Source organism: Schistocerca nitens, chromosome 4, assembly GCF_023898315.1.
Source record: "Schistocerca nitens isolate TAMUIC-IGC-003100 chromosome 4, iqSchNite1.1, whole genome shotgun sequence".
In the NCBI taxonomy this organism is placed as follows: Eukaryota; Metazoa; Arthropoda; class Insecta; order Orthoptera; family Acrididae; genus Schistocerca; species Schistocerca nitens.
In genome coordinates this window covers 421,839,939-422,993,371 of record NC_064617.1, presented here as the reverse complement: position 1 = coordinate 422,993,371, position 1,153,433 = coordinate 421,839,939, and the positions used below count along the sequence as shown (strand labels likewise).

Genomic DNA, 1,153,433 nt, shown 5'->3' with positions numbered 1-1,153,433 from the left:
GGAATGCTGTACCACATCCACAACAGAAACGACTCCAACCGCGTGAGTGTGGTTGAACAGGCGAAAATGATTTCTTTGCATTTATCCTGTAGCATCATATCATGAGTCATTGAAAACGCTGTATCCCACTCTCACATTGTGAAGTAGTTCCGAAATTCGTCGTTGTAGAACATACTGTCACCGGCGGTTTCGGGATGACGAAAGGCTTCATCATTGCTGGTTGCTACCGCCACTTCTGCGTAATATTCTGCGATATGTCGTAATGGCTGCTACGTCTGTAAGTCACACCTTCCCCATGAATCTGAACCTGAATCTATATACATATTCCGCAAGCCATTGTATGGCGGAGAGTATCCAGTACCACTGCTACTCATTTCCTTCCCTGTGCCACCCGCAAACAGAACGAGGAAAAAGCAACTGTCTATATGTCTCCGTAGGAGACCTAATCTCTCTAATATACGTTGGCGGCAGCAGGATCTATGTGCAGTCAGACTCATTTCTCTAAATTACCTCAACGGACCTCTAGAAAAGAACGTCGCCTTACCTCTAGTGATTCCCTTCGAGTTTCCAAAGCATCTCCGTAATACCTGCGCGTTTTTCGAGCCTACCGGTAACAAATCTAACATCCCTCTAATCCGATCTTGTGCGGATCCAATATACTCGAACAGTAGTCAACTAGTGTGCTATATGCGCTCTCATTCACAAATGAATCACACTTTTCTAAACTTCTCTCAATAAACGGAAGCCCACATAGAAAAACATCGAAACATCCTGGCTGCAGGATTAGTCCCAGCCACTGTTTAGATTATGAACAAAAAATAGTAAGTAATTGTGGCCGAAAACTCGTTAATCCAACGCCGTTGTAAAAGTGGCATAGTAGCGAATAGTTTTTCAGGGTATGTTCTTGTCCTTCGAGTGGGAAACTGCAACTAAAGGCAGGAGAAAAATCAATTATCAGTTGCATGAACATGCAAAGGCAGTGGAAATCAAGCAATAAAGATGCATATGGGTATTCAAAGAATATGCATCCTCTAATTTAAGAAGCGTTGGTCAAACTTGTCGGGTTAATCCCCCAATCGGTTCGCATGCAACTGTATGCCCTACCAATATGTTCCAAAACGTAGCGCAAAAAAAACAAAAACAAAAAAAACGGAATTCCTCCTGGGCTCATACCTCTGATTTTGTTGGTGACAGAAAGATAGGGTCAAGTGTTTTGGATAGTTTCTGTGGTCGGGACCAGTTATATACCCAACAGATGGAACATCTTACTGTACATGGTCAAAGTGTGAATATTACGTATGTCCTTGGCTTAGGCAAGTGGTTCAAATCGGTTGGTTCTTTTTGCATTATACTTGCTCCATGTTGCGTCTTAAGAGGATTACAGAGGCACCATTTAGTCCATGCGCGGTTCCTGAGAAAACCCAGAAAACACGTTGTTCACCATTTTTCCGCCGTCAGCAGCTGATATTTAAATAACTACGCAGAAGATTACTTAAATTTTAACGGTATACTCTCTAGGAATTTATCTAGAAGAAGCATCTCCTCGTTTCAAAAATTTTTATCAGTTATTGAGAATACCCCAAAAATATAGCTTTTGGATACCGAAGCCGATCCGCGGACTCCAAGACGGCTATGCACAGTAAATGACTAAAATTTGTATGATTTCGAACAAACATAAAAATTTCTTGATATCTCTATCTGTTTTCGAAATACAGTAGCTCAAAGTTAACCTACCTGTGTACGTGAAATACGCAAGTAAAATTCGGAGTGAGGCAGAAACGTAGCTCATAAAGTGTAGCAAGAAGAAATATGGTTTAAAGCATCTCTGTTATCTTGAGAAAGGTTCTGGGAACCCCATGTGTCCTAGGAACCCCGTGTTGTAGTACTGAAGCACATGCAACCTTTTTGTGCACGTAAAATCCGACCTGAGGTTTTGCTTTACTTCAATTTCATTTAAGTAAACCATCAAAATTTCACTGACATGTAAAGTTTTTTTCATATGGGTGTCATTCCCTGCTGTAGCTCCTAGTTTGTGTTTAAAACAGTGACTCGAACGTGGGATACTACCTGCCTTATTCTACTTTCCTCAATGCCTACAACATTTTCCCAAAAATTTTGGCATGCGAACATATTCGCGCATTTTTATGCTGAGAGAGAAGGAGATAGTGGTAGTGGGAAAGACACGGAAAAGTAATAAACACTGGACGATAGTAAACTGTGATCGTGGTATAAAGAGAAGGAAGGGACAATGGCAGTATGAGAGAAAAAGAGGGACACAGTGTCAGTGGAACATAGTTGACAGTGACGGAGCAGTGTTACGAAAAGACACCGAGAAAGTGGAGGTGGGCGAGAGCCAGTGATAATGAGAGACAGAGTCTATGACACCAAAGAGGAGAGAGATAGTGAAAAGAGTCAGCTGTAGTGGGAAGGAATGAATGAGATAGTAGCAGTTAGAGAAAGCAAGAGCGAGACAGTAACAGTTAGATGAGGCAGCAGTGGTAGGACAAAACGAAGAAGACCATGCCAATGAGACAGGAGACAGTTAAATGTTAGGGAGACACATAATAATGACAATTAGAATGAGTGAGAATTGGCAAGTGAGAGTGGATGGGTATGAGCGACTTACAGCAATGAACTAGTGGGTGTGAGCTAGTTATCCAGAGGGAAGCTTGTGGGATTTAGAGGCAAGCCAAAAATTATGGGAAGATTTTTAAATTTTTAAGTTTCCTTAACGTACTGGTCGTACTACACTTTTCAATTAATCTTTTAAACAAGTGCATATTCGTCTGTTTTGTTCTCCGATGAAAGGGTGTTTCTGCTGGCTGGAACCCTGGGAGAGAATGCCAAATGTTAGGTGACTAAGAGAAATCTGAAATTCTGACGAAAGCTTAATAATGAACCAGTCGTACCATGGAATGTCACAATTTTTAATACAGAAGGGAAACTAGAAAATGATAAAGTGATTTACGAGGTACAATCCTGATGAAGTAGGGATCAGTGAAGTTAAATGGAAACTTTCCCGTAAGAATGGCCGAGCGTTTCTAGGCGCTGCAGTCTGGAACCGCGAGACCGCTACGGTCGCAGGTTCGAATCCTGCCTCGGGCATGGATGTGTGTGATGTCCTTAGGTTAGTTAGGTTTAAGTAGTTCTAAGTTCTAGGGAACTGATGACCTCTGAAGTTACGTCCCATAGTGCTCAGAGCCTTTTGAACCATTTTTCCCCGTAAGGCAAGTGTTACATACTGCAAGAAAGGACGTCTTGTAGAAATGAGTTGACAGACAACGTTGGTTGTTTAAAATAGTTTTCTTATTCAGGAAATGTTTGTAAAAATCTTGCCAATACGGAAAGATAAGTGCTGGAGTACGCTGGGATGAGGTAGAGTATTCTTGCACTGGCGCGAAGTCATCTCCGCATCTTAGAGATTATCTAGAACGCAGCCGCGGACATCGACCTGCCTGATCAGTGGCACCGAGACATTTCTACAGCGAACTTCCGTGAGTCGGTCGTCTCGGACAATCTTCAGGTACTTTCTGATGTTCGACCAATTACTAGTAGACTCCTCTTGGCCATGAATACCCTTTTTGCCAGTGATAGTCGTCTTTTGATGTCCTTCTCCTAGTTATTTTTCTGTCTATGTAGTAGAATTCCTGAATTTCATGTACTTCGCGACCGTCTATCGTGATGTTAAGCTTCTTGCTGTTCTCATTTCTGATACTTCTCATTACTTTCGTCTTTTTTCAATTTACTCTCAGTCCGTATTCTGTACTCATTAGACTGTTCATTCCATTAAGCAGATCATCTAATTCTTCTTCAGTTTCACTCAGGCTAGCAATGTCATCAGCGAATTGTATCATTGATATCATTTCATCTTGAATCTTAATCCCACTCATGAAACTTTTTCTGATTTCCATAATTGCTTCTTTGATGTATAGATTGAACACTAAGGGTAAAAGAATATTCCCCTATCTCATATCCCTTTTATTCCGAGCACTTCTTTCTTGGTCTTCCACTCTTATTATTCCCTCTTGGCTCTTGTACATATTGTATACAACTTGTCTTCCACTGTAGCTTACTCCATTTTTCAGGATTCCGCACATCTTGCACAATTTTCCACTGTCGAATGCTTTTTCCAGGTCAACGGGTCATAACAACGTGTCTTGATTTCTCTTTAGTCTTGCTTCCACTATCAACTGCAACGTCATAATTGCCGCTCTGGTGACTTTTCCTTTCCAAAAGCCTAGTTGATCGTTGTCTTCTGTATATTATTCTCGTGAGCAACTTGGATGCATGCACTGTTAAGCTGACTGTGCGATAATTCTCGCAGTTGTCAGCTCTTGCAGTCTTCGGAAAGTTATGGATGATTTTTCCCCAAAATCAGATGGTATGTCGGCAGACTCATATTCTCTACACACCAATGCGAATTGTCATTTTGTTACCACTTCCCTACGATTTTATAAATGCTGATGCAATGTATTTTATCCTTTCTGCTTTATTTAATCTTAGTCCTCCAAAGCCTTTGCATTTCCATTTTCAGATTTCCTAGTTTCTCTGTCGCGTTCATGCTTCTGATATTCCACTCCCCCGCTAGTAGAACATTATCCTTTCGCTGGTTATTCATGCTTTTTCTCATGGTCACCTCCCTCTTGGCAGTCCCGTCCCGGAGATCCGAATGGGGGACCATTCCAGAATGTTTTGCCAATGGAGAAATCATCATTTCTCTCTTTCATTAACAGGCCACATGTGCTGTGGATACACGTTATGTGTCTTTAATGCAGTGGTTTCCATTGCCTTCTGCATCCTCATGCCGTTGATCGTTGCTGACTCTTGCAGCATTAAGGGAAATTTCCCACCACAAGGACAAGAGAATGCCCTGAACTTCCACCCGCTCCTTCACCTTCTTCGACAAGGCCGTTAGCAGATTCATGGTGACTTGGGAGCTCGTTCAGATGCCTTTATGTGTTATCCTTAGCATTTATCTTATTTTGTACTAAGTGCTGCAATACTTGATAATGAACAATATACTCAAACGAAAGACACCTTTTATTTTTTCAGGGAGTTCTTTATGTTTTTGATATCTCAGTAACTTCAAAATTACAACCAAGTTGGAAATTACAACGAAGATGGCCACTATATTGATAACACAGTTCCACAGTTTCCATCCAGTCTTCTCCCCCTCCAGACCCCCTGATGTTCCCCCCTCCCCCAAACAAAATGTCTCTTTCAACTCTTAGTTCTTTGCTTTTATCCCTATGGTTCCATACTTATGGACAACCCTGTGGGTATGCTTGAATAAATCGAATGTAAACCTTGGCATCAACGACTTCTTTGTTCTCGCAAAATCGTGTTAGGTGGATTGAGAGTACAATTCTCTAACGGAAATTCTATTTCTCGTTTAGGGATTACGAGGATAAGAGAAGAGATGTTATGCCGTGTCCTGACGTATGTAGACATAATGTAATGGTTACACATATAAGGCACTGCAATTGAAACCTACGCGTCACAGACGTAGAAAAGATGAAAAGTGAAATTGGAACCTACAGGTGATGTTAATGTAATGCAGGGAAATTGTTACCTATGTGCTGGAGTACGTTGTAATAATGAAATAGTGTAACACAATGGTCATACACATATTATGAAGACGTAATAGTAATCTGCACGTTGCATATGTAGAAAAGATGACAGTGGTGTGTTACTTAATGAAGCATCTCTTTAATATATGATGAGCTACATGTCTCAGTATTTTTCGTGTGATATTTACCCATTTTGCCTTATTGAAGCTACATGGCAGATCGAATATTTCTTTCCCTCATGCGTATATACAACTGCATAGACTAAATCAAGTGAAAGCATTCGGAGAGTGCATATGTGAGGACCTGGCTATGTGTGGGCTTGGAGACATTGCTTTATTTTAACATACAGATGCACCTGAAGCCGGGGCTAAGTCGCTGAAACCTGATAGTGGAAGAATATAAGTTATTGAATAACTGTACAACTTTAGAGGACATTTTAATCATGCACGTTACAGGCGATGGTCGTTTAGTAAGTAGTGGATTACATTTTTTTTCTGGAAGCAGTTTGATTGTATTCAGGATTCCAACACACCATATTCTTCATTCTTTTGGCTACCAAACCCTGTTTTTCAACATAAACTCCGTTGAATGCAATGGCCTTACTCATCTTACTGGGTGGGCCTGTCGTACACGTACTGCTTCCCTTGCAGCCAAATGTATGGGAGCTGGAACGTGAAAGATCAAGGCTGTACGGTGGATGAAGAAGAACAGTCCAATGAAATTTTGTTTGCTTTTCACGAGTGCGAAGACTTGTTTGAAGCCTTGCGTTGTCATAGAGAAGGATTTTTGAGGTGACGAACATGCTGAAGCCGTTTCTTCAAATTCCCCAGGGTTGCACAATATACTTCAGAGTTGATCGTTGCTCCATGATTGAGGAAGTCAAACAAAACAACCCATTCATGTTCCCAGAAGATCGTTGCCATGACTTAAATGGCTGACGGTACGGCTTTGAAATTTTTTTCTGAGGTTATTTCCGTTTTGTGCCCATTTCGAAGCGATTATCACCAGTGATGCGGTCCAACAAAAAATTGTCAAGATCAACCTCGTACCGTGCAAACATTTTCGCAAAGAAAGATCCTTCCTTGCTGTTTATTGTCTTTTTGGTCTTCTGTTAGGCGGCTAGGAACCTAGAGGGCACACACCTTTCAGTACGCCAACGAGTGTGACGGCAATACCAACAAAGACGGCAGCTGCGCACCAAGGTGTTTGAGTGTGATCCGTAGATCACCTGGAATGAGAGTGTCCGCACGACCCAAAACTGCAGCGGTCATATTTTTGTGTGGCCCACCGGCACGCGGAAGTCCAGACAGGTTTCAGCGAACTTGTTTCAGTGATGACACTCTCACCGTGCTTTTGTTCACCATCAGGTTTCTGTAGATGTTCTACAAGCGCTTACAAATATCTGCAACGCTCTGGTTTTCTGCGAAAAGAAAATGACAGTTCTTTGCTGGGAACGCACCTCCGTTACGGACGTCATTTTGAAGGCCTGCGTCGCCACCTGGCGGAAATTTATGGAACTATAGATGCCGAAGAGGGAATTTTCCAGACGTTCCACAACAAATTCCGTAATTTCAACCGAAATTGGCCGTGAAAAAAAGTGTTGTATTACTTACTGAAGTTTATCGCATTTCCACCTGCGGCTTGTATCGGCTGAAAATGAAAAAGATAAACACGAGGCAGCTGCTCACTCCACATAACAGGGCGTAACTAGTGACAATAGCGTCGCGTATGGTACATAGCTGTCAACCACGTTGTGGCAACCGCCAGTATAGGTACCTCATGTATTTTCTCGTGAATAGAAAGAGATATCGCTCTCCTTCCTCCGTCAAAACAATTTTGATGTGGTGGTTTTATTTCGTATGCAACAATCTATGACCTAAAACCCACCAGTGTTTTTTTTTTTTAATTTTATACGCGAAAATTAAGAGTTTTATCGAGAAGCTAACTGAAGAGACCTATTAGGTTTGCTTCAATTTGTTTGAGGCTCATCGGCTGCCGAGATGCAAATATTTTCTGTTGACGTCATATTGGGCGACTACTTTATCGATGATGATCAAATGATGATGAGAACAACACAACATCCAGGGTCCGAGAGGAGAAAATCTCTGGCCTATTTTGTCGATGATGATCAAATGATGATGAGAACAACACAACATCCAGGGTCCGAGAGGAGAAAATCTCTGGCCTAGAATCGAGGGGGGCCCCTGCATGGCAGCAGACACCCTCACCAGTGAACTGAGGGGTCGGTTGGCGGAAGAGAGAAATCTTGTAATTAATGGATAAAAAAGACACAGATATCTGTCCTAAATCGCCAGTGCTGTCAACAAAGAGAAACTACTGTGTTCTACATCATTCAGCACTTCAAACAGACTAATAATGCTGCGAGTTAGTTGACATGTGGCGCTCCTTCTTAACTTACGACTAGAAACAACAAGCAATAAATAAAAATGATGGAGTGGCATCCAAGAGTGATGGCATATGAGGTTATAGGGACCCTTAAACAGTATTCACGCAACGTGTTTCACACAACAGTTGAACTGATTTTAAATAATGCTGGTCACAATGCCCGTGTTCCTAGTAGGAAACAAAAATGGATCAAATGGCTCTGAGCACTAGGGGACTCAACTTCTGAGGTCATTAGTCCCCTAGAACATAGAACTAGTTAAACCTAACTAACCTAAGGACATCACACACATCCATGCCCGAGGCAGGATTCGAACCTACGATCGTAGCGGTCTCGCGGTTCCAGACTGCAGCGCCTAGAACCGCACGGCCACTCCGGCCGGCTAGCAGGAAACCATACGTCAATTGCGTGCATCAGAAAAAGCGTTTAGAACTTGATAACTAGTATGTAGTATAACCAACAGAATTCTGGGATCATATTCTTTGGTCGAACGGGAGTAAATTCTGGTTATTAAAGTGCGGAGATCAGCAAATACAGAATTGGAACCTACGAACATGGTAGCTACAGTAAAACATGGAGGCAGCAGTGTGTTGGTATGGGGCTGTATGACTTTCATGTGTATGACTTCCTTAGACGTTGGGAGCAAACGATTGTTAATTTCATCAAGATAATAGTCCAAAACATACTGCTGCAGCTGTGCGGCTCTGGATCGAATACAACACTTTGACAACAATCGGCAGATTTAAGTCCTGTAGAGAACATCTAGAATGAACTCGAACATCATGTTAGAGAAGGTCACATCAGAAGTAAGGACCACCTGAAAGAACTTCTTCAAACAGAATGGAGAAATCTGGACTATGCAGTCACCAAAAAACATGAACAATCAGTGTCGAAGAGAGTGACGGTAGTAAATCATAGAAAGAAGATGATAATTGTTAGCTGTTCTTTGTTGGAATACTTATATCTAGATATATGGGAACTATTTTCTTTCTTTCGGCTAGGGGAAATGTGTTTCAGTTGCTTTGAATTACATAGTAATTTTAGCAGAAGACTCAGCTTTATTATGTACCAGTTGTATAGGTTGCTATAAATTATCATTAAACTTTAGATTTCAATAAAACTATACTAGACATTAACAAACGGTTTCAACATGTCATAAGATGACTCGTAAAATTTCTTTTACCTTCCAGTTGTCACAGTTGGTCGCAAAATTGAACTTTAAAACCTGATAAACTAAGTTCACCGCAGGAGAAAGTTCAAAGTTTTGCTTAGTTCTTACAGATGATGTCCGCTACCCAAGTGCAACCAAAATTCCGAATGCTTATGAAAGGCAACCACCGTCCCGGCCAGCTATTAGGGCTTGGCGTACGTCTTTTACGAAATTAGGTAGTGTTCTCCATGAAAAGGTGGCCGGTTGGTCTACCTCTTTCAGACACAAACGTGGAGAAGATACGGTAGGCGTTTGCAAGGAATATGACAAAACCGATATGTACGGCAGCCATAGAATAGGATATGAGACGATCTACAGTGTACAAAGTCTTGCATCAGAATTTACGACGATATTCCTATAAGGCGCAGCTGCTTCAGGTATTAAAGGCTACGAACAAACCCCAGCGCATACAGTTCGCAGTGGACATGTTAGACAATACAGACGCTCTTAGTGACTTCTAGCAAAAGGTTTGTTTCTCTTATGAGCCAACTTTTCAAGTATGCGGTGAACTGAATCTTCGTAACATTAGCACACAGGTTTCACAGCATCCTCACGTCATACGTGAAATAGAAAGAGACAGTCCCAAGGTCAATGTTTGATACGGACTGATACACAACTGCATTATTGGTCCATTCGTTTCCACCGGGTCTATAGTCAACACTGGTGTTTACCTGGATATGTTGCAAGAGTTTGCTATGCCACAACTGGAACATCTGCAACCTGACATCATAATCAAGCAGGATAAGGCACCACCCCAATAACCGTTGAAAGCCCATCACTATCTGGATGAAGATTTTCCAGATAGGTGGGTCGGACGAGATGGTTCAATTTGGTGGCCGCCACGATCCTGTGACTTCATACAACTAGACTTTTTCCTAGGGGTTTTTATAGTAGGTATGATGTACCGAACCGAGGTTAGAGACCTTCAGGACATAAAGGCACGCATTTGCAATTCATTTGAACATGTCACCGTGGCGATCTTGAATCGTACGTGGAGAGAAATAGAATTCAAACTAGACATTATCGGTGTATTTAATGGTGCACACATTGATATATATGAATGAGAAAACAAAACTTTATGAGTTATCTTAACATGTGTCGAAATCCGTTTTTTTAATATCTAGTATGCTTTCAAAGGTAAAGATAATTTATGGACATCTTGTATTTATGTCCACTTTCTTTGCATGTATACTCAAATGACAGAACTAATAAACATGTTTATGTTCGAATACTTATGTCGGACTCTGTAAGAGTTGCTTTTGCATTGCTATCTTCCCAGTTCGACTACATTTCTATGCGTTCCGCGAACGCAGGTCGCTTCTGCGTCGTATCGCGTACCTTACTGTCTATCGTATCACTTCAGTGTGAACACGCCTTACTGGAAATGAGCGCGACTGACACTACACGACTCTGTGTGCCCATCTTTCCAAATATGGTTGCGGGACTCGTCTGTTCAGCACAGAATGTCATATCGAACATCTTTCACCCGTCTACACTACAGGCCATTAAAATTGCTACACCACGAAGATGACGCACTACAGACGCGAAATTTAACCGACAGGAAGAAGATGCTGTGATATGCAAACGAATAGCTTTTCAGAGCATTCACACAAGTTTGGCGCCGGTAGCGACACCTCCAACGTGCTGACATGAGGAAAGTTTCCAACCGATTTCTCATACACAAACAGCAGTTGACCGGCGTTGCCTGGTGAAACGTTGTTGTGATGCCTCGTGTAAGGAGGAGGAATGCGTACCATCACGTTTCCGACTTTGATAAAGGTCGTATTGTAGCCTATCGCGATTGCGGTTTATCGTATCGCTACACTGCTGCTCGCGTTGGTCGAGATCCAGTGACTGTTAGCAGAATATGGAATCGGTGAGTTCAGGAGAGTAATACGGAACACCGTGCTGGATCCCAACGGCCTCGTGTCACTAGCAGTCGAGATGACAGGCTTCTTATCCGCATGGCTGTAACGGATCGTGCAGCCACGTCTCGATCCCTGATTCAACAGATGGGGACGTTTACAAAACAACAACCATCTGCACGAACAGTTCGACGACGTTTGCTGCAGCATGGACTATCAGCTTGGAGGCCACGGCTGCGGTTATCCTTGACGATGCGTCACAGACAGGAGCGTCTGCGATGGTGTACTCAACGACAAACCTGTGTGCACGAATGGCAAAACGTAATTTTTTTCGGATGAATCCAGGTTCCGTTTACAGCATCATGATGGTCGCATCCGTGTTTGGCGACACCGCGGTGAACGCAGATTGGAAGCGTGTATTCGTCATCGCCATACTGGCGTATCACCCGGCGTGATGGTATGGGGAGCCATTGGATACACGTCTCGGTCACCTGTTGTTTGCATTGACGGCACTATCAACAGTGAACGTTACATTTCAGATGTGTTACGACCCGTGGCTCTACCCTTCATTCGACCCCAGCGAAACCCTACATTTCAGCAGGATAGTGCACGACCACATGTTGCAGGTACTGTATGGGCCTTTCTGGATACAGAAAACGTTCGACTGCTGCACTGGCCAGCAAATTCTCCAGATCTCTGACCAATTGAAAACGTCTGGTCAATGGCGACCGAGCGATTGGCCCGTCACAATACGCCTGTCCCTATTCTTGATGAACTGTGGTATGGTTGTGAAGCTGCATGGGCAGCTGTACCTGTGCACGCCATCCAAGGTCTGTTTGACTCGATGCCCAGGCGTATCAAGGCCGTTATTACGGTCAGAGGTGGTTGTTCTGGGTACTGATTTCTCAGAATCTATACACCCAAATTGCTTGAAAATGTAATCACATGTCAGTTCTAGTATAATATATTTGTCCACTGAATACCCATTTATCATCTGCATTTCTTCTTGGCGTAGCTATTTTAATGGCCAGTAGTGTAGTTTCCAAACTGTTTTATTGGGCTACGAGGTTCGGCGAATTATTACGTTATCTTCAGGAACCCTGACCAACGTGTAGGTAGATTTTAACCTCGGTTCCGGCCGATATAGGGGCCAGCATTTGAAGACTGGTATCTGTAGTTTACTGCTTGATACAGCGATTACGTCAAACATCATCCAAATAAAATAACAGTTTGGAAATTAGACGGCTGAAAGGTGTCTGATTTGACATTATGTCCCGACACTAGTCGGCGTTACTCGCATGCGGAACTATCGAGATTAGAATCAAAATGGCGGTAAACACTTGTCGTGTTGCATCAGACACGTTGTAATTCCCTGTGCCGGAGTATGTGGAACACGGTAGCTGCGCGACCTGGAGGCCACGGCCGCTGCCGCCACAACAGGTGGGCGGCGCCTCGGCCTGCGTGTCTGGCGCGGCGCGGCGCGGCGCGGCGCGTGCGCGACACCTGGCCGGGACGGCCGCTCCTCCGCGCCGGACGCTCAGTCGGCCCGGCGCCGCCCGCAGCGAGCAGCGCGTCGCCCACACTCCGCGTCGGCTGCAGCACCGCCGCCGCCTCGCCACCCGCGCCCGGCGCTCGGCCGATCCTTTTCTCCCGTCGCCGGCCCGGGTGCACGTCGGCGCCTCCTGGAAAGGCGCCGCGGCCGCGCCTGTGTAAACATTCAGTGTTTCCCCGACCTCGCTCACCCGGGTAATTGAGTGTGTCCCGCGATAACTACTCGCCATCAGTATGCCTACTAAAAGGAACGGGAAAAACATTTTGCGAAGCTTATGTCAGACTTACTACTAGAAACGAAGGTAGCCATACAAAAGCTAACCAAATCGAACGTCAAAAATCCCCAATATATTAAAGACCCACTCTAACAGTTCTGACCTACAGACGTTGCAGTATTGAACTCTGTGGAACATGAAGAGCAATGTGACAGAGATGTAACCGACATTTCACTTTAAGGTCACGTTAGAGATGATGCTCTTCCCTGACACAGTATTGCCATTCACCTATTAAGCGTTGATCTTTCTGCCCATAAAGTAAAGTTCTAATATCTTTCTTCGGTATGTATGATGAACTACAAAAACCTAAAGTGATATCAGAAACAGTCTGCTGCATTTAGCCCACTGTAAGGAACGCGTATCGACAATCACTGACTGATGCCCATATGCACACACTCTCTCATTTCTCGAGTGATACAATGCTTTAGGACAGTCGTACTATCCGTAACTTGAAACGGAGAAGTAAGACTGTAGGGAGAGAGAAGTATACCATGTGAAGTGAGGGAGTGAAGGGCACTGTTGTAAGAAATGGCGGAAGTGCCCTACTACTTGCTGCTGATGGAGGAGAACGCTTCGTGGCCCTGGGCTGCGGAGGAGAACGCGAGCGACCACCTGCTAAGCAACGGCTCGGCGGGGGCGGCGGAGGCGGAGCTCGAGGCGCGCCTCCAGGTTGCCGCCACCATCGCCACCGCCACCGTGCTCGGCGTCATCGTCCTCGCCACCGTAGTCGGTGAGTCTACGTAGCACTCACGCCCGATCGTAGCCGTCCGCAAACGGCGGGCACTTCCCTCACCCTCATACCTCGAGAATGGACTCTTACGATTTTTAATCAAGTGAAGCACCACAACTGACAAATTCTAACGATTAATGAAAAATCACCTCCGCTGTATTACTGCGCATTCATTGTGCCACGAAGGGTTTCGTTGTTACAACATCCTCAGGTTGCCGAGTTGAGAATGAAACCTATCGTAGAACAATAAATGTGCAATTATACAGCAAAGTGGTTTTCTGTTAGCCATTACGACTTTATATTTGTTACAAATTGCTCGTGCATGTCTATAAACGATTATCTGGGATACAAATATATCGCAGCCATAGCGCTGGCGAGTGCAGTAGCAAATATTACGAGTTTTTAAAGCTTCATTTGTTTCTTTACTTGCAGGAGTATTAGCAGTAATTTGTCATTTTTCATGGTTATATCTGTTACTGTTCCCCAGGATTTTCTTATTGTTCCAATTTTTATCCCTTTTTAATGAATTTTAAGTGTCGACCTAACATTATTGGTAAATGAATAAAAATTAATTCTTGTGAATTACTCTTCCATTACGCTCCATTTATCGTAAAAAGGATACTATTTCATATTATCGTCATCATCGTCTTACCCTGTTCCGCCTCAGAAGTGTTTACACCTCCTCTTTAAGAGCCTTTTTTAATTATTTCGTATGCGCCATTGACTGCTTGTTTGCTATAATATCCACCATAGCAATTTCAACCTTTCGGTCAGTTTTTCGCCCGCATCTCGTGGTCGTGCGGTAGCGTTCTCGCTTCACACGCCCGGGTTCCCGGGTTCGATTCCCGGCGGGGTCAGGGATTTTCTCTGCCTCGTGATGGCTGGGTGTTGTGTTCTGTCCTTAGGTTAGTTAGGTTTAAGTAGTTCTACGTTCTAGGGGACTGATGACCATAGATGTTTAGTCCCATAGTGCTCAGAGCCATTTGAACTTTCGGTCAGTTTCAAGTAGTTGTCGGTGCTGAACACACAGTACTAGGCAACTTCAATAGAAATCGTAAAAATAAAGTATGCCCATATGGCTTGTATCAACCTTTTTCCCATACACCATGGTTTTGTTAACGACGTTGGAGCTGATTCCCACTTGCTTTTAACACTGCGTGTTGGTTACTGACATGTAAGCACAAAATTATTTTCATGGCTTTTATCCACATGAAGATGTATCTGACAAAGGATGACACAAGCTATAGACGATAACATCATTTTTATACTTCCTATTAATGTTAACTACTGCTTTGCTTTTAGCACCTGTAGGCACCTGAAAATGATCGAAAGGACGAAACTGCAATAGCGGACATTTTAATAAATAATTCAGTCGATGGCGAACATGCAGTAATTTGAAAAGTTCTACAAGATAGTGAGCCAAAAACATAAAACTGTGCCTTTACGGGACGTCCATGGGTTCTCATTCGTATTGGCTAATGGCAACAGTAGTTATCATTTGAATAAGTTGGACATCGCTTTCCCATTCCCATCTGTACGTTTCATCTATACTTGTAATCTTCCTATATTCAATACTGTCTAATGTTGGTATTTCGAGATCAAGTTATGAATGCCTCACTACACAGCAGAAGAATATCATCTCTGATAGTTTGGTGAAATAATTGGTCCCATATTGAGGTCCAAGGTTCGCTACGTCAAGTAGTATAGCCGTCTTCAAGTCTGGAGGTTATTACAAAAGTATTGCGCATTTCTGGAAATGAACCTCTGCGACTCAAATATATCGCAGATATGGAAGTCCTCTGCGCAATGTAGAGTACTACAAGTTCACCATTGTTCATTTGTTTCTTCAGTTTGAGGAGTATTAATTTGTCATATTGCCTGATTATGTTTGCTACTATCATAAGACATTTTCGTTATCTCGTTTAGCTTTATTTATGATTTTTTACTCTAGGTGACAACCGAACATTAATTCATAGGAACTTTTTTTGTTTTTGTAGTAATACTCACCGAACATGCAGGATTTAATCATTTAGCACCTGTTTAACGTTGATATTTCTAGTCAAGTAATGAATGTCTCATTACAAAGCGGAGAATTTCATCTCTGCGAATTGAGTGTCGTAATTGATTCCATACTGAGATCCGAAATTCGCAGAGCCATTCGTGAAATCTGGAGAGTATTACAAAGTGATCGCGCGTTACAGAAATGATTCTCTGCGATTCAGATATATCCCAGATACGGCACTGCTGTTCGCTGCGCAACATACTATGGTTTATTAAATTTCATTTGTTTTTTGAACTTTAGGAATACTGATTCGGATTATTTTCTGATTATGTTTGTTACTATCTTACAAGATTTTATGATTTATCTCGTTTTGTTGTAGTTATGACCTTTTTATTTTAAGTGACTAACATTGTTGCTGTAGGAAAAAGAAAGTTCATGTGAATTACTCGTTGAATATGCTGGATTTAGTCATAAAAATGGATGCTATTTCAGATCGATGAATCACAATCATTATCGCCTTCAATAATTAGGCCTTTTACCACTTTCCAGCACAGAATTGTTCACGTCATCTCTTTAAGGCACTTTTCTTTAAATGACTTCACATTTGCCATTGATTGCACATTTATTACATCTTCCACTATTGCAGTTTCGACGTTTCGGTCATTTCATGTGGTTACATGTTCTGGAAACACAGCAGTTGTCAACATTTACAGGAAGTATAAAAATGACGTAATCTTCCATGGTTTGTGACAGCCTTTGTCAAATACACCGTCGTCTTTAACATACATTGGAGCGTATTCCCACTTGCTTTGCGGAGTATGGAGTTTTAAGCACGTATTTAGTTTCCTGGCTTTTTGTTTTACCTGTCACGTTAATGATAGTTTGTGAAATAAAGGGTTACACGAACCATACAGGCTCCAGTTATTTTTACGCTTTCTGCTAATCATGGCCTAATGGTATGTTTTCAGCAAATGAACGAAACGTCGAAATTCCATTGGCCGATACTGTAGTATACAGTATAGTCTTTGGCGAATATGAAGTCATTTAAAGAGTTTCAGCAATTCTGAGAGCCCACGACAAAAACAGTTGTGCCTTTAAGGGACGTCCAACGCTTTTCTTCCCTATCTGGTTGTACAGCATTGCGGCTTTCCTTATCCCACTATCAGAAACATGTGCTATAATGCAGTCAAGTCAATAACAAAATAAGAAAAGTCATTTAGACACAATTTACTTCATATATACACAAGTTCATACAAGATTAGTTGTATCATATTTAAATATTTATATTATACTTATTGCGATTATTGTGTAACATTTTATTTAAATTTTTGTAAGCTCACTTTTATTATTTGTTTAAAAGAAGTGACAGCGATTATTATGGACAAAATCATAAACTCTTTGATTTTATATTAAATTTCTATTCACCTTCATTTTGGACAATCTTGGCGGTAATGTGATGTAAAATTGATAGTTTTGGCGGGAGAGCTGTTGTAAATGGAGATGATGTGTTTCTGTAATACTGATGAAGGCAGAACTATATTTTAGTGCTTGCAAATATTAGTGACTGAAGTTACTGCGAAGTTTAGAAAATTTATTTCAGTGAATAATTATTGGAAGCCACCTTAAGAACATAAACCTTTCATAAATCAATGTTTCCTTGTACCAGAAATAGGATCCGAGACCAGCCGAAGACAGCGAGGCCACCAATGTAAGTAACATTTTATAACTCCATACGTGGATGAGAGATCGATGCAACATACTTGTACTTGCAGTAAATGATGAACGACTTTCGAAGACAGACTATTGAACATTAAGAGCTGAAAATTCCATTACAACTTTACATCGTTTTTCTGGTTCAGTCCTTATCCTTCAGTTGTAGACGCAATATTTATATATTTAGTACCTGTGTAGTATCGGTGTTTCCAGAGCATGTAATAAATGTTTCGTTACGAAGTAGTGGAATTTCATCTCTGATGATTCGACGTCGTAATCAATTCTGTATTTAGTATCTGTGTAATATCAGTGTTTCTAAATCACGTAATGAATGTCTCACTACGAAGCGGAGTAATTTCATCTAGCCGGCCGCGGTGGTCTCGCGGTTCTAGGCGCGCAGTCCGCAACCGTGCGACTGCTACGGTCGCAGGTTCGAATCCTGCCTCGGGCATGGATGTTTGTGATGACCTTAGGTTAGTTAGGTTTAAGTAGTTCTAAGTTCTAGGGGACTAATGACCACAGCAGTTGAGTCCCATAGTGCTCAGAGCCATTTGAACCATTTTTTGAATTGATTCGATGTCGTAATTCATCTGATATTAAATTTCGGGTTACGCTCCATACAGCACAAAAGGCACGGCAGTTACTTTGTAAAGTCTAATTAACCTTTCTTTGCTCATGTTATGTTTTAATGTGTGTTGTATGCTTCCATATAATGTCTGAATCTCGCCAAATTTACCTCCACATCATTTGACTTGGAAAATTTAAAACTGTACCCCAGATGTTTACACTGTATTACTTGTTAGAGTATTTGTACATCTACAACAATGATTTTCAGGCCAGGAAATGTCATCATTCATCTTCTATCTGTCGATATTCTCATTCTAGTTTTTTTTTTATTTTTTATTTTACATACTGAAATTGAAACCTTTTTAGCAAAATCTGATCATCAGTGAATAGCTGCATAATGAAATTAAAAATGGTCGTTTCTTAATGTGCTGTAGAATATAAGCAACCATTTACGAATGACGTCGTCAACATAAACAATGAAAATGGTGCCATCTATAGTAGTAATACATAATTATGTATTTAGCATATACTAAGTAAATCTGCTTATCTTTTCGTGCCAATGAATCCATTGGGTGGATATCTATCAGATGTTCGAGATGCAATATGTTCTATGCAATTACTGTCAAATTTAGTTCCCGGTGCAATATACGGAATCATTTATATCGAAGTATTATCGCAACATTATTTTTTTATGACTTGTATTTTTTTTTCCTCGTTCGCGAATTTCTGCCTAACACACATTAGACTAAATATTGAGTAGGTTAACTTAACATAGTTCGTATGCAGCACTAAGTAAGTGCAGTTGATTTAATTACACGGGTTAGTACTCTTGCTCACCCGTAATACATTTTCCAGTAACTTCACTGAAATATACCCGGAACCTGAAACTTGCTTTACATATAATAATTTTTGTTCAAAATACAAACACAAATATCATTGTAATGGAAAAAAATCCACTGGCACTTAGTCGTTCTTCACTTTCACTCACGTGAGCTGACAGCCACCGTATAAATCGTTACGTGCAGAATATTAACACTAGACGGATGAAATTCATTGATATGCCTGACGTCAACTTGACTTTTCGGGGAATGTATGTAATAGCAACGTCTATTTAGCGACCTTCTCTACAGTTTAACTATTACTGGTTAAAGCTATTTGATTTTTAGCTCATTACATTTCCTTTGTTCAGAATGCCAAGATAATAATTCCTGCACTGAAACTAATTGTTTGTGACACTTAATCACTGTTTATTTTCACTCAGGGACAAAGTAAGTCTCAAAATGCAAAATATTAGGAATCGGTAGACGAAATTTAATGTTTAGTCTCTATAATTAATTTGACTCTTCAAAAAGTCTCTGTAACAACAGAAGATGACCAAAATTAAGTTATTAAATTTCAGCTCTTTGATATCTGTGCAATGTGAGCATGGACCCACTGCGTAGAAATGGGAAAGCAAGTACTCGTAAGTGTATTACATGAAACATCGACACAAAAGACAAAGTCCCTCATGAAACTGATTAATAATTAATGAAATGCCACTAACAGCTCAACACTTGTTCGGAAAGCGCCAGAATGCTACTTACCTCTTCCTCCTGAGCTCGCCGAACAACTGCGTATTCAATGCGCTACCCATAGTATGTGCACTCATTCATTGTCATCTGATACATCAATACTGCTTCACCGTTCTGTGCAGTGTTACTTAAAAATCTTAATACCCACTGAAGAGACAGGAAATTGGATTAATTTTTTAAAAAGAAGAATAAGAATGTGGGAAACATGACATTCTTCCACACCTAGGTTTGTGATACACGAGCGGTACTAGCTTACAGACTGAATGTCGACAAATAGTGTCACACGTAGAGTAGCTTTGTTGGTCCACCTTTATGATACTGGCATTTCAGTAATATTTGCCCCATAGTAACGAACAAAACAAAACGTATGTTGTTGTGATACAAATTTCTTCTTCAGGTATCAGTCACATGTAATACAGTAAGGAAAATTATTAATTTCTTCTCCGTTTACGGTTTAATATAATAAGGAAACAACATTTATCACAGGCAACATACAGGGGTTGCCAAAAACATGGAGACACCAAGAACGACACATTACCATTCCTGATATGCTCTAGGAAAGCCGGAATTCAAAACGGCTTCCAATCGTCTCGGATGGATAAATACAGCACGTCCTGTATGGTTTAGCAGGGAATCTTCTACCATCCTTCCTGCAAAATCCTGGAAAGTCCATGTAACGATAATGGAGGAGGATAGCGATTAAGCAGCCATCTCTCAAAAGTACACCACAAAGCCACAATAATAATTAGACCTGGTGGCTTTGGTTCCAAGGAAGGATACGATCTCTCATCCTCTTGCTCACAAAACAAGTAATGGACGGTGCGAGCTGTCTGAACAGGGTTCGTGTCGTTTTGGATCACAGCAGCACCAATTGGGAACAAACACTGTGCCATGGGTTGGACCTGCTCAACCAAAATGTTCACACAGTCCCTGGCAGTAATGCGACATTGCGCAGTAGCTTTGAGAGTAGCCATGGGCCCATGTAATATCACGATATGGTTGCCTTAATCATCGCAGAACTCCCGCCATGTTTCACTCTTGGGACGCAAACTGGACCAGAAGTTGAAACAGCACGAAACAAGACTCATCGAACCAAATCACTTTCTTCCATTGCTACATAGTCCTGATACGGACATATACATCACTGATGGGTGGTTTTCGAATTCAAGCTCACCATCCAATTTCCTTCTTATGGAGCTCCCTTGGTGTTGTTTCGGTGCCGACAGAGTTCTCGAATGCGACGTTCAGTTCTGCAGTGTTTTTTATAGCTGTTATCCCCAAATTTTCTGTCACCATCCTCTTCAATCACCGTCTGTCACGGTCAATGGCCACAAACACTTCTTCGCGTTGTGAGTCAGTGGATGATATTTACCGCTTTTCCTGTATGCAGTACCTATAAATCTTCTATAAGGTTCCTCTAAAAGCACCAAACACTTCGGCGACTTTGGACGGAAGCACTTACCATTCGAGCACCAACAAGCTGCTGACTTGCGAATTCATTTAGCTCGAGCATAATGCAATACCAAACACACAGAATACTGTTCTGACTATTACAGACACTTGTACGTATTGAGGATCTTCCACAGATGCCGTTAATAGTCAAATACGACAGCATAAACTGAAGGCTTGGCAAGCACGTCCATTTATGTTCAAGCATGCGATTCTCGCAATGTTCCCATATTGTTGTCCAACACCTGTAAATCGCTGCTACTTTAACGTTCAGTTATACTCCTGCGAAAAGTTTATTCCGTCAGAATTACATCTCGGTAACTTTCAGACGATCATTTCCATCTATGAAATTGTATTATTTGTTACTACGTTCCAGTTATTGGCTCTGAGCACTATGGGACTTTACATCTATGGTCATCAGTCCCCTAGAACTTAGAACTACTTAAACCTAACTAACCTAAGGACATCACACAACACCCAGTCATCACGAGGCAGAGAAAATCCCTGACCCCGCCGGGAATCGAACCCGGAAACCCGGGCGTGGGAAGCGAGAACGCTACCGCACGACCACGAGCTGCGGACGTTCCAGTTATTGCCTGGCGCATTTCTATCGTATACTGAGTCATCCCCTCTTGAAACATCGGATTAGTTCATCTTTTGGAGAAAACTGTCTTCGCTTTCGTTGCCACTTCAAAACTTCAATTCTCAGTACGCTTGAGTTTCATAAATACTGTAAATGACTCAATATATTAGCTATAAAGTAGATTCTGGTTTTTTAAGTCATATTGGAACACAGAAAGTGTTATCAGTGTAATGATGAGGGATTAATATGAGGCCAGAAAATTTTTATTTTCTCAGAATTTATTTATCTTTATAACCCCCGGCAAAACTACGCTATGTAACGTCGAATATCTTGTTTAGAATATCACAGGAAGTTATTTCAATAATTCCCTCCTGCATAGATATATAGCGTCTGCAAACGTTACGAAAGTTAAAACCTACTTGTCAACTTTGATTATGTAAAATTTTTGAAATGAATGTTGCGTTATTTCATCATGCACTTGAGTGTATCATGTGATTTCGACCCGTGGCCTTTATTGTCACGAATTCACTAAAATTATTTGTCCACGTATGGTTAATTTTATAAAGCACATATAAAAGGATCACGTCTTAAACTCAGCTGATACTGAAAAAGTGACTGGTCGTATAAAGAGGCATTCATTTTGAAATTTTAAATAGCTGACAGTTTCAGAATTGTTTACATTTATAAATTATGTAACTGTACAGAAATGCCGAAGTGTTAAATATTTTTTCATGACTCACGCTGATGTGACAAGATAGCTACTGACTGCAAGAGTAAAGTAATTCATTATGATAGCTGTTAATGGTTAGTTACTACTTTCGTCAATCATAACTGTGAAGCACCAATTACTGAAAATGTATTTGAGCCGGTTTGAGTATGAGAATTTTAAGGATGATGTGATGCCCAACTTTCAGTAGTTCGGTGTAAAAATTGTTAAAGTACACTGGCATTTGATTAATGATAGAGATGTGAAAAACGGAAGTTCATCCACCTCAGCAGAAGACGACCAGTCTAGTCCATTTACGCTGTTCCTGTTCTGCTAATCATTTTAATTCATGAACCTGTTCTGCACCCTAACATCTGCATTTTAGAAACTAAATTTACTTTTGTCTCCAATCGTATCAGTCGGCAGAGACCTCAGCAAATCAGGCCTCTGCCCAGTCCAACCTTCCGCAGTTGACAATGTTTATATGTGCGTGTTTATGGCTACTTGACGTTGCTGCCTTGGATACACTGAATTAAGTCATTGTGGTGATATTCTTCTCGCTATAATCACAATATTCATGTGGTGGTGTAAGAATGGTACGAAAATACTGTTAGTTTACTTTCATCACGACGATATGGACTGTCTACCGTTCAACGTAGTTGACCAGCATAAGTCGATTCTTTTTTCGTTTTTGTATTGGAGTATGATGTTTCCTATGGTATTGTGGTGAATATCGAAAGAGTGGGCAATGCCTCTGTTAAGTCACGCTTTTCGTGAGATATATCAGAAACTGTCGCTGATTGGAGGAGCTGTTCGAGCATTTCACCCAATTTTACCTGCAGCACTTGAGTAGTGATGCGAGAATACTGCACTGCAGGGAAAGACGTAACACATACACTGAACATTCCTTCTTACACCAACATGGCGAAAGATACACTCTTCGTGCCTCGATACAAAAGCAAGGTATCACCCCACTAACGAAACGACAAAGCTAGAGTTATTACCTGGAGCTGGAGGCAGGAAATTTTGAAACAGTGAAGTTAGCTATTTGAAGAGATACTCCCTCCGAGCCTCACGTACTTCCTATAAAGTGTATTCTTTTTTTCTAAACCAACATCGGCTTAAGTCAATGGCCAACATTATAGCGAAGTTTATGTCATCGTTTATTATATCGGCATAGATTTACACTATTAGAAATAAGAAACAAATGATATGGATGGTCTTTAGCAGCATTACCGTCCCAGATTTATTACCAATGGCTTAAAAAACGCAGTATGTGGCTCACAGCCAGATAATCAAGTGCATAATCTTTCTCAGTTTTCTTAGTATTTCTCGTTCAAGTTGATAATTTCAAATGTTGTCGTCATTGAAAATACTGAAACAATAGTATGTAATATTGAAACAAAACGGCGACTAGGATGCTGTCTGCTTATAACTACATTTAACAAAGACACCGAAGTAAATTTTTCATTTGTGTTTTGTTTTTAGAGGAGAAACAGATTCCTTCGCAACTGCTATTCGAGAATACTTGAAGAAAGTATACAGATGCCAGTTTCTTAGATTTTCAATGAATCTCTTCATTATAGAAAGAGACGAAGAATATAATGTTGAACACCGCAGCCACAGCATACTTTCCACCATGTTACCCGTTGTTGACGCCATAAACTATGAACAGAGATAGGTCTGCTATATTTGCCCTCCGTATTTAGATCGTTGTACACCTTTTATTGCGAAGAAAATAAGTAAAAACTATGAGAACCAGCTCGCCATCGTACCTCCTTTTTTAAGGACGCTAATCCGTCGAGAAAACTGTGCAGAGTTCCACTTACAGGGAACACTGAAGTTTAAATAATGAAAAACAGTCATCCCTCTATGTTGTCAGTTTCTGAATGCTAATTTTCTAATAATTCAACAATTCTAAGACAGTTTAAGACTAACCGCTTGTATAATTTATTTACTAAACGGGTACACTACATTTGTAAGTTGTAAAATTGTTCTTCGAGAGTATGACTTACTACTATATACGAAGCTCTGTGCAAGAAAACTGATTCAGAATACAGTACACTCTGATTCAGCATGCAGTATACTTCCACTGACCATCATTCTTCTTCATATCTGTCTCCATTTCTTGCATTAATTATTGGCGAAAAACAGAAAATAGTTAAAAGCAATACAAAATTCCATTTTGGGTGTGCCCTCCGTAGTTCGTTACCTCTTACCTGTGCAATAGTAGCTACCAAAATCTGTTCTTCTTCCAAAAATTATGTTTTGGATGTAGCTTATACACATTACCAGAGGGGTAGATCGAAACTGTAGTAACGTCTCAGTGTGGCAGAAAGTTCTGTACATAACGCAAATAATGAAATATATTATGAACGCTTACACATTTTACGCTACTGAGAGAAACAAAAATGATTATAAATCGTTCAGTAGAAGTAAGAAATGTATAAAAAATAATTTTTTTTATCGTCTTGAATGATTAAAAAAAGCACTGAAAGTCTGCATATTTACCTACATTCTAGCTTACATGCGCTAGAATTTTCGAAATTGGTGACTCATTGCACCATTATAGCAAGTACTCTTTTCATCACAGAGTGGAAGACTGGATTTTGGTACCTATCATACATTACAATTATGTGAGAGATTTATGACTACCAAGATGTAAATAAAAACGAATACAACTGAATTTCTTAAATCTGTACGTCTTCATGCCTGTTGAATTTATATTTCTGAAAATATGATTATTTATCTCTCATAATCGAAGTTACCGTTGTCACTGTCCGCGACATTAATGGCAGTAAGCCATAAAATATAGTATTTTCAGTATCTTTAATCGAAAAACATGAGAGTTATTCCGCAAAACGCAAAAGAGCCGAGCAGCACAGATATAACTAACATACAATGTAGTTTATGTCTTGTTATTCATGCACATGATTGCGTAACATAGTGAACATAATCGTGAACATGAATATTTGTGCAATAATATATCAGAGAAACATAACAAGAAAATTATATAGGGATCGTTACAAAATATTACACTACTGGCCATTAAAATCGCTGCCGGCCGCGGTGGTCTAGCGTTTCTAGGCGCTCAGTCCGTAACCGCGCGACTGCTACGGTCGCAGGTTCGAATCCTGCCTCGGGCATGGATGTATGTGATGTCCTTAGGTTAGTTAGGTTTAACTAGTTCTAAGTTCTAGGGGACTAATGACCTCAGAAGTTGAGTCCCATAGTGCTCAGAGCCATTTGAACCATTAAAATCGCCACGCCAAGAAGAAATGCAGATGATAAACGGGTATTCATTGGACAAATATATTATACTAGAACTGACATGTGATTACATTTTAACGCGATTTGGGTGAATAGATCATGAGAAATCAGTACCCAGAACAACCACCTCTGGCCGTAATAACGGCCTTTATACGGCTGGGCATTGAGCCGAACAGAGCTTGGATGACGTGTACAGGTACAGCTGCCCATGCAGCTTCAACACGATGCAACAGTTCATTAAAGTAGTGACTTACGTTTTGTGACGAGCCAGTTGCTCGGCCACCATTGACCAGACCTTTTCAATTGGTGAGAGATCTGGAGAATGTGCTGGCCACGTCAGCAGTCGAACATTTTCTGTATCCAGAAAGGTCCGTACAGTACCTGCAACATACGGTCGTGCATTGCCCTGCTGAAATGTAGGGTTTCACAGGGATCGAACGAAGGGTAGAGCCACGGGTCGTAACACATCTGAAATTTATCGTCCACTGTTCAAAGTGCCCTCAATGCGAACAAGAGGTGACTGAGACGTGTAACCAATGGCACCCCATACCATCATGCCGGGTGATACGCCAGAATGGCGATGACGAATACACGCTTCCAATCTGCGTTCACCGCGATGTCGTCAAACACGGATGCGACCGTCATGATGCTGTAAACAGAATCTGGATTAAACGGAAAAAATGGTTTTTTGCCATTCGTGCACCCAGGTTAGTTGTTGAGTACACCATCGCAGGCGTTCCTCTCTCTGATGCAACGTCAAGGGTAACCGCAGCCATGGTCACGGAGCTGATAGTCCATGTTGCTGCTAACGTCGTCGAACTGTTCGTGCAGATGGTTGTTGTCTTGCAAACGTCCCCATCTGTTGACTCAGGGATCGAGACGTGGCTGCACGATCCGTTACAGCCATGCGGATAAGATGCCTGCCACCTCGACTGCTAGTGATACTAGGCCGTTGGGATCCAGCACGGCGTTCCGTATTACCCTCCTGAACACACCGATTCCATATTCTGCTAATAGTCATTGGATCTTGACCAACGCGAGCAGCAGTGTCGCGATACGATAAACCGGAATCGCGATAGGCTACAATCCGACCTTTATCAAAGTCTGCAACGTGATGGTACGCATTTCTCCTCCTTACACGAGGCATCACAACAACGTTTCACCAGGCAACGCCGGTCAACTGATTTTTGTGTATACGAAATCGGTTGGAAGCTCCTCATGTCAGCACGTTGTAGGTGTCGCCACTGGCGCCAACCTTGTGTGAATGCTCTGAAAAGCTAACCATTTGCATATCACAGCATGTTCTGCCTGTCGGTTAAATTTCGCGTCTGTAGCACGTCATCTTCGTGGTGTAGAAATTTTCATGGCCAGTAATGTACTCTTATTACGCTTAGAGACAGTACAGATCGTTAATTTCACAGGGCAGTGCTTATGGGGGTATGGTTTTGTAAGTTCCGTGTCTTTTGAGATCATGCAAAAATTTTTTGAGGAAAATTGTAAAATTCTGAAATATAAAACGTTTCCAGTAAGATAATCATACAACACGCACGCTCTCCCCCCCCCCCCCCCGCCCCTCTCTCTCTCTCTCTCTCTCTCTCTCTCTCTCTCTCTCTCTCTCTCTCTCTCTCACCACACACACACACACACACACACACACACACACACACACACCCTCCATTACAATAAAAGAGATTAGAATTTTACGTCCATTCGACATCATTTGACACGCTGTACAATTTCGGTCTCGGGACGGAAATCGATAGCTAATATTTGATTTTAATGATTTTGAAAAGGTACGGAAACCATAAACATGAATAATGGAACTAAGATTTGAACCGCCGTCCATTTGAATGAAGAGTCATATGAGTCAGGACCGCGACAACTCGCTCGGTGACTACAACTGTATGTGATATAAACTGGTACCTGATCAGCGGACGATGTAGTAAGGTGGAAGGTTAACAAAAAGAAGCTTCCGTAATGTAACGGACGTATGGCCTGGCTAATTATTATGGCAAATTTCTAAACAGTTCAATCTCCTGCTTAAGTCTACAATACATGTCATACAATTTTAAAACCTTATGCACGTCTCTTCGTCAGGAAGAAGGAAGGCAGGCGATGGTCTAGGTGAGAAGTAAAACGCCAAAATAATAGCCACACCCCGTTTGCTATATAGCACCAAAGCACTTCCATCTCGTTTGTGTTACCATTGAGAGATCATGACTATAAACGTCAGAATGATAAGTGATGCTGACAAACGGTTTCTACATAGGAAATTTTAAAATACCTGGTTGAGAGTAAGTCAACAGGCTTTTGGTTGCACATATTTCACAGAAAATGTTAATGTCTTCATAATTTGTTTGGACAACGAAAAGATGATTATATAAGGTATGCAAATACGAAGATAGGTGTAGTCCAAGTAGAAAAAAGTGTTATTCTCTGCCAGACGCAATGGCCTACACTGGATATCTCTGGTAACATTATGAATGGTCCCTCGTAGTTAATTTTTGTAGCTCGGACAAAGAAACAGCAGACATTAGAAGATATTTACATTTTATAAAACTTTTACAACAATGGATTTACGTCAATTGTGTGTAAGAAGATCATCAAATTGATGCTGTAGTTTTGTATGATCGACCACAAAAGGGAAGTAATGTCAAAGAAGCCACGGGTGTCAATATTTTTCTTAATTTACTATCGAAATTTAAAACTTACTTATTACTACGAACGGGTGTGAAGATTTGGGGTCGGGTCATCCTAATGGAAGGACTAGGGTCCCCAAATAACTGCTTCAGCTTTCATCATCCTTAATTCGTAACTTACCTTTATTAAAATAAAACGAGTTTTCAAATAATTAACAGTAAAATTGACAAAGCACACTTTATGAAAATGACTTTTAAACTGCTGCCAATATTTCTGAGCCACCAGCCATTAACTGTACACCAAAATTGCATAATTTTAAAAACAGTTAACTATAGTTAGCTAAATTCACTGACCAGTTTTCCTTTTAACTAAATAACCTTTAAACAGCTGCCTTTAATTATGATCCCACAGTCACTCAGTAGAAAGCAACGGTGCAGAATTTAAAAAGAAAATCAACAGTCACTTAATAGTTAGCTACAGTTAACCAAAATTCCCTGATCAGATTTTAAGCGAATGGTTTTTAAACAGCTACTATTAATTACGAACCCACTGTCGTTCAGCAGACAGCAAAATACTGAAGTAAAAAAAAAAAAATAATGGTCACTGAATAGGCACCTACACTTTGCCAAATTCACTGATCAGTCTTTAACCAAGTGAAACAGCTCCTATTAATCATGAGTGGTGGTTGCATAAACCAGAAACATACACAGAAGTAGCGTAACTTGGACGGGATGGCTACCATCCTTTCATTCCTTGAACCTGCAAGAGACCAGACCACCTATACTAGTGGCTAACCGGCCAAACAACCTCCACGTAGCTCGTGTGTATTCCAAAATATCATGCCCACCCACGGAAACCGCTTCTCAAGGCAGGAGTTAACCGACAGTCGAAACTAGGTCGGCGCTTTCATAGTAGCCGATTCGTTCTTTCGTGTAACATCCAGAACTCCCAACCTCTCGAATCGTCAGCCGACTTGCTCCGCATACTACACACTCACTCTCCACAACCTTCTTACTTGCCGCTTTTGCCCCCTCGATGGTGCCATCGGCGTCTCCCTAAAGCAATCTAGACAAAGATCATCAACGAGGGGCGAAATCGATAGAAGGCCGAGCCCACAAGGTTCACCTACATGCTTATTTAGTTCTGTTATGTGAATGTCTTGAAGTAAAATCAGAATTAAAGATTAAGTTCGATGTATCACAGTGGCTACACCGGTTCCCATGCGATCACTGAAGTTAAGCGCTGTCGGGCGTGGTCAGCACTTGGAAGGGTGACCATCCAGACCGCCATGCGCTGTTACCATTTTTCGGGGTGCACTCAGCCTCGTGATGCCAATTGAGGAGCTACTCGGCCGGTAGAGCGGTGTGCTGACCCCACGCCCCTCCTATCCGTATCCTCCCATGGGGATGACACGGCGGTAGGATGGTCCCGATGGGCCACTTGTGGCCTGTAGACGGAGTGGTGTGGTGGTGTATGCAAGGAATTGATAATTTTTCGTCAATTCATGAGTCTCCCCCTATTTTTGAAACAACATTTGGTATTTGTGTAACGAATGAAAAACTCCCTTCGTTTTAAGGTAAATACAAAGCCTGTAAAGAGAATGAAGTTGGAAGCTATTGGTCCATTCATCTGATGTGCAAGTGTTCTGGAAACGTTCAATAACGATAAGGATGCGCACAATCAAAGTTATCATGTAGCAACAAAAAATGAATTTTGTATTCAAGCCTAGATGGAAAAATTTCGGGAGCCGATTTCTCGATGAATGCATGAAAAGTAAAAATACACTGTGCATTTTCGATGAATGCATGGAATGTAAAAATACACTGTGCCATACCATCACCGTGCAGGTTACAGTTTCAGTAAAAACACTAAACTCAGATTGTATGAGTATCACTGTCGGTAACAGTTTCATTTTCCGCAAGAATCTCACGCTTAGCATTACGTATAGCTACAAGTGACAAACTTGGTGGTGCACTATAAGCGTTGTATATGCTAGCGTCAAGTCGTCCTGTCTTGCAGAACAATCACAACGGAAGATAACTTTATCAGATACACTTATGACGATTACTTTCCCCCTGACTATCGGAAAAGCGGAGGGCCGTGTGTGACTAGAGGAATTAACACACTGACCGATGTGGAAAACATACACCTAGAAGCACCAGCTTGATTTTATTAAAATTTGGGGAGATGTTCATCACATTAATGTTATTAAGTGATTACACTACCATTCCACTTGGAATAGTGTCCATGCCTTCACGGACAACTAATATTGTCTTATATTCGTTAGAGCACAGAAGCAGTCAACATTCCCATGTAATCCTGAGGAGCTTCTTGCTCCGCATGAAACACACACAGTGTCAGTTGATGTCGATTGACATTGTATGACTTCGCTCCATATCTCAGACATGCTCTATAGATGATAAATCACGACAGAGGATGTGTACCTTCTTCAAAAGCTTACGGCGTAAACCACAATATGACCTCTGGGATTATCCTTGTGGAGTACACTATCTGATACCCTGGTAATGACGGGTGTTACAGTAGGTTTCACCATTCTTTTTATTTTCTAGCACTCAACCTCCCCTGAACAATTACGTACTCAGTCGTGTTATCATATCCGATAGCTCCACACATCATGAGTCTAATAGTTAGGGATATACGATCCTCGAGAATCACGACTTCTATCACTCAAACATTTATTGACACGCTGGCGTCGATCAGACGGCCACAAACAGAGGCGAGACTGATAGCTGAACGTCACAGGATGAAACTCTGTATCCCCGTCCACTCTGGCTCTACAACATACAAGTCTGTAGTGTCTGGGGTAGTATGTTGTCTGCGATAAATAACTCGTAGCGGTTTGAGACCTCAACCCTGCAACCAGTTATCTGCACTTGATGCTTTTTGATGACGCACTGTTTCTAATATTTTCGCGGATTTCAGCTGTGCCGTCTACTAATCAGCCAATGGAACAAATATTTCGGGGGGGGGGGGGATATGTGCCTTCTTTTATAATCAACTCTTCTCCAAGCTCATCTCGTCGCCACTCATTCTGCTGTCACTGCGCTGCAACGAACTGTCGGTGTTTTATACCCAAGTCATTCAAGACACGAATCATCTACGTACAACAGTCCTTACGTGTCGTTATGATTTACGTCTATATTGGAAGTACTGAACAGAAACTCGCACAGGAATTAAATTTTAATCAACATATCTCAAAGACGCAGAAATACTGGAAGATCAGGGTGGTGGAGTCAGGTCACTGTGTTGAGGGTGCAACCTCTGTGCCTTGCTTATGTTACTCTGTTCTCTAACCAGAGGTCTTCCCAGCGGATCAAGTCAACGTAAAAGCCACTCATAGTGCTTGTCAATTGTCTTCGACGACAGAAGGAATATTTTACAGCTGTGAAGCGTTGAATATTTCTGTTAACGTTAGCAAACTGAAATTGTACGGTTGAAATAATTTCAGTCCATGCTTTTGAAAACGAAGTGTGAATGAGACTATTACATTCGAGATACTCTTTTACAGGTTGATACCTATGTTGAATGAATTTCAAGTTCTTATATTAACCTCTATATGACCCCAAAACATGTCATTATCTAGTGTTAACTCGTCTGTTGCTCTCGTCTTATGGTAACATAAGTACTGCCGTTAAACCACATTCTCTTTGTAAGTATAGTGTACAGGTTACTTACAAATGGCTCTGAGCACTATGGGACTTAACTTCTAAGGTCATCAGCCTCCTAGAACTTAGAACTACTTAAACCTAACTAACCTAAGGACATCACGCACATCCATGCCCGAGGCAGGATTCGAACCTGCAACCGTTGCGGTCGCGCGGTTCCAGACTGTAACGCCTAGAACCACTCGGCCACCCCGGCCGGCGGTTACTTACAAGCAAGCTTTCGCTACTTGAGCCACTGTAGACGAAAAAATATTTACGGTATGGGTAACCAACATTATAGGCATGATTTTCAGACTGTGTGCTGCAGTATTTGCGTTCTTGCTAGGGTCAGTTTCAGGATTGCTGTTAGACGCCGGCACTGGTACGGTGATGTAGGGTTGAAATACAAGCATCAGTGGCAAACAGTCGTCATGTGTCCGACAAGGTGAGCAGAGCTTTACTCGTAAAGCTGTTTTATCAAAACCGCAGCAATAGTGTTTGTAGCTCTATCAAGTATCGACGCATTCCAGGAATACGGAGAAGTCTCCTTCGAATTAACTGGAAATTAGGGAACTACTCCTCGATGACGCCGACAGCCATCTGCAGCAGAAACTGCTGAAGAAGTTACTGTTTCCATGACTGAGAAAGTTGAACGCAGTGTGCGATGTTCAAGCAGTGCACGAGCTGTGTCACGACAGTTTAACATTCCACGTTCGAAAAGTATTGCGAAAAATTGAAATGTAACAACGTTAACAATCAGTTATTGATAAAATTATTTAATTGGATGTATAAAAAATCTAATCATCAAGCGGCGGCAGAACACACACATAAAAGACTTGTGATTGGCAAGCTTTTGGAGTCAGTGGCTCCTTCTTCGGGCTGACGGGTTGACGGGGAAGGAAGAAGGGTGAAGGAAAAGGACTGGAGAGGTCTTGGAAAAACTGCAGATTTTGGGCAAGTCACCTAGAACAGCGGGTCAGGGGAGACTTACCGCACGGGATGAGAAGGAAGCAGCTGAACAAATTTGCTAATGCAGGATATTGCCTTGGCAGTGTTCAGCCTATGGAGTACAGCAACACAGAGATTCTCCTGTGCACTTACGGGTATTGGGACAATGCTATTAAGAAAGCAGTTGAGGTTAAATCAGAAAGTGACTTTACAAACGTAGACGTAGGGTTGTGCTTAAATTCTGCATGGAATTCTGCTCTCTGCCCGGTCCCACAACAGAGGGATAGAGTCAATGCTACTTACTCACACGTTGGTGATTAACATTCACTATCGATAACCGCCAACTTTGGTCATCTTTGATTGTGGTCTAGCTCTAGTCCTTCTGCACAGGCTTAAATTTCTTTACTTTGCCCATTGCTGTCAATGTTAGTCCGCGAATATATTACTTTCGTAAAAAAGAGAACAAACCACCTTCAGCCGCTTACCGTGAATTTTTATTTCAATATACAATTGCTTACACAGTAACCTTGCGTTAAATTCATGTCTTCACCTGTAGAACTACGAGCAGTTGTCGGGGACGTCAACCGCTGCTTTCCCGTAAGTTTATGGCACACACGACTCTCGTTTCGTAGGAAAATTGACTACGACTCTCATTTCGTAGGAAAATTGACTAATACTAATGACATGAGGCTCACAAAATATTTCTTTGAAGCGCGTAATCACAAAGAAGAAACAACTTGCAGGCAGTGGAGACCAGAAGTCGCATAAGCTACAGAGGTAATCTCAAAGGCAGGGAAGTTCGTAAAGGTGTATATCCTAAAACAGAGAGCTTGAAGAGGCTGATAAAGGTCAGAGCAACCAGTAAACTCAGAATTCGGTCGTCACGCCACTGTTACTCTAGGTGGTCGACCTATGAAAAGTGGTTTCACACTGTATCCATTGTTAAATAAAGGACTGATATAACGTAAGTTGTGTAATCACTAGATGCACAGATATTTTATTCGTCTGTCTTCTGAGCAAGTATTATCAATTACGCGATGGTTATGGTTATGTTTTCGATAATGGAGGTAGAAACTCGCCATTATATGTCATTATGTTTGTTATTTAATCGTCATGTGACTTTTTAATCTGAGGTATGGTATGCCAATTGGTTGTCCCTTAAATTATCATAGAATACATAAACCTTCCACTCATGCACAAAGAGCATCACGTAAAGTTTTCCATAAGAAGTAAAACAATATTCGGGTATGGCTGAATAAATGCTGGGTGTTGAGCTTCAAAATAGTGCCCATAAACCGTAGACTATGAAACTGATCAAGAGTGGCTATTTTCTTTTATCTAACTTTGAAAACTTGGTTGAGGGTGTGGGACAGGGCACGTATCACCGAATTAAGAAGATATCACATCCTTAAACGACTGCCTTACTACGACGGAAATTTTAGAGAATAAGTCACTTAGCTCGATACGTGCACGGATATGTGCAGGGATATACGTTTAGTAAATTTCGTTATTATTGTTTTTGGATCCAGGACAACACAGCAGAGTTGATTAAAAATTTATTTCGTATCTAGAACTTGCTTACTGAAATGTACCGACGATTTCTACAAATCATATAGATTTTGAGGGCTAGAATTTGGCCAGCTTAGTTCCTGGGACATTTGATGGAACTAGGCTATCCAGAGTGTAGGCAACTGTTATTTTCAAGCTGGTCGAGAGGTTTCCTGCACATTGAAGTTCTCCGTATTCACTGGCTGCGTTTCCAGTAATATATCACCATCGCTTCAAGTTGCGTCTGCAACGCACCAATCATACCGTTGTCTGTTTTAGGGCTTCCATATCAGGAGAGGTAGCTGGAAACCGGCAGCAACTTGTAGGTTTCGACTATGTCCTCCCGGTGTTCTGTTTTGAGACGATTCTATTCTGTAAACAGAAGGTGTGTCTGCAATTGCTTCAGCTGTTCGGCAAAAGCTGATTCTTTGCGTCAGCCTAGGCCCGTGTACTTCACAACCAGTCATTAGATCTCCGAACATACTATCTTGCTTTTTCCTCTCACCGTCCGCCACTGATCATCCTCTAACGTCCAAGATGTTATGCCTTGGAGATGATTTTTGTCAGCTGGAGTTGATCGAAGACAACGTTTTACGTTGCCGCCAGTCTCATAGAGAGGAGTATCAATATACTGGATACGTACCGAGTTCTGCCAAACTGGTCAGCTAACTTAGCTATTGTGAAACACAGAACTAGCACAGACGTACTTAGGGCATTTGGTTGGTCTGCTGGTAAGCTTTCGCATAAAACACTGAAGCCCCAAAGAAACTGGTATCGGCATGCGTATTCAAATACAGATATGTAAACAGGCAGAGTCCGGCGCTGCGCTCATTAACGCCTATATAAGACAACAAGTGTCTGGTGCAGTTGTTACGGTTCCTGCTACTACAATGGCAGGTTATCAAGATTTAAGTGAGTCTGACCGTGGTGTTATAGTCGGCACACGAGCGTTGGGACACAGCATCTCCGAGGAAGTGATGAAGTGGGGATTTTCTCGTACGACCATTTCACGAGGGTACCGTGAATATCAGGAATCCGATAATACGTCAAACCTCCGACATCGCTGCGGCCAGAAAAAAATCCTGCAAGAACGGGACCAATGACGACAGAAGAGAATCGTTCAACGTGACAGAAGTTTACCCCTCCGCAAATTGCTGCAGCTTTCAATGCTGGGACATCAACAAGTATCGGCGTGCGAACCATTCAACGAAATATCGTCGATATGGGCCTCCATGACCGATGGCCGACTCATTTACTCTTGATGAGTGCACGACACAAAGCTCTGCTCCTCGCCTGGACACGTCAACACTGACATTGGACCGTCGATGACTGGAAACATGTTGCCTGATCTGACGAGTCTCGTTTCAAATTGTATCGAGCAGATGGACGTGTACTGGTATGGAGACAACCTCATGAATCTGTGGACCCTGCATGTCAGCAGGGGACTGTTCAAGCTTGTGGAGGATCTGTAATTGTGTGGAGCGTGTGCAGTTGGAGTGACGATTGTGATAGGTGACACGTACGTAAGCATTCTGTCTGATCACCTGCATCCATTCTTATCCATTGTGCACTCCGACGGACTTGGGTAATTCCAGCAGCACAATGCAACACCCCAATCATCCAGAATTGCTATTGGCTGGCTCCGTTGGCCACCAAATTCCCCAGACATGAACATTATTGAGCATATCTGGGATGCCTTGCAACGTGCTTTTCAGAAGAGATCTCTATCCCCTCGTACTCTTACGGATTTAAGGACAGCCCTGCAGTATTCATGGTGTCAGTTCACTCTAGCACTACTTCAGAAATTAGTCGAGTCCATGCCACGTCAGGTTTCGGCACTTCTGTGTGCTTGAGGGTACCATACACGATGTTAGGCAGGTGTACCAGTTCCTTTGGCTCTTGAGTGTATTATTGCAGCTGCAGACTTGAAGCTCCGTTTTTCTCCAACATATCTCTGGAAATAAACAGTCTAGCGTTATTCTGTGGTACGTAGGGTAGTCACAGCGGTGCAGGGCGTTTGAGATAAGTGGTGTGGGTACAGAGAGCTTAGATTACATTCAGCTTTCCCTAGCTTGTCTATTTCCCCGATGAAATGCACAGAGATGTGAATCATTGGATTAGGCTTCAAGTGGTTATTTCATAGCAGTCCGCCAACTCGACGGGAACTGTGGTCAGTTCCATTTTCACCTCCTTAAACGCATTGTCTTGAGCATAAATGAGGCTTTTATAATTGTTCTGACAATTTGGTCATTGGTACTGATATTGTACAACAGCGAGGCCAGCTCACTGCCTTGAGGGCCACAGCTCCTCTAGATATTGCACAGACGTTTCTTGTTGTTGGGGATGACAATAAACCTTCTATTTTATACTAAATATTGGATGGACTGCATTAATTTAAACCCTTGGTGATAATACAAAATTTCCGCAAGCGTTCGTTTTGATTGACATTGTTATATTTCGCTGTCAACCATAAATTTGGTACAACAATTATTATTAAAAAAGTTTATGTGAAAACTACTGACGTAAAGTATTTGCTGAAGAACGAAAAAGCTGATGGAAGCCGATATTGGGGAAGATGTTTGGTTTCAGGAAAAATCCAGGGAAACACAAGGCAACAATGACCCCACGAATTATCTTCGAAGATGGATGAAATAAAGGCAAATCTACGTTTATAGTATTTGTAGGTTTATAGAATGGATTTAATAATATTGATGGACTAAACTATTTGAAATTGTGTGTCGGAGGAATGAATTGTTTACAACTTGTACAAAAATCCTACTGCAGTTATAAGAGTCGATGTACATGAAAACGGAAGCAGTGGTCGAGAAGGGAGTGAGACAATTGTTGTAACCTATCTCCGTCCTATACTGTCACTACACTGAGCAAGCAGTGAAAGAAATCAAGAAGAAATTTCGAAAGGGAGTTACAGATCGAGAAGATGAAATAAAAGCTTTGCCGATGACACTAATTCTCATTGTAATTCTGTCAGAGACAGCAAAGGATTTGGAATAGTAGTAGAGTGGGGCGGATAGTATCTTGAAAGGGGTTGTAAGTGGCCATAACAAATTTAACTGAATGTAATCGAATTAAATCATCACTGAAGCTATTTGATTACAGAATAAGACACTAAAAATAATAGATGGGTTTGTGATCTGCGCGTAAAAGTATCAGACGAAATCTGAAATAGAGTGGTTATAAAATGCAGAATGTCTGTAGCAACGAAGACATTACTCAAAAAAAGAAATTATTTAACGTGGACTATAAATTTAATTGTAAGGAAATATTTTCTGAAATTATTAGTTTGAACTGTAGCATTGGACGGATGTGATAGGTGGATGACAAGCAATTCAGACAAAAAGAGAGTGACGCTAAAGAAGGATACCGAAGTTTAGACGAAAAGATCGATTAACGGAATAATAAATGACGAGATAATACTGAAATGTATGGGGAGAAATATTCACGGTACTACTAGATTAACAGAAGCGATCGGTTAATAGGATACTTCCAGAGGCATCACTCACTTGTCATTTTTGTAATGTTGGGAAGTGTGTGGACGAGTGAGGAGGACATTAGGAGAACTTCGTATGAATATAGTAAGCAGGTTCTTTTGTATCCCACCTGGATAGACGGCGCGTGGATCTGCTCCTGTGAACTGATTCTGCAAAATAGGCCGACAGTGAAGGACGCGAGTAAGAGCAGGAAAAGGTCAAGTACTTCGGTACTGCCTGTAGATTTTACAAGTTCACTAATAGGCGTTAATGAGCGCAGCGCCGGACTCTGCCTGTTTACATATCTGTATTTGAATACGCATGCCGATACCAGTTTCTTTGGGGCTTCAGTGTTTTATGCGAAAGCTTACCAGCAGACCAACCAAATGCCCTAAGTACGTCTGTGCTAGTTCTGTGTTTCACAATAGCTAAGTTAGCTGACCAGTTTGGCAGAATTCGGTACGTATCCAGTATATTGATACTCCTCTCTATGAGACTGGCGGCAACGTAAAACGTTGTCTTCGATCAACTCCAGCTGACAAAAATCATCTCCAAGGCATAACATCTTGGACGTTAGAGGATGATCAGTGGCGGACGGTGAGAGGAAAAAGCAAGATAGTATGTTCGGAGATCTAATGACTGGTTGTGAAGTACACGGGCCTAGGCTGACGCAAAGAATCAGCTTTTGCCGAACAGCTGAAGCAATTGCAGACACACCTTCTGTTTACATTAATAGTTACTTAACTTTGGCTGAGATGAGCACGTAGGTGTGAAGCTGTACAGGTATCAAAGCTAACAGCTAAAATCTGTAGTGGCTCGCCCACTATGAAATAGAAACAATGTTGACTGGTCGTCTACTCGTGATCAAATGGCTGCATGTGGAGCGCAGCTCGTCGAGCTCCACAGCGTCGGCTAGAGGGCGCTGTGGTCGGCGTTGTTCGTCCGCTCTGGTAGTGCCAACCTACGAGGGTGCACCTACGTTGTGGCATCGTAGCTATCGATAACACAGGTTCAAATGGATGTAATATGCGGTCGTTATTCCAAGATGAAGAGGCTTGTACAGGATAGATTGGTGTGACGATCTACATTAAATCAGTACCTACAGATTGGAAAATTGCGCAGGTCGCACCAGTGTTTAAGAAGGGTAGTAGGAGTAATCCATCGAACTACAGACCTATATGATTGACGTCGGTTTGCAGCAGAGTTTTGGAGCATATACTGCATTCAGACATTACGAATCACCTCGAAGGGAACGATCTATTGATACGTAATCAGCATGGTTTCAGAAAACATCGGTCTTGTTCAACGCAGCGAGCTCTTTATTCGCACGAAGTAATGGCCGCTATCGACAGGGGATCTCAAGTTGTTTCCGTATTTCTAGATTTCCGGAAAGCTTTTGCCACCGTTCCTCACAATCGACTTCTAATCAAGCTGCGGGCCTATGGGGTATCGTCTCAGTTGTGCGACTGGATTCGCGATTTCCTGTCAGGAAGTTCGCAGTTCGAAGTAATGGACGGCAAATCATCGAGTAAACGTGAAGTGATATCAGGTGTTCCCCAGGGAAGTGTCCTGGGACCTCTGCTTTTCCTGATCTATATACATAACCTGGGTGACAATCTGAGCAGTTCTCTTAGGTTGTTCGCAGATGATGCTGTAATTTACCGTCTAGTAAGGTCATCCGAAGACCAGTATCAGTTGCAAAGCGATTTAGAAAAGATTGCTGTATGGTGTGGCAGGTGGCAGTTGACGCTAAATAACGAAAAGTGTGAGGTGATCCACATGAGTTCCAAAAGAAATCCGTTGGAATTCGATTACTCGATAAATAGTACAATTCTCTAGGCTGTCAATTCAACTAAGTACCTGGGTGTTAAAATTACGAACAACTTCAGTTGGGAAGATCACATAGATAATATTGTGGGGAAGGCGAGCCAAACGTTGCGTTTCATTGCAGGACACTTAGAAGATGCAACAAGTCCACTAAAGAGACAGCTTACACTACACTCGCTCGTCCTCTGTTAGAATGTTGCTGCGCGGTGTGGAATCTTTACCAGGTTGGATTGACGGAGGACATCGAAAGGGTGCAAAAAAAGGCAGCTCGTTTTGTATTATCACGTAATAGGGGAGAGAGTGTGGCAGATATGATACGCGAGTTGGGATGGAAGTAATTAAATCAAAGATGTTTCTCGTCACGGCGAGATCTTTTTACGAAATTTCAGTCACCAACTTTCTCTTCCGAATGCGAAAATATTTTGTTGAACCCAACCTGCATAGGTAGGAATGATCATCAAAATAAAATAAGAGAAATCAGAGCTCGAACAGAAAGGTTTAGGTGTTCGTTTTTCCCGCGCGCTGTTCTGGAGTGGAATGGTAGAGACATAGTATGATTGTGGTTCGATGAACCCTCTGCCAAGCACTTAAATTTGAATTGCAGAGTAATAAGTAGATGTAGATGTAGTATTCGCAGTTGCACAACTATGAGATGTATAATGCAATGATAACAATGAAATTTTATGCCTGACCGTGACTCGTACCTGGATATTCCGCTCATCACGATATGTCGCCTTAGCATTAGGCTATCTGAGAACACTTGACAGCCAAACCGAAACTTCCACATTTCGTCAACCATGTGTCTATAGCCTGCCCTCGTACATCCGTTATGTATATTCCCTTGCAGGGAAGACATTTCAATTGAAAGTGACTTCTACGCTGTCGATGGATAAGTACGATACTGTTCCGCGTTTGTTGTTCAGAATTACTAAGCAACGTCTTTCATCCAGTATCGTAGTTATCCACCGACAGCGGGTGAGTGACATTCATATATTTCGTAACAGCTACGGTCGCCACAGTGCCCATTCCTTCGGACATGCATGCATTTTCGAAGAACACTGCATTGTGCTTCTGAAAATACAGGCACTACCGTATCGTAAGTATTAGGACTGGAGGCCATAGCAAAGATAAATGAGCAAAATCATTCACCATTGCACGGATCTGCAGTCATAAGCTTCCAGTTATTTGCAACATCACTAAAATAACGAGGGCGTAATAGCATCGGGGACGCAAACACCACTAATTGCTAGTTTGATGGTCCCTAATCTAGGAGGGCCTTGCAGGTCGATAGGTTGCGTAGAACCAGCAACATGGCAGTCGTGAAAATACAATGTTTATTCAGTAAGACGCTGGTGGCGGCGACTCTATGGTATAAGTTGACCCTTAGCCAGCAGTGCCTAACTCAACACAGCACCAGGTGGCTGGCTGGGTCACGACTACGTGTGGGTCTAGGGCGGGAGGCCGGCTCAGCGAGGTGACAGCGGCTAGTGGTGACCCCGCAGATGTGAGCCTGACATCGAGCGCTGGCAGGCAGTAGGTGCACGTGTTGTGTCGGCAGCTACTCTGCTTGTCAGTCAGGTGCGTGTCACGCTGGCATGCAGACTTTGAAACCGAGAAGCCTAAGGACCGGATGAAGTCATCCTGGAGGAGGTCCCACTATCGATGGCTCCGGTTGGAAGGCCAAAATCGTCAGACCTAGCCATAACTCGTAGAACAGTACCAGACGGATCAAGCGCCTAGATGTAGAGCAATCTGTTTGCCTCACATGGAACCTTCGACTAACGGGGTGTATGTCTTGGCGTCGGTGTTTATCGGAGATAAAATATTCATAGCCCCTGAGTGGCTCTTTGTTGTGAGAGGACCCCGCCTTCGGTTACGTACGGGACGAAGGCAGCGCTGCTTGAAGACATTTAGCTCACCATTACTAGCAGGATATCGCAGGCAGCTAGCTCTCCCGCTTCGCCACACGTTGTGAAGTCTGTACGGAGATGTATCGCTGCAACAATTCACTGACAGAAGTCATGGGACAGCGATGTGCTCGTGTACAGACTGCAATAGTATCGCGTGCTAAACAAGCAATAAAAGGTCAGTACAATAGCAGAGCTGTCATTTGCACTCGGCTGATCATGTTAAAAGGCTTCCGACGTGTTTATGGCAGCACAACGAGAATTAACAGACGTTCAGCGCCGAATGCTAGTTGAAGCAAGACGCATGGGACAATCCATTTCGGAAACGGTTAGGAAATTCAGTATTCCGAGAACTACAGTGTCAATAGTGTGCCGAGAATAGCAAACTTGAAGCATTACTTGAAGGACATCATCTTTACACCAGTGACTGTTATAAGATTTTATTACACTATTGCGATTTCGGCCTTAGGCCATTATCAAGTGCCACGTCAACGTACTGTAAGCTGACACATTTGTATGTCGTTGTCGTTGGATAAGCAGCTGCCAGCAGAACGTCGTATACTCCTAGCTCACTCATTTGGTACATATTTTAATTCTTAATTTCTTTGCGTGTTTTTGGTACTTGCATTGTTCAAATTCATAAATTTCGGGCGTATTATAGTATTTTAGAGTTGTAGCATCGCGTTTTAGTACCTGAATAGTGTAAAATCGCGTAGTCTCCTTCCGCCGCCAAGCAGTGTGTCAGCAGTGCGCAAGTAGCAGCATTACTACATTTACTGGGCGATCTTGTATTTTAATAACCGTTTAAATTTTGTGTCGATTTGATTGTGCTCTCTGTAGATTAGTTCAGACGTTCTTTGCACAACAGTTTCTAGCATGGATAGGGACTGCAACTGCTGTGTTCGGATGCAGGCTGAGTTGGCATCCCTTCGCTCCCAGCTTCAGGCAGTGTTGGCATCGGTCACACAGCTTGAGGCTGTTGCCAATGGGCATCACTGTGGGGGTCCGGATGGGGCTTTGTCGGGGACGGCCAGCTCGTCCCACGCATCACCCGATCGGACTACGACTGTGGCTGCTCGGAATACTGCCCACATTGAGGCTGATCCTTCACCTGTGGTAGAGTGGGAGGTCATCTCGAGGTGTGGCAGGGGGCGAAAGACATTCCGGAGGGCTGAACGGAAGGCCTCTCCAGTTTGTCTGACGAACCGGTTTCAGGCTCTGTCTCCGGCTGATACTGATGTTCGGCCGTTGATGGCTGCTTGTCCTGTTCCAGAGGTTGCCCCTCAGTCTGCAAGATCCGGGCAGTCGCAGAGGGTGGGCTTACTGGTAGTTGGGAGCTCCAACGTCAGGCGCGTAATGGGACCCCTTAGGGATATGGCAGCAAGAGAGGGGAAGAAAACCAATGTGCACTTCGTGTGCATACCGGGGGGAGTCATTCCAGATGTGGAAAGGGTCCTTCCGGATGCCATGAAGGGTACAGGGTGCACCCATCTGCAGGTGGTCGCTAATGTCGGCACCAATGATGTGTGTCGCTATGGATCGGAGGAAATCCTCTCTGGCTTCCGGCGGCTATCCGATTTGGTGAAGACTACCAGTCTCGCTAGCGGGATGAAAGCAGAGCTCACCATCTGCAGCATCGTCGACAGGACTGACTGCGGACCTTTGGTACAGAGCCGAGTGGAGGGTCTGAATCAGAGGTTGAGACGGTTCTGTGACCGTGTGGGCTGCAGATTCCTCGACTTGCGCCATAGGGTGGTCGGGTTTCGGGTTCCGCTGGATAGGTCAGGAGTCCACTACACGCAGCAAGCGGCTACATGGGTAGCAGGGGTTGTGTGGCGTGGACTGGGCGGTTTTTTAGGTTAGATGGCCTCGGGCAAGTACAGAAAGGGCAACAGCCTCAAAGGGTGCGGAGCAAAGTCAGGACATGCGGGGACCAAGCAGCAATCGGTATTGTAATTGTAAACTGTCGAAGCTGCGTTGGTAAAGTACCGGAACTTCAAGCGCTGATAGAAAGCACCGAAGCTGAAATCGTTATAGGTACATAGAGCTGGCTTAAGCCAGAGATAAATTCTGCCGTAATTTTTACAGAGGTACAGACGGTGTTTAGGAAGGATGGATTGCATGCAACCGGTGGTTGAGTGTTTGTCGCTCTTAGTAGTAGTTTATCCTGTAGTGAAGTAGAAGTGGATAGTTCCTGTGAATTATTATGGGTGGAGGTTTCACTCAACAACCGAGCTAGGTCAATAATTGGCTCCTTTTACCGACCTCCCGACTCAGCAGCATTAGTTGCAGAACAACTGAGAGAAAATTTGGAATACATTGCCCATAAATTTTCTCAGCATATTATAGTCTTAGGTGGAGATTTCAATTTACCAGATATAGACTGGGACACTAAGATGTTTAGGACGTGTGGTAGGGACAGAGCATCGAGTGACATTATACTGAGTGCACTATCCGAAAATTACCTCGAGCAATTAAACAGAGAACCGACTCGTGGAGATAACATCTTGGACCTACTGATAACAAACAGACCCGAACTTTTCGACTCTGTAAGTGCAGATCAGGGAATCAGTGATCATAAGGCCGTTGCAGCATCCCTGAATATGGAAGTTAATAGGAATATAAAAAAAGGGAGGAAGGTTTATCTGTTTAGCAAGAGTAATAGAAGGCAGATTTCAGACTACCTAACAGATCAAAACGAAAATTTCTGTTCCGACACTGACAATGTTGAGTGTTTATGGAAAAAGTTCAAGGCAATTGTAAAATGCATTTTAACAGTTACGTGCCGAGTAAAACTGTGAGGGACGGGAAAAACCCACCGTGGTTCAACAACAAAGTTAGAAAGCTACTGCGAAAGCAAAGAGAGCTTCACTCCAAGTTTAAACGCAGCCAAAACCTCTCAGACAAACAGAAGCTAAACGATGTCAAAGTTAGCGTAAGGAGGGCTATGCGTGAAGCGTTCAGTGAATTCGAAAGTAAAATTCTATGTACCGACTTGACAGAAAATCCTAGGAAGTTCTGGTCTTACGTTAAATCAGTAAGTGGCTCGAAACAGCATATCCAGACACTCCGGGATGATGATGGCATTGAAACAGAGGATGACACGCGTAAAGCTGAAATACTAAACACCTTTTCCCAAAACTGTTTCACAGAGGAAGACCGCACTGCTGTTCCTTCTCTAAATCCTCGCACAAACGAAAAAATGGCTGACATCGAAATAAGTGTCCAAGGAATAGAAATGCAACTGGAATCACTCAACAGAGGAAAGTTCACTGGACCTGACGGGATACCAATTCGATTCTACACAGAGTACGTGAAAGAACTTGCCCCCCTTCTGACAGCCGTGTACCGCAAGTCTCTAGAGGAACGGAAGGTTCCAAATGATTGGAAAAGAGCACAGGTAGTCCCAGTCTTCAAGAAGGGTCGTCGAGGAGATGCGCAAAACTATAGACCTATATCTCTGACGTCGATCTGTTGTAGAATTTTAGAACATGTTTTTTTGCTCGAGTATCATGTCGTTTTTGGAAACCCAGAATCTGCTGTGTAGGAATCAACATGGATCCCGGAAACAGCGATCGTGTGAGACCCTAATCGCTTTATTTGTTCATGAGACCCAGAAAATATTAGATACAGGCTCCCAGGTAGATGCTATTTTCCTTGACTTACGGAAGGCGTTCGATACAGTTCCGCACTGTCGCCTGATAAACAAAGTACGAGCCTACGGAATATCAGACCAGCTGTGTGGCTGGATTGAAGAGTTTTTAGCAAACAGAACACAGCATGTTGTTATCAATGGAGAGACGTCTACAGACGTTAAAGTAACCTCTGGCGTGCCACAGGGGAGTGTTATGGGACCATTGCTTTTCACAATATATATAAATGTCCTAGTAGGTAGTGTCAGAAGTTCCATTCGGCTTTTCGCGGATGATGCTGTAGTATACAGAGAAGTTGCAGCATTAGAAAACTGTAGCGAAATGCAGGAAGATCTGCAGCGGATAGGCACTTGGTGCAGGGAGTGGCAACTGACCCTTAACATAGACAAATGTAATGTATTGCGAATACATAGAAAGAAGGATCCTTTATTGTATGATTATATGATAGCGGAACAAACACTGGTAGCAGTTGCTTCTGTAAAATATCTGGGAGTATGCGTGCGGAACGATTTGAAGTGGAATGATCATATAAAATTAATTGTTGGTAAGGCGGGTACCAGGTAGAGATTCATTGGGAGAGTCCTTAGAAAATGTAGCCCATCAACAAAGGAGGTGGCTTACAAAACACTCGTTCGACCTATACTTGAGTATTGCTCAACAGTGTGGGATCCGTACCAGATCGGGTTGACGGAGGAGGTAGAGAAGATCCAAAGAAGAGCGGCGCGTTTCGTCACAGGGTTATTTGGTAACCGTGATAGCGTTACGGAGATGTTTAGCAAACTCAAGTGGCAGACTCTGTAAGAGAGGCGCTCTGCATCGCGGTGTAGCTTTCTCGCCAGGTTTCGAGAGGGTGCGTTTCTGGATGGGGTATTGAATATATTGCTTCCCCCTACTTATACCTCCCGAGGAGATCACGAATGTAAAATTAGAGAGATTCGAGCGCGCACGGAGGCTTTCAGACAGTCGTTCTTCCCGCGAACCATACGCGACTGGAACAGAAAAGGGAGGTAATGACAGTGGCACGTAAAGTGCCCTCCGCCACACACCGTTGGGTGGCTTGCGGAGTATAAATGTAGATGTAGATGTAGATGAATATCAGCACTTTATAATGCCCTAATGCCGAAATTGCAATAGTGTAATAAAAACTTATAACAGTCACTGGCGTAAAGATGACGTCATTCAAAAAAAAATTTTATGACTGTGGATCCCGGCCTGCCGCTGTGGCCGAGCTGTTCTAGGCGCTTCAGTCCGGAACCGCGCAACTGCTATGGTCGCAGTTTCGAATCGTGCGTCGGGCGTGCATGTGTGTGCTGTCCTTAGATTAGTTAGGTTTAAGTAGATCTATGTCTAGGGGACTGATGACCTCAGATGTTAAGTCCCATAGTGCTTAGAGCCATTTGAACCATTTGAGTTTGTGGATCCCAGCTAGAACAAGTTTGTTCAAGCATTATCTCTCATCACGGACAACGCAGTGGCTGATGGCCTTCACTTAATTACCAAGAGCTGCTGCGTTTGCGTAGAGTCGTCAGTGCTAACAGACAAGCAACACTGCGTGAAATAACAGCAGAAATCAATGTGGGAAGTACGGCGAATTTATCTGTTACGACAGTGTGGCAGAATTTGGCATTAATGCGATGTGGCAGCGGACAACCAACGCGAGTGCATTTTCTAATAGCACGAAATCGCCTGCAGTGCCACTCCTTTGCTCGTGAACATACCTCTAAGATCATAGACGACTGGAAAACCGTGACTAGGTCAGATGAGTTCCGATTTCAGTTGGTAAGAACTGATTGTAGGGTTCGAGTGTGGCGCAGACACACGAAGCCATGACCCCAAGTTGTTAACAAGGCACTGTGCTAGATGGTTCCATAATGGTTTAGGCTGTGTTTACATGGAATGGGCAGGGTCGTCTGATCCTACTGAAACGATCCTTGCCAGGTAAAAGATTATTCTTAGCTAACTGCAGATCATTTTCAGCCATTTATGGACGTAATATTGTGTCTCGCTGTTTAGAGGCACAGAACGCGTGCGTGTTTTCAGCTCTTTACTAAATGCAAGTAAGTAGGAGGCCGAGTTGATAGGAGCTGAAGGAGTCCAGGTTGCAATAATATACGGTACTGCACACTGTTAGAGAGAAGGATCATTATTTCAAGAAACAAATAGTACAATGAAATTACTAATCTTCAGTAGTTTGTAGGACTGCAGCTGCGGCTATGAACTGACAATCTCGTAACATGGAATACCATGAACTAATACAACATATTCTCAGGGACTAAGCCTGATGGGCCCTCCTCAGAGAATCAATGCAAAAATCACAGAACTGGCTGAGGGCCGATTATGAAAGTGCGTTTGCCTAGGTTGAAATCTAGTTTAGAAGTGAACGAGGCACACTCCAGTTCCGCCGAGCTGTACAGCCCGCTGGAGTGCAATCTGCTCGGCAGACGACGGGCTGCCAACCTTGTGTTGGCGTGGCGTTGTAGTAGTATCTGTGGCAATGATACTACAAATGATGTTCCCAAACAAATGTGGAATTTTTATGGGTGACAATGCGCCATGTCATAATGCCACAATCGTTCACGAACAATTATAGACAGTTCGAACGAATGATTTGCTTACCCAAATGGCCGGACATGAATCCCGTCGAACATTTATGATACATAATCGAGATATCAGTTCGTGCACAAAAATCCTGCAACGGCAACACTTTCGCAGTAATGGAGGCTTGTAATATTTCTGGCTTATTCAGCCATCATATTAGGCTCGAGGAAGCTATTCCGAGGATAGTGGAGATGCAAGAAGCATAGAGATGACGCAATGTGGGATGAGGTACCGGTGACAGATGTTAGATTCGGTACCATTCCCGTGAGAAAGACCGCCTGCATGATGCAGCTGCTCTGTGATTCGCTGCTGTGTTCGGCGGTAGGGCGGCAAAATGTTAAACTTTTGTTGCTATTATTAATTAAACCTGTCATCCAAATTACTTCATTATTTTAAATAAACATCTCTCAACAGCCAGCTATCAATCAGTCATTTCAAAATTATTAAAATGAAAGTATTACTAAAACAAAAGACTGACAATATTACTGCCTATGCACTTCGGTGGCGTTCGGGTCACGCCTTGCTGGCTTGGCGCGCGAAGTGTCTCGGGCAGTCCGGCTCTCCAGTTCTGACCATTCTGGTAGACAGACATGTAGTCTGTTACAGCAGTGTTTGTTTCATGCAATTGTATTTACTACAGTTCCGACCGTCGCTAGGTACAGACATGTTGTCTGTAATAGTAGTATTTGATTCATGTAATTTTATTTTCCATTTGTGACAGTTCCAGTAGACAGACCTGTTGTCTGTGGCAGGATGTATTTCATGTTATTTTAGCCAGGTATAATGACTGTGGAAATATATGTGCAATACGTTGTGATCAAGAATAGTTTCTCGTGTCTATATCAATAAAAACGCGAGTGGCATCCCAAATGAGTTATAGTTTATTCCTAGCAGCAGTTCCTTGCGAAGTTACTTTCAGCCTCAAGATAAAAAGAATCCACGACCTGCGTGCTGTTTTCAGCGCCGGGGACATCATCATCATGAAGACAGCAGGTTAGTGAAGTGTACAAGAACCTATGCCAGTGGAAACAACTAGGCATCTCACGTGTACTGCATGCACAGTACAAATGTGCTCAGTGACACGTCATCTGCAGTAATGCAGAGGAGGTAAAGAAGGATGAAAGTATTAACACTATCTCACTTTTATTCCTTTTTTCTTGCCGTAGGTTGTATAGGCACCATGGCTCAATATTTCTGCAGAGGACTTCCAATGACTTCCATGCCACATCGAGTTACAACAGTACACTCGACAAAAAGAGGTCCGACGCGATATTAAAAGGTATCGCACGACTTTTGTCCTCTCATTATATTGTCACGAATCCGTTTGTAGAGTCGGTGTAATCTGCATAGGAGGTACAGCCATACGAAAAATGAGAGACTTGAAAGACGCGGCGTGCAGTGTCTGATGGCACGAGGTCACCCATGCAGAAGGAGGCAGCCTGGGGGCCTTACAAAATATGCCGACCATATTTACTGGCGCGGCTGCTTTGAAGGAACCTTTGGGAGAGCGCGCGCACCCCGCCCCGCCTTGTAGAGAGCGGCGGGTTTATTTATTCAGCGCAGCGCGCGGCCCGCGGCCCGCGGCCCGCTCCCGGCTACCGGCCCACCGCTAATGAGCGACGCTGACGACTCTGAATTCCGATGCGGCGGCCCACCGCAGCCAGCCGCACCGCACAGCGGCGCTCCTCCCATTCAAGCTTTTCTCGTCGCAGCCTCATGTGCAACACAGTACGTACACTTGTCCCCACGGGCACACTCTCGTACCCACAACAGGAATGCACTGACTCGTCATCACCGACGTCGTCTAAAATTATGTTGTATGTAGGCTGGGCCGGATTATCCATTAGAACACGGGAGGCCAAGATATCGGCTCGCGGGCCGTGCTCGTGCGCGAGTGCCAAAGCGTCAACATTTCCCCCCACCGCCACGCCGCTCCGTCTGTGGACAAAGAGGGGGAAGAGGGGAAAACTGCGAACGCGCCGCATTTAAATGACAGTACAGTCGCACTGCACACAACTTGGTCTTATATTTCAAATTCCTCAGCAACATAGATTACAAACAAAACCAAGTTTCAGTGTTATTTAATTATTTTTGAGGTGTTAAAGACAATTTAATTTGTGTCTGGTACAGTGTGTCAGCATACGCACGGAGACAAGTTGTTTCATAGAGCTTCACAGTCAAGTTGGCACGTAATAGTGATTTATGTAGTGTAATAATCGGAAGAAGATCTTGCATAAAGCCGCGCGGGATTAGCCGAGCGGTCTAGGGCGCCGCAGTCATGGACTGTGCGGCTGGTCCCGGCGGAGGTTCGAGTCCTCCCTCGGGCATGGGTGTGTGTGTTTGTCCTTAGGATAATTTAGTTTAAGTAGTGTGTAAGCTTAAGGGCTGATGACCTTAGCAGTTAAGTCCCATAAGATTTCACACACATTTCACATTTTCTTTCACACAAATATGTCTACCGAAATATTGTAGTACTTTGGCAACCTCGTTAAGGAGACTTTAAAACTCTTCCTGAATACAGCAGTGTAAACGTGAGACCTGAGTTTCTCCTGGCGTATACAACTTTCAAATAACTTCCGGGAATTCAGCCAGGTAACACTTTCAGCGACCGCCGATATTTCGGCGGGAGAACACCCCGCCATTTTCAAGGCAAACTGCAACGGACAGGCGGCGTGCATGCAAATTTAATACCTCGGTTCTGCGACAGAAGCAGGAAAGATAACACACACACTGAACACTAGTGCCACCAAAGATGACCAAAGTCAGAGCTATCGATAGTGAGACTATGAATTCACAGGTGAGGCAGCACTGACTCTGTTCCTCTGTTTTTTTGACAAGGGAGAGAGCCGGATTCCAAACAGAGTTTAAACAGAAACCTCCATCCCTGTTAACGAGGTTGCTCGCTAGTTTAATCTCAACTGCCTCCTTAATGACACTGTCCCAATAGCTGGACGTGCATGCCAATATCTCGGTGTTATTATATAACATGGGGTGACCAGTATCCAAGCAATGTTCGGCAATAGCAGATCTATTTGGCTGCTGTAATCGTGTGTGCCGTTTATGCTCAGTACATCTGTCCTCCACGGTCCTGATAGTTTGACCAATATATGCCATACCGCAGCTACAGGGAATACGATACACACCTGCCTTACGCAATCCAAGATCATCCTTAACGGAACTCAAAAGTGCTCTAATTTTAGATGGAGGTCGGAAAACACATTTCACATCGTATTTCCGTAAAATACGACCGATCTTATTGGACGTGTTTCCTACGTAAGGCAAGAAGGCAGTAGACTTAGGTGTTGACTCAGAATTATCATCAATCACCCGATGTACAGTTGGTCGATAGCGCAACGCACGTTCAATCTGTCTATCACTATAACCGTTTTGACGGAATGTAACTTCAAGATGGGACAGCTCAGCTGGCAAAGTCTCAGCGTCAGAAACGACATGTGCCCTGTGTACCAAGGTACGAAGTACCCCTTCACGCTGAGCCGAATGGTGACAACTATTAGCTTGTAAGTACAAATCGGTGTGAGTACGTTTCCTGTAGACTGCATGTCCCAATGATCCATCATCCTTCCTCCTAACCAACACGTCGAGAAAGGGAAGGCAACCATTCTCTTCCACCTCCATCGTAAAACGAATGTTCGGGTGGATCGAGTTCAGATGTTCTAGAAAGACATTCAAATTTTCCCTACCGTGAGGCCAAACAACGAAGGTATCGTCAACGTATCTAAAGAAACAGGCGGGTTTTAAAGGCGCCGACTCCAATGCACGTTCCTCGAAGTCTTCCATAAATAAATTTGCGATCACAGGAGACAACGGACTACCCATCGCAACTCCATCTGTCTGCTCGTAATACTGGTCATTAAATAAAAAGTAAGTGGATGTCAACACATGCCTAAAGAGATTAGTTAAATCAGCACCAAACCTGGCTTCAATTAACCGCAACGAATCAGACAGAGGAACACGAGTGAAGAGAGAGACCACATCGAAACTCACTAAAATATCAGAGTCATTCAGCCTCAGTCCCTCCAAACGACGTAAAAAATCAGCTGAGTTCCTGATATGATGTTCACACTGTCCTACTTGTGGACTCAACAGAGAAGCAAGATGCTTGGATACACGATATGTCGGAGCGCCGATGTTACTCACTATAGGACGGAAAGGAACCCCTTCCTTATGAACCTTTGGAAGGCCGTATAACCTAGGGGGAACGGCACTATAGGTGTTAAGCCTCTTGATTGTGTCCTGCGAAAAACCACTTTTCTTCAGGAGGCTGTTGGTCTTTCTCTCAACACTTTTCGTGGGGTCAGCATCGATTCTGCGATACGCTGAATCAGATAATAAACGTTGCATCTTTTGTACATAATCAGGTTTATTTAAAACAACGGTGGCATTGCCCTTGTCAGCAGGTAAAATAACAATACTGGGATCAACTTTGAGAGAGCGTAAAGCAGCCCTCTCTGCTGCTGTTACATTACTCTTGGGTGGACGAGCCCTAGTCAAAACACGGCATGCCTCCCTCCTAACTTCCTCTGCAGCGTCAGGAGGTAGTTTGCAAACTGCCTGTTCAATTGAACTAATAAAATCAACTACCGGCAAATTCTTCGGAGTGGGTGCAAAATTTAAACCCTTCCCTAGCACGGATAAGGTTGCGTCATCAAAAGATTTCTCTGTGAGATTTATCACAGAACGTCGAGATATAACATCCGACTCCGCGCGATGAAAACGTTCGAACTTTGCCAAATGCCGGGCAGTAACGGAGCTGTACTCCCAGTCAGCTTGGGTCCATGAGGCACCGTCCAACCAATCCCAAGTGAAATCAGACACTTCAGATGCAACCATTAAATGAAAACGATACAATTCTTTGGAAACAGAATCCAAACGTCGACGAGTAAAACGAATCCTTTCGCGAACAAGAGCCAAGCCAGCACGTTGCTTGATACGATTGGCGGCAGGTGAATTAATATGGTGCACAACTTTAGCAAATGTTGGGACATGATTTTCATCACGACACCTCAATAAAAACGACAAAGCACATTGCAGTCTAACTCGACAGCTACGAAGTTTATCCAACTTACGTAAACACCGATACATTTCCTCCCCGTAGAGGTAAACAATGTGAGACCTGAGTTTCTCCTGGCGTATACAACTTTCAAATAACTTCCGGGAATTCAGCCAGGTAACACTTTCAGCGACCGCCGATATTTCGGCGGGAGAACACCCCGCCATTTTCAAGGCAAACTGCAACGGACAGGCGGCGTGCATGCAAATTTAATACCTCGGTTCTGCGACAGAAGCAGGAAAGATAACACACACACTGAACACTAGTGCCACCAAAGATGACCAAAGTCAGAGCTATCGATAGTGAGACTATGAATTCACAGGTGAGGCAGCACTGACTCTGTTCCTCTGTTTTTTGACAAGGGAGAGAGCCGGATTCCAAACAACTATCAGGACCGTGGAGGACAGATGTACTGAGCATAAACGGCACACACGATTACAGCAGCCAAATAGATCTGCTATTGCCGAACATTGCTTGGATACTGGTCACCCCATGTTATATAATAACACCGAGATATTGGCATGCACGTCCAGCTATTGGGACAGTGTCATTAAGGAGGCAGTTGAGATTAAACTAGCGAGCAACCTCGTTAACAGGGATGGAGGTTTCTGTTTAAACTCTGTTTGGAATCCGGCTCTCTCCCTTGTCAAAAAAACAGAGGAACAGAGTCAGTGCTGCCTCACCTGTGAATTCATAGTCTCACTATCGATAGCTCTGACTTTGGTCATCTTTGGTGGCACTAGTGTTCAGTGTGTGTGTTATCTTTCCTGCTTCTGTCGCAGAACCGAGGTATTAAATTTGCATGCACGCCGCCTGTCCGTTGCAGTTTGCCTTGAAAATGGCGGGGTGTTCTCCCGCCGAAATATCGGCGGTCGCTGAAAGTGTTACCTGGCTGAATTCCCGGAAGTTATTTGAGCAGTGTAAACGTCCAGGACAGTTTTAACGTACAAATATTTTAAGGTTTTTAACATGGCTGTCAATCAGCGACTGTTGTATAATACAAAATTTTGAAAAACACAGCCCTCAGTCGCGAACACAATTAATTTGTAACCTACGTTTCGGTGTCACAAGGGACACCTTCTTCGGACAAAATTAAAACTAAATGTTACAGCATAAAGTGCCAAAACAATACGAAAGCTGCAGTCATAAATGGTTCAAATGGCTCTGAGCACTATGGGACTTAACATCGGAGGTCATCAGTCCCCTAGAACTTAGAACTACTTAAACCTAACTAACCTAAGGACATCACACACATCCATGCCCGAGGCAGGATTCGAAACGCGACCGTAGCGCTCGCGCGGTTCCAGACGAAAGCGCCTAGAGCCGCTCGGCCACAGCGGCCGGCTGCACATCGCTATCCTACGACTTTTGTCTCCTCGGTGTATATCTAAATCAACAATAAGGTGTTCTTTGTATCTCCGGTGTGAACTGTCTCAAAGATGCGGATAGAGGACTGAGTATTTGTACAGATTTGTAAGTATCATCTAGACATAGCACGAGAACAAGTTACGAGAACCAGAGGTGTATATTACAGCAACACGTAGACATATACCAGTATTTAGACACCTATACGTAGGAGATACGTAGTGACATACATTTAGAGGTTGAATGTTTCATATTCCGCAGAGTAGCGAGTGGAGATATAGTCAGTTAATTGCGCTTTGATCTTTTCTTGGCATTCTAAGTACCACAAGCATTAAATTAGCAGCGCAGGTAGCTATACCGTTATGTTGGTACTATTGACGAACTCGTACAGTAGCTTATACTTTGTTAAATCGTATGATGCTAGCAAGGTTTGGAGGCTGCCTGGGAACTTATGAGCAACAGCCCGAAGATTACTTGCAAGGAGGTTAATGTGATATGTGTACCGAGGGCAATGTAGAAATACTGTGTATGGTTTGGATCTTCTTCCTCTCCACAAACACCTACAGGAGTGGCACTTGTGTTGCGTCATAGAGGTTTTAGTTGAACTTCCAGGGATTAAATTTCAGCCCTACTATAACTGTCGTGAAGCTCCTTGATGTTTGTGCTTAATTATACCATCGTACTCTAGGAATCGTGGAATGAGCTAGTGCGTAGGGACCTTTCGTCTTGCCACTGCGAGCACAACGCATTCTGAGAATGGGTATCTGTAGCAGGGATTTTATCATATTTAATGGCTCACGCAGAGGTCCTTGCTTTCCTAGGGCATCTACTTGTTCATTTCCAAGTGTTCCAGAGTGGCCTTTCAACCATACGATCACGAAGTTGTGACAGTTTCCCTGTACCCTAAACACAACGTCGACAATTCCAGCAACTATGGTGTTGGTACAACAATTATGATGGTTCCTATTCAGTTGTGCAGCCGACATACGATCAGAGATGATGACTACGTGCTGCGGACGTCTGTATGATTAGTAGGGCTTTCAAAATAGCCATCACCTCGGCTGTCATAATATTGGGGTGTGGATCCAGCGTATTCAGTCCCTGTCGTTTGTTTTCGGGGTACCAAATAAGCACTAGCAGTGCCTTCACTAGACTTACACCACGCACGCATCGTGATAGTGTGAAAGGAATTCTATTGCCGTTGTGTTCTTTTGGTCCTGGTTTTGACCCGTTAATCTGGTCCTGGCATCAATCTGCAAGGTCGGCGTTTCCTATTGCCGGTTGTAGCGCAGTAGAATGCCTGCATCTCTGTATATTAAGCCACGACGGATGGAAGTTACTTATTTATACAATATCTTCCGCACATACTGTAGGTTATTAATTCCCGGATTTTTTCGTCAAGGGGCATATATTCGTCAAAATAGATCCGGAAGAGGAACAAGGAGTGGTTGGCGCGGCGGAAAGAATAGGCACCGGTAAGCCGAAAGTGGTGGGATCGAGTCTTTACGCATAAGCTTTTTTATTCCAGAGAAGTACAGGGTTATTACAAATGATTGAAGCGATTTCACAGCTCTACAATAACTTTATTATTTGAGATATTTTCACAATGCTTTGCACACACATACAAAAACTCAAAAAGTTTTTTTAGGCATTCACAAATGTTCGATATGTGCCCCTTTAGTGATTCGGCAGACATCAAGCCGTTAATCAAGTTCCTCCCACACTCGGCGCAGCATGTCCCCATCGATGAGTTCGAAAGCACTGTTGATGCGAACTCGCAGTTCTGGCACGTTTCTTGGTAGAGGAGGTTTAAACACTGAATCTTTCACATAACCCCACAGAAAGAAATCGCATGGGGTTAAGTCGGGAGAGCGTGGAGGCCATGACATGAATTGCTGATCATGATCTCCACCACGACCGATCCATCGGTTTTCCAATCTCCTGTTTAAGAAATGCCGAACATCATGATGGAAGTGCGGTGGACCATCATCCTGATGAAGTCGGCGCTGTCGGTCTCCAGTTGTGGCATGAGCCAATTTTCCAGCATGTCCAGATACACGTGTCATGTAAGGCTTTTTTCACAGAAGAAAAAGGGGCCGTAAACTTTAAACCGTCAGATTGCACAAAACACGTTAACTTTTGGTGAATTGCGAATTTACTGCACGAATGCGTGAGGATTCTCTACCGCCCAGATTCGCACATTGTGTCTGTTCACTTCACCATTAAGAAAAAATGTTGCTTCATCACTGAAAACAAGTTTCGCACTGAACGCATCCTCTTCCATGAGCTGTTACAACCGCGCCGAAAATTCAAAGCGTTTGACTTTGTCATCGGGTGTCAGGGCTTGTAGCAATTATAAACGGTAAGGCTTCTGCTTTAGCCTTTTCCCTAAGATTTTCCAAACTGTCGGCTGTGGTACGTTTAGCTCCATGCTTGCTTTATTCGTCGACTTCCGCGGCTACGCGTGAAACTTGCCCGCACGCGTTCAACCGTTTCTTCGCTCACTGCAGGCCGACCCGTTGATTTCCCCTTACAGAGGCATCCAGAAGCTTTAAACTGCGCATACCATTGCCGAATGGAGTTAGCAGTTGGTGGATCTTTGATGAACTTCGTCCTGAAGTGTCGTTGCACTGTTATGACTGACTGATGTGAGTGCATTTCAAGCACGACATACGCTTTCTCGGCTCCTGTCGCCATTTTGTCTCACTGCGCTCTCGAGCGCTCTGGCGGCAGAAACCTGAAGTGCGGCTTCAGCCGAACAAAACTTTGAGTTTTTCTACGTATCTGTAATGTGTCGTGACCATATGTCAATGAATGGAGCTATCGTGAATTTATGAAATCGCTTCAATCATTTGTAATAGCCCTGTATATCGCTATTGAGGAAGCTGGCGGTATGGCAAAATTTGTCTGCTGACTGCTGTCATACAAGTTGCAGTCCCTCCATCAGCTCCCTGTCTGCATGACGAAGTGTAATGATGCTCGAGAGATTAGCGTGGATGGAGTAAAGTATAAGTGTGGACGACGAAGGCTACCATATTCTCTCTCGTCATTATTGTTCAAGAAATGGCCCTGAGCACTATGGGACCTAACATCTGAAGTAATCAGTCCCCTAGAGCTTAAAACTACTGAAACCTAACTAACCTAAGGACATCACACACATCCAAGCCCGAGGCAGGATTCGAACCTGCGACCGTAGCAGTCTTGCGGTTCCGGACTGAAGCGCCTAGAACCGCTCGGCCACAACGACCAGCCAGTATTGTTAATCATAAACAGTGCTGATAACTGCGAGGAAACCATGGGTAACCGAAGAACAGCAGTTGGACGAAAGAAGGTTCAAATGGTTCAAATGGCTCTGAGCACTATTGGACTTAACATCTATGGTCATCAGTCCCCTAGAACTTAGAACTACTTAAACCTGACTAACCTAAGGACAGCACACAACACCCAGTCATCACGAGGCAGAGAAAATCCCTGACCCCGCCGGGAATCGAACCCGGGAACCCGGGCGTGGGAAGCGAGAACGCTACCGCACGACCACGAGCTGCGGACACGAAAGAAGGAAGTACAAAAATGTTCAGAGAAATTCTGGAATACAGAAGTCACTTAGTAATGAAATAAATAGGAAGTACAGGGCAGCTAAGGCGTGATGGCTGTATGAAACATATGAAGAAATCGAGAAAGAAATTATTGTCAGAACGACAGACTCGGCATACAAAAAAGTCAAAACAACCTTCGGTGAAACTAAAATCCAGGGGAGTAACATTAAGAGTGGAGTGTAAATTCCAATATTAAATGCAGAATACATTGAAGGCCTCTATGAGGCCGAGGACTTGTTTGACGAGGTGTTAGAAGAAGAAACTGGAGTCGACAGGGAAGAGATGGGGACTGAAGTATTACAATCAGAATTTAAAAGAGCTTCGGACGACGTACGATCAGGCAGAATGGATAGATAACATTCCACCTGAATTTTTAAAGCCAACTGGAGATTTTCCAACAAAACAACTACTTATGCAGATGTGCAGAATGTATGAGACTACGGTCATCAACACACTTCTCCAGACTGAAAAAGCCATAAATACTAATTATCGTATAATCAGCTGAACAGCTCGTGAATCCCAGTTACTGACAACAATGATATACACAGGAACGGAAAATAAAATTAAGGATCTGTTAGATGACGATTAGTTTGGCTTTAGGAAAGCTGAAGGCACCAGAGAGCCAGTTCTGGCGTTGCGGTTGATAATGAAAGCGAGACTAAACATCTTCATAGGCTTTGTCGACGGGGAAAAGAGAGTCCCATAATGTAAAATGGTGCACGATGTTTGAAATTCTGAAAAAAATTGGGTTATACATTAGGGGAAGAAGGCTAATATACGAAATCCAAGAAGGAACAATAAGAAGGGACCAAGAACGAAGTGTTCGGATCAAAAGGGAGATAACACAGGGATGTAGTCTTTCCCCCTTAGCGTTCAATCTGTACATGGAAGAAACTATGTCGGAAATAAAAGGAAGGTTCAAGAGTGGGAGTAGAATTTAGGGTAAAAGGATATCAATAATAAGATATGCTGATGAAACTTGCTATCCTCAGTGAAAGTGAAGGAGAATTACAAGATCTGTTGAGTGGAGTGAACAGTCTAACGAATACAGTATGTTGGTTAAGTGTAAATCGAAGAATTACTTAAGTTATGAGATGTAGAAGAAATGAGAACAGCGAGGGCCTTAACATCACAACTGATAACGAAGTAGATGAAGTTCAGAATTCCATCATGTAGACAGCGAAATAACCGGTGAGGGACGATCAAAGAGGACACAAAAAAACAGAATAGCACTAGCAAAAAGGCAGCCCTGGATAAAGGAAATCTATTAGTATTAAAATAAGTATTAATCTGAGGAAGAAGTTTTTTTAGAATGTATGTTTGGAGCATAGCATTGTGTAGCAGTGAACCACCACGGACTGTGGGGAAACCGGAACAAAAAGAATCGAAGTGCCTGAGCTGAAGCGCAACGGAAGAATGTTGATAATCGGGTGGACAGATAAGATAAGGAACGAGAAACGAAGGAACGTACAATCGGTGTAGAAAGGAAAGTATGGAGAACTAAGAAGAAAAAGGGACAGGGCGATGTGATGTGTTTAGACGTCAGGGTACTAGAGGGATCGGTAGAAGGTGAAAATCTAGAGGATGACGGAGATTGGAATACATCCAGAAAGTAATTGAGGATGTGGGTTGCAAATGTAAGGCTGCAAATGTAAGGCTGGAACAGAAGAGGAATTGCTGGGTATTTGCATCAAACCACGCAGAAGAATAATGACTCTCAAAGAAAGTGCACTTTCCTTGCACTAAGCAGATGGCCGGTGATCGTTGAGCGTAGAAGTCTGCTCCCAGGCAGCCAGCTGAGGACACATCACTGTAAGCGCTTCTTGAAGAGGCAGTCCAGCAGTGAGCAGCCTTCTCTATGATCTCATTCCTAGGATTTGGCTGTTGCTGAGTCACGAGAGCTTGACCGAGTACCAGTTCCGTTGGCCGAAGCGATGCAGCCTGGTGGCCATCCTAGTGCGAGACTGTGGTGACGGTCACTCGCAGATGACGAAGCCCAGACCGATGGCTTGGGTACTGACCCAAGCAGCGTGCAGCTGCGAAGACCTCAATTTGTACGTCGGACTTTGAAGTAATGCCTGGATCTTCAGCTGGTGGTCTTGTTGATATGGTAGCAAAGTGAAGGCGACCTGATGGCTACACTACCAGTCAGCGGTCTTTCATTTGTAGCCTGGTTGCATCGTTTATAGCTGCGTCGGGTGAGTTGCTTGTTAATGTGAAACCAAGTATTGCTGCGTACTTCAGTGCTGTCGAAACTTCCTCACGCTGGACATTGTCCGTATTGCTGTATCGCTATTGAGGAAGCTTGTTATTATGGCTGTGAAATCCTATGTCAGCCGGCTGCAACCCACGCCCTGAATACGGCACTAGGCTCCTCTCTGTATCAGCACTGTTACAGTACTGAAACAGAGACCTCTTTCTTGTTTATTTTTAATTTTTGTGGCGTGTGCCCCTTTACGGTGTGAGCCCGTATGCTGCAAAGTACATTGTCTGTCATTAAATGTGGCCGTAGTCGTAGCGCAGTCTCGAGGCTAATGCAAGTCGTAACATTAAAGAAAATTCAACAAAATGCGAACATCCCTGTGGTTCTGTAAATTGCACTTTAAATATTTTGTGAAGGTGCAGTTTCTTCTTTGTAGCTTCCTGTGCTGGTAGGTGAGGAGAAAGATTATCAGAATAATCCTTTCAGTGGGGTAGTTGATACGAGTTTTAGACTTGGCATCAGAAAGTACAGGTGGCCACGGTGCTGGGGCCTAATGACTTAATAACACTGCTTTCACAAAAAGACATTCTATTCGAATAAACTGTCAAAATGGAGAAATGGCATCTATAAGCTCAAAGAACGATATCTACCAGTTACGGCTAGTTTACAAAAGGTGGGAAGAACAGAGATCGCTTATTAGGGCTCACTTCGACACCAATCATTACTTCATAATGAACTGAATATTTACCTGTTATACGAGCGCGTGCTAAGAAGTAATTCTTCCGAACGTTTTACACGAAAGCTCTTAAACCTTGTTAAATAAAAAAGTTATTAAAGTTATACATCTTTAAGTTTAATATTTACAGGTTTTTTCTCAACATAGTCATCCTGACGATGAATGCCTTTCTCCCAACGAGAGACGAGATTGTTGATGCCGTCACTATATAGTGTTACGATTAGTTGCCCGAATCAAAACTGCACCTCTGCTTGTACTACTTCTTCACTACCAAATTGAAGTCTTCGGAGGTGATCTGTTTGTTTAGGGAAAAGATGAAAATTGGTGAGGCCTGTCGGGAATGAAACCAAGACGTCGGATTGCTGCAGACATCATAGCCGTCGTATGTTGTCTGGCAGTGTTATGCTGAAGGAGAAGGTGTTCCATATGCGGATGAACTCTTCGAATTAGAAGTCCGATTACGGCACGCTCTTTTCTCATGCACCTACGTAGTTACGTTGTACATCGCCATAAATACGAAGCCCTATAGCGGCAGAGGGGTGCAAATATGTAGATTTGAAGAATAAAGATGTTTATGAACCTGTAAGAGTGAAAAATAATTTCGAGGTATTAATTTTCAACACACCCTCGTGCATACAGTGGACATCAATACTGATTAGGGATGGAAGAATGAGTGAATACATCAAAAAACCAACTCGAGTGTTGGAAAAAGCACCGATGGACCACATCGGTAACGGAATTATCTTTGTCCAGCTTGCACAGACAGAATTACGAACGAAAGGGAAATGGCATCCGACAGTCATAATAAATGAGGTCCGAATGCCTACCGGTGTTGGCATGCAATCTCTGGAGTACGCCCAATGGAGTACGAGCTTGGAGATCGTGAAACAATTTAGATTTGAGGCCTATGTTCGATTCTAGATAAAATCAAATCAGATTCGTCGTCCTATTAGCACGGTGCTGGAGGAGTGACATACGAAATTCTCTGCTTCACCGTGTCCCGAGGTCTGCATAACGGCTGAGGCTCTTGAAACTAATTGTCCGCCATCTTAGTAAATATTTGGAAGAAGATGGTGACTTTACAAAAACTGGTAAGATACTTCTCCAGATCCATGGGAGCGTACTGAGGTGTCCAGTCGATTTTTAATCTTTTCGACTGCCGCGAAATTTGCCTAGAATCGTTAATCGTCATCTACGTTTCGTTCTCTATATCTATCAGAGAAATGAGGGTTCACAATTGTCTAGAGTATTACAACTACGTTGAACTCTGCAAGTACTGGAATCTGAAAAACCGTCTATAGAAAATCGGTACCACCATTTGGGGAAATTTAATCTGTCCTAAGCTCTGACAAGGGAGTGCGAGTAGCAAAGGCCTACACAGCGAGGGGGAGAAAGAATACATATACGGAAATCGAACGCGCTTCCTCCTCTCCTAGACAGAAAGACGAGCAAAATCGGCATCAGTTTGAAGAATACTACAATGTATGCCGGAAACTGGTTGGAACTGTGTCTTGAGATATTTGTCGTGAAATCCCTTTACTATTTCACCACTGACCATGAAACTAATGAGTTACCCAACCCCCAGCATTCCCTCCTAGTACCCATTCAGGGTATGGTCACCTTATGGAATCGGAGATGTGTTTCTGTGGTTCTAAGAGATGGTAAATTGAAGGGGTCGACGTAAGTAAACGCCAATGACACGCAGTTTCGCAAAAATTAAACTGATCACACTAAAACGATCGTTAACATGAGTTGCCATCTAGCTTTCAGTCACTTAATCAAATTCGTGTCTACTTCACAAAGGAAATAATGGATTAACACTCGGTCAGCGTAAATAAGAGGGTCAGTTCGTGCTTAAGACTCGCACATACTAGTTTGCTGTTCGTGCCCGAAGCAGTTTGTGTTCGAGACGTGTCTAGGCACTGCCCAAAGAGAACCGGCTGTAGGTGCAGAGAGCTCAGCTTGTAATGCTTGCGCCAAATGTCGTGTTATCCATGCAGAGAGCAGTGCGGGTGCAGCACTAGTCTCTTTGGTTCCCTCTGCTTTTCGGCCTCGTGGTGTGCAGTGGTAGAGTGGGACATTGTGTGGTTGATATGCTACGAATGCAGATTTTAGTGGTGTAGGACTTCCGTAGGGGTCATATTTGACTCGGGTTGTGAGTGTTGATTCCTGATCAAATACTATGTTTCATTTACAATAATTTGCAGTGCCAGAGCACATGCGTAAATAAACAAGGCAGACACTTGTGCTTAATCTTCAAATGAGATAAATTCTAATAAAAAATACTTTAAAAAATAAAACTGAACTGTCCCCCATGGGAACACAGGAAAAATGAACAAAAAGCACAAAATACAGCGTCTCGCTATGTACTGGCATGACAGTACTGCTACCTGTAATCACTCTACTGTTTGTAGCAAAAAGATCTATCCTTCACGGGGGGCCAGTCATACTGAATTTTTTGAAGGAAATTTCCATCTTTTGACTGTTAATTGTTCATTTACTTTACACAATCATGATTTCGCATCTTTAGCCTCTCTCAAGTGCATGTTGGAATGTTTAAATATGTCTGACCTGTCAGTGACATGTTGACGTTAAAATCATATTTCTGGTCTTACTGTGCACAGTTCGGCCCCGGTAGCTGAATGGTCAGTTCGGCGCTAACGGCCGTGCGAAGCGGAGGTCCGATAGTTCCGCCTGTGCGGCGTGTGCGAGTTTTGTTTACTTTGTCGACTTCGTCTGCGTGCAGGCTAGTAACAACGATCAAGGCGAACAAATACAGGAAAACTACATTACGATTCAATTTCTGTAAAGACTACGAACGACCAAAGGCTTTAGCAGTGGAGCGATTCATTCGAGAGGAAGTCAAGATACCGCCAAACGATATTGTCGGAATTCACCTGTCCATCATTAGTCCCACGGTGTATGTTAAGATGGTAAATGACGCGGCGTGTGAGAGAATTCTACAGGCGACAAAAGCAGGTCTCCGATTTTGCCATGGTGACGGGAATGTCGACACGGTTACTGTAGAACATGCTGGCCTGGGTGTACGGACAATACGTGTTTTTGAGCTGCCATTTGAGCTCCCGGCTGACGAAATTATCGAGGCTTTTAAGCCATACGGCACGGTACATGGCCACACGGCAGAACGCTGGACAAAATTCGCCACGTACCCCGTTCTTAACGGAGTGCGACAGATCACTATTAATCTTCAGAAGCATGTACCGTCCTATCTGACAATTGGTGGTTGTCTGGCGGTGGTTCTTTACGATGGTCAACCACGTACATGTTCTGGCTATGGCCAGGAGGGACACCTCAGGTCGAACTGTATGCAACGGCTGATTACGCAACTGCCTTCAGATGTGCGGGAGCCGTCGCCGGCGATGACAGTATGAAACGTCCCCTTAGAAGAATTATACAAGACTGTGCTTAAACTGACACACAATATTTTTAGCGCAACGCAATCTGACTTTCAAAAATCCCTACAAAAGAATGGCCCTGAGAAACATTAATCTATACCTTTCACAAATCACTTACCTCACCAAAAATCTTCGTTACTCGAACTACTGCAATAAAGCGAGCGCCACTACTGCCAGCTAAATAAAAGATTCAAACTACGGAAGGCACTAACTACTGATAGGGATAGTTAGCAAATGAAAGATTTTAATAGAGAACAAACGATATATTTACCTTAATATCATCAAAAGTCATAATATATATAGCAGTTCATGACATCCGGTCTTACAAATTTCAAAACTCAGCCTCTTCTTTCCCCACATCCACCACTGCTGGCGGCTCACTTCCTGCCGGCCGCTGGTGGCCGAGCGGTTCTGGCGCTACAGTCTGGAACCGCGCAACCGCTACGGTCGCAGGTTCGAATCCTGCCTCGGGCATGGATGTTTGTGTTGTCCTTAGGTTAGTTAGGTTTAAGTAGTTCTAAGTTCTAGGGGACTTATGACCTGAGCAGTTGAGTCCCATAGCGCTCAGAACCATTTGAACCATTTTTTTTGGCTCACCTCCAACTTCGCAACGCTACGCGCTGTTAACATCCAGCTGCCCAACACTGCAATGGCAGACAACAATGCAAACTAGCCACAGACTGCAGACAGCACAGCCAGTGATTTTCATACAGAGCGCTACGTGGCGTTACCAATAAGAAAACAGAAACAGCCTACTTACAAGTACTACCGAGCATCTATGTCAAAGACCTCACTGCGTCCGCTGATGACCGAAAGGACACAGCCCCGATGGAAGATCAAGATGGCACTCTCCGAAACCTTGTAGCAGACGTCGGGATGACAGAGGATGCTGCTCCATCGAGCATACAATCTACGGCGACAACAACAGTTTCGACCGAACTCCCGCCAAGTACAACGTTGGGACTCGAAACCCTTCCTACGGATGCTTTTCTGTCGGGCAGCCGTGATTCCCTATAATCTGAGAACACGGAAGGAAGGTCACGCAAACAACGCTCCCCGAGAAGGTGGAAACGGCGGCGTCGCACAACATTTCCTCGGGATGACTCCCCTTGCCCAGACGACGATGTGCCTGTGGACCAAGACGACACAACAGCCTCTACGAAACAGGATGAGCCAATGGAAACTATTCGATCAGTCCGGCAACGGTGTGTCACATTAACGGTACCGGGACGTGGTGATGCTGAAGAGGAATCACAACCAGTTGACTCTCCAGACGCAGACGCTGTGGCTATGGACACGAATATATCACTGCCCGAAAAGATGTGGTATGACGATATTGATGTGGCGCCGGACGTCATACAGAGGCAGCCGGCACTCACGAAGACGGCCTAATAATTGCTGAAGGTGAAGGGAGAGGGGCGGGAGAACGTCTTATAACTCAGTCGCCAGCGCCGATGCAGAGAGATGTTGCGCCTCGACAGAGTGGGATTAACATCCATGCGAAACGTATTGCGGCATTAAATGACGTGCATTCACCGGCCAAAATACACCTACTGAAGGAAACGATTTGGGCATCTGATGTGGATTTTGCTTTGCTGCAGTAAGTCCACATAGCTGCACTCCCATACATCCCAGGCTACCAATCCTATTCGTCACATGGAGATCACTATGGGAGTGGGGTGGCAGTTTACGTGCGAGATGGCTTCCCAGTGGAAAACGTGTGTTATCTTCCGTCGGCCAGGGGAATGGCTTTCACGACGTTTGAGACAAGCATCATCAATTTTTATGCAGCGTCAGGAAACAATCGGCGGCGGGAAAGGGCGCGATTTTATGCAGAAGACATTGCCCCACTATTCCATGGACGTTATGAATGTGTAATACTTGGTGACGATTTTAACTGTGTTCTCAGCCAGAAAGACCAATGGCTGCAAGCAAACATCAGCCAGGAGTTGCGAATCGTTGTCAACGACCTTGTACTTGGTGACACGTGGGAATTAGGACATGGAGATGCACCGGGATACACCTATGTGACAAGTCATTCGGCGAGCAGATTAGATCGCATTTATATCTTACGGGCTCATGCAAATGATGTCCAAGACGCGGAACGCTGGCCGTGGCATTTTCCGATCACAGCGCTTACATCTGTACGGTGCTTCTTCCCCGTAGAGAGGTGTGGAAAAGTAAGGCCCCCTGGAAACTAAACATTCAACATCTACATGATCCTGAATGCCGTCAACGGATCCTTGAGACATGGACGATGAGCGAGCGAAGGGTTGGAAGGTATGCGACGATGCTTGATTGGTTGCTCACTTGTGCTAAACCGGCGCTTCGCCGTACGTTCGTCTCATATAGTACGGAGATGGCACAATGGCGCCGCCGTACGACCGAATTTTATTTTGCAGCGCTGCGCGACCTGGATGCTGATCTGCCAGGACAGCACATCTGGATCGAACGCAAAAGGATAAAAGCTAAACTAGTGGCTTTAGCTCGAGATTCCTTCCATGCACCACGTCGTGAATGAACGAAAGCACCGACGACGCGTTTTGGTACGGGAATTAATTACCCGAGAAGACCGAAGAGTGACGCGTCAAGCGGACATTGTCTCAGCATTTGTCGACCATTACCAACACATCTATCGGGAAGAAGTAGCCCCTGTCGATGACCTCGACCGTATAGCCACGCACGTCTCCCGTACACTGACTGTGGAAGCCGTGGGAACCTTACTGGAAGCCAATAGCTGTGAGGAAGTACATGATGCGATTGCACAAGGTACGTTGAATCGGTCCCCAGACATTGATGGGCTTCTTGCTGAATTTTACCGAGAATTTCGCAACGAAATGGCACCGCGATGGACGGAAATGTACAACGAGATATTAGATTCCGATGCACCTATTCCACCGGATTTTATGAAAGGCCTGTTGGTGCCAGTACATAAACCGAAGCCAGGGATTACGGTCACACATTATCGCCCCATCACCCTGCTTAATGCCGACTATAAGATCTTTGCACGGTTGCTAGCGTCCCGATGTCGTATGTTAATTCGTAGCGTTCTTTCTCCAGAACAGACGACACCGGGTGGATCGGTGAATGTGCAAACAGCTACTGGCGAATGCCGCGATGTGATAGCGCTAGCGAAGGAGTGCCGCCTTAAAGCGGCGATGGTGGCGGTTGATTTTGACAGTGCTTTTGATAAGGTGCGCCACAACTATCTGTACGCTATACTGGAACAAATGGGATTTCCGGACCGTTTTACTGGTCTCATCAGAAGGATTTATGGGGGCGCACAATCCTTGGTACAGGTTAATGGGCGTATAGCAAGACCCATTCAAATTCGACGATCCATTCGCCAGGGCTGCCCTCTTTCGATGCTGCTATTCGCGATAGCGTTGGAACCATTAATTGGGAGGCTAACAAATTCACTTTCTGGGATGGAACTACGGGGCTACATCTCCAAATGTCGTGCCTATGCGGACGACCTCCTGCTGCTCGTTCGTTCTGAGGAAGAGGTGAAGACGGTCCTTGAACTGTCGTTGGACCTCAGAGTGACGGCGGGTAGTGCAGTGAACATGAACAAACCGGCGGCAATGCCGGTTGGAAGGGGCCTCACGCCGGAAGAAATCAGTTCGTTTCCTTGTGTTCAACGATTCCGCTATCTCGGCATAGACCTTACCTCATCTGTAAAACATACTGCGGCAATTAACTACCGACGTATTTTACAGACAACACGTACCACGGTCCGACAACATCTCCAACGGCGCCTTGATCCTTTGCAGCGAGTCGAGTATGTGAACACTTATGTGGTTTCTCGAATGGTGCATATTTCGCAGATCCTGCCCCAACCACTTACGCTCGGACGTCGACTTCAATCAGCACTAGGCTATTTTGTGATGATCGGATCGCCCCCAAAGGTGCGAAACACAACGCTCACGTTCCCTACGGACAAGGGGGACTCGGTCTTACGAATGTTCACTGCCGAGCGACGGCGCTCCTTCTAGCCACGGTGTACAAGCAATGGCGTAGCGGGGGTGATTCCCTTACATCCCGCCTACTGGATCTCCTGGTTCCAGCGTCCCTCACACCTCCGGTGGCAGTGGGCAACATTACGCCACATTCTGCGCATGTATCAACATTTATCGTGGACTTTAGTTATATCAGAGACGAGCTTCCGCGCACGAGACCGCCATGCGCGAAGGATTTTTATGTTTGGCTGCTACGACGGATAAGTCGTAATGTCATTGAACTCAAACACTCCAGGTTGCTTTGGCCGAAGATTTGGAAACATGTGCACCAAAAATTCCTTCCTAACCTCGTACGGGCACTGTTGTTCTCTGTCGCCTGTGGCAAGTTCAACACCAACCAACGGCTCCACTATGCCCGAAATGTCACCAAGTGGATGACGACCATCACCGCTTAACTTGTATCGCGGTGGAGCACGTCTGGCTCCGGAAGACAGATGGTAGCTTGGTACCTCCGTGTGACCCCGCAACATATTACACCTGCTTCCTTCTTACATCCGGAAGTGACAACTTACCGGCAACTAAATCGCAGTCGATCATCTGGGTCAAAGGTTGGACGATGGCGTACCTCTATGGGGATGCTGTCAAGCCGCGACTTGACTTTTGGTATTTCTTGGAGCAAGCCCACAATGATGTTCATAGGTGGTCACACTATCGGAAAACCTTTGCCAACTATCTTCAGGCAGTCTTCCTCGACCCACCACGCAGTTGGGATGTGCCGGGTGCAGCCGGTGTGCTCGTTTGACAGCTGATAATGAACCTCAGACTTCTCTCGCAACTCAATATGTAATGCACATACTATACCATGAAATGATCTACGTGTTCCTTTTAACAGAGTGATATTTATTGAAAATAAATAAAAAAAATAAAAATACAACATCCCCCCGCTTTTAACTTTGTGATGTTTTACAATTTTTTTTTTTTTTTGCGGAGGATGAATTTCATTTTGTTTGTGAGCTGCCTAATTTTGTATCCAAAGAGAAAAATAGAATACCAATAAATAAATTTTCTATAGAAAAAAAAGTGGTCAGCGTGACGGAATGTCATGCCAAGGGGCCTGGGTTCGATTCCCGGCTGGGTCGGAGATTTTCTCCGCTCAGGGACTGGGTTTTGCGTTGTCCTAATCATCAAAATCTCATCCTCATCGACACGCAAGTCGCCGAAGTGGCGTCAACTCAAAAGACTTGCACCAGGCGAACAGTCTACCCAACAGTCTAGCCACACATTTCATTTAACTACACACCTTGCACTGTATTTCCTCGTACTCTCCACTTACATCGAAACATTTGTCGTAGCATGCAGTGAGTTTGAAGAAACTGCCCTGGTGCCCTGTGATGCAAAAAAAAAATAAAATAAAATAAAATAAAATAAAGTAAAATAAAAAAAATAAAAAAATAAAAATAAAGATGTTCAGCTTGACGGATTATGAGTTCTGTCGGCCCAGGTTCGATTCCCGGCTGGGTCGGGGAATTTTCTCCGCCCAGGGACTCCCTCCTCAGATCGAATACACCGTATTTTATACATAACCGTTATGTACATTAATATCGTACCTAGTAACAATCCACATTTCAAAAGTAATCATTTACTGCATACGTTTATATACAGAATTTCTTTTCTTTTCATAAATCCTTGTACTCTGTAGAGCAGGCTGCCGATTGTTGTCTTTCCACTAATTCTTCACTCTGTTTTTAGAACATAAGCCTCTATTTATGATTTCATTCCGCTTTACTATTACTTATAAATGGACAGGACTCTCTTTTCAGCTCCAGTCGTAAATTCCAGGTTTCACGGACACTCAAATATTTCGTCCTTTTTTCTAACTTTTTGTACTATTTTTTCCAACTAGTATTATTAGTTATAGACGACTGCAATCGGGAGGAACTCAGGGGAAAATGAACGTGTTCTTTCCGACATTCATAAAACCTAATAACGCTAGTGGTATATAAATCCTAACTTACCAGAATAATTCCTACAAAATGTGACTTCTGTCACGATAGTGTCCTTTTCCCCTCAGATCAGTATTTTTACCTCACATATGGGTTGACCCTATGAGTGCACTCCATCCTTCCGTTTCGGTAGGTACAGGTAAATCCCCTTCTTGGTGCCCTTGTCCTCACAGTACATGTCAGCCTTTCTTAGGTCTGCCTACCTGCCTTTTATATTCAATAAATGCTGGGTGCGCCCCCCATATACTTTACGAGTAGGCTTCATGGTACCTTGCCCTAGTATACATCTTTATGTACACTATAAATAAATATTCTCTGGTAAATTTAAAAATCTACTTCTCACTTTACACTTGCTTCTTAATACTTTATTTCATACTCGAGAGTCCTCCTTTACTCAACAACTTCTAACCATGCCTATATGCTCTATTCAATACATTTTACTCAAGCTATAAGAGTCCCACTATGATCCTACAGTTCACATTCATCATAATATTTGTTCGACTGACCGCTCCAGCTTATGTTCTCTTTCCTTACCCACGCTTCTTTTTATGCATGCTCGATGTGGAATCATTCTACTTTTTATATACTTATGCAGTATCATAGTACTTCTACACTTACACACATACGTGATATGGAATCCTCCTTGTCCACATACCTATATATATTGTAACAGGTGATGTAGACCCATTACAGTACAAGATATTGTTTGCATATCTCCGTAAAGTGTTCTTATATAGCCATATGTGCGATGTAGAGCCATCTCCGTAAGCGGCAATGTACGCATTTCTTTCCCCCTACAACGCTTGACAGTTCTCCCATTTCGATGTGTAAGATCATTGTTTGTGTAATCGTATTTTTTGTGTGTATGCGGAAGTGTGTTTGTGTAGCCTGATTTTTCGGCCTACTTATATAAAATGAGTTGTACGTTATTGAAAACCACAGAAAATGAGGACGACTTCTGCGATAGAAGTAGCTGAATATGGAAAGAGGGAAAGACAGATAGGTACTCAAATTGGAACTAAGAATGAAAAAGTAGAAATGGTTGGTAAGATCGAAGAAGTGAAAGAAATAGCCCGATAGACAGGAAACCCCACCCACCCCCTTCCCCAGTATCCCTATCTCGCCGGTACTTGAGTGAGAAGCCGGAGGAGGTCGGGTGTTAATCGTCTCCGACAGGACGGACATTCTCACCTTCACCCTTGAGGTCCCCGAAGAAAAATCTTAGCAACCCCTGTGGAACGGCAAATGGTGAAGAATCAGTCACACTTGTTTGTGAGAGTCGTTTGGAAGGTGTGGTGTGTGTTTGTGTTAGCCATGTTTGTACTTACACTACCCACCCCTTCAAAAACTAATATAAACCCTCCCCTTTACATCACATCTCATAAAAGGTATAAAATATTCTATAAAAATAGACAGTTATACACTACGATCAAATGTGTGTTTAGTTAATCACTTTACACCATATTTTATGCGTACATAAAAACTCTGTTCAGTTTATGTCGCCTCGATATCACTCTGATTGAATAGTACTTTGATACTATTTTTCCATTAATACTATATTCTATTCATTTCATTTCATGTCTAGGGATCACTGTTTATCCGTGATTCTCTTAAGTCTATTATTTTTCTGTTATATCCGGTTTTCTATACGCAAAAATTATAGCATAGTTTAAGAATTCATTAACAGGAAATAGAATAGTTTAAGAATTTGAGGGGATTCGGTGCAGGAAAAATAGTACAGAATAAACACCGAAAACAAATTGGGATTCCGACAGTCGCCACTCCGCCCGTTAACACAGAACGTTAACGTCCCTGGGAATATACAACTTTTTGTCTTTTACATTGTATTTTCCTATTTATGATCGTCTTATAGGATCTACTAAAAGTAAGGCTTTAGGATGTATCACCGCTTGTACTCGGTAAGGTCCTTCATACTTTAGGAAAAATTTAGCCGTCTCCCTCTTCATGGCAGAGCTTCAAAGATGCTGTTTTACTAGAACCAGGTCATCGACCTTGTATTGAAGTTCGATAGCTTTCTCATTATGTCTACTTACTCGTTGTTGTGCCCTTTCAACCAAGTTCTTAGAAACAATTGTCTGATTTAGTTTGTAATCCACAGTAGGTTGTTGTGGCCAAGTAAAACATTTAATATGGGGTTCTTCCACAAAGGGTTTGCCTATTACTTCCAAAGGTGATAATCCAGTGGATAAATGCAGTAATTCTTTTAAAATAAGCTCAAAGTCTTTAACTTTCGATGCCCATGACGAATGTTTTTCACGGCAATAGGTGCGGCATAATTTCCCAATTTCTTTCGTAACCCTTCACAAGGACTGGAAGACGGATTACAGTTGGAGATTAATACTTGACGAACGTCTTCCCACGCTAAAAATTCTTTAAATTCATTACTGAAAAACTGTGGTCAATTGTCTATAATAAATCGTTTTGGTTTGCCTACCTCGAGAAAGTATTTTTGCAGACAGTGAATCACGGTTGGTGTATTTGCTTTCTTAATAGGATACACTAAACACACTTCGACCAACACTCAATGTGGTCAAAAATGTACGATACTCCTCCCTCTCCATTCGGAATTGGTCCGACGAAATCCGCTGCTGTAACGTCGTGTAATGCCTTAGGAATGATTGGATACATTTTGTACTTAACATGAGTGTTACTCTCTTTTACCTTCTGACAGGTTTCACAAGCTCTAATTAAATGTGCTACCTTTTGTCCTAGTTTCTTAAAATAATACACCTTATTCAGGTGAGCGATACATTTCTTTAATTCAAGTGTCCATATTCAGTATGAACATACCACACAATCTCGTTCTCCATCAATTTCGGGATGCAGCCGCGCGGTTTAAGGCATGTTGCCACAGTCCGCGCGGCTCCCCCCGTCGGAGGTACGCCGGCCGGAGTCACCGAGCGGTTATAGGCGCTTCAGTATGGAACCGCGTGACCGCTACGGTCGCAGGTTAGAATTCTGCATCGGGCATGGATGTGTGTGATGTCTTACGTTAGTTAGGCTTAGGTAGTTCTAAGCTCTAGGGGACTGATGACCTCAGATGTTAAGTACCACAGTCTCAGAGCCATTTAAACCATTTTTGAACCATCGGAGGTTCCAGTCCTCCCTCGTGCATGGGTGTGTGTGTTGTCCTTAGCGTAAGTTAGTTTAAGTTAGATGAAGTAGTGAGTAAGCTTAGAGACCGATGACTTCAGCAGTTTGGTACCATAAGACCTTACCACAAATTTGCAATTCTATTTGCAACTTCAGGATGCATAAACGCCACCGTCGAGATGTTGTAGTCTCTCTCGAAAATAAATTATGCCCTGTAATTTTCCACCTCCCTGCTTGATTAAGAGGTAAGGAATTCTTGTTACGCATAGCATATATTTCTGTAAAGTAGCGATCATGATAGATATTTTCGGTTATTCTTTGAGTCTTTTATTGTACTCTGTTGTGCGGATATTGTACTGCCACAAAATTAATCACAAAAATTACGCCGGGTCCTTCCGTACGTTCTAACTCTTTCATGTCCACAGGCAATCTAGACAAAGCGTCAGATACAATGTTTTCAGAACCTCTTGCATACTGTATTTTAATGTCCTATTCCTGTAGGAACAACATCTACCGCATTAATCTACTATGCAATAACCGACTACTCATTAAAAAAGAGAGAGCTTGATGGTCCTTATATACATCGATTTCTGTCCCCAAATTAGTGTTTGGAATATTTGGATACTCCATACTACTGCTAATGGTTCTTTTTCTGTGGCTGTGTAGTTTAATTCATGTTTGTTAAGACTCCGGCGAGCAAAAGCTATAGATCGGTGATTTGTACTTTCCAGACCCAACTCTCCAGGGAAAACTACTGCTGCGATACCATAGTCGGACGCATCTGTTGAAATTTGAAATGGCTCACCCATAACCGGATGGTGTAATATAGGTGATTTTACCAGTGCTCTTTTCACATTTTCAAACGCATCATTGGCCTCTGGGTCCCAAATCCACGGTATTCCTTTCCTTAACAAACATAAAAGTATTGGGTCGTTCAGCTCTAGACTTCGTATATATCGTCTATAGTATCCGGCCATTCGATAAACCCCTTCAATTACCTTATATTTCTAGGGGTTGGTCGCTCCTTAATGGCCTTTATACGTTCCGAATCTGGTTTAATTCCCTGTACTCCTACAATATGCCATAAAAACTTAAGCCCGTGCTTCGCAAAGTGCGATTTCGACAATTTTACTGTAATACCTTCTTCTTTAAACCTTTTCAGGGTTTTCTCAAGATCAGGCAATGCTCTTCCCAGGTAGATGAGATTACTAGTACATCTGCATATGTTGTTAAATCCTTTAACAATGCCCTTCCTAGCGCCTCGTCCAGCGCACGTATAAACACTGGTACTGAGATATTTAGCCGGAATGGCAACACATTAAAATTATACGATTTCCCATCAAATAGAAACGCTGTGTACGAGGGTCGGTCAAAAAGTAATGCCTCCCATTTTTTTTCTACTTAAAGAAATTAAGTTAAGTGAAAAATTTGAATTTGGCGCCATTCCTCAAACCTTCTTCTGCAATCCACTGCAGTAGTAACTTTCTGTGTCAACAGGTGGCAGCACAGCAGAAGTTTGTAAGATGGCCGACATCGATGTTCGTTTGAGACAGCGTTGTGTGATTGAATTCTTGAATGCAGAAGGTGAAACGCCCATACGCATTCATGAAAGACTGAAGAAGGTGTATGGTGTTGTGACAGTGGATGTCAGCACTGTTAGACGATGGGTTCGTCGTTGTAAGGAAGCTGAAGGGCAAACACCGTTGACTGACGAAAAGCGGAGCGGCAGGCCGGTGAGTGCAGTGACTCCACACAACATTCAGCAAGTTGATGACATCATTCGTGGTGACCGTCGGGTGACTGCAGATGAAGTGTGTCGCATTATTTCTCTTAGTAAAGGCAGTGTGATCACGATTATTAAACAATTGGGGTACTCAAAAGTTTGTGCACGGTGGGTTCCAAGAATGTTAACCGATCAGAATAAAGAGGCAAGGAAAACAATAGCCTCCCAACACTTGCAGCGCTTCCGTTTGGAGGGAGATGAGTTTCTGAAAAAAATTGTGACTGGGGACGAAACATGGGTGCATTTTTTTGAACCCGAATCAAAGAGGCAGTCAATGGAGTGGCGTCACACAAGCTCGCCGAGGAAGAAAAAATTCAAAACTGTGCGATCGGCAGGGAAAGTTTTCTGGGATACAGAGGGTGTGATTCTGGTTGATTTTTTGGAGCAGGGATGCACAATAAATTCTGTTCAATACGTCACAACCCTCAAAAAACTTAAAGCACGTCTTCAGCGAGTTCGCCCAACAAAATCAATGGCAGATGTTCTTCTTTTGCATGACAATGCAAGACCACACACCAGTCGTCACACCTCTGACGAGATTGTCAAAATTGGATGGGAAGTTTTGCCTCATCCCCCATACAGCCCTGACCTGGCACCATCAGACTTCCATCTGTTCGGGCCACTAAAAGAAGCTCATCGTGGGATTCATTTTGAAGATGAGGAGGCTGTCAAAACATCCGTGTGTCAATGGCTTAGGAAGCAGAGCTGTGATTTTTACCGTGCTGGGATACATGCCCTTGTTCAAAGATGGACCAAAACTGTAGAGATGGGTGGAGATTACATTGAAAAATGACAAAATGATCCTCAATGTTGTGGTTTTCAACCTATGTAATTGCATTTAAATTTCCTGACAATTAAACGTAGAAAAAAACATAGGAGGCATTACTTTTTGACTGACCCTCGTATTTCTTTGATTCAGAATATAACCATATTTGCCAATATCCAGTAGTCAGGTCCATGATGCTAAAATACTTTGCTTTCTCAAATTAGGACAATATATTCATCGCTGTTAATGGGTCTGCCTCGTTCCATCTCTACAAGCTTATTCAAAGTACGCGCGTCTAGTACTAATCGCACACGTCCTCTAGCCTTTTTTTACTACAACTAAGGGGTTACTCGTGACGCTAGAGCTACGTTCTATTATGTTATTGTAAATCATCTTGTCAATTTCATCCTTAACTGTTTCTTTGCCGGCCGGCGTGACCGAGCGGTTCTAGGCGCTACAGTCTGGAACCGCGCGACCGCTCCGGTCGCAGGTTCGAATCCTGCCTCGGCCATGGATGTGTGTGATGTCCTTAGGTTGGTTAGGTTTAAGTAGTTCTAAGTTCTAGGGGACTAATGACCTCAGATGTTGAGTTTCATAGTGCTCAGAACCATTTGAACCATTTGAACTGTTTGTTTTAGACTTACCGGTATTGGATATGGCTTACAAAAAGTGGAGTACTATCTTTGATTTTAAATTTACATACATAATCGATAATACTACCGGGACGATCGGAAAATACTTTTACATATTGCATCAGAATTTTATATAAATCTAGTTTTTGTTCACTACTTAAAATTGACAATTCATTAACTTTGTCCTGGATGTCAACACGATGTGACACGTAACTTACCTATTCAATCTCTGGTTTCGATTGTGTGTTGATTCTCAGTTGTTTGTTTACCAATATAGCTGTCCGTCACAAACGGTACACAATATTTGTAGTCAAAAAAAAATGGTTCAAATGGCTCTGAGCACTATGGGACTCAACTGCTGTGGTCATAAGTCCCCTAGAACTTAGAACTACTTAAACCTAACTAACCTAAGGACAGCACACAACACCCAGCCATCACGAGGCAGAGAAAATCCCTGACCCCGCCGGGAATCGAACCCGGGAACCCGGGCGTGGGAAGCGAGAACGCTACCGCACGACCACGAGATGCGGGCATTTGTAGTCACCTTTACCAAAATAAAGAAGATTCTCCTCAAAATTTAATATGACGATTACTTCTGATAGCCAATCTAGGCCAAACAACACATCCCTATTGTTATTTTCTACTACTAACAGTGTTTGACGAAATGGGATATTCTCAATACTGCAGTTCGCCTGGGTCTCGTGTTTTACAGCTTTGCTCTTCGTTCCAGTAATACCGACTATGTACACTCCCGTTACTGGTAATAGCGGTAAGTGATTTTTAGATAAAATTCTTCTCGGGTATGCAGCCGGATCATGACGTCTTCAAGACACAATATTTCTGCGGTCCAACTGGCCGCCATCATCAGGTGAGAGCGCTGGTGCACAATCTCGCCGGAATTGACTTCCCAGCGCAAGCGGCAGCCCATATATATATAGGCCGCAGAAGACCCACAACGCGTGCGCGAGAAGGTGGCGGAGCACTGTCTCACCCAGGGACACAGAATGCAATATGATGCGACACAAATGGTTGCCCCTGCATCTCGCTATTGGGACTGTGTTTTAAAAGAATCAATAGAGATTCGTTTATCTGACAATCTTATTAATAGAGACAAGGGTTATCTTTTAAGTAAGACTTGGGACCCGGTGTTATCCGACATTAAAAAAACAACGGTCTGCGTCTCAATCGTCGGAATAGAATTTTTTTTTTTTAAATTTCTTTTTTAAAATTCTTTTATTTTTGACAGCGATATCTCGATTTCGCCTCTTTCCACCACCGGCGGCGCGGCATGTTTACTGCACTAGAGGGCAGCTACGGCACCTTCTCGCGCACGCGTTGTGGGTCTTCTGCGGCCTATATATGGGCTGCCGCTTGCGCTGGGAAGTCAGTTCCGGCGAGATTGTGCACCAGCGCTCTCAGCTGATGATGGCGGCCAGTTGGACCGCAGAAATATTGTGTCTTGAAGACGTCATGATCCGGCTGCATACCCGAGAAGAATTTTATCAATTAATACGCCGGGAAAGCCTTCGTAGTCACAAGTGATTTTTAGTTCGTAATGTGCTAAATAAAGCGCTAGAAATAAGTGACACTTCACTCCCGGAATCTATAAATATGTTAACTTCAAAATTCTCTACTTTTCCGATTATTATTGGTTGTGGATTAATGGTAGTTAAGCTCGGTTCTTGGATTAACAAGCCCTCTTTGGTTGGTATTTTATGCGTGATATTAACATACTTATTATGAACTAGGCCTCCTAATGTATTTCTACGACCTGGGCCCCGGCCCTGGATCCAGATCACACTACGTTTTCTTCATTATATGTAATCACTGGTTGGTTACTTAATAGGGGTATTACGTTACCACTTTTTACTCTATTACTGATTGGTACAAAAATCTTGCGACGTCACTGGGCCTATATTCGAAGTTGGATGCTTCCTTTGGTAATTATCGTTACCGTTACTCACTTTAGCAAAATTAGCCTCACGTTTTCTAAAATTATCCTTACTATTCCTTTTATAAGTCTGATTTTCATTCTGGTGTACGCTCTCGTTACGGTCCTTTTTCAAGGCATCGAGTGCGTCCACAAAAGACAACAGTTCTTCTACCGTTTTCCACCCACTACACAATATACCTTTCCTGGCGTAAAAGGGTAAACGTCTTATTAAAATTCTAACTAAAACTTGTTTCTCCATGCTCTTATCTTAGTACTTCGCACGTGTTAAATGCCAGTCAAAATACTTTCTCATGGTACCCAACATACTGTTATAATACTTAGGGTCCCACAAATCAGATATTAATTTTTCTGGGCGCTTGCTGACCAATACTTCTCCTTAAACTTCTGGAAGCCTGCCAAAGACGAAAAGTACTCGATGTTCACTGTGCCCCACTCCGAAGCTTCTCCTAAAAGGTACCCTACCGCAAATTCGATCTTTTTTAAATCTTCCCAGTTTTTCACCAAGGGTTAGTTAAACTGTTTCAGAAAATAAGTATGATGCACCTCCCCGTCTGGCTTAAACTTTGGAAACTGTCTGTATAGTCCAGGATTTACTCCGTATTGTATGTCTGTCAGTATTTCACTAGTTAACAATACGTTGGGAAACGTCATTCTATTATCTAATTTGTCCTGCAAATGTTTCAATTCTTTCCATAAATTATCTATGCCTCTCATAGTATCCTTAGATTCCGAAGCTAAATTATAAGAAATGTTGTCGGAGGTTACCCTCACGGCAACTTTTCTGTCTATTACCTCTTCTACCTGTTCCTCCAGATTACTGATATTTATTATGTCTGAAGTGGCTAGTTTCTCTTTAAAATTTCTTTACACTTCTTCAACTCGCGTGTTACGCCTGCTTATCAACACTTTCCTTTAAAGTGTGTAATCTTTGTTTTACAGCATCAAATGTAACACTGCATACGCTTTGAACTGACCCTTACTTTTCACCGAGTTCAGCTTCTACATTATTATATTTTTCTTCAATATCAAATTCTAACTTTACGGTAAACCTCGGAAATTGGTCATTCTGCTTTTGCAGAAAAACTGGAACTAATGAAAAAAAATCTACAGTTATATAAATTGAGCACTTTGCTGCAGCAGTGCCTTGTTCGCACAGGAGTAAATACTGCCCTTACCATAACCGTAGCTGACGTAAACAGCTCGCAACGTGAAACATGAGAGTACGGCCACAGTTTGCATGAAGCGGCCATTTTGAACTGAAATACGTTTCCTAACTCAAAACCGCTCCTCCTGTGGTGATTTCTCTCAATATGTGATCGAGATGACAAGAAAATATTAAATGGATGTAGGTCTGTATCACCTAATCGCAGGTCGTTCGCGCTCGTTTCTGCTAGCTATTTTGACATGGGAAGTGCTTGATGACGGGGCTAGGAATCAGAGAATGAACGTACTGGTGACGTAGTTTGAGGTTCCTGGTGTCTCAACCTAAGGCCGTTCACCCTGGTGTGGTTTCTGTCAGGAAATATCGTCCTCAGAAAGTGGACAGGATGGTTTCCTCATCCTTTGAAATTGTGAGATAGCCGCATCAGCACGTTTCCAGGATAGTACACAGTTGTTCATGGGTTCGAGATTTGTTTCTCGTATATCTTTTTCTCTATTCCTCCTTTACATTCAGTTTTGATATCATCTGACAACTGCCTGCATTGCCTTGATTAAAAATTATATGACAAAGAAACAAATTGGTATCATGTTTAATATTCCGTAGGCGCATGCAAATATATGAATTGGGTTACGATTTACAGGTTTTATGATCTTAGTCATAACAGCAACGTTGCACACACGAATTGTTCTTGATCAATGAGCATTACACGAAGATACGTTTTCAAAAAGTGGTATTTAGTTCTCACTAATGTGAAGGGAAGACTTATTTCATTAACATTCTTGAAATCAGCTGTTTATCTCAACTGTAGGCGTTTACTCCGAGCGCGGAGCCTCGTAGACACGAGGTGTGAACAGGCGACGTCAGCGGCCACGGTCGCCTTCGGTAAATGTAACACACTGAGCGAACGAGCACGTGTAAAGTCCGTAGAGAATATCACAAAGTATTTTGGAACGTGGAATTCTCCGAATAATTTATAAACCTGTAGCTTAGACTACAGAGCGATTGCAGTTGTTGAATTTTTTCACAGTATGGAAATTATGTATTCATAGTATTAGTCATAGACACAAATTTGTGTCGTTTACATCATCTAGGTGTCAAACAATACGGTAACAATTACTGAAGCAATAAACGAGGTTATTATTGATGTATTAACTATGGCAGCTATGAAGATAAAAACGTATGAAAATGCACATCAGCGCATTTTCCCATTGTTCCCTTTCTTCATCAGTAGTCTCACATTACATTCTTCTTTGTGAATCCACTATATGAGTTCCATGTGTTGTACTATTATCCATAATAACACCTGATATTCTAGTCATGTATAACAAATTTCTCTGAAGCTGATCAGTATAAGTACACAATTCATTCGTAGATTTCAGTGGTTTAATGTGCTATCGGGTTGGCGTCTGGCAGCGCAGCTCCACTAGGGCTGACACAAACAGGCTGTGGATAGCAGTGAGGCCTTTGTGATCTGTCCAATGCTTTCTTCATACTGCTACTGTTTTTGGAACTTGGCAGACGTTTCGAAAGTGTTTGGCATACCTGTGGTCATTCACTCTCTTTCAGTATTGGTGCCGAGGGACCATGCTCAATTCCCATAACATTATCTTTTTGCATTGACGAGTAATCCGGATAGTCGTCACGTTCATGTGCCATCTACATCGCAAATTTAATATTACGGTCCTAGTAACTACCCTGCATTATGTTTTGTGTTCGATAATCGGAACTATCTGCATTAACGGTCATCAGAGCAATGTCAGGGAACAGAATGCAGCAGTGCCTTGGTAGCTACTTGGGGACCTCCTTGAGTCGTGATCTAAGGAAAGGGTAGTTGCTGGTTAACATTATATTACACTAGAGGGAAGTGCGAATTTTTCTTTTTCTCTGCAAACTTCCAGAACTAAATTCAGTAGCAAAATGCTAAGAAGATATTTTCATTGTGCCAACTCAACGACCAACCTATTTTTATAGGTTTCTATTTTCACAGCCATTCTCGTTCTGCATTGCAATAAACTTCATTCATTATTTGTTTGTTCCCGTTACGGTTATTATTGTCATTCTCTCACTCGCAAGAATTTTCAAATCCCTATTTGGTATCGATGCACATGAAGAGTGCCTTTGAAAGAAGGGAATACTGAATGTTACGTCATGCAGAATACACTCATTTACTTCGGCACCTCGTGATCAACGTTACAGGAAAAGTGAGATACAGAAAGTTAACAATAGGAGGACATACATGGTGGCACAACTCTGCAACTACTGCTGTTGATTTAATACAGTGTTACCAGATAAACTGGTGCTGCGGAATCGAAAATGTAATACGGACTTTGCCACAGCAGCAGAGAGCTGCTAATTTCGGACCATGACGGCGGATTACCCTTGGGTCAGCTGCTGGTTAGAGTGTTCCAACTGTAAATGCAAGGCTTTGTCTGATAGTCTTGTGCTGATGCTGACTGAATACTTATGCCAGTGGATAAAAAACTTTATTTTTGAGACCCAAGCCTCTTGGGGGGGGGGGGGGGGCGGCGGCAACTACTTTCATGCAGAGACACGCATTTGGAATCTGTTCATCGTTTAAGGGGCTAATCCTGGGCGGCTCATTTTCTTCATCAGACCTTTGTGGTGAGTGCCAGGTCTTTAGGCTACAATAGTTCGTCACATGAATCCTATTTGTGTCGTACCTGCTTTACAATTGAATTCTAACACTTTACTGTTCACCGAATTACTCAAACGAAATATCAAATTCCGTTAGCATTCAAGTTACTTTTCGCGGTCGCGACATAATATTCTCACATTCGCCTATCATATGATGTAGTGAGGTGGTTTGATTGCGTCCCAGTCTATAAAATTAATTTAGGAACATACAGATTTAAAGGAGGAAACGTATGAAGACGCAGACTCCCTCATTATCCATATGTGTGGAATATCTTTCGTGCTAACGAAAGTAATATCCCGCTTTACCTCTTCTTAAATCTCAAATGAAATGAATGCCATAAGGAATCGAATATTTGTTGATTGCATCTCTTCTTGCTTCCATCCCTACCAACATATTTCTTCAGTCTTGTGGTAATCATGACATTCTATATGTCTGCTGCAAAAGATTGCACGTGGACACATTCGACATCGATGTGCAAAGCGTTTGGTATGTTACATTATATTCCATTCGAATAAGCTTTCAATGTATTTTTACTTCCTTTGTATTTTGAGATGATTATGAACGTTACGGAAAATTATCTCACGTGCTTCATGCTGAATGAGAAACACTGAATCATCCGTTTTACTTTCCCTACGTTGAAATGATATAATGTCGGCGTCACAGCCTTCTTCCACGCCAGAAGCTGAAACTTGGATCATTGTGGATTAATGATAATTGAATGCCTCAGATGTATACATAGCCGACAAGGCGACGTCGGAAACTATCAGGGGAGAACGCCGCAAAGAAACCAAACGTGCGCGCGCGTCTCCCCTCTGAAGAACCGTATCGGACAATCACGACAAGCATTTCGCTAAAGAGCTGCCTCGTAAGAGAGCTGAGAATTGGCAGCGTCGTAGCAAGTATTTGTCAACACAGTGGTAGCGCATTTACTTCCGGGTGTAGCCCGGCTTGCCTCGTTAAATTCACTTGGCATTAGTTTTTCACATCGAAGACTCATACGATATAATCCACTGTAAGATGAGACACTTAGAAAGTATATTTAATTTCTGGACTCTAAGAACGGCGTTCTTCACATAAGTAACACCTATTTGTGTGTTTAATGTCGCGTTTTGAGGCTCAGGCAATATTGCAATGACTATAGTCCAGCTGTTGCCGCCAGTGTGTCGTTAACTCAGTGGTTCCCTTCTGAGTTGCGGTGTTAGTGCTATATCAGATGGCAGTTCCAACCTCGGTGAAAGCTGCTGAACGTAACCTTTTATTTTCCATTTTAATTAATGGAGTTGCAAACTGCTGGTAAAAATTGCTTATAAGAAATCTGAAGAATGCCTTTACACATAAATCTTCGTGCGATTTCGAATTGTCTTAATATCATGGATGTCTGCTTTATAAATGCCAAGGTGCTTCACTGTAAAATAGTTTCTGAAAAGATTCAAACCGACTGTCAACGATACAAATTTGAGCTTTGTTCGTCATATAGGTCTAACATGTCAGGAGGTTGTTTATTAAGTGAACATGTTGAGTAATATAGTTCCTCTCTTCTAAATTTTTGCAATAGCATTTAACTGCAGACGTTTCATGTCACCGGCGTTAGCAATTCCTTTTCGTTCTGTGAAACCTCAAGAACGATAATTTTTTCTGGTTTAAATATGATGACCTTAACTGTCACTTCTGATGAACGTTCTATACCTTTTTAATCCATAAGTGGAACTCCAAAGGTTCAGTGTTCCTGCTTTGCTACAGGGCATGCATTGCAAGGTTTCACACAGTTTATCGCATAGACTTACCATAAGGAATGAAACAAAAACTGTAATACACTTTACACCACAGACGCTCACTCTGGCTTGACGAAAGCATCCGAATATTGGCCAAAAGTTGCACAAATAATTGACTTTGAAAGGAAAAGAAGCGAAGTAGGAAGCATTTATAAATTCATCGAATGTAGTGAGGTGGTTTGATTTCGTCCCAGTCTATAAAATTAATTTGGGGCCATACTCAGCTTTTCCCGGTTAATGTAATACAGTAACAATTACTAATCAGGGCGTCTGTCTCCGTTGCGTTCGAGCGAGAATGGAAATCGTAGAAATTTTCTGTGGAGCAACATTTAATATTAAATTGTTTTAAATTATCAAAAGCGATTAGCGGTAGCAGGCGCTTTCGATAAAGAACGGGGGAGCGCAGCCCCACTGCTGTCGCCACGGCCGCTGCCGGTAGCCAGCAAATGGATCCCGGAGCATTGCCGCATTCGGCGACCAGAGGACGACAGTCTGCAAGAAATATGCCGCAAAATGGTTACTGGATAAAATGTTGCTATCTGTGTGTCAGAAAGTGAAATAGATCGAATCTGGGCTACCATTACACTCACGTCTTCAGCATTCAGGGAGAAGAGGCTACAAAAATTGTTTGCGCCAGCTGGTCTCGATCCACAGACATTGTAGACAGACACAACGGATGCTACCGCTAGACCACGGGCGTATAAAGTCCACCCTTTATCTAACATGGGACAAGACTTCTTCCAGGAAGTGCCGCAGTCTACAGTGTTGCCTGATTGTGCAGATAGCCGGACTTCGAGAATTAGTGAGGTGGTCAATTTATTTGTCCCATGTCGCTATCGGCGCGGACTTAGCCTCTGCAGCGCCCGGCCGGCGGTCGAGTTTTATGTCAAAGAGTGTACATCACAAGATCAAACAATAGTAGTTAGTTTTGACGAGGCAGGAGATGGTGTGCATAGGCAATAACAGCCTATACACATTGTTAACTGGCCGGATGCCATTGACATAGGTATGAATTTGAACTACTGTAACGTGAGGAATCTCGGCATTGACAATAGCGTAGAAAGTGAATTGGAAACTATTGTAGACGGTGTGTCAAACATAACACACGAACAAAGACGAGGCCTGTATGAAGTAATAATGAGGAATAAGAGTGTGTTTTCAGACAAACCGGGACTTGTCGAAGGATATAAATGCAAGTTGAATGTAATTCCGCACGAACCATTCTTCGTGAGACCGTACGCTATACCGCTGTCGAAAAAGGAAGCAGTGCAACGGGAGATAGATAAGATGATCGAATGGGGAGTGATTGAAAGAAGTACGAGTCCATACAATAACGGTTTGGTCATTGTAGCAAAACGGAATGGTAGTGTGCGTATTGTGCTGACGCACGCACGTTGAATAGGGTCGTTCAACGCGAAACAGACAGACCAGAGAGTATGGAGGAGATTTTGCAACGTTTTCATGACGTTGAGTTCATGACTAGCCTCGATCTGACGGCTAGTTACTGGTAAATAGAACTCGAAGAAGAATCTAGGCCATACACCGCCTTCTTGTTTGCGAGCAGGTGTTATCAGTATAGAGTACTGCCGTTTGGACTTAATATATCTGTGTCCGTATTCATCAGGGCCCTAGATAAAGTGCTCGGCCCGGTTTTGAGTTCAAGATTAACTGTATATGTTGACGACCTATTGTTGGCCAATGCCACTTGGCATGACCATTGCGACCTATTAGATACAGTTGGTTGGTTGGTTGTTTTGGGGAAGGAGAGGTCATCGGTCTCATCGGGTTAGAGAAGGACGGGGAAGGAAGTCGGCCGTGCCCTTTGAAAGGAACCATCCCGGCATTTGCCTGGAGCGATTTAGGGAAATCACGGAAAACCTAAATCAGGATGGCCGGACGCGGGATTGAACCGTCGTCCTCCCGAATGCGAGTCCAGTGTCTAACCACTGCACCACCTCGCTCGGTTTAGATACAGTTTTTAGAGGACTGCGTCGTGGCGGAATGACTCTAAAGATAAATAAATGCGAATTTGTGAAGCAGGAACTGAAATTTTTAGGGCATGTAATTACCACTGCTGGTATTACGAAAGATCCAGAGAAACTAGAGGCAATAAGGAATTGTCCTCCACCCAAGTCTAGGAAACAGTTAAATAGTTTTCTAGGGCTCACAGGATTTTACCGTAAATTTGAATAACCTCTTACGCAAAAATGTTCCGTTTGTGTGGACTGACGGGTGTCAGGCCGCTTTCGAGAGATTAAAAGACGAGTTATTAAGATCTAACATACTATTTCATTCTGATTTATCGCTACCATTCCATCTGGGAACGGATTCGTCGAATTATGGGGTGGGGCTAGAACTGTTCCAAGAAGTTGGTAAAGGAGAGGATAAGGAACACCGGACGATAGCGTTCGCGAGTCGAACTTTATCAAAAAGTGAGCGAAAGTACACGATTTCTGAGAAAGGGAGTCTCGCTATCGTGTGGGGATTCAAGAAGTTCAAGGGTTACCTATGGGACCGTAAGGTGATTATTCATACTGACCATAAGGCGCTCAATTATGTGAAGGATTGTAAACTACTTCACGAAAGACTGACTAGGTGGTCGCTGTATTTACAGCAATTTAACTATGACATCTGTTACGTAAAAGGGACCGACAATTGCGTAGCGGATGCGCTGTGGCGGTTGCCCGAGTCTAATCAAGATGTATTGAAAGATGAGGCAGATTGAGTGGTCAAATTATACTACTTTAGAGAAGTTGAGGGACATAAATTATTAGTGAACATCTGTTAAAATCTACGTCGTCATCAGAACGAGGACGGTTGTTTAAATGTGGTGAAAACCCGATATGACGAAAGGAGTCCAGAAGGAAAGAAATTAAGGAAGTATTACAAGATATACGATCATATCTTGTACATACGTAAGGGTGAAGATAGTAATATTTGGCGGGTATGCTGGCTCACCTAATACGTCACGGAAGTAATAGACTACTACCATTTGGCGTATGGTCACTGCGGACCAAAGAAATGTACGGAAAAGCTGAGTGAAGTAGCGCATTTTAACAACATGTTAAAACGCGTTACTGACAGAGTGAAAACTTGCGATTTATGTCAGAAGGTGAAGGTTACCAACTGTGCGAGTCGTGGTCCTATGCAAAGTATAAGGCCTAACGACACCTTTGAATTACTGTGCGTGGACTTGTACGGACCTTTGCCCAAGTCATCAGGAAACTTTGCCTACATTTTTGTAGTGCTAGAAGCTTTTTCTAAGTTCATCTAACTATACCCGATTAGGAAAGCTACATCCAAAGCGGTCTATAGCAAGCTTGTGAACGATTATTTTGGTCATATTGGTAAGCCCAAGGCGATTCTATCAGACAATGCGGCACAATTTACTTCTAAGTTGTGGAATGAAGGCATGGCAAGTAATGGGGTTGAAGTGATCCATATTTCAGCTTACTGTCCGGCTTGAAATCCCGCTGCGAGGTATATGCGCGAGCTAGGCCGACTTTGCCGTACCTATTGCCATCACTACCATAGGGCATGGGGCAAATATGTAGCACAATTTGAGAGAATTATGAACTCCTTGGGACATGAATCTACGGGATTTTCTCCCGAGGAAATCCTGTTAGATGACAGAAGTAAAAGTTTAGTGGAAGAGATAATCAAATTCCCTCCACAGATTGACATTAGTATTTGTGTGAAAAAAGATCGTTTGCGAGAAATAATGAAGCTAAAAGCCGATGCTCGCATACGTCGTCACGACGCTGAAGCGCGTTTTGCTAAGTTTGCAATCGGAGACTTAGTACTTGTAAAAGCTCATGAGAAATCGAGCGAGATAGACAATGAAATCTCTAAATTTAAGTTTGTTTGTAATGGACCATATAAAGTCATTGGTATACCTCACACAAATGCTTATTGCTTAGAGTATCCAAGCTCTGGAAAACTATTAGGTATACGGAACATTGTAGACTTTAAATTGTACCAACCTAGGATCGATCAATACCACGCAATGGGTAATTTGTACAGTATGTAAATATAGAGTGTAAGATTTAAGGTTTGATAGATTGCCATGCTTTTGCCTGACCAAGAGGACATTAAAGAAGTTGTAATTAATATGCAATTAATTTTGACTAAATGATTTAAGAGTACCTGATTATTAATCAATTGAAAAATCCAAGCTGCTATTCTAAGTTTTCAGCTGAGTCACAGTAGATTAAGGAATGTAAATATGATTTTGTAACTAGCTGTAAGATTTTATGAGTATGTGATCTGCTAGTCATTGCCGATGTACTTAGGCGCTGTTTTAAGTTTCAGGCTAGTACATGCGTGTGATGATGGACAGTGTTGAGTTATCCACTGTGATAGTGTTAATGGACTCCTTGAGATTACTCGGGAGTGAGTTTTTCCGAAAGAATTCAGTGAAACGGACGTTCTGGAAATGCCGTTACAAGGGCGAGTGAGATCAAGCGTGTCGCACAGGCGGGCACAATAATACTGTCGGCTCTTGTGCCGCTGTCGGCATTCTTTGTACTTGCGGGTACGGAAGGCGGAGTTGTTTTTCTTTCCGGACAGCTGATGTGAAAGAATTCTGCTGTCAATATTTATGTTTTTGTCGATGTGCTGTGTATTATTTTCTTGTTTAGCGTTAAGTGGACTCTCATGACGAGAATATTATTATGAAAAGGTTATATAAAAATGTGTATTCTATGTAATTAATTATTAATTTGCATATTTTGATATACCTGTTTTTTAGACCATGTACTCTGATTAATTTTGTAAATAGTATTTCATTTCTTGATAGTGTTAAGAATTTGGCTGATTTTGGAATAGCTAAACCATTTTTTATGTTTTCTATGAATTTTAATATGTTGTCAACCTGTTTTTATGTGTCATATGACAAGAGTGGAATAAGGTGAGGAGTGACTCCACTGAATTGTTATGGTCTAAAAATTGGTTTATGGTTAATTCGCCTAGTGCTAAATTTTCTTGATGTTTTGAGCATATGCATTTCCGCTGTTTCTTTTCCTTTTTGGGACATTTTCTGAGTCTTTTTAGGTTACACGAACATCCTCAGACAATGTGGGGTACGTGTAACGCCGGAAATGCATATCCTCCTGTTTCCATCTATTGTACTATAATTTTTTTTCCTTCTTTTGTTACCTGAAGGTATGACATTTCAGTGTCTTTATATATTGTAATTGTTTTACTATTTGTATATATATATTTATTTATGCATTTATGTCAATGTATAATTGGTTTGTTTTGTAAATATTATTTGTATTTTTACGCTGGGTCTGGCCTAGTGAAAACTATGCTATCGAACGAATACATCGATAGGTCGTGTGGAGAACCAAAGTGTTTAGGATCTTTGGGAGTGTTAACTCTGCCGCGTGGAGCGCGGGCAGAGCAGGGTCTGGCTGGAGTAGGGCGGTGGAGCAGGTGTTCTGTGTGGCGCTCCCGCGAGTTGCCGCACTTTCGGGGTTTGGCAGCATGTAATTGCGCTCGACTGGCTATGATAGTTTCTGACACGGTGTCGCGGACGGGAAGCATTAGTTGGCGCACATCAAGAGCCCGTTTCGCCTGGTGACCGTGTCGAGAAGAAGGCGCGCCAACATCCAGCTTCTGCAACAGCAACGGCCGACAATGAGTGACTGTCGCCACCTCCTCGATCGACGGCTTCAAACCTTCAATCAACCAACAAGGAAGACTGGAAGCACGTAATGTTTTAGAACTGTATGGCAGATCTCAGCTTTTAAAATTGTTGCATCACAAAATTACAGCAACTTAGCATGAACCTTTGTTGCTCATTGTCCCAATTGCATTACCAAGCATGGTCCCTTCCTATTCCGAAATGAACCCGAGTGTCGTTGAAATTCAGACGCCAGCATTAAAGTAATATCATTCCATTTCACTGCTTTAATTTCAAAGTTCAGTTAAGGTATTCATAGCTGGCTACAATATTTAGATTACACAAGCACAAATTAAGAGTGTGAGTTTTGTTAGCATATTTTAGCTTACCTGTGACTGCAGCTCAGCTTGGTACGTACTAAATGTTACTATTGTTAATTGTCCAGAATCATTTAATTAAAGTTCAAAGTTAAATCTTTTATTTTTAAATTGCGTAGATTCAAGTAGCTTTTGAAATGATTGTTGAAATAGCCCAAGACTAACCGTATTTTACTGAATTTCGATGTGCTTCAGAAACAAAGCTCACAATCAATTTCAGTCACTGAATTAACTTTCAATTTTCCGGTTTTATTAATTCTTTTGCTAAATTAAATCAGAGTGTAGCGAAATTTATTACTTCTGACAAACTTTCAGTTTTCACACTACACGTGTCAACCTTCAGTTGCCACGCTTCTGGTGCTAATTATATGTGTAATAACCTTTCTTTTTCAGTTACTATAGTAATTGTCCATAGGACTGGCGACCGTAATTGTCCCCAAATCTCAAATATCTAATTACCGCTAGTTAATTGTTAACGTAATGGCCGCACATTTACTTTCTTTATTAACTTTACCCCTTTTCAAAATTAATTTCCACCAGTTTCATTTGCATTTTCCCTTTCCTCCCTCTTTACCGACAGATAAACTTCGGTGACGATTGCTTTTCCCAAATTCCCATTAGGTACATGCGGTTTAAATTGTCACTGTCATTAAGGTCGATAAGTGAGGGGGAGGTTACACACTGAAAATTAATTATTATAAAACACCAATATTCATCCTTAGTAAGTGTACCTTATCGAAGAACAAACTTGATTCTTGGAATATTTTGGTTTTCATTCTCCAACTATGTGTGAGTGACGATCAAAAAGTTTCCTTTTCCGGACATTGCTGCGGCGAATACGCAACCAAGGGCGACTTTGATTTGTATATAAGTATCCACATATGGGTATGGGGTTAGTATGGCCTTCGAAAGGAAAATTTTTGATTGCCACTTATACATTTGAGACAAAATGGTTCCCCTGCATGTGCTGGAGTCGTTAGGTTTGCGTAGCTAACATATGTCGGTACTTTTCATGTTTATTTTGAAAGTAAAAACTACTCGTAAAATTAATCAACGAAAATACGCTTAGCAACTGAATATGCAAATATCAGAATGGAAAATGCTCCTATCGTAGCACAATAAAGAAGAACACATACGGTGTAACTTTTGAGTTGACAAACCATAATAACTCCTAAAATAAGCTTCACACGAAAAAATGTGTGGAATCCAAAGTTGATTACTTTCGATGGGGACATTTGCTGATGCTAAAATTAGCCCGCCACCCCAGCCCTCTGGGGGTGGAGCGGGAGGTAACTTTAAGATTTCAAATGGTAAACCCCATTTTTGTTGCAGAATCAGATTCTACATAAAAAACTACATACACTTTGTCTTAAACATTTGTTTCGATTCTTGGTAGTGGGCGCTGTAATTCGAGAAAATTCATGTTCACGTTTTTGCTTGGAAAACGGTTATGGATAAACGAAAAATACTTATTTACTTCGTAGGATGTTTGGTTAGTTAGTTAGTCAGTTATTTAGTTAGATGATTTGTTTGACAGTTAAAAGTTGTGGGGCCTCATGACCACGAAAAAACTTATCCGAATCTGCGGAAAAAACTAATATTTGGGTAAACATTTGTAAAACTCTAATTCCTCTCTCCCAAACCCCACCCTATGGCGAGAGAGGGAGAGTTTTAGTTCTAGCGAATCAAAATTTACGAAGTAAGTAAGTATTTTTTAATTTTCCGTAACCATTTTCCACGCATAAATGAGAACATGGACTTCCTTGAATTACAGCGCCCACTACCAAGAATCAAAACAAATGTTTAAGACAAAATGCACGTATTTTTTCTATGTAGAATCTAATTCTGCAATAAAAAAATGGGGGTTCCTATTTGAAATTTTGAAGTTTCCTCCCGCCCCACCCCCAGGGGGCTGGGGTGGCCGGCCAATTTTAGCGCCAGCAGATGTCCCCTTCGAGAATAATCAGCTTTGGATTCTACGCATTTGTTTGTGTGAAGCTTATTTTTCGAGTTATTCTGGTTCGCCAACTTCAGATTTACACACTCTATACTGGGCAGGGTTAGGGATGTAAAAGAAAGGAACTAGATTTCCGACTTATCTGGCAGCTTCAAGGACAATTAAATCAAAGCATCTGGACACATTCGGGCTTTCTTACTTGTTTGTGTTGTTACTCACGTCGTGTAACAGAATACATCGTGTCGTAAAGTAACATGATACGTGACGTCACGTCGCACAACATGACTTACACCATCATCCAACACGGCATTTGTCATGTCATGCAATATGACACAACGAGTCATTAAAGTTTAGAATACATGCATTCCCAGTCTGGGATACTTCCTGGTATACATGAATTCCCATTCTCGGCTACTACCTATTGTAGAAGCATCCCACTCTCTAGAGGCACATGAAATTGTGTCTAATTGTTCTTACATCCCTCGCCATAAACGTAGCAGGGGGTGGGTTTTTTGGCAGGTATGATCCGCTCACGTGAAAAATAACCCCCTCCCCACCCACAAACCAAAAAATTCTTGTCGTGACCACCCAGGAACAAGTCCACCCCAGAAATTTTATCCGTACATAAAAATTACTCAGCTATTACATGTATGCTCTTCAGCAATATTATATGTTATACTAAGGCTGGTGAATCTTCAGGATTTTGGTCACGGAAGCTGGGAATTCATCCTAGAAACTACAAGGTACAAGTATGCCAACACTCTTCAGCTACGTGTTCGTTGCGCTGGAAAAGTGGAATTAACCTGTAAAAAAGCGCGAATATGTCAAGATACTTTGATTCAAACGTCTTTGAAGCTGCCAGATAAGTCGAAGAATAGTTCCCTTAATTTACATCGTCAACTTTAACCAGGACACAATTGCCTTTTTTGTGCTATGGTAAGAGCATTTTTCATTCTGGTTCCCAACTTTCACTCTACCATAATTTTGACATTACACCACCATAGGTTGACTGGCAGTTGATGTAGATTCTTATTGACTCGGGTGACCTCTGATTCGGTACAAGCTTTTTTTTTAACTGTCTTTCGAAAGAAGGTTAATAAGTATTATGCTATCTACGGAACAATTGAAAAAAAAACTTTATTAAGAAAAACAATAAAAGAAACTAACATGGAAATCTACAAAATTGCGGCTGTAACTACCCTTCTACATAGTTCCGAATTATGGACAGTAACGGAAAAGGAAAAGTCACGTATAGAAATAGGGGAGATGAAGTTTATGAGATGTTTAAGAGGCTGTAATAGAATAGATAAGATAAAGAAAGAAACAATAAGATCAGAGCTAAAAATCTTTTCAGTTAATGAGAAGATAAAAGAGAACAGACAGAAATGGATCATGCTGATAGAATGACAGAAAATACAGTGCCCAAAAAGAGAATGAATTATTGGCCGACTGGAAAGAGAGAACTAGGTAGACTTCGTAAGAGATGCCTGGATGGATGATTGAGACCGGAATAGGTGATTACAACACCTATTCCGTGGAAGCAGATCACGCTGATGCCTTTCGAAACATGTTGCTTGAATTGGGCATCGATAGATTGTCTCCTCAAAGGTTGTTGAACCTGTCCACTATAGGCTGCTTTGTCCTACGAGCACACAAGCCGCACCACCACGTCAATGTCACATGCCAACATGTTTTTTGTTTCATTTTTAATTATTAAACTTTTTATATTTTATTTTTTATATTTTTTATGATTTTGTTATTTGTTTTTTTATTTTTAACTTCTGTACAACATTTTATTTTTTCTTTATTTTTTGGATTTATAATTACACACATTTTATTAGTATACACATAAAACTGTATTCTTAAGCATATGGAGAGTAATCATAAATACTTAATACAGCAAACATAAATACGGGACAAAACGGAATATAAAATACCGTGCGAAGTTTAAGATGATAATATATGTAAATTGTTTGTATTGCGCAGATAAACTTATGTTACGACCATACAATACATATAAACTTAATGGAGCGAAAAAAAATGTAAAATAGTTGTACATTAGGAGACGTGGTCACATAGTTCATGTGAAGTAGCAGCTTCAAAACTTAGGAAGTTCTATGAATACCTCTTATCTAAATACTGCCGTTAAGAGAGGTTACTTGTCAAATGGTGTCTGGATGGCCAAAGGCTTTCGCCTGTACATAATACTGTACATTATTGCTCATCTTAAAATTGTTGGAGAGTTACTGATAAGAACCATGTGACTAGCCACGTAATGAAATTGTACAAAATAGTACACAGACGAAGTTACAATCGGCTACTATAAAATGTGAAAGCATTTTCCAAGTGAATTAGGAAGTGTAGGTAGCAGTGCGCTAGGACGGACTGGCTCTTCGACATCCAGTGATCTGACGACCAACAGGACGAAGCATCCTAAGGCATAGAAAACCAATCGCCAATTTAATTAATTTGACTAACAGATAGGTCATCTGACTATTTCACTAGCTGAAGGTAACTGGTAGAACATACTATGCTAACTTAATGAGAAACCTACAGAACCGCGATTAGATCAAACACATCGATCAGCTTGGCAAACGTATCGTTTACAAATATTTGGAAATTTGGCGCATGTTGTTGTAAATTAAATGTTCCATCTGAAAGAAACCAAAAAGAAAGATGTTTGTGTAATGAATCATTCACTACATGAGCAATGAACGACTCGCCCAACAAATAATAAACTACTGAAAATTATACACCCTGTTACTATCTCTTTTCGTAAATCTTTGTCATTGTTGATTGAAAGTATGCAGAAATAATAACTGAAAATAAAGAAACTTCTGCTAGAAAAACTACCTGAATAATTTTATCACAAAATGTCGCAACAACCAATTCGAATTAAGTGTTTGGCTGAAATAAGCAAAAGAACCTCGAAACAATGTATGCACGACAAAGTGCTATCAACTTTTCAATTCTGTACGAAAATTCACGAACTTAAGCTTGCCATGTTTGAAAATAAATTTTCTATAACAAAGCATAGTAATTTTGAAGAAAACAAAGTAACTATTTTCTTTTGGTTAGAAATAAGGTGATCTCTTTTCTGAGAATTATTTTCTTTTTAGCAAATCTCAGCTTCATTTAATTTTCTGCGTAGTCATAGATAAAGCTTTAAATGATCGATTAAACAGTACCACAATTTGCAGTGGGCGTAATTCTGGTTTGGTACATGCACTGTTTCGCATGTATGAAGATTTTTCGTTGATTTTATGCCACTGGTGAACAATATTCTTAAAGTATAAATAAAGAAACGATAATCAATTGTAATAAACAGTATTGTTAATTATTTTCAAATGCAGCGTTTTACATGCAACATATTTCTAAGGAACACAGTTTCATGTGCAAAAGCGTGGTTTTTCGCTGTAAAACCCGAACGATAAAAGAAGCCTTTCTTATAACTAACGTAAGAATACGTTTTTTAATTGTAGAATGTATCGCCTTAAACCGTCTCAGCACATGCAATTCGCGTGAAACATTATTTTACGTGTATTTCATGTGCAACTTTAGACGGCTATGTCATCGCAGTGAATAATGTTTCGACAAAACAACAGGACTACCATTAATTTCGTGTATTTGTCTACCTTTTCACGAAATTGGAACCGTTTCGTACAGGTATGAAACATAGAACTGGCTCGCAAAAAAAAAAAAAAAAAAAAATAAAGCTTTTTTCACGTAACATCCGAACGACGCTACATTTTTGAAAGCTAGTTTTGAATTTATTCGTAAGAATCCATTGTTTATATATACGATTCACTTTTAACTGTTTCCACGCATTAAATTCAAGCAAGAATGAATTTTATGTGCTACATTTAGCTCAACTTTAAACCATTGTGTCTCCACAACGTATAAAGATAGATAAATGGAGCAGGTCAACACGAAAATTTTTATCCATCTTCGTAGAAAATTTGAACTGACTCGTACAAGTTTAAACTATATAAGTGGCGAACTGCAGAAACCTCCCAGAAAACGTGGTTTTTGCACGTAAAATCTGAACGAAGCAAGATTTACAAATGATTGAAACTTATCTTAGACCATGGTCCGAAACACAAGCCACCCAAATTTAAATTATCGTCTCGCTCTAGTATGGAGTGATTGCCTTTGCGTGTAGAATCCGATCTAGGGTGACTGTTTTTGGATGTAAAATCCTAACGATGCACATGCAAAGGATTCCATCAGCTAACCATTAATTTCACCCCAGTTGAAATCGTTTGGAAAGGATTTAATCGATTCTCACAGCTTTCTTGGGCGCCAACTCAGTTTTCCAATCCAAACATTGCTTAATATACTGTAACATATCTACAGCAAGACAGATGTTCGAATGGCTATGCAAATGGCCGCTAGTCCAGATTAAACCAAAACCTTTTTACCCCATGTTCCTAACTCAAGTATGAACCGAGTACTAACACTGCAATTCTGCGTATGCCTTTTCATACATGTACGCGTATGGTACAGCACTTCCACGCTGTTACCGATTATACCAAACTGATGTCGCCTGTATTAGTCACTCGACACTGTCCATTACCTTCAAAAAGCTTATTATTTTGTAAATACTGTAAGTGGCCGGACACCATTTTACCATTCTAATTTCAAAACAGACTGATACAGGTAACTGAAAGATGGAAATATGATGTTTTATTTTGTACGTGCCAGAACAAGCACGAATACACGACTTTACTTATATTTCAGCTAGTGCTTGCTAGTAAAAGGGTCGCGTTTTAACTGTAGGTAAGCAGAGGAGCAAAACCAGGTTTAAGGTATGTACTGAAGGTGTTTTAAGCAATCAGATTACACCTTTTTGCGCTGTAGGTGTGATAAAAATTGTGACGTTTATGGAAATCGAGATTACGTCTAATAAATATTGTGATATAATTTCAGCCGATGTTTAGCATATTTTATTCAGTACGTATCAATTAATTTATTCTTAGAAAGTTTCAGTTGACCAAGTGAATGAAGTCTTCCTATTTGTGTGTATCTTCACGCTGGGATTTAAGGTTGAAGTTTTGATTAACATGATGCGTATTTTGAAGGCTGGTTTTGACCCACCAGATTATACACCTTAGCGGATTGTGTACATTCACTCACAGCATTTTGTATTTCACTTCGACGATAGTCCCCTATATTCGTATGTTGCGTGTTCATGACCATCTACGACATCAAACTGATTTCTTCCTTCTTCCAGTATAAATATATGTAGGTGTGTGGTTCAAAAATGGTTCGAATGGCTCTGAGCACTATGGGACTTAGCATCTATGGTCATCAGTCCCCTAGAACTTAGAACTACTTAAACCTAACTAACCTAAGGACATCACACAACACCCAGTCATCACGAGGCAGAGAAAATCCCTGACCCCGCCGGGAACCGAACCCGGGAACCTGGGCGCGGGAAGCGAGAACGCTACCGCACGACCACGAGCTGCGGACTGTAGGTGTGAGGAATACTTCCGTGTCCCGTCACAATGAGAATCGTTCAATTGTTCCTCTTTAATCCGTTTAATAGTTGGCCCTCCTTACTTTATAGGCAGTCTTTCTAAGGAATTTCATCAGAGGCCAATGAAATTTAGTATATTCTTTTCTTCTTTGGTCGACATACCAAATACGGACGCATGACTGTATTTCGATGTCTCAACACCTTACACACGCCAGTTGTTACGACTCAGTTTCGATGTCAGTCCATTTTGTTGTGTAAGGGACCTTCCCATCCTTGAGTCAGAGCGACAATACTCCAATCAAATAGTGCGTATGTCTGAATGGACAGCAGAAGCATGCTGGTTGAACAGAGCTAGTTGACATGCACCGTTCCCACCCCCCCACCCCAAAATGTCGTTCTTGAATCATTGCTGTCACAGGGTTCCACATATATCCTGACGTTGTCTCAAAAACTGTAGCTTTCGAAATGCAGCTGTCGAATTTCATTCTACTGGAAGAAGGGTTATTGGTTGTCGCAAATCTGAAGGGGACGAAAAGGTTGGCCATAGAAATATTGGGTATAAAATGGAATCAACAACTTGACTGAACACTCGATTAATGTTTCTTTCTATTTAAACCTGAGAGAGACTATTGACAGCAGAAGAGACAAAGTAGTAGTGAGGTTTCCTCTATGAGCCGCAGCGTCTTCTGTGAGGCGCCTCATAACATCTTTCTTTGGATGTGTGTTCCCTCTGTGGCTACGTATTAGTGAGTAGTGTGTGAGTGTGTGGGAGAAGGAGCTGTATGGGTGCGCCTGAGTACTCCATGTACTGGTGCTTGCAGCCACTTGAAACCATTGACCGTTAGGCTTATAGCCCACGATTTCCTGCAGCATTGACCGTTGCTACCGGCAAGTTTAGCGGGCAAGGAGTGGCTCTAGTCGCGTTCAACCTAGTCACGTCACGAACTGCGTCAGTCATTTGTGGTGTGGTAAACACGCCGAGAAGTAGTGGGCAACTTTTCAGCAGCTACGAGCAGGAAGGCAGTATTATCGGGCGCCTACCTGGAGCCCTGAATCTTTCGGCGTTCTTGGCATTTATTTGAAATTATGTATGAAAACTGTTCAGTAAGTACCGTTAAATCTGCCTGGGTGTGAGCTACCCAGGTATTTGGTTACTTTATGTCTTTCAGTGATCCGTTCTCTGGCTGTATGAGTCAGTCTGAAGGTTTCTGTAAGCGTGAAGCTAGTATCTTGCAGCTGTAATCTGGTACTTCAAATCATAGTTTGTTATTATTGAGTATTGGATACCACTGATTGTAGTTTCTATGTGCTGTATACCTTATAGCCCTTTCTGGGGCATGTTATTGGATTTGGTCTGTAACTAAAGTTGTGTGCTTGCAGGCTAAAGGTACGCACGTGTGTGCACGTGTTTGTATTTGCACTCTCTCTTACTCCGGGCTTAGGAGCCCTTCGGGGTAAAGGTAAACGTTTTAACCGGCCATCTGCCATCTGACGTGTATCCAAATTGCTGTGGCTAATAGTCGCTAAGAGAATATTTAATCATGTTTTAAATATTATGTAATTATTTTGAATGACTTTATACATTATTTCTTGTTATTGCTAGGAGGTTAGCTTGCGATGTTTATGTGTGGGGGTATTATACTGAAGTTTTAATAGTTGCTTTCTTTGAAAACAATTGCTCTGTATGTTAATTTATATCAAATTTGTTTGCTGTTTTTTGCTTGATACATGACGACAGCTTTGTATCGGCAGCGGTTGACGTGTTACTGTTCTGTTGGTCCGGGGCAGGGACGCATTTTCGTCATCGCAAATGGTCTAGGTGTTGGTGGGTCACACGTGCTTCTCCGGATCTTTCTTTCCAGCGCCAGGTTGAGTAGTTTACTGCTGTTCGTTTGGTTTCGTGCTACGGCGGGAGTGTCGCCGGATTAGGAAGTAATTTACTCAGAGTTTCTATTACTGTATGGTCCTTGTGATGAAAACCTTTGGGTAAACTGCGCACTGACTTTCTTGATGGCTTAAAAAAGGAAAGAAGAGGTTTAATTGTCATTATCATTTTAATAGTGTTTTAGGGAGCCGGTAGATTAAGTAATGAACTTTATTTATGTGTAACAGGCTTGTGGCCAGTCACTGAGGTATTACTGTTTGGCTAAATGGTTCAAATGGCTCTGAGCACATCTGAGATCATCAGTCCCCTAGAACTTCAACTACTTAAACCTAACTAACCTAAGGACTTCAGACACATCCACGACCGAGACAGGATTGGAACCTGCGACCGTAGCGCCTAGAACCGCTTGGCCATACCGACCGGCTATTACTGTTTGCTCCGGCTTTTACACATGGGTGGCATTCGGCCAACTTGGTCATATCTTGTCGAGATGTATGGATTTTAATGTATTTTATTTAACGTTTGTTGAATTTATATTTAAATCCTATTGTGAGATTAGATCACGACAGTGTTGCTAGTCACGCGGACGGAGTGCTGCCGCAGGTTTATCTAATTAATTAACTATTTGTGATCGGGCCACTATTGTGTGGCACAATTCACATGCGCTTCGAGTTCCATTTAAACTTGTATGTATACTGGAAATGTCCTTAGGAATTGTGATTTTAAGTTAAAAACCTTAACTATTTGTATGTATTTGGCAAGAATTTTGGTAACTGTTAGTTGGTTTGTGATAGAATTCTTATTAAACAAAAATATTTGTTTGAGAATGACAAATGACGCATCAAGTTTGGCCACCCTTTCACGTGTTATCCTTAAATTAATTCAGACTCTTGTTTTGGGTTTCGCTTTATGTACAGACACTCTCTGACAGGAATTTTATCACCGAGAAATATAATGTAGTATTGCTTTTCCTTCTGCTGTGAACCTCAAATGTATCTTCCGTACGCAGGTAATCTTGGGTACCCAACAGTTTCCTTAACATGTGAAAGCAGGTGATGAGCTCACACGCCAGTTTCTGCAGTGTTCCTTATCTGCTGCCATTTGTTGTACATCCAAATATTTAGTGCACGCTGTTCTTCGTTATTTGCTTCCTCTCTGCTCTACCCTAGATGCCTTTACGAAGCCAATAGGTCAAAGAACCATGCCTTTTCATTCTTAACGATAGATAAAGCACACAAATCTGTCACGGACGATATGTCTACCGTGATTTTGTTCTTTCTTTGGAAATGTTTATCCGTCCGACAAAATTTTGTCCCAGCAGCCAGAATATTAGTACTGTGGCAGTTTAATAATAAATTATTTTCCAGAGAACCCCGAAGGTTCTCATCCTGGCTTACTACAGGGAGCTTTCACAGTTGTAATTTGCCGAAAACCGACTAATCTTCTTAGGGCAGTTGTGGGATATGCACATATCACGTTTGAAGAAGGCCGTTTTTTAATAGATTGGTGTGTGCATGAGAGTGGATGCGTTTGAACCAACTTTTGCAGGTGGGCAGGGAAGCCATTGGCCTAATTCGTGCTCTGCTTACCCGTAGCCAGATTTTTTGGCCTTGTCAAAAAATGGTTCAAATGCCTCTGAGAACTATGGGACTCAACTTCTGAGGTCATTAGTCCCCTAGAACATAGAACTAGTTAAACCTAACTAACCTAAGGACATCACACACATCCATGCCCGAGGCAGGATTCGAACCTGCGACCGTAGCGGTCGCGTGGTTCCAGACTGTAGCGCCTAGAACCGCTCGGCCACACCGGCCGGCCTGGCCTTGTCAAACATCCTGTCAGTGACAAGTATAAATTGTTCGCTGCTATTCTGACTGCATTGTCACTGCACCAAGAGAGAGCTAAATTCTCTTTCATATTTGTGCTACATCTCCTAAGAACAATGTTAACCAAATAATCTACTTGCTGAAGAACTTGCTCACTGTACTACAGAATTCCGACCAAGGTGATAGGGTCACAGATAGATGCCAGTGCCGTTCGTAACTGCTCTCTCAATTCTCGGTCACGGATTGTCAGTTCTATCAGTCTTCCGTTTGAACATTCCTTGATGCTAATGGATAAGCATCTTGGTACATACAGACATTAAAGACTAGCGTGGACCATCAGAGGCTGTTAGGAGCGCCAACTGCATACGCTATACCGGTTCAGTGTTGATCATCACAATTGCTCACATGGATTGTGGCATGATTGAGCTATCGTCAATAAATATATAACGTCATAAAAACCTTAGCCCAGTGTGTCTTTAGTCAAAAAACGGGCTTCCTCTGTATAGTACAAATCCTACCAGAACAAAACGAAGTAATAAATGCCTTATGTCATAACCCGACGTGGATCGCAACGCACTTAAAGGCTCACACTCAGATCAGCGGTGACGAGTGATCTTTAGTCACCCATTTCTTGGAAATGGAGCGGCTGTGTACAGATGTGAAACGGCGACGAGGTTCACGCTGAAATTTTTCATGTGGTTGGACAGAATACAGTTAGATTTGCATGTTACCCATGGTGGTAAGAGGGAAGTGAGACTCTGAGTTCGCTTACTCATCTGCCTTTTATTGCATCCTCGCGTGTTTTCAATGAACATACAGAAGAGCACAAACATTAGTCTATAACTTCGATAAGTACAAAACATAGATGAGGCTTAGTAGATTGTCCAACCACTTACTAGAACAAATGGCCACCGCGACCTTTAACTTCGTTAAGATACGGGAAAACAAAGTAATGTGTGGTACCACAGACCACGAAAATTGGACGTGCCAGATTGTATTTCTCTAATCAAACTCTTAACCACAAGTATTCGTCGCAATGAAAGTGACATACAGACGTAAGTACATGAAGATAAATTTGCTATGGAGACCAGTAACACTAGTCTAGAAGTACATACAGGCAAGCTTTGAAAGTTTTCCTTATAATACAAGCGTAACTGAAAATAATGCTCACTCGCCTAGTGTATTCCGTAGGTTCCTTCATCCGAGGCTGCTCGATCTGTTCCTCTTATCGGTCTGGACCAGTGTTGCTCGCTGGAACTCAGCCTTGCTGGCAATTTAAGGGCCTGTAAATACGACATTTGGGGCTGTTTCCTTACGTGAATGCGTCGGTTTTTACCTCCAATTCATAATCAATGACCGTGATACCAGCGTTTTCTCAATGCATATGACCTCTTACTGGACTAATGAAGGCGTTTTGCACTGTACGTTTCTACCTAAGTTAAAAGGCACATAGCTAAAATTCATATATCGATAATATTTTTCTTTTCCTGGCAACCTATCGTAATTCGATCATTACACTTACACCCTATTAATATACCTCCTATAAAAAGTTGACCATCGTCAGTGACTTCTCCTGCCCGAATGAGATCATAGCTTGCATCGTTTCCATCATCTGTTGGGATTAACGTTTTTAGCAGTTGTCCATAAAAATAATTGCTATCATAATTTGGTGTCATAATTGCACATACTCTTTGCAGAGTAGGCAGCAACAGGGATGATTCGATAAGCACTTCAAGAAGGGTATTGATGATTATAAGGCCAGTGATACGATATACCGCCTTAGGCGCACAGTGGGAATCGTGTACTTGCCATGAGCACTGCATCTCACTTGTGAAAGAGAGGTCTCATTCCTCTACCTTCGTACTGCGTTATCAAATGTTTTATACACATCAGGAGTTAATAACCTGAATTATACATTTCACTTAGCAAATCTTGAGTTTAGGAGAACTAAATGCGGTTGATCTCATAAATATTCAACTTGCTCAGCTATTGCGATCACCTGACATGTTCCCTGTTGAATATGTGAATGACATGAGCCAGCCTGTATTCTGATCTGAATCGCTGAAACGCTCGTTGCCTATTTATGACAACTGTTGCAACATTATCTCCCAAAACATACGAAAAATCAGATTGTTCAATTACTGAATATGCATATTCATCAGTTCTGAATTAGAAATCACTTGAGTTCAGCAACGTTTGTTCTTCCTTTAATTGCTGATTTCTATGATGAAAGCGTTACAAATTGGCTCGCTTTGCATATATCCATTGACTAATGTCATAAACAGCAATTTTCGGTGCAATATCACGCAAAACATTCGTTGTACAGAAACGTACTGTAATGATATCAATTGGTGGACATTCTTGAGCTTTATGTAAGGAAATGTTTAAAAAATTAGTTACACTATCAACAAGATTGCAATAAGTTTACCGTCTCATGAAGTCAGTTGTGAAGAATGCATGGGGGCTTAATTAAATGTAATGAAAATGATTTTGATTTCTTGCTTTAGCAGCTGTCTGTCCGATTACGAAGTCTCGTAACGGTTGGCCCTGACTATTATTATTACGCAATATGACTGCTTAGAACAATAACAAAGAATGAAATGGAAATTTTCATTAACACAGTTAATTAATTAAGTCCCCAGCAACTATAAAACCAACGCAACAACAAGCACAAGAGTAACTGTTCTGTGTGTGGGAGTGTGACTCAACGTACGCATCTGGCACGGTTCTTCTTCAACAACACAAGAATTTTTAAATAACATTTATACTGAATTAATTAAAGGAAATAAAAATACCATAATTACTCAAGAGAACCACAATTACACTCTAATCCAAGAACACAAGCCAGATGCTTTGTTGACTGAACTTGTAATGACGCATTATTTAAAACATGGAAATAATGAAAAATAAATCAAGTTTCGTTACCTTCATATATTGATGACAAGCACTCAAATTATTACAATATATCTCCACACCGACTCGCTATTACAACATCTCAACAAGAATTTTTCAGTATCACATCTCAGCAAGCACTCCCTACTAGCACATCTCAACACGAACTGACTACTACGAGTCCTGGACAAGCACTGACTACTACGACATCTCAATAATCACTCTGCCAGTGGAGGCGGGCGAACAATGCTCTCTAGCGATCTCTGGCGCTGTGGCTCAGTGTAGCCACCTTTCATATGCCCTTCCTCCACGGCTAGAATTTGATGGTATTTTTGCCAGCATTGGTGGTGAAAATACCACCAAATTCGTCAAAAAAATACAGACAAAAATAAAAGATAATATTAATACGTAAATACCATATAACTAGATAAAATTTTGGCTTTGCACTGACCTTTCAATAACCTATTATATAGAATACAGTAAGCAATACAAATTCTTTCATGCATGTGACTTTACATAATAGTTTACACAAGTATTATGTGGTTAAACAGTTCAATCAATAGCGTCAGCAATGACGAATATGTGCAGGTAAGAGTCTCATAACTTTCCACAAACAGTAATACACAAAAAAATCAGTTTATACAAATATTCACATAAACGCTATCCATAGCCCATGAATAAGCAGTTGACAGTTCCAGCAATAGCACCCAGCAATGGTCAACAGGTGCAAAAACCAATAAGTAACATTTTTTCAATAGAAGCAGTCCATCAGTGGCACCCACAATGTTGATCAGGTGCACACAGCAACAGGTGACTTCGTTTCAGTAGAAGCAATCCATCAGCGGCACCCAGCAATGTTGAGTAGGTGCAGACATCAACAGGTGACATCTTTTCATTAGAAGCAGTCCATCAGTGGCACCCAGCAATGTTGAGTAGGTGCAGACACCAACAAGTAACACCATTTCAGTAGAAGCAGTCCATTAGTGGCACCCAGCAATGTTGAGTAGGTGCACACAGCAACAGGTGACTTCATTTCAGTAGAAGCAATCCATCAGTGGCACCCAGCAATGTTGAGCAGGTGCAGACATCAACAGGTGACATCTTTTCAGTAGAAGCAGTCCATCAGTGGCACCCAGCAATGTTGAGTAGGTGCAGACACCAACAAGTAACACCATTTCAGTAGAAGCAGTCCATGAGTGGCACCAGCAAAGCTGAGCAGGTACACACAGCAACAAGTCACATTTCTCAGCAGAAGCAGTTCCATAAAATACACTGTCACTGATCACACTGTTCATCAGAGTTTATAAGCAGAAATTAAACATGTCCTAGTGGCACCAATATTGTAGAAAAGGTACAAGTAACAGTCCATAATTTTTTTACAATCACTGATCACACAGTTCATCAGCAGAAATTAAACATGTCCTTGTGGCACCAATCATGTAGAAAAGGTGCAAGTAACAGTCCATACTATTCACCATAACTACTGAGACAGTTCAGTCATGAACAATAGTTTGAATGCACATACAATTTCTTTAACAAAATATAATCAATGCTCTTACACTAAACATACAAATCATAATAAACACACAAATGATATCAGTTAATTGTCACATTAACTATTACAGTACACAATAACAGTTAACCTATAATATTTATGGGTGTCAGTGCAAGCCACTACCAACAAATAAAATAATATTTAGGAGATAGGTGGGTAGGATTAGGAAAGGAAAACACACAAAACACATCCACTCATCTTTCATCCTCATTAAGTGCTACTGTGTAATTGAATAGTGTTAACTGTGTAAATGTAACTCTGTCCAAGATTTGATGTTCATCATGTGTACCAAGTAGTAGTGGCAGCAATGTATAACAGTCAATAATAGTTAGTCAACGTCATAGTCATCATGTCAAGACCAATGTTTGCCAAGCCAGATCAAATTGTACTGTTGCTGAACAACTGTCAGTGAGCCAAGATATGCAAATACTTCCTCTCTTCAAAAAAAAATGTATACTGCTTATTGATTTAACAAAGTGTGTGTGTAGGCAATCTTCTTTCTACTTGAGTGTTCTAGTCTGCCATCTTCATCCTCCTTGTTCCATATGGACCAACAAAAAAAAAAATATGCTCCTCACTTACTTTACCTCTTATCCACCAAACTCCAATAATCATCACTTAATCTTAATACTTCAATAATACGTCGATACATATAAACCTCAGCACCAATATCATTTCACTTCCATAACAACTCTTTCCTCTAGTCAGTACAAAAAAAATATGCTCCTCACTTACTTTACCTCTTATCCACCAAACTCCAATAATCATCAGCATCAATACATCGATAGATATAAACCTTTGTCCACGAAAACTCCAATAATCATCATCATTACTTTACCTCTTATCCACCAAAACTCCAATAATCATCAGCATCAATACCTATAAACCTTAGCACCAATATCATTTCACTTCCATAACAACTCTTTCCTCTAGTCAGTCTCCTCGAACAAGTACAGACAAAATCCTAGTGCAACTTCAATTCATCATCCCATACAATCCGAAGACACAGTGTCCACACACAACCTCTGTATAATCCATCTGACCCAAATTTTCTACTCATTATAAATTATAAGATACATTTTGGTTCCTTGTCCATCATTAAATAAAAGAAATGCATACATGACCTCTAACAGACTTAGTTCGAATAACTCTCAGTAATTAAGTACGATTACGGAGTGTGAATAATCATAATATTTCACAGTGTGTACACCACTTCAAGAATCATGGCAGAAGCAATCATGTGGAGTATTCCTTGTGTCAAGTGTCACTTCCTATTTCAATTGCTCACGAAAATGCAGTGTAATACTGTCAATGGTCTAAACCTAGTTTTGGTCTGTCATGTCGTTAGCTTCCTTCCTATTAGCATAAATTTATACAGCTTCCATAAAACCTCAGCTCATGTGACTTCTATGACTTTCTTTTACTAATGTCGTTCGTCGAATTATAGCAGTTCATTTTCTTATCTTAAAAATATAAGGCACTGAGCGTAAGCAAAACATGCAATAGCGAGTAAATATACCAGTAGAGAACAGAATGTCAACAAGTGGATGCAGCACAATCCCTATAACAAGGCTCTGCCAAGCGAACAATCTACAATTAATACCATAGTGTAACCTAGTCTCAATGTTTGTACACAGTATATCAGCATTTCTATATACTAAATTGAAGAGTAGTTATGACAACAAAACAGAAATGTGTAAATATGCAATCCATAAGCAAGGCAGCAAATATGTTATCTATCATAATAAACAGGTCATTAGCATCATATCAGCATAAGCAAATAAATGTTTATATGTAATCTTAATAAGTAAACATGAAGGCGCAAGCAGATAAATCACAAAGTATAACTTACAAATCTAACCACATCAGCACAATTAATCAGGTGACAATTATAATTTAAATTAATAAGCACAGCAGGCACATAATAAAAAAATATGACATCAGTGAAAAAGCATAGCAGCCAAGCGATGCCTAATATACACAAATAACAACCCTGTTCATTAGTCAATCACTGTCAAAATCAGTTAATGTGCGCAAGCACGTCGCTTCACAAGTAAATTCATAGAACATGAAATTAGCACAAAGTATGAGTCACGTAATCGCGAGCAGCAAATTACGTCTAAAGTACGTACCTAAGTGGAATTATGTTACCTGAAAAATAAACTCAATTAATAGTTACCCTTTTTAGTTTATTACTTTTTTTTTCTTTTTTCGAAATTACATTCTTCCTGAAATTTTCTCCATAGCAAGTCGTCTTAACGTCGGACACACACAGAATTTACCTGAAGTTCTCAAATATTTTATACAACCGTATCCTGAAAAATACTGAACGTTAATAACATAATTCATCAAGTCACTATAGCTTTATACTGAATTTAATCGGAGAAATTAGACTGTGTATTTGTTTACGTCTGTCAGTGCATTCGCACTGAGCACTCGATCAGCTGTAGGCGCGTGACGTAGAAAGTGATTGTTTGCGGTCAACGACTGCCTTGTGCGGCGCGCAGACTTCACTGTTGCTTTGAGTACGCGCCGCCGCCAGAACACGGCGCGGTATCCTTGTATTCTCTGCATGTTTACATGTAGCTGTTAGTTTCTCTAAAGTATGTCATTCCACAAAAATTTTTACGTTCGATATATGATGTATTCCCTTAGAGCGCCGAGATTTAAGAGTTTCTACTTCAACAGTGTTATCATGAATAATTTTGCGAATCCTATATGGACCGTTATAAAGCAGAAAAAATTTGCGACATAAGCCTTTTCTTTTATGAGACAAACGATGAGACTTAATTAACACCTTTTGACCAACTGACAAGATTTTTAAACGACCAGGACGTTTAGCTGATTTCTCTCTTCTAGCAGCCGCAGATGCAATATTTTGCAGAGCCAGGTTCACAACTTCAGAATGCCGCAGTTTCCGTGAAGGCGGAAAAGGAACGATTTCAGAAATGCGATTTGACGGTGCTTTGTTTTTTAATATCAATAGAGGTGGTAAAGAAGTTGAATCATTAGGAAGTGCATTCAGAATGTTTTGAAAAATATGAAGATACTGATCCCATGTTCTGTGATTCTGATGACAATAAAGTCGACACAATTTATTGATTTCCTTCATCCATCTCTCTGAAGCATTAGATTGAGGGTGAAAAAGTGAAATAAAAATTGGTTTAATCTTACGACGCCGTAGAGTACGAAGCCAAATTTTAGAGCGAAACTGTGATCCATTATCTGATATAACTTTATCAACATGACCAACTTCTTTAAGAAAATGTTTGATGAAAGCATTAGATACTGAACGAGCCGTTGCTTTGCGTAAAGGTGTAAAACACACATATTTTGATGTCAATTCCACTGCTACGAAAATGTACGCAAAACCATTAGTAGAACGAACCACTGGACCGAACAAATCGACTGCAGCCATGTCCTTTAATTTCGCTGGAATGATAGGAAACAACGGTGCTCTGTGGGAAACAGTTGGCGGCTTAGCCTGTTGACATAATTTGCATTTGGCAAGAACAGATCGAATACGTTTTTCCATATTACTGAAGTAGCAATTTTCTCGTAATTTATGAAAGCATTTTCTGGGACCAAAGTGCGCATAACTGAAATGTGTAAATGAGGTGTGGCCAAATCATCCAATCTAACAAAGCGTCTAAGAAAATTACAGACACCAAGGAAACTACGAACATCACGTTTTGTGGAAGGAACAGCATAATTACGAATAGCGTCTAGTTTCTCTGGATCAGGAAGAATACCTTCTGTAGAAATAATGTGACCGAGAAATTTCACCTGTGAACGACCAAATTCAGATTTTTCCAAGTTCTCAGTAATGCCAACTCTTGCAACAGTACGTAATAATGAATCCAAAATTTTGTTATGCTCACTCCAAAAATGTTTAGCAATAAGAATATCGGCAACATATGAAGTAATATTGTCACGAAGATAAACAGGTAAAATTTCATTTAAGCTACGAATGAATGCTGCAGAAAATATAGTGAGTCCAAACGGTAATTTCCAAAGTCACTTTTGGGTAAAACAGTCAAATCCGGTTATTCTTTACCTACAGTCTAGATAGATGGATAGTAGAAGAATTATTTTTATAGATACAAAGAATAGTGAAAGAGTAGGCAGCGGTGCAGAAAACTAAAAGGGAAATAGCACCACTACAGCTCGGGGCCCTGTGAACGCTACGGCACATATTCACTTAGTATAGTGAATCCCCTGAGGACATTAATAGCTGCACATAATTTTCAGTTTGTGACTCAGTGGCAAATCTGGCGGAAGTGCGCACGTAAACATTTATACTGAATTAATTAAAGGAAATAAAAATACCATAATTACTCAAGAGAACCACAATTACACTCTAATCCAAGAACACAAGCCAGATGCTTTGTTGACTGAACCTGTAATGACGCATTATTTAAAACATGGAAATAATGAAAAATAAATCAAGTTTCGTTACCTTCATATATTGATGACAAGCACTCAAATTATTACAATATATCTCCACACCGACTCGCTATTACAACATCTCAACAAGAATTTTTCAGTATCACATCTCAGCAAGCACTCCCTACTAGCACATCTCAACACGAACTGACTACTACGAGTCCTGGACAAGCACTGACTACTACGACATCTCAATAATCACTCTGCCAGTGGAGGCGGGCGAACAATGCTCTCTAGCGATCTCTGGCGCTGTGGCTCAGTGTAGCCACCTTTCAAGAATTAGAAACAATTTGAAACCAAACGTAGTATATATATATATATATATATATATATATATATATATATATATATATATATATACTACGTTTGGTTTCAAATTGTTTCTAGTTCTTCACAACAGACTTAATGAGAGGGTAAACTTATTGTAATCTTGTTGATAGTGTAACTAATTTTATATATATATATATAGTCACACAAAAAGGAGCAAAGAGTACATCTATAAAAATATTTGTCCACCTCTTATGTGAATTAAAGGAGCAAGAAGGAAATAAACGTTTTATAAACAAAATAGAGAAATTATTTCAATTTGAAGAGTCTCTCTGCTCCATTTACGAATTTCTGAGCAGAAAGGATATGGTTATTGGGTTACATTTATCTAATTTTGTTGTAGATTAAGGTCAAAAAATATAGTTCTGTAAATGACCTGCACATAGACATGTTTTCTCAGAAAAAAGTTGTCTTATTTCCAAACTTAGTGATACGTTTCACATCATGCCGAGTTGTGAATATGATCAATGCAAAATGAAAAACACCTACAATATCTATATAAAGACTTCAGGATTACATTTTAAATAGAGCAGGAAACACAAACTGAGTAACCAACGACAGGGTAACGTTCCACGATTATGAGCAAGGAATGTCAGAAGTTTGAACGTGGTAAGGAAGACAGAAAATCTGAAAAGGACAATGCTAAGGCTCAATCTAGACATGGGAGTCAGTGAAGTGAAATGGAAAGAAGAAAAAGATTTCTGGTCACATGAGCATAGGGTAATATCAACAGCAGCAGAAAATGGTATAACGGAGTAGGACTCATGAATAGGAAGACAGGGCAGAGAGTAAGTTGGTTGCTAGGGTTGTCCTCATCGGCAACAATATCGCCAATGTCGCAAACCAAAGACGAAGAGACAAAGAAAGCATATGAGAATACTGAACAGGTAATTCAGCATGTAAAACAAGATGAAAATGTAATAGTGATGGGTGACTGGAATGCTGTTGTAGGGGGAGGGGTCGAAGATCGGGTTATGGGAGAATGAGGGCTTGATACTAGAAATGAGACACATTGGGTTCTGCAATAAACTTCAACTGGTAATAGCCAAGACTCTGTTCAAGTATCAAAAGAGGAGGAGGCATACTTGGAAAAGGCCGGGAGATACGAAGAAATTTCAGGTAGATTACATCATGGTGACGCAGAGATTTAGAATAAACTCTGGAGCTTGTGATGTACATGGTTCAGGACGTTCAGAATCACCATCAGAAGTAATCTCGTACTATGTGGTGGTTCAGGTATTGGCAGTCCTCTCCCATGTAGAACTGGACGTAAGCCAGATGGAATGTTAGGATACCTCGAGCTATTAAACAGAGAACCGACTCGTGGAGATAACATCTTGGACCTACTGATAACGAACAGACCCGAACTTCTCGACTCTGTAAGTGCAGAACAGGGAATCAGTGATCATAAGGCCGTTGTAGCATCCCTGAATATGGAAGTTAATAGGAATATAAAAAAAGGGAGGAAGGTTTATCTGATAATGTTGAGTGTTTATGGAAAAAGTTCAAGGCAATCGTAAAATGCGTTTTAGACAGGTACGTGCCGAGTAAAACTGTGAGGGACGGGAAAAACCCACCGTGGTACAACAACAAAGTTAGGAAACTACTGCGAAAGCAAAGAGAGCTTCACTCCAAGTTTAAACGCAGCCAAAACCTCTCAGACAAACAGAAGCTAAGCGATGTCAAAGTTAGCGTAAGGAGGGCTATGCGAGAAGCGTTCAGTGAATTCGAAAGTAAAATTCTATGTACCGACTTGACAGAAAATCCTAGGAAGTTCTGGTCTTACGTTAAATCAGTAAGTGGCTCGAAACAGCATATCCAGACACTCCGGGATGATGATGGCATTGAAACAGAGGATGACACGCGTAAAGCTGAAATACTAAACACCTTTTTCCAAAGCTGTTTCACAGAGGAAGACCGCACTGCAGTTCCTTCTCTAAATCCTCGCACAAACGAAAAAATGGCTGACATCGAAGTAAGTGTCCAAGGAATAGAAAAGCAACTGGAATCACTCAACAGAGGAAAGTCCACTGGACCTGACGGGATACCAATTCGATTCTACACAGAGTACGCGAAAGAACTTGCCCCCCTTCTAACAGCCGTGTACCGCAAGTCTCTAGAGGAACGGAGGGTTCCAAATGATTGGAAAAGAGCACAGGTAGTCCCAGTCTTCAAGAAGGGTCGTCGAGCAGATGCGCGAAACTATAGACCTATATCTCTGACGTCGATCTGTTGTAGAATTTCAGAACATGTTTTTTGCTCGAGTATCATGTCGTTTTTGGAAACCCAGAATCTACTATGTAGGAATCAACATGGATTCCGGAAACAGCGATCGTGTGAGACCCAACTAGCGTTATTTGTTCATGAGACCCAGAAAATATTAGATACAGGCTCCCAGGTAGATGCTATTTCTCTTGACTTCCGGAAGGCGTTCGATACAGTTCCGCACTGTCGCCTGATAAACAAAGTAAGAACCTACGGAGTATCAGACCAGCTGTGTGGCTGGATTGAAGAGTTTTTAGCAAACAGAACACAGCATGTTGTTATCAATGGAGAGACGTCTACAGACGTTAAGGTAACCTCTGGCGTGCCACAGGGGAGTGTTATGGGACCATTGCTTTTCACAATATATATAAATGACCTAGTAGATAGTGTCGGAAGTTCCATGCGGCTTTTCGCGGATGATGCTGTAGTATACAGAGAAGTTGCAGCATTAGAAAATTGTAGCGAAATGCAGGAAGATCTGCAGCGGATAGGCACTTGGTGCAGGGAGTGGCAACTGTCCCTTAACATAGACAAATGTAATGTATTGCGAATACATAGAAAGAAGGATCCTTTATTGTATGATTATATGATAGCGGAACAAACACTGGTAGCAGTTACTTCTGTAAAATATCTGGGAGTATGCGTGCGGAACGATTTGAAGTGGAATGATCATATAAAATTAATTGTTGGTAAGGCGGGTACCAGGTTGAGATTCATTGGGAGAGTGCTTAGAAAATGTAGTCCAGCAACAAAGGAGGTGGCTTACAAAACACTCGTTCGACCTATACTTGAGTATTGCTCAACAGTGTGGGATCCGTACCAGATCGGGTTGACGGAGGAGATAGAGAAGATCCAAAGAAGAGCGGCGCGTTTCGTCACAGGGTTATTTGGTAACCGTGATAGCGTTACGGAGATGTTTAATAAACTCAAGTGGCAGACTCTGCAAGAGAGGCGCTCTGCATCGCGGTGTAGCTTGCTCGCCAGGTTTCGAGAGGGTGCGTTTCTGGATGAGGTATCGAGTATATTGCTTCCCCCTACTTATACCTCCCGAGGAGATCACGAATGTAAAATTAGAGAGAGTAGAGCGCGCACGGAGGCTTTCAGACAGTCGTTCTTCCCGCGAACCATACGCGACTGGAACAGGAAAGGGAGGTAATGACAGTGGCACGTAAAGTGCCCTCCGCCACACACCGTTGGGTGGCTTGCGGAGTATGAATGTAGATGTAGATGTAGATCACTGTCCGCTTCTACTTCTTAGAGATTCCCTTCTTGATAGGAGGAACCATACAAATGTAGCAGTCACTGACATAGATAGCTCACGCTAGATCATGGGCACTGAAAAGGGCATTGAACGTCCTTTCCCATGCATCCAGTTCCTGAGGTTGCTGGCAAAAGTGTTGAAGATCACCTGTGGGGCCCAGGGTTTATCCTGATCACCTAATTTGTACCCAAAATAACAACTATGAGGTTTTCTAATCAATGGAGTTATTTGCTGTTTTTGTGAAGCAGATGTCACTTTTCCACACTTATAGCAAAATGTGTCAGCACTGTTAGCACAAACTCGTAGCATATTGTGCACTTCAGTAGCAGTCATCTTGAACAACTGGTAGTTAATCTAGGAACAAATGTGTAAAAATTATTACATGCATTAATAAAGTCACTGAAGTAGAAGAGGAGGGAGACAAAAAGATCACTAAAATTGGTATCAAAACGTTTATTTCCAAAATACTGCGCACAAGTAAGACCAGGAACAATAATATAATCCATTGTTACTAGTTATTACGACTTTCACAAACCACTATAATATTTGATTTTAAATTTAACACAAAAATCTGTATATAATTCTCTCACCGTAATAAAACAGTGTAAAATGAAAACTGGAGCTACTTCTGAATTGTCTTTGTGATATTCGCGATCAGCACATTATAACTGATAAGTATCGGCTATTTTCATTCGATTTACATTTTCATTGTTGCACAGTGTAATTGAGCCCGTCATGTTTGCCTATTCTGTTCGGAAATTAAAAGACAAGACACCGAGATGCTGCCTGACTATCACGTGGGAAACCGTTACTATCACTCAAATATTTAGTGTTCCCAGTCGCCACCGTGCTACAGTTCCTAAAGAAATTCTGAGGTGCCTCAAAAAGGTGGAATGTATCAATAAAGCTTCTGCTGTCATTGAAACGTAAACAGATTTTTCCATTGGAAAATTCACGTCACGGTTGCTGCACCATGGACATAGGGGAGGGAGATGTGTTTGAAATTAAAGGGTTGTGGAGGTGGATCTATGTTTTGTGATCATTCGATCGCCGACCGCCTTGAGGATCAGTCGCCTTCCAGCTACCGTTTAGAGTCAATGGGCACTTGGTTTGTTGATTTTGGAGGAATGTAAATGTGTTAATTTTGGCAGTGTGGTCCATGCCCTGAGCAGCTCGCTACTTGATAGTTTTGAAAAGAAACTTGTGTTGTGTAATTTGGTTATAATTTGTGGCTACTGTTTGGTTATAATTTGTGGCTACTGTTTGGTTATAATTTGTGGCTACGATTTCGCGAGCTCCGAGATGACAAGAAATGCGCTATATCCATAGAGTCTTCCACACTTTTTCGTTACCTTCTGTAATTAGATAAGCGTTTTAGAGACCTTTATTCCTTGTAAATTCTTATTGTGATTTTAGTCATCGCTTAGAGCGAATATATATCTGCTAATTTCAGTATCGGCTTAGATTACCAGATGCTTTGCATTGTCGTACGACCTTCCCATAATTTGGCGACCCAGTAGTAATAAATATACCTGTAACTGGTTACAAACCTAGCTGGTTGTTCTCACTCTGACGGCCTTATTCTTGTGCACACTATTGCAATTCAGCCACCAATTACCTTAATAATTCATGGTCCATAGTGATACAAGACAAATTCAGGTTCAACATCCAACATTGTCTGTTTGGAACTGTTTTATAGCATTTATCACTGCTCAGTGTCAAGATTTTGAATGTAGGATATGAGAGTCACAAAAAGAAACAACTGAACTTCGCCGGTATTTGCTTATGTTTTGTACAGTAGGAGAGACGTGTGTGGCACCTCCTGTCCTAACTACGGGACAGTGGTATGCAGCACTGTGATCTTGATACTACAATCTAAGACAAAAACAAATGACGGACCTCGAAGGAATTGTCCAGATGGCACCTAAATCGGTAGATATGGTTTTATATACAGACAAAATAATGACTACAATTTCAAAAAAAAACGTGATGATATATTAAAGAGCTTCTCAAACTGAGCAAGTCAGTAGCGTGTTGCTTCATCTTCGGCCCTTACGCAAGCAGTTATTCAGCCTTGCATCGAGTGACAGAGACATTGAATGTCATCGTGAGGGATATCGTGCCAAATTCTGCCAATTGGCATGTTAGATAGTCTAAATCCCGAATTGGTTCGAAGGCCCTGCCCATGATGCTCAAAACCTTCTCAGTTAGACAATGATCCGGTGACCTCTCTGGCCAAGGTAAGGTTTGGCAAGAACGCAGTTAATCTGTAAAAAGTCCCGCTGTATGAGGGCGGGCATTACCTCGCTGAAATGTAAGCCCAGGACGACTTGCCATTTATGCAGAATATCACCGACGTACCGTTGTTCTGTAAGGCAGCCGCGATGACAACCAAAGGGGTCCTGCTATGGAAAAAAAAGAAGGTACCTCATTCTATTACTCCTGGTTGCCGCCCGTACGATGGGCGAGAGTCACGGTGGTATCCCACCGCTGTTCGGTATGTCTCTAGTCACGTCTTTGGCCTCGAATTTAAATGACTGCAGTAGAACTGTCTTCAGTGTTGAGACCCGTTTCGGAATGAGCTCCGATGACCAGAAAAGATGTATCTAGTGATGTTCCGTTCAGCGGTGGTCCATCTGACTGTCGCCTGCGACGCGGCGTGACCACCAGTAACAATGGTCTGAGGTCCCAATTCTTGTCATAGCAGGATTTATCTGGATGGTGACAGTTTCTACTGTTTGTCTTCGTACTTGTTAAATCCTGACTTGGCTGTCAAGGTTGTGAAGCTCTTTGTGAAGAATAAATCATTCAGCGTTTCTGAAACTGTAATCATTTTCTTTACCTGTACTTATTCATTATAGCCATCGATTCCCGTGCCATAGTTCCTTAATGACGTATCTTTCTTTTGTCATTCAGTGTAATTAATTATACTCCACGTACGTTATCTCTTTGAAGTTCTCTTGAAAGTCTCTTCCCAGTGCCACTAAATATATACTTACATTAGCAAAAAAGAAATTGACTGTATAATTCTGCAGCATTTTTTTCAGTCGTCAGTTTCTGACTGGTTTGATGCGTCCCACCACGAACTCCTCTCCTGTGACAACCTCTTCAACTCAGAGTAACACTTGTAACCTACGTTCTCAGTTCTTTGCTGGATGTATTCCAATCTACATTTTCCTCTTCAGTTTTCACCCTCTAAAGCCCCCTCTAGTACCATTGAAGTTATCCCGTGGTGTCTTAACAGGTGTCCTATCATTCTGTCCCTTCTTCTTGTCAGTGTTCTCCATATGTGCTTTTTCCCGCCGATACTCCGGACAACATCCACATTTCTTACCTGTTCAGTCCACCTAATTTTCAACATTCTTCTGTAGCATCACATCTAAAATTTTGCGATGCTCTTCTGTTCCGGTTTCCCCACAATCCATGTTTCATTACTACGTAGTGCTGTTCTCCAAACGTACATTCTCGTAAATTTCTTCCTCAAAATAAGTCCTATGTTTGCTAGTAGCACACGTCTTTGGTAGGGAATGCCCTTTTTGCCAGTGCTGGTCTCCTTTTTATACACCCCTTGCTCCGTGCGTCATGCGTTATTTTGCTGGCTGGGTAAGAGAATTCTCTAACTTCGTAAAGTCTTAAGAGCCTCTATCTTTTCGTTTCTGCTACTTATCAATTGCTTTTGCATTTCTGGGATTTACTCCCAATCCATATTATGTACTCATTAGACTATTCATTCCATTCATCAGAAATTGAGATACTTTTTCACTTTCACTGAGGATAGCACTCTCATCAGCGAATCTTATTATTGATACCCTTTCACCTTGAATTTTAATTCCACTCTTCAACGTTGCTTTTATTTCCGTCATCCCTTCTTCGATGTTTAGACTGAATCGTAGGGATGAAATACTATATACCTGTCTTACACACTGTTTCATCTGAGAAAATCGTTCATGGTCTTCCACTCTTATTGCTCCCTCTTGGGTCTTGTATCTATCGTAGATATATATCGTAGATAACCCTTCTTTCCTTATAGCTTACCCCTATTTTTCTCAGAATTCCGAACATCTTGCACCATTTGACACTGTCTAACGATCTTTCAAGATCGGTAAATCCTATGAACGTTTCTTGGTTTTTCCTTAGTCTTGCTTCCAGTATCAACCGCAAGGTCAGAATTGGCTGATAGCTTTACGTTTACTAAAGCCAAACTGATCGTCATCTAACACATCCTCACTTTTCCATTCTTCTGTATATTATTCTTGCTAGCAACTTGGATGTACGAATTGTTAAGCTGATTGTGCGTGGCACTTGTCGGCTCTTGCAGTCTTCGGAATTGTGTGTATAACATTCTTCCGAAATTCAGATGCTATGTCGCCAGACTCACAGATTCTACACACCAACGTAAACAGTTTGTTTGCTGTCACTTCCTCCAATGAGTTTAGAAATTCTGACGGAATTTCATCTATCAGTGCAGCCTTATTCGATCTAAAGTTTTGCAAGCTCTATTAATATATGAAGCTGATACAGACCGCGAAGGCGTCCTATTGCTCTCCCTTTCACATCACGGATGTGCTTCCAGGTGAGCCTGCGGTATAGTGCACAGGGCGAGGTCCATCTGCGATAAGGAAAATTTGCCAGGATAATTGCAACACCTAAAGAACACCTTCAAGAAAAATGGATACAGTGAGACACAAATAAGGAGAGCTCTGAAGACCGACCACAAGAAGAGAGAAGAGAGACCGGATGAAGACGAAACAATGGGCTGTGCGTTCTTGCCATACTCGGGTCCTCCGACGTCCAAGATCGCGAGAATTCTCAAGAAACATGAAGTGAAGACCGTTTTCCGCGCAGCAGGAAAAATCAAAGACCTTCTCGGTTCAACCAAGGATCCACTAGGTCTGACAGCACCAGGTGTGTACAAGATTGGATGCGAATGTGGAATGCAATATATAGGACAGACGCAGCGTTGCATCTCACAGTGCCGCAGTGAACACAATGGGCATGTACGCTTGGGTCAGACCAAGGGCCGCGGACGGAGCAGACAGAGACGGACGCCGGGACTCAAACCCCGCGCCTGCGTCCCCCCCCCCCCCCCCCCGGTCGATCCAGACTCATTGGGCGATTCCGCGGGCGCGTGACTGGCCGGCCGCGGGAAGCGGAGAGCGGTCCAGCAGAGATACAAGCCCGCGACCGACGATATCCCGACACTTCGCCTGAAGATGATGGAGACGCATTCCATCGAAACGTTGCTACGAGACGACGATGCTGCTTCATATATGAAATACGCCGAGAAAGCCTGCGCTCGCATGTAAGCTCTATTAAGTTCTGATACTAATACTTGATCCTCTACATCGACTCTTGTTTCGTCTTCCACCAGCTCATCAGACAAGTCTACGCTTTCATAGAGGCCTTCATTGTACCCTTTCCACCTATTCGCTCCACTTTACTGTGGAATTACTATTACATTGTTAATGTTGCTACCCTTATTTTTAATTTCACCGAAGGCTGTTTTGACGTATTTACTGTATATGCTGAGTCTGCCCTTCCGACAATCACTTCTTTTTTTTATTGATTCACACTTTCCATCAAGCACTTCACCTTACCTTCTTCGCACTTGCTATTTATTTCATTTCCAAGTGACTTGTATTTTTGTATTCCTGAATTTCCCGAATACTTTGTGTATGTATTTCCTTCTTCTGTCGATCAAATGAAGTGTTTATTCCGTTACCCATGGCTGTTTCGCAGTTACCTTCTTTTTACGTACGTTTTCCTTCACCGTTTTTAGGGATGTCCATTCCTCTTCAGCTAAACTGTCTACTGAGCTATTCCTTAACGCAGTCTCTTTAGTCTCAGATAACCACAAGCTTATCTCTTCATCCCTTAGTACTTCAGTATCCGACTAGTTTGCACATTGATCCTTCCCGAGTATTCTCTAAAACTTCAGACTACTCTCCATCACTACTAAATTGTGATCTGAGTCTATATCTGCTCCAGGCACCGCCTTACAATCCAGTATCTGATTTCTGTTAACTGTTGATCCTCAAAAATTGTCTCAAAATGAGTGAAATGATCTCATTAGACATTTGGACCTCTCTAAAGCTAAGGCTGAGATTTTAGCATCAAGACTGCAGCAGCGCGATTTTCTGGAAATCAATGTAAATGTTTCATTTAGCCACAGAAGAGAGCAACAATCCACTCCTTTTTTTAACATGTAAAATAGTCGTGCGTCATGCGTAGACATAAATAGTCTAATGAAGGCTCTCAGAATTAATTACAACCATGTTAAGTGGAGACTCTTCATTGATTCGTCAAATTTGAGTCTAAAAGCAATGCTTTTACATATTGCTACTGAGCTTCCTTCTATTCCAGTTGGGCATAGTGTGCATACGAAATAATCATACCAAAACATGAAAATTTTGCTAGAAGTCATAAATTATAATGACTCTCAATGGAAAATTTATGGTAACATGAAAGTGGTTGCACTGCTATTAGGTACGCTGTTAGGTTATGCTAAATATTGCTAATTTCTCTGTGAATGGGGTAGCAGAGCTCGTGCACGTCATTACATTAAACATGAATGACCCACCAGACAATCTCTTCATTCAGGTATAAAGAACATTGAGAGTGAAGCTCCAGTAGACCTTAAAAATTTTCTGCTCCCGTCCTTGCACATCAAGTTGGCTCTCATGACAAACTTTGTTAAGGGAATGAACGAAGATGGCGACGCGTTTAAGTACGTACGGCAAAAATTCCCTTACTTAAGTGATGCCAAAGTAAAGGAGGGCATCTTTGTAGGCCCACAGATTCTAGAGCTTTTTAGAGATCGTACTTTTGATGGAATCATACAAGGGGATGAGAAGAATGCATGGGATTGTTTTAAGACAGTATGTTTACTGTTCTTAGGGAACAAACGAGCAATAAATTACAAGGAGATTGTATATAAAATGTTGTCATCTTACGAAAAACTTGGTTGCAACATGTCATTGAAAATACGTCTCTTACATAGTCATCTTGATTCACTTAAAATATGTTATACTGAATCTTGGAACATGAATGCATATTTAGTTAGTGAGTTATTTTTACAAAAATGTAGACTACTTTTTTAAAAAAAAGGAGGGCTAAATATTTATGAAGATGATGATTTTGTATCATTTTATACTAAAATAAAAATAACTAACTCAAAATTATTCAAATTACACACTTTCACTTCAAATTTGTTTTTCAGTGGTATTTTCTGATTCGTCATTTCCGGTACAGCGCCTTCCGCTTAGTATTAGGCCCGGTTCTGCCGACATAAACACAAAGCAGGCTGCAGACTTACTTTTACCTTCGTATTGAGAGTCACTGACATTTTCCTGCCGATAAAGAAGACCCGGATACCACATCTGGGGAACACCTCTCCGGCGACAAAAACGCAAAACTTTCTTCCTAGCAAATGTGCCCATTGCACTCTAAATAAAATTAAACACGAAATCGTGGGAAACCAATAAATATCGCTAGCGGTATGTGACAGTAATATCGCAATAATGCGGCAGTTGTACCCAATGATGAAGAGACTACTGACATTTTGTATGTTAGCTGCTCCTTACGCCGCCGATCTTCTATGAGCAGCATACGGCACCGCAGATGCACTACTCAAGTTATCTCTGGCCGTGGGAATATACTTCTACTGCAGTTTGATGCACTATAAGCGGGTGCTAGAGAAGGGACTGCAATATCTAGACCTCCGTAAAAGTCTAACTAAAGGAGGTACGTCACAGTATTATCACGAAATCCTTTGCTCGAATACAAGAGGTCCTCCGTTTTCGTAGCTGCATACTTAGCTTTCGGTTCTGAAATATGGAACGTACAACACAGGCCTTGCATTCCCCACCAAAAGTTTGATGACAGCGAGAGCAGACGTCAAGAGATCGAAACTCTTGCTGCCACTCGATTGCACTTCTTTGCCAATCCTTCAACGGAGCTCACAACGTCGGTATTTACGCCCCCGTGGCGCAGGAATCGTTTCCGCGCAGGCTGCCGAGGCACCTGAATGTGACTGCCGGTAATGGAATGCTCGGAGTCCACAGGTAGGAGCAGCTGCGGCAAGCGTCAACCACATTTCCTCTCAAAACGTTTCCGAGTGCGCCAACCGAGCGGAGCTGGTAGAGGGAACGAATTCAATTTTCAGTTCATCTGCTGATTTTCTGGGGCTCATCGGTGAGGGGGTGAAGTAACAAGAATAGCGGAAATGCGAAAAGTTGTCGGTTTCTACAGAAGCACTGACAAGAAAATTATGTTATTCTGTCAGTAGCATGCCTAGCGAGTAACAAAAAATTAGAAGTCCGACTTTTCATCTGGAATATGTGTTTGGCGGTAACTTTACCATGGACTAACGTCTCGGTATAGAGAACTTGGACTGAAGGACAACTAGTAATTGTCAGTGGCTGAATATGGTTCTCATGTCGAAGACAAATTACATCTACATCTACGTGGATAGTCTGAAAAACACATTTAAGTGCTTGGCAGAGGTTTCATCGAACCACCTTCACAATTCTCTATTATTCTAATCTCGTATAGCGCGCGAAAAGAACGAACACCTATATCTTTTTGTACGAGTTCTGGTTTCCCTTATTTTTTCGTTATGAGCATTTCTCCGTATGTAGGTCGGTGTCAACAAAATATTTTCGCATTCGAAGGAGTATTTTGGTGATTGAAATTTCATGAGTAGATTCCGTCGCAACGAAAATCGCCGTTCTTTTAATAATGCCCAGTCCAAATCCTGTGTCATTTCTGTGACACTCTCTCCCATATTTCGCGATAATACAACTCGTGCTGCCCTTCTTTGAATTTTTTCAATGCACTCCATCAGCCCTATCTGGTAAGGATTCCACACCTCACAGCAGTATTCTAAAAGAGGACTGACAAGTGTATTGTAGGCAGGCTCTTTAGTAGATCTGTTACATTTTCCAAGTGTCTTGTTAATAAAACGCAGTCTTTGGTTAGCCTTCCCCACAACATTTTCTGTGTGTTCCTTCCAATTTAAGTTGTTCATAATTGTTATACCTAGGTATTTAGTTGAATGTACGGCTTTTAGATTAGACTGATTTATCGTGTAACCGCGTAAGAACAATAAGACTTCGCAGGTGTCAGTAACAGATTGCTCAGATATTATGTCTATAATCGCTCCGTGCTCTGCATCCAACTTCAATATTCCGGCATTCTACACATCACATCTTCAAATAGGATATCCTTTATCATGACTGTAGGCCATTCAGTTTATAACGTAAATATGTGTGGCAACTTCCACAGCCAAATGCATTACCGTGTTTCACATCTTTAGTGAATTATATTTTTCAGTATAGCTGTATTTAAGCCAGCATCTTTCGGTTTTACGATTCGTACCTATCGTGATGGTACGACATTACATGACAGATATTTATAAACAACTGCTTGAGTGTGTATAGTTCCCAGTTGCTCCACGTGCCACTAATTGTGTATATATATTGGATGAATACTCAACATTACCCAGATGTGTATTTACTCCCTCTCTGTCCTCCTCCTCCAACCTCCCTCTCGTCACCCCTCCCCCCCTCTTCATCATTCTCCTCATCTCCTCTCACTCCGAAAGCTCCGCCTCCACCGTCTGTCAATCTTCTCCTCCCCATTCTAAATCTCCGACTCCTCTCTATTCCTCTCACACTCTATCGATCTCGTCCTCCTCCTCCTTCTCCTCTCTCTGCCCATCTCCTCCTTCGCCCTCCCTCTATCCCTCACCTGCTCTTTACTTTTTCTGCCATCTCTTCCTCATTCTCTCTCCATCTCCTTGTCTTCCCTTGGTCCGTCCATCTCCTCGTCCCCCATTCCACCCATCTCCTCCTCCTGTCTGCTACCATCTTCTCTCTCCTCGTTATCACCCTTACTCCAGTACGAGGTTGCTCGTTTTTATTCCCACAGTATTTCTTTCCAATTAGTATATATTATGTGTATGAAATAGAGTGAAATCGATCCTGGAGTTTAGGAGGATCTCTTTAGCCATAGATTTGCACTTGTACGTGTCACACATATTTAACACGTATTTAACATATTTCACAAATACTTGTTTGCATAGTTCACCTGTATCTCTATCGCATTTCTCCCAGAAGTTTCGTTCTTGTCCAATGCCCTAAGGTGTTAATGGAACAGCGCTGTCTGGGAACATGTGTGTTACCTGTCATTGTACAGCTCGGACTGCCTGCTCCAGCATGGCGGAAAATGTGCTGATTCGGACGCTCGAGTGAGACAAGGAATGTGGACACAGCGATTCGCTGGCTGGTGTAGGTCACGACCCAGTGAGGGTGTTAAGCATGAGGTGATAGCAAGAATAGGCGAAAGCCTACCGTGGCTCGCCAGTAACTCGTGTGACCCGCCACAGCGCCCTCAGATATGGACATGTGCTTAAGCGGATGCCAACAGCATAACAGCATAACAGATGGCAGGTGTCGTGAAGGCTAGTAACATACGGCGAGCCTGCTGTTGACATAATTTTTTTGAGGGTAATTTTTTTGTTTGGCAAAACTTACATGATTTATTGAGTATTATTTGTGATTAATTCTAAAATTATACATACTACAGATTTTTTGATCTGGAACAGTTGTAACCGAGTAACAGTTATAAGAAGTTTGTGGTGGTGGAAGGCGAAAGGTACTGTCTTAGGAGGCTGTTTAATAACAGAGGCGTAACGTTCCAGTTGCATTTCTATGCGATGAAATTCCAGCCGTCGAGATCTAGAGAAAAGTTTCTCCAGTCTGAGTTGTTAGCATTTGTAACGAATCCGCTGTTCAAGGACCTTTGTTCAAAAGTAAATTATGACGCCAATTCTGATTGACGAAATTTGAGATACCATTCTTTTTTCTGCCACGTTTTATCTAAAATTGTACATCTGGTGTTTTGTAAGGGAGCCTATGTGATCAGTGTATTATGTGGGAACATTTATTTCAGTTTCATTCTTTTTCATGCTTTCTGTAATATTCTGGAACTACATCTTTTTATCCCCGAATTTAAAGAAATCAATTATCCCTTAAATTCCATTTGTTTCATTTGGCCATAATTCGTTCATATTTTGTACTTTTACAGTATATGCTTACTAAAGTCCAATTGCAAGATTATGAGAAACAGTACACAACTGTTTTATTTTTATAATTTTGTTTGTATCCAGAGTGATGTTTTCTCGTCGAATGTTAAGTGTGCTAAAATTTTATTTAATTTCTGTAATTGATGGTGTCGGAACGATCTAGATTCTCATGCTCTAAGATAAGTCTTTGGTGTTTCACACCAAAGAGTAAGTCAGTCTTAGATTCGCTTTCAAGTAGTGCGGTGTGGATTTGGAACTGTAGTAAGCAAGTCTTCGATTTCAAATGGGGCAGAACAGTCTATGGTTTTTAGGTTGCTAGGACTGTTTAGTCTGAGTGATGTGAATTAAATGTCTACCATGTAAGTACTTTTACATCCAAAACTGTGACTTTCAATGGAAAACGCAACTGAAACGATTATGATCTTCTCATGTGAAAGACTCTCTTAGAAAAGTACATAATGCGGAAACATGAAGTTGCTTGGTTATCTTATATTAAATGGAAATAAACCACTATGTATTAAAAACCGTAAACTAGCACGTTCACTAATATCCAAAACCTAGGACCTGAAAATCATACCATAGACGTTATGAAGACGACGACCGGAGCAGAAAATATTACGGCAGAACAAGGTGAGTATTAAACAGTTCTTCCACTCACCGTAGCCACAATTCTTGAACTGGTATTCTTCACTGACGTTTCCCCGTTTATTTAACAACGCATATGCACGTCAGTTTGTTCTGAGGAGGAACGACAAATACAGCATCAATAATGGCGTGAGCCCGCATCTCGTGGTCGTGCGGTAGCGTTCTCGCTTCCCACGCCGGGGTCCCGGGTTCGATTCCCGGCGGGGTCAGGGATTTTCTCTGCCTCGTGATGGCTGGGTGTTGTGTGCTGTCCTTAGGTTAGTTAGGTTTAAGTAGTTCTAAGTTCTAGGGGACTGATGACCATAGATGTTAAGTCCCATAGTGCTCAGAGCCATTTGAACCATTTTTGAATAATGGCGTGACAAATATTTTTTAATTCTGAGTGGGGAACGGTAGTGTTAGACAATACACTGACGGTACACTAATTTCATGCTTTGGCAGTTGCTCTACTCGCCGCACAGCAACAGTTTTCGTTTATCGGTTGTCAATATTGTTCTGAACTTACGTCCTGTGAAACCGCAGTACCAATCACAATGAATGATATTTAATTAAAGATGTTGCACGAGGGAGCCGCGTGGTCCGAGGTGCCTTGCCACGGTTCGCATGGCTCCCCCATCGGAAGTTCGAGCACTCCCTCGGACATGGGTGTGTGCTGTCCTTAGCGTCAGTTAGTTTAAGTTAGATTAAGCAGTGTGTAAGCCTAGAGATCGATGACCTCAGCAGTTTGGTCTCATAGGAACTTACATCACCTAATTAAACATAGGCGAGTTGCCTGTCATACGTTCTATCACTGATGCTGCTATTTTAATAATGCGTTCACCACTGCTGCTGCTTTCAATCTTTACTTTACATGTTTTTGTAATAATTTACTATACACTTATCGGTGTGGTTCTGGTACTAAATTGGTAAATGTTAGTCTAAAATATAACGACCTAGGATTTAAGCCTCAGTCGGTCCTAACACTTTTCTGTTCTTATCGTTTCTTTCAGCAGTTATTTGTATAAGCTCAAAAGCTGTAACTTTCTTCAGAGACACAGTGAAAACATTAAACTATAGCTCTCCAAGTAACTGGCTTTAATAGGACGATGTTCAGTAAAGCAATGACGCGTTACAACCAACATTAGTCTTCAGCACAGTGAAAATACGGCACGTTATCTTCTTAAGTACATTTGAGTGCAATTTCGAAGACTAGAATTCATCTCTTATGCCATCACCTTTACCAGACTGCCGGCCGAAGTGGCCGTGCGGTTAAAGGCGCTGCAGTCTGGAACCGCGAGACCGCTACGGTCGCAGGTTCGAATCCTGCCTCGGGCATGGATGTTTGTGATGTCCTTAGGTTAGTTCGGTTTAACTAGTTCTAAGTTCTAGGGGACTAATGACCTCAGCAGTTGAGTCCCATAGTGCTCAGAGCCATTTGAACCATTTTACCAGACTTTTGATTGTTACTTTTGAATTTATCATATTAAGCAACTCGTGCAAACTAATGGAGTAGACAGAGATTTATCACGGTTGCTGATTCTCCTTGTTATGGCGTGAGATCTACAGCAGGTTGCGTGGAGAGGGATGGAGTGCTGACCTCGGAGTCGTGAATGTCGGATGGGTCACGCGATCGTAGCTTGACTTTTGGAGAGGCGGCATGCAACATGGACAGTCGTCTCCCAGTCTCTTGTGCACGAAAGCTTGCGTCTGTAGAGGAAAACTCTGACGTCCTCCAGAGGAGAAGAGATAATAATTTGCATTTCCTAACATGAACAAGCATCAACGGATAATTTACTTACAAAAATTCTTTAACGCAGTGATACAGAATGCGAAGCTTTAACAGGAAAAGCTGAACAAACATGTACAGTAATTACAAAAATTGTTCAGACGAAGTACAAAGTTAGCGTTAGGAGTTTGAGAATCTTTCCTTATCCAGAAACGAAGCACTACTAGAATAAAGATGAAAGGCAGCAAATTGACATACATTTGAATGGGGGTGTGAGAGATGGCTTGAGTTCACTGCACTGATGTAGACGAGAAATGGAAGAAACGTATAAGGACTAAGGGTTTCATTGGAGGAAGTGCGTCGAGTACTACTGACATACTTAAAAATATGTATTAGTTACTTAGGTGGGTAGTCATTTTCGTGTTCAATAAGACTATATAGGTTTTTTCACTTAAATATCAAGCTATTACGCTGCAAACTGGATGTATAATTCACGTGGTGTTTTCAAATAATGAAAGGTTCTACAAGGACTCTCACAGAATGACTTACACAGTAATCTCAACAATGACAGAAAAATCTATTTAATTTTTCCGCATCCAGATTTCCTAAATTAAACAATTCCATACTACGAAACCAATGGAACGGATGCTATAAAACACAAACGCATTAGATCCCGGGAATTAGTGCATATTTTTCATGATATATCCTCATTCCAAAATGCCGACGTGTTCCGCACTATTAGAATCGACACTAGCATTGCTTCCTTTGATTACTCATACAGTGTGTTTACATTTTGCGGTGCCCAGTTGCAGCTGAGCGGATATAAAGCTAAGTACTGACAAAGTTATTTGTGCACTGTTATACCATTATTAAATTTAATAGTTTTCAGCGGCGTTTCGTGCTGTTTGTGGCGAAATAACAATTTAATAAACTTTTGGAACCGTTCGCTCGTTGTGTTTTTTTAGAGTTTTCCGTGCGTTGAAGTCGTTTAGTACATTTCGTGCTTTAGTTTTCAACTGACGTTTCTTATTGTTTCTAGTGAAATATTACAGTAAAATTTGCATTCAGTGTTTTAACTTCGTTGAGTGTTCCAGTGGCCTCTTGAATTTTCGGTTTTAGCTAATAATTTTGTGAAGTTTTGTTGGTATTGGTATTAGCTGTGGTGTAGTGGTATTAATACAAGTAGTTGCTTCCTTAGTAGACAGAGAATTTCGAGACCGCTGTTGTTAGTTCTGTAAATAGTTCTACTGGTGTAACTGAACTTACGTAACGAGACGTATAATTTTTTTTCGATAACTGCAAAATTTTACCATGAGTAATAAGTGTGGGCTCTGTCATAGTTTTGTGATTAGTGGATTACGCTGTGGGACTTGTTCAAAGTATTTTCATTGGGGGGGGGGGGGGGGGGAATGCAGTGGGGAAGCCAGTGGAAATTCTAGCGAGATCCTCTTCTGGGAATGCTGAATCTGTAGTAGAAATATGTTGATAGAGGAGCAGGAACATAAGATCTGTGCCCTTCAGGTGCAGTTACAACGCGCAAAGAAGGAACTAGATAGGTTCAGGAAGGTGAAGGTTGGTGGGGAATGGGAAATGGTAGTTGTCAAGAAGGCAACTAGGAGGAGGAGGTATTCAGTCAGTTATACTTTGCGTATATGCAATAGATTTGACCAATTGACAGAGTTGAGTGGGGCGGAGCCTCTTGTAGCTGTAGATGTAGGGAACACGCAGCAGTCGTCAGCAGTTAGGAGGCCTAGGTCAGTTGCAAAGTCTAACAGAAAGAAGAACGTTCTGCTGCTAGGTAGTTCGCACGGTAGAGGTGTGGGCTGGCAGTTGCAGAAAATGTTGGGCAGTGAGTAGTAGGTCACCGGTATTGTGAAGCCTAGCGCATGGCTGGCTCAGGTGACTGACAGAATAGGGGAGTTATGTAGGAATTTTACAAAGGAAGATCACGTAGTGATAGTGGATGGAGCAGGGAACAGTCTTGATAGGGACAGGGAATATGATGTAGGTGGTGACCTGGTAAGGATAACTACTCAAACTGGTGGCACTAATGTGAATTTCGTGCAACTGTTTCAGCGTCATGATCGGCCTCATCTTAATCCGACTGTTAGGTGCGTTAAAATGGGGCTGGAGAGGGCACTGATTTCAGTGGTGTCAGTTGGGTCTATCATTAGAGCGGGTTTCACTATGCATGGCTTGCACCTCAATAGGTATGGGAGAGGGAGGCTGGAAAAGCTTACAGGTGACAGTGTAGTGGGTGGTGGTGTGATCACTCATGGAAAAATTCCTGTAGTAGTTGGTATTAGAGGTGTACCTTTCTTAGATTGAAGTGGGCTGATAGGTATCCCTGCTTAAAGTTTGTCCCTCTAACCAAGGGTTCTCCTTCAGAGGATGTCATGTTTCCAAGTGGAGAAGGAATTAGCATGTTTCATCAAAATATAAGAGGTATTAGAGATCATCTTACTGAACTGCTTACAGATTTTGACTCTGAAGTTATTGGTATGTCGGAGCACCACTTAAATAATTTGACAATTCAGAGGCTTCCTATATCAGGACACAGATTAGCTGGCTGTTTTTCAAGGAGTTCCTTGCGGTGTGAGAGAGGGCTATGTATGTAAAAAAACAATATTCCATTTGAGTCCATTGACCTATCACGGCACTTAAATGAACAGATATATGAAAGTTGTGGAGGTGCAGTTGAATTTAGTGAAACTAAACTCCTAATTGTTGTTGTTTATAGGTCCCTTAATTCTGACTTCAGAGCATTTCTGCTCAAGCTAGAGAGGGCTCTTGATTCAATGTGTAGGAAGTACCAGGAATTATTTATATTTGGTGACTTCAGTATAAATTTTATGTGTAATGGTGCAAGAGAAATGACGTTGGTAGATCCCATAAATTCATATGATCAGTTTTTTTTTCTAACTACGCTGCAGGGGAACAGTAGCACAGCCATAGACAATATTCTTATTCATTCTTCATTACTAGATGGGCATTCTGTTAGTGAAAGTGTGACTAGTCTTTCAGACCATGATGTTCAAATTTTAACACTAAAAGGCTTTTGTATTCAAACAAATGTCACATGTAATTGCAAACTATGTAGGAAAGTTAATCCAACAGCAATAGAGAGTTTTTTAAACCTTGCCAAGGAGCAAGAGTGGCAGGATGTTTATAGTGCCGATAACGTAGATGATAAATATAATTCTATCCTCAACAAATTTCTCATGATCTTTGATGGTTGCTTTCCATTAGAACGTTCTAAATGGGGCACTAGCAGTAACAGGCAGCCTGGGTGTCTGACTAGTGGGATAAGGATATCATGTAGAACAAAGCGGAAATTATATCAAAATGTTAGAAGTAGTCACAATCAAGCTGCAGTAGCCCATAACAAACAGTATTGTAAGGTGCTTTAAAATGTTATTAGGAAGGCAAAGATTATATGGTATACAAATAGACTAGCTAATTCACACGATAAAATCAAAACCATATGGTCAGTTGTGAAGGAAGTGTCTGGCCAGCAGCACAAGGTCGACAATATTAAGTCAATTCGCACTAAAAATATTTCTGTTACTGATATATCAGATATATGTACAGTATTTAACAATCATTTTCTGAGCATTTCTGGTGAATTAAATAAAAATTTAGCTTCTACAGAGAATCATATAACACTCTTGGCAAATGCCTTTCGGAGACTGATGTCTGAAATACTCCTCTGTGATACAGACAAAGGAGAGATTGAGTCAATAATTAAATCACTGAGGACTAAAGACTCTCATGGGTATGATGGAGTGCCTAGCAAAATATTAAAGTACTGTGCTGCACATATTATCCCTGTATTTAGCCATAGTTGTAATTTTTTCTTTAATAATGGTCAGTTTCCTGAACGATTAAAGTACTCAGTAGTAAAGCCGCTTTATGAAAATGGAGGCAGGGATAATGTAGACAATTTTAGACCTATTTCTATGCCATCAGTGTTTGCTAAAGTTATTGGTTGGTTGGTTGGTTGGTTTGGGGAAGGAGACCAGACAGCGAGGTCATCGGTCTCATCGGATTAGGGAAGGATGGGGAAGGAAGTCGGCCGTGCCCTTTGAAAGGAACCATCCCGGCATTTGCCTGGAGCGATTTAGGGAAATCACGGAAAACCTAAATCAGGATGGCCGGACGCGGGATTGAACCGTCGTCCTCCCGAATGCGAGTCCAGTGTCTAACCACTGCGCCACCTCGCTCGGTTAAAGTTATTGAAAAGGCTGTGTATATAAGGATAATTGATCATTTTACATCACATGATTTGCTATCAAATGTGCAGTTCGGCTTTAGAAGTCGCTTAACAACTGAAACTGCTATATTCTCTTTTCTCTGTGAGGCACTGGATGGGTTAAACAAAAGGTTCCGAAAGCTAGGCGTATCTTTTGATTTGACTGATGCCTTTGATTGTGTTGATCACCAAATATTGCTCCAGAAGTTGTGCCATTAGAGAATATGGGGAGTAGCTCACAATTGGTTCACCTCTTACTTTAGCAATAGACAGCAAAAAGTCATTATTCACAATGTTGAGAATGGCTGTGGTGTGGTATCTGACTGGACTACGGTCAAGTGGGGGGTACCCTATGGATCATTGTTGGGGCCACTCCTGTTCCTTATGTATATACGTGATATGCCCTCTAGTATTACGGGTAACTATAAAATATTTCTGTTAGCTGAGGACACTAACCTGGTAGTAAAAGATGTTGTGTGTAACATTGGCTCGTTTTCAAATAGTGCAGTTCATGACCTAAGTTCATGGATTGTGGAAAATAAACTAACGCTACATCTCGTAAGACTCAGTTCTTACAGTTTACAACACACAATTCAACAAAACCTGACGTTTTAATTTCACAGAATGGGCATATGATTGGTGAAACTGAACAGTTCACATTTCTACGTGTTCAGACAGATAGTAAACTGTCGTGGAAAGCCCACGTTCAGGATCTTGTTCAAAGACGTAATGCTGCCATTTATACTATTCGAACGGTATCTGAAGTGAGTGATGTTTCGACACGAAAATTAGTCTACTTTGCTTATTTTCATTCGCTTATGTCGTATGGTATTATATCCTGGGCTAACTCTTCCCATTATAAAAGTATATTTTGGCACAGGAACGGGCGGTTCGGGCAATAAGTGGTGTACAAACATATATTCCTTACTGTCATTTCTTGTTAACAATATTAGCTTCTTCCCAAGAATAAGCAGCTTTCACTCAGTTAATACTCGGCAGAAAGCAAACCTGCATTTGGATCGGACTTCCTTAACTCTTATGCAGAGATGTGTGCATTATACTGCTGTATCCATTTTCAGTGAGCTGCCACTCGAATTAAAAAATCTTAGCAATAATCCAGCGCTTTCAAATCGAATCTGAAGTGTTTCCTCATGGGTCACTCCTTCTATTCTTTCGAGTAGTTACTTGAAAAAGTCAGGTGATTCTGATAATGTTGCTGATTGCGTTTACTTAAACTTATGGATTGAATTTTCTTCGGGTTTATAAACTTTTATTTTTATCTATTATTGCTTTTATGTTGTAATTTCACGTATTGACACGTACCATGACCTTGGAGATTTGCTCTTCAATTTGGTCCTACACAACTTGACGCATAAATAAATAACACACGCGCGCGCGCGCACACACACACACACACACACACACACACACACACACACACACACACACACACACACACACACATTCGTACAGTTAATCACAAGTAACATCATGACGGATGAAGATGTTGGAGGAAGGTTTACGACAAGTTATTAAGGATCACATATTATATAAAGATTTCGTGTCCGTAATGCACAATTCTTCAGATCAGACAGGAGAAATAAATCTTGCACCGATTGTCAACAAAAAGAGTCCCTTTTTGGACTAATTAGATGTTGTTTCAAATGGAATTCTACGCATTCCAACGATCAAGCGTCCTCAGAGTTGTCTGATGTTAATTTCAATACATGAGTGTTCATTGATAATAAAAGCCGTAACGTAAGTAGCATCATTAATAGTGATCACGTAAGGCCTTTGTTGGAAATAAAATCTGACTCGGCACTCGGCATATCCATGATCTGAATCTTGCTTCAGACTATCTCTGGCCGCGCGTTACATGAGACTCCACTTTAAACCTCATTTAAACGGTATTATGAAATAAATACATACCTTAGCAAATGAACGAAAAATGTTTGCAGGAAAGGCATTTTCGTTTACCAGTGACGTCGACTATGAGCGCACTTCAGAGAAGAAGTACCCATTATTAAGAATGACAGGTAACGTATTGGATACTGCACTATACTTAAAAGTTCGACAGATACATGACCTTCTTTCTCAACACAGTCACCAAGTCTCTGTAGACAAAGGTCGGGAAGTTCTACCAAATGATCAGTTCGTCGACAATGGAAATCCCCTGCTTGGTCATGAAGCCATACGAAGACTACTGTGTGAACGTCGTCATCATTGAAAAATGTCTTTTTTCTCAGCTGCTTTTTCAGTTTGCCGCAAAAAATTCAAAGAGGATGGTGCAAGATCTGGACTACTGGAGGCTGTGTTTTGTTCTACATATCTGGAGAGTCAGTCTGTACCTCCAATAGTTAATAGATAGTAATCACAGTTAATTAAGACTTCCTCCTACTGTTGTACCATAATCGTTATACAATGAAGAGCCAAAAAAAAAAAAAACTGATACACCTGCCAAATACTGTGTAGGGGCCCCGCAAGAACTCATATGTGCAGCAACACAACGTGGCATGGACTCGAATAATGTCTGAAGTAGTGCTGGAGGGAATTAACGCCATGAATCTTGCAGGGCTGTTCATAAATCTGTAAGAGTACGAGGGGTCGAGATCTCTTCTGAACAGCACGATGCAAGGCATCCAAGATATACTCAATAATGTTCATGTCTGGGGAATCCGGTGGGCAACGGAAGTGTTTAAACTCAGAAAAGTCTTCCTGGAGTCACTCAGTAGCAAATCTGCATGATTAGGGTGTCGCATTGAGCTGCTGGATTTGCGCAAGTCCGTCGGAGTGCACAATGGACATGAATTGATGCAGGTGATCAGACAGGACGCTCAAGTACGTGTCAACTGTGAGAGGCGTATCTAGACGTATTAGGGGTCCCATATCAATCCAACTGCACACTTTGTACACCATTACAGAGCCTCCACCAGCCTGAACAGTCCCCTGCTGACTTGTTGGGTCCATGGATTCATAAAGTTGCTTACATACCCGTACACGTCCATCCGCTCGATACAATTTGAAACGACACTCGTCCGACCAAAGAGCATGTTTTCAGTTATCAACAGTCCAATGTCGATGTTGACAGGCCCAGGCGAGGCGTAAAGCTTTATGTCGTGCAGTCATCAAGGGTACACGAAAGGGCTTTCGGCTCCGTAAGCCCATATCGATGACGTATCGTGGAATGGTTGGCACGCCGGCACTTGCAGCATTGAAACCTGTAGCAATTTGCGGAAGGGTTGCACTTCTGTCACGTTGAACGATTCTCCTCAGTCGTCGTCGGTCCCGTTCTTGCAGGATATTTTTCCAGCCGCAACGATGATGGAGACTTGATATTTTACTGGATTCCTGATATTCACGGTACACTCTTGCAATGGTCGTACGGGAAAATCCCCCTTCATCGCTTCCTTGGAGACGCTGTCTCCCATCGCTCGTGGACCGACTGTAACACCACGTTGAAACTCACTCACAGGTTGATAACCTGTTATTGTAGCAGCAGTAACCTATCTAACAATTGCGCCAGACGCTTGTTGTCTTATGTAGGCGTTACCGACTATTGCGCTGTGTTCTGCCTGTTGACATATCTCCGTATTTGAATAGGCATGCCTGTACCAGTTTCTTGTGCGCATCGTTGTACATCCACGTTACCGATGGGCCTCTGAATGATTTGCCGACTATTGTAACTATTTATGATGGCCCATGTAATATCTACTTAGTAAAGAACAGTTCTTCTGTTCGTTTGGTCTAAAAAATTTCAGTATGACGTAATTATGACCAGGCTAGATCTTACACATATCATTAGCCACAAAAGTAACTGACCACAGACATGACCGAGCGAGGTGGCGCAGTGGTTAGACACTGGACTCGCATTCGGGAGGACGACGGTTCAATCCCGCGTCCGGCCATCCTGATTTAGGTTTTCCGTGATTTCCCTAAATCGCTCCAGGCAAATGCCGGGATGGTTCCTTTCAAAGGGCACGGCCGACTTCCTTCCCCATCCTTCCCTAATCCGATGAGACCGATGACCTCGCTGTCTGGTCTCCTTCCCCAAACCAACCAACCAACCAACCACAGACATGACTGATTTACAACTTATAAGTTGAGCGATATCCAGACACTGGCTTCGCAAGGTGTGTTACAACGCGTAGACGAGAGGAATGTGTGTTAAAGGGGGATTAGTGATAATCGGGCGACCAATGCTCGATGGGCAGCAGAACTAGACAAGTCTGTTTAGTATCTACTGGACAACAACTGACAGGCAGCGCTCACAGATGACACGGGCACAACAACAAGAGTTTCCACGTCGTATGACAGTTGGTTCGTGCATTGAAGTACAAGAAACCAATGCTTTCTTACCTAGATCTTCCGCAGAGTCAAAGATAACAATGAAAATCTTTAGGGGTAATGCGTGACGAAAAACGGTTCTGATAGGTACGTGTAGAGTATTTTACAGTAGTTCGCTTAAAAGAGACAGACAAAAGTAGAACAACAAACCAATCAGTTATCTGTCTGTTGTGTACTTATCTACGACACATTCACTGGAATTATTACTTGTCACATCGGAAAAAATTTACCAACCAAAGGAACATATAGGGTTTGAAAGTGTTAAAGGGGTATTTGAAAATCATGAACGTTATATTAGCACAGAGCAAAAAGAATGAATTATCACTATGCCTGGCATTCATAGATATTGAACTAGCTTATGATCCAGTTTCAAGGATATCTGTAATCGCATCAAGTTTCCAACAACATAACTTTGTTTGAGCATATATTCATGCACCCAACAGCACATTAGTTACTGCGACAACCCCTCTTAGATTCCATCAGGCAAACACAGAAAGATGAGCGAGAAAAGCCTTTTTCCATCATTTCTAGTTTTTAGATCGTTAAACTGAGAGGGAAAAAAGGAATTTAGTCACAGAGGGTTACCTGTGATATTTATTGCTAAAAATAGATTTATCACCCGTCTGTCGATGAACGATTAATTGTTTCAAAATGATCCGTTTCTGGTATTGTCGACGTTTCTACATCATTTCTCGTAGCTACAGAGTAGCTTTTCTTAACGGAACTATCATTTTCATTGTCATACATTAGACCTTAAGGAAGATTAGAGTTTCACGTACCATCGACAGCGCTGCACAATTGGGGATGGTGTCTACAGGAGAACCCATCTGAAGCTGGGCGCCACTGAAAGAAATCAGCCATTTTGAAAGAGATGAAAGCAGCGACCGACAGACGGAAATTACTTTGTAAACATCATATTTTGACCAACATGTTCTTTTTTTAACAGATGACATTGCACTGTCTGCCTTAAAGGCAGATACACTTCAACAAACAATCAATCAACGTCTTCGCATTAAAAGTAGGAAAGTAGGTCAGAAATAACAGCTATAATGTGTTTCAAATTATGTACAGTCAATATGATCTAAAGAATAGAAATTAACAATGAAGTTTGAGGGACGTATTTTTATATACATTTAGGGAAACTGAAGACAACTGCTGGAAGGACACGAGAAGTAGTCAGAAGGGTGAAAGTGGCCTTAGAAATTTTGATTATCTAGACTGACTTTTCAGTAAGAAGCTTCTTGTGAATTTCAAACGGGAAAATTGCAAAGATTATATGTAACCAGTTCTGATGTGTGGCAGTGGAACATTGACTTCAACCACAAAAACAATCCAAAACTGAAGGTTGCTTTGTAAATAACAGAGAGATGAATGTTGGGAATTACTAGGAGAGATAGGAAACAAACAAACTGAACTGGAAAAGATTTAAGAAGTAAGTGAGACTGAGAAGAAATGTAATACAGGTTGGCGAGGTATTCAGGCAGTTGGATGGATGTTAGGTAGAGCAAGGAAGTCCATTGCTGGGTCCTTAGAAATACGAAAAGATTGAAATAACAACATAATAGGACCTGCTAGATGAAATAGCAAACCATACAGCAACAAAACTGATGGATGTCGCTTAACGCATAGAGAGATGATGGGGAGGCAATTATCGAAGATGCCAAAAGATTTGATGATTATGATTAGATTACAGTAGATTAGATGTACTTTTCGTTCCAGGACATCCATAGTGAGAATATGTCATAAAAAACAAGAACAAACAAGTATTCACAAAGAAAAACAAATATGCTAATGTAGCTTCCACAGATCCCAAATGAAATGGTCCTCTTTGACGTGCAATAAGCAAAAGAAATTGTAAACAAATTTTCATTTAAAAGTTAACAAATAACCTGTTACAAAACATGTAGATGCTCACTACACCGAGGTGCACATGCTAATTTTTGGCTTACATACCTAACAAGGGAACCTCCCCATCGCACCCCCCCCCCTCCCCCCCAGATTTAGTTATAACTTGGCACAGTGGATAGGCCTTGATAAACTGAACACAGATCGATTGAGGAAACAGGAAGAAGTTGTGTGGAACTGTGAAAAAATAAGCAAAATATACAAACTGAGTAGTCCATGGGCCACATAGGCAACATCAAGGAGGGCGTGAGCTCAGGAGCGCCGTGGTCCCGTGGTAGCGTGAGCAGCTGCTGACGGAGAGGTCCTTGGTTCAAGTCTTCCCACGAGTGAAAATTTTACTTTCTTTATTTTTGCATAGTTATTATCTGTCCGTTCGTTCATTGACGTCTCTGTTCACTGTAATAAGTTTAGTGTCTGTGTTTTGCGACCGCATCGCAAAACCGTGCGATTAGTAGACGAAAGGACGTGCCTCTCCAATCGGAACCGAAAACATTTGATCACAAGGTCATAGGTCAACCGATTCCTCCACAGGAAAACACATCTGATATATTCTATACGACACTGGTGACGGCATGTGCGTCACATGACAGGAATATGTTGTCGACCCACCTAACTTGTACACTTGGCGAATGGGTAAAAAGATTCTTCTACCTTGCCCGATTTAGGTTTTCTTGTGGATGTGATAATCACTCCCAAAAAAGTGATGAAAACATAAGAGTTTGTCACATAAACTGAAAATAAAAAATTAAAGTTTTCACTCGATGGAAGATTTGAACCAAGGACCTTTCGTTCTGCAACTGCTCACATTACCACGAGACCACGGCGTTCCTGCGGCCCCAGTGTCCTTGATGTTGCCTATCTTCCCATGAACTACTCAGTTTGTATATTTTGCTTATTTTTTCACAGTTCCACACAACTTTTTCCTGTTTTCTCAATTGATCTGTGTTCAGTTTTTCAAGGCCTATCCACTGTGCCAACTTATAACTAAATCTGAGGGGGGTGCGATGGGGAGGTTCCCTTGTAAGTATCATCAAATAGAAATACCATTTTACAATACTTATTAACAGTGATCGCATTACCGCATTGAATGACTACAGAATTCATGTTGCACTAATACTAACATTATTTGAGGTTATTAGTAATGTACTCAAATTTTTTTCGTTTTACTTATAAATTTAAAAAAAATGAAGTAGGTAGAGTTAGCCACCGATTAAGCCTGTTGGCTTCTCTTAAAATGTACTTTTTTGGTGTTTGAGGTTTTTTAGGGCTGGTTACAAGTTCTTGAAAATGTGTGTTCCTCAGCTTTCTGAACCAAAGTAAATGACTTTAAAAATATCTCTTTTTCAAATCAACAGCTCAGTTCACTGAATCAGTGCTAGAATTAAGACTAATCTTTACAATGGTTTAATGAAAAATAACTGAAAAGGTCTCACAGGATATTTCTGAGTTTGCACCAAAAATAATTCTTATCACACGTTACGCGGAAGACTTTAGCTTGGCTTTATGAGCTACCCAAAAAAATAATCCTGTATGACAGTATGGAACGCAAGTAAGCATAGTGTGCTAGCATTTTCATTTTTATATCACGTACGTCCGACATTAGCACTGAAAACGAAGATTTTTTAGGGGCTTCAGCAGTTCTATGGTATGCTCCTACCAGTTGAATTTATTACCAAGCAGTACTCTCAAGAATTTAACAATGTCAAATTCTTCTATCGATTTGTTGTCATATTTTGCTGGCGAGATATTTCTTGGAAATTCTAAACTCCTTGTGGTGTTTTTCCCAAGTTTCGTCAAATAGAAGTGACTAGGAATCAGAGAGATCAGAAGCAAGGGCGCATTCTGCTGCATTGTTAAATGGGAGCACTATGCGTTAATGGCAACACTTTCTCCACAGTACTATACGCATCTGAACGAACGATATGCTCTTATAGTGACAGTGAAAGACACTGACACTTTAAACCGAAACGCTGAGAAAGATCTGAAATATATGTCGACAGTCTTTGGTCTCACCTTGGGGATTTATCAGACTGAATTATAGCAGCTCCGTGAGCAAAAAATGGAAGAGCACGCTGAAGTATATAATTGATGAAATGAATGAATTACGCTTATTTGGTATAATGGGGTCACTGGAATATGCTGGAGATGGTAATATGGACGCAGACACGAGGAAATGCTTTTAGGAGAGCACCAGGCCACTTTAGACGAAATGCGGGACGTGCCTAAGTCGTAAAGACGAGAAAAGGGAAGTTTGGAGCTTAAAAGCGTAAGCTTGTTACTTGTAAGAAGACTTGTTCGAGTTTCCAGGGCGAAGCTCAGAATAGCTTCCAGGGAGTCGCAGTAAACACAGGGATCGCGCGTGGCAGCTAGAAAGGAAAAAAGGAAAGAAAAGAGTGTGCAATGGTCGTGAATAGCACCCGGAACCACTGGCAGAAAAAATGGTTGAAGAGCTATCACGTTATCAATTCAGAATTCTACAAACTTCAAGATGGACACAATGACGCATCATTGCTAACAACGCTCACGTACAGGATATACTCTTTGAGAGGTTGGACAACACTAGAAACACAACACATTAACATGCCTACTGGGGTGTAGGAATCACTTTGGCATTCAAAGCAGCTTCGAGTTGTCTCAGACTGGATAAATACCGACCCTGTGGTTTTTCAGTGATGTCCTACACTATTCCCTCTGCAAAATAGTGGCAGTCTCACAATAATGGAGATGAATAGCGATTACGATTCTTTCTTTCCAAAGAAGACCGCAAATGTTCAATGTTGCTGAGATCTGGTTACTGCGGTGGCCGTGGGAGAAGCAACAGAGTATTCATTCTCGTGCTCACAATACTATTCCTTGATGATGCGAGCTGTGTGTACATGGACACAGTCGTCTTAAAACAGCAATAGTACTTGTGGACAAAGATTGCATCATGCGGCAGAGTGCCAAAATCAGAAGAGGAGTGTGACGAAAAGTTTCAATGACCGTCTTTCATGATCACTCAACCCACACTTTCGTCCTCGATTTGGTTTAGTTGGTTATGTTATTCCCGTTTCCCTGTACGCTATGTATATCTTCGAAATAGTGCCCCTTGAAACACCGAATACTTTGGCTTCCTTGGTTACGCAGGAACCACCCACCACACTCACGGTCGAATTCACTTATCTCCCACATAATGCATTCAAAAGCACACAGAACACTGCTCTAGCCACGACCGACACTTGCAACGTATTCAGAATGTTGGACAGATACCGTTAGTGGTCAGATACAATAGCACAACCTGCAGGCTTCACTAGCATGTTTATTTATGTTCAAGCATGCTTTGTTCGCAGTGAATCCATATTTTTGTCCAACCCGTGTTTATTAACTGATAGCGCGAACAGACGCGGGTGAATGTGCACGATGACAAAAGCAAATATTTTTTAGTAGACGTTGCTCCGCGAGCAAACCCTTTACAAGATATTGCGTAAGTGTTGTTACATGGGCCACTGACTACCGTATGAAGTACTGGCCTACTTAAAACAAATTTGTTTCAAACGTAAACATTTAGTTTGTCGGGCATTACGCGATGTTTAGTATTCCCTGACTGCGCTCGTCTATAATGACCTCGATGTCAACGAGACGTTCAGTTCAATCTTCCTTCCTTCTCCCTTTGCAGGTGCTGGAAACGAAGACTGCATTTCTGACTTCAGCAAGCAGATGAATCTAAACCCAAGCACTTTTAAGACATAGCACTCCGTCTTCAGGCCACGAGTGGCCTACCGGGACCATTCGACCGCCGTGTCATCCTCAGAGGAGGATGCGGATTGGAGGGGCGTGGGGTCAGCACACCGCCCTCCCGGTCGTTATGATGGTATTCTTGATCGAAGCCGCTACTATTCTGTCGAGTAGTTCCTCTAGTTGTATCACTAGGCTGAGTGCACTCCGAAAAATGGAAACAGCGCATGGCGGCTGGATGGTCACTCATCCAAGTGCCGGCCACGCCGAACGGCGCTTAACTTCGGTGATTTCACGGGAACCGCTGTATCCACTGCGGCAAGGCCGTGCACTTTTAAGATATAAACAAATAATTCTTTCTGAATATGATTTTGAATTTAATAATTTTAAGAGTTGCACTCAAAGAATGGTATTTATGTGCCTTAAATACGTTCTCCCAAACAGGATTATCCACTTTTCCCCACTCTAACGCACATCTGTTGACTATTTCATATCTACTTCTAACTTCAAGAAATTTTTTTCTGTGCACGTTTTTAAAATTTTACAAGGAGAAATAAGAATACTTGCTTCCAAATAGCTGAGATTACGAAAAATTGCCTTGAGACCTAAGAATGAGTTCAAATTGAAGAGACAACTACGAGGGTGTGCTGAGAAGTATTGCGTCCGAATTTTTATGTGAAAACTTTGAAAAATTTTAAAATAAAACAAACGTTAGTGAAATTATAAACCTTTATTCATCATGTATGCTGTATATATTTATTTCTCTGGGTACGAATACTTTTCTCCAAACGAGAAACCAATTTGTTGATGACGTCGCTGCAGAATGTTTGTTGACGTAGCAGCAAACTCACCTCCGGTAGCACTGTTTCATGACTATCAAAGTGAAGTTCTCCAAGGTGTTCTTTAAATTTTGGAAATAAATGCAGTCGAATATGTCCTAGACGGGACTGTATGGAGAATGATCGATAACACTGAACGGAATGCCTCGGATAACTTAAGTTTTAATGTGGATTCCAGGTTGAAAATTTGTTTAGTGCATGATCTGTGTTGTCTAAACTCTGTCTGGTACTCAGCAATCGGTGCTCGAGCTGTTCTTGTGCGTGTTGTAAAAAGCAGGCGGAGAGTATTTTGTAAGGAACGGGGAGGAGGGAGATTCCTCTGTAGTTATTTACGTCGGATTTGTTTCCTTTCTTGTGGAGTGGGTTGATGCGTGCACACTTCTGGACGTCTGGGAGTTTTTCACTTTGCCAGATTTCTTGGATGATCTCTGTGATCCCCTGAAGTGATCTTGGCCCTAGATTTTTCTGTAATTCTGCGACGATAGTATCTTCTCCTGATGCCTTTCCGTTCATGAGTTTCTTGAGGTGGTGATGGATTTCTCGTTTTGTTGGTGGTTCTGCATCAGGTTTTGTGTGCTCTGTAACTAGGTCTTGGAAACGTTAGGGTGGTTTGGGGCAGTTGAGGAGGTCGGAAAAGTACCGAGCCAGTGCTTCGCAGTTTTCTTGGTTGGTGAGTGCAAGTTTTCCATCTCGTTTCCTGAAAATCAGATTTTTCGGTGAGTAACCTTTAATTTTGCTCGCAAAAGTCTTGTAGAAATTTTTGCTGTTGAAGTTCCTGAAATTATCCTCTGTTGAATTGAATTGTTCAGTGATGTAGTAGCGTTTTGTTTTCTTCATGCTTCTGTTTGTGGATGTTGAGAAAGAGCTGTTGGGATTCTGATGATTTGTGGCTGTTGTATTTTTAAAAGGCGAGTCGGCGCTTAATGATGGCTTGATCACAGTCAGAATTCCGCCAGGGGTGTTTTACCTTCTTTTGCAGTGGGCAGTGGGATCAGAATGGCTTTTTTGATTATATTGTTGCGGAAGTCAGTCCACTTACTCGCCGGTTGCTTGTCTCATTCTTCTGCGGTTTTTGTTTCCTGAATTTTCGATACATGAAACTTTTGGATGTAGGCTTTTTTGTGGTGAACTCTCTTCGAGAGAATTTTACATTGCTTCGTGTGAGGTAGTGGTTCGAATCGATGTTCGCATCCCGTCGGACTTTGACATCATGGATGGTTCTGTAGTGGGTGTGGAAGACAGCTACGTGATCCATCTGGTATCCACCGAGTTGTTGGATTGGTGAGCGCCACGTTTGCTGTTTGTGCGCGGGTTTTTTGAAGTGGATAGACACAATCTTGAATTCAAATTGTTGGCAGGTATCAACCAGCCGCGTGCCGTTGGTGTTTGTGTTTTGGTGTGCAGAATTCTTGCCAATGATTTTTCGATTGATATTTTCCTTTCCAAGTTGACCATTGAAGTCTCTCATCAGGATTTTCACGTCATCTTGATAACATTTTCTCTTTGTCTTCTCTAGTATGCTCCCGAAGTTTTCGATGGTTTCGGGGTTCTTCGTATTGTCGATGTTAGTGAGGGCATGTGCACTGATGAGGGTATACTTTTTGTTGGCGCTCTGGATGCGCATTGTCGTAAGTCGGTTGTTGACGGGTGAGATTTACTTGACAGTTGCTGATAGATCTATGCACAACAAAAGCCGTGCCGAAGATTGGTGCACCTTTCGCGACTTTCTGTTGTGTTTTGCTCTTGAAGATACGGTAATTTCCGTAGTCCAGGGTTTCGTCGTCGATCAGTTGTGTTCCTTGAAGAGTTAGGATGAGGACTCGTTGTTGGTCGATTTCTTGAGTGAGGTTGTGTAGTTTTCCTGTTTGGATGAGTGTGTTGACGTTCAGTGTTCTGATGAATGTTTTCTGTCTGTAGGGAAGTTTACCAGAGATCCCTGACCTCTGCTATGCTTGCCTGGGCTCCCCAGAATCCGAAAGTCCAGCTGCCGTCTCTTGACTAGTGGATTGTGTACCACCCGGGGTAAAGCTGTGATTGCGTACACAATTAATGTTCACTTGTATTTCAGTGGTTTTGCCTGGTTCGTTCCAGTACCGGCTAGGACCAGAGGTTGTTGAATCTTTGGAACATATTGTTTTCAGCCGAGCTCACTGAGCTAAAAGACGCTGATCAAAGTACCGGTAATATTCACACAGACGTGTCTGGATTTCTTGGGTTTATGTTAGTGTTTGGTCTGCCTCGAGTATCTGATTTTCTCTGTACCACCCATATCTGGGCACTTTCGACTATTCGCCACCTGGGGTGGTGCCCGATGGAGGATCTAACAACCTCACACGGGATTATTATTATTATTATTATTATTATTATTATTAGAGGAACAGTTCGAAGATGATGGTTGGTTGCATCTCCATGACAATGCAGTTCGTGCATGTCATGAACTTCTATGAGACAATGATTTTTGAATAACACCGTTCCTGTGAGGACCTAAACCCAATGCAACATTTAAGGGACGAGTCAGAAAATCGACTTCGCTCAAGATGCCAGTGTACATCATCACTACCGCCCCTGGTTTCTGATCTTGAGTCATTCACCCACCGACATTCAAATACGTCTTTCAAAGTATTTGAACAGGGTTGAAGCCTTCATGAAAGAGAAGGGTGCCCACATCTCATACTAATGTCCATTAATAGGTGTACAAATACTTTTTGTAAGCTATTATGTATCTCAAGTATGGTTCGTTATAAAAGTAAACGAGGTAACAAGATGTACCGTCAAACATAATTCGCTATTGGTGCTAATAACAGTAAGGGAGACCCGGCCATATTTACCAAGATTTTTTCCGAGTTTTTAATATATTTTTGGTTAGATATATCGTATTTGAAACTGTTTATTCTCATAAGATGGTTATTAAGGTATAACTTGGTGTTACATTTAAGCGTGCAATATAATTTTAGGAAAGCCCAAGTCGAGTGCGTATACAAGTCTCGGGTGTGGAGCACGTTTACGCAACTATGGGGGCACGTTTACGCATATAACATGATGAGTAAACAAAACACACTTTTAAAATTTTCTAAACATGTTATATTGGCAGTAAGCAAAATTAGAAAACCATTTAACTTCTTAAAATAAAAACGTTTTACTACCAGTAAACAAATATCCAGCGAACTTCCAAGTTTCAGTGTAGTATGGGCTACATACAAGTTTGAATGTTAGTTAAAGGCTTATTCAACATCATTGTGCGAAAACCAATTCATACACAAAAAATAATATGTTTCCTGTGACACAACTGTCGTGAGTCTAAAAGATTTCTTTCCAGGCTTTGTGTTAGGATGGCAATGCAAAATATCCGTAAACGTGCACCAACAGTACTGCGCAAACGTGCCCCATCGCCAAGTTTAAATTAGTTTCGAAGCTACAGTAGTAACTCTGAGGCTTTAAAATTATAGAAAAGTATCTTTTAAAGAAGAACAGTGTCCTGTAAACAAACGTATATTTGTCCATTGTCATTTCTAAAACGTATGCTCCCTAGGAGCTTACACATTTGAGTAACTAAATTCACTCACCTCACGCGAAAACACAGATACGTTCTTCGTTACATGACGTTCACTCAGCTCATGCCACTAAGTTATTGGTAGCCCTCAATGGCGTAACTCTCCAACAAGAATGCTTCCCGAGAAAAGTGCTGTGAGTAAATGTGTCCAGTGCGTATACGTGATCTGATCTCCACTAATACTGACCAAATATTCTCGGATAATAGTAAGATACTGTTGTATTCGGGAGGACAATGGCTCAAATTACTGTTCGACGGTGGAACGTTAAACTCTAAGCTTCCTTCATAGTATTAAGGCGTCTGTGCAGTTCAGAAGGGAAGGTTTCCCATATAAAATCTAAAAAAAAGTTGAAAGAAAAAGAACAGAGGGCTCACATGTTTGCTGTTTAAATATTCCTTTTGTCGCTTAATGAACAGCCGTTGTATGGCTATCAAAAGACATAGACTACAATGGACCGCTACAGTGGCAGCCAGTTTTGAATCTCTCCGCAGCACGCTGTGCTCCTGAGCTGCCAGCCATTGTTCGCTGCCATGTGCTGACAGTGACAAGTGCTCTGATGTACCGAAAAACGTCACGCAGTATTTTTATGCGCATCTTTGTAGTCCGTGAGTTCGTCTTTTCTGACGATTTGCTCTTACTATCATTAAAGAGCATGTAATCATGTCCAATGTCGGAAGCTACATTACTCACATGTTACCCGGTTATCGTGGCTCAGGCAGTGTAGAAAATTAGAGTCGAAACATTAGAGGGTGCCGACATTCTCATCAACTGATCTCTTTCATGGAGAGTTCAATACGTTGAACAAACAAACAAAAAAAGCCACTAATACTTATCGTCTTGTATTGCTTCATTCTACACATTTCTTCTAGCGGTAAATTCGTTAATGGAAAGTATTAAACACCAGGAACGCCTTGAAAGAACGGTACATTGCCGAAAAAATTGCGACGACAAAAAGGACTGTGTGCAGTGGTATAGTGTATTATAGGTACATACGGATTGGTTGCAGAGCTTGTGATTCATTTGTCGCGGTCTTAGGCGATCAGATGACGCTCTGTGCCATGTATTTTGACTCTGCAGGCAGTAACCGTACTGAATTTAGAGATAAAGAATGTCTGCAACATTCACTATTGGATAGAACCACTGTCCACCGTCTAGTACGTATTTATGTAGAAAACTGAAGCCATTTGTGCGGGTTCGTATTGTGAGCCAGCGGTAAGACTGATGGACGTACCGTCGGACTTCCGCACATGTTGGATAAAACGTATCGGTGGGTGAAACTGCTTTCAGCAGTAGCCTGTGAAACCTATAGCCACAGATCAGGTTGTAGACTTTCAAGTAGTACAGGCACACGTCAAGATCGACGCATTGTGTCAACAGTGGTGGATGACCGATCATCATCCAGGAAAGATACACGTGCACATGTTACACGCACTGTGTCACCGAGGTTCATATGGAACCTTGTGCTTGCTACAGGATGAAAATCCCGTCTGCTCTGGCCAGGCTACGACTGACACCACGACGCCACCAACCGTGGCTACACTGGCGTGAAAGAATCGACTGGAGAGTGGAATGGAACTCCGTTATCTTCAGTGATGACAATAGGCTCTGTCTGGATGCGAGTGATGGATGTACACCGTGATGATACAGCGTTTGGAGCGCTGTACCATCGATTTGTTCCCGCTACATGACACATGAAATGTAAGTAGTTGTAGGTTTGTTATAATGTTTAGATATGGTAAAATGAATTTTATATTTTGTCGTTACAACTGTTATACTGGAAGAAATGTTTGTGTTTATTTCTTTTTCACAGTACGAGCGGAGGTGTGGCAGTGGCGGAATGAAAGGTCTTCCCGTCACCACATAGTCAGAGTTACCGGCCGTGAGAAACGAGACAATGACGGTCGAGTACTAAAGAAGACGTCCCGAAGCGACTCGCCTAAACTTGCCGTAATAATGGAAAAAAAGAATGTTACAAACTGAAAAAGATTTTTACGGAATTGATACTGTCAAGATCGAGAGAGTTCATGTTCAGCTTTAGTCACGAATGTGTGCAAACATTGTCATCCATGTTGTTAACACTTGATACGTGGCTATTATAACTGTATGATTCCACTGTAGTAAAGTGGATAAAAAGTGAAGTTATTAATTTTGAAGTGTTCAGTCGAAAAGTTTATATGAAGATAATAGTTACGAATTGAGTCTGAGTGGAATATATTGTGGATTAAGTGAAGTTGATTTTTTAAAGTTGAAGTGAGCTTAATGAAACGGGAGATCAAATCATACGGAAAAATGCTATCTTTGGAATATTGAGTGCGCGGACATGATATTTTGTGGACTATACCTCTCGACGATTAGGATGTTGAAATTTTCTTTAGCATGCATACAGAAGATAAATCTAACTTCATAACATTGCAGGAACGAAGGTTTATCGAATTAGGAGCGAAATAAGTTATCAAGTGACAGTTATAGATCAACAGACAAAGATCACTTTTGTATTTGAAGCGCAGCTGCGGCGGACCACTATACTAAAGTCGCTGGATATTGTAAGTTACGTTAAATGCATTCTTAAAGTGGAAATGCATACTAATTATGGAAAAGTGTTAGGTGGAAGTAGTCCAAAAACCAAATAGTCTTTAAAAGTGAAATTTCGTGAATCTGTGTTTTCTTTCTTTCTTTTTTCTTTTTTGTACGTGAAAATGTTGTTAGGACCAAAGATCAGTTGCTGTGGAAACTTGATAGAAAGTGAATATTTTTGGATTGCTATGTCGACAGAATAATAAACAAGACCATGACAAGGAAATACTTATAATCATGAGTATTACTATAGCTGCTACTACCAAATGCGCTTATGCCCTCGACTATCGACCTTTAAAACTGAACCTGCATGTTGATTATATCTTCGGAATTATACAGTGTACGGCAGCTACAGTATGTGCTTTGCTTTATTGCAGTAGCATATCTAACTGACAGGTAGCACCTTTTCGTCACCAAGCAAGAAATGTAGCCGTGCCACTAACACCTGTACAGCGTAGACCTACCAATTCCGCCGAAGTGCGTTCACCCACCACATACAGGTCCCACTCCGGTGTTCATGGGTTGAACATCAGTTACAAACGCTGTCACATTTGTTGGTGTTTCAGCAGGGTAAAGTGCCGGTGACGGCTACATTGCAGAGGTTATGTTATCCCCGTACTACTGCCATTTAATCGACAGAAAGGTGATGTGCATTTTCAGCAGAAAACTGCAAGTTCACTTAATGTGCTGCGACGGGATGTGCTTGCTCATCGTGATGTACAACAGTTACCCTGGCCAACAAAATCACCAGATCTCTGGCCAGTTGAAGACGTATTAGAAACGATGAAGTGAGAAGTTAGGTTCTCCAGAGGCTGCAAGAAAAATTGTCTAATTGCGAAAATATGTACAAGGTACTTGGGATAATGTACTGTAGGATGCCATTAGGCATCTTTCTGATAATTTGCGTGCGAGAATACGCACCTGCATTGTCGCCAGAAGGGGTTTGCACTGCGTATTCGTGCGACTATTTGGCGTCCTTTAACGTGGCATGCGAGTTACATCTGGTTTGAATTTGCTATCATGTATTCCTACAATGATAAACCAGCGGTTACATCACTTTTCAATAAAGTTACCTTCTCCTTGAGGGTGTTGCATTCTTTCCTCCGGCAGAGTATTTCCATGTCTGTACACAATCTGTCTGTCATTCACGTGCGAGCTCATCTTCAATACGACATTAAGTCATTCCTACAGGTGGAAGATCGCGTGAAGTTATGACGGTTATTAGATGTGTCTAACGTTACTTTAACTTTTCAGGTGAAGATCGCAATAGAACTTGCCGGGAGAAAGTGTACATGCAGCGTATCGAAATCTTTTTGGGACGCGCGGTTTTAGGCGCCATGTCACGGATTGCGCGGCCCCTCCCACCGGAGGTTCGAGTTCACCCTCGGGCATGAGTGTGTGTATTCTTCTTAGCATAAGTTATTTTAAGTGGTGTGTAAGTCTAGGGACTGATGATCTCAGCAGTTTGGTCCCTTAGGAATTCAAACAAATTTGAACATCTGAAATCTTTTGGGCTTTGAGAAAGTTTGCATCATTGACGCAAAGTTCATGGAAGCTTGACACTGACAAATCTAGCATAGAGTCAGTGCGATGACTGAAGAACGAGAAGTGACGAGATTGCCTCACATTGTGACAAATAAGTATGTACGGTTCCCTACAAAAAGATTGCACCACGAGAATCTAGCAGGGTTGTTTGACTAGTGCTGACAAACAGACTGATGTAAACATCTGAAATCAGCTTTCACGCTTTCAATACCTTCCTCAAGAAACGTTGACCAGCGAGGAAGTCGCTGAAAGCTTGAGCATGCAAACAATCTGTGACTGGAAGAAAACTGGAAAACAATTATCTATGGATATATCCACGTTCTCAGATATTGAATACCTTCATGAAGTGAAGGAGCATGGCATCAATCAGAGCACCTCTACCCACGGAACTCCAGATCTCCTGGGAAAATAGAGCGAGCCCTATTTACGACCATCATTGCCTAACTTACTTAGCACCATCACGCCAGAGGACTGTTAACAGCTAAAAGGCTCCTCCTCCACTGAGTTCATGTCTCAGTTTATGCAGCCAATTATCCTCTAGGCCGAGCTCCAGCAAGTGTTTATGTATTCCGACCATCCACCTTTTCCTTAGTCTTTCTCGTGTCCATCTTCTGCGGGGAGTAAAATCCAGGGCCTTCCTATCGATGTTTGCCCATCTGAGCGACATTATCTGAGCGTACAGGTGGCTTGTTTGTTACCAGATGTACAATATTTGGCATGTTGTAGATCTTATCAAGCTCGGATGTCGGGACCTCCATTCCACAGTGATCTCATCTTGCATAGGACTATACATTTTCTTCTTCATGACATAGGCCATGGGCCTGTTTTGTATGCTAAGTTTCCAGCCCTTTTTTTGTGTTCGTACGGATCATCTACCTAAAGGTCTGAAAATCTGACCTTCTTTGCATATGTTTTAGGCAGCTTTGTCCATTAGACTCGATATCATTTAGTCCATACATCCAAAGCTCTCGTTTTATGTCTTTGTTTCTGAGTCTAAACAATCTTCTGCAGCTCTTTACCCCCTCTTAGAAAATTCATTGCTGGCATTTGGATTCTACTTTCTTGCTTTTTAATTGCTGTCGAAGTTTCACTTCGAGACAGCAATATGTGGGAGTCGCCATTACCTAATAAAACATAATATTTTGTCTTTTCTCACTTTATTTATCATTGCTTTACTGAATGTTCCGCATTTCAGTTGAGTTTTGTGCAGTTTGTTGTCAGTGTCGACTTCATTCTGGTACCTTATATTATTTCCCTGGTAACGAAAGCAACTAACTTGTATAATGGTTTTCTTTGCTATTATGATCTTAGTCCACAGCGGTTTTATCTGTTTGAAAGCCATCACTACTTTTTTGAATGGATTTTTCATATTATGTTCTTTAGAAATATGCTTAAGTCTGTAGATGGATTTTTGTTGCAGTGTTTCGCTATATTGTAGAACTGAGAACTGCAAGGTCATCTGCAAAAGGTATTGTATTGAAAAACATGTTCTGTGAAGATATCAAGTGTGGATTAATTCGTTGTTTCCATGTCTGTCATATTGTCAATGTATATATTAAGAAGTTTGGGTGATAAGCTACACCCTCGTCAGACCCTTTGGTTTGTCTTATGATACTGCATGTTTATTATTTTTTTGTAGCTCTATAGAGGCTTTCTGTCACCCTTATTATTTACAGAAGATATTCTATGTCATAAATTCCATAACATTTTCCTATCTTCTTGGTCGAAGGCTAAGTCTATTAATCTGCATTGTTTTTCCGTGGGTCATTGGGGCATCTGTGAGTTAGGTAGGCAGACGGTCGCTTCTGTTGGCCGAGGGTCGTCTGACAGGGGCGCAGTTGTTTTCTCTTACTACGCTAGTCAATCCAGCATGAGGATGCATCATCTCAAAACGGCAGTATCATGAGCCGCTACGAAAATTTTGGGATCTGTGAAGAAAAACTGTCCATATAGATTTGCCTGTGTGGTCAGAGGACCGGTCTATATAAAGTGGGAAATAACAGGCCGTTTCGGAAGAATTTTGGTCCTGGGAGAATCTCGAACTGGTTAAAATGTTTATATCTGTGGAGAGTGGGAATTTGGCTTTTAAATCCTAGCAACTGTGGTTATAGTGGCACAAGCTATTTGGTGGCTGTTAATTTCTTCTTGAGATGAGAATTTTAGGAATTTAGTTTGGAACACTTTGGTTCATCAGAAGACATTTTTATGAGAACAGGACAGAGCAGGAGTGGACAGAGAGTTCTGTTGAGGCACTCTGTTTCGCGGGTTCAGAGAAGGATGGTACTTGGGTTCAGCCCTGGGTGCGTGCAGGACTCGGCTGTATCGAGGGACTCCCGTTCGACAGTTCTCGAAGAAATGGAGTGTCTGCTGAACCAATCACTCGACAGGGGCCCACATCGCTTCAACTTGCAGCTTATATCATCTGGAAAAACTGCAGAACAGGAAACTGATAATAAGAATTTCCAATTGTTCACTAGGCATGTGGTTCAGGCTAAGTTAGATTTCGGAATCTTCATAGTCGCCTTAGTTGTGGTATGTGCATGTGACAACCAATTCCTGATAGCGGGGTCCAAGCAGTCACAGTTCGAAAGCTGCGATCACTTCTTTTGTCAGTGATAGGTAAGGAAACGTTTACTCCTTCCTGCCATATTACTCACGGTCTTTGTCTGCTGCATAGGGTATTAGCTTAAATTGCCCATCTCTCTATATAACTTGCATCCCCTGTATATGCAGGCTAATCTCAGGAACTGCTCTAAGAATTTTCATACGTTTTTCACTAACAGGTACACTGACTGACAACGACATTTTTGTACATAAGTTGGAAATATTTCCTAGAGACTGAATTATCATGAATTAAATTTATGAAGACATGCCACTACCACCTATATCGAACAGCCACAATAACTCGAGAGAGCAGCAGTGCCTCGAGAATGTAGCAAATGCAGCAAGCAGGATTTTATTTGCATCTGGTGTCGTGATAAAGTTGCAATGTGTATGGCTGGGAACAGAAAACCTGTGGAATCGAACCCCACCTGGATCACTTCTCACTCTGCCTTTCAACCTAACATTCATCTGTCGATGACCACGATTTCAGACTGCCAACTTTTGCTTTCCTCAGATTATCAATTGCAGTTCGCATTCTTAATTCACTCCAGATTCTTGGAACAGTGGGCAGTGGGTTACTCAGCTTTGAAGTATCATAATAAATATGACCAATAGCCCTACGAGGCTTTGATGTGAAACAATTTGGAACAATAAAGTATTTGTAACCGACAGTTTCCCTACGTCTTGCAAAAAACTACTTCAGGAACTATTTCTTTACATACAATACGTTCAATTAGCACTACAGTGGATGACTCAACTTTCGGCATTCTGCCCTCCTTGAATTAAACCTATATCTGGAGAGGATTCTGACATAAAGAGACCACGACAAAGAATTGTGCCAATGAGACTCAACGATGATCACAACGCATTCTAAGCTCACATGAGGAGTGCTACAACAAGCGTGTTTTTCCTTATTTTTTCTTTTATTTACGACTTCTCAACCAGCGTCTGATACATCTTGAAACACACACACACACACACACACACACACACACACACACACACACTTATATTATTTGCATGCAATATGTACTTTGGTTAGGAACTTAGTACTTACATCATCGGGAGGACGACGGTTCAATACCGCGTCCGGCCATCCTGATTTAGGTTTTCCGTGATTTCCCTAAACCACTCCAGGCAAATGCCGGGATGGTTCCTCTGAAAGGGCACGGCCGACTTCCTTCCCCGTCCTTCCCTAATCCGATGAGACCGATGACCACGCTGTCTGGTCTCCTTCCCCAAACCAACCAACCAACCAACTTACATCATGATGAAACTTCCTGGCAGATTAAAACTGTGTGCCCGACCGAGACTCGAACTCGGGACCTTTGCCTTTCGCGGGCAAGTGCTCTACCAACTGAGCTACCGAAGCACGACTCACGCCCGGTACTCACAGCTTTACTTCTGCCAGTACCTCGTCTCCTACCTTCCAAACTTTACAGAAGCTCTCCTGCGAACCTTGCAGAACTAGCACTCCTGAAAGAAAGGATATTGCGGAGACATGGCTTAGCCACAGCCTGGGGGATGTTTCCAGAATGAGATTTTCACTCTGCAGCGGAGTGTGCGCTGATATGAAACTTCCTGGCAGATTAAAACTGTGTGCCCGACCGAGACTCGAACTCGGGACCTTTGCCTTTCGCGGGCAAGTGCTCTACCAACTGAGCTACCGAAGCACGACTCACGCCCGGTACTCACAGCTTTACTTCTGCCAGTACCTCGTCTCCTACCTTCCAAACTTTACAGAAGCTCTCCTGCGAACCTTGCAGAACTAGCACTCCTGAAAGAAAGGATATTGCGGAGACATGGCTTAGCCACAGCCTGGGGGATGTTTCCAGAATGAGATTTTCACTCTGCAGCGGAGTGTGCGCTGATATGAAACTTCCTGGCAGATTAAAACTGTGTGCCCGACCGAGACTCGAACTCGGGACCTTTGCCAGGAAGTTTCATATCAGCGCACACTCCGCTGCAGAGTGAAAATCTCATTCTGGAAACATCCCCCAGGCTGTGGCTAAGCCATGTCTCCGCAATATCCTTTCTTTCAGGAGTGCTAGTTCTGCAAGGTTCGCAGGAGAGCTTCTGTAAAGTTTGGAAGGTAGGAGACGAGGTACTGGCAGAAGTAAAGCTGTGAGTACCGGGCGTGAGTCGTGCTTCGGTAGCTCAGTTGGTAGAGCACTTGCCCGCGAAAGGCAAAGGTCCCGAGTTCGAGTCTCGGTCGGGCACACAGTTTTAATCTGCCAGGAAGTTTCATATCAGCGCACACTCCGCTGCAGAGTGAAAATCTCATTCTGGAAACATCCCCCAGGCTGTGGCTAAGCCCTGTCTCCGCAATATCCTTTCTTTCAGGAGTGCTAGTTCTGCAAGGTTCGCAGGAGAGCTTCTGTAAAGTTTGGAAGGTAGGAGACGAGGTACTGGCAGAAGTAAAGCTGTGAGTAGCGGGCGTGAGTCGTGCTTCGGTAGCTCAGTTGGTAGAGCACTTGCCCGCGAAAGGCAAAGGTCCCGAGTTCGAGTCTCGGTCGGGCACACAGTTTTAATCTGCCAGGAAGTTTCATATCAGCGCACACTCCGCTGCAGAGTGAAAATCTCATTCTGGAAACATCCCCCAGGCTGTGGCTAAGCCATGTCTCCGCAATATCCTTTCTTTCAGGAGTGCTAGTTCTGCAAGGTTCGCAGGAGAGCTTCTGTAAAGTTTGGAAGGTAGGAGACGAGGTACTGGCAGAAGTAAAGCTGTGAGTACCGGGCGTGAGTCGTGCTTCGGTAGCTCAGTTGGTAGAGCACTTGCCCGCGAAAGGCAAAGGTCCCGAGTTCGAGTCTCGGTCGGGCACACAGTTTTAATCTGCCAGGAAGTTTCATATCAGCGCACACTCCGCTGCAGAGTGAAAATCTCATTCTGGTTACATCATGATGTTTTCCCAATGGCAATTCAAGATGGGATATATAACATTCACTATTCCAAACGTCATTCCTGCCCTGCGCTGCTTACATCGCATAAGTTATATGTGAGTGATGTTATTCATTATCCAACATTGTTCTGTGAAATTTATTTATAATTCTACATAGTGTCTCGCAAACAAAATACGCTACACCACACAACTCGTTTGGCCGTAAATAGTTATTGCTAACCGTGCGAAGCCAAGCCAATTCGCTAGTTATCCATAATTATTTCACTTGCTATGTACTTCATTACTTTAAATATCATTTCTGCCTAAGAATTCGTGTAGTATAACTGTCAGTGAGGATTTATACTACATCGGGATCAAATAATTGGTCCAACATTTTATTTCATCGGATAGATGAACCTCCTTTCATTTATTAATGATTCCTTAAACGACCAATAGCATAGACTCAATGCCAGGGCCACAATCCCCATCGCGTTATTCCGTTGCACGACAGTTTCATTTTCCACATCTGAGGTCGAGGCGAGCGAAGTACCTCTTGCAAGGTCCATCCGATGCTGACTCTTGTGGCTGACAGATGGCAAGGACAGATCGGTTGGCGTCTTATAATTTTAAACTGCGAGAACATTTTTAGGGTCATGTTCCTAATACCAGTGGCTGGAATGGGTATGTTGAGTCCTGCTCGTCACTAGATACTCAATCTTCGATTCTTTCAGTAGGGGTCGGATCTTGCTTACGATAGCTTCCATGATGTAGCTCATCAGCATCACCCCTTCCGTAGATATGGACAAACGGTCCTGTCGTAAGTATATACGACATGTGTGATTATCTCACTTTCGACCTCGATCCACTCGAAAATGTTATGGATTGCTTCCCTCAGTAACTTTTTGAGAACCAGGTTGAACAATATCGATGATACACCTGCATCTACACCTACATGTACAGATTACTCTCCAATTCACAATTAAGAGCCTGGCAGAGGGTTCTTCGAACCACTTTCAAGCTATTTCTCTACCGTTCCACTGCCGCGCGGGATTAGCCGAGCGGTCGAGGCCGCTGCAGTCATGGACTGTGCGGTTGGTCCCGGCGGAGGTTCGAGTCCTCCCTCGGGCATGGGTGTGTGTGTGTGTGTTTGTCCTTAGGATAATTTAGGTTAAGTAGTGTGTAAGCTTAGGGACTGATGACCTTAGCAGTTAAGTCCCATAAGATTTCACACACATTTGAACTTTTTTTTTTTCTACCGTTCCACTCTCGAACGGCGTCTGGAGAAAAGGAGCACTTAAATCTTTCTCCGCGAGCTCTGATTTCGCTTATCATTTTGATGATCGTTTTTCAGTTTGCAGGCGGACACCATGAAATATTTTCGTAATCGGAGGGGAAAGATTGCCTTTGAAATTTCACGAGAAAATCCTGGTGCAAGGAGATACGCCTTTGCCTTAATGACTGCGACTCCTATTCGCGTATCATATCCGTGGCACTCTCTTCCATATTTCGCGCGTTGACAACAAAACGTGCTTCTCTTCTTTGAACCTTTAGGATATCCTGCATCAGTTCCGTGTCTTGCGGATGCCACGCCGCATAGCAATATGCCAGAAGAGGACGGAAAAGCGTGGTGTAATCAGGCTTTTTTAGTATGCCTGTTGCGTCTTCTGACAGTCCTCAATAAATCCGTCTTTAATTTGCTTTCCCCACAACATTATCAATGTGGTCGTTCCTGTTTAAGTGCTTCATAATTGTAAGCCCTAAGTATGTAGTTGAATCGAAGAGTCGTTAGATTTGTGTTCTTTATTGTGTAACCGAAATTTAGCGGCTTTGTTTTAGTACTCATGTTGATGACTTCACAGTTTTCGCACCATACATGTATATTCTCTATATAATTTTTCAATTCGTTTTCATCATGTGATAACTTTACAAGACGTAAATGACAGCACCATCAGCAAAAAATCTAAGAGAATTGCTCAGATTGTCTTCTAAATAGTTTATGCAGCTCAGGAACAACAGAGGGCCTATAACACTTCCTTGGGGACTGCCATATATTACTTTCGTTTTACTAGATGACTTTCCGTCAGTTACGGTAAACTGTAGCCCTACTAACAGGAACTAACGAATGCAGTCGCAGAACTGAAGTGATACTTCGTAGTCACGCAGTATGATTAGCAGTCGATTATGGAACGGTTTCAAATGCCTTATGGAAAACCTGAAATACGGGATCAATTTGACATCCCCTGTCAATATCACTCATTACTTCTTGAAAATGAAGAGATAGTTGTATTTCAAAGCAATGATATTTTCTGAATCCAAGTTAACTATTTGGCAATAAATTTTGTTCTTTTTTGTTGAGGTAATTCATAATTTGAACACATTATATGTTCCAGAATCGTACAGCAAATCGACGTTAGTGAGATGGGCCTCTAATCCGGTGGATTACTCGTATTTCCCTTCTTGTGTATTGGTGTGACCTGCGTAACATTCCAATCTTTGGCTAGCGAGAGGTTATGCGAGGGCTATTGGAAAAATAAGGAACGGCCGGTCGTGAAGTGGAATCCCATGAATTTTTGTACAGATGTGATGAGCAGTGTCTCTAGCGTGCCCAGAGATAGCGTCAGTGCACGGCAAGCAGGTAAAAATACCTAGCCAATAGCGTCTCCCTCCAAGTAAGGTTTCCTACAAAGAGATTTCACCTGATTTGATGCAACCACATAACGTAACAGTCATGCAGTGCCTTCTTCATGATAGTTTTCAGCCACGCACTGCAGGGGCAATGAGGACACTCCTACAGCGCTTTTGATGGGAAGTTTTGAGATCACCCACCATATAGCCCGGTCTTGGCTGCCTCTGATTATCGTCTTTGCTCACATGAACCATTGGCTATTAAGATAACATTTTCGCAAAGAGAACGAGCTGCAGTCCAGTGTACGGAATTGTAGTAAAGCGCAGAAGGCTTCCTTGTACGAGTACGTCGAGGTTGTTGAAAAGTTGGTACAACGCTAGGACAGGTGTTTAAGTTGGAGGGGCTATTATTTATAGAAGTAGCGGGAAGGTGTAGCTAACTGTTGCAAATAAAACAGTATTGAGGGTTGGGGGTTGGGTTGTTTGGGGGAGAGACCAAACAGCGCGGTCATCGGTCTCAACGGATTATGGAAGGAAGTCGTGCGTGCCCTTTGAAAGGAACCATCCCAGCATTTGCCTGGAGCGATTTAGGGAAATCACGGAAAACCTAAATCAGGATGGCCGGAGGCGGTATTGAACCGTCGTCCTCCCGAATGCAAGTCCAGTGTGCTACCACTGCGCCACGTCGCTCGGTAAAACAGTATTGATTTTGACTGTGGTTTCCGTTTCGGTACCCATCATTCCTTATTTTCCGAACAGTTCTCGTATACGATTGCTACTTATGGAACTATTGTATTAACTTACTGGTATAGAGTCTGGAGCTGAGGTCTCGCTTTTGTTGAGAGATAAACTGTTTCGCTGCACCGATGACATCTGCTTTCAAGTTACTCTTGTTCTAGACATGATCTCGGGAATCGACTCCTTATCTAAGCCCTACGATTATATTAAAGCTCACCGTTACTTATTAGATCTCAGACTTCACTTTGCCTTTTGAATCAGTGACATAAACTTGTCTGACGAGGTTATTGTGTGTTCCAGATTCTATTAGGCAATTAATCAGGTAACCGCAGTCGTGTGGCTTTTTAAAATCCATGAAAATCACATGAAGGATTCGCCCTGCTCTGTTTCCTCACTACATTTTTGTATACACTGTCGAGGGTCTCTTTTGTGCACCACCCCAATATTCACCAACATTGCCGAAGGCTTTTCCTAACCATTTCGCTGCTGCAGACGTGCTCTTTTCATTCCGTGTTGAGACGGTGTTTGTTATTGCTGTATCGCTCAGAAAATTCTGTTGTGTCTGCTGACATACGGCGTTTTGGCCTATATGAAATATTTACCATCCGATTTTTCGAAAATTATAAAGTGCAAAAACTTGATTTCTCCACATATTACAGTCTGATATCTTCACTCGGTAAAGAACTAAATTTCTGTTAGTTATCCGTCATACTTACAGCGATACATCAATTTAAGTAAAACACTGCGCGAAGTTTTAGAGATTTTGCAGAGTTAAAAACGCGTAGCTTAAACTTCGAGTATGATTGATTTTAGCTCATACACCGCAGTAAATGTAGATAAGATATCGAAATTTGATTTGAAATTGACAGTAGAAGAATTTATCATTTCGTTCTCGGGATATTGGGTCGTATGTCCCAAGGACGGTGGCGCGCGATGCGCACATTCACGTCCTTGTTCGTGGCGAATCATGTTTTCATAACAATCGTCGTCAATCATAAACAATTCAAGATAACGAAACGAGGTTTCTTGCAAATGGCAGCACGCAATGAGGCACATATGTTCTACGATAAATGATCGAAACGTTTTTATTCTCTGAGATATGTAAGTAACTCGACAGCAGCAGTGAGGTGTCGACGGTTCAGAACGCATTCAGACGTCCATAGCACTGTAGGAACACCCAAGTGGCGCGCGTACACACGTCCACAACACCCGAGGAACGGCATAGCAGGACGTTTATACATTCCACAGCAGCGAAAGGGTTAACTCCTCAAATCCGTCACGTACGTTAGAATTCCTCTGAGAGTCCTTGACCTTGACGGAGTGAGCGAAGGAAGACCAGTGCTTCCAATGCGGCCGGCAGGCATACCAGAGGGCGTCCGGCGGCAGCGGCGGCGGCGGCGGCGAGGTGGCCCGACACGCACCAGCAGCCCGGCGGCCGCTCGCGCCTCGTTACCGCCGTGTATCGATCTGGCCTGCTGGCCGGAGACGCGTGCCCGCTGCGCCTGGCCCGCCGGCCCGCCGTGCATAAGCGAGGAGAGCAGCGAGGCCGGCCCTGACCCGGGGCCCGTAATAGCAGGTGGCCGTGGACCCGCCCACCCACACCGCTGCCGGCCAGTCCCCGAGCGACTTCAGCCGAAAGTCACCCGTTACGCTCACGCAGTTCGTTCCTCTGAAGTGGGCAAATGACTACTGCGGTCCGCAAAGTCTGTAATTATACTGTGACGATTCACAAGTCTTTTCCCGATAAATATTTGTTTCTGAGGAACTTCGCTGTCCAGTCAAGTTAATGTGACCACATGTCAAAAGCATGAATAAACATCTTTTGCAGCCCGCGCCACTACAAGACGTGACAGAAAAGAGTCCACGGGGTTATGGAAGTTACCGAAAGGCATATGAAGCCATGTGGGCTTCAGTGCTCTGGCCAGGTGCACTAGTTTTTACTGTTCAGGAACCATGGCACCAACAGGTTGATCGAGGTGGTCTCACAGATTCTCGATTGGATTTAAATCCGGGAAGTTTTGTGGCTCTTCGAATCACGCACGTACATAGTGAGCTGCGTGACAAGTTGCAGTGTCGTTGTGGTATATGCCACTGTGCAGAGGAAATAAAAGTGGTTGTAGTGTGGATGTGGCCCCCAAGTATATGTAGTATAGGAATGCTGTCCGCCCCCGGTAGCTGAGTGGTCAGCGCGACAGACTGTCAATCCTAAGGGTCCGGGTTCGATTCCCGGCTGGGTCGGAGATATTCTCCGCTCAGGGACTGGATGTTCTATTTTTAAATGGCTCTGAGCACTATGAGACTTAACAGCTGTGGTCATCAGTCCCCTAGAACTTAGAACTACTTAAACCTAACTAACCTAAGGACATCACACACATCCATGCCCGAGGCAGGATTCGAACCTGCGACCGTAACGGTCACGCGGTTCCAGACTGAAGCGCCTAGAACCGCACGGCCACACCGGCCGGCACTGGGTGTTCTGTTGTCCTAATCCTCATCATTTCATCCCCATCGACGAAGTGGCGTGAACTCGAAAGACCTGCATCCGGCGAACGGTCTACCCGACGGGAGGCCCTAGCCACATGACCTTTTTGTTATAGGAATGCTTGGTGTATGTTCTTCCGGAGATGTTCGGAACAAAACACCACGTGGAATACTCGGCTCTGAAACGTTTTATGCAAACTGAAAGGGGAGTGAGGGGGTATCAAAGATAAGGGAAGGAAGATGATATTAGCTGCATCGGGACTTTATGCGGAATATGCGGTGACGAACGAAAATGTATGGCAGACCAGGACGTGAACCCGGGATCTCGTACTTCCTATGCAGTTGCGTTAACCACTGCGCCACCCACACGCAGGGCTGATTACAAATGGGTGGACTAATAATGTCCGAGAAAACAGACACCGTGCATTCATATAACTGAAATATCTCGATGGGCTATGCACATTTACGTTCTACCTCCAGTGGGAATCTAAAATTACCGAGCTTGGAGGACCTAGGCGACTAATGTGGTTAATTGGTGGTGTTAGATGGTGATGTGGGTCGAAGGTGGAGAGTGATGACATAGCCCGCGCATTTACGATTAAGACTGTGTCCGCGTGTCCCAGTGGTTAACGCAACTCTCTACTACGTAGGAACTCGTGGGTTTCAGTCCCAGTTCGACACACATTTTTACTTGTCGCCACTGACGCCACATGACTCCCCGTTGCAGCTGATACCATTCGTTTCTTCCATTTCGTTTCTCACCCCTGTAACATCAATTTAGATAATACGGTCCCCAAGGACGGATGAACACATGTGTTGACACACTGTGGTTTCCAGAATGGCGATATCAGCCAGGAAATGCCAAAAAAACTTTCCCCAAACTATAAAGCTCCATCCTCTGGCCTGGACCCTTCAGATGATTGTTGGAGGGTGTACGTTTCCAGACTTTTGACGCCCAATGGAGCATAAAACGTAATTATTCCGCAAAGGCCGCTGTCGTCACTCAGTGGACGTCCAGTTATGGTATTGGTGTGCAAATTCCACCCTTCATCGCCGATGAACAGCAGTCTCCATTGGTGCTTGAACCACACGCCTGTTCTGGAGACCCATATTGTTCCCCGCAGCCGTCATTAACCCTGTCATGTATGGCCCAAGGTGCACCACAGTTGCCTCAGCTCTCAGCGCCAGCTTTGAATAGCGCCATTTTGCGGCGCACGGTGTACTTTAACCACAGTAGCCATTATGGAAATGCTTTCACCCTTGGTCCTAAAGCCAATGATCCACCCTTTCGAATGCCACATAAATATTTTCTTTTCTGCACTACAACAATTACTCCACTGTTTTCCACATCCCCAGACTTGTTTCATATATTCTCCACCACGAGTAATGACACCTGCCGTCTGTGATTGGTTACCGCACGTGGCTCGGCTGTGTGTGGTAGATACAGTTTTCCAGTTGTTGCAAATATTAGATGAAGTCGTGAAGTTTCTGTGGATACACGTTGAACCTCTACGTTGTGTGGTCTCGTCCAGAAATCGTCATGCCACACTAAGGACGGCAACGCACATTGATATCACAGATATCAGCGAGGATTTGCTGCAATCGGCAGTGAAGAATGGGGAGGCAGTCCCGAAGCCCATGCTTCTCTCTCACCACTTTAGGACCCCACATGGAGGTCTATATAGAGCCGGGAAATTTTTTACCTGAGCTGAGGCAATCAACATGATCGAGAAGCACTAAAGTGTTATTCAAGCCTCAGCTGATACGCACTTTTGTAAATGTTGAATACTGTATTTCAAGAAAAGAGTTTGTTAATTAGTTCATCACGCGATGCTTTAAAAGTCAGTGGCAGTTATAAATTATCACACACTTCTGTGTCAAAGAACTGTATCAAGTAAACCTTTATTCTTTCAATGACTAAAATGAACTAATATTTCATTTCTTGTAATTCCAGTGATTGATTTCCCAGAGCAATGAAACAACTGACAGTTATGGTTGGACAATTGCAGGTTTCGTCTGTTCATAAAACGTTGCACCTCAGTTAAACTATGAGGAGCAGCCAAACACCCACCACAGCGGGACTAGGGAATGGTTCCATTCAAAAGTAATCACTACACGTGTTAACACACTCACTGAGAGACGAGTTCGACTGAAACCGACGTCAATGCACGTCTTTCATTCTGGTCGCCAATGCCAGTGAAATATCTGGACTCTGCGGAGGATGTTGCATTGTTTCCCAACTAAATCGCTGTAGTATAGCCTTCGTTCGACTGGCAGAGTGGGGGCGGGCGTTGGCGTGCAATAAGATGATTCAGTCCGACAACATTCCTGGGGTTTCTGACTTTATGACTCGTCGCAGTTTCTGCAATGTGTCTTAATAGCACAGTGCATTGATGTCACTGTGTGATTTTCACATCGTTGACGACCTGAAGAATGATATACGTGGACGTCGGTTTCAATCTGAAGAAGTGAAACAGAGTGAGCGGTTGTGGATCCGTTAGTGGCCGGCCACGTTCGGCGAAACAAGAACTGATTATCTCGTCTCCTGCATGTGGTGATTACATTTGAAAGGAACCGTTCCATTGTCCCGTTGCGGTGAGTGTTTGGTATTTTAATTTTCATAAATTAGCAATTTTAATAAATTAGCAAGTGATCAAAAAACACTTTTATAATATAATCACTTACGAAGATCAGCGGTCTCATTAGTAGGTCCAAACAGCCTTATTTCGTTTACCGGAAACTGTTTTGACTTTCCTGAACGACGAACCTGACTTTCCGATTATTCTTTCTTAGGTTCTTCACATTTTCCTGCAGCCATATCGCCTTGACTTCCCTGTAATTCCTATACATTTCATCCGTAAGCGAATTATATTGCTATATTTCTATCTTTCTCAGCACATTTTTTTATACTTCCATCTTTCGTCCGTCAGTTGAAGCTTTTCTTGAGTTATCCCTGGTTCCTTACTATTAACTTCCGCGTATTTATGTTTGTGTGTTCAATTTCTGTGGTGCCCCTTATAAAGAGCTTTATTTTCTTTAAGTGAACTGCCTACAGTCCTATTCATTATCGCAGTGTCTACAACATAGGAGAAATTGGAAACAATCTCATCATTCCACAGTTATTCAAATTTATTTCTTGTCCTTCGTGATTGCTACAAATTTTTCTAATTACCGGTTTTGGTTTAACATGAACCGTCTTCTGATCTGCAGGTAAAGGTAAAATATCTAATCTACACACCATTAACTACCAAATGCACCAGAACATATCTGACTGTATCGGTTACAAGAGTACCCCATATAGCTCATCAGCAAAATTTACGTGCTACGTCAAAATAATATAATGGCTTGATAGAATCCGCGCTACTCCTTCTAACATTCTGCGTGGTGTCTCCCTACCACTTTCGCGCAACGATGCTCTAAGCGTGTTTTTTAGGGAATTGACTAGTTTGAACCTGGGTCCTGTTGCTGGAAAGGAGACGCCACACCACACATGACATGTAGAGTTCAGAAGTGTTCAGTGAGACTAGCGATGATATAATCAAATACTTAATGATTTCAGCGTCAGCTCCACTGCAGTCCCTGTAAAAGAATCTTAATACTAACTAAATTTAGTGGAAAGAGTTCAAGGCTTTCCTATTTTTAGTTAGCTGGTAAAATAACGTCGAAAAAGCAGTTAAGTTGACCATTGGAATTTTTAATCTACTCCAAAACATAGTTTATAAATTGTACTATTGATAAAAGGAAATATTTTAATACAGGATGATAAAAACCAACGGTGTTCAACAAAAATGTGAACGAATATTCCCTGAATGGGTTTTAAAGTTCTATAATGGATCGAAGGATCACCTATGCCATATCACATCTATAATCTAGGTTTAAATTAAGTGTCATAAAAGAGAAAACTATCAAAAATGGTCTACAGTGACCCTCAATTATCTTTAATTACTTATTTAACGTGTCGTAAATTACAGTGGCTGATGTGGTTTCACAGTAGTTATATAACAGAAAAGTCATTGCGTTTCATACACTGCTGGCCACCGTAAATGCAACACCAAGAAAGACAAGAGGTAGCACAACAAGATTTATTTTGTAGATAACATGTTGACCAAGTATCAAATGATTACGTTTACAGACCTCTGTGAAATGTGTTTCCTGCCAGAATCAGTAGCCAGAGTAGCCGCCATTGTTGGAGATCACCGTTGCCACACGTCTCGGCATTGAGTCAAAGAGACGTTGGATGTGTTCCTGGGGTACAGCAGCCCAAGCAGCTTCCACACGTTGCCAAAGATCATCTGGTGTGGCAGCTGGGGATGTAATCTGGGTCACTCGTTGAGCAACCATGGACCACATGTTTTCTATCGGCGAAAGATCCGGAGAGCGAGCCGGCCAGGGAAGCAATTCGATCTGGTTATTGACGAAGAACCTTTGGACAATGCGTGCCACGTGTGGTCGCGCATTATCCTGTTGAAATATGGCTGTGGCCGAGCCCTGAAGGTAAGGAGGACAACTGGCTCCAGCACCTCGGATATGTAGCGCCGGCTATTTAAAGTACCGGCAATGCGTACTAGAGGCGTGCGAGAGTAATATCCAATACCGCCCCATACCATAATACCCGGTGCAAGACCAGTGTGGCGGTGCATAATGCAGCTGTCCAGCATCCTCTCTCCACGGTGTCTCCACACTCGAATCCGACCATCGTGGTGCTGCAGACAGAAGCGTGCCTCGTCAGTAAAGACAACGTCATTCCATTCTGCCGTCCACATCCGTCTGTCATCACACCATTGGCGACGGAGACGTCTGTGATTCTGCGTCAATGATAGACGAAGCAATGGACGTCTTGCGGACAGACCACTCTGCTGTAAACGGCGTCGAATGGTACGCGCAGACACTGGATGATGCGTTACAGACGCAATGTGCTGTGCTATGGTTCGGGATGTCACTGAGCGATCCGTCACTGCCATGCGCACAATTTGACTATCAGCAGGTGCAGTGGTGCACCGAGGTGAATGCGATCGACCACGTCGGTCCGTCGTACCCTTCTGCATCCAACGGTCACATATCCGCATTACAGTTGTTTGGTTTCGTCCAACACGACTAGCGATTTCTCTGTATGATAATCCACAATCTCGGTAAGCCACTATCCTTCCTCTGTCGAACTCGGATACTTGATCAAAAGATGTTCGCTGTTGTCTACGAGGCATAACTGATCGTCATGTGAAACAACCACAAGGTAAACACACGTGCCGAACGTACACTCGTCGAAATCGCCAAGCCTTAAATGGCGCTATGAGGTGGCGCCACAGGCGCGCGTGATGTGCATCTGCGCTGAAATTCTAATTAGTTGCATATCTCATCGCTGCAAACCCATGGTGTAAATTTCACTTGATTCGGATGATTCCTTCAGGGTGTTGCAATAATGGTGGCCAGCAGTGTATTTTAACTTCAAGTAGCAAATGTGAATATCACAAAGTTTAATGGCCGATCGACGCTAGTATTACGTAAAAAGGGGATGTAACACATGAGACTTCTGCAGTTCAGAGTGAAGCCTTATGCACTCCTATGTGGCATCGCGTGCGTTCATTACCTTGTCGGTGGTTAGGCAGCGTCAGGGGCGACGGACAACGCAGCTCCACACACCTCGCCGTCACGGTAGCAACTCTCTCGAACTTATCCTTACTACTGTTTACCAAAGTTGGTTTAAGAAAAAGGTATCTGGCTGTGTTTTAAACTGACCAATCAGCGCCTCAATGTTAACCTTAAGCTCTGCCTACAAAAATTCTGTCCATCCAATGAGAAACATTATACTTTTCGTGGTGGGGCAATGTTTTTAATGTTTGCTATGTAACAGCGACGCATATAGTCTCACTCTAAAACTTGCAGCTGGTGTGACCCTTTTAGTGTTATCATAAGATCTATACTGTTCTTCTGGAGGGTTCTATCTTGTAACATGGGCTTTGGGATGGACCTCCCGGCGGTCGGCTGGCGATGTGGGTGCCCCATTGTCCCACTCTTATCGTAGGGCCTTCTAGCCTACACGGCTCTGCTCTCGGCTTCTGCTCTCGTTTCTCCCCTCGGAACTGCGTCTTTTTCACGGTGGAAAGGTATGATATGCATTTAGGCGTTCTTGTGTTAGTCTGTGGTATTCCATTTGCTCACTCGTTGACTGTATTACTTTGTTTAATTTAATGTCAGGATTTATTTGGAGCTATGTGACATATTGCCGGATTTGCTATCATCTCAGGGTTTTCATGGAAGATGTTGGATTTGCCTGATTCCTTACATCCTATACCCAGCAAGGTGACTACAAGCAGGTGACGTCGGGCAAATTTGTCACATCTGAAGGAAAAATGTACAACCTAAATGAATTAACAACACATCTGCATTTCCATCATACAAATCCTACTTGATAACTAACAAGTTTCACTGAAATTTGTCACAATATATTCTTGTATTTAAGTCAGTATGACTGACCAGGTTTTATTGATCTTCTGTGGTACTATGTCTATAATGTGTTCATTCGGATTTTCTTCTGCCTCATGGATGTCAAATTAAGAGACCTTTTGTATGGGTAATGTGCTGTTAGTAGCGTTTCGGTCCATCGAGACAACTGTTAACACCGAAACACAAGCTAACCCACTGGTCTTATTATCCTGTAACTATGGGACTGGCTCACTAAGAGGACAGGTACAAATGTGTTCAAGCTCCACGATGAAGCACAGTAATATTACGTCTTACATCCACATCAGCATGGGGCTGGGAGTTTCTTTAGCAGTGGTCCACATTGTAATGTCCGCCATATACCATAATATCGCTTCTATAGTTGTAGACGTCGATGTATGAGAGAATATGTATACATTTACCGGAGTCGCTTCCTATTCACTATACTTGGCAGAGACGAGATCATTGTGTTATTCGTCCATACCGTTGTTGTAATTCTTACGTTCTCTTTAATAATGCATCAATGTTTGTGAAAACATCAAGACAAAGATAAATGTGATATTTATGAAAATGTATCCAATACACTAACGGTTTCCGTTACAGGCATGTCCACTACATCCGACTGTGAAGTGAAGTTCACATCCGTTGCAGTCAGAGACCAATAACTGTAACGGAGTTTGCTTTTTTCTTCCCTAAAAATGACCTCTCGCCACATGTGTTTACATCAAGGCCAAAATCATTTCACCCAGCTAAGAATACAATTTATTTAGCTTTTTCTTATTTTTGCTAAAGAGAAAAGTAGATTAATTATTCGTGACCTGTTGACACATCGGTTAACACGGAGGAAAAGCAAATGCCAAAAAGTCACTCCTGCTACCTAATACAACCTGACATTGCAAGCGGTGCACTAACAGTGACATGTGGCTGAGTTACGATACGAACGTACAGATGGGGTGTACAAAAATATGGTAGCACAAAAAACACAGCCACGCCTAATACGATGTAGGAAATCCTGTGGTATACAAAACAGCTTCCAGTCGTCTCGGATTGCATAAATACATGCACTGTCTGTTATTTAAGGGAAACTTACTCTGCTTGCAAAACAGCGGCAAGTTAAGGTAATGATAATGAAAGTGGAAAGCGATCACGCACCCTTCTTTCCAAAGTATACAATAAAGTCCCAATAGTACTGAGATCCCGTGACTGTCGTGGCCAGGGGAGATGCGACAATCCATCCTCGCCGTCACAAAAGCATCCCTGGATGATGCGAGCCGTGTGAACAGGGACCATGTTTTCTTGAAACACTTCGCCATTGGGGAACAAACATTGTATCAGGGATGGACATCAGCAGCCAAAACGGTCACGTTATCTATGGCTGTGACGAGATATTACAGAATAACTTTCGGGTCCATGGATTACCGTGATACGTCCACCGTGATATGTCCGCCATGTTTCACTCTTAGGAGATAAACTCGGTAAGGTTTTGGAGACGTTTTGAAACAAGACTCATCCAACCAAACGACTTTCTTCCATTGCTTAATAGTCCAGTTGCTGTGTACGGGCTGTACTCCCCTTAGAGGAGACATCCAGTCCGTCTGCAATGGTAAGGTCTGTTAAGAAAGCTCGTGGTCGAGCTCAACAGTAGAAAATGCATTTCACAACAAACTGAAACATAACATACATCATATATGAGCAAAACAAAAATGCAATTCTAATTAGTATTATATCCAATCATCCGCAGCCTCGATAACTTATTGTAATCTCCGATGTATGCTTGAAACCACGTATTCCTCGTATTCACGCGGAAGAGTCATATAATTCATCCAATTTGCATTGACGGCTGTTTCAATGTGAATTTTGCTTGCCCTTGACGCAATGTTCAGAATGACTTTCCGGAAAAAAAGTTAATAATCATTCTTCCCCACTTTTGAAGTCACTTCACCGATTGAGCCGCAGTCTTCAAAGTCATCCACGTTTTTCGGACCTTGGAGTACACAGAAATACAGCCTAAAAACGCGACGTGTAAGCTGCGTCCATATCTCTTCTTGTGCATATCAATAAAAAATTCAAGGTGAACTAATGCTTTGTGGAGATTGCGTGAAGGACAAAGGCTCCCACTATTGAGTTTTGAAAGAATGAAATAATTACAGTGATATCTCTTACCATATGCGTGTAGTGCCATCCACGCCGTTACTTAACAGACTGTATACCAAGCTGTCTATGCTCGAAGGTGTTATACCGACAGACGACACTGCTTTAGCATGCACGCTGCCTAGGTCATCAGGCAGCAGTGCGAGTGCGTCCAGAGGCCACTACTTCCTCTAGTCTAGTACCTGCACGCGGCCTAGGTATTGGAGGCGGTGCAAAGCCGCTCAGAGGCACCTTCCGTCGAACTTTGGCCATTCGCCGACTTTACCTGCAGTTTTACTGTCAGAGCCTCGACTAGAACCTCCGATATGTAGGACGCCTCGGCATCAGAGGCGACGAGGAACCTGATATCGGTTGTCGACCTTCATTACGTTATTCAGTTATACTTCCGAGCGAACATTACCTTTGACTTTCGCCATTACGGCTTTAGCCTAAGTGAGACTTTTAAGAATTCAGTGCTGATCACGAACTATCATTAACTTGCAATGATTAACCTCTACAAGAAAACTTACATACTTTTCAATAAAACTATTCATTCGTGTTCGGTAGGCTATATGTAAAACCATCTGTTGTGAAATGGAAGCCTGTATGGTTATAGTGAGTTTGTGTTCATACAACATGAAATGAGCAAACGACGAAGGAACATATAACAGACGTTCCACAACAGGATTTGATAGGTCGCGAAGAATCAGCGATGAAGATACCAACAGAGAAGACAGAAGAGGTACAAAACAAATTTGTCACCTTCCCAAAATAATGGACTCGTGTAGCAGAGCAGACAATACTCACAGACAGTGGGCACAAAGCTTACTCTGACCAAGACGTATGCGCTCTGTTGTTTCAAGTGCTTGGAAATGCATATACCTCCAGTTAAGAAATGGAAGATTTTACCACACAGTGACGTGTTTAATAAGTGTAACAAGTTCAAAACTGATATTACCTCCTGAGACAGTGACTTAGCTAGGCAGGAAGAGCTTCCTTTAAGAAAGACGCGAGAGGAAATGGATAAAGAACGTGTTTCAGAAGAACTGGTTTTGGTCAATAGAAACAGTTGCACATACTGAGGAAGTCAGTTAGTGACTCGTTGATTCACATCTGGCCCTTCTGTGAGCAGTTATTAGCCTTGACACTGATCGATAGAGTTGTTGGATGTCCTCTTGAAGGATATCTTGCCAAACTCTGTCCAACTGACTCCTTCGCTCGGCAAAATCCCGAGGTGGTTGTAGGGCCTTGCTTATAATGCTCCACACCTTCTCAACTGGGAAGAGATCCGGCGACCTTGCTGGTAAAGGTAGGTTATGACTTGCACGAAGGAAAGCAGTACAAACTCTCGCCATGTTTCTATAATAATTTTTTTACAACTAACTGAATCACTCCAGATGATGTAGCACATGAATAGGAATCAGAAACAGGACAGCATATTGATGAAAACTTGAAACATAAGTAGGAAGTCACTTAGCTGCTCAATTACCGAAGTTTAGCTAGTCGTGCTCTATGTATAATTGGTAGTATTGGGAACAAACGAATCAACCTTCTGTTGTGCACATTATCACGCAGTAATGTCTAGCGAATAATTTTTTGGGAAGACCATCATGTCACTGGCAATGTATGTGCCATACCAAATGTCTGCTCAAGCCACTGCCACCATTGTTTCATTTGAAAGTTGTAAGACAAAGTCCTATAGTATTGGGCTAGTATGAAAAATTACGCACTTTAAATGTCGATATTTATGGGCGATATGGGCATTGTACAAGATTTATTTCAACATCCGTTTATTTCAATATGAGACTTTACGAGTCAATTTTCCTTCTGAAGAAAATAAATTTATACTTGTCAAAACCATGGTAAAAGGTTGATAAACCTTCAGTTGTGCACCTGAGAGGACGTTATTTTCCAGTTCTATCAAGTTTCTGGGTGCACCGTTGTTGAAGTGCAGCCACCGCTAAAAAAATTTAAAATTTACGAAACTATGTCGCTGCCACAATCTTGTTTCTCATAGTACACGTTACATTTGCAGAATTACGTATATTATGAGGTGAAGTTTAAAACCGTTAATGATTGAGTTTCTGGTGTGTTTCACAGCAGTAACTGAATCTCTCATTGTAAATTGTTGTGCATAGATTTATTCGACACCACAAGACCATATCCCCTACATAAAGGTCTAAGGAGCAAACGTCTACGGCTAACATGTGCTTGGTTCACACAGCTGCCACATACATAGCTGCTTTGCGTTCTACAATGCAGCTGTTGGTGCTACATTGCTTCGGTGTTGTACGACCACAGAGATAAAGCAAATATTGTGTTTGATTTCGATGTTTTCCGATTTCTGCCAGGTGAGGGCTGAAGTCCGTGGCGACGACGGAGGAAGTAGGCAAAAGAGATGGTGGGGATATGAAATTTACTTGTTGCTCCAGCCATTGTATCTGCTGTTCTAATATGTGTCAGCCCTTAACCTTTATGATACTTTGAGGTGTTCACTCGTCTGTGGGAGAACTACAGCCTACGCTTCCCCAAGAGCTGAAACGAGAGAAGGTTGAACGCTGGAATACGAAAATAATTCCACGTTATGGATCATCCAAAATGTATCACATTGGGTTCAGTTAGGGACTGGGCAGGTCAGTCCCTTTCAGCATTGACTCATAGATACGACCTATCATAGTGGCAGGTTGCATTGTCAAACGGATAAAAACAGTCACCGCATCGGAACTGTTACTCCACAGTACACAGTACACGTCGCAGTAAAATGGGTTCATAACGTGCACATTCAGCTTTTTCTTAACCGTAATAACGGTCTCACACTCTTACAATGAAAAAAAAGCGGAAAACACCTAAACCGTAACACCACTTCCTCCGTATTTCAGAATTGGCACTACGCAAGACAGAAAGTAACTTTCTTCAGAGATTCGCCAAACCCAAACCCTTTCATCGTATTGCCAAAGGGTATAGCGTTATTCGTCACTCAACTCGGTGCCAGTCGCTCTCTGTCGAATGGCGTCGCTCTTTCACCGCCCACAACGTCGCTTAGTACTGTCTACAGAGAGATGTGATTTATGAGGAGCTGCTTTACCATTGAGAACCATTCCTTTATCCACGATGTGATCAAAAGTATCCGGACATCTGGCTGAAAATGACTTACAAGTTCGTGGTGCTCTCCATCGCTAATGCTGGAATTCAGTATGGTGTTGGCCCACCCTTAGCCTTGATAACAGCTTCCACTCTCGCAGGCTTACGTTCTATCAGGTGCTGGAAGGTTTCTTGGGGAATGGTAGCCCATTCTTCACGGAGTACTGCATTGAGGAGAGGTATCGATGTCGCTCGGTGAGGCCTGGCACGAAGTCGGCGTTCCAAAACATCGCAAAGGTGTTCTATAGTTTCAGGTCAGGCCAATCTACTATAGGGATGCTATTGTCGAGTAACCACTCCGCCACGGTCTGTGCATTACGAGAAGGTGCTCGACCGTGTTGAAAGATGCAGTCGCCCTCCCCGAATTGGTCTTCAACAGTGGGAAACAAGAATGTGCTTAAAACATCGATGTAGGCCTGTGCTGTGATAATGGCACACAAAACAACAAGGGGTGCCAACCCCCTCCATGAAAACAACGACCACACCATGAAACCACCGCCACGGAATTTTACTGTTGACACTGCACATGCTGGCAGATGACGTTCACCGGGCATTCGCCACATTTTGTACCGTGATTCGTCACTCCACTCAACCTTTTTCCACTGCGGGCTTTTACGCTCCTTGCACCAAGCGAGGCGTCGTTTGGCATTTACCGGCGTGATGTGTGGCTTATGAGCAGCCACTCGACCATGAAATCCAAGTTTTCTCACCTCTCGCCTAACTGTCATACTACTTGCAGTGGATCCTGATGCAGTTTCGAATTCCTGTGTGATGGTCTGGACTGATGTGTGCCTGTTACACATTATGACCCTCTTCAAGTGATGGTGATTTCTGTCAGTCAGCAGACGAGGTCGGCCTGTATGCTTTTCTGCTGTACGTGTCCCTTCACGTTTACACGTCACTATCACATCGGAAACAGTGGACCTAGGAATGTTTAGGAGTGTTGAAATCACACGTACAATCGCATGACACAAGTGACACATAATCACCTGATCACGTTCGGAGTCCGTAAGTTCCGTGGAGCACCCCATTCCGCTCTCTCACTATGTCTAATGACTGCTGAGGTCGCTGATATGGAATACCTAGCAGTAGGTGGCAGCACAATGTACCTAATATGCAAAACATGTTTTTGGGGGTGTCCGGATACTTTTGATCACATAGTGTAACTCTCTGCGCCCAGTCATTGTACTAGGGCGGATGCTGGAGCACTTCGGAACTCACGAGTAATTCCTGCCGCTGATTTGATGCAATTTACTTTACGATCACTCTCCGCAATGCTCAATAGTTCTTCTACGTCAGTACACGAAGTCTGTGTGGTGTTTGTTTAACTGTGGTTGTAACTTCGCTTCCCTGCTTCACAATCACGTCACGAACAGTGGAAGTTGGCAGCTTTAAAAGGACTGAAATCTCACCGATGGTTTCGTTAGTCTGGTGACATCCAATAACTACTCTACATTCGAAGTCAGTGAGTTCTGTTGACTGACACACTCTGTTGTACTGCTTCTATACTGAGAACACAACACTCTCCGTATGTTGTTATACATGTGCGTCGGCCCCTTGGGATCAAATCCGCGGCATAACTTTAATTAAGTCATGCATATTAAATTTGCTTCAGAGATAGAGAACTCGACATATGGACTTACAGCGATCATTTCCTATAAAGAAAAGTGACCAAATTCAGTCTCTGCATCGCTTTCCTTTAGTTCCATATGACCAGTTTCGAACCAGCTGCCAAACTCCAGATGCAGTGTTACGGAATAACCTGTCTAGTGTGCAACTGAAAGTACACAGTCATGTGTCCTACACTCGACAGGTTACTCTGTAACACTTGAAATCAAGAAAAGTAATCTGTAGACCGAATTTCGACACTTTTTTTTTTACTTACACAAGTATATTGCTTTTTAAACCATAGTCTTCGGGATGGATGGGTGGGAGGGAGTGGGCAGCTTGGGAATTCTATCACTGTCGCAGAATCACTTTGTTACAGTTCTGTATAAATGCGTTGGCTTTAGTTATTCCCGTCAGTTTGAATAAAATGATTTTTGGTATTATGCTGTATCATAATACGTTATATCACTAAAATGATGTTTTTGAAACAAATATAAAATGGCCTGATTAACTCTAAACATAATGCAGTAACAGTGTACGTTAAAGAGCAAACACTGAGAAATAAGCACGGTAACGTGGTTGTTTTTGCTGTCTCCGCTTTGGATGACGTCGCATGCTGTCCGTATCAGCGATGCCAGAACGGCGCCTGAGGCAGAATACGCTCAATAAGGGCCCGATGGCGGCCGACCGGATGTCTGTCAACGACGCGCCTTTGAAGGCCGCGGCGTCTGTCAGCCGCCACAGAGCGGGCCAGCAATCGGCCCTGGCCTGGCGTGCCCTGAGCTGCCTGCACATGTCCCTGTATTCCGCGCATTTCAGCATCATTTTCTGTTGTAAGCTGACCAGCATCTCACCATGAGTTTAAAGACAAATCTTCCTTCAGTTCCTCTTCAAAAAAATTTTACAACACTGCTACCTCTCGGCTCTCTCCAGGAGGAGGACAAATCACAACATCAGTATATGAAAAACCTAACAGAGTGGCTGTCACAACCGCTCCCTGTAGTCCACGGGCTCTAAGGCTTTGGATTCGCCCGCCTCATAGCTTTGTTTCGACACGCAAGTCACCAAAGTGGCGTCAACTCGAAAGACTTGCACCAGGCGAACGGTCTACCCGACGGGAGGCCCTAGCCACACGGCATTTCCATAGCTTTGTTGCCGCATGTACATCTAACAGTTCAGTAGGTCAGCACCAACTGAACGCTTTGCATTACTATGCGGTATCGTGTGTTCGCGCCTGGTTTCAGTCTCCCGTGGAACGGTGCATTGACATTTGTTTCGTGGTCAGCGAAATGCAAGAGCAAAAGTCTACATGTAGTGGTACCTCGATCGCTGTGCGTAAAGAGCGTCAAGACATTAAAAGACAATCTAAATTTGTCGTAACTAGCGTGCTGAAGGTTTTGCTTTTTACTAATCTGCTCAGTAGTGAAGAAATAAGGGTCTCCAAATGTGTGCATGTGGTTTGATTCTCCGAGAAAGGGATGTAAATGAGAACGGAAATCAACGGAATTTGATGATTTTGATAAAACATTATTGTGTAAAAGTCTACTTCGATACTGCAACAGAGGAGAGTATCCTACAGCTAGAAAATTACAAGGTCATCTCCGTTAAAAAAAATTATTCTGCCTCTGAGACCTCCGTCCTTCTCTGCACTCTTGGTTTTTGATTCAGAAACTGTTGATGGAATGCAGAGACATTGCAGCAGCAACAACGAAGTTTTGTTTAAAATGCACTTACTGCGTTCTGAGGATAAAACTTGTTTCACACAGACACACGCAGAAATATATTTTTCTGGATTTAGACAGAAATATTGGCCTCAAAGTACCTACATTTACTTTTGTGTAGCATATATCAATGATTTTGGTGGTGGGTGCAGTGACGAAGGGTCCGTAACAGCAGCAAATAAAAAAAATGTCATTAGCTAGAGACTACTGTAAGTATTTCTGGCGACGGCATACAAGTACTCGGCGCTGTCGCACACAGTCTATCGTATATAAAATGCGTTCATACATGGCACAATACAATAGTGATTCCTCACATGTTACCAAAATTAATGTCGCAGATGGAAACTTCCTGGCAGACTAAAAGTGTGTGCCGAATCGATACTCTAACTCGGGACCTTTGCGGACAAATGCGGATTGAGCACTTAACCACGAAAGGCAAAGGTCCTTAGTTCCAGTATCGGTGCGTCACACAATTTTAATTTGCCAGGAAGTTTCATATCACCGCACACTCCGCTGCAGAGTGAAAATTTCATTCTGGAAACATTCCCCAGGCTGTGCCTAAGCCTTGTCTCCGCAATATCCTTTCTTCCAGAAGTGCTAGTCTTGCAACTTTCGCAGGAGAGCTTCTGTGAAGTTTGTTAGGTAGGAGACGAGGTACTGGCTCTGGCTCTGAGCACTATGGGACTTAACATCTGAGGTCATCAGTCCCCTAGAACTTAGAACTACTTAAACCTAACTAACCTAAGGACATCACACACATCCATGCCCGAGGCAGGATTCGAACCTGCGACCGTAGCAGTCGCGCGGTTCCGAACTGAAGCGCCTAGAACCGCTCAGCCACCGCGGCCGGCCGAGGTACTGGCGAAAGGGAAGTTGTATTCCGAACAACTTTCTCGCTCGAAATTTCTGCAAGCTCCAACAGCACGCAAACTCATCAGCGAAGCCGTTTTTCGCTAGGGACAACAAATTCACACCTCTTATGGTATTTTTATCTCGGAATACTTTTTTTCACGTTAAATATATTTCACATGCACATATAAACTTTGAGGACATTCATATGTTATTTCAAGTCGAAATATGTCAGTGGTTACATTTTCTTTCACAGGGTGAAGTAAAAATAATCTTTTCCTTCAATGTTTCCTGTAACATTAGATCTTTTTCTTTTTTTTTTTTTTCTTCTTTCGTAGCAGGTGGCAGGACTTCACTTTTGGAAACTCCATCATATTCTATACCAAAACTAGAAATCTATAACACTATCTCAGAATTTTTACTAACGATTGAAATTATCACTAGGACTGTGAGATAACCATGAGGTGGCCACTTTCGTGGCAGCAGCTATTGAGAGAAAGGTTATGTTGTGCTGGCCTACATTACAAAGAGGTTATTCTTTTCCTTACACATCTAGTTTCAAATATACAGAATACAACTTTTGTTAATAGTTTTTTGCTTTTTTAACCACCATTTGTGTCAACTGGCAAACAATTATCAGACACAAGCTCATTTAAATAAAGTAACGGTTGATATCTAATAGTTTGGACATTTAGCACAATAGTACAAAAATACTTTCAAATATCTAGTTAAAATCTTCAAATGTTCAAATTCTTGAAGGACATGAAACAGTTCCAGAAATGGCAAGAATGCTCCGACAAAATATATATGAACAAATATATGTGAACAAATTTTAGCCACTGCCATAAAATTCTTTTTTTGGGTGGGAGGGGTCGTCATGTGATTGGTATGATGCTGCCACACGCGAATTCCTCTCGTGCGCTCTGCCCTAACCTACACATCTCAGAGTAGCTCATGCATCCTCCGTCCTCAATTATCTGTTGGGTATATTCCAACTTCTGTCCTCAGATTTTACCCCCTACAGTTCTCCCTGTAATACCTTGAAAGCTATTTACTGGTGTCCCAGCAGGTGTCCTGCCATCCTCCCCCTTGTTTTTTATCAGTGGTTTCCATATATTGCTACCTTCGCCAATTCTGTGGAGAGCTTCCTCATTCCTTGCGTTTTTAGTCGATCTGATTTTCAATATTCTTCCGTAGCATCACATCATAATCACTTCGATGCTCTTCTGTTCCAGTTTACCCACTTACCGTGATCCAGAACCATAAAATGCTGTGCCCCAAATGCACATTCACAGAATTTTTTTCCTCAATTAAAGGCCTATATTCGAGACCAGTAGACTTTTCTTGGCCAGGAACGCCGTCCTTGCGTTGCTAGTCTGTTTTTAAGTCCTTTTTGCTTCGTCCGTTACGGCTAAATTTGATTACAAGGTAGTAGAATCTCTAACCTTCGTTTAGTTCTTAACCCTAATTTTGATTTTAAGTTTCTCGCAATTCCAATTTCTGCTACATCTGATTACCTTTGCCCCCTTCTAGTATACTGTTAGTCACTATTCAGTATTCATCAGTAGACTGTTCATTCCATCCAGCAGATCATATAATTCTTCTTCAAATTCTCTCAGGATAGGAATGTCATCAGCGAATCTTAACATTGATACCATTTTTACCATGAATTTTAATCTCACCCTTTATGTTTTCTTTTTGCTTCGTCGTTCCTTCTTCGATGTTCAGACTGTCTTACACCCTTTCCATCCGTGGACTCCGTTCTTGTTCTTCCACTGTCATTGTTCCCTCCTAGTTTCTGTACGCTCCATCTTTCCCTATAGCTTATCTCTATTTTTCTCAGTATTTCGAAAATATTGCAAGCATTTTACAATGTCGAACGCTTTTTGTCAGTCTAATGCTCTGAATTGTCATGATTTCTTCTTGTCATTGCTTCCATTATCCAGTGCAACGTGACATCTGCCCCTTCCTGTGCCTTTACCTTTCGTAAGGCCAAATTGATCGTCATATACCTGATCCTTAATTTCCTTTTCCATTCTTCTGTACCCAGTGGCTAGCACAATGGACTCGCAATCGGGAGGACGACGGTTCAAACCCGTGTCCGGCCATCGTAATTTAGGTTTTCCGTGATTTCCCTAAATCGCTCTAGGCAAAGCCGGGATGCTTCCTGAAAAAGGGCACGGTCGACTTCCTTCCCTGTCCTTCCCTAATCCGATGGGACCGCTGACCTCGCTGTCTGGTCTCCTCTCCCAAAACAACCGAACCCCAACCAACCCCATTCTTCTGTACATTATTGTTGTCAGCAGCTTGAATGTATGAGCTGTTAAGCAGATTGTTCGATAGTTTTCGAACGTACCTGCCCATGCTCTCTTCGGAATTATGTGTATTACGTTTCCTCCGAAAATCTGATGATATATCAGCAGACTGGTATGTTCTACACACCAATTTCAACATTCTTTTGATTCCCACTCCCCCCCAGTGACTTTAGATATTCCTATGGAATGTTGTCTATTCTTTCTGCCTTATTTCATCTCAAGTCTTCCAGGGTTCGTTTAGTTCTAATAGTGGGTCGCCTACCTCTTCTCTAAAGAATTCAGTTTCTTCTTCTAACACGCCATTAGACAGGTCGTCCCTTCATACAGACATCCAGTTCAACCTATCTGCTCTCTCTTTTCCGGTTAACAATGGAATTCGCATAGTACTCTTAATGTTACCAAACTTGCATTTAATTTCACTGAAAGTTATTTCGACTTTCCTAAATGCTGAATCATTCCTCCTCATGATCATTTATATTTCAATTTCTTCACATTTTTCCTGCAGATATTTCGTCTTGGCTACCCTGTTATTAACACTATGCAGCGATAAAATAAATTTGCTTTCTCAATTGAGTCTTGCAGAAGGCGATCCACCCAAGAACTTATCAGTTAAATACAATATTGCAGTGTCTGTGTTATTCTGAATTAAGAAACAAAGTTTCTGAGGACAGGCATGCATGCATGCAAATCGGAACATCCTATGTAAAACAACAACCATGCACAAATCATTCCTGTGGCTTAAAGTATGCCCTGAAGGCAAACCAAAATCTCCGAATAACAGGTAGAAACGCAAAAATGGTCTCTACTCCATCTTACTGCCGGTAGTATGGATTCATCAAACTTCTAACGACAGCAGACAACATCAGTTATTCTGAATAGAGTTCAAGAAACCGATCTCATTCAAAGAAAGCAGAGTACTACAACAGTTCAGTACCTTGTAATTTGCAGTCGCAGAGCGCCCTGTATGCACAAATCCCTTGAGACAACAGCCACAATAAGTATCAGTGTTCACAATGTCTTGCTCTCGCTCAAAATGCAATAAATCATCCAGAGAATGTAATTTGACCACAAGTCTCATCGTTCCATGTACTGACCATTCTTTCCATCTCCAGTACGAACATTTGATACTACCACACGAAGATTCACTTGCTGCCCTCAGAACCAACTTGCACAATACTGTGCAACAGAAACCCCTCTTTCCATAATCTTATGTCCACTCTGCAGCTCACAGCAGACAGGCCGAGCCTCTGTAAGGTCAGACACACAAAGGCCTATTAACATGCTACCTTCCTATATGCGGCCTACGTTTTCCAAAGATGGCGCGGTATCCCCTTCGCTTCTGCCCAGAACCAGTGGCAGATGCTAAACTTGTGAGCAACTGGCGCAGTGTTTCACACAGTGATTTCAGACGCGGCGACGAGACAATTTCTATAATGTGCCTACTTTTTATTGTGGGTCATTAGCATTCTAACTGCTTTGACGCGACCTGTTGCGATTCATTTCCTACGTCAAACTCTTCTTGTCAGAGTAGCACTTGCATCCATTGTCCTCAGTTATTTGTTGGGGACATTTCAATATCGGTCTCCCCCCCCCCCCCCCCTTAGCTCCTCTCTTTTACCAAAGAACTTATTTCTTCATATCTTACAACATTGTCTATCACCGTGCTCCTTTTCTTGACAGTATTTTCAATATGTTCTTTCTTAGCTGTTTACGTGTCAATAAACCGTTTTCTTGGAGGTACATCATAATGTTCGAATACAGTATACGTTCCAGAACCCTACTGCAGATCTACGTTAGTGATGTGGGCCTGTCATTCAACGGATTACTCCTACTTCCCTTTTTGGGTATTGGTGTGACATGAGCAACTTTCCAGTCTATAGGTACCGATCTTTCTGTGAGCGAGCGGTTGTATATAATTGCTGACTATGTAGCTATTGTATCAGCATACTCTGAGAGGACCCTCACTGGTATACAGTCTGGCCGAAAGCCGTGCTTTTATTAAGTGATTTAAGTTTTGCGAAACAGAGGATATATATTTCTATGTTTCTCATCTTGGCAGTTGTTCTTGATTGGAATTCACGAATATTTACTTCGTCTTCTTTGGTGAAGGAGTTTCGAAAAATCGTGTTTAATAACTCTGCCTTAGTGACACTGTCATCAATGACTTCACCGTTGTTATCGCGCAGTGAAGGTTTTGATTGCGCTTTGCCACTAGTGTGCTTTATGAATGAACAGAATCTCTTTGGGTTTTGTGCCAGACTTCGAGACAGTGTCTCGTTGTGGAAATTATTGAAAGCATCTCGTATTGAAGTACGCTCTATATTTCGAACTTCTGCAAAACTTTGCCAGTCTTGAGGATTTTGAGTTCTTTTAAGTTTGGCTCCTTTCTTCGCTGCTTCTGCAACAGTGATATGACCCATTTTGTATACCATAGGGGATCAGTACCATCACTTATTAATTTATGTGGTATATATCTCTCAATTGCTGTCGACACTATCTCTCTGAAGTCATTCCACAACTTTCCTCGCTTACATTATCAGATCGTAAGGCGTGCAGATTCTCTTAAAAAGGTGTTAAGAGCCGTTTTTAAATAGATACACTTTGCGTTTCTGTTTAATGGTTGTAGGAGTTACGGTATACAGCCTAGCAGCAACTGCCTTGTTGTCGCCAATCCCTGTATTCGTCACGATACTCACTATTTATCCAGGATTATTTGTTGCTAAGAGGTCAAGTATGCTTACGAAACCTTTTTCGCTTCGAGTGGGCTCATGAACTAATTGTTCAATATAAATTTCTGAGAAAGCATGCAGTACAATTTTGGATGACGTTTTATGGCTGCCGCCGGCTTTAAACGCATAATTTTTCCAGCATATCGACGGTAGGTTAAAGTCACCACCGACTATAATTATATGAGTGGGTTACCTATTTGAAATGAGACTCAAGTTTTCTTTGAACTGTTCAACAACTGTATCTTCTGAGTCAGGGGGTCGGTAAAACGACCCAACTAATAGTTTATTCTGATTGTCAGGTATAACCTCTACTCATACTATTTCGCAGAAACTATTTACTTCAGTTTCGCTCCAAGACAAACTACTTCTGACACTAATGAATACTCCACTACAAGTTGTATTTAATGTTCTTTCTGGACACTGTTAGACAGAAAAATTTTTTGCTAGACTTATTTCCGGCTTTGGCGAGCTTTCTGTGCCTATAACTATTTGAGCTTCAGTGCTTCCTATTAGGGCTTGGAGCTCTGGTTCTTTCCCAACAATTTAAAACTACAATATCTATCAATTCTACAACTTACTTGCTGTGTTTTACCTGCCGCCTTTTAGACGCACCCCCTTTTTGTGGTTCCATCAGGTCCTCTAACCTAAAAGACCACCCAGTCCCATCCACACAGCCCCCCCCTACCCGAGTAGCCCCTTCCTGCGTGTAGTGGACTCACGACCTATTACGCGGAGCCCAGAAACCCACCACATGATGGCGCAAGTCAAATAAGCTGCAGCCTACACAGTCACAGAACCGCCTGAGCCTCTGATTCAGACCCTCCACTCGGCTCTGCACAGAAGGCCACAGTCGGTTCTATTGACGGCGCTGCAGATGGTGAGCTCCGCCTTAATCTCGCAAGCAAGGCTGGCAGTCTTTACCATTTCCGCTAGACGCCCAAAACCAGAGAAAATCTCCTCCGATCCAAAGCGACCTACGTCATTGGTACCCACTTGAGCCACCAACTACAGTTGGCTGCACCCTGTACTCTTCATGGCATCTAGAAGCGCCGTTTCCCCATCTGGAATAGCTCACCCCAGTACACACACAGAGTGCACTCTGGCTTCCTTCCCTTCCTGCATCCATGATCTAAGGGGCCCCAATACGCACCTAACGTTGCTCCCAACTACCAGCAAACCCACCCACTGTGAACGCCCAGACCTTGCAGGCCGAGAAACTTCCTCTGGAACAAGGTGGACGACTGCACCCTGCTCAGAGACATCGTCAACCACGGATACCGCCTGAAACCTGTTCGTAAACGAACCGGAGACGCCCTACAATCGGCCCCTCTGAAAGTTTTTCGCTGCCTGTCATACTTTGGAATGATCTCCCATTCGACCACAGGTGAGGGGTCAACCTTAGTGCAGGCAGTACCCGGGGCGGCCACAGCAGTGGACCGAACGGGGGGGCCACGTGGGCTGTGCTCAACGTCTCTCGCATCTCTGCATCAGGCCCCCGACGGTGACGCAAATCAGAACATCCTATGTAAAACAACAACCACGCACAAATCATTCCTGTGGCTTAAAGTATGCCCTGAAGGCAAACCAAAATCTCCGAATAACAGAAGCCAATGCACCCTGGAGCTGTGAGCGAAGGGTTGCCAACTCAGCTCGCATCTGTACACAGCAATCACAGTTCCTATCCATTACAGCAGTCGCTCCCATTTGAATCTCATAAAAAATATACAGCAAACGAACGGTGTACTCGGCTTATTAGCAGCAGGGATTAGAAGTGCTCTCTCACTAACAGTGTAAATTACACTGAGCTACACTAACGAAAACAAACAAAAGCCTGTACGATCCGAGGGTCGATATAAGGGTCGATAGCAACGGCGGTACGGTATGCTACACTGCTATTAAACTAAAAGCTTGTGCTAGTAGATACTCGAACACGCAAGAAATTACAAAAATAGTTACACTGCTATTAAAGTAAAAGCTTGTGCTAGTAGGCACTCGAACACGCAAGAAATTACAAAATAATCTGGTAACTACACTGGTATCTGTAAATAAATAAGTCACTCCTGCTGGAAGCTCGTAAAAACATACAACAAATTAATGGTGTACTCGCCTTCTTAGCAGCAGGAACACGAGGTGGTCTGTTACTGACGGTCTATCTGACACTATGTAGAATAATTACTCAGAGAAGTTATTATTTCGAAACATGTTCTACGTCCCTTCTTCACAGTACATTTTCATTATTTCACTGTCCTCTTTTTGTTCCTAGGAGCACATTCTTCCACGTTTCCTCTCTCTTTGCTGAAAACCCTCGAAGATTATTTTATTTTGGTTTTCAAATTTTCCTTTTCTTCAGCTATAATTATATCTCCTAACTGTTTTTGAGTATATTTTATCCACTGATTTTAGTTCCTTTTGTTATTTAATTTCTGGAATATTCTTTGTTAATCTATTGTGCTCTACCAACAGTAGCGATACACGGTAAACGAAGGTAAATTCGGTATGATTGGAAATAGGGGAGTGAGTGAAATACTATGAACAGTTCAGTAATACAGTAGTTCTCAACAAATTCGTCAACAATCCGACGTCCACAAGAATAATTCAGGTATACATGCCGGCTTCGCAAGCAGAAGATGAAGAGGTAGAGAAAGTATAGGATTGAACTAAAGTTTAAGAGTATCGTACAAAAGAATCAGTGTGGAAGGAAGTGGTGTACTGAAATTCAGAGGAATGACGAGATATATTTTGTGTCGCTAAGGATGTGGATATTTCGTTAAGGAATGTCAATTTAGGCAGTTATGCAATCGCAGATGTAGGAGAATTATGGTTACAAGGAAGGTAACCCCATAGAAACCTTAAGTAACCGGAAAAAATGCTTCGATTAATCGACGAAAGAAATGTTCAAAGATGTTCAGGATAAGACAAGACTAAAGCGATGTAGAGGACAGAAATAGACTAAATATGAAGTGTAGGGCAGTCAAGGTGAAAAATCTGCAGGGAACAATGTGAAGAACTCCAAAGAGAAATGATCATCGGGAAGACTGACTCAGCAGATAAATCAAAACAACTTTAGGGAAAATTTAAAGCAAGGGTGATGGAGTGCAATGGGGATTCTACTGATAAGCGCAAAGGAAACAGCGTTTAGATGAAAAGAGTACACTGAGTGACTCTATGAGGGGGAGGACATACCTGACGACTTGGAAGAAATTGAAGTCGATCAGGAGGGCATAAGGGATTCAGTATAAGAGTCAGAATTTAAAATAGTTCTGAAAGACTTGAGATCAAATAAAGCTCAGAGGATAGATAGCTGTAGACGCGCGATATGCGCGGCGTCCTACACGGTTGTAGGACAATTGAGCAGAGTTGTGGAGGTGTGGTCCGCTGGTGCACCAAGGTGCTACTGTGATATCATTCAGTTAACAGACATTTATTGTAGAGATTTTTACAGTAACTCTGTTCTCGTCCTGGCACTGCCTAGCAGCAGGCGTGCTAAGCGCGCATTGTATGAAGGTGCAACGTAGCATGCTGCGCGCGGTAGCCGCGTAGTCAGGGGCGCCTAGTCACGGTTCGTGCGGCTGCCCCCGTCGGAAGTTCGAGTCCTCCCTCGGGCATGGTTGTGTGTGCTGTCCTTAGCGTAAGTTAGTTTAAGTTAGATTAAGTAGTGTGTAAGCGTAGGGACCGATGACCTCAGCAGTTTGATCCCATAGAACCTTACCACAAATTTCCAAAATTTCCAAGGTAGCATGTCAGCATCCAGTGAGGAATCTGCAGGCACAGACTCTGGCTCTAGCGTTGTCTAAGGTCAGTGCCACGGCCTCATCTTATGAGGGTCTGGTGCCAGCGTGCCGCCGCAGCCTGGAGTTGCTGTGAACGTCTGTCAGAGTCTGAGCGCTCCCCTTCTGTCAATGTGTGAAGCTGCGTGTAGAATCGTCAGCAGAAATCAGCATGTCCCTGTTGTCGGTTGTCGAGATGGCGCATAGGTGACAGAAACAAAATGGATATGAAGGACAAGCCGAGAGGCGGTCCCAGCATACAGCAGGTAAGGCGGTGCTTATACTGACCAGGACTGGCGGCACAGGCACCCTGCTCCCGAGCTGAGATGGACAAATTTTTTCTTCATTCAGGTAGGATCGGCCAGGCACTCATCTTCAGTCAGTCATCGTTGTGACCGGTAGGATTGGCACCTGCCCAGTTAAGTTCCCTCCACAACCAGACGGCTATGGACTCCTCGCGTTGGACTCCAACGTGGCGGCAGCTGTTGACACTTTTGTATTTAGCAGGCCATAATGGAACTAGCAGAGTTGGCCTTCCATCGGTACCACTGAAGCAGAATGATTCTGAGAGTGATAGAAATGAAAGTGAGGGTTCCATAGAAATAATGAAGTGATTCGCACTGTCGGGTGGCCAAAAGTGCTGCTATTTTCTGAGCCTGTCAGCGCTCTCGGTTCGCCTAATGTTAAACTACAAATATTCGGTGCGTTCCTTCGTGCAAAGTCTGCAGCCTGAAAGGCATTCTTGTGTCGTCCCTAACTGAAGTTGGTACGCGTAGCCCCGTTACAGATGATCTTTGTGTCTACGCTGCACTGTTGTGTAAGTGCTGAATGAGGTGTTCCTGACTTCCTCTCTCGAACACTTTGAGGCAATAACCTGCCCAGCTATACTTCAGTCCTTCCGAGTACTGACACTGTTTATGCCACAGTTGCGTGACCGGCGGACGTGTTCCAGTTAACGTCGTACCACGTCCCACCAAATTAAAAAAAAAAATCTTCCTAAGTTAGTTACTATTATGCAGTGCAACGTAAAATTCCATCGGAATGTGTGAAATCATTCGTGGAAGTGACAAAAAAAAAGATTATTGAATTTCGTGAGCAGAATTAATGAGACTGGTGACGTACCATCAGATTTTCGGAAAAATAGTCCATAGAGTTCCGAAGATAGCAAGGGCAAATAGGTGCAAAATCTGTCCCACTATCAGTTTAAAATCTCACACACTCAATTGATTGACAAGAATAATACACACAATAAAGTTGATGATCTGTGAAGACGATCAGTTTCACTTTAAAAATGGTTATGGCACCAAAAATGCAATTCTGACTATACTCCTCATAATGGAAGTAAGACTGAAGAAAGATCAAGACACGATTATAGAATTTGTCGAGCTAGGAAATGAGTTGGAAGCAAGTGGACGTAACAAGTGGACTGGCACAGGCACAGATGGCGTTCCCGGCCAAGGGAAGTCTATTGGTATCAATCACAGGCCTTAATTTCAGGAAGCAATTTCTGGGAATGTACGTCTGAAGTACAGCATTGTATGGTAGCGAATCACGCACACTGTGAAAACCGAAACAAACAGAATCGAAGCGAGTGACATGTGGTGGTTCAGATGACATTTGAAAATCTAGTCGTCTGATAAAATAAGGAATGTGGACGTTCTCCGAAGAATCGACACTCCCACAGGAATTTCACTGATGTTCTACTTAGTTAAAATGGTATATAAGCAGAACTCGTTTAGAAGAGTATGTGAATGAAAAACACTCACCGATGTCAGTTTCAAGCTGAGGAAGTCTGACGAAATTTGAATGATACGCTCCACACAGCAATATATTCGCTTCATTCAGCTACCACATCTGGCTACACTTTGTATGCGGGGATAAGACAGGAACGTCATCTAGTGCGAGATAGTTAATATTTAGCAGAGAACGGATGAACAATCTTAAGGTTCTAAAAAATTCAAATTGAAGTAATAAAAGTTTAATGCAAATAACTGTTGTTAAATTTTACGTCGAAGAAGCAGTAAAGAAAGTGAAAGAATAATAAAAAAGCAAAGGGGAAAAAATTTAAATTCGCTGACATGCCCTTTTGTTATGGTTTGAGAAATGGAAGCAAATATCGAGCCCATCTTAAATTTCCCTTGTAGAATAATAGGCTCCCATTATGGTGGTGAATGCTAAGATAAAATTTTACTATGTAAAAGAATAACAGAGACATATCACAACACAGACGGGTTCCAGAGCACTAATGTATGCGCTTCATGTATCCTGAACTGCGAATACAGTTTACAGTAACAACGCTATCAAATGTTTCTAACACAGGAATGTGTCCTCCACTGTTTGGTGCCTTCTGTAGGTGGTTCGTAATAGCAAAGAGCTTGCGGTTGAAGTGACATGTTTCACAGTAGCGAAGATGAACAAGCACTCATAGCTATTAAGGTACGCATTTTAGGGTCCATGCATATCTGCCCAATACTTTTTTCTTGTTTCGACCCATACTACCACTCACAGTATGGAATACTTTTTAACTACACGTATAAAAATACAAATATTCTAATAAAAGATCAAAATAATTTTTACCGAATCTAAAATTGTAAAATTCTGTGATAATGTGATAATTAAAAATATAATCTTATGTTAAAGTTTTAATACAATAACTGTGACTGCCTCAACAATAAAGCTTTATTTTTTAACATTAGCACAATTATTACCATTAAATTTAAAAACTGTGTTTGTTCTTAAACAGCGTAGCTTATGTCACGTAACTTACCCAGCCTACATTCATCCACTGTTAGAAGTCTAACGTCTAATACCTGACACATTAAATCATTTGCAAAGTAATTAGATGTTTGACGTTGCTTCATACATGGGCGCTCGCTTCTTTAAAGAATAAGGGGTGGGTTGGTTCAAAGGGGCTCTGAGCACTATGGGACTCAACATCTTAGGTCATAAGTCCCCTAGAACTTAGAACTACTTAAACCTAACTAACCTAAGGACATCACACACACCCATGCCCGAGGCAGGATTCGAACCTGCGACCGTAGCAGCCTCGCGTTTCCGGACTGCAGCGCCAGAACCACACGGCCACCACGGCCGGCTGGGGTGGGTTGGTGTTAGGCCTGTTGTTCGGAAGCAGATTGTTGCAGGCAAAGAAAATTTTTTCAACAAAAGATCTCTGCTGATATCAGATATTGGTTTCGAATTCAAAAAGTAATTCCTAGAGTTGAGGTCTGGAGCACAGATCGGTGTGAAATTGACGCCTTGGCCATCCACAATCTGAATTAGATGACAGTACGAAACAAAGAAGCACAGCACAGAATAGGCTTGGAGCAAGTTTGTGGAAGACCCTTAGTGGAGGAAGGGACAGGTTAATGTGGCGTCTGTTACGAAATCTGCGAATGATTAATTTGATACTGGAAGCAGCACGTGATGGGACTCGTGGCCCACGTAGAGGTAGACAAAGGCTAGAACACGTCAAACAGATGACAGAGGATGTTGGGTGAGGCAGCTGCTATATATATGGAAATATTATATACGAAAACATTGAGCACAGAATGAAACCAGTTGTCAGGATGGGACTCGTGGACCACGTAGAGGTAGACAAAGGCTAGAACACGTCAAACAGATGACAGAGGATGTTGGGTGAGGCAGCTGCTATATATATGGAAATATTATATACGAAAACATTGAGCACAGAGTGAAACCAGTGGTCAGACTGACGACTAAACAAAATCTGCTCAGTAATTCTGCGAACATCTTAACTGATCAAATGTTCACGATGCTTACGTATTTTAAGATTTAAAAGCATTTTAAAATTTACGACTGGAAGTAATCGCTTCATAATATTTAGATTTTGTACAGTGCTATACATCTGCTCACATACTTAGCAAGACACTGTATGGTGCATGGTGGTGAGTACACTTTACCACTGCTAGTCTCTGCCTTTTCTGCTTCACTCGAAAGCAGAGCAAAGGAAAAATGACTGTCTATATGCCTTCGAATGGACCCTTATCTCTCTAATTTTATCTTCGTGGCCCTTACGCTAAATGTACCTTGGCGGCAGTCAGCCTCACATGCAAGTTCTCTAAATTTTCTCGACAGTGCTCCTCGGGAAGAACGTCGCTTTCCCTCAAGGGATTCCCATTTGAGTTCCCGAAGTATCTCCGTAATCTTGCTTGTTACAGCCCGCCTCTGATTTGTTTTGATGTCTTCCCCTCAATCAGGCCTGGTGAAAATCACAAACGCTCAATAATGGGTCGCACTAGTGTCCTAAATGTGGTCTCGATTACAGATTAACAACACTTTCCTAAAATTCTCTCAATAAACCGAAGTTGACCATTCGCCTTCCCTACCACAGTCCTTATATGCTCATTTCATACTGCTTTGCAACGTTAAGCCTAGATATTTAATCGAAGTCACTGTGTAAGGCAGCACACTGTTAGTATTGTAATCGAACTCTAAGGGTTTGCTTTTCCTAGTCATCTCCATTAACTTACATTTTTCTACATTTAGAGCTAGCTGTCATTCATCATCCCAACTAGAAATTTTGTATATATCAGCTCGTAACCTCTTACAGTCACTCAACGAAGACACCTTCCCACACACCACAGCATCATCAGAAATCACCCGCAGACTGTTGCTTACCCTGCTCGCCAGATAAAAAATGCATGTAGAAAATGACAGCGGACGTACCACACTTTCCTGGGGCGCTCCTGACGATAACTATGTCTTTGATGAACAGCCACTGTCAAGAACAACATACTGGGTTCCGTTACTTAAGAAATCGTCGTGCTATGCACATGCCAGAGAACATAATCCGTATACTTCGTTAACGAAGCTGAGTTTCGCACGAGCATTGCTTCCTAAAACCATGCTGATGTGTTGACAGCATCTTTACGCTATCAAGGAAATTTATTTTATTCGAACTGATAATATATATTCGCGTACCTTTTATAAACATTTCATGTGTCCTCCACAGCACAAACGATATATATCGGTACCATCGCCAAACTCGTCCCATACTTTTGGGAGAATCGAGCTACTGCATCCACCGTCGTTGTTATGCGCCGTCACAGTACACACAAAGGTGTTAGAAGGAGAGATACATGGTGTACCGATGTTAGAGGTATTGGTCTTCAGTTTTTTTGGTTAATTTTTTTAGCCTTTTTATACAAAGAAGTCACCTGCGCTTTTTTCCAGGTGCTTGGCACTTTGCGCTGGTCGAGAGATTCGCGATAAATTCCATCTAAGTAAGGGGCCAACGCTACAAAGTTCTTTGTGAATCAGAAATGGTATTCCACCAGGAACTGGTGACTCATTTGCTTTCATCTCTTTCAGTTGTTTCTCTACACCAGCGATGCTTATTACTAAGCCTTTCATACGGAAGTCTGCGCGGTGGTCAAACGAAGGTATGTTTGAACGATTTCAACGCAAAATTTAAAAGTTTGGCTTTACTTTTGCTGTTTTCTAGTACCACGCCACACTGGTCACTCTACTGAAGTCTTAGACAAAGTTAGCGATTTTGCACAGTACAGATTTCTGGGATTTTCTGAACCATACCTGAGGTATGACGGTGGTATTTAATGTAAGCTTCACGAATCGGTTTTCGTAGACGCACGAATTTTTATTAGCTTTTGCCTGTCAGCATTTGCGCGTCCTCTTTTTAAACGAGAGTGCAACAGCCTTTGCTCCCTCAGCATTTCTCGAATATCGTTGTTAGACCTCGGTCGGTCATTTCCGTCCTTAATCCACATTCTCGGCACATACTTCTCCACAGTATGATTTACTGTCCGTTTCCACTTTGCCCGTAATTCCTCTACGTAGTGTCGAAACTGAGCACAAGGAACTTACCTCTTTGCAGAATAAATAGCATTTGTCCAACAAATGACGGCACAAGGTCACTCAGTGACGAACACTAGACGAAACGTGTAAATTTTTCACTCCGTGCTGAGAGGAAGATTTCTCAATATGCCAAGGCGACTGGTGCTTTCAAATAGCAATTAGCGACTCCTGGATTGAATTTTAAATGAACGAGAGAAATTTGAATAAAACATTTAACATTTCTGAATGCAGCTACTGCGAAGTTTTGGACTTTATTCAGTTTTATATCTCAGTAGTTTCAACAACTGTACTTAAACAACTGTTTACTTTACGTATGAATAGTTGATATTCCGATGATGTCTAGTAGTGAAATTATCAACCGGATCGCCTAATTTAACAACTATAGGGATTGAATTTTAAATGAACGAGAGAAATTTGAATAAAACATTTAACATTTCTGAATGCAGCTACTGCGAAGTTTTGGACTTTATTCAGTTTTATATCTCAGTAGTTTCAACAACTGTACTTAAACAACTGTTTACTTTACGTATGAATAGTTGATATTCCGATGATGTCTAGTAGTGAAATTATCAACCGGATCGCCTAATTTAACAACAATAGGGAAGATGCTTGTTAATAACGTGCTTCCCAGATCACAGGAGTTGTCGTGGCATCTCCATCATGTCTGCTCTGTCCGCAGGCACAGAAAACATGCCAGAGGCGTTCCGCCTGGTGCATCTCTACACGCTGTCATCCCACATCTCCAACTCAATGAATTAACGAAGGAAACAAAAGCTCGCTAGCAGGTCGTGAAAGCTGACGGCTAAACAGAAAAATTCCGTTCTCTTTTCTAATTATGGAGGCGCCTGCTGGCAAATTTTTTGTATGCTTAACAATCAAGTTTGTACTCAACGGTTCCACTGCATTTTATACTTTTCTGTGCTCCTTAATTACAGTAGTGAACAAATGAGTTGGCTTCATCAAACGAGGGATTGATCTTTCAAAAGAGTGGAAGAAAATGGTTTTGTTATGGTTTTTAAACTTTAAATATTAAACAGTACATTCCGCTGACGTATCTGAGAATGCTCATGCCCAACGAACATAACTGGCCCCATTTCACAAATAGAACGCCTGAGGAGACATGAGAGTTCATGTCAGGTGACCTAGATGGGCGTTAGGTTTTCAACAAAATATCAGGTTCCGTTCTCTTTAAAAAAATCTTATTTTTACTATAATCCTGCACTTTTTTAATGCGTACTAGTTCTAATAATGACTTGTAAGATTCTAAAGCTGTATACCAATTTAGTCCCACCAAATGTGATCAAGAAAATAATGAATTTAAAGAAATTTGGATTGTAGGTAAACATGCCAGACCCGTCGTACTCACACCAAAGGAGATATACGAAAGTGTGCCACAAATTCTCGGGTAATTAAAATGCATATTCTTGGTAGAAATACTGCGTACTTCTTGCGAGACCCTTTTCAGCAGATCTGGAGAAACGTTATTCGAAGAATGTGCAAACTTCATGCGGCGACCGTCGTACACTCCGGAAGAGATCATCAGAATAAAAAGAGAGACCAGTGTTATGCGTGCTAGGGCATATACACTATCATATTTTCTCGTTCAATACTCGAATGAAATAGATAAAAAAGGGATAAAGTTGGCAGAACGTACCGTCCACCACGCACTATACATGGACTTGCAGAGTACACGCAGGGCTTTTCAAATAAGGCGTATTCGTCTGGAACCAACACAGCAATGAGACGAATATTTATATAGATAGGCAATCTCAAGAAAAGAGAAGACCAAAGTGTTGTTAGTTAGAGAGCTGTAGCAGCGATTTATAGTCCTTAAAATAGATTATTTCTTTCTAATTATCAGCTGATATATTTAAAATGACTGTGTCAATATCTGTCTAAATCAAATTTCTGTCAATGTTAGTTAGATATCCAAAAACTTTCAAAGCCTCATGGGTGGACGCAACATGTCGTCCGTAACAGATTCTGCTTTTATGGATGATGTGATGGTGCAAAGAACGCCGATTTTCCAAAACGCACTTCAGAATATGCCCTCTAAATGATAAATGAAGGGGGAGGGTTAGCTAGCTCTGCGAGCAGTCTGTGGATGAGGTGTGCAGTTGTTGATGCAATGAGCGGCAGATTTCATAGATGCGCAGTTTGAGGTCATGTTCGGTTGGACTGCATAGTATATCCTTACACCTCCGTATACAAAGCAGGCCGGAATGTACAAACAAACGAGTCTCGGTCTGCCACGGATATTAACATGGAATAAACCTGGAATACAAATCCAACAAATACGTTGACGTGTTGCTGATGATCGTGGAATACCGACAGGACGCCAATGAAGCAGCCTTGACTTATGCAGTGAGGTATCCTGTTTGAAGAATTCCATTAGCCATTGATTCTTACCTGTTGAACAACGACTTCGAGGAACAAGTAGTTTGAGTAGGCGCGATGGTAATAGATGAAGATCTGCAAAAACTAAACTGGTTTGAGCGGCAGAACACTACTGTTCTTTTATCGGCTAACGGGATGTTGCTACTGCTATTCTACCGCCCTTATATCTGGCGAATATTACACGTTCACAAGTTTTACCCCGCACCACTTGTCACTGACACAGGAGCTGCATGGGAACAGTTTCAATCGAGCAGTTATTTTCTGCGAATGACGTCTGAATAATTTCACTCAGGCGGCGGTAGCAAGTGTTACATCCTCTCACGAATCGACGTTTGTACTGTCGCCAAGTGGGGGAGAGTGTCACGGACGTGATAAGCGAGATGGGCTTGCAGTTATAAAAACAAATACGTTACTCGTTGCGACGAGATGTTTTCTACAAATTTCAATCTCCAGTATTCTCCTTTTAATGCTAAAATATTTTGCTTATGTCCTCAAGATAGGGAGAATGACGATTGTAATAACATAACAGATATAAGACTATGTAGGGGGCCGGCCGCGGTGGTCTCGCGGTTAAGGCGCTCAGTTCGGAACCGCGCGACTGCTACGGTCGCAGGTTCGAATCCTGCCTCGGGCATGGATGTGTGTGATGTCCTTAGGTTAGGTAGGTTTAAGTAGTTCTAAGTTCTAGGGGACTGATGACCACATATGTTAAGTCCCATAGTGCTCAGAGCCATTTGAACCATTTGAACTATGTAGGGAAAGAATTAAGTGTTTTCCCCGCGCGGTTTACGAGTGCAGAAAGGTTGAGAAATGGTGAGAAAATGGTTCGATGAATCCTTTACCTGTCACTTACGTGTCCACACACACAATTCTGGTGCAGTAAACCGTCATAATATGCATCAGTGGGTCGCAGGAACTCCTGTATGAGTACGTCATATCCATCGTACCAAGTGGTGGTTCATTAATCGGTGGTGAGGAATCCTTGGATATAAAATCGTCAGTCAACACTACTTCGCAGGTACTCTCACAGGTGAGATGTCTTAATTTTTTATCTTCGACTCTTTGAATAAGTCAGTCTAGATATTTGAAACCGTATGTAAACGCAGCACGACAGTTGTGGAAGAACTGAACAGCAGATTGGCTGGAAGGTAATTAGGTCGCCCGGGCCCTCAGGACTGACCTGCACGGCCGCCCGATGAAGCACGAGTAGATTTATTCTTCTAGAGATATCTACCCACAGCGAAAGATGACTTCAGACAGCGTACTGAACGAGCCTGTCGCAGCGTCATACATCAGCGTTTTGCGTTTTGTCCGCAGGGCATTTAGCGGGCGCAAAGAATTAAGCATTTAGGAAAGTGAGAACTCGTTTCAGTACCTCACTTAAATGAACATTCATCCATTTAAACCCCCATCTGAGCACAGCCATTCACACTCATCAAAACAGTTAAGCATATTTTAAAAATACCCGTCTATTTTGGACGTTCCTTTTGTGTTTATGCAGGGTTGTGTACATAATGTGGACTCTTTCGTCGTTGCCACTCCGCCTCATCAGTGGCTATTCAATCACGACCTGTAAACAAACACAATACACCAGACCTGAGCTCTTGAGAATGCACAATAGTCCGTGTGCTTGTTAGTGCAACACAATGCCTCGGAACAGGCTATCCATGACAGATCGTATCAAAATCATCACACGGATGGGACAAAACATGAGACAAGTTCACGTTGCGAATATTGCGCACGTTAATGAAAGTGTTGTCTCCAGACTGTGAAGGAGTTCCAGGAAACCCACTCAATAGCGTATCGACATCGCAAAGGCCGTCCACGCAAAACTACACCAGCACAGGAACCGTATGTAACGATACCTGCACGGAGACACCCTGCAAAGGCAGCGACTACTCTGCGTCACGAGCTTCAAGAAATCACAGGGAGTACCGAAAGTACCCAAACTGCCAAACTGTGACAGGTACCATGTAGGGCCGCCACACACCACTCAGTGCAACTGAAGGCAACGTTACTGCTGCATTGTATGTAGACAAAATTCTACGACCCATAGTGAGTGGTTTTCAGAGACTGTAGAGGAAGGGTTTAATCTACAGGATCATGACGCGCGACCTCATCGTGCTTGCAGTGTGTGTCGGTGTCTGACAAGACGTGGGATCCGAGGAATTGATTGACCAGCATACTCATCAGATATGAATTGCATAGAGCATGCATGGAACTTGCTCAAAAGAGCGATTTCTAGACGTCGACATCCTATATTAAGACTGAAGCTCTAAGGAATTATGCCATTGAGGGGTGAGACAATATGTCTCAAGAGGCCTGCAATCAGTTGGTCGTGAGCATGCCTCGTCGCATTCAGGAGTGCCTGAGGGTTCGTGCAGGACGTACACACCATTTTATGTTCTTTATTTCAACTTTTCTTGTTTTTTCAAATTATATTCCTTTTTCATTTCATAACTGGTTCAAAGAGAACATACAGTGTAGTTTACCTTTGCGTAATAGCCTTTATTGTCAAAAAAATACAGTATAAGACGTCTATCTAATTTCAAGATACAAGAACCAATCACAATTTTTTTAATGGGTGCATGTGCCTCACCATGTATCCACCCCTAAATTTTTGGACTTTTCTAGCTCCATAACTAAAATTGTTAGAAATTTGATTTAATTTCATTTCTAAACAGTTGGTTTAAATACATCAGTTACTTCACATAAAAAATATTGATCTATTCAAAAAATTACAATTCATTACAGTAATTCTCAACATAAAATACTAAAAAGCAATGTTCATAGAGACGTTTCTTACATTTACATTTGAAAATAAACATTCGTTTCACTTATCTATCCTATGATGACATTTTTATTTCTGCATAGTTTCTCCTACCTACATGCACTTTGACCACTCTAGTGTCTCCCTCTACATTTATTACGTCACAGCAGATTACCAATTAAACTATTCTTTGATGCCTCACGAAGAGTTCAGTCAACCTAAGACTTCGTTCCGCACATTTTAACGTAAATATCTCACCTCCTCAAGCTCATTCAGAGAGCTTTTCCTGGCATTGCTCTTGATAATGGAAGAAAGACTGAAGAAAAATAAAGAAACTTTCAAAGAACTCGTCGACCTGGAAAAAGCGTACAACGTAAAATGTGTGCAAGGTGTTCGATAGCCTGACAATAACAGGAATAAGTTGTTGGGAAAGACGGGTAGTATACATTATGTACAAGCACCAAGAGGGACCAATAATATTGGAAGATCAAGAAATATGTGCTCGGATTAAAAATAATTAAGGCACGGAAGCAGTCCACCGCCTGTACTATTTAATCCATACACTGAAGATGACAGAAATTAGAGAAAGGTTCAAAAAACGGATTAAGACTCAGGGTGAAAGTATATCAGCGATAAAATTTCGTAATGACCTTGCTGTCCTCAGTGAAAGTGAAGGTGGTTTACAGGATCTGTTTATTGGAATGACTAGGCTAATGAGTATAAAATGTGCACTGACAGTAAACTTCAGGAAAATAAAAGTAATGCGAAGCATCATCAGCGAGAATAGCGAGCAACTAGAATATCAGCGAAGAGGACTACGAGAAACTTAACATGGAAATTGGTGATCACGGAGAAGAGCAATTAAATTCTGCTACCTTGGAAGCAAAATAACCCAAGATAAATGAAGTAAGGAGGACTTAAAAAGCAGACTGTTACAGGTAAGGAGGGCAGTCCTGGCGGAAAAAGTCTACCAATATTAATAATAATATTGAGGAAGAAATTTCTGATAATGTACATTTGGAGCACAGGATTACTGTGTAATGGATTGTAGGAAAACCGGAACAGAAAACAATCTATGCGTTTAAAACGTGGTGCTACAGAAGAGTGTTGAAAATTAGATGGACTGAAGAAATAAGGAACTAGGACCTCCTCAGAATCGGTGAAGAAACGAACGTGCAGAAAGCACTGATAAGTAGAAGAGACAGGATGATAAGACATTTGTTAATATGCTACTGTTGCTAGCTACAATTTAAGAAGACCAAACAGCTCAGGTCATCAGTCTCCCGCTCACCACCCAGCACAAAGTATTGTCGTCAGTCTGTCTGCGTATTGAGTAAATTGTGTGGGCGAGTGTGAGAAAGTGCGATCCCTCGTCGGTAGTCTACCTGGCGGATTCGATCAGACGCCGGCATACCTCCCCGTCGCGGAAGCGATGGCGTTAACATGTGCGATTACACGTGTGAGTATATGTTTAGACATCAGGGGATATCCATGGTACTATACAGAAGCCCTAGAGGACGAAAACTGTAGAGTAAAACAGAGATTGGATTACATGATTGAGGGCTTTGGGTGTAAGTGCTAGGCTTTTGGGTGTAAGTGCTGCTCTGAGATGATGAGATTGCCACAGGAGAGGATTTCGTGGTGGACTGCATCAAACTAGTCAGAAGGCCAATGGCCAGAAAGAAGCCTCCTCCTTAATTATTCAATCTAATCTGGAGCATCCGTCTGTAGTTACATGTTCCGGTAACATCTACTTTCTTCTGATTTGTGATGTTTATCCTCCAAGTTCTGCTTCCACATAAGCCCATTCTACATGTACTTGCTAGGACTTCAATTGATACTAGATGTTACCATTTTTCGAGAAAACTTTTCCTGCAATTTCCTGTCAGCATTTTATACTGCAAATGCTATTGTCACTTTCAGTTACTTTGCTGAGCAAATAGAAAAACAAGTGCGGTACAGCTGTTTTAAAAAATCGTTCAAATGGCTCTGAGCACTATGGGACTTAACATCTGAGGTCATCAGTCCCCTAGAACTTAGAGCTACTTAAATCTAACTAACCTAAGGACATCACACACATCCATGCCCGGGGCAGGATTCGAACCTGCGACCGTAGCGGTCGCGCGGTTCCAGAATGAAGCGCCTTGAACCGCTCGGCCACAACGGCCAGCAGCTGTTTTAATATAGATGATGTTCTTGTAACTCGACTTTAAGTTACTACTTCCGCTTAACGTATCTTACAAGACCTTTGCCCTATGTGACATAATGATGCCGTCGGCAAACCTTAAAGGTAATTATTTTTCTCACTGAATCTTAATCCTTTTCTGCAGATTCCTCCTTCGTTTCTCTCGCTGTCATTTCTACACACAGCTTTAACGACACGTATAATGGTCGCCCTACCTTCTCTTTTCCTCCCTCCGTTTCAGGTACTCCGATTATTAAACGTACAGTTTTGTTTCCGTATCAGGTGCAGATAACTTTTCGTTTCTTGTGTTTTACCCTTTACAGCTTTCAAACTACATAGAGCATTTTAGTTTTGGCCATATGATCATCTGTGTCCAACTCAGCATGTCCCACTATGGTTCCAACAGGACGCACAGCTAACAACGTCATATAGCTAAACTACTGACTAATCAGATGACTCTGTCGAGTAGCGCATCTCCGTTTATATTTCTGTCAAATGCATATTACATTACATCTTCCTGTACCTTGCCAATAAGTATTCTATGACTTATTATGTGAACCCAACCTCATGAAAATAGTGAAGTGAAGTTTTAGTTCCGTTAATTTGAAAGTCCAGTAAGCCAATATAGGATACTAATTATACAGTAGCATTCTGCGTAGAAATGCTCCACTGATGTCACAAAATTGTCATCCTGCACACGTGGCAAAGGAAACTGAGTTAATTATACTCGACTGCAATCTGCCTTTTTGTTTCGACGTTCTGTGTTTGTAGATTGACCATCTCGACGAACTACATGGCTCCGTAATGACGCTTGCGAGTAACGTCCGAGGGATTTCAACAAAGGAACGTGTATGTACTTATGGAGGACGGTCCTAATCCCCACCCCATCACCCCCCACCCCTGTCTGAATAATCTGCTTTGCCCAACTGTGTAACGTGCTCCCCACTGAATTCCAACCTGTGACCTTTAGGGCTTTGTGCCACCGTAAATATTTCAGCGAACATCTGCAGTTATGCCTCTCGCGGGGCAACACAGCAAAGCTTTCTTGTTAGATGAGGGCCGGCCTCTGGCCAACTGGCCCCTGCACCCACCTGATTAACTAACATCAAGCTTGTTCCGACTTCTCGTCGTTATCAACGATATAATATCATGGCGGTCGCATTCACTGTTGAAGTACAGTATTTATAAGAAACACACAGCAGACTGACAATTCCTCATCAGACACAGTTTAACGAAGTAGGATCATCAGAAATGACCGTGAGCGCACTATATTAAATCTTGGACGATCCCAGAATTCACTAAATATTACACCCAGTTGGACTGTAACTGTAAGGGGCGGTCAAAAAATTTCCGTTCGAAGACCACACTAACCACTTGCCTACATGTTGGTGTTTATATACCATCGCATATACGCTGCAGTGTCGCCCTCAAACGGGAACTTCTTGAATACCGCTTACTTTAAGGCTATTCATCAAAAAATGTAAGCAAGTTCACACAAGGCTCTGCAATACTGTAGTACGATAAATTTTGAAACATTAACAATCTCTCGTCATGTTTCAGAATAAAATTCAATCGTCAGTGGCAAATACATTTTTATTATTCATCAATGAAGCAGATATTGACATCTGCTAAACCAGTACTAAGTACGTTCCTGTAATATACACCTCATATTTCACCTAAATATTAAATATAGCAAAGATCTAAAGATTTACAATATCCCCAATTTTGTAAGTTTCTGAAGATGTGCTCCCTGCCGCCGATGGATAAGCAGCTGCAGCAGCAAGTCGTATACTCCTAGCTCACTCATTTGTTACATAGTTTAATTCTTAATTTCTTTGCCTGTTTTTGGTACTTGCATTGTTTAATTCATAAATTTCGGGCCCATTATAGTATTTGAGAGTTGTAGCATCGCGTATTAGTACATGAATAGTGTAAAATCGCGTAGTCTCCTTCCGCCGCCGAGCAGTGTGTCAGCAGTGCGCAAGTAGCAGCATTACTGCATTTACTAGACAATCTTGTATTTTAATAACCGTTTAAATTTTGTGTCGATTTGTTTGCGCTTTCTGTAGATTAGTTCAGACATTCTTTGCACAACAGTTTCTACTGCAACTGCTGTGTTCGGATGCAGGCTGAGTTGGCATCCCTTCGCTCCCAGCTTCAGGCAGTCTTGGCTACGGTCACACACCTTGAGGCTGTTGCCAATGGGCATCACTGTGGGGGTCCGGATGGGGGTTTGTCGGGGACGGCCAGCTCGTCCCACACATCCCCCGATCAGACTACGACTGTGGTTGCCCGGGATACTGCCCGCATTGAGGCTGATCCCTCACCTGTGGCAGAGTGGGAGGTCGTCTCAAGGTGTGGCAGGGGGCGAAAGACATTCCGGAGGGCTGAACGGAAGGCCTCTCCAGTTTGTCTGACGAACCGCTTTCAGGCTCTGTCTCAGGCTGATACTGATCTTCGGCCTGACATGGCTGCTTGTCCTGTTCCAGAGGTTGCCCCTCAGTCTGCAAGATCCGGGCGGTCGCAGAGGGTGGGCTTACTGGTAGTTGGGAGCTCCAACGTCAGGCGCGTAATGGGGCCCCTTAGGGATATGGCAGCAAGAGAGGGGAAGAAAACCAATGTGCACTCCGTGTGCATACCGGGGGGAGTCATTCCAGATGTGGAAAGGATCCTTCCGGATGCCATGAAGGGTACAGGGTGAACCCATCTGCAGGTGGTCGCTCATGTCGGCACCAATGATGTGTGTCGCTATGGATCGGAGGAAATCCTCTCTGGCTTCCGGCGGCTATCTGATTTGGTGAAAACTGCCAGTTTCGCTAGCGGGATGAAAGCAGAGCTCACCATCTGTAGCATAGTCGACAAGACTGACTGCAGACCTTTGGTACAGAGCCGAGTGGAGGGTCTGAATCAGAGGCTGAGACGGTTCTGCGACCGTGTGGGCTGCAGATTCCTCGACTTGCGCCATAGGGTGGTGGGGTTTCGGGTTCCGCTGGATAGGTCAGGAGTCCACTACACGCAACAAGCGGCTACACGGGTAGCAGGGGTTGTGTGGCGTGGGCTGGGCGGTTTTTTAGGTTAGATAGCCTTGGGCAAGTACAGAAAGGGCAACAGCCTCAACGGGTGCGGGGCAAAGTCAGGACATGCGGGGACCAAGCAGCAATCGGTATTGTAATTGTAAACTGTCGAAGCTCCGTTGGTAAAGTACCGGAACTTCAAGCGCTAATAGAAAGCACCGAAGCTGAAATCGTTATAGGTACAGAAAGCTGGCTGAAGCCAGAGATAAGTTCTGCCGAAATTTTTACAAAAGTACACGCGGTGTTTAGAAAGGATAGATTGCATGCAACCGGTGGTGGAGTGTTCGTCGCTGTTAATACTAATTTATCCTCTAGTGAAGTAGAAGTGGATAGTTCCTGTGAATTATTATGGGTGGAGGTTTCACTCAACAACCGAGCTAGGTTAATAATCGGCTCCTTTTACCGACATCCCGACTCAGCAGCATTAGTGGCAGAACAACGGAGAGAAAATTTGGAATACATTTCACATAAATTTTCTCAGCATGTTATAGTCTTAGGTGGAGATTTCAATTTACCAGATATAGACTGGGACACTTCGATGTTTAGGACGGGTGGTAGGGACAGAGCATCGAGTGACATTATACTGAGTGCACTATCCGAAAATTACCTCGAGCAATTAAACAGAGAACCGACTCGTGGAGATAACATCTTGGACCTACTGATAACAAACAGACCCGAACTTTTCGACTCTGTGTGTGCAGAACAGGGAATCAGTGATCATAAGGCCGTTGCAGCATCCCTGAATATGGAAGTTAACAGGAATATAAAAAAAGGGAGGAAGGTTTATCTGTTTAGCAAGAGTAATAGAAGGCAGATTTCAGACTACCTAACAGATCAAAACGAAAATTTCTGTTCCGACACTGACAATGTTGAGTGTTTATGGAAAAAGTTCAAGGCAATCGTAAAATGCGTTTTAGATAGGTACGTGCCGAGTAAAACTGTGAGGGACGGGAAAAACCCACCGTGGTACAACAACAAAGTTAGGAAACTACTGCGAAAGCAAAGAGAGCTTCACTCCAAGTTTAAACGCAGCCAAAACCTCTCAGACAAATAGCAGCTAAACGATGTCAAAGTTAGCGTAAGGAGGGCTATGCGTGAAGCGTTCAGTGAATTCGAAAGTAATATTCTATGTACCGACTTGACAGAAAATCCTAGGAAGTTCTGGTCTTACGTTAAATCAGTAAGTGGCTCGAAACAGCATATCCAGACACCCCGGGATGATGATGACATTGAAACAGAGGATCACACGCGTAAAGCTGAAATACTAAACACCTTTTTCCAAAGCTGTTTCACAGAGGAAGACGGCACTGCAGTTCCTTCTCTAAATCATCGCACAAACGAAAAAATGGCTGACATCGAAATAAGTGTCCAAGGAATAGAAAAGCCACTGGAATCGCTCAACAGAGGAAAGTCCACTGGACCTGACGGGATACCAATTCGATTCTACACAGAGTACGCGAAAGAACTTGCCCCCCTTCTAACAGCCGTGTACCGCAAGTCTCTAGAGGCACAGCATGTTGGTATCAATGGAGAGACGTCTACAGACGTTAAAGTAACCTCTGGCGTGCCACAGGGGAGTGTTATGGGACCATTGCTTTTCACAATATATATAAATGACCTAGTAGATAGTGTCGGAAGTTCCATGCGGCTTTTCGCGGATGATGCTGTAGTATACAGAGAAGTTGCAGCATTAGAAATTTGTAACGAAATGCAGGAAGATCTGCAGCGGATAGGCACTTGGTGCAGGGAGTGGCAACTGACCCTTAACATAGACAAATGTAATGTATTGCGAATACATAGAAAGAAGGATCCTTTATTGTATGATTATATGATAGCGGAACAAACACTGGTAGCAGTTACTTCTGTAAAATAATTGGGAGTATGCGTGCGGAACGATTTGAAGTGGAATGATCATATAAAATTAATTGTTGGTAAGGCGGGTACCAGGTTGAGATTCATTGGGAGAGTCCTTAGAAAATGTAGTCCATCAACAAAGGAGGTGGCTTACAAAACACTCATTCGACCTATACTTGAGTATTGCTCATCAGTGTGGGATCCGTACCAGATCGGGTTGACGGAGGAGATAGAGAAGATCCAAAGAAGAGCGGCGCGTTTGATCACAGGGTTATTTGGTAACCGTGATAGCGTTACGGAGATGTTTAACAATCTCAAGTGGCAGACTCTGCAAGAGAGGCGCTCTGCATAGCGGTGTAGCTTGCTCGCCAGGTTTCGAGAGGGTGCGTTTCTGGATGAGGTATCGAATATATTGCTGCCCCCTACTTATACCTCCCGAGGAGATCACGAATGTAGAATTAGAGAGATTAGAGCGCGCACGGAGGCTTTCAGACAGTCGTTCCTCCCGCAAACCATACGCGACTGGAACAGGAAAGGGAGGTAATGACAGTGGCACGTAAAGTGCCCTCCGCCACACACCGTTGGGTGGCTTGCGGAGTATAAATGTAGATGTAGATGTAGATGAAGATGACAAATTAATTTGTCGAAACCTGTAAATCATAATAAAAATACATTTGCAACTGACAACTGTAATTTATTCTGAAAAATATTTACTACAGTTCCTAAAAACTACAGCCATGATTAAAATTACAAATCTCTAGTCAATACATATTTCTCATTTAAAGCTTTCATGCGACCTAAAAACGCCACCAAAGGAAATCCACCTATTTCTTTCTAAGTCGTCGTTGGCAACTGGCTTTCTGGCGGATACTGTGCGATACGCGTATTTTACACCACATTGTATAAATTACGACTTAATTCGACATGGAATTTGCATAAACTCACAAACAATGGAGTCACACTCACTAATACTGCGGACAGACAGTTATGTATTGTGAAAGGCATAGAAAAATAAAAGTTTCTTATCCATCCTGAATGTTCAAGAATGTGTAACTATCGTGAGTCCCAAAAGAATGAAAACAATATCATAATGAAATTTTGGGCACAAGCATGTCAGATTATTGTGAATAAGAATTTAAAAGTAAAACTGCTGTCACTTTAATTTTTTGATGTTACAAAAAATGAGTGTAAACTGTCTGTATACAACAATCTTCTGTGACATAGATAACAACAAGAAATCGTATATGCAAATTCATTGGAGGATTTATACATTTATTGTTCAAAACTTTAAAACAGATTTAGGAGAGTAAAACTTCCTAACAATCGAAATATTCGATGGAAACGCTTAGCTATCGGCAGCTTTGTGTTTTCCATCCCACTTCGGCGGCCCATATACCAAATGCCAATAGCGTTATCCGCAGTGGCAACTGAAACCCTAACAGTTCTCTTACAGAAGCCTTTTATATCAAGTTGGAGAAGATGTGCGTTGTTTACATTCTCTTTCTTGAGTGAAGTAAATGTAGTCGTCGACATGTAACGCTTACAATATCAATGAAAATATACAATTCGCCCACATCACTGCCTTTAAAACCTTTTAAAACCTTTGTTAAGAACATTCTAATTTTTTGTAATTTTCTAAGATTCGTCTACAGTGAGAAGCACTTCGATAAGTTTCTCACAATATTGCACAGTACGAGCTCAGTCTCAAATACATTTAGCTTAGTGAACCTTTTACTCCACTCTTGGGATTTAATAGATTTCACATTATTTCTTGAGGTAATTGCTTCTTGAGACAATTTTCTGAGGGACTAGTCCATGACAAATCGCACTGTTCCAACGGTGTAGAGTCCATGTTGCAAAACGTGGCACTTGCCTCTAAACCATGAAAATTATGAAGCCATTGACGTACATTTCGGTTACACGATAAATCATACACACCTCAAGGCCGTAATCTCAATTAAATGTTTAGGAATTACAATTACGAAAAGCCTGAGGCGATCACATAGATAATGCTCTGGAGAATGCAAACCAAATACATCTATTCAGGGAGAAATCGTCACCAGAAAGTTATAGAAAACAGAGCTTGCACAGAAAGATTTAAGTGTTCTTTTTTCCTGGTGGCTCTTCGAGAGTGGAACATTAGAGAACAAGCTAGAAGATGTTACTCTGAGCCCTCTGTCAGGCACTTAGTTGTAAACTGAAGACTAGTCACGTACTTGTAGATGTGGATAACGTTATCTTCACGACAGGTACCTGCCCAGTAACTCCCACACACAAATAATCAGCATTTTCTTGCTCCAGTACAACTTTTATTTCTACAATGCAGCTTCAGTCTCCAACGCTACTTACTACGAGAAATTTCTGGAACAAACCCTTGCTGTTGCTTTCTTTTCTGAACCAAAACACAGTTCGCGGAAATACGAGCTGCTGGGTATGGAAACACTCTTCGTTTACTTATTGAACGCCTTCTCTGCGAAGCAGCAAAATTATTGGCACCTAAGCACATCCTAGGTGAAAGAGCCTCCGACCATCAAAGCACATATTATTCTCGATAGTACTTCCTCAACGAACGCTGTCCATATTTCTACGGCCGGCCGCAGTGGCCATGCGGTTCTAGGCGCTACAGTCTGGAACCGCGCGACCGCTACGGTCGCAGGTTCGAGTCCTGCCTCGGGCATGGATGTGTGTGATGTCCTTAGGTTTGTTAGGTTTAAGTAGTTCTAAGTTCTAGGGGACTGATGACCAAAGAAGTTATGTCCCATAGTGCTCAGAGTCAGTGCCATATTTCTACGATCTATGCATAGAACCTAAAAATTCAGTTGATTAATGTTGATTTACAATGAGAAGTTTGATTTTCGAAAGACTTTCAGAAGAAGTAAAATGTTGCTATCACATGACACACATTAATATTTCGAAATCAACTGTCACGCTAGCGAACCACTGCAATTTTACTACCAATGACACTAGCGATTTTTGTTTATTTTTATACAACTTGACCTTTGAGGTATACATATACAAATTGCTCGTAGTAATCAAAATTCAACGAACCTGCAGCAGACATCTTGGTTTTCTGTTGTTTGATACAATGATCGACTGTGACTGAGGAGTACAGAAATGTTTTGTACATGAGTAGGAGAAATAGTGCCCCCTACGATATGGTACGGGGGTTTTTGATACCGAAAATCTTAAAGTTAGCTACTTTCCATTTTGCTTACTAGTAAGAAGCTTTCTCAATAGGAGCATCACGTGTGTTTGTTCTTTTAGCTAATGGCTATAGCACGTTATTCCATTTCTCCTTAATTTGTCACAGCTAAATTAAATCTTGCGTGTCCGCCATGGAAAAAAAAAACATTCAGGTCTTAGGCATAAGCTGCAGGTTCCCTACTGCCCCGGTTTCATTATGTTCCTTTACTACTCATAATATACTCTTAGCGCTTTTCATGCCACTTTTTTGTAATTTTTTACATTTGTATTTAAATCACGAATTCAAATTGTCGGGCTATTTGATCCCGGATTGTTCTTTCCTTCAAAAGATGGCAGTACTATCGCCATTCTAGTTCAGCAATTCGCTTCCTTTGTGGCGCACATTACTCCGTGCTCTGCACTCGCTGGCGATACATTGCGTTCCCAATCCTATTCAATACCTTCTCATTAGTTATGTGATCTACCTATCTAATCTTCAGCATTCTTCTGTAGCACCACATTTCGAAAGCTTCTATTCTCTTCCTGTCTAAACTATGTATCGTCCACGTTTCACTTCCAAACATGGCTACACTCCATACAAACACTTTCAGAAATGATTTCCTGACACTTAAATCTATACTCGTTGTTAACAAATTTCTCTTCTTCAGAAACGCTTTCCTTGCCATTGCCAGTCTACATTTTATATCCTCTCTACTTCGACCATCCTCAGTTATTTTGCTCCCCAAATAGCAAAACTCATTTACTACTTTAAGCGTCTCATTTCCTAATCTAATTCCCTCAGCCTCACCTGATTTAATTCGGCTGCATTCCATTATCCTCGTTTTGCTTTTGTTGATGTTCATCTTATATCTTCCTTTCAAGACACTGTCCATTCCTTTCAGCTGCTCTTCCAGGTCCTTTGCTGTCTCTGACAGAATTACAATGTCATCGGCGAACTTCAAAGTTTTTATTTCTTCTCCATGGATTTTAATTCCTACTCAGAATTTTTCTTTTGTCTCCTTTACTGCTTGCTCAATATACAGATTGAATAACATCGGGGATAGGCTACAACATTGTCTCACTCCCTTCCCAACCACTGCTTCCCTTTCATGCCCCTCGACTCTTATAACTGCCATCTGCTTTCTGTACAAATTATAAATAGCCTTCGCTCCCTGTATTTTACTCCTGCCACATTCATAATTTGAAAGATGGTATTCCAGTCTACGTTGTCAAAAGCTTTCTCTAAGTCTACAAATGCCAGAAACGTAGGTTTGCCTTTCCTTAATCTATTTTCTAAAATAAGTCGTAGGGTCAATATTGTCTCATGTGTTCCAACATTTCTACGGAATCCAAACTGATCTTCCCTGAGGCCGGCTTCTACCAGTTTTTCCATTCGTCTGTAAAGAATTCGCGTTGTGTTTTGCAGCCGTGGCTTATTAAACTGATAGTCCGGTAATTTTCTCATATGTCAACACCTGCTTTCTTTGGGATTGGAATTATTATATTCTTCTTGTAGTCTGAGGGTACTTCGCCTGTCTCATACATCTTGCTCACCAGATGGTAGAGTTTTGTCAGGACTAGCTCTCCCAAGGCTATCAGTAGTTCTAATGCAATGTTGTCTACTCCCGGGGCCTTGTTTCGACTTACGTCTTTAAGTGGTCTGTCAAACTCTTCACGCAGTATCATATCTCCAATTTCATCTTCATCTATTTCCACTTCCATTTCCATAATTTTGTCCTCAAGAACATCACCCTTGTATGAACCCTCTATATACTCCTTCCACCTTTCTGCTTTCCGTTCTTTGCTTAGAGCTGGGTTTCCATCAGAGCTCTTGATATTCATGCAAGTGGTTCTCTTTTCTCTAAAGGTCTCTTTAATTTTCCTGTAGGCATTATCTATCTTACCCCTAGTGATGTACGTCTCTACATCCTTAAATTTGTCCTCTAACCATCCCTGCTTAGTCATTTTGCGCTTCCTGCCGATCTCATTTTTGAGACGTTTGTATTCCTTTTTACCTGCTTCATTTACTGCATTTTAGTATTTTCTCCTTTCATCAATAAAATTCCATATCTCTTCCGTTACCCAAGGATTTCTATTAGCCCTTGTCTGTTTACCTACTTGATCCTCTGCTGCTTTCACCATTCCATCTCTCAAAGCTACCCATTCTTCTTCTACTGTATTTCTTTCCCCCATTCTTGTCAATCGTTCCCTAACGCTGTCCTTGAAACTCTCTACAACCTCTGGTTCTTTCAGTTTATCCAGGCCCCATCTCCTTATGTTTCCACCTTTTTACAGTTTCTTCAGTTTTAACCTACAGTGCATAACTAATAGATTGTGGTCAGTCCACATCGGCCCTTGGAAATGTCTTACAATTTAAAACCTCTTTCCTAAATCACTGTCTTACCATTATATAATGTATCTCACTCGTTGTCGTAGAAAAAGTGTCTACAACATGCACTTTTATCCATACTGAGACATGTACAACATGAATGTAAGCTTTATTGCTGGGTAAATTTCTTTCAGACATGTAGTTCTCCGGTTGTCCAATATCTAGATTGCAACAAAGATATACAACACAAATTCCAGGACAAATTCCTCACAGGTATACAAACAAATTATGTTATATGAATATGGGTCTGGAAACGCTTCGTTTTCATGTTATGACTCATTTTTCTCCAACTCATTAATCATGGGAAACACACACGAACAAAATGCATCAGTGAACCACGTGCAACTCTTTCTCACATGTTCAACATGCTCTCCGTGGGCTTTGATACATGCATCAACCCACTGCTGTAGTGAACTTCGGATGCGGTGATGCATCCCTGGAGCATTGCGTACTGCTTCACAGCCATCCGAAGCCATCCGTGGAACGTATTTCGATTTTACAAAGAGTACTCGACGGCAATGGCCCATTATCTAGCTTGCACTTATCGCGAATCTCTCACCCAGCACAAATGTCCAAGCGACTGGAAAAAGGAGCAGGTGACTCGAGAATATAAGAAGGTAAAATAACGGACCCGCAAAATTACAGACCAGTATCCCTGACTTATATCGCTGACTTCTGTTTACTGTTGAGCCATTGAACATGTTCTCAATTCTAATGTAATAAACTTTCTTGAGACTGAGAAACTTTTGTCCACGAATGAGCATGGTTGCAGAAGGCATCGCTTGTGCGAAACTCAGCTTGCCCCTTTCTCACATGATATAGTGTGAACTATGGTTGAAGTGCAACAGGCAGATTTCATATTTCTAGATATCCGGAAATCAAGTGTCAGGGTGCCCAAATACCGGCTGTTAACTAGGGTACGAGCATATGGAATATGTTCAGAGATGTGTGAGTGGATCGAAGACTTCTTAAGTAATAGACCTCATTATATGGTCCTCGACGGCGAGTGTTCATAGGAGACAAGGGTATTGTCAGGAGTGCTCAAAACAAATGTGATAGGACCGCTGTCGTTTTCCATATACATAAATGATTTGGCAGATAGGATGGGCAGCAATCTGAGATTGGTTGCTGATGATGCCATGGTGTACGGTAAGTTGTCGAAGTTACGTGACTGTAAGACGCTTCAACACTACTTAGATAAAATTTCCGGTTTGTGTTATGAATGGCAGCTAACCCTAAATTTGGAAAACTGTAAATTAATGCACATGAGTAGCAAGACCAAACCTGTAACGTTCGGTTAAAGTATTATTAGTCTCCTGCTTGACTCAAGTAATTCGTTTAAGTATCTGGGCGTAACGTTGCAAAGCGATATGAGATTGAACGAGCATGTGAGAACTGTGGTTAGGAAGGCGAATGGTTGGCTTCGGTTTACTGGGAGAATTTTAGGAAAGAGTGGCTCACCTGTAGAGGAGACCGCGTATAGGACGCTGGTGCGACCTATCCTTCAGTACGGCTCGAGTGTTTGGGATCCGTACCAGGTCCGATTGAGGAAGATCGAAGCGATTCAGAGGCGAGCTGCTAGATTTGTCACCGGTTGCTTTGAACAACAATTAAGTATTACGGAGATACTTCGGGAACTCAAATGGGAATCTCTGGAGGGAAAGCGATGTTCTAATCGAGAAACACTGTTGAGAAAATTCAGAGAACCAGCATTCTACGCTGACTGCCAAACGGTTCTACTGCTGCCAACATACATTGCGCGTAAGGACCACGTAGATAAAGGTACGAGATATTAGGGCTCATACGGAGTCATATAGACAGTCGCTTCTTTCTCGTTCCTTCTGCAAGTGGAACAGCGATGGAAATGACTATTAGTTGTACAGATTACCCTGTGCCACGCGCCGTGTATTGGTTTGTGGAGTACCTATATAGATTTAGATGTAAATGTAAAAAATACGGGCACAGGGATTCTGAACATCCAGTACTGGGGTTCCATACACAAGAGCTTTCAAATGCCCTACGAATAAAAGTCCAGTGGATTTTGGTTCGGTGAGGGTGGAGTCTAGGCAATTGGTCCATCTCTACCTATCCATTAGTCACTAAAATTGTTATTTAGAAGGCGACGGACACAAACACTAAAACGAGGAGGTGATCCATCGAGCATGTTTTGTCGCGTGGCTGAAAGCACATCTGCTAGCAGATCACGTAGAACATTCTGGACGGAGATATCATAAATTTGTCCGTTGAGAGTGAGTGAAACAAAAATTTAAGCCCTACCAAACAGTCTCTAACAAAACCGCCCCAAACACTTAAAGAAAATCTTTGTTGATAACTTGCTTCAACAATTGTGTGAGGACTGACCTCTGCCCATACACGCCGAGTGTGAAAATTTGCAATCTCTTCTCTTTGAAACGACGCTTCATCTATGAACAGCAACATTTCACTAAAATTAGGGCCGGCACGTTGTTGAATTAATCATTTGCAGAAGAGTACCCACACAGGAAAATCAGCGGCTGACAGCGCATGAACACGCTGTAAATGATATGGCTATAGCTAGACCTCGTATGACACTTGGCAGAGAGTCATGTGGTCAACATTCAGCGTTTTAGCTACATGTCTGGTACTTATACTACTGCATGAAGATTTTCCGCCTTCCCCGGTCGCGAGTATCAGGCTTAAGTGCCCCATGTTCCCTAAGATGAAGATCAATGGGTTCACACGTTATCCTGTCGGGGCACATTCGTCCCAGAAATCTCTCCCGGTACAAACGTTGAGCGAGGGCGCCATTGCCGTCACCTAATCAATATATCAAACGAGCATCTGTCGTGTCTGCATTTCACTCCCATTTCACGAGGAAAATCTGTCACTAACTCCACGTCGTAACCCGTGTGCGTGCAACGGTCGTAGGCCTACTGATCGTTGGAACAGCTAACGTTACCTGTAAGCAAACAATGATAAACGTCGCGTGGGAACAGGGACATGTAAAACAAAACATTGGCAGTGAACAACTTAACTAGACGTCACCAAAAGTACAGGTTCTCCATGATTCTAACGTTCTGTTACTGTGTGTTTAACGTGAATGAATGAGTTGGACAAAATTAGTTACAACATGGAAACAAAGCGTTTCCAGGCCCACGTTGATATAACATAGTTTCTTCGTCTTACGTGTGAGGAAAGTGTCCCGAAATTTGTGCCATACAAATTTTACCACACCCTGTACTTTGTTTTGAATACTTGCTCACGGTTTGGGAACACTGTCATGTGTCTCCTGCTCTCTGCTGGTTCGGGTATTTGGTTTCCTTTTCAGCCTCAGCCCTCAGTGCTTAAGAACAGTCTAGTAGCGCGACCTGAATATACTATTTGGCCAGCCCTGCTCTCGAGTTAGCAAAAGCCTCGACAGTCTAGATTTGAGGGCCAAAACACTGAGACCACCTTCTTAACATCGCACTGGTCAACTTTTGGAACGGAATAAAACACAGATTCTGCGTGGAATGGAATCGACATATCCTTGGTTAGGTTTCTGGACGTATGTACACGGACAATTATCCTGCACCGGAAGATGTAATCGCCACTGGAGATGACATCAAATTTGAGGAGATTCACTTGTTCCGTAGCAGAGTTCACGGGGGCCACAGCTGTCTTGGAGTTTTCGATTGGTACTGCCGGTCGTATGGAGGCCCAGTTGTACGTGCACCGTAGCAGAGTACTGCGGTTACTTGCCTGTGTGTGTGGCGCTGTACATGTTTCGAACAGACGTTCGCATGCATGACGGCATGTCTGACGCAATACAATGAAACGGGATACATGTCACCAGGTGAAACCTTTCCACTGATCCACCGTCCAATCTTCATTTTCCCGTACCTACTGCAATCGAAACTGACGATGTCGCTATGTCAACATGTGAAAAAGAAGGGCTAGTCTGCTACGTGTGGATTGACGAGCTATAAATAAATAATTGTTGACGGTTTTTGTCTTCTAGTTATTATATTTAGTTGGCTAAAATTAACTGTTTGTGTGATTTTTAAAATGCCATTGCCTCTTTACAAGAACCAGAAAATTATTTGTGCGGATAGCCATAAAGTAATGGAGAAAGTGCTGCCCATTATGTCTAGTCTATAGTTCCGCAACTCAGATTAGTGAAACCGAAATAAAATATTCAAAGTCTCTATCTAAAACCCAGAGGAGTAAGGACTAACGACTGTAAATGAAAAGCCTACTGTCGCTTAACAAATCAGTATGTTCAATCACGGTTCACACGAACAGTTAATATTTTTGTATTCATTAAAGGTGGTTCAAATTGCTCTAAGCACTTTGAGCTCATCAGTCCCCTAGACTTAGAACTATTTAAGCTTAACTAACCTAAGGACATCACACACATCCATGCCCGCGGTAGGTTTCGAACCTGCGACCGTAGCAGCAGAGTGGTTCTGGACTGAAGCGCCTAGAACCGCTCGGCCACAGCGGTCGGCATTCATTAAAGTTAACCTGTCTTAATCGGCATTCGATGCAGTTAAGAGATGACTTCTACTTAATATTCAAGAATTGCTATTTGTCGCACTGTTTGTTAATCAGTACAGTTAATTGATCTGCTTAAAACTGGTGAATAAGCTACAAAACTTGCTACACAATTTTCTACAGCAGTAAGGGCGGCACACAACATATAAATATGAAAAATGACAGGCAGGCTTTCCTATAAACTATTAATCCATGTTTCACTTTGCTCATTACCTTAAACATGCCTGATATCTAATTCGATCGAAAACCAATCGTGACAGTCATCCTCAATACCATGTGAGGATTAGCTTATATGGATGCGGACAGAACCACAGCGCATTCTGAAGTGTAGCGAGGTAGATCACATGCGACTAACGACGACCGAATCGCTCCTCTTATACCGCTACGGTGATCCTTTTATACGCTCGGTACCGCTCCGGAGAAGATAGCAAACGAAACATTTGTAGTTCAAATGCCTTATGCTCATGTAGCAGTGCTCAAATGGCTCTCATTTGGACTACACAATTTTCCATATCGTTGCTAGCTACTGGCTAACAACTACCCCAATATGTTTTTATATAAGCAGATCCTAAATCCCAAATTACAACTTTCTGTTAGAAATATTAAATGCTTATAAAATTTCGTAATAAATGGATTTTTGTGGAAGCTAATCGGTAGATCATTCTGAAACACAAAATATGTAACGTTGGTATGGTTTTACATTATCTGGCAAAGTACTATAACATTATTTAAGTGTTTCATTTCTTTAAATTATGGCGCAGTGCTTCGTCTGTGTGCCTGTGCCTTCATGAAGCGTGACCAGCTTGGCCTTGACACGAGCGACGGGGAACGTCTGATCTCACTCACTCCCTACTGTTGCTATGTGGCCAAAGCGCTACCTCCCCTCACAAGAAGCCTTATGTTCAACAATGATATCTGAACAATGTGCCCGGAACACTTTTGTCTACACCAGCATTGTACTCTGCCGTCAGGTCTGTCACAAGTCGCCGACCACACTCTTTACAGATCGGACAAGCATCCGATCTTTGCTCTCTCTGATGAGACGTGTACGCCTAAAACGTTGTCACCCATTCGTGGTTTCTTCATCCTACAATAGCTTTTCGTAGATGCTCGTGAAAATAGCACGCGAATTGTCGACGAGCTTTGCCTTTTCTGAGATGCTATTTCCTAGGCGTTGGGGCATAATAATCTGCCCCTCGTCAAAGTCGCTTGCTTGAGTGTAACAGACCATTTGTTGTGGTCCGTATCGTCCCTGCTACCCTTATACTTTCTGTGTCACGTGGCCGAACTCCACCAGGAGTCGTTCAGTATCGCGATTGGAAGCTGTCATGGCGTTTTAGCTAATGTCTGTAGTCTGTATCAGGTTAGTCTTTATAGCTTATCAAGGTGTAGTGCATCTCCCCCCCCCCACCGTCGCACCCTCCGTGAGGTGCTGAATGTGGTCAAATGACTGAGTCCTTACTCAATGTATTCGATGTATCATACTTGGTGTCAACACGATGCGCTTTACCGATACACCACTCCACCCAAGCAATTACTTACATCCTATGCCCACAATCGAATCGCGCGCACCGGTTAAAATATGAATAAGAAACATAAGAAATTGAGCCGTGACTTCCTGCGATGCTCTTGGCAGGATAGTTTCTCTGTCGAAATTACGAGCTTTACGGCGGCTGATTGGCTAGAACCCTCTGTTTAGGACGGCCGCGGCTCGCGAGGAGAGACTCGGTCGGCGGCTGTGGCAGCGGAAAGGCAAGGCATGGAGTGTCACACGAGTAGTCAGTCGGCGCTTTTTGTACTGCGAGGACGCGCAGTGTTGACATTTCGACGTCTGGATCTGGCGGCTAGCGGAACTGGATTGCGGAAGCATTCACCGGTCAACATCTGTTTAAGAGTCGTGTCTATATCGAATCCTGAGGAGAGCGCGGGAGTTCACCCAGGTGGGCATGTTAACAGCGATTTCCTGGACTAACTATAAGTGTTGAACCATTTTTTGGTGGAACATTTTAATATGATTGCTCCGTTTAGCCACTTTGATTTTTGCTAGTCATTCCTTAAACCACTTGAACGTGGTCCATGTAACTACACTGTGTTCTGGTTCCGTTGCATCTTGAACTGCAAGTGTACCCGATATTCGGCTATTCCTATTCTTATTGTTATAGTTAATATGTTAAGTTTTCAATTTTATGAATCAAATTTCTCTGTCCAAAACTTCAGCGCTAATTTAAATTGGAATTGCAGATTTCTTCTTCGTTGGCAGCTATAATAGTAACAATTTTGCGCCGTCAGTCGGTGCTTCGGTATTTAAGATTGTGTGCGAATTGTCTGGTCGTTATCACTTTGAGCGAGTTGTGTGTTTATAAACGTATAAAGTGAAATTTCACGTCGTTGGAGATTGTTTGATGGACCATTGCTGTATAGCAACAGTGATTGTCACACTACAACGTTTAACATCTCTTCCTGCATTTGGCGCTACCCAGTTCTTGGCTGTTGGTTTTAGTATTTTAGTGAAAGGTGTATTAATACTGTGTTGGTGTGTGTTCCAGAAGCCATTACTGGTGTGCGGAGGCCCTCCTCCCTGATGATGTCACTTGAGCTCTCGAGCACGGAATTCAGACGCGCGGCCGATGTCAACGCCAAACGTCGAGAATGTGCTGACTGTTGTGTATATCTTTCAAGCTATCATAACATCATATTGCCGAATGCTTTCCATAACAGATAATTCATGTATTTATGAGATCTTGCTATTTGAGTGTTTTTGAAACCTAATACCTTTTACAAATTGTTATTTTTCATATTCACAATGCCTTGTAATTGACTTCATTTCACAATCAGTGAGCTCAGGTCTGCAGTTATGTTGAAGCTATATTTGTGTAAAGTAACTTTTAATTAATTTAAATTTCGTGCCATAATGCTGTTTTCCTTTTAATTTTTTAATTATTCTCTTTGCTTTTATATAATTGAATAATCGGTGTAGATGTCATCATTCCACTTCAGCAGCCCATGTGCCCTGCTTACCAATCATATACCTTACCAACAATGGCGGCCAAAGACTTCCGGCATGAGAAGTCACCCTAATTCGGCCAGAGGGCAGACGAGAAGACACAGGTTCAGGCCTCTGGCTTGCCTGTGGGGTGGGAAACTGCCCCTAAAGGAGGAAGAATCAGCAATGATCAACCACATGAGGAACAAGAGGGCAATGGAAACTACTGCAATAAGGACATATAATGTCTACCCACAGGAAATGTGGCAAATAATTGGAAAGTAAAAAAGTGTCATGTGGATTTCATTATTGGCAAAGTATTCCGGAGTAGTCCCCCTTTCTGATCTGCGTGAGGGGACTGCCCAGGAGGGGACGTGAGGTGAGATGTCCATGATAAAAGGACTGAATAACCTAAGAAAGGATAACGTTCTACGATTCGTGAGGTAATGTCAGAAGTTTAAACATGATAGGGAAACTATAAAATCTGGAAAGGCAAATCCTAAGACTCAGTGTAGGTATCGTCATAGTCAGTAAAGTGAAATCGAAAAGAAACAAGGATTTCTGGTGAGATGAGTGCAGCGTAATATCAACAGTGGCATAAAATGAATAAAACGGTAGGGCAGAGAGTACGTTATTGTGAACAGTCAAATGATAGGATGGCTTTCAACAGAATCGATAGCAAACCAACACCGACAACGATAGTTCAGGTATATATGCCGACGTCGCAAGCTGAAGATGAAAAGATAACGTGTATAAGGATATTGAAAGGGTAATATAGTACGTAAAGGAAGATGACAATCTAATTGTCACTGGGGATTGGAATGCATTTGTAGAGGAAGAAGTAGAAGAAAATGTTACAGGAGAATACGGGATTGGGACAAGGAAGGAGAGAGGAAAAAGACTAAGTTCTGCGATAAATTTCAGCTAGTAGTAGCGAATACTCTGTTCAAGACTCACAAGAGGAGACACTGTAGCTAGAAGAGACCGGGGGATACTGGAAGATTTCAGTTAGGCAGAGATTCCGAAAACAGATATGGGAGTGCATGGCGTACCCAGGACCAGACATAGACTCACTTTAGTAGTGAGGAATGGTAGGCTGAATTTTAAGAGACTAGCCACGAAGAATCAAGGCCCAAAGAACTGGGATACGGTAACACTAAGGAATGAAGAGGTACGCTTGAAGTTCCCAGAGGCTACAGATACTGTGATAAGGAATACCTAAAAGGCAGTTCAGTTGAAGAGGAATGGATATCTATAGAAATAGTAAACACAGAAGATGGAAAGAAAACCGACGGGACAAAGACGGTAACAGTGAAGAAACCATTGTTAAGAGAATAAATCCTTCAGTTGATCGAGGAAATAAGGGAGTACAAAAATTTTGAGGGAAATGCAGGAATACAGAAACACAAGTCGCAGAGGAATAAAGTAGATAGGTAGTGCTGCCAAGCTACCTCGAAATGGCTGCATGAAAAATGTGAAGAAATCAAAAAAGACTCAGCGTATAGGAAAGTCAAAACAAACAAACGCAAGTGTGGTTAACATTAAGAGTTCAATGGGAATTCCATTGGTAGTTGCAGAGTAGAGAAAAGACGTTTGGAAAGAGTATATTTAAGGCCCCTGTGCGGGTAACACTTACCTGATGATGTGATGGAAGAAGAAACAGAAGTCGATATGCAAGAGAAAGGGGATTTAGTATTAGAATCAGAATTTAAAAGAGCTTTGGAATACTTGAAATCAAATAAGGCAGAAGTCACAGACAACATTCCATCTGAATTTCTAAAATCATTGAGAGAGGTGGCGACAAAACGACTATTCGCTTTGTTGTGTAGAATGTATGAATCTGGCGATATACTCTCTGACTTTCGGAAAAGCATCATTCATACAATTACGAAGACCGCAAGAGCCGACAAGTGCGAGAATTATAGCACAATCAGCTTAATAGCTCCTGCATCCAAGTTTCTGACAAGAATAATATACAGAAGAATAATAAAAAAAACTGAGGATAGGTGAGATGACGACAAATTTTTTGTAGTAAAGACACCAGACAAGCAGTTCATGGGATTTGTCGACCTGGAAAAAGCGTTCGACAATGTAAAATGATGCAAGATGTTCGAAATCCTCAGAAAAACTAGAGGTAAGCTGTAGGAAGAAACGGGTAATATACAATACGTACAACAACTAAAGGGAACATTAAGAATGGAAAACCAAGACAAAATGCTCCGATTTAAAATGATGTAAGACAAGGATAGAGTCTTTCACCGTAACTGTTCAGCCAGTACGTCGAGGAAGCTATGGCGCAAATAAAAGGAAGGTTCAACACTGGAATTAACGTTCAAGGTGAAAGGATATCAATGATAAGATTCGCTCAAGACATTGCCATCTTTAGTGTAAGTGAAGAAGAGTTACAGGACGTGCCAAATGGAATGAACGGTCTAATGAGTATAACATATGGGCTGAGAGAAAATCGAAGAAAGAAAAAAGTAATGAGAAGCAGCAGAAATAAGAACAGCGAGAAACTTAACACTAGGACAGGTGATCACGAAGTAGATGTAGTTAAGGAATTCTGATACCTGGGAATCAAAATAACTCATGACGGAAAGAGCAAAGAGGACATAACTTGCAGACTAGCAGTAGCAGAAAGTGCATTTGTGGCCAAGAGAAGTTTACTAGTATCAATTATAGATATTAAATTGAAGAAGAAATGTCTGAGAACGTGCTTTTGGATGACAGCATTGTGTGGTAGTGAAACATGAACCGTTGGGAAACTGAAAAACAAGAGAATCGAAAAGTTTGAGACATGGTGCTGCAGGAGATTGTTCAAAAATGGTTCAAGCGGCTCTGAGCACTATGCGACTTAACTTCTGAGGTCATCAGCCGCCTAGAACTTAGAACTAATTAAACCTAACTAACCTAAGGACATCACACAAATCCAAGCCCGAGGCAGGATTCGAACCTGCGACCTGAAGGAGATTGTTGAAAATTGGGTTGACTGATAAGGTAAGAAATTATGAGGTTCTCCACAGAGCTGGCGAGGAAGGGAATGTATGAAAACATGGAAATCCCGAAGGGACAGGATGACAGGAGACCTGTTAATATATCAGGTAATAACTTCCATGGTACAAGAGGGAGTTGAAGGAATACGTACAGCAATAATTGAGGACGTAGGTTGCAACAAAACGATTTGCGTGGAATTAGTGGCGGGCCGATCAAACCAGTCAGAAGACTGATGATTCAAAAAAAATTATAATACTAATAATAATTCTCTAAAACCTCCATTCCTTTTAGCAACCCCATATCACAGAACATAAGCTCAACCGTAGAGAAATCATTACAGTCATCATTTAATGCCGTGTAATCAGGCGCCGATTTTGATAACCTCCTGGACTCCGTTAGGTGGGTCCACAAGGTTGCACAGGTACTTCACATCCAGGTTAACCTTGGCAATACCAAGGGGGGATGGGATACTTTACGTCCAACTTTTGAATTTGTTCTAATCTAGTCATGTACTTCATATTTTGAAAAAAAAAATTGCATAATTTTTAGTGATTCCCCACAAAAAGATTACACAATTGTCTTGAATTTCTCAGCTAAACGTAGCATAAATTTGTTTCCAGTAAATGTTCAGGGCTGGTTCCACACATCTATGTATCTTTAAAAAGTACTTCGTGAATAAAAATTAAAGATTATTAACGAAATTTGTATTTTTTTTTAAAAATTGTCTTGGTCGTAAGATATCCCTCGTCACTGTGTACACACAATGGAAAATGTGTAGATATTTCTAAGATTGTGCTGAAAGATATTTCCAGGGTCTGGACCTTTCTTGTATGTCAGCACCTATTTAATAAGCATTTTGTCAGTAAAAGTTAACAACAGTTAACGAAATTCGTATTTTTTTATTTTTTTGTGGTTGATAGAAAGTATAGCCTCTCCCCCCCCCCCCCCCCGCCCTGTAGTAAACGTTATAGAAAATACGTTGGTGTTCCTAGGGTAAATCGCTCGCTGAAGTTTTTATCACGCAATTCCATCAGACTGCAGGGATGCTGATGTCAGCGTTTTATCTGCTGTTCTAAAATGTGCCATAGATTTTCTATGGGTTTCAAGGCTGGTGATTTTGCAGGTCAGTTGAAATTTGATAGGGCGAGTGAGTGCTCATAAACCCAGTCAAATATTCTTATAACCCGATGAATTTTGCTGTTGTCTTTATGTCCCTATGCGACTAATGGCCTCTTGCGAGGTAACCGACTCCAAACGATCACTGCATGCAGTTTCCGTCGCAATGTTCTCTCGTTAACAGGCGTGGAGGAACTTCATTCACTGCCTACAGAAATTGATATTGGTTTTGGAAGCGTTTCTGATTCAGAAGCCGTGAAACCCGTCTATGGTCCTCTTTCAATCAGGCTTTCGTGTTCATGTGTTTTTCCCCACTGCTTGTAAACATTTTCAACAGTCACAAAATTCAGCAACGTCACATCCCATGTGACAAAGGGCACGACGAAACACGGTTGTCACTTATTGCCACTCTGTCATGTCCTTACATTTACCCATTTGCTGTTGAGCACTTGAGTTTATCGCTGCGTCATGTGTAAAGGCGTAACGATCCTTCTGTGCATTCAAAGTTGGGTGATTAATTTTTTGTCCAGCGTGCTTATTATACCGACTGCCTGTTCCGTAAGCCTAAGTCCTTCGAGAGCTGCAAAGAGTTAGAGACACTATGGCTTTCAAACACCTGCAACCAAAACAAAATAACTCCAATTTTTAATTTATGTTTCTTCTCAAAATTCACGTGATCTACAATAGCTGCATGCAAAGTTTGTAATATCAATATTTGCTATGTTTCAGTATTTTCAGGTGCAAAACTGACTATATAATTACAACATTCATCGACCGATGTAAATAATTTTGTGCATAATTATATTTAGTTTGATAATTACTTTCATATTCCATGGATCATTCGTATAATAAATCATAATGATATGCAACAAGTCATTTTTCATTCACATCGCAAGTTAATTTGTAAATATATACTCAGTACTCATATTCCTTTTGTGTTGTTGTTATTATTATTAGTATTATTAAATATACAAATGTGAGATAGTAATTCCTATCCACCGCCTTCTACACATTATAATAATAGAAATTATTCTACGGACTAGGGGTAGATATCAAGGAGAAACTTTTCCAATTCGTTTTCAGATTTTACTCTGCCGTCTGTTAGAAATTTTATATCACTGGGTAAGTTATCAAAAATTTTAGTTGTAGCGCAGTGCACCACTATTTCTGTTGTAGGCAACCTTAATGTGAAATAACGAATGAAATGTTTTCTTCTGGTATTGTAATTATGTGCATCATTATTCCTCTTGAACGTCAGTGTATTATTTACAACGAACTTCATATGGTAATAAATACACTGTGAAGGAGTAATCAGAATGGCCAGCTCCGTAACAGATATTTACAAGATGGACATAGGTGAACATGACATATTACTCTTTGTTTTTAAGCAATGAAGACTATCTTTCTTAAAGTTGAGTTACCCCAGAATATTATTCCACGTTATTTATTATTAAATAAAAAATATGCAAAATATGTCAACTTACTGGTTTGTCTCTCCCCGAGATTTGCAATTATTCCAAGTGCATATGTGGCTGAACTAGTTGTTTTATGAGTTCCAGAACGTGCTTTCTCCACTTTAATTTCCCATTCATTTGGACATCTAAGAATTTTGAAGTTCCCACTATATTAATTACTTTCTCACCATTTGTTAATGCTTACCATTGATGTAGCATCCCAAGAAGTGCAGAACTACACATGTTGTGTGTATTTAAAATTGAGGGGAAATCATTTGCAGAAAACAACACAATGATACATTGGAGAACCTTTTTTATTTCTTGTATTGGTGTATGTGTGATTGTACTTATTACAGTGCTAGTGTCATGTCGAAAAGAACTAATTATACTTGTTGTATATTTGGCTGGAGATCATTTACATACATGAAGAATAATATCAGACCTAAGATTGAGCCTTGAGGGATTCTGTACACGATTTCTCCTGAGTCGGAATAACGTTCAAGAACTACATTGGTTGAATCATTAAGTACAATTTCCTGCATTCTTTTGTTTAGAAATGACATTATCAATTGGCTGTCTATACCACAAATCCCATAAAACTTCAGTCATCTAGGAAAATATTGTCATCCTCACATTCAAATGTCTGAGATTGATCCCAGAAAATACCAACAGGTGCTATTTAATTATTTAACACTTGTAAAATTTGAGCATGTAAACAGAGCAACTGCTCTGAAATACAAACTGTCATTACCTGGGAGTGTTATTCCTGCTCTGGTGAAATACTGTTTTAGAATGTGTTACCATCTCCAAAATTTTGGATATTGATGTCAGTAGTGAAACAGGTCAGCAGTTATTCACACCTCTCCTATAACCTTTCTTAAAGAAGGGTTGCAACAGTGGCATATTTCTGTCTCTCTGTAAAATGATACTGAGTAAGTGATGCATTACATTTTTGAGGTATTATATGGGAACAAATCTTTAGTAGCCTATTGGAAACGCCATGAAATCTTCATGAGCTTTTGGTTTTGTGAGAATAAAAAATTTCTCTATTTCAGGGGAAGTTTCTGATATGTTCATGTGTATGTACGTATTTTATGAGATTGCTTTCTCAACATACTGCTGCGATTTTTCCCTTGAACTGTTTGTCTCTACACCTTCCACTATGTTTATGATATAATTATTGAATATTTTTGCTACCTGTGACTCATCATTTATATCCCTTCCATTCTGTTCAGTAGCAATGCTATTCAATTCTGTGTCTGGTTGTCTTGTCTCTTGTTCACTATGTTCCATACACCATTCAGAGTGTTGTAGGAATTATTGATTTCTGACATTATGTGCATGTTCCTTGACTTTTAATAGCGTTTCTTACAAGGAAACTCACCACGGCCCCTCCCTCAGATTTAGTGGTAAGATGGCCCAGTGGATGGCCTGTCAAAAACTGAACACAGATCAAGCATGAAAACAGAAAGAGGGTGTACTGAACTGTGAAAAAAAAAAGCAAAATAGAAACAGTAAACGGTCCAAGAACAAGAACTGCAATAAAAAAACTGCCTGAAACACCAACGCCAAGGGGCTAAGTGGTCATTCTATTTACTGCTGTGAGGTCTTTTGCTTAGTAGATGATCATCACTCATCAGACAACGGTTTAAGATAAAAAGGAGTCATAAGTCAGAAAATATCAGTATCCTAACGGCATACTACATTAGAATATGAAGAAAGGAAATTGAATATCTGTTACATTCGAGACATTAGCGATGTGGACTTCACGTTACTACAAAATGGGATCTGTCATATACGGTGAGCAAAGGTCTATTGAGGAAACAGTAGAGGTCCGGCAGCAATAAAATCTAAGTCACTCCCCTTTTGCCTCAAGTGAAATTTAGTAAGACATATCCATTACATATAAAAGAGCAAAAGGTGTTCTAGAGGTTTCTTACAATTTGGAAGCTAAAAATGAGTGACAATGCGGTATTTCTCGTATAACACCGAGAAAACATGTGGAAACTCCACCTATGTTGTTAATATGGCCTGCATAACGTGAACTGAGCTACAGATTTCCCACTCATAAACAATGTTATCGTTAAGTATTTATCTCTTAGGTCTGACAAATGTACATATAAGAAGCACTTAACTCTAATCCAAACTGTACTGATACCCTACTATTGAAAATGTACCATACAGACTACAAATAAAAACCAAAATGGCACCTACCTGTGTAGTGCATGGTACACATTAAGGAGATTCCTTGCACTATTCATCTTTTAATCCATTATTATTCAGATGCTGATGACGATGATAACGAGTAATGAGAAAAATTTAAAAGTGCAAATTGATGACCTAGACATAAATGCTGTGCGTAAGTGAGTAAGGATACTGCACCTAAGCAACGTAGCTTGCGTTTGCTTCTTATCCCAAAGCAATAACTCTCGGAAAATTTAACGTTTAAATTATTTCTTTAGAGTGTATATTTCTGAGATATGCCGTATTAATCCCAAAGCAATAACTCTAGAAGAATATAACTTTTAATCGCATTTAATCTCGTATTAGGATGAACGATTGTCACGTTCAACGGCTATAAACGAAAGAGGAAAATCAATTTTTCTCTTCTCATCTTATTCATCTTTGCTTGTGTTGATTCTAGTCACTCAAACTGTTACTGCCTTCTATGCAAAAAGAAATAAGGCCTGTATAGATCTCTAAACAAATGGCTTTAAGTCGGTACGGAATCATGAAAATGATTTATAGCTCACATCATAACACTGAGGCCGTTTATACTCATTTTCACAGTGAGCAATGTCTTGCGTAACGTACAGTGTAAATCGCCTTCCCGTCGCAATAAGAATAAAGTGCACTTACATTATAATTATGATCTACACCAATGATATTTTGAACAGGGGGCGATGGAGTGGTTTCAATTCAGTCGAAGCAGTCGTGAAAGGAAAGTATTTACTTTTAGCAATTAATAAATTTAAATTAATGGTTATAGCTCTGTTTAAGATTTTACGAAGATTATAGTTAGAAAACAGTCCGGAAATATGCTATGTGCGCGAATTAGTGTCAGTGAATATGAAAATAGTAGCTGTAATTAACGCATTTTCTGCAGCAATAAAGTTATGTAATGAAGGAAACACGATCAATCGAAATCGAAAGAACATTCTCACTAAGAACACGATTTAAGAATAGCGGCAATAGTGTTGACTAATTCGTCCAACTCGTTTCTTTTTAGCATCGTAGCACCATTTTCCCTCGGCATCATTATAATCAGTACGATAGTTCGTTCGCTTTGCAGTCTAACAAAAAAGGTTCAAATGGCTCTGAGCATTATGGGACTTAACTTCTGAGGTCATCAGTCCCCTAGAACTTAGAACTACTTAAGCCTAACTAACCTAAGGACATCACACACAACCATGTCCGAGCCAGGATTCGAAGCTGCGACCGTAGCGGAAGCGCGGTTCCAGACTGAAGCGCCTAGAACCGCTCGGCCATTGCGGCCAGCTTGCAGTCTAACACCTTATATAAAAAGGCATATTTGTTTGTTCGTCTTCTCTGATGAGACTTTGCTGAGTTGTACGGATGTCCTCAAAGTTTTCTGTGGGTTAGCAAGCACCTGGCGCCCAGAGGGGTGGGGGTGAAAAGGGGGTGACGTGTAAGCATAACTCAGGAACGAGTGGAGCAGCTACAATCAGATTGTGTATATACATGCACCATTACTTGTATAATTATTTGTTAAATATATTGTGGGATAACATGCGGCAACCAACTCTACGAATAGAGTGGGGCTGAGGAGACGTGACATGCAAAAATATTCGATAACGACCAACGTTCCTACCAAACCCATTGTTACCTTGGTTGCTAGACCTCTTGGTGGCACGATGTTGTTTCGCCCCTATAGTTGTGGGCACGGGGGTGGGATGGTGGTGATCGACGATAGTCACAATTCAGCATCTCTCTGAAATTCCTGAAGGAATTTCTATCAAAACTAGCAAACGAAGTTCTTCTTACGTAGAATAATTTACTGTGACAGTAACAGACCTCTATCATCCCTACGTCTGAAGTTACATGCTGAAAAGAGGGAACGTATAAACGTTTGTCTGGGAGGCCTACAGGAATTACAACCAAATTTGGTATATAAATGAATCATTACTTTTTAAAAATATTGTTGAAAAGAAAAATACCCCCACTACCGTTAAGGTTGGAGGTGACGAGGAGAAGCTGTGACATGTAAAAACGCCCTAAAAGGCCAGTTCTTTGCTCTAAATAATTGACTTGGAGTATTTCAAAACTGTGAGGCGCAATCAGCTTCTTATTTGCGTTCTTTTGTGGATCAATCACTTCGTTAGAATGAGCACTACAGAGAGACGATTATTTTGTCAGCGTGTTTAGGGAGTGAAGATACACGTCATTGCCAAAGATAAGTTTAACGTCCTCTGAAAAATCGCTTTGAGTAGTCTTCAGACTGTCATTCGGTTGCCAGTGACACTCCTTTTTCTCAAAATAAATGTGGGAATACAAACTTCCTTAGAATTCAGACGGAATTTCATGGCGATTTTCGCTAAAGGTACAGTAGTTTTGAGAAGAAGAGAATAGAAGCATTCCAGATGTGGTGCTACAGAAGAATGCTGAAGATTAGATGGGTAGATCACGTAACTAATGAGGAGGTACTGAACAGAACGGGGAGAAGAGATATCTGTGGCACAATTTGACTAGATGAAGATACGCTGCTTCTTGGACTCGAGTAGGCGCGCCAGTCCCGGATCGAATCCACCCGGCTGATTACCGACGAGTGCCGGTGTGCCGGCCAGCTTGGATGAGGTTTCTAGGCGGTTTTCCACATCCCCCTAGGTGAATACCGAGCTGGTCTTCACGTACTGTCTTAGTTACACGACTCGCAGACATTTGAAAACGTTTTCACTATTTCATGGTTTACATTAGACGCAGACAGCTGAGGTATACTAATCCCGTCCCGGTGGGTACCGGGTAGCAACAGGAAGGGCATCCGGGTACCATCTGACACATCCATAGTAACAAGGCAGACCCCGCGTTCAAGTGGGACAAAGGCCCAAAGAAAATGATGATGATAGCATGTTACTGCCATCTTCAGATGTGATAACTGATGACTAATCCACAAACAGTTTCACCATCATATACAAACTGTACTAATACGCATACTGAAAATAATGTAAATGGAATAAACTATTTCAGTAGCGTATATATAATGTCATCATCACATATTTTATATCATATTAATAATGTTCAGCTTGTACATAACTAGAGTTTTACACCATGACGAAGCTGATTGTAGATTAATGGCCACATTTGAAGTGTCTGAACTTGCTGAAACTGTTAATGTGAATATTCCTAGTAATTAGGCGCTCTTGACCTAATAAATTAGTACCCAGTCCCAGAGGATCATGCTCTGAGCCCAAGATACACTTGTCTCTCTGCAAGAGGCGTGTTTCAAGTTGTAAGGTGCCTTTTACTTGAGGAGGACATTTTTACCAATTTTAATAAATTATTGTCTCTTATTGATATATTCACGATAGTTGTGCTGTAGTCCATAGCCAGCCATGAATCGGAGAGCATTTCCCACGCTGGCTAACTAGGTGACGAAGCGACCATATGTGGCGCGTAGTGGGGTGGGGCTCGGCGCTGTACCGTAGCAACAAGAGTCAGCCTGGGAAATATACATGACGGGAAGTACCGCCATCTTGGCACCAAAGTCACCGATTTTTTTATTTATGTTTAATAATTAAAGTCATTTATGACAACATGAATACTAGGAGGGGCCTCTGGATGTTTAAAACTATTTATCATAATTTTTCCTCGTTAAAATTCACACCCGTTCATTAACAAATGCATGTCTTAGTAAGTACGAACTTGATCGGAAATCCACGAACGGTGACGAAACTAGTAAGAGATATGGACTGCGCGCCTAAGTCGGCGTTAAGAGCTCTTCCTGTCTTGTTCGATGGTAGCCATGCTCTCGATTACGAGTAGTTGGTGACATGAGTGTTTCATTATTGATATAATAGGAATAAAAGTGATATTACGGCATTCTGAATGTTAATTTAAATAGGTACCCCAAAGTTGATCGACCATAATTTCAGATAATTACCTTCCACCGACAGAGACATACAATGCGCCAATGAAGAATCTGCACGGGACGGCCGGAGTGGCCGTGCGGTTCTAGGCGCTACAGTCTGGAACTGCGTGACCGCTACGGTAGCAGGTTCGAATCCTGCCTCGGGCATGGATGTGTGTGATGTCCTTAGGTTAGTTAGGTTTAAGCAGTTCTAAGTTCTAGGGGACTGATGACCACAGCAGTTCAGTCCCATAGTGCTCAGAGCCATTTGAATCTTTTTTTTTTTTTTTTTTCACGGGATGACATTTACGAGAGTTGCACCGCGCACAGGTAAGAGGAAATCCGACGACACGACCCACAAAAGCGGATCAAGGAAGGTCCGACTTACACACGCAAATTCCGGGTGGAAATGCTGACCAGTTATACTGTACCCCACATATACCACCCTCTACGGACTCGCGGCTAAGCTGAGTAATAACAGTATCAGTTTAGAAGCTAGGGGATCTTGCAAAGTATACAGCTGATCCCATATGGGTTTTGCGGAACTTCAAATTGCCTTAATAAGTCCGATGGATATCACTGGTACACAAATTAAGATATTATCTAAATGTATAAAGGATCAGATTTATATATATAAAAAAAGGAAACAGAAAATGCTGCGGATGAAAGTTGATCAGATTATTTACACAAATTACGGTAGGGAGAGTTGTCTGCTGGACAATTACACATTCGAAGGCGAAATTTAAGCCATTACTGTAAAGCACGACATTAATTGCTCTCAGATTAGAGTGGATCGTCCAAAATTTTTGTGTGAGTGACCAGAATTAGCCAGAGCTCCATATAAGTCTCCCAGTTAGTGTAATACACTGATACGTGGACGACCGTATGTTCTGTCGTCTGCAGTGGGCCATCTGGGCGTTGCGTCGTGACTTACGGTGTGGGGTCGGCGGTTCCCCTGATATATACTAGCGTATGTTGCCCGCACAACACCAGCGCTGTGCAGCGGACGCCAGGGCACTTACTGCTAGCTCTGGCTCGCACGGCTGCTTCACTGACCCTTATTTATAGCGACCGTCTGGTGGGCCATATACCTCCGCCACGAGCAGCAGGAACGAGCGCGAGCCGGGATTCTACGCAGAGGGGCAGTAATTTTTACAAATCCCGCAATCCACTGTTCCATAGGGACACCAACCGATTCACTGTCAAGTACAGCCTTCCTAAAACGGAGCGGTGAGGGAAGCATCGCACTTGAGGACTGCTGGAATGCTTTTTAATAATTTGCGGAGTCACTGGTTAAATATCTTAAACGCGAAAGTCTTTCTTCGTTTTTCTTTGGATGAATCGCAATAAATATTTATGCTCAATAAATCCGTTCACCAGAACTTGAATATTTCTTCTGCCCCAGCAATACCCTTTGACACGTGGTTTTTAACCACGTTCTTGAACCTCTGTTTTGCTTTTGTCATTTTTTAAGGTATGGATTATGAAGCAGTGGTGAAGGATTTTAATCCGAGCACCTTTTTCTGACCTTCCAATGTTATTTTTTCCCCTTGGTTCTTGAACATATTGTGCATTACTCGCCTTTCCCTGTGGTTCTATTTTTCTCAAAATGTTGGACATCTTGAACCATAACACTGCTTTTTCTAGGTTGACAAATACTATGAACGTATCTTGTTTATCCTTTGTTCTTGCTTCCATTATCAAGTGCAACTTCCATTATCAACTGCAACTTAAGAGCAACATCTCCATTGCCTTATCTTTCCGAGAACTGATCGTCATCTAATAGATCTATTTTATTTTCCATCTTGTGTATTATACTTGGTGGTCAGTTGGACGCATACATGTTAAGCTCCCGCACTTGTCTACCTTTGTTACCTTCGCGACATTATTTTTTTCCCGAAAGTATGATCGTATATATCTCTAGTCTCAGAGATTCTCAAATTATCTTGGACAGTCGTATCGCTGCCACCTCTACCCATGATTTTGGAAATTACGGATGAGTAGTATCTATTTTTTCTGTTTTATTTGATCACAAGTCCTTCAAAGCTCTATTAAACTCTAATACTTGATCACCCATTGTTTTCTTATCGACTCTGATTTATTCTATCATACTACAGTTCCTCACTCTAGTAGAGGCTTTCAATATCCTCTTTCCGTCTATATGCTCTCTTCTCCGCATTCAACAGCAGAATTAGCGTTGTGCTCCTAATGTTGATGCTCTTGGTGTTAATTCTAAATTTTCTATATGCTGTGTCGTCCTTCTGATGACCATTTATTTTTTGATTTCTTCGTATTTTTGCTGCGTTCATTTCAACTTGGCTTCTCTGCTGTTCCTTTTATTTCCAGTTCCAAGTGGTTTACATTTACTTTGATCCCGCATTTTTCACAATTTTTTTTCTATTTCCTACTGTCACCCATCAACTGAACTGTTAACACTGTTACCCCAAAAGTTCTTCACAGTTACAGTTCTTGTACTTAAATTTCTCTGTTCAAAATCTGTGGTAATCCCTTTTATAGATTTGCACTCGTCTTCAACACCTACTTTGGAATTCACTATCGCAGTGTTTACAGCCCACAAGAGTTTTTTGCTGTGGCACCATATGTTTACTACTCTTATGCACGTATCCTTGACGAGCAGTCTCTGTATCTCAGTTAACCCTAGGACTCACTCTGGGGTCATAGGTGACCCCAATCATCTTTACTATGGATAAAATAATATTTCTATTTCTTGTAAAAATCCAGAATTTTATGACTTTTACCACACAGTATTGTAGTTCTCTCACAAACATTTTTAGAGCACTTGACGCAACATTTAAATCAATAATTAACAAAAACTACTGTTGGGGTCAATTATGACCCCAGATAGATTATATGTAACATTCATAGAATGTATAGATTATCAACTATCAATCTCTTTCTTAGGTATTTTGAGTTGGTAACACTGAATTCAGGTGTTACTCAGAATTAATCTCAAACTGGAAGTTCGTTTGTACGTTTGTTGTACGTTTGTTGTTGCAGTGTAATTTCAGCATGGATGGAATATGTTTTGCTCCTGGCTGTAGTGTAGAATGAGCTATGGAAGACTTACTTCGTAGCAGTAGTGAGCGAGACAGATGCTCCATTTGCCCCCTATCAAAGGACACAAAATACAGTTAAACATGCAAAAAGTTTAACAAATTTGTTTGCAAGGAACATTCTGAAATAGTTACTACTTGCAAAATATGTGCAGATGACTATGGTACGGATTCCGGTTAGAATTATGTTTCCTGTTGAGTTGTTCATCACATTTTCTGTAAATTTGAAGCCATTGTGAAACATTTATGAGTGAAATAAATTATGACTTAGAGTAATAATGTAACTTCTGATATGTAATTACTCTGCCATATGTAATTTAATTCTACTATCTACATACCTGTTAAAGCTGTGAAATGTGTCTAAATAATAAATAAAATGTAAACAAACAGTATTAAACGACAGTACGTTGTTCTCTGAATGATTAGTACACACAGTCAATTATATATTGATTGGGGTCATGTATGACCCCAGATGGAGTACTAGGGAAATTTTAGCAGAGTGAGTCCTAGGGTTAAATAATTCAGAATATTTCACTGGTAGCTGTTAATGTGTGTCAAATACGCTCTGCAGAATGGTATTCGTCTGTAGCATCGTACATAAAATGTAAAAGTGGTATTGTTTTTCGCTTTGTAAGTACTTCTTCCGGTTGTCTTGATGTATGATGTTGCAGTACTTAATGACTATGGGATGTGCATTTTTCGTCAGTAACATGCGTTGTTCCTTTCTGTATGTCTAGTATAGTCCCTGGGTGATGTTTGAAAACCGAAACCGGTAGGAATAAATGTGTAAAATTCAATACAATAATGTTAACATGCATTTTTTTTAATTCTCTTGAACTTCAGTCTATTCATGATTACTAAATTGTGATAATAGCCTATATAGGCTCCTCGGTACATCTTACATCCAATATCTGATTTTAGAATCTGTAATTGATAATGATCTGCCTCCACTGGAACCTTCCTGGGACTCTGGGTCTCTGGGCCACTTCCAAGATTATCTGCTTTGTTGTGATTTTTCAATAGCGTGTTTGCTATTACCATCTGAAAATTATTTGCAGAACTCAATCAGTTTTTCTTGCTTTCCATTTTTACTACAGAGAAAATATTCCCCTGTAGCTCAGCCATCTATTCTTTGCCATATCATCGAGTTAAAATTCTCCATGATTACTAGATTACCAATTTCCTACACACTCTTAATTGCCCATACAATATCCACATTTACTTTCTCATCTGTTCTTCTCTTCCTTATGATGTCGGCACATGTACTTGAACTATTGTTGTTGGTGTTGTTTTACCGTCAATTCTTATTACAGTAATCGGACCACACACTATGCTGTTTAAATTTCTGCTCCACTTTCCTATTCATAGCGAATCCTAGTTCCCCTATTCCATTAGTGCTGCCATTGTTATTACCACCATTTACCTTATTTTCTCTCGATTTTACTTCACTGATCCCCACTGTATCTAGGTTGAGGCCTAGCGTATAGTTTTCAGATTTACTCGTGACTTTCCAAGCTCCACACCCTTTCGCTGGCTCATTCTTTTTTCTCCTGGTCACCCCGTTCTTGGCAGCCCCTCCTGGAAATAAAAATTGTTGATTAATCCAGTAACTTTTATCACTGAAGAGAACATCACTACAGCTTTTCTATTACTGGCATCGTGACCTGAGGATACATATTATGTTGTTTTAAAGCATAAGTTTCCATTGCCTCCTGCATTCTCGTTGCTGATTATTGTTGACTCTTCTACCCCAGAGGGGCAGTTTCCCACTTCAACGGCAAGAGAGTGGCCTGAAGCTCTATACGCTCCTCCACCCTCTTTGACAAGCTGGTTTGTAAAATGAGGGTGAGTCTTTACACCTAAAGTCTTTGACCGCCACTGCCAATGGTTTTCTTTTTGTGGGAGGAGATGAAACGTTTGGTCTCCTACACAGCAAGATACATTACAGAAGAGCTGGTTACCCATTACCTGAAGTTTCAGCCATGACCTGCGAAGCACCTGGTTGTTCTGAGCGTGTTCGGCAGTTATTATCACAGTTGAGCATTAATCTAAATTGTGAACATTTTCAGCAACATCTTTCAAACAATATTAATTAAATGGCAGTTTTAAAAACTTCTTTGGAAATTACGAGACCTCTATGGACTTCAAGCAAGGAAACAGTACTCATGAAACATTTTTGTCTCATTAAAATGCGTTACCTTTTATCTCCTCCAACCACTCAAAAATCTTTTTACATCCTGTAGTTATTGTACCCTTAGGAAGCACGAAGTACATATTAGACTAATTACAGTATACACGGAGTCATTTAAACTGTACTTGTTTCCAAGCACCAGACGTGAATATAACAGAGATAAATACTAATGTTAGGTAAAATGGAAAGAACGCTTTGTCATGAACCGATGGTTTGTAGAGTATAGATTTTGAAGTTAATTGGTTTAGGTAACACACATCATCGATGAAGTGAACTGGTTATGCATTCGCTGAATGACAATTTTTATCAATATCACTCTTGAGTGATGAAGGTCACAAAAGACGATTTTCCATTTATCTTCAAACTCTACAGCAGCTCTGCAGTGATGACGTTAACAGAGTGGAGAATTTGCACATATACCCTCTAGTTACTAAAGAAAATGCTACGTGCATAAGATATAAAAAAAATTAACAATGGTATTTTACTTTAATCTAACGTTTTAAAACGAATATGGCATTGAAAAGTCGTGTAATCATTTCACAATGCTCCGAAATTTACGAGCAACAGCCTTGGATAATAAGACATTTAAAGATATCTCTTTCACGCCTCGTAAAATTAATCCAGTGGAAATAAACAAAGTTACACATAGCACTAGAAGAATTACTTGGAAATTTTCCAGTTATATCACAATGGATTCAGGAAATAACTCATGAGATACTATAGAACACAATATGGGGGAAATAAAACTATTAGCAATAGAACTGCGACGCTCGATCTATAGGGGATGAACAGTTTGAAGAGTGACACCAGCTGTAAGAAAACGTCATAGTAAGAAAGCTTTCCAAGTGCAAAACTGAAATTACACAAGAAAAATCACAAACGGTATATATTTAGCTAAACAGATCACTTTTCAGTGAAACAAGAAGAATGTATGCTGCTTTTTTACGATCACTTGGATAATAAGAAATCATATAACTTTCCTTTATTACAGATGACTAACTGAGCCAACTATTGAAACAAGGTCAGAATAACACCCAGTTTAATCGGACATTACACAAGTAAAGCAGGCTTTTTATGTATTAAAACATGCTATAAAATAAATTTTATAGCATACGATTGGCAGTTTTTATTCCAAGTTTATAAGTATTCTAAACGACCCGAACTAATGCATACAATACTCACATGAGTTGTAGACCACATCTTGTTGTAAAATGAAAAATCATCGTTTAATCACCATGGCCTTCAACCTATTACTTGTTTATAACCGTAAAATAGGATACAGGTTTATCATATGACAATAGGATAGAGTGTAAAACCGAAAGAAATTTTGTGGTAAATATTACAGGCATTGTAAAATCATATCGAAGGTTTATGTAATCTCATTCAAATAGCTTAATGTTCCCAGGGAAGAATATATGCAATTAATGGAACATACATGGAGGAATATTTATGTCAAGTAAAAGTTGCTCCAAATTGTCACGTACTCCTAATTCAGAGAATAACCACGTGAACTTGATATCATAATTAATTGTGGAAATTAAGTCTGACTGGTAATAAAGGTGGTTCGTGACCGAGTTAACTCGGCAGTGGAACTTAGACTTGGAATCAACTCGGGCCATGGTTAAAGTTGCGCGTGACTAACTCTGCTATATCTCTGTGGTTCGCATATCATGGTCATGCCTTGGGGCACTCTGATCACGCACGTAATTGCAATTGGGGCATCTTCGGTGATCTTCTGGATACGAAATGAGTTTGTAAACATTAACTGTGGCTTCTGACTTCAATGTACCTTCATTCAGTGTTTATCGCGTGTTTCCTTAATACACTGTCTCGTTTATAGAAGCAGGTGCCGACTTGTCTAGACAAAATGTTAGCATTTATGTGTTTATACGGGTGATACTCCTTATTGTAAGTAGTATGGTAAGAGATAACGGTCCAAGGAAATAAAAAGTCATACCCCATTTCTTATTCTTGCCCTTGTTCACTGAACGTCAAGTGGAATTGTTTGAATTTGAAACTAAATGCGAATTTTAACATTAGTATCAGATTCCGTTTCATATTATCAGATTATAGCCAATTTTTTCCCAAACCATTTTATGTGTTCAACATTGTAATTATTTGCCTGTATCTTTCAAAATGTTTGAGCGTGTTTCCCTGGATTTTGCAAAATACTGAGAAGGGATGATGACACATTGCACCTTTAAGGTGATCCGTGAGGCTCGTTCGAATGTTGCACTATCCAAAAGCGAGGGCAGACGACTGCTGTCGGGTTCGAAACAAATTTTTAATTTGTCACTTACCTTCGTCAGCTTGCTGCTGCGACGCGGCTCTCAACGAATTCCTTTCCTGTACCCACCATTTAAACTCAAACTGGTATTTGCACCTTACGTCCTCAATTACAGGGGTAGGACAAAAATATAGGAAAACCTCGAGAAATGTGTACTTGAACATAAATGCAGATGCTAGCCAAGCCAAAAGGTTCTACTGTTACGTTTGACAACGAACTTGAGAAATGTCCCCGATACGTCATAAGTATCAGTCGTGGTTAGTACAATGTTCTGTGTAGTTTTGAGCGCATTACGTCGGAGTTAAGTGAATTCTATTGTGGACAAATTGCCGGTGCCCGTATGACACGTGCTTCCATAACCTAGGCAGCGGAAACGATTGGTTTTTCTAGAGGCATCGTATCGCCGACTTATATCGGACACAGAGAAAGCGGCAAAACAGCGTTGCAGAGTCAAACAGCGCACGAAAGTGTATACTGAGTGATCGTGGTAGATCGTTATCGAAAAGGACTGTGACGAAAAATAAGAGGACGACCGCTGCAAGAGTCACAGCAGAACTTAACTGTCACACTCGCGAACCCTATCTGCACCAAAGCAATACGAAGGGAGCTCTGTAAGTAGAGGATTGCAAGGTGAGCTGGAATCCCAAAACCACTAATCAGTGATGCAAATGCTCATAGCAGGGAAACATCGTGTCGATGCCATAAAAGCTGGAGAGTGGAGCAATGGAAGAAAGTTATTTGGTCTGATGAGTATTGTTTCACTCCGTTTCCAAATCCTGGCCGAGTTTATGTCCCAAGAGTGAAAATTATTGGGGGTTCGGTGATGGCTTGGGGAGTCATATCGTGGTATTGGCTCCTAGGTTCTTCTGCAAGGTCGTATTGTTGCCAACGATTGACAATTTTGGCTGATCTTGTCGGTTCTATGGTAAAATATTTGTACCTCGACGGCGTCGATGTGTTCACAGAAGACAGGACCTCGGTTCACACAGCTGACATAGTCGAGAACTGGTTTTATGGGTACGAGAATGAATTCATGCATTTCGCATCTCCATGGCCGCCAGTCACCAGATCTCAATACTATTTAACCACTGCAGTCTACTTTGGAGAGAAGGGTGTGTCACTGCTATCCATCTCCACCATTGTTACTGGGCCGGCCGGAGTGGCCGAGCGGTTCTAGGCGTTACAGTCTGGAGCCGCGCGACCGCTACGGTCGCAGGTTCGAATCCTGCTTCGGGCATGGATGTGTGTGATGTCTTTAGGTTAGATAGGTTTAATTAGTTCCAAGTTCTAGGCGACTGATGACCTCAGAAGTTAAGTCGCATAGTGCTCAGAGCCATTTGAACCATTGTTACTGAACTTTCTACTATTTTGCAGGAAATATGGGATACGATTCCCTTGAAAACCATACAGGACCTTTATTAATCCATTCCGAGAAGTCTGGAAGCTGTTTTGAAATCCAGCTGATTTCCTACATCGTATTAGGCATGGTAATGTGTTGTTCTTGGTGTCCGCCCCTTGTACACGTTGGATGTATTCCAATCTCTGCCTTAACATGTAGATTTTACCCTGTACAGTTCCATACAGTCTCATGGAAGTTATTTTCTTCACAAGTCCTATCGACCTTTTCTTTCTACTCGTCAGTGTTCTCCATATGTTCCTCCCCTCGCCGATTCTGCAGAGAACTTGATAATTTCCTACCAGCCCACCCAATTTTCGATATCTTTCTGTACTGCTACATGTCATGCGCTTAGATTCTTTTCTTTTACAGTCTTCCACAATCCAAAATTCACTTTCATACAATACTGTTCTCCAAACATACACTCTCAGAAATTTTTTTCCAAAATTTCGGAGATGTTTGCTACTAGTAGACTTATTTTGGCCAGGAACGCTCTCTTCAATTTAAGTAGTTTTTATATGTCCTGTTTGCCTCGTCTGTCGTGTTATTTCGCTCCAAGGTATCAGAATTCCTGCACTTCGTAAACTCCAGTTTTGATGTCAGGCTCTCGTATACCTCATTGCGGCTGCTCAGTCTACAATGTGTGCTCAATAGATTGTTTATCCCATCCATCTCTTCCTCACTTACATTTAGCAAATATCATAAGCAGATCTTATGATGGATATCCTACTCATTAATCTGAATCCCTCTCTTGAACCATTGTATTATTTCTATAATTTTGCCTCTTGTTTCATGTACGTACAGTACGTTGCAGGTAATTCCCTATAAACTTGGAAACCTTGGCCGAAGGTCATGGCCGGCCCATTGGTACCGACCGACCGCCGTGTCATCTTCTGCCAATGGCGTCATTGGATGCACTGTCCAGGGCAGTAAGCTCAGCACAAGGCTCTCCCGGCCGCTGTCAGTTTTCGACATATGGAGCCACAATTGTTCGGTCACGTAGTTCCTGACTTGACCGCACGAGACTGACTGCATCCAGCTCCATCTGTACAGTGATCAGCCGCTGTGGTCACTCATCTTATGCAGGCGGATCGTCATTCGCTATAGTTCATTCCTATTTCCCGTGAAGCTTGAACGATTATTTTTCTACGCTGGTAAATCTTATGACCGTGACTAGAATTTTCTTAAGATAAAGATATCGATGACTTGCACTGGCCTTCATGTAGCCTGGATTTGAACCACGTGGGAAGCCTTGAGGAAATACCTGCAAGGCCTGTTTAACCGCGATGTTAGGCAATCTGAGACCATATGTGAGCTGAAAACAGCGATACGAAAAAATTGGGCGACAATTTCCTGCAAGAAATACAAACCTTAATAAAATCAGTGTCGAGGATAATTTCTAAGGTAAGTGGAAAGAATGGGGGTAGGCCAAAATACGAAGAATGTAATAACACAACTAGACAGAGTGCCTTTATACTAATTTCCATCCAGGAAATGCAAACGCGTTGTTATGTTACTCGTGTTATGAATGAAACCATATAATTCAGTCATGATTATTTATGTCTAATATGTGTCTACTACTTTCATAATGAATTCGATACATGTATGCTTCAGGTACTGGACTATTAATTTTACTGGAACACGCCCTTTATACTGATTCCCACTACTGTACTGGCAAAATATCGGTACCAGGGATTCCAAGACTTTCGAGAATGTTTCAGTTTCAAGTCTGAAGTTGGATGAGAAATGACAAAAGAAATATTTTTTATATGATGTATAACTACAAATTAAGTTTTCGTTTCTTTTTTCTTTCCTTGTAACGTGAAACCTTGCTTCTAGCCAAATTTCGTGATCTAGGTGAATTGGAAACACCATATTGGATTGATGAGTGAGTTTTCGGCTATCAAAATACTCTACATAAATCTTTTGATTCCACTGAGTTGCAAGCTATTCATTTTTACACCGCCAACGTTCCATAGACCTTATTCTGTGATGTAAATTTGAGCTTGATTCTTCTACTTGCTACTGGGCAAAAGGGTTCTTAACAGTCGGGAAGACAGACAGACAGACAGACAACAAAGCGATCCTATAAGGGTTCCGTTTTTACAGATTGAGGCACAGAACCCTGAAACGTACGGAGGTTTAGATCTGGAGAACGAGGAGGCAAGCCTACTTGACTGTCACCAAAAACACTTCGCATTACTCTCAAAAAGCATTGGCAGTGTCTGCTCTTGCATTGTCCTGCAATTCCCTCAGAATAGGATGCAGTACGTATCAGAAATTACATTTCAGAGATTATTGTTTCACGGAAAAAGGTTGGTCCAGTAACCCACGTTGCACTACATGCACACCTCACTTCCGTTTCCACCTCATGAAGAGGCTTTTGATGTAACTGACGAGGATTTTCGGAATACAAGCGACGATTGTTCTGCGAATTTACGCAGCCTAACAAACGCAGTCGTGCTTCATAACAAGAAGAGAGCATTTTAGGATATCCTCCACATCACGCAGAGACTGTAACAGCCAATTGCAATAACGACAGGGAGCAATATTATCTGCGGTAGTCAGTCGATGCACTATCGTTATTCCGCACAGTTTGAGTTTGTGGACGACTCTGTGAGTTAACATGGAAAAAGGAGGAGTTGCAACGTATGTAATAGTTAGACGCGAAATAAAAATATTGAAACAAATTATTTTTGAGTTGATCAGAACCTGGAAACATGTGCTTGTGAGCTTTTACTGCAGAATACTTCACTGATAATTGTAACCGTCTACATATCTCCACTAGAAAACTTCCAGCTACTTATGAGAACCCTAGATGGTTTATTGAGCCATCTGTCAGAAAAGACGAAACAATCAGTAGTTCGTGGACATTTTAATGCAGATTTATTAAACGATACGGACAGGAAAAATGAACTGGAATCATTATATGGTTGTTTAAGTACGATTTCAGTGGTAAATTTTCCAACTCTTGTGCAGCAAAACAAGATTAGTAAACGCATTCATAATCAGTGCTTGGGGTGAAACAATTAATGTGTACCCAGTCGCTAATGGACTATCTGATCATGATCCCTGCGGCAGATTCATACAAAGCAGTGAGTCTTATTAATGAGAATAGGATACAATGTCTTAAAAGTAAGCTAAAAAGAAATGGTATGCGATGAGGTATATTTGGAAAAAGATGCTAACGGCAAATCTAATTTATTCCATAGTAAATTTGTGATAATATTTGAAAGTTGCTTCCGTAAAAACTTATCCAGAAAATCCATTGAAAAATAAGTAAGCTATGGATAATTAAAGAAATTAAACTCACATGTAAGATGAAGATGGAAATATATGTAAAGGCCAGAGTAAGTCAAGATCGGACGTTACTTGCATACTTAAAAAAATACCGTAAATTTTAGGGAAAGTCAGTAAAATGTCCAGATGTATGCATGACCTGGCAGAAATAACTAATGCAGATAATAAGATTAAAATACTCGTACACTAAATCGCACAATATAGGGGGCAAGTGCACATTGTTACTGTCCCAGAAGTAGGCTGGGGCCCAGCGACATACGGACAGGGGAAGCCCCACACTCAACGCAGGCGTCATATGTGACAAACTCATATCAGGGGAAGTGTCGGCAGCAGCATTGCGGTAGATGCAGTAGCAAAATAGGTAGATCTGCTGTGTCAGCTGCGCGCTTCTCGAGGTGTCGTGCGTGAAATACACCGTTCGTTAACTGTTATGAAAATTTTGGACTATAGCATTTGTCCTCCACAATGTATCAGAGAACCTACATTACTTGCTCACTTAACAATGTTTATTAAAAGCAGAGAAGAGCAGAGGCTTAGAGCATACATTGCTTGTTGAACACACTGGAGCCAATTTCAGGAAATTAGCTCCTTGGCAGATAAATCTGGTCCATGCACTGGTCATCATAATCAGCATTTACGGTAACAGTATTGAGATTTGTAAGATGGTATTCAGTTAGTCGTTCTAACTTCTAAAATATGTATGAAAACCTCGTGTGATAATTTCTATAATTTCATATCTGTTTAACTGGGACGCCCAGCAAGTGTAGCGTAAATTGCACCTCGCTAGCTTGGGAGACAGAGCCACACTCGCATCGAATGCATGCGGCAGGTTAACTGCCGTAGGTATGGTACAGCAGCCAGCCTGAGTGTACTTTTTAGGCAGTATTCCATGCTCGTTTAGGCAAATGTTAAGATGGGCCACTCTGCCTCAGTAGACAAACAGTTAAAATATGACGCAAATCAGTCGAGAAATCTGGCGTTGTCGAGTGTTTATGTGTTGCGGTGCTGGAGACTACGTACACGCAGAGTTCGTCTTTGTATACAACGTTTGAAGTAGTATGATTGATGACATGAAACAAGAGCTTGTTTACTTCACTAACACAGGTTTTGACTGAGCGAAAAGCAACTGACGTTATGTTCCAAACTCACAAAAAGCAGAGTGGGCTTGGTCTTTGCTTTCAGCCATGCCATAACATAAACTCAATGGGAATGAGTAATGAGTAGCCATTGATACAACTAAGAAAACGTAATAAATTCGTTTTTTATAACAAAGAATATAAATGAAACCTATGTGAAGAAGCACTGCAATGTCAAGTGATTAATACAAAAAGCGAAATAAATAAACCTGTATACATCCTAGCCAAATAAATTGGGAGTTAATTTTTATTCGCAAAGATAAGATTGCAGCGCTTAACTCAGTCACTGGTGGAAACTTCCGAAAACATAAAACTCGATCTCTACTGATGCTTTGGTGTACTGCAAAACTAGCATTTCTATTGCTATCGATTGGTTATTTGGTGTAATACACTGTGATAATTAAACATCCAAACAACGAAACTGAGCAGAAGACTTTATCTAAAGTATTAAAAATTCAATATCTTTTATTTTTCGTGTTACTGTTATGATGAAATAAAGCCCATATTTTGCCTGAAACTACATGTAAGTAACTTACAAAAACTCCATGAAAATGTGTCTAGTAGTAGGACGAGAAATTCCACCTGATGCAAGAAACCTTTTTTTCTGTTTTGTTTCACCCAGACATGGTTCAGCAGTTTTTAACTATCTTCAGTGGATTATTTTTTTTACACGGTAAAATTGTTGTTACATTTTAAAATTTAGCCGAACTTTTGGTTCATAATATTTACATTAGTGAATAAATTATTGTTGTAAAATATTGTACATCATTTGTTCATAGTTCACAGTTGAGATACGTATTAACGACCTCATGCACTGTGTGTTGTTTATAACATTATGTCAAAGTTCTATTTACAGCTTAATTGGCCAAAAGAGTGCATGTATGCATTAGTTTACATACCTTACGTTATGCTATTGGACATTTATTTTGATAGCTATTCTGCAGCACAATCTCAGCTTCTATCTGCAAACGGCGAAAGGTAATGTTTTTATTTCTCTGTTTATTATGCATTTATAAACGGAAATGAGTATACATCATGTTTTTTATGTGTAACTTACGGTTTTGATATTTTGGTGCTTTCTCATATGGTCGCTTGACACGACACTTTCTCCGATTTTTCAAAATATAGGTAGAGTTTTCGCCGCCGTTACGTGTTGTTGTGGCTGTGTAGTATTCATTTGTTTCGTAGCGCATTTGGCTGGGTGAGACGCGTGAATTTGAAGTATATTTCGCGTCTGTGGTGTTTGGTTTGTGTTTGTGTGTGTGTGTGTGTGTGTGTGTGTGTGTGTGTGTGTGTGTGTGTGTTTTCAGTACTGGGGCAAAGTGAAAGAGAAAGAGAAAGAGGGAGTGGCAGGGAGAGAGAAGGAGGGAGAAAGAATTTTTTTTTCTCTTGAGTTGTTTTGGTGTGGGTGTTATTTGTATAGTTCTTCTATTGTGGCGAAGAGGGTTTTATTGCACAGTGATGTGTACTCATTGACTACTTTCTTTCCTTAGGCTATTGCTTTTGGGATGTGATAGTTTTCTTCTATAGTTAATTTTTGGTATAAGCTGCTACTAGTTTTAAGGATGTGTAAGTCGTTTCCAGTGTTTGTTGGGTGGTATCAGGTGATCTGCAAATGTTGAGTGTGAGCTATGGCTTTACAGTGCTGCTGAAGAAAATACATACAGAAATCCAAAGAACAAATGAACACAAAAAAAATGTCATCATCACAAAATCCGAAAATGGTAAGTCAGTAGTAGTCACAAACAAACAGGAATGCACTGACAAAACATCAGAATTGATCCAAAGCTACATCACAGAATTAAAAAGTGATCCAACAAACCGATACCAAAATAAGTTACAGAAAACCCTGAAAAACATAGAAACAGTTTCCACAGAAACACAGACTAAAAGAATGATACAGAAAAATCCCAAGGCCGCCACCCTAAAATCACTGTCTAAAGTTCACAAACCCGAAATACCTATACTTCTATTGTTAACTTTACCAAAGCACCAACATACTACTTAGCCAAACACACACACACACACACACACACACACACACACACACACACACACTGCTGCAGACAATATGCAAATACACTGAAACAGAAGTCTAAAGAACTCAAGTGACTTACTGGAAAAAATAAGAAATGAAAACATACCAAACACAGCAACATTGATTCATTTGACATAATTTCGATGTACACACACATCCCAACAGAAGAAACCATCAACATCATAGAAAGAAACCTCCAGCTACTAGGAAACACACCCACAACAAACATATAAGAAATATCAGTCACACTCAAGCTCATCACAGAGCAAAACTACTTCACATACGACAACAGATTTTCCTTTCAACAAGATGGATCCACAATCAGTGGCCACATAGATGACAGTTTCCTCAATCTGACAGAAAAACAAATCTTTGACAAAATAGTAATACGAGAACAGTACAAAATAATATATTGGTGCAGATACGTGGAAGACATAATTTACTTAATAGATGAAACACAGCCTCACATAAAAGAACTTCATGGCAACATAAACTCCATCCACCCACACATATAGTTCACCAGTGAAGCACAAGCAGACGAAAAACTTAAATTCTTAGATCTCACCATACACAAGAGAAACAACAAACATGAATTCACAATCTACAGAAACCCAAAAACCACCACCACCATTCTTCATAATCAATCCAATCGCTCCATAAGTCACAAAGAAGCTAGCTTCCGATATTTACTACAAGGACTGAACAAATTACCCATTTACAGACATGATTACACACAAGAACTGAACACAATAAAACAAACTGCACATGAGAATGGATATGATGCAAAGAGAGTAGACAAAATAAACTACAAAATACAAAAACAAAAACACATAACCATGAAACATACACACAAACAAACTGAAAACACAACAAATCAGCAGACAGTTAGCAACATATGGCACATAATGACTTACAACAAAATCACACACAGGGTGGGTAACATATTAAAGAGACAATGACTCAACATAACACACAGAATCAACAACACAATACAAAGCAGACTTGGAAGAAATACCACCAACACTGACAAATACAGACGCTCCAGTAAATACCAACTTACTTGCAACTGCTGCCAATCTGTTTATGTGGGCCAAACATGCAGGAATGTCAGAACCAGGTACACAGAACACCGCAGAGCACTGAAAAGCAATAGCTCACACTCAACATTTACAGACAACGTGATAGCAAACAATCATCACTCAACGAACATTGAAACTGACTTAAACATCCTTAAAATCTAGTAGCAGTTTATACCAAAAATTAGCTATAGAAGAAAACTATCACATCCCAAAATCAATAGCACAAGGAAAGAAAGCACTCAACCAATACACATCACTGTGCAATAAAACCCTCTTCATCACAATAGAAGAACTATACATATCACACCCACACCAATACTATTCATGAGAAAAAAATTCATTCTCCCTCCCTCCCTTCCTCCCCCCCCCCCCTCTCTCTCTCTCTTTTTTTTTTTTCTCTCTGCCCCAGTTCTAAATACTCGCACGCACACGAATGCACACACGCACACACACACACACACACGCACGCACACAAACCAAACACCATAGACGGCAAATACACTTCAAAAAGGCGCGTCTCACCCAGCCAAATGCGCTACGAAACAAATGAATACTACACAGCCACAACAACACGTAACGGCGGCGAAAACTCTACCTATATTTTGAAAAATCGGAGAAAGTGCCGAGTCAAGCGACCATATGAGAAAGCACCAAAATATCAAAACCGTAAGTTACACATAAAAAACATGATGTATACTCATTTCCGTTTATAAATGCATAATAAACAGAGAAATAAAAACATTACCTTTCGCCGTTTGCAGATAAAAGCTGAGATTGTGCTGCAGAATATCTATCAAAATAAATGTCCAATAGCATAACGTAAGGTATGTAAACTAATGCATACATGCACTCTTTTGGCCAATTAAGCTGTAAATAGAACTTTGACATAATGTTATAAACAACACACAGTGCATGAGGTCGTTAATACGTATCTCAACTGTGAACTATGAACAAATGATGTATAATATTTTACGACAATTATTCGTTCTCAATTGTGAATATTATGTACCAAAAGTTTCGCAAAATTTAATCTGTAACAACAGAAATAAAAAATATTCCACTGAACATAGCAAAAGAATTGCTTAAACAAGTCTGGATGAAACAAAACAGAAAAAGGTGTGTTGCATAAGGCGGAATTCCTCGTCCTATTTCGCAGCAAGCATAACAAGAAAACTTGCAACACCACAAGATGAATATGTCTAGTAGTTTAGGAGATTAGCATGTTCAAACAGACATGACGACTTTAGATGGAACTGTAAATCTCAATATCTATTATTCTATGATCCGATTTTGACGAAATAAAGCCTATACATTGCCCTAAGCTACGCTCAAGTTACCTGTGAAACCCTCATGACCATTCGTCTAGTAGGTTTGGAGACTAGCGTGTTCAGACAGATGGATACGACAATTTTACAGTTCTAATACTAGTATAGATAGCAAAGTTACGTGATACACAGAAAGACGACGTAGGCCTACACGAAAATCGCATGGGACTAAGTCGTGGCTGTATGGAAGTTGATTGATGACAGCGAACCCAAGGAGTCGGATTGTTGCAGATGCAGCGCTCGTGTGTGGACTAGCATTGTCATGTTGAAGGAGAAGGTGCTGCATATGTGGACGAATTATTCGAATGCGGAACTCGATTACAGTACACTGCCTCTAACGTAACTACATGGTTACGTTACTCACCGCCATACTACACGCTGTAATTCGGAACCCTCTAGCGGAAGAGTGCTGCAAAAATGTAGACATGAATAATAAAGACGTACAATATTGATGAACTTTGTTTTATTTAAAAAGTTTTAAGAGTTTTCAAATAAAAAATTCGGTGGCAGTACTTTTCAGCATGCCCTCGTATTTGACCAAATATACTATCATTGTCTACCCATAACTGTGCTATATGTTTTCTGTCAACAGCCCCTACCTTCAGTGCCTGAATATTTAAATGATGCAGAAATCGAAAAATAAAAACAACTACACAGACAATGAGTGGCTACCATAGCTCGTGTTCGTACTTTTGCTCGGCTCTGAGTGTTGTGGTACCCCTGCTCGGACAGTCTGGGAGCTAGTGCGAGAGTGTCAGTGTTAATTAATTGGCTGGTTGCCAGCTGGGGGATTCGAAAAGTCTGCGGTCGGCGACGGGTGACCGCTACCCCGCAGTGCACACCATAGGCTTAATCAAGGGTCGGGAGGCGGGGCAGGGTGGGGCGGTAGCGCAGCCACAGGAGTTGCCTTTCCTGTGGATTAAAGAGGATGGCTCCAACACGACCACTGACACTTGTTGACATGATCACAACGACACGAATCCACATCCAAATTTCGACTCTAGTGTAATAATAGCCCACGTCACCGAAATTCGGTCATAGAAGTGATTTTTACAATTTCAACTGATTTCAATGCAGACTAATCAGACTGATGTGCTGAGGTGGAACAGACGGAGTTACTTCTCTCTCTGTCGTGTAAGAGTTATTTATAAATAAGACACGAGAGACTAACAATATACTTATTTTCTTGTTTTACTGACCGAAATATAGTTGCTTAAACTATAACAGTAAGTGAACATCAACTTGGACTAGACACAAAGCAGCAATATTAACAATGTATGTATTAAGTGAAAAAGGTTATTTCCTAGAGACGTTGCGAATTTCAACAACAAATGAGAATGCAGACGAGAAAGAATTTTCGGAAACTAACTGTAAGTCATCGCAAAATACAGTCGTGAAATATTTTTGGAATACACAATTACTTGCAGAGATAAAGTAATCGTTTCCACGCCACCCTAAACCACAGTGATATTACATGATTGCAGATCACAAACTACTAGTACCGAGTAATATACAGAGGATCTACATAAACGTATAAATGCAGGAAAGATCAATGTAATGACAGCAATAGATAAAACCTGTTCTTAGCCCGAATTTTTGTTAGAATAATTGTCACTGGTACTTAAAAAAATCAGCTCTCACTGAACTCAAGAAAGAATACACGCTGGGGAATGTTTGGATTTATATGAAAGAACAGGTAGATCTTACAGCGAGTAGTTCTATAGTTCGGTTAAAATACATGTTTTTAGTTTTATTTGCTCACCTTTATTTTCAGTTCCTATTTGTTTACTTCGTTATATGTTTACTACCAACATTTAGCTGTTCTCTATTTTTGTAGTAACGTATGATTTTGTCATTTTTTACATTAACCAAAGTTTCCAAATGAAGAATAATTCTTTATTTCTTGTTCTACTTTTGTTATGTACAAACAGCATAGGAATTTTCACTCCCATACATTTACAATAAAATGTCATACACATAGATAAGTAATTCCACAGAGAGATGAGAGTTAATTGTCAATTTTTTTCGGCTCGTTTATATGATTCTTCCGGAGTTTTATAATAGCAGATATGTCAATGCAAAGATCAGGATCGTATTCTGGATTATAAACCTGGATGGTAAAATTATAATTCTTGTGATTATATTTTGCCTGAAAAAGAAATCTTGGAAGGGAGGAGTACTAGACCTGCTAGGTACTTCGCGGATAATACGGAACTGCAGAGAAAACGTGAGGCAAAGTGCACTGCCAGAGGGAGAGGACGAGCTACTTCGAAAAGTAAGTTTACACTCGGCCTAAAAAAGATCACTGTTGTTCTCTTTGCTCGTAGTACAAAATTAAGATGGCGTTTAACCGTCAATAGTTTGAGCATCAACAACTGTCTTTCTTTAGAGTTGAGGGCGTGACCATTTTCCTGCTAAACGGTATACCTACATCTACTTGACTACTCTGCAATTCACATTTCAGTGCTTGGCAGAGGGTTCATCGAATCACAATCATACTATCTCTCTACCATTCCACTCCCTAACAGCGCGCTGGAAAAACGAACACCTAAACCTTTCTGTTCGTGCTCTGATTTCTCTTACTTTATTTTGATGATCATTCCTACCTACGTAGGTTGGGCTCAACAAAATATTTTCGCATTCGGAAGAGAAAGTTGGTGACTGAAATTTCGTACATAGATCTCGCCGCGACGAAAAACGTCTTTGCTGTAATGACTTCCATCCCAATTCGCGTATCATATCTGCCACACTCTCTCCCCTATTACGTGATAATACAAAACGAACTGCCCTTTTTTGCACCCTTTCGATGTCCTCCGTCAATCCCACCTGGTAAGGATCCCACACCGCGCAGGACGAACGAGTGTAGTGTAAGCTGTCTCTTCAGTGGACTTGTTGATCTTCTAAGTGTCCTGCCAATGAAACGCAACCTTTGGCTCGCCTTCCCCACAATATTATCTATGTGGTCTTTCCAACTGATGTAGGGTTTTGGAGCATAAACTGTATTCAAACATTATGAATCACCTCGAAGGGAACGATCTATTGATACGTAATCAGCATGGTTTCAGAAAACACCCAGGTAATTAGTTGAATTGACAGCCTTGAGAATTGTACTATTTATCGAGTAATCGAATACCAACGGATTTCTTTTGGAACTCATGTGGATCACCTCACACTTTTCGTTATTTAGCGTCAACTGCCACCTGCCACACCATACAGCAATCTTTTTCTAAATCGCTTTGGAACTGATACTGGTCATCGGATGACCTTACTAGACGGTAAATTACAGCATCATCTGCGAACAACCTAAGAGAACTGCTCAGATTGTCACCCAGGTCATTTATATAGATCAGGAACAGCAGAGGTCCCAGGACGCTTCCCTGGGGAACACCTGATATCACTTCAGTTTTATTCGATGATTTGCCGTCTATTACTACGAACTGCGACCTTCCTGACAGGAAATCACGGATCCAGTCGCACAACTGAGACGGTACCCCATAGGCCCGCAGCTTGATTAGAAGTCGCTTGTGAGGAACGGTGTCAAAATCTTTCCGGAAATCTAGAAATACGGAATCAACTTGAGATCCCTTGTCGATAGCGGCCATTACTTCGTGTGAATAAAGAGCTAGTAGCGTTGCACGAGAACGATGTTTTCTGAAACCATGCTGATTACGTATCAATAGATCGTTCCCTTCGAGGTGATTCATAATGTTTGAATACAGCATATGCTCCAAAACCCTACTTCTTAAACACTGGTGCGACTTGCGCAATTTTCCAATCTGTAGGTACAGATCTATCGGTGAGCGAGCGGTTGTATATGATTGCTAACTAGGGAGCTATTGTATCTGCGTAATCTGAAAGCAACCTAATCGGTATACAATCTGGACCTGAAGACTTGCCCGTACGAGCGATTTGAGATGCTTCGCAATCTCTAATGTATCTACTTCTAAGAAACTCAAACTAGCAGCTGTTCGTGTTTCATAATTCTGGAATATTCCATTCGTCTTCCCTGGTGAAGGAATTTCGGAAAACTGCGTTCAATAACTCCGCTTTGGCGGCACAGTCGTCGGTAACAGTACCATCGGCACTGCGCAACGAAGGTATTGACTGCGTCTTGCCGCTTGTGTATTTTACATACGACCAGAATTTCTTCGGATTTTCTACCAAGTTTCGAGACAATGTTTCGATGTGGAACCTATTAAAGGCATCTCGCATTGAAGTCCGTGCCAAATTTCGCGCGCCCGTAAATTTTAGCCAATCTTCGTTATTTCGCGTTCTTCTGAACTTCGCATGCTTTTTCCGTTGCCTCTGCAACAGCGTTCGGACCTGTTTTGTGTACCACGGGGGATCAGTTCCATCTCTTACCAATTTATGAGGTATGAATCTCTCAATTGCTGTTGCTACTATATCTTTGAATTTGAGCCACATCTCGTCTACATTTGCATAGTCAGTTCGGAAGGAATGGAGATTGTCTCTTAGGAACGCTTCTAGTGACACTTCATCCGCTTTTTTAAATAAAATTATTTTGCGTTTGTTTCTGGTGGATTTGGAAGATACGGTATTGAGCCTAGCTACAACGATCTTGTGATCACTAATTCCTGTATCAGTCATGATGCTCTCTATCAGCTCTGGATTGTTTGTGGCTAAGAGGTCAAGTGTGTTTTCGCAACCATTTACAATTCGCGTGGGTTCGTGGACTAACTGCTCGAAATAATTTTCGGAGAAAGAATTTAGGACAATCTCGGAAGATGTTTTCTGCCTACCACCGGTTTTGAACATTTTTGCCAACATATCGAGGGAAGGTTGAAGTCCCCACCAACTATAACCGTATGACTGGGGTATTTATTTGTTACGAGACTCAAATTTTCTCTGAACTATTCAGCAACTATATCATCGGAGTTTGGGGGTCGGTAGAAGGAGCCAATTATTAACTTAGTTCGGCTGTTAAGTATAACCTCCACCCATACCAATTCGCTCGGAGTATCTACTTCGACTTCACTACAAGATAAACCACTACTGACAGACACAAACACTCCACCACCAATTCTGCATAATCTATCTTTCCTGAACACCGTCTGAGGCTTCGTAAAAATTTCTGCAGAACTTATTTCAGGCTTTAGCCAGCTTTCGGTACCTATAACGGTTTCAGCTTCTGTGCTTTCTATTAGCGCTTGAAGCTCAGGGACTTTCCCAGCACAACTACAACAATTTACAACTACAATTCCGACTGTTCCTTGATCCAAGCACGTCCTGTATTTGCCATGCACCCTTTGAGATTGCAGCCCACCCCGTACTTTCCCGAGGCCTTCTAACTTAAAAAACCGTCCAGTCCACGCCACACAGCCTCCGCTACCCGTGTACCCGCCAGCTGAGTGTAGTGAACTCCTGACCTATTCAGCGGAACCCGAAACCCCACCACACTATGGCGCAAGTCATGGAATCTGCAGCCAACACGGTCACAAAACCGTCTGAGCCTCTGATTCAGACCCTCCACCCGGCTCTACACCAAAGGCCCGCAGTCGCTTCTGTCAACGATGCTGCAGATGGTGAGCTCTGCCTTCATCTCGTAAGCAAGCCCGGCAGCCTTCACCAAATCAGATGGCCGCTGGAATCCAGAGAGAATTTCCTCAGATCCAAAGCGACACACGTCATTATTGCCGACATGTGCCACCACCTGCAGCTGGCTGTACCCTGTGCTCTTCATGGCATCCTGAAGGACCCTTTTCACATCAGGAATGACTCCACCCGGAATGCACACGTAGTGCACACTGGATTTCTTCCCCTCCTTAGCCGCCATATCCCTAAGGGATAGCAGGTACCTGTGCCTGTTTGTAGATATTCCTCCGTCAGCGCGGCGCTGACGTTAGGGAGAAGTCAGGTGAGAGCTACCCGTGCGCGAGAAGATAGGGGCTGTTGCCGTCGGAGCAGATAACGCCAGCCCAAGTGGACAGACAGACGCCGCTGGCTGGCCAACACTCTCCAACTCCTCCGCCCTGCCACCTCCCCTTCCAGCCCCACTGCTTTCTGTTTACGCTGCAAGTCCGCCAGCATACGCAGACAGAGCATTTGCAGAAGACCAGAGAGTTCTCATTCGGCGGGAACAGATCTGGCGCATCCGGACAAACACAGTAGATTAGCCGTGCAATGTACAACTGCAGGCCGCCAAAAAGGATGGAATCGACTGTGTTCCAGAGCACCGAGCACTGTTGACAGGTAAACGGAACGTGTTCCACTTCAAACGGCCATGGAAGGCTAAATGAAACGGTTGCATTCGTAAGTATTGTACATTACACGTCTTTCCCTATAGCTTACCTCTATTTCTCCCGGAATTTCGAACATCTTGCAGCATTGGACACTCCCCAAATATTTTTTCCTGGTCGACAAATCTTATGAATGTTTCTTGACTTTCTGCAGTCTTGCTCCCATTATCTACCGCAACGCAAGAGCTCCCACTCTGGTGGCTTTCATTTGCTAAAACCAGACTAATCGTCATCTAACAGCTCTTCAGTCTTCTTTTCCATTCTTCTGTATACTCTCGTCAGCAAATTGGATTCATGACCTGTTGAGTTCATTGTGTGATAGTTCACGAACTTAATCTGTTGTTGCTATTTGCAGAATCGTGCGGGTGATGTTGCTGCGAAATAAAATATATTGCAATTATTCCCTAGTTTTTACGGATTAATCTTACGTTGTGTTTTTTCTAAGAGATTGAAGTTCTCTTTGACGTGCTGCGTAGAAACACAATAAATCTTACTACTGAGTGAGCAGTCTAAAGGTAACAGGTAATTTGTAATACCGAAAACAGCGTCAGAATTTGTGGCGGAACAATTCATGGTGTCTGCGAAACAATATTGCACCTGCTGACACTTGGTTGCCCATTCGTCACTTTTTGCCCTAAAATAATACTGTTCTGACGCACTGTCTTCCATACTCGTTCTGTAAGACTTTTCCTGTTAAGAAAAAAGAAGAAAGGCATATGTGAGGTTAATAGCTGAAAGCTATCCCAAAGAAATTTCCAGAAGTGTTTGGAGAATTGAAAATAGCTCTATTATTAGTGCATAATATGCAGTCGGAAATATTTTGAGGCGAATAACATCAACTGATAACTAATTTCTTTTAAAAAAATCTATAATTTCTATGATATCTGAATGCACCTCATGTCTCAAACATTTTACAAACAACTCGATAAATGGTGTACAATTTCGAAAGAAACTTCATCAATGAAGAGCATAGCTACTGCGCATATATCTTAAGCAGTATTTCTTAGATTCATATGAACGGAACCGAAAACGTCATTTAATGACAAAATTCATTGAATTTTTCGATGTTCTTTCTATCAGACTGTTTCTCCTGCATACAGATGTCCCATGGATAAACATAATTTCAAACAGTGTCCTACCAAGGAAAATCGATTTTTTGTTTTGCTGTAATACGTATATATATATATTCTCCATCGTTTGTCGAATTACCGATTTTGTAAAGCTGTCTGTTGTTATGGATTTTCTCGATAAATTCTTACCAACCAATTTTTCCTTGAGATTCCAGTAAACAATGTGGTTTATTTAGGTGTTCGTTTCTGATGCGTCCTATTACGGCACGGTTTACTTTTAAATAAACAGCAGTCCTTTGGCTGGGACTGGCAATATAATATTACCCAATTTTTTTTTCTTTTTGCTGTCGTTACATTAGAGACGACTGAACGTTCTTTACTACGCAAATCGTTTTGTGTACTTTTTTGTAATGTATTACGCTTATGCATCACTCCTGAATAATTGTGTGTATCACCAAATACACAAATTCAACTGACGGTCTTTGGTAACTGTACTCACACCAACAAAATCGATGCTTTCTATATTTCCCGACAGGAAAGAAGCAACTGATTTTTACAGTGTCTGTGGTGCAGTTGACAGGTTTTCCCCTAGAAAGGGCACTTCCCACACCAAAGCACTTCTGCCTCGTGAATCTCCAGACAGGCTACGTCAATCGTGGAAGAGAACTAGAGGGCGTGTGTCTCGTTTCCATAGCTCAGTAGGTAAGAGCGGATTCTGGAGGACATGCCCTTGATTTTGGGGTCCTCAACGTTTACAAGTGGATGTACAGAACGTTGTCGACACACTTCATGTGAAGATGTTAGAACGCTATATGGCTCTGAGCACTATGGGACTTAACATCTATGGTCATCAGTCCCCTAGAACTTAGAACTACTTAAACCTAACTAACCTAAGGACAGCACACAACACCCAGCCATCACGAGGCAGAGAAAATCCCTGACCCCGCCGGGAATCGAACCCGGGAACCCGGGCGTGGGAAGCGAGAACGCTACCGCACGACCACGAGATGCGGGCTAGAACGCTATACTGTTTGCTAATGTAAGGTTTGTAAATACTACTTGTCCTATGTTGGTGTACATCATATTGTTTGTGACATGCCTAGAGTTGTTGTACGTATTTCCTGTATGACATGTAATATTGGTCCATATTGTTTTGACTGTAATTTATGTTGTTGCACTGAATGTAGGTTTCTGGTGCTTCTGAATAAAAGTGGTTAAAATCCGTTGAAACCATGGACAAGGTTAGTTGATTACTACCATTTATAATAGCTGGTTGACTTCACCTGTTACTTCGAAACTCTGTGTTTTTCTACACATAATACAAAAGCAAAAGAAGAGACACTTTTACCCACAATATAATCATGTGAAAACGACTTCTACGTGTATCGAAACGAATACACTTTTCGAACATAAGCTAAAAATATTTACCATCGTTGCACTATTATTTTTTCATTTCCTATCATCAAAAACTTGCTGCCGCTTGTTAACTATTGAGTAAACACGTAGTAACAGCAAATTTGTAACTCACCCAAGTAATGTGAGTTGAACGACACACGTCTGTTTTACGAGGCTGTGATACTGCCCGGAATACACGAAGTTCGGCCTTACAAACGCAACAGATCTGATATCATTCGAGCTATAGCTGTGAGAAAACTAAGTAGGGATATCTGACATTTCAGGCAGCTGGGCCTTAAAAGAACAGCGAGGACCGCTTTAATGCAGCCTGTGCCCAATCAGAAAATGCGCACATGTCAACACTGATATTATCGATAGCTGCCTTCAAGTTGATTGCTTTTGCACTATGATGTACCTGGAGGTCATCAACATACGTATGGTATTTACGGTAGTTTATTGCAACTTCGAAGATGCTCATTACTGTTTATATAGCGTTTTCTAAGAAATGGTTTAATCGATGATACTAATGACGATGATGATTATTGGTCCCAAGGGCATTTCTCATTGTGTATTCTTAGGGTTATACAGGGTGGTGCGAGCAAGCTAAGCATTCTATTGCGAATAGATGGCAAGTACCTCCACATTCAAACCTTGGAGCTGCAGAGGAACTTCCATAATTCTAGCGTAGAAGCTCCATGAAGTCGCACGAAGAATTAAATATATAAAAACTGTCTGAAGCTCGAAGTCCTCTAGCCAAAGTGGCATGTCCTCGAAGTTTATCATGAAAATTCGGTACTATAGATGACAAATCCCACGCCACAGCAACACTATGATTTTAGTCAAATTACTGGTCACGAACTAAAAACTACAAGGAAGCAAGCTAATGATTAAAACGCAGAACACAATTTCATCTAATGACTCCAGGATGACAAGGCCTATCAATAAACTCAAACATAAGAATCGTACGCAATTGCGTTGGGATCCAATTTTCGGTTATGGTTTCATAGTATTCAACGACAAGTTAATCTTATTTTGCCTAGCCGAATACCAGAACACCTATGTTTCTAGCAGATGTGGTTAGATCAAATCCACTCCACGTCTGTCTTGTTACTATACAAGTTGAACCAAGATCGAGGGCGTCATAATTGTTTACTAACAACAAATTGTATATTTTAGGAAGAAGAGAACATATCCTGTTTCTGTAGACGGTTGTGGAGATTTTTCAGTTCTGCTCCTTGCTATGCAGTTTCGTTGTTTTTCTTTTCATTTCTTTCACGTAATGAGGGGACATCATTATCCTGCAGTGAATTTATATTCCACTTGTGACACGTGTCACCAACTTGAAGTCGCTTTGATTAAGCAGATAATAGGAAGCTCCCTCGTTTGTAAGCTGCGCTTGACATCTGAGGAAATAAAGAGTAGACTCTGCTTTCCACTCTTTCTTCATATCAGAATATCGGTATCGCTAATGATAGCTCTCGTTTATTTATGATTCATTACTCACAAAACGTGCAAAGACGTTTTCAGAAGGAAATGGTCGCTTAATGAGATGAGGACGGTAAATGACACCTTTATTTACTTTCTTCTCAGCCACATGGTGCTAGTGTGCGTATGATTTTCTGTTTGAATGTGTACCATTCATCAGTACAAAACAGCTACTTCTGGTTGACGTCACATCAGTGTATCACTGTATCGCCTCATACACTGGGTGGTCGGAAATAGTGTGAAAAACTTGTAAGGTTGTTGCAGCTTAGGTCCTGCAGGGAAGTAACTCTTAAGAATAACAGTCGATGCGTGGCACCTCTTCCGATTTAATTAGCAGTGACGTTAGCCAATACGTCGTTGCGAGCGCGAATTCAAGTACTTGCACGTGCTAAAATGCGGTGATGCATAGGTATTTGTGAGTCCGTGAGTTAGCACTTGTTGAAATGCATATCACCAGTTATAATATGCCTTTTTTTTTTGGAAGTGATAACTTTAAGTTTGACGAAACCAAACATCTACATCTACAACTATGTGATTACTCTGCTATTCACAATAAAGTGCCTCGTAGATGGTTCAATGAACCACCTTCAAGCTGTCTCTCTATCGTTCCACTCTCGAATGGCGAACGGGAAAAACGCGCACTTAAATTTTTCTGTGCGTGCCCTGATTTCTCTTATTTTATCGTGATGATCATTTCTCCCTAAGTAGGTGGGTGCCAGCAGAATGTTTACGCAATCGGAGGAGAAAACTGGTGACTGAAATTTCATGAGAAGAACCCGTGCAACGAAAAACTCCTTTGTTTTAATGATTGTCACTCCAATTCACGTATCATGCCAGTTGCACTACCTCCCCTACTTCGCGATAATACAAAACGAGGTGCCTTTCTTTGTACTTTCTCGATGACATCCGTCAGTCCCATCTGATGAGGATACCACACCGCACAGCAGCACTCCAAAATAGGGCGGACAAGTGTGGTGTAAGCAGTTTCTTTAGTAGACCTGTTGCACCTTCTAAGTGTTCTGCCAATGAATCGCAATCTTTGGTTGGCTCTAACTACAACATTATCAATGTGATCTTTTCAATTTAGGGTATTTGTAATTGTAATCCGTAAGTATTTAGTTGAGTTTACAGCCTTCAGATTTGTGTGACTTATCACGTAATCGGAATTAAGCGGATTTCTTTTAGCACTCATGTGAATAACTTCACACTTTTCTTTATTCAGGGTCATTTGCCACTTTTCGCACCATACAGATATCGTATCTAAATGATTTTGCAATTCGTTTTGGTCATCTGATGACTTTACAAGACGGTAAATGACAGCATCATCTGCAAACAATCTAAGACGGCTACTATGTCGTGAATATAGATCAGGAACGATAGAGGGCTTATAACACTTCCTTGGGGAACGCCGGACATTATTTCTGTTTTAATCGATGGCTTTCCGTCTATTACTACGAACCGTGACCTTTCTGACACGAAGGACATGTTTTGCGACACCGTCTCAGGCAGGTTGCTTAAATTTGCCCCTTTAACGACCTGATTGGCTAACGTCAGTGCTAAATAACTCGTAAATGGCACAACGTATCGAAATTTGTGTCTTAACAATTATTTCTCAGCTCAACCGACCCTGCAACACCGTTACAAGCTTTTGGCTCAAATGGCTCTGAGCACTATGGGAATCAACTGCTGTGGTCATCAGACCCCTAGAACTTAGAACTACTTAAACCTAACTAACCTAAGGACATCACACACATCCATGCCCGAGGCAGGATTCGAACCTGCGACCGTAGCAGTCGCACGGTTCCGGACTGCGCGCCTAGAACCGCGAGACCACCGCGGCCGGCTTACAAGCTTTTCAGATTGTTTCTAGACACCCTGTATAACCCTAACAATACACAAAGAGAAATGCCCTTGTGATCAATCATCATCATCGGCACTAGTATCATCGATTAAACCATTTCATTGTCAGAAAACATGATATAAGCAGTGCTGAGCAGCGTCAAAGTTACAATAAACTACCATAAATACCATACGTATTTTGATGACCTCCAGTTACATCTTAGTGCAAAATCAGTCAACTTGAAGGCCGCTGTCGATAATATGACTGCTGACACGCGTGCATTTTCAAATTGGGCACCAAGTGAATTGAACCAGTTCTAGTTGTTCTTTTGAGTGCCAGAAGCCCGAAAAGTCAGGAAGCCCGTCGTAGGAGTAGTAATAGATGAAAAGCTACAGTAAGCTGAGCACAGTAACTGCATTCTGCTAGAGGGTAGTAGTATCTATCCATAGCATGGAAAAATGATCTTCCTGACTGAGCTGAAAAAGTATCTTGTAAAAAATCTTGTTCCCATAATTGCTGATTACAGTCAAAAACACTATACTGAAATGCAAGAAGAGCGGCGGAGGACATGTGATAGGTGAAGGGACTTTCAGTTGGCCCTGAAAGTGTGTAACGCATCGTACCGAGCATAGATAGTCTAGAGATCTTTTACTATTCGATTCACTGGAATCAGGAGTAACAGTCCGCTTTGTAACTGTAGACAGACGTAGATGAATCCTGCAGGGTCGTTTGCAACGGAGTTAGCGGTCCTTGAAACTAGTTACAAATGTCTGCCTACGACATACACGTAGTCGCGACTATCTGTTACCTGCGGCTGCGCTCACATACCTGTAGTTTTTTTTTTTTTTTTTATGATGAATGGTGGTGAGTAGGATGATGTACGTACAATGATACCAGTTGCTCTCACGAATCTCTCTATTGAGACAAGCATAACTAGTGATATGCGCCTCCTCCTCCCACCCTCTCGGTCACCATCGCCGCTCCACTGTCCCAGTGCACGACGCGGTGGCATGCGCAGCGTCACCGGCGAGTGTTGTACACAGAAGTGCGTGGGTAGGACATATCTATGCATCGTGCTTCATAGGTAACACACCATACAACGTAGACACTGTGCGACAAATGAAGTAACTTTTCACATAGTTTATGTTCACAGATGTGAAAAATTAAGTTCCGTCCTCAAATTCACAATATTAGTGGTCGATTTAACTATAGTAGTGTGGAAGAATGGATTAAACACGACGAGGACTGTATTGTCATTACACTCATTAGTTTGAGTTTTAATACATGGAACATATCAATCAAACAATCATTTGCACCAACATCTTGCCGGCCGGTGTGGCCGTGCGGTTCTAGGCACTTCAGGCTGGAACCGCATGACCCCTACGGTCGCAGGTTCGAATCCTGCCTCGGGCATGGATATGTGTCATGTCCTTAGGTTAGTTAGGTTTAAGTAGTTCTAAGTTCTAGGGGACTGATGACCACAGATGTTAAGTCACATAGTGCTTAGACCCATTTGAACCGTTTTGAACCAACATGTTACAACTTAAACGTCAAAGAGTAAACAGCTTTTTCGAAGAGCAAATATTTTTCCCCATGTCCCATTATCTTACATCTTTTCTTCACGATGTTAATGAAATGAATGCTGTATGTTGCCCCAAGCTACCCGCAAGTTACATGTGAAAACTCCACGAAAGTTCGTCTTGTAGTTTCGGAAATTAGCGTCTTTAAACAGACACTGTCGTAGTAGATAAAACTTCCAATCATGATAACTTGATTTTCGTGATCCGATTTTGATCAAATGAAGCCAATACGTTGACCCAAGCTATGCTACATGTGAAAGTTCCTTGAAAATTCGACTAGTAGTTTTGGAAATCAGCGTGTTCAGATAGACACGGCGGTTTTGTAGTTTTGTTATCAGTACAGATATAAGTGATCGACTATTTGATCACGTTTCATATGCATAGCAATCTGGGCTACGTGTAGACTAGAGAAGAAATCTGGCCAGCCAAGGTGGCTGAGCAGTTCTAGGCGCTACTGTCTGGAACCGCGCGACCGCTACGGTCGCAGGTTCGAATCCTGCCTCGGGCATGGATGTTTGTGATGTCCTTAGGTTAGTTAGGTTTAAGTAGTTCTACGTTATAGGGGACTGATGACCTTAGAAGTTAAGTCCCATTGTGGTCAGAGCCATTTGAACCAATTTTGCTCAGAGCCATTTGAAGAGATCTGAATACACATCCACCGTCTATTTATATACCGACCCCTATAACTCTCCTCGAACATAACCCTGTTGTTGGAACAACACAGCAGAAACACTCGTCTATATCACACGAAAATATTTTCTTTCCATTCCATCTACCGGCCACCTCTAAGATCTTTCTAATAATAGGAACTGGATTCTGCTACAACCGTTCTCATTAAATGCGAGGTCTGGCTAATATCTTCAGCTTCGCAAAGACTATTTGTGACACACTACAAAATAATAATGCCTGACTTTGTTCCTGTACGCTCTCATTTCTCTATTCCAACCAAGTAACCCTCTTCATAAACAAGACTTTCCACAATTCCTAAACCTCTGACTGGTGCAGTCTGCCTAAATTTTGCTCCCCCAGAATTCCATGTTTCAGAAATCTGATTTTTATCCCTACAGGCAGTTTTTATCTCTTATTTTTGTTATTATTAGCAGCAGCTACACCAGTAGCAGTAATGGTAGTAACTGCCCAATTAAGGTCAGTACCATTTTAAAATTGGCGTTATAATAATTAAAATCTGTTTACTAAATTATTGTTCTTTCTGAAGTAGCTATGATGTAAAAAGGTCTTTATTCTAAAACCGTGGTCTGATATAGGAAAGTATTTCTGCCCCTTATCTCTTCAGGTTAAATAAATATACAGATGAAGCTCTGCTATATTTATGATTAGTGATTCAGCGCAACCTCGCATTGTGGGTAGGAGGAATGCCGTTTGTATGTTTTAATAAGGAAAGATTACTCACGGCGTTTCTCATTCAGAAATCGGATTTGGATTTTTGGTGTTTCTGCGAAGATCGTGTTCTACTTGGTATAAGGAGCAGAAATGCCTACCAGCACGTGGCATGATCATGAACTGTCTAGACGGTATTTCATTGTTCCTCGGCATTGCAGCTGATGTTCGTCGAGATCTCTGTCATACACATGCGGAACTACAGGTCCAAAAGGGTTTTGTCGCGGCATGCAGGATCTGAACGACTCCACGCGACATGTGCGCGAAATACAGACATAATGTTCTTGCTGCTGTGTAGGACAGTGTAGCCACATCGCGTTCTTTGAGGAACAAATGGACATCTTTGTAGCAAGACAACCATCCACACCGACAGTATTCGGTGTCTGAAGCACCGCAGATTGTTAGCTCGGTCATCACGGTTGTGCCTTCCTCTGTTGGTGCAGTTGAGACAGTTGAGATGGAGAGGTGGGAGTACCGACATTTGAGTGACCAGCAAAAATGAACACAAGTGTGGAAATACGTCGTCGTAACACTCTATCCTACCACCATCGAATTCCACGTGCAGGTAGAATGTTTCCGCCACATGGAGCACAACACAATCTCCTTATAACCAAGCAACATTTAAACGCCGTCTCTCAATGACAAAAGCCGGCAGCTGTGGCCGAACGGTTCTAGGCGCTTCAGTCTGGAACCGCGCAACCGCTACGGTCGCAGGTTCGAATCCTGCCTCGGGAATGGATGTGTGTGATGTCCTTAGGTTAGTTAGGTTTAAGTAGTTCTCAGTTATAGGGGAGTGATGACCTCAGATGTTAAGTCCCATAGTGCTCAAAGCCATTTGAGCCATTGTCAGTGACAAATCGGCAGAATGTACAGGGCCGTACCAAATGTGTACGGTTGTTGCAAAATGCTAACGATTTGAATCTCCAGTACGCCCCATAATACAACATGGGGCATATCTGATAAGTAGTAGACTCTCTGTAGTATCCTCCAATTTTTTCGGGGTGGGATGCTTCGATAAAATCTTCTCGGTTTACAAGCAGCGTCATTTCGAATAAAACACTAGAAATTTCGACAGCTGTCTTCACCATCGTCATCAGGGATTAAAATCACTGTCTGCAGAGTCTGGCACGGTGTTATGCTTATACAGATGAAATGGAAGTGTTTGGAATCTTCGAGAGAGGGCCGGAGTGGTATAGGCGCGGAAGGAAAGTTGGGAAGTTCCTAGTGGCTCCGATCCGCCGCAGGTACGAGTTGAGTTACGTCACATGATGTGAGGGGCCGTTGCCACGTTTGAAACTGTCGCTCCCGCATCCTTACATGCGTCAAGCCTACTTCTTTTATTTCGCTCATTGTCAAAAGCCCGCCCCGAAGCCCTGCAGTGTGTACCCCAGGCCCCTGTCAAAACTGTTGCTGTTTACTCTAATTTCGGCCCCTTCTTTGATAACAGAATCCCTGTATGATTGGTTTGAACTAAACGTCTCGTCTTTTCAAATAGTGTTTCATGCCTGTTTACTAGAAAATGTTCAGCCATGGCCTACTTCTCAAGTTCCCTTGTTTGATATGTCATGAATGCCCTGAACAACACTCGAAAGCAGTGCGAACAGTTTGACTTATGTAAATGCTGCCACATTCACAGGGAGCACCATACTCGCCAGGAACTCGAAGACTTTGTAATGTGTCTCGTATCATGGAAGCGGGCCGGACCATTGGTCAGAGTCCATCCCTCTTCAGAACGGGTCCTATCTTGCTAGTAGTTGCTTCACTGTGTGGAAGGAATGCAGCTGGCTTGGCCTCTTCCGTCGATTTACGAGGCCTCTTTCGTCATTTAGCAGGTTCCCCCTTCTGAATATTCATTATAGATGACGATCAGATATATATTTTTATGCTCAAGGCGATCGGTTTCGATTAGTAGACCCTTATCAAACCGAAGCAAAGCGTAAACAGCTTGGCACTACAACATTTGAAGTGAACAACTTATTTGTAGGTAGAAAAATACACTTTCTGTTGCAATAAATAATCTCCGAAGGACAGATATGTAAGAGATGTAAAAACGATGATCATATATTTCGTCTTGATAATGGTCTACTGATGGAAAACTGAGTATAAAAATAAACATCTGATGGTCATTACAATAAAGTTTCCCAATTACGTGACAGCTGTGATGTTTCACGTCATCACAGATCTTAATATCTTTCTTGCTGTAGCCATTTTCTCTGAACAAGCACTTCTGAAACTCAAACTCTTGATGGTGGTTGTGAGAAATAATCTTTGCTTTGTGTACTAATGTCTCCAGAACCGCTTTCGTGTGTACAGGGTGGTGAAAACATGCCATTTAAGTAGTGGTAAGTGTGTGTACATTTCGTGTACAGTGAATGATCAAACCGACCTTCTACCTTCCGTTCAACAAAAACAAGGAAGAACGGAAGCTTGCCATCCAACTCGACAGGAAATTGAATGTCGGGGCGGACACCGTTCAAGGTGTCGACAAACTGCAGCAGTACACTCTCACCACGGGGTCATATCAAAAAGGTGTCGTCAACGTACCGTAGGAAGCAGGATGGACGCAACCTCGCAGAGTTCAGTGTTCACTCCATGAGAAAGTCTGCGAAGGCCGGAGTCGTTGCCGGCTCCGGCACTCAGTGATTTTAACTCCTGACGACGGAGGAGACGGCTGACGTAAGCTCGAGTGTTTTATTCGAAATGACACAGCTTTCAAAGAAAGAAAATTTTATTGAAGTCTGTCTATTTTAGTAGTACGGGTATGGGCATCGTGGATCACTTTGTTGTATTTGTGATGCCATACGACCTAGATCAGTGACCTAGTGAAGTCACCTTCCTCATCAGTGACATCATCAATAACATCATCGTTCTTATTTGTGTCAAGCCACACTACTTTCTCCACCTCGCCCCACCATACACCTTCATAACTCCAGCCAAGAATAACGCAGCATTTAGAAAGTCGAAGATGATAGAAATAGTCCATTTGCGTTAGTGGAAAATTGAAAACCGTGTCCTCATCCCCCAACATCCAAGCAGTCATAGTAGAGTCTCCTTGTCTCCAGCCAATCATAGTGCAATGTTAAAAATCCAGGTTGGTGGGAAGAGCGCAATTGTAGTAATGGAAAGTTTAAAACCCTCCCCTCCTTATATGTAAAAATATTTATGTGTATACATCCTCCTTTCCCCAAGCCTCTTTCCAACTAATCATAGTATTAAAAGGACTTACCAGATGTGCAGTAAAAATTACGTAACCTCAAGTTGAAAGTTTCATTACTTCCTTTAAAGTCAAATGGTTCAAATGGCTCTGAGCACTATAGGACTTAACATCTGAGGTCATCAGTCACCTAGAACTTAGAACTACCTAAACCTAACTAACCTAAGGCCATCACACACATCCATGCCCGAGGCATGATTCGAACCCGCGACCGTAGCGATCGCGCGGTTCCAGTCTGAAGCGCCTAGAACCGCTCGGCCACATATGGCTGGCTTAAAGTCAAAGATATGCATTCTTTACCGCAAATAAATTGACGTCAAGGTACATTAGTTACGTAAAGACCTGTCCTGCGCTGTACACTCCTTCCTCTCCATAACTAGGAGACAGCAAACAAAAACATAATTTATACTACAGCCTATACTAATATAACAAAACTCACCAAAGATGGATATGACTGTTAGATTACAAATTAAACGTTTGGCTGACTAACGAAATTGATAATCTGAGAGATCTGGTGAAGTTATGCGCCAACCTCTTCGGGTGAAGGAGTTTTCAGAATACCGTTACAATACATACTCTGCGATGCAAGAAAGAATTTTTTTGCTTCTTGCAACATTGTAGCCGTTTGCAGTACAGCATCAAGTTGCGCAGTGCTTGTGAGTAAGTGCAGTGGAGTTGCAGGCAGAAACGCGCCGTAGAAGGGTAAGGTTGTGCGTGCGTCACACAGAGCGGAAAGGAAGGCTCCTGATGTAATAGTCGCGTAACGTCATCAAAGAGGAGTTTGCCAGTGCCGCCTCGCTCGTCTCCAGAGTCTAAAATAGCAACCATCTGGAGTGCAGAGAGTCTCCGCGCTGGTATAATTTGATGCAGAAGCCCCTCGGCGGCTTCTTCGAACGAGATTAATTACGCAGAAGGCAGAGTTCGACCCAGCACCTTCCGGTTCGATTACAGGCAGGCGGACGTTTTACAAGGGACCTGCCGTCTCGCTACGCCTGGAATGCTCACACAGCAGTGCTTCGTTCATAATGCCACTGGGAAAGAGGTGGGAAACTTCCAGGATTTTTGCTAATTGAAAACTTCACTTTCTCGTGGCGCCCGTCGCAAGAGAGCAGGCGGCATCTCGGAGGTGTGCCAACAGCGAGCTGCTAACGAAGGAATCCTCGCCTCCCCGCCCCCCCCCCCTTTACGGCGTACCTACACACTGTGAGCTTGTCTTCCGGGATTAATTAACGAACGCGAAAGCAGTATCAGTAGCAGCTATGTGCAGCGTATCTGGGCAGAAGAAGCCAGTATGGGTGGAGTCTGCAGAAGCAGCATATCGTCTCTCGATTACACAGATCCTCATTAATGGGGAAAAATCTCTGGTTGAAGCTGAAGTGTGGACAGCAGGAGATGAGGTACTGGCTGAAGTACAATTGTCAGGGCCGGGTCGTGACCCGTGCTTGGACATCTCAATCGGTAGTACATATGCCCGCGAAACTAAAAGTTCTCATATTCTTATCCCGGCCCGACATATAGTTTTAATCTGCCAGGAAGTTTCATATCAGTGCACATTCCGTTGCAGAGCACAAAATTTATTTATGAAGTAGCTGTACCTTACCTGGCATGACAACAGTTTTTGTTTCCAATGTTATTTTCAATCCCAGTATCATTTTCTGCGCACTATGTCCCATCGCAGTGCTTACTTATCGAGGACCATGCTTTAAAAGGACTCGTTTACAGAATCGATCAGAAAATTGTACCAAGTCGGACAGACTTTTTCAGTGCTTCAGTTCTAATTTTCTTTGACGTAAACTGCAATTGGCTTTCAATAAGTAATGCAACACATTTCTTTTCTTGGTCAATTTCGGTGCAAAATATGTAGAATTTTTTTCTGGGACATTGTGGTATATTCCCCTTTCAGTCCTTGTAGATTCGTTACGTTCCGGTAGGCGGCGGCGCTATACGTCTTCATGATCATCGTCGTCTCCTCCCAAGGAATAGGTGTTGAACTCACCTGTTCCGTGGATTTATCACCCATCCACCCATCCCTTACGAGGTCTACCTAGTTCTACCATTCCAGGCGGCCGATAATCTATTTTCTGCCATTTTATCAACATGATCCTTCCATTTCATTCCATTTACTTCTTTCCTGTCATTAACTGAAACGAATTTTAAATATGACTTTATTGTTTCTCTCCAAATTTTACCCATTTCATTAAGTCTCTTACATATCTCATGAACTTTATCTCTGCTGCTTGTATACGTGATTTTTATCTTTTCATATCTTTTCTTGATTTTTTCCCCCCAAAGTTCTTCCACTTGTTTCGTATGTAGCTTGATACTCATTACCAACTGCTCAGTATCTTTGTCATAGTTAAAACTAACATCCTAGTTGAATTAAGTATGATACGTGTTCTAAAATTTCCTCATTTATTATTATTTTCTATCTGGGTGGAGTCTTTCGTTTGAAAGCCTTACCGTTTTCTTATTTGCAGATACTGTTAAGTTGTAATACATTGCGATTTGACTCATTCTATATACTGCTCTCTCTAAAAATAATCTTCTATTTCCTGGTCATCACCATATAACAGGGTATTTTATGGTACGCTAGATCCTATTTTAATATTGCATCTTTCCACTTCGTAACTAGATAATCAATATAAAATTAAATAAAGTGGGTGATACACTGCACCTTCATCGAACACCTTGATTTTTTTAAAATTTCATCTGGAATTTTTGAACCTGAACTTGTGGCTATGGCATTAATAAGAGATTTTTTAACGTAGCCTTCAAAATGACGTCTGTAACGGAGGTGCGTTCCAAGCAGAGAGCTCTCATTGAGTTTCTTTTGGCGGAAATCACGTCAATCGCTGAGCGAGGCGTTCGTCAGCATCGCAACAAGGTCGCGCAAACCTGCACGATCTCCCGCTTGCCGGACAGTCGCACACAGCTGTGACCCCTCCAATGTTGAAACGTGCGGACACTCTCACTGGAGGTGATCGACGGATCACAAACACCTTGCTGCTGAACTGGGCGCCTCTGTAGTTAGTGCTGACACATTCGATCACCAGTTGTGGTACTAAAAATGTATATGTTCGGCGGTTTCCTAGCCGCCTAACGGAAGACCATAAAGGGCAGCGAAGGACAATCTGTGCGCAATAGCTTGCGCCTTACGCGGCTGATTCTGAAAATTTTTGACAAAAATCGTTACATGCGATGAATAATTGGTTCATCAACTTCGAATCGGAAGCCAAATGTCAAACCATGGAGTGGCTTCACATCACCTCTCCTCCGAAGAGAAAGTTCAAAGCCACGGCTGGTAAAGCCATGGCGACGGTCTTCTGAGTCTCTGAAGGGGCAGTTCTGTTTAATATCTTCCCTCATTGTGTACTGATAAAGTCTGAAGCGAGGTGGCGAGGTGGCGCAGTGGTTAGCACTCGGGAGGACGACGGTTCAATCCCGCGTCCGGCCATCCTGATTTAGGTTTTCCGTGATTTCCCTAAATCACTCCAGGCAAATGTCGGGATGGTTCCTTTGACAGGGCACGGCCGATTTCCTTCCCCATCCTTCCCTAATCCGATGAGACTGATGACCTCGCAGTTTGGTCTCTTCCCCCAAACAACCCAACCCCAACCCCCTAAGGAAACTGAAGCCACAAAAATGAGGACGAACATATCATCCACCCTACATCTCTGACCTCACACCTTCGGATTTCAATGAACGATGCACTCAACGAGAAGCAGTACATGGGGTGATTGGGAGAATATCGATGCAGCAAGAACTTAGCTCCGACGTCGACCAGCAGACCGATACTATTCGGGCATACAAGCTCTCCCAGTAAGGTGGCGTAAGCCCGTCCTATTGAACGAAGATTATGTTGAAAAATGGGACTTTATACCCAAGAGAGTGGGGAATAATATGCTGCATTGTAATGCCGAATAAAAACAACATGCTTATGAAAAAAACGTTTGTTGCATTACATACTGAACGCCCCTTGTACATTTGAAAACTTTATAGACCGTGAAGAGAGAAAAGAATTTTGACCTTTTAGTATCCACAAAGGCGTCGCAACGCTGCTAAACAGCGCTGTCGGCACAAGGCACTGTAAGGGCCGACTATGATTCACAACAATACAGGGAAAGAGCCCTGCAAGATGTGAGAACTTGCCATGGGAGTTGATCTACGGGAAAGCAGAAAGCCCAGATCGAGCAGAGACGAAGACGGGAAGGAGACTACGCAGCAGCCGCGGGTAGATGACAAGTGAGCGCACAGAAACGTCATACAGGAGTTGTGTGGTGTAACTATGTTGGTGTGCGAGAAACAGGAGTACCCTCTCGTTCAGCGTGACAATGAAAGACCACACACGAGAGCTGTGTCATCTGCAATAATTCGATACCTTCGTTTCACTGTCATCGATCATCATGCAGTCCCGACCTGCCCCCATCCGATTTTCATCTGTTTCCAGAACATAAGAAACACCATCGAGGATTTGATTTTCATAGCGATGGAGCGAAGGCAGGGGTGAGAGGTGTGAATTCGTCAACAAAGTCAAACATTCTACAGTGACGGCATGAAGAACCTGGTCTCTTGCTGGGAGAAATATGTTGGTGGCCAGAGAGACTTCGTTGAGGAATAAATATGTACACATGAAGACTGAAGCTGTAGAATTTTAATACCGTTTGTTTTATTTAAAAAGTTTTAAGAATGGGAGACATGACTTTCAGCACGTCCTTGTAGTTTTAAAGTTAAATTGCAGTTCTCTTACACATTCTAAAACTGCTTCTGGAGTCAGTTACGTTAATAGATTTAATATCTCTGAATTAGCTATACGCCTCTGTCTTTTGCAAATAATGCTCAATATACAATATACTGTAATTTGTTGCATAGTTTTTTTTATGGAGAATGAGTGTACTACTAATTGACTAGTATGGTTATCTGCCTAGAAGAGTAGTGATTATCATTGGTGGAATGATAAATAAAGTGTATTGAATTGTTTCTAAATTAAAACGTCATTTTTTTTGCCAACAGATACTTGTAAGATATATTTTTTGCACACAGTTAAAAATTAACACACCAAAGAAACACTTTGAAGACTTGGGATAGAACCAAGCAAGCAATAAATGAATTATATTATACACAGTCATTAAATTGTCATTTAGGGCACATCGGGAAGCCGAACAGAAAACCGAGAGAGGGGCGCAGTGGTTAGCACACTGGACTCGCATTCGGGAGGACGACGGTTCAATCACGTGTCCAGCCGTCCTGATTTAGGTTTTCCGTGATTTCCCTAAATCGCTCCACGCAAATGCCGGCACGGTTCCTTTGAAAGGGCACGGCCGAATTCCTTCCCCGCCCTTCCCTAATCCGATGAGACCGATGACCTCGCTGTCTGGTCTCCTCCTACAAACAATCCAATCCAATCCGAACAGAAAATCCTGGTATTTTGTTTATTATTACTTTTATGTTTTTTCCAAGACTGTATTCGATATGAACGTTGTATAAGTAATTTATGAGATTTTCATAAATTCATTTTGTTAGGTGAGTCTGACCATTTAGTAAGAAATATGGGGAGGCGAACTTGTCAAAATGAATTTATATTTCTTCGAGTAAGTTTAAATTTTTCCCTGCATTGGCTCGGCGTAGTTTTTGTAGGCTATGTGCTACAGTAATTAGCGGAGGTTCCCCTTCAGCAACATGTAAAGGAAACGTGGAATTGCTTAGGTTTCTTAAGAAATGGCATCTATGTGTTCGTGAAATCGTATACTGAAAGTTGGAACCTATTTGGGCTTTGTATATTTTTATGCACAAAATGCAGTTGAGCTTTGTTATCAAAAGCATATCTTGGTTTCATTATTGATACTACGGCTAACTTTGTCCTTTGTTTTCTGAATAAAACCTGATTCGTTTATTCGGAAAAATTTAGTATTTTGTAGGAAAGCTTTCCTCGGCGTGCTCACGTTTTTTCTGTTAACTGTGATATTATTTATTGTTGGTTTTTCTACTGTTATTGCGATGATTTATTTTAATATTTAAATCGTCCATTAATATCGCCTGTTACCATTATTGTAACTAACAGTTTTAATGGTGTATTGTTATTTTTGTTTGATCAACTGGTTCTGACGATCAATTCAGCATCTAATGCATTAGAATAAAAGGAAATTATACAAAAGGTTTTCAGAATACTGTTATTTCTATGAAGATTTGAAATATTTGAACGAAAGAGGAAACTTGACTAAAAGAACAACTATCTACAGAAAACAGACAAGCAATAAATAGTCTTACTGTAAGCCAGATAATATTCATAATCAAATGTACCTCGGTCAAACACGTGACATTTGCAAGCAAAGTGTATGAAAGCGATCCTCCATCATCGCAGTGTGAATTGTTGTACTTTGTACTATATCTTGTTTGTTAACTGTACTCACTGTACAGCAGCGAAAGAGTAGTGAAGTGAATCGCGTGAAATTCGTGCTCCTGTAGACTTTCACCAACACCATTCTTTCCGCGCACCATTTGGGAAAAGGCGCTAAGCGATACTGTTACCAAAAATAATCGATGACACTTACCATAAAGTGGCTTGCGACGGGTGGATCGTGGTCAGAAACAATATGAAAAGATTGTAAGGGTGACGCAGGGTAGGTTTTTCTGAGAAATAATTCTTATGAAGAAAATTCGATCTTTTGCGCCGTTTCCGAGTTAATTCAAGCGGTCCGCCAGAGGCGGTGTCGTCAAACATATTGTTAATTTTGTTTTCTAAAACCGAACAAGAGAGCGGTACAAAAATTGGACATGGGACAGTGGCAAGGATCGAACCGGACACAGAGGCTGATACATATTGTATTTTTTTTAATAATTATTTCTCAGCACAATCTAACCTGCAACACCGTTACAAGCTTTTCAAACTGTTTCTGACCACCCTGTATATACAGGGTGTTACAGTGAGTCTGCATCAAACGTCAAGAGGTGATATACCATGTCATGGAGAAAAATATTTGCTATAGACAAAATGTCCTAGGTGGCGAGATTGCACCGAACTAGCACGCCCTACTAATTAGGTGTGTCGCGATCTACGTACCCCAGCAATTTGATGGTGTGATTTTCAATAAGAAAGTCTCAAGACAGTGTCTATAAGCTGAGAAAGACTTTCGGAAGCGGATGACGAACTTCAATTTTGCAACGCCTATCACATTTCACACAGAGCACGAGCTGATTCCTGCCGTTGTCGCCATGTGGCAGCAAACATTTTGTCTCTGTAAAGATTGTGCACCATGACATGATATATCACGCCTTCACATTTGAAGAAAAGATTTGTAACACTTTTAAATATTTCCTGAGGTCATGCCTGCGTAACCTAAGTCAGTGTCTGCTGTCTGCAAGTATACAAATTTCGTATTTCAGAATTTTGTATTTTTATATGAATTTTATGACGTTTGTAAAGGCTGTATGGGAAATTGCAAGTACCAAGACACAAAGGGATTACAGACATTGGCTGCAAGTGGGGTCAATACGCTGCGCAAAGACAGTTTAAACTTATTACGGGTCTTCAAAAACATTGGTAATGTGATTTGGAAAATGTCTAAATTTCAGAATAAATTACGACCTACTGGCGTTTAGAGTCAGTAGATGTACAGGAACATGATGAAAGACCCCCAGCATACCGCTAACTTAATACTTATTTAAGAATAAAGCAAAAATGAAACCTCGATCGAACGGACACATTAGCAAAGACATTAATTTTAATGCACGGTAAGGCGCAGACAAAAGAAAACATTTTATCATTCAATTTCTTGTACAGTTGTTTTTTGTTTTTAAGAGAAAGAGTCAGACTTTAGAGTATGTAGCAGGACGACGTACTTTGATAGCGATGTATTCTGTTGTATGAGTGAATAATATAAGGTTAAAGAACGCATCAAGCATTTTTATTTATTGAGATAAAGGGAAGAGATAAACGAAGAAAGCGGATTTTTTGTCATTACGACAAGTACCAGTATCACGGGAGACCTCGGCTGCCTGCACCTTCAGCTAGATCAGCGAAGTCCAATCGGTAAACTAAATTAAGGTAAGCGCAAACAAACTTTTCAACAACGCAGTGTATATACAGGGCTATTACAAATGATTGAAGCGATTTCATAAATTCACTGTAGCTCCATTCATTGACATATTGTCACGACACACTACAGATACGTAGAAAAACTCATAAAGTTTTGTTCGGCTGAAGCCGCACTTCAGGTTTCTGCCGCCAGAGCGCTCGAGAGCGCAGTGAGACAAAATGGCGACAGGAGCCGAGAAAGCGTATGTCGTGCTTGAAATGCACTCACATCAGTCAGTCATAACAGTGCAACGACACTTCAGGACGAAGTTCAACAAAGATCCACCAACTGCTAACTCCATTCGGCGATGGTATGCGCAGTTTAAAGCTTCTGGATGCCTCTGTAAGGGGAAATCAACGGGTCGGCCTGCAGTGAGCGAAGAAACGGTTGAACGCGTGCGGGCAAGTTTCACGCGTAGCCGCGGAAGTCGACGAATAAAGCAAGCAGGGAGCTAAACGTACCACAGCCGACGGTTTGGAAAATCTTACGGAAAAGGCTAAAGCAGAAGCATTTCTTAAACAGGAGATTGGAAAACCGATGGATCGGTCGTGGTGATCATGATCAACAATTCATGTCATGGCCTCCACGCTCTCCCGACTTAACCCCATGCGATTTCTTTCTGTGGGGTTATGTGAAAGATTCAGTGTTTAAACCTCCTCTACCAAGAAATGTGCCAGAACTGCGAGCTCGCATCAACGATGCTTTCGAACTCATTGATGGGGACATGCTGCGCCGAGTGTGGGAGGAACTTGATTATCGGCTTGATGTCTGCCGAATCACTAAAGGGGCACATATCGAACATTTGTGAATGCCTAAAAAAACTTTTTGAGTTTTTGTATGTGTGTGCAAAGCATTGTGAAAATATCTCAAATATTAAAGTTATTGTAGAGCTGTGAAATCGCTTCAATCATTTGTAATAACCCTGTATATAGACCAGAATCAGTAATTACAAATGATGACTTGATCACAGAAATATGACAGTTGCAGCCCTAAACCAACCAGTACTTTCATCATCACACGGGTGGTTGACTAGACATCTGTGCTACACTTCAGGATGCTCAGAAATTTCACCAAGAATCATGAAAATGCAGAGAGGCCACTTAGTCAGTATGAAGTATCATACGTTTTCCTCTTATGTTACATTTTACATACCGCTGTGTGAGAGCTGCAGCCAACTACATATTGTTTACTGCAGTCTGCAAACACTTTAAATAGTGTATCCAACCAGTGAAATATATGGTCTGATTCACATCTTTTTATCAACGCTCAATTTTTTTCACAGTTTTGCATCACTAGCAACAGCATATGTGTAAAAGGTATTTGATGACTGACGCTTATCGCTTTGTATAGGTTACGTTTATACCATTTATTGTATGTTGTGATAGTGCCATGAAAAGTGTCACATCATTTTCATTGTGATTTTGTACGTTTTTCTTTCTTTTCAGGTAAGTGACGCTGTCCGTGTTATTTGCACCAGCTCTGCTGACATCACAATGACTCCGAGGACCTGCTGCTAACAGAGCCGACAGGATGTCCAACACACGGTAGGAAAACTCTGTTACTAAACAAACCCATCGCCGTGAACTTCCTTTTATTGATTTTTGTTATTAAAATTTTAGTTGCGTTAACTGGTTTGCATGTATGGCCTACAATGGAGTGACTGTGTCGGATCAGTAAACGTAGTCACCTGAATAATTAGGAGCATGTACATTATTAACATTAAACCAGGGTGAAATTCTCATGTGTGTGGGTACAATTAATTAATAATTAACCCAGGCTGTGCGTAAATGTGACCTCTCAATTAGTTTCGACGCTATGCTATTTGCTGTCTCCTATGTTGGAAACGATGGTACACTCATATAGTGTTTCTTTTTTTTTATTATGGGAATACTTCGCACTGATCTGGAAGAACAGAGCATCTATAGCGTTGACCTGAAGGTAAACAACCCATTACATTTTACTCGTGTTTCAACTAAGATTCTAAAGGTTTAAAAACAAGACATTTCTTAAAAATGTAGAAATGAACAGTATACGGACAATATTTTTGCAACTTACTCAGCTCAGAAATGGGAAAAATGCGTGTAGAATCAAATCAAAGCATATTGTTTTATCTCAAGACCATGTACTTGCAGCAAGTACACGAATCATTTACAGATATTGCACTCTATGCTGATGTTGTTGTTCATTTCTGTAATAAGTTATCTCACCTCCCAATGAATTTACAGAAATTCATCAACAAATAAACGACTTTTAGGGGTGCACCACTTATCTTTTACTGTTCAACTTAGTTATATTTTCTAGAGATGTAGATCCTTGGGTTAGAAGTATGTTCTGATGCATCACTAACGAATAAGTTAAAGAAATAACTAAATTAAGCATAAATCAATTTACGAAACGCATACCGTTTAATTAACCTTTAGAAAAATAAAGAACCTGTCAATTTTTTGTAAAAAAGACATAGCTGGAATTAGAGCTGCCAACTTAAGTCCTTTAGTGCTAAATAAACTTGTACACGTTGTCCATTAAATTTCGGGCCTGCCCCCGCGCAAATATTACTTCTCCAACTGATTGTTTCGGCCGAGTATGGTCAGTCCAAACGTGGCGTTATATACTACAACGCAGAGGCAGTGCAAATGCGGGTCACAGATGCTGGTCGGCGGCAAAGAGGTACACCTACACACGCGCTATCTGTGATGAAAACGTTCAGACATTCGATTCGATTCGCTTAACGATGTTTATTTGGCAACAGCAACATCTTGACGACTTCTCTGTAATTAATTACACCAAAAGCCGGATTAAATGCCTTTTCCAAATTAAAACCATTATCTTTACTTGTTAAGTTATCGGTTGGTTTGATTTCTTTGACTTTCTTAAAATAGAATCCAAAAAGGAAGAGGTGAATGTTAATATCTTCACGTTACCGTAGTTCGTGGAATGACCCGTATGTATGCAATGTTCTGCGACAGCTGACTTTTCTGGCTGTAATAAGCGTGTGTACTGTCGATGTTCAGTATGCAGCGAGAAGTTAAAAATAGTGTTCTGTAAACATTGTGTCTCAAATTTCAACGGCCTACTTTCAAATGAGGCCAATTATATTGTATGTGTGACTCGGAACATGTCTCCTACGTGAATTACGAATTACCATAATATTAATTTATATCGAAGTGCAATTTACGTTATAATTCTATGATTCGTAAGTGTCCGTCTCACGTTCCGGGTTTTTCATTCATACGAATCACCTTAATAAGGTCATGATTAATTTGGTGGACAAGAGCACAACAATTCTACAAAGAAAAAGTACTTAATTTATCATAATTATATCAAAATTAAAAGTAAGTGGATTGATGTCATCGTGAACGCAACGCTACAGTATCTGATGTGAGGTATATATACCTGGAACTTCATCTTCTATAGACAATACACATGAAAAGTCATCCACGTTTTCTTGCTGCACCCTTAGTTAAGTCATAACAATTAATAAAATATGAAATGTTTATTTGACAGTAGAATCGGTCTCCAAGTCACAGTCGCTAAAACAATAAGATTTTTAGAAGTTACGTAACTAGTTTCGACACACTGAATCGTAGTCGTCATTTTCAAATGTAATCACAAATCTGTAAAACTGTATTAATAATTCCAGCCACACTTCTTTCAAATATTACCAAAAAAAAAATGGAACCAGAAAACTGAAGTAAAGGCAGCAGAAACGGGTCACAAGACGTCATGACAATTTTTGGTTGATCAAGCATTTCACAACCAAAAATTGTCATGACGTTTTGTGACCTGTTTCTGTTACCTTTTCTTTAATTTACTGGTTTTAGTATAGTTTTTCCTAATATTTGAAAGACGTGTAGTTGCAATTATTCATTCAGTTTTACAGGTTTGTGATTACATTTGAAAATAACGACTCAGTACGTCGAAACTAGTTTAAAAAATCTTATACAATTTTATCGTCTAAGTGCCTGTGGCTTGACGACAGTTTGTGCTTTCAAATAAGCGTTTTAAATTTCATTCAGTTTCACTCCTAGAAGGTAGTTATGGTGAAATACAAAATTAGTGTAATATATTGTAATATTGTAATATATTGTAATATATTGACGAATTAAAATAGTCTAATTTTTTGAAATAGCTTTTTTCCAAAAGTGACGGAATCTATGTAGTTTATTGCTTTCTTATATGTCTGGTGGAATTAGCTCATGGAAGCTGACACCCAGAAATCCTTTTATCTTACTGTGGGTAAGAATTTGTCTTGACCAACAATAGATGTCAGCAATAGATTCCTTAATACTTACAAAATCTAAATTTTTAATCACATATTGACACCTGACAGAGCTGATACTTGAGGTTAAAATGAGACAGGAAATTTTTTAAGTTGTCCAAAAACTGCGTTTTAGCATTTGCTGATTTAAGTTATAAATCGAAAAAGACAATCAATCGATCAGTGATGGGGCATCTTCTTTCTGTTGACTGAGTTCATGCTAATGATGACTAAATATCAGAAGTCATAGACTCATGAGAATTATAATATAAAAATAAAGCTACTCTTTAACTTACGCATTCGTGACTGACGCCTCGTCAACATTACACCTTTTCCTCAAAAAATCGATTAAACGTTTTCGAGAGGGAAGCGGAGCAAAGCGATAGAAATTAAGTTAAGAAGTAACTATTAATCATATCGGCATCGTATTGATGAACACAAACTATAAAATCAAGAACGCGAATGCCTTTACAGGAACAAAGTTTCAACTACTTCTACTTCTTCACTTTAAATCGTGTATCTTGAGGGATGAAGTAGTGATGGCAGCAGAGTATCAAGTAGGTAAAAAGCCGAGGGCTAGTAGAAATCCTTGGGTAACAGAAGAAATATTGAATATAATTGATGAAAGGAGAAAATATAAAAATGCAGTAAATGAAACAGGCAAAAAGGAATACAAATGTCTGAAAAATGGGATCGACAGGAAGTGCAAAATGGCTAAGCAGGGATGGCTAGAGGACAAATGTAAGGATGTAAAGGCTTATCTCACTAGGGGTAAGATAGATACAGCCTACAGGAAAATTAAAGAGACCTTTCGAGAAAAGAGAACCCCTTGTATGAATATCAAGAGCTCAGATGGAAACCCAGTTCTAACCAAAGAAGGGAAAGCAGAAAGATGGAAGGAGTATATACAGGGTCTATACAAGGGCGATGTACTTGAGGACAATATTATAGAAATGGAAGAGAATGTAGACGAAGATGAAATGGGAGATGCGATACTGCGTGAAGAGTTTGACAGAGCATTGAAAGACCTGAGCCGAAACAAGACCCCGGGAGTAGACAACATTCCATTAGAACTACTGACGACCTTGGGAGAGCCAGTCCTGACAAAACTCTACCATCTGGTGAGGAAGATGTATGAGACAGGCTAAGTACCCTCAGACTTCAAGAAGAATATAATAATTCCAATACCAAACAAATCAGGTGCTGACAGATGTGAAAATTAACGAACTATCAGTTTAATAAGTCACAGCTGCAAAATACTAACGCGAATTCTGTACAGACGAATGGAAAGACTAGTAGAAGCAGACCTCGGGGAAGATCATTTTGGATTCCGTAGAAATACTGGAACACGTGAGGCAATACTGACCCTACGACTTATCTTGGAAGAAAGATTAAGGAAACGCAAACCTACGTTTCTAGCATTTGTAGACTTTGAGAAAGCTTTTGACAATGTTGACTGGAATACTCTCTTCCAAATTCTAAAGGTGGCAGGGGTAAAATACAGGGAGCGAAAGGCTATTTACAATTTGTACAGAAAGCAGATGGCAGTTATAAGAGTCGAGGGACATGAAAGGGAAGCAGTGGTTGGGAATGGAGTGAGACAGGGTTGTAGCCTCTCCCCGATATTATTCAATCTGTATTTTGAGCAAGCAGTAAAGGAAACAAAAGAAAAATTCGGAGTAGGTATTAAAATACATGGAGAAGAAATAAAAACTTTGAGGTTCGCTGATGACATTGTAATTCTATCAGAGACAGCAAAGGACTTGGAAGAGCAGTTGAACGGAATGGACAGTGTCTTGAAAGGAGGATATAAGATGAACATCAACAAAAGCAATACGAGGATAATGAAATGTAGTCTAATTAAGTCGGGTGATGCTCAGGGAATTAGATTAGGAAATGAGACACTTAAAGTAGTAAAGGAGTTCTGCTATTTGGGGAGCAAAATAACTGATGATGGTCGAAGTAGAGAGGATATGAAATGTAGACTGGCAATGGCAAGGAAAACGTTTCTGAAGAAGAGAAATTTCTTAACATCGAGTATAGATTTAAGTGTCAGGAAGTCGTTTCTGAAAGTATTTGTTTGGAGTGTAGCATGGACGATAAATAGTTTGGACAAGAAGAGAATAGAAGCTTTCGAAATGTGGTGCTACAGAAGAATGCTGAAGATTAGATGGGTAGATCACATAACTAATGAAGAGGTACTGAATAGAATTGGGGAGAAGAGGAGTTTGTGGCACAACTTGACGAGAAGAAGGGACCGGTTGGTAGGACATGTTCTCAGGCATCAAGGGATCACAAATTTAGCGTTGGAGGGCAGCGTGGAGGGTAAAAATCGTAGAGGGAGACCAAGAGATGAATACACTAAGCAGATTCAGAAGGATGTAGGTTGCAGTAGGTAGTGGGAGATGAAGAAACTTGCACAGGATAGGGTAGCATGGAGAGCTGCATCAAACCAGTCTCAGGACTTAAGACCACAACAATAACAAAAGATGAACGCATAGTCTACAAAACAATAAATAACACGTCTGAAAATCGTATGATGCATATTAATTCTCTTATAAAAAAGCGTCAAACGCTGCTGCATAGAGACTCCAAATGTTTATAATTGTTGATATTTGTAACATAGTGATTGTTTCATTTTCAGTATTTACATTGTGATTGGTTTATGTTTCAGTCTTTTGGACACGTATGCAGAACATAGTAGTTCCATTTTATATATCAGGAAAAAAAACTATATCATTAGGACATAGATAATTTATCACTGACTTTTTAAGAAATAAAAATATTTAACAAAGAACTAATGATGGGATTCAATGACAAAGAAAAGTGAACTACCCGCTTTCTGAGTTTAATTTATGTTTTCTAATGTTTGATCGCAGTTGATGAGCTTTCGGAGGTGTCCAGACTAGAAACATTGTCATAATTAAGTACTGGTTGAAGAATAAGACTTACGTTTAAAATTTCGTTTTTCTACTATTTTGTTGAGAATGACCGAAAATCATAAGCGTTTTAGCTTCCGCTGTAATTTTCAGGGGCATTTCATGTGAGTTTCGCTACTTTTCTTGCAATGTGGAGATGACTAAGTGAACCGACGCTGCAACCGAAAATTTTAGAAGTGTTATGTAGAGAATTTTGTAAGTATTTATCAGTTTCTGAATCTGCGATTTATGATTGGTAGGAGCTATCGGTTTGTGCCGTTACGCTAATCATTTGTTCAAGGATTTCTTAGAATTATTACGCTGAGATGTCTTGCAAAGTGCAGGAGTATTACTATTACCTTTAAGGATTGATTTTTAAAATTATGGGAAGTATTAGTATCTTTTTAGTTAATAAATGAATCTACAAGTAATTCATCTGATTCGTTAATTATAATCTACTTTCTTGACTTAATCTGTAGGATGTTTTTCCCTATTAGACTGCGAGAATGATGACCAGTGCTTGGAGTGAAACGTATCGTAAAATGAAGAACACATGTTTTTCCCCGGAAGGTACAAACTACTACACACGCAGACTAAGTTGACTCTCGGCGCAGTGGCTGGTGGGAGTGGCCGCAAAGCCATTTTCCATTTACATTCACTATGCTCGTGAGAGGCTGTTCAGAACAAAGCAGTAATAAATAACTTATTTTGTGCTCCAGTTGCACTTGCTGAGTAACTTAACGAAAGTAGAAAATTGGTAAACAACACTAGAATTAACAGCTATAACTGCATACTTCATCTTAGTCTTATGGGTGATTCATGATTTTCGAAATGTAACTGATATTTATTGGTTGGTTGGTTGGTTGTTTGGGGGAAGAGACCAAACAGCGAGGTCATCGGTCTCATCGGATTAGGGAAGGATGCGGAAGGAAGTCGGCCGTGCCCTTTCAAAGGAACCATCCCGGCATTTGCCTGGAGAGATTTAGGGAAATCACGGAAAACCTAAATCAGGATGGCCGGACGCGGGATTGAACCGTCGTCCTCCCGAATGCGAGTCCAGTGTGCTAACCACTGCGCCACCTCGCTCGGTGAAGTGATATTTATTAACTGACACATTATTATTCATGATTCATGGAGTGGAAAATGTAGCAACGACAGAAAGCTACTCCCTGTCTGTACGGCCCACACTCACAGAACCCTTCAGTTGTATTAGTTACGTGGCTAAAACGAAGACTGTGTTAATGGTTGTGGTTCTTGAGTTTTAATACATAAGACGTGGTTTCCTTTACTCGTATTGTGCTACTGGTAAGTAGCCAAGTTTCTCCCATTCTGATAATGGCAACATTCATCTCTAACTTTCTCTGCGACTGGGCCAGGAACTCCATTACATTTCCCGTCACTTGGCGCGCAAGCAACTGTGTTAAGGTATTATTGCACATTTGACTGCGGAAATTATACACATTTTATTAGATCTTAAGTGTTTTACTGTGAATTTAGGAGCTAGCCAAGACTATTTTTTACAATGTATTCCTTCACTCACAAATTTTCGCAAAATCTTTGCTACCGTAAAAGACTGAGCCGACTTCTTCGGTCCACAGCAAGAAATCTGATTTTGTATAAGAGATAGGAACGTAAATTCAATGTCAGGAAGACTTTTCTTACTTGTAGTATTCACTACACTTCGCCAAAGAGTTACTTGCATAGCCTTGATCATTTTATTGAACTCATTAAATGTTCGGCGCTAATGTGATGCCCACCGAGAAGTAAGGCCTGCAGTCACTCCATTTGTGGGTCTTCTTTTTTCATACTTTTTAAAGCACAAAGTATGTTTCCCTCCAAACGACTGATTGCGTTCTTTTTCTAACGATGCCTCTCTGTGTTCACGTCAATAATGAGGTACAGATTTTTCTGAAAGACTATTTCTCTGTAAAATGTGTCAATGACACAGGATTACCTACAGCGATGAAGCTTTAACACTAGTACTCTAGAACTAACTTTTATTTTGATTACAATTTTGACCAGATTTGCAGATCCCTTAGGATGAAAAGAACTTACACGCTTACATCAGTTCGATAATAATTATATTGACCTATCTCATTACATGCTGCGAACCAAGATAGTTTGCTTGTTTCACAAAGTGAGTAGCTGCATGAGCAGGCTCACAGCAGATTTATTTATGTATATTTGTAAAATCATTGGGGGATGTGGATGAAATGGGTATTCAGGTTTTTTTGTAATATCTGCATACCATCAGACTTCCGGAAGAATACTGTCTCCACTGTGTCGAAGATACTGGGGAAATATAACTGTGAATGCTTTTACAACAAACAGTTGACGGGTCATGAATTCAAATTTTGACCTACAGAGGGAAACTATAAAGGCACTAGTGAGAGACGGTTGTGTATTCTTTACTACCAGCAGCCAACTATTATCGGCCTGGAAAGACGATGATTTGTTAGGCTTTAGGAAAGGTATAAAGGCATTAGTGAGAGGTGGTGCTTTCTTCGTTACTACTAGCAACCACCTAGTAACTACACCTGAGTGCAAATCTTAAGTAACTTCAGCTTAATGGGTCATTGGCAAAAGATATAGCTCGATGCAACTTAGACCATACATAGAAAGTACTGCTACAGTATGGTACAGAAGGTAGTTTAAAGAAATATGCAATGATACGAACAGAAGTGACACTTTTATTCAAACAGAATAATTACACTGAAATTACAGCGATGTATGGTGGTTCCACATTACCTAAGGCAGGACATGCTTCTTGATAGGGTGTGTGATCGCAAAGGCTGGCTGTGGATGCCAACGTACTCCCATGCTGCTAGGTGTTGCTGCTGCAGGGCTCTCCATTCATCCACCGCTGCGGCTGACAATGCTGGATTGTCGTTGCTGCACGTGGCTGTACTGCAATACGTCTTCTAATGTGGCAGTTTTTCTCTGAAATTGTCCACTAACATTTTTCACCGGGTGATTTGGAAATTCCCTTGATCAAGTAGTCATTCAGTTTGACTACTCTGTAATTGCAGATATGGGTTAGCAGTTGTATTGTCTTTGTCATTTCATTATTTGTATCTTTTCCATTCCACAGTGAAGGTTTCTAAGAGTTGAAAGCTTATTAGATGCCTACACACGATAGGAAAGGTAAGAGGAATTTTCCATCATAAATATGTTGACCCCTGGGCAGAGCCGCAGTCCCAGGTAGACAGACCGGCATTCACGTCCATTTTGATCCTCCATTTCACTCTCCAAGCGGGACAATGGACGAGCCTCTTTACCGTAAAAAGTAAATAAATAAATAAATCTTTGAAGAAGGCTTTCAGCAAGATACGGGATCTGTAGCCAGGTGTAGTTTCGCATAGGGCGTGTGAATTTTTATTACGACGCCTCGAAATGTTAGGTTTAAGCTTTCATAATCCAGCTTTCTCATGCTGATATTTTCTGGACAGCCCGTGATCTATCGCTGTCACTACGTACAGAACGACGGATAGGCTCTTTCCAGAACTGCTACATGGAGTGGGAGAGATTTTGTACCTTCCTCCATACCTAAGAGCCCTATAGATTCACCACAGAGAAAATCTACGAGATTTAGAGATTGCTTAAAACCTTCACTTAAGTTTTACTGGTCGGCTCTCGGAATCTTTGCGATCAATCGCCATCTGACAAAATAAACATCATATTTCTAGAGTGACCAAAAACAAAAATTCACTATAGGCTTTTCACTTCATGCTTTGGCAGAGTTAAGACTTCAGATTACGGCGAGACTGATTGCAGAGATGAGCCTTGCGGCAACTATAGGGATTTCTGTATTTAAGCGTCAAGTACAAAAAGAGGGCTAAAATCGCGTTCTCCAGCCGTTGCTGCCGCCGACTGCCTTCGTGTGTGGTAAGCTGGGCCATCGTCGCACCCTCCGACGTCGTTCAGACACGAAGTTAATTTACTCCCTTCAGGAGCCGAGTATACGATTTTAATGTGACGTATCGAGCTTGTTGCTCTCAACGCGCACCCTGGCAGGCTTATGGTGTTCGCTTCTATCATTCCGCGTGCTCTTATTATTTAATTAACAACATATGCAGACACTGGCCTTGTCCATGAGATATTAACGTAACTTTGTTTCATTATCTCCATCCACATGTGCCATGGTTATACTTCAGAGCTATAGTCCCTTGACCATTTGTCAAAGGCTCGTTTCTGTATATTGATGGATAATTCCCAGTTTTAAATACAATAAATTAAATTGTTATAGTGGCCATTTGTTTCCATTCATAGCTAGAAGATCGTCTTCCCATTCTTCTGGTGCAGTACCTATTTCTTTCACGCTTAATTGCGCAATCCATATTAACATTAATTTAAATAAGACGTTTCTGCTACGTGACAGTACCCTTGTTTTAAAATAATTTGCATGATCAGTTGGGGTGGTTCCTCACTCTGTTGGTCACCAGTGTTTGGTCTGGTCCTGTGCACTAGGCCCCAACCGATACCCCAAAGTCTCCCCGCTGCATCCCACAGTTGATCGATGGAATTTAAGCCAGCGGAACTGTCAGCCAAGTCCATTCGCTGAATGTCCTCTCACTCCAATAGCTCCTATACCTACGACGTTCGATGCGGTTCCCCGTGTGAGACACAGAAATCAAAACAGGAGCACACGCACTCCTGAAAAGACGCACTTGGGGAAGGACTACAGTGTCACAGCATAGCTGACCGATAAGTGTACTGTGTTCAAAGATTTGGATGCCAATATGCTCACGTAACTGAAAAAAAGAGTCATGATGATCTCTCCATTGGCAAAAGATTCCAGACTAGTCCCCCGTTCTGATCACCGGAAGAAGACGGCCAAGGGAGAGTTGACAATGAGAAAAAGATAACGTTCTGCGGGTCGGGGCTTGGAATGTCAGAAGTCTGAACGTAGTAGAGAAGCTATAATACATGAAAAGGGAAATGCTAAGGCTCAATCTAGATATAGTGGGGTCAGTGAAGTGAAATGGGAAGAAGACGAGGTTTTCAGGTCAGATGAATGTAGGGTAATATCAACAGCAGCAGAAAACAATGTAAGTGGAGTAGGATTCGTTGTGAATAGAATGGTAGGACAGTTCAGTCACAGGGTTTCTCTCATCAGAACAGATAACGATAGTTGAGGTATACATGCCGGCGTTGCAAGCCGAATATGAAGAGATAAAGTATATAAGGATACTGAACGGGTAATTCAGTACGTAGAGGGAGATGAAAATCCAGTAGTCATGATGGATTGGACTGCAGTTGTAGGGGAAGGAGTAGAAGAAAAGTTAATGGGAGAGTATGGGCATGATACTAGGAATGAGGGCCGGCCGAAGTGGCCGCGCGGTTCTGGCGCTGCAGTCTGGAACCGTGAGACCGCTACGGTCGCAGGTTCGAATCCTGCCTCGGGCATGGATGTGTGTGACGTCCTTAGGTTAGTTTGGTTTAACTAGTTCTAAGTTCTAGGGGACTAATGACCTCAGCAGTTGAGTCCCATAGTGCTCAGAGCCATTTGAACCATTTGAACTAGGAATGAGAGGGGAGGAAGACTCAGACCTGCAATAAATTTCAGCAAGTAGCAGCGAATACGCTATTCAAGAATCACAAGAAGAGGAAGTATACTAGGAAAGGAAAACCACCAACACCCAACTCCATCCAGCGCGCGCGCGCGCGCACTAGCACGCGCGCGCGCACACACACACACACACACACACACACACACACACACACACACACACACACACACCTTAGCTCTCTCTCTCTCTCTCTCTCTCACACACACACACACACACACACACAGGAGTGTGTGTGTGTGTGTGTGTGTGTTGTACGTGCGGGAGCGGGATGGAGAGAGAGAGAGAGAGAGAGAGAGAGAGAGAGAGAGAGAGAGAAGAGAGAGAAACGTCATAAACTGACGTTAGTTTTCAACATATGCTTCGTTAATTTGGCAACAAGTAGGTAAACGAAGTAAACAGGAGGAAACACACAGTGAACTCACAATATGTAAATCTTTAAAAGCACAGTTTTCCAACATATATCTATAGCTAGTGGCATAAGAGTAATAGTGTATCACAAGCATAAGAGTAAAGAGGTGAACAGTGTGAAGGGAAAAGTTCGGAATATAAAAACATGCTTATGTTTCGGAAATAAAGGAGTAGTTCGACCTCCAGACCAGACAGAGGAAGCGCAGATGCCAATACACTGTAAGTAATTACTTATTTACAAAAAAACGCAAAGTGAACTGTTTGATAATCGAAAAATAACACGTATCAAAACTCAATTCTATTCTTCCAGATCCCACTGAAGATGCCTTAGCGTAAAAAGGGCGATACGCGCCTGGAAGAAATAAATTGCGGAGCAGCAAGAAAAGGCTGCTTTTATTTACAAAACAAATATTTCAGTGCTTGCTGCGGAGGATGGCCACGCAAACAGACTTGTTACAATTCCGAAGATCGCAAGAACCTACAAGTGCGAGAAATATCGCACAATCAGCTTAACAGCTCATGCATCCCTCTTGCTGACAAGGATAATATACAAAAGAATCGAACGGAAATTGAGGATGTGTTACATGGCGATCAGTTGTGCTTTAGGAAAGAGAAAGGTACCATAGAGGCTCTTCTAATGTTACGGTTCACAATGGAAGCAAGATTAAACAAAAATCAAGACACGTTCATAGGATTTCTGGATCTGGTAAAAGCTTCTGGCAGTGTTCTCAACTCTACGAAAAATAAGGATCAGCTACAGGTAAAGACGCGTAATATACAATATGTACAAGAACCAAAATGGAAAGAGGGAGACCAAGATCTAAGTGTTCGGATTAAAAAGGATGTTAGATAGGGATATAGTCTTCCGCCCTACTGTTCAATTTACACATCTAAGAACCAGTGACGGAATAAAAGAAAGGTTCAAGAGTGGAATTAAAATTATAAGTGCTAGGAAATCGATGATAGTATTCGTTGATGGTACCGTTTATCCTCAGTGAAAGTGAAGAAGAATTATAAGATCTGCTGCATGGAATGTACGGTCTAATAAGTACAGAATATGGATTGAGAGTAAGTCGAAGAAAGATGGAAGTAATGAGCGGTTGAAAAAAATATAAGAGCGAGAAACTTAACATCAGGACTGGTGATCGCGGAGTAGATGAAGATAACCCGTGTTGGACGGAGCAGAGAGGACATGAAAAGCAGAATAGCACTGGCAAAAAGACATTGCTGGCCAAGAGAAATCTTCTGGTATCAAACACAGGTCTTAATTTGAGGAATAAATTTCTTTGAATGACGTTTGATGCACAGCATTGTATGGTAGTGAAACATGTAGTGTGAGATAACCGGAACAGAAGAGAATCGAAGCACGAGGAGGCTGTGCGGAGAATCGGTGAGGGAAGGAGCATATGGAAATCTGTGGCAAGAAGAAGGGACAGCATGGTAGGACATGTGTTAAGACAGCACAGAATGACTTCCATGATACTAGAGGGAGATGTAGAGTATAGAAAAACTGAAAAAAACTGTAGAGGATGCAGGCTGCAAGTGTTACTCTGAGATGAAGAGGTTGGCTCGAGAGGTATTCGTGCACTGTTTATCCTCACGTCAAACCAGCTAGGAGACTGATGACTCCCTCTCTCTCTATTGTTCCGTAAATGAGGGTATGTCGAGAATCACTGCTCAGATAATACGCTCTCGGATGAGAGCGTATTGTCTGAGCAGTGATTCTCAACTCCACATCTCGTTGGTGCATTGGTGCAGTCTTGTATACTCTTGGCAACATTGCAAACGGTGCCGGTGAAGTGCCGGTGTCAATAGAACACAACCTACTGGTCATCAGACAAAGAAACCGCCTCCATGCAGTCGCTGTGCCACTATAAGGCGTGACATTTCATGCCTTGCAGTCCTGTTAGAAGTGTTGTAATTGCACCCCTTGACAGATGATAGTCCCTTCTTGCTTACTGCACAATGCAGCGGTCAGCTGCTGCTGTAGTTGATTGCGGTCGACCAGCACCTCTCCTATAGGCAGCAGTACAATTGGTTCGTAACACTCACATGCAGGTGAAACAATTCGGTGAGTAAAACCAAACTCCTGGGCCAGACTCGTCACATTTCGTTCTTCTTCCGGTTTTCGGATGATTCTTCCCCGTGTGAAATCATGTCGATGTTGTCTCCATGTTACGTTGTAAAGAAGGAAACCACCATAATGCACCGTAACTACTTGCCTATTGACATATTGTCCTTTTATTTTCTTACAACTGTGTTCGTTCACTCATGTTGCGGCGCCAGACCTATTTGGCGTTGTAGTCACGCTGATATCATGCCTTGTGACGTATTGCTTTCTTCGCGTGGGGTGTATTTTTCCTTCTTTTCCTGCTGTTGTTTATTTTGTAAGATTTATGGTGAGTCTTATACCAGCACTAGCGGAAAGTTGCGTCCCTGGCCGATATAACAGGGCGATATTTTGCCGATTCCAATACACCGTCGATGAAAGTAGTATTACCTTTATCCTCTCTTCTCAAAGTAGTTTTTTGGTGGTCCGGATCCTTCCGTGCCATCTCCCTGTCAATCCATCTGCGGCGAAGATCCCTGGAATGCTTCCACAAGTTCTCTGTATTGACTACTAAATTAATACACACATTTCTCACAAACAGGGGTATATTTAGCGCAACATTTTCACTGTTACTTTTCACAACTAGTAATTGCTACGGTAATACCACTCTCTTGGCTACATTCAACCGTCCGTACATGCATACTGTAGGGCCTGAGAGAAATACTAGAAAAACCAACTACCACTCTTCAATTTTCATTACGCCATTGTTGGTGCGTCTTTTACTTCATGGCTCTCGGATTCAGGCACTAGCTACACCGAACGACCAGAGGTTGTAATACCATTTTTACTGGTCCCCTCCTCGTCGGCTCCACCACTGCTCCTCATTCACTGCATAGAAGAGAGGAAAATACGCAGTTTCCCTTTCCCACTATATTTATCCTTATTCAGTTTACTCACGAGCATCTCTTGTCGGCGGCTTTCCTATGGTGTGTTGGGATGTTTACAAATATCCCGAAACACTGCACGCACAAGTGGGAGAGCTCTGGCAATATGCTCCCCCACTTTCTTTCATTTCCATGGAATTGTTAATATGTTATAATATTGTATCTGTATTGTCCTTAATTTTTGCAGTATAGCATATTTAACTCGAAATTAAGTCCATTCCGCTCTTTTATAATGCCGAGAATTAAAAGCATGGGTCATTTCTTTGACCTTGACGAAGATATGCTGAATTGTCTACACTCTAATTTCAGAATCGTCAATACTATAGCTGCAGAACCGTCTACAACTTAATTCCGTAAAACCAAAGTTTAAAATCTGAAAAGAAATCATGAAAAATTAATCAACAATCTTATATACCTTTTACTAACGAGTGGATCAATTGGTTTGTTGTTTTTGACTATTTATTTCAGTGATAAGTCTCGCAGGTGCTGGCCGAAGAAAAGCTGTTTAACTTTGCTCTAAAGTGAGATATGAGTAGAGATATGCAAATTTAAATGAATAAATTGATGTGTTGTGGTTATCTGTTTGTTTTTTTGCAGGGGGGGGGGGATGGGGGAGGTATTGGGATCATAATTGTAATTCCCCTCTTGTTCTATTGTTTTTGTTCAATACGGCTTTGTCTTGTACTTTGCCGCTTGAACCTTAATCCCCTCATCTTTTAATCTTTTCCCATATCTCACTCTTTCCCCATACTCCTTTTAACGCCTTTTATTTTCTATGTCTTGATTTTCAATATCGTTTTCTAAAAAGACATCACAAACGCTTCGACTTGCTTCTCGGGGTTTCCATATACCGTTAACCTTATTTTCCATTTCTCTGAATATAGGTAAGCCCGACCTCAGACATTTAGTGTAACACACAACACAAAGTAATGCAACAGTCCACTACAGACGCAAAAGCACATAATGTGGCAGTCTTCGCTGTTTGAACACTTCAGTATAGGGTCTTTGAGATCCTCTTCCATTGAATTCAGTGGGAACTTTCGCGAGGCGCATCGTTAGTAAACCTATCCGTGTTGCAGAGTATAACAATTGACATAAAACTAACTCTGCTCAAGGGAAAAAACCGAGTCTATAAAGAATACAATTCTGAGAGGTGAAGAGCAATATGGGTTTTTCTCTTGTCAACAACACGTACCCCCGCGTGAATGGAACAAATTGTTTTCCAAACAAGACATACCGATCATACCGTCATCGTTTGCACGATTGCGGATATTTTCAGCACTGTACTGGCACAGAGATAAAAGGATGTGAGAGATCAGACGAAAAGCCATTACTCTGTAACGAGCCACCGGAGACCACAGGTCCCTTACACCAAATTACTCAGAAAACGTCGAACAACTTCGTAAATGTTGTCCGAAGAGTCTGGGTGCTACCGGATGGTTACGAGTAAAGTCCAGCTACTCATAGAGGTCCAGTGTGGGCTTCAATTATCTTACGGCAGTGGAACGTGGCAGGTATTCTAATGCGTTAGTGCGGAACCAATTTACCCTGAAAAAAAAGTAGTTCAGATTTTGGCAACCAAGTCTAAATCTCGCACTGAACAGCATCTCGTCGACCTCTCCAGCACTCATATTGAACAAATTGTATAAGCTTCGGTTTTAATAATAACGCCAACATTATTCTTTTCTCACATATTTGACGTTTGTCCACGTCCCGCTCTAATACATTGCTTAAGGGAACATTTCTGTACGATTTTATTGCATTCACATAGCCAGATTTACACCTGGTTGCCAAAATGGGAACTAATTTTTTCCAATGTAAAGCGGTTCCGCATGAACATTGACAATGTTTCACTGCCGTAAGAAAATTACAGCTCACAGTGAATTCAGTTTCCTCACTAGTCTTTCAAGATCAGAGCGTCTCCTTCTTTCCAGGAATTACCATACGATTCCTCTTATTATTTCCATAACACTCGCGTGGCAAGAACCACGTCTTAGAATTACCTTGACGTCTTCCTTTAATCCGACCTGGTGGGGATCCGAAACATTCCAGCATAATAAAAAACGCGTGTTCTACACGCGCTTCGTTTACAGATGAGCTAAAGTTTCCCATAATTCTCCCAGTAAATCAAAGTTGAAAACGATTTCTATAACCAACCTTATGTGCTCCTTCCGTTTCCTGTCACTCTGGAACGTTACACAAAGATACGAGGGCTAGCTGAAAAGTAATACCACAAATTTTTTTGTGAAATCTCTTAAAGCTTTTTGAAATACAACAAATGTTATTAATGGTCTACATCTTTATTCTTCATTTCTACGTATTTGCTTCTTAACATAGTCACCCTGGCGACGAACACATTTCTCCCAAAGAGAGACCAGTTTATTGAATCGTCAGGGAAAGTTTTGACATTGCTGACGGGAACTCAACGTCACCTCTGCTTGCGCTTCTCCATTGATATCAAAGCGAAGCTCTATAATGTGTCCTACAAGCTCTGGAAACAGATGAAAATCGGATGGGACCACGTCAGGACTGTACGGATGATGATCTATGACAATGAACCGAAGGCGTCGTGTTGTTCGAGATGTTTAGCGCTCGTATGTGGTCTTGCAATACCATGCTGAAGGAGAGGGTGCTCCAAGTCTGGACAAACTCTTCGAACTCGAATTTGGATTAGAGAACGCTTTTTCTCAAACACCGATAAAGTAGCTTTACACACCACTAAGTTACCCGCTGAATACCGAGTCCTCTGGTGGCAGAGGATTGCAAATATATAGACCAGAAGAATAGTGTGTTAATAATGTCTGTTTCATTTGAGAAGCGTTATGAGTTTTCACATTAAAATTTGGAGGCAGTACTCTTCAGCACGCGTTCGTATTTTAAGGTACAACTCTCCTCATACGCCATTTAAAGCGGATTGGGATTGTTTAGTATGCGACCGGCATATGTACACTGAGTTCACTGATGTGATATTGTGCACGTATTTGTATCATGTAACGAGTATCTGTGAGCAATATGTATATGGACATAGCTTTTTGGACAAGCTGCGGTGCGTTTTTAAATAAATAAATATTTTAGCTATGACAAACGTTTATAATGTGCTGAGTTTTATCCATTGACATCTTGTGCACGCGGTTCAGCATAAAATGAATTTGTTTTGCTAAAAGAAGTGTTGAAGGCCTGAAGATGACAGCTAAGACTGTTAAAACCAACTGTCTTGAATAAAAAAATATTTTGTGCAGCCTTGGCTTTTGAATGGTTTTCAACAGTTATAACACATCGCCATTCAGTACTCTCATAATGAGCAAAACTCAGTGGAACTTAGGCACATGCGCTGCTGTGTCATCAGGTGCCACTGGGAACCGCCTGTTTGCAGCAGGATTAAAATCAAGTGTGTGTGGCCAGGCTGCCACTGACAACACGGCTAGGCTGAGCATGGCTGCTCTGTGGTGTCGTGAAAGACTTGACTAGGAAGTGGAATAGCGCTCTGTTGTCGTCAGTGATGAGAGTAGTTTCTGTCAGTATGCAAGTGACGAATGTACACGTCAGTGGCGTAGATCTGGTGAGTTGCCTATTCCAGAACACATTCGGCCACAGCACACAGATCCCATCTCATGCCTTATGGTGTGGAGGGCTTATCAGTTATATCTCGCAGTAACATTTGGTGTTTGTGCAGTGCGAAGTAATTATGCCCGCTGTATTGCATAGGATGATATATCCGTGCTACAGCCAATTCCTTGATAGGAATGTGATGTGATTTTTCGACAGAACGATGGATGTCCACATGCGACCCAACGTGCTCCTAGTGCTGTTCAACTTCTCTCACCACAAAGATCGTCAAATCAAGACGTATGGGACACGGTAAAGCGGAAACTTGCTCGTTCCTCGTAGGCTACAAGAACCATTGCCGAACTGCAACAAAAGGCGCAATATATTTTGTATAGTCTATCACAGAATGTCATTCGACGCCTTTATGATCGTTTGCATGCACGATTACACGTCTGCATTGCCGTTAGATGGAAGCACGCATCGAAATGAACCGAATGTTTGGGCACCATTAGCTGTTGTAATGGGGAAATCTCGGCGCATCAGTATCGCCAATAAGCATTTTAATGGAAGGACTGAACCCCCATGACTTTGCATTGTCATACACAATTTGTTGCACACAAAATGATTGATTCCTAAAAAAATTCAGAATTAAAACGAACAATGAACTTTACATGAAAATAAAAAGGTTCCCTAAACTCGAACAGAGTTTACGATTTTAAAACAACAATTCGACAATATAGTGCTTTCATATACAAAAACAAGAATTTAAAGGAACTTCAGGATTAGTATAAATAATTTTAACAACAACCTCTTAGTGGGTAAGAGATAGGTAAGTAACACTGCATTTCACATTGTAATCCTACCCTCCCACACATCACCATAAAAATTTTCTTAGTCTCTTATTTTCAAAAGCTTAGAGAGGCGTAAGATATACAAAATAAAAACTTTTTACTTATCTTCATTTTCTCTTTGTGTTGTTGGCTGCAGTTATTGCTCTCTAGGGGTACATTTTTGCGGCTTAAATTTTGATTTGTAACATTGTGGTTTCCTAACGACTAAATAACTGATGAAGATTTGCCTGCATTATTCTTGAATTTAATTCTTTGTCAGATTTTTCAATATCACTTATTCACAATTTCCACTTCTATCACACTACCAATTTAATTATTAGTGACACAATCAAAAACATGACTGATTCCATCAGAGGCATGCCCAACACTACCCACATTCAGCGGTACTCACAATATTTCAAAGAGTTTACAAAGTGAAAGAGTTTACGTCCTTTCTTGACAAAAGAAGAATCACCGCTAAGTTATAACATTTTTTTTTATAAATGTATCCAGAAATAATTTTATTAAATAGCATTAGATTGTCCTATTAATAATATTAATTTTAAGTATGCCAGATAATTCGTAATTTCAAATATTTCTACAATAAGAATAATTTTAGCTGTATCGGTTGGCCGGCCGGTGTGGCCGTGCGGTTAAAGGCGCTTCAGTCTGGAACCGCGTGACCACTACGGTCGCAGGTTCGAATCCTGCCTCGGGCATGGATGTGTGTGATGTCCTTAGGTTAGTTAGGTTTAATTAGTTCTATGTTCTAGGCGACTGATGACCTCAGAAGTTGAGTCGCATAGTGCTCAGAACCATTTGAACCATTTTTTGTATCGGTTGTAACAACTTAAATTCTTTTTATACATTTTAGTCTAAAATATAATACATCGTTCACAAAATCAAATGAAATTCTTTCAGAGAAACACCCGAGAATGTTCACCTATACCAAATTCGGGATTAATCGTGGTATCAGAAACTTCTATGAAAGAAGGTTATGTTAGAAACAAGAACAAGTTAATAACAGTTTTTGCAATTAACGAAGGGTGGTACAAATAATCACAATTCCAAAAATTTATTTGCAACAGATAACCAGCCAAAGGGGCGCCAACCATACTAATAATAATTTGCCCCTCGAAAGAACAAGATGGGGCAATAAAGGGCAAGAATACGATCCAGGAAAATGAAAGGATCACAACCCCTGCTTTTTAAAATAATTTTGAAGACTACATTGTAATCGCTGTCAGGAGGGACGGAGAGACTTCCATAGTCTCAGCGAATATCACAATCGAAATTCTTAATGCCCACAAACATTTTTCGGAGAGCATTAAGATATGAACTTTTTTTTCTTAGAAGTATAAAAATACAACAGCAGTAAAAAAAAAAATACATACCAAACTCAGTATACAACCCCAAGGTCTGATAAAATACAAAATTAAAATCCTTTTCTTTAACACAGAACTTAGTGACCGCTTGGAGAGCACAAGCTATTAAAGCAAACACTCTAAGTTTGTGCCAAAGGTTTATCTTGTATATGAATTCCGTACTTATAGTGGGCTTCGATAAAACCGTCGCACACAACGGTAGGTACAGAAGGCCCCGCGATCGCTCAACAGCCGCCGGAGAGACAGCGTACCGATTGGCTACAGCTGTGCGAAACAATGATTACAATCCCCAATCATGCTCGAAAACTCAAGTCTGTGCAAAGCAGTACAAGGCCCACCAGCAATCAAGTTTAGCGTAAATACTTGGACACAGAGCATTCATTATTAAATATTAAATTGCGGACACTCCAACCGCGAACACACGAAATCAGATTAACAAAACTAAGCCCAGATCACTCCATGGAACCTCTATGTGGTAACACAGCTTCAACTGAGTATACAAAACATTAATTACAAACACATATGGAGCTACGGCTAAAGCAAGTAAACAATAAACATAAATCTTAAAACGCTTGGGTCAAAATGACGACAAGATTGCCATACAACTAGTTATCAAACATCCAGTCATAAATTTGCCTTGCAGCCATCGCTTATCCGCATAAAATATCTGGCGGAGTTGATTGGTTGTTCCGAGGAAGGCGACCAAACAGTGAGGTCATCGGTCCCATGAGATTGGAGAAGGATGGGGAAGGAAGCGATTTAAGGAAATCACGGAAAACCTAACTGAGGATGGTTGGGCGCTGGTTTGAACCGTCATCCTCCCGAATGCGAGTCCAGTGTACTAACCACTGCGCCACTTCGCTCAATCTGGCGGATTAACAAGGTTGTCGAATACAACCTCTGCTTGGCAATTCACAGTGCTGTCTAGAACAGACTAATTGCCATTTTTAATAGGGAATCCCTTGAGTGCAAGTTTGCAAGCGGCAAATGATGTTCACCTCATTTGATGCCATATTATCTGCCAGACTACCACAATATTGGTTGCTAATGGTAACGGGGTTGCAGGACTGGAGGTATCCAATGGTGAGCACAGTGTGAGGCTACGGAGCGTAGTTGAACTGTTTAGTCGACAAGTAAATCACAACAGTGTTACAATGTTAGTGGTGTTGATACAAAGCAAACATTGCATTATGTTTACGACAACAGTTATTCAAGTTGACATTTCGAGAGAAAGGAACCCGAGGAATATAACAGAGTGAGAAAGAAGTGGCAGATGAAATATTAACTTTTTTGCAAGATGAGGTAGTGGAATGTGTGGTGTCGTACAAGTATATGCTCGAGTGTGCGGACAATCTGCATGAGGTGTACAATGATGACGACACGTGCTTAACAACTGAATGCGATACTGAAGCCGGTGTTGAGCCATATAGTTCATCATACTTCTTGGAGAGAGAGCCACAAATCCTATCTCCAGTGAAACTTAGTGAAAGACGGTTGTTCTCCAAGGAGCGAGTACTTAACGTGGAAAATCATCCACAGGGCAACAAGAAAAAAACAACGATTATGAACAGATTTCGAATAAGTCCGCACCAATATGAGCGTGTAGGGCGGAAGGAAGATTACGGATGTTCAAGAGAGAACTAAGCGCAATTGCTACAAAAACTGGTGCTTGCGCGTTTCAAGGATGCTCGAAACAATTTACAGAATTTGCATGATAGTGACCTATTACATTATGCACATCAAATTGTGCGTGACATAGATTACAGTGATTTCAAAGGAAACAGTGGAAAGTTGTATAGCTTAAAAGAGTGCTACAGAATTGATAACGAAATTTCAAGCAAAGTGTCAGCTTGAAGAAGCACAACAAACTGTGGAATCGGCCCGAAAATTTGTAGATGAGATAAACAGACTTACAAAAAAAATGGCTCTGAGCACTATGGGACTTAACAACTGAGGTAATCAGTCCCCTATAATTTAGAACTACTTAAACCTAACTAACCTAAGGACAACACACATCCAAGTTTCGAACCTGCGACCGTAGCGACCATAGAGGTTTCGAGGTTCAAGACTGAAGCGCCTAGAACAGCTCGGCCACAGCGACCGGCAAACAAACTTATCCCATCATTCAGTAAGGAATTTGTTTTTAACTTCGACCAATGGGGATTTGAAGAGGAAGTGCATGTAAAAGGAACCCTAGAAATCAGAAATACCAAGAGAGCTGTATAAAGATCAACTAACATCTCACATACATATACACACACAGTTGTGGCAACTGTTAATCAGCCGGCCGCGGTGGTCTCGCGGTTCTAGGCGCGCAGTCCGGAACCGTGCGACTGCTACGGTCGCAGGTTCGAATCCTGCCTCGGGCATGGATATGTGTGATGTCCTTAGGTTAGTTAGGTTTAAGTAGTTCTAAGTTCTAGGGGACTTATGACCACAGCAGTTGAGTCCCATAGTGCTCAGAGCCATTTGAACCATTTTTGAACTGTTAATCTGGATGGAAAATTGACTGGAAAATTATTTTTCTGCGAGAAGCTGGAGGTGCTCTGCTCACTAAGATTCTTTCCCTTGTGCGTCATCTTGCAAGGGCTGTAGGGAATATTTAAGTCACAGAAGCAAGAGTGGGAAAATTGGCGTACGAGTACTACAGCTATGATACGAGCAGTTGTTTTGGCCAATAACTGGTCAAAATAACTTTCTTTTGCTTGAATTCTGGTCTGCGAATAAAAAGCTTACTCCTTTAGAGCAAGCTATTCGTTCTGAAAGCGTGTGATATTTCAATTAATACAGCCAGGAATTACTGGACAAATTCAGCCTCTGGGTGTTCGTTTTCTCCGTGTCTATTAAACGTATTATCGCACTATCTGCCACTATGACTTAATACGGAGCCAGTTTCACGATAAACTCCAAGACAGATTGTTTTGTTTTCGAGTGAGTACCATCACATTCCATCACTTCTCATCATCCCGTTACACCTTTAGACCAACTTGATCCTAAGTGCATTCTTTGAGAGTGGATACCTCGCTGAACGTGCCGCACGGTTTGTAGCTTTTAAGGAGTTCGCCTTCGATCTTGATGGTGCGAGCCTTTGTGCTCACTGTGGTGATGTTCGTGGTGCAAGTTAATGGTTTGTTCTGAACAGTTCCTGAATGCCGAGTATGTCCATTTTGTGAAACATAATACCTGCAGCGGATAGAATGTTGATCTCTGCACCGCCCGGACATTCATTTTCTGTCGCCCTCTTGATGCACATGGTGAGTTGTTAGCAGCTAACTTTTCTCCTTTCATAATTGTTACCACAACACTTTCAGATGAACCTTACTAAAGATTTAACTTGTGACCTCGCACTCAAGGGGTTCCTTATGAGAGAGTGTAAAATAACAAATACAATTATCAAAGATTTTCAAGGTAACACTTTCAGTGAAACAACTGAAACTATGGCCCGGATAATTTGAATTACTGTTCAACACCACTCTGAACCTTAAGGGTCTGAACACCTACTCGCCCTGTATGTCATGAAAATAAATTCAGAGTCCGGGAGCAAACAGCAAATTGCACTTACAACTACTGCAGAGTAAACGCACTACAGGTATAGAGGCCAGAAAACACAGGAAAATCGCCTTAAAATTTTTCCAAGTGTTCACCTGTGACAGTATAAATTCTCCAACTTGCTGGTAAGTGAACTAAGTCCACTTAACAACAGCCATCAACGGCCCCAAAGCGTCAGGGCTCCACGGCTAGCCCACAACACACAGCAAGTGTTGCCGATGCCGGCCAAATCGACGACCACTTCGAGAGACACTTCTTAGACTCGTACTGCGCTCACCTCTGTGTAGCGACCACTTTTATCTCAGCGAGAGCGCGTCACCTCACACTCGAGCTGCAACCAGCGACGAAAGATCTAAACCAAGGAGGTTACAATAAGTGAAGATGTCCTTAGCGGTGAAGCCATAGCGGTGAAGCCATCGCCGCCATGTTGATGTGTCCATAACATTTGGTGTCAAGGGGTCATTCATACTGCATTGCAGTGATAGTTTGTACTATATAAAATACATCCTCAGAAATGACTGCTTATTAGACGTATCAGTGCTAAGAGGGCAAGTGTCACACAGTATTTATCTGACAAACTCACTTCCTGGGCTCACCAAGATGATGGCTGGCTCTGAGCACTATGGGACTTAACATCTATGGTCATCAGTTCCCTAGAACTTAGAACTACTTAAACCTAACTAACCTAAGGACATCACACACACCCAGTCATCACGAGGCAGAGAAAATCCCTGACCCCGCCGGGAATCGAACCCGGGAACCCGGGCGCAGGAAGCGAGAACGCTACCGCACGACCACAAGCACCAAGATGGTGGCCCTGGCTTCAGTTGATGGCTTTGCTCGGCATAGGTAGTGCCACTTCCCCTTATTCTAACCTTGATGAGAACAAAGGGCATGGGTAAACGTCCATAAAGCCCCCACGGCTAAACTGTGACATGTGTTGTATTTCAAACACATCAAACGAATTCGCTGTTGCTAATAATGACTACCATCAGCTGTAGTATGTAATGACGGCAGTGAAAATCCGTGCCGGACCAGAACTCAAACCTAGATTTTCCGCTTATCGCGAGCGGTCACCTTAACATTTGGCTATGCCGCCTCACGGCCAGACCCAAAGTTCCATATGCCGTCAACCAAGCGTCTACGATCCATTATGTATATCCTCGTACAAGTCAGACGTTACACTTGGAAGTCGCTTGACCGGTACAAGCAGATAAATACGGTATTGAAGAGCCTGTCTGATTAGGATGTAAAGTTTCTTTGTACATCTATGCATGTCCAAAGAAACAGACACTGTGGCGACTACAGCCGTTACGAAACACATAAAACGCGACCGCTCGCTATAAGCGGGAAATCCGGGTTCGTGTCCTAATCCAGCATGGATTTTCTTTGTTTTCATTACATTCTACAGCTGCTCGTAGTCACTATACGCAGTTGCGAATTCGTTTGAAATGTTTCGTAACGGCTGTAGTCGGCACAGTGCCTGTTCCTTTGGCCACGCATACATGTACAAAGAAACTTTACATCTTCTGCATCTACATCTACGTGATTACTCTGCTATGCAGAATAAAGTGCCTGGCCGAGAGTTCAATGAACCACCTTCAAGTTGTCTCTCTACCGTTCCACTCTCCAACAGCACGCGTGAAAAAGAGCACATAATGTTTCTGTGCGAGCCCTGATTTCTCTTATTTTATAGCGATGATCATTTCTCCCTATGTAGTTGGGTAGCAACAGAATGTTTTCGCAATCGGAGGAGAAAACTGATGATTCAAATTTCATGAGAAGATTCCGTCGCAACGAAAAACGCCTTTGTTTTACTGATTGCCACTCCAATTCACGTATCATGTTGTGACACTTTCACCCCTATTTCGCGATAATAGAAAACGAGCTGCCCATCTTTGTACTTTTTCGATGTCATCTTTCAGTCCCACCTGATGCGGATCCCACACCGCACAGCAATACTTCAGAATAGGGCGGACAAGCGTGGTGTAAGCAGTCTCTTTAGTAGACCTGTTGTACCTTCTAAGTGTTCTGCCAATAAATCGCAATCTTTGGTTTGCTCTACCCACAATATTATCTATGTGATCATTCCAATTTAGGTTATTTGTAATTTGTAACCCCTAAGTATTTAGCTGAAGTTACAGCCTTCATATTTGTGTGACTTATCGCGTAATCGCGTAATGGAAATTTAGCTGATTTCTTTTAGCACTCATGTGAATAACTTCAGCCGGCCGCGGTGGTCTCGCGGTTCTAGGCGCGCAGTCCGGAACCGCGCGACTGCTACGATCGCAGGTTCGAATCCAGCCTCGGGCATGGATTTGTGTGATGTCCTTAGGTTAGTTAGGTTTAAGTAGTTCTAAGTTCTAGGGGACTGATGACCACAGCTGTTAAGTCCCATAGTGCTCAGAGCCATTTGAACCATTTTGAATAACTTCACGCTTTTATTCATTCAGGGTCATTTGCCTCTTTCGCACAATACAGATATCTGCTATTCACAATAAAGTGCCTGGCAGAGGGTTCAATGAACCACCTTCAAGCTGTCTCTCTATCGTTCCACTCTTGAACGGCATGCGGGAAAAACGAGCACTTAAATTTTTCTGTGCCAGCACTGATTTCTCTTATTTTATAGTGATGATCGTTTCTCCCTTAGAAGACACTTGTGAGGAACGGTGTCGAAAGCCTTCTGGAAATCTAAAAATATGGAACGAATTTGACATCCCCTGTCGATAGCACTTATTACTTCATTAGTATGAAGAGCTAGTTGTGTTTCACAAGAATGATATTTTCTGAACCCCTTCCGACTATGTGACAATAAATCGTTTTCTTCGAGGTACTTCATAATGTTTGAAAACAGTATATGTTCCAAAACCCTACTGCAAATCGACGTTAGTGATACAGGCCTGTAATTCAGCGGATTATTCCTACTTCCCTTTTTGGGTATTGGTGTGACTTGAGCAATTTTCCAGTCTTTAGGTACGGATTTTTCTGTAAGCGTGTGGTTGTATATAACTGCTAAATACGGAGCTATTTCATGAGCATACTCTGAGAGGAACCTGACTGGTATACAATCTGGGCCGGCGGCCTTGCCTTTATTACACTACAGGCCATTAAAATTGCTACACCAAGAAGAAATGCAGATGATGAACGGGTGTTCATTCGACAAATATATTATACTAGAACTGACAAGTGATTACATTTTCACGCAATTTGGGTGCATAGATCCTGAGAAATCAGTACTCAGAACAACCAACTCTGGACGTAACAACGTCCTTGATACGCCGGGGCATGAGGTACACAGAGCTTGGATGGCGTGTACAGGTACAGCAGCCCATGCAGCTTCAACACGGTACAACAGTTCATCAAGAGTAGTGACTGGCGTATTGTGAAGATCCAGTTGCTCGGCCACCATTGACCAGACGTTATCAGTTGATGAGAGATCTGGAGAATGTACTCGCCAGGGCAGCAGTCGAACATTTCCTGTATCCAGAAAGGCCCGTACAGGATCTGGAGCATGCGGTCGTGCATTATCCTGCTGAAATGTAGGGTTTCGCAGGGATCGAATGAAGGGTAGAGCCGCGGGTCGTAACACATCTGAAATGTAACGTCCACTGTTCAAAGTGCCGTCAATGCGAACAAGAGGTGACCGAGACGTGTAACCAATGGCATCCCATACCATCACGCCGGGTGATACGCCAGTATGGCGATGACGAATACACTCTTCCAATGCGACCATGATGATGCTGTAAACAGAATCTGGATTCATCCGAAAAAAAGACGTTTTGCCATTCGTGCACACAGGTTCGTCGTTGAGTACACCATCGCAGGCGCTCCTGTCTGTGTTGCAGCGTCAAGGGTAATCGCAGTCATAGTCTCCAAGCTGATAGACTATTCTGCTGCAAACGTCGTCGAACTGTTCGTGCAAATGGTTGTTGACTTGCAAACGTCCCCATCTGTTGACTCAGGGATCGAGACGTGGCTGCACGATCCGTTACAGCCATGCGGATAAGATGCCTGTCACCTCGACTGCTAGTGATACGAGTCCGTTGGGATACAGCACGGCGTTCCGTGTTACCCTCCTGAACCCACCGATTCCATATTCTTCTAACAGTCATTGGATCTCGACCAACGCGAGGAGCAATGTCGAGATACGATAAACCGCAATCGCGATAGTATACAATCCGACCTTTACCAAAGTCGGAAACGTGGTGATACGCATTTCTCTTCCTTACACGAGGAATCACAGCAACGTTTCACCAGACAACGCCGGTCAACTGCTGTTTGTGTATGAGAAATCGGTTGGAAACTTTTTTCATATCGGCACGTTGTAGGTGTAGCCACCGGCGCCAACCTTGTGTGAATGCTCTGAAAAGCTAATCATTTGCATATCACAGCATCTTCTTCCTGTCGGTTAAATTTCGCATCTGTAGCACGTCATCTTCGTGGTGTAACAATTTTAATGTCCAGTAGTGTAAGTTATTTAAGCTGCTTTGTTACACCGAAGATACCTACTTCTATGTTTCTCATCTTGGCAGTTGTTCTTGATTGGAATTCTGGAATATTTACTTCGTCTTCTTTGGTGAAGAAGATTCGGAAAACCGTGTTTAATAACTCTGCTTTAGTGGCACTGTCTTCAGTGACTTCACCGTTTTTACCATGCAGTGAAGGTATTGAGTGGGTCTTGCTGCTGGTGTGCTTTATGTATGACCCTAATCTCTTTGGGTTCTCTGCCAGATTAAGAGACAGAATTTCGTTGTGGAAATTATTAGAAGCATATCGCTTTGAAGTACTCGCTATATTTTGAACTTCTGTAAAACTTTGCCAATCGTAATCAGAATAACACAGGCACTGCAATATCGTGTCATACCGGTTGGTCAAAAAGTCAGTATAAATTTGAAAACTTAATAAACCATGGAATAATGTAGATAGAGAGGTAAAAATTGACACACATGCTTGGTTTGACATGGGGTTTATTAGAACAAAAAAAAATTCACAAAATGTCCGACAGATTGCGCTGGACAGCAAAACTGCTACTGTGAGCGGGTGAGAGGTACGCCGATATGTTCGAGAATCGCATCATCCCTAGCCTGGCTGATAAACACCTGTGGAACTTACGATGTTTATGCAGGATGACGCTCCACCCCATATTGCTAGATGCGTGAAAGATCTCTTGCACGCGACGTTTGGAGATGATCTTGTGCTCAGCCGCCACTTTCGTCATGCTTTGTCTCCCAGGTTCCCAGACCGTGGGATTATTGGGTTTGGGGTTACCTGAAGTCGAAAGTGTATCGTGATCGACCGACATCTCTAAGGATGCTGAAAGACAACATCCGGCGCCAATGCCTCACCATAACTCCGGACATGCTTTACAGTGCTGTTCACAACATTATTCCTCGACTACAGCTATTGTTGACGAATGATGGTGGACATATTGAGCATTTCCTGTAAAGAAAATCATCTTTTCTTTGTCTTACTTTGTTATGCTGATTATTGCTATGCTGATCAGGTGAAGCGCCATTTGTCGGACATTTTTTGAAATTTGAATTTTTTTGGTTCTAATAAAACCCCATGTCATTCCAAGCATGTGTGTCAATTTGTACCTCTCTATCTACATTATTCCGTGATTTATTCAGTTTTCAAATATATACTGACTTTTTGATCACCCGGTATATACGTGTGGTGCATTTGGCTGATTCCGTTATCATATGCTCCTGCAAAGATGAACTACCGATCACTTCACTTGCCAATAAAATAGCCTTGTTCATGAGGGTGTGGTATTTTTTTCTGGCTTTGTTCGAGTACAATGTAAAATTTTACTTATTGTTTTTTCTCGATATTCGTGATGTAGTCGTAGCCACAGCTGGAGATTTATTGCACTGTGTCGAACCTCTGTTTGGATGCAACATACGCGTGCAGAGCCTTCTTGTAAACGCTTTCAGTGTTTAAAGCTCGGCGCTAACGAAACGCGGCAGCCAAAGCGGGCCCTCGCCTGGCACAGGTGGTGCGGCCGGCACTTGGCCGTCTCATTAACAGGCCAGAGGGCAGGGCGCGGCCCGGCAGGTGGCCGGAGGCGCCATTACGCGTCGTCGCGTGGCGGCGAGACGCCGGGCACCTCGTTACGCTGGCGCTAGCGCTAATGGTCACTCTCCCTCTGACGCCCAAACACAATCCCGCACAGCGCTTCCTACTCTTTGTCTCGGGCTGCGTTGATGGAGAGAAGCAGTGCACGTTGGGGACACCTTTTCGATATCACCTTTTATCAGCAGCCCCTCTTCCTACTTTTGATACATTCATTTCCCCTCTATAGGATTCTCGCTTAACAGAAGAGAATTCTTTTGAAATTACTTCTTCCCGAGCATATAGGCGAAATTACTCTCGTTACCGATCCAACGATGTTCTTGTTTGATTTATTATTATTAACAATACAAACGTTACTGTTACGATGTAATATTACTATCACATATCACTATGATATATTAATTCACTTAGCCGTTATTGTGCGGTTATTTCAGATAAAAACTGGAGCAGTGTGCTTGGAAAGGTAGACTTGCGCCCTCTGTGTTGAGGTGGTGTAATGCTGGTAAAGTCTCTGTTGCCACTTCTACACTACTGTCCATTAAAACTCCTTCACCACGAAGATGACGTGCTACAGACGCGAAATTTAACCGACAGGAAGAAGATGCTGTGATATGCAAATGATTAGCTGTTCAGAGCGTTGCCTGGTGAAACGTTGTTGTAATGCCTCGTGTAAGAATGAGAAATGCGTACCATCACGTTTCCGACTTTGATAAAGGTCGGATTGTAGACTATCGCGATTGCGGTTTATCCTATCGCGACATTGCTGCTGCCGTTGGTCGAGATCCAATGACTGTTAGCAGAATATGGAATCGGTGGGTTCAGGAGGGTAATATCGAATGCCGTGCTGGATCCCAACGGCCTCGTATCACTAGCAGTCGAGATGACAGGCATCTTGACAGCATGGCTGTAACGGATCGTGCAGCCACGTCTCCATCCCTGAGTCAACAGATGGGGACATTTGCAAGACAACAGCCATTTGCACGAACAGTTCGACGACGTTTGCAGCAGCATGGACTACCAGCTCGGAGACCATGGCTGCGGTTAGCTTTGACGCGGCATCACAGACAGGAGTGCCTGCGATGGTGTACTCAACGACGAACCTGGGTGCAGGACTGGCAAAACGTCATTTTTCGGATGAATGCCGGTTCTGTTTACAGCATCATGATGGTCGCATCCGTGTTTGGCGACATGGCGGTCAACGCACATTGGAAGGGTATATTCGTCATCGCTTTACTGGCGTATCACCCGGCGTGATGGTATGGTGTACTACTGGTTACACGTCTCGGTCACCTCTTGTTCGCACTCACAGCACTTTGAACAGTGGACGTTACATTTCAGATGTACACTTCATTCGATCCCTGCGAAACCCTACATTTCAGCAGCACAATTCACAACCGCATGTTGCAGGTCCTGCACAGGCCTTTCTGGATACAGAAAATGTTCGATTGCTCCCCTGGCCAGTACATTTTCCAGATCTCTCACCAATTGAAAACGTCTGTTCAATGGTGGCCGAGCAACTGGCTCGTCACAATACGCCACTCACTACTCTTCATGAACTGTGGTATCGTGTTGAAGCTGCATGGGCAGCTGTACCTGTACACGCCATCCAAGCTCTGTTTGACTCAATGCCTAGGCGTATAATGGCCGTTATTACGGCCAGACGTGGTTGTTCTGGGGACTGATTTCTCAGGATCTATGCACCCAAATTGCGTCAAAATGTAATCACTTGTCAGTTCTAGTATAATATATTTGTCCAATGAATACCAGTTTATCATCTGCATTTCTTCTTGGTGTAGCAATTTTAATGGCCAGTGGTGTATAAGCAGAAGGCAGTCAATGAATCGCATTAGGTCAAGAGGGTCTCCTCTGAGGAAAGAGAAGTTTTTCAAAAGTCATATAGCTGTCTGCTCCATGGTTCTCGATAGCTGCACCACCTGTGGTCAATGAATGCCGCAGTCAACCTACAGCTCCCCGAAAACCCTTGAACACAACAATTTTGCCTTTCGTAACGACTTCAAACAGACACCGCGATAATATTCGGAAAGTGTAGGAGAGTCAGTTGCGAGAACTCCAAAAATTTGGTTCAGCCAGTAGTGTTGCATCATTCTGGACGGTTTTCTTCGTGTGGAAGGCTGACCAATGTACTTTTAGCCCAGTGTCAACTTCATGTTTATTAATGTGTGTCTGGTAATCTACGCATTATGTAGGTTCAAATGGATGTAGGTTGCTGTAGTTATGCAGAGACGATGAGGCTTGCAGAGGATACACCAGCACAGAGAGCTTCATCTTCAGACTGCAGACAGCTACAACAACAATAATTTATTACTGAGTTTTTAAAAAAAATCAGGAAGCAGTCCGATTACTTTGTATACGAATTTAGCTAACGAGAGACAACAACATTTTTAAAACTGTCAATATTGACTTATATTTTTCAAATAAGTGGTAAACAGTCCGCTGTCAGTGACTTGAAATTCTGGTTTCCTCCTTGTACGTTTGTTGGTGCGACTTCTAGAACGCTCCGTAACTGAAACTAAGCGTGTCATATCAACCTCCGTATGACATTCATGTCTGCTTATTATAACAAAGCGGAAATTATTAAAGTGGCTGGATCTTTATTCTCGAATCCTTGTCTCTGTAACCTTGCCTCATGCTGTGATGCATCATTAATCGATTTTCAATAGTAATGTTGTGATTCTGTGAAAGATAATTCTTGTTTCTTGCACTGTAGCCAAGACATTTGAAGTTTTGTTACTGTTTTGCTGGAGTGTACTAGCATAGAGTATCATAAGTGTCACCATCTAGCGAAAATTTCACAAACAAAAAGACTAAATGAAATCATGGTGCAAAACTTGTCGTTATTTTCAGTTGCTAAGAAATGCATTGTTGACAAACGAAATTTGGTAGATAAAATGCATTATTTTCTGAAACATGGGCGTTAGACCAAGTTAGCAAAAAACATATTTTAAGCATATTTCAGAGATACAAAGAAATCTGTAGCACTTTCCGTTAATATTTAATTTTCATGTTTATAGGAACATACATCTACATCTACACATACATTTATACTCCGCAAGCCACCCAACGGTGTGTGGCGGAGGGCACTTTACGTGCCACTGTCATTACCTCCCTTTCCTGTTCCAGTCGCGTATGGTTTGCGGGAAGAACGACTGTCTGAAAGCCTCCGTGCGCGCTCTAATCCCTCTAATTCTACATTCGTGATCTCCTCGGGAAGTATAAGTAGGGGGAAGCAATATATTCAATACCCCATCCAGCAACGCACCCTCTCGAAACCTGGACAGCAAGCTACACCGCGATGCAGAGCGCCTCTCTTGCAGAGTCTGCCACTGGAGTTTGCTTAACATCTCCGTAACGCTATCACGCTTACCAAATAATCCTGTGGCGAAACGCGCCGCTCTTCTTTGGATCTTTTCTATCTCCTCTGTCAATCCCACACTGATGAGCAATACTCAAGTATAGGTCGAACAAGTGTTTTGTAAGCCACCTCCTTTGTTGATGGACTACATTTTCTAAGGACTCTCCCAATGAATCTCAACCTGGTACCCGCTTTACCAACAATTAATTTTATATGATCATTCCACTTCAAATCGTTCCGCACGCATACTCCCAGATATTTTACAGATGTAACTGCTACCAGTGTTTGTTCCGCTATCATATAATCATACAATAAAGTATCCTTCTTTCTATGTATTCGCAATACGTTACATTTGTCTATGTTATGGGTCAGTTGCCACTCCCTGCACCAAGTGCCTATCCGCTGCAGATCTTCCTGCATTTCGCTACAATTTTCTAATGTTGCAACTTCTCTGTATACTACAGCATCATCCACGAAAAGCTGCATGGAACTTGCGACACTATCTACTAGGTCATTTATATATCTTGTAAAAAGCAATGGTCCCATAACACTCCCCTGTGGCACGCCAGAGGTTACTTTAACGTCTGTAGACGTCTCCCCATTGATAACAACATGCTGTGTTCTGTTTGCTAAAAACTCTTCAATCCAGCCACACAGCTGGTCTGATGTTCCGTAGGTTCTTACTTTGTTTATCAGGCGACAGTGCGGAACTGTATTGAACGCCTTCCGGAAATCAAGGATAATAGCATCTACCTGGGAACCTGTATGTAATGTTTTCTGAGTCTCATGAACAAATAAAGCGATTAGGGTCTCACACGATCGCTGTTTCCGGAATCCATGTTGATTCCTACACAGCATATTCTGGGGTTCCAGAAACGACATGATACGCGAGCAAAAAACATGTTCTAAAATTCTACAACAGATCGACGTCAGAGATATAGGTCTATAGTTTAGCGCATCTGCTCGACGACCCTTCTTGAAGACTGGAACTATCTGTGCTCTTTTCCAGTCGTTTGGAACCTTCCGTTCCTCGAGAGACTTGGGGTACACGGCTGTTAGAAGGGGTGAAAGTTCTTTCGCGTACTGTGTGTAAAATCGGTATCCCGTCAGGTCCAGTGGACTTCCCTCTGTTGAGAAACGAACACTGAAGAATAAATTGTAGAATTAAAACACCTTCAGCCGGCCACTGTGGCCGAGCGGTTCTGGTCTCTTCAGTCTGGAACCGTGCGACCGCTACGTTCGCAGGTTCGAATCCTGCCTCGGGCACGGATGTGTGTGATGTTCTTAGGTTAGTTAGGTTTAAGTAGTTCTGAGTCTAGGTGACTGATGACCTCCGATGTTCAGTCCCATAGTGCTTAGAGCCATTTGAACCATTTCTACATCTTCAGTGTTGTTGTGTAGCCGCAAATCGCATTGTTCTTTGAGTACCAGTACCAATACGTACCCTGATCATTAGTGTGTGGTAGGCAAATTTAGTACTTCATCCACGTTCATTTTGGCGGATTGGGTCAGTTATTTTCCTATGACCCAGAACAGCTACTGGCATATACTAGTTGGGATAGGCTCGTATAACGAGAGTCGATTTCGTCATTTCATGCACGCCCCCAGCTGCCGTCAGTACTCATAATTCGTCCTCGACGTTCATGATGATTTTAAGTGATGTAATCAACTGGTCTAAAAAATCATACCCCCCTATCATTTTGATGAATTCTGTATTTTACTTCTGTATTGCTCAACCTATTTTTCGCATACAAGCCACTATACACTTAATTTTTCTCAATTTCTCACAACTGCTTCGTCATTGATGTGTCACTGTTAAGTACCATATATTCGGCTGTTGCTAGACCCATCGCTAGTCCCTGCATGATATATTCCTGATATGAACATCATGTCATGAACTCAATATCGTATTCATCTTGTGTTAGAATTGCTTAACGTCAGAAAAAATTAACGAAAACGCCTGAACATCATTAGCAATGATTTATATTCTTCCGCAGCTGTTCTTCCTTCTTCGGATAGCCACTTCTAAGTATACGTTGAACAATATTGATGACATACTGGAGCTTTATCTCAGCCCTTTTGTGTCATTAATAGAATCTGATAATTTTGACCCTCATTTAATCTGTACCTTATTGTCGGTGCATATGGAGAAAGTGTCGTTAATAGTTCTGGAGAAAATTTTGCAGAATATTACAAAAAGCGTAAGACGAGGACTCTGAACCAACATTTTTCGCATAAATATGCTCACAGTTATAATCGTAAAAGACCTTCATTAGAGCAAAAGTCAACAGCAGAATACATAATTACTAAGCAGATGTCATATATGGTAGTTGATGACTGCAGAACCATGCGGGGAGCTAACTGTGGATCTGAAGACGACATATTCGTTTATGAAAACACAGTCAATACCTAGACAACTATGACCGCTTACGTTTACGTATCTAAATAAATATTCCGAATACGTATTATGTTGTCGCTTACAGACAGAAACATCTTACCTCAAACACCCTTATCGAGATGAAGATATGCTTTGAATTCACATCATACCTTTCATTAATCCTTCTGCCCCTAAAGCGCTAACTTAAATTATGCTTGACGCTCGGCGTTGATCTCACAAAATAGCAGATGAATAATCAAGAAAACGGAAAGAATACAGGAGGTAATATCTCCATTGTTAGTCGTTTTATATCCTTGGTTCACAAACTCTTTCAGAACTCAATTGATCTTTCATAAATACATTGCATTCTTATCAACTACAAAAAAATGGCTCTGAGCACTATGGGACTTAACTGCTGAGGTCATCAGTCCCCTAGAACTGAGAACTACTTGAACCTAACTAACCTAAGGACATCACACACATCCATGCCCGAGGCAGGATTCGAACCTGCGACTGTAGCGGTCTAGCGGTCCCAGACTGTATCGCCTATTTTTGTTCCATAATATCATAATGCACAAACTTGAACACAAAAAAGGTATTGGAAATTCGTACTTGTGGCAAACATATAAATACTCCCTCTGCTGACTGAAAAGCGAATTCAGACAAAATTTCAAGTTAGTAATGAAATTTCCACCATATTAATTGTCTTGTATGGTTTCGATTATATGTCGTCAGATATCAACGCTCTGAATACATACCATTTGAAAGAGAAACTGGTGTAACCACCTTCTGGGAGCAATAATTTGACTGTCTTTCCATTTGCCTCTTTAGAGCGACGATTCTGATGTGCTGCGTCTCGCAGTTGCGGTAGATTTACGACATCAGTAGTGTAACCAAGGGCATCATGATTAGTTAATCTGTTAATGGATGCCAGCGAAGTTGAAGCGCAATGTGCTGCGCACATAGTTCGTGCTCTTTGACAACGGAGACGTGAAATGGAACTCTGTAAAGGGTTCCACAACTGTTGGAGTTCCTCACCAGCGGCTACGGGTCTGAGAGATTAACACTTTAGTCAACGCCGTAACATTCGATTTCTGTGTAAATTCCAGACTAAGAGAAGCTCTCTCGTCGAATAAACTAATTATTCACATCAGAATCAAACACACAGAACTGTAGCGTGAGTAACCGTGCACAGGGTCAAAACTTTGTACGTACTGAGGATGAGGGAGTCAAGAACTCATTACATTTAAAATTTAATTTTGGTTGCGGTTGACAGTTATACGGAATGTAATGATGGTTTATTGCTTTCCCCTGTACTTTTTCTCCTCGATCTGAAGAATTTGAACCAAACAGTACTGAATACACAAGGCGGTGGTCTATAAAGATATGATTCACTGGGAATAAGCGTACACTATTAATAGGAAAATATCATGTTTCCGCTATCGGAAAACTTTCTAGTACATGCCGATAAACATTTATTCATTTGAAAGTACTCATCTGAGGCGGACATCAACTAACTGACTTGACAGATTTTAGAAGGCTTCATAATCCATTTCCTAGTCACAATCTTGCTTCAGTTCAGGTTTGGGACACTTATCTGAAACTGTTAGTTATTAGTAAGATTCATCATTGGTGTGTGTTTACATAGATGAAATTCGTTTCAGTGCTTCACAGTAAATACAGATCAGCATAAAGCAGTGGCTGTTAATGTTTGGAATACTGTGGTGGCAGTCCAAGCAAGACTACGGGCCGCAGTTTCCATTATTAAACACATAGCTACTCCTAAGCTGACCATCTTTCTATACCCGGCCCACATGGCAGTGCGTTACGCTAGGCTACTTGAAAAATTCTCAAGTAGATGTTATGCTACAATTTACAGCCATATCAGGTATCTACCATAGACATTTACAATACGTATCCCGAATTATGTGAAACGAGGGCCTTACGCCAAAACAGACAAGTAATAAACACTTAAACTATTCTATTTATCTCATTTACACTGTGGTTCGCATTAAGTTCTGCGTCCAGACAGTGATGTTCAGGTTTACTTCTGTTTCCCTGATTTGCTTAAGGCAAATGTCGGATGTTTCATTTAGAAATGTCTCAAAAGAATTAGTTTCCCGTCGTCGTCCATCTCGAGTTTGATCTGAGTTTGCAAAGAAATCTTCAACGACGAAGCTAATCCCTAACTTTCCTTGCTATGTTCAATATAAAATTGTGATTGTGCAAGAATAGGCAGCATTAAGTTTATCCATTTAGGACTTAGGCTCTGCGGATACTTGACGCAGCTTCATTTTCTTCTTAAACTGAGCCAGACATTTGAGCCTGGAAATGCATGGGTACAAAAAGTTCTCACTTTGGATCCCAACTAAAGGTTTACATTATGTTCGTTACGAGAAGAAAGTGGCGCCAGTGATAAATACACGGCTCTACATCTACGTCTGAACACAGTAAACTACCACACTATGTGAAACTGAGGGTATATTTGTGCTAGTACATTTGTCCATTTGACTTTTCCAGTTTCGTTCCAGAATAGCGTACGTGAAGACATATTGTCATAATCCCTGTGATTCAATATATGTAATGTATGTTTTAATATCACGCGAACTCAGAAGTTCACACCACTGCAGAAAACATAACTTATTTTCTCCTCTGTCTAATGAATAAACCTGTCTACTTAGGTACTCTTGGTCTCCTGTACCTGAACATTATGATCCGGAAAATTTCAAGGCTGGAGCTACAGAGACTAGTATAGCTTACAATCAACCCATTCAGTAAGACTGCATAAAGTTTAGTGATGTTGTTTTCCTTGTACACCGTATAACATATCTTGTTCGCAGCTGTGTTCTAGTGGTTGCCGTTGCTGCCTCTAGGTCGTAGGGTCCCGTGTTAGATATCCCCTCGGCTCGGGGGTTTCCTCTACTCAGGGGCTAGGCTACTGTGTTTCCCTCATCATTTCATCTCATCATCATTATCGGCGGGCAAGTCATAGAAGTGTCGTCAAATAGAAAGACTTACACTAGGCCGCCGAAATACCCCAGACGCGATGGAATACGATCATTTCATTTGTAATGCATTTTTTAATGCAGATAATTTAGTATGAACTTTGTGCCTTGTTTTTCGTATATCACGATTATTCATGTAATAATGAAGCAAATTTAATGAAGTTTGTCGTAAACCTCTCACAAAACATAATTTGAATTACTTACCAAGAGATTTACAACTTTGTTAATTGTACTAGTATATCGCTAAGGAGTGCTGCCGACGCAGGCATTCTCTCTTGGTGGACGATAACAGTGGAGAGGAGAGTGTGGTGAGTTGGCCTGGAAATCAGGCTGTGTGTGTGTGTGTGTGTGTGTGTGTGTGTGTGTGTGTGTGTGTGTGGCATGGGGTGCCGCCGTACGTTACGAAAGATGTGACGGTTACGTGCCATTGGCACTGTCACTTCCCAGCCTCCATCCACAGTCTTTTTAGAGAAACTGAGTGCTTGATCCACTATTAACTTTAAATGCTAACATCTTAAGTTAGGCCTTACCGCGGCTGTTCGTGACATTAAATGAAACATTAAGTTTACTGTTACCAGTCACTGTAGAGTCACTGTACAGTGACTGGTAACAGTAAACTTGTGATATTTCATTTAATTGATCCACTATGACTGGAGTTTGTGTCATCCGTACGCCAACATATCCTCGGCATTAGTCATTAACACCACTATGCTGGGCATCCCTCAACTGAACATGTTTTATGTCTACTTCTTTCAGACGGATAAATCGACAGATTTAAAGGTGATATCATGAATAACACAGGGAAGTGTGATAGGACCGTTGCTGTTTACAATATATATAAATGATCTAGTAGAAAGCGTCGGATGATATTTAAGGCTATTCGCAGATGATGCTGTTGTTTATACCAAAGTAGCAACGCCAGAAGATAGTGATTATTTGTAGAACAGCCTGCAGAGATTTGATGAACGGTGCAGACTCAGGCAGTTGACCCTGAACGTAAGTAAATGTGTCATACTGCCCATACATAGGAAAATAAATCCGCTACTTTACAGCTACACTATTGATGACAAACAGCTGGAGACAGCGCCTGCCATAAAATACCTAGTCGTAACTATCCAGAGCGACCTTAAGTGGATTGACCATATAAAACAGATAGTGGAAAAAGCAGACACCAGACTCAGATTCATCGGAAGAATCTTAATGAAATGTAATTCATCCACGAAAGAAGCGGCTATGGCGCTTGTTCGGCTGATTCTTGAGTATTGTTCGTTTATCTGGGATCCCTATCAGATAGAACTGATAGAGGAGATAGAGGAGATCCAACGAAGAGCGGTGCGTTTCGTCACGGGATCGTTTAGCTGGCGAGAGAGCGTTACGGAGATGCTAAACAAACGCCACTGGCAAACGTTGCAAGAGAGGCGTTGTGCATCAAGAAGAGATTTACTACTGAAATTTGAGGACAGCACTTTCCAGGAGGAGTCGGACAACATATTACTCCCCCCCCCCCCCCCCGCTCCTAGATACATCTCGCGGCGCTTTGACCACGAGGAGAAAATTCGAGAAATTACAGCCAATACAGAGACTTAACGACAATCATTCTTCCCATGCACTATTCGCGAGTGGAGTGGAATAGGGTTGGAGGGATCAGATAGTGTTACCGAAAGTACCCTCTGCCACATACCATTAGGTGGGTTGCGGAGTATGATGTAGCTGTAGATAAAAGATAGTGTGTGAACTAGAAATTAGTCGTTGCTCTCGGCTATAATGAATAAAAGTAGCGTATTAGCAACATTTTTAGACATAATCACAGAACATGATTACAATCGTAGCCGATTGCAGTCAGACATTGTCATCTTGAAATTGTGTAGGCCACAGGCTTGTTTTGTCATATAAAGACATCACAACGTTCGCTCCCAAACACAGTAACACATATTGTGAACGCTTTGTTCGTCAAATGCCGCTTATGATATATAGATTCTGAAGGACGTAATGTATAGCCGAAACCGGTCATGGTTGTATGTGGCTGTATCGAAAATAAAAAGAAGTGTGTAATACGTCAACCACAATGATGTGAATCACTATTCTACATAAGCAAAATGCGTTCTTTCTTTATAAAACTTATTGGAGGAATCATTTTTTTCATTTGGAAATCTTGTCCAGTTCTACTGTTGTCGAATACGTATAGAACTGTTTCCAGTGACAGATTTAATATAGAATTACCAAACTCTGTTATAATTAGTCATAAGAAGTTAAAGCCGTGTAGTCTGGCGGACCCTTTTCATCAAAATGTATATTTTATATTGGTAACGCTCCACGACTGCAATAAAGTTAAATTGCGCTGTTTAGACTACCATGATTCGATAGTCTGGTAATTGTAACAGGTCAACTGGAGACAACTTCTGCCAACAGAGCAGCCGTGGCTAAGGGAGATCACCAACTGTATCATTTTCCATTTTAATGACTTCGTTAATAGGCGCAGTTGTTGCATTTGGTTCTCAGAGAATCCACGAGTGATTGATGAGAAACAATGCATCCCCAGTGTGTCACTCTTTGCTCTACATTTCGGTCTTAAGAAATGACTGGATCATTTTTCCTTGTAAGCAAGGCTGTTAAAGCATTAATAGCAAATGGCGAACGTTGTTTCAACGTAACACAGATTTTTGTACTTCATTTGGAAAATATTGCACTTGAAAATATGTGGTTTTAACAGGACAGTGCCACTTGCCATGCCGTAAGTGAAATATTGTCGGTCTCGCACGAGTCTTTACCTGTCGTCTCTCTCCTGCTCTGATCACCAGCACTGGCCGCCACGTTTCTCACATTTAACAACTATGGAATTCATCCTGCTGGGTTTTCCGAAGTCTTCGGTATACGCCATCAAGACCACCCCCATGGATCAAAAGCCGAAATGGAACACTGTATCAATTAAAACAACGAAATACCACATTTATCGAAAAACCCTTATTGAGTATTGCGCTAGAAGAGTACACCATGAAATCGTGACAACCATTTACCAGAGACTTTGTTGTGTAGGTACATAATTCCCAAATGTCTACATTATAAATAAAAAATATTACAATCCCTTGCTTCAGAAAATTAGGTTTTATCTTCAGTTCATATCTTGCACTGTTATTTTGTGACAGGGTGTCCATAATTAAAGTTCCAGTTTCAAAACGCTGTAGAAAAACACAGTTGATGGTTGGAGAGACGACATCACAGTTACAGGTAGTGTGCGTGAGTCAGTTATGTTGGCAGCTGATGCATCGTATATATGGATCGTGATAATCCCTTCAGCACCAACAAAGGCTGGAAGAAGGCGCACCGAATCGCCGAAACTGGTATCTAGACAATAAATAAGATCGTAAGGACGGCTTAGGCGTTTCATTTTCTTACGCTGTTCTATACGCCGTCCACCGTTTTCTGCCATATGTTGTTATTGAGAAACAGCACCTTCCACTACAGATCGAAGTTTCTCGGGAGTCACTTTCAGAACGCGTTGCACAGTGCTTACCTTTAATTCAGTTACGTTCGTAATTGTAGCGCTAAACACGGCATCTTTCACAGTCAGAAGTCACGCGAATTAAGATCAGATGATCTGGACTGCTATGCATTGGGGAAATAACGCCTGATAATTCTGGCGTTTCCGAAATGCCCTGCAACAGCCGCTTCACTGGCTGTGCAAAATGTGGAAGAGCGCCGTCTTGCATAGAAAGAAACCTACCGACACATTCACGTTGTTGAAGGTGTGGAATGACGATGGTGTGCAAAAGACAGTTTCAGTGTTTATCTGTGACGGTACAGATAAAAGGATGTCGAAACAAACACCTTTCCGCTGTCTAAACTGTTATTTTACTGGGAAATTTTATTTGTCCAACAGAATAACAACTTAGACGGCTGAATGGTGTCTGATTTGACATTCTGTACCGAACCGGCGGGTTCCCTTAACTATCTGTGAAAAGATGTACATACAGAGTACTGATAACAGGAAAATACGGCCCTACGGTAAACGATGCCGTCAACCTTAACTACTCAGTCACCTTTTGCAGAATGAAGTGGCACCGTGGACTTTCCGTTGAACATATTCTGCAATTCTGCATATTGACATGTCTTCGGAAATGGACTTCGTCTGTTGACAGAATATTCGTTGACCATTCATTGTCCACCTACATACGAGCAAAAAATTCCAAAGTGAACGTTTATCTTGCTCACAGGTCAGCAGGAAACGTTTCCTGAACATTGGTGATTTCATACGGATAGCATGTCCGAAGAAACATTGCATTGCAGTTCATAACACAGGCATTGCTATTTGGCATTTATTCGCCAATACCAAGCCCTCAACTCTCAATAAATATGTCCTTCCTCGACGGGGATACATTTAATGTACGACTAAAGATTGTGACGCATGGACGACAGCATGTCGAAGTTTGTAGCGGATTCTGGTTTGTTCTCGAATGGCGGTTAAGGTGACCGCTCGCGAAAAGCGGAAAATTCTGGTTTGAGTCCTGGTCCGGCACAAATTTTTTCTGTTGTCATAGCTATGTATAGCTGAAAGTGGTTCATATTTGCAACAACAAATACATTTCCAGTATTTCATGACGGCTGTAGTGACTGTTCCCTCTTTAAATATTCTTTTATTGTTTATTCTGACAGGATCGTGGATGGATAAATGCTATGGGATAAGTCAACTTATTAAATTAATTAACTAATGTTTGTATATAAATTCCTGTTGTTAGGCGCGCTAGAGAATGGCTGTCTGCATAATGAAATCTCTTTAAATGAAAACTTCTTTTATCGGACTTTGAAAACATTTACTCACTGAAGAATTGGTTCGTACTGGGTGCATTTAATGGACACGAAACCTTTCGCCATGTCAAGACGCAGTAAAGCTGAGGATTACTTTTAACAGAAATATGCCGTAATCACAGAAAAGCGTCATTCTTGGCTCGCTCCTAAAAACAAAAAGGTGCCGTCCCCTTGGCAAAAGTAACTGAGGGACGTAATTCTACATTTGTTACTGCTGCTGTTGTATCCTACAGTCGATACAATCGTTCGTAGTACTTAATTTTTAACTAATACCTTATTTATGTTATTTGCTACGTTTCAAATATTTCACATGTAAATTGGCTCTTCCCGCAGAAGTGCCCTTAAATTTCCCCCTGAATTGCGAGGCGAAAGACGCACCTGCAAGCCAGCAATTCACCCTAAGGCACATGTTATTCTACATTTCCTCTTTACAAGCCATGTCCTCATACAATGCAAGGCGCGCAAAATTGAATGTGGCGGGTGCACCAGGTACGTTTCAATAGTAATCATACCCGGTCGTTTTGTAAAAATCTATACGTACTTAGATAGTGGTTTAAGAAGTTCATTACAATCATCTCTATCAAGAGCAATTGTTTCTTCTAACATATGACTAATCAATGTTCTTAAATCATTGGTTCAAAAATGGTTCAAATGGTTCTGAGCACTATGCGACTTAACTTCTGAGGTCATCAGTCGCCTAGAACTTTCAACTAATTAAACCTAACTAACCTAAGAACATCACACACATCCATGCCCGAGGCAGGATTCGAACCTGCGACCGTAGCGGTCACGCGGTTCCAGACTGAAGCGCCTTTAACGGCACGGCCACACCGGCCGGCTCTTAAATCATTACACTCTTCATCTGATACAAGAGTCTTTGTGTTTGTTTCGTCGCCTTATAATGTTAACTGGATTTTGTATCCAGTGCAATACTTGTCGTAATTTAGTATCCTGGTATCTAAATCCATAGTTATTTCACTGTCACCACGTCTAGTGAAACACTTACGTTGCGATAAGTCAATGATATTATCACAGAATATAACCTAAACCTATAATACAATTAGCAACTAGATTTTTGACCACGAGAAACGGCTATTTTACGGTTCCATTACCTACCTTAATGTTCACAAAAATTGCTTCGTAACTTTACTTTCTTCGGCAGACAAAATCTTTTGTACAGGAATCTCAGGCACTGATTCAGATCCTGTCGTTTTCCTATAAAATTTGTGCGATATAGCCGGCCGGAGTGGCCGTGCGGTTCTAGGCGCCACAGTCTGGAATTGAACGACCGCAACGGTCGCAGGTTCGAATCCTGCCTCGGGCATGGGTGTGTGTGATGTCCGTAGGTTAGTTAGGTTTAATTAGTTCTAAGTTCTAGGCGCTGATGACCTCAGAAGTTAAGTCGCATAGTGCTCAGACCCATTTGAACCATTTTTTTTGTGCGATATAACACTCACATCAGCTCCTGCACACAAGGCAGTACTGGCTGGAATACTTTCTACTATTCCAATAGTTGTAGCTGAAACTGTCTCGTTGACCAACGAACAACATTTTGTGTTTTTCTGCACTAATTCATTGTATACATTTTCATCCTGATTATAGCGTATGAACAACAGTGGTTGTTGCTTAAAATTATTTACAGTATCGCCATTGTGTTGTTCTTTTTTGGATGTATTAAACAATGATTCAGTACCTTGCCAACCAAACTTTCATCAGCCATGACATGAGGCAAATAAAACTGTCATTCGTTTATCGTCGTCGTATTCGGTGCAGGTGAAGGTCGTGTTTCATCGCATACTTCAACTACACTCCTGGAAATTGAAATAAGAACACCGTGAATTCATTGTCCCAGGAAGGGGAAACTTTATTGACACATTCCTGGGGTCAGATACATCACATGATCACACTGACAGAACCACAGGCACATAGACACAGGCAACGGAGCATGCACAATGTCGGCACTAGTACAGTGTATATCCACCTTTCGCAGCAATGCAGGCTGCTATTCTCCCATGGAGACGATCGTAGAGATGCTGGATGTCGTCCTGTGGAACGGCTTGCCATGCCATTTCCACCTGGCGCCTCAGTTGGACCAGCGTTCGTGCTGGACGTGCAGACCGCGTGAGACGACGCTTCATCCAGTCCCAAACATGCTCAATGGGGGACAGATCCGGAGATCTAGCTGGCCAGGGTAGTTGACTTACAGCTTCTAGAGCACGTTGGGTGGCACGGGATACATGCGGACGTGCATTGTCCTGTTGGAACAGCAAGTTCCCTTGCCGGTCTAGGAATGGTAGAACGATGGGTTCGATGACGGTTTGGATGTACCGTGCACTATTCAGTGTCCCCTCGACGATCACCAGTGGTGTACGGCCAGTGTAGGAGATCGCTCCCCACACCATGATGCCGGGTGTTGGCCCTGTGTGCCTCGGTCGTATGCAGTCCTGATTGTGGCGCTCACCTGCACGGCGCCAAACACGCATACGACCATCATTGGCACCAAGGCAGAAGCGACTCTCATCGCTGAAGACGACACGTCTCCATTCGTCCCTCCATTCACGCCTGTCGCGACACCACTGGAGGCGGGCTGCACGATGTTGGGGCGTGAGCGGAAGACGGCCTAACGGTGTGCGGGACCGTAGCCCAGCTTCATGGAGACGGTTGCGAATGGTCCTCGCCGATACCCCAGGAGCAACAGTGTCCCTAATTTGCTGGGAAGTGGCGGTGCGGTCCCCTACGGCACTGCGTAGGATCCTACGGTCTTGGCGTGCATCCGTGCGTCGCTGCGTTCCGGTCCCAGGTCGACGGGCACGTGCACCTTCCGCCGACCACTGGCGACAACATCGATGTACTGTGGAGACCGCCGGCCGCGGTGGTCTAGCGGTTCTGGCGCTGCAGTCCGGAGCCGCGGGACTGCTACGGTCGCGGGTTCGAATCCCGCCTCGAGCATGGGTGTGTGTGATGTCCTTAGGTTAGTTAGGTTTAAGTAGTTCTAAGTTCTAGGGGACTTATGACCTAAGATGTTGAGTCCCATAGTGCTCAGAGCCATTTTACTGTGGAGACCTCACGCCCCACGTGTTGAGCAATTCGGCGGTACGTCCACCCGGCCTCCCGCATGCCCACTATACGCCCTCGCTCAAAGTCCGTCAGCTGCACATACGGTTCACGTCCACGCTGTCGCGGCATGCTACCAGTGTTAAAGACTGCGATGGAGCTCCGTATGCCACGGCAAACTGGCTGACACTGACGGCGGCGGTGCACAAATGCTGCGCAGCTAGCGCCATTCGACGGCCAACACCGCGGTTCCTGGTGTGTCCGCTGTGCCGTGCGTGTGATCATTGCTTGTATAGCCCTCTCGCAGTGTCCGGAGCAAGTATGGTGGGTCTGACACACCGGTGTCAATGTGTTCTTTTTTCCATTTCCAGGAGTGTATATTTACGTTAGGGAACTGCAGATTCCACTCTCCAATCTGTTTCGGTTTTTGTGGTGGAACATCATGACTTATTTTCTGATTAGTAGGCAAAGACCTATTTTAGTTTTGCGTTGTTTGTGGCTGCATTTGCGACAGATATGTGTTGTTGTTGTTGTTGTATTGTGGTGGTGGACCATTGCTTTGGTAAACACTGCCGTAATCAGTGTTTTGCTGTTCGAAGTGTGTTGGCTGAGAGTTGTTTTTGTTCACATTCCAGTTCCAGTTGTTTCAGTTAATGTAGTTGTGATTATTGTTTCGGCATCTCTTGTTTGGGTTACCGCCTGTCGTGAACTTGATGTTATGATTACCATTCATGTTAGAATGTGTGTATTGATTTTGATAATTAAACACGTCTGTGGAAGCAGGCTGTGGATTCTGCTGCACTACGCAACCGAACGCAGCTGACGCGCCAGGGTTATGTTGGCTAACATGCGTGCCCTGAATATCACTCTTGTAAACATTGTGGTTGCTGTTTTGCTGCTCACGCCGTTAACCTTCATGCAGCAAATCACCTGAAGTCAGCACTGATAAAAAATATTTTTTTACCATTCTCGGCAATGTGCAGTAGTTTCTCTCTGATATAGATAGAATGGTAGTGTAGCTTATAGTGTGCGGAGTATACCGCAAGTAGCAACTGGTTCTTCTAAAAATGTGTCATATTGAAGTATTTCTCAAAATATCTTCGTAAATTATCACATTTGGGATTGAAAGGTTCTGGTTCCATGATCTATTTTCTACGACGCTCTTGAACAATTTAAGACCACAATTTGGTCAAAAAATTTTCAAATGTGTGTGAAATCTTATGGGACTTAACTGCTAAGGTCAACAGTTCATAAGCTTACACACTAATTAACCTAAATTACCCTAAGGACAAACACACACACCCATGCCCGGGGGAGGACTCGAACCTCCGCCGGGAACAGCAGCACAGTCCATGACTGAAAATTTGGTCAAGAAAGCTTTTTTGAACTGTTATAAGTTACGCATATGTCGACTTAGTTGTATGCTCAGACAGCTGCGTCTCACTGGATGTAACCTACCACATGTAAAAATTTTTTCCGGACACTCCCTGATCTGGGGAAAGCGTTTCTGAATGCTTCGAAAGAAATGACAGGGTGTACAATACGTTTTGTTCGAAATAAACAGTTGAAATTGGCTATGTTTGATTACGCTTCCTTCCTCTTTAGCACTGAAATACCTGTTTCCTTCACTGCGGTTACTGTAGTTTTCACCTGCTGAATGCAAGGGAACATACTGTCCATTGGTATCACGATTGTGATTTGGTAATTTATTGTAATTCTCGCCTGCTGAATGCAAGGGAACATATTGTCTACTGATATCACGATTTAGATTTGATGATATGTTTGCTGGTATGTTTTGTGAGTACATGGGATACATGCAATACCCGTATCGATTTTCATTTCCATATTGAACATCTAGACTGTGACCGTTAGTACAGTCCGGTTACACATAGTCATTTAATTGTTTTGGTTGTGCCGCGCTATTTTGCGCTGCATCAGTTATGATGTGTTTACTATTTTTAACAAATTCAGTCACGTTGTCGTGCACAACTGTCGGTATTTTTTCATCTATGCATTGATCAAAATATTTGTCCTTCTCGTCAATCGAATTGCGGAATTCTTTGTTTATGTTTGCGAAATAGTTGTCTGTGTCTAACTGAAGCATGTCTGTCAATTATTTGGTCAACGTGTCTAGTTTGTCCTCAATTTCAATTGACTCGCAACAGCTTCACACGTAGCGTTTAACTGTTTGACTTCACTCTCTTTTTACGTCCTTAGTGGTTTTTTCCTGTTGTGAATTCAGTTCGGAATTTTTTTTATCAAGTTCAGTCACTTGTCCGCTCAGTCTTGCGTTTATTTCGTCTATCCTTCCACATAAAGTGTGTTTTAGTACTGTCATATCTTTTTGTGTGTCTGCTCGTAATGCGCTCATATGATTTTGTATATTTTTGGTCATATGATGTTGCATTGAAGTCATAAGTGTGTCACTGTCTTTTTTATTTTCGGACATTTGTTGGATTATTAAGCGTATTAGCAATATTTTCCAATTGAAACTTCTTTGCACCAGCCACATCTTTTGAAATGACGTCACGGTCAAGAATTAGTTAAGAGCTGGCTTTTAATAATTGACTAGTTTTCGGGACGCTAGCGAAATTACCGTCACTAGGCATTTCAGCTACCGATTGCTCATTAACGAGTGTCAATATTGCGCTAGGCGCACACTGAGACGCATATAGCGCGTCTGGCGTGGCGCAGCGCGCAGTTTAGTGACTCAAGAAGTGCGACCGTGCAAATTGGGACGGGACGCGATTGCGACGCGACTCGCGCCTGCGCCAGGTCGCGCGGCTAATGGTTGCGGCACAGTTTCTCGCGTCACGCGCCACTCGTGCGAGCACTGCGTAAGGGGTGAGCGGGGAGCGCGAAGACAGTCCCGCCATATACTCCTTCAAGCAACCCGCATATGGTCAGTAATAGTATTGACAGTCCGAAAAATATTGCCTTATAACTGAACTTTACTGTCACTGAGTAGTGTTTCGTTTTTCGCCATTTAAGCTCTCGAACTTTTTCCATTAGTTCACCATATTTTTCTATTATTTATATGTGTTTTAGTTTTGTTTGTCAAGAACAATGCACGGTTCATTGACTGGTGAGCCATTAGCAACCGGGCTTATATCTTCTGCCTCCACAACGTTTTCAAGTTGCAAGAAGGGACAGACATTTCATCACGAAGGTAGTGGAATGGAAAGTAATATTATAAAATCATATGATCAAGAAGCAAGGTCGGAAATTTTAAATATGACACAGTGTAACGAGGTTGTCTGCGTGCTGCCTATGCTGACATTTCTGTACGATCCGTTATAAAAATTTGGAAAGTGTGGATTTCAGTAGATGTATCCCCTTTGTGCTCCTGCTAAAAAGAGCCCAAGATTTGAAATATATGTTTTTCACTGAAATTACTTGGATATGGATGTAATAAGGGACTTTATAGTACGTACATGCATGCAGACATCACATTTTCACTGTAAGGTAGAAACAGTCGAAAAACCTCCCTGAATGATAATGGTTTAATTGGCGCGTAGAGTAGAGAAAAAGCGTTTCAGTAGTTTCATACACAGTATCACCATCGATTAACGAATTACACAACAGGTTACACAAATGAAGAAAACTGTCGGTATTATTACGAAAGTATGACTGCCCTGGAAGAGTCTGGCGATATATTTAATTTGCTGAAATGTGTTGCTGACAAGGCAGGCCTACATTCATGATAATGTTTTTTTTTTTTTTTTTTTTTTTTTGAATGATGTGAATTCTTCCCGACACTAGGCACATTTGGCTAGCTTGTGCAAGCCTGTCAAGCGTATTATTCTCAGCTGCTGACACTACATTGACCATCATCTTGCACGGTAGATAAATTCTTTATTTTTGTTAGTAACGACTATTCTATTCACGAATCACACATTTTCATGGGAGTAACCAGTGTCTGGCATGTGCGAGTCACTCCGCGTGAAGGGTATGCTCGTAATTATTTTAATACTGCCCAGATAGAGAACAGGAATATAACCCTTTGGTAAGTTTCCATTCCTGTCGTTCGGTGTTAAAAATACGATAGGTTATGAAGATTAAACCAAAATTGCAATAGAATTGGGGATTTATTTGTGCATAAATTGTTAACCTTTCTCATTCGAAGAAGCACCACCATTTAACAGCTACATTTCTCTTGTTACCAGGTTTAATTGTGCTTCTTTCGCCAAAACACAGTCAGTCTTCTGGCGCTAGAGGGCTCTCAATCGTATCATCCAACATAACTATGTTTGTCATAACTATGTCGTTGTGTATCAACAACAAACTGTAATCGAGTTTCGAATTCTAAGAGTTCCACCTTGCATGGAGCATCCTTTCCTTCAGTGTGACATTGCCAGACTGCATATGAGTACTGCGACATCTGCAACAGTCTGATGTTTTGCCTCCACTGTCTTAGATCGTCCTCCGTACGGTCCCAATTTGGTCCTGAGAGAGGGCAAGTTACTCTGTCACCTGTTTTTCGTATACAGACAATTATTAAAGATTTTATTACAAACTGATGCACCTTGAGTGAGATTCTAGAAAGTTGTCGGCCTGAGGAGATGCTGATGGAGTCTGGTAGGGCGCTAAAAGCATGAGGTATTTTTATGCTTCTTAGTTCATATAAATGGCATGTTGGGGGTTGGAAGCAATTGGCAGCGAGCCTATCCCTCAGTAAATCTTGCTGGACAGGCCTACAGCTGTACAGGTCAGACAAGTCTCCAGCAGAACAATGCCGCCATACCTGCATTGGCGCCAGCCAAAGGCTGGGCTGGGGGCGACGGAATGAAGGGACACCTCTACACAGTGGAGTCATAAACTGGGCATGTGTGCAGATCCATGTATAATAAAAATCCAGAAGTTTTCATGTTTGCCGAAACTGCAAATAGGCCTGTGACCCACTTCCATCGGCCGCCGCAGTTGTATAAGAAACTCCGGGGTCTGAGAGACGTTTAGAGATAGAATCTCTGTTACACCTCATAGTTAAAGTTAACAAGCTCCAAGGCACAGGCGATTTAGGGTCGTTGGTTTTGGGGAAGGAGACCAGACAGCGTGGTCATCGGTCTCATCGGATTAGCGAAGGATGGGGAAGGAAGTCGGCCGTGCCCTTTCAGAGGAACCATCCCGGCATTTGCCTAGAGTGATTTAGGGAAATCACGGAAAACCTAAATCAGGAGGGCCGGACGCGGGATTGAACCGTCGTCCTCCCGAATGCGAGTCCAGTGTCTAACCACTGCGCCACCTCGCTCGGTACAGGCGATTTATATAAAGGTCTTTTAGATTGTATCTGTTTGCTTGTTGCTGTGAGAAGCAATGCGACTTCAGAAAAAAACAACTTCCCCCTCCGTGAAAACTTAAAAAAAGAAAAAAAAAGTAATTGGAGGTTTCTTCCAGAGACGCAGGTTTCTTAACTCTTGGCCTGGTTCGAAAGGAGTTTGTGCTGATGTGTGGGAGGGGAGATTTAGCACCTCTAGAGCCCTATGATTAGCTCAAGATGGCGAGAAGGTGGTGTTGTTTGTGCACTTTGTGGGAAAACGGTTTCTTTTTATTTTCTGAAGAGGTGAAAGGCACTCAGGTGATCGACTTTGGTCTGGTAAGAGGACTTCTGGTCCATGCTCTGGCATTTGTGGCGGGTGCTTAGGACGTGTCCTGAGTCTGACTTCACTTCCGAGTAGTTTAGACTGGGGAGCCTGTGGTGAAGTTCTAACTATACCAACAGTGTGACTTCAAACGTGTCGGACTACTCGTTTGCCGAGGGCACACTTGTTCGTTTTTTGTTTACCTATCTTGACGTTTGGCATCCTTGCGCACTGTGTCATATAAGTGAGCGACATTGGTCCTTGGTACGACCAGCTAACGGGTGTGTCACACACTGAAATCTACCATGATTTCAGGGCTCTGCTAGAGGGTAAATTTGGATCCATCTGCCTGATCGCTCTACCATGAGAGTTTTGCTTTTTTTTTCGTGGCCGCGATCGATTCACAGGTGCCGCCTCACATCTCGTCTCCGCCGCAAACATCTCGCCAGCTGGAAGATACATCACTGCACGAAGCAAACAGGGTAATGTAGTGCCTCAACTTCTGCAGATTATCAATCGAAATCTGCTCAGCGTCAGATCAATTCAGATTGCGTTATCCACATTTTTAGGGCCAGTGTACTTGACTCACTTCTGCCACCTAGGATCCTTGTCCACTGCGATTTTAAACCAACTGTTAGTTGTTTACAGTATACAATAAAAACTTGTTTAGCATAATTTATGTCTGTCTTTGTCTTGGGACAATAAATGATGTTAGTAAACTAAATTTTGCATAACCTGTCAATCATTTTTATATAGTCCGAATAGTATTACCTTTCAGTCCCCATTGGATTTTCATCTGTTCCCAGAACTTAAAGAACAACTTCGTGGAAGTCATTTTAACAGTGATGAAGCGGTGGAGGCAGGGATGATGATGTCGCTCCGTCAATCATTCTATATGAAGCGATCAAAGATTTTCTTTTTGAATGCCACTCTAACCTACTATTCGGTGCTTATATACTACTATCGGAGTCTCACTGGGATGGTTATACGCTGCACCAAATCCCGCAAACGGAAACTTTTTGATCGCCCGTGATACACTGACACCCGAACTTTTCGACTCTGTAAGTGCAGAACAGGGAATCAGTGATCATAAGGCCGTTGCAGCATCCCTGAATATGGAAGTTAATAGGAATTTAAAAAAAGGGAGGAAGGTTTATCTGTTTAGCAAGAGTAATAGAAGGCAGATTTCAGACTACCTAACATATCAAAAAGAAAATTTCTGTTCCGACACTGACAATGTTGAGTGTTTATGGAAAAAGTTCAAGGCAATCGGAAAATGCGTTTTAGACAGGTACGTGCCGAGTAAAACTGTGAGGGAAAGGAAAAACCCACCGTGGTTCAACAACAAAGTTAGGAAACTACTTCGAAAGCAAAGAGGGCTTCACACCACATTTAAACGCAGCCAAAACCTCTGAGACAAACAGAAGCTAAACGATGTCAAAGTTAGCGTAAGAAGGGCTATGCGTGAAGCGTTCAGTGAATTCGAAAGTAAAATTCTATGTACCGACTTGACAGAAAATCCTAGGAAGTTCTGGTCTTATGTTAAATCAGTAAGTGGCTCGAAACAGCATATCCAGACACTCCGGGATGATGATGGCATTGAAACAGAGGATACCCGTAAAGCTGAAATACTAAACACCTTTTTCCAAAGCTGTTTCACAGAGGAAGACCGCACTGCAGTTCCTTCTCTATATCCTCGCACAAATGAAAAAATGGCTGACATCGAAACAAGTGTCCAAGGAATAGAAAAGCAACTGCAATCACTCAACAGAGGAAAATCCACTGGACCTGACGGGATACCAATTCGACTGTACACAGAGTACGCGAAAGAAATTTTCCCCCTTCTAATAGCCATGTACCGCAAGACTCTAGAAGAACGAAAGGTTCCAAATGATTGGAAAAGAGCACAGGTAGTCCCAGTCTTCAAGAAGGGTCGTCGAGCAGGTGCGCAAAACTATAGACCTATATCTCTGACGTCGATCTGTTGTAGAATTTTAGAACATGTGTTTTGCTCGAGTATCATGTCGTGTGTGGAAACCCAGAATCTACTATGTAGGAATCAACATGGATTACGGAAACAGCGATCGTATGAGACCCAACTCGCTTTATTTGTTCATGAGACCCAGAAAATATTAGATACAGGCTCCCAGGTAGATGCCATTTTCCTTGACTTCCGGAAGGCGTTCGATACAGTTCTGCACTGTCGCCTGTTAAACAAAGCAAGAGCCTACGGAATATCAGACCAGCTGTGTGGCTGGATTGAAGTGTTTTTAGCAAAAAGAACACAGCATGTTGTTCTCAATGGAGAGACGTCTACAGACGTTAAAGTAACCTCTGGTGTGCCACAGGGGAGTGTTATGGGACCACTGCTTTTCACAATATATATAAATGACCTATTAGATAGTGTCGGAAGTTCCATGCGGCTTTTCGCGGATGATGCTGTAGTATACAGAGAAGTTGCAGCATTAGAAAATTGTAGCGAAATGCAGGAAGATCTGAAGCGGATAGGCACTTGGTGCAGGGAGTGGCAACTGACCCTTAACATAGACAAATGTAACGTATTGCGAATACATAGAAAGAAAGATCCTTTATTGTATGATTATATGATAGCTGAACAAACACTGGTAGCAGTTACATCTGTAAAATATCTGGGAGTATGCGTGCGGAACGATTTGAAGTGGAATGATCATATAAAATTAATTGTTGGTAAGGCGGGTACCAGGTTGAGATTCATTGGGAGAGTCCTTAGAAAATGTAGTCCATCAACAAAGGAGGTGGCTTACAAAACACTCGTTCGAATTATACCTGAGTATTGCTCATCAGTGTGGGATCCGTACAAGATCGGGTTGACGGAGGAGATAGAGAAGATCCACAGAAGAGCGGCGCGTTTCGTCACAGGGTTATTTGGTAACCGTGATAGCGTTACGGAGATGTTTAGCAAACTCATGTGGCAGACTCTGCAAGAGAGGCGCTCTGCATCGAGGGGTAGCTTGCTGTCCAGATTTCGAGAGGGTGCGTTTCTGGATGAGGTATCGAATATATTGCTTCCTCCTACTTATACCTCCCGAGGAGATCACGAATGTGAAATTAGAGAGATTCGAGCGCGCACGGAGGCTTTCCGACGGTCGTTCTTCTCGCGAACCATACGCGACTGGAATAGAAAAGGGAGGTATTGACAGTGGCACGTAAAGTGCCCTCCGCCACACACCGTTGGGTGGCTTGCGGAGTATAAATGTAGATGTTGATGAACTAGCAAACTGGTCACTCGTTGGTAGAAATGCGTTTGTCGCTAGGGTGACAACGTTTAGAAATAAAAGAAGAACAGATGAAGAATAATGATGTAGAAAGTTTACAGCACTGATCTTATTTACAAAATCTTTCAGAGTTATCGCATAAAAAATTCGAAGGAGTTACTTTTCGGCACGCCTCGAAAAATGAACTGCACAGCTAGTTTCCAGTACCCTTAATTTAAAAAAGAACGTGCGATGGACATGTGGAAATTTGGAGTAACTGAAATTCATCAAAGAAACAATTTAAGACGACCATTTGTAGGACATGTGAGTGCAAGATGTTTTCAGCAGGTACCAGTTAAGGAGATTAAAAGTCACACAATATTCTTCATTCATTGTATCAATATAAGTGATTTGAATGTGTTTTACGAGCCGAAAATAAATAATTGCCAGTTCAATTATTAGTACTTCTTGATAATTAATACTACTGGACATTAAAACTGCAACACCAAGAAGAAATACAGATGATAAACGGGTATTCATTGGACAAATATATTATACTAGAACTGACATATGTTTACATTTTCACACAATTTGGGTGCATAGATCCTGAGAAATCAGTACCCAGAACAACCACCTTTGGTCGTAATAACGGCCTTGATACGCCTAGGCATTGAGTCAAATAGAGCTTGGATGGCGTGTACAGGTACAGCTGCCCATGCAGTTTCAACACGATACCACTGTTCATCAAGAGTAGTGACTGGCGTATTGTGACGAGCCAGTTGCTCGGCCACCATTGACCAGACGTTTTCAATTGGTGAGAGATCTGGAGAATGTGCTGGCCAGGGCAGCAGTCGAAAATTTTCTGTATGCAGAAAGGCCCGTACTGGACCTGCAACATGCGGTCGTGCATTATCCTGCTGAAATGTAGGATTTCGCAGGGATCGAATGAAGGGTAGAGCCATGGGTCGTAACACATCTGAAATGTAACGTCCACTGTTCAAAGAGACGTCAGTGCGAACAAGAGGTGACAGAGACGTGTAAACCAACGGCACCCCATACCATCACGCCGGGTGATACGCCAGTAAGGCGATGACGAATACACGCTTCCAATGTGCGTTCACCGCGATGACGCCAAACACGGATGCGACCACCATGATGCTGTAAACAGAACCTGGATTCATCCGAAAAAATGACGTTTTGCCATTCGTGAACCCAGGTTCGTCGTTGAGTACACCGTCGCAGGCGCTCATGTCTGTGATGCAGCATCAAGGGTAACCGCAGCCATGGTCTCCGAGCTGATAGTCCATGCTGCTGCAAACGTCGTCGAACTGTTCGTGCAGATGGTTGTTGTCTTGAAAACGGCCCCATCTGTTGACTCAGGGATCGAGAAGTGGGTGCACGATCCGTTACAGCCATGCGGATAAGATGCCTGTCATCTCAACTGTTAGTGATACGAGGCCGTTGGGATACAGCACGGCGTTCCGTATTACCCTTCTGAACCCACTGATTCAATATTCTGCTAACAGTCATTGGATCTCGACCAACGCGAGCAGCAATGTCGCGAGACGATAAACCGCAATCGCGATAGGCTACAATCCGACCTTTATCAAAGTCGGAAACGTGATGGTACGCATTTCTCCTCTTTACACAAGGCATCACAACAACGTTTCACCAGACAACGCCGGTCAACTGCTGTTTGTGTATGAGAAATCGGTTGGAAGCTTTTTTTCATATCGGCACGTTGTAGGTGTAGCCACCGGCGCCAACCTTGTGTGAATGCTCTGAAAAGCCAATCATTTGCATATCACAGCATCTTCTTCCTGTCGGTTAAATTTCACATCTGTAGCACGTCATCTTCGTGGTGTAGCAATTTTAATGGCCAGTAGTGTACAATTTAGCTTCAGACTAATGGCTTATTTCAGAAATCTGTATGGATACGTGAGTGTAGAAGCTACATGCACGAGAAGTTAGCGGGAGTGCCAAGTTGCATTGTAGCAGCAGGTCCGCAGCTCCCTGTGGAAACTGTGTTTCTGAAAAGTGCTACACGATGTGTCCAAGTCAAACAGTTCGCTGTTCGTTTCGCGAACCGATGCCAGTGGTCACTATTATGTGTTACTTGTTTTTGAATGAGTGTCTTTTTAGCCTGAGCGCTATAATTCATGTATAACCACCTGTCACAATTAGGGACCCTAATGATAATGCAGACATAACTCTTACAACAGCAGAATTACGGCCAGCTTGGCATGTTCCGCTGGGTTACCAAGTGCCGCTTGGAGGATTCTATTGCATTCTAAGATTAAGTACAAAGAGACGCTGAATACGTAATTAGGAAGTTCAATGAACTTACCTGCGATGCCTGTGTGAAGAAATTTCAGAGCCTGAGATTTATGCGTGAGGTATGCTTGTAGGTCATATTTAAGAACTTCCTCCATCAAAGATTCTCTACCAGGTGATTATGGTAAGCCTACCACGCAAACGCTGTGTTCGGCGATGAACATGTACCAAAGTGGAAAGGCAGTATCCATTTGCTACTGCTGACTTAGCAGGCTGTGGCAGGTGGCATATCGGTTTTGATCCGAACGACGATTCAGTAGTGAGCAGTTGTGGCTTTAATTTTGTCGGGCATGCCACTCCGCTGGAGCCGCTGACTATTCGCGTTGCAGATATCGATCTGATCGTATGTCTTTGGTCTAGGAGTGCGTTGTTGATTCGGTGAGCCCTGGTACTGACAGTTACCAGGAGGGCACGTGGCTGGCAAGTTGTTGGTTTCGGGGAACTCCTGCTGTTCGGTATGGGCCTCGAGAATGTGCGAGTGGTTAAATCGGTAGGAGTCAAGCCTTTCCGGCGGGAGTAAGGACCGATAGCGGCAAGTTGGGGGAAGAGCAGTGGACGTCGCAAGCAGTCTGTGATCCTGTTAGTCATGGCTCCTTCACACCTGAGTGGAGTTAAGTATTGTTTTCGTATTGGTGCTTGTAAGGCCACATTTGTGTTAAAATGGAATTAGGCCTGTTATATTAACACGCCTACGAGTTATTATGTGCATGGTCATCTGCTAGTGTAACTGACGAAATTCATTGTTGCAGGCCATATTTCGTACAATTGTAAGAGCACTCTTTGTTGTGAATTGTTTGTTGATCAAATTGTAACATAGTTTGTGTCGAAGGCAAGGGATCCTTCGCGGATGAGTGTGCAATAGTCATTGCATTAGCAGGCTCTGATATTTCATCATTTTGATTTTCAAGTAATTTGAAGGAGTGTTAAGCTTGTAGCGTCTATGTGTAGTCGCTTACACAATAAGTTAATAAGTTAATATTGGCTACATCCTAGGAATTTTCCTCTGTAGTCTTATTTGGACAGATTACTGTTCCCTTCTGACGTGTGCTGGCAGGGAAGTTTTCCCAGCCGACGACGTGTTCCTGTTTCCTGGACCCAGAACAGAGACGTGGTTTCCTTCTGCTGAGGCGACACTTGTGTCGTAGCAAGACGTCTAGGTTGGCCCGCAACCTGGTGCTTCTACCAGTCACACCGTGTTCGCTCAAGTTAAGTAGAGTTGTTTGTTTGAAACGCGCCAAGGCGGAGTGTCACCAGTTAATCGGGGACTATTCATGTATCTAATTTGTCAATTCAAAAAGTTCAAAAGCTTTGAAGCATGTATCCCCGAAGTTCCTCCTCGCTATACCTTCTCTTAAACTAGTTTAAACCTTGCACCCTTATTGTTACTTCTGGACCGTGTTACGTTTGAAGGACTTTCGCTTATGAATATGAACTGTGGTCCTTTCCCTTTTGTCCACAGTCATTAGCTAACTCCACTCATTGTAAGACTTACCTATTTGTTACCTGTTGGCTGTGATAGTCGCCTGCTGTATTTGCCAGTTAATGTTGTGTTTTGGGCAATTGTGTACTTATTAAAGGGTTAATGTCAATGTTTTTGCTGGTGTGTACCAGTTGGGAGTCACATTTTAATTGCATGTCTTTCCTGCTTATCTCGTATTTAGGGGACTGTTTATTTACTTAAGGGTCATTATTGCAAGACGCCGTTCTGTAGTTATTAAGATTATTATCTTTAATACTTCTTCCAAGAAATGACTATTAAAAGCGTTTTGACATTTCATCATTCATGGTGTCGCTACAATAATTAACTTACACAAAAAGGCCAGGGCAACATTTAATTATTACGTAAATGAATCATGGGTCAGAGAAGGTACTTTTTGCTACCAACAAAAAACCCATTCTACCATAAATAATTGCGTATATATTTTACAAAATTGATAATAACGCTACAGATAATTATATTAATTACTTACAGACCGTGATCTCTACGCGACCGTCAGATAGGACATCAGAACCAACAAGCCCAGACAGACAAAGAAAAAGACAAAGAAACAAAATCTCCCTTTCCTATATACTCCGATACATATATAGTAATTATTGCACATCTAATGGCGCAGACAGCGCCTCCATTGTTGATGAATATCGATAAGTTAATTTACATTACTTTTTTGGAGGCTATACAGGTGAAGTGGTTATTAATACCCCAGTCTTCCTAGCTTTGCTTGTTTATTGGGGGATTGTGTATTTAATTGCTTGAGGAAATTTATTAAGGTTTATACATTGGTGAGGGCTTTCCAACAGCCGCAGTCAGTGGCGTGACTTATCCTTTCTATATTTTGGGAGGGTCTTATCCATTTGTTTAACGTGTTGTCCATGCTTGGGAACTTTTAGTACATTTAGTGGCTGTCATTTGTAATTCATTTTACTGATAAAACTCATTTTGTTGAAGCGACTTACAGCCACACTTAGTCGGTGTGATTTGTTACTTGTATTTGGGGACTGCATATTCCTGCTTTCAAGTCCTGTTCTTAATGGTATAAATTGTTACCGTGTATTAATTATTGGATGCTGTTCAAGTTCTTTAAATTATCGTGAGCGTTATTATTCCAGTGACAAAGTTTTTAAATTTTAATTATAGTAATTATAGCTAAGCAACTTTTAGTATATTCCATGAAAAAATAAATGACCAAATATATGGATCAACCTTCCATGTGTTTTTCCTTAAAATTCTCCCAACCCTTGTGAGGTATCAAGTAGCAAGGCTGTAAGATATCTGGGTAATGATAATTACCCAAATAATCGACGTTGTAGAATGAAATTCTCACTCTGCTGTGGAGTGTGCGCTGATATGTAACTTCCTGGCAGATTAAAATTGTGTATGGAGTAGAGCACTTGCCCGTGAAAAGCAAAGGTCCGGAGTTCGAGTCTCGGTCTGTCATACAGTTTTAATCTGCCACGAAGTTTGATATCAGCGCACACTTCGCTGCAGAGTGAAAATGTAACTTTAGGAACATCCCTCAAGTTGTGGCTAAGCTATTTCTCGTAAATATCTTTTCTTCCAGGAGTGCTAGTTCTGCAAGGTGCACAGAAGGGCTTCTGTAAAGTTGGAAGATAGGAGACGAGGTAAGGGCGGAAATAAAGCTGTGAGGACGAGTCGTGAGTCGTACTTGGGTAATTCCGTTTCGTTCACTGTCGAAGAAAGAGAACGTCGTTAGCAGGTAAAATCAGTCTTCTAGCTACTGCTATTTCTGATGTATTTGCTCACGGAAAAGTAAAAAAATTATAAATGATATAATGGCAGTGTGAGGATGGTTGGAGAGAATGTCACTGGACGAAGTTTCGTCGGATGTATAATGTTGTCCCTATAGTAACCACATGCAGCAGTACATTCTGTATGCTGACACCTAAATTTTGTTACTCTCTTTTACGGAACGTAATTACGATATTGCGCCTGTGAAATATTACAAAGTGTGAATTACGTCTGAGCCTCTCTAATTGTGAACACCACGATGCTAGTTGCGCTAACAGGATTATCATGTCAGGTGGTACGCGAAAGGCAATTTCATGTATCTCGAATAATTTCCAATACTCGTATTTTTCGCAGTGCGGTAAACACTTTTTTTATGTGCTGGATAAAACAATAATTTCGACATCGTGATCCTGCGTTATTTCGCTTCATGGCTTATCATAACACTGCGTGACAATATATCGCAGTTCAGCAACTTCGAACAATGCTGTTATTCCTGTTGCACCTGGTGGACTGACATGTAATTACCGTTACAGCATTTGGGGTTAGGGAGAGGACGGGGAGAAGGAAAGGTGACCGAACGCGGCAGGTAAATGACCTTTAAATAATATTATCATGTCACGTGGATATGTTTTCTTAACTAGAAAAAAAGCTGTCGACATAACACACATTTCAGCGTGCTTTGACACCTGCCCCTCACAGCATCATTAGGGATTACATTTCTGCATAGAGACAGAAAATAAAATTAAACTCACAAACACTGCGGCAGGCGGATGCCATCTTGAGCTCAGTAGTCAGTAGCGAGCTTACTACAATGTTGTTTATCAGGAATCGATAGTAGCATCGCTATAGACTATTGCGAGCAGTTGGGTATGTACACGTGACATGAAATGGGCGCATGAGGAGGGGAAGTGGAAACGGAAGTAATAACTGAATAATAGTTATAACTTGTTAGCGTTGCTGTTGTTGTGATCTTCAGGCCGAAGACTGTTTTGATGCAGATCTCCACGCTGGTCTTTCTTGCGCAGGCCTCTTCAACTCTGAACAGCTACTGTAACCTACATCGATCCACCCGTCTAACCTTCAGCATTCTTCTGTAGTCTCACGTATGAAAGGTGACATAGTCCTCACTAGGAATACTTCCTCAACGTCACCCGTAGATGTAATTAATTTTGCTTTATTTGGACAAGTAAATCTCGAACACAAATAGTCTGCCGTTTGTGGTACAGTACAACGAAAGAAAGTATAAGTCCTCCGGAAATTTTCCCTAGGATTGTGAAGGAAAGGCTGGACACAAACAACTGTTATTCAGCCTTCTAGCCAACTCCAAGACGACAGAAATACTTGTGCGGCCTAACATTACAATTTTCTTACTGGCTATCGAAGATTCGGCGGATGCAGCAACAGGCGCATGTCTGGAACGACCCCTGTTGCTTTCTTCTGCTCCGTCTGGGTGGATGTTAGGTCCTCTGGAGGCTGAGCCGGATACCGCGAAAACCAGCCTGAACGTGGGGGTCGAGCCAAGGATAAGCGGCTACTTATACGTAGATGCTTCGAAGCCGAAGCCAAGAGACACGCCATTTGTTCTTCTCCAGCATGAGCGACTAAGGGGAAGCGGAGACAAGTGACTCAAACGTCGATGACGTCGCTGCCTGTGTAATCGTCGCTGTGTCGTAACAGAGACGCCGGAGGGTCGACACCAGTGGCAATGACTGTAAGCGATGCCTGGTAGTGTGACGTCTTGGGAGGAGGCAACACCAGGTCCTCGGTATCCGCAGGAGACTCCAGCGTGTCCCATGTATCTGGAACCATTCTCTATGGTGTAAGAGGCTTTGGTGGAGGAAGGCAACCATGGCTGGGGCGGATCTGTTGAGGTGCTTGCGGCATTGGATGCCACCTGGGAGAGTAACCACTAACTTGCCACGACCAAGCAGGCGGGAGACGGTAATGGAAAGCCACTTGGATGGCCATGGGGAAAATTCATAGACCATACAGCGTCTTGGGGAGTGAATCTGTGTTGTCGATGGGAGGGAGGGCTTGGTGGGGTCTGTCCTGAGGGTGAAGGATGGACAGCAAAAATCGAAGAGGTCGGCTAAGCAACCTCTCTCTAGGTGGAGAGCTATCCTGTAGGGAGGGGGGGGGGGGGGACGGGGAGGCAGGGTATTCAGGGGCACAGGGCGTCAGTATGAGAAAACTGAGCCCCACATCCAAGGGAAAGTAATGGCAGAATTTGGACACTTGTTTTAAAATTCTGAATATAGTATGTGGCCACAACATTTGACGTTGGATGAAAAGGAGCAGAATGACTCAAAGAAACACCATAGGAGGCTTAAAACGAGAAAAGCTCAGAGGACATAAATTGTTTGCCATTGTCAGTTACATTCGTTTCTGGAAGACTTTTGAGAGCAAAACTTTGTGAGGGCCTTAAAGGTCTGAATGGCGGAGGTAGAAGTCATAAGGGAGACAAACAGAAACCTCATGCAGTATCGATGGCAATGTGCCATGAATAACTGATGAAGGTCCATCAAAGTGAAGGTAGATGAAGGACCAGGGAGTGGAAGTATTCGGCCAACGAAAGATCAGACATCAGTGTGGCTTGCTAGCTATGACATGTAGGGCAGGCTGTAATCAGGTCTGTAATGGCGGTGTCCATGCCCCATCAGTAGAAATGTTGTCTGGCCAGTTGCTTCTGAGGACAATCCCCAATGGCCCTTGAGTAGCAACTGGAGCATGCGGGTGTGGAGGACCCCAGGAATGACCACCTGAGTGCGACTGTTGTCACCCTATACCAGAACAACGCCACTGTACGAGAAGAGGTCCCATTGACATGCCCAGAATATCTATATATCTGGGTGTGCCAATGCTGTGTGTTTGGATGGTCAGCCTGGCTAGACATGCCACAACATTTCGTGGAGGATAGGGTCAGGAGCTGTGTGCCTTTGGATGAGATCCACACCGAGGGGAAGCTGTGCAATGACATCTTCCACTTTGCAGTCCAGGTGAAAGCACACCTCAGGCTCAGTGTCGAACATTAGATCTTGCCCCAAGGGTAATCTGAGAAATAGGTCCATTTTAGGATGCTGCATAATGGGACAAAACTTAATGTCGTAAGTGTAAATGGAAAGAAATATTTCAAGCATTGTATTGGTGGGGATCAGTGTTGATGAGGAGAGGCAGCAAAGGCTTATCATCTAAGACGAGAGTGAATAGCTGACCATAGACATACTCATGGAATTTCTTGATGCTGAAGATGATACCTAAAACTTCCTTTTATATCTGACTATAACTGCGTTGTGTTGCAATGAGAGTCTTCGACAGAAAACCAGTAGGGAATTCCACACAATTGACAGCATGAGGAAGAACTACCTCTGTTCCATAGATTCATCCATGAACAGGGTGAGACTTTGGGAGGGATGTCACCAAAAACATCGACCGGAGGAGAGCCACTGAACACAGAGCCACATAAACCTACGCATATTCATTGTGCCAAACGAAACACAAACTGGGCAGCGACTGATTAAAAATTTATAGTTTAGTCCAACGATTAGCCATTTTGGCACCTCTCAGATGATCTAAGGCGTCGGGTGCATCGACAGACCAATGGGGCAATTAATTGGCATTGTATGGAGGGTGCTGTTCAGACTGGAGATGTTTCTGTGATGTTCTCATATCATGACTAGGTAACAATTAGTCAGGTTCCCATCAACACTGACCTGGACGTTTACTTCAAATCTCTCGATGACCAGGTGCTGCCCTTTTTTCTACATCTTATGACGGCGTGGACACCCCTGTCTTCCAAGAAAACAATAGCAGTTTTCCCAGGGCTGCAGCCTTAGCTCCCTGGTTTGGCGAACACTCTGGAACCCTACCGCGGCTCTTTAATGGGCCTCTAAATCATCCGAACTTAATTCCACAGAAAATGTCTACGAGTACTTGAAACAGCGCGTGTAATGTAACAGACAACATCCCTGAAATTCTACAGGATCTAGTCATGAATGCGTGGATTCAGCTGCATGCGGCATACCTGAAGAAACTTGTGGACATCTTCCTCCTTGAACTGAAGTCAATATCACTGCGGCGGGTGATATTAGCAGCTTGACTTCTAGCAGTGATTAATTTTTTGTGCAGTGGGCTCAGTTATGCCATTTTTTACAAAATACTTTCTTTATAAAATCGAGTTGGTGTTGTAGTAGTTGAGTACCACTGATGACTGTTACCTGATTTTCCAAATATGAATATAAACGAAATGATGTGTACCCAAAAATCTATATTACTATAAAGACAAGTGGTTGTTTAACTATATTACCAAAAATCTCATAAAGTTCTTGAGCGATTTACTTCAAATTCGTACAATATACTCTAATAAATGTGCGGAGAGACGTAAGCTACACATTCTTTAAATATATACGGTGTATAGGTACACAAATATTACATAAATTGGAAAGGCTGTTAGAAAAATCTCGAAAAGTTCTTCACCAATTTATTTCAAATTTTTACGTGATACTCTGTTAAACATTCAGACGGACATATCGCCACATTTTTAAAATGTAGATACAGGATGGGTCACGTAGGACGAACACCCCCCCCCCCCACCCTTATTTCACGGACCGTTGAACATACAGAAACGCGGCTTTTGGTAAACGTTAGAGCGTCGAGGGGCACGTAGTTTTCTTCTTTAGTTAATGTTTTTAGCGCTGATGTCAACGGAGATATTGAAGCATGTACGTTTTTTTAAAAGGAACCCTACGCTTTTTATGGCCACATTCGACAGCTCTTGAGAAGACAATTACAGCGATATAACGTTTGTTAATGTTGACGTTGGAACCTGTCGTAATGGAATTCGTGAAATATCCTAGAATTTGAGAGCATGGTGGCAGGAATCGACATTAGTGGTGCAAACAGCGCCAAGCAGAACTCTCGCGCTGTGCTGTGTCAGAATACCTCAACTTAATTGCCTGTTTACTTGTTTGCGCTTTCAGGCCGCTCATTTCTCCTTTAACATTCGTTGCGTGCAGACATTTAAACCAATGAGAAGTTGAACAGTCTACCTTTATATCGCGAATATAAAAGAAATGCCGTGAAAACAGAACAGCAGTATCATTCCCGATCGCCAATGTCCGATGCACCAGGCGACTGCACGAGTTAGGAAGACGCTAGTGTGGACAGGCTGCTAGAACAGCGAAAATAGGACATGAAAGAAGACTACAGCTGACATAGAGCTCTACGAAGCTGCTCGGTATACGACTCTACTGAATCAGCACATTGGTACGAGACATACTCCCAAGGATTGTGGTATCAGCCAGACGAGTGTCATTCGCATCCTGCTTCGACGGAATTTCCATCCGTCTTATCTTTCATTACATCAGGCACTCGACGAACGTGACTTCGAACGTCGTATAGTATTTTGACGGTTTGCCCTTCAGTATCTGAGGGATGACCCTACATTTCCTCAATGTCTGCCCTTTACGGATGAAGCAACGTTTACTAATCACGCTAATGTAAACTTGCATTACAAGCACTACTGCGCAGCCGGAAATCCACATTGGCTTCGTCAAATGCAACATCAACGGTGGTGGAGCGTAAACGTATGGTGCGGCACCATAGGAAATTACATTGTGGGACGTTACTACATTAGGTGTTCTAAACGGAAATTCGTATGCACACTTTCTGATGAACAGTCCACCTGTTCTTCTAGAAAAGGCACCATTGGACATTCGACAGCGTATGTGCCTCGTGAGACATTCGTAGATGTGCCTGCATCTAGGACGATAAGTTGGTTCAAGGGGAAATAAAGCTACATACACGTAGCACAGGTCTACCTTACAGTATATTACTACGCAGCCTAATTCGATACGCCTGCCAATCACTGTTTGCACCGCAAATGCCGTTTCCAACCACCATGTTCACACATTCTAGGTACTTCTCGGATTTTTTTACTGAAGGCTTCAATGTCAGCGGGGCAACGGCCTTGCCGCAGTGGATACACCGGTTCCCGTGAGATCACCGAAGTTAAGCGCTGTCGGGCGTGGTCGGCACTTGGATGAGTGACCATCCAGGCCGCCACGCGCTGTTGCCATTTTTCGGGGTGCACTCAGCCTCGTGATGCCAATTGAGGAGCTACTCGACCGAATAGTAGCGGCTTCGGCCAAGAATACCATCATAACGACCGGGAGAGCGGTGTGTTGACCCCACGCCCCTCCTATCCGCATCCTCCTCTGAGGATGACACGGCGGTCGGATGGTCCCGGTAGGCCACTCGTGGCCTGAAGACGGAGTGCTTCAATGTCAGCATTAACAAACGCTATGTTACCGTAATTGTCCTCGGAAGAGCTAGCGAATGCTGTACGGTTCCATTTTAAAAATAGCATACCTACTTCAATATCTCAGTTGATAATAGCGCTAAAACCATTACCCAAACAAAACCGAAAGTACCCTTCGACGCTCTAACGTTTGCCTAAAACCACGTTTCGATATGTGTAACCGTTCACGAAATAAAGGAAGTGTTACGCCTTACGTTACTCACCATAATATAAATGGGCAACGTTGTTGCCAAACATCTCTGAAAGGTCTTGACCGATTTACTTCACACTCTTAAACCACACACAAATGAAAATCCGAAAGGGCATAGGTTACTTATATTTTTATTAGTTACAATTCAAATTAATGATATTATATTATGAATTTTGTAATCGTGCACGTGTAATACATGGCAGGGATCTTTTAGACTCCATACCAAACACGCCATCTTTATAGTAGTTTATTTATCATTGTTCTGGATGGCGCATTAAAGTAGCAAGCCTCTGATAACAATTATCAATTCAACACTTTTATAGCGTTGAAGTTGAGTGTATTTCTCAAGGCCAAAATACTTTCAGATGATCTTAATTCCATAAATAGAATAATTAACTAATTTACTTTAATTCTTTGCTTAGAGCATGCATACGATGCTACCTGTAAGAGACAAGAATATATCGTCTGAAGTCAGCAGATATTCGTACATACGGAACTCGCATTTTCCAACGTCCCATGCGAAGCAAACAGTGAAGAGTTAGAGGATACAGACTACAGAATTTCTCATTTCCTTATCGGCCATAATGGAACTCAATAGAGAAAACCACTGACTCTAACGAGCAGAATAAGGGTAGACAATATCACGAAAATACCTCGTGGTCCAGTAACAGGTAGTGTAACAAAATAGAAATGGAATTCCACCAGAAATGAAGGCTTCCACGTCCAGGGTAGTTTTATCAACATCATCTTGGTTTAGAAGACAATTTGACTATTGTATGTGAAGTGTTGGCAGAAGAGCCAACACCGTGTTGCTAGAGGAGGCCGAAATGCACGCTTTTAAGCTCACGCAGGCTGGCGCGAGGTCTGGAACAGTTAAGGGAATTAATAGTAGCAAATAAAGTACGAAGTTGATGTAATACTTAACTTTAATCCATATGTGGTGTACATCGGTCTGACGGTACAGGCCTCACAAGTTAACTATCTATTGATAATGGCGCCTTGCTAGGTCGTAGCAAATGACGTAGCTGAAGGCTATGCTAACTATCGTCTCGGCAAATGAGAGCGTATTGGTCAGTGTAGCTTCGCTAGCAAAGTCGGCTGTACAACTGGGGCGAGTGCTAGTAAGTCTCTCTAGACCTGCCGTGTGGCGGCGCTCGGTCTGCGATCACTGACAGTGGCGACACGCGGGTCCGACGTGTACTAATGGACCGCGGCCGATTTAAAGGCTACCACCTAGCAAGTGTGGTGTCTGGCGGTGACACCACAGTATGTTATGTGGCCAAAAGTTCTCTGCACTACAACACCACCGTAGAAGAAGTAAAAACAAGTGAAAGTTTTATACCACAATAACTGTAAATATCGAGTTTGTTCTCTTAAGCAGAAGGCATGTACGTGCACTTGACAGGGACAGTCAAGAAGATGGTGTTTTGTCTTAAGAACAAACATGTTAGATGTTTCTCAGCAGCAACCAGCGTGTATGAAGGCAGAACTGATAAAAAGAGAATTTTCTCATTTGAAGAGGAGAAACAATAACCCACAGCTCCAAAAGCCACGGCACGGTTCTCCAAAAGGCGAACAAAGCGGAAACTGAAAGATGACCAAAACGAAGATGCTTCGTGTGCCAAATTCGATTATATAGAAAAGAAATGTCAAAAGATCCGCAAATGCTAATAAAACATATGCAAGGAACACAGTCAAATTATTTCTGAAGAGAGTTATTTTTAATGAGCAAATCTTCTCATAAGGATCAGTAAAATTGAGACTTGGTCATTCAGTGTCAGAAAAATTACAATGAATTTATAATATTCGGTATCATATTATGCTACAATAAAGTTGCAAAATGATAATAAATCTTCGTTATTCATTCCGTGCCAACAGTCATTTCAAATCTTGATAATACTTCTTTAAACACCAACATTTTGTATTTGCTTTAAGACAGGGGTCTTATAGACCCTTTCCATGCATTACTGTAAGCCCAGTCACTCGCTCATCTAAGGGTTAAACTTTTACACGAAATTCTAATTGACATTCGGGCGGACATGTGCTACACATTTTTAAACAACAATGTACAGGTATTCTGTTAAAATCGACTCCGAGAAAACAAATCCTGCAAAAATAACATTTAATGGACAGGTGGATACCACTTGCAGGCGGTTTACAGAGTGAATGTCAATTTTTCTTCTTTGTAGTGGCAGACTCCTCCCCCTCCCTCCCACACCCATAAAAGAGAACGTGATTTTAGCAAACGTTTTTATTAAAACGTTGAAGTAGTAATTGTGATAGGAGGTACTATCTTGTTCAAAAAATGGCTCTGAGCACTATGGGACTTAACATCTATGGTCATCAGTCCCCTAGAACTTAGAACTACTTAAACCTAACTAACCTAAGGACAGCACACAACACCCAGCCATCACGAGGCAGAGAAAATCCCTGATCCCGCCGGGAATCGAACCCGGGAACCAGGGCGTGGGAAGCGAGAACGCTACCGCACGACCACGAGATGCGGGCACTATCTTGTTCTTGTTTTAATAATATCATTATTTTACTGAAAAATTTTGCGAGATGAAAGTCAATAAAATAGTCATAGGGGTGTAATCAATATCGAGCAGTTGCGATTGCCCTTGTATTTACACCTAACTAATGAGGTAAAGTTTCTCAGACCGCGAAAAAATTTTCAAACTCGCTGTCCAATGACACTTATGGCGAAATGATTCTATAACCTTTCTTAAACAGCCAACCCTACTAAGTTCTGTTTACCGCTCCATTATAGCCTTCGTTGTTTGTTACTGATGCGTATTACTGACACCTGCTGGGGTCTCTCAGACCGCGCCTCGAGCACTACGTACATGTTTTTTCTTCAGTATAGTACTAAATGTGTTCCCAGAAACTGTCAGTTTTATCGATCCTATGTTTGATAAAATTAATATTCGGTGGATAGCGGAAGGTGTCAGTGATTTAGACCACGAAATAGACGAAAAAGAATATGACTGTACTGTAGCCACTGATCACAGTTCTGCTAGCAGAGAGGATCATTCAGAGGAAGAATTTCCGGTCAGTTATGACTGGGACCTTTCTGTTTCTCCAATAAAATACTAAACCTGTTAGTTAAAATCAATTGTGTTCTGAGTAGAGGTGAAGGAAAGTGTGGATCCCAAAACTGATTTCCCGTGTCCGGCCATCCTGATTTAGGTTTTCTGTGACTTCCCTAAATCGCTCCAGGCAAATGCCGGGATGATACCTTTCAAAGGGCACGGCCGACTTCCTTCCCCGCCCTTCCCTAATCCAAATGGTTCAAATGGCTCTGAGCACTATGCGACTTAACTTCTGAGGTCATCAGTCGCCTAGAACTTAGAACTAATTAAACCTAACTAACCTAAAGACATCACACACATCCATGCCCGAGGCAGGATTCGAACCTGCGACCGTAGCGGTCACGCGGTTCCAGACTGAAGCGCCTTTAACCGCACGGCCACACCGGCCGGGCTTCCCTAATCCGATGATACCGATGACCTCGCTGTCTGGTCTTCTTCCCCAAACAACCCAACCCAACAACCCCCCCCCCCCCCAAAAAAAAAACTGATTGTCAGTTTTGCGGATTGTCGATGGCAATTTTATATTTGCAAGTTTAAGCTCTGGAATTTAGTTTCACGTGAAAATTTACTTGCTAAAAAATACTATAACGTTTAGAAGCTGAAAATTCACTACTCTAAGAGTTCATTCACGTGTAAAAAAAGCCACACAGAAGTGCGTGATTTTGATTTTGTGTCATAAACAGTAAATCTTGAAGATTTTATTGAGTGCAATAAAATCAACAACGTGTACTTAAAAAAACAATTAAATAATGGTAAAAATAAATTTTAAATAACATAAATTAAAAATTTCAACTAATGAATAAATTTCGGTTTTAACATAGGAGTCCCACAGAACCCATCTCGAAGTATACATTACAGGGAAGCCACCTCTTGCGTTAACAATATTTTGAGTATGTGATAAAGATAAAGCTCACGACCTGAAGGTTGATTTGAAAACCACGGCGCTTTATTAGACTTAGTCTTGTCAGAGGTGGTGTTCTACTGCCTCCGTCTGGCCTTTAATTGACTCACCCAACCACTTGTAAGGGGTGAGTCTAGAGTTTAGCGTGGATGCCACGCTGCAACTAGGTATTTTTCACATTAAGAAACATTTCCAGAAGGGAAAAAAGGTGAAAGGTGATAGAAGTCCTAAACCGACCAGCGATTGATCACGAGACTTTGGATCCACAGTGCGACACTACACCACTTTGTGTTTACATAACTGGCTTTTTATTCCTACAAATAATTCTAATGATAATACGATTTAATAAGAAATATCGTACAGTTGATTGCTGAGGAATCGAGCCACACTGTTGCTTATCGCGAGCAGTTGGCTTAACCTTCTTGAATTCTATGGTTGCCTCCAGACCAGAAACAAACTTCCGTAGTCACCGATGTTTCTAACTATGAATTCAGAAGTATGTTATAGTAGAGCCCTGGGGCGAAGGACTTCTATGGAGGACTATGGCTTTCCCTGTAAGAAGGGATATGCACTGAGCTGACAAAAGTTATGGGACAGGGATATGCACATATACTGGTGGCGGTAATATCGCGTACACAAGGTACATAAAGGGTAGTGCTTTGGCGGAGTTGTGATTTGTAATCTGGTGATTCATGTGAAAAGGTGTCCAACGTGATTATAGCCGCACGATGGGAATTAACAGATATTGAACACAGTATGGTAGTTGGAGCTAGACGCATGGGACATTCCGATTCGGGAATCGTTAGGGAATTACGAGGTGCGACAATAAAGTAATGAGACTGATTTTCTTTGCAAGATGTGGCAACCCTGCAGGCTTGCGTAGGCATAACGTCTTTCACCTTGGTCTAAAAGCTGCTTCTAGTCCACACGGCACGTCGATGGAACTGCTCAGTTGTGAGTTGTGTTGTAATAAGTTAACACATGTTTGTGTGTCTCATCAAGGAAATGGAACCGCAATGGTATGCCATTTCTTTTTGCGTTAAATTTGCTGAAAACGCGACGATAACTTACGGTAAGCAACAAACGGCTTTTGGAGAGGAGGTTGTGTCATGAGCTCAAATTTTTTGTTGGCGTAAAATGTTTAGTGAAGACAGAACGAATGTCAAAGTCAAAAGTGAAATGCATGCGTGTTACTGGTGCAGGATTCTGTGCACGAACTGACCTGTGGCTTATGTGTCACATATTTTGTAGGCGACTCATGTCAGGTGATCTCGATGACCACATCGTTCCCTCGAACTGTCCACAATATTCTTCAAACCAACTGCAAAAAATTGTGACCTGGCGACATTGCCCACTGTCCTCCACAAAAGTTCTATCATTGTTTGAAAACATGAAGCCTATGAATGGCACGCAAAAGGTATCCAGGCAGCTGAACATTACCATTTCCAGTCAGTGATCGGTTCACCTGGAGCAGAGGATCCAGCACATTTCATGTGAACACAGCCCACATTATTGGGGTTCCACCACCACCTTGCACAGTGGCTTCATGGAGTCTGTGTCACACTCGAACCCTACCGTCAGCTCCTACCAACTGAAATGGGCTGTTATAGACGGGTATAGAGACAACATGGCTCAACATTTTTGCACGGGACTTCCAAGGACTTGTTAAGTCCATGTCATGTCAACCTGATGAACTTCGCCGGGCAAAAAAGGAGGTCCGACACAATTTTAGGATGTATCTCATGACTTTTGTCACCTCAGTGTGTATGAAGTAAATTACAATTAATGGAACAAAATAAATTAATTGATGAGTGATTTCACTGTTATCATAGTACACCACTGCATCGCGATTTTTTTTTTACCATCAATCGACCTTGTGCTCATGGCCGTGCACAAGGTGCATTTCGATTATCATCGACTTATTTCTGACAAAGCTTTGCATAATGTGTTACATTTTATTCACTAATATGAGAACTTGGCATGAGGTTCCAACCCATAATGAACACGTTTTGTAACAAACACTTTTGAAGACCAGAAGGTGACAGCAAAGCCTGTGGAAACCGGTTGTCGAAAATAAATATTTATGCAAGCTTGGCTATAGAAAGTTTACCAATTACTAATGAGTTCAATGCATAATAAAGGTACACACAATAATTTATGAGGGAGACAGGACATATATGGGAAGCAGATAGAAGTAATATTTCTAATGAACAGTCTCCAGTTTATAACTGCTACTGTGTAAATGCATAGATGAGACGTGGTATGGACCTGATGATGGTCTTGTCCTATACCGAAATCAATCGTATTTAATAATAAAAAGATAGTGTGTTTCTGTATTTCATTATGCAACTTTTAACCTTCATTAAAACAGTACAACACCACACACACAAAAAATTTCGAATCATAAAATCTTCACGTATGCAGTGCGAAACTAAGATTACACTCCACCACACTCAGAAAATATAGTAGCATGGCAAAAATAAAATATTTACTGCAAGTGGCTGCTACAACAGCGCAAAACAGATTTGGTGCGGTTCGTGAAGAAGAGAAGTTTTATGTTTCTGTAGTGAATGTAACAAAGCTTTCGACAAACAGTCGTCTCGACTCTCAAAAAGCTGTAAATGGAAATTGAGGTTCTTCCTCAGTTTGATAACAGAAAACGAAAACGAATCATTATCGGCAAAGTACCGCAGACATGTATTCTACCATATAACCACATTGACATGTATTGTAACGACATTTCGCTAACGAGAGAAGCAAATACCACTCTGAATGAGGCCGGTAGATTAACGTAGATCGTTACTCGCATAAACCCTACACGTATTGGATTCGCTGATTTAATTATGCGTGTCAGTGCTTAATGTGATGAGTAGCAGGAAATGCGCTCGTAGGTAAACACTGCAGCAGGAACCAATGTAAATTATCTCGAGTGGTATTTAGTCATTAACGAAATATTAACGCTGAACCGAAGCTTTCTCTTACGTGTATTAAGCCAACCAGCTTTCTAATTCAGAGCGGTATTATAAGCTTATTTTTGCCACGTCATTTACAAAATTTCGCATCACATTAATGGTTGAGTCTGTTAGGCTTAGAACATACCACTTGAAAACACACATATAAACAAAATAGATTCTTAACTGACTACCAGATGGGAGTCTGGGCTAAATTTTACTTAATGTATTATGTTATAGCTCTGAAAGATATGTTTCAGTTTGCATGCGAGGCTATCATAATTTTATCTAACGATCCACGTAAGAAGGACATAAAGTTCTCTGGAAAGCAATAACGTGCTACCATTCTGAAATTTCACTAATTCATTTAAACTGTGATTAGGTCTCTGAAAATCAGAAGGGGACTGAAGGTTAGAACAAGTTAATCAACATCAGCAGCAACACCTGCTGCAGCCATCTGACGGGCGCTGTTGGATACAGGCTTCCCCAAGAGTCTTGACATTTCCATGCTTTACGGTCATGAACAGCGCGCATGAACCTTCTTACTGTGCTTTCCACTGGAATCAACCAAGACAATTCTTTGGTCCATCTACCACCCATTCGTTTAATTTCAGTCGCAACCATTTCCTTTTTATTTCCTTTATAGAGTATGGGTACTTGTAATAATTCGGAAGATTAGATGGATTAAATGGCTCTAAACACTATGGGACTTAACATCTGTGGTCATCAGTCCCATAGACTTAGAACTATTTAAACCTAACTAACCTAAGGACATCACACACATCCATGCCCGAGGCAGGATTCGAACCAGCGACCGTAGCAGCCGCGCGCTTCTGGACTGAAGCGCCTAAAACCGCTCGACCACGGCGGCCGGCTGGGAAGATCAGAGCTACAAGTGGAATACACGAAACGTTTTTGCCATCGAATAACTCCGTTGCAGGCCTGGATACAGGTATGCTTCACGTTTTTGAGCTTGTAGATAAACCAGTGGATCGTTATTGTTCTAGTCAGATGCATGTACATTTTATCAAGCATTCATGTATGTCATTTTGAACTGATGCAGATAGCTCAACATTGTGCTTTGCAAATGTTTAGCCGGCCGTTGTGGCCGAGCGGTTCTAGGCGCTTCCGTCTGGAACCTCGCGACCGCTACTGTCGCAGGTTCGCATTCTGCCTCGGGCATGGATGTGTGTGATGTCCTTAGGTTAGTTAGGTTTAAGTATTTCTAAGTTCTAGGGGACTGATGACCTCAGATGTTAAGTCCCATAGTGCTCAAAGCCATTTGAACCATTTTTTGCAAAGGTTTTCCCTGATGGGGGACAACCTACTTACATTAATAGATAGACATGTTTTGTAATGATCCGGAGCTTAATATTTTAAACTAACTGTTTTGGTCCACCTACACTATATGCATACTGCAGTTCAATTACCAAACCAAACAGCTTGCAATACTTACTTACTGGCAGCAATTGTCAGAACATTTCAGCTAGTAATTCAGGCAATAACACTAAACATGTTAATTTCACCATTTTTTCAAACTAGAGCGGAAATGATTGAGTATATAAATTATTTTTATTTATCAGTTCTTAAAGTGTAACAGGACGAAATGCCTAGTAAGCTTTTAAAAGTTATCCGTGGGCATGCAACACTTTTACAACTACTACTATTATCACTTGGTAGCACCTCTGATTTTTAGGGGAAGAGAATGTACAATCTTTGAGACAAAAATTATGACACTCCCAAGGTAATTATGGAACTGTTTTGAGCTCGTATGGGCGTTTTCAGCTTGGAAAATCTACCAGCAATTCAGTAACTACATTCTTGAACTCACTCCACTAGAAGATGTGCCGGTTATGTGGATTTTACAACTGTTGGTTGCTTTAAGTAGGTCTCTAGGTCCTCTACAGTCATCATATCCCATCTGAATATCATAAGTTTTGACCAGCAGCCACAATCCACAAAGAGAAACTACATGATGCAATGGGCACCATGTCGACAAAGCTACAAGTACATCAGCTTTTTATCAACATCCCTGCTTTATCCCCCTTGCCTGTTATATTTCAGTTGATTGTTCTTGAAGAGCGTAACTGGAGATTGTAATTATTTATTGTTTAATTGTTATCCCCTATGTTGTATACATGATGAAACAGTTGTTACATATTTCTATAATGGTCATGATTGTTTCTCTGTAACTTTTATGGATACGCTAGCTGAGAACCCAGAGTTGTCTGGGTATGTATTTATTAGTAATTGCTCCTCCTCTTTCCTCTCCGTTCATCTCCTCCTGCCCCACTCTCTGTCCATCTCCTCTTCCCCCGTCTTTGTCCACCTTCTTCTACAACCACTCTGTCCATATCCTCCCCCCTTCTCTATCCATATCCTATTCTTTCTCTGTCCATTTCCTTCTGCCCTCTCTTCACGTCCCCTCTCTCACTATTTATTTCATCTCCTCCTCTTTCCTTTCTGCCCATCTCCACCTCTGCCTTCTCTCTGTCCGTAACCTCTCCTTTCTCTGACCATTTCCTTCCGCCCCTCTCTGCGTCCATCTCCTCCTCTTCCTCCTCTCTGCCCATCTTTGTCTCCTCTCTGTCTTACTTATTTCCGTTCCTTGTCCCTCTCCTTCTCTTCCCTCCCTCGGTTCATCTCCATCTCCCTGTCCTCCTCTGTACAGCCCCTCTCTCTGCCCCTCTCCTCCTCCCACTAGCTGTCTCTGTCTCGTCCTTCTCCTCTCTGTCCATCTCCTCCTACTCCCTTTCCACAATATCAATCTCACCCCAATAGAAGGCTGGTGGTTCTTACCCCTACATTGTTTATTTCCAGATCGTAACTAATATGCATACCAAATTTGATTGATATCTTTCCATGAGTTTGGGATGAGCTTCTGGCCGTTGGCTTTGTCGGCGGACGCACTTGTTAGACGTATTTCACTTAGATTATTTTTAAAATATTTCATGCGTATTTGTTCCCATATTTCACCTGCACCTCTGACGACTGTCTCCCTGCAGTATCATTTTCTCGCAGCTCAATGTTTATCACTTCCTATCTCCTGAACGATGTGTCGTACAATGATATAATTTTTCAGTTGCATACAGCGGTATATGTCAATATGCCTGAAAAGGTGTCGCGAATACAGTTATTAGTAAATAAGTAATAAATTAAAGCGCCGTGCTTCATGCTACAATTTCACTGCATGAACGACGAAAATATGGTAAGCGGCTATCTTTTATCTTCCTTTCATCATTTCTTGGGCGTTATCACTAATAAAAGTTTGATAAGAATGAAATTATGTGTAATGTTTGTTGAAAGTCACTAAGTGTACACATTATCGAATACTGGGTGAATGAGTTATGTATGTTCACGCGTCATGCACTACACTGTTTTTTCGCCCCCACCACTCCTTTGATAAGCAAGTAGTTCATATCCCCACAGCGATTCTTTCCAGGCAGTAAGTGACATGGGCGACAAGTTTGAATGAAATCTATTCAGTGTTTTATAATGAGATTATGAGCTGGTTTCTCATGATGAGGCAGGATAAGGTTATGATTGCGGATGGGACATAATCCATTACTCTCGATTGCACCATAAATATGTTAACTTTATTTAAATAAATTAAAATTTTAGAACAATCTCTTAAAAAACACAATATTGGTTGTATGACGGCTGAAGGCCCTATCACAGAAAAAAATTCCACAATTTTAGGGCCGAAGGCCACCAACAATAACCTCAAACAACAAACGGCTGAAAGCCTGAATTAGAAGTCAGAAGAACAATTCCAAATAACACACATTTCAACAAATGCCTTGCCTTTAAAACAAGTTTACTTAAAAAAAAATTATTGTAACACGGCTGAAGGCCTTATTATAAAAGAAGAAAAATTATTACTCGGCTGAAGGCCACACCAACAATAATTAGAAAATTACAAATATACTTAAAACCAACATCACAAGCTAAGGAATCAGGACAAGTGGTTCTCAGCAAGTGTTCCAAGGGTCGTCCTGGTAAGGTAACTTAGACATAAGGTAAGGTGAGAGAGGCAGCCAGGAGTTGTACTCATGTAATAAAATGGCAACTCAAACTAGGGGCAGCTAAAGCGCCGACCGACCGACTAACCAATCCGTCTAACGTCCGATCACCAGTACAACGATGGAATATTTTTAGGCAAGGGTGAAGAGACAGACGGCACTACGTCTTCAGAAAACACCAAAGGCCGAAGGAAACACTAAAACCAAGGTAGACCTCCAAAAAAATATGCACAGTACAATACAAAAGGCAGTCGGACGCCATGTCGGACAGCATCAACATGAGGAGGAAAGGCACACTGCTGGAAAAGTACGCTAACCTCCAGGGCAGGTAACTGGGGCGTTAGCGGCCACAAGGCAGAAAATACCGCTGGTTACTCTTCACTAATAAGAACAATACTAGGCTGATGAATAACAAATAGAGAAAGAGGGCTGCAATACTTCACCGCCTCGAAACACTTCACTCGTTGCCAGGCTCAGCGGCCCTAGAAGCAACAACCCGCAGACCACAGGCGAGATCTCAGAATGGTCGATGTTGCATTTACAGTTAACTCTTCACTCACCTTAAACGTCCAGGGTTCGCTGTGCAACGAAGTCGTCGCTCTAGCAGCTACCCCTCCTCGATCCGGCAGTCGCAGCACGCCGACAGTGACTCCGGCTTGCCCACGTTCTGCACGGGCCTGCTCGCTGCTGTGCCCCAACCGAACTGATCACCATTCGCAACTCGCACCAGATCCAGTACTCAGATAGCATTAAAATAACTGGTCATTCAAAACTACAAGATACACACGGATCCAGGAAAACAATTCCACCAATAACTGACAGTACTAAAACAAGTCACTGTAAAACAACACGGACGAATTATAAGTCGGCAGAAACACAGAGAAGCCAGAAGCGATCGGAAGACGAAATGCGTGTCATCTGCTGCGACACCCGACCGTACGACCAAGCAACGGTCGTCCCAACTGAATTAGGCACGGGAAAGATCCCAGTATAAATCGTCGACTGACAACATATTGCCATGAGGTCACTTCGATGCGCGGACACACACACACACACACACACACACACACACACACACACACACACACACACAAGTAAATGTTGTACTACTCAAATATCAAGGTCCATTCAATTAAAACTTAATCCTGTCCTTGACGTGGTCGTGTACTCTCGCGACCACATCCTTCCGTCGGACAGTGTGTGTGTGTTGCCAGCGGTCGGGCGAGTACTGGCAGTCCGGACCTCACTGCTGCTCCGGCCCAACTCAACTAGCTCGACGCAAGACGACCCGAAAATACTAGAGGCCGTTCCAAAAAGGGTACCACAGTACGCGCTGTCGATAAGTGCTGCTGCTGCCACTCACGAACAGACGAGGCGAGCAAACGTAATGGCGCCAGAGGACACACTAAGAAAACGTGACGCCACTATCGCTAATACAAGATGCCAAGCTATGAACGGCATCAACGCGAGCCACACACGGCTCAGAGATGTGCAGCTAACATAATACGTACATACGTACATTTTTGTAACAGATATGGATGTTTAATAACGATGCAAATACTCTAAGCAGTTTAAAAAAGTTTTCCAAATAGCTATATTGCTCAGATCGCAGTTGATACAAATCCTGATTTCTGGTTTCAGCAAAGATTTATTATCACCTTCATATCTGGCAATGTAACTCTGCTGAAACTAGTAATCAGGCTATGTACCAACTACGATCTGGACAGTAAAACTTCTATTTCAGAAGCCTTTTTACATTGTTATGGAGATCGCTCTCCTACTGAAAAGTCAGGAACATACGCTGTAATAAGTGTTTCACAATTGTTACTTGCGATTATCTCGTTATGGTACTGTTATAAAATCTCACCATTTTGTGGTTCCTATTTTGTATACAAGCCTCACAAAAGGATGCTAATCTGCGTTGCCAAGTTATTCTTTTCACTAGGACCTATCTACTTATTACTGTTATGTTATTATTTATGAGTTTATCTATTTCATAATACAACATATTTTGACGTAATACACTCTTGGTTACAAATTCGCTTTCCTAATGTGCGTCGCACACTTATGCAAGCGCTCGTGGCTGCAATCACAATGATCCGGTAATCAGCTAGTACAGCATTTCGCCATGACATCCATCTCGAGTCCGCCAGCATGACCGGTCGTTCAATGACCAATGATAATACCGAAACACAGGACTCTTCTGCACGGCAGAAACTACACTCCTGGAAATTGAAATAAGAACACCGTGAATTCATTGTCCCAGGAAGGGGAAACTTTATTGACACATTCCTGGGGTCAGATACATCTCATGATCACACTGACAGAACCACAGGCACATAGACACAGGCAACAGAGCATGCACAATGTCGGCACTAGTACAGTGTATATCCACCTTTCGCAGCAATGCAGGCTGCTATTCTCCCATGGAGACGATCGTAGAGATGCTGGATGTAGTCCTGTGGAACGGCTTGCCATGCCATTTCCACCTGGCGCCTCAGTTGGACCAGCGTTCGTGCTGGACGTGCAGACCGCGTGAGACGACGCTTCATCCAGTCCCAAACATGCTCAATGGGGGACAGATCCGGAGATCTTGCTGGCCAGGGTAGTTGACTTACACCTTCTAGAGCACGTTGGGTGGCACGGGATACATGCGGACGTGCATTGTCCTGTTGGAACAGCAAGTTCCCTTGCCGGTCTAGGAATGGTAGAACGATGGGTTCGATGACGGTTTGGATGTACCGTGCACTATTCAGTGTCCCCTCGACGATCACCAGTGGTGTACGGCCAGTGTAGGAGATCGCTCCCCACACCATGATGCCGGGTGTTGGCCCTGTGTGCCTCGGTCGTATGCAGTCCTGATTGTGGCGCTCACCTGCACGGCGCCAAACACGCATACGACCATCATTGGCACCAAGGCAGAAGCGACTCTCATCGCTGAAGACGACACGTCTCCATTCGTCCCTCCATTCACGCCTGTCGCGACACCACTGGAGGCGGGCTGCACGATGTTGGGGCGTGAGCGGAAGAGGGCCTAACGGTGTGCGGGACCGTAGCCCAGCTTCATGGAGACGGTTGCGAATGGTCCTCGCCGATACCCCAGGAGCAACAGTGTCCCTAATTTGCTGGGAAGTGGCGGTGCGGTCCCCTACGGCACTGCGTAGGATCCTACGGTCTTGGCGTGCATCCGTGCGTCGCTGCGGTCCGGTCCCAGGTCGACGGGCACGTGCACCTTCCGCCGACCACTGACGACAACATCGATGTACTGTGGAGACCTCACGCCCCACGTGTTGAGCAATTCGGCGGTACGTCCACCCGGCCTCCCGCATGCCCACTATACGCCCTCGCTCAAAGTCCGTCAACTGCACATACGGTTCACGTCCACGCTGTCGCGGCATGCTACCAGTGTTAAAGACTGCGATGGAGCTCCGTATGCCACGGCAAACTGGCTGACACTGACGGCGGCGGTGCACAAATGCTGCGCAGCTAGCGCCATTCGACGGCCAACACCGCGGTTCCTGGTGTGTCCGCTGTGCCGTGCGTGTGATCATTGCTTGTACAGCCCTCTCGCAGTGTCCGGAGCAAGTATGGTGGGTCTGACACACCGGTGTCAATGTGTTCTTTTTTCCATTTCCAGGAGTGTATATGATACGTAGGGTGTCTGCTGACCACCAAACACGCCTTGTCGCGTATAAATGCTGGGCATTGTCACACAGGAAGAATGCGACTCTATTACAAGTTGATAGGAATACTGCAAAATTCCTGTATTGGTCATTAAATAAGAAGCCACCAGCTGATAAAACAATGACTTTATTGGGCGCCTTTCGGACAGAACCTATCAAAAGAATGTCTAAAACCAGAAATACAGCCGGCCGGGGTGGCCGGGCGGTTCTAGGCGCTTCAGTCTGGAACCGCGCGACCGCTACGGTCGCAGTTTCGAATCCTGCCTCGGGCATGGATGTCTGTGACGTCCTTAGGTTAGTTAGGTTTAAGTAGTTCTACGTTCTAGGGGACTGATGACCTCAGCTGTTAAGTCCCATAGTGCTCAGAGCCACTTGAACCATTTGAACCAGAAATACATAAAAAATAATAGAAATATACAAGAGTATGAAACTGCAAGTATCGTCAAAATTAAACAGCTGAAATACATACCATGAACATCTTGGTGATCAGATATACACTGACGGGAAAAAAGCAGTATACTTGGAATGACGATGTCGATTTTGTTACGACGATGACGTATGCCACCTAGGGGATAGTAGTGTATCGATAATGGTTTCAACGTCGTCCGCCAAAAGGTAGGTAGCGGCAGAGGTATCAGAGGGACACCTGTGTCTACCGTTCGTTAGGGAAAGTTCGCAATCACAATGCACATTGTGGTGCAAACACCTGTAGCAAGCAGGCAACCACGCCACGGAAATGCGAGTCTGAAAGGGGTCAAATTGCGACCTTCCGAGTTAGGAGATGATGCGTTCTGAGAATTGCCAGGCATTTTGAAACTGTTGCGTCAGTTATGCCACAACGCTGGTGGTCACGTAAACATTTTCACACCAAGATATGAAGTTTTGGACGTCCATGCTGCACAGACGGCCGCCAGGATAATCGCATTGTAAGGGCTGCAGTGGCAGACTACACAGCTACCACAGCAAGATAAGAGGGTTTGTCAACCCAGACGTGTCAGCCGGCCGCTGGTGGCCGAGCGGTTCTAGGCTCTTCAGTCCGGAACCGCGCGACTGCTACGGTCGCAGGTTCGAATCCTGCCTCAGGCGTGGATGTGTGTGATGTCCGTAGTTCTAAGTTCTAGGGGACTGATGACCTCAGATGTTAAGTCCCATAGTGCTCAGAGCCATTTGAACCAGCCAGACGTGTCGACACGAACTGTTGCGAACCGGTTATTAGCAGTGGGGGAATGTGCCCACATGCCTCTAGCCCCTCTTCCACACACGACGCAGCATCGGCATGCTGGGCTGGACTGGTGCTGTCAGAGAATCACTTGTTAGACGGAATGGCGCGCCGAGGTCTTCAGCGATGAAAGCAGGCTATGCCTGCACGCAAGTGATCATCGATGGTACATTGTAGACCTGGTGAGTGCTTTCTCGTAGACTGCATTCGTCCGAGACACACTGCCCCACCCTGTGCCTTGCCATCTGGGATGAGAAAAGTTGCGACTCTCGTTTACCTTTAGTGTTTTTGGAGAAAACTCTAACCAGCACCAAATATGTGCATAATATTGTTAGACACATTATTTTGTCGTCCTTGCATAATATTGTTAGACACATTATTTTGTCGTCCTTGCAACAGAAAGGGATGCGTTGTTCCTACAGGTTAATGCTCGCCCACACGCTGCCCGTGAAACTCAACGTGTTCTGCAAGACGTGCAACAACTTCTCTAGCGAGCATCTTACAGAAGTACGTGAACAGGTCGAGCAGAGGTAGAATAACGTTATTCAGGACAGTATTCGTTATCTGTACGATCAACTGGATGGCAGAGCCACCGCCTGCATTGCCGCCTGTGAAGGCTACACCACTTACTAATGTGGGTACTTCAACAAGGATCGATGCGTGCTATCTCAGAACCGATTGCGTTATTGGTCTGTAAATTTAATCATTTCATGTACTCCATATGCACTGTTGTAACAAAAAATTCTTGAAGGTCTAATATTCTGCGTGGTGTCTGTTGGTTCTATATCGTGTCTCCCTACCACTTTCGCGCAACGACGCTCTGAGCGTGTTTTTTAGGGAATTGACTAGTTTGAACCTGGGACCTGTTGCTGGTAAGGAGACGCCAGACCACCCATGACATGTAGAGTTCAGAAGAGTTCAGTGAGACTAGCGATGATATAACCAAATACTTAATGATTTCAGCGTCAGCTCCACTGCACTCCCTGTAAAAGAATCTTAATACTAACTAAATTTAGTGGAAGGGGTTCTAGGCTTTCCTATCTTTAGTTAGCTGGTAAAATTACGTCGAAAAGTCAGTTATGTTTACCATTGGAAATTTTATTCTACTCACAAAACATTGTTTATAAATTGCACTATTGATAAAAGGTAATGTTTTAATACAGGATGATAAAAACCAACTGCGTTCAACAAAAATGTGAACGAATATTCCCTAAATGGGTTTCCAAGTTCTACAATGGATCAAAGGATGACCTATGCCATATCACATCTATAATCTAGGTTTAAATTAAGTTTCATAAAAGAGAAAACTATCAAAATGGTCTACATTGACCCTGAATTATCTTTAATTACTTATCTAACTTGTCGTAAATTGCAGTGGCTGATGTGACTTCTCAATCACTATATAACAGAAAAATCATAGAGTTTCAGATTTTTACTTCAAGTGGCAAATGTGAACACCTTGAGCTTTAATTGACGATCGACACTAGTATTAAGTAAAAAGGGCGTGTAACAGATGAGACCTCTGCAGTTCTGAGTGAAGCTTTATGCGCTGTTATGCGGCATCGCGTGCGTTCATTACCTTGTCGGTGTTCGTCAGGGGGCGGCGGGCAGCACACCTCCGCTCACCTCGCCGTCTCGGAAGCAACTCCCTCCTAACTTCTCCTTATTACAGTTTACTGAAGTTGGTTAAAAAAAACTATCTGGCTGTGTTTTCATCTGACCAATCAGGGTCTCAATGTTAACCTTAAGCTCCGCCTACAAGAATTCTGTGTATCCAATGAGAAACGTTATACTTTTCGTGGTGGGGCAATGTTTTTAAAGTTTGCAATGTAACAGAGACGCGAAAAAGTCTCACGCTAAAACTTGCAGCTGGTGTGGTCCTTTTAGCGTTATTGTAAGATCTATACTGTTCTTCTGGACGGCTCTAGCTTTTAACATGGGCTGGGGGGTGTGGTCCTGACGTGACAGAGACGCGAAAAAGTCTCACGCTAAAACTTGCGGCTGGGGTGTGGCCCTTTTTGTGTTATCGTAAGATCTATACTGTTCTTCTGGAGGGCTCTAGCTTTTAACATGGGCTGGTGGGTGGTCCTGACGAAACAGAGACGCGAAAAAGTCTCACGCTAAAACTTGCGGTTGGGGTGGTCCTAGCAGTTAGCTGGCGACGTGGGTGTCCGTCCCTTATCGTAGGGCCTTCCAACTTAACACCGTTCTGCTCTCGGCCTCTGTTCTCGTTTCTCCCCTAAGAACTGCGTCTGTCTCATGGTGGGAAGGTATGACATGCATTTAAGCATTCTTGTGTTAGTCGGTGGTATTCAATTTGCTCACTCGTTACTCAAATTACTTTGGTTAATTTAATGTCACGATTTATTCGGAGCTATGTGACATACTACTGGATTTGCTTATCATGTCAGGGTTTTCATGGAAGGTGTTGGATTTGCCTGACACCTTACATATCACCACCCTTCGAATTTAATTTTTGCACTGAATTTAGGCAATGATTGAATCATTGTCTAAGTCAGTCAAAAATTATTCCTTTATCTAAATTTTGTTGCCTACTGTTCAGCCACGTTATTCTGGTTCTATGCTAGTTTGTATTACTAATTTATATTTTTATATTCTTCCACATTGTTCTGAAAAATGACAAGAGAAGAATATTTTAACGCTATTATTAATTTTTAATTATTTTCTTTCTTTATTTAAGTGTGAAGTTTGTTTTTTAAGAAGTTTGTTATCGAAAGTGAGGTGTCTTTCACATTGATTTTCTTAGAAATATATATTTTTTATGAATGTAGTAATTAAGTAATATCTATTCCTAACACATTTTCTGAATATCATGTACAAGTAAAATGTTTTTGTTTCTAGACACTCATTTCAACATTGTTACACTAACAAATAAGAATTATTTCCAAGAATTGCTTTGACAAAGAAATATACAAACACAAGTATTGATATATTATCCTAACAAATGGTACAAATGTTAAAAAAAGGGAAAACATCCAACAAGATAATTTGTTATGCTTTGTATTTATAAGGAGAAAATAAGTACAATATAGTTATTCTCTAATTTTTATGAGGAGAAAATAAGTGGCATATAGTTTTAGTGTTTATTATACCTTACTTTTGTTCTTTATATACTGTCCATTTCAGAACTAATGACTTATTTTTATCGATAGTCTATTTTTTACTTAAATCCATAGTCAATGACTATTATTTTGTAGTTTATTAGCTGTCTGGTGTGCTTAATTTATTTAGTTTTTCACACGTTTCTTTTGCACAATTCCTACATCACATAATTTGATTTCACACATTTACACAATCCTATGAATGTTTGATCATGAGGTTGGCGAATGTTTTTGCAGGAAGGTGATGGTCTTGAGCGAGATGAATGTGGGCAAGTATTTGATGTACAGCTTCGTTCGTCGTTCCTTGTTGGCTTTGCAAGTGTGTGTTGCTGTTGTGGAGGTCCCACAATGGAATGGAGCTGTGAGTGCAGAATGTCGTGGTTTACTGGCTTTGTATGCGTGAAAATCATCGTTATGTGTCGCTGAAAGCGGTCGTTTTTCGTTGTAATACTTCGCAGACGACTAGTTTACAATAGGATAGGGATTTGGGAAGATATGTCGTCCCTTCTTCACCCATCTTCTTTCTTGGTCTCAATCTTGCGAATCTTCAACTTCTGTTCTTTCTGTTTTTTCTCTGCTTCTTACTTGATTCTTGGTTCTTCTCTGGGCAGGATAAGGAAATATTTATTGATAACTAGTCGCTTTGAAGTTCTCCGCTTAGTAACAGTTTGATAAATTGTTTGGGTGTGTCATTTTTACTTTGTGGAAGTTTTATTCAGTTTCGTGCATCAGCGTGCTGTTTAATAGCAGTAGTGTGACTTTTACACACATTATTTTGCCAGTGGTGGCTTGCCCAAGCGGTCTTCTCGTCGGGCCGTTTTTTGCCCGCTCCGCTGAGTGGGGGCGTTCCGAGACCCTTCTGGCGTTCGGTGTCCTGTCATGTCTCTGCAGGGTTCTGCAACTGTGTGGTTCTGTGTTCTGTCCCAGCAGAGCTCCGCTTAGCGGGCAGATTTATTGCCCACTTCTGATACAACAGCCCTCTGTTGGTCTCGCTGTCTTTTCCCTTCTCTCGATGCTTCTGCCTTGTAGGAATCGTGTGTTGCTAATTACGTCCTTTTCTTTCTTGATACTTCTCGCGCTGCAAATTGTGGATCGTTGCATCTGGTCTTTGTTGGAGATTTTACAATGGTTCTTACAAAAAGTTTTACTTATAATCATCTAACATATGTCTAGTACCTACATTTTTTTATGACTTCTTAAAAAGCTTTACAAATTTTGGCGCCCTTTCCATGTTACAATCTCGTGGTCGTGCGGTAGAATTCTCGCTTCCCACGCCCGGGTTCCCGGGTTCGATTCCCAGCGGGGTCAGGGATTTTCACTGCCTCGTGATGGCTGGGTGTTGTGTGCTATCCTTAGGTTAGTTAGGTTTAAGTAGTTCTAAGTTCTAGGGGACTGATGACCATAGATGTTAAGTCCCATAGTGCTCAGAGCCAACCATGTTACAATTCTCAGATATTTTGAGTCTTAACTTCTAAAAGAATCCTCAAATTCGTTTTTTATTTTGTGTAGTGTCGTGGTGTATAGCATCTATCTATCTACGCTTTATCCCTTCACCTCTATCTATGGTACTACTGGTGTTATTTTTGTTTTTGTTTTTAGTGAAACTACTTTCTTTTTCCCACCTTCCTCTCTCTTCATTCTTCTTTCTCCTGACGATTTTATCTGCAACATAATCTTGAAATATTGTGCTGATTTTTTACCAGTAATAAAATTAATCTTCAAACTTTTTGATATGGCTCACATGGTGAAGCCCTAAGGTTTTGCCTGTTTTTGGGTTCATTAGTTCCACAGCATTATCATGAGCAATTCGGATAATTATGACAGGTCCTTTGTATGCAGCATAAAACTTATGTATTTTGTGTTTCTTTTTGCTGGAGAGATGGTGTGTTTTTACAAATACTTTCTGGCCTACTGAGAATGTTCTTTTGATTGCTGTTCTATCTCCTCTTTCTTTTCTTTTAATGGCTGCCTTTCTTATGTTGGAGAGTGCTGTTGCTATGACTTGTTTGTGCTGTCTACGTGGTACAATAGGAAATCTAACATTTTCTCTGGTTGTGATTGGGGGTTCAATATTTTTAAGTACAGTAACTGGAGGTAGTAGTGTAGTGCTATGTGGCATTTCATTTATTACTTCTTGAAAATCTTTAAGGTATATATCCCAAGTGTTGTGTTTTTGCTGCATGTAATCGGCATAAAGTGCCTATGTCCTTCATAGATCGTCCTACTGGATTTACGCTAGGTTTGTACTTACATATGTAGATGGGTCTTATTTTGTGTTGTTTTAACGTGTTCTGCCATTGCACTGATTTGTATTGTGGGCCATTATCCGAAATTATTCGTTACACTCGACCTACTTGTCTGAGAAAATCTTATCTAAATGCTTTACTTATAGTAAGACCTGTTGCCGGTTTTAATGGTGTCAAGGTAACATATTTAGAAGTAAGTTCCAAAACGACAAATATGAAAATATATCCATTTTTTGTGCGTGGGAGGGGCTCCATCAAATCTGTTGCAGCTATTTGTTTTAATCTTTTAGGGATTATTGGAAACATTGGTGGTTTGGTTTGGAAAGTGACGTGTTTAGCCCTCATACATTTTTTGCGTTTGACTAATACTGTTCTAATTCGTCTTTCCATATTAGGAAAATGGCTTGTTTGTTTTATTTTTAAAAAGCATTTCTGTGGTCCAAAGTGGCCATTACTTAAATGTGTATACCATATGTAATTATTAATTAGTTCATCTGGGATATAAATTAACTATTCATTCGTTGCAACATTTCGTCTAAAAAATAAAACGTTATTTACGAGATAGTGCTGTCGAATGTCTGGAAAATCCTTACTTCTCCACTTGTGTTTGATTCCTAGTATTTCGGGATCCTTGTTCTGTTCTTTGCCTATGTTTTTCAATGCTGTCGTAATGTAGTTTTCGAATGCTGTCGTAATGTAGTTTTCGAAAAGTACGTGTTTCATATAGTACATTGTAAACTGGTCTTCTGCTGCTTCCAAACCTATGTTATTGGATGCACCCTGTGGACATCGTGATAAAGCATCTGCTAATACATTCGCTGGTCCTGATATGTGTGTAGTAGTGAAGTCAAATTCTTGTAGTATTAACATCCATCTGGCTAACCTCCCATGAGTTAGTTTGGCGGATAACAGAAATTCTAATGCTTTGTGGTCAGTGTATACTTTTGTTTTTCTTCCGAATAGGAAGTATCGAAAACGTTGGAAGCCCCTTACAATGGCCAATTCTTCCAGTTCCGTGACTGAATAGTTTTTTTCGCTTTTTGTTAGTACCCGACTGGCAAATGCGATTGTTCTATATGATCTTAGCCCTGCCTGTTCGTATTCTTGGAATAAAACAACTCCTAAACCTGTTTTCGCGCTATCAGTGGCCATACAAAATTTTGTGTTAGATCAGGATGTGCTAAAATCGGTGCTGTTGTTAGTGCGTTTTTCACTTTTAAAAATTCTTCATTGGCTTGTTGATCCCATACCCATGGCACGTTTTTTTCCAGTCAATGCACATAGGGGTGGTGTTGCGAGAGAGTCGATCCAAATAAATTTTTTATAGAATCCGGTGAGACCTAGAAATCCTCTGAGAGTTTTCTCATTATATGGAGTACAGAATTCTTTGATTGCAATTAGTTTTTCTGGGTCGGGTATTACCCCTTTCTTGGAAATTATGTGTCCTAGAAATTTGACCTCTCGCCTTCCAAATTTGGATTTTGGTATATTTACTGTGACCCCATGCTCTTTCATGATCTGCAAAAACTGATTTAATGTGTCGTTGTGATGTTCCCAAGAGGGTTCTGCTATAATCACATCATTAACATAACAAGTACTTTTTAGTAAAATTTCAGGACTGAGTATAGAATTAAATCCCCTAATAAACGCTGCTGATGATATGTTTAAACCAAATGGCAATCGTTTAAACTGGTAACATCTACCGAATACGATAAATGCTGTAAATTTTCTACATTCTGGAGCCAATTCTATTTGCCAGAAACTACTCCGTAAATCAATTGATGAAAATAACTTGGCACCGTGGAAGTTTTGTATTAATTCCTCTAACTTTTCTGGGCGATCTGTCTCAGTGATTACGATTGTGTTGATCTGTCTGGAATCAAGCACTAACCTGATGCTCCCATCTCGTTTTTGTACAATATGGAGCGGGCTGTTATATGTGGAGGTAGCTGGTTCCATAATATCGTCATCTAACATTTTACATATCTCCTGGAATACTTTATTCTTGTAGCTTAATGGGATTATATAGGGTGTCACTCTAAATGGTTTGTGCTGTTTTACTTCACACTTGTACTGAAAGTGTTTAATACTGCCAGTCTTAGGTAAAAATACCTCTGCTTTATCTCGTAACATACCCTCTAATTCTCTTTTACTGTGTTCCGAAATACCTTGAACTTCTTGCAATTTTTCGTCGATGTCTTTATGGACTTATAACATTAGTTGAGGCGATTCCCCCTTTTGTGCATACCATTCTAATTCTTCATCCTCTTTATCTCGCATCATTCTTAATTGTTTGTTTATGACTGGTATTTCTTGTAATTTTAGCTTTTGCTCAAAGAGAAGTGTGACATTCCCGAATGTTACGCTACCTTTCCCCATATCTATTATCGCTCGTCTCTCATTTAAAAAATCTGCACCTATAATCAAATCTACAGTTAGTTCAGGTATGATCACGAAGTAGGCTTCGATCTTTTGACCTTGACACGAAAGAGTTAACCTTGTTTGTCTCGTAACTTTCCCAGCATTGTTTCTAACAGGACCTCTTACTTTAATCTTACGTGTTTTTAGAACTGGCAATTCCTCATTGGCATTACACTGCATGAATAAATTTTCTGAGATCGCAGTCAGTTCACTTCCGCTATCAGTTACAATATTGACTGGGATATGCTTTACCATAGCCTTCACAATTGGTTGAATTTGAAAGGGTTGGTTCCGTTCTTCTTCTTCTTGCATCAACGAATCCTCCACTGAATCATACATGAGTCTTATTAGGAATTTCCCTTGTGAATTCGAACTTTCTGTAGGATAAGCTGCTACTTCTCTCTCTTTTATTTCCTCTTCTCTATTTCTTCCTTCATTTACGCTTTCTTCAACATCCTCTACTTTTTCCTCATCCTTGTCTATCTTCTTCTTCGTCGCTACTTCCACATAATCGCATCTAAATGCTCTAATTATCGCTTCATAACTCCCATCATTATATACGTTGGGTTGTGTGCCCACTAGTAACCTATTTTCAACTTCTGTCGACTGCGCATTATCCTCATTGAATTCGCTTTCCCTGGTTTTCATCTGAAATAGCTCTGCAATACTCATTACTTCGTCCTTTCCTCCTACATTCGTTGTGCATGCCTCTGGTAATTCATCTTCCTCGTCAGTATTCTCCCAATTAATTTCGTCCCAACACGATATTGTTATTTTCTTGTCTTGGTTTTCATCTGGTCCCTGCGGATTTGTTTCTTCCTTCTTCTCTTCTCGTGATAAGATTTTTACTTCTCTGTTCAAGGTGCTGCAATTGTCCTGGGTCGGTGCGTCATTCTCTTTGGCACGGGCGCTTAGCTGTCAATTCGAACGTTTATCGGGGTTTGGTGGTCTTACCTCCACCTCTTCTATCTGTATTCTCTTTTCTTGTTCAGCTTGTTGATAGTGGTTTCTTTGTTGATAATTTGTCGGTCTATTGGTTCTCCAGTACCCGTTCCGGTTGTCGTTATGCCCTCTGTAATAGTTGTTGCCGGTCCTGGGTGAATTATGGTTATTGCCATATTCTCTTCTAAATCCATAACCGGTTCATTGTTGAAATCTATTGTCGTTTCTTGGTGCGAAGTTATCACATGGTTCGTAATTATTGTTTCTTCGTACTGTGTCTTGTGGATTCCACTGCTTTTTCCTTTCGTTTTCACGTGCGCTTCGTCTTTTTCTAATGTCATCTTCCGAAAATATGAACTCTAGTTCCCTTAGAACACCTTTAAATGCTTCGACGTCATTGCCTCCGAGACCTACAAATGATTGCCGGTATTTCAATGGTAGCTTCATCGCGCATAATTTAATCAACTCTCTGTCACTGTATGGTGCATCTAAGCATTGATTTTTCTTTGCCATTAATTCGAAAAATTTCACGGGGCTCTTCTCTCCTGAATTTTCAAAATATGGGTTCTGTAATAATTCGTACTTCACTCTGTTCTGTACTTCGCTGGACCAATATCGTGAGAGAAACTTCTCTCTGAAATCATCGTACGATCGGCATGTCGCTGCAACATTCTGCATGGTTTCTGCGACTGTTCCTGATATGTGTGCACATATAGCCTAATTTATGTGCTAGCGTCCAGTGTTCTGGTAATCCTACTCGGAATTGATCAATAAAAGTTCGTGGATGTAATGAGTTTCCTTCTCGAAAGTGTTGAAATTTTCTGACTGTGAGGAAATGATCGTTGTCGTACTTCGTCATAGTTTCATATGAAATTCGCGATTCTTCGCCACTTGTGTTTCTGATCATTTCTCCCGTCGTTCTTTCCGGTTGTGGTAAATCCATTGGATATTGTCCACTGTGACTTTCGCCTACCCTTGCGTAGTATCGTTGGAGTGGTACGCAATAATTTTCTTCCATCGGTTGTGAACGTGTAGCTGAATGCATTGCTCTGTACTCTTCGCGACCTGGCTTTCCATTGTCAGGTATTGGTTCGGTATCTTGTCTGGCTAACCTTGCTGCTTCATTGCACGATCCAAACTGTCTTGAAACATACATTTGTGGTTCCGCATGAGTTTGTGATGACGTTTGTTCAACAAGAATTTCGAAACGTGTTTGTTGCTGTGCCGGCTGTCTGATTTCACGTATGTTACTTTCCGCCTGTGATTGGAATCGCAAATGCGTAATATCTTCGTTAATTGCTTGTTTTTCCGGTGCTGTTCCAGATACGGATGTGGTTGCAGACTCTGTGCTTGTTCGATTCTGTTCACTATGCTCTTCAATGGTTTGCAACAACTCTGTTCGCAATTTCTGAAATTGTCGCTTCGTTTGCGCTTCTATTTTGACCATGCGGTTATCATATATTTTCAGCGCTGCTTTTGTGATACGTTTGTGTAACACACTGTTTTCAACAACTTCACGCGCTGTACCTGCTGCTTGTCTAGTAATTTCGTTTATCTGTTTCTCTAGTTTCTTGACTTCTCCCTGGGTGTTGTTACGTAATGTTTTGATCTCGTCCTGAATGTCATTACGCCATGTTTGTACATCCGCTTGTACCTTGTCAACGTCTGTTCTCAATTGATTGTGACCTGTTATTAAGTTTCCTATCACATCTCGAGATTCTTTTGCCTCGTCTTCAATATGACTTAGGAGTAACTGAATTTTTTTGTTTTGTTCTTTAATCTCACGCATTTGTCTCGTGGTTTCTGCATTCTTGTGTTTTCATCTGACCAATCAGGGTCTCAATTTTAACCTTAAGCTCTGCCTGCAAGAATTCTGTCTATCCAATGAGAAGCGTTATACTTTTCGTGGTGGGGCAATGTTTTTAAAGTTCGCAACGTAACAGAGACGCGAAAAAGTCTCACGCTAAAACTTGCAACTGGTGTGGTCCTTTTAGCGTTATCTTAAGATCTATACTGTTCTTTTGGAGGGCTCTATCTTTTAACATGGGCTTGGGGGTGTTCCTAGTGGTTAGCTGGCGATGTGGGTGTCCGTCCCTTATCGTAGGGCCTTCTAGCTTAACACGGTTCTGCTCTCGGCTTCTGTTCTCGTTTCTCCCCTCAGAACTGCGTCTGTCTCGCAGTGGGAGGGTATGACATGCATTTAGGCATTCTTGTGTTAGTCTGTGGTATTCCATTTGCTCACTCGTTACTCGTATTACTTTGGTTAATTTAATGTCATGATTTATTCGGAGCTATGTGACATACTACTGGAGTTGCTTATCATGTCAGGGTTTTCATGGAAGGTGTTGGATTAGCCTGACACCTTACAAAGGGTATACTATTTTGTTTCAGGCAGTGTATAAAGACATCATTCATCAAAGCTGTCGTGGCAGACTAGCCAGCTAAACAACGTAATAGGGAAGACTATTTAAGCCACCAGGGAGCAGTGTTGAATACAAAGGCCAAGTAGAGGCAAAAGCATAGCATTGTTCTCTTCCATAAGATGTAGTATACAAAATTACACATTTGTAAAAGTGTGAATGATAAAAGGAACGAAGAAGAGAAATTTACTGTCGTATGAAAAGTACCATCTGTTACTTGCTGTATGTTTCTGGTTTGCAAATTGTCTGATGATAGGTTTTACCAGAAAAGCGTCTAATAAAGTCATTGGTTTATCAGCTGGTGACTTATTATTTAGTGACCAATACAGGAGTTGTGCCATACTCCTATTTAAATGCTGGGCATCCGGCTGAGAAATGGCTTCGAATAATCGACCACTGTACAGCTGGGTACTACCGTGAGGCCATCGTCTCTCATCCTTCGTCTGCTGGAGGGTGCTTCATTCGTCATCCAAGGGCACTGCATTCTTGGGGGTCCATCCGTTGCACCGATGGATCAAAGGTCAGACTGAGTACCTCACAGCTGCTGATCCACTGAGCAAGCACTGACGACAGACGTTCCAGATGTCAGGCCATGATTTGTTCCCGGATGTTTCCACTGCCAACACATCCCATGGCAGACTGCCAAACTGCGCTGTTAACGGCCTCGCCAAGCCAGACTGCCGCACTAATGTCTGATGTAGCCCCGTACCGCAACGAGGGAGCATTTGCCTCGCCACGTCGCGCCAGGTTTCCTCGTGCACAAAGGACCGCGGCTTTGACGACCACTCCCAGTCCGCTGGATGTGAGCAAGAGCCTTCTGTAATAAAATATAGGAATCAACCGTCGAAAAGTTGGGAGTGACTACAAACAGCGTCGCCTATCCACAGGTGAACCTAGGCTCCTATACTATGTTCGTATTGGTTGAATTTAGCATCTCATCCATCCTCAGCAACTGCACCCGTGTACAGTGAAATAATCAGCAACCAGCCGCATTAAATAAATGTAATTTCTTAACCTGTTTGCATAATGTTGGTACTCGCAGATAATGCGACAAGTATAACCTTCTGAAGGAGGCCACTAAGTGCCAAAAACCGGTTAATAAATTAAATTTCTTTTATCCAGCTGAATCTTTTTATTTATGGAAGGTCGGATAACGTAGTTCCCTATCATGCTCGGCAGTAACATTTTCTCTCAGACAGTAACATCTAACCGCTTAGTACTGTCGAAGCCGACAAGATAAATTATTTCTTCAGAATTTTTTACATAAATAATGCCACATTAGGCATATTATAAGTTTCTGTGTACTATCTTAGGTTTGAAGTTCTTTGAAATTGATACTTTGCACTATGTCAAATCATAGTTCTGTACAGTTTGTTTTCGTACTGGATGGTACTTCGCGGGTCCTACCCAGTTCCCAGTATGACCATTTCAGCGTAGCTCTGTTTTATTATGGTACAGTGGCACCTACAGTCATTGTTCATTCATGAGACTGGGCATTAAGCCACGTGCTATTGCAACAGTTCCTTCAACCTTGGTGTGCTGCCGCACGTGCACCAACAAATCGCACCTACCTTACACTTACACCCTCTCCATATACCCTTTCAGCGAAATTTTAACATATTCCCACTCCCTGGCAGTGAAATCCGCCTGACATCCTTTCTTCCTATTTGATTTAGCCCGCTGCTTCACAGCTCTTCCGATTTTAGGACTCCTCCTTCTGTACCAACAATACCTTTCATTCCTCCTCCTGACTGTGACCTGGCCCCTTTACAAGCTATACATACCACTGATCCCATGCTGTCCTAAAACCATCCTCCCAACCGACATGACTCACCTATCTTGTTAAAAATTTGATCCTAAATTATGAAACTATCTTCTCTTTCTCTCTTCTTTATTCCTTCTGAACGCAGGTTCCTCCCATCAAGTGGTAGTGAAATGAAGCGTAATTTAGTGTACTGTTTGCTCTAAGCTACTCGCAACTCATTATCGCTACTTTAAAGGTCAAAATACGTTTCCTATGTGTTCATTTAAACATCATGAAAGGCATATTTTAATATGGTATTTAAATATTATACAGATTTCCTTCTCTCTGAAAGATATATTTCAAACGTAGGTATCTGTTAACGTTTTTGTCTGAGTAATGGAGAACTGTTCCGCTGACAATCTACTCTCGTTCGTCTAGGACGACGGAACGAAATTGTTGTCCTGTTCACCAAAGATATGTGTGCAGTATAACGGTAGTAGGAAGCGAACCCCTTACCTCAGATACCAATAGCCAAATGGAAGTGGCCTACAAACTCTTCACTAGCCAATATATCTAAAACAAAATCACCATGCAGCGAATCAGAAACAATAGCAACTGTTTCTTGGAGTAAGTTGCATCAAACTACACTGACGCGACAAAGGTAACGTGATACCTTCTAACATCATGCCGGACCTCCTTTTGACCGTCATAGTTCAGCAACTTGTGTGGCATGGACTCAACAAGTCATTGGCCGTCCGCTGCAGAAACCGTGAGCCATGCTGCCTTTATAGCCGCCCGTAATTTCGAAAGTGTTGCCGGTGCGAGATTTTGTTCAATGAGGTTCATGTTGGGCGATCTGGGTGGCCAAGCCATGCACTTGAACTGTCCAGAATATTCTTCAAAGCAATCGTGAACAACTGTGAATCGGTGACATGGCGCATTGTCAGCCATAAAAATTCCGTCGTTGTTTAAAAACATGACGTACGTGAATGGCTGCAACTGGTCTCGAAAAAACCGAAGACAACCAGAGGACCCAGTCCATTCCATGCAAACATGGCCCACAGCATTATGAAACAATCACCAGCTTCGGCAGTGCGTTGTTGACCACCTGGGTGCATGGGTTCGTGGGTCTGCGCCACACTCAAACCTTACCATTAGTTCGTACTAACTAAAATCGTGACTCATCTGACCAGCAACGGGTTACCAAATGGTTCAAATGGCTCTGAGCACTATGGGACTTAACATCTGAGGTCATCAGTCCCCTAGAACCTAGAACTACTTAAACCTAACTAACCTAAGGATATCACACACATCCATGCCCGAGGCAGGATTCGAACCTGCGACCGTAGCAGTCGCGCGGTTCCGGACTGAAGCGCCGAGAACCGCCAGGCCACATGGTCACGAGCCGAGGAGAGGCGCTGCAGGTGATGTGCTGTTAGCAAACGCACTCGCACAGGTCGTAACCTGCCGCAGCCCATTAACGCCACATTTCGCCGCACTGACCTAAAGGATAAGCCCGTCGTACGTCCCAGATTGACTTCCGCGGTTATTTTACGCGGTGTTGTTTGTCTGTTAGCGTTGACGACTCTACGCACTCGCCGCTGCTCTCCGTCATTAAGTGAAAGCCGTCAGCCACTATGTTGCCCATGTTGAGAGGTAATGCCTGAAAACTGGTATTCTCGGCATACTCTTGAAACTATGGATGTCGGGATATTGGATTCCCTAACAATTTCCGAAATGGATTGTCTCATACATCTAGCTCCAACCACCATTTCGCTTTCAAAGCCTGTTAATTCCCGTCAACCGTTCATAATCAAGTCGGATACCTTTTTACATGAGTCATCTTAGTAAAAAATGACTGCTCCGTCAATGAATTACCCTTTTTTACCTTTTGTATGCGATACTACCGCATATCGCTATCCCATGACTTTTGGCGCCTCATTGTATAGTGACTGATGTTGGGAACTTTAATGGACTAATGAAATATCGGTTTTTCTACAGGCAACGTGACGCTGTGGTTGAGTGCTTGCCAGAACAGAGGGTGGTTTGGGTGCATTTCCCGGCTGATAAAAATTTTTAATGGAAGATGCATATTCTGTAAGCATTTCCATGAAGCGAGAAGCTTATGATGATGAAAAAAATGTCGGTTGCGCTCGAGACTGGTAACCACTGGACTGAGACTCGTTGGGTCGTTAATTTTTCCGTTTTTTCCGTTCAGCTCGCATGCAATAAAAAATCATGATATATGTGGTAGTTAACACGTGTCTAATTGCCATTTTCATAAAAAGTGTAGGTCTACTTATTTCTTACTTTACACCATGTACAAAAATCCAGTATTCCTTGCCGATATTTTTCACTACAGATTTTTTTAATTTACTTATTTGTTTACCTTGATCTGATAAGGGCCATCAGGGCCTCTCTTACGTTGGAACACGGTAATATTTTACATAAGATTGTTATTAAATCTCGGTCCTATTAAACAAAAACGTTACGAATCGCTTTTTTCATTTTCGTGAAACTTGATCTTCACGGAATTGCATGTACAACAAGAATTTACCATAGCTGTGGATCAAACCCAGCGAGTCTACGTGAAATTCAAGTATCCTACCACAGCGCCATGCTAGCTGTCGCAGAATTGCACTCACTTCGTGTATCAAACACGCTCGGAAAAAATTCAAAGTAGATTTACTGGAGAAGTTCTGAGAGTTGCATCGAAGTGCGTAGTCCGTTTGATATTTGAGTTATTAGTTTCACGTAGCATAAATTAAAAAAATTACAGATGTCTGATTCCCGTGTGGTCTCTAAGTCAGCTTGGCTCTGTAGAGAAAGCAATATAATGTAATCTTTTGCACCAGGGCTAATCTAATACGGTGGACACTAACTGATCTAAATGACGTTGAGTGCGAAGAATAAGTACAGTCTCTCTATTTTGATTTTTGCTAATGTTCCACAACGGCGTAATGAGACCCATTACTAGAGCTGGCCTGCACTGTAGATAACTTGAAGGCAAATGTAGAACTGAATAACTGCTGGAACTGGGCGAGAACTGAGTGATAACTGCTGGAACTGGTCGATTATCGACGTGTGGTCTCTTAAATCATGCTTTCGTCGCATGAAGTTCATCCTGTGATCCGTTTGACGGTTGCTTCAAATAGGCCCGGGTTTCAGCACTCTCTGCGGTGAAAACGTAACTATTAGCGAATGAATGACCTATTTTTATGTTTTGTACAACAGCGTAACAGATCACAGAAGTTAAGCGCTGTCGGGCTTGGCTAGCAAAAATGGTTCAAATGGCTCTGAGTACTATGGGACTTCACAAAATGTTCAGATGTCTGTGAAATCTTACGGGACTTAACTGCTAAGGTCATCAGTCCCTAGGCTTACACACTACTTAACCTAAATTATCCTATGGACAAACACACACACCCATGCCCGAGGGAGCACACGAACCTCCGCCGGGATCAGCCGCACGGTCTATGACTGCAGCGCCGCTTACACACTACTTAACCTAAATTATCCTATGGACAAACACACACACCCATGCCCGAGGGAGCACACGAACCTCCGCCGGGATCAGCCGCACGGTCTATGACTGCAGCGCCCTAGACCGCTCGGCTAATCCCTCGCGGCAGGGCTTAACATCTGAGGTCATCAGTCCCCTACAACGTAGAACTACTTAAACCTAACTAACCTAGAGAAATCACACACATCCATGCCCGACGTAGGATTCGAACCTGCGACAGTAGCGGTCGCGCGGTTCCAGACTGAAGCGAATAGAACCGCTCGGCCACAACGGCCAGCGTTTGGCTAGCACTTTGATGGGTGACCGTTCGGTCTTCCGAGCGCTGTAGGCAAGTGGGGTGCACTCAGCCCTTGTGAGGCAAACTGAGGAGCTACTTACTGAGAAGTAGCGGCTCCCGTCTCGGAAACTGACATACGGCCGGGAAAGCGGTGTGATTACCATATCCGCATACCATATCCGCATCCAGTGACGTCTATAGGCTGAGGATGACACGGCGGTAGGCCATACCGTTATGGTCTTTCGAGGCCCTTTCGGAAAGAGTTTAGTTTAGTTTTTAGCAGCAGTGTAAAGTAGCTCCTGGTATGCCTGCCATCTAGTAGATGAATGCCCATACTATTGGGTTGCTCCGTAAGTTTAAGAAACGGAACAGATACACATAAAAGACTTCACTTATAAACAATATACAATCCTTCACTATTTATAACAGGCTGGAAACGCTGGGGTAACTTTTCGATCCCGCGATTGCAGAAATCACAAGATTTTAAAGAGAAGAACTCATCGAATTATTTTCGGAGAAAATTTTCATTCGGGTTGTTCGAAGAGGGTTAGTCGATACAGAGCGAAGAAGATGAAAATCTGGTGGCACAAAATAAGGTGAATAATATGGGTGCGGAATGACTTCCCAACACAACTCCCGTACAGAGTTTGTCAGTATAGCGCATGGAGTAGCACCAATTCACGCAGTCTTGCTGGTCGTTGTTCTTGGATTGCGTCTGTAAGACGTCTTAGCTGTTGAGAACAAATGTCAAAAGTGATTGAGCAGTTCGTAGTACACCACACAGTCGCTGTTCCACCAGATGCAAAACATTATGTTTTGTCGATGCTCTCAGGTTCTTGTAAGGGTGTTGCTGCTTTGTTTCAGCTCAACCATTTCTTTCTTTCCCTTACGTTGTTATAAATTTCTCGTCACCAATAACAACATAGGATAGGCCAATTAATGACGAGCAAGCAGAGATTAACGTATGGCAACTCGCTGAGTTCCGTGTTTTTGTCTTAGAGCAGAGATCACAAAATTTTTTTCACAGCGGGCCGGATAGCTGACAAAACGATTAGCGCAGGCCGCTTCACCATTCTGTATAGTACTTCGGAGCCACAACGAAGACGAAAAACTAAGTTCAGCATTCCGTGTTATTCATGGATATGTGACATTTAATTCATAAAAAACAAGGACAACAAACATATTTATTGATTTATTCATTAAAAATATAAAGTAAGAGAACGTTAGCAAAAAGATAGGTACATCAGATCTATGTGCATATATCCAAATCTCACAAACTAAGCAGCGAAGAACGTTGGTTATATCTGTGAAACTGACGTTTGGATTTCTAGATATCGTTGGAATTACTGCATTCAATTAACGCAACAGGTTTCAAATGTACATTAATCAATCTCGTTTGCTAAGCTGACATCAGGTACTTCGTTTCTGAAAATGGTTACTCACAGTCGTACGTTATTCAAAACGCTAATATAATACCAGCGAAAAATTTCTTCAGAAATTCAGCTTCACATAAACAGCGGTAAAATTCAACAAGTTTCATTTCTCTGTGCCTCTCATTCAGTAAAGCATTTGTTTGCAATTCAGCGAGCTCCGACTGCACATCAGTTACCACATCATCAAGGATACAATTAAGAGGATTCTGTAATTGATGAAAGTCACTCCCAATGTTGTTAAGATGGGAAACTCTCCCGAAAAAAACGCTTCTTCGAGTCATGAATAATTTTTCTCGGAAAATCAAGGTTGATATTTTTTGGAATTGTAGTATAAAACTATTTGAAACAATGAAAAAAAGTTTTCTTCTTTCACTTGTGCTTCAAACAATGACAGTTTTCTCCGAAAGCTTTTGATGATTCTGTTGTGAACACGATGTCATCCTTTCCATGAATTTTGAAAGTTCATTCAGGTGGGATACGATGACGACCAAAATTGACATCTTTGACAGCCTGGCAGGATCTGAGAGCTCTCGATGAGCTCCATTTCTTAGTGAGAAAGCATCTGTTTCGTTTCGGAGCTCGTAAAAACGAAATAGTGCTTTACAACAGCTGAGGCACCTCATTGCTGCGTGATACGGTAAGTCACAGAATTCAGAATCTGTTCCGTCATGAAGAGCCTAGAAGTGAATATGATAGAGCGCATGTCGCCGAATGAATTTCATACCGGATAGAAGGGCATTTGATAGAGACACGAGAACACCTCCATAAATCCATTTGTACAAAGATTACCCAGTTCGTATGTCAGATGACGGCGACGGGCGAAATTTAAGAGAAGGAACTCTGCAGTTACTGCAGTAGGAACGAAGGTTCTCGTTACGGGTCGCCACGGAGTTGCTAGAAAAATTCAGAAGGGAGTCTGAGTGATACACCATACACGGGTTTGCTGCATCAATGTCAGCTTTAACGGCTGCACGCCTGATTAGAGCCACAGGCCGTAGTTTCGATACTGCTGGCTTTGAGCAAGCGGTACCCACACACTCAATTTTTGAACCTTCCCCATTGCATGCAAATGTCACACAATAGTGGAATGGTCACGGTTCATCATATTTGCCAGTTCTCTTGCACACTAACGAGGATCATTGTGGATTAATTCATTCAAACGATCATCGAACCTCGAAAATCTTCCTGAACGTGGAAAGACGCTAATCTCAAAACGAACTTCTTTAAAACGAGAAAAGCCGCGCGGGATTAGCCGACCGGTCTTAGGCGCTGTAGTCATGGACTGTGCGGCTGGTTCCGGCGGAGGTTCGAGTCCTCCCTCAGGCATGGGTGTGTGTGTTTGCCATTAGGATAATGTAGGTTAAGTAGTGTGTAAGTTTAGGGACTGATGACCTTAGCAGTTAAGTCCCATAAGATTTCACACACATTTGAACATTTTTTGAAAATGATAAAACAAATTTCTTGGCGGCGCTGTCTAATGGCGTTATCGTCATACATGGCGCAAATGTTTGTGGTGGCGTCAACTGCTGCCACCCCTGAACTGAAACAGGAGAATATGTCGAAAATGTTCAGATTTTTACATTTAGCGTTCCATTTTCTAGCGTCCACAGCTAGACTCGCTACCTCCAATATGACAATAGGTAAATTTAGACAGCAACAGTGAACTGCAAGTAAAAATTACAATCGATAAAAAAAAAACATTTAGCTACTGGAATACCAACATGCAAAACAAAACCGCTACGAACTTATGCACCAAGCTAATGTGTACGTGAGGCGCCACGCTGTTAACCCCTCGGATGTGGCGACCTCTGAAGATAATAACACTAAAGGAAAAAAAAACTGTTTTCACGTCAACCTAAAATGTCTTCAATCCCTTTGAATGAATTAATGCAACGATTTTTAAATGTTCTTATCATGTATTGATAACTCTTTACTAATGTACATGTCTGTTACGTCATGTGCAGATTTCTGAAAATGTTCAGTGAACGTGACTGGTAGCGGAAATTTAAGTATACCGTTGTGTCTACAAATTCCTTAATGAATTATCGTAATTTCAGATTACAGTTCAAGTATTGTACACAATGTGCCCCAGCACAGCAGAGCCTCGTCACTTTTCACTTTGTTAACTGATTAACTGAGTACTGGGCGTTGCCTGAGTATGTATTTATTCCGGTCTTGTATTAATCACTCTCTCCCTTCCCACTCTCTCTGTCCACCTGCTCTAACCTGTACTCTTTCTGCCTTTCTGTTTGCCCATCTTGCTTTTCTAAATGATGGAACCTTTTTAACTACAACAGATTGTCCGTTTTATTTTTTAATGTACCATGCACATAAATACCATCACTGACCAGTTTTGGCCTCTGGCCATTATCATATGTATGATATCGGTGATGTGTGTGTCACACTTAAAAAAAGTCCAAGAAAGAGTGATTTTGTGGCACCCTGAGAATAAATATATCATAATGCGGATATAGTTCGGAATTTATGGTCTGAAATCGCAGGTTTATTGGAAACCGCAAGTAGGCGAAATCTCTATCGCAAATTTTAGGTGTGAATTATAACTTCAAAAAATAATTTGTTCAAAAATGGTTCAAATGGCTCTGAGCACTATGGGACTCAACTGCTGAGGTCATTAGTCCCCTAGAACTTAGAACTAGTTAAACCTAACTAACCTAAGGACATCACAAACATCCATGCCCGAGGCAGGATTCGAACCTGCGACCGTAGCGGTCTTGCGGATCCAGACTGCAGCGCCTTTAACCGCACGGCCACTTCGGCCGGCAATAATTTGTTCAAGAAAGAGCGATGGTGTATCTTATGCTTGAATTTACTGTAGTTACATTAGCTGCCTAATAATTATTATTACTGCCTACTGCCGTTTACATGCCAGTAGGGTTCAAATGGTTCAAATGGCTCTGAGCACTATGGGACTTAACATCTGTGGTCATCAGTCCCCTAGAACTTAGAACTACTTCAACCTAACTAACCTAAGGACATCACACACATCCATGCCCGAGGCTGGATTCGAACCTGCGACCGTAGCAGCCGCGCGGTTCCGGACTGAGCGCCTAGAACCGCTAGACCACCGCGGCCGGCTCATGCCAGTAGGGCGGTCATACTGTTACATGAAGTGATTTTCAAATGTGGCGCAATCTGTTTCCACTTTTCAGTGCTTTAGGTGTTCGGAGTATTTAATTCTACATGTATCTTTCTCGCCTTTGCTGGGTAACAGTGACTGAAGGTTAACTGACGTATATTTGCACAACTTAAATAAATTCAGCGAAACATAGTGTTTGTAATCTTGCTATTCAAGGTCACATTCAACCATCTCCAACATTAATGTCGGAGATTATAAGTGAAGCACTTTCGGATAATGAAAGCTAATTTCCAGTGCTTGTAGAGGTGTGATTCAAGCTTGCGTAACATATAAAGCGTTGTCCGGAAAACTCTCTTTTCATACTGTAGAGAGTGAAAGGAAGAGCTGTGAATAGCCAAATTCGTCCTTTTTAATTCTAAATGTTATTTTTATAAATGGCGCACAACAGATTCCAGGCTTTTTTTATCCCTATGTCTGAGTTATTCACTTGAAATTTTCGATCTTTATTAATATGTTTATTTTTGTACGCACGGTGTCCAACCGTTTCCTTCACGTTTACCGGATGTTATTTATAGTTATACACATGTGCCGCTTCCCTCGTGGCCTACGTTTTGATATCCTGTCAGTTCATGTACGGTAGACGCAGCGTTCCGTCCCCCGGCGCGGCTTCAGCTCAGGTAGTGTTTATACTTCGTCTTTCCATTATCCTCACCCCTCTTTCTGGTGCTTTTTTAAAAAAATTCTCTCGTCGCTTTTGTTCATTGGTTCCAGTTTCAGTACCGGGTTTTAGTCCATGACTATCGCTTTTTCCGAAATGTTTCAAGTTTTAAAGCAAGGTAGCGATCGGACTGTGGCTTGACCAATAAAACGCAAGTCTTTAGTCTTGCCAAAACTTTTTATCATAGTGACCTGGTGTCTGCGTAATAATATTCATGTGTTTTTGTTTTTCTTCATTCAGATTTGCACCTTTCGAAGTAATGAAACCACCGGTCAAGGATGTACAAGAGCTGCAGTGGTTTTTATACAACATACAAATTTTCGCTGTGGCTCCCTTTCCAATAAACCGTGATACTCAAAAAATTAATTTCGAGTTTCAACAAGTTTTCACAACGTTCATTTAGTAAGCCACCCACGACCATAATAGCTATGCACATATTGTGTCTCATCGCCTATCTATTATGGAATATTTAATACTTACCACATGCAAGGTCTTAGCAAACCGTCATTATAATATCAACCTCTAAAATATTGATGCATTAAGGTTGCTCTTTACGTTATTTTCTTTTGTCTTTCACAGAATTTAACACATCTGTTTACATAATGTTCACATAAAAGTTTTCTGAGTATGGTGTCGTGCCATAACGCAAGAGACTGAACTAGAGGTATCCTGAAGACTCACAATAAGACCTCTGTAACCGTGGCCAAAACGTTATTTTGTCTAATATTTGTCTAGTATTTACATTACGACGCCGTGCCATACTCGTACAACTTTTGTCAATTGACTTTTGTCGCGAAAGCCTCTACAATTAGACTTACATAATGTTTTTATGGTGAACTGGATATCTTTGATTGTTTAAGCTAGTTACAACTAATACTCATTCACTGTGTGTTGCATATGAAGCAACATCTACGCAGGGCAAAATTTCCGTTAAAATATCTGAGAATCTATTGTTACTTATCTGACACGGAAGCCTTTCCCATATTTTTATTTCTGGAAATCGTCAACTTTGTACATATCTATGTAGCCGAAGTATTTATGCCTGTGTGTGTGTGTGTGTGTGTGTGTGTGTGTGTGTGTTGTACACTATCTCAGTCTCCAATGCTCGGAATAGAGTAAAATGTTGTTTGGTATCTGACGAGATATTCACTTCTTCGAAAGCAGCCAACAGAGAAATGAAATATCACAGAATTTACGATGGAACCACCACCCGAAGAAAAAGAACCACAACGATAATTAATGAAAAACACGTTTACAGTGTAAGCTAATTTAATTTTAAATGTGAACAGCGATGTCATGATGAACCTGTCGGTTCAAAACATGTAATGGCGCCATTTTACCAGATACATAACATCAACAGTGGCTGTCTGCTGCGTTTGTTGTAAGAATTAATCATTATATTCACACACTCACTGTCAGTTGTCTACAAAATTGAATAATGAATTCTGTCACTTGATACAGAATACACGTTGCGTTGATAGTAAGTGACAAGTAAAAACAGTTTTAATAGAAAATTGGAAAAACAATGAAGGTTTCTGATGTTTTTGTTCCTACATGCGACGTGCTCAGATAGTGCAGTTGGTAGCACTTTGTAGGCAGATCCAAAGAATCAGGGTCCAAGGTAATGTGTTTAATGCTTGCAAACTATCTCAGTTAGTTTGGTAACAGATGGTCACGTAATTGGGAACACTTATTAACCATAACTGCCTGAACTGAGTCAAAATAGCAAGTGGGAACATTTAAAAATGTGTTGAAATATGAACAAGCTAATTGGTGGTGGACAGTGATGACTGTTTTGCAGGGTTATCTTGAGTGACATTTCCAAAAGAGTAAAATAACGACAACACTTACGGCATACAAGTAAACGTACTGCATATTTTCTAATGAGGAATGAAGCAAAATGCATCGAAAATAAACAGGAAAGGTTCTGACCTCCTCTACAAAATAAGATTTGACTAAAGCTACTCCTGAAGTAAATAAGAGTAAGGCAGCGAATGTCCGAAATCTGGAGAATGACTAAAATTGATCTTCACATAACTATACCTATCACACACTTGGAAAAACGGTCGATTACATCAGTTCTGTTATGCATCATCACTGTTTGCGAGATGCACGGTACCTGCCAGGCGGCGAATTCCCTTTCGCCTACAGCAAACCAACCTGTTATTCCTCCTGGCCGTGCGGACAGAATGGCAAGAAACGATCGCACAGGGCCCACAGGGAGGTTCCGCAGCGTTAGAGCCCGTGCACGCTACACTTGCGATGCCTCAAGCGAAACGCCGATTTCTGCACAGTCGCTGCACCCCAAAGCCGCAGCCTAGAGCCGCCAGACCGTAATCAACAGGGCACCCAACCATTTTAGGAGCACGGCCATCTAAACCTGCAGTGGCGCACATCTTAGAGAAGCTCCACACGGCTGACTACAGTTCCCTGCACCCAGAACATGATAACTAACGCATCTGAGCTAGTATTGAAACCAACTAAGTGGAAAAATGCATCATCCAAGGCTCCTCTAAAGACCACAGATTTATAAATGTCGTGAACCCAGTAAGTAACTTCTTCATAAAACAAATTTCTGTACATAATCTACACAGTACCATTATAATTTTCATCCAGAACAGAATCCCTGTGCAACACTAGTGTGCATCACACCTAGCCACCTGAAGAGAAAATTTCTCTGTACGATGAAGCTCCCGATTCATTATCAACAGCCGTTAGTAGGAGGAACAGGAGGGAAAATATAGAAATAACGTAGGGTGCTCACATGCGACAACATTACATTTTTGTCACCTAGAAATAATTACATTAACTAAAAAAAGAGGTAAACAAAATTTTTATTATGAGGTAAATTTAACATCTGATGACAAATAAGTTGAATTTAAAATTTGAATGCCATTGTTTAACGAAAACTTAATTTAATGAAGGAGAAAAGTAACTTGAGTCTGATAATTTAATAAAAATCTGCAATTCTGTGTCATAAGTTCGTTGATTCTCAGTATTTCCAGTAGAGAAATTTTTCCCGATTTTCTTAACAGAATGCAGGTAAATCTCCACATTCTATATCTCACATTCTACTTAACATAAATAGATACTGTGGAAAGATGATCGCCATAGGTTGGATCTCCCTTCATTAATCTAAAGCTTCTCTCATGTTCAGACAATTTAATTTTTATAGCTCTGCCTGACTGACAAGAATTCTGTACTATTCATAGTGCTTGCACGTGCTTTTATCACAGCACCGTGTGCCTAAAGTTGCTATTTGTCTTCACTACTGAATAAAAATTTTGATATGCATTTAATATGATAAAATGCGTCTCTGTAGTTGCGAGACTTTAACTGTTTTGCGAGGTTATCTGAGATATCGCCGATGTATGGGATTTTGCACCAGTTTTCGTAACTTCTGACTGTTGGCAGCTTATGCAATTTTACGCATTTTCGTTTTTCGTAGCATACTATCATTCAGGGCAGAGTTCTAGCGACTGCTGGAAGCGGTATGTTTGATGCTCTGTAGTTCTGTTTGAAATTCAGATTCAAATAATCGAACACATATGAGGCGATGCCACATCGAATGGAAAGCCTCATATTTGTAGCTTTGTGGATTCTGATAGCTTACAGGCATTTATGTATGCTTCGGTTTGTTTGTAAATGCTAAATACGTGTCTCCTTGTGCGAATATCTACATTAACGTCCACGAAATTTATAGTAGAGACTCCCCTCTTCATTATTGACTGAATTTTCTTATTTTGCGAGTTTAAATGTTGTGGTAAAATATTTAATTGTCTCGTGTTATCGGTCCATAAACACGGTAACATCATCCACATACCTGAATCAGTACTGAATTTTGCAATTCAGTCGCTCTGGTTATGAGAAAATCATTTTAGTTACGTTCAAATAGGTTAATGAATCATTAATTTCTTCTTTAAATGTGGCTCTTTTGTATGAGGTAATGAATAAGTTCCTTTTAAATTTGTCACCAATATAAAAAAAATGTGTGAAACAAATTTAAACAAAATAAAAATATAATAATTAAGTATTTCTACGGAAAAATTATCAATTTATATATTTCAACGCATTAGATAAAAGTGTAGTCTGTTTCTTGCTGACACTATTGCATAGACTTTTTGACGGCCACACAAGTGTAGCTAAAAAGCTTTTTATAAAATTTTGAAAAATTTCAGATCCCAAATTTTTCCGCTTTTCAAGTAGCTAAGTAACAGAAATCACTGCAGTATTCGAAAATAATCGTTTACTATACCATTGCTTCCTACCATTAACGCTTGAATTTTTGCAGTGCATTGATTATCGTATACGTTACAGCAGCGGTCTGTATATGAATGCGTCAATTGGTGTTCATGACAGTGTGTGTGTGTTGGATGATGATTCTGGGAAAGGGACACCGCCTGATGTAAAATAGTGTATCAGTTTCCGCGTTTCTGGTTCCATGAGACGCAAGAACCTCAGCACTGTATAGCACAAGAGAATAAGCTAAACAAGTGTCTTAAATGTAGCTTCTTGTCATTCAACCTACCTACAGGGTGTTTCAAAAATGACCGGTATATTTGAAACGGCAAGAAAAACTAAACGAGCAGCGATAGAAATACACCGTTTGTTGCAATATGCTTGGGACAACAGTACATTTTCAGGCGGACAAACTTTCGAAATTACAGTAGTTACAATTTTCAACAACAGATGGCGCTGCAAGTGATGTGAAAGATATAGAACACAACGCAGTCTGTGGGTGCGCCATTCTGTACGTCGTCTTTCTGTTGTAAGCGTGTGCTGTTCACAACGTGCAAGTGTGCTGTAGACAACATGGTTTATTCCTTAGAACAGAGGATTTTTCTGGTGTTGGAATTCCACCGCCTAGAACACAGTGTTGTTGCAACAAGACGAAGTTTTCAACGGAGGTTTAATGTAACCAAAGGACCGAAAAGCGATACAATAAAGGATCTGTTTGAAAAATTTCAACGGAATGGGAACGTGACGGATGAACGTGCTGGAAAGGTAGGGCGACCGCGTACGGCAACCACAGAGGGCAACGCGCAGCTAGTGCAGCAGGTGATCCAACAGCGGCCTCGGGTTTCCGTTCGCCGTGTTGCAGCTGCGGTCCAAATGACGCCAACGTCCACGTATCGTCTCAAGCGCCTGAGTTTACACCTCTATCCATACAAAATTCAAACGCGGCAACCCCTCAGCGCTGCTACCATTTCTGCACGAGAGACATTCGCTAAGGATATAGTGCACAGGATTGATGACGGCGATATGCATGTGGGCAGCATTTGGTTTACTGACGAAGCTTATTTTTACCTGGACGGCTTCGTCAGAACTGGTGCATATGGGGAACCGAAAAGCCCCATGTTGCAGTCCCATCGTCCCTGCATCCTCAAAAAGTACTGGTCTGGGCCGCCATTTCTTCCAAAGGAATCATTGGCCCATTTTTCAGATCCGAAACGATTACTGCATCACGCTATCTGGACATTCTTCGTGAATTTGTGGCGGTACAAACTGCCTTAGACGACACTGCGAACACCTCGTGGTTTATGCAAGATGGTGCCAGGCCCATCGCACGGCCGACGTCTTTAATTTCCTGAATGAATATTTCGATGATCGTGTGATTGCTTTGGGCTATCCGAAACATACAGGAGGCGGCGTGGATTGGCCTCCCTATTCGCCAGACATGCACCCCTGTGACTTCTTTCTGTGGGGACACTTGAAAGACCAGGTGTACCGCCAGAATCCAGAAACAATTGAACAGCTGAAGCAGTACATCTCATCTGCATGTGAAGCCATTCCGCCAGACACGTTGTCAAAGGTTTCGGGTAATTTCATTCAGAGACTACGCCATATTATTGCTACGCATGGTGGATATGTGGAAAATATCGTACTATAGAGTTTCCCAGACCGCAGCGCCATCTGTTGTTGAAAATTGTAACTACTGTAATTTCGAAAGTTTGTCTGCCTGAAAATGTACTGTTGTCCCAAGCATATTGCAACAAACGGTGTATTTATATCGCTGCTCGTTTAGTTTTTATTGCCGTTTCAAATATACCGGTCATTTTTGAAACACCCTGTACCAATTTCATTAGGTGAACTGCTTCTAAGAAATAGTAATGCAAACTCCAGATTTGGGTTATATTGGGATGTCGCTGTATGCAGAATTACAAGGGAAGTGCGGAATACCAAAGATACTCTGCAATAGATTTGCTGTCAGTAAGGCCAGTCACTTCGATCGCAGACGTGAGCACAATGGTTTCTGATAGTCTCCTCGGATTTGCTACTGGAGCCTAACATCAACATGACTCGATATTTCGGAGGTCCATCTGTACGCCATCTTGCGAAGAAAGCTTCAGCTGCTGTCCGGCAAAAAACTATCGCCAAGGTTGCAGATCGTCGTTCTATATAGGCCCACGTACTGTACACGGCGCATGCGTCGCCCAGCGCAGCTGAAGCCCTCCGCAACTCTACTGGTGGTGCCACCGTTAGCAAAATACTGGCGGCAGCGATATATTTCCAAACACTCGAGCGGGCCGCACCGAACAACCTCGTATTTTGATAGGGTTAGTACAGGATTCCACGTCCTTCTGAGAGAAAATTCCTTGCTACCAACCAAATTTATATTCCCTCTTTATAAACACTGTCCCAAAACTCAAATGTGTTGGAAACTGTCAACATTTCATCCCGTGTCTCTGGTTTAACCAGTGTGCTGCTACCGCAGATTTTTCACGATATTGTAAACTCTTGTGAGGGCGGTGTTCCACGCACCTGTCATTACCTGTGTGACACAAAACGTCAATGTAAGAATTCCCACACTGACACAGAATTTTGTTTTTTCCAGGCTTCTTAAGTCCTAAATCACCTTTGAGAGAGTCGAAAAAAAAAATGGTTCAAATGGCTCTGAGCACTATGGCACTTAACATCTGAGGTCATCAGTCCCCTAGAACTTATATCTACTTAAACCTAACTAAACTAAGGACAACACACAACACCCAGTCATCACGAGGCAGAGAAAATCCCTGACCCCGCCGGGAATCGAACCCGGGACCCCGTGCTCGGGAAGCGAGAACGCTACCGCGAGACCACGAGCTGCGGACTTCTTCGTGCCTTATTTCTATACACTGGTCCTCAGGGAGGATGTATACTGCTTGTTTTACTGAGCAGATAAGTTATCTAATGGGAAATGTACTTCAAATGGAGGCACCATCGTGGGAGGATTATTTTACTACTTACATATTGACCAGTCATCGCCGTTTTCGAGAGATGTGTGTCAGTGAGTTGAATGTTCCACATAGCCACCATCGGATTCGACATTTAAGTGCGCCATTAACAGACATCCTCTAAATACGAGCTGCTTATTTCTCGTCCTGCTGCATCAGAATGGGATTCACGTCGAAGTACCGAATAATCTTTCTAGTAAGAAGTTGGATGGCACCACAGTGGCAGTGTTGCAGAAAGGATTAGATTTTTCTCCCATGTGAAGGAGACTTCATCTTGCAAAATTTATGTGCTGTGTAGAACAAACAGTACGCAGCCTCCCTGATGATCACGCGGAAGAAAAAAAGCAAAAAGTGCCCTGAACATTGCGTCGATGTCGGCAACCGTGAAATAACATCTCTTCTACGGAGAGAGCAGCTATTCATTGCCTTTGAAAAGATGACGAAGTAGCAGTTTTACCAGGTGGCAAGGGAAATGCTGCTGTTTCTTTGACACGGAATGATAACGTCCTTAAAATGGATTCGTTTCTCAAAAACCCGTCTAACAGTAGACTGCGCAGCGCTATAAGAGATAGGATTAAGCGCAAAGCTCTTTTACTTTCGAAAAAGAGCACGTCATCGGAAGATTTAAGAAAGAAATGTCATGCTGGTGCTGCCATTCCACCTAGGATGTATGGTCTGCCAAAGATACATAACGAAGGAGTTCCCTTTAGCCCTGATAAACTGAAAAAGCATTTAACATATGTTCTTGGTCCACATGGTGGAAAGTGTGAATACCATGTCCCCAATTCGGTGAATTTTATTCGACGGCTGGGACTGACGTTGGCTCCTTCGGATGTTCTAGTGAGTTTTGATGTGGTATTTCTATTTACACTAGTCCCTCCAGAAGAGTCCTTGATTTCGATTAGTGAACAAGTGGATGAAGAGGTGGTGGTGGTGATGATAACAAACGTTCACCACCTCTTCATCCATCTTTATCGTCGTCATCTGACATGCACTAATATTTCATTTAACGGCAACATTTTTGAGCAGAATTGCGGAGTGCCTATGTGTAGTCCTACATCCCTCATAATCCCCGGTTTATTCATGGAGGTCTCCAAGGATAGGACACTGAGGGCTTCAGCTTTGCAACTAAAGTGCTTCTGCAAAAAATGTTGAAGATAACTTTTATGCCGGCCGCGGTGGTCTAGCGGTTCTAGGCGCTCAGTCAGGAACCGCGCGACTGCTACGGTCGCAGGTTCGAATCCTGCCTCGGGCATGTATGTGTGTGATGTCCTTAGGTTAGTTAGGTTTAAGTAGTTCTATGTTCTAGGGGACTTATGACCACAGATGTTGAGTCCCATAGTGCTCAGAGCCATTTGAACCATAGCTTTTATGTCTGTCACGCCCACAACAACATTTTGGACCATTTTAACTGTCTTGATCAAAGAATTTACCATGTGGATCGAAAGTGATGTGAGGATTACATTTATAGACGTCATAGTTTACAGAAAACATGACGGTACGCGGGGTCATAGCGTTCACCGAAAGTCGATACACAGCGATCGCTATGTGCATACTAAGAGTCGGCATTGACGGTATAGCGCTATGACGTTTTCAGAACTCAGGTACAAAGGCTATATATCATTTCCGACATGGCCAGTTTAACACTAGAACTTGGCCAAATTTTTTAAAAAATTTAACATTAAGAGTGTTTCCTCCATTTCCCAAGATAACTCTATCAAAGATGATTTGGGACCTAGGAAGCCTGGAATACTTATAATTATCTGTCATCAGTGTGGGAACTCTTACGTCGACATTTCGTGTAGCACAGTTAAGGACAGGTGCGCGGAACATGGGTCACCTCAAGAGATTACAATAATCTGAAAAACCAATGGTAGCAGCAGATTGCTTAAACGAGGGACACGGGATGAAATTGACTTGACTGAGATAGTTGCCAGTAATTCTGAATTTCGGAACAGTGTTTACAAACAGGGAATACAAATTAGGTTGGCAGATAACATCATAAATGGAGACAACGATTTTTCTCTTAGAAGGACGTGGATCCCTGTACTATCCTGCATTAAAACAAAACGTTCATTGGTGCGAACCGCCCGATTGTTTGAAAATAGTGTAGGTGTTATATATGGTTGCCGCTGGTGTTCTACTAAGGGCGGCGACACCAGCTCAGTCTTGGAGGCAGCAAATGTGATGGGCGCCGTAAGCGTCGTGTGTAGTATGGAAGCTTATATAGGGCTACGGTTTGCAGCCTTGTCATCAGTTTTCAGCGGCACTCAGCAGCATCAGCAGCAGCATGCTCCAGTACGTGGCGAGTCATGTTGATGCTAGGATCCCGCAGCAAACCCGAGGAGACTGTCGAGTACTATTGCTCAGAGAGATCCTACAAAGTCATAGGAAGGTTCTTTTATCTTCAGTTGTAATTGAAGATGATGGTGACGTCAGATGAAGAGGTCATCACGTAAAAAATACATACTTTTTACTGCCCTCTCCAATTTCATGCAATGATCTGTCGATATTGTTTCCAGTTTACATGCTGGTGTTGCCAAAGCCAAGTGTCCCTTGCCTCACATACATACATAATGCGAGCCAGCAGTATTAGAATGACTTCGTATGATTACTCTTGTTGTGAAGGATATTATAACACCTAGAGGCCGGCCGGAGTGGCCGTGCGGTTCTAGGCGCTGCAGTCTGAAGCCGAGCGACCGCTACGGTCGCAGGTTCGAATCCTGCCTCGAGCATGGATGTGTGTGATGTCCTTAGGTTAGTTAGGTTCAATTAGTTCTAAGTTCTAGGCGACTGATGACCTCAGAAGTTAAGTCGCATAGTGCTCAGAGCCATTTGAACCATTTTTTAGTCAAACGTAGAGGCCACCCATACCCCAATAGTATTGTTGGTATTACTCAAGCCAACTAGGAAACAAAATTTTTACAATAAAAGCTACTTATTCTTGTGTTTTTTAATATACTGAATCCTAATACAATAACGAAAATTCTCTTTCACTCACCATATGATGTAGCAGCGAAAGGGGTCAAAAGCAGAGAAAGGGGTCAAAATGGACTTAGAAGAATCTGGTGTACAGTAAGTCCTTTGAAGAGTGGTGAAAATATTAACACATCGATAAGTTATTTTGAGACTAATGAAACAGATTGACGAAGCCTAAGCAAGATATGAGAACTGTTCCATGTATATCTGAGAGAGGTCCATCATTTATCGGAAGCAAACTTGGGAAAACGCATGTATGTTGGACTGGACATAAGAAAAATGATGTTCGATGTCAACCTTTAATCAAAAATGACTGAGAATGAAACGGAGGTTTAGGTGCCACTGAGGAAGGTTATTACTAAGTTCTTACGCACATAACATTAACGTCGTGACCAACATGCTAGAAAAGTTCAAGAAGATAAGCGGTTAGATGAGTCTCAACTTTCACCTTTTGAATGGTCACATTAACTTTTTTGCCCCAAACCTTTGAGTGAAATTAAAAAGCGGAAATTAATGCTATTATCAAGACATGGAACTGACTCAAAGAATGTAGCTGTGCCGCTGAAATTACAGTGTTAATAGTCAGTTAATCGACACATGACATTCAACTCATCGGAGCAAAAGTTATATTAGATGCTTTATAGAGAAGAAACAAAGTAATTGTAAACCTACGTATAGGTAATTCCTATGTAATAAAGAGGTGTTCTTATGTTGCAACTTCAATAAAAACATTGTTCGTATTGTAAGGGGCTCATTACGGGTTCATTACTATTCGCTAGTGCACTTGAGCAGATGTAATTTCGATGGACTGCTCAACGGGCTGCCTGCTATATGGAATATTTGTGCTACAGTAGAATCGCAGGTCAGAGCAGTGTTGGCAGTAGGTCGTGTTATGTAACTCGCAGAGAGCAGTCGGGTTATGTAGCTCGCACAGAGCACTTCAGTTCTGGGGTTCGAACAGGCAGTCGAGCGGTTGACTTGTGTTGGGCCAGTCACGTAGAACGATGCCAGTGCCTGAGCGATGTAGTATAAGGTAAAAAAAAATCATTGTTCTTTGTTGCCACGTGCATATGTTAACTGCCACAACTGATTTAACCACAATTGTAATGTTAAAGTCCCATGTAATTCCTTGCAGAAATGTTTCAATAATAACTTTTGTTCTGAAGAAAACTTTTGCCAGTCATTTATCTGAGTTTAAAGATATTACGAATTTTTTCTGTAAAAACTCATGTTGATTAAGCAAAAGAAAATCAGTTGTTTTCGTACAAATGAAAATCTGGTGGCCAGCATTGCACTGGGCTGGGCAAAAAATTTCTTATAGGAACAGATACATAGAGTTATTCGGCGACATCATTGTGAGGTAAGAATTTTTCAGTTTATTCAGGATGATTTCACAGGGCCATGACGCAGCGCTGCTCACGTCAAAACTTATTAATCTCGATGTGCAGTCAGCCTTTAATGGGAGGACAAATTAAAACTTTAAATTTTATTATTGAAAAGAAGTTTTTCTGATGTGAACTTAAACGAGATTTTTTTCTTCAGAGGTTACACTATATGTGAATATTATAATTATTTTTCTTTTGGGAGGTTACACTTGTCGATATCCGGCCAGGATTGTATTTTGAGAATTTTCTGAGAAGTAACCAGCTATATATCTATATTTATCTAGTGTTAAATGTAGTTTGCCTTTGGTGCAACGCAATTACTAATTCGTCACTCCTTTTACACAGTTCATCGGCAATAATTGCTCTTTGTTGTCATTGTATTTATTCCACTTTATATCTGCTTCGTGTTGGTTTGATTTTGTGTCCACCTTTAATGTATGAAAAATGCTGCGAAAAACTGCAAACAGTACATTGCGAAGTGTAATGAATGAAAACACTGACCTGAACAGTTTGACTGACGATATTAGAGATACTCAATGTCATAATTCTAATCCCATATCTTTAGACAGTCAGTGTGCGCCAACCACCAGTAACTATTCCAACTTAAATGATGAGCAAACAAATTTAATTATGTCCACTGTAAATTTAAGAACAATTGAGGACGCGGCGTGTTCCACCCCAACGATCGCTTCGCTGCCCTGTTTGACACATCAGATGTGCAAAATTTACACAGTGAGCAGATGAATGTTAATAACAATGTACTCAAAATACATCAGGTTTATTTAATTTCAATGTAGTGACCAACAGTGCACAACCAATCTGCAAAACTTTTCATGAATCAGACAATGACCAAATGGTTACAGAACACATCTAAAATGCAGATATACAATCACACAGCACAGGAAACAGTGCCGCTAAATTTGACATTGATCAAATTATGTCAATATTGCTGCAACGTAATGAATCGAACAAACAACTTTATGATAATTTCAAACAGTCGAATGAAAAACACGACAGGTCTATCAAACAAACTAATGAAAACTGCAAACAGATTAATGAACAGATTACAGCCATTGCCGTACAGTGTAATGAAACTAAAGAACAATTACGTGAGGAAATTAACACTTGTGCCAGGAACAGCAGTGAGGAAATTAGATCCGTTGTACAAGAGACGTAAACACACGCAGTCGCTAAACAATGTTCAGAAAACATAACACGGTTACACGATGAGCTTAAAGCAGTAGCAGCAGAGCTTTCACGTCCGTTGGATGCGAAAGTTGACGAGAAATTTGAACAACAGAACACCCAAAAGAACGAAACGCGTTACCGCAAATTCACACAAACAGAATAAAGTAAAGAAACAAGTCATAATTACTACACACAGATAGGAAGACATGTCTAAATTATTCGCGAAAGTAAAAACATAGGTAGACACAAACATTGTTACAATATCAGATGAAGATAACACAGTCAAAAAATCCAACACAGAACTACAGAATGAACTTACTGAACTGAAAACAAAAACAAACACTAGTATTCAGGCCTTGGAAAATAAATACATAGAACACTTTCAGACAGTTAGCAACAGACTTGATCAACTGGAATTAGTACAGAATCCTGATACCATTAAAGCAGACGTTAAGAAATTAAAGAAAACCACATGTAAAACACAAAAACAAATTGATGCTTATGGCAGCAAAAATGACGATCAGGTAAAAGCATTGACTGAAAAATTTGAGGAATTGGCCAGTCGAATTGACGTTATCGAAAACAGTAATGAGACTAAATCAGATGATACGTCACCACTTTCCTTTAGACACCCGAATTCCAAAATATACAGCAAACAATCAGAGAGCTAGGCACATCAAATAATATACTACGACGAAAAATGTCATCTTTACACCATGAAGTGACAGAAATAAGAAATGTTTCAGCCTCTAACACGTCACAGCATACGTCACATTCTGTACATTTGTCACACTCCCACATCAATACAACTTATGTAGATTACAGAGAGTACGTGACTTAGATTCCGAACAAACACAGACAAACAGATTCTTATACAACCCTGATATTGGTCAGACATGTAGAGACGATAATTTTGATTACTAGTACTTTCGGGCCGTGAGGAAATTTAATGTATTTAAGAATGACAGAACACAGATTCACCCTTTGGACTGGCTGCAGCAATTTACTTTTTCATTTCCACAACTTCGCCTGTAACCCACAAATTAGAATTTATTTGCAGTTTTTTGGAAGGCAAACTGGCAACTCGTATGACACTGACCGCGAGACCATGTTATTCGGTAGAAGAATTTCAGATGTTTTTCTGTCAGCGTATTGGTCGAAGGCGACACAGCGCCGAATTAGAGATCAGTTAATTAGCCTACCAAATTATGAAAACTCAAATTTCTCCACAATCACGCAATTTTTTGAACATATGGTACAACAAAACCAATATTTATGCCAACCATACATGAGGCTGCATTAATCCAACTATGTATTTCTAAATTACCAATATTGTTAAGAGTTTCGCTCTTAACAGGACAACAGAAACAAAACATTTCGGCGTTTAAGGATTTATTACAACTTTTGGAAGTTCAGCAATCAGATTATTCTTTCATAAATAAAAATTTTTCACTTCATAACCAAGGCCAACAGGTAGATGGCAACTACGACCAACCACGCTATTTTAATAGCAAAGGAGATAGAAGCTCCAGATATGACAACTACCACAACTTTAATAACAAACAAAATTTTAATCATCAGTATCCTCAAAATTACAGCAACCGCAAACACATTTTGGCAAAAATCGAGGCTTTTACCCACAAAAGCAACAAAACCAGCCAGTTGGCATCCTAACCAACAATGTGGGTTACGAGGTCAGGCAGGCTTTAATGTTTCGCCGCCTGCACGTACTGCATCGGCTCCACTGAATAATAACCCTCGTCAACAAGGAAGCAAGTGCGTACAGAAAAACATTATTTCAACTCCCATCGCAACGCGACGTATAGTAGCGACGATCATGACAGACGTAAAAGCAATAAACACAGTTTTCAGCGCATGTTTAGTAACAACAGGTTTTATCAGCAGCAGAATCATCCACAACCACAGTTTATTATGAATGAATCAGACAGTTGGTATCATCCTCAGCCAAATACGTCAGGACAAGTAACAGAACAGTACAAATAATCGAAATGCCACAGCATCCTCCTGCAAATAACAGTACGTCAGAAGAAACTTGACTAAATATAGTACAGTTACATCGTCGAGCAACATAGACAATACTTTTGGCACGCAGGATTTTGTTCACGAAAATGTTATTACTTTTGACGATATCCGAGACATGTTTTTACATGAAAAACCAGTTATCCAGAAAAACATTTCGCACCCTGTTATTTAAGTAAGAATTGGATCATCCACATTGCAGTAATCGATTCAGAATCACCTATGTCAGTAATAAAAGAAGAGACTTTCAACAAATGTTAGAAAGAGAATATTTAGCCTACATTACCACTAGGCAACACTAAAGTCAAAGGAGCAGTATCTGGTAAAGGAGTAGACGTAAAATTACAGACCTACTTATCATTTTTTATTGCAGGTCATATGTTTCAGACAGATTTTTGGATTGTTGCTTTACTGACAGCAGACGTTATTTTAGGTACGATTTTTTTGGCGCAACATGACGATATTATTGACTTTCAAAGTTCCTATTTGATGTTAAAGGATGAAAAGGTACAAATGACTTTGGAATTTCAGCACGCATTATCAGCAGATGAACAGGCAATTAATCGAACAGAGGTCATTTATATATCCCGTAACACAGATTGGCATACCACATTGTTCACAGAAACGTATGTAGACAATTACAATACACCAGATGAAGCAGATTGCGACGTTATGAAATTATTTCTGATAAAGCAAAACAGAGCAACGCAAATACAGATGATGAACGTACAGAGCTTTTACAGCAAGCCCCAGTTCTTGACAAAATTCCTGGTACTATGTCAGGTTTTATGTATGAATTTCAAGTTAAACAACACGACACGTTTAAAGCCAAACATTATGCTATTCCTTATATCCACAGAGAACAAGAAAGAATTACAAGCTATATTAGACCAAGGGATATTGAACCGGCAGTTAGTCCGTATATAAACCAGCTCCATATTATTACGGAAAAGGATAGCTCACTTCGCCTCACACTTGATTCCCGTCATGTCAACGACATTGATATTAGTGAAACTGATCGCCCACAGATACTAGAGGAACCTCTACAGAAATTTCATGGTACTGCTATTTATTCCACCTTAGATTTTGGCAGATTCAACTCCATCCGAACTGCAGAAAGTACACAGCTTTTCTCTTTTTTGCTGATTGTTATCAATTTTGCAAATTGCCTTTTGGTGTAACAATTTCTTCAGCAGCATTTATCCGTGGTCTGAATTCAATACTTCCGACAGAACTTAAAGATGGAATCACGACGTATGTAGACGATATCCTTATCGCTGAAGCTAACTGGTCTCAACATAATTTGACTCTTGGACAGCTGTTACAAACTTTTCGTCCACAAGAACTCAGTTAAACTTAGCAAGTCGCACTTTGGCAGAACCTCCATAAAACTTCTTGTACATGTAATATTAGCAGAAGGCATTGCGCCTGACCCGGAAAAACTTCAAGCGTTACGTGACATCACCGTTCCAACGACCAAGAAACAACTACACAACTTTATAGGATTGATTAACTTTTTTCGTCAATTTATTCATTACTCTGCTTTAGACACCCCTAGATTATGCTAGTTGACTGGCAAAAACACTATTTCATCCTGGGATAGCCAAGCACAGTCTGAATTTGTTAATCTGAAACATGCCTTGTTGAACGCACCACTTTTATCACACCCAGATCCCACCAGAAATTTTTCCATTGCCACTGACAGTTCTAACACGGTTCTAGGCGTACATATTTTTCAGGAAATAGAAGATGGCGTTACTAAAGTAATAAAAACACCGCCTTTGAAGGTACATTCTGTTGCCCGCTGAACGCAATCATTCAGTTACAGAGCTTAAAACATTATGTGTTGTATGGGCGTTTACCAGATTTAGGCATTTTCTGTATGGGAGATATACTACCATTTACACAGATCATAGAGCTATACAGTTTTTACTTTCCGCTAAATTTACACATGACAGGTTAAGCAGATGGAAACTTTATTTACAGGAATTTAATTTTAGAATTGTTCACATTCCCGGTACAAAAAATATTGTGGCAGACGCACCGTCCCGTTCTCTCAGTAACAATCAGCAAGACGTCGCAACCAACTTCTGCCAAACAAATTTGAGCCTCATGTATATTCAACAAGTTGCATTTCAAAATTTTATTTCGTCGTCATTACGAGACATAGCGAAAGAACAGAGCAAATACAATATGTGGAAAGAAATTCAATACCTTTGTCAAGATAAGAATAATGTCACCATTAGAAACAATTATACTGTACGCAACAATATCCTGTTTCGCCGCTCTCGCCCTGAGAGCAACAACTGGTTAATCTGCATTCCTGACGAACTGGTTGACAAATTAATTTGGTATACTCATTTAAGCTACGCACATTATGGAGCCAGAAAATGTTTTCTTATCCTAGGACAGAATTGTTATTTTGCTAACATGGAGAAACGTATTCGCTGAGTTTTAGCGTCATGTAAAATCTGCCAGAAAGCTAAATCAGATACGACTTCACATATTCATCCGTTACATCCCATTGTACCCATTTAATTGAGACATATGGCCGCTGTATACATTTTTGAACTGATTCACAGATCTAATAGAGGTTTTGTTCCATCTTTGTTGCTGTTGAACTCACTTCGAAATTTGTTACCTTCACTCCGCTACGCAAAGCTACTGCTAAATCTATTTCAAATACATTTGTAAAACATTTTCTACCTCATTTCGGTCATGTATTGAAAGTAATTTCCGACTGTGGTCCACAATTTCGATCTGCGACAAGGACACACGTGTTACAAGCTAGAAACATTTCTTCGATCTATATATCCAAGTATCACGCTTCTTGGAATCCTTCTGAACGACTGATGAAAGAAATTGGTATACTATGTATAATATACTGCCATAAAAGACATATTGATTATGAGACATACATATTCTCATTCCAGGTGTAATTAACTCTATACCAAATGAATCTACTATGTTATCTCCTACTGTTATCTTAAAAAACGTTGAACCGCCTTACAAAATTAAAGAATTAGTATATTTTCCTACATCTCGTCGACAACGCCACCATGAAATAATTGCCACTGCGCTCAACAATATCAAGTGTGCTGCAAAGCGTCCCAGAAGACAGCAAAAACAGGTTTGTAAACGCTGTGAATTTCACATACGACAGAAGATATTAGTATGCACACACTATTTATCTAACAGAGGAAAGAGTAGGTGCAGTAAATTTGAGCTTCTATACGCTGGTCCATATAGAACTCGCAGAATTCCTCACTCCAATGTAATACATACTGAAACTTTAAGAACCAGAAAATCTAAGGGCAACCATCACATTTCAAATATTGAACCCTTTATAGAATGAACATACTTTATGATTTATCACACTGTAATGCCATTTTCTCCAGGTGCACTTACATTTATATGACTACTTACAGATGATGATCGTATTTTTCTTGGCAAGTGCCCGGCAAGGTAAAGTTAGCAGGTCGCTCTTCTTGTCGTTATATATCAGACCGTGCACATTTTCTAAATGACATCATTCTCTTGGGAAAGTCCCAATAAGTTGAACTTAGCAAGTCAATGCACTTACTATAATCACAAACCTGAGACATTTTCCGCTTTATAAAGTGTATCTGATAGTTTTCCTATAGAAAGTACAATATTCTCTGTATGCACTATTTAGTCTTTAAGACTTTGACTTTGACATTTTGCCCTATGATATTCCACTATCTTGACTGTTCTACATTTTTATGGTACTGCATTGTGATATTGTGTATAAATTTCTGCAGTTGAAAATATTCTTGTCTATGGAATTTACCTAATATATTTTCTGTCATGCTAGGCTGTATGCTTAGTTATATCGCTAGAAACATGAGTTCCTTCAATGAGTATATGATATAAATGCAAGATAATAATCCAAATTCATCATTTTCAGAAAGCAATACCATGTAAAAGAAATAAATTAAACAACCACAGTATTTACTGTAAAATGATGTGGATATTTTATCATCAGAATGAAAGAAAGAACATGCAGTACTTTGTCATGAAAAGTAAATGGATCGGAATCAACAATCATTAACAAGAATATCTATACACACTGTATGATAGCAGTCTTGACTAAGAATTATCTTTCAGAAAATGTTGCGTTTGTAGCAGGCTGCCGGACCAAATTACGCATTTTAATTTTAGTGGTGAAATATGATAGAAGTAAGAAACTCTATAATATATGCAATAATGAATGACGATGAGTAGCTGTGTGAAGAAAATGGTAATATGAATAATGAAGTGTCTATATTTTTGCAAATGGTAATAAATGATGATGAATAGTTATATGAAGAGTATGGTAAAATGAATAATGAAGTTTTTCTTTGGAGTTAATGATAATGATTAAGTTTATATATTTTCTATTAGTTAAGGGATGCTATGTAGTTATTTAAGTATTTGTTGCAATTCTTTTTGACAGTATGTCATATGTCATGTAGTATAATGACTGAATGTTTTGGGAAAGACAGCTAGAGTACATACATATTTAGCACACGTTTCATTACCTGTTAATTCGAAGTTAACTACTTTTCAGCATAATATGAATACATTTCTTCTTTCAGCTCAATAATCCACTTTGTATTTTTTTCCAGGAGAAGCTTTTCATGATATTAAGATCATTTCTGAAATATGTCCTTATGTTATATGCTACAGGCACTTAGTTATTAAACCTGTTCCTATACTTGCATTTTATCTAGTTGTTTCTATAATTAATGAATGTAATTCCATATACTCTACTTGCTTACTAACCTTGCTGCAGCTGACTCACGACGAATGACAAACGACTTTCATTACTTTATTTCCAGCAGTACATAAAAGGCAAATATTTTCATGCTCCAGAAATTAAATATTAATCCCAATGCAATGTATTGCTAGTACACAAAAACTTATTACTAGTCCCAAATATTACCAGTACACAAATAAATTATGTTACCAGTCTAAAAAATATTGCTAGTCCAAAATATAATGCTACATTCTATTCTGTCTGATGTGTTGATTCCATTACCTGTATGTATTACTAGGCTAAGCACCTTTAATACTAGGTCAGTTGTCTTACATTTTAAATATATCTTATGTCACTTGCATAGTATCATATGCACTCAGTGGCAGCTTATTGCTACATGCAATAACTCCTGTTTCTGAAGAATGACTACTATATGATTTCTAATATGTAATGAAGCAACAGACCACTGAGTGCCAACACATATTAAATTAAGATGATATACCAAGATGTACTTCTGAATGATCCTTTGTAATGCTCAGTGAATGCTTTGTAATACATAATGAAAAAACAAGCCACAGTTATTCAACTAAGATGATATACTAATTTGTACTTCTGAATGATTATTAGTGTAAGGCTTAATGTATTCTTCACCTTCTGACCTAGTTACCACCTGTTACTGAGGCAACCCATTATCCTGTCCATGATCGTGATTCATGGAGCATTCTATTTCTTTTTATTTTTTTTATATTTATTTTTGCACGAATTCTGCATTGATATAAGAGTATGGATTCTACAAGAATATGGTGTTGACATATCAAGCTGTCCACCTCCTTGAATGATGGAGATGTTATTATGGACCTACTCTTTGGTGTACTGAATGTACTACCAAAATATTAACATACAATATTAATACAACATTTCAGTGTCTTGGCTACACTGATAAATACTTCAGGGAAGAGAACTTCAGATTGTCTCACTTGGTGTTGTGCTTCTGTAAAAAGATATATACTTTTAGTGCAGCTATGTGAAACCCACTGGCCAGCCGAAGTGGCCGTGCGGTTCTAGGCGCTGCAGTCTGGAACCGCGAGACCGCTACGGTCGCAGGTTCGGATCCTGCCTCGGGCATGGATGTGTGTGATGTCCTTAGGTTAGTTAGGTTTAAGTAGTTCTAAGTTCTAGGGGACTAATGACCTCAGAAGTTGAGTCCCATAGTGCTCAGAGCCATTTGAACCATTTTTTTTTGCAACCCACTGTGCTACAACCATGATGCTATCCTTCCAATTCCTTTCTTATTTCTTGTATAAATGCTAAAGACTTATACAGTACATTTGTACTTCATTTCATTTGTTAATATAATCAGTTCTTCTAAACATGCTAACGACTTTTACAGTATGTGTGCACTTCATTTCACTTCTTAATATGTTCAATTCTTGTAAAACGCTGAAGACTTTTGCAGCGTATGTGCACGTTATGACATTTCTTAGTATGTTCTCTACTTATATTATTTATCAATAATATCATATATACTCTGTGACTGAAGACTTAGTAAACTAAATATGTTATATATATTTGCAATAGAAAAATTTTTTGCTCACTATTGCTACCAAATTTTTACCCCTGAATGGAGGGTTCTGAAAGGGGTTCATAACGGGTTCATTACTATTCGCCAGCACACTTGAGCTGATGAAATTTCGATGGATTGCTCACGCATTGCCTGCAATATGGAATATATATACACAATAGAATCTCAGGTCAGAGCAGTGTTGGCAGTAAGCCGTGTTATGTAGCTCACAGAGAGCAGTCGTGTTATGTAGCTCGCACAGAGCACTTCAGTACTGGAGTTCAAACAGGGCAGTCCAGCTGTTGACTTGTGTTGGGTCAGTCATGCATAATGATGGCAGTGCCTGAACGATATAGTATAAGGTAAAAAAAAGATAAATATAATTGTTCTTTGTTGCCACGTGCATATGTTAATAGCCACAACTGATTTAACCACAACTGTAACGTTAAAGTACAATGTAATTCCTTGCAGAAATGTTTCAATAATAACTTTTGTTCTGATGAAAACTTCTGCCAGTAATTTATCTGAGTTTAAAGATTTTACGAATTTTTCCTGTGCATACTCAGGTTGATTAAGCAAAAGCAAATCAGATGTTTTCCTACAAGTGAAAATCTGGTGGGCAGCATTGCACTGGGCTGGACCAAACATTTCTTATAGGAGCAAATGTATAATATAGTTACCTGGCGACATCATTCTGAGGTAAGAATTTTTCAGTTTCTTCAGAATGATTTCACAGGGCCCTGACACAGTGCTGCTGACGTCAAAATTTATTAATCTCAATATGCAGTCTTTAATGGAAGGTCACATTAAAACTTGAAATTTTATTATTGGAAAGACATTTATCTATTGTGAACTTAAGACATATTTTTGTTGGGAGGTTATACTAAATGTGAATATTATATTTTTTCTGTTGGGAGGTTACAGTATTGAAAATAGAATTTTTTTAATTCGAAAAGTCTTTTGCTAATTTTATAGTTTATAACCGACTCATATTGTGTCAAAAATTTGCATGATAAACAGAGTTCAGATAACGATTCAGGGCACAAACAAACCATGGGGTAAGCTATAACTTTTACTTTATTTTTATTACTTATTTTTCAAGTAAAGACCTGCTGCCAGTTATTATATAGCAGGTACTACATTGTGTAATTTTACATGTTGTACTATACAAATTCAGTTTCATTACTAGTACATTTCCTTTGCTGAAATTTTTACATAGTGAAGAACTGTCACATCATATTCAAGTTAAGCTGCCGTCTCTAGTTTCTTCCATTAAATATAATTTTAGTTTAAAAAATGTTTGTGGATGTATTAATTAAAATTGTATTTAATGCAAGAAATAAGAGGTGGCAACTTAACTTGGATATGATGTGACAGTTCTTCCCTTATACCTTTCCATTATACCTTCTGGCTGATAATCTGTAATAAAAAAGCTCAACAAAAATAGATTTTGCTGGCCTATGTATTGAGCAAAGGCTGTATTAGTTCTTTGTGGTCCATGTCTTCGACGCCTGGCTAATGTTACAAGCTAACGGCACACTAGATACAGAGAATAAATGTAAGAAGTATGCTATTCAAAAGGAATGAAGATGGTACAATGTTCTTGGCCTTAAACAAAGTGTGGAAGTTTTGTTTTTCTGTGTATAGAATCAACTACATGCCGTCCCACGAACTTGCACATGACATGATGTACGCTGAGGAAAAACGGCAACGGAAAAAAGCACAGAAAATATGCCGCAAACAAGATCAATAATTCTTAAATGCATGCGAAAACATGCAATAAATAAGATTTTTAAAAAGCCGCTAATGACTGTGATACTTTCCACCGAAACTACACTCCTGGAAATGGAAAAAAGAACACATTGACACCGGTGTGTCAGACCCACCATACTTGCTCCGGACACTGCGAGAGGGCTGTACAAGCAATGATCACACGCACGGCACAGCGGACACACCAGGAACCGCGGTGCTGGCCGTCGAATGGCGCTAGCTGCGCAGCATTTGTGCACCGCCGCCGTCAGTGTCAGCCAGTTTGCCGTGGCATACGGAGCTCCATCACAGTCTTTAACACTGGTAGCATGCCGCGACAGCGTGGACGTGAACCGTATGTGCAGTTGACGGACTTTGAGCGAGGGCGTATAGTGGGCATGCGGGAGGCCGGGTGGACGTACCCCCGAATTGCTCAGCACGTGGGGCGTGAGGTCTCCATAGTACATCGATGTTGTCGCCAGTGGTCGGCGGAAGGTGCACGTGCCCGTCGACCTGGGACCGGACCGCAGCGACGCACGGATGCACGCCAAGACCGTAGGATCCTACGCAGTGCCGTAGGGGACCGCACCGCCACTTCCCAGCAAATTAGGGACACTGTTGCTCCTGCGGTATCGGCGAGGACCATTCGCAACCGTCTCCATGAAGCTGGGCTACGGTCCCGCACACCGTTAGGCCGTCTTCCGCTCACGCCCCAACATCGTGCAGCCCGCCTCCAGTGGTGTCGCGACAGGCGTGAATGGAGGGTCGAATGGAGACGTGTCGTCTTCAGCGATGAGAGTCGCTTCTGCCTTGGTGCCAATGATGGTCGTATGCGTGTTTGGCGCCGTGCAGGTGAGCGCCACAATCAGGACTGCATACGACCGAGGCACACAGGGCCAACACCCGGCATCATGGTGTGGGGAGCGATCTCGTACACTGGCCGTACACCACTGGTGATCGTCGAGGGGACACTGAATAGTGCACGGTACATCCAAACCGTCATCGAACCCATCGTTCTACCATTCCTACACCGGCAAGGGAACTTGCTGTTCCAACAGGACAATGCACGTCCGCATGTATCCCGTGCCACCCAACGTGCTCTAGAAGGTGTAAGTCAACTACCCTGGCCAGCAAGATCTCCGGATCTGTCCCCCATTGAGCATGTTTGGGACTGGATGAAGCGTCGTCTCACGCGGTCTGCACGTCCAGCACGAACGCTGGTCCAACTGAGGCGCCAGGTGGAAATGGCATGGCAAGCCGTTCCACAGGACTACATCCAGCATCTCTACGATCGTCTCCATGGGAGAATAGCAGCCTGCATTGCTGCGAAAGGTGGATATACATTGTACTAGTGCCGACATTGTGCATGCTCTGTTGCCTGTGTCTATGTGCCTGTGGTTCTGTCATTGTGATCATGTGATGTATCTGACCCCAGGAGCCGGCCGCGGTGGCCGAGCGGTTCTAGGCTTGGTGTCCGGAACTGCGCGACTGCTACGGTCGCAGGTTCGAATCCTGCCTCGGGCATGGATGTTTGTGCTGTCCTTAGGTTAGTTAGGTTTAAATAGTTCTAAGTTCTAGGGGACTGATGACCACAGCTGTAAGTCCCATAGTGCTAAGAGCCATTTGAACCATTTGACCCCAGGAATGTGTCAATAAAGTTTCCCCTTCCTGGGACAATGAATTCACGGTGTTCTTATTTCAATTTCCAGGAGTGTAGTTTGGGAAATAAAGTAAACATATAATAACGTGTTTTGCATCAAGGCGGGCTCAATCCCGATATTGTTGATCGTATAAGGGTTGAGCATTTATCGATTGAAGTGCGGAACCCTAAGATGGATTGTTATTCTAATGCTAACGCAATTAATTTAACACGAAAATGCGATCACAACCAACATGCGAGCCTTGGAAATCTGTACAAGTGTAGACAGGAGCCTTATTTGATGGTACGTCGTACAACACAGCTAAACATTCAGTAACCCAACTATCCAACTGTACGAAACGTGAGTACTGAATATACGGTGATTGGGGGGGGGGGGGGGGGGGTTAGTACATATAAAATGTAATTTGCAATTGGCTTATACAGTTCCATGGCTACACGCAGGAATGAGAAAAATGAAACGCCAATGGAAGCGCGGTATTTGTAGTCTCCAGACATTCCGTTACGCTCGGCGAGATCAATACGCATTCAGAATAGCCTTGGGTCAAAGTTAACTGTCGAAAAGTTTGATTGAAATTTGCTAGCGTGTGTTTCTATTGCGCTGCAGTTGTCCATCGTGGCTCAGTAATAACAGTCTATTTTAGTTTCAAAGACACACACACACACACACACACACACACACACACACACACAGAGAGAGAGAGAGAAAGAGAGAGAGAAATGTGTGTAGAAGTAGGGACGTTTGTAATGACTAGCAAGGGCCCGTTACAGGCTCGTTTTAGGTTAATTATTTTGAACATATCATTAGTGACACTAATTAACTCTATGAAAACTTGTGGATCATGTCAACTTTGCGTTACGCTGTTGTTGTTGTTGTTGTAGTAGTTGCTGCTGCTGCACACGATATTAGTAGACACAAATGTTGAAGGAAAAACATTCTTAACAGTCGCTAGAAGAATCTGTCCATGCTATTTTCAGTTAAGTTCTGTACCTTAACTATTCGCGCATATGCAGATAGATAAAAGTGTTATACACTTTAGATAAATAGGAGTCAAACAATAGAAATAAGCTCTCGATGCGGCAATGCGAGAACTTGTACGAATTTGAGCGTTAGGAAACGGGCAAGATTATTATTCGAAATTTAAGCTTAGGGAAGGAATGACAGTCTTTTTTTTTCAGAATAAGGTGTGCGAAGGGTTAAAGAATAAGGTAAAGCCTTTATTGCACCGCAAATGATTTGAAACAGTGTCTCAAACATGTCATCGGAATATAGGTATTTTCTTTAAAATAACTTGTTTTGAAAACTTCATCCACGGAAGCAAAACATTTAATTGGAGATGGCAATTCTAGCTGCCATACGTAAGGAGCAGTGAAATAAATTAAGAATGATTCTGCAAAATACTGACGAATTGGTCTGTGTTTGATTCATCCATCGATTAATGTCGATGATACAGATTGCGCAGTAAATGCTTAACGCATGTCACTGCATTGCAGTCGGTACTGTCGGACGTCTGCTCTGAGCCCCTAAACACAGCGTGGCGAAGAACAGATTCTACTGTGCCTGCCATAAACTCTGTTTCACTACCTTGGAGACACCATTGATATTCGTCGTGCAACTATGGCCAGGTACAGTTAGATATCACTGTGGTGTAGGGATATCAGTTGGAGCTTTTTGAGCATTGCCACCTCTCAGAACGTCGAACCGATGATTAAGCACTCTTTTATTTGACAGGCTGTGTAAGTGACATGTTTATCTACTAATGCATGTTAATTGAGATTATAGAGTTACGTTCCCTGTGTATTACACCGCTTGAGAGAGCTGTGGTGGTGGCTGAGACATCTAACAACAAGACTATGGACAATATATACTGTCGGACTTCAACGTCATCACTCGATGCCAAAAGAAAAAATTAATTTGAGCTGGGTGCTAAGTTCGAGGGCCGTTTTTGTTGAAACTATTTTTTTTTTTTTTTGTCATCAGTCTACTGACTGGTTTGATGCGGCCCGCCACGAATTCCTTTCCTGTGCTAACCTCTTCATCTCAGAGTAGCAATTGCAACCTACGTCCTCAATTATTTGCTTGACGTATTCCAATCTTCGTCTTCCTCTACAGTTTTTGCCCTCTACAGCTCCCTCTAGTACCATGGAAGTCATTCCCTCATGTCTTAGCAGATGTCCTATCATCCTGTCCCTTCCCCTTATCAGTGTTTTCCATATATTCCTTTCCGATTCTGCGTAGAACCTCCTCATTCCTTACCTTATCAGTCCACCTAATTTTCAACATTCGTCTATAGCACCACATCTCAAATGCTTCGATTCTCTTGTGTTCCGGTTTTCCCACAGTCCATGTTTCACTACCATACAATGCTGTACTCCAGACGTACATCCTCAGAAATTTCTTCCTCAAATTAAGGCCGGTATTTGATATTAGTAGACTTCTCTTCGCCAGAAATGACTTTTTTGCCATAGCGAGTCTGCTTTTGATGTCCTCCTTGCTCCGTCCGTCATTGGTTATTTTACTGCCTAGGTAGCAGAATTCCTTAACTTCATTGACTTCGTGACCATCAATCCTGATGTTTTCTCGCTGTTCTCATTTCTACTACTTCTCATTACCTTCGTCTTTCTCCGATTTACTCTCAAACCATACTGTGTACTCATTAGACTGATCATTCCGTTCAGCATATCATTTAATTCTTCTTCACTTTCACTCAGGATAGCAATGTCATCAGCGAATCGTATCATTGATATCCTTTCACCTTGTATTTTTATTCCACTCCTGAACCTTGAAACTAATACAAAGTGTCAAAGCACTACTCTCTTGCCTGTTTGAGTATCCATTTAAGATTTTTTCAAGGGAGTAATTCCTGAGCCAGCTCATCGAGTACAGGGCCGTATTACATTCCAAAGTTGTAAGGAGTTTGCTTCGGCTATTAAATATTGATGTGAGCGTCTGAACATAATTTGTAAAATATTTTTGAAAACAATTGTGGGAGTGTTTATTGTAAATTAAAAGGTAGTTCCTGAAAAGAGAAAGAGTTCTACAGGGCACTCAGACAGTTTCGATTACCAGGAGTAATTCACCGATCGTTTATTGAAAATCTAAATTTCCTTTTATACGTTTAGCAGGAAACAGGATACAATCTTGAAACCTAGCATAAGCTATTGCTGTTCCTACGTGACCAACCGGCCTGTTAGATCAAGACAAAAGCTGTTCTTTCTGGTAAAATCGGCTGACTGGGTACCCTTTCACCCCTCTGCTGAATGTGTTAAAAGTGACAGCGCCACGGACTAGCCAAAGTGAAGGCATGAGAAAGGGGTCAAGAGGTTGCTACTGGCTGTGTCGTGTGGAGAAGAGATCACTGAACTCGCCCCCTTGAGTTACAGCCTTGGTACAGGGCAGAAGCTCTTGGTTTCTAGCTTTCGGGCGCAGCAGACGGTCTCATACCGCCTGCCCCCATCTCTTCTCTCTTCGACCAGGTAAGAGCTATTTCAAACGTGAACCACCTTCCTCTCTCTCTTTACCATTTCGCTTAAATTCAGATTGGCGGATGCCCCTTCAGTCAAACTCAGACGAGCCCTTCTATACCCCGTAATCTCAGAATCTACCACGAGCTTCCTTTAATTAACTCTTCCACCTGACTTTCAGCGTCCCCGTCTTCCTTCCTTGATAAAGACCGCCTCCACACCAGGTGCAGTTTGTACAGAGATGATTTTTCTTTTTTTTTTTTTTTTTGTCTAAAAGTGGCTGTGGAAGTGTAGGATACAGGTTGCTAAAGCATTAACCGGTGGTCCAGTATCCTGTGTTAACATTTACAGGTGCGTTTGGGAAGAAAAATTACCTCTGAAAACGTTCAAGTAACATCATTATTTCAAAGCAGTCAGATGCAATCCACTTGAAAAATATGAATCAAAAGGTTTTATATCGTTTTACAGTGAAATAATACCGAAAGGTATTCCTTTTGTGCAAATAGTTACTCTGCTATACCTTTCAAGCAAAGGTAATACTATGTCATGTAGCACCGCGTTAAAACTTATTACTATCAAAAGACATTATTAACACTAGAATTACAATGTATTACTCAGGAAATTCGGAGTTGGTGATTGTTTTGACAATTTTGATTAGTACGAGAAAGCAATGCACTCTGTTCGTCTCGTCAAACAGATAAAAAAATCAGAGTGATTTATCTTAGTATCAATTAGCGATTGTCACTCAGTTCTTCTACGTTTAATATCTTTTGAACTTACGGTTCTTAGGAAACCATCAGATAAACCAGCTACGATTAGTTAGTCCCCCAATGCAGAACAGAAACGATTGTTTTAGTTTCACAAGGGCTTACCAGATACCACATTTTCAAAAATAAAAGAGAAAGAACATTACAAATGCTAGTGCAATGGATTTTAGTTAAGTCTAGACTGCTAAATTATGTAACTGACAATACAAAAAGAAGGTATGTGAAAATACAGAACCGATGCTGTCTACGTCGACTGCACACGACGATCCAAGCACTGCCTACACCTCCGCAGGAGAAACGTCACTTGAAAAGGCCGACAGAGGCACCAATGCCAGACACGCCATCTACAGGGCTGGCCGTATTCACACGGGTAGCGCTACCGTTGCCACCAAAGGACGCCGTCTTCACTTTCACTGCATGCAAATGTATTCTTCCGCCCCTCTTTTTCAGATGCCGCATACCGAGTTCTGCCAGATCTCAGAGGAAGCGCGGCGAGACTCAACAAACACTGCGAAACTTTTTTTTTTGTGGTCATCAGTCTTCTGACTGGCTTGATGCTACCAGCCACGAATTCCTCTGCTGTGCTAACCTCTTCATCTCAGAATAGCACTTGCAACCTGCGTCCTCATTTATTTTCTGCATGAATTCCAATCTCTGTCTTCCTCTACAGTTTTTGTCCTCTACAGCTCCCTCTAGTACTATGGAAGTCATTCCCTCACGTCTTAATGGATGTAATATCACCCTGTCCCTTCCCATTATCACTGTTTTCCACATATTCCTTTCCTCTCCGATTCTGCGTAGAACGTCCTCATTCCTCACCTTATCAGGTCACCTAATTTTCAGCATTCGTCTGTAGCACCACATCTTAAATGCTTCGATTCTTTTCTTTTCCGGTTTTCCCACAGTTCATGTTTCACTATCATACAATGCTGTACTCCAGACGTACATTCTCAGAAATTTCTTCCTCAAATTACGGCCGATATTTGATATTAGTAGACGGCTCTTGGCAAGGAATACCTTTTTTGCTATAGATACTCTGCTTTTTATGTCCTCTTTGCTCCGTTCATCATTGGTTATTTTGCTGCCTAAGTAGCAGAATTCCTTAACTTCATCTACTTCGTGACAATCAATCCTGATAAGTTTCTCGCTTTTCTCATTTCTACTACTTCTCATTACCTTCGTCTTTCTTCGATTTACTCTCAGTCCATATTCTGTACTCATTAGACTGTTCATTCCGTTCAGCAGATCATGTAATCCTTCTTCACTTTCAATCAGGATAGCAACGTCATCAGCAAATCGTATCATTGATATCCTTTCACCTTGAAATTTAATTCCACTCCTGAACCTTTATTTTATTTACATCATTGCTTGCTCGATGTATATTATTCCCCCCTCGCTGTTGCACATTTTGTATATGACCAGTCTCTCCCTATAGCTTACCCCTACTTTTATCAGAATTTCTAACATTTTGCACCATTTTACATTGTCGAACAATTGTTCCAGGTCGACAAATCCTATGAAGTGTTTTGATTTCTCTTTAGTCTTGCTTCCATTATTGATCTCAACATCAGAATTGCCTCTCTCGTTCCTAAAGCCAAACTGATAGTTATCTAGCGCATCCTCGATTTTCTTTTCCATTCTTCTGTATAATACACCTGTAAGCAACTTGAATGCATGAGCTGTCAAGCTGATTGTGCGATAATGCTCGCACTTGTCAGCTCTTGCCGTCTTCGGAATTGTGTGGATGATGCTTTTCCGATATTCAGATAGTATGTCGCCCAGACTCATACATTCTATACACCAACGTGAATAGTCGTTTTGTTGCCACTTCCCCCAATGATTTTAGAGTTTCTGATGGAATATTATCTATGCCTTCTGCCTTATTTGACCTTAAGTTGTCCAAACTCTTTTAAATTCTGATCCTAATACTGGATCTCCCATCTCTTCTAAATCGACTCCTATTTCTCCTTCTATCACATCAAACAAATCTTCCCCCTCAATGAGGCTTTCAGAGTATTCTTTCCACCTATCCTCTCTCTTCTCTGCATTTTAATGTCACCGAAGGTTGTTTTGACTTCCCTGTATGCTGAGTCTGTCCTTCCGACAATCATTGCTTTTTCGATTTCTTCACGTTTTGGCTGCAGCCATTTTGTCTTACCTTCCCTGCATCTAATATTTATTTCATTCCCCAGCGACTTGCATTTCTGTATTCCTGAGTCTCCGGGAACGTTTTTGTACTTCCTCCTTTCATCAACCAATTGAAGTATTTCTTCTGTTACCCACGCTTTCTTCGCAGTTACCTTCTTTGCACCTGTTTTCCTTGCTAACTTCTGTGATGGCCCTTTTTAGAGATGTCCATTCCTTTTCAACTGTACTGCTTACTGAACTGTTCCTTACTCATGTATCTATAGCCTTAGAGAACTTCAACAGTATCTCGTCATTCCTTAGTATTATCGTATCCCACTTCTTTGCCTATTGATTCTTCGTGACTAATGTATTATACTTCAGCTTACCCTTCATCACTACTATATTGTGATCTATGTCTGCTCCTGGGTACGCCTTACAATCCAGTATCTGATTTCGGAATCTCTGTCTGACAAAGATGTAATCTAACTGAAATCTTCCCGTATCACAGTCGGCCATTTGATTTGAACCTGTATCACCGGGCCTTTTCCAAATATACCTCCTCCTCTTGTGATTCATACATAGATTATTTGCTATTACTAACTGAAACTTGTCACAAGCCCATATTCTCCTGAAACCTTTTCTTCTATTCCTTCCCCTACAACTGCATTCCAGTCCCCCATGACTATTAGATTTTCATCCCCCTTTACATACTGTATTACCCTCTCAATATCCTCATACACTTTCGTTATCTTCAGCCTGCCACGTCGGCATGTATATCTGAACTATCGTTGTCGGTATTGGTTTGCTTTCGATTCTGATGAGAACAACCCTATCACTGAACTGTTCACAGTAACACACTGTCTGTGCTACCTTCTTATTCATAACTAATCCTACTCCTGTTATACCTTTTTCTGCTGCTGTTGATATTACCCTATATTCATCTGACCAGAAATCCTTGTCTTCTTTCTACTTCACTTCACTGACACCTACTAAATCTAGAGTGAGGCTTTGCATTTCCATTTTAATATTTGCTGATGTCCCTACCATATTCAAGCTTCTGACATTCCACGCCCCGAGTCGTAGAACGTTATCCTTCCGTTGATTATTCAATCTTTTTCTCATGATAACCTCCCCCTTGGCAGTCCCTTTCCGGAGATCCGAATGGGGGACTATTCCGGAATTTTTGGTCAATGGAGGGATCATTATGACACTTCTTCAATTACAAGCCACATGTCCTGTGGATAAACGTTACGTGTCTCCAAAGCAATGGTTTCCATTGCCTTCTGCATCCTCATGCCAGTCATCATTGCTGATTCTTCCACTTTTAGGGGCAGTTTCCCAGCCCTAGGACAAGTGAGTGTCCTGAACCTCTCTCCGTTACTCCGCACTCTTTGACAAGGCCATTGGCAGAATGAGGGTGACTTCTCATGCCGGAAGACTTCGGATGCCAATGCTGATTATTAATCACAATTTAAACAGCGGTGTGATTCGAACCCGGAACCGAAGAAGTTTCGATTATGAATCAAATACGCTAACCCTAGACCACGGGCCTTAAGGGAGACGTTACTAATGCACAAAGTCTGTAAAGTGATAAATGTCTCGTAAACATTGCAAGAACAGAAACTCACAGTGATCCAAAGTCATTTATGTGAATAAATGTGTTGATGTTTTATTCATATATGGCTCAAATGGCTCTGAGCATTATGCGACTTAACTTCTGAGGTCATCAGTCGCCTAGAACTTAGAACTAATTAAACCTAACTAACCGAAGGACATCACACTCATCCATGCCCGAGGCAGGATTCGAACGCGCGACCGTCTCGTCGCACGGTTCCAGACTGAAGCGCCTAGAACCGCTCGGCTTTATTTCTTGGTGCCGATTACCTGCCACAGCCAGCTTATAGGAGGCGATAAGTTGCTGTAAACGTTGAAGTTTTGTTTTTCGAATTATTTAACAAGATCACAATTGTTTCAACAGTTACTAGTTTCGGCAAATTTTAATTGCCACTTTTGAATCGGAAAATGCGTAAGGTGCAATGTTTGTTAAATATGTAGCGTAAGACAATAGAAAAGGAAGTAAAATTATTACATACTACATTAGTAGAACCAGTATTGTCTACAGTGACTATTATAAGAATACATCTCGTGTAACCTACTGACGTACCACACGGTAAGAGTCATGCTATATCTATGTCCATTAGAGAGAGGAAATGTACATGAAATGTGACAAGTTATTGATAGCAAGTACATTTAGCCAGTACCATGTTATATGAATGGGCGGTATCATTTAGGACATGTCCGAAAGAACAGACACCACCCATTTACACAATTGATTGGCCTCGATGGGAAATGAATCCACAACGTTCAGTGCACAATATCGTTCGATAGTTGGCGCTAGGTGGGGATGTGAGTCGGTCAGGTAGCGCACAGAGATAGTTCGGGCATTTGCGATAAACACTGTACCCGGATGGCACGGTGATTACCTCAACTGGCTAGTAAGCAGAAGATCCCAGGTTCGAGTCCCTGCCCACCACACCTTTTCATTCGTTGTCGCCGATTTCGTATGAAGTCCCGATGCGGCTGATATCATCAGTTCCTTCCCTTTTCTTTCCTTTCTCCCCCTCCACCTTCAATTAACATAACAGTACCATGTTAAATAACACGTCCATGTTGACAGATGGAGGAAGACTGGCATACAGCTTATAAACCTGTATGCATGTGCTCGAACCTGCCACCTGTTGGCTATCTAATTTACACTAAAATATACAATTCAGATTTGCCGAAGATAGTAAAATGTAAATGTCGTGTGACTAGGGCTTCCCGTCGGGTAGACCGTTCGCCGGTTGCAAGTCTTTCCATTTGACGCCACTTCGGGGACTTGCGCGTCGATGGGGATTAAATGATGATGATTAGGACAACACAACACCCAGTCCATGAGTGGAGAAAATCTTTGACCCGGCCGGGAATCGAACCCAGGCTCTTAGGATTAACAGTCCGTCGCGCTCACCACTTTTTTCTAATCGATTAACTCAGTTTTCTCATTACAGAGATCAGCTACGCCTCTGACCGAAAACGCTTTTTTACCGCTTTTTTCCTTTTTTTACCAACTTATTTTCGTTTTTTACCACTTTTTATATATATTTTTTTAGAATTTACCTTTGCCTTTCTCGGGAAAGTGCTCTACCATCTTTTTTTATCCATCCTTTTTTTCCAGCAATCCAATTTTATTAACCACTTTTATTTATTTTTTAATTTATTTTTTTTAACTTTTTTTAATTTTTAGTATGGTCGGGGCGTGGTACACGCCGCACTAGCAGTGGGGTCTCTTCACGGCACTGCCAGTGCGTCGAGGCTCAAACCCCTCCCACCTCTTCTTTCATTTTCCCTGTTGGATCATAGCACTAAGTGTGCAGAAATCTTAACACAATATTCCCATTCTCCGATGTAAGGAAGACAAAGAAACCTCTTCTCTGAGTAGAAACTGAACTTTTCTTGAATCACACAAATACTTTGGAAGTCGAACAAGAGTAATTCTGAACAAAATGTTTTGAAGAAAGAAAAATCGTGTAACATAGAAGTTCCGGAAGCAAGGTAATAGTAAATAATAATAAGAAACCAAGTGACTTAATTTTCTTCTGTTCGTTGTCGTTCAAGGTGTTGTAGTGGTTCCACATATTTTAACCAACACCCATTCTTTCAAAAATGATCTTCAGCATGTTGCCGTAGTGCTTCTTGTGGTTGCGATACGTGCTGATTTTTGCATATTCACACTTCATGTAAACGTGGAATTTTATCTCGTTGTCCGGCCCAAGTTTGTGGATGACATAGCAAACATATTTTCCCAGTTACCAGCTAATGGCGTTGGTTTTTAATTTCGGAAAGTATGTCATGTCTGGTCTCAGGAGGAGCGATGGCGTTATATATTCCGTAGAGGATCTGGTGAGAAAGGCGATTTGATGCCTGATCCAATTCCAGTTATGCACATTGCCACCACAGGTGAATCTGTGGCTGAGTGTATCCACCAGATTGCATTTTCCACAAAGGTGTGTCTGGTTTAAACCGATCCCATATAGTCTCTCGTTCGTGCTGATGACATTGTTAACTGTTTTGTACCATGCGGTAATAGCGTCTGTAGATTGCCCGGCATAGTTGATGTTCCGCCATACAGCTTTCCAGTCACAATTTGGGAATTTCGTTTCAATTTTGTTTCTGACCTCATTTAACTTCCTTTCAAGTATGATGTCGCGCGCGGTGATACGTGTGTTGCTTCTGATTTCGTCACTAAGATAACTTGCTTCGAGGAAAAAATTCCTCACATACTGGTTCAAAAAATGGTTCAAATGGCTCTGAGCACTATGGGACTCAACTGCTGAGGTCATAAGTCCCCTAGAACTTAGAACTACTTAAACCTAACTAACCTAAGGACAACACACACATCCATGCCCGAGGCAGGATTCGAACCTGCGACCGTAGCGGTCGCGCGGTTCCAGACTGTAGCGCCAGAACCGCTCGGCCACCAGCGGCCGGCTCCTCACATACTGCAGACGGGCATTAATCCTTCGCACATCAATCGGTGCTTGCAGGCTATGGGGTGTCACAGCTTCAAAGAGCTTTGCGGTTATACATTGTGGAAGTTCTCTGAGTATATGGAAAGTCCGTTTGAGGAACAGAGCAGACGCTTTATTGCGAATATCCACCAAACCGAGGTCCCCGTTTCTGACATCCAGTAAAACGGTAGTCGCACCAACCCTGAATATGTCTCCTCGCCATAAATAATTGGAAACAGTGGACATGATCCCTTTCGCTACTAGTTTAGGGATTGGAAATACCTGCGCAGTGAAATACGCTTTAGACAAAACGCAGGAGTTGATGAATCTGACTTTTTGCACCAGGTCAATAGTTCGATGAATGTTCTCCATTACAGCACCATGAACTTTCCTCCTAGTTTCCGCCCAGTTAAAAGCAGCCATCCTCATCGGACGTGCCATTAAGGTTATTCCCAAGCCGGCCGCGGTGGTCTAGCGGTTCTAGGCGCGCAGTCCGGTACCGCGTGACTGCTACGGTCGCAGGTTCGAATCCTGCCTCGGGCATGGATGTGTGTGTCGTCCTTAGGTTAGTTAGGTTTAATTAGTTCTAAGTTCTAGGCGACTGATGACCTGAGAAGTTAAGTCGCATAGTGCTCAGAGCCGTTATTCCCAAAGTTTTATGTTTGTTGTTTTGTCCATGCCAGTCGGAGGTGATCTAGGCCCCGTAGATTCAATATTTTACTTTTGTTTTCATTTGTTGTCGCTCCCGACGCTAGACAATACCTTTGGATTTCTCTTTCCAGTGTAACTGTCTCCTCCTTATTCCTTATTACAACGCCCACGTCATCAGCATAAGCTCGTATGACAGTTTTCTCACCACTCAGTGTTATGCCTGTTAATCTTGCGTGGACAGTGCGGAGGAAGGGCTCTAAAGATACGGAAAATAAAAACATAGATAAGGGACTGCCCTGTGAAACCCTTCGCCTTATCTGTATGGGTTTAGATGTTTGGCCATTGATTGCTATTTTCGTATTTCTGCCTGTTGCAATATTTCTTAGCATGTTGACAATCTGGGGGTGGAAAGCCATTCTTGACAGCGTCGCAAAGTAGTATCTATGACCAACGCCGTCAAAAGCTTTGTTGAAATCTATGAAGACTAAAGCACATTTTATACTTGTCACTGTGGTAATCGCAATGACGTGTCTGTATGCAGATAGACTTTCGAATATCGTTCTGGTCGGAGAACAAGATTGATGATGACTCAATATTTTGTTGGAAAAGGCAGAGAGTCTTTTGTCGATAATAGGCGAAATTATTTTGTAATCAGAATTTAGTAGCGAAAGAGGCCGAAAATTGTTTAAGTTGGTTTTGCCTTTATTCTTAGGAATCAGTACTATTTTACTTTCCTTAAACTCTGCAGGGACCGTTTTTCCGTTCAGGACCTCATTTGCCATGGAAGTGATCTTGTCCCCAACTGTAGACCAGTAGCGGGCATAAAACTCCACAGGGAAGCCATCAAGTCCCGGAGATTTTTTGAGAGGTGAGTTACGCACTGCCTCATGCACTTCATCTTTAGTAATAGGTTACAAGATGTCAGCGTCGTCTGTTCCCGACAATTAGGACCTAAAATAGTGAGAAAGTCCTCGAGAGCTGCATCTTCCACTGTGGTAGGGGCATATAAGGTTTCATAGTACCTGTGGACTTCGTTCAGTATTTCTTTCTGGCATGTGAGCCTCGTACCAGTATGCGTCTGGACTTCATCAATAAAAGTTTGACGTCTGTTTTTAGCATGCCGCACCAAGTGATACAGAGAAGCTGTTTCATCTGCTACGACTGATGTGGCTTTCGATTTAATTTTTAGTCCCTCCATCTGTTGCCGTTTAATGCTTAATAACTTGGCTTTTAGTTTTTTGATATCATTCAGACGAATTTCGTCATCATGGGCCTGTTGATATAAGTATCTTAAAACTTTATAATAAAACTCCATTGTATTCCTCAACTCCCTGTGCCTCGCTGCACTAAACTGCATGACAACTTTCCGCAGCTTTGGTTTAGCCCTCCTAGTCCACCAGTCAATGAGTGTTGGGTGCTTGTCTACTGTGCGGAGGCACATAGTCCACGCTACTCTTATTTCCTGTTCCAGTTCTTCGTCAGTTAAAACAGAGATATTCAAATTCCATTGGCCTCGGAATCGACGGGTTGGCTGTACACTTAAATTAAAGCAAGTTAAAAGTGTACTGTGATCGCTAAAATACACGGGAATAGTTTCAACGTTTAATAAATAATTTTGCAAATTTGGTGACACGTAAATTCTATCTAGTCTGCTGCGGGAGTGGCTGGTTATATACGTGAACCCGACTGACGTCGGGTGCTGAAGTTCCTACACATCCTTAAGGTGTAGATCACTTACTAACTTTTTTAACTGTGGCAAGTAGTTCAAATTGGGTTGTTGATCTTTCTGGTTTAAAACACAGTTAAAATCTACACCTAGTATAAGATAACACGAATTTTTCCTCAATAAATAAATCAGTTCATCTTGAAAAAACTTCGCACGATCCAATTTGTGGGAATTTCCTGATGGGGTGTAAAGGTTAAGCACTGTCACATCGAAAATTTTTATGCCTATGGCTCTTCCTGATTCTAGTCGTTCGATTTCAGTCACCGGAATGCATTCCCTTATAAGAATGGCTGTACCGATGTTGGCTTCCGTAGAAACATTAACAATTTCAGAAAAGCCTGGGATCCGAAATTCCGTTATCGCAACTTCTTCTAGCAACGCGATATCTGTGCCAGAATGGTACAAGAATTCTTTTAGTGCTGCCAATTTCAAGGGTGACTGTATTTTATTAATGTTAATAGTAGTAATGCTATAAGCTTGCATCACAGACATACCAGAAGAAGCTATTTGGGATGAGGATCGGTATGATTATAGCAGCAACGTGCTTCTATACAAGTCACGATCTTTACAAGCTGTGTGCCCATTACACGTACTAACTTCCTAGAAAAATTTTCACTGCTTTTAAACAAAGAGCTTGAGAAGAAAAGTATCCTGAAATCCTGACAATGCATTGCTATAAGTCACTGTGGTCCTTCTCTTTCTCCTCTTCAGTGTTCGCCCTGATGACCTCATATTTAATATTCTTTTTCTTGATGTCTTTCTTCTCTGGTGTGGCTTTCGCTTGATGACGCGTGACAGCAAGACCCGGTTTCGGTCGCAGCCGCCGGCGGTGGCCGTCTGGCGCAACGGCTGTGGCTTACGAGTCGTCAATATTTGGTTCCGGCGTGGTGTCTGTTGTGTTGTCTTGCTGGCGAGGAGGTGATGCTTGTTTATTTCCTCCTTCGGCGCGGCGTCGCGCTTCGGAGTCAGCAGGTTGTTTACTTGGTACTTCCTCGTACTGTTCGCACTGTATGGGCTGTGCACTTGATGCGGTTATTGCAGCTGTGACCTCAGGCTCAGGGTCACATTTCCGTGAAAGGTCACTACCAGCTGCGTCACTATCTGTTCGTGGCGGTATAAGTCCTTGTGCGGAAGTGGGAGCCACATCGACCTGCAGTCCATCTCCTTTTTCCACTTCCAACAGATCTTCAGGACTGGGCTTCGGCTTCCTGGCAACGGGTGTTTCACAGGAAGAGTCCTCATCAACATTTTTTTCAGTGTCCTCTAGAGGACGCTTTTTAGTGGGAATCTCGCTGTCACGGGACGGAATTTCAGCAGTTAATGCAGGTTTTAAAGATGGAAAGTCATTAACATTAAGTGCAACATTTTCAGAGGTAGTAACAGGATCCACGACAGCCGCCGGCTCTGTTGTATTACTGGCTGGCAACAAATCGTTGAGTGTTAATTTCCGGCGTTGCGTAAGGTTATTTGTTAGCACAAAAACACTGCGAGGGCAGTCCTGACGGAGGTGACCAGACTCTTTACATACATGACATGTAGGGGTTTGCCCTGAGTACATAACATGCGCCTTGTGCCCGTCAACAAAGATATGGGAGAGAATGTTTGCCTTCACTTCCGTCTCCACGGAACGAATGCCGTTAAAGCACTGCAGCTTGAAATGCGAAGCCCACCTTTCGTTGACTATTTGCCTGACAACCCCATACTTTGAAAGGACATCTTTAATTTTCGAGTTGTCTACTTCTATGGGAATGTTCAAAACCCTAACATTCCTAATTACAGACTCGGAATTCCGGAGTTTTACAGTACTTTTAGTACCATCACGGTGTATAAATTCCGTTTCATAACCAAATTTTGCCAGAAAGCGGTCTACACTCACGGAATCGTTAAACTTTATAATAATGCAGTATTCATCAGAGTCTAGCTGCATGGTATGAACAGATTCAGAATGAAGGCCAATTACCTCGGTAATCCAGTCGTGTATTTCAAGTGCAGAGGGCTGTACTCGACGGGTGTACTTGTCGAAGGTGAAAATCACGGTGTTTTTTCTCACGGAGTTTGCCATGGTGTTCTGCAGCGAAGAAATCTCGGACAACGCCGAAATCCCAACGGCACTACGTAGAAAGACGACACGAACGAAGACCAAATGCTAAATTGATAACGCTTAATTCACGTGCCAAATGCCAATAAACGATCACGAAACACGAAAACACTGGCGTAAACACTGAACGTTCACGGAGCAAACTTATGGAGCGTGCGACCGCTAAAGCCAGACTGTCAGCTACCGGGGGCGGACCCCAGAAGGAGTCATCACCGTACAAACAACTGCGATTTTGGCAAATAAAGTTTCGTATAAGAAGACTTCAGCATTCATATTTATTGCAGCTGGTTTATGAGCCGCAACACATTTCTTCTTCAAACTAGATATACGGTCAGTGACGATACCAGGTTTTAGCTACACAACATGGCTGACTTGAAGGAGAATGATTGCCTTGTGAAAGGAATTGCGGCTCTGAAAGTATCTACAAAGAAATATATACAAGTTGTAGTGCTATAGATGCTATTCCATATTCTTGTCCTTCAGATAACACGTTGTGCTCCTAGACACTGGTTGGTGCCGAGGTGCTCCTGGACATCCGAGTAATATATTTGAATGATGTCATCGACTCTTTTCCATGGAAATTCCGTGAAGAAGCTACTAACTTTGGAAATGTAGACACTAGACACTATGGAAAAGGAGTGTTACTTCCCTATGCACATGAAGCGATTCTTGGTTGGTGGGGTAGAATTTTGACAATAATTTTTAAAGGCTTCCTATATTTCCTCAATTCTCCCGTACGCTTAACTTTTGAACAGTAACATACATGGTGGCTGTAATTAAACTTTCACTACTTGAGAGGGTCCCCATGGCAAACGACTGATTGTAGGACACTGAAATTTTGGGGAGACAGTCAAAGAACATGCGGAAGATAAATACTGAACAAACCATTGAAAGGAACTAATTTTAATTTCCACATGAGAGGGTAGCTTTTGTCAATTGTGTACCATAAATACGTTGCAGATAACAAACGTTGCTCAGTGTGACGACCATCTGCATCCACGACAGCCTGTAACCGCAATAGAGATTTCTCTACTGGTGCTCGAAGCATCTCAGGTAAGATGTTGGACCACTGAATGTTCAACTGCCGTTAAACAGCTGCTGCACCGCACGCATGTCGTGTCCATCATTCTCACCAACGTCTACAGTAACTTCTTCAACAATGTGTGGCGCAATTGTCGGCCTCGCCTAGCAGCGATTCCAGTTCGAATTTCCGAATAACGTTCTTCCACCCCGATGCCAAAAGAGGACATATCTACACTCCTTTAACCCGCCGATACTCGCGAAGAGCAGCAGCATTAATGCTGTTGTTTTGATAACGAAGAGTAGCAGCTTTACGAGTAAACCGCTGCTGTCCTTGTTCAGACCCATGTTTCACTGTCTGGAACAGTAAAGCATACTGATGTTTGTGTTTGAGCCCTACGTCGCTGTATCAGTACCAACGCCTAATGACAAGTCATGACACTAACACTACTAACAACCGAAATCCTGCAGCGGACAGCCTAAACATCATTCCTATCGGATATGATACACATACAATTATTATTTTTCGACTACACCGGTTCGTGTAGCTGAAGTTTGATTGTAGCCACACCGTACCTCAAATATAGACTTAAGCAACATCGACGAATACAACATAAATCAGAAGGAAGCTTTTATGATGAACCTTCAACTGTCTGGGCAAAACATTAGCGATGCACTAAACATCGATCAACCCAAACATAATCACTGCCACAGTAGATACAATGGCAACGGCGCCTGGTAACGGTGCATCCATGTGACGCGGAAGGAACATATGTAAGCGCAGTGACAGTGCGGGCCGCAAATGGCGAAACCCACTGACATAAGAGACTTTGACACACTGCAGATCGTTATGGCTGTTTGCCTGTGAACAAGAATCACGTAAAAGATGAGCATGGTCAGCTGTTCGGGTGCTAAAGTTACATCTACGGAAAGTGGCAAAGGACCGTTAAATTACATCTACATCTACACTACGCAAGCCACCCAAAGGTGTGTGGCGGAGGGCACTTTACGTGCCACTGTCATTACCTCCCTTTCCTGTTCCAGTCGCGTATGGACCGCGGGAAGAACGACTGCCGGAAAGCCTCCGTGCGCTCTCGAATCTCTCTAATTTTACGTTCGTGATCACATCGGGAGGTATAAGTAGGGGGAAACCATATATTCGATACCTCATCCAGAAACGCACCCTCTCGAAACCTGGACAGCAAGCTACACCGCGATGCTGAGTGCCTCTCTTGCAAAGTCTGCCACTTGAGTTTGCTAAACATCTCCGTAACGCTATCACGCTTACCAAATAACCCTGTGACGAAACGCGCCGCTGTTCTTTCGATCTTATCTATCTCCTCTGTCAACCCGACCTGGTACAGATGAGCAATACTCAAGTATAGGTCGAACGAGTGTTTTGTAAGCCACCTCCTTTGTTGATGGACTACACTTTCTAAGGACTCTCCCAATGAATCTCAACCTGGCACCCGCCTTACCAACAATTAATTTTATATGATCATTCCACTTAAAATCGTTCCGTGCGCATACTCCCAGATATTTTACAGAAGTAACTGCTACTAGTGTTTGTTCCGCTATCGTATAATCATACAATAAAGGATCCTCCTTTCTATGTATTCGCAATACATTACATTTGTCTATGTTAAGGGTCAGTTTCCACTCCCTGCACCAAGTGCCTATCCGCTGCAGATCTTCCTGCATTTCGCTGCAATTTTCTAATGCTGGAACTTCTCTGTATACTACAGCATCATCTGCAAAAAGCCGCATGGAACTTCCGACACTATCTAATAGGTCATTTGTATATATCGTGAAAAGCAAAGGTCCCATAACACTCCCCTGTGGCACGCCAGAGCTTACTTCAACGTCTGTAGACGTCTCTCCATTAAGAACAACATGCTGTGTTCTGTTTGCTAAAAACTCTTCAATCCAGCCACACAGCTGGTCTGATATTCTGTAGGCTATAACGTTGTTTATCAGGCGACAGTGCGGAACTGTATCGAACGCCTTCCGGAAGTCAAGCAAAATGGCATCTACCCGGGAGCCTGTATCTAATATTTTCTGGGTCTCATCAACAAATAAAGCAAGTTGGGTCTCACACGATCGCTGTTTCCGGAATCCATGTTGATTCCTACAGAGTAGATTCTGGGTTTCCAGAAATGACATGATAGGCGAGCAAAAAACATGTTCTAAAATTCTACAACAGATCGATGTCAGCCTATAGCTTTGCGCATCTGCTCGACGACTTTTCTTGAAAACTTGAACTTCCAATCATTTGGAACCTTCCGTTCCTCTAGAGATTTGCGGTACACGGCTGTTAGAAGGCGGGCAATTTCTTTCGCGTACTCTGTGTAGAATCGAATTGGTATCCAGTCAGGTCCAGGGGACTTTCCTCTGTTGAGTGATTTCGGTTGCTTTTCTTTCCTTGGACTCTTATTTCGATGTCAGTCATTTTTTCGTTCGTGCGAGGATTTAGAGAAGGAACTGCAGTGCGGTCTTCCTCTGTGAAACAGCTTTGGAGAAAGGTGTTTAGTATTTCAGCTTTACGGGTATCCAGTTAGATGTTTTCCACCCATCGTCACAGAACGTAGAGGTCGGGTGCTTCCCAGCTCTGTGTAAGAGATCAGACAGCGATATGGGGTAGGTCAGTTGGCAGAGTACCAATATTTGTGGAACCACAATTGTTTCGGAGTAGAGCTTTCAGCGCCCATTGTTGAGCATCGGTCTCCGCGGCAGACAGCCACTACGTTTATCACAGGTTGAGCCAACGACATCACCACTATCGAATAAAGTTATCACTGGATATTCGAGACTGGACCATGGATCGACGGCAAAGTGTAATCTGGTCGAATGGTATTTCCTGTTACAAGGTGTCTACGGTCGCCCACGAGTACATCCACGTAAAAGCATGCTCGAAACATGGACCGCCCCACGGACCAAGCTGATGTGTCCAGTATTATGCTACTGGTGATATTCCCTTGGACTTCCATGATACATGAGACAATAATTGACAGCACCACGAGAGATCTGTACTACACGAACGTGACTGCAGCTCAGCTGCATCCCTCAATGTTTGATTAACGGCCGGCTGGTGTGGCCGTGCGGTTCTAGGCGCTTCAGTCTGGAACTGCGTGACCGCTACGGTCGCAGGTTCGAATCCTTCCTCGGGCATGGATGTGTGTGATGTCCTTAGGTTAGTTAAGTTCAAAAATGGCTCTGAGCACTATGGGACTCAACTGCTGTGGTCATCAGTCCCCTAGAACTTAGAACTACTTAAACCTAACTAACCTAAGGACATCACACACATCCATGCCCGAGGCAGGATTCGAACCTGCGACCGTAGCAGTCGCACGGTTCCTGACTGCGCGCCTAGAACCGCGAGACCACCGCGGCCGGCGGTTAGTTAAGTTTAAGTAGTTCTAAGTTCTAGGGGACTGATGACCACAGATGTTAAGTCCCATAGTGCTCAGAGCCATTTGATTAACGACTGCAATGGTATCTTCGAGCAGGATAAGTGTCGTGTCACAATACCAGGATCGCGCTACAGTAGTTTGAAAATTATGATGAGTGAACCCATCTGGAACGCTAACGGCTGGCAGATCCGCAACAACAAGCTAGTGGCCCGTAAAGTACGGGAACTGCCTGACCTTTGCGTAGTCATTTGGCGGTACATACCTCCGCATACCTAACAATTACTTGTGATTCGTGTCGCACAGCCGCTGCTTCATGCGTTTGAGGGACGGAGCAACATGCTATTGAGCAGGTGGTCACACTGTTCTAGCACGTCAGTGTAGAAGTGTGTGCTAAAGCAGCAGGGGACGTTTTGTTCTACACTCTGCCAACCGTGCTTTCCTAACAGGTCCAGTTACATTAATGTGACCAGTTACATTAATGTGTGGCCTATGTTCAACTTCAGCGTGCAATAACCACTCACTGACGATAGATGGCAGCACTAGCAGTCAGGGTATATAATGCGTGTTTTGGCGAGACGCGGTAAGACAGAGCAGTCGTTGTCGTAATGCGGAGACGGGGCGATTTACCTGAAGTCAAGAAGGGCGTGATCATCGGCATTTGGGCCAAGGCTGACAATAGTTCTGAAACGGCTAGTTTTGTAAACTGTTCGCGTTCCGCCGTGGTTAAGCTATACCTTGTATGGCAAAATGCCGCTATCGAAGACCGATGCCGATGAAAATGTGCTGCATCAAAGGCCACAGGTCACAGGAGCGAAGGACGGCTGCGGAGATTTTTACAGACGAATAGACGTGCGGCTGACGAGCAACTTATCGCTCAGATGAACCAAGGGGAAACCAACAATGTCTTCTCAACGACCGTTCAGCGAATGTTGCTGGCTTTTGTCCTTCACAGCAGGCTTGTGATTCATCACCTATACTGAATGCTGTTCATCGTGAACGAAAGCTGGAATTTGCACGCCAATACTGCAGCTCGATGTCCATTGAGTGTGGACAGGTGGCCTTTTCACTTTTTATGTTCCATTGAACAAATGACCGTTGGCGCGCACGGTGTGAAACCTCTGAAAGCAAACATTCTGTATGCGTTGTGATCTGGAGAATGTCTTCATGGTATCCACTAGGAACTCTCGTCATTGTGGAAGGCAAACAGGATCAATACTAGTATACATCTGTTCTTGTGGAACATGTCCACGCCTATGTGAAATTTGTTTTCCTCGAGATGATGGTATCTACCAGCATTAAAATGTAACATGTCACATAGCTTGTAACGTACGTACTTGATCTGAAGAGTGCCAGGACGAGTTTACCGTATGCCACTGGTCACCAAATTCCCGTAATTTAAACACAGTCGAGAATCTGTGTAATCAGCTGGATCAGGTAGTTCGCGCCATGGATCCCCAAACGATAAACCCGGTGTAGGCAGCAGCGGCCCTGGACACTGCATGGCTCTGCATCTCAGTCGGTATCTCGTTGACTGTCTTCCTGCACGCCTCTCCGCAGCCCGCACTGCAAAAGGTCGTTATTCATGCTTTCGCAGGTGGTCACATAAGTGTGGCAGGACAGTGTAGTAATCCTCGTGAAGTTTATTCTGCCTGAAAGTTTCTTCTGCAGTTCCTGATTGCAGCTGAGCCCTCGACTGCTGTTGCAGAATTGCTGGATCTTAGAGACATGATGAGTCTGGCGTGATCTTGAATCAGATTTCGAAGATATGTGATAACATATTACACTTCTCGTCGTATACAATGCTCAACGTGACACTACATACTGTGATATTCTTATATAAGTAAGTCATTGAGCTGCGATTTTGGGTTTGTTGCATATTACACTACACGTTTCCGCGTAAGAAATGTAGCTAACATAATGAATTTTTCTTTAGACTTGGCAGGAGGTCTGTACCTGTCTCCAGTCTCGAGAAAACGGATCGTATATAGTCGTTCACTTCCGATCGCACGCGCTAGAGAATGAAAAAAATATCCTTCAAATCTTTTAAACCAGTAGAGACATCGAAACGAGATTTTGGCAAATGATAGAAGGTGGAGAGTGTTTTGCCAAACGTATAACTCGTGGAACCTTCTTATCTTCACCGGCATAGCCGAGGCTATAGTTTTTATTTTATTTGTTTTTCAGTCCAGCACTGTAATTTTTTAAAAGTCACCAGCTAGTGAAAATAGAGTTTCCTAGTATGATAATAAACATTAAATTGTGTTCTCCGTTGTTACTGCGAACCGAGACAGTGGCGTTTTCCGTAGGCTGTTGACCTCTCCGGTTGTCACTTGCTTGTTTAATGAGACGCTCGGTTTCAGAATTCTGCCTCAACAGCTACGGCAAGGTGAGTTTGTGCGTATTATACTGTGTTCTGGCAAAAGCATCAGTGTTAAACCTGTCAACGGAGAAATGTAGCCGTTATTCATAAATGATGATACTTGTTCAAATGAGAGAAGGTCAACAATTCACACAATAATTCGCTAATTCTGTTGCATTTTTGGCCCAGTACCCGTAACACATCATATAACTAATTAATGAACGACTGGAATGGAAACTTGCCAAAGGACTTCCTTTCTACTCTTCATGTGAGAAATTTGGAGATAATGATGAGCGTCTTCTTGAAGTGAAGCGAGGAGAACATGCTAGATGCTAGTTCGTACCTAATGCTTACCAAATGCTTAAAACCAAGATGGTCATTCAAGAATGAAAGAGTTATTATTGAGAAAAGTATACAATTGATTCAGTGCACTACAAGATGGTCAGTGTACTGTCAGCAGGTCAGAACAGTTCGCACAAGAATGAAATTACAGTCAAATCCAGACCATTAGCTGCTTACAGGGGTTGACAAATAACAACGGGGGCAGTTGAAAATGTGTGCTCCCACCAGGATTCGAACCTGGGATGTCCTGCTTGTATGGCAGACACTGTATCCGAGTGAGCCATCGAAGACACTTGGGATAGTTTGACTACAGGGACTTATCTCTGCCACGCTCCCAATGAGATACACATTTCCAACTTAGTGTCCACACACTACACTTGTAGTGCCCCTGCCGACTATACTCGTTATTCTCGGCATTCAGTCTACATTCCCGTAAGAGTCTGAGCAACGTGAGTGCATCTGCACTGAAGAAGAACATTGGCCGGTAAGCCTTATTTAGAAGAAGACGATATCTGTTCTTTTGGACATGTGCGAAATAACAGATACCTTTGGTGGTCTTGCAGCTCTCGAAGAATGAAATTACAATGAAATGCAAACCATTAGGTACTTACAAGTCTCACGGGGAGCGTGCCACAGGTAAGTCCCTGCAGTCGCCGTATACTCTATCTCCTCTATGGCTGAGTCGGATAGAGCGTATGCCAAGTAAACAGGAGGTTCCAGGTTCGAGTCCCGGTTAGGGCACACATTTCCAACTGTCCCCGTTAATATTTATCAACTCCTGTAACCAGCTAATGGTCAGGATTTCATAAAAATTCTATTTTTAAAGACCTGCAAGGTCACAAGTTGTATCTGTTTCTTCGGACATGTCCAAAAGAACAGATACCATCTTCAAATATATTCGCACAAGACGTGTGTTGGAGCTAGACAGGTGTGTCATTTGTGGAGAAGTTGACATCGTTCGGGAAACGTTGTGTTGGATGTAAGGCTGAGTTTGGCAGCAGTTCATTTCACCAAATTAAATATAAATCACTACACTCTTTCAGGAAGTTGATACTTTAGGAATAATATCGATCAGAATCTTCATTTGTGTAACCTGTCGTATAACTATTTTCTTGATGCTAATACCGCGTGTGCAGTCACTTAAATGTCTTTTCTCGACATTACGCACCGATTATAGAACTTTCATTCATTCATCTAGCTTACAGTCACATGATGTCTGCATACATGTAGTACAATGTCTCTTATTACATCCACATCCAGTTAGTCACAATGAAACTTGTATTCTTTAGATCGTGGACGTTTAAGGGCACATTTGTAGAATGGGCGAAGGTTTATAGCAAGAACGTACATATAAGTTCAGAATATAAATAAATAATTACATAAGATATTAATTAGTGTAAGCGGTTGTATCGATTGTGGCGTGCTACAGCTGAAACGTTAGAATAATTACGCAGTTCAGTTGTCTTGCCGAGGAGACGGAAGCCGTCCTGATCGGACGCATATCTACCATCGCTGCTGATAATTATTTGCCACCCCGCCATTATTATATGTATTGAGACGCAATCTCACTAGGCGTACTCAGAGTTGCACACAGCAACAGAATTAATGTAAGTGTCTGTGTTATTCAATTTAGTATAATATTTTGTCAATACAGTGATATTATTTAATCTTGTGTTTCATTTATGTTGCAAACAATTGTTCCATTTAAACGGCGTCTTGGCAAGGCTAAAGGTTCCGTGTTACAAATTATATCAAAGATACAGTACGAATCAAAGCTTGGGAATTATTCAATGTACGAAGTCCGATAAAGACTCACACACGGTCAAACTTGCAATGGACGGACCTTACACAAAAAGCCATTATCAAGCGAGCGAAGTTTGTATACACTGAACATATACTATTATTAATAATTATTACTATTTATCTGTTGTCTGATATTCAAAATGCAGACAGGAAAAGCCACGACGAGAAAAATGAAAGATGGTTTTTACTAGAAGCTCAAAAGGGATACACCTGTGGAAATTTGCAATTTTTGAAATTTTTGTAATAGGTCGTTCAGATACGCCAGCATAATAGGCAGCACGTAGATAACCATTTTTCACTTTATAACTTTTAAAATCTCCTGCCTTGCTTCTTGATCATACGATTTTATAATATTCGTTACTATTTCAACACCATCATGATGAATCTTCTGCCCTTTCTTGCGATCTGATGACATTGTAGAGGCAGAAGATATAATCCCAATGACTAATGGCGCACCAGCCACTGAACTGTGAACTGATCTCGAAAAAATGAAACCAATAACGAAACAAAAAAGCAACACTACACGGATATAAGTAGATAAAAATATAACGCATTGATAAAAAAAGATCTGGAGCTTGAATGGCGAAAAACGAAGCAGTACTCTATGGCAACAAGTAAAAGTAAGGCAATATTTCTCCGATGACCATACCTACACGTATGCGCGGCGCCGAAGTGAGCATATGTGAGGACTGTTTTACCGCTCTCGCCTCATCCCTCCCGCAGTGCTATCGTGGCTCGCGGGATGAAAAACTGTACCACCACCACCAAAACGCCGCGCGACCTGGCGCAGGCACGAGTCGCGTCACCATCGCATTGTGTCCCGATCTGCGCGGTCCCACTTGAACCTGTTAAATTACAGAAGTGAGCGCTGCCCAGCTCTGCGCCACAAGCGCTATAAGCGTCTCAGTTTGCGCCTTGCGTAGGTTCGGAGGCGCTCGTTGTGGCTGTAGCTCAGTTTCTCGCGCCGCGAGCCATGCCAGCGCAGTGGGAGTGATAAGGCTGTCACAGAGTGATGTATTTCGGGCAAGTGAGAGACTGTTTGTTTACCCTTAGGTTCAAAAATGGTTCAAATGGCTCTGAGCACTATGGGACTTAACTTCTAAGGTCATCAGTCCCCTAGAAATTAGAACTACTTAAACCTAACTAACCTAAGGACATCACACACATCCATGCCCGAGGCAGGATTCGAACCTGCGACCGTAGCGGTCGCGCGGTTCCAGACTGTAGCGCCTTTAACCGCTTGGCCACCACGGCCGGCTTACTCTTAGGACAATGTATCTTTGACATGTTGTATTGTATGTTCTGTGACTATGTAATAAAGTTATGTTAGGCTGCTAATCGCTCCTATACTGTGGTTCACGACGTAAGAATTTGGAGCAAAGTCTATCTCCCGGGTTTCGGCACCAAATTCTTACGTCGTGAACCACAGTAGAGCAGCGATTAGCAGTCTAACAACACTTTATTACATAGTCACAGAACATACAATACAACATGCCAAAGATACATTGTCCTAAGAGTAAACAAACAGTCTCTCACTTGCCCGAAGTGCATCACTCTGTGACAAAGGGTGTTAGCGGAGAGCGGGAAAGAAGTCCTGCCTTACGCTCCTTTCGGGCCCGCGCAGAGTGCATTTGTAATATTAGCAGTGTGAAAAATATTTTGTTGCTACTAAACTTTATTATCATTGAGTAGGGTTTCGTTTTTTGCCATTTAAGCTATAGACCTTTTTTCATCAGTACATTATATTTTTCAGTTGTTTGTATATGTGTAGTTTCGCTGTTTTGTTTCGTTACTGTTTTTTTGTTTTGTCGTTAACAATTCGTAATTCTATGACTGGAGAGCTATTAGACACAGGGGTACATCTTCTGCCTCCCCAATTTCTTCAGATCGCAAGAAGAAATAATAAGGAATATTATAAAATCATCTGATCAAGAAACGAGGTAGGAAATTTTAAATAAATAGTGAAACAATGTTCTATACATGCTGCCTGTTATGCTCGCGTATCTGTACGAATTGTCAAACAAATTCTAAAAGTGGGAATTTCCACAAATCAATTATGAAGTATCCCTCACTCGGAATATCACACACAAGCTCACAAGTAGGCGCTATTAAAATTTGTTTATTTGAACAAGTAATCCTCGAACACAAACAGTCTGCTGTTTCTGATGCAGTAAAACAGAAGAAAATAAAAGTTCTCCAGAAACTGTTCTGAATAATTTTAAGGAAAAGTACTTCACAAACAATCATTCTTCAACGAAACGGTAACGGAGTCTTGAGAGCGTAGATTACGTTCTCTTGACCGATGAAAAGTCTCTCTTGAAAACAAAGTACGTATTCAAAGTTCCATCTCACGAGCGGCACGACATTTCCACGGCGCAGAACACCCAGACTTGGAGCACAGGTCTCGGAAGCGCAGACGTCAGGGAGGGGGGTATCCAAATGGTGATAGCACGTCATTCGCTGGTTGGCGAACACGGAACTGGCTCTTGTCGGTCTCGCGCTGGCAGAAATACTAGCGCGGCGGAACGTTATAATTTTCCTATTGTCTATCGAAGTTGCGGCGGATGCAGCAAGAGGTGCATGTCTGAAGCGACGTCTGTTGCTATATTCTGCTCCCTCTGGCTGGTTACCGGGAAGCGCTTCGGGGAAACCAGCCTGGACGCAGGAATCGAGCTGAGGATAACCCGCTAAGTGTAGCAGCGTTGCGGGTTGGCGGCGTCGAAGGCGAAGCTGAGATACACTCCTGGAAATGGAAAATAGAACACATTGACACCGGTGTGTCAGACCCACCATACTTGCTCCGGACACTGCGAGAGGCCTGTACAAGCAATGATCACACGCATGGCACAGCGGACACACCAGGAACCGCGGTGTTGGCCGTCGAATGGCGCTAGCTGCGCAGCATTTGTGCACCGCCGCCGTCAGTGTCAGCCAGTTTGCCGTGGCATACGGAGCTCCATCGCAGTCTTTAACACTTGTAGCATGCCGCGACAGCGTGGACGTGAACCGTATGTGCAGTTGACGGACTTTGAGCGAGGGCGTATAGTGGGCATGCGGGAGGCCGGGTGGACGTACCGCCGAATTGCTCAACACGTGGGGCGTGAGGTCTCCACAGTACATCGATGTTGTCGCCAGTGGTCGGCGGAAGGTGCACGTGCCCGTCGACCTGGGACCGGACCGCAGCGACGCACGGATGCACGCCAAGACCGTAGGATCCTACGCAGTGCCGTAGGGGACCGCACCGCCACTTCCCAGCAAATTAGGCACACTGTTGCTCCTGGGGTATCGGCGAGGACCATTCGCAACCGTCTCCATGAAGCTGGGCTACGGTCCCGTACACCGTTAGGCCGTCTTCCGCTCACGCCCCAACATCGTGCAGCCCGCCTCCAGTGGTGTCGCGACAGGCGTGAATGGAGGGACGAATGGAGACGTGTCGTCTTCAGCGATGAGAGTCGCTTCTGCCTTGGTGCCAATGATGGTCGTATGCGTGTTTGGCGCCGTGCAGGTGAGCGCCACAATCAGGACTGCATACGACCGAGGCACACAGGGCCAACACCCGGCATCATGGTGTGGGGAGCGATCTCCTACACTGGCCGTACACCACTGGTGATCGTCGAGGGGACACTGAATAGTGCACGGTACATCCAAACCGTCATCGAACCCATCGTTCTACCATTCCTAGACCGGCAAGGGAACTTGCTGTTCCAACAGGACAATGCACGTCCGCATGTATCCCGTGCCACCCAACGTGCTCTAGAAGGTGTAAGTCAACTACCCTGGCCAGCAAGATCTCCGGATCTGTCCCCCATTGAGCATGTTTGGGACTGGATGGAGCGTCGTCTCACGCGGTCTGCACGTCCAGCACGAACGCTGGTCCAACTGAGGCGCCAGGTGGAAATGGCATGGCAAGCCGTTCCACAGGACTACATCCAGCATCTCTACGATCGTCTGCATGGGAGAATAGCAGCCTGCATTGCTGCGAAAGGTGGATATACACTGTACTAGTGCCGACATTGTGCATGCTGTGTTGCCTGTGTCTATGTGCCTGTGGTTCTGTCAGTGTGATCATGTGATGTATCTGACCCCAGGAATGTGTCAATAAAGTTTCCCCTTCCTGGGACAATGAATGCACGGTGTTCTTATTTCAATTTCCAGGAGTGTAGATGCCATATCCCTTGTGCTCCTCGTAAAAAGCATCCAGTGTATAAGCTCCTCTGTGGTCACTTGGATATGGGTATAATAAGAGACTGCTTATGCTGCTTTATTCGGGCATCACACTTCCGCTATAAGCTAGAAACAATTGAAAACACCACGAATGACTATGTTTTCAATTGTCGCGCCGTGACGAGAAAAAGCATTTCAGTGGTTGCATACACAATTTCAGCATTAATAAACTAACTATACAACAGTCTACACATATGAACAATGTGGTCGGTATTATTCCGAAAGTATCAGTATCCTGAAAGAGAGAGGTGATGTGATGTATGTAATTTGTCCAAATGCATTTTTGACGAAGGCAGGCCTACATTCGTGACAATGTTTAGTGTCTTCATCGTATGCCGACGCTTCGGCGGAGGTGCGCTTTCAAGTTAGTCACTGAAGCTTATGTATCGATACATACCGTGGAGCAGCAGAACTCATAGAACTTGGCATTTGCTTCTACGTTTCAAGCCTCCTCCCATACGACAATTACGAAAATAAGACGGTAGTTCCTAGACGGCGTAATTGTAATTAACACTAGTGGTTCCTGACGATGGACTACTTTTGAACACCAATCGATTAATTAACATTTACATAACCTGAAGTATTCATGTAATAAAACGTCAGTTATCCACTAGCGAACTGATTTATAGCCGCCATTCCCGTAAAAACATAGCTTACTTTCGCCTTCTAATTGTGGGTGTTTCAACGTGCGACAAAAGCTTGCACTGGTACCAGTACCACCCATGGGGTCTGCTGTTTCAACCTGACGCAGCACCCCGTTGCTCTGATACTCTGACAGTTGATGTTCGAGTTTTACCCGAGAAAGCTTGACCACTTAGGAACGGCTCTGGCAAGGAAAAAAGTCTGAAAAATTCGTTGAACCATTTATCAGTTCACACTGTTGTGTTAGAACGCCTACTCCGAGAGCTGAACACAATTCCCCAAGTCCCTAACTGAAAATAAGTTTTCACGTCATTGTGTGACAACAATGATGTCAGTGTGGTGTCACTGCCAGACACCACACTTGCTAGGTGGTAGCTTAAATCGGCCGCGGTCCATTAGTACATGTCGGACCCGCGTGTCGCCACTGTGTGATCGCAGACCGAGCGCCACCACACGGCAGGTCTCGAGAGACGTACGAGAACTCGCCCCAGTTGTACGGCGACGTTGCTAGCGATTATACTGACGAAGCCTTTGCTCTCATTTGCCGAGAGACAGTTAGAATAGCCTTCAGCTAAGTTAATGGCTACGACTTAGCAAGGCGCCAATTGTCACAGTGCATGTATCTTACGAGTCTCATTTGTATAGTCAAGAGAGATGTATCACAAGGATTGATTAAAAGTTAAGTATATTCCAAAGATACGTATTTTCTTTATAGTATTCAATACGTATCCTGTTCCAGACTTGTCGCCAGTCGGCGTGTGTGTACGCGTGCCTTTCGGCTTCCTCCTCAGTGTGGCGTGACTAGCTTGTTACGCCACAACAGATTGACGATGAGGATTACAGGATCGTGTTCTTTCTACTTGCTTTGCTCTGCATTATTTGTGTCATGGCTTCGCCACATTCTCCAGATGTACTGTCCGAATTTTATCGCTTGCAGAATCAGCAGACGCAGGCCTTATTGGATGCCCTTGGACAGCTCGTCCAGGGTCAACGTGCGCTGCAAAACGATGCGGCCGCCGCCGCTTCATCGCTACCGCAGCCACAACACGCCGTTGCACCATCCTTCCGTAATTTTGATTCAATGCAAGAAACGTGGCCAGAATGGTCACGCCAGTTTGGATTCCATCTAGCCGCCTACAGAATTCAAGGTAATGAGCGGCAGCCGTTTTTGCTTTCTTGTGTCGGTGTGTCCACCTACCGTGTGATAGTGAAATTGTTTCCCCGACGCAACATAGCAACTCTGTCCTACGACGAAATTTTGTCTGCTTTAGATGCCTATTTCAAAGAAACAGTTAATGTAGTTGCAAAAAGGTATACGTTCTTTCGTACCAAACGTACGGCCAGTCAGACTAATAGGGAGTGGGTTGCAACATTGCAAGGACTTACTAGGGATTGTGATTTTGCATGTGAATGTGGACTTCCGTATTCAGATACTATGGTGCATGATGCAATTGCACAGAACGTTTCTGATGTTCGCATACGGGAACAGATTTTGAAACTAGTAAATCCCTCCCTTCAACAAGTGATAGACATTTTAGATAGGCAAGACACACTTGACTTTGCTCAGGAATCATTTGAAACTTCGCCAGCAGTGTGTCACATTAACCGGCCCGCCGGGCGCGCAGCACAGGACGTTAAACGGCCCTCGCGCACGTCCGAGCAGCTGCAGCCTAGCTCGCAAACACGTGTGCCGCGTAAGCAGGCCAATGCCTTGCTCAAATCATGCCCGCGGTGTGCAACTAGACATTCGCGTGACAACTGCCCGTCACGCCAAGCTATTTGCTTTTACTGTCATAAGAAAGGACATCTTCAAAGTGTTTGCCAGAAAAAGCTAAGGTCAGACAATCAAAACCATTCCATGCCCTTTGCTTCGCGCCGGAATCGAACCTGGGACAATCAGGCTCGTGGACCTTCGCCCATGGACGTTCATGTCGTTAATTCCACCCCGTCCAGTGCCACTTTATCTCACAGTGACTGTGTTCGTCCCGCACAAAGTGTGCGTCGACGTCGCCGGGACTCCTGTAAAGTCGCAAGTGCTTCTGTACCTGTATCAGTTCAAATTGCACGTGAAAGTCGCTCTTGTCGTCAGCAGGACAATAAACTTTTTGTAGACTTAGACTTTGGAGGCAAAGTGATACCATTCCAGCTCGATACCGGAGGTGCAGTTTCATTGCTCAATCAAGACACGTACAAACAGCTGGGCAAGCCTCCGTTGCGTGCCGCAAATGTTCAGCTCAATAGTTATTTAGGACAGCAGATACCTGTGTTAGGACAGTGCAGCGTTCTTGGCACATACAAGGGACAAACAAAACTTGTGTCATTTTACGTTCTTCGTTCTTCTACGGCAGTGAACTTGTTTGGTTTCGATTTATTTCAGTTGTTTAACTTGTCTATCGTCAATCAGGTCCTATCAGTGAATCAGACTGTGCCTTCAGCCAGTGTTTCTCGTCTTTGTGAAGAATTGCAGACATTTTTGCACCGGGCCTTGGTTGCGCTAAGAACTATGAAGCACGTTTGGAACTCAAAGTGGACGCGCAACCGAAATTTTTCAGAGCGCGCAATGTTCCCCACGCATTGCGTGATGAGGTCGCAAGAACATTAAACGATTTAGAATCTCAAGGTGTAATTGAACGTGTGCAGGCTTCTCTCTGGGCCTCACCCTTAGTAATTTTGCCAAAACCTTCCGGAAAATTGAGACTTTGCATGGACTTCAAGGCAACTGTGAATCCACAACTTGTGACTGCAACTTTTCCTTTGCCCCGCCCGGAAGATCGTTTTGATAAACTGTGCCCGGGTAAATACTTTTCGAAATTGGACCTAGCAGATGCGTACTTGCAAATACCAGTGGACGAAGACTCCCAGCGTGTCTTGGTGGTTAACACGCATCTTGGATTGTACCGATTCAAAAGACTGCCATTCGGGTGTGCATCCGCCCCTGCATTGTTTCAGCAATATTTACAAACTGTTTGTGCGTCGGTCCCTACTGCTGCGAACTATCTGGACGATATTGTGATCTCCGGAAAGGCAGAAGACGAACATTTAGCCAACCTACGAACGTTATTTCAGGTCTTGCGACAAAATGGTCTTCGCTTGAGGAAGGACAAATGTGTGTTTTTTGCTCGTGACTTACCATATCTGGGCCATGTCATAAATGCACAAGGCATACATCCGAGTCCAGAGCACCTCCGTGCCATACAGGAGTTGCCTTCGCCACAGAACTTGAAACAGCTCCAGAGTGTGTTTTGAAAAATTAACTACTATGCCAGGTTTGTGCCGCGCGCTTCTTCCATTTCAGCTCCGCATCATCGCTTACGCCGTAAAGGTGTTCCGTTCGTCTGGACGACGGAATGCGAACGCGCCTTTCGCCAGTTGAAATCGGCGTTGCTTTCTCATACTTGCCTTACGCCATTCGATCCCCAGAAACCACTTTTGTTGATGGTCGATGCATCGGAATTCGGGATCAGTGCTGTGCTTGCGCACAAAGATGGATCACATGATCGTCCTATTGCCTTTGCTTCAAAATTACTCTCGTCTGCGCAACGCAATTATTCCCAGATAGAGAAAGAAGCTTTAGCTCTCGTGTTTGGTGTTACTAAGTTCCATTATTTCTTGTATGGTCGTCACTTTACCATCATCACAGACCACAAACCTTTGACATCGCTTTTTCATCCGAACAAGCCTGTACCTCCACGTACAGCGCAGAAATTCATTCGCTGGTCTCTTTTCCTCTCGCAGTACCGCTACGATATCTTGTATCGGTCCACTGCTACGCACGGAAACGCTGATGCGTTGTCCCGTTTGCCTGTTGCTGAGGACAAAGCATTCGATTCTTCCGAACTTGCTTGCATGTTCATTGATTCGGAAACCGATGACGTGGTCGAATCGTTTCCGATTGATTTTCGTCGTGTCGCTACAGCCACAGCTGCTGACCCTGTCCTTGCTACTGTTTTGCGTTTTGTTGCTACGCAATGGCCCTTGTCAAAGTCACGTATCGAGGATCCGTTGGTTCGCCGATTTTTTGCTCACAAGGAGAGACTTTTTGTACGACGTGGTGTTTTGTTGTTGCGTTCGGATAATGATCAATCCAGAGTCGTGGTCCCACGTTCATTACAGTCCTCTGTCTTACGGCTTCTTCACCAAGGACATTGGGGTATAGTGCGCACGAAACAACTTGCTCGTCAGCACTGTACTTGGTTCGGAATCGATGCTGCGATTACGAATATGTGCTCTTCTTGCGTGGCGTGTGCCGACCGACAATCCGCCCCGCCGCAGAAATTCTTTGCATGGCCGACAGCCACTTTCCCTTGGCAACGCTTGCACATCGATTTTGCTGGTCCATTCTGGAATGCTCGATGGTTGGTTGTGGTGGATTCCTTCAGTAATTTTCCTTTTGTTGTCCGGATGTCTTCCACGACGTCATCTGCCACCATCCAAGCGTTGTCCGCTATTTTTTGCATTGAAGGTCTTCCCCAGACTATTGTTTCCGACAATGGCCCACAATTCATGTCCGCAGAATTTCAGTCATTCTGCAAGGCCAATGGTATTCAACATCTGACATCCGCGCCGTTTTTGCCTCAGTCAAACGGTGCCGCTGAACGATTGGTCCGGACTTTCAAGTCACGGATGTTGAAGTTGAAAGAGTCGCATTCTAGGGAGGACGCATTGTTGCTCTTTTTGTCTTCATATCGCTCTCAGCCCCGCGATGGTCGCTCGCCGGCTGAGTTGCTCCATGGTCGTCCTCATCGAACCTTGATGTCTTTGCTGCATCCGCCGCATCAGGTTCCAGTGCAGCGGCAGACTACTGGTATTGCTCCTGGCGACGTTGTTTTCTATCGCAACTATCGCGGTTCACGGCGTTGGCTCGCAGGGCGCATTCTTCGCTGCCTCGGCCGCGCGATGTATTTGGTTTTGGGGGCCTCTGGTGAGGTGCGTCGGCATCTCAATCAGCTGTGCCTCTGTCGTCGCCTGGGTTCTGCCGCTCCCCGTCTGCTTTCAGCGACGGTGCCGTCCGGTCAGCGCCCTGGGGACCCATCTACTGGCTAGCCTCATCCCCAGGTGTTACCGACGCTGCCTTCCATTTTGCCTCATGGCGACGCGCCGCCGCCGCCGCCTGTTCTCCCGCCGGTGCCGCCCGCAGTGGACGCGTCGCTGCAGCCGCCTGGCGCCTCCCTGGGTCACGCGCCGCCGATCGCTTCCCGTGACCAGATGTCCTCCGCCATGGAACTCTTGCCCGCTCCGGACCAGATGTCGTCTTCGCCCGTCGGGTGCCCCGACGCAATGGAGGTCGACCCTTCGGCCCCTCCTGTCTCATTACGGGCGCATACACCGCATGTTGACGTGCACCCTGGACTAGGTTTTCAGGCGTTTCCTAGCTCCCCTCGGACCGAATGGCCGGGTGCGGGTGGCACAGCCTCGCCTGTTGTTAGGCTCCCCACCTCATCGCATACGTCAACATGGGGTCCTCCCCACGGCGGGCGGAAGCCTTATAACACGACCGTTCGCCGATTTGCGGGGGAGGAATGTGGTGTCACTGCCAGACACCACACTTGCTACGTGGTAGCTTAAATCGGCCGCGGTTCATTAGTACATGTCGGACCCGCGTGTCGCCACTGTGTGATCGCAGACCGAGCGCCACCACACGGCAGGTCTCGAGAGACGTACGAGAACTCGCCCCAGTTGTACGGCGACGTTGCTAGCGACTATAATGACAAAGCCTTTGCTCTCATTTGCCGAGAGACAGTTAGAATAGCCTTCAGCTAAGTTAATGGCTACGACTTAGCAAGGCGCCAATTGTCACAGTGCATGTATCTTACGAGTCTCATTTGTATAGTCAAGAGAGATGTATCACAAGGATTGATTAAAAGTTAAGTATATTCCAAAGATACGTATTTTCTTTATAGTATTCAATATGTATCCTGTTCCAGACTTGACGCCAGTCGGCGTGTGTGTACGCGTGCCTTTCGGCTTCCTCCTCAGTGTGGCATGACTAGCTTGTTACGCCACAACAGTCAGTATATACGACTATTTTAATAAGGAGCAGTCTACGTCACATTAATCTGATTGAGGTAACCACTTTCAGTCTATAAGACCATTCACAGACCAAAGACTCTGAAATATACACTACTGTCCATTAAATTTGCTACACTACGAAGATGACGTGCTACAGACGCGAAATTTAACCGACAGGAAGAAGATGCTGTGATATGCAAATGATTAGCTTTTCAGAGCATTCACACAAGATTGGCGCCGGTGCAACGTGCTGACATAAGGAAAGTTTCCAACCGATTTCTCATACACAAACAGCAGTTGGCCGGCCGTTGTGGCTGAGCGGTTCTAGGCGCTTCAGTCTGGAACCGCGCGACCGCTACGGTAGCAGGTTCGAACTCTGCCTCGGGCATGGATGTGTGTGATGTCCTTAGGTTAGTTAGGTTTAAGTAGTTCTTAGCTCTAGGGGACTGATGACCTCAGATGTTAAGTCCCATAGTGCTCAGAGCCATTTGAACCTTAAACACCGATAGCAATAACCAGAATGTTTTAAAGGGTGCTCTGTCGTGTACAAGACCGAGCTATTAGGTCCAAACCTCAAAGAATTCTGCCTGCGAAACTTGCAAGACTAGTTGGGAGGTAAGATTCTGGCGAAAGTAAGTCCATGAAGAAGGGTCAAGTGTGGTGCTTGCGTAGTTCAGTTCTTCGAGCAGTTGCCCGTGAAACGTAAGAGTCCCGAGTTCGAGTGTCGGTCCGGGACAGACATTGCATCTGGCAGCAAGTTTGATATCAGCGCACATTCCGCTGAAGCGTGAAAATTTCATTCTGGAAACATCCCCCAGGCTGTGGCTAAGTCATGTCGTCTCTGTGTACTTTCTTCCAGAAGTGCTAGCCCTGTAAATTACGCAGGAGAAGCTTGGAGAGCAGGATATGAGCCGTTGAAGGAATTAAAGTTATGAGGACAGGTCGTGAGTCGTGCTTGCGAAGCTCAATTGGTAGAGCAGTTGCCCACGTAATGTAAAGGTCAGAGTTCGAGTCTCGGTCCAACACACAGTTTTAATCCGCTTGGAAATTTTTAAAATTTAAACTGGTGAAGGCACTTGGACATTCCTTAAAATTGGAGTCAAGTGAAGAAGATTTATTCTGTTTGTTTTAAATTAAGAATATTAATAATAAAGATGGAATTTGTGTGAATATTTTTTAAGTTCTCTTGTTTTAAGTGACAATGGAAATGATGTATTTCATTCCATACAAAGAGAGCAAATAACACAGATTTTAGATGCAGCATAGCGTAAACCAAGCGTTTTGTTGTGTAGTTTAAATATTGATGAATACGTGGGTGACAGACAATTTAACAACCTAGCTTTGCTGCAAAGTTGTCTTGATAGAAAAGTAATCTGTGATCGCAGTTACCACTAGCACATCTGTTACATCTGTGTGATTATGGTACTCCCTTACAGTCAGTTTCTTTCCTAAGACAGTCTTGGTTACTGTCGAAAGCTCGGATTTTCTTAGTGAAATAACGCGACACGTACACTGAGTGCAGTTCATAAAATAAGTCTTGTTCGAAACACATCGTGGTTATATTACCAGGAAACATTTTACTAGAAATTATTTTTATTGTTCGATGACGTTTCTTACCTTTCTATGAAGAGATTCTCTTATGAGAAAATGGAACATTAGACAAATCTTGCAGACGGGTCTTATATTCTGACATCCACCGATGGCGAGCGCTAAGCTTTTGGACTAAGATGTTCGATTTGATTGACTTGCACAGAACTGAGGATAACTCTCCTCTTGGCGATACGGGGACCATTGCACAGTATTGGTATTGCTCTCATCATGCCTACCTCTCGAGCATTCTGCTCGTAACAACGTACGGCATACTGTGTAGGCACGCTGCCGTACTTTCGATACCAATCGCTCAGCGCTGACAGGTCGTTTACTGACGACAAGTTGCCGAGAGAAACGAGATGTGATTACCAACGATACGACGTGACCCCTTTGTCATTATTAATTACCTCCCATAGCAGATTTTTTCCTCGCTTGTCGAGCTGAGCAAATAAGAGGGCCGGTCGATGTCGGAATGTGGCGGCGCTGCGAAATAAATGACGCACCAAGGGCAGCGAACAAATGACGTCATTAGTCAGGTTGGGGTCCCGGCCTGCGGGCGGACGCAGCGCCCGTAGCCGGCCGCGTGTATCAAGGACCGGAGCTGCTGCAGTGTATGGCGCAGCAGATTTCTCACAAGGACTACATGTCAGGTACCGCTCCCCTTAAATGGGAGTGAAGTTCTTGATGCAGTGAAACTTTAGCGTGTGCCAGTCACCTGCGACATGTCACATGCAGTGGCTAAATTTATACTTCTGTATAAAGACAACGTTGTTACCAAAAATCTGGAAATGTACTTCTGCGATTTACTTTAGATTTGTCCGCGATATTGTAATGAATGTTTTGACGGTCGTAGACTATACATATTTTAATGAATGCATGTGTAAAACATAAATATATTTATATACTAACAATGTTATTGTTGTTGTTGTTGTGATCTTCAGTCCTGAGACTGGTTTGATGCAGCTCTCCATGCTACTCTATCCTGTGCAAGCTTCTTCATCTCCCAGTACGTACTGCAGCCTACATCTTCCTGAATCTGCTTAGTGTATTCATCTCTTGGTCTCCCTCACTAACAATAAAACTGTAAAATCGTCATGTCTGCCTGTTTGAACACGCTAATCTAAAACTACTAGATGAATTTTTATCGGTAGGCCACAGGTAACGTGAGAGTAGCTTGCAGCAACATACAGGTTTTATTTCATCAGGACTGGAAAACGGAAAAAAAGATATCGCAAATTATCTTAAACGGTCTGCCCACCTTATCAGTTCGGATGAAGCAATACAAGAAGATGGAAGTTCCACTACAGGTGTAAGGTTCTTTTATTTAACACACAACCGGTTTCGGGCTCTTATACGCCCATCTTCCAGGTGTCGTAACTCGGTGCTGTGACACCGAGCACGTGTACGTTGGTAGCACACCGCGTCTTTTACACGTCCACATTTGTGCTCGGGGTCACAGCACCAAGTTACGACAGCTGAAGATGGGCGTATAGGAGCTCGAAACCGGTCGTGTGTTGAATAAAAGAACCTTATATCTGTTGCGGTGTTTTCAGCCTCTGGTATAATGCTCAGTTGATTATGTTCCTCCGACAGGATTCTATAAAGAGCAATAGGTGAAACTGTTAGCTTTTTAACTCAGAGGCAGATTTATTTTCGGAAGTTTACATAAGTGAAAGAATTAAGCACCCGTATCTTACCTTCATGAATACAAACTGACATGACTTTATTTGTCTAGGATATAAGGATTTACTGATTTCGCTTTGTGGATTACAGACTGTTAACAACACTGATTTGGTTCTATTTAGTTGCATTATATGCTAGGAAAAACGAATTTGTTAGATTTTCTTTGTGATTTGTATCCTACTCATTTCAATTTGATTTCGTTTTCTTTATGATTAAAACTGCCTAGTAAACGATCGAACCTTTCCGAATACACCAGAATGGATATAAGACTGAGGATTACGCAGTCTCAGTAATCTAATTTACATTATGAACAAAGACTTACTGTGGTTTGAGAACTTACTCTTTGAAAACCCTTTCCAAAAGCTTAGCACGGCGTACCTCTGCTCGAGAGCGTCATGCATTGTCTCGCTCCTTAGAACCCTGAACTCACAGAGGTTTAAGTTACTTTTCACCAATGTAACATCAGAGAAGCGGATTTTTGGTTGTAAGTGGTGAAGTGGAGGGAGTTTTTGTACGCAAACTGCTGCTAGTTCTAAACAATTTGTCATTTTGATTTAAATGTTTTGAATTTCCAATGAGCGTATGTTGTGCAATTACCATAAACAAACCACAAGGCCAGACTTTGTTTGTTGTGGGAATGGACCTCAGTGTCCGTTGCTTTGAACAAAACCATCTCTTCGTTCATGCCCCCAATCTTACTACTTCAACCGTATGCACAGAAGCTTTGTAAGTTAAAATAAGTTCCATGTGTAGAAGTCTCAGGACTGCTACACCAAATATCTGGAATTATTCTTGACCAATTTACTTCACATTTTTACATGATACGGTCATGAACATTCGGATGGACATAGAATGTTTATTTTTAAAATGTGTGACATATAAATTTATATCTAATATCTAAAGGGGAAACGTTGTTACCAACAATATTTGACAGTTGTTAACAAATTTACTTCAAATTTTCACACAATACTCTAAAGAACATTTGGACAGACGCAGGGTATGTATTTTTTAATATATGTAATATATCAAGATTTATGTAATGTACGAAGGGGAAATATTATTACCGAAAATCGCGAAAATTTCTTGACCAATTTACTTCAGTTTGTTAGAGGATACTCTAACGAACATTCAGATGAACACAGGCTATATATTTCTTATTTTCGTGTGTAATGTATTAAGGGGAAACACTGTTGTCAAAAATCCTAATAATTTCTTCAACAATGTTCTTCAAATGTTTACGCAATATTCTGAACAACATTCAGATCAACACAGTTGATATATTTTTTAAATATTTACGATATGTAAATATATATGTAATATATAAAGGATCATGTTGTAAGCAAAATTCTGGAAAAGTCCTCAACCGATTTAATTCAAATTTTTACCCAGTACTCTAATAAATATTCAGACTATATATATATATATATATATATATATATATATATATATATATAGGGTGAGTCACCTAACATTACCGCTGGATATATTTCGTAAACCACATCAAATACTGACGAATCGATTCCACAGACCGAAAGTGAGGAGAGGGGCTAGTGTAATTGGTTAATACAAACCATAAAAAAATGCACGGAAGTATGTTTTTTAACACAAACCTAACGTTTTTTAAATGGAACCCCGTTAGTTTTGTTAGCACATCTGAACATATTAACAAATACGTAATCAGTGCCGTTTGTTGCATTATAAAATGTTAATTACATCAGGACATATTGTAACCTAAAGTTGACGCTTGAGTACCACTCCTCCGCTGTTCCATCGTGTGTATCGGAGAGCACCGAATTACGTAGGGATCCAAAGGGAACGGTGATGGACCTTAGGTACAGAAGAGACTGGAACAGCACATTACGTCCACATGCTAACACCTTTTTATTGGTCTTATTCACTGACGCCAATGTACATTACCATGAGGGGTGAGGTACACGTACACACGTGGTTTCCGTTTTCAGTTACGGAGTGGAATAGTGTGTGTCCCGACATGTCAGGCCAATAGATGTTCAATGTGGTGGCCATCATTTGCTGCACACAATTGCAATCTCTGGCGTAAAAAATGTCGTACACGCCGCAGTACATCTGGTGTAATGTCGCCGCAGGCTGCCACAATACATTGTTTCATATCCTCTGGGGCCAGCCCGTTCTCCTGATCTTACATCTCTGGACTTCTTTCTGTGGGGTACGTTAAAGGAGAATGTGTACCGTGATGTGCCTACAACCCCAGATTATATGAAACAACCTATTGTGGCAGCCTGCGGCGACATTGCACCAGATGTGCTGTGCTATATCATTGGTTTCCGTCTTTCAGTCGATTTTCACCGAAAACATTAAAGTTGTATTTATAGCTTTCCGGTTTACGGTTGGAATACAACTATGGAATCCGAATTTGTCGTAACAACAAACAAGGCTCAAGGTCACAGAGAGGGGGAAGAGGTGGTGGACAGACGGAGGGGGGGAAAAACTGACCTAGAGAGAGGGAGTGAGAAGATGGATAGAGAGAGGGGGCAGGAGGAGACAGACAAACAGATGGGAAGAAGCAAGCTAGGACTTAGATTCAACTGCCAAAGGTATTTAGCAACTTTGAAGCATTGTCGGAATTTCTAGTAGTTGTACACAATCTTATAACCTGAGTGGTCACAAGACAAGGCTTGAGATGTTCAATCTGAAGATGTACTTTGTATCTACATCTACATATAGATCTAAGTGACTACTCTGCAATTCACACCTAAGTGCTTGGTATGGAGTTGCAGAATCTCCATTTATGACTGTTTCTCGAGAGCTCTACTCTGGGAAGTACGTGAGAAATGTGAACACTAAATCCTTGACCGCTACGGTTGCAGGCTCGAGTCCTGCTTAGTGCATGGATGTGTGTGATGTCCTTAGGTTAGTTAGGTTTAAGTAGTTCTAAGTTCTCGGGGACTGATGACCTCAGAAGTTAAGTCCCACAGTGCTCAGAGCCATTTTTGAAGCACTAAATCCTTCTGATTGAGCTCTAATTTCTCTATTTGCTTATTGTATTACTATGGTAATTTCTAACTACAGAGGTGAAAATCAACAAAATATTTTCGCCTTCCCTGGAAAAACGTGATCGAAATTTTGTGAAATTTCGGAACATGTTTCTTTTAATTACACCTCTACTCGCGAATCGTATTTGTTGCTCTCTCTCGCGTATTTTAGTTAATGTAAAACGAACTTCTTCTTTGAAGTTTTTCCGTGTCCTCCGTGAATCCTATCTGTTAGAGACACCATACCGTGCAGCAATACGTCAGAAGTGAACGGGCAAGCGTACGGTAAGTCCCTTTCGTAGGTTTGTTGTACCTTCTAACAAGGAACCTGTCTGAGGTCGCAAAGGGCCTGTATGTTTATGGCATTCGACGCCTCACATGTTGCCTACTGTGCAGCCACAGTATTGGCTCCGAATGGTAACAGGAGCGATGAGCGATCCACTGATGAGCACAGCACGAGGCTACAGAGCGTAGCTGTACTGCTTAGTCGACGTGCAACTCACAACAGTGCTATAGTGCCAGTGATGTTGATACAAAACAGAGCAACGGCAACGATAAACGAGGCGAACATTGCATTATATCTGCAACAACAGTTGCCGAAGTTAACATTTCGTTAGAAAGGAACCCAAGGAATTTCACAGAGTGAGAAAGAAATGGCAGATAAAATATTAGCGTTTCTGTGGTATGGTGTGGTGTCGTGCACGCTCGACTGTTCAGACAATATACATGAGGAGTAGAATGATGGCGATACGTACTTGACAAGTGACATATTGAAATAGGTGTCGAGCCATGCAGTGACATGTAGTCTCCAGTGAAATGAAATGTAGTAAAGAGCAAACGTTGTCCAAGAAGCGGGTACTAAACATAATCACGTACATGGAACATCATCCGCAGGATAGTAAAAACCGATTACGATCCGATTTTGAATAAGTCCACATCAGTATGACCGGATAGTCAAGGGAGGACAAGGCGCACTTGTTAGAACTGGTGTTTGCCCGTTTTAAGAAAACTGTTCAAATGTGTGTGAAATCTTATGGGACTTAACTGCTAAGGTCATCAGTCCCTAAGCTTACACACTACTTAACATAAATTATCCTAGGTACAAACAAACACACCCATGCCCGAGGGAGGACTTGAACCTACGCCGGGACCAGCCGCACAGTCTATGACTGCAGCGCCTGAGACCGCTCGGCTAATCCCGCGCGGCCCCGTTTTAAGGATGCTGAATACTGTCTACAGGATGTCATGGATATCAAACTGCGCGACATAGATGACAGTGATTTCAAGGGAAGCAGTGGATCACTGCATAGCTTTAAACAGTGCTAGAGAACTAGAAGGCGTAAGATAACGAAATTTCAAACAAACTGCGAAATCGGCCGGAAATTTATGGATGAGATAAAGAGACTTATCGAATGGTTCAGTAAGGAATTTATTTTTAACTGCGACCAATCGCGATTTGAAGAGGAAATGTATATGAAAGGAACAGTTGCAATTACAGGTACCAAGAGAGTCGTATCAAGATCAACTGACATCAATACCTTAACGCATTCGTATAGAATTACGCCGACTGTTGATCTAGATGGTAAACTGGCTGGAAAATTATTGTGCTGCGAGAAGTTGCGGTGCTCTGCTCCCTTAGATTCTTCCTCGGCTGCGTGATTTTGCTAGGTCAGTAGGGAATATTTTCGTCACAGCAAGCAAAAGTGGGAAAACTAGCGTAAGAGCACTAAAGCTGTGGTATGAGCAGGGCTTTTGGCCAGTAGCTGGACAAAATAATTAACTTTTGATTGATCCCTGGTGTGCGTATAAAAATCATACTTCTCTGAAGCAAACTGCTCTTCCTGAAGGCGTATGAATTTGCAGTTCATACTGCCTGGAAACACGACAAATTCAGCCTCTTCATGTTTGTTTTTTCCGCATGTATAAAAAGTCTTATAGCATCATCTGCAGTTACCCTTTAAAAGATAGCCAGTTTCACGGTGAGCACACTGACTGACTGTTTCACATTCTGTTGCATGCTGTCACCAGTTCTCATCACCCTGTTACGTCATTACGCCAATATGATTCTGTATATATTCTTTATGAGTAAATTCGTAACTGCCCGTCATGCACGGTTTGTAACTCCCGCGCAGCTCGCTTTCGATCTTGATGATGCAAAACCTCGTGATCACTGTGGTTTCAAACTGTTTGCAACTTCTGTCTGAGTTAACGTCCAGAGACTGAAACATAGCATGGTCATAATGTGTGCTGCTATGTCGTGGAATTTCCATGGGCCCCGTTGTTCCTGTGCAAGGTCGTACTCCTGCCAATAACTAAATGACCATTTTGTCTGATCAGGTTCATCCCATGGTACAATGTTTGTTCCCCAGTGGTGATTCTGTGTTCTCACACTGAAAACCCCCGAATCACACTCCCCGCTCGAGGTTGAATAGGAGCGTCTCCCCTGATCACCGCAGTTACCTCTCAATTTTATTGAGGGTTTGTGGTCAACTTGGGAAAGACAGATGTGTGATCACTGTCCACCTCCATCATTGTTACCTGGCTGCCTACTATTCTGCAGGAAGTATGGTTCGAAATTCTCTCGTGAATCAAACATGACCTGTATTTATACATTCTGAGACGACTGCAAGCAGTTTTGATGGCCTACAATTTTCCTAAACCGTATTAGGCAAGGAGTTTCCTCACTGAGCTGTGGGCGGTTATTTCGTCCTCACTTATCTTTGGTTAGAGGGCTTCCATAGGCGTCTTCTAAGGGGTCTCTGACTCGTTCGATCGCAGACAGTCCACCGAGGGAGCCGATGGTTATTTGCAAGAGAGCTCATGGGATGTACGGAATACCTCGGAGTCCAGGGTTGCGGCTGTGCTTTTGAAGAAGGGCGCGAAGGCCTTTTTCCGCCGCAGCTGGAGGTACAGCTGGTGGAGAAGGGGGGGGGGGGTGGAGGCAGGGTATTTTCTACCTCGACTTGAGGACTGTTGCTGCAAACCTCTGGCTCAAATGGCTCTGAGCACTATGGGACTTAACTTCTGAGGTCATCAGTCCCCTAGAACTTAGAACTACTTAAACCTAACTAACCTAAGGACATCACACACATCCATGACCGATTAAATGACTTGATTTGTTTGACAAGGTTCAGCCATCCGTGATGAAGCTTCCTTTCAAGTACATACTTGATGTTTACTGCGTTGGTCCTTGAGCGAAGAAGGACATACGACCTTATGTATTATATTATATAAACTTTGCCTTTGTGGACGGCGTAAAATTTTGGTTTTACTTGTTATCGCTCCACCAGTATTCTTTGCGGGTGCAACCTGGGCTCCCTAAGCCAGTAATGGGATCGTTTAATTAAACCCAGTAGTGCGGCTTTTGCGATCAATAATTTTCTGCTTCTTACAAATGCAGAAAAATTGTCTGTTATATCATCTGGTATGAGGAATTTTTGCTTGTCCCTTCTTATGTTGTGAAACAGATTGGTATTGAAGGAAGGCAATCAGCTAATTCCTATTCCCCAGACTGAGAGATTCAGCTATTGGTTGCAAATCTGTATTGCATTTGTTAATTTTACTGTGTTGCAATTTTACTGTGTTTGCAATATAGGCTTGTGCATGTTTCAGAACAAGCTAATTTGGGCTACTTGGCCATGTTCGTGTGGAATGTTATGGGATCTGCAGCCTGGTGTGAACAGCTTGCAAACCGAGAGATTGTTCAGAACATTTAATGAAAGTTTCACCTACAAATTTCTTGCTATAGTTGTTTTTGTATCTTTTTTTAGAAGTTAAAACATTCTTTAAATTGATTTAAGTATCACTGGGAGTGCCTTGTTAAAGTTCAGCTGGGTATTAGTGTGAAATTATATATTATTTAACGCACTACTAACAGGGATTTTATTTAACAACCTATACCGTTAAGATTATGTAATTTTACTCTCAAAATGTAGTGGTGTAATGTGTATTGGGTAAATTTCGTCATACCTAAATCTTTGATTTGCAGTGCACAGTGTGTATTACCTCGAGGTTTACGGTATTTCCGTGATGACAAAAGCGGGGACCGGCGAAAATATCTCGGTCGGAGTGTGTATTTTCTTTCCGTTTACTCTACGGTTGCGTATATGCTCCGGAAGCGCTATACGGCGTGTGTCGGATGGCACTGGATAATTCTAGTACAACTGTAGTTCATTTCTTTTGCTGTTCCAATGCCACATGGTGCATTGGGAGAACAACTGTCGGTAAGCTAGAGTGCGAGATCGAAAGTTAATTATTTACACATTACGATCAATGCAGAAGATATATGTGGGAGGAAGTAAAATGTACTTGACTAAAGAAAATTGAAACCAACAGAAGTCTTCCGTCCCTCTTTGTCATTGTGGTTCGCAAGTTGGTGGAAGATTACTTTTGGGATCTGAAGATGACGCATCTTTTCGCCGAAATTGGTAGCAAGTTTTAAATAAATGACATTTGAATCGCAATACAGCTATTAGTTTCAATTTTCGTTATTCAAATACTTCATGTCCGGCTGCTCTCCTGCTGTCCTCGATGGAACAGAAGTAAAATCTTGCCCTACACTTCTTTGAAATTACGGTCTCCTTACTTTAACAGTATATATCTGCGTTCTGCACAATGCCTGTCTTGCAGTTTGTAGCCTAATTCTACAATACTCTCTCCCTTCCCAAACGAGTCCATTACGAAACACTCCGCTCTTCTTTGGATGTCAATTCTTCTACTACTCTCATCGTGTAGAGGTGCTAGACTGACGGTATATACTCAAAACTCGGCATAACAAGTGGTTTCATAACCCCCTTCATGGTGGATTTATTACATTTCCATAGGGTTCTTTCACTGAATCTCAGTCTATCACCTGCTTTTCCTACGATTACTTTTTAACTTTACGTTCTGAATCCAGTTACAAAGTGAGTTACTTGCATATATTCTACTGTTGTTATTGGTTTTGGCGATTTGTCGCTAATAGTGTAATCGAACAGTAAGAGTCCATTGATTTAATTATGCACCATATGTTACATATGTTTATGTTGAGAGCCATCTTCCAGTTCCCACGCCATTATTCGATTCCCTGCAGAGAGTCTTGCATTTCGCTACATTTTCATGTAGTTCCAAATATCGTGCGCAGCAGCAACATCATCCAACACTCTTCCAGAGCTTCCGACGTAACCTACCAGATCATTTAAGTACATATCGAACACTAACGACCACATAAAACTCCCTTGGACACTATCAAAGTTAGTTTTCGACCTGACGATTTCTCCCCATAAACGGCTGGGTATTGAACGGGTTGTGCTAGTATGTCTTGTATCCAGTTATAAAGTTGGTCTGACATCCCGTAAGCTCGTATTTTGTTCATTATTCGACAGTACGGAACTGTACAGAATGCCTTCAATGGACGTGGAATCCACTGTTCTTCGTTATCTGCAGCACTCCGGTTCACATGGTTCAAAAGAGAGAACTGAGCGCACTTTCTTTTCGTAATTCACGTCAAATTCTGCAGGGAACATCTTCGTTCTCCAGAAACATTCAACTGTACGAACATAAATCGTGTTCCATAATTGTCCAACAGATTAACGTACGTTGTACACACATTCAATTATGTGCATCTATCCGAATAACCTTCCTGAAAGTAGAAATCATCTGTCTTTTTTCATTCACTTGGAAATCTCCATTGCTCCAGAGTACAACGATAAACTTCTGCTAGAAGAGAATGCTTATATAATCGTAAGGACATCTCATTTGAAAGGTTGACTTTGTCCTGTTGAGTGATTAAAATCTTTCAGAACAAAACACTTAGTCCTACGGTTTTGTAGGAAGCAGATTGCAACGCTTCATGAAAGTTGGGAAAACATTCATTTGGAAGTGTCATAACTCGTTCAATCCATTAAATCGTTTTTCAGTAGTAAAATAACTTTATATGAGGAAATAGGGACATTCGTTGGTACCGAAGCTGGATAACAGCATGGATGTGCCAACAATTCTTTCTCCAAATACTTACGTTTTCCACGCGAGTCTCTCACTCTGCAGTCTCAAAAATGGGGTCATTTCATTTGCAAAAGTTGTGAGTGGTGGTCGTGAAAGGTGCCTAGGTACGGCGTCGGAAAGAGTATTGCCTGAGAAAGGCAAGGTACCACATTCGCGCCCCGCGCCGGGACACAGTTTTAATCTGTCAGGAAGTTTCAGTTCGGTGTACACACAGTAATCACAAAAATAATTGACGAACGTAATTCTTCATTTGTTTCTACGATTGTATCCTACAACGATACAACCGTTAATAACACTTAATTTTTAATTAATACTCTATTTATTCATTACGCTTCAGATATTTCGTATGTAAATTCCGCTCTTCCCTTAGATGTGCCTTTAGACTTTGGACATGTGATATGTGCGAAGAAACGTTGCGCCGAGCATCTTATTTTCCCATTTCAGGCCCTCGACTCTTAACAAATATGTTCTACCAGGACAGGAATAATCGTAATGTACGAATGCAGTTTGTGACACATGGACGACGACTTACGAAAGATTGGGTGTGACCGTGATCAGTGCACGGATACCGACCACTCGTGTAAAGCGGGAAATTCGTGTTGGAGTCCCAGTCCAGCGCAAACTTCCATTGACGTCCTTCCAATATACAGCATATGGTCGTTCATATTTGCGACTGCAAATACATTTCCTATTAACATATTTATCTGTGGATTTCAATCATCTTGCTCCATTCTACGTTATCGAACGCTTCTTATTTGTCGAAAAATCGTGTAAAATGGTATATATTATTTTTAATTTTAGCCTCTGTTATTAGTAACAACGTCAGTCTACGAGTACTTCTATTAAAGTTAAACTTATCTTCACTTTACCGATCACCAGTTTTCCCTTACTGCTATGTATACTGATCTTGTGAGTACTTTGGAGACATGAACTTTTGACTGTGCAATATAGCATTTGTTTTCTATTGCCATCTTAGGGACTGCGTGATAAATTTTTTTTTCGGTGGTATGTCCACTGTCTCACAGATGCTACACATTTACATGAGTTGTGGTTGCGTTCCCACCTTCGCTAGTGAATTTAGAATAGAATAGAATAGAAATATTGTCGGTCTCTTCTTCGTAGTATGTTCACAAGTCTTCAAAGGCACTATCAGTATCTAGCAACGAATACCCTAGATCTTCCAGATCGACGTCTTTTCCTTCTTCTACGGCGTCAGCACCCAGTTACTCCCATTCCATAGGCTCTCAGTGTAATCTTTCAAATATCCTCTCTCTTCTCTGCGTTCGACAGTGGAATTTCTTTTACACTTCTAATATTGACGCTCTTGCTGAAGTTCCGAAGGCCACTTTGTTTTAGAATGCGACATTTTTGGCGGCAGTTGTTTCGCTTTACCTTCCCTTTAACTTTACCCTCCTGAGTGGTTTGCGTTGCTGTACACCATTCTTTTTCTGAAAAATTTGTGTTTCCTTGTTTCGTAGTTCAACTAAAAAAATTTCTTGCGTTATCCAAAGTTTCTTCGCATTTGCCTACATTTTACCTGCATTTGTTTCTCCAACTTCTGTGATTCCTGTCCTTATGGATGTCCATTTCTTTTCAACAGATATGCTCGTGCAGTATTCGTCATCTCAGGGTCTAGATCCACAGACAACCTCAAACCATTTCGTCATTCAGCAATGGGCAAGTATCACACGTATTAAAAATTTGTTCTTCCTGGCGAGTCGTTTAAATTTCAGCTCAATCTTCAGCATTACTATACTGAGATATGAATCTGTATCTGTTCCTGGATAAGACTTACAAACCGATATCTCGTTTCTGAATGTCTTCGCGATGTAAACCTCCTGGTATCTGCTCGTGTCACCAGATATTTTCCGAATTCCATGTCTTGTAATTCTCGAACAGAAAATTTGGTATTTCTGTTGCAGAACCCTACTGCTGTTAACGAGCTCACATACTCTCGTAAACTATCTTCCATTCTTTCTCCTACTGTGGCGTTCCTATATCCTATAATTGTTAGATATTCATCTCCTTTTGTATACTGAGTTACCAGTCTATTACCCTCTAACTCTTTTTATGTCTTCACCTTCTTCGGCATGTATGCCTGAATTTTTGTTATTGCCACTGATATGCTTGTTATTCTGTTGAGCATAATCCTATGACTGAACTGTTCACAGTAACACATTGCTTGTTATAACTTCCTATTCAGAATTAAAATTACCACCATTATACCATTTCTGATTGGTGTTGATTAAATCCATTTCGCTTGATTCGAAACTCTTATCTGTATTTCACTTTAGTGAATCCTACTACATCTTGACTGAGTCTTTGAATTTCCTTTTTCTAATAATCTAGTTTTCGTATCACATTCATTCTGAAATATCACGCTTCGACTCGTAGGATGTCATCCCTTCTTTGCTTTTTCAATATGTTCTCACTGTCAAATCGTTCTTAGAAGTCCTCTAGCGGAGGTCCATATCAGAGACTAATCTAGGGCTATTCGGAAACTGAGGAACGATCGGTCGCGAAATGGAAACCACTGTGAAAATCCGAAGAGGCTGTTCTCAGATGTTTTACGCAGTGTCTCTAGTATGCCCGTCGATTGCATCAAGATGCTCTTTTCATTTGTGAGCGCACTGTGAGCGAGTAAAGGGTCCTACAACAAAAATGTCTCCTTCCAAGAAGGAGGGCCCACTGAGAGTCTTCACCTTAATGAATGCAGCCCACCTAACACAACTGCCACGCCTTCTTCATGGCAGTTCTCAGCCGCACTCTGCAGGGGCAGTGAAGACGCTACTGCAGCCTTTTCTGTGGAATGTGTTCGATCACCCACAACACAGCCCTAACTGATTCGTCCTGAGTATCATCTCTGTTCACATGAAACGCTGGATGATGGCTCTGAGCACTATGGGACTTAACTTCTAAGGTCATAAGTCCCCTAGAACTTAGAACTACTTAAACCTAACTAATCTAAGGACATCACACACATCCATGCCCGAGGCAGGATTCGAACCTGCGACCGTAGCAACTGTAGTGCCTAGAACCGCACGGCCACCCCGGCCGACTGAAACGCTGGATACAAAGACAACACTTGGGTGCAGGCTACGCGCTATAGACCAGCGTATAGAATTATCGGCTGCCTTCTATGACGATGGTGTTGGAAATTTGGTATAATGGTCTGACAAATGTCTAAGTCAGAGCGGCGACTATGTAGAGAAGTACCTGGGAGGTGTAGGTATATATGCAAAGAAAACAGTTCTGATTTTCGTTGTGATTTCTATTCGCGACCGATCGTTCCTTACTTTCCGAACACCCTCGTATTTTCCGAATGAAGGGATAGTCAACACACAATTTCAGTTATTGCAATATTTACTGTCGATGCACATTATGTGTCTTAATGGGGGGACGTTAATGAAAAACACACACTATTTAATAGATGGACCAAATCCACAATTTTGAAGGTATGATTTTTTTAACATATTGAATAGAAGAATTTTAAGATCGTTTTTAATTATAATTCTGGGAGTATAACGTAAAGTTCACGCAAGATTCCAAGAACTTTGCCCCATACATCGGATTACACACACACTCTCAAAAATTTGCTCTTGAGAGAACTAACCGGGCTTGTGTAAATAAGTGTATACAATTTCATAATTTCAGCCTTCATGGACTCTGAGAAAAAGTACACAAACCTTAAGAAATGTAGTTTTGATGACAGGCAATATAAAGATAAACTTAACATTTCTCTTGTGTCACCTCTTCACAAGGCTCCACATTTGTACTCAGGGTCCTCTATCCCTTTTAAGATTCCCTTTGGGTTATTGTTTTCTGCCTTCTTTCTTTCATCAGGTCCTCAACCGACTTTCTAGCTGAAGAGAGGTGCTGTAAATCCTTTCTTCTCATTACGTCTTGAGTGAAATTTCCTATCTTGAAACCCATTCTCTCTAACACATAAATTCTTCCTACGTTTCCATAATTAAATATTATAAGTTGCAATACAATAAGTTGCAATTCTGACAAGTTTATCAGATGAAAATATGGTTTCAGGGCATCGTTTGTACCAGAGTAAATTTTGAGACTCACATGGATTCTGAAATTTGCCAGGAACACTCTGTTTTTAGACGTTCAGGATGAGCCACAAACCTGAAAGTGAGCTTCGCAACATCCCGGATACAGTTTGGAAGCCTTTTCTCTTGAATGTGATCCACGGAATCATTGTTTACCAAGCTAGTACTGAAGCGCTGCTTCAAAAATTGTTTGCGGCGGCAGTGTCGCCTCATACATTTAATTATTTGACACGCACTTCTGATGCGATTCCATTACTGAAACTTTTCCAAAGTCTTTAATGAACTTAGTGGTAGGGTAAAAGTGATTCCTTATGTTTTCCTTTTGTAGCCTGTTCCCTGTCTCTAATGGCCTCGTCCCTGTTACTTCTCCCCTCCACCGCTTTCTCCAGCGCGAAGTTAATTCCTTAGTACCAGTTTTCAAACTATCCCGACCCATTTTCTGGTAAAAGTATTCTGTTCTTGACAAACTTCTTGTTTCTTGCTCTTATTCATTTTGTGCCAATTCTGCGCATCTAATTTTCCTTCTTCTTTGGCAAATCCCTTTTTAAACGCTTCCATGTTTCACTTACATATGATATGCCCCATACGTAGAATTTCCGATCCATCTTCCTGATTTCTGTAGCGGTACTTGATACGAGGGCATCTGTTTTAATAAAATAAGTCTTCTTTTTCTGCATCAGTTTACTTCAGACGTCCTCCTTGCTTCAGTCATGGTGTATTATCTTGCACTGAAGATCAGAAAATTCTTTCGTTTTTTCCCTTACATTGTGGTTATCAATTGCTATGTTAAACAATTTCTTGCTCTCCTGTTTACTACTCTTTGTCATTTTCGTCTACTCTTTTCTCGTTGTGTAGCCGTTTTTCTGCATGCTTGTTGTCCATTCCTTTCAACATACAAAGTCTCCCTGATATCTGGCCAGAAGGGCTACGTTGCTCGTGAACTTATTCACCTTCTGAAACATTCTTTCATTTCAATAACTGCTTCTTCAAAATACTATTAGAACAATGATGATAAACTATCTTTCACCCGTCTCAACACTTTTATTCTCCCTTCTGCAGGGTTGTAAATGTTGTCTATCATTCACATTTTCAAAAGCAGTAAATCAAACAAGGGTGAGATGTTTTATGTAAATAAAATTATATTCAGGAGGCTACTGTGATTCTTCTCTAAACACAATATTTACTGTCCGTCATATAACTGTTAAAAGGATTACTCCTGAAGCTAATAGACAGTAGATATTTTGTTGGGATATTGGCATGACGAAGTTCTTCCAAGGGCAATGACTTTTTGCATTCAATATGAGCCCAGACGGTCAGTATGATAAGCGAGGAAATTAAGTAATCGGCATTATAAAGTAAGCCTTAACTAATATTTTTGTACATTTTATATTTACCGATAGTAATTACTTTCTTGAAATAAAATATCAAACGGTAATTTTACGACCATTTAGAGATTACTAAATACGAAATGCTGAAAACTTTTCTTGCCCAGCAGAGACATGAAGCTGACGTTTTACTTTCTTAATTCTGGTATTTGACGTGGTATAATTTATTTCAGTGACTTATCACTCTAGATGACACGTGAGGCTGTCATATCATGACAGAAAAGATACTGCAATCAAACCAGGGAGTGGAAGAAGATGATACCTGAACCATGAAAAAGAAACTAGGAGTCCATCTTCTATACAGATTTTCACTAGTTTTTTTGGAGATCAACATGGAAACACCTCGTTGTTTGCCTTCAAAAGCGTAAAACAAAGCAAAAACCGAAACAATGGAAACTTTCCAATGGGAAAAACTGTATAGGAAGACAGAGATTGAAATACATCGAACCTATGATTGAGGACGTAGCTTGCAATTGATATTCAGAATTGAGTAGTTTGGTACAAGAGACGAATCAGTGGTGGGCCGCATCAAAACAGTCATAAGACCAGTGATGTTGAGAAAAAAGGAAAAGTGAATCTTCCTGGTAGATTAGAAATGTGTGCGGAATCAGGACGCGTACCTCCAGCCTTACACTTAGCAAGTAATGTTCTTTCGGGATGAGCTACCAACACGAGATACTGGAACAAGTAAATTATGGATTTCTATGTATATAGACTGACCCGGGGAGTCAATATTCGTACCAAGACCGGGGATCGAAACGGGTCTCCTGTTTACTAGGCAGGTGAGTCAGCCACTAAACCACCTTGCCACAGCGATTCACTCAGCTACACGGATTACCCTGGCACGCCTCCCTCCTCGTTGCAAATTCTTATCCCCTCCCCCCCCCCCCAGTCTACTTCCAAACCCCCTTTATATAGGAACAGAACTTCCGAGGCTCTCCAGGTTCTGAAATAGCACTTCAGCATCTAACGTAAATGAGGGAGCCAGACTGATGCATACAGGTATGATATATATGTACATATGATAATATCTCTATGAGGTCAGTAAAGTCTCTGACATTGTGTCATTTCATTTGTATAAGTACCTTTACCTAGGTTTCTGGATCCGCCATTTACCCTGTAGTCCGATTCATGAAAGTTAGGAAAACACTCATTTGGGACTGTCATAACCTGTTGAATGCATTAAATCGTTTTCCAGCAGCAAAATACCTGATAACTGAATGTAGTGTTATTACTTAATAATTGTTTCATTTTATATTAAAAGTCATCCTCAGCTATACGGCGTCTTGGCGTGGGGAAAGGTTCCCTGTTCATCAAATGCGCATAAATAGTCCAGTAAGAACAATTTCTTAAGTGAGTGAATGTTTCCGAAGTACGATAAAAGAAGTTTTTCTTTGAGGAAGTATCTTCAGTCGAGTAAAAGAATCGGAACGCAATTTCTGTCGCAATAGGTGCTGCAAGGTGAGTTTGTGCAAATGTAGACATGGAGATTAAAGGTGTAGAATGTTAATAACGTTTGTTTCACTCAAAAAGCTTTAAGAGTTTTCACTTAAGAAATTCGGACACATTAATTTTCAGCACACCTTCGTATTTTAAATTACGTTTATATACAACAATTTCTGTGATTGTTGGCTATAAACATGTCTCCGGAAATATTTAAGACATAAGAATCAAACGTTAACGCAGGTAGACTAATCACCTTTCATATGTGAAATTATCGATACCAGATAATAGATTTTGCGCTTATCATAGTTCCGTGTAACCGGATGGAAAGTAGGAGTGGAAGTTGTATAATTGATTATCAGATGGCCTCGCCTTCTTATAGCCAAAACAAATAACAATTGCTATGTCATGTGTGTGAAACTAGAAAGCGAAGGTGAAGTATTGGGAGAACCGGTTACTAGAGCGTTTAGTGATCAACTGTAACGATGTACAGCTCCCAATACGGAAATTTTGACTATTCACGAAATATGTGGATTCATTGTTGACATAGTTACCAAGAAAGAATATAGTTAATACTTTGTAGAAATTTCTGTCGCGATTTCTTAAAGGAATCTGACAGAAAACATAAATCAAACCATTTGAATAGAGTCTACAAACCGAAGAATTCTTGAAACAGACTTTAACCAGCCACAAATGCTCTTAAGAAACTTTATTTTGTTACTAACATCGGTTTAGGATTCATTACGCCGTTCATTACGCCCGTCTTCAGATGGCACTTAACAGTGTCAGAAGTCAGAATTTTCAGCAGCTTGTCATTCGTTCCAGTAATTTGTTCTAATGGACGATGTTTTTTCCTTATGCATTTATGAGAAGAAGAAGAAAACTTTGAAATATAGACAGCACACACACATTACACAGTCAACTGAGGAAGTCGAACATGTCACACCACACCGCACGACGCTACAGCTTCTGACATCTGTTTAGCATGTAATACCTTTAATTACATACTCACTCCTAGTTTCTGATATTCCTGCCTCTCCTAATCTACGGAGAACCTCCTGAGTTCTTGTCCTACCAAACCACTTAATTATCAATGCACTTCTGAAACATTAAATCTGAAACGTTGTTATGATACACATACCCACTAATTTGTTTCTCAAGTAAAGAGCTACATGGACTTCATCTGTCTAGGATGTGTCTCTCTTATCTTTGTCAGTTCTCATCTCATTCCTTCGTCCATAAAATATTATACCGCTTACAAGATATCAGAATTCCTTCATCTCGTCTCCATTAAGTCCCCAAATTTTTTTCTCGTGACCCATGTAACACTAACTGACTTCTTTTGTCGAGAAAGTCTCTCTTTCCCGTTCTAGCCTCCTTTCTAAATTCTCATTTCAATGTGCTTCATGTGTTACTTCGCTTGCAAGGAAGCAGAATTTCTTCAGCTTTTCTTCAGCTTTTATTTCTGACGCTTCCCAGCATATGTCTTGCTGTGGTTTACTCCCAAGTAGTGTACATTATTAGGCAGACTGTACAGCAGGACGATAGGTTCTGTAATTCACGGTATATTTTAGAGAGGATTTGAACCTCATCACTGAATATTAACGTTTAACCCTGAATTTAAATGCCGATTCTGAAGAACCTTTTATTGCTTCCTCGACGACTTTCACAACAGAAGTTCTCTCTTTGTATTTAATTCTCTTTGCTGCTTCCTGGTTCTTATTCATGGCACATATCTATGTATCTCTTAAGCAACTGCCCATATTTGAAAATAGGTTTAGCATCAAACTTTTGTCTGAATTGAAACTAGCTTGAAAACAGTAATTCGGTTTAAGGAAGAAAAAAAGAGAAGTGCATTTGGTAAATCAAGTTGAGAAAGGAGGGTTGAAAAGTATGAATCAGTAATCAGTGAAAAGGAGAAATCAGAAAAATGTAAGGTTGCCTTTTGGGAGACTAATAGGATTCTACATGTTCTGAAAACAAAAAAATGTTTTGATAGAATTTTAAATACAAAAACTAGTTCTTATTTTTGTATTCATCACACAAGGTATTACAACAAATTTAGAAAGTAAGTACATCACTGAGTAGCTGGTAGTTGATGAAATTCGCTTAAAATGCTAATTTCACGAATTACTTGATTAAAAATAAGTGGATGGAAAGAGAGAAAGTAAAAATTGTAGCAAGTTGTATTAAATAATTTAGAAGTACAGTTAACAGAAGAAATGCATCTATATATATTTTTTTACATAGACCATTGTGGGGTGGAGATTCACATGGGCGTTTTTCTAGCTGTAGACGTCGGTTGTGGAATGTGTAGGAAGCTGAATTCAGCGTTCCGCCTACTTTCCTTACGCACTTATCATTAGCCATTCGTAGACAACCACAAGTCTTGAGTTTCCACCTTGTGAAGTGAATGAAACTCTTGGCTGCTTATCTCATCGCTCGCGAAAAAATCGTTTGCCGGGTCCTTTTAAAATATTATTGCTGTTCCTGGCGTGTGGTGATCAGTTGCTTGTCTTTTAAAATTAACCTTTACCATTTTATTTGCTGTTTTACAGCAGGGTTTTAAATTTCTAATATAATTGGAATTCTTGGCGTTACAGCTGGCTTTTAAATAGTTGTGTTACCAAGTTTACCACCCGTTTGCTGATTAGTTGTTTGTGCTTTTAAATTAACCTTTGCAGTTGTAATGGCTGTTTTACAGCATGTTTTTGAAATTATTTTATATAACTGCCGTTCTTGGTTTGTGGGACCTTCAGCCGTGATTGCAGGCATTGTTTAAAAAAATAATTAGGTATTTGTACTTTAGCAGTAAGCCCTAAAACCTTATTTACTGCCATTCCTGGCCTCTGATAACTTTTGCTATGTTTGTAGCCACTTACCTTTTAATATTTCAATACCTGTAAGTTGTAAATTGCAGCGAGTTCTTAAACATTCTTAATTCATTGACATTCTTGGCGTGTAAGGCCTTCAGCCGTGTCACAGTGGCTTTTCTTTTTAACGTTATTTATATCCGTATTTTATGGTGATTTCCTAAATTGTAATGCGCTGAAAACATTATGTTCACAGTTGTTTTAATAATGTGTGTTATTCTTTTATTTATTGTACAGTCTGGAATTACTGTTTTAAAAACAAATGTAACTGTAAAAGGAAACCAATAGCAACTGATTACGGCCCCATCCAAAATCGTAACCGAATCCTACCTTCCTTAACTACCAGGTTTCAACTGGTAGCAGAGCGTCGTTACGATTGTAATGTCGCCATTTCAGGTACTGCTGGTTTGATTTATTAAACTCTGTTAGTCTTGTATGATTTCTGCCTTGGTACTGTGTTCTGTTTTAGGTGATCAACTCTGTAATGGTGGTCAGGCAGTGACCCTGGATCGGCCTACTGAGGAACCATCACCTCGCTTATGAGCTGGCGATAAGACGCCAGCCTATTGATGGTAGCGTTCCGGACTTACAAGGGGAGGCCGCCAATCGTGAAATTCAGATTCGATTCATACTGCGCATAGTAAAAGCTCATGGCCAGAGGTGTAATGTGGCAAAGCACCAAGATGCACTTCTCAGCCGTTGTCGAGAAAATCGACAGTTAAAAGAAACCGTTTCGGTGAAATACTCTCTACGATTAACAATTTTCTACAGTGTCGTGGCGCAGCGGTAAGCGCTCGGGTTCGTAATCCGAAGGTCGCCGGATCGAATCTCGCGCCATGCAATTTTTTTTATTATTAGTTTTTTGTAGCCGGCCGCGGTGGTCTCGCGGTTCTAGGCGCTCAGTCCGGAACCGCGGGACTGCTACGGTCGCAGGTTCGAATCCTGCCTCGGGCATGGATGTTTGTGATGTCCTTAGGTTAGTTAGGTTTAAGTAGTTCTAAGTTCTAGGGGACTGATGACCACAGATGTTAAGTCCCATAGTGCTCAGAGCCATTTTAGTTTTTTGTAATTCAAACATTAATGAGTTGCTTATGCAAATTTTATATATATATATAAATTACAAAAAACTAATAATAAAAAAATTGCATGGCGCGAGATTCGATCCGGCGTCTTTCGGATTACGAACCCGAGCGCTTACCGCTGCGCCACGACGCTGTAGAAAATTGTTACTCGTAGAGGGTATTTCACCGCAACGGTTTCTTTTAACTGTCGATTTTCTCGACAACGGCTGAGAAGTGCATCTTGGTGCTTTGTCACATTCCACCTCTGGCCATGAGCTTTTATTATGCGCAGTATGAATCGAATCTGAATTTCACAATTGGCAGCCTCCCCTTGTTAGCAGCCCGCTTGCATTCTACCATTTTTTTAGCCGGTTGACGTCACGCCGGATGTTGTGGGTGAGACAAAGGCAGCCACTGAGTTTTTGTTTAAAACTGTTAGGATTCTTGACGACAACATCGACTTTGTAGAGGGCACTCAACCTAGTGGCAGTCAGTTAGACAGGGTGCGGGCACAGTTGATACATTTAACCAACCGGATATCTGATTCCGGGGCATTAAAGTTAGAGGAATCAACCGCTGAATTGGGATTCATGGTTAATTAATTGCAGGTTAAGGTCACATGTTTAGAGCTTGATGGGAAGAGGACGGGGAAGCAGGATTTGTTATCTTCCGGGCAGTGCACTATCGAGGCCGGGAATAACGCACTTATGTCCTCTAAGAGGTTAGCCAGGACATCTACATCTACATTTGTACTCCACAAACCACCCACGGTGTGTGGCGGAGGGCACTTTACGTGACACTGTCATTACCTCCCTTTTCTGTTCCAGTCGCGTATGGTTCGCGGGAAGAACGACTGTCTGAAAGCATCCGTGCGCGCTCGAATCTCTCTAATTTTACATTCGTGATCTCCTCGGGAGGTATAAGTAGGGGGAAGCAATATATTCGATACCTCATCCAGAAACTCACCCTCTCGAAAACTGGCGAGCAAGCTACACCGCTTTACAGAGCGCCTCTCTTGAAGAGTCTGCCACTTGCGTTTGCTAAACATCTCCGTAACGCTATCACGGTTACCAAATAACCCTGTGACGAAATGTGCCGCTCTTCTTTGGATCTTCTGTATCTCCTCCGTCAACCCGATCTGGTACGGATCCCACACTCATGAGCAATATTCAAGTATTGGTCGAACGAGTGTTTTATAAGCCACCTCCTTTGTTGATGGACTACATTTTCTAAGGACTCTCCCAATGAATCTCAACCTGGTACCCGCCTTACCAACAATTAATTTTATATTATCATTCCACTTCAAATCATTCCGCACGCACACTCCCAGATATTTTACAGAAGTAACTGCTACCAGTGTTTGTTCCGCTATCATATAATCATACAATAAAGGATCCTTCTTTCTATGTATTCGCAATACATTACATTTGTCTATGTTAATGGTCAGTTGCCACTCCCTGCACCAAGTGCCTACCCGCTGTAGATATTCCTGCATTTCGCTACAATTTTCTAATGCTGCAACTTCTCTGTATACTACAGCATCATCCGCAAAAAGCCTCATGGAACTTCCGACACTATCTACTAGGTCCCATAGCACTCCCCTGTGGCACGCCAGAGGTTACTTTAACGTCTTTAGACGTCTCTCCATTGATAACAACATGCTGTGTTCTGTTTGCTAAAAAACTCTTCAATCCAACCACACAGGTGGTCTGATATTCCGTAGGCTCTTACTTTATCAGGCGACAGTGCGGAACTGTATCGAACGCCTTCCGGAACTCAAGGAAAATAGCATCTACCTGGGAGCGTGTATCTAATATTTTGTGGGTCTCATGAACAAATAAAGCGAGTTGGGTCTCACACGATCGCTGTTTCCGGAATCCATGTTGATTCCTACAGAGTAGCTTCTGGGTTTCCAAAAGCGACAAGATACTCGAGCAAAAAACATGTTCTAAAATTCTACAACAGATCGACGTCAGAGATATAGGTCTATAGTTTTGCGCATCTGCTCGACGACCCTTCTTGAAGACTGGGACTACCTGTGTTCTTTTCCAATCATTTGGAACCTTCCGTTCCTCTAGAGACTTGTGGTACACGGCTGTTAGAAGGGGGGCAAGTTTTTTCGCGTACTCTGTGTAGAATCGAATTGTTATCCCGTCAGGTCCAGTGGACTTTCCTCTGTTGAGTGATTCCAGTTGCTTTTCTAATTGTCAGCCATTTTTTCGTTCGTGCGAGGAGTTAGAGAAGGAACTGCTGTGCGGTCTTCCTCTGTGAAACAGCTTTGGAAAAAGGTGTTTAGTATTTCAGCTTTACGGGTATCCTCTGTTTCAATGCCATCATCATCCCAGAGTGTCTGGATATGCTGTTTCGAGCCACTTACTGATTTAACGTAAGACCAGAACTTCCTAGGATTTTCTGTCAAGTCGGTACAAAGAATTTTACTTTCGAATTCACTGAACGCTTCACGCATAGCCCTCCTTACGCTAACTTTGACATCGTTTAGCTTCTGTTTGTCTGAGAGGTTTTGGCTGCGTTTAAACTTGGAGTGAAACTCTCTTTGTTTTCGCAGTAGTTTCCTAACTTCGTTGTTGAACCACGGTGGGTTTTTCCCGTCCTTCACAGTTTTACTCGGCACGTACCTGTCTAAAATGCATTTTACGATTGCCCAGAACTTCTTACATAAACACTCAACATTGTCAGTGTCGGAACAGAAATTTTCGTTTTGATCTGTTAGGTAGTTTGAAATCTGCCTTCTATTACTCTTGCTAAACAGATAAATCTACCTCCCTTTTTTTATATTCCTATTAACTTCCATATCCAGGGATGCTGCAACGGCCTTATGATCACTGATTCCCTGTTCTGCACTTACAGAGTCGAAAAGTTCGGGTCTGTTTGTTATCAGTAGGTCCAAGATGTTATCTCCACGAGTCGGTGTGTTTAGTTGCTCGAGGTAATTTTGGGATAGTACACTCAGTATAATGTCACACGATGCTCTGTCCCTACCACCCGTCCTAAACATCTGAGTGTCCCAGTCTATACCTGGTAAATTGAAATCTCCACCTAAGACTATAACATGCTGAGAAAATTTATTTGAAATGTATTCGAAATTTTCTCTCAGTTGTTCTGCCACTAATGCTGCTGAGTCGGGAGGTCGGTAAAAGGAGCCAATTATTAACCTAGCTCGGTTGTTGAGTGTAACCTCCACCCATAATAATTCACAGGAACTACCCACTTCTACTACGTTTGCTAAATTGCCTAATCCCCTGGTCCATCTGTTTCGAGATGTCACAGAATTAGCTAGAGACTGACTCGAGCAAATTGAAAAGGTGTTATGGTTGTTGGTTCGGTTTGAGCAACACGCTGATGCCTTTGGTGTTTCGCATCAGGTAATTTTGTCTCTATCGTATCCTTTAACTAGAGGTGAATTGAGTACTCTGGTTCAAATGGTTCAAATGGCTCTGAGCACTATGGGATTTAACTGCTGAGGTCATCAGTCCCCTAGAACTCAGAACTACTTAAACCTAACTAACCTAAGGACATCACACACATCCATGCCCGAGGCCGGATTCGAACCTGCGACCGTAGCGGTCGCTCGGCTCCAGACTGTAGCGCCTAGAACCGCTCGGCCACTCCGGCCGGCTGAGTACTCTAGTATCCAGGGCTATGGCAGAAGGGTTTTTATTGCAGCAGTTGAGGGAGCTTGTGATCAGCGAAAGACTGACCACGGTAGGTTGTAAACAGCTCGAGTGTTGCTATCTTTGGCTGATGCAACAAGATAGGGAGGAATTGCATCAATACTTGGAAAGAGTTAAGACTGTCTGTTTGGCCTTGTTAGTCGACTTGCCAGACCGGGAGTTAGTTTCAGTCGTCCTGAGGGGAATGCGAGTGGAAGATAAGTCACTGATTCTTTTTCGTGTCGTCCCTCCACTTGGGAAGAACTTCGTGCCGCCGTTGTGGCGATATCCGCGTTGCCGTTCTCAGACGATAGACATCGTGAAGTTAAGGTTCAGCCCGTGGACGTCACCGTGGGGAACTCCAGATTACCAACATCAGCTGAGTCTGCTAGAGGGGAATCGCGGCATTGTTTCAGGTGCGGTCGAACAGGACATTTCGTACTTGCATTCAGCTGCGGACATCCAGAGTCAATAAAGTGACCCCAGGGTCGAAACTTTAAACCATGGTGTGCCCGTGTCGCTGCCCGATTATCACTCCCACTGCCTTATATTTGTTCTCGAGTAGGTGGCGAACCTATTTCTTCCCTTTTCATTGTTTAGCTTGGATTAATTCTTGAATATCGTCATCTTGCGAGACTTAGGCTGGTCCGTTCTTCAGTGCAGAGATGTCGGGTTGCCAACGGGCAGGTGTTTGCTCTGCATGGTTGGATCCGAAGGAGTATCTCGATTGGGGATTTCTCGTGGTCCTTGTATTTGGCCTTGGCTTAGGAGCTGCCAGTCGATTTGGTATTGCGATATTATTTTAGAAGTAAAACTGGTCTTATCTTTTATTATTCGGGGTACACCTTTTTCTTTAAGTTCGCTTCTGGTCAGAAATTTGGGTTCTGTGAGTGTACTAAACGTAAGGTGCATCGAGAATTGGGAATGCTGGATGTTGATGCTAAGGTCAGTGAGTTTAATCTCACCCATCTTTCCTCCGAGCAGGCCTCTGAGCTAGGGAGTTTAATGGAGAGGTTCCCAGAGCTTCTCTGTGATAGACTGGGGGTTACTAATGTTCTTGACTACCATAATCGTCTGTCTGGCCATACTCCCAACAGGCAGTCCCATATCGTCTCTCACCAGCTAAGGTGATGATACTAAGGGAAAAGATCTCGAAAATGCTTGAGCAGGCAGTTATTAGGTCTTCTACATCCGCTTATGCCTCTCCTATATTCCTCGTCCCTAAAGATCAGGGGCGGGACTTTCGGCCTGTTGCTGACTACCCTCGCCTAAATAAGAAGGTTGTCCTCGAATCAGATCCTTTACCTGATCTTCATAACTCTTTTACATGCCTTGCCGAGGCTAATTGGTTTACTGTGTCCTACCTGAATCAAGTCTATTACCAGATTCCTTAGCCGAAGAATGTAAACACGTTACAGCATTTTGTATTGATGGGAATCTGTTAGAATTTAATAGAGTCTCCTTTGGTTTGGCAAGTGACACAGCCGTCCTTACTCGTTTGTTGGATAATATTCTTGGAGACTTCAAATTAGTCCGTGTTTACAATTACCTGGACGATTTGGTAATTTATAGTCGTTCATTTCAGGAGCATTTGGAACATATCCAGCAAGGTTTTGCTAGGTTGCAGCGATCCGGTTTGACAGTTAAACTCAATAAAGTGACATTAGCCAGGCAGCAGGTATCCTTCTTAGGTCACCTAGTATGAGGCGACAGGACTCGCATTGATTAGGAGCGAATTAAGGCCTTGAGAGCCCTCCCACTGCCCACTGCTAAGCGATAAATTGCCAAGTTCATAGGGATGGCGAATTATTTTAGGCCTTTTGTCCCTAATTTTGCTCAGTTGGCGTCTCCTGTAAATGATCTGTGCCGAAGAGGGGTGCGTTCTGAGTGGGGTCCAGCTCAAAAGGCCGTCTTTGCAGACATTAAGGCGGTTATAGCCAATCCTCCGGTTCTCGGAGAGCTCGATTTTAATGAGAAGTTTATTGTCCAAACCAACGCATCTAATGCGGGAATTTCGGAAGTCCTCCTCGAGGAGCTCAAGAGTGAAAGCCATCCATTGGCATACGCTTCTGGTCGATTAACCAGCGCCGAGCTTAAACATTCTGTTTACGAATGTGAGGCATTTTATCTCGAATATAATTTCAGCTAGAGACTGAAAATAAAGCCTTAAGCTGGGTGCTAGCTAGGCCGCATAAAACTGGCCGTATCACGAGTTGGGCGGTACGCATTTCGGGTTTTCAGTTCGAAGTTAATCACATCAGATGCACTGAAAATGTGATCGAGGATGTCCTCAGCCGTATGTTTGCTGAACAATCTAGTGAGGGCGCCCAAGAAGCTGCGGAAGGCAATCTTAGTTGTATCGTGTTAGGCAGTATTCCTCATTCGTTTAGTGACATTGCCGACCATGAGGATCCACTTGGGGACTGGTTAAGAAAGGGCTTTTGACGGGGGAGCATTTGGATGAATACATCTTCAGGAAAGGCATTTTGTGTAAAAAGGTGGGACGTACCAAAAGGGCTTCTGTCTTCAGATCGGTGTTAAGCATGTAACTACCACTCCGTATTATCCGCAAGGGTCTTTTGCGGAAAGGGTCAATCGTAACCTTCAATCCGCGATGATTATCTTTCATCAGAATTCTCCCAGTAAGTGGCATTCTAGTCTGATTTGTCTTAGCTTTGCCTTCAATACCACCAGCCCTGAGGCTTTGAAGGCTACTCTGGTTTCCTTGATGTTTGCTTATTATTTTAATTCCCCCCCCCCCCTTACGAACTTATGGAGAATTCAAGATCTAATTTCTGCGAAGATCATCCCTCAGGTCGTCAAAGAAAACTGGAATCGTGCGAGGCGCAATATTCTCAGGGCCCACAACAGACAAGCTCGTCATTATAACCGTAATCGGCGAGCCTTCAGGGGTAAGCCTGGAGATCAGGTGTATGTCCCAGGAGGGATGTGCGTGTTGGCAACCTTGATAAGTTTACTCCCCGTTTTTGGGTCCGTGTACGATTATGTGGATTTTAGGCCCAGTTAATCTTCTGGTTAAGGACAACTGTACCACTTAGCAATACCGAGTCCACCTCAATCAAATTAAGTTTGGTTAGGCCGCTAGTTGGGTCTCCTAACACACACCCCGGGTTTCTCCTAGGTACGGGTAGGTTGAGCCGTGCTGCGGCTCTCGTTGGTGCTGTTGGTAGCTTTCCACGTTCTGTTGGAGACCAGACCGTATCGTTTAGTTGGCATGGTTGCGGTTGTTTGTCTTCTTCTCGTGTTGAGTGGCGCCACTCGTTTCGCAAGCGTTGCCTTTCGCTGCTGGCAGCAGCGGCGGTTATCGACTAGTAGCAACTGTTGCCCTGTCTTTGGGGCGACGTGGTTGTTTGTCCGTATCGTGTGAGTGTAGCAGTTCGGTTGGGAACTCGGGGGAGCTAGGTCCCCGCAGTGCAAGAACATGCCGGGGCCACTGGCGGTGCGCAAGGGCTGCGGCATGGAATGGTTGCGGTCACGAGGGTGCACGACCTTCCGGTGAACCGGATCCAGCAAGCTTTAAGATGAGTGCATTTCAATCCAAGTACAAATGGTTCAAATGGCTCTGAGCACTATGGGACTTAACATCTTAGGTCATCAGTCCCCTAGAACTTAGAACTACTTAAACCTAACTAACCTAAGGACATCACACACATCCATGCCCGAGGCAGGATTCGAAGCTGCGACCGTAGCAGCCCCGCGGTTCCGGACTGCAGCGCTAGAACCGCACGGCCACCGCGGCCGGCAATCCAAGTACAGAAACCTCCACTATTGTGATATCTCGCGATTCTCCAGTGACTTGTGTTCGTGTTGCTGCTCGTAGTGTCGCCGAGGCGAAGAGCAGCGAGTGGAGTGCTTTTGGCGTATTGTTCCATCGTTGCATTTGGTTTATCGGACGTCAGGTAGCCTCAATAAGATTATCATTTCTGTTGTAGAATAATGGAACATGTTTTATGTTCTCGTATTATGACGTTCTTAGATAATACAAATCTCCTTCATCATAACCAACATGGATTCCGCAAACAGAGATCATGTGAAACTCAGCTCGCCCTATTTGTCCAAGAAATTCACAGTGCCGTAGACACTGGCGAGCAGATTGATGCCGTATTCCTGGACTTCAGGAAGGCATTTGATACGGTTCCGCACTTACGTTTAGTGAAAAAAATACGAGCTTACGGAATATCGGACCAGGTTTGTGACTGGATTCAGGATTTCCTAGAAGAAAGAACACAACATGTCATTCTTAACGGTTCAAAATCTGCAGATGTAGAGGTAATTTCGGGAGTACCGCAAGGAAGCGTGATAGGACCTTTATTGTTTACAATATACATAAATGACTTAGTTGACAACATCGGTAGCTCCGTGAGGCTATTTGCAGATGACACGGTTGTCTACAAGAAAGTAGCAACATCAGAAGACTCGTACGTACTCCAGGAAGACCTGCAGAGGATTAATGAATGGTGCGACAGCTGGCAGCTTTCCCTAAACGTAGATAAATGTAATATAATGCGCATACATAGGGGCAGAAATCCATTCCAGTACGATTATGCCATAGGTGGTAAATCATTGGAAGCGGTAACGACCGTAAAATACTTAGGAGTTACTATCCGGAGCGATCTGAAGTGGAATGATCACATAAAACAAATAGTGGGAAAAGCAGGCGCCAGGTTGAGATTCATAGGAAGAATTCTAAGAAAATGTGACTCATCGACGAAAGAAGTAGCTTACAAAACGCTTGTTCGTCCGATTCTTGAGTATTGCTCATCAGTATGGGACCCTTACCAGGTTGGATTAATAGAAGAGATAGACATGATCCAGCGAAAAGCAGCGCGATTCGTCATGGGGACATTTAGTCAGCGCGAGAGCGTTACGGAGATGCTGAACAAGCTCCAGTGGCGGACACTTCAAGAAAGGCGTTACGCAATACGGAGAGGTTTATTATCGAAATTACGAGAGAGCACATTCCGGGAAGAGATGGGCAACATATTACTACCGCCCACATATATCTCGCGTAATGATCACAACGAAAAGATCCGAGAAATTAGAGCAAATACGGAGACTTACAAGCAGTCGTTCTTCCCACGCACAATTCGTGAATGGAACAGGGAAGGGGGGATCAGATAGTGGTACAATAAGTACCCTCCGCCACACACCGTAAGGTGGCTCGCGGAGTATAGATGTAGATGTAGATTAGTCATTCATAGACTGCCACTAGTTTGAGTTTCCATCTTGTGAAGTGAATGCAACTCTTGGCTGCTTATCTCATCGCTCACGAAAAAGTCGTTTGTCGGATCCTCTCAGAGGTCGATTCCTGGAGCACCGTCTGTAGGGCTTGGTTCTTGTGTTTTATTATCATTTGCTTGTCTTTTATTAATTAACCTTTCCTATTGTATTTCCTGTTTTACAGCATATTTCTAATTATTTTTTAAATATTATTGCCGTTCCTGGCGTGTGGTGATCAGCTGTTTGTCTTTTTAAATTAACCTTTGCTACTGTATTTGCTGTTTTACAGCAGGGTTTCAAATTTTTTATATAATTGCCATTCTTGGCGTTACAGCTGGCTTTTAAATGGTTGTGTTACCAAGTTTACCATAATTTTATCTCACCCGTCTGGTGGTTAGTTGTTTGTCCTTTTAAATTAACCTTTGCTGTTGTATTGGCTGTTTTACAGCAGATTTTTTAAAATTATTTTATATAGTTGCCGTTCCTGGCGTGTGGGGCCTCTAGCCGTGATTGTAGTCATTGTTTAAAAACTAATTTGGTTTTTTATTTTAGCAGTAAGCCTTAAAACCTTATTTACTGCCATTCCTGGCCTCTGATACCTTTTGCTGTATTTGTGGCCACTTACCTTTTAATATTTAAATACCTGTAAGTTGTAAATTGCAGCGAGTTCTTAAACATTCTTAATTTATTGCCATTCTTGGCGTGTGAGGTCTTCAGCCGTGTCACAGTGGCTTGTTTTTCTTTTTTTAACACATTATTTATATCCGTATTTTAAGGTGATTTGCTAAATTGTAATGCGCTGAAAACACTATTATTTGCCCAGTTGTTTTAATAATGTGTGTTACTTTTTTATTTATTGTTGAGTCTGGAATTACTGTTTTAAAAACAAATGTAACTGTAAAAGGCAACCAATAGTAACAGATTACGGCCCCGTCCACAATCGCAACCGAATCCTGCCTTCCTTAACTACCAGGTTTCACTTGTGTCTCATATACGTCAACTTGCATTTCTTGTATGTGGAAATAGCGCTTCATGTAACGTACATTAACGGAAACAGTCCAGAATGAGTCTTTCGGTTTGCAGCTCTACTGAAACTACCTGACAGACTAAAACTTTGCGTCGGACTGGGACTCGACCCGTAAACCTTGCCACGTTATTAGGGAAAGTAAAACTGTGAGAGCGGGTTTGAGGAATTCCTGGATAGCTCCGTTTGTACAGCACTGCCCTGATAAATTCCATGTCCGAGATAGAATCTCAGTGCAAAACAGAGTTTTGATCCATCACAGAAGACGTTGTAATTTCATAAACAAGAAAAATCAGTAAATGACATACCATAAAAGATAAATAAACCACATGAATAGAAGCCACAAAAAATAATGGAATGTTCCAGTTTTTTGAGGGTAAATATTGATTTAAGTTTCAATTTTTCAAACAGTTTTCAGCTTCATTTGGTCTTTGCATCATTCTAGTCTTGGATACAAGCTCAGATTCTTAATGTAAATTCTTAACGTAATCTCTGACACGAAATGGGATTTAGGTTGTTAACTAGATTGTACCACCTTATAAGCCTGTAATTGACTACTACGAGCACAAGATGAAGTCAACTAACAAAGGTTTATATGATTAAAAGATTGATGGGGGGCTGCAACAGTTGACTTAGAGTAATAAAACATAAATGTTTGTTTTGATTAAAGTACATTCTACACAAAATTAAAAGCCTCAGTGCCGATGTGACTGAACGTGGACACGAGTCACTTATTAAGTGGAAGGAACGGTGATTTAATCATTTCATGATTCCTAGTTGTGTGATGATGTCGGCGGCAGCCCGTCACCTCACGTATTAAAAAACGGTCGTCGATCAGATACACAATACCAGTGACTTACATCGATAACCTCAGTATGTTGTTTTATGCTTGTACTTTATGAAATTTCTGAAGACTAAAACTCTTCTCTGTAGGAATCGACAAGGCTTCGGCAAACAACGATCCACGAGATTCAGACACCGGCACTCCGTTTGATGCCGTTTTCCTTGACTCCAGACAGCACTCAATACAGTACAAACTGTCGTCTAATCTATACAAACAATAAAATTGTAAAACCGTTATTTCTGTCTTAACACTCTAGGCTCCAAAACTACTAGGCGAATTATCATGCGATTTTCACTGGTATCTTGAGCTCAACTTGGAGCAATGTGTAGGCTTTATTTCATCAAAAGCAGATCACGAAAAAAAAATCCTGATTCAACGTTTTCTCTAAAACCGTCGTATCTATCTTTCTGTATTTTTTAACATACTAATCTCCAAATCTACTACACGAATTACCATGGCAGATAATTTTAAAACTGAGACAACCACAGCTAAAATAGTTATACGTCACTGACTGACAATTTATACAGTAAAGAGATTTTCAATATAGGACTTAAAATTATTAAATACAAAACTGTATGAAAATTCCAACAGTCCGCTGAGCAGTATTTATTCAAGTCAATTATAGACCCATACAAACGGCTTTTATATTGCATCATCTGCTTTATATAAATGCTATGTCGTATGGTGTGGCTAGGCGAGGTTCTCAGCCTCCGTCAATTGCTAAAAAACCCTCATAAATTGATAGAAAACCATCATCTATGATGAATGTCATGTCTACGTTAAAATCACGAACTGTCATCACTTCACTGGTTAAAATGTATTTTTGTCGGCATTGTCGATTGCTTGACATGAGCCGACAACGCATCAGTAAAGTGATGATAGTTCGTGATTTATCAGACATGACATTCATAATGGATTATGGTTATTTATCAGTTAATAATTTTTTGTTTCTTTTTTTTTTTTGTCAACTGAGGAGAACTGAGAACTTTGCCTAGCCATGTACAGTTACGCTGCCGTATTCTGTAACTACTCCCCACACCACACGACATAGCATTTACATAATCAAAAGTTGCTATTTGACATTGTTTTGTATTTAATAATTTTATCGCTTGCATTAAAAATCTGTATGAATTGCAATCAAACATGTATGGAATTTTCATGGGGTTTTCCAGTTCCCTTCAGCGTGGCTTGGGGAAAATTATAGGCTTTATTTCATTACAAGCGAATCACGGAGGAAAGATATAGCGATATAAAGTTTTGTCAAAAACTGTTGTGTCCTTCTCTTTGTTTAAACACACTAATTTACAAAAGTAATAGACGAATTTTAATGGGCTTTCCGCAGGTAAATTGAGATAGCTTAGGGAACATGTAGGCTTTGTTTCGTTAAAATCGATACAGAGAGAAAAGATAGCATGTAATTTAAAGTTATATTTAAAACTCAGCTTAATAGTTCAGATGTCTAATCATCACAGTGTAGTACATCAAACAACCAACAGATGGCACCGTAAGTTTTGGTAACTCAATAACAGACGTATGTCTGGAAGTTTACTTCAGTGACATATTTACGTGCCACATTAGAATACAAACTAACAATGAATTTACTTGGCTAGATTTACTGATTTTGCTGTGTTTCTTAAAAATCAATAACATTGCGTTGCTTCTTTCGATAAATTTTTTTCATATTTCTTTGCTGAGAAAAACTAAATTAATAACGTTGCTTTGTGATTTGGTTGTCTACTCATTACATACTGATTTCGTATTGTTTATGAATAAAAATGCCTAGAAAACGGTCGAGTCTTTATATACATGCCAGAGTGGCTAAAAGATTGAGGTATGCGGTCTCAAGAAATCTATGAAAATCATGTAGACTTTCTGTGCTTCGAGAAAGTCAGGCTTTAATTCACTCGTTGTGTTGTAACTCTGGTTGGGAGCTTCATACATTATCTTGCTCCTCTGGACCCTACATATACAGAGGCCTGAAGATATTTCTGTGCAGCGTAACATAATAGAAGCGGAAGGTTTGAAGGGGAATGGCACAAGCGATCGAGGTTTTACACCCGGAATCCAGTTATTGCTAACAGTTTCCATTTCGCTTTAACGTGTACAATTCCCAGCGAGCTTATATTATGCCAAGTCTATAAACAAAGCACAAGACCGGACCTATATGCTGCGGACATGGACATTAATGCCAGCTGGTTTTCGTACAGCAATCTCTACGTAGCTCTCTCCTGAGCCAGAGAAACAAACAAACTCTTCGTTCATGTCCCCAGTCATACTACTTCAGACGTTATCTAAAAACAAGCTTTATAAGCCAAAAACATATATATATATATATATATATATATATATATATATATATATATATATATATATATATATATATATAAAACTTCCAGGCAACGCCGGGTTTCTCAGCTAGTGTACAATGGATGAGTTTACTGAATGTCAAACCAGCTTTCGACAGGACCGATGGGTTCCTAGTAAACAGAATACAGCAAATCGCTACTTTGTGCACTTCCAAAGGGAGTGTTACAAAACCATTATTTTTCACAATATAAATAAGTGGCCTAATGGACAGCGTCGAATCTACTTTGAGCATTTTGCCAGGTAACAGAAAATTGAAGCGAAATGCAGCAAGGTCTGTAGAGGATCGATGCTTGCTGTAGGGATTGGCAGGTGACTCTTAACCTACAAATATGTAACGTACTACTGGTAGATACGCAGAAACACCTGTTACTGTGTGATTACACGCTTGCAGAACCATAACTAGAAACATTCACATCCATTAAATATGTAGGAGATCGGGTACGGTGTGATTTAAAGTGGAAGAAGCAAAACTAATAGCAAGTAAAGCAGTATCTAGTCATTGTCATTGGAAAAATCAATAGATAGCTTACAAAACCTTCGTTCGAGAGACACTTGAGTATTTCTCGACAGTCCAGAATATTCACCAGGTAAGACTGACATAGAAAGTAGAGAATGCTCAAAGAAGAGCAGTGCATTACATTGCAGGTTCATTTAGTTAGCGCTAAAATGTCATATAAATGGAAAATAACCAGCCGAATCCAGTAGCAGACCCAACAAGAGAGGCATCTTGGTGCTTAGTGTTGAAATGTCTAGAAGAGTCAACGTTGATACTGTTGATTCGTATGATTATCTCGTGAAAGGGTGTTGATGGAAATTTAGAGCGAGTGGCGCTAACGCCCAGGCTTACCAACAATCGTTCCTCCAACAGAGTATTCGCGACTGGAAGAGGAAAGATTGTTAATTAATAGTGGTATCTACAGTATCACCCACGAAACACCATACGGTGGCCTACGGCGAACTGATGTACATAGCCAAAAGAAATGGGAAGTGGTACAAAACTGAAGTTTGTAATTGATATTATTTAGATCATTGAGATGATAAAAGTGGAAAACTAAGTTCCTTCACGGTTACTGTGATCTGTAGCAAGTGTTCGTTGAATGCATGTAGAGGATCTACTGTGACCGAGGTAAATCGTTAAAGTCTGTTTATTCTGGAAGAATAGTATGGGAGATACAATTTTAACTCACTAACAGGAATTCTACGTTCTCAAACGGAAAATATCAGGTGTAAAATTACAGTAAATTGTTGAGTCCCACGTAGCAAATAAGTGTCCCATGTAACTCTGCCCTCTCAAATATTTCCGAAACAAAGCAAAATGCGAAAAATGCCATTGGCCCGGGTTGCACGTATGTCAGGGGCTCGCACAGTGGGCAGGACTTCACAACCTATAAATGTAAACAAACATCACTTTCAACATAAAGTTACGTTTTTTAAACGGCACAAGTATGTTTTTTTTTCCTACAGAAATGAAAACTATTGATGTAATCAGTGGCGGCAAACTTATTTTCACTGCTCTAAGCCTCTTGCCACCAGAAATACGTAGAATTTAAAGGTTAGCAATGGCACAATGATTTCTGCCGTAAGGTGCAGAGCAGTGGTTGCCTACAGGTGGTTTCAGGACAGTGCAGACAACCCATATCGGCAATACAGCATTACGACAGAAACTGTGGAACCGTTTCTATTATTTAAAGACTATTCCGTAACGTGTAAGGTTTAGAGCAGTGAAGTCAAGTCTGCAGCACTAATCGTACCTCTAGTTTTCATTTCGGTAGAAAAAAACATACATGTGCCATTAAAGAAAAAAGAAAAGAGGTAACTTTGTGTTGAAAGTGATGTTTGTTTAGGTTTATGGATTGTGTTTTCCTGCCCATTGTGTGAGCCCCCGACATGGGTGTATCCCTGGTCATTTGCATTTTTCACATTTTATGTCTTTTAGTAAAAACATGGGGTGGCAGAGTTAGGTGGGGCAACCTCTATACTGAAACTGACATCAATTATTAAAACTCTGTACTAAAACTGACATCAATTATTAGCGTAGAGAGAACTTCACTCAAGAACGTAATAATTTTTACACAGTAAAAGCCAAAATCAATCTGTATGTAAAAAGTGTATACTGCCAGGAGACCAGAGATAAAATTTACAAGACAGAGGTTACTGCTGCTCTACTCTGAAATGAGAACTGGTCCATCTCTCAGCAAAAGTCATCAAGGATCCAGCGACAATAGATGAGTGTCAGACGTACAGCTGGAGTATCCATACTGGATCATAGCAGAAACAAAAATGTGTGGTTAACGTTGAACGACAGATGATTTACAAATGCAGAGAGAACCGGATTCATGAAACTAAGCGAATGTAGGATCTCATATACGACTAGCAAATGCTAATATAGAAACCTGCAAGGAGAGGAAATGAGGGACGCGGTTGGTAACGATCAAAAGACCACATGAATCCGGAACATGGATTTTGCTTTCGCGCTGCAAGGTAGAAGTGGGACAAGAACACTGATGATTTCCATCACTAGTCATGATTGCTGTTTAAATGATTCGTCCCTAAATATGATATACCCGACGTGTACAGTATTTAGTTGTGTGTACAGTATTCAGTAGTGTGTACTGAACAACGTGCTCTCTGTCACGAAAGAGTTAGCACTCCAAGGGCGCATTGACAGATGACACCTGCTTGCCTTCCCAGGGTTCCATTCCTCTGCGCAAGCAATCTCTTTGTAGTCACGCAAGTAAAACGTGAAACATCGATGACTTACAGATAACCTGGCAAGAAGCACCTTAAACAATTCAGCACTCATCACGCTGCCCTCTTTGAACATGAAACCTGATGTCAATATTATTAGCTGCAAGGCCAATGTTATCTTCGACTTCAGAATACTGCAGGGAGAAGTTTAGCAGTGAAATATGCAATAGCATTGGCTAATGCCGTGCCAGGAATTGAGCACTAATGCAATGTCATTTGGAACACACGCAAATTATAAGGTGGCACCTCTCCCATTCAGTGGTAGTCTTTTGAGCATAAGTATTCAGATAGCCAAAATTTTCAACACTACGTTATGTAATATTTTCTCCTTGTATAATAATTATATTTATTAATAATTAATCTTCAAAGCTTTTCGGACTTGTCGACACTGTTTGAGGGAAATTCACTTATAGCAACATATTCCTAGAGTTCAATGTCTTGTAGCGAACCCAGACATTGAGATCCATTTCCGTGAGTATACAAGGTGAACTACAATTCCACCGAAAACATTCAGCCGTGGTATTATAGACGAAAAAAGAAAAACTCAAGTGAACTTAGGCTCATTAGGAGCTCTGAACACTTGTTCAACTACGATACTCTGAGACGTATCTCTTACTGTATATTGAAAGCTCTTCGCTTTCGATATTGTGGACTATGGTACTACAGACCAAAACAAGAAAAAAGAATATGATAAACATGGGTTCTCAAGCGCATACTTCAAGAGTTATTAGCATTTTTCATCTTCGCTACTGTGACAAACATCTCTTCTACTGAAGAAGTGGTCATAATTCTTAAGATATGCATTTCAGAGTCCATGAACACGGTACATTTTTTATTGTCTTTGTTCATAGTGCTAGCTCTGAAATTTTGTTAATGGAGTTCTACTTCACCCTGAATGTTCAAGGCAGAAAGTTCAGCCCTGTAAGCGGAGTACCAGTCACGCATTCAATAAACTGTTTTTCGTCCAGAACAAAATGTCTAACACTAATGGAACCTATTGTTTTAGGTGGTGGACAGTAGGATCACACACAACTTGAATTTTTGTTCCAGTATATCGGAGAACGCTCATAGAGTCAAATGATGATAGCTTACGAACTACCCACATAGAACCCTTCAATATTTTATGACGACATAACATGGGTTCTCTCAGCTCTACGCGGTGATTTATCGAACTCGTTAAAGAAGCTGAGAATAATATGGCAGAAACAATGGCGAAGAAAATGCAGCTCTCAGCCGCGAAGTATACTTCATAAAAGTAGTTTACTTGGAACCAGTTATACAGCCTATGAAATCAACCAGCATGTACACAGTACATCCAGTATGTAATAAAGAACAATGAAAGTAGCAAGTTTTGTATAGTCAACAGTCTTGTGTTAGCCTCTTCATGACAGAACAGCATGTTGTTGTTGTGGTCTTCAGTCCAGAGACTGATCTGAGGCAGCTCTCCATTCTACTCTATCCTGTGAAAGCTTCTTCATCTCCCAGTACCTACTACAACTTACATCCTTCTGAATCTGTTTAGTGTAGTCATCTCTAGGTCTCCCTCTACGATTTTTACCATTCACGCTGTCCTCCAATACTAAATTGGTGATCCCTTGATGCCTCAGAATGTCCTACCAAGCGATCCCTTCTTCTAGTCAAGTTGTGCCACGAATTCCTCTTCTCCCCAATTCTATTCAATATCTCCTCATTAGTTATGTGATCTACCCATCTAATTTTCAGCATTATTCTGTAGCACCACATTTAGAAAGCTTCCATACATGGCTACACTCCATACAAATACTTTCAGAAACGACTTCCTGACACTTAATCTATACTCGATGTTAACAAATTTCTCTTCTTCAGAAACGCTTTCCTTTCCTTTTGCCAGTCTACATTTTATATCCTCTCTACTTCGACGATCATCAGTTACTTTACTCCCCAAATAGCAAAACTCATTTACTGCTTTAAGCGTCTCATTTCCTAATCTAATTCCCGCAAAATCACCTGATAAAATTCGACTACATTCCATTATCCTCGTTTTGCTTTTGTTGATGTTCATCTTATATCCTCCTTTCAAGACACTTTCCATTCAGTTCAGCTGCTCTTCCAGGTCCTTTCTGTCTCTGACAGAATTACAATATCATCGGCGAACCTCAAAGTTTTTATTTCCTCACCATGGAATTTAATTCCTACTCCGAATTTTTCTTTTGTTTCCCTTACTGCTTGCTCCATATACAGATTGAATAACATCGGGGATAGGCTACAACCCCGTCTCACTCCTTTCCTAACCATTGCTTCCCTTTCATGCCCCTCGACTCTTGTAACTGCCATCTGGTTTCTGTACAAATTGTAAATAGCCTTTCGCTCCCTGTATTTTACCCCTGCCATCTTCAGAATTTGAAAGAGAGTATTCCAGTCAACACTGTTAAAAACTTTCTCTCAGTCTACAAATGCTAGAAACGTAGGTTTGCCTTCCCTTAACCTGTTTTCTAAGATAAGTCGTAGGGTCAGTATTGCCTCACGTGTCCCAACATTTCGACGGAATCCAAACTGATCTTCCCCGAGGTCGGCTTTTACCAGTTTTTCCATTCGTCTGTAAAGCATTCGTGTTATTATTTTGAAGCCGTGACTTATTAAACTGATTGTTCGGTAATTTTCACATATGTCAACACCTGATTTCTTTGGGATTGGAATTATTATATTCTTCTTGAAGTCTGAGGATATTTGGCCTGTCTCATACATCTTGCTCACCAGTTGGTAAATTTTTGTCAGGGCTGGCTCTCCCAAGGCTGTCAGTAGTTCAAATGGAATGTTGTCTACTCCCAGGGCCTTGTTTCTATTTAGGTCTTTCAGTGCTCTGTCAAACTCTTCACGCAGTACCATATCTCCCATTTCACCTTTATCTACATTCTCTTCCATTTCCATAATATTGTCCTCAAGAACGTCGCCCTTGTATAGATCCTGTATATACTCCTTCCACCTTTCTGCTTTCTCTTCTTCGCTTGGAACTGGGTTTCCATCTGAGCTCTTGATATTCATGCAAGTGGTTCTCTTTTCTCCAAAGGTCTCTTTAAGTTTCCTGTAGGCAGTATCTATCTTACCCCTTGTAATATACGCCACAACATCCTTACATTTGTCCTCTTGCCATCCCTGCTTAGCCATTTTGCACTTCCTGTCGATCTCATTTTTGAGACGTTTGTACTCCTTTTTGCCTGCTTCATTTACTGCATTTTTGTACTTTCTCTTTTCATCAATTAAATTCAATATCTCTTCTGTTACCCTAGAGTTTCTATCAGCCCTCGTCTTTTTGCCAACATGATCCTCTGCTGCCTTCACTATTTCATCTCTCAAAGCTACCAATTCTTCTTCTACTGTATTTCTTTCCCCCATTCTTGTCAATCGTTCCCTAGTGCTCTCTCTGAAACTTTCTCCAACCTCTGGTTCTGTCAGTAAGTCCAGGTCCCATCTCCTTAAATTCCTATCTTTTTGCAGTTTCTTCAGTTTTAATCTACAGTTCATAGCCAATAGGTTGTGGTCAGAGTCCACATCTGCCCCTGGAAATGTCTTACAATGTAAAACCTGGTTCCTAAATCTCTATCTTACCATTATATAATCAATCTGAAACTTTCCAGTATCTCCAGGCTTCTTCCATCTATACAACCTTCTTTCATGATTCTTGAAGCAAGTGTTAGCTATGATTAAGCTATGCTGTGTGCAAAATTCTACCAGGCGGCTTCCTCTTTCATTCCTTACTCCCATTACATATTCACCTACTACGTTTCCTTCTCTTCCTTTTCGTTCTATTGAATTCCAGTCACCCATGACTATTAAATTTTCGTCTCCCTTCACTATCTGAATAATTTTTTTTATCTCATACGTTTCATCAATCTCTTCGTCATCTGCAGAGCTAGTTGTCATATAAACTTGTACTGCTGTGGTAGGCGTAGGCTTCTTATCTACCTTGGCCACATTAATGCGTTCACTAGGCTGTTTGTAGTAGCTTCCTCCTCATTCCTATTTTTTCATTCATTATTAAACCTACTCGTGCATTTCACGTATTTGATTTTCTGTTTGTAACCCTGTATTCACCTGACCAAAAGTCTTGTTCCTCCTGCCACCGAAATTCACTAATTCCCACTATATCTAACTTTAACCCATACCTTTCCCTTTTTAAATTTTCTAACCTATCTGCCCGACTAAGAGATCTGACATTCACGCTGCGACCCGTAAAACGCCAGTTTTCTTACTCCTGATAACAACGTCCTCCTGAGTAGTCCCCGCCCGGAGATCCGAATAAGGGACTATTTTACTTCCGGAATATTTTATCCAAGAGGATGCCATCATCATTTAACCGTACGGTAAAGCTGCATCCCTCGGGAAAAATTACGGCTGTATTTTCCCCTTGATTTCAGCCGTTCGCAGTACCAGCACAGCAAGGCCGTTTTAGTTAGTGTTACAAGGCTAGATCAGTCAATCATCCAGACTGTTGCCCCTGCAACTTCTGGAAAGTCTGATGCCGCTCTTCAGGAGCCACACGTTTGTCTGGCCTCTCAACAGATATCCCTCCGTTGTGGTTACACCTACTGTACGGCTATCTGTATCGCTCAGGCACGCAAGCCTCCCCACCAACGGCAGGCAATGTTCATGGTTGATGTGGGGAGGGGGGGGGGGGGGCAGAACAGCATCTGAAGCCAATTTTCTCAGCTATTTCTTGGATTTAGCCCGATATTGGTCTACAACTCACTCTGCTATTCGTTGATGTCTTATTACATGTCCCATCGTTCTGTCATTTTTATGAAAATTTTCCACACTTTCCTCTCCTCGCCGATTCTGCGGGAAACCTCGCCATGTCTTACCCTATAAGTCAACCTAATTCTCAGAATCCTTCTATAGCACCAGTAGGGAGTCGCTTATGCTGTTTTCTAAACTCCTATGATGCTCTAGGCCGGGTTCTGAGGACCCACAGAGAAGAGAAGCACTACAAAGGATCAAGCAAGTCAATTGAAGGAAATAATAACGTCGCACAATGGAAACGTCTTACTAATGGTAATTATTAGGGATTGCCCAATCAAGCGTGACAATGTGGGTACCACGCCACGCACATAGACATATTCATCAGAAGAGGGATTCTCTTATCTATAACAGAAATAAGTGGTCACTGTAAAAATCACATTTATTATCGTAAAGGTCAAGATATGAGTTATCTACTGAGATAAACAACTGAACATCAAATACTTCAACAAGGGCTCTAATGGTGAAATCTAACTTTGGAACAGATGAGTTAGCACGATAAATGAAAAATTATGCGAGTAATACACAAGTACGAGCAGTGGCTGTAATTAGGGTTAGCAAAGTTCAGGAATAACACGGAAAAATAGGTTCGAAGACAGTGAGACTGCCGAAGTGCATTTTGAAAGAAAACTAGATGGGTGCAAAGTATTAAAACGGAGTAACTGGATCCTGATCTCTACGGAATTGGCGATCGCAGCTTACCAAACTCGTGGCGTGAAGCGGAAGGCGGTGGCAGTGAGCGCTGGAGACTCGAAGTTTAGGTCTTCAGTACTTAAGTGGAAACATTCTTCCGTGTGGCCACAAGGCTCATCTCATGAGTCGTCCTGCAAGGGGCCTTCATAGCCGTAACGTGAAGTCATCGCCCTTCAACAGCCTAGTCAAAAATGTTCTCCTAGTGGAAGCTCTGTAACTTTGCTGTTCCTGTGAGAATCGGGCTCTCGCCGGCCAGTGGTGGCAGTTATTGCGAGTTGCTTCCAGTAAAGCTTAAGTAAAAGCTTTAAGGGATCTCCTACTCTTTCGGCTTTTTACTATGTCCAACCAATAGCGCTTTGGGGTGGTGAGGAAGGCAGAAAATTCATCACACTACGGGATACAGTTTTGAAACAGTGCTATGAGACGGCCTACACATAGGCACGGAGAGGATTTGCGTTCTCTACAGAAGTAACAGTAAGTTCCAACCAGAACACGAGTTCTGAAATTCAGACCGTACGTTATTTTGTGGCGTCACTGCTGAGGCAACGAAAATTGCATGTTAATCTCTAGGAAGCGACACCTGGCTATAGATCCCTTGTCTTGCTAAAAGACGTCTATGAACAACGCGGTGTTGTTTTAGACATCTACCTGAGGTTGCGACCTTTCTTCGGACTCTGACTATATTTATGACAGCTAATTCCTCTCGAAAGATGTTTTTCTACCCAGCTCGTAGGCTGCCAACTGTTTCCCTTCGCCATAAAAAGGAGAAGTGTGAAGAAAGCAATAAAAAGTAAAAGTCACTAGAGGTACTGAACCTCAATTGCAATTACCATGGAACGTCAGATATCGACAACTTCATCAACGAAATGAGCATGAATATTTTCTGAAATTTGGTGGCTGACAGTTACAGAGGAAGCTGACCACCTAACACATCACATCACAAACGACTCGATTCTCTTCTTTTCCAGTTCACTTATAAATGATGATGTGCTGCAAACGTACGTTCACAAGAAATTAAACTGATATTTCACACTAGTGGACGTTGTTTGCCAGGAATTTCTTCTTTGTCTGTGACAGTCTGATTTTATGCCCTCTTTGCATCCTCTACCATGAGTTATTTTGCATACAGGGAAGCATAATACCTTCACTTCGACTACTTCGTCTATGTAGAGGATGTCACCATAAATACACTTCTGCTGTCACACGGTAGACACCAAGAGCTTGTGAGTAACTACAAATAACTACACGGGCTGCGGTGGCCCTCACATGCTTTCTGATGGGTCTCACTGATCTAAATAAAATAGGTACAAAAATACAACTATTGTTGTAGGCACCAAAGGGACGTGTACAATCTCTACCAAGTAAACAAGTGTGAACTTCAAGTTTTCCTTTACGTCTAGGTTATTCGTTATACACTGTTACGCGTGAGCATCACGACCACCCCCTTTTAATGTCTATACGTTTCGTCGATGTTACTCTTTCGGAGTGTTTCGTGGATACTGAGTATTACTTTAATTGTTTGACAAGAGTCATGTTACCGCATTACGTATTTTTGCGACATCTGCCTATTCCCCCAATACTGACGTGCTTTGGAGAAGTCTTCTCTCTAAAAACAACTTGAATATTCTACGGCTATCTGTTCCCTCTATTCACTTCTCCTCTTCGTTCATTAATACCTTTACATTTTATTTAGTCTGGTAATACATTCAGTCTTATAATGTTACTATTACGTCATTTAAAAATGTAGTTTCACAACTGCTGCACGTTTTTATTTTAAACAATTGTCTTTGCTGTTGATCACGTTTTATACAATTACACAATTTTGAATTGTATTATCTTATTGCATCACTAGACAGGAATAGTTCTTGAGTTCTATAGGATTCTTCCAGTCTTCCATTGCTGAAAATATGATTGCCTCTGCACCCTTAATTATTTACTTCTATATTTCGTTTAATTGTTCATGTGTTTCCCCATTCTTTCGATTAAGTCTGTATGGCCATAGACGATTTCCACTTCCAATTATTTCATCTCAAATTTTCAGTATCTTCTTCCTCACTATAGTTGCTTTCGTCCAAGTTTCATACGATATTTTTTTAAAAGAACATTGTCGCTTTTGTATGTTGTCACTTTTAATCGCTCTATTCCTCCCATCTTTTCTTCGTGACCGTTCAGGAGAATATTTTCTCCAACTACTTGGAAGTATCAAATATCTCCGAGAATCCATCAGTTTTCTAGTTTCCTTTCCTAAAGCATTAATGGTTTTCACTTTCATAATGTAACCTACAAGTCTCCTTGCTTATGTTTTATTATTATTTCTTCCACTTCTTAGTTTCTGCATATTTTCTCTTTCAGCAGTCTTAGCTTGTTAAGTGGGCTTGTAAAATCACGCGGCAATAGTGCCGTCAGCTTCTTTCCGTTCTAAAGACAAAAATCGACACACTGAGCTGCTAAACATAAAAATTATTAGTACCTTCACAATTTTCACTCTGATAATAAGATCAACAACCGTTACATAACTTTTGATATTGTTGATTTTAAACTACACCACTTATATCAAGAAGCTTTCTGCTGTTTCCACGTCACCTTGTTAATTCCTACTAAGTTCTGTTACATTTGTCGAAGCAAACAGATCTGGTACTTCTGGGGTGTCTCATCAAGGAAACCTGACCATATAAGACAAAGAAGATTATGATTTCTATGGATATAATTTGCTCTTCATATCTTAAGTATTGTCGTTTTTGTACGTTTTATTATGGATATTATTTATTGCTGTTGATGTATCTACAATATTGGTTGACTCACGCGAAGAGGCAGGAACAGAATATGTTGACTCAAACGGATGCAGCACAAATGCTTCGCGTAGGTCACGAAACTCCTTGAGATCTATGCGAATTACATGACACTGTCTACCCTTAGTAACGTAAGCAAGCGTGTATAGAATATATCTGACGACAAAACTGGTGAGTTTTTTAGGACTCAACGTGGCTGAACACGCGGTTACTTGGCTAATTGGTAATGCAGTGAATGAGCACTATATTTCCACTGAAAAAACTTAAAAAGGCCAACACGCTAAGGTAGGAAGGAATAAGTAGATTTTATATTTTCAGCCGATTATAATGCTGCGCTGTACTGTGCCCTCTTTCAAAAATACAATGGTTGAAGTCCTATGAGAAAATTAAGTTATTAATATACAATGTTAGTTGCTTTCTGAAATCTAAGGCAGATATCTCTCATGAAATGTATTCTGTAACAACAAAATAATATGAATGTAATGATAGCTGAAGACGCATACTCTTAGATGCTTATAAACTCTTGCGATAGTTGACTTTGCTCCCGAGAAATAAGAGTGTGCGAGTCTGTACAGACCCTCACGGAACACTAACGGGCTATAATTCAGGATGGCGAACGTATCCTAAACATTGAGGGATCTGAAACTCATTGGCTGTTCTATGAGGGGGTTATCATCTTCAGCAATGAGACACGCATCCGCTAAAACAGGTCAATGCGGACTGGCATTATCACCTCCAAACAGGAAACAAACAGCTGTCACGTATGTATTTGTAGTACCTCATCCCTCAATTTCTGGCAGCCATCAGTAGTCTTCTTATCACAAATGTAAGAGTGAGTCTGTATAAATCCACCTAACCCGATGTCACTATACATTAGGATTACAAACCTATCAAACTGGTCTCTTTCCATTATTTTCCAATGATTTTGACATCTACTACTTTTATTCAGACGAAGACAAAAATTATTCGGCAGACTAAATTTTTCAACCTCTAACAGAGTGACGCAGTTCAGTAGTAAGACATTGGACAGGAAAGGCAGTTGTTCAGATCGCCGTTGGATCCCTAGCTCTCTCAAGTGAATGCCGGAATGGTTCCTTTGAAGGGCACGGTTGACTCCCTTCCCCACCCCTAAGCAATCCCAAATATTGCTCCGCCTCGAATGACATAGCCGACGTTGGTACTTGGAATCTTAATCTTGTTCCAGTGGGGATGTTGCTGGAGATCCCGTCTCTGTATTAGCGTTATCCTGACATATTTTCAGGATAAATGCAACCCATGAGTGATCCGCAGTACCTGGTTTGGCCGTTTCCAAAATTGCGCAGTGAACATCTCCTATGCGTCAAAACGTCGCTTTGAAATGGCGGTTTGTTATACATTCTGTGCACGTGAAGCTAAGATCTGTGTCTTAAGTAGTCCAAACCTGTCTGTGGAGTCTGTTCTGACAAAATGATAATAAGAAAAGAAGGCTAACACGACAGAGATATTATGAGTATAATACACTGGCGTCCATGTCTTACTGTTCCCTTAAAATTAGCCCTAGAGTATGTGGTGAGAGCTTGAGAGTTATCATATCGTTTTCTTACTCGATTTGCTTTAGTTTAATCCACTATGCTTTAATTTTAGGTACGAGAATGGCTTCCAAGTTTATTCGGAAATGGACATGAAAAAAATCTTTCGGTGTGCATTTTTTTAACATCCTGTGTGTTCGGAATCTTTTATTGTCGTCCTCCAGCCGAATGATTTACTGTAATCATCCATCCTACCTAATATTTTCACCTCTACGTAACTCCTACACCCTTTCTGTTTTACCTCATATAATATTTGGCCGTTTCACGTATAATACTCCTTTCCGCGCCAAGTTAACTGCTTCTGCATGGCGTAGCAGATATCCAAAAAACATGTAATTTATTCTGGGACGGGACGTCCAAAGTATTTATATCTCGTCTATTCGTTTTTTCTGATTATTCTTTTCGCACTTTATCATGTGACTAATTTTTTTTTAAATCCTTTGGAAACACTACATTTCAAATGCTTCCTGCGTCGTCTTCTCCGGATTTCGGATGGTGCACATTTAGCCCTTCTTCCAGACAGGCCCGGTGAGAGAAAATTTTTCCACGCAAGCGCTATACCATGAGGCGACTCCATGTCCCCCTCCTTCTCCCCCACCAAAAAGGCCCTCAGATATTAGTAGCTTTTATTTGAGCTCTTGATAAGAATTAAAAAAAAACTAGTCATCACAAAAATGGTTTTTTAAAGAAATGACACATACAAATCCTTCTAAAACAGAAATAAATATCTAAACCCTATTCTAGTGCTAATTATTGAAATGAGAAAAAATTCATTTCCGTTTAAGGTAATTCCTGAGATCTTTAAGATCTTCAAGTGAACGATGTAAGAATTTGCCCTGTTACATTGTTATTGCTTCAATGAAAATGTGCTGTTTATTAAATCGAGTTCGAAGTTTCAAATATAATACATAGTCTACTATTTTTTTGTTCAGTAATGAAATTTTTAATTCTATAATTTACAAATTATATCACTTTACAGAGGAAAAAGTGGGACAGAAATACAAAAATTCATTTTATAGGCTTGTTAAATACCCTGGTGTCCAAAATGAAAGCAACAAACTGCTATTTCTGCGCCATGTGTCCATTGCGCAATATAAATATGCTTTCAACAGATGTTATTAGCATAATCTTCACGGAAAATGGCATATCGATTAACGGAAAATCACGCCATCAGTGACGCCTCGGCGGGCACCTGTAGTCCTACATTCACAGTCGTTGTGTACACAGTCACAGACGGTGCATTATGACCAGAGAAGACGCCTACAGACTCTCTGCTATGGAGGGCCATAGGAAGAATGGAAGTAGGATGGTCTCAGACTGATGTGACCTGATGGCTTAATGTGAAGACTTCAGCAGAGTGGTCTGTACTGTTGGAAACCTGCTGTCTGCTTGTCTCTGGCGTGTCTTCACAGAAAGGAACATCTAGAGTGGAGCTCGTCAACATGCCACCTGGACGGTCGAACCATGGGCCAATGTTCTTGTCACAGATGAGTCCCGATTCGGTCTGGAGAGTGATTCTCAACAGCTTCGCAGGACACGTGGAACACGATTTCGGGACCGAAACACTGTGAAAAGAGACCGATATCGAGGAGGATCTCTAGTGCCGTGGGTAGAGATTATGTTGACAACTTAAACACCTCTTCATGAATTTGTACGGGTGAATCAGCACAACTGAACTGTTTGAGATACCGTGAGGAGATCTTGCGATCTCATGTGCGGTTGTTGCGAGGTGCTCACAGTAGCCCGTATTTCGTACTGATGGACAATAATGCTCGACCTCACAGAGCATGTGTGGTCGACGTTTTTTTGGAAACGGAAAATATCGCACGCGTATCGTGGCCTGCTCGCTCTTCAGATTTGAATCCGATAGAGTATGTCCGAGATGCACTAGGGAGACGGGTTCCGTCACGTCAGCATGCACCAACCACTTTCCAAAATTTATGAGCAGTTCTGCAGGAAGAACGGGAGTGTTGCCTCCACGTAAGATTGATGACATTATTCACAGCATGTCCCGTCGTTGTCAGGCCTGTATTGGTTCCAGAGGTGGTCAAACCCCATAGTGAGCACATTAACCAGTCGTCAGAATAAGTGCACAAATCCGTTAAGTTGGAAAAAAATCTAAGAACTTTTTTGTCTACTGTTTTGCAAGTTTAAGTTGCTTACGTTCTGTATTATTTACAGTGTTTCTGCTTTACCACCACCTGTTTATACTGTTTGTTGCAAAATAAACGCAGCCTTGAAAATGTGCTGTTGTTGCTTTAATTTTGGATACCAGTGCATAAGAGAATGTTTAACTGCATAAGTTGTTTGTCAGATGCAAAGACACTCACCAGTAATAAGGGTGTATTTTAGGAAGTCTGTCCTGAAAATTGCTTAAAATTGATAAACATGTTAAAATTGTTATGTATGCAACTCAAAGGGAAAACATGAGTTGATGTGTCACACGAAAGACAAATATTTTCAAAGTAAAATCGTGTATAATTGTCAAAGTAGTTCTGTAGATGTACTCACAATTTTTCGGTTGGGTAATATCAAAAATGGCTCTGAGCACTACGGGACTTAACTTCTGAGGTCATCAGTCCTCCAGAACTTAGAACTACTTAAACCTAACTAACCTAAGGACATCACACACATCCATGCCCGAGGCAGGATTCGAACCAGCGACCGTAGAGGTCGCGCGGTTCCAGACTGTAGCGCCTAGAACCGCTCGGTCACCCCGGCCGGCGGGTAATATCATTCTTTAGAAATCTATATAGCCTTTAGCTAGCAGATAGTCCGCCAATGACAACGTCGAGAATAGGAAAATTTCGAGACATCTTTGGGCTGGGAGATGGATGAGAAGTGAAGAGAACAGTCGCTGAGTCGGCGCGGAAGCAAGAGTATATGGGGTCTCACCCATCCATCGTCAACACCCGCCTTCCGACACCGTGATATCGTAGCTTCGGCCACGCAACCGACAACGGGAAAACAACGCAGGGAGGGCATCTGGACCTCGCCGCAAAGCCGTGAATGCCGGTGCGAGCAGCCGTCTCTCGCCTCACAGCTGCGAGGTGACCCGCCGTTCCAACGCAGCGCCTGCTGCCGACAACACTACACGACGAATGATCACGAATATGGTGAGACGATTCGTGGCCGCCTCTCCCCTTCTTCCCCTTAATAACTAAGTCGTTTCCACTCCCAGTCAAATAGGACCTAAGATTTGTAATTTTGTTTTCAAAAATGGTTCGCCGGCCTAAGTGGCCGTGCGGTTAAAGGCGCTGCAGTCTGGAACCGCACGACCGCTACGGTCGCAGGTTCGAATCCTGCCTCGGGCATGGATGTTCGTGATGTCCTTAGGTTAGTTAGGTTTAACTAGTTCTAAGTTCTAGGGGACTAATGACCTCAGAAGTTGAGTCCCATAGTGCTCAGAGCCATTTTTCAAAAATGGTTCAAATGGCTCTGAGCACTATGGGACTCAACTGCTGTGGTCATAAGTCCCCTAGAACATAGAACTACTTAAACCTAACTAACCTAAGGACATCACACACATCCATGCCCGAGGCAGGATTCGAACCTGCGACCGTAGAGTCGCACGGTTCCGGACTGCGCGCCTAGAACCGCGAGACCACCGCGGCCGGCTAATTTTGTTTTGGTTCGTGTAGATGGTACTAAAATAAATACATTTTCTTTCATGTTTTCAGAATCTAAGCCATCTCTTCTATTCATAGATCAACCCCTTAATCTCATAACCTGTTGACGAACAGTGTGGGACGATTCCATTAATAATTTAGATGCTATGTAATATCACGAAGGAGAATCCACATTTTTGGCACCCAGCGTGGGGCGTCTCAATAATTATCTACATATCATTTTACGTCAGAGAGCAGAGAAAAAATTTCTCAGTTCAACTCAAACCCCAGATAATCTGGTATTACTACAGCATATTAACTCGTGAAAGGCTGTTGTCTTGCGGTCCCGTAGTTCACAGTAAAAATTGGACTTTCGCCAATAAGTGGAAAGTATCTGCGGTGACTGCATTATGAGTGTACTTACAGTTGAATATAAAATTAACATTAGTATTTGTCCTTGTTACTTAAAGTATTTAAGTAACGTGGTATTTCGCCAATTTTGGTATTTCGGCTATGTCCTTCTTATAGAAAACGAAGAAAAAACTCCTGACTAGTTTTCTGCGTTATTCCTTATGTTCATAACATATTTTCTTAACGATTAAGTTGGCTGCTTCGAAACTGCGTAATGCTGCTTACCAATGAAGCTGGCTTGCACGTACATTTTTTTAAAAAAAAATAGTATTCCTTGCACGATTGTAACTGAATAACAGTGGCATCCATTTAATTAATAGCTTTCAGCTGATCAGTTCTTGTGTTTTCTTTTAATTTGCTTTGGAGTTGTTAAATAGTTTTGTTATTATGGATGAACTTAGAGTAAAAATTTTGTAACTGTGTGTTAGATAATTATTGATAAAGAAAATTTCTGCGACATTTCTGGCAAATATAGTTATCCCCCGCAGTTTTCAACCCATCCTCCCCCTCCCTTATCACTCATACAGTCACATGTATCTCGTAAACGGTTCGTTTGTAGATCCATGTTTACAGAAATGGTTTCGCTTCTATTATCGTATACTTCGACCTACGCCATGTTTTCGCTACAGATTACGATACACACCCGTATACATGTTGTACTCTTCGGCGCCTCTAGAGACCCACTCACCTCGGCACCCCAGTGTCCGCTGTGTTCCTTGAGCCTTAAAACCGTCCCTCACTCCAGAAGTACATTTTAAGGACTTCTTTCTCTTTTCTTTAACAGTGCACGGGGCCAGGGAGGATGTGTAACTGATGAAAGATTTTAACGCCCCTGCCATTTGCTTTTGACACCTTCATCCATCGCAATCAAGCTTACTTCGGATGGAGTAGATTCTTTCCTTCTTCAATTATTATGTCATTCCCAGTTTTGATGTTTAGCAAGCTGATATTCTTCTATCTACTAGTCTTCATCGCCATCGGTCTTCATTTATCCTAATGCCGTCCACATTGTTTTCTACAGGGCTTCCACATTTTCCGCGCATACGGAGTGAAACATGACGTCTACGTACTAATGCATCGTGGAAACCGAATGGTTGCCTTATTCCAAATTTAATACCGCCGTTTTCCATCCGTCAACATCGTCATTGTTTGAGAAGAGACGTGTGGCACAGTTTGCTATCAGAATGTTGCAGGTACATTTCGCCCGTGCGTTTGTGGACCTTGCTGTCAGATCAGCAGAGACCAGGTGCTCCAGCTGCCACACAGCGGCGATCGCGTGTCGTGCAGCCTCCGGCGACTGTGTGTGTAGCAGGCCGTGTGTCACCATCATGTTCACCTCCTCCACCCAACCCATCCCCCCCCCTCCCTGCACCACCACCGCCCCCTCCCCCAGGGGTGTTGACGCTGTCAGTGCCAGGACGCTGCTGCTGTCAATTAATTATCGCCCGCCCACTTCTCACTCGCCCTCGGACATTTGTTATCCGTGTCCTGAACACAGGTGCGCCTACCGACGCAAAAGCCGAAACCCCTACCTATACAGCGTCGCAGACGAGAACAATCACTCTTCCTACACCATACATGGCAAATTACAGCCCTACCTTATAAATTTCAGAGCTACCGCTGATCTAAGACAGTCAACATTGCGTCCCATGTTCATGCTCCACTCCAACAACAAATTTTATCGGCTTCTGGAACGAATTAATCAGCTTTTGCTTACAATGTTTATAATGACTACTCACAAGTAATCATTTAACATTCCTTGTCGGTTATGACAACCGTAAAAATTGAAATTAAGTTTACTATGTTCAGACTTATACTTGTATGAGATTTGGCTGTTCAGTGCCTCTCATCTGTAACGGAAAAATAAAATGTGAAATTACCTATACCTAAAATCGCTAAATTTGTCACTAATTCTACACGATTCAATGGTATCTCATTGAAAAATTGACTGAAAAATATCAAGTATAAACGAGGCAGATAGATCAATACGGTTCTCGTTTCAAAAATAAGAAACACTTCATGAAAGAAACCACAAAAGACAATAGCAGACGTGGAAGGGAACATACTTGTTACTCTGGAAAACATTTCACTCTGGCGTCTATGAACAACACATATACCCCGAACTCCTAAAATTTTAACGGATTAATAAGAAAACAGAGAAGTACTAATATGTTGGTTTTTAATGCTTCAGGTGCTCTACAGCATTGAACAGTCATTCAGCCATGCGAAAATGTCTGAATTTCTTTGGGAAGTTGTACAACTCACACGTCGCATTGGCTTGAATGTGAGTTATGTACTCAAAGTGCTGCCCCTTCATGTGAATTTCTGCACGTTATTGTTTTGTGGTGAGTTCCTATTCGTAACACTGAGTCTCGTCACAGGTGATTTTTTCCCACAAAAATGTCGTCAGTGTTTTTATTTCAATCAAGTCCCGTCAGGCATCCAGGCGTCGTTGTTTTATAGCTTCTTTGATTGAGAGAAAGTGATGGCGTGAGGATGTTCAAGATTATTGCTGGAACCGGAGTAACTGCCTTGAAGAGTGTACATTCAGTTTTCACTGCCTCTCGAACCGAAACCTAAATCCGTTCGATATCTGAGAATGATAGCGGCTAGTCTACACCGTACATTCTCAGAGTAATTTATCTCTGTTTTTAAAGTTCCAGAATGATTCTTACACTCTGCAGCAGCGTTTTCGCTGTTTCTAAGCTTTTTACCATATTATAATTGTGTGCCGTACCGGGTTTTCAGCGCAGAATCATGTCATTGATCTATAATGCTTACTGCACAAATATCACAGAAACCTTCCTGCACACCTTGCAGAACAAGCACCACTGGAGGAATATCTTTTTTTCCTCCTTCTGAAGATGAGCAGAAAATTTGTCGAAACATTCGTGAACACGACGCCACGACTCGGCTAATAACCCAAGAAGATTCATTCAGAGACCAATTCTGGCACATCAGGTGGTTCGACTGCGAATCGCACAACACCAGAAGAAATCTGCAAACTCTATAATCATACTTCCAGTCTGCTTTCGCCAAAGCACAAATCACGGGGGTAGGCCAAGCCTTGCGAGAGGCAGCTGCCTCTTCTCCCCCCCCCCCCCCCCCCCCACATACACACCGCTCTTCTACCCTCAGTAGATTCTCCTTTGTTTATGCTCATGGCCGACTGCCACGTTAAAGTGCCCTCACAGTACCAGAAATGGCTTGTTCGCCTGAAGACTGCGAGTGGGAAACTCGTCGAAACTTTGCGACAACATAATGCCACGAGTCAGCTGATGACCTGCGAAGATTTCATTAATGAAAGTCTCCAAGAAATCTGTGTATTACTTACTGTTACTTGATAAAAATTTCTGCTTATAAGGCTAAAGAGTTTGCTGGCGTGATCTTGTCAGAGCTTATAATAAGGGGTTTAGGTAACTGTCTAAAAACACTTTTTTTATATTTTAGAAATTAATTAGTCGGTATATAAGATGAGGGGGAGTCGGGTGCCAGCTGTAATTATGAAAAATACTTAATCCTTTCTCATCACAAAAAGATCTACATACTTCACAGATTCTGAGGAGCCACATTCTCACATATGTTCATATGCACATATATTCGAACGTCTTTATTCATCTAGAGACAGTAAAAGTCCTATTTAACTCTGAAGTAAAGAAAAAATTCATGTTTAGTAGTGATAAATCGTGGTCTAGGAGTAGCATCTTGGATTAGCAATCAAAACATTGTCCCAGGCTCTAATCCATCTATAGCATAAATTTCGCATAAAAATCATCAGCAATGGCGACCAAAGATTTCCGACACAAGAACTCACCATCATTCATCGAAACCTTGTCAAAGAAGGTGTAGGAAAAGGCAAATCTTCAGGGATCTCTCTTGCCCTTGAAGTGGGATATTTCCCCCAAAAGGCGACAAAATCACCAATGATCAACGGATGCATAAGACAGTGGAAATCACTGCATAAAGACACATAAAACATATCCACAGGACATGTGGCCTGTAATTGAAAACGTTCCATGATGATCTCTCCACTGGCAGAAAATCCGAACTAGTATCCCATTCGGATCTCTGGAAAGGGACTGCCGACTGGGAGGTGACTATGAGAAAGAGATTGAATAACCAACGAAACGATAACGTTCTACGAATCTGAGCGTTTAATGTCAGAAGCACGACTGTGGTAGAGAGGCTAGAAAATCTGAAAAGCGAAAGATAAGGCTCAGTCTAGATATGGTGGGGGTAAGTGACTTGAATGGAAAGAATACAGGGATTTCTGGTCATCAGTGATAGCGTTGTTCTCACCAGAATCGACAGCAAAGCTAAACCGACAACAACAGTTCAGGTATACATGCCATCGTGACCAATCGAAGTGAGGACATAGTGAACTTGTATGACGATGTTGAACGAAAAATTCTCTTCGTAAAGTGAGATGAAAACCTAATAGTCATGGGCGATTGGAATGTTGTTGTAGGGGAAGAGAGAAGAAAGAATATGGACTTGTTAATAGGAATCAGAGAGAAGAAAGACTAATTGAGTTCTGTAATAAATTTTAGCTAGTAGTAGCGGTTACTCTATTCAAGAAGCACAAGAGGTATACCTGAGAAAGGCACGAAGATGTAGGAAGACCCTAGTAGATTTGCGCAAATTGTCTTGCCGTAGTTTCGAGCCTGTGTGTTGTTAGTGGCAGGGTGCATGTGTCACAGTCCATCCCTTTTAATTGTAGGGGTCGTCAGTTTATGGAGTATGTAACGATATTTCCCAAATTATGATCCCCCATTGATGTTCCCGGAATGACATCCAGGTGAGACCCATTCTCCAGGTGATCTCTGCTGTCATCTATAAATATTTCTGGGTAATTTACTAAAAGAAAATATTAGGGGATCGGACAATAACGGAATTTAATTAAGACTGAGAAAATTTAGAGAATAGGCATTTTAAGCAGACCGCAGAACCAAAATGCCGACGCTAACATACATTGCACTTAAGGACCACAAAGACAGGAGAAATTAGGGCTTTTACCGAGGCCTATAGACAGTCCTTCTTCCTCGCTCTGTTTCCGAGAGGAACAGGTAAGAAAATGACTAGAAATGGTAAGTATGTTCCTTAAAGCACCATACGGTGGCTTGGGGAGTATGTGTGTAGATGTAGCTAGAGACACAGATTAGCCTTTTAATCACTCTCATATATTTTGAACTATTGTGTCTTACGCGTGGCGTCTACGACAGTGCTAAGGTCTCTCATTATCAAACAATGGAGGAGCACATTCTGGGTAATTTGCGGTAGTTTTTCACGCATCTGAATGTTTCCGACGTCATATCCCTTTCAAGTATTTATTGTAGTGGTAAAATTTAGCAGGTTCTAATGGCTCTAAGCACTATGGGACTTAACATCTGAGGTTATCAGTGCCCTAGACTTTGAACTACTTCAACCTAACTAACCTAAGGACATCACAAACATCCATCCCCAAGGCAGGATTCGAAGCTGCGACCGTAGCAGCAGCGCAGTTGCGGACTCAAGCGCCTAGAACCAATCGGCCACAGCAGCCGGCTAATTTTGCAGGTACATGCAGTGGTATACGTGGATACTGTCTGTAACATACCTGTATGTTGTGATAGATTTAGTAGTAAAAATGTAATAAATTAAAACATCATGCCTGATACCACAGTTTCAAGTGATGAACAGCGTAAGTACCAACCGATATAATAATTTCCTTTCATCATTTTGCGCGATGGGAGAAGGGGGACGGGATTGGATGCCAGCGAGAAAAAGTTTCGTAAACGCTTGAAATGATGCGTATAGTTTGTTGCCAGTTAGTGAATGATCTCATAGTCAGATATTGCATGAATATAGTCTGGGTATTTGCACACCGTTAGTTACGATACCTCGAGACATATATAAAGTACATAGTTTATAGCTCGAATACTTATCTTTAGCCGGCCGGAGTGGTCGAGCGGTTCTAAGCGCTACGGTCTGGAACCGCGTGACTACTACGGTCGCAGGTGCGATGTCCTTAGGTTAGTTAGGTTTAACTAGTTGTAAGTTCTAGGGGACTGATGACCTCAGAAGTTAAGTCCCATAGTGCTCAGAGCCATTTGAACCATTTGAACTTATCTTTAACGTTGAACGTAAGATTCTACTTCATACTGAGTAGGCACCGACAGCAATTTCAATTTTTAAATTCGGTCAATAAATGTATGAAATATTGAAAATGAAACTTTTGTTCCAGATGGAAGCCTTTAGACAGGAAACCTGCAACTGTGACCGACAACCATGAACGACAAACTGGATTTGCCGCTTAGCAATGCAGGAGGGTATTACTAAGTGGGCGGTAGACATGGGAAAATAATGGATAACCAACGAAAGGCTAATATCCTACGAGTCGAAACGATGAACGACAGAAGTCTGCATTTTGTTTTTGGCTCGATTCTTGCCGGCATGCTATCGTTGCTAGATACTGACTCGACTCAGTAACAAGTCAGCAAGAGCCCACTTGGCATACTGTGACCTCTGCAAGCCAGCAAACCAAGTTGCCAAGTCTTAAGATTTATGTATGCCTCCAATGATTTTTCTACATATTTGATTTTTTAAGGTCTGTCTTTATTAGTAACCGATTCTGTTTTTTTACCGTAATAGCCCCTTTTATTTCTAGATTCCATAGTTACCAGCATGTAACATATTTTTTGTGTAACATTTTTTTTACTTTTCATACATTTATCTTGCTTAAAACGAAATGGTCTCTATTTTACTTTCTGAATTGTATCGACGAGGTTTACTACCGTAGACTTTTCCCATTATTTTATATTTATCTGGTTGTGCTAAGGTCTGTAGGCCGAGCATGCTTTTGGCCCTCTACTAATTAAGTTGATCTCGCAGTTACCAGCGTCACACAGAAGCATTATAGGTATATGTCAGCCAATATGCATGCACTCTTTTTTTTTTACATTTTTGCGGTATTTATTTGTATTCTTTCTTTATAGTTTTTTTTTTTAAATTCTCATGATGGCTACTTAGCAACTGATACCTGTCGGCTTCGTTATTAATTTCCGTGATCAAGTCAGTTTCAGTAAAACATTTTGTGTCATACGTCTTACAGACCACGTGAACAGTATTTCCATGCCTTACTCTCAACAAGGTTTAAATAATACTGAGCGAATGCCGAGTACACCAGGGGCCTTGTTTGGACTTAGATCTTTGGGCGCTTTGTGAAGTTACTGTCTCTGTATCATGTCTGTCTCCGTAGCTGAGTGATGCCGGCACGGTAGCTCAGCGAGTTTGGTCACGATCAGAGGATTGGCTGCTCTCTGTAATAATGAAACTGAGTGAAGTATTCATCCTAGACCAAGCGCAATGACCAAAAAAAAAAAAAAAAAAAAAAATGAGTGGTCAGTGCTGCTGACTGCCATGCAAGTTCCGCGAATTCGATTCTCGACGGGGTCGGAGATTTAATCTCCTCAAGGACTGGGTGTTGGGTTATTCTCATCATTGACATCTTGGATATTCGGGAATCCAGCCGGATGTTCTCGTCGTTCTCGCACGATATTTCAACAGCGTGCCTCGCTGTCTTCTTCGGGTGCTACCTGATACTGGTCCTTGGGTCGATCGAGTTCAGTATTTATGCCTGGGAGGAGCTGGGCGTTCCCTAATCGGTCCGGGCCGAGTCGAGTGTTCCATCTGTAGTCCGCGCCCGCCAGACTCGGCTTCAACGGACCCCTCCAGTTGCGGATGTTCCGACTGCCGTCGGCGCCAGTTTTGGCCGTCCTCAACGGTTGTGGTTGTCATCTGAGGTGTGTCAGACCCGATCTGAGATGTTGGGTACTCTATCTCATGACTGTTACTGTGATTTCCGCTTCTGTTTCGTGCTGGTCGCTCCCTAATCGGTCCGCGCCGCGTCGTGTGTTCCATCTGACATCCGCGCCCGCCAGACGCGGCTACATTGTCCCTCTCTGGTCGCCGGTGTTCCCTCCGCCGTCCGCGCCCAGCCTGGCCGTCTTCTGAAGTCGAGTTCATGATCTGGGGTGTGTCAGATCTGGTCTCTAATGTCCGACACCTTGACTCACGGCTGTTCTCTCGGTCTCCACTTCTATTTCTTGTAGAATCCCGGAGTGTCCTGCGTTGAGTTTTCACAAGCTCAGGGGCTGGATTCCAGGCAGTGCTGATTTGGTAACCCCAGTCACGGTTGGTTAGATTGTCTGTGACCTTAATATCAATGGCTTCTTTAATGACACTGTCCCAAAATCTTGAGGTCTGTGTCACAATCTTGGTGTCATTGTAATCCATTTAATGACCAAGTTCCAGACAATGCTCTGCTATGGCTGATTTAGTTGCCTGCCTGAGTCTGGTATGTCTCTGGTGTTCTTTACACCTGATGTCCACAGTTCTGGTGGTCTGGCCAATGTATGACATCCCACACTGGCATGGTATGTTGTAAATACCTGGTTTGCGTAGCCCCAGGTCATCTTTTACATTCCCCAGCATAGCCCCAATTTTGGTGGGTGGGCAAAATATGCACTTGATGTCATATTTCTGGAAAATCGTGCTGATCTTGGCAGAGATAGGTCCGGCGTATGGCAGGTATGCCATCTTCTTTGCCTCTTCTGGTTCTTCTTCTGGATCTGGCCGGATGGCAGGTTAAAGTGCCTTCTGGATATCTCTAGACGAGTACCCATTCCTGCTGAACATTGATTGTAAGTGTTCCATTTCTGTGGCCAGACTATCAGGATCTGACAGAGTTTGTGCTCTGTGGACCAGTGTTTTGAGCACTCCATTCTTCTGGGCCGGATGGTGGCCACTGCTGGCTTGTAGGTATAAGTCAGTGTGCGTAGGTTTGCGGTACACACTGTGTCCAAATGTGCCATCTGCCTTTCTCTTCACCAGAACATCCAAGAACGGAAGTAATCCATCCTTCTCCATTTCCGTTGTGAACTGAATGCTCGCCCACATAATGCCTGTGAAACTAAATGTGCTCTGCAAAGCGTGCAGCAACTTCCCTGGCCAGTACGATCTCCATACTTGTCTCTAATCGAGCACGAGTGCGATATAACGAGACGAGAAGTGACTCGTGCGATTCGTCAACCAACAACTCTTACAGCACTACATGAACAGACAGAGCAGGCGTGTCAAGACGTAACCCAAGACAGTACTCGCTCTCTGTTTTTGTATCGACTGGATGCAAGAGTCAACGTCCGTATTGCCACCAGTTGAGGCTACACCTCTTAATGTGAGTTTTTTAGCATGTGTCGATACGTAGTACTGGGCTGACACGTGTTACCTCAGAACACCTTGTACTATTGATCTGTGAATGCAGTCATTTCATGTGTTACACACACAATGTTGCAACAATAAATCTTGAGAGACCTGGAAAGTTCTAAAAGGGTGCACTAATATTATTCCGGCAGTGTATCTTCATTGATTTTTATGGACATATGCACAGATGATAGCTGTAGTCTCTGACCTCATGGGTCTGAAAAGTCAGAGATACTAGCTAACGTGTGATGTGCGGTAGGCTCGATCTCCTCCACAAAGGCGTGGGAACGATGGAGTGCGTTTGAGAGAGGTGGCGTCGTACAGAGGGCTTAGACGACGGCGGTGTTCAGCGCCGGCACACTTGTCGTGCGCCATTGATTAGGTGCTCGCCGCTGATGGATGGCCTCGTCGCTGCCCTGACGGATGACCGCTCGCCGTGCCTCGCAGAGCGCCACCTGTGGGCGGACACACGGCAAACCAGCCACCGGAGGCAGCAGCTACCACCTGCAGGTGTCCCACAGTTCCCTTGGACGCCTGGTGAGCAGACTTCGAGAAATGATCGGTCTCCGTGTTCAAAAAGTCTGCATGTAACTACCATGATTTTCCGACTAATTTCAAGTTGGGCTAGAATTAGAGTACTGTCAAATATTGTCTGACTCCAAGCACCGTGTGTCTTTTTGTGATAAGAAGTCCTGGCTAGCGGAGCTACAACGTGAGCTGCTTGTGAATTTTATTTAATAAAATACTTGCAAGGGAAACTTTCATAAAAATTGAAGGTTAAAAGAAATAGTAAATGGAACTAGCAGCAAGTACACATGTTTTCCATCGCTCTGATTCTCCCATAGTCATGAGAAAACACATCAAGTAAATTAACTAACGTGACGCTTTCGATCTCAAGCCTAACAAGCAGTGATTAGTATTCGTTTCCGGTATGTTGTGGTGGCAACTGGCTGGTAACTTAAACATTACAAATTTTAATTACATTTATTGACGGCAATGTAATATTACCTTCTGCTGTCTACAAGGAGAAAGAAACATTGCTTTTAACTCATATAAAGACAGACGCCTTATAATTCTCGAGCAATAGGGAACACATTAAGCAAGCAGTAAAGAGAAACACGGGCTCCAGAAATGCAACGAAAGGTAAAGGAACAACATTCTCAGGAGTCCTCAATTAAACTACGTCAATGGCAGAAATGGCTGGTTACAGTAATAAATGAATAAAAAGAAATAAGAAGAAACGTACTGCACGCTCAATAGCTGCACTTTTTCAACATTAGCAGAGGTATTCCACTGGTGAGTTCGAATTTAATGCACAGGTTGGTTGTAATTAAACTTGAGAGGGCCTCCGTAAATAACGAGTGATCGTAGCACAATGAAACGTTGCAGAAAGATTTATAGGGACACACGGAAAGAATTAACATACAAATTGTTGAAAGAAACAAATTTTAACTTCCACAAGCGGGGGTAAAATTTGTCAGTTGCATACCATGTTTACATTCCAGGTTACAAATGTTGCCCAATGTGACTATGATCTGCACCCACCACTGCCTGGAACCGTATTAGAGATTGTTCGCAGCACTTTCCTAACTGTGGACCATGGAATTTTCAGTTGTTTCAACACAGCCCTTGCACTGTTTGAAGATCGCATATTACTTCCACTCATCTGAGCCATGGGAACAGAAATTTGTTCCACAGTTTGTGGCGCAATTGAGAGTCGGAATCTCTCAGGAGCGATTAACAAATCGCCAGTTAATGCTAACTTCCCAATCGCGGTCTTCAGCCCCATGCCGAAAGAGGAGCTCTCCGTGTTCCATTAACGTGTCGATACCCTCGAATAGCAGTAGCGCAATTGCTGTTGTTTTGATAGAATACCTTTACGAGAAAGCTCTACTCGCTTGACGGACTGCAACTACAGGCTACATTGATGCTTCTGTTTCAATCCTACAACACTAATGGCAAGTCATGTTACTAACCCTACTAACAACGCGCATACTGCAGCACACAATCTGAACATCAGTCCTATAAAACTGGGTACCCATACGGTAAATTGTGTTCCGTCAACATTGGCTCAAGTCGCAAAAGTTTAATTGTAAAAGCCCTGTACTTCACACCATGGTATTAAAACTAGACTGTTGCATGATAAAGCACTTATTGGTTCTACATGTAATTACGACTGATAATTGATGCTCTCAAAACGAGATTAATAATACACACCTCGCAATGCTTTTTCAAACTGAAAACCGATGTACACTCCTGGAAATGGAAAAAAGAACACATTGACACCGGTGTGTCAGACCCACCATACTTGCTCCGGACACTGCGAGAGGGCTGTACAAGCAATGATCACACGCACGGCACAGCGGACACACCAGGAACCGCGGTGTTGGCCGTCGAATGGCGCTAGCTGCGCAGAATTTGTGCACCGCCGCCGTCAGTGTCAGCCAGTTTGCCGTGGCATACGGAGCTCCATCGCAGTCTTTAACACTGGTAGCATGCCGCGACAGCGTGGACGTGAACCGTATGTGCAGTTGACGGACTTTGAGCGAGGGCGTATAGTGGGCATGCGGGAGGCCGGGTGGACGTACCGCCGAATTGCTCAACACGTGGGGCGTGAGGTCTCCACAGTACATCGATGTTGTCGCCAGTGGTCGGCGGAAGGGGCACGTGCCCGTCGACCTGAGACCGGACCGCAGCGACGCACGGATGCACGCCAAGACCGTAGGATCCTACGCAGTGCCGTAGGGGACCGCACCGCCACTTCCCAGCAAATTAGGGACACTGTTGCTCCTGGGGTATCGGCGAGGACCATTCGCAACCGTCTCCATGAAGCTGGGCTACGGTCCCGCACACCGTTAGGCCGTCTTCCGCTCACGCCCCAACATCGTGCAGCCCGCCTCCAGTGGTGTCGCGACAGGCGTGAATGGAGGGACGAATGGAGACGTGTCGTCTTCAGCGATGAGAGTCGCTTCTGCCTTGGTGCCAATGATGGTCGTATGCGTGTTTGGCGCCGTGCAGGTGAGCGCCACAATCAGGACTGCATACGACCGAGGCACACAGGGCCAACACCCGGCATCATGGTGTGGGGAGCGATCTCCTACACTGGCCGTACACCACTGGTGATCGTCGAGGGGACACTGAATAGTGCACGGTACATCCAAACCGTCATCGAACCCATCGTTCTACCATTCCTAGACCGGCAAGGGAACTTGCTGTTCCAACAGGACAATGCACGTCCGCATGTATCCCGTGCCACCCAACGTGCTCTAGAAGGTGTAAGTCAACTATCCTGGCCAGCAAGATCTCCGGATCTGTCCCCCATTGAGCATGTTTGGGACTGGATGAAGCGTCGTCTCACGCGGTCTGCACGTCCAGCACGAACGCTGGTCCAACTGAGGCGCCAGGTGGAAATGGCATGGCAAGCCGTTCCACAGGACTACATCCAGCATCTCTACGATCGTCTCCATGGGAGAATAGCAGCCTGCATTGCTGCGAAAGGTGGATATACACTGTACTAGTGCCGACATTGTGCATGCTCTGTTGCCTGTGTCTATGTGCCTGTGGTTCTGTCAGTGTGATCATGTGATGTATCTGACCCTAGGAATGTGTCAATAAAGTTTCCCCTTCCTGGGACAATGAATTCACGGTGTTCTTATTTCAATTTCCAGGAGTGTATATGATAACATCGTAACTTTTATTCAACATTGTATACTGGTCCGTCAAATGAACTGGAGGCAGATTGAAAAAAAGTAAGTTAACAGTTTATTATTTCAAAGGTAATCGGCAAAATCTTTAATACACCATTCCCGCTGTGGGAGAGGAAGGTAATTGCCTTCATTGAAAAATGTGTCCCGCCTTCTCTGAAAAATGTGTGCGGTTGCCTGCGGAGCCTTGATAGTACCTAAGCGTGCATCTATTGGGTGTCCGAAGCAGATCGACGGCCACGAATGTCTTTCGTCAGCTAGGGCTCACAAACATTGGAATCGCATGGGGAGAGGGGTAGGGGGGGGGAGAGATCGGGGCTGTATGGAGGATGTGTAAGGGTTTCTAGGTTCATCTGGAAACCGGACTCATCGGTATCTAATATGTGGCCCGGATTGTCAGTTACATTATTCCTCAAGAATACATCACCTAATAATCTGGAATAATTTCCAGTGCCTTCGCTATTGATTGCCCTATCCATGCAAATACCTTGGGGCTTCCTCTTCACAGGATCAGGATAACATCTCAAGAGTAACTGCTACTCATCCCAGCTGTCATCCAAGCGTCCTCGTTGAAGTGGTGAATATTATTCCCATCACCAAGATGAAATGCGAGATTCACTTTCTATTTTATTATATACTTTTCCTTACTTTGTATTCTTTTGTTCGTGGCTTTAAAACTAAAAAATTGTATTTTTAAACGTTTTCTGTAATCGTTCTTCTCTATTTGTCTTTTTGAGGTCGATGTGGAAACTCATACTCCTGAGAAGTTAGAAAATAGTTCATGCCACCGCTTTTAACGTGATCAGTCGCTAGCTGGACTCTTTCTTCTCTCGAATGCCCTCTATTTGTAGTTCTTACGTAATTTCTGGGCACAGTCTGCAAATAAACTAATGTTAAAAAAGGTTATTACTAGTGTCAGTCCAGCCTCAAAGAAAATACGGCGTGTTTTCCAAGTATCGGATTGAGATGTAAGATGAAATACTTGCTCTAGTATGGCAGCAAACACTAGGTAACTGAACGTACACATACTTCAGAATATAGACTACATGACAAACATATTACTAGAACTGGTAAAAATGCATAAAAATCAATATTATTGTTTTTGAATACAAGTGCGACTATTCTACTGCGTAAATTTTAATACATACCACAGTTTTCTGCCCACAAAACACGGAAAACATCCATTACAAATGCCACTACCGCCTTCCGTTCGAGACTTGGACTTCATAAAGCAGTGGACGCCAGAGTGCTGCGTTCTCTTGATAAAGTGAAGTAACACGAGCAAATAGGCATGATACCCACATTACCAGCTTCTACCCTCTTCAAGCTACAATCCACGTGGATTTTCAGAGGCAGCACGCAGTATATGATCAACTAACCCCTCAATCAATATCACAGTGGTGAGCAATATTCTTACTGTAGTGGCTAGAGAGAAGGAGACTGAAACTCACAACACATGGTTCATCAGAAAAAAGCGAAATTAATCAGTTAAATGAGCAGTCTATACCAAAACGCAAGTAAACTCCTTTCTTTATCGTACAGAGAGAAGTAAGCAAACATTCCAGTCAAATGGTAGTTTGAAGTGGAAAGTTTTGATGAAACTGTTTTAATGGTTTATTTTATGTTTTCTGGTGTGCTGAGCAAGAATCTGGAGCTGTCCAACAGAACTTTTCCCCGCAAATATGAGAAACCATAAAAAACCAGCTCATAACTTGCAAAGAAAGCTATTAACGCCAAACGTGGTCCAGTAGTAAAATAAATAGGAGGAAATCACGTATAATTTATGTCTTTAACTTATTTTTGTAAGTCGTATGGTTTCCATACAAGGCAGAGTTGAAATGTCAGGAAAATCAGTAAGTTTTGAAAAATAGAAATAATGCCATTAAAGGTAAAAATTATTTAAATCAAAAAGAATAATTTATGTACAAATTGCATCTACTGAAGTAATCATAGGAGTTCTCTTGGACACAGGTTCCGTAAGTTCTTCAGGGCACCCTTCCGTTTCTTCTGTGCCTAAAACAAATAATCAGTGACTTAATTTCGAATATTTGACAGTTCACTGAGGAGATATTAAGAAAATATTTTGAACACACAAATAAATAGTGAGTGAAGAAATAAGTGTGATTTAATTATTTACACATAATTATCCTCAGGTAATCTAGAGAATTCTGGGTTATCCTCTGCTTCTTCTTCAGTTTCTGCAATGGAACAGCTGACGCCGGCTTTCTTGCATCCATAATTGGGCTGAAAGGTCTTCATACATTTGCAAGAAATAAGTTTTAAAATTGCTTCTGGTGCTGGTGCCTGTAGAGCTGGTACTGGCTGCAGCCTACCCTTGGTTTCTTTCCAACCTTTTGCACATGATCTTTTTCATTATCCAGCCATTGGTATACTCGAAAGTTTACTCTCAAGGAATGTTGCTGTGCTGTAGTCTCGATAAAGAGGTAGGGACGCCAAAAGGGCTGTTTTGTATGCAGACCTAAGATAGCATTTGTACCTCAATTTGCTCAAGGGTGAACTTTCCTTGTCGGTCAGTCTGTACAATGCATTGTTTCGTCGAACATCACATCTACTACTATTTGTTTGCGTGATATCCTCGCTCGCTCAGCATATTTAATACCTCCTAGATGGTAACCGTCGAAAACGACTAAAGCAATGTCCTTGTACTTAATAAATGAAACGTAACTTTCACAAATTGATTAAAATGATTCATCCCTGGTCCATATGACTCTATGCAGCAAATGTCCTACATCTATGGCTTACACACACCATTGCAAATTGGTCTGTTCAGTTGGTGTGAATGCTTTGTATGTAGCAGCTTTAGACTTGGTACCTTTTCTCAGACCATACAGACAACAGATAAGGGGACTGTTCGTATTTTGAGAACTCTCCAAGTTATTCATTGTATTTTTTAGCAATTTTGATTTTTTGAAAAATAGTCGTAGGAGTATGGGAATGGTTTCATCATGGTAAAGTGACAAACTCTGTCTTTAATGTAGAATTTAAGAGTTTAAAAATCACCATCCACAATTCCATCAACTACACGAAGTCCAGTCTCCTTAGCGACGTGACAGTTGATGTTGCTATCTCCTGTAACACCAGTGGTAAGAGGTAAGACGTCTGTAACATCAAGGAAAGGATGGTGTTGTGTAAACCAGTACATCTGTTTCTTCGAATCACTGTATCCCTTGCAATCTTTGATTCTCTCATTTTCTCATGTTGTTTGAACTCGTGGATGCTACTCCACAAATATTCTCCATTTCATTACAAATACACTCCTGGAAATTGAAATAAGAACACCGTGAATTCATTGTCCCAGGAAGGGGAAACTTTATTGACACATTCCTGGGGTCAGATACATCACATGATCACACTGACAGAACCACAGGCATATAGACACAGGCAACAGAGCATGCACAATGTCGGCACTAGTACAGTGTATATCCACCTTTCGCAGCAATGCAGGCTGCTATTCTCCCATGGAGACGATCGTAGAGATGCTGGATGTAGTCCTGTGGAACGGCTTGCCATGCCATTTCCACCTGGCGCCTCAGTTGGACCAGCGTTCGTGCTGGACGTGCAGACCGCGTGAGACGACGCTTCATCCAGTCCCAAACATGCTCAATGGGGGACAGATCCGGAGATCTTGCTGGCCAGGGTAGTTGACTTACACCTTCTAGAGCACGTTGGGTGGCACGGGATACATGCGGACGTGCATTGTCCTGTTGGAACAGCAAGTTCCCTTGCCGGTCTAGGAATGGTAGAACGATGGGTTCGATGACGGTTTGGATGTACCGTGCACTATTCAGTGTCCCCTCGACGATCACCAGTGGTGTACGGCCAGTGTAGGAGATCGCTCCCCACACCATGATGCCGGGTGTTGGCCCTGTGTGCCTCGGTCGTATGCAGTCCTGATTGTGGCGCTCACCTGCACGGCGCCAAACACGCATACGACCATCATTGGCACCAAGGCAGAAGCGACTCTCATCGCTGAAGACGACACGTCTCCATTCGTCCCTCCATTCACGCCTGTCGCGACACCACTGGAGGCGGGCTGCACGATGTTGGGGCGTGAGCGGAAGACGGCCTAACGGTGTGCGGGACCGTAGCCCAGCTTCATGGAGACGGTTGCGAATGGTCCTCGCCGATACCCCAGGAGCAACAGTGTCGCTAATTTGCTGGGAAGTGGCGGTGCGGTCCCCTACGGCACTGCGTAGGATCCTACGGTCTTGGCGTGCATCCGTGCGTCGCTGCGGTCCGGTCCCAGGTCGACGGGCACGTGCACCTTCCGCCGACCACTGGCGACAACATCGATGTACTGTGGAGACCTCACGCCCCACGTGTTGAGCAATTCGGCGGTACGTCCACCCGGCCTCCCGCATGCCCACTATACGCCCTCGCTCAAAGTCCGTCAACTGCACATACGGTTCACGTCCACGCTGTCGCGGCATGCTACCAGTGTTAAAGACTGCGATGGAGCTCCATATGCCACGGCAAACTGGCTGACACTGACGGCGGCGGTGCACAAATGCTGCGCAGCTAGCGCCATTCGACGGCCAACACCGCGGTTCCTGGTGTGTCCGCTGTGCCGTGCGTGTGATCATTGCTTGTACAGCCCTCTCGCAGTGTCCGGAGCAAGTATGGTGGGTCTGACACACCGGTGTCAATGTGTTCTTTTTTCCATTTCCAGGAGTGTATTTTGGAAGGAAGTCACTCCTTTAGTCAACCTACAGAGGATACTTTCACTAAGCCCGCGACAATGAGTCAGACCTCCAGAAGTTTTCACTATTCTCATTAGGAACTTCAAATGGTTCAAATGGCTCTGAGCACTATGGGACTTAACATCTATGGTCATCAGTCCCCTAGAACTGAGAACTACTTAAACCTAACTAATCTAAGGACATCACACAACACCCAGCCATCACGAGGCAGAGTAAATCCCTGACCCCGCCGGGAATCGAAACCGGGAACCCGGGCGTGGGAAGCGAGAACGCTACCGCACGACCACGAGATGCGGGCATTAGGAACTTCTTAATCGCCACAACGATACATGTTCCATACCAGAATTTGCTGGTCCTTCGTAATGTGAAGCCACCACCTGTGAACATTTCGTACTGCTGAGAGCTCATTTTATCTTTCAAGCTGTTTATGTCTTGTAGGTTAAGGTGTCATCTGGCATACAAAAAATGTCCGCTAGCGTGGAAGTACGGAAGGATTTGGTAGATAACTTGAAGATGGAGGTTCCATTTCCCTGCTCTTTCAGATTCAATGAATAGTTTAACAAGTGTAACCATTTCAAAGTACTAAATCCATATCTTTGAAGTAGCACCACGGTTAGCTATTGCTTTTTGAGTTGTGCAGAAAACTTGATTTTTAATTCCTCACCAGACTTTTTTTCGTGTGCTAACAAAACCAGTGATCTGTCTCCATGATTTAAGAATTCTGCAAGTTTCTCTTGAAGGCGTGAGGTTACGTTCCTTGTCCCAAGATGATTTTCTCCAGCGTGACATGGGCTCTAATGGCTCCCGAACAGGCATTTCCTGTCAGGATTTTATCTGTTGATTACATTGCATATACTGAACTGAACAACTCCTTCAACCCACTACGATCCAATAAGTATGCTATAGTTTTCAAGAACGACATCAGCAGGTGAAACCCACTAATTCTAATGTTGACATTATCAAAATCTTGATCTCCTTGTTTGCAAGCTGCTATAAATCATGCCTTTAGGTGTGGACGCTGGTTGAAGGGTTTCATATCTGCTTCTTTGTTCATCAGTTTGCTCTGTTCTACAGAGGTGAGTAAAGTTGTATGTACCGTACTGTGATCAGATGGGGGAGAATTTATAAATGATAGACGACAAACTGACGGAAAGCTGCTCGGTCTATTTGTAATGGTGGTTTCATGATTGCTGACATTTGAAGACACACAGCTTCAGAATAAGGGCAGCAAAATTCCAAGAATGACACAACATCGTTCAGTTTTCATGACCCATACCTGTTATTAAAAAAAAAAAAAAAAAAAAAAAAAATTGACAGTTCAGTTTGTGTGGCGAAAGGAAAGACGTTGGCCCGATAGTGCTAATAACGCTGTGTGAAATGGCTAAGACATTTTTTACATCTATATCTACGTTTATACTCCGCATGCCACCCAACGGTATGTGGCGGAGGGCACTTTACGTGCCACTCTCATTACCTCTCTTTTCTTTTCCAGTAGCGTATGGTTCGTGGGAAGAACAACTGCCAGAAAGCCTTCTTGCGCGCTCGAATATCTCTAATTTTACATTCGTGATCTCCTCGGGAGGTATAAGTAGGGGCAAGCAATATATTCGATACCTCATCCAGAAACGCACCCTTTCTGAACCTGGTCTGCAAGCTACACCGCGATGCAGAGCGCCTCTCTTACAGAGTCTGCCACTTGAGTTTGCTAAACATCTCCGTAACGCTATCACGCTTACCAAATAACCCTGTGACGAAACGCGCAGCTCTTCTTTGGATCTTCTCTATCTCCTCCGTCAACCCGACCTGGTACGGATCCCACACTGATGAGCAATACTCAAGTATAGGTCGAACGAGTGTTTTGTAAGCTACCTCCTTTGTTGCTGGACTACATTTTCTAAGGACTCTCCCAATGAAACTCAACCTGGCACCCGCCTTACCAACAATTAATTTTATATGATCATTCCACTTCAAATCGTTCCGTACGCATACTCCCATATATTTTACGTGTCGGTGATCCCTCGCTTCTTCTTCAGTATAAGCTTTTTCTAAGAAGACTTTGAGAACCTCCGGAACAAGAGTTTCATTTTCGCCCAAGAAAGTATCTGGAGGAAGAGTGTCACCTATGGCATACGGTAGTGATAGTGTCCCTTCAACAGTTATATCAGCCTCTCTCTCTCAACTAATTAGAAACGTTCTTCCCATTCTGATAAACGTGTTTCGTAGTACTATGCATAGGTCAAAATCTTATGGCCAGTATTTTTGAAACAAACGATTGTATTATGTTTCATTTTCGATATGACAACATCTTTCCTGTATCTCTCCAATAAATGCTGTATTACAGGTGTTCTTTGCGGGATTTAGGTGCTCTCTATCTGAGTCATTAGCTGATAGCCAACATTCCTTACCACAAAAGTGAAAATGTTATTCATAGCCCTCTTCATCTCATCAGCATGACGGCAAACCTCTTTCGTCCGTCAGTCTTGTGCCTGATAATGTACAGTTTCCTTAAACCTTTATCGTCGAACTCACAGCCAGCAGCCACCATGTCTGTTATCGGCTGGATCATGTTGACAACTGCTGCACCGAAATCATATTAACGTAGTTGAGACTGTTTCATAATTGTATCTCTCATTTATATTTTCGTCATCTGATGTACCATTTACGTTAAGGACGATGCAGTCCTTGTTGTGACCTTGCATTATCTTCTGGAATATCCGTTCCACACTCAAAAGGATGTGTTTTGAAACAAAAATACTCAGATGATGATACTAATTTTCCTGAAGGTGTGAGGTGTGCTGGGTTCAGCAGCTTCTTCAGGTGAGCAGCTAACATTATCTCATTTATGTAACTTTCCTGACACGAAACGTGATCTCTAACAGGTTCTTTACGTGCCAAAACAGCTTCCTTCCTACCATTTACTTTTTTATTAGAATCACGTAAAGTTTCTATTCCTGTTTTCCTGACCACTTTCACTGCGCTCTCACTCGAGTCTTTTTCAGAAATAACACTCTTATCACAGGACACTTCAACCGAGTTATCGCACTGTATCTCAATGAAAACACTCAGAAATGAAATAACTTCACGCCGTTGCAGAGAGAGAAAAATGACACGACCGCGGCAGTGAATGTAAAAAAATTGGGAAACTGAAAACTGTGAGGCGTTTAGGCATCAAAACATACCCCCTCACACAAAGACGGGCTTCTTCCGTTTGCCATGTAAACGATGAGCTTCAGCAGTGGGAGGAGGGGTGGTTGGGGAGAGTGGGGCACAGCCACGGGTAGAGAGAGAGAGGGAGACAGTGGGGGTGCGCAATTGAGTTTGGTATCACAAAGGAACTGCACATGAAATAATTCAATAGAATGGAAAATTGCATTTCATTTATTTGTTTTCTGTTTTCCAAAAATTACTGATTCTAATCGCCATTTTAACATTGCTTTGCGTGAAAACCACACAAGATACACAAAAATATAACAGACATAAATTATATCAATTTCCTCCTCTTTTTCTTTTTTACCCCTGGGCCACTTTTTGTGAAAATATCTTGCTTTGCAAGTTATAATCTGATAAACAATAAAAAATATATTTTTTTCTCATATATGGGTGGAAAATTTTTGTTGGACATCTTCAGATTCGTGTTCACTATCGCAAAAAAATATAAATCACGAAAGGCAGTAACACCAAAATTTTCTGCTTCGAGCCCTTCATGTGGACTGGACTAACTGTGAAACATTTATTCGGTATGGAGCGCATCTAAGTGAGACTCACACCAGTATTTGTAAATACGTGTTTGGCAACCATTCACTTACGTAGCTGCCCTACTATGTGGGGAATCCAAGTTCCATTGTCAGTGCGGCCAGGAATGTTTTCCTTGGTGAGAGGACTGATTCAGGGGTGCACTCAGCCTTGTGAGGCCAACTGAGGAGCTACTTGAGAAGCAGTGGTTACAGCTCACGAAAATTAACGACGGCCAGGAGAGTGGTGTGCTGACCACATACATGTGCCTCCACACTGCATGCAATGACGCTGTCAGCAGACGATGAGACTGTGGTCACTCGGTACCTACGGTCCCCTAAGGGGTCTGCGGATATGCAGACACCATGCATTTATATAACTGATTTGCCTTGATGGTCAACGAAATTTCCTTCTTTATTGCGCATGCATAAGTACGTCCAACCTCCTACGGGAATCTCACAATTGCGAACATGGGCAAAATGGACACAGACTGTGCATAGGTGGTGCTTGGTGGGAGTTTGGGTCGGCCTTGAGGCGCGCTGAGGTCGTCCGCACAGTTGTCCAAACGGTTTGTTCCAGATGCCACAGTGGTTACCGCACCTGCCTAGTAAGCAGGAGATCCTCGGTCGAATCCCAGTGCGGCAGACAGTTTCACTCGTCGCCGCTGATTCCACGTAATGTCCTGATGCAGTTGACATCAGTATTCCTTTTCCTTTTCTTTCCTTTCTTCCCCCTCCACCTTCAATTTACATATAACGTATCACAGCTGCGGATTCGACAACATGTTGGTCCTTCAGACACATGCAGAAGAACAGATACCACGTGTTCATAGAGTGAAATTTATTTTGACCAGCTATTAGCAAAAGCAGTGTTCGTAACATAATTGTAGTTGTCTCACGCTTTCTGTGACGTAAATATCCTCTACTGCCCTTGTAAGATCACGCACAGGCCGAAACATTTTAGGGGTCGAGCATCTCCGTCTTCTCATAGCACAATAAAGAACTTTCCAAGCAATTCACCATCCAGATTAACAGTCGGCACAATGGCGTACGAATGCGTTAAGATACTGATGTCAGTTGATTCTGATACGAACACCTCTAATTTCCAGGTTTCTTTCATGTGGCTTTCCTCTTCAAATCTCGATTGGTTGGAGTTGAAAACAAAATCCTTAGTGAATTGATGGGATAAGTTTGTTTATTTCATCTACAAATTTTTGGCCAGATTTCTCAGTTTGCTGTCCATCGTCTAGTTGACGCTATGTTTGAAATTTCGTTATCTTACGTCTTCTGCTTCTGTAGGATCCTTTGAAGCTATGCAAACATCCACTGTTTCCTTTTAAATCATTGTAATCTATTTCATGCAGTTTGATGGGCATAACGTGGTAGGCCACTATCATGCACATCCTGTAAATTTTGACAAGTATCCTTGAAACACGAAAACACCAGTTTCTGTAACACGTGCGCCTCGTCCACGCCCCCACATTGCCGCGTCAAATTTGGATAAAATTCCGAGCTTTCGATGACTACCTCCGTCATCTTCGTCAGGGGTAACACTGAGTGTCGTGGACCGGTGAGGCTTCCGCTTTTATAAGCAGTGGACGGCTTCTCTGAGATGATAAACTGTAATATGAAAAACTACTTCCTTAAAACATCAATTCCTTGTGATACACCTACAATAGAGGTCCGGAGTGGGCTGTAAATATCGTATGGTAGCGAAACGAAGGAGATATGCTATAGCGTTAATGGAGAAACTATTAACATTCGAGAAATATTAGTTGCAATTTAGGCCACCAGCTGCAAATCTGGCACAGTGAAAACAAGCAAGACGCGTAGAAATGTTTCCATGTGTAATGGACTATGAACAGGATGTGGGCAGGAAAGGTCGAACAAGTGAGAAAAGCATAACGTTGGTTTTATTATTAACTTCCATTTACAAAATTTGTCCAATTTGAGCACCGGAGACGTCAACGAGATGAGGCACCAGTAAAACGATGCGATGAATAGTTGCTCGCAGCTGTTCTGGTGGAATCTGACCAAAGTGTTCCTGTACACAGGCATTCAGATCAGGTAGAAGCCGAACGTACCGCTGGTGAATGCGCTCTTTTAGATATCCGCAGAGCCAAAAGTCACAGGGATCGACAGCAGGTGATTTTGCAGGCCATACATCTGAAAAACCTCTGGAGATAACACGTTCGTGGAAGACTGCATTAAACATATCTTTAAACGCACGAGCGAAATTAGATGTTACCCCATCTTGCATCAAAACTGTGGTATCCACATAGTTCCGTTCTTCCAAAGCAGAAATCACATGCTGTATATGCAGGTCACGATAATCTGCAGCTGTCACGGTAAACGTGACAGGCGCTCTGGGTGTATTCTTTCCTAAGAAGAACGGACCGAGAATAAAGGTTATTGCGAATTCACACCACACAGTCAGATAGGGCGAGTGCAATGGCTCTTCATGCACAACAAACGGTTTAAAAGTACCCCAAATTCTGTAATTCTGTGTATTCACTGCACGCTGTAGCGTGAAATGTGCCTCGTCCCTCCATAAAATATTGCTCGGCCATGTGTCATCAACTTCGATTCGTGTCAGAAACAGAACAACAAACTCATAACGTTGGTGAGCATCATGAGATTTCAGTTGCTACACCGTCTAGGTTTTCTGCGAATACCCTTTTCAAATGAACCGAAAACGTTTCCATACTGTTGATCAGGGACGGACGCTCCAATAGCACTAGCACTGTCCTAGGTATGATGTGCTAGAAGGCCAGTTACAGCAACAGCATCCTCGGCAATAACTTCCACAGAAATACGACTCCCTCCTCTTCCAGGTGCCACACCAACCTCACCCATGTTTCCGAATTTCATCTTCTTTAAACTATTTAATGGCATTGAGCCACTCATCAGACATTTCAGTCAAAGATACTCTTTCAATGCAGCACTGTAATTACTGTCGGTCAAATAGATCAGTTTCGTTAACAGCGCACAGTCTCTTTTTCTCGATATCCCGACTTATTTTCTTACGTTACGCTTGTCAGATGACAGCGTGGATGTCATACAGTCATACAAATAGTGTACAGCGCCAGATCTGCACCCGGTGGCCCAACCTGGAACCTTTTTTTCCAAACTTAAAGTATTAGTATATTTACCAAGTTCCGTTGCTATACGATAATTACAGCTCACTCTGTGCGTGCGAGAGTAAATGCACTTCAGTTATAAACTACCTGTACTTTGTAGGGTCTTTTGAACTCAAGGCATCCACAGCGGAGAGAGTACATGCTCCATGTGAGTTCTCTGAATCTAATCTCGCTATCAATACTACTTTTCTTTGTGAGCTGTCCGCACCAATATTCGGCGATATGCTTCGAATTGCGTAGTACGCCGCGAAACTGTCTAACGACTGAGAACCGTTTCTGAATGTAGACCTACTTTGTTTTCCAATACACATTTAAATAACAACCACCATGCAAAAAATCGGCGTTCAGTACAAGCACTCTATGTCCCATTAATTATTGTTTTCCACGTTTCTACAATTAGTATCTACCTGATTAGTGCTGTGCTCCGTACGTTACTTAATATACTTGTCAAAAGTGTAGATACGATATTAAAAAAATAACTATACAGATTTCACTGAAAGTTCTTATGTATCCTTCTTTCCTTCCCTTTAAAATGGTCCAAATGGCTCCAAGCACTATGGGATTTAACATCTCAGATCATCAGTTTAAAAAAAAGTGGCTCTGAACATTATGGGACGTAACATCTGTGGTCATCAGTCCCCCAGAACTTAAAACTACTTAAACCTAACCAACCTAAGGGCATCACACACATCCATGCCCGAGGCAGGATTCGAAACTGCGACCGTAGCAGCAGTGCGGTTCCAGATTGTAGCGCCTAGAACCGCTCGGCCACAGAGTCCGGCAGTAAATTAGGCCAAGGTATTCAACTATGAACGCACTTATGCCCATATGCTTAAGATTTTTAAACAGTATACTATCGTAAATGAACTTTTGCACTGACATAAATGTTATTTTCTGAGAAATGTAAAGGACTTCGTAGAAAACTATCGTCATTATCGAGAAGGCTGTTCTGCTATGTTATACAGGGTGAGTCAGGAGGAAAGGTACGTGTTTTGACGGGTGATAGCATTACTGATTCCGAACTAAAAGAAAAACGTACAAAAGTGATATTAAACACGTTCTATTTCGGAAACCATTCGCAAAAGGACTTAAGTCCATATGAACCTGTTTGTCCAGAATCACTAACACTATCGCGTCTCAAAGCATGTACCTTTTCCCCTGACTCACCCTCTATGTATGTTTACCATTAAATTCTTGTTAAGATGTATTGAAAATACTGTATGAGAATGTCGCAACGACGGACCAAGGGGATAATAACTATCGTCAAACTTAGCCTGAAACGGTAGTTCTGGAAAGTCCCTTAGAACATACCACAGTCAAATAATACAAATGCAACCACACACTCAGGAACCCTGGGAACAAGAGTTGTGTTTAGTATTAACCATGCAATCGTACATGGTGGATCTCATCAACTGACGATTTGTAACGATAAAACCAACATTATTTACAGTAATGTCGCAGCGTAAAATCAGGTGTGTCGGTAGTGTAGTGGCTGAAATTTCGAATTTTTGCGCTCTTTCCATCTTAAAGCTGCTTCTTCTGTTGTCCCGGAAGCGTACGACGTCAGTACTTTTTGTGACATCGTGAAATGAAATCCCTCGAGATACAATGGGCTGTTTGTCGATGAATTCGGGACACCAACGTCTTTATTAAAATGAATTCCGCCAAAGTGTATGCAGTTGTGTCAACTCTTCTACGTATATTTCAAGGGAAAGATGAAGAATTGCATTCACCAGTTACAGAAGTGCCCTATTCTCATCAAACTGTAAAAGGAAATCACAAATAGGAGCGATGCAACTAAAATACATTCCTTGATACATAATCAAATGCAAGCTCCAACTTTCGAGAAAATTTTAGGTGTGCTCTAGACCATGACGTAATTAGCAACATTAAAAGTTTGCGTTCAGTAATGATATTCACATTAAAAATTGTGGCTATGGCGTATGTGTCTTCGCACGTTGCCAATGCTGAAGTGAATATTTATGTTTTGAATTATTTTATGATAGATATCACACTATGGAATCCTCTTTTTCTCTTGAAGTATAGAAATAAAAGTCAGAGCAAGCATTTAAACACTACAGTTCATATGTTTTTAATTTTCAATTCCTATTATCTGTATAGAGTGTTTTAGCTCCCCCAGCGATAAGTTTTATGCAGTACACAATACGCTCAAGAAACACATTTCAGGTTTTTAAATTCTCTCACTAGCTACATGCAAACTGTTAATTCCACATAAAAAAGGACAGGCTCTTCTTGTAGAAAACTTAATGTAGTTTTCGCTGGAGGCCACAATTCTCGCGTTATTCTAGAGGAATGATTTTGAAGGTCACTTTTGTATGTTTTTCTTGAATTCTAAAACTACAGCCTCTAGCGAAAACTTATCCTAGTAAAAAATTTTTACTATATATGAAAACATCTTTGTATGGTATTTAAATGTGTTACGTGTTGCTTGGAACTGAGGGTTGGCGGCACCTATGTCACTCTGTGTAAGCTTATATAAGAGTTGTGACAGTAAAATCTAGTTTTAATAAGATCTGAAATGCTTATTTCATTTGTAAATCCATTTTATATAACGATGTGATAAAAAATATTGATATTACGTACTTCTACGACAGCAAAGGAAGAAATACATAGAACTGGATTTCAAGACGGGGTGAAAGAACTACAAGTGGACTGGTAAAGTGGCGTCGAAATTCTAACTGCCATTTTCTCTAAAAGTACTGAATGTCGGCACATAAGCCAAAACAGGTATCCCTATATTACCACCTTTCTCTCACCCTGAGAAATTTTGGCTGTGTCAGAGGCCGACCTGTAGAGGATTCCCCTTGTCTTTCCGCCCTATGTACACATGATTACTTTCGCCTCTAACACAGGTAATGAGTTCCTGTGGGTAAAAGAACATTGAGAAATCAGATACAGAGAAAAAGCAAATACGGAGTGTGCAGGTTGTGATGGTGGTACAAAACCTTCCTCCGAGTTTCATAGAATTCCTTCCGTTCCATGGAAGTATATTTAATTATATGTGAAAACAGAAATTTAAAATCAATAAGACTGAACGTCAATATTTACTTAAATCCCACTCCACGAAGGATAAAGTTTTTTTTGGTAAAATAATATGTGGGTACACTGCTATTATCTGTACTTCATAAGTCTGAATTTTATTTATAACTAGGACGGATATTACTGCGCTGCATCATCCTGTTGTAATCTTTAGAACTTGGAAGTTATGTGAAAACTTGTTTGTGGCCATAGTGAAGTGGAAAGCTCAGAACAAAGTGGTTGTTTTTGCACAGGAAGTCTCAGAGAACTGTCTACTTCCGTTACAAAGAACATAGTGAATATTGTGTTTCTCATTGATTAGTTAGGTTCATGAACATTGTGCTTATGGGAGTTATGCCAACGAACTGGAGTCTAGCATTGCCCCTGAAGAGTGGTCTAAACCTCCAAAAAGCGTAGTTACTAGTTTTTGTTGGTTTAAAAGTTTAACATACAGCGTTAGATGCAGTATTTACAAATATGATTTCATATAAAGTACAGGACCACAGAAAAAAATGCCTCCAGCATTCCTTAGTTTCAGTAACGATGAACCAGAACGCCAGAAACAAGCTTTACTTAGGCTTAAGCAACAGAGGCTAATTTTGCTTTACAGCAGTAAGGACAGAATCATTGTTTGGAAAATTTTATCTAAAATTTCAGTCTGTCAAGGCTTCAAATGGATGTAGGCCTCAAAAATATTAAATCGTATTTTATGATGCATATTGTAAGAGAGTCTGGAGTAATATTACGGTATTATTAGTCATTACAAAACAGGTATACGACACGACGTCAAGACTGTTTGTATCTGTTTACTTTGTAGTTGGTGTGCTGATAACTAACGTTGCATGGAGGTTTCGTGTGTCAGCATCCCAAGTGTGATATTTACGCGATAATGAAAGCTTTTTTTTCTGCAGCTGGAGCAAACCAATTGACTTATGAGATACAGTTGGCTTGGTTGTGACTAACTTATAAACAAAGGAAAGTAATTTCATTTTCTGTGATTAAATATTTGGAAAGGATGACGAGGAGAATCGTTTTCGGCCCCACAAAGTTTCGCACAAATTTCCTGTTATCCTTAATATTGAAGCCATCTGGGTTTAGAAACGCTGAGTGGGCACACTCAGAGTCGAACAGATGACGTTTCCCGATTGTTAGAGTGTAGAGAGTACGGTAGATTATCGATTAGTTAGTTTCATTAAATAGTGATTCTAATTGTGACCCCGAACTAAACATCCCACATTAATTGCATTTCCAAAACGTTATTATAGAGGATGAAGAAGACTGTAAGGGAGAAAGTAGAAGCTCTTCGAGCTGTGATCACTGACCGACACACCTGAGTGACTGATTCATCGCCCATCTGGGAAATCGTATATGACATCTCTCAAAGCAGCATTAAGCGCCTTGATGAAAAAGTCTGATTTACGATGCCCTCATAAAGGTGAGTAGCGCATGTGTCCGATGAAACGGCGTATAAATAGTGTAATTAAGGTTAATCCTTAACCTTGAGACAAAGCAGATTTTACTGTACACAATTTTTTTTTTTAAATCGTCAGTTATATTATCACGAGTTTTCTGTAGCTGTAAGGAATTACAATTTTATGTAAGCAGTGTACTGCACAGTCACTAGCCTCTACGCTGCCTGTTCCGCTACCTGTTGTACTAATGGAAGAAGAAAAGATTTTATAAAACAATGCTGTACGATAAACTATGTGCATCAACTGATCAGTTAATGGTTTACTAGCTTTTTTATATGGCGTTTGACGTTTCTACTATTAGTCTAGAATGCATTTCATACTTTAATGGGTGGCCATTGTGGCCGAGCGGTTCTAGGTGCTTCAGTCTGGAACCGCGCTGCTGCAACGGTCGCAGGTTCGAATCCTCCTTCGGGCATGGATATGTGTGTCATTAGGTTAGTTAGGCTTAAGTAGTTCTAAGTCTAGGGGACAGATGACCTCAGATGTTAAGTCCCATAGTGCTTAGAGCCATTTGAAAGATACTTTAATTTTTGAAGCTGTTGGTTTAAAAGCTAATGTTAGTCGCATGTTTATTAGAGGAACCAAATTAAAATGAAATCAATCTTCCGCTTGACTGATCATATTCTTTTCAACTGATTAATTTTGTGTCAGGATTCTTTTCCTTCAATGTTCGCTTGGAGTAACACGTTGTATCTTGAGACTACTTTACAGTGTAAACTTTTCTATGTTGTAGTTATATAATCAAGCTGTGTCTAACCATGTGAACAGATGTGCATATGTCGGACGCCAAATCTGAACTGATTTCCGAACTGCTATGACTAAAGTCTTTTATAATGGATGAATTCTACATTTTGCAAGAGTTTAAATTAAAGTCATTCCTGTTACGCTTATTAATTTCAAGTTTTCGGTACAGCCTGATCAAGTAGATTCAACTCGTATGAACGATTAAAGTTTAACGATCTTTACTGTTGCTTGCGAATTAAAAACTTAAATTTTGAAACGTTTTTGATTGAAAGTTTTCTGTTGCCTGGTATCTTCCGCTTATCCAGAACATCACTAGCAGTTTCAAAATGCGTACAAAAATTTTCTACCACAAGAACGTAGATTGATGGATATTGCAACAACAATAAATAAAGATCTCAACATTTGGTATCGAGCTTCATGGATTCAGTAATTATTATTTTCTATTGTCGGGTAATAATTTTTCACTATAGCTATACCTTCCAAATGCAGAAATAAAGTTCTTGCGCCGAATACATGGTTCGTCTTACGACTGTGAATTCTGGAACAACTGGCCTGACATGTATGTCTAGTGTTATTCGGTCGTGCCTGCAGTGGATCTAAATCAAGTGACATGAACAATGGCATACGTCTTCCAGGAAAGCCATTGAAATTTACTTTTCCCATCAGTGGAGCCGCCCGGAGTGGCCGTGCGGTTCTAGGCGCTACAGTCTGGAGCCGAGCGACAGCTACGGTCGCAGGTTCGAATCCTGCCTCTGGCATGGATGTGTGTGATGTCCTTAGGTTCGTTAGGTTTAATTAGTTCTCAGTTCTAGGCGACTGATGACCTCAGAAGTTAAGTCGCATAGTGCTCAGAGCCATTTGAGCCATCAGTGGACGGCTGAATTATCGATTATTCCATGTGGTCATGACATTACACTGCAATCTTCCTTCATTCGCTTGTATTCTCTCTTTGAGTGATTTTCATGTAAATGAGAAAACAAGAAAATTATTTCGTTGTATTCTTCGTCATCTGCATTTCTGTTAAGTTTATCATGTAGAATAAATAGTCCTTTGCCTCTTTAAGTTAATTTTGTTTCTAACAAAACATGTTTCACCTATTCGTACTAGACATCGTTGGCGGTTCCAAAATACCAAAGAAAATGTTTTGTTATTGGCCTGTGATGTTTTCTGTAAGTACATCTAAATGACTTTTTACGATCATACTATTGTGATTCGTCACTTACTTTCGTTTTTATATTCGTCTCTTGTGTCCATTGGCTCTTCTGTTGGAAGTAGTGACATGTAGTACAGGTTTCCAGCTGATATTACGTTACACTTTTACATGTAGCTCACATGCTGTGGGATTGACTGCTTGATGAGTGTGGTGTCGGAAGGGGGATGGATGGAAACAGGGTGAGTGATGTGGTTATTCTCTCTCTCTCTCTCTTCTTTGTTTTTGTCGGTTATTCTTTTATAAGTATTTTTTTTTTATTTTTCATGGTGAACTATGAATTACTGAAAATATTGTTTTGTTATTGCTCTTTTGTCATTGAGCATATTTTCAGTTTCATTTATGGCCCTCTGTATGAAATACTCTTCCCGCAGAGTAAGCATTCCTATCTTTCATGCCATGCCTTCTTTTACCCCGACTGGCGATAATTTTCTTTTATTAGATATTCTGTGCATTCACTCTCCGGTACCCTTATTTGTTCCTTGTACCTAACATTAAGATTTCTTGCAATCAGCCCAATGCATTTAGAGTTGAAGCTACAGTATTTTAATTCCTATTTTCATGATCTACTGTATTTATCTTTCTCTTCTATCACAGTTTTTAATTTATTTTGTACTGACCCAATTATCTTGAAGGATATATTGAGTCTATGTTTTTTGAAGATGTTACTGTTTTTGTGTGAGAAAATGGAACGGAAACGCCGAGATGAACTATATTGTGCAGATAATATACGACAATCTTAAACTGATTAAGGGAAAAAACAAGTCAATAAACCACAATAGCAATGTTGTATTTTATGAAAGGGCCTGAGTTGACAGAGGCGTCGTACAGCCACATCATCAGCGCCACATACACGTTGATGTACGCGCCTTTACTCACGTATCAGTGGGATTGATTTGTGAGCATGGTTACAAAAGCTGTGCATATCCCAGCGGAGATTAAATCTCTGCTTGCTCGACGTGCGCACTTACAGAACGCCAGTCTGGCACACAAGCCACAAAAACGACGTAGCCGGCAGGTCTCGTATCTGTGATTTGCATCATACCAAGCAGCGTGCCGTCTGTAGCGTTTCTGATTCAGGGAGGTAGTCTGTCTGCTGCGGAAAGTGCTAAGTAAGGGTTTATACGACTATAAATAGTGTATACACCTGTTTCTAATTTTTTATGTTTATACATGCTTTCACTACATACATGAAGACCACTGCTTGTGTAGCGGGTTTCCAGTAGGAAAAAAAAAAAATTCTCCGCGCCTCCGTATGCAGGGGATGGGTTCACTAGTTGGCCGACTTCGATGTGTCCTACCACTTCGCACTGACTGACGTGACTTGGTGCAGCCATGTCTGGTTTGAGTGATTCCAGTCAAAATATTATTATATTTATTGGTTGTGCCAAACACTTTTTTCGGTTTTCACTCAATCCTTGTGTGGTTTATAATTTTTTTTTTAATTTTCTGCATCAGTCTCGATCTTATGTATATTTGTAGCCGTCTGTCTTCTTGTTTCGGTACATTTTTAATAATAATTTATTCTATGAAATTTGAATACTTGTAACTTCTTTTAAGCAACTAACACAGGAATTTATTGTCCTCGTCTTTCTTTCAAGGTACGTATAACTACTTTATTAAAATTATTAGTCCAGTCAAATGACAGTTTTCCCGTAATGAAAATGCGGAAGTTCATTCCGTGATCGGTGTACATTGCTTTTTTTTTTTTTTTTTTTTTTTGAGGTGCTGAATCCCAATGTCATGTTTTCTGCCTTGTAGGAGATCAGCTTCATAACAGAAAATGTCAAGAACCTAAAAAATTTAGCATATTTTTGAGTTTCTTCTTGTATCTAGAAAACTATGCATTTTTCGAAGATGATCACTTTATGCAAAATTAATGTCGATAAAATTTCTGACGTAATGCACCAGTCGGTTTGATTTTATGACGAGCGTTATAGGCGCTAGAGAGCGAAGAAGAACAGTGATTTTTGGACCTTCTGCGGAATCGTCAAATACGCCTACAGCCACCCCTACAACTGGAAAAATATAAACTTTATGAAGAAGAACTCCTTCGCCACGTGAAATTACATTAATGTTCCTACGATGGACGTCCATTTTCTCGTAAGTGGCGATGGAAAAAAGTGAAAATTACAAAAAAGTCTTCTGCGCCCTGCAACGAAACGACTCCTCCCGCCTGCCTATTTCTCATCGACGCTGTACTTTCGATACACCTAAAAGAAGTTGTTTGAATGAGTTAACGGAAAAGTATGCTTCACGAAAACAGCAACAAAACGTACGAGAGTTATTCCATAAGTTACGGTAGCTATGATGTATCTTGCGATAATGCGACAACATGAGAATTCCACGATGTTCATTGAACCGTTGTGGTAAAGTCTATGTTAATGCAAACATAAAACAGAGTTCTAGTACAGGAGATCACGGCAAAGGCTGAAATGAACCATACGCATTACAACTCCATGCAAATTTCCAGAATGGTAGAGCACCTGCCGGGAAAGGCATAGTTCCCGAGTTTGGGTCTCGGTCCGTCACACAGTTTTAATCTGCCAGGAAGTTTCCGTGCAAATTTATTTCCCACGAGTACAAATGGAACAAAAATGAGTCAAAGTAGCTACCATGCTTCAAAGTAGTCCTGAATCGTGCACCTACAGCACTACAAACGATGGGGAAGGCGATTAATGCAATTGGCGTTGCCACAACGTGTGCCACACGTCACCGAAATGCGCCCTTTTTGCAAAATGCTTCCCACGTAGTGGTTTCCTCAGTTGTGGAATGAGGTCGAAGTCGCATGGATTGAGGTTTGTTGATTAGAGTGGGTAGGGAAGGACGCGTCTTGTAGCACACTGAATATTCCACACGCTGGTTCCGAGGCATCATCGCATACGGTCGTAATCTGTCGATTGCGGTGGTGCCAAACGTTCACATGATATGCCATAGTTGCCTCGATTTATTGAAAGACCCTCGTATTTAATGCACATTAGATACACAACACTAAATAGAAAGATGAATATGAAATCTGTATGTAGTAATGTAAATGTGTCATGAAATGAGTGAAATTCGATCCCAGGATTGGATCACAACTTCGAGTCGTATCTCCATCTGGAACTGAAAGAAGTTATGTAGTTACAAAATAGGGGCCCAAAATACAGATAAGTTGTATAGTGAACTATCGATATATAATGTACTGATGTCATATGCGCAACTTTTTACCCGTGTTCGTTTGGCTGTTGATGACCAAGTCAAAGTTTTGGGCACTAAAAGACCCCCGAAAAGGGTCTTGAGTAATGGAACTCCCAGACAGATCTTCGGGGCCGGGAAGATTCAGGCTGAACAATGAGTTTTGGTGTCCCTCAGCTGAAAGAATGGTAATTGAGTGACAAATGTTGTAATGGAGAAAAATTTATGAGCGAACATGCATAATGGTGCAGAAAAATTAATAAGCGAACATGCATAATGCTGCAAAATATTACATGAATTAATACTTTCTCTCGCCTCAGCTGCTTCAGGCAGTGGTATTGCAAGGGTCTCTCCTAGATCCTTTTCGTCTTCTTCTTCAAAGTTGACGATGTTTTAACATGACCCTTCACATTCGTGGCGCAGTTTCGTGTAAAACAGTCCCGATCGCCTACAACTGCATAAACCCTGGCAGTCTGCCTTGCATTTGCAAGAGATATGCTGAAGAAGCCTCCGGGAGCCGGGGGTTTCAGTGAAGTAATGGAAGCCAACCCATTTTATTCTAGCTTGCACCCCATCCACTCTGAATCCACTACTACAGTATATGTGACCCACGGGTGGCTTTTTGTTGCGCAGATTGAAATGGGGGCAGGAGCAGTCTGAGTGTCCAAGATCTTTTACTGCTACATCTCACTTTTCCATGTCGCTGTTTCAGGCTACATGGTATTTATCGCTGCAGTCTTTGAAGTTAACCTTGTTGGACTAGTGACCAACAGGAAATGCCAGAACTCTGAACAGTGTTTTTGATGGTGCCTCTAGCTTACTTTTGTATTATTTTTGTGTATCTTTATGTATACATACAAAACTGTGTTGCATTTCGTTAATTTTTTGAAAAGAGTATGCTCACTACCACAGGGTTACCGAGACACACACCAAACGACTAATTTCTTGTCGATATCAAGCCCTGTTAATCTGTCCTTTCATACATCGATAACACTACGTATTGCATTTGTGTGTCTCTACACCAGTGCTCAGTGACAGAAACTACTGTAAAGTTCAAAGACTGCAGCTCAAATTCAGACGGCAGTATTTAATTTTTTATTGACAGCATGTTTTGATGAATGATAGTTGCGTCTGTCGCATTGTGGTCCCTGTTTCTTTGTTCGACAAGTAAGTATTCCAGAATCAATCTAATGAATACTTATTACAGAATTTATCTATACTAATGGATTTGATCTTTAGTCAGGGAACCGATTGCCGGCATTTATCTAATAAAAAAAGACCTACCTCTACTACCATACGACAGCATGATAGATTTTCCTTTGCCATGTGGTTGTAGTTTCACATTAAAATGTCTGAGGATGGAGGAATAATCTTCCTAAAGGTGTAGGATAGCAATGATACTATTTTGTTTTAGAGAGGAAATTTTATTTAGTACATTGTCTGAGTTTACACTAAAAGAGTGATTAGACAGAACGAACTCTCATCTGCATGTAGAATTAAATAGATTTTGAAAGTCAGTATAACTTCCTTCTAATGAATTTACTGAATTAATATTCAAGGAATCCATCTTTTCGTTGGAGTTCACATTCATGTAAAAATTTTTAAGACGTTTTGGTTCTTTTGGACTGTGACAACTACTTATTCATAAAATCTTCTTCACAGACGTCCAACATCTCTCCGACTAGTAGTTTGTAGACCAAACGCCTTTATTCTTTCATTCGTAAGAAAAATGTTTCAAATGGCTCTGACCACTATGGGGCTTAACATCTGAGGTCATCAGTCCGCTAGAACTTAGAACTACTTAAACCTAACTAACCTAAGGACATCACACACATCCATGCCCGGAGCAGGATTCGAACCTGCGACCGTAGCAGTCGCGCGGTTCCATACTGAAGCGCCTAGAACCGCTCGGCCACAACGGCCGGCCATTCGTAAGACGTGTGCTTATCACGTGCTATTTTGTTCCTCCATCTTTTCATTTACATTTTATATCCTTTTCACTAAAATAAAAATCGGACGTGAGCTGTACAATTTCTTTTTTTTTTCTTTTTTTTTCACTTTGCGCGTTCCAAGCGATTAATCTCTCATCTTCAGAAGTTTGACATAGGCTTAAATTGCAGATGAAATAACGTCAAATACTGACCGGACGATAAAGGCATCCTACAACGAAAAAGTAAAAACTACAAAAAATCGTTAAAAACAAATGTATAGGAGGAAAGCATCGGAATAATATGAAAAGTTGCTTCAAAACGAATCTCCATACTTGACCATTATAAATTCGCTACCTTCCTGAAAGAACAACAAACTGTGAAGTCACAAAAGGTACATAGATATGCGATAAGCAGTAACGAACAGACTGATAACTTAAAGTGAATTGATCGCGCCTACAGACGAACTCTAGCATCCACGGAACGTTATATAACCAAACAAATTATTCACCATAACAACATAAAAAGTTATACATCAGAGCGAATGCTCAATCAGGTATAAAAATGAAACTACGTATAATAGGAGGTGACTAAAATGCAGGTAAAGCATTATATTTTTTAAACTACAGATGGTGGCGCCATGGGTCGATAGAGTAGAGACTGAAGTTAAAATCTTCTGGGTTATTAGGCCGCGTCATGTTTCTTCTAAAATGATCGATGTTTCGACCCCTCTGCTGGGATCTTCTGGTGTCCACTACTGCAAGAACACTGTCAGAAACGGGTGTCGCGTCCTCCTATAAAGGGAGAGTTTTCACGCGTTCGTGCTGGAGAAGTGATAGTATTGGTTAAAATTCATATGGCTACCATTGGTGGGCCATAGTCATAGGCTAATATTCCCGCTGAGATGCAGAAAAAGGGGCGTTGTTACCTAATCTCCTGTCGATACCATTGGCGGCCCATCGTCATTGGATAGAAAGGCAATATTCCACATTTACGCTGGAGAAGGGTAATTAGTTGAAATTCCTGCTACCGCTTGTAACCTCCCCGCAAAATTGAAATAAATAATATGAATATGATTCTAATTTAGTGTAACCTCAAAACAAAAGTCTTTCACAGTGTAACCTCCCCACAAAATTCGTTTTACATTTAATGTCCCCACAAAATTTGTTGGTTAGGTATGATAACCGGTTGGTTTTGTTGCTGTTGTGGGGAAAAACCTCTATTGTTACCAAAATGTGTCTGCGATTGCTGAAAATTTTGTACATACTGATGATTAAAATTTTGCCTGTTATTAAAATTACGCTGGTAGTTCTTGTCGCTTCGGGAGTGTCTAAAGAAAACTGTCACTTTCGGTAAAACATGTCATATCAGGTTTTCATTACTCATTTCTAATCCTAGATAGATCGATAGTTGAAGAGCTGTTTTGATAGATATGAAGGATAGTAAAAGAGAAGGCAGCAGTGCAGAAAACTAAAGATGAAATAGCACTACTACAGCTCGGGGCCCTGTGCACGCTACGGCACATATTCATCGAAGCTAATGAATCCCCTGAGGTCACTTACGCGCTGCAAATAAATTTTAGTTTCTGCGTTACAGGCAATGGCGGTGAAAATTCAAAAGCAAATTGTCGCATCCAGGCCAATTCTAGTTTCTGCATTACAGGCCAAGCTGGAGAAAATACAAAAGCAAATTTTCTCAGCGATAGAGACTGTTTGTAATTAAAATTATCGTCTTTGGGTGTCTGAGCTGGTTCAGGATTGCATGAGACTCTATTTGTCTGTGTCTGTTCGGAATCTTCTAAGTCATGTACTCTCTCTAAGTCACCTAAGCTACACTGGCTGTGTGAGTGTGAGAAATATTCGGAATGTGGCGTATGCTGTGCCGTGTTAGAGGGTGAAACATTTTTCATTTCTGTCACTTTAAAACGTTCGTCAATTTGGCTGTTCTGTTGTTCAAATTTCTTATCGACTTTCGCATCCGAAGTGCGTGAAAGTTCTGCTGACATTAATTTAAACTCGTCGCGCAACTGTGTTGCATTTTCAGAACATTGTTCAGTGACTGCACTACTTTCATCTCTAAGTAATTTCGTTGTGGCTACACGTGTATCACGTAACTCTTCTCTACTATTCCTAGCACAAGCCTTAATTTCCTCACGTAATTGTTCTTTAGTATCATGACGTTGCACGGCAACGGCTGTAGGCTGTTCACTAAGTTGTTTGTTCTGTTCATTAAAGTTGTCGTGTTTTTCATTCGACTGTTTGAAACTGTTGTTTAGTTTTTCATTCCATTGTTTGAGATTTTCATTACGTTGCTTGTACGATTCATTAAGTTAGTCCTGTTATTCGTTAAGTTGTTTGTACGATTCATTAACTCGTTTGAAAAGGTCGTCTTGTTCTTTCTTGAGTTGTAGTAATAATGCTACAACTTGATCCCAGACAAAATTAGTTGCTGTATTCTCTGTGCTGTGTGATGGTGTATCTGCATGTTTCACGTTTTGTATAACCATTTGGCCATTGTCTGACTCGCAAAAAGGTTTGCCAATAGGACGTGCACTGTTGAGCACTACATCGGAATCAAATAAATCTGACGTATTCTGACTACATTGTTCACCTTCCTTAGAAACAATTATCTGTTCGTTACGTAAATTTTGCAAACCGGGTGTGTCAAACTGCGCAGCGATCATTGTATCGGAACGTGCCGCGTCATCAATTGTTAAATTTACTGTGGACATAATTGAATTTGTTTGCCCATCATTAGAATTAAAATCATTACCAGTGTTTGGCAGGCACTGATTATCTGTAATTAGAGGATTATCACTATTACACTTAGTGTCGCAAGAATTATCGGTCAAATTATTAGAGTCGGCTATTTCACTCATTGCACACCGCGATGTACCGTTAACAGTTTTTCGCGGCATTTTTCACAAATCAAAATTAAGCACAAAATGAAACAAAAACAAAGCAAAAATGGAACAAACACAATTACAACAAAGAGCGATAAATTGCCGATGATCTGTGAAAGAAAAAGTGACAAATTAGTAAATGCGTTGCGCCAGATGCAAACTACATTTAAGTAAATAAGAGCAGATATATGACTACTTTTCAGAAATCCACAAAGAAAATACGATCCTGGCCGGTTGTCGCCAAGTGTAACCTCCCACAAAATTAAATAAATAATATGAATATGATTCTTTCACAGTGTAACCTCCCCACAAAATTCGTTTTACATTTAATGTCCCCACAAAATTCATTTACATTTAATCTCCCCACAAAATTCGTTCCCATTTAATGTAAGCTCAAAACAGAAACATTCCTAAATCTCTCAACAGTAAAAATTATAATTATGTCGTTCACATTCAGTGTAACGTCCCAAAAAAAAAAAAAATTCAGTAACCTGGTAATAAAACAATGTAACTAACTTCTCAATTAAATTGTCGCTCACTTATGACTTTTCAATAATTCACTGTGAATTTAACCTGGTAAATTTTGGACGACAGCAGTGCTGCGTCATGGCCCTGAAAGATCATTCCGAATAAAAAAAGGAAAAATTCTTACCTCAATGAAGTCGCCGGATATTTCTGCCCTTACAATAAATTTTTCCGGCACAGCTCTGTGCAATGCTGTCCGACCTATCTGTCATTTATGAAAGGAAGCAACTGATTTTTCTATTGCAATAATCGGGATGATCATGCATGGGAGAAAATAGTAAATTCTTTAAATTGAAATGAATGGTTGTTAAAAGTTACTTTTTATGAAGAAGTAACGAGATTTTTTAAAACATTTACATGAGACTTGAGATAAAATTACTACATGTGCGCGAGGCTGCTTTTTACCTCATACAATAATACTCAGGCTCCGACATCGCTGCACCGCAACCGGGCCAGCCAACACGATACACCACACCAGACCAGAGCAGACTCCAGACTAGCAAAAACTTACTGCTACAGCTACACAGTTCCTACTGCAGTCAATACTGCTCTCTGGTCAGAGATTCTGTTATACCTTGCAAATCGCAGGCAGCGCATGAGCAATACATAGAAATTACATCTGCTCGGATCTCTTACATTTGAGCAATACATTGAAATTACATCTGCTCGGACCTCTTACAGGCTATTGGTTGGTCTTTATCGTTGGCTAGATTCGAAACGGTCAGGGCAAGAGAGGGGGAATGTTTACCCAAAGCAACGTTCAACTGCCGAACGACCGTGAGGAGAAAGCTAACGGTTCAAGGTTAACACCAGTTTTGCCAACTTTCTCACCAAAACTCTTCTGTTCCTCTGGCGTATGGCGTATCTTTACTTTCCAAAATCCCCTAGTAACCTAACAACCCATCCACTCCATTCCACTTAGACTGCGGCAGTCGTGTAGCTGCGTCCTGTGTATAGTGTGAAGTGAAGCCGAGAAATATGCAACCTACATGGTTGCAGGACTGTCTGTGCCTCTGATCCAGGACGTGCCTCTGATCCAGGACCTGCAATTCGGCTCGTTATTAAAGGTCGCAATCGGTCGTGCTGACGGAGAGCTCCGCCTTCATCTTGCAAGCAAGACTGGGACTGGCAGAATCTCTTCCAATCCAAAGCAACACCCATCATTTTTACTGACATGAGCCACAACCTGCAGTTGGCTGGACCCTGTACTCTTCAAGGCATTCAGTAACACTTGTACATCTAGAATGGCTCCTCCCAGTAAGCACACTGGATTTCTTCCCCTCCTTGGCATCCATACTCCTAAGAACCAAAGCAGTAGATGCCATATAACATGACCTTGCCTTTGTCCTATCACATAATTCACTTATTTGAGAAGTACGAAAGGCAATAATGTCCCTCTCATTAAAGCTCTCCAGTCCTCCAACTGAAGCCACTTTGTATCCAGGATACCGTACTATCGTAACGGTAACCCAACCATTTCCATGATCATTGTCAGCAATGTTGTCCAGAGTAAAGTTGAAGACAGCTCCACAAAATACTGAAGGGCCGTGTAAAAACACTTGACCACTTACAGGTTGGGCTACTAATACAATTGTGCGAAAATTAAAGTTGTTGGAGATGTTACACATTGGTTCAAATGGCTCTGAGCACTATGCGACTTAACTTCTGAGGTCATCAGTCGCCTAGAACTTATAACTAATTAAACGTAACTAACCTAAGGACGTCACACACATCCATGCCCGAGGCAGGATTCGAACCTGCGATCGTAGCGGTCGCCCAGTTCCAGACTGTAGCGCCCAAAACCGCACGGCCACTCCGGCCGGCTGTTACACATTATTATAAAAATTAAATAAAGATCCACTCCTTATGTCCATCCTTTTTTATCTCGTCATTTAATTAAAAAAAACGTTCATTTACGTTGTGTAGTTGCTATGCTGTGGCACCGCATTCGCTGCGCTGTGGCGTGGCAGTTGCTGGCCTGTTGCGCAACGCTTGTTGTGCGGGTTGCAGTATTGGCCCCTGCAGGTCGCCTTTAGTTACAACAAGGCGTCTGAAACCACCAGTAAACCCATCGTATGTGACAACCTCTATCTTCTGGGCCAAGAGGCTTCTTCTGGAACAGGATGAGTAACTGGGTCTGGCTTAGGATATTTTTCAGCCACTGATAACGCCCGAAACTGTCCGTATAACGAATCATAGAAGCGATTCATCCCCCCTCCCCCCCCCCCCTTCAGGGGTAACTTGCTCAACTGAAGAAAGATGTATCTTCATATTTTGGCAAGTGACTGATTTCATTATTGGGATGCTTTGCTTTAATAGAGCCTTAGTAAAAAAAAAAAAAAATTGCAGCAGAAAAAATTACTCTAACCTGTTGACTGTTACTGTCTGGCTCCTGCCTGTAATTTTCACTGAGACACACCGGCTCGGCACGTCAGCAGGCGCAACACTTGTGCAGGACACGGGAGGAAGTATGGGAGGATGGCACAGACGGACGAACAGAGATAGAGAGAGAGAGAGATATAGAGACAGGGGGGGGGGGGGGCAGGGAGAAGGCAGAGCCGAATCTGTTGAATCGTGCGGGTGGCTACAGGATGACCGCAGAGCGTAATTTCAGGCCGAGTGTAAACTGAGGCCGGTGTGGCAACCGCAGAACGTGCGAACAGGCGGTAATTAACAGCAGTCGCACAGAGGCGGAGAGATGCGTTCCCAGGAGGCCCTGTAGCCTCTACCGTCTGCCTACTCAGCAGCATTAGTAGGGGCAGCAAAGCGAGCAATGGCAGGCGCCAGCCTCCTACGACGTCACAGCAGCACCACCTTATATCAACGCCGTTGCGGCTAATCATATCAATCTTCTAGTAAGAGTAATGCTCTCACGATACACTGTAACGTGGTAATATCTTCGCAAACCTTCGATGACACCTCACATTTTTTGTTAATTGTAAAACATCTACAACTTTTGGATAGGTAAATGTGTATTTAAATTCACCCTGAATTCATCCCTATTTTTATGTTTGAAGATAAAAAGCACCATTAAGAAAAGGAAATTCTCTGGTAGAGTATTGCAGTCATCGTCAAATCACGAGAAAAAATGTGGCGCAACCGGTGAAAAGCACAGCATGCCAATGCAGTGCCACTACACAACAGAGGGTTCTAGGATGAGACAGGTGGACATAAGAGTGAGAGTGCTGCAGAAACTCTAAGATAATTAACAATTTTAGGAAGCACAAGAAAAGCGTGACGGTTTAAAAAGAAAATTATCGGATAATTTTTATTTACACGAAGTGTCCAACGTACTGAAAAATGTGGTGTAATAACAGTGCTATTGTATGATACCAAAAACCACAGTGGAAATCATAAATTATAACTCAGATAGAGTAGTGGTAGATCTCTTATCTCATTTGATCATTTACGTATGAATCAACGTTAAGAAAACATCGAAGCACTCAAACGCTATCATCTTGAAGGTAACACAGAGAATATTAAGCACCTGTGTGGCAAAATACTTCTTGAGAGTAGAAGATACATCCAAACACTCTTTCATGAGACAGATTCGGGAATTCCAATGAACAATAATGCTCATTGTCACGCATTCTCTAACAGTCCAGTGCCGTCATATTACATCTCATGAACAGATATAAAAAGTTATGAAAGTTCCGAAATAGTTTCACATCTTTAACTGTGAATTGACTTCAGCCGTTTCCGACACATGGATGGCTATTCAGGATCTGCACTCGAACCAGGATTTCCCACTTAATGTGAGAGGTCTCCTCAACAATTTTTTTATGGGAATCTGGGTCAGTTTCAGAGTGGACAGGGGTCGCAACCCGATGTCTGGACACGGTGTCTGCATTACACCTTGAGGACAGAGAGAGAAGGGGAAGTATGTGGTAAAAAAAGAAAAGAAAACAACCGTACAACAACAATTACATTATTTCATTTATTATTATTTTTATGTATACACCTATGGCACGCCGTGATAAATCGGAGCGGGATAACTTAAAAACGGTTCTAGTGCCTGATTGATGTTGAGGAGAAAAACTGGAAACAAGGTAGTAACACATGCGGCGGCAGTGGTGCAACATCGTACGTGACACCGTGTCACCTGGCGTGTCTTCTCGTTTCAGTCCTTGTTATGGCTTGTTCGTTCGTTGAAGTATATGATCAGGTCCATAACTTCTGTTGTCGTGGACGCTACAGGTATTCTGTGACCGTATTGTGAGTGACGAACAATGTACATAGCACCGGAAATAAAGAACGTCTTTGAGGCTGTCACACTAGAGATATTTCACGGCCTGGCCGCTGATCCACAAAACTGCACTCGTCCGAGCACTGGGGTTTCTCTTTTCATCCGGTAGAAGAATCGCGTGTGCCGATATGGAGCGGCGTTGCACGTAAGATATACGCTAGAATCTGGCACACAAACCTCCACATCTGCTCCTCCAGACGGTTTTCGACGGTATCGACTTCTTGGCATGTCGGGCAAGTGGGTGAATCGGCCAGGTGGACCTTGTAAAGGCTTTCGTGTCTCACGTACCTCTTATTGTCAACCACATACCATGGAACTTGTGCGTCAGAGTCAAGTAAACGATAGTGTACGTTTCTTCACACCACTCGCCATCGCGTATATGACATTTGGATTCGATTACATTAGGCGGTCGGTACAGCTGTAGTTCACCGTAGAATCTTTTCGATGTTGGCAATATTGGGGTCGGGGTCACTTGGCGTAGATAACTACTGCGCTCCAAATAGAATCACCCAAGATGATTGATGGGATCCGGGTGGCCTCCTAACATGTTCGGTGGGTCGGGAGAAGCCGGTTCCATCACGGTCAGTAACGAGTTCGTAAGGCTCAATGGTCATCTACGCCGCATTCTTGAGTGGGACCTGATTTAGTGGGCCTCCGCCCTGTCATGGACGTTGAGGACCCCGAGCCCCACTATCCTTGGGTAGGATTAGGATGAGGGAGTCGTACGTAACTTGAACAACATCCGTTTGCTGACAAAGGAGCCGTAAGCGGCTTTAATAATACAAGCCAGTGGGAGCGTGATCGGTAGAGTTTGTGCGACGTGTGGATGACGCGATCCTAAGTACACATTTGCATAATGTGCTCGCTGTACGATGTATACGGATCGTAAGCGTTGATCCACAATGCTGGCCCTTGTCTGTCGCAATAGGCGTTCATAGTTTAATGTCATCGTGCGCCGGATATCGGTTGTGAATTCCAGTCCTAGGCATCTCAGAGTGTCGGTAAGCCGAAAGTGGACAATGCACTATCGTAAACATAACCCAATAAGCAGTGCGAGCGACTGTCGATGCCCGATGCCGCTTCGTATGTTGCAGTCCACGACATTGTCTCTATCATATCATCGGCTCCACGGATGATGAGCATCACATCGTCGGCATAAGCCGTGTATCGGTAAGCTCGATCGCCAATGGGAGTCCTATTAACCAGTGGCGCAGGCCACAAGCAAAGGCTGCCATTAACGAGTACTCTTGACGGTGACAAATGCAGGAGGCGCATTATCACACCAGTAATGGTATCGGAATATCGCATATTGTGTAGCACATAGGTGTGGTCAATATGAGAAATACCTGACTAAAATCCAGTGCAGCTAGCGCGCAAGGGAGGCGCTGGACCCGTGTTTAGGAGATTAAAAACAATGGTTCAAATGGCTCTGAGCACAATGGGACTTAACTTCTGAGGTCATCAGTCCCCTAGAACTTAGAAATACTTAAACCTAACTAACCTAAGGACATCACACACATCCATGCCCGAGGCAGGATTCGAACCTGCGACCTTAGCGGTCGCGCGGTTCCAGACTGTAGCGCCCAGAACCGCTCGGACACCCTGGCCAGCGTTTAGGAGATTAAGTTCCTACATTGCCACGGGTACGCCTGGACGTCCTAATGAAGTTTGGCCCGTGGACATGACGTGGTGGAGTGAACACCGTACAGCCGGCCGTTGTGGCCTAGCGGTTCTAGGGCCTCCAGTGCGGAACCGCGCTGCTGCTACAGTCGCAGGTTCGAATCCTGCCTCGGGCATGGTTGTGTGTGATGTCCTTAGGTTAGTTAGGTTTAAGTAGTTCTACGTTCTAGGGGACTGATGACCTCAGATGTTAGGTCCCATAGTGCTCAGAGCCATTTGAACCATTTTTTGAACACTGTACATGGTTTGCCTTCATCTTCGCCACGCGGAGCTGCCGGGCGGTCTAGCCGCCTGTCCACGGTCTAGCCGCCTGTCCACGGTCTAGGCGCCTGTCCACGGTCTAGCCGCCTGTGCACGGTCTAGCCGCCTGTGCACGGTCTAGGCGCCTGTGCACGGTCTAGGCGCCTGTGCACGGTCTAGGCGCCTGTGCACGGTCTAGGCGCCTGTGCACGGTCTAGGCACCTGTGCACGGTCTATGCGCCTGTGCACGGTCTAGGCGCCTGTGCACGGTCTAGGCGCCTGTGCACGGTCTAGGCGCCTGTGCACGGTCTAGGCGCCTGTGCACGGTCTAGGCGCCTGTGCACGGTCTAGGCGCCTGTGCACGGTCTAGGCGCCTGTGCACGGTCTAGGCGCCTGTGCACGGTCTAGGCGCCTGTCCACGGTCTAGGCGCCTGTCCACGGTCTAGGCGCCTGTGCACGGTCTAGGCGCCTGTGCACGGTCTAGGCGCCCGTCCACGGTCTAGGCGCCCGTCCACGGTCTAGGCCCCTGTCCAAAGTCTAGGCGCCTGTCCAGGGTCTAGGCGCCTGTCCAGGGTCTAGGCGCCTGTCCAAGGTCTAGGCGCCTGTCCACGGTCTAGGCGCCTGTCCACGGTCTAGGCGCCTGTCCACGGTCTAGGCGCCTGTCCAGGGTCTAGGCGCCTGTCCACGGTCCGCGCGGCTCCCCGGCTGAGGATTGCGTCCTCCCTCAGGTGTGTGTGTTGTCCTTAGTATGAGTTAGTTCGATTAAGTAGTGCGTAAGCGTACGGACGGATGACCTCAGCAGTTTCGTCCCATAGAAACTTACCACAAGTTTCGAAATTTCCTGCATCTTCAGTCACGTCCTGTAATAGGCCTGCTGCTACATCCGGCGGAACTGTACCCTGTAGTAATCCGGAAACTGTGGCCATGGGCGTAGGATCTTCGCTGTCTTGCGAGTAGACGCGCAAGTAAGGCTCCTACAACATCCAGTTGCAATTCTGTAAGTTGGCCAACGTCAGTAATCAAGCTATGCACCAGCGCTCCCATTCGCTTTTTAGCCTCCGAGTTAACGTGGTGCATCGAAGGTTGTTCGTGAGGTACCACATCATGTGCTCGCGCCATTACATTAAAACCGTGTACCTGAAGGTTCACGAAGCCTTGGGGCGATTGATCAGTATATGGCGATCTGATAATGGTGACACAGTGGAACATTCTCGTACTGTGATAAAATAAAATTCGACCGTGTATCATGTTACTGCTTGGTTACCATACGTCGTATGTATCTACCAGAGAGTGGACTTGACACATTTATACACAAATATTTGCCTATCCGAGACGGCAAGACGGCCGACGGCTTGGAGCCAAGTGGTATCCACAGCATCCCTACATACCTGTGAGGCGAGGCCTCCATAAGCGGAAGGCATGGAGAGCAATAAAACATTTTTATGTTATTTGGTCACTGATGGCCGTAGGCTACACTATCGCCTCACTTATCGCCACCGTTAGGGTATTCGTGATGTAAAACCGATCTATCCTGCTCGATGAGCTACTGGTAAGGTGGATGAATCTGGCGGCGTTACCATGTGTAAGACTGCATGTGTCGACTAGATGCTGATGCCGTATAATAGTTGTGAGCAAGGTGAATGGCATGCCGGCTGGTTGGTAGGCGGCTGCGTACAATTGAATTCGTCACCTTATCACCATGTCATCCAGTCAACCCTGGCAGAGCTGCGCTGTATACTCCGTGAAGAAATGCGAGCTTTCTCTCCCTCGTCCCCAGCCAGAAGTAGCATACATGATAATGAGTTGCACAGCACTAACCGTAAATTGCGCTCGGGAATTATCGCGCATCAGTGGAGAAGAAAGACAACCCCGCTGTCTGTGGAGGACGTCTGTGAGACACAAGCCGTATATCCAAACAAATCGTGGAAGCTTCCTAAAGGGACTTCTTGCAAGAAGGCAGCGTCGACATATGCTGTAGTCAGCGTTTGTCGGAGCACGATCAGTTTAATGTCGCATCCACATTACACTGTTAATAGTTGGTAGACGGAGTGTCTGTTGTGTGTGCCACCGGCTGTAGGTGTTGTCATAAAAGACTAGTGCGAGAGAAAACCCCCAGTTAATGGGGTTGGTGGTCGGATGTGGAAGATGAAATGTCACGGCCCTCTATCTCCCCCATCGCCACATTATCGGTATCCTCAGTGTCATCAGACCAAGGGAAAAGAACTGGTGTTGATCTGAGCGGTGACTCGCCATTCCCTTCATCATGGACTGTTGTGTCATTGGTCGGCACTGTAGAATCGCCATCCGGGCCGTCCGACGTTGGTGTCTAGCGGGCAGCGATGTGACACCAGTAGCATGACCGAGGAGAGCAACCGGTGGTCTAGTATCGTCGATCTGTCTTCCAAATCACCATCATCATCATCATCATCATCGACATCCTCTTCCAGGCCAGACGCGCAACAAAGATGATCGTCTGAAGGAGCCCGCCGCCGTTTCTTGAGGCGCCGAGATGAGCGTTGTTTACGGGCACAGTCACCCTAGCGTTCACGTCCATTTGCTCCGGAGATACACCCAAAGGTGGATGGTGGCCTGTGGACGAGGTAAGCGTCGTTGGAGTTCTGGCGTCTTGCCCTCTTGGGTGTACTGTTTGCTTCGGCACATCGTTCCTTTCGCCGCCCACCGAAGGTGATGTGGGAGGCTTGACATTGTTCAGGTACGACGGGACATGTTTTGAGAGGTCGACCTTCACCCTACGTACCCCGATGAAGACTTTGTACGTTTCGAAAATTTGCCATTATCCATCATATGGCCTATCAAGTTGCCATGCGGTGGAAAAGCTGCCTTGAAAACATCTTCCGGCACATCAAAAGGAAGCTCAAATATTCGCAGGGTCCGCTGGCTTGTCCTGCATTGTCCATCGTGACGGGTCCTATGTGAGCGTCGGAATGTTTGAGCTTAGGGGCGTCGGCATGCACGTAGCGGCAGATGTCATCTTTCTATAAACTATATTGGCTGTGATGCAAAGATTCATGCCCGCAATGGCCGTTGGATCCAGTCTGAGTTGATCTCAAAGGTACCGCTCTGCTTCGCAAGCAGATGTGTTGTCCGATTGAAAAGTGATCTTTATCGTATCCTGGTACGGTATATTAATGTCCGCCAGCCGGTGTGGCCGAGCGGTTCTAGGCGCTTCAGTCTGGAACAGCGCGACCGCTACGGGCGCAGGTTCGAATCCTGCCTCGGGCATCGATGTGTGTGATGTCCTAAGGTTTAAGTAGTTCTTAGGTCTAGGGGACTGATGACCTCAGATGATAAGTCCCATAGTGCTCAGAGCCATTTTTATATTAATGTGCCACAGCGCGATGAACGTAAAACCAGACTAACCCATAAGCGAAGGGAAATTAAACACAAAGTACTCGCACTCTGCCCCGCTGGCTGGACGCAGCAGACGTCTTCGCCTCGCCGCTGCAAAAAGCGAACTGATCAACTTCGGCTATCCGAGCACGCCTCCAGGACCTATCCAAACTTCCATGTCAAGTTGCCGCAACCGCAACGCTCGCGCAATTTATCATTATTACACAGTTCCGGTGCGAAAATAAACACTAAAAAACTAAAAATTGCAAATTCAAAAACAGTAAAATGCAGTAGATGGCGTTTCATGGCACCTAAAAGCGTTATAAGCCCTTCCCTGTTCCATTCGACTTGTTGCGTGGGAAGAACGACTTACGGTGTATTCTTTATGTACATCTAGAAACACACTTCTCACTTTGCATGGAATTGTAAATTGCATGGAAGGGCGTACTTCATTGCAATATTTTCTCTCCTTTTCCATTCGAGTTTGTAGAGAGGGAAGAATTTGCCACTGCACAAGCCCAGATACTTCTTCTCGACGTAATGAGATATACCGTGATGGTAGCGTAATGGTCACACAGTCTTGTAAAACTGCTCTTACACCCTCATATTTTCTACACCTAGCAGCTCACCTCTGAGTTCCTTCGATGTCTACTGTCACGCCATTGATAATGACCTAAACATTGGACGAGAGAACTGCTCGCGCTGTACTTTAGTATGTGATTTTGTTTACAGATGCGTTGCATTTTCCCACAAACATTCCATAAATCTAAGTCTTTTGGCTTAGTAGTATTGACATTCCTATAAGGTCACTTTCTTGTCCAGCTTTCGGTACAAATTTTGCACTTACTCCTAAACTTATTTACTGATGACCTAGAGGCTTGAAATTTTAAATATAGGTCAGAACCGGATGGCAATGGAATATCAACTATCTTTCTTGTCTCTGGGTTTGGTAGGGGTGGAAATCGTTGGTAACGTCTGATATCTCAGCTGCCATGCAGCACTTGTATGTTATGTGAGTATTATCAGAATGTGATCCAGGAGAGCATACTTGAGCAGAGAGGGGAAAAAGAAGAGATGTGAGGAGAGAGGATGAGGAGGAGATGTGAGCAATATATGTGACATACACTATGTGATCAAAAGTATCCGGACACCTGGCTGAAAATTAAAAGTTCGTGGAACCCTCTATCGGTAATGCTAGAATTCAATATGCTGTTGGCTCACCCTTAGCCTTGATGATAGATTCCACTCTCGCAACCTTACGTTCAATCAGTAGCTGGAAGGTTTCTTGGGGAATGGCAGCCCATTCTCCACTAAGTACTGCACTGAGGACAGGTACTGATGTCGGTCGGTGAGGCCTGGCACGAAGGCAATGTTGCAAAACATCCCAAAAGTCTTCTTTAGGATTCAAGTCAGGACTCTGTGCAGGCCAGTCCATTACAGGTATGTTATTGTCCTGCAACCACTCCGCCACAGGCCGTGCGTTACGAACATGTGCTCGATCATGTTGAAAGATGCAATCGCCATCTCCGAATTGCTCTTCAGCAGTGGGAAGCAAGAAGGGGCTTAAAACATCGATTTTGGGCTGTGCTGTGATAGTGCCACGCAAAACAAGAAGGGGTGGAAGCCCCTTCCACGAAAACGACGCCCACACCGTAACACAACCGCTTCTGATTTTACGTTTGGCACTGTACACGCTGGTAGGTGCCATTCACCGGGCATTCGCCATACCCACGCCCCGTCATCGGGTCCCCACATTGTGTACCATGATTAGTCGCTCCACACAACGTTTTTACACTGTTCAGCTTCCAATGTTTACGCTCCTTAAACCAAGCGAGGCGTCGTTTGGCATTTACCGGCGTGATGTGTAGCTTATGAGCATCAGCTCGACCATGAAATCCAAGTTTCCCCACCTCCCGCCTAACTGTCATAGTAGTTGCAGTGGATCCTGATGCAGTTTGAAATCCCTGTGTGATGATCTGGATAGATGTCTGCCTATTACACATTAATAGGCCTACTTACATGAATGGAACAGAAAAAGGAGGGAGGTAACCTCAACCTCGGCTACCCACAGTAAGGTAGCTCGCACGTTTATATGTGTTTAGGTAATTTTATAGAGGAAGGTTGAGGGATGGGTCGCGTTTGTTGGACAAATAAGAGTTTTAAAATGTATGGTAGAGGCCTACAGGTGCAGTGGCTATGCAGAAATGAAGAAAAAATGTCGATATTAGACAAGAAGAACAATATCGCACGGTATTAAAAAATCACTCGTGAGACACACCGAAATGCAGAAAAAAAATGTCGATATCAGACAAGAAGGACACTAGCAAAGAAGAGACCGGAAGCGTACACAGAATGATTCCTTGTTCGATACAGGGACATCCATAATTGTAAGGTATACTTTTTATTTAATTGATGGTTACTTTCGGTTTACCTGAACCCATTTTCAAGTCATCCAAACAGCAAAACAGACGAAACTAGTTATCAGTTAAATAAAAAGTACTATTGCAACTGTATCGAACTACTGAACACGAGTTGCTGTCCTACATGCTGTAAATCCAGAATGATTCCTAATTTAGATGCAAAACTTAAAAATAGTTTATTTACTGGATATGGTTTTATCGTGAAATACATGAAACATCTTACGTGGGAGCACGCCTATTTAATATGTAGTAGCTGGATTTGCTTTGATATGCTGGTGAAGAGGAGAGCGGATAGCTTTCTTGCGGAACAACGAGATTAACGAAACCCGGTTCGAATTCTCACTCAGTATTAAAAATTACTCGTCAGAGACACCGTCCAGTCGAGCAGATCTAAGCAAACGCCGGCTGATTCCTTACACAATAAATAGACAGAGAATAAAATTTACATAAGTCACAGATTCCGTGTATGAATCCCCCCTCGTAATCCCCTCAAAACCTGCTACTCACGTGCCCTTCCCCACTCCCCCCCCTCCCACACTTCCAGCATATTACAACGGAAACGAATGTTTATGGTGATAGAAAAGGCAAAAAAAAAAAAAACAATCACACTAAAAATTATTAGTAATTGTGAAATGACGTTTGGCATTATATGTGTATCGCCATAAGCGAGACAAACTATTACGAAGAAGAAAATGCGAATTGAGGAGATTAGAAAATGCAGCAAAACTGCTCAGTATACAGGCTGATCAGAGTCCCCCTGCCGATGTCGTCTTATGCAGCAGCAATTCTATTTGTGGCCTTCAGAAACCACACATTAGAGTTTTATATTCTCTCGTTCACTATACGAAAAATATTGGCGCTACAGAAAAATGAACAGGACCTCTATGCAGAAAATTTAATATACTTAGATTTTATACTGAGTCACGCTTTCGCTAGAGCTGTAGTTTTCGAGTTATTTAAGAAAAACGTACTGAAGTGACCTTCAAACGCACCTCCACTTCCATTTCACCCCCACTGCTCAGGATTTCTTAGTATGTACTTCATGGTATTCCCTCCTACCACAGTACAAAAATTTGCGACTGCACTAATTATTTCCCACATTCTACCCTTTCTGGTCTTCAATGACTGACCTTATTACGCCATCGGCTTAGCCGAGAACTTAACAAATTGTAAAACTAACGTTTGTGTAAATTTTACCTAACAGTTTCATTAATTTTAACAGCATAAAATAAATATTTACATCGTTGTATTCGTTGGACCTTCTGACTATGAAACTGCTGTGCTTGTAAGGGTTAGGTTTTGAATCGAATTACCTAAGTAATTAGGTTTAGCGTAACGGTTATAAAAATCGCTTTCCTTTCATTAGCCTCACTGGCACATTTACGTTATTCACTTTAACCAACTAGCCGACTATCCTGGTGGCATAATAGCCAACCAACAGAGACCCAAATGGTGGAATACTGTCAGTAGTTCGTGTGGTCGGAAATTTTGGCGCAATGGTAGGAGGGATTACCACAAACAACACACCAGAAATTCCGAGTGGTGAGAGACGAGTGTAGGGGTGGGGGTTAGCCTGAAGGTCACTTTTGTACGCTTTTGTAGAATAACTCGTAATCTGTAGTCTCTAGCGAAAACGTATCCCCGTACAAAATTTAACTGCGTTCAATTTCCTACAAAAATGCCCTGTTCAGTTTTTCTGTAGGACTAGCAGGTTGCGCATAGCGAGCGGGAGATAGGCAAATCTCGCACTTAACATTGCGGGTGCCTTAAAACGGCATCGGTAGTGGCAGTGGAATCGCCCTTATATATCCTTAGCCGTGACTCTGGACACGGCAGTATAAATAAATATTGAAGCCAGCTTTGTCTCATGGACGTTTGTTTACTGAAACGTTACATCGGCTACTAACCTATAAAAATTGTCTCGGCAAAAATGGGGTAGAATATGAACTATAAAGCCAAATTGATTTTTATTTAAAAACACCGAACAATACAGCTTCTATATGCTTTTCATAACTGGTGTGACGTAAATTTTAGGAAGTATTAATGTTACATGAATGGCGGCGTTACTTTGAACGTAACACGGGATATGTCAGCGTGTAGAACGACAGCCGCCACCTACACGTGCCCCGACCTTTGAGAAATTTCATTTACTCCCTTAGCTTTCACAGTTACTTGACATCTGACTATTTCTTTTGCAGTATAGAACAAAATTTTTCGTGTTTTGTAAATACATCCCTTTGTAACGTAAGCTGCAGTCTGTCACTGCAGATTTTTTTACAGCACGGAAGTTGAATGCGGCCCAGGCTCTGTCAAGCTGTTCACAAAGCCTTCTCCGGCGTCCCCTGTCTCCTCTTTGACGTTATTGAGGGCAAGCCTTTGTCCTGCTGCGCCGATCCCTATCATTCACAACATATCGAAGTCGTACGGCTCTTCGCTGACAATGGCAGCGTCGTCTGATACAACGTGTCAGCCATGTCACCTGTCAGCCGGCGCTACAGCCTGCTGACTGCCACAGGGGTCAAATGACCTGGCTTTAAGTGAAACGTTTCATCCCTGTATTTACTTTGTGAACAGCCACATGCGTTGCTCCAGTCCAACACTACTGAACATGGTATACTGCCATTTTTGAGTGAATTTCCTTTCATTGCAAACTATACATGTGAAAACCAGTACGCTCTCTCTCTCTCTCTCTCTCTCTCTCTCTCTCTCTCTCTCTTTGTCTCTCTATGTTATAGGCACACGCACACGCACACGCACACACACACCAACACACACACACACACACACACACTGAAGTACGCTCATGCACATACGAGCGCAAGGTAGACAGGCATTTACGACCATACAGCTCACAGGTTCATACATCTATCACGAATACTATACGAATTACAACTACTTCACCCAGTACGCAGAGTATTCTGATCTGTGAAAGTGAGTGCGTTTCCTAGGTCACAGGATATCATTAGTTGTTTATTATCTGCTACGTAGAATTATATTGCTCAAGCGAACCGCGCCAACCCGTCGCGATTTCGTCCAAATTGATAGTACGTGCGGGATCGGTCAGAACTGAAGGTGGCAGAAGTGAGAGCTCCATATAGCAAAGCGTTTGGATAAAATATTATATTTGCTGCGGGTCGGGCTAGATATAAGCCATGTATAGTACGGTAGGTACCACGCAGCGGTTGCCGTAGCGGAAAGACTACAGAATAGTGATGCGTGGATTAGGGGATCGATTCGTAATGTGCAAACTTTTTTTTTAGTTTTCAATTTATACGTTACTTGTACCGCAATAACCAGAAATAATACTCAGTGTATTGTATTTATTGATATTTTCGTAAAAGGCAAGTGAAGGAAAGTAAAAGGAACATTTGGTTTTCAAATAATTTTCCAGGAAGGGAATGTAACGCTTACACAGAAACTTCATGTATATAATTAGATTATGTTATTGTTTTAATGCTGATGATTTACACTTTTTGTGCCGACATTCCTAGTAAAAGCAGGGGAACTTATTCTTCTCGCGCAGTTGTCGAGGGCTACTGGAAGGTCAAAATGAAACCTACAGAAGTCCTATCCACATTAATTACGAGTACAATTATTTATTGGAAACTTATTTATAGAGTCCTCGTCGACGCAGTAATTACAATTCTCCCTTGGAAATTATTTACAAACCATAATTTTCTGTCGGCTTTCTTTTTCATGTTTTTGACGAAAACGTTAAAGTTACCCGACACGATCAGTCAATGCAGGAGGCAATCTATGATTTTGTATGTTATAGTCTTGTTTTGAAAAACAATTTTTTTGCCAAGATCACTACGTAAACTGGATTGCTAGTTTCGGCAGTATGTATCTCCATCCCCATATCCATAAAACTGGGCAGTGGTAGCTACCTCATACAATGCTTACATTACTCTCAGTATAACTATACAATATGCATAAAATAGTCGAGGCACTGCGTATTACCGAACGAGGTGGCGCAGTGGTTAGCACACTGGACTCGCATTCAGGAGGACGACGGTTCAATCCCGCGTCCGGCCATCCTGATTTAGGTTGCCCGTGATTTCCCTAAATCGCTCCAGGCAAATGCCGGGATGGTTTCTTTGAAAGGGCACGGCCGACTTCCTTCTCCGTCCTTCCCTAATCTACATCTACATCCATACTCCGCAAGCCACCTGACCTCGCTGTCTGGTCTCCTACCTCAAAACAACCCAACGCACTGCGTACTGTATGGTCCTCATGTGACAAAGTGGTGTAAACATTCTATGATGTAGCTACCACGCCCAATTTTGTGGATGAGGATGACAATGTATACTGCCGAAAGTAGCAATCCAGTTACTGTGTTTACGTTGCGATCTTGGCAAATAAGAAATGGTAAAAATTTAGTGTCAGACTGCGGATGCCTGCCGCGAATTGACTGAGATGCAAAAAGAGACTTTTTCTTCTGGAAAAGGTCATCATGGGTGAAGAAATTTGATGTTATCAATACGTACCACAAAATAGTCAAAGTTAAAGTATATGTGACTTGGGAATTGAACAACTTCCCAAAGAAGGATTTTTCTCACAGTTGCGCATGTATGAGCGTTCCGTCCGATCTATTGAAGTGGGTGGGGGGGGGGGAGGGGGGAGGGAGACTATGCAGAACACTTGAGGCATTAAAACCACAGTTTCAATGTTTCTCTGTTTTATATTAATCCAGTCTCTAAAGTTTTTGGACTGATGATGTATAGTATATTCATTCTCCTATAGCTGCAATGTACTAGACGTTAGGTGCATTTTAAGAAGAACTCTCTTAAGAAGATATACTCAGCATGGAACTGGAATAATGCAGTGCATCAAGGGTGGTTTGCAGGCAGAATATTCCATCAAGATCTAAGGAGGCCCTATGAGGCAGCCTTGTAGCTCTCCACGGTATTCATCGAACACCAGCAGCAGCAACGAGATTACAAATGCAGCAGCTTAGCTTGCATCTATTACACATCAGCTTTGCTGAGAGAGAGGGAAGTAAACTTACGAAGCGAAATCCCTGTACATCTAGACCGGAGCGTATATTATAGAGCAACTTCAGTTATACTTAATGGCACGTGATGGGTTTACTTCGCGCGAAAAATATTTACCTCGAAGCTTCGCTCGCTGGAATCACTTATTAAGCCACTGGCTGTCTTTAGGGCGTGGCATGAGGTAGAAGAGCGTTGAGTGCTGGAATCCCTTTTGCATATTCAGGAGAGAAAGTGATTTAAGTTTTTAAGTCAATCATTCTGGAATCAAGAGGGCGCAGAGTGATTTGCGCAGGAAGCTGCAGGACGGAAACGGGGAGCGATAAAGGAAATCGAATTCTCGGTTATAGCGTGGCCTGATATCTAAAAGTAAGTAACAGAATAAAACTTCTTACTTAATCTTCTTTAGTTACAATCGTTATTATAACACAACAAAAGCAGAAGCGTTTTCTTTCAACTTCCACCTTAACCTCTACAGTTTCTTGACTCCTAATGCTGTCAGTCAACCTGTCTTAACCTCTTACAAAAATTCGTAAAGGAGCCTAGCAACTATAAAATGGGCTGGCGAAAAAGGTATTTCAAAAATTCGCGAAGAAGTTCCTTATTTTCAGAGATGTTCAGTCAGTAACAGAATATCGTTCAGTTTTGAAAACAAAGTCTTTATGAGACAAAAATCAATACAAATATGGTAGAAAGTGGAATGGCTGCATTCACACCTATATTCTACTAGCCACCTTGCGGTGTGTGGCGGAGTGTACTTTGTGTACCACTCCTCCTGAAACGTACTCTCGGAACCTTAACTGTGAACCACACCATGATGCAGGACACAACCCTCGCAGCGTCTGCCACAGCAGTTAGTTGGTCATCTCCGCGACGCTTTCGTACTTACTAAACGAACCTGTAACGAAAGGCACTGCTCTTTTTTAGTTCTTACCCTTTCTTCTATCAATCTTGTCTGGTACAGAGAGCATATTGATGAACAATATTTAATTACTTTCGAACGGGGATTTTGTAAATCACCTCCGTTGTTACCGGACTACATTTCCTGAAGATTCTTCTAATGAATATATCTAGTATTTGGCTTTCCTTAGATTGGTTTCGTGTGGTCGTACCGCTCTAAATCGCTCCGTAAACGTAATCCTACTGCAATAGCCGCTGCCACTTATTTTTCTGTAATCGTGTAATCTTACAATGTAGAGTATTTTGGGTATAACCAATTAATCACTGTGTTTATGTTGAACGTCAGTCGCTACTCCTCTGCAGGGCTTGCAATTCGCTGCAATTTTCTAGTGTTGCGAAGTCTCCATATAGAATTGAATCATCCATGAAAAGCCTCAAGGAACTTCTAATGCTGTCTACCATGTTAAGCATATACATTGTGAAAAGGTATGGACATTTAACACCCATTGGGGTGCGCCCAAAGTGAGTTTTACGTTTGAATACTTCTCTCCATTGAGAATGACGTACTCTAGAATCCAGTCATACAGTTGTACTGATATTCCGTGCACTCGCATTTTGTTCTAACGCGGCAGTGCGGAAGTGTATCGAACGCCTTCCGGAAGTCAAGGAACACGGCTTCCATCCGGGCACCAATATCTGCTGTCTTCCTTGATTTCCATAAGGCATTCAATACAGTTACGTTAGGCGCAAACTTTGTGTATTTTTCTGATATACAGTTGAGTCTACATCTACACATATAACGGCTTGGCAGAGGGTTGATTGAACTATATTCAGAATATCTCTCTATCGTTCTACGCTAGAATTGGAGGCGGGAGAAACGAACAATTAAATTTCTTCATGCGAGCTCTAATTTATTACTATGATCAATTTTCCCTATGTAGTTGGCTGTCAACAAATATGTTTACATCAGAGGAGAAAGTTAATGACAGAACTTTCGTGACATGATCTGACAAACGTTTTCGTTTTAATGACTTTCATCCCTAGCGGCATATCACATCCTAGATACTCTCTCACCTTTTTTCCGATCTAAATAGAAATTGTCCTCGAGTTCTCCGTTCGATACTGTTACTCAGGATGAGGCAGCTAACGCAACCCCAAATACTCTAAGGAACAATGAAAATAGCGCACCAAGAGGGAAGCATTGGATGAAAATGAAATTAATTAGACATAATGATACAGATGATTCACTTGATCCCAAAAGCAAGGCAAGTAAAGAAAAAGGGTGAGTGCAAGTAGAAAAATGCAGTGCAATATGAGTAACGAGTTGGGCCAGCTGCAGCACATGCCGCTACATAGTCGGACACAGAGTTGATTAGACGTGTTGTATTGTTCTGAGGCAGACTGGCCCACAAATCTTGAACAGCAGCGACGAAGTCATGTATAGAGTGACACAGCGGCATCTGGCGTTTCGTCCGGTAGGGGACAAATCCGTGGAACAGGCCGGCCACCGAAGAGTCTCACATGGCGTAGGAAGTCTCGAGCAGCTCAAGCTGTATGTGGACGAGCATTATCCTGCTGAAAAAGTGCCCATAACAGACGATATGGGAAAGGTTCAACCTGGAGTTGAACAATATCAAAAGTCTAAGGTTGGCCCGATAAGGTTCCACGCACCACAGTTACTGGCTGCCGAAGTCTATGGCCTCCACACCGACGTGGGTGGAACTGTACTGTTGACCAGGCTGGCCCCACACCCTTAGACGGTTATCATCGTCCCCAGAACGAATCGAGATTCGTCACTGAACACCACGTTTTGCCAATCTATAGTCGCTGATGTCACAGTGTTAATTGCAGTACACGAAAAGGGGGCATGGACTGCAAAATTAGCATCTGCGAGGCACCTAGAAATTGTCTATGGAACAACTGGCGCTCACACATCTGCCTGTATCGTAAACAGAGTCACTGTGAGATCCTTGATTCCTGGTCGCTTGCCGCGAGATTCTTCGATCCTCTGGCCTCATCGTCTTCCTGGCCGCTCCAGAGACGGTACATCGCACGTGGGTGCTACGTCATGTCCACTGCCCCTAACATTATCTAACGGGACACACTCAACGGTCGACCTGGCGAGCCACACAGCTTGTCCACAAGCCCCCGGTTTTCGTGTTAATGATGAGGCCCCTCTCAAATAGGCACATCTGTCAGAAATGTCATCTGACACGTCTACCTTGCTTTCTGCGCCTGCTAAGCGTGCTCTTCGAGCCGGGCTATGGTCACCATGTGTATGACTCGTCCACTATGCTCTCTTTTAATAGTGTCTCCCGCGCGATTGCAGTGCCGCTGCAGGATGTGTGGCCACGAGCATTGGCATTAAACTTGGATCGTTTGCATGTCGGATTTCACTGTACGTATCTGAAAAGTTTCGCTTTTACAAAAACGGATGAGAGAAACGCAGCATTTTAACTATGGCAAGGTACAATGTGTACTATTTCATCCGGACACCTTATATAATGCCAAATTGTCCGCTAGATGTGGGGGAGCCAGTAACAATAAAACTAAACGTAAAAAGCATTATTTGTTCAGTTACGTGTTGAATGTACTTCCACTGTCGCTCAGAAGAAGGTTGGCTGCAGGTCCTTGTGTTGATATTTGCTCCATCTAGAGGACAGATTGTGTATCCAAGGAGAGTATTCACGTAAAGGGAAGTGGAGAACAGAGCAAACAGCTCTGAATAAAAAGAGCGTTAGCATTTTAAATGCAGGAGTGTTCTGCAAATGTCAATGTAATTAATGGGAAAAAATCTGCTCAGTTGGAAACAGTGGAATAATATAGTGAATAGAATTAAAAACATCCTATCAGATGCTGTCAGGTAAATATTAATTTTTTGTTCTCACGTGCCGTAATACAGTTACTGGCGCGCCTAGGCCACAGTTAATTCATTCTGAATTGGTTGTATGTTGCCAGCCGTGCAGAAGAAATGACGTCCTCTGCAGCCTGGGAACAGCGTCAGTGGCTATATTGCAAATGGCAAGTTGGTACTAGGTTTCTGTTACTGGGAAGTAAGAGATGCTGAATCGCCATTATATTACTCATCTTGAGTGGTAAGGGTGATCTGCATTAATCACTTGAGAGAAGCTGAACTTCTTAATAACGATCGTCTGTAATCAACCTCTGCTATCGATTGTCGGTTTCGGTGAGCATTGTTACCATCTTCAGATCTGTGAATACATTCATACAATGAGAAATTATACAGAAACGAAATTAAGTATAATAATAGGTGAATTATAACAGAAAAACCGTGTTACCAACAAACCTCGATAAAAGTTTATTACATGTCTCCTATACCAGCTGTAAAAGTCCTCTTTCCAAAACATTACAAGATGTGTGAGGAACAAGGTGAACGAAGCATCGGCAATTCAAGGTTTTGTTGTGTCGTATGTCCTGCTTACTTAGTAGGTTAATACAAAAGATCATCTTTTCCATTTTTTAACCAGATAACACATGACATTAAATTTATTGTCGGGGGTTGTTTAACCCACAATGAGCGCTTCTCTCCATCTGATCTCTACATGATGCGAACTTTGCAGTTTAGTTACGTGTTCTCGCTGCCACAGATCTCAGGACATTCCTTGGCTTATGAAGATAACGTGCAATAATAAGGTGCGGTGGTACCCTTACGTACGTAGACATCGGGCGACACATCCTTCTTCATTCTAAATTATTATTCGGACACTGCGTTTTCTTCTGTACCGGCATATGATGATTACGACTAATGAAGATGAATACAGAACTCGGGAAGATACCCTTAACAGAACATAGTAAACGAGTGTTTTATGTTGATGTCATGCGTCTTACGCGTGGATTTAATTTGTTCACTACTTAGAGTCTTTTTATGTTTTGCATATTTGTTCAACATGTAGTTAAATCATTGACTTTAGTCTGTCCATTCATGTCATCGTGGCGAGTCTATATATTTTAGTAGTAGACCCTGTAACAGAATGTAACCACAGACCGAGACTCTGATATGGGCGGTCACGTCGCCTAACTGTTGTTACTACGTTAACTAAGTGTGTTATCCACTAGCAATGAATTACTTTCTTATCTGAATACGTCTTAATTATTTAGGTTATCATCCGCAGCGTAGATTGCTATCCAAAGGATACAGCGGAACCCCACCTTTTAACTTTACTTACGCATATTTTTAAAACTATAATAATTTTGCAGTTGTAACTTTACTTCTGCATATTTTTACGATTTTCATAAATATAATAATTCTACGATTAAGTCTGCAGATTTTTATAAATTGCCCAATATTGTCATATATCAATTTAATGTGTATCAGTTTGGGGAAACTGCACGTAGTCGCAAAGCAGCTTCTACATAGGCGGGCAGACTTCGGCAAGTAAGGAACACCAGCAATTGTTCAATTACTCTGTATATTGTGGTTTTAGCCTTGACTTGTCGGTGCATCTCGTCCCTCACATAGCTGGTAATGTTTCAGAAAGAGTACTTGTATAGCTGGTATAGGGGACATATAATAACATTTTATCGAGATACATTTTAACACGGTTTTGCTATTATACTGCAACTGCTGTTACACTTAATTTTATCTCTGTGTAATTTCATAATGTATGAATGCCTTCGCAGATCTGAAGATGGTAACCTTGCTTACCGATATGGTAAGCGACAGTAAAGGTTGTTTACAAGTGGTCTTGGCTCAGCTGTGCGGGTTAGCCACGCCGTCTAAGGCTCCTTGTCACGGTCCGTACGGCTCCACCCGTAGGAGGTTAGAGTCCTCCCTCCGGTACGGGCGTCTGTAACTTAGTTCACGTTAGATTAAGTGGTGTGTAAGCTTAGGGACCGATGACTTCAGCAGTTTAGTCCCATAGGATCTTACCACAATTTCCAAAAATCTTGGCTCAGAGGTTCCCCTTCTCTCAATTAAGATGCCGAATAGTTATCCAAAATAGCGAAGGTACACGTTCTCTAAACGTTAAATGTAACGCCCAAAGTTTTATTTTTTTATTTATTTTACTTCGTCGTTGCATTCGACAAATAAGTTTGACATCAAATATAAAATGTAGCAGGCCGGCCGCGGTGGTCTCGCGGTTCTAGGCGCGCAGTCCGGAACCGTGCGACTGCTACGGTCGCAGGTTCGAATCCTGCCTCGGGCATGGCTGTGTGTGATGTCCTTAGGTTAGTTAGGTATAAGTAGTTCTAAGTTCTAGGGGACTGATGACCACAGCAGTTGAGTCCCATAGTGCTCAGAGCCATTTTTAAAATGTAGCAGGAAGCGAAATCCCGACCAAAGAAAAATAGATGCTCCACTTAGGTGGCATGGTTGCACGCTTGCAGCTATTATGTACAGGGCGATTATGTACACCAATACTCATTTTTAGTACAACGATAAGACGTGCCATTGAAGCGAAAGTACTGAACACTGATTTATCGTAAGTCAGTTGGTAGAGCACTTGCCCGCGAAAGGCAAAGGTCCCGAGTTCGAGTCTCGGTCGGGCACACAGTTTTAATCTGCCAGGAAGTTTCATATCAGCGCACGCTCCGCTGCAGAGTGAAAATCTCATTCTGGAAACTGATTTATCGTATTTCAGTGTACGATGACTATCAAATCCGATAGAATTTAAATGATAAACTGTTGTCAGTTGACAGTCCATTATTTCAGGTTCCGCGAAAGTTTAACACTTTGACACTCGGCGTTAACCGTCCGTCGATCACTTATTAACAACTGCGGGGCTAAAACTGCGGCAGTGGTAGGTAATTGTTCGGCAACTGGAACTGGTCGGCAACTCGTGATCTGCGACAACTGGCCGAGTGATGATGTGCGGCTGCTTTTACCCTCTAATGACGGAATGATGTTGCATGTGCGACCTATCTGACGGATGCAGCACGTAATCCCTCGTATCAATGCCCTTAGTGGCAGCAGACAAAAATGTTCGCGGGTGGAGCGCACTTTTTGTAAGTCACGTGGCGGAAGAATTAATAGCTTCCCGTTAAGAATGCCTTCTATGGGGAAAAAAATTGCTACATCAAAACGCGGACGAAAGTGTGTGTTGAGTAAACTGTAAATACAAAACATTCCTATGAAATCGGAGACGTAACTTGAAAGAAATGTTATCTTTGACTTTAAGGTAATTTTGTTTAAACGGTATTTTCTTTATTTTGTGACATTTTTTAATTCCAGTTCCCTAACGTTGTCAGCGTACAGATAGCGATCTGTTATTTCTATAATTGCCGCTTTTTTGTGTATTGTAAATCGCATGTCGCAAAATGGATAAGTAGTTTCGATCGTTTCCTGTCATCTTCAGCTGTCAAAGGTGATGAAATTGCAATTACAGTTACAAGATGGAATTGCATTCAACATTTATGGTAGTTGCAAAAGGTTTTGAAAGAATGATTGAACAATACACAACAGAATATAAAAAAGTGTCTAAGATAAGAGGACACATTGGCAGTTGGCTGTTAACAGCGCAAGGGAATGTTAGTTGTAAGCAACATACATTAACTGTCAAAAAACGACGTAAAAATCGACATAGATGTATCATAATATAAGCCTATGTATGAAATAAATGACAAGATTATAACGTAAATGTTACATGAAAATCGTTGCATTACGGGTATGCCATCGAGTTTGTGCTTGTAACTAGAGTATGTAGTAACTATAGACAAGTATGTAGTAGTATAGACATCATTGCATTGTGTCGTGCATTCAAACTGACATAAAAAAATAATCAAGCGATCCGATGACAGCGACAGTCAGTGTTTCCAAGAGCTGGTCGTAAACAGACTGGACGATGTTAAGTACCCAGCCTCATAGGCCAAGATAGCGCCAGAAAGGGGCAGCACGCTGTAATACAATTTCGGGTAGGGTAAATAGTTAATACATATCTAAGTTACAAAATTAAAACAAAAAACAATTAAAATTACAACTGCGGTAATAAAATAATTAGTGTAAAACAGACCAGTTGCATAAATATAACTATGAAGCTCTGGCAGATAGGATAATGTTATAAAACTTTTAGTAAATAGTGCGACTAATGTCATTACGATAAGGAATTGTTAATGTACGTCGTAATGATGTCACTGATATAAAATTATAAACAGAAATATATAGTGGAAATTTCCATGATGCAGCTAACGATTGAAATCTAAGATAAGGAAGACTGACACAAAATGTCCCTAGAATACTGAGAATTAACATAACATGAGGCTGCGTCTTACAAAGTTATTGTGACAAACAAAACCTATACAAATATACATCTAATAGACAACTTAAGTGTGCACTAGAGAATATGTAAAGAGAATAGGCCTATGTAGAGAACACTTAAAAGTTTATCTGGATGTATACATCATTCGCCGTTTTTCATTATTCAGTATAAAAACGTATGTACTGAACCACTTACGACAGGCTAAGGAAAGGCAATTAGTGAAAAACGACATACCTAATACATAGAACGTAGCCAATGCACGAGTTTCAGATCAACGAAATGGAGTTAATGTATCATCATGGCGACTTACTTTAACAATGACCTATCCTAACGACCACATATTGGTCGTCTTTGCACTTCGTATAATTTCAAGGAAGTCCATGCTAGTGTCATTTCTTTTATCTTTACTCGTATAAAATACTTTCTATAATGTTAGCCGATGCAGGCTCCTTCAGTTTTCTTTCAACGAGATCCCACTATATCAAAAGACATCTATTCCGTAACCTGTAAATTCTTCTTATATCTGACACTGAAATTATTATTAATGTCATTATTTCATCAGTCTTCCGATTAGTTTGACGTAGCCGGCTACGAATTCCTCTCTTGTGCAAACTTTTCAACTCAGAGTAGCACTTGCACCCTATGTCCTCCATTATCTGCTGGATGTATTCCAATCCCTGTCTTCGTTTACAATTTTTACCCTCTATAGTTCCTTCTAGTAACATGAAAGTTATCTCCTGATGCCTTAACCGATGTCCTATCATTTCTTCCACTTTTTCTTGCCAGTGTTTTCCATATGATCCTTTCCCCGTAAATTCTGCACAGAATCTCCTCATTTTTCACCTTACCAGTCTATCTAATTTTTACCATTCTTATGTACCTTCAATTCTGTTCCGTTCTGGCTTTCCGACATTGCATGCCTCAATGCCGTACAATACTGTTCTCCATACGTACATTCTCAGAAATTTTTTCCTCAAGTTAAGACCTATGCTGGATACCAGCAGAGATCTCTTGGGCAGGAATTGCCTTTTTCGCCAGTGCTAGTGTGCTTTTCACGTCCTACTTTCTCCGTCCGTCACTGGTTATTGTGCTGCCTAGGTAGCAGAATTTTTTAACTTCGTCTAATTCTTGATCTCCAACTGTATTGTTAAGTTTCTCGCTGTTCTCATTTCTGTAACTTCTCATTACTATCATCTTTCTTTATTTACTCCCGTATTCGGTACTCATTAGACTATTCACTTCACTCAATACATCCTGCAATCCTTCTTCATTTTACTGAAGATGGCAGTGTCACCAGAGAATCTTATCGTTGTTATCCTTTCGCCTTGAATTTTAGTTCCATTCCTGAACCTTTCTTTCATTTCCATCATTGCATCTTCGATGTATAGATTGAACAGTAGGAGCGAATGACTAAATCCCTGTCTTTCACCCTTTTTAATTCGAGCACTTCCTTCCTGGTCTTACACTCTAATTGTTCTGTCTTGGTTCTTGTACCAGCCTTTTCCTATAGCCTACTCCTATTTTTCTCAGAAATTCGATCATCTTGTACCATTTTACATTGTCGAACGCTTTTTCCCGGTCGACAAATCCAAATAATGTGTCTTGATTTTTCTTCAGTTTTGCTTCCATTATCAACCACAACGCCTGAACTGTCTTTAACGTGCCTATACCTATACCTAAACCTAAACTGATCGTCTCTAACACAACCTCAATTTTCTTTTCCATTCTTCTATGTATTATTATTGTCAGCAACTTGGATGCGTTAGGTGTTAAGCTGATTGTGCAATAATTCTCGAACTTGTTGGCTGTTGCTATCTTCGGAATTGTGGGGATGATGTTTTTCCGAAAGTCTGATCGTGTATTGCCAGTCTCATATATTCTACATACCAACGTGAATAGTCACGTAGTTGCCACTTCCCCCAAACATTTTACAATTCCTTATAGTGTCTCATCTACCATTTCTGCCATATTTGATCTTAAATCTTCCAAAGCTGTTTTAAATTCTAATTCTAATACTGGAACCTCTATCTCTTTCCTGTCGACTCTTCTTTCTTCTGTCATGTCATCAGACAATTCTTCCCCCTGTACAGGCCTTGAATGTACTCTTTCCGCGTATACGCTCTCTCCTCTGCTATGAACAGTGGAATTCCCTTTGAGCTCTCAATTTACCGTTTTTCTTTTAATTTCATCGAAGGTTGTTTTGACTTTCCTTTATGCTGAATCCATCTTCCCGATAACTATTCCTTTTCGATTCCTACACTTTTTCATTCAGCCATTTTGCCGTAGCTTCCCTGCACTCCCTAGTGACTTGTATTTCTGATTTCTTGAATTTCCCCAAACATTTTTGTAATTCCTTCTTTCATCAGTCAGTGGAAGTATTTCATCTGGTATCCACGGTTTCTTCGCCGTTGTCTTCATCATTACTATGTATATGAGTCTATATCTGCTCTCTGTCAGTTCACAAAGTGTCTTCTTATTTTTAATACTGCTTTTGATATTTTTATGTATAGTTCAATAATTTTGATAACATATTTTGTAAATACCATCATTGTTGAATGCTCTTCCTGACTTGTAACTGTCATTGTCTTTCCAATATTTTCATCATTATCTGAACATAACAGAAAACTGTCGACATTAGATATCTATTTTGCAATATATACGATGGCGTCTGGTAGAGATTTTACAAGGAATCAACATCGCAATTTGAGTTCGCCTTCAATTTACTTACCTACAGATTTACTATTAGTATTCGAATGAATCCGAAAGGAAATAACACTGGTATCGCGCAAGACCAAAAGTTTGTCTACGCTTTACAAAACTAGACATAGTCCAGGAATACGATCGTTACTTTGATAAGAATACTATCACATTGACGTGAACCTAACGAGCACGGGAAATACAAAAATATCAGGCTATTTCTTACATATATTTTGTGAAACTGCAGTGCCTCACAACAACCGTGAAGCACCCAGAATGAGGAACGTCATGCTATTTCAGTAATGCGAATGATTGAGTAAAATGTAAAAATAACAAGGCAGAATCAGCACAGTAATCAATAGACCGTTGCACCATTCGACCTGAACGCATGCACTGATTCTGTTGGGAAGTGTATCATAAAGCCATTGTATCCTTTTCTGAGGCAAGCTGTCCAACAGTTGTTGTAACTGCTCATTGTTATCTTAGATACTGGTACTAGGACACAACTGACGTTGAGCTTGTCCAATACATTTTCTATCGGGGACGGAACTAGAGATCTTGTTGGTCATGTGAGTATCTCAACATCGTGTAGATACAGTTAATAGAGACACGTATTGACAAGGATTCTCCTGTTGAAAAAAAGACGCCACAACATGGGAGGTAAATACATGAATATTCTGGATGTCCAAATGTACCGTTGTAGCGTCAGTGTTCGCTCAATCTGTGACCTGAAGTGGTAGGCGGAGGAGATTAGTGTTTAACGTCCCGTCGACAACGAGGTCGTTAGAGACGGAGCACAAGTTCGGATTAGGGAAGAAAATTTGACTCTGTTCTTTCATAGAAACCATCCCGGCATTTCCCTGAAGCTATTATGAAATGAAGTCAGACGTGACCTATGACTGCTGTGCCTCCCCAAAATAATGAAACAATAGAACCTCTCCCAGTGTCTTTCCCATACTCGCCGACGATGATCGCCGGGGCTAGTGCATAACCGCGATCGTCACTGAACACAAAGTAACCCCATTCATCAGCACTCAATGGTTCCTCCAGGACACCACTCAAAACGTAGCCGTTCGTGTTGTGGTGTTAATGGTAACTTTCGCATAGGCCGGTAATTCCTTAATCCAGCTGCTGCTAGTTCTCTGACAGTGGTGTGGGATCACACATAATAGTGCACTGAGTCCGTTATTTGTCCTCGGATGGAAGGACAAATAACGGACTGTGTTCTCGGTACACAATACGGCGATACTCGCTTGCGGTGGTCAAACGTGGTCGCCGGAATCTTGACGACGAGTATCACGGCTCTCACGTTGCCATGCAGCCTAAAATCAGGCCACCCTCACATCCGAATGCTCCACAAATCTGGGTATTGCACAATTCAAGCAGCCGGCCTTATGTAGACCCATTGTGAGGCCTTTTCGAATTCTGTCGGGTGCTTAAAATGCTGATTCACACGAATATGCGATATCTTCGTGTTCTTCGCAGAGATCACTCAACATATGACGCTGTTGACGCACTCAACATACCCTGCCGGACCCTGTAACAACATTAAGAAGGGACATCACTAATGTAGTCTACTGGTCATTTTAACTAACACAAAGATTTGCAACAATACGGACAGTGAGGTGATAAAAGTCACGGGATAGCTCCATTGTCCTGGCGTTGAGCAGCAAGTCGACGTGGCATGGACTCAACAAGTCGCTGGAAGTCGCCTGCAGAAACACGGAGCCATGCAGCCTCTACAGATGTCCACAATTTCGAAAGTGTTACCGATGCAGATTTTGCGCACGAACTAATCTCTCACTTATGTCCCATAAATCTTCGGTGGGATTCATGTCGGGTGATCTGGGAGGTAAAACCATTCGCTAGAAACTGAACCCAGTGACAAGGCATATTGTCATCCACAAAAGTTTCATCATTATGAGTCCACCAATAGCTACCAATGGTCTCATCAGCTAGTTCAGCTGACCCAGAGGGCCAGTCCATTCCATGAAAGCACAGCCCCCCCACCCTCCCCATGCATGAGCCACCAACTGATTACACAGTCCACAACTTTCTTGAGTCTGCGTCACACTCTAACCCTGCCAACGGCTCTCATCTCACTAGGTCACGGTTTTGCAGTCGTTTAGGGTCCAACAAATATGGTCACGAGTCCAGGAGAGGCACAGCAGGCATTGTGGTGCTGCTACAGAAGGCACTCACGTCGGTCGTCTGCTCCCGTAGCCTATTAACGCCAAATTCCTCCGCTCTATCCTAACGGACACGTTCGTTGTACGTCCCACACTGTTTTCTCCGCTTTTTTCACACTGTGTCGCTTATGTGTTAGCACACTCTAAGCAAATGCCGCTGCTGTCGGTCGTTAAAGGAAGGCTGTCGGCCACTGCGTTGTGTGTGATGATGGGTAATGCCTGAAACTTGGAAATCTCGGAACACTATTGACAGTGTGGAACTCGGAATATAGAATCCTCTATAGATTTCTGAAATGGAATGTCCCACGTGTCTAGCTTTAACTACCATTCCGCGCTCAAAGTCTGTTAATTCTAGTTGTGCGGCCATAATCAACGCCGGAAACTTGTTCACATGAATCATCTGAATGTAAAGGACAGCTCCGCCAACGCACTGCCGTTTTATATCTTGTGTACGCTACACTACTGCCATCTACGTATGTGAAAATCGCCATCCCATTACTTTTGTCATCTCAGTGGGTCTGCTAGACGATGGTGTGAGCGTGTACAAAGGTACACTGGCATTCATGTCCTCTGAGTGCTTCACATTTTTGCTCGGACAGTGCAGTTACCTCTGGCTATTATTAATGATAACATCATGTAATGTTTAATATCTTAAACTATAATCCACAGACTCTTTTTCACGGATAAAAAAAGTGTCACAACCTAGATTTTGAATTAAAATAATAAGGTATGTCGAACAAATACTTGTGACGCGAGGAGGCATCCTCACTCTGCCAATAGCCTTGTCAAATTATTGCGGACGGGAGGAAGTTATTCAGTACACAGTCATCCCGATGGAATAAAAAATAGCTAAGGCCGCAGATTCTCTAACGACAGTGGCGTCAGGATACAGAATATATGAAAGCCGCTGCACTGAAGAAACAGAGTGCTTCCACAGCACATTCAGTCTTCTAACATAACCCGTTGAAGACCATTCCTTTCGCAAAAAAAGTCGGAGATAAACTAGTCCGCCGTATGAGGTATCTGAAGAACGAAGATCAAAGCTAACGTTCTACTAATGGGACAGTGGAATGTTAGAAGTCTGAATGTTGTATAGAGGATGAAGGATGCAAAAGGGTGATGGTCACGCTGTATCTTGACATTTAAAGCACTGATGAAATTATTTCGAAAGAGGACAGTGAGATCAGCTAATTATAGGGCAGTTATAGCGTCCATGAATGATGTAACAGTTTGGCATCGTTATGAACAGGTAAGTAAATGGATCAATCGCTAAGAGCAAAACGGCGACCGAATTGAGAAATGGAAGCCAAGAGATACGTACCCATATCAGAACCTGATACAAAAAATGGGAATTTACTGTGTCTAAATAGAAGAATTGAAAAAATGTTCGAAGGCAGATGAAAATTTGGTATTCGTCAGTGACTGGAGAGATATTATGGGCGAGAGACAGAACGGTAGTGTTACTGGAGAACACGAGAGGTAATAAAAGAAACTGAGAGTTATCTGGAGATCTGCCGCTACTGGCGGTAGCAAATACTCTCTTCTAAAATCAGTAAAGAAGAAATATTGGTACAAAACAGGACACAGAGACGTATCAAATAAGCTGCATCTTGATTTGTCAGAGATCTGGAAATCAAATACTGGCCTGCAGACGATGATAGTAGAAATCTTTGATCGCAGAACTTACGAGGCTCTGTACATTTCCCTGGACGAACGTATGCCCTAACCTAACAGTGATGAGCAGCTGGCTGAAAATTAATATGATAGAGAAAAAGAAGAATGCGATTACACGGAATACAGAAGAAGTTGGACAGAATGCGTCGAAGTAGGTATTACCTGATGTGATAATTTATAGACAAGGGAAAATGTCGAGAGTCGTCTAGTAGTAGAAGATTGGAATATAATAAAACCAGATATAATATGGATAGGGAAAGGGAAGATAAACAGGTTTGGATAATCCATGAAACATCTGTGTCCCTGTTGATGACAACAAAACAAAACATAAGGATCTTAAGAATGAAGTAGAAATTCTTCATCGTAGATTGCTAAGGAATGGAATTAGCAGAAACTGCAAACAGGCTAAACCAGAATGGAGGAGAGAAACACCTAAAGATATTGTGAAAGATACCATTTTAGGACAAGTCGACTCGGTGTGCAGAAAAATTAAACTTATCATCGGAAGATATAGTTTCTCTTAATAAGCCGTGTATAGTCTACATTTTTGTTGACCAATATTTGCGTTAATCCTAAACTACTCAAAGTTTCGACCAGAAGGTTAAGTAAGATACCTACAATACCAACCACAAACTCATTCCGTTAAATAACGGAGGATGTCCTGTTTGATTAGTATCTAACTCTCGGAGGTGAACTGACAAGAAGAGATCTCTATAGGATTGGGAGCCGTAAAGTTGCCGGTGGACAGACTGTAAGCCGCTTGCCTCAGGGCAATCGAAATAAAAGTAAAGTCCCTTCGGGAGAAAAGATTTTCTTTCGATAGTCGGAGAGTCAGAGTGCCCCAGAGAGCGGATTGCTATCCAGCGAAACGAACGTACACTGCTTTACGAAGAAAAGATATCTCTTATCTGGCAGCCAATACCACCCGCAACTAAACCACGCATGGGAGATCATGGAGCATGATAATTAATCTGAGATTCGGAATTGTGATTTGTCAGTGCAGACTCATGTACACTGCCGGAAAATAATTAACGCACCCTTTAAGAGGTTTCCAATTCACTCAAGGCTTATTATTGCAAGTGCATATGGAGTAAATGAAGTAATAACATTTCCAGATTAATATCACTGGTACCAGGTATCGACCCATGCTGAAACATCCATATTAGTACGTGATGTAGCCTCCGCGTGCGGAATGCAGACGCTGACTATCGTACAGATGGCAAATATTGTCCTCAGATACGTTATCCCGCGCCTCCTTGACCTGTTCATATCCACTACTGGCCATTAAAATTGCTACACCACGAAGATGATGTGCTACAGACGCGAAAATTTAACCGACAGGAAGGAGATACTGTGATATGCAAATGATTAGCTTTTCAGAGCATTCACACAAGGCTGGCGCCGATGGCGACACCTACAACGTGCTGACATGAGAAAAGTTTCCAACCGACTTCTCATACACAAACAGCAGTTGACCGGCGTTGCCTGGTGAAACGTTGTTGTAATGCCTAGTGTAAGGAGGAGAAATGCGTACCATCACGTTTCCGACTTTGATAAACGTAGGATTGTAGCCTATCGCGATTGCGGTTTATCGTATCGCGACATTGCTGCTCGCGTTGGTCGAGATCCAATGACTGTTAGCAGAATATGGAATCCGTGGGTACAGGAGGGTAATACGGAACGCCGTTCAGGATCCCAACGGTCTCGGACCACTAGCAGTCGAGATGACAGGCACTTTATCCGCATGGCTGCAACGGATCGTGCAACCACGTCTCGATCCCTGAGTCAACAGATGGGGTCGTTTGCAAGACAACAACCATCTGCACGAACAGTTCGACGGCGTTTGCAGCAGCATGGACTATCAGCTCGGAGACCATGGCTGCGGTTCCCTTGACGCTGCATCACAGACAGGAGCGTCTGCAGTGGTGTACTCAACGAGGAACCTGGGTGCAAGAATGGCAAAACGTCATTTTTCGGATGAATCCAGGTTCTGTTTACAGCATCATGAAGGTCGCATCCATATTTGGCGACATCGCGGTGAACGCACATTGGAAGCGTATATTCGTCATCGCCATACTGGCGTATCACCCGGTGTGCATTTGGTTACACGTCTCGGTCACCTCTTGTTCGCATTGACGACACTTTGAACAGTGGACGTTACATTACAGGTGTGTTACGCCCCGTGGCTCTTCCCTTCATTCGATCCTTGCAAAACCCTACATTTCAGCAGGATAATGCACGACCGCATGTTGCAGGTTCTGTACGGGCCTTTCTGGATGTAGAAAATCTTCGACTGCTGCCCTGGCCAGCACATTCTCCAGATCTCTCAACAATTGAAAACGTCTGGTCAATTGTGGGAGAGCAACTGGCTCGGCACAATACGCCAGTCACTACTCTTGATCTGTGGTATCGTGTTGAAGGTGCAGGGGCAGCTGCACCTATACACGCCCATCCAAGCTCTGTTTGACTCAGTGCCCAGGCGTAGCAAGGCCGTTATTACGGCCAGAGGTGGTTGTTGCTCTGAGCACTATGGGACTCAACATCTGTGGTCATAAGTCCCCTAGAACTTAGAACTACTTAAACCTAACTAACCTAAGGACATCACACACATCAATGCCCGAGGCAGGATTCGAACCTGCGACCGTAGCAGTCGCGCGGTTCCTGACTGAGCGCCTAGAACCGCTAGACCACCGCGGCCGGCAGAGGTGGTTGTTCTGGGTACTGATTTCTCAGGATCTATGCACCCAAATTGAGTGAAAATGTAATCATATGTTAGTTCTAGTATGATATATTTCTCCAATGAATACCCGTTTATCATCTGCATTTCTTCTTGGTGTAGCCATTTTAATGGCCAGTAGCGTAGTTCTGTAAGAGTTATTATCTGGCAAGTCGCGCGAGACACTTTTCGTCCCATCATGTCCCATATGTGCTCGATTGAAGGCAAGCCCGGAGATCGTGCTGACAGGGAAGTTGCTGCACGACTTGCGGAGCACGTTGATTTTCACGGACAGTGGACAGTGGAACAACACATCACCCTCCTTTTACAACCATAAGACCTTGATTGGGGCCAGCATGTCTTGGACGAATACACTTCGAGATAGCGCTCACCAGCTGTAAGTTGTACGCGCAAACGACCATCACTTGCGTGCAGGCAGAATCTGTTTTCATAGCTGAAGACCACGGGGCGCCATTCCATCTTCCAAGTGATCCTATGATGGCACCAATTAACCCGTGCATGTCGATGCTGTGGCGTGAGTGGAAGACGAGCTAGAGGGGTGTGTGCTTGTTGTCCCACTGCTAATAACTGTTTCGCAACAGCTAGAGTTGACACATCTGGGCTCACAATCCGTCTTGTTTGTGCTGTGGTTGCTATGATTGATTGATTTGATTTAATTTTGGCAGGAAAGATAAAACAGCTTAGGTCCAATCCGCTTGTGCCCCTACCGAAACCGAGTTTATTGTGCAGTACCGCTCCCTGTATATCCAGTAAAGCCAACCGATGCCCTTAAATAGTGCAAGGAGTCCTCTCTGTTCGTGCCTGGTCCTCCTCCCCCGACATAGGTTGGAGGGTAGCCAGGCTTGTTAGCTATCACTAGTTGTGATGCCATGATAAAATCTTTGTCTCAGTTGGTGTCCCTTGTGCCGCTGTACCACAGGGGGGATTTTGCGTTGACATCGGCAGTGATTATCATCCTTCGTCCTTGCAATGCCGTGGTTACTGTAGCTAGAGGGTCAAGATGTGTTTCAATGTTATCACCGTACTGAAAGTACATATTAACTAGTATTATTGCTCAACCGGGAAATAGGAGCTCCACGACATTGCAGTGAATATTGGTATATTGCGATAGTGTAGTTACTTTCAGGGCTTTATTTGTGATTATGAGCGCCGCTTTCGGATTATCTCCTTGGCTGATGACCTGCCAGGTCGCGGCTACAAATGCAATTTTTCCAGCTAGGGAGTACGGCTCTTGTAGACAGAGCACATCCAGCCTCCTCTCCTCCACTTCCTTACGTAGCTCCTGCATTACAAGTCGACTGTTATGTGTGTTGAGTTGGCCAATGGTAATTTTTGTCATCTACGGAAAGTATGTATGTATGCGGTCTTCTGGCCATGTCTTGCTCCAGTCAAACGTAATACGTCCATTAGCCAGAACTGACTGTTCGTAAATGTCGTTTAGGTCAAATTTTTCTCCTCGTCTCTCGAATACTTTCTTTAGTAAGTCTCGCAGAGCTCCGAAGTCGGTGGGGAGATTCACTGACTTTAGCTGTATCCTGTCTCCAGCCTCCATTACCGAGAAGGTGACTCTTCTTCCGTGTTCATGTCCTACGCGGACCACATGTCGTAAGGCAGTGGTCAGGGTAGCCGGCTGCTCCAACCTTGCCAGTTGCTTGGTGAATTCTAGATTTGGGTATATCCGAACCGGATCTACTGTCGGTAATCTTACCACTGGGGTGTCTTGAGAGCTTGTTATTGTGCTCTCTTGCACAGACTTTTGTTCTTTCCGGTTACATTGATGTAACTCTAGCCACCCCCAATGCAATCAACACAATACAAGAGTGCAAAGTCGAAGAAAACGCCACCACAAGCGACCACAACTTAATAACATTCATTATAGGTGAAAGAGTGTCCCGCTGGGCCATGGGGTGGGAAACGCAGTTTGACTACAAATGGGCTGACTGGGAACGACTAGCGAGGGAGTGCGTCATTCCTGCCTTGCCAGAAGGTGGCGCAGACCTTGACATAGACGTAAACGACCGAGCAGAGGAACTGACCAGTGCAATAACTAGCGCGGTGAAAGCTGCCGTACCGACCAGGAGGAAGGTCATGGCAGCCCATGGTCGCCCGAACTCGAGGATATGCGCCGGTCTGTTAGAAGGTTGAGAAGATATTACCAGCGCAGTGTCGTCTGGCCAGAACGGCAAAGATGGCTGCTGCAATATCGGGAGGCTAAACTCCGATTCCAGAAGGAACTCCAGGCTGTTAGAATACAAAGCTGGGAAAACTTCGTCCAGAGCCAATTGGCATTGGACCCCTGGGGTACACCATATAAATTAGTACGAGAGAAGATCCGCTCTCCACTGGAATTATCAACAGTCAGGCACGGGGACAGGATGACGGAATCCTGGCAGGAAACTGCCGAGGTCCTCCTCCGATCCCTGCTGCCTGATGATAGCGCGGACGGGGAATCTGATCAACAACAACAACAAAGACATGACAGCCTCAACGAATACACCAACAATACGGCAGTCTACCCTTTCTCAGAGGAAGAGGTGGCCGCCCACATAAAATCACTTAAAAGGGGTAAAGCTCCCGGGCCAGACGGCATTGTAGCCGAGGTGGTGCAGTTTCCAGCTCCCCAGCTAACTGCACCACTCACTCACTTATATAATGAGTGTCTGATACAATTAAAATTTCCAAGGGTGTGGAAGACCGCGAATGTAGTTATTATTCGGAAAGGGCCAGATAAAGATCCAACAAATACAAAATCCTACAGACCAATCTGATTGCTTAACATACTAGGGAAAATAGTAGAAAGGTTACTAGCTGACAGACTGGCTGCACATCGGATGCTGCGTGGGATGAGCGACAGGCAGTTCGGGTTCAGGCCTGGGCGATCGACATCTGAAGTAATCGCCCTGGCTGCTGAGGTCTGTGGCTCTACCCCACGTAAGTACGTGATGGGCATCATGGTTGACATCAGTGGCGCCTTCGACGACCTGTGCTGGCCTTCGCTCTTCTCCTGCTTGCGGGAGAAGGAGTGCCCGGGGCCGCTATATGGTTGTCTGAGGAGCTATTGCGAGGAACGGGAGGTATGGCTATCATCTTCTAGCGAGAGAATTGGAAAATCTATAACAAAGGGCTGCCCCCAGGGTTCCGTGTTAGGGCCCCTGTTTTGGGACATCCACATGGAGCCTTTACTAGACACCCTACAACAAAGTGAAGAAGTGCTAGAGGTGATAGCCTATGCAGATGAACTCCTCGTGTTGGTCGGCGGCCGTAGCCGCGAAGACATTGAACCCAAAATAGAAAGTGCCCTAAGCAAGTTACAACTATGGTGCCAAAACACCAAAATGACGATATCACCGAGCAAGTCTACCTACTTACTATTGAAGGGACAATTAATCCGTAACTCGACTGTACGAATCGAGCGCTCGCCGGTTCTACCGAGACGTGACTCACGATACCTTGGCATCATCATTGATGAGAAGTGGAATTTCGGGAAACACATCGAAACCGTAACCCAGAAAGCCCTTCAAACACTGAACAATCTCATATCCATAGCACATAAAAGATTTCATCTTCCACCTCACCTCATAAGACTCTATCATAATAGCATATTAACATCAATAGTGGGTTACGGCTCGGGAGTCTGGGCACACAGGCTCATGAGGTTTGTGCCCGCCATGACAGTGAGAACGGTTCAAAGGAACATGATACTTAGATCGGTAGGGGCTTAAAGAACATCACCAGGGGGAGCACTACTGGTCATAATGGGTCTTTGCCCCCTGGACATCAAAATCAGAGAGCAGGCTGCGTGGTTCTGGATTAAGAAGGGAAATGCAACAAAAATAGAGGAGATCTTTGGCATTGGGGCAAGGGACAAGGGTGAGATTCGGCAAAGGGAAGAACAACTATGGCAAGAACTGCGGGACACGGATGAAACAGGGCGTAGGACATATGAACTGATTCCTAGCATTAGGGAACGACTAAAAATGAAATACTTTGAACCCACCAGACGACTAATCCATTTTCTCACTGGACATGGGCCTTACCCGACATACTTACGTCGGTTCGGGAAAAGGGCCACACCCGCGTGTGGTGAACCGGAGGGTACTCCCGATCATGTGATTTACGAGTTCCCCCTCTTCAATGATGTTGCTTCCACACTACGTGACCAACTACCCGACCATGACACATACCACCTGATAAGACAACAAGACACCTTCCAAACATTAAATAAACTTGCTGACGAGGTATCACGAAAAGTGCTAGAATACATGAGGGAACTAAACTAAATATCACAGATTACAATAGACACGCGCCCTACTCCCATACCGCCTGCGCGTGGATAGGCCGACCTTACAGTCTGGAATCCGCCACGTACGGGATTAGGGGGAGTGGGGAATAAAAACAACAAGGACTGGACAATGCACCGGAATTGACTTAGGTTAGAACTAGTTAGTAGAAATTAGACTAGGAATCTAGAATTAGGAACCTGCAGCGATTAACATCCTGGCCTGCCCAGTGTCAGGGGCACGCCCATCGGGATTAGCTCGATGGGCAAGGCAATAAAGTAGGTTTATATATTTCTGACACATCTGTGACGCTGCAGGAAGTAGAAGTAGGGTTAGTTAAAATCTTAGAAGTTAAAAACTAATAATTATATATAGCTGCCCATTGCAATTAGAGTATAGCTGTAGCTCACGACCTAATATATTGTAATTAGCTGCTAATTGTAACTAACTTTTAGAAAATAAGACCCACTAATCACGTAAGTGGATTATGATGTATAATTATTATTGATGGGAAATAAAGATTTTTTTTTAAAGGAGTTCTCTCTACCATTTCTTTGTTAGACACAATTTCTTCAGGTATAGTTGTCCCCAAAATTCTGTGTTTCTTACGCTCCAATGCCGTGCATTCGAAGATTACGTGTGATGCAGTTACTTCAATCTCATCACAGATCTTACATTTAGGGTCTCCTCACGTTATACCAATTGCATGTAGGTGTTTTCTGAAATTCCCGTGGCCGGTCATCAGGCCAACCATGAGTTTAATGTGTTTCCTGTTGAAGCCCAGAAATACAGAGCTTCTTTTAAAACACGGCTTTGGCGTCGTTATCTTACCATCTTTTTGTTTATAGATCTTGGTCCAGTGTTCTAAGTGCTGTCTTCTAAGCCAGTTCCGTAGTTCTAGTTTGATCATAGCCTTGGTGATTATCAAGACATGTTCCGACCCAATGAATAGGGTCTTTGCCCCGATCCTGGCCAATCTGTCGGCTTGTTCATTGCCACCGATACTTTCGTGGTCAGGGATCCATACTAGATTTAACCTATTGCTTCCCCCTAGCTCCGCCTTGTGACATTCTGTAACAATCTTAAATCCTGTTGCAGGAGCTGCCAATGATTTCAGGGCTGCCTGGCTGTCTGAATAGATATAGCACCTACACATATTCTCCTCTACCCACGTCCTGATTGCAGTAATTTCAGCTTGGAATAGCGAGGCCAGTTTTCCTAGATAGATGATGCCCTCCAGTCTTGGCTGAACCTCGTACACCCCGGCCCCAGCGCCGTGGTCTCATTTCGACCCGGCAGAGAACCAGACAAGTTCCCCCGTACGGTGTGGAACTGCTTTTGCCCACTTGTCCCTGTTTCCAATTATTATATTGTAAGGCTTGTTGAAGCAGTTGGGAGTCATTATATAGTCGTCCGGCAATTTCCGAGCCATTCCTATTTTTACCTCACTCACTAGTTCAGTGTATGATTCTGGATATCACAACGAGATCCAGTTTTTACCAGTTGTGAATCTGTATGCACGAGCTGCTGCCTTAATCTTCCCCCAGAGGTGTAGTGGAGGCAAGTTCAGCATGGCTTTCAGTCCCGAGGTTGGTGTGCTGCTAATTCCGCCTGTTATGGCTAAGCTGGCCACTTTCTGCACCTTGGCAAGCTCCTTAGCTGCAACCTGCTATTCTACCTTCTTCCACCACAGATCCTAGGTGTAACCATCGTGATGTATATTCAATGCATACCTCTGGGGGTTTGGCCCCAGATTTTACCACAAGCCCTTCTGGTACTCACTAGAGTACCATTCTCCTTGGAGCAGATGCTCTTAAAGTGAGGGGTCCATGTCAGTTTCTCATCTAAGGTTACCTCTATATATTTTACTATCTCCTTCACAGGTACAGTTTCATCGAAGAGTTTTACATTTCAACTTGAGTGTTGGATATACATCTTCGTGAATGGTACAATAGCCTCCTTAAAATTAACCCTTAGATCCTTTTTAATGCACCAGTCTTGCACAATATCCAGTGCACCTTGTGCCATATTCCTAAATGTGTCAGTAAATTTGCCAAGTATTACTATGTCAAGGTCATCTGCATATCCTTGGCAGAAGCATTGTCTGCAATTTAGTTCCTCTCTGAGTTCGTCCACCACTAAATTCCACAAAAAAGGGGACAAAACTCCCCCTTGTGGACAACGTCTAGTGGTGTTAATTACCATCTTTTCATTTATCATGGTGGCATCTACCTTGCTTCCACTAAGCATGGCCCCAGTCCACTTACACATAGTGGCCCATAGGTCATGCACCTCTGCTGCCCTAACCACGGAATTGAAGGTTGTGTTACTAAAAGCCCCCTCGATGTCCAGGAAGACATAGAGAGCTATTTCTTGAAAGTGAAGTGCCTTCTCCACCCTCCCAACGATTTGATGGAAAGCTGTCTCACATGATTTACCTGGCTAATATGCATGTTGGTTTGAATGTAGAGGAGCCCTAGTTACACTCCTCTACCCAACATGTACATTAACGAGTTTTTCCAATGTTTTAAGAATGAAGGAAGACAGACTGATTGGTCTCATATTGCTGGCCTTGATATCATTAATTCTCCCTGGCTTTGAAATAAAGACAACCGTCACTGCCCTCCAGGCACTGAGAATGATTCCTGCTACTAGGTTAACCCTGAATAACCTGCATAGGACTCTTATAAGATTCTCTCCTGACTGTTGCAGGAGAGCTGGAAAGATTCCATCTGGGCCAGGTAACTTGAATGATGGGAATGTTCCCATCGCCCATTGGATTTTTTGAATTCGACACACTCCTTGGCCGATTACCAGTCCTCTCTACGAGTGCCTGAGAACCATTATCTCTCACCAATCGTATTCTGGACTATGTTATCCGCCAGAGCATACTGAGGAAAGTGAGTTTTGAGGGGCAGTTCCAGCGTCTCATGTGCTGCCTTTATGTATTCCCCATCCTCCTTCCTCAATGTACCCCCTGGATTAGTTGGTACTCTAGTCAGGATTTTGTAAAGTCTGGATTGAGCAGCTGTGTCCTCCACTTCCTCACAGAATGCCTTCCAGGATGCCTATTTTGCTTGTCCAATTGCAAGGTGGTTGTTGTTGAAAAGGTCTCACGATATTTTGCCCATTCTCCTCTTCGTCTCGCAAATTTAAACAGTCTTCGTACCTATTTTCTTTCAGTTTCCAAGTTATTCAAGTTATTGTTCCACCAAGGCAGACTCCTATTTGTGCACTTCTCGTTCATTGAGCAGTCGTTTTGGTATGAGGTCACTATGGCAGAGGTTACAGCCTCTGCTACTTCCTCAAACAACTGGATTCCTTATCAAAGGTTTTAATTTCCTATAAGCTTAAGTCAAGGTCCCTCCCAGGCTGTTTTCCTAGGATTCCTATAGGCCATGGTCTCTATTTCAACCTTGAATTTAATATACATGTGGTCCGATGAGGATGGCTCTAACGCCACATGCCATTGTTTGACATAGCTGCCCATCATCATGGAACCAAATGTGATGTCAGTTACTTCTTCCATTCTGCTATTCCTGAATCTAGGTTCGTCACTCCTATACAGGGCCTCCAAGCTGTTAGACAAGAGAAATTCAAGAAGGTACGCACCTCTACTGTTGGTGTCCTTGCTGCCCCACACTAGGTTGTGTGCAATGGCATTACATCCAACCAACAGTTGGTCGCCTTGCCGATGGCAAGCTTCTGCCAGTCTCCTCACCTACAATGGAGGAGGAGAGCTGTCTTCGTAAGGAAGTTATGCTGAGGCCAAAAGAATTTCCCATGTGATACCTTCATCACGTTGTTGTATCCTAATGGTCACCAGGACCCTAGTTCAGAAATCCATCATTGGCATGAAAGAAATTCGATTTCTCACATAAATGCATGTTCTGGAGTTTCTTAGATTTCTAGCATAATTCAGCTTACCTCCAGTGCCACTGAGACCCGATACCATCTTTATGTAAATATTGTTCTTGTATCAGGGCCACGTCCACTTACAGGTGACGGCTCAGGGCAACAGTGGCCCCTTTACTGTGCTGCAGATTGATTTGCAGCACCTCAAGTCTCTGTCTTGCTGTCATCATTGCCTTTGAGGTGTTTTATTACCCTGACGGTGACCTGCGAGAACCCTAAAAACAATTTCAGGTCTTGCTCTCGCATCGCCTTCAGGGAGTTCCCTCTGACCTCCACCACCAGGGTACAGACTTTTGGTTGATTATTCTCCAATCCTGTGTCGAGACTTTCGAGTTCTGGACCCTATTTTCTCGAACAGAGTCTTTGGAGAGACATTTTTAAAGATATTTGGTACCCATATTGATAGCTTTGCGGTCTGAGGAAGTTCAGCATCCGTCTTGACCATCAGCTTCGCATCCTCCCATGGGGATATCATGGAAACCTTGTCCTTGACCATTCCACCGTATGCACCCCCTTGCAGGCAAAAATGAGGGCACCACGATCTAGATAGCCCCTCCCAAAATTGGTTACCGGACAAGCGTCCCCCGCCCCCCCCCCCCCTTCCACCAATGTTTTCAAATAGTGCCATCTGTATGAGCTCCTCCTGCCTACCAGTGGATAGCGTTCTTGGATAATTGCAATCTTGAAAATCTAGACTGCAGTACTGTAGGTCTGTTTCCCTATTTCTTACCTCAGCTTTTTCTGGGCTTGCTTATTCTGAGAGGAAGGAGTCTTAGATTCCTCCCTTATCCTCTTGTTAGCTGTCTTTGACGTTTTGAGGGTCTCTGTATCCCCCTTCAATCTGAGACAGTTTTTTCTTCGGGGTCTTGGGATCAAATGCTTTTAATTCCCTCCACTTTTGTTTGGGAAGCCATTCTTTTCCTTCCTTTTGCTTCTGTTCCCTGAGGAGTTTCCTCCTCTGGGCCCCAGAAAAGGCTTTAATCTTGGTATGGTTCAACTTCTCAGTTACAGTTCCCACGTTTTGCTCAGATTTAGACGCTTATTCAATAGTGGGAGTTCATTCCATCGGTCCTGACCCCGATGTTTACGTGTCTGAGGTCTCAGTTTGCCCCTCAGTTTGTTTTAATTTTTTTTCGTCAGTCGTGACCATCTTGGTCCAAGATATTTGGGGATCTACACGGTCCACATCATGGAATCCCCGCGCGGAGTAAGGCTACTTACTCAGGGAAGTCGCCCGGTATCTCTGAGGCTCCGTTTGCAACACATCTTCCCATGTGCCACGCGCCCCTCGGCACAAATCGCATCACACCTTGCGTTGGGGAATTGCAATCGAGGCGGATTTTTTACAGTCTTTAAATTATTTACGACTGCTAATGTGCTGCAACGTTAAAAGTTCTAGAGTTCCTTTACTTGGTCCACTTCGAGATCCCCAATTCCGATTTCAGGTTTCTCGATTATCTCATTTCTGATACTTCTCATTACTTTCGTCTTTCTTCGGTGTACTCTCAATCCATATTCTATATTCATTAGACTGTTCGTTCCATTCAACACATCCTGTAATTCTTCTTCACTTTCCCTGGGGATAGTAATGTAATCAGCGAATATAATCATTGGCATCCTTTCACACTGAATTTTAATCCCACTCTTGAAACTTCGTTTTAATTCCTTCACTGCTTCTTGGATGTATAGTTTGAACAGTAGAGGCGAAAGTATACGCTCTACTGAATCCGAAAATTTCGTTCTTTGTCTTCTAGTGTCACTCTTCCGTCTTCGTTCTTGTACATATTACACATAATCCTCCTTTCGCTGTAGCCTACCACTGATTTACTCATAACTCTGACCATCTTGCACCATATTTCGTTACACTCAGAATTCCGTTCATCTTGCACGATTTTACGTTGTCAAACGCTTTCTCAAGCCGACAAATCCTGCGAACATCTTGATGTTCCTTCTGTCTTGCTTCCATTACCAACCGCAACGTCGGAACTATCTCTCTGGTGGCTTTACTTTTCCTAAAGCCAAACTGATCGTCGTCTAACACACTCTCAATTATTTTTCATTTTCCTTTATATTATTCCTGTCATAAACTTGGATGCATGAGCTTTAAGATAATTGTGGAATAATTTTCGTACTTATCGGCGATAATTCTCACACTTGTCACCTCTTGACGTCTTCGGAATTGTGTGGATGACGTTTTTCTGAAAGTTTGATGGTATATCGCCGGTATCATATATTCTACACACCAACTTGAATGTCACGTTGTTGCCACTTCCCCCAAAGATCTTAGAAATTTTGATAGAATGTTATCAAACCCTTCTGCCTTATTTGATCTTAAGTCTTCTAAAGGTCTTTTAATTTCTGATTCTAATACAGGATCCCTGTCGACTCCTGTTTCTTTCTACTATCACGGCCTGAGACAAATCTTCCCGGTTGTAGAGGCCTTCAGTGTACTCTTTCCACCTACATACTCTCTCCTCCGCTTCTAACAGTGGAATTCCCTTTGAACTCTTAATGTTACCGTCCCTGTTTTTAATTTCACCGAGGGTTTTATAAAATTTCCTATATGCTGAATCCGTCCTTCCAATAACCATTTCCTTTCCGATTCCTTCACATTTTTTATTCACTCATTTTGAGTAGCTTTCCTGCAGTTCCTATTTATTTCGTTCCTTAGTGACTTGTAATTCTGTGTTCCTGAATTTCCCTAAAGACTTAGTCAGCTCTTGCTGTCTTCGGCATTGTGTGGATGGTATTTTTCCGAAAGCCTGATAGTATATCGCCAGTCTTATACCTTCTACATACCAAAGTGATTATTCATTTTTTTGCCACTTCACCCAATGATTTTAGAATTATGATGGAATGTTCTCCATCCCTTCTGTCTTATTTGATCTTAAGTGATCAGAAGTTCTTTTAAATTCTAACTCTAATACTGGATCCCCTATTTCTTCTGTGTCCACTTATTTTTCTTTTTCTGTCACGTCATCAGACAAATTACCCGCCCCCCCCCCCCCTCACACATAGAGGCCATCCGCCCTCTCCTTTGCGTGATTTCCCTAAATCACTCCAGGCAAATGCCGGGATGGTTCCTCTGAAAGGGCACGGCCGACTTCCTTCCCCATCCTTCCCTAATCCGATGAGACCGATGACCACGCTGTCTGGTCTCCTTCCCCAAACCAACCAACCAACCCTCTCCTCTGCACTTCACAGTGGGACTACCGTTGCATTCATAATGTTATTACCATTGCTTTTAATTTCATCATAGATTGTTTTGACTTATCTATTTATCTGAGTGAGTCCCCCCGACAATAATTCATTTTTTTGATTTCTTCGCATTTTTCATGCAGTTATTTCCTCTTTGCTTCCCTGTACTTGCTTTTTTATTTTATTCCTAAGTGACTTGTATATCTGTTCTTCTGCATTAACCTGAACGCTTTTGTACTTCTTTCTGTCGTAGATCAACTTCAGTATTTCTTCTGCTAACCATGGTTTCTTCGCAGTTACTTACCTTGTACCTATGTTTATTTTACCATTGTCTAAGATTGCCCTTTTTGGAGATATCCATTTCTCGTCAGTTGAAATGCCTTCTGAGCTATTTAGTATCGAAATAGCTACAGCCTCAGAGAACTTCAGTAGTATCTCTTCATTCTCTCGTACTTCCATACCCCATTTTTAGGCGCATTGATTCTTCCTGACTAGTCTATTAAACTTCAGCCTAATCTTCATCATTACCAAATTGTGATTTGAACCTACGTATACTTCTCGGTACAACTTACAATCCAGTACTTGATTTCTGAATCTCTGCTTGACCATGATGTAATTTAACTGAAATCTTACAATATCTTTCGGCCTTTTCTAAAATAATATATCTCCTTCTCTCGCGATTCTTGAGGATTGGTCGCTGTTAGTAGCTGGAAGTTTATTGCAGAACTTATTCTTTCTCTTCTCTCATTCCTACTACCAAGGCCATATTCTCCTCTAAACCATTCTTCCACTCCTTTTCCTACAACTGCGTTCCAATCCCCCATGACAAATATATTTTTATCTCCCATTACGTACTGAGCTACCCGATCAGTAGCCTCAAATATTTTATGTCTCCATCTTCTGCGTGCGACGTTGGCACGTACATATAAACAATTGTAGTCGGTGTTGGTTTGCTGTCGATTCTAATGAGAACAATCCTATCACTGAACTGTTTATAGTAGCTCAGTCTCTGCCCTCCTCCCTATTCGTAACGAATCCTACTCCCGTTTTCTGCTGCTGTTGATATTACCCTAAACTCGTCCGGCCAGTTGTCTTTCTCTTCATTCCACTTCACATCACTGACTACCACTATACCTAGACTGCGCCTCAGCCTATCCCATTGTAGGTTTTATAGCTTCCCTATTACGTTCAGACTCTGACATTGCGTGCCCCGACTCGTAGAACTCTACCCTTTCGTTGGTTATTCAATCTTTCCCTCATCTTAATTGCGCTTATGCTGTCCACAAACAATCCTTACCATTGAATTTCGAGTCATTGATCTTAATCAAAGGCCAGATGAATGTAAAGCGTGTAAAAACCGAAGACAACGTGCCAGAGGACGTTGTCCGAGGAGATACACGGAAAAAGCCCGATACGACGCTCATGAGCACCATGAAATGTTTTACGAGGGCTTGGTAGAACAACACGGCGCGTTCCGCTTTCACAAAGACGAGAGGCAACCCAAGGTGGTCGTAAAGCCAGAAATGCAGTCATTTCCTTAACTTAAACCAGATACTCTATTAGATCAGAGATATTATCGTTTACATGTTTTATTGGACGCATCCCGCTGCTTTGTACAGAGCCAGCTATTGAATATATTTCCATCCGACCTTTGGTGCTCGTCTAGTCGTTGATGCACTTGAACTCTGATAATAGATTTTGCCGTTAAACATGAGAATCTTCTATCTCTGGCCGGCCGGAGTGGCCGAGCGGTTCTAGGCGCTTCAGTGTGGAACCGTGCGACTGCTACGGTTGAAGGGTCGAATCCTGCCTCGGGCATGGATGTATGTGATGTCCTTAGGTTAGTTAGGTTTAAGTAGTTCTATGTTCTAAGGGACTGCCGTCCTCAGATGTTAAGTCTCATAGTGCTCAGAGCCATTTGAACCTTCGATCTCTGGATGTCGAAAGAACACTTTAATGTGTGCATAGCTTTTCTTTTATCACGTATTATGCATCTTAGCACTTACCAAAGACGCAGATATTGGTAAACGATCCACTTCCGCAATACAAGCGCTTATTACGTACGATCTTTAAATTTACGGATGGCGCTAAATGGCATTAAATGTCAGTTTCACGGAACTTTTCAACTGACTTTAGAGCAAAGTACCGAGCGTTAACTGCACTTACTCCACTTTTCTTTTATTTAAAAAAAGAAAACTCCAATTAACAACGGTCAAGTTCTCCCGAAACAAACTTGTGTAAGATAATATTCTTGCACCACGAATTTCCAACCAGCTAGAATCGTATGTAAGTGTCTTTTGTGATGGAATTAACGACCTGCGACACCCTATTTACCTCATAACGTCTTGTAGCTGAGGCAATGTATGAGCTTCTGTTAGTAAGTCAGATTTACTGGGTGGTTATAAGTAACATGCTCGATTTGAGAGGGCCCCCATGAAAAACTAGTTATCTGAGAACAATGAAACTTGGTGGAGACATTTGTAAGGGCATGTGGAAAAGAAATAACGAATGAACCATTGAATGAAACTCATTTTGATTTCCACAAGAGAGGCTAGCATTTGTTTATTGCTTACCATATTTACGTTCCAGATTACAAACGTTGCTGCAACCACGACAAGCCTGGAGATTGCTCTTCTGCTGCCCAAAACATCTTAGGTAGGATGTTGGACCATGGAATGTTCAACTGCCGTGACACAGATCGTGCACTGCTTGAAGATCGTACATTGCGTCCAACATTCTCAGCCATGGCAACAGTAACTTCTTCAACAGTTTGTCGCGCAACTGGCTGTCAGAATCTCTGAGGAACAGTTACCAAATCTACAGTTAATTCGGACTTCCGACTCATGTGCTTCAACCCCGGTGAGGAAAGAGAACCTCTCCGTATTTCTTTATTGAGTCGATACTAGCCAAGTGCTGCAGCACTGCTGCCGTTGTTTCGCCAAAACAGCTTTAGGAGTAAAGCGCTGCTCACCATAACCAGACCCATGTTGACAGTGCGACTGTAGTGCACTCTGACACTTGTGTTTCAGTACTGTCATCATCTCAGTATCGGTGACTAACGGCAAGTCGTGACTAACACTACCAACAACGCAAGTCCTGCAGCCCACAGTCTGAACATCATTCCATAATGCAAAAACTTTCCGTCTACAGTGGCTCGAGTAGCGAATGTGTCCGTACAAGAGGGCTGTTCGAGTAGAAAGTTCCAGTGCTGTTTATCGCTTGTAAGAGTGGTGATAGCGGAGTGATTTTAGCACAGCTGTTTCGCCGGGGTCACTACAGGTCAGGCAGGACCGCAGAAGGGCTGTGCTTCAAGTGCAGATCAAAATGGCCGTTATCGTGAATCACGTGATGTAATGGGTTTTATGTGTGAAAAACATGAAAGCTGTTCTTCCGAATGAACTTTGAGACGTATGAGGAGAAACCATTGTGATAGTACTGTGAGAAAATATGTCATTTGTTTCGTGATGCTTTGACGAACGTCCATCATAAACAAGTAGACGATCATCTTTTGTGCCAAATTAACCTATTTTAACGCGCTGCAAAGTTTAATGAAAGAATCATAGAAAATCATCGGTTTATGATTACGGACGATCACAGAATTAAATATCACGGAGAGTGCTGTACGCCCTTGAGTCTGATAAGGTTGTGTATCACAAATATTGTGCACGATGGATCCTACAGATTCTGGGCGATATCCACAAAACGAAGAGGATGGAAGCCTACATTTCTGATGCGATACGACGCAGAACTGCCTCGTGATGACTGGGTGTTGTGTGATGTCCTTAGGTTAGTTAGGTTTAAGTAGTTCTAAGTTCTAGGGGACTGATGACCATAGATGTTAAGTCCCATAGTGCTCAGAGCCATTTGAACCATTATTTGAACGACGCAGAAGGAAACGATTTTCGCATTCACAGTGTGACAGCGGACAATATATGCGTTGCATAAGACAATGTGGAAAGAGAAAACAAATTAATGCAGTGGGGCCAAACTAGTTCGCCACGTAAGCCTTTAAAGCGACACTAAAAATTTCCTACCGGAAAACTTATGACAACTGTTTCTTTTGGGACACGATGGCAGTACTTCTCGTTGATTGCAAGAATGATGGTCCTACAATAAACTCCAAAAAATTCCGCGAAAACCTAAACGAACTTACAAGAGGATCCAGAACGGAAAGGCGTGAGATACTGAGTTCTGGAAATGTTTTTGTTCACAATAATGCTAGGCCACATACTGCCGCACGCAGACAAACATTGCTCAACAGTTTCAGCTGTGAATTGTTTGATCATTCTCCTCATTTGTCATCCAGTGATTTTTAGCTGCTTGCGAAGATGAAAAAAAAAATGGTTGGATTTACAGCTATTTGAAGATCAAGACGAGTTAAAGGATAGCGTCAAAGCATAGCTTAGTTCACATCCGACAGACAAGAGCCGTAATGTAGAAAGCAGTTATGCAGAACGTTAACTGACTGTTGTAGCTTTAAGTTCTGTATACTATAAAACTTCTTAATATACCGTGTTGCAGTAACTGGTTAACGTGAACTAACGTATAAAACCAGCGATGGGATCGGATGCCTAATCTTACATTATTCCGCATGTTATACTTAAAACAGTTATTTTGCTAAAACTACAATTACTCTAATAAAATATTAACGGTTTTGTAATGTTTATGAAGGTTTTCGCGGAGTGTCAATCCAATAAAATCTTCAGTGGTTTCTTGACGCGTAAAATCGCAGTGTGAGCGCCACGTATCGGAAAGGCTACTTTCTCTGTCCGTGTCTCTTTCCGTTTCGCCGTAAGAAAGAAAGAGGGGTTAGCCTCTCCAAAAAGTCACTCTCACTCTGCGATTTTATACGGCAACAAACCAAAGACGATTTTTTTTATGAGTTATTAGCCTTCTGACTGTTTTGACGCGATCTGCCACGAATTCCTCCACTGCGCCAATCTCTTCCTCTCAGACTAGCACTTGCAATCTACGAAGCAATTATTTGCTGGATGTATTGCAATCTCCGCCTTTCCCAACAGTTTTCACCCTCTACAGCTCTCTCTAGTACCATGGAAGTTATTCCCTGACGTCTTAACAGATGTGCTGAGAACTTGCCCTTTGTCCTTGACAGCGTTTTCCACATATTTCTTTCCTCGCCGATTGTACGGAGAACCTCATCATTCTATGTCTTATTAGTCCAACTGATTGTCAGCATTAATCTGTAGCACCACATCTCAAACGCTTCACTTCTTTTCTGTTCCGTTTTTCCCACAGTTCATCTTTCACTGTCGTACAATGATACGCTCCAAATGTACATGCCCAGAAGTTTCTATCTCAAGTTGAGTAAACTTATCTTGGCCAAGAATGCTCTTTTTGCCAGTACTAGTAAGCTTTTTATGTCCTCCTCGGTCCGTCTATCAGGGGTGATTTTGCTGCATGTCCTAACTTCGTTTACTTCGTAATCCCCAATTCTGATTTCCCGCTGTTCTCATTTCTGTTACTTCTCATGACTTTCGTAGTTCTTCGATTTACTCTCAGTCTATATTCTGTACCCATTAGACTATTCATTCCATTCAACACACCCTGCAATTCTTCTTCACTTTCTCTGAGGATAGCAATGTGATCAGCTGATCTTATCATTGATATCTTTTCACACTCAATCTTACTACTGCACTTAAACATTGCTTTTATTTCTGTTATTGCTTCTTCGATGAACAGTAGGGGTGAGAGACTACATCCCTGTCTTGCACCCTTTTCACTCGAGCACTTTGATCTCAGTCTACCGGTCTTATTGTTCCCTCTTGGTTCTTGTACATTTTCTATATTACCAGTGTTTCCCCGTAGCTTACCTCTAGCTTTCTCAGAATTTCAAACATATTGTACCATTTTACACAGTCGAACGCTTTCTCCAAGTCGACAAATCCTGTGCACGTGCCTTTTCCTTACAGTCAGTCTTGTTGCCATTGTCGACACCAGCGTCAGAACTGATTCTCCGCTGCCTTTGCCTTCCATGATCTCCATCTAACAGATCCTCAGTTTTATTTTCCATTTTTCTCTTTTGAATTCTAACTCTAACAATTGAACTCATATCTCTTCCTGTCGACTCCTCTTTCTTGTTCTGTCACGTCACCAGACAAGTGTCCCCCTTGATAGAGGCAGTCAATGTACTCTTTCCACATACCCGCTCTGTCCTCTACATATAACAGTGGAATTCCCACCGCACTCTTAATGCTACCACCTTCGCTTTTAATATCACCGAGGATTGTTTTGACTTCCCTAGACGCTGAGCCACTCCTTCCGATAATCATTTCTTTTTAGATTTCTTCACATTTTTCATGCAGCCATTTCGACTTAGCTTCCCTGCACTTCCTCTTTACATTATTCCCAAGTGAATTGTATCTCCGTATCCCTGAATTTCCCTGAACATTTTTGTACATACTTCTTTCGTCGATCAGCTGAAGTATTTCTTCTGTTAGCCAAGGTTTCTTCGGATTTATCTTCCTTGTACCTATTTTTTTCCCTTTCCAGCTTCTATGAGTGCACATTTTACAGATGCCCTTTCCTCTTGAGTTGGACTGTTTACTGACCTATTCACTGTTGTATCTACAGCCTCAGAGAACTTCAAGAGTATTTCTTAATTTCTTAGGACCCTCGTATTCCACTTCTTTGCGCGTTGATTCGTCCTGACTGGTCCCTTTAACTTCAACCTACTCTTCATCATTACTAAATTTAAAAAAGTAAAATTAATTTCTGTACACAGTTATTCTCTCTTGAACACTTTACGCAGGAGTTCGTCAGCCAAATATGAGAGGACAAGCTCCATCAACGATTATTTACATCAATATTTACGTAACTTTCTATCGATATTCATTCTGTAAAGGCTTTCTCTCGCAGTTTTGTACTATTATTATTGGTGTTGTTGTTCTTAACATGATTTTTTACATAAAGAAATGTTGTATGTATTGGTTTAGTTAGTTATTTAATTACGGCCTTTGTTGTTCACGTGCCGGCCGTTGAGGCCCAGCGGTTCTAGGCGCTTCAGTCTGGAACCGCGCGACCGCTACGGTCGCAGGTTCGAATCCTGCCTCGGGCATGGATGTGTGTGATGTCCTTAGGTTAGTTAGGTTTAAGTGGTTCTAAGTTCTAGGGGACTGATGACCTCAAATGTGAAGTCCCATAGTGCTCAGAGCCATTTGAACCATTTTTGATTCTGTTGTTCACGCAAAAAAACTATAAATATCGCGTGACTTATCCTGGTGGTTACTGCTTTACGATTATTACAATGTTTTGTAATTGCTGACTTAAACTCATACATTTGGAAGTTCTATTGGATTACAGAAATTATGGAAGTCTTTTAAGAGTAGAACCAGTTCATTCATGCTAGTTGGACAGTTTCCGTTTTTCATTATTACTCTATTCAACAGTATGTTTCTCTGTGTTCCCAGATAGCTTCAATCGAATTAAATGTGGCCTACAGCTTGGTTACCTCCTGTACATGGACACATGGCGTCATTGGTTATTCTGAATCGATGGTAGTAAGTCTTAATTTTACCTTGCCCCATAAATATCTCTCTGAATATAGAAAATATGATCGCCAGTCGTTGCACCATTGGAAAACGTGCTTTTGCAATTATTCCTTTTATAATCTATTAGCACCCTTTCTTCCATTCTTCCAGAGCTTGTATGTGTGACATTTGTTTCACGAAGTGTTTGGGGCCTTGTGCTCTGGATGCTGTATTACATCCCATTTCCGTGAATGGTTGTGTGAGCTTTAATCCATGTTATATTTACGCCTGTCCGGTTACACTGATGTGACCACCTGCGAAAAGGCAGCATCTCGCTGCAAAACTTGCAGGAAAGGAGTCAGTGATACTCTGAAAGGTACCAAGAAAGCTGTGGAACCATGCCGACTCTGGTGCCGACTCCAGCTGTGCTGAGTTTCTCGGTTGGGGATTCATGGCGCGAAAAGCCTGACCAAGGTAGTCTCACAGATTCTCGAGTGGGTTTAAATCCAGGGAGTTTACTGAGCATTGGAGTACGGCTTGCAAATTGCAGCCTTCGTCGCCGATGAAAACAGTCGACATGGGTGCAACAGTCGGCCTGAGTGCATGAATCAGGAGCCTGCTATAGAGTAACATACACGACAACGTTCGCTGAAATGTAGTTGAGGAGACACTGTTGGCAGCCCCTTGGTTCATCGCGGCGGACAGTTGCTCAACAGTTGCACGTCTCTTCGCCCGTACACACCTCTGCACCGCCGTTACCCCTGTGATCTAGGCCCATGGTGCACCGCAGTAGACTCGGCGCCAGTTTTGGTTAGCGCCTTTTGCCCTGCCGGTATACAGGGTGATTATAATTAAAGTTAAACTTTCAAACCGCAGTAGAAATAACACCAGTGGTCAGAGTGAAGTCAAATTGCAGCGGAATATTATCGGAGAAGGGGGAAAACGTATGGCAGCAGGAAAATAAATACGAGTTACAAAATGTACCAACAGAGGGGGCTGTAAGCATCATAATTTAATAGTGATCTACTACAAATGACAAAAGAATCATACAACAATGCCTCAGGTATATGTTTGACGTTAAACAAACTGTACCACTCATGTGCGTGGGTGTACAGGTTTGATACTGTTAGTTACGTAAGCCCATCCACCACGGCAAGGTCATATCACATCGGATGGGAAAAATAGGTTTTTAATTGTCCTGAGGCCCAAAACCGCATAAAAAGCATGAATAGAATTGAAATCGGATTATTAATTTCCGTGTGACTGGCCCAAAACAAGGTCAATATGCTGTCCACCGTTTTCTATAAGTTAAAATCGAGAAACAGCACCTTCCACACCTGATCGAAGTGTTTCCGGGATCATGTTCAGAATGTGTTGCGCAATGTGTGCCTTCAATGCAGCTAAGTTTGAAATCGGAACACTGATCACAACAGCTTTGAGATAGCCTCACAGTAAGAACACTCACGGATTAAGATCAGGTGCCAGGCTGTAGGGAAATGGCGGCTGATAATTCTAGCAGTTCTGAAATGGCGCTTCAGCATCTGCTTAACTGGATTTGCAATGTGCAGAGGAGCGCCATCTTGCATAAAAATGATCCCATCCACACATCCACGCTGTTGGAGAGCTGGAATGAGGTGGTTGCGCAAAAGACACTCATAGCGCTTACCGGCGACGGTACAGGTAACAGGACCGGAAGTACCTGTCTATTCGAAAAAATATGGCCCTATGATAAATTATGCCATAAACCCGCACCACACAGTGACCTTTTCAGGATAAAGTGGTACTGGTTGATTTGCGTGTAGATTTTCCGTGCCCATATTCGACGATTCTATGTATTGACATCTCCTGTCAGATGGAAGTGGGCTTCGTCTGTCCAGGAATACTTCACAGCCTTCATTGTCCACTTCCATGAAAGCAAGAAATTCTAAAGCAAAGTTCTCTCTTGCTGGCAGATCAACAGGAAGCAACTCGTGCACATGGGTAACTTTGAATGGATAGTAAAGAAGGATGTTTTCGTAGGATTTTACGCACCGTGCTCACGGGTATGTCCAATGTTCGGGCAATTCTCCCTATACTACGCGTTTGCAAACCACTACTTATCTCCACCATCATCTCCACTGACGTGGAGTCAATTCGTTTCAAACCCTTCAGTGTCCGGAACTTCTCAAGAGCGACGTGTGCACAATCCTCATTCTCGTAATACAGGCTTACAAGCAGAGCGTGATCCTGTATTGAGACAGTCTTGGCGAACGTCGCAGACGCGAGAAAAGGAAAAGCCGTGTACCCGGCCTGTTTATACCAACTTCAAGGGGTCGTGCACTTGACAGGTGTTTTCATTTATGTATTTTGACACATTATTTTTTTCTGCCATACGTTATCCCCCTTCTCCGATAATATTCCGTTGCAATCTGACGTCATTCTGATCAGTGGTATTATTTCTACAGCGTTTTCAAAGTTTAATTATAATCACCGTGTACTATAATCACTGTACCACGGCCGGCCGAAGTGGCCGTGAGGTTTAAGGCGCTGCAGTCTGGAACCGCAAGACCGCTACGGTCGCAGGTTCGAATCCTGCCTCGGGCATGGATGTTTGTGATGTCCTTAGGTTAGTTAGGTTTAACTAGTTCTAAGTTCTAGGGGACTAATGACCTCAGCAGTTGAGTCCCATAGTGCTCAGAGCCATTTGAACCATTTGAACTGCACCACGCAAACGGTTTAAAAGCCTCGCAAGTGCTCCCACGCTTGGCCCAAATGTCAATGATGTTCCCATTTTGGGCGTTAGATAAGTCAATTTGATATCACATTACAACGACTGCACTATTTCCCGTTCGCACCCAACACGCTTTATATACACTCTACATCTACTGCTGCCCCCTGCGGTCTGTGAGAGGTTATTGCACTTGGATGTCGAACATAGAGAGTGGTCACATTAACGTGAATGGGTCGTGTATATCCCAATTCTTCTTTTGGAGCTTTCACACTTTATGCCTCTTTCTCCAATTGCAGTATTGTGATTGTTTGTATTGATCAATGAATGTAAAGTTTTTTGAGTGTCGCTATATGTTACTGCCGCTCTTTTTAAGTTATCTAATGTACTTTGCTTTTCGAGAGCGTTTAAAATGGCAACAGACTCCACCTGGTTTAGAATTCATTCCCCAGATTTTATTTCAATAGCTATTTGGCTTTTTGCTGACGGAAATTGCTGTGCTTGATCCTGCTACGTGTTCCGTTTCACACTCATCAGTGGATACTTTCATCAAGCGGATCTACTACCTCGTATCATTTCTTTCGTTAAGAACGTCAATATCAGCTGGTTGAGGCCAATCATTGCTGGTTGATCGTCGAATTCAAATTATTCTTTGTTAGTTTCATTACGTCCTGAGGCCAGTTTTTACGAGGATAGGCACTTTCTAGCGATTTTTATAGTTCCAGTTTTAATTTAAACGTGTTCAATCGTTATTTCCTATATTTTAATAATTAATGGTGTTACGCCTGACAGAAAACACAGAGCTTCCCTATGAAATTGTTATAGAGGCATCGACAGTTTTGATTACAATCGTTTGTACTTATTATAATTGTACTGCCCTCTTAGAGAATAGGTCCATACAGGAGATGAACATGATAACACAGGTAGTGAAACTTCATGGCAGATTAAAACTGTGTGCTGGACCGACACTCGAATTCGGGACCTTTGCCTTCCGCGGGCATGTGCTCTCATTCTGGAAACACAGGTAGTATTGCTCCTCTGTAAATTATTCTTAAAGCATCGGAATCAAGTCCCCAGTTAAGACTGGGTGATATTGATACCTTTATAATGTGAATATGCCTAATCTTATATACGTAATTTATAAGCTACCGGCCTCGTACTATTACATAGATAACTGTAGCCTTCAGTTGCATTTCTCATAGGATACGTATGTCCACTTTTTGAGCGCTCAGTATGACATGTTATGTTGACTAATTGCTGTGTAATGTTTTCAAGTGCGTGTAGTTGTGTATGACAGTTTCATCAGTAAATTAGTCTCCTAGTTCAATGACGTGCTTAAAACTAAGGCCCCAATTTCATTTCTTTTTTGTTTTTTTGTTTTTTTTTGTATGTGTGTTTGTGAAAACTCTCTAAGTTTTATAAAAAACACAAACGTTATTAATATTCTGCGTCCTTACCCTTTATGTCTATGTATTTACTTGTGAACATAGTCAACCTGACGATGAACAAGTTTCCCCCAAGAAACCATTTTATAATTTTTTTTAAAAAAACAGTTTGCAGCTGTCAAATACTTGAAATAATACATTGTAAAGCACCATCTGTACCACCACAACTTTATTGCTCTGCCGATTTCGGTTCACAAAACCGAGGGCTATAACAACGCAATAAATACATAGAGTACAAACACTCAAATATAGAAAGTTCTGAAAACTTGCAGTCATGAGATTATTTACAATGCTAGACACTGATGATTTACACGCAGGTATCAGTACATTGGCATCTCACTATAAAACTGCCTCTGTTTTGGCTCACACAATAACTGTCAATATTTACAGCAACTTATGTAAGAAGATCACGACTACAAAGTTGAAATATGATAATCATAACCATCACGATATCTCTTATATCATAACTAAGTGCCGAAGATAGTATAGACAAAATCATGTGACCATCAAGGTTCAAGGAGAGTGGTTAGGAACGACAAAAGACAGCATAGACTGCTACTCTATATGAACAAATGTGGCGTATACGTATCATTACAGCCGAGCGAGGTGGCGCAGTGGTTAGCACACCGTACTCTCATTCGGTAGGACGACAGTTCAAACCCGCGTCCGGCCATCCTGATTTAGGTTTTCCGTGATTTCCCTAAATCACTTCAGGAAAATGCCGGGATGGTTCCTTTGATAGAGCACGGTCGACTTTCTTCGCCATCTTTCCCTAATCCGATGGGACCGATGACCTCACTGTTTGGTCACTTCTCCAAAATCAGCCAACCAACGACATCATTACTAACTTGTAGATACCGATACAGATCAAGAAGACAATCGCAAAGGGAGAATACAGAGTGTCATTCACACAATATTTAGTGTAACAACGCGGCCATTTCTCCTTCTGTATGTATCCGTTAGAAGGTCACTGACAGCTCGCAGCACTATCGCCAGTTTTCAACTACGATACAAATTTTGTTACAAGTAAGCTATCAAGTGCGTGTTATTAGTGCATTTTACTTGTTTCCATTAGAGAAACACCTTACCCAAATCTTAACCTCAAGGTATCAACCGGTGTGTAACCCCATAGCAAGCACGTTCTGTATGCTAAAGGGTTTCGAGGACTTACTGCCGTAACAAACAAACAAAATGGATAGAATGCCTCAGCAGATTCGAAGGAAATACAAACATTCTTCCCCACATTACAATTTATTTCACTTCAGCTATGCTAATGTTACAACAAAAGGAAAGGAATGAATGGGTCAGCCTAATCCCACGGGTACCGGGAGAAAATGACTTGAGGGAAGAAAAAGTAAGGAATGCCTTCGTAAACTTTAACGACAACACCAAGACGAGGAAAACTTATTGGACAAGGAGAAGTTAAGGATCCAGCACTTTCAGCTTGGCTGAAAAGTCTTACTATGATTGCATCTGTGTTCATCATTTATGGAAAGGAGGAATTGTAAATGGCACTACTATGTATGGGATCGTTAGAGATTGTAAGGATTCCGCATCCAGGACCATATCTCTTAGGATTCACCAAGAGACATTGTAATAACGGACTCTACCCACACCAAGACTTAAAGACATATTATACGTGGTGTGGAAAGAGAAAAATATCGATGTCTCATGAAACATGAGATATTTTTGAACTTTGGTGTGTATATAATGAATATATGTGAATAGGTGTAAAGCATTTGAGTACACACGTAAGAAAGTAATTTTAAATTCATATGTGATATGTAAATATGTACTATTTAGTTTTGTTTCAGCAACGTGATGATATGAAATAATATTATCATGTGTAATGATCGAATTTCGCTACAGATGCTAAATTATGTATAGATTTTGCATGCAACCTTAAGATATGCATATACTATGGAATTTCAATCTTTTTGATTAATAGACTAAGAAATGAACCATACTTTCCCAGCATTTGAGTAAAGCCATATTTTAAATTTTCAGTTCATTCTTTACTTGTAGGTAACTTCATTATAAAGGAAATTATTGTATTTATTATTCTTTTTACAATCTAGCAACACAATCTATTCAGGCAGTATTACTAAACACAACTGCTACCTAGATTTTATTAATTTGTGTGCATATCTGAAAGAAGAGTAAGATAATAACAATTGTAATTAAAGTCAACTGAGATATTTAATACCGCTGACCTGTTTCAAAATGCCATCAAGTAGTTAAAAGTGGCGTAGTTTTATGACTGTTGTGTAGTGCTCTTAAGTGAGGATATTTGAGTCTTCAAAGGATCCATATGTTAGGTTCCTATACCAGTATTCAATATTGAACATTAACATTAACTGACTTCTGACCTGAAACTCTAGATTCGAAGGCAGTCAAGTTTTCGATCATCCATTAAGATAGTGTGGTGAACAATGAGCTTTATATGCAAGAGTATAAAGTGAACAGAATGAGAAAAACTTACCAGCAATGAACTTCTCAAGACATTGTTACATGATGATTTAATTTTCAGTATGACAACTGAATTAAATGTATGTGCCTTAGCAATGTTGTGCAAAGACTTTCTCACAATGCACAAACTCAGTAATTCCAGTTGCTGCAAAATACTTTTTGATCATCAGCATATACAACAAAAGTTGTTGCAGCCGCGAAACAAGACTGTGGTCTACCAACTGGATTTAACTGTATGACCTGTAAAAAGGTGATTCGTACGACAGATTACTAGTGACTATAGCTAATGTCGTGACTGATTCACACATAAAGTCATTTACGTTGCTGAAATACTGAGCTTCACACAAACCAGATCCACTGTATAAAAGACTTTTTCCGAATCTCCGAGTTCAGACCAGTAAACCAAATCATAAACTATCAGTTAATCCGCTCTTCTCTTGGTTTCTAGATTTAAACAATTTCTCTTATGTGTTTTGTATTTCTTCCGTGTTTACCTGCCATTGCTATGAGTCTGGTGCTGTGGGAGTATGATCCAACCGCTGGTCCTGTCTGATGATCATCCCAGGACTGTTCAACCCAGTACTGACCATACACACCGTTCCCAGTTGAAGAAGGTCTTCCTTTCGTTCTTTCACCTAAACCGTCCATCCTATAGTCTCATCATAACGGTGTGCACATGTCGTTGATGAAAATTACTGTATCAATACATTAATTATGCTTTGAGCTTTGGTACATGCAGAAACAAACTCCGCCATACAAAGTGCAATTCAAAGAAGTCCATTACTCTTTGTCTATAACATAAAAACGGAAAATTCATACAGTTTGATCATACTTTTTTAATGTGAAACTACTCTGAATTTCAGGCAATGTTTTTAAAAAGAAATTCAAGACAATTACTCAACTACGCTGCTTGCTAAGGAGAATTAAACTTTCAAACCCTAGCTCTTTTTTAAAATGGCTGCCATTAACAATTTTACAATTACAAAAGCTCTCCTCTCATAAAACTGGTAAATAAGTGAACGGCGCTTTCCAGAGGCTTTGTTACACTGATCTCTGGTCATCCATAAACATGATATCATCACCCAAAGAGAAGAGAAGAAGCTTGCAGCCGATTAACTCTGGATTTAATTTATACTGAATTTGCTGTTCATTGTTGATTTAAAGATGCTAAAAGTTACTATGCAAGATGAAACGGTAATTACGATGTATAGCATATGGTCCCTGCGATAACGAAGAGTTGTGGAAGCAACATTTCTTTACCATATAAAGGCATTTTACTTGTCAGAAATTTCTTTCTCTTTGCTTTTACTACTAAACGGAAATCCTTATTGCTGATTATGGTACGTCTGCAACTGTTAATGAAGACAGTATGTTTTAGGTAGCTTTGGTTGTAGCAGGCTACCGGTATATTCACAACGTTGAATTGCACTAGCTCTTTGCGTTATTTATTAAACAACTAGTACTGCGATGGAATCATTAAAACACTTCCGCTTTCGGGCGAGGTCTTACAGATAAATCATGAAAAACCTTAAACAAAGCAAATTCAACGCTGCCCCATTAACTAATTCACAAAATCTATAAAGGATTCAACAAGTTACGTAAATGGTAGATACAAACAATGATGTCAACGGTTCTTAAGTATGATCCAATAGTATGAACTGATCGTCTTGATGCTATAAACAAAGATTAATAGTGTTATTTGAACTGTTTTTTGTATGATGCAACTTGTTTCTTCATATGTCTGTGCAATAATATTCAGCTACGATGTCTGCAAGCCGGTACGATGAGGCTGTAGGATGGACGACGTATGTGAAGGTACAAAGGGAAGATCTTCTCCAACTGGAGCTAGCGTGAATAGTCAGTACCGTTTTAATCATCAGATGGGAAAATAGACATGAAACACTTTCCGATCTGGATTTTAAGGCCCAACGCTACTGACCAGACGCCGTGTTATCCTCAGCCCTCAGGCATCACTGGATGTGGATGCAGAGGGGCATATGATCAGCACACAGTTCTCCTGGCCGTTGTCAGCTTTTGTGACGTGTGCCTCTGCTTCTCAGTCCAGTAGCTCCTCAATTGGCCTCACGAGGGCTGAGTACACCTCGCTTGCCAACAGCACTCGGCAGACCTTGACGGTGACCCATCCAAGTGCCAGCAAAGCCCGACAGCGCTTGACTACGGTGACCTGACAGGAACATGTGTCACCACTAAGGCAAGGCCGCGGCCATCGAAGACTAGGAAGAAGTCTTTTATAGATCAGGTTTGGTTTGAGTGCAGTTCAATATCTCACCAACACTTCATCGTATATGCTGATGATTAAAAAGTGTTTCACACTTTGTACCTAGTCACAAAGACTTTTCACTACATTGCTAATGCAGGTTCATTTAATTCTATTGCCATACTGGTAATTAAATCATCTTACAACCACATACTGAGAAATTCATTGCTGGGTATATTTTCCTCATTCTGTCCACTTGCATCTAAATTTCATAGTTCACGTCACTATCTTACAAGATGATCGAAAACTTCACCACCTCCAAATCAGGTAAATCAGTTTCCAAGTCAGTTAATGTTAACACTGAACAATGAGTACCGGTATCGAAACCTAACATAGCTCTTCTGAAGGCGCGAATATCCTTACTCAAGAGCGCAACACAACAATCTTAATACAACACAACCTGCACCAAGTTGACAGAAATTCTAAACTGTTCAGCGACTTTAAATTCCATTGACCTTAGCTATAATTATTACCTCAATCTTCCTTGAGATATGAACAAAAATTGATGAAACCTTGTTATCAGTTGCGTTTGGAAATAGTTTGAATTGATTCTGTTAGTAGTTCATTTAAAGTATCAGCAAATAACTTAATTTTAAATAAAGTTCACTACAACTAAGAATGAACTGCAAATGGAAAACATGCCTGAACTCAAATTCTAGGAAACAATGATTCATTCCTTATACTGCTAATCTAAAAGGTTGAAATTTCTAAAGTATATACACTTTTTAAGATAACATAGAAAATTCATGATTTACTGTATGTAACGGAATTTGATTAGAACATACACCAATCTTATTTCATAGCATCATTTTGAAGAAAACAAACATATTTACATATTTTGATTCGTTTGTTAGGGCAGTAAGACTTCATTAACATGTTTAGTTCACACTATAAGCATCCTACAGGGTTAAATTCTGGATCGTACTGTGAGGTTAAAATCTGGATAATACCAACTCTGGCTGAGTTATTCCTCCAGCAGAAGCACATGAAATACAATGACGCGAGGCCTGCCCACTCGTGGTATATAATCATTGAGTAGACACTTAACAATGCTTAACTATGCTAACTTAACTGGATAAAACATGACATCTCTCTTGAAAATGTCCAGAAATGCTACAAGGTATTTACACCCTTCTTTTGTTTCCGGCAACTGGCCACAAAAGTATACTGACATCGCAGATAGTACCTTGTGAGGTATGACTGAGTGTAGCAGCCCTTTATTACCTTTATTATTCGGTTTTATCTTCTGGCATATTCCATAGATTTTATGTAATCTTTGTACTTTCTTTCGAAGGTTGAGAAGCAGCAATAGGACCAAATTTTAGTAGCACATTTGAGAACCCTACCCCCAATGCATGTACTAAATTGGCTTGCCCGCTAGTCTTAGATGTGCAACCAGTTTTGGCTTTACTCAGACGTCCTCTGGAGGAATACATCCTTCAAAACCTTATAGTATTTTCACATTTGTGGATGATCCGTGGATGATCCTACTGTAATAACATTTGTCTGATCAAAGACCATCGATGATCTAAGGAATGTAGTTGTGACATACTATACAACAACTCGAGTTAATCTTCTGAGTGGTTTGGTCCTTCATGAAGAGAATTATAAATTCTTCAGCTGAGGAATAATGTCCTGTTCTAGCCCTTCCGCCAAATGCGACAAAACATCGGCAATGATGTGTTCCTTGCCACTTATATAAACAGTTCGAAAATTTTAATCCTGCAGAATTAGCGTCTATTGAGTTAGTCTCGCATGAAGTAATTTGCAAGTCTGCAAGAAACTGAGAGCCTCGTGATCTCAATAAGCAATCGTGTTTGCTCCATACAAATAGTAGTGAAATTTCTGCAAGGCCCATATAATGTCGGAATCCTCTCGTTCCGTAATTACATAGGACAACTTGTTCAGATCTGGCTGGCAAAAGGCCATCAGGCAAATGGTTGCTTCCCCTTCCATAGTCATCATCATCTGGAAGAGGCGTATGTCTAATCTTACTGACGAGGAATATGTTATTAACCCAAAAACAAGAGCCATATCTGGATGCTGCAATGTCTTTGAATTGACCACAGCGGGTTTAATACCATTAAATGCCTCTCGACAGTCATTTTCTTTTGCCACGGCATGTTCTTCTGAAACAGAATTTGCACCAGTTAAGCATCATCCACTTAATCACGATAAACTATCGAGAAAATTAATTAAGCCCTAGAAAGCCCTGCATTTGCGGTTTTGTCCGTCGTACCGGGAAATTTTCTACAACTCTGATATTTTCAGGTTCGGCAAAATTCCCCTCGAATCGATTAAGTGTCCCAAGAATTTGATCACGTCAAAAACAAAATGCGATTTTTTGAACATTAGCTGTAACTCTTGATGTTTTAAATCTTCCTTACACCCAGAATAATGTACCTGGGAAGTTATGCTCCCCATGCTGCAGTGTCAGTCAGCGAATCGTCTGCAAATAACTTGAGCTGATTTCGAAGTTCAGGTTCAAGTATAGTATCCAGGGCCGACAAAAAACACCAGCACTTACCTTAAGACGAAATGGAAAAACTCGAAATTAGTAGCTTCGTTCTGCGTATTCCTGATATATTTCCCAATCTGGACCTGCCAATATTAAGTACATAGATCAATGGAACTTCTGGATTAATGCAGTGATGTTCTCTGGGTGCGTGTGAACTGGTACAGTGTAGTGTTTATCATCCACGCATCTAGAACAAGTCTAACCATGCCTCTATGTTGAGTTGCTACGAGGAGCGGATGCAGTAGCCACTTGTGGACTGTTTGATTAACTTCCACTTGATCATTCGCTGAATTTCCATTCTATTGCCTGCTGTTGTCTCCATGGGACAGGATAGAAACTATAGCAATGCATACAGCGTGGAAATGTTTCAATATTGTAAGTGTATCCCTTGATAAATCCAGGTTTTTCTTCAAAGATGGGAGAGTAACGGTTTAAGAGGTCAGAGGTTTGCCTCTTCTGCTCACCGGTTAAATGCTCAGGCTCTTCTAACTTTTGATGTACCTGGTTGTATAGTCATAGTATACTCAATTCTTTATGATGTCTCTTGCTCGTCTGCAACATCTACCATGTCTGGTCTCTGAGTAAGTCTATCTGGGTTAAAGCTCCTTCAGTCTTAAAATTTGCGTCTGCCTTAAAGAAGTCTACTGTGATGTCCTTCACTCTGACACTTTCTATGTCTAGAATACAATCCATCATTAACCTATTACCACTAAGAAAGCAAAAATGATGGCTGCCTTTCCTTGTTCTACATCCAATGAAGTTTACACTCTGACACTTCGCGATCCAGTGCCTATTGCACCCACAATTTTATAATTCTGGACCGAAAACGTCGACAGTTCAGTCCTTTGTGACACCATTCGGAGAAAAGTAGCCTATACGGCATTAACTGATGAGGCAATGTCGATAACCATCACTATCAGAACACCCTCTGCCATTACTTTTATAGCCGAAATCGGTACCAAGGTATACGGTTTGTCACAGAAAATCATGTCATTACAGAATTCATCACTATATCTACAGCGTCGTTGCATCGGAAGAATTTTGTTCCTTGCACATAGCTCCTATTATATCCTTCAGGCATTCTTCCAGGTCACGATTCGGCCATTCTTAATTTAAACAAGGTCGTTAACTAAAGTGAGTTACTTCAGCTGATACATCGGAAACTACTGGTAGTGGATCAGTCCACAGACTACAGAACGGTTGACATCGCCAGTTATTACCAAATTGTTGTTGACTGTTACTCTGTATTGTATTCGGTTGATTCCAATTCTGGTTATTAGAATTTAGATTGTGCACAGGATTGAAACGTCTCTCGGATGTCCTTATTCCGTTCGTGAAGGAAGCCGTTTGCATTCCCGTAATGCCTATAGTTTTGGTTACGACCATAATTTTGATTATGGAGACGTTGTGTGGTCCAAATGTCATGTGAACCACGCACTTGGTTACGAACACTACTCATTGTAAGAATTATGTCCCTGCATGTAACCATTGCCTTCTGTAGATTATGATTTAATGTCCTCATGGCTGAAATCTGTTGAACCTAGGACATACATCATGTCATCCGGATTGTAATCTGAAGCATGTAAGAACTTTTCACTTATACGTGCTGGAAGCTTTGCCTTTAAGATACGTCAGATATTCTTGAATTTAATAGGGTCATAACAGAAACAGCTTTATTGCGAGATTTTTAAAAGCATTTTTTCAGGCTGCCTGACGTGTTGGAGAAGGGTTCATGAAAATTGACTTATTTTCTAAACCAGCCGCTGGGGGTGGGGGTTGGGGGTGGGTGGGGAGCAGTGCGGCCTAATGTGGCTTGCCACGATTCGCGTGGCTCCCCCCGTCGGATGTTCGGATGTTCGAGTCCTCCTTCGGGTATGGATGCGTGTGTTGTCCTTTGTGTAAGTTAGTTTAAGTTAGATTACGTAGTGTGTAAGCCTAGGGACCGATGACCTCAGCAGTTTGGTCCCATAGGAAATTACCACAAATTTCCAAATTTTCTTAACCTTTCTTGTACCGACTTGGACCAATACTTAGCCAAACACGCTCTTTCTAAATCTTCGTCGGTGGTACAATTCTTCACAATAAATGTTGTCCACAAGGATCCTTCGTCCTGTATGCAACCTGAAACATGTCTGACTTTCTTTGCTTCAGTCCAGGATAAGTTAATATTTCGCTTAGTCCTCTGGTGAACCCTCAGCATCAATGGATTTTTTATCAGGTGACAATGTTTGAAATCAAAAATAGACATGATTGTCTTACTAGGATAGCTGCGATCGTTCTTTGAATAAAAATATGGCATTTCAGTCTTTGATCGCTATTTTTTTATTTTCAATGGCCGGTTTCAGGCTAGCTGCCCATCTTCAGATCATATATTGCAGTTACAGAGTAAGCTGTCAGTACAGAACTGTTGGTTCGCTGTCATATTTGAAATTGCCTATCTCTTAGAGGTATCTCCTCCATTAGCATAGCATACTACAGTTCAATCGGCGTTAGCTGATCCCTGACAGTCGTAGCGGACTGGGCTCAGCAGCTTCGCAGACCTACCTCAACCAGTAATGTATCGCGATTTTCTAAACGTCTCTATGGGTACGCCTCGATGTTGTCACAGCTCTTTAGACGGCAACTGTTATCGCCTCCAGTTGTTAGTAGTTCACAGTTGAAAACAGGAAATAGTGCTGCGAGCTGTCAGTGTCCTCCTTAATACCATCTCGACTATTGTATTGTATTGTGTTTTATGGAACTGGGGACCTAGCATGGACGGAGATGCTTCGCCCCACCGTAGCCAGCAGTGGTATACAACCCCACAACGTGTTACAGCAGTCCACTCACCCCACCGCCGCCCAACACCGACCCCAGGGTTATTGTGAGGTTCGGCCTACAGCCGAAATAGTGCAATTGAGGCAGAATAAGGGTAACCAGCCCGCATTCGCCGAGGCAGATTGAAAACCGTCTTAAAAACCATCCGCAGACTGGCTGGCACATCGGACCTCGACACTGGGACCGGCACGCCTTCCCGCCCGGAAAGCAGTGCGTTAGACCACGGGGCTAACCGGGCGGGCTTCTCGACTATAGTACATTATTCATGAATAGTATTTTAAAGTATGAAAATCATCATGTTTACGAGTATGAAAAATTGTCATTACCGCAAACTTATTATCTGAAGAATCCCGATGGCATGTCTCGGTGACAAGAAAGTTCTCATATATGCTGAAACCTTCCTAAAAGGAAGACCTTTTCCACCAAGCAAAACTCACTGACAGTACCGAGAATGCAGCCCGGGTCCCCCCCCATGAGTGTCTGTATAGGTGACCACTCGACTACCGAGGTAGACCTACTAAATGTACCACCGCACATTTAAATGGTTCTGAGCACTATGGGACTTAACTGCTGAGGTCATCAGTCCCCTGGAACTTAGAACTACTTAAACCTAACTAACCTACGGACATCACACACATCCATGCCCGAGGCAGGATTCGAACCTGCGTCCGTAGCGGTCGTGCGGTTCCAGACTGCAACGCCTAGAACCGCTCAGCCACTCCGGCCGGCACCACAAACTTAAATCTCTGCCACTTCTCTTCAATAGAATCCCAGTACAAAAAAGCTTGGGACAGGGTCTAGGTACTTCCGAAGATGACCGTGGTCCTTTCGTAAGACAAGATGCAGTACAATTGACGTTTCAACTTTTCTGAGGTACGAGTACATAATGCATTTATGCCTAGTAAAGTGTTCTGACTATTTGCAGACTGTCTCCTTTGCACAATTTCGTCGCATGATACAATGTATACTGGAGGTACTCTGAAACGAACATCACATACGACCCGATTTGGGAACTGAGAGATATTTTTGTGTAAAAGTATTACCACTGTATCCTGCGTAGTTACGCATTTTGTTGTTCGCCTAGCAACTACGATTGTGTGGAACAGGTGTATTTCTTTCTGAGTTTTCCAGCCAAACTACAACAGGAACCTTATTTTATATTTTTCCGGCACAGTTTTTTATTCGTTATGTTTCAAAAGTGTTCATTTCTAGCCTTACTGATGATGACAATCACATTACGGTAAACTACAAGCAGTATTGTGATGCCTGTTTTCAACAGGACAATGCTCATCCACACATGGTAGATGTGTCTATATGTCCTTGACGAGATACTCCCGTGGACGGCAAAATCCCCAGATCAATACCTGACAGTACAGTTATGGGACCAGTTGGGATGTCAGTTCCATCCCGGTAGCGATGATATGCAGGACGAGTTACAGTAGCTGTGTACCAGGTTGCCCCAGGGGATGATACATGTCTTCACGACGGAATCGGTGCACCCATACAGGTCAGCGTCATACTGATAATAGGGTTCATACAAGTTCTTTGTAAATTTCACTTCATTTTGTAATCACTGAAATAATGTCTTGTAACCTCTTACCAGTGAATTTGCATGTGTTTTCCTTCTTCCCTTAAGAGTGCTTTACTTTTCTTCAGATACTATACTTGTTTTTACTGAGTCGGTGGTTGCAATATATAAGAAACATCGCGTGTTTTTTATATATTGCAATAAAGTCATTGAAATGAAGCAGACTCTCAAACATCGACAACATCACATACAAACGGCATAATACACACAAAAAACGCACTTGAAAATGGGAATCACTTCGGGAAACGCGTCGTGTGAATAGTAAACACAGAGAATTGTGACTCGTTGCAGAAGAATTATTCATAAAGAAACCGATTTTTGTCACAGTCGCAGGCTTTCAAGACCATTTATAATGAATCAAATCATATGTTGTGGTATCTATACATTGCAGTGCTTACCAAAGCCTTCTACGTTCTCATGCATTTATTCATTGCTGGTTGTTCCGCATCTTACTGGTTGTTTCTCACCACAAGGCCGAGAGAGTGCCCTGTAGTTCTATCTCTTCCTCCGCTCTATTTGACAAGGATATTAGCGCAACGAGGGTGATACTTTAAGTTGGAAGTCGTTAGTCACGATTGATGATGGTTTGTATCTAAAATATAAGTAATTCCTGGGTTCGAACCCCGTACTTTGTATGTGTGAATTACTTTTCAGAGACGTTACTAATATATCACCGGTTCTCCAATGGTGGTACGTAAAAAAATTTCAAAACTGGTAGCCAACATGAGATAAATTATAAATAGCCTTCGAATTTATGCAAAGGCATACTTTTGGTAGAGCACCCTGTGCCGGTCTTCCCTTTTGTTTTCCTGCCGGGGTCCGGAGAAGCGCCGCTGGCTCAGGCGCAGCCGCCGCCCCCACTCCACAGCGCCGCCGCCAGCCGCGCCACTGAGAGCCGTTTCCGCTGATGGCCCCTGGCCGTCCTCAGCCCCCAGCTGCCAGCTGCCTCCGCCAGCTGCCGCCACGTTTTAATTAAAGCACGCCAAGCACGGCCAGGCGAGGCCGGAGAGAGCCAGCCAAACCCACGCCCCTTTGCCGGACTCTGGCCCACCGCCTTTACGTCTACATCTGTTGTTTGGCAAGCAGGGGTTTCTGCCATTCCTCGAACGTTTGTTTCAGTTCGCAGCCGAGAACAATTCTGCAGCGGGGAGAGAGCGGACTGTATTTCCTCCTCAAACAATTTTAGTGCTGTACAAACACTCAGTTTTATCCCCGTATTTCCTGTCTGTGAGTACCTGGCTTTTACATCTACAAGAGCTTCAAGTTCGCCTGCTTCCATGGTAAGCTACAGTGAATACCGTTATTATTCTCTACACATTGAAGCCAGAAATTTATGACTACCTAATAGCCTGCATGTCCACCCTTATCACGAACAATAGCGATGAAGTGTCATGACATAGATGCAGTCATGCCTTGGAAAGTCGGTGGAGGGCGTTGGTGCCACATCTGCACACACAAGGCATCTAATTCCCTTAACCTCCGGGGAGGGGAGCTATGAGCTGTGACGCCAAGTTCAATCAGATCGCAGATGTCGGCGATCGGGTTCAGATCAGGCGAGTGCAATGCCGCCGGGAAACATGATCGGCAGGATGGTCCAAATGGCTCTGAGCACTATGCGACATAGCTTCTGAGGTCATCAGTCCCCTAGAACTTAGAACTACTTAAACCTAACTAACCTAAGGACATCACACACATCCATGCCCGAGGCAGGATTCGAACCTGCGACCGTAGCGGTCGCGCGGATCCAGACTGTAGCGCATAGAACCACTCGGCATCGTCAGGATGCGATGTGCGTGGTCTGCAACCAGTATACGATACTCCTTGGTCGTCACGGAGCTTTGCACGAGCTACACTGGGCACATGGATGTCCACGTGAATGTTCCCCAGAGCTTGATGGAGCCGCCGCCAGCTTGTCTCCGTCCCGCGGTACTGTTGTCAAGGAGCTGTTCCGCTCTAACAAGACGGATTCGCTCCCTCCTATCGGCATGACGAAGAAGGTATTCATCAGACCATGCTACACTCTGTCACTGAGCCAACGTCTAGTGCCGATGGTCACGTTACAATTTCAGTCGTAATTGCTGATGGTGTGGTGTTAACATTGGTACAAGCGAGGGTCGTTGGCAACGGATGCCTATCGTTTGGAATATTCAGTGCACTGTGTGTTCAGCCACACTTGTACACTGCCCAGCATTAATCCACAGTTCGCCGACTGTCCTGCTTTGCCCGTCTATCCAGCCTAGACATCTGTAACGAGGAGTGGCCGCCCAACCCCACGACGTCTGGACGTGGCTCCCCCTTGGTTTCGCCACGTGTTAAAGACAGTCACCACAGCACTCCTCGAACACCCGACAAGTCGTGCAGTTTACGAAATGAAGTTACAACCTTCTGAGTTGTTAGGCCGCGTCATGTGTCTTCTAAAATGATGAATTTAGAAGAAACATGACGCGGTCTTATAACCTAGAAGATCGCAATTTCAGTGACAACGGCCACGAAAGCCTGCAGAGTTATATAAAGTTTCCGAAATGCTTTGTCCGAGTCTCCGGGCCATCACAAATTCAGATACATCGCGCGCCTTCCCCATTCTACACATGGAAACGCACTCACTGATACTACATGCACTGTGCGTGTGTTTGACTAGAAGTCATTCCTCGCCAGGTGACGCTGCTATCACCAAGCGATATGAAATGGAACGAGCATGTGATTACTGTGGTAGGAATGGCGAATGGCCGACTTCCGTTTCTTAGGAGAATTGTACAAAAGTGTCGTTCATCTTCAAAGGAGACTACATATAGGACGCTAGTGCGACCTATTCTTGAGTACAACTCGAGTGTCTGGGATCAGTACCAGGTCGGATTAAACGAAGATATTGAAGCAATTCAGAGGCGAGCTTCTAGATTAGATACAGGCTGCTAGTTTTCTACCGGTAGGTTCGAACAACAGGAAAGTGTTACGGAGATGCATCGGGAAATCAAATGGGAATCCATGGAGTGAACGCGACTTTCTTTTCGAGGAACACTATTCAGAGAATTTACAGAACCTGCATTTGAAGCTGACTGCAGAACGATTCTGTTGCTTCCAACATACATTGCGCATAACGACCACGACGATAAGATACGAGAAATTAAGGGCATATATATCTACATCTACATCCATACTCCGCAAGCCACCTGACGCTGTGTGGCGGAGGGTACATTGAGTACCTCCATCGGCTCTCCCTTCTATTCCAGTCTCGTATTGTTCGTGGAAAGAAGGATTGTCGGTATGCTTCTGTGTGGGCTCTAATCTCTCTGATTTTATCCTCATGGTCTCTTCGCGAGTTATACGTAGGAGGGAGCAATATACTGCTTGACTCTTCGGTGAAGGTATGTTCTCGAAACTTTAACAAAAGCCCGTACCGAGATACTGAGCGTCTCTCCTGCAGAGTTTTCCACTGGAGTTTATCTATCATCTCCGTAACGCTTTCGCGATTACTAAATGATCCTGTAACGAAGAGCGCTGCTCTCCGTTGGATCTTCTCTATCTCTTCTATAACCCTATCTAGTACGGATCCCACACTGCTGAGCAGTATTCAAGCAGCTGGCGAACAAGCGTAATGTAACCTACTTCCTTTGTTTTCGGATTGCATTTCCTTAGGATTCTTCCAATGAATCTCAGTCTGGCATCTGTTTTACCGACGATCAACTTTATATGATCATTCCATTTTAAACCACTCCTACTGCGTACTCCCAGATAATTTATGGAATTAACTGCTTCCAGTTGCTGCCCTTCTATTTTGTAGCTAAATAATAAGGGATCTATCTTTCTATGTATTCGCAGCACATTACACTTGTCTACATTGAGATTCAGTTGCCATTCCCTGCACCATGCGTCAATTCGCTGCAGATCCTCCTGCATTTCAGTACAATTTTCCACTGTTACAACGTCTCGATACACCACAACATCATCTGCAAAAAGCCTCAGTGAACTTCCGATGTCATCCACAAGGTCATTTATGTATATTGTGAATAGCAACGGTCCTATGACACTCCCCTGCGGCACACCTGAAATCACTCTTACTTCGGAAGACTTCGCTCCATTGAGAATGACATGCTGCGTTCTGTTATCTAGGAACTCTTCAATCCAATCACACAATTGGTCTGATAGTCCATATGCTCTTACTTTGTTCATTAAACGACTGTGGGCAACTGTATCGAACGCCTTGCGGAAGTCAAGAAACACGGCATCTACCTGTGAACCCGTGTCTATGGCCCTCTGAGTCTCGTGGACGAATAGCGCGAGCTGGGTCTCACACGACCGTCTTTTACGAAACCCATGCTGATTCCTACAGAGTAGATTTCTAGTCTCCAGAAAAGTCATTATACTCGAACATAATACGTGTTCCAAAATTCTACAACTGATCGACGTTAGAGATATAGGTCTATAGTTCTGAACATCTGTTCGACGTCCCTTCTTGAAAACGGGGATAACCTGTGCCCTTTTCCAATCCTTTGGAACGCTACGCTTTTCTAGAGACCTACGGTACACCGCTGCAAGAAGGGGGGCAAGTTCCTTCGCGTACTCTGTGTAAAATCGAACTGGTATCCCATTAGGTCCAGCGGCCTTTCCTCTTTTGAGCGATTTTAATTGTTTCTCTATCCCTCTGTCGTCTATTTAGATATCTACCATTTTGACATCTGTGCGACAATCTAGAGAAGGAACTACAGTCATTTCTCTCTCGTTCTCTTTGTGAGTGGAAGAGGAAAGGAAATAACTAGTAGTTGTACGAGGTACCCCCCCCCCCCCCCCCCGCGCCGTAAGGTGAACTGCGGAGTATCGATGCAGATGCAGATGTAGATGAAGATTTTTTTTAATTCAAAAATATCTTTCATTTATTGAAACTCAGCGCAATAAGAAATGTAATGGAGATGGAGGGATGTTGCAAAGCGCTGCACTACTCAGCCAGTGCCTTCTTCTTTTTTTTGGGGGGGGGGGGTGAGGTGCCCATCACCAGCTCTGTAGTAGACAGTCATTAATTACGATACGAACAGAAGGATAACGCAACACTCAGTCCCCGTGTGGAGAAAATCTCCGACCCAGCCAGGAATCAAGATCCGGGCCCCTTCGCTTGGCAAGCCACCGCACTAACTAAGCAGCCGCAGCCACCAAATCGGACCAGCCAGTTGTTTTTGGTGCTGTTTTGATACTCTTTACTTTATGAAAGTGGGTATTTATTTCGTTAGTATGACGTCTGTAATGAACGGAGGAAGATGTTCCCGCAAAATGAACATTAATAAAACGGACAAATTGCAGGGACGTATTGATGACTGGAAATGGAGGAAAAAAGATCCCATGAACATGTGTCTCGAAAATGTATCACTGCCACGATAGAGGGCGATAACGATGAAAGTTCCGTTGACCAAATGCCATGTATTCCTTGTGTGTTGCAGTCTGTGTGATCGACGCAGCGTACTGGAAGCAGCAGAATGGTCTGGTGTTCACGTTGGTAACAAACTGGTTTGGTGTTTGTGAATGTTCTTATGGATGGAAACGGTAGAGAGGCAGCACGGCTATATCAAAACAAGTACACTCGCAGACACCAACTACACATTAATTCAAGCCATATTTGGGCGCGTGTGTGATCATGGGTTTTTTCCGACAGACGAACATGCAGAGAAGGGGCGGACTGAGAGTATACCAGATTTGCTTTCAATGCTCTAATGTATTATTAACTAGCTGTTACCCACAACTGCACTTGCTAACCAGTAGTTTTGTAACGACGAGAGATGGTGAATAACGCTGTTGTATGTGTTATAACATCAGTTGCCCTCACATGTCTGTCTGTTCTGTTAATCATAGCTTATGATGTGCGTTCCCTCTTCCGTCGCTGTCCCAATGCACCACGCGGCAGCCGCAGCCGTGCTGACATGTTGTGCGTGTGGTAGGGCAAGGGCAGGAACCTGGGTCTACAGGGCCTTTCAGCATAGCGGTTACGAACATTCAGGAGAGGTAGTGCACGCATAGCCGATTGAAAAACTTCACATCAACGCATGATCAGACACACTTTCTTGGAGCAGTAGTGATGACACAAAACAACGGGAATGGTTTTGGCTGATATACAGTACGTGGTAGACGGTGCTATTTGTGGTTAGACACTGGACTCGCATTCGAGAGGACGGCGGTTCAATCCCGCGTCCGGCCATCCTGATTTAGGTTTTCCGTGATTTCCCTAAATCACTCCAGGCAAATGCCGCGATGGTTCATCTGAAAGGGCACGGCCGACTTCCTTCCCCATCCTTCCCTAATCCGATGAGACCGATGACCTCGCTGTCTGGTCTCCTTCCCCAAACAACCCAACCCAACCCCCAACGGTGCTATTTACACCGCAACATCAGATGACGTAGCATGTGCATGGTCGTTGAAGCCGCGCTCTCTGTGAAGCTTCATATGGCCTGCCGCTAGAGTGGAAGTAGGGTGGCACGTTACCGAACGCGGAGCTCGTCGATATGCACGTGGAACGTGGGGCCCCTGGTTGCAGAGGGCGAGGCGCAGAGCGCTTGTAGCGTACGCCCAATGTTATCCCATCAGGCAAACTCCCTGCCACACCTTCTTTCCACACTTCCACAGGAGGTTGTCCGAAAGGGGATACTTTATAGGGGGGACACAACAACGTGAGGGAACAGTAACAATGTTAGCCAATGAAGACACCGTGCTGGGCCTGATGTACAACAAACCTGGTGCCAATAAGCGGATTGTAGCAGCCATTTTGTTCATGTAAAACACAACTGGTTCTTTCTTCTGACGAAGTAATGAGTGCTATCGACAGGAGACGTAAAATTCCATATTTTTAGACTTCTAAAATGCTTTTGACACTGTTTCTCAAAGGATTATGTGCATATGGAGTATCGTCTCAGTTGTGCGACGGGATTCGTGATTTCTTGTCAGAAAGGTAATAATTGCCGGAAAGTCTTCGAGTAAAACGGAAGTAATATATGCCATTCATCGAGGAAGTGTTATACGTCCTCTGTTGTTCCTGATCAATACGAGCGTTCACTCTGAGGACGACCTCGGAAATATAATTAATCAAGTGAGTGTTAACGGTGGGAGAGGGACTGGAACGTTATAGGTTAACGATCATAACAAATCTCAAATGCAAGGGCGATTACATACCAAAAGTAACAGTGGTTGACAACAAGGAAAAAGAATGTGTCCTAGACAATGATGAATACGGCCTGAATAATATACAAATTCGTGCTATCGAAAAACGGAGAACTGGGGCGTACAAATGCTTATAAGACCAGCACAAAGAATGCAGCACTGTTCAGATCGTCATTTGCCACCAGTCGAAGAGGGATGTATAGTGAGAGGAAAAGATGCAAGGTCGATCTTGGATGTCGTCCTCGAGACAACGGCTGATGGCTTCTATGGAATCGTGACGATATATTGTGTGTTGAGCAAGGGTTACGCAAGGTAATAAGTTGATGACGATCAGTTTGGCATTAGGAATGTTAAAGGCGACTGAGAGGCAGCTCTCACATTGTGATTGGTAGTGGAAGCAAGACTAAAGAAAAATCGAGACACGTTCACAGGATTTGTCGACGTTGAAAATGCGTTCGATAACGTCAAATGATGCAAGATGTTCGAAATTGTGGTGGAAATAGGGGTAAACTGTAGGGACAGACGGGTAGTATACAACATGTACAAGAGGAAAGAGGGGATAAGAAGAGTGCAAGACCAAGACCGAAGTTCTCAGACTACAAAGGGTGTAGTCTTTTGCCCCTACTTTTCAGTGTATACATCGAAGAAGCAATGACGTAAATAAAAGGTCTAGCGGTTCTAGGCGCTCAGTCCGGAACCGCGCGACTGCTACGGTCGCAGGTTCGATTCCTGCCTTGGGCATGGATGTGTGTGATGTCCTTAGGTTAGTTAGGTTTAAGTAGTTCTAAGTTCTAGGGCACTGATGACCACAGATTTTAAGTCCCATAGTGCTCAGAGACATTTGAACCATTTTTGAAATAAAAGAAAGGTTCACGAGTGGAATTAAAATTCAAGGTAAGAGGATACCAATAATACGATTCGCTGATGACATTGCTAGCCCTAGTGAAGGTGAAGAAGAATATCTGCTGAATGGAGTGAACAGTGTAATGAATACAAAATGTGGATTGAGAGTAAATCAAAGAAAGACGAAAGTAATGAGAAGTAACAGAAATGATAAGAGTGAGAAATTTAACTTCAGGATTGATGGTCGCAGAGTAGATGAAGGAAAGGAATTATACTACCTAGGCAGCAAAGTAAACAATGATGGCCGGAGCAAGGAGGACATCAAAAGCAGATTGGTACTGGCCTAGTAGTATCAAACATAGGGCTTAATCTAAGCTGGAACAGAAGAGAATCGAAGCATTTCAGATGTGGTGTTACGATAAATCTTGAAAATTAGGTGTACTAATAAGGTTCTGCGCAGATTCGGAGAGGAAAGGAATACGTGAAAAACGCTGACAAGAAGAAGGGACAGGATGATAGGACATTTGTTATAACATCAGGGAATAAGCTCCATGGTACTAGAGAGAGCTACAGACGTTAAAAACTGTAGAGGAAGACCTACACTGGAATTCATCCAGCAAATGATTGAACGCATAGGTTGCAAGTGCTACTCTGAGATGGAAGGTTGACACAGGAGAATAATTTTTGGCATGCTGCATCAAAACTGTCAGAATTATATTAAAAAAAACTTAAACGGGCTGTTTTTCAAGACATCGGGAAGGGTTGATACGACATGCAACTGTGACTGCGACTATGACTACGATCTCGACTACAGGTCCCAGTTCAGTATTTGGCATCTTAGAATAATCTCAGAGGAGAAATATTGAACAGAGAAAACTGTTGTCCTGAGGACAACTGCTGCGTCTCAGTTGAAGGGGAAACAGCCAGGGATTCCTCAGGTGTCAGACTCTGAGATTCTTTTACAAAAAGAAAAATGTGTTGCGCAACTCTTAAGTGCCGTGGTGCACGTCCTCTGTTCAGTACATGAGTTTTATTTACACTGAGGTGACAAACGTCATGGGATAGCGACATGCACATACAGATGGCGATAGTACCACGTACACAAGGTATAAAAGGGCAGTGCATTGGCAGAGTTGTCATTTGTACTCAGGTGATTCATGTGAGAAGGTTTCCGACGTGGTTACGGCCGCACGACGGAAATTAACAGACATTGAATGCGGTAAGGTAGTTGGAGCTAGTCGCATTAGACATTTTTTTTCGGAAATCGTTAGTGAATTCAACATTTCGAGATTCACAGTGTTAAGAGTGTGCCAAGAATACGAAGTTTCAGGTATTACGGACAACGCAGGGACCAGCGGCCTTTACTTAACGACCGAGAGCAGCGGCGTTTGTTGTCACTGATAACAAACAAGCCATACTGTGTGAAATACCCTCAGAAATCAATGTGGGACATACGGCGAACGTAGCCATTAGGACAGTGTGACGAAATTTGGCGTTAATGGGATATGACAGCAGACGACCGACACATGCACCTTTGCTGATTGCACATCGCCTGCAGCGCCTCTCCCGGACTCGTAACCATATCGATTGGACCCGAGACGACTGAAAAACCGTGGCATGGTTAGATGATTCCCGAATTCAGTTGATAAGAGGTGATGGTAGGGAGCAAATGTTGCGCCGACTCCACAAAGTCATGGATCCAAGTTTTCAATAAGGCGCTTTACAAAATGCTGGTGGCTCCATAATGGTGTGGCCTGTGTTTACATGGAATGGACTGGGTCCTTTGGTACAACGGAACCGATCATTGACTGGAAATGGTTATGTTCGATTACTTGGAGACCATCTACAGCCATTCATGGACTTCACGCTACCAAACAACTGTGGAATTTTTATGAATGACAATGTGCCATGTCAATGTACCACAATTGTTCGCAATTTGTTAGACGAACATTCAGTAAAATTCGAGCGTATGATTTGGCCACCCAGATCACCCGACATGAATCCCCTCGAACATTCATGGTACATAATCGGGAGTTCAGTTTGGGAACAAATTCCTGCATCAGCAACACTTCCGCAGCTATGGACGGCTACAGAGGCACCATGGCTCAGTATTACTGCAGGGACTTTCAACAACGTATTGAGTCTTTGCCACGTGCAGATAGTGTACTACCCCGGGCAAAAACATGTCAAACACGGTATTAGGAGGTATCCGATGACTGTTGTCACCTCGGTGTTATATGACTATGTTTTCAAGTTGCAGGTCACAAAATGCAACTTGTGAAATATTACTGTGTTCTTTTTTATTGGTGCACCATGAATTTTATAAGAAACGGCTTTGTTTTCAAGCTGCAGCTCATAAAACGCATCTTTCGGAACATGACTATGTTTTGTTATTGGAACCATGGTTCAATTTCCTTACCTATTGGGGTAGAGGTATACCATCACTAGCGATGGTGCACTATCGATAGTGAATGTGCGTTGTTTGACGAAACTGGAATCAATAATCCACTTTTACTAAAGAGATCAGAGACAGCGCACAATAACCAGTTATGGTACACCTCTCCTGAAGCTTCTACTTCCGTATATGAGATTGCTGAAAACATCTCCCTTCTTCATCTACATACTGTATATAGTGGGGTCCCCTGACGCTAGTGACCTCCGAACTACAGCATGTAATTTGCAGTGTGTAAAGTGAGTATGTAGGTGCTTGGGAAACAACATGCTACAGGCGAGTTTCGTATTTGAAGAGTTCGTCGACATACTGTTCATCCTCTCCGGTATATATGTGCAGAATGCGTGTGTTTTTCAGTGAACAAAGTGTTGATGCTTTACCCATTGTCGTGTGGTAGTATGGCTGGTAATGAGCAGCGAGTCACATCTTCATGAAAGTGTGTGGCTGTAGGGTCAATGAACTAAAATCTGACAGTAACTGACGTTATTAACTAGTCAACAGTAGCTGTTACACAGATCACGGAAAGCTAGTGGAGCATCAAGGTACGGGTTGGAATAGGAAAAGATCACATGTCAGGGTAGTTCCACAATTCTTGCACCATTGGTCCTTTGAATGATCACACTTATTTGCAGTGAACATGACAGCACAAAATGAAATATGGTAATCACCAAATATCTCTGAACATAAGAGGTTGTTAAATGAAATTTAGCTTTTTCAAATTTTAACCACAGACTGACATGACTAAAAGTTTCAGTTCTTGCTGCTCCAAGGAGTCAGTACCAGCCACAAATAAAAAATATATCACAATAAAATTACTCTTAAACAATAAGTAAGTAAAAGATAACTCTTGCTCAATCTTCTTAGACAGTCATAGTTATTAAGATAACAACTAGTAATTTAGAATAAGATTTGACAAATTTTATTACATCCATAGAACGGTGTAACGTCCCCTTAGAAAAATTAATGAATTACTGTGTTGGTAAGCCCCCACGTTATTTGGTTTTCAAACAGCTGAGCAGAACTGAACGTACTCAGACATTTCGCATTTTGCTCTTTACCTATTCTGATCAACACTAAAATGACACACAATATTTTTAGCGCAACGCAATCTGACTTTCAATAATCCCTACAAAAGAATGGCCCTGACTAACATTAAACTATACCTTTCACAAATCACTTACCTCACAAAAATCTTCGATACTCAAGCTACTGCAATACAGCGAGCGCCACTACTGCCAGCTAAATAAAAGATTCAAACTACTGAAGGCACTAACTACTGACAGGCATAGTTAGCAAATGAAAGATTTTGATAGAGAATAAACAATGTATTTACCTTAATATTGTTCAAAAGTCATATTATATATATCAGTTCATGAAATCCAGTCTTACAAATTTACTGTCTCTGTCCAGATCATCCGCTTTCAAAACTCCGCCATCTCACTCCCCACATCCACCACTGCTGGCGGCTCACCTCCAACTGCTCAACGCTACGCGCTGTTCACATCCAGCTGCCCAACACTACAATGGCAGACAACAATGCATACTAGCTACAGACTGCACACAGCACAGCCAGTGATTTTCATACAGAGCGCTACGTGGCGTTACCAATAAGAAAACCTAAACAGCCTACTTACAACGGTTACGACAACAAATTAAGCTCAAGAAAAGGAAAATGAGCTACAATTGAAAATAGAAATGTCTAGGAGATGACAATCAGAACGGAAATTACATTAAAATTTTCTCCATCATCCCCGAGTGCCGCGGTGGACGTGTACTATGCACGGTGTGCTACCTATAAGCGCAGAACAGGCGCTCGGAGCCACAGCACCAAGTTACGACACTGACGATGGGCTTATAAGAGCCCGAAACCGGTCGTGTGATGATAAAAGAACTTTACAACTGAAGCGGTATTTTCAACCTCTGGGAAATATTCTTTGGTTTTTATTCACCCCACTGTCGGTGAATGCCCTCTCTTTGGAACTAGGTACAATGAAATACTCGGTCTCTGCACTAACCAACCTCTTAATAACAGATGGAGAGCAGAAATTTGTAAAAGGAATAAAATTTTTCCGAATATTTATATATTTATGGCGGTAAAAAACTTACCTGTAAGGTACAGGTTTACTTTCGTAGGACGTCTTCTTTACATTCATCTATTTCACTCTACGCTCCGTGTATACTGACCTCATTTTCCTAGTCCCCTACAAAGTACGCAACGGTTTTTATCAAAGTAGATGATGCGTGAGTTCTTCAGCAGGTGTTACGTCCGTCATCTGCAGTGACACCACGTTTTGCCAGAGGTGAACACCACACATTAAACCCACTTGATTAAACCCACTTCGGCCGGCCTGAGTGGCCGAGCGGTTCTAGGCGCTACAGTCTGGTACCGCGCGACCGCTACGGTCGCAGGTTCGAATCCTGCCTCGGGCATGGATGTGTGTGATGTCCTTAGGTTAGTTAGGTTTAAGTAGTTCTAAGTTCTATGGGACTGATGACCTCAGAAGTTAAGTCCCATAGTGCTCAGAGCCATTTGAACCATTAAACCCACTTCAGTTCATATCAAGCAATCATTCTTTGTCCTCAGTCGATTCCCAGTTGAATTCGTACATGCAAGCGCTGTGCATACATCAAATGTGAAAAATAAATGTGAATAATAATAAAAAGCACTGAACATTAAAATGCAGGTTGAAACGGCTTACCTTATGGTAAACGAAGGTAGTAACATCGTAGCACCGAAAAAGCATTTTCCATGCCTTACAGGAAAACGTAATTGGAAACTTTTCCAAAACGACCTACTTATGATAAGAGGTAGCCCAGTAAATTGAAACTATACCTCTATCGGAGCGAAGCTAACTACTTCGTCAGCACAAACAGCAAGATATTGCCGAGGCACCATACAAAGGCCACGTGGCAAAGGGTTCATTACGTTTTCTAAATTTTTTGAGTGTACAGCCTATCATCTTCATATATATATATATATATATATATATATATATATATATATATATATATATATATATATATATATTTGAAAATGAAATACATTCTAAAGAGATTGTGAAATAAAGACTGACTTATACGATTGTCAACCATGTGAACTTAACATGGCATTTACGATAAAACGGCAGCTGCAGTCACCGTGGAGAACTCTAAAAGAAAAGGGTTGCTATAACACAGGTAATACCGTGCGATATCTCCGTTATGCAGGTATATACTAGAAACTGATGTTCAAAAGTTGGTTCGGTGGAGAAGACTACGAGTAAAGCTAAACATGGTTTCATATCGTACAACAATGAACTGACAACTGCCCCGAAAGCACAGTGACTTATCTATAATGAGAGGGGCTGCAGTTACTGCTAAGCTACTAAATGTTGCGTGGAATGTTCGGAGCAGCGGAGACAGAAATATGTCAACATCAGTAAATTAGTTTGTATCTGAATCATCTTGCGCGTAAGTATAAATGAATGATTGAATTAAATCAGTATGTGAATAAAAGCGTGTCTTAACGAACACGTAGTTCCTTGACTCTTTTGAGCAGTACAGTACCCAGTAAGTACTTCGCTTCCAGCTGCAACATGATACGTCACTACCACTAGTTCGAGGTCACAGCGTCTTGCGAACTTTCGGCTGGAAGTATCGCGTAACATTAATAAACTTGGAAATTTCGATATCGTCGATTCGGCAGGAAACATTAGACTTCGCCTTCGGTCAATGCCCCCAAATACCGCATTACGACATGAGGTAACAGAATAGGTTATCGCTTGTATCTAATTTCACTTATTCGAGAGTTGCACATCTTGTGAGATTCATAAAGACGCTATGATAATATTTCAGCTTGCATGGGGCTATTAGTTTGCCAAGTGTCGAAAATGCGCGGATGGTAAAAGGAGGAGGAGGAGGCCTCGTCGTTACGGGAAAGTGACTTCTGCGTTTTATAATGGCTCACTACCAGTCATTTGCTACACTTTCAATTTCATGCCGGTTAAATGACAGATTTTTTTTTTTTTTGTGGTATAATGATAAATTGGTTACTGTATATGTTTTGGAGAAAGTCCCTATTAGAAAAAAACTAAACTAATCTCCGTCCGAACAGGCCTTGGAAGGCTCAACGGTACTGACCGGCCACCGTCTCATCCTCAGCCCACAGGCGTCACTGGATGCGGATATGGAGGGGCATGTGGTCAGCACACACCTCTCCCGACCTTATTTCAGTTTATGAGACCGGAGCCGCTACTTCTCAATCAAGTAGCTCCTCAGTTTGCCGTACAAGGGCTGAGTGCACCCTACTTGCCAACAGCGCTCGGCAGACCGGATGGTCACCCATCAAAGTGCTAACCCAGGCCGACAGCGCTTAACGTCAGTGTTCTGACGGGAATCAGTGTTACCACTGCGGCAAGGCCGTCGGCTGCCAGCTAGAAATTTGAATAAATTTAGATTTAATATTTAAGGTTTGAATAATATTCTTGTGAAGAAATCAATCGAGGCATTTCGGCATCCTACCGTAGGTACAGTTGCATTTGAGCATAAGATTGAGAAAAATATTTGTCACTGATATCATCTACATTAAGTGAAATTAAGATAGCATATTAGTATTTTAACACTATTTTACTTATTCAATATCTCTATTGCAGTTGAAAGAATTAATTTTGGAACTCACTGCATTTTCTGACCCGTTATTAACCTATTTAATATAAGACATTGCTACTTTAAACAACTCGTTAATCTCTACAGTTAAATGTAAGTAGAAATGTGATTACCAGTGAATGTAATTAATATTTTCCTACAGAATGTCTTCACTGTGAGGAAATTTACTCCATTCTTATTTGCATTATACCTCAATGAAGGATCTACAATTATTATTATTATTACTTTTCCTACTGTTTCTTTCTCTAGTGTACGTTTCGTGTAGCATGGTCTCTGTGTGTCTCCTTTCTGTAATTTATCATATTTCCTGTGATAATGGGACTGCACTTGACATGGGGTGGAATGTTACCCCATAACAGCGAGCTCCGAAGGGATTGTACCAATTTTCCACAGACGTCATGATTTAGTGTGCAGATGTGGTTAAGCATTAATTTTGAGTTGTAAAAATTATTTGAATATGTTATCACATAGCCGAACTTACAGCCTTTCGTGTTATGCCAGACATTAATTTATATAGATGAAAGCTACATTTCTATTAGTATACCACTCTGTGCCGAAAAATTAGTCATCAAACCAACATTTCTAGAAGCAGTCCCTCATACTGACTGCTCTGTGTCCAACGACCATTGACCAAATACAGTCATCAGGCACCATTATCTATTGAAAGCAATATATGTTTCCACCAGCGGTAAACATAAAACAAGTTGCTCCTGTGTAAAACTGGTTCTGTTCTCACCTGCTCGAAGCGTCCATCATTTATCTGTACATCATGTAGAGGTGAAATTACTTACATTGTACAATATCACTTTGCATACTACATTCCTGAGGTGAAGATGGGAAACGACCCCATGATTATCAAGACCAATTTGGAAAACATTCATACATTGATACTGGTCAGTTTTTCATACTACCGTTTAATAACTCGAAGCTCTGATTCTATCTACATGAAAGCCAACAATTCAAGTACTAACACGAAGCCCACCATTAAAACATGATGGCATACCATACATCTATGCATGAAATTGATAACGCGTACCCTTGAGGCCACCACTTCACAGACTACAAAGAAAAATATTTAGACTACAAAGAACAAAAGATACTACATGAATTTTGTCTTTATAGTCACTTATTTCTGTGGTGATAAAAATTATGACACATCAAGAATCATCTGCAAAAGCAGGCTGACGAATTAAATCATTACCTACCAGAGTATAACAAACAGAAGCTACAGTTGACCATAAACTGATTAGAAAACCATTTAGCACTAATGCTGCAGAAGTTGCAGAGGAAATTCAGCATGAGCTCACTGAAGTCCAAAATGACAGACACTGTAAGGACGCGTCTGAATCTGATAGTCTTGAACAGTTTTGGTGTAAAAAACCAATTCCAGACACTAAAATTCGAGAAATCGCCTTGCAATATCTTATGCCTTACTCAACATATTTACGCGAAAAAGAGTTTTCTACATTGCACGTAATTAAAAACAAGCCATGAAATTGACTTAAAGTAAATGATAATGTGAGTATACCTTTGAGCAACAATACGATTATTAGTTTCAGGAATACGGAACTTGTACAGAAGATGCAAGCTCAAAAATCAAGTTGCTGTAAACTGAATGTAACCTTATACTAAAATGTTGTTTTTTATGTTATGATAGTACTGTTAATGCCTGTTACTTTTGAGATTAAAGGATATGTTAAAACTTATGATTAAAGTTTTTTTAGATTGACAGAGAGAGTATTCTTCTTGAACCTTGTAGTCCCTGCCAACAACAAAGAAATGAAATGATGCTAAATGTAAATGAATAATGTACTGTCTTACACATAAAAAAAGCTTTGACTTGGAACATCTTTATAGTTAGTGTAGCAGAATTAGCTCTGTTGTTGTTGTTGTGGTCTTCAGTTCTGAGACTGGTTTGATGCAGCTCTCCATGCTACTCTATCCTGTGCAAGCTTCTTCATCTCCCAGTACTTACTGCAACCTACATTCTTCTGAATCTGCTTAGTGTATTCATCTCTTGGTCTCCCTCTACGATTTTTACCCTCCACGCTGCCCTCCAATGCTAAATTTGTGATTCCTTGATGCCTCAAAACATGCCCTACCAACTGATCCCTTCTTCTAGTCAAGTTGTGCCACAAACTTCTCTTCTCCCCAATCATATTCAATACCTCCTCATTAGTTACGTGATCTACCCACCTTATCTTCAGCATTCTTCTGTAGCACCACATTTCGAAAGCTTCTATTCTCTTCTTGTCCAAACTATTTATCGTCCATGTTTCACTTCCATACATGGCTACACTCCATACAAATACTTTCAGAAACGACTTCCTGACACTTAAATCTATACTCGATGTTAACAAATTTCTCTTCTTCAGAAACGATTTCCTTGCCATTGCCAGTCTACATTTTATATCCTCTCTACTTCGACCATCATTAGTTATTTTACTCCCTAAATAGCAAAACTCCTTTACTACTTTAAGTGTAAGTAAGAATTCGCTCTATTATTCACAAAATCAACATGTCTCTATACTGGTGTAAGTGGCGTTTCAGTTGCATAAGTGAATATATGATCTTTTTCGAAACATGTAGCATCTTTCTAATATTACGATATATCATCGCATCTTTGACACTCATATGTTTGTAAACACTATGTATCTATCAAAACATGCGGTGCATGTTAGAAGTCTGTTCAGTGATGAAACTGAAGTGCTCAGCGATAGAAATTTACGTGTGCAACGATAGAAATATGTGTAAATGCATTCAGCGACAAGTCTGAAGCGCTCAATTATGCTAGTTTAAGTGTGCAATGATGTGAATGCGACGAAAACTACAAACGACGGAAACTATGTAAACAAGTATTCCAAACCGACATTTCACGTGAGTCACATCCCGATGCAAATCTGTAACTCAATCATCTGTGTGACGTGCTTATAATTACGTATTATTTTTTTAGGATAACTAATCAGTAAAAAAAACGCAGCACATGTTGTAATGAAAGCATGAAAGTCGTTTGCCGATGAATCGTAATGATTCGAAACCGGTAACGGTACCTTTTGAATGAAGGAACTTAAAATAAATTTGTGGCTAGTTGCTGTTTCATCATCATCAATTTTTGTTTTCATGAAAATGTTCGTAATGCAAGTCGCTTCCGTCACGATATGTTCGAACCGAAATTAGCTCACTATTTCGCCATCTTACAGAGTATTTTTAAGGAGCGATCTTACATTGTGTTATCTGTAGATCGGCTAGCAAGCGACTCTTCTCGTGGTACTCTCCTATATGCCCACTCCTCTTTTCGGGCAGGAACTGCTTAATTCTCATTGGCTGTAAATCTAAATAACCAGTAAGAACGTTCCTTCCAGATCATTCTCCCGGCAAATCCTACCTTATCCAATCACTAATTTGATAGTAATTAATGTCAGCGAAACTTCAAATTCTTGTATTTTGTTTATTGAAAATAAATGAAATGCGAAATATTCGCCAAATTAATAAGAAAACTTATTCCGCCTTTAACTTCCATTCTGGCTGCTTTTATACAAAAGCACGCAGACACCGACATACGTGGTTGCAACATCAGTTTCCCACAGTTAGTTTGTAACAAGGTTTTACGGAAAATGAAATATTAAATTTTAACGTATATCCACATACACTCTCTCAATCGTTCTCACGCACTCACACGATAAAATATGATCAATAATTTTGACCGATTTTTGTATTATGTAATGAACAGTGACTAAAGGTTTTTAAAAAGAAAGTTCTAATTAATTGGTTTTATGCACTTATAACTTTAGAATAGCTTCAAATGATAATGAAAGTCAACCTGTTATTTTTCCTAACTTGATTTTAGGACTTTTAGGTAATTCTCTTTATCTCCAGAACTACAATAAATAAAAATCTGAAATTTTGAAAGCATCATTCAATTAATAAGAAAAGGTTGTGTACCAAATTTGAACACAATCGGATAATAACTAATATGGATTATTTAGATTCGTATATGGTGTGAATCTCCGTATCGACTGAATGTTACGCTATGCAGTTCTCACGGCAGGCAGCGTCAGCTGTGCTGTGAGCAAAGCGGGAGAAAAAAAAAGCCATCCTGTAGGCACCGTACTAGACGGCTGCGTGGCTTACTGCAATGAATATCATCTCGTAATAACTTGCTGCGTTACACTCAGTTTATATGAGCCAACTCCTTTTTCATGTGGAGCAGATGATTGGATTATAGGCAGTACACCACACGCCTCAGAGCGCCTACGAGCCGACGCCTCTCAGCGGCAAACACTGTACAAAATGATGTCTAGCATCGCCGGAAAGTCTCAGCGAATATTTTGTCTCTGACAAAATAGGGGCAAGAGTATATTTTGGAGTCCCTATGAGGTGAAGACTTGTCTGATGACGATACAAGAAGAACCAAGAGGTCTATAGGGAAATGATAGGGGATCCAGTATTAGAATCAGAATAGGGCTTTAGAAGACCTAAGATCAGATAATGCAGAAGGGGTGCATAACATTCCATCGGAACTAAAACCATTGCAATGAGAACATTGCTATACTACTATCAAGTGTTGTCCTCAATTCCAGGAAGAAATTTCTGAGAATGTGTTTTGGAGCACAGCACTGTATGGTAGTGAAATATGGACTGCGAGAAAACCGGAACAGAAGAGCATCGGAGCAGTTGAGATGTGGTGCTATAGAAGAATTTTGAAAATTAGACGGATTGATAAGGTAAGGAATGTGGAGGTTGCTTGCAGCATCGACGAGGAAAGGAATATATGGAAAATACTGACAAGAAGAACAGATAGGATGATAGGACATCTGTTAAGATATCAGGGAATAATAGTGGTTAAAAACTGTAGAGAAAGACAGAGATAGGAATTCATCCGGCAAATAATTGAGGACCTAAGTGGCAAGTGGCTGAAGATTTTCAAAAAATCCCTATGACGTGTTCCGTCACGCCTAGACGTGTTGTGCAGCGAGTCTGAAGGACGCTTTTAGGCACTGGTGTAGAAAATGTTACATCAGATTTTCAGAAAGCAGTTATCTTCGCAGATTCAAAGCCATGGACAAGAATAATGATTTCTCTCTCACAAGGGCACTGTACGGACGTCTTTCGCGGAATTGATTCATATTCAAAAAATGGTTCAAATGGCTCTGAGCACTATGGGACTTAACATCTTAGGTCATCAGTCCCCTAGAACTTAGAACTACTTAAACCTAACTAACCTAAGGACATCACACACATCCATGCCCGAGGCAGGATTCGAACCTGCGACCGTAGCAGTCCCGCTGTTCCGGACTGCAGCGCCTAGAACCGCAAGACCACCGCGGCCGGCAATTGATTCATATTGACGGAGTGTGTAGGACTAGGACTTGAACATATGTAAACAGGAAGACACAACTCTGAAACGCTTTGGACGAAATCGTGTTTGAAACTTTTGGGCGTGCCTACATGCTTTGTAGGCTGCTCGTTTTCAATGAGTCTGCATGTGAGCGAGCAAGCGCTTAGGTTCAGAAGCGCGATATCTCCGGATCGAATCTCGCTGCCGGCGCCTTTTTCTTCATTTCTAACTTATCTCTAACATCAGATACGCGTGGAAAGCGACGAAAATTTTAATGAATATAAACCAAGTGTCACCTCCCAACAGAAAAATATATTATCATTTTCACATGTAGTGTGAATTTCCAACAGAAAAATCTCATTTAAGTTCCCAATAGGAAAATGTCCTTCCAATAATAAAATTTCAAGTTTTAATGAGACCTTCCATTAACGACTGACTGCATATCGAGATTAATAAGTTTTGACGTCAGCAGCACTGCGTCATGGCCCTGTGAAATCATCCTGAATAAACTGAAAATTTCTTACCTCACAATTATGTAGCCGGCTAACGCTATCTATATATCTGCTCTTATAAGAAATTTTTGGCACAGCCCAGTGCAATGCTGGCCACTAGATTTTCATTTTTAGGAAAACAACTGATTTTCTTTTGCTTATTTAACCTTTAGTATGCACACTAAAATTTCGTAAAATCTTTAAACTCGGCTAAGTGACTGGCAAAAGTTTTCTTCTGAACAAAAGTTATTATTGAAACATTTCTGCAAGAAACTACATTGGACTCCAGCATTACAATTGTGGTTAAATCAGTTGTGGCAAACAGCATATGCACGCGGCAACAAAGAACAATAACTTTTTTTATTACCTTGTTCTTCATCGCTCAGGCACTGCCATCGTTCTGCAGGACCGGCCAAACACAAGTCAACCGCTGGAGTGCCCTGTCCGAACTCCAGAACTCAAGTGCTCTGTGCGAGCTACAAAACACGACTGCTCACTGCGAGCTACTAAACACGACTTACTGCCAACACTGCTCTGACCTGCGTTTCTATTGTAGCACAGATATTCCATATTTCAGGCAGCGCGTGAGCAATCAATCGAAATTATATCTGCTCAAGTGGGCTAGCGAATAGTAATGAAACCCTTACACAAGTTTGTTTTCCAATAGACACACTGGAAAAGCTAGGCGTATGAAAATATTCGGCGTTCTTTAGAATTCGAGACTTTTGCCTTTCACGGGCAAGTGCTCTACCAACTGATCTACCCAAGCACGACTCACGACTCGCACTCACAGTTTTGCTTCCACCGGTACCTCGTCTAGTATCTTCCAAACTACACCGAACTTCTCCAGCGAACTCGCTGGTTGTGTATCCTCTTCTTATTTCCAGCCACTTTACGAAGATTTTTTTCAGAATAAAGATTACGGAAATGATAAATGAATTATTAAAGATTCTTAAACTGTGCAATCATAAGAAAACTGTTTTTAGGAATACGTAGGACAAAAGGAAACGTAGCGGCAACGAGGTTCGAACCAAATCCCACGCTCTTACGAAACTATGTGCTTACTCGCTCGCCTAGAGACTCCTTGTATGCTGGGTACCATATTAATTATTTAAAAAACTAAACCAAACTCCGTGCAAACAGACGTCAGAACGCCCAATGGTACCGACCGACCGCCGTTTGAGTCTCTGTCGATAAGCGCCACTGGATGCGCACATCTGAAGACATGTGGTCAGCATCCCGCCTTCCCGGTCGTTGTCAGTTTTCTTCGCCGGTGCCGTTACCTTTCAGTCAAGTATCTCCTCAGTTGTCTCACAAGGGCTGAGTCCATCTTGCTCGTCGACAGCGCTCGACGGACCCGAACCGTGGCTCAACCAAGTGCTAGCCAAGACGACAGGGCATAACGCCGGTGAACTGACGAGAATCGGTGTGCTCACTGCGGCAAGGTCGTTGACACAACTTATAAAACACACCTACACTTTTCAAACTCGATTCTCTGAAAAACGGTTGAGAATTCCTTGTCCCTTTTTACATTTATGCAAGTCCTAATCATGCCTACAACCCGTCAATGTCAGTCAAATAGGTGAAGGGAAGCTCGTATTGTCCCTTTAGCTGTTTAATCACTTTGCGGTCGAGTGTGTGCTGTTGTGGAACTTCTTGTGCAACAACTTGGACTTGGAACCTCGTCTTTCATGGAGAGTGATATCACCGACTGAGCTATCTATGCATGACTCACGTCCCGCCTTCAATGCTTTCGCAGAAGTTCTCCTACAAAACATATGGGATTTGCATTCCTGGAGCGCAGTACTGCATGGACGAGAGATGTGAACCGTGATAAATTAGCAGAAGAAGAAAAAAGTGGAAGCATTTGAGATGTGGTGCTATCGAAGAAATGTAGATGCAAGTGGATTGAAAAAGCACAAAATTAAGAAGTGCTAATAAGAACTGGTGAGGATAGAAGTGTATCAGAACCGCCTACCAGAAGATGGGGCAGAGTCTTGCGATATATACTGCGACCTTTAGGAACGATTTGGCACTGTAGGGAATAGCAGAGGGGTGAAATAGTAGCAGTAAAAGACAACTGAAATACATAAAGCAGTTACGGAAGATGGTTAGCATAAGATAGGGAAGTACACACTTCTCTCTACGAAAGAGTTATTCATTTAAAGAAATCCTATCGGATGCTCAGCCGAGTTTTTGATGCCATTTTCCTGTCTATATATCGCCGACCGATCCAATCGTCTTGTTCAGATGCCTCAAGCTGTGTTGCACTCGTTGCCTGGACTGCATACAGACTGAGAAATGTTACTGATGACACGCCTTTATTAATAGCCGAGTTCGACTCCCGACACTCGCATATCTCCTTTGATGCTCATTTCTTGGTCATTTGTTTTTCGGAGCCAGCTCTGTTATTCCGTGAAACGCCCATTCTCTCCGCGTTTTCCTGCTATGATGGATGGGGTGTCCGGCTATATCTGGATCCCAAGACTTCCTCGAATTGAAACCTCCCGGTTTATTGGGTTTTCCGACGTCTGTTTTCTCTATAGTACCCTTAATTGAACGCTGTCCCGGAAACTTTATTACACAACAGGCGGTTTTCGGCGACAGCTGATTTTCTTCGTTATTTTAATCGGAAATGTTCTGATATCCCTTGTATTTCTCTTCGACTGTTTAAATAGTCTCTCCAATACAAGGCATGCCACATTCCCGTGAAATACAATGCACATACGGCTTTCGGTGAATTTGGTTTTATTTAACATTATGAAGAAGACTTGTTATCTTTGCGAGGATAATGAAATTCTTTGGATGTAATATTTCTGTAAGAGCCTACTGACATTTCCAGAGATTGTATCAGTACTAAGCACGTAAGCAATTCTTGTAGTGAGCATAACACGGCTTGCAGGGCTTGTAAAAGACGCGTTAGGTTGGCCGTCGAAATTTTATGGTGAAAAATACAAGCAACAACTCTGCTTAACACCAGAAACCACACCATTAATGAATCACTCGTAGAAAAAGGGTAAGCTATAGTTTATCACTTAATTTATACCATGAATCAGTTACTCTGGGTCACGAAAATTTCAATATGCCATTTAAACTATGATGCCGACCTTCGTATATTTTAGCATATGCCATGCAAGTGATTATACGTAACATAAACTGATAAGGCGTTTTGAAAGAAACAAGCTTCATCTGAACCGTGTTAGTATCGCACCAAAATGAACATAATTATTGCCGATGCCAGTTTCAGGCGGAACACACAACATAAACGCGATGGTGATTGTGACGTCACTCGTCAATAGTCAACTAACGTATATTAAAATCTGTTCACTATGCGTCTGAAACGCCCATTTCAACTGACAGCTGTGCGATGGACAGTAAATTCCTTCTAGACAGACGTAGGCCGTTACGTCACGCGGATTTTGACTCCGCATCCGCTCTGCCTTTTAAGCACTAAAAGCGCAAAGAGAAAGCGTTGCTTCATAAGGCCATAGGATTGAGTAACGACGGGCTGAGCGTAGCTATGTAACAATGATTCCGCCAACCGCACGTTAATCGGTAGTGTTATCTACTGACAATGGCCGTTTGTTCTCAACTAAACTTCATAGAGTTTTAACTACTTTACACTTCTGTAAGCTTGACAGTATTGTAGTTAATAGCGTTACCTTGAGAACTTGCATTTTTACAGTAGCTGCCTTGTTGTGCACGTCAATCCGCTAATTATAATGACAGAATTGTCTCAATTCTACAAATCTACTTCCATAATTTTTCTTGTCTAAAACTCTTACGAATTCCATACTCTCCTGTCTTGTAAGATTTTCTTTTAACAGCCTTAAGCTGATCGCATTGTACACTAATCAGCCAGAAAATTATGATCATCTACCTAATAGCCTATATGTCCACCTTCGGCATGGATAATAGTGGCGACGCGTCGTGGCATGGAAGCAATGAGGCCTTCGTAGGTCGTTGGATGGAGTTGGTACTACATCTGCTCATACAAGTCGCAAAATTCACGTACATTTCGTGGACGGGAGCGACGAGCTCTGGAGCCATGTTCAATCACATCCCAGATGTGTTCGATCGGGTCAGATCTGGCGAGTTGGGGGGCCAGCACATCAATAGGCACTCGCCCCTACGTTCCTCGAACCACTACATCGCACTCCTGACCTTGTGACACGATGCATTGTCTTACTGAAAAATGCCACTGCTGACGGGAAACATGATCGTCATGAAGGCGTGTACATGGTCTGCAACCAATGTGCGATTCTCCTTGGCCTTCACGGTGCCTTGCAAGAGCTCCACTGAACCCACAGATGGCCAAGCGAATGCTCCCCAGAGCATAAAGCACAAGGACACATCTTGCGCCATTAACGATGGTACAACTTGATGTTCCAAGACCTGATATGCCATCTGGTATCTGAGTTTGTACACATTATGACTGCAGATGGCGCAACATCATTGTAGAAAATGGGTGATGAACTGAGAATGTTCTGGCGCTGCGGTCCGGAACCGCGGGACTGCTACGGTCGCAGGTTCGAATCCTGTCTCGGGCATGGGTGTGTGTGATGTCCTTAGGTTAGTTAGGTTTAAGTAGTTCTAAGTTCTAGGGGACTTATGACCTAAGATGTTGAGTCCCATAGTGCTCAGAGCCATTTGAACCATTTTTTGAACTGAGAATGACAGCTGCTGCTTATGCAGTCATTATTGTAGTAATATCTCGGCGACGTCGACGAAGAAATTTACCTTGGCATAATAGAAGATGGTAGAGTAGACCTTTGATTTTAAGATATGACGATGGCGGTCAGGAATTGCACAGTTTATTACACGATGAACTGAGGTTGGAGGACAGGAAGTCATACAAACATTTTCTAAGAATGGATGAGACGGAATTCTTGACATTGCTTCGTTTAGTAGGTCCTAGAACAACGAACCAAAACACAGTTATGCGAGAATGTACCTCATCTTCAAAGAGGTGAGTAGGTACCTTTATATAAGCCTAGTATTACTAGGCTTCTGAACATACAGTGCATACTTGTAAGCTGTAACTATTCCACAATTTTCTTTAGGTTTGTTCTAACACTGAGTTTTCTAGCAACTGGAGAAAGCTGCAGAAGCCTAATGTTTTCATTGAGAATACCAGTAAGCACGATATCATAAGTTATTCCTGAAACTTATGACGCAATTTACCATTGCTTGAAGGATTCATACAATAAGGTACTTTGATTTTGTTAAATTTCATGAGAACATGACCAAAATAAGTTAATGCAATAACACATTTAAATATGCTGAAACGTACAATAAAGAAACCGTTTTTCTTGAGATTCAGCAAGAAACATCTTTTCGGTAGGGGTATATTCTGCGTGCCTCTGTCATAACTTTCTGATGCAGTTTCATTTCTTACGTTTAGTTACTTGGCAGACCCTTGGCATTCCCTCCATTCTGCTAAATTCAATAGAAATAGCAACTAATTCTTTAAAGTGTCATTCTTAACAATTTCCAAAAAATATTTGTTTGGGGCAACGATGTATCCCTGATCAAACTTCAGATATGCCTGCGTCCAGGTATTATTACATATTTTTTTTAATTTGCCAATTATATTTAAAATGTATCCTTACACTTAAAAGTTTATGTTAAGAACTGAACCTTTGATGGCCAAAACTGTTTCTCCCTTCTGTGGAATTTTCAGACAAAGTCAGTGCAATTCACAATTCATCATTTTCAGTTGTTAGGGGAAAATGTGTCTGATACATAATGATTCAGACTGGAAGATCATACTTATTTTTCAGTTCATGTGTATGAGCGTGACACGGACATATTCACGTCACATTTTCTGTCTTTCAGATGCCATCAACAAAAAGTGAATGAAAACGTATATCAAAAGGCTTCCGAGACATGTGGAGCTTTCCAAATTGCCTTGGTGCTTCAGACGTGAAGCATGTGGAATTTCAACAAACAAGACGTGTGCGAGCATACTACCGCAATTACAAAGAAGGCAACAGCATTGTGTTACTGGTATTTGTTGAAGCACAGTTTAAATTTACTTGTGTGGATGTAGGATGCAGTGGGAGGATTAGTGATGGAGGAGTGCTCCAGAACAATTCACTCTGTGATATTCTTACTGGTGTTGCAAACTGAACGAACACTCCTACACTAGTGCTGTTACCTGGAACTCAAACTGCAGTGCCTTTTATAGCTGTAGCTGGCGACGTTTTTCCCCTATCAAAGCATATAATGAAGCCATATAAGGGAAATCTCACATAGGAACAGAAAATATTTAATTACCATTTGAGAAGGGCAAGAACTTCTGAAAATGCTTATGGAATACTAATGAATAGATTCAGAATTATCGTTAAGAAAATGGAGCTACTGTTGAAACTGTAGAGTAAATCACATTGCCTTCTTGTGTGCTACATACTTTTTTACTGGACACATGTGGGAAGAGTTATGCTGAACAACTGGAAAAGATAGAGGACACAAGTCACTGTGTTATCATTCCAGGAGAATGGCAGCAAAATAATCTGAGGGGCATAGGAAGATTAGGTCAACACAAGTCAGTTATAGAAGCTAGGAAAGTGAGGGACACTCTAAAGGAATATTTCAACACTGGGACTGTACAGTGGCAGTGGGAATCTGTGAAAACATTTCAATTCTGGTACAGTGCCAAATCTTGAAAATAAGTAATATAAATTCCGACTGAAAAGTTAATATTGTGTGTAAGAGAGTGTATGATATTCATAAATTAAATCAGTCGGTATCAGCACTATATTTCGTAATTTGAATTTGCTTTAATTACAATCCACATTCAAGATAATCCACTGCATTCAATTTGTATTTTATAGATATTCAGCAATAACATTTTAATGAAAATAAACAAACAGTCTTGTTACTTAAATAAAGAAACAAACACTCTTGTTATTCAAAGTAAAGAAATAAACAGACTTGCTCCTCAAAACATAGAAATAAACAGTCTTGATAGTAAAAATAAACAAATAAACAGTCTTGTTACTCATTATTTCTCAGGTCTTCCTCTTGTTCAGTACAAACCATGTTAAATATCTCTCTCTCAGCTTTTATCACCAGAGCTTTACTTTTTATTTGCTGTAGAGAAGCAGTTACATATGAACCAAATTCTTCAACATTAGTTGTACCAGTTTTTGGTTTCTTTATGCTGCTCAGTATACTTTCAGCTCTTTTTAAAATAGCATTTTCTTCTTCATTGTAAGCACTCTTCATTTTCGTCCCCTTAATCATACCTTCTCCACGTGGACGATGTATGATGATGATGATGATGATGGTGTTTGACATGGCTGGCCATCTTGTGCAATTTCACATTCTTCTGTAACAAAACAATCCTAACTAACATTAATGGGACATTCTGGGATCACACTAACAAGACAGTCATCCTGAAAAATAATGATGACAATTTTGCACGTCTTGGAGTGTGTGCTTTATACTTTTTGTGATGGGGTATTTATGGTCAGTACGAGACACTGTGCAAGATCATAGGCCACGAACTCAGCTTCACAACGTATTTAATTTTAAGTTACAAAGGGAAAAAAATATGGACACTGATGAGGTTCAAACACACACTCTTTGAATTGTAAACAAAACACATCAGACAACTGAGCTATTCATGTACATTGCAGGTTTGTTGGTATAATGTATCTCGTGAAGTTCGCCAATACAAATCAGTTATCAGATTAGTTATTTCACTTACTGCACTAACTAAAGAGTAAACTGAAGGTTAAAGAATTACTTACTGTGACGTTACTGTTTTTGGTGTAGTCCACGATTTCTTGTACGAATTTTGTGGTGCAAGTTCCTTTCCTTGCCTCAACGTGGTCTCGCAAAAACGTAATTTTCTTGAAATCCCACGAAATGGGTTCATACACGTCAGTAGATCCTATACCACTCTTTGTCGAAGCTCTTATTTTTTTAAGTTCTGTTACAAACGTCATGCGCAAACTTTTCATCTTCGCTATAATTTCAGCATGAGATGAAAAACTAATCTCCTTCAATGAATCAACTATTTTGTCGAGTGAGTGTTTCCTAGAATGTTTGTTATGGCATGTTGGTGATTTTGTGCCATAAAGACATGTTTCGTGTCTGTATGCCTCAATAAGATTTTTTGAAGCTTCCTTAGACTACTCCATTATCACACGGTGCACTACCGATAGCAAAAAGAAACCAAATGGTAGCCATATGACGCGGAATATAGCTTCGTTTGGTTGCATGCCATTTACTAGCACTGCGGTGGCACGCCACCAGATGGCACGCAAGGTAACCATTCACACGAAGCAATTTAGTCGCTACGCCAGTCGTGGGGCAAGAAATGTCTCCGTCTGTACAGGGCTACGGAGCCACAGCCGGCTTGTCTCCGTCCTGCAATACTTATGTCAAAGAGCTCTTCCCCTGGAAGACGACGGATTCGCACCCATCCATTGGCAAGATGCAAAAGGTGTCGGAAATAATAAGACCATGCAAAGGTCTGTCACTGCGCCAACGTCTAGTGCCGATGGTCACGTGCCCATTTCAGCCGTAGTTGCCAATGTCGTGGTGTTAACATTGGCTCATGCATGGGTCGTCGGCTGTGGAGGCGCATCCTTAGGAGTGTTCGGTGCACTGTGTATTCAGACATACTTGTTCTCTGCCCAGCATTATATTCTGAAGTTAGTTCCGAAACAGTTCGCCGCCTGTCCTGCTTTACCAGACAGCCCAGTCTACGACATCTTCATCTGTAACAAGGGGTGCCCGCCCAACCCCACAACGTCTGGACATGGTTTTAGCTTGGCTTCGTCGCGTGTTGAAGACACTCACCACAGCATTCCTCCAACATCCGACAAGTCGTGCAATTTCCGAAATGCTCGTGTCCAGCAACTGGGCCATCACAATCTGGCCTCGGTCAAACTAAGACACATAGAAGCGCCAAAGAAACTTGTACAGGCATACGTATTCAAATATAGAGATATGTAAACAAGCAGAATACGGCGCTGTGGTCGGCAGCACCTATATAAGACAACAAGTGTCTGGCGCAGTTACCGCTGGTACAATGGCAGCTTATCAAGATTTAAGTGAGTTAGAAAGCGAAATTATAGTCGGCGCACGAGCGATGGGACACAGCGCCTCCGAGGTAGCGATGAAGTGAGAATTTTCCGTACAACCATTTCACGAGTGTACCGTGAATATAAGGAATGCGGTAAAACATCAAGTCTCCGTCATTGATGGTGCCGGAAAAAGATCCTGCAAGAAGCGTACCAACGACACCTGAAGAGAATCGTTCGCCGTGACAGAAGAGCGAGCAACCCCTCTGCAAATTGCTGCCAGTTTCAATGCTGGGACATCAACAAGTGTCAGCGTACGAACCATTCAACGAAATATCATCGATATGGGCTTTCGGAGCCGTAGGCGCACTCGTGTACCGTTGATCGCTGCACGATATAAAGCTTTACGCCTCGCCTGGGGCCCGTCAACACCGATATTGGACTATTGACGACTGGAAACATGTTGCCTGGTCGGACGAGTCTTGTTTCAAATTGTATCGAGCGGATGGACGCGTACGGGTATGGAGACCATGAATCCATGGAACGTAGATGTCAGCAAGGGACTGTTCAAGCTGGTGGAGGCTCTGTAATGGTGAAGGGCGTGTGCAATTGGAGTGATATGGGACCCCCGATTCATCTAAACACAACTCTGACAGATGACATGTACGTAAGCATCTTGTCTGAACACTGCATCCATTCACGTCGAATATGCCTTCCGACGGACTTCGGCAGTTCCAGCAGGACAATGCGACACCCCACACGTCCAAAATTACTACATAGTGGCTCCAGGAATACTCTTCTGAGTTTAAACACTTCCGCTGCCCACCAAACTCCCCAGACATGAACATTATTGGGCATATCTGGGATGCCTTGCAACGTGCTGCTCAAAAGGGAACCTCCCCATCGCACCCCCCTCAGATTTAGTTATAAGTTGGTACAGTGGATAGGCCTTGAAAAACTGTACACAGATCAATCGAGAAAGCAGGAAGAAGTTGTGTGGAACTATGAAAAAATAAGCAAAATATACAGACTGAGTAGTCCATGAGCAAGATAGGCAACATCAAGAATAGTGTCAGCTCAGGGGCCCCGTGGTTAGCGTGAGCAGCTGCAGAACGAGAGGCCCTTGGTTCACGTTATCCGTCGAGTGAAAAGTTTAATTTTTTATTTTCAGAAAATTATTATCTGTCCGTCCGACGCGAAGTAACTGCGCCGTAGTATGGGGACGCTACACCTAAACAAACATCGAAACACAAGACGTCAGTCGACTACAGCGCACGGAAGAGAGAGTATTCCTGCTAACGAGGCTCCCTGGCTGGCAGTTGACTGTTCGCTACTTTGGACGGACAGATAATAATTGTCTGAAAATAAAAAATTAAACTTTTCGCTCGAGGGAAGACTTGAACCAAGGATCTCTCGTTCCACAGGTGCTCACGCTAACCACGGGACCACGGCGCTCCTAAGCTCACAGTATTCTTGATGTTGCCTATCTTTCCACACAACTTCTTCCTGTTTTCTCGACTGATCTGTGTTCAGTTTTTCAAGGCCTATCCACTGGCCAACTTATAACTAAATCTGAGGGGGGTGCGATGGGAAGGTTCCCTTGTCAGAAGAGATCTCCACCCCTCGTACTCTTGCGGATTTATAGACAGCCCTGCAGGATTCATGGTGTCAATTCCCTCCAGCTCTACTTCAGACGTTAGTCGAGACTATTCCACGTCGTGTTGCGGCACTTTTGCGTGCTCGCTTTGGCTTTACACGATATAAGGCAGACGTACCAGTTTCTGCGGCTCTTCAGTGTAGTTCTAGACGCTACAGTCTGGAACCGAGCGACCGCTACGGTCGCAGGTTCGAATCCTGCCTTGGGCATGGATGTTTGTGATGTCAGTAGGTTAGTTAGGTTTAAGTAGTTCTAAGTTCTAGGGGACTGATGACCTCAGAAGTTAAGTCCCATAGTGCTCAGAGCCATTTGAACCATTTTCTTCAGTGTGGATTACGAGCCTTCTCAGTTCTCCTCACGGACAGCATGCTCGCTGATACCATATGCAACGTGTGCGTCTGACTGGCAGTCTTTCTTCGCCAAGCTGCTATTGTCTGGAAGGATTTATATCGGTAGTAGGTCGGTATTCATAATGTTCTGACTTCTACCGTATTTAATGTGTCTAGGACGCGTGTGTACTGAGTTGACCTCAGGACAAAGAAAATCACACTTTGGTTACATTGATGAAGCAAACAGATAGCAGTGACAATGGTTGTATAGAAATTCTGAAGGTGAATCATATAGAGCTAGATATGAATGCGATTTCATTAAAACTTTACGAAACACACATCGTTTATTTGATTTCTAGCAATTAAAAGCGGTCGCTAGTCATGGTAATACGTTCACTTACTCTAATCTTGTCTTTTTTCTTTTCTCAGCTGTACCCGATACATACGATAATTTGCTGTAAGAACAGAGGTTTCGTTTATTGTTTCTTTTGCGTAACTGATCCTTCTGTTCCGTAGAAAACCACTACCTAACGATTTAGCGATGCTATGAGACATTAAACTGTTGGTGATATTCACCCCCCCCCCCCCCCTCTATTAAGATGTAATCTGCAGCTTTCCAGTCTTTCATTAACAAACATTACCGTTTTACACAAGAAAGCAGAAATTTAATGCAGCAACACTGAAAGCAACCGCGTTAACAGCGCTGTTCAGTACGCTATAAACAGAAACACCATTAAAACACTTAAACAGATTAAGGTAACTTACGAGTTTTTATTTTCATAGAGTTTTCTAAATGTATCAGGTAATTTGAAATAGCAGTTGTAATGCCACTTCCTCGGACGAGAAATAAAAATCAAAAATTAGCACCCAAAAACCCAAAGATATCCCCCCAAGTCCCAAATTCCCAGAAAAGTTAATAAGCGAACGAAGTTTCATTTATCACTATTATTAGGACAATAACAAGTAATTAAATCAGGAATCTAAGACTTGACAATTTAGCAATCTACGAAAGAAAGATTGAATTTCAGTAAAATTAAAATCAAAATCATAATAAATCGCAAAATTAGCATAAATTAACATTCGCAAAAAAGAACCAACGATCCCAAAGAATACTCCGTGTGAGTACTCTTTGGCAATCGTGAGTAATGACTATGTATAATTCAATGCATTACCACTACATTACGAGTGTTAGCCGAAGCAGGTCATATATTTGAATGCTCGTACATGTAGGCGCGCTTAGACTGTTTTTGAGATTGAATAATTGCGATCTATTATGACGCAGTAATACGATCTTCTGACTTCAAATATCACGGCATTAGCATTCGAACGGAGGACTTTTACCTACTAGAATAAAGTGAACTTTTAACTAGATAATTGAACTAAACATTACTTAGACAGTGATTTAGGCAACGAATACTGATAGACAATTTTCATTCATAATAATCAGTGGTTTATGGAACTTCAGTGATAGGTCCGAAGCATATAATTTAAATCCCCCCAACACCTGGGAAAGTTTTCTTCTCAAGGCTCGGTTAGGAAGTGGCTGATATTGTGCAATAAAACACCCTCTCGTGCCAAGCCGTGCATTTGTGATTTAAAATTCTATCAAATTATTGACATGAAACTCCCGCGTAATAATGACGCGCAGCGATAATATTCGACTGTAGCGCTCGGCGCTTGTGTAGAATCTTTGATTCAAATAACAAGCCCACTGTTACGATTTCTTAGATACTTGAAATTACGACCAGCTTGTAGGGAATTTGTTGTGGATGTGGCTGTATTGGTTTTATCATTAATATTTCAAATGGTTCAAATGGCTCTGAGCACTATGGGACTCAACTGCTGAGGTCATTAGTCCCCTAGAACTTAGAACTAGTTAAACCTAACTAACCTAAGGACATCACAAACATCCATGCCCGAGGCAGGATTCGAACCTGCGACCGTAGCGGTCTTGCGGTTCCAGACTGCAGCGCCTTTAACCGCACGGCCACTTCGGCCGGCTATTAATATTTCATCATTAATCAGTTACACATCGATTACGAACGATTAATTACGACTCTTGGCGAAGTAAATATCTCAAGCACGTCGACATTTCGGTTCAGCACTGTTATTTTGTGTAAGTCGTATTCGTAACTTGATAACGATCTCAACAGTCTACCGACTGTCGCTGAGTTTTAGCCGAGGCCAAGTACAAATCAAACCAAATCATTAAGAAGAGGAGGCGTTATACAATGGAAAACAAATCTATTCTCTTTAGCCGGCCGTTGCGGCCGAGCCGTTCTAGGCGCTTCAGTCTGGAACCGCGCGACCGCTACGGTCGCAGGTTCGAATCCTGCCTCGGGCATGGATGTATGTGATGTCCTTAGGTTAGTTAGGTTTAAGTAGTTCTAAGTTCTAGCGGACTGATGACCTCAGATGTTAAGTCCCATAGTGCACAGAGCGATTTGAACCATTTTATTCTCTTTAAATTACTGAAGACCCTAAAACGACCTTACTGCATTTCTTAATGTAATCAGGAAATTTGGTTACGGCATTTGAATAAGCAGTCTCATAGTTTTTATGTTTTTACTGTTATCATGTTGAGGTTTGGATCTGAGGATACTGATCAGGAACCCATAGCAGATGATGTAGCGCAGGTTAGTCAATGTTAACACAGTGACTTGAAGTAATAACGTTGAACTATTGTAAAGAAAAATGTGATTGATGCATGTACAAAGTGTAGTGGAAAACTTGGCTCAGTCGTTGTGACACGCTGCGTCAAGCAGAATGTACACTAAGTACAAATTCCATTAATCTGTTTTTGCATTGTTAGCTCCAAAATGGCAGTTATATTGCGAGAAATATCAGTTTCTCTTTCTGGTGCTATGTCGTGCAACCTACCAAGGAGTTTAACGAATCAGTGTACCGCTTTACGAACCGGCGGCTCACAATACAAACGACTGATATCCCGGCTCGGCGGCTGTAACTATTTGGTGGCTACGACTTGACTGACTGCTGCTCGTTTCCCACGAAATGACTGACTATGAGGCTTGTTGTGCACCCATTGCACGCTGTTCTCCCTTACCTTTGGTGCCTTTGCGCCTATCAATGGGAAAGGGATTCTCCATCCCTCCCGACCCCGCCCTCCCCCTCCCCCCCCCCCTCCCGCAATATTCCCATCCTACCATTCATTCTTTGTACTATCTATAAACGCTAAGCATGGATCAGCCATTTTCGAATTTTCTTTTCCATCAGTCTCCTGACTGGTTTGATGCGGCCCGCCCCGAATTCCTTTCCTGTGCTAACCTCTTCTTCCCATTTTAGCACTTGCAACCTACGTCCTCAGTTATTTGCTAGATGTATTCCAACTCTGTCTTCCTCTACAGTCTTTGCCCTGTACAGCTCCCTCTATCACCATGGAAGTCATTCCCTCATGTCTTAACATATGTCCTATCATCCAGTCCCTTCTTCTTATCAGTGTTCTCCATATATTTCTTTCCTCTCCGATTCTGCGAAGAGCCTCCTGATCCCTTACCTTATCAGTCCAACAAATTTTCAAGGTTCGTCTGTAGCACCACATCTCAAATGCTTCGATTCTCTTCTGTTCAGGTTTTCCCACAGTCCACGTTTCGCTACCATACAATGTTGTACTCCAGACGCACATTCTCAGTTATTTCTTCCTCAAATTAAGGCCGATATTTGACATAAGTAGACTTCTCTTGGCCAGGAATGTCCTTTTTGCCTTTGCTAGTCTGCTTTTGATCTCCTTCTTGCTCCGTCCGACATTGGTTATTATACTGCCCACGTAGCGAACTCCTTAACATCATCTACTTCGTAACCATCAATCCTGGTGTTCAGTTTCTCGTTGTACTCATTTCTACTGCTTCTCATTACCTTCGTCTTTCTTCGATTTACTCTCAATCCATTCTCTATACTCATTAGACTGTTCATTCCGTTCAGCAGATCATGTAATTCTTCTTCACTGTCACTCAGGATAGCAATGTCATCAGCGAACCGTGTCTTTGATATCCTTTCCCCTTGCATTTTAATTCTACTCCTTGACCTTCCTTTTATTTCCATCAGTGCTTCTTCGATGTACAAAATGAACAGTAGGGGCGAAAAGCTTCATCCTTGTCTTACACCCTTTTTAATACGAGGACTTCGTTCTTGGTCGACCACTCTTATTATTCCCTCTTCGCTGTTGTACGTATTGTATATGACCCGTCTCTCACTATAGCTTACCCCTATTTGCTTTAGAATTTCGAACATCTTGCACCATTTTATACTGTCGAACGCTTTTTCCAGGTCGGCAAATCCTATGAACGTGTCTTTATTTTTCTTTAGTCTTGGCTGCATTATTAACCGCAACTTCAGAATTGCCCCTCTCGTGCCTTTACCTTTCCTAAAGCCAAACTGATCGTCATCTAGCACGTCATCAATTTATTTCCATTCTTCAGTATATTATTCTTCTAAGTAGCTTGGATGCATGAGTTGCTAAGCTGACTGTGCGATAATTCTCACAAATGTCAGCTCTTGCCGTCTTCGGAATTGTGTGGATGATGCTTTTCCGAAAGTGAGATGAGTTGGTATGTCGCCAGACTCATATATTCTACACACCAACGTGATTAGTCTTTCTGTTGCCACTTCCCTCAATGATTTTTGAAATTCTGATGGAATGTTATCAATCCCTTCTGCCTTATTTGATCTTAAGTCGTCCAAAGCCATTTTAAATTCTGATTCTAATACTGGATACCTCTCTCTTCAGCCCGCATCTCGTGGTCGTGCGGTAGCGTTCTCGCTTCCCACGCCCGGGTTCCCGGGTTCGATTCCCGGCGGGGTCAGGGATTTTCCCTGCCTCGTGATGGCTGGGTGTTGTGTGATGTCCTTAGGTTAGTTAGGTTTAAGTAGTTCTAGGTTCTAGGGGACTGATGACCATAGATGTTAAGTCCCATAGTGCTCAGAGCCATTTTTTGAACTTCTCTCTTCTAAATCGAATCCTGTTTCTTCCTCTATCAAATCAGACAAATCTTCCCCTTCATAGAGGCCTTCAGTGTATCCTTTCCACCTATCGGCTCTCTCCTCTGCATTTAACAGTAGAATTCCCGTTGCACTCCTAATGTTGTCATCCTTGCTTTTAATATCCCAGAGGTGGATTTGACATACCTACATGCTGAGTCTGCCCTTCCGACAACCATTGCTTTTTCAGTGTCTTCACATTTTTCCTGCAGCCATTTCGTCTTAGCTTCCCAGCACTTCCCATTTATTTCATTCTTCAGCCACTTGTATTTCTATATTCCTGAGTTGGCCGGGACAATTTTGTACTTCCTCCATTCATCGATCAATTGAAGTATTTCTTCTGTTACCGATGGATTCTTCTCCGTTACCTTCCTTGTACCTATGTTTTCCTTCCCAATTTCTGTGATGGCCCTTTTTAGAGATGTCCATTCCTCTTTGACTGTACTGCCCACTGAGCTATTCCTTAATGCTCTATCTACAGCCTTAGTGAACTTCAACAGTATCTCGTCATTCCTTAGTACTTCCGTATCACACTTCTTTGCATATTGATTCTCCCTGATCAATGCCTTAAACTTCTTCTCTTCAACACTACAGTATTGTGATCTGATTCTATATCTGCTCCTGAGTACGCCTGACAATCAAGAACCTGATTTCGGAATCTCTGTCTGACCATGATGTAATCTAACTGACATCTTCCCGTATCACCTGGTCTTTTCCAAGCATACGTCCTCCTCTTGTGATTCTTGAACAGAGTTTTCGCTATTACTAACTGAAACTTGTTACAGAACTCATTCTTTCTCCTCTCTCATTCCTTGTCCCAACCCCATATTCTGCTGTAACCATTTCTTCTACTCCTTCCCAACAACTTCATTCCAGTCTCCCATGACTATTAGATTTTCATCCCCCTTTACATACTGTTTAACCCTTTCAGCATCCTCAAACACTTTCTCTATCTCTTCATCTTCATCTGGTGACGTTGGCATAAATACCTGAACTATCGTTGTCAGTGTTGGTTTGCTGTTGATTCTGATGAGAACAACCCTGTCACTTAACTGTTCACAGTAACGCACTCTCTGCCCTACCTTCATATTCATAACGAATTCTACTCCCGTTATACCATTTTCTGCTGCTGTTGATATCACTCATCTGACCAGAAATCCTTGTCTTCTTTCCACTCCACTTTACTGACCCTACTATATCTATATTCAGCCTCTACATTTCCCTTTTCAGATTTTCTAGAAGCCCTACCACGTTCTCCGGCCGCTGTGGACAAGCGGTTCTAGGCGCTTCATTCCGGAACCACGCGGCTGCTACGGTCACAGGTTCGAATCCTGCCTCGGGCATGGATGTGTGTGATGTCCTTAGGTTAGTTAGGTTTAAGTAGTTCTAAGTCTAGGGGACTGATGTCCTCAGATGTTAAGTCCGATAGTGCTTAGAACCATTTGAACCCTACCACGTTCAAGCTTCTGACATTCCACTCCCCGACTCGTAGAACGTTATCTTTTCGTTGATTATTCAATATTTTCCTCGTGGTAACCCTCGCCTTGGCAGTCCTCTCCCAGAGATCCGAATGGGGGACTGTTCTGGAATCTTTTGCCACTGGAGAGATCATCATGACACTTCAAATTACAGGTCACATGTTTTGTGGGTGCACGTTACGTGTCTCTAATGCAAGTGTTTCCGTTGCCTTCTGCATCCTCATGTCGTTGATCATTGTTGATTCCTCCGTCGTTAGGGGCAGTTTCCCACTCCTAGGACAAGAGAGTGTCCTGAAGCTCTGTCTGCTCCTCCGCCCTCTTTGACAAGGCCATTGGCAGAATGAGGATGACTTCTTTTGCCGGCAGTCTTCGTCCGTCAAAGCTGATTATTAATCAAAATTTAAGCAGCAGTGGGATTCGAACCCGGGGCCGAAAACATTTCGATTATGAAGCAAAGACGCTACTCCTTTGTTTTAATATTAAAGGACCTGAGAGAAGGGTTTGGGGCAAAGAGGACAGGGGTTGTCTTCCGAGGCCTGGCCTCATATCCCGTTACCGCCGTCCCAGAGACAAGGAGGGAAGGGGGTTTGTCAGGATCAAGAGAACGTTATTGGACCAAATTGATATATTTATTGGTATATATACAGGGTGGTCCATTGGTCGTGACTGGGCCAAATATCTCACGAAATAAGCGTCAAACGAAAAAACTACAAAGAACGAAACTTGTCTAGCATGAAGGGGGAAACCAGATGGTGGTATGGTTGACTAGCTGGATGGCGCTTCCATAGGTCAAACGGATATCAACTTCGTTTTTCTAAATAGGAACCCAAATTTTTACTACATATTCGCGTAGTACGTAAAGAAATATTAATGTTTTAGCTGGACCACATTTTTCACTCTGGGATAGATGGCGCTGTAATAGTCACAAACATATGGCTCACAATTTTAGACAAACAGTTGGTAACAGGTAGGTTTTTTAAATTAAAATACAGAACGTAGGTACGTTTGAACATTTTATTTCGGTTGTTCCAATGTGATACATGTACCTTTGTGAACTTATCATTTCTGAGAACGCATGCTGTTACAGCCTGATTACCTGTAAATACCATATTAATGCAGTAAATGCTCGAAATGATGTCCGTCAACCTCAATGCATCTGGCAATACGTGTAACGACATTCCTCTCAACAGCGAGTAGGTCGCCTTCCGTAATGTTCGCACATGCATTGATAATGCGCTGACGCATGTTGTTAGCTGTTGTCGGTGGATCACTATAGCAAATATCCTTCAACTTTGCCCACAGAAAGAATTCCGGGGACGTCAGATCCGGTGAACGTGCGGGCCATGGTATGGTGCTTCGACGACCAATCCACCTGTCATGAAATATGCTATTCAATACCGCTTCAACCGCACGCGAACTGTGTGTCGGACATCCAACATGTTGGAAATACATCGCCATTTTGTCATGCAGTGAAACATCTTGTAGTAACATCGGTAGAACATTACGTAGGAAATCAGCATACATTGCACCATTTAGATTGCCATCGATAAAATGGAGGCCAATTATCCTTCCTCCCATAATTCCGGTTAACGTTACCGCTGTTGGTGAATGACGCTTCGTCGCTAAACAGAACGCGTGCAAAAAATCTGTCATCGTCCCGTAATTTCTATTGTGCCTAGTGGCAGAACTGTACACGAAGTTAGAAGTCGTCACCATGAAATTCCTGGTGCATAGAAACATGGTGCAGGTGCAGCCGATGTTGATGTAGCATTCTCAACATCGACGTTTTTGAGATTCCCGATTCTCACGCAATTTGTCTACTACTGATGAGCAGATTAGCCGCGGCAGCAGCTAAAACACCTACTTGGGCATCTTCATTTTTGCAGGTCGTGGTCGACGTTTCACATGTGGCTGAACACTTCCTGTTTCCTTACATAACGTAACTATCCGGCGAAAGGTCCGGACACTTTCATTATGTCGTCCAAGATACCGAGCAGAATACATAGCACATGCCCGATGGGCATTTTGATCACAATAGCCATACATCAGCACGATATCGACCTTTTCCGCAATTCGTAAACGGTCCATTTTAACACGGGTAATGTATCACGAAGAAAATACCGTCCGCACTGGCGGAATGTGACGTGATACCACGTACTTACACGTTTGTGGCTATTACAGCGCCATTTAACACAAAGCGAAAAAAGTGGTCCAACTAAAACATTCAAATTTCTTTACGTACTACACGAATATGTAATAAAAATGGGGGTTCCTATTTAAAAAAAAACAGTTGATATCCGTTTGACCTATGGCAGCGCCATCTAGCGGGCCAACCATAGCGCCATCTGGTTTCCCCCTTCAAGCTAGACGAGTTTCGTTCTTTGTAGTTTTTTCGTTTGATGCTTATTTCGTGAGATATTTGGCCCGCTCATTATCTTTGGTCAATGGACCACCCTATATATTATGTTTGTGTGTATGTATCAGAATAAACAAAATTTAACGACTGAAGAATTATTTTGAAACGCAGTTAACGATTTACGACTGACAATTTAATCATGTTGAGGAATAAAGCAAATAAAACAAATGAGCTTCAGCCTGACTGTGTTACCTTTCAATCCAAAGAAAATAACGCGAAACAGGGATCTTAATATTTAAATAGCGGTACACAACTTCATTAATGACAAATCATTCAGCTAATTAATTGCATTGCATTTGTGAATCGTAAAATAAAAGCGTTGAAAAAGAAAAAGAGATCTCTGGCATCAGATACAGGTTAGAAACCGCGCACTTTGAGGCAGTGAGCAAAGCACTATAACTTATTGATTACCAACATGAACACGAACCTCTGGCTCTGTGCGCTACAGAGTATTTTGCAGTCGGACATGCAATGGGGCGGAGAGTATGACATGTGCTGCGCACGAATTTTTAAAGGCTGTAAATTTGGGACATAATAAATGCGTGCTATCAGCATTATGAAATAAACGTTCTGTCTGACATCTTGCAACTGTGTTTTTCCCCTTAAAGCATGAGATCAAATGGTGATGAGTTGCACTTGTACTCTACGTTCTAAATTGTTTGTTGTGTATATTGAATTCTATGCCATCACCTACAGTTTCTATCCTCTACAGTCCCCTCTAGTACTATGCAAGTTATCTCCTGATGTCTTAAAACATGTCCTATCATCCTGTTCTTTCTTTTTGGCAGTGTTTTCCATATCTTCAATCCATCTTCGGAGAACGTGTTCATTCCTTATGTTGGTGGTTTTAATAGAACCCTTCGCTATGTTGACCTCAGTAACAGAGATACCAACTAACACAGGAAATATAGGCATTTAACGAGAGTGCGACCATTTCCGTGATAATATACAATGAGCAAGTGGTTGCTGAAAACAATATACGTTACTTAAGATTCGTTCTCGTTGATGTTAAAGTCTTCTTTGGCAGGTTGTCTAGTTCGATTATCTCGCTTCCTACAAGAGAGATGGATTCGTGTTTTCGTATATTTACGATGTGATGAAATAATGATACAAGAACTGAGATTTCGCAACAATTTTGTAATGTGTGTCGATTCATTTACTTCACAGAACTCAAAAACACTTAACTCATTTCCAAGAAAACCTTAACAAAAACCAATGTGCAGTACAGCTCAACATGTTTGCATCCATCTCATTCCATCTTAACGGTATACACTACATTACAGAGTCCAACCAATTACGCCATCACACAACTACTATCAATTCACAGCTCGAATAGCCTCATTCTGACGACTACTTGTTACGTGCCCAAATCAGCACGTGCACCGATACACAAAATCGCAGTTCCGAGATTACAAAATACATCGACCTTTCATGTTAAAATGATATGTGTTTAGTATCGGTATGACCGACATTATTTCCTAAAAGATACAAAGGTATGTATTATTTCGTAAAAGCAATGATTATGGGAAACAGTAATTGTTATATTAATGATGTACGAAAAAAGTATATACTTTAGCATTTGTTGTATCGTTATCTTCCATACTCACAAACAACAACAAGGTATGCTAGGCAGTTCCATTACACACACCCTCCTGTAGCACCACCTGTCAAACGTTCCAGTTCTCGCCCCGTAATTGCTATCTTCAGATGTGTGTAATCCACGAGAGCCAGATAAATAAATTTAGTTAGGTACTTTGAACATCATAAAGCGATTTAACATTTCAGTTAATGTACTTACTGTCGCCAGCCGGGGTGGCCGAGCGGTTCTAGGCGCTTCGGTGTGGAATCGCGTGACCGCTAGGGTCGCAGGTTCGAAACCTGCCTCGGGCATGGATGTGTGTGGTGTCCATAGGTTAATTAAGTTAAAGTAGTTCTAAGTTCTAGGGGACTGATGACCTCAGAAGTTAAGTTCATAGTGCTCACAGCCATCTGAACCATACTTACTTTCGTCACAAAACTGGTATTAGAATATGGTCCTGTGTTGTTATAGAGGATGGTAAGAAACCACCTGAAAAACTTGTAACGGTATCGCAGGGGAGGGGCGAGGGGGGGAAGATTCTGCTGATAATTGATAAGAGCAAAATTTTCACTTTTCAATTTATTTACCATTGAAGTTAGCCAGTCAGGTCGTCACGCGTGCAGTTCAAGAGCCCTGCTAGAGACACTGTCGCCAAACGTCTTCTTCTGGTTTCCTCAGACCGAACAAGCGCAGCTTTTGCTCACCTAGCTTAAAAGTATCACTTTCGAAAAAGGTGCATTTTAACTGGCAATGAGAATTTGCGTTTCAACAAGTGGTTACTCACGGACCCACAGATACCTCTGCGTTACCGCATTATAGAGAGTGGAAATGCTTCAATTTGCTAAGTAACTCGGAAACGTGGCAACAAGTTGATTTTTTATATAATTATTTACGAGCACAGTATTCCCTGAAACACCCTTTAAAACGCTGTAGACTGCCTCTGACCACACTATAGCGGGATATGGAAGAGAAGGAGGGGATGACCAGAAATCATAGGCGAAGTGGGACGGTAACAGAATACTCTGCATGTAAATATGTCTTCTGTGGCCAATTAAGGAAAACCGCTATTTCAAAAACATCATTACCAATAACGCGCATTACAGATAAAAATTAATGTAAAAGATTCAAAAGATATGCACACGTCATCGAGACATTCCACGCCCAATTTAGCATTCGCAGCCAAAGTTTTAAAAATATGTGCTCATAAAAACACTTACTAGTGTAAATTAAATTATTAACAGAGCCATGATGAAGTATATTTTACAAAGACATATTAGTATAACATTAATGGAGAACGTATAAGCGCGGAGAGGTCATTGGAAATAAAAAAGACTGCATACAAATGTCATCAAAAACTCTTAAAATGAATAAAAAAAGACAAAAATACAATTAAATTAGGATACCAAGGCCCTCTGCCCTCTACTGGGCCTTTGGGGGGTGTTACATTGCTTGTGCTGGCGCCGTCTCTATCATTACGTTCACTTGCGACCCATCTTCTGGAAGACGAAAACATAATTCCTGAAACTGTTTGTCGCTGTCGTTTCTACATGTTAAGGCATAAAGCGGATTTACTAACCCAGTAAAACATGGCTTCTTGTTAAACAGTTGTTCCAGTGTCTGATTTAGTTACCCCAATCGCTATTTGTCTTCAGTTAAATATTATAGGGAGACGGTCTGATACCTCCCCACCGCTGCCCCCCCCCCACACACACCCCTCCCCCAGGCAGTGACCTTACAAAGACAGATTTGCAGAGAAGAGGCAGCTGACGCACGCAGCGACAAGTGGGACGAGGCGAGTCAACTACACAAAAAGTCGCTCTGACTATATTAGCCAAACCACGTTTCAAAGACAGTTGTGCGTTTACATAGAGTGAAATTCGATTGTGGAATTGGAAAGCGGCAGCTATAACCGGATTTCCAAAATCGATTTTCTATCGTTTTCGTGACCAACTAGTAGGGTTACCGGCAAATTGGTTTACGAAATCGACTTTTGGGAGCCTCATGTAAACATAGTGTGTGTGTGTGTGTGTGTGTGTGTGTGTGTGTTTACTTCTGTGTTTTCTGTAGTGTGATGTATTCTCGGCGTGGTCCCCTCGTTCCACATGCTCGCTGCTTACGTCTATCCGTCTTTCTACGGTTCACTGGAGGATCAGGTCGTCGGAATAGTTGAAAAAGAAACTCAGGGAGGAACCATTCTGATTATGCAGCACGTTTACAGGATCCGGCACATTGCGTGTGTCATTGTAATATATGTAGGGTGCGTAAAATGCAAGTACGCTACAACATTAATAATAACAAGTGCACATTTGAGAGTTCGAGAGAATACCAGATCAAGGGCATTAATTGTGAAAAAATATGTATATGGCAGAAGGGACGAGTTTTTGAGAGCAGATTCAAAGCCATTCTATAGGAATAACACAGCCATAGGTTCACACTTCGTGGAATATAAACAATCTGTCGACTATCCACGAAGAAGTTCTAAAATTTTACACTGAGCAGATAAGGAGTGTACAGTAGGTGTATTATCAGAACTTGATATTAACACTCACAACATGCTGAGTCCAGCAAATATGCTGGGTGATCAGAACAGAATGGTTCGTCCCGAAGTTCCTTTCTGAGTGTTTCCGACGATCTGAGATTCCCCCCCCCCCCCCCACTCACTGCCCCCCTGACGGACCACAAAAAGACTTTGAGAGAAGTGGCAGCTGACGCACGCAAGGACTATGTGGCACCAGACGATCATGGCGGGTCTACTGCGCCACGCTACTGTAAACACCGACGTAAATACAGCAACAGCGCCTGTACCAGCAGCGCTACACTAGGGAACCGCCCAGAAGAAAGCACTGCTATCCTTTTATCATTGTTTCTGATCATAGCTTCGTCTTAACAGATTTCAGTGACATTTGTTTCCACTCTTTTTATCATAGGGACAACGTTTGCAATTTCTTACAGTAATGACATTCGAAGGCTTACATGTTTTTCATCATGGTCCCTTTTAATGATGTAGTTTACACCTGTAAGTGTTTTAACGAGCATTTATTTTCAAAAACTTGGCTTTTAATAATAAATTAGACGTGCAAATTCTATATATTTGATATGATTTTAAGACATTTTTTAATTTTTCATAATAATTTTCCAAAAAATGTGTTACTGTAGTTTACATTCTTGACAATGTTTTTATAAATTTCACTTTTACTTTACTGGCCACAGAAAACACAAATCGATGCAGAGTATATTGTTATACTCCCACTGCCCTTAAGTTTCCCCCTTCCCCTTATCTCCATTCTTCCATATCCCTATGTAATGCAGAAAGACATTCTAATGTCAGTCTTTTATCATGTGACATGTACATTTATTCAAATGTTATATGACCATGATGTACAAAATGTCTTTCTATATTTGCTTACCTGTACGAAGCTTTTAGCGGATCAAGCACATCGGAAGATGGCAATCATTTGCCGAAAAAGGTAATGTGAATAGTTTTTATTAAGATTGAGTATTAATAAAACCGAAAAACTGATGGGGTGACTTCCTGACTCGAAATTATAAGGGAAAAATGTCCTAAGAACATCTGACCACAAATGCATCGTTGCCACGTAGAGACCTCCGACGAAGGAAACATCTTCTGTCTACGAGCCGTGTGTTCCTTGTGTGTTGCAGGCTGTGTGATTGAGGCAGCGTACTGTAAGCAGAAGAATTGTCCAGTATCCATATCGGGAACAAGCCGAAATGGTGTTTGTACACGTCCAAGCAGGTGGAAACGGTCGAGAGGCAGCACAGCTATACCAAAACAAGTACACTCCCAGACACCAACTGCTTCACACAACATTTCAAGCCCTTTTTGGGAGTATGTGTTATCATAGGTATTTTCAGACAGACGAACATGCAGAGAGGCGGCGGACCGAGCATACACCAGATTTGGAGGACTGGGCTGTATAGGATATTGAGACGAACCCTGTTACAAACTCCAGCAAGAGGCCGGCCAACTTGGTGTAAGCCAAAGTACCGTTATGTGTACCCTGCATGACAATGCTACTATCCTTATCACCTCTAATCCGATGGAGGCCACTATGAATATCTGTTGTGACGTGGATGCGATGCAGCTCTGTGCTTTGTTATGGGACAATTTATCGTTATTGCACGTACCCCGTCCATTTCCGGACACATGTCCACAGAACATTTCTCTTCCATTTCCAGTCAGTTTTTTATTTCTATTACTGTTCTCCCTAAGCGATCATTGAGGCAACTAATTTCTATGCAAATATATGTGATATTTTGCTTCCGAGGCAGCAGCAGTCCTTCTCTTCGTTTGCTTCGTCGTCACAAATTGTGAAGTTAAGTTTTCAGCTCATGTCATTTCTGCTCTTATTCACAACACTCGTGTTACTTCGATTTCCTCTCAATTAACTTTTCATTGTAATTAGACTGTTCCATTCAAGAGGTCCTGCAATTATTCTTCACTTTCGTTTAGGATAGAAATGTTATCTACGAATCTTATCACTGATATCCTTTCACCCCTTATTTTAAGCCCATTCTTGAACCTTTCTTAAATTTCATTCTTTCTTCGATGTGTGGAATTAACAGCTGGACTGAAAGAGTGCATCCCTGTCACACACCCTTTTTAATCCGAGTAGTTCGTTCTTTTCGCATTTGGCAATTGTAATTATTGTAATTCACCCATTTTCCCCTATAACTTACCCTATTTTTATCAGATTTTCGTACATCTTGCACCACTTCATGTTTTCAAACGCTTTTCTACGTCGACAAATGCTACAAAAGTATCTTGATTTTCTTATATCTTGCTTCCAGTACCAAAGGGTAAGTCACCAGTATCATAGAAAATTTTGAAATTTGTGGTAAGATCATATGGGACCAAACAGTCCAATTTGAATACTAGTTTGAAAGTCACTTCCTCTAGTGATTCTGGTATTCCGAAAAATGTTGATCTAACCCTTCTGCCGTATTTGGTCACAAATCCTCCAAAGCCGTTACACTCAAATACCGGATTCATTATGTTTTTAGCATCGAGCCCCATTTCTTCGCCGTTTACGTTATCAGACAAGTCATCTCCATCGTAGAGGATTTCATTGTACTATTTCCACGCATCTGATCTCTCCTCTGCGTTTAATAATGGAGTTCCCATCGAACTTTTAATGTTGATGCACTTGCTTATAAACACGCCGAAAGTTGTTTTGAATTTCTAAGTGCCGAATCAGTCCTTCCACTAATATTTCTTTTCCAGCGTTTTCACACTTTTCCTGCAGCACAGCGTCTTTACTTCCCTACACTTCCTTTTTTATTTTATCCTAGACTAATGTTACATTTTTATCTTTTCCCGTACATTTTTGTATTTCCGTTCTTCGTCGATCAGCTGAAGTATTTCTGTTCCTATCCAAGGCTTCTTTGCAGTTTCCTTCCTTGTACCTAACTCGGTGTGTCCAATTTCTGTAACGGTCCTTTTTGGTGATCTCCATTCCGCTTCATGAACTGTCTGCTGTGTTATTCATTATCGTAGTATCTACATAGCCTTAGAGAAATTCGAACGCATCTCGTTATTCCTCTTTATTTTAATGTCCTATTTCCATCCACCGTGATTCTTCCAGACGATTCTCCTTAAGCTTTAGTCTACAGTTCATCATTACTACATTTCGATCAGCGTCTCTCTTTTGTCCAAGATCAGTATGGGATAACACTGGCTTTCGACACTGCGTTAATTGAATATTAATAGATTTATTTAGAAAATAAATACCTGTTAAGAATATAACATTGTTATGACTAGTCACTAGATGTGAGAATTGGCGTGGTTACCCAAAAGCCGAACTGAAGCACACACCTGTTTCTATATACTATGTTCACAGTATAATTTTTCTCTACAGAACTGAGTCCGTAGTAACGCTGTTTTGGGCAACTACTGACATGTTATTTGATGCGATACGCAGGGATGAAAAAACATAAATAAAATGGCTAAGTGCGAGTAGGATTGGCGCAGTGAAAGTTCCGTAAAAACGTAATTACGTGTACAGACAGTTCACTATTCCGGTAATCGAGGGTCTCCGTGATTTTTGCCTGTCTACCAAGATACCGGTCCCACCGATTCCAACACTTTCGAGAACGTATAAATTTCAAATCTGAAGTCGGATAACAAATCACGAAAGACATATTTTCTAATGTGACTTAATTATAAATTAACAATTTTCTGACTTTTTCTCCCTTTATATATACTACGAAACCTTTCGTCTTGCCAAATTTCATGATTCTACGTCAAGGGGAAGCACACTGTAGGTTTTAGCGAGTGAGTTTGCAGTATCAACTGATACTAAGTCTTTAATTATTTTTTATTACGCACTGACCAAGAGAGTTTTCCCTGACAAAGATAACTCAAATCTAACCTATTCATTTATTACCCACAATATGCAAGTCCAACGCAATCTGTCTGCTATACATTGACAACATGACTTCCAATAATGAACACAAAAGAATGGCCCTGAAGTGCAAGAAATTCTAACAATAACACAAATCCAAAAAATATGAAATTAAAGAAATATGAAACTATCTCCAACTCTGTTAATTGCCTAAGCTCATTTCAAACACATATCCCGATAATGGTAACCCCATACTTTTTCATAAGTCATTTACCTCATAGACGATCTTCATAGAAAGCTTTTGTTAAAGAGAAAACAATGTATTTATAAAATTTTACCTTATTAATTTGACATCCACTTCCAAAAATCATATAGCTGTCAGTAATTCCACTACCTAAACACTCTCAACCATACATCCACTATCATACCTTTCCTTGCACATTTTCTTGTAAGAAATTTCATCTCACTTTACATTGCGTGTCCTAGCAACACACGGTCTCCACTAAGAAAAATGTCCATACACTTCTCTATCCATTCGCTAACTGCTAGTCTGTTCAAACACACAATCTCTTTCCCAGGGCGCAGAACGCTGTCAGCGATATTAAAACAGTCTAGAGCGCTGCCAACATACAAACAGGCTACTTTCACAACATATTTGACGTAAACGGGCGTATCATTTGATTGGATTGACTTAGAAGCTTACCGTTTTGCACCATCAAAGGACTATAGACTTCAGTATGTGACATAAATTGTAACCCTATGCTTCCATCCGTTCCTTAGAAAAACGGGAGTTAGCATGCGAACGGATAGACGAACAGTCTGGTAAGAAATGACAAAAAAAATTTTCATGCAACATTATTGCAAATTCACAATTTTCGGATTTTTTTTTTACTTGTACAGTGAAACTTTGCTCCTTTCTAAATTTTTTGGTTCTAGCCCAAAGGGAAGTATCCTAAGGCTTTTGATGAGAGTGTTTGTGAGTATCAAAATATGTAATATTAATGGCCGTATCTTTTGATTGGCCGGCAGGTGTGGCCAAGCGGCTCTAGGCGCTTCAGTCTGGAACCGCGCGACCGCTACGGTCGCAGGTTCGAATCCTGCCTCGGGCATGGATGTGTGATGTCTTTAGGTTAGTTAGGTTTAAGTAGTTCTAAGTTCTAGGGGACTGATGACCTCAGATGTTGAGTTTCAAAGTGCTCAGAGCCATTTGAACCATTTGAATCTTTTGATTGAATTGACTTAAACGTTTCACTTTTCTACATTGCCAAGGACCAAAAGCCTTAATATGTGACAAAATGTCTACTAGATATGAATAACCGCTCCTAAGAAAAAGCGTTCTGATCAGTCGAACAGACAGACAGACAGACAGACAAACAACAAAGTGATCCTGTAAGGGTTCCGTTTTTGCCGGTAGAGATACGCAAGCCATTCCAGAAAGAATAATATTTTACGAGCTGAGAAACTACAGACTTGCACGAAATAAAAGCAGATGTGAAGATTCGGAGACAAAAGGTCTGCGAAAAACCGACGTCAATACCATGGAGAGAATGAAACGGGCTGCGAAAGGAATATCGCAATAAAACCACAGGGAAACATACGGTAAATTGGTGGAAAGGAGACATAAGGAAGTAATCACCGTGAGAGAGCTTAGATATGAATAATGTGTGCAGAACGCTGTAATCTGCCGACAAGAGCAGCTGCGCCAGCAGCAAACCGAAATATATTATTCCCGTGCCAGCGGCAGTTCAGTATGTGCACACGTTCGCTCTGCCAGAATATGGTCAAGAATTAAAGTCTGTGTTATACAGCACCCTCGATAGCGCACAAATTCTCGCTGCAGATAAATCATAGTCCTCTTGGGTTTTGGCTCTCGTTATTACTATATTTCATTGACCGTGCCGAGCGTATTCCAATCCTCGGTGTTAAAAAACATAAATCAATTTTTATGCTCAGTTAAAATACGCTATTCCGAATACAAGAGAACGATCACATCCTTAGCGACTGAAAGCAGTGGACGGAAAGTTCGAACAGATTTCTCATTTAGATGGAGGCGTTTCGAAATTGAATCCTCTGAATCGTAGAAGACGACTATCTCCTTATAATGAATTAATACGGGCTCAGAATTCGTTGATAAATTTTTTCGGTCTGATCACAAATGTTTGAACGTTATCTAAGGCACCTCGAAGTAATTGCAACTGATTTCACTTACAAATTTCATGTAACATTTAAGTAAGCAGAAACTGAAAGATGTGTTCTACATTAAAAACATTGGGGCGCGTGCTGGTGCATCAGTCGTGGTGTAGCGTAGTTAGAGTCACGAGCTGGCATGCTACAGGGGTCCGGTTCAAACCCAATCAGCAGCAATTATTTGTTATTTCGTGCTTATCATTTCTGGAAGGTTCTTGAAATATCTTGTATTTGTAATGTTTTATATATGGAATAAACGGTTAAATAAATACTAGCTTTCACGAATATTTTATGTTTGTGCAAATAACTGCACTCTTCATCCAGGAGATCAGTGCCGTTCTGGCTGTACGTTGCTGTCAGTTATACACACTCTTCTTCTTCTGTAGTGGTCAATCCAAGGGTTGGTTTGCAACAGCTACAATGGCAGCTTGTCTCCATTCTGTGCGTCTTTCAGCTTTTCTCTTCATTTCTTTATAGGTGTTACATCCCACATCTTTCACGATTTGATCCATGTACCTCAGTCGTGGTCTTCCTCTTGGTCTTTTTCCCTCGACATATCCCTCTATGATTGTGTTCAGGAGTCCTTTATGTCTTAATAGATGGCCTGTAAATTTCACTCTTCTTTTAACAAACTCCAGAAGCTTCTCTTCTCACCTGCTCTTTCCAAAACCACTTCGTTTGTGACCTTGTCGATCCATTTTATGTTGAGCATGCGTCTATAGCACCACATTTCAAAAGAATTTAGCTTCTAGGTTTTCCACTGTCCCGAGAGTCCATGTTTCACACCCATAGCATGCCACACTCCAAACATATGATTTCAAAAATCTTTTCCTGATTTCAGGGCTGATGCTCTTAGATGTTAATTTGTTTTTCTTCTTGTTAAAAGCAGCCTTTGCTTGAGCTAGTCTACTTCTCACTTCTGCCTTGCTCCTTCCATCCCTGGTAATATTACTGCCCAGATAAGTAAATTTATCAACTTGTTCAAGCAGTTCATTGCCTACATGAACTTGGACTTTCACTTGATCTTCTTTGTCGCATGCCATTACTTTTGTTTTTGCTTTATTAATTCTCATATTATATTATTCACCCATAACTTTATCCATTCTATTCAGTAGGACTACAAGATCTACTTCACTTTCAGCCAGGACAGCTATACCATCGGCATATCTTATCATATCTATTCGTTGGCCATGAATTACTACACCTGTCTGTGAATTTTCCTTTACTTTTTTCGGCGCCTCTTCAATGTATACGTTAAAGATAACAGGAGATAGTGCGCAACCTTGTCTGACACCTTTCCGTATCTGCACCTCTTCTTGTTTTGTCCATCCACGGATAACTGCTGTCTCGTTTTTGTACAGGTTCCATATCATTTTTCTATCTTTATGGTCTATTCCTACTTTTTTGAGTACCTCAAATACCTTATCCCATTTAACATTATCAAAGGGTTTCTCTACATCTACGAAAGCTATGTATGTTTTCAGGTTCTTATCTAGTCGTTTCTCTATTATTAGTTTTAGAGCAAATATTGCTTCTCTGGTTCCTCTATCTTTCCAGAATCCAAACTGGTCTTCGGAGAGTGTAGCTTCGACTTTTGTTCTATGCGTTTTAGGATAATTGAGGTTAATATTTTAGAGGCGTGAGTAACTAGGCTGAGCGTCCTATAATTTTCACATCTTGTAGCATTTGCCTTCTTTGGAATGGGGATCATAATGTTTTTCTCAAAGTCTGTAGGAATTTTACCCTGCTCGTACATGTTGAAAACAAGATTATACAAGTCCTGATTCAGTTTTGCTCCTCCAGATTTCAGAAGTTCGGCTGGGATATTGTCTATACCAGGCGATTTGTTGTTTTTCAATTTTTTCAGAGCTAGTTCAAACCCTTCCTTTAATATAGGTTCACCTATGTTGAGTGCATCTACTTCTGTTTCTTCTTCCATGATGTTTTCAGACAGGTGTGGTCCGCTGTACAGTTTTCCTATATATTGTTTCCATCTTCTTGCAACTTCATCATCGTCATCCAACATATTGCCATTTTCATCCATCACAGCCCTACACTTGTTTCTTCTGTCTCCAAAGCAATGTCTCACACATTTATAGGCCTTGTCGATATTTCCCTTGCTCATGTTGTCCTAAACTGAAATACAGAGATCATCAAGGTATTTTTCTCTTGCTTGTTTTGCCTCTCTGTTGATTCTGTTTTTCAGACTCTTGTATTTCTCTTGGTCTTCCTTCTTCACAGAATTTTTTAATTTCCTTCTTTCTTCCATCCTTTTCTTCCTTCCTTTTCTCTGTCCTTTCTTTTCCTATTACTTCTTCTGCTGCTTCTAAAATACCAGTCTTTATTTTTTCCCAGCTGCTTTGGATGTCATTGCAGCCCTGTGTATTTGTTTTCTTGTCTGTTTCTAGTTGATAGTGCTTCAGTGTATTTTCGTTTTTCAGGTTTGTCAAATCCCATTTACATGTACTTCTTTTTTTAATGTTCTTGAATTTTAGTTCAGTCGTCATCATAACGAGTATGTGGTCACTTTCCACATCACAGCCTAGATATGATCTGCTGTCCTTAACTTGGTTTTTAAATCTTTGCTTCACTAATATGAAGTCAATTTGATATCTGTTAATATCACCAGGCATTTTCCAAGTATATCTTATTCTTGGATGATAATTAAAGAAGGTATTTGTAATGCAAAGTTTATTTCTTTGGCAGAATTCTACAAGTTTATCCCCTTTTTCATTTCTTAATCCTAATCCAAAATTCCCTGCCACATCCTCTTCTTTACCTTCCCCAACAACAGCATTCATATCTCCCATGATGACAAGGTTTTCAGCTCCTTTCATTCTGCCAATTAGTTCTTCAAGGTGGTCATACATCATGTCGATTTCATCATCCTCGTGCCTCGTAGTTGGCATGTATACTTGGATTATGATTGTGTCTCTTGGTTTAGTTTCCAATCTGACATAAATTATCCCCTCACTATGTTGAACAAATCCTTTTACTCTTAACCCCATCTCTTTATTGAGGATAATTCCCACTCCTGCAATCCCGGGATTGTCTTGTGCTGTTCCAGTGTGTATGACTCTGTAATTCCCTGACCAAAAGTCGCTAGCGTTTGGCCATTTCATTTCTGAGACTCCCAGTACATCAATATCCATTCGTTTCATTTCCATTTTCAAGTTTTCCAGTTTACCACATTTAAGAAGTGAGTTGACGTTCCATGTTGCTATCCTTCTTACATTAATGCTTTTGGATTTTGGTATCTCTTTAGTTGTCCCCGCTCGGAGATCCGAATGGGGGACTACTTTACCTCCGGAGAACCAAAGAGCTTTCCATCATAAGCTGTTGATACTTGGGATACCCGCCCGGGTCTTTAATGGAGTGGTTTCCCGTTGCCTTCTCCATTCTATGCCGTTGGCCACCTTGTGGCTCCTCCACCTTTAGGAGCAGTTTCCCACCCCAAGGGCAAGAGAGTGCCCTTCCTTCTAGCCGCTCATCCGCCATCCTAGAAGGCCGTTGGCAATTGATAGAAGGTAATCTCCTTATCCCGGGAGATATTCAGCTCAGTAGAAGTATAGGTTGGAAATGGAAGACCCCTAGCCCTCGAAACCTAATAGCGTCAGGGTCGGAAAAGAACAAGAGTTTGCCGAGGGTGGCCAAATAGGAAAGATAAAAGTGAGGAGCCTGGCATAAGTAAGTGGAAGCAATGCCAGGACTCAGCTCGGGGCCCCGTGGTCGCCAGCCACGTACTCACTAGGTGTTAGTCCCTGAAGTAGTTATACACACTAAGACAGATATAATGGTGCACCACGAAGAAATTACCTGAATGCGACGGAAATAGGTAGATGTGATGTAAATGTACAGACAAATAAATGATTACAGTTGCAGAGAAATTGGATGATTTATCAAGAGAAGAAGCTATAGAAACTGAAAAAGTCAATAACGTTTTGGGCCAGCTCTGATCGCTATGCAAACACTTATTCGGCTTGGCACTCATAGAGTTGTTGGATATCCAATTGCCGTGATAGAGCGTCAAAATCCAGAGCTATTTGGAGGGCCCTGCACATAAAGCTCCAAACGTTCTCAACTGGAGAGAAATCAGACGACCTTGGTGACCAAGGTGGGGTTTGGCAAGCGCGAAGACGAGCAGAACTCTAGCCTTGTGCGGGAGGGCATTATCTTGCTGAAATGTAAGCTCCGGATATTGATGAGCTCGCGCGTCCGTTGGACAAAATTTCGCATAATATTCCTCAGGAGGACATCCGGCAATGCTGTCAGAGCCAAGTCGAATAACTGCTGGCGTAAGGGCCAGAATCGGAACAACTCGTTTTTGACTTGCTCAGTTTGAGAAGCTCTTGCTCTGTACCAAATCATCACATTTTTATGGAATTGTAATCATTTCCTTCGTGGTGCGTCGCTTTTTTTAACACACTTTCAATTCTAAGTGTTCACTGACGAACCTCTCTTCGGATTTGTACTTGACTGTGATTTTGACATTGTGTTTGTTTATATGGTTTAGTTTAGGCTAAGTAGCTGGGGTTCTCTGATCCAACTGAACCGACCGTTGATTGAAAATGGTTCTGTTCGGCTAGCTGGAGACCATTGGCAGCAATTCGTAGACATCATGTTTGCGTACAACGATGGAATTTTTATGGATGACAATACGCCATGTCACCGTGCCGCAATTGCTCGCGCTTGGTTTGAAAGACATTCTTTGACAATTCGAGAAAATAATTTAGCCACCCAGCCTGCCTGACGTGAATGAAATTGAAAATTAATAGGGCGTTATCGAGAGGTCAGCTTGTGCACAAAATCCTTTACCACCAACGCTTTCGCAATTATGGAGGGGTATAAAGGCAGAATGGCTCAACATTTCTATAAGAGACTTCCAACGACTTGTTGATTGCACGCCACGCCGAATTACTGCACTACGCTTTGCAAAAGGAGGTCCAACACGGTATTAGGAGATATCCAATGAGTTACGTCAGCTAAGTGTATTTTCGCTTTGGTGAAGTGTTGTGTTTACGTCCCGCTGAAAGTTGTTTGCCTAAGTGCTACAGATTTTTGTGTGTCTCGATCGTTATTAGTGTGAATAAATGCTAACAATGCCACACACCATAATGTTCAATAAAAGAAAATTCGGGGTAAGTAGCATGCTAACAAAGCAGTCGATATTACTTAGAGACAACTATAGATCAGGTCCTCCGCAATGGTTCAAATTATGTTAACAGCAATGCTAGTTGTAATGGATCCTAAACACTTTCTGATAAATTTTTGTTAAATTACTTTCAGGCAATCCACAGAATCGTATTGTTTACATTTCGTAACACCATTTATTAAAGAAGATTCTACGATAAACAATAACTGTTATGAAACTATATCACGATACCCCCAGATGGTTATACATAACGATGAATTAATTGTAGAATTCTATTACTAGCCATCTATAATTTATTTTAAGGAAGTGTGTACTGATTTACGTAAATGGTATTTATGTACATAGTAACCTCAGGCAACAAAAATGATTTAATAGTTATTTTTGCTGAAATATGTGGACATAAATATAATTAACGTATGTTCACAAATTAAGCAATAAGTACTAAGAAGAATGCAAACAGGAATATGAAGAAATGCACCAGGATGAAATTTATGCTTCAATTCTGAGTTACATTTTGATATGATCGAAATCGTAATTTACAAGTCCCTGCAAGTTGTACTTTCGAGAACTGAGGTACACATATCTCCTTAAGATTATAAAGCAGTACACTGTTTTCTTTTCTGTAACTTTATATTGTATATAACTATCTCGTACACCTAAAATTTATTACAGATGCTACTACAGTTTTTAATTAAGAATTTTTTTAAATTTAAATGTAAGATACAATAATCTTTCCTGTACTTAATGTATAGAATTAAGTAGGTCTACTTATCTCAGCAAATATGCCATACATATCTGGCAAAAATTTGGTCTCCTTCAGTTATCTGTTATTGGATGAAATGGTATTTAATTATGAAAAATCAGTTTAGAAAGTCTTATGCATCGCTTTTAAAGTTATTGTTTTTTATAAACATCAGAACCTCTTAAATTGTCAATTCTTTCAAACTCTTCAGAAAGTGTCCTACATTAACTGTGACAAACTTCAAAACTGTATAACATATACTAAAAATAATACATGGAAAAAATTAGTTAGGATTTTCACAAAATATGGAGCCGAAAACGTAGCCCGCTTCCACGTGATAGCAGTGAGTTATTTAGTAATTTTTATTCCATTTGTCGAGAGCTGTCAACGCTAAAGGTATTAATAAGAGACAAGTTCTGCTCAACCAATCGAGAGACATAATTTGCAATATACAAGCTTTCTTCGAGCGCAAAGCAGGCTCTTGTACGCCCGTACCACAGCTGATGCTTGGAACAGTCAACAAAGCAATCCACGACCACGCCTCGACCTGCGCGAATCGCCATCGTTCGTAATTCAGACTACAACAAAAATTTACATTTATAACTACGTACAGACATTTTGTCTTGTGCTTTATTGGGGTTTCTTCCATCATATGAATGAAAGCTTGTCACTTCACAACATTTTTGTTTCCTTCACCACTGTCTTAGCACATTTTTATTGGTGATCTACATGAACTGTAGTTTCATCCATCTGGTGGGGCTCTTGCATGTGCTAAGTGCACTCCTCGTTTATTGTGGTATTCATTTAAGGTCTGTGTTTAATGAGGAGTCAACTTCTTAAACCCTGAGACGATTATAACATAGCTCCGGTATTTTATTGGAGCATGAGTTCTCACGGTTTCGACATTCACCTTGTGGTATCTAAAAGATGACCCACCTTTTATGACGTTGCGCTAGTAATCGGTTTACGATTGAGCGTTGGTATATCGTACATTCTGTCCAGTTTTATAAGGCGAAAAATAATGGTCATCCTAAAATGCACCTATAATGGTGCGGAATTTTCATTCATTTTCAAAAAAAAAAAAAAATGTGGCTGGCCACGGCGGAGGTCCGAGTCCTCCCTCGGGGATGGGTGTGTGTGTTTGTCCCTAGGATAATTTAGGTTCAGTACCGGGTGATCAAAAAGTCAGTACAAATTTGAAAACTTAATAAACCACGGAATAATTAGATAGAGAGGTAAAAATTGACACACATGCTTGGAATGACATGGGGTTTTATTAGAATAAAAAAAAGTATTGTTAGACGCGTGAAAGATCTCTTGCGCGCGTCGTTTGGTGATGTTTGTGTGCTCAGCCGCCACTTTCGTCATGCTTGGCCTCCCAGGTCCCAGACCTCAGTCCGTGCGATTATTGGCTTTGGGGTTACCTGAAGTCGCAAGTGTTTCGTGATCGACCGACATCTCTAGGGATGCTGAAAGACAACATCCGACGCCAATGCCTCACCATAACTCCGGATATGCTTTACAGTGCTGTTCACAACATTTTTCCTCGACTACAGCTATTGTTGAGGAATGATGGTGGACATATCGAGCATTTCCTGTAAAGTACATCTTCTTTGCTTTGTCTTACTTTGTTATGCTAATTACCTGTATTGCTATTCTGATCAGATGAGGCGCCATCTGTCGGACATTTTTTGAACGTTTGTATTTTTTTGGTTCTAATAAAACCTCATGTCATTCCAAGCATGTGTGTCAATTTGTACCTCTCTATCTACATTATTCCGTGACTTATTCAGTTTTCAAATTTATACTGACTTTTTGATCACCCGGTAGTGTGTAAGCTTAGGGAGTGAAGACCTTAGCAGTTAAGTCCCATAAGATTTCACACACATTTGAACATGTTTTTTTCAAAAAAACTTAAGTATTTTTTAAATTATTTTGCAAATTTTTGGAAATTTATTTACGGTATCAATGTATAATCGAAGCTGCGGTTGCCCTAATAACAAAAAAGAGAAATAAATCTATTAAACTTTTATTTCCAAAACATGAAAATAAGCCTTGTTGCAATCACTATATTTACGGCGCAACTGAAAAATGATACAAGGAAAACACATTGATATCGCAGTTTATATTTCCGATGATTCCATGTTCTACACACATTACATTACCAATAAATTACACTCAACATTAGATGCTCACACTATATCATTAGTAATGTCGACTAAGGTGGAGTAGTCACAAGACACTGGACTCGCTTTCGAGGGGACGTCGGTTATAAACCCCAACACCCATTCTAACTTTCCTAAATCTTGTAAGACAAATGCTGAGATGGTTCTTTTGGAAACAACACGTCCGATTACCTTCTTCATCCTTCCGAATCTGAGCTTGTCCGCCGACTCTAATGTCTCATCGACGACGAAATGTTAAACCTTAATTTCGTTTTTTGCTTTCAGCGTGTAGCATGTGACGCGGAACTCCTGAAGCCACCAAGAATTGTCAGTCTTTAAAAATCGACTTTAGTGTAAACACTATATTTCTTTTTCCTTCCGTAGATTCTTGTGAGTAACCACATATGTGTACCTGCATCAGTATGCAGCAATGCATGAAGGTTTGTAACTGTGTAGCACTCTTCCGCTAATAATTGGATCTTATTTTAGGAGAACACGATATATGCTGATATAATATAATGTCGTGTGACTAGGACCTCCCGTCGGGTAGACCGTTCGCCGGGTGCAAGTCTTTCGATTTGACGCCACTTCGGCGACTTGCGAGTCGATGGGGATGAAATGATGGTGATTAGGACAACACAACACCCAGTCCCTGGGCGGAGAAAATCTCTGACCCAGCCGGGAATCGAACCCGGGCCCTTAGGATTGACATTCTGTCGCGTTGACCACTTATTTTTATTTATTTTTTCTTCTTTTTTTTAAATTTGAAGACACGGAGAAGCATACATTTTCAGTAACACTTTATGCGTTTGGTCATTTACTACTCGATAGTTGTGAATATTATATTATTTGTGATAGTAAATTTGTAGACTGCCAAATAACATTGTAAATTTAATAAAACTTCATCTGGTTACACGTATTTTCCCATTACATCAATTGTAATAGAAATAGCAAAGAAAAGAACTGTGTTAGAAATAAAAAAAAACTGACCAACGGGACTCGATCCAGCGAGCCAGCGATTACAACACTTTTTCCTTTTCTTTCTTTTTTTCTTTTTTTTTCAGTGCCTTAGACCGCTTTGTTTTGTGGGAGATGGATCAGGTTGTGGGGTGGCGAAGGCAAGGTGGGCAGGGGTCGCAACCCGAGGCCTGGCCACGATGTCTCCTCCCTCCCATCCTGGGGATGTGGTACAAGGGATGCAGTTGGTGTATTATTGTGAATTTTTTCATTACTTTATTTATTCACTGATTTATTTTTAATTTTTTTAAATTTTTTCTTAACAATAAGGAACTGAAAACTAGTAAGTGCACTCGTTGCGTCGAGTTGGGGACGCGCATAACTAAAAACATGCTAATAGTTGTAGAAAAAGGCATAAAGAAATAGAGCAAAGTGTGGGGCTAAGGAAACCATGAAACAAAACCGAAGGCTGGAATCCATACCACCATTAACTAGTGCTACATCTTGCACCGGATGGGAAACAAAAACTGCGAAGACGTTTTCGCACCGGGGACAAAAAGAGGAAATGGGGCAAATACTGCTACAGAGTGTGAGGGTTCACGACGAAACTCTCCATCTGCTGTAACATCCAGGTATGTCTTCTCTTAATGACCAAGGTAGATCCCACGTTGTACCGTGTAGTGTTCTATCATCGTCTTGTAATTTTAGCTTCTCTTACCCGTGATGTTCCAACTACGTGGAAGGACGTGGAACGCACCCCGCAAATAATTGGAAAAATATTGTCGATATTTTGGGTTACGGAGGATCTTGCAATGTCGTTCCTGCGAATAGTTCCAAGAGTCTAAAGCGTCCTTAGTGCCTTCTTGAAACAAATAATTCACTGCATGTCCACGAAGCCACGTCATTGCATTAGTTTTAGTGCATGGCTAATACGCCTCATCTGAGAATAAGATAGTCTTGGGGTCGATATGATTCGGCGTTACTCGAAGGAAGTATGCTGACATTTGCCTCACTAAGTGCCACACTGCCGTAGACTCGCCACAGCTAAGACGGTGTTCATCGTTGTCGTGAACGCCACAGCTCGTGCGCGTGGGTGAGTCTACCATGTGGATCGCATGTACCCTTGATCTGGTCACCTGCTTACCGTTGACAGTGATACATCACATCGCCGTGACGTCAGTGTCCAGTGAATTGTCCTCCACACTACTCGCCAGTTGACGTTCAGGTGCTTCCTCTCCACGACGTTATCGGGTCGTCCACGTTGCAGGACCCAATAAACCGTCCTTGCCGTCGCCAGCTGAGTCGCTGGTAAGGTAAGTCGAACGTAACTGAGTTCGAGGTGAAAGACACCGATGTAGAAGAGCGAGGAGTGGACGTGGTGAATCGGCACAGGTGGCAACAGGGAGGGCGGTGCTAGTTCTTCTATTAACGGACTCGTCAGACTGTCCGGACCGTAGTACCACAGTTTGACTAATGTGCTCACATATAAGGCGACCGCTCTGTCGTTAACGTGACAAAGGCCAAGCCCTCCCCGATCCGGGAAAAGGGTGACAGTCTCATATATGATCTTGAAAAGCATTCCTGAACTCACGAAGGACCCAAAAGCCGCAAGTATACGGCGAGCTAACATCACCGGTATAGGTAATATCTGGGCGATGTGCGGAATGCGTGACGCTAAATGTGTGTTGACATACTGGGTCCTTTGGACCATGTCCAAGGCTCGTAGGCGGTTGTTGGCAATTCCAGTCCGAACACTACGTAAAAGCCGTCGAAAGTTGTGAGCAGCGGTTCGTCGTATATCGTTTGTAAAATCAATGCCGAGACATTTCAAAGTATCTCTGAGCTGTAGGGGGTGACACTGTTCTCAGACAATCCGACTCCGATGTTCATCGCCAACGATTTTGCGACGTTGATACGACTACCAGTGGCCATGCTATATATCGGTATCCAATTCAGTGCGCTAGCGGTTTCGTCGCCGTTGCGGATGACAATCACCAGGTCGTCAGCGTACGCTTTACATCGGGAAGTGTGGCCTCGTAACGTCATACCCGTTAGTAGTTGGCACAGACCACAGAGGAGTGGTTCCATGGCCACAGCGTAAAGTAAAGTGGACAGAGTGCAGCCTTGGCGTATCGATCGAGAAATGGTGAGGAGCTGCGTAGGTCAGCCGTTACGATCATCTTGGATGTCGGGCCACAGAGTAGTCGCATGACGACAGTGACGAATGGCTGTGGGTACCGCATATGTTGGAGGACCGCTTCCAAATACTCGTGGTCCACTCGGTCGAAAGCTTGACTAAAATCGATTGCCGCCAGTGCACCCTTCAGACGACATGCCCTCGCCAGTGAGATCAAGTCACGATATTCACTGAGTGCTGTTTGAATATTATTGTCGCCTCCTAATGACGTTTGATCGGGTGAGATAACATTTCGTAAGGTCTGGTGTATCCGCACCGTCAACAGTCGAGAAAAGATCTTAAAGTCGCAGTTCAATAGCGTCAACGGGCGGTAGACCTGCAGTCGTGAGCCACCGGACGGTTTGTGAATAGGAGTAGTCATCCCTTCCACAAGGGCCGCAGGGAGCGGCACTTCCGGGGATAGTAGTTCGCCACAGATGTTGGTCCATCGGGAGGCTAATAAATATTGAAAATTCCGGTAACATTCCAAGGGGAGGCCATCGGGACCAGGAGACTTGTTGACAGTTCCTTTTCTAATGGCGTCGATCACTTCTTCTTCCGTAGTTTCTTCCATCAACGCCTCTTCCATTGCCGGGGTGACGGTGCCGTAAATCGTCTGAGAGACGTCCTCCAGTAATGTCGGATCAGGGGTCTGAGCGGAATAGAGTTGGTAATAATGATTGTAGAACGCTGCGTTTATGTCTTGTTGCGTGGTGAGGCGACGACCGTCTCCGTGTCGATGAAGCGTATCAGCGCTCGTTGGCGTCGTTTACGTTCACGAAGTACGTGGAACATCAACGTTCGCCTCAGTGCCGGTTTGGCGCAGTCCAACCACCAGCGGATCGTTGTGGGATAAGCATGGAGGCGATTTTCACACGAATGCCACGTATCCTCAACGGCTTGGCGGCAATCCAGGTACGACAGGTGAACGATGTTTAATTTCCACGGGCTGTGGTTTCTCCACACGTGTTGCCGCCGCAGGGTGACGGCACAAATGTAAGCTGAGTGGTCTGAGAAAGCTGCAGGCCACAGTTCCGCATCCTGTGTTCCAGCGGTGAGAGAGCGTGAGACATAAATCCTGTCGATACGACTGGAAGAGTGACTCGTGAAGTGTGTGAATCCCGGTCGGTGGCCGTGAAGATGTTACCAAGTGTCCACCATCTGTGGGCCTCGAATTAGCGTCTCGAGTTCCGGGCACGGATTATGTCGTGGGAGTTGGTCTCTGGGCGACAGTACACAATTGTAGTCACCTCCAAATGCCAGATGGTCGTGGCGGCCTTGGAAGAGCGGGGCGCCATCTTCCGCAAAGAATCGTGAACGTTCGCGACGTTTGTCGGTCCCGGAAGGTGCGTAGATATTGATAAGGCGGACATCCAGTACTGTGAGTGCAGTTCCTCTTGCCCCAGGCAGAAAGAGGATATCGTCCGCCACTATCCCTTCCCGAAGAAGTACAGCGACACCGCTGCCTGTAGGGGAAGCTGCAGAGACGCAAGCACCGTATAACCGTACATACCTGGGAAGTTGTCGACGTACACTTCCTGGAGAAGGGCTATACCGATGGAAGCAGAGTTCATCTTGAAGCAAGGATAACTTAGCGCGCGTCCGTATAGTGTTGATGTTAATAGTTACAACGCGATAAGTTTGAGGTCTATACATAGCACCCATGTTGGCCATCAATACCCTTATAAGGCTGTCTCATCACTGTATCTGAAAGGATCAACACTGGTGGGGTAAATTTCCTCGCGTGTCGTCCGACACGATGGGCAAGGCCTTTTCCTCACAGTCGTCCGCCCAGTCGCTATGAAATACCATCGGCTGTTGGTGGCTGTTAGTGGCTGCTGCGGCACTTGGCGCTGACTCCATCGGCTCTACCGGCTGGGAATCGGCAGCGGCTGTCTGCTTGTGATCCTGCTGTTCGGTGGGGTCGGAGGGGCTGGAGCCGTCACCACGGTGATCTGTTGAGTTTGATGTGACAGCGGCCTCTGTACCGCCGGTATCGTCGTCGGAGTGTCCACAGTCCATGTCAGACGATCGCTGCAAACACTCGCCCGATGGAGCACGCCGCCGTCTCTTGTGTTTCCGCGGGGAACGCTGTTTACGGACGTGTGTTTCAGTATCCGAATGTGGGTGGATTTCTTCAGCTGCTACGGTGTCTGGAAGAAAAGCCGCTGTCGGCACAACCCGTGGGTCAATGTCCATCCTGGCATTCAAGCCTTCCTGCAAGGTCGGTCGGTGATTATCTTCAGGTGGGGGCGCCGTTGTAGAGGCCGGATCCGGTACTGCAGAATCCATCATGGTCTCGCTATCGGGGGCGGCTATTGGACTAATGTGGTCAGCAGCGGAAAGGGTTGTTGCCCGTGCAACTTCGGCGTAATTGAGAGGAATGGTCGTCACCGTAGAAGGAGTCATAGATTCACCTGTCGGGATTTGAGTAAGCCGTCGTCGGAGATAATCCGACAGGACGTTCCCTTCTTGGCCACAACCAGAGCAAGTGCGTGGCTGACCGTCATACATAATGATCGCCCCACATCCGCCGATGACGGTACATGTTTGGTCAGTTCCATTTTGATCTGTTAAGAACGGGGTACGTTGTAAATGTGGTCCATTTTTCGGCCATATGGCTGATCACTCTGCCGTAGGACTGGAAAGCCGCGGTGACTACGTCCGGTGGTACTTCGAAAGGGTGTTCGAAGACGCGTATCGTACGGAGGCCAAGCCCCGCGTGATCGATAGAGAACGCCTCAATATGGCCATCAGAATGTTTGAATTTAAGATGGTTCGCATGTGCGCGCACGATTCTGTTGCACACCTCGTCACTTACTAACTTGACGTAGACAACACTGCTCGTGATAGAGATATGGATACATGTCTCGCGGTTCAATTTTAACGTCGTCACGTAGAAAACGTGTAATAAATGTGGTGCTATGGAAGAATGCTGAAGATTAAAAGGGTAGATAGAATAACAGCTAAGGAGTTTCTGAATCGAACAAGCAATAAACATAGACACATCCTTTCTTTTCACGTGAAAATCAGCGGAAGCACAATATCATTTGTTGAAGTTTCCAGCGATATGGTAAAAATAAGTAAGTACCTACGTCGCTCTTCAGCGACGTCCTCACCGTTGACAGAGCTAGTTGCCGACAGCTTTCCGTGTTTTCCGTAGCGAGGGTGAACTCAGGTAATGGCTCCGAGAAATATGGAGAGAGAGATGCAGGTGGAATGTATGTTCCTGACAGGCATAAGTGATGCAGATATCAGTGCTGAAATATGTCTTTCATCTCTTTCCTCAGGACGATCTTCTCTCTTAATAGATGACTGTAGGATTTCCATAAACTCTCAATGTTTTGCGTCTGTTCAGATTCATCGTTGGATGAAGCGAACTCTGTAGCATGGTTGAGGAAGTCGTAGTCGGTACCTTATTTTCGAAAATTGCGATACGGCTTCCTCCCATCACTTACGTCTCTCGTACCTGGCAAAATAAAATGCTTTATCAACGATGTTAAAGTTGCCTTACACGACAGTACACAACGAAGAGTAGAGTACTTCTTCCATTCTCTCTCTGTCCCATGAAAGGCCCAAATGTGTTAGATTTCGTTTTTTAGGAGTCGTCCTTTGCAGTTGAATTTCTTCGGTTTTCTTGTGACACCGATGGGGATACACAGATAGACGCTTCAGTTTCAGAAGCAGTGGCATTTAATGTCTAACATCACACCCACCAGGAAACGACTATAACACGATTTCCAATGCTCAGTTTTAAGCTGTCAGATCAGGTATTATTCCTTACTGACGCCCTTTTCTAACATTTTGTGCAATTCAGCTCGAAGGGGAACTCGTCATCACAGGTTTTGTAGTAAAGTCTTGCAGTAGTCAATTTCGGAAACGAAAGTTTACTTTCGGTAGGTATCAAGACAAAGTCAACCATTAACATCTTCACCATTATACGATATTCTCTTGACAATACAGAAAATACCAAACTTCGGCGGCTTGACAATGAGACAGTCGATATATATCACTAGTACTGCACACGTGATTTCGATACTCGAAGTTTCTACCTAATTACCAAATTTCTAGTATTAGTTACGTAAAACGTTGTTCACAGAACGTAAACAGATTTAAATCAATTGAAAATGACGGTTTCTTTTGTGTACTGCAAAATAACTACACGTATAATACAATAGAAGACAACGTTCGCCAACATTACGCTAAAAATAATGTCTAAGTATAGTACTTAAGGGTATAACACGATAGTGTTTGGCAACAACTATTGTTTAATCATCACTAACGATTGTTGAGAGGTTAATGGCACTAGAGAAGTCTTCTTAACTGTGTTATTTTGTAACCCGTTTTTCAAGGAAACTCTGATTAGGCTATGGATTATACCCAATAACTTCATTATTCTGTCTGTTTTCCGCCTACAGTGGCTACAAATCACTCTTGTAGGTTCCCTTTGACTCGATAATGTGCTTCAAAATTCGATATGTTTGGGAAACTGTGATCACAGAAAGATAAGTTTGTTGTTTTGGAAGGGGAAACAATATCAAACACGAAGGATAGAGTTAGTGGTTAAAGTATTTTTTTAACGTGTTCGAGCTCTGTCATCTAAAACACGTATGACTGTGACATTAACTTGAAGAGGTAATCGTGTTTGCTAGGAGGGATTAGTAGCTTAGTCTTCTCAATGCTACACAAGCTTACAGTTCCTGGTGTAAAGCGTTTGTACCTTTGCGAAAGTATGAGTCCATTTTAACACAGTGAGCGAAGCACAGCGTCTGTTTTGCTCCACTTCCCACACTCCGTCCCCCCCCCCCTCCCCTTCCTTTGTGAGATGCTAAAACAAGGCAATAAGGCAATGGGGTTAGATTGTTACATTACTCTTTAATCATAAAAATCTAAAGTATTTCCGAAGGTTGTAGGTGCATTCATCTAGCGGTGACTGAATATTTATATTTTTAGAATCTTCTATTAGTTCCTGCCCTTACAGATGGGTAACCCGCATAAAACTGCGAACTTTTTTCAGTTGTACTGCCGACAAATGGAAACAGAATCCGAGCTGGAACAAAAAAAGTGCTTGTTTTCCGCGTTATTGTTCCATAACTGAAAACGAAGGAAGTTATGGAAAACGTTTTAGTGCCACTGGTGGCTCTGTGTTTTGAACTATACAGAGTGTCACCGGGAGTAGTAATAAAAAATGCTCAGGGAATCGTTTTCTTGCTTAGGTTGTTCTTTTGTTTTGAAATAAACACTGTATTGGCTATTTAGCTACTAGCTAAATTCGCTCTCAAGGGCATCATCAAGCTACCTGGAAATAGAAACAGTAACTAAAATTATATAAGTCTCAAGTAAAATCCAGAAATAACTGAAATCAAAAAATATGCGAATATATAAAAATACTTGCACCAGTTAGTTCAAAATGGTTCAAATGGCTCTGAGCACTATGGGACTCAACTACTGAGGTCATTAGTCCCCTAGAACTTAGAACTAGTTAAACCTAACTAACCTAAGGACATCACAAACATCCATGCCCGAGGCAGGATTCGAACCTGCGACCGTAGCGGTCTTGCGGTTCCAGACTGCAGCGCCTTTAACCGCACGGCCACTTCGGCCGGCACACCAGTTAGTTACATCACAATGGAAACTGTTATGCTCACCGCATTTTATGATCCACACAGTCTTATGGGAAAGAGCAATATTTGATGGCGTCTATAATCAATGGAAAATGATCTCCCTGTCGGGTCATACATAAAAAAAGACTAGAAGTGTTCCTACTGACAACAACGCTTTACTCACTGCAGATAACTGTAACGAGAATTTCCAGCGTTCTGTGAGATGTACACACTTTGTAATTTAGGTGGCGTTGCCACGCGGCTGAGAGTCTCATTTCCTCGCCTGCGGTTTTCCGTTTATGCACATCGCCGTATCGTGAACTATGGATTGCGCAGCACGCTCTTTATTTCCGCACGGCGGGAAATGGCGTCGGTTCATGCCCCTCGCAGACGTCATACGTAGCCATGGAGCTTGTGACCTTATTGGCACGGCTGTGCACCCTTCGGCCGCTTGGTTTTTGGTGCCTCGCGATACTGGGAACAATTTTTGTCGAGGCGACGGGATTTATATGCAGAGGCCGCATTTTGTGATATTTCCATTGTTTTTTGAGTTCTTATCGATAAAATAATTTCGATATTCGGTGTATCTTCTTTTTCTCATCGTTTCTGCAGCATTTTAGTCCCCACCGTCGTATACTGCCGCGTCGCTTCTACATTTTAAGTAAACACACACTTATCCTAAATGATTACTCAATGAGCTGTTAAAAATATTACACCCAGCAGTTCCGTAATTTTTGTTTAACAAATTTTTTCGGTTTCTTTTTGCAGACGGGAACTATGACGTTTCATTGAATCTACTTCCTGTGTAGAGTACAATTTTTACCCTCTGCTCGTCTCTCCACTACCAAACAGCAAATCCTTGATGCCTTAACATGTGTCGTAGTTACTAATCCCTTCTTTTCGCAAAATTGTGCCATAAATTTCCATAGATTAAGAGACCTCTCAATGGTTATTCTATTTCCCAACCTAATCTTCAGCATTTCAGCATTCTTCCATAGCAAGGTTCAGTTTTCTTCATGCCTGAACTACTTATCGTCCACGTGTCACTTTAGTATAAGGCTACACTTTATATACAAACAACATACTAATTTCCATTGTATATAACTTCAGTTGGTTCATTTGCCATTTTACATTCTCTGTTCTACTTACAATGTTACGAAATTTCACATCACACGCTCCGAAACGTAGAAACTGGTTTTGTTTTGGCTTGTAACATCCTCCAAAGAAGTCTTTGCCTGTAGATCCGGGGGGGAAAGAAATAGTATCTATAGCTTACCCTGTCTGCTGCTTGCTGTACCAGCACAATAAGGCAATATTCCGAGGCCAGATCAGTCAGTCATCCAGACTGTTGTCCTTACAGCAACTGAAGAGGTTGCGGCTCCTCTTCAGGGACAATGAATTAGTTTGGCCACTCCACAGTTGTACGTCCTTTGCGATTTGCTACTATGGAGCGGCTTTTCGTATGTTCAGACACTCAAGCCATCCCACCTCGGCCAGGCATGGTGAGATTTGAGCATATAATTGGGTAATGCACGATAAGGGTATCTGAGGACGCATGAGTAATCCTCGAACTTGAGTCCATAGCGTCTCTCTTGTACATTTCAGTTTGATATATTCATGTTCTCGAGAGAGAATGCTCATTCAGATCACATGGCAATTCGGTAAGTTCTAATTCTGAATTAAGAATTCACTCACGAACAGTAAAAAACTAAAATTACACTACTGGCCATTAAATTGCTACACCACGACGATGACGTGCCTCAGACGCGAAATTTAACCGACAGGGAGAAGATGCTATGACATGCAAATGATTAGCTTTTTAGACCATTCACACATGGTTGGCGCCGGTGGCGACACCTACAACGTGCTGATATGAGGAATGTTTCCAACCGATTTCTCATACACAGACAGCAGTTCACCAGCGTTGACTGGTGAAACGTTGTTGTGATGCCTTGTGTAAGGAGGAGGAATGCGTATCATCACGTTTCCGACTTTGATACAGGTCGGATTGTAGCCTATCGCGATTGCGGGTTATCGTATCGCGACATTGCTGCTCGCGTTGGTCGAGATCCAATGACTGTTAGCAGAATATGGAATCGGTGGGTTCAGGAGGGTAATACGGAACGCCGTGCTGGATCCCAACGGCCTCGTATCACTAGCAGTCGAGATGACAGGCATCTTATCCGCATGGCTGTAACGGATCGTGCAGCCACGTCTCGATCCCTGAGTCAACAGATGGGAACGTTTGCAAGACAACAACCATCTGCACTAGCAGTTCGGCGACGTTTGCAGCAGCATGGACTATCATCTCGGAGACCATGGATGCGGTTACCCTTGACGCTGCACCACAGAAATGAGCGCCTGCGATGGTATACTCTACGAAGAACCTGGGTGCACGAATGGCAAAACGTCATTTTTTCGGATGAATCCAGGTTCTGTTTACAGCATCATGATGGTGACATCCGTGTTTGGCGATAATGCGGTGAACGCACATTGGAAGCGTGTATTCGTCATCGCCATACTGGCGTATCACCCGGCGCGATGGTATGGGGTGCCATTGGTTACACGTCTCGGTCACCTCTTGTTCGCATTGACGGCACTTTGAAAAGTGTACGGTACATTTCAGATGTGTTACGACCTGTACGCCAGTCACTACTCTTGATGAACTGTGGTATCGTGTTGAAGCTGTATGGGCAGCTGTACCTGTAGACGCCATCCAAGTTCTGTTTGACTCAATGCCCAGGCGTATCAAGGCCGTTACTACGGCCAGAGGTGGTTGTTCTGGGTACTGATTTCTCAGGATCTATGCACCCAGATTACGTGAAAATGTAATCACATGTCAGTTCTAGTATAATACATTTGTCCAATGAGTACCCGTTTTCATCTGCATTTCTTCGTGGTGTAGCAACTTTAATGGCCAGTAGCGTAACAATTCGATTCGTGCATATGGACTTTAGGAAACAAGGTATATGTGTCTTACCAAGCTAAGACCACGCACAACAAGAATTTGACTTTGTCAGAGGAGAGTACATCTTCCGGGTTTCCTGCAGACAAAGTTGCATTGCGGTATGGATAAAAGGTGCATTACAGCAAGACAGTGTATTTGCGTGGCAAGTGGATACGTGCTCCAAAGTTAAAGTACGACGTGTCACAAAGCACGACGTGTCAGAGTACGATTCTTGCGGGCAAAACGTTGACATAGCACATTGATTCACCGTGAAATTCTGGCGGTATGCAGTGTCGCTTCCAGCTGTAGTGAAATGTGGTCTGCAATGTGAGCAACGCTACACAATGCGGATGATGGGGAAGGAAGCCCATCGACACTGAGCCCAGACGACAACGTCCAGCCAGTTTTTTCGGCAAGCTGAAAGAACATTAGGAGAAGAGATATTTTCCAACGATGAATACATTCACATAGCGGTTCCACAATGCGCGATCGAGGAGCCGATTTCTATCGTTGAGGGATTGAACGATTTGTATGACGCTCTCCGATCGGGATTTACAGAGACTTGGTGACTGTGTTGAAAAATATTGTCGTATCTGTATTACTTTGAAGTGTACTGCATCTTTAAATGGAAGTTACTTCGCCTTTCATAATAATGTGTAAATTATTTTTTGAAGTCCCTTTCGTACGTGCCTTAAAAAGAATCGTCCTTTCAACACAACAGCTGAAGTTAATTGAGAAACTTTATATATTGTCAGCATTAGTAATCCTGACTAAAATCCATTTTCAGTTTTAAATTAAATGTATTCGCATTAGCGAAAATGGACAAGCATAATTTGTGTCGGACCAGGACTCGAACCCGGATTTCCCGCTTATTGCGAGTGGATGCGATTCCATTAGACTATCCGAGCACACTTCACAGCCAAACCCAAACTTCCATATGTTGCCAACCATATGCTCACCACCTGCATCCGTACTTCCATTATACATATTCCCGTCCAGGGGAAACATTTTAACTGGAAGTTGCTTGCCAGGAGTCGGCGGATAAATACAATATTGCAGCGCCTCTGTTGTTCAAAAGTACGATCCAGTGTCCCGTCGGGTTCGAGTCCCAGCCCGGCACAAATTCTCACTGTCGTCATTCCACTATACAGCTAATGGTTGACCACATTCCCAACTCCGAACGAGTTTCATATACCTCATAACGGCTGTAGTCGCCACAGTGCCTCTTCCTCCAGACATGCATGCACGCATGCATGTAATGTCCGAAGGAACATTGCATCATACTCAAAATGGCTCAAATGGCTCTGAGCACTATGGGACTTAACAGCTATGGTCATCAGTCCCCTAGAACTTAGAACTACTTAAACCTAACTAACCTAAGGACATCACACAACACCCAGTCATCACGAGGCAGAGAAAATCCCTGACCCCGCCGGGAATCGAATCCGGGAACCCGGGCGCGGGAAGCGAGAACGCTACCGCACGACCATGAGCTGCGGACTGCATCATACTCCTGAACAACACAGGCCCTACAATATTGTATTTATTCCTCGACACCTGGCAAGCGACTTTCAATTAAAATGTATTCTCTGTATGGGAATATATATAATGGATGTAAGATAGACACATAGTTGACGACATATGGAAGTTTACGTCTGACTGTAGAGCGTGCTCGGATAGCCTAAGGCGACTGTTCGCGGTAAGTGGGCTATCCGCATTCCAGTTCCGATCCGTCACAAATTTTCGTTGTCCTCATTCCATCACACAGCTGATGGTTGCCGAAATTCGCAAATGCGAATGCATTTCATATACGAGTATTTCAAAACGGCTGTAATCGACATAGTGCCTGTTCTTTCGGAGAAGCGTAAATGTGTAAGGAACACTGCATCGTATTTGCGAACAACACAGGCACTGCTATATTGTGTTGTTCTATTTAGTTCATTTTTTCTTATAAGACAATTTAAAAATTAAATTTTATAAAGACTGTACTGTCCCCACACTACTATACGGAACTGAGTCGTGGGTCATTACAATAAATAACATAGCAAGATCCAGGCTTACCGAAATTCAGAAAGCGTATCTCGGAGACAGAGAGAAGAAATACAACAAAACAAAGTGACTCAAGATGTTCTAGTAATAAGGGCCAATTAATTAAAGGTTTATTTATTTTAAATGTAATTCCATGTTTCCTGGAATGGTTTTAAGTATTGCATTCTGTACTAGGAAATCTTGGGTACATGCATGTGTAACCGATTTAAAAGATAAACTGACGGAAAAAAATCGCAACACTAAGAACGAGATGTGCGACATAATCGAAAGTTACTAGCTGTGTTTCTACATGTCACAGATGATGTCTAATCAAATTCCGCGCCAGTCGCCTAAGAGTGGCGCTAGTAGGGTCACTATGAGGATGCAAATCAGGTTTAATTTAAAAACAAGCTGTAACAGTCGTGAGCCTTAGTTACCTTTGCGATCGGACGTGGTGAATTGACGATAGTTAAGAAAGCAGGCGTTGACAGATGTGAAAATTACCGAACTATCAGTTTAATAAGTCACGACTGCAAAATACTAACGCGAATTCTTTGCAGACGAATGGAAAAACTGGTAGAAGCCGACCTCGGGGAAGATCAGTTTGGATTCCGTCGAAGTGTTGGGACACGTGAGGCAATACTGACCCTACAACTTATTTTAGAAAATAGATTAAGAAAAGGCAAACCTACGTTTCTAGCATCTGTAGACTTAGAGAAAGCTTTTGACAATGTTGACTGGAATACTATCTTTCAAATTATGAAGGTGACAGGGGTAAAATACAGCGAGCGAAAGGCTATTTAAAATTTGTACAGAAACCAGATTGCAGTTATAAGAGTCGAGGGGCATGAAAGGGAAGCAGTGCTGGGGTAGGGAGTGAGACAGGGTTGTAGCCTCTCCCCGATGTTATTCAATCTGTATACTGAGCAAGCAGTGAAGGGAACAAAAGAAAATTTCGGACTAGGTATTAAAACTCATGTCAGAGACAACAAGGGACTTGGAAGAGCAGTTGAACGGAATGGACAGTGTCTTGAAAGGAGGATATAAGATGAACATCAACAAAAGCAAAACGAGGATAATGGAATGTAGTCGAATTAAGTCGGGTGATGGTGAGGGAATTAGATTAGGAAATGAGACACTTAAAGTAGTAAAGGAGTTTTGCTATTTGGGGAGAAAAATAACTGATGATGGTCGAAGTAGAGAGGATATAAAATGTAGACTGGCAATGGCAAGGAAAGCGTTTCTGAAGAAGAGAAATTTGTTAACATCGAGTATAGATTTATGTATCAGGAAGTCGTTTCTGAAAGTATTTGTATGGAGTGTAGCCATGTACGGAAGTGAAACACGGACGATAAATAGTTTGGACAAGAAGAGAATAGAAGCATGCGAAATGTGGTGCTACAGAAGAATGCTGAAGATTAGATGGGTAGATCACATAACTAATGGGGAAGTATTGAATAGAATTGGGGATTGGTAGACATCAAGGGATCACAAATTTACTATTGGAGGGCAGCGTGGAGGGTAAAAATCGTAGAGGGAGACCAAGAGATGAATACACTAAGCAGATTCAGAAGGATGTAGGCTGCAGGACGTACTGGGAGATGAAGAAGCTTGCACACGATAGAGTAGCATGGAGAGCTGCATCAAACCAGCCTCAGGACTGAAGACCACAACAACAGCAAGAATGTCTGTAAGGCGACAAAGACGACATTATCAGTACCTCATTGGGTTTGAACGAGGTCGTGTAATAGGGCTATGAGAGGCTGAATATTCCTTCTGCAATATCGCAGAAAGACTTGGCATGAATGTACAGTCACAGAAGACAGGGCGCCGAACGGTCACGTGGCACTGCCGCATCGCACTGCATCTGCAGCACCAGTTTGTGCAGCAGCTGGAATTACAGTGACGCAACGAACTGTTACAGATCGGTTACTTCAAGGACAACTGTGAGCGAGACGCCCAGTAGTGTGGATACAAACGACCCCTAAGCCACCGCCATTAGCGACTTCAGTGGTGCGAGGCGAGAGCTCATTGGAGCCTGCGTGGAGGTTTGTTTTGTTTGCTGGTGAAAGTTCATTCTCCCTCGGCGCCAGGGATGGCCTTTTGTTGGTTAGAAGTAGGCCCGATGAGAGCCTGTAACCAGTCTGTCTGCGTGCTAGACACACTGCACCGACCCCTGGAGTTATGGTCTAAGGTGCGATTACGTATGACAGCAGGCGCATTCTGTGGTTGTCTCACGCACCCTAACTGCAAAAATGTAAGTCCGTCTGGTGTTTCGACGTGTTGTGCTGCCATTCATGAACAGCATTCCAGGGGTGTATTCCAACAGAATAACTCTCGTCCTCATACTGCTGTTGTAACCCGACATGCACTATAGTATGTCGGCGTGTTACCTTGGCCTGCTCGATCACCTTATCTGTCTCCAACTGAGCACATGTGGGATATCATCGGACGACAACTCCAGCGACGAACCACAGACAGCATTAACCATCCCTGTAATGACCAATCAAGTCCAACAGGCATGGAACTCCATCTCACAAACTGACATCCAACTCCTGTACAACACAATGCATGCCCGTTTGCATGCCTGCATTCAGCATTCTGGCGGGTATACTGGTTATTAATGTACCAACGTTTGTAATAGCTTATCGCACACCTACACTAGCCTGTGATTTGGCAATGTTAATCACTTAAATAGGTTATCTAGACAAATGTATTCCCGAGATTTTATCAATTTTCATTACTCAATCTAGTCAGTAACTCAATAAAATTAATTCTTTACTTGTCACTCACGTACTTCCTTTATTTTTCATAATTATCGGCGTTCCACATTGCAATTTGTTACTTTATTTTTGGAAAATTCTTAATAAAGCACAACGTCTAAAAAGAAGTATAACGTGTGTTTCTCTATTGTTTGAGGCACACCATCACGAGGCCAGGATGGTGCGGTTCAAGCGGCAGTAAGTAGAGTACTCCTTGCAGGCAAGCAAGTCAGAAGCAAATGGAGAGTAAATTTTGTCACCGCTATACGTGTGCAAATATTTAGTGACCTAGACGGCAAATAGCGCGTCGACACAAGCAAAACAAACAGTTTTCGGATTAGCGTGAGTGGGACGCAAGTTGATCTGAAAATAGAAAGCGTAGCATCTGACGCTGGCACGTCCCATGTCTCAAGCATAAAAATACACAGACCATTAGGGACGTGTGTGTCAAGTCAACTTAATGCTACGTAGTTCCGCTAGATATATCGCCCTTGCTCCTGCAGTGGAAGCAAACGTCTTCTCTTAAAGCAAGCAGACAGCTTTTGACTTACTGAAATATCGGTGAGGTTGCTGAAGTAAGATGTACTAATTCATAGCATATTTTTGCGTTTTAGGTTAATAAACTTTAACTTCGCGCAAATAACTTAAGAAATAAAAAAGTACTTATTCTCTCTTTCATTCCCATATTCTCTCTCTCTCTCTCTCTGTCTGAGTCTCTCTCTCTCTCTCTCTCTCTGTCTCTCTCTCTCTCTCTCGCTCTGTGTGTGTGTGTGTGTGTGTGTGTGTGTGTAGCTCTTTCTTCCAGCGCTACTTGCTACGTCACGTTAATTTAGTTCATAAACTATAGAGGTAATTCATTAGTCACGCTATGATGCAGGAAATTACAGACGTTACTGAAGTGATAAGAATGCAAACATCCCTAATTCTTTAAGTTGAGTCAAAAGCAATGGAGCTAGTTCAGTTGGAGACAAATGTAGAAAAACTGGAGGCTAAATATGCAAATGTGTAAAATCCGTCACATGCAACTGACGAAAGGAGCAATCTTACATGTGAAATGATGGGTACAAGATGTGGAGAATATCGTCTTCTTCTTCACTTCACGTGTTAGGCAAAACTGCATGTTAAAGTACTCTATCTCTTATATGGTTCTTCCTATATTTCTTCTTCCAGTACATTCATACCTGAGAGCCTTTACCAATAATCTTCCTCAACCCATATGGTCTACATGTTCCTTCCCTTTCCTCCGATTTTCCTTTATTATTTCGTTTTATTTATTTACTCCTAAATCATTCCTTTTATATTCGTTTCCTTTCCGATCTTTCCTTGTACATCCTTTTACTCTTCTTAGAAAGCTCATTTCTTGAGCCTGTACTGTATTTTATTGACGTCTTCTTGTTGTTTATGCTTCACTTCCATAAGTACGTTTTGGTACTTACTGCCATTTTCTTTATAAAACCTCAGCTGGGTCTCTTTCCTGGCTTCATTCTGCAAACTTCTTACGACGTTTCCACATATGGAAGTAAATTTGTCTAAATTTTGGTCCACGTCGTGGTTACGTTTTTAAAATGTTTTACTTCCTCCAAGATTTTATTATTCGAGACTATTTTAGATCTTACTGGTAGTCTGTCTTGAAATGTCATCACTTTCGTTTTATCTATCGACAACGTTAGGTTGTAATCTGAGGCTAGCTGCTGCAACTTACAAACGCTCATCTGAAGGTCATTTTCATTCTCTGTAATAAGACAACGTCGTCTCGACAACAAATGATATAAACTTTTCAAAGTTACGGGTAAATTTAGAAGTGACGAACACTTATTTATTGGGTAACAGCTCAGTTCGTGAAAGTAACTTTCTCAACAACTTAGAAAGTTAATCACAGTAAATTGACTGGGTCTCCAGAGTATTCGAAATGCAGGCTGTTCTTTACCGAACTTAGGATGCAACAAAGCGGAAGTGAAATACATTTTACGATATGAGTTCACGTTCGATTGCCGGTATGATAGCATCTTCAATTGGTGAAAAAGTTTCATAACAAAATTTAGTACACTGCAGAGTGAAATATTCAAGGATGGAGACCTAGTGACAAATTACAAATGGATAAAGATCATTGAACTCACGATGGAAATTAAACCTAAAACTAAGAAAAGATTCAACACTGTTGAATTGAACTAAGCGGTACTGTAATGATTGAACTGGTCACTGACCACCGACAAGATGATCCAACGCAGTAAATGTGAAGAGCGCATACGGATCGTTTCATTTGTTCCTCAGCATTGTTCATGTTTACCACGGTAGTAAAAACACATAGTTGTCATCGTATTAACGACAAATTACTTACTAACTAAGCATGCGTAATAGTCTGAGGCACTTTGTTTTATGCGTATCGTCGCCTGGGACTGTGTCTCGAAATATGGGTTCATATTCAACCTATTTTATACCCTTTGAAACACTATAATTTGTAAAAAGGTTTCGTGACCGTTCGGTACAACGAAACGTATAACGTAGTATCTATATTTTGACATTGCTTATTACACTACTAGCCATTAAAATTGATACACCAAGAAGAAATGCAGGTGATAAACGGGTATTCATTGGACAAATATATTATACTAGAAATTACATGTGATTACATTTTCACGCAATTTGGTTGCATGGATCCTGAGAAATCCGTACCCAGAACAACGACCTCTGGCCGTAATAACGGCCTTGATACGCCTGGGCATTGAGTCAAACAGAGCTTGGATTGTACAGGTACAGCTGCCCATGCAGCTTCAACACGATACTACAGTTCAAGAGTAGTGACTGGCGTATTGTGATGAGCCAGTTGCTCGGCCACCATTGACCAGACGTTTTCAATTGGTGAGAGATCTGGAGAATTTGCTGGCCAGAGCAGCAGTCGAATATTTTCTGTATCCAGAAAGGCCCGTACAGGACCTGCAACATGCGATCGTGCATTATCCTGCGGAAATATAGGGTTTCGCACGGATCGAATGAAGGGTAGAGCCACGGGTCGTAAAACATCTGAAATGTGACGTCCACTGTTCAAAGTGCCGTCGATGCGAACAAGAGGTGACCGAGACGTGTAACCAATGGCACCTCATACCATCCCACCGGGTGATAACGCCAGTATGGCGATGAGGAATACATGCTTCCAATGTGCGTTCACCGCGATGTCGCCGAACACGGATGCGACCAACATGATGCTGTAAACAGAACCTCGATTCATCCGAAAAAATGACGTTTGCCATTCGTGCACCCAGGTTCGTCGTTGAGTACACCATCGCAGGCGCTCATGTCTGTGATGTAGCGTCAAGGGTAACTGCAGCCATGGCCTCCGAGCTGATAGTCCATGCGGCTGCAAACGTCGTCGAACTGCTCGTGCAGATGGTTGTTGTCTTGCAAACGTCCCCATCTGTTGACTCGGGGATCGAGACGTGGCTGCGCGATCCGTTACAGCCATGAGGATAAGATGCCTGTCATCTCGACTGCTAGCGATACGGGGCCGTTGGGATCCAGCACGGCGTTCCGTATTACCCTCCTCAACCCAACGATTCCATATTCTGCTAACAGTCATTGGATCTCGACCAACGCGAGCAGCAATGTCGCGATACGATAAACCGCAAACGCGATAGGCTACAATCCTACCTTTATCAAAGTCGGAAACGTGATGATAAGCATTTCTCCTCCTTACACGAGGCGTCACAACAACGTTTCACCAGGAAACTCCGGTCAACTGCTGTTTGTGTATGAGAATTCGGTTGGAAACTTTCCTCATATCAGCACGTTGTAGGTGCCGCCACTGGCGCCAACCTTGTGTGAATGCTCTGAAAAGCTAATCTTTTGCATATCACAGCATCTCTTTCCTGTCGGTTAAATATCGCGCCTGCAGCACGTCATCTTCGTGGTGTAGCAATTTTGATGGCCAGTAGTATATACAAAGGAAAGTGCGAGAAAACAAAAGCATGTCTGATTTGTGCAATGAAGCACTGAGGCAATGAGACTTACGATTTTCGTGCACATAAGAGAGCTTGTAAATTATTCGTGTGGCAGTGCTGAGACCCTGAAGCTGCTGAAGGGAGAAATAGTGTGGCGAATTCTAACTACAGTAGAGCGTCTATTATCCCAACGTCGGTCATCCGAACAACTGTTCCCCACCCCCCACACTCCCCGCAACTTTGCCGAGCTGCAAAAAATAGTAACAGGTTGCGCTCTGTTACGATCACTTGTGTCAACTTTGCCGCGTAAAGTAGGCTTCCGGTAAAATATGTCTAAACGAGTTGTCCTTTCCGTGAGAGATAAGTACGAGATAAATAGAACGTTAGAGGAAGGTGAATCTGCAACCATTTTATGATAAGAGTACAGCCTTGATAAATCGACAATTACGGATATACAAAAAAGACGAAAGACGAGCATCACAAATTTTATATCTAGCCTTGAAAAGTAATTGAACTCTGCCGGCCGCGGTGGTCTCGCGGTTCTAGGCGCGCAGTCCGGAACCGTGCGACTGCTACGGTCGCAGGTTCGAATCCTGCCTCGGGCATGGATGTGTGTGATGTCCTTAGGTTAGTTAGGTTTAAGTAGTTCTAAGTTCTAGGGGACTAATGACCACAGCAGTTGAGTCCCATAGTGCTCAGAGCCAGCCAGTAATTGAACTCTGAAGTTCGCGACGAACACGGATGCTGTTTACAAGTAGCTTACACAAAAGAAACATCACAAGGAGATCCTATCTCTCATCCCTCTCTGTGTGAAAAGGCAATTCAGTGTGATGAAAATCTTAGAGAACCGACGAATTTTTGAACAAGCACGGGCTGGGTAAAACGCTTTGAGTCGGGACATGGCATTTGTGAGCTTCAAACCCAAGGAGAAAAAACGTTGGCTGATTCTTCAGCTACTTACTCTTCCAAAATAAAGCTAAGGGTGGTATTGAGGGGATAATATTCTGTTATCGAAAACGTTTACAATGCTTACGAAACTGGGATAAATTGGTAACTTTTTCCAAGATAAACACAAGCTTCACATCCTGAAATAGCAGTACCTGGTCCTAAAATAAGCAAGACTCGTAGTGCTGCTTTAGCTTATGCTAATGCTACTGGGAGCCACCAAATGACTATCCTATTTATTGGTAAAAGTAAGGAACAGCGTTGTTTAGAATACGTTAATATGTCTGTGATGCCTATGGTTACACCTCACAGAAGAGAACCTGGATGTATAGTACAATTCTCGAGGAATGGGCTGCGGAGTTTTTGTACTCTCTCCAAAAGTTTGTCAGTTATAGAATGGCAAAAGGGAGACCATATTACTGCTCCTTGACAATGCACCAACCCATCTACATATGATATATCTTAAACGAAAAGGACGAGTACATAAAAGTGACGTTTCTTCCACCTGAGGTAACCTCCTTATTACATGTGTCAAGGCATTATTGAGACTTTAGAACAGTATTGCCGAAAACAGTAGTTAGTTATTTTTAGAAAGAGAGTAGGAGAGTGACGAGAGCCTGTTGAGAAATCATGAAAACATTGACAAATGCGTCCTACATGATCGGAGCAGCATGAGATAGTGTGAAGGACTAGCATTTGAAAAAACCATGGAATGAAATTTTGAGTTTGGTGGAAATTTCGCGGGGATTAATTAGAAAATGACTAATAGAAAGATATAGTGCAAGTGCTCAGTATACCATGATTGTAATGAAGAAGATGCTGGAGAGTGAATGAGTGCCGATAGTTCACGTCCAGGGCACCAAATCGTGCAGAACAGCGAATCTGTGAGCCCCGTCACTTCGATTATCTGAGTAAACCCGATTTCCAAACACCCATGTCCCCAGTTAATTCGATAATCGACGCTCAACTGTACCAGTGTGTGTGCGATACATGCAAACAATACGTGTCAAGCTCAGAAATGCTGAATTCTACAAGAATGTATATTTAGAATATTATGAATTGTCTTTGTTTATGCCGGCCGGGATGGCCGAGCGGTTCTAGGCGCTATAGTCTGGAATCGCGCGACCGCTACACTCGCTGCAGTCGAATCCTGTCTCGGGCATGGATGTGTGTGATATCCTTAGGTTAGTTTGGTTTAAGTAGTTCTAAGTTCTAGGGGACTGATGACCTCAGAAGTTAAGTCTCATAGTGCTCAGAGCCATTTGAACCATTTTGTCTTTCTTTGTGATAATGACTTTTACAAGTTGTGGAGCTAAGCAGGTCATTCAAAAGATTCATCCGATTTCTTATGATTATATCTTTTATATGAATGAAGATAAAAACTTGGGGTGAAATGTAATCTGCACATCTAAAGTGATAGAAGTGATAGCTTACTTCGAAGCATATGTAAGTTTCCTGCCCACATGATGGTCGGCAGGATTTCCTCTGTGCGCTTGCTACCCGGTGCACACCGATTCGAGGTGGCAATAACACGACAATAAAATGGTTTTTCCTCCGTTTCAGCTCGGAGGGGCACCGTCACATTCGCACCAAGATGAAAGAGCACTTATTAACACTGCCTAAACTACACTCCTGGAAATGGAAAAAAGAACACATTGACACCGGTGTGTCAGACCCACCATACTTGCTCCGGACACTGCGAGAGGGCTGTACAAGCAATGATCACACGCACGGCACAGCGGACACACCAGGAACCGCGGTGTTGGCCGTCGAATGGCGCTAGCTGCGCAGCATTTGTGCACCGCCGCCGTCAGTGTCAGCCAGTTTGCCGTGGCATACGGAGCTCCATCGCAGTCTTTAACACTGGTAGCATGCCGCGACAGCGTGGACGTGAACCGTATGTGCAGTTGACGGACTTTGAGCGAGGGCGTATAGTGGTCATGCGGGAGGCCGGGTGGACGTACCGCCGAATTGCTCAACACGTGGGGCGTGAGGTCTCCACAGTACATCGATGTTGTCGCCAGTGGTCGGCGGAAGGTGCACGTGCCCGTCGACCTGGGACCGGACCGCAGCGACGCACGGATGCACGCCAAGACCGTAGGATCCTACGCAGTGCCGTAGGGGACCGCACCGCCACTTCCCAGCAAATTAGGGACACTGTTGCTCCTGGGGTATCGGCCAGGACCATTCGCAACCGTCTCCATGAAGCTGGGCTACGGTCCCGCACACCGTTAGGCCGTCTTCCGCTCACGCCCCAACATCATGCAGCCCGCCTCCAGTGGTGTCGCGACAGGCGTGAATGGAGGGACGAATGGAGACGTGTCGTCTTCAGCGATGAGAGTCGCTTCTGCCTTGGTGCCAATGATGGTCGTATGCGTGTTTGGCGCCGTGCAGGTGAGCGCCACAATCAGGACTGCATACGACCGAGGCACACAGGGCCAACACCCGGCATCATGGTGTGGGGAGCAATCTACACTGGCCGTACACCACTGGTGATCGTCGAGGGGACACTGAACAGTGCACGGTACATCCAAACCGTCATCGAACCCATCGTTCTACCATTCCTAGACCGGCAAGGGAACTTGCTGTTCCAACAGGACAATGCACGTCCGCATGTATCCCGTGCCACCCAACGTGCTCTAGAAGGTGTAAGTCAACTACCCTGGCCAGCAAGATCTCCGGATCTGTCCCCCATTGAGCATGTTTGGGACTGGATGAAGCGTCGTCTCACGCGGTCTGCACGTCCAGCACGAACGCTGGTCCAACTGAGGCGCCAGGTGGAAATGGCATGGCAAGCCGTTCCACAGGACTACATCCAGCATCTCTACGATCGTCTCCATGGGAGAATAGCAGCCTGCATTGCTGCGAAATGTGGATATACACTGTACTAGTGCCGACATTGTGCATGCTCTGTTGCCTGTGTCTATGTGGCTGTGGTTCTGTCAGTGTGATCATGTGATGTATCTGACCCCAGGAATGTGTCAATAAAGTTTCCCCTTCCTGGGACAATGAATTCACGGTGTTCTTATCTCAATTTCCAGGAGTGTATGTATAGCCCATAAGGGTTGTACAGATCTCGCGTACTGCTATCAGCGTCTTATGTTTTCGAAAGACTACACGTATGTGCCTCGCCTTCCAGCAAATTACGGCTGAGCTGCGTCGCCAAAAGCAACAGCAGTGAATGCAGGTATACTTGGATAAACGTCCGGCATGTTAGCCGATACATGTGGTCTAATTGTATGGCTTCAGATCTTCGCCCTCATTGTAGGCAACTATTAAAAACATAGGCTGTAATCATGGCTGTAATCACAGCGTCAGGTGTCCCTTCAGAAAGTGAGTATCGTTGTGCCAGTATTTTATAGTGAAGTACACAGCTGGCAGTTGTAATCTGTGGACGTTGTGTTCAACCAAGCACATGCAAGGCGACATCTTAATGGTGTGGAAGTTGCAAGAGCGGTCTGTTTGATCCAAAAAGATTGGACTTCCTTGTTGCTGCACGCCAAACGCTTTCCATGTGTCATCCACAGGTTGTGGACCCGCTACAGGGAGAGAGGTCGGTACACAAGGCGAAGATCACTGACGCATTACAACCCCACGTGGCCATCGATATGTGGCCTTTGCGATCATGTGTCGTACGGTTAAACCGCGAGAGCGCTGCAAGGCGATCTAAGAAGGGCCACTGGAGCCCTTATGTCCGGTCAGATTGTAATGAATAGGTTACTAGAAAGGACCTTACGAACCCAGATATCCTGTTCGATTCCCTGTTTGGCACGACATCTAGCAGCTCGCCTTCAGTTCTGCCGCTTCCATGTCAATTGGCAACTTCGTCACTGGCGAAACATTTCACAGACGAATCCAGATATCCTGTGACGCAAGGTGACGGCCATGGCCGGCCGGTGTGGCCGAGCGCCTCTAGGCGCTTCAGTCCGGAATCGCGCGACTGCTACGGTCGCAGGTTCGAATCCTGCCTCGGGCATAGATGTGTGTGATGTCCTTAGGTTAGTTAGGTTTAAGTAGTTCTAAGTTCTAGGGGACTGATGACCTCAGATGTTAAGTCCCATAGTGCTCAGAGCCATTTGAACCATTTTTTTGACGTCCATGTGTGGAGGCCCGTGGTGAGTGGTAGCTGCCAAATTCTGTGCAGGAAATCTATAGATTTCCAAGGTTCTATGGTGTATGGAGGCGTCAGTGTTGATAGGACCTTGTCATTGTCCACGGTCGCCTTACCTCCAGGCAGAACATCGAACAGATACTGTTGGATCATGTGGTGGCTGCTGCACACATTGTTGGCGCTGAATTCCTTCCTATGCCAGCGCCTATGTGGCGGGCGTCAGCAATGACGTCTTGAGAAGACAGGACATCAGGAATGGCCGGCGGTATATCCCGATCTAAACCCCATAGTGCAGATGTGATACAAGCTAACGAGTTCGTAGCCGCCTTGTTCCACCATAGACTCTCCCAGAACTCTCGTGGGCTCTCATAGATGAACGGGAACGGATACCACATGGTGACTTCCACAGACTCATACGGAGCATGCCACGCAGGTGTCAGGCAGTGATGAACGCTCACGGAGGGCTTACACGTTACTGGAGCTCTCAAAGTTCAAAGAAAAGCCCACACGATGACGGTATAAATGCTTGTTTCTACTTTTTTTTCGACCCCTGTTGGACAATTCAGTTACATTTATGTAAGCGATCGAGGATGCAGCGCTGTTTTATTGCGCATGTAAAAGATAAGTCATGTTGAAACTTCCTGGCAGATTAAAACTGTGTGCTGGACCGAGACTCGAATCCGGACCCTTAACTTTCGCGGGCAAGTGCTCTACCTACTGAGCTACCCACGCACGACTCACGCCCCGTCCTCACGGCTTCACTTCTGCCAGTACCTCGTCTCCTACATTCCAAACTTTACAGAAGCTCTCCAGCGAATCTTGCAGAACTAGCTCTCCTGAAAGAAAGGATATTGCGGAGACATGGCTTAGTCACAGCCTGGGGGATATTTTGTGAAACTTCCTGGCAGATTAAAACTGTGTCTTGGACCGAGACTCGAACTCGGGACCTTTGCCTTTAGCGGGCAAGTGCTCTACCAACTGAGCTTCCCAAGCACGACTCACGCCCCTTCACATCAGCGCACACTCCGCTGCAGAGTGAAAATCTCATTCTGGATAATCATGTTACCTTAATCTTTTTAAGCATGTATATGGGACTATTGCCCAGGTAGACTGTATGTTTGTCGCTAGTCCAGTGGAGAGTATAATGAAAATTTGTAAAACATAGATGAAAGCTTTGATCATAATCTTAATTTTAAAAAGTACCCGAAGATACCTTGTGTGGGAGACTTAAAAACGATGGTAACTCAGCATACTGTGTCACTGTCAAGTAATACAGCTCAATGAAATTTATAAGATACACAAATAGAACTACACTACTGGCCATTAAAATTGCTACACCAAGAAGAAACACAGATGATAAACGGGTATCCATGGGACAAATATATTATACTAGAACTGACATGTGATTACATTTTCACGCAATTTTGGTGCATAGATCCTGATAAATCAGTACCCATAACAGCCATCTCTGGCCATAATAACAGCCTTGATAGGCCTGGGCATTCAGTCAAACACAGCTTGAATGACGTGTACAAGTACAGCTGCCCATGCAGCTTCTACACGATACCACAGTTCATCAAGAGTAGTGACTGGCGTATTGTGACGAGCCAGTTGCTCGGCAAGACCAGACGTTTTCAATTGGTGAGAGATCTGGAGAATGTGCTGGTCAGGGCAGCAATCAAACATTTTCTGTATCCAGAAAGGCCCTTACACGACCTGCAACATGCGTTCGTGCATTGTTGTTGTTGTTGTGGTCTTCAGTCCTGAGACTGGTTTGATGCAGCTCTCCATGCTACTCTATCCTGTGCAAGCTTCTTCATCTCCCAGTACCTACTGCAACCTACATCCTTCTGAATCTGCTTAGTGTATTCATCTCTTGGTCTCCCTCTACGATTTTTACCCTCAACGGTGCCCTCCAATGCTAAATTTGTGATCCCTTGATGCCTCAAAACATGTCCTACCAACCGATCCCTTCTTCTAGTCAAGTTGTGTCACAAACTTCTCTTCTCCCCAATCCAATTCAATACCTCATTATCCTGCTGAAATGTAGGGTTTCGCAGGGATTAAATGAAGGGCAGAGCCACGGGTCGTAACACATCTGAAATTTAACGTCCACTGTTCAAAGTGCCGTCACTGCGAACAAGAGGAGACCGTGGCGTGTAACCAATGGCACCCCATACCATCCCGCCGGGTGATAAGCCAGTATGGCGATGAGGAATACACGCTTACAATGTGCGTTCACCGCGATGTCGCCAAACACTGATGCGACCATCATGATGCTGTAAACAGAACCTCGATTCATCCGAAAAAATGACGTTTTGCCATTCGTGCACCCAGGTTCGTCGTTGAGTACACCTCGCAGGCGCTCCTGTCTGTGATGCAGCGTCAAGGGTAGCCGCAGCCATGATCTTCGAGCTGATAGTCCATGCTGCTGCAAACGTCGTCCAACTGTTAGTGAAGATGGTTGTTGTCTTGCGAACGTCCCCATCTGTTGACTCAGGGATCGAGACGTGGCTGCACGATCCTTTATAGCCATGCGGATAAGGTGCCTGTCGTCTCGATTGCTAGTGATACGAGGCCGTTGGGACCCAGCACGGCGTTCCGTATTACCCTCCTGAACCCACCGATTCCATATTCTGCTAACAGTCATTGGATCTCTACCAACGCGAGCAGCAATGTCGCGATTCGATAAACCGCAATTGCGATAGGCTACGATCCGACGTTTATCAAAGTCGGAAACGTGATGGTACGCATTTCTCCCGCTTACACGAGGCATCACAACAACATTTCACCAGGCAACGCCGGTCAACTGCTGTTTGTGTATGAGCAATCGATTGGAAACTTTCCACATGTCAGCACTTTGTAGGTGTCGCCACCTTGTGTGAATGCTCTGAAAAGCTAATCATTTGCATATCACAGCATGTTCTTCCTGTCGGTTAAATATCGCGTCTGTAGCACGTCATCTTCGTGGTGTAGCAATTTTGATGGCCAGTAGTGTATTTCAGTATGGTACAGAAGGTTATTACAGAAATACGCAATAACACTTTTATTCAAAGACAATAGTTACACTAAAGTAGCCCCTGGACATGGTTCTCAACAGGGTGTGTGACCAAACAGGGCAAACTGTGCAAGATATTCCCACCCTTGCACCCTACACCTGCTCGATGGAATTTAAGTTGACGGAACGGGCAGACCAGTGCATTCGTTTAATATCCTCTTGTTCAAAGAGCTCCTCCGCCATTGCTGTTCATGGCGGTCGCGCATTGTCCTCCACAAGAATGGTGTCACGGCCGAATGCATCCCTGAAAAGGGGCGCATGGTGTACCAACATAGTGCTATAATAACATTGACCGGTTTATTGTACCGTGTTCAAAAATTTGGAGGTCAGTGCGACCACGCAACATTATGCCTCTGTGTACGACAATACGAGGTGCCTTCAATAAGTAACGAAACACATTTTTTTTTCTGAAAGCAGGTTGGTTTTATTCAGGATTCCGATACGCCTTATTATGTCCCATTCCCTAAGAGCCCGATACTAGTCGTGTGGTAATAAAAGTACAACTCAAGCGGTATTTTCAACCCCTGGCCTGTTTTTCAGTCCGACGGCCTTAGGCCACCTTACTGGGACGGCTTGGATGTCCGCCTGTTGCAGTGGCGACGCCGGAACCAGCCTATTGCTTTGAATAACCTCCCCCATCGTTCCCTTACTCCTTCCCGCGGAGTGCATCATTCATTTGGTCAAACAGATTTAAATCGGATGGTTCCAGATCGGTGCTGTAGGGTGGATAAGGAAGAACAGTCCAGACACTTTTTGTGAGGACCTCTCAGCTTCATAACTTGTGTGAAGCCTTGCGTTGTCATGGAGAAGAGGAACCTAGTTTGTACAAACTTGCAGCGTGCTGCAGGTGAAAAATAGGTCCACAACTTATCTTAATAAATGTTTGTAGCTGTGTCAAAAGTTACATTGAGAAGTAACTATTTTATTTCTTGATGGGGACTAATTTCGCTCACCTATGTCCATTTTCAATCCGTTCCTTGTGTAAGTGTGACAAATACAGCTGACAGTCCACATTCAGAAACTTCCCCTGAAGTAATCAAAGCGGTATATGGCCGACTTAATAATAGCAAAATGCACCACTTAGGGCAGGCATTAGAGAACTCACCGTCAAAAAATAAAATAGACAGAGCTACTACTATTTATTTCAGATTAGATTGTACTTTTGTGGCGACCGATTAACGATGCTGCTTTGAACTTTTTCTTCGGAAAAGGGGTGGTGTGTCTCCACTTTATGGATTGCCGTTTTGTTTCAGGTTCGAACTGACGAACCCATGTTTCACAACCTGTGACGATGTTCCAAGAAAAATTGTCGCCATCAGCCTCGTAACGCGCAAGACATTCCGCACAAATGGCCTTACGCTCCTGTTTATGGTCTTCCGTTAGTCGGCTAGGAACCAGCCGGCACACCCTCTTCACTAACCCATCTGGTGGACGGGTGTGTCGGTACTACCAACAGAGACGTCCTCTTGTGTAGCAAGGTATTTGATTATGATCCGTCGATCACCTTGAATCGGAGTGTCCGCACGTTCCAATACTGCACGAGTCACAGTCGCGTGAAGTCGGCCGGCAGGCGGGATATCGGATGGGATTGCACCACATTGTTGCGATATTGATAGACACCTTTCCCAATGACTTTAGTGCTTTTGTTTACTACCAGGTTTCCGTAGACATTCTGCGATCCTCTGGTTTTGCGCCAAAAGAAACTGAAAACAACTCTCTGCTTGGAAAGCATCTCCGATACCGACACCATTTTCAAGGCTACGTATATTGCCGCTACTTATCGGACATTGATGAAACTATAGAACCTGAAGCAGGAATAATCACAATGTCGAAAACGGCCGAGAAAACAAATGTTGCATTACTAATTCAACAACCGACATATCTGAATCACCAAAATGATAATTTTCGACTGTGCTGATCGTAGCCTCATATGTCGAGAGGTCAGAACACATAATAGAGTCATAAAAATTGTCGCCCATAATCGTTTTGGTAACTCCTTACCAACCTTGTGGCCAGCATGGGAGCACGTTTCGAACCTTGAACTTCTGTCCATGGTGATCACATACCCCATTAAGGGTCATGTTTCGGCTTTTGAAAGTCCAGGGGACCATCATACCATCACAAATCGCAGTGACTTCAGTACAATTACTATCTTTCTATAACAGTGTCATTTCCGTTCGCCTCACTGCGTATTCCTTTAATTTGCCTCTTGTACTACACTGAAGCAGTTCTTGCTATATGTGGTCAAAGTTTTACCAATCTATGTTACTTGGCAGTACACATCATGCGAAGGTGGCTTTCGTCCTTTTCCTCGACAGTGTGGTCCGTGCTTGCTTGTAAAGAGTATACCATTTCAAAATAAAAACGTTACAAGTCTATGTTTAAGTTAAAATTCATCGCAAGTTTCTATCTTCACTCACGTGGAATGTTTACTAAATCGAACCTCTTTCAACCTGTATAGCTCGGACGTTCACATCGCTGTCATATTGCTCCAATATGAGAATGTCACGTAAGTATGGACACCATAAGTAAATTACGTGAAATATTCCAAACATAAACATGACAAAAAATAGTGAAGCACCTGAAGACATGATCGGATGTCAATGTAACTTCGTACACGTGCACGTCATCAGCACCATATGTTGAACAGTTTATCAGCATGGAGATTCCACGTACTCAAATATCAGCACTTGATGAAGTTTGAAAGCGGTTGCATTATGGGTCTCCATTCAGCTGGCTAGTCGAATCGTATAACGTGCAGATCCCTGGGGCATTCGCATGTGACAGTGACCCTATGCTGGACTGCATGAGAACATGAGGGCTGGCATACTTGCCGTAAGGGCTCCCGTCGACTACTCCTGACCTCAACAAGGGAGGACCACCGTATCGTGCGCCGAGAACATCGGCACCCATTCACATCTGTGCCTGCCACAAATAATGGACTCCTGCAACACTCAAAGTCATCCCACACGCTTGGTTAGGGACTAGGAGTAGACGGACTAGAGAATTAACGTCCGATGCGTCGGCTGTCGTTAACATCACAAACGTCGGCTTTCGAAGCGGTGCCGTGAGCGGGAAGACCGGATTGCCTCTGCCAGGCACTTAAATGTGATTTGGAGAGTATCCATGTTGTTGGAGATGTGGATTATGAATCGCGTCGCACGGTGTTCAACGATGAACTGCGGTTCAGAACTACGTCGGATGAACGTCGTCTGCGAGTATGGTGGCGGCCTGTAGGGAGATCCCATTCTTCCAGTTTTTTGGAGAGACGCTACCTCCTTGTGTCATGGTGCGTTTCACGATCAGGTATGATTTCATGTAACGGGTGCTACTGAGTGAGCGAACTCTAAGATTGTTAAAATGAGTGTGAAACCCTACGGGACTTAACTGCTAAGGTCATCAGTCCCTAAGCTTACACATTACTTAACGTAAATTATCCTAAGGACAAACACACACACACCCATGCCCGAGGGAGGACTCGAACCTCCGCCAGGACCAGCCGCACAGTCCATGATTGCAGGAGCGAACTCTGACAGTACTCTAGGACCTCACAAATATTCAGGTTTCCCGTAAACCAAATAATTCCTCTCTTTTGGCTCCAAAAGCCTATTGTTCAACATAAACTCCACTCAATGCGACGGCCCTACGCCACCTTGCTGAGAAGTCCTGTATGCCTGCATGGTAGCTCTCCACTGGTAGGAAATATCGTCTTGCAGCATCAGTAACCCCCGCCCCCCTCCTCCCCTCCTCCCATCATCCACGTACTCTTTTCCGCGGAGTGCATCCTTCATTGGGCCAAACAGATGGTAGTCGAAAGGTACGAGATCCAGGCTAGTATGGTGCCAATCCATCGATTGCCGTTTTATTTCTAATCCGTATTTATGAAGCCATGTTTCATCGCCAGTGACAGTTTTCGACAGAAAATTGTCACGCTCAGTCTCGTAACGCCCAAACAATTCCGAACAGATGGTTTTTCGTTGCTCTTTGTCAGGCGATGGGGAACGCGGGAGGCACACGGATTTGAGTATCCCCAACTGGTGGAGGAGTGTGTCAACACTATCAACAGAGACGTCCCGTCCAGTAGCGACGTGTTTGATTGCGATCAGTCGATCTCCTCGAATGACATTATCCGTACGTTCCAACGTTGCAGGAATCACAACTGGTTGTGAGCTGCCAGCATGCTGGAGATCGGACAAGTTTGTGCGACTTCGTTGCGATGATGACAGAGGTCTCGCCCAACAACTCACCGCGCTTTCGTTCACTGCCCGGTCTCTTTACATGTACGGCAAATACCTAAGAGTATCGACAATACTCTGGTTTCCCACCAATAGGACTCACTGACTGCCTCTGTTCAGGCGCACCTACATTACAGATGGGATTTTGAATGCTACGAATAGAGCCGCCATTTATCGCAACTTCATGAACCTATAGATTCTGAAGCGGAAATATTTCACGATGTCCCACAACAAATTCTACATTTTTTCCAACTGAAGTTGGCCTAGAAATAGATGTATCGCAGTCTTATTTGAGCCCCATCTTAATTTTGAAGTTCATATGGTTGATACTTGTGCCGTCCTGCAAGGAAATTACCCGGTACATGCGACGACGCATGAAAGCATTTCCCTGATTAGACAATGCATGAATACGCTCTCGCGCCTCTCTGTTAAGCTGGGGTCGATGCAAGAAACCTAATGGATGTCGTCCGCAGCGGGCGAGAGTCGCCGCATGGAATCCCACTGCAGTCAGAGCTTTGAACAGAAAGACAGAGTGGCTTCCATTTGCGCTGGAGGCTTTCAGGTCCCGCACCTGCGACCGCGCTCCCGGTCTTTGTATCCGCGGACTAATGCGTCCTGGCATTACTGGGGACCCCTCCGTCCAGCCCTGCTCGCAAAAGGGTCGCGTCCAGCTACTGCCGGTGGCGCAGCGTCCGCCGACGGCCGCTCCAGCTCGCGGAATTGTTTCCGTAAAGCTGCTGTCAAAGGCTGTGAGCCGTTCTGCTGTAGCTTAGAAGCAGCCACTTCCTGCCTTTAACTCTACCGGACGTTAAATTTTCCTGCTGGTCGGACTGCGAAATATCGTTCTGTATGAAGCAGAGCCATTTATACCGAAGTGAGGACGATCTTTCAGTTTATAGCAGAACGTATGCTACCGACGGTATTGACATAAGCGGGAACGAGAACCAGGCGGGAATAATTTCAAAGGAGATGCAAGAAATTCTGCAACAATAGACGTTAATTTCCACGCTCTCCCCCCCCCCCCCCCCCTCCACCTAACTTACCTCATCTAGTAGCACCAGAACGGTAATTCTATTCCTCAGAATGTCTTCCATCAACCAGTCCCATCTTTTAGTCAGGTTCTCCCATAAAGTTCTGTTTCACCAAATTGGTTCAGGGGCAGAGCATTTTCTAAAGTGCGGGTACGTAATTTTGCCCTGTGATCTTACACAAGTTAGACACCATCCAAAATATGAATTAGGAGTTCAGTGACTTCTACATGAAACAAGAATTACAATTAATTCGGTATCTTCCGTTAAAATGATACGTAAAACGTTTCACAAGCAATTGCAGTATAGCCTTGGCACGTATAACAAAAGTCTCGGGGATAGGATTCTGATAATTGCGTAAATAAAACGATTGCAGTCGCGAAGTTGTACCGTGATTGTTGTGTTGTTAGTAGAAAAGACAGATAGTACTGAAGAAGAGCATGTATTGCATCTATGGCCAGAGTTGAAAGTAAACTTGTCACCTGAATCAGAAAAGCAAGTTTTCAAAATGGAGGTTGACTCTACTGTCCCTACTCATCACCTCGTGAATGTAGATCGATGTCACCATAGCAAACTGTAGGTGGAGGCTGAAGCAGCTGCATAGTCAGTTATTGGAGGCACACCAACGATACTCGCCATTCGCTAAGTGTAGTCAGTCGGAAATATTTATAACAAGGGAATAATCAATAAGACATATGGAAACCTACCCTAAAATTTTTTACACATGAGGAAGACAACGAAGCAAGTGCACTGCCAGAAATTTTAGCTGCTTTAAGGCACTGCAAGTATTTTGTAAAAAAATGTTGAAGTTACACATTTTTGCAACGTGAAGAATAACTTATAACAGCGGTATGTACATCACTGCCCGCCTAGCGCCCAACTCGGCGAATCATTCACACAGCACCACATAGCGTTGGGCATCATCTCAAGAGGTGACACAACCAGCGTTTCCACTACGCGTGTAAGGTACAATGGTCATATTCTTTTCTGTTTTGTTTTTTCTGAAACAAAAATAGTCTAGTGGCACAGCGTGGGGCTCGTGATCCAGAAAGCGTGGGATCAAATCCCATTCAGACCACAACTTTTTCACTATGATTTTTAACCGAGAATCCACTTCTCACAGATGTTGGAGTGGCCACCAAAGTCATGTTCGGAAGCCACGTTAAACTGCAGGTCTCCATTTTCCGATTAGGTAACTGGGGAAGGTTAGGGACACGTAAGTAGCTGCAGTGGCAGTCCAGTTGAAAGACCTGCAAAAGACCTACCAGGTACACCAGACAGAACTCTCTTTTACTCGTGCTTGTTAGCTCGTTTGCTCCAGTGAAAACCTGGCTTAAACTACATAAACAATTTTTTGAATGACTCCATATCGGCAGTTCAATCTTTGCACACATAATTCTGATAAAATAAAATCATGGCAGTGTTTGATGTCAGAGAAGACTTTCATCAATGAGGACTTGTAATTTGTTGAACTGCAATGTGTCTTGCAGTACTATGTTTTATAACAATTCCTGTAGGCCAGTTCTTATAATAATGTTTGAATGTTGTACGTTTGACTGTCAGTGAAACAGTTCTCTGTTTATTCCCTGTAGCCATCACGGAAGTGCGAAGTGTCTATTGAATGACAAAAACAAACATTTTCCTTCCACCAGGCACACTGGACAAAGGAAAAATTGATGCAGTCAGGGACGTCGCAGTAACAACTAGTTTTATTTAGACAGAACTGGGATGGAGTCAGAACCGGTCCCGGCCGTTGTTCTGCATACTGCGCTGCGTAACACGCATACTGTACTTGATCAAATTCATAAAACGTGGCGAAGAAAATTGGTAATGCAAAAACGACTGGAGAAGAAGAATTCGGTTCCGTTGATAAACCTGAAATGAGAGAGAGGTATTGCACATTATGTTGTCTGATAATTTCCTGAAAATGCTTTCTACTATCGAAAAAATTCTTCATCGAGAGGCTGAATCGCACTAGTAGTTCCAGGCGGAGTCCACATTACATCTACAGCTTTTTCGTCGTCCTCCACAAAAACAGAGGCATCGTTATGTCCAGACCTGAATCCTACAAAAGCAATGAATTAGTTTCTGCAGCTGGTAGGAGCACGTATCGAACTAAATCTTGAAAATTATTCTCTCCCACTTTTCCTCATTGTGATACGTCGATCACGAGATTTTTGCAACTAAACAGCAGATTTTTTTTATTTTTGGTCCTAATTTGTCTTGCTGTTCTTGAAGACGATACACAGCTGAGGAAACGGTAAACCATTCATACTTACCACTCGCATTATCGTATATGAATGTGTCATTGCATTCATTGATTGGGCAACCGACTCCGTCGTGTTTTCACCCCGAAATGATAAAGTACGGCGCGCATGCAGTTCTTTCACGAAACCTGGCTGATAAGCGTTATAAACATCTGTTGCGGGGATAACAAGTTTAATCTTTACGTCAGCTATGAATTTCTCTATAGCATTGTCTATCATTAGCAGCTGCTCTACATATTGACGTGACACAAACTTGGTAACTTTGCGACACCCAATTCAAGTCTGATTTCTTGAACCTGCATAGACAGTTCGACGAAGCCTGGAAATCAGCAATCTTCACGAGACATGCAATCCCGAGGGCCCTATCTCGTAGATCTCCATCGGTAACGGTGCACAGCCTCTCAAGAAAAGTTCTAAATCTTCCGAACAGTTTTTTATTCAGATGGTTTCGGGTTTCTGTTTGGCGCATATTTCTTACTTCATGTAATTCATTCTTCCATGTGTACAATTCACGCCCCGATTTTACGGAACGAAAACGCCTTCGCAGACTGCGTAACTTCAAGCGTTTTTTCCCTCCTTCGTTTAACCAATATTTCACTGTCTTTTCTTTGTCGATGAAAGTTGTTGCAGTACTTGTTCTTTTAAGGCTTGGAATGCTACTGGCACAACCAACGTCGTCCGTACCACAATTCATGGAATCGTCACAGTTATTTCCTGTTTCTTCCAGCGTATCCACAATTCCAAACTAAATGTTGATATCACTCGAGTGAATGTCAAGGAAATCAACTAACAAATCACATATATTACGTCCTCAGGAGAAGTAGATGATTTCGGCTGGAAACTATGTTCTTCAAGCCGGCCGGAGTGGCCGAGCGGTTCTAGGCGCTACAGTCTGGAACGGCGCGACCGCTACGGTCGCAGGTTCGAATCCTGCCTCGGGCATGGATGTGTGTGATGTCCTTAGGTTAGTTAGGTTTAAGTAGTTCTAAGTTCTAGGGGACTGATGACCACAGCAGTTGAGTCCCATAGTGCTCAGAGCCATTTTTATGTTCTTCATATTTCATCATTTCTAAACTGAGAACGTTAATTAGATTCCACACTACTGTGAAACTGGAAGAAAAAGAAATAGGTACTATTAGCAGGCATACCTTACGAAAGCACAATAAATATTAATTCAGCTTTATCTGTATAGTCAATACTTAGCAATACTGCCAAACGCAACTGATGTTACTTGAGTGGCTAGTTCGAGAGAATAGTAACTGTAGTGTTAGAGAAACTATCAACGAACAGAGACCTGAAACGTCCTTTACAAATTATGATCGGGTTGTGTCGTGACCTCGGCTGTGTGGGTAGGTGGGTGGGTGCCTCGTTGCGCGTACGCAGTTCCTACGGCACCAGCGGGGAGTTCATTCCAACCGCCACCTTGCGCGCTACATATTTAGCAATTTTCAGCTATTTTGTAATACTTTCAGTGCCTCTAAGTAGCTAAAATTTTGACAGTGCATTTCTTTCTTTGTCTTATTCCTGTGTAAAAAATTTCAGGGTAGGTTTCGACATGTCTTATTGGACAGCTCATCTGTTGCAGGACGGCGGAGGTGGTAGTGGCGATCAACCGATAAAGGCTCTCATTGATAAAGACTTGAAATCGAAGTAATTTTGTAACGAATGTTTACTAAATGGAAAATTCATGTTTCTGTGTTTAGTGCTTTTTTCCCTGTGCGGGTTGGCTGGGCTATATATCTTCTGAACACTGACCTGTAATAATTTCTTAGAAACTACTGGCTCCATTCTCTTCTGTGGCCAGTGAGGTGAATCCTCGCCAGCACAATCGAATTTCTAACTTTAACCTTCAGTTCATTTACAGTAGCCAATATTGCCAATTCTTATGCTTAGTAGACGTTTAGTTTTAGTTCAACGTTTGGAGGTGTCTCACGATTTCAAAGGAGCCCCAAACTATGGATTCTTACTCCATTTCCTCGTGTTATCTATAGCTTCCAGTGTGTTCCAAAGAAACACAGCTTTCAACTTTTCGTACACAGTAGTTACTTGCTGGACCTTAAGGAAAACAGATTTTCTCCTGCTTAGCATACGGCACCCAAGCGCAGTATTGGAAAGAAGAGTCCGGTAGACGACATGGCAGTCCTATTCCATACCACGCAGCAATACTCCAGAAGAGGATAGACAAACATAGAGTAGCAGTGTCATGAGTGGATTCGTTACATCTTCTAAGTGTTCCAGCAAGAAAACTCAGCCTTCGTTCTCCTCAACCACAACATCACTTTCTTATTTTACTTTCTTTGTGTTGTTTTTAACTATGTGATCGCCCGGCTTTAAGTTGTTCGTAACTGTAATGCCTAGGTATTTAGTTGGATTGACAGCCTTGAGATTTGTGGAGTTTATCGTGTAACCGATATTTAACCAATACCTTTTAGTACTCAAGTAGATGAACTCACACTTTTCGTTATTTAGAGTCAGTTACCAATTTTAACACCACACAGTTATTATGCCTAAATCATTTTGCAAATAGATTTGATCTTCTGAAGTCTTTACTAGATGGTAAATGACAGCATCATCTGTAAACAGTCTAAGAGGGCTGCTCAGATTGTCTCCAGATCCGGGTCAAAACCTTTGTGGAAATCTAAAAATATGGAATCGCTTTGAGATCCCCTCTCGATAGCACTCATTTTTTTGTGTAGGTAAAGAACTAGTTGCATTTCGAACGAACAAATTTTTTTAATCCGTGCAGTGTTTCAATAGGTAGCTTTCTTCGAGGTAATTTGTAATGTGCGCACACAATATTTGTTCAAAAATCTCATAGCAAACAGACGTCAATGATATGGGTCTGTATTTCATCAGATTACTCCTATTTTCTTTCTTGATTATTGGTATGACCTGTGCTACTTTCAAATCATTAGGCCTGGATCTTTCGCTGAGCGAGCGGTTGCATACGATTGCTAAGTATGGAACTATTATTCCAGCAATCTCTGAAAGGAACCTAAATGGTGTACAATCTGGACTGGAAGACTTGCCTTCATCAAGTTTCTTCGCTGAAGAGAGCATATCTGCTTCTAAGTTACGTTACTATTCTTGATTCGAATTCTAGAAAGTTAACTTCTTTTCCTTTGGTGAAAGAAATTCGGAAAACCGTGTTTAGTAACTCCGCTTTAGTGACATTGTCATCGGTAACATTACAATTCACATCGCTCAGAGGAGTGTTTTGCCATCTTTGGAGTTTTACATAAGACCGGAATCTCTTCTGAATTTCTGCCTGATATCGGAATAGGGTTTCGTTGAAGCATCCATTGAAAGCATCTTGCATTGAAGTCCCCACTAAACTTCGAGCTTATGTAAATCATCAACAGGTTTGGCGATTTTGCGTTCTTTTAAACTTGATACGCTTTTTTCGTTACTTTTGCAAGAAGGTCCTAACCTGCTTTGTGCATCATGGTGGATCAGTTCCATATCTTATTAATTTTTTGAGTGTAGATCCCTCATTTGACATTGATACTATTTCTTTGAACTGAAGACATATCTTCAGGAAAGTCATCTTAACATTTAACTTTATGTTCGATTATAAAAGTTTACTCTTTCTCAGGAGTACTTTTCTTGCTAAGGTCCAGCCTGTATTTTGTGTCCATCTTTATGTCGGCAGTCATCAGTTTTTTTCTATCCCTAATAGCAAAACTCTTAGTGTCTCATTTTCTTATCTAATGCTCTCAGTATCGCCTGATTTAATTCGACAACACTGTACCACTCTCGTTTTACTTTGATCCATGTTATACCATCTTCTCAAGACACTGCTCTTTTCGTATAATTGTTCTTCCGCGTTCTTTGCGGTGATCGATGTTTGAGGTAGTAAGCCGACTGAAATGGATATATAGAGATGAAGTGACTTATACACACACCAACTTGGAGAGCTGCAAGAGCTACATCAAACCAGGCTTCAGACGAAGACCAAAACAACTAGTCATGCATACGCTGACGTTTCCAATCACAGAATCGCCATCATCAGAAATTAGAAATGATTTCAGGAGGAAAATTCATCATCCGACTTTTTCTTTGGGCAACTGTTTAATCATAAATGTACAGTAAAATCTTTTGGGCAGTGTATTATATAATCCATAAATATATTATTTCCTCAACAGTCGATTTTGGTCTGTATTCGGGCCAGCTTCGGCTTATTTTTATCAGACAGTTTGAATTTACATCAAGTGTACACAACTATACACAGTGTCTCAGAGAAACTAACTAAAACGTACTTACAAAACAAAACTGTGAGTCTATATCTTTGTACATCAAAATCTACATTAATACTCTTCAAACGACTTGTACCAGTTACTAGGGATTTTACCCGTTCCACACACGTTCGGAGTGGGAGGAGAATGAGTGTTTAAATGAATCTGTTTGGGCTGTAATTAATCTTATTTCGTCCTTACGGTCCCTATGGGAGTGGTATATGTGCCATTGTAGAACATTCCTAATCATTTAAAGCGATTTCATGAAACTTTTTAAATAAGCATCGTCGGGATGGTTTACGTCTGTCTCCATGTGTCTGCAAGTTCAGTTTCTTGGATAGAACAAACCTGTGGCCGTTCCTCATACCCTTCCCTGTATACGTACAAAATCCATTGTTAGTCCTATCGGGCACAGGTCCTCAGACTTGAGCAATTTACTAGGATGGGTCACACAGTGATTTTTGAGCAATCTCCTTTGTAGATTGATTGTATTTATCTAGGATTCTACCAATAACCTGATGTTTGCCACTTTGTTTCCTGCGAGAGTCTATGTGATCGTTCCATTTATTATCCCTACGAAGTGTTGTACTCTGGCGTTTGTATGTGTTGACTGATTTAAACGACGAATCGGTGATACGGTAGTCACGGAATAGAAGGTTTTGTCGTTTTTTGAAGTGCACATTTTTACGTTTTTGAACATTTAAAGCAAGTTAGCAATCTGCTGGCGGCACTCCCAATTGTCTGTCAAAATTTGTGTGGAGGAATGGCAGTCCTTCTTTCTCCAGACAAGGTTGGGTCTGCAGCGAATTCGAGGTTCTAACTGATCCAAAAGTTGTTGTATTGGGTTAAGATCGACATTCTGCGCTGGCCTGTAAATTGCAAGAATGTAATTATCCACAAACCATTGCCTCACACATGCTGTTCTATGGTAAGGTGCATTGTCATTCTGAGAGAAATAATCATTGTCTCCGAACGGTTCCTCTGTTGTATGCAGTACACAATGCTTCAAAATGTGTTCGTATCTTTCCGTATTTATCGTCTTCTTAACATCAATGAGCGACCACACTGCAACTGTGAAGAAACATCCCCACATCGAAACACCAGCTCTCACATACTTCACTGTTGCGTCTACGTATGATTTCAAGTAATGTTCTCCAGGCATTCTCCAATCCCAGACACTTCCATCGGATGGACTCGGACTGCAGCGTGATTAATCATTACAAACCACTCGTTTCCAGCCATTCACTGCACAGTGGCGTCGCTTTTTGCACCTCCTCAAGCGTCGGTTGACACTGATTACAAAAATATGTCACTTACGAGGAGCTGCTCGGCTCTTGTATTCCATTTTTCTTACCTCCCTACTCATAGGCACTGTGCTAGCCAGATTGCTGGTAGTACTTTGGAACTCACGGGTGATTCATTCTGCTCAGTTCACGCCTGCAGTTTTTTACAACTACTCTCTGCAATGCTCGACAGTCCCTGTTGATCACTACAAGAGATCTACCTTGTCCTTATTAAACTGTGATTGTTCCCGCGCGCTTCCTCTTAACAGTACCACAACAGTCGACTTGGACAGCCTTAAAAAGACTGAAATATCGCTGATGGATTTACTAATTAGACTAATTTAGTTCTACAATAAACACAAGTACTCTCTGTTCAAGAATCATAAGAGGAAGAGATGCACGTGAAAAAGACTTGGAGACAAACGAAGATCACAGTTGGATTACATCATTGTCAGACAGAGATTTCAGAGATTCCGAAACCAGATAAAGCATATCTAGGGGCAGGTGTAGACTCGGATCACAATTTAGTAATTACGAGGAGCAGAGGTAGATGTAGAAGAAGTAGCCTGAAGTTTGAAAGAGTCCTGTGCGGCTGATCCCGGCGGAGGTTCGAGTCCTGCCTCGGGCATGGGTGTGTGTGTTTGTCCTTGGAATAATTTTGGTTAAATAGTGTGTAAGCTTAGGGACTGATGACCTTAGCAGTTAAGTCCCATAAGATTTCAAACACATTTGAACATTTTTGATTTGAAAGTCATACTGAAAAATAGATGTCGACAGAAGTGGGATTCTGAAGTACTAAGGAAGTTTGAAAGGTTTTTGAAATTCGCTTAAGATTTGGATGCTGAGATAAGGAATACCTACCGGCCGGAGTGGCTAAGTGGTTCTAGGCGCTTCAGTCTGGAACCGCGCGACCGCTACGGTTGCAGGTTCGAATCCTGCCTCAGGCATGGATGTGTGTGATGTCCTTAGGGTAGTTAGGTTTAAGTAGTTCTAAGTTCTAGGGGACTGATGACCTTAGAAATTAAGTCACATAGTGCTCAGAGCCATTTGACCCACTTTTTTTTTTTTAAGGAATACCGCAGTGGGCAGTTCAGTTGAAGAGGTTCGGGCACCTCTAAAAAGAGCAATAACAGGTGCTGTACTAGGAATTCTTTGGTAACAGAAGAAATACTTCAATTCATCGACAAAATCAGAAAGCACGAACAGATTGAAACAGAAAGTGCCGGAAGGCTAAGGAGAAACTGCTGCAGAAGCAATGAGGACAAATAGAAAAATAAGTGATCGTCGGAGGGACTGACTAAGCTTATAGGAAACTCAGATCAGCCTTAGATGAAAGAATAAGCAAGGTCACCAACATCAAGAACGAATGGGAATTCCACAGTGATATACAGTGGAAAGAGCGAGTAGGTGGAAAGAGTACATTGAAGGACTGTGTGAGTGGAAGAAACTCTCTGTTGATGTAATATAAGAAGAAATTGAAGTTGATATGGAAGAAATAGGGAATCCAGTAAGAGAGTCAGAATTTAAAAGAGCTTTCGAAGACTTCAGATCAAATAAGGCAGCCGGGATATATCACATTCCATTGAAATTTCTAAAATCATTGGAGTAAGTGGCATCCAAACGACTATTCACATTAGTGTGTAGAATCTACTATACCGGCGATATACTACGATATTTACAGAAAAACATCATCCACACAGTTCAAAAGATAGCAAGAGCCGACAAGTGCGAGAATTATCGCACAGTCAGCTTAACAGCTCATGAATCCAAGTTGCTGACAAGAATAATATGCAGAAGAACGGAAAATAAATTTTACGATCTTTTAGATGAAGATCAATTTGGCTACAGGAAAGATAAACGGACCAGAGAGCCAGTCCTGACATTGCGCTTGATAATGGAAGTGACAATGAAGAAAAACCGAGACACGTTCAACGGATTTCTTCATCTGGAAAAAACATTCGACATGTTCGAAATTCTTAGAATAACGGCGACAACGAAGTGCTTGGATTAGAAAGATGGAAGACAGGGATACAGTCTTCCGTTCTTACTGTTCGATCTAAACATACAAGAAAAGGTTTAAAAGTGGGATTAAAATTCAAGGTCAAAGGATATCAGTGGTAAAATTCAGTTATGAAACTGCAATCCTCAGTGAAGGTAAAGAAGAATTACAAGATCTGTTGAACGGAATAAAAAGTCCATACACTAATATGTATGACGTGAAGTCATGTAAGGCAATGTGCCCGTCTTGACGTGGTTTAAAGGTTGTATCAGTGTTGAAATGGGCACTATATGCAGAATATGGATTACGAGTAAATCGAAGAAATTCGAACATAATGATGTCTAGCATACTGAGAAACCAGGTAGAATAGTGAGAAACATAGCATCAAAATTGGTGATTAGGAATCAGCTGTTAAGGAATTCTGCTATCTTGAAAGCAAAACAACCCATGACGGACGAAGCAAAAAGGACAGGAAAAGCAGACTAGCACAGGGGTTCCTGAGCAACAGAAGTCTGCTATTATCGTACTTAGGTCAAATTTGAGGAAGAAATTTCTGAGAATTTACGTTTGAATCACAGTGATGTATGGTAGTGAATCATGCGCAGTAGGAAAATCGGAACAGAAGAGGATAAAAGCATTTAAGATATGTTGCTATGAAAGAACGTTGAAAACCAGGTGGACTGATAATGTAAGGAATGAGGAGATTCTCCGTAGAATCGGTGAAGAAAGGAACGTATGGAAGACACTAACAAGAAGAAAGGACAGGATGAATGGAGTTAAGACAACAGGAAGTAACCTCAATGATGACTAGAGAGAGCCGCAGTTGCTAAAAAAAGTAGATGACAAAGAATGGGAATGTCATACGGTTGATCTAGAGTTGTCGATGTTGGGAAAGCCATACGGCGGATTTGCAATTCTCCTTGGCGTTTAACGATATATTACCACTTCTTCGCCCTTGGCCGTTTCGCTTCTCGCATCTGCAATCCTGCCCTCAACGTTCAATCACTCCATATATTTTACACTTGGGTTGCTGTCACTGCCGCTGAATGTGACCCGAGCATCCACGTAGATAACACCTAACGTCAGTAGAGCAGGCACTCCTTTTATCCAGTACTCCTCTCAGAACGTCTAGCTCTTCGTGAACTGTCTTCCCTCTCATGATAGCAGCCAGGTCCTTTGGGGCTCCTGCAGGCACCCTTCTCGAGGTGCAACCTCCTTAGGACATTATCCAAGTCCCTATATTCCGCTTCTTAGAGAATACCTTTGTTCGCTTCTTCCTTCCTTATCATATCGCAGGTGCTGGCATTGATCTTTCTTATTCTCTCGTCAAATTGTCTATTGATTCGTTGCGTCTCCCCCGATGGAGGTGCATCATCCAGCAGGATAACTGTCCATGTCCATTGGCCACAATTGTGCTACCGTGGTTTGAGGAGCGTGGTAGTGAACTCATGTTGATGTCTTGGTCACCAAATTTGCCTGAAGCGAACCCGAACTGTATGAGAAGACAGAGATTGGAATACAACCAACAAATAATTCAGGATGTCTAGTGCAAGTGGTTCTCAGATGTGAAGAGGTTGGCGCGGAGTAAAAATTAGTGATGGGACGCATCAAGCCAGTCAGAAGAAAGATAACTCAAAAAAGAAAGTTGAGCCTGATGGAACACATCATGGTTACTATGCGGCCAGAAACCCGTGGCCCTTAATTCACGAGAATCACGCGACCTGTGCGTAGACATCAAGTAACACGTACCTCCTAAACCTAGCAAGGACTTGTCGAATTTATGCTTTGTAGAATAGATGTTGCACTAATCATTATGTTTTGGCTCATTAGTGTTTTCCTATTCTGTAAGGGCAATTGTAGGGGAAAGTAGAAGAAAAGGTTACAGGAGAATGTTGACTTGGAACAAGGAATGAGAGAGGAGAAAGGCTAATTGAGTTCATTAATAAATTTCAGCTTCTAATATCAAATAATCTATTCAATAATCACCCTTGACACCCTCCTAAGCAGCTCACCAAAGAATTTAATGACAGTGCCACAGTTATCCGAAAGTCGTATATCGTGCCACATTTACATAAATCCTCCTGATGCAGGAGCTGACGGGTCTCATCTGTCACCGGAACAAAGTCCAAAATCGAGCACAAATGGAAAATACATCAAGAAGGGATGGTTCACGTTCAAACTGCACACGACAGACGGCAAATACCACTAGCTTTCAAGTGGCAGTGCTGGTCAGACATCTGAGCCTCCTAATTTGTTAACGAAGTACTGATGGTAAATATTTTCTATCCATGTGACTGCGTTGATAAGTTTTCCATAAACAGATTTTTTGGCTGCTGATGAAAACGGCGTCAAGTACTTCTTGCTGGTTCAGAACTGGTTTCAGATCTCGTTTAATACTACCTCATTCTGCCTCTAGAGTCTGTTTGTCAAGAACGACATCGGACTCTATTGGATGGCTATATTGGGTAGGCGTGATAACATCACTCATTGAATGTCCGACGGCAGCGGAAGCAACTCAGGCCGTTACATGCTTTCCCATACATTCTCCTTAACATAGCGCACTACTTAAATTCTATCAACAATAAATAAATTAACACTACGTTGTACATACACAAAAGCAGACGATTGCGCTAAGAGTCATCCGTATACTGCTGTTGCAACCATTCACAGCACAAATTCGAGAAGTCTACATATAAGAATTTACAAGGATCATTATAAATTCTATTGAAATAAAAATTAACAGCAAAGACTGAGAGTGCAAATCTAGCTACAACAACGTCAAAAATAGGTTTAGTATCCGATTGAAAATAAATATTCACACATCATTAGTCAAACCATTAATGATGTAATTTCAACTGATTTAAATAATTCAAGTAATAGTTACTGTTAATTCGACCATAAGACACCCTCACCTGCTAGTTCAGCAAATGATGTTGGAAATGTGCTCTGTTTTGAGAAGTAGGAGAGAAATGTGAAAATAGCCGACGTGAAGCTTTTACGGCAGGTCATGACCCTTATCTGATAAGTGGTAAGAGCATTCTCGGAAACAGCATGTTTACGGCTCCCAGTTTCGGTCCGTTATGTACGAGGGCCATCCAGAAAGTAAAGAACGTATTGCTATACCAAAATGTCATTCGGTAATAATTCAGAAACTGACATACTTTGTCTACTTTTCCACATAGTCGCCTTTGACATTAAGGCACTTGTCGAAGCTCGGCACCTGTTCCTGTATACCCTCTCCACACCATGTAGCAACCTTACTGTTCAATAAGATCACGACACCATCCTTCAGGTCTTCATCATTTGCGAGGAGTTTCCAAGCAAGGTGCTTCTTCAGTCCAGCAGTGCCACGTCCGAACTTTAGGGAGGATGGTCGAAGATGTCCTACCGGAATTTCTCACGCAGCAAAGCTTGTGTCTGTAGCTCAGTTTGCGAACATGTATTGTGGTGCAACAGAACATTTCCACGCGAGAGCTTGCCTCTTCAGCTGATCTGGATAGCCCGACGAAGACGTTAGGGTAGCAAAGTATGCATAACTATTAGTCGTTGCGTTGCAGGGTATGAAATCGACGAGTATGAACCCTTGACTGTCCCAGAATACAGAACCCATCAGTTTTTAAGTAGATGCACTTTGTTTGCATTTGCGTGGCTTCTTTGGCGTCAGGAAACGACGCCACTCTATAGCCTTACGCTTCATTATTAGACACCCTCGTTTCATTTCCTGTAACAGTCTGGTCAATGAACGTGTTCCCATCCCTTAGCTAACGCTACAAGATGCTTATGTAGCACCCACTCTCGCAGCTTTCTGGTCACCTTTGAGCATGCGTAGCACCCACCGTTCACAGATTTTGTGGTACACTAAATGCCGAATGAGAGTTTCCTGCAGAACTGAACGAGGCACTTCCTGACATCACGCACGTCGTTAATGGTGAAGCATCGATTCTCTAGCACGATGCCATCCATATTTTGTTTCACAGCATCTGTGATGACGGATGATCGCCCTCACTCTTCTCATTATGAGCATCTGTTCTTCCACTCTAAAAATTCTGCTTGACTTTCGGACACTGGCTGCATTCATTAGACCTGGTAAAAAGTCTGCAGTGAATTTCTCTGCCTGCAGTAAACGTTGTAATATGCCACGAAGTTTCAACACAGAACGTTACTTTTCCGGTCTAGTTCAATGCACCTTCACAGCTTCATTTGTTTTCTTTTGAAATTATTAATCATTTTTACAATGAAAAGAGACTACATACCCTACATACTATTTTTAAGGCAACTGGCGTCCCATTAACGAGTATCCGTCTTTGCTGTAACGCCTTTTACTGTACTGAAACCATTAGAATATTTGCATCCGAGCTATTAACTTTATGGTAGTTAACTAAGATAATGGTTGTAATTTGTAATTTGTCGTCCTCTGACGTGAACGCTAAAGATTGTTGGAGCAACAGTGCAGAGATGATGTTTAGCGGAATCGTCTGCCGTTCGGGTATGCAGGGCACCACGTTTATGTATTACAAGTTAAGTAAAGTACGATGTGGAGGAGGAATATGCACTGGAACGTGGACACGTACCTGAAGTTGTTTAGGAAAAATAGAACTTGATGATCAAGTTGCGCCATCGGCAGTTTCAGAAGACGGTGACTCACCAACGCAAGAAGAAATACAGGGTGTCCCAAAAAGAATGACCAGATTTTAACTTATAATATTATTGAGACAAATGTCACTAGGTAACTGAAACATCGCTAGATGTAATCGGCATGGTCTAGAGTTTCAGAAAAAGTCCGCTAGATATCGCTAAGATCGCTGACCTGGAGCGTGCAGCCAGTCTCACGCAATATGGTATCCGCGAAACAGATGGCGTATTGTGTTATTGAATTTAGTCGTACTCAGTCAGTGAACGCAAATCAGCACGCGTTTCATATTTGATTTCGTGCTAAACCACCATCACCAAAGAACAGCCGGCCGAAGTGGCCGTGCGGTTAAAGGCGCTGCAGCCTGGAACCGCGAGACCGCTACGGTCGCAGGTTCGAATCCTGCCTCGCGCGTGGATGTTTGTGATGTCATTAGGTTAGTTAGGTTTAACTAGTTCTAAGTTCTAGGGGACTAATGACCTCAGCAGTTGAGTCCCATAGTGCTCAGAACCATTTGAACCATTTTTGAACCAAAGAACATTCGACGGTGGTATTAACAGGTGTCTCTGTAAAGACAAAAGTCCTGGCCGGGCACGCGTTCCTGAACAAACAGTGGAACAAATCCGACGAGCATTTGAGTGGAGCCCCCTCTACTCGTCGTGCTAGCCGAGAACTTGCGTTACCGCGCATGACAGTGTGGTGTGTGTTACGGCGTCGTTTAGCCCTCGAACCAAACCGATTACAACTGGTACAAGCTCTTCGAGATACTGACAAAGTGAAGCGAGTGGACTTCAGCAATGCTATTCTAGAGGACATGGAGGATGACACTTTTACGTCACGGTTGATGTTCAGAGATGAGGCAATTTTCCATATTAGCGGTAAGGTTCACCGTCATAATATGCGTATACGGGGGATCGAAAATTCTCACGAATCAATTGAACAAGAAAGTGATTCACCAAAAGTGAATGTTTTTGTGCTGTTTCGCAAAGCAAGGTTTATGGACCCTACTTTTTAAAGGAAGAAACCGTAACAGGACAAATATATCTTGCAATGCTACGGAACTGGTTATTTCCACAACTTGACTCTAATAATTTTATCGATCAGCAAGATGGAGCACCACCGCACTGGCACAACAACGGGCACAGTTTCCTCAGTGCCAAAGTGCCTCAACGTTACATAGGGCGTACAGGACCACGAGACCAGGCTTTACACTCTTGGCCTCCTAGATCCCCTGACTTAACATCATGTTATTTCTTCCTGTGGGGATATGTTAAACATTGTTTTTACGTTCCTCCCTTACCTCGTGACATTGATGAACTAAACACCAGAATATCAGCTGCTGTAGCTTCAGTGACAGAAGACACCTTAAGCTCACTATTGGATGAATTCGGCTATCGGCTAGATGTCGTCCATGCAGTGAATGGAGGACATATTGAACATTTATGATGGATTTTTATAAACTTCTGTCTTTTCTGAGTAATTTAGTATGCAATTTGTTGGTGTTAAGCCCTTCTTACCAACAAATAATTCTATTTAAATCAGGTCATTCTTTTTGGGACACCCTGTATTACTAACTTTCAGTCATTAACATTAACTAGTCAAAGCTGTATACGTAATAATTTGTTGATATTCGATTCAAATTTTTTTTTTCCGATTGATGTGTTAATGATGTTGACAAAGCTCAGAAAACCTGGCAACGCAATACACCACAGAACCACAGATTATCTCTGCAATGTTATGCCGAATCTTACCTCTGCGTTTGTTCCTAGTATCAAAATGAAGCCGTTAATGGTAAAATAGTGCTGGTCTTTTTTACTAATTTCTACAAATTTTCAGTTTTTCGAAGCAATGGAAATTTTACTAATAAATATCACTCTTCTTTTTTTTAAAAAAAAGAGCAAAAATTATAGCACGGTTGCTGTGGAAAATTGATATGTACGGTTAAGAACATGGGCTACGTCGTCCACAACACAGGGAAGACTCAACCGCGGCCTTCACTGAGTCTGTCAGCGCAGCCGACGAGTGAAGAGTGGTGCCGCTGCGCTACCGCACATCTCCGAGCGCTTGGCTTCGACGCTCGCCCACCAGACACCGATGCGCGGCCTGGGCCTTCCCCCGCGCCAAGTCACCACTGACGCAGCGCGGCAGGGGGCTCTCACAGCCCAAACTGCAGCACACCGTGCTGCACCACCGTTACGGACTCATCTCTTGTGACGAACACATGGCCTGACATGGTATCCGGTTGCATGATACCCTCTTCTAATATAACCCATCCTTGCATGACCTGTCGCAAGCAAGACATCCGCTACTGCACCTACTACCCGACCCAACTGTCACAGAGGTATTTTTTCCCTTGGCGCTTGCCTTGTGCCTTGGGACTTCCCCCCCCCCCCCCCCCCCCCTCCACGGCCCTTCAAACCGCTACCTGTCGTTCGACATTCGACCCAATCTATCTCCAGATGAGTGCGTATTAATGATTAACCTTAACCAGTCGAACGCAAACATCACAGTACCCACATCATGCGACACCTTACTTTAGTAAAAACTAACCCTTATGCAAAGATGGCAGTTTACCTTCTGAGTTGGCCATCATGCCGGTGTGGGTGTAGAGGGGCTCCACCTCTTATTGAATCGGGAATAAGGAGCGGCTTGAGTGCGTTTTAGAGCCTCGTGTTTGCCATTGTCCTATTTTTAATTCCTGATTCCCTTTTCTTTTCAGAAATAAACCGTAGACAGTACATTCGGAACGAAAGAATATATGTTGCAGAAGTACAGACGAATGAAAGTATACGACGGAGGTGTACACAGGGCGTTTCAGAATGACGTTCTAAAAATTTGGCGACGGGTCCGTACACCAAAACAAGAGAACAATGTCCAGTTAACATGAGCTCTAAAATATATACCTTAATAGTTACGAGCACCTGTTCACATTCGGTACAGTGAAACACATCTCTTCCACTGAACAAGTTTTCATAGTTCTTAAGGTATGCATTTTATAACCCATGTTTTCTGGACTTTTTTTCTGGTTTTGGTATAAGGAACCAGTCCCCAAATTTTGAAACGTAATTCTGAAATATCTTTTGTATTAGAACATTGAAGGCTTAAATTGGAAGAGTTAGTATTGTCGGATAAGTTTAAACTTTAAGAGTCGTACAGGGATCGCTAGTAGGTATGTGGCTTGACGTCCACAGAGTCCCAAATTAGTGTGGCGTGCATTTCATTTCCTTTTCTTTCCGTTTCAAAGTTGCACTCTTTGTGATTTTATCCGTGTTTCATTTCCGTAGTAAAGTTGGTGAAAGCCGTGGTACAGCACAGCCCAGTGTCTCAAAAGGTATTGCCTTTCCATCATGCCACGTCTGAGTCAAAACAGCGCAGAACGGCGCTGAGATGCCACACTGAGGTGAGAGGGGTCTTTGACCGTGATTTCTTCCCTGTACGGCTCCCTATTTCTCCACCCTTTGTAGAAATAATAGCGAAGAATCCTCCAGAGATAACTGTCGGAAACAATATAGCAGAAGAACGGAGTTGTCATTATAAGTGAAAACAAGTTTTAAGGAGAAATGCGATGAGAAAATGCTAGGTGCGTGATAGTACAGGGTGTTTCAAAAATGACCGGTATATTTGAAACGGCAATAAAAACTAAACGAGCAGCGATAGAAATACACCGTTTGTTGCAATATGCTTGGGACAACAGTACATTTTCAGGCGGACAAACTTTCGAAATTACAGTAGTTACAATTTTCAACAACAGATGGCGCTGCAAGTGATGTGAAAGATATAGAAGACAACGCAGTCTGTGGGTGCGCCATTCTGTACGTCGTCTTTCCGCTGTAAGCGTGTGCTGTTCACAACGTGCAAGTGTGCTGTAGACAACATGGTTTATTCCTTAGAACAGAGGATTTTTCTGGTGTTGGAATTCCACCGTCTAGAACACAGTGTTGTTGCAACAAGACGAAGTTTTCAACGGAGGTTTAATGTAACCAAAGGACCGAAAAGCGATACAATAAAGGATCTGTTTGAAAAATTTCAACGGACTGGGAACGTGACGGATGAACGTGCTGGAAAGGTAGGGCGACCGCGTACGGCAATCACAGAGGGCAACGCGCAGCTAGTGCAGCAAGTGATCCAACAGCGGCCTCGGGTTTCCGTTCGCCGTGTTGCAGCTGCGGTCCAAATGACGCCAACGTCCACGTATCGTCTCATGCGCCAGAGTTTACACCTCTATCCATACAAAATTCAAACGCGGCAACCCCTCAGCGCCGCTACCATTGCTGTACGAGAGACATTCGCTAACGATATAGTGCACAGGATTGATGACGGCGATATGCATGTGGGCAGCATTTGGTTTACTGACGAAGCTTATTTTTACCTGGACGGCTTCGTCAATAAACATAACTGGCGCATATGGGGAACCGAAAAGCCCCATGTTGCAATCCCATCGTCCCTGCATCCTCAAAAAGTACTGGTCTGGGCCGCCATTTCTTCCAAAGGAATCATTGGCCCATTTTTCAGATCCGAAACGATTACTGCATCACGCTATCTGGACATTCTTCGTGAATTTGTGGCGGTACAAACTGCCTTAGACGACACTGCGAACACTTCGTGGTTTATGCAAGATGGTGCCCGGCCACATCGCACGGCCGACGTCTTTAATTTCCTGAATGAATATTTCGATGATCGTGTGATTGCTTTGGGCTATCCGAAACATACAGGAGGCGGCGTGGATTGGCCTCCCTATTCGCCAGACATGAACCCCTGTGACTTCTTTCTGTGGGGACACTTGAAAGACCAGGTGTACCGCCAGAATCCAGAAACAATTGAACAGCTGAAGCAGTACATCTCATCTGCATGTGAAGCCATTCCGCCAGACACGTTGTCAAAGGTTTCGGGTAATTTCATTCAGAGACTACGCCATATTTTTGCTACGCGTGGTGGATATGTGGAAAATATCGTACTATAGAGTTTCCCAGACCGCAGCGCCATCTGTTGTTGAAAATTGTAACTACTGTAATTTCGAAAGTTTGTCTGCCTGAAAATGTACTGTTGTCCCAAGCATATTGCAACAAACGGTGTATTTCTATCGCTGCTCGTTTAGTTTTTATTGCCGTTTCAAATATACCGGTCATTTTTGAAACACCCTGTAGCTGGAATAAGATGATACAGATAGGAGGTGAAAGGGCACCCTTGGGTAGTTGTGAAATAGAGGTCGAAATAAGGTTGCATAGATTATAGCGATTACAGTTTCTGTGGTTAGTCAAATATGTCAGTCATATGACAGAGTTTCTGGAGCATAGTGCGGTGAACGGTTATTTCTGGTATGAGAGGTGAGTTTTAATATTTGAGTGATTGTTCTCCGAGCTTTATGATAGACACTAGGACGGAAATGATTATCAAATATTATTGTAAATGGTGCCCCTCTGGGCGAATTCTTGCCCTTATGTGAGGACGTGCTGAAGAGTGATGCCTCCGAATTTTTTTACGCGGAAACACTTAAAACTTTTTAAATAAATAAAATTTTATTAACATTGTACATGTTCATTTTTCATGTATACATATTTATTTTCTAACATAGTCGCCCTTGAGACTAATACATTTCTCCCGACGTGTGAGACCATTTTCTTGATGCGAACACTGCAGAATATTTTACTTTACTGTAGGAGGCAAAACCCCCCCTCTGCTTGCTGCGCTTCATCACCTCTAAGGTGTTCTTTAAATCTGGAAACAGATGAAAATCGGATGGTACAAGTTGGGACCCTATGCGGAATGATCGATGAGAGCGACACGAAGGTGTCGGATTATTGCAGATGTTGTAGCTCTCGTATATGTTTTCTGACACTGTCATGCTCAAGAAGAGGGTACTCCATGTGTGAACGGACTTACCCTCTGTCGCTATAGGGCTCCGAATAATACCGTGCAACAAGGTGATGTCTAACGTAACTATGTCTGTGCGTGAGAAACAGTGTGCTGTTTCCAACCACAGAAAACGTGCCTCCAACTTAAACAAAGAAGATTGGACAGATGTCAATAGTTTCTACCGTAATAACATTGTGACAGGTGATGATGGCCGGAGTGACTATTGTTGACCCCACAAACAAGCGAGCGTCAGTGGTGTTCCGCTACACACGATCACCGACGCCAAAAAGCTCAAGATCATGTCCTCAGAAGACAAATTTATAACCATAGTTTTCTGGGATGTTCAAGGTGTGATGCACTTAGAATTCATGCATAAAGTCACCACCATAAAATCTGCAAGTTACTGCGAAACCCTTAGGTAATTGAAGCCACGACTTGGAAGAGTTCGTCCACACGTGGAGCACCCTCTCCTTCAGCATGTGAATTCCAGACCCCACACTAGCGCTGCAACTTCCTCAACAATACGACTCTTTGTGTTCTCTGTCATCGATCACACTACATTCAATCCCCACTTGACCCCATCCAGTTTTCACCTGTTTCTGTAACTTAAAGGTTCAAATGGTTCAAATGGCTCTGAGCACTATGGGACTTAACTGCTGAGGTCATCAGTCCCCTAGGACTTAGAACTACTTAAACCTAACTAACCTAAGGATATCAGACACATCCATGCCCGAGGAAGGATTCGAACCTGCGACCGTAGCGGTCGCGCGGTTCCAGATTGTAGCGCCTAGAACCGCTCGACCACTGCCGCCGGCTGTAACTTAAAGAACGCCTTCAAAGATTTCACTTTCACGGTGAGGAAGCGGTGCAAGCAGGGGCGAAGTTGTGGCACCGTGAACAAAAGTTAAGCATTGTACATTAACTTCATCAACAAACTGGTCTCTCGTTGGGAGAAACGTGTTCCTCGCCATGGTGACGACGTTAAAAAATAAATATGTAGATGTGAAAAACCAAGATGTATTTAAAAAGTTGTAAGGGTTTTCACATAAAGGATTTGGAGGGTTTCGGACCCAGCTAGTGACTATAAGTGTGTAAATTAGAGAGAGACTAATCGTTCCGTAATGCATCTGAGTTTCTGTTTTATACAGCTTTCGTCGGAATAGAGATCGTATCCTGCGGTGCGGACGGGATTCCGTGACGCAAAGGAATATGGGGACAGAGTGATCCCATTATTACCGCTCCAAAGCACTCGGCTGGCGACACAGTCCACGTACAAAACCACCTCGCACAAAATGTCAACGCGCAAAATGCGACTCGTCCGAGCACCATTCCACGAACCGATGAAGAAACGCGCCGCCGCCAGGAAAAAGATAATAATCGGTGCCAGAATGCTACAAATAGACATGCCTGGTGGCCTGCCAGTAAATAATTCACCAACACAGTGCAGAGGACGTATGCATCGACGATACAGCCCCTACAGCCAGCCACCAGCCACCGTGGGGCTGCCCGTTGAATCCAGTGTAGCGTTCAGCTCGTAACCGCCGGCTCTGCCAAGTGCATAACATTCTCGGTATTCTTGCCGCCTCAGACATGACCGAAACGTCAAGTTTTCAACGATCATCACCATCGTCTTCGCCAGGAACTGTGGTGGCTGAGCGTACAGGTCGGAAGCAGTGGGATAATGCCAGGTAGTCTACAGACTGTGTTACTGATATGCAGAAAAATTATCGAGAATATGTACTGTATTTGGTGTTGTCGTTTGGATGGTCTGTAAATATGTACTAGTCTCTAAAGTGTCCTGTAAGCGTCATCTTCACTCATTTATGAATCGAAATGAATCGTATTTGGTGGTTCTTGGCCTAATGAACTAATGAGGTTGTGGATCGAAAAAGTAGTTTTCTAGAATCTGATAGTTGGTCTCTGAATGATTTGATGGATGGATGATTCCCCTGTATGCTGCTTCATGTTAATCGACATTTTCTTTAACCTTCTTCCTCCTGTTAACCTCCTTTACTGTTCTTACGGTAGCACTGTACTAATGGTATAACAGTTTGGAATATTAGATGTTCACAGTACATCTCCACCATCGAGCAGTCAACCAAATCTATAGGGTACTCCCCGTTGGCGTGGAATCAAGAAATTTGACAAGAAGCAAAGTTTCATACTTCAAGTAAAGTACAAAATTCGAAAATTGTCAACAAGAAATTCTATCACATGAAAAAAAAATGATTTTGCCATCCGACTGTCTGTCTGACTGTTCGTCTGTTAAGACACCTTTTTCTCAGGAATGGGTTGACGTATCACGGTGAAATGTATGTCACATACTAAGGTCTATGGTCACTTGGACGTGCAATAAATTTTAGCTTCTAAGTCAATGCAGTCAATAGATACGATCATTTATATTTTATATTTTGGTAATTGGAAACTCACTCATTTAAATCTATAGGATACTTCTCGTCTGACTGGAATCATTAAATTTGACAACAAGAAAAGTTTTACAGCACAAGTAAAGGAAGGAAATCAGAACCTTGTTCATTTGTAATTATATCACACAAAAAATTATTCTTTTGTCATTTGTTAGCCGATTTTTACTTAAAATTAAAACTTTCTCGACAGGCTGGGAATTTTCGGGACCAATATCTTGTCAGCACCAGCGTCGATAACAGACAAACACCGTCTATATACTCGATTCCAGGGATTAATGAACTGTCTATATACATAATTAAATTTGTACGGGACCCTCAGGGCGCCACTCCTAATGGCCGATTATTCAATTGTGTTGGGTTAGTTCTTCAACCTACAACATAAAATACGCGTGAACTTATTAATATAAAATAGAGTTAAAAAATTAAATAAGGTAATGAATATCAAATGATAACTAGTTCCAGCTTATGATACAGCCACCTTCATATCGATTATAAAAACACATGTATTTTACGAGCAGACACCGTACATAATTTTACAATTTATCTGAAGATGGCTGTATAATCAGCTGAAATTAGTCATCGTTTAATGTATTTGCCTTGCGATCTTGCCTGTTGAAGGGTTTTAATATATTTTTAACTTAATGTAAGAGTTTTAGATCGCTTTTATACGGCAGGAATTAACATTCACAACGTAGCTTGACTACTTTCGATATGACACGATACAAGATACTTCTCGGAAAACTTAGGTACCTAAGTGATTGCAAACACGCTGACGAAAATGAATGCACACAGTGCAGTGTGCAAAGATTCCTTGTATCAGAAGTAAATTTTCGTGACATGTAACTATGAGATAATAGGCCTAACGGCCTTTTCTTCATGAAAGTCTTCGCGCTGATCATGTTTGATTACATTCCGCTATTTGAACGTGAGTCCATAGTTGTGAGACTGTGCGTTGTGACGTTTGCTGCACGACGCTGTCTGTAACTAACCACTCTGGCGTGCTATTGAGGAGATTATCAATAGTATCCCGTTCCACAGATTCCAGGCAAATTCCGGTAAATCACGTTGCTATTACGCCACTCGCACCACATCTATGTAGATACCGGCACTAAACATCGACTGCTGGGGCTGTAATATCCCACTTCTGAGTTATGTAGTTTTCTGACTTTTGTAACAAAGCCAAACTGCCTTTCTCCTCGCTCTTCGAGGGTACCTCGGCTCATTTCTGGTGTAAGATGTAATATGACGCCAAAAACAATTAAACTCATTTTTGCCACCTCGTGTTCCTCTGTAAGTAAAACTGTTGAAACACACGTCAGCCAATACATGCTTCTCCAGTCAAAGTTTGTACATATGTGCTTATTAACTTGGGGATAGTGTTATAGGTGGAAGATACCCACTTTTCACGTGGGGAAGGTGGTAGGTCAAAGTAATGGAAACTAACCGGTGTTGATGTCGAATCCATAGCTTTGAGCGCCGTTAAGTTGGTTGATGGGAGTCCCTATGAAAATTCAGTTCACGATTGACTGCAGAAGTAGGTGGATTCTAGAAGAAAATAAAACATAATTGTTTGGATAAAAATGAATTTTTAATGTATTTTTGAATCGGATAAAAAAGTGTAAAATGATTCCATAGCCTATATGGATTCCTAATCCCATACAAAGAGTCCTGAAAATATTCCATTTTGAATTTTTATTGGTTGTGAAAAGACTGAAAACAAAAGTTTTGGTGCACATTCAATACATATCTGATGCGTGAGCAATTTACCTCCGATTACACTACTTATTAACTGATGTTAACTTATGTATAAATAGTTCATCTGCATCAAATTAATTTTTTTAGTCTTCTGACTGGTTTGATGTGACTCTCCGCGAATTCCTCCCTTCTGCGTAACTCTTCACTTCGCAGTAGCACTTGCACTCCATATATTGAACTATTTGCTAGATGCATTCCAGTGTCTGTCTTCCACTAGAGTTTCTACCTCGACCTCCATCTGGTACCATGGAGGCTATTCCCTGATGTGTTAACACATATCCTATCATTCTGTACCTTCTTGTCAGTGTTTCCCAAATGTTCCTTTCCTCATTGATCCTGCAAAGAACTTCCTCATTGTTTATCTTATCAGTCCATCTAATTTACAGCGTTGTTGCATTCTGGCAAGCTAGCCCGCAGCTGTTGTAAATGTTCCTTAATATTCTGGATACTGTTACCGGAACGGAGTTGGCATCCCAACTAGTGCATGAATAATCTATGGGGGACAGATCCGGGGATCTTACTAGATGCGAGAGTAGCTCAATATCACGCGTACAGTTCATAATGTTCCATTAATTAACCTACATTATCCTGTTGGAAAATGTCACCACGATGATATACCCCGACAGGTAACACTTGGTCACGCAGGATGTCCGTGATGTACCGATGAGTAACATAGTCACTGCCTGCAGCATCCTGAAGTCATGCTCGATGGTTTCCCAGACCCAAACCCCAGGAGTAAGATGGTACATTGGAAGAGTTGGATCTCCCCCGGAACGACGAATCACAACTGAACACAATACGAGACCATTTATCAGAAGTCCGTGGTTCTCGCTCACGGAACCATTCCAGAGGCGGAAGATTGTGTTGCGATGTTAGCGTCAGATTACGCTCTGGATGTCAGTTTCCTAGTCTGGTTGCTGCTACTCTCCGACACATGGATGACGCCGAATGTTTCAGTGAGTCCATATATGTCCATATATGGCACTCGGATGGCAAGCGCAGATGTGAAGGGGTCAGTCGGAGCTCCGACGACGAACATGCCGTCTCTCGCATTCCGTTGCAGTCTAACATCGGGCCACTGATATGTCCAAGGGCCCCTAAATATCCGTATATTGCACGATTCGACAAGGCGGTCAAATGGAGACCTGCAATGAAGCATCTTTATCCTGTGTAAAGTGGTGATGACGCTGTCTCATACGAGAAACAAGGCATTGTATTTCTGTCCGTAAACATATGGTCCTGTCGATGCCTCTTACACACTGTACCAAGTCTAGCAACAACACCAAACGTAAATAACTCTAAAGGACACAGAATTGCAATAAGAGCCATAAACACAACCAGCCATCGTGTGTACGTGTACCAAGCTACAGTGACATCCGACTTTCGTAAACCCTCGTCGCCATTTTTCTGAAGGCCTCGTTGCTAGATCTCTGGAGGTCGAGATGCCACTATTGTTACAGTAGGCCTAATTTGTGAGTTCGTGAAACGGCTTCTGGTGCAGTACACCCCTAAGACAGTTCCTCCCTGCCACCACTATGCAGCTATGCCTTAGGGTCAGATAACAAGATAGGAAAACGAAGGCTCTACTACGCTCCAACAATTAGTAACAAAGTCGCACAAATGAGTTAAAAAGGTTTACTTATCATTGTTGAATAACAAAGTCAGCAACATTGCATGTAATGTAACACAAATACGACCCCTCAACGGGTAAGTGCAAGTAATCGTAGGTAAACTTCATAGTACATAGCAAATGTAATTTACAACAACTGTTTGGTCGCTTCTAAGAGTTCACTAAACGACGTTCCCTGTCCTTGTCTAAGTCGGCCCTGGGCGCTGATCTATAACCAAGTGGGCGATTTGTGACACCCAACTACGGCCCCACGCCAACAAATTAACACTTCCTGCTTCCAACTGACTGCTCAAATGCGCATCTATTGCTTACATTGCTATGAGCAGGACCTGCTACCGTAGTTATTCGCTGACGTCACTTACACTTCAGGAATAAAGTCAGTCTCGGAACTTTTGCGTGTGTGTAAGGGGGGGGGGGGGGGGGAGGTGGCAGACGCTGCGTCCGTTGATACTTACATACTTACACCTAGGAAACTTTCTTTAACCCGATGCACTGTTATCACTGACTTGAACATCACTGCTCGTCTTAAATTGGTTTTCCGTAAATAAATACATACAACAGCATCTTTTGCTGGTTTCACATTGCCGTTCTTCAAATATATTAGAGCCGCACAATACTGTCAGCAGGAAATGTTCTAAAGAGCTCCGTCTGATGGGTTACACTATACCTGAAAATGACTACACAGCCGAAACGGTGTAGCAAATAAAAAGCACAAGACAAAAGTATATACTAATCAAAGTTACTATAGGTAGTGTATCGACCAACTACTATCTTAGTGGAAGCTCCAAAAGTGGCGTGAGGGGAACTATACCGATAATCACTAAAACATTCTGCCTCGATCCTGATAGATAGTAAACTGCTGTCCGGAGAGCCGTGCGATCTTACAGGACGGAGAGGTGCGCCGATCTAACCCACTCGGTGGATTAACGACGAGTATCGGTGTGCTCTAAAGGCTGGAAGTGGTTTTTAGGCAGTTTTCCTCGTTCCAGAAGGCGAATGCCGGGCTGGTACTTCAGTCCCGCCTCAGTTACACGATTCACAAATCTTTAGAGAACTTTGGACACTTTCGCATGCATAACGCTGCACACAGATAGTTGTGGTACACGGTTGTTGGTTGGTTGTTTTGGGGAAGGAGACCAGACAGCGGGGTCATCGGTCTCATCGGATTAGGGAAAGACGGGGAATGAAGTCGGCCGAGCCCTTTGAAAGCAACCATCCCGGCATTTGCCTGGAAGGATTTAGGGAAATCGCGGAAAACCTAAATCAGGATGGTCGGACGCGGGATTGAACCGTCGTAATCCAGTATGCGAGTCCAGTGTCTAACCACTGCGCCACCTCGCTCGGTTCTGTGGTATACGTATTCCGTTCTGAGGATAATGAGGTGACGAAAGGAATGACATCCGGCCACCTCTTGAAATAATTATGCCAAATCGGTTCAGAAGTATACCATTTCTGAGTCAATGCGGGACATAGACACACACATACAAACACACACACACACACACACACACACACACACACACACACAAGAAAAATTCTAGTAGTAAATCATCGGATTCATTACATTCTCCTAGATACAGTGTCCTTTTCTCTTAGCGTGCATTATTCTTACGACAGCGAAATGCGGGATATTGCCTAATCTCCTAACAGTATACATCTACTTTCAGTGTATTTTAACGTCGTGTGGGACCTCGACTGTAACGCCGAGTAATCCTTCGTCCACCCGAGTTATGTGATAGCGCCAGTAGGTGGAGTTCTCGTCGGTCACCTCTTTGCGGGGGATGCAACGGCTCAAACGAAACCTGCAGCGATTGCGCATCAACGAAACCGCGGGCGGTATGGCCGCTGCAACCTCTGACATTTGGGGACGAGCGCAGCATCAGCGGACGCGCGCCCGGGTGGCGAGAGCGCATGCGGCGCCAAGACGCGCCGCCCCTCCCCTCCCCTCCCTTAAATCCCTCCCCAAAGCTATCCCCCACCCCCCGCAGCGCCGACGCCACCCCTCCCCCGCCACCGACGCCACGATACTCCAGTCGGCCGGCAGCGCGCGCGCCGTGCGCCTACGCAGGAGAGACACCTGTCGCTGACACTCGTCTTCCTGGTCAGCGGACGCCGACCATTCGGTGTGCAGCGGCGTCTGCGAACTGCCGGTGTCACCTTTCCGGTGTGTCGTGGTGCACGACGGCACAGTCGTCGTTCACTTGCCGTGCCTCACCGAGCAGTGTCTGCACTGTCATATTAGCTATTGTACTTGTCATTGCCGTACTAAGTAACCATTGTTTCTAGAGGTGGCATCACGACACTAGGGTAGCAACGACAATTTCATCTCCAACAATCTCTATTAAATATCGAACAGTTATTTACGGACTGCTGGTAGTATCATGGACGTATAATATTCTCTCGCAGTATGGAAATAAGACTTCGTCTGAAATTTTTTTGAGCTGATATGATTATACTGTGACGCTAATTTCTTATTATTGGAAGCCCAATAAAGGCACTCACTACGATTTCAGCGCCTGGATGGCATAATTAATAGCTTTGGTATCAGTCGCTGCTGTAGCCTACCTGACTTTCGGTGTTTTTACGAGCGGCGATTGTGCAAGGAGTGCTATGTGACTGACATTCACGGATTTATAGGCACGTAGGCTGTTACACGTTAGTTTTGCTGCAAATCTGGGATGAATTATTGGCACCAGTCACTGATTTTCCGTGGATGGCCAAGAGTCATGGTACTCAGGTCAGACTAGACCAGGACTGACAAAGTTAGCTGATACCGGCCGGAGGACTCGCCAGCGGTGATAGCTACCCTCGAGGGTGTGGAGAGTGCGTAATGGCGGACGACGGCGGCCCGCGGCTGCGGGTGGCTGCCGCGTGATGGAAGCGACGGGCAACGGCTCCTCCTGGGCGGCCCTCGCCAACTGGACGCTCGACCGCCAGGAGTACTGCAACTGCAGCGCCGAGGCGGGGGCGCCGGCCAACGACTCGGGGGCGGAAGCGCGGGAGGCCGCAGCGGCGGCGGGCACGCCGGGGGGCGGACTTCTGCAGCTGGTCGCCACCGTCGCCACCGGCGTCGTGCTCGGACTCCTCATCCTCGCCACCATCGTAGGTGAGTTCGCCACCGCGACCAGCTGGTCCGGTTCGAGGTCCGAGCGACGCAAGCGGCCGCTTCGGGCGCTGAGCTCAGACGAGCGGGCAACTGCTAAATTTGTATACAGGTCCATCATAGATAGTAGTGAAAAATGATGCGGGCGAATGTGCGGGGTAACAGAACCAAAAACATACTGCTGAACGTGGATCAAAATAATTGTCTCTGTGTGGTAACGAGCTGTCTCACGTCATTATCCAATATTGTCCTTGTTGGTTCAAATACATTTGAAATGTAAAACGTTGAATTAAATCTCCATCTAATTCCTTCAAGATATCACCGAAGACTGTGGTATACCAATTATCCATGGGCTTTCATTTATCCTCGGTGGTTAGGTCTTAGTTCATCAATAGTGCATATAAACTTGGATATATCTAGTTAGAGTATTCGATGAAACATAACGCAACACAAATGGCCCTATAAATATTCACGCCTGATTACATACCTCATAGTACAGATAAATCTCGACTTGCTCTTTGTTTTCTTTTTTCCTTCATTCTACTTAATCATTTTGAACCCTAAGGGGTGATCTCTGATAATAGAGAAGAAAAACTTCTTTGCCAAGATCGCTACTTACAACATTTATTCTCGATAATCGGTTTCGGTAACCAGTTTTACGATCTTCAGATCTGGAAAACATTTATACAATAAATACAATTATAAAATAATTGTAATATACCGTATAGAGGAAGAACCAGAAATACAATATACCTCGACGGGCACAGGTTATTGCATATTTCTTAAAACAGCAGTATGAGTACTCTTTTCCAGTAACTGGCAGGTACGTAACAGACTAGAATACTGATGATGTGGCATATGAAAATTAAAACTATGTACACAGGTATCCACCACATACAACTGTCTCACATGGCACTCACAACAGAGAACATCATTGCAGCCAGGGCGCCGCTAGACTAACAGGCGTGACCAGTAAAGGATAGACGAAACCGGTTATCGAGAATAAAGGTTATTATTATCGATCTCGGCAAAGAAGTTTATCTTCTATAATCTAACGACTAATACGAGTTCTAAAAATTGCAGCTTCTGTGCAACCTTTACTTCCATCATGGAATAAATAGTCTTTAACATTGACGCCAATATCTCTGCACACTAAAAAGAATGTTCCTTCTCAATGTAAAACTGCAACTGAGCAAGTACATTTGAGAGAGCGTCATCAGATCCCTCTCAAAAATATAGAAACATCTTTCTGATATCTGTTGCTTGTGTGCCACTAGCCTCGGTGAAAGAAGTGTGTTGTTTACGTGGATATGCCTTCTCTTTTATTTATTATGTTAAAACAAGTGAACATGTGAATCACCCCCACATCCACAGTAGCTCGACACCGAAACTAGAAGAGAATAACATGCACTACAACACATAGCGAGAGCAGAGATCTGTTCCACCAGCCTAATAGCAAGCAGAAAATTCATTCGATAAATTAAATCAAAGCTACTATCCGAAATGTAATTCGGATCGACAGATGAGATTACTTTACTGACAAGAACACGGATGAAGCTGGTCACAACAGAACCACGTAATCCAAGCCACACAGAGGATAAGAAAAATAAAAAATTTCGGAAAGTTGGTTATCTCGCAAAAAGAATTACACTCATATGTAAAGTATTGTTAAACTATTGCAAGCTAAAGCTGATAAAGGGAACTGAAGGCTCTCGATAGCGTTACTGAACGCGTCTAACGGAGTGAAAAAAGGCGCAAACAGAAAACTGATACAAAATGCTGAACACAGATGAAAATTAACGAACGGAAGAATAAAACAATTCAAGAAATGCGAACACATATACGTGGACACCGATAAAAACGAATCCTAGCTATAATCTTGTATAGTCCCATCCATGCTCCAAAACTTCCAAGTTCTGAGGGAACTAAGCCAATGTTCATGAAATTGAAGTATAACAAAAACTATGGTTCTGTACACCGGATAAAATATTCGGCATTGTTATTAGTACCTGAAGCTGAGAAAGAAATTGGTTCAGCTACTGTATTCATCTACTGAAAACCAGCTCCAAGGCGGAACCTCACTGAACAAATTTTCAGGATCGAGTGACCAGCATCATGACCAAATTGTTGTCCACATGCGGATAGCGGAAGTTGTAAGAGAACACCCTTACTGCACCCTGCCGCCTTACGCGCAACAGTGCTCCGACTATAAGCGAACGAAATCTCTTTGCCACTCTCTAAGCTTAGACCAGAGTTTGCTAAACTGAAAAAATAGCAGCCAATCACCAACAGACACTATGAAAACTCAATATTCCTTTTTTTTCTTTGTAAGAGTAAACTGCCATTTAACTGTGTGTTATTGTACTATATTTATCTTCTGCACTATCTCGATTTCGGCTTTTTGGCCGTCTCAAGTACAATGCTAAGAGTTGTTTATGACAGTCAAAAGCAGGTAAACAAGACTAACACATATAAATACGCATTCACTTACTGTGTCATTCTAAGTTTGTAGCACTGTGGAAGACAGATAGTGCTACCATATAAATACGCTGCATTTAAGTGTGGGGCAGGTATAGGGAGCACAGATACATAAATGAATAAACGTAAGTACAGAATAAATGTAAGTACAGCGAATTTATGTAGTTTTGGCTAACTGGAACTTACTCATTTGCTCAGTCTTTCTTCCGGCATGTTTACTAAACGCACGGGAAGTACAAGGTGTTAAAGGACATGAACAATGACATTAAATTTTATTGAAGCGTTATGAAAGAGCTCATGTAGAGACCCTTCGCATTAATTAAACTACTTCAATAAACCCAAAGTAACAGTCCACAGGTCGATAAAAGCTGTAGATCAGTGAAGATATATTCTTATTATCATGCAAAGGTTGCGCCATAGATTGCCGGCCGGAGTGGCCGAGCGGTTCTAGGCGCTTCAGTCTGGAACTGCGCGACCTCTACGGTCGCAGGTTCAAATCCTGCCTCGGGCGTGGATGTGTGTGATGTCCTTAGATAGGTTTAAGTAGTTCTAAGTTCTAGGGGACTGATGGCCTCAGATGTTAAGTCCCACAGCGCTCAGAGCCATTTTTTGCGCCATAGATTGCGTGTCATTAATCAGTATGAAATACATTTGAGTTCGTTTCAAACAACTCTGGCCTGGCGTGATTCAGTGTGAGACAACATTTCGTACGAGACTGGCTTTCAGCAATGAATGAAACTTTTCCAGACTTCAGCAGCGTAAGACAAGTCGCTGCCAGCGAACAGTTGCCGTCACTCCACTGGTAGCTACAGTAGCAGCGCAGGTCGACCAATTACAACATTCTGAAACACTATTAATATCTTTAACACACAGAAAATCCTCCACGCCGGTAGTTCGTTGATCTCTTTGCAGTCGTGGTTTTCGAGAAACACGTTACTAGATCGCGTACTCAAATATTACAAACAGGTGTTGCACGTCAAGGCCCCGCATCTGAAGGCAATCACCCTCGTCTCAGTAGTTACGAATTCTTTTAAACCCTCGCATCATCTTGTAAATCTTGAGAAAACTGCACAACTTATTGATGCATTTGTTCAACTACGTCCACGGCACTGCTGTACACTTCTCGTATGAGTTGACCCCAGACCCTGACAGAAAAAGTCCAAGACTTTCCTTAAATGTAAGTGGTTTCTTCTCTTAACACTTAGCTCTGGAATAATGTTCATAAATTTATTTCTGTTATTGAGAACTGTCTGTGTAGTAGGGGACTGTGTTGTACGTTTTTCATACTTCCTTCTATAGACAGCTCTGTAGTAGAAGTTTAATATTTTTTGGGTTTCGTACCTCAAACGAAACTCTTGTAAGATAACTTTGTTGCCTGTTAAGACGCCTTTTTGGCAGAAACGGGCATTATCAAGTTGAAATTTAGGTCAAATACTAAGGTGCATGGTCCCTTGATGGTGTAAAAACTGTAAGCTTGTAAATCAATGTAGTCAAAAGATACGGCCTTTTATCTCAATATTCTGAACCTCGCGAACACTCTAACGATAACCTGCAGATGACGTATCTATATACACCTCCACGGTGCGAGTCCAAATAGCATTTGTCCGATTTTTAAATGACTGGATTCACTTTTCTTTTTTTACAAGCAGCTTTTTCTGAATTACAAAAATTTTAACGGAAAATTGGGGTTTATCCAAATCCAAAAACATGTTATAAGCGTTGCAATCGAGAAAGTACTCCCAATACTATATTTAGTCGCCTGACTGATAATGTATTACTCTACTACCAGTAAGCAGTAAGGGAGATCAAATTAAGAGGTATTACTAAAAACTAATTAGAAGTTAAATATATTGCGAAATTGATGCTGTTGGAAACTAACACAAATTTCCATTTTCAAGACATACGATATTTTCAAAACTTTAACGAAACTCAGTTTGAAAATATCTCATGTTCCATAGCAAAAGATCTTTGTCCGTTTCAAGATACAAGATAGCTAGGAACCTACGAATTATGGCATTACCGTCTACACGTTATACAGCCAGTTTTAAAAATTTTCAGAATTTTACTTGCATAAATTTCTGTAAATGAAGATTTAACAATATATTTCAGTTAGCTTTCATACATTATACGGCACTTAGATTTATAGAACCCGAAATGTTTACAAATGCTGCTCAAAGCATAACCTCGTGTCTAGCAACAACAGACTGTGGAATGTGTTGGAACTGGTTATAGCGGTCTCTTGTGTGCATTCCTTTATGTGTTTCTAGACTGAAGTACCGGCCAAAAACATCCTGCGTTTCTAGATACAGAATCCTCCAAGCACTCGCTCCCTACTTAAACGAAATAGGAGAACTCATTCCACGGTCAATAGATTTAGATTTTTTTTTCAAGGTCTTACTAAGAACCAGATGAAACGCAGATAATGTCTGAGGATGCCAGGGAGGGTGCCCATGATATGTGCTTCGTGTGGAACGAAAATGTTCTAGAACCATCCTTGACAACAAATGTTTTCTGCCTGCGCGATGTGCAGCACAATTTTTGACAAATATCAGCAGTATGTAGAGCACCAACTGCGTTAATTGTGATTAAAAATCCAGATAATTAATGGCACAGAACTTATTAAGCTATACGGATCTGAAGTTATCCATCGTTGAATGAAATTTATAATACATATCTTTCAACAAAATGTGAATAAAGAACGTTAAATCTCTCAGCGGTTAATTAAGGTCCTTTTTCAAGTGCTTGAATTTGAAAAAAAAGAAGTAGATCAATTCGCTTGATTTGTTACCCCCAGTTAGTTATTTCGAAACAATTGTATCAAACGTTGGTGCTCACCAAGGAAAATTGTGTAACGTGGAATGTGCGCCGTATGCATGCTACTCACTGATGACAGTAAGGTAAATTCAGTCTTTCCTCTTCGCCGCTAGGTTTCCTCTCTGGCAAAGACAGCACATATCTTGTGCATCAGAGAGGATACGGACGACGAACAAAATAAGGAGTATGTCAGCTCTGTCACCATGTGCTGCAGTACATAACATAGGATAACACAATTGTCTTAATAAAAGCTGATCAAAACAAATGAAATCATGGCCGCGACAGAATATGGTGTCGTTCATCATGGACAGCTTTTCATTGCCGAATTTGCACAAGGAAACTAACCATAATGTATCATGTATTCGATATAATGATTTGGCGGACAAGATGGGCAGCAATCTGCGGTTGTTTGCTGATGATTTTATGGTATACGGTAAGGTGTCGAAGTTGAGTGACAGTAGGAGGATGCAAGACGACTTAGATAAAATTTCTAGTGCGTGATATGAATAGTAGCTAGCTCTAAATGTAGGAAAATGTAAGTTATAACTGATGAGTAAGAAAAATCAACCAGTAATTTTCGATTATAGCTTAGTAGTGATCTGCGTAACGTTGCAAAGGGGTATGAAGTGCAACGAGTGGGTGAGGATTGTGGTAGCAAAGGCGAATGGTCGATTTCAGTTTGTTGTGAGTGTTTCAGGAAAGTGTGTTTCATCTGTAAAGGACACCGCACATAGGAACCTACTCCGATCTATTCTTGAATACTTCTCGAGTGACCGAGCGAGGTGGCGCAGTGGTTAGACACTGGACTCGCATTCGGGAGGACGACGGTTCAATCCCGCGTCCGGCCATCCTGATTTAGGTTTTCCGTGATTTCCCTAAATCGCTCCAGGCTAATGCCGGGATGGTTCCTTTCAAAGGGCGCGGCCGACTTCCTTCCCCGTCCTTCCCTAATCCGATGAGACCGATGACCTCGCTGTCTGGTCTCCTTCCCCAAACCAACCAACCAACTTCTCCAGTGTTTGGGAGCCGTAACAGGTCGAACAGAAGGAAGACGTCGAAGAAATTCGAAGCGGGCTGCTAGATTTGTTATGGTAGGTTCGAATTACACTAAAGTATTACGGGGATGCATTCCGAAACTTAGGGAAGCATCTCCGTAACACTTGCGTGTTGTTCGAACCTACCGTAACAAGTCTAGCAGCCCGCCTCTGAATCCCTGGAAGGGAGGAGACGTTCTTTTAGAGGAACACTAACGAGAAAATTTAGAGAACCGTCATCTGAAGCTGACTGCAAAACGGTTCTCTTGCCGCCAAAGTACACTGCGCGTAAGGACCACGAAGATATGCTACAAAAAGATAGCCGGCCGGAGTGGCCGTGCGGTTTTGGGCGCTACAGTCTGGAACCGGGCGACCGCTACGGTCGCAGGTTCGAATCCTGCCTCGGGCATGGATGTGTGTGATATCCTTAGGTTAGTTAGGTTTAATTATTTCTAAGTTCTAGGCGACTGATGACCTTAGAAGTTAAGTCGCATAGTGCTCAGAGCCATTTGAACCATTTTTTTACGAAAAGTTGGGGCTCATACGGAAGAATAGTCAGGCGTGTTTCCCTTGTTCTATTTGTCACTGGAACAGGAATGGAAGTGACTAGTAGTGGTACAGTGTACCCTCCGCCACGTACCGTACGTGGCTTGCGGAGTACCTGCGTAAATGTAGATGCAAATGTAGATCTAATGCAACTAACTCGGCACGTGACTGATCAGAATAGAATCGAACTTAGATGCCGAAAACGTGGGTATTTGCATTGATCAGTTGTTCTTTACTGTGACTGCACCGACGGAGATAGTATAGGCACTGCAATCGTTTTGGGGAGGACCGCAATCCAAGTTTACGTTGTCTGTCGTTTCGCCTGCATCAGTGGAGGCAAATTCCGGGTTGGTTCCTTTCTTTTGACATGACAGTTTACATTTCCAGTCTGTGTTTGAATCCGTGTCTAATGACCTCGTAGTCAAGGAAACACTTAACCCCAATCTTCTTTCCTCTATTAAGATTACGAATAATTCAGAAAATGCAGAATGATAGTGATGCGTAGGACGGTTCCAGTTGTAAGCATCGCTTTTATCTTGTAATCAGAAACCAGACTGCAGCCAGACCAACAGGTAAAATCGTTAGTGGCTGAAGTAAACTCGGCCAATAAGGCATTTGCTATACCCCAAGGATAATTCTTAACCTAAGGCTGTGTCAGTATATGCAGTGAGTCAGCATTTACTTCTGGCTGCTACCAGAAAATTATCACACTCAATGATGCATTATTAAGACAAGAATTATAAAATCGGAACTCGTTTATCCACTGGAGACTTTATATATGTGAGTGTAATAAAATTCATCGGTAAAAGAATTACGTTCACTGCAGTTCTCCACCAGTATTAAGACAAACGTTAATTAATTCTTGGCTTAGTATTTCGACAGTCATTAATTACTACCTTCAAATGAACTCGTTTCTGTAGTGTTACAGCGATTAAGACTGCTTGCAACTGAAGTTGCCGTGCGACTGCTACGGTCGCAGGTTCGAATCCTGCCTCGGGCATGGATGTGTGTGATGTCCTTAGGTTAGTTAGGTTTAAGTAGTTCTAAGTTCTAGGGGACTAATGACCACAGCAGTTGAGTCCCATAGTGCTCAGAGCCATTTGAACCATTTTGAACTGAAGTTGTTCTGATTATCATTTAACTCTGTTGATAACTAAGAGTGACTTGACTCAGTGATAAACGCTACACATAATTCGTATTGTTCATATTTCCACTGGAATGTAAGTATTCTCGGTTGTATACAGTTACAAAACAAAATAGGGCGGAATTACTCGTAAACAGTCATAGCGGTTCAAGAGTATTTTAAATCAAACCAGCAACCAATGAAATTTTGTTTATTCTTACGATCCAGCTTGACTACCAAAGTAGAATTATTTTTGTCCAGACCATTTTAGCATAAGTGTTCTGTGAGCGTCTTAAGATATTCTATGAATACTGTATGAATGACACCTGAAGCTGCAGCCGAATGCTCATTAAGTCCATGACCCCGTAATACACTTGAAATACTTTTATCCGATGGGTACCATACGGCCTAAATGGTACTGAGAACACCAGCCATTGCAGAAAGAATATTGATCACTGTTTACCTGTCCTTCGGCATGCATTTTCCGATTCCTGGGATTAATGACATATTAAAGCATGTCTTAAATGAAAATAATTCGTATGTATAGTGATGCTTCTGTATCGACAGCCTTATATGCCACATTTTATCTATACATCAACACGTCTTAATAAGGAATTACAGTTGTGATATTAGAAGTACGGAATTCGTGTACTAGGGTTATGAACTAGTTTTACGGAAAAATATACCACCTGACAAACGAAGTGAAGCAGCCAGACAGGGTGGAGGAGACAGAATCACCGGCTGATAGAGTATGTATTACTACAAAATCGACTAAAATTTACAGATAACCTTATACTACGAACCCACTGATCAGTATGATGTTGCTTACCTCTCACCTGGATGCATAAGATGTTTCGACAGCAAAAGGGATCACAAAGTACTTTTTTCCTCCCTTGAGGTAAGCTGGTCCACAAATGTTCTGATTCTTGATATACTGGATGCTGGTACTGGAACAGGGTTGACAACAGAGCTGGTTCCACACATGTTCTACCGCGAACAGAAATGGGGATCTTGCTGGTCACGGGGGTACCTCAAACATAAAAAAAAACTGTGCAAAGAGACACGTGCCATGTTTGGATGAGCCACCACAATAATGTAACATGAGAATAACACACGAGGACACAGCATGTCAGTGAGGTACAGTTGTACTATCACAATTTTCTCAACAACTATCAGCCGTGGTGTGATGTCATACCCTAGACCAGGGCCGGCCAAACGCTGCACAGTGTGCAGACGTGCGGAATTGCTGCACATGTGCGCACGTGTGCGACAGCGAGTGACAGCGACATCTGTTATTAGACATGTGTCCTAAATGATCGGTGGCGGCTCCCCTTCCCTGTTTATGTGGTACAAGCAAGAGCGCAACATATCCAGTCTGGTTTACCCTGGTGACCGCAACCTTAACAGAGAAGTGCTGAGAAATGGCAGGTACTGTGAAAAAGCAGAGGACGGGAGATCTATGTTCTCAGTCGTTTAAAAATGACTCAGAACTGCAATTCTTTTTTGTAGCCGTTGGTGAAAACTCACAGGGTTTGCTGTGCCGCAGAATAATAGGCGGCCAGCGTAAGTTTTCAATTGAAGGACACTACAATACATATCACAAAGACGAGTGTAGTGTACTCAACAGTGAAGACCGGCAAGCAAAATTAAATGTCCTTAAGAAAGTGGATGAGACACATCAACTCGATTTTACTGTACGTCAAAGTAACTGATACTTCTTGAACTCTTATTTTCTTGTGTTGCTTTTATGTCTATTTTACTGTACGCTGTACAATGTACTGTTTTCAATTTTCCAGAATGACAACCACACTAAATCTTCACTGCGAGCAAGTTTTAAAATCGCATTAAGAATTGCACAATCTGGAAAACCCTTTTCCGAAGGGGAGTTTGTGAAAGGGTGTCTCTGCAGAATTTGGTGTGTCCCACGAACGTTAGCAGGTTTTAAGAAATCAGTCTGTCCAAACAAACAGTGACAAGACGTATCAGTGCTATGGCCGGCGATGTGCACAGGCAGCTAATAAATAAGGCTAAAGACTTTGTTGCTTTTTCTGCTGCGCTCGATGAAGCAACAGATCTCACAGATACAGCCCAGGTTGTGATATACAAACGAGGTGTCGATAACGCACTTTGTGTAACAGAGGACGTTTTGGACTTAGTACTTTAGAAAGGGACCACTACAGGTTCGGACTTACTCCAAGCTGTCGAGCAAGCGATTGATGGTGTCGGTATGGACTGGAATCGGTTAGTCTCAGTGACCACAGATGGAGCACTATCAACGCAAGGCCATCAGAGAGGACTCATAGCACGGATGCGCAAAAAGCTAGGGCGCACAGACGAGACGTTGTATGGAATTAACTGCATTCTGCATCGAGAGGCGCTTTGTGCAAAATCAGTAATGTTAGCAAATGTCATGCACAATGTTGTGCGTACTGTAAACTATCTCAAGACACATGGGCTTACGCATCGCCAGTTTCGGCGGTTCTTGGAGGAATTAGGAGCGGAGTACGGCGACATACCTTACTATACCGAAGTGCGCTGGCTCAGTCGAGGTAAAATGCTGAAAATATTTTTTTATTTACGTTTGGTCATAGTAACATTCTTACATGAGAAGGGAAAAAGTGAAACTATGTTGGAAGACACTTGTTGGATATCAGACGTTGCATTTCTCGTGGACATTACGTCTCACATGAACAGCCTGAACGTCAGTTTGCAAGGTGAAAATAATTTAATTTCTGACATGTTGCAAAAAGTAAATGCCTTTGAAAGGAAGCTTGCGCTTTGGGAGAGCCAGCTATTGACAGCAAACACAGCACATTTCCCGACTCTTGGACTGGTCCATGAAAGTGCTAGATTTCAAGAATACGTGTCAATAATTGTAAAAATTAAGGAACAATTTCGAGCACGATTTGCAGATGTTACGAGTTTGTCTCCTGTCATTCGCCTCTTTGCTCAACCGTTCTCATCGTCAGTTGAAGATGCTCCGAATGATCTACAGATGTGACTGATCGACCTACAGTGCAATACAAGACTGGAGGACAAGTTCTTTGCAGTGTGAAGTACAAAAGAATTCTACGAAAATTTATCACAACAAGAATTTCCACGCCTGCACCGAGAAGCCGCGAGAGTTATGTCCATGTTCGGGTCGACATATGTTTGTGAAAGATTTTTCTCGGTGATAAAAATGAATAAATCAAGGTTTCGATCAAGCATAAGTGATGAAAATCTTCGCAACTGCTTGCGTTTGTCAATGAGCCGTGCTTTTTTGCCCGATATTAACTGTATCATTTCTCATGACCAGTGATACACGTGTTTGGATTTATTCCTTTCATAATTAAAAATTATTGTTTACTAACTGTGCATTAGTGCCTCATTCTGCTCCATGTTACATTATTATCACGAAAGTTGGTGATTAAACCGATTGTTCCAATGTGTACTTACATTTAGGGTCTTTTTTTTTTTTTTTTAATGTGTGAAGGGCTACGCTCAGCTGAAGTCGATAAAACATAATATTCATAAAATTGTCGGTTATTATGCAGGTTTCAGGCGGAACTGATGAAAGATACAGCAATAATGGTATTGAAATAACAGGTGACCATCGAGATGTCTGCGGTTATCATTCTGTTCAGTGAGACAGAAATTACGTGGGTGTAACTGAAGGCACCGAGAATTAGTTATAGGAAACCTTGCATTAGTTTAATGTTATTTGAAATCATGAATAAGGTTCACTGGAAGTCACTAAGTGCTCTCTTTCTTAAATACTAGATCAAAAACATTACGTGTAATTACGTGCCGTCAGTCAAGCTGCCTTAATAAAAAGCCACGGTTGTTAACTGTATTACTTGTCTTACTGGGTTAAACTGTCAACATAAAAGCAGACGTCTCAATGAGTAAACTGGGAAAGTGTTTTAAATGTTTAGTACGTGAAATACCTTCCCATGGTTGGCTTGCAAGCTGTGGAAAGAGCACTAGCATGCGCCGGTACAGAGTATCCCAGCAAGTGGATAAAGCGACATCTGTGGTTAGAAACATGCAGTACACGAACGCTGACGGCTGCGGCGTGCACGCTGTGACCCGGAAGTTGCACATGTGCAGGAGCACCGCACGCGTGCAGAATTTCTGGCCGGCCCTGCCCTAGACCATGATGTCAGGAGCAGTCCCGAGGTGCCTCTCCAAAACATTGGAAGAATGGGACCTGTCTCCAGGTCACAGCCGTACGCGCTAATGATGGTCGTCCAAACGTCCATGCTAGTGCAGAACCACCATCCATCGCTGAAAGGAGTCCGACGACATTCATCAGCAGTCCACGGTTTCTGGTTACGTCACCACTCCGAACGCAGCCTTTCTGCTGCGGTGTTAATGGCTTCCTAAGCACGGGATGGTTCCCTAGTCCGGCTGTAATAGTCCCCGGGCAGTGGTTCGATATGACACAGAATCTTGCAGGCAGTCCGTTAATTGCACTACCATGGCAGGCACAGATGGTGCAGAGTACGGAGTCTCCTTTGTGAACGTCAGGATTTGTTGACCTGAAACTTGACGACTAATATCCTGCTCTTACGTTCCCACGCAGTCCAACATCCGGCCATTGTCATGCAAATCTGGGTATTCTACGATTCGACCACCTGGCAGGAAGGAAACGCTGAATGGGGACACAGTCAAAATTTTGTCTGCTGTTAAGGCTCACACGAGTGCGCGACATACCTGCGTCCATACTGATCTGGAGCTGTTCATGCTCCTGATTTTCTCTGTCAGACACTCGTGATCGTTCTACCTGTTCTATCGAAGACAGTGCTGCCAAAGCAGAGTTACTAAACACAGCATTCCGAAATCTCTTCACAAAAGAAGACGAAGTAAATATTTCAGAATTCGGATCGAGAACAGCTGCCAACATGAGTAACGTAGAAGTAAATATCCTCGGAGTAGTGAAGCAACTAAAATCAGTTAATAAAAGTCAGTCTTCTGGTCCAGACTTTATACCAATTAGGTTCCTTACCGAGTATGCTGATGCATTAGCTCCATACTTAACAATCATATACAACCGTTCGCTCGACGAAAGATCCGTACCCAAAGGCAGGAAAGTTGCACAGGTCACACCAATATTCAAGAAAGGTAGTAGGAGTAATCCACTAAATTACAGGCCCATATCGCTAACGTCGATATGCAGCAGGATTGTAGAACATATATTGTCTTCGAAAATTGAGAATTACCTCGAAGAAAATGATCTATTGACACACAGTCAACATGGGTTTAGAAAACATCGTTCCTGTGAAACACAACTAGCTCTTTATTCACATGAAGTGCTGAGTGCTATTGACAAGAGATTTCAGATCGATTCCGTATTCATGGATTTCCAGAAGGCTTTTGACACTGTACCACACAAGCGGCTCGTAGCGAAATTGCGTGCTTATGGAATATCGTCTCAGTTATGTGACTGGATTTGCGATTTCCTGTCAGAGAAGTCAAAGTTCGTAGTAATTGACGGAAAGTCATCGAGTAAAACAGAAGTGATTTCAGGCGTTCCCCAAGGTAGTGTTATAGGCTCTTTGCTGTTCCTTATCTATTTAAACGATTTGGGATACAATGTAAGCAGCTGTCTTCGGTTGTTTGCAGATGACGCTGTCGTTTATCGACTAATAGTCATCAGAAGATAAAAAAAACTGCAAAACTATTTAGATAAGATATCTGAATGGTGCGAAAAGTGGCAGTTGACCCTAAACAACGAAAAGAGTGAGGTCATCCACATGAGTGCTAAAAGGAATTCGTTAAACTGCGGTTACACGATAAATCAGTCTAATCTAAAAGTCGTAAATTCAAATAAATACCTAAGTATTACAATTACGAACAACGTAAATTGGAAATAACACACAGAAAATGTTGTCGGGAGACGGGTAACCAAAGGCTGCGGTTTATTCACAGGACACTTAGAAAATGTAACAGACCTACTAAGGAGACTGCCTACACTACGCTTGTCGGTCCTCTTTTAGAATACTGCTGCGCGGTGTGGATCCTTACCAGATAGGACCGACGGAGTTCATCGAAAAAGTTCAAAGAAAGGCAGCACGTTTTGTATTATCGCGAAATATGGGAGACAGTGTCACAGAAATGATACAGGATTTGGGCTGTAAATCATTAAAAGTAAGGCGTTTTTCGTTGCGACGGAATCTTCTCACGAAATTCCAATCACCAATTTTCTCCTCCGAATGTGAAAATATTTTTTGACACCGACCTATACAGGGAGAAACGATCACCATGATAAAATAAGAGAAATCAGGGCTCTTACGGAAAGTTATAGGTGTTCATTCTTTCCTCGCGCAAACGAGATTGGAATAATAGAGAATTGTGAAGGTGGTTCGATGAACCCTCTGCCAGGCACGTAAATGTGATTTGCAGAGTATCCATGTAGATGTAGATGTAGATGTTAAAAAAGAATTGCTGCTCTAAGTGTTTACATAAGCACCGAATGTGTGTACGTGTACGAATTTTTTTTGTCATCCGACCACGTCTTCCGGATGCTCCACTTAATTGCTCAGGTGCTGCATTTCGATGACTCAACTATCCATCGTAATCAGCTGCTGCTATAGGTCATAGAGGTGATGTCTAACTAGAATGCGGAAGGTATGCCTCACTGTCAACCCAAATGGGCACACGGAAATGCGTACTTCATATATCACATCAGGGACATCTGGGAAATAACTTTTGTAGTATGGTTTTATTCAAAAGTACTCCTTGTCCCGTCGCTCTACTATCCTAAAGATACCTTTCGTCACTGTAAGCGTGTTAGTTGTTATTGTAACGAGAAACAAGGTATAGTGTTTGAGATATTCATCACTTAATCCAGAGGACCCGGGAATACCTCCCTATGCGGACGTTGCCAAGTTTTCCGTCGTGGTGAGGAAATTACTTCTCCGGCTACGGCATTCTATCCTAGTTGAACTTAAGTCCCTATCAACAGTACATCAACTTCTATGGATTCACTTATCTGTAATAAATAAACTGAAAATCATAAAAAAATGTCACACTTTCGATAATAATAGGGAAATTAAGTTTTATAAAGATCCTTTGATACTGAAACATCAGTTTTAAAAATATAGTTTGCGATGTATGTGTCTGGCGCAAAATAGAAACAAACGTTCTGGAAATAATTGATGTCAATCAATTTTCAGGTGAATTATGCTAAGTACATTCGAATAAGTTTTCACTCCTGAATGAAATATTCCAGAAAACATGTACTGCACTTTAAGAGTATATACTTGTTCAAATACCACAGCAGTTCTTTAGTGTTACTAACTACGTTTATCACAACGTGAAATTAATCGGGAAATATCAATCGCTGTTATGTAGCTCTAGTACACCATAAAAAAATTTTAATATGACAAAATAGTGATTCACATCATTATTCTCGTGACAACGCCATGTATATCCAAACTTGTAATAACGATTTCTCACTTTTTCAGCAGATTTGGTAACGTGAAACGACATGTGGGTACATCGCTAATGGCCGTGTATTGTAATATGGATAGTACTGTCAAGGGCGTACTGCATCCTATCCTTTTACCTCCTAAGAATTTTGTCGAGAAATTGGTACTCTTCTACTGGGGACACTAAACTCACCAATATTGCTCGCCCTTCTGCGTCACGCAGTAGGAAACATGACGTAATTCGTCTTGTTTCTTAGTCTAACGGCATTATGGACGTGAGCAGTTTCCGAGCTACGAAAGAATAAATAGCTATCCATGATAGGAGCTCGGCAAATAGGGTGCGAAACGAGGTGCTGGCGGTCCATGGTTCCCGTAATGGCTTCCCAATAACTTTATAAATTGACGTCACATATTTTTTGCACAAAAATATTCTCTGAGGTAGTCTTATGATATTCTCGATGTTGAGAGCAGACGTGATAAGACTATCCGAAAAGGGAAGCATGTATTTTCACTTTCACCAACTTGTTTATCGGAATTTTCTTGTACTGGTGGTCCTTGCCTGCAAGAATTCATAGAAAGCGAACCTCTGTCAGTGTGAGAAGAATAATCGTGGCGCTCATAACATTTCAACGAGTGACTTAAGGTAGTTGGAGTATACCCTGCAAGTACGTCACAAATCGTCTCTCAGTAACATAAAAAATTTTGTCCTATCGTCTGTATGTGATATGAGTAAATGACCCAAAGCCTCCCATAAAGTTTTCTTTCCGTAACGTTAGCAAAAATATAAAACTGATTTGAGATTTCCTCCGTCCTTCAGTAGGCTTCATTTATCCCTCTTGATTATTTCTGCGAGAGTTGCGCAGTATCTTCTGCGACTATTTTGGCATTTGAATCCCAGTTTCACTGTCGGTGTTCGAGACTTTTCACAGCATCTTTTCTGTGTGGAGGTGAACAAAGAATGAATATCCTTGCCATCGTATCGAGTACAGTGGTATCACAATGGAAAGTATTAATCCTTTTGAAGTGTTGTTTTAAGAATACATTGATAGAGATATTAAACACTTATCCTTACAGATATCGAAGGTATTTCAGACGGTCTGATGTGCTGAATTTCCGGAAATATTCCTAGTTCACCGTTACCTGCTCCTCCCATAGCTTTCCTGGACACAACACGAGCTCTCCCAGTCATTTTCATACGCCCTTTCAGTTGACGACGAACGTTAAAACAATTCCTTTGTCCTTGTCTCAAAAGCAACATAAACCACTACCAGTGATTCTTGAGTACGGCTCGGCAGAAAAAAGTATGAACAGAACTATATAACTGTTACTTAGCCAGTTGTTTAAAAATGTAGAGACCAGTTAGTTCATTATTGTAGAGAACTCCCGGTCTAAATGTTCACAAGGCACAACTTGGTAATCAAAAACTTACTACGAGCTACCAGGAAGAGTCTGTAAACTGCCAGTCGTTTTGAGACTTGACACTGAATTCATTTTCTGTGTGTGTTAGATGTGGCAAACAGTACTGAAAAGCGTACTACATTACATTTTAGTAGTTACGTTTGTGGACTCACAGACGATCATTGCAGAAAACGCGAGTGTTGTGCTCATACAGACGCACCACTAGTATAGTACAACTTGCAGAGACCCTTAACCTTTTCACTCACATCAAAGAAGGAAGCCTTTTCCTTCAAGGTAACCTTGCTCCAGTCTGACGAAATTTTCGTAACTTTCGCTACTCCCACTGTTGGCGGATATTTCGTTATCCAAGATAGGAAGAGGATATTTTTAGTCCATATTAAATATATAACTAGACAATCTGTCTCAATGATGGACGTATTTGACTGTAACCTCTGTGCTGACGATGCGTTATACCGCTGTATCGCCCTCAGTGCTACTGTGAGCATCGCGACCAGCTGTCAGTATCTGTGCATTTCGCCTTTATCAGGAGATGTATAGGATAATGCTGCGTTCGTTACAGTGGACGGTAATCTTGAGATATACTGGTGTCTGGAGGTGGGGGAGTTTGTAGAACCGTATTGTGGTTGCACGAAAATGTTGCTTGAGGCTTAAACAATTAAACAACGTAAGTATACACAGTGTAACAAAACGGTACGCCGAGACATTCTGGTCACCTTCGAGACGCTTATAAGAGGCGATTGAAAAGTTTTCATTTGAAAGCCGTACAGTTCAGAATGGGTATGCCAGTTAGACAAAATCACTGTGAGAACTGAGGCAATAATGCCACAGACGCAACAGGTTGAAGATACCCGTTTGGTAAAACACCGTGACCTGCTGCGTGAAGAAGTCCGTAAACTGCCCTTTGCTCATTCTCATCCCACAGGCACCGAGCCCTCTTCCAGGCCTTTTTCTAAGGGACCGAAGGCGTGATAATCGCATGGAGAGAGATCAAGAGTAAAGAGCAGGTGTCTCCCCTGGAGGCTGCGTAACTTCTGCGTTACTATATTTGCGACGTGGGTACCAGCGTTACCATGGAGCAGCAGCACCACTTGGCGCACCATTCCATAAGGGGTTTTCGACAGATATGCTGCCCCGGATATCTACCCGTGTTTACCCTTCCGCAGCCAATAAAACAGTATCAGCGCTTAGGTCCTGTCTGGACGCATTTGCTAATAACGCTGCGTTGGTTCATCTTTCCGCATTTACCGCACGCGCGTCGGAAAGACACGAAGACCACATGTCGATTCTTAAATACTCACATCGGAGTCGCGCTACCTTCCACATACGCTGCAGCAACATCCTCAAACTGTAAATTTTTGTCGTCACTTAGAGATTTTTTTCTGTGTAATTAGTTTTCTGATGGGTTTCATGCGGGAAACCACGAACTACTCTCCTGCACCAACCTCTTCATCTCAAAGCAGCACCTACAACTCACGTCCTCAATTATTTGCTGGATGTTTTCCAGTCTCTGTCCTCTTCTGCAGTTTTTACCCTCTGCAGCTTTCTCTAGCATCGTGGAAATCACTCCCTGATGTCGTAACAGATGCCCTATCACCCTGTCCCTTCTCCTTGTCAGTGTTTTCACATATTCATTTCCTCGCCGATTCTGCGGAGAAACTCCTCATTCCTTACCTTATCATTCTACCTAGTGTTCAACATTCGTCTGTAGCACCATATCGCAAATGCTTCGATTCTCTTCGGTGTTCTGGTTTTCCCACAGTCAATATGCTCCAAACGTACATTCACAGAATTTTCTTCCTCAAATGAGGGCCTATCTTTGATACTAGTAGACTTCTCTCGGCCAGGAATGCACTTTTTGCCTGTGCTAGCCTGCTTTTGATGTCCTCCTTGCTCCGTCCGTCATTGGTTATTTTGTTGCCTAGGTAGCAGAATTGCTTAACTTCATGTACTTCGTGACCATCAATCCTGATGTCAACTCTCCCGCTGTTTTCATTAATGTTACTTCTCATTACTTTCATCTTTCTTCGATTTATTCTCAATCCATATTCTGTACTCATTAGACTGTTCATTCCATTTAGCAGATCATGTAATTCTTCTTCACTTTCACACTGGATAGCAATGGCATCAGTGCGACGTATCATTGATATACTTTCACCTTGACATTTAATTCCACTCCTGAACCTTCTTTTATTTCTGTCATTGCTTCTTCAATGTACAGATTAAACAATGGGGCTGAAAGACTAAATTTTTCTTGGTGATCCACTCTTATTATTCCCTCTTGGCTCTTGTAAATATTATATATTACACGTCTCTCCTCATAGCTTACCCCTACTTTTCTCAGAATTTCTAACATCTAGCACCATTTCAAATTCCCGAAAGTGTTTTTCAGGTCGACAAATCCTATGGACGTGTCTTAATTTTTCTTTAGGCTCGTTTCAATTATCAATTGTAACGTCAGAATTGCCTATCACGTGCTTTTACCTTTCCTAAAGCCAAATTGACAATCTAACACATCCTCAATTTTCTTTTCCATTCTTCTGCATATTATTATAGCAACTTGGATGCATGAGCTGTTAAGCTGATTGTGCGCTAAATCTCGCACTTGTCAGCTCTTGCCGTCTTCGAAATTGTGTGGATGATGCTTTTCCGAAAGTCATATGGTATGTCGCCAGACTCATATATTCTACACACCAACGTGAATAGTCGTTTTGTTGCCACTTCCCCCAATGATTTTAGAAATTCTGATGGAATGTTATCTATCCCTTCTGCCTTATTTGACCGTAAGTCCTCCAAAGCTCTTTTAAATTCCGATTCTAATACTAGATCCCCTATCTCTTCTAAATCGACTCCTGTTTCTCCTTTATCACATCAGACAAATCTTCCCCCTCGTAAAGGCTATCAATGTATTCTTTCCACCTATCCGCTCTGTCCTCTGTATTTAACAGTGGAATTCCCGTTTTAGTCTTAATGTTATCACCCTTGCTTGTAATGTCACCGAAAGTATTTGACTGAAGAACTTATGAGAAATTTGAAATGAATAATATCCACACATATTGCACACAAATACGGGAAATTGTCTGAAAAGACTAGAAATATCTCCCGCATTAGTGTGTGTGAAGTTGAGAACTATCGCTGCTTCCAGATATGTGGTAGGAGCGTTGTGAAGAGCTGCCTGTGACGGTAATATGTTTAGAGCTACCGTTAATGCTTACTTTACAAACCTGAGGTAGGCAATAGCCCTTAAACGTAGGTGGTAACTATGTTGGGAAATGTTCAGTAACAATAATTTTTCTCTTACTTCAATATTTTTTGTTCCTTTGCAGCAAATTTATGTCAATAACGTAATTTATGACGGAGCTGGTCCTACTGAAGGTCAGCTGAGTATGTGAAAAATATACGAGTTGTGTTAGAGCTTCAAAGAAAGAACCCATGGTATGAAATTGAAACGAAATGTATAAAATTGATAGGCAAGATGCTATTTTATCCATTGACATTACTGAAATCAGTAGAACTTTTTGAACAAAAATACAGTTCTTAAGGATGGAAATCCAACAACTATGTGCTCAATTTGAAAAGAGAGCAAGACACAGGTTTCGTCTTTTCCCATTACTGTTGAATCGCTACGTCAGAAAAGCACTGACAAAAATAAAAGAAAGTTTAATTAAGGGTAAGATTATCAATAGCGAGTCTCGCTGTTGATGTTGCTATCGTCAAAGAAAGATGAGATGAATAAAATGACATGCTAAATGGAATGAATGGTCTAAAGAGTACAGAATGTAGATTGATGGTAAGCCGAAGAAAGGCGAAAGTAACAAGGAGTAGAAGATTTGAGATTAACGATACACATAACATCAAAACTAAGGACTGTGACAAGAAGAAAGGACAGGATTTCTTAATAATGAAAAGCATCATGCATAATTTAAAAAAATTATTTGACCGTTTAGAAGGTACTTTGAGACTGTGGACGCATGCATGATGAAATTAAAACGCGGGATTATACGACACGTGTTAGGACATCAGGGAATAACTTCCATGGTACTTGAACGAGTTGTAGAGGGTAATACTGTAGAGCAAGACGAAGACTGGAATGTGGCCAACAAATAGTTGAGAACTTAGGATACAAGTAATATTCTGAGATGAAGAGGTAAGCAGAAGAAAGGAACGCGCTTCATACTTTTTTCCAAATTCGCGTTGCTCACTTAGTCTTCACTTCGAAACTTAGTATGTGGCTCTGAGCACTATGGGACTCAACTGCTAAGGTCATTAGTCCCCTAAAACTTAGAACTAGTTAAACCTAATTAACCTAAGGACATCACAAACATCCATGCCCGAGGCAGGATTCGAACCTGCGACCGTAGCGGTCTTGCGGTTCCAGACTGCAGCGCCTTTAACCGCACGGCCACTTCCGCCGGCCTTAGTATGTCCACAATACTTACTAACAGTAGCAGAAGTGGATTTCTTTCATAGTACGCAAGATTACTAGGCGGTGATGTCGCAATAGCATACTTACTGCTGTATGTTGCCATTATGCTTTGCAGACTACTAATTTCGGACAAGTTGAGTAAGTGCCACGCAGATATTTTATTTATATTAAGCACAGGATGTCAGAAATACAAAGATTTTTGAATGTTTTATTTTACAGTAACAGTCATGTATTATTTACACAGTCACAACTGTTTTCAATGAATGGATAGAACCATTAGTGTTCGAGTTGTTTAGTAGAGAAGCGAAGAACCAGTTTATTATGATTTTCACCTGGAGTGTGCTCTTATAAAACTGTGAAAGATGCACACTGTTGAAGAAAGGAAGAAAGTACTTGAATGTACTGCAGATGTGACTTTGAAGAAGGCTAACGAGAACCAGGTGGGCAGAAAGGAAAGCCTTTTCTAAATAAAACAGTCTAGATCAGAGTTTTAATTAAATTTGCGATTACCGGTTTCAGCCAGTGTGGGCCATATTCGGATCTAAACACTTGTTGCACCAACTTGCACAACTACTTGCTGTTGACCACATGCAACAGTTCCTGCGACGAGCTTTTACATCTGAGGATGGCATATACTGGCCTATACCCGTTATTGTAAATATAATAGAAATCGTGACCTATAAAGACAATTACAATACACAGATGACTGCAGTGCACCCTTACAGTGAAGGGTCGTCTTTTACTAGAAAGAAAAACCAATGAAGATGTTATGAAAAAGATCAATGAGTAAAGAAGACTCATAATATATCTGCATGACATGAAGACACTCTTAGTATGTTTCTGAAACTGAATAGGTTATTGACAAACATATATCAGATTCATTCAATAACTACAGCAAAGATTTTTTCTCGGACAACTGCGGTTGCAAAAATGAGGAATTTGTTGCGGAACGTCTTGGATATTCCCGCTTCAGCCCCTACAGTTTCATGAAGGTCCGACAGGTGGCGGCGCTAAACATAGCCTTCAAATGCCGTCTGCAACGGAGAAGCGTTATAAGCAGAGAGCTGTCACTGAGTTTCTTTCACCAGAGCAGCGCAGATATTCAGACTCTTGAAGAATATCCACGGAGACCTGGCAGGGAACAAAAGCACGGTGAGTCGTCGAGCTAGGCGTCTTTCTTCAACAAACTCGTGCAAACCTGCCCAATCTCCCGCGTGCCGTTCGGCCGCACACAGCTGCGACTAGTGCAGTCTTGGAATGAGCGGACACACTCATTCGAGGTAATCGACGGATCACAACCAAACGCCTCGCTGCACAACTGTACGTCTCTTAGAATATTGCTGACACACTCGTCCACCAGTTGCGGTACTGAAAGACGTGTGCCCACTAGGTACCTCGCTACATAATAGAATACCATAAAAATTAACGACGGACAATCGGTGCGGAATTGCTTGCCCCTTAAACACGAGGCTGACCGTCACAATTTTTTGTCTAACATCGTCACAGGCGGTGAAACATGGATTCATGACTTCGAATTGGAAACAAAACCGCAATACATGGAGTGGCGCCACACGACCTCTCCATGGAAGAAAATAAAAGCTGCATCTTCAGCCGGAAAAGTCATGGAGACCGAATTCTGGGACTCTGAAGGAGCTATTCTGTTTGATATCCTCGCTCATGCTGTAAAGATCAACTCTGAAGCGTATCGTAAAACTGAAGAAATTACTTCAGCGTGTTCGTCGCCACAGAAATGGAAACGAACTTCTGCTTTTTCGTCGCAACGGAAGGCCTCACACAAGTCTGCGCACTCGGGAGGAGCTCACAGAATTTCGTTGGACTGTGCCTCCTCATCCGTCCTATAGCCCGAATCTCTTGGTATGGCCCAATGAAGGACGCGCTACGCGTGAAACAGTACTTGCATGATGGGAAGGTTGTTGAGGCAGCAAGACGTTGGCTCCGACGTTGGCCAGTATAGTGGTACCATGACGGCATAGAAGCCCTCCCAGTAAGGTGGCGTAAGGCAGACGCACTGAAGGGAGTTTATGTTGAAAAATAGGATTTTGTAGCCAAAACAGTTGGGAATAACTTATCGAAGGCCTCTCGTATTTTTGGGAATCAAAATCAAGGGGATTCCGAGAAACTTCAAATGCCGTCTGCAACGGAGAAGCGTTCCAAGCAGAGAGCTGTCATCGAGTTTCTCTCGGTGGGTTTCTTTCTTTCTTCTTTTCACCAACCGAGTGCGAGCTCAATGACCTCGTCACAGAAGGTCTGAAAGATCCTGACCTTCCTTCCTCAATGAACAACTAATACAATATGACCGTTGTTACCATGGAAAGAAAAATTTTACAAATTTTATTACCATAGTACCTCCCTTAGTAACAGGATTAGCTGAAAAATTTCGCCCTAATACAAGTCTATGGCCCTCCATATCCTCATTCAGTGACACCTGTGGGCTGAGGATTACACAGCGGCTGGTCGGCACCGTTGGGTCTTCATGGCCTGATCCGGTGGATTTTAGTTTTTTAATACAAGTCGTACTAAAGTTACAGTACGTCAAAACACTTGGTGCCGAAGCGTCTGCTGTGTGATCGTTACAGCAATATTTCACTGTTGCTTCTTTGTTCAGGAGTACTGCAGACATGACATCCAGAGCATTTCTAGAACGGTGTTTGTCGATAACAAAAATAGAGCTCTCCTATGTTGTTACAGAAAAAAAAGAAAAGCGATAATGTGGACGTACAGAACAAGGGTAAAGAGTACCACACCATCACTTCTGTTGCGAACTTTTTTTTTATATAAAATCGAATGATACTGAACATATAACAACACACCAAAACCGCTTAAATACGTGTCTATAATAAACACCACGCATCATTTAACCACCTCTTGCTGAAATCTTCTCCTGGATATACATTAAATCGCCAAAGAAATTGGTATAGGCCCACGTATTCAAATACAGAGACATGTAAATAGCCATAAAGCGGCGATGCAGTCAGCAACGACTTTATAAGACAAGTGTCTGGAGCATTTGTTAGAACGGCTAATGCTGCTACGATGAATGGTGGGTTATCAAGATTTAAATGAGTTTGAACGTGGTGTTACAGTCGGTGCACGAGCGAAGAGATACAGCATGTCCGAGGCAGCGGTGAAATGGGGATTTTCGCGTACGACCACTTCATGAGTGTACCGTGAATATCAAGAACACGCTGAAACATTAAAGCTCCGATATCTCTGCGGCAGGAAAAGGATCATGCAAGAACGGGACCAACAACGAGCGAAGAGAATCGTCCAACGTGTCAGAAGTGCAATCCTTCCGCAAATTGCAGCAGCTTTCAAAGCTAGGCCATCAACATGTGTCAGCGTGCGAATCATTCAACGAAACATCATCGACATGGGCTTTAGAAGTCGAAGGTCTACTCGTGTACCTTTGATGACTCCACGACACAAAGCTTTACGCCTTGCCTGGGCCCGTCAACACCGACGTTGGACTGTTGATGACTGGAAACATGTTGCCTGGTCGGACGAGTCTCGTTTCAAATTGTATCGAGCGGATGGACGTGTACGGTTATGGAGACAACATGAATCCACAGACCCTGCTTGTCAGCAGGGGACTGTTCAAGCTGGTGAAGTCTCTGCAACGGTGTGGGACGTGTGCAGTTGGAGTGATATGGAACCCCTGATACGTCTAGATACGACTCTGACATGTGACGTGTACGTAAGCATCCTGTCTGATCGACTGAATTCATTCCTTCGTGCATTCCGATGGACTTGAGCAGTTCCAGCAGGACAATGCGACACCGCACTGTCCAGAATTGCTACAGAGTGGAACCAGAAACACTTTTCTGAGTTTAAACACTTCCGTTGGCCACCAAACTCCCTAGACATTATTGAGCATATCTGGGATGCCTTGCGACGTGCTGCTCAGAAGAGATCTCCATCCCTCGTACTCTTACGTATTTAAGGACAGCCCTGCAGGATTCGTGGTGACAATTCCCTCCAGCACTACTTCAGACATTAGTCGAGTCCATACCACGTCTTGTTGCGGCACTTCTGCGTGCTCGCAAGGCCCGTAAATGATATTAGGCATGTGTACCAGTTTCTTTGGATCTTCAGCTTATTTGTCACTTCACCAGTTAACATCCGATGTTTCTTATATGCAGATGCTATCTGTCCCTAAAACACAATTCCATATGAAGTCTATTTCATACTTTTCAATTTTCGTTTGACCGTTTTTCCGTTCATTATTTGACTCTTTTAATGTTATTCACACAGATCCCTGCGTCTCAACTGAATCTAGCAAAATTATTGTTAAGAACTTTTAAAAAAAACGTGTAGTTGATTATATCTGTGTGTGACTTTCATCGTTTCTATTAGTCCTGCAGCATTACTGATTTTTCTCATTACTTTCAAAGATTATTTCTCAAATAAAGTTCCTCCCACATTCTCAAAATTTAATGGTTGTTTTTTCAGCGTTCTTCTTCCGAAAAGTACTACAGCTGCAAATGAACTAAAAAGGTAGTAGTAAAGCACGGAGATCACGTGTCGGATGCTGTCTTAACGGAAGGACTGTCATGGTACATACGTAGCCCGTAGATCGTTACCGTCCCTAGAAAATCAGGAAAAGAGCGGAAAGCAGTAAGGTACGACGCTCTAAAATAAATTGGTAGAAAGTGAAATAAATCTGTAGTTAAATGGCAGCAGGGAATACGGTATAGGAACTGAAAATGAAATTATTGACGGACGACACAGTGAGAAAGCAAGTGCGTCAATTTCAGGAGTGCTGAAAGCAATTTTATTCTTAAACACAGAGGCGACGCCAAATAGGTGGGAAGAGAATACTGAGACGGAAGAAGGGGACTAAATGTCTGCTCATTTGATGCAAGAAGAAATTGCTGTCGATTTGGAAGAGAGTCACTAATTTAAAGAGCTTTGGTAGACTTGCGGTAAAAGTAGAATGTTTACATAACATTCCTCCGGAATTCCGAAAATCATCAGCAGAAATGGTAGCCGAATATCTTTCCAAATTAGAATGTACAAACTGTGAGGCTGGAAACATACTATCGGAGTTTTTGAGAAACGTCATCCAACACAGTACGGAAGACAGCAATGTAGATAAATACGGAAATCAGAATAAGAGGTTATGCATGCACGTTTCTAACCCAAATAACACACAAAACAATGCGAAAGAAAATTGAAAATTGATTATATGAAGCTAAATATTACTTAGGGAAATGTAGAGGTGCCAGAGAGGGAGTTCTGATGATACCTTTGATGACAGAAGTAAGGCTGACATAATATTTGTCGAAGCAGAAAATGTGATACCAGATATTTGAGAGAGCGAGGTGACGCTGCGGTTAGCACATAAGATTCGCATTCGGAAGGACGGCGGTTCACATTTCCGTCCTGCCATCCAGGCTTAGGGTGTCCATGATTTCCCTAAATCACTCGAGGCAAACGCCGGAATCGTTCGTTTGAAAAGTACTAGGCCGATTCCGTCCCATCCTTCCGTAATCAGAGCCCCTCCTCCGTCTCTAATGACCTCGCTAACGGGACGTTAAACTCTGATCTCCCTCCCAGATGTTCATAATGTTCAGAAATGTGTGTACGAGTACTATAAAGTAGGGTAATATACTACGTGTAGAAGAATCAAGAGCGAAAAATAGCAAGGTAAGATCGAGAGAGAAATTTTCGGACAAAAAAAGGTGTAAGTGAAGGATCTAATCTTTCTCCTCTGTATATCGAAGAAGCAATGAAGAAAATAATAGAGCAAGGTAATTTCTGTCCAGTTCTCATGTTGATGTGGTTTAAAAGGCGAAAATCACAAATATACACACCAGAAAAAGTTTTGCACTACCCTACTTCCCAGAACTCCTGAAGATAGACGTTGACTGTGGATACTGTATCAGAGACACAGTCACTTTGACTGTTCAGAGATGTTACTAAACCGCCCAAAGATGTAAACAACCATGCATGAGCAGCGCCTATTAGACAGCCGATCAGATCCAGTCATTCCACCAGGATAAAGGTACACGGTTCGTGTGGCCTGTAGTCCAACCGTAACTGAATGGTCAATACCATTGTTCCATCACGTCTGCATTGTTACTTTGTGCCAGGAAGGGCTTTCAAAAAGCGAAGTGTCCAGTCGTCTCAGAGTGAGCCAAAGCGATGTTATTTGGACATGAAAGAGATACAGAGAGACAGAAACTGTCGATGACATGCCTCGCTCAGGCTGCTCAAGGGCCACTACTGCAGTGGACGACCGCTACCTACGGATTATGGCTCGGAGGAACCCTGACAGCAACGCCACCATGTTGAATAACGCTTATCGTGTAGCTATAGGACGTCGTGTTACGACTCAAACTGTGCGCAATAGGCTGCACGATGCGCAACTTCACTCCCGACGTCCATTGCGAGGTCCATCTTTGCAACCACGACACCATGCTGCGCGGTACAGATGGGCCCAACAACATGACGAATGGACTGCTCAGGATTGGCATCACGTTCTCTTCACCGATGAGTGTCACATATGTCTTCAACCAGACAATCGTCGAAGACGTGTTTGGAGGTAACCCGGTCAGGCTGAACGTCTTAAACACACTGTCCAGCGAGTACGGGAAGATGGAGGTTCCCTACTGTTTTGGGGTGGCATTGTGTGGGGCTGACGTACGCCGCTCGTCGTCATGGAAGGCGCCGTAACGGCTGTACGATACGTGAATGACATCCTCCAATCGATAGTGCATTCTTTTTGGTTTGGTCATCAGTTTACTGACTGGTTTGATGCGGCCCGCCACGAATTCCTTTCCTGTGCTAACCTCTTCATCTCAGAGTAGCACTTGCAACCTACGTCCTCAATTATTTGCTTGACGTATTCCAATCTCTGTCTTCCTCTACAGTTTTTGCCTTCTACAGCCCCCTCTAGTACCATGGAAGTCATTCCCTCATGTCTTAGCATATGTCCTATCATCCTGTCCCTTCTCCTTATCACTGTTTTCCACATATTCCTTTCCTCTCCGATTCTGCGTAGAACCTCCTCATTCCTTACCTTATCAGACCACCTAATTTTCAACATTCGTCTATAGCACCACATCTCAAATGCTTCGATACTCTTCTGTTCCGGTTTTCCCACAGTCCATGTTTCACTACCATACAATGCTGTACTCCAGACGTACATCCTCAGAAATTTCTTCCTCAAATTAAGGCCGGTATTTGATATTAGTAGACTTCTCTTGGCCAGAAATCCCTTTTTTGCCATAGCGAGTCTGCTTTTGATGTCCTACTTGCACCGTCCGTCATTGGTTATTTTACTGCCTAGGTAGCAGAATTCCTTAACTTCATTGACTTCGTGACCATCAATCCTGATGTTAAGTTTCTCGCTGTTCTCATTTCTACTACTTCTCATTACCTTCGTCTTTCTCCGATTTACTCTCAAACCATACTGTGTACTAAATGGCTCTGAGCACTATGGGACTCAACTGCTGTGGTTATCAGTCCCCTAGAACTTAGAACTACTTAAACCTAACTAACCTAAGGACATCACACACATCCATGCCCGAGGCAGGATTCGAACCTGCGACCGTAGCAGTCGCACGGTTCCGGACTGCGCGCCTAGAACCGCGAGGCCACCGCGGCCGGCCTGTGTACTCATTAGACTGTTCATTCCGTTCAGCAGATCATTTAATTCTTCTTCACTTTCACTCAGGATAGCAATGTCATCAGCGAATCGTATCATTGACTTTGTATTTTAATTCCACTCCTGAACCTTTCTTTTATTTCCATCATTGCTTCCTCGATGTACAGATTGAAGAGTAGGGGCGAAAGGCTACAGCCTTGTCTTACACCCTTCATAATACGAGCACTTCGTTCTTGATCGTCCACTCTTATTATTCCCTCTTGGTTGTTGTACATATTGTATATGACCCGTCTCTCCCTATAGCTTACCCCTACTTTTTTCAGAATCTCGAACAGCTTGCACCATTTTATATTGTCGAACGCTTTTTCCAGGACGACAAATCCTGTGAACGTGTCTTGATTTTTCTTTAGCCTTGCTTCCATTATTAGCCGTAAAGTCAGAATTGGCTCTCTCGTCCCTTTACTTTTCCTAAAGCCAAACTGATCAAACTGATCGTCACCTAGCGCATTCTCAATTTTCTTTTCCATTCTTCTGTATATTATTCTTGTAACTAGCTTCGATGCACGAGCTGTTAAGCTGATTGTGCGATAATTCTCGCACTTGTCAGCTCTTGCCGTCTCCGGAATTGTGTGGATGATGCTTTTCCGAAAGTCAGATGGTATGTCGCCAGACTCAAATGTTCTACACACCAACGTGAATAGTCGTTTTGTTGCCACTTCCCCCAAAGATTTTAGAAATTCTGATGGAATGTTATCTATCCCTTCTGCCTTATTTGACCGTAAGTCCTCCACAGCTCTTTTAAATTCCGATTCTAATACTGGATCCCCTATCTCTTCTAAATCGACTTCTGTTTCTTCTTCTATCACATCAGACAAATCTTCACCCTCATAGAGGCTTTCAATGTATTCTTTCCACCTATCTGCTCTCTCCTCTGCATTTAACAGTGGAATTCCCGTTGCACTCTTAATGTTTGCTTTTAATGTCACCAAAGGTTGTTTTGACTTTCCTGTATGCTGAGTCTGTCCTTCCGAAAATCATATCTTTTTCGATGTCTTCACATTTTTCCTGCAGTCATTTCGTCTTAGCTTCTCTGCACATCCTATTTATTTCATTCCTCAGCGACTTGTATTTCTGTATTCCTGATTTTCCCGGAACATGTTTGTACTTCCTCCTTTCATCAATCAACTGAAGTATTTCTTCTGTTACCCATGGTTTCTTCGCAGCTACCTTCTTTGTACCTATGTTTTCCTTCCCAACTTCTGTGATGGCCCTTTTTAGAGATGTCCATTCCTCTTCAACTGTACTGCCTACTGCGCTATTCCGTATTGCTGTATCTATAGCATTAGAGAACTTCAAACAAATCTCGTCATTCCTTAGTACTTCCGTATCCCACTTCTTTGCGTATAGATTCTTCCTGACTAATGTCTTGAACTTCAGCCTACTCTTCATCACGACTATATTGTGATCTGAGTCTATATCTGCTCCTGGGTACGTCTTACAGTCCAGTATCTGATTTGCGAATCTCTGTCTGACCATGATGTAATCTAATTGAAATCTTCCCGTATCTCCCGGCCTTTTCCAAGTATACCTCCTCCTCCTGTGATTCTTGAACAGGGTATTCGCTATTACTAGCTGAAACTTGTAACAGAACTCAATTAGTCTTTCTCCTCTTTCATTCCTTGTCCCAAGCCCATATTCTCCTGTAACCTTTTCTTCTACTCCTTCCCCTACAATTGCATTCCAGTCGCCCATGACTATTAGATTTTCGTCCCACTTTACATACTGCATTACCCTTTCAATATCCTCATACACTTTCTATATCTTTTCATCTTCAGCTTGCGACGTCGGCATCTATACCTGAAGTATCGCTGTCGGTGTTGGTCTACTGTCGATTCTGATTAGAACAACCCGGTCACTGAACTGTTCACAGTAACACACCCTCTGCCCTACCCTCCTATTCAAAACGAATCCTACACCTGTTATACCATTTTCTGCTCATCTGACCAGAAATCCTTGTCTTCCTTCCACTTCATTTCACTGACCCCTACTATATCTAGATTGAGCCTTTGCATTTCCCTTTTCAGATTTTCTAGTTTCCCTACCACGTTCAAGCAGCTGACGTTCTACGCCCCGACTCGTAGAACGTTATCCTTTCGTTGATTATTCAATCTTTTTCTCATGGTAACCTCCCCCTTGGCAGTCCCCTCCCGGAGATTCGAATGGGGGACTATTCCGGAATCTTTTGTTAATGGAGAGATCGTCATGACACTTCTTCAATTACAGGCCACATGTCCTGTGGATACACGTTACGTGTCTTTAATCCAGTGGTTTCCATTGCCTTCTGCATCCTCATGTCGTTGATCATTGCTGATTCTTCCGCCTTTAGGGGCAATTTCCCACCCCTAGGACAAGAGAGTGCCCTGAAACTCTATCCGCTCCTCCGCCCTCTTTGACAAGGCCGTTGGCAGAATGAGGCTGACTTCTTATGCCGGAAGTCTTCGGCCGCCAATGCTGATTATTTATCAAAATTTAGGCAGTGGCGGGGATCGAACCCGGGACCGAAGACGTTTTGGTTATGAATCAAAGACGCTACCCCTAGACCATTATTGAAATCTTAGCGGCATCATATTGGCGAGGCATTCGTCTTCATGGACGACATTTCTCACCCCCATCGTACACATCTTGTGTATTACTTCGTTCAGGTTAACGACATCGCTCGACTAGCGTGGCCAGCATGTTCTCCAGATACGAACCCTATCGAACATGCCTGGGTTAGATTGAAAAGGGCAGTTTATGGACGACGTGACCCACCAACCACTCTAAGGGATCTACGCCGAATCACCGTTGAGGAGTGGAACAATCTGGACCAACAGTGCCATGATGAACTTGTGGATAGTACGCCACGACGAATACATGCATGCATCAGTGCAAGAGGAAGGGCTACTGGGTATTAGACGTACCGGTGCGTATAGGAATCTGGACCACCACCTCTGAAGGTTTCGCTGTATGGTGGTACAACATGCAATGTGTGGTTGATGAGCAGTAAAAGGGCGGAAATGATGTTTATGTTGATCTCTATTCCAATTTTCTGTAAAGGTTCCGGAAATCTCGGAACCGAGGAGATGCAAAACTTTTTTTGATGTATTTATATGGCACACATGCGGTCAAAGAAAACCATCATAACGACTGAGAAAGCGGTGTGCTGACCACACGCCCCTCCTATCCGCGTCTTCATCTGAGAATGACAGGGCGGTCGGATGGTCCCGGTGGGCCACTTGTGGCCTGAAGACGCAGTGCAGTATTGCACACAAGCGATGCATATTAAAACAACCAGAACCACCTCAAACTAATCAAGCATTGTGCTTACTAGAGATATTTTCTAAGATACAGTGCAATTTCCTTTCCATATTAAAAACGATGTTTCTGTCGCATTACCTGCAGCCGTGCGTACAGTTCAGTTCCAGACGCCCATTTTCAGAGGAAGAAAGTTCAGTTTAGGAAAAGTGGAGAATACAGCCTCGGAAATGGCAACAGTCTCTACGGACTAATATTCTTTGAGTTTAGGTTGACTGGTTAGAGATCTACATATGGTCACCACTGAAGTAGGTAACGCAGCGTTGACATAACGGATGGACATGTTCAGGATCGTTGTACACGGGCCGAACTCAGTATCATTAGCGTGTAAGTCGTACTAGCAACAACATAATACTGTTGCCAGATCATTAACATATATTCTTAGAAGTAATAAACGTAAAAGTGATCCAAGTGTGGACCCTGATGTATTACGCCTCAGTTATGATTTCGTTGTTCAGGACTTTAGACATTTTTGGTGAGAAGTAAGGTACGGTCAAACCTCCGAACAGTAATTCTAGAAAGAAATAGGGATAAGTATCGCAAATAAATTGGTTGAATTTGAAACAAATGCCTAATGTCTGTGTATATTTCGTAGCGGCTTAGAGATAATTTTTCTTATTCTACGTCATATTAAGGGTTGTAAATGTAGTGTCAAAACAAGTATTTTTTCTAGTAGTTGTACATATGTGAGAGATCAATACAGTGCTCCAATACATCATGATAAAGAACATCTAAGAAATGAAAAAGTATTGAAGTAGTAAGCAAAGTGGACATGGCACCTAATTTCGTTACAGCATACCTCATTCTGTGACACTATGTACTTAAAATGAAGGCTTTCACGAGTGGATGACATAGCTGCTGGTAAATATATCGCGATGTGAGGTCGTGATCCAAGAACTCTTGATCCTGACGTTTCGTCCAGGACTGCGTTAGACATCGTCAGAGGAGCTCCTCTGTTTACAAAGATTATCCCCTGCTCATCACGTGTAACCTTGACCACGCCCCCTTTAGTATTTATGTCAGTCTCGGACGTCCAACCGGTCAGTCCACAAGACTCAACGGAGGAGCGCAGTCCTGGACGAAACGTCAGGAACAGACGTTTCTTGGACCACGACCTCACATCCCGGAAGATTTACCAGCAGCTATGTACTTAACTTCGTGATAATGCGCATAAGTACATCATTTTTTTATATAGATCAAGTTCATTTAACGCCCTACCCCCATGAACCATGGACCTTGCCGTTGGTGGGGAGGTTTGCGTGCATCAGCGATACAGATGGCCGTACCGTAGGTGCAACCACAACGGAGGGGTATCTGTTGACAGGCCAGACAAACGTGTGGTTCCTGAAGATGGGCAGCAGCCTTTTCAGTAGTTGCAGGGGCAACAATCTGAATGATTGACTGATCTGGCCTTGTAACACTAACCAAAACCGCCTTGCTGTTGTGGTACTGTGAACGGCTGAAAGCAAGGGGAAACTACAGCCGTAATTTTTCCCGAGGGAATGCAGCTTTACTGTATGGTTAAATGATGATGGCGTCCTCTTGGGTAAAATATTCCGGAGGTAAAATAGTCCCCCATTCGAATCTCCGGGAGGGGACTACTCAAGAGGACGTCGTTGTCAGGGGAAAGAAAACTGGCGTTCTACGGATCGGAGCAGGGAATGTAGGATCCCTTAATCGGGCATGTAGGTTAGAAAATTTAAAAAGGGAAATGGATATGTTAAAGTTAGATATAGTGGGAATTAGTGAAGTTCGGTGGCAGGAGGAACAAGACTTTTGGTCAGGTGAATACAGAGTTATAAATACAAAATCAAATAGGGGTAATGCAGGAGTAGGTTTAATAATGAATAAAAAAATAGAAGTGCGGGTAAGCTACTACAAACAGCATAGTGAACGCATTATTGTGGCCAAGATAGACACGAAGCCCATGCCTACTACAGTAGTACATGTTTACATGCCAACTAGCTCTGCAGATGATGAAGAAATTGATTAAATGCATGATGAAATAAAAGAAAATATTCAGGTAGTGAAGGGAGACGATAAATTAATAGTCATGGGTGACTGGAATTCGAGAGTAGGAAAAGGGAGTGAAGGAAACATAGTGGGTGAATATGGATTGGGGGAGAGAAATGAAAGAGGAAGCCATCTGGTAGAATTTTGCACAGAGCATAGCTTAATCAGAGCTAACACTTGGTTCAAGAATCATAGAAGAAGGTTGTATACCTGGAAGAATCCTGGAGATACTAGAAGGTATCAGATAGAATATATAATGGTAAGACAGAGATTTAGGAACCAGGTTTTAAATTGTAAGACATTTCCAGGGGCAGATGTGGACTCTGACCACAATCTATTGGTTATGAACTGTAGATTAAAACTGAAGAAACTGCAAAAAGTGGGAATTTAAGGAGATGGGATCTGGATAAACTGAAAGAACCAGAGGTTGTACAGAGTTTCAGGGAGAGCATAAGGGAACAAGTGACAGGAATGGGGGAAAGAAATACAGTAGAAGAAGAATGGGTAGCTCTGAGGCATGAAGTAGTGAAGGCGGCAGAAGATCAAGTAGGTAAAAAGACAAGGGCAAGTAGAAATCCTTGGGTAACAGAAGAAATATTGAATTTAATTGGTGAAAGGAGAAAATATAAAAACGCAGTAAATGAAGCAGGCAAAAAGGAATACAAACGTCTCAAAAATGCGATTGACAGGAGGTGCAAAATGGCTAAGCAGGGATGGCTAGAGGACAAATGTAAAGATGTAGAGGCTTATCTCACTAGGGGTAAAATAGATACTACCTACAGTAAAATTAAAGAGACCTTTGGAGAAAAGAGAGCCATTTGTATGAATATCAAGAGCTTAGATGGAAACCCAGTTCTAAGCAAAGAAGGGAAAGCAGAAAGGTGGAAGGAGTACGTAGAGGATCTATAAAAGGGCATGTTCTTGAAGACAATATTATGGAAATGGAAGAGGATGAAGATGAAGATGAAATGGGAGACACGATACTGCGTGAGGAGTTTGACAGAGCACTGAAAGACCTGAGTCGAAACAAGGCCCCGGGAGTAGACAACATTCCATTGGAACTACTGACGGCCTTGGGAGAGCCAGTCCTGACAAAACTCTACCATCTGGTGAGCAAGATGTATGAGACAGATGAAATACCCTCAGACTTCAAGAAGAATATAATAATTCCAATTCCAAAGAAAGCAGGTGTTTCCAGATGTGAAAATTACCGAACCATCAGTTTAATAAGTCACGGCTGCAAAATACTAACGTGAATTCTTTACAGACGAATGGAAAAACTGGTAGAAGCCGACCTCGGAGAAGATCTGTTTGGATTCCGCAGAAATGTTGGAACACGTGAGGCAATACTGACCCTACGACGTATCTTAGAAAATAGATTAAGGAAAGGCAAACCTACTTTTCTAGCATTTTTAGACTTAGAGAAAGGTTTCGGCAATGTTGACTGGAATACTCCCTTTCAAATTCTAATGATGGCAGGGGTAAAATACTGGGAGCGAAAGGCTATTTACAATTTGTACAGAAACCAGATGGCAGTTATAAGAGTCGAGGGGCATGAAAGGGAAGCAGCGGTTGGGAAGGGAGTGAGACAGGGTTTTAGCCTGTCCCCAGTGTTATTCAATCTGTATATTGAGCAAGCAATAAAGGAAACTAAAGGAAAATTCGGAGTAGGTATTAAAATCCATGGAGAAGAAATAAAAATGTTGAGGTTCGCCGATGACATTGTAATTCTGTCAGAGACAGCAAAGGACTTGGAAGAGGAGTTGAACGGAATGGACAGTGTCTTGAAAGGAGGATATAAGATGAACATCAACAAAAGCAAAACGAGGATAATGGAATGTAGTCGAATTAAGTCGGGAGCTGCTGAGGGAATTAGATTAGGAAATGAGACACTTAAAGTAGTAAAGGAGTTTTGCTATTTGGGGAGCAAAATAACTGATGATGGTCGAAGTAGAGAGGATATAAAATGTAGACTGGCAGTGGCAAGGAAAGCGTTTCTGAAGAAGAGAAATTTGTTAACATCAAGTATAGATTTTAGTGTCAGGAAGTCGTTTCTGAAAGTATTTGTATGGAGTGTAGCCATGTATGGAAGTGAAACATGGACGATAAATAGTTTGGACAAGAAGAGAATAGAAGCTTTTCAAATGTGGTGCTACAGAAGAATGCTGAAGATTAGATGGGTAGATTACGTAACTAATGACGAGGTGTTGAACAGAATTGGGGTGAAGAGGAGTTTGTGGCACAACTTGACAAAAAGATGGGACCGGTTGGTAGGACATGTTCTGAGACATCAAGGGATCACAAATTTAGCATTGGAGGGCAGCGTGGAGGGTAAAAATCGTAAAGGGAGACCAGGATATGAATACACTAAGCAGATTCAGAAGGATGTAGGCTGCAGTAAGTACTGGGTGATGAAGAAGCTTGCACAGGATAGAGTAGCATGGAGAGCTGCATCAAACCAGTCTCAGGACTGAAGGCAACAACAACAACAACAACATTTAACGCACTTATCATTCGTTTTCAGCAAGGGTGTAACTGTCACTAATTTTTTGGTAAGTATTACACGTAATCAGGGGAATCGATGGACTGAGAACTTCACAGAACCATCGCAGACAAAAAACAGCATTCAATCCAAACACTTGTATTCTTTCCAAAGTTATACAAGAGGCGTATGTGTCGTCATTTCTTTTTTTCTTTGACTCCTGTTTTCCCTTAGACAATGATTTCAGTATGCTACAATGGTTAGTGAATAATCCTGTTAACGTTCAGGCCGAAACCTGTTTCCTGTATTTGTATTATAAAATTAACTAACATAACTTGCAGTTTACTCATAAGCCAAACGTTACACCCATTTTCCAAATGGCTAGATTGACTTTGTCACCATACTGTCGTCCACACAGTCTCTTAAAGTACGCCGGCCTTGGTGGCCGAGCGGTTCTAGGCGCTTCAGTGTGGAACCTCGCGACCGTTACGGTCGCAGGTTCGAATCCTTCCTCGGGCATGGATGTGTGTGATGTCCTTAGGTCAGTTAGGTTTAAGTAGTTCTAAGTTCTAGGGGACTGATGACCTCAGATGTTAAGTCCCATAGTGCTCAGAGCCATTTCTTAAAGTACCCCATGGAATGGAGAAATGTTTAGTATTTTTGTATATCGACCGCTTTTCTTCCAAAACCTTCTGAAGTACTCTACGAATGTCATCTGTTTTATGGGATTGTCTTCTTTTGGTCACATAACCCATTTCTGTCTTGTCTTCTTCGCACATTTACTTAAAGAGGGAGCCATTGTTTTTCAAATAGACACAAAACTTAAAAGCTGTTTTCGTTTTTTTAAGCGAATGACCAATAATAAGGTATTAAAACCCACCTATGACGACTAATGTTATATGTTCCATAGATAATGAAAATCGTATGTCTCACTAATTACTTGAACAATTTACCTTAATGAACCTATATTACAGGATCAGAGCAGCAAACGACATGTTTCCCTTCATACAATGAACGATTAGTACCTGTTCTGCACACATCGTTCGTTCCCTCCTAGAATGTATTTCCCGTATGAAGATATTCATGCCATTTTTGAGGACGTTTGGAACTGTGTGTAGGAGGCTTACCTTTCTTAAGGACAAGGAATTTGTTTTCTATCGAAATTAAGTATGACACGGAGTTAGATTGATTTAGCCTATATCCTGAAAATTTAACTCTTGTATCTTACGTAGACGTAATGCTGGATATTGCTATTCGTGGACACAACATTCAATTACGTTCTGAAAAGTGGTTTGTTCCATTCCTTTTTTTTTTTTTTTTTTTTTTTTTTACACGACTCTTATGTCATAGTCAGGGGTGCCTGTTTACTATACTTCTACCAACAAAGAACATTTTCGTGAGAGTGGACTCTGGTCTTCTTATCAAAAGTGTTATATACTGCGGTGCCTCCGCTGATTAAGCAATTTTTCCGGTATTTCACTGCGATGCTCTTTTTCGGTTGCGTGAATATTAAAAATTCCATTCATTCCAGGCATAAATTTTCATTTTAATACCTGATCGCGCCTCGTCAGATATATCTGCGGAACAGTTCAGTTACATTGTTTTAGTTCTATACTCACGGACTGCGTATAAACGACGCTAACTTCAAATATGTGACACACTCAGCAGTCGATCAATAATCATATTAAGCGGCTATTGGAGTGTTCATTCTTCGCTTCAAGTTTAAAATTATATAATATAATGCTTCCGATTTCTTTGAAATACAAAAATTAAGGTAGAGCTAAGATAAATGGTATTCCGAAAAATAATGTACTTCTTTCTGTAGATACTCTCCAATAGTCACACTAGGCTGATGGGAATATTACCTGCTTCTCGTGTTTTTATTGACAATGGGAGATAAATCTGAAAATTTTAACCCTCCCAAACAATTACTATCGTAACGTCTGCTTTTGCAATATTTTTTGCACGTGCCGAGAGGTTCAAGACTTACATTTTACATTTTACTAGGTCTTCCGAAACCAAACCAAGGGAATCCGGAAATAGTTTATTCAAAAACAGCAGCAACCTTTCTTCATATTTCCACAACTGTAGTGGCGATAAGTTGCTAATGACCAAGACATCGGTGAAATTTGATGTTACCCGTAATGGAGGTGACGTCATTGTTGTTATAGTGAAAGTTGAAATGTCGGCTGCCTGTTTACAGTCCAAACAACTCTGAAATATACACATTTTCGAAGATGAGGCCTTCACAATCAGAATTGTTGTACAAGATTCTCTACAATCGATCAAGATAAAATTTAAATGGTAACATCCTTTGCAACCATCAAATTATAAAACATACTAAAATTAAATGGCAACTGTTGTCATAAAACAGCTGGCCAGAGCTAACGGAAATCATTGTGAATTAAGTAATACGCAAGAAGCAACGCACGATTTTAAATGAGAATGCGACTCAGAATGCTAACGCCATATTTCGTATTTCGGCAATTCATCTCCTAAAGTGGTTAACATTTTTGACACTTTTAAAGGTGAAGCCGAATTATAGCCAACAACACGCTACGATTTAAATTAAGGAACAATTTAAAGCATTACGCCGAGAAATACGACAGAGCTGGCATCTCCGAAACTGGATGTAACTCTTGTGATGCAAATTACAGCGATCAGACGGGTAGGTGTTTCAGGCTGAGGCACAACGAACACACGGATGCCTTAGTTATTTCGAAAAGTCTGACTTAGCCAAGCATATTCGTGAAACTGGCCGCCCTATGCTGGAAACTGATGAAGATCTCTCAATTTTGCATATACAATACAAAGGCAGCAACTTGCATCTACTAGAACAGTTTCGGGTTTCTACATATAGCGTGAAAAATCAAAATGCATTAAATGAACAATTTACAGGTGACACAGAAACCTGCTTTAAAACTCTTGTAGACTTTCTTAAGTCTTCGTCTATGTTATCGTTTTATTTACACTTTTGCCTTTGGCGTTCTTTTCTTGACGGATTTTGAACTTTTTAGTTTCATGGCAAAGTCAAACATCACCTCTGTTCTTTGGTATCTCTTTCATTACGTTTTTACTACCACGAAAATCTCAAGTTACTTTCGCGTATGTCTTTCTGGCGTCACCTAAGGACAAACAAGGGCCCTGCACACGGATGACCCTGACAACATTCATGAAAGTACTTGCCATTTCATTTTACTCTGTTTTGTCAGTTGACGGTGATGTGTATGTACCTCTTGAGTGGATGTACCTCTTGAGATTATACTGCTTCAAGGAAAATGACCATACAGTTTAACTATTCTTAATTATATTTTGCCTTGCTCGCTGCCGGCCGAGGTTGCCTAGCGGTTCTAGGCGCTACTATCGGGAAACGGGCGACCGCTACGGTCGCAGGTTCGAATGCTGCCTCGGACATGGATGTGTGTGATGTCCTTAGGTTAGTTAGGTTTAAGTAGTTCTAAGTTCTAGGGGACTGATGACCTCAGAAGTTAAGTCCATAGAGTTCAGAGCCATTTGAACCTTGCTCGCTGTTAGAGAGTAAGTACAACAGTTCTGATGGTGAAGACTTGACCGAAACCAGTAAATTTCAGTGTTTTTCGTACTTTGAATTGGTGGCTGAGGCCACATTTTAATTTTCATCGATGTAACGGTGTACTAACTTTTGTTTTGATCACACAAAACATCGTTAGTATCTGTATAGTGTTTATGACACCTTCCCCTCATCGAGTAAGGATTAGAATCATCGTCCAACCATCCTGATTTAGCTTATTGAAAACTGTATAAAAAACTTCTGGCAAACATCAGAAGAGAACCAAACAGACCCACAGTTAGTCCAAATGATTATCACCCACCTCTAGTGATCATTGTTAATATGTAACATTTTAGAATTGTTAACTGTTAATGAATGAACAACAGACATTTTATTAGACCTTCTGTAGTACTGTAAATTTAACGACACTTTCGTCACAAAACTTAGCTGACTCTGTAACGATAGATCTGTACTTAGACAGTCGACGTCTATGCAAGTCTTAATCTTTCTGATGATGGTTACATTTTTTAAAGTTTTAATTCCTTATTCATGACACCATGTCGGTCTGTTGTAGAACTTGCTTCTTACCAGTCAATTCCAGGTGAGTTGAAAGTGTGGCAAAAGGTGTACAGTTGGGAGTATTTGCGTGGGGGTTTCCCTTTACAGAATGCAGTTTCTGTACCAACCATGGTGAGAATGTTTTCCGGAATCTATGCACTGAAATTCTTTTTAATTAGTTCCTGGCAAATGAGAGAAAAGCTTCTACCAGTCCTAAGGGGTATGTTCGATTTGTGAATGTAATGTGAGAGATGTACCGCCAGCCGTTAAATTTTCAACGCCATGAGGTGGCAGGCAGCAAATGTCAAACTGGCATGAAGTGTGCACAACGCTTGTTAATTCTACTGATTACCATTTCAGCGAAACCACACAAAGCAGCAGTAACGCCATTAACATTCAGTATATACCGAACAGCAGCGTCGCGGGTCTATTATTCGTGATCGCATCTGTATGTTGGTTGTTCGTGAGATGGTCGTGTTGTCCCTTGGGTAAGAAGGAGAAACATCGAACAGCGTGAGTCACAGATTTCTCGACTGCGTCATAGGGTGGGAAGGATTCGGGTTCTGCTAAATTAGTCGGGTGTCCACTACACACAGGAGGTGGTTACACGTGTAGCGGTGGCATCTGGAATGGAATGAGTGGTTTTTTGGGTCAGATGGTTTTTTAGGTCAGAGGAAAGTACAGAAATAGCTTCAGTCACGAAGGGTGCAGGATGAACTCATTAAACGGGTAGACATAGCAATCAATACTGTAGTTGTAAACTGTCGTAGCTTTGGTGGGGAAGAACCAGAGCTCCCAGCACTAATAGGAAACACTTAAGCTCAGATTGATATGGGTACCGGGAGCTGGCTAAAGCCCGAGATAAGTTCACCTGAAGTTTTTACGAAGGACCTAATGGCGATTTATTTGTAGTAAGATTTTGGAATATACGTTATGTTCGAACATTATGAAATTCCTCGAAGGTGACGGTCTATTGACCACACAGTCAGCAAGGATTCGGAATATATCGCCCTTGTGAAACACAAACAGTACTTTATTCGCATGAAGTAATAAGTGCTATCCTCAGGGGATCCTAAACTGATACCTTATTTCTAGACTTCCAAAAGGCTTTTGACACCGTTTCTGACAATGAAACCTCTAATCAAATTGCGTCCTTATGATGTATTGTCTCAGATGCGCAACTGGAATCGTCATTTCCTGTTAGAAAGGTCACAGTACTCAGTAATCGACAGAAAGCCATCGAGTAAATCAGAAGTGACATCCGGCGTTCCCCAAGGAAGTGATATAGCCTCTCTGCTGTTCCTAATCTATGTAAACGATTTAGCAGCCCTCTCAGACTGTCTGCAGGTGACGTCACTTAGTGTCTAGCAAGACCATCAAAAGAACAAAACCAATTTCAAATTGACTTACATACGGTATCTGCATGGTGTGAAAAGTGGCAATTCTCTCTGAATAAGGAATAGAGGTTATCCATAAGGATACGAAAAGAAATCCATGGAACTTCGGTTACACGATAAATCACACAAATTTAAAAGCAGTGAGTTCAGCTAATTACCTAGAAATTACTACTACGACCAACTTAAATTGGAACGATCGCATGGATAACGCTGTTGGGAAGGCAAACCAAATATTGTGTTTTACTACCAGAACGCTTAGAAGATGGAACAGTTCTACCATGGAGACTACCCTACATTACACTTGGTCGTCCTCTGCTAGACTTCTGCTGTGCATTATGGTATCCTTACCAGATGTGATTGACGGATGACACTGAAAAAGTCCAAAGAAGGAAAGCTCATTTTGTATTATTGCAAAATAGGGGAGAGGGTGTCACCCATATGATAAGAGGCGAGCTGGAGTGGCAGTAATTAAAGTAATGGCGTTTTGCGTTGTGGCGAGATCTTTCCACAAAATACCAGTCACCAAATTTCTCCCCTTGAATATGAAAATATTTTATTGTCGCTAGCCCGCATAAGGAAACATGATCATCGTAATGAAACAGGAGAAAGCTTTAAGTGTTTATTTTTCCCATGCGCTTTTGAGAGTGGAACGGTAGAGAAATACTCTAAAGGTGGTTCGAAGAACCCTCTGTCAGATACTTCAGTGTAAATTGCAGAGTAGTCATGTAGATGTAGATGGACGTATCCCTGCGTGATTCTGCGGAGAATATTTTTCGTTGATACACGCGTCCAGCACCAGTCGTCACAGCAAGGAGTGCCACTGGGTACACAACAGGATCACCTGTGGTTCACATAGCCGGTAATTGTGACAGCAGCCATTACATTTATGACGTTTTGAGGCCAGTACCCGTGATGTTACCTGCCAACAACATAAAGTTAGACCCCGTTGATGTAACGCATGTGGTCATGACCTACGTCGATATAGAGGATGTTCGACTATAGCCCTGGCCAGGCACGTTCTGCACCTGGTACGCCACCATTCTCCAGTCATTACTAATGATGAGCTCTGACAGAGATTTGAATCAGCATGGGACGATGTAGCCGTGACTGTTATCCAAGCTCAGTTCAACATGATGGAGACGCCTAGTTGAGTTACAACCACTCCTAGAGTTGGCAGTTAAGTGTGTAACAGTCACACCCGGTCTACCCACTTTTTATTTTTATCTATATTTATTTATTTCTTGAGTCATCAGTATTATGACTGGTATGATGCGACCTGACACGAATTCGTCTTCTGCGACAACCTCAACATCATAGAGAAGCACTTGCTACCTACGTCATCAATTACTTCCTGGATGTATTCCGAATCCTGTCTACCTCTAGAATATTTACCCTCCGCGGCCCCCTATAGTACCACTCAAGTTACACTCAGCTGTCTTATCAGAGGTCCTATCGTTCTGCCCCTTCATCTTTTCAGTGTTTTGCATATAGTCCTGTCCTCACCTATTCTGCAAAGAAAATCCTTATTCCTTACCTTACCAGACCACCTAATTTTCAAGATCCTTCTGTAGCACCACATCTCAAATGTTTCGATTCACTTCCGTTCCGGTAACCTCTCAGTCCACATTTCGCCACCATACAGTGTTGTGCTGCAAACGTACATTCCTAGAGATTTCTTACGCAAATTAATGCCTTGGTTTGATACTAGTAGACTTCTCTTGGCCATGAATGCCCTTTTTGAAAGTGCTGATCTGTTTTTTTATGTCCTTCTTGCTCTGTCAATCATGTGTTCTTTTGCAGTGTAGGTACCAAAATTCCTTAACTTCATTTACTTCGTGATACCCATTTCTGCTACTTCTCATTACTTTCGTCTTTCTTCGATTTACGCTCAATTCATATCCCGTTCTCATTAGACTGTTCATTCCATTCCACAGATCCTGTAATTCATCTTTACTTTCACTGAGGATAGCAATATCATCAGAGAATCTTATCATTGATATCCTTCCACTTCTAATTTTAATAACGTTCTTGAACCATACTTTTATTTGCATCTTTGCTCCTTAATTTATAGACCGAACAGTTGGGGGTGAAAGACTACGTCTTCATTTCTCCCTTTTTAATTAAAGCACTTCGTTTTTGGCTTTCATTCCTACAATTCCGTTACGTTTATTGTGCATATTGCGTATCATCCGTCTTTCCCTGTAGCCTCCTGTTTTCCTCATATTTTCGATCATCTTGCACCGTTTTGCACGGTCGAGTGCTTTTTCGAGGCCTAAAAATGCTATGAGAGTGTTTTGATTTTTTCTCAGTCTTGGTTCCATCATCAACCGCAATGTGAGATTTGCCCCTCAGATGCCATTACCTTCCTCAAAGCCAAACTGGCAGTCATTTATCAGATCCTCAATTTTCTTTTACATTTTTCTGTGTATTATTCTTGTAAGTAGTTTCTACGCATGAACTGTTAACCTGGTTGTGCGATACGTCACACACTTTTCACTCGTGCAAACTTCAGATGTGTGTTATTCATGATAAAATTTTATCGGGTTGGTGTTTCTATGAAAGTCTGATGGTATATCGACAGTTTCATACGCTCTACGTACCACCGTGAATAGTCGCTAGTTGCAGCTTGCCCCAATTTTAGAAATTCCGTTGGAATGTTATCTGTCCTTTCCGTCTTTTTTGATATTAAATCGTTCGAAGCTCTTTTAATTCTGATTCTAATCCTGGATCCCCTATCTCCTCTATATCGACTCCTGTCTCTTCTCTATCACTTCTCAGGCAAGTCTTCCCCCTCCCAGAGATCTACACTGTATTCTTTCCACCTATTTCTCCCTCGTCTTCATTTAAAAACTGAATTCCCATTGAACTCCTAATGTTACCGCCCTTGCTTTTAATTTCAAAGGATGTTGTTTTGTCTTTCTCTCCGGGCCGCGTCGGTCTTTCCGACAATCAATTCTTTTTCTTTCTTCACATTTTCCATGCAGCCATATCGCCCTAACCACTCTGCACTTCCTATTTATTACATTTCTGACTAGTGTTCCTGCATTCCTGAATTTCCCTGAACATTTTTGTACTTCCTTCTTTCATCGATCGACTGAAGTATTTCTTCTGTTACCCTGATTTTTTCGCAGTTACCTTCTCTGTACCTACGTTTTCCGTCCCCACTTCTGTGACTGCCGTTTTTGGAGACGTCCATTCCTCTTCAGTTAAACAGCCTACTAGCATCGCAGCATCTACAGCGTCAGAGAACCTCAAGCATATGCTCTCATTCCCGCTTTTTGTTTTTACTTCTTTGCGCATTTATTCTTCCTCGTGAGTCTCCTAAATGTTATTCTACCCCCATATCACGTACAAATCCAATCACATATTTGTGCTATTATGTTGGACAAGCGCAGTTTCTTTATTTGTATACCTGCCAGCCGGAGTGGCCGAGCGGTTCTAGGCGCTGCAGTGTGGAACCGCGCGACCGCTACGGTCACAGGTTCGAATCCTGCCTCTGGCATGGATGTGTGTGATGTCCTTAGGTTAGTTAGGTTTGAATAGTTCTAAGTTCTAGGGGACTGATGACCTCAGAAGGTAAGTACCATAGTGCTCAGAGTCATTTGAACCATTTTTTAATTTGTGTACCTCCCTGAAGTTGAAACTATAATGGGCAACAGTGTATTATGTTACGAACGCGGTATTAAAATGTACAATCCAGTGCTAGAAATAATGCTTGCACAGTGGAGTGATATACAATGATCTCTTCGTTTAACTGGAACACAGAAGAAACCACAGTATGAGGTAGTAAACAGTAACTTTGTTCGAAAACGGTAAATAAGTTCAGCTGTAGGAAAAGGCACAAAAGTAGAACTCTCAGGCCACTTGTTTCTATTTGTAGCTAGTCCAGGCTTTGTGCTCCTTGAACCGTTGAAGCCTCTTTTTCCGTTTGCGTAATTTACAAGAATGCTGCAAACAGGAACTCTAGCAATAATGGAGCAATGGCTAGGAAATGTTACTCATTCGGTAGGAGTGTGGTTCAGATACCTTTCCAACTAGTCAGCTTTAGGTGGATCATGGTTTCCTTAATCTCTATAGGTGAATGCCTCACCGGTTTATTTGAAAAGGGAAAGAACAAAGATCAAATGCTGATACATGGGCTACACGAGGATAAGATCTTCATTGTAATGAGAGCAGTTTGAGAATATTTTCGTGTGAAGAATTTCGTTATTCATACATCAATTACTGAATGTAAAGGATTTTTTAAGTTTTACTCGTAGGAGTTTTGGATTCCTGTTGTCCTATAGTTGACTTTTTCACCATTCTGTAGGTAATATCTGTCGAGGTCTACTATACCGAACTGTGCCTCTGAAGAATTCCATATTAGTATTTTGTACTCTAATAACTCGGTGAAAGCAATCAGCATATTTCTATCAAGTCTTGTACGCTATACAACAAACTCTTTGTATTTGAAGTCAGTGGTTGTTCACCAATGCCTAGCGTAAAGATATCTGGGGCATGCCCGACTGAAGTAAGCCGCTGTTCTGCACTGCTCATGGGGACCAATTAAAAACCTAGAGCCTGCGGAAGAGTGCAAATACGTTCAGTAACGTGATAACTTTAGGTAAGACAATACAGTGCAGCATTCGATAACACTGTTCCACCTGAAGTTCATTAACTGAATCCCACGATCTAACGAGTCTGGGGACAATAATTTATAAGTTACATAAACTCTCATATAAATGGAAGGTTTTGTTGTATGCTAATTCATCACTGCTTTAGTCATTACACTGGCACTAATGACGTAAATTACAAGTTTCGCAGTAACTGTTTCCCGCTGCAGTTGGTACCTGTAGTTAGAAAGTTGTACCGTGTAACTAACTTTGATGTCACGCGCGTCTCATTATTCGCTATGGTTTATGCGACATAGTCTCCACATTCCATCATTTGAAAATAACAGCTTCGTCTTGTTCTTACAATACGCGGAGAAGCTGTACCATGAATATTTTGTTGATGCAGCTGCCATTGTATCGTATCGATTGATATTATGTTATCTAAAAGCGTATTAAACTCAGTGTTTACCTAATTCCCATTAATTGGAACAACTATTTTCAGTGTCCTGTTTTCTCTGCTAATACCCATTGTTATTCTTCAGACCTCATCGTTTTTCTGCCCAGTATTCGGAATTCTTTCGTTACACTGCTTGCTGTCGTAACACTGGATCGACAGTCAGAAGTAAACCTCACACGTAAGTATTTTTCTACCAGAACTCGTTCCAAGTCTTGCATCTCGTGCAACGAATGCAAACATACTTCAGATTTTAAGAAATATAAAAGTTTTAACTTCACAAAATGTGAAAACCTTACTGCCTATGACTACAGCATCAACAAATCGCAACTGAAAACAGTCAAGTCATAAAAGACATCTAAGTGTAACGGTTCGTGGGGATATGAAACGGCATGATTACTCATGCTCATTCATTGGTAAAATAAGTGCTGGACTTCGGTTCATTAGTAGTATACTAGCAAGTTGTGTCTGTCTGCAAAGGAGACCTTACTAAACACTACAGCAACCAGTCCTTGAATACTGCTCAAGTGTGCTTGACTCATAGAGTTAGAACTAAAAACGGAAGTATTTAAAAAGGGCAGCATGACAAGTACACACGTTTGTTTCACACATGTGTAAAAACATGATCCAGCAGACAATTAAATAGTGACAGATGTGAGTGTGTGTGTGTGTTTTCAATAAAGCACAGACTACTCCCAAAAATAATATAGTCAAGCCATGATAAACATATATACAGTTCTTATACCCCAGGGAAACAAATTGGAAGAACCATATGACTCACAAATTGAGTAGAAAATAGTCACAGAATACACACACACGTTCATAAAAAATAGTCACAGAATACACACACACGTTCATAAATTCAGCGCAACAAAAAAGATATGGGCTTGAACATCTAATACTTGAAGAATGTGTAGTAGCCAGCGACGAGTTCGGTGCGAAATAAATTAACACCCAGGTGTACAACGAACAAAAGGCTGCACTAATAACATAAATTAACTCTTTTCTATTCTGAAGCATAAATTCACAAGAAAAAAATAGGCCGCGTGGGATTAGCCGAGCGGTCTAAGGCGCTGTAGGCATGGACTGTGCGGCTGGTCCCGGCGGAGGTTCGAGTCCTCCTTCGGGCATGGGTGTGTGTGTTTGTCCTTAGAATAATTTAGGTTAAGTAGTGTGTAAGCTTAGCGACTGCTAACCTTAGCTGTTAAGTCCCATAAAAGTTCACACACATTATTCATTACCAAAAAAAAAAAAAAAAAAAAAAAAAAAAAAAAAAAAAAAAAAAAGATTATCAATCGAAATCTCTGACTTACTGAAACACATCTGTACGTTCAGAGCTTATCTGTGTTTTTTTAACTGTTCGCCCAGAATGGCTAAACCAAAAAGTGTTAAGAACCACATGGTGAGACGGCTGTCTGTAAACACTAAACATGGTCACAGTAACGAACTGCGATGCCAAAGCCCGTGGTGCTTGCACGTCGAGATGCGAAGTCTCTGCATATCCAGAAAGAAAACTGATGGCGTCTTCGTGTGGCTCCAGAAACTGGTAACCAACCTGTGAGCTCCTATTTTATTGCACACAAGCACACGAGCCGTTAAGTACTCGCGGAATGATACTGACTAAGAACTACGAAACTTAACTCGCAATGATAACTAATCTTCATCATATCAAACAAATTTTAATGCATTGTAGTACGTATTGTAGTATCTGCGCATTTTCATGGGCCTGGGTAAGATGAAGATAGTCTTCCCTTCCAAATCTGAACACTGCACTGACTGGGCTCTGCAGTTTCTCGTAACAGCATTGAACAGCAAATATGTAGTAACGGCTAACACTCTTAACCCTCCACTGTCTGCGCTGGCGTATAAAGAACCCCAATTGCAAATTAAGTTCACTTTTTCCGAGTTTAGATCCTTTGGTGCGTCAGGGCAAAGCCTACATTGTCGCTTCAGCTACCGTGCGTTGTCGGAGACCTGTGGCGCGTTTGTGTGCGAAAGACGTTTTTCTTGCTTGGATCGCGCCAAAAAGTCGCATCTGAGAAACTCGATGAACGAATACCGATGCTGAAATATTCAGCCGAGGATGATGACATTTCTGATGAAGGAGATGAAGCCAATGCATGCTGCGAGCATTGTTCACAAAGTGAGCAGAAATGTAATTCTGAAGATGACAGAAGTGCAGCCAATAGAAGGCTTGCTAATATATTTCATAGGGGCAGTGAGAGACATAGAGTAAATGGAAGAAACTGCTCCGTCAGTAAAAGCAAGACAAAACAAAAACAAAAGCTCGTCGAAAACGTTTTTTATTAGTTTGAATTATGAATCTGAAAAAAATCGTCCAGTTTAATGCTATTATAATGCTTTGTCTTATGAAGTTATCAGACTTTTACGTATAAGGGGCGATCAGAAAGTTTCCGTTCGAAGGCCGAACAGTCCAACGTCGGTATGCCAATTAGGCAAAATCCCGTAAGCATTGAGGCAATCACCAATTTGAAAAGTTGTGTCCTGCTGCATGAAGAAATCCGTAACATCCTCGCTCGAGAGGAATCGTCGACCGCTGTCCAAGGCTTTCTTTTAATAGACCAGCACCATTCCACAAGCGTGGTTTTTGAGAGACATACTGCTCCGTACACGTTTCTTCATATTCCGATGAATGTCTGCTGGTGTTTTTCCTTTGGCAACCAAGAAAAGAATAACAGCATGTTAATCCTCTTTGGACACATTTGGCAATAACGTCGCCGTAGTTCACGTTTCAGCATTTACTGCGCGCACATCGGAAAGACACTAAAGCCACACCGATCCCTTACGTACATGTTGGCGCGCACGTGCCGATATCAGAGTCGCATAGTGCAGCAATTCCTCCGAAAGAAACTTTTTGATTGCCTCTTATATTATGGACCACTATACATAATTCTACTAGAAGCATTCAATCTGTAACAAATATCGTCAATAAAAGAAGTTGAAATGATAACAAAATACTATTAAATTAGGTATTTCTTAATTAAGGCTCTATTGACGTGATGGATATGTGATAGACTGGCATGGAGTACGAACTATGCCGCACGTCCGCTAATGAAAGAAGAATGCAAATACGCGCTCGAGGGTTAAAATGAACAAAACCACAAGGATGGCAAGCCATGCACGGCTCCATTGATCGAAAACAAAAACTGACCTCAAAGATTCATAATTGCCAGAGTGACCAAGGAAAGAGACATACAGCAGAGCTTGTATCGATTACTCGAAACAGATTATAACGAAGATAAATGTCCAATAAATATACAGCCAAACAGTTGAATGAGTTTACTGTGAAAGTCTTGACCCGATTTCAGTGCCAGATTTAGAAGGAAATCACATAAATTGCATTACGATAAAATTGTAAACATACGTGATGAGCTAAGAATCTCAGGTCAAGTAAGGAAATGTGGAAAATAAAGTCCTCCATGGAAATAGTAAAACTTGTTACAAAGGTACAGCTTGTTAAAAGAGCAGACACTGGCCATTGGGAGTCCCATGTCTGCTCCTTTAACAAGCTGTAGCCGTGTAACAATTTTTACTGTTTTCATAGAGCAGTTAATTCCATATTCTCTGGTATTTCAGCTTTTAGCTCATCATGTATGATTGCAATTTTAGCGCCATGTATTTTATGTGGTTTTTCTAATGAAGAAGACCTCTGAGAGGTATTTAAACCTGGTCGAGGTTGACGCAGGAAACGTATGCAGTATTTTGGTTGTATACTTTATTTATCGAAAGTTTATTTACGGTCACTGCTGTCAGCCATGTTTAAAACTGCAAGATAAATATTTCGTACGTTGACTTTCAGCACTAGACCCGCATCTTGCTGGTAGCCTTTTTTTTTTTTTTTCAGTGCCCCAGACACTTGTCCTTGGAACGCTGTCAAATCTATCACAAGTGTATCTTATTTTATGGGCACTGTGCTGCTGATACACAATCTTACCACGGTGATAGCTAGTAGCTAGTAGGCGCCACTAGGGGGCGCATCATCTCTCACATGCAGTGCGGTCGTCAACATCGGCGGCGCTGCAATCGAGGGGAATAGTCCGAACACACGGGTCACGTGCCCGTCAAGCGCCCGCTGATAGTCCTCCGCCTGCTGTATATTTAAGTAGCGGCTCCACCTCCAGTAGGCAGTTCTCCGCAGCTGCGGGCTGCTGGTCGCTTTCAACAGCCCACCAGTTGGAGCTCTGTCCGAGTTCCGGCCGAGTCCCTGGATGACTCACTCCAAGTTATCGCCTAGATCCCGTCGGCCACCTGCCGAGCCCACGCCGACCCTGCCTCTTCGAACTCATCTGCTGTGTCAGCCGACACCCAACCAGTGGACCGCATCAGCACCGCATCGTCAAATCGCCCCGTCAGCTACCCGCGCTGGAACTTAGCTCCTGGGAACTGTGCCTCAGCTGTGACCATCGTGCCCAACGTCGTTGGGGGCTTTTGATTGCATTTTACGGGTATCAGATCAGGGCGATCTTTTCATTTCTGTTATTCCTAAATCTACGTAATGTTGAAATGTGCTTAACTGTGTGGTGCTGTAATACAGTGTACTGGCCTGCTGTCTGGGAATCATCACTTCTGAATCATTAATTATTTGCTTGCAGTCTTACAAATGCTGCAAAGCAGAATAATTTAATATGGTGGGCTTGTTGAAGTTCTAACAGTTAAGCTCGGAATAGATTGAGTTGGCGCTGGAATGGTGTGTCAATAGTTATGTCAACACGGTACGTCTTGGACCAGGGCAGTCAAAAATGCAAGCACTGCTGTGCTAGTTCTCAGGGCACAGTAACTTCATTGACCGGGCCCCACCACAAAGTCAAACGTACACACGGAAAACCGTACACAGTGATTCAGAATCATGAGTGAAATTATTACAGCTAGACAAGGAGCGCTTCCTGGTCTCATAAACAGGGACAAATGTGTTCATATAACTCCACTCACAACTTCATAGATGCGCGCTCGAACCATTAAGTAGAAAGGCGTTTGGAGCTCAAGAATGCATTATGTCGTGCTGCCATACTGTCCGTGTCTCTAAAAGCAGAGAGATCTACAGTCTCTTTAGCCCCAGTAAAATCACGACACAATGATCGTTGTTGGCCAGCCTGTTGCTTGCTAGCTTGCTTCAACACGCTGCGTCAGTGAAGACTCTGGACGTATACTGGACCACTCACCCTCAGTCCTCACTCAATCTCCAGGTGACAATGCGAGCCCCAGCATACCACTGACGTAGTCTCCCAGTGTTTCCTACTTCCGATGAGAACGCTGGGCAACCACTCCTACTACTGTAGGATGATTTGCAAGCTGCCATATTCACACTGACCAGGTGAGGCACACCTGCACCACTCCCTGGTCGACTCGTGAGCATCTGCTGCAGTCTTGGTCGATCCCTTCATGACCACCGGCATCCTTGTCTACAGTCTGCATTCTCCACCTGAGCGCAAGACAGACTAAGACCACTGAGGTATTAGCAGCATTGTGTCATCGCAGTGCGTCTGCGTGGTACGCGCCATGGGTCAAATGGTTCAAATGGCTCTGAGCACTATGAGACTTAACATCTGTGGTCATCAGTCCCCTAGAACTTAGAACTACTTAAACCTAACTAACCTAAGGACATCACACACATCCATGCCCGAGGCAGGATTCGAACCTGCGACCGTAGCAGTCGCGCGGTTCCGGACTGAGCGCCTAGAACCGCTAGACCACCGCGGCCGGCTACGCGCCATCCTCACGCAATTACTATCGCCAACACAGCACTCATATGTAGCACAGACCTGTGGTTGCGACAAAGCGACTTGCTGACAAGGCGTCAGCATTCCTTCCAACGCGTGTTTCTGCGCCTGGCTGCCACCTGTTGTTCTGCAGACAATTATACCTTTGTGAACACTGCTAGAACAATAAACGTCATCACAGATATCGCTATATCACTAACGCCACCGGGTATGCAGTGGGCCTCTCTCTCTCTCTCTCTCTCTCTCTCTCTCTCTCTCTCTCTCTCTCGCTTCACTCAGTGTCCTAATCACAGCACAAACCCAGTCCTGGGTCTCTACAAGCTAAGGAGATCAAAAGTGCTGCATAACCAGGCACCTTTTAACATGGACGCCAATTGTCCAGCGAAAATCTTACAAATTTTCTGACTGAAACACTAAGCAACTACTCAGGGAGTAGACAAGCAGGTGATCATGTGGTAGGAACCATGAAGGAAGCATTAGGCTTTCTTTCCATTGAAGTGTGTCTGTCTCATAACTTATCTAGAAGAACTTTTGTGAAGTCTTAGAAGTATGACGGGGGTACTATCAGATGTAATAGTGGGTCATGAATCGTGCCTGGACAACTCAGTAGGCAAGAGTCCACGATTGTCGAGGTTCTGGGTTTGAGTCCACGTCCGGGACGCACTCATCCCCCCCCCCCTCCCTAGGCACACACACACACACACACACACACACACACACACACACACACACACACACGCACGCACACCGGAGCACACACACACACACACACATATAGACTCAATATGAAATTTCGAAGATCACCCAGGCCGCAGAGTGCATGATCCATTCAACCATCAAGAGACTAATTAGGGCCTGCAGAGAGACAATTAAACACTTATTCTCCCTACATGCAAAACAGAGCGAGGAAAATCGCCAACATGTGTAGTACCAATCACCAAACACTTCACAGTGATTTTCAGAGTACATAATTTATGTAGATTTATAAATTCAACTGTACTTCGAATGGGAGTATATGCATTTATTCACATATTTGATAGCTGTCTACTTTCCATTGCGCAGACATATTTTACAACCTATTTTCTCACTAAGTATCCTAGACCGTGTATTGTGGATATTCTGCTGGTCTGTCGGGGCTTAATGCCAGAGGGAATCAGTGTGGGTAAGGCTTTTGAACGAAGTGCACTCTCGGGCCAGCGGAGTGGAGGTCAAGTGGCGATGACGCAAACGGCCAACGACACGTGGGTGCTCTGTGCCTCTGCCCCGATACACGCTGCGGCAGCTCGCCGAACCGCTTTCCGCCCCGTATTGTATTTCGCGGTAATGACGCCAACTCGGGCCGGTTGGCGCAGTAAGAAGAGTATAACGAGCCGTCAAAAGTTCCAAGGCCGCGCGCTACGTGATACCTCCAGCATCGGACAGGACTACGGAATCGTAGAAGTTTTCTTGACATTCTCGTTTTCCACAGGATACCGATATAAATATAACTTTCGTCTCAAATCAGATTTGGCGTCGGTATAAGCCTCAGTTCATCTTCCACGTTTCATCTTCTTTAATACTTGCCGCAGGATATAAACCAGAAATTTTTGTAGTAGAGTGGAAAGGATAGCAGAATGCTGCGCACAGAGCAGTAAGTAGGTTTCAGAGAAGCGCGTTCCGTATGTTATTTAGAATTTCTTTCACGACTTGTAGTCGGGAACACGTAAAAGTGTCAGCTGATATTAGGAGTCATGAAAAGAATCCTAAGAGAAAAACTTTGGGATTAAATGAAGAACGGAGGAAATCATACCGATATAGTTTCATCAGTTAAAAACATTTTATTGATGGTAGTGGTGATGATGATGATGTGATTATGATGATGGTGATGGTAGTGATCACAACTATAATGACAACAACGACGACGATTTTGATGATGATGATGATGACGATTATAATGATGATGATAATGACAATGATAGTGACGACGATAATGATGTATCCTGTCAATTAGGCAAGTCCACCTCTCTTAAAGTCCAACATTCTCTAATCTACCCTGTTTCCCACCATCCTTCTTGTAGCCACATATGACTGATTTATGTCGTCAACTATTTGGCAACTACTTCACACTCTGGTCACCATTCCTTTAGCTGCATCCCTTATGTTGCAGTCCCTTCTCATCCGGTGTCCTAGATTGTTTCTTTTCCTCCTCATAATTGCTTCCAGTATTTGTCTTTCATCACTCACCCTGTGTGACCCAACCTCATTTCTTATTTCACCTACGAGTGTATTTCACAGCTTCCAATCTTCTCCACGTCCAAATCTCAGAAGCTAGTAAACATTTCTAAGAACTTCGTTTTAGTGTCCATGCTTTGGGAACCGCAGATTCACTTCACTAAATTTTCCATAGTTCTTTATTTAGTGAACCACAGAAAACACCCCTCCTTTTGTAAGACGTTTCGACATACCGTGCTGCTGATTATTTCCCATCTAGGAACTTTAAGCTATCAATCTGTGCCACTAAATTGTCACAAAGTTTCACTTTTATCTTCTTTGATTGTAAAAACGATTGCCTTATTTACCTTCATTCAATATTCTTCATATCTGTTCTTTATTTATGTGAACGACTTCCCTTCCTGTCTGAAACAGGAAGCTGAAGTGACACTGTTTGCTGATGATACTAACATCATTATTAATCCAGTGAAAGAAACACCAATTGAAAATGATAAAAATAAGGTCTTTGGAAAAATCATTAATTGGTTTTCTGCAAATGGGCTTGCCCTAAACTTTGAAAAAACACAGTACATCAAATTTTCTGCTGCAAAAAGTACAGTTACTTCAATAAATATAACACATCAACAGAAGTCAGTAGGCAGGGTAGAGCATACTGTTTTTGGGTGTACGTATAGATAAGAATCATAGTTGGAAAATTCATATTTTGGATCTTCTAAGGCGACTAGGTTCAGCAACTTTTGCAATCAGAGTAATTGCCAATTTTGAGGATATAGAAATTAGTAAGCTAACATACTTTCACTCTCTGATGTCATACGGAATAATATTTCGGGGTAACTCAACATTTAGACAAAAAGTGTTTAGAATAATGTGTGGGGTTCATAGTCGCACATCTTGGAGACATGTTTTTAAAAGATTGGGACTTCTTACAACAGCCTCACAGTACATTTACTAACTAATGAAATTTGTTCTCAACAACATGGATCAGTTTAAAAACAACACTGACATTCATGATTACAGTACCAGAAAAAAGAAAGACTTACACTATGCTTTACTCAACCTATCTTTGGCACAGAAAGGAGTAAAATATGCGTCTATAAAAATTTTCGACAAATTACGAGGAGAAACAAAATGTCTGACAGACAGCAGTAATATCTTCAAAACTAAATTGAAATCATATCTCCTTGACAACTCCTTCTATACCATAGGTGAATTCTTGAATAGTCAAGAATAGTCCACGTCCAAATCTCAGAAGCCAGTAAACATTTCTCCGAACTTCGTTGTAGTGTCCATGTTTTGTGAACCGCAGATTCACTTCACTAAATTTTTCCATAATTCTTCATTTAGTGAACCACAGAAAACACCCGTCCTTTTGTAAGACGTTTCCTTTACAATTCTGCCATATATATATATATATATATATATATATATATATATATATATATATATATATATATATGGCCATATGTAATCTTATTTCAAATGTGCATTTCTTGTGCACTTGACACGTTCCACATCATAACGGCTACCTTACCGTGCGACTGATCAATAGAACAAGCAACCAACTAACTAACTAATAAACAATTTTTTTCACATAATGTTGACTGCTTTCCCATTGTCACTCTAAAATACCATGTCATGAGCAAATTTCGCACATTTAACTGTTATTCCTTCTACTGTCACACCACCTTTTGGATGGAAGCAGTTTTTAACTGAATCATCTAATTAAGAATCAGGATATCTGAAAGGTAAGAGAATTGTTCAACACCTCCCTGAATTTTAATTCCTTCTGCTAGTCCTACGGACAGGTGATATTTTGTTGAAGCTGCATCAGTTGTAATATGACGAAAAGAAAACACGGAAACCAATTTATTTTAAAATGGTGTAAGTTAAGGGTGAATTTCATCGCCTGTATAGCTCAAAATACATACTGATTTTTTGTTCAGCATACGGAATACTGCAGTATACGTCTACACCTACGTTCCTATCTGCAAGCCAACAGACGAGTGCATGGTGGAGGATATCTTGTACCAGTAGTAGTCGTTCCCTTCGCCGTTCCACTCGTAAATTGAGTGAGGGAAAAATGACTTCGTACCAGCACTAATTTGTCTTGCTTTCGCGGTAATTACGCGGGACCTACGTTCGTGGCAGTAAAATCGTTTTGCATCCAGTTGAAAACGCTACATTTCTAAGCTTTCTCAATAGTCACCGTAGCTGACATACTCATCGCAAGAGAACAGCGACTGTATTGATATTTAAGACAATTCTTTTTTTATTCTCTACTCTTAGTTGCGCGTTTTAAATACCTGACAATAGTACGTCGCGAAAAGAAAATCGTCTTACCTTCAAGAACTTTCATTTCAGTTCAGATGAACCTCAGTAACACCAACGTGCTGGTCAAACTGGCCAGTAACAAATCTAGCAGTACACCTCTGAATTTCTTCGATGTTCTCCTTTATCCCGACCTGGTGAGGCTCCCAAAAACTCCAGCAGCACTCAGTATTGGGACGCAGAATTGCTCTATACGCTGTATACTTTATAGATGAGTTGCAATTTTCTATAATTCTCCTAATAAACTGCAGTCGAATATTTGACTTCACTCCAACCGACCTTATGTGTTCCTTCCATTTCGTGCCACTTCGCAATTTTGCATCTAGCAATTTAATCGATTGGAGTGTATGAAGCAGCTCTCCACTAATACGCAACAACCCAAGTGTGCCTTTCTTACTCATCTGCTTTAACTTACATTTCACAGTGCGACATAGGAATTTATCCTACATCCACCTACACGCGCTCAACGATGACACTTCCCTGTACACTAACTCATCATCAGTAAACGGACGCACATTGATCCTCACCCTCTCCTTTGACTCGTTTACGTATACAGGGAATAAGAAGAATAAGAATTTTTTTTCTGTGGAGCACTTCTGACGATACAAGTGACTCTAATGAACACTTTCCGTGTAGGACAACGTACTGTGACCTACAAGAATTACTTAAGGAGTCTTAGAGCCGCTCTCATATCTGAGAACCTATTGCGTATGCTCAGAACATTGTTAACCGTCTGCAGAGTCGCATTGTTTCAAATTCTTTCCGAAAATCTAGGAAAATTCAATCTACCTTTTGCCCTTCATCCATGGTTTGCATGACATCGTGCGAGAACAGGTAACGCTGATCTTCACACGAGCGATGCTGTCTAAATCCGTTCCAATTTGTAGACATAAGCTTTCCTACATTAAATGTCGTCGCAGTTGAGAATACGGACATCCATTAGCTGTATAATGACAATGAAAATCTGTGTCAGGCCGGCACTCGAACGCAGACTTCCTGCCTTAATCGAGCAGTCGCCTTAACCACTTTGGCTACACACGTACGATTCACCGCCAGATTCAAACTCCCATATTTCGTCGTTCATGCGTCACAGCTTGAACTCGTACACATCACGTAATTCCCGTACAGGGAGCGTGAGGACATTTTAATTGAAAGTCGGTGCCTGATATTTTGTTTTGGATCATCAGTCTGCTGACTGGTTTGACGCGGCCCTCCACGGATTCCTTTCGTGTGCTAACTTCTTCATCTCAGAGTAGCACTTGCACTCTACGTCCTTTATTATCTGCTGCATGTATTCCAGTCTCTGTCTTCCTTTACAGTTTTTGCCTTCTACAGCTCCCTCTAGTTCCACGAAAGTCATTCCCTAGTACATCAACAGGTCCTATCATCCTGTCCCTTCTTCTTATAAGTGTTTTCCACATATTCTTTTCCTCTTCGACTCTTCGGAGAATCTCCTCATTCTTTACCTTATCAGTCCACCCAATTTTCAACGTTCGTCTGTAGCACCACATCTCAAATGCTTCGATGCTCTTCTGTGCCGGTTTTCCCACAGTCCATGTTTCACTACCATTCATTGCTATACTCCAGACGTACATTCTCAGAAATTTCTTCCTCAAATTAAGGGCGATATTTGATATTAGTAGACTTCTCTTGGCCAGGAATGTCTTTTTTCCCATTTCTAGTCTGCTTCTGATGTCCTGATTGCTTCGTCCGCCACTGGTTATTTTATTGCCTAGGTAGCAGAATCCCTTATCTTCATCTATTTCGTGACCATCGATCCTGATATTAAGTTTCTCGCTGATCTCAATTCTACTACTTCTCATTACCTTCGTCTTCCTTCTATTTACTCTCAATCCATACTCTGTACTCATTAGAATGTTCATTCCATTCAGCACATGATGTAATTCTTCTTCACTTTCACTCAGGATAGCAATGTCATCAGTGAGTCGTATCGTTGATATCATTTCACTTTGAATTTTAATTCCACTCCGGAATTATTCTTTTATTTGCATCATTGCACTTTGTTCTTGGTCGTCCACTCTTATTATTCCCTCTTGGATGTTGTACATTTTGTATATGACCCGTCTCTCCCTGTAGCTTACCCCTATTTTTCTCAGAATTTCGAACATCTAACATTGTCGAACGCTTTTTCCAGGTCAACAAATCCTATGAACATGTCTTGCTGACCGAGCGAGGTGGCGCAGTGGTTAGACACTGGACTCGCATTCGGGAGGACGACGGTTCAATCCCGCGTCCGGCCATCCTTATTTAGGTTTTCCGTGATTTCCCTAAATCGCTCCAGGCAAATGCCGGGATGGTTCCTCTGAAAGGGCACGGCCGACTTCCTTCCCCATCCTTCCCTACTCCGATGAGACCGATGACCACGCTGTCTGGTCTCCTTCCCCAACCAACCAACCAACCAACCAACCAACCATGTCTTGCTTTTTCTTTAGTCTTACTTCCATTATTAACCGCAACGTCAGAATTGCCTCCCTTATGGCTTTGCATTTCCTAAAGACAAACTGATTGTCATCTAACACATCCTCAATTTTCTTTTACATTCTTCTGTATAATATTCTTGTAAGCAACTTGGATACATGAGCCGTTAAACTGTTTGTGCATAGTTCTCGCACTTGACACCTCTTTCCGTCTTCGGAATTGTGTGGATGATGTTTTTCCGGAATTCAGAAGGCATGTCGTCAGATTCATACATTATACACACCAAAGTGAATAGACGTTTTGATGTCACTTTCCCCAAAGATTTTAGAAATTCTGATGGAATGTTATCTATTACTTCTGCCTTATTTGATCTTAAGTTCTCCAAAGCTCTTTAAAATTCTGATTCTAATACTGGGTCCCCTATCTTTTCTATATCGACCCCTGTTTCGCCTTCTACCACATGCCGGCCGCGGTGGTCTAGCGGTTCTGGCGCTGCAGTCCGGAACCGCGGGACTGCTACGGTCGCAGGTTCGAATCCTGCCTCGGGCATGGGTGTGTGTGATGTCCTTAGGTTAGTTAGGTTTAAGTAGTTCTAAGTTCTAGGGGACTTATGACCTAAGATGTTGAGTCCCATAGTGCTCAGAGCCATTTCTACCACATCAGACAAATCTTCCACCTCATAAAGGCTTTCAATGTATTCCTTCCACCTATCCGCTCTCTCCTCTGCATTTATCAGTGGAATTCCCATTGCGCTCTTAATGTTATCACCCTTGCTTTTAATGTCACCGATGGTTGTTTTTTCCTGTATACTGAGTCAATCCTACCGACAGTCATTTCTTTTTAGATTTCTTCACATTTTTCATGCAAGCATTTCGCCTTACCTTCCCTGCACTGCCTGTTTATTTCATTCCTCAGCGACATATATTTCTGTATTTCTGAGTTTCCCGTAACGTTTTTGTACTTCCTCCTTTCATCGATCAATTTAAGTATTTCTTCTGTTACCCATGGTTTCTTCACAGTTACCTTCTTTGTTCCTATGTTTTCCTTCCCAACTTCTGTTATCGCCCTTTTTGTGATGTCCATTGCTCTTCAACTGTACTGCCTATTGAGCTATTTCGCATTGCTGTATCTATGGCCTTAGAGAACTTCAAGCGTATCTCGTCATTCCTTAGTACTTCCGTATCCCACTCCTTTGCGTATTGATTCTCCCTGACCAATATATTAAACTTCAACCTGTTCTTCATCACTACTATATTGCGATATGAGTCTATATCTGCTCCTGGGTACGCCTTACAATCCAATAGCTGATTTCGGAATCTCTGTCTGACCATGATGTAATCTAACTGAAATCTTCCCGTATCGCACGGCTTTTTCCAAGCATGCCTCCTCCTCTTGTGATTGTTGAACAGATTTTTCGCTATTACTAGCTGAAGGTTGTTACACAACTCAGTTTTTCTCCTCTGTCATTCCTTGTCCCAAGTCATATTCTCCTGTAACCTTTTTTTTTTCTACTCCTTCCCCTCCAACTGCATTCCAGTCCCCCATGACTATTACAATTGCATCCTCATTTACGTACTGTATTACCCTTTCAATATCCTAGTACACTTTCTCTATCTCTTCATCTTCATCTTGGGGCGTTGGCATGTATGCAGAACTATCGTTGTCAGTGTTGGTTTGCTGTCGATTCTGATAAGAACAACCCTTTCACTGAACTGTTCACAGTAACACACTCTCTGCCCTACCTTTCCTATTCATAACAGATCCTACTACCGTTATACCATTTCCTGCTGATGTTGATGTTACCCTACACTCATCTGACCAGAAATCCGTGTCTTCTTCCCACTTCACTTCACTGACCACCACTATATCTAGGTTGAGACTTTGCATTTCCCGTTTCAGATTTTCTAATTTCCCTACCACGTTCAAGCTTCTGGCATTCCACTCCCCGACTCGTAGAACGTTATTATTTCGTTGATTATTCAATATTCTGCTTGATATAGGTAGATAAATACTTATTTCAGTCCGTATGTTGTTGTTGTTGTGGTCTTCAGTCCTGAGACTGGTTTGATGCAGCTCTCCATGCTATTCTATCCTGTGCAAGCTTCTTCATCTCCCAGTACCTACTGCAACCTACATCCTTCTGAATCTGCTTAGTGTATTGATCTCTTGGTCTCCCTCTACGATTTTTACCCTCCACGCTGCCCTCCAATGCTAAATTTGTGATCCCTTGATGCCTCAAAACATGTCCTACCAACCGATCCCTTCTTCTAGTCAAGTTGTGCCACAAACTTCTCTTCTCCCCAATCCCCTATGTTGTTAGGAAGCACAATTTAATGTTCCTTGGAACATGCATGTGTGTTCGAAACATTGCATCGCACTTCTTAACAACGCAGGAACTGCAATATCGTTTAAGTTGCTCTGTATCAAGGAAATTTATTGCATTACACTGTAGATTACGCTCAAGATTTCTGCAAGGAACATGCGTTAAGGTAATCAGTCGGTAATTTTGCAGAACCTGTCTTTTACGTTTCATACTAGAGATAATACGTGGAGGAGGTAATTTTGTTCGAAATGAGTTACGTTTGACTCAGGGTACGTTACATCTGCCCGTGTTTACTACCGTCAATGGAAATCTGCACTCATCATCACCTTGGATGGAGTAACAAATTAGCAGTTAACGACAGAACGTTCAATCCTGAACTGATGTGAAGTGAATTTCAACGTCAGTTTCATGTCAGAATATGTTCACCATGCTGATAAATGATATCTCCTGGCTTCATGACACATGTTATGATACATACCAGCCTTTTACCCATAGCTTCACTTGCGTATGTCACACATACTGCACAAATATCCCCCCCCCCCCTCCCCCAGTCTACCTCTGTTTTCATCTATTCTTCCCTCTTTCTTTCCGTCTTCCCTCATTTCTCTACGGATCTCCTCCTCTTCGATTTCGATTTATCTGCCCATCTCATTATTCCTCACTTCACTATCCATCTCCCCCTCCCTTCTCTCTCTGCTCAGCTGTGTCCATTCACACACATAACCTCTAGAACCCATTGTGATACAACCTGACAACCTGGACATACACTAGTCATGCAAGACAGCCTAGACATCAGGTGTTCCCATCTCTTTTCATCCCCAATCCCACCCCCTCTGGGAAACAGTTGGTTTTTACACCCTTAGTACACCCATATCTTCTGGAGTCACCTGCCCTTTTTTCCAGTAGCTTGGGCGAGAGGTTCGCGATAAATAAGTAAGAGACCAATGATTAAGAGCCGATATGTGATATAGGTCTAAAATATTTCCTTCTGTTTTATGACCCTTCTTTTATATAGTTGCTAGCTGCCATTCGTTGTCCCGGCGATCTGCGATTAACTATTACTAGAAGGTTAGCAAGTTGTTTCGCGTAATTTCTGTTGTGTATTACATCTCATCCTGTTCTAATGCCTTTCCACAGTTAAGCCAATGTCGTTGTGTTTCTTCTCCGTGGTCGCTTATCTAACGCTTATCTCAGTATCTGCTGTTCGGCATTTATTGAAATGATTATTGAAGACAGGATCAACGTTATGATCTTACGCGGTGAAACTCTTCCGCAAGACCAGCTTTAGTATTTCGGCATTCTCTCTGTCATATTCCAGGACTGAATATATGATTGCCGTCTGATTACCGATATTACGTGAGAGAAAACTTCTTAGGGCTTTTACAGGCTGGTTGGCAAACTGTCAGTTTCAAATTCAATGAAGTCGTCTCTCATTTCTTTTTTTAATCTCATTTTCGCACCATTCGGGTTCTTTTTGCCAGATAAACTTTCATTTCCCTTAAAACTGTTGCAAAGCTCTATTTCCCTTCGTAACAACTTTATAACACAGCTACTAAAACGTGATGCATATTTCCCATCCCTTAAAACCTTGCTCGGCATACAGTATATTGTCTAAGGCGTATTGCACAATGCCTTTCAACGTTATCCATTTGAGTTGCATATCATCGTTCTCAGAACTGAATATTTGATTTGGACTATTATGTGTTATACCCGAGCCAAGGTAGACCCTGAGGGCCAGCAACCCATATAACACCACAGAGGACGAGGTTGTCTATGCCCAAGGCGTACCCAAAAGCACCATGGTAGACACCGGCTATTTACAAACAAGATAATGTAAGCAGACATGCCGAGCACTACTTCCTGCAGGGGGAGCTCGAGCCATGGCCTGCAGGAAGTATCACTACGCCGAAATCTGATTGGCTGGAGACAGTTATTTAGGGGCTAGAACCAGGCCTGAAATTCAGTTCAGATGCTGACCTCGTGTACTGCTACTGTGAAGATTACGTCTTCATCTTGGAATTGGACTGTTACAAGTGTGTGAGTGTGTTACCATGAACCCTTGTGGAAAATTACAAGTGAATTTTTGTTTGCCTCAATTAGGAGACTTTTCTCGTTATTGTTACCTTTCGTTTATATGTTCAGTCATCACCTTGTTAACTTACATCAATAAAAGTTGTGTTTGTGAAAAATTGCGAATTTTCAGCCACAGCACTATGTATATTTTATCCTATCACTCTTGGTAACCAAATATGTTTTTGTACCTTTCTTAACATTCCTTGTAATACCTGCAGTCATTGATACTACCACAGACTGATGACCACTGATGCCCCCTCTATGGTAATTGATTCAAAAAGTTAAATACATGGCAAAGTTTCTACTGTTTCTAATGCATTACACAGTAAAAACTGATCTTCATCATGCAACTACTCCGTACATTTGAAAGAATTTTCTGGGGTCTCATATTTACATGAATCTCTGCCAAGTCGTATGTATTATCCAGCCAATAGACAGTGATATTGCTTACATATCCAACTAGCAGGCCACTGCGGCTTCACAATCATAACACTATGTACCTATATCTGAGCGAGTGGTGGATATATATATATATATATATATATATATATATATATATATATATATGTGTGTGTGTGTGTGTGTGTGTGTGTGTGTGTGTGTGTGTGTGTGTGTGTGTGTGTGTGTGTGTTGTTTGTTTTCCGCATCTCCTTCTAAATCAATGCATCAGTATTAACAAATTTGGTGCGTATATTACTTGTGTACAAAAAAGTACTATGGGTGTAAAAACCAACTATTTCCCAGAGGGGTGGGAGTGGGGGTGAAAAGAGTTGGAAACACCTGACGTAATTGCTGTCTTGCATGACTAGTGTGTTGTCCAGGTTGTCAGGTTGTTTCACAATGGGTTCCAGAGGCTATATGTGTGGATGGACACAGCTGAGCAGAGAGAGAAGGGAGGGGGAACAGATAAATGGAAGAAGAGGAGATCTGTAGGGAGATGAGGGAAGAAGGAAAGAAAGAGGGCTCCGGCTCTGAGCACTATGCGACTTAACTTCTGAGGTCATCAGTCGCCTAGAACTTAGAACTAATTAAACCTAACTAACCTAAGGACATCACACACATCCATGCCCGAGGCAGGATTCGAACCTGCGACCGTAGCGGTCGCTCGGCTCCAGACTGTAGCGCCTAGAACCGAACGACCACTCTGGCCGGCAAGAAAGAGGAAAGGGGAGATAAAAAAAAGGTGGACTAGGGGGAGGGGGGGGGGGGGGACAGATGCGTACCATAACCAAGTGAAGCTATGGGTAAAAGGCTGGTATGTATAACGCGTTTCATGAGGCCAAGCTATATCATTTATCAACATGGTGAACATATTCTGACACGAAACTGATGTTGAAATTCGCTTCACATCAGCACAGTATTGAACGTTCTGCCGTCAACAGCTAATTTCTTAGTCGATTCAAGGTGATGATGAGAGAAGATTTCCATTGACGGTAGTAAACATGGGCAGATGTAACATATCCTGAGTCAAACGTAACTCATCTCGAACAAAATGACTTCCTCCATGTTAACCATCACAAATTCCGGAAATATCGCTCTTGCAAGAAACACTTCGCTTTTTCCTCGAATGATATCCTGAATCACCTAAATCAAAGCAGTCAGGTAGATGCATTATTTCCAGATTTCTGAAAATGTTTGACTCAGTACTACATTTCAGTTTATTATCAAAAGTATGATCTTATCATGTATGTGGATAAATTTGTCACTGCACTGAGAATTACTTCCGTGGACAGTCATTGACAGCACATAGAAACAACTTCGGCTGTATCGCATGGATGTGTGTTGGGACCCTTGCTGTTGATGGTGTGTATTAATAGCCTCCCAGGCAATATTAGAACTAACTTTAGGCTTACCGTAGACAACGCAGTTATCTGCACTGAACTACTGACACAAAAAGGCTGAGAAAATATTCATTCCGATCTTGATAAGATTCAAAAGACGCAGAAAGACGGGCCACTTCTTTTAAATGTTCCTCCATGTAAATTTACGTACTTAAAACGAATAAACGTTCTAGCCTAAGACTACAATAGCAAGGAGTCACAGTAGGTAATGGTGAAGTAGTTAAAATACTTTGGTGTAACTAAACCGACGGTAGGAGTTGTACTACATAAGTGAAAGTTGGTAGGCGTGCTTCTACAGCTGAAAGATGATGTCCATTCAAAATTCGCCCCAGACGCATAGTACTGGAGCTTGTAGTGCTACTATGAGTAGATAAATCAAGTTTGCTTTACATGTACGCTGTAACGGTCGTGAGCGTTAGACACCTTTGAGACTGGAAGTGGTGAGTTGGTGTTAGCCAAGAATGAGCTTAAGGTGGCAAAGGTGCCGTTGTCAAAACCTGAGTTTGAACGTGGTCGTGTAATACGTCTACGAGAAGTGGCCGAGCAGCAGCAATTTGAGCAGCAGTTGGCAGCACAGTGACACAAGGGACTGTTACGAATCAGCCTGCGGGCCAGACACCCTGTAGTGTGCATTCCGCAGGTCCCAAACCACCGCCATTTGCGACTTCAGTGATGTCAAGTGAGAGCAGATTGGAAAGGGGTGGGGAGTAGGGTGGAACTCTGTTGTGTTTCCTGATGGAAGCTGCTTCTGCCTCGTTGCCAGTGATGGTCGAGTGTTGGTTAGAAATAGGTCAGTTGAGGGCCTGCGTGTTAGACACACTGGATCTACACCTAGAATTATGGTCAGGGGTGATATTCCGTATGACAGTGGGACAGTGGGAGAACTGACGTTGTTATCCCACGAACACTGACTGCAATTTTTTGGGCCAGTCTGCTGATTCAACCACAACAGGTGCCATTTGAACAGCATTGCAGAAGGTCTTTTGCAACTGGTAGCGTTCACCCACATACCGCTGTTGCAACCTTATCGGCTATACAGAATGTCGGCATTGTTGCCTCGGCCTGCTCGATCACCAGATGTGTCTCCAATGGAGCACGTATGGGACATCATCGGACGATAACTCCAGTGGTCTTCACATCCAGCGTTAACCGTTCCTGTGTTGGCCGAGCAAGTGTAAGAGGAAAGGAACTCTATCCTACAAACATTAACTATGACGACTTATGAAATTACAATTTAATCAACTCGTGATGCTAAACTGACTTCGGTCATCTCAGTGTTTAATGTTAATAACGTTTGTTATATTTAAAAAGCTCTAAGAGAGTTCACACAAAACATTCTGAGGCAGTACTTGGATTGAGAATCAGTGAGCCCTACACTTGCGTCTGCCCGTCGCGTACCCTCTGGTGCTGTTCTCAGAGTAAAGAATTCCGCAGTGGTGAGATGTGAAGAGACGAGGGGAGACGGGGCGGAGTGCTTGTGGAGGGCGGCCAGAGGGCTGTGCCGGTGCCCCACTTGTGGTTGCTCACAGCTGCGGCCGCCGCTGCCGGCGCCGCCACCGCAGCTATCGATTCCAGCGGAGGTGCGCCGCCTCCAGCCTCAGCCTCCAGACGACGGCCAGCCGCCGGCTCCCGGCGGGAGGCCCCAGCTAAACGGCCTCCGTTTCTCGCGGACAGTTCCCTGGAGATCCATCATAAAATGTAAAGCTTTGTCAGTGTTGTCAAAAGAGCCGATTACATTAAGACTTTGAGCACCACGTGGAGCAGAGCGACCAGCTACTCACCTATTGCCAACAACAGATATGGTATGGAGAACAGAGTGTAGCGGTTGTTAGCTTCTATAGACGATGGTGTGGACAATAATGAAAGTTAATTTGCAGGGTTTTGACAAAATAATGACTTGTACAGATGATTTCTCTCTTTCCCTGAAAGTGGTGAGGTTTGTCATTCACCTACCTGTCGGCTGTTGCCCCGACCGTAGCTGTCATCGAAGTAATACTCTTCTACCAGGGGTTCAGTTGTTGGTTAATTGACATTATCAATACGACAACAGAGGGAAGCTACCGACAAGAGAAAATGCGTCTGATGTGGTAAAACTACTGTATTGTTCACCATATAACACACAATAAACGGGCGAAGTAGCCCGAAACGCGAATATGACGGTAAATTTATGAACGCCAGGTCCTTTTGATTCTTGCTACAGGACATGAATATAAAATATAAACCATTCAATCGTATGATCAACACTGGATTAAAACGATCCAGCTCTTGAACTACGAGAGAGTGCGAGGAGAGAAAACACGGAGAACCTTGTTCACTAGCATGAAAGGTTAGGAAGCCTGGGAAGGAGCTTCAAACAACTAGTCTAGCATCATCTTAGATAGCGATCGATCTACAGCGTACTGAACGATTAGCAGCACAACTACGAACGCTGCTGCAAGTGAACTCGGGGAGAAATTTAACTATCAGTAACCTCGCAAGCGGAACGGTACCAGGCGGCAAACTGTGCACAAAACACGACCAATGACGCTAAGATGGTGGCTGGTCCCGAAATCACAACCGTCGCAATTGCACACCTCCGTTCATCTCGATCAACTAGTCACAACTGCTACTATCATGGCGTCTCTCGACACTTTTACGGCCGAGGAGCCCTCGACACACCACGTTTTCAATTACAAGAAGAGCGTCGCATAGGCAACGTAACCAGGGCTGCACTTACAATTAGCTCCCCTGTCCAGTGGCCGGAAAAAGTGGCGATTGGAAACGCTGAAGAGGCGGCAACTTCCGCGAGAACGGCAAGCACTCTCGTGTCCTTCTGCAGCACGTAGCCATGGCCTGAATTTGAAACTAACCACTGGTTTGCATGTGTCAGTATTAGCCATCTTGCGATATTGTAGAATTAGTCAAATTAGCACCCAGAAAACCCCTCCGCTCCCAACAGTCCATAGTCCGCTTGTTAGGCAAGCTGACTATGATCTCAAACCGTCGGGAAAAATCACTCTGGTAGTGAATTATTAAAGGTTAATAATGACGACTTTTGAAATAACAATTTAATCACCTCGAGAAGTAAATCAAACGAAGGTCAATTTTCAGAATAACCTGAATCTGCTGTCAAAGGTACTGATTTAATTTACTCAGTGCTTCCTCCCTTTGCCACTGAGCTGGACCATGCAGCAGAAGAGACTTGCGACAGGCCTTGCGAACAGTCCACAGAAAATCTTCAGTTCACAAGAAGGTACAGATGACAGCTGCAAAGTGTACCTTGAATGCCTCTAAGAGGGACAGGATCTCTCACATAACGTGACAGAAGAAGAAATGAGGGTCGATATGGAACACATAGATCATCCGATGTTAGACTTCAAGAGACCTTTCGAAGACTTACGAACAAATAAGGCAAATGGCGTGGACAGTATTCCTTCTCAATTTTTGATATCATTGATGAATGGGGCTACCAACCGCCTATTCCAGTCGGACAAAATATCTACAATATCCCAATGGTAGCAAAAGCAGGTAAGTACGAGAAATATCGTGTGATCAGCTTAACAGCTCACACCTCAAAGTTCATAAAAAGTGTAACGGGATAGAAATTTGATGATCCGGTAGATGATCATCATTTTGGTTTTCAGAAAAGTAACGGCGTAAGAGAGGAGGCTCCGATGACCGCTTGGTAATGAAAGCAACACTTACTATACATCACGACATGTTCATAGAAACTGTCGGCCTATAAAATAAATGTTCGGCGATGTAAAATTGTGGATGATGTTCGAAATTCATAGGAATGTACTAGTAAGATACATCGATAGTTACTAATATTATACACAGAGGTGACAGATTTGGGATAGCGATATGCACACACACACACACATGGCGGTAGTACCGTGTACACAAGGTATAAAAACACAGCTGTCGTTTGTACAAAAGATTTCCGACGCGATTATAGCACACAACGGAAATTAAAAGACTTTGAACGTGTAATAGTTGTTTGAGCTACGCGCTTGGGAACTTCCACTACTGAAATCGTTAGGGAATTCGATGTTGCGAGAACCACAATGTGGCGAGAATACCAAATTTCAGGCATTACCTTTTACCACGGTCAACGTAGAACGGCGGCGTTCCTGTAGAGTTGTGTGTGTAACGAACAAGCAACACTGCATGAAATCAGTGTAGGACGCACGACGAACATTTCTTTAAAGAGAATGCGGCGAAATTTGACGTCCATGGGCTACGGCAGCTGGTGATTTACGGGAGTGCCTTTGCTAACAGCAGGCTATCGCCTGAAGTGCCTTTCCTAGGCTCGTGACAATTTTGGTTGGATCCTAGACGAGTGGAAAACCGTGTACTGGCCAGATGAGTCCCAATTTCAGTTGGTAAGAGGATAGTAGGGTTCTAGTGTGACGCAGACTCTACGAATCCATCGACCCAAGTTACCGAATTAGGCAGTGTGCAAACTGGTGACGACTCCGTAATGGTGTGGGTCCTCTCGTCCAACTGAACCGATTATAGACTGTATATGGTTTTGTTCGGCTCCTTGGAGACTTCTTGTTCCCATACAAGGATGGAATTTCTGTGGATAACAATGCGCCATGTCACCGGTCCACAGTTGTTTGGTATTGGTTTCATAAACATTCCGGACATTTCGAGCGAATGATTTGTCCACCCAGATCGTTCGACATGAATCCCACTGAACATTTACGGGACACAGCTGAGACATCAGTCCGTGCAGAGAATCCAGCACCGGCAACACATTCGCAATTATGGACGGATATATAGGCAGCATTGCTCAATATATCTGCAGGGGCTTCCATCGACTTGTTGAGTCCATGCTCGTCGAGTGGCTGTAATACGCCGGGAAAATGGAGGTCCGACACGATGTTAGGAGGTATCCCAAAACTTTCGTCACCTCATTGTAAATGCATAAGTGTGTTTGCGTGTTACCTTTTCACGACTAAACCACTGGTTTCGATGTAATTTGGCACGGAGACGGACTGAACGCTGAGAAAAAATAGAATCTACGTTAGAAAGCGTGTCCTACAAGACAGTTATTGATCTGAAGAATGTTACATGAATAAGATAACATATTTACTCTTTGAAAAAGATATTTACTCTTGGTCTTTTGAACTGTATCGTTCTCGTTCTTGGTTAACGTTCAATTCAACGTAACGAATACAATGCTTATACAACCCTCGACGGTTTTGCCTCCATAGTATAAATTATACATTACAAGTGCACAAATAACTCTGTTTGTTACATTTTCACGACTAAATAGTAGAATCGATCTCTATTAAAGTAAAAATGGAGTCTGCTTGAACACTGAGGAAGAACAATGGCTATTTCAGAAGGATAAAGTAGGGAATGGAACATCTTTATTCGCATTAGTGATAAAGAATTATTAAATTTGTTGCATAATGTACACGTTGTATAATATATCAGCTTAAAAGCACGATGTATAAATACGCACTTCTGCCCACATCCATCTGCATGGATTACTTGGCAGCGTTGGTTTATACGGGTAAGAGGGGGAGGGGTTTGCTTATCATACTCTATGCTTACCGGAAGACGAATGAGAAGACGTGTGAGGTCAGCTGACGTTATTGCGTTTAGAATTCCTAACATACACCCTATCACTCTTCTTAACAGAACTACTGATGTACGAGTACAGCTGAAGGTAACAGTTAGTGTACAGTACTTGCAAACCTGGCAATGCTTCACAACTGCTAAATGCGTATTGCAGTTGTATGTGCGTCTTAGCCTCCCTCTCCTTCCCCTCCTTCCCCCCCCCTCTCCACTTACTCCCTTTCTTTGTCCATCTCCTCCTGCTTCCCCTTTCTCTGTTCATCACATCTTGCTCCCCACTTCTCTCTGTCCGTTTCGTCCTTCCCCCTCTCTACGTTCATTTTCTCCCTCCTTTCTCTGTCAACCTCCTCTCCCCCCACCCCCCCCACCCCCCCGCTCTCCCTCTCTCTCTCACTGAATTTCGTCCTTGTTCACTGCTATTGCAAAGGAAACATCGAAACATTGACTGCAATCGGAAGCCACTTAAAATGAGTGGATAAATCTCGATCATTGTTACACCTTGTATGTGAGAATCCTCTCCAGCCACTGGACTTTTGAGAAAAGTAACTTCAACATCAGTATCTGTCGAGGTTTTACTCTACAAACAGGTTGGATTATAGTTTCAGACGATTCACATTCTGTAATAATATTTTAATCATAAGCTGATAAGCCAAAAAATACAAATTTTCTGCTTCAAAATACATAGACCATGATCGTCCAAATTTTATTAGGGTATTGTGTGAAACGATACCCTAATGAAATGTGGACGAAAGTAGCAGATGCAGATACTATATATATATATATAGTATCTGCATCTGCTACTTTCGTCCACATTTAATTAGGGTATATATATATAGCTAGGACAGTCTAAAGTTTATTAGAGAATTGTGCAAAAATTTTGAAGTAAATCAATCAAGAACTTTTGGAGATTTTTTTGCCAACAACGCTGTATATTTATATAATAGATATGTTTAAAAATGTATAGATCACAGTCATAAAAATTATATATATATATATATTATTTTCGATAATTCCTTTTGAGAGAGCGATTGAACTTGAGTAGTCGTGATTTCTTCTTCTTTCTTCGTTCTTCCCAAATTCTCTTCATACGTTCACTGTGTTCTCTCTTACGTTCTTCCGACCATCTTTTCCCGTTCTGTTCTCCGTGTGTTCATGTTTAAGAGTGTGTTTTGTGTATGATGTTTCTAAACTGTTCTCTATTGTTTACGTTGTCTTGTGTGATCCCCAGTTTTTTAATGTCTTCTTCTGCTTCAGTGATCCACTTTGTCTTGTTTTTGTTCTTGATTACTATCTCAAAGATTTGTCTTGTGAGCCTGCTTTTATTCATCCGGCCGATATGTCCATAAAATTTCATCCTTCTCTTTCTAATGGTATCTGTTATTGTTTCTATGTCGTTGTAAATCTCTCTAGTTGGCCTCTTCATCCAAATTCCTTCCCGAAACACTGGTCCATATATTTCCCTCAGAATTTTTCTTTCCTGCTTTTCAGTCTCTCTGATCTTAGTATGACCATGAATCACTGTAGTTTCTAAAGCATAAAGTGCTTCTGGTAGGACTACTGTGTTGTAATGCCTTAGTTTCGCATTGACAGAAATAGATTTCTAATTACAGTGATTCCAAGTAAGCTTATATGGTTTTTGTAATCTGGAGATTCTATCTCTATTGGCTATTGAGTACACACCTGATGGTTGGATTATCTCTCCCAGGTATCTGAATTGGGCAACTTGAGCCACTTTCCCGTATTGAGTACTAATGGAAAGATTATCTATAAGTTTGTTTCCCATACACTGTGTTTTCTAGTAGGAGATTTTTAGCCCAGTTTTCTCTGAGATTTCGTGTAGTTTTTTTCAATGCAAGTTTGGCTTCCTCTCTATTGTTCGTTAGAATGGCAAAATCGTCCGCGAAAGCCAGACGCTTCACCCTAATTCTCTGCTCGTTTTTAATCCCAAGCTGAATTCCTTTTATTTCCTTTTCCCACGTCCTCACTGTTAAACAGAAGGGGGGACATTCCATCTCCTTGGCGAACACCGGTATGGATATGAAATGTTTCTGATGTTTCTCCCATGAATTTAACTTTGGAGGTTTTATCTGTTAACGCCTGTTGAATAATTGACCTTGTTTTCCTGTCAATGCTGAACTCCTCTAAGGTGTTAAATAACGTTTGTCTATCTATTGAGTCATAAGCCTTTTTAAAATCGACAAAAGTTACCACAGTATTTCTACATCTTCTCATTTGCAAAATTGTTTTTAAGTTCCATATCTGTTCGATGCAAGATCGACCTTTGCGAAACCCTGCCTGATACTCCCCTATTAACTGGTCCGCTTGTTCTTCTAGTCTGTTCAACAGGGCCTTTGAAAGAATTTTGTATATTACTGAGAGCAGTGAAATTCCCCTTTAATTATTTGGATCGGTTTTTGCACCTTTTTTGTGGAGAGGGTAAATTAATGCACATTTCCACTCTGCAGGTATTTGTTCAATTTCCCAAATATTTCATATAATTCTGTGGGTTGCTTGTGTGATATTACTGTCATTTAATTTCCATACTTCTGCTGTAATTCCGTTTTCCCCTGGAGACTTGTTGTTCTTCAAAGAGTTGATTATTTCCTTTACCTCTTTAAGTAATGGTGGATTTGAATCGGGATTGGATATGGGTTTTTCGAAATCTAGTTGTTCTGTAGGAGGCTGAACCTCCAGTAAGGTATCGTGTAAAAATTGTAAAAATATGAAGCATATTGTTTGGGATCTTTTCGAGATCTTTCGTAACAGTGTTAAATAATGCCCTTCTATATGCAGCAATGTAGATATACCTATAAGTATCAAAAATGTGTAGTCTACATCTGTCCAAATATTTATTATAGGATTGTGTAAAAATCTGAAGTAAACTGGTGAAGAACTTTTATACATTTTTGCTACTGTGTCTGCCCAAACATTTTATAGAGTGTAGTGCAAAAATTTGAAGTAATTCAATCAAAAACAATTCGAGATTTCTGCTGACAACGTCTGTTTGTTATACGTTTTAAATATTTGTATCTTACACATACTGAAAACGATAGAGACTATGTCTGTCTTAATATTTGTTGCAGTATTCTGCAAAAAATTGAAGTAGATCGATCTAGAACTCTTCGAAGTGTTTGCCAACAACTTATACTGTTTATATTCTACATAAATATTTATGTACCACATATACTTAAAAATATGTAGTTAATGTCCGTCTGAACGTTTCTAAATTGTTGTGTAAAAATTTGAAGAAAATTGATCAAGAACTTAGTCCTTTCAGTTTGTTCATGACAGCCTCCTATGTGTAGAACAAACCAATGACCGTTCGTGCTGCTCTTCTTTGTATACATTCATATCCTCTGTTAGTGCTATGTGGTATGGACCTGACACACTTGAACAATATTCTAGAATGAGTAGGACGAGTACTTTCTATATAGTTCCCATTACAGAATGATTGCTTTTCCCTAGTATTCTACCAATGAAGCACAGCCTGATACCTGCTTTACCTATGACTAAGAGTATGTAACTGTTCCATTTTACATCCCTACAAACTGTTACATCCAGGGGTTTGTGAGGGTTGACCGATTCCATCTGTCACTCATTGATTTGATAGTCAAATGTGAAACGCAGAATTTAACGTTTCTGAACATTTAAAGTAAGTTTCCGAACTTTTCACCACGATGAAGTCCTCAAGGTTTTATAAAATATTTGTTTTTATTCATTCAGACAATTCTCCGTTACAGGCAACTGCTATATGTGTGACGAGTCATAAGTTACTATTAAAGCTTAAGATTGTGACGGAAGTCATTAATATACAACAAGAACAGCAAGTTTTTTAACATACTTTTTATGGACACACTCGGAGTTACGAGGGATATTCAATAAGTAATGCGGTACAGTTTGTTTTCCTAAAAGGAAGTCATAGGCCTCAGGCATTGCTCTCTTGATGCCAAACTCATTTCAATCAGCATTTCTCTGTACGTAGAAGTATGCTTTTTCTACATCCATGACGAGGTAGTCTACGTTTCTTCAGAAGTTTCCGGTAATTGTATACCATCGAAGGTTTCTCCTGTCACGAACTGTTTTGCTGAGTACATATCGATCTAGGAACCATTCCGCTATTTGCCTGAAGTAATTTAGGGAAACCTAAATCAGGACTGTTGGATGAAGACTGGAGCCTACTGAAGACTCCACCCTCCCGAATACGAGTCCACTTCTGTTTAAAACATCACTATATTAATCAGCTTCTCGCTAGTGTACAAATATGTCTGCAAAGAAATTAGTTAATAATTTAAACAGCTAGTATTGCACTGTTCGTCCCTTTCTCACTGCCTCCCATTGCATGTATTACAAATACTATGCACACATTACTTCATATTGCAACAATACAGACACTATCAGCTGACATCAAAACAAAGGCGACGATGTCTGGAGTCCATTTTGTGTAACGCAGCTTCCCAGGTAACATCCTGAATAAAGTGGCAGCATTCCTCTACAATAAACTGAATGTCGACTTCGGAAAGAGGATGAGGTGTTGGAATCATACATTGCAGATTTCTGAGAGTTACGTTTTTTAGAAGAGAAGAAAGAAAAGGGAAGAAGACGTAGTGCGAAATAATGCGAAAAGATTATATAAAATGATAGATATTTTGTGATTATTATTACAATATTGTAATTATTATTTACTTGTGTTACATTTTTCTCACCACACCCCTTCTCTATGCTACCTAAGAAATCCTTCACTGCAAAAGCAATATTGCTTAAAAGCAATATTGCTTAATAGATAATTTTTGTCTGCCTCTTAAATAAGTTCATTGTAGTCGTCTCTTTAATCCCTTTGTATGGTATTATCCCTTGATAGGAGGTTCCGTTTTTCTATTTTATGTTTATCCTTCCTTTTTAAATGGAAGGTTAGTCTAGATTTTGTTCCATGGTTAGGGACAGAGCAGTAGTGATTAAAACCATTTTTGACGTGGATAACTGACTGGTAAATGTACTTGCATGGTGTAGTTAAGGTAACTCATTTTGTGATCGAATATATGCAATGAGATCGTTTATCACTTCTGAAAGTGTGGTCTGTCATATGAAAATCATTGTTCGTATTTTGTGCATCAATTTCCCGAAAAAAATTCATAGCTAAGCATTTTGTGCACATGCGAATAGTATGTAACTGAAAGACACAGAGTAATAAGACAACCGATGGCAGGACTCTAAGGGTATAACATACTGATGAGATCCTGTTTGCAAGTGTCTTTCTGTGTCCCACCATTTCACCTGGGAATCAACACTGATTCTTAGAAATTTTGGGTTTGTTGCACATTCTATCGAGGTACTATCTACGTTTAATTCAAATAGTGTTTTTTTTTCAAACTGAAGTTCATGACATTTGTTTTCATTATGTTCAATGTTACTCTATTGCATATTGACCAATGCTAAATTTCTGTGAGGGTTCTCTGTAACAAGTTCTCGTATTTTCTTAGTGAATATAATACTTTTGTTGCTGACAGAGAGAATTCTTTTCCCCTTGACTAACACTACTGCGACAGTCATTGACTTATATAAGTATCAATATCGGTCCTAAGACGCTAACCTGAGGAAACCTTATATTAACGTATTTTGTTTCTAATATAGGTTTCGCTAAAATTTTATCCTTCCTTAAGGTTTGTATTATCTGCTCTATAAGTGCCCTACCTCCGAAATGCATCTATTAATTAACAGCTATTAATATCTGTTAATTAATTTCTTAGAATCGTAACATCAACAGTAACAAAAGCCTCGGAAAATCTAACAATATGCCTTTGGCTCACTCATCTGTTTCAAGAGCATCAAGCACTACTGCTTTTCTGAATTTTAATGTGGTTGAATCTGTACATTTACCGGTTTGGCACCCAAACCGTGGTTCACTAAGAAGGTTGTATTTATTCGAATAGTTCATTATTCTGTCATCCATTACTGCTTTCACATTTTTGAGAAAGGTGACACCAGAAGCACAACGATTGTATGTTTAAATAGTCTGGAGAGTTTCCTGATGTGAAAGACTCGCTTACTATGACTGTTCGCATAGTATACAGACTAGTACTTCCTGGAAATCTGTTGAGTCTCAGGTTTTCGCTGTTATACTGTTTTACTAATACCATGCTCTATGATGATAATAAAATTAGGGCACTTGGTGTATAAGTATTTACCGTTGTTATTTTTGTATATGGGAATTTTTGTTGTGAATTCTTCGCAATACTTGTTAATGACTGTTCGCATAGTTTTCCAGAAGGTGTGGGTCTTTTATTACTTTATCTTCCTCACTTATAGGTATGTTACTATCATTTTGTTTGTGTCTCTCACTCTGTCTGTTTGCTGTATAATGACATCGCATTATGCTGCATATTATTTTGTTATTAAATGCTTTTTCTGCATCAGTAAATAGATTTGTACGTAACGAAAAAATTTAAAAATTATAGCGCATCGTGACTCTTTTTCGTGGAACTGAGGTGCCTCAGGTTTTCAGAGAACTCTAATTCGTGTTGTTATTTATTTTTGTAAGACATTACTTCTGACGTGAGTACTTTTGTAAACATTTCTTCAGAGTTCATGATAACTAAGGGAATTTATAATGGTTTGTCCATGCACTTTTATCAACTTGTGTTTGCTCGTTCTCTCGAAGTGTCTTTCAATTTGACTTCAGCTAAAAGTCTTTTGTAGCCCTACAGTTCCGTACTTCATTTTACTACTATTATTAGGCAAGAATGGTGTGGGAGTCGAAAATCTTTTAAAACAACTTTACATTTCTCCCTGACCATATTTGTGTTAATATGGTGATTACCCACGCCTTCGTTGTAGGTACCCTTTTGCATAATTGACCTGCAGGGTCTTGCCAAAAATGTGAAGAATGCTTAAGTGGAGCTAACAGTTCCTTTTGTGTTATTTGTGTTTATGCCTTTGTCTCCAGACAATCTAAGCGAGTTGTCAGTGTCTGACTGCTACGTGCAGGGACCAGGGCCGATTCCAGGTCGTACCAGAGGAACCTCTGTGGTGAGAGAACTGTGGCGGGGTAAATTCCGTCTCGTCGGGATAGCTGTGAGAAATTTCTCCAAGGAGAACAGAAAACGGCTAGAAAAGATTTGTGCTAAGCACATGTAGACGCATTTCTCTTAGGATCATCTGTTTTCTGACTGCTTTGATGTCTCAGATTCCTCTCCTGTGCCAGCCTCCATATCTTAGTGTTGCTCTTGCACAAGTGTCCTCGGTTATTTGTTGGATATACTCCAAGTACTGCGAAAGTTATTACTTCTCTCAACGTACGTCCTGTCTTCGTATCCCTTCTTCATGTAAATGTTTTCCATATGTTCCTCTATTTATCCGTTCTGTGGAGAACCTCTACGTCTTTCTTTTCGGTTATTCTACCGTCGATGATCCACTTCCATATAATTCCGTGGACCAAACGCACACTCTCAAAAATGTTTTTCCTCAAATTGTGGCTTACGATCCACACTAACAAGCTTCTTTTGGAGAGGAACACACTCATTGCCTGTGTTAATCTGCTTTTTATGTGCTCTTTTGTTCGTCTGTTAAGCTTTGTTTTGTTTCGCCACAAGTTAGAAGAGTAGTTTATCTACTTCGTGCTCAAAAACTTTGAAGTTACCTGCATTTCATTTACTTCTCTTTACAGGTATCCTTCTTCAGTTTATCCTCAATAAACACTCTATGCTTATTAAAGAGCTTATTTCATTGAACTGGTCATGTAGTTTCTTTGAAGAGCATTACCAAACCATATCACAGATATAATTTAAACTTGAGTTTTAAATCGTACTCCTCGTTCTTTCTTTTATTTCGGACATTATCTCTTTTGTGTATAGATTGAAAAGTAGGGTCGAAAGACCTCATCCGCGTTTCACACCCTGTTTAATTCCGGCGCTTTATTCTTGTTCATCCGTTCTTACTGTTGAGTCTTAATATATCCGACGTCCGAGGCTGGTTACTCACCGAATTCCTCGAGCACGGAAAAAACCATTAACTGTGACGTGTACCGTGAGGCATTCTGTAGCCTATGCAAGTCCATCAAGAGCAGAAGGCTTTGGCTGCTCACGGAGGAGTGATTCTGCTCGATGATTAGGCGTGTGGCCACGCCTCCGAGGTCCCACAAAGTGCAGTGACCAAGTTCAAATGGGAGCAGCTTGAGCACCCACCCTACAGCCCTGCGACTTCCATGGAACAGTAAAAAAAAGTCTGAAAGGGATGTGTCTCAATTCGGACGACGAACTGATGGACACGGCGGTGGAAGGGCTCCTTTCACAACCACAAGAATTCTGGGAACAGAGAATTCTTCAACTCACGAAATAATGGGATAGTTGTGTTTAGGCCCCTCCTGATAATTTTTGAATAACTACTTTAGTTATAATTTTGTTTCGTATCTTCACTTTTGAACACCCGTCATACAATCCCCTACGTATCACTCCTATAGAGATCGCGAAGGCTCACGCCGGTTCTGAAGCTCTCATTCTCCCGGCGCTTCTTATATGAGTGCTATGGGGAGAAACCCTAAAAATGGTTCAATAGGGATATAAGCCACACCATTCATTTTGCAGTGGTCTGTCGAGTATTGATTTATATGTAGATGTAGATATAGTCACGGTCAACTGCCCGTTGCAACATTGTCAAACAAGAACTGCAAATATGTAAATTCCTGAATAATGAATTACGTTATTTTTATTGTTCTTAAACTGTACTATGAAGACATTTGCTATATCCTTGTAGAACGAAGCCACTGATGAATAAAACTATTACTACTTTCGCTAGCTAGACCTTCTAGCTACCGCTGAAAGAGATTCCAATGCTCGTCTTGTACTGAGCAGAAACTAACTTGAAATCTTTGTTTGTTTCACCATATCTGTTTACAGGAAGTCTGTCAATGACTTTAGGTGAATGCCAAGATCTTGTTCCAAAACAGATTGGGACCGCACAGGTCCAAGTGTTACATCCGAATGTCGGTTCGACCACAGTAAGCTGAAACTTGTAACTTACGAAATAAGTAGAGCTGAGGTTGATGTCATATTGGAGAGAGAGAAGATAAAAAAATCCATTTGGTTGTTCTGATTCTCATATTCAGTGGTCATTCTAAAACAGATTACGTCAACTGAGCAGACAGTGTCTGGTAGACATTCTTGCAGCTGTGGTTGCAGTATTTTCTCGGATCATCTAAATTTATACGTCGACATCCACCTCATACAAAGCAGAAAAATTGTCTCATCAGAGAAGGACACACTGATGGATGAGCAAAAAACCAGTCTGGAAGTTTTTCCTCTTTTTGAGTCATCAGTCTTCCGACTGGTTTGATGAGCCCCGCCACGAATTCCTCTACTGTGCCAACCTCCTCATTTCCGAGTAGCATTTCAAACCTACGTCCTCAATTATTTGCTGGATGTATTCCAATCTCTGTCTTTCTCTACAGCTTATGCCCTCTACAGCTCCCTCTAGTACCAGGGAAGTCAGTCCAATCATCCTGTACCCTTCTCCTTATCACTGTTTTCCATATATTTGTTTCCTCTCTGACTCTGCGCAGAACCACCTCACTCCTTAGCTTATCAGTCCACCTAATTTTCAACATTCGTCTGTAGCACCGCACCTCAAATGTTTCCATTCTCTTATGTTCCCGTTTTCCCACAATCCATGTTTCACTATCACAGAATTCTGTGCTCCAAACGTATGTTCTCAGAAATTTCTTTCTCAAATTAAGGCCTATGTTTGATGCTAGTAGACTTCTCTTGGCCAGGAATGGCATTTCTGCCAGCGCTTGTCTGCTTTTGATGTCCTCCTTGCTCCGTCCTTGTCATAGGTTATTTTGCTGCAACTTCATTTACTCCGTGACCATCAATACTGACCTCAAATTTCTCACTGTTTTCGTTTATGCTACTCCTCATTACTTTCCTCTTTCTTAGGTTTACTCTCAATCCATATTCTGTACTCATTAGACGGTTCATTCCATTCGCCAGATCGTATAATTCTTCTTCACTTTCACTTAGGATAGCAATGTCATCAGCAAATCGTAGCATTGATACCCTGTTGTTGTTGTGGTCTTCAGTCCTGAGACTGGTTTGATGCAGCTCTCCATGCTACTCTATCCTGTGCAAGCTTCTTCATCTCCCAGTACCTACTGCAACCTACATCCTTCTGAATCTGCTTAGTGTATTGATCTCTTGGTCTCCCTCTACGATTTTTACCCTCCACGCTGCCCTCCAATGCTAAATTTGTGATCCCTTGATGCCTCAAAACATGTCCTACCAACCGATCCCTTCTTCTAGTCAAGTTGTGCCACAAACTTCTCTTCTCTCCAATCCTATTCAATACCTCGTCATTAGTTACGTGATCTACCCACCTTATCTTCAGCATTCTTCTGTAGCACCACATTTCGAAAGCTTCTATTCTCTTCTTGTCCAAACTAGTTATCGTCCATGTCTCACTTCCATACATGGCTACACTCCATACAAATACTTTCAGAAACGACTTCCTGACACCTAAATCTATACTCGATGTTAACAAATTTCTCTTCTTGAGAAACGCTTTCCTTGCCATTGCCAGTCTACATTTTATATCCTCTCTACTTCGACCATCATCGGTTATTTTACTCCCTAAATAGCAAAACTCTTTTACTACTTTAAGTGTCTCATTTCCTAGTCTAATTCCCTCAGCATCACCCGACTTAATTTGACTACATTCCATTATCCTCGTTTTGCTTTTGTTGATGTTCATCTTATATCCTCCTTTCAAGACACTGTCCATTCCGTTCAACTGCTCTTCCAAGTCCTTTGCTGTCTCTGACAGAATTACAATGTCATCGGCGAACCTCAAAGTTTTTACTTCTTCTCCATGAATTTTAATACCTACTCCGAATTTTTCTTTTGTTTCCTTTACTGCTTGCTCAATATACAGATTGAATAACATCGGGGAGAGGCTACAACCCTGTCTTACTCCTTTCCCAACCACTGCTTCCCTTTCATGCCCCTCGACTCTTATAACTGCCATCTGGTTTCTGTACAAATTGTAAATAGCCTTTCGCTCCCCGTATTTTACCCCTGCCACCTTTAGAATGTGAAAGAGAGTATTCCAGTCAACATTGTCAAAAGCTTTCTCTAAGTCTACAAATGCTAGAAATGTAGGTTTGCCTTTTCTTAATCTTTCTTCCAAGATAAGTCGTAAGGTCAGTATTGCCTCACGTGTTCCAACATTTCTACGGAATCCAAACTGATCTTCCCCGAGGTCAGCTTCTACCAGTTTTTCCATTCGTCTGTAAAGAATTCGCGTTAGTATTTTGCAGCTGTGACTTATTAAACTGATAGTTCGGTAATTTTCACATCTGTCAACACCTGCTTTCTTTGGGATTGGAATTATTATATTCTTCTTGAAGTCTGAGGGTATTTCGCCTGTCTCATACATCGTGCTCACCAGATGGTAGAGTTTTGTCATGACTGGCTCTCCCGCAGCCATCAGTAGTTCTAGTGGAATGTTGTCCACTCCCGGGGCCTTGTTTCGACTCAGGTCTTTCAGTGCTCTGTCAAACTCTTCACGCAGTATCTTATCTCCCATTTCGTCTTCATCTACATCCTCTTCCATTTCCATAATATTGTCCTCAAGTACATCACCCTTGTATAAACCCTCTATATACTCCTTCCACCTTTCTACCTTCCCTTCTTTGCTTAGAACTGGGTTGCCATCTGAGCTCTTGATATTCATACAAGTGGTTCTCTTCTCTCCAAAGGTCTCTTTAATTTTCCTGTAGGCAGTATCTATCTTACCCCTAGTGAGACAAGCCTCTACATCCTTACATTTGTCGTCTAGCCATCCCTGCTTAGCCATTTTGCACTTCCTGTCGATCTCATTTTTGAGACGTTTGTATTCCTTTTTGCCTGCTTCATTTACTGCATTTTTATATTTTCTCCTTTCATCAATTAAATTCAATATTTCTTCTGTTACCCAAGGATTTCTATTAGCCCTCGTCTTTTTACCTACTTGATCGTCTGCTGCCTTCACCACTTCATCCCTCAGAGCTACCCATTCTTCTTCTACTGTATTTCTTTCCCCCATTCCTGTCAATTGTTCCCTTATGCTCTCCCTGAAACTCTCTACAACCTCTGGTTCTTTCAGTTTATCCAGGTCCCATCTCCTTAAATTCCCACCTTTTTGCAGTTTCTTCAGTTTCAATCTGCAGTTCATAACCAATAGATTGTGGTCAGAATCCACATCTGCCCCAGGAAATGTCTTACAATTTAAAACCTGGTTCCTAAATCTCTGTCTTACCATTATATAATCTATCTGAAACCTGTCAGTATCTCCTGGCTTCTTCCATGTATACAGCCTCCTTTCATGATTCTTGAACCAAGTGTTAGCTATGATTAAGTTATGCTCTGTGCAAAATTCTACAAGGCGGCTTCCTCTTTCATTCCTTCCTCCCAATCCATATTCACCTACTATGTTTCCTTCTCTCCCTTTTCCTACTGACGAATTCCAGTCACCCATGACTATTAAATTTTCGTCTCCCTTCACTACCTGAATAATTTCTTTTATCTCGTCATACATTTCATCTATTTCTTCATCATCTGCAGAGCTAGTTGGCATATAAACTTGTACTACTGTAGTAGGCATGGGCTTTGTGTCTACCTTGGCCACAATAATGCGTTCACTATGCTGTTTGTAGTAGCTAACCCGCACTCCTATTTTTTTATTCATTATTAAACCTACTCCTGCATTACCCCTATTTGATTTTGTATTTATAACCCTGTAATCACCTGACCAAAAGTCTTGTTCCTCCTGCCACCGAACTTCACTAATTCCCACTATATCTAACTTTAACCTATCCATTTCCCTTTTTAAATTTTCTAACCTACCTGCCCGATTAAGTGATCTGACATTCCACGCTCCGATCCGTAGAACGCCAGTTTTCTTTCTCCTGATAACGACGTCCTCTTGAGTAGTCCCCGCCCGGAGATCCGAATGGGGGACTATTTTACCTCCGGAATATTTTACCCAAGAGGACGCCATCATCATTTAATCACACAGTAAAGCTGCATGTCCTCGGGAAAAATTACGGCTGTAGTTTCCCCTTGCTTTCAGCCGTTCGCAGTACCAGCACAGCAAGGCCGTTTTGGTTAATGTTACAAGGCCAGATCAGTCAATCATCCAGACTGTTGCCCCTGCAACTACTGAAAAGGCTGCTGCCCCTCTTCAGGAACCACATGTTTGTCTGGCCTCTCAACAGATACCCCTCCGTTGTGGTTGCACCTACGGTACGGCCATCTGTATCGCTGAGGCACGCAAGCCTCCCCACCAACGGCAAGGTCCATGGTTCATACCCTATCACCTTGAATTTTAATTCCACTCCTGAACCTTTCTTTTACTTCCATCATTCCTTCTTCGATGCACAGATTGAACAGTAGAGGCGAAAGACTAAATCTCTTTCTTACACCCTTTTTAATCCGAGCATTTCGTTGGTGGTCGTTTATTGTGTGCATTATTATATTTATTTCAGTTGTTATAAAACCCTAAATATCTAAAGCTAAATACTTGTCCCAGTGCCTTGTCTTCAACAACAATTTTGGGGGAAACATTTCCAGACACTCGTCGAGCGAAAAGTAAATAAAGAAAATCGTGACTAGTAGCAGAATATTTAGTTATAAACAAACCTATTGTTTTCACAGTCGCAGGCTTTCAAAAACCATTTATAATGGATCAAAACAGAATTTTCACTCTGACTGGATATTTCCAATTTTACTTTTAGCGGTGAATATTTTCAAGTTGTTGCATTTTCTTCCTAAAATCTATACACTGACTATTGTTAATCTGCTTCATTTTCCGTACTGAGACTGTATCGTATAGCATAGCGTTCGCATGATAGCTTCCTTTCAGCCGTATACCGTCATGTACTCGATTCTGCGATTTTCTTATGAGACCCTCAATATAGACGTTAAAGAGAGTCTGTGACAAACTACATCCTTGCCTGACGCCTTGATTAAATATTAGTTCTTTTGTTTTTAAGTAGCCTGTCTAAAATTACACTTCATATAAGCTTTGGATTGTCTCTTAATTAAGAGCGTAACCGGCATTACTGACAGATATCGCCTTAGTTCTTTCACAACCCAACAAAGAGAACCTTTGTCCTTCATGCAATGTCCGTAAAGCATATTTGGGGTGATTCTCAAAAGTGGGTTTGGGCAATTTTGACGTGTTTACCGACTATTTAAATACATATAAGATGTCACAAGATGATCAAAAATGTTTGATGCCAACTTCCAAACGTTGGTTCTCTGGCGGAATTGGATATTGGATACTGCAGGGGGACAATGATCCAAGCCACTGCAGCAGACTTCGCAGCAACTGGAAAAAGGAGAAAGATGTGCAGGTACTGGATTGAATCTCACAGTTGTCTGACGCTAATCTTAATGAAAATGGGTAGTCTTACATCAAAAAGAAATTTCAAGGAAAAGAGATCTTCACTTTGAAACAGCTGTCAACGCAAATTCGACGCATTTGGAGCTCTCTTTCGTGTAAATACACGAAATACTTGGTTTCAAGCGTGCCTCATAGATGTCAAGCAATTATAGATGCTACCGGTGACTAGATGTGTTACTAATTGCAACAGTATTCTTCTTTTCCGTGTACGATGAATGTATGGGTTTTAGTATCTTATTAAATAAGTTTTTCTACTAATTAACCCCCCCACGATCTTACTTAACAGACTCTGAGATGTATGGGCTCTCATCTTTTTTCCATTATTGTTCGTAGACTGTTCCTAATGGGAGAGTCAAAAGCCTTCTCGAAGTCTGTTTCTTTATGATTAAGAATTGGGGTACTGTTGACGAAAAGATAGCTTCTGACAACCAGCCTACTTAGTTAACAAGAACCCGTCATAAGGCCGTGATGACGTTAGGCCTGACGTAGCATATGGAAATCGTCAGGTCAGTGTTTAAGGGTAGTAACTGAAAGTCTACGGCAAAATGACCTCGCTGGGAATAGGAATCGTGTCTATCTGACACAGGTTTGGTGCCGCCATGATTGATAGCACTCGGAGCTCCCTGGCTTCTTATCTGTGCCCCGCACCGCTATGAGGAACCCCGTTCCCAGAGCGCCGGTGACCCAGTTCGCAGCCGATACACTGCCCCTCGCCAGGGACACAGCGATATATCTCGGCGTCTGGCGCCCATTTCTCCGACTCCGGGGAAGAATCTCCGTAAATCATACGGGACCACAGGCAGCAGGCCCCCGACCCAGTAGCACAGATCCGTATTCTGGACAGACAGAGAGAAACGGTAGTCACTACACTAGGCGGCGGTACGAAATTGAGAACAAGCAAACGGGACGTGTCACGCGGTGGAGCAATCTATAAGAGTGATGTCTCTTTCGCGTAAAGACAGAAACAGTGACACTACGTGGAAGGATGTGGTGATCTTGGTGACGAAAATTCCACGCATCAGGATGTTACTTTTGACTGTCGGGCAGCTGGACGTTCTTTCTCAACGACTTGTGTTTCCCTGAAGATGATAGATGTGGGTAAATGTACCAATACGAGGTAAAGTGTCACTGATACGTGTACAGCTATACCCCACAAGCTACCTTATCTCCATATCTCCTGCTCCAGTCACGAATGCTATACGAGGAGAACGATTTTATGGAGGTGGTGCCCAACGACTAGTAAATATTTGAAGGCCATAATTTACCGCTGCTGACAAAACTGATTAATTGAAAAAGAGTTTCAGTCGACGGACCATCGTTACGTTCTTTATAACAGTAGAAGCAGAGTCACTCCTTACTCTAAAACGTGTTAACAGTCAAGAAAATCACGGATTTACTTCATGGCATGAACAGCAAGAGGATCACTCTGAATAGTGGCCTGCCACAGAGTACGGCAGTAGCAACCATTCTTTTCAGACTACATATTCCCGATACGTCAGAAACAAAATCCCGTAAATTTGCATATGCGGACGTCCTGGCCATCATATATCGGAATACACATTTTTACGACCTCGGCAAGATTTTAAATGCGGACCTACATGCACTGAACATCTACTGCTCCATATGGTATCGACCAAACCCTAACAAAACGGTCAGCCTCATAATACTCATTAACAACAGAGGTACAAATAGAAAACTGCAACTCTCTATGAAACATAATGCTTCAAGATAGGCCTAACTACTTGGGAGAGAAGTTAGATCGCACCCTAACGCACACCTCACATCTAGAAGGAGCAAAACAGAAACAAAAACACCGTAAAGTCATCCTTTTGAAACTATCTGGAACTAGATGGAGTTGTAAACTGAGCACAATGAAGACTTCAATACTAGCCCTCGCCTACAGCATGGCTGAATACTCTTCGTCAGTCTGGATGAGAAGTGGACGACCAGCTGAAGAAGACAAAGGAGACAATCACTAGAACACTCAGGGTCATTCCATCTATCTGGCTACCCGTCCAAGCAAAAGTAGAGGCCCTTGGCGATCACAGTTAGCTTAAAGAGCATACAGAACTCCCTATACGCCAAGACCTAGCGACTACAAAAAGATTTAAATCGAGGTGATTGACGAAGAACTGCAAGACTTCTACTCGTAGAAGTACAGAAAGGGCAACAGCCTCAAAGGGTGCTGGGCAAAGTCAGGACATGCGGGGACCAAGCAGCAATCGGTATTGTAATTGTAAACTGTCGAAGCTGCATTGGTAAAGTACCGGAACTTCAAGCGCTGATAGAAAGCACCGAAGCTGAAATCGTTATAGGTACAGAAAGCTGGCTGAAGCCAGAGATAAATTCTGCCGAAATTTTTACAAAGGCACAGACGGTGTTTAGAAGGGATAGATTGCATGCAACCGGTGGTGGCGGGTTTGTCGCTGTTAGTAGTAGTTTATCCTGAAGTGAAGTAGAAGTGGATAGTTCATGTGAATTATTATGGGTGGAGGTTACACTCAACAATCGAGCTAGGTTAACAATTGGCTCCTTTTACCGACCTCCCGACTCAGCAGCATTAGTGGCAGAACAACTGAGACAAAATTTGGAATACATTTCACATAAATTTTCTCAGCATGTTATAGTTTTAGGTGGAGATTTCAATTTACCAGATACAGACTGGGACACTCAGATGTTTAGGATGGGTGGTAGGGACAGAGCATCGAGTGACATTATACTGAGTGCACTATCCGAAAATTACCTCGAGCAATTAAACAGAGAACCGACTCGTGGAGATAACATCTTGGACCTACTGATAACAAACAGACCCGAACTTTTCGACTCTGTAAGTGCAGAAGAGGGAATCAGTGATCATAAGGCCGTAGCAGCATCCCTGAATATGGAAGTTAATAGTAGTATAAAAAAAGGGAGGAAGGTTTATCTGTTTAGAAAGAGTAATAGAAGGCAGATTTCAGACTACCTAACAGATCAAAACGAAAATTTCAGTCCTGACACTGACAATGTTTAGTGTTTATGGAAAAAGTTCAAGGCAATCGTAAAATGCGTTTTAGACAGGTACATGCCGAGTAAAACTGTGAGGGACGGGAAAAACCCACCGTGGTTCAACAACAAAGTTAGGTAACTACTGCGAAAGCAAAGAGAGCTTCACTCCAAGTTTAAACGCAGCCAAAACCTCTCAGACAAACAGAAGCTAAACGATGTCAAAGTTAGCGTAAGGAGGGCTATGCGTCAAGCGTTCAGTGAATTCGAAAGTAAAATTCTATGTACCGACTTGACAGAAAATCCTAGGAAGTTCTGGTCTTACGTTAAATCAGTAAGTGGCTCGAAACAGCATATCCAGACACTACGGGATGATGATGGCATTGAAACAGAGGATGACACGCGTAAAGCTGAAATACTAAACACTTTTTTCCAAAGCTGTTTCACAGAGGAAGACCGCACTGCATTTCCTTCTCTAAATCCTCGCACGAACGAAAAAATGGCTGACATCGAAATAAGTGTCTAAGGAATAGAAAAGCAACTGGAATCACTCAACAGAGGAAAGTCCACTGGAACTCACGGGATACCAATTCGATTCTACACAGAGTACGCGAAAGAACTTGCCTCCCTTCTAACAGCCGTGTACCGCAAGTCTCTAGAGGAACGGAAGATTCCAAATGATTGGAAAAGAGCATAGGTAGTCCCAGTCTTCAAGAATGGTCGTCGAGCAGATGCGCAAAACTATAGACCTATATCTCTGACATCGATCTGTTGTAGAATTTTAGAACATGTTTTTTGCTCGAGTATCATGTCGTTTTTGGAAACCCAGAATCTACTCTGTAGGAATCAACATGGATTCCGGAAACAGCGATCGTGTGAGACCCAACTCGCTTTATTTGTTCATGAGACCCAGAAAATATTAGATACAGGCTCCCAGGTAGATGCTATTTTCCTTGACTTCCGGAAGGCGTTCTATACAATTCCGCACTGTCGCCTGATAAACAAAGTAATAGCCTATGGAATATCAGACCAGCTGTGTGGCTGGATTGAAGAGTTTTTAGCAAACAGAACACAGCATGTTGTTATCAATGGAGAGACGTCTACAGACGTTAAAGTAACCTCTGGCGTGCCACAGAGGAGTCTTATGGGACCATTGCTTTTCACAATATATATAAATGACCTAGTTGATAGTGGCGGAAGTTCCATGCGTCTTTTCGCGGATGATGCTGTAGTATACAGAGAAGTTGCAGCATTAGAAAATTGTAGCGAAATGCAGGAAGATCTGCAGCGGATAGGCACTTGGTGCAGGGAGTGGCAACTGTCCCTTAACATAGACAAATGTAATGTACTGCGAATACAAAGAAAGAAGAATCCTTTATTGTATGATTATATGATAGCGGCACATACACTGGTAGCAGTTACTTCTGTAAAATATGTGGCAGTATGCGTACGGAACGATTTGAAGTGGAATGACCATATAAAATTAATTGTTGGTAAGGCAGGTGCAGGTTGAGATTCATTGGGAGAGTCCTTAGAAAATGTAGTCCATCAACAAAGGAGGTGGCTTGCAAAACACTCGTTCGACCTATACTTGAGTATTGCTCATCGGTGTGGGATCCGTACCAGATCGGGTTGACAGAGGAGATAGAGAAGATCCAAAGAAGAGCGGCGCGTTTCGTCACAGGGTTATTTGGTAAGCGTGATAGCGTTACGGAGATGTTTAGCAAACTCAAGTGGCAGACTCTGCAAGAGAGGCGCTCTGCATCGCGGTGTAGCTTGCTCGCCAGGTTCCGAGAGGGTGCGTTTCTGGATGAGGTATCGAATATATTGCTTCCCCCTACTTATACCTCCCGAGGAGATCACGAATGTAAAATTAGAGAGATTCGAGCGTGCACGGAGGCTTTCAGACAGTCGTTCTTCCCGCGAACCATACGCGACTGGAACAGAAAACGGAGGTAATGACAGTGGCACGTAAAGTGCCCTCCGCCACACACCGTTGGGTGGCTTGCGGAGTATAAATGTAGATGTAGATGTAGATATCTTGGACAGAACTATGGACTGCAAGAGGATATAAGAAACGATACTTGGTGGACGATGCAAACTAGAAGATCGATCGATTAAACCTCCCGATGAAACTGTGGACAACTTTCAACCACGTCAGAACCAGCGTTATGGGTGTAAACAGCTAATGAACAAATGGGGCCTTTCGGACAGAGCTGAAAGTACAAGGAAGTCCAATCAATGGGCCATTTCCTTGCGTGCGAAGTACGTCGCTATCTGGGTGGCCTGACGGACGCACACGGAATCCGCGACTCACAAGGGGAGGCCGCCAATTGTGAAATTCAGAATCGATTCATACTGCGCATAATGAAAGCTCATGGCCAGAGGTGTAATGTGACAAAGCACCTAGATGCACTTTTCAGCTGTTGTCGAGAAAATCGACAGTTAAAAGAAACCATTGCGATGAAATACTCTCTACGATTAATAAATTTCTACAGCGTCGTGGCGCAGCGGTAAGCGCTCGGGTTTGTATTCCGAAGGTCGCCGGATCGAATCTCGCGCCATGCATTTTTTTTATTATTAGTTTGCTTATGCATGTTGGTGAAGGCGGATCGCTCTCCAATTGTACCGCCTCCATTTTTCCCTTTTTTTAACAGGGTTTACCAAAGCTCTCCCGTCCGCACTGATTTTCGACGATGCATAATTGTAGCAACTGATTGCCGGGGATTTATATATATATATATATATATATATATATATATATATATATATATATATATATATATATATATATATATATATTTTAATTACAAAAAACAAATACTAAAAAAAAAAGGTTGCATGGCGCGAGATTCGATCCGGCGACCTACCGATTACGAACCCGAGCGCTTACCGCTGCGCCACGACGCTGTAGAAAATTATAAATCGTAGAGAGAATTTCACCGCAACGGATTCTTTTAACTGTCGATTTTCTCGACAACAGCTGAGAAGTGCATCTTGGAGCTTTGCCACGTTACACCCCTGGCCATGAGCTTTTATTATGCGCAGTATGAATCGAATCTGAATTTCACAATTGGCGGCCTCCCCTTGTCAGTCACAGAATCGCTCAAGAATATATTTAATTTTGTATAGCGCTATAAGAACAGATACAAAGAATATTTTACCTCATTATAGAGCTACTTGAATATTAAAGGAATACATGATGTGACGAAAGCCTTTGAAAATATCGATAAAATAAATAAATAAATGGAGAGAAAATATAAAGAGCGTTACAAAATCACACTGTCGCAATGTCGCTAACTGATGTGCCTGTTTATGAAAAAACTTACGTAATAAAATGTCACATACTCACAGAAAGCATTTACTACATCATGTTAGCTGATTCAAAATCAATTACGTCGATGACAAAATCCATGAAATCGTCACTGGAAATAAAAGTACACCACATAGACTAATACAGAGTTACCTGTTGACAGATAGTAGTATAAATTACATCGTCAATCATAGAAATGTGCGAAACAGAATATTCATTTACGTTATATTCACTGTCACCATTAACGATACGAACGAAGGCATTCAGCATATTGCCTACTGCACAGTTGATTACTTTTTAAAAGCTGAACCGAAGATGATCTACATGTCTGCATACATCGACAGTTCCGTTACGTTTTCAGTGACTAATATCCTGCGATTTGATGTGTACGATATGTTATTACGAGTTTATGAGACGCTCATGACATTTTAACATTGTATACTTTGCTTGTCATCCGGGTCGGAAATCTCGATGACTGGTGTAGACGTGTCTTCAGTGACCAGTCCCGCTTCGAACTGAGCTGCGATGGTCAGCGAAGATGTGTCTGGAGACAGTCCGGACAGCGGTGAAATACCAGCCTCAATATCACCCGCTATACTTCCCGACAATCGTGATGTTCTGGGGTGCATTTTATTTCATAGCAGGACGCCTTTGTTGTCATTCGCAGCACCTACACAATACAGCAGCACGTCGACGGTATTCTACGCCCCGTTTTGTTGCCCTTCGTGGCAAGCCATAATGGGCTTACCTTTCAGTAAGAAATTTTTGTTTGTTTTCGTGCAAAGTAGCCACATTTAAAATGTCTGGAGCATTGATGGCAGGGCCCTTCATCCAGCTCAAGGTTTTGACCATCCAGCTTACCAATTAGACTGAATTTGGCCGAATAACTGCTTTCCTAAGGGCCAGTGATGGACCAACACGTTACTGATTTGCTCAATTTGTAATATTCTTTCTCTTGACTAAATCATCCAATTTTTCTGAAACTATAATCAGTTATTTGTCTGTACATGACCAAACAATTCGAATAATTCCTTCGTAGTGTGTCGTCTTTTCTTTTTTTTTTTCATCTTAGAGTGTATTTACACATATAGGTATGTGCCAAATAAGCTACACCTACATTTATCTTACAACGACTTTTCAGAAATAAACTATACTACACTTAAAAAAAGTGGGGCAGCAAAAAGTAAATTTTAAGCATGGGATGTCGCTTGCTCCAATAATATGAAACTATAATAAATGTACTTTCTACTTCCATAAGGGAAATAATAACTTAGTGAGTGTATACAAATTAAAGTGAGGGATTTAGCTCCAAACAAATATGTTATAGATGGTAGAAAGCTCATCCAGTGGAAATCATTAAACTAAGTGATAGGTCACATTATGAGACGTTAAACAGCTGCATACAGCGTGTATTCAATAAAGAAATTTCATCACTAGCTCTTCGAACTAATTCGAGACAATCTCCAAAGAAAGAAAGATTGTTGGTAAGATTCCGCATGAGCTCAAATTGAAACTATTCAGACCTGTTGTCATTAATCACCAGAAATTATAATTCTACCACTTTATAATAGACATCTACGATGTACAGTGTACGTAACTGTGAGTATACAGTTCGTATGTGACGTGGACACATTGTTTCGCTGACTAGCAGGTATCCTACAGATACATGCCGATACTTCGTTTATGTATTTAGTACACTCACGTTAAGAAAAAAAAGAGCACTTTGAACGACCGGAGACAGGACATTCATATTCACAGGGCATGTACATTAGTGTGTTCTGCAGAAATAAGCTACATTTACTACACATATTGTTTTTATCTTACAGCGGCTTTTCAGAAATAAACTATATTACAGTTTAAAAAATGGAGCAGCAAAAAGTAAATTTTAAGCATGGGCTGTCGCTTGCTGCAGCATTTCTGTCATCTCGGTTCAGCATGTGTCCTGTTTCCTACTAAGCACAGGGTCTGCCATGGGCCAAGAAAACTTACTCCCCCTATCTGTGGCGAACCAAAATGGGGCCATCATTATCAAACCAACAGAACCTGGATTCGCCCGAAAGCACTGATGCTATTCCTGTCCACAGTGACGTTCTTCCGTAAAACACTGCCGTCTAGCATCTTTCTACACATTCGTCTAAAGTAGTCGGAGAAATGGATGACGCACACGTAATCCGTGCCGTAACGAGCGGCAACGGACTGTCACCTATGATAGTGTACGGTTTGTTACTCTGTTCCACTGTTACTGCCCTGCAAAGTAATTAGGATGAGACGTCGATTTTTTCTGGAGTGGAGGGGAGGGGGGGGTGGTTTGGATGGTGTGACGTCACCCATCTCGTTGTATATTACGTACGACCTTCCGAAACGTTCTGCACACACCCGTTGCACTGCCGAAGCTCTTGGTCCTACACGAGCAGCAATTTCCCTGTTGTATGTATTACATTCTCTAATGCCAATAATGTGGCCTCTTTCGGCCTTACCTATTTGACAGTACGTCTCGCTCTTACGTAATGTGAGGGATCCTGCACGTCTGCTCAAGTCAAACTGATCCACTACCTTCGGTTTATAGCGTCAACGAGAGCCACAGGTACATTTTAGCAATGGGTAGTGTTGCGCCGCAATATCGATGTTGACCTTGAACCCGCAGCTCTACGTGTTTCAAATGCTAATCATTTCTGCAGAACATACTAATGTTCAGGTCCTGTGAATATGATGAACCTCCTATCTCTAGTCGTTTAAGGTATTCTGTTTTTTTTTCTGAACATGAGTGTCGTTTTTAATATTGGCTGATAACGTTAAAAAGTTGAAGACGCTACGCTACAGCAAGCTTTTAGAACCCGGACGCATTTGGAATTTCCCTTTCTCATCATTCATCGAAAATTTACCGTGAAAATTTAACCTGCCATCAAGATTCAAACTGGAGCACCCTCCCTGAACAGGCAAATTGAAAACTCGTCTCGTTGATTTTTACATTACTACCAGAAACGTTCCCCAACCTACAGAGTAAATCAGAAAATATCGTAAATAAGTTGGGGATAACAAACGAGTGCATGAAACCCTGAAGTTTTCAATTTTTCCTCTGTATCTAGCAATAACAAAGTCAGAAACAGGCACCCTGTATGCTTTCGACAGACGTCACTGGTAAAGCTGTTTCCTGCGACGCAACAAAATGGGCCAGACAGCATGCTGTTATCGACGTTTATCTCGTCCGGACCCCAGCAGAGCCCGTCCTAATGAAAGTGTACCCTAGCGGCACACGATATCCAGAGCGCAACACGTGTCTGACAGATCCCACTTATCGCAGCGGATATCTTAATTACACTGAAATACCTGCACCACACAAAATCGATAGTAACCCTGTACGAGTGTATAATCGGTATACTACTGGTCACGAAAATAGGCATAGCGAAGAAATCGACAGAAAAGAAGGAAATGCCGTCCACACATTAACGTATTTACTCATTTACTGAAATGGATGAAACCTCGACCGGTAAAGCAGATCTTAATTTCCATATGACTGTTCGTCTACAATGTCCTTTGAACCATATTCGCAAAACACTACTTAATATAAAGATAGAAAACTGCAACTAGTCACTTTCTTGAATTACTTTTTTATTCCGCAAACTAGATTTGGAACATTTTCAGGTTCATTTTCAGATAGTGTAGAAGGAAGTTATGTGAGTATTTCATAGTTTAATGCCTGCGTACTGTCTTCGTGAAACGAAGATTGCAAAATTCTCTAATGTACAGTTATGAAATACATTGACATGGTCAGTTTTATTGTAAACTGAATTCTGTTACTTGCTGCGACATTATGGCGGCTTTTGTAGGTGATATCTGCCTGGCAGCTTCATTTGCAAATTCAACTTGTTTACAGATTAGCCACTTCGCATTTCGCGCTGGATATATATATATATATATATCACAGTAAATTCCCAGCATCCAGCATGTTATGTACAACTGATGCATATATCGACAAACAAAGATATGACAAACTACGCTCAGACATATTATTTGTTTTTGTGTGTATTCTTAGATATAAACATCTATGGAGTGAGCATTCGGGTGCACGGAACGGGAATTCTGTCGGCAACAACTGTTGCAGCTCAAGTCATGTGATTTTGGTTCAAATGGCTCTGAGCACTATGGGACTCAACTGCTGAGGTCATTAGTCCCCTAGAACTTAGAACTAGTTAAACCTATCTAACCTAAGGACATCACAAACATCCATGCCCGAGGCAGGATTCGAACCTGCGACCATAGCGGCCTTGCGGTTCCAGACTGTAGCGCCTTTAACCGCACGGCCACTTCGGCCGGCTGTGATTTTGGGACAGCGCGTTTTAGATCGTACAGCGCTTAGCCTATTTTGAATGCTGTTACTACGCTGCTACAAATAGATCGCCTTCAGAAGTATCGTGACATTTTGTATACACGTTTCACAGACAGCTTAAAAGTTTGATACCAGAAACCGAAGCTAGCTTAAAGACATGAGCAACAATAGTATTCTACTTTTTCACTACATTATGGCCGGCCGCGGTTGTCTCGCGGTTCTAGGCGCGCAGTCCGGAACCGCGCTACTGCTACGGTCGCAGGTTCGAATCCTGCCTCGGGCATGGATGTGTGTGATGTCCTTAGGTTAGTTAGGTTTAACTAGTTCTAAGTTCTAGGGGACTGATGACCTAAGATGTTAAGTCCCATAGTGCTCAGAGCCATTTGAACCACTACATTATGACAACTCAGATTCCATTTTACGTACGTCTTTTCCATAACGGGATAAGATTTGACACCCAACAGTTTTTTCGCCTTTTCTGTTGCACTTATTCATATTGTCGAATCTCTGTTCTAATTAATTATGTTACAATGACGCTGTAAACGGCGCGGACTTGTCACTAAACACCAACGTATTTGGAACTATGAAACCGTTACAGTTAAAACGATAAGCGATTTGCACCATCTGCTTGTCCTTAATAATTTTCAATTTTTCTTTATTTTCCCGTCTTCTTTTTGCAGGCAAGTGAAATACCATCTCATCAGAAAAGTAAATACGTGCACTACACACAACAGACTAAAAAAATACACGCCCAATTATCGAATATTGAAGTAATAAAAGAAGTGACAGCGAACAAATATTTTTTTACGTTTTCTATTGCACCGACTATATTGTCGATTCTGTTCTAATTAATTTCGTTGTAATGACACTGTATAACAAAGTGTCTCATGCAGATATACTTACATACACTCAAGAGTTTGCGTAGCTGCATAAATAGGGAGAAATTAATTACACTGTCATGTATATATTTTACCTGCATGTGAACGTAGCACCGCCCGCATCTCGTGGTCGTGCGGTAGCGTTCTCGCTTCCCACGCCCGGGTTCCCGGGTTCGATTCCCGGCGGGGTCAGGGATTTTCTCTGCCTCGTGATGGCTGGGTGTTGTGTGCTGTCCTTAGGTTAGTTAGGTTTAAGTAGTTCTAAGTTCTAGGGGACTTATGACCACAGCAGTTGAGTCCCATAGTGCTCAGAGCCATTTGAACCATTTGAACGTAGCACCAATATGTACGCACTGACTGATAGTTTACTCAGACACACTTGCAAATTTATCTAGCACTTATCTTGTAAACACATGGCCATTAAATTGCATTTTTTTAGTGAAAACTTTAGATAAGCATCGTAATCCCAAAATAACGTGAATACCGTGGTTTGATGTTGAGAAAATGCGTAATAGGCTACACTCTCTCCACGGATATACAGTTCAAAAGTAAATTTGTCGAATGTTCTTGCCATTTGTCAGTCAGGTGTACCAACAATTGTGAAACTGACTTTTGCTGTTTTGTGAAATGTTTTATTGTTTGTGACATTTTATTATCGCGTCTACTTGGTTTTACCTACAGCTGGTATGGTTAATTTGGTATGTTAAATAGTATAAGTAATGGATCATATTATTGTACATTCACTCATTTCGCTAGAAATGTAGCGGAAAAAACTTCAAGTTGTTGAATAGATATGCACCTTTCTGCAAATTTCAGATTTTCTGCTATTTACTAGCCTTTTTAATTTTATTTATTTATTTGTTTATTTATTTTGTTCTTAAAGGAAAACAACATCCTTCAGTGTCCTCGAAATCTATCGCGAAGGCGTACATGAATGAAACGTTCTCGGTTTTCAAGCGGGGTCAATACGAATAAAATCCTCGAGCTTTCGATAACCATCTCCGCCATCGTCGTCAGGAGTTCACTGACTGCCGGGACTGCTAGGGTTTCTGGCTTATAGTTATTAGTAGATGCCACGTACCGCAAGCTTAGTCGTGATCCCACACTGGACATTGTCAGAAAGTCAGGGAAGTTATTAAATGATTCTGGTTTACGAGATGAAGTGGTGAAGAAATTAACCCCTCGTGCCGCCAGACCTCCCAGGGTTTATGGATTACACAAGGAAAGTGTTCCTCTGAGGCCCATTGTTAATGCAATCAGTTCGCTCACCTACAGACTTGCTAAACATCTGGCAGGATTATTAGCACCAAAAGTGGGACATTGCGAACACTATGTTGTCAACTCGCAGAAATTTGTTGAGACAATCAAGAGAATGAAGATAGGCCCAAACGACCTAATGGTTAGCCTGGACGTTGTGTCACTTTTTACGAGGGTGCCAATACAAGATACGCTGGATCTTTCTGCCCAACATTTTCCATCTGGAATGATTAAGTTGTTCCGTCACGACCTAGCGACAACGTACATTTTGTACTGCGATGAATATTATAAGATGACGGACGGCACAGCCATTGGATTACCACTATCTCCAACAGTCGCAAATTTCTTCATGGAGCACTTTGAGGGGCAGGCTCTGCAAACTGCGACATTACGGCCGTCATGCTTTCTACGATACGTGATGATACCTTCCTGATACGGCCTCATGGTTAAGATACACTACGGCAGTTCGTCGATCATATGAATGGTGTCCATCCAAACATTAATTTACTGTCGAGATGGAGAAGCACGGCAAGCTACCATTCTTGGATGTTTTGGTTGAGCGGAAGGCAGGAGCCCAGCTTGGTCATTCAGAGTACTGGAAACCAGCACGCACTGATCGGTACTCGAACGCCAATAGTTTCCAGCACCCTGTACACAAGAAAGCGGTCCTGAACACGTTGGTTCACAGAGGCAAGATTATCTCTGACAACGACCACCTATACTCTGAATTGCAGAGCTTAAAACGTCTTTTCGGGGAAAATGGATACAGCAAAAGAGACATCGCAAACGCTTTCAAGGGCCGCCGACGAAGGACACCTGGTGAATCAGTAGAAGAGGCCAAACGGACTGTATTCCTGCCATACTGTGGAGCAACTAGCAGTAAGTTAGGACGTCTGCTGCAGAAACATGAGCTAAGACCAGTGTTCCGGCCCGCCCCCAAGATACGAGATATGTTACGCCCTGTTAAAGACGACATTGCTCTTCGAGTGTCCGGTGTGTACGGTGTACCCTGTGAATGCGGCTGCATGTATATCGGACAAACCAAGGTTGCGGAGCGTTGTACTTAGCACTAGCGCCATATAAAACAAAGGGAGCTTGACAAGTCGGCCATAGCGAAGCATTGCATAGAAAACGGACATTAAATACAGTTCGAAAATACAAAAGTGTTGGCTAATGTGTCTTCATATTGGGACTCCGTTATATAGGAAGCAGCTGAGATTCTTTAACAATTTTAACATAGCGTTCTCGCTTCCCACGCCCGGGTTCCCGGGTTCGATTCCCGGCGGGGTTAGGGATTTTCTCTGCATCGTGATGACTGGGTGTTGTGTGATGTCCTTAGGTTAGTTAGGTTTAAGTAGTTCTAAGTTCTAGGGGACTGATGACCATAGATGCTAAGTCCCATAGTGCTCAGAGCCATTTGACCAATTTTAACAGAGACCAAGGGTACACACTCAGCAGGGCACGGGGGCAGGCGTTGGAGATCGAAAGAAAGCAGAGACAGATGCGCGACACGGGAGCGGCAGTATCAAACGTGGCACCTGTCCCTGGCGCCTCCTGACGTCACCGGTGGTGCCATGGGCAATAGCTCCGCACACACGCCACATTGGGTCTATCTGATTGGCTGCTGCTGATGTCATCATGCCTATATGAGAAACCGTAGCGGCCCCGGCAGTCAGTGAACTCCCGACGACGATGGCGGAGATGGTCATTGAAAGCGCGAGGATTTTATTCGAATTGACTCGGGTTGAAAGCGAGAATGTTTCATCCAACGACCTTCAGTAAATACCTATAGGTTACAACAGAATTTTAGATAAACTGTCCTGTAATGTACCGTTTCGTACCTCCCATGGTCCTTCGAAAAGTGAATAATGACAACTGTGATGTCGTTTTTCTGTTATTGCCGAATTTTATGGCGCTACTTATGCTTTCCGTTGTAAAAACTATGTTAGAAATCAGTATAAATGGTACTACTCGCACTCATTCGATATCGTATTCAGAAGTGTAGCTTACTGTCCGCTTGCTTTGATCATAGCTGGTGTTTGTATGAATTCCCAAAAATAAAGTTAAATAGATGCAGGGAATTGGAGCTATTTATAATACGCGTACTTTACAGTTCACATAACACAACTTTAAAGTGAATGATTTCCTTAATTCTATTCCTACACCAAAGCGATTATGTTCGACACTGTTCCTGGATCATTGTGTTCCCACAGCTCGCAAAATAGGGGTATGGTCAACACTGTTGAACATGATCAACGGTGTGGGGAGCCATGATGTTGGATGGGCATACTGACCTCCAAATATTTGAACACGGTACAGTCGCCAGTCAACGTTATCGCGACACTGTACGCCTTCCAGATGTACGTCTTTTCGTGGCTACTTTCGGCACTGACTTCATTTTTATAGTTTTCGATATGCAACCGGGTCGAACTCTGCAGATGGAGGAGCTTTAGGTAACAGTAGATATTCCACGAATGGTCTGGGCTGCCCATTCCGACAACTTAAATCCCATCAACCACGTTTGGTGTTGCGTTGGGGAGGTGTATTTCGGCACGTCCACATACACCATCGACCATCCAGCATTTGTCAACCGCGCTGGAGGAGTAATGGAATTCAGTACCAAAAGATATCATTATCAACCTTTTGGCCACCATGGGAGCAGGTTGCCGCCCGTGGTAGTCCCACACCCTATTAACCCACGTCCCGCCTTATGTAATGTCCACGGTACCACCATAAATCGCGATGACTTTAGTATAATTATTGCCTCTGAATAAAAGTGTTCTTTCTATTTGTCTTGTTGCGTCTTTCTTTCACTTACTGTCTGCCCTATACTGTAGCAGTTCTTCCTTTGCATGGCCCAAGTAACATGAAGCTACGTTATTTAACAGTGACACATCATGCCGAATTAGTTCCGACCGTAAGTTTTGCATACTCGTGTATACTATTATAAGTCATTATAATGGTTTACATGTCTTGAAACAAACACTAAGTAGATATTTCGGTTACAGGAAACTAGGACGCTCTCAACGGTTCAGTTTACTCCATTTGTCAAACGCATAGCGGTCTCGGACTTCCATTCGCCCCGATGCAGAGAAATCCCAATTTTGTACGGAGTGTTGACAGACCTGTTGTCCCGCGTCGTAATTAGTCTCGGAGAAAACTAATTACGCTGTCCCCAGCCAGTCTGTCCGCCTGCAAAGCGCGCAGTTTCATCTAGCTCGCTCATATCAACAAAATGGCGGCTTGAGTATTTTATTACCAGGAATATACGTCAGACTATGTTTTAGTGAATTATGGGTGATTCATAAATAATTGTACACACCTCATGGGTGTAATAAATGCCTCAAAATAAGAGTGAAATGATAAATAAAATTTTGTTTGGTATTGCTTACTATCCGAGTGATGATGTATAATGTCATTTGTTGCAGACGTTAGAACATGGATCAGCTCGTCCTGTTCGCCTGTATCTATCGACTAATGTTGCTTTGTATTCTCCTCTACACCGTTTGGTTGATTCTGGCACGAAATGCCTTTGCTTAGGTGACTTCGATGTGGTCCGTTGTACTCTATGGCACCGTTGTAGTGTAGTGGCACAATACGCACTGCATACGTCCATGTCCATTCTGTCGATAGTTCATAGACTTGCAGTCCTTGTGTGCGGTACGATGGCATACGTGAACGGTCAATACGGATATGCACCTCCTTTCTGCAGAAGGCAATGCACGATCAGCAAGACGACGCTGTATGGAAATATTTCTAAACAGAAGAGTACCAAACAAACAGACTTTCACAGATATTAACGGGCAATTAAGGGAATATGGAATTCGTGGTGCACCACGGTTAGGTCGGAGCGTGTGTGGTCTGAAAATGTTATTTCAAGATCCCATGGTAAGTACCCGCCGTATAAGTGCCACTTAAGGCTTCCTCAATGAACTGTATGGCGCGTGCTTATGAGGCAGCAATTTCACCTGCAGAAGGTAAAGGAGCTGACACCTGTACGCTACCATAGATGTTAGCATTTCTGCCAGTGATTACTCAAGCGTCATGCTGATAATCGACTGTTCGGTCGTCGGCTGCTGTTGACGGATAACCGTGAACACTCATAAAATGCAAATGTGGGTGTGTGAGAATCCTCGCGTAACTACAGTACGAGGATACTAACATCGTTTTGTGGTGGGCAAAAGGTCAACATCGTTTTGGGTGAACATTTGGCGTGGCATAGAGGACAATCTGTTACTGAGTCTGAATGGCAGAGTGTATCGATAGTTTTTTGAATATGAATTGGCTAGTCTGCTTCATAATGTCCCACTCTAGATGAAACTACTTATGGTTTATGCACATTTTAGTCGGGAGGCAATACAAAATCTCATTGTTGTTTATAACGATAAGTGTATAGGAGTGCAGGACCAGTTGTTGGGCTGCCAGATCCTCTGATCTGAACTCCGTGGACTTTTACCCTTTGCGCCATCTCAAGAAGCTCGTGTATGATGTTACAATTGAGAACGTCGCACCATTACAGCAGCGAAATGAAAATGGCTGTGCAAAGGTGAAGAATGAGATGAATGGAGACTGTAACATTCCTATAGTGATAAGACTTCGAGCAGTCACCGTCTTCGTCAATGTGGACATCATTTTCAACATGTTGTCGGGTAAATGTACGGTATGCAATTGTGCTCAACGTCGCGTCCCTTCGTGTCGTCGTTTTCTGAGCAGAATAAATTTTTTGTTGTTTGTAATGCACTTCTGATCCCTACTTTACTGCATAACTCTGAAACATTTATGCTTATTTTGATACATACATTACACTCATGAAGTGTGTACAGTTACTTTTGAATCACCCTGTACATGCAGTTTACGATGGAAGCGTCATCTAGCCATTGTGACTCTCACTTGGCAGTTTATGAACGGTATCTAATAGCTGACTAGATAAAATATGACTGCCACCTCCAAAAGTAAATGTTTACAAAAGATGGGTTAACATTTCATTAACAGTGGCACAGCTAATTTTTCTTTGTAAAAACTCCCACCTTACTATTTTATTGAGACTGACATTTAGAACATAACTAAAATGGGGATTATATAATTTTTCTGTGTTTCATTTACTGTTGATTCCTTACAAATGAAATTTTTAGTACAACTTAACAGTCACAGTCCTTTTACAGTCATAAATCTCTTAGGCTGGCATTCATTGACTAAACAAGGCTGGCATTTATTGACTGAAAAAGTAATCGGAAATCTTTGCAGTAATACCGAGGTAACTACATCCTCCTGGCGTATTTTGCATGAAGATGTGGGTACAAAATTATCTTGTTCCACATCAGTCAGCAAATCGTCTTTGGTTATTATTTACAATACAAAGGATGACGCCCCAGAAAAAAATACAGCTTGTACATATGTTCACATAAATCACGGATGTTAAAGTTGAAGTTCTGCGTTCTGTCTGTGCACAAACAATGAAACACTACGTCACACTAACTTTTCCATTCCACGTATAGGTCATATGTGAAGTCGTCAAGCCTTGGAGTCAGAACAAACGGATAACATACTGTCATACCAACAATACCGCATACGATCATTATATCACAGACTGCAAAACGCCACCGTGCGATGTGGTTAAATTACGATTAAATTCTATGGGTAATATTATTAATATCATTTTGCTTTACGGGATGTGTCGCTGTTCATTTACACGACTTTTAAAACTTGAAAAGGAATAATCCGATATAGTGAAATCAGGTAAACCATGAATTCAACGTCTTAACTCTGTCACTCGCATAGAAACCAGCGAATGTAGGAAAACATTCATCATATCAGCTGTATATTTACAACTGTATTTCAGTTAAAGTACAACTGGGCTATAGGTATATCATTTTTGGATAATAAATCTGAGTTAAAGAATATATCATGGAACATTTTAGTTCCTTCAAAAAAATTCTTTTTTCTATTTCTGTAAATTACGTAAGAACAAGGATGATGTGACACCTTTGTTGATCAATATTTCTTACAGATTTTAAGAACTGTACGGCTGCATTATACGATAAAGCAAATAAAGTTTTCAATAGACAGCACATTCACGAACCTTGAAAGTGTGTTGTTAATCTATTTTCCAAGCTGTGTACAAAACACATCCAAATGTCAAAATATGTTCTTCGTGGACGAAACCATTATTAAAAGTGGTGAAAAAGCCGTAAATACTGTCGCTAATATATCCTGCATGAGCTAATATTTCTATATCAAAGAAAAAAAAGAAGGTGCTCTCCTGTTTGCAGATGATATACTGCTAATCGATAAGTATAAAATGAGCGACTGGATAGCGTCCTGTTAACTTGAAGATGCAAACAGATAGCATCCTGATAACGTTAAGAAATAAATCGATATGTATTGACACGGACAGCAAAACACGGAAAACAACCAGTACTCCAGCAGCGGCAGTACCGCCCTGGCCTGATTGCTACCGCCACGCAGCAGCGCTGCTCAGTCGCTACTAGAGTTCTGGTTGTTCATCGTGTTTTAATGTTACTATTAATACATACAGAGAAAACGAATATTGCACTAGAACAATTTGAGACCACTCTATCGAACAGAGACATAAAATCTTGCCTTAAAGATCAATTTGTTTGTAACAGGAAACAAACCGATGCTTTCCGTCGACAATGGGCGTCGCATGAAAGACATGAGGAGCAGAACTTGTCTGAACTGACTCCAGCTACACGCTGCGAAAACGAAATTCCAAATATCCGCCAAAACAGTAGAGAAATTGCTCCTAATGTCTGTTAGGAGGGACACTCGACTATACCAGAAAATGGTAAATGAGAAGGAGATGGAAAATCAGAACTAGCTTACCAAATAGCACAAAACAGACATAAAAATCAGATACTACCTTCAGAACACCAAATCAGACGTTGTGAAGTCGTAGTGCCATCAGTTTAATTGTATACATCGGGATTTCTTACACTAAAAAGTTGGGGACACACTTGAAAAGAACAAACAAAGAACTTGAAAGCAGTTTTAATAGCCGAGAAACAACAAATGACACCAAAAGAAGACGATGTTCACCGAAGTGCATGGCGATGGGTGAGCAAAAAAATGTATGAGTCAAATCGTGCTTTAAAAAGTAACTACAAATAGGGTTAAAGTTGAAGAAAGAATCAGATGAGACTGTAGTCAATGCTGTGCTGATTCAAAAGAAGATCGTAGTAGCATAAAGTAGAATCATGTTGTGGTAGTGGGTGGAGCGGGAAACAGTATTGACGGTGATCATGGCTACAATATTGTGTGTGACCTGGTAAAAGTAGAATCTGCAACGAACCATACAAATGTTCACTTGGTTCCTGCTCTCATGCGGTATGATCGGCCCCAACTGAAGAGCTCTGTCAGGAGGGTCAATATGGAGCTAGATCAGCTGCTTCAAGCGGCTACTTTGTCAGGCATAGGTTTGGTTCCTGTTGATGGTATTGGTAGGCGAGACTTCACAAGACATGGTCTGCATCTCAACAGGAAAGGGAAGGGTATGTTGGCTGGGATTATAGCAAAATATTTAGGGGGGGGAGGGGGCAATGAAACTCATGGGAGTACTTTTTTAGGCTAAGATAAATGTCCAATCATCCTATGTTGATTGAAATTAAGCTTAATGAGAGGTTCAGACAGGCAGGTACTAGAGATGTGAAAATATCACAAGCTCCTCATAACAGTACACTGAAAAATGATGTTAGTACATCACAAAATTCACAAAAAGCACAGTGAAAAATAATGTCAATATATTGCATCAGAATATCAGGGAATTAAAAAACAAAGTAGATGAGCTTCTTGTCTGCTTAGAAGATTTAGAAACTGATGGTGGAATAGATGAACTATGCCTGTCTGAACAACATATAGTCATAGGTTGGAAATGGTAAATGTAGGTGGATATTAGCTTTCAGCACATGTAAGGGGGGCACTGAAACTCTTGGGAGTACTTTTTTAGGCTACAGTCAGTGTCCAATCATCCTACATTGATTAAAAAGAGATGAGGAGTTGCTACATAGGCTAAAATCTGTCATAGTCTCAAAAATTTGGAAACTAAAATATTTTGCACAGAGCAACACATAGAAGCATGCACATGTGATCTTAAACTAAATAATGGCACTTTCATAATTGTAGCTGTGTATAGGTCGCCATTGGGAAATTTTCAACTATTTTTGAAAAACTAGGATCCTTCGTTGTGCTATCTGTCAGACAGAGGAAAGCAAATTATTGTTTGTGGGGATTTAAATGTAGATTTTCTGAAAGAGTCAGATAGAAAGCTTGATCTTGAAGTATTACTTGGTTCTTTCAATTTGACATCAGTTATTGATTTTCCTTATTAGGTGTACAGGAAAACAGCATACTGATAATGTATTCACAGACCAAGATAAATTTAATCCGCCCGCATCTCGTGGTCGTGCGGTAGCGTTCTCGCTTCCCACGCCCGGGTTCCCGGGTTCGATTCCCGGCGGGGTCAGGGATTTTCTCTGCCTCGTGATGGCTGGGTGTTGTGTGCTGTCCTTAGGTTAGTTAGATTTAAGTAGTTCTAAGTTCTAGGGGACTGATGACCGTAGATGTTAAGTCCCATAGTGCTCAGAGCCAAATTTAATCAAATAAACATTTTTCCTATTAAGAATAGTCTGTCTGATCATGATGCACAGTTAGTTACAGTATATGATATACCTCCATACGGTACTTCAAAACAGTCTTCCAAAATTGTGCGTTCGATTAACGACTTAACAATTCAAAATTTTAGGGAAAGCTTGCAACAGTTGGACTGGGATGAGGTGTACAGGGAACATGATGCTAATTTCAAATTTAACATATTTCCTGATACCTTTGTGAGTATATTTGAATACAGTTTCCCTAAGAAAACAGTAAAACATAATTCTAAGAAACAATGTAAAAAGCTATGGCTTATTAAAGGGATAAAAATATCTTGTAAACAGAAAAGGGAAATCTATCTTATAGCTAGGAGGAGTAATGATCCCGAATCAGTGAAACATTATAAAAGGGATTTCCACTCTGCAGCAGAGTGTGCGCTGATATGAAACTTCCTGGCAGATTAAAACTGTGTACCCGACCGAGACTCGAACTCGTGACCTTTGCATTTCGCGGGCAAGTGCTCAACCAACTGAGCTACCCAAGCACGACTCACGCCCTATGCTCACAGCTTTACTTCTGCCAGTACCTCATCTCCTACCTTCCAAACTTTACAGAAGCTCCCAGGAGAGTTTCTGTAAAGTTTAGAAGGTAGGAGACGAGGTACTGGCAGAAGTAAAGCTGTGAGGACGGGGCGTGAGTCGTGCTTGGGTAGCTCAGTTGGTAGAGCACTTGCCTGCGAATGGCAAAAGTCCCGAGTTCTAGCCTCGGTCTGGCACACAGTTTTGATCTGCCAGGAAGTTTTATTATAAAAACTACTGCTCTGTATTAAGAAAAGTTGTTAAAAAGTCCAGATGTCTGTGCATTATATCTGAGATTAGCACATCTGATAACAAAATTAAAACAATTTGGAATATTGTTAAAAGGGAAACAGGGCACATGAGAGCACAGGAAGACTGTATATCAAACACAATGAAAAGTTTGTTAACAAGAAGTCAGAAGTATAAAACATTTTTAATGTCATAGAGAAAATAGGATCCAGCTATTCATTATAAAATGCAAGGCAGTATTTGGAAAAGGCAGTACCTATGCAATTTGATAAACCTTAAATTCAAACCACCTCTCCTACTAAAATTAGGAAAATAATAAATTCACCCAAAAATAAAAGCTCACATGGAATTGATGGCATTTCCAACACAGTACTAAAAGCTTGTTCCCAACAAATAAGTAGGATTCTCAGCCATGTATACAGTAGCTCACTGAAACAGGGCATTTTTCCAGATAAACTGAAATATGCTATTGTTAAACCATTGGATAAAAAATGGGACAGATCTGATGCTAACGACTACCGCCCAATCTCACTTCTGAGAGCTTTATCCAAAATTCTATAAAAAGTAATGTATTCAAGAGTAGTATCACATATTTGTAAAAATGATGTACTAGGAAAATGTCAATTTGGTTTTCAGAAAGGCTTTTGGACTGAAAATGCTATATATGCTTTCACTGATCAAATAGAATATTACATATTAAATGCATTGAATAGCCAAACATCACCCATTGCGATATTTTGTGATCTCTCAAAGACTTTTGATTGTGTGAATCATGAAATTCTTCTAGATAAGCTTATGTATTGTGGTATGAGTGGGACAGTGCACAAATGGTTTGATTCGTGCTTAAATGGATGAATGCAGAAGGTGGAAATTAACAGTACAGATAGTTTGCAAAAACCCACAGAGTACTTTAACTGGGGAGAGCTCAAGGATGGTGTCCCACAGGGTTCAGTCTTGGGTTCCTCATTGTTCTTAATATATATTAACGACTTGCCACTCTATATTCATGAAGATGCAAAGCTAGTTCTTTTTGCTGATGATACAAGTATAGAAAATTATTATGTGGTCTGCAAATGGACTCTCACTAAATTTTGAGAAAACACAGGTTATACAATTCTCTACAGCTAATGGCATAACGCCGTTGATAAATACAGTCTAAGAACAGAAGTCTGGTGCTAAAGCAGAATACTCAAAAGTTTTGTGTGTGCATCGAGGAAAAATTGAATTGGAAGAATCACATGGATGATCTGCTGAAGCGGTTAGGTTCAGCTACTTATGCTACTTGTGTTATAGCAAATTTTGGTGATAAACATATCAGTAAATTAGCCTAAATGCCTGTTTTTGTTCACTGCTTTCATATGGCATCATATTTTGGGGAAATTCGTCATTAAGAGAGAAAGTATTCATTGCACAAAAGCATGTAATCAGAATAATTGCTGGGGCCCACCCAAGATAACCTTGCAGTCATTTATTTCAGTAACTTGGGATATTCACAGGACCTTCGCAATACATACATTCACTTTCGAAATTTGTCATTAATAACCCATCCCAATTCTAAAATAACATCGAAGTGCATAGCTAAAACACTAGAAGAGAGGATGAGCTTCATTATTCTGGATTAAATGTCACTTTGGCACAGAAAGGGGTGAATTATGCTGCCACAAAAATCTTTGATCATTTGCCAAATAGTATTAAAAGTCTGACAGACAGCCAACCAATATTTAAAAGCAAATGAAAAGAATTTCTGAATGACAACTCCTTGTACTAACAAGATGAAATCTTAGATATGAAGCAGAAACTGTAAAAAAAGTGTAAAGAAAACTTATGTTAAAGTGACACATTCCACATGATTACGAAATGTCGTATTCATGATTTACCGAACAAGGATTGATGTATGTATATATGTGTGCAAAAAAGAATTGATGCAACGAATTTCGAAGAGAAATTAGCTATTTACAGATCTGGTTAGCGAAGCAGATACTAACGATACAACATTCGAGTATTCGTAAATCACATACCCAAAATAAATATCGTACAGAAAAAATTGTACTTTTTCGATAGTACACTCCACGTATTATAAATAAATTCTTAACAAAACTAATCCAAAAACTTGATTTTCAGAAGGAATTTAAGGACCTTCGTAACCATAGGCCAATAATCTTTGCATGATATCTGTATGAAAATAGTGTTAGTATCATGTTACCACAAGACGCACATTGTAGCAATCAAAAAAATCTATATATCGTCCATATGTACTGCTTATAAAGACAACTCTGTAAACGATAGCAGTATGTGCACCTCTTCAATGGTCTTTCCAGATTTCTATATTACTCCAGTCAGAGACTGTTCTAAACAATTTTAAAACTGTCTGTGCTTTTCTAAAAATACGTTTAAATGATATTTCTTTACTGTGAGGTATGTCAAACTTTTCGTCAGGCTAGCTTCATAAATGGAATTCTCCAACTTCCTCTGAGGCATCGCGAAAGTCTGGAAATGTAGCGTGATAGCGTTCTATTGATAAATGGTTGAAGTCTCACAACATTGTAGCCCAGCCACAGATTCGCGGTTCGCGCCGTAATGTAGCGAAGTCTTCGAGGCTCATAAGTCATTTCCAAGTATTGAAGCAGTTACTGTCACATTTCAGCGGTAAAATACGAAATGTGGTATTAGAGTCAGCATGCTGCAACGCAACAAAGCGATAACAAATGCATGTTGCTTAAAGCGATGCTGGATTTCTGAAATTCTCTCTCTCCCTTCCTGTGGCGTAGTTTCATGATTTAAATTTGACATTTTTCTTCATGACTTATTTACATGAACCGCACTTTGTTATGAAAACATGGTAATATGCGTCGTGTTGGTGACATAAATCCTCTGAGACGTTGATAATGGTGAAGCGCTCAAGTGACTGTATTAGTAGGCAGAGATTTGGTTGTGGATACGGAACTGGAAAAGAGAAAATGGTTTTAGATGTTATTGTTGATGGATACTGTGTATGTGTTAGCTGACGTAGGATTTGTAGCTATGTAGGGCAACGGTGCATTTAAGGATTTGTAGCTATGTAGGGAAACGGTGTATTTAAGTGTTCATATTTGTGATGTAGATAGAATAGTTTATAGTTGTTAGGATGGGTAAAAAAAAGTCACTTTACTGTCTAGCACGGTATTATTGAAGATGTTTTGCAAACACTGGTGACACGATAGGTTACTGGAAATAAAGCTCTGTGAGACGTAGAACAGGTGAATGTGTTGTAGATGTCTGGTGAGGTGAGGTATGTTCGAGAATATGTACAGAACACGTGAAGGTAATCGGATATGTAAGGCGAGGGGGAGTGTATGTATTTCCAGAATTTGCAGAGAATAGTAAAACGTGGTAGGCGTAGACGTGCTTGTAACATTTCGTTATAAAAGGGTGAGAACGGAAAGGATAAGAGTCTTCTTTGTGTAGATCTTGGTCGTTGGATTTACTCCTCGTGATCTGCCGGTAAGGTGTTAGTTATTGGTGTCACACTAACTACAAGCAGCGAAAATCAGTTGTTTTGAGAAACCTTTATTATTGATGCAAGTTTGGATGACCCTTTATGATTTTTAATAACAGTATTAGTTTAGATACATACACGACGTTCAATCCTGTTCTGCACAACGCCGACAGTGCGGACTAGAAATTATAAATTGTATTGTTAGTATTGTTAAGAATACCCAAATGTGAAAACAATACAGTAGTATGACACATCCAATTTGAGTATACTGTCTTCTAACGCATTTTAACATGCCGCTGACTGAGCCAGGGCAGCAAACAAATGTGAGATCAGTAACGATATACCCTCATGAAACATGGTTCTTTCCGAGGTGGGGCGGCTTGCGCGCAAACACAACGGGGCGGTATCTGTGCAGAGGTCAGAATAACATAATGTTCCACAAGAGGAGCAGGGGCAACAATATGGATGAGTGATCTGGCTTTGGACGTTAGCCAACATGGTCTTGCCGTGGTGATACTGCGAACGGCTGAAAGCAAGGGAAAACTACAGCTGTTGTTTCCTTTTCGCGAATGCTTTCAGCTCTACTGTACTGTCTAGGACTATCGATGTAATGTCTTTCTGCAAAGTACCGACACGAATTGTTCATAGGAGAATGGAAAACTGGCCGAAGACAGACAAGGGGAAGATCAGTTTGGGTTCCGGAAAACTGTAGGAACACGCAATGTAATACAGACCCTCATCTTAGGCTGAAGAAACGCAAACCTTCGTTTTTAGCATTTGTAGATACAGAGAACTCTTTTGACCATGGTTACTAGACAACGCTATTTGAAATTTGGAAGATAGAAGGAATAAAATATAGGGAGTTGAATGTTATTCACAACGTGTACAAAAATCGGACTGCAATTTAAGAGTCGAATGACATAATCTGAAAGCTGTAGCTGAGAAGAGAATGAGACAAGTTTGTGGCCTATCCTCGGTGTTGTTCAATCTGAGAAGGAAACCAAAGAGAAATTTTCAATTTTGGTAAAGGCAGCAAAGGACTTGGAAGAGCATTTGAAGGAAACGGATAGTTACTTGGAAAGAATTTACAAGATGAACATCGTCAAAAGTATAACAAGAATAATGTTATGTACTCGAATCAATCGTGCGATCCTACGAGAATTAGATTAGGAAATGATACAGTGTGAACAGACCCGCCAAGGGATGTTTGCAAATACTTTGTAGTATACTCGAAACTGAAACCACAACTGTCGGAATTTAATGTCTCGTCTAAATCAGGTCACTAGGTTTTGAGCATTTGCTCTTTTATGATTGGTAGGACCGATCATTGTCTTATCGAACATATCGTTCTGACATTCGTCACACGCAATTCGGAAATACGTAGAAAGCGTTATTTGCTAGGTTAAATATTAGAATCACTTCACTTCCATGGGTCTGCGAATCCATTGCTTGTGATAACTCTGGTTTACAGTGTAGCACATTAAATTATTTATCACGTTCCATGGGGCTAAGCGAGCCAAAGCAGAGAACGGGTGAGTGCACATTCTCCAGACTACTGACTGTAAAATTTCTAAACAAGGAATTAAATAATTAATGAATACGAAAAAAGAACGTAGGATTAAATAACACATTACAGAGAAAATGTTTTATCGTGATACCACAGAATACATTGCGCCTTCTAGTCGTGTGATGCCGTTTCACCATTATACGAAAACAGCGATCGGAGTGCTCTCTGCTCAGCTTCTACCTGCAAGAAAGGTATGTAAGCATACTTGATTATTTATTCTTTCGTTTGTCACAAACCAAAAATTGGAGAGATTTACAGTTTTTGTAAAATAAATATTGATAATTGTACAAAGACTTCAGGCACATTAGGCACACCGTGTTTTTGGTACATCATCCCCATACATGTACGCAATATTCTAGGCAATAGTGGATGTGAAGTGGCTAGTCGAAAAGGAAAATATGAGTAAAGGAACAGCCCTATTTACACTTCGGTTGATACAGATTTATAAACGTAAGACATAGAATTTCTGTACTACGTTCCGGCATTTCTAGATGCGTGAACTAGGCACTGCTAACGTGGAAGAATACTGCTAGCGAATGGACGATTTGTGAATAGAGAACTCGCAGTGAACGATGTGTTTCAACAGCATATAACAAACGAAACAAGAATATTTTGAGCTTCATCAGAATGATAACGTTAAGATATCTTCAGGAAGGAACCTGTACTTTTCTGCAATGCAGCTCATTGCTTTTCACGTAGTTTATGATCTTGTAACAGACTACCTGAGCTACAATATTATGAGCAGACCGGTCAGCTACCTAATGTGAGTGTCTTTCAGTTTTCCTGTATTCTAACAGTTAAGAAACTAATGACCTGTTGCAGTATTAATGGCTATATATTGTGCTGCACATGTCAGTGTGAGCTCTATCATCTCGTTACGACCAACATAGTATCCCCAGAGGACACTAAAAACTTTTCCAAATTCTACCTTGACGGCTCCCGAAAGCCGAACCATTGACCAGTAGACTTCCAGATCCTGGGAAATGCTGAGCGAACTGCGGCAAACACGGGAAGCTATCGCAGCTCAGGGCAACGACCAAGAGCCTAGGTCTGCGAGTGAAGCATAATGATGGCATGGAAAGCGAGAGATACCACGTATTAGTGACAAAGCAGAGTTTCGTAAAAAAGGCTAGGTCAAGGCAACTTCAAGTATTCAGGTGTCGGCCCAGCAGAAAAGAGCTTGTGAAACGTGAAGTTGCAGAAGTCTAAAGCCACAAAGCGTGCTGACAGCCAAAGAAAAACCGGGACACAAAATGTTATAGCCTTCACCCATGCTACAGAGCATACGAGAAGCACCAACATAAATACCTCATCCTTTCGAACAAATGGCTCATTGCCGAATGCTGAGTGCTGATTGCCGATTGCTCAGTGCGTAGTTTCAGCTCTTGTGTCAGTTAAAGCTATCCAGTGAGAGTGGAGACTATGGACGTCGACCCACAGCATGCCTAACTGTCTCCTATCGTCAATGTAACCATGAGTCCGGCTGAAAAGGCGTTGACACTGCCAACTGTACTGCCAACTTCCGAGACCACACTGATGGCGCGCGGACGCCGCCATCATTATGCAGGCCTGCTGGAGGTTTGACCTGCGTTACCTGAGTGCTGTTCAGCATCAGCCTTCGAGTGGATGGGAGTCACTATTGTTCATCCTGTTTCGGTGGCAGACACCTATGCTGCTGGCTCCTGTCTCCCAAACAGGGATAGCCAAACCCTGAGAGCCAGTGAGTACCTCAGATGTACCTCAGTCCAGATTCCTGAGGGCAAATCTTCGACGTCCACAAGACCACTGTGGAGATCGATGCACAGAGCTAGAGACTGACAAATTCGGCAGTAGACGGCTGCCCATTATGTAGCAGCCACTACCCAACGCTTTGCTGCACTTGCCATATTGCTGCAGGTCGAAGGACGGAAGAACAAAGACTGGATTTATCATCCCATCGACATTGAGGTAATTAGAGACGGAATACAAGCTCAGATTGAGTTAAGGACGGGTAGGGAACTCGGCCACACTCTTTCAAAGGCACTATCTTCGCATTTTCCTGGAGCGATTTAGTGAAATTGGGATGGCCACACATGGATTTGAACCGTCGTCCTCCCGAATCCGAGTTCATTGTGCTAACCAGTGCGCCACAACGCTCGGTGCTACAAGTCGACTGCACACCGGCTTTCCTGTGCTGATGAGGCAGTGTTCCGCCGGCCCAGCTGAGGTGAGACACCTTGGAAGACAAACCTGTATTACTGAAAAATAAATGTCTTGTTCTCAATGATGTTTTCTTGGCGGTCTCAGCGAAACTAGGTCCTCCTCACCACCGCACCCCGCCATCCTGTCCATCTCTGTCCTGACGGCTGTAGGAGTCTGGACCCAGAGCCCTATAGTCATTTCGATGTTTCTTTTTTTCCAAGTTGACGGCACAAACAAGTTGTTTAGTTTATTTCTAGATGATCTCTCGAAAAATACAGGGTAGATAACTGCGAGAATTATGGCGCAATCAGCTTTACAGTTCATACACTGAAGTTGTTGGCAAGAATAATATACAGATGGATGGAAAAGAAAACTGAGGATCTGTTAGATGGCGATCAGTTAGCCTTTCGGAAAGACGTTGTGCTTGATAACGGAAGCAGGACTTAAGAAAAATAAAGGCACTTTCATTATATTTTTCGACTTAGAAAAGGACTTAAACAATGTAATATTGGGCAAGGTGTTTGGATCGGACTCCTGAATAAAAATATTAGTAAGCCTAGCAAAACAAAGGAAATACACAACACGTGCAAGAATCGAGACCAAGAACGAAGTTCTCGGAATGTTGAGTGAACGGATACAGAACGCGAATTAAAAGTAAACCGAAGAAAGGTGAAATTAGTGAGGAGTAGGAGGACCGGAATTAACGATAAACGTAATGTCTAAACTGATGGTAACAAAGTAGACGAATTTGATGAATTCTGACACCTTGAAATCAAAGTAATGAGTGACGAACGAAGCTTGGATGACATATAGAGCAGACCACCGTTTTTTGAGAACGTACGTATTTTGTATTTGTTATGATGAACGACGTGAGTTAACAAAAACACAAACATAATTTACTGCATTGACAGCGTAGTAGGCAGTATCCAGTTCGAAGCTTGGTGACGGAATAAAAGTTTACTGCTATTTTTTATATTCAGGGTGACAAAGTGACATCTTGTACTTCCTAATCGTCAGGTCGTATATTCATCTTCTCAGTTGCGTCATAAACCTCCCCGCATTGTCACATAAAGGGAGGACTAATATGGAGAATCATTTGTCGTATGGTATCATTTCTCACGGTGGCCTTTCTCCAAGACATTATAGAGGAGTATTGCTTTACCGTCAGGATTTGTGGCCTGTTACGGCACCCAATTTTCATCTGTGCGCAAGTTTTATAGCAACGCACTCCTCTCTCCAGTGTAAAAGATTCGTTCTGGGCGGAATTGAAATCTACGGTTTGTCATGCCTCCTTACTGCTGAGGATACAGACACTTTTTTTTAAAAAAAAATCATAGTTCTTCGTTCTGTGGTTCGACGAGTGATCAACACAGGAGTAGCTACGACAACTCCGAGCACAGAGTACAACATACATTATCAACGGTGTAGAGTCGTGTTGCTGCGCGGAGTGGCCGTGCGGCTTGAGGCGCCATGTCACGGATCGTGCGGCCCCTCCCGCCGGAGGTTCTAGTCCTCATTCGGGCATGGGTATGTGTGTGGTGTTGTTAGTATAAGTTAGTATAAGTAGTGTGTAAGTATAGGAACCGATGACCTCAGCAGTTTGGTCCCTTAGAAATTCACACATATTTGAACACTTTTGAGAGTCATGTTGTCGTCACTGTAACGTTCACGGAAGGATCTCATATTATTTGGTGCCAGCGTAATACTTAGGTATTTAAACAGCCAGCTTAACCTGAACTAGGACGTAGTGGCTGTATGTAAAACAGTCCAAACATCAACTCCAAGCCATCGTCGGTCTGTATTAGGAGAATATCCGGAGTCGACTGTTGAATGCCTTGCCTAAAAATCGCTACAGCTGTATGACTTGGAAGCTCATTCGCTTTTCCACTACTGGCGAGTGCAAAGCCCTGGTGACATATTGCTAACTAACTTTGTACTGAAATTATTTTCCTTGTTCTCATTGTTACAATGTGTACAGCGTAACGTCCGATCTCCAGCCTTCATTAATCCGGATCTCCGGTTCATCCAGATCTTTTTCCCTCAGTAAGTCCATAGCATTTCAAATTCGTGACGTAATAGCAGCGGAAATCTACGACGATATAATTAAATTTAATTTCAACCAAACACCATTAGGAGACCATGTCAAGGTGTTAGCTAACAAGTTAACCTTGAACTGTACAGTACTGTATTGCCCCGATTGTTTCGAGTGTGCAATGACGTCAAAGAAGAAGTTTGTGTAGTGCTCATCGACGATAAGGTGCACCGCATGAGATGGACAACGGAGAACTGTTTCTAAACATTGCTTCTGAATTTAGCGCCAAAGAATTTATGAGGATTCCAGGATGCCCAGATCCAGACGTTGATGACATCTATGATAACGTGAAACACGACAGTGACGGTAGGATTTCTGATGATGTAGTTATCGCTGTTTGATGTTCACAGACAATGACGATAGTGATGATGGATTAGTTGACAAAATTGGTGCTCAGTCGAAAAAAATATGACACATTCTGAGGCAGCAAGACACCTGAAGAAATTAACGGTTTATTTGGAACTATTGGTAATAAAACACCTGTCTCGACTTGCTGAACGTAAATCGCATACGAATCTGACTCAAAAGGAACTGACTATATCAGTGTATAAGACTCACTCCTTTTTTTCTCAGTACCTGGTCAACGTCCTTACATAAACGCAACACCACTTGTGCATATACACTATGTGATCAAAAGTATCCGGATACACCCAAAAACGTACATTTTTCAAATTAGTTGCATTGTGCTGCGACCTACTGCCAGGTACTCCATATCAAATGGCTCTGAGCACTATGGGACTTAACATCTATGGTCATCAGTCCCCTAGAACTTAGAACTACTTAAACCTAACTAACCTAAGGACATCACACAACACCCAGCCATCACGAGGCAGAGAAAATCCCTGACCCCGCCGGGTACTCCATATCCGCAACCTCAGTAGTTATTAGACATTGTGAGAGAGCAGAATGGGGAGCTCTGCGGAACTCATGGACTTCTAACGTGGTCAGGTGTCATACGTCTGTACGGGGGATTTTCACACTCCTAAAAATCCATAGGTCCACTGTTTCCGATGTGATAGTGAAGTGGAAACGTGAAGGGACACGTACAGCACAAAACCATACAGGCCGACCTCGTCTGTTGACTGATAAGAGGCCAACGACAGTTGAAGAGGATCGTAATGTGTAATAGGCAGGCCCCTATCCAGACCATCACACAGAAATTCCAAAATGCATCAGGATCCACTGCAAGTAATATGACAGTTGTGCGGCAGCTGAGAAAACTTGGATTTCATGGTGGAGTGGCTTCTCATAAGCCACACATCACGCCTCTAAATGCCAAACGACGCCTCGCTTGGTGTAAGGAGCGTAAACATTGGACAACTGAACAGTGGAAAAACGTTGTGTGGAGTGATGAATCACGGTACACAATATGGCGATCCGATGGCAGGGTGTGGGTACGGCGAATGCTCGGTGAACGTCATGTGCCAGCGTGTGTAGTGTCCACAATAAAATTGGAGGTGGTGGCATTACGGTGTGGTCGTGTTTTTCATGGAGGTGGCTTGCACCACTTGTTGTTTTGCGTGGCACTATCGCATCACAGGCCCACAGTGATGTTTTAAGCACCTTCTTGCTACCTACTGTTGAAGAGCAGTTCAACATAATCGAGCACCTGTTCATAACGCACAGCCTGTGGCGGAGTGGTTACACGACAATAACATCGCTGTAATGGACTGGCCTGCACAGAGTCCTGACCTGAATCCTGTACAACACCTTTGGGATGTTTTGGAAAGCCGACATCGTGCCTGGCCTCACCGACCGATATCGATACCTCTCCTCAGTGCAGCACTCCGTGAAGAATGGGCTGCCGTTCCCCAAGAAACCTTCCAGCACCTGATTGAACGTATGCCTGCGAGAGTGAAAGCCGTCATCAAGGCTAAGTATAGGCCAACACCATATTGAATTCGAGTATTACCAGTGATGGGCGGCACGAAGTTGTAAGTCATTTTCAGCCAGGTGTGGTGATAGTTTTGATCACATAGTGTATATCATGTAAACTATATCATCCTATATACTCCTGACTTCACGTATCAGCCGGATTCAGAATTATTCGGATGACCTACGGTCCCACTTAGTCCGGATAAACGTGGTTCCACTAAACTGAAATATATTCAGTGACTTCGTGTTCCTACTATGGCAGGGGAGTCCTAACTCGCATGGTTTATCATAGCAAATACAAAAGACGCACATTCCCAAAAATCTGTTCCATGCCAATTCTCTAATGTTGAAGGTTAAATTACAACTTGCGAAACACTACCCTTTGTACTACTAAACGCTAAGTTAATGTGTCCTCTAACATTTTACAAATAGGAAAGGCGAAAATATTAGTAACTGTTGCTTTTCCGTTACTACTCGAGTTTCATACACAAACAACAGGAATGAGCTTGGCCAATCGATCTGTTCCTAGTGAGGACTCTTTTTTCCCAATTCTGTGATGATCGTAACTGCTTGAGGTGCTCATAAACCTCAGTATGGATGTGGTAGGTCCATCATCATGCTGAAAACACGTCCTCTTCCGTACAGGAGAAGCAGCCGGCAATAACTATGGCAGCTCATCGAAAATAAACATCAGGTAAATGCATGTCTGCCAATAGCTTTATCAAGTAATAATTTATTTTCGAAAAGTGTTGTAGAAGGTAACTGTCACCAGTGCTTTATGTTCACTACACTCGTTTAGATGCGATTTCTGTTCACCATCACTAAGTATACAGTTAAAGTCGCCACATACGACAGCTTCATTATTATTTCTACGAAGTAACTGGCAAAGTGTTTGGCCGGAGAAGCGGCTTCTGTTAGCTTTGTTTCCAGTAGCGGATGGAGCATAAACGTTCGCTAGGGTTTCATAATGAATGTAACAAGCGATTCCACGTATACTCTGCAAAAATTCTACATTCTTTATTTCTGTGTTGCGATGTGTTGTAATGACGGTACCCGTTTTAGTCTCTGAGCAGATGTTGGTGATTACTGTGAAGTCGACAATTTGATTAATCGCCTAACTTGTGATTTCTTGTACCAAAACTCTATCAGGTTTAATATGCCTCAAGAAGTCATTAAGGGCAACTATCTTAGTGACACTGGTAATCAAACGAGAATATTCCAGAGGCTATGACTGAGCTTCATTTAATGTTAGGTGGCTATGCGGACACGTCATCGTCCACGTTTTCTGCCCATTCCATTGGTTTCACACTACCTTCATCTCTAGGCGCTTCAGTCCGGGACCCCACTGCTGCTACGGTCACAGGTTCGAATCCTGACTCGGGCGTGACTGTGTGTGATGTCATTAGGTTAGTTAGGTTTAAGTAGTTCTACGTTCTAGGGGACTGATGACCTCAGATGCTAAGTCCCATAGTGCTTGGAGCCATTTGATTTGAAGACAGCTTTCTTAGGATGTCGGGTTTTAGATTTTGTTTTCCCTTGTACTTGATAGAGATCTTCGTTCTTTCGTTTACATTCTAGAATTGGACTTGACTCATTAGCTGGCTGCTCGTACGTGACATCTTTAATGTGACGTGATTCTGTAATAGGCTGTTCATGGGTATCAGTTTCGGAGATAACGTTACATTGCCTCTGTGTTAATGGTTCTTCGCATGTCTTAGTGGCTTGTTTTTTTTTTTTTCCTTTTTGTTTTCAGTTGTCTAATTTGTGTTTGTTACAGTGGATGTATCTTCTTTGGCTTTCGAGTGAGTTTCTGTAACGTTTGTAGTCCCAGCTTTGCTGTCTTTTGAGAGTCGTGACGTATGCTCACTTTCTGCCTCTGATTTATGAGTTCTCGTTAGTAATTAGTGTGGAAGTGAAGTGGTCTTGAATAACAAAGGCTGGACATGGAAGTGCCAAGAACTGATTACCCAGCAAAAGGAATATTTTTGTCGAACTATAACATATTAATTTCGTAAAGACGTTTCGTTTCTTCTCCTTTTTAAGGAATTTTGGTACAACAGTAACTCTTATACAAAATCAACTTTTTAATAACAATAATTAACTCACAATAATAATGTACTGATCTTATCTATTACTACATTTATCTTAATCTTTAGTGAATCTTTAAGCACACAATATCAATTTACATAAAATTAATTAACAAGATAAAACTTACGACTCTGAAAGCGTTACTTCGAGCTGACTTAAAAAAAATCCACAAGCTTCTGATACACGTCGCAGGTAATAAATCTCTTACACAGTGAAACAATTTAATAATACGATACACGTGAACCAAACTGGTGAGTGAGTGAACTGGTTTCCAGTACGAAGAAGCGAAATAGCGCCGTGCTGCTTGCGGCTTACACTCCCGTCCAGCCGTTAACAGGACTTAGCTTGAAACAGTCAATTAATCAAGTGACACTCCGCTAACTACAATATTGAAAACAAAAGCAAGGTATCAGAACAGATCACAATAGATACTAAGGAGTTGCGGAAGCAAAACAGAGAACAAAACTTTTTCCAGTGTTCTGTAAAACAAACATTAAAAGGTTTGTTGAAGCAGAACACGAATTCAGAAACCGACTGCTGGAGGTACTGCCATGAAAAAGTCGTATAAATGTAGCAAGTAACTGCTTGCCAGTCTTCAGACCTATATACACAGTGAGGAAACGAATGTTAGAGCACAGCCAGGAGCATTACGAGAACACGCAGGACAGAACACAGTCACAAGATCTTCCCAGAGATAGATGTTCACCAGTTTCAATTACAGCGGCACAAAGCCAACCTGTGATAGGCTAAAGTAGCTTTTGGCGGAGAACAAGGGTGAGAAGTCACGTAACGTACGAAGGACTCAGGAGTGACTTGGGCCGAGAACTTCCATTTAATCGTCCAAGCAATAGTTCGTCCCTCATCAAGGAATCGGCGCTGACAGCCCCGCTCCACTGTGCAGCCGTGTTTCCATCCACCTACTGCCGCCTCCGTGTCATGAACGGGAAGCGGTCGACTCTCTCTCCGCAAAGGCGCGACCGTCGCCAAGCACGTACACACTTGTTGCCCCTCGTCCGGTTTCCACAAGGCGACCAGAGAAAAGGTACTTGTAGCAAAGATATCAGATATCTCTGATGGGTGCCAAAATCAAATCGAGTCCCAATACGGCTCAAGGTTTAGATATCTCTGTCGTGCTAACTGGCGTGTGCGCCACTACCCTACTCGCCACTTTCGCATAACTGCTGGGGATCTCACTTGTAGGCGTGAAATTATAATTTTTTTTGTTGCGCAATCAGTACACGAGTGGAAAAAAGAATCACAAACGAAACATGAAACTTCCTGGCAGATTAAAAATGTGTGCCCAACCGAGACTCGAACTCAGGACCTTTGCCTTTCGCGGGCAAGTGCTCTACCATCTGAGCCACCGAAGCACGACTCACGCCCGGTACTCACAGCTTTACTTCTGCCAGTATCTCGTCTCCTACCTTCCAAACTTTACAGAAGCTCTCCTGCGAACCTTGCAGAACTAGCACTCCTGAAAGAAAGGCTACTGCGGAGACATGGCTTAGCCACAGCCTGGGGGATGTTTCCAGAATGAGATTTTCACTCTGCAGCGTTCTACAAACGAAACACGTCTGCGGTTGCCAACTCGTTTCCCCGCAGTTAGTGCATAAGACGGAATGTGTCTTTTTAACTCCATTTGAACGTTTCGTTCACCACCGTCGATTTGATATCGGAATGTGCCAGATTGTGTATCTCCCTCATTTTTGAGAATGGTGACACGCTATTTAAGGTACTGCGCCATCATCTCATTTTGGCATTCAAAACATACATTGTAAACTTTCATTTTCTAGATTCCGTAACCTGCATGCACTATAGCAACATCACTAATAGATCCGTTCTTGTACTGCCACCTCAACTCGCGAGTTTGTCACTATTTTCAACGTCTTTAAACATAATGAACACACAATTCTGAACGAAATCCGGTTGAATAAATAGTACATCATATTCTACAACTTCAAGTTCTTCAAAGATTCGCTCTTGAATTCCATAGTCAACCTACCAGTCATACATTGTAAAATATTTCCTCTGTTAATCAATATTATTTTACAATTTTTCTTTAAAAGTATTAAAGAGGCGAACGACTGTACGCCATACCCATGCTGCCGCCGGTAAAGCTACCCCCAATCGCTTGCCGCAGCGCTGCGCGGGAACGTGTTGGTGCTGCAACCACAAGGCTGCACAATCAGAATTGAATTGTTACTAAATGACCTATATTTTCGACATGTTTCCAGAATTATGGGAAAACAGAAATTTGTTAACATCGCAATTGGCAGGAATCGAATCCAGGTCAGTGTTGTATGACAGAATCACGCTGCCTGTCAAAAAAATCGGCTATCCTGCGGAGTATTGAAGACACACAAAAATATTCACAGACGATTTTCCCGAGAATTTCTTACAGTTGTTTCGAACAGCTTTGGATGATTGATATTTGAGTTCTGAGCATCATGAACACAAATACACTGACGGAAAAATATCCCAACTCTAAGAAGGAGTTGCGCGAGATAAACGAAAGATGGCGGGCGTGTTTCTACATCTGAAACATGACGTCTGTTCAGATTTTGAATCAGTCGTATGAGAGTGGCGCTAGTAGCGCCACTATGGTGATATACAGGATGTTACAAAAATGTTCGGCCAAACTTTCAGGAAACATTCCTCACACACAAAGAAAGAAAATATCTTATGTGGACATGTGTCCGGAAATGCTTACGTTCCATGTTTTGTTTTCGAACAGTTAATGCTCAGCCATTTACTGCTCTACAGAGCGCCAGAAGAATATTTCCGTGGTTACAGATTCCTTTTCCTACTTGCTCAAAATCGGAAAATAACTCGGATTCTACTCGGAATTTCATGATTTTTCGTATTTCGAAAACTTTATACACAACCTAGAGAAATATTCTACTATATAAACTTCTTTCATTTCCAATTCCTGAAATATTTTTGCTTCTTCTATTTAAGATGGTAAATCTGAAGAACATAAAGAAGAAAAAGAAACCATGAAGATTGGATGGCCATAGATTTTCTAGCAGATTTTTATTTTCATAATCAATTTACTATGTAGTAACAAGAAAAAATAAAGATAACTCACAGAATGAATTCCCAGATCATGAAAATCGTTCCTATTTTTAACTTTAATCTGTCCATCTTCAGTTAACTGAACAGCCAGTACTGTTATGCAGAGAATTTAGCTTCTAGATTACTTATTACATTATTGAGCTTCTTTAGTAGAAATTCCTTTTAGACATAAAAATATTTTAATAGAAGGGAAATAAATTCATTCTCAAAAAGTACAAAACCTTCAGCCGCATTTGGACGATAACAACTGGTTTTTTTTTTATCGTGCACTCTTTATTTCATATAGCCCGACCTCCCTTTTTCTTCTCGATGTTCCTATTCATCTACGACTTGGCTAGTAATTGTCACATTAACCCACCTTCTTCTTCTGGCTGCATCTTGGAATGTAAACATTGGTAAATAGTGAGCAAAGCTGCTGACAGCAAATGTTCTCATCTTATTCTTGATGGGCTGCAGCAGTGGATGAAAATAGCAAATAGAAATGGTACTGGCTGGCCAAACCAATCATATAGCAATTAAGCCGTGTCCCATAGGACAACGAAATAGCGTTCAGAAGTCATATATATAGTTGGTATTCTGAGTGACTAGGTTTATTTGCGAACAAAAAATGAGATACCTGTTAGCAGTTTCCTGAATGAGCGCTGTTTGAAAAGAGTATCTCTATGGAAGAGCAACAGAGGAAACTATCGTTTGAAAGCGAGAAGCAGTTCAATGCAGATAGGGGAAAAACTTATCACTCGCCGGCGGCGAGCTCAATCAGCCGAGATGATCTCTAGAACAATAAGTTACACAACAACTTCCACCAGCAGGCATCCAAGCAACTGCCAAAGCAGTCTATGGACTGAGTCCAATAGCATCTGACTAGGTCGATTTTTGTTATTTTTCAACTAAATATTAGTCGATTTTAAAAATTAAAAAAACTGACATAATTTGCATACAAGGGACTATAACTAAGATGATAACTACAAATTTTCATTCAGAATTCGAAATTGTTCCTCATAAGTTAAATTATTTTCCACATTGAAAACTATGTAATCTCAAGTATAATTAGGCAGGTTATCATTAAAAGTAGTGCACAGTTTCAGTGTTCTTATCCAAGTAGATAACACAGTCGTTCTCTGAGACATAACTACAACATAAATGGGATAATATGCGATGGTATGGTGTGGACTTACATTAACGTCGTTATTCACTTTTGTCACTCTCTTAAAATACTGGAAAGCATCATAAGCCTGCAAAAAGTTATTTGCCAGATCTATATTCCACAATTCTAAGGAAAATCTTCATTTCTTCCATTCTTTATATATATATATATATATATATATATAACTGAATATATATATATATATATATATATATATATATATATATATATATATATATATTCAGTTTTCTGATTATCTTTCGATTTGTTTGAAAAATAACAAAGTTGCAGAAAGTATATCAAATTCTGCAGTGGTAAAGTAATTGGTGATGTCTAGCTCCAGATATCTCTTACTACACTATCCAGCAACCTTTGTGGCTTGTCATCGAAAGAAAGATGTAGAAATCTTTAGAATTTTTAGTCTTTCTTGCTCTAGCTATGGTGAATATTCAGGTTCATATCTAGCCACAGGAACTCGAATTTCCATTGGTTTCACGACAATTTTTCCTTCCTTAGGAAGTGTGGTGACATCTTCAACACTAGCTTCATTATGGTCAGGACATGGAAAAGTTGCTTCGTTTGCACTAGAACTGTAAATAAAAATTGCAGTTAAATATTCTTCCCATATAATTTCTTTATAATCTTTGAAAATTCCGCCAAATATTTGTAAAGGATGCAGTATTTCTGTTTTGTTACTTTTTATCTTCCCATTATAAGGATATGACCCACCAAAGCTAACTAACTGGCTAGAGACGAAGTCAGTTGCCTAAGTACAGATAAAGAAATAAAGTGATATATTGTTCTAGACAATACTGTTTCCTTTCTTTATTGTGATAGCCGCAAAGAGCTTTGCTGCATAATTATTGATTCACTTTTTATTGGATTTCCCATCATATGTTGGTTAATGTGAACTATCAGTTCTAGTAATACTAAAGCTCACATAAAGTTGAGTATCATTAAGATGAAACCAAGCAGCCTCAATAATTGTGTTAATTTCTGCACATTTGTTAGGAAGATATAGGTTATTTTTAGTCTTCACATTAAAAGGGAATAAGTAAAACTGAAAGGTCTCGATCTTATTCATTTAATAAGTTCTAAAACAATTGCCACACAAGAACTATTGAAGTCAATCAATAGAATATTTTCATCAGTTATGATAATTCCTAAATCCTGAATACTAACAAAAATCAGAATATGGATGGAATAATGGGAATTTTAAATTACTGGCCCACGAAATCGGGCATTGGGCTTGAATGAAGTAATAATATTAGTTTTACAATGAACATGAGAAAACGATCAGTATGCTTCACAAACATTCTGTTAGCTAAATTAGAATTTGTGTTAATTAAGTGAAACAGAATAATTTTAGGAACATTGTTATCAACAGTCCTTTTTCTAGCTTCAATAGGTTGACTACTAAATCCAATTACACTTCCAATATTATCTTTTATATTCATATTCAAGTTAACATTGATCTCATTAATAACTCTATTTAATATTTCATCTGCTTTAATGTTTATATTAGGCTTCTTGTGCAAATACGTTTTTCCAAGCTTTTCAAGCTACACTGAACAACGTGAATTTCTACTGGTTCTCCATCACACTATGCAATATTTGTAGTTATCAATGTTATATAAAAACCAACGAGAGAAACATTACTATGAATGTCTCATATAGGTATTTTTTTGAGAACAGTCGACTTACCACTCAACTGAAAGATGACTCATTTAGTACCAGTAAAGATAATGCAATTAAATTAGGGATTGGGAACCAAAAATAAGAAATCCAGAGAAAAGTCAAAAAAATCATGGTACGTTTATACCAAATTCTATTTGATGTACACTTATAGGACCAAGTGGATTTGGAAAAACAACATTAGTGACTGACAATTATATTTTAGATACAGGATAATTAAACTGAAATAAAATCAATCATCTTTATGTTTACTCTAAAATTAAATTTATCTGTTTAAACTGTACCTGTTTCAGGTGTATTACTCATGTGTGGTGAACTGATTTTAGAATAAAATGATGTTGATAGAATAATTTTTGAACTTCATAAATTTTAGACTCTTTAAATGGATAACTATATCTGGTATTTGAAGTGCAGAAAATTTAGTGAAACAGTTAATCCCCACAGAGTAACAACTAAAAATGGAAGGCAGAAGATGTTGCATAGTATGTAAAACTACAAAGAGTAAATATCTAAAAAAAAATATAGGTGATCGAGCACAGCAAATTAATTACCATAAAGAAATAAACAATGATTTACATAAAAGAATGAGTAAAAATCTTAAAAGAAGAAATGTAGTTTCGTTTGGTATAGATGGTTTGTGGCAAATCGATCAGGTAGAAATGGATTCTGGTAACTTGGAAGCAATATTAAAAAGAAATAAGAGATATGGTTATTGACTGTTATTAATGTGTTTTCAAAACTTCCTTGGGGTGTACCAATCCAAGGTATAACTGGTAAAAATGTAAAGTAATAACTCCAATAAATTTACAAACAGATAATTGTAAAGAATTTTACATGAACAGTTTCAACAACTGGTGAAGAAATACAGATTACACATTACTAAACTTTTACAGAAATAAGAACACTTATGGTAGTAAAATTTAATAGAACACTGAATGGAAAAATGTGGAACATTTTCTTTGCTCTTCAAGGAAACTATTCAACAATAACAATGAAACCAGTACAAGTTAATAAAAAAGATTATAGGTCACCTGAGCTGTAGTTCTATCTAATACTAAACCCAAATATAATGTCAGTTATAAAGCAATAATCAGCAAACCAAAAGAAATTTAAGAAAAAGAATATGCAGCTAACTGGTTGACAGAATTTTTTGAAATTCAAAGTACTATTCGTTCTGATCCAATCCCATACAAAATAAGAGATTTAAATGGAGAAGAACTGAAAGGAAATTTCTAGGAGCATGAGTTACAGAAAACTAAACACTGATCAGCATCTTGCTGAAAAAGTTTAGAGAAATTGAAGTAATAAACTTTACTTTAAATGGTTAGGCTCTGGTAGTTCACATAATAGTTTGGTAAATAAAAATATTGTTATTTGCCACAGCTAGCAGAGTCTTCAGTCTGTGTTCTTATAAAAGATTTCTCACATCTTATAAAAGTTGTTGCTCAGTGTAACAAATAACGAATGAAAGAATATTTCTGTATTACTTAATATTTTGATTCAATTCTTCTCTCATTCTATTCGACCAGTTAATTAAGTTGGGATTATATTCAACTGTTGTTATTTCTTTACAATTTCAATGTGTGTTTTCAAGTATTTATAACTGTGTTTCAAGCTTTCATCTTTGACATTTAAGCCAATACTAATCATATTCAAATGTGTTATCAAATGATTTTAAGCTAATAAACATATTTCTCAAATTACTATTGTCAGTTCCTTCAATGATATATGGATGCATTATACTTATTTGCTCTACAAGCACTCCTTTATGACTTTTTAAGTTTTGGATTATTTTTCTTCCTTTCTTGAGAAGACACATAGTCATTTCTTTATCAGTTTCTAAATCTTCAATTTGTTCTTGAAAATTTCAGTTGTTGGTTGTAGATTGTATTAACCATGTTTTCCAGTTCGAGATAACATTTCCTTTGTTACTTAATCTCGGAAATCTTCTGCTTATTTCAGCATAGATTTTATAATTACTAATTATAAGCCTGGTTCATTAACAAATGAAGTGTGTGCCTGCATGTTTGGGGGAGTGGGGGGGGGGTAGCGGTTTGCTACTCCCTGTATCATTATAATTTTGCCTATATTTTTCCCCTGACATACTATTTAACTGCTTCTCTAGTATTGTTAAATTGTAAAATTTCAGCAGAATCTTCAGCTTTAAACCTAGGAGTATTCTCCTGATCAATTGTCATGATAGTCTTTTATTGTAATAAACAAACACACTGTTTTACTGAAATATACCCATTAATGGTGTTTCCATTGTGGATGTGTCTGGAATTTCTATCATGTAATAGAACACTTTTTTATTAGAAATATGTTTTACATTAATCAGCTACCAGCATTTAAATTTTATTTACACTTTAACTGCTATTGTATAAATTTCAGCCTTTAAATTTCTTCTGTTATATTTTGTTCATTATGGCCAGTTTCATCAAATTCGACTGATATTCTATATTGTGTGGAGTATAAATCAATCCTGTGCTTTCCAATATACAACTGTGTTTCAAATTTTTCATTCTTTGAACAATCGATGATGATACCAATAAATTGTTCTTCTCTTCATGACACTAAATTTAGTTTCATATCAAACTTAAGGATTAGACATTCTACCCCTGTTTGGGTTTTCTGGTAGTCCTGTGTTTCTGTACTAATGAAGTAATTCCATCTTTTTATGCAGACTGTGGGAAGCTGCATATTTCTAGGTTTTTCGAAACTGATTTACATCTCTTTAAAAGTTTTCTTGTTATTTTTGACTATATGGTCAATTACTGATTTCTCAGGGTTAATGCATTCCAGTATTTTTGCAGCATTTGTAACTTTAAATCAGTGGTTATTCTCTATATCACTAATCCAAACATTTTGTTATAATTATACATAAGCTTGTTGTTAACGATGTCTACGAATGCCTACTGTTACAAGTATACAATTTTGTTAGATATTTATTTATTTAATCTTATCTTCATCCTTTTAAGTAGATTGGGAGTTCTTTATTTACATATTAAAAATGTAAGTCTAATTGATGGAGAAATTATAAGTAAGTAAATCAAAAGCTAGAGTGAAAAAACTAGGAATTAAAATATATTTCACACTGAAAAAACAATAACTTACTGATCTTATTAAGTACAATAACAACAACAATAATATGAATGAACAATCAGTCAAAAAAGAAAACAAGTTAATCAAATGATTCATGTGTTTGAAAATTTAAATTTTGAACAGTTATTCAGTTTGTAATTAACAAATGAATTGCACAGACATTGTTGCTTATATGTTAAAAAGGAAAACTCATTAACTGAATTTCAGTGGAAACATCTAATACCAAGCCATGGCGACTTATCTGAAAACTTTATAAGACAATGTCAAGACAACTTAAACTGGGCAGTAATATTGTAGACAAAAATTTTCTGAAAACTTCTTAAGAGAGTTTGATGATAGATTAGATTGGAGCAGTGAATCAGCTGAACAAAACCTCTGAAGATTTTATGTGAGGATCTCAAGACAAAAGTAACACTGGAGTCAAACTTGGAGTCACTTATCAGATGAAGAAGAATTATGACAAAATCTTATGATGTAATTTCAAAACCAATTAGATTGCATTACTATATCAGTGTTCCATTCATTATCTGAAGATCTTATGAGAGAATTTGAGGACTAAATCTGTTGTGTTGATACGGCAAATGAACAAGTATTGTCTGAAGATTTTATAACAGAATTTCAATAGAAAGTTAATTTGGATGGCATTTGGAAATGTCAAAACTTATCAGCATCATTCATTCAAAAATAATAACCCCTTATGAAATAATGGAATCTATGGAAGCAGCTCAATCAAAATCTTCAACTTGTCGAAACAAAATGTAATCATGTGTTTCATAAAGAATGGCTTTAATAATAGTTACCAGATGATTCTTTTTGTTCAGTGTGAAGATAAGTTATGAAAAGATGTAATGAAAAATTTACGGTTGGTACATATTCCCAGCCTTCGAATTTAATAAATATCTATTCTTTGAAAATCAATTCAATTTTGATGAAGAATGAATATATCATTAATCGATACTTTTTGTGTGTAATCATTCAAAGTAATTAAATAATTATGATAGCAAAACAGGGCAGTTTTTTTCTCATTCTCCAGTGCAATTTTAAGAAGTTCAGAAATAATTAAGTCTTAACATTTCTTCAAATCTAGTTGTTTTCTCTTGTTAGTGTTGAATCGTGTTTGTGAAATTATTTGTTATCTAATGAAATAACAATTATATTCATAGTCACATAATCCTAACAGAATAAAAGTTTGTCTTAACTTTTGATTGATTGATTGAAGGACAACATGAAGTAATGGTCTATGTATTTCTCTGTTTCTGTTTTGCACTATTTCTTTAGGTTTACCAACCAACTCAGTTAAATATTCTATAAGATCATCTGTAATGTTAATTCTGTCATCTTTGATTTTGTTTAAATTTTCTAAGTGAGCTATTCACTACTTCATTTTATATTCTTCATGTTCACCAGTTGATGGTAAAACTTAATGTGTAACATGTTTTTGAATTGTTTAACTTCTCTTTTTGTGATTTTAAAAATGTGGACTGGATACATTGATAAATATAGTACATGGCTGTGAATTTTGAGGGAGCTCTGAATTGGTGACCCTTTTAAATTCAGAAAAATATGCCTTATCTTCATCATCTACATGTTTTTATATAGCATTTAGAGATTTCATATATTCTGATGTTTCAGCAACATCTTTAGCTTTAAACCAAGGATTATTCTTTTCATCTGTAATCACAAATGTATGTTTATGATTGTATGTAAACTAGATGTCAATGAATTGGCTGCTTAAGCAGTATTCAGGCTGCGCCATGTCTGACTCCCTTTGATAAGAAAACTTTTTATTAGAAACTTTTTTTTCTTTCTTGGTATGTTTAGTTACATATAACTGAAGATACTTCTGCTGTTGCTGTTTGTGAAAATAATAGTTGAGGATAAAAATAGCAAAGATCTAAAATCTTTGAATCATATGGTCACTTAGATATTCTCGATTATACAAAATGTACTCTACAGAGCGGTGATGCGTTAAGAGCTACATTAATTTTGTTTCAGTTAACACATAATCTTGAATTAGTCCAGAACTTTCAATGTTATGATTAGGCCTATTTGTAGGATAAAAGATCCATTTGTCAACTACTGGACTAGTACATATAAATGAAATAAAAATGTATAAATCGAATTATAGAGGAGCAAATAAAAAATTATTAGAAGTAACTGAGGCAGTACGTCGGTTATGACAGAGATATACTGATATCAGTTTCTTCATCACACTAGTACTTCTAATATTTTAATTACAGGTAAAAGAATACATATAAAATATCAGTCACTGATGTTTATGGTCTCTATAAGGTCATTCATCTTTCACTGATATTAATAATGATCCAGTAAAATACATTTAGATGAGATTTAGTACTTGGAAACCGATAGGAATACACCAGATTATGAAACAAATTTATTTGCAGTTATGGTTCACAAAATTAGAAAGCCCATTAGGTTTACAGCACAAAAATGCTGATGGAGGAATAATGTATCCATGCTATAATGTTGCACATTTAGAATTATCTCAAGATGACATTGATGCTGCTCAAAATTTGTATGGTACAAAAACACCAAGACAATCAACTATACCAAAAATAAGCATAGGTCTCACTACACCATCTACAAAAATTCAATTAATTGAATCACTATGTCATTTTGAGAATATCGACTACTTATTATTGTGAATGGCACTTTTATAGTTCTTAGAAGAAGCAGGTTTGGAGAGATGATAAACCACAGCTAATAACCAACGAGTTAACGATCTAAATACAGGATTTGGAAACAACAAATACAATGTATCAAAGGCACTGCAGCTAATCTCAGAATATCCGAAACCACTTACTAATTCAGGACTATGTCAAAATTTTAAAATGAATGATATAAATACATACTCAGGTAAAACGTTTCTCTTCTCTAATGACTTTTTCTTTGAAGAGAGAGATGAATTAAAATTTAAGAATAGATTACATGGTCCTATAAAAGGCGATTTTCAGGATTGTGTTGGACAATATTGTTCATTCAGATATGTTAAAGGGTTGTTGTACTTTTTTGAGGATTATACTTACTGTGAATATAAGAAACACAAAGAAAAGTAGTTGGAGCTAATATAGCTGATTTATTTTCTTTTGGTATTAATTGCAAAGGTAATGAATATATTAAAAGATAAAAAGTAAATAGAAGTGATCATGTGACTACTACACTGGCAATTGCCAAAGCAGCAAGAGGAGAAGCAGTCTCCAGACTGCATCCAGTCTTCAGACTGCATCTGTGTGCAATCCAAATTGTAAAAATATTGAAGAACTGAGAATTCAAGTGATAATTTTACTTTACAGAAACACACAAAAACGATTGTTATAGAACAATATGTAGTTATGTATAAATGAATGTCATATAAGACTTTACAATGGTAAACGAATTGTTTACATACATTAAAAATTTTTGTCCATATTGTCATAAAAGTCATTTAAAATGCATTCAGACTGACGAGCATTTGAAGACATTGTTGGTGAGCAAAAAAGATGAGCAACAGACTGAGATCGATAGCGCACAAAAATGCATTGATTGTCAAGAAATTAAAGATTAAGAATATTTTTAATCAAATCAATGATGTAAAGAAAAACACAGATGTAAATATAAAAATGTACTTGAGATTAAAAAATCTGGCTGAGCCTTTTTAAAAAACCCTTAATAAATTTTTTTGTATTAAATAAGAGCCTAAAAAGGATCAGTTCACAATTGTTCGACTTTGTGATTATTGTAAAAGAAATAATTTGAGAGGCTATAGTACATTAATAAAGCTGGATTCATTATTTTTATTATGGACATCAACATGTTTTCAGAAATAATTACATACTATTCATGATGAAATTTTAAAAACTGATGAGGATAAACCTTTGGAAAAGGCTTAGTTTTGAATGTGGCTTTTTCTCAACAACCATAGACAATTTTTAAACAAAGTAATTTTACAACCAACCGGTTGCAAATATCTTTGGTACAGTTGACCTAGGTTTTGACACCTACTATGGGTGTCTTCATCAGAATGAAATTATTGAAGAATCTTAAATTGCATTGCAAAAAAGCGATGATCGGAATTTAGAGCTGCTATGTTCAATTCAAAATTGAAATAAAATACGTTCCAGCCTTGTCACGTGTGCCAGGTTAGGAATAATATCTTACTAAACGGATATTACGCCTAGATAGGGACACATTGAGTGAAACATGGACTGTGGGAAAATCGGAACAGAAGAGAATCGAAGTATTTGAGGTGTGGTACTACAGACAAATGCTGTAAATCAGGTGGACTAGTAAGGTAACTAATGATGAGGTTCTGCACAGAATCGCATAGGAAAGGAAAATGTGAGAAACACTGATAAGGAGAAGGGATATGATGATGGGACATCTGTTAAGACATCAGGGAATGACTTCCATGGTGCTAGAGGGAGCTTTGGAGGGAAAAAACTGAGGAAGACTGAGATTCGAATACAGCCAGCAAATAATTGAGGACGTAGGTTGCAAAACAAAAAATGTGTTCGGCAATGTGGAAGAAAAATCCCAGGATTGGTTCATCGAGAACGTAGATGTACTGAAACCTCTCCTTGAGGTTGACCGCTGTCAGCTGGCATAAAAACCCACGAAATTCTACACGCCTGGAGCTAAGAAAAGGCAGCTGTTCAACGCACTGTCCGCAACTGGATCAACTGCTGTTTGGTGCAATTTGCCCTGGCAAACAGGAGCGTTTCAATGCTGGCGACATTGGTGGTGTGTACTCGGGCATCAAGCGGGCCACTGGACGCATACCAAAGAAGAGTGCACCACTCAAGGAAATATACGGAAAAGTCATCACAGATCGAAATCGTCAATTGAACCGTTAGGTAGAACATCACTAGAGCCTCTATTCACATCCCGTCAACATTAGTCCAAACGCAATGGATGAAATTCCTCAGATGACACCTTACCATGACTTGGATGTCATGCCTTCTATGTAAGAGCGTCAAAGAGCAATTCCACAGCTTAAATGTGGGAAGTGCCCTAGCAAAGACAACATCTCCACAGAAATTATAAACCTAAGCCAGTTTTTCCGCTGCTTTTCAACCTCTTACTGAAATGGACTGAGGTTACCGTGCCGCAAGAGATGCGCGATGCCAATCTTGTTACTTTATACAAAGGTAAAGGTAATCTAAGCAGTTGCAACTGTCACCGTGGAATCTCACTTATGAGTATACCTGGAAAAACATTTACCCGTTTGTTGTTCGGAAGACTTCAGAAGCTTGCCGAGTGCATGTACCTGAACAGCGTGGGTTTCGTCCCCAACGATCTACAGTTGATATGATCTTCATACTCCGGCAAATTCAGGAAAAGTGCCGCGAGAAGAAAACCCCTTTGTTCATGCCTTTGTAGACATAAACAAGGCTTTCGACACAGTCAGCAGGACTGTATGCAGTACTTTTCAAGAAAGGGTGTCCTCCAAAGCTCTTAAATATGATCATGGCTTTTCACGAAGATATGGAAGTTTCTATGCTCTTACACGGAATCACATTTGACCCGTTTGCTACGAAAAGAGGGGTTCGTCAATGCCTCATATTGGCTCCCACTCTGTTCAGTATTTTTTTTTCTCTGCCCTCCTCAAAGTTGCTTTTGGTGAAACGAACATGGGCATTCATGTGTATATCAGAGCTCATAGGAAGCTCTACGACATTTCTCTGCTGAGATCCAAGAGCTTCCGAGACTTGATTGTGAATAGCCTTGTATTTGCTGACGATGTTGCATTTGTAGCGCATATCCAAGACGATCTGCAAGAGCCTGTTGGTAAATTATCTACTACAATCAAGCTCTTCTCCATGTTTGTAAACGTAAAGAAGTCTGTTGTCATGGCACAAGGATACTCAGATCTGCCAGTCATCAAACTCGAAGGCTCCTTGTTGAAGGTGGTCGATACATTCTGCTATCTTGGTCCAATAATGGAAGAAAATCTTTCCTTGGATGACGATATACATGCACGAATAGGAAAGGCTGCCAGAACTTTCGGAAAGTTCCGCTCACGAGCATGGGACAACAAACATCTTAAACTGTCGACTAAAATACTTGTCTATCAATCACTTGTGCTGAGTACTCTCCCATATGGAGATGAGATTTGGACGTCGTACATCAAACGGGAACGAAAGCTCGACGCCTTTCACCTGCGGCGTTTACGGAGCGTCTTGGGAATATCATGAAAGGATCATGTGACAAATTATATGATACTGAAGACTGCGAAATAACAGAGTATCACTGCCACGCTCAAGCAACGTCGCCTGCGGTGGTTAGGACATCTGTATCGTATGGACCACTCCCGTCTGCCTCAGCGCACATTATACAGTGAAATAGCGGGAACAAAGAGGTCTCATGGAAGACCTTCACTACGCTTTAGGGATTGCGTCAAGCGTGATATGTGTGCATTTAATATTGACAGTGACAAGTGGGAGCAGCTCGCTGACGACCGCATCAAATGGAGGAAACTGACTGTAGATGGAAGCAAGATGCACGACCAAGTATGGCTTAACAACTTAACTGCAGAAAGATCGCGCAGACATGAGCTTATGACTAATCATATTTGACTCATATTTGCCTCGCTTTTGGGCATCAAATCGGCTCTCGCATCAGACTTCTGAGCCACCAGCGAAAATGTCTCCAGGATGTCACTTGAATCTTCCGACAGGAAGCACCAGGCCATTATATAGGTTGCAAGCGCTACTCTGAGACGAAGAGGTTGGCAGAGGAGAATAATTCATAGCAGGCCGCATCAAACCAGTTAGAAGACTGATGACCTAAAATAAGTACATAAATTGTTGTCTGTATCAACATGACAGGAATAGTGATCGCAATGAAGTAGTTAACAGATAACGTTCTATAATGTACATTGACCACTACACAATACAGAAAATACACGTGAACAAATGTAATATTCTTTGCAAGGATGCGACTGTCTTATATCAAACAAACTGCTTTAACTTACACGCCAGCGCGATTTTGAAGAAATTGAGTATATCATGAGATGAACAATAATAATAGTAATAATAATAAACCGCTCTAATTCTTACTGTAATACAGAAGTCGGAGCAAAAGTGGCGGGATATTTAGATCAGAACCCCGAAATAATTGTAATATGTTCAAATTCGAATGTAAAATGCATTTGATGTGATGGGAAATGACATTTGACGCACAGTCTCACAAAATGAGCACCGATGATGCATCGTATATTTAATTAATCATTGCTAATGAGCCATGGACGCGAAATCGGTTTTAGCGCCCAGCGTACCGGCTTCCACCACGCGATAAATCATTCCCACAGGCAGCACGTGTAAAGAGTCCTAAATTAAATAACGCCTGCAACCTGTTTTGAATAGCAGGGCTGACGTCATCTACGAAGTGCCGCCAGCGAGAATCACCACAGCAAAATACCAGGCAGGTACAAATTTAATTGCTTCTATGCTTTTCGCTCCAATTCTCCATTGTTTTTAATTAGCGTTCTTTGATACGGAACGTAGTGAGTAACAAAAATCAAGCTTTACCCTTTCCCGATGCAAATGGGTAAGGCAGAAATTAACTGTCTCCATTATTCTTTTTTTCGCCGATAGAGGTTGCGTAGGGATGTTTCCGAAGGCAAAAAAATAACTGTCGTATTGGGACTTGAGAAGGTTACTGGTCCATATCATGCATCTATGACCAAGATTACACACATTCTGCTGGACCGTAAATTGACAATGAGCGTGACAAAGTTTGAAAGTTTTAGTGCTAATGATCGCAATAAAAAATAAAATTACAATTTCTGAATAATGGCTTTGGTTCACTAACAACACTACTCATATCAGGCTTACTAAAGTATCAAAACCCATGTACAGTGTTGGCCACAACAACATCGTTGGTAAAAGGAAGTCCACATGGCAATCGGATTTTTTTACACCGACGAAACAAAATTCTAACACCAAGAAGTATATAATGTAGAGTATATAAATTCTGGGAATACATTTGTCTAGGTAACATGTTTCAGTGATTAGCGTTGCATGATTACAGGATAATGTAGGCGCATGGAAACGCATTGCAAATGTGAAATTATGGTACGTTAATAACCGGTGTAACTGCCAGAATTTTTATTGCAAGCATGCTAATGTGCGTGCATTGTGTCGTATGGTAATTTGTGTGATGGAATTCCATGCGTGTTTCACTTGGTCGATCAACACAGGAACGGTTAATACTGGTTGTGGATGACACTTCAGATGTCTTCTGATGACATCCCATAACTGCTTGATTGGAAACAGACCTGATGTTCGAGCTGGGTAAGGCAACATGTCGACGTCAGTGGAGTATTTCTGTACGTTACAGCTCGCTTTTACCACTGGCTCAAAACCGTACAATTCCTTGGATTCTACTGGGAATTTCACAGTTCGTCGCATATGGTAAAAGTTATCCACCATCTACAGAAATATTCTACTACGCAAACTGTTTTCGTTACTAATTCTTTAAATATTCTGGGTTCTTCTATTTTACAAGATGAAATTAAAGAATGTAAAGAAGAATATAAACTAATCCAGATTGGAAAATCTTAGATTTTCAGTAGACTTTTATCTTCCCAATCAATATACTATACATTATCAAGAAAAAAATAAAACTAACTCACAAATTATTTCAAGATCATGAAAATAATTATTATTTTTGTAAGTTTCTTCTTTCTTCCTATCTCAGTTTAATCTGTCCATCTTCAGGTAACTGAAAATCCATTCATTTATTGATTTTAAATTTCTGTCTGGTAAAACAATCTTAAGCTCGTCATTGAGCTGCATACAAATTTTCTTCTCATGTATATATATAGTATTCAAGCGTTCAAAGTCAGTACTTTTATACATTTCCCTGGAGCTCACTTTTTTTTTGTTAATATCTTTAGAGGCATTTACGTTGTTGAGCTTCTTGAGTAGAGCTTCCATTTCTATTAATTTTAATATTTACACTATGTTCTTGATTTTGGAGCTATGTAACTCCATACCCAGACGTCAAAATTAACCGACCGTTCAACACAGGGACAAATCAGATAGCGTATACACAAAGGAGCTGAAATGCAAGCCAGTATGTTACGAAACGTGTCATGAAGTAAAAATGTTTAGGTAGAGTGATGTTGAGATCATATACCTAACTGACTAACTGACTTTGTTCTTCAAAACGATCAGAAGACCGATAAAAATCTTAAAAGCCAGTGTAAGGTATGCATCAAACTCATGCTTGATTTTAATTTAAAATGTACCACAAATATTACAGAAGTATTGTGTGTCCCTTTTTGTAATATATTTTTGCAGTACTTTCGCTCGTACTAGGAAGTTTACTTTTTATACCGACTATCACGAAGGTGTCAGTTTACGATTACCTGTATGTTTCGTCACATATTAAAACGTCAGAACTCTCTTTCGCAACATTAGTACTTCACTGGTTTTCCTCAACTATATTCATTTATATATATGGACTCTGATGTAGTATCTTGTCCTACGTTCAAGTTATTAAGCTCGACTGAAATTATTTTCAAGCAGATAATTGCTTACTTTTCACTGGACCAATCAGTAACCGGTGTAAAATAAGCGTTTATCCACATCCAAAACTCACTATTTTATTGACTTACAGAGAAAGTGAAATAAGCACATCATTTTTATCAGCACCCCTCTGTCTCTTACAAACCTTACTGCCAGTCAAGCGTAACATCTAAATTTCTCCTGTAAACATGTTATATTCAAATAATTTTTCAAATATCAAATTCAGCTCCATAACCAACTGGTGAATCAGTACGTAAATTCCGCATATACAGCGGAATCTGATTTCTTTCTCAATATCGTGGAAAAATTCTTTCCCTTGAGTTGCATCGTAAGACTACTGTGAATCCCATTAATAACTAGCATGCGCATCTCTCTACCAATATTTGTTAACTTTCGCTCGTAGCACAGTATCAAAAGAAGATTCTATCAAATTTTACTTTTCTCGCGTTTTTATTCCTTACTTCTGCCCGCCATACTTTCCATGAAATTATTATATTTCTTTTTCTCTCCTTTCTTAGGTTTTCTCTCACCCTGTGCTTCATATCACTTTTTTTCTGTCACTATAATACTCTCCTGTTTGATTTCTCCTTTCTCTATTTATCTAAATACACAAGTACTTGTCTGTCGTCTTTGCTACCCTGAATGCTAGCCAACCTTTCAATGCTTCACATTTCTTAAATATGTAGGGGAACTCGATATTGTAATATTTCCTTCTATGTGACTTCCGTTTACCGACAGGGATAGGAAAATTTTTGACCGCTTAGTGAGAGAAAAAATAATTTAATAACTTTAAAAATCAGATACGGCTGCAATTTGAGAATGATTCTCGATGCAAATCGTTAGTCGCAGCACACAAAAGGGATTTATAATAGCGAGAGAGGTACGAACTTCTTAATTCCTAGTGCCATATTTCATGATTATTGTTAGTTTTGCGATATAGGAAAAAAATACCTGCTTCACTATAGATCGGTATGCAGGAGGTAGACGGTTTCTCTGATGAGCTGATCTGGAGAAAAATATTATTCCTTTTATGTTTTGACCTTTAAATCAGAAAGTTGAAGAAAGAAAGCTCTTGAAAATGGTGATAATTATAATCACTTAACTTTTACGTTCCTTGCATGTCGCCATTTTCACAAAGTCCAAACCAACCTGGAATTAATCGGTTTCCACGTACCTCCTTTTACAGCATCGAAGATCCGCTAAACTCCTTCACTTTCTGTACGGTAAAAGGTGCCATAGGGCAATAATAATTTTGGTCACTGATTTCTTCACTTGAATGGTTACTATTACATAATGAACGGACAAGCACCCATCTGCCCAAGGTCTAATCGACGATAAAATGTACAGAATATGACAAAACAAAATCAGCCTTAATATGTCTACTTTCTTGTAAAGAGAACATAATACACCATTTGGCACCGCAATTATTTATTGTAACTCTTCAACATACCTCCTAATCTCCTCCCCACCCCCTTTCTTTGTCCATCTCATCCTCAGTTCTCGCTCTGTCCACCACCTCCTCCTCCCGCTACATGTCCATTTCCTACCCCTTCTCTGGCAATGAATTCCTCCTCCTCCTTCTGATTTTTATTGTTGTTGCAAATTCAGACTCCACCATAGTATTCTAATCCAAAGCCGACAGGCCATAAATACAACTTCGCTGTGAAAGCCAGTAATATTATTGGAATGTACCGTCTGCCAGTACCAGCAATGATGCGCTATCGTAATTGAGACGACAACGTTCTTTGCTGTGACGACATCGCTCTTTGCTGTGAAATAAAAGTATCTAGGCTTTTTGCAATTGTTTTATATAAGGAATATCTGTTGGAGATTTTTATTTTTTTTGGTGTGGGGGGTCAGATAAGTTTTCATATAGACGTAATTTGAAGTGCAGAGGAGATACAACTTGTAATCGCAATTATCAAGAATAAAACATTTCTCTTATGAAAAAGAAGGTAAATATCGTCTACGAACTTTTATTCGATGTTGGATTCCTAGATATTCATAAAAACAATTAGTTTGTTTAGGAATACAGTGCATAGTGATTTCTTCGCAAATTAACAGTACTGGGTGATCTTCTACTATCACGGTCCGAACGATGCGCAGTATTTCGCTGACAGCTTCTATGTTCAAGAAGTTCCCTAAGCGACCAGTTTGTTAGAAGGTATCATGCTGTTGTTCCACTTTCTCATTCTGAAAGTGTTTCCAGAAAATCTTACGGTGACTGTGAGTAATTTTAGCTCCCACGAGAGACGGAGTCTTCATCGCGACTTGTAGCAGTTTTCTCCGCCTTTGCCTGGCGTTCTCTGAGAGCCGAAGAAACGGAAACCTCCGACCGCCAACTCATCCTACACCTAAACCTTTCTCTCCTTACGGCAGCCACGAAGAATACATATTCATCTACAGTCAGATTTTTCACCGTTTCTTCTATTAGACAGGTAAAAAATTTTATAATGTATGCATCTAGGCAAAGAAATCGAGAGAGTTTAAATGCAGTAACTGTCTTATCTGTGTCAAAGTCAAACGTCAAGTTAGTTAATTAAGTAATTAATTTTCTTTTACGACGTAGCAGTTCATTTTAAAATATATTCAGAGCTAGCGCACTTGTCCGGTATGCAATGAGTGAAAAATGAGTATATACATTTGGAGCCAACAAGCAATGACCACATTACCACAGACTCTGCGATAGAGTGCGTCAGGAACATCTGATTCAGAACTGTGACATCACTGCGAAGGAGGCATAATGATACTCTGTTAATGAGGAAGTGTGATGTAACTACACCTAAAGAGTATTCCAGAACGCCTTTCAAGCGATAAATCTTGAATAAATGAGCCCTCTGCAGCTCTGAAACTAAACATTAGTCCAGTAGAAGCTCGAGAAATTGAGACACATTCGGGCATCCATTCAGGTAAATCACTTCTTCGACCAGTACACGATCTTCCCCTCACGGCTCAGAGTGTGGTCACTCCGCCTGCATCACTGATACCGATAGAACTCGAGCTGCTTTCGCTGCAGGGTGACCTGTTGACATACAATGAAGTGTTTCCAGCCGTTGCCAGCTGGCGTGTACTTCTACGAGTCCACAGCCATTCGGTTGTCGGGGTGCTGGTGAAGGGAATGGTGGGTCGAGAGGATCTGCTAGCTGCCATTCCTGCCGGTCACAACGATGAACGACTGAAAATTAGGACCGATCAGATCTTCCATGGATGAAGAACTAATCTGTCGACTGCAAGCTGTTCCACTTAGAAACAGGACACCTGGTGCCGACACTCCTTGGCAGTGTGTGCACTCCCTTGCTGGCCATATGCTGTTCCTGTTGAGACTTCAGCCTTCTAGACATCACGGCAACCGACATCGGGGATATGCAGACTAGATGGGGGCAAGCCGAGGCGATACTATGCTCAACGAGGGCGCTGACACTTCAGCGGTCGTTCACAGTCACAATAGACCGTTGGGACACGCCGACAGCCGTTCCGCACTGCACAAGGCCGCGGAACTGACCGCGGGTAACACCAGGACCTACGTCTGCAGATTCCACGAAGGTGCCGATGCGCCACGCAGCGCTTTCCTGCGACGCTGGCAAAGCGTGGCTGCTACTAGGCCGCTTAGAGGCGAATACTGAGTCACCGTAAAATTCTTACCAATATTTGTTGTTGTGGTCTTCAGTCCTGAGACTGATTTGATGCAGCTCTCCATGCTACTCTATCCTGTGCAAGCTTCTTCCTCTGCCAGTACCTACCGCAACCTACATCCTTCTGAATCTGCTTAGTGTATTCATCTCTTGGTCTCCCTCTACGATTTTTACGCTCCACAGTGCTCTCCAATACTAAATTGGTGATCCCTTGATGCCTTAGAACATCCTACCAACCGATCCCTTCTCCTAGTCAAGTTGTGCCACAAACTCCTCCCCAATTCTATTCAATACCTCCTCATTAGTTACGTGATCTACCGAAGTACTCTTCAGCACTCTTCTGTAGCACCACATTTCGAAAGCTTCTATTCTTGTCCAAACTGTTTATCTTCCACGTGTCACTTCCATACATGGCTACACTCCATACAAATACTTTCAGAAACGACTTCCTGACACATCTATACTCGTTCTTCACAAATTTCTCTTCTTCAGAAACGCTTTCCTTGCCATTGCCAGTCTAAATTTTATATCCTCTCTATTTCGACCATCGTCAGTTATTTTGCTCCCCAAATAGCAAAACTCATTTACTACTTTAAGTGTCCCATTTCCTAATCTAATTCCCTCAGTATCACCCTACGTAATTCGACTACATTCCATTTTCCTCGTTTTGCTTTTGTTAATGTTCGTTTTATATCCTCAAGACATTGTTCATTCATTACCAATAAATGGGTATTAATTTAGGGCTCTCTCACTGACACCTTCAGTGTGACACAGCTCCTCATCACCGCCTCTCAGCTCGACTGTCCAGTGAAACCCCCTGCAATGTAATGAAAATGAAAGAATGTCTAAAAAATATTTTTTCTAATGGTATGAATGATACAATATTCTAATTAAAAGTGATTGCGACAAAGAAAAGAAAACCGCACATATTCGCTACAGGAAAAGCAACAGAATTTTCTTTCTTGAAGTTGGTTTAAAAAAACCTGTACATAATTTAAAAGCTATGCAGGCTACGTCCATATGAATGTTTACTAGAGTGTGCCGTAAAAATCTGAAGTAAATAAGTCATAAACTTTTCAAGATTACTTGTTAATAACGTTTCCCTATTTATCTATTACATACATTATGTTGTAAATATTAAAATATATAGCCTATGTCCATCCGAACATTTATTAGAGTAACGTGTAAACATTTGAAGCAAATCTATCAATAAGTTTTCGAGATTTTTGATAGCAAAGTTTCTGTTTTATGTGTCACACATATACTCACATACCACATATATCGAAAACTATATGAATATTTGTTAGAATATCATGTGAAAATATGAAGTAAATCGGTGAAGAACTTTAAGAGATTTTTGGTAACAATCTTGTTCCCTTTCTGTATTAAATATTGTGTAATAATGTAGTATAAGATGGTGATCCAATAGGTATATAAATACACGCGCGTATCCGAAAGCAACGTTATGTGAAAACTTCAGAGCAATCAGTGTATGAATCTCGGAAATATCATATTTTGAAGTAACAGATAGTTTCTTCTTATCTGTATACATTAACATTATTTTGCCACTGTTGTTTTTACTGTTCTATAAAACCCTCTCCTCATTCTAGTACATCGTTAATTTACAATTCAATTCCGTTTGTAGTAAACCCTTCGCACAAGATTCTACATCTCTAAAGCCATTAAAGTCACCCTCCGAGCCCCTCTTTCTTCGTTGTTGCATTCGCAGCTCATTCAGGCCAGGTGCTCTCAGAGGTGTTCATTTCAGTATATGTTGAGCATTTCAGTGACTTCCAGTCTGATGTATACAAAGCGACACTCATAGACGCACTTGCCTTTCATTTGACCGTTTTATCCCAGCAATTAATTTAAAAATTTCAAGTAAGTGTTTTTGCGGCATTTTCCTTGGTTACAACGCCGGTGCCAGGACTTTAACGTATCGAACATATTTCCAGTTGGGAACCTTGCCAGATGGAGCCACCAAATTTTTAGTCCTCATCATATACCAAGTCTTCCCGTCAGATCACCGAAGTTAAGCGCTGTCGGGCGTGGCCTGCACTTGGATGCGTGACCATTCGGGCCACCATGCGTTGTTGCCATTTTTCGGGGTGTACTCAGCCTCGTGATGCCAATTGAGGAGCTACTCGACCGCATAGTGGCGGCTCCGGTCAGAGAAAACCATCAAAACGACCGAGAGATTGGTGTGCTGACCACACGCCCCTCCCATCCGCATCCTCAGCTGAGGATGACACGGTGGTTTGATCGACCCGATGGACCACTTGTGGCGTGACGACGGGGTGCTTCAGTGCTTCATATACCAAGTGTCTTCCAGATCGAGCGTTTGAAAAAGCCAACTTCATGTTGGGGATCAGTGCAACTATTTTTACATTTTTTACCTTTTCTCACTGCATTTTGAAAGGTGCTAGTATTGAATGTAACATATTATTTGGTGGTGTAATCTGAGAAATGAAAGAAAGAATTAGATTTATTGTCCCGTCGGTGATAAGACCATTAGGGATGTGTCAAAATTTTTGATTGGGTAAGAACGGAGAAAGACATTGCCCGTTTCCATTTCAGAGAACCCTGCCGGACTTACACGTTAATACAGTTGAATGGAATCACAGAAAACATATACATGTATTGTCTGGAATGGTTTGTGAACATTCCCCGTATTCTAGATCAGTGAGTTAAGTGGAATGCAGCCTCTCATCATTTGTTATTGACCAATCAAAACGGTGTCTAATTCTGTTAGGCAATGGGACCACATCACCGCCACGTGGGTATCCTCTTGATCCAGACGATGGTAATCAATTCCTCCTTGAGCTGTGAATGTGGTTGTCAGTATATCTGTTCCTCTGCTATTATTCCGTCATAAGCTGGTACAGCTACGTGACAAAAAATGTGAGCCGCTGCGTAATTTTGAGTGGAATATTTTTAATTACTTGCTAGTGACGTTCAACAAGATGTTAGATTTCAAACTGTGAACATTTTTCCCAAAGTATTCTTATTTACCAGTCACTCACTAGTTACTCAGCGCTTTCCTACAACAGTGATTTTACAACGCACACGCCACTTACACAGCTTGCTGAAAATATCACTAGTTACGCTACCCAGCAACCGGCTGACAATCTATGAAATGTTAAACAGTGCTGCTGGTTTTGCCATGATAATGAAATAAAATTTGAATAGAACGTTCCATTATATACACAACGTAGACGTATGTTAAATGTAATTAGGGCCACAAAGGGTATTCAAGCGAATCAAGCGCAGAGAGCAGATTGATTTCCTCTAATGGTACAAAAAACATTGCGTGAGAGGAATTATGCATGCGTCTGCTAACTGTGAAGTAGGCAGACCAATTTCGACCATTTGCAACTGTGCGATAGACCCTTCACTTTGCTTGCTAACTTCTGATTATAATCTCTTGAGTGTCTAAATTTCCAACTGGCTGAATATAATAAGTCAGATAATAAGGTGTATTTAGCGTGATTTTACAAGACGGTTAAGTACACTAAAACTTTCTACACATACAGAACAAAAATAGGTTTATGCCCCTCTTTATAATAATAAGTCACTTATCTCCTAAACTGATCATACAAGATTTATGCATTGACAAACTTAAAAAAATGATAACTCAATATTCACTTTCGTAACGATGACGTTATAAATCTGTCAGAGACAGCAGAGGACCTGGAAAAGCAGTTGAATGGAATGGACAGTGTCTTGAAAGGAGGGCATAAGATGAACATCAACAAAAGCAAATCGAGGATCATGGAATGTAGTCGAACTAAATCAGGTGAGACTGAGGGAATTAGATTAGGAAATGAGACACTTGAAGTAGTAAATGAGTTTTGCTATTTGGGGATCAAAATGACTGATGATGGTCGAAGTAGAGCTGATATAAAATGTAGCCTGGCAATGGCAACGAAAGCGTTTCTGAAGAAGAGGAATTTGTTAAATCCAGTATAGATTTAAGTGTGAGGAAGTCTTTTCGGAAAGCATTTGTATGGAGTGTAGCCATGTATCGAAGTGAAACATGGATAATAAATAGTTTAGACAAGAAGAGAATAGAAGATTTTGAACTGTTATGCTACAGAAAATACTGAAGATTAGATGGGAGGATCACGTAACTAATGAGGAGGTACTGAACAGAATTGATGAGAAGAGGAATTTGGCTCAAAACTTGACTAGTAAAAGGGAGCTGTTGGTAGGACACGGTCTGAGGCATCAAGGGATTACCAATTTAGTATTGGAAGGCAGTGTGGAGGGTAAAATTCGTAGAGGGAGACCAAGGGATGTAGGTTGCAGTAGTTACTCGGAAATGAATAAGCTTGTATAGGATAGAGTAGCTTGGAGAGCTGCATCAAACCAGACTCTGGGCTGAAGACCACCACAACAACAACAACAGTATGGATAAAGCACCACAATAGACAGTTATTTGAACAACAATACGAAATACCGTATCTAATAGGACTTTTACAGTGGCTTACGAGCCAGTTAAAAGACTAGTAGTCTCCCTCAGTGTAATTTATTTCCTCAAAATGAGTTTATTACACTACTTTAGATTTATTGAACTCACGTCAACTGAATTTATTTTTAAAACAAGCATGTCATGCGCAATGAACTTCTTTCAACCTTCTTGCGATTTTTTCAAGTACCTTTAAATAAAAATATAGCTGTCCATACATCCGTGTGGATCATTCAATGCTTCTGACAAATTGTTTCCTTTACCTCACTGTTATATGTAATGTTGTTTGAAGATGGACAAGGAGGGGAAGGGGAACAGAGTAGATAATGCGGAATGAAATTTTTTTTCAAATTAATCTCAGCATAATCGTTGAAATATGAGTTCCGACAAGAAATTTAACGAGGCCGAGCACACGAGCACAAAAGCACAAAAAACACACTTCAGATAAGGTCATCGATAGTTACAATACCTGTGTCTGTACAGTGTCTGTATCTTAACATTACAATGCTCTTCAGACATGCATTCAAGAACGAAGAGCGTTTATTAGAAACGGTTTAAGTCAGGCTAGTTTTTCACCCCTACTGTTTCGTCCGTACTCTGAAGAAGCAATAAAAGAAATAAAGGACAGGTTCAGGAATTAGATTTAAATTCAGGGTGTAAGCATGTTGATGATAGGATTCGCTGACGACATTGCTATCTTCAGTGAAAGTGAAGAAGACCGACAGGACCCGTCGAATGGAATGAACAGTCTAACGAGCACACACTTTGGATTGAAAGTTAATCGAACAAGACGCAGGTTCTGAGGTGTAAGAGAAATGAGATTAGGCAGAAACTTATCATCAAAATTAAGGACCATGAAGCAGACGAGGTCAAGGAATTATGCTGTCCTGGAAGAAAAATAACGTATGAGGGGAGAAGCAAGAGGGACATAAAAAACAGAGTGGCACAGTGAAGCGGGCGTTCCTGGTCGCAATAAATCTACTAAAATCAAACGTTTCATTTGATGAATGCATTTCTGAGAACGTATGACTCGGGCACAACCATGTACGGAACTGAACCATGGATTGTAGGGAAACTGGAATAGAAGAAATTCGCAACACTTAGAGTTCCGATACGGTACAACGGAAGGATACAGAAAACTAAGTAGACTGAAGAATGAATAAATGCGCAGGTTCTCCGCAGAATTGGCGAAGAAAGGAACATACAAAACACAGGTAAGAAAAACGCACAGGATGGCATGACATGCGTCAAGACATAGAAGAAAAAGGTTTCATAGTATGAGGGACCTGTAGAGAGTGGAAACTGCAGAATAAGACAGAGATTGGAGTACATCCAACAAATAACTAAGAACGTAAGGAGCAGATTCTAAAGAGGTTGGCGCAGGAGAGGTACTCGTTGCAGTCGACAGCCGTCACACGTCTGAAGAATAAAAGGAGCCGCGCCATCGCTGGCGTGGTAAGCGGCAACATGATTCGTTCTTAGACGAATCCCACTTGTCTCTACTCTGCTGGAAGGCAGCGTGTCTTGTGTAAGGTACAGTGTTCGTATAATCACGACAGCCTGCATCGTTATGCGACATAGTAGACAAACGTTTCAAGTCGCTGCATAAAACATGCTGTCTCTGCTGTTATGTATTAAGTGGTGTCTCACACAGGAACGCTTTGAGTCTGTTGTTGTTGTTGTTGTGGTCTTCAGTCCTGAGACTGGTTTGATGGAGATCTCCATGCTACTCTATCCCGTGCAAGCTTCTTCATCTACCAGTACCTACTGCCGCCTACATCCTTCTGAATCTGCTTAGTGTATTCATCTCTTGGGCTCCCTCTAATACTTTTACCCTCCACGCTGCCCTCCAATGCCAAATTTGTGTTCCCTTGATGCCTCAGAACATGTCCTACCAACCGATCCCTTCTTATAGTCAAGTTGTGCCAAAAACTCCTTTCTATTGAGTACCTCCTCATTAGTTATGTGATCTACCCATATAATCTTCAGCAGTCTTCTGTAGCACCACATACAGTTCCGCACCACATACAGTTCCGCACTGTCGCCTGATAAACAAAGTAAGAGCCTACGGAATATCAGACCAGCTGTGTGGCTGGACTGAAGAGTTTTTAGCAAACAGAACACAGCATGTTGTTATCAATGGAGAGACGTCTACAGACGTTAAGTTAACCTCTGGCGTGCCACAGGGGAGTGTTATGGGACCATTGCTTTTCACAATATATATAAATGACCTAGTAGATAGTGTCGGAAGTTCCATGCGGCTTTTCGCGGATGATGCTGTAGTATACAGAGAAGTTGCAGCATTAGAAAATTGTAGCGAAATGCAGGAAGATCTGCAGCGGATAGGAACTTGGTGCAGGGAGTGGCAACTGTCCCTTAACATAGACAAATGTAATGTATTGCGAATACATAGAAAGAAGGATCCTTTATTGTATGATTATATGATAGCGGAACAAACACTGGTGGCAGTTACTTCTGTAAAATATCTGGGAGTATGCGTGCGGAACGATTTGAAGTGGAATGATCATATAAAATTAATTGTTGGTAAGGCGGGTACCAGGTTGAGATTCATTGGGAGAGTGCTTAGAAAATGTAGTCCAGCAACAAAGGAGGTGGCTTACAAAACACTCGTTCGACCTATACTTGAGTATTGCTCATCAGTGTGGGATCCGTACCAGATCGGGTTGACGGAGGAGATAGAGAAGATCCAAAGAAGAGCGGCGCGTTTCGTCACAGGGTTATTTGGTAACCGTGATAGCGTTACGGAGATGTTTAATAAACTCAAGTGGCAGACTCTGCAAGAGAGGCGCTCTGCATCGCGGTGTAGCTTGCTCGACAGGTTTCGAGAGGGTGCGTTTCTGGATGAGGTATCGAGTATATTGCTTCCCCCTACTTATACCTCCCGAGGAGATCACGAATGTAAAATTAGAGAGATTAGAGCGCGCACGGAGGCTTTCAGACAGTCGTTCTTCCCGCGAACCATACGCGACTGGAACAGGAAAGGGAGGTAGTGACAGTGGCACGTAAGGTGCCCTCCGCCACACACCGTTGGGTGGCTTGCGGAGTATGAATGTAGATGTAGATGTAGATTTCGAAAGCTTCTTTTCTCTTATTCTCTAAACTATATACCGTCCACGTTTCACATCCATACATGGCTACACTCCATACAAATACCTTCAGAAACGACTTCCTGACACATCTATACTCGCTGTTAACAGATTTCTCTTCTTCAGAAGCGCTTTCCTTGCTATTGACAGTCTACATTTTATATCCTCTCTACTTCGACTATCATCAGTTATTTTGCTCCCCAAATAGTAGAACTCCTTTACTACTTTAAGCGTCTCATTTCCTAATCTAATCCCTCAGCATCACCCGGCTTAATTCGACTACATTCCATTATCGTCGTTTTGCTTTTGTTGATGTTCATCTTATAGCCCTCCTTTCAAGACACTGTCCATTCCGTTCAACTGCTCTTCCAAGTCCTTTGCTGTCTCTGACGTAATTACAATGTCATCGGCGAACCTCAAAGTTTCTATTTCTTTCCTTGGATTTTAATAGCTACTTCGAATTTTCCTTTTGTTTCCTTCATTGCTTGCTCAGTATACAGATTGAATAATAGCATCGGGGAGAGGCTACAACCCTGTCTCTCTCCCTTCCCAACCACTGCTTCCCTTTCATGTTCCTCGACTCATAACTGCCATCTTCTTTCTGTACAAATTACAGAAATAGTCTGGAAATTCTGACATTGACCTCACAGTATATATTTTCTTTAATGTCGTTTGTTGTTAGCAATATTAGCTTATTCCCAAGAGTTAGCAGCTTTCACTCAGTTAATACTAGGAAGAAATCAAATCTGCATGTGGAATGCACTTCCTTGACTCCTGTGTAGAAAGGAGTGCACTATTCTGCTGCATCCATTTTCAATAAGGTACCACAAGAACTCAAAAATCTTAGCAGTAGCCCAAACACTTTTAAGTCTAAACTAAAGAGTTTCCTCATGGCTCACTCCTTCTATTCTGTCGAGGAGCTCCTGGAAGAGCTGAAAAATTAAGCAAATTCCAGTGTTACATTGTTGATTTTCTATATTTAAAATTACGAATTGTCGCCTGAACACGTTTCTTATATTTCATTTTATCTGTTTCTACTATCGTGTTATAATTTCATGTATTGGCTCGTTCCATGACCATGGATACTTCTCCTTAATTTGGTCCCACGGAACAATAAATAAATAAATAAAAGTAAATAGCCTTTCGCTCCCTGCATTTTACCCTTGCCACCATCAGAATTTGAAAGAGAGTATTCCAGTCAACATTGTCAAAAGCTTTCTCTAAGTCTACAAATGCTAGAAACGTAGGTTTGCCTTTCCTTAATCTTTCTTCTAAGATAAGTCGTAGGGTCAGTATTGCCTCTCGTGTTCCAACATTTCTATGGAATTCAAACTGATCTTCCCCCCCTAGGTCGGCTTCTACCAGTTTTTCCATTCGTCTGTAAAGAATTCGCGTTAGTATTTTGCAGCTGTGACTTATTAAACTGGTAGTTCGGTAATTTTCACATCTGTCAACACCTGCTTTCTTTGGGATTGGAATTATTATATTCTTCTTGAAGTCTGAGGGAATTTCGCCTGTCTCATACATCTTGCTCATCAGATGGTAGAGTTTTATCAGGACTGGCTCTCCCAAGGCTGTCAGTAGTTCTAATGGAATGTTGTCTACTCCCGGGGCCTTATTTCGACTTAGGTCTTTCAGTACTCTGTCAAACTCATCACGCAGTATCATATCTCCCAATTCATCTTCATCTACATCCTCTTCAATTTTCATAATACTGTCCTCAAGAACATCGCTCCTCTATATACTCCTTCCACTTTCTGCTTTCCCTTCTTTGCTTAGAACTGGGTTTCCATCTGAGCTCTTGATATTCTTGCAAGTAGTTCTCTTTTCTCCAAAGATCTCTTTAATTTTCCTGTAGGCAGTATCTATCTTACACCTCGTGAGATAAGCCTCTACATCCTTACATTTGTCCTCTAGCTATCTATGCTTTGCCATTTTGCACTTCCTGTCGATCTCAGTTTTTGAGACGATTGTATTCCTTTTTGCCTGCTTCATTTACTGCATTTTTGTATTTTCTCCTTTCGTCAATTAAATTCAGTATCTCTTCTGTTACCCAAGGATTTCTACTAGCCCTCGTCTTTTTACCTACTTGATCCTCTGCTGCCTTCACTATTTCATCCCTCAAAGCTACTCATTCATCTTCTACTGTATTTCTTTCCCCCATTCCTGTCAATTGTTCCCTTATGCTCTCGCTGAAACTCTGTACAAACTCTGGTTCTTTCAGTTTATCCAGGTCCCACCTTTTTTGCAGTTTCTTGAGTTTTAATTTACAGTTCATAACCAATAGACTGTGGTCAGAGTCCACATCTGCCCCTGGAAATGTCTTACAATTAAAAACCTGGTTCCTAAATCTCTGTCTTACCATTATACACTCCTGGAAATTGAAATAAGAACACCGTGAATTCATTGTCCCAGGAAGGGGAAACTTTATTGACACATTCCTGGGGTCAGATACATCACATGATCACACTGACAGAACCACAGGCACATAGACACAGGCAACAGAGCATGCACAATGTCGGCACTAGTACAGTGTATATCCACCTTTCGCTGCAATGCAGGCTGCTATTCTCCCATGGAGACGATCGTAGAGATGCTGGATGTAGTCCTGTGGAACGGCTTGCCATGCCATTTCCACCTGGCGCCTCAGTTGGACCAGCGTTCGTGCTGGACGTGCAGACCGCGTGAGACGACGCTTCATCCAGTCCCAAACATGCTCAATGGGGGACAGATCCGGAGATCTTGCTGGCCAGGGTAGTTGACTTACACCTTCTAGAGCACGTTGGGTGGCACGGGATACATGCGGACGTGCATTGTCCTGTTGGAACAGCAAGTTCCCTTGCCGGTCTAGGAATGGTAGAACGATGGGTTCGATGACGGTTTGGATGTACCGTGCACTATTCAGTGTCCCCTCGACGATCACCAGTGGTGTACGGCCAGTGTAGGAGATCGCTCCCCACACCATGATGCCGGGTGTTGGCCCTGTGTGCCTCGGTCGTATGCAGTCCTGATTGTGGCGCTCACCTGCACGGCGCCAAACACGCATACGACCATCATTGGCACCAAGGCAGAAGCGACTCTCATCGCTGAAGACGACACGTCTCCATTCGTCCCTCCATTCACGCCTGTCGCGACACCACTGGAGGCGGGCTGCACGATGTTGGGGCGTGAGCGGAAGACGGCCTAACGGTGTGCGGGACCGTAGCCCAGCTTCATGGAGACGGTTGCGAATGGTCCTCGCCGATACCCCAGGAGCAACAGTGTCCCTAATTTGCTGGGAAGTGGCGGTGCGGTCCCCTACGGCACTGCGTAGGATCCTACGGTCTTGGCGTGCATCCGTGCGTCGCTGCGGTCCGGTCCCAGGTCGACGGGCACGTGCACCTTCCGCCGACCACTGGCGACAACATCGATGTACTGTGGAGACCTCACGCCCCACGTGTTGAGCAATTCGGCGGTACGTCCACCCGGACTCCCGCATGCCCACTATACGCCCTCGCTCAAAGTCCGTCAACTGCACATACGGTTCACGTCCACGCTGTCGCGGCATGCTACCAGACTGCGATGGAGCTCCGTATGCCACGGCAAACTGGCTGACACTGACGGCGGCGGTGCACAAATGCTGCGCAGCTAGCGCCATTCGACGGCCAACACCGCGGTTCCTGGTGTGTCCGCTGTGCCGTGCGTGTGATCATTGCTTGTACAGCCCTCTCGCAGTGTCCGGAGCAAGTATGGTGGGTCTGACACACCGGTGTCAATGTGTTCTTTTTTCCATTTCCAGGAGTGTATAATCTATCTGAGACCTTCTAGTATCTCCAGGGTTCTTCCACGTATACAACCTTCTTCCATGCTTCTTGAATCAAGTGTTAGCTATGATTAAGTTATGCTCTGTGCAAAATTCTACCAGATGGCTTCCTCTTTCATTTCTCTCCCACAATCGATATTCACCCACCATGTTTCCTTCACTCCCTTTTCCTACTCTCGAATTCCAGTCACCCATGACTATTAAATTTTCGTCTCCCTTCACTACCTGAATAATTTCTTTTGTCTCATCATACATTTCATCAATTTCTTCATCATCTGCAGAGTTAGTTGGCATATAAACTTGTACTACTGTAGTAGGCGTGGGCTTCGTGTCTATCTGCGTTCACTATGCGTTCACTATTCTGTTTGTAGTAGGTTACCCGCACTCCTATTTTCCTATTCATTATTAGAGCTACTCCTGCATTACCCCTATTTGATTTTTTATTTATAACCCTGCATTCACCTGACCAAAAGTCTTGTTCCTCCTGCCGCCAACTTCACTAATTCCGAGTATATCTAACTTTAACCTATCCATTTTCCTTTTTGAATTTTCATGATAAATACGTCCTCTTGAGCAGTCCCCGCCCGTAGATCCGAATTGGGGACTATTTTACCTCCGGAATATTTTGCCCAAGAAGACGCCATCATCATTTAATCATACAGTAAAGCTGCATGCCCTCGGGAAAAATTACGGCTGTAGTTTCCCCTTGCTTTCAGCCGTTTGCAGTACCAGCACAGCAAGGCCATTTTGGTGAGTGTTACAAGGCCAGATCAGTGAATCATCCAGACGGTTGCCCCTGCAACTACTGAAAAGGCTGCTGCCCCTCTTCAGGAACCACATGTTCGTCTGGCCTCTCAACAGATACCCCTCCGTTGTGGTTGCACCTACGGTACGCCTATCTGTATCGTTGAGGCACGCAAGCTTCCCCACCAACGGCAAGGTCCATGGATCATGAGTCTATCTCTCTTTTAAGCAGCTCCACGTCAAATACACTATGTGATCAAAAGTATCTGGGCATGTTTTTCAGGTTAGGTGCATCGTGCTGCCTCCTACTGCCAGGTACTCCGTATCAGCTCAGTAGTCATTAGATATTGTGAGAGAGCAGAATGGGGCGCTCCGCAGAACTCAGAGACTTCGAACGTGGTCAGGTGATCAGGTGTCACTTGTGTCATATGTCTGTACGCAATAATTCCACTCTCCTAAACATCCCTGGGTCCATTGCTTCCGATGTGATAGTGAAGTGGAAACGTGCAGGAACACGTAGAGCACAAAAGCACACAGACTGACCTCGTCTGTTGACTGACAGAGCCCGCTGACAGTTGAAGACGGTCGTAATGTGTAATAAACATCTATCCAGACCATCACATAGGAGTTCCAAACTGAATAAGGATCCTCTGCAAGTAATATGACAGGCGGGGTGTGAGAAAAGTTGGATTTCATGGTCGAGCGGCTGCTCATAGGCCACACATCACGCTGGGTCTTTCGGGTCTTTCGGAGTATCGACTAGCGTTATGAGATTGTTAACAGTCAGAAGTGGCAGAGGAAATCAAAAAATTCGGTAGAGGACAGTTCATTTCGTATTATCGCGAAACAGGGGGAAGGGTGTGACGGATATGATAAACGAAGGCAATCATTAAAACATTAAAACAATCATTAGAACACATACGCTAAATCTCTTATAAGAGTGTTTAAATATTTTGTTGACCGTCATCTGCAGAAAGAGGAAATAACCATGCTAATAAGATAAGAGAACTAACAGGTGCCCGGACAGATTTAGAAAGAATGAAATTCTTTTATTTCCGCCAATGATCTCGAAACTTACGTGCTCATTGGCGGAAATAAAAAAGATCATACTACACTTCCTTGATCCCTGTTTTAATCCGCGACCATGTCGCATCTTGTGAAACAGATTTAAGTGTTAATTTTAGATAAATAGCCAGGAAGTCCCTGTGTGCATGATCTGCCAAACACTTAAGTGCAAACAGCAGAGTAATAAATAAATCATTTAGCTGTTTATACAGATGAAAACAGCTAAAAATTTCGGATATATTTTAAACTATGCATGCGACTACAAAATGTTTGTTTGCAGAAGAACCATCCAATTTTACAAGACCGTATCTGTTTCATTCATGCGCGTAGACGGAAGTGACAAAAGTCATGTACACCTCGTAACATCGTGTAGGACCTCCTTTCGCCCGGCGTAGTGCAACAGTTCGACGTGGCCGGGACTCAACCAGCCGTTGGAAGTCCCTGCAGAAATATTGACCCATTGCCTCTACATCCGTCCATCACTGCGAATGTGTTGCCGATGCAAGATTTTGTGCACGAACTGACCTCTCGATTATGACCCATAAATGTTCGACGCAGTTCATGTCGGGCGATTAGGGAGGCCAAATCATTCGCTCGCCTGTCCAGAATGTTCTTGGAAGCAATCGCGGACAGCTGTGGCTCAGTGACATCGGGCACTCTCTTTCATAAACAATCCACCGTTATTAGGGAACATGAAGTCCATGAATAAATGCAAATAATCTCCAAGTAGCCAAACGTACCCATTTCCAGTCAATGATCGATTCAATTGAAAAGGAGGACGCCATGGTGAAGTTGGACGGCGTTCCAAAGATGAGGCAGCAGGCTTCTTTCCACTGAAGTTCTTGTAAAGTCGATAGGCGAACTAATGGTTGCCATGGTGAGGTCAAACGCCAGTGCAAATATGTGGCAGCAGGCTTCTTTCTAACGAAGTTGTTGCGAAAGTGGAATGGCGAAGACTGTCACGTCAGACGATGTATTATTGAGCAGAAACATGTCTTTATTGAAACGATTTTCAATGAGTAGGCTGCAATAATCTTTAGCTGACATGTATACTACAAGCTGCACAAATACGATACGAAGTAGTTGTCCATATTTATGAAACAACTCAAAACTGAAGGCATATATCCCTGTAACACTTTCAGTCGGCGTTATTTTTCACAGAGAACTTGAGTACCACAAAGGCGGACGATGGAAGTTTTTGAACGGAAAATCTTGAAGACGATTTTTGAACCAATGCAAGATGCGTGTAGCTGGAAGAAAAGAAGAACCAGGAGTTACATAAAACGATGTAGTAACCAATAATTGTGCAGAAAAGGAAGGCTAGTGGATTTCGGTGGGGAGGAAGTGTGATTCGCATACCTGAACACTGCAAAAACAAAGTAATGCTGGTGGGATGTAATGGTGGAAAACGTCAACTTGGTAGACCCAGGTCATGAATGGACGAAGTTATAAAAGACCTGCGACAGCTAAGGTCTGAATGATACTGAACTGAATAAGTTCAATAGCGCCGTCAGCGGAGACAGATTGTGACGCTGGCACATGATTTTCAAGATCTAGAAACGCGAAATAAGTAAGTAAGGTACTGCACATAAGTCGTTCCGTGTAGAAAATGGTGTGGACGTCGTGTAGCAGAGCGCTGCTTTCTGGACGGGGTGTGGTGGCATAGTGGAATGGGTGGAGAACATGACTGACAGAACGTCGGGAGCGGCGGCGCTTCTCGTCTCCAGAAATGTCGGCGCTTCCCGCATCCCACGTCTGCAGCCTGCGGCGCGCCAGTTTCCGTCTGGGGGTGACGTAAATCTCGATTCACCGTCGAAGTTACCGTGTGGCGGAAGCGCCCACTGCTGGTCGGAAGCGCGGTCGCCAATGCGAAGCTTCTATCTCCCGGCTGCCGCATCTCCCCACGCCGTCTCGTAGCAGTTCGTGAGACCTCCTGCTAGGCTTGGCAAACGTTGTCATGCCAAAGACGAGGCATCCCTGCGTATCCGCAAGGCGGCATTCTGCTGCGAATCGGCTCAGTCTTTGAGTATTCTGCACTGGGGCAGAGTAAATCCTTACTCTGCACGTTCGGTGAGTGGAGACGCAAGAGACGGACAAAAGAACAAAAACTTGGAGTTAATTCATGTTCGGAAGATGAAGATTGGAGTAAATCCTATAAATAGTCGAGGTGTTAATTGGTACTCTGAAATGAAGTAGTTGATACAGCAGAAGAAATCGTCAAACGAGACAGGAGACTGATGAAAACGTCTACATCTATATCACACTCCGCAAGCCACCTAATGGTGTGTGGCGGAGGGTACTTTCGGTACCACTATCTGATTCCTCCGACACTGTTCTACTCGCGAATAGTGCGTGGGAAGAATGATTGTCTGTACTGGCTCCAATTTCTCAAATTTTCTCCTCGTGGTCAATACGCGAGATGTATGTGGGTGGAAGTAATATCTTGTTCGACTCCTCCTGAAAAGTGCTATCCCGAAATTTCAATAGTAAATCTCTCTGTGATGCACAACGCCTCTCTTGTAACGTCTGCCACTGGAGCCACTGGAGTTTGTTTAGCATCTCCGTAACGCTCTCTCGCCAGCTAAACGATCCCGTAACGAAACGCGCCGCTCTTCTTTGGATCTTCTCTATATCCTCTATCAGTTCTGCCTGATAGGGATCACAGACAGACGAACAGTAGTCAAGAATCGGGCGAACAAGCGCCTTATAAGCCACTTCTTTCGACGATTAGTTACATTTCCTTAAGATTTTTCCGATGAATCTGAGTCTGGTGTCTGCTTTTCCCACTATCTGTTTTATGTGGTGATTCCACTTAAGATCGCTCTGGATAGTTACGCTGAGATTTTTTACGGCAGACGCTGTCTCCAACTGCTTGTCAGCAACGATACAGCTGTACGGTAGTGGATTTATTTTCCTATGTATGCGCAATATGTTACATTTATTTACGTTCAGGGTCAACTGCCAGAGCCTGTGCCATTCATAAGTTCTCTGCAGATCGTTCTGCAAATTCTTGTTTCTATTCTGGCGTTGCTACTTTGGTGTAGACAACTGCAGCATCTGCGAATAGCCTTTAAGAGCATCCGACGCTTTCTACTAGATTGGAAACACTTCCCTATGGTATTCCGGATATTACCCTTACATCTGTCGATTTAGTTCCGTTAAGAGCGACGTGTTGAGTTCTATCTGCAAAAAAGTCTTGAATCCAATCGCAAGTCTGCTCCGATACTCCGTAAGCTCGTGTTTTTTTCAATGCGGGATGGTGTCTAATGCCTTACTAAAATCAAGGAACACGGCATCAACCTGAACGCCGATGTTCACTGAGCTGTAGATCTCATGGAGGAACAGAGGTATCTGAGTTTCGCACGATGTCTGTTTGCGGAATCCATGTTGATTTTTACAGCGAGATGTTCATTTTCTAAAAACGTCATAATTCTTGAGCATAAAACATGTTCCATAATTCTATGACAGACTGACTTCAACGATATAGTCTATAATAGTGTGGACCTGTCTTACGGCCTTTCTTAAAAACGAGAATGACCTGCGCTTTTTTCCAGTCTTTAGGTACCTTTCGTTTCTCAAGCGATCTACGATAAATCACTGGTCGGAGGGGAGCAAGTTCTTTCGCAAAATCTTTATAGAATCATATAGGTATCTCATGTGGTCCTAACCCTTTCTACTACTAAGCGATTATAGTAGCTTTTCAGTTCCGCGATCGGTTATCTCAAACTCTGCCATTTCGACGTTCATATGACGATTGAAAAGAGGGACAGTGTTACGATATTCGAAAGACCGAATTCAGTACTTCGGCTTTCTCTCCGTTATCTTCCGTTTCTGTGCCGGTGTGGTCGCTGAGAGAATGAATAGATGATTTTGACCCACTTACTGATTTTACATACGACGAAAATCTCTTAGGGTTTTTACCCAGGTCGGTTGAGAACGTCTAAGTTTCAAAATCATTGCATACTTCTCTCATTGCTCTCTTGACGCTTATTTTCGCTTCGTTAAGCTTTTATTTGTCAGCTAGGTTTCTACTTCTCTTGAATCTGAGATGAAGTGCTCTTTGTTTAAGTAGCGCTTTTCTAACACGGCAATTAAACCATGGTGGATCTTTCCCATCCCTTAAAACCTTACTCGGAACATAATTGCCTAGGGAATATTGAACGATGCCTTTGAATTTTTTATATTTGTTCTCCATATCTTCGTCCTCATCACCGCATATTTGATGCCGACTTCTGAAATACTCTGAAATTTCAATTAAAACAATATCAATCGCCTTTAATAGGTTTATTTCTAGACAACCAGTTTCGATGTTACACAACGTCATCTTCAGGCCAAACTGCTCTAATCCAGTAACCTTCGTGTTACAAATATAGCAGATCTTTTAACTGGTCTCGTAATAGCTATTACGGCCATACGTGCTCGTTGAACAACAGTCAGCAACTCTGGACTCGAGCAGTTTTGGCCTGAAGATTATGTACTGTAACGTCGAACCTGGTTGCCCAGATATAAACCTATATAACGGCGATTGGTATTGTTTTTATTGAACATTGAACAGCCTTAGTCCCATACTCCATCAGAAGATGGAGTTACATTCACTGTGAAATTTGTATTCTGTACCCTTGCTGAACTAATTTATCTTCCTACCTTTCTTAGGGTCTTACACTGTGGTCTAGGGGTAGCGTCTTTGATTCATAATCAAAAACGTTGTCGGTCCCGGGTTCGATCCCCGCCACTGCCTAAATTTTGATAAATAATCAGCATTGGCGGCCGAAGACTTCCGGCATAAGAAGTCAGCCTCATTCTGCCAACGGCCTTGTCAAAGAGGGCGGAGGAGCTGATAGAGGTTCAGGGCACTCTCTTGTCCTAGGGGTGGGAAATTGCCCCTAAAGGCGGAAGAATCAGCAATGATCAAGGACATGAGGATGCAGAAGGCACTGGAAACCACTGCATTAAAGACACATGAGGCCTGTAATTGAAGAAGTGTCATGATGATCTCTCCATTGGCAAAATATTCCGGAATAGTCCCCCATTCGGATCTCCGGGAGGGGACTGCCAAGGGGGAGGTTACCATGAGAAAAAGATTGAATAATCCACGAAAGGATAACGTTCTACGAGTCGGGGCGTGGAATGTCAGAAGCTTGAACGTGGTAGGGAAACTAGAAAATCTGAAAAGGGAAATGCAAAGGCTCAATCTAGATAGAGTGGGGGCCAGTGAAGTGAAGTGGAAGGAAGACAAGGATTTCTGGTCAGATGAGTATCGGGTAATATCAACAGCAGCAGAAAATGGTACAACAGGTGTAGGATTCGTTATGAATAGGAAGGTAGGGCAGAGGGTGTGTTACTGTGAACAGTTCAGTGACTGGGTTGTTCTAATCAGAATCGACAGCAGACCAACACCGACAACGATAGTTCAGGCATACATGCCGACGTCGCAAGCTGAAGATGAACAGATAGACAAAGTGTATGAGGATATTGAAAGGGTAATGCAGTATGTAAAGGGGGACGAAAATCTAATAGTCATGGGCGACTGGAATGCAGTTGTAGGGGAAGGAGTAGAAGAAAAGGTTACAGGAGAATATGGGCTTGGGACAAGGAATGAAAGAGGAGAAAGACTAATTGAGTTCTGTTACAAGTTTCAGCTAGTAATAGCGAATACCCTGTTCAAGAATCACAAGAGGAGGAGGTATACTTGGAAAAGGCCGGGAGATACGTGAAGATTTCAATTAGATTACATCATGGTCAGACAGAGATTCCGAAATCAGATACTGGACTGTAAGGCGTACGCAGGAGCAGATATAGACTCAGATCACAATACAGTAGTGATGAAGAGTAGGCTGAAGTTCAGGACATTAGTTAGGAAGAATCAATACGCAAAGAAGTGGGATACGGAAGTACTAAGGAATGACGAGATACGTTTGAAGTTCTCTAAAGCTATAGATACAGCAATAAGGAATAGTGCAGTAGGCAGTACAGTTGAAGAGGAATGGACATCTCTAAAAAGGGCCATCACAGAAGTTGGGAAGGAAAACATAGGTACAAAGAAGGTAGCTGCGAAGAAACCATGGGTAACAGAAGAAATACTTCATGTGATTGATGAATGGAGTAAGTAAAAACATGTTCCGGGAAAATCAGGAATACAGAAATACAAGTTGCTGAGGAATGAAATAAATAGGAAGTGCAGGGAAGCTAAGACGAAATGGCTGCAGGAAAAATGTGAAGACATCGAAAAAGATATGATTGTCGGAAGGACAGACTCAGCATACAGGAAAGCCAAAACAACCTTTGGTGACATTAAAAGCAACGGTGGTAACATTAAGAGTGCAACGGGAATTCCACTGTTAAATGCAGAGGAGAGAGCAGATAGGTGGAAAGAATACATTGAAAGCCTCTATGTGGGTGAAGATTTGTCTGATATGATAGAAGAAGAAACAGGAGTCGATTTAGAAGAGATAGGGGATCCCGTATTAGAATCGGAATTTAAAAGAACTTTGGAGGACTTACGGTCAAATAAGGCAGAAGGGATAGATAACATTCCATCAGAATTTCTAAAATCATTGGGGGAAGTGGCAACAAAACGACTGTTCACGTTGGTATGTAGAATATATGAGTCTGGCGACATACCATCTGACTTTCGGGAAAGCATCATCCAAACAATTCCGAAGACGGGAAGAGCTGACAAGTGCGAGAATTATCGCACAATCAGCTTAACAGCTCATGCATCGAAGCTGCTTACAAGAATAATATACAGAAGAATGGAAAAGAAAATTGAGAATGCGCTAGATGACGATCAGTTTGGCTTTAGGAAAAGTAAAGGGACGAGGGAGGCAATTCTGACGTTACGGCTAAAGAAAAATCAAGACACTTTCATAGGATTTGTCGACCTGGAAAAAGCGCTCGACAATATAAAATGGTGCAAGCTGTTCGAGATTCTGAAAAAAGTAGGGGTAAGCTATAGGGAGAGACGGGTCATATACAATATGTACAACAACCAAGAGGGAATAATAAAAGTGGACGATCAAGAACGAAGTGCTCGTATTAAGAAGGGTGTAAGACAAGGCTGTAGCCTTTCGCCACTACTCTTCAATCTGTACATCGAGGAAGCAATGATGGAAATAAAAGAAATGTTCAGGAGTGGAATTAAAATACAAGGTGAAAGGATATCAATGATACGATTCGCTGATGACATTGCTATCCTGAGTGAAAGTGAAGAAGAATTAAATGATCTGCTGAATGGAATGAACAGTCTAATTAGTATACAGTATGGTTTGAGAATAAATCGGAGAAAGACGAAGTTAATGAGAAGTAGTAGAAATGAGAACAGTGAGAAACTTAACATTAGGATTGATGGTCACGAAGTCAATGAAGTTAAGGAATTCTGCTACCTAGGCAGTAAAATAACCAATGACGGACGGTGCAAGTAGAACATCAAAAGCAGACTCGCTATGGCAAAAAAGGCATTTGTGGCGAAGCGAAGTGTACTAATATCAAATACCGGCCTTAATTTATGGAAGAAATTTCTGAGGATGTACGTCTGGAGTACAGCATTGTATGGTAGTGAAACATGGACTGTGGGAAAACCGGAACAGAAGAGAATCGAAGCATTTGAGATGTAGTGCTATAGGCGAATGTTGAAAATTAGGTGGACTAATAAGGTAAGGAATGAAGAGGTTCTACGCAGAATCGGAGAGGAAAGGAATATGTGGAAAACACTGATAAGGAGAAGGGACAGGATGATAGGACATCTGCTAAGACATGAGGGAATGACTTCCATGGTACTAGAGGGAGCTGTAGAGGGCAAAAACTGTAGAGGAAGACAGAGATTGGAATACGTCAAGCAAATAATTGAGGACGTAGGTTGCAAGTGCTACTCTGAGATGAAGAGGTTAGCACAGGAAAGGAATTCGTGGCGGGCCGCATCAAACCAGTCAGTAGACTGTAACATTCCTTATAGGACCCGTCGTCATAGATGCTATCAGAACATTATGGTCACTGATACCTTCCGCTACGTTAACTGATTCGATAAGTACAGATATGTTTGTTGCCAGGAGTTGTAAGATGTTACCCTCACGAGTTGGTTCTCTGACTATCTGCTCAAGGTAGTTTCCACCTATTACAACGGCATTATCAGGAAAGTTACTAATGATGTTCTGCAAGTTCTGTGTGAAGCGCTCTTCAAGTACAGATCCTGACCCAGATGGTCTATAAAAGTATCCAATCACCATTTTTGACTGTTCTTTGACACTCAGTTTCACCCAGATTAATTCACATTCAGAATCCGTGATAACCTTGCTAGTATTTATCGAAAACACGCAGCCACCATAGGCGACTAACCTATCCTTACGATAAAGATTCCAATCTGAACTTAGGATTTCGTTGTCAATGACATCTGGTTTCGACCAGCCTGTTCCCTATATTATCTGTGCAGACCAAAAAACAAAGAGGAAAAATGTACGAGGGACATTCGAAAAGTAACTCAAGACTTTTTTCTGTAAGCACGTTGGTTTATTCATTACTCCAATGTACCATGTTATTCGCCAGTCTTTTGGGTCAAAGTCCTATTTTTGAACATAACCTCCATTCAATGCGCCGGTCTCACGCCACCTTAAGGGTAGCACATGTCTGCACCCGTGGTACCACTGTACTGATCGGCGTCGGAGCCAACGTCATTGACGTCCTCCTTCCCATGGAATGCGTCCTTCATTGGGCCAAACGGAAGTTGGAAGGTGCGGGATCCAGGCTGTAGGGCAGATGAGGACGAACAGTACAGTGGAGTCTTGTGAGCTCCGCTCGGGTGTGCAGACGTGTGTCACGCCATGCGTTGTCACGGAAAAGGAAAAGTTCGTTTGCATTTTTGTGGCGACGAACACGTTGAAGTCGTTTCCTCAATTTTCTGAGGGTAGCGCAGTACGCTTCAGAGAGTTCATCGTTGCAAGTTCAACGTTGCACTATGAGGGAAGACATCAAACAGAACAACTCCTTCAGAGTCCCAGAAGACCGTCATCATGACTTTACCTGCTGATTCTGCGGCTTTTAACTTTATACTCTGAGGGGAGGTGGGGTGGCAAACTGCATGTGTTGCCGTTTTGTGTCCGGTTCGAAGTGATGAACACTTGTTTCATCGACTGTGACGCTGTTCACCAAAAATTGTCACGATCAGCCTCATAACGTGCAAGCAATTCCGCACAGATGGTCCTTCGTTGCTCTTTATGATCTTCTGTTGGGCGGCGACGAACCCAGCAGGAGCGTACCTTTGAGTATCAGCCCGACCGGAAGTGAATTATAGTGCAACACGGGCCTAGTAATACTAGGGCCCGTGTTGCCCGGCAGCCTCGTCCAGCGGCTAAGTCCCGTTCAAGTTCACCCGCCTAGCGAGCAACCAAGAGCGGCACGGCCACCAAAACAAAAAGTGAAAACATTTTTTGAATAAAAATTCGGGGGAGATAAGGAATAGAGGTAAGGAAAGGACAGAACACACTTTATTGTCTATAATAAATCACAGTCACCGTTGATCTTTATTTTACAATTGCCATTGCCGCCTTTGGCCCATATAAACAGGTACTCATCAGCATTTAACTTCTTCTTCCTTCTCGTGGTCAAAACAAATGGCATGCTTGGAACAATCGTACCATAAGGCTGTTTAGCCAACCGTCCTGTAGTCTCAGCAATACTCCACGTCTTGCAAGCCAAAATGTTTGCATCTGGAAAAGCTCCAAGGCCACCATAATCTGCTTGGTTGCCCCATACAACAGGCAGTGTGAGCCATGTACTACCTCCAAACACAGCCTGAACATCACAAGTGAAGTTCAGATACAGTCCACGAAAAACATTTGGACCTCCAATCAATTGCTGTTTATTAAACTGCCCAGCTAACTCAATATCAATCGCCTTCAAACTGCGATACACTGGTACACCGCGCCGCCAACGACGACGCCATGCACGTCGCAGAGGCATTGCTGTGGCACGTTAACACGAGTGAACGTGACACAAGTGTGTCAGAACCATCAACAGAGACATCCAGTCGGGCAGGAATGTTTTTAATTGTGATCCATCGATCACCTCGGATGACAACGTCCGCGCGTTCCAACATTGCAGGAGTCACAGCTGTGTGCAGCCGGCTGACACACGGAAGATCGGACAGGTTTGAGCGACCTTGTTGCTATTATAACAGAATCGTCTCCCAACGACTCACCGTGCTTTTGTTCACTGTCTCCGCAGACAATCTTCAAGCATCTACGAATATCTGCAATGCTCAGGTTTTCCGCCAATAGACACTATATGACAAGTCTCAACTTGGAACACACCATCGTTACAGACTCCATTGTGAAGGCAACTTGTAGCCCCTGAAACCATAGGGGTTGAAGCGGGAGAATGCAAGAGGTCCCTCAGGTAATTTCGAATTTTTTCAACCGAAGTACGCTGAGCTGAGCAAGCTGCTGTTCGTCAGTCGAATACGACTGAAGAAAACTTCCCCTGACGTATCTTCGCCTTCAATAACTAATGACCCCCTTCCCCGCCCCCCCCCCCCCCTGCCCCAGAAAGTCCGGAAAAGTATGTCCCTCATGACAGCCAACGACACATGCTTATTCTCTCAATGATCATGGGAGCTTCGTTTTATTCCCGACACATACACATTCTGTGACTGAATCATAACCGGTTTCGGTCTACACTGGCCAACTTCAGACGCTACTATACGTGGTGTCCGTAAAGTCCTGTTACCACTTAAAAAATCATAATTTAGAATCAGAGAGATTGTATCGTCGTTTGCTGTAAAATATGTAGCAACTGTCAATTTTTTTATCCCAGAATTTCAATGTGTGTCCCACTTCTCGCTAGTAGAACATCAAGACGACATGTGGGTTCTGCTCATGTCCAGGTCAGCATTGCGGGAACAACTGTTCTTACTGGTTCATTTCTACGCGCACGAACGATAGCAATGTCATTTACTAGTGTTTATACATGTTGTCCTTAACGTCAACTCACAGTCAAAGGGCGAGTCACCGGGAGAGCGCGGGGGCCATGGCAAGGAACCATCAATGCTACTCCAACAAATTTCAGCGCTCGTGACTTTCAAAATTCACAACTATTCCCGCCTCTGCCGTCCATAAGCATGCAGAGTCAAGGATGCGGGAGTGGTGACGGAACGCAACGTACGGATGTACCTCAGAAAACTGCCATCGCCTACCGACCTCCTAGGTGATAAGCAGAGGAAAACAAACGTAATACCGTCCGTAAGTGGTCTCAGTACCGCAGCCTGTTATATCCAACGCAACATTCGCCCACTCCTATAAGACAGAATCCCTATCAGCCTGTTGCTCACAGATTAGCAACTCCACAAGTACCGAGCCAACGACAGCCTCGAGTTCACGCTGAACTCATCGGTAACATAACGAATGTTTTTGATATTGTCCTGCAAAATACGAGACAAAATAAAGCTATGAATGATTCCGATATCCGGCAATTCGTCACAGGCACATTTCATTCCATCTCTGCCTAAATTATGACTGCTTTAAAAGTATTAGAGGGGAATGCGAGATCGGCTACCTCTAACAGAAGAAGCTTGCAACGAGAACTGTATATTAGTCAACGGGATATAGTTCTGTTATGCGAAATTTGGTTCGAGATTTTGCGGACTGTTCACTTCCAAAATTATTTCATAGTACGGGAGGGCCGGCTTGATGGGTGGGGAGGCGTTGCTACACTAGTGAGAACTTCGCTGCCGCTTCAACCACACTCGCTACACGTCAGCAACGCCAACATTGAATCAATTGCTGTGCAGGTACAAACAGCCCACAAAACCTTTACAGTTGTATCACCCTCCGCACCATAACATCGTGGAAGATGACTGGAGACTCCAGCTTAGCTGGAGACTTGAATTCCTACCATTTAGCATGGAGTGGAGACATGACTGACAGGAACAGCAGTACGTTGATGAATGTTATCGAAGACAATAACCTATTATTATACCTAGTGGCACTCAATGACTGACCTTGTTCTATGGTATCTCCATCTTTCCATAGATTCTCGGCAGTCGATGTAAGGCTTTGCAACACATATTTTACTGAATTATCTAATTGGCACGTTAAAACAGATTCGGTGGGATCCGGTCATGTCCCAATAGAGTTTGACAGCAATATCAACGTTGATACTGCGCGCATATATTACGCTAATAGTGCATGTCAAATCAAGGAAGTCAACTGGGACTCATACTGAGAGACAGTTCACCGGACGCTAATAAACATAAGACTTGACTTACCGGATGAAGATGCAGATCGTTTCAGTCGACGCTATGAATACTTCAGAGGATATCAGCATTTCTAAGAAAAAAAGAATTCACCTTTATAAAACACCGTTCCCCTCCTTGGTCGAATCTCGAATGCTCTCGAGAAGTTGCCAAGTGATCGAGCGGAGGGTGATACAACTGTAAAGGTTTTGTGGGCTAGGCGCTACAGTCTGGAACTGGGCGAATGCTCTCGAGAAGTGCCACGTGGCCGAGCGGTTCTAGGCGCTACAGTCTGGAACTGCGCGACAGCTACGGTCGCAGGTTTGAATCCTGCCTCGGACATGGATGTGTGTGGTGCCCTTAGGTTAGTTATGTTTAAGTAGTACTAAGTTCTAGGGTACTGATAACCTCAGAAGTTAAGTCCCATAGTGCTCAGAGCCTTTTAAACCATTTTTGAAGTTGCCAAGCGCAGACTTGCTTTGAAAACCTATCGTGAAAAATCCCACCTTGGATAACTTTTCGGCTGTTCAAAATCCGAATGCACGTTCTAAAAAATTCCTTATAGAAACAAAAAAGGACAATTGGATAAAATGGCTGGCTAGAGAAATTTATAGATATACTTGCTCCTCCCACGGCCCCGTTCTTGAATCATCCGTCTCCTGTTGAAGAAGAACGACGCCATGTTCTTCTTCCTTCTTTCTCCGCAGAACTCTACGAAGCAATTAAATCATGGTGACAGTTGTCGTGGTATTGAGGTTATTCATTATTCTATGCCCGCGAATCTGCCCACAGAAACGAAAGATTTGCTCTTATACATTTTTAATCGGTACTGGATGCACAAAGACCTCTTAGCAACATGGAAGACGCAAATAATAACTCCAGTTCTGGAAAGTGGCAAAGAGCCACATGTGGCCTCTAATTATCGACCATTACTTTGGAACAAATGGTTAAAAGTAGATTGGCATGGTGGTTCGAAAATCGTAATTTGATGCCTCGGAGCCAATATGGCTTCAGAAAAGGCAAAGGGACTATGGACAATCTGTGTTTGCTTGCTGTGGATATTTGGTCGGCCTTTCAAATGAAAGAAACACTGGTCGCTGCCTTTGTGGAGTCCTTATGATCATCATCATATACCAGTTCTCTTGGAAAAACTTTCAGGGTTCGAGATTCCTCCACAGATGATTATTGGCATCAGTAGCCCGGTCGCTGAAAGAACCATCTACGTCTGTTACAAAGGAAACATTATCAGACTGTTCCTTGTATCCCAAGGTTTGCCTCAGGGTGTAGTTTTAAGCCCCCTCCTGCACACGCTGTATACGCATATTCTAGAGCGCGTAATCACTGCCCTCACAAAAATATTGCAGTTCGCACACGAAGTCTGTGTTTATTCCATTACTGTTTCACATCTTCTGGCCAAAATTCAGGCCAAAATGGCATTACTCAACAACATTGCATACATTGATGAGTGGTTATTTACTAATCGGATGGAATTTCGGCTGAGAAATCAGTAATAGCCCCCTTCTGCAAGTCGACATCGGCTCGTATTGATGGTCACACGACGTGTGGGAGGTTAACTTTCCACATCAGTTTTTACGCTAGATTTCTGGATAATTTTTGACCCTCTGTCAAGCTGGCTGCCTCACATCCTATCCATTGTTACCAAGTGTGAAGAAGCCGCTTAAACATAGTCCGATCACTCACCCGTGTGTCGTGGGAAGCGGACCATGGTAGTTTACACACTATGTACCGGGGGATTATTAGATTGCGGCTAGACTATGGCTGTCAACTGTGCCACAATGCCCCGGAGGTTCATCTCATCAAACCAGATACTCTTCATTACAGAGCCATTCGTACCTGTCCTGGAGGCTTGCAACCGACGCCCATGAAGCAGGGGAGATGCCATTGAGCACTGATGACAAATGTTATCGGATAAATTCTACATCGGATAAATTCTACATCTTTTATGGACAGATCTGTCTCCTAAAGCAGAGACTGCATTTACCGACTATGGACTGCTTCCTACAGAAGGAATAAAGCTCCGACCGTTTGTACGAGCTTTGATACTTGGTCAGCTCTCATATATTCTATACGATGTTCATCGCATTTGCCTCTTTTAGACTACGATCTTCATACACTCAACTGTCATATTCCAGTCTATTATTTTAATATAAACTGTTTGGAAAGTGCTAATATTAACAGTGGATTCAGTCATTTCGTTGGTTTTCTCTATTTGTATACCGACGGATCCAATATTCCTCAAAAAGCGTATACTGGATGTGCATTTCTTTGCCCTCCGATTCAGATCCGGAAAACCTTCAAACTGCCCCCAAAAGCTTCTGTATTTACGGCTGGGACAGCTCCACTTCTGGAAGCTCTTAAGCTTGTGTCTTCCACTTCCTTCACCAAGATATTGTGTCTACCTCTGAAAGCGTCCTTCAAAATATTCAACACCGGAGATAGAACAAAACAACTAACCGCTTTATCTTGGACGTAGTTTTGAAATATATTCGCAGCACACCGATAAGGAGGACAATTTATTTGTTGCTGGTGACTTGCCACGCAGGTATCCTATAAAATAATGAGGCTGCTGCATTAGGCAAGCAAGCGACACCTTTAGGCACTGTCCTGGATCGGAAATTATCTCTCACAGACCACTTACGTGAAGTCAAGAGTCACGCAAACCACAATGGCAAGAGATATAGAACGTTTCCCAGCAAACGACAGGCAGTGCTCCAACCTCGGATTCGTTCACAGCCGTGGTTCATGGGGACACTTTTCTACTATCAAACGACTTCACTTCAGTCACGCCTCTTTTCCTCAACATCTACATCTGGTCAACGTTAAGCTTCACCGGCATGTGAGTGTGATCCTGAGTCGGAAGCTGATGACAACCACATCTTGTTTATGTGTCCTGAATTGTACTGCGAACGTTTGGACTATCTGAAGACATTGCTGAGTATGGGATACAACCTTCCTCAATCAGCTAGTTCTCTTTAGATTACGAAGGAAATTCGCCTTTATAAAATGGCTGTTAAGTTACTTAGGAGTACTGGGCACAATCTGTAGCTTTTAATGGATCCATATTCTATTTTCCTGTCTTGCTTCTGAAGATATTTCAGGAATGGTGTGAACTGCAACTCAACACAATTTTAACTATCTTTTAATCTAATTGTTGAAAAAATATAGTGGACACAGCTGTGATGGTTTGAGCTTTCTCTCCTTGTAAATCTGCATTTCTCTATTATTTTATTCAATTCTTTGTACGTAATAACTATGTCTTATTGATGGTTAAAACGAGTTGCTACTCGAAAGGCCAAATAAATAAAATAAAATAAAGAAGGCCCACTCTCCTCGCCGCTGGTGACCGCCGCGGCGCCCGAAGCTGATCAAACTAGTAGGTTTCTGAAAACATTAAAATAAGCGTTCAAGTTAAACTGATTCTGTTGACTGAGCAGTAATTCCGGTTGCCGTTTTCTGTGTGCATAAATCTCCATTTACGCGAGAATGTTCAGCAATTCCCCCTTTGGCGCCTATGCAACATTTCATATTTAAGTTTCGTGTCGCATGTTTTTCTTTATCCAAATGTGTACCGAAAGCGCTCTTATGTGGCTATATGTAAGCTCTCTAAAGCGAGTCTTGAAAATCCTTGCCGTCTGACGGACATAAATCTCGTCACAGTGTTCGCAATTGCCCTTATAGACACCAGATTTTAAATATTTTTTTGCCGTTGATCCCGACTTTCTGACGTGATCTAGAACCAGTTGTACCTTTCGTTTTAAATCCAATTTTCACTTTCATTTTTCTGAAAACTCGTGCAGTTCTGTCGGAAAATCTACCATTGTATGACATAGCAACAAACTTCTTGCCCTCTTGCATCTATTGTCTCCTTCCTGTCACGAAATTTTTTACTATAGTTTACTATAAATGTTCATTATATCACGATCCTTACATCCGTTTACCTTGGCTACTTGTCTGATCCAAATACTTATACTTGCTTCTTCTTCCAGTTCACTGTGAACTTTTTTTATCTTAGGTTAACTAAAAGACATGGAAGGCATAACATTAGCATATTTAGGAGGTCGACTGCTACTGGCTCAATTATACATGAATAATCCTATCACCCTAAGAAGCATAGATGGGAGTACTTCAGAGCCATAATCAATAGGATGCTAAAACTAGCTCTCATCCTTCACGACGAAGTGGAAGAATTAGATGTGATCAGACAGGTAGCAAAGGCAAACAGGTATAAGGACCGTGATGTAATAACCCTTTTTAATAAACTATAGTAAAAAATACGTAACAAGAAGGAGGTAATAAATCCAGAGTGCAAGAAGTTTGTTGCTGTGCCATACGATGTCGCACGTAGGATGATTCACATTGTATCATGTTCCATTAGCGTATGGAGCATGTGAACGATGATTGGTTAAATGTCTCTGGGCTTGATATACTCGTGATCGCCACGGAAGTGACATGTAGGGAGTTGCTGTAGTTTCCTGGATGTCTCAATTAATACTGGTTTAGGAAAAGGACTGGATATTAAGGACCTATGGAACTTTGCTTCTTAAAACAAAATGCTCTTAGTTTCACAAATATACGTACTTCCATTCTTTCTTCATTTCCTTCGACTCACATTAGAATGTAATGAGGAACTCCATATCCATAGGCTCACTAGGCTTTCCTTTATTGACGACAAGAACTTTCAGAAGATGGGGAACTCATGTTAGCAATGATGTAGAGGTCGAGAAGCCTTCTCTTTGAAGGAAGCCTTCGTTTTGTAGGCCTCGTGAGGTCTTTTGTGATCAATCGATTAGTCTCTAATTAAATTTCATTTCGTCCCGCAAGCTGTAAGAGCAAGGCGCCCCAGGGAACTGTCTGATGTAATTAACGTCTCCTATCATTAACCTCATTTGCATACAGCTCCAGGGACCTCTACAGAATCGAGTTAAATGCGTCGTTAGATTTTGCATAGCGCAGTGTATCATTTACACTTACCCGCATTTGCAAAGAGACAATGCAGCCCTTAATGAGCTGTTAGTAAGGTATTTGACTTGTTTCAGAATTGACACAGCCACGTTCATGGTGAATGAACCTTGGATCTGAGACGAGCCATGCGTATGTCGGTGGACAGCAGCAAGAAAGCGATTTCGTTCAATTCACATCATCTTCTTATTTTGCGGTGTGCTCCACTGTGTTTAACCTCTTTAAAGTTTATATGGATGATAAGAGTCGGCTCTGATATATCGACAGAAAACTCAACACCTTCAGAAACTCCACAAACTTGAAATTATTTGCACGTGCCTAACTGAGGAAAAAATCTAAATTCTTGTTTCACTTTATTTTGTGACAAAGAAGGATAATTTGAAAGACGTTTCTTATGCAAATTACTGTCACCAATATTCCCTATATAAAGATGCATTTAAGATAGAAACTAATTAATAAATTCATTGATCCCTCAGTTCCTGGGTGGTCAGTGAAGATTTGAGAAGCTGCTTACTGCAGGTATTGTCACATGTAGAGAAGCCACAGCATTTCACATACTGTAGAACAGAAAACAGTAGTAACCTAATGGTGTTATTAGACTCCCACAGTGCCGCGCGGGATTAGCCGAGCAGTCTCAGGCGCTGCAGCCATGGACTGTGCGGCTGGTCCCGGCGGAGGTTCTAGTCCTCCATCGGGCATGAGTGTGTGTGTTTGTCCTTAGGATAATTTAGGTTAAGTAGCGTGTAAGCTTAGGGACTGGTGACCTTAGCAGTTGAGACCCATAAGATTTCACACACATTTCAACATTTCTCTTTTGCAGTCCGGAACCGCGGGACTGCTACGGTCGCAGGTTCGAATCCTGCCTCGGGCATGGATGTGTGTGATGTCCTTAGGTTAGTTAGGTTTAAGTAGTTCTAAGTTCTAGGGGACTGATGACCTAAGATGTTAAGTCCCATAGTGCTCAGAGCCATTTGAACCATTTCTCTTTTACGAAGTCTCAGACAGTGTTCAGGAAAGATAGAGTAGGCAGAATTCGTGGTGGAGTGTTTGTGTCTGTCAGTAGTGGTTTATCTTGTAGTGAAGTCGATGTAGATACTCCGTGCGAATTGGTATGGGTGGAGGTTATACTTAACAGCCGAACTAAGTTAATGATTGGCTCCTTCTACCGACCCCCAGACTCCGATGATATAGTTGCGGAACAGTTCAGAGAAAATTTGAGTCTCATAACACATAAATAACCCACTCATACGGTTATAGTTGGTGGGGACTTCAACCTTCCCTCGATATGTTGGCAAAAATACTTGTTCAAAACCGGTGGTAGGCAGAAAACATCTTCCGAGATTGTCCTAAATGCTTTCTCCGAAAATTATTTCGAACAGTTAGTCCACGAACCCACGCGAAATGTAAATGGTTGCGAAAACACACTTGACCTCTTAGCCACAAACAATCCAGAGCAGATAGAGAGCATCATGGCTCAAATTCAAAGATATAGTAGTAACAGCAATTGAGAGATTCATACCTCATAAATTGGTAAGAAATGGAACTGATCCCCCGTGGTACACAAAACAGGTCCGAACTCTGTTGCAGAGGCAACGGAAAAAGCATGCGAAGTTTAGAGGAACGCGAAATCCCGAAGATTGGCTAAAATTTACAGACGCGCGAAATTTGGCACGGACTTCAATGAGAGATGCCTTTAATAGGTTCCACAAAGAAACATTGTCTCGAAATTTGGTAGAAAATCGGAAGAAATTCTGGTCGTATGTAAAGCACACAAGCGGCAAGACGCAGTCAATACCTTCGCTGCGCAGTGCCGATGGTACTGTTACCGACGACTGTGCCGCTAAAGCGGAGTTATTGAACGCAGTTTTCCGAAATTCCTTCACCAGGGAAGATGAATGGAATATTCCAGAATTTGAAACACGAACAGCTGCTAGCATGAGTTTCTTAGAAGTAGATACCTTAGGGGTTGCGAAGCAACTCAAATCGCTTGATACGGGCAAGTCTTCAGGTCCAGATTGTATACCGATCAGGTTCCTTTGAGATTACGCTGATACAATAGCTCCCTACTTAGCACTCATATACAACCGCTCGCTCACCGATAGATCTGTACCTACAGTTTGGAAAATTGCGCAGGTCGCACCAGTGTTTAAGAATGGTAGTAGGAGTAATCCATCTAACTACAAACCTATATCATTGACGTCGGTTTGCAGTAGGGTTTTGGAGCATATACTGTATTCAAACATTATGAATCACCTCGAAGGGAACGATCTATTGATACGTAATCAGCATGGTTTCAGAAAACATCGTTCTCGTGCAACGCAGCTAGCTCTTTATTCGCACGAAGTAATAGCCGCTATCGACAGGGGATCTCAAGTTGATTCCGTATTTCTAGATATCCGGAAAGCTTTTGACACCGTTCCCCACAAGCGACTTCTAATCAAGCTGCGGGCCTATGGGGTATCGTCTCAGTTGTGCGACTGGATTCGTGATTTCCTGTCAGGAAGGTCGCAGTTCGTAGTAATAGACGGCAAATCATCGAGTAAAACTGAAGTGATATGAGGTGTTCCCCAGGGAAGCGTACTGGGACCTCTGCTGTTCCTGATCTATATAAATGACCTGGGTGACAATCTGAGCACTTCTCTTAGGTTGTTCGCAGATGATGCTGTAATTTACCGTCTAGTAAGGTCATCCGAAGACCAGTATCAGTTGCAAAGCGATTTAGAAAAGATTGCTGTATGGTATGGCAGGTGGCAGTTGACGCTAAATAACGAAACGTGTGAGGTGATCCACATGAGTTCCAAAAGAAATCCGTCGAAATTCGATTACTCGATAAGTAGTACAATTCTCAAGGCTGTCAATTCAACTAAGTTCCTGGGTGTTAAAATTACGAACAACTTTAGTTGGAAAGACCACGTAGATAATATTGTGGGGAAGGCGAGCCAAAGGTTGCGTTTCATTGGCAGGACACTTGGAAGATGCAACAAGTCCCCTAAAGAGACAGCTTACACTACACTCGTTCGTCCTGTGTTAGAATATTGCTGCGCGGTGTGGGATCCTTACTAGGTGGGATTGACGGAGGACATCGAGAGGGTGCAAAGAAGGGCAGCTCGTTTTGTATTATCACGTAGTAGGGGAGAGAGTGTGGCAGATATGATACGCGAATTAGGATGGAAGTCATTTCAGCAAAGACGTTTTTCGTCGCGGCGAGATCTATTTACGAAATTTCAGTCACCAACTTTCTCTTCCGAATGCGAAAATATTTTGTTGAGTCCAACCTAATATGTAGGAATGATCATCAAAATAAAATAAGAGAAATCAGAGCTCGAACAGAAAGGTTTAGGTGTTCGTTTTTCCCGTGCGCTGTTCGGGAGTGGAATGGTAGAGAGATAGTATGATTGTGGTTCGACGAACCCTCTGCCAAGCACTTAAATGTGAATTGCAGAGTAGTCATGTAGATGTAGATGTAGATGTAGACTCCCACAGCTCGATACTCTACGTGATGTTTACGAGAGAAACACTATTTCGACATATACACGGCAAAATTTACCGCTTCACGAATACACATCCAAAAAGTTGCTTATTATAGTGTTTCCATTTCGTGAGTTCTAACATGAGAGCACAATGGTCGTATCGCTCGTCATATTTTTACAGATAATACTTAATACTTGAAAAATACGCCTTTAATGATTTTTTGCCATCTACGAGAGCGCCCTGAAAAGTAATGCCTTCGATTTTTTATGTGAAAATTCTGAAAGCTGTTTAAATAAGAGAAACTTTCTTAACCTTCTGAACCTTTATTCATCATTTCTAATTATTTTATTTAGCAACACAGTCACCCTGGCGATGAATATATTTCCTCCAACGAGAGAACAGTTTGTTAATAGCGTCATTCTAGAATGTTTGATTTTGTTGACGAAGCCACAACCTCACCTCTGTCTATGTAATAAAATGGAACAACTGCAGCCGCCCTTTCGATGTTATTTATTGTATAGTTACCAGTTTTGGTGATTCAAAACACTATCTTCATGCCTTAACTGACATTGAGGGAGTGAACTCAGATCGTATACACGATCCCGTCAGCGGCCAACATCTATGAACTTGTTTCCGTAGACTACTATAACAGCGATGCTGTGTCTGCGACCATCAACTACCAAATGACTCAGATGGTACTGAGTTCACCCTTCAGCGTCCGTTAAGCCTAAAGGTGGCTTGTTGAATCACAGAAGGTGGTACCTAATCAATGAATAACATCGAAAGGACGGCTGCAGGTATTCCATTTTATCACACAAGTGAACGGTCGAAGTCCCTCAAATCGTCAATCAGAAGGTGGACATACAAAAATTACCTCTGCTTGCACCGCTTCACAAATATCAATGTGAAGTCCTCGAAAGTATTATTGTCATGCTGAAGCAGAGTGTGCTCCATGGATGGACTAACTCTTTTGCGGTTACAAACGCGATTATAGAACGTACTGACATAGTTAAGTTAACAAACGACACAATTAAGAGGCCTCTACCCACAGAGGAGTCCAACATGCGCCAGCGAAGCAAGAAAGTCGAACGAGAAATACACACGACATGTAATATCCCAAACGATATTGAGAAGAGAATGAAAAAAACTCGGAGGCTCTACTTTTCAGCATCCCCTCCTATTTTATAATTATTTGAGAATTAACGTAGGGGTATCAGGACAATGTATCAACGTTAGTATAAACTACCTTGGGATAAAATGCGAGCTCTGTTCGGAAATTAGAGTCCAATAGCTAGCGAAATGGAAACCACCATAGTGAAAATTCGATGACGTTCCGCACCAGTGTGTTAGGCTGTGTCTCTTCTATGCCTTCGATCGTCGCTCTTTTCAGTTCTAAGCACACAGTGAACACGTAAATATGGCTATAAAAATAGTCTTCCACCAAGTACGAGTGCCCACTGAGAAGCTTCGCCTGATTTCACGCAACCTAACGTAATGTAACTGTCATGCGTTTGTTTCTCGATGACAAATTTCGGCCGCACACTGCAGGGGCAAAGAGGCACCCTATGACGCTCATATCCGCTCACATGAACCGTTGGCTATGAAAACAACGTTTTATCACAGACAACGAACTGCAAACCAGCGTAGATAATTTTTGGAAAGCACAGGCGGCTCCTTTCTATTATGAGATTATTGGAAAGTTGGTACAAATATACGACAAATATACGACAAATGTCTAACTCAGAGCGGTGACCGTGTAGAGAAGTAGGTGGAAAATATAAGATACTGTTGCAGATAAAACAATTTAGATTTTTACTGTGGTTTCCATTTCGCGACCGATCTGATCTTACTTTCCGAATACACCTCGTATTTTAAGCTTGGAGAGAAGATAGTTTTGATCACGAACCTTGTTTATCCTAAGAAACGGTCTAGTACGATTCCTACACATTAGTTTGTGGCTAAGGTCCCATTCTTTCGGGAGCTCGTCTGCTTTTACTGCATCCACTGCTGCTCCTATGCAACGTCGCAGTTAAACCAAAGCTGGGAGCGGGGACTTGGAAGGAGTGTTTCAAGAACACTTACCAAAATAAAAGAATCTCGTACCTTATGATTAGGCGATCTGGAGGCCAATGGTGCGTCGTACGCACGTTCACTCTTTTGGAGGTGCAATACCGAGTTCTCGATGAAAATCACGCTCTGGAGTAGTAACTGTTGAATCAGAGAATCCAAAACGTCTTTCGTTTCTGTGTTTGCTGTGTTACTGCCTTTATGACTCGACGCACACTGAGATAGTGTTCTCTGCTTCATGTAGATATCTGTCATTAGTCAAATGACACGGCAACTTACAATTGGCCCCAACGTAAACTTTTACTTTCGATGCTTCATTTAAAATTTAACCCATGTCCCTATCTTCATTTACGCAGAGGATATAGTAACGTAAATCAGAATCTTTTTTGAAAGACCCTGCATATACCAATGGGTCAAACCTTTGTAAACTGGTAGTCACACCAGTGATACGCTGAACCTTATCTTATACGATACATTCACAACCACAAGAGACAATTACCACAAATTAACGGTCCAAAGTTTACTAATACTCAGCAGATCGTAGTTTTACCTCCACCGTCTTTACCTCTATCCTCAGCAGTTGTGGAGCGTCCTTGAATTAGACAAGCACCAGTCCATCTTTTCTCGGAAGCAGAGTAGCGGATCATTAGATAACTTTGCTGGTGAGCAACCGACAGAACTACAGTCTTGATTCTGTCGAGCAAATTCGACTACTTTAAGTTCGTCCAATGTCGCTGGCGTGAGTGCAGACTTTGTCCTTTTGGTTTGAAACTCCTTACGTACAAGAGGATAGAAGCGTGTATAACAAAAGGAATGGCAGATATCGCTTACAGGAAAATTAAAAAGATGTTTGGAGAAATGAGAAGCAGCTGTATGATTATCAAGAGCTCGGATGAAAAAAAACAGTACAAAGCAATGAACGGAAAGGTAAATGGAAAACTGGAGGGAACATACTGATGGCCTATACAAGAAAGACAGCGAAGAGGAAGCAGATGAGATGGAAAATATGATACTGCGAGAAGAATTTGACGCAAAAGTGAATGACGCAACCGAAAACAAGCCCCGTGGAGTACACGACATTGCACCGGAACTGCTGATATCCTTGGGAGAGCCAGCCTGGCATAACTATTCCGCCTGGTGTGCAAGGTATATCAGACAAGGAAAGTACCCTCAGGTTTAAAGAAGAATTGAAATAATCCCAATTCCAAAGAAATGAGGGGTTGATATATGTGAATATTACCCAATCATCCGTTTGATAAAACATGAACGAATTATTTACAGAATAATGGAAAAAACTAGTTGAAGCAACCAGGAAGCTGATCCCGGGGAAGACTAGTTTTGGTTCCGGAGAAAGACTGGAACACGCTAGGCAATACTTACCCTGCAACGTATCTTAGAATATAGGTTAAGGAAAGCCAAACCTACGTTTATACCATTTGTAGACTTGGAGAAAGCTTTTGATAATGTTGTCTTGAATAATCGTCTTTGATATTTTAAAGGTAACGAGGATAAAATACAAGGATCAAAATGCCATTTACAACTTCTACAAAACCTAAGTGGCAGTTATAGAGTCGAAGGGCATGAAAGGGAAGCAATGGTTGACAAGGGAGAGAGATAAGGTTGCCGCCTGTACCCGATGTTTTTAAATCTGTGCATTGATCAAACTGTAAAGGAGTTCAAAGAAACATTTGAAGAAGGAATCAAAATTCAAGGAGAAGAATATTATAATTCTCTCACAGACAGCAAAGAACTTAGAATTGCAGTTGTGCAGAAAGGACTTAACCTTGAAATGAAAATATATGATACACATTAACAAAAAGCAAAACAAGGGTAGTGGAATGTAATCGACTTAAATCATACGATGCTGAGAGAATTAGTTCAAAAAATGAGACACTAAAAGTAGTAGATGGGTTTTTCTATGTGGGCAGTAAAATAGCAGATGACGGTCGAAATAGAGACGACATAAAATGCAGACTGGTAATGGCAAGAAGAGCTTTCTTGAATCGAATTTAAACTCAAGTGTTGGGAAGTATTTCCTGAAGGCATTTGTCTGGATAGTAGCCATATAGATGGAAGTGGAACGTAGGCAGTAAGCAGTTCAGACAAAAAGAGAGTAGAAGCTTTATACGTGTGGTACTAGAGAAGAAAGCTGAAGATTAGATGGGTAGATCGCGTAACTAAAGAGGAGATAGGGAGCCTACTGACTACAATTGGAGAGTAAAGAAACTTTACATAACTTGACTAAAAGAAGGGATCGGTTGATAGAATATATTCTGGAACATCAAGAAATCGTCAGTTTAAAATTGGAGTAAAATACTGAGAAGACCGAGTAAGAAGATTCAAATGGATCCGGGTTGCAGACCTTAATCGGAGATGATAAGCCTTGCACTGGAACAGCGCGGAGACTTGCATCAAACCAGTCTTTGGACTGAAGACCACTACTCGTAACGAGTCGGAGAAACGATGGCCGAAACTGATACGCAAGTGACAGGCGTCACACTCGAGGATGTGTTCCACAGCAAGTTGCCGTGCAAGCAACCAAGCAAGTGCATCTTGTATCAATGGAGAAACACTATAGAAATGGATTAGAAAGCGCAGACGGGACAAGAGAGAAATATTTCAAAATTTCCTAATTTCATACGTTATTAGCATGATTACAAGAACAAAAATGAAAACATCACGCTTGAGGCACATCTGGCTGTCTCCTTGTATCATCTGGACTGTGACCAGTAGCGTATCAACACCCTAAACGGACTAAGGTAATCGCTGCTCGCCTAAGGTAGCAACAGCAGATGCAGATCCGCTGTTATCATTAGTTAATTATTTGGTGCTTGTTGTTCCTCTCACTCCAGTCTTAATGTGTTTCCCATGGAAGAAAAGGTTCCGGGCTAAATTCCAGCATCCAGCACACCGTTTAAACTTGCAACGAAGTTTCAGTAGCATTTTTCTGCAACGACCGGTGTCGCCTAAGTTACTCTCACTTTATCATCTTCCCTCCTCCTCACTACAGTTGACCTTGTTAACTAATAATAGTACGTACGTGGCTTATTGTAACAATTTACAGCCATCTCTAACACGGATGCCCTACTGGGTTGCACGCTAACAGTACACAAATCCCGGCAGTGTGCTATTCATTGAACTCCTATCCCGAAGATCTTCTCACGTGGAGGGACTACGGGCGTCTCCAACCGGGTGTTCCTTCTCTGTCAGCACGCACTCAACGGCGCTGGTCTGCCCTTGACGCCTCTCCCCCTCCCCCGCTACCTCACGCCAACGCACCGGTAGCGTCCTTCCTGTTTACGACACGGCCTGCTTTCTCCAGCTGAATTCCTTTTCTCTGCGCTTCACTGCGTTTAGGAGACTGTAACTTCCGATGACTGCGTTGGATGAAATAGACCTAGAACACTTTTCCTGCTGTGAAATACCCACGCGGAGGGTCGTCTTGTTTAAAAGGTTTTCCTAACTGTACGCAAACACTTTTTATCCATCACTCTTGAACTTCAAGTGTGTGGCAGTACTCAGTTTCTTAACGTGATGTTGTTTCCAAACTGACAAACAGCTTAAAAGACTTAATGGCGTCCTTGACGCAGAGAGGAAGTTTTAAGTGTGGCATATCTTTGTGCGTTCGATTTGAAGTGTTTTATAAGTTGTCATTTACGACTGAAAGAGTGACGTCTCGAAGACGTTTTCATCTTCCTACGCGTTTGTCTCACAAAGTAGCGGGGTCTCCAATTTTGGGTCTCTGTCTCGATCTTCTGCTTCGTGATGGAGGGATTCACTATCTTCTCTATGTGGAAGGAATTTAGCCAACGTCACCTCAGCCTCCCAGTAAGTCGGCTACCACTGACATTTAACGAAAAGCCTTTCACTATTTTCTCTTCAGTTGAAGTACATTATCTGATCAGAAGTAGCCGAACATTCCTATATAATGAGGGATTGACCACCAGATCTACGAGAGGCCTAACCCGCCAGTATAAAGGAAGGCGGGTAGTATCGTGTTGTCGGTTTAGAAGCTGTGAAAACAGAGTGGCTTGGCTGGGGAATGAAGTGCCGCTACCTGTGTCTGTAGTGCCAACACTGAAGTTCAGTATGTGAGATAATCGTGTTTATGGAAAGGTCTCCTTATTGCACTTGCAAAAACACTAAATGCCGAAGGATGTGGACACGGCATTGTGTAGTACACACAGTAGAGGAACATTTCAGAGACGACGACTTTACCAGCATGACATTACAACCTATCACAAAGCAGCATCTGTGAGGCAATGATTTGAGGATAATAACGTTACTGAAATGGACTCGTATTTCCAGAGTGTCGATCTAAAAGATGTGCAACAGATTTTGGATGAGTTTGAACGTCGACTGCGCCAAGACCCTTTCGTCCAACATCATTACCTTCTGTGGTTTCATCTCTTGAGGAAGAACGGTCTGCCCGTCCTCCACAGATATTCAGAGGTACTGACAGTGTCCCCAGCAGAGTTCGTCATAATGGCGAAGAGTGTACACATGTTACATAAATGTTCAGTAACAGGTCTTCGCATACGTCTGATGTGATAATGTACATATCCAGAACATCGTAGGCGGCCTTCCCTCACCTCACTGTACTACCGGCGCACAGGATCACGAAGAGTGAGGGAAGATGCACAAATAAAAATTTTGGTTTAGACTACCGCGAATCAGTGCTCTATTTCTGTTGCTGCGGACCAAGATTTTTCACCACACAAGGGCAGAAGTGCAGACTTGGTTGATCTATGATCTTATCAAAAGGAACATCAGTCATTTTCCGCAATTTAAGCCATCTGTTGTTAATGTGATTTTTAATTTAGGGATCGAGTGAACAGCAGGCAGAAATCTTTGACCACAGATACTTAAAGATGTTTCTTGGCTGATCTACACAGTTGATCTTGATGATGTCCGTACTAAGTACATCTACATCTATACTCCACAAGCCACCCTACGACTTCTCCCATTTCCTGTTCCAGGTGCGTATGGCTCGAGAGAAGAACGATCGCTAGTAAGCCCCTGTGTGGGCTCTAATCTCTTTCATTTTATATTCATGGCCTTCTCGCAAGATATATGTAGGAGGAAGCAATAAATTGGTTGACTCTTCTAGGAATGTAGGCTCTCGGAACTTTAACAGTACATCATAACGTGATGCAGAACGTCTCTCTTGCAACGTCTGCCACTGCATCTGTTTTCCCGTATCCAGCCTTCTTTGTACTGAGACGTACTCACGACGATTGAAGGCGATTACTTCATGCTCGCGCTTGTCGTTGAAGGTCAGTTTTTCTCTTTAGTAGCCAGTGGAACATCCTGTGTGTACAACACTGTCCAGGGTGCTAATTTCTGAAGATCCTTGGGGACTGTGACCATTATTATGACGAAGAGGAGGCAGGAAACAGTAGGTCCCTGAAGGATACCCACAGAAACAAGAAAAACTGGTTTTGGTCATGCATGTATGTAGGTATTAAACTGGGGACCTAGAGACGACGGAGGGGCTTCGTCCCGCCGTAGCCATCAGTGGTTCACAACCCCACAATAGGCCACAGCAGTCCACCCACCCCACCGCCGGCCAACTCTGAACCCAGGGTTACTGTGCTGTTTGGGCCCCAGTGGAGCGCCCCCCCCCCCCCCCCCCCCTCTCCGGGAACGTCTCATTCCAGACGAATGTTTGCGTGGTAGAGTAATTATGGTGTACACGTGCATGGAAACGGTTGCGCAGCATTCGCCAACACAGTGTAACTGAGGCAGAAAAGGGGAATCAGCCTGCATTTGCCGTGGTAGATGGAAAACCGCCTTAAAAACCATATTTGTAATTAACAACTTTTATACAATCACCCTGAAGGGTGCTTTTCCATAGCAAGTTGCCTAGCGCTAGTACATACAGGAGTGTCCGTCTGCTACAACAACCAATTTGTGAGAGAGATTTACATCTCTAACCATTTTCATTTGTTCATAAAACAAAGCAAAGGCGAAATTGTTAAACATCGTTCCAAACTATTCAAAATATTAGTACCGCAGCTGAAGGCTGCTCCACTCACCGTTTCCCTCTATTAACCGAAAAAAGAAAAGTGCTCCGCTAGAAACGTTACATCTGCAAGTACTGCGTTCGAGTCTTGCCATTCTTATCTAATGTCATTTATTTTGCCTATAATTTTGGGATTCATTTTGATCGGCTTAGCCGGCCGGAGTGGCCGAGCGGTTCTAGGCGCTACAGTCTGAAACCGCACAACCTCTACGGTCGCAGGTTCGAATCCTGCCTCTGGCATGGGTGTGTGTGATGTCCTTAGGTTAGTTAGGTTTAAGTAGTTCTAAGTTCTAGGAGACTGATGACCTCAGAAGTTAAGTCCCATAGTGCTCAGAGCCATTTGAACCATTTTTTAATCGGCTTAGAGAAACAAAGAAAAATCTAAACAGCTTTCGTTGGTCACAGAATTACCTCGCGCCTTCTCACCACAATTCTCTTGGTAAAACACCTCACTTAGTACATTTCCTTTAAAAAAATATATGTAGTTCAACGCCTACAAGCCAACTGCAACAATAGTTTTAACACGGTCTCGTAATTAAAAGCGCATATGCAACAAACTACAGTAATAAAAAATAGCAGGACTGTTAAAATTGTACGCTTTATGTGGAATGTGTGCGTATTTTTAATCTCTTCCTTATAACATCTTTTCTATTTGCCACATAGTTGTGTCTTAATTAGTGAAGTTCACAGCATGCGCTCCCAATCACGCAAAGAGCGGATGTACCTCACCAAGCCGCGCGGCAGAGCTGCCTGTCTCGCATCGTAAATTCCGTCTCTGGAAAAACTCCTCTGGTGAATGCCAGAAGAGCACTCCGTGCTTCAGATTCCACGTAAATCTATAGGCGCTCCTTGCTTGCTAGGATGTGCTGATACTAAGAAGGGCTGCGGTATGTAAGAGGAAAGATGCTGGAATCAGCTTCTAAAGGGGAGCGCTCCAGGACGAAGAGGTTACAGAGAGACATGTAAACCTGAGAAATGTTAACGTGCCAGTTTCACAGGTAAGGATGCTCTGAACTGCGTAAGTGCAATGTTTATAAAGAGAATAGCAACAACATGAACGCCCGATGGGGATGATTATCTTATACATGCACCTATTGGCCTAGTGTGGGAGTGCAGTATATGTCTACGTAGCTCCTTGTCCTGTTTCAGGAAGCGTACAGAGTATAGTTATGTGAACAGAAACATCTGTTGAAAAGATTCTAAAATACAGAGCGTTAAGAGATCAGCCTCACTACATTCTGAATGCTCAGATTTTTCAAAAAGTAACACCAGTCTGCCTGAAAACGAACGGATGAAAACAATCGTGTGTTCATAAGTGACTTTTTATGCTGTTTCCGAAACTGCCGTATTCCAGAACTGTTCTTAGTTTTCTGTCATCACGTATAGTGTCTTCATAATGGAATAAATTTTATTTCTAAAATTAGGAATTCCATTAGCGTTGCGAGCTGGGTACAGCAAAATGTCCTGCCCTTTATGTGTGTGGTATAACTGGGCGAAACAAAAGCACTGAAAAGAAAAGGTCTGGTCAAATCGCAGGCAGTTTGTCTCTGGGCATAAAAGAAATCTTGCACGAACTGCGTGCAGACCACAAAAAGATACACCGCCTTCCTCACAACATACCAAATTTGTCTTGCTAAAGCTATTTGTAAGGGCATTTGCACAAGATGGATCCTTTTTTAAATATCTTTCTATGGTACTTCCCTTCATTAGTGGAGGAAAATTCGATGTTGGAATTTATGTTGGCACTCAAAGTCGCAAACTGATGAAGGATCGCAAATTTAAGAAAACGGTACATGTCAGAGAAAAACATTCATGAACTGCAATTAACTGCGTCTCAGAGCATAAAAAATTGAAATTGCAAGAACTTTGTCAAAATCAAGTTAGAAAATTTTCAAGAAGTTTCACTACAGCAAGAGTGTATAAGGATACTACCTACACTCTCATGTTTACTTCCACCAAAATCTGGGACATTACAGAGAACAGCAAGGAGAACGCTCACACCAAGACAGTAAGCAGATACAGTACCAGGGAAGATGGATGAAAGTATGATATGGATTACTAGTGGATGGATGCTGAAGAGGACAGTAAAGATGAATATTCCGCAAGGAAGTAATAGAAGAATGTTATTTTGTCAAAAACTGATATTTTGAGCCCGTGGCTGTGTAAAAAATATAGATTGACTCTTACACAGAAGATTACTGCAATCAGATACTTTTTACTATGCCTTTTATCTAGTTAAATAGCGCCGTTACCGGTCTGGAACGGATAGGTTCATCTTCAGACGACTAGTTCACGTTTTACATTACATTTAGTGTTTTGTTTCTCCACTTGAAGAAACTTCCTTGGGGTGGTGGTGCCCTACCACCAAAACAAAATGTGATAGAAAGTCTTTTTAATTGCAATTGTGCCTCACGACGATTTTAAGTGATGTAAACAAATTATTATTATTAAATGGAAGATTTTTCGATTACTTGCAATGAATAATCCGCGCCATTACGTTCCAGTGCAGGTCGCTTATCATCTTGCAGCAGCGAAAGACTGTACAGATCACAACGGACGCATTTTCTATAACTCACACAATTCACCACCACTTAACACCTAGATGTACTGGATTCTTTGGATCCATGAAACCAAGCACCGTTCGCTACTCGAGATCGGAGCAGTGAGCTTTGTTGGCAGGAAGCCACCCCAGATTTTGGTCCACATGGCATTCTGCTCCTTCCCCCCCCCCCCCCCCCCCCCACATCTCACTACGTCTAGCTGGCTCCTCTCTTCAGAATGCGTGCTGCGTTGTATCTAAGATTCCCGCGCTTTGATACTGCCTCTGCTCTTCTGAGTCACCAGTAGCTGCCCCATCCCTCATCTCCACAGAGTGGCTCTATCACTGGGAACTTCCTGGGCCAGCCACACGAGTACATAAAGAAGCTCGGCCTGCACGCTATACATGGCCTGGGGCCGAACACGAAGTCTTGTCTGCCGCTGTCCATGCCCCAACGGCTCTGGCTTAAAGTTGATGTAGCAGGTTAACATCTAGCTGTGGCCGAACGCCAGTCCATGTCTTGTTGCAGTACTGAAAGTGGCAGTTTTGTTGGTACTGGCAAGCTCTGCCATGGCTGTAGGCAAAATCAGCATTGACACTACAGCCAAGTGAAGCACGAATATTCCTGTTCCGGAGCTTGCTAATTCATGGCACAAATATAAATAAAATTACAACTCGCAGACAGACGACTAGTCTTTGATAGGTCAACACGGAAGAAAATATGTAACTCGCACCGCATAGTCAGGATTACCCCAGGGTAGTGTTACAGGACAGTTCTTTTTCTGTATATTCATAAGAGATCTGTCGGATAGGATCAGCAATCTCCTACGCTTTGCTGATGACGTCTAGTGTACAAAGAAGTGTCATCATTTGGTTGCTGTGGAAAATACTTACACATAATTTATATTTGGTGTGACGAATGACAGCTCGCTATAGATGTGGAAAATTGTATCTTACGAGTAAAAAAAAAAATCCTGTAATATCTGAATAAGCTTTTGGTGTTAGTGTTGTGTTACATGTCGCCGTGAGTGAAAATTCGTACCAAAGCCTGGAATCGAACCCTGGTTTTCTGCTTGATAGGCAGGTGCGTTAGCCACTGAACCACTTTGGCACAAACTGCACGCATTGCCTTGACATGCCTCCCGCCTCGATCTAAATTCTCACTGCCGCCCATTTTAAATTCCCTCTTACATACAGAATTGCCGAGTCTCTCCATGTTCTGTAATATCACCTCAGCATCGAACGTAAATGTGGGATTCAGCCTGAAACTGAGGTTCAGGTACTTATAAAAATGAAATGACACAATTTCAAAGACTTTGCTGGTCTCATACAGATATGATTTTATGTGTATAGACAGAAGTGGCGAGTGAAAATTTGTACCAAGAAGAGCCGGATTCGATTCACGGCCTTGATACAAATTTTCACTAGCCTGTTCGATCTTTACACATAAAACCATACCTCTCTGAGACCAGTAAACTATCTGAAATTGTGTTATTATTTTTGTATAAGTACCTGCGCCTGGGTTTCGGGCTGGATCCCCCATTTGCGTTCTATGCTGTGGTGTTATTCCAGAACGTGGAAATCCTCGGAAATTCTGTTTGTGTGTAACGGAGGATTTAAAGTAGACTGGGGCGGGAGTGAAAATTTGGATCGAGGAGGGAAGTGTGTCGGGGTAAAACGTGCGTTTCTATGAACCACTGTGTCAAGGTGGCTTAGTGGCTAAAGCACCTGCCTAGTAAGCAAGCAACCAGAAACCGATTACCGGCCTTGGTACAAATTTTCGCTCGTCGTTTCTGTCTACATACATAAAATGGTATCTGTACAAGACCAGTAAAGTCTCTAAAATTGTGTCATTTCATTCGTACAGATGTCTCAATTAAATATCTGGACTTAACGTTGCAAAGCGACATGAAAATTCTGAACCATCCTCCTTGGTTCATACAGGAACAATATATAGGAAGTAGTAGTATATTTCTAGATTCCACACTAGAGAAGTGATACGTAGGCACTCTAACTTTATTCCTAGATTCCTCAGTCAATACTGTTTCTTTAAACATTCTAAGTAGGCTTTCATGGGATCTACCAGTTGGGATGTTTCAGCGTGTCAGAGATGCTCAGCCGAGGGTCAAGCAAATCTGTCACCATTCATGCTGCCCTTCTATGTTTCGAGTCAAAATAAAATTGTTAAATAATATTAATAACTGACATGAACACGAATTTTGTTCTATTAAATGGCTGCGTGCCTAATAGAGTTTGAATCCTATTTAGTATGAGTCCCACAAAGCTGAGCAACACTAGAATGGGAGGCACGAGTGTACTGAAGGCTACCTCTTTTGTGCACTGCTTTCATTTTCCCAGTATCCTACAAATTAACTTGTCGGCCACCAGCTACACCTATGATTGAGCCTACGTGATCATTCCATTTCATACCCTACAAACTGTTACATTCACGTAATTGTATGAGCTGACTAATTCCACTTACGAGTCGGTGATAATGCATTCATATGATACTAGGTCTCTGCGTTCTTTACTTCTTTACTGTAGTGATACCGATCACAGTAGCTACAGCGAAGACACCAGTAATAGCTTTGCGTCTGTTGTCATTGATGCAACGATTAAGTGGACATCAAAACTCACCTTCCTTCGAAGTACGTTATATGTGACTATGTGACACGGAGCTGTAGCTAGGTGATCCTGCGCTTCCTCGCTTCACACCTTTCCCGGTGAAACTATTTTTCTGTATAGATATTGCAAACTATATAATTTTGTAAGTAGGGTAAATAAAAATTAAGTGTTACTGAAAAATATTGTTAAAAGCATTTTAAGTAACAAATTAAAGCGAAATAAACTGCAAACTGAATATGGTCCAAGCTTTGTACAAATAGTAAAACAGAAACAGAATCTATACCTTATTTTCTACGGCAGCATCTGTATACTCGCTTCAGCATGATCTAAAGTCTCGAATTTGGCATAGTTATCATAATGGGCTCTCTTCCCCACTCCTCCCCGGAATATGTGTACCCCCATCGTATGCGTGTACTGTTGTTTATGTGGAAGAGAACAAGCATTTTCTAAATATTTGAGAATATTGTGGCTTAGGCAGAACTTATGTAGCGACCTAGTATTGATGTGGAAATCCGCCGAAAACCTCACCCAGGCTACCTGGCACATCGACCCTCGTCACGTTTTTTCGATGCGGCTCTGGCGCACCACCGCGTCCCGGAAACCACCCGTTAAACACACGCGAATTATCTACAGTAACCAACAGATTTTAATTTTTAAGTCTCTAGGCTTTCGAGGCAGTCGTAATTGAAAGTAAAATCTTTTAGGTTTTATGGTCGCCTCGGGCTTTTCTCAATTTCATCGACACGATCGACGTTTCGACCACTTACGACATCTTCACATCTTCCAATGTCCACGGTTGGCTCTATTTACTCTTCAAAAAATGTTAACAAACCTCAATCAGTAGCCTTCTGTCAAAGAGCATATTTGCTGCCGAACCCGGCCCTTATTATCCCGGGGAACCGGAGCGAAGTAGCAGCAAGAACTCCACTCTTGATGCCACTTTAAATGCACTGTATAAATGATACTGTGATAACAGCGTTCATTCACAGTCGCTGGCCCAGCAAAAGGTTTCTTCTTCTCGTAGACAGAAGAAGGCAACACAAAAGGTAAAAGAAATTACACACATCGAAAAAAGTTTTGCATCACCTCTGTTCCAGGAGTTCCGGAACCTGGACAGAAAACTGGAATAGGGATCAACATAAACATCATTTCAGCCCTTTTTATTGCTCATAGAAACCCCAACTTGGATGTTGTACCACCATACAGCGAGATCTTCAGAGTTGTGCACGATAGGGGCGCGAATCGTCGTCCATGAAGATGAATGCCTCTTCAGTATGCTGCCGATATGGTTGCACTATCGGTCGGAGGATGGCTTTCACGTATCGTACAGCCGTTACGGTGCCTTCCATGACCACCAGCGGCGTACGTTGGCACCACATAATGCCACCACAAAACAGCAGGGAACCCTCACCTTGCTGTATTCGCTGGACGGTGTGTCTAAGGCTTTCAACCTGATCGGGTAGCCTCCAGACACGCCTCCGACGATTGTCTCGTTGAAGGCATATGCGACACTCATCGGTGAACAGAACATGATGCCAATCCTGAGCGGTCCATTCGGCATGTCGTTGGGCCCATTTGTACCACGCTGCAAAGATGGGCCTCGCCATGGGCATCGGGAGTGAAGTTGCGCATCATACAGTTCATTGTGCACAGATTGAGTCGTAACACGACGTCCTATGGCTGCAGGAAAAACATTGTTCAACACGGTGGCGTTTCTGTCAGGGTTCCTCAGAGCCATAATCCGTAGGTAGTGGTCATCCACTGCAGCAGTAGCCTGAGCGAGGAATTTCATCGACAGTTTCTGTCTCTCTATGTATCTCCTCCATGTCCTAACAACATCGCTTTGCTTCACTCCGAGTCGCCTGGACACTTCTCTTGTCGAGAGCCCTTCCTGGCACAAAGTAACAATGCGGACGCGATCAAACAGCGGTATTGACCGTCTATGCATGGTTGAACTACTGACAGCACGAGCCGTGTACCTCCTTCCTGGTGGAATGACTTTAACTGATCGGCTGTCGGACCCCTCCACCTAATAGGCGCTGTTCATGCATGGTTGTTCACATCTTTGGGCGGCTTTATTGACATGACTGAACAGTCAAAGGGATCTGTCTGTGATACAATATCCACAGTCAAAGTCTGTCTTCAGGAGTTCTAGGAATTGGGATGATTCAAAACTTTTTTTGATGTGTATACTTACGTCTCCAATTTAATTTTGAATCGTCCTTCTTTTCTTGTTTCGTGTTCACTGTTGGAATTAATAAGTACAACTGGATCGACGACTTCAATTTTGATCCGATGAAGGCGTGTGCCGTCTGGGGGATAGTAGAGGGACTGATAATGGTTTTAACTCGTCCGCCAACAGACAGCGTAGTGACATAGCAAGCAGAGTGCCACCTGTGCGTATCCTTTAACAGGAAAGGCTAAGTGTGATGCAAATTTATGAAGCGAGCAAACAACCGTGCCACTGACATTAACTCGTGCGTCCTACTGACAGCTGAGCGAGTTTGAAAGGGGCCACATTTTGGCATCTGTGTCGGTTGTGCAACGCTTCTGGTGTCTCTGGTCTTGTGAACATTCTCATACCTTAGACGTCCACGCAGCACAGACGGCCGCCAGGATCGTGCTACTGTAAGGACAGCAGTGGCAGATCTTACCGCCACCACAGCATTGACAAAAGGGCTTGTGAGCGCAGACGTATCAACAAGAACTGTTACGAACCGGTTATTAGCAGTGGGACTATGGGCACACCACCTCTAGCCCGTGCCCCACTCACGCCACAGCATCGACAAGCACGGCTCTACTGGTGCCGTCAGAGGATCACTTGGAATGGCACACCGTGCTCTTCAAGGATGAAAGCATATTCTGCCTGCACGCAAGTGCTGGTCCCCTTCGCGTACTACGTACACCTGGCGAGTGCTGTCTCTTAGGGTGCATTCGTCAAACACACATTGATCACACTGCAAGCCTTAGGGTGTGCGGTGAGAAAAGCTACAACTCACGTACAACTGTAGTGTTTCTGGTGGTGGGGGAGACGCTAACCAGCACTCGGTACGTGCAGAATGTTGTAAGACCTGTTTGTTGTTCCAAAAGAATAATGCTCGCCCACACACTGCTCTTGAAATTTAACGTGCTCTGCAATGTACAGCAGCTTCTCTGGCCAGCACGATCTCCAGTCTCCAATCGAGCATATGTGGGGTACGATGGGACGAGAAATGAGTTGTGCGATTCGTCAACCAACGACTCTTACAGAAGTACGCAAACAGGTCGAGCAGGCATGGCATAACGAATCCCAGGACAGTATTCGCCATCTGTACGATCGACAAAATTCCAAAGTTAGCGCCTTCATTGCCGGCCATGGGGGTTACACCACGTACTAATATGCACACTTGCAACAATAAATCTTGAGTGAAATGGAAACCTCCGGCTGGATATTTATTCTTTTCCCTCAGTTTTGCGTCCCCTCTGTGTCTGCGCCCTTGGCCGAGTGCTCCTTGGCCACAGTAGCGGTAAGGTCCTGGTCCTGCACGACACTACATATCGTCGACCCCTTTCTAGGGCAAGTGGGAAACCAACCACAGCGACACGGTGCGAGAAAACAAGCCGTTCACACAAGAGTATTCGTGTACTGTGCTGCCTTGCTTCTGTACTTGATACGCAAACGGACGTGAAGTGCTGAGTCGGCGACCTGGCGACCGCAAGAGGAGCGCCCGCCGCAGCGAGACAATCCCGCGGCCAGAGCCAGCGCGACGGCGGCAAAGTGCGAGCCGACCCGAGCGCCCCCGCGCCACTTATCGCCACGAGGGGGCGCCAGCAGACTCCTCGAGTGGCGCCAGTGGAGACGAGACTGCGCTCTCTAAAATCTGCCGCACAGCGCGGCTCAGTCCCGCGCCCCTTGACGCTCGCCTCCCTTACAAGAGCCAATAGAATATTCGCGCCAAACCAGCCTCGCCGTTTTAGATTTACTAGTAGACGGTTTTCATGATTCTTTCAGTCGTTTTACGTGCACCAGCATTCCTCATTTTATGGCTACTACTGTAACAACAGTATTTTTCCAACAAAACTCTGTTGCTCAATTGAAGCAGCACTTTTCCTCACAAGTTCATTATCCTGTTTGAAGCGACCAGCCAGAAGTTCCTCTCCTGTGCTAACACCTTACTGTCAGATTAGCCTTTCCACCAATTGTCGTCGATTACTTGTTGGTTGTTTTCAGGTGTGCATTTCGTTTGAGTTTTTACCTTTTACCGTTCGCGCTAGTAGTACACGGTCCAGTCGCATTAATGTGAGCACCGCCTATATTCGACGTCAACGTCCAATAAGCACTCACAGATGTCGGCTGCAGCACTAGCAGTGGAGAGTACATAACTCTTGACGGAGTAAGGGAAACCATGCAGTCATTGTTGCAATGAAGAAACGAAGCGATTTATCCGACATCAAAATAGAAGTGATCACTGTTTTTTGGGTCGAGGGTAGAAGCATTTTTGAAACGGCAAAGGTTGTAAACCGTTCAAATTCCGCTGTGGTTAACGTATACCGTGCTTGGGAAAATGGCTGTACGCAATATCGGCGACGAGGCAGATGTGGGGCACTTAGAGTAATCGATGAAAAGGGTGACTGACAGCGAAGAGAGCACCTAGTGTTAAGTGTTAACCCAGGTTTCGACGTAGATAACTATACCTTCTTCAGAACAACAATGAAACCCAAAAGTGCCCAAGAAGACCTTTGACAATGACTACAAGAACACCATAGCTATACATTTATAAACGAAAAAGAAAAGGAAAACACAAACAGTACGTTTGTACAAAGTCAAAACCACTATTTAACTTCATGGTATACGCTCCACCTCACACCGGCCTATGTTCGATGGGCCGGCCATAAACTGCAGTATGGCGGGTCATGGCCCATCGAACATAGGCCGGTGTGAGGTGGAGCGTATACCATTAATTTAAATAGTGGTTTTGACTTTGTACAAACGTACTGTTTGTGTTTTCCTTTTCTTTTTCGTTTATAAATGTATAGCTATGGTGTTCTTATAATCATTGACATAGGTCTTCTTGGGCACTTCTGGGTTTCATTGTTGTTCTGAAGAAGGTATAGTTATCTACGTCGAAACCTGGGTTAACACTTAACACTAGGTGCTTTTTTCGCAATCGAGGCGGGTTTTTAGTTTTTTAATATATTAATCAACGGTTGCTGACGCGCTGCGATGTTGAAGGTTCTTGAATGACAGCCTTGTAGATATGTACGGCTGAGCAGTCGTGGAACTGTTGAAGAAGCGGCCGCCCAGACGATCCAATCAGCTACCAGCTTTGCCTTCTCAAAGACCGTTCAGCGAACGTTGCTGCGTATGGGCTTCTTTAATAGATGCCAGTTTCATCCGTATATACTGACTGGTGCTCGTTGGCCATGAAGGCTGGAATTTGCACGCCAGTACCGCAACTGGACGTCCGCTGAATGACGACAGGTGACCTTTTCAGTTGAACGACGTTTTATGCTCCACCATACAGACGGCCCTTGGCGTGTACGGAGTGAAATATCTGAAAGCACAAACGTCCAGGACGGAGGATAGAGCGTTGTGGTCTGAGGAATGGTTTCTTGGCTTTCGTTGGGTGATCTCGTCATTCTGGAAGCCACAGAGGATCAACACATGTATGCATGTATCCTTGGGGACGAAGTCCACCTTTACACACAGATCATTTTTCTTCGGCACAATACCATCTACCAGCAGGACAATGCAACGTCTCACACAGCTCGCAGCGTACTTGCGTTTTTCGAAGAGCACCAGGATGAGTTAAATAAACTGTCCGGATGTAAGCTTAATGGAGAATCTGTGGAACCATCTCGATCGGGCTGTTCGTGTCACGGATTCCCAACCGAAAAACCTAGCGCAGCTGACCACAGCACTGGAGTCTGCATGTGTCCACATCCTTGTTGGTACCTTCCAGAACGTCACTGACTCTCTTTCTGCACGTCTCGGAGTGGTCCGCGCTGCAGAAATAGTTCTTCAGGCTTCTGACAGTTGGTCACATTAATGTGACTGTAAACTGTATGTGATCTATTGCCTGATGTCTTAACACATCTGTCACCCTGCTCCTTCTTCTCGACAATGTTTGCTGACCGGTGTGGCCGAGCGGTTCTAGGCGCTTCAGTCTGTAGCCGCGCGACCGCGCCGATCGCAGGTTCGAATCCTGCCTCGGGCATGGATGTGTGTGAAGTTCTTAGGTTAGTTAGGTTTAAGTAGTGCTAAGTTCTAGGGGACTGATGACCTCAGATGTTAAGTCCCGTAGTGCTCAGAGCCATTTGAACCATTTTCGACAGTCTCTTCCATGTATTTTTTTCCTCTGCGATTTTGTGGAAGATTTTTAGTTTATGGAGTCCTCAATAATACCTAACCTCAAACCTTGCGATTTTCTTCTTCTCACGTTTTCCCATAGTTCACTACCACACAATGTACAGACGTACAGTGTTAGAAATTTCTTCCTCAGATAAAACATGCACCGTCCCTCCAAAAAGTTCAAAGACATTTTATTTATGCCGTACAACCGACGTCAGCGCAGTAACTACAGTGGCAGCTTGAACTAATAATTGTAAACAAAAGATGTGCATTCGACCCCACACTTATCAGCAGGTAGTGTGTAGTAGCGGACGTGCGATTGTGTTGTTTCAACGCTGTTGCATTGAAAATCTAACGGAGCAATATGTATAAATCAAGTATTATGACATTCTCCAAAATTTTTTGAAAGTGAGAAAAGTACGTGCAAAGCCTGCCGCGACGTTATTGAAACACAAAACGTGGAGAACTCTTTCCCGAAAATAAAAATCATCATGGGCGACGAAACTTGGAGTTATCACCACGAACGTACCACAAAACGGCATGGTACAGAAATTCACATGAAGGATGAAAGCTTTGACGACACAACCGACCTTCAAACGTATGTGATGCACGAGTTCAACAACATTACAAAGAACGACTTTTCTGACAGTCTCACGTGGCTTTATCAATGAGCATTGTAATGAAGTGAGGAGAGATTGTGTAAAACATATAAAGTATTGAAAACACCTCCTTAATTTTATTTAGTCTTTCTATGTCTTCAGTTAACCCAGTCTTGAAACTTTTCAGCAGAGTGGGTATCTTTGGTATCTTTCACCAAGGAACACCCTCTTTACAGATGATAGTGTCTATTTTATGTCCTTCTTGCTTCACAATCATTCATTTTTTTTTATAGCTTCAGATGCGAAATTTTTATTTCTTTGATTGCCTGTAGGTATACTTGATTACTGGTTTCAGCAGGACTAAGTTGGCATTTTCACATCTTCAAGGTTAAAATAATTACAAAAATATTACACCGTTGTAGTTGCAATCTTTTTGTGCCATAGACTACACGTTTGTTTTTCTACCACTGTAAAGGACCGTGGACTTGAAGTAAAAAGCATAAAATTACCTTTATATAAGTTAATATAGTAAACATATAAATTCCAATATGTACGTAAGATAACATTACTTAACGAAGAAGAGAGAGTAAAACTTTAAAAAAGTTATCCTTGTCCTCATGAGAAAACAGACATACAGACGTGGCACATGAAGAAGTTCCGCATTTGCGTAAGTTGACAGAGGATTACATACTGCCTGATACCCGTTGGGCTGGTAGAGTAATACAGAGGAATGCGACAAAGTGGCAGCAGTCGCATGAGTAATAATAAATATCTTCTAGGTTTTTCAACGATCTATATGTACACGGAACAGTAAATGAGACAGTACAATGTGAATTATTTCAAATGAAAACATTACCATGTCAGTCATACAAAACTGAAGGTACTATACGTAATAATATTTCGTCGATTCTGAAGACCGGAAAAATTATCTCTAATAAAGCATTTAAAAACACACGTTTGTTAAAGGCTGAATGAACAACGTCAAGTAGGATACAATAGATAACAGAATGTATTATTGTTTTCGTCTCACACTAGACGTCATAATGAAATTTCTAGCTATAGGGCCATTTCACATACTTGCGTAATTGTTGTGTATACATCGATAAATAAAATATGGCTTAAAAGTGATACATCTTACCATATTACAACAATGGTTGTACACATATAGGAAGGATATGCCATAACTTGAGTTCTAGGTTACCAACGTGTGGTCGACAATTACATATTTCAAAATGAGTGCACACACATAAATTTTCTTATACCGTGATGATAATATGAGATCTAGAACAAGGGGATAATGGAAGGTAAATTTCAATTGGTAAATAACTAGCAGCATGTACACATCGACAGTTACTTTCTCTAACAACAGCCCGCCAACAGTTGAGCACCGAAGTCGAAAATGTAACTAGGTGACCCAATGTTATGAATTAAGGCATTTTATACGGTGTGTTGACGCAACTGTGTATTTATAATAATATTTTTAATCTTAATGTCATGGTTTTCTGGTAATGGTCGGGGCCCGAAGTGCGTCAGCAAATGTAGTTTTTAACAAGTGGTCTGCTGATTTTAGCGGCTTAATAAAGCAATACCACAAGATGTGCTCACAGTTTAAATGGTGGTCGCAGGTCTCCTGCACGACTCTATGTCGCAACTTCAGTATGCACAGAGATACCGTGACTGAAAAACTTCCTGTGCCTGATAATCATTTGCGACAATCGAAAGTGGTAGCAAAAACAAGTTTTTCATAGTAGCTAATGGTGGTGCAATATGATACTAGACTGTAAAGTTGTTTCAACTAAAGATGGAAGTTCGACCAAAGTTCGATGAAGCTGTGCCAGGTGGCTTGTTTCTCTACCGTTGACCTTTGACCTGCAAGGCCTGTTTGATCCATCGTAAGAGCAAGTAAGAGCGTACCTCCAACTTTCCACTGTAAGCCCAAACAACAGCATAGGATGTTGGTCATGAACAATTTATAGTCTGTTTCTAGTTGTTGAACAAAATACATAGTTTCTTAGACTTTAACAACAAAGTTCTCAAAGGACTCACAGAAGCATCTACGACTGGTCTATGCCTATATTGCGACTCAGTTATTTGTCCATATCACTTGTGAAAATGTTCGGCGACGTCTCAAATAAGTCCATTGTAAAAGCGCTGAACATAAAAGTGTTATTTATGACTGCGGAAGAAACTACTTGTAAAATTGCAGCCTCCCCACTCTTTTACCTACTATGTAAATGACTGTGATCGCGTAAATCTATTCAAATCAGAAAATTTAGGCAGTCGTTTCCAAACTAATAATTGATTGATGGGAAGAGTGTACAAAAAGTTGTTTTTCCAAATATTTACTCCATCTCCTTCCATAAAATTTGAAGAGCGTTTCAAGTAAGTGCAAGTCTCACACTACAAAGCAAACGAGTAGTACCAAGAAATTCTGAGAAACCGGCAGTAAATGAATGAAGTTATTTATAAACCGGTCGTCAGTCCAACTGATCAATTCTGTTCGTTAAACAACTGGTTATAAAAAAAGTAAATGTTACAGAATTTATCTGAACAAACGTGTGCTGAGTATACGATTAGCAAGCGGGACCAACAGAGTTACATTATGAATTAACAAAGAGAAATGTTAACTACAGTTTCATAACTAAGGAGAATCAAGTGTAGTAGTTTGTAAAAACATTCAGACGATCCTTACAGAAAGGGGTGAATGGTGAAACCTCTCTATTACAGTTAAGACTACATCAACTCACAGTAACATTTGCCTACAAAGGTAAAACTCTATTAACTTCCCAAACAAGGATGCACAGTTTTAAATAATTTGCAAGTCTTTAATGAATTAACAATAATCAAATTCCATGCAGTTGCAAAGCTGAAAAACGAACCACCAAGCAAGCAGCGGAAAACTCTTTCACAAAATAAAGCAAAAAAAAAAGTTCAAAAAGTGTAGTTTTAGTTTGTCAGTATTATTTCATTTAAATAATTTTTCTGTTAAGTTCACTAAAATTGTAATGGTTTGTGATGCCTCTGACTATTGTACTAAACAAACAGCCCAACTTATTGAGGCGTCATTATTAAAAATATCCTATAATATTCCAACAAAAAAACATACATAAATATTGTAGTACATTCTTTCTAGTTTAATGATATTAGGTTATATTACAGTAGTAAACGCACAGGATCCTAGTCTAGTTAATAATGACTGAGATAATGACAGGATTGGGGAGTTAGAATTTTACATAGCTAGCGTTACTATTTAGTTATCAATGTTCACTGGAAAACTCTTACAAAATTTTAACCTGATGTGGCCAGTGTTGCATGTCTTCAGCTGTACTGACACGATGGTGTCGGGGTCTGCGATAATGCTCCATATGTGCCATTTGTTACGAGAACACTCTGGTTAATTGATGACGTATATGGGACAGGACCCTGATGTTATTTAGGCTTAATTCGTCTGCCCATGTACGTCCTTTCCACTGTCTCTCGTAAAATATGACTTGGCTTGACATGGACCTACTTTCCGTCTGGCACGAGATACATATAGCCACTGCATCACGTGGCTAGGACAGGACGGCCGAGCGCGTGCACTCAGACTTAAAAAGGCGACGCCCAGAGGCGTTGCTACCATCGTAGTTTATTTATTCTCTGACAGGTATATAAAACTTAATATTCCCTAAGCTTTCCCAACTTACAATGACCCATTGGGGTAATATTTAACATAAAATGACAGAGACAACATGCATATCAATTACGAAAATTGTATTTTGTTTTACCCACAAATGAAGACTCTATATTACAGACAAAATCAGTATTTTCGCCGGTACAATATTAGATACTATTTACAAAAAATTTTGAAAAAAAAATATCACATCTTTGTTATAGTACTACAAAATCCTCGTAATTTATAACTGTCTTTAATAAAGTTAGCAATGAAACTTTCATTAATGTACATCCCACCTGTTCACAACAGTCAGAAATTACTCTCTCATCTACAGTTATTCCTTTATTTAATAGCCCGGGATGGAACTTTTTTTCAAATGACTTGTTCAGGAAATACAAATCATCTACCTAACGAGTTATCCTTTCTACTAAGTAATTCGTCAGTGTAGAAGTTAACTAGCCGTTATGTGCCCATTGATGTGACAATTATTTTGCAATGTAATAGATTGGAGAAGAGGCTGTTTGTAAATCCAAAAAAATATTGCAGAAAAATATATTTAGCCATCTCAGAGTGTTAAGTAGAAAAATTACAGTTCCTAATTGTTGAAAATGGTATCAGTACTCCGTTTACCTTACAACATTGGCAGAAACAGTAATCTCTACATTGACGAAAAAATAATCACATGAGCAGTAATTTCACTCAATATTTTCCTTACAGACCACTATTCTCATAAAAATATATTCTTTTATCTATATACTAATTCAGATCTCTATCAACGTCAATTTTAATTGTATTTAGTGTGATTCTGTCTATTCCCAACGGCTCCCAGTACCCAAAATGAAGTTTTCAAATTGTAATAGAGAGGAAACTTACTGACAGATAAAATTTGTTTTGTTTTCGTCACTGTTACAATATAGAGAGGGGTCACTTTACAAAATCTCATTAAAATTTACAATCGTGTGACTTGTTCATTATCTAAGAAATTACTCGAAAGCTTTTCATCACTATGAGATTCACTAAATGCTGTGGGCTCTGGTAATCCATGTTTCCGGCTGAACTTAACGCCAACTGTTATTCTGTAATGTTCATAATTCGTATTGATACATTATCAAAACCCCGATGCGCTTCAGAAATATGTGCTGTTCTCTAGACTTTCTTTCTTACTGTGAGTATGTACACCTCAAATTTAACGTCGAGGTACTATGAGAAATATGATTTTGGAGTATTTGCCAGATTTGAGACCACCTATAGGCTGTTGATTTGAGTATTCCTCGGTTTTCAAAAGCATGGTTCTATATACGATAGACAAGTATGCTCCCAGCATAAGGCATGGGAATGATCCACCGTGGTTTAATAAACGTTTTAGAACATTGCTGCGTAAACAAAGAGAGCTTCATCAAAAATTCAAGAAAAATCGGAACCTAGCTCACAAATGAAAACTTAACGAAGCGGAAATAAGCGTAAGAAAGCAATGAGAGAAACGTTCAATGACTCTGAAAGTAAAATTTTGTCAACTGCTGCGACTAAAATCCCTAAGACGTTTTGGTATCACGAAAACATCAACAAGCGGATCGAAAGTATCCATTAGTCACTAACGGCCTTACTGGCATCGAAACGGAAAATGACAGAGAGAAGGCCGGAGTACTGAATTCGGTCTCCCAAAATTGTTTCACTAGCACGGTCCCTCCTTTCATTCATGGTATGAAAATCGAAATGGCAGCTAATAAGATAAGTGCTCACAGAATGGAAAACCAACTACAGTCGCCTAGTAGCGGAGAAACATCAGAGGCCTTGTGAGCTGGCTCCGCTCACTGAATGAAGACCGAATCAGTAAAAGAACGGTGCTGGGAGCAGCGCAACTGAAGATGTGAACCAATGGAATTTTTGAAAATGCAGATTACATGTCAAGGTCTGATAACCGCTGTATGCTGTATGATTCGATAAAATTCTCGGGCCTTTTCTTCTAAATACTGCATGTTCATGTTGTATTATAAGAGAAAAAAAGATACTCGAAATTAGTAATAAAACCACGCCAGTGGCAGATCGGTACCACGTCGAAGTGTTACGTCTCTCTTGGGGAAAAAAGTTGAAAAATGAAATTAGCGTCACAATAATTACTAACATAAATATTATAACTGGTACTATAATAAAGTATACAAACATTTTCTGAATGAAAGTTAGCTGAATAATTCAGAAATTATGCAGCAATACAGACAACGTTGTTTAGATGATCAGGATGGCAAAAGACAAAAATTAAGAGCTAGGCTTTTCCTATCTGCCCTCGAAGAAAAAACTGAAGGCTGCACCGTCGTTTAGTTGTGCAGATGGTATACACAGAGGCGACAAAAGTAATGGCATAGCGATATGCGGATATACAGATGACAGTAGTATCGCGTACACAATGTGTAAACGGGCTGTGCATTGGCAGAGTTGGCATTTGTACACAGGTGATTCATGTCACAAGGTTTATGACGTGATTATGGCAGAACAACATGAATTAACAGGCTCTGAACACGGAATGGTAGTTGGAACTGGACACGTGGGGCATTTAATATCGGAAATCCTTATGTACTACCTCTCACCACGACCAGTGCTTTCTTCACTTAACGACCGAGAGCTGCAGCGTTCGCTTAGTGTTGTCAGTAATAACAGACTAGTAACACTGAGTGAAATAACTGCAGAAATCAATCTGGGACGTACGACGAACGATTCCGTCAGGGCAGTACTATACTTCAGATTATAATGCATTCCTCACGCCATGGTTATATTTTAATTTTTTAGCTTGGGCACACTTTGATAAATTAGCGCAGATTTCTGCATATCTCTGTTCTTTGCACTTTCCTATCCTTGGTAAGCGAGGTAATGGAACACTCAATTAGTCTCTTTCCTCCCCACCTATTAACAACTTCGCTGGTGAACACCCAGTCGCAGCATGAGATAGATTATTATGAATCGTCTTGAAGATTGGCACATAATCTGCCCACTTAATGTGTTGATTTGGTACGTAGGTTCTTATAAATCTACTGAATTCCTTAAAAACCCTCTCCACTGGACTTGCTTCTGGGTGGAAGCTGGATATTGATACCTGCTTAATTTCCTGTTCCCTTAGGAACTGTTCCCATCTGAAACCGGTAAACCAAGCGGCATTACCAGACACAGTAGCCTGAGATTTAACTATTTTTGGTAGTCCTTTACTTTGGGTAGTCGTTTACTGTATCTCGAATTACCGGCGATACTGTGGACGTTTTTTAGAGTGTACCGTTTCATATATTTTGTGAATGCGTGGTACACAGAAAGCAGATACTTAAAGCCACCACTAGCCATGAGTAAGCATCCTGCTATGTAAAGCAGTAGTTGGTACTACCATATGTAATACGTTCTTACTTTACCTGTTCGTGGGTTTGGTCTTCTGGCATATTATACAGGGTTGTATTACCCTTTGTACTTGTCTTTTGAGATTAGTGGCATGACAATACCTTTTTACGGTTGTCACAAAATTATTGATTCCTACGTGCCCTCAAGTCATGTGTGTATACCAGATGAAGTCTTTCATGCACAATTGTGGCATGCACGTGCATCGCACATCTGTGTTTACATCCCTCTTTAGAATAGGACTGAATTTTCTATTTCATATCGCTAGTTTAGGGGACTGCTTGATCTTGGGACAACGTTGTCATTACGTCATTTCAAGTCGGATTTGAGTGTTGCGGTTCTGCCATGTCTTTACACATCTGAAAAACTTTTGCCTGTGTGTTTGACCCGTAACTAGCAACACTTTTTATACAGAAGCCTCTTCAGTCAGTTCGGTAAGCTCATCCATACCACGTTGTAGGCATCACCTACCACTACTCTGATAAACATTATTTTTAGTAGGTACTCTTGTAAGGTTAAAGCCCATGGTGACAACGTGTCACGTAAAAGTTGGAACATAAGCAAAAAGATCAGAGCTTGATGATCCAATTTACATGCGCTGGCTTACTGTGGATGTAAAAATGGAATTTTTAACGACCCACACGACTGCTAAGACTTTCAGCTCCGTAACTAAGTAGTATCGCTCACAGCTTGCGAGCACTCGACTTGCAAAACCAATCACTCTTATTTCTTTGCAACCATTCACTTCCTCCGCTAGAAACAGACAACACCCTAGCCGTATGTGAAACGACTGTTGTAATACAGAACTCATCCGTCATATTTGGGTGGTACAGTAGGTCGTTTCTAACAAGGCTTGTTTGATTGTTGCACATGAGCTCCAGCATTCTGCTGACCACACGCACGATGCGTTTCTCCGTAGTAGTCATTACAGTGGTTCAGTGTTCAGATATATGATTCGACAGAAAATGCCGTAAAAACGATATGAGACTGATGAAACCCGTTAATTGCTTCTTCCTTTCTCAATCGCCCACATTTTCTTAGGATCAGGAACGACGTCTAAACGTGAAATAACATACCATAAATGGTTCAAATGGCTGAGAGCACTATGGGACTTAACATCTGAGGTCATCAGTCCCGTAGAACTTAGAACTACTTAAACCTAATTAACCTAAGAACATCGCACACATCAATGCCCGAGGCAGGACTCGAACCTGCGACCGTAGCGGTCACGCGGTTCCAGACTGAAGCGCCTTGAACCGCTCGGCCACATCAGCCGGCTAACATATCGTACAAATATCATTTAGTGCCTACCAAACTTCGATTTCACGAAGCATGATGTCACTTTTGGTTATGCAAATCTTTTCTAGAATCTCTACATGCTCTTCCCGTGTTGGGGTGGCAGTAAGTAAGTCATCCATGTATAACGTTACTCTGTCCACTCTGTCCAGGAGTTCACGGCCAAGCACTGTATCAAGTGTTGTGATAAATATGCCTGCGCTAATGTTCAGGCCGAATAGTAGTACTGTAAATTAGTAGCTTCTAACAAAAAATGCGAATACTTTATACTTCTTAGAAGTTTCAGGTAACGGAATCTGCCAATAACATGATTTTATGTCTGTTGATATTAGATTTCTGACATCAAAGAATTTTTGTATCTGATCTTCCAGATTCTTCGGTCTGGTGCAGACAGGTACACTTATCTTGCTTATGTCTCTAGCGTCTAAAACCCGGTGGATGTTTACTCCGATTGAAGCTGCAGTAACTAAAGGACTTCTATATGGTGACAAGTAAGTTTCTATTATTCCCATTGCAACTATTTTTCTAACTTCCTTGGTAAATGACTCACTTTTGGGCCACGGTATGGAGTAATTGGCGTGAGAAGATATGTTTTATCACCTCTGTATTGTCAGGGTTCGATTCCCGGCGGGGTCAGGGATTTTCACCTGCCTCGAGATGACTGGGTGTTTGTGTTGTCCTCATCATTTCATCATCATTCATGAAAGTGGCGAGACTGGACTGAGCAAAGATTGGTAATTTGTACGGGCACTGTTAACCGTGCCGTAGAGCGCCCCACAAACCAAACATCATCATCATCACCTCTATATTGTACTTGTATCGCTTGATGACATCTGGTTTGTCAGAAGACACTTCTATGTATTTAGATGAAAGATGACCTAATTTCGCTTGGTGACCACTAGCAAGGTACTCTGATTCTCGGTTTTCGAGATAATCAGCTACTGCATCTAAGGAAAATTATCTCCCCCAGTTGCAACACACATGGCCCCCTACACATAGTTTGGATACTCTGGCCGTATCTACATTGTTTTTCCTTTGTCCTCAGCTTTACCAGTGACATTTTCCTTCCCTCATTAACAAAACTTATTTTACCTTTGAAAAGGTTTATATTTCCTTTCCTCTCCATGAGAAGCTCTAACCTCAGGATACAGGCAACTGAGAGTCCTCGACTATGAGAAAGGTGCTTTCAATAGCTTTCTCTCCTATCATTGTAGCACCTTAAACTGGTATTTCATTAACTGTGAATGGGCGTCAATAGTTTTTATCAGAATATCGGTAGTATTATAAAATAAAATAAAAGTGATAAGTAGCAAAACTACTAATAAATATTTACGAATCTAGTTTAATGAAACAGACGAGCAGGCCTGGTTTTCGTCAGTCACCTCCACTACACGCACGTTTCGATTAGCAAACTGCCGTTGTTCAATATGCAGATTTAGCCCTTGTGCAATTGTTAGCTGTTGTTACTTTGCATGTTCGAATTACTAGGCGGTGACCCCTGATTCGTATTCCAGGTTCCGGAATATAATCCTTGCCCACTATTTCTTCATTTCACGTTATTTTTAGGGCTTGAGTGATATTTCTCTTCGTGACCCCTTTTTCGGTTGAATGACTGACTGCCACGACCGTTTTGTTGTCTATAGTTGTTGTGACTGTAAACGCTCTTCCTACCACATCCATTGTCGTGACTATGCGTGGAATGGTTGCCTTTATCTCGCTTGGACAGAAATGCGTTATCGTTCCCATGGTCCATTATTACGCCTCATATTGTGGAAGGAGCAACCGTGTGATTGACGCGAACGATGCTGTGGCCGCCCAAGAGAATGGCAGCGACAGAGCAGGACAGTCAGCGGTATCCAGAAGACAAAGACAGCAGCACTGCGTCTGTAACTAGAGTCTGCCGCTTGTCGTCGGCAGTCACTGAGGGGCCCGGAGGGTTGTGGCGGCGGCGAACGACGTTTGTGGCTCAGGCTGTGCTTCGAAATGGAGGGAGGATGGAGTGCCACGTAAGAAGACAGTTCTGGGTGGATTCAAGACCGAGGTCCTCAAGGAGCTGTTGTGAACAGTCGCGTAGACAACAACCTGTCGGAGTGGTTGCTACTTTTCCCAGTCGGTTGAACAGCATTGCAGTGGAGACCGAAGGGAGACTTCGGCTGATCGTTAAGAACCACAGCCTGAATATTTTTACTGTTAGTGCTGGCATCCTGGTAATCTTGTGTTTGAAGCAGTGCATCGTATTATTTTAGAACGTCCACTAAGTATAGCCACTGGAAAACAGGTTGAATGGATGTCTTGGAGTCCTAATGGCTTATTTGTCTTTAGGGCAATCGGAGCAAATAGCAGTGTGTGTTGTTGGAAAGAGCAGGCCTAATTATATTAGTACATCCCATGTGGGTGATTAAGCAAATTAAATTAGACTTAGTTGTTCTTTTGCGACAACCGTGACTCAGTTGTTTGTTCGGTAGTTTAAAGATTCGATGCAGTACTCAATTCTTTGTGACTCAACCTGCAATTTTCTCATTTCTATTAAGATTTTGTGTTGTACTGCATTGTGTGAATTAAATGTCATATAAGGAGTGTTTGTTTCAACCTGAAACAACTGAATATACTTAAAACTGCGTATCTTACGAAAGAAATGTTCTAGGTAGAAAGTTAATATTAGTAAAGCGGACATCCGCCGTACTACAACTCGCTGTCCCCTAACCATCCTCCCTGCGTGAGCGGGATCAAATTGTAACTCCCCATTTTATTGCATACTCATATTCTACGCCAATAAGCACATATAGTTTATTCAAATCATTGTTTCTCATTCGTGGTAGACGGAACTGTAATCGGCAAATATTAAGTGTGCCGGTTTTTGCGATTGAGAAACGGCGCTTCTGATTCTACATCTCATTTACGATCTAAATGTAAACCTTTGTTTCGTAATAGTTGATGTTTATGCTCGAAATTCACTATAGTGTTTCAATTTTGATTGTACTGTACAATATGGATAGGTGTTTCAGTGCCTGGTTAGAAGATCCGTTTAGTGCGATCCAAGAGCGTCATGAAGGTAATAATTTTTTGTTCCCATCGGGATGCTTGATTTCGGTGAGACCGGTTGCCTCTCACCACTGGGGTGCTTGATTTCCGTGATTATCCACGGAAGATGTGCCTGCCACTATCACTTCATGGACATTTTACCTTACTAAAAGGGTTGTGATTTGTATTACGCAGGTAGCCACGTAGTGGCAAGCGTGAGAGTTACGGTTTGATGAAAAAACAAAATTAGTCACCCCGATGGGTTAGAGGGCTAGCACCGAAATCAAGCACAACCGAAATAACTAGAAACGGAACAGAAAACCGTGTCAACATACAAGTAGCTTATCTGCCAGAAATGTCAGAGTCTAGCCATATTATTTGTTCTGTACATTCCGCTGAATGATTTCGGTTCCTGATTCCATCCAACCGCTGTGACACTCACGCTGGCCGCTACGCGGCGACCGGCGGAATACAAACCACAACCATTGTGTAAGTTATTTCAGAGCCTGTTTTGTTCAGAAGTACGATGTAAGGCTCCTTCGGATATGCATGCATGTCGTCAAAACGTCTGCAGTTCGTGTGATTTCCTGCCTTGTCGTTGTGTGGTAGCTTCGTACCGATAACATCGAATCTCTTCACCCATGATGATTTTACCAGAAAACAACAGTCTGATTTTTACATCTCAGTCAAATTTCGGCAGGCGTCCACACGTCGTTGTTTTCGTTCGGGAGTCAACGTATCCGGGACTAACTTCGTACACATTTTTCTCTTCTTCAGAAGTTCTAGAGAATGCCTCAAACACTTGATATTGACATCTTCCTCCATTGGGATTAATAAAAACAAAAACCTTGGCACACTTTGGCCACATGTCCACTCGTTTACACTGACTGCTCCACGACGAAGAAGATTTTTTCTGAAACTGTTCCCAAATTTATTTTGGCGCTAACATTTTTCTTAGGTTTGTCTGTTACGGTAGCGTTATATAAGAGAAAGCCTTTTTTTCCTTCAAAATTCAGTTTAATTTAAGAATTATCTTGGGGCACTGTGAGTCGAGCACCACTGTCCAATTTAGCAGTTACTCAATGAAAATAGGCTGTCTGGAGATATCGATACTGATGAAACAAAGACAATTTGCAGCCGAAAAATAAGGAAGAAATTCTGAGTTACGCGCGAGTCACCTGACACTAAAGAGATCTTCAGTTACTTGTTCTGCTTCCTTAATAATCAGTTAAACAGTGTGTTTTTAATGCGTTACACATATTCGTTTTCATCGATAAATAACTGTTTGAGAAATAGTTGACATTATACATTCGAAAAGAATATACGTATTTCGAATGCACGTATTTATTAAACATTATAACATACGAATATGGAACCTTACACACATATTTACGAACCTCTCAAGTTCAGATTACAGATGTCCCCCATCAGTGACACGAACAATCTCACATCGATACTCAAATTCCTCCCATACTAGGGCAAGCATGTCCTTCGTCACTGATGTTATTGCACTACTGATCCGGTTCTTCAACTCTTCCAGGTTCTGTGGGAGTGTTGGTACATAAACGTTGTTCTTAACGAAAGTCCACAGGAGGAAGTCAGACGGTGTCAAACCCGGTGACCGTGGAGCCCAGCTGCGACATGCTAAGTCTCCAGCTCCTTGACGACCAATCCAACGGTTCGGTAGAGTTTCATTCAGATATTCACGCACTTGGCGACTCTAATTAGGGGGTGCCCCGCCTTGTTGAAGAATGAAGTTGTCCTCGTGCAGCCTCGGAAACAACCAGTTTTGTAATTTAGCGAGATACTGCTGATCGTTAGATCAAAGAAGAATGGGTCGTAAACAGAAGATCGGGATATCGCACAAAAAACATTGACTTTCGGCGAATCTCGTACTGTTCAATGGCTGCATGTGGGTTCTATAGGCTCCAAATTCGAATATTGTGTTTGTTCAGCTGGCCACTAACATGGAAAGTCACTTCATCACTGAACACGATGCGTTGTGCGAAAGTGTTATAATTGTCAGTAGCATCAAGAACCTCGTTACAAAATGCCACATGTTTGCGTTTGTAATCAGGCCGCAGAACTTGTAACAGCTGCAACTTGTTCGGCTTCATAACCAACCAACGTCTCAAAACACGCCAAATTGTTGTTGTAGGCAGTTGTAACTCCCGATTGGCACGACGAGTTGATTTTGAAGGACGATGTTGGAAAGCAGTTTGAATACGTGCAATATTTTCTTCAGGAACACGACGGCGGCCAGGACTCTTCCCTTTACATACACATCCTGTATCTGGAAACTGTCGATACCATCCACCCATTCGAAGGATCAATTTGGTACCTCAAACTGAAACGTCTTTGCACTGTAATCACGGAATTGCAATTCGCAAACTCGAGTACACAAAATGATTTCTGCTGCGGAGTAGCCATTTTAAACATATGATGGTAACCAAGCAAAACAGAAGACAACTGACATCTAGCGGCTATTAATACGAGGGCGGTTCAGAAAGTAACCTCCGATTGGTCACAGTGCGGGTTGTGGGGGGAGTAGCGACGCCATCTGTGCGTTCACGCACTCAACAGGTCAGTCGGCATCAAGCCGTGGTCGAGTGAACGTCGTACCTGCGCTAGTTTAGTTTTTGGGGCAGTTTGAAATGTGTGCTGCAATAGAAAACCCCGCCAAATGTGAAGTGCGTGCTGTCATAAGGTTTTTTACAGCCAAAGGATATTCTGCAGCAGCTATTCATCGTGAGCTTTGTGCCTTGTACGGACCAAGAGTTATGAGTGAAGGAGTTGTCCGTGAATGGGTACGTTTATTTAAAAGTGGACGAGAAAACGTTCATGATGAAGAGAGGAGTGGTAGACCATCATTGGTGACTGACGAACTCGTTCAGACAGTTGATGCAAAAGTTCGTGAAAATCGACGTTTCTCAATGTCGGAGTTGTCTACTGGTTTTCCACAGATTTCTAAGACTCTCTTGTACGAGATAGTGACAGCAAGATTGGGTTACTGTAAGTTCTGTGCACGATGGGTGCCCAAAATTCTTACCGACCACCACAAAACTCAAAGAATGGCCTCTGCATTAGACTTTCTGTCACGTTATGAGGACGAAGGAGAACCATTGTTAAACAGAATCGTGACCGGTGACGAAACCTGGATTAAGTACGTGAACCCTGAGACAAAAGAACAATCAAAGATGTGGGCACATTCAAATTCGCCTACCAAACCAAGAAAAGCCTCGCAAGATTTTTCTGCCAGAAAACTGATGGCAACGGTGTTTTGGGATGCCAAAGGGGTGTTGTTGGTTGAATTCATGGAACGTGGTACGACCATTAATCAAGACGTGTACTGTGAAACAATAAAAAAGTTACGACGGGCTATACAGAACAAACGCCGTGGTATGCTGACTTCCGGTATCGTTTTTTTGCACGATAACGCCCGTCCTCACTCTGCTCGCAGAACAATGGCCCTTCTTGAGTCCTTCAAGTGGGACGTTATCAACCATCCACCTTACAGCCCAGACCTGGCGCCAAGTGATTATCACCTCTTCATGCATTTGAAGAAATGGCTCGGGTCACAGCGGTTTGATGACGACGAAGAGCTCAAAGATGCGGTCACAGGCTGGCTCCAGGCACAAGTGGGTGATTTTTATGCAGAAGGAATTTCAAAGCTTGTGAAGAGATACGATAAGTGCCTCAATCGCTATGGAGACTATGTAGAAAAATAGTGCAAAGATGTAGTTGTAAGATGTATATATTAAAATATTTTTATTTAACTTGGTGTATTTTTTAAAATCATCCGGAGGTTACTTTCTGAACGGCCCTCGTATAAACTAGACTATGTATTCGTTTCTCCAATAGCCGAGCCGAGGCGCAATGATCGACATTTTGGAGAAAATAATACTTTGTGATACGTATATTCTTTTTGGAACACCCTGCATTGTGATTACGTAATGACACATAAATGTTGTATTTCATGTTTTTGTGAGGCGGGTGGGGGGCGGGGAGTGAAAAATTAATAGTCTGCCCCGGGTACCAAACTATCTAGCTACACCGTGGTGTAAACGTCAGTCTGAACCACAATAAAATATTGGATGTGTAGGTAAGGGATTCTTTTACAGTTCTGAACAAGTTCGAAGCTGATCACAGCAAATATCGCTAATACATTCAATAATATTAAAAGAGCTCATGAGTCTTATCTTTAGATTATTAAAGTATGTGTCTCAGAAGCTTTATAAAGTGAATGATATGTTCGCTCACAGAAATAAAGTTTACATTCCTCAGATATCTTTAATTTTAGCTCAGTATATCTTCACCTACGAAAACAAATTTTGCGTTTGGTGTTTTACATCACGTCGACTGTTAGTATCGTTAGAGACTTATCTTTCACTCGGATTTGTGGTTATAGGAGAGGGAGGTAAAAACCATGACTTTCTTAAGGAACCGTTCCAGCGCTTGCCTGAAATGATCTGAGAAACAACAGAAAACTAAATTCGGTATGGCCAGCCATAGTATTGTGCCCACGTTTTTAAAAATAATCATATTTCCATCACACTTTATCCAGGCTTTGGACTGACCAAATGGCAAAAACAAACTATTGTCATTTAGGCACCTTTACAATCAGCTTATGAGCAACATCAATATAAGTATTTTAATTATTTATTTTTAAGTTGCTATTTACATTTTGTATATTTTTCTATCTATTCTCTTCGTACTGTTGTACCACTTTTTCCAGCCTTCCATCCCGTTTGATGTAGACTGTTTTATTTCGTTTACTTTCCATGCGCAGCTCTATCCTCATTAATTGTTTCTCTTTTCATACACTTAATTATGGTCATGTTTGCAACTCTCCGTTCTGTAATATTTCCCACCAAATTTCGGAAAAGACGAATGTTTGACTCTTTTCTTTTAGATGCCAATAATGCAAAGCACGTCCCATTACTTGTACTGCTAAAGTCGTCATGAATGGTGTATGTTTGCGAAAACTATTTGCTACAGCACTTGAACGTACCATCCATAAAAATGTCTTGTTTACTTCCTACAGCCTGTCTCCATGCTGTTCCACTAAAAAAATATTATCGTTTCTCCTAATTTTCAAACAAAAAAAATGGTTCAAATGGCTCTGAGCACTATGGGGCTTAACATCTGTGGTCATCAGTCCCCTAAAAGTTATAACTACTTAAACCTAACTAACCTAAGGACATCACACACATCCATGCCCATTGCAGGTTTCGAACCTGCGACCGTAGCGGTCACATGGTTCCAGACTGAAGCGCCTAGAACCGCACTGCCACACTGGCCGGCCCAAATTTTTCGTCACTTACCAGAAAACTGCTGTCACCATTCATAGCTAGTAACTCATTTTAGAGATTAGCTTCTTCTCTTGCCTGCGGATCTCTCTCATTTCCCTCTGATTTTGCCCGCTGATAGTATAAAGTTCTCTTCGCTGCTTACTGCTTTGGCATTTTCGTAACAAAATCATACCTTCGATTATGCAGGCAACCCAGTTCTTCTAAATATATTTTGGAAATACAAGTCTCTTCTTTCCGTGCACTTTTCTTTGGCTGCTGAAAGACTTCCTTACTTCCAACCGAGCATCATCCGGAGGTCCACATTGATGCTCGAGTGAAAAAAGCACCGTCGAATCCTTGGTTTTAAGCATTCTTCGGTAGTGGTTTGCATTCTACCTTGAACAGCGCCACGTCACCGTCCCGTCTTCTTCCGTCTCTTCACTATGTGAGAATAACCTTCATGGTGGCAACATAGCTTACCACGAATGATCCTTGAAAGTTCCATATCGGAACATTGCTACAAAAATACACAAATCGCACGATGTCAACACCACGACAGCTATTGTGGCACTAAGGCTGTTAATTCATACAACCGGCTACTGTGGTAGATGAGGTCCATCGGGACGCAGTTTGGTAGTGTCTGAGGAGCAGTTAGAGTAATTACGACGGTCCAGGCGCAAGGAAGCCATGACACAAAGGATGCAGCCACTGGGTGCAGATTTCAGAGATTTCTGGATGGGTGCAAATTTCACTGGGCGCAGTTTTCATGGATTCGCTCGGGCCAGAAAGTTCGGTCAAGGATCGGAAAGGAAATTGGCCGTGTCTTTCCCAGCCGATTCACCTCAGTAGTTACCATCATCGACTCAGAAAATCACGGAAAACTTAAATCTCGATAGCCACAAAAGTAATTGCCACTGATCCTGAATGCGAGTTCATTGTCTTTACGAATGCGCAACCTCGCTCGGTCGCCAGTAATTGTGTAGCTCTTATGCACGAACGGTATGTCGTATGCTGCTCTCTACATTCACAACAACTCCAGTTACAATAATACAATCTTAGCTTTAGATGGACGATTTAAATATCCTGTCACCATTTCCCGTTTACGTTACGTAACTACCAAAGCTGGAATGTACTTTATCATCTCCATCTTCTAAGATACGTGACACTTCTGAATGAAAATGTTTATTTGATGTGAACGAAACCTGGATTGGTTTCTTACCTTTAACTTCGTGTATCTGTGTTGGTGTCCTGAACAAAGCAAGTGGTGTGATTATAGAAAAGAAATAATCGTATGGCGCTGATGGATGGGGCTCCCCACCTGCCGAGTGCAAGAATTTTCAGTTAACGACGGGCGACTTGCGAGTCGATGATAATGAGTACAACACAACACCCGGTCCCCGAGCGAAGAAATGTCCAATCCGGCCGGCAATCGAACCACGGCCCACTGCATGGCAGTCAGAAGACGCGCTGACCACTCAGCTAACGGAGCGGACGTATTTAAGTGAACGGTATTTGATTAACTGAGTCGCCAAAAATATCTGAAATTGTGTAAGTGTACTTGAATAGACATTTACCAATATAATTAGAAAACTTAAAATTGCATATCATCAGAAAACCTAAAACTGTATGCTAAAGAAACTATGCTGTGTAACTCTATATTGTTCCGGCGGGATACTCCCACAGTGAGCAGTACTACAATGCATGATGTCACTCTACGTGACTTACACTATGAGCACACCAGACTAACAGAATAAAATATGCTACATTAAATTAAAAATTTTGAATGAATAAATAACCCAAATTGTTTCTGGGAAAATGCCCTGAAATTTTACGAATGCCAACGGACTAAACAAATTTTCAAACTCTGTGTGGCATACACGCAAATGTAACACTGCATTTGGGAATAAAACCGTCTGTATATGAAATGAACTTCATCTAAACTGAATCCGATAAAAACTTTGGAAATGCAGAGCGAACCGCAAATAAACTTTCAATGTTCTAACTGTGATGTAACCGGCCCTAATTAATTTTTATATGGCTTACCTGTTGCAACGAAAACTAGATACTGCTCGAAGTGATGAACATAAAAAACAAAACGCAACAGCAAGCTACCCAAGAGGAAAGGAAACCTTGAGCGGTGCAATGCAAGGACAATCAGGATAATGAAATTCTTTCGCGGGGAGACGGTGGTGGAATTTGAATTAGCACCATGATTGAAAAAAAAAACTAACTGTACTATGAAAACTAAAACACTTCCTTTGGGTATAGCAATGATCTCTACAAAACTTGCTTTTTATAACAAATATTACTCTGCAATGAAATTAATTACTCAATTGGTAAATGACTGGTAAATACACACGCTCTGAGTGCAAGCCATGTGACCGTTAACCACGTTTGAACAATAAAGCTAACTCACCAAAATCAATAAAGAAAAATTTTACTACAGTTTCCAGTTTTCCAAACACGCCATAAATTACACGCAAGCAAGCAATACAGCAACAACAGTACTTGGAAACCTTCTCAAATTAACCTTTAACAAATCATATTTCCAAAATTCATCTTCCTCTGTCTTTTTATTTCTGTGCTCTGGAAGCTATTTCCAGACCGCTCAGTAGCATGACCAACACCCTTCTCATTCACTAGCTTCTCTTACAATGCTACAGCAATGACAATACTACTAGCAACAAAAGATAACATTGCTTGTACTCAGAACCTCTGTGGTGTAGCATATCGACTATTGAAAATCTCTGTTTGAAAAAAAATATGCAATATACAGATCCCAAATGTAACACATCGAATGAAAATAGAGCCTACATCAGCCTTTTGGAATGCCAAAAGTAAGCTACAAACCTAACAGATATCACGAGTGAACCCATGCTGTTTCCAGGGAAGATTCTTTTCGTCCAGATAAATCATAATGCTCGATCTTAATTTTGCTTTGAGATCCGAAGGTGCATAAGTTGTGATTTCAGTAGCCTCTATACTACCTTACTTCATGCAAAGTGTAAGAATTGGTTTCTAAAAGAAACCCTCTACTGCCGTATCTCACTAACTTGATGTTACATATCGCATGATTTGCTGCTACTAAGTAAATAACTGATAAATATTTTGGTGAACTTTTGCCGCCCGTCTCCTGGTATCGTTTCGATTTCACAAGAATTTCTCTTCCTTTCCTTAGCACCATCTTTCGATCGCTTCATAATTCTTGAAAAGAGCTTATATTTTGTCTGTAATTAAACGAGTAACCTGTTTTCACCTGATGCTGATTGACAGAAAGCCTGACAGTGTAGAAATATGTCTTCTTAAATTAAGTATGTGTCTTCTCCTGTTACACCACTCTCTCGTCCTTCGTCTCTCTCGCGGATTACACCGAATACTATATTGTGTGTGAAATTTAAAAGATCCAGTGCACTGCTTAAATCACAAAAGTTTGCAGATAGTAAAACAAGTTGCTAGTAGATTTTATAGCTGTTATTCTGCTTTAATTACTCTTCTAACTCACTTTTTATACGGTACTCGTTTAGTACTTTTGTCCGCGGAATACATTACGCCTAATGGTGCACTATAAACTGCGAACATCCAGTTCCAGCGGGTTACTCCCACATTTAGCAGCAGAGAGTATATCTGACAAACTTGTTTTAACAAAACAGTGCTCCACAGAATGCATTCTCAGTTAATTCCGTCCTGTAACGATTAAAATTGGTCACTTGCAGGTAGAATTTCTTCTGTGCATAGAAACGTTTCATTAGCTACGTGTTTTATTTCCCATGTCTGTCTCTTTGCCGCTCCCCCCCCCCCCCCCCCCCCCCCCCGCTCATCTTGGTACGCCGTTCTGAATGTATTTGAATCATTTCTGGAAACAGTTCCATTTTCAGTTCTATTATGTGCAGTATTGTTCGTGTCAAATTGTTTGGTTCACGGCGCATGGCAAGCACGTATCAGCGGAGGCAATCCTCTTGAAGCTTTTCCTTCACTTGTGGTACCTTAAAAGAGCCTCGGATATGGTCGGTTCTTACTCTGTCCAATAAGCGTCACTCCTCCACACCAGAGTGTGTAACCTGGAGCTTCCATTCGTCTCATCTGCGCATGGCCCAGCATTCTGAACCCTATGTTAGAATTGGTCTTATCGCTCTTTTGTATATATTTCCTTTGACTTGCATTTTCACGTCGTAGGACTGCTGTTAGCAACCTCTGTTTCGACTACCTAGTTTTAATGTGGTTTTCAGTCTCTTTACCTATGTTAGCTTTGGGTATTGTTACCGAAATGGGGTAATTGAACTTATTGGTTGGTGTTCTAATTACATTGTGCTTAAAACTCATGTCCACTCTTCAGAAGCTGCAATACACTCTAAATACTCGGCAAAGAGAATTAAGGTCGTCTTGAATTTATGGTAGACATTCTGCTATTACAATTTTGTCGTCAGCGAACAAAAGCGTCCATGGAGTTAGTTTCGGAAGACGTTCTCTGTCATAGTTTATGGTCAGAACTGATATTTTTGTACACAAAGCAGAACCTTGATGGACCCCGTCCTTTACCTCGAATTCTTCGTTGACACCTGCAGGACTTACAATTTTTGTCTTGACGTTCTCATACATGTCCTTTAGAATATAGATACAGTATTCTGAGAGGAAATTCGCGCGAAGAGGCTACCAGATAAGCTTTCATGGTATTCGATCGAAAGCTTTTTTTGAGGTCGATTAACACGACACGAAAATTCTTCTTGAGATCTCTCAGTTTTTCTATTAGGATTTATACGATATGAAAAGCATCGATAGTACCTTCCTTGGTGGTGAAACAACACTTTTCGGACGTAATTTCCGTTTCTTTACTTACTCTGCCTCCAAGCACTCTTTCTGCACCTTAAGGGTTTGTGATGATAGTTTTACTGCATGATAGTTTCCAAAATCATCTTCGTAGCATTTGTTTTTGCAGGAAAGTATTAGGTTAGTTCGTTTTCAGTTCTCAGACAATTGCTCTTCCATTAAGGTAATGTTAAGTAGTTTGGTGATCCATGTACAGGGTGTTTCAAAAACACTTTTACAAACTCTGAGGACAGATTCCTTACACCACAACAAGGAAAAAGTCTAGTAAATAAGGGCTCTTAAACGCATACTTTAAGAGCTATGAGCAGTGGTTTATCTTAGATGGTGTGAAAATCTTTTCTGTTGAATAGTGCTCATAGTTCGTCAGATACGCATTTTTGAGCCCACGTTTACTGGACATTTTCCCCTTGTTGTGGTCCTTACCACCTCCTCCCAAAATACGAAAAGTAGAACACTTGCTGTAGAAGAGACATGTTTCACAGTACTGAAGATGAACAATGCTCATAGCTCTTAACGTATGCATTCTAGACTCCATGTTTACTGGACATAGTTTTCGTGTTTCGATTTAAGAATCTGTCCCCTAAGATTGTAAAAGTGCTTTTGAGACATCCTGTATGTTGGAATCCCTGCTCGTGTTTAGTTCAGTCCGTATTTCACACGGACCCTGTTTCTTTCCGACCATCGCCATCAACATCATCTGTCGCGTCCCAGCACACTTTTGTAGTGCAACCGGGACGTTTATGACAATCTGAGGGTTGTCGTGGTGTCCACCTTTGTTGTCGGAGATGGGAGGGAGAAAGCTCTCCGAGCTAGAGTTGTGGTTATTGGTTGCCGTGTTAATGTTTTAGAATTAATGGCAGGATGGGTATGCTGAAGAGTTCAGTATTTATTTAAGTAATTCATTTATTATCTCTTTGATAACTTATAAAATAGGTCCCGGTTCCTAACTCCTTCTTTAATAAATGTAAGACTCGATTTATTCTTATCAACAGGCCACTCGCCTAAGCTTATAAGAGCCAATTACTATTCCGTAAATTGTTCTTGTTAATTAAGAAACTACAAATGCTATCTATTCCTCGAGACAAAGACAGATCGTCTACGTTCAAAGCTATTCCTCAGAATAGATAATAGTTACTTATCTTGCAGTTGATGTGCGTGTCACCGTCTTCGCGCTGAGAACATTAGTTCTGAATTCTTCTGCTTCTGCTGCTGCTGCCTGGCTTAGCTACACGGCGTCTCCTCAAAGCAGCCACTACTGCTCTCTCTCTGCATCCTCTCTCAGAATCTCTTGCTCATATATCGTTCTAAGTCGAGGCTGACCTTCTATAATAGCCGTTCGGGATATTTCCATCAGCCGGCTCCTTCGGCATGAAAACACTTTAATGTTCGATTTCTCTTATAGGTTTCCACTCGATGTTACCACTTTAAGTATACTGGAAAGCTTCCTTTAGGGTCATAACTTGTGTCTCTTGGCCCAGTCTCCTTTCATTTGATGTGACAAGTATTGCTCATTAATTTTTTTTCTTGGGACTGGACTCATCATCACCATTCTCATCCTTCACGGAGTAGGGTGATGATGTTGCTGCATTCTTTCTAAATCCTTACATTGGAGTTTCGTTAGCGTTTCTGTATTTTCCAGGGTTATTTTCGCTTATTCTGGTGTTATAATTCGTAAAGAAGTATGAGCTGGCTATAAACCATGAACTTCTACCTCGGGCAACTCTTAGATTAAAATATTTTACAGTTTTCTTGTCATCTATCATTACTAATTTATTAGTGTTCAGAAACATTTTTAACATGGTTATCGTTTTACATCTTTTTTTTTGTTCATTTCTAAATTTAGCAGTTATGAAAATTCTATTATCTGTTTCAGCTGTTTCGAGACTGTTGTTTCAACATCGCAGTTTCAACATTTTGTTGATGCAGAATCAACAACCGTTTTATTTAATGAAGTTTTTATTACAAATCTGTGAAAGTTGCAGTACATATATTTTGGCGGCTAGTTTAGAAATTAGTCGCCAAAATATGTGTCTTGAAAATGTGACAGCTTTGTGCCAATCGCCTATTATTGGCTGTTGCTTTCGAGACATTAACAGGCATCTCGACTTTTTTTGGCTCATATGTGAGTAAAACGATCGGATTTTCCTTTTGACGTTTACCACTATTCGAAATAATTTTTTTCGCTGTTACGAGCCTGGATCTTTGCCTGCAGTCACTTGCCTTCCCTCATACCTAATGCTTCCTTAGCAGTAGCTTTGTAAATTGTCCCAAACTATGTTAGTGTCTTTCCTTCTGATATCATACTTTTCCATGCTCTCAGTAGTCATGGATTCCATCGGTTTCCTTGAGGTATTTGAATATGGTTTCACTCTTGTGCTTTCCTTTTTGTGGGCTTTGTTCCAAAGTGGAATTTTTAAGTATGCTATCAAGAGACGGTGTCATGTTGTTAATAGCTCTCCCCTGGGACACTAAACAATACACTAACGTAATCGATTTGGGATGCATATATTCTACTTTTGAAGTTGATAGGACGTTAATTTTCCTAGTAATTAATATGTGAGAAACATTAGCAACGTCCATGATATCTTGGCCAGTGGGCACTGAGATGTCTGTATCTATAATTTCTTTTGTAGACTCTAAAGTCGGGTGGAGGATGTTTACCCTTGTATCCATTAAGAGGATCTGCAGTTATCTTACAGGTCATATGAGAAATCAGATTTTTCGTCAATTATACACTCAGTTTGAGGGGCGTGAGTAGATATATTTAGACAAGGTTGGCTGTCAATGTCGAGTTTTACTAGAGTCAGTCACTATGTCTACCCATAGATATCATATGGGCCTTCAATTGTTCGTCCAAGATTATGTCTACCCTTCTGGTATTTGTAGAGTCAAGATGTACTAGCTGGTAGCCTTTTCCGATCTCCTTGGGCTTTGACCCATCCACTTTATTTCTTGTGTACAATACACATTAATGTTGCGTCTCTGTGATACTTCCGCTAGTTCTTTGCTGCGTTTAGTCATTTAACCTATGCTGCACGTTTTTAAAAGCATGTTGGTAGCGCTGGATCTGTTGTTGTCCCTTAGGGGGGACGCTTAGTAATTTTCGTTACTCGATACCTCTGTCACTTAAGGGGGGCGCCATAACATTCTTTTGTGCTCGTACTTACATACCTAGGAGAAGATTATACTCGCTTTAAATTTCTGCAGCTAATTCCACCCGAGGGTAAAACTGTGATGCTACAATGGCCCGTGAATGCAGCCGTTGGCCCACAGCGGTTTCTTCCCCTGCTGCCTCTTCTGTGTACGGTCGACTAAGCACCCAGTCACCGCCAATCCAAGCTTCAATTATTTAGTAGAAGCCTTTAGATGAATTAGGGCTAGTGGAGTCTACTTCTCCTATCTGACTGATCCACGGGAGAAATTTTATTTCCCTCCAGCTCTCGCAGAATCACAAGTGTGTGATCCTGGATGAGCATCACCTATGCACCAACACAGGATGCAATGTCAATGGGACGGATTCCCCGAGAGACAAACTAGCTTGCACAGTCCTTCAAAACAGATGAGGCAGACGGTAAAGGAAATCATTCAGCTCTACAAACGAATACGTTAAATGTATTCGCAATTGCGACAGTGGGAAACCATCAGCTGCTGAACGCAATGGTGACAATGAAGATTTATGCCGGATTTCCGGCATATTGCTAGCTGTCGCCTTACCATACATAAGGTTCTCTGTGCGCGACTCACAGCCGGACCCAAGCTTCCATATGTCGTCAACCAAGCGTCTACAACCTATACTCGTACTTCCACTGTGCATACTATTGCTTATTGTTCAAAAATGGTTCAAATGGCTCTGAACACTATGCGACTTAACATCTGAGGTCATCAGTCGCCTAGAACTTAGAACTAATTAAACCTATCTAACCTAAGGACATCACACACATCCATGCCCGAGGCATGATTCGAACCTGCGACCGTAGCGGTCGCCCGGCTCCAGACTGTAGCGCCTAGAACCGCACGGCCACTCCGGCCGGCGCTTATTGTTATTTAAGCAGCAAAAGTTACAGATCTTTCTTGAATATTATAATGTCAGGAAAATAATTTCATGGTTTTTGTGGTCTTAAATGCATACTATATCCAATAATATGATGCATTTGGCCTGGCTGATGTAACTTTTTTTTTTTGTTATACGTTTCGAATAAACAAGAAGACAGTATATGATGCGACAATATTGCTTTCGTAAATCAACATTTTTCTTAATTCGGGCTGACTAAGCTGATGTCTACGTACTCTTCCCATGAATTTAAAGAACATTGCCATATTTGATCAATCTCCAGTCTTTCTTCTCTTAGCCTTCACCCAGAGAGAGACATTCTGGATGGACTCGAGAAAATGAGTACACACAGAACAAGTAAACAGTGCATTAAAGAAGCAAATATACAGTTGTAAATATCGCTTGAATGAGTCCTCTTATGAATTAAATGCGAATCCTTCACACTTTAAAACTATAATCAGAACGATTAATACACCCGTAAATTACGCAAGTAGGCTTTTTTAGTCAAATCCCTTCCACGACTGCATATAATCAGGACACCAGAAACTTATGTTTGGGGCAACAGACGTGGCGCACGTCGGCGTGAAGTGAATACATCGAGAGGAGAGGCAAAATGCAGCAAGCAGGGACTGATATACTTGTGGGTGAATGGTAGGGCGAACATAGCCCGATCAAGAACGGCCGTTTGCTTCCTAAGTGTCCCTTTACTAAGGCCGCCTTTGTGCTCCGCTAAAATGTACCTGATTCTAGTAATTCTCTTTCTGCTGTGGCGTGTAAATACATTGGAATCCCTAAAACCCTGTGTTTCTTTCTGTGCTGAGTTAATCTTGTATAAAATTTTTGAGGATGGCTGTACCAACATCTGGTTATGTACACAGCACGTGGTCATAACAATGTGTGATAAATTTTACATGGAACTAAGTTTGGAGCAGGGATAAAAATCTGTAAGAATATATAACTTGGTGAAACATAACCCGCTCGTGTGCGACCAAGTCCGATAGCGCTCCTTGCCTTGCCTCCGTTTATCGGTATCGGGTTGTCGGGTGGACACCAACGTACCCCAGCTGCCGGCAGAAGGCAAACGCAGCCATTTCCAGTTTATGGCTCCCTGGAGACCGTATCGGTTTTAGTGTGCCTCCACAACGGGCTGGCGCTAAAAAAGAAAAAAAAAGAGGTATCGCCGTTGATCAGCATACTGCGCACAAGAGAAAGATTTTGCCTTTTACTGCTTTCGCACACGTATATCCCCGTTGTGACCCCCACAAGCCGTTTACTGCGCAGTGTGAAAAAAAAAAAAAAAAAAAAAAAAAAACCGCACACAAATCTTTCACTCTTCACCACTCCACGTCAATCGGAACATTTGCTGAGACTATTTGTGGGCTTTTTGTTGAAGTTTGGTAATTGTGGTTTATTTTCGTAATTTTATTTTATCGATTGAAAATGGTTGGTGAAATCCTGCGACTGTACAAACAACGGGTTCGTTTGTTATAGCTTTAACTGCTGCCGGTCACGATTTCCTTTTATTTATTTCTACGGAGTTAAACTGTGTACAGATTCGTTTTTCGTTTCTTGCGTCACTTATGCGCGATGTTTTCGATGTATGAGCGACATTTTGTAATTAATGAGGGGTTCCTTACACAGTCAATGACAAATTTAGAAAAAAAAACTTTTGCTAACGATTTTCTTACTGTCCTCTTACGCAAAAGCATACATATAAATGATGGTCACAAATTGCCTGAAAACCTTGTAATGCTGTTACTGGATAGACTGTGCTGAGGAATAATTGTTAAGAAAAATTCGATACGTTTCTCCATTTCCGACTTAATTAGCATTGAAGTTAACAAGTCAGACTGTAGCGCACGCAGATTGAAGCATCCCGCCACATACAGTTAGTTGTTTTCATAGCACTGATGACAGTGCACGAGACTGCTCAGCTTTTGGCTGGGATTCAACCTTTCTACCGCCCCATCTCCAATTCTTATATGCTTTTGCTCGGTTTCCGGTAACCGCACAATGAATACGTTTGACGACACCGTTTCTGGCGAGCCAATCGATTATGCGCCCGCAACGGTCTTATTGGCTAACTTCAAACCTAATTAACTCTGAAACGGCGCAACGTATGAACCTACTTTGCAACGCCCTTATGAGATTTTCATTCTGACCACTTTGGATGATGGATGGATGGGGAGATTTGTATGGGCGCACGACGGCAAGGTCGTCAGCGCCCGCGCAGAAACAGATTGGGACGGATGTCAGTGAAATACCCAGAACAGAAAGATAAACAGAACGTAAAATACAGATTAGACATTTCTGCATAAGTAGGTTATAGGAAAGCACTTACAGCTTTTTTTTTCCTTTCCACATTCGCCACCGATTACATACAGTGTGTAAACGATAACTGTTTTCAACTGCCCACAGTGGTGTCAGGCAAGTCGAACAGTTTCATATGAGGCACTTGTGATGCCTCAAGACGGGAAGCCTCGAACTGACCTATAAAAGCTCCCTAAGCCACAGCGCTTGCACCATATTCTCAATATCCTCTCTGTGGTTTACGCCACCAGCTTAGTAGGTTACTTCGTTAACATTATTAAATTCCGTGCATGTGATAAAGCAAAACAATATTTTTCTAAACGTTGTGCAAAAACTAATTACGTTTACCATCTAGTCTAAAATTAAAAACCTTTTAAAAACAATAGTTTCGCAATAAGAAGGGCATATCAACAAATCGATTTAATTGTTAATTTCATGCTGTTAAAATTCAATTTGAATAAAATATTCACAAAAGACAGTTTCACATTTTGGAAGTTCAAAATCAGCGATTCATTCAAGGACAATAATTTTAGTCAAAATTTCGCAATGTGCGGATGCTCTGCACCTTAGGTGGCTTCTGAAAGCTGATTTAAGAACTGTTTCTCACACAGATAAACCGCAATCGCCGTATATCATTTTGCTCGTTTCAGTTTCACCTACACCATTGTGGTACTCACTAAACAGTTACGGTTTACACGCTGTATAAAGATTCAGCATAAATTACAAAACTGTGCGTGTTTGTTTATTAAATTAAAAGCAACAGAGTAATGTAGCAGCTCACATGTGAGAAACATCACACATATTTGCCATAATACACGAAAAACGCACTTGAGAAAGAGAATTATTTCCTATAAGTGTCGTGCAAGAAACAAGGAGAAGAAAATAGTGACTGACTGTAGCACAAGTTATTTTATAACAAACAAATCCACAAATTCTTAACTCACTACATTTCGGCGTGTTTTTAATCACCTCTACCACGAAATGTGCTGTTCTCAGATTTTCCATAAGATAGTGGAACGTGTTTAATATGGAGTACTGGTCTTGTAATGGCTCAGTTTGTAATTCATCTGAACTTAGAGTGTTTCGTGTTCTTTATTCAATTTTTTGACGTCTACGACTATTTAAAAAAAAATGCTCAACACTACACTCCCACTAGTCATTACGTAATCCGTGGCCAATTAAGCGGTTTCGATAAATAAACTAATCGAAACAGGAAGGTAGGAGATGACGTACAGGCGGAAGTAAACAGAAAGCAGATCCCGAGTTTTGCTCGGATAGCTGAGTTGGCAGAGAATTTTCCCGCGAAACTTAAGGGTCCCAGGTTCGAGTCTCTCTTCGGGGCAGAATTTTAATCTGCTAGGACCTTGCAGGCCAATCAACACTTCACCTTCTCGTATGAGATATAAGAAGCACACTTCGAGGTAAACACATTGCTATAGTGGAACGTAGTTATGAAACTCTGACTTCACTTACCATACTAAACTTGAACACAGATCAATGTTACGTAATATACAGAATAAATATTCGCAAGCTTGTCTATACATATATTCGTACAATCAGTCAAGAAAACAGTTACTGGAAGGAGGAAAAGAAGGAAGATGTATAATTTAACGTCCCATCGAGAAGGAGGTCATTTAGGGACGGAGCACAAGCTCGGGATGGGGCGGGATAGGGAAGGAAATCGGCCATGCTGTTTACAGAAGGAACCACCCCGACATTTGCCTGGACCGATTGAGGAAATCCACGAAGAACCTAAATAACGATGTCCGGATGGGGATTTGAACCGTCATCCTCCCGAAAGAGTCCAGTGCGCTAATCACTGAATTTATCATCGCAGCAGCAGCAGAAATTTATGCAACAAGTTCAGATTAGTTATCACCACCGTCATCACCACTATCTTCATCGTCGTCGTCATAACGAGCAAGAGCGTCCAACTGACATCCAAAACTCGATAAAGGGTCATAGTCTTGTTATACACGTCTAGGAGACTTATGAATGCCATCTAAATCCCTCAGAACCATCACATGCGATGTGACTACATTCCAGTACCCTCATTCCACTTTGTTGATATGAATATTGTACCACCTTTTCTAGATGCAGTCCATCTCGTTCAACTGCTCTTTTAGGCCCTTTGTTGTCTGTGACACAAAATATAGCGTCATCAGGTAACCTCGAAGTTCTTTCTTCTCCCTCAGTTTTCATTCATTTTCGAAAAATGGGTAACAAATTACAGAGTTGTAGATATTACAATAATTAAATTGCGTTTGAGTACGCAGTAGCGGTGTGACAGTACTACCATCCTACAGAAAAAAAAATTGGCGATTGCAGTATTTTTCTCTCTGACATGTACCCGAAAGTGCTACATTTCCTTTAAATTACAAGCTTAATCACAAACTTTGAATGCAAAAGACAATAATAATTTAATTCTTGAACAGTGTAGGGTAGTGAATCCAGGAATATGTTTTAACATAGGAGTTCTGTGCGTGATGACTTCATTTACTCGAGTAAAAAAATTTACACTCTCTGTAACACCTGCGTAACAAACATCAAAACCAAAATACATAATATTAGAAGATTTTTTTAATGCCATGGGATAAACATAAATGCTCTCGTGGAGGAGAAATGTTATTAACTTTAGAGCAATTACCGTTCTGTAAATTCTGTGTGTTCATGAAAAATTTTAAGCGATTTCTTTTTGTAATTTTATATGTGCTTATATTGTACATGAATAATGAACGCAAGGAAAAAATTCAAGTGCATTTTTTCTGTTGCAGGTACGTACCACCGAGAGACTGTTACTTACCGATCAACAAAGCGTCTATGATACCCCTCTATCGCTATTTACAAGAGCACAAAGTGGACGAGAATGTTTAAAAGGTAAGCAGATATTCCTGTATGTGCAGTACATATCCAAGTGAATGTGGACACACAATTCATTAACGTTTACTTAATGTTTACCACATTTATTATCTGAGAAATGAAACTCAAAATATGAATGATGTTTATAACGCAAAGCGTGCGTAAGATACGAAACACAGTGCCAGTTTTGGAACCTTTTTTGATTATTTTGGAATTATTTTACTATGGTGTGCAATGTAGTTTACGCAGTGGTGGGAATGAGCCACAGTATTGGTCTTATGATGTGAGGTGGTAGGGACGACCGAAGGGAGTAATTTCGTATTGATAGTTTCGTGATTGTGCCGGTTAATAAATTAATCTCCATATTGCTGCATATTGATTGTCTTCTACCTGAAAACATGTATTGATTTTAAAGTTTACTTTGTGTGATGAGGAATGTGATATGAAGCCTTTGGAGAGTAGCGCGCCTGTAGCTTTTGCTCTGGTGTAGAGAGTGAAAGCACTAGGGACCTTTCAAAACCATTCGACCATATTTGACCATGATCAGAAGCTGCAAAGGGTGCTTATGTTTTTCCAATCTTCCTGTCTCACAAACAGGGAGGAGTAGGGGGCGGGTGGTGGGGGGGGGGGGGGGGTGGGCAGGGGCGACATTGACACACATGTGAGTAAAATGGCAAAGGTCCCCTCTAAACCATCGTCAGTGCCACCCATGCACCTCTATTGGACACTTCAAAAATGTTTCTGTACAGAGACATCAATGCACTAATTCTTTTGATGGCGTGACAAACGTCCATTTAGACTCCCCTTAGATTTTGCATGTCGCCCGCTAGTTCAGTGACTTAGCGCCAGTCAGCTGAGGTGTGCGAAATGGTCGCACCGCCGCCTAGGAATCAGCGAACGGCTATCTCTGTACAAGAACGTTTTTAAAGTGCCCAACAACGGTAAGCGGGTGGCACCAAGGATTTTGGGTTTTAGAGAGATGAAACATAAAACACCTTCGATGCCTCAGATCACGTTCAAATTTCTTCTAATGGCTTTGAAAGGTTCCTAGTGGCTCCACCCTGTACAGCATAGTTAAAGTTAAAATTGTAGTCGCGCTACATTCCAAAGCGGTATGATAACATTCAGTGAATTTGCAGCTCCACGATGTCCTTAGAAAAGGGTTGAATCATCCGTGGGAGTGTCTGCAGTGGCAAAGGTTGTTACAAGAACGTCGTTCTCTTGCACATCGCACTGCAAAATGTGGTTTTTGCGCCGCGAAATGTGTGTAAATGAACACCTCAAAAGAAGCAGTGGTTTCATTGACGCCCTATAGGTCATCCGCTGAAGCCTTTTCGTGTCGATTATGAGCAACGGTCGGTCTGAAATGTTGTTCTCGGCCACCCGTAAGACCGCTGCGTGATTTCAATGTTGGACGTCGAGGATCTGACCTCCATCGCAGAGACGTCGAAAGAAGGAGTGAAATGTGGTTAAGAGGGAGTGTGACGACTTCCTATGGTGTGACAGGTGCACAGTAGCGTGGGGCAGAGTTGTGGTGAAATGTTGTGCCAATGTGACATCATTTAATCACCTTACACTTCACATGAACTTCAGTGCCTTGGCCCCCTTTCTTCGTACCTTGGGAGAGTCGCCGACCCCGAACGTCATGTAGCAAGGCGCCACGATTTTGTACTTTTGAGCCAAATATCGAGCCTCTGCCTCCAAATGGGAGACACATATGGCGTTTCGAAGATATGACTCTTTAATTGTGTTTCAGAGTGTATTTACAGTTCGTCTTCATGAAATAGCGTTGGAGGTTCCCTGAGGCTATTCGTGGACGATGCTCCAGAATGTTGCAATGCGGAAAACTGAAAACTGGGAGCTGATGCTGAACGTAAACATATGTGACACAGTGCATAAATAGGTTACCAATCACTAGAAATAGTGCAATGAAATAGGAATGAAAAAAGGAAAGAAATACAAGGAAAAGCAAATGCCGGAACGAATTTCTTTGGGAGAATCTTAAAGAAATGTAACTCTTCCATGGAAGAAATTGCTTACAAAACACTCACTCTACCGAATCTTGATTGGGACCTTTATGAAGTAAAAATAATAGAAGAAGTAGAGAAGATTCACCGAAGAGCGTGAGTTTTAGGAGGAGAGAGTTTCGAGCTGGGGACTGTGCAGATAGGGGCTTAGTTTCTAAAGCCATTTATTTAACATGCAGAGTGCAAAACATGAATCACTCTGGCATAACAATTAGCTCTTTGCAGCTCGAATAAGCCTTACCAGAGGTAAAATAATAACAGAAAATATCCGCTTTAAAATAACAGTATCTAACATAGAGTGAGAACTGTGAGCGTAACTGCGGACGTCCAATACGACATATCAAGTAATGGTGTATGTCCCTCGGCAGTCTTTAGTCGTGGCTCTAGCAAGTCCTTTTACTAAAAGTTATTCAACTTATCTAGGATAGATAATGAGTAATCTAGCTACTAACTACCTATTGCTCTGTAACTACTAGTTACACCCAGTCACCCAGTCATCAAATACTAACAACACTACCCACGCTTATGTCTAAATGAACAGTAATACAGTTACACATACGATAAAGCGCAAGCCCCATGTTTAATCCACAAACAAGCCATGCCAGAACGGTCACAAATTTCCGTAGAAAACTGAGCTGCAATTGGCAGCACTTAATCCACCTTCACACAGTGCCTCGACTTGAACCCAACGTCGTCAGGATACCAACATTAAATCCAAATGCACTCCGCCCTCACCGCGCTGTTGTTTCCGTGACCGAAGAAGACAGTGTTACGTGACAACTGTCACGCAACATATTTCAGAGCATTTTATGCCCATTCCCTGGATCTATGCAGTCGATCTGTGACACTGTATAATAATTGCGAGCTAAATTAAGAACCTCCTGTGACTGTCCCTTTTATTGCTTTACTTTCAATTCTCCTTTTTAGCATTGTGATTGGACTGCACAAATAATAACCTACGAGCTGGCTAGCAAATGACAGGAGTGTTAAAAGAAGCTGGTTACCATAATAGTGCTGAGAATCCAAGGTCAGGTCACAACCGAGATAGCTAGAGCAGCGTTCAGTTCCCAACCCACGGGCTCCAGGCAGCGGAGAGGACAGCTATCTCACAAAGGAAAAGGCAGCATTATTCAGTGATGATGAGGATGATGATTAGTGTTTTAGGGCGCACAACAACGAGGTTATCAGCGCCCGTTCCCAAAAGAAATGTTGACGGGTACAGCCAAGATCTGTTAAACAAGGATCAATTCAGAGCCGATCTTTGCGAGAATTGTAAATGTTCAAATTTCAAGATTGGACACAGTACATCAAAACAGGTAGATAAAACTAAAAATAAAATAGCAGGTCATGCGTTGGTGGGAGGCTCAATGGCTGGAAGTGAGGGATAATAAATTGCGAGCGGTGAAGGATTCTGTCCGACCGTGGCTTAGGTCGTTCCGACAAGTAAGTAGCCCTTACACGGCTTAGAATTGGACATTGTCCGTTGACACATGGTTTTCTGTTACGTCAGACATGTGGGACACAGCTGTCGATACGACATATTTTAACTGAGTGTGTTTTATATGCGGGTTTCAGAGAAGATTTCAGTTTCCCACCAGACCTGCCCTCTATTTTAACTAATAATGAGGCGAGTGTCGCTAGAGTTTTACGTTTTTGTGTGATGTCTGGACTTCTTCCCAAAATATTGGCATTGAGATCTTAATGTGCTGTAAAGTGGTTTGGACACCCAATAATTGTAAGTGCTCACTCAGCCACCGTTAATTATTTTTACCTGTTTTGTACAGCATTATTCAAAGAAACCTTTTAGGAAGATAAAGTATCAGAAGAGGTACCACAAATCGACGCTCAGTTTAAAGTTGAGAATACAGCAGTCTGGTTGTTTCGTACTGAAATTTCCCGTATAGCACGCACTTTCTCGCAGTGCCTAAGTGTTGATAGTCTCATAGGTGGGAAAGACCTTCTGCCTGACTACCCACCCCACGCTTCTTTTGGTTAAACGCAGCGTAAATCGGGAGGAATTATGTTTGCTTTTCTGTTTTCTGTAGTTGTGAACATTTCCATATTCAAATTTAATTTGTCGATATGTCCGATAGAAAATAAATATGTCATAGTAATCATCCGGTTTCATCTACTTGTACTGACAGTACAGTTGACAGAAACCAGCTAGAGTAATGCCTCGCCACGATCGAATTCGTTATCGTCACTTGTCTTGATGATAAATAATATCCTAACATTACATGTATTCAGTGAACCATCTGAGTAAGATGATAAGTAAGGCTGTTAAATACTGCCGGCCGGGGTGGCCGAGGGGTTCTAGGTGCTTCAGTCTGGAACCGTGCGACCGCTACAGTCGAAGGGTCGAATCCTGCCTCGGGCATGGATGTGTGTGATGTCCTTAGCTTAGTTAGGTTTAAGTAGTTCTAGGTTCTAGGGGACTGATGACCTTAGATGTTAAGTCCCATAGGGCTCAGAGCCATTTCAACCTTTTTTCTTTTTGTTAAATAATGTCACTGCATCAGACCCAATGCCGTTTAAATTTTACTGGCAGAATATAGATCCATGTTTGTCAACTTATAGTTCCATTTCACTGAAAAAACATGAAAATTAAGTTGGTTGGTTGGCTGATTTGGGGGAGTGGACCAAAAAGCGAGATCACCGGTCCCATCTGTTTAGGGAAGGAGGGTGAAGTAAGTCGGTCTTGTCCTTTCAAAGGAAACATCCCGGCGTTTGTCTGAAGCGATTTAGGGAAATCACGGCAAACCTAAACCAGGCTGGCCGTACGCGGGTTTGAAAGGCCGTCCTGCCGAATGCGAGTCCAGTCTGCTAACCATTGCGCCACCACGCTTGACAGTTAAGTCAAATAACAGTACATGCTATTTGATGCCAGGATGTTGCAGTAATCTATTACAGGAAGCTGATGTGCAGGTAACATTGCTTCTTTAGTAGCACCATAATGAAATAGCCATTGTTTTAAAAATTATACATTCCCATCAGATATTATCAAACCGTAAGTTAATTCTAACGCTATATTGTACTGATATCTTAGTGTAGTATATTTCGAACTTGGTATTCAGTGCATTTACAACAATTAAGTAAACATTTGGGCACATTTACTGTAGTGAAATTGTAATAACAAGGCGTTTAGGAGAATCGACTTTTATCATAAAGGTAATATTGTGGCTACTGGGTGAATAGATGGCAATAAAGCAATGTATAGCTCCAGGCACCATTCCATGTTACATCGAGCGCATTTTCGCTGTCAAAAGCGTGCGTTTCACCGAGTCAACACAATGTTGACCGAGCCTCCTCTTTCCACCCCCTGCCACCATCCAACAAAAGAATGCTTTGGCAACATACATCAGAGAGATTGCAATATTATTCGTTTAACTCTAAAAGGCCCTTACCACATGTTCCATCCTCCCCACCCCCCACCGCCGCCCCCAGTCTGAATACCATTCTGTTTTGTCTGTAAGCAGTGATACTTTTAGCCCAGCTACGTAAAAGCTGTTCGTCATTGTCTCGACACTCTACTGGTACTTAAGCGATATGATGACAAAAACGGTGGGGACGGCACGTCTATTCCTAGAACAATCGCGCAACTGCCCATAACATTTCAAGTAAAGCAAAGGAACTGCTTTGCAAACTATTGTCAAGGGCGAAATGGACATGGCGTTTGTATGAAGGCTTGTGCAATGGTGAGAGGAAAGTTGTTGTCTGAAACAACATACGTATCGACCACTGTAATGGAGGCATTCAGACATTTTGAGTATACTGCTGGATAGCGGACCCTGCATACTGACAGCATCAGAATAGAAACTGTTGCTGCCTCTCTATTCCTACCAAAAATATGACGTGTATAGAATGGACGTCTGAAAACAATTCACGGATCTATGACAATTCTTACGAAGATGAGCATTCTAAACTTCAGAGAAAACTTTACACTGCAACAGCCAGAAACACGAAAAAGACCAAATAGATCATCTTTTCTTCAAAATTAAGCTGGTCTTACATAATCGAACGCAATACGTAATTGCTGGCGTCTAAAGAAACCAAAGGAAATGGTAGTCATGCATCCATATTAGGACAGAGGTATAAGAGCAAGCAGAAAATTAATAACCAGATACAAACAACTAAGTTGAAAATAAGCTTAACGTTAAAAAGAAGAAGAAAAGAAAAAATAAGCTTGTAGTAGAATTCAGACGGTAAGCCAATAAACACTTTTGACCGTAATAGTATTTAAAATAAACTTCGGTGCTTATGGCTGAGCATAACGCTTCTGTCACCCCGCCCCCCCCCCCCCCCTCCCCCGGCAAGAACAGTACTTATTGCTGACAGTAAATTCCATTTTATTTTTCGTGCTCGTTGGGGCATTTCCCCAATATTTTTCAATGACAAACTAGAAACTGCCGTTTTTCGACTTGTGTCACTTTTCATGCCAGCGTGCGAAATGTTGAAGCTACAGGATTCAGTGTAGCTGACAGATAAAATCGGACAGACCTGAGGGGACATGAACGCAGATTTCGCAATAGGTAAGTGACACACATTCTTCTTCTTCTTCTTTTTTGAGTTATAGATTCGCTGTGAAAGCAAAGGTTTTACTTCAAGGCTTATTCCAATACCTACTTTTAAAGTGTAACCAGGCTTTAAATTCTGTCGTATCTCGTAGTAGGACTCATGTTGGTTATCATTTTTGGTAACCTAAAGAAACGAATGAGGAAAAACATACAAAAGGAATACACTTCACTGCCAGGGCTTACAGTGATTTTTCTGAGCACCAGATTATAATGTATTGAAATGTGTATCACAATCGTCATACCTATTTGGAATTGTTGGTAGAAATAATTAAGTGATGCCACCATAACATTCATTAAAATTATTTATTATTAAGCTACTAAAATGACATCACTTTATTTCGACATTTGACACAGGTATGCCATACAAGGAGATATCAGAGGAGACTGTCCCTAGTTTTCAGTTGGTTCATCATTTTATTCCATTGCACGTATTCTGTAACAAAAACATTAGTTTACAGATGACAGTTGCACCTAAGTATTTTAAAGTGTTTATAAGACATGATGCATGCATGACGTGAAGTTGAAAACATACAGAGTCAACAGCACATTCAAAGAATTATGTAAGAGTTACAGTTGTAGCCAAATTCATAGTGCAAAGAAGACTGTGTAATATGTGTGTTATGCGAAAAAAATATGGAGGCGAACAAACTAACCTCAGAAATTTTTCTTTCATATATCTCTATCCCTCTTGCCTCTCATATGCTGAGCCCAGTATTCCCCTCGTTCATTGAGGGAAACCTCCTAAAAACCACATCCAGACCGGCGTACAGGCCCTCATCGTTAATCTGCATGGTGGATTCGATCCGGGGCTGCCGCATCTCCCCAAATCTTGTAAGTGGCTTGCTAACCTGTGTGGCTAGTCAAGACGGCAACTGATGACTTTAATGATTACAGCAAGGAATTTGCTATAGTGTATAGCTAATTCAGAAGAAAGTTGGCTGGTATAGCGTCCCCAGCGAAATAATAAGAAAACACTTAAAAAACAGTATCTATAAAGAAGAAACATTTTAAAATTGAATAATACACATTTTTCTCATGTACCTGTATTATAATAATTTCTCTGTGCAAGTTTCTAGGGCAAAGAAATATAACAAAATGATCTAAAGAGACGACAAGATACGCTCTTTTGTTAATTTTTTAGTCGTCTTCACTTCTTTTCTTGTCTTGGTTGTATGTAGACGGACATCTTGCGACTGCTGGCAAATGTAAGCATATTTGTACTAGTTCAGCTGATAATATACTGATTTAATATTATTGTTCACTTTTAATTTCTAAGAGGTGATCCCGATTTCATCTCCGCCTTCCTTGAATTAACCTGCAGTAGAGCAATTTACAGTGCAACAATCGCAGCGGCCGATGCAGCCAACGACGCCATTCCGTGGCGATATTAACTTATAAAATTTAGCGGAAGCGAAAACCTCGCCCGCTATTAACATAATATACATTTTTCTCCACAGCCCCCGACGTTGCAGAAAATACGTAGCTTTAAGATTCTTATTTTCAGTACCACAACCGAGAGCCAGAGCCAGGACTCCGACTACAATGCAATGGTTAACGGAGGTAAGAAGAAATACTCTCGCACGTGTATGGGCCGCAATTGTAATTAATAACTAAAGTTTTTTTGCTTTAAAGTGAACTGACTAGCCGAGGAAATTAATGTTAAAAGTTTTTTTCCATTGTTCAACTTATATGCTCATGTTTCAAGATTCAGCGAGTCTAACATTCATTAAAGCAACATATAATTTAAGATTAATATTGTTAAAAGGGAGAACTTCACAAAAGCATTAAATTTTAAATCAAAATTGAATGAAATATTTTGATTAAGGCCCACCACGTAAGAAGGCAAAAATCAACATAATAATAATAATATATTGAATTACGACGGCCGATGGACGCGAGACTGGCGACAGGATGGTTATGAACATGGCCGTCGAGTGAGATCACAGGTATTTTTTTCGCAAGCTAAAAGAACTTATTTAAGAAGAAATAGTGTCAAATTTAAATTTTCTTTGTTTCCTTTACTTGCTGTAGTGTCCGTTCTTGTCGCGTAACTGACTATTAGCGTCCCAGCAGAGCTTGTTCTTGAGAAAACTTCGTGTTATCTGAAGTCCCGATAGTCGTGACATAACCCGAAATGTTGCGTGACTTAAACACAAAAAATTCTATTCAAGTTTTCTTGATAGTGCAAAATTCGTTAATAAAAGACAGCTACTAGTTTCATCAGTGTCTATTGTCACAATAAAAGAACAATTAAACGTTTCTAAATCGTATTTCTTCCCCCATGAACCATGGACCTTGCCGTTGATGGGGAGGCTTGCGTGCCTCAGCGATACAGATAGCCGTACCTTAACGTACCGTACCGTAGTAAAGTTAGATATAGTGGGAATTAGTGAAGTTCGGTGGCAGGAGGAACAAGACTTTTGGTCAGGTGATTACAGGGTTATAAATACAAAATCAAATAGGGGTAATGCAGGAGAAGGATTAATAATGAATAAAAAAATAGGAGTGCGGGTTAGCTACTACAAACAGCATAATGAACGCATTATTGTGGCCAAGATAGTCACATAGCCCATGCCTACTACAGTAGTACAAGTTTATATGCCAACTAGCTCTGCAGATGATGAAGAAATTGATGAAATGTATGACGAGGTAAAAGAAATTATTCAGGTAGTGAAGGGAGACGAAAATTTAATAGTCGTGGGTGACTGGAATTCGTCAGTAGGAAAAGGGAGAGAAGGAAACATAGTAGGTGAATATGGATTGGGGGGAAGAAGTGAAAGAGGAAGCCACCTTGTAGAATTTTGCACAGAGCATAACTTAATCATAGCTAACACTTGGTTCAAGAATCATAAAAGAAAGTTGTATACCTGGAAGAATCCTGGAGATACTAAAAGGTATCAGATAGATTATATAATGGTAGGACAGAGATTTAGGAACCAGGTTTTAAATTGTAAGACATTTCCAGGGGCAGATGTGGATTCTGACCACAGGAAGTGCAAAATGGCTAAGCAGGGGTGGCTAGAGGGCAAAAGTAAGGATGTAGGAGCTTGTCTCACTAGGGGTAAGATAGATACTGCCTACAGGAAAATTAAAGAGACCATTGGAGAGAAGAGAACCACTTGTATGAATATCAAGAGCTCAGATGGCAACCCAGTTCTAAGCAAAGAAGGGAAGGCAGAAAGGTGGAAGGAGTATATACAGGGTTTATACAAGGGCGATGTACTTGAGGAAAATATTATGGAAATGGAAGAGGATGTAGATGAAGATGAAATGGGAGATAAGATACTGCGTGAAGAGTTTGACAGAGCACTGAAAGACCTGAGTCGAAACAAGGCCCCAGGAGTAGACAACATTCCATTAGAACTACTGATGGCCTTGGGAGAGCCAGTCATGACAAAACTCTACCATCTGGTGAGCAAGATGTATGAGACAGGCGAAATACCCACAGACTTCAAGAAGAATATAATAATTCCAATCCCAAAGAAAGCAGTTGTTGACAGATGTGAAAATTACCGAACTATCAGTTTAATAAGTCACAGCTACAAAATACTAACGCGAATTCTTTACAGACGAATGGAAAAACTGGTAGAAGCGGACCTCGGGGAAGATCAGTTTGGATTCTGTAGAAATGTTGGAACACGTGAGGCAATACTAACCTCACGACTTATCTTAGAAGAAAGATTAAGAAAAGGCAAACCTACGTTTCTAGCATTTGTAGACTTAGAGAAAGCTTTTGACAACGTTAACTGGAATACTCTCTTTCAAATTCTGAAGGTGGCAGGGTAAAATACAAGGAGCGAAAGGCTATTTACAATTTGTACAGAAACCAGATGACAGTTATAAGAGTCGAGGGGCATGAAAGGGAAGCAGTGGTTGGGAATGGAGTGAGACAGGGTTGTAGCCTCTCCCCGATGTTATTCAATCTGTATATTGAGCAAGCAGTAAAGGAAACAAATGAAAAATTCGGAGTAGGTATTAAAATTCATTGAGAAGAAGTAAAAACTTTGAGGTTCGCCGATGACATTGTAATTCTGTCAGAGACAGCAAAGGACTTGGAAGGGCAGTTGAACGGAATGGACAGTATCTTGAAAGGAGGATATAAGACGAACATCAACAAAAGCTAAACGAGGATAATGGAATGTAGTCAAATTAAATCGGGTGATGCTGAGGGGATTAGATTAGGAAATGAGACACTTAAAGTAGTAAAGGAGTTTTGCTATTTAGGGAGTAAAATAACTGATGATGGTCGAAGTAGAGAGGATATAAAATGAAGACTGGCAATGGCAAGGAAATCGTTTCTGAAGAAGAGAAATTTGTTAACATCTAGTATAGATTTAAGTGTCAGGATGTCGTTTCTGAAAGTAATTGTATGGAGTGTAGCCATGTATGGAAGTGAAACATGGACGATAACCAGTTTGGACAAGAAGAGAATAGAAGCTTTCGAAATGTGGTGCTACAGAAGAATGCTGAAGATAAGGTGGATAGATCACGTAACTAATGAGGAGGTATTGAATAGGATTGGGGAGAAGAGAAGTTTGTGGCACAATTTGACTAGAAGAAGGGATCGGTTGGTAGAACATGTTTTGAGGCATCAAGGGATCACAAATTTAGCATTGGAGGGCAGCGTGGAGGGTAAAAATCGTAGAGGGAGACCAAGAGATGAATACACTAAGCAGATTCAGAAGGATGTAGGTTGCAGTAGGTACTGGGAGAAGAAGAAGCTTGCACAGAATAGAGTAGCATGGAGAGTTGCATCAAACGAGTCTCAGGACTGAAGACCACAACAACAACAACAACAACAAATCGTATTTAACTAACACATTTCGTATTGTTTACTAGTCAGATAGATACGATCTAGGCCTAAATTTTCCAAGTTATAAAAGTTTAAAAACCTGCAAACACCCTTGATACGTGAATTCTCTACAAGCAAAATAAATACTAATTCATTCTTCTATCATTTTATCTATAAATCAGTACAAAAACAACATCAACCACATAAGACCTTTCTGTCGTTTTTTGTTTACATGCTGCCGATCTCGCGTCACTGACAAATTTAAAACATTCTATAAACTGAATTATTCTTTCGAAGCTGACCATGAGTGAGAAATGTTGGAGCTGTTATAGGGTAGTGAGTAGAGGGATTTGTTGCCAATCTTGTAGGAAATATTTTCACTGAGAGAACAGAAGTGGCTCTCTCCTGGAACTGCAGGATATGCAGTAGTGACATTTTGATTGGGGAACTGGAAATGAAAGTCTGTGCCCATCAGGCACAGTTGATGGAAGCAAGGAAGGAACTGATAAGGATCAAGGGAGATAGGAGGGAGGAAGGTGGCGATCTGACAGTTTTATCATCATCACCAAAAGCAAGTGTCTACCACTGCCAGAGTTAAGTGGAGAAGAGCCTCAGGTAGAGCGAGAAGCAGAAAATGTGCAGCAAACTTCAACCGCAGCCAAGAAACCTAGGACTGTACAAAGTGTTAGGAAGAAGAAATGGCTGCTGCTAGGTAGTAGCCATGGACCCTCAGTTACAGGAAAGTTTATGGGCAGCAGAACAGGTCACCAGTATCTTCAAGGCAAATGTAGGGCTAAGATATCTGATAGAGGACTTAGGGTCTTTATGTAAGGACTTTACAAAAGAGAACCATGTAGTGGTAATGGGTGGCGTGGGAAACGATTTGGACAGGGATGGGGCATATGACATAGGTGGTGACCTGGACAGGATAACGTCCCTAACTCATGGCACCAACATACACTTGGTTGAGCTGTTCTTGCGTCATGATCGGCCAGACTATGATGGTGCTGTGAGGCGAATCAATGTGGGGTTAGGGATGGCTCTGAGGACAGCCAACTTTGCTCATGCTTCTCTGGTGCCTATCGGGGCTATCAACAAATGAGGTTGCAATAGGCATGGCCTACACCTAAACAGGAAAGGGAAGGGAAGATTGGTACAGCTGATTCATGAAAGTATGGGGGGTGGATCTCACGCCATACTTAGTCAAATGACTGTTGCCATGGGTAGTAAAAGTAAGTCTTTCTTAGGATAAATCCAGACAACAGGTTCCCCTGCCTAAAGAATATCTCCAGCACTTTAAAAATATTGAAACAATCACACACCAGACAGATTTTAACACATTAAATAGCACACATACGATATGTGACAAAAAAAAACAATTGGAAAGCGTAACATGGGGCATTTCACAGATTTAACAGTCCTCCAACAAAACATGCAATCAATTAAAAATAAAATACAACTATTAGAAGTAAAGCTCCAGTCTTTGAACTGCATAGTTATCATCTTATGAAAGGACAAACTCTTACTGCAGAACTGCTTCAAGGGTTGGAGGCTCATGCATTTATATCAGAAAAGGAAAACAGTTCAAATCAAGACATGACCTGAGTATAGCAAGTGAAGACATCCACTTTGAAATATCAGCTATTGAATTAACAGGGCTTGATACCACCAAGAAATTAATCATTTTATGTTTGTATAGATCTTCCACTGGTAATGTGGACACTTTTTTAAAATAAATTAACAGTAGTTCTAGATAAAGGTCAACATAATTCTGTGTGGGGACATTAACATCAACACTAATATCATAAATGAATCCAGAAGCACCCTCATAAATATCCTTCGAAGTTTTGGTATGTCCCTATTGGTCAATAGTGCAACAAGGGTTACTACAATGACTGCATCAGTAATTGACCATGTGGGAAAGCACCCTCATAAACATCCTTCGAAGTTTTGGTATGTCCCTATTGGTCAATAGTGCAACAAGGGTTACTAAAATGACTGCATCAGTAATTGACCATGTGGCCACAAATATGGACAGGGAAAAATGTGATGTAGCTGCAAAAGATCTTGGACTATTTGACCATCTCTATCAAATAACAACAGTAAAATCAGGCATTGAATTATTCCCTAAACTACAATACTACAAACGATATCTATCAGAAATCATAATAAATGATTTTTCAAAGGAACTTGAAAAACAACACTGGGATGAAGTGTGTAAGGAAGCCAATGTGAATATGAAATTCTCTAAATTCTGCATGTTATTTAAATTGAACTTTGAAAAGGCGTTTCCAAAAGTATGCATGTCTGTATCTAAATTTCATAAAACAGATGGTTAACAGAAGGTATTAAGAAGTCCTCCAAAACACTTAAATACCTCAGGTCCATGAAAAAGAGTCGCAATGATTCAGAATTGTTAAATTTCTATCGTAGATCAAAAATATCTATAGGAAGGTGCTGATTGCCGCAAAAGAGTCATCTAATGACAAAGTAGTATATAATGCAGAGAATAAAAGCAAAGCAGTCTGGGATGTTATATATTTTTCAAGTATTGCAGTGAAGTTACATCAAAAATTCTCCCAAACAAATACAACACCTGTAAATAATGTTGCACTAAACACAATGATGTTACTTCCAACCACAGAGAATGAAGTCAATTAAACTGTTCAAAAACTAAAAAATAAATTGTCAGTAGGCTTGGATGGAGTACGAATATGTGTACTGAAACAATGCATAGAAATTATAAAAGGCCTGCTAACAAATATAATAAATGATTCCTTCACATCAGGGACATTTCCAGAGTAGTTAAAACAGGCAAGCGTTGTACCATTGCTTAAGAAAGGTAATGCAGAAGACAGAAAATTACTGGCACATTTCCCTGCTGTCACCATTCTCAAAAATAATAGGAGCAGCTATGAAAGACAGATTAATGAATTACCTGAATAAATACAACCTTTTAAGTAAATTACATTTTGGTTTCCGAAGTGGCAAAAAAATTCAGTCAGCCATAGTAGAAATCACAGAGTTGTACTTGATGCTCTTGGCAAAGATGTTTGTGTCACATGCATATTTTTGGATCTTTCTAAGGTCTTTGATACAACTGACTACAAGACTCTAATAAATAAATTAGAAGCATTAGGAATAAGAGGGGTAGATAATGACTGGCTTTGATCATACCTAGCAAATAGGGTACAAAGAGCAGAGATAACACATACTTCAAATAGATCTAAACATTTCGTAAAACACTTATCAGAACCAAAATACATTATTCTAGGGGTTCTGTAATGTAGCATATTAGGACCAATACTATTCCTGATATACATCAATGACCTTCACATTAGTGTTTTTCTTGGTGAAAAAATTCTCTTTGTTGATGACAGCAATATTATAGTCACTGAGAAAACAAGAGAACTCCTTGCAGAGAAAGCAAATGAAGCTGTAAAGGAAGTTCGTGTCTGGTCAATAAGCAATAAAGTGACACTGAACATAAAGATAACTAATGCAATGAATTTCAGTTTGAAGATGAAAATGACAATATTAAATTAAATGTAGATGGCACCTCTATAGACTGTGTAACAAATGCAGTATTTCTAGGAATTAATATTCATTCTTAGTGGAAGTGGTGTGAACACACAAAGGTACTTGCAAGCAGAATGTCATCAGCATGTTATGCTCTTAGAATCCTATCATCAGTGTGTAACATGCAGTGTCTTTTAATTACATACTATTCATATGTACTCTCAATTCTTAGCTATGACATTCTTTTTTGGGGAACAAATGCACACAATGAATTTTCAAACTCCAGAAAAGAGCCACAAGAATCATAACCAAAAATGGTAGTCCAGCTCATTGTAAAGATCTGTTCAAAACACTGGGGATTTTAACTGCTCCATGTGAATACATTTACCAGTCAGTTGTACACATCAAAAATAACATTGGTAATTACTGAACAAACAGTTCTGTCCATGACTGTGGAACAAGAGCTAGAGTCAACTTACATTTGCAAGAAAAAATAAACATAAAACTCAAAACAGCATTTTCTATCAATGAATAAAACTGTACAATAAATTACCAAAAGAGATAAAAGAAATTGCAAAAATACACTTATTTAAAAAGGCAGCTAAAAAGTGCCTGTTATGCAATACACTTTATACATTGAAGGATTACTTAGATAAAACAGAGTAGGGGTTTGGTAAAACTGATTATAAAACATCCAACATTCCACATAACACCTTCACACTAGGTTTTTTCCCCTTCTTTTTCCTTTGCTAGAAAAACGTACCCCCAAACTATGCATTTCACAATACTATCACCTGGTCCTCTTTCTGAGCTCAATATCTCACTCATTATAGAGGGATGCTGACTCAGTTTTTCCGGATAACAAATGGCAAGTTGTGGTACAGAAAACGGACCAGAGCTCACCAGTGTGTGTGTGTGTGTGTGTGTGTGTGTGTGTGTGTGTGTAGTGAGTGCAGTGTTATGAAACAATGTGTGTACATTGTGTGCAGTGACTGGTAGTGAGATATGAGTGAACAGAGTGGTCTTACATTATTTACTAAGTATTTGCAAAAAAAAGTATTGTATATCAGGAGCAAATCTAATTATTGTCTCTAACTAGAAATCTGTAAATGTATGTGTATACGAATTAGCTTATTTTAAATTCGTCTTAACTCGTAAATACTTTGACATATCCTATATCCTTGTAAAAAGAGATCTACAGATGAATGAAACTACTACTACTACTACTACTACTACTACTACAAAAACAGACAGATGGGTGGTGTGTGGTAGACATTCTATTGTTAGAGATGTCGTAAAGGTTTTCTTTTTTTCTTTGGCGAATATTACATAGACTAGAGATAGTAGAAGAATTCTTCAACCTAATCCTCTTTGAAATCTGTTATATATAGTGTATGTGTATATGTCTGCGATCTCCTCTCAGACCCCTGCATCTATTTCAACTAAATTTGGTGCAGAAGCAGCAGGCCTCAGGAGTATCTGATCTGCAATTTGCAGTTTAAAACTGAGATCCAGGCAAACAAGTGTTTTCTCATGATGGGCATATTGAGTGGGAACTGCACTGGCCTGCCAAGTGAACTGTCTTTTGAAAGGTACCCTACAAGTCAGGGGAGGAAATTGTTTTCTGGTCTCCAAAATGTAGGCTCCCCTGCATGACAGGCATGTTGTATTGGTGTATTTTTGGCTTGCCTTATCGACCTGTCTACATCACGATCAGTACCTCAGGGACAGACAAACGATTTTAAAGCCCATGTTGTGTAACCTGCAACCTGCCCTGCATGAGAGATGTGTTGCGAAAGTAGTACCAGCATGCTTTACTGAACTGTTTTGCAGGGATACATGTGCCAGTGAGCAAGGCTGGAGACAGGCTGAGGTGAATAAAGGAGGGGACGGATGGAATGGGCAAGTGGAGGAAGTGAACAGAAACAGGGGAGGAGAGGGTAATGCATGGAGCAGGCCGAAGATGTACAGTGGGCAGATGGAAAAGGAAGAGGGGGAGATGGGGAAACAGACAGGGAGGACGACATAGTCAGAGGGAGGGGAGAGGATGTTATGGTCAGAAAGAGTAGGTGAAGGAAATGGACAAAGAGTGGGGGAGGAGGAAGAGAAAGAGAGAGTTGGGGAAGCAGAAGTAGACAGGTGGGAGGATGAAATGGACAAACAGAGGGAGGAAGAGGGGGATGATCATGTGTTACGTACATGTGTCAAGCACTTACGCAGGTGTAGCTGTGGGGATCAGGCTAGTATCAAAATAAAATGAATAATTATTTTACATAATGACGGATTTTTTGTATGAGGGACTAATAACAGTGGCATGGTTGATGATGTGTTGGAAATGAAGATGATGCTTCTGATGACTCAATAATATTATACCTATGAAAAGTTGCTATCACTAAACATGACGATGGTGATGAGGATCGTGGCAGGTAGTCTGAGGACAACGTAGACAGACGATTTACGGCTGAGCCAGAACCGGTGACGTTTTGGGCAAGTAACATGTTAAGGAAAATATACAAGCAGAACCGACACGAATGGGAAATCACTCAGTGAGGTGGCGCAGTGGTTACCCCACTGGACTCGCGTTCGGGACTACGGCGCTGCAATCCCTCGTCCAGCCACCCTGATTTAGATTTTCCGTGATTTCCATAAATCGCTACAGACAAAAACCGGCTGGTTTCTTTACAGGGACAGGGTCGATTTTATTCCCCATCTTTCCCTTATGTAAGGTTGTTCTCCATCTCTACATAAACTCATTGTTGCCAGGACGTTAAACGCTAATCTCCTCCTCATGAATGGGGAGTAATTGTAGGTACTGTAAGGTCCAAAATGGGGAAATCCTCTAACATTAACGTCTATGACAGAGGGTTTATTATTATGGCCGGCTTCTGGGAAAGATCTCTCGGAAATGAGCGCCACTGGTCGACTATTCGCGTACTATTCTCGTGAGTACCTGTACGCATTTAAGGAGTAGGCGACACAGTGTTGGACGTCTATGGCTCAACACAGAAAGTGGACGCGCCCGGCTCTGTAACTCGCGAGATGTATTGCGATCTCTGGAAAAATTGATGAAGGAGTTCAGTGCTGGTGCAGACTGTTTCTGAGCACAGCGTTCGGCGCACATAGTTCAACATGCAGGACCGCAGCAGACGTCCCACATATTTTCATTTTGAACTGACGATACGATTAATTATTATTACAGTGAGCACGTGATCACAGAGATTGGGGCGTGGACCAATGGAAACGTGTCCCCCATTCGGAAGAATCACGGTTCTTTTTACACCAGATCGTTGGTCATGTCTGGATACACCATTATCCACACGAACGGCTGCTTGAAATATGCATCACGCCACGGACGCAAGATGGTTTATTTGGTCCTGCAAAGACACCCTGGCAACTGAGAACCACGTAAATATTGTTACGGACAGCGTGCGTCCCTTCGTGGTTGTTGTCTTCCTCAATGTGATGGCATATTCCAACAAGATAACAGTCTGTATCACGAAACGAGATTCGTGGTTTGAGGAAGGTAAGAGTGAAGTAAATATGATGTCTTGGCAAATAATTCGCCTATTCTGCAACATATCCGAGATGCTATCGGGCGCCAGCTCAGCACACAAAAAACTCCGACCTGTGAATTAGTGGCCTTTGCGCAGACATCTGGTGCCGCATACCTCTGAAAATCACCAAGGACTTATCGAATAGTTGCCTTGCAGAGTAATTCCTAGGATTCGTTCTTAATATCAACCAGTGTGCTCTTAGGGAGATGGTCATAATGTTTGGTATTGTCAGTGAATGTCTCGGTACGGAGGGTTGTGTTGAAGGAGTTGGAAAAAGAGTCTGCACCGTAAAGTCTGATGAGATTCAACTATCAAAGTTTGACAGTGATATAACCAAAATAGTTAACCAGATATCGTAATGAAGCATCATCCACAGGTAACTAAATTACTGTAAGTCTCTTTGACAACTAGTGAAAACTAAAAAATAATTATAAATTACGAAAAATACCGAGAATACTTTTGTAAAACGTGCCAAATAACTGCAATTTCCGAAAGATAATTGCAAAAGTAAGGAAGCACGCTCACGAATTTCGGAATGTTGTTGTATGACGATTTCCAGAAGTATAAATAAGTTCAACTAGTTCATGACATGGTACAGTTGTCACATTTATAATTCCACCCTTATTTAGACCTGGCACCAGTGAGAAATAACTTACTTTATACCATTTCTTGGATCCTGACATCTAATGACGAACGGCTCAACTCTCGCACACTTTGAGATTACAACATATGAATAGGTCAAACTGCCCATCAGCATCACTGAACACACATAAGACTGAGCAAAATTTAAACCAGGATGCATACAACAACAAGCAAAAGTGAAATACGGAAATTAGGCACGCAGTTGTGTAATTGATATCTTGTGATTAACAATGAGAATATGGATATTTGAATCCACTTCAAACTACACACATCAAAAAAAGTTTTGCATCGCCTCGGTTCCAAGAGATACGGAACCAGTACAGAAAATTGGAATAGAGACCAACATAAACATAATTTCCACCCTTTTTTATTCCTCAGGAAAACCACACATTGCATGTTGTACAACCATACAGTGAGACCTTCAGAGGTGGTGGTCCAGATTGCTGTACTCATCGGTACCTCTAATAGCCATTAGTCCATCCTCTTGCATTGATGAATGCTTCTATTCGTCGTGGCAGACTATCCATAAGTTCATCAATGCACTGTTGGCCCTGGTTGTCTGTCTCCTCAACGGCGATTCGGTGTGGATCCCTCAGAGTGGTTGGTAGGTCACGTCTTCCGTAAACAGCCCTTTCAATCTAACCCAGGCATGTTCGATAGGATTCATGTCTGGAGAACAAGCTGGCCACTTTAGTCGAGCGATGTCGTTATCCTGAAGGAAGTCATTCACAAGATGTGCACGATGGCGGCCAATTGTCGTCCATGAAGACGAACGCCTCGCCAGTACGCTGCCGATATGGTTGCACTATCGGTTGGAAGATGGCATTCACGTAACGTACAGCCGTTAGGGTGCCTTCCATGAAAACCAGCAGTGTACGTCGGCCCCACATAATGGCACTCCAAAAGAGCAAGGAACCTCCACCTTGCTGCACTCGCTGGCGTTCAGCTCGCTGGCGTTCAGCCTGACCGGGTAGCCTCCAAACACGTCTCCAACGAGTCTGGTTGAAGGTATATGCGACACTCATCGGTGAAGAGAACGTGATGCCAATCCTGACAGGTCCATTCGGCATGTTGTTGGGCGCATCTGTACCGCTCTGCGTGGTGTTGTGGTTGCAAAGATGGACCTCGCCATGGACGTCGGGAGTGAAGTTGGGCACCATGCAGCTTACTGCGCACAGTTTGAGTCGTAACACGACGTCCTGTGGCTCCACGAAAAGCATTATTCAACATGGTAAACCGTAGGTTGCGGGCATCCACTGCATTAGTTGCCCTGGGGCGGCCTGAGCAAGGCAACAGTTACTGTCTGTCTGTATCTCCTCCATGCCCGAACAACATCGCTTTGGTTCACTCCAAGACGCCAGGACACTTCCCTTGCTGAGTGCCCTTCCTGGCGCAAAGTAACAATGCGGACGCGATGGAACCACGGTATTTACCGTCTAGGCATGGTTGAACTGCAAACAACACGAGTCGTGTACCTCCTTCCTGGTGGAATGACTGGAACTGATCGGCTATCGGACGCCCTCCGTCTAATAGGCGCTGCTCACGCATGGTTGTTTACGGCTTTGGGCGGGTTTAGCGATATCTCTGAACAGTCAAAGGGACTGTGTCTGTGATAGAATAGTCATAGTCTATCTACAGGAGCTCTGGGAACCGGGGTGATGCAAAACTTTTTTTGATGTGTGTATATTTATAGAGAAACACATGTTTGATTAAGTCAATTATAATGAAGACAAGAGTCTTTACGGAGGGAGAGTTTTTTGGCGATGTAACTTTACGTAGTTGTTTGATGGATCACGGCCTCCGATGTCGTCAGCGGCGAGATGGTAGTGGTAACGATACTATAGCACCTCCGGTACTTTTAAAAGTACAGTCCTTTCATCCTTTTTTCGTGTGCTTCATCTACTTGGCGATGGTGGTATTCCACCACCGACTCCCATATGATATGGACAGGTCGATCACTGGCATATGTATATGCACAACGGTAACATATCTGCCACAAGTTACAGCTGTTGCTGTTAAGTTCACAGTTTTTAAACAGTGCAGAAACACGTCGAACTGCGAAATACAAAAGTGCACATCTTTCGTTTTCGCCATGCTTGTTACATCCTCAAAATCACAGTCGCATTCGGTTGGAAATTACAAAGTATAACATACTTTACGTCACAGCAATGAATTCCTTCCAGTCAAGCAACAATCACTCTTTACTCACGGACACATTGCCAAAATAGTTCATAGCATTTCCCAAGACCATGGTACCACCATATCCTTCAGTGATCACTCAACATGGCCCTCTTCACGCCCATTATATACCCTACAAGTCCTGATGACGATACTTAACACGAAAAATACTAATGAAGTCTGCTGGCCGTTTTACCTGTCACACAGAATTGCATATCTATTCGTTAGCATTTTCGCTGACGGTGTTTACCTGTAGGAACTTACCCTGATATCCGGTCACGCTTTGTGGGACCTTTACGTTTTAGTCAGGCAGAGAAAATAAAATTTAAATATTGCATTCACAAAATTAAACGTGCCAATAAATACACAGCATAACGTAATAAAAGCAATAAAGGGATATATTTTTTAATAAAGAACAAAACACATGAAATGTCAAAGTATTGTATACTGATCACGCATTACAGCGATGTAAAAAGAGAAAGCAAAAAAAATTTATACTACTCAGATTTAACGACGTTTTCACAACACGAGTTGGAGCAATGATGATAATATTTGATGGGACTGAAAACTGAAGCACTGACTTTCGGAGATGATGGGCGACTATGAGTATATATTACCGTATGTGTAGTTCTTTGTACTGTACAAGTAGCCTTTTGAGGATACATTAGCATTTGGTAGTGTGTGTACAAGGTCGTAGTGAGGCAGTAGAAACTCCACTGAAGACACGACCAATCATGCTGAGGAAGCAAAGTACACTACTGGCCATTAAAATTGCTGCACCACGAAGATGACCTGCTACAGACGCGAAATTAAAACCGACAGGAAGAATATGCTGTGATATGCAAATTATTAGCTTTTCAGAGAATTCACACAAGTTTGGCGCCGGTGGCGACAGCTACAACGTGCTGACATGAGGAAAGTTTCCAACCGATTTCTCATACACAAGCAGCAGTTGACCGGCATTGCCTGGTGAAACGTTGTAGTGATGCCTAGTGTAAGAAGGAGAAATGCGTACCATCACGTTTCCGACTTTGATAAAGGTCGGATTGTAGCCTATCGCGATTGCGGTTTATCGTATCGCGACATTGCTGCTCGCGTTGGTCGAGATCCAATGACTGTTAGCAGAATATGGAATCGGTGGGTTCAAGAGGGTAATACGGAACGCCGTGCTGGATCCCAATGGCCTCGTATCACTAGTAGTCGAGATGACAGGCATCTTATCCGCATGGCTGTAACGGGTCGTGCAGCCACGTCTCGATCCCTGAGTCAACAGATGGGGAAGTTTGCAAGACCACAACCATCTGCACGAGCAGATCGACGAGTTCTGCAGCAGCATGGACCATCAGCTCGGAGACCATGGCTGCGGTTACCCTTGACGCTGCATCACAGACAGCAGCGCCTGTGATGGTGTACTCAGCGACGAACCTGGATGCACGAATGTCAAAACGTCATTTTTTCGGATGAATCCAGGTTCTATTTACAGCTTCATGATGGTCGCATCCGTGTTTGGCGATATCGCGGTGAACACACATTGGAAGCGTGTATTCGTCATCGCCATACTGGCGCATCAACCGGCGTGATGGTATGGGGTGCCATTGGTTACACGTGTCGGTCACCTCTTGTTCGCATTGACGGCACTTTGAACAGTGGACGTTACATTTCAGATGTGTTACGACCCGTGGCTCTATCCTTCATTCGATCCCTGCGAAACCCTACATTTCAGCAGGATAATGCACGACCGCATGTTGCGGGCCTTTCTGGATACAGAAAATGTTCGACTGCTGCCCTGGCCAGCACCTTCTCCAGATCTCTCACCAATTGAAAACCTCTGGTCAATGGTGGTTGAGCAACTGGCTCGTCACAAGACGCCAGTCTTGATGAACTGTGATATGGTGTTGAAGCTGCATGGGCAGCTGTGCCTGTACACGCCATCCAAGCTCTGTTTCACCCCTACCGCTAAGTCTATACATCGAACAAGCAATGACGATAAAAGAAAGTTTCAGGTGTGGGATTAAAATTCCAGGTGAAAGGATATCTATGATAAGATTCACTGATGACATTGTTATCCTCAGTGAAAGTAAAGAATAGGTACATGTTCTGTTGAATGGAATAAACAATCTAATGATTACGGGATACGGATTGGAGTAAATCGAATAAAAACGAAAGTAATGAGAAGTAGCCGAAATAAAAACCAAGATTGGTGATTACAAAGTAGATGATTTCAAGGAATACTGCTACACAGGCGGCAAAATAAACCACGACTGACGGAGCAAAGAGGACATCAAAAGCAGATTAACACTTTCAAAAAGGGCATTCCTGGTGAAGATAAGTCTACTACGGTTAAACATAGACCTTAATTTGAGGGAGAAATTTCTGAGAATGTATGTTTGGATCATGGCATTGTATGGTAGTGAAACCTGGACTGTGGGAATACCGGAACAGAAGAGAATTGAAGCATTTCAGATGTGGTGCCACGAAGAATGTAGAAAACTTCGTGGGCCGACAAGGTAAGGGAAGAGGAGGTTGTTCAGAAAATCGACGAGGAAAGAAATGTATGGAAATTACTGTCAGGAAGAAGGGACTAGGTGGTTGGACATCAGGGAATAGCTTCCATCGTACTACAGGTATCTATAGAGGGTAAGAACTGTATAAGAAGACAGAGATTGGAATACATCCAGTCAATAATTGAGAACGTATGTTGCGGGTGCTACTCTGGGCTGTGTGAGACCAGTCAGAAGTCTGCAAAAAAAAAAAAAAAAGATTTTGGTGGCATAAGCACGAACTTAGTGATCTACAACAGACAGCTTTACTAGCAGGTAGTGACGTAGCACTGAGTCTAAAGGCAGATAATCGGCACTCTTTACATGGTTGGATCCGCTATTTTTCGTCGCTTCCTTCCACCCACAAATTTTGTTTTTCTAGTCTTTGAATTGTCGTATGGTTCAGTTCCTGTTTTAAAATCTTCCCCGATATTTCGTCTGGTCGAAACAGGCCAAAGGGCAGAAAATAAAATACAGTGTGTTTCAGGAGTAGTAGTAAATATTTTAGAAGGTCGTTGTATAGGCTGATTCAACTAAAGCATTTCGTAAAATTTTTGTCCAGTTTTTACTGCTTGCAGACATACCACTGTTAGAATGTAACATAAAACACAGAAGGAGAGCAAAGACAAATGAATAAGACCAATCTTGATTTTCTAAAATTTCGTCTCTAACTTTAATGCAGTTTCGAATCTTCTTGACAATACCACGCATAGCTCTTCTTAGGTCGTCGAGGCGTCCTTTTTTAAGGCCAACATCATTCAAACTCTTGTGTCAGTCACTCTCTCTTTAGGAAATCGTTTACCGTATTCTCTATAAGCTACAACAGTGTTTCCAGTACAAAATCCGTACACAGACACCTGATCGATATACACAGCATTTATAAATACGTGCGGAATGCTTAAGCGATACAGTAGACTTTCTCAACAAATCACAATCGCAGCTGAAAAATTTAATTGTGTGAACTGATGCACGACATCGGAACATAACCAAAAAACTGGATTCACATTGTTTCGAATATTTCCTTCGACTTAAGGTATACTACCGCTTCCTAAAATTCACTGCCTGACTACAAAATTGAAGCACCTAGAAGACGTGGTCGAATGTCAATGTAACTTCGTACACATACAAGGGTATGTAAGTGTTTAGAATTTCAACTCTGTGTCAGGTAGAACGAGCACTCAATACATACTTTAACTTGAATGTGTTTAATGATGCTATCAGGTTTCGTAGGGTATATAAGGAGCAGGAACAGCGTCAAATTTTTCTAAACGCTGTGAATGGCTCGGGTGAGACACGCTTATCTGCATCTGACAGAGTTTGAAAGAGGCCTCATTGTGAGTTTGGTCAAATAGTGCAATATCTGTATTTGTGGGTCATTCGGATGTGACACTGACACGACGTTGGATTGCATGGGAACCTGAAGACAGGCATCCTCATCGTCAAATTTGCGGTCGAGCACATCTGACCACCACGATGGAGGAGCACGTCGTAACCTCTTAACATCTGCACCCGCCGTTCGAGAGTAAATAATGGGCTCTCTGCAATATTCTGTGTTATTCCACACCATTGGTTAGAGGCTAGTGGCAGGCAGACTAAGGAACCATCGTCCCTAGCGTAGGCTGCTGCTAACACCACAACACAAATGTATGCGTTTGAAGCGATGCCGTAGCCAGGAAGCATGGATTGCTAATGAGTCTAGTCGCATTGTGATCGGCAGCTAACTGCGGTTCTCCACCCCTATTCCGGATGACCTCTGTCGGCGAAGCTATTTTACTACTCGCGTCATGATGGTGAGAGCCAGAGCGGCGTGACTTCAGTTCAAGGCTGTCTGCGATTGAGGGATGACACAACGGCACGTCACTGATATCCTTGTTTCTCATTATTAGTTCTCATGCACAGTGCATTTCTTCAACTAGCAAATACCCGCCATCACTTGGCAGGTAACGAATGCCTGATTCTAAGGAACTCTCGTGGCCAGCAGAGACACCATATCTGTCCCCGATATAATATATGTGGACACGCTTGGACATCAACTCTGTCCCCGTGCCAGTACCAGGATATCAAGGACCACTTACAACATTTGTGGGCCCACTTGCATCAGGAGAGAGTTTGTGACACTCTTATCATGCCACCAGTGGAAGCACCCAGACAGAGTTCAAGGATAGTACAGTCAGTTCCACAAGAAAGTGTACGCCATAATTTTAAATGTAACGTCCGCAGCGACATTCTTGGTAGAGGTTTCGAATCTCTAATCAATGCGCTTTTGGACAGTATATAGAGAAACAGTGTGAGAGTGGAATGTTTTGATTTGTCGGTCGCGTTATAAAATGAGTGCAAATATTTGAAGCATCACGAGGCAGTGTTCCTTGTAAGTCGTCTTTTTGGCCTCGTCTCCTCTTTCAAAAGCCTGTTGTACGAGGCGTGAAAGGTTGCTTCAACGGACTGTCAACACCCGGTAAAAGTGCATGTTTGGGGATCTTTCTCTAAACGCAGGTTTGGCTATTTAGACTTATTGACAGACGATTTAAACGCTGAAAAATGTGCAGCATTTATCAAAAATCCTATTTGAGGTCCGTTAATAAGCTATGTGGTTCGAACGAGGAAAACTAGTTGCTTCGTGAGGATAATGATCCGAAACATCGCAGTCGTCTTTATACAGCTTGGAAACAACACAATGGGGTGTCCACTATGGTCTGGCCCGCAATGTCTCCGGATGCAAATCCGATCGCAAATGTTTGGTGGTATATTAAGATGAAGCTTAAAGGAAAGGCAATATATAGTTTGCGACAGCTAGCAAATAAAATGAGGACGATAAGATCATTACCGAGAGATTATGCATAAAATCTCGTGAAAATCATGCCAAAAAGGTGCCAAGCTATAGTCCGTAATGGTGGCCATTGGATTAACTGTTAGATTATTGTGTGGTTAGTAATAACATGTTCAAATGGATCAAATGGCTCTGAGCACTATGCTAAGGTCATCAGTCCCCTAGAACTTAGAACTACTTAAACCTAAGTAACCAAAAGACATCACACACATCCATGCCAGAGGTAGGATTCGAACCTGCGAGCGTAGCGTTCACGCGGTTCCAGACTATAGCGCCTAGAACCGCTCGGCCACCCAGGCCGGCCCAATAACATGTATTTTCATTTAAACATACATTTATAATAGCGTCTTTTGTTTCATACAGGTAATAACGTACACTTTCTTGTGGAACTGACTGTAAATACTGCAAAGTTCTCTCCAAATTTGACTCGCTTTTGTTATCACTGAAATAACAACAGAGACCTTCACGGCACGTGAAATTTCACTACGTTTCCTCCGTTCCATCTGAATACTTCAGTTTTATGTCAGGCTCTGTATTTACCATTCCTCCAGATACACCCTTGTTACCTATCACTTACGCCTGGTGTTTACAGCGTTACGAATGCAGACGTGAGATTCTGGAAGAAACAGACCGCTTTGAGATTTAGTTAGGCATAAGTGAGGGTGCAGGGGGCGGGGTTTCACTTTGATAGCGCCCGGCGGCTGTGGGGACGAGGGGTTGAGGGGGTGGGGACTGGGGGAGGGAGGGGGTTGCAACTGGCCACCTGGAGTCCGGCGGCTATCGATCTACTGTCTACAGCGCGAGCGGCCAGCGGCGAGAGCAGTTGCATCCCTCGCGGCGTTCGCCGGAGTCCGGCGCAGTTCTGACCGCGGGAACACGTAGACGCACTCCCAAATGAAGCGCAGCCGCCCAGCTCCATCCCCTCTCTCTGTACCCCGGTGGTAGAGAGAGAGGGGATGGAGGAAAAGTACCACCTGCCGCGAGATGTCGGGGCGACCATTGTAAAAGCTCACGAGACAGCGAGATGAGGGGACTCTTAGGAGAAATGTCTGACAATGGCCAGGTGTCTGGCACACAAGAGAGACGGCATTGCTCGTTCTGTGCGCCGCCAGATATTACTGCTCCACAGATATCGTCCAGATTGCCGCGAGGAACGACATTGCTTTGCAGAGTGCCTTATAATGAAAAAAAGTGTGTATGATTCGAACTGGAAGAAATGTAAGAAATTACCATTTTTCGGCTGTAAGAAGGAGGGAATCGGAGTGTAAGACGTTGTGGTACAGAAACATAGTAAAAACTAATTATACATACGGCATTTAACCACTCCACTGTTTAAATGTTGGATAAAAATTACCGGCAATGACGGTCGAAGAATGCGGACATGAGAAATCAGCCTCATTCAGCCTTGTCCAGGAGAGCAGAGGAGCTTGTAACACCTCCGTTTATTTATCCCGACCTGATCTGATCCAATAGTAGCCCAATAATTATTATTAATGTGACCGTGTACCTAATGGGGCTGGCAATCGGAATTGACTGCTACGGAAGTTGTTACTTTCCAGTTCGTCCTTCTCAATATTGTAATAATGAAATGTCTGGTAACAAGAAAAACACCACACAGTTTCACTAATTACGAACCTATATTCGTCTCAAAAACACAAAAGGAGGAGACAGCCACTGCCTTCGTCATACATATCTAATTACGGCTAATCTCAGCACAGGCTTCTTCATTTTCCATTATCATCACACGCTAATCCATCACTGCATCCAACACTGCAATCCAACACTGCAATCCAAGGCGATGCCAGCGCGGTAAACGCGAAACCAAAATATCGGCACTAGAAATGTCACTGACCACTTCCGTAATGATACTTCTTCACTTTCCCGGTATTATTTCTAGTACAAAGGGGTCTAACCACGGCGATGGCGACTCCCTTCTCCATTAAAGCCTTGCATTACAACAACTGGCCTCCACACACCTCTACCCGCAACATGGCAGACGCTCAACTCCACACTCACCCTCGCAACACGACACCATCGATTGTTCGCCCTATCGACCTGTGCCGAGTGCAAAATTATAATAAGGGCCTACAGACCCCTTACATCCCCGCCCTCGAAAACTTCTTTGGAGCCTCTGGCGTAAAAGAATCGGCAAAGAAATTAAATATTATTACATCTGAACAAAACACACAGTGTAAATAATTAATGAAATTACAATTCACCAAATAATCCCTCGACTCCAGTAGTGGGCTGCCTCCACTATAATTTTCTACAAAAGGTTATTACATCTCACAAACATGGCATTGTCCAAATCACAATTTTTTATCAAGCAGCAATAATCCCCTATAGTCCATATTGAATGTCACACACAACATACAATAAAAAATTATTACGTGAACACATGACATATGAGTTATTATATTACAAATTAGTTGTTACAGGTTTTACACCCATTCTCAGGTAATCGTCGATATGAAATATGAAGTTCTAGTTTATAATACATCAGAAAGTACAATGCAAATAAACATTTCCCTTTTTCAAATGTCCGTTTAACAACTAAATGTTTTAAACATGTCTTAGTAAGTTTATTCTGGTCCTTGTCGCTCTCACTCCTGACCGGACCTCATCTGGAGTGTCATTCAGTTTTCCGGTCTCTCCGCCTCTTCTATATGCACTGTGCTATTCATTCGCCTATCCCTTCCTCTCTCATGATCTCTTGGTTCTTCACTCCTTCTCCAATCATTTCTCCATTGCCGTTCACCACCATGGTTCCTATACCTATGGCCACCACCTCTTCCTCTATAATCAGACGAATTATTAAAATGATTCCTTTGGTCACTACTTCCCTCTTGGTTTTGATCATTAACTTGGTTGTGTTCCTGTGATCGAACAGATTCCAACTGTTCCAGTATCTCCATCAAGGCCTCCCTATCTTTAATTAGGCTCCCGGATACAGTTTCTTGCATTCTCCGGCTCAATTTTCTTTTTATCGCTGATATCATTATGTCATCACTCAGGGGTTGTTCCAAGGTCTCGTTCAATTCCCACAAATGTTCGACCAACTCTCACAACGTTCCTCTCCATGACTTGCGGTGTAGTAGGTCCTCAAGTGCTGCACACTGATGACTTTTGGAGCAGTATTTCTTCAAGAATTCCTCTTCAAACTGATCATAACTAGTAGTCCCTTCCTTCTTCCTGACTCCCCAAGTAAAGGCCTAACCTTCCATCCTATCTATTTCAAATTGAATCTTGTCTGCGTCTTTGAAATGTGCTGGGAAAACTCCTTTTAACCATTTCATGAATATCATTGGGTGCAACCCTCCTTTCGGTTTAAACTTCTGCCCTGTATTATTCTGGATGTACCGATTATCACTGCTCATCAAGGTAACGACTCTACCTTCCCCAACGGTTAAAGTGGCATTGCTAATTCGTTTATCAATTTCTTCTGTCTTGCTCTCCAATTGTTGCACTCCCTTTTGTAATTGCCTGACCTCCATTGCAACCCTCTTGTTATCCTCTTCTCGTCGCACAGCTATAGCATTTCTCAGATCGACAGCCAATTGGTTTTGCCTATCTCCTATCCCCTTAACCGCATCATTGCATTGTTTATGCATCTGCGTCACCTCGGCGATTCGATGATTGCAATTTGTTTCCACTTTGGTGATCCTTTCTCCCAATTCGGCTTTAGTCTCTTCAATATCGTCTTCTATCTTTTTTGTTAATTTTCCTTCCATCTTCTCCACGTCTCCCTGGACTTGGTCTATGCTCTTCTGTAGCTTACTCTCTCTCTCTCGTTGATGTCCATCTTCAGTCGTTTTTGTAACCTCTGCATTTCCTTCTTCAGATTATATTCTATCTTCATTTGCGATGTTTTGATCTCTTGTGCTAGAGTTTCCTGAAATGATTTTTCTAAGCTTTCTTTGGTGTCTTGTAAATTTTCCTTTAATGATTCTCTAGTTTCTTGTAAACCTTTCTCTAATGATTTGCGGAACATTTCTTCCCTCACTTTTGTTGCCTTGATTTCCTTTAACAAGTCTGCTAACATCGACCGTATATCCTCACCCTCTGAAACTGGCTTATCTCTCGTCGTTTGCCCTGGTGTCTCGGGGTAACTAGTTGAATGTGCTAATGGGCTTTCTAATGACAATCCATAATCACTGATTCCTGAATCATCTCTGTCTTCCTGTCCTATCCCTTTCCTTTCAGCTACTGCCTCACAAACCTCCTGCTTATCTTCAGTAGACATGTTTGGCTTATTTTTAATACACAGGCAAGTAATATAAAATAACCTCTAGTAACCCAAAACACTCCTAATTACCGCGAAACTAATCAAACAGTAACTGCAGTATCTTCAGTTAATCCCAAAATTGATACAATATGTATGACTTCTGAACATAACGACTCTTAAAACCTAATAATTTCAAATATCAATTTTCACATACACAGTTTATGTAAAATGTTTTAAATAAGACAAATCACACAATTCATTAAATCTATAAATGTAAAATCCCCAAAAACAATGAGCATATCTGTATAATCACCATTTAGACAGCGCAGCATGCATCAATAAGTATGCTATATTTCAGAGTATGTTTCACAAACTTTTCGGAAATTACTGTAATTGGGCACTTCTCCTAAGGTGAAACACAGTTTAAAACTGTTTATTTATCGTGATGACAGTATACTGCAATTTAATGTTATGCTAACCAGTTGTCTTCACTCACCAACTGACGTTACCACGAGTCGCGATGTTTTGATGTTTGAGGTGGGCGTGGCGCTGTACTGCCGCCGGAGCCGCGTGAAGTCGCGCTGAAGATCTATGGCGAGTCGTCGTAGTTCTCAGTCGGCCGCTCCGTGGCGCTGCAGGCAGGCGTAGTTTGTAGTTCGGCCGCTAGATGCCGGGTTGGCGCTCGGTGTCTCGAAGTCGCGCTGATCGCCGCCAGTGTAGTGCGTCTCCGCCTGACCTACTCCTTGCACAGGTAGTTGGGATGACGTGTGAAATCACCTCGAGGATTGAAGATCTTTGGCGCAGCTGCTGCATGGGTCTGCGTGACATCAATCAACAATTGCGTCGGCACATAAATTGTCGCCTGCATAACAGTTTATGGGTCCACATGAATTTGCTCGATTTTCATTATTCAAAAAGCAATTTCGATCATAACATTACTACTAAACACTTCTTTAAAGCTTTCGTGACGAATTATTGGCTCGTTTTGTTGTGGTAATGTTCACACGTGTCTTTGTTTGGTGTTCACTTTTCACAGCTTTTCGCGCGGATTTACGCGTTTGCACATTATAACACAGTTTATCGACACTATTACTCTTATCTAATATGGCGAGAAAAAAAAACAGTTTATTCACAATCGTAAGATGCTATTACTTCATATTGTTCAAGATGCATTGTTTCTTGTCGCGATTTTAAAGTTTATACTCTGTCTTCATCCGAAATTGAAAAATATTTTCTCGCGTTAAGCGAGATAAAATTACCTATTGTTCTTTCTATTCGTCCAAAGATTGCACTTGTCCTTTCACGGTAAGCCAAGGTGTAACACCTCCGTTTATTTATCCCGACCTGATCTGATCGAATAGCAGCCCAATAATTATTATTAATGTGACCGTGCACCTAATGGGGCTGGCAATCGGAATTGACTGCTACGGAAGTTGTTACTTTCCAGTTCGTCCTTCTCAATACTGTAATAATGAAATGTCTGGTAACAAGAAAAACACCACACAGTTTCATTAATTACGAACCTATATTCGTCTCGAAAACACAAAAGGAGGAGACAGCCACTGCCTTCGTCATACATATCTAATTACGGCTAATCTCAGCACAGGCTTCTTCATTTTCCATTATCATCACACGCTAATCCATCACTGCATCCAACACTGCAATCCAACACTGCAATCCAAGGTGAAGCCGGCGCGGTAGATGCGAAACCAAAATATTGGCACTAGAAATGTCAGTGACCACTTCCGTAATGATACTTCTTCACTTTCCTGGTATTATTTCTAGTACAAAGGGGTCTAAGCACGGCGATGGCGACTCCCTTCTCCGTTAAAGCCTTGCATTACAACAACTGGCCTCCACACACCACTACCCGAAACATGGCGCTCGCTCAACACCACACTCGCTCTCACAACACGACACAATCGATTGTTCGCCCTATCGACCTGTGCCGAGTGCAAAATTATAGTAAGGGCCTACAGACCCCTTACAAGCTGATAGAGGTTCAGGGCACTCCCTTGGCCTTGGGATGGTCAACTGCCCTCGAACGGTGGAAGAATTAGCAATGATCAACAGCATGAGGATGCAGAATGCAATAGAAACCACTGAATTAATGACACATAACGTGTATCCACAGGACATGTGGCCTGTAATAGAAAAAGTGTTATGATGATCTCTTCACTGTCAAAAGATTTTGGAATAGTCCTCCAGTCGGATCTCCAGGAGGGGACTGTCAAGAAGGAGGTGACTGTGAGAAATATACTGAATAACAAACGAAAGAATAACGTTCTACGAGTTGAGGTGTGGAATATCAGAAGTTTGAACGTTTAGGGTGGCCATAATATCTGAAAAGGGAAAAGGGGGTATAGTGGGGGTCATTGAAGGAAATGGAAGGAAGATAAGGATTTCTCGTCAGACGACTATAGGGTAATATGAACTGTTGCAGAAAATGGTATTGGAGGTGCTGGATTCATTATAAATAGGAAGGTAGTGCAGAGAATGAGTGTGGAAAGTTGAGTGACAAGGTTACTCTCATCAGAATCGACAACTATAGGACAGTTATGAACGCCAACGTCGCGAGCAAAGATGAAGAGACAGGGAATGTATATGAGGATAATGCACGGGTAATTCAGTTCGTAAAGGGAGATGAATATCTAATAGTTATGGGGAATTGGAATGCGACTGTAGGAGAGGGAGTAGATGAAACGGTTACAGGAGAATATGGGCTTAGTAGCAGAAACAAGAGCGGAGAAAGACGAATTGAGTCTGTAATAAGTATCAGTCACTGACAGCGAATACTCTGTCCCAGAATCGCAAGAGGAGGAGATAACTTGGAAATTTGAGGAAAGAGTTCAGTTTATTACATCATGCTCATGCGGAGATTCCGAAATCAGATATTGGATTGTAAGGTGTACCCAGGAGCAGATATATACTCAGATCACAATTTACTAATTATGAAGAGTAGGCAGAAGATACAGAGACCATTCAGGAAGAATCAGTACCCAAAAAAAGTGGGATATGGAAACAATAAGGAATGAAGAAATACGTTTGAAGTTCTATGAGACTAAAGATACTGTGATGAGGGATAGCTCAGCCAGCAGTTCAGTTGAAGAGGAATCTAAACAGGTCATTCACAGAAGTCGGAAAGAAAACCGTAGGTTCAAAGAAGGTAACTGTGAAGAGACCATGGGTAACAAATGAAGTACTGCAGCTAATCGATGAAAGAAGGAAACACAAAAATGTTCATGGGACTTCAGGAATACAGAATTGAAAGTCACTAACAAATGAAATCAATAGCACGGGCAGGAAACATAAGACGAAATGGCTGTATGAAAATCGCGAAGAAATGAGAAGGAAATGATTGTTGGAAGGACTGACTCAGCGTATAGAAGAGTCGAAACAACCTTCACTGAAATTAAAATCATGGGTGGTGACATTAAGAGTGCAACGGGAATTCCACTGTTAAATGCAGAGGAGAGTGAGGATAGGTGGAAAGAGTTTATTGAAATCCCTGTGAGGAAGAAGACTTGTCTGATGTGATATAACAAGAAACAGGAGTCGATAGGTAAGAGATAGGGTATCCAGAGTTAGGATCATAATTTAAAAGAGCTTTGGAGGACTTAAGATCAAGATCCCAAAACGGATAGATAACTTTCGATCCCAATACCAAAAATCAGTGTGGGAAATGGCGGCAATACTGTTCACCTTGTTGTGCAGAATGTATGAGACGTGCTACACACATCGTCAGACTTTCAGAGGAACGTCATCCACTCAATTCCAAACACAACAAAAACGGGAAGGAGAGAATTGTAGCACAATAAGCTTAACAACTCAAACATCCAAGCTGCTGACACGAATAAAGTACAAAAGAATTGAAAAGAAAACTGAGGATGTGTTAGATGACTATCAGTTTGGCTTTAGGTAAGGTAAAGGCAACAGAGAGACAGTTCTGATGTTGCGGTTGACAATGGAAGCAGGGCTGAAGAAAAATCGAGACGCTCTCATGGCACTTATCCATCTGAAAAAAGCGCTCGACGATGTTAAATGGTTGCGAAATATTCGTAATTCTGATAATATATGGGTGAGCTATAAGGAAAGGCGGGTAATATACAATCTGAACATGAACGAAGAGGGAACAATAAGAATGGAAGAACTAGAACGAAATTCTCGGATTTAAAGAGAGTAAGACAGGACGGTAGTACTTCGCTGCTACTGTTCAATCTATACATCGAAGTAGCAATGAGGGAAATAAAAGAAAGATTCAAGAGTGGCATTAAAATTCAGGGGGAAAGGATATCTATGATAAGATTCGGTGATGACATTGCTATCCTATGAGAAAGTGAATAAGAAGTACAGGATATTCTGAATGGAATGAACAGTACAGAATACAGATTGAGAGTAAATCGAAGAAAGACAAAGTAGTGTAAATGAAAACAGCGAGAAACTTATCAAGATTTGTGATTACACAGTAGAGGAAGTCAAGGAATTTTACTATGTAGGCCACAAAATGGACAGAGCAAGCATTTCAGATGTGGTACTACGAAGAATTTCAAATATTAGGTCGACTGAGAAGGTAAGAAACGAGAAGGTTGTCCAGAGAATCGACGAGGAAAGAAATGTATGGAAACCACTAACAAGAAGGGACAGTATGATAGGACATTTGTTATGGAATTAGGGAATAACTTACATGATATTAGAGGTAGCTGTAGAGGGTGAAAACTGTAGAGGAAGACAGAGATTGGATACATCCAGCAAATAATTGAGGACGTAGGGTGTAATTACTATTCAGATGAAAAAGTTGCCACAAAAGAGGAAACTGTTGCGGGCCGCCTCAAACCGCTAAGGAGATTGATGACTCGAAAAAGAGAAAGACAGGGAGTATCGGTGAGGAAGGAATGTATGGACCCCACTGAATAGAAGAAGCGTAAGGATGATAGGACACGTGATAAGATATGCGGGAATAACCTCCCTGGAACTAGGAGGAGTCATAACAGGTGGAACACTGTATGAAAAGTCTCAAGTCGTAAAATGTACCCCCCAGTCGATTGATGGCATTGTGTGAGCTGTTAGTCTGAGGGATGAGGATGTTACAAGAGAGGAAGACACATTTTTTTTTGATTTAGTCTATGTTGCCTGCATTCTGCAAAACCACAATATAGCAATAATTAGTACAATGAACATTTGTTTATGTCAACACTCACAAAAACTTACATCCAGTTCAGATAAAATACCAGTTCAGATAAAATAAAGGTTCAAGAGTAAGGTCCATAGACGAACAATCACTTCCGGAATTACAGTAAAAACCTGTTCAGAGACTGTCAGTTGTCGCGTCACTAGCAAGGCTGCGGTAGTTCGTATCTGCGAGGGCAGTTTACCTCTGGATGGAAGATTCCTGACTGATGAGAGCTCCCTTCTGACGGCCGCTGACTTAGAACTGGTGAAGAAAGTCTCATGGCTGCTGATGATAAAATTGTGGTCGTCCAGGAGTGCTTTATAGTTGTTTCTACCGATGATGAACTATGCTGAACTCCCTGTGAACACGCCAAAAACTGTCACTCACTGGCTGAGTTTTAATACATTTGCGAAAAATACTACACTGAACCCGCCGATTGGCTGATGAACCAGATGATAGCCGCTCATTGACTCCGTACGTGGGGTGATGTCATCACCCTACATGCTTGAAGCAAAGTCCTGCCGCTATTGGTCTCGTCACTATGCCACAAGTGTGACGAGGGATACAATATACTCATCCCCAATGGAGGGAAGCGAAGCGTCTTCTTCCTTAGCTGCTATAGTGGTACAAGTCCACTTCTAGCCTCCTTGGCATTTACATCCGTGTGCCGTTTCCCGTTGCTGAATTCTCTGGCGACAATGTTGCCCTGATGGCACGGCACTGTGAGGGACGCAAGTGCTCTTATCTGCCGACTATGCTACATGTCCTCAGAAGATATTGTATGTTCTTGTGCGGCGAGCTCATGTAAGAAGTAGTAAAGCGACTTCTAAGGTGTAGTCAGCCTTGAACTTCTTTATTTGTACCTTGAATGTCTGAATGAAGCGTTCAGTGACTCCATTTTGTCATGGTTGTAGTTATACGCTGCTTAGGTTATGTATCCCACGGGCCATTCAGAAAGACTAGATTTGTTGACTAGTGAACAGCATGCCATTATTCATAATGATTGCTGTAGGGAAATCATACATGGCGAAAATCTGTTCCACAGCTCTAACTCCCCATAATGTACATTCTGACAATATAGCGGTAGCAGGTGTGGGCTTCTACAAGAATGAGATTGTTTCTCCGCAGAAAAGATCATGTGTAAAGAAGGTGGGGCTGACTGCAGGCGTGAAACTCAGCTGCTGGAAAATCTGCAGTCGCATAAGCTTAGTCACTGTATGCGATTTCGTTCTTAGAAATGGCCTGCAGATTTTGATTTTTATGCTTGATGTACACTAAACAACAACTTCTGATGTTAATTTTCTCATCACTATAACTCGTTAGCTTGTCGTGAAAATGGGATAACTGTGGCACATTAATAAAGGCGAAAGTATCACATTTTACGATAGTTTTCGTGGAAGCAGCATCCATGGAGCTCGAAGTCTGCTAACATTGCCTTATCGGCTGAGAAATAATACTTCTCAATTATTTTCAAAATCGTTGACATCTGATTCAAAATTATCCACCATATCCTCTGCGTCACCAGTACAAGCAGAATTCGTGTTGGTGCAGCACTTCTATCCGGGGTAGTGCAAACAAACCCTTGCGTTAAATAGCACTCTCAATGTAAGGAGGGACGGCTGTGAGCCAGGATGGCGCGATCAGTTGAGGGAGGCTAGATGGGAGCACAGGAGCCTTCAGAAAAAGGCAGCTTCAAGTATAACAAGTTCTTTATTGTTACATCTGCGCCGCCTTGTACACTGGGACCGTCGCCAGCAGGCCGCTGATTTCTGCTCGGGTGGCCGCTTGAATACCCCACGATGCTGATGCAAAGTTTACACCAAACGCCGGTGGTAGCTTTACGTAAGCTGGCAGCACGGTTAACATGCCATACGAAGAGAAGTTGTCCGACCATGGCCACGAACTGGTGACTTCTTCTGACAGGTCCATATAGCGGCCTCGTCAAAGGCAGCCCTGTCGTCCTGGTAGGGTAGCGAGACTAATAATAATTTCTTCACAAAAAAAGAATAGCACTTATAGTCAGCAGCATCGCGCTTGTTGTGCATATGCGGTTCTACAAGTTACGTATCGTAAAACGCTACTGCCACTCTCGGTGTGGAAATTTGCCTTGCCCCGTGCTGCACGAGTCTGAACAGTACCGCTGAGTTAGCTGTTTCAACAAGCTAATCCACGTCTCAACATTTCGCGGCCTTGATGAAAAAATTCATTGAAAATATCCTGCACTCGCCTCCTGTCAGCGCTGCTCCAACACATCGCTCACATTCACACTACACTGATGTGACGAAAGTCATCCCTCTTAAAATCGTGATAAACCTCCTTCTATCCGGCTTAGTGCACTAACTCGACGTGGCGTGGACTCAAAAAGACGTTGGAAGACCCCTATAAAATATTTAGCCACGCTACCGTCCACAATTGCAAAAGTATTGCGCATGCAGGCTAATGTGCACAAACTGATCTCCCGATTATGACTCATAAAAATTCGATGACATTCATGTCGGGCGATCTGGGTGACCAAATCATTTGCTCGAATTGTCCAGAATGTTCTTCAATCCAATCGCCAATAACTATGGCCCGGTGACATGGTCATTCATAAAAATTCCATCGTTGTTTCGGAACAAAGTCCATGAATGGCTGAAAATGGTCTCCCAGTAGCCAAACATAACCATTTCCAGTCAATGATCGTTTCAGTTGGACCAAAGGACCCAATCCATTCCATGTAAACACAGCCCACACCATTGTGGAGTCCGCCCCCGGTAGCTGAGGGGTCAGCGCGACAGACTGTCAATCCTAAGCGCCCGGGTTCGGTTCCCGGCTGGGTCGGAGATTTTCTCCGCTCGGGGACTGGGTGTTGTGTTGTCTTAATCATCATCATTTCATCCCCCTCGACGCGCAAGTCGCCGAAGTGGCGTCAAATCGAAAGACTTGCACCAGGCGAGCGGTCTACCCGACGGGAGGCCCTCGTCACACGACATTATTATGATTATTACCGTTGTGGAGACATCTCCAGTTTGCTTAGCGCCTTGTTGACAATCTGGATCGATGGCTTTCTGGAGTCTGCACAATATTCGAACCGTGCCTCCAGCTCATACCAACTGAAATCGGGATTCACCTGACCACGCCATAGTTTTCCAGTTGTCTGTGATCGAATCGATATGTTCGCGAGCCTAGGGGAGGCGCTGCAGGCGACGTCAAGCTGTTAGCAAACGCACTCGCGCCGATTGTTTGCTGCTATAGCCCACTAACGCCACATTTCGCCCCACTGTCCTAAGGGACACGTTCGTCGAAGGTCCCACATTGATTTATGTGATAATTTCACGTAGTACTCCTTTTCTGATAGCACTGATAACTATAGACAAACGCTACTGTTCTCGGTCGCTAAGTGAAGGCCGTCGTCCATGGTGAGAAGTAAGGCCTGGAATTTAGTAATCTCGGCATGCTCATGATACTGTGGATCTCGGAATATTGAATTCCCTAACAATTTCTTAAATGAAATGTCTCATGCGCCTAGCTCCAACTACCATACCGCGTTCAAAGGCTGTTAATTCCCATCGGGCGGTCATATTCACGTCGGAAAACTTTTCACAAGAATCACCGGAGTACAATTGACAGCTCTGCCAATACATTGCCCTTTTATTCCTTGTGAGGTGAGAATACCGCCACTTGAACATGTGCATATCGCTGTTCCATGATTTTTGTCACCTCGGTGTATCACGTCCGGATATGGTCGGCACGCTATACTTATGACCCAGTTTCCAACAGTATAAGCACTTCATAATTTCGTAAAAACACTACAGTCTGTCATAAGCCACAAAGCACTGAGCACAAGATTTAACGCTAGAATTATAATGTCCAAAGGAATTTATTTTGCCCCAGTTTTGAGGGTGAAACTAATCGTAGACCTATGTTTGGTTTTACCGTGCTGTTGAACCTTGTTACTGAAAGAAATGTCACCACCAGGAAAGTCTGTAAAACCTCGATTCTTCTGCATTCGAGAGTTTGCCGTGTTTTCTTAGTCTCTTTAGATGCTTGAGTAAGTGATTAACTGTGAACGTGGGATTAGCCGCGCGGTTTGAGGCGCTGCACTCATGGACTGTGCGGCTGGTCCAGGCGGAGGTTCGAGTCCTCACTCGGGCATGGGTGTGTGTGTGTTTGTCCTTAGGATAATTTAGGTTAAGTAGTGTGTAAGCTGAGGGACTGATGACCTTAGCAGTTAAGTCCCATAAGATTTCCCACACATTTGAACATTTTATTTTTTTTTTTTGTTTATAAGCGCATATCTAACAACTCTATCGGCATTAAAAAGATTCTAGTCCTGGTTTTCAGGCTAAAATATACAATCCTCGGTAACATCTTGCACTTCGATGATCCATTCTATAAATGACTGTCATGGTTTCTTGTATGCCCTTTGAATCCGTTTGAAGTCGTCTTCTCATCATTCCCGTTTTCCCAACCATTACAACAATGTTTCGTCGGTAGCATTCAGTATTTTCATATTAGCGTCAATGGACAGGAATAGGTTCTATTTTGGCAATGTAAAATCAATTTCTAACGCTACATATGTAATGTATTAGCGTTAGATTATTGTTCTCAGCCAGCGTAACAGCCGTGAGGTACGGCACTACCTACATTTGCAACAAGAAATTTTCAGCAAGATTGTCTCAACAACAAAATGCCAACAAGAAAAGTGTCCGATAAGAATATTCCACCAAATTAAGTTTCAACATGAGAATTGTCCTACAAGAATGCCCAACAAAAAATGTATCCATACATGAGTTAAGAAGTAGAACGATTTCAAGGTTCTCTCGCGCTACAGTGTCTTGAAGTCAACAATGTATGTCAGCGAAAAGACGAAAATACATTGTTCCGCATACCCTAGAACTGGAAATACTTCGACGATGATCCACTTAGTTTCCACTGAAGTATGTCCTCCTCAGTGGCTTGAGTGCTACTTCCAGTTCAAAGTACCTGGTTGATTGTGTAGGTTTATTAATTCGTCTGATTGCGCCACTGGTAGCGCAGTGGTTGGCACACTGGACTGGTATTCGGTAGGACAACGCTTCAGACACTCGTTCAGCCATACTGATTTAGTTTTCGTGATTTTCCGAGAGTAAGGAAAATGCTGGAGTGATACCTTTGACAGGGCACGGCCGCCTTCCATCCTTCCCTAATCCGAGCTTGTGCTCTTTCTCTTATGACCACGATCTACGGGACGTTAAACACTAATCTCCTCCTCCTCCTTCTCCTACGACACTATCGTAAGCTTTCTACAAGTCTGCACCTTAGTAATTAGTTTAAGTACATGAACATTTGTCCGTTGCAACACTTACACAAATGCACTGCCAGTTACATAAAACACATATGAGTCTGTCCAGGCTGTAGCTGGCAAGGCTGTGGTGGTCCATATCGTTCTGGACGGTTTGCTTGTGGACAACAGGTTCCCGACCAATGGCAGTTCCCTCCAGACTGCAGTTAACATGAGTTCCTGCCTGCGTAGCTGATGCCCTCCGACAGACTATTGGCTGCCGGTAAATAGCTCGTAGTTGTCGAGGAAACCTGAATACTTTTCTCTGCAGATGATTAACTCTAGTGACCTCCCCATGAACTGTCGCCGTTTCGATGGGTTGCGAGTTATAAAGCCACGCAAATTACTGTACTGAATGTACACAATTGGGTGGTGCTGCAGATGACAACGTGGGCCTATTCCTTAGCTCCACTAATGAGATATTGTGTCAGTGGTGCGCAATTGTCGCAGGTTACAAGGCCTGGCTAAACAGTGCGGTCACCGCTGGCGACATCTAGAGGCAACCGCTTCAGTTCTCTCCATTCTTCGCCTCGCCTCAATGGAGGCACGCTGACACACTGCCAAGTTAGATGGGTGGCCTGCCTGGCAGGGGTAGTAACATGGGATATACAGTGTACAGTTGCACTTTTATTCTGTGTAATGACTAACAGCTAACGTACCAAGTACCAAGGGAAGATCTAATCTGGTTGGCAGTCATTAGACAAAATGAAAGTCCGAGTACAGACTAAAGCAATTATATTTTCTTGTTGTGTTGGTCGTTGTTCCAACTGACATTATGTCGGGAATACGTAACGGGAATTAGTCTGAAAGTATATTAATCACAAGATAAGAAAGAGAAGGAGCTAACAAAAATCGATCGTTGATTAAAGGACTCCGCCGCTTACCTACCCGTTTCGTGACGAATGAATTAAATTTTTGTATTTTACCTAAAAATTGGGTTTCTTCTTGCGGAATGATTCTAAGTGATGCCATTTTTGTCAATTTCGATTTTTGATTAAGGTTTTATAATGATTTTAATTGGGACACATATATCCCTCTGGAGTAGAGGAGGAATACATGGTTCCCTAAATTTATTCCTCCTCGCGTCCAGCCTGACATACACTCCTGGAAATGGAAAAAAGAACACATTGACACCGGTGTGTCAGACCCACCATACTTGCTCCGGACACTGCGAGAGGGCTGTACAAGCAATGATCACACGCACGGCACAGCGGACACACCAGGAACTGCGGTGTTGGCCGTCGAATGGCGCTAGCTGCGCAGCATTTGTGCACCGCCGCCGTCAGTGTCAGCCAGTTTGCCGTGGCATACGGAGCTCCATCGCAGTCTTTAACACTGGTAGCATGCCGCGACAGCGTGGACGTGAACCGTATGTGCAGTTGACGGACTTTGAGCGAGGGCGTATAGTGGGCATGCGGGAGGCCGGGTGGACGTACCGCCGAATTGCTCAACACGTGGGGCGTGAGGTCTCCACAGTACATCGATGTTGTCGCCAGTGGTCGGCGGAAGGTGCACGTGCCCGTCGACCTGGGACCGGACCGCAGCGACGCACGGATGCACGCCAAGACCGTAGGATCCTACGCAGTGCCGTAGGGGACCGCACCGCCACTTCCCAGCAAATTAGGGACACTGTTGCTCCTGGAGTATCGGCGAGGACCATTCGCAACCGTCTCCATGAAGCTGGGCTACGGTCCCGCACACCGTTAGGCCGTCTTCCGCTCACGCCCCAACATCGTGCAGCCCGCCTCCAGTGGTGTCGCGACAGGCGTGAATGGAGGGACGAATGGAGACGTGTCGTCTTCAGCGATGAGAGTCGCTTCTGCCTTGGTGCCAATGATGGTCGTATGCGTGTTTGGCGCCGTGCAGGTGAGCGCCACAATCAGGACTGCATACGACCGAGGCACACAGGGCCAACACCCGGCATCATGGTGTGGGGAGCGATCTCCTACACTGGCCGTACACCACTGGTGATCGTCGAGGGGACACTGAATAGTGCACGGTACATCCAAACCGTCATCGAACCCATCGTTCTACCATTCCTAGACCGGCAAGGGAACTTGCTGTTCCAACAGGACAATGCACGTCCGCATGTATCCCGTGCCACCCAACGTGCTCTAGAAGGTGTAAGTCAACTACCCTGGCCAGCAAGATCTCCGGATCTGTCCCCCATTGAGCATGTTTGGGACTGGATGAAGCGTCGTCTCACGCGGTCTGCACGTCCGGCACGAACGCTGGTCCAACTGAGGCGCCAGGTGGAAATGGCATGGCAAGCCGTTCCACAGGACTACATCCAGCATCTCTACGATCGTCTCCATGGGAGAATAGCAGCCTGCATTGCTGCGAAAGGTGGATATACACTGTACTAGTGCCGACATTGTGCATGCTCTGTTGCCTGTGTCTATGTGCCTGTGGTTCTGTCAGTGTGATCATGTGATGTATCTGACCCCAGGAATGTGTCAATAAAGTTTCCCCTTCCTGGAACAATGAATTCACGGTGTTCTTATTTCAATTTCCAGGAGTGTATATATCCCATTTGAAATAGTTTTCGTTAGAGATTAGGATCGGCGAAATGAAGAAATTAAGTACAATTATTATGTCAAGCAAATTCCAGGACAGCAAGACAGAGTTTTTTTAACACCTAACCAAGCGAAAATGCGTCCATAGCAGAGTATACAGCTGTTATGGGAGCTGTAGACAGGTTCGACTACCAAAGAGAAAGATGTGCTATTGACAGTAGATCACTCAAATGGTGACAACGTCTTTCTTATTTTCTTTTAAACGTTGCAATAGTAAGCGCCTCCCTTGTATCCTGCAGAACTGTAACAAAGGGCCGGCCGAAGTGGCCGTGCGGTTAAAGGCGCTGCAGTCTGGAACCGCAAGACCGCTACGGTCGCAGGTTCGAATCCTGCCTCGGGCATGGATGTTTGTGATGTCCTTAGGTTAGTTAGGTTTAACTAGTTCTAAGTTCTAGGGGACTAATGACCTCAGCAGTTGAGTCCCATAGTGCTCAGAGCCATTTGAACCATTTTTGTAACAAAGGAGAAAAACGTCACCAACATTCTTTTCTCCTTGCTTTTGTAAACAGAATTCAACTGGGACGAATATAAAGAGAAGGGAAAGGCAAGAATTCATCACAAAAAAAAAAAAAAACATGAGTAGTGGAGTTTTCTTTCATATCAAATCAAGGGAAATAAAGTAAGATTGCAGCACAGAAAATAATTTATAAATGTAATAATTTAGGCACTAATATGAACAAAAGGCAACAACAGAAGTTCTTACACTAGTTCTGTACACACAGTGGCCGTAAGGCAGAACCTCTAACCGAATTTAAAAATGTTTTATTAATAAATATTTGCACAAATCTGTATATTTCTAGCAAAAAATGTGAAAACGATAATGGCTACTTTTATCGAACTTATCTGTTGAACAGATCGAAACAAATTACATAAAACCACCTAAACACAAGGCATACAATGCACAACTCAGACAATTAAGCGATATCTCGCGCATTAGGTGCCAAACAATTGATATATTCAACAGTTGATATGTTCTACGCTAGACTGAAGTGTTACACTGATGTGGGACTATCATAACTCTGTGAACTTAGGGAAATAAATTTATATGTGAAACACATACGTTCCACTGATTACGAAAGTGTTAAATTATTCAGCACCTACACAAATGACATGTCTGTCTTCTATCACCAGGTGTCTATTGACAAAAAGGAAAAAAAGAGATAGCCAGGTAAGTATTTGACTCCAAAGTGACAATGGAAAATAAATAAATTGCTGCAAACTGAATAGTCAAACTTTTCTCATAACCAAGTTGAGTAACCAACATTTATTTTTGAACTTGTCACAAACATGTTCTCTAAAAATGATAACCACAAAGCTTTCGGTAGAAACTACAATTATGCAGTCACCCAACAAGGAATATATAAAATCATTTACACAAATTAAAAAACAGGTCACCACTGTGCATTCTAACGCAAATGAGTTAAACACAGAACAAAGTTTACACGATTCGCATACATATGGCGACGGCTTCACGTTCGTAAGATAAATGACGATAAAACCCCTGGAAAGACACCAGGTCACAAAGCTAATTAAAATAATATTGTATAATTGTAAAATACCAGCGAATCCCACACGACAGAATACACACTAAGAAAGAGAGACAGACAGAGAGAGAGAGGCAGAGAGAGAGAGAGAGACGGGGAGAGAGACAGAGAGAGAGAGGGACAGAGAGAGAGATAGGAAGGGAGGGAGCAATCAATTTAGGGAAGGCATGGGAAGCGCAAATCTGGATAGTAGGACGAGGATTTAAACCGATATCACCCTGAATACGAGGACAACGTATTACCGCTGCATCCCTTCGCACCATCTTGACGGCTCGGAGATTGCGTAGCTCTATCAATGTTCTGAAAATTTTCTTACGTGTCTACGTGTCCAGCTCAAATAAAACCTTATAAATAACTATTTTTCTCCTCTTCATCTCCTTTTACACCATTTATACCAGCTCATTTGGCACAGTGTGGACAACTCATATAAACGTATCGTGCAGGAAGTTGAATACAGCTCTCCTGAACTCATGGATTTCAAACTTGTCAGTTCCTGACTAACCCGAGCAGCAATATCGTGGTACTAGAGACCGTAGTCTCGATCACGATCCTGTTACTGTCATATTCTGTCACATGCTGGTATACATTTCCTCTTCTTACACGAGGTGTAAGCGCTATCACTTCACAATCAATGTTCAAATTTCTGAACTAGATATCCAAGATTACAGAATTTGTCGAGCTTCAGAAATGTAATATAGTGCTCGATGTTCGAAACTGGCGAGAAATAGGCGTAAGCTATACATGTACCATACGTACAGGAACAAAGAGGGGAAAATGTGAATCAATTTCTACATTGGTAAACTATGATGAAAAAAAAAAAAACTTCAGGACTGGGATTAAAATATAGGGTGGAAGTACATCAGTGATAAGATTCGCTGGTGACATTTCCATCTTTAGTGAGAAAGAACTGCAGTACCTGTTCAATGGTATGAACAACCTAGTGTGTACATAACATGGACCGCAAGATGAAAGTAATGAGGAGTAACAAAAATGGCAATAGCAACATGCTTAACATCAAAATTAGTGACTTCGAGCGGACAAAGTAATGGGATTCTGCTACCTTGCAAGCAAAATAACGGACGAAGAAAGGAGGACGTATAAAGCAAACTAGAAGAAAACAGATTCGTGGCCAAAAGTGTGTCCTAGGTAACATAGGCCTTAATTTAAGGAAGAACCTTCTTGGAATGTACCTTTGGAGCACAGCACTGTATGGTAGTGAAACATAGACTGTGGGAAAACCGTAAGCGAAGAGAACAGAAACGTTTGAGATGTGGTACTGCGGATTGGTATTGAGAACCAAATAGACTGATAAGAAATGAGGAGGTTTTCAGCATTATCAGGGTGGAAGGCAACACATGGAAAACATTTGCAAGAGGAAGGACGATACATTCGTTGAGACGTTAAGGAATAAATTCCATTGTACTTGAGGGTGCTGAAGAACGTAAAAACTGTAGGAAAAGACAGAAGTGGAATACATCTGGCAAACAGCTGAGGGTGTTCGGCACAGACACTAATCTGAGATGGAGTGGACGCTGGAGAGGAATTCTTGTCTGACATCTAGCGGAGAAGAGCACAGTGGTTTCTGTACTGCCTACCACCAGTACAGAGATAAAAATATCACTGAGATGTGAGGTCACGCCACTGTTATTCGAAAAGGAAGAGATATTACGCCTCGTCAGCGTTTCTCGCATTATTAACAGCACTCTGATTTATTGCAATGTGTAACTGTAGGGAGCTGTGTGATAGAATGATACTGTACTGGACTCAAGTGAAAAACATACCTCGTCTGAGAAATGTGTTTTAAAACCTCGAGTGGGAACGTCCGCTATCGACAATCGGAAATAAAAGTCACGATCGGAATTTACTTAGTCAACGACAACAGTAGCCAAAAGCAGTTATTTAAAACTTAACCATTAAAACTGTAAGCTTCTTAAATTAATTTTCTGGCTAATGGTAGTAGTGCATGAACTTTAATGAGTGTTTAGAAATGTTGTTTAAAGACAAGTATAGGTTTACAATTGTAATTTTCAGACCCCGCTCTTACGCATGTTTTTATGCACAACGTCGTAGATTCGAGTCCTCCCTCGGGCATGGGTGTGTGTGTTGTCCTTAGCGTTAGTTAGGTTAAGACAGATTAATTAGTGTGTTAGCCTAGGGACCGATGACCTCAGCTGTTTGGTGTCATAGAACCTTACCACAAATTTCCAAAACAAAGTGAAGACCCACTGGCAGTGGCAGTGACACTGTGGTCGCAAGGAACCACCTTAGTTTACCACAGCGGACGCCACTACCTCCTCGAAGCCACTTATAGGTTCAGACTTTTACAATATAATAAATTTTCTATCTATAACACACCAAACTAGCACAAATAACGTAAGCACACACACGCTCACACAATAACTTTAACAGCCGAAAGTGCTTAAAGCGTGACGACGATTTTTGAATTGTAACGCAATGGCGATAGCTGAATGAGCCATCAATACTGAAACAATTTTACAACGGCTCAGGAAATTTATGTGCCAGAAACAAAGAAGTACAGATTAATCGTTAAGCCGGCCGCTGTGGCCTAGCGGTTCTAGGCGCTTCAGTCCGGAACCGCGCTGCTGCTGCGGTCGCAGGTTTGAATCCTGCCTCGGGCATGGCTGTGTGTGATGTCCTTAGGTTAGTTAAGTTTATGTAGTTCTAGGGGACTGATGACCTCAGATGTTAAGTGCTCAGAGCCATTTGCACCATTAATCGTGGCAACGGCACTAGCCCATCACTTGGGTCAGAATTACACATTAACATTCGATAAGCGAGAACGCTTTCTTACGCGTAAAACAGCGGAACATATTATTTAATACAGTTTATTCTAAATACAGCTAACATTGCATTTTACTCTCACTGAACTCTTAGTAAAGCACGATACGACGTCCGGTTTGCCCCTGGCTAGCGAATCCTCTAGAAGAACCACGCCTCTTGGCGGAGACCGAGCCCTGTTGCTTGTTGCCGGCTATCAATAGAGGCGCTAAATCTCCCCTCCCACACAACAACATAAACTCATGTCGAACCAGGGCAAGAGTTACAAAACCTGCGTCTCTGGAAAAAAAGGAAATCACCAATTACTGACTTTGTTTTAAGTTTTCGTAGAGGGGGAAGATGTTATTCTCTGAAGTCGCGTCGCTTCCCACAGCAACAAGCAAACAGATACAATCTTAAAGGTGTTTGTCTAAATCGCCTGTGCCTTGGAGCTTGTTAGTCTTAGCTATGAGGAGTAATAAAGATTATGTCTCTAAAAGTTTCTCAGACGCTGGAGTTTCATATACAATTGAGGCGGCCGATAGAAGTGGGTCACAGGCCTATTTGAAATATCCGTGAACACGAAAACTTGTGAATTTTTATTACGTCTGGCTCTGCACACAATGCCCGGTTTATAACTCCACTGTGTAGACATGTCCCTTCAGTCCATCACCTCCTGCCCACCCTTCAGTTGGAACCAATGGAGGCATCACGCATTGCTCTGCTGGAGACCTGTCTCACTGAGGTGGTGCTCTGTCTGCCCCGTATGGCTGTAGGCCTGTCTGGCAAGATTTACTGAGGGATGGGTTCGCTACCAATTGCTTCCAACTCCCAATATGCCGTTTCTACGAGCTAATAACTACAAAAATACCTCATTATTTTAGCGCCCTACCAGGCTCTATGAACGTCTGTTAAGGCCGTTAACTTTCTAGAGTATCGCTCAAGGTGCGTCAGGTTATAACAAAATCTTTGATAATTTTCTGTATACGAAAAATAGGTGAGTTAGTAACTTGTCCTCTCTCAGAATTAACAGTTGTTCATTTACTGAATAATAACTCTGGTTCACTGGTTAGTTGCTTATTGTATACTTATGATTGTGGTGCAGTTGTTGACTTGCTACTCAAGGAGGCCTCGATGGCAGTCTTCCAATGTTTGTTGTGTATTCTGCCCGGTTCTCCACGTGCACCGACTTTTAAGGATCCACAGATTAATACAGTTGACTACCTTCAAGGCATGGCTTTTAGCGGCAACCTCTATATGCGTACTGTAATGGAACTTGTCAGTGACAAACTTTCTATTTAATATACTTCTCCATACATTCAAATAAATTGACTCTCCAGTCACTGACATCCCTTAGAGACCGCAAAATTATTGTTTTATTTATGACTAAAGAAACAGGGAAAGATTTTTGTTGTTATATTTAAAAAATGGTTCAAATGGCTCTGAGCACTATGGGACTTCCCTAGAACTTAGAACTACTTAAACCTAACTAACCTAAGGACATCACACACATCCATGCCCGAGGCAGGATTCGAACCTGCGACCGTAGCAGTCGCGGGGTTCCGGACTGAGCGCCGAGAACCGCGAGACCACCACGGCCGGCTGTTATATTCAGATATCAAAATACGCAATGAGGAGTTACTTCTAACTGAAAATTTATATACTGAAGTTACAGAAACATACATTTTTCAAATTTTGCAAATATGCTTGAAATAATAATATCAATAATTATAATAACAATAATTATTATTATTATTGTTGTTATTCCTATAAATTTTGGATCCTAATTTGAAAACATCCATAAAGTAAATCATTCACTATATTAAGTACACTAACTGTTCCTCATGGTTGCACTCACATATTGATAGTTTTGCTATGGTGAGTGATGGTGAGTAAGTAAGCGATTCTGCAATTACATCAGCTGCCCTCATGTATCTGCCTGTTCGGGTAAGCACAACCTATTATATGCGCCCCGCTCTCCCCCCTCCCAAACTGTTCTAACACACAATGTGTCAGCGTGTGCACCACTGCTAAGCAGTGCATATAAGGGGCAATGGGCAGGAGCACATATCTGCATTGAACTGCTGAAATAGCTGTCCATTATACCACATGTACATGACACAACAAATAATATGAAAGTATCAATTAATCATACTGAAGATTCATTCATTACTTTGAATCATATCAAGTAGCACATAGAAACCAACAACAGCATTTCCACAAATATGATAAAGACGAAAAGTCAACGAGTAAATAGCTTTATCAAAAAGTAAATATTTTTCTCTAATTCGCGAAATATACTTCAAATCAGTAACTTGTACTACACACTTCCTGAAGGTTCAAGTTATCTCCACACCAAGTTTCATTGAAATCAGTTCAGCAGGCTAACAGTAAAAACGTAACAGATAGAGTTAATTTCGCATTTATAAAATTTGTATCGATATTGATAAAATTTTCAGTTACGATATCCTATTTTTCCACGATCCGATTTCGATGAAATAAAACCTATCGTGTGCCCAAAGCTATGCTCAAGTTAGCTGTGAAAATCCCATGAAAATTCATGTAGTAGTTTTGGAGACCAGCGTGTTCAAACAGAGAAATCGACGGATACGACAATTTGTAACAGAATTTCAAACTACTATCTGCACTAGACATTTCCTGGCCAAACCTGGAAATACCGCTCAGCATTTTGTCAAGAGTGCGGCTCTCACACTGCTTACAAATCAAAGCACTATATCGCTCCTGGAATACAGTCGCCAGAGAGCACTACACACACTTGCGCGCCTCCATATTTCTCGTCCTCCGCTTGCCCCTGGTGACAACCACCAAAGATCCTCCTATCTACCAAGAAAAAATCTCTTACGCGCCACAAGCTTCAACGAAAAACCCCCCGCGACGGCTAACAATGCTCCATTAAATAAAAAAAAGTAGTAAATGTTAACCTTTGCCTGAGTGCTTTCATTCGTGTGTAATTCTGGGTCCTTAGTCCTTATCATTTGGTTATCAAACAACTGCAGAATGCGTGATGAATAAGGACTGCGTGCACAAGAGAAGGTTCTCACTCCTTAACAACGAAGTCCGCAACTGCCACAGGCGTCGGTTGTGTCCTACACCCGCGCCACCAGAAAGTGGAGAACTTCAGAGGCGGTGACAGCGAGGCGCGCAGACACGGCTCCTGGTGACTGAAGAAACAGTGATGTCACACCAGTACGTCACGGACAGCCAGAGTCCCCATGTCTTACCGATAATGCGCAGTATCGTGGTGCCATCTTTAACAGGGCGTGCTCACCCACACATCTCTATCTGTCTGTGTGACGATGAGCCACTCCCGTGCCAGCAAGATACGCGGATCTGTCACCAGAGCTCGTCAACTCCAGTGTTGAGGAGGAAGGTTGGGTTTACTCCAATAAATACAATTGTAAATTGGCTTGTTAATCATATATTGTTGTCCCATTGCCAGTAACCAGGACATTAATTAGCAGTTACATTTGTGCGCCAGCTTGCCCCAGGAGAGGACTCAACGGCTTTGTGTGACACTATTCCCATAGGCATCAGTGCATGAATTTAGGCTAGAAGGGGTGCTCATACTGTAAAGCTTTTTGTAAATTAGACTCGATTTTACAATCACTGAAACAACGTCACATACACTCTCAACTCGTAATGCTTCATTCCGTTTCCTCCAGCCCTTGTTCTGGACACTCCACTTTTTCCGTTAGAGGTGAAGTGTTGTACAACATTGTACCATGGAAAGTTGAAAGGAAAGAAGAAAGATGTATAGAAAGTTTTAAAATGAGACTATGAAGCAGAATGCCTAAGAAAACAGGGGAAGAAATGATTTTTGAAGTGGCCAGAAAGAAGAAAAAGTATTGACTGGGCTACATACTGCGTTGAAATTGTCTGTAACAAAGAATTATAGAGGGAAAAGTGAAAGGAACTGCAGGAAGGCCGGCCGTGGTGGCCGTGCGGTTCTAGGCGCTCCAGTCCGGAGCCACGTTGCTGCTACGGTCGCAGGTTCGAATCCTGCCTCGGGCATGGGTGTGTGTGATGTCCTTAGGTTAGTTAGGTTTAAGTAGTTCTAAGTTCTAGGGGACTGATGACCACAGCAGTTGAGTCCCATAGTGCTCAGAGCCATTTGAACCATTTGAACTGCAGGAAGAGGTGGGAAGGGAATTGAAATGATGGACGGCTTTACAAGAGAACGAACTTAGAAACAGCGCGCGATGGAGAGCTTCCAGTTGAAACCTGCCATAAGACAAATGCAATAAAGATAATGAAAGAAGAAAAAATACAGTATTTTGCTTCAGCCTCTGATACGAAAACACAATTATTCCGACATTATCATTCCATTGTTTCGTATTACTTTTCGTTCAAAATCAGATATGTCACTTAAATTTCCATTATCAGACCAACCTGTACCTACAAATTAGTTACAGACACACATTGGTCTGCGGAGCCGCCAAGCATGAGAAGACGCACTCTGCCAAAACCTTCATACTATGAAATTAGAATGAAAACCTTAAGAAAGACAAATTATATGAATGAATGCAGTTTTTTTTTCAATTTTTAATCAAATATTTGAGTGGAGAAACAACAAGACTCACTGCAAATTAGACAAGGTATGTTTGTCCGAAATTCCGTAGTCACACGAAGAGTGGGAAATGGACAAATGGGGTAACGAATTGACTAGAATGAGGTACAGTTTTGAAGAAAAAAATTGAGACTAATCATTTTAATTAAAAAAAGTCAGAGATTGGAAGAAAAATTCTTGTCTGAATTTTCATACCCAAACGCATATTGGGAAACGGAAAAATGGGATATTTCACCATGCATTTTTACTAGTTTCTTAGGGGTTCTAGGTTGTCTTGGTGCCACAGTAATTGTTTCCCGTTGTCAAGTGATACATGTGCCAAGTTTGCTACCAATAGCTGGTTAGTCACTGTCCCCTTATCCCACTTCTAAGCGTGAAACATTATTTAGACTTACCATTTAGCCGGCTGGGGTGACCGAGCGGTTCTAGGCGCTATAGTCTGCAACCGCTCGACCGCTGCGGTCGTAGGTTCGAATCCTGCCTCGGGCATGGCTGTGTGTGATGTTCTTAGTTTAGTTAGGTTTAAGTAGTTCTAAGTTCTAGGGGACTGATGACCTCAGAAGTTAAGTCCCATAGTGCTCAGAGCCATTTGAACCTTACCATTGAGGATAGTGATCCGGAAAATTATAAATGTTTTACTATATCAGCTGTTATCGAAGACTTTAACACGTCACAACTTCTAAATAATTCGAGCCGCTGCAGAATTTTTACAAATAATGAGAACTCGATAATATAGCGTGAGTTTCTCGAACTCACACAAAATGCATATTCATTTTTTCTATGTCGTTCTGCAGATAATCTGCGTAACCAGTTATGTTGGCCACTGATGTGGTATATATGGGGATCTTGTCAACCCTTGCCGCATCAACTACAGCCTGAAGACGGCGCATTGAAGCGCCGAAACTGGTAGCTACAAAATAAATAAAATCATAAGGATGGTTGTAGGCTTTTCATTTTCTCATAGTACAAATAATGAGTTACGTATGTACAAAATTTGGCTGAAATTGTTCCAGGCGTTGCTGAATTACGCCTCTTTCATGCCCTGTTCACACACATCCCGACTCCTATGGGAAATAGGTGGTTCTCAGCCCCAGAATTCTTATTTCGTGATGGTAAGTGATAAGTGTACAAAGTTTGTTTGAAAGCGAGCCATTAGTCTGGAAAAAATCATAGATAAATACGTCCACGACTTCTATAAATACATAAAGAAATTATTGCTATTTATAGTAATAAGACTCTAAGCGGAATATTTTTCGATTAAAAATTATTATCACGATAAATTTCAGGGAGACTTGTCGTCGCCTAGGTAGAAATTCTTAACGACAGGAAACAAGAGGAAGCCTCCAGGCATTATATCTGGAAAGCGTTGTTCCAGCGGTAGATCGGCTCCGGCGTATTTCCAGCAGCCTTGACCCGGTGGCTGCGAAGTCCGGCCATACGGCAGCCGCCGCCGCCGCCGCCGCCGCCGCCGCCGCCGCTTACGACCAGTGTCAACATTTGCGCAGCTCCCAGCGGGCCGGCCGGCGGACGACTCGGCCCAAGGCCAGTCCCCGTTTTTACTACCTGCTGGCTGCGCGAGGCGCTGCCCGAGGCAGTAGCAGCAGCGGCTGTTGCCTTACGTGACACTGGTGTCAAACTCGTGACTCCCGTTGTTTGCATTTGTCACAACTACAGACGTCTCACTTTACACACACCAGAAATGTTCACTGCTGGCCATGAAACTTGCAACACCTGGAAGGACAGCAAATACCGATATTTCATTTATTGTGTGTGTACGGTATAGTAGGAATAATACTTAGTGTAAGTGATTTGGAGGGTACAGAGAGTGTGGAATTAAGTACAATGGGTTCTGGCATCGACAATGGCGTTAATCCAACTGAGCGTGGAGTCGGATTGAAGTTGGACACATACGGGTGCGACATTCCATGCTGTTTCAGCTCTATGCAAGAGATCATCTACCGCTGTGGTTCTCAACTAGTGATGCGCGAGGATCTCAGCAAATCAGGACGGCAAGGTTTCAACGGAGAGGAGACCCGGCAAACGTGCTGGCCAAGGCAACTATCAGCCATCCTCTGTGCCTAGGTACGTCAACCCAGCATGTTCAAAAAAATGTGTGTGAAATCTTATGGGACTTAACTGCGAAGGTCATCAGACCCTAAGCTTACACACTACTTAACCTTAATTATCCTAAGAACAAACACACACACCCATGCCCGAGGGAGGACTCGAACCTCCACCAGGACCAGCCTCACAGTCCATGACTGCAGCGCCCGTGACCGCTCGGCTAATCCCGCGCGGCCAACCCAGCATGGACAACAGGCTTGTTTTATGTTGTTCAGAGACGTGAAAGTAGGGTATTGTTAAATTCCTTATCCAAGTACATCTATACTCTATGCTAACAGTACAAAATCATTATGGAAGTTAGGCGGAATGAGATACACGTCACTTTTCGTTTTAGCTGTTTAAGGATCTGGAAATTTTATCGAATACTTCACGCTTTCAGATCTGATTTTTCCACTGTCTTGATGAATTCTAATGGAATCTGTAGCATTTGCGTATATATTCTCCAGTGATCTAACACAGGTTGAATCAATACGCTGGGAAACCAGAAAATTATGACCCAATGCAGCTAGCAAGTGTTGTGGGAACGTGAAGCACCAACGAGTGTACACTAGTGGTGTACATGTTCCGCTTTTAACCCACCCATGCTTGCCCGGTGGCCAGGCGGGCAGGCCGCCGCGCGTTGTCAACAGAACGGGCAGGCTGCTTCACTCCCAGCCAAGCCAAGCAGAACCCAACCCGGGCAGGCTGCGGGAAACTTGCTTGCCTGCCCATATTACTGCTGAGCTGCGCTACGCAGCCGTTTAGTCTGCGCGCGTCATTGTCGTATTATGAACGTTAATATATATATACTCATGGAAATTGAAATAAGAACACCGTGAATTCATTGTCCCAGGAAGGGGAAACTTTATTGACACATTCCTGGGGTCAGATACATCACATGATCACACTGACAGAACCACAGGCACATAGACACAGGCAACAGAGCATGCACAATGTCGGCACTAGTACAGTGTATATCCACCTTTCGCAGCAATGCAGGCTGCTATTCTCCCATGGAGACGATCGTAGAGATGCTGGATGTAGTCCTGTGGAACGGCTTGCCATGCCATTTCCACCTGGCGCCTCAGTTGGACCAGCGTTCGTGCTGGACGTGCAGACCGCGTGAGACGACGCTTCATCCAGTCCCAAACATGCTCGATGGGGGACAGATCCGGAGATCTTGCTGGCCAGGGTAGTTGACTTACACCTTCTAGAGCACGTTGGGTGGCACGGGATACATGCGGACGTGCATTGTCCTGTTGGAACAGCAAGTTCCCTTGCCGGTCTAGGAATGGTAGAACGATGGGTTCGATGACGGTTTGGATGTACCGTGCACTATTCAGTGTCCCCTCGACGATCACCAGTGGTGTACGGCCAGTGTAGGAGATCGCTCCCCACACCATGATGCCGGGTGTTGGCCCTGTGTGCCTCGGTCGTATGCAGTCCTGATTGTGGCGCTCACCTGCACGGCGCCAAACACGCATACGACCATCATTGGCACCAAGGCAGAAGCGACTCTCATCGCTGAAGACGACACGTCTCCATTCGTCCCTCCATTCACGCCTGTCGCGACACCACTGGAGGCGGGCTGCACGATGTTGGGGCGTGAGCGGAAGACGGCCTAACGGTGTGCGGGACCGTAGCCCAGCTTCATGGAGACGGTTGCGAATGGTCCTCGCCGATACTCCAGGAGCAACAGTGTCCCTAATTTGCTGGGAAGTGGCTGTGCGTTCCCCTACGGCACTGCGTAGGATCCTACGGTCTTGGCGTGCATCCGTGCGTCGCTGCGGTCCGGTCCCAGGTCGACGGGCACGTGCGCCTTCCGCCGACCACTGGCGACAACATCGATGTACTGTGGAGACCTCACGCCCCACGGGTTGAGCAATTCGGCGGTACGTCCACCCGGCCTCCCGCATGCCCACTATACGCCCTCGCTCAAAGTCCGTCAACTGCACATACGGTTCACGTCCACGCTGTCGCGGCATGCTACCAGTGTTAAAGACTGCGATGGAGCTCCGTATGCCACAGCAAACTGGCTGACACTGACGGCGGCGGTGCACAAATGCTGCGCAGCTAGCGCCATTCGACGGCCAACACCGCGGTTCCTGGTGTGTCCGCTGTGCCGTGCGTGTGATCATTGCTTGTACAGCCCTCTCGCAGTGTCCGGAGCAAGTATGGTGGGTCTGACACACCGGTGTCAATGTGTTCTTTTTTCCATTTCCAGGAGTATATATATATATATATATATATATATATATATATATTAATTTCAGGTAAAAAATATTGGGTTTTATTTGTATATTCTTCCTTTACGCGTATATTTCGGGCTTCTTATCTATATAAATAAAAATTAATTGCCAAATGTGTTGATAAGCGTAAAAATCGAGAACTACTGGACCAATTCGGCTAATTTTTTTTTTTTTTTTGCTGTGTTCGTAATTCTCAGGACAAGGTTTTTATGACATAAAATTTTTCGAAAATCGACTGAAAAATTGGAAAATTTGACAAAAAGTGAAAGTGCGTTTTCATTGTGTCCGTGTGTTTGTATTGCATACAATCTTGATGAGATTTTGTACACTATACCTTGAAACCAAGAGGAAGATCACAATCTACATAAAATTTCGTATGGTGCATGGCAGAGGTTCCTTTACATAGCGGAATTCGACAAATTGTACGTATTTATTCCGATCCTGATGAAATATGGCACACTTGACATTCAAAGCAGGATGAAGGGCGCTGTCTGCTTAAAATTCTGAATAGTGCATGGCGGAGGGTACTTTACTTACACACTTCTACACCAACCTACAATTTTATTCCGATCTTGAAGAAATTTTGCACACTTGACCATCAAGAGGAACATCTTTGTCTACATAATATTTCGGACAGTACGTTGAATAGGGTATCTTACAAAAGATTTTGACATCGTTTGCGGGTTACCATGAAAGTTCACTATGTATGCATGTTTTCATGGAGAAGGTTTTTGAATATTTACATGCGCATATATATATATATATATATATATATATATATATATATATATATATATATATGTGTGTGTGTGTGTGTGTGTGTGTGTGTGTGTGTGTTTGTGTATATATATATATATATATATATATATATATATATATATATATTCTTTTAAACGAAATGTCTATGATCTTTTTGAAATTTGAGAGCTGTCTGACATAGAGTCATCGTGTTTGACAATTCGCACACAGCAAATGTCGTTTAACAGTTGCAAACCATTTTTGGTTGAGTGAACGTGTTATATTGGCTGCAAAAAACCTTGACGTTAAGGAAATGAATTTTCAGATTCAAAATATGACACCTGGCGAATTGCTGACATAAAAGTCGGTTTATTCCGTTACTAACCAAGATGATGTAGTCAACTATCCTACGGAATTTTTAAATTCGCTGGATTTCCCCGGATTACCGCCTCCCAATCTGTAATTAAGTCGGATCGGCAATCATTATGTTGCGAAAGGTAAACCAGCCACGTCTTTGTAATGGCACCCGGCTTACGGGGAAGAAATTAAAGAACAACGTAATCGAAGCCACAGTTTTAAAAGGGAAGTACAAAGGTGAAGACAGTTTGATTCCAGTATCACTAAGATTCCGACCGACACGCCATTCGACTTTAAACGGTTATAATTTCCAGTGCAGCTTACATTTGCCATGTCGATAGATAAATCGCATGGGCAGTTGTTATATGTTTGTGGCGTCAATCTTGAAAATCATGTTTTTCACATGGCCATTTGTATGTCGCATATTCCCCAGTCGTGACACCTTCAACTTCATTTGTTTACGCACCAGAAAACAAAACTGTCAATGCTGCTTATCAAAAAGTATTACAATAAATGCTACCTAGCAATAAACTTTGATTCACTGATCACCACAAAAGTTTTCATAGTTAGGTGAAGAGGAGATGAACTGAGGTGGCGGAATCCAACAGCGAGAGGACGAGGAGAAGGATAGAGGGTGGGGGGAGATGGGCCAAGGGATGGGTTCAAAAATCGTTCAAATGGCACTGAGCAATATGGGACTTAACTTCTGAGGTCATCAGTCCCCTAGAACTTAGAACTACTTAAACCTAACTAACCTAAGGACATCACACACATCCATGCCCGAGGCAGGATTCGAACCTGCAACCGTAGCGGTCGCGCGGTTCCAGACTGTAGCGCCTAGAACTGCTTGGCCACTCCGGCCGGCCAAGGGTTGGGGGGGGGGGGGAGGTGATCAGAGAGATAGTGGGAGAGGACTAAATGGATAGAGAGGAAATAGGGGAGGGAAGATGGACTACGAGAGTATGGAATAAATAAATGCCCAGGCAACACAATGCAGTCTGTGCTGCACTTTTCAACACCGAAACGGATGGATATTTGTACTAAAGAAGTGAACCTCCATCCCCCAAAAAGAAGATTGGTCACCTCCCCAGAAGAATAAATTATTTACGCCCCTATTAACCACTGTACTGTAATGAGAACCAAATTAAGATTTTGGAAGTCTAGATTCTTTAACTTTAGTATGTTTCAGCCAAGTATGACACCAATTATATAAATATTTAACTACGTTTCCAGGATGTATTTTGCTGGTTCTGTGAATTCATTCGAAGTTGGCAAAATCATTCTAAATTGCCAAAATGCATTTTAACAAAATCGAAGGACTTGTTTCGTATCCAGTTCGCCTAAAAACTATAGTACTGGGAATACAATGGCGACCCTGAGCAATTTTTCGCGGCGCCTACGTTTGCGTCATGAGGGTCCACACGTAGTCTAGGTCTGCGTCATGAGGGACCATATTTCGGGCCATCATGATGCAGACTAATATGACGAGTGTTTACTTGCGTGATGCAAACCTAAACGACGACTGTAGACCCTCATAACTCAGACCTAAACGACGAGTCTGTATCCTCATGACGCAGATTTAGATGCTGCGGGGAGTGGCTCAGAGTTTCCATTATATTCCTACTACAATACATTCATGGAAAAAGAGCATTTTAGGAGCATTTGTAGTGTCTAGGTCTTCAGCATCTTGACTCTGCATGTGGGATTCTCCGTAATATAGAAATAAAAGAATAAAATTACATTTTGCAATGTGTGTGGAACTCAACAAAATAAATTGTAATTTAAACTCATAATGTGTATTACCTTAATCCACAAATGAATATTTTACTTTGCAGAACACTTTTCAACATAAAATATTTACAAATTTTCCTTCAGTTCCCCTGAAAGTATTATTTAGGCCAAACCAGATACTCCTAAAAATATTTGGCTACTTTTGCAAACACAAGTAACAGAAAATGGTTTACAAACAATAATAAATGTCACTTGGGGGATTGAAATCAAAAAGATTAGTCTAAAATAAAAATGAACTGTATGCATTACAAAATTTCTATCTCAGAAATTGACGCTCAGAGAGCACAAGAAAGAAATCTGCACTCTTAATTAGTAAATTTGCACTCAAACTCATAGTTTTCTGTTTAATGTTCCACTGTATTCTTAATGTGTCTGCTGATTAGTGTTTGAATTAATTATGACGAGATCGTTAAGTCTGTCTGCATTAAGACGTGATCGTTTTTCGCTAATTAGGTTTCCAGCGCAACTAAAAATTCTCTCACTAGAGGCACTAGTGGGTGGCATATTTAATATTTTTCTTGCCACACACGCAAGTCGAGGAAGTCGTTGGGAGTTATTTTTCCACCGCTGTAGAATATCTCCCTCGTTCACACAGTGTTCTTGCAAGTATCTGCTGACTTCATCATGTAGGAGAGGAGGCTCTTCTGCCCAGTCCTCAAATTTAGCCATTTTGTACGGCCCTGGATTTGTTTCGTGGGTGCTGTGATTGGGCACTTGTACTGAAACTGTACATGTTGCAATTAATATTTGCAGAATAATGTGAAGATCGTACTACACATAGTTGAAATTATAATAGTTTTTAGATGATGCTATCATTTATCGTCCAGTAAAATCACCAGAGGATCAAAACTAACTGCAGGACGATTTAAATAAGGTATATATTTTTGGTGTGAAAATTAGCAGTTGGCAATAAATAATGACAAGAGCGAGGTTATCCCTGTGTGTACTAAACTAAGTCCGTTAAACTTCGTTTACAGGGTCAACCAGTCAAATCTAAAGGCTGTAGATTCTACTTAATACCTCTGATTACAGTTACGACCTACTTAAATAGGAATGGACACACAGAAAATGCTGTAGGCGTTTTAATGACAAAACACTCTTTTGGAGCATTGCTACGCAGTTGGAGAGCCTTACGATTGACGGAAGAGGTCGAAAGAGTCTAAATAAGGGCAGCTGGTTTGGTATTATCGTGAAACAGGGGAAAGAGTGTCGCGCAAATTACACAAGAGTTGGGGTGGGAATCATTACAACAATGGCGTTTTCTGACGTGGCGCGATCTATATATGAAATTTCGATCACCAACTTACACCTCCGAATTCGAAGATATATTGTTGAGTCCCATCTACATTGGAAGAAATGATCATCAGAATAAAATACAAAAAAGCATTGCTCAGACGGAGAGATGTAGGTGTTCTATCCCGCGCGAAATTCGGGAATAGGAGACAAATAAGTTGAAAGTGGTTCGATGAACCCTCAACCAAGCACTTGCGTGTGACTTGCAGAGTAACCATGTACATGTAGATGAAGAATACATGCATTATCTTAGGAGCTTACCTTCAGCACACATCTGTCGTGCTGCTTGGTAAACTTCAATTTTTTCATCCTCGGTTAACTTTCTTAATGTGCGGTAGTTAGCCACCATGAACGTTGCAGTTTTATGCAACATACTAACGCACATTTTCTGTTCTAGGAAGGCATCGGCGGCTTCTTTCAAAGGTTTCATGTCCTGAAAATACATTTTCTCAACATACATATTTCACAAGTGGTTCTACAATTTTCAGATGGAATAAAATTACAAACTTCTGCATCGTTATCCCGTACGGTACAGTGAGTTTTTAAAGTATAAAACCACGGTAGAACTAAATGTAGGGTTGGATCCTTGTCACCCTTTAGACCAACTGTGGCTTCTTTAAACGGCTTAAGAAATTCTATAAGCTGGCCAGTTATATGGTGGTCATAACCCAGCATCTTATCAGAGGCACCTTCATTATGTAAAACAGCCTTCACTGGATCAATCTGAGAATGGACTGATACAAGCATGTCAAAATAACTATTCCAACGAGTTGAAACCCACTGCTTTAAAGATGAGTTCAGTCTCACACAGAGACCTCTTCTCTTGAAGTATGAAACCATAGCCCGCACTGTATTAAGAATGGCTAATATATTTGGAACATTTTCTTTCAAAAACTGTTCGCTCAGAACAGACTGTGTTTATACTATGAGCCATGCATGGAAGACGCTGATATATTTAGAGAGCTTTGACAATGTTACTGCCCTGGTCTGTGACAAACGTAATTTTGGCAATGTCTTCACGAGAAACACCCATGGTTTCTAAGCCATCTTCCAACTCGTTTCGAATATTCGAGCCAGTTTTTGGGCAGTCAGGAAACGCAGAGCACATCAGTACATATTTATTCAAACGCCAGTCTGAATTTATGTAATGCATTGTCACGGACATGTAATGCACCCCTTTGTAATTGTCTGTCCATAGATCAATTGTACTGGCACATATACCAGAACGAATCGCATGCAATATATCTGGGAGGATTTTGCTGCGCACTTTATCAGCTAAGGTTTGAACTTTCCTAGCTACTGTCACTCGGGAAGGCATAACATTTTTAATATCAACTGAGCCATATTTGTTACCTATGTCGATCAGTGTCTGCCCTAAATTAAGAAATCCTTCTCTCTCTATACTGCTAAATGGTCTCAGGTCCTTAGCACACATTTCGACACACTTTTCGGCCACTAAATCTTTGTCCTCTTTCAAGATATTTACGGAGTGAGGGAACTGCTTGTCAAATTTGCACAAATGTCGTAACATAGTCGAGGTTCCCGAATAAGTACTTAAGAGCTTTTTACATAGTTTGCATTGAGACACACCTACCGATTTATTTGAAGCGGCCTCATAAACACATGAAAACGTTTCCCATGCGGCACTTGTGCTCTGTTTCGTTACCAGCATGTATTCGCCAGTTGTCAATTTTTTTCAATCTCACTAAAGTTCGACCTATTCATTGTGCTGCCTCCACCGTTGCGATAAATGAACTGCAGGCTAGCTACCTGGCTACTCTAGTCACGGTAGCTTGACAGCGCAACCTGTTGTCAGGCGCAGCAAGCTGAGCGGGTCCCGTGAAGCTTGACAGGCTTGCGGGAACCCAGGTGGCCCGGGCTTGCGGGAGCCCAAGTCGGCCGGATTACCCACTGTGCCTCAGTACACGCGCACTCTTGTGTTTACGTCGCGGCAGGCTGACCTGCATGAATGGTTGCAGAGGAGCTAGGGGCAAGCAGGCTGCAAGGGGAATTTGTACACCTCTAGTGTACACTGACGCGGCAAAGAAGCTGGTATAGGTATGCGTATTCAAATACAGAGATACGTAAACAGGCAGAATATGGCTCTGCAGTCGACAACGCTTATATAAGACAAGTGTCTGGCGCAGTTGTTAGATCTATTACTGCTGCTACAATGGCAGGTTATCAAGATTTAAGTGAGTTTGAACGTGATGTTATAGTCAGCACACGAGCGATGGGACGCAGCATCCCTGAGGTAGAGATGAAGTGGAGATTTTCTTGTACGACCATTTCACGCCGTATCAGGAATCCGGTAAAACATACAATCTCCGACATCGCTGCTGCCGGAAAACGATCCTGCAAGAAGGGGACCAACGACGACTGAAAAGGATCGTTCAAAGTGACATAAATGCAACGCTACCGCAAATTGCTGCACATTTCAGTGCTGGGCCATCAGTAAGTGTCAGCTTGCGAACCATTTAACGAAACACCATCGATATGGGCTTACGGAGCCGAACGCCTACTCGTGTATCCTTGATGAGGGCACGACACAAAGCTTTACGCCCCGCCTGGGTCCGTCAACAGCGACATTGGACTCTTGATGACTGGAAACATGTTGCATAGTCGGACGAGTCTCGTTTCAAATTCTATCGAGTGGATGGACGAGTACGGGTAAGGAGACAGCCTAGTGAATTCATGGACCATGCATGTTTGCAGGGGAGTGTTCAAGCTGGTGGAGGCTCTTTAATGGTGTGGGGCTTGTGCAGTTGGAATGATATGGCACCCATGACATGTCTAGATACGAGTGTGACAGCTGACACGTACGCATGCACCCTGTCTGATCACCTGCATCCATTCATATCCATTGTGCATTCCCACGGAATTGGGCAATTCCAATACGAGAATGCGACACCTCACACTTCCAGAATTCCAAAATTGATACAGAGTGGCTCCAGGAAGATTCTTCTGAGTTGAAACACTTCTGCTGGCCACCAAACTCCTCAGACATGATCATTATTGAGCTTATCTGGGATGCCTTGCAACGTGATGTTCAGAATGGATCTCCATCCCATAGCACTCTTACGGATTTATGGAGAGCCCTGCAGGATTCATGATGCAAATTCCTCCAGCACTACTTCAGACATTAGCCGAGTCTATGCCACGTCATGCTGCGACACTTCTACGTGCTAGCAGGGCGCTACAGAATATTAGGCAGGTGTACCAGTTTCTTTGACTCTTCAGTGTACATAAGCGAGGAATAGTGTGATAAATATAAAAATAGCCGTTAATTGACGGAGCTTTTGAAATTTTGAAATATCAGCTGCTTTCCAGCCATCGAAGAATGAATGGACAAAAGCTAACACTGAACACTCATTCTAGAGATGACACTGACACTGATCGGTATCGGGCTGCACGGAAGCTGAATTCGCACAGGACCAAATGGACCTCGATAGACGATAGAGGGCAGCGCCTCCGCAGCGCTGCACTCGCCTAGTGAGTGCGCCACTGAGGAAGATCATACTTTGCTTCGTCCTTTAAATCGTCGCATAAACGACACAATCGATAATATCGGAATAAGCAATTGAAATCGCTCCGCAACTGAAATCTCGCGAATACTTGATAGCGTTCATTAGTATCTCCGTCGTACTACTAACTACCTGCCGACGATTTCGCCGTCGTATTGGTTTTCCTCTTTGGTCTCGATTTATCGTGGCTCGTACTTGATCTGTTGACAGCGTTGTGTCGGGAGTTCGCTGCACCTCGTCGTAGCCTTGCCTTGCTCTTGTTTTGTCGGGTCCGCCTTAACGATCTGTCCTGTTGCTCGACTCCGGCGAGTCCTGTTCACAGGCGGTCTTCCAGCCTTTGGTCATCATGGTTTCTCGCCTATTTGTCTGATGTGTGCACCAGTATCCGGCGACTCACGGGTATAACAGCTGGAGACGAGGAAAAGGGAGTTGTTTCGTAGCATGGAAGCTTAATTCGTTAGCTTCATCGAGCAACAGCAGCAGCTGATTTTACTTATTTATTTATTTGCTGCCATTTATAAATGACGTGCCACCTTGTTACTAAGACGGGTAACAGTACGGAATTGTACATGTACATAATATGATACTTATTTGTTATTTCTTATTTTTAAAAAGGATTAATAATACTGTAGCTTTAAATACTTATAAATTTAAAAGTAATTAAGGAACTAACATCTTAAAATTAGCTATTGAATTTATGCGCCAGCAGCAGATGCAGACAGACGCATTACAAAAGTCGCTTCAGCTCTTGGCAGAAAAACTACGTGTGCAGAAGGCCGTTCACCCCAGGGACCGGCGCCCCCTGCACTCGACATCACATTTAGTTTCCTGCTTTCAGTGACGCTACGGAGGACTGGGGCACGTATTTGCATCGACTTAAACAACATTTAACGGCTACTCATGTCACGGGCGATTCATTGCAACAATTGCTCTTTCTGCCTTGGGCGTCGCCGGACACTTTTTTTCTCCTCCGAAAATGGGCGCCTCTGGCTGACCCCGTCGCCCTCTCCTTTCAGGAGACATGCTCTCTGCTAAATGATATTCCCGACGATACCATTTTGTCGCCTCAAGACTAGAATTTCATCAGTATCACAAACAGCTGTGACAGTCGTACCGTTCGTGGGGTAAATGACATACATGGACTCAGCGGAGAAAGTGACTTTATTTACGCCAATCAAGGCTGTCAAGGCTTCCCACACACACTCTTTCATTCGTGATGCGGTGGTTCATCTAGCGCCTGATCCGGAGTTTCGCATGGCGGCGTTGAAATTGAATAACCCGTGGTTAGAGGATATCTTGCGCATCGCTCATTCGTTCGAAATTGCACATGCGGCTAATGCACGACTCATGGCAAGGCCGCAACTGGCGGCACTTCACACGCCACGACGTGGGCCACCTTAGCGTAGGGTTGCAGCAACGTCGTGATTCGTCTTTGTGCCGTGTCTCTTGTGGCTCTTCAGTCGCCCCTCGACGACGGCTTCAGTGGCAGCTCACTTCGTGCCCGCAGTGTTTTATATCCTCTCACTCCTGGACAGACTGTCAAAACTGCTGGGGTTCCTGTACACGCTATGGCAAGGAGGTGGCACTACCCGGCCCCACCACAACACCAGGAAATAGTACACGTGCTGCCACCGCCCCCCCCCCCCCCCCAGGGCGACCCGTTCCCTCACAAACTGTTCCACACGCTTCGCAAGTCTCACCAGAACATCCGTTCTCAGGTGGACACTGGGGCCACTGTTCCTTTGGTCAGTAAGGCGACTTATGTCCGACTGGATTCACCTGACTTGTCCACACCCTCGTGCAATTTGGTGGTCTATGGAGACGGTGCGATTCCTCTTCGCGAGCAGTTTTCAATTGTAGCAACTTACAAAAATCCTGGCTTTTGATGTTCCTTGTCGTCGACTATCCGCTGGCTGCCAGTATTTTTGGCCTCGACGCCTTCAGGACGTCCGGTGTGGCCGAGAGGTTCTAGGCGCTACAGTCTGGAACCGCGAGACCGCTATGGCCGCAGGTTCGAATCCTGCCTCGGGCATGGATGTGCGTGATGTCCTTAGGTTAGTTAGGTTTAAGTAGTTCTACGTTCTAGGGGACTGATGACCTCAGAAGTTAAGTCCCATGGTGCTCAGAGCCATTTGAACCATTTTTTGACTCCTTCAGTATTTGGATTTTCTATCTCGGGTGAAGTCAAGATGGTTTCCACTGCAGTTCCCTTCCAGAAACAGGACGACCCCTGTACAGGGTTTCCATCTCTCTTTCAACGAGATTTGGGGTGTGCTTCAGAGTTTCAGGCACACATCACCCTTCAGCCGGACGCCATGCCTCGTTTTTTACCGCGCCAGACCGATTGTGGTGGCTTTTCGGGCTGCCGTGAAGCAGGAAGTCTATCGTCTGCAGGAAGCTGGGCTTGTCGAAACTGTTAAATCTAATGAAGTTAAAATCTTCAGGTTATTAGGCCGCGTCATGTTTCTTCTAAAACTTCTCCAATACGAACGCGTGAAAACTCCCTCTTTATAAGAGTATTGCGACACTCGTCTCTGACAGTGTTCTAGCAGTAGTGGACACCAGAAGATCCTGAGGAAGACCCCATCAGAGGGGTCGAAACGTCGATCATTTTAGAAGAAACATGACGCGGCCTAATAACCCAGAAGATTTTAACTTCAGTGACAACGGCCATGAAAGTCTGCAGACTTACATGTTAAATCTAGTGCCTGACTGGCTCTAGTCATTATCAGAAAGCCAAATGGGTGTCTTCGCTTGTGTGGGCATTTCAAGACGCCGATCAGCGCCCTTTCGTAGGTGGAAACATGTCCTATTGACCTGCAAGAAGCTGGCGGGGGGAATATTTTTCCAAGCTCGACCTCGCCTGATGTGCAACTCCATTGCCGCGCGGGATTTGCCGAGCGGCCTCAGGCGCTGGAGACATGGACTGTGCGGCTGGTACCGGTGGAGGTTTGAGTCCTCCCTCGGGCATGGGTGTGTGTGTGTATTTGTCCTTAGGATAATTTAGGTTAAGTAGTGTGTAAGCTTAGGGACTGATGACCTTAGCAGTCAATTCCCATAAGATTTCACACACATTTGAACATTTAGTTAACTCTGGTGGGTCCAATTATGTGTATATGGGGCGGGATCAGTGGTAACTGATATATATTTCAGGTCTTACCACGTCAATTTAATGATGTGTGTAATATATTGCCAGGAATTGTGCGCAAGACTGACGAGTGAAATAAAATACGCTTGCAAGATTACCGATCTGTAAATACACTGGAGTATTCTAATGCTACTAATTTGTTCTTGAGTTAGTAATAACCTTCTGTAATTGAACTTTGCACCCTTGGTCTCTGATTAGTAATCAAAACGTAGTCAGCCCTGGGTTCGAAATCCACCCCTGCTTAAGTTTCGATTAATAATCAGCATTGGTGGCTGAAGACCCTCGGCATAAGAAGTCAACCTCATTCTACCAAAGAGGGAAGGGGTGCGGACAGAGGTTCTGGGCACTCCCTTGTCCTTGGTGTGGGAAACTGCCCCGAAAGGTGGGAGACCCAGCATTTTTCAACGATATGAAGAAGCAGAAGACAATGGGAACCATTGTATTAAAGACACATATCGTATATCCACAGGGCTTGTGGCCTGTAATTGAAGTGATGATCTCTCGATTGGTAAAACATCCCATAATAGTCGCCCATTCAGATCTCCAGGAGGAGACTGCCTAGGGGTAGGTGACCATGAGAAAAAGATTGAATAACCAACAAAAGGATGGAAAGAAGACAAGGATTTCTGGTCACATGAGTACAGGGTAATATCAACAACAGCAGAAAATGGAATAACAGGAGTAGGATTCGTTACGAATAGGATGGTAGGGCAGAGAGCCTGTTACTGTTAACAGTTCAGTGAGTAGGGGGACAAGTCCATTTTGTTAGTGCGGATTGCCTACATCAGGGGCAGGTATGCATTCAGGGGAAAACCTATTGTTTTCGTTTGACTGACTGGTACTTAACCTATTTTTCTGTTAAATGGTTTTCTGTGTAACCCCCATTTCATTCGATTGACACGCACTTATCCTATTACGCCTCCCCACCCCCTCCCCCTACACCAACCCCCCTACCCCAACCCCCTGGCTGCTACAGGTACACTTTCAGGTCTGAGTTATTGGAATAACTCCTCTCACTCTTGTCAATTTGATTGACTACTTAATTAAATTGATCAGTTAATTAACCTCTCACCGATTGGTAGTACTCCCTCCCTCTCTCCCACAGAAAATGGTGGTAAGTTCAAATTTCATCAGCACAATGCAACATACCAAGGCTACCTCAACTAACTTAAGAAAACGGTGGGAAAGAAAGGGCAGTTGTAGTAACTCCTTTAACCTAAGTCATCTGAGTATCTTGCACACACTATTTATTTAAACAATTAGAGGCAGTGTAGTCGCCATGGGGTCAAGTGTCCAACTAACCTAGTACACAGTACTGCCACCAGAGAGTGCTATCAACTGTTCTGTGATGTAATCCTAGATGGCACGGGAAAATGGATGGAAACAGTGTTGTCACCATGGGTTCCAAAGTCCAACTGAAATTGTACACAGTACTGCCACCAGAGGGACTTGTACATTCTGTGACATAACTGAAGATGGCTGTATGGAGGGGGGAAAATGATTCAGCCTGCGCTGGGCTGCTGGAGAGAGGAAGGAGTGTACGTTATTTATTTTGGAACAATTTATTAAGAGATGGATTTTAGATACTATATTTATCACACTGATACGAAACACACAGTCTGACTTGCTTGGGGTCACGCCACTCAGCCTACAGAACTGCAAACTACTCATAAATTACTGAAATAGTGGTCTGCAGACATGCAGACAACTTCTAAATTGCCAAAATAATTTCATTAGACAGCAAACAGACATGCAAACTCCTCCTAAATAATTCGCTACGCTGATGTGCAAACACAAAATCAAATTGTAAGCCATCCAAATAATGCATGGCACAGCCTACAGACCTGCTTGCAAAACAATGCAACAGACACACAAACCCGCCGCCCGCTGTCCACTGTACCGCGCAGAGGCTATTGCACGCACTCCCAGAAGTTGGGATGCACTGGTAGCTGCCTAACCACATGTATGTGCCTGTTTGTGTCCCTCAAGCATGAGGCGGTGGCATCCCTTTCATACTTGACACCTGAGAAATTCCTCTCAGAATACATGATCACCTAGGCACCAATGCTGACGTGACCTGACAGGAGCGAAGACCTATTTGCAGAGTGCACATGATACAAGGGCACACACGCGTCGACACCGCCGTGAGACACCACCAGATTCAAGCCAGCGTGATCCATCACTCTCACGCCGCTGCCGACGGCATGTCAAAGTCACCCTACAATTGAAGTTGTTTGAGTGTTATACTGACATCACATGTCTATCTAAATAAGCGCCAAGTCATCCTCTGGGCCGCATGCACGTGTGTTTACCACTGCTGGTGTGATCCCTCTCTCTACCTGCTGGCCAGCGAAGACCTAATTGCTGAGCGAGTCGCCCTCACAGATGCTGCAGAAATTCGTTCCAGAATAGCACAGGCTGCTTTCTTCCTAGCGATTCTAATGGGACATGCATGATGTGTGACTGACACATTGCTGTGCGTAACTACATACCATCGCAAACATGTCTAATAATGTTCTCAGTGTTATACTAAGCCACATTGCTATCTAAAATAAGAACCAATTCAAACCCTCAGAAATTGTATGGTGCCCTTAAACACTTAACGTGCACTTATGTAGGAGCTTTCATGATGTCACATCTTGTATGCATGGAAATTCTTGCCCTAAGAGAACATTTTTACGAAAATAGCGCAGAATAACATCGAATTCATTCTTACTCACGATCCTAACATGGCACCCCATCCATCACATGTTAATCTTCCTGCTTTCAACATACGCAAATGTTCTCACCACTATGTAGAGACTCCTATATCCCAGCACAAATGTCTTGTGAATGAATTGTGCATTATGATTGGCTCTTATCGAATTTATCCGCCGAATTACACAAAAATTGCTCTGAGCACTATGGGACTTAACTTCTGAGGTCATCAGTCACCTAGAACTTAGAACTACTTAAACCTAACTAACCTAAGGACATCACACACATCCATGCCCAAGGCAGGATTCGAAACTGCGACCATAGCAGGTGCGCGGTTCTAGACTGTAGTGCCTAGAGCCGCTCGGCCACTCTGACCGGCGCCGAATTACTGATGCCGCCAGTGTGCAAGCACCATCTGCTTTTTTGCCTTTCTGCAGATGAGGCTTTCAGTGGCAAAATAACTATTTTACACAGCTCGCCATATTGTACTGACAATTAAGCCCTGCAAAGTGCCCCTACGTATCGTCAAATACTGAAAAACTCTTACTCAGTTATACTTCTCTCCCACTGAGGATATGAGCTTGAATATTAGAGCATGAAACCAATCTTCAACCCAGCAGTATATCACCGTGTACTGTGTTGATGTAGTAAACACACAACTCATACCCTGCACCATACGTCATTCGTACATATACCTCGAAGACAGACAGCACCGTGTACACTCCTCGCAGCACTAGATATTTACCTGTGAGGTCGGCGGTTATCCACCCCTGATGGGTGACCAGAGCGCCCTCAGCAGACCAAAGTCACTCTCACAACTGCTCTACAAATTCGAGCACGTTCCCCCTCGGCACAAACGCATTACTGTTTCTGGTCCAATCCTGCTTCCCTGCTTGCTGTTCTACACCCATCTCCAGACTCTGAGATTAAGGGAACACATGTATTTTCTCAAGGTTTGCCATAATATTACACCATTTTCGCGGTACTTCCTGATATCAGGCACACAGCAGTATCCTACTAATCGCTTGCACAACATAATTTCGATGATATAGACTGGAAATTATTTCTCTACAAACCCCAAACTTTATCGAGGTGGAGCGTGCACTAGACCACTGAGTAACTAGAAACTTACCCCATCTACAAAGACCTTTACGTGAAGAAACTCGACAAAAGAAAAGTAGAGTAAACTAATATTTCCACTCGCTAAGACCAATGTCGGTGATGTAACAGATTCCAAATCATCCCTATAAATTACAAAGTCAAATTATGTGTTTCTCATGTCTAGAGAACCAGCAAAAGTGTCTTCCACCTGCTAGATGCATACAACACAATCGATGTTCTCTCAACTAAATAAAGACGCGAAATGTGAAGAAGCAGTCAACTGAACAATTTACATGGGAGGGAATAATGTTCCACCGCAAACACACCTCCATATTCAATCTTCTCCAATTTCCACGCGATCATGAAAGCTATCCAATGCACACTAAGTATTAGTTCGCTATTCAGCTGTCTAGAAGACAATACAGTTAAGTCATCTACATTCCTACACCCCAAGAGGCCTCTCCATTCGGACAGCTCCTATCGTCAATGGGAATCGTGGATCATCCCTACACAGGTCACCGGCGCTGCACGCCAAGCACGCACAGGTAGAATTACCATCCTAAGAAATCAGTCACATATATATTTTATCCCTGTACTTACAACTAAATGCTATGACCGCGGTCTCAGTTGAATAACATTCGACAATCAGCGAAGTATCGGAAATACACCCTGTTGACGGCTGTGGCTCTGGAAATAGAAATATCAGTACCATTCTTATGACTTGACATACTCTTCCCTTTGCCATCACAGTACTGGATGTCAAATCCATACTTTCTTTACGAATGGACATAGTCTTTTCCTTTGCACATGTTGGAACACAAACACATACTTTATAAGCCTGATGCTCAAGGTGAACCTATCACACACCCCCTACTACTAAGTATAATACTTCGTCAATAACTAATCGCTAGCGATACGAAATAATACTGACCGAAAATCAACTATGGGTGGACATGTCTCACAAGTTTTTCTTGCGAGTGCCACCACCATGTCTTAGAAAGAGATCTTTAATCGTCTTACAAACCGCCAGATGTTAAAAAACCCGATCCCAACAACTACTATATGTTACTGTCACAAGCGGTCTTGGTTCTACGGCTATACACAAGTATCCGTGTTAAAAGCTATACCGGGTTTATAAATCCACGTATGGCATTATGTACGAATGGCGTGTTTCTTTTATCCAGACAAATACCGAGACGGTGACCATAGGAGTGTATATAATCAGACCAACAGTCTGATTACACGTAGCCTACAATGCAACCTCGTCACAAAATCGCTGAATTTTGAAAGTGATTTGGCTAAGGAACGTGGTATGAAACTGCTATTTGCAACCCCTTGACACCGCTGCCACTAGATATTTCTCCTGTATTGTAATGCATTCTGTCTCGATACCATGTCAGAGGTTCTGCGATATATCCACTGTATAACAGGCGATGACTGACTGAGAAGGATCACAAACACTAGTAGATAGGGTGCTGATTGAGGTCGTAAGAAATGTACACTAGCTTTTCAGACCTCTAGTGTTACAGTATCTGCTAGAAATGATGTCTATGATATGGAATCAAGTCTTTCCATTCAACCACATACCTGTATTGGATCCTATGGAGAAGTCCTATAATGATTACAATCACTAGTGAATCATATTTCTGGCACTCTCATATCTTGAAATTAGCCACCTTCCTCGGAACTATCTGCTACAGTAAAATTTGAACATGGTTTTAGGTAGCCCTAATGCTTCTTTCAACTACCCCTCAGACTCTGGGCTACCGTCCCTGCAGCTTTGCACATGTGATTGTTCCAATGTAAGTAGGAACTAAATAGAAGTTGGAGAAAGCTATGTCTACCACTTTCTGCAACCCGTGTAGAAACAGACGAAGCTGAGTTACTGCGACAGAACTGTGTTTTGACCATTCAACAGAAACGAAGCCTGCTCCTGCAACATGAGGTAGTATAAAATACAGTACGGGAACTGGGGGAAGGATGTGGATTTTGCTTCCGCATTGTCGTGATTCTCCAAACAACAGGCAGGTACTACAGACCCACATCCCTCAGGGTCCATCCACGTCTATCACCCTAACATTCTATCATCATTGTTCTGTTCCATCCACCAGAGAAATATTACGAACTAAAACATCTTTTCTTATTCAGATGTAACAAATTAACAACAATAATATTAACAGTGCTTTGAAGAATTTCGCGACTCAGAATTGGAATACTTGTTCAATCATTGATTATATGAGATTTCTCTACTGGACTGTAGATATGGCAGAAGAGCATGAACCTGATAACAGAGTAGAGACTATTAAAATAAATGCCACTTACAAGTTGCTGGAAATGTATTTAAAAACTGAAGAAATGAAAAATTTCGCTTTGGAGTGTAGACATGCCAGGTTGACAGCAAAACTAATCATGTCGGTGATAGATATCTGCTTCTTTATCCCAAGGTGAAGGATATAAACGGACCCCTTTATCGCTTCGACGAGGGTGACTAACACTTTCGGATGTCTATTGCAATGTGCCTAATTTTGATTTCTGTATCTGGAAACAATGTATGATTTTTCTTTTATTGTTCTAAAAAATAAACCAAAAATTAGACCAAAAATCAGCTATATTAATTTTGACTCTTGGCTGTTGCCATCATTAAAAATTTAGTGAAACTGAGGTATTACGGACTATTTCCCTTTACTCCTTACCGTGGTTTTCAAAATATGATACCTAAACTCGAGAGAAAACATTGGTGGTACCTGTAATTTCGAAATAAAATTTGGAATAGTCACCATCATATTACAACCAATGTACAGCTACATACATACTTGAATACCAATGACACAGCTCCGGAACTACGGAACTACAACTTGAATGCTGGATATAACTATTTAGAAGTGAACTTTCAAAGACCGAATCTCGCAGCCGAGTAGTAGATACGGCCAGGAATACTAAGTAGAGCATCAGCAAAGCACTGAAATAATAAATTTCTGAACTGTTTTCGTTACGCAATAAAGATTTGTTAAAAGTGGTTCCTAGAACATCTTCATAGCTAACCTATCATGGTTTGTGCTTACCACAGGAAGGAAGCTGATTTTATTTCTTGTACCAACAAGTAATTTTGAACTTCAGCATGCTGGCATTAAAGGCGGGGGGAGGGCAATGGTAATTACATTCTCCTCCATTCCGACATAGTGTGACACTTTAGACAGACGATTAAACAAAAAACAGCAGGTGGCTCTGCTGACTAGATGACGAATTGTACCTTTCTTTTTCCTTGGGAGGGGGGGGGGGGCGGGGGGCAGGGACATCAGTCTTCTGAGTGGTTTGATGCAGCCGGCCACGAATTCCTCACCTGTGTCAACCTCTTCATCTCAGAGTAGCACTAACAACCTACATCTTCAAACATTTGCTGGATGTATTCCAATGCCTGTCTTCCTCTACAGTTTTTGCCCGCTACAGCTCCCTCTAGTACCATAGAGGTCATTCCCTACTGTCTTAACAAATGACCTATCGTCCTCTCCCTTCTCCTTGCCTGTGTTTTCCACATATTCCTTTCCTCTCCGAATCTGCGCATAACCTTCTCAGTCCTTACCTTATTAGCACCAAATCTCAAATGCTTCGATTCTCTTCCGTTCCGTTTTCCCACACTCCATGTTTCACTACCATACAATTTTGTGCTCCAAACGTACATTCTCAGAAATTTTGTCCTCTAATTCGTTGGCCTTTGTTTGATACTATTAGACGTCTCCCGCTCAGGAATGCTCTTTTTCCCAGTGCTAGTCGGCTTTTGATATTCTTGCTCCGTCCTTCATTGGTTATTCTGCTGCCTAGGTAGCAGAATTCTTTAGCTTCATCTACTTCGTGACCATCAGTCCTGATGTTAACTTTCCCGCTGTTTTCGTTTCTGCTACTTCTCATTACTTTCATCTTTCTTCGTTTTATTCTCAATCCATATTCTGTGCTCATTAGATTGTTCATTATATTCAGCATATCATGTAGTTCTTCATCACTTTCACTCAAGATAACATTGTCATCAGCGAATCGTATCATTGACCTCCTTCTACCTTTAATTTTAATTCTACTTCTGAACCTTTCTTTTATTTCCACCATTGCTTTTTCGATGTACATATTGAACAGTAGGGGCAAAAGACTGCAGCCCTGTCTTTCACCCTTTTTAATCAGAGCCCTTCATTGCTGGTAGTGCACTCTTATTATTCCCCGTTGGATCTTGTACATATTGTATATTACCCGTCTCTGCCTATAGCTTACCACTGTTTTTGTCGGAATTTCGATCATCTTGCACCATTTTACATTGTCGAACGCTTTTTTCCAGAGCGACAAATCCTATGAACGTTTCTTGATTTTTCTTTAGTCTTTCTTCCATTTCCAATCGCAATATCACAATTACCTGTCTTAGGCCTTTTGCTTTTCTTAAGCCAATCTGGTCATCTAGCACATTCTCAATTTTTTTCCATTCTTCTGTATATTATTCTAATCAGCAACTTGAGTGCATCAACTATTAAGCTGGTTGTGAGATAATTCTCGCGCTTGTCAGCTCTTTCAGTCTTAGGATGTGTGTGAATGATATTTTTCCGAGAGTCAGATGGTATGTCGCTAGGCTCATACATTCTACACACCGACGTGAATAGTCGTTTTGTTGCCACTTCCCCCAATGATTTTAGAATTTCTGATGGAAGGTAATCTATCCCTTATGCCTTCTTCGATCTTAAGTCCTACAGAGCTCTTTTAATTTCTAATTCTAATACTGCATCCCCAACTTCTAAATCGATTCCTGTTTCTTCTTCTATCACATCAGACAAATCTTCTCCCTCATAGAGGCCTTCAATGTACTCTTTCCATCTATCCCCTCTCATCTTTGCATTTAACAGTGAAACTCCTGTTGCACCATTAATTTCAACACCCTTGCTTTTAATATCACAGAAGGTATGCTGAATCAGCCCTTCCGACAGTCATATTTTCCGATCTATTCACATTTATCATGCAGCCTTTTCGTCTTAGCTTCCCTGTCCTTGCTATATACAACATATCTCAGCGACTTGAATTTCTGTATTCCATATTTCTACAGGGAGTTAATTACTATTTCCTACGAGAGAATAAGAGATTGATATATGTTTTAGGTAGTGAGACGAAGAACTTTACAAAACAAAGAAAAATTGCCTAATATTTTGATTTTGTTCCTGGTGCAAAACTGTGCCGTGATTCGGGGCTATTACACGCGTTTCCATTTTTAGTGTTTAGTATGTTACGTATACACAATGTGGTAATATCACGCTATCGTCAAAAACGTAAAGTAAATAACATCACTGAGCAGACGTGGCACGTAAGTTACCGTGCATGTTCATAAGTCATGTACATTCTTTATATTAATGAAAGAGCTGTTAATCAGTTTCACGAAAAGAGCAATACATGTGTTAACACGCACAACACAAAATATCTTGTAGCTGTATTGTTTATTCATTGATTTATTGTATATTTTTACTGTGAATCTGTCTGTCGCAGATCGCTTTACAAGAAAAACATTTTCATGATGGGATTAAATTTTGCACAAAATAAAAACAGTTATATCATTAGTTAACTGAATTCCTTATTTCCTAATAATTACAAATGGCTCAGGTCTGTGCGGAAAGAACTTAAAAGAGTTGCAGTTCGATCAACAGAATGAAAATAAGTAGGAAGAATGCAGCGCGTTCTGCGCTTAAATAATAAAAACCATAGACACACTGCACCATAGAAAATGGATGGATTAAAACTGTCATTCATGAACGCCTGAGAAATGTAAGTAACATGATAATTTTTCTACACACAGATATTACATCGTCTTATAACTTCTCAAAATTAGTACAGTTCGACTCATTTTCTATAACCACATCAAATACGGAAAGTTTAAATGTAATACGATTACAATTAGCGCTAATAATCAGTTTAAATTATCTTTGAAATATTGGCTTAAATATTTTCTCGAGAGCAAAGTTATTTCATAGAATGTAGTCAACAATACCGGCCTGGCCGGCCGCGGTGGTCTAGCGGTTCTAGGCGCTCAGTCCGGAACCGCGTGACTGCTACGGTCGCAGGTTCGAATCCTGCCTCGGGCATGGATGTTTGTGATGTCCTTAGGTTAGTTAGGTTTATGTAGTTTTAAGTTCTAGGGGACTGATGACCACAGATGTTAAGTACCATAGTGCTCAGAGCCATTTGAACCAATACCGGCCTGCCGAGTCATCCAAACAGCTTACACATAAAACATGTCACTGGAACAGCGGTTTCACAGCGAAAACATTCTGTTTGCTCTTCTGGGGCAAATGTTGACGAGAGCAATATCGCCCCTCCCTCCCTCCCCCCCCCCCCCCCCTCACTCCGACATGAGTAATGATAACGCTGTAGGGCACTTCAGGGCCAGTTCGTTAGTCAGTGCTTTGCAGGGGCAATCCACACCAGTGAGTGGCTGTAAATGCACCTGATTGCAGCAGCCGAGAGAGAAACTGCGTCATCCGTCCACTGTAAAGGCTCTATGGTAGGCAACATGTCGGTACGCAGCGGATGTGTATCGCGGGTAGGCGTATAAGCCAGGCGTTTGGAGTCTGGGCACGCGTTGCGATAATTACTGGCGTATCGACCATAGACCGACACACACGACGCATCTGCCTACACACATACTAAAACGGTGACCATTAATGCGAACATTGCTCTCATCTCGTCTGATAAGGTCAGGAGAACAGTAATAATTTTTGTAGAACCATCCTACAGGTGTGAATGAGAGACTGCAGCTGACCAGTAGCTCGTAGAAAAACAATATCAACAGCCGTAACTATTCCTAAAATTTTTTATTATGCAAGCAATCACTTTCGACGCTACAGAATGGTATTAAACTAGATGCTTAAATAGTAATAAAATTTTAGGAAGCATTACTGCTGTTGACATCTATAATCCATGAGAGACTAATAACAATGGACGACGAAAAAAAAAATACAATGTCACGTAAATGCAAAGGTGTACACATTTAGAATACATTTACAACGAAGTATCCAAGCAGAATTTGGCGGAGGGTACTTGTGGTACATTTACCTTACTCATACCTCCCATGCCGCCCCCCTTCGTCCGTCCCCTCTATTTGTTCCATTTTCGAATGGCACATGGGGAGATTGTTTTCCGGTAAACCTCCACCTTAGCTATAATTTCTCTGATTTTCTCGTTGTGGTCCTTTCGCGAGACGTCCGGGGAAGAACGTGATATGTTGCCTGACTCTTCACCGGTGTTAGTCACCTACAAGTTCATAAGAAACCTCTCCGTGAGGCAAAACACATCCCTCGCAGCGTCTGTCACAGAAGTTCAGTGAACATCTCCGCAATACACTGACTAAACGATCTCGTGATGAAACACGCTGAGCTCCGTTGGATTTCTATTTTCTGCATGAGTCCCAAACGGTAACTTTCCCGGCTGGTGAGCTGTACTCAAAAATCGGTCGAAAAATTGGTTTTATGGCGACATTACTGTTTAAATCGCTTCAGATGGTTGCTCCTAGATACACTCCTGGAAATTGAAATAAGAACACCGTGAATTCATTGTCCCAGGAATGGGAAACTTTATTGTCACATTCCTGGGGTCAGATACATCACATGATCACACTGACAGAACCACAGGCACGTAGACACAGGCAACAGAGCATGCACAATGTCGGCACTACTACAGTGTATATCCACCTTTCGCAGCAATGCAGGCTGCTATTCTCCCATGGAGACGATCGTAGAGATGCTGGATGTAGTCCTGTGGAACGGCTTGCCATGCCATTTCCACCTGGCGCCTCAGTTGGACCAGAGTTCGTGCTGGACGTGCAGACCGCGTGAGACGACGCTTCATCCAGTCCCAAACATGCTCAATGGGGGACAGATCCGGAGATCTTGCTGGCCAGGGTAGTTGACTTACACCTTCTAGAGCACGTTGGGTGGCACGGGATACATGCGGACGTGCATTGTCCTGTTGGAACAGCAAGTTCCCTTGCCGGTCTAGGAATGGTAGAACGATGGGTTCGATGACGGTTTGGATGTACCGTGCACTATTCAGTGTCCCCTCGACGATTACCAGTGGTGTACGGCCAGTGTAGGAGATCGCTCCCCACACCATGATGCTGGGTGTTGGCCCTGTGTGCCTCGGTCGTATGCAGTCCTGATTGTGGCGCTCACCTGCACGGCGCCAAACACGCATACGACCATCATTGGCACCAAGGCAGAAGCGACTCTCATCGCTGAAGACGACACGTCTCCATTCGTCCCTCCATTCACGCCTGTCGCGACACCACTGGAGGCGGGCTGCACGATGTTGGGGCGTGAGCGGAAGACGGCCTAACGGTGTGCGCGACCGTAGCCCAGCTTCATGGAGACGGTTGCGAATGGTCCTCGCCGATACCCCAGGAGCAATAGTGTCCCTAATTTGCTGGGAAGTGGCGGTGCGGTCCCCTACGGCACTGCGTAGGATCCTACGGTCTTGGCGTGCATCCGTGCGTCGCTGCGGTCCGGTCCCAGGTCGACGGGCACGTGCACCTTCCGCCGACCACTGGCGATAACATCGATGTACTGTGGAGACCTCACGCCCCACGTGTTGAGCAATTCGGCGGTACGTCCACCCGGCCTCCCGCATGCCCACTATACGCCCTCGCTCAAAGTCCGTCAACTGCACATACGGTTCACGTCCACGCTGTCGCGGCATGCTACCAGTGTTAAAGACTGCGATGGAGCTCCGTATGCCACGGCAAACTGGCTGACACTGACGGCGGCGGTGCACAAATGCTGCGCAGCTAGCGCCATTCGACGGCCAACACCGCGGTTCCTGGTGTGTCCGCTGTGCCGTGCGTGTGATCATTGCTTGTACAGCCCTCTCGCAGTGTCCGGAGCAAGTATGGTGGGTCTGACACACCGGTGTCAATGTGTTCTTTTTTCCATTTCCAGGAGTGTATTTTACGCTAGTTACTTATTATGGTGAATGGTAACCAATAGTTGATCGAACAGTGTATTCCGTTGGCTCATCTGTGACAAAAGGTGATGAGCGCAATATCGCCCCTCCTGACTGGAGGACTAATAATACTGGGTGGCACTTAAGTCATTTATATGCAACACCTTACATTTATTTACATTCTTTGTCAACTATATCTCCCTGCACGAATCGCAGATCTTCTGCAGTTCTGTGTGTAATTTTCTACTGTCTTCTGGAGTTCCTGCATTCTTATAAAGAACTGTGTAGTCTGTGAAATGCGTATGGAGATTCCAACGGTATGCATTACATCATTACACTACCTTGGGGAAATCCCGAAATTACTTTTAGATCTGTCGTTTTGTTCCGCTATGATCACCGAGCTGAGTCCCTCTTCGAGAAAGTACCCAATCATGTAACGGATCTGATCTGGTAGTCGCTTAAGTTCGTTTTTTGTTCTGTAAGGGGCGTTCAGTAAATAATGTAGCACTCTTTTTCTCACCAAATTTCGGTTTAATAAATTCGGGATTTCTTGAGGGACATCGTGGAATATTTCGGCTTCAGCCCCTGTATTTTCCTGAAGTCCCGATAGGTGGCGGTGCTATGCGTAGCCTTCAACAGTGGCGTCTGTAGCGGAGATGTGTTTCAAGTAGAGAGGTGCCGAGTTTCTTTTGGCGGAAAACCACAGCATTGGAGACATTCATAGGCGCTTGCCGGAATGTCTACGAAGACCTGGCTGTTAACTAAAGCACGGTTAGACATTGGGGGAGGCGTCTGTCATCATCGCAGCAAAGCAGCAAAATCGTGTAAAGCTGTCTGATCTCCAGTGTGCCGGCCGTCCGCACACAGCTGTGACTCCTATAATCTTGGAACGTGCGGACAGTCTCAATCGAGGTGCACAAACTTAGTGATCTGCATCTCTTAGTAGTACTGAGACACTAGTCCAGCTGTTGGGGTACTCAAAGGTGTGTGAGCACTGCCCTAATGGAAGACATAAAGACTAACAAAAGCCCATCTGTGCGGAACTACACTACTGGCCATTAAAAATGCTGCACCACGAAGATGAAGTGCTTCAGACGCGAAATTTAACCGACAGGAAGAAGATGCTGTGATATACAAATGATTAGCTTTTCAGAACATTCACACAAGGTTGCCGTCGGTGGTGACACCTACAACGTACTGACATGAGGAAAGTTTCCAACCGATTTCTCATACACAAACAGCAGTTGACCGGTGTTGCCTGGTGAAACGTTGTTGTGATGCCTCGTGTAAGGAGGAGAAATGCGTACCATCACGTTTCCGACTTTGATAAAGGTCGGATTGTAGCCTATCGCGATTGCGGTTTATCGTATCGCGACATTGCTGCTCGCGTTGGTAGAGATCCAATGACTGTTAGCAGAATATGGAATCAGTGGCTTCAGGAGGGTAATACCGAATGCCGAGCAGGATCCCAACGGCCTCGTATCACTAGCAGTCGAGACGACAGGCATCTTATCTGCATGCTGTAACGGATTGTGCACCCACGTCTCGATCGCTGAGTCAACAGATGGAGACGTTTGCAAGACAACAACCATCTGCACGAACAGTCGACGACGTTCACAGCAGCATGGACTGTCAGCTCGGAGACCATGGCTGCGGTTACCCTTGACGCTGCATCACGGACAGGAGCGCCTGTGATGGTGTACTCAACGACGAACCTGGATGCACGAATGGCAAAACGTCATTTTTTCGGATGAATTCAGGTTCTGTTTACAGCATCATGATAGTCGCATCCGTGTTTGGTGACATCGCGGTGAACGCACATCGGAAGCGTGTATTCGTCATCGCCATACTGGCATATCACCCGGAGTGATGGTATGGGGTGCCATTGGTTACACGTCTCGGTCACCTCTTGTTCGCACTGACGGCACTATGAACAGTGGACGTTACATTTCAGATGTGTTACGACCCGTGGCTCTACCCTTCATTCGATCCCTGCGAAACCCTACATTTCAGCAGGATAATGCACATGTTGCAGGTATTGTACGGGCCTTTCTGCATACAGAAAATGTTCTACTGCTGCCCAGGCCAGCTCATTCTCCAGATCTCTCACCAACTGAAAACGTCTGGTCAATGGTGGCCGAGCAACTGGCTCGTCACAATGCGCCAGTCACTACTCGTGATGAACTTTGTTATCGTGTTGAAGCTGCATGGGCAGCTGTACCTGTACACACCATACAAGCTTTGTTTGACTCAATGCCCAGGCGTATCAAGGCCGTTATTACGGCCAGATGTGGTTGTTCTGGTTACTGAGTTCTCAGGATCTATGCACCCAAATAGTGTGAAAATGTAATCACATGTCAGTTCTAGTATAATATATTTGTAAAATGAATACCCGTTTATCATCTGGGTGTAGCAATTTTAATGGCCAGTAGTGTACATATGCGTTACGAGGCTGATCGTGATAATTTTTTGTTCAACACCGTCAGAGGCGATCAAAAATGGGTTCAGTGCATCGAACCGGATACCAAACGGAACCCTTTGAATGGAGCTACGCCGCCTCTCCTCTGAAGACAAAGTTCAAATCCGCACTCTCAGCCAGTAAACTCTTGGCGAGGTCTTCTGGGACTCTGAAGGGGTTATTATTTTTGATGTCCTCCCTCATGGTGCAACGATTAGCTCTGAAGTGTATTGTCGTACCCTCAGAAAACTGAAGGAACGACATCAGCGTTTTCGTAGGCACAAAAATGAAAACGTACTACTTCTTTACAACAATGCCGGGTCTCGCACGAGTCTGCGTACCCCAGAGAACCTCAGGAAACTTTATTGGACTGTTCTTTCTCATCCACCCTACTGCCCGCATCTTACACCCTCCGACATTCTTCTGTTTGGCGCAATGAAGGAAGCAGTCAGCATGAAGCAGTACGTGGATGATGAGGAGGGTATTGATCCTAAAAGACGTTGGTTCCGACGTCGACCAGTAAATAGTACTACGTTGGCATACAGGCCATCCCAGTCAGTTGGCGTAAGGCCGCTGAAGCCAAAACAGTGGAAAATAATATGGTGTATTAAATTCTTGAATAAAACCAACCTGCTGTCAAAAAAATGGGGTGCATTTATCGAACGCCCCTGGTACAAACAACAGTACAAAACTGTGTCGCATGTCATCTGGAAGTAAAAGAACACGCCACGTTAACACTTCTATGGATCTCAATGGGAAACAGAAAATAAATAAACAAATGTGTGTGAAATCTTATGGGACTTAACTGCTAAGGTCATCAGTCCCTAAGCTTACACACTACTTAACCTAGATTATCCTAAGGACAAACACACACACCCATGCCCGAGGGAGGATTCGAACCTCCGCCGTGACCAGCCGCATAGTCCATGACTGCAGCGCCATAGACCGCGCGGCTAATCCCGCGCGGCAGGAAACAGAACGATCTGGGTTTCGCAACGTCTCTGTTTTATTAACCCACGTTGATTTTTGTAGAGGAGATTTCAGTTCTCCAAAAACGTCGCAATAAGTGAGCATAAAACATGTTTCATAGTTCTACTAAGACATGCACTGACTCACATCGATGACTTCCGACTGCGACCAGAGACCTTGTCATCACGTCGTACTGAGCGGTTGTAGTTTCTTTTTTATTACTTCAGTAGCTGACATGAAATTAATTCCATTTTAGGTACATCACTGGAAACCGCTGAAACCTTTAATATGATGGAACTAGTATCGTCAGTTTAATTCATCCCGTGGCAGGCTTTAAAGATAAAGTAAAGTATGACTGCAGCATCATCAAATTTTAGCACCTTTTGGTGGTTCACATAAAAATACCTTTCTTCCAAGCCGTGGGGCACCATCTAAAGAATAATTAAACGAAAGGTTATATTTCACGTGTGGTATTCTGTCTCATGGTAAGGTATCAGATTGTGTAAAGCTGAGAAATAATGTTTTCGAATACTTTCTTCCCCGTGCTACAGCATTAAAACATGTAAGAACGGCCTGGTCTTAGTGGTGTTCGAATAGTCTCTAAAATGCTGCCATTTCCAATTCAACAATTGAAATCTCATTAAGTTTTTAATAGATTTGCAGTACTGGATGTGTCTGTGTCAAACACTAGCTACTGAACTAATTAATACATGTATTAAGAGCTACATCAAACGAATCAGTGGGGACAGCACTATAATCAAAACATTTTTGGTTGATGCGAATAAAATTAGATATTGGCTAGCTCTCAGTGCTTAAGAATTATTCCGCTGTAGCTACATTCGTGTTCGACCGTGAAGAACAACATTTTCCGTAATTTGCCCAAATCGTTTAAAGCGATTTCGTTTCGTATCTCCAATCCCTGATTGTACTCCTTCTGGAATGAGCTACTCCTCAATATATATCCCATTCTCCTTCGATTTACCAATAATTATATTATTGGGCCACATTGCATACCTTTCACAAGTAACTAAGTTTCATTTCAATGATTATAATCTTGAGTGTTTTACGTGCACAGCAGCACTTCATACAAACAAAATATATGTTATGCTCAAAACAGCTTTCTGAAGAACTATACTGTCGTTTCTTTCCAAGGTGTTGATACTGTGAAACGGAAAATAGTAGAGTCCTTATGGCATATGCTTTTCATCATCTCTTTCATATGCCAATTACAAAGTAAAATGGCTGTAAGAAATAACACTACTCATGAATAGATATTTTTACTGTAAGAGTTCTGTAACTGACAGATCTGTCTTCGTTCGTACACTTATACAGCTTAACACTGAGCCCGACTGCACGGAAATATTTTTCCCAACGCCTGGTTATCCGTATTTAAACTTTTGTAGTTTGGAAGCAGTTGGACTTACGTAGCTTTTTACAGCACTTGACAAATCATTTGACCAATTTTGTGCAGCGTAAGACCGAATCAACAATTTATGTTAATTGCATATTGTAAGGTGCAGGTAGCCGCAAAACGCGTGGTGAATTCTGCGCTGCCTCGCTCTTTGCACAGTCCAAACGAATGCATACACTAGTTGCAAAGGAAAGGCGGTTGAAAATGACAGTACATAATTGGTAAAAGTGGACTGTATTTGGATATTACATTGCAAGACACAGTTACAGATTCGTGCGCGCTGCTTGGCGGTCACGGCCAGTCTCCCCTCACAGCCAGTTTCATATGTCCATTTTGTGGACGACCGGGCAGAAAAAGTTCTTACCTGCAGCGAGCGTCCAGTAGCTGCTGCGCTCTTGTGGCTCGTTGCACCAATACAGAACGTACGGAAACCGGCGTTCCGTTAAAGACAGTGTTGTATGACCTGTGCGTCTGCCAATGAAGAACCAATAAAGCGCATATGTATATTTGACTTCGTTGTAACGTTCTAGAACCCTCATTCATCAGTAAATCAGATCTTGTGCATTATCTAGTAATTTGTTTGGAATTTGTTTGTATATTTTGCTAGTTCCTATTGGAATATTCCAGTCATCGTCGCGATCGCTGAACAAAAAATCACTTCTGACAGGTGATCAACTGCCGGAGATGACTAGTAACTTTGAAGTAATGACTAAATCTGTTTTCCGCTTGATGGAGCAACATGTGACACGTTGAAGACAGTATATTATTTCCCGTTAAAATTGTTCTTCGTTGTTGAATCACTATGACAAAAAATAATGCGAAATTATACTTTTTGGATAACAGTATTAACAACTCTACCTGGTCAAAAATTCCTACCTTCGTTCACTCTCAGAACAGAAATTAACACTACTGTCATGAAGCTTCAAGCAGAGCGGCATTAAATAATTCCACGAGTGCGTAGTCGAATTACCTATTACTAGGCTGTTAGCTTTCAAATAAGGCTACTATGAATGCATCATGCGTGGCTGATATATTTGTACGGTAGATAGCATTTATGTTATGCCCATTAATCCTCAAGAATTTATCTTTTGTATAAACTTTGTTTTGGTAAAAATTCTTTATCATACAACAATATTAAATAAACATATTGCTTAATAAACTGTGTTTCCGTCTCAGTATTAAATGAGAACTTAAGAAAGCATTAAAATAAGAAATCGTAATCAGAGAAAAGCTCGTAATCTTATCTGCTAAATAAACCGTCATGACGGAGCAGCATTAACTCTGTGTGGTAAATGTTCTGTTTCACTTACTTGCTTTTAAATCTCCTGAACGCAGTTGCACCAGAATTCTGGTGTCTGTCCGGCACATTTGATTTTTGCTTGTAAAGCACTGTATTCCGATGTAATATTTATCTTTTTCTACTGCTGATACTGAGGATTCGGAGACGGTCGGTTTAAAGCTGCCTGCGACAACGCTAGGTATTACAGCTCGCTGCTGGGACAAGAACTTCGAAATATTCCGGTGTTATTAAATGGCAAGAGTACGAAAATTGGGGTTTGCCATAGTCACAAAAGTTTTTCTGAGACGTTCTCACTACATCTGTTGCTGATAAATATCAGAGAGGTTCCGATGGAAGATAGTACCCTATATTAGCAATGAATGAAGCACGTGATCTTGATTCTTTACAAGAAGTTTATAAATACACTACAGTGGTCATTGTATGCATACGACAGAGATGAGTCTAAAAGGAGTGCCATTGGCACGCTGGCAATTGATCTGATTTAATTTGATTAAGGCAGGGCGACAAAAACAACAATGGGGTTAGCCCACTGTTTCCCGCGTCGAAACTGAATTTCTTGTACTATTTCAGTGTTTCAAATGGCTCTGAGCACTATGCGACTTAACTGCGGAGGTTATCAGTCGCCTAGAACATAGAACTAATTAAACCTAACTAACCCAAGGACATCACACACATCCATGCCCGAGGCAGGATTCGAACCTGCGACCGTAGCGATCGCTCGGCTCCAGACTGTAGCGCCCAGAACCGCACGGCCACTCCGGTCGGCTACGATTTCAGTCCTTGTGATTCTAGTATAGCTAATCGGTGCCCTTAGGAACTAGTAGGGAACCCTTTACCGGTTGCCTATTAGACACGATTTCTTCAGGACCCTAATATTCTATGCTTTTGCCCTCCAGAGCTTCTCATTGGGAGATTAGATGTTGTACGGACTGAACCTTTTCACAACATGCTCTACACTTAGGGCCTTTTTCCTGTGTACTCGTCATGTGTAAATGTTTCTTAAAGTTTCTATGAACAGCCGTGAGTCCTACCTTGAGTTCAGTCTGTATCCTGTTCAAGCTAGCACAACAGAGCTTCTCTTAAAACATGGATTCGGCATCATTAGCTTCTCATGATCTTGTTCTTTGGACCGTGATTGAATGTTCTACGAGCTGATTCCACACAGATACCTAGTGAACAGGCTCCGGTCAAATAAACAGAGTCGTCGCACCTGGCTTGGCCAGTCTATCAGCTTGTTCATTGCCACTAATTCTTAAAACACCAGGGACTCAAAGTAGGTTTTCCCTGCTACTTTCCCCTAGTTTCCCAAAGGCTTCATGACATTGCCCAGAGAACTTTGATCTCGTGGCAGGCGAGCACAGGGATTTCAGTGCTGCTTGGATGTCTGAATAAACTTAGATGCTATATTCTCCTCCGCACACACTCTGACAGCGGATATTTCCGCCTGGAATACTGGGGCCATCTTTCCTAGTACACGCTGCACCGCGTATACTTCGACACCAGCTCTTTCATCTGTCTTCGACCCGTCAGTAAAGTAGACAATGCCTCCTGATCGGTATCGTGGTTCATTTTGCCACCTCTCCCTTCCTGAAATCAAATGGCTCTAAGCACTATGGATCTTAACATCTGAGGTCATCTGTCCCCTCAACTACTCAAACCTAACAAACCTAAGGACATCTCACACATCCATGCCCGAGGCAGGATTCGATCCTGCAGCCGTAGTAGCAGCGCGGTTCCGGACTGAAGCGCCTAGAACCGCTTGGTCACAACGTCCGGCTCTCCCTTCTTCCAATTGTTACATTTAAGGGTTTATTGTAGCACCTGCAAATGCTTGTAAGGTCATCCGGCATTTCCCCGATTACTCCTATGTTTATCACACTCACTTTATTGGTGTGAGATTCTAGATATCCTAAAGAACTTCAGCTATTTCTAGTTTTTAACTTTTTTGCCCATGCCGCTGCCTCCATTGTAGCCCAGAAGTGTAACAGGCGACACGTCCAACATGGCCTCCATCCGAGCAATGGGAGATCTGCTGATGACACTTATTACGGTTAAGCAAGCCAATCTCTGCACCAAAGTAGCCACCTTATGTTCTCCTTTGTTCCACCATACTGTAGCTCCATAAATTATTATGGGTCTTGTTACAGTATTATATATACTGCTAAGGCTAGCATCGAACATCAAAGACGAAGGAGCTCTTGGAGAAACAGGTATTTGACGAATGGAGTGGCCTGTCCATTCTCCTGACTTACATCCCATCGAGTACGTGTGGGATGCGTTGGGAGGACGTATTGCAGCACGCACACGGGCACCAACGACCATCCAGCTGTCAATCGCGCTTATGGAGGAATGGTACAACGTAGCACAAGAATTTCTTATCAACATCATGGGCAGCATGGGGACACGTTGTAGGGCATGTAATACCGTCCTTGGAGATCACACCACATTTCCTGCTTTTTATAATATCCAGAGGACCATTATAATTCGCGGTGACGTCAGTATAAATATTGTCTTTGAATGAAAGAGTCATTTCTGTTCTCCTCACTGCGTATTTCTCTCAGTTACCTTCTATACTTTTTGGTACCAGTTCTTTCTATACTTGCTCCACGTCCCATCGAAGTATGATACTTGGCTATGTCACATCATGCGGAAGGATATTAGAGGTATCAAATATAGTTCTACAAGCAACTCAGTGAGTACGATTGGTGTCCAAGTTATTCGATGCTATCTTTGAAAAATGCTTTCGGCGCGACTCAAGTGCTGGCAAAAAAAATGTTAAGTATAGCCTGCCTGCGATACGGCGGTCGGCTCCTGTTTGGACAACGGAGTGATTCTTAGGGCGGCTGTGACAACAGCAGCCGATCGAGCACCACCTCTGCTGTGGCAGAAGCCACTATCAATGGCGCCAGCGGCACTGGCGAGGTTGTGAACGGCGGCCTGCCTGAAAGGCGATAACGGCTCTCTCTGACAACGACGTCGACACGGCCGTCGCCGCACCGCCTTCAGGAGCAGCAGCATCGGTGCTGATGCGGTAGGCTCCAGCACCTACCGACTACTATCCGTGACATGACCTAATTACAAAGTGTCTAACAAGCACTACGGTTTAAAGACACGAAAACTTACACACCATTGAAGAATTACGGTCTCAAGGTACATTACTGTTTATAACATCACTGATACAACCTGCAACCCACTGACAGGATGACACTTTGGGAGGTGTTCACTGATTTTTTTTTTTTTTACGACTGGTAGTATACATCTTTCGAACTATCTGGGGCATACAGCTGCTAAAGGTATGTGAACTAGTAACAACTGATCATTCTGTCCTTGTCGAACATACTAGTAAATTCTCTTACCAGATATCCCACCTTTCAGATATTTAATTCGTCATCAACAACAACTGCAGTGGCCAACAACAAAGGGATCGTCTGAGCCCTGAATTTGAGAGCGAGAATTCTCAATCTGACACTGCGCAGCCTAACCGTTAACCTGGTACATGCCTATGGAGACGACTACTTGCACCTTTCTGATTTATACTATCGACTACGATTACATTGGGACTGGAAAACTTGCTAATTTAAAAAGGAGCATTTGTTAACATTTTCTTTAATTACTGACAATGAATTAAACAACTGTATTATGGAAACTTACTACATGTAGCTGTCCTGTACAAATTGGTATCAGGGTGAAAACTGACGGGAAGAAAGATCGGCATGAGCTGAATTCTGTACGTTATGGAAATGGATGTTCCAATAGGGTGGAATTACCTGCGCAAGATTGAGGTATGCTCATTTAAAGAAATTATGGAAGCTAACAGATGGTACTTACACATTAGCAGAGAGTACTAAAGAGAAAGTATGAGTCAATCGTGGAGTGCCAGTTAAAACTGAACTAATAAAAGCTTCGGTGGATAATAGCAGAATGGACCATTGAAGAGTCTCGCTTTTCTAAAGGATTAAACTAATCATATTCGTAAATTGAATGTATGGTTGTACACTGACTCATCATGCGCGTATTCACAATGCACACTCAATATATAACCGAACTATCCTGAATGACACAGATTACACCAGTGTCTAAACTCTTCATTAAACTTACCACTGCATGGTCGAGCGGTTCTAGGCGCTTTAGTCCGGAACCGCGCTGCTGCTACGGTCGCATGTTCGAATCCCGTCTCGGGCATGGGTGTGTGTGGTGTCCTTAGGTTAGTTAGGCTTAAGTAGTTCTAAGTCTAGAGGACTGATGACCTCAGATGTTAAATCCCACAGTGCTTAGAGCCATTTGAACCATTTTACCATTGCACCTCGCAGACTGAAACAGCTCCACCTGACACCAACTTCTGTAGTCTTCTATCATCCATCTGCTGCGTCTGACAAAGAAGTGATTTATGCAGCACCGACATTGCTCTCTATTAATCCCTATTTCTGTTAGTCTTCATAATCTCAATTGCTGGCTTTCTGCGACAGAATGGCAATCTGAATTACATTGCAGTTTTGAGTGACCATTCCCCTGTCACGTTTTCCTGCATCATGGTGTACTCCAATCAGAGACCGACAAAAGCGTGTAGGATTCCACCTTCTTGGTGCCCTTCTGCAGACAGAAAACTACCAGAAGCTTGTAGGAGCTTCTGCCGAGAAATCCGAAGAGATAATGAAACGCCTCGCCTAAAAATTTGGTGGGAAGGACCGTTTCTCCACCAGGGTACGCTAAGAGTCATGTAGGCCACACAGGACTCTGACGCTGGATATTCCAAGCCTCTCTCTACCAAGAGAGAGCAGAAATACGTCCCTGAACCCAGCTGAATTTATATTCTCATGCAATGCAGTCAACAAGCAACAGAGTAGAAATTGCTGATCAGAATGTGCACTTACTTAGGAACAGAATAAAAGGCAGATTATGCAGACACTACCTCTGGTCACCGATATTACCCGATAGAATTAAAGCAAAGAAAAATTTATTAATTTAATGGGTTCTATAATCAATGATAAAGCTACAGAAACAACGTACATCTTTCAGCTTTTGCGCCATCTGTTGGTTAATGGCGACAGTGTTGGCTGATGGCAGCTCATCGCCATCCTCATCATCATCTTCATTGTCGAGATTCGGAAAATCCCTGTGGGTCATGCCATTTCTTATTATCTCTTTCGAGACCTTCTTTTCCGAGTGTTACGAGTTTCATGGCTTGTAATAATCGCCACTCTGGCAATCTCTCGACATGATCATTCCATTTAATTCTATATTCACCTACTACACCCTTTACTGATTCAATTTTTCTTTTTCTAATATGTAAATTTTTATTTTATCTGATGTTCATCCTTGAACAGATCTTAGGAATCTCATTTTATTTGCTTGAAATTTCATTCTCTGTCGTTTGCTATCTACGTGTCACGGTTGTAGAGAAGTATAAAAACTGCCAGAGTTTTATAAAATTTCATTTTAGTATCTTTCTTCGCCTTATTTTTTAAATTTGTGCTCAGAGTGCCACACGTATATTGAAAAGTTCCAAGCCTTTTTATATTTTCATTTTGATTTTCTAGTTTACTTCTTTGATTTTAAAGAAAATTACAAATTTTTACTTGTTCTATGTTCTAGTTTCAAAGGTAAATTATTCTTAAACGTTACCCTGCTTTAAAACCCGTTACCTTTGTCCTATCAATAGAAATATTCAATTTCTTGCCACAGTAAGCTGACTTGTAGACAGTGGTTTTGCAGTTGATCATCATCACATATAACTAATTGGTCATAAGTGAGTAAGTAAATGTTTATTTACGTTTCGCGTGATTTTTTAATCCAGGACGAACTAATAATTTCCACGTTCTCAAGAGATCACCAATATACACGTAGCTGCGAAGATCAAAATTGTGATAAATAACGCGCCTGTTTTCAAGGATAAAGACGCCTGCGGATGCCATGTGCAAGCCAAGCCTATAAAAATCAGTGTGAAGTAGTAGTATGTAATTACAGTAGCAAACACCAGTAACCAACTAAATTGGTTCTAATATGTTTTATGAGTGGCAGTGTGTAATGAAATACGTAAGGCAATTTTAAAACGGCCTGATTCAAGGCACCATTTGTTGTCGATCCAACGTCGATCTGACGATTACATACTGTGATTCTGTTTTCTTTGGTGTTCGTGTGGATAGAAATTTGTTTAATTGTGTCTGTAGAAAACATACTCGTATATTTACGTTAACAGTTTGACAAGTACTACTGATTTTACGGTTGTGTAGTCACAGATAAACGGCATTATTGGCTCCCGTTTGAGAATTCCTCTGTAGACCTTCTCTGATGTTCACAGCTGTCGCAATGTCGCTGTCGGTCATACAGAAGCGAGACGAATTTCTGCATCATAGACACCCAAGATAAACGATGAGTTCTTGAACATTCTTTGGTGTTTTCACGCAGACCGATTTTACTGATTTGGCATATTTCGTTCAAGGCAAAGTTACTCGTATATATCATGGCAGTTATCAGTCACAGTATTGGGTAGGGTAACATCGCATGAACAGTAATCCGGAAATTGGGATCTTGCTTGCGAAGGCAAATACTTTCAGGTGCTGAAGTTACGACTGGTTAATTTTTAACATTAACGAAAGCTGGAAACAGTAAATATCAGTGTAATGCTTCTGAATGGATGCATTTGAATTTTATGATTATCACACACAGCACAGTTCACCCTTGTTTAAACAAGTGACCGAAGTATATATAGTCTAGAATAACATAGAGCCATAGAGCTGCCAAAGCCATACTATAGTCTCACCTATTTTCAACAGTCCTAGGCTAGTCAGGTTGTGCACTAGTTCGATAAAGGACACAACTTAATAACAAAAATTTTATTATTATTTACCTGCCTCCATTGCCGAGGTTGATAAGCCACGCCTTATGCGGTGGCGCTCGATGCGGTTACAAGACGACTCGAATCCTAGGAAGTGGATGAAATTTTCACTGCCAGTAGCTGGCCGCCATAGCGAAGAACGGTGGCACAAAGTTCCTGGTCTCCAGCCTTAGCACTAATGTGAAATCCTCTCCGCAGTGTCTTACGAAGTGAGGGTATGTGACCCGTCCGTCACATGGGGACGTTATGCTCGGAGAGACTTTTGGCTGTCTTCGAGAGCAGTAGGCTGTGTGCTGACAATCGGGTTTCACCCTCCCCCTTCTCTCATCATCATCATCATCATCATCATCATCATCATCATACAACACTAACAACACATCCATTACACTCACCTACACTCCGAAAATACACATAGGAGTCACCTCTCGTACATACCCGCAAGAGTATGGGGCAATATGCGAAGCTGAATTAAACATCTCCGATTCAATGGCTAGAACTACCCCTTGGGGGGGCGGGGAGGGGGGGGGGTCCTACCCACGAATACCAAACGACTTTACCATTTTAGTATTTTGTATTTCTACTTTTTATCCTAACAGATTAGAAATAGCCTTTACTGGTCACGCTATATGTAAACAATCAAGTGGATTTCAAAATATTCACAAGTCTCGTGGGTCAAGCTATTGTATACAGGGTAGCCTCTATGCCAGAAAATTACTGCTGAATCCAGCGCGACATGTAGAGAATAAATGCTTGTTGCACTACAGTCAGTCGTCCCGCAAACAAAAAGATGTACCGCAATGCAGATTAATATGCAGAGAGACCCATAAATGTTTGATTACTCGAATGCAACAACCATAAAGTATCTGGAAGTATGCATGCTGAGTTTCTTAAAGGGGATTGGGCACATGATACTAATTTAGAAAGTAAGACTATTCAACGAATAGTTTCGACTATATTAACAATATCCTTTTAACAAAGATGGAAATGATTCGTCAACTACGCAGAAATTTTTTTACAGCTCATTTACCAGTTTCAGTACTTGAAACTGTTATGTTCAAAAGTTTTAAGGAGGGTCAAACCACAGATAAGCTGACGTTAAATACGGATCTGACGACAATGTTATTTACTGCAGAATCAATAAATAGAGTCACTTCGCAAAAGAAATTGCGATCAGTAACAAGCAACAGAATGTAAAATCACAAATCATACATGATATACGCAATGAATTTCAGTCAAAATACTGATAATATTTTACTCAGCATTTGTGTGAGCTACAGGAAAAAAATGTATAGGTAGCGTCATTCGTTTCATATATTGTGAATGATTTGCGGTTTGACAGAGAGTTACTTGCTGATCATCGCAATTTCTAAGTACTCCTTTGCTACGTGACCATCTATTGATTCTGCAACAAGGGATACTATCTTCCGTTCCTTATTAGGCGTAGACTTTCCTATGATTTGAGCTTACTTCAAACTTTTGTAGACGGCAATTTAAAATGGACCTAATAAAAATTATGTGCAGCTGGCAATTGAATTTTATCGATGTTGTAAGAATACGCACTTCAGCTGCTGAACTATAGCTATGAAGAACATCTGGCAACTGAGCATACCTTCAAGCTACGGCGAGCCATTGTTATCATGTACCATAAATCAACCTGTATAATGGCTGTAGTCCAAATAAATACAAATTATTATAATGTTAAAAGTTTCATGGCAAATGTTTTCAGTGATCGACCTTAGTCAGCAAGCATTATTCAGTTATGTTCGACAAGTTAATCAGAATTCTATCAGAACTAGTAGTTATCACGTTGGTGCTTCACTGCGGTCGTTTCTTCCTTTTTAAACAGCATCAGTTGATATCCACCCACACAAAACATTTATAATACTACTTGGTGAAAAGCAGATGCCATACTGATATTTAGTCAAAGAAGCCTAAAGAACTGTAATGCACCCGCGACAGATGCCAGTTACAGAAGCTTCGTACGAGCGATTCCAGGACATAGCTCGTCTGTTTGGAACTTTACCACACATGATACATATAAGAAATAGAAATCTACATCTACATGGATACTCCGCAAGCCACCGTACGGCGCGTGGGGAAAGGGTATCCTGTACCACTACTTGTCATTTCGTTTTCCGTTCCACTCGCAAACAGAGCGAGGAAAAAATGACTATCTATATCGCCTCCGTATAACCCCTAATTTCTCGTATGTTATCTTCGCGGTCCCTATGCAATATGTTTGTTGGCGGCAGTAGAATCGTTCGGCAGTCAGCTTCAAATGCCGGTTCTTTAACGTCGCCTTCCCTTCAGGGATTCCCATTTGAGTCCTCGAATCGTCTTCGTAACACTTACGTGTTGTTGAATCCTCCGGTAACAAAGCTAGCAGCCCGCCTCTGAATCGTTTCGATGTCTTTCTTCAACCCGACGAGGTACGGATCCCCAGAACAATCAGAGAGGAGCAGAATGTTTAGTAAGTGGGAGAGCATGACGGTGATGCTTCACCAAACTAGTAGCACATACTACATCAGCGGCACAGCTGGTCATGGAGAGGTTTCCTATTGAAAATGGAGTGTCTGCAGTCTAATAAGAGTTTGACAACAAATTGCTTCTTTCCACGTTCAGTGAAGAGCCGAAACATTGTGGCCACCTAGTTAATTATTAGCGTGTTGGTCCACCTTGGGAATGCAATACCGCTGCAGTTTTGCGTGGGGTAGATTCGGCTAGTCGTCGTTAGGTTTCCCCAGGTATGTGGCACCAGCTGTCTTCGCACAAGTCCTGCTGTTCCCGTAAATTATGGGCAGGTGTTTCGTGGGCATGAAGCAGTTGCCCATTAAAGTTGTAGATGTGTTCTACCGGGTTAATGTAAGGCGAGTTTGTTGACCTAGACATGATTTCAGTTGAGTATCATGCTCCTCAAACGACTGTATCACATTTATGGTCTTGTGACAGCGGCAGTTACCCTTCTGGAAGACTATCGCATAAAGCGATGGGGGTGGTGCTCAATAATGCTTACGTAGTGCACCGCTGTTGTGATGCTTTCGATTACAGCCACAGATCCCATAGAAGGCCAGGCCTGTGTCGGTGGCGCGGTACATATTTCGAGAAGCCATTCGCCTGGGTGACGGAGAACCCAGACGCAACCATCAACCCTGAGTAACAAACTATGTGATTCATCTGACCAGACAAGAGGTTTCCATTTATTCACGTTCCAGTCTCGGACATCGTACCCACTGCAATCGACGATTCGTTGGTACATGCAGAGGTCGTCTGTTGCGGAGCCCCATGTTCTACAATGTGTGCTGAAAGGTGCGATTGCAAACGCTTGGGCCTACATCAGCTTTATTCTCTCGTCATATCTTCCTCGAGCCGTATACTGCTTCATAGAGCGGGAAAATCCACCGACCTCCGCGTTCTGAGGCATGGACGTACGACACGTTGTCGCTTGCACTCGGTTTCATCGTCTTTCAACCAAGAACGTGATATGATCACGACAGTAGCAAGTCAACAGACGACCACGTTCGCCGATTCAAATTTGATCATTTCCAAGCGTTGGACCACAACAGTCTGCCCTTTGTTGGTGGATTTTACCCATTTGTGTTCCTTTTGAGTCATTAGTCTTCTGACTTGTTTGATGTGGTCCTCCACGATTTCCTATCGTGTGCCAACCTCTTCATCTCAGAGTAGCACTTGCAACCTACGTCCTCATTTATTTGCTGGATGTACTTTAATCTGTCTTCTGACAGTTTTTGCACTCTACAGCTGCCTACAGTACCATGGAAGTCATTACCTGATGTCTTAACAGACGTCCTATCAACCTGTCCCTTTTATTTGTCCGTGTTTTGCACATATTCCTTTCCTCTCCGATTCTGCGTGGAACAACCTCATTCCTTATCAGTCCACCAAATTTTCAACATTCGTCTTCTGCTCCGGTTATCCCAAGTTCGTGTTTCACTACCATACAAATTCTTTCTCAGATTAAGGCCTATGTTTTGATACCATTAGACTTCTCTTCGCCAAGAACGTTCCACAACAGAACTAGAATGCTCCCCCTTCTTCGCTTCTCCGCTTCTATACTGGGTATTTATAATTAAACTGCAGCTATTCATGGAGGTCCAGTGTGGGCTCCAATTATCGTATGGCAGCGAAACTTGGTAGATATGCTAAGGCGTTAATAAGGAACCGATTTACGTTGAAAAACAATTAATTCCAATTTTGGCTATCAAGTGCAAATCTGACACTGTGCAGCATATCGCGACATCTGCAGTGCTTGTATTGAATAAACTGTGAACTGGCAGTTAATAATAAAATTAACATAATGCCTTTCCAATTGTTTGACCTTTTCTGCCCACCTCCCTTTATTAATCCATTACTCGTAGAAACATTTCTTGTATGTCGTCCTTACATTCAGAGCGCCAGTTTTGCAACTGGTTGTAGAAAATGGAACTAATTTTTTTCCGAGCGTAAATCGGTTCCACATTAATGCTTTAGAATATCCAACACGTTTCGCTATCATACGCTAATTACAGCCCATATTGGATCTCTGTGACTAGCTGCCCTTTATTTATAACCACATGGTGCTTTCCTTACCGCATCACGCATCTGCAACGCCACCAGCCACCTCGAAATCGGCAGTGATCATCATATTTTGGGTCATCAAAATGGATTTCGCGAAACAATAACCACTAGAAAACCAGAGTACTTCTAGGACCTACACACTCTTATCGGCTTTTTATCTACCTGCACGCAATTTACGAATTAAACAGGTAACAGGAGATATCTTTTATTTTCTTGCCTCATCACAAACAAGTTCGTTTTGTACTGATGTTGCTGGTTTCGACCAGTCAGTGGTTATCATCAGACATGCTGCAAATGGAGAGGTAAGGTCATCGTTGAGTTATCAAGCTGAGGCCACCACAGTTGTTACGATCAGCTCTTGCTTCTCTGAACGTACATTCCAACGCAGATCATCCTTTATCCCAGCTGCTGCTACCTAAACACTGCGGGCTACGGTAGCTCGCTCTGTGCGCGACTTTTAAAGGACTCGCTTACGCTAAAGGTGACTTCACTCACTACAATAACTGTTTATAGAAGCGCTCGGGAAGGAACGTATCGTTTCTGATGGAAAATCCACACAGGCAACGAATAGGTTCCTGGTGGTTATAATTAAACTAGCGGTGTTCCGAGTGATGCAGTGCGGGCTGTATACATCGCAGGGTACTGAAACATCATAGTCCTGTTTCTGAATCTACATCGCATGTTTGTTCCTGAATCAGTGCACTCGTGGAGCATGCTGAAAAAAATAATAGCTTCACTTTCCGTCATCAGCTGAAAATATGGCTCTCTAACCTGTCAGAATGTGAAATTTTTCCCTGTTAGTCACTTGGTGGTGGGCGTTGATTTCTTTTGTGACGTGACTGTTAGCGTAAAAAGTTAAGAATCTTTAAGTTTTCCGTACGAAACTCTGTGTCTGTTGAGAAGAAAGACCGTGGACTGCTGGTAAAATTGGTTTATCAGAACAACAGCAATAGCACCGCTGTATTGAATGAATATCGCTGACAGAAACAGATACGAAAAAGCCCCTTGTAAATAAATGAGCTAAAGAATACGAACAAGAAAGCTGAAGAAAGAAGTGAATTAGGTGGCACAGCAGGAAGAAGGAGGCAGCCCATTCCCATGGCAGTTGCTTATGAAGTTGCTGTACCGACTGTAACCGACCGTGCACCACATGCCTCAATTTCTGCAGGCAGTACTCAAGCTGTGTCAGGGGAATCGTCTCTCTAACGGTTCAAAAGGTTTTGTAATTTATTTTACACTGGGATCCCTACAAGAATTAGAATGTGCACCAAATGAAGCCCCAAGGTAGGCTACAAAGTCGTGGTTTTGCCCTTTTTTTAAATATGGAATGAAATAGGTGACTTGTGGCTAGGGAATATTTTTTGAACGGACGAGGCACATTTTATTCTGCACGGAGCCTACTATATACAGAAAAATAACATATGGGGTTCTACTCTGCCATATATCGTACAGGAATGTCCACTACACTCAACTTATACAACTGTGTGATGTGGTTTCAGAAGCGCCTTCCTTACTGGTCAGATTTTCTTCGTGGAGGTGAACCTCGCGGTCCTGTTAGGTGTACAGTAAAATCTGCACGTTATAGCGAGCTCCTTACGTAACACCACTATTTCAGTTCAAGATGGGAGGACACCACTTGTCACTTGCCAGGTGGAAGACTTGCTTCGGAAACCATAGGCAAGTACTTCATCATCTCTAGGCAGTGGCTTTCAAGACCCCCCCCCCCCCCCCCCCGACCTAAATTCATGGAACTTATCGTTGTGTGGATATCTCAAAGACCGTGTCTATCGGGGATGTATCCGGATCTGAAGGATAGCATACGACAACATATCACTATGATTACTCTGGGTATGCTCCGAGCAACTGGTGACCACGGTATGTTACGGTTGCAGCATGTTCCTGAGTCGGGAGTCCACACTGAACACATGCTATAACTTGTGACCACATCCTAATATCCGTACCACAACCGCCATTATCACGTGTTTTATCGTTCCTCCCCTTTTCCTGCACCCTCACCACATTTTGACTACTTACAGCGCCTTATTTCACCTGGAGTCAGAAATTGGAACTATTATTTATTCAGCATACTGCGCGAACATACCTACGGTGTTTCAGCGTCCTGTGGTGTATACAGCCCGCACTGTAGAACTCCGAACACCGTCACTTTTGATTATATCCGCCCGGTACCAAACTACTGACATGTGTAACAGGTCAGTCTGCTAGTTACGAGAACGTGCCTACACCTGCATAAAATTACCATCGTGAAGACGGGGGTGAGCACTGACCGAAGCTGGGAGCAGTTGGAGGGCAAAGTGGCCGAGCCGGGTCTGTCAATTGCCGTGGTGGGCGGAACAGGCCGCCGGCACGCTGTTAGCGGCCATACAGGGCCCCTAATGATCTTTCGGTGCGCCCCCACGGATCACAATAGGCGCAGGCCGGAGCGCGCCGCTTCAATGGCGTCTGCTGGGCGAGCTAAGCTGATACCTGGCGCACAATAGCTGCTCCGGCACATTGTCAACTGCCTGTAAGAATAATTACCACGTGCGCCATACACTGCAGATACAGCAACCTCTGCCCGTGACAGTCGCTAAATTGTACTACACATCACAATAGCCTTGTCATGTTCACAAATATTTTTATATAATCTCTCGTTTTGGCCATTAAAATATGTACAAAATACACTGAGGTGACAAAAGTCATGGTGTACCTCCTAATATCATGTTAGACCTCCTTTTGCCCGCCATAGTGCAGTAACTCGACGTGGCATCGACTCAACAAGTCGTTGGAAGTCCGCTGCAGAAGTACTGCTGTGTCTAAAGCCGTCCATAATTGCGATAGTGTTGCCGATGCACCAACTGATTTCTCGATTATGTCCATTCGCTCGAGTTGTCCAGAATGTTATTCAAACCAATCACGAACAACTGTGGCCCAATGACATGGCCTATTGTCATATAAAAAATTCCATTGTTACTTGTGAACATTAAGTCCATAAATGACTCTACATGGCCGGCAAGACTCAGCAGAGCAGCGCCTCTGAGGAAGTCCAGCGCAGTTCTGGACGAAACGTAAGGAGCAGAAACGTTCTTGGACCACAACCTCACATCCCGGAAAGTATATCAACAGCCATCTACATGGCCGGCCGCGGTGGGCGAGCGGCTCTAGACGCTTCAGTCCGGAACTACGCGACTGCTACGGTCGCAGGTTCGAATCCTGCCTCGGGCATGGATGTGTGTGATGTCCTTAGGTTAGTTAGGTTTAAGTAGTTCTAAGTTCTAGGGGACTGATGACCTCAGATGTTAAGTCCCATAGTGCTCAGAGCCATTTGAACCATTTTTTGGCTCTACATGGCCTCTAAGTAGCCGAAAATAACTATCTCCACTCAATGATCGTTTCAGTTGTACCAAAGGACACACTCAATTCTATGTAATCACTATTGAAACCATTATGGAGCCACTACCGGCTTTCACAGTGCCTTGTTGACAACCTGGGACCATGGTTAGTGGGTTCTCTACCACACACGAACCGTATCATGAGCTCTTACCAACTGAATTCGGGACTCATCTGACCAGGCCACAGTTTTTCAGTCGTCTAGCGTGCAACCGATATGGTCACGAGCCAGGAGAGGTTATGTCATGTTGCTAGCGAAGACACTCTCGTTAGTCGTCTGCTGCCATAGCACCTTAACGCCAAATTATTATGCACTCATGTCCAAAGAAACTTTGCATCGTAATCAGAATAGCACGGGCACTTCAACATCGTACTTATCTGCTGATCGGATCTTTCAAGTACAACGTCTGACCGTACCGGAATATACGTAATGAATGTACGAGTACGGATCGCAGACGTGCGGTTGACGACATATGGAATTTTGGGTCTGGTCGTGAGTCGTGCACGGATAACCAAATGGTAAGCCGACCGCTGGCGATAAGCGGGAAATGCGGGTTCGAGTCCCGGTCTGGCATAAATTTTCATTGTCGTCAATCCATTCTACTACTGACGGTTGTCCACATACGCAATTGCGAATTGTTTTAATGTATTTCATAACGGTCGTAGTCACCACACCGCCTTTTCCTTTGGACAAGCATGGAAGAAAGGCCATAATTATGTACTTTATAGATTAGGAGAAAACTTTTAACAATGTTGATTAGAATACGCTCTTTGAAATTCTTAAGCGGTAAAATTTCATTGGCAGCACACTTAGAAGGTGCAACAGGTATACCAAAAAGACTGCTTACACCACGCTTGTCCTCCATGCTTTGGAGTATTACTGTCCGGCGTGGGATCCGCATCAGGTGGGACTGACGGAACACGTCGAAAAAGTTCAAAGAAGGACAGCTCGTTTTGTATTATCGCGAAACAGGGGAGATAGTGCCACAGACATGATACGTGAACTGGGGTGGCAATCATTACAGCAAAGACGTTTTTCGTGGCTACGGGATCTTTTCATGAAATTTCAATTACCAGTTTTCTCCTCCAATTGCGAAAACATTTTGTTGCCGCCCACTTCATTGGGAGAAATGATCACCACAATAAAGCAAGAGAAATCAGGGCTCGCACAGAAAAATTTAAGTACTCATTTTTCCCGCGAGAATTTCGAGAGTGGAGCGGTAGAGAGACAGCTTGAAGGTGGTTCATTGAACCATCAGCCAGGCACATTATTATGAATAGCAATCACGTAAATGTACATGTTGATGTAGATGTAACGAAAGGTTGTATATAATTTGTGCAGAAATCAGACTGCTGTTCGAAGGGCATGAGAGGGGAGCGGTAGCTGGGTAATTCAACCTATATGTTAAGCAAGAAGTAAAGAAAACCAAAGAGAATTTTGGAAACGAAATTAAAGTTCATAAAGAAGAATACGTAGATGAAAGTGAAATAGGAGATATGGCGCTACTAGAAGAATTAGTCAGCCGACTGAAAACAGCTACTGGAATAGATGGCATTTCATCAGAACTACTACTACATTTAAGAAAGCCACCTGTGGCTAAAAAATTCCATGTCATCTGCAAGATGTGTGACACTGGTGAAATACCCTCATACTTCAAGAAGAATATAATAATTCCAATTTCAAGGAAAGCACGTACTGACTGGTGTGAATCTTACCGAACTATCGGTTTAACACTCGTAAGTCATGGTTGCAAAATACTGACACGAGTTATTTAGAGAGGAACTGAAAAACTGGTAGTAATTTACTTCGCGGAAGATCTTGGATTCCGGAGAAATGTAGGAACACTCGAAGCAATTCTGACCATACGATTTGTTATGGAAAGGCAAACTTACGTTTCTAGCATTCGTAGACTTAGAGAAAACTTTTGATAATGTTTACTGGAATACAGTCTAAAATTCTGAAGGTAGGGGTAAAGTACCAGGAATGAAACTTCGTTATCAACTTGTACAGACAGCAGATCTCAGTTAACAGTCCAAGTGCATGAAAGGAGAAAATAGTTGAGAGGGACTGAAACAGGGTCGTAGCCTATCCCCGGTGTTATTAAAATTATACACTGAGCAAGCACTAACGGAACATAAAGAAAATTTTTTTAGAAAGAATTAAAGTTCAGGAAAATGAAATAAAAAGTTTGAGGTTTGCCAATGACATTGTGACTCAGTCAGACAGAGAAAATGACTTGGTACGGCAGTTGGAAAGAATGGAGAGTGTCTTGAAAGGAGATATAAGATTAATATAAACAAAAATAAGACAAGGGTAATGGAATGTAAGAGAATTCAATCGGGCGATGCCGAGGGAGTCCGAGTATGAAATTAGGTACTAAGAGAAGTAGATGGGTCTTGCTATTTGGGCAGTAAAATAACTGATGGTGACAGAAGTAGAGAGAGTATAAAATGTAGACTGACAATGGCAAAAGAAGAGTTCCTGAAAAAAAGGAAATTATAAACATCGAATATAGATTTAAGTTACAGGAAGTATTTTCTAACAGTATTTATTTGGAGTCCAGCCTTGTATGGCAGTGAAACGTGAACTATAATCGGTTCTGACAAGAAAACAGAAGTTTTCTGAAACGTGTTGCTAAAGAGGAATGCTGAAGGTTAGATGGTTATATCATGTAATTACTGAGGAGGCACCAAGTAGAGCTGGGGAGAAAATAAACTTGTGGCACACCTTGACTAAATGAAGGGACTGATTGATAGGACACATTCTAAGACATACAGGGACCCGAGAGATAGAGATGCAAATAATAATCAAGCCCATATGGGTGTTCCTTACAATAGTTATTCGGACATGCAAAGGTTTCCACAGGATAGAGTAGCAAGGAGGAGTATATGAAATCAGTCTTCGGACTCAAAACCACATCATCAGCAACGGAGAAAAAATAAAACATAAGGTTCACCGACTGCATTACAATCCTATCAAAAGAGTTGGCAGGACAGTTGAACAGACAGAAGGATATCTAGAAAATAGGAAATGAGACATTATAAGTAACTGATGAGTTTTTCTATTTATTCAACAATATTATTCGCGATAGCCGAAGCAGAGATTCGCCATAGCTGGAGATTACCGAAAATGTGAAATTTTTTAACACCGAACATGAACTTACGTGTTAATAACTCTTTTCTGAAAGTATTTGTCTCGAATGTAACCTTTTACTGGAGTGAAACGTAAAAGGTAAATATTTCAGACGACAAGGAAATACAACGTTTTGAAATGTGATGCGAGAGAAGAATGAAAGGGTAGATGTATAACAAAAGTGAATTTGGGTAGGAAGTATACTAATTTAGCTCAGAACTTGACTAACAGAAGGATTCCGTTGACATTGATTGGCATCAGGGAAACATCTATTTGGTGAGGGAGGGAACTGTTCAGGGTAAAAATTGTAGATTTAGACCGAAACTTAATAAAAAGAAGCTATTTCTAACGGATGTTGGTTTCAGCTGTTATGCAGAGTTGAAAAGGTCTGCACGGGATAATCAGGTACTGCATCAGACTTGTCTTCCGGACTGAATATCATACCAACGGGAAGCATGGAGGGTGCAGGAACTTATGTCGTTAAAACGTCAATCTTTGAACAAGACAGAGCATTCGGCGTTTATGAAAATATGGTAAGCATATGTAGCATGTGATATTCGTCCTCATTCTCGCTACTGTGTCTATCCCTACGATTACACAGAAGCTAAACAGGTGCGAACTATTTTCATTCTTGTTTGACGCATATCATCTGAGTGACGTGAAAACTAGCAACATGGCTATTTTTCCGAGATATGATGCTCTATCTCATGATAAAAAAGTAGTTAGCTTCCTTTCACAAGCAATGCTCCATAATACACAGCGAGCGTCCCTGTACTGCCCCGCGCTTCTTAATTTGGAACTATTGTTAGTGAATGGGTCTACCAAACCATTCTCATATTTGTGGAGTCGATAGTGTAACTATATACAGCTCCAAGTTCGAAACGGTTCATTAGTTGATTACTGCTCTTGCACAGGTGCAGAACGGCGGTTCTTCGGCACCGGATAGTGCACATAAACTGTGTGAACGGATAAAAAGTTAAATAATGATTAATTGTCTTAGTAAAAGGTATGAAAGAGTTCGACAATATCAAATGGTGCAATATGTTCGAAACTATGGGGCAAATAAGAGTAAACTGTAGGGAAATACGGGCAATATACGTTACGTACAAGAAACCAAAGGGAAAATAAGAGTTGAAGACCAAGAACGATGTGCTAGGATTAAAAAAACTCTATGATGTGGATACAGTCTTTCACCTCTACTGTTCAGTCTATACATAGAAGAAGCAATTTCGGATATAAGAGAAACATTCAAGAGTGGGATTAAAATTCGGGGTGAAAGGACATCAGTGATAAGATTCAGTGATGACGTTGCTATTCTCAATGGAAGTAAAGAAGAATTACAGGTTCTGTTGAACGGAATAAACAGTCTAATGTGTGCAGTACATGGATTGAGAGCAGATCGAAGAAAGACGAAAGTAATGAGAAGTAGCATAAGAGAGAACAGCGAGAAACGTCTGAACTGGGGATCACGAAGCAGACGAAATAAAAGAACTCTGTTACCAAGGAGGCAAATATAGCACATGACGGACAGAACAAGAATGAGTTAAAAAGCAGACTTGCATTAGCAAAAGGGGTACTTCTGGCCAAGAGAACTCCGTTTGTATCAAACTAGGCCTCACTTTGAGGCAGAAATTTCTGAGAATGTACAAAAGGAGCACAACATTGTATGGTAGTGAGACTTGGACTGTGAGAAAACCGGAGCAGAAAATAATCGAAGCCGTTGTGATGTGTGTTACAGAAAAATTTTGAAAATTAGATGGACCGATAAAGCAAGGATTGAAGAGGTTCCCCCGAGAATCGTCGAAGAGAGGCGTAGACGGAAAATACCGACAAGAAGAACGCACAGGGTGATAGGATATCTGTTAAGACATTAGGAGAAAAAGACTTCCATGGTACTAGTGGGGTCTGTAGAGGGTAAAAACCTTGGAGGAAGACTGAGACTGGAATACATCCAGCAAATAATTGAGAATGTAATTTGTAATTGCTCCTCTGAAGTAGAAGGTAAATATCTTGTGGAACTACTGGCTGCATCTATGACTGACGGAGAGAATTTTAAAGACTTTCTTTCTCGAAGGTCAGTGGACTCGTATTAGTTTCTTAATGCTGATGATGAAAGATGAAGGACAACCCCAGTCCCGGCACATAGCCTACCCCAATTGGAGACCACCTAGAGTGCTCATTCGAAGGACGCATCGCACACAATAATGAATGGAAGCACGTGTTCAGCAATACTCTTCACGTAGTCCACACTATGGAGGCCGAGAAAGAGGAACAGCGAAATGTAGTGCGGTTTTCACTGCGAAAGGAGCACCAGTGAGTGAATTTCGTGCCCGAACGTTGTGTCACGAGCGAGTGTGTTGGCGCGGAATGAACAATTTCGACACGATAGGGTGTCACTGAAAGAGAGCAGGCTCATGGTGTCATTACCCCTTTTCTCATTGCTGCGGTGGATGCTGACGTGGACGGTGGACGACAGGAGACATTCGGTCATGTTGGGCATCAGTCACGGAACCGCTCACACAGTCATGACGGAGCATCTGAAGTTCCCGAATATCTGTGCGCAGTAGCTTCCCCACCACCTGATGGAGGGGCAGAAGTTGGACAGAATGGAAAGACATCACGATGAAGAACATCGTTTCTTGTTCCGTCCTGTCACGGGAGATGTAAGATGGTGCCGTCATTTAGAGCTGGAAAGCTAGCATCATAGTAAACAAAGGAAGCACATGGATTCATCCCTATCGAAAAATTCCAAAGCTGTGCTCTCCAGCTCCGGGAAAGTCTTGATGACCTTTTTCTTTATCTGCGAGGGCGCGCTGGTCACTGATATTCTGGAACAAGAAGCCACAATTAAGGAACAGCACTATGTGTATATTTTGCAAAAACCTTTAAAAAAACGAGGTGAAGCCCCTCCAAGCTCACACCAGCATGATGGCCAACTCAAAAGGTCTACTGATCTCTCTGCATAAGGGTTAGTTTTCGCTAATGTGAGGTGTCGCAGGATGTGGGTACTGGAAAGTTTGCGTACATCTGGTTAAAATTAACCATCAATACGCACTCATCAGGAGATAGTCGAAAGTCGAATGAAGGGTAGCGGTTTGTAGGGTAGAGGGGGGAAAAACGCCGTGGCAGGAGCTAAGGGAAAAGAACCTCTGCGATAGTTAGATCGAGTAGTAAGAGCAGTAGCGGATGTCTTGGTGCCAGCGACAGGTCATACAAGGGTACGCTTTGTTAGTAGTGGGTATCATGCATGTCGATACCTTTGACGTTGTGCGGTGCTGTTACTCGGCGGCTGCCGCTGGGTGCCGGTGTTGATCTCTCGGTCAGCGTCAGCGTAACTGCAACAGTCAGGTTCATCATCGTTTTGTGTCCGACTGGCCATATATCAGATGCACAGTGTAGAGTGATGTTGGCGATCTGTTTGTGCGTTAGTGTGCGAGCTCGTCGGTTTCCCTGCTGTAGGCTGTTGGTCGGCTTTAATAGCAGCTGGCATATCCAGTCAACGATGCTGATATGCTGGGGCTTGTCGTCGTTTGTCGCTTGTTGGTGTATGTTAGCTTGTCATAGGAGGTTATACCCTGTCTAGTAGTTTCTTTGGCCGCTTATGCTTCCACCTATCGTTGTGATCATAGTTTCCCAGAGTAAGGATGAAAGGGTTGTTCGAGTGGCTCGAGTTCCTGTATAGTCGTGTGGTGTGTATACTTTCTTGGGGGTTTCAGGGAGGTATTCATTGTGAAGATCCACGGTGCGTGTGTAGCGTTGAGCGTTGCTAATGATGCGTAGCACTTTGCTCTGTATGCTCTTCAGGCGGCGCAGGCGTGTAGGAGCTGCATATCCCAAAACGGGAGCTGCGTATGTCATCTGAGGTCTAACCAGTGTCATGTATATGGACCTCGACACCCTCCTATTTAGTGTACTTTCCCTGTTAAGCATTGGGCAGAGTTGTTTGAGCCTCGCGCGCGATCTGTTGGCAGCCAGACATCGAGATATGTGACTTTCTCTCGGAAACGTATTGGGCCTTTATGTAGTGTTACCTGTTTGCAGTGTTGATGTTTGCGCAGTAGTTTCGGTGTGTGTGTGAATAGAACTGCTTCGCACTTGTCGGGTTTCCTTTAATACGCCATCGTTCTCACCAAGGCTCGGCCAATCTGAGTGCCGTCTGTATTCATTAATTAATGTTCGACATTTTCCAATCTTGCGCAAGGATTGCTAACCTGTGCGCGCTATTAAATCCAAACGCCCAGGAATGTTCACGGACGGATCATTCTGTTGCAGTATAGTGCTCGCACGCATTTTGCCAAGGCCGTTTCGACTACGCTGTAGAATTTCCGCGTTCCGTAGGGAAGTCCTTACACATTCACCATACAGTAACGATCTCTCCATAGGTTTGGAATCTCGAAAAAAGACATTCATGGATGTCGATTTGCATTAGATGAAGAGATTGTAAGCGTACAGTCATGGTTCCGTAGACATTTGTTCACGAAGGAATTGATCTTCTTGTGTCATAGTGGGTCACAGTGGGATAAATATATCAATAGTTATGATGTTTACTTCCGAAATAGTAAGAAGTTTATTTACTTTTGTCCCATCTATCTCGTTTTCGCTTAATATGCGAAACAACGAGATACTTCTTCATCCACCTCTTGTGCAATTCACTTATTAGGCCTATTCCTGTTTCAGTGCCCATCTCTTCCTAGGCCTTCCTAGATTTCTTCAGCTAGCTGTATTATAATTTCTGGCTTTTTAAGGTGGTCTGCTGCAGCTGATTTTGTCGAGATGTTCACTCGGTTCAACACAACAGAGGAAAGCTGAATGAACAGCTCGACAGAATGAGCTATTTGGTACATTAAATATGTTCAGTTCCTTTCTAATTTCGTTGTTTCTTATTCTCTTTACCCTGGTAGACCTTCCATCGTGCTCTCAATTTAGCTGCCTGGATCTTTCTTTTTTGTTGTTTGTAAATGATACACGAGTCAGTTTAGCAGATTATTGTGGGGGTGGCCATTACTTCGTAAAATTTCATTCGCGTTGTGTTTTTTGTCTTGTTTGTGAGGTAATTGTTCATTGTTACACGTATGTTTCCAAATTCTGCTACTTTCTTGTCCATGTCGTTACCATACTTCTAGGTGATGCCACAATCCAGATAATGGAAATGACTGAGGTGTTCCACTACTGTACTGTTGACCACTACTTTTATTTTTATTTAATCCATCGTAAAAACCGTTCTTTTATCTTACTTTTTGGATGTAATCGTACTGCAATCTTCGTCTGTTTTGCTTAGCAGTTAAATCCTTCTTTACAGGTCGTTATTTTTCTCCGTAAAACTGTGGCACCATCAGCACATTAAATGCTATTCAAAGCAGTCTGTTTGTCTATTCTAATACTAGCCTGAAGCTTGGATTTCCATTCAAACACTGATACACATACTTGGGCGAAATGCTATACCATTGTCCATCCTATCAGTGATGGTGCTGCCAGCTGTCAATTCATATATAACGTGATTACTTTCCTTGTAGGCATATTAAAAGGAGTACGCTACACAAGCTGTCTCTGTTGGCTTTGTCGCAGGCTGTTTCCAACTCAACAAATGCTTAGCGACACGCCAAATTATATTCTATACTGAGGAGCCAAAGAAACTGGTACACCTGCCTAATATCACGTAGGGCCCCCTTGAAGAAGCAGAAGTACCGCAACACGACGTGGCATGGGCTCGACTAATATCTGAAATAGTGCTGGAGGGAACTGACACCATGAATCCGGTAGGACTGTCCATAAACCCGTAAGAGTACGATGGGGTGTACTCTCTTCTGAAAAGCACGTTGCAAGGCATTCCAGAAATGCTCAATTATATTCAGTTCTTGGGAGTCTGAAGGCCAGCGGAAGTGTTCAAACTCAGAAGAGTGTTCCTGGAGCCACTCTGTAGCAATTCTGAACGTGTTGGGTGTCGCATTGTCCTGCTGGAATTGCCCAAGTCCGAAAGCACAATGGACTTGAGTAGATGCTGATGATCAGACAGGGTACTTACGTACGTGTCAAATGTCAGAGTCGTATCTACACGTACCAGGGGTCCCATGTCACTCCAACTGCACACATATCACACTATTACAGAGACTCCACCAGCTTGAACAGTCCCCTGGTGCCATGCAGGATCCATGGATTCATGAGGTTGTCTGATAACCGTACTCGTCCATCCGCTCGATACAATTTCAAATGAGACTCGTCCGCTAGGCAACATGTTTCCAGTCATCAACAGTCCAATGACGGTTTTGACTGGCCCCGGCGAGGCGTAAAGCTTCGTTTCTTGCAGTTATCAAGGGCCTTCGAAAGCCCATATCGATGATATTTCACTCAATGGTTCGCATGCTGACACTTATTGACGGCCCAGCATTGAAATCCGCAGCAATTTACGGAAGTATTGCACTTCTGTCACGTTGAACGATTCTCTACCATCGCCGTTGGTCCCGTTCTTGCAGAATCTTTTTCCGGCAGCAGCTATATCGGAGATTTGATGTTTTACAGGATTCCTGATATTCACGGTACACTCGTGAAATGGCCGTACGGGAAAATCCCCACTTCATCGCTACCTCAGAGACGCTGTGCCCCATCTCACGTTAAAACTCACATAGATCTTGATAACCTGCCATTGCAGCGGCAGTTACCGAACTAACAACTGCGCCAGATACTTATTGTCTTATATAGGCGCTGTAGATTAAAACTGAAGAAACTGCAAAAAGGTGGGAATTTAAGGAGATGGGACCTGGATAAACTGAAAGAACCAGAGGTTGTACAGAGTTTCAGGGAGAGCATAAGGGAATAATTGACAGGAATGGGGGAAAGAAATACAGTAGAAGAGGAATGGGTAGCTTTGAGGGATGAAGTAGTGAAGGCAGCAGACGATCAAGTAGGTAAAAAGACGAGGGCTGGTAGAAATCCTTGGGTAACAGAAGAAATATTGAATTTAATTGATGAAAGGAGAAAATATAAAAATGCAGTAAATGAAGCAGGCAAAAAGGAATACAAACGTCTCAAAAATGAGATCGACAGGAAGTGCAAAATGGCTAAGCAGGGATGGCTAGAGGAAAAATGTAAGGATGTAGAGGCTTCTCTCACTAGGGGTAAGATAGATACTGCCTACAGGAAAATTAAAGAGACCTTTGGAGATAAGAGAACGACTTGTAAGAATCTCAAGAGCTCAGATGGAAACCCAGTTCTAAGCAAAGAAGGGAAAGCAGAAAGGTGGAAGGAGTATATAGAGGGTCTATACAAGGGCGATGTACTTGAGGACAATATTATGGAAATGGAAGAGGATGTAGATGAAGATGAAATGGGAGATACGATACTGCGTGAAGAGTTTGACAGAGCACTGAAAGACCTGAGTCGAAACAAGGCCCCCGGAGTAGACAACATTCCATTGGAACTACTGACGGCCTTGGGAGAGCCAGTCATGACAAAACTCTACCATCTGGTGAGCAAGATGTATGAAACACGTGAAATACCCTCAGACTTCAAGAAGAATATAATAATTCCAATCCCAAAGAAAGCAGGTGTTGACAGATGTGAAAATTACCGGACAATCAGTTTAATAAGCCACAGCTGCAAAATACTAACACGAATTCTTTACAGACGAATGGAAAAACCAGTAGAAGCCGGCCTCGGGGAAGATCAGTTTGGATTCCGTAGAAATACTGGAACACGTGAGGCAATACTGACCTTACGACTTACCTTAGAAGAAAGATTAAGGAAAGGCAAACCTACGTTTCTAGCATTTGTAGACTTAGAGAAAGCTTTTGACAATGTTGACTGGAATACTCTCTTTCAAATTCTAAAGGTGGCAGGGGTAAAATACAGGGAGCGAAAGGCTATTTACAATTTGTACAGAAACCAGATGGCAGTTATAAGAGTCGAGGGACATGAAAGGGAAGAAGCGGTTGGGAAGGGAGTAAGACAGGGTTGTAGCCTCTCCCCGACGTTATTCAATCTGTATATTGAGCAAGCAGTAAAGGAAACAAAAGAAAAATTCGGAGTAGGTATTAAAATCCATGGAGAAGAAATAAAAACTTTGAGGTTCGCCGATGACATTGTAATTCTGTCAGAGACAGCAAAGGACTTGGAAGAGCAGTTGAACGGAATGGATGGTGTCTCGAAGGGAGGATATAAGATGAACATCAACAAAAGCAAAACGAGGATAATGGAATGTAGTCGAATTAAGTCGGGTGATGTTGAGGGTATTAGATTAGGAAATGAGACACTTAAAGTAGTAAAGGAGTTTTGCTATTTGGGGAGCAAAATAATCGATGATGGTCGAAGTAGAGAGGATATAAAATGTAGACTGGCAATGGCAAGGAAAGCGTTTCTGAAGAAGAGAAATTTGTTAACATCGAGTATAGATTTAAGTGTCAGGAAGTCATTTCTGAAAGTATTTGTATGGAGTGTAGCCATGTATGGAAGTGAAACATGGACGATAAATAGTTTGGACAAGAAGAGAATAGAAGCTTTCGAAATGTGGTGCTACAGAAGAATGCTGAAGATTAGATGGGTAGATCACATAACTAATGAGGAGGTACTGAATAGGATTGGGGAGAAGAGGAGTTTGTGGCACAACTTGACCAGAAGAAGGGATCGGTTGGTAGGACATGTTCTGAGGCATCAAGGGATCACCAATTTAGTATTGGAGGGCATCGTGGAGGGTAAAAATCGTAGGGGGAGACCAAGAGATGAATACACTAAGCAGATTCAGAAGGATTGTAGGTTGCAGTAGGTACTGGGAGATGAAGAAGCTTGCACAGGATAGAGTAGCATGGAAAGCTGCATCAAACCAGTCTCAGGACTGAAGACCACAACAACAACAACATAGGCGCTGCCGACCGCTACGCCGTATTCTGGCTGTTTACATATCTCTGTATTCGAATGCGCATGCCTGTACCAACGGTTTCCTTGGCACTTCAGAGTATATGTTTTTCAGCCTGTTTCATCACAAAAGCTGCATATGTGTTCGATCTTCCCCCGCGGATACCCGTTTGTTCTTCACTTAATAGAGACTCTGATGTTACTGTATATCTGATGTTCTAGATACTAGCATAAACCTTGTACGCTGCATCCATTGAGTTAATCCCTCTGTGCTCCTGGCAGCTACTTCAGTCTCCCCTTTTAAATAGTGACACAAGTTCTGCTTGTCTGCCATAGCCGGCCGGAGTGACCGTGCGGTTCTAGGCGCTACAGTCTGGAACCGCGTGATCGCTACGGTCGCAGGTTCGAATCCTGCCTCGGGCATGGATGTGTGTGTTGTCCTTAGGTTAGTTAGGTTTAAGTAGTTCTAAGTTCTAGGGGACTTATGACCTCAGCAGTTGAGTCCCATAGTGCTCCGAGCCATTTTTTTGTCTGCCATACTCTTGGTGTGACTCTCCTTTTCCAACACACATTAATAGATTTAGCACTTTCTGATGGAGAGAACCTACACCGTAGTTTAGGAGTTCACTGTGGATGCTGTCCACAGCTGTAGTTTTCCTGTTTTCCAAGGCCGTTATACCCTCCGTTACAGCCGGCCGAAGTGGCCGTGCGGTTAAAGGCGCTGCAGTCTGGAACCGCAAGACCGCTACGGTCGCAGGTTCGAATCCTGCCTCGGACATGGATGTTTGTGTTGTCCTTAGGTTAGTTAGGTTTAACTAGTTCTAAGTTCTAGGGGACTAATGACCTCAGCAGTTGAGTCCCATAGTGCTCAGAGCCATTTGAACCCTCCGTTACATCTTCTATGCATAAATCGTCCTCACGTCGCGGATCCATATATTGCATACAACAGTTCTTTATGATACACGATACAAAATAAAATATAGCTGGTTGAAACAATTTTTCACAACAATAAAGTTCTATCAAACCTGAAATCAGTATGCGTTCTTCATTAATGAAAATTTTCAGTTCTTCTTTATTTACTTTTGTGTGCGAGTCCATGAGTGAGCCCATAAAGAAACAATACTTACATACTATCTCCGCTAAACAGTTCTAAAGCGTTAAGAAATTACAGAGTAACATGGTACCGTTCCCCGAAAGAGAAAGAGAAAAGAAAAAAAATAGAAAGCAAAGTAGTGGAATATCTAACAAAATTTGCATATCTTCACTTTCCATCTCTTGAATTATGACGGATCCATACGACCGCGGTAGGAAGGCACGGAGTATTATCTTTCCAGGACGCACAACCCGTGGGACGAGAGATAACTGTTTTAATGAGCAAGACTGCGGGAGTGCTCTCCGCCCAAGCACCGCCCACCGGTATCCGGTATCCGAATGGAATCTGAGACGAGGGGTAGCTCCTTCGAGCACCGCCGATCATTACATCGCGAACCAGGCAAGAATGAAGCACTACGGCTTTTATAACTCTGGTGCCGGTGAACAACAGGGAAAAATAAAATTTAGAGAGCGAAAGGAAAAAGTTCTTCGATCCTCGTTACAGCCATAATTTGACAACCTTTTGAGTCGTTTGTTCTTTCTGTCCTCTAACGAGGACCTTTGCGCTTTAGGAACAGTTCATCATTCTTTTCCAGGAAAGACGTATTTCTTTATTATTTATCTTCGCAATCCACTGCTTTTCACGGTATTCTGACAGCGTTTATTACCAACTTCATATTACGTTGGATCTTTACTTCGATTTTTGTTTCAGTTGCATCCGTGACAGAGGGACCTGAAACGGAAATGTAGAGGTTTTTATCAGTGGTGTGATTTATTTTAGGTATATGGATAACTCCTTACATTAGGCCTTTGAACACTACGATCTCATTGATAGAAATGGCATAACGTTGGTACAACAGTGGAGTGCCCTACCTCTTATTTAAACCCAATTTGGTGGCTAAATGTGTCAAACCCGCTCCAACGGTCTTATGCTCACTGTTTCCGATCAGCAGATGTAAACTCCTCTTCTTGTTATTAATGTCTTTTATTAATTTATCTTACCTTAATTTCTGCGGCTGTCGGACACAAGTACGGGAGCTTTAATAAACCTGACCATGTACCTAATACGAACAGTGCCTCTTTTACTTTTCAAATCACTCGATAAATGAATGATAAATGTCACTTTGAAATAATAACAGAATAAGTGGGATTACAGCGTTTTCTTGTCCGTTTTGCATGAACGCACTTCCCTAACAATGCCTACTTTCATCCAGTCCAGTCTCATTTAACAGTTACGTTTGCTTCACAATCAAGCTGTTGCATTTCCATGTATGTTACGAAGTTAATGACTTATCAGGCAAGCCTTTTCGTTTACGGTCTACTAGCAGATTGTTTCTCAACCACAATTACTGTTTCTCAAACACGACACTATATTAACAATGTATCTCTCAATTAATACCACGCTCCTTTTCGCGAAATAATTATATTACAAAAATACTTTTCTTATGCAAACCGACGTAACACTTTATAGTGTTAATTCCACCTCCTACCAAATTCTGCTACCACTTATCGCCGACGCAGCTGCTTGGATGCGTACTGAATTTTACACTTACTAGTAGTGAAGCTGGTGTACATGGTAATGGTTGGGTTACTGTGTCTCTTGTTCTTGGTGGTAAAGTGGAGAGTGTATCAGGGCTGGAAACTTTTAACAGCCGAATAGTTATATTTCTCGTACATTTCAGATATGTGAAGTGTATAACAGAGATCGTGGTTCATCTTACTATATGTCTACAATGCCGTTGGTTCTTAGGACAAGGAATATTCGTAAAGTAAATTAATCAGAATCTGTGTCAGTATGGGTTTTGAAGGTGCACTGAATTGTGCCAAGATTAAAGTTCTTGGTGATGTGACACATTACTGTAGAAACTGAAACGTTGTAGCTGTCCTTTCCTTGTGATATATAGAATCAAGATATACAGAATCAAACTATAAAATTAAATGTTTAAATAAAATACGACTTAGTCCGTCCACCGTTCCCTGCTTTTCTCAAAAATTAGCAAGAGCTTGCATATTATAATTTTAGGAAACTCTGCTCAGAAATCTTGTTGCAATCGAAGACCCTAATCTGGGCATTACGAATAATCAGTGCTAAATGGTGAAAAGTGAGATTGGAGAAATCTCGTTTTAATTTACCCGTTTTCAAGGGGCACAATCAAATGAAGGCATACTACTAGATACAGTCCACAGACCAGCTACTTTCTATTTTTATTGCAAAATATGTTTGAAATGTTAAGTTTTAAGTTTTCTGCTTATATTATGCCGCAAGTCTGTTGTGGCTCCTCCTGTTCTTAATCCTGTAAAGCAAATCGAACATTGTACTTCGCTGATACCTCACTTCGTAAAAAACTTTCAGCTAGTATGGTGCCATTTTGTAATCCAACTGATGTTAGACAATAACGAGAAAATACACTGCATGTATGTGTGTACCGTCCTGTAGGGTACATCAAGTTACACCCCATGACAATAGATGCATTACTGTCTTAGCAGTGCTGTACCAATCCTTACGCCATGCGGTTATTGCTCGTTTCTGTCAGCAGTAGTATTAAGATAGCACGTATCGCTTTTCACATTTTCTATAATAACGAAACATTTCAAATCAATGGAAATTTTACGAATAAAAATTACTCATTTTTTGAAAACCGAAAATTTTAGCAAGCTGCTGTGGCTAACTGATATTTTAGCTGTGACTATCTGATATTTTCTTTGCACGCTTATCAGTAAAAAATATAAAAAACTTCTGTCTTCAGTTAGAAAACTGGTTCGACGCAGCTAATCGCGCTATTCTATATTCAAAAGTCTCTTTATCTCTGAATGACTGTTCCAAGCAACATCCTCCTGAACTTGCTGACGGCAGTCTAGTATGGGTCTCCTGCTGCAGTTTTTAACCCATACGCTTCGCTCCATACCCAAAATGACTATTCCTTGGTGCCACAGGATGTCATATCCTCCAATCCCTTCTTTTTTTTAATATAAGCCACAAATTTATTTTCTCCCCGATTCAGTACTTCATTAGCTACATGATATTTTCAGCTAGTCTTCATCATTCTTCTGTAACACCACCTTTCAAAACCTTCTATTCTCTTCTTCTCCGTACTGTTCATTCGCCACTTTTGATTCTCGTACAAAGCTATACCCGAGAAAAATGCTGTCAGAAAATTTTCCTTAACTTTAAATGTATGAGACGTTAAATTATTCTATCTTTCAGAAACGCTTTTCAGGTTGTAAGTTATTATTTTGTATCCCTTACCTGTCGGTCTTGTTAGTCATTTCACTGATCAATAAAATAACTGATACTTATTACTTTTGTGTCTTGTTCCCTAAACTACCTCACAATCACCTGAGTAAATTCGACTACAGTGGCCTTCTTTTCCTTTTACTGATGTTCATCTATCCGTTATTACACTCTGTAGTTCTGATATGTAAGGCTTGTCTATGAAATACAATCGTTGGAGGAAACATGTTAATGAACCGAAATAATTTCTCAGTAACGAACTTCCAGAAAGCGAGTTCTTATATCAAGACACTTAGGAAACATAATCTTAATTAATCTCTGAAACTGTTCTTAGTCCAAATGCAATTCGTTTTCGTCCATTAATCCGTGTGGGTAATACAACCATCCTCAACTCGATCAAAACAATAACGAGCCCTGTTTTTTTCCGAAAAATGTGTTACACTTACTTCACTTACTCTAGGCAGTTTTCGAGGGAGATTGAAATATGCAACTGATAATGCCCTCTGTGCCGGCCGCAGTGGCCGTGCGATTCTAGGCGCTGCAGTCTGGAGCCGAGCGACCGCTACGGTCGCAGGTTCGAATCCTGCCTCGGGCATGGATGTGTGTGATGTCCTTAGGTTAGTTAGGTTTAATTAGTTTTAAGTTCTAGGCGACTGATGACCTCAGAAGTTAAGTCGCATAGTGCTCAGAGCCATAATGCCCTCTGTAACAAAGGTTATAGCAGAGAAATCAATAACTACAGACCTGTTTCACTACTGACATCACTTTCCCAAATTTTTGGTATTGTGATGAATTCTAGACCAGAATCCCACCCAAGCAATAATAATATCCTCAGTAAATCACAGTCTGAGCTTCATGAGAATTAGTCAACTGAAAATGTTATTTGTACGTTGAATCATCAGATTTCAAAAGCATTAAATAACAAAGTGGCTGTGGTTAGTATTCTCTGCTACCGATCAAAGGCATCTGGCTGTATGCAGATAAATTGAGGTTTTAGAGAATCTATGGTATTGCCAACCAGTGTATAAAATCTAGCCAAAAGATTGCAGAAAGTAATAGTTATTAATTCATCCTAATTAATCGGGGGAGATTCTTCTGACTGGGAAAAAAATCACTTATGGAGCTTCCCAAGGCTCAGTCTTAGGTCGACTATTGCTTCTCATAAATGTAAACGATCTCGGGCCCAATATTAAACAAGCAGAATTAGTTATTTTCGTAGATGACACTAGTATTGTAATCAGTTCAAGCATACATACAGAAACAGAAGAATGGGTACAGTGTTCTTGAAAGTATCATCGACTGGTTTTCCAGAGACACAACATACTCACTTCTGCACATCTACAGGTACCACACGAATGATAAGTGTAACGTATGTTGTGGAAGTAGTAAATAGAACGGAAATTTTAAAAATTTAAGATGTCCATATTCAGGAGAATTTAAAGTGGAAAAAGTACATTTTGAAACTCCTAATACAACTTAGTTCATCTATATTTAGAGTTAGATTCGTTTCATATTTTGGAGATAACCAAATCACTAAGTTGACATATTCAGCATATTTTTCATTCATTTATGTCATACAGAATAATGCTCTGTGCTAATTCATCTTTAAGAACGAAAGTCTTCATTGTTCAAGAACGTGGTGCAAGAATAATATCGTCTGTATACGGAGTTAGTCATTCTGACTACTCCTTCACAGAATATTTGTTCCCTCATGAAGTTTGTTGCAAGTAATGCGTTACAGTTCAAAAGAAACAAGGAAATGCATAATTACAATGCCAAAAGAAAAAAAATGACGTATTCGTATAAGCCACATGGTCAGGTTTATTTCGTAACGAAGCGTCCTCTCTATGTAAAGCTCCCGTACTTGAGAACGACAGCCGTAGAAATTAAGGCAAAATAAATAGATAAAAGACATTAATAATGAGAAGAGGAGTTTACATCTGCTGATCAGAAACAGTGACCATAAGACCTTTGGAGCGGGTTAGAGAAATTTAGCCACCAAATTGGGTTTAAATAAGAGGTAAGGCACTCCACTGTTGTACCAACGTTATGCCATTTCTATCAGTGATAGCAGGTGAGCAACGCCATAGTTGTCCTCTCTCTTTCGAGATCGTAGTGTTCAAAGGCCTAGTGTAAGGAGTTATCCATATACCTAAAATAAATCACACCACTGTTAAAAACCTCTACATTTCCGTTTCAGTTCGGTATCTGTCAAGGATACAACTGAAATAAAAATCGAAGTAAAGATCCAACGTAATATTAAGTTAGTAACAAACGCTGTCAGAATACCGCGAAAAGCAGTGGCCTGCGAATATGAATAAGTTGGGGTGCTCAGTGCTAAAGCCAAAATTTTGATCACTTACTCAGTGACATAAAGTTCCATAGAACAATTTCTATTATTGTAGTGTGTACAAGGTGGCGGGTATGAATTGCTAACTTACATTTTTGTACTGAAATAAATATATATATATATATATATATATATATATATATATATATATATATATATATATAAACCATATTTGCAGATTAATTCGTTATTTGAGTGTAAAATGATTCGTTCCACTCTAACCAACACATAATCGTTGTGAGACGATGGCTTTTTGAGCATCCAACGATAATTAGTTCGCTCTATGTACGTAACATACATACACTGTACAATTCGTACTGGAAAATGGAACTGCAAGATACCGACGCCGGAGCACCAACTTGTGTCTTACATTGGTCTGAAAATGGTAGTGTATCGAAAACTGGTTAACAAATACTAATAAATTACAATTTCGGCTGTGTTAAAGTTATAATAATCAACAGCTGTGTTCCTTGGGTACCATGTGTGATATATTTATCTCTAGGCGTTTATTGACCCAATAAGATCGCGCCGTCAATATAAACCACTATACTGCAGTTTAGGTACGATAAATTTATTATTTTTCAACTGTGATCTTAAATTAATTTAAAAATATCACATTTGTGCGAAAATGGGGAGCTTCCATAACAAATCCTAATCCTAGGAAGTTCTGGTCTTACGTTAAATCAGTAAATGGACCGTAACGGCATATGCAGACACTCTGGGATGATAATGGCATTGAAACAGAGGATGACACGCGTAAAGCTGAAATACTAAACACCTTTTTCCAAAGCTGTTTCATAGAGGAAGAGCGCATTGCAGTTCCTTCTCTAAATCCTCGCAAGAAAGAAAAAATGGCTGACATCGAAATACGTATCCAAGGAATAGAAAAGCAACTGAAATCACCCAACAGAGGAAAGTCCACTGGACCTGACGGGATACCAATTCGATTCTACACAGACTACGCGAAAGAACTTGCCCCCCTTCTAACAGCCGTGTGCCGCAAGTCTCTAGAGGAACAGAAGGTTCCAAATGATTGGATAAGAGCACAGGTAGTCCCGGGTTTCCAGAAGGGTAGTCGAGCACATGCGAAAACTATAGGCCTATATCTCTGACATCGATCAGTTGTAGAATTTTAGAACATGTTTTTTGGTCGCGTATCATGTCATTTCTGGAAACCCAGAATCTACTCTGTAGGAATCAACATGGATTCCGGAAACAGCGATCGTGTGAGACCCAACTCGCTTTATTTGTTCATGATACCCAGAAAATATTAGATACAGGCTCGCAGGTGGGTGCCATTTTCCTTGACTTCCGGAAGGCGTTCGATACAGTTCCGCACTGTCGCCTGATAGACAAAGTAAGAGCCTACGGAATATCAAACCAGCTGTGTGGCTGGATTGAAGAGATTTTGGGAAACAGAATACAGCATGTTGTTCTAAATGGAGAGACGTCTACAGAAGTTAAAGTAATCTCTGGCGTGCCACAGGGGAGTGTTATGGGACCATTGATTTACACAATATACAGGGTGGTCCATTGATCGTGACCGGGCCAAATATCTCACGAAATCAGCGTCAAACGAAAAAACTACATAGAACGAAACTTGTCTAGCTTGAAGGGGGAAACCAGATGGCGCTATGGTTGGCCCGCTAGAGGGCGCTGCCATAGGTCAAACGGATATCAACTGCGTTTTTTTTTTTAAATAAGAACTTCCATTGTCTTTATTACATATTCGTGTAGTACGTAAAGAAATATGAATGTTTTAGTTGGACCATTTTTTTCGCTTTGTGATAGATGGCGCTGTAATAGCCACAAACATATGGCTCACGATTTTAGACGAACAGTTTGTAACAGGTAGGTTTTTTAAAGTAAAATACAGAACTTAGGTACGTTTGAACATTTTATTTCGGTTGTTTCATTGTCATATATGTACCTTTGTGAACGTATCATTTCTGAGAACGCATGCTGTTAAAGCGTGATTACCTGTAACTACCACATCAATGCAATAAATGCTCAAAATGATGTCCGTCAACCTCAATGCATTTGGCACTACGTGTAATGACATTCCTCTCAACAGCGAGTAGTTCGCCTTCCGTAATGTTCGTACATGCATTGACAATGCGCTGACGCATGTTGCCAGGCGTTGTCGGTGGATCACGATAGCAAATATTCTTCAACTTTCCCCACAGAAAGAAATCCGGGGAGGTCAGATCCGGTGAACGTGCGGACCATGGTGTGGTGCTTCGACGACCAATCCACCTGTCATGAAATATGCTATTCAATACCCCTTCAACCACACGCGAGCTACGTGGCGGACACCCATTATGTTGGAAGTGCATCGCATTTCTGTCATACAGTAAAACATCTTGTAGTAACATCGATAGATGATTACGTAGGCAATCACCATACATTGTACCATTTAGATTGCCATCGATAAAATGGGGGCCAATTATCCTTCCTCCCATAATGCGGCACCATACATTAACCCGCCAAGGTCGCTGATGTTCCACTTGTCGCAGCCATCGTGGATTTCCGTTGCCCAATAGTGCGTATTATGCCGGTCTACATTACAGCAGTTGGTGAATGACCCTTCGTCGCTAAATAGAGCGGGTGCAAAAAATCTGTCATCGTCCCGTAATTTCTCTTGTGCCCAGTGGCAGAAATGTACACGACCTTCAAAGTCGTCGCCATGCAATTCCTGGTGCATAGAAATATGGCACGGGTGCAATCGATGTTGATGTAGCATTCTCATCACCGACGTTTTTGAGATTCCCGATTCTCGCGCAATTTGTCTGCTACTGATGTGCGGATTAGCCACGACAGCAGCTGAAACACCTACTTGGACATCATCATTTGTTGCAGGTCGTGGTTGAGGTTTCACATGTGGCTGAACACTTCCTGTTTCCTTAAATAACGTAACTATCCGGCGAACGGTCCGGACACTTGGATGATGTCGTCCAGGATACCGAGCAGCATACATAGCACACGCCCGTTGGGCATTTTGATCACAATATCCATACATCAACACGATATCGACCTTTTCCGCAATTGGTAAACGGTCCATTTTAACACGGGTAATGTATCACGAAGCAAATACCGCCCGCACAGGCGGAATGTTAAGTGATACCACATACTTATACTTTAGTAACTATTACAACTAAAAAATTCATATTTATTTACGTACTACACGAATATGAAATAAAAACTGATGGTTCCTATTTAAAAAAAAGCAGTTGATATCGGTTTGACCTATGGCAGCGCCATCTAGCGGGACAACCATAGCGCCATCTGGTTTCCCCCTTCAAGCTGGACAAGTTTCGTTCTTTATAGTTTTTTTTCGTTTGAAGCTTATTTCGTGAGATATTTGGCCCGCTCACTATCAATGGACCACCCTGTATATACATGACCTAGTAAATGGTGTGGGAAGTTCCATGCGGCTTTTCGCGGATGATGCTGTAGTATACAGAGAAGTTGCAGCATTAGAAAATTGCAGCGAAATGCATGAAGATCTGCAGCGGACAGAACTTGGTGCAGGGAGTGACAACTAACCCTTAACACAGACAAATGTAATGTATTGCGAATACATAGAAAGAAGGATCCTTTATTATATGATTATCTGATAGCGGAACAAACACTGGTAGCAGTTACTTCCGTAAAATATCTGGGAGTATGCGTACGGAACGATTTGAGTGGAATGATCATATAAAATTAATTGTTGGTAAGGCGGGTGCCAGGTTGAGATTCATTGGGAAAGTCCTTAGAAAATGTAGACCATCAACAAAGGAGGTGGCTTACAAAACACGAGTTTGACCTATATTTGAGTATTGCTCATCAGTGTGGGATCCGTACCAGGTCGGGTTGACAGAGGAGATAGAGAAGATCCAAAGAAGAGTGGCGCGTTTCGTCACAGGGTTATTTGGTAAGCGTGATAGCGTTACGGAGATGTTTAGCAAACTCAAGTGGCAGACTCTGCAAGAGAGGTGCTCTGTATCACGGTGTAGCTTGCTGTCCAGGTTTCGAGAGGGTGCTTTTCTGGATGAGGTATCGAATATATTGTTTCCCCCTACTTATACCTCCCTAGGAGATCACGAATGTAAAATTAGAAGATTCGAGCGCGCACGGAGGTTTTCCGGCAGTCGCTCTTCCCGCGAACCATACCCGACTGGAACAGGAAAGGGAGTTAATGACAGTGGCACGTAATGTGCCCTCCGCCACACACCGTTGAGTGGTTTGCGGACTATAAATGTAGATGTAGATGTAGATGTAGAAGTAGAGATCGCAGAAAAGCCTCAGTTATAATAACAGTTACGCAGATAAAACGCCTCTCTTTCAATGTGTTGGACATCAAAATAAATTAATTAAATTACAAAACCTTATAAATAGCTTTAAATCTAGCACAACATTAATAGTGATAACTGATTTACTTTGACTAAAAATTGTGCAGTGACACTATAAGAATAAAAAGTTTACTAAACTGCATGAAAATAGCGCTATAAAAATTTATCACTTCGTAACTAGGAACTATTTCTGTAACCAGCACCTTAGACGAAAACTCTGCTTGGTTTATGGTGCTCATTCAGAACTAGAGTTTGCAATTTCATTGTCACATTACTCTCTAATGAGCCACATTAGAAGTTACAACTGCAGCTTGTGAAACTTGTGACAGCGACAACTAGCGAAACATTGCTACCGCACAGCAAAATTTCTTCTGCTAATATACGTTCATTTTTTCTTATTCTTAGCAATAAATTACGGATACAGGATTAGATTACTGTTTTGTAACTTTTTAAGAACTTATAGGTATTCTCCAGCGTTACTTTAATGTCGGTGTTAAAGAAGTACAGCGATTTGATTGTAGTGACATAACGAATCATGTAACCAATTGTAAGTGCATCTCAACAGCTTGCCCTCAAGGCCTTCGTACATTGATGTCTGATTTGTGTTACCAGTTTCCCAAATGAAACCACCTAATAAGCTGTTAACAACAACTTACCCGAATGCAGCAGAGTAACATCCCCAACAACCGCTGATATAGCAACGTGCTAACACCGTCAGTTTCAAGGCACAAACAAAACAAGAGTGAGGATATAGTGTTTGTTTTAGCTAGTATAATATCAAACGATCTGTTTAGTGACAATACTCTAGATGAATACAAACTGTCTAATTACATTGTGTGTATGAAAAACGAAATGTACCTCCGTAAAGGGGAATGAGTGTAGGGCGAGCAGATTCAGGGATCCGTCCCGCTCCCCTTGGCAGGGACTTAGTGGAGGTTGTTTGTCGTTGCCTTCCTAATGATCTGTTATGAAGTGTCAAGAGTGTATGTGTGTCGTGCTGACGACTGTAATGACTGCTTGTGCAGTGTGGTGTTGGATTTGGATTGTTGTGGATGAAAGGAAGGTAGAGGGTAAAAGCCAGTGAAGGCACAAAGTCTACTCCTCCCCAAAAGCACCAAAGGAGTCGCAGAGTTTAACGTCCCCATTCGGAGGACAGATCACCATAAACCATGCCATATGCGCTCACTTCATCAGACACTGCGGAGAGGTTTGTGATTTAATCCGGGACATTGGCAAAAAGTTTGGTCATACGCCACAAGCTCTCATCCCCTTTCTGGGCAAATACTGGCAGTGATAATTTCGTCCATCACCAAGGTTCGAACCAGCTTACGTCCGAGTAGAGGGCGACGGCATAAGCGTGTGTTAGCGACCTCGTCTACGAATGTGGAAGTGGAAAAGGAATGTTGCCTGACCTGATATGACGTGTTGCGCCATCTACCTGCCGTGAATCGGACGAGTGGTGAAAAGCCGTTTTAGGGACTGTAAAGGATGGTCTTATTCTACGTATGGTGAGGGTTATATCGTATCCCTTGTAGCTGTGTCGTTTTATACATAGACCAGACCATTAGAAACGCGGAGAGTCGAGTAGTAGAGCATAAGCTACACATGCGCTCACAATCGTTGGACATATAGGCGATTTCAAAACATAGTCTGTACAGCAGAGTAATTCTAGGGGGTTTTACCAGCAGCTAGCATTGCTTTATTAAGAAAGCTGTTTCAATTAACAAATAAGTTTATGAATACAGACATAAGTATTTGTTTAAATTCTGTTCTTAAATAAAGGTAGTCTCGGTTGTAAAATTGTTTTTACTAAAACTGGTTTCGTGTTTCTCCCTTGTGAGGCATCATCAGAGTGTGTAAATATCTTGCAGAATAAGTTTCATCCGTCAATCACCATAATAGGACACAAAATAATAATGACAGTGATATGGATGAGGCATCCGTTCGTCAGTAGTATTATCGGAACTGGAAAGAATAAAGACTTTTGAGGAGCGGATGCCTTATCCAGACCATTTTTATTCTTAATTGTGACCTGTTGTGGCGGTTGAAGAATGAAAATTCTTCTGCTGCATTTTTAAAAAAACCTGATGATGCCATACAACGGAGAAACGGGTGATTTGTTTTAATAAAAACCATTTAGTAACCTAAACGTCCTGACAGATTAAAACTGTGTGCCGGACTGAGACTCGAACTCGGGACCTTTGCCTTTCGCGGGCAAGAGTTCTACCAACTGAGCTACCCAAGCACGACTCACGACCCGTCCTCACAGCTTTAATTCCGCCAGTACCTCGTCTCCTACCTTTAAAACTTCGCAGAAGCTCTCCTGCATACCTCTCCTTTGGAAGGTAGGAGACGAGGTACTGGCGGAATTAAAACTGTGAGAACGGGTCGTGAGTCGTGCTTGGGTAGCTCAGTTGGCAGAGCTCTTGCACGCGAAAGGCAAAGGTCCCGAGTTCGAGTCTTGGTCCGGCATACAGTTTTAATCTTCCAGGAAGTTTCATATCAGCGCACACTCAGCTGCAGAGTAAAAATTTCATTCTGGAACCAATACTAGCTTTATTCAGGAAGTATCGAAACAGTTGCTGTCCAGGCAGCCAAAGATGGAATGGAAGCAGTATTACATAAATTGTGGTTTTTTTAATATTTAAATACTGGAACGGTGGTCTGATCATTCGATATTAAAAGACTACGACCAAGGTGTGGACGGGGCCAAGGAATTGACATATCAGACGTGATTTAACACATAAATAATTTATTCATAACATACACTACATAACACCAACTACGTAAATCCTGCTTCGATGCTTACAATTGCCCAAAATGGGAGGGCCACCACTTTCGAATTAGAAAGGCTATAATTTAAGAACTAAAACGCCTATTATAATTTTTAAATAATAATAATAATAATACAACACATAAGTAAGCGCTAAGTGAACGCACTCTTAAATCTTTAATTATTAATCACAAGCGTGGGTTTACCACATTTAAATTCTCATTGCAACATAAAACATAAGTACATGAATTCACAAATGAGCATGGCTTCAAAATTTCTACCTGGACAACCTATGGTCCTAAAACTTTCGTATTACATTCCAGCCAATCACATTAATAACTTATAAGTATGGTGGGTAAAATACAAACGTTTGCACTATAATCAATTTTAATAATCCACAATCACTCAAAAAACACATCAGAAGTTCGATACGGAGCATGTAAGTCTGTTTATACAATTTTTCGGACCAAAATAGGCACGAGGGCTACCATAACAGAAGTGCGCTAGTTGTTTGTAGGATAGGTGCTCCCGTTAGCTTAATCACTGAGCAGATATTTACTTAAGCGACAGGTAAGATAGTTCATGCAAATAGAAGGTATTTCTAAAGTTTTTTTTTTCCTCCCTTTTAACAAGCGGGTTTTAGTAAGGTGGAAATTACACTATGAGGAGACTCAATAGCAATCTAACGGGCACGCCTTCGCGAGGACGCCATGCCACTACACACGTACTAAACTAGTCGCGTATCCGCTGTTCAAGCCAAACATTAACAACACAGTTCCATATTCGTGACACCCATATAGCCGGGATCAAAACAAAACCAAAAATCCCAAGAGCGCAAGATCCAGCATAGCTTCAGAACAGATCTTACTTCATGCGGTTGCCTTCACAAATACAGGTATCGAAATGAAAACAAGAATGAGTAACAACATTCCCTAATCAGCAAAATGTTCTTCTGTAGGTCCCTGTAGCGCTAGACAACGCTGACATGCCAATGTTAACAAACCTCTAAGGCAACACCTCCAACTGACAAGCCGAAACCAATGTGACCACTTATCAGCTCCGTGACAAGATTCGAACCCCCAACTACTGTCAGTGCAACTCACTTAGAATAAATACAGCGCAAATGGTATGGCGGACACATATACCCAGGGATTAACAGAACACTAGACTGGACTAGAATTAACCTTAATAATACAGCACTAGATCATGGGAGACAAGGAACTAACTGCCCACACGAAATTCTGCAACCACAGAGCGGGAGGATGAACTACCAAAACATAGAAGTGCAAACGTACACAGATAACTACCAAAATACACCACTACACCGGTTAGCAACGATACGTGGAGGAACCTGCACTGTCAGAATTGCACCAGTGAACAGAACAGAGGATTGCCACAGCGGTGGTCACAAGGCGGGAAAGACGACTGGATGAACTCAATCCCAAAGGACGATCAACTTGAAACATTCACACTAAACATTTTTCTCCATTCCCTCGGCGCACTTCGTCGTTTGTCCGGGACTGCCGTGCACAATTCTGAGTCGTCCGCAGTCGTCCCGGCAGACACCGACCCAGCCGAACTGCTCCTGGACTCAAACCCTCGCCGAACGGCGGCTCTACCGCGCCATGATGGTTACTGTTTGTTTGCCTTCGTCGACGCAGGCGATGATTAGCCTGCCATCCGCATCCCGCGGACAACCAGTGAAGAGCGGACAGAGGGGCCCAACCTGTCCGGTATTCCTCCACGGGTGGAAGTGCGGGCGAAAGAGTTTCATAAAAGACCAACCCTGAACAACCGCGGAAAAACGAAATAGAAGCGAAGCAATAAAAGACAGCAACGAGATGCTAGAGATCGATCGCGCCCAAACACTGTCGATTACCAAAAATATTGGCTCCACACGACGCTCAGGAAACGAGTCGTGGAAAGATGGAGGTACACACGGCTCAGACGCCTGATGCTGTTTATCTGTCGTTGTGCGTTGTGCTACTTGTTTATAGTGTTAGTCGTCTTGTCAACACGTCGTGTTTTAGTGTTTTCTAGTTGGCGCAGTATATCTGAAGAGGTTCTAAACTGGCTTACCCAGTGATCTGTAGTTCTAGTAGTGCCTTGAAAATGGGGGTGCGTTCACCTGTCGAAACATCGGTGGTTGTCGGCGACGCTACTTGCATTCCCGTAAGTTATCTGAACTTTCGGTACACAGGTAAAAGTTCAGATTTCTCACTTGATTTTAAAACGAGGACACACTAATGAAGAAAAAGAAATCTAGTGATGCGCTTTCATAAGACATGACGATGCACAGTTAAAAGAGACTCCTCATTTAACGGGCCACAACCAGTACACATATACACTCCTGGAAATTGAAATAAGAACACCGTGAATTCATTGTCCCAGGAAGGGGAAACTTTATTGACACATTCCTGGGGTCAGATACATCACATGATCACACTGACAGAACCACAGGCACATAGACACAGGCAACAGAGCATGCACAATGTCGGCACTAGTACAGTGTATATCCACCTTTCGCAGCAATGCAGGCTGCTATTCTCCCATGGAGACGATCGTAGAGATGCTGGATGTAGTCCTGTGGAACGGCTTGCCATGCCATTTCCACCTGGCGCCTCAGTTGGACCAGCGTTCGTGCTGGACGTGCAGACCGCGTGAGACGACACTTCATCCAGTCCCAAACATGCTCAATGGGGGACAGATCCGGAGATCTTGCTGGCCAGGGTAGTTGACTTACACCTTCTAGAGCACGTTGGGTGGCACGGGATACATGCGGACGTGCATTGTCCTGTTGGAACAGCAAGTTCCCTTGCCGGTCTAGGAATGGTAGAACGATGGGTTCGATGACGGTTTGGATGTACCGTGCACTATTCAGTGTCCCCTCGACGATCACCAGTGGTGTACGGCCAGTGTAGGAGATCGCTCCCCACACCATGATGCCGGGTGTTGGCCCTGTGTGCCTCGGTCGTAAGCAGACCTGATTGTGGCGCTCACCTGCACGGCGCCAAACACGCATACGACCATCATTGGCACCAAGGCAGAAGCGACTCTCATCGCTGAAGACGACACGTCTCCATTCGTCCCTCCATTCACGCCTGTCGCGACACCACTGGAGGCGGGCTGCACGATGTTGGGGCGTGAGCGGAAGACGGCCTAACGGTGTGCGGGACCGTAGCCCAGCTTCATGGAGACGGTTGCGAATGGTCCTCGCCGATACCCCAGGAGCAACAGTGTCCCTAATTTGCTGGGAAGTGGCGGTGCGGTCCCCTACGGCACTGCGTAGGATCCTACGGTCTTGGCGTGCATCCGTGCGTCGCTGCGGTCCGGTCCCAGGTCGACGGGCACGTGCACCTTCCGCTGACCACTGGCGACAACATCGATGTACTGTGGAGACCTCACGCCCCACGTGTTGAGCAATTCGGCGGTACGTCCACCCGGCCTCCCGCATGCCCACTATACGCCCTCGCTCAAAGTCCGTCAACTGCACATACGGTCCACGTCCACGCTGTCGCGGCATGCTACCAGTGTTAAAGACTGCGATGGAGCTCCGTATGCCACGGCAAACTGGCTGACACTGACGGCGGCGGTGCACAAATGCTGCGCAGCTAGCGCCATTCGACGGCGAACACCGCGGTTCCTGGTGTGTCCGCTGTGCCGTGCGTGTGATCATTGCTTGTACAACCCTCTCGCAGTGTCCGGAGCAAGTATGGTGGGTCTGACACACCGGTGTCAATGTGTTCTTTTTTCCATTTCCAGGAGTGTAGTTACCCCCATTAGCCACCCTGAGACTTACCTCTCCGTACATAAACGGATTTTGTCGCCATTACACTGAGGAAACAGCATACTACTTTTAGGATTGGACTATGGTCTAACATCTTCGAGTGGACAACGGCGTGCGACGTAGGCCTAGGTAGGTCTGGCTGAATTTGCGTGATGTCGAAGCAGTCGCCAAGAATGTGTACCACCGTGTATCGAACAATAGATTAACGACTTTGCCTCCGAGTAAACTCTTAGTTTTACTCCCAAGCAAATGTCTCTTTACTACTGTACATTGGCTCTACATACATCCCTTCTCTCTCATATCACCGAATACCGGGCAAGAGTGCTGATGTTGTGCATAGAACATTGTAATCATATTTTGCGTCCATCGGTTTAGGTCTCCCCTAGTTATTGTCGTTCATTCAATCTTGTCACGATAACAGACAAAAGCATGCCAGCAAAAAAGGTGAAACGTGGACCAACATGTGATAACTGCCAAATATTTCGCAGCTTTTCTGTTCAAATGGAAACAGTTTGCGACAGCAGAATTTCCGCGTAATACGGAGTGTAACTAAATTTTCTTAGCTATAAATGAATTTATCACGGCGCCAACGCTCACTAATCAAATTACGTTCACTTTGCCGCCACACTCGGGTAGGTTCTCGGCTCTCACTCGCTGCTCTTCCACAGCACTGCTCCTAAACGCGTTTACGGTTGTCCTGCAAGTATGGGTATTTCAACTCATGCAGTGTACATTCTCCACGATTACCTTCAGTTTGTCTTTACCCTCAAGCATTATTTTGGAGAAACCTTAAGTTTCCAATGAATAAGTAGTTCACTTCATATTCAACTGATGAGAAATAAAGGGCCATTATGTAGCGCACGATGAACCTACTTCTGAGATTAGACAAATTACTATATTCGTCTCACATGTTTCTTTCCTGGGACCACACCGCTTCTAGTACTTAGAACAGGTGTGTTCTCAGAACTGAACACTGTGGTCCCGGAGCAGATCCCTATATACGAGTGTCATTCAGTAATTAAAGAGACGAATTAGTCTGCGGAAAAAAGCATTTATTTTTACAAAACAATACTTTTTCTACTTTTCAACATAATTCCCTTGAATATTTAAGCACATTTCCATTTTTAATAGCCCTAGATGCCTTTCTGTCATCAATTACAATGTTCGTTCAGCGAAATACATTCCGTTAGCACGCAACCCCAGAAAAACTACATCTCTCCTTTCTTCCTTCCCTCCGGACAACATACAACCAACTGACACCCAGTTAACATCGTTCCAAAGTACATCAGTGTCATACGAAGACCGAAACGTAGAACATTAATTCGGAAATATTTGCAGAAAATGAAATTCACTCAGCAGCCCAATAGAACAATTATGATAATATGTATTCATACAAACAAAAATTTATCTTTTTGTTATACAGTAATTTTATGAAAGTTGTTTTTTTTAATCACACGGGTTAATTGTGTTAGCACGTCATATACTACTATACAGTCAAAGTTTAAAACGTTTCAAATAAGATCGAAAAAAAGGGTAAGATCGTAAATTTGAGAATATACATGGTCCAGACGGCTTATTGCACGTTACATCCTATAAAGAAAACGATAACTAAAACCAAAGACAATGTAAAAATACAAATAGTAGTTTTTGGTATTTTGAAGACTGGGATGTTCACTCAGGCAGACGAAACGGAACAAACATGTGCCATGTAAGGGAGAATATTGTACCCTGGAATATTTTTTACACTTTCGTTTTTAGCCAGCCCTTTAATAGAAGTTTAATATGTTTTCTTACTTCATTTTTAAATGATAGAAAGTTTTTGTGTGCTACGGCCTTTCCCTGAAATTACAAAAATTAACGCTAAAAGTAAGGTTTCCGAAACATGAGAAAAATGGTCCAATGTACAACACGGTGTAATAACTACGGACAAACTGAATTGAAATTTAAAAAGAGTAACAAGACAGAAAATCTTGTCATTATAGTACTTAATGGTCTGTTACTTTACTGCTCTAATACTCACGCCGGCCGATGTGGCCGTCGGTTCTAGGCGCTTAGGCGCTTCAGTCTGGAACCGTGTGACCGCTACGGTCGCAGGTTCGAATACTGCCTCGGGCATGGATGTGTGTGATGTCCTTAGGTTAGTTAGGTTTAAGTAGTTCTAAGTTCTAGGGGACTGATGAACTCAGAAGTCCCATAGTGCTCAGAGCCATCTACTACTGACGAACAAACAGCAGGTGAAACCGAATTATACAAAAAATGGTTCAAATGGCTCGGAGCACTATGCGACTTAACTTCTGAGGTCATCAGTCGCCTAGAACTTAGAACTAATTAAACCTAACTAACCTAAGGACATCACAAACATCCATGCCCGAGGCAGGATTCGAATCTGCGACAAAATCTGCAAAAGTCGCTAAGAGTAAATTTTCATAGTAATTATACAAAACTAATTGCTTTCGTACAAAGTATTGCGTCGCAGTTTATTTCAAGCGACCATTTAGCGTTCACATAAGCAGTGCTTTCCATTTCACCACGTGGTCGCCAGACTACCGCGCGGCTTTATGTCTCAGCTTAAGACAGTAGAAAATGAGGGATAATATTTATGACGTTCTGTAGTGCGCATTCCTTCACGTGATTCCAAAATCGGTCGCTGGATTGAAACAACGCCCAGGAAGCATGTGTTCCTAGGTACACTATCCTTTAAGTACGACACTTTCCTCTACTAATTATGAGCAAACTGTAGTCGGGAAGATGCAAATTACTGGCCACCGACAAAAATGCATTTCATAAACCGATAGAAAAAGTGATCTGAAAAACATAGTTAACTTCAAAAAAAATTCCAAAACGACTGCCCTGAAGGACGAACATGAAATTCGCGGGGAGGTGAGCACCTTATTTTCCTTCACATGAATTTGTTCGCTGCATTACGCCACAGTAGTTTTAGTGGGTAGACAGCAAATGAATGAATGGAAAGGTCGAAGTTGAGGCCAAATTAAGCTGTGATACAACGTCATCTGTTCCATGTGCGTCATAACAACTCTGAAAGCTACATATGAATGTTCGGCGACCATTGATCTTTATTAAGAGCGTAACGTCTGCCAGAGGATAAAATTTCAACCAGTTCTCCCGGTATTCTACGCGTACTTCTAACAATAAAAAACTTTTGAGCGAGCTAGGCTGCATTCGTTGCTCTGAAATGATGTAGCCAAAGAACATCTGAAATGCTACATAATTAAATAAGTGTGACAATTTCACGCAGAAGATATGCCCATATTTACTTATTTATACTCGGTGTCGAATAAATTTGGATTATAAAATGTCTCACAGTGTACAGATTTTCGAAGCTGTTTCTTTCTGACGTGGGTCTAATTATTAATCCACATATGAATTCTATAGACTGCTTGGCAATTTGTTAGTTTTGCTTCATTAGTCACAGTGGGGATCGCGTCTAAACTTAAGTTATTTTTTCCTTTTCCATCTTTGTTACCTGTGCTTCTATATTCTTTTGTGTTCTCCTAAAGTTTATTATTTTCTTTCTTCCGTCCTTAGAAGTGCCGATTCTTTATTTATTTTGTATTGGTGTCCTTCTAGATTTAGTTTTCCACTCTTAACAAATTTCTTTTAGTTGTTTCACATTAGTGAAGAGTTTTTCATTTGGGGTCAGTCTTAAAATGCTTTGGTCATGTTGCCAAAATGCCGTCTTTAATTGGTGAATCTGATCTCTTACATTCGCTAAAAAAATAATCAAAAAATACTAATACTCGCTCACTTTGCCATTATTTCCGATATTTCTTTTGTAATTGTTAGCTTCAGTGTACACAAATTAGCTAAAATTGTTGTGACACATTGAGGATGAAATCTATAGAATGAAATTCATTCATTCACTCCCGCCTCACGTTGATTCACAATCATTCTACCTTACATGCCTGAAGACAACGAAGGAAAGGTGAAAGGTACGACACATGGGTTTAAAACATAAATAGAAGAAAGGCACAGAGAATTGTGACTGGCTGACCAAACAACTCGGACAAATCGAAAAATCTTAAGACTCTCACCACATTAAGACACAAAGGAATTACCGACATTGGCTGCGGGTGGGCGTTGACTGAAATCAATGGGGGAACTTGAAAATTTGTGCCAGACCGGGATTCGAACCCGGATCTCCTACTTATGAGGCAGATGTTTTGATCACTCAGCATCTGGACATAATGTTCATTGCACCTGCAAGGCGTCCCTACCACGCTTCCCATCATATCCAAATTCTCAACTTCTCTGGTTATTATATATATCACCTTATTCATTAGAACGGCACTTAAAATGAAGGGCAGATCTGTCGGTAAATCTACTGCTGGTCTCTGATCTGAAAATAAAACACAGTATAATAAAACGTGGCGCACGGTTATCTGTGCGCCACAAGCAACACACACTGTAGAAGCCATGCGTCAAGCCTGAGACCTACGTGTAGAAGAGTAAAGAGGACCTCATCCTGCCTGCGTGGCTGAAGGAGGTACGCCACGACAGCGTTTTGGACTTTGCTCAAACGCGAGACGATAGCATGCAAGGGGCCGGGGGGGGGGGGGGGGGGGGGCACTGAAGGTATCCCAAGATCGCGACACGCCTCGTTGGCTGATACATCGAGCCTTTCGTTCCCTACAGTACCCATGTGCCCTCCTGGTACGCAGCAGGATGACGCTTTGCCAGTCTCTGCGAACGGAGAAGGGCATCCTGGATATACTGGACTGTTTTATCGGCTGGATACAAGCGTTGCAGACACTGCAGGGCATCCCGGAAGTCTGAAAAAATTAGGAATTTAGCAGACATGACACATCTCATCTCCTCCCCCAAGATCGCGAATAATTCGGCATCGAATATCTGAGGATACCTTGCGTGTAAGAGAAGGCCGGAAGTCCTTAATATTGCTAGGTAAAATAATTATGTGAATTTCCTCGATTGTTCTCACTTTCCATGTGTTGTACATCTTATTTTTTGCGAAGAATTATGTCTTATGCCCATTGATTTTTATGGCTTTTCATGTACAACACGTTTACAAAACATATTCGTTATTGGAAGAGACTATACTGAAGGAGGAACATAATAAGACCAGAGATGAACACGTTCTTATTCACACAAATATACTCCATGTTTTGCGTTACCGAAGTTTCAGAGAGCAGACAAGCAATGAATGACCAGAAGAGAACAGAATTTCGGCCACGTTAAACCAGAAAGAACATCCTTCGGTCCCATGTCCACAAACAATAACGTACATGGTGATGACGTCCTATGATAGCCCTGTATCTGTTAATGCTACATGAGATATTCCATATGCGTGAAATCGAGTTTTACACAGCTTTCAGCTTTCCATTTCCAAGAATCAGAAATTGGTGTAAACACACACTTGAAGACTCTCGGAACTGTTCACACGCTAAGAACACTCGCCGCTTAATGTGTGCACGTTGTTGACGAGTATGGAATGCACCAATTCCTTCAGTTACCTCCGAAATCAAAAATCCAAATGATTAATGTTTCGTCAACGAGGAAGTCATGCTACTAGGTCTCCACAACCACTTATTAAACGTCTAGGTTATAGAATGTCGTACAAGGCAAATTAGTGTAGCACTCTCTTGCGTGATATCCGTAGATTAATTCTCTGCAATAACAAAGATTATTTGTCCTGTATAAATTGGTGTGCGGTACCTGTTAATGTTGCTGATGGTGCCGTCCAACAAGTCACCGTCAGCTCCAGCCTGCACATTGGTACTAAAGAAAACCTGTTACCTTGCTCCCATGAACATTCGACAATTTCTATTTTCCTACACGAGGTGGTTGTGGTCATTTATTATTTCATTCTGTACGGACACCGACTCATTAAAAAATAATAACGCAAGATACAAAGTGTATATATTTGTCGTGGAAACCATAGCCATAAACGTCATAGTACTCTTGTGGCCACATAGTTTACACCCGCTTCAACAGCTGCAGTACTTCCGTGATCGTCTAGTTACTAGGACATTGCATTGTCTCTGTTTCTCCCACACATTTTTGCAGGATCACCTTTTACCCTTCGCACCACTAGCCCCATATCAGCTTTAGTTGCTGTGGGTGGTCTAATATCTGAAAGTCGCTGGAATGATCAGCTGAACCCATGTACAAGATGACACACAGCGTTTCGTCCCCTATCGTCGTCGGTTAAAAAATGGGGAAATACTACGTCTGCTATTTCTCGCGTATAACAAGAATTCCAATTCAAAATGCAGGTCATTCACATTGCAAACAATCAATAATCTTGGCTCTGAAACCAACACTATCTAATTACAGTGGGTAATGAGTACCACAAAGTTGTGACTGCTACGACGGAGCCGGCCGGGATGGCCGAGCGGTTCTAAGGGCTACAGTCTGGAACCGCGCGACCGATACGGTCGCAGGTTCGAATCCTGCATCGGACATGGATGTGTGTGATGTCGTTAGGTTAGTTAGGTTTAAGTAGCTCTAAGTTCTAGGGGACTGATGCCCGTAGAAGTTAAGTCCCATAGTGCTCAGAGCCATTTGAACCATTTTTTTTTTTTTTTTTTTTTTTTGCTACGACGGATACGTTAATGCAGTACTTGTGTTATTCAGAAATGCAGTGCATTGTTCCTTGGGGCATGTATACATTAACACTGAACTGCATTTCAGTTAAACTGTCTCCCTTTTTTTTCTTTTTTTCTTTTTGAGCGGCAAATTTGGGTTCGAGTCCCGGTCCTGCACAAATTTTCACTGTCGTCTTTTTATTATACAGCTGATAGTTGTCCACATTGCCAACTGCGAATACATTTCATGTGTAACGACTGACATTAGAACCATAGTCAGTGTGATACGTCTAGAAGTAAATACAACAGGTGAAAAATGAACTATTAACTTTGCCAGAAAGCTTGTATCACTGATTACAGTACAGCTAGGCGTCCAGCATTTAGTTCTGAAAATTCTCGATACATGCAAGGTTTACCACTTTAGAAGAACTAGTTTCTATAACATCTCCTGCAACATAGTGGGACACCATGACGAAAGAGCAATTCCTACGTCATCTGGAATCAGGCACTGAATTAAATCCAATGCAACAAGTGAAAATCTGTGTCGGACCGGGACTCGAACCATGTTTTCCCGGTTATCGCAAGCAGCCACCTTAACCACTTCGGCTGTCCGGATATGCTTCCCATCCAAACCAAATTTCCATATGTCGCACACTACATATGTACTATGTTATGTTATGTTAACAGCGGACCTAGAAACGACGGAGAGGCTCCGTCCCACCGCAGCCGCAGTGGTCCGCAACCCAACGACGACTACCGCAGTCTACTTCACCCCTCCGCGCCCCACACCGAACCCAGGGTTATTGTGCGGTTCGGCTCCCGGTGGACCCCTCAGGGAACGTCTCACACCAGACAAGTGTAACCCCTATGTTTGCGTGATAGAGTAATAGTGGTGTACGCGAACGTGGAGAACTTATTTGCGCAGCAATCGCCGACATAGTGTACCTGAGGCGGAATAAGGGGAACCAGCCCGCATTCACCGAGGCAGATGGAAAATCGCCTAAAAACCATCCACAGACTGGCCGGTTCACCGGACCTCGACACAAATCCGCCGGTTGGATTCGTGCCGGGGACCAGGCGCTCCTTCCCGCCCGGAAAGCCGTGCGTTAGACCACACGCCCAACCGGGCGGGCTATGTACTATGTAGTGCACCTATCCATTATCCCCATTGCTCACAGTCTCACCTGGTTCCCGCAAAAGGTCGAAAAAAAGAGTGCATCCGCACCGAAGTTGTCATTATTTGCCGTCTTTCGGACATGTCCCAAGAAACAGACACCACTCATATAAATATATGCGCCTTGACGGCAAATAATAGTATTAGTTCGGTTGCACTCTTCGTTCGACATCGTGAGGGAATCAGGTAAGGCTGTGAGCAATGAGGATAAAGGACAGGGGATATTACTTATATAGTGTGCAGCATCTGGGAATCTAGGCTGGATGGGCAGCGAGCTCAAATAGCCAAAGTTGATCGCTCGCGATAAGCGGGGAGTGTGGGTTCGAGCCCCGATTCGGAACAACTTCTCGGTTGTCAGCAATGGATTTATTTCAACGTTAGCTTACAACTTATGTGTACTTTCTCTTTCTTCATGTACGGCTGCAAAATCATGAATGGTATATGTACTTTCGGACATATAAATAAATAAATATAAAAAATGAGGTTGCCATATTAGATGCCCTGCATATCGACACTGTATTCCAAGCACATGAGGTTGATATCTTTATTGTGCATTTATAGACAATATTTTTCTTTTACTGCTGTCTTAATATAGCATTACGCTGTTTGACTGCATCGATTCTTTTTTTCTACCGTATATTTCCTGGTTTCGCTAATGCTCCTTTTCTCCAAGAAATCTGAACCTTGTTGCTTCACTTACTGTTCCACGTATAACTATTTCCATAAAACTTCGTGGTTCTTATTATACTTCTACCGAATACAGACTATTCAGCCAAAATTCTTAGACCTCTTATCCTCACCAAAGATTTCCTTGAATAGCTGCTATAATTACATTATGAAACTACAGATAGATTGTTTACCTGCTTTGTTTCAGCAGTCGTTCTGCGATTACTGGTTTAACTTCAAAATTCATCCTTCAATAAAATCTGTATTATGGCTTAAATTTTCTTACCGTAAAAAATATTTTCACTTCGGTTGTTTAAACTGCGTGGCAGCTAATAGCTGTATAGATGTTCATTGGCGTATTAATTGGTCAGTGTTGTGCAGTATAATTGTTGCCTTTGTACTACACAGTCTGCTGTTTCTGAAATTACCATGAAGGAAGCATGTGACCGGTATGAAATGTACCGGATTCAAAGCGAATTCTGACGTAATCGGTTAGAACAGCAGAGCGCATACTTGTCCTTTGAACAGCCGTGTCGGCTGACAGCCGTACATGTTGTAACCTGCAGAGAACGTTGTGTATCATTATCTATTAGCAGCAAACGTTGCATAAGAGATTATTATCCCTCGTCGACGCGAAATGGCATCGTATGACAAAGCTTCTGGGATTAAAAGGGGTCCGGCGGTAGTGCTTCGTGAATGCGGTTAGTCATATCGCGAAACTGCAGCCCGCATTATGCTGTCACAACACATTGTAGGCCGGGAAGGGTCGAGCCATATACACGACAGAGGACTACGAAGTTTGATTTCACCACCAAGAGGCTTTCATTCCTGTGGCAGTACGAATAGAGCAGCCGACTTCAGTAGGTGAGACTGCTAAGGCATGCTTGTAAGGTTGCTCTGGAGCCGTATATAGACGGTTATAATCCTGGTGATGGAAATATGTTCACCATCAGTAAATGCATGGCAAGAACAGGAGAGTTGATGACGCACAATCCACTGTCACAAGACTTTCCGCCAGTGTCCCAGGTCAGATTCACATCTTTCCGATGGGTATGATGGAGTGAGAGCATGTGACAACCCTGGTTCTGATCCACCTGTCCGTCAAAATGAGACGGTGAGCTATGCTATTCCATAGGAATAGGCAATGGTCTGGTAACTAGTTTCCGTTGTCTCACTTCTCTCTCACTGACATAAAAAATAAACACATGGCAATAAACTCTACGGGTACTCATCATAATCATCTACATTTAGGAAACAACACTCACACTCTGCGAAGTACAGCTTTGTGTACAAAGAAAGGAAGCATTTGCAACTGGGCGGTAGAACCACCTCTCGTCGTGTAGTCATCTATTCAACAGTGGCATAGGAATATCTGCTTTAAGGAAACCTCCTTGAGTACTTTAATATTTTATCTATTACACGAGCGTCAACAATGAACAAACTGAAAATGGCGTAGGACTTTAGAGCAGATTATTGAGTTTTGGATTACGTGAATGGCGTTGTCCCGTGGGCAGCTACATATGTTAAGCCAGTAACTCATCAGGTTTCATAAGGCTTCCATACCCATGGCGTGTCTATCGGAATTAAATGGACACTGTCGTTCTTGAACCGGTGGAAAAGTGACAGCGTGAGGGTAGCATGGCTGATTACAATAGCTTCAAAACGATGGGTATTGCTCTCGATTGTCCCAGAGCCGTATGGGCCTTATGGCTCACTTGCGGTATCTCGATACGGGTACTTGGTGCCATCTTCCGTAGCGCGCTTGGCTTGGGTCGCAGCACCGTCTACCTGTGTTCACGCTCAGTCTGGAAGAGTGGTTTGGGTCGCAAGGTGTGAGGAATGGACACCAGTGAGCAGCGGATGTTTCTTTCTCCGGTATTCTCACAGGTTGGTGGCGGGGGCAACTAGAGCCGGGGTCACCACGTTTACATGGGGATCCCAAAAATGGATTTCGTAAACCGATTTCCCGATTCGTTACTGGTTAGTCACACAAACACTTCAAAATCGATTCTGGAAATCCGCTTCCAGTTGACGGTTTTCCAATTCCGCAATCGATTTTCGTTCCCACGTAAATGCAACTGGTTTTGTAACGTACTTGGGTTGTCAACTTACGTCTTGTTTTCAGAATATCCCGTTAATATGTACCAGTTTTTCAGTGAAGGAGAAGCAAAAATATTAGACTACGCATGAAACTGTCTACCTGTAATGTTTAAGTGACGAGAAATAACGACCATGTTGACTAAACAATAAACTGGATCATCTGTTTTCCAGACGCCATATTTAAGTGCGCTAGTAGATCCGCTTCAGACATAACATGTAAACACCATAGCGAGAAACGGTTTCCAAAATTCGGTTTTAGTCTTTCGGAATATGCCACATGTAAACATGGTGAGTGGAAACTCTTGAGCGTCCGAGTCGCTTGGGCTGTGCCGTGGACGTTTTGGCGTGACTTGGTTGCTGGTGAGCGGCTGGTGTGTTCCGCTGGTATGGCACTTTCTTAACCCTGGTTTTGCTGATGGCTGGTACTTTCAAGTGAGAGTGGGTGCGAGCGTTCTTGTGTTTGTGCCACGCCCGTCTGATGTACTGTCTCATCTTGCAAGTATGTTTTTACAGTGATTATCTCTAACATTGGCAGAGGCGGCCGTTTGCTGGCTCGTTTCCCTAATGTAATGTGAGCCTACCGCGCTAAGCACTGGCTTGGACTAGCTGCTCTCATTGTATGAATTTGTTGTTTCCCCAGCCACTTATGGTTGGTCTGTTCTGTTATTATGCCTTTCACTTATGCAGAACTGTATTGTAAGGTTACGCTAGGCAACTTGAGCGAGGCTCCCAAATTTGGTTATTGTCCTTTACTGACTCTGGTTTTACTGTTCGTTAACATTGAGGATTTGATTGTCTGATGTGGGTTTAAGAGCAGTTATTGCTGTGTGGTGTTGTAAGCATCTGCCTTGCAAGTTTAATTTTATCTGATTATTCCCTCATTAATCTGTGTTAGAATGTTGTCTTGAAGTCTAAATTTGGCCTCGTTCTTGTCATAAGTTACTAACTTTACCTGGGGTGGGTCAGACACATGCGTTAGCCTGCTGATGGCTCTATATAAAGGATGAATCACCTGAAATCTGTACCGCAAATATTGCTGAAATGAAAAGTGCTATTGATGTATGGTTTTCACAGAATGGGCAAATAGCCCGGGGGAAGTATTGTCAGAAAATAAACAGACTTTAATGATACTTAAAAAGTTAATTTTTTGTTCCACCATACACTTTTTAAAATTGAACAATGTCTATTTACATTACCAAACTAAAAGTAGGATAAATTAGAATGTCAGTGGTGTTTGTTGGAGGATTCTAGTACAAGGCGTTTACGATATGTCGCATTCTCAAAAGTTTCCACACCGACATTTGTTTGGGCCATTCATCTTGCGTTTTTGCTAGGCATGATGTTGTGTTAGCTTACTGTGTGCTTGCGTGTTCCTTGAGTGCGACAATCCAGTAGGTCATGACTGTACGATAGGACTTACCAGCGCAGAAAAAGCCGACGTCTTGAAGGTGTATGGAGAGGATAGGAAGAACGCATTTCGTTCTTGTACGGTGTATGTGGCAAGATATCGCAATAGACGTCAACTATATGGTCAATTATTCTTAACCTCTTCAAAGAGTTACGTGAAAGTGGTAGTGTAACACCTGAAGAACGTAATAGAAGGAAACTAGTGACGACAGAAGAGAGGCTAATCAATGTTCTTGCTGCCATTGCAGTTGATCCGCACGTTAGCTTCCGCGCAATCGCACGAGGAAGTGGCATGAGTCAGGCACGTGTCCTACGCATTCTCTATTTCTACGCAGCCTCCATCGACTTAGGTTCTATCCCTATAAGTCCCACTCCATTAAGAGCTGCACGGAAACGATTATGAGACTCGCGTTAACTTCTGTACTTGGGGATTAAGAGGATAATCCAGATGTATCATGTATCTTGTGTAGTGATGAAGCCACATTTACCAAACATGGCCAGATAAACCTTCGCAACGTGCTCTACTGTTCCGCTGACAGTCGCCGTTAGCTTCGTCAGTTGGAACGTCGGCGTCCATGAAGCGTAAACGTGTGGCGTTTTTAATAGACGGAACACCGAACGCGCACAAGTATTGCAGCCTCCCAACAGACCATCTTCCACAGATGCTAGAAGATGTTCCTCTGCAGACTAGGAGTAACCTGTGATGCCTACATTATGGCTGTCCAGCTCATAGTGCACGAAGTACTGCAGCATGTCCTCACGAATTGTTTCCAAAATCACTGGATTGGACGCTTAGGACCTGCACCTAGGCCTTCCCGTTTCCCGGATTTCTTTGGAGAAAGCAGAAGGACACTTTCTACAAGGCCATACCAACAATGCCCGACGGTATGCAACGACGTATTACTGCAGTCTTCTCTGACATCTCCACTGAAATTCAGCACTCGTTTCACGCCATCCGTTCCTCTTACGCCGTCTCAATACTATCCACCATCGTGTCATCCTTTTGGCCAATGGCGCCTTTTACACTAGCCCAGTTGAGAGTCTGGATGCAGAAGCTGCTGAACTACCGCTATCCTACCGCCGTGGCTTTCTCCTCAGGAGATATGCATGACGTTTGTCTGTCATGCGTGGCCACCCATCCTATGCCTCCTTCTTCGATGACTCCTTTGATCGCCAGTAATGGGCGCGTCCCTCTTCTCTGTTACTTCCTGGAGTTCGCTTTCGGCTTTTCCTCTGGCAGCTTAACTGCACGCTACCCGCAAATTTCCCGGTGCGTGTAAACCCAACACCACCTTGGTTGGCTTTGTGCGGTGACCCGCGTTCACCTTGGCCTTCACTCGCTTCTAAGAACACTACTCCAGCCTCGCTCTATCGCCGACAGTTTCGCGACCTTCGCACGGAACTTCGCGATAGTATCTTTGTGCACACTGATGGCTCTTGGGCTGACGATAGTGCTAGTGCCTTTGTGCTTTCTGTAGACTGGTGGCTATCGGGCTGACCGTGGTGTCGGGTGTGCCTTCGTCATTGGACCAGCGTTTTGCAGTCTCGGCTTCCGGAACACTGCTCAGTATTTACAGCACAGCTAGTCACCCTGTATCAAGCCACGCAGTATAGTGCATGTGAAATGCCGTGGCCGCTAGATGCGCAGTCGGCTGGGGAAACGTGTGGAGAGGCCACTGGTGGTTGGGAGGGGGGGAGGGGGGGAGATGAAACGCTGCAGGGGAAATGCCGTTCTAAACTGAAGCCTTCACTCACAGTTTTTGTAAAGATTAATTGGGCCCCTCCACGCCCACACTTGCATGGACCATTCAGAAAGATGTACTGTTACCTCTACTTTAGTTAGTATCAAGAAAGAAATCCGGCGAAAATGCAGCGATTTATTTTCACCTGGCTCGTTAACCATTTGTAACTTCCCGCAATGAGTGGCAAATTTTAAGTAAAACCTATACTTTTCTCTGGTTGTCATGTCAAAATTCGTTTCGTTTGCCAAAACACAGCGGAATTTACACTGTCTCACATCACTAACGTGTTGTGCAGACGCGATTGCGAGAGAATTCTGAGACAGTGCTTTATTAAGTTTATTAAGTCAGGAACTGAGGAGAAGTAAAGTCAGTAGCTTCTGAGAAAGCACATCCTCGGTAAATGAAAGAAAAAGAGAAAAAAACGTGTAAAATCTTCAAATATGTTGTTCGAAAACACATAGCATTTCTCGTTTCGCCAGTTATCGACGGACCTTAAGAATTACGAGTACATTCTTTCACAGAAAACGTCTGTAGTTATTGGAATAACAAGTTGGATAATAAAGTTTTACATGATAACGATATGATCAAATACTCTCCTCTTTGAGAAATATTATTTACCAAAATCTCATTTCGATATGTGAAATCGTTTATGAAATATGACGAATGTTTAGGACAATTTCACTCTTGGTTTATCGCTGACGCGGCGCGATCGCAAATGAGTGTGCTACATCAGAACAGTTTTCTTGAGACTGGTGACAAGTCTAAAGAAAAATTTAATACGTTAGCAAAATTTCATATGTAACAATATATTATGTTACATGCACCAAGCAAAATCATAGCGACCTCTGCCGGCCGGTGTGGCATTGCGTTTATAGGCGCTTCAGTTTGGAACCACGTGACCGCTGCGGTCGCAGGTTCGAATCCTGCCTCGGGCGTGGATGTGTGTGATGTCCTTAGGTTAGTTAGGTTTAAGTAGTTCTAAGTTCTAGGGGACTGATGACCTAAGATGTTAAGTCCCATAGTAATCAGAGCCATTTGAACCATAGCGACCTTTATTTTTCATTGCACACTTTTCCGAATTTCGCACTGTGTGCTACTTTCACGTAAATATCACAATAGTTATGACCATTAACGAATTGATGGGCACATCATCATGAACCTGACGAATAAAACTATAAGTAAAGCAGAAATGAATTTTTTACCGAGTAATTTCTGTAAAATCGTTTCAGAAATGTTGAAGGGTGAGCGCCTCGATTCTGTTATCGGTGACCGGCTTCCCCTTCTAAACAAGCGAAAACTGGTCACTGCGCAACGCCCACTGTATCCTGCGCGAACTATACATCCGGCGACACAGGCTTTTCAGTTGCTATCTGCCCCGACTCTCCCAGTGGCCTCTCTGAGTGCTGTACACCGTCCATCCCTTAGTGCAACGTTTCCAGGAAAGTTGTCACTTGTTCGCTCTTGGTGGAGCCACTGTGACGTTTATGTGGGTTCCTGACCATGTCGGTCTGACAGGAAACGAGGCCGCTGACGCTGCTGCTGCGGCTGCAGTCCTCGTACCTCAGCCCCCTAGTTCTTACATTCCCTCCGATGATCTCTGTGTTGCCATCTTCCAGTAGATGGCGTCACTTTAGCGCGACCACTGGTCCTCCCTTCATAGGAACAGGCTCTGGGTTATTAAGCCTCTCCCAGCGGCTTGGACGACCTCCTCTCGGCCCTCTCCCCGTGAGGAGATAGTTTAAGCTAGGTTGCGTGTCGGACACTGTAGTTTTAACCATCGCCATTTGTTAAGTGGTGCTCGTACACCTCTTTGTACTCACTGGGCTGAGTCTTTGACGGTCCACCATTTCGTAATGGAATGCCCTTTCTTTAACCACTTCCGTTCTCATTTGTGTTTTCCGTCTGAGTTATCGGCCGTTTTAGCGAACGACGGGGCTGTCAGTCGTGTTTACTTTTTATCCATCGTAGCAATATGGCGAAGACCATTTAATTTTTAATTCCTGACCTCCGTTTCTCTGTGGCGTATTTTATAGACCTTTCTCCATGTCCCTGTTTTTAGCTGTCTTCTCTTCCGTCGATTGGAATTAACGTGTTGTCGTTTTTAACTTTTCTCTTTGTCTTCGTGTTTGACAGTTCTGACGTGGGCGTGTATGAACCCTAGTAGTTCTTGCGCTCTAAAATAAAACTAACAAAACAAATGAAATTAGAATTAATTTAATACCTTCAGATGCTGACGGTTGATATATATCAACGGGGACAGGTGAAAATGTGTGCCCCGATCGGGACTCGCATCCGGGATCTCCTGCTTGCATGGCAGACGCTCTATCCATCTGAGCCACTGAGGGCACAGAGGATATCGCGACTGCAGAGACTATTTCGCGCACGCTTCCCGCGAGACCCACATTTTCACCTTATATGTCCACACACTACATTCGTAGTTTCCCACCCCAACTCACTCATTTCTCGTGGAAGACATTCTTACCAAGTCCCGTAAGAGTTCGGGGAATATGTGTCCATCCGTACAGAAGAAGAAGGTCATGGCCGTTAGTGCCAGAACTACGAGGCCTGTTCAGAAAGTAAGCTCCGATTGATTGCCAAATTGAAACCACAGTGAACATCATAAATGTTTTACTTGTAACAATTAGCTACACCTTTCAGCTACTTCTCTACGTAGTCGCCGTTCTGACTTAGACTTTTGTCATAGCGTTGTACCAACTTTTCAATAGCCTCATCATAGAAGGCAGCCGCCAGTGCTTTCCGCCAATTCTCCACGCTGGCCTACACCTCGTTGTCTGTGTCAAAATGTTGTCTTCAAAGACAGCGGTTCATGTGACCAGAGATGAAACTCAGGGGGAGACAATTGCGGACTGTATTGTGGGTAATCTCACATTTCCATTTGAAAACGATGCAGGAGCATCTTCATTCCCCTGCAGAATGCGGCTGAAAATTGTCTTGAAGAAGAAACAGCACGACAGTTATGTAATGTTAGCTGCATAGCTTCAGGCGAAATTTCTCACCAGGCCCTCGTACTTGGCGGCAGACACTATTTTCTAGACATCTTTACGCACTCACTGCGAGCTCAGAAATGAGAAGAGCGACGTGATGCTAACTGGGGTTATACTAGAGACACTACCCAACACATATGTGCAAAGCTTTATCGGATTTTCATAGTCGTTTCCATTTCGCGACCGATCGGAGCTTACTTTCTGAACGCCCCTCGTATATACTTATATAGTTCTAGACGGCTCAAGGTCATCAATGGTGTCTGTTCTTTAGGACATATCCGAAAGAACAGACTCCATATCCATATAAGTATGTAGTATATAAGTATATAGTATAGCTGTAGAGGTCTTTCCTATACTCTTTACATTAATGATTCCAATTGATTTCCCCCTTAATTTTCAGTCACCTCAATTCCCAAACGAGGTTACTTTTGCAATAACAATAAATAAGGCTCGAAGTCGGAATAGGGGATGGGGGGGGGGGGGGAGGAGAAAATGGACAGAGTGGAGGGGAAGGAGGATTCGGACAGAAAAAGTGCTGAGGACGAGATGATAAGTGTTTGTGGGCAGGGGGTGAGGGGGGGAGGGGGTTGGTGAAGGAGATGGACAGCGAGAGTGGGGAGGAGAGCGAGGCCGACAATGAAAGACGGTGAAGGGCAGGAGATGGTCAAAGACCGGGGGAGGAAGAGATTAGGACGAATATATGTACAATTGCCACACATATTTAGCAATTGTGAAGCATTGGCGGGTTCGCTATTATTTAATATCAACTAGATGTGTAGTGATGCATTGTTTATGTAATTTTCTCTGTCGCAAGGAGAAATTTCAAATGGTTAGCGAATATTTGTTGAAAATGTTTAGCGCTCTCTGATATTACTTCTAGTAATCGCCTTAATGAATTTTAAAATTTGTAGAATGTTTATAAGACCGTTCGGTTGTCAACATTATTTTATAACAAAACGAGTAGGTCTGTTTAACATTTACCAACAATTTAGTACGTTCACACTATTTTATTCAATCCAGCTCATCACAGTTAATTGCTTATGAAATGGTTTACACGTGGCCAATGCATAATTTTGTTTGACGGGAAACTGCAGTGCGGTCGGAACTGATGAGCTTCGTGTTATACACAATAAATGAACGCATCTAACTACATAATCCCTGCGCTCTCTGATATAACTTCTAGTAATCGCCTTAATGAATTTTAAAATTTGTAGAATGCTTATAAGACCGTTCGGTTGTCAACATTATTTTATAACAAAACGAGTAGGTCTGTTTAACATTTACCAACAATTTAGTACGTTCACACTATTTTATTCAATCCAGATCATCACAGTTAATTGCTTATGAAATGGTTTACACGTGGCCAATGCATAATTTTGTTTGACGGGAAACTGCAGTGCGGTCGGAACTGATGAGCTTCGTGTTATACACAATAAATGAACGCATCTAACTACATAATCCCTGCGGATCGAACAAAGCGCATGACGTAAAGATTAACAAGACACACTTTATTTGCAGGGCATGCTGACATACTGCCAAAGTAATTAATTCAGAGAATGATGTGTATATTGGAAACAAATAACAAATATCATTTCAACGTGAAATTCATATCTGATCTTCATGTCAACTTTACGTATTATCGTTGGCAGAAAACAGCTTAAAGTTATTGCTCGTAAATCCGTGTGGTCGTAATTGTTTAGTTAGCAGTTGCATTTGTACTCTGAAGACTGGGCTGTAATGTTATGTTTTATTTTCAGTACTGTGTTATAACAAATATTGTTAAAGAATTTTAGTGTGTATTTCCGTCAACAATATCACGTATATCTGTAGCACCGAGCGAGGTGGCGCAGTGGTTAGCACCCTGGACATGCATTTGGGAGAACGACGGTTCGAACCCACATCCAGCCAACCAGATTTAGTTAAATTGCCGGGATGGTTCCTTTCAAAAGAGCACAGTCGATTTCCTTCCCCATCCTTGACACAATCCGAGCTTGTGCTCTATTCTAATTACCTTGATGTTGGAGAAACGTTAAACCCAGTCTTCCTTTCCTTTTTTTATCCGTAGCGCTACTTTCCGCGTATAGAGGGAGTTTCCAATTCTTTGTCTCAAACGCTTATAGGTGAGACCACATCGTGAGGAACAATGTTTTTGAAATCTCTTTGTTGACGTTTGCCAGTGACGCTACGGTTTCCTTTAGTATTCGCCGGCCCTGGGACGACAATATTTTACTAAACTAGGAAGGCTAATAACCAGGTGTGCTGTATACTATCTACCCTCTAATTGACTGAGTGAAATTCAATCAGAAACTATGAGTGTCTGTAAGTAGAGACAGATATTTTAGAATCGAATTTGTGGCTTAAATTTTGCTTGCCCCAGGCCCTTTCCCACGGAACAGTTGCATGAAAGATATGCAACACACACTACATACGCACATACCAGAGTGCCTATGTCTTGCCGCCTGCCAGGGGCAAAACCAGTCTCAAACGACGCTTAACGTTGCAAGACAGTGTCAGCGAACACTTGGTCTGTAACAAAAGTTGTTCCCCTTGAGGAAATATATCACTGCTAGGTGTCTGATGCAAAGACTGAAACACACAGCGTATGGTAGGACATGCGACTAACTACTTCGTAAGACATTTCTAGAACGATTGTTTTATCCTGTGTCAGTAAGAGACGTCACTAAAATAAGCTAGTGTTGTATCGTTGGCCCTGGGACATCTTGTTCAAAATGTCCTGATTAAATACGAAAACAAGTTAATAAGTGTGTGTGTTTTGTGTATTTGAGGCGCTCATCAATGTAGAAGCTATGAAGGAAGTTGAAGATAATTTCGGAAGGGAGAACCAAGACCAGTACTGATGTAATAATTGTTAGAAACATAGTATTGGTGAAATGATTGAGCACTATTCTTAGCACAGAATAAGGTTTAAAGGTAAACACATTAAATACGAAGGTAAGAAATGTGTCAGAGAGGAGAATAACGACTTGCTTAATGTCAAAATCGGGGACGACGACGTAGTGGAAGGTGGAAAAGAATTATCTCGTAGTTTTCGTATTTATTCTGATTGATTGGATCTAGCTGTGAGAATTCCTTCCAGCAGTTCCCAAGCACTAAATTCCCTTAGTAGTATCTAGTCATTTTTTAATCTTACGGGACGTAACTGCTAAGGTCGTCAGTCCCTAAGCTTACACACTACTTAACCTAAATTATCCTAAGGACAAACACACACACCCCGATGACCGAGGGACGACTCGAACCTCCGCCGGGACCAGCCGCACAGTCCATGACTGCAGCGCCCTAGACCGCAGGGCTAATCCCGCGTGTCCTTAGTAGTATCAGTTCTGCTATTTTGTCAAGGGTGAACCGAACGTAATAGTGCCCTAACATAAAAAAGATTATCAAAACTAATCCAACATACAGAATCATACTGGGGCCCTAAAATTAGCAGTATGATTGCGTTAGATGTTCAGCTTCCTACGACAATAAAAGTTCGGCCGATATGGGCGTGAAACAATACCAAAGAGACGTCCACCACAATCTAGTCGCTTCATACAATCACTCATATCTGTTAGTGACATAAAGTCATATGATTGAACTAAATATTGTACATACCCTTCGAGTAAAATACGGTACCTGCGTAATATCTATCATACTTTAAGAGAAATTCATTAACTTAAAATATTATAATTTAGCCCGGTCTGGCGCATTAAAAGATTTGTGTTAGTCAGGAATCAATACGGAACAATTACTGGATTTGTATAAACAACTGTCTTTCTGGCACCGCAATAGCATCTGTAGATTCAGCGGCATCCGGTTCTCAATGTTTTCAGGCCTTCCGTCGAGGCGCTCAGTCTGCTGGGTTATAACACTGCGTGAAGGCTCATAAGCTCACATGAAACAGATTTTCCAATAAAAATAAAGGGATTATTCCCCACTTGCAATCATCATCTCATCACTCAAAAAACGCTTTCACCACAGCAGCGTTTGTATAAGTCATTTCGTTAGACTGGGAAATAAGAATGCGATTGTGGGGTGAAAACAGTCAAACAGTTACAGAAACAAGGAAATATATATAAGCAAGGAAGATATTCTACGTAGACTAGCAAATCGAAGCTTCCCCCAGTGTAAACAAGACCAATGTCAGATAACAGTAAGGACAGGAAGAAAACTCCCTCAAGGTGCGCAGCAATGTATGAAACTTAGAAATGGACCATCGAAAGACCCAAAACGAAGGAAGTGAGAACATTTGAAAAATGCAGTGCTACTGAACAAAGTTAGATGGTAAATGGCGAATGGAGACTTTAAATAAGTAAATAAGTACCTGCTGGTAAAGTACAGACACCACAAGATAGCATACATTAGTGACATTAATATAGACATACGACTAAAAACACCAACTGTCACCTACTTTCAAAACATGTTAAGGCCTAACAACTTGTGCTGTATGTAGAACAAGCCAACCAGATTAGATGCCTGCCTAGATAACATAATCTCCAATTTGACAAAAGACGAGTGTCAGTACAGAGTGATAAATCCAGTATTATCCGACCATGACAGCCTATGGCTAATGGTCGACTGTGAAAACTATCCTACTCAGCAACCTGAGCACATTAAGATGATCAGATTATTATATCCTCAACATTAAAAAGTTAAGGCAAAAATTATCAGAACTTGAGTGGGACAAAGTATGTAATTGTAATAACAACGATAATGCTTTTAACTTATTCATGAACATACTAATAAGCTTAGTTCAAAACTGTTGCCCACAAATAAAAGAATCAAATAATCAAATAATCAAAAGATGAAAATAGATGGTGCACCAAATAGAAAAAAGAAGCACAACTGGTTCACTCCTGAACTGCATGACCTGAGAAACACTCTTATTGCCCTACATAAAATGGCTAAAACTGGTAACCTAGAATCGAAGCAGAGGTATAAAGAAGCCAGGAAGAATTATAGGACTGAAATACAGACAGCAAAGCAGGGAGCCAATGATGCTTTCATTGAAAACTCCAGCAACAAATGCAAAGCAGCCACATGATGCAACTTCTGAAAGTTTTACCTACAACATCGCTGACCTAAATAACCTATCCTTTAAATGGAAACAGGTGACCTGCCAAACTGTATACAAATTCGTCACAAACCTACATGGCTCATACAGTGAAGATCTCTATGGCATCTCCAACACCATATTGAAACAAATAATTGACATTATTGTTGCCCCCCTTACCTTTCTGATCAATAGTACTTTTACAGCTGGAAAATTTCCTGAGGTCCTGAAGGCTACTATTGTTATCCCAATCTATAAAAAAGGAGAAAAAAACAATTCTGAAAGTTACCATCCAATATCCCTCATACCTATATTATCCAAGATAAAGAACGCTGCATTAAAACACAACTTTGCAACTACTTCGCTGAACAAAATCTTTTCCCCTCCTCGCTCTTTGCTTTTAGGCCAGGATTGTCTACAATAAATGCAGTAGAAACTCTTGTGACAGACATACTTGATGGCTTCGAGAACAATTCCATCACTTGTGCTGTACTACTAGATCTGAGTAAAGCAGTTGATACTGTATCCCATGAAATACTAATAAATAAACTAGAGTGCTATGGTGTCAAAAATAACGAACTGGCACTAATCAGATCATACCTGACAAACAGAACTCACGTAGTTACAGTAAATAGCCAGCAATCAAATGCCCTACCAGTTGTAAGAGGCGTGCCACAAGGCTCAGTGCTTGGACCTTTTTTCTTCCTGGTATACATGAATGACTTGCCTACTTTCACGCTTCACAAGTCAATAATATATGCTGACGACACAACCCTGATTACCTCAGATAAGAAATTGGAGGAAGTGAAGAAACAAACAAAAGTAATGTTTGAAAAGTCAGCCATATGGCTCCACAGTAACAAGCTGATACTCAATAGTAGCAAGACTGAAACTATGTATTTCTTCTTGCACAATCTACAGGAAAAATTAATTGAGTCTGACTCTGTAAGACTTCTAGGAATCCACCTGGACCCGAAATTAACATGAAACACACACACGGAACTGTTATATACCAGACTATCTAGAGTAGTCTTTTGTTAAGGAAACTAAAAACATTAGTTAGCAGAAAACAACTTTTATCTTCTTATTATGCCTTCTTTGAATCTCACTTACAGTATGGAATAAAATTCTGGGACAGTGTTCATGTGGAAGAAGAAAGCAATTAGAGCAATTACAGGTATTGAAAGCCAAGGATCATGTCGAAAGCACTTTAAGGAACTTAAAATCTTAAAATTACCGTCTCTGTATGTAAAACCGTGTCTTCTTTCCATAAAAACAATAGATACCTTAAATTCCAGAACAGATGTTCATTCACATGATACCAGATATAAAAACAATGTTGATGTAGACTTTACTATGCTGTCTAAGGTCCAAAGTAGCTTTAAACAAACAGGATTAAAATTATATAAGAAGTTACCACCATCACTGAAAGAACTACAAGGTGATGCCTTCAAGAAGCAGATGCACAAATTGTTAGCTGATAAGTGTATCTATGATGTAAAGGAATTGGAATGTAGTAGAGAGTGAGAGTAACTATGATGTAAAGGAATTGGAATGTAGTAGAGAGTAACTATGATGTTAAGGAATTGGAATGTAGTACAGAGTAACTATGATGTTAAGGAATTATAATGTAGAGAATAACTCTTTATCCTCATGTAATGTAATCTGAATGTACATAGTTTCCCAATTTTAGATTCACTATCAAATGTAATGTCAAACTATGATGTTAAGGAATTATAATGTAGAGAATAACTCTTTATCCTCATTAATGTACTCTGAATGTATATAGTTTCCCAATTTTAGATTTACTATCAAATGTAATGTCAAAACTGTCTATTTCAACAAATGTTGGCTAATGACAAGTAAATAAATGAAAAATAAATAAATCAGACCGCCACTTGTGTCCCCCTAACCCAGCAGCAACCTCCACGAAACTCAGCGTGAAGCCACGAACTCGGGGTGACAAGGCGGACTACGAACTCACAAACGAGCCGGCATTACTCACAAATTGCTTGAAGATACAACACTAAGTCAGACAAGGGCCATCAAACCCGTGTTCAAAGAAATAGCAACTTAACTCCAGCTTTTGTGCTGCGCTAGCCTTTAGATACCACTAACTCGTAGGAGATATACTGTATGAACAGGCTCTAACAGTACTGCAATAAGTAGGTGAAAAGGAATGCTAGACAATGTACCCGACTCTCGTAATAGTACAATAAACGGATAAATTCTAGTTTCCATTCCACTCGCCGGCTTTGAGCACTGACGTCATACCTAAGGCAAAGACGCTACTTGTAGGCTATCCATGAAAGCAACGGATCATACTCCTAAACAAACGAATGTAGCATACGAAAAAATTACAGTCACATTCATGCAGCTATTTACTTAGTCATGGTTTATATGGAAACGAACTGAGGATAATGAAAATAATTAAGAGCAAGAATTAAAAACAAATTTTCATATCTGGTAAGAAGTATTCTCGTAATTTATGTGACTAGAAAAGCACAGAAAACCTTTGAAAAACAGTAAAGCAGATGGTGAAGTCATACTGTTATAAAATAGCATTACTTTTATATTAATTATTGAATCTAACGGAGGAAACGCAGGAAGTGGAAGTTTGGGGCAGAGAGAAACTAAAATGTATCAGAAAAACGGGAAAAGTAAATGAATGACGACAAATACGAGACAGTTGCATAAAATGAGGGGAAACCGACACACTAAATTCTAAAAGAAAAGCCATTACATGACAAACGAATGTCCACAAAAAATAAGGAATATTGGAATCGATAACTAGAATTAACCTATTTAGGTAAAATACAGTTACAGATTCCAATCGCTCCATGATTCATACGTAAATACTTTTGCAGTTGTATGCACTGAAACGTAATACTATTTCTACATTTGTAATTGCTCTCTAAAACTACTGAGGTGTATAACAAAAACTGGAAACGGTTACTAGAACTGACCATCTATATAGGTCAATTCTAGTTACCGATTCCAATATTACTAACATTTTTGCAATAGTTTAGAGAGCAATTACAAATGCAGAAATCCTATTAGCCTACATTTTAATGTATACACGTACTAAAAAGACGATGTAATTAATGAATCATCGAATGGCTGGAATCGGTAACTAGAATTGACCTATATAGGAGGTCAATTCGAGTTACCGATTCCAGCTTCTCGATGGTTGATAATTCTGGACATCTTTGAAGTAAATCTGTGGGCTATGTTTTTGTAGGATTTCTTATTGATCCCAGAACTACTACAAAAAACTAATAAATATTGTACGTACAGCTTCCAAATTTTTCTCTTTTTCATAGTAATGAAGATAGTAATTCTATATGTAGAAATCCTGTAACACTTTGGTGCCCACGCTAGTTGTTAAAACGATCTAAATAACGCACCTTGGAATGGTTGGAATTGTTAACTAGAATTAAACTACATAGGTTGTAAGCATGTATCGAGTAGCGCTGATGTCGATTATGACAGCACTATGGTCTCTTCTTTTATTTTATTTATTTATTTGCGTGAGAACGAGCGAGGGAGTCACGTGGAGGTGTTTAACCGTGTGGTTGGTGTGAAGATATTAAGGAATCAGGCTAAGGGAACAAGCAAATCTTGTGACTATAAAGGTGTTTGACGCTATGTAATCATTCGTGTACCTCACGAGACGTAATCCGCGGTTCACGAAGTTAAATACCGCGAGAACAACCTCAAGAACATGATTACGTGCCGCGAGCATCTCCCCACGGGCCTGTTAATGAAACTTGGATTACCTATATTGCCACGAACGCCGCATCTGGATTGCACTGTAGGATGATGTATTGTGGTATAGTGTTCCTGTATGTATCAGTGTATCAACATATTTGTTACTTTTTGAAGCGTGCAACCCTGTGCAGTGCAAGTGTTAAAAAATACATCAATGGATTATACAAGGCTGAAACTTAAATTTCGGTAATTAGCACTCCTTTATTCCCTTAGTTAGTTATCATTTATTACAGTAATATTCAAGCTACTACTCCTAGACTGAAAGGGAAGAAGCGAATGACGATTGGATTTACGAGGTGAGTGGGTAGGAATACCAAATACAGATGAAACAGTAACCCCACCCAACCCCATTCGCTTACATGGCGATTGAGTTTTAGGAATTGCAGTCTTCGGATATGAGTGCCGATCGCAGTAACTGAAAATAAATTTAATAATTCGATTGATAGTGATGTCACACGTGGTTTTGTGTGTGACGAACCTAAATGGGAATGCGCAGTGATAACATGATAAGATAGTTTTACGGCAGTGCGCTGCAAAGAACGTGAGGTCAGAGAAGTTGCAACGAACTATATCAACTTTCCACGACAGTAGTCGAATAAGTGACAATCGTGGCAGTTGGTAATACTGCATACAGCAGTACCACAGTGAGCTGACATGTGAATAACTGAGCGTCGTGAACCGTACTATATCCCTACCGCCGACAGAAAGATGGATGTTGACAAGTGAAAGTGCAGCCGTTCAGTTATCGGTCGTACAGCGGCGCCACTGAAGAGCTGACGTCAAGAGAGCAGAGCAACGTGGACTGTGTTGTAACCCCACCACTGATGCAAATAACGGAAGGAGTATAATTCAATAATCGTTCCCGGTGCGGCGCTACGGAAGAGTTAACGCAGAGACAACGGAATATCGCAAGTTGCAGCAGCGCCTCATCTCCGTTAACAGCGGAACTAAGCATCGGAGATCATAGCAATTCGGCGTATTCTCGCACTGAGCCGTGGAGATCGAGACAACGCTTTGAGTCATCTTGGCCACGCGGAATAGCAGCAGCGCTGACAGCACTACAGCAACACGCAGCAGACACACAATAGCAGCAGGGGTAAGTGTCGCAATGCGTAACGAAACTAACAACAGTAACGTATCCAGTGATAAGGATATGACTGAATTCGACTGAATTGTGGATGTAAATCGTTTATTTTCCGTAAGGAAAATTATTTATAGCTGTGGTCACGCCCAAATAAATATGAATTTGATTGCTTGTAACATAACTGCTTAACATATTAACGTTTCAAGGGCTGCTTACGCTGCTACTGTACGTTTACTATTCATTAAGGAATATGGTGTTAAGTTTCAGCATTGCCAACATAGGTGCCATTGAGTTGCGTTATTGTTATATGTTTGAACAGGCTCTCTTAGATAAATTAGAGTTATCAAAGGTATCAATTTGTTTTATAGAAGTAGCAAAAGAAATAAATGTCAGTATGGACGGTATCTCAAGGATGTTTAGTGAGGAATATCTGAAGGATAATGCAAAGGGGATAAAGCTGAAAATAGATGACAATGACATGTCAAGTGATTCTGATACTATGATGGGGTGTTAAATGACTCTGGTTTACCAGCATCACTGTATAATGAATGTGAGATGTCGAAGAATGAGGCATCAGTTGATTGTAATTTTGCTGATGCTACCATGGTAGATGATGTAGGGAATTCTAGTGCAGATCTGTTTTCAGATTCGGATGCAGCCAAACGAGGACAACAGGTACAAAATTTAGACTTGTATGGCCTATTGCTTTTAGTGCCTAGTAAGAAAATTGAGTCATCTAATAAACAAATTAATGAGCAGATTAAGCAGATGACTGATGTTAAGAAGGAGGCAAACAAGCAGATGAACTATGTGAAAAAGCTGGATGAAAACGTTTCACAGTTGGAGTTGGAACAAAAGCGATGTATGAAGCGAATGAATGTAAGTGCTGTCATAGGAACCATAAAGCAAGAGATAGGGGAGCAGTTGGAAGCCAAGGTTAGGGCACTATTACGTGATAGTGTTGTAACTAACAACAATCTTGTAGGAGTGCAAAATGCTATGGAGAATTTCAAAAAATTCAGTCCTAATGGGAATTGGCATCCACGTGATTTCTTGGATCAGTTTGAGGATGTATTACCAGTACTGTGGGATGACTGCAGAAAAATTAGATTTGTGGTGTCATATATGGAAGCAGAAGCAGGCATATGGGGACTAAGAGTTGGACAATAATGTGAGACATTCCTAAATGAATATTGGACAGAAAGGAAACAGAATGAGGTTTGGAATGACCTCTATCAGCATAGCAGGTGTAGTTATAAATGTGATAGAAGTTTAAAGAAGTTTTTTCAAAAACTATATGATATAAACATATACTGGGATGAATCAATAGGCAAGGAGGCATTAATGTAGTTGGGTATATCAAGGGATGATGTAGATGTAATTAAGTTAGCACTGGGACAACTAGACAACTTGGAAGAAAGAAATCATGAGGTGGAATCTGAATGAAGACAGCCAAGAAATCTTCATGGAGCCAACAGGGACAGATCAATAAATGGCAGAAGACATGATGATCAACAATGGTACAATAATTATCAAGGATCACATGGGGGTGGATTCAGAGGAAGACATAGTGACCACAGAGGTAGAGGTGGAGGTATTGCATTCTACAATGATAGGTATCAAAGAACAGGGTTCATTGAACAGATTGAGCTGGAACAAAATCATGAACCACGAGGAAAGGAAAACTAGGTGTGACGACTGATGAGATCCGGTTAGGAATCCCAGAAACAGGACCACAGCCTTGGGCAACAGTTCAGAACAATAAACTGGAGAGTGATAGAGTAATGAGAACTGGAGTTAAACGTGAAGAGGATGCAAAGGTGCAGGTATTTAAACACCAATGAAGAATGGTAGATAATGCAACAGGTAGTGAATCAATATGCAGGATGGCTCTTGTAAATTATGTACAGGTCACAAATATTCAAAATGGAGAAGCAGAGGAGACTAAATTCCAAGTAAAAGATCTGCGACAGTTAAATGGAGGTGATGTTCTAAGTAGTAATTGGTTAACAGGTAGAGAATCATGGATGGCGGAGTTTGTTAAAATGTATGATGGTCAGGTACATAACGGCAAGAGTATCACGCTAGAAAGTCGAGAAGAGATAGACGAATTTGTGCACAAGAGAGTAAGCATGAGGATTGCGTTGAAATTGTTAGTTATGAGGAAGATAGCACTACAAAAGGGTTTTGTGCTGCCAATGAAAGACTGTCAACCCAGTCACATTAGCGGTATGTGTCAGAGGAAGTGAGGTATGTTTGGTGTGCAGATAGTGACTGTGAATGTCTCTTAGAAGATCATAAGTATTACGGCATGTATGAGGTCGCAGGTGATGTTGAGAACACTGACTGTACTAATAGGAGTGAAGGTGGTAAAATGCATTCTGATATGGGATCTCCACTGACAATGTTGCCGTTAAGCCAAGAAGATGATGAGAGTTATCAGAGTGAAAAGAGACTTACGCAGCAGCTTTGGGATAAGTGTCTAAGGAGTGTTAAGAGTACAAGGAAAGGGAAGCCACTTGATAACTTTGCACAAGCAATGGCCAGTAAATCTTGAAGAGGATTTCGTGGCTGATAGAAGTAGGGAGTCGAGAGTGCTAACCATACGAAAATTGGAACAAAGGGATGAAGTCTTAAATGATTTGCTAAAGGAAGATGCTGATGTTCTGCAGTAAGTTGTTCAACCAATTGTAGAGGAATAAATTTTCATGTAAAATATGACATTCTTCTAGATTCAGTAACCCCAAATGGCTCAAATGGCTCTGAGCACTGTGAGACTTAACATCTGAGGTCATCAGTACCCTAGAAACTCTTGCAGATGTTTTGAGGAGGCACAGTCAGGTTTTTGCAGATGAAACTGGAGTAATAAAGGCAACAGAATGCAAGATAGCGACGAAGGAGCATGAACCCTTCTTTGCAAGGCCATATGCTATTACACAAGCCAAACATGAAGCTGTCAATGAGGAGATTAGCAAGATGTTGAAAATGGGAATTATTGAGTGTTCATCAAGCCAGTATAATAATCCCTTATTTGTTGTGGAGAAGAAAAATGGGAATGTCAGAATTATGGTAGATGCTAGACCAGTGAATAAAATCATACTGCCACAGAGAGACAGGCCTCAGAGTCTGGAGGAGTTGCTTCAAAAGTTTCATGGGGAAAAATTATTCAGCAGCATCGATCTGAAATCCTCTGCATAAGGACTCAAGACAATATACGGCATTCCTATATGAAGGAAAAAGCTACCAATACTGTGTTCTAACTTTCTGGCTCAACATTTCTACATCAGCCTTCATTCAGTCATTGGACAGGGTGTTAGGAGAGCAACTTCTGAAGACAGTTACGTGTTATGTACTGACATTCTCATCACTACACCGATGTGGGAAGAACATGTGCAGACTTTGGATGGTGTCTTGACTGCAATTAGAGTGCTGGTGTAACTGTGAACACAGGTAAATCACAATTTCGAAAAGACATGATTCGTTTCTTGGGACACATAATTAGTGAACAAGGGATTGAACCATATAAGGCAAAGTTGCAGGCTATGAAGGATTTTTCTGTGCCTCGCTGCAAGAAACTACTAAGGGGATTCCTTGGATTAGCTGGATTCTATAGAAAATTTGTGAGTGATCAATCATTAAATAGTCCTCACTTGTTGAATCTTCTGAAAGCTGAAACACTATGGCAATGGACCGAAGACTGTCAGAGGGATTTTGAGGATATGTGTAATGGACATACTGTATTTTGTCACACCCAGACTTAGAAAAGAACTTTTACATGGCTTGTGATGCATCAGACTGTGGATTTGGCGTGCATCTATATCAAATTGATGACAAGAATGAAGGAGGAATAAGGACAATAGCTTTCGCCAGTCATGCACTGACGAAGTGGGAGCGCCAGTATACAATTACAGAACGTGAATCATTAGCAATTCTTTGGGGATTCAGTAAATTTCGGTATTACCTGGCAGGTAGAGTAACAAAGGTGATAACTTTCCATGTTGACTGGAAGTAAATTGTATCATAGGAGATTAACTATATGGGGTATTGCACTTCAGGAGTATCGATTTGATATTATCTACAGAGCAGGGGACCAAAACATTGTACCAGATGTCTTGTCCAGGAGGTCACCTGGTATGGAACACATTAATGTAAATGGACTGCAAGAAAATATATTGCGTGTTAGTCTTATGAAAGGTATTCCACGTGAGACTTATGTGGAGAATTTTATGAAGAATATACAGCGTGAGCAGAACATGGATACAGCACTGAAGCTAGTTAAGACTATGTATGGTTGTGCGGGTCAAGAGAAATTTCGGAAATACTACCTGATTCATAATAACGTCTTATATAGATGTACTGATGAAACAAAACAAGAATGGAGAGTCTCTATACCAGAGCACGTTATAGAGCGGTTGATTTGGTACATCCACTAAAACAATGCACGCTTTGGTGCCGACAAATACATTAAGAAATTAAGAAGAGAGTGTCTACTCTTTGGCATGAGCAAAAAGGTATGGAGGTTATCATGAACTTGTGATGCCTGCTAAAGGGCAAAGACTACAACAATTAGACATCAAGTCCCTATGCATCCAATCATTCCAAATGGAATTGGGGATGTAGTTGCAATTGATCTCCTCAGCCCTATTCCAAAGCCGCAAGGAAATGTTACTCAGATTATGGTGGCATTGGATATAGGATCAAAATATCTAAAATTTTACCCACTGAAAAGAGTTGTTAGCAAGATGAAGGTGAAGAAGTTGGTTGTTGACTATTTTATAAATGTTTGTACACCATAGAGGATACTTAGAGACGATGGTCCACAATTTATGTCCAAAGAGTGTCAGGAGCTGCTACATCAAAATAACATAATATAGACCAGCCTCGAATCGAGCAGACCCGATCATGAAGGAGCTTAATCGTATGTTCAGAACCTACGGTCATCACAAACATTTCCGCTGGAGGGAATCTTTGAAAAACCTTGAAGATTTACTTAACAGCATACCACATATGTCCAAAGGTTTTGCACCCTGTGAGCTGTTGTTAAACCAGGAACCAGAGTCGGTATTTACTGAACTCATTAAGGATGTCACCAAGACTACCATTACGTTGGATGATAAAATACAACTAGCAAACTCTAGAAGCTAAGGCAAATCAAAGAAAACGGCGTCATGATGGAATTTTTCACCCAATCTCATACAAAGTGGGTTATTTTGTGTTGATTAAGACACATACAAAATCGAAAAAAAATTAATTTTGATTATAAGGACCATATCAAACCATAGGCATTGAAGGACCAAATACAGTGGAACTCGAAGTATTAAGTTCTGGCAACTACGAAGGAAAACATCATGTGGAAAATATCAAGCACTACTATAGGAGTGACCGATGTAAACAGAATTTTATGTCACTGCAGTCACTAAAGACTGTGATGGAATAAGAAAATGTAGTGTAAGCTGTTAGAGTTATATGTGCTCTAATGTATTACCTTAGGTTGTAATGTGATATTCTTTATTATTCTAATTGTTCCCTTATTCATTATTTACCTCATATTGACACACCACAATGATCTAAGGATAATTTTTTGCTGATTGGGTCTCATAAATTTAAGTCAAAAGTTTGTATGTCATATTCATGTAAGGGTGGCCACAGCTATCTCTCTTTTAACTTTACTTTAACATATAAGTAGGCTGAGTTGTCATGGGGCGTTCACTGTTTGTTTCACGGCCTGAGGGAGCTTAATGTTCCTGTACAAGATGAGGTTAGCAGATGATTTCTACAGCAGCGGACGTGACACATGATGCTGCCACTAGCTGCCCAACCCTTCCTTTACAATCGCTATCGTGGAGCCGCGACCTCCCCCTTTCCAAGTAGTTTTAAGTGAGTTACAGTTAATATTCATCATTAAATGTGCATTCCTGAGTATAGTGTGCTGCGTGTGACACTACTTGGTAAATGTTACTCCCATATGTTGTTTTCTTTCCCTTTCTCTAAATTTGTGATCATATAAACTGTGTATAATAGCGTTGTTATGTGTTAGTTCTACCCATATTGGTATTTAAACTGTGTAGTGTAGTGATTTCAATATTCTGTATTTCTGGTATCTTTATACTGCTTTGGGCAGTTAGGTGGATATTTATTTTCTCTCATCATTTTCTTTTATCTGTGTTCAGACTAAATTTGGTAATTTTGTGTTATCTTTGAGTGCATTTCATTTTGTCTAGACTATTTTGCTTTATATGTGCTATATTACTTCCCGTTTGTATTTTTTTTTCATGCATGTTTCTTATGTTCTCTTGTTTGATTATGTGTTTGTACTTCAGCTGCACTGTAGATTAAGGTATAACAATGTATATTTCTTCCCTTTATCTGATGGACCACCACCCCATTAGTGCTTATTTTCCTTCAGAATTTAGAAACTATTTTCGTGCGGGAATGTAAGCCTATATCGAGTAGCGCTGACATCGATTATGATGACAACACTACGGTCGCTTCTTTTTTTTTCACGTCAGCGAGGGAGTCACGTAGATGTGTTTAACCGTGTGCTTGGTGTGAAGGTGTTAAGGAATCAGTTTAAGAGAACAAGTATATTTTGTGACTATAAAGGTGTTTGATGCTGTGTGACCATTCGTGTACCTCAAGAGACGTAATCCGCGGCCCGCAAAGTCAAAAACAACGAGAACAATCGCGAGAACATGATTCGATGCAGCGAATGTCTCATCTGTGCCGGTGAATGAAACTTGGATTACCTATATTGCCACGAACGCCGCATCTGGATTGCTGTGTGGGATGATGTGTTGTGGTGTAGTGTTACTGTATGTATCAGTGTATCAACGTATTTGTTACTTTGTGAAGCGTGTAACAGTGCAGCCCTGTGTACTGTAAGCGTTAAAAAATACATCAGTGGATTATACTAGGCTGAAACGTAAATTTCGGTAATTGGCACTCCTTCGTTCCCCTTGTTAGTCATTATTTATTACAGCAATACTTAAGCTGCTGCTCATAGACTGCAAGAGAAGAAGCGAATGACGATTCGATTTACGATGTGAGTGGGTAGGAATACCAAATACAGACGAAACAATAACCCCACCCTCCCCATTCGCTTACAAGGTCAGTTCCAGCTACCGATTCCAGTATTTGTTAGAACCTACTTTTTGTCAATTTTCATTAGTTGTTTACTCGTCCCATTAGATTTAACAATTAGTATTAAAAGTTAAGGCTGATTCATAATAGTATGACTTCACTATGCGCTATACTGTACTGGATTTAAAGGTTCCCTGCGCTTTTGTTATTCGCATAAATTACGATAATAATTTATTGTTGCCTTGGAGACCTCTCTTTTTCTATCCTTATTTATTTTCGTTATCTTTAATTCTTGTCGGTATAATTTGTTGGTAAGTGATCTGTGTAACTTTATCTTACGCTACAGTCCTTTGTTTACGAATATGATCATCTGATATCAAAAATTGCCTCTCTGTAGCGTCCTTGCCTGAGGTATGACGTCATTGCTCAAAGCCGGCTAGTGGAATTGGACACCAGAATTTACCCCAATAACCTCTACTGACAAGACGTTGCCTACACTCAACGACGTAATCTGTGTGACTTGGAATAATCGTCTGTACTAACACAACCACATCAAATAAGATTTGATATTCTGCTTCTCACAAAAGGATGGACACAATAACACATTTCTGGTATAAAGGGATCAGTGGCAGCTATCAGGATATTAATTACAGCGCATATGATATCCCGGTTCACTAGGTTCGAAAGATAAAATACTACCAAAGCTAGTATCAATCATCAGAGAAATACTACATGTAAGAGTCTACAGAGAGTGGGTATGATATATTTACGTTACCAATAACAAAAATGTATAGCAAAGCTTACCCTGTGTGCTCTGATACCACAACTAAACACTTTCTCAATGACGTAGGACCAGAAATCTCAGGTTTCATATATAATTGATGAATACGTCATATAGATCCGTTGCCCCTTATACTTGCTCATCTTTTAAAGCTTACACAAATAATCGTTTATACAAGCAATCAGTGTGAACGTTATAAATTTTTAGGCAAATTGGGGAACAAGTTCACAAGGCAAAGATATAATTTTATATTGTTTTTTTCCTTGTCAGTCAACAATAAACTCCGGAAGTAGCGCCTAGCTACAACAATATCCTTGACTATTGAAATTTTATCGTAATAAACTATTTCATCAGTCTCAAACTTTCAGAACTAATTGGAATAAATTTTCATTTGTAATTAATCACGCTTCAATAAAACGTAAACTTGCTTGCCTTGTCTAAATAAAGACTAATTATCTTTCTTTTCGTCGCAAGTTATTAAATGAAAAATACCACTCCTTCTCTTTAGGGTTTTAATTTCTTTTAATTTTTCTTTTACCAATATTCCAGTCTTGTACTCTATCAGCCTTTGGACTTACTTTAATACAAAATATATATTCGAGATATTTGTCTGCCAGGAAATAAACTTTTGAATATTTTTCTTGTAATAGTTTAGGGATAAAGGCCAAGTAAGGTACTGACTTTTCCAGCTTAAAACAGTTAATTCTTTATTTCCTGCCATTAATTCGTTTACAGGTACAAGTCAGCGTTTTACTTTACGAATGCTAGTTCTCTATTCAAAACCCCTTTAAGCGTAAATGTAATCAAAAATAAAACAAATAAAACCAAAAACCTGAGTGTCACTGCCAATTTTCGGCTATATGAACTTTAAATACCACTTGAGGCTTTGGCTTCCGCGACTCATTAATATTTAAAACTCAAAACACCGCACTCGATGATCTCTTAGAGAGAATTAGCATGTTCTCTAATAAATGGTTCTTGATTTGTCGTTTAGGGACAAGGAAAAAAGGTATCATATTCTCAATAAACTTCTGACTGCTTCTCAATAAATAACTATTACATAGAAGTATTGTTCTCTTTAATACAGACTACGTATTCACTGCATCCAACTAGATTTCCGGAATTTAATATATTACGAAGCTCACGCCGAAGTAACACATCAAATCCTAACCAAATATCTCTACGTCACTGTTCCTCAGTGCTTGCGTACACGTGTACAATCACAATAATTGAACGCAATCCTACTATCCCTCAGTGCGTGCTCTAGTCTTCAACTACAAAATAACTGAACGACTTCGCGTGAACACGTCCCTTCAAAACACCATCCGACAAAAAAATCTCCAAAACATATTGAAACATGCTTCGCCTAAAAACAAGTGGTTCTTAAGCAGCACGACGCAACATTAATTACAAACAGGAGAAACTAATCTCACACTTCAGTAAATCGGAGCTTTTCCTATACCTGGCGTGTCTACACTCTACCAAAATCGGTGATGTAATAACTTTTTACACAAGCCGACCTTCTCAAAATATCTTTCTAAACGACTAAGAACTCCTCTGATCACACTTGAGCTCTACGCCAGTTGTAGACTAATTCACGTATTGTATGTGTGATGTAATCTCTCTCGATACTCACTGCTCGAACAATACCTTGATATTGAAGTCAAATTCTAAAAGGACAAGCCAAGAACCATTGTTTGCTAACACGTATCACGCTAATTCTCTCTTTAACGATAACTGTTTCTTCTCAGCAGTTGTCGGCAAAGGTTTGTAGTGGCCAGCTGCTCCGTGTTTGTCATCTTTACCGCACGCCGCGATTTAGTAGTCGGCTGGGTGTAGCAAAATCTCTGACTTGATACGGCACAGCTTTTCGCGAACATTGGGTGTCACATATCTACAGCAATTTAACATAAAAAATAAAAGAAAACCATTGAAACCTGTTAACAAACTCTTCATTCACTCAAAACATTAAAGTCGATAACAAGTGATGTGCTCTACCGATCATTTTTTTAAAGAAGGTAAAAGAAACAGAAACCTTTATTATTCACAAATCCACAGTATGTCCTTACAACATTATAACTGTCCTCGAAGGCAAATCGCTGCCATTCTACCACGGAGCAGGAAATAACAACAAAGTAAAAGTGGGGGCACCTCCAGCACCTATCAACATTTAAAATAATAAACAAAAGTAAAAGAAACATTGCTTTGCTAGCTTTGCAACGGCTAGCTCTTCCTGGGTCGGAGATTCGCGTAGTTTTCCTTAGCTGATCATTGTACTTGGTCGGTTCTACAAACGACAGCACCGCTGCTCATTTTCGAGCACCAGGCAGACTCCAACTATCTGGCTGGTCCGCAGAAACCGTTATAGGAAATTTGCATACCAGTCCTTGTACTTTCGTAGCAGTAACAGTGTTGTATTACCAGTAATACAGTACGTTCATATTGTGCAGCTCGGTGTATGTTATGGACCGTCATTCCTGTGTTCCACGCCATTGCGTTAGTCTTGGAAAATACATTTCTTCTGGAAAAAACACAATGTCGAAAGATATCTCTGTATATATAGTGCGCCGCTTCAGCGCTACGATCTTCCTTGCCAGAATCCAGACAGCCAACGCTTCGCCGCAGACCAGCCGGTGGTTGTCCGTATTCAGCATGCCGCATTGTTGACACATAGGCGAATCTGCCAAATGTATTGCGTACTTTCAGTTATTCGATCGATATTTCCGGTTCACTACAATGTACCATGTTGACCTGACTTTTGTAGGTAGCTGGGCTTGGTGAACTGTGCAACAAACTACTTGCCAATTAACGGCAGGATGTTTCCGTTCCACCCTGATGGTACACGTCCTTCGATGGTAGCTGTCGGGACGTCGGCAAATGCACCCGAACGTAACTGTGTTCAACGATAAAAGTGCTGACATACATTGACGGGGGTGATATATATCCTACACTGACCGGGAGTAAGATGCGATGTTAGTAATAGTTCTTCGATGATCGTCCCCGTAAGAGAGTGATTCCTGTTGCACCTACATGACACGCACCTTCTTGTGTGCGTTGACTAAACCAGCGCCCCCTTTCATGCTGGGAGAGTAAGTGTGTTGCACTGTATAGTAAAGAGCTGTTCCATGTTTACATAGTACCCAAAACCCGCCTGAATCCTCATAGCCACCAAAGGTCGTTTAGCCGTACAGGCTGCGAACTCTGTGCAACACCTGTCGGTAGTTGTCCGCAGCCGTTCCTGACGTCTCCTTGTGAAAGGTTACACCCAAACATCGGCGAGTTTGCACCACAGGTAAGGGGTCCTTCCGTTCCTGGTTCTACTCTAGGTTCCACGTGCATGAATTGTAATTTCAGGAAGTTAACCTCGCCGCCAGGTGCCATCGCACGCGTCTGTAGCTAATCCGGTGTTGATCGAGTCTCTCCCTCATTCTGGACGAGGAACACAATGTCATCTGCGTATGCTCTTCATTAGAATGATAGATGCCGCAAAGAGACTCCGATAAGTCGGTGGCAAAGGCCTGCGAGGCACGATTCTAAGGCGATCGCATATAGGAGGAGCGACAAGGGAAACCCTGTCTGACAGATCTTAAGATTTTAAAATACTCTGTTCTCCCTCCGTGGATCACCATCGCTGATCCGGCACCATGCAACAGCCGCATCACAGCAATGGTCAATGGCGAGACATCCATCCTGTTCATCATCGCCGCGAGGTACACAAGACCCACCTCCGTGATGGAAATCTATAGCAGCCAGTGCCCCCCGGAGGCGGCATGCAGCCGCGAGGGCGACAATGTCACGATACTTTCCCAAGGCTGTGTGGATATTATTGATCCCTCCAAGACACATCTGATCGGCATGTATTCGATCCACCAACGACGTTTTGGTACGACTGTCCAGTATGCGCATAAAGATCGTGTAGTGATTATTAAGGAGTGGCAGGGGGCGATAATCACATGGTCGTTTGCCACCACGAGGATTGGGTATCGGGATCACGAGCCCTTCCGTGAATTATACGGGAACCAGGACTTCTTGCCGCAGAAGCTCATGAAACGTGCATAACCACATCGGTGTCATAATTGTCACAAAGGCACCATAAAATTCCAACGCGAATTCATCAGGGCCTGTGGACTTGTTGGAGGCACCTCGTGTAATCGATTGCTCCAGCTCCTCGCACGTAATTTACACATCACGTCCGCTTCCCCCTTCACATGTATCGCGTCTGGGGTCTCGTCCAGACCGGTCGCCAGCTCCCTATGGCCCTCCCCGCCCTCGCATACAATCTGCTAAAATGATCCACGAGCGCCTGTGTTGTGTCCTTTGTGCTAAAAAAACAACGGCCATCGCCGAGATTGATATCATGAATTAACGTCCGTCTTTTTCTTCTTCTTTCTTTTATCACATAATGCATCTAGGGAAGTTCGTCGGGCAGGCAGTCCTGTGACCTCGCGCGTATCATCGTGCCCGCCATCCATAGCGTTGCAAGTTGTATCAATTTCGCCTTGAGTCGGCGGACGGCTGTCTGGCATTTTGGGTGTAGGTGGTTGAGCGAACAGTTCCCGGACGGCTGTGAAGTAAAAGTCAGAGGTCGTGCGCTGCAATCGAGACACCTCCTTTCCGAAACCTATTAATTGCCTCCTCAAAGTTGGCTTCACGAACTCGATCCATCACTGCAGGACAGAACCACAAGAATTTCTTCGACGGAGGCACCCATGCCACGTGTCCTCCATCATGCGTCAGCTTTCTGCATCGCGCGTGTGGTAGACGTTCATCTTCCAAATACCTGTCCGTCTCCGTACTCTGTCTAGCAAGGGCAACCGTACAAATATATGCCTCATGTTCTGTAAACGCGATCGGCCAGATTTCTGCGTCCACCGTCTACATCGCTAACGCCCTTCAAATGTAGATCCGATCCAAACGGCTCTCGGAGTGTCTCGTAAGTATCCTGGTTGGTTGCGATACTTCAGGCCCCATGTATCGACTAATTCCGTCCCATTGACCAGCTCCCGAAGTTCTTGGCTAGGAGTAAAATTAGGATGTTGGTCCTTCCTGTTGATCACACGATTAAAATCTCCGCCGAGTATGCAAACATCGTAACGTCCTCGGAACAACGGTGTAAACTCATGGGAGTAAAAATCTCTTACAGAGCCTGACGGCGCATATATACTGATCAAACATACTCCACCTACGGTAACGGTCGTACCACGTCACGAAGGCAAACACTCCATTTCGTCTGCACGTATAGTAACGTTCTTTAAAAATAACAACTTTTCGATACTTACTAAAATCATTCTGCTTTGTATGGAATACATCGAATGATGGCGAGTGCATAGAAAACTGGATACATAACTCGAATTATCGTTTTGCACGTCGTGAATGCAAATGCTGTGCTTACTCTGTGTTACTGTTAGCAAAACTTTGTACGAACCGATTAGGCACTGCAGTTCCCAATACCAATAAAGAAATACACTCACTGAAAAATACACTACTGGCCATTAAAATTACTACACCACGAAGATGACGTGCTACAGACGCGAAATTTAACCGACAGGAAGAAAATGCTGTGATATGAAAATGATTAGATTTTCAGAGCATTCACACAAGGTTGGCGCCGATGGCAACACATACAATGTGCTGACATGAGGAAAGTTTCCAACCGATTTCTCATACACAAACAGCAGTTGACCGGTGTTGCCTGGTGAAACGTTGTTGTGATGCCTCCTGTAAAGAGGAGAAATTCGTACCATCACGTTGCCGACTTTGATAAAGTTCGGATTGTAGCCTATCGCGATTGCGGTTTATCGTATCGCGACATTGCTGCTCGCGTTGGTGGAGATCCAATGGCTGTTAGTAGAATATGGAATCGGTAAGTTCAGGAGGGAAATACGGAACGCCGTGCTGGATCCCAACGGCCTCGTATCACTAGCAGTCGAGATAACAGGCAACTTATCCGCGTGGCTGCAATGGATCGTGCAGCCACGTCTCGATCCCTGAGTCAACAGATGGGGACGTTTGCAAGACAACAACTATCTGCACGAACAGTACGACGACGTTTGCAGCAGCATGGACTATCAGTTCAGAGACCATGGCAGCGGCTACCCTTGACGCTGCATCACAGACAGGTGCGTCTGCGATGGTATATTTAACCTGGGTGCACGAATGTCAAAACGTCATTTTTTCGGATGAATCCAGCTTCTGTTTACAGCATCATGATGGTCGCATCCGTGTTTGGCGACATCACGGTGAACGCACATTGGTAGCGTGTCTTCGTCATCGCCATACTGGCGGATCACCCGGCGTGATGGTATGGGGTCACCTCTTGTTCTCATTGACGGCACTTTGAACAGTGGACGTTACATTTCAGATGTGTTACGACCCATGGCTCTACCCTTAATTCGATCCCTGCGAAACCCTACATTTCATCAGGATAATGCACAACCGCATGTTGAAGGTCCTGTACGGGCCTTTATGGATAAACAAAATGTTCGATTGCTGCCCTGGCCAGCACATTCTCCAGATCTCTCACCAACTGAAAAAGTGTGGTAAATGGTGGCCGAGCAACAGGCTCGTCTCAACGCGCCAGTCACTACTCTTGATGAACTGTGGTATCGTGTTGAAGGTACGTGGGCAGCTGTACCTGTACACGCCATCCAAGCTGTGTTTGCCTCAATGCCCAGGCGTATCAAGGCCGTTATTACGGCCAGAGGTGGTTGTTCTGGGTATTGATTTCTCAGGATCTATGCACCCAAATTGCGTGAAAATGTAATCACATGTCAGTTCTAGTATATTATATTTGTCCAATGAATACCCGTTTATCATCTGCATTTCCTCTTGGTGTAGCAATTTTAATGGCCAGTAGTGTATATTCAGCCACCATAGGCACTGAATCCTGTGGCCCTATTCGAAACTGGTAACTTTGGTTCCTAGGCACATAACAAATAAATTAGCAACGGTATAACGAGATATATTCTGGTCCTTCATGAAAAAAATAAAATATGCTAGCTACAGGCTCAGCAGTGAGCAATGCTGGCCATAATACTTTGAAGTGCAAGTGAAACTCTTTTGACTGATAAATGAAAACATTTAGCAAAAATCCAACTCCTTTGAAAAAAATATGACGTGGACAGGGAGGTGGTACTGATTGTGGTGAATTATCAACACTGAGTTTTTTAGCAAAATTATATTGCAAGTTCGACTTTTCAAAACCATTTGACACTCATATTTATAAATTGATCCACAAACAATGAGATTTTTTACAGCAAGTATTATCCAACCTCATTGAACCAGTATAAATGCAAATAATCAAATTAGATATAGCACAGGAAAATGTTTGGAATTTGTGGTAAGGACTATGGGACCAAACTGCTGAGGTCATCGGTTCCTAGGCTTACGCTCTACTTAATCTAACTTAAACTAAGGTACGCTAAGGACAACACACACACCCATGCCGGAGGGAGGCTTCGAACCTCCGACGGGCGGGGAGCCGCGCGAACCGTGACAAGACGCCCTTAACCGCATGGCTACCACGCGCGGACTATAGCTCTGCTAACAAATCTTAGAAGCATTACAAAGGTGAAATATCTGACTAGCCTTTTTATCAGACAGTTGAAGTACATTTTGGGATTACTCAGCCAAGTCATCTATACCAACAGGCTGGCAAAACGAAAATCATAATTATTTAACGTCTTTACCTTGCTTGTGAGAAAACTTCGGCTTTCATGTTCTCGTAGTTCCTATATTAATCTAACATTTTGTGGCTTCACAGAGCACACCACAAAAACTGCCTGCTCCATCGTCTTTCGCTCACAGACAGCTACCTACAACTGTGCGTCAAGCGCTCTCTTACTCCAACACCACAATCTCAGATCAAAAGCAGTATCTTCGTATCTTCGAGTCTGCGGTCGTACACAGTCAGATATCCGCATTATAAAGCCTATCAGAGACATACATCGTTTTTAATATACTAGTTTCATTTTAATTTACTTAATCTTACGCATTAGACATACCAATGTGCCGCACTAGACTCCTTTTAGTATCCCTTCCTTCAGCAGTAGCGCAGTGCCAACACCTCTTTCGTCGCACGGAGAGCGGTAAATATCATAACCGTAAAAGTCCGAGGGGGAAAGCAACCGAACTTCCTGTAACAGTGCTATGTCTATGTCTGCATCCCTTAACATGTAACTGGGCATCTTGATTTTTACAGGCGTGCCAACGCTATTGATGTTAACAGACCGTATCCGATAAGCTTGTTGCGTGGATGTCAACGTAGATACGGCGCTTTACGGTCACTAATCTTTCCGTACACAGGCTGCTTTCTTTCTAACGGCCCGGCCGTCCCCTTACGTGGTCTGCCTTTAATGGGTGCAGCTCCTCCATCATCATCTGTTCCCCACTGGGATGGGTCTTGTGACCAGACCCCCAGGTCTCATCGCCATGCGTTGTAGGCGCCGTAGCCTCCCTAATATCCTGTTGCCTTCGATCGGATTCCTCCGCTGTCTCTGGAATGGCTCAAATGGCTCTGAGCATTATGGGACTTAACTTCTGAGGTCATCAGTCCCCTAGAACTTAAAACTACTTAAATCTAACTAACCTAGGGACATCACACACATCCATGCCCGAGGCAGGATTCGAACCTGCGACCGTAGCGGTCGCGCGGTTCCAGACTGCTGCGCCTAGAACCGCTCGGCCACTCCGGCCGGCAAGCCTTAATTATTTAACAGGTTAGGCTCTGTTGTTGAAGCCACGCAAATGAGCTAGCAAGTTAAGGTCTACAATTCTACTTTGCCATTTAACACGCGTCGTGACGAAGAAAAGGAAGAATCCAGCTATTTAATTGAAAGTAACTACTTGGATTCAGTATTTGGCGATAAGCTGAAAATCAACACACAGGTGAAAGTCAAGTTTACACTCGCAAACAGCACACGCAGAACACGAGCATAAGATGCACATTAAATAAATTGCTCCTTGTTCAGTCAATTACACACCGACGAAACAAATAATCTTCGCCGAGCTACTGCAGACGCCGGAATCCCCAGTTGCTTGCAAATAACGCAAAATAATGGTCAAAACGTCTTTCTTTAAGTCCGACGACATCCATAGGATAGGAGTTTCAGTGGGCAACCGGGCCTCATCCCCTTTGATCCATCTGCGACTATGACAGTAACACTGGCTGCTATCAGGGCCTTAACGATGCGTCACACCTGACACGAGTCACGCCAAACATCAACAAAACGGCGTGGTCTCCTGTACGCTCTCAGACGTCCGCAATTAAGAGTTCCTCTTCCAGACCGACGCTCTTTTGCAAACACGGCAGGCAGCCGGCCGCAGCAACGCCACAGCGCCCTCTGGCGAGGATAAGGAAACAGCAGAGCGCGAAGCTGGAATTTCAAAAGGAACGCGCCTCAGACAAGGAGGAAATGCAGAGAACCAACCCTGACATTTCATCACGATTCACCTGTCTCGTAAATATACTGTATGTCAATAAATTCAGGTAACTCAGCCGTAAGCTATTAGTTTTCGTTTACATTGCGGCTCGATATTTTTCGGTTAAGAGTATTTCTAGCATGATAACAACAGAGGCATTAAACGTCTAGGGGTAAAAGATCATGTCATGATGAGCAGCTTTTTTTAGTGACAAAAGTTCACTGACACTTTCAGGTGGCGCTAAGCTTTCTTTTCGATTGGGTGTGCCCGTGAGATGTGATAGGGCACACGAAACCAGCAACGTGTGTTGCCTATGTTGCATTCAACTCTTCCTTGTGAAAGGCAGTCTACCAAGAGAAATTAAAGTTCCCGATTCTTTCTAAAATATCTTTCTCCGTTTAGGAGCAGTCATTCTTAAAGTTTTCTAGTTGAAAATCACTCTGTTAATTTACTGTGGTAGGTGCCGCACATAAGGTTAGTACATCCTGCTAGAGTTCGCTGTAATCTTGTCATCCCATGGCCGGCGAATACTGAAGCACGCCTAGCACCGCCGGAAAGCGTCAGCTGACATTTCGTCTGTAAGAAATGTTGTTCTTCTTGACGTGATATATCAGACCTAGATGTTCGTCATAAGGACTTCGAAACACATCGTATTTTGACTGATGTAATACTGACCTCCGAACAGTAACTTTTGTCCTTGGACGTACGGCATGGGGAGGAGGCTGTGGAGAGGGTGGTCAGTAAGTAGTGCAGCACGTTTTTTCTGAAAGTAGGTTGGTTTCATTCAGGATTCCAAAACACCACATTATTATTCACTCTTTTGGCTACAAAACCCTGCTTTTCAACTTAATCTCCGTTCAGTGAAACGGCTTACGCCACTTTACTCTGAGGGCCTGTACGCTGTCATGGTATCACCCTTCAGAGCGACGTCGCAACCAACGTCTTGCTGCATCAATAACCTTCCCGTCATCCATATGCTGTTTCCCTCGGAGTGCGTCCTTCACTGGAACAAACAGTTGGAAGTCGGAAGGTGCGAGATCTGGGTGGTAGGTTGGATGATGTATCCAGCGGACACGCACTTTTAAGTAACCCAACTGGAGCGCGCCGTGTTTGACCATTACCAACAGAGACGTCTAATTGGGCAGCGAGGTGTTTGCTTCTGATCCGTCGATCAGCTCGGATGAGGGTGATCGCAAGTTCCAACATTGCAGGAGCCATAGCTGCTTGTTGCCGGCCGGCACGCAGGAGATGTGATAGGCTTGCGCAACATTGTTGCAATGGTGACAGACACTTCGCCCAACGACTCAACGTGCTTTTGTTCACTGCCAGGTCTCCATAGACAATATGCAAGGGACTATGAATATCTCGATGCTCTGATTCTCCACTAATCGAAACTCAAGGTGGGACGCACCTCCGTTACAGAAGCCATTTTCAACGCTACGTATAGCGGCGTCACAGATCGGAACTTCATGAAACTGTAGGTAATGAAGTGGGAATATTCCGCGATGTCGCACAACAAATACCAATTTTTTTCCAAAAGAAACTGTCGGAAAAAATGAGTTGGGTGCTTATTGAACGCACCTTTGTATCATTGCTGTTACTAGTTAATAAGTATATAAAAACGGATAAAACATACGTAATTTTAAAGTTCTGGTCTTGGTGGAAACTGTAAACAAAAAGCGTTAATCGAAAGTCTCTTAACCTTGCCGGTCTTGATACTGGTGACCTGATCATTACTTTATACTCACTATATAAATATTCAAACTCTGTGGGCAATACCAACGATATGACTACTAACACCATAAGCGCAAAAAAATCCCTTGATATGATATATTTGAACAAAAAACAATCTGACGATGACATTGTAGTGTCGAAATCTGTTCAGGTTAGAATGTTTAAATCTCTGTATTTTCGCTAGGGGTTATGACATAAGAGACTGCCTGCAGCTACTGTGCGTCCTCCAGTATTTCCACAAGGACCTACGTCGTTGTGTTGGACTACCGCAGGAACAGTAGCGCCAGGCTCACGTGCTACAGCAATTTTGAGCATCCGACCACAATGGCAGCGAACGTGGCAGAGACAATTACGGGGCTTCAGTGTGGCGTGGCCTGTGTGCATTGGCCCGTTTCGTCAATTAATCTCGTTGGCGGTCCTTTTATTGCGACCGTGGCCTGTCGCTCGTGGCGGACATGTGCGATAACACGCAGCCAGCGCTAGCCGCCGCGCCAACACTGGACAACGGTGACTCACTGCCCCCCTAAATACATGGATATTAGCTGCGCCCTTGTGCGGTAAATCATAATGAGTGCATATCGCGATATTCCTGACCTTCTCTGCAGAGGTGATACAACATTTTACTGTTTCCTGGAACGTTAATTGAAATAAAGCTTTACGTATCCGATGTGTGACTAATTCAGCTGCCTGTACAGTAATGAGTCCCATTGTTTACGGTCTTGCTTATGTTGCAAATTGGAATTTAAGATGTAGTACCAATCTGGCAATACACTTAAAAATACCTAAAAAACACACAAAGGAATTAGCCAAATGGGGCGGATATCGGTACATGTGACTTTCATCGCCGGCCGCTGTGGCCGAGTTGTCCTAGGCGCTTCAGTCTGAATCCGCGCGACTACTACGATCGCAGGTTCGAATCCTGCCTCAGGCATGGATGTGTGTGCTGTCCTTAGGTTAGTTAGGTTTAAGTAGTTCTACGTTCTAGGGCACCGATGACCTCCGATGTTAAGTCCCATAGTGCTCAGAGCCATTTGAACCATTTATTTTTACTTTCATTTATAGATTAACAAATAATTACACTATCAGAAAGTCGGATGATTTATCTAAGAGAAAGAGTTTCACATAGTCAATAACGCGATGGTCCACCTCAGGCCCTTATGAAAGCAGTAATTCTACTTGTCATTGATTGTCAGAGTTGTTGGATGTCCTCCTGACGAATATCACGCAAAATCCTGTCGAGTTGCAGTGTTAGATTGTCAAAATCCCGAGCCCGTTGGACAGCCCTTCTCATAGTGCTCCAGACGTTCTCAGCTGTGAACAGATCGGGTGAGCTTACTGGTCAGCTGGTCAAGGTAGGGTTCGGCAAGCACAGAGACAGCAGTAGATACTCTTGCCGTGTGCGGGCGGACAATATCTTGCTGAAATGTAAACCCATGATGGCTTGCCATGTACGACAACAACGAGGCGCATAAAATCATGGACGAACCGCTGTGCTGTAAGGCTGCCGTCAGTGACAATCATAGGGGACCTGCTTCAGAAATGGAACTCCAGACCATCGCTCACGGTTCTCGAGAGGTACGGAAGGTAACAGTCAGATTGGTATCCCACTACTGTTCCGATGCTCTCCAGGCACTGTTGAGAAATAAATACAAAAGTTAAATTTATTGATTTTTTTGAAAAGAGAAAAAATTATGGATATGGAACTGTAAATTTAGAATTTTTGAAAGGCTTTTTTAACGGACTGTATTGGCCGTCTTGAATGCGGACAAATCCAGTGCTGTGTGAAATTTGCCTGTAATATAATTTACCATTCCGATTAATTACATTTTCGAATTCTACGTCATTGCAGATTTATTCAGAGTTCTCACCTTAGACGTAGAATTCGTCCTTCTGCCACAATATTAATTCATTAGCCGCCATCGATTTTTTTTTCTCTTTGTTGACCGTGTGTATCTTCCTGAGTCGGCATCGGTTCACTTCACGAAGACGGTGGAAACCAAGGAATACATTGCTACGGCGCTTTAAATAATTCTCGTTAAACTTAGATACTTCTCACCATTTTTTTATTCACAACACAATAAGACTTGATCTGCTCGTCGCACAAACCATAAACACTAACAAGATGGCTGCCTTTCCGTACACACAAAAAATTACGTCCAACATCTACAAGGTAACAATCGAAAGTGTCTCTTAACTCCGTCTTGGAGTATGAAACAAAAGAAAATCCAATATGAACATTACAGAGATTATATTCTACATCCCTCTCAATTTAATCTTTGGCGCAGCCTTTAAGCTATTGTATGTCTCTGCGTCGGAATGTGTCATTACAACACGTCTCCACTGGCCACCTTGGCTCATTTCGAATCGGGACACATCAGTGAAGATAATTCTGCTCCATTCACTGAGATTCCAATCGAAGATGTGTCTGAGGACTCCCCAGAGAGCGGTGGAATGGCAACCTGACCGTCACCCGTCACATGGTCTGACAACCGATGGTGATCGTTTGGCTGCACATTTCTTTTCTTAGCAGAACCGCTTCGGTTGTCATCCGCTGCACCCTAAAACTGCAGCGGTACGTCGACGAAATTGTACGGCCAGTTTTGTTGCCCTTCATGGCAAGTCATCCCCTGCTTATATTTCAGCAAGACAATGCCAGCCCACACAAGGCGAGAGTTTCTATTGCTTGTCGTCCTGCTTGCCTATTTGGCCAGCTAGGTCAGCGGATGTCTTACCAATTGGGAACGTTTGCAGCATTGAGGCAGGTCCCACTAACCAGTTCGGGATTACGATAACCTGACTGGCTAATTGAACAGAATTTCACAGCATATCTCTCAGGAGCACACCCAACCATCCATGTCAAGCCCAATAACTGCTTGCACAAGGGCCAGAGATGGACCAACACATTACCGACTTGCTCAATCTGTGAGGCTCTTTCTCCTGATTCTTCATCCAAGTTTTTTGCACTTGTAATCCTTTTATTGTCTGTACATGTACGTCTCATGCACCGACCGTTCCAACATGGAAGTATATGATTAGGGTTATTCTTTTTTGTTATGTATCCCCATTATCATATCTTGTGCGGAGTTTCATCTGTTGATTAAACCCCGTTACGTTTATGTTTTATACCACACATCTGTCTGTTCCTCTGTGACGGTAATAGACAGTAGTTTTCATTGTCTAAAAATTAGATGCACTGATAACGGCAACTAGGTAACTTAAAATTTGATCTTTACTGCCATTATTGTCAAAGACCATCTGCGGATCCTTGTAATTTCTACAGGTACTGCCGGCCGCGGTGGCCGTGCGGTTCTAGGCGCTTCAGTCCGGAACCGCGGGACTGCTACGGTCGCAGGTTCGAATCCCGCCTCGGGCATGGATGTGTGTGATGTCCTTAGGTTAGTTAGGTTTAAGTAGTTCTAAGTTCTAGGGGACTGATGACCTAAGATGTTAAGTCCCATAGTAATCAGAGCCATTTGAACCATTTTTTCCACAGGTACTTGCACTGTGTTATTTACAAGCCTAAAGGATCGATGCACGTATCTGTAATCGCAAAAAACCTGATGATAAAGATTATGCCTCTATTTCAGTGTTACTGATACCTTTTTCATCATAAATTCTGAACGGACCTTATTTAGTGCCACAGACATATCACAAGCACAGAAAGCACTATCCAAGTCAATGTCTTGTATAAGTGGCCCTATTGGCAAGGTTATAAGCGTTGATAATGACATAATAAAACAATAGGAAAACAGTGATGGAATACTGATCAGTGATGAAGCCCAGAATTTTACCTCTGTCTTTTTGGTACACACATTTTCCTACAGTCATTGCCTATAAAGATTTCACTTTATTCTGTCGTTTCCCCTTACCTTAACCCATTGGTCACTTGTTCTACTTCTGTTAAACAGCACCGCAAGCTTCTTCTTCGCTACAATCTTCCTCTCGATAACACTTTGTTTCGGACAATGTTGCCATAATAATTGTCCGAGAGAACACGTTTCCCTGGGTCTTATCATTTCTAAGAAATTTTGGCATGATGAAGGGTCGTCAGCGATTGAGCTTAATGTAAACAGTATCAGTCAAAACCTGTGTTATTTTAATTTTACCACTTTGTTACCGTTTTCGGTTGCATAACAATCATAATAAGACTAGAATTAGTCGCACTAACAACTGGTGACTTACTACTCGCACCAAGAAATCGTTATAAAATAAACTTAGAAAAACGAAAAATAAACTACACCAAGTCCACATAAGGAGCTAGTACGCGGAACAGCCATTTTATTACGAATTGGTATTCGTCATCGATTACTGAGCGGAACACGTAGCTGTACTGACCAGCAGAGAGAGAGGACATGCCTGCGGAAACAGGACGGACCTGACTAACGTCGCTATGACGATGGTTTGCGTTCATCTTAATATAATCTTTCCTATAGTCTAAAGGCTGTATGAGCATTCATCCTTGCCCGTTACCTAGATAAGATAAATACAGCCTGATACTTCTTTCAGAACACGACAGTGTCCTCGCTCTTAATTTAGACCTTTTAAGGAGTTATGAATGAACACAAAAGGAGATTCATCTCTTTCGTTAATAAATACTGCTTTAAATTCTGTACCAGCTATTTGTAGATTTTAAAATGTTTAATGTACAGATGACGAATGGAAGAAACGGAAATTCTCTCCCAAGCACGTTTTGGAACCACTACCAATCTATTTCTATGTTTGTCAGGAAATAACAAAGTTCTGCGATGAACTCTAGTGGTTAGGTAGTGATAGACGGACAAACCGTAAAAACAAAATCGAAAAAAGAGAGAAACATAAGTCTGTGATATATTCTAGTTGGAAATAACAGCATGGAGTCGGTCAATTTAGTCCGCGCTTTCACTATGGTTAAATGGTTCAAATGGCTCTGAGCACTATTGGACTTAACGTCTGAGGTCATCAGTCCGCTAGAACTTAGAACTACTTAAACCTAACTAACCTAAGGACATCACATACATCCATGCTCGAGGCAGGATTCGAACCTGCGACCGTAGCGGTCGCGCGGTTCCAGACTGTAGCGCCTAGAATCCCTCGGTCACCCCGGCCGGCCCAATAAGGTTAATTACTGTCAATAGTTTGTCATTGACTGTGGTTGTTAAGATCTATTTTGTGTTGCATACTTCAGCAATTAGTCTGGTGATGGCTGTTGCAGAGTCGACAACGGTAACCATCTCTGCAATTGAAATTAATACAGGTAGAGCTGCTACCTCTTATTTACATCATTTCGGTTATTCTTTCGTCTCCTATTCCACACGAGTACAGCATGGCGCACGGAAAGCCAGCCTCAAGTACAGACTACGCGAGTTTTATGCACGAATTGTTGCCCGCCACGAGCAGATACACTAACAAGTAGATAAATATGTAATACGAGGGCAGTTCAATAAGTAATGCAACACATTTTTTTTCTAAAACAGGGGTTGTTTTATTCAGCATTGAAATACACCAGGTTATTCCCCAATCTTTTAGCTACACAACACTATTTTTCAACGTAATCTCCATTCAGTGCTACGGCCTTACGCCACCTTGAAATGAGGGCCTGTATGCCTGCACGGTACCATTCCACTGGTCGATGTCGGAGCCAACGTCGTACTGCATCAATAACTTCTTCATCATCCGCGTAGTGCGTCCCACGGATTGCGTCCTTCATTGGGCCAAACATATGGAAATCCGACGGTGCGAGATCGGGGCTGTAGGGTGCATGAGGAAGAACAGTCCAATGAAGTTTTGTGAGCTCCTCTCGGGTGCGAAGACTTGTGTGAGGTCTTGCGTTGTCATGAAGAAGGAGAAGTTCGTTCAGATTTTTGTGCCTACGAACACGCTGAAGTCGTTTCTTCAATTTCTGAAGAGTAGCACAATACACTTCAGAGTTGATCGTTTGACCATGGGGAAGGACATCGAACAGAATAACCCCTTCAGCGTCCCAGAAGACTGTAACCATGACTTTACCGGATGAGGGTATGGCTTTAAACTTTTTCTTGGTAGGGGAGTGGGTGTGGCGCCACTCCATTGATTGCGGTTTTGTTTCAGGTTCGAAGTGATGAACCCATGTTTCATCGCCTGTAACAATCTTTGACAAGAAATTGTCACCCTCAGCCACATGACGAGCAAGCAATTCCGCACAGATGGTTCTCCTTTGCTCTTTATGGTGTTCGGTTAGACAACGAGGGACCCAGCGGGAACAAACCTTTGAATATCCCAACTGGTGAACAATTGTGACAGCACTACCAACAGAGATGTCAAGTTGAGCACTGAGTTGTTTGATGGTGATCCGTCGATCATCTCGAACGAGTGTGTTCGCACGCTCCGCCATTGCAGGAGACACAGCTGTGCACGGCCGGCCCGCACGCGGGAGATCAGACAGTTTTGCTTGACCTTGCGGCGATGATGACACACGCTTTGCCCAACGACTCACCGTGCTTTTGTCCACTGCCAGATCACCGTAGACATTCTGCAAGCGCCTATGAATATCTGAGATGCCCTGGTTTTCCGCCAAAAGAAACTCGATCACTGCTCGTTGTTTGCAACGCACATCCGTTAAAGACGCCATTTTAACAGCTCCGTACAGCGCTGCCACCAGTCGGAAGTCAATGAAACTATACGAGACGAAGCGGGAATGTTTGAAAATATTCCACAAGAAATTTCCGGTTTTTTCAACCAAAATTGGCCGAGAAAAAAAATGTGTTGCATTACTTATTGAACTGCCCTCGTAATTAGACAATAAACAAATAACGAACAATCTAGTTGCAAAGGTGTACATTTACTGAATTAATCCTTTCTTTACATTAGGTGCTTAAAATGACCTTCTGGTGTTTCTATGCACTTTAGCACGTGCCCTAACATTTTAAAATGCACTTTGCCCAACTCTGCAGCATGAGTTCTCAAAATTTCAGTACAAATATTGCCCTTCAAGTTATTAGGTTACTTGCGTTGAAACGTCCCCTTAGAAAAATTTATACATGACTGTCCTTAAACTGACACACAATATTTTTAGCGCAACGCAATCTGACTTTCAAAAATCCCTACAAAAGAATGGCCCTGACTAACATTAACCTATACCCTTCACAAATCACTTACCTCACAAAAATCTTCGTTACTCGAACTACTGCAATACAGCGAGCGCCACTACTGCCAGCTAAATACAAGATTCAAACTACGGAAGGCACTAACTACTGATAGGCATAGTTAGCAAACGAAAGATTTTAATAGAGAACAAATAATGTATTTACCTTAATAGTGTAGAAAATTCATAATATACATAGCAGTTCATGACATCCAGTCTTACAAATTTCAAAACTCCGCCATCTCTCTCCCCACATCCACCACTGCTGGCGGCTCACCTCCAACTGTGCAAAGCTACGCGTTGTTAACATCCAGCTGCCCAACACTTCAATGGCAGACAACAACGCAAACTAGCCACAGACTGCACACAGCACAGCCAGTGATTTTCATACAGAGCGCTACGTAACGTTGCCAATAAGAAAACATAAACAGCCCACTTACATAGCCCCCATGCCTCCCCCAATAAGGATTTGATAAAATTTTTCATAATTACAATAACAAAGATATCAAATGCACACACTTATTGATACAATATTGGTCAAAAGCTAAAATTTTCTCATAGTCCATAAAGACAGTCCTGATCATTCATCACAGTAATTGCAGTGTTTTTCTCAAACTCTGAGCAGTAAAATAAAATGCACACAGAAGTAGTGGATTTCCATGCAGTCTTGAAGAAGTAGTGTTGTCCTTCCAACGGAAAGACAGTGCTGACTCTTGACATGCAGACAGGTAATGGGCCACAACAGAGCAAACCCACAGCAGTGTCATTCGAAGTTTTGAGGAATATTGGTTATTGGTAGGTAGGTCGTCACAGAGCAGACCCACTGTAGTCCTGGTAGAGATTACGGTATTGGTGGGCCACCAGAGGTGCAGATCCACTGTAGTCCTTGTAGAAATAATGGTATTGGTGGGCCGTCAAAGATGCAGACCCACTGTAGTACTTGTAGAGACGGCCAGCAGCCATCTGTTGCAACTGTGCAGGTGCACAATCACCATCGAAGAGTCTTGCGGACAACATAGCAAGTCCATAAACCACCACTTGTGCACTCACAAAGTTTTTGGAATTGTCCTTAGAACCAGCAATGCTGTTAATCAGTCCCTTGCTGAATTATCAACACACATACAAGCACTATCAGTCCTTTTTTTCACATATTGCGCATGTACTATGACCAACAGCAATTTGTGCAGTGAAATGGAACTTACAAGTTAATAATATGATGAACTGGTGTCAATTACAATTTTATAACATAAGAATACAATTACAAAGGTACAAAATACATCATTAAAGAACATAACAATACAGATAACATTTGTAGTAATAGGGGCTTTACAAAAGAATAGAAGTAAACATATACATCAGTGTTACAGAAATTATGACATAAGTAAATACATAAAAGATCAGAATAACTTTTGAAACATCAACTTCACACATGAGCATTAAAACAAAACAGAATAAATAATGTCTAAACATCTTTACAAAGTAAATAACATATTATCAGAAAAATTATACAATGTAACTCTCATCAGATAAACACATAAAGACAGGAAGAACACAATTACCCAAGGGCACACAAACACATAGTGGGATAACACAAGGAAAGGACAGGGTTTGTTTTACTGCAGTATTTTGCAAACATAACTTTCTTTACTTCTCGGAGATCTCCCTTCATTCTTCATTATTTCCAAAAAGCCCCATCTATACCTGCTTTCTATACTTTTTTCGTATAACTTCTCAATGCATTTCTTCCAATGCATCGCAACTCATTCTCTTATATAGTTAACCCCCTCTTAAGCTAACTTAAATCTACTGAGCTCAGAAGCTAAACTAAGGGATGAGGCAATGCAGCAGCACAAAACAATTAATAAAAACAGCAATGACAAAAAATTCAAATGGCAAAGCAAGGTACAGTAAATCTAACTTACAAAGCAATGCAACATTACAACTAATATGAGCCAATGTGCAGCAACAATAAAAGTAAATCAGTAGTAAAACTAGCTTAACAGAGTAATACAAAGTGAAATTTAGTAGCACTATGCCTGGCAAACAGCAGCAGCAAATGCAATAACTTCTATCTAAACATGACCAAGCTCAATCAGAAAAAAATATTACACTAAAGACAAAAATGCAGACAAGGGAAATGTATATTTACATCGTAATGTCTATGTAATTGAAGTGGTGCACCACAAAAACTATTTCTACAAAAAATTACCAAGTACTTGACAAGAAAATTATATATGCAGTTACTGTTATTAGTCCCTTCTTATTGTTCTTTCCATTCCTAGAGCTCCTTTTTCGAAGAATGTGGATCATAAAGTAATTATTTAATAGATCTGTTGACAGATAGTGTTCACATTAGCAGCTGCATTTAATTTTATTTTATAAAACCAATGCTGCAACACAGCTGGAAAACAGATATCAAATGAAATAAGCAATTATGTACAAAGTAAAGCATAAAATAATCATTCAGTAGTCATCAGGCATTGCATAAGTTAGTAGAAATTCTCTCAATTCTCGTAGATAGACACTTGTCCTAATCAGGTGTACAGATGTAAGAATGTTTCCAAGTTATGAGTGTGTCGTATTTGCGGTGCTTTCTACAAAGGAATGTCAATAGCGAGGTTAATGGCCTCCTCTTTTTCTCCACCTGTGCCTCTGAAAGGCACACACTAATGGCTTTTTTCCAGGCAACTGTCGCGCGGCTGGGTGCTTACAGTGACCTACCTTCCTTACCAAAATATTTACAACATCAGTTTCTGCTACAGTGACAGTTTGATAGAAAAAAGAATTCACAGGTCGAAATATTTGCGCTCCAAATCTGTAGAAACAAAATCCTATAAATATAACAGTGTCCAAAAAATTTTCGCCAGCATTGTGATACATTCACGCATTTACACACATTTCATAACTCTTAAAGTACGATTCTTGGTTTCCAACATCCTTTTTCACAAGTCAGAGTCCCTAACCACTACTCATTATTCCTTACCTTATTACACATATACATATTCATCAACACATCTTCAATATTTTATCATAATAAATACATAGCATAATCAGATTCCTCATATAGAATCATCTCATTGATAATAAACATACCTCAACAACATAATACACATCGTCGTCGTAATAATAACATCATAAAACCTCAGTCAAATCTCAAAAACGTTGTAGCTTTCTGCAATAATGTCAAAACCTAAAAAAAATTCTCTGCTCATTTTAATAATGTCATCTACCTCAAACGTACTTTAAAAATCATGACCCCATATCAAACACATCAATCAAAGCTCACTTAGTATCACAATGGTTCCGAAAAAAATCAAGAGTTCCCAAAGTACAGACAAAATACAATTTCATAAGTATGAAATTATCCAACTGTGTAATTGCGTAAACATGTGTCACTGATGTAGTAAAAAAAATGTTTATCTCTCAGTTAAATGATCAGAAAGCTGTGTAATTTGTGTGTTAGAGAAGTATGGTACCGATGTGTAAAGTTGTATAAGCAAATACCATATTAGCTAGGGCTCCTTGTGCTTGCCACACACATGGTACACAAAGTAAGCGTGTACCCCCCTCAGGATTAATGTAATTATACCCTCAGGTGTTACAGATTACAGCAATGGAATGAAATGTATCACGGAAAACCTTTGTATCAGTGTACTTCAAATATCTTTAAAAATAAATGATTTAAGTGCAAAATTAATCACTCAAATACGTGTCCTGTAGTGCTAAATGTCCGTCTTGCTGTAAGATAATCTCTGTGGAAGTGTCGTAGTTATTGTCCTCTGAAAGCTAAATTCTGCAGAAGCCAATGTACTTACCTCATGATAAACAAAAGTGAAATGCTTTGCGTATAGATATCTTAGTTATTACGCTTATTGCCGTGATGAAGAAAGTACTAGGCTGTAACGTTTTGTTGTGCTACGGAAAAGGCTGTCTCATTGTAGCTATACCACAAAAGTTACTACTAAAACATGTTTTACTTTCCAGAAGAATTCAGAAAAACTGTGCAGATATAAAACAGAAACAGCGCAAAAGCAACAATGTGGATTGTGTCACACATGAGTAGTGTCGTGATATAATCGTGTAGCTGACAAACTAACCACTGTGTCATCCGGTATCTCTCAGAAAGTACTTTAAATCCAGAATGTATTTTCAAGTAAACCAAAATGTTGCATTAAAATCTCATTAGCAGTGCCAGTATATGTTCTAAGAATGTAAGCCTGATAGTCGTTATGTAATCGTGCAACTAACAAGCAAGAATGTACAAATAACAACACTGTGTCATCTGTTCACTATAACAATGCATTTGGAATTTCTATTTAAAAATGTTTCCTAGGTTCTAGGCTGGATAGTTAACTTCAAAACATTGTTGCATGTTAACAGTTTCTCAGTGTGACAAATTGTACTAGTAGCGTGAAGTAAAAAATTTTACAGCCAAGACTAAGTTAAAAGCAGATTATCTCTCAGGAAACGGTTTTACCTGTGAAATGTGGTGTAAACCTTTACTCTTCCTAGTACGCATAGTTTCAACTTGAACGCAATTATCATACGGCATACGTCGGTAAAAAATACTGGAATTTTTCTCAATGTTAGCGTCTCTGTTATTTTTCTCTGAGCCAGCTGGCGCACGTGGCTGCCTGCGGTGCGGGTCATTGTCTGCTATCTCTTTGTTGGCGTGCGTCGTTATTGGGATTAGGAGACCTAACTTCTACAAATTCACCTTGTCGAGAGTGCCCTGCCCTGTTTGAATCCCGCCAGTTCTGATGGAATTCAGGTCTGTCGTTTTGTCGGTAGTTTACATAGTTTCTTGTTTGTCGGTCATGTGGTGGACAATTTCTCCTGGAATCGTAACTGCGCGCTGAACTGCTGCGTCTGAAGTTATTCTGTCTCCCTTGATAATAATTGTTTTTGTTCCCATATTGTCTGTTTATATGGTAATCTCTGTCATATTCATTACTAAGGAAATGCGATCTTTCTCTGTAACTATTATTACTCTGCCAGTGGTTGTCATATGGGTGGTGCCTGTTTTGGTCACGATTTGCGTTGTAAGAATAGACTTGTCGTGTCCAGTTATTGTTTCTGTCATCATGGAACTGTGACGGATGTGACCTGTAGTGATTGTTTTCCTGTTTTCGCATCCGGCGACTGTCTGTGTCAATTTCTAATTCTTGTAAGAATCCCTGAAAAGCTTCAATGTCGTCTTTGCAACGTCCTGCCAAAATAATATTTCTTAAATGTTCAGGCAATTTCATTAAGCAAATGCGGATGAGCTCTGAAGGGCTGTATGGGTTTGAAAGATATTGATTCTTATGCAACATGTCTTCAAAATATTTGACAAGACTGGAAAATTCAGATTGTTCGAAATGTTTCATCATTATGATGCTATGTTTTACCCAGTCTTATGTGGCTTGAGACCAATATGCTGAGAGGAAGGCATGGTAAAATTCTCCTTCACTGTGGCAATCGTGAATGACCGATCGCATTCTTACAGCTGGTTCATTCTATAAGTAGCCACACATAAATTCTAATCTGTGCTGAAATGACCAGTTGGGAGGAAAACAATGAAAGAATTGATGGAGCCACGCTTGTGGATGAATGTCGTTGCCAGAAATCTTAAATGTTTTGAATTTACGTGTAGTAATGAACAGCTTATAGTCAAAATCATCATGTCGGCGAGTCGCATGTCGGTCATTGTTACGTCGTTTCGGCGGTTCCATCTCAAAATTCGGTGTACCTTGCCAATTTATTACATAATTTCCGAAGTGCGCTGTGTTATTATTTTGTGGCTGCTCCGTATTTCTATGTCCCTCTTTCCGTATTGGGGCACGGGTGTCCTCTGAACTACGTAATTCTTGTATTACCTGTGTCAGCTGGTCTTGTACTTCCCGGATTTCTCTTTGGTGTTGCGTATTAATTTGATTCTGATTTTGTTTGAATTTCCTAATTTGTTCGCACTCTTCTGTGTCATTAAAGACTACCGGTTTTGTGTCATTCAGATTATCATCTACCTTCGTAGATAAATTATTTAGCTGATCCGAAAGTTCAACTACTTTCTCTGATAATGAACTAATTTCCTCCATGTGTCTCTCTGAACCAATTTTCAGAGTATCTACTGTGTCCTTTAAGTTTTCCTGAGTTTTTGCAAGTTGCGTAAGCGAATCGGTAGATGCAACTGAGTCAATTTTAGCTCGCAAGGTCTCATGATTTTCATGAACAATAGTTTGCAGTTCTTTTATGGCTGCTTCGTGATTCTGTAATGCATTTTAATGACGCGAAAAAATGGGTTGGAAATGCTCACAAATTTGTGTTTTTACGTCATTACAGACTTTTTGACATTTCGATTCGATTTTATGCAACTCAGTAGTTAAATCATCACGTGTTTGTTCAAGCGTGGTGTGAAGATTTTGTTCCATTGCGTCTAACTGTTGCTGTGTTTGTCTCTGGTGTTGTTCCATTGTGTCTAACTTTTGAAGCTTTTGCTGTGTTTGTCTCTGATTTTGTTCCATTGTGTCTAACTTTTGAAGATTTTGTTCCATTGTGTCTAACTTTTGAAGATTTTGTTCCATTACGTCTAACTTTTGTAGCCTTTGTCCCATTTGTTGCATTAAGTGTAATACCAATGCACTGGTGTCTGAAACATGTTCCTCAGTGCTTTTCGGCAGTGAAGTTGCACCGGCAACATTCACATTTTGACAAGCAGAAAATGTGTCTTGACTTATTTGAGAAAACGGTGAGGACGCAAAACCTGTATCTACAATATTTGCGAGATTTTGTCCTGTCATTTCGGATTCCTGAGGCGAGCTGTTGCCGACCGATCGATAATGCTTCCCTGTTCACTAATTGTTTCACTGTCTACGCCATTATTTGCCGCCCGCTCCATTTCCCTATGCACAATTACCAAATCACTAGTCTGAACATTAGTTAATTCATTACACGGTGGCGCTAACACACTGCTTTCGTCTTCACTGTCATTTCTCAGTTTACTTTGGAGCTTAGTGTTACGTTTTTCACACGCCATTATTGTCACAATATTTCACACGATAACACAGAAAAGCACAATTTGAAGAGCAAAAATAAGAGAACACATTAACGTAGCAATGAAAATAATATCTCGTTAATTGCAAGCGCAGCTGCGAAATACTTGCTGCAAATCTACATGCATGCCACAACTGTTTTACTGTACAACAATGAAAAACTACAACTACAAAGGAAATTCTCTCTATAATTACGCGCTAGCAATAAACAAAAGCTACACTAATTACACAAACTACAAGAAAAAATCAGAAGATTCCAGTGAGGTATCCTCGGCTAAGGGTCGACAAATGAAACGTCCCCTTAGAAAAATTTATACATGACTGTCCTTAAACTGACACACAATATTTTTAGCGCAACGCAATCTGACTTTCAAAAATCCCTACAAAAGAATGGCCCTGACTAACATTAACCTATGCCTTTCACAAATCACTTACCTCACAAAAATCTTCGTTACTCGAACTACTGCAATACAGCGAGCGCCACTACTGCCAGCTAAATACAAGATTCAAACTACGGAAGGCACTAACTACTGATAGGCATAGTTAGCAAACGAAAGATTTTAATAGAGAACAAACAATGTATTTACCTTAATAGTGTTGAAAAATCATAATATACATAGCAGTTCATGACATCCAGTCTTACAAATTTCAAAACTCCGCCGTCTCTCTCCCCATATCCACCACTGCTGGCGGCTCACCTCCAACTGCGCAACGCTACGCGCTGTTAACATCCAGCTGCCCAACACTAAAATGGCAGACAACAATGCAAACTAGCCACAGACTGCACACAGCACAGCCAGTGATTTTCAAACAGAGCGCTACGTAACGTTGCCAATAAGAAAACATAAACAGCCTACTTACAGCGTGCACATTTCCCCTTAGACTGCCCCACAGATAAGTCACAAGTGGTTAGGTCCAGCGAATGCGGCTGCCGCAGTCCTTTGCTGACAATCCTTTCTTCTGCGAATCTTTCATGAATTCGTGAGGCTGACACTCGTGAAGCGTGACAGGAGGCCCCTACCCGTTGAAAAACAGCCTACGACCCGCAATCCGATTGGGTGACACGGCACATTACACACTCATTTTTTCGTCATGAAGAGGTGCCTCATTAATAGAATAAGGATTGTTTGTTGACCAGTATCTGGTGTTCTGCGAATTCACATGTCCTTTCAGACGGAACCATCACTCCTGAAATACAGTAGCGGACCCAGCATTCCACTGTCAATTGTGCAGTAATTCACACGTTTTGCCTTATCTCCCTACTTCAGTTCTTGGACACACATCATTTTTTAGGTCTTCACCCAAATGTCTTGCAAAAGACGTTGGCTAGACCTACTCGAAACCTTCACTTCTTGCAGCAATTTGCGTGTCGACTTCTTTGGACTCTGGATTATTCGTACTCGAACATCCGCGATCAAGGCAAGTGAACGAACGCCGAGAGTTCGATACTTTTTTAAGTTTGCAACTGACGCTGTAATACGTCACCTTGTCACAAATTCCTGTATAATGCTCTTTGCTGGTACACAAACGCCAGGATAGTTGTTTACAAAAATGTCCCGCGATCCCTTAAGTAAACCAGTGGATACAACTGCGATTCTTTCTTGAAGTGGATACCTCTCGCTGAGATATTCATACATCTTAAACAACTTGCAACTGCTTTCGTACGGACTATAAAAAAAGTAGTCGTAGCAGCTTTGAAGTAATAGATGACCCATTATGGCTACTTCAAACTAATCAGTTTACTCGTAAACCGAAAACGATAAGTATTGCGGCTTTTATTACTAAACGAACCAGTGAGGTGTTAGTATTTTCCTGTCGAAGGATTTAAACAACTATGTTCTGGTGAAGTACCCTGCGGTAAGAGTCGACCATTTACGTAAATATATACTAGAAAGAGGTTGAGTTAGATCTCATCAAAAATATTACAGAGAACGCATATAATTGTATTCTAGTATATTATGGTGAATTTAAATGCCAATATGAATTAAAAGCTTACTCTGGCCTTCTGTGTGAAATTTCATTTGAATAGTTGACTGGTTTCCTGAAGTCATTTCCTGTGACTTGAAATTCTCATAATTTGACACAGATCCCAAATACTATTTGTACTTTCTGTTTTTTTTTTAATGTCTTGTTATTTCTTTTGTCTCCTTTGACTTATTATACTCAATCAGAGTATCCCCCAATGTGAGCCTTATAATTCCCCATTAGGAAAATAGAATCTGAATGTGCTGTCGGCTGTAATCTACGTTAACTCAGCTTTGCATATCTAGATGCTACGTTTATCGAAGCGAATGCTTTAATTGCTACACGATATAAGTTATTTTCAGTAACACTGCGTTAAACGAAAATGTAGGTGTTTTATTAACTGTATGAGCAATTATCACTAAATCTTGCCAGCGAGAAGCATCCTCTGAAGGAATCACTGGTAAGCAAACTTAAATTTAATAAAAAATAGAGAAAAATATTTTGCTTTCATTACAATTTCTAAAACCATATATCGCGGCACGTAAGAAATTCATTCCAAGTGCTCTCGAAGTGTTATAACTATTTCCTATATTATTTTTGTTTTGATATTTACCTGTAGTTACATGATAACCAGCGTTAAATTAACCTTGAAGTGTACACTGCATAACAACTCATGCCGTCCTATTTTAAGTAACTGTAAGTAGGTTTGCCAGTACAACGTTCTCCTCAAAAATAACAAGAGCAGCTGTATGGCAGTTTTAAGCACTATAAATGTATGAATAACTAATTCAGTTACTTCTGTATAGGACAAAATTTCATAAAACAGTTCATCAGCAACATAAGAAGACTTGATTATTGATTCAGCGTTAAATTAAAGACAGTACGTGTGAAATACAGAAGCTCGCTTGTGCGTCTTTGGTGCTGAAGTGGTCGAAATTGATCCAGGCCTTTCCATTTGCTAAAGCTCCCGCTTCATTTCCATCTCTAACTACAGCGGGCTCGTCTTTCGTAAGCTCATTTCCATGCTCCGCCCAGAAACTCCATCCGACATTCCCGGCCAACGTTTCCGTAGTGATTGAATCTAATACAGAGCTACCATATCCGGCAGCGACGGCCGCTGAGGTTCTGTTTGTAGATCTGCTGCCTCCGCAGACAGTGGGGATATGAAACCAATGCGCGTCATCACGTTACAATCCGTGAAAAATTTCACGGAAAAGGATTCTATAAAGGTAGTGCAAATCGCAGGGGGTGTCACTTCGCCGCACACCCGGTGATGGATGGCCGCCAAAAACTTGGGCCATAGGCGCCACATGCATTATGGAAGAGGGCGTGTCAGCAGCCACGACATCAGCGATGGAAAGTCGGGGGCAACGGCTTCCGCAGGCGTAGTCAGTCGCATCCGCCAGCAAACGGAGGAATTCAGCGCCGCCCTTACCATTTGCGAACTGGAACCTCACGCCGTGCAATGGCTACAATAAGTTCCACGCCATTTCCGAGCAGATTCTCATGAATAAACAGCTGCTTTTGTATGATACGGTACAAAGGTCGCACACCGGCCTTAGCAGACAGCTAGGCGAAAGCGGAGCTGAACACTTGCTGTTGATCGCATCACTGATTTCTTTTTCTAGTGTATCCACGCATAAGAAGTTAATCGAACGTTGTTCTATGAAATTATTACAGATCGTCTATGACCCACGTACTGCAGAAAGGCAACATGTGCACCTCTATAAAAACGGTTCAATGAAATTTATCTCCTGACTTGTATTTCTGGTTTCTTGATCTAGGCCTAGTTGCTTATTATATACCCGTTAAAGTACGACTTAAGGGGAAAGAGGGGGACGACCTTCTCGGAGTTGGACAGGCCCTCTTTCTGTAGTCCACTGGATTTTCAAATTAAATTTAGGGTTAGATTACTTGTTTTAAAATACCATTGTACGTATAAACATCTTTTATTGTAATAACCATTGCTCATTACAGATTTCCGATCAATGTTTCAGGATTTGCATGGTTTCATTAGTCAGGTATCTTCATCTACATCACGACATGTCATTGTTGTTGGCCATAATGTGACTGAATTACGAACCTGCATCTTGTCTTGAACGTGATGGACCAAACACTTCTTGATGTCATCCATTTTGTTGTTATTTATAGACAGTAAAATATATAAGTTTTCTTCCAATAGAATTCCGCACTTCTCCTTTTCTCAGCCTGAATGTGTCCATTGTTAAGCCAGCAATTTCCAGGTTTCACGTAACGCTACGTGGATTTTCAGCTGAAAAGGTTATCACATGGTACTTTGAAATAGTGAGAACCCTTTTCAGATGTCTAGGAACAACTTTACCATAATAATCGCTCAGGCAGGTTCCTTCATAAACTGTAGGCCAACAGGAACTGTAGTTCATAAAACAGTCCTTCATTTGAACAATGGAAAACGCGTTAAAATTTTTGATAACTGCTTCACAATGAATAGAATCTTTCCTCCTTCCACTAACATATACCGGACTAGTGCCCTATCTGCAGTAAACAGAAAACTGACAGCGTTACCATACCCATGTTGTTGTAAAAACACGTTTACTTTTTGCTGTAAATAATGAATTGAACCACTCAGAACCATAATCATCAGCAAAAGAAATAACTTTCTAACTCGTTGCCTTTTTGCAGTAAGTGTTTCATTTGTGAAGCGCTAGCAGAACTAGCTATGTTTTGGAAGAATCGGAAATGGTGCGACGTGGCACACACTACTGGTGAATGGTTGCCTGGGAGTGGAAGGACTGAGCCAAATAAGGGTTGAACAACATTCGGATCAAGATTTTTATTAACACTCCTCAACAAAAGGCCAACAGGACGTTGAAATATTAAGACAAAACCGTTCAGTTGCTGATAATCAAATGGTTCAAATGGCTCTGAGCACTATGGGACTTAACTTCTAAGGTCATCAGTCCCCTAGAACTTAGAACTACTTAAACCTAACTAACCTAAGGACATCACACACATCCATGCCCGAGGCAGGATTCGAACCTGCGACCGTAGCGGCCGCGCGGTTCCAAACTGTAGCGCCTTTAACCGCTTGGCCACCACGGCCGGCTGCTGATAATCGATCAACAATGACATAATACATTTCAGTGAGACTAAATAACAAAAGGTTACAGTGTTAATTCAGATACTTGCTCTCAATTCTCCCAAAGTCATTCATGGGAACAGGAGGTATGAAAACTTAAATTTACAGCAAATATTCTCTTCCCAAAAATATAAAAATCTTGTGTCCCACTGGCTACTATTGTTGCAATATTTGCAGAAAATTTAAATATGAGATGAAAGATAATGTTTCACGAATTGAAGTTACGTAACAATATCTTCAAAAGTTGTAAGAAAACAGTCTTTAAATAGATAGCCCACAATCATCCTTCGAATGCGTTTGACTAAAATACGTGTAACGAAAAATTCAGGTTTACCTAAAAAGAAGTTTATGAAAATGGAACAAACACAATTAAAGCTGCTTGTTATGATATCACCAAGCGTCGGGCAATGTGGTACTGACGAACGGATCCGAAATTACTTATGGCAGAACAGATACGCTGCTCACAACACACCTCATTTTCTAAGCAACCAGTGGAAACACGCTCCAACACACAGACATACAATGTCAGCCTGATTAACAGAGACGTTAATTGGACTTATTTATCTTGTTTCCATAAGTACTACCACTTCTCAAAGTATTCGACACTTTTTTTGAACACCCTGTATATATTTTTACCAATTCTATCCGTATGTTTATCATATCGTTTCACATGCTTCCATTCTCAGTTCATCTCTTAAGAGCCCAGTTTTCGCGTCCCTAGAGCACTCCTGGTACGGCCGTAACCTTATAGAGCTTTAGTAGAGTATCTTTGTGGGCTTTGTTTCCCAATGTTCTGAGCAAAGTGACGTAGAAATAGTTAAATAGGTGCAACTTGTATCGTATTCATTGTTTGCCCTGTATGTAATACTGCGCACTAAATATTTAAATGTATTAACTTGCTCTATAATCTGCTTATCAATTTCAGTCTTAGCTCACATGATCTGGCGTCCTAAAAATGCCATTGATTTTGTCTTTGTGTTGGAGACCTTCAGATTGTATCCTCTGGCTATTTTACTTGAAAACAGCTTCTTGTTAGTTATTTTTATTCTGAGTAATAATTACATGGTCGACAGTAAAAAGTAGTGTACTAAAATCCACATCATTAATTTTAAAATGTTTCATTGCTTGTAACCAAATTCTGGTTACATCGACGATATACAAATTAAAACCAATGAGTGAGAGGGACACCCTCGTCTGACTCCGTAGTTTATTACAGTCACATTATGTCTGTTGTCTGCTATTTTTATTTGTATTTTGCTATTCATATATAAACCCTGTGCAGCTCTTATGAGGTGGATTCCCTCCGTTTCTTAAAATTTCCAATAGCATATCTCGATTTACTTTATCAAAGGTGGCTGGTGTACATCTGATTTTCTGGGGCCAGACAGGCGTGTTTTAAATAGTTAAATTGTGTGTGGTGTAATTCAGCTTCCATTAGTATTTCTGGCTTTTGTAATTATGTTTTTGAACTGGTCTCTTTTTAATTTTGCGCTTAATGAAACAATTTTACGGTGCACGTACCGCTTGTGGTTTGTTTGAATGGGCTGCCTGATAAGGATAATTAGCAAGATAAATTTTTGAGATAATTTTTCTACCTTCTGGGGTGTTCACGGTAGTTGCCTTTTGCTTGACACAGTAACTCGGTGTGCAGCAAGCCCTAACTATTGTTTATACTGCGAATCAGGTACGCGTGCAGCGGATGTTGGCATTTACTTCACCTGTTAAAGAACTTGATTTTTACTAAGCCATTTATCTGATGTTGCTAGAGCGCTTTTGTGCTCTTCATGTGATTGTTGCCCTTAGAAATCAGTCTGTGTCCTCCAGTTCTAGTGCGGCTGCACTGGCATTTATTTATATCATTTGGGTTCAAAATCGATTTTAAGTACTTCTTCAGATTTTCTTGTCAAGTATTATGCTTTCAGTTCTTGTTTAAGTGCATGTCAGATTTTTAAATCTCGGTCATCTTGCTGTCAAATTTTGGTGCATGTCCGTTTGTACTACTTGATTTCATTGATAATTACCCTGAGATTTGCTTCTTTCTCGCTGGTTGGAACACACACGTGCCATTAGAAATAACTTAGGAGTAAACCGCATTCAATTTAAATTTAATTGTTTTTAGAGAAATGAGCTTGGTGTGGTTAGTTGCAGTATCTGAGGAGTAAGTTTGATCATTTATTTCATACACTTTAATCTTATCTTACGTCTGTGTTTTAGAATGGGAAGGTGTCTAAATTCCTTGACCAGTCTAGCAAGTTGTGCCATGGAACTTAACTATTCAAGCTATAAATGGAAAATGAGTGCAGAGTGACATTTATTAAAACATTAATATTACGTTTATCCACTATGTTAGCAAAACCCTCATAACAAAACCTTCACGGAAAACATAATACGATACCAGAGCAGGAACGGTTTATGGGCAACAAGCCATTACAGATTGACCTTGAAGTTCGTGACGCTTCAAATTACTTATGGCATACACTGCTCACGACACTCCTCATTTTCGAAGCAACCAGTGGAAACACGCTCCAACACACCGACCTACAATGCTAGCCTGATTAAGAGAGAAGTTAATTGAATTTATTTATCTTGTTTCCATAAGTACTACCACTTCTCAAAGAATTCGTCACTTTTTTGAACACCCTGTATATATTATACCAATTCTGTCCATGTGTTTATCATATATCGTGTATCTTGAACTATGTGTGTGTCCAGTTACTTCAAGTTTGCTGCCATAATTTACGTTTAATGCGACAGTCTGGGAGGCCCTGTATACCCTCGTGGTACCACGCTACCGGTCGACGTCAGACCAGTGTCTTGCTGCATAACGAGCAAGCAGTTCCGTACACGTGATCCTTCGTTCCGCTTTACGGTCTCCTGTGAGGTGGCGAGGAACCCAGTGGGCACATATTTTTGAGTCCCCCATCTGGTGGACAAGTGTGTCAGCAGTACCAACAGAGACGAGCAGTGCGCAGCGAGATATTTGATTGTGATTTGTCGATCGTCTAGAATGAGAGTGTCCGCACGTTCCAATACTGCAGGAGTCACAGCTGTGTGTGACCGGCCGGCAGGTGGGAGATCGGATAGGTCTGTGCGGCCTTGTTGCGATGATGACAGGCATCTAGACAACAACTCAACGTGCTTCTGTTCACTGCCAAGTCTCCGCAGACATTCTGGAAGCGCCTACGAATATCTGCGATGCTCTAGTTTTTCACCAAAAGAAACTCACTGACAGCTCTCTGCTTGACACACCTCCGTTAGAGACACGATTGTGAAGGCTACGTGTAGTTCCGTCACCTATCTGAACTTCATGAAACTTTAGGAGCTGAAGCGTGAATATCCCATGAAGTCCCACAACAAATTCCGCATTTTTCAACCGATATAGGCCGACATAGAAGTGCGTTGCATCACTTCGTGAACGCCCTCATGTTTACTTGCAGACGACGACTTGAACATATGGAGAAGGTCCCCAATGGATTCAACATTCTTGGTGGATCTGGCAACTCATAACCCAACAGTCCTAACGAATCTGTAACAACAGAAATGATTTCTAACGCCACTGTTGCAGCTGAAACAGGTACCTCTACCTCCTTTGAAAAGATTCCAGCGATGCCAGTTTTGAAAAGAGCAGAAGAAAGGAGAAATAAAACTAAGTCGTTGTTGACAGACCAGGGAGTGTTATGAAATTTAAAAGCAGCGCGGCAAAAAAGCCCTCCACTCACCAAACGAGGAAGAAAAGTAAAATACACTTTTGAAGACAAAGACTGTGTTGCACGTAAATGAAAGTACTGTTAGTGGACCGCCGACCGATGTGGCCGAGCGGTTCTAGGCGCTTCAGTCCGGAACCGGGCTGCTGCTACAGTCGCAGGTTCGAATCCTGCCTCGGGCATGGATGTGTGTGACATGGATGTGTGTGATGTCCTTAGGTTAGTTATTAGGTTTAAGTAGTTCCAAGTCTAGGGGACTGATGACCTCAGATGTTATGTCCCATAGTGCTTAGAGTGATTTGAGCCATTTGTAAGTGGTTCAGTGCATTCATTGTAAGAAGTAACTTCGTACAACGTGCACAGATGAAGCAGGTATGTGTGACGACTGTCCTGTAAGACAGCAAATATCAATCGTAACGCGGTCGATAAGTGTAACCCAAACTTCTGTTTTGTATTACTTGACTGTAAAATATGCGGTAAAATTTGTGATTGTATCAAATTTACTTTGCTATCTTAACCGACGCTTAGTAGACCAACCTGTAAAAAAATTATTAAAGGATATGAACGTTATGATTTTATCATACACATCGGTTTTACGAAACTTAGGAAAATATGTGTGATAAATCTCGTATTGAAACTCTCAGAGTTCCCGTATAAATTTCATGAAGAAACAAATAGTATGGCATCTTCCACTGATGTTGTATGAGCACTGATCAGCCAGAACATTATGACCAACAGCCTGCTATCGATATAAACCCGACCAGGCGACAGCAGCGCCACCTGGCGAAAAGTGACTGCTAGTCAGTTATACGCCCGGCGCGTATATTATCGGTGAGCCTCCTGTCCGTGTGTAGAATGGAGAAGATCCGCGATCTATCTGAGTTTCGGCACGAGAGTTTCTAAATCTGTACGACTTGTTGGGTATTCGAAGAGTGTTGTGGTGAACGTCTTCAGCACGTGGCGAAACCAAGATGAAACCAAGTCCAGACGTCGTAGGGTTGGGTGGCCACCCCTCATTACTGTTTTCGGACGTCGTAGACTTGGCAGGCTGGTAAACAGGACAGGTGGAGAACTGTGGCGGAACTAACATGAGAGTTTAATGTTGAGCAGAGTACATGTGTGTCTGAACAGAGAATGCACCGAACACTCCTAACGATGGGCCTCCGCAGCCGATCACCCATGCTTGTGCCAATGTTAACACCACGACATCGGCAACTACGACTGAAACGGGCATGTGACCATTGGCACCGGACGTTGGCGCAATAGCAGAGCGCTTCACCAACGTTTCACGGTATGATGAATCTCGATACCTTCTTCATCATGTCTACGGGAGAGTGCGAAGCTGTCGCCTCCCAGAGGAGCAGTTTCTTGACACCTGTACTGCGGAATGGAGACAAGCTGGCGGCGGCTACGTTATGCACTGACGTAGTTATCCATGGGTCCAGTGGCGTACGTGCAAGGCGCAGACCAAGTGCGCTCCTTCATGGGGATCACGTTTCCCGACGTCAGTGGCATTTTTCAATAAGATAATGCACCATGTCATAAGGCCAGGAGTATGATGGAGTGGTTCGAGCAACACGGTTCCAGTTGATGTGCTCGCCCTCCAAGTCGCCAGATCTGAACGCGATTGAACACATTTGGGATGTGATTGAACGCAGCGTCAGAGCTCATCCCCGTCCCCCACCACCACCACCCCTTGTAACACCGAAAATGCAGGATGCATATACATATATTTGTAATTTAAATGCTTTCTTTTAATAAGTATGGACATTGCTTCACTGTATGTGCACATTTAGGCAGAAGTCTGTTGACGTTTCATAGTATTTATATGTGTTCTACTGTGAAACATATAAGCTCTGGGAAAAAGACAAAGGAATTGTTATTTGCATCGGCTAGCAACGATAATAGCAGTGCCTTTGCATTGTAAAATCTTTGGGTAGGGGGTTGTTGCGCAGAGCGCGCGGGGAGAGGGGGACGGGTTCCAGTGCTTGTAGTGTGCTTAAGTGTGGTGTTAACGCTCTCGCAGTAGACGGCGGCATCTTGTACGCGCACCGGCCAGATTAACAGCAGGAGGAAGGACAGTGGACTGGCGGAAGAGGCTGTATTAATTACGATTGCCCGTTCCTGTAATTAGCCGAGGCCCCACAAG

The 1,153,433-nt window shown here is 42.1% G+C and overlaps 1 pseudogene; it reads left to right on the top strand.

Annotated features, from left to right (window-relative positions):
* The first annotated feature begins 341,479 nt into the window (after window positions 1-341,479).
* On the top strand, window positions 341,480-341,597 carry LOC126254197 (5S ribosomal RNA; annotated as a pseudogene).
* The last annotated feature ends 811,836 nt before the right edge of the window (window positions 341,598-1,153,433 follow it).